The sequence below is a fragment of the Lepidochelys kempii genome, chromosome 4 (assembly GCF_965140265.1).
Source record: "Lepidochelys kempii isolate rLepKem1 chromosome 4, rLepKem1.hap2, whole genome shotgun sequence".
In the NCBI taxonomy this organism is placed as follows: Eukaryota; Metazoa; Chordata; order Testudines; family Cheloniidae; genus Lepidochelys; species Lepidochelys kempii.
The window spans coordinates 85,899,755-87,053,187 of record NC_133259.1 but is presented as its reverse complement, the minus strand read 5'-3'; the positions used below and the strand labels follow the sequence as shown (position 1 = coordinate 87,053,187).

The window sequence follows — 1,153,433 nt, the reverse complement described above, 5'->3', positions numbered from 1 at the left end:
GGAGGTGAAAGACTGCCACCCTGCTGACTAATCAAGGAGCCTCTGGCTCCCCTTCATTTAATGGCAGGAACAGCAAAGCAGGGCACAACCAGTGATAACTATTAAAAAAAGACAAGAAAAAAAAAGGTTATATGACTCTGAAGGAAGTCCAAAAGGTCAGGAGAGGGTCCAGACACACTAGTCGATGCCACAGCACGGAGGACACATGGTTGTTGGCAATTGAAACCTGCCCCTGAAAGGAGAGCCTAGGAAGAAGCCAGTGTTATTTCTGCAAGCAGTCCTTTACTTTCTCCTCAGCCCCTTCCTAGTTCCTTAACATTTATTGTTCAGATCTGGAAAAGACCCCACCAATACCTTAATCCCAGAGATACCCCCACAGAAATTGTTGGGGCAGCAAAGGGGGACCTCTACACTACCAAGAGCCTAGTAAGACCAAATTGGTCTTAATCCAGTTAATGCAAGCAGAAGACACCTGTTCATACACTTTTAAACAAGTGCTGAGTGTCAGCAAGTCACCATCTGATGTGATAAAAACTGAGATAGCATCAGCATAGGCCTACCAGGAAAGCATCCAGCACAGAAAGACCAGTCAGACGGCATCTGAGGAGTGCAGAAATGCCTCCAAACTCAGAGGATAAAACTTCCCAGACAGAGGACACCCATGATAAATGTCTCTGCAAACAGGGAAGCAGTGGCTAAGACCCCCATTAATCTTTAAGACACTAAAAATGTTCTGGTAAAATAAAGAAATATATGAAGAGAACACTGGCCCAATCCCAAAAGATAACTATGGTTAACTCTATCAAAGGTCTTCTACTGGTCCACTGAAATAAGCCCCACATCCAGATTACAACAGTAAAAACACCACAAATTAAAACAAATTATAAAAAAAATACAGCTGTTAGGAATACAATATGTTTGATCAGGGTGTATCAAAGAATCCAGATAGTCCTTAAGGCAGTTAGCTAAGGACCTGGATAAAATCTTATAATGAGAAGAGAGGAGAAATAGATCTCCAGTTCCATAAGTCACAAAGGACGTCTGTTTTTGTGCAGCTGGGTAATCGCTGATCTGCAGCAACTGCGGGGCAGCTCTTTCTCCTTGATACACGCCATCCCCACCTTAAAAAAAAAAAGAGAGTCAGGACAAATAAAATGTCCAAAATGCTTATAGAATTCAGATGGAAGCCGATCAATGCCCATGGCTTTGCCTGCAGAGAGTTGCTGGACTGCAACAGGGAGCTCCTGCAACAACAGCAGGGCATCCAAACATCACTGTGCCCTTGTTGCCAAGAAGGCTAATGGCATACTGGGCTGCATTAGAAGGAGCATTGCCAGCAGATCGAGGGAAGTGATTATTCCTCTCTATTCAGCGCTGGTGAGGCCACATCTGGAGAATTGCATCCAGTTTTGGGTCCCCCACTACAGAAAGGATGTGGACAAATTGGAGAGGGTCCTGTGGAAGGCAACAAAAATGATTAGGGGACTGGGGCACATGAGTTATGAGAAGAGGCTGAGGGAACTGGGCTTATTTAGTCTGCAGAAGAGAAGAGTGAGGGGGGATTTGATACCAGCCTTCAACAACCTGAAAGGGGGGTCCCAAAGAGCATGGAGCTAGGGTGTTCTCAATGGTGGCAGATGACAGAACAAGGAGCAATGGTCTCAAGTTCTAGGTTGGATATTAGGAAAAACTATTTTACTAGGAGATTGGTGAAGCACTGGAATGGGTTACCTAGGGAGGTGGTGGAATCTCCATCCTGAGAGGTTTTTAAGGCCCAGCTTGACAAAGCCCTGGCTGGGATGATTTAGTTGGTGTTAGTCCTGCTTTGAGCAGGGGGTTGGACTAGATGACCTCCTGAGGTCTCTTCCAAACCTAATCTTCTATGATTTTATGATTCACTGTTCCTCACCATTCAGATGTAGCAACCCCTGGTACATGTCCTTCACTGCTAGCATATCAACGGCTTCCAGTGAATACAGAGTACTTTGAAAGAAAACAGCTGCTTTCTGGTCCACAGCAGGTTCAGCTATTTTATGACCATCCAACAGTAGGAAGTAAAAAAAATCTGCCAATGGTCCATAGTCTTTTTCTTCAACTGGAATAAGAACCTTGTGGGAGCATCAGCTTCCTGCAGCTGAGTGAAATGGGCTCATACCATGGCTCCTTACCCCTCTCTCCCAACAAGCACCTCAGAAGCCAGTACTTCTTAGTTAAGGTTTGGTGAATCTGCATAGGATTTCACATATCAAAGTTCCCATGAAGGTACAAGATGCATCAGGCCATTAGTGCCCAGGAACGAGACAAGGACTACGTGGCAGCCTGCCTGTGATTCCCTCCTGGCAGAACAGGTGGATACGGACCTTTCCGAAACCCACCATTGTCTCAGGGAGTCATATAGGTGTTCATGCTGTTGCCAGTGCTCCCAAAACAAAAACATCTCGGTGAAATTAAAGCCCTGAAATCATTTGGAATCAAAGCACCAATGGGGATCGCAGGCAGGAAGAGGGAGAGACACTTTGACAGAGACATGGGCCGTATCTATACTTAGAGGGCTGCAAGGGCTCAGCTGTACCAATAGGGCTGTGCCACTGCAGCATGTCTGGTGAAGACGTGCTGTGCCGACAGGAGAGAGCTTTCCCATCAGCATAAAAAAAAAAAAACAACCTCTGCAAGTGGCATAAGCTACGTTGGCAGGAGAAGCTCTTCCACCGACACAGCTCTGTGCACAGAAATGCTTATATCAGTGTAACTTATGTCGCTCACAAGAGTGTATATTCACACCCCTGAGCGACATACGTTTTGCCGACATAGGCTATAGTGACATAGCCATAATGATGATCAGACAAGTGAACGGAAGACATGGAGGACCAAACAAACATTCACAATGGCCTTCCTGGTATAAAGGCAATCCAGTTTAGCCCCTGAGATGTGGTTGGGAGTAGTCTTCAGTCAAGAGTACTCCTTATGAGTGGGGTGAGAGAACCTCCAAACATCTATGAACACAAAGGTCTGCCAGGAAAAAATATAGTTCCTTGGCTCATGGAAGGCGTGGCTCCACATGGTTCCTCTCTAAAACAATCTACAGTGCAGCTGAAGTCCTCTCCCAGAACAATAAGAACATCGGGCCCACAGTGAAGCAAGGCATGGACAAGGGTCTACAAAAAAGGAGACATGGTCTCCCAGTGTCACCACCCAGTGTGATGGCATAAAAAGTTAAAAATGTGCCACTACATGTCTCCAACTGGACGAGATGGCCCTGCACAATCTGCACAAAAGCGGGGGGCGCTGCATAGGGCTCCAGAATAGTTAGGGACAGCCCTGGCTGGAATGACATAACATGCCTCACATTTGGGTTCTTGCAGTCTAATGGAACCATCCTAACTGCAGAAACCTTCACATAATGGGAGAGATCAGACACTAACATCTCATTGTGAAGGAAAGGGGCTGCGGGGTGGGGAGGGCATTGGAAAAACTACTTTAGTACCAGGAGTAAACAAGGGGAAAACTAGAACAAAAAGATTCCTTGACCCAAAGTCCCTCTTGTACCAAAAAGATTCACAAACTACTCCTGGGCTGTGAACATTACTATAGATTTCTCATTTGAGGCAGATTTTATACACAACCGATAACCTAACCAACACTCAGCAACACATCCTACACAGTACAGGAGACAGCAGGCACACCCCAAATCCCATGCTTGTCGGTCAAACTGCTAAAGCCATCAGAAGTGGACCATATAAAGAAGCTCCCTACTCCCATCCAACCCTAAGGAAAGGGAGAAAGCAACTACACTCCTAAAAACCAAGAAACAGCAAGTAAACAAAAACAGATACAGACCAACAAAAAGTGCACACAGCACATACCAAACACCGCCTCTCAAAAGTTCCCACAATGCCTAGAGAAAGAGAGATAGAGAGACACTCATACACCTATCAGGTTATTAGAGGACCTTAACAATATAATAATTAGGTTCTTTTGCCTTTCAGTCTGAGTGACTAAAATATTGGTTTTTATCCCTACAAATTACAGTTTGCAAAGTTCCAATTTCTAGAGTGAATTACTGAAATTCAGTCATTTTGTTTGGTCTTCTTACATAGCTGGCAGGGTAAATCAGACTTTAAAAGGAGACTAGAACTATGGTAAGGTATAACCAAAAGAATTTATCATCCGCACAGTAAATTTTGGTCAGTAACTGAAGTATTCCGTGTTCATTATGCGCCTAGATTTTCCCTTCCATTTATTGCAGAGTTTGAAAAGTTTCTTCCTCCTGGTATTGTGTCATGTTGAAAATCACTAATTATACTGGATACTTTATGCAGTCAAAGACCCGCATGTATCAGTGAGGAGTTAAATGTTGAAAGCATATGTAAGTATGCCTTGTGGGTCAGAATTAAGTTTTATGATCAGATGTCTGAGACACTTGGATCAGAGATAGGGATGAACTAAAGTCAGATCTCCCAAACTTTGCTGGAAATCCAGATCCTGGTAGAAATTGTGATAGGAGTCCCTTTCTTGTTTACTTAATTTGATTACAGTTTGGACTTTTTGGGTGCTTACTTATTTGTATTTCTCAATCTTTTTGAAGTGCCTTCATCATGATTCATAGATATTTAGGTCAGAAGGGATCATTATGATCATCTAGTCTGACCTCCTGCACAACGCAGGCCACAGAATTTCACCCACCACTCCTGCAAAAAAAACCTCACACCTATATCTGTGCTATTGAAGTCCTCAAATTGTAATTTAAAGACTTCAAGGAGCAGAGAATCCTCCAGCAAGTGACCCATGCCCCATGCTACAGAGGAAGGCAAAAAACCTCCAGGGCCTCTTCCAATCTGCCCTGAAGGAAAATTCCTTCCTGACCCCAAATATGGCAATCAGCTAAACCCTGAGCATATGGGCAAGATTCATCAGCCAGATACCACAGAAAATTCTTTCCTGGGTAACTCGGATCTCATCCCATCTAATAGCCCATCACAGGCCATTGGGCCTATTTATGAATATTTAATTACCAAAACCATGTTATCCCATCATACCATCTCCTCCATAAACTTATTGGGTTTAATCTTAATGCCAGATAGATCTTTTGCCCCCACTGCTTCCCTTGGAAGGCTATTCCAAAACTTCACTCCTCTGATGGTTAAAAACCTTCGTCTAATTTCTAGTCTAAATTTCCTAGTGGCCAGTTCATATCCATTTGTTCTTGTGTCCACATTGGTACTGAGCTTAAATAATTCCTCTCCCTCTCTGGTATTTATCCCTCTGATATATTTATAGAGAGCAATCATATCTCCCCTCAACCTTCTTTTAGTTAGGCTAAACAAGCCAAGCTCCTTGAGTCTCCTTTCATAAGACAAGTTTTCCATTCCTCGGATCATCCTAGTAGCCCTTCTCTGTACCTGTTTCAGTTTGAATTCATCCTTTTTAAACATGGGAGACCAGAACTGCACACAGTATTCCAGGTGAGGTCTCACCAGTGCCTTGTATAACGGTACTAAAATCTCCTTATCCCTACTGGAAATACCTCTCCTGATGCATCCCAAGACCACATTAGCTCTTTTCACGGCCAGATCACATTGGCAGCTCATAGTCATCCTATGATCAACCAGTACTCCAAGGTCCTTTTCCTCCTCCGTTACTTCTAATTGATGCGTCCCTAGCTTATAACTAAAATTCTTGTTATTAATCCCTAAATGCATGACCTTACACGTCTCACTATTAAATTTCATCCTATTACTATTACTTCAGTTTGCAAGGTCATCCAGATCCTCCTGTAGGGTATCCCTGTCCTTCTCTAAATTGGCAATACCTCCCAGCTTTGTATCATCCGCAAACTTTATTAGCGCACTCCCACTTTTTGGGCCAAGGTCAGTCATAAAAAGATTAAATAAGATTGGTCCCAAAACCGATCCTTGAGGACTCCACTGGTAACCTCCCTCCAGCCTGACAGCTCACCTTTCAGTAGGACCCGTTGTAGTCTCCCCTTTAACCAATTCCTTATCCACCTTTCAATTTTCCTATTGATCCCCATCTTATCCAATTTAACTAATAATTCCCCATGTGGCACAGTATCAAATGTCTTTCTAAAATCTAGGAAAATTAGATCCACTGCGTTTCCTTTGTCTAAAAAATCTGTTACTTTCTCAAAGAAGGAGATCAGGTTGGTTTGGCACAATCTACCTTTTGTAAAACCATGTTGTATTTTGTCCCATTTACCATTAACTTCAATGTCCTTAACTACCTTCTCCTTATAAATTTTTCTAAGACCTTGCATACTACAGATGTCAAACTAACAGGCCTATAATTACCCGGATCACTTTTTTTTCCCTTTCTTAAAAATAGGAACTATGTTAGCAATTCTCCAATCATACGGTACAACCCCTGAGTTTACAGATTCATTAAAAATTCTTGCTAATGGGCTTGCAATTTCTTGTGCCAATTCCTTTAATATTCTTGGATGAAGATTATCTGGGCCCCCTGATTTAGTTCCATTAAGGTGTTTGAGTTTCGCTTCTACCTCAAATATGGTGATGTCTACCTCCATATCCTCATTCCCATTTGTCATGCTACCATTATCCCTAAGATCCTCTTTAGTCTTATTAAAGACTGAGGCAAAGTATTTGTTTACATATTGGGCCATGCCTAGATTATCCTTGACCTCCACTCCATCCTCAGTGTTTAGCGGTCCCACTTCTTCTTTCTTTGTTTTCTTCTTATTTATAGGACTATAGAACCTTTTACTATTGGTTTTAATTCCAATAATAATCCCAGGCCTCCTCTACCTTTAGATCCATAAATTCTTCAGTCCAATCCACTTTCCTAACTAATTTCCTTAATTTTTGAGAGTCAGCCCTTTTGAAATCAAAAACCCTAGCTGCAGATTTATTTTTATTAATCCTTCCGTTCAGTTTGAACTGAATTAGCTCATGATCACTTGAGCCAAGATTGTCCCCTACAACCATTTCTTCTATGAGGTCCTCACTACTCACCAAAACCAAATCTAAAATGGCATCCCCTCTAGTCGGTTCAGCAACTACTTGCTGAAGAAATCCATCAGCTATTGCATCTAGGAAAATCTGAGCCCTATTATTATTATTATTAGCACTCATCCTCTAGTCTATATCTGGGAAGTTAAAGTCTCCCATGATCACACAGTTTCCATTAGTATTTACTTTATTAGAAACACTAAAAAGGGCTCTATCCATATCCAAATTAGATCCCGGCGGTCTATAGCACACCCCAAGCACTATCCCAGGGGAGGCTCTAATAGTTTTCTTCCCCAATATAATTTTTGCCCAGACGGACTCAGTCTTATCCATTTCATCACTTCTTATTTCTTTACAGTCAACCTCATCATTGATGTACAATGCTACTCCACCACCTTTACCTTTATTTCGGTCTTTCCTAAACAGCACATGCCCTTCAATACCTGTAGCCCAGTCATGACTACTATTCCACCAGGTCTCTGTTATCCCTATAATATCTGGTTTCACTTCCTGCACCAGTAGCTCTAGTTCCTCCATTTTGTTACCTAGGCTCCTCGTATTAGTGTACAAACATCTTAATTTTTGCTGTTTGGCCTCACTCACATTCTGTACCCTATTAGGCATGGTCATTTTACTACCAGTATAACCTATTAGACTTGTATCTACACTGCCCTTCCTCCTACCCACGGCTGTATCCACTCTTACTTCATTTTCTTTCCTCTCAATGCTAAATTCTGGCGTGGAGATTACCTGGACATCTCCCAACCATCTCCCCCTAATTCCTAGTTTAAAGCTCTCTTAATCAGTTGTGCCAGCCTCCATCCTAGACATCTATTTCCTTCCCTACTCGGATGAAGTCCATCCCAAGAGAACTGTCCTCTATCCATGAATGCCTCCCAGTGGCCATACATCCCAAAGCCCTCCTTATAGCACCACTGCCTAAGCCATCTGTTGATAATCATAATCTTGTCACACCTTTGTTGCCCTTCTCTAGGAACAGGCAGAATCCCACTAAAGATCACCTGAGCCTCAATTTCCTTAAGCGTCTTCCCCAGCCTAGCATAGTCTCCCTTAATACTTTCCAGCGAGAATCTAGCCGTATCATTTGTTCCCACACGAAGGATAATTAGGGGATTCTTTCCCGCTCCCTTTAGAATCCTTTTCAACCTCAGGTCTACATCCCGTATCTTAGCACCTGGAAGACAGCACACCCTCCTATTCTCCGGATCAGCTCTGGTTACAGGCCTATCACATAGACCTGTCTTTTCCTAGTGACGGTGCTATTCTCCAGTCTATCCCCTGTTCCCTCTGGCTGCAAGTGCTTTCAGTTCCTATTCTCCCTTGTAATCCTCTTCAACCCATCCTGTATCCTCCTGGGCTCATATTTGGTGTAATCTCCATTAACTCTTCCCCTTTTCCTATAGGGACTAGCCGCTCTTCTCTTCTTCCTTGCCCTTCCACCTTCAGTGACTACCTGCTGAGCCCCTTCTTCATTTTCCAACTCTGCATACCTATTCTTAAGTTCTATTTCTCCTTCACTAGCCTGTCTTTTCCTCTGCCTGGTTCTTTTAGTCACATGCTTCCACTGACCACTTTCCTCACCCAGTCTCCCCTCAGAATTCCCCAGTCCTGCTTCCATCTGCAAGTCTGAGCTTTTCCCTTCAGATACCTCATGTCTTTGCTCCATAATCTGCTCAACCCCTTTCCTAAACTCTACCAGACTTTCCACCTGCATCTCCAAACCTCAGATCTTTTCCTCCGTCAGCTCTATCAGACGGCACTTCATACAGACAAAACTCTTACCAGGTGCCCCCTCCAGGATCATGTACATACTGCAGCTTCCACATCCAGTCATCCTCATTGTGTCTTCCGCTACATGGGTCACTCCCACTGCTACCTCTATCTGTCATTGCCTTCCCACCTAAATCCTGTTAATCTGGGAAACACAAACCACACCCAAACCACCACCCACAGCAAAAACCAAGCATCACAAGACAAACTCCCCTTACAAACTTCCACTCAAACTCCCCTGTTTACAGCTCTGTTTGCTAGCTCCTGTGCCGCTGCCTGACTGGCTGATTTAGCTGATTTCCCAAAAAGGAATCCTACTGGTCAGCTTTTCTGATGGTGTCTGAACAAAATGCATTTGCATATTAGACTGTGAGGAAACTATACCTGAACAGAGCAAATCAGAACCTCTGTTGTTTAGCCCGAAATAATCAAAGTGCTTTGGATCAAATTACACAGTAAGGGGCTTCAACTGAAGCAGAAAAATGGTGTGAATTCCAGAAGGGAAAATTGGTGGTTTCATGTATAGCCCATTAAATATGAAATATTGTTGAAGTTTCTTATACTTTCACTAACTAAAAATCAAAACTATGATACAACTAATATTGGTTAATGGAAACCCATTCATTTAAACTGTCTTTAGAATAAGATGTTCTGGACAGATTCTGAAGTCAATGGGGGAACTCTAGGAGTGAAATACTACTCCATGTAAGTAAGAGGGCAAAGTCTGCCTTGGTGATGATTAGATTCAATGGAGAAGTGTTGTACTGTGCAATAAAGTATTCCACTCAGGCAGAAAAATTCAAAGTATACAAACAATTATGTATTCCATTGTCATTTTTAATAAAACTGACCACTTGGAGGGGGAAAAGAACCAAAAACAGAAAATGGATTTTTTTGTTCTTTTCTACAAGACTGGCTCAATCGTCAAGTTTCATTAATAAATTACTATGCGCATGTGTTTTGTCTGTGCTTTGCAGCAGGAGTATTTTCAGCTGTCCCATGGTATCCTAGCTAATTAAGAACATGTTTTAAGAACATGTTTTTATATTAGAAAACAGCACAATACATCTGTGATTTAGCCCCACACCAGTCAGAGGGATTATTTACCTTTTCACAGTGACCTTTTATCATCTGCCAAGTTACAACTGTATGGTTATAATAATCCCCACCAGAATTTCCCTCTCTGAGAGCTGTTAGCTACGGTAGAGTACAACTGACAGAGTTAATAAAGCCTACAGAAAATGGCTGAATAAAAGAAGACTCTCCTATGCACCTCAGATTGGGATACAACTTTGCCGTTAAATAAAATCTACACTAGATAGTTAGCAACTTCTTATTTTCAGAATCAGTGTTTTCTGTCCACCTTAGCTCTCTCTCCCCCACTCTCTCTGAATTCAATGGGAATTGGGGCACTCAAGAAAGCAAATTACAGGCACCTGCCCAGCCCTTCTTACCAGATATCTTCCACAGGCAAACAGCTATAGAGGAAAGTATATGATGAGGGAAATTAAGTCACACAATGTCATGGTTGGAAAGTGCGGTTCTCCTGTGATAAAGTACCTTAGTTTTTTTATGAGACTTCTATTTAACTGTTGAGAAAAAAAAAAAAACAACAACAAGTTCTGGACGGCGTTGATGCAAACTTGTCAAGGTTCCTCCCCACTCTGAACTCTAGGGTACAGATGTGGGGACCTGCATGGGAAATGTTGGATAAAAAACCTCACCAATTTGCATAGGTGACCACAGACCCGAACCCTTGGATCTGAGAACAATGAAAAAGCATTCAGTTTTTTACAAGAAGACTTTTAATAAAAAATAGAAGTAAATAGAAATAAAGAAATCCCCCCTGTAAAATCAGGATGGTAGATATCTTACAGGGTAATTAGATTCAAAAACATAGAGAACCCCTCTAGGCAAAACCTTAAGTTACAAAAAAGATACACAGACAGAAATAGTTATTCTATTCAGCACAATTCTTTTCTCAGCCATTTAAAGAAATCATAATCTAACACATACCTAGCTAGATTACTTACTAAAAGTTCTAAGACTCCATTCCTGGTCTATCCCCGGCCAAGACAGAATATAGACAGACACACAGACCCTTTGTTTCTCTCCCTCCTCCCAGCTTTTGGAAGTATCTTGTCTCCTCATTGGTCATTTTGGTCAGGTGCCAGTGAGGTTACCTTTAGCTTCTTAACCCTTTAGAGGTGAGAGGAGCTTTCCCCTGGCCAGGAGGGATTTCAAAGGGGTTTACCCTTCCCTTTATATTTATGTCAAAACTAATGGTGAAAAATTGACTGAAACATTTTGCTTCAACACAAATTTACCAATGAAGTCAGTTTGGTGTTTGGATCAGCATCTTAATGACCTCAACAGAAAAACTGAGGCTATGACTGCACTACAGGCTATGTCGGCAAAACGTATGTTGCTCAGGGTGTGACTATGCCATCCCTCTGAGCGAGTTAAGTTACACCAATATAAGTGCTCATCTGCACAGCACTATGTCGGTGAAAGATCTTTTGCTGCTTGCGGAGACATAGCTTCTGCTTTTTGCAGAAGTGATTTTTTTATGCTGATGGGACAGCACTCTACTGTCGGCATAGAGCATCTTCACCAGATGCACTGCAGTGACACAGCTGCACCTGTACAGCTGCAGTGCTGTACATATAAACGTGGCCTAAGATTGTAAGTTTCAGGGTATCAGGTTTTTCATGACTGTGCTTTTCTATAACTTTGTAGAGTACTCAGCATAACGGGGCCCCACTCCAGACTGTCACCCTTGGCCATTATTGTAACATAAGCTTTATGATTTAAGGCCCGGTCTACACTAAGAATTTAAATGGGTATAGCTAAGACTCTCCGGGGTGTGAAAAATCCACATCTCTGAGAGCCGTAGCTATACTGATGTAGCTACACTCACCCAGTGTAGACAAGGTCAACGGAAGAATTCTTTCATTGACCTAGCTACTGCCTCTGGGGAGGTGGATTACCTATGCCAATGGGCAAACCCCTCCCGTTGACCTACGGATTGTCTGTTGTGAAGCTGTGAAACTGTAACATTTTAAGTGTAGACATACCCTCAATCATTGACATGAACTGAGTCTAAGGAGTTACTCACTCAAAAAGCAACACAGATGGAACTCTGTCTTCATACCCCATAGCATCTACCCCAGCCTACAGAAGATCAAGGAGTGTGAAGAAGGCCCAAAGTTGCTGTAGAGAATATGAACAACATTATGAGACAAGCTATTGCTGAACCTCTTTGCTGCTTAAGAGGACACAGCAAATCTGATAATCCTAACAGTACAGGATATAAAAATCCATGCAAAACAAGACTCCAAATAAGATGATATCAATATATAGTGTCAAGGAACACTATTACCTTACACAAATCAGACTCTCTGTACGTGGTCTAAAAATATATAAAGTCATAAGCTTAAACTTTTATCTTCCTCAAGGGCACTGGGAAAGAGATACACAGTCAGAATGACACTGTTTTGACACCATATTATTAACTACATGCAACACATTTCATACTTTATGCTATTGGTGATTTTCTATTAGAGACTCAACTATATAACTTTGCCTATCACTTTTGTCTGATCCAGAAGTCAGCTAGAAGTGTTTACTTGTTTGAATGACAAAACTGGGAGAACAGATATTCAGAGATAACCTAAGGAAAGATGAGTAAATGCAAATCTTTCTGATCTTAATCCTCAAAGGCAGCCTTGGAGGCTAGCAGGGGATTGTAAAGAACATTAAGCAGAAAGCTTTTGACAGGCCATCTTACTGATCTAGTCTTACCAGACATGCAAGAAGTTCACCAAACCACAAGATTAATGTTAGGGTGAAAATAGTCTTCTCAAGCAGTCTGCCATGAAGTGATTGAATTTTGTAGAACTATGGTAATGGGACATCATGGGGACATAATTTTCTACATCAGTGATGACTGATAAAAATAAGTGTCCCGGAATTCAATAGGAGATGCACAGCAATCATAGCTGGCAAATCCCAGTAGCGGCTGACTTTAAAGCGTGATCAAAATTACTCTCAGATAATTGTGTCTCATTGTGAGGAGTTGTTGTGTGGAATTTAGAGAGCCTCTACAGTGGTGTCAGCCATGAATTTGCTAAATGTCACCACAAGAGGGGGCTGACTCAAGCCACAGCTACATTAAGTAACTATCATAAGCAGCAAGGTGCTTGCTCCCTAAAATTCAAGATCTGGATTGTTACTTAAGTTTTGAGTGATGAACAGATATGGTACAGTCTCATTTGCAGAACAGCATAACATTATTTTATTTTTACTTTGCAAAATTATGAATAATCTCCAGTTTGGAAAGAAATGTTGATATCAGTGGAACTTTTGGGATTCATTTGTTTTAAAGAAAATAGCTTGAAAAGAAAACACATGCCACTAGAAAGTACTAGAGAGAAAGACTCCAATACTAGCAAACAAATTAGCAACTATAAAATAAGTACACAGTCCACTTATATTGTAGGCATCCTAGCAGGAGTTCAGACAAACCAATTCACGCTACTTTTCTCAGTTCATAAAAAGTTTTTGGGCCAGGGACCATGTCCACCTTTATGTTTGCCTTGCACAAGTGGGCTTTAGACAGAGCTTTAAGAAGTAATTTGTCTTGTCTGATCTGTTGACTAGCATATGAAATTAGAACTATTATAATTAAATATAGATTTGGGACTACTTACTGGTTAAGTAAATAAAGAATACTTGAATAAGTGGATGGGAACATTTGATACTAGAAATGCTAGAGGACTGAAGAAGGTTGGAATCAAAAAAGTTACCATTTACTGCATGAAGACAAGGTACAGCAGAAAGGACACCTGGAAGAAATAGGTTTTAATGGGGAATGATGTGGAATGCTTGGTGGACAGGAGATGAATATCCCAAGAATAGGGGGCAACATGAAGGGGCAAAGCAAAAAAATATGGGAGGAGACAGAGGGAAGCAGAGAGACAGGAGAAGGTTACAGTAACCAGGATGAAAAGTGACCAAGCCATGGGCAAGATTTTTAGAAGCACTAGACCACAAGAAAATAATGAATTTGGGTGGTATCAGACAGGAAGACACTTCAGGAATCTAGATAAGGTGGCTCAAAGCGTGGGCCTGGGAACTGAAGGCTGTAGAATTGTAAATGGTAAAAGAGAACAGAGATGAGAGGAATTAGGAGAAAGAAGCTCACATCTGGAATACGTTCCTGTGTCAGAGAGAGCAGACAGATCAAGAAGAATGTTGAGTGAAAAGTACAATATCGCTAGGCTCACGTAGGAGGAGCTCAGTGAGCCAGATGTCAATGAAGAGGAAAAGAGGAAGTCTAAGCTTATAGGAGCAGACAACCTACAAGGATTTTGAGAGGAAGGAGGACTTGAATGAAGGATTTTCCAAGGTAGGGAATCTTGCATTTTATTTAGAATGTGTTTTTAGCTAGAGGGAAAAGGAATCAGAGAAGAGAGTGACAGAGCAGTTAACGATATGAAAGGGGAGGTCAGAAAAAGCTATGGGGCCAGGAATTGGGAGGAGATAAGGTTGAGGGGACAGACTGAGTTTTGATATTCTGCTCAAGGATTAAATTATGTAGAAAATCATCTAATCAGACATTAAAGCTCAAAGGCTGATTAAATTATAACATTTTATTTGAATATTTTAACATATGTATTGTAAGTTAGGGTTTGATATAGCTGTAAAAAGCTAATTTCAGAAGCCTTCTGCATTATATCAGAATAGAGAGCTTTACAAAGATAGTGGAATGTTTCTCAATTTTTATTTACTAATATACTTACAGCACATCAGCAACTGGTGCTAAATTGTTCATTTAAGGTTCATGGAAAGATGCCTGGTTGTGCGGTAATTTAACACTTTTTAGCTGGTTGCCAACAGAGATCTGGCATAAGCGCTAAACTGGATGATGCAGGTTTCCTAATTTTTAATCTTTATTTATCCATATTTATAACACCAATCATCCAGCTCCACTACTCTCCAAAGATATATATTATCTGTATTCTCTGTGCTGCTGAAGAACAATTCTCACGGACATTTCCAGATGCTACACTACAGGGCTTTATTCATCATTTAGGAAGCAGTAGGGCCTAATGGATAGAGCACTGCATTGGGACTCAGGAGACCTGGATTCTATTCCTACTTGACCACTGGCCAATTGGCTGACTTCACTTTCCTGTGCCTCATCCACCCTTCCCTCCCACATCTGTCAAATGGGGATAATGATACTTACCTCCTTTCGTAAAGCTCTTTGAGAGATACACATAAATACCTTATGAGAGCTAGGCAGTATTATTCTTAGCAGCAGCAGCAGGAATTTGTTAGTGTTTGTCAAGGTTCCTCCGCCACTCTGAACTCTAAGGTACAGATGTGGGGACCTGCATGAAAAACCTCCTAAGCTTATCTTTACCAGCTTAGGTCAAAACTTCCCCAAGGTACAAAATATTCCACCCGTTGTCCTTGGATTGGCTGCTACCACCACCAAACTAATACTGGTTACTGGGGAAGAGCTGTTTGGACGCGTCTTTCCCCCCAAAATACTTCCCAAAACCTTGCACCCCACTTCCTGGACAAGGTTTGGTAAAAAGCCTCACCAATTTGCCTAGGTGACTACAGACCCAGACCCTTGGATCTTAAGAACAATGAACAATCCTCCCAACACTTGCACCCCCACTTTCCTGGGAAATGTTGGATAAAAAGCCTCACCAATTTGCATAGGTGACCACAGACCCAAACCCTTGGATCTGAGAACAATGAAAAAACATTCAGTTTTCTTACAAGAAGACTTTTAATAAAAATAGAAGTAAATAGAAATAAAGAAATCCCCCCTGTAAAATCAGGATGGTAGATATCTTACAGGGTAATTAGATTCAAAAACATAGAGAACCCCTCTAGGCAAAACCTTAAGTTACAAAAAAGATACACAGACAGAAATAGTTATTCTATTCAGCACAATTCTTTTCTCAGCCATTTAAAGAAATCATAATCTAACACATACCTAGCTAGATTACTTACTAAAAGTTCTAAGACTCCATTCCTGGTCTATCCCCGGCCAAGACAGAATATAGACAGACACACAGACCCTTTGTTTCTCTCCCTCCTCCCAGCTTTTGGAAGTATCTTGTCTCCTCATTGGTCATTTTGGTCAGGTGCCAGCGAGGTTACCTTTAGCTTCTTAACCCTTTAGAGGTGAGAGGAGCTTTCCCCTGGCCAGGAGGGATTTCAAAGGGGTTTACCCTTCCCTTTATATTTATGACAGTGTTGATCCCAGAAGGTCACTGGCTGTGGTTGCTTCATCCCCTTAAAGTAACACTGCATAGAACACTACATAGCTGCCCACCTAGAAAAGTGTCCTATGTCACTTCAAGTTGTTTCAAGAGTTAAAATGTTGGGTTGATTTAACTTAATTTTGCTCATAGGCAAATGGTCTCATTTTTTTAATATGGCATGGAGAAGATATAATTTTGTTAAAGGGCTAATCAAAGAGACCCTGTAGCAGTGGCCCAACTCTCATCTGTGGGTATGTAGCCACAGCCAGCGTTTCCCATCTCATTGGTTGGGTAGTTTAGACCTACAGAAAACAAAACAAAACACAAAAAACTCCACTTTTTCAACAAAAGTCCAAATTAAAATCCCAGCTTTCAGAGTCTATTTTCCTGACCTACAGATCTTTCTTTGGCATCTGTCATTCTTCACTCCACTCTAGGATGTAAAAAGTATTCACCAGTGCCAGGTTCTCTCAGTCAAAGGGCAGTTTGCACCTTTTCTCTTTCGCAAACTCCAACTACCAAATCACATCATGTTCTGTAGGTCCAGCCACCAAGTCACATCACCCCCCACTTCACTTCCCTCAGCTCTGCTTCTTTTACTCCACCACAGTCTATGCCCTTGAGAGAGAGACTGATAAACAGTACATGAAAAGAAAAAAAAAATGAACTAGTGAGAAATACCACACAGCGATGCTGCTCTGATCTGGTTTCCTTTTGTGTTCTGGAAACCGCCATCCCCGTTGCTTTGCCAGTGATGCCAGCCTACATAACCCCCTCCTATCCTAGGTGTCCCCATATCATATTCTGTGCTGTTCCTTATGCATGCGATGTACTCCCTGTGTATGCAGTGAGGCAAAGAACATTCTATGGAGGTCCCTCGTAGGTGCATGTGAAAACAAATAATGGTGCCTTTACAGTTTCAATGTATATATATATATATGTCTGCTAAGTATATTTTCAAAATAACATTCCATCCTGAACTATTAAGCTCCAACATGGAAATCAATATTGACAGAATTCTTTAGATGAAGAATTTAGACTGTATATAAAATACTGTTAATCTATTTCATCCAGAAGTTTTTGGTAGTTTATAAGTTGTACCTAATAAACTGTTAATTTATTGCATTGATCTTGGTGATCTATATGCACATTCAGTAAGTTGGCTTCCAAAGTGTCCCCTTTGCACTATTCGTTGGATAAAAGAGAAGAAGGATGCTTACATTATATATCATACTTACATAGCTATTTTAAAACTTCAGTCTCTTGGCCAGTGTTGCCCCCTTTATGCAAAACACCAGCTGCAGCAGACTTGGCACCAGCAGGTAAGTCACTGGGACAAGCCAAACAGTAGTCCCACATTAACAGGCAGCAATCTCTCAAGCCATTCCTGGCCCCAGCCTGGCCTCTCTCACTAACTGGTCGCTGGAGATTCTGCTCTCTTTCACAGTCAGCCCCTAAATGAGCTGTGCTCTCCCCTTTTAACCCTTCCTCCTAACCTGACACTTATGGCAGGTGTAGCAGGGTGGGGCTGATTGAGCTCACAACAGCTCATTAACCATTTCCTGGCCAACATAGGGTTTGCATACCCCAAAGCAGCATTACCTTAGCCCTTTTGGCCATAGCATAATATGGGAAGCTCATGCTTAGCTGCTTATCTACAATGAACCCTAAATCCTCTCAGAATACGATCTCCCCATCCTGTAGGTATAGCCTAGCATTGTATGTTCCTAATAACCTTGCATTTGGTTGTACTTTGCTGGACTTAAATGTTATGGGCTCAGATTTCAAGCAGTCTCTCACAACCTCTAAACTGAGGCATGCAGTTTGAAAGGCTTACATATTAGCATTTGCAAGCTACACATTTGCACCTGAAAACTAGGTAGTTGCAGAATTACCTGATTTCCAGGTGCAAATGCCTTTTCTGAATGCTTAATTTTGCAACCACAATTTTAGAGGCTATCCTTGAAATTAGTCTTTTGGGTAAGTTTAAACCTCAGAAAACATAAATGTTGAAAAGAGCTTTATTTTGCAATTGATGATGCTTTATTATAATGTGCTAGAGAATTGTTTCATTTGATTGTTTCAGGTTGCAGTAATTTTATATTGGGTTTTTCTTTTAGGCTATAAAATTAGTCACCGTAGCATTAAAAAGCATTGAGAAAAGATGGGCATAAAAATGGAAGAAGTTAAATTAAGGTACAACATATGGTGTATGAATGTTAGCACTATTTTTAATGCTCTTAAGGGATTTCACAGAAATGAAAGTTTGTCTAAGATGACTTCCTAGAAAAAGCTCATGAGGACTGTTCAGTTTGATGGTATGTTTTAACAGCAGTTTATTTACAGGATAATCCTTATATGACTTTTGTATGACAAACAGGTATTAATATAAAGTATTTCACAAATAAGTACCAGTTGGAAAAGTGTATTGCATACAGTGTCTGGGGGAGCCCAGAAGTGCTGATGCAGAATATAAAACCAGCTTGATTTCTTTTTGTTTTGCCTTTTTTTGTTCCACTCCCATATGCCTTGGGAATGGGCTAGATATAAAGAGTAAACAGCACACTGGACCAGAATACACTTAGTAGTGTTAACTTCTCATAGATTTACTTCCACCTTAGTTTCCTGATTGCTGTTTCAGCTCTAAACGGAAGGGATGGAATCATGGAAAATAGAGATGGAAAGACATGGAGGCCATTTATCCCACTGCGAGGAAGATTGATCTCTACAATATATTTTCTACTACTTTATTCAGTTCTCAGTTTTAAATATCTCAGATTAAGGGCTTTCACCACTCTCTTTCAAGACTGTTTGAGACAAGTAGATTGCACCATTAGAAAATACTTCTTTAAATCAGTATAAATTTACCTTTAGCCTCATGCTATTGTTTCAAATGATATAACTTTGTTACCATCTCTTTGGAGTTTACACACTTCAGATATAGTACGTGTAGACAATTACTGTGCTCCCTTTCAATCATCATTGAACTAAGCTGTACACATTCATATCTTTTGATTTTTTCTCTTCTAAATCCATGCTTCTTGTCTCCTGTAAACGTTTGCTGTTCTTTGAATTTGCTCCTGCATCTTGCTTGTAATAAGGGGCCCAGAACTGACTTTATTCAACAGAGCTGCTTGGAGATGGACTATCACCTCTCTGCTCTCTGATGTGTCTGCCACCCAGGCCATAGTTTCTATCTTACTGAATTGCAAACTCACATCTAATGTGTTGGTTACTAGCATCCTTACTGTAAGCCCCTCTTTGCGACGGCTTACAGTGCCTCTCTCCACTAAAATATTTGGTTTGTCTTCTTTCCACCTCCCATCTCTCTCTAGTCTCAATGAGTCAGGGCTGCCCTGTCATGTGCTTAACATTAAATACATGCTTTTGTTTTTGCAGAATCAGGGCTTTAATTTGTATTTGTCCATCTCATTTTGTTCCTTCAGCCCATATTTCTAACTGCTTTAGGCTCCCTGGGATTATTTCTTTATGGCTGTTCATATAACTCTATAAATGTTCCCCTTTCACATATAAATAGAATGCGAGGGCTCTGCCCCAAATGGCACACTCTATTTTTTTGTTTCTGCATATCCACTGGATCTCCCAACATTTATCAGTTTAGTATCTTTTAACAGTGCAGCTAGAGGTGCTATTTCTTCCTCTACCAGATTATTAAGGAAAAATTTAAATCAGATTTAAACTAATACTGATCCTGGCAATGCTCCAGGACACCAACACCTCACCATAACTTTATACGTTAATGTGTAATGATTACCATGGCCTGTGTTCGAAGTAAAAAACCACCCATCATAATTATTAGATCCACAGTGGGATTAAACACCTACATTTCCACTGTGTGACAGGCAAAAGCCTTTTACTGTTCATTTATAACAATATAGTAACCAAGTGATTTAGAGACTGCTGTGGTGCTAAAGCATATACCTGCAATGCAAAGTACCCATGATCCTGTACTCTGGAGCACAGTTTTCTAGTTTAATAATATTACAAGCTTTTTTAAGGTGGCAACCATTGTAGTACAAAAGGAATATTGACATTTCCTGCATAAAGGAGCTCTACGTGGGAAGTAACATTCCATAATCAATGAGGAACTTGCTACAGTGATAAGATGCATCACCCAGTTTACAGATTTAGGGAGAAATCCTGGCTCCATTGAAGTCAATGGCAAAATTCCTACAAATTTCAATGGGGCCAGGATTTCACCTATTAAGGTGAAAGAGGACTGTGCTATGTCTTGATGTGGATGAGTAATGCTGAAACTGAAAAAGAATGGGTATAAGGAGAATTTGTAGATTTACAGTTTGGAAATCTCTTTGGTCCACTAACAGTTTTATTTTTTCCTTTATTCTAGGCCTTGAAGTTGCAGTCTTCTTACACAAAATTCCTCTTTTCTAAATTCAAACTCTTGGTACTGGACAAATTAAAGATGTGCCGAAGACACTATAATATTTCAGTCTGCTTTTACCAGAGACGACTAACCAAATCCCTGAAGTTAATTTTTACACAGATGGTACAGGCTTTTTACATTCTATTTTTTATATCCAACAGCTCCTCTAGGCCTCTAACTCTAGGCACTGACCTATTTCATTTCCCATCTTTTTCTTCATGAATTTTCATGCCTCCCCCACTATGACTACATCTTAATAAGTAGACATCAGAGTGCTAACCCTTGTGCTGACAATAGTATGTACTTTTTTCCCAACCCTATATCAATTTCATGCTAGAAACTAATCAGTTAGGATGTCTCAGAAGGACACCACCATCCTCCGCTACCAAAGTCACACATTTGCGCTCTGCAATACGTGGGATGTTTTCCCTTTCTGGGCTGAGACGTTTATGTGCTGTGCTAAATGTTTCTGGTTGCAGTATGATACTGCGATATCTAACTATGATATCCTTAGAAAGAGGATACTATGATAACCTAACTATGATATCCTTAGAAAGATCCTGGTTGGAAATACAAAAGCCAAGAGGGTTTGGCATGCAGAGGCATCTTTTATTTATAAACTGATACTTCTGTTAAGGGCAGCACTGTTCTATGAAAAATACCTTTGGGAAAAAAGTGCTCTTTTTCCATAAATCACTTAAATATTTCCCTTGAGGTTGCATCTGTCCTATTGACTAATGCAATCTCACTGTTGTCATCCAACACGGCACATCACAATACAAATTTGGCACCATAGTCCCTAATCCTTCCCAGCACTATCTCGTTCTAGCTCACAGATGATTTGTGTGTTTTGCAGAAACAATGTTAAGTTTTATTTATAACCGCAACAAAAATCAAATCATTTAATGGAAAATGGTGCTCTTTTTGCTGAATTTACCGATCAACACAAACCCACCTGCCTAGTTTGTCTCAAATACTCCTAGTCTCAGCTCCAGCTTCCCAGATTTCACATTGCTTCTTGCTCTCAACAAGAGTGAGGTATATGTTCAAACATGGGTAGATGCAGCTTTTCTACACATGCTTGACCAAATTCACTCCTTATGGAACACATATCTTTTTAAGCAGGATCAATGACTAGGTCATAATTTGAGGCAGCCTGTACAAAGATTAAACCCTGGAATCTTAAAAATATTTGCAGATCTTTTCAATGTAAACAGCTAACTTGATTAAAAAGGTGATAAATGGTATCTTTAAGAGGTGCAAAGGGATGGTTCAAATCATATTAGTTAACTCAGGTTAACAAAGAAAGAACTTTTGTCTATTATCTAGACAAGACCTTACTTGTGTAGCTGCTTCAAGTACACAGTGATCATCTAGCCAACCCCACCTCCCTATCCTCTTTGACTAGAAAAGCGTGTCAGGTTTGCTTTCTTTGCTTAAGCCATCTTCATTGTTTATTTATAAAAAAGTTAGCTCAAGTCCAAAAGTAACACCAGTGATGTCAGTTTCCATTGCATGTCAGCCTCAGTTGCATGAATAACCATGCATGGCATTTTGAAAGATATCTTCAATTCTACATTGCATCCCTGCTTAAGGGCTATCAAACAAAGGGTGTGCTTTCCCAAATATCCTGCAATTTATGTAGTAATTTACAAAAGTGCAAAGTGGATGTGAAATGCTACCAAGACAGGGCAAATACCTCCTCTCTCTTTTTTGTGTGTAAAATTTTGTCCATCCAAACAGGTTTTGACAAAATAGATTTGCCTGAAATATGATTATGCTTTCAACACTTATTGCCCAAACTGTGTCCACAGATTGTGGATGTTCACAATTGATTACATACATAAAGCTTGCACTTCTGTACAAATGGGTTCAAGTTCCTATTTTCTATGTGTTGTTACATATGCATGAATATATGTACATATTTTACAGGTGTAACAGACAGAGTCCTGGTCTAAACTACACAGGTTGACACAAGGCAGCTTACATCTACCTGCATCTGAAGAAGTGAGCTGTAGCTCACGAAAGCTTATGCTCTAATAAATTGGTTAGTCTCTAAGGTGCCACAAGTCCTCCTTTACTTTTTGCTAATTCTGTAAGGATCTTTAGTAAAATGTCACTCCCACTGATGGAATTTGCCCACTACACCAACTTAATAACTCCACCTCTGCGAGAAGTGTAGCATTTAGGTCAATCATCGGGGTGACACAGTGTCAGTGTAGAAAATGCATTACTTAGATTGATTTTAGTGGCCTCCAGGAGGTGTCCCACAACTCCCACTGTGACCACTCTGGCCACCGTTTTGAACTCTGCTGCTCAACAGCCAGGTACACAAATACAAGCCCCTCCCCCTTTTATGCCCAGCAAATTTTTGAAATTTCATTTTCTGTTTGCTCGGTGTGCAGCGCTCACATAGCAATTGCCCAGCTGACCATGCCACCTCCATGATGCAGACGTGCCCCTACCTAGAGTACAAAGGAGGTGTTGGATCTGTGGGTAGAACAGGCTGTGCATGCCCAGTTCTGATTCAGCTGTAGAAACATCAATATCTATGAGTAGATCGCTCGGGGCATGGGGGAGAAGGTCTACAACAGGGACCTGCAGCAGTGCTGTGTGAAAGTCAAGGAACTGTGGCAGGAATACCAAAAAGCAAGGGAGGCTAACAGTCACTCTGCTGTGGGGCCGCAGACATGACGCTTTTACAATAAGCTACATGCTATCCTGAGTGGTGACACTCCCTCCCGCCAGAAGGGCCTCTTTGCACTTTGGATGAGTCAGAGTCACAGGCCACTGGAGTGAACCCTGAGGACGAGGGGTTGGAGGAGGAAGAGGAGGAGAAGAATGGGGGACAGGCGATGGGGATCCAGTGGCCCAGTGAGCCAGGAACTCTTTGACTCCAGAGCAGTCAAGCAAGTCCCTACAGTCCAGCGCAGGTGAGCCTTATGCAGAGGAAGGAACCTCTGGTAAGTATGCAGTTTGATTTCATATTGCACGGACACATCTGTTCATTTACTCTTTTTTAATCAGGCTAGAGGAGATAGTGAAATAACTAGTAAAGGTAGAGTCACTATATGCTTCTCATTTCCATGTAGTTAGGCAGAGGAGGCCCTGCAGAATAGTTTATGTGCACTGGGATGTCCTGTGAATCCTACATAGAGATCTCGAGGAAGCTTTCCTGAAGGTAGTCTGCAATCCTCTGCTGAAGATTTCTGGGAAGGGATGCCTTTTTTCTTCCACTCTGGTAGGATGCTTTTCCATGCCACTCAGCAATTACTTCAGCAGGCATCATTGCAGCACACAGGCAAGCAGCATACAGACCCAGTCTGCAGCCAGAAGCATGCAGGAGCTGTTCCCTTTCAGCTTCCGTTACCCTCAGCAGTGAGATATCCGCTAAATTCACCACTGCCTATGAAAATGGTGCCAGTATTCAGTTCAGTTGCCCTATCCACATATACTCATGCCTGTGAGCTCTCCATCTCCCGCCCTTATTATGCCAGCTCTCCCTGTCTTTTCCCCGGGGCCATACTCACCATGTCTGGGACTGACACCGTGCTCTATGAATCCCAAACAGAAGTGAGAATGTAGTGCTTGAAACTTGTGTGGATCAAGGGGAGTGAATACACTCACAATAGTACCTCTGTACACTGTATTTTTTGCACCTGGAAATGTGGCCTTCAGGATCTCTTCATCCACACCAGCAGAGTGGCTCAGCCAGATAAGGAGGAGAAGGAAGAGCTGTGTGCTTCATGAACCTGCACTGACCATCCTGCATTGATGTCAGTAAAACATCCCCAGTATTCTACCAGCACTTCCAATACCAGTGAAAAGTAGCCCTTTCTGTAGATGTACTCTGCGGGAAGGTGGTTTAATGCCAAAATAGGGACATGCGTGCCACCACAACAGTTCAGGAACCCCATTGCTGCAAAACCATGCAGTACATCCTGCACATTGCCCAGAATCACAGTCCTTCATAGCAGGATGTGGTTAATGGCCCCTGCACTCTTGCATCACAACTACTCCCACAGTGGATTTCCCAACTCCAAATTGATTTCTGATCAATCAGTAGCAATCTGGTGTTTCAAGCTTCCACACAGTGATTGCCACTTGCTTTTCCACTGTCAATGCAGCTCTCATTTTGGTGTTACTGCACCAGAGGGCTGAGGCAAGCTTCGCATACACTTCCAAGAATGTGGCCTTGTGCATCTGACAGTTCTGAAGTCACTGCTAGTCATCCCATACCTGCATAATGATGTGATCCCACCAGTAAGTGCTTGTTTCTAAGGCCTAGAACCATCACTCCACCATGTTAAGCTGCTCTGCGACTGCAAACAGCAACTGCAAATTGTTTCTTTCCATGGCTTCCAGCAAGCTAGCCTGCAAGGAATCATATTATTCCACGTGGCTTCTCTTGTGGGTCTGGAAATACTGCAGGATCAGATGCATGGTGTTCACAGTGGTCATCACAATAGTGCAGAGCCATGCAGGATCCATGCTTTTCACAGAGATGGTGTGGGTTTGTGGGGCTTTTGAAAAGAGGCACAAAACATAATGCAGATGATGTTGCAGATGCAGAGAAAATTATGGGATGGATAAAACTGCATTATGGGACATTGAAACCATGTTCCCGGTCATCCCTGTGTGACGCATTTGCCCCCATGAGGCATTGCAAACCCTTCCCAAAATACCCTGTGCTAGATGGTGGCGAGTTGCAATGTGGGATATTATTGAGGGTGCATTGCTAGTGAGGATGCGCACCGCTGACACAAGGAGCACAGTGGGACATGCTAAAGCAATTTAATTACTGCACAGGCGGTATGTTAACTTAGGTCGACTTAATTTTGTATTGCAGATTTGCCCTGAGTTTTGAAAACAGTTCGTTATAGGTCTCTCTAGGATACAAAAGCACTTAAATAGTGTGCTTGTTTTATCATCTGGTATGTAAGCACTGTATTCAGAGATACCTGCTGCAACTCACATTGTGATCGTTCATACTAAAGAAGAGACATACACTGCATTCTCTGATGGGGACTTTACTCTAATTTTCACTTCGTATTACTGAATCTAAAATTTAAAAAAGCATTAGAAGAATGCTACATAGGTTGAAAAGTCAAGCATTTAAAAGTTAGGAAATGCCAGACAACCATAATTCTGCCTCCTTGAGTGTCCATCCTGTGCGCCGAATGAGACAGGAGTCCTGTGAGATGAGCAGGATGTAATTAAAGATTATATCATAATGAATATGTATTAAAATAGTATGTTCCCTTACAGTTGATTCTTTAGTAATCACTGCATATTATAAAGTACTACCATTTTACATTTGGTTTTTCTGGGAAAAAATAAGGTGGGAACTTTGATCATTTTTAAATGGAGATGATTATTTGTCGAACAGTTAGGGACTTAACTTTTAGGTGCATTTGAATCAGCATGTAGTATCCTCATTGTTTATCTCTCCATTCATTTTTCTTTCATTTTCACATTTAAAACCCCCTCCCATTTTTCCGTTTTTCTCCCAGCATCTGACGGGGAGCCGCTGAAGAGGCATTAGACCGGGACTATTCCCATTCTTCATTCAGCTAGCCTCTCGGACATGCCTGGCTCTCCAGGTTTCAAGCACTGTCTGACCTGCAGACTCTCAATACCAGTGACAGACAGCCACTTGCAGTGTGTCCGTTGTTTGGGGGAGAAGCACATTACCCAAATGTGTCCCACTGCAAGAAACTCACAGCACAGACAAGAAAGGCCAAGGACCTCCAATTAAAACTCCGACCCGCCTCTGACCCCGAGTCCAGGACACCTCCTCGCCAGTCCTCACCTGCAGCTGCCTCAGATATGGAGTCCTCTGCAAAAATGTCTTCTAAGGACCCTGGTCCTACCAAAGCCATAAAAAAGAGGTCTCACTCCTTGCCACACCGGGATTTACCTCCAAAAAAGCAACCCCTGACCACAAAAACTGCCCCGGTACCAATGGCACCCAGAGCGCCGGACCACGAGGCACCGGGACAGTCTGGTACCAAGACGGCCCGAGGAGCAAAAGACCCTGTGGAGTTTTGCTCTCATAGCAGCAAAACTAAGCCTCATAGCTCGGCACCAAGGGAGCAGAAACGTCAGGCACAGAGCAGCGCAATGGCCCCGCCTGCTGCACCAATACAATCTGACAAGTCTGCGGCACCGACAACACGCCCTCTGGTTCCCAGCCTGAGCTTGCCTGCGCTGTCGGCATCCAGTCTCCCGCTACCACAACAGTTTGTCAGCCATGCGGACCTACTCATTGCTTCCACCCCGGGAACTCTGCTCTTTGGCACTGATGGCACCCTGGCCAGGTCAGGGCCAAGCTTTATCACTACACCTGCTGGCTCGGCCCATCCTCTCTTCAGTGATGAAGTGGAGACAGGAGTGGGCACACCTCACCATCCCTCTCCTAAACCTGGACCTGCTCGGCCACAGGGCATGAGTTGGCAACCCCCACAATGGGTGCCCCCTCCCATGGCCTTCCCATTGCAGTGGGCATACTGGGACCCCTGGGCATTATACAGAGCCCAAAACACCCAGCCATCCAAACCACTTAGGTCCAGGACACAGCAATCGCCTCCACCATCTGCTCCAGCTTCTCCAGAACTTCTGAAGAATCAGCAGACAGGCCAGATGGTGACACCCTTCGCACCTACCCACATCCAGACTTCGTCTCCGGATGAAACAATAATGCCGCCGATCCCCACATTGGGAGATGACTTCAAATCCTTTCAGGATTTGTTTAAAAAAGTAGCTGATTCATAAGATATCTCACTGGCTGAGTTACCATAGACTCAACATAAGCTGACAGATTTATTGCAAGCTGTGGCCTGCTCCATAGCCTCATCCATTGTCATGTGGAGAGCTTCATAGTTCCATCTCTCCGGCTTTCCCAGGGAAGTTCAGGCGACAGTAGAGGACTTACCTTTTGAGGGCAAAAATTGTTTGTAGAGAGCACGGACATCTCCTTACACACCCTGAAGGACTCCCATGTGACACTGAAGACACTTGGAATCTATATCCCTGCGAACAGAAAGAAACAGGGCAGATTGTACAACCAACAATTCCATCCTGCCGCATACACTCAGCCTCAAAGATATTATGATCAACACCGCAAGCAGCACCGGACAAGACGCCGTCAGACGCAATAGCAGTCGTCTATGTCTCAGCCATCCATTTCTAGATAAATGTTTTGAAGTGTTGGTCAGGGACACTAGAGCCCCACATTCTCCAATTCCAAAGTCACCTCTAATTTCCAGCCCACTTGGGGACCGCCTTACACCCTTTTACCCAATCTGGAGAACCATCACCACAGACAAATAGGTTCTGGAAATTATACAGAAGGGCTATTCCATCCCCTTTCTTTCCTTTCCACCAACCCACCCCCCTTCCCTCTTCAGGGAACCATCTCACAAGTACCTGTTACAGCAGAAAATACACTACTAATACAAGGTACTTCCCTTCAGCCTTTCTATGGCTCCAAGATTTTTTTCCAAAGTACTGGCCATTGAATCAGCACATCTTCGCAAGCAGGGTGTGACCATATTCCCCTAACTAGACGACTGACTGCTAAAAGCACTGACATACGACAAGGCAGTTCACGCCACTCATACCACTCTAACCCTATTTACAAACCTAAGGTTACAAACCAACCTACAGAAATCCACCCTGGCCCAAACCCAACAACTGGACTTAATAGGGGTATGCCTCAACTGTGTCACGGCATCAACATGGATACCCCAGCAACGGCTTCTTGCCTTAACAAACCTAATTGCGACAGTAAGAGACAGCCTATAAAAGCCTGCCAGAACATGACTACAACTTCTCAGACACATGTCGGCTACCACGTTTGTCGTGAATCATGCCAAGGTGCATATGAGATGTCTACAAACCTGGCTACGCACTGTATACATTCCTCACAGACACTCGATCAACAGATGGCTTATAATGCCCAGCAGAGTGAAAGACTCGCTCAAATGGTGGACAAAAAAAAACAAACGTCTGCTCAGGTGTTCCCTTAAAAAAGGAATACCCCATCAGTCACTGTCACCACGGATGCCTCTCTGGTAGGATGGGGGGCACACTTGGCTAACACCACCATTCAGGGCTGATGTCCCTAGAGGAGTCAAATCTCCCCATAAATTTACTGGAGCTCCAAGCGGTTCGAAACGCCTGCCATCACTTTCTCCCCCGATCTGCAAAAAACTGTCCAGAGTCTCACGGACAATTTGGTGACTATGGTTTATATAAATTGCCAAGAAGGGGCCCGATCTTACCTGTTCTGCACAGAAGCAGAAATGGTGCATCTCCAACAACATACACATCACAGCATCCTACCTACCTGGAAACCAGAGTGCCACAGCAGACGACCTCAGCAGGAACTTCTCACAGACTCACAAGTGGGAACTAGACCCACAAATTCTGTAAACTATATTTCGACAATGGGGATTCCCCTCAATAGACCTTTTTGCCATGGCCCACAATGCCAAATGCCCACAATACTGCTCCCAAGCGGGACTGGGACACAACTCTCTCGGAGATGCCTTCCTCATCAAATGGGAGAGCCTGTTCCTGTACGCCTTCCCCCCCAATCCTTCTGTTGAGTCATGTCCTACATAAAATCAGACATGACAAATCCAGAGTCATCTTGATTGCACCAATATGGCCCAGACAAACATGGTTCCCATACCTGACCCAGATGGTTGTCAGATTATAAACCCTTCCTCTCCTGCCTCACCTAGTGACACAGAATAAGGACAACTGCGTCATTCCAACACTTCATCTCAAGGCATGGCTAATATAAGCATGACAGAACTCGAAACATGCTGTTCGAAGGAGGTCCAAGACATTCTACTTAAAAGCCAACGTCTCTCCACACAAACAACGTACGCACACAAGTGGAAAAGATTCTCCATCTGGTGCTGAGACAAGCAAATCATTCCACAATCGGCCCCGTTACCCACTATCATTGATTACATATTGACAAGCAAAAAATCTGGCCTCTCTACTAGCTCACTCAGAGTACACTTATCAGCCATCACCACCTTTCACAACAAGGTGGACGAACTCACGGTCTTCACCCATCCACTGACTAAGTGCTTTCTCAAGGGTATAGAGAACACTTACCCCACATCTATGTGGGACCTCAACCTTGTTCTCCATGCCCTCATGGGCAAACCCTTTCAACTGCTAGCGACCTGCTTGTTCCTACACTTATTCTTGAAGGTCGCCTTTTTAGTATCTATCACATCAGGAGGAAGGGTGTGAAAGTTGGGTGCCCTAATGGCACACCCACCTTATACCACATTCCTCAAGCACAAAGTAATCCTATGCCCACACCCTAAATTCATACTTAAGGTTGCCTCCCTCTTCCATCTCAACGAACCCATTTACTTACCATATTCTTTCCCAAGCCCCATGCTGACAACAGGGAGCCGTCCCTTCACACACTAGGCATCCGCAGAGCACTGGCGTTCTATATAGAGAGAACAAAAGAATTCAGAAAATTGTCCAAGCTATTCGTATTCGTAACAGAATGATCATGAGGCACAACCATTTCTAAACAGACACTTTCTAAATGGATCTCTAATTGTATCAAACTGTGCTACCAAAATGACCAATTTGCAAGCTCCTTCTGGACTTTGTACACACTCCACTAGAGTTATGTCCACATCCATAGCTTTTCTTAAACGTGTACCCACCATGGATATTTGTAAAGTAGCTACCTGGGAGTTGCCCCATACTTTCACCAAACATTATGCCCTGGAACAGCAGTCAGCTGCAAACACTCACTTTGGTCTATCGGTGCTCTCCACAGTACATACATCAACTCCGAAGCCCCTCCTCTTCACTGAGAGGCACTGCTCTTCAGTGACCTAAAGTGGAGCACCCACAGGGACACTCCTTGAAGAAAAGAAGGTTACTCACCTTGTGCAGTAACTGAGCTTCTTCAAGATGGTTGTCCCTCTGGGTGCTCCAGTACCCACCCTCCTCCTGAGTTTCGGCTTGGTTCTCTGGGGTAGAGAAGGAATTGGGTGGAGGTTGGCTGCGCATGTGGGGTAGCTGCATGAAGTGGTGCAAGATGGCTGCTGCACATGTGCGGCCAACCGGCTCACTGCTACCACAAGTCTCCAACTAGAAGTGCAGGGTGCCAAGACACCTAAAGTGGAGCACCCAGAGGGACAACCATCTCAAAGAACCTCGGTTACTGCACAAGGTGATTAACCTTCTCTTAGACCCGATTAAAAATATAGTAAACACAAATCAAAGCAAGCAGATGGGTGTGATAAACGCTCTTACAAATCTACACTTTGAGTTACATGTTTTCTTTTTAATTTAGATCTGTCAGATTGGGTGTGTGTGTGTGTGTACCTTAATCAACCGTCTTCATTTTAAAAACAGAAAATGTGAAAAGAAAATGCTTTGGTTTACAATAAAATATTTGATTTACAAAAACAGAGTAAAGGACTGATCCCACAAACACTTGGGCGCACAAGGCACAGTAGAGCCAAAGGGACTGTTCATGTGAATAAATCCATACATATGCGTAATGGTATAATTAGGCCCATACTTCATTTGTATCCTGTCAACAGTAGCTTAAATTCCAAACAATAGGTGTACTCCTTCTTTCATTGAAATCAATGACAAACTCCCATTGAATTCAGTGGGAGCAGGAGCAGGCCCAAATTTAGGAGATCAGGTCTTTGAGGATTTCCTTTTTTAAACATTCTACCAAACTGATGATGTCATTGAAGACGATGTCCTAATGCATATTCAGAAAGGTACAAATTAAGGTTGCACATGCAAACTTAATTCTGGCATTTCCTAACTTTGGAGTGCTTCATTTTGCAACTTAAATATCTTAATGTACGGTTTCTATACATAAAAACATATTTCCTATTTTAAAAATAAAACAAAAAAATACTGGAATTCCATCATATGGAATAATATTGACACCAACAATAGTAATCAGCAAGGTATCTAGATCTACAGCACAGATCCCTATCACTTGAGCTGAGTAACTTGCAGCCATAGTAGGCTGCTCTGAGTAGACTAGAGACTAAAGGAGAAGACACACACATTTTGCCAGTGGCTTTTGCAAATACTTGCTCACAAAAGCAGAATGTTGGGAACTAAGGACAACTAGGTTCAATTCCAGGTTCTGGAGGGGAATGTATTCTACTAGCTAAAGAACCTTTCACTCGTCCCACCTCTGTTCTTTTCCACACCATTTGCTTTTCCCTGCTCCTCACTCTGTTCTTATCCATCACTATCCATTCTGCTACAATCCATCTCCCACCCTGGCCTTCCTACCCAGGTTGGTTTGTCATGATTTTTTTTTTTTGACAAATCCATGCTGGCTATTCTTTATAACCTTATTATACTCTCAGGATCATCTTCCTCTTCTATCACTGTGTCCATGTTTCTGCACTTCCTTCATTCCTGCACTGATTTCCTCTCCTATTCCTCAAAATTCAAGTTTCTTCACTTCCACAGCACTCCACGTCCACATGCTCCCATCCTATATTTCATTAAGAAAAAGTGATGAGTATTATTTTAGTATCAAATTGATATATATTCAAATATGACTTCTTACAATCTTTATGCTGAGAGTCAAAAAATGAAGTCATCATTATGTTTATTGTAGTTTTATTCAAAATTTTATACTGGTGTCATTGCCAATATCTTGAAACTTCTAGTCTTCAATATTCGTATATAAAGCTATCGTAAATATTCTACATATTTTAAATATTTAGATATGGTCGTGAAAAATATTTAGATATGGTCGAGGAACCAATTTAGAAAACAAACACCTTACCCTTTGTGGGAAGAGTTTACTATACAATGCAAAAAGAAAAGGAGTACTTGTGGCACCTTAGAGATTAACCAATTTATTTGAGCATAAGCTTTCGTGAGCTACAGCTCACTTCATCGGATGCATACTGTGGAAAATACAGAAGATGTTTGTTTTTATACACACAAATCATGAAAAAATGGGTGTTTATCATGACAAAAGGTTTTCTCTCCCCCCACCCCACTCTCCTGCTGGTAATAGCTTATCTAAAGTGATCACTCTCCTTACAATGTGTACGATAATCAAGGTGGGCCATTTCCAGCACAAATCCAGGGTTTAACAAGAACGTCTAAGGAACGGGGTGGGGGGGGTGGAAGGAGGAGGAAAAAACAAGGGAAAATAGGTTACCTTGCATAATGACTTAGCCACTCCCAGTCTCTATTCAAGCCTAAGTTAATTGTATCCAATTTGCAAATGAATTCCAATTCACCAGTCTCTCGCTGGAGTCTGGTTTTGAAGTTTTTCTGTTGTAATATCGCAACTTTCATGTCTGTAATCACGTGACCAGAGAGATTGAAGTGTTCTCCGACTGGTTTATGAATGTTATAATTCTTGACATCTGATTTGTGTCCATTTATTCTTTTACATAGAGACTGTCCAGTTTGACCAATGTACATGGCAGAGGGGCATTGCTGGCACATGATGGCATATATCACATTGGTAGATGTGCAGGTGAACGAGCCTCTGATAGTGTGGCTGATGTTATTAGGCCCTGTGATGGTGTCCCCTGAATAGATATGTGGGCACAGTTGGCAACGGGCTTTGTTGCAAGGATAGGTTCCTGGGTTAGTGGTTCTGTTGTGTGGTATGTGGTTGCTGGTGAGTATTGGCTTCAGGTTGAGAGGCTGTCTGTAGGCAAGGACTGGCCTGTCTCCCAAGATTTGTGAGAGTGTTGGGTCATCCTTCAGGATAGGTTGTAGATCCTTGATAATGCGTTGGAGGGGTTTTAGTTGGGGGCTGAAGGTGACGGCTAGTGGCGTTCTGTTATTTTCTTTGTTAGGCCTGTTCTGTGTTAGGTGACTTCTGGGAACTCTTCTGGATCCATCAATCTGCTTCTTCACTTCCGCAGGTGGGTATTGTAGTTGTAAGAATGCTTGATAGAGATCTTGTAGGTGTTTGTCTCTGTCTGAGGGGTTGGAGCAAATGCGGTTGTATAGCAGAGCTTGGCTGTAGACAATGGATTGTGTGGTGTGGTCAGGGTGAAAGCTGGAGGCATGTAGGTAGGAATAGCAGTCAGTAGATTTCCGGTATAGGGTGGTGTTTATGTGACCATCGTTTATTAGCGCCATAGTGTCCAGGAAGTGGATCTCTTGTGTGGACTGGACCAGGCTGAGGTTGATGGTGGGATGGAAATTGTTGAAATCATGGTGGAATTCCTCAAGGGCTTCTTTTCCATGTGTCCAGATGATGAAGATGTCATCAATATAGCGCAAGTAGAGCAAGGGCGTTAGGGGACGAGAGCTGAGGAAGCGTTGTTCTAAGTCAGCCATAAAAATGTTGGCATACTGTGGGGCCATGTGGGTACCCACAGCAGTGCCACTGATTTGAAGGTACACATTGTCCCCAAACGCAAAATAGTTATGGGTAAGGACAAAGTCACAAAGTTCAGCCACCAGGTTAGCCGTGACATTATCGGGGATAGTGCTCTTGACGGCTTGTAGTCCATCTTTGTGTGGAATGTTGGTGTAGAGGGCTTCTGCATCCATAGTGGCCAGGATGGTGTTATCAGGAAGATCACCGATGGACTGTAGTTTCCTCAGGAAGTCAGTGGTGTCTCGAAGGTAGCTGGGAGTGCTGGTAGCGAAGGGCCTGAGGATAGAGTCTACATAGCCAGACAATGCTGCTGTCAGGGTGCCAATGCCTGAGATGATGGGGCGCCCAGGATTTCCAGGTTTATGGATCTTGGGCAGTAGATAGAATATCCCAGGTCGGGGTTCCAGGGGTGTGTCTGTGCGGATTTGATCTTGTGCTTTTTCAGGGAGTTTCTTGAGCAAATGCTGTAGTTTCTTTTGGTAACTCTCAGTGGGATCAGAGGGTAATGGCCTGTAGAAAGTGGTGTTGGAGAGCTGCCGAGCAGCCTCTTGTTCATATTCCTACCTGTTCATGATGACAACAGCACCTCCTTTGTCAGCCTTTTTGATTATGATGTCAGAGTTGTTTCTGAGGCTGTGGATGGCATTGTGTTCTGCACGGCTGAGGTTGTGGGGCAAATGATGCTGCTTTTCCACAATTTCAGCCCGTGCACATCGGTGGAAGCACTCTATGTAGAAGTCCAGTCTGCTGTCTCGACCTTCAGGAGGAGTCCACCTAGAATCCTTCTTTTTGTAGTGTTGGTAGGGAGGTCTCTGTGGATTAGTATGTTGTTCAGAGGTGTGTTGGAAATATTCCTTGAGTCGGAGACGTCGAAAATAGGATTCTAGGTCACCACAGAACTGTATCATGTTCGTGGGGGTGGAGGTGCAGAAGGAGAGGCCCCGAGATAGAACAGCTGCTTCTGCTGGGCTAAGAGTATAGTTGGATAGGTTAACAATATTGCTGGGTGGGTTGAGGGAACCATTGCTGTGGCCCCTTGTGGCATGTAGTAGTTTAGAAAGTTTAGTGTCCTTTTTCTTTTGTAGAGAAGCAAAGTGAACTTTAGACTTAGAACAATGCTTCCTCAGCGCTCGTCCCCTAACGCCCCTACTCTACTTGCGCTATATTGATGACATCTTCATCATCTGGACCCAGAGAAAAGAAGCCCTTGAGGAATTCCACCATGATTTCAACAATTTCCATCCCACCATCAACCTCAGCCTGGTCCAGTCCACACAAGAGATCCACTTCCTGGACACTACGGCGCTAATAAACGATGGTCACATAAACACCACCCTATACCGGAAACCTACTGACCGCTATTCCTACCTACATGCCTCCAGCTTTCACCCTGACCACATGATCCATTGTTTACAGCCAAGCTCTGCTATACAACCGCATTTGCTCCAACCCCTCAGACAGAGACAAACACCTACAAGATCTCTATCAAGCATTCTTACAACTACAATACCCACCTGCGGAAGTGAAGAAGCAGATTGATGGATCCAGAAGAGTTCCCAGAAGTCACCTAACACAGAACAGGCCTAACAAAGAAAATAACAGAACACCACTAGCCGTCACCTTCAGCCCCCAACTAAAACCCCTCCAACGCATTATCAAGGATCTACAACCTATCCTGAAGGATGACCCAACACTCTCACAAATCTTGGGAGACAGGCCAGTCCTTGCCTACAGACAGCCCCCCAACCTGAAGCGAATACTCACCAGCAACCACATACCACACAACAGAACCACTAACCCAGGAACCTATCCTTGCAACAAAGCCCGTTGCAAACTGTGCCCACATATCTATTCAGGGGACACCATCACAGGGCCTAATAACATCAGCCACACTATCAGAGGCTCATTCACCTGCACATCTACCAATGTGATATATGCCATCATGTGCCAGCAATCCCCCTCTGCCATGTACATTGGTCAAACTGGACAGTCTCTACATAAAAGAATAAATGGACACAAATCAGATGTCAAGAATTATAACATTCATAAACCAGTCGGAGAACACTTCAATCTCTCTGGTCACGCGATTACAGACATGAAAGTTGCGATATTACAACAGAAAAACTTCAAAACCAGACTCCAGCGAGAGACTGGTGAATTGGAATTCATTTGCAAATTGGATACAATTAACTTAGGCTTGAATAGAGACTGGGAGTGGCTAAGTCATTATGCAAGATAACCTATTTCCCCTTGTTTTTTCCTCCTCCTTCCACCCCCCCCCCCCGTTCCTCAGACGTTCTTGTTAAACCCTGGATTTGTGCTGGAAATGGCCCACCTTGATTATCATACACATTGTAAGGAGAGTGATCACTTTAGATAAGCTATTACCAACAGGAGAGTGGGTTTGTGTGTGTGGAAAAAAAAATGGGGGGGGGAAGAAAACCTGGATTTGTGCTGGAAATGGCCCACCTTGATTATCATACACATTGTAAGGAGAGTGATCACTTTAGATAAGCTATTACCAGCAGGAGAGTGGGGTGGGGGGAGAGAAAACCTTTTGTAGTGGTAAACACCCATTTTTTCATGGTTTGTATGTATAAGAACATCATCTGTATTTTCCACAGTGTGCATCTGATGAAGTGAGCTGTAGCTCACAAAAGGTTATGCTGAAATAAATTGGTTAGTCTCTAAGGTGTCACAAGTACTCCTTTTCTTTTTGCGAATACAGACTAACACGGCTGTTACTCTGAAACCTACTATACAATGGAGTCTAATCTAAGTCATCAGTCAGCAGTTTTAAAGGTAGACTCAAAACATTTTTTTTTAAAAAAGGGACAGTAAATTACTGAAGTTGAGATATTTCCCCATATCCTACATGTTCTTGTAGATATCACAGTGTCCCAGTAATCTTGAAAGTAAACATTATTTATTCACTTCACTGAAAACAAGATCTGGAATATGTCTGATAGTACATGATCAATGAAGCAACAGATACAATGCCAACTGCTGAAGAGAAAAACCATCAAATAAAGCACTTACAGTTTCAGTAGGTACCATAGGCAAGTATATAATTTGTTAACATCTAACACTTTGAAAGCCAATAGCTCACTGACCATATCTGTTTTTGCGTTCAGTCACATGGACTATTATGCCTTCTATTCATGATTCTAGAACATCCCTGTAGGAACTACACTGATATTTTTTCCACTAAACAAGTGCAGAAGTACATAAAAGACAACAAAATCATGTACTAATGCAAGGTAGCAGCTGGAAATAAGGAGATATAGACAGACGTCTCTTTATAAGCCACCAGGAAGTACTCACATCACCATTTGAGAACCACTTTTCATGCATGTATAGAAGAGTTCAAATATATTTCCAGATGAAGATCTGTTCTGACTACAATGAGCTTGTGCACAATTTAATTTAGATAGAGGTAAAGGGGAAGTGACCCCTTAAAACAAAATTAGTTTACCCCCCCCACACTAAAATTTACCTTGTGTAAATCTTTAAAGACACTTAATGAAACATTTCTATATTTTGGATATTTTGAGGAACAACCGTGTCAGCAGTCAAACATACCATGTATATTGGTGAGTGAGTCAGTAAAATTTATATCAAGAATGTTAATGTCTATTTTACAGTTTATTAAGTTTAGAGGCTGTATTTTTTTACGTCATATTACAGCTGTTGATTAATCACAGTTAATTCACGCAATTAACTGAAAAGAAATAATTGCCAGTAAAAAAAAACTAATCACGATTAATCGCACTGTTCAACAATAAATTACCAATTGAAATTTATTAAATGTTTTTGGATGTTTTTCTACATTTTCAAATATATTGATTTCTATTACACACAAGATATAAAGTGTACAGTGCTCATTTTATATTATTTTGTATTACAAATACTTGCACTGTAAAAATGATAAACAAAATAAATAGTATTTTTCAGTTCACCTCATGCAAGTACTGTAGTGCAATCTTTGTCGTGATAATGTAATTTACAAATGTAGATTTTTTTTGTGACATAACTGCTCTCAAAAATAAAACAAAGTCCACTCAGTCCTACTTCTTGTTCAGCCAATCACTAAGACAAACAAGTTTGTTTACATTTACGGGAGATAATGCTGCCTGCTTCTTATTTACAATGTCACCTGAAAGTGAGAACAGACATTCCTATGGCACTTTTTGTAGCCGGCATTGCAAGGTATTTACATGCCAGATATGCTAAACATTTGTATGCCCATTCATGTTTCAGCCACCATCCTAGAGGACATGCTTCCATGCTGATGATGCTCGTTAAAAAAATAATGTGTTAATTACATTTGTGACTGTATTCCTTGGGGAAGTATTGTATGTCTCCTGTTCTGTTTTACCCACATTCTGCCATATATTTCATATTATAGCAGTCGCAGATGATGACCAGGCACATGTTAGTTTTAAGAACACTTTTACAGCAGATTTGACAAAACACAAAGAAGATACCAAGGTGAGATTTTAAAAAATAGCTACAGCACTTGACCCAAAGTTTAAGAATCTGAAGTGCCATCCAAAATCTGAGAGAGATGAGGTATGGAGCATGCTTTCAGGAGTCTTAAAAGAGCAACACTCAGATGCGGAAACTACAGAACCCGAATCACCAAAAAAGAAAATCAACCATCGGCTGGTGACATCTGTCGCAGATGATGAAAATGAACGTGCGTCGGTCCACTCTGCTTTGGATCGTTATCGAGTAGAACCCATCATCAGCATGGATGCATGTCCTCTGAAATGGTGGTTGAAGCATGAAGGGACATATGAATCTTTAGCACATCTGGCATGTAAATATCTTGTGATGTCAGTTATAACAGTGCCATGCGAATACCTGTTCTCACTTTCAGATGACACTGTAAATAAGAAACGGGCAGCATTAGCTCCTGCACATTGTAACCAAACTTGTTTGTCTGAGCAATTGGCTGAAGTAGGACTGAGTGGACTTGTAGGCTCTAAAGTTTTACATTGTTTTGAATGCAGTTATTTTTTGTACGTAATTCTAAATTTGTAAGTTCAACTTTCGCGATAAAGAGGTTGCACCTCAGTACTTGTATGAGGTGAATTAAGAAATAGTATTTATTTTGTTTTTTACAGTGCAAATATTTGTAATAAAAAATAAATATAAAGTGAGCACTGTACACTTCGTATTCTGTGTTGTAATTGAAATCAATAGGATTTGAAAATGTAAAAAATGTCCAAAAATATTTAAACAAACGGTAATCTATTATTGTTTAACAGCATGATTAATCACAATTTTTTTAATCACTTGATAGCCCTAAGTCATATTGATTTTGAGTAATAAGTGACATGCAGAACTCATAAAATTATATATGTATGCTATGTACATTAAGGATCAAATTTTGCAGTTACCCCATGCAACATCACTTAAGTGGGCAGAATTTACATTGTCTGGAACTGTTTACTTTTAAAAAAATATAATTGGTCTCTGCTAAAAAACAGTTACAAAAGGTTTACATTTTAAAACCCATTTCTAGATGTGCTAAAGACATGCAGCTCTTTGACTTCAATGGGAGCTTTGGATGCTCCTCTGAAAATCAAATCATTTTTAAGTGTGTCAACATGAACGTCTGTGTCTCACTTAGGCACACAACTTTACAAGCTTTTGCCAGAATGTACAAGATTCATTCCACTCTTACCATTAGCCAGATATTGGAGAGGCTTTAGATATACATGGGATAAAATACCTCTCTTGAGATATTTTTCAGAGTAACAGCCGTGTTAGTCTGTATTCGCAAAAAGAAAAGGAGTACTTGTGGCACCTTAGAGACTAACCAATTTATTAGAGCATAAGCTTTTGTGAGCTACAGCTCACTTCATCAGATGCATATCGTGGATGCATCTGATGAAGTGAGCTGTAGCTCACGAAAGCTTATGCTCTAATAAATTGGTTAGTCTCTAAGGTGCCACAAGTACTCCTTTTCTCTCTTGAGATAATAAAAGATCATTAATATTAAAGACAAGAAATTTACTGCAAATCTATTATATGATGCATATTTGTCAGTCAAATGCATGGAATTCCTTTACGAATTATGACCCTAAAGCAATCTGCCTTCAGAACAGAAGTTATCTAGACAACCTTTCTAAGTGTAGAATTTTCATGTGGAGAGGCAAAGGGTGTTTTAGTTTTTTAGACGTTGGTATCTGTTTAGGTTCATAGGTGATAGGTACATTACAGAGAAGGTCCCATGGCTGTGTACCACCTAACTCTGTTGGCACAGACATTAGGAATTGTTGAACTGTGGAAGATGTCTAACCTTTGAAGATCAAGGAACCTTGATTCCATAAAGTTTTGAGCTTTGCTAGCCAGGCACCTTTTTACCTCACTGGAGTGGATACCATATCTTAAATTTGCTAGACTTCTGCCATGTTTAAAATTTAAATATTTGCATTTGATGAATACGTTTTTCTCCATTGGCTTCCATTGCAAAGATAAACATAAATGATTAAAGATTATCAGAGGGTTTGTTTTTGTTTCTGGGTGTGGTTTTTGTTTTTGTTTTTTTTTGGCATAGATCAATAGCAATGTAAAGTTTCAAAATTAGAAAGGTCTGGAAAAAAGTTAACCAGCCGAAAATTTTTAAAAAGTCAGTAATTTTAACTGCTTAAATATTCTAAACTATTTAAAGTATTTACTTGTAACTTTCCAGAAAGCTATTTTTAAAAAAATGCAATATTTATTTTCATCCCTAATATAGGGATTTTAACTGGAAAAAACTTCACACAACCTCAGCTAAAGCCATCTCCATGATACAGTAGCAGGAGCATATTTTCAATTTCAAAGTTTTAAGCAAGTTTTATATACAAATTCTCTTAAGTGATTAGGAAGAGTCCCTTTCTATGCATTATTTGACAAGGTCATGGCACAGTATCATTCTTTCAAAGTCATTTTAGCTAAATGTAATCTCTGCATAAATGATTTTTATTACATTTGCCTTTCCATCTAAAAATATTTTTTCATTAAAAGTAATTTGAGTGGAGAAGTAGAAATTTATATATTATGCATATAAAATAAACAGTGCCAAAAAGCTGGATAACTATTTTTTGATTTATACTCTACCTTTATTAAGACTCTAGGTAATAACAGTCTCTATACCAAGGGTAGGACAATAATTTTCGCAGCGGGGCCACTCCATGAATTTTAGTAAGTCATCACGGGCTGCACATTTCTACTATATTAATGGAGGGGGTGCAGGCTCTGGGAGGGAGTTTGGGTTCAGGAGGGAACTCCGGGCTCGTGCAGAGTGTTCAGGTGCAGGAGAAGGTGAGGCGTGTGGGCTCTGGGAGGGAGTTAGGGGGCTCTGAGCTGGGGCAGAGGATTGGGGTGCAGGAGGGGGTGCAGGGTCTGGGAGGGAGTTTGAGTGCAGGAGGAGGTTCTGACCTGGGGTAGGGGGTTGGGGTATGGGAGGGGGTGGCCAGGAGGCGCTTACCACAGGCAGCTCCCACTCAGCTTCACAGTGGACCGCTCAGGCAGGCTGCCTGCATGCCTTGGACCCACACTGCTCCCAGAAGCGGCCGGCTGCTGCTGGCATATCTCTGCGTGCCCTTTGGGGGGAGGAGGGCAGCGGGTCTCCGTGCGCTGCCCGTGCCTGCAAGCACCACCCTTGCAGCTCCCACGGGCCGGTTTCTCGCCAATTGGCGCTGTGAGGATGGTGCTGGGGGCAGGGGCAGCGTGAGGTGGCACCTTCCCCCACCGGGGCGCGCAGAGACATGTCAGCAGCCGGCTGCTTTTGGGAGCAGTGTGGGGCCACAGCAAGCAGGCAGCCTGCCTGAGCACCCCACTGCGCCGTGGGACTTTTAGCAGCCAGGAGATTACGAGGGGGCAGCTAAAGAGCCTGGCAGGCCGGAGAGAAATGTTAGATGGGCCAGATCCGGAACGCAGGCTGTATTTTGCCCACCCCTGCTCTATACTGTCAAATTACTCAGTCTTGTTCCCAAGCTACAGTATGACCTTGTTATAATTGTTATGACAATAAGGTTCTATAGAAACTTAATCTCCTCTTCAGCAAACTATTTCACCATGTGCTTAGTTTCAAGTAGGTGTTGAAGACAAATTGATTTAATGGGATTTAAGTACATGCTTAACTTTAAGCTTGAATAATGTCAACCTAGTCAGCAAAGCACTAAGCACGTGCATGCACTACACTCAGGCATCTTTGCTGACTCAGGGCCCAAATAGCTTTTGAGTGTAGTTTATATAGAACCTTATATTTATTGATTTGCTTAAAAAACAAACAAACAAAAAGGTTTTACCAGATGATTGCTCTAGATGATTGCTAAATAAGCCACTCTCTATTGCAGGCTTACATCCTTTCTGTAGCTTTTGGAAAGCTTCTATAGATTTCCATAGCCAAAGTAATTCTCTATTAAAGTCTAGAGAATCATTTAAAAACTCCAGATAAAGGTTATCATCCTCTATTATAGTCTACAAAGATCAGTATTATAGTTGGCTTATTATTGTCTAGTTTTAGGGATCATGAACCGGAGAGATTGAATGATCAGTGCAGATGTCACTACACAGCTCTGCCAATGCATCCACAATCATTAGTTTAGTAAGGAACCATAACTGACCAAACACTGTCAGTTATACTAAATGTATACTTCCCGTTGTATGGTAGTTTTCTAGTGTGGATGAATCCAAATGAGGGATATTTTATTTGACATATACATATGTCAAACCTGTCTTAAAAAGCTTTTTGGTGGTGAAAGTATGTAACCTGTTGTGTCAGTATGGCCATCTGTAAATTCTGTGTTGCACATGTATAACTATTTGTGGATACATTTCAGTTATCCATGCATCGCTATTTATAGAGATTGGATCACTTGTATTAAGTAATCCTCTCAAAAGATAATTAGTTAATTATAGTTTACTTGTCACGCTTACCAATGCGGGCCCATTGTTTGCTTTTGTTTCTCCATCTGTCTATATCCACCTGCTGTCTGTTGCGTTATACTTGGGTTGTAAACTCTTAAGGGAAGAAAATGTCTTTTTGTTCTGTTTTTATACACAACAAGCACTGTGAGCTTCTGGTCCACGGCTGAGGCTCCAAGATATGTCTAACCACATTTGTGTAACTACTTAACTCATAATAATGAGAAAATAATGATGTCAGCTTGGAAGGATTAGATTTTTTTTTAAATCATTAAATGCTGGTAAATGGAGATTTCATTGCATACATGCAACCGACAAAAAATATTTCTATTGATAATAATCAAAGTTGATAGATAGGCAAAGAGAAAAATGCTGCTTGAAAATGTATTCAAGTCAGATTTACGGATATTTACTTAGTGTATTTTGACATGTGATGTTGACAATGTGTGTTTTAACAGTTATCAAGGTTTAACTTTTTGAATCTAAACATCTACTGCCATTAAATAACTACTGTCGGAGTGTGATGGCATGCATGTCACCCCAGCATGCCTCGTTTTGGTCAGGCATGGCACCACACATGAGCCCGGCACCACAGGTGAGCCCTCCATCACTCCTTTCACCCAGGCTATCAGCAAGTCCAGACAGACCTTTTTAATCAAAGAGCACTTCCCTTCTAAGGGTGTCAATTATTAATGACACCCATAGTCACAAGTAGGGGCTCACTCAGATATAATCAAGGACATTTGTTGCCTTGGGCTTAGTCCAGCTAGCAGTCTCTGGCCCCTTCCTTTGGGACACTTCTTTCTTGAACCTGAAGACAGTCTCGGATCCAGAAACCCTTCCTGGTTCCTTCTTGGGGTTACCCCTTGTCAGTCTGTAAGCAAGAATCCCTTGCTTTCCTCTTTGGAACTGAGCTGTATTAGTTCCACACTTTCTCCTTACCTAGGAGTCTCCCCAGCTTTCCTCTCTGGAGCGGAGTTGTGGATTAGCCAGCTGCGGGGGCCTTACCAGCTTCTCCCCTGGCTGGCCCCCTTTTCCTTAATTAGGCTTCAGGCAGCTCAACAGGCCAGCTTTTCCCCGCTGGTAACTCCGGTTGTCTGATCTGGTACGATGGAGGAAGCAGCACTGATGCTGGTCCTCTTCTCCCAGCTCATCCCCAATTGGTTGGGTGAGAGGGGAGACTTTCCCTGCCTTCTGTGCAAGCCTCCTGGCCCATGGCTCTTAAAGAAACAGTAATGGGATTTCCTCCCAAGCTCTTCTTACTCCCAGGACTGCTTCCTCTCCTGCAGTGTCTCCCAGGTTCTTGTATATATAATAAGACCTTTCAGTCTCTTAAAGAGCCATGCCATGTGATGGGGCAAGATGACCATAAGGCCCCCCACTACGCCAAAGGGACAGACTACAGATCACTTTGACTCACCCCATAATTTCCCACAACTGTGAAAATTTAAAATAAAAAAAATCAACATTATTATCCATTAAAATATAAAAATTGAATTCTGCCAAGCCTACTTATATGCTTTGACCTATTCAGCTGTTGGTTAATTAAACCCTGGAACTTCAAAAATATTTTCCAGGACTGCACAGTAACATATGACAGGTTTTATTGTGGTGCCAATCAACTCAAGGCTTGCTTTGTAACACAGTGAAGTGTTGTCCTAACTAGTAGAGTTAAGAGATCAAAGAAAGTTATGTAGAAAGAGAAATTAATTGCACCAAAGCACCAGTTTGCTGAGGCAGTAAATTGATTCATGCTCAAGGGTCACTGTTTTAAAGCCCACTAAGCAGTAGAGTCTTCATCTGCAAAACAATGTGGGCTACTTTTGTTAACTGAGGACCTTTAGAGTAATGCAGTACATTTTAAAAAATTTAAAAACTAGTGTTGAGTTTCTTTGTGACCAGGTGGCAGGCCTTCAGCCCCTGTTTGGGCTCAGTAGTCTTTGCCCCTATTCCAGCATTTACCTGTCCCTCCTGAGAGGGAATGTTAAGGGGACCCAGGCCCATCCTCTCCTCTGGATCCCAACCTAGGCTAGGGCCCTTGTTGAAGCTTATCTAAGGTCTGTTTCTTATGGTCCCTTGCTTGCTCTCTGGGCTGCTTCCTACCTTTGACTGTTTTCAGGCATCAGTCATGGAGCTGTTCTCTCCAGCCCTGTCTCCCTGGAGTTTCATTTCTCTGTGCAGCTTTTTAACCAATCTTTTGCTAAGGAGCGCTCCTTAATGCAGCTCTGCCCACTCAGTTTCCCCTCATTGTCCCTGCAGCTCTTCCTTTATAGAAACCACCCATTCTGGGTAAGAAAAGCTAGAAGTCAGAACACAGATCCTGCTACATGATAATGTTCTTTAGCTCCAATACTAAATATACTGATGGGTAAGGTATTATCTTCTATTGGACCAACTTCTGTTGGAGAGAGAGACAAGCTTTTGAGTTACACAGAGCTCTTCTCGGGTCTGGGAAAGGTACATAGAGTGTCACAACTAAATACAGGGTGGAGCATATTAATGTAAGTAGTTAACATATATTTCAAGGTATCATTCAAGGTGGAGTGGACTGTTAACACCCCTCCAGCCATAAGCGGGAGAAGAAGGAAAGGAGGGGAAAAGAGACAGCTTGGTGGAAGGGGATAGGCTCTTAGTGGGTTACAGATTGTTGTAATAAGGCATACATCCAATGTCTTTATTCAGTCCATGATTTTTAGTGTCTAGCAAAGTTATGAATTTAAGCTTCTAGGCTTGTCTGTTGAAGGTGTTGTGTAGATTTGATGAGGACTGAGGGAAATTAAAAAGTTCACCTCCAAGCAATATGGTGTTTTTGTCCTATCGTTTTTCTGTGAGAGTTCATTCAAGAGCATAATGACGGTCTGTTTATACAGCTATTGTGAGTGAAATGTATTTCATTACCAAGACGGGAAGCAGTCACTCCGAATGCTTGGTTTACAAAGTTCTTAGATCACAGATTTTTTGCCCTGGGTCATGTGATAAATATGTATGTGGTGTTTGGGAAAGACTCATGTGTTACTATATTGTAACAAAATATTGCAAGTAACAGCAAAGTTCACCATACTAAGGACTGTAAAAAAGGAAGCTATTCACTATAAATGGTTAAGTGCAGTGCTTTCTCACACTGATTTAAAGGCTCAAATCCCTTTTCTTTTTATAAACTACTGGGCTCTGTTTTATAACAGCAGCAAATCTATTGTCTAACATTTTTGTTTACCTCAACACTACATATGGGTTACACTTTAAGAGCCCAAATATTCTTAGCCAGAGAACACTCAGTGTGGTCCTACAAGACATAAATATGGTTTAAATCATGTCAACCTCTTTATTGTAACGTGCTTACAGCAAAGGTGTAATCTCAGATTTTGCCTGCAGATGCAGCACTCAAGGGGTTACCTTGAAAGAAAATTAATCACTTGAAAGCAGCTAGCACCTAGCAGGAACAAGAGGGGCTGAAAGGATGTATAAAAATGTATAGGAAAATATGTACACAGACACACACACACACTTTCTCCAGTTCTCTCTCACACTTTCCAGCTCATTTTTACAGAAGGATCTGAACTTTTGAAAACTTAATGCTTATCCAAACCAAATCTTTTGCATGTTAGCCTTCAGTAGTCAAGACACAACATCATGCGCTAACAGAAGGAGAAAATACATACCTTAAGTCTGGTGTCTGCTACTTCTGCATTGCTATATATTGTTGCTGCCATCTTCATTTTTTCTTCTCTTAGTCGACTTATGTCACAATCTAGGTTCTCATAATCCAAGAAGAAGCTCAATTTCAACTGACAAGGGACTGGAGTAGCAGTAGTAGGTCAATTCTCAGAATGGGGGGGTATTTTCTATCCTCCAGATTGAATAGTTTACATTTCCTCATGAGAAATGCATCAAGTCTTACACTTATTCATCTATATCACCCATTGCTAGAGTACATTAATCTTGTAATGATTTCATTCATAAATCATTTGTACCAATCATAACCTTCCAGAATCATATTAACCTGGATATAAATAACACTGCATAATCACACTGGTGTGAAGTAGAAATATACATGGACTAGAGAGAAAGACCATAGATAAACAATGGTGAAAGAGGAGCTGTGTTCTCTAATATATAAATTGTGTCTGCATTTTCTTTCCCCCTCTATCCCAAGGCATGTGAACAAAAGTATTTAAGTAACTCAGTTGAACTGAATCTGTGCAACCTTGGCTAAATCTATGTCTCAATTCACATATTTACATAATACGATAGTACTGTATTTACTTGCCTAAACCACCAGACTGTAAGAGACAGAACTGTTAAGGGTGAAGAGATTATTAGATTAAAGGTGCTAAATAAACACTCAAATTATAAATGCCAGGCCCAAGAAAAAGCTCAGTATCAAGTGGCAAAGAACCAGAGCGATGGTTCTAGACAATCCTAAGGAATATCCAAGGGGCGGGGTGGGGAAAAAAAAAGTTGTGTGGATTTTTTTTTGCTTCCTAAGGATTTGAAGTTTTTGTACTATAGCCATAGTTGCAGACTATGGTTTACTTTTTAGCGATGATCAAAACATTTCGACTGAAACAAGTTCTTTCCTCTTGGGAAATGTGGTTTCATTAAGAAGTTTTCCACAGAAAACTGTTGATTTCAATAAAATTTTGAATTTTCTCATCAGGTGAATTGAAAGAAATTGTTTGAATTAGCAGTTTAAAGCATGAACATTGATTTATAATGAATATTCTCAAAGTGTTAATTTTTTTCCCATTGAAAATATTGATGTTCATTAACCTGAAAAGTTATTAAAGTTTCTCTGTTTTGAGTATGCTCCCTTTCATGTCTCCTTGGCTGACTACTTCAAACTGAGAGCCAGGAAGATAGCTGTGTGATACATACTGCAATGGGGTATGCTCCCTATTGGGGCACCTCCTTGTGGCTAGGTCTGGGGATCAGCTCACATCCAGTCTAATGCCCCTCCAATTGCTTGTTCACCTCATGGTGCATGTCTCTCTCTCTCTGGACCCAGGGTGCTCCCTTCTCATGACTCAACCCTCCAGCCAGAGTACTACAGTCCTCCCTTTCTAGGGTATGAAAGTCCCATTGGACAAACTGTCTATTTGCAATCTCAGGTGGTCTTCTGATCCACTTTAAAGTCTGTGCCACTTTCCCAGTGGCCAGGCCCAACCGTTACTACAGATTCCAGCCCAGGAACCCTATACCAGCAAACATGGTTTGCTCAAGCTCCAACTCTGTTGCTGTTTCCCTGGGCTCTTTCCTACCCCTATTCTCTTTCTTGTGAGCCACCTCTGGGCTTACAACTGGAGCTTCCTCCACTTCCTATAGCTGCTTCACCCCTCTCAGCTTCCTGCCAGAGTCTGTAGTGCAAGGCGCAGTCCCAGGGCTTACTCTCCTGCTAGAACTTCTTGTTGTACCAACTCCACTTCTCTCTAGAGAGTGACCGCAGAGATTCTCCTGGCAGCCTTGTTCCTACCACCAACTTCATCTCTTTAATAAGCCTATCCCAGCTCCTCCCCCAGCTAGACTTCATCAGCCATTTGATCTTACCAGTCTCTATCTTTCCTCCAGATGCAGCCTGTAAGGTTAATTGACTTATTTGACCAATTCAGGCCTTGTGTAAGGTGAACACCCATCACATATACACACAGTTAATCTTTCCCCTGGCTGCTAGTTTCCTTATAAAAAGAGCCCATCCTTTGCTGTGAGGTTAAGGATATGAAGTTCCTCCAGACCCCAAGGGGTCTGAAGGGGAAAGTTGCTCCATTAAGCTGATGCATACAAGTTGGTTTCAGTCAGAGATCCCAGGTGTGCTGCTGTGGGTTTCACACCATGGAATCTATTATACTGAAGATTGGGCCTACAGTTTTTAAAAACAACAAACAAAACAAAGATTAGGTTCACCAAAATTGCACTGTATCTTTAAATATCCATTATTAAAAAGAAAACCTATGTCTTGTAAGAAGCACTCAGTTTGATAGGAGAGTGAAATCCTCTGTTCACCTACAGAATAGATAACTGGGATGCAGTACTATAAACTTCCATCTCCAAATGGCCTTACCCTGGTGGGACTACCTTAAGAAGGCAAGTCAGTTTTCACCTTTGAAAATCCCTGTTTAAGCAAGCCCATATGCCCTAAAAATACGAGGAGAGTATTCCAGGGGGGACGGCTGATTTTTTTTAAAAATTGCTCTATTTATCAAGGAAGACTTTTTTAAAAAAATACCAATTATGTTTAAACAGTGTCTTAAACTGCCTAGAAATAAACTCACCCAACCTCTCAGACATGCTAGCTATTAAATGTTAGCAGCTCTCCATCATTAAAGACCTGGGCTGTCTGTTACCTGGTGACTTACAGAAAAATGTGTAGTGTAGACATTACAAATCCCCGAGCAGAAATATTAGCAATTTTAAGCCGTTTTAGCCAGTGGGAAATGTCCATTAAATGATAGTACTGATCCAAAGGTGGTACGAACTCCACATAACATCAAAGTTGCCTTCATGTTTCAGTTTATTTTTATTCCCTTTTAGTTCCCCCTGCTGTGGGTGCAGCAGAATCAATTGCAAGATACAGAGTGTTCTTACTGTGTTCCCCGATGCTCACAGGCTGCCACTCACCATCACTTCTCAAACCTCAGCACAGTTTACTTTCCTCTATCATTTTCTTTGACATAATGAGCACTTTTGATAAAATAGATGTTCTTGCTGTTCAACAGTAAAGCAAGCACATTTTCTTACAGCAAGAAGGCTATAAGCAGAACTCTGTTCATCGTCATACTTTTGATGAAACACTGATAAATTACACATTACTTTAAAACATGAGTGAATAGAATACATTTTTTATATTTTATACATTTTGGAGTTGACAATATTTCAAACATGAGAATATTCCTAGAAGGCTATTGATACAAAAAGCCCTTACTTTAGGGAACTTGACTGAAGGGTTTAATGTTTTTTTGAGGAGCTGACCTATTTCATAAGGTTCTTTTTCATCTGATATTACTGCGTCTAGATACTGGAAAAGGAGGGGAGGGGGAGAGTATAAAAACAAAATCCATACTGTTTTAGGATTATGCAATTTTAGAACATGCACAAGAATGTACAGCATAGTGCAGAGATTTTCTGGCATTGTGTAGGATCCTACATTGTTGCCACTCTAAGTGCTAACAGTTGTCTGGGACCTTGCAAGTCTGCTTCCTAGTGCAAGTTTTGAAGCAAAGTCTGGGAACATCCACTCTGACACTGAAACCACTGAGTGCTGCACAATCCTCAAAACAATTACAAAACAGGAAGAAAGCAGCAGACAAGCCGTGGTGATGATGACAAATCTCACCGCCTACAAAACTGAAGTATTTGTAATACAATTTTAAAAGAGAAGGTAAGACTAGAATAGAATCATAGAATATCAGGGTTGGAAGGGACCTCAGGAGGTCATCTAGTCCAACCCCCTGCTCAAAAGCAGGACCCATCCCCAATTAAATCATCCCAGCCAGGGCTTTGTCAAGCCTGACCTTAAAAACTTCTAAGGAAGGAGATTCCACCACCTCCCTAGGCAATGCATTCCAGTGTTTCACCACCCTCCTAGTGAAAAAGTTTTTCCTAATATCCAACCTAAACCTCCCCCACTGCAACTTGAGACCATTACTCTTTGTCCTGTCCTCTTCTACCACTGAGAATAGTCTAGAACCATCCTCTCTGGAACTACCTCTCAGGTAGTTGAAAGCAGCTATCAAATCCCTCCTCATTCTTCTCTTCCACAGACTAAACAATCCCAGTTCCCTCAGCCTCTCCTCATAAGTCATGTGTTCCAGACCCCTAATCCTTTTTGTTGCCCTTTGCTGGACTCTCTCCAATTTATCCACATCCTTCTTGTAGTGTGGGACCCAAAACTGGACACAGTACTCCAGATGAGGCCTCACCAATGTCGAATAGAGGGGGACGATCACATCCCTCGATCTGCTCGCTATGCCCCTACTTATACATCCCAAAATGCCATTGGCCTTCTTGGCAACAAGGGCACACTGCTGACTCATATCCAGCTTCTTGTCCACTGTCACCCCTAGGTCCTTTTCCACAGAACTGCTGCCTAGCCATTCGGTCCCTAGTCTGTAGCTGTGCATTGGGTTCTTCCCTCCTAAGTGCAGGACCCTGCATTTATCCTTATTGAACCTCATCAGATCTCTTTTGGCCCAATCCTCTGATTTGTCTAGGTCCCTCTGTATCCTATCCCTGCCCTCCAGCGTATCTACCACTCCTCCCAGTTTAATATCATCCGCAGATTTGCTGAGAGTGCAATCCACACCATCCTCCAGATCATTTATGAAGATATTGAACAAAACCGGCCCCAGAACCGACCCCTGGGGCACTCCACTTGACACCGGCTGCCAACTAGACATGGAGCCATTGATCACTACCCATTGAGCCCGACAATCTAGTCAACTTTCTACCCACCTTATAGTGCATTTATCCAGCCCATACTGAATGCTACTGAACAAGAACTCACATAAGCAACACTCAGACAATACCCTTTTGATTTGGAAGAAAAATAAACACAGCTCTTCACCTAAGGCTACTTTAGTTTATATGTTACTAAAGATCCACACAGAACTCAAAAACTGCTAACCTGACAACTGTGGAGGAGTTGTCTGACTCCTTAGGCCCCCTTGTGGCTGAGGGGCCTCTGCCCCGCTCTGCCCCTTACATTGTTAATCTCTCTGAAGTCTTAAAAAACAGAAATGAAAATGACAAACAGGAATTTCCCACTTCCATGAATTTTTGGAAATGTTTATCAGAAACTTATTTCAGAGATGGTTAAAGAAATAGTCTCCCTCACCCCCACCCATGAAAAATGCCATCTGCACAAAAAAATGAAAATTTCAAACATGTCAATATTACAGATTTTTTTTTCAGTTTTCTGTTGGGAAAATTGAAAACAAATGTTTAATTCTCTGTTAGCTCCATGAAAATAAAAATATAAACATGAATAAGTCAAAATAAAAGAGAAACCAATCCTAATGCCAGAATATCCAATAGCCCATGGCTAAGACACTCACCTGGGATTTGAGAGACCCAGATTTAAGTATCCTTTGCCTGGTCTTCCACATCCCATGTGAATGCTCCAACTACTGGGTCATTGACTACTCTCGATTTTGTGTGTGTGTTTGTGTGCACAAACAGGGGGGTTGGGAGAGAATATCTCAGTATTGTTCCAATGTGGAATAGAGAAAAAACTGAAATCTCAAAAATGTTAATGTGACAGGAAAATGGTTTCCCTCTTAGCTCTCTGTATGACTGTTTGAACTCCCACAGTGCCTCATAGGAGTTTGTAGTTTGGGTGCTTCACAACGCCTTCTCCTCTATGGGCCAGGCTTCCTGGCAAGACTACAGCTCAGCAGCTCAGGAGGACACAGAATTCTGAAAAGAAATAATTAGACATTTCTGAATTGGAAATTTTTGCAAATTTCCATTCTGCAAAATAATTTTATACTGAATCAGGATGCCATACGAAATAGCAAAACAAATATTCAAAACATCAGAATTTCCTAGGGATAGTAATTCTGATTTTTGACCTACTCAACATACAGGAGTAGTTTTTAAGGTAGGGAATGAATTTAGGGAGATGGCAAAGTTGCTTCACCCAAAGACTTGATTAAAACTTGCACAACTGCTCCATAGGCAAACAATTGACTTAGCAGCCTAAGTCCCACTTAAAAACTCAGTGGGTGGGATGGAGATAAATATTTTCTAAAATGATATAGCTCAAAGTGAGGTACAGCTGAGAAAAATGGGAGAATCTATTCCCTGGCCTAGGCAAAAGGGTGCTGGATTTCAGTCATCACATGCCATCTCCCCAAATGCTATTGTAGTGCAAGTCGAATACACCCATCTACAAATCAGACTAATACACATTTACAAGATAGGTTACATTTGTGAAACATTAAAAATCCTTTCTTATTTCTTTTATTATTCAATTACCCCATGTACTTATTTTTCCAGTTATGCAAATTTTGCCACAGATCAAAACACCAACCAACTTGTGGTACAACTGAAAGAATTTTATTCTTGGGCTCTCGGGACTAGAGCAGTGCAAATAACTGATTTTTCAGTTCACTGGCAGCTCTGGAAAAAAAAAGAATTGTTTTGGGTTAACCTGAATCTGTTACTTTTGGCAAATCAACCCTGCCCCTGCCCCAATTGTATTTGGATCAAACAAAATGTTTAGTTTGGTCCAAAATGAAACATTTTGCCTTGGAGCATTTTTAACCATAGCTTAACAAAAAAAATCAAAGGGAATTTGGAAATCAAGGGCTAGATTCACAAAAGTGCCATTCACAAAATGGAAGAAGCCTTGGTGCCTCCTGTGCCTTCCCCTCTTGTGCCCCATAGCACAATGATTAGAGCACTTTTGTAGGCTGTAGGAGACCCAGATTCAAATCCCAGTCTGAAGCAAAAAGAAAAGGAGTACTTGTGGCACCTTAGAGACTAACCAATAAATTACTCTGAAGTCTGAAGCAGACATTGAACGCAGCACTCCTCACACCCAGGGGAGGACCCGACACACCAGACTATCTAGGGTTTTGGGCTATCTCTCAATCTCTCCTGTTGAAGCTGTTCCTTTTCGTATAGATAATTAAATATTCAATTGGGCCAGAGAGAGAGAGAGAGAGAGAGAGACTATAGACTGGTGATTAGCGGACTCACCTTTATTCCAGTCCTTGCTCCAGTGACAATTCAAGTATTTTATACAAGATGGAACAACAGGAGAGACTGAGTAAGACCAACCCCATAATAGCCAATAGCCTGGTGATCAGGATACTCACCAGCGAAGGGGGAGAGCTGGATTCAAGTCCCTGCTTCAGGACAATGATTAAAACCCATGTCTCCCATATCCTACCCCCATCTCCTTCTGCTCCCACTGAATGGAGCCTAAATCCCCTGGAGAATCTAACCCCCCAAAATCATTGTTTTGATGAAAGTGACAGAAGTTTTAGCTAAAATATTTTGCCCAGCTTTACTCAGGACTTGAATCCAATAGCAAAATCCAAAGAGTGAGAAACTCCTTGGGGAGTTTCCAACTACAGTCTCCTTCAGAAAGATGGAGTTTGGGAGTTATGATGGAGGCAGGTGGACAAATCTCCTGGGTCCCATGGAATGTAAGTACTAATGTCAAAGAAGGCGTGCCTCACCATAGTGCTGCCCAGAAGCTTCCCTCTCTTTTGGCATCCTGGTTCCCTGAGAAGCTGTGCTCCCATTGGTTTCTCTGCCTTTGCCAACAGAACAGATCCCTCCCCTGAGAGAGAAAGTAGTACTGATAACCGTGTAAGGAGCGCTTTAATGTTGACAGAGGAACTGCGCCTTCTTTTCTGCCACTGCCTACTTATCTCTGTCTAGTAGATTCTCCCTTCCTGTGTGTGTGGAAAGGAGCCGTAAAAACCAAGGGGTTGCTGCTGCAACATTGAAGCCAACTGGAGATGGGTCACACTTAATGACATTTTAGTTATATCCAAGAGCAGCAAATATTTTGCCTGTCCTGCCTCCAATGACATGTTAGCTTAATCCAGTGCTGAAGCAATGTGTTGACAATTGAAAATAGGTTGTTTAATTAAGGCAGGAGTTTAATATCTGGGAACAAACACAGGATATCTAAAAGGAGAGTGGATCTATAAAAGAAATGACCTGGATGCTACAGGTGTTTGAATGGATGACAGAAGCCTATTACTGGGATTATCTGAGAATATTTATGGCCGAGCTTGAGTTTAAAAGTGAATGCTAAAGTGGCTTGTAGACAGATTGATCACTGAAAAACTGATAAATGAATTAGGTGTTGAGATAATTTTTTATTTTCAAGAATGCAATATAAATACAGAAGCTTTCAGGGTCACACAGTTCTCATTTGTCAAATGCAAAGGTAGGGCAAGGGAAAAAACAAACTGAGGTGGGTTGGGGTGTGTGTGGGAAGACATGAATGGATTTTCTTCTATAAACCAGATTTATGTTATCTAATGGTAATGTTTTATCTGTTGTCAGTAGCTGGGATTAGTAAGTTTCCTGTGACCTTCATTCTATATTCAGTCTCCCATCGAAACACAGAAGGCAGCAGAATCAGAGGTTTGCAAGTCAGTTTGCATTGGCTTGAATCATTTGCCATATAAATTTACATTAAAACTTCTTAAAGTGAACATTCTACACCATATTTTCTAATAGGATTTACATGAAAACTGTACCCATTTGCCTTTGGCTAGCTTTCTCGTTTCTCAGCATGAACAGTCAGTGGAATGTTTTAACAACAACAGTTTAATAATCTGCCTTCTGGGCCTCTATAGTGGAGGAGCCATCTTCTTATATAAATGAGTTGTAACCTGAGGACCCAGTATAAGAAGCAGTATTCTGCTTTAATAGTGATCTAACAACTGGAAAAAAAATATATCCAAACACTTATTTTTAAATTGTAACTGGGATTTCAGAAGTAGAAATATTAGCAGGATACTAGAGAAGCAAGAAAGTCAGGAAAATTTCTACATGCTATTAAATGGAACAAAATGGCACCAGGTCCCAGCCAAGAAGGCAATGTATCACATATGCCAGTTGCAGCTCCGGGAAAAAAATCCTTCCTTGTCTTTCCCTGCTACAATTCCAGAGCAAGAAAACAGGCCAGGGTGGCTTCAGAAACCAAATGAGAGCAGAAACTAGTTGGGGTTTATGCCGTATAGGACACCCAATGATCGTCCAGAAAGAGAGGGAGGCAGTCTCTGAGTACTCACCTGCCGATCTGCATCAAGGTAGGTGATGAAAGACCTGCTGGAAGATAACGTCTACACCCCTCTCACTTTAAATGAGGAGGATGAGTGCAAGTGTGCGTGTACAATAAATAAAATAAAAGAAGCACAGAACAAAAAGATACCTACTGTATGTCACCATGTGCTTAATCATTTGCTTCTCTTATGTGCTGGTGCCCATCCCTCTTCTGCTTGTTGGTAGTGCTATACTGTAAACTCTGGTTACATATCTATCCTGAAAGATGCATAGGGTGACTTTGGGCATGGGACAAACAATAATATTTTCTTTGTAAGCTCCTCAAGTGGGGAAATTGGAGAAGATTCTCCTCTCACACAAGCATAAAGGCCTGATCTAACAACTATTTTCTTCTTCCCTTTATCTTGGATTCCAATAGGTGGATTGAGCCCTAATCATAAGCAACTCCAGTAGAATGAAATCAGTTACGGTCAGAAGAGAAAAAAAAAGTGTCTCCTTATTTGACTTAAAAGTGCCTAGCCACCTTAGTAGTGAAATTGCATCCGTTTGGAGAACAGCTGTCACAAAACACTAAGGACAAGTGAATTGGAAAACATGCAGTTTTTAGAGAATAAAAGAATCTAGGTGGATGAACAAATCAATTATGAGAACATTGAAAGCCCCTCCACCACAATTCCAAACTGTTCAATATTAATCATGCACTACATTTTTTTTTTTAAATTTTGGAGAGATTCAGTGGATTGTTTAGCTAGGGATAAGTGAACCATGTAGAGTTCATAGTTTTGCAAACATCTGAAGCCAATTTGAGGTTGCAATCTTTTTTCCTATTAATTTTCTCTCACACCATTTCTAAAGGTGATTCATTATTTAAAAAACTGCTATCTAAAGAAGTCTATGATACATATTAGAGAAAGAGAGAGAGGAAAAAAAGAAGCTTATGCTGGAATCAATAGGTGCTCACATATGCCTATTTCAAGATTTTTTCTCTATTCCTCTTCCTACTATTTTTTCATTCTCTGCATTATTCTTTCTGCCCCTTCTCTTCTCAGTTTTGCAAAAATGCTCAAATTATATTTTCAAACTAGTATTTGAGGGGGTGTAAAATTAGGCAAAATTTGTTTGTCCACTCGTCTATAGGATTAATTCCTTTGAATATACAGGGCATTTATTCAGTATATACAGTATTATTGAATGTACTAATTACGTAATGAAATGGTCACTGGTTATACTGTGTATACCATCCACTGAGTTTTTCAAAGTGATTGCAATTTAGTTAAAAGGACAGAATTATTCCCAATTTCTCTAGAGACCTTGACCAGCAGTGCAAATCAAACCCCCAAACCAAACAAGAAACCCCCATTTGTGTGTCCCACCGCTTAGAGAGCTAAGTTTATAATATCCAATATGGAACAGTTAAAATAGCACTCAAAAATTGCCTTTGTAATGCAATCTCAAAATTGACAGTGCATACACCAGAAGAGAACTGGAGATCCAGAACCAAATAAGTTATGAGTGCAACTCCTAAAGTCAAAGGACTATCATGGATGTTCTGACAGAAGAATTGGATCCTACTCATTCAGGTCCTTAGTTTTGGTATGATACAGTTTGGAGCCAGAATTTGGTGTTATAGAGCAGGATTCCACTTAATAGATACACACAATTACTCCAAGTGTGAATAAAAATATTTAGGATTTTATCCATTGCCTTAGTTATGTATAAAGGGAGAACTAAATATTGTTTCTCGTATTATAATGGAAAGACCAAACAGCTCATGTGACTCCTAACATCTGTTACAGAAACTTTTCACCTTTTCTATTAATTTTGTGACCCATAACATTTTGTTTTCTCAAGTTATAATGGGTTCAGAGGTTTATTAATGCATCTGTCATATCTTCAATAACTGAATTCCTCACTTAGCAAATGTGGTCTATTTTCATTTGAAAAACTTATCTAAAATTAAATAATTTTTAGTCCCTTAGTGATGCCAAGTCCCTGAAACATGTATTTGTGTTTTCTTGTATTGATTTAAGTAAATCCTTCTTTATCATTTGCCTGGAGCATCTCATAAACAGGCTTGTAGGCTACGTGGCCATCCCTCCCTATCAGTCTCTGAGGGAGACCACACTGTTGTGTACCTGAAAAGGTGAGCTCAAAGGGGGAAATTAGCTACACCTAGTGTTCCAGTCCTCTGACCGGGCAGCGTATGAGCCCCATGCCCTCAGTCAGGGCAGGACAGCAAACAGTTAGTATGCTCTAACCTACAATCAGGACAGAGCAATTAAGTAGTCCTTGAGCCCCAAGCTCTCAGCCAGAGTGGGGCAGCAAAGCAATGAGTAGGCTCTGGCTGGCAATCAGGTAAGAGTGAGCACCAATAACAGTCTGTGGGGCTCAGGTAGGGTTGTCCAAGGAGCACAGGCCTCCTGGCCTAAGGAGGGGAATACTGCCACCCCAGGGGTGCAGTGTCAGGGGGAATGTGGGCCCGCCCAACTTCACTGCATCCCAGCGCAGGGCCCTAACAATGGTGGAGTGATCCACCCGCAACACACTAACCTTGTATCAGGCCAGCTCCCGACTAGATTGTTGCCTAGTTTCCCTGGGCTGCTTCCTACTCTCCCCCCGGGTGTACCTGTGTCTGCCATCTTGGGGAGCTGTGGCCAGTCTGCAGGTGGCAGCCCCAGCAGCTCCTCAGTGTCTCGGTTGACCAGCAGCCCCGGGAGATCCAGTCATTCCTCAGGCTTCAGTCCCAGCAACTCCTCTGCAGGCTCCAGCAACAGGCAAGATGCATCCATTTCCTGTGGTGGCTGCAGCCCAACTGAGCTGCAGGACCCGCCTTTTGTACTTCCCCTTCCTGTCCCACGCTTCCGCTTCTGGCAGGGCAGACCTGGCTGTCCTTGTTCGGCCCACCATGGGGCGTTGTGGTCCCTCCTTGTCACTCTCTGAGGGAGGCCACACTCCTCACTACAAGGCTACTAATGCTCCAAAATTCTACCATAGGAGATCTATGCAAGATTAGATAGTCAAGGTACTTTACCTGTTTTAGAAATACCAATACTGGTTTCCAGTCAGGAAGTGTGTTCATTTTTAGAATTTCACTACTATTATTGTTCAGCTGGCCAGGGTACCATTTACCTACATAGGTGATTATTTTTCACTTACAAAGTCAAATGATTTTCTTGTTGGCCTGGTGGAAGTAAGAGGAAATGGATGGCCTGATCCCAAACTCATCAAAGTCAATGAAAATACTCCCATTAACTTGAAAGAGATGAGGCCCATGTTAATAGGCAAATGGTTTTTTTTTGGATAATATAAAGGCCAACCCAAATATACCCACTGAATCCTAACAAAGCCACATTATTTTGAGTCACATTTGATTTAACTCAGTTTTTTAAATATATTTTATTTTACATCATCTGTTTGTGCCCTCATCATAATCCAACTTAATCCTTTTCGATTTCTTACAGTCTTTTTCTTAAACAGGGTTTTGTAACTTCTTGTCTGGAGCAGGCGGTCAGTATAAACCATTAAGCAATTACCCTTTAGTTTGGTAAATTTTATTTAAAACACCATCTGGGTCTTGAGCACTATGGTCAGCATTTACTAAGGTGACACCCTGAGCTAAATCTTCTTGGATTAAGCACAAACATTGCATTGAAAAAAGCTAAGGCAATAATAGTATTTAATAAGCTTCCCACATATAGATCCTCACAAAGGGCCTGAAATTTCCGGTTTATATTCTCTGAAGTACAGTTACACAGTCAAGATGCCACTGGCATGGCACATCTTACAACCTTCAGAAAGCTTCTCCTTAAAACAGTCCTTAAGAATACCATGAACTGAAATATGTACAATAGACCTGTCAAGGGGTGCTCCCCTCACCTCTTGTCTAGCGCCTCTTCATGGTCACTCTCGAGGTCAATGCCCCTTCCTGTGGTTGCATGCCGGCACACTGTCTCTCACTCTCAGATCTGCAGCTCATCTCATCCCCTTTCTTATAACCGCAGCATCCTCTTCATGAATCAGCCCTCTGGCTAGGTCACTCAGCGTTCTCCCCTTCTGGGATATAGTCCTTCACTCCCACAATGACCCAAGTAGTCTTCCTATTAATTGCCCCACTGGTCTATATCACACCTGTGGTGTCTGGTAGGGGAACCCAGTCCCGCCTTCTCCTTCAGGTTCCAGTCCAAGTATCTCAAGCCAGCAGTTCTTGACTTTACTCTCCCAGCCCTCACTGCTCTTTCCCTGGACTGCTTCGTACAACTCTTGGTTCCCCCATTTTTTCTGAGTTTACCAGCTCTAAATCCTCCTTCCTCTTCCAAGGAAGTGACTGCCCTTTCCCAGCATCAGACCCTGTCTGTTTACCAGCCTCCTGGCTTTATAGTCCCCACCTGTTCCTGCTTGCAATCATTTCCTGCTCCCTGGGTCTTCCTCCAAGAGCAGCTTTTTCAGTTAATAGGCCTGCCTGGACACCTTAACCGCTTCCAGTCCTGTGTGGGGTGGATACCCCATCACAAGACCTCATAACTGTTTTATACTGATAGTGTGACACAGGCTCAGATAGCTCTATGCCTAATGACCTTACCTCCTTAAAGCTATACAGCCATCCTCCTCTTCACTCTTGGCTTTCTCTTGAAAAACTTGGGCTTTTTTCATCTGTGTCGTCTGATCTAATGCTGTCCAGGTTCTCCAACGGGTCTCTAGAAAGACCTCATCCAGCTCTTGACAGATTTTCAGAAAAGAAAAACAGAAAACACGTGATTTAGATTTATGGAGCCATGGTTGGTTCCTTCAGTCCAGCCCCCTTGATATCTTATATCCTATCCACCTGTGACTCAGCTCCACACTTCACATCTTTTGAGGAGACTCTCCAGCCTCATATGAGGCCACCCTCTTCTTGGGTTCAGACAATGGGTGGGCACCATGCTCTTCAGATGGTATCACAATTGCTCATGTCTCCACGTTGGATTTTGGGGTCTCCAGAAGCAGCTGGACCAGAGGGCTCCCCTCAACCTCCCCCATCTTTTCCGAACAATCACTGATGTAGCACTTTCTTTGCAGGTGCCCAAGCACTGGAGCTAAAATGAATTCTGTAGTTCTCATGGGGGTGGTAAAGGAGTCCATGTTTCCGCTCTGCATTTCCATGGTTTCTGAAAATTGTCTTTTTAAACAAGTTGGCTCTTTCAAACCTTGAGTGCTTTGTTGGGTTCTGTGGCAATGCTACTTGACAATGAATGGCTAAGCACTAGAGGCTAAATTTCTGGCCTTGATACCCTGTCTGATTGGTTTAGGACTCGGGGACCCACTTTCCACAAAGCCCCACCAGTTGGCTTATTCTATTAGGCATATACAGAGGACTTGATTGAGACCTAAACTGATGAAGAGGAGCATTAGCAGACCACAGATGAAGTCACCCCTGGAAGTAAGAACAAACAAATTGGGGCATATGTGATTTCTAGACACGTCTCAACACTGGTAAAGGGAAGAGGAGGTGCTACCATCAGAAGTCCTGCCCATGCCCCTTCGTACATGGTCAGGGGATGCAGGGCCTGTGTCACATCATCTTAGCTCTACCCCATGAACAATCAGTGCTAAGGGTTATGAACAGAATTTTACAGCTAGGGTGTGAAAAGTTTGCCAGGTGGGGTGTGAAAAAAATTGCCTAGGTGTGTGAAAGTTTAACAGCTTGTGTACCATATATCTACTAACCACCAAGCCTACACACCATTACTTTTGTTACCCTAAGCTTTTTCTTTCACTTGGTTTAAGAAAAGAAGATGAAAAAATTTACCCTAGAAAGAGGTGAAGCTTCCTTAGGGACCCTCCTGGCTATCTTCCCACTCATCTCACTGTAAGACATCACATCAAGTCTATCTGCTTCCTGAGCTCTGTAGGCTGAATAAGAAGCTTGTCTTCTATAGTTCCAGCCCACAGTCACAAGGTTGCTCAGCTATACTTCATGTCAGTCCCTGCAGATTACAGCCCCCAAAATGTTCTACGTAGCATGCTGCTACCCGACCAGAATAGATTTGGCCTATATAGACCTTAGAGTCAGTTCACTCTCTGTTATACCCCTGTTAAGACTATTTGGAGGGAAGTGGATGGTGAATAGGCTAACACTACTAATTTCAAAACACAGTACTTGATATTCAAGGAGGAATTCAGGGTGATGAACTTTACCTCTGGTGAGTATAAAACTTGTGAAATAAGGTTAAGTTTGGTGAAGAATTACATTGTTGTATTGGTTTCAGAGTGGTAGCCATGTTAGTATGTATCAGCGAAAAGAATGAGGTTAGTTTCTAAGGTGCCACAAATACTCCTCGTTCTTTTTATGGTTTTACTGTCTACCAAAAGATGCACTCTGTTTTATGGCAATATAATTGGCCAGGGATCAGAGGTGATCACACCATCTCTTGAACATTCCAGATTATTTGTAAAAAGTTCTCATTGCCTGGAAATGTACGTCAACGCTGCAAAGAAAAACCCACAGTGCCCAGAATCCGGGTCAATGGACTTGGGCTGTGGGGCTAAAAATAGCAATGTAGCCATTTGTGCTCAGGCTGGAGCCCAGGCCCTGAAATGGTCTCGGAGACCAGACTCCAGCCTGAGTATCTAGAGTGCTGGTTTTAGTGTGCAACCCGAGCCCTAAGAGCCTGAGTCAATTGATCTGGGCTCTGAGACTTGGTGCAGCAGGTTTTTCTTTGCAGTGTAGACATAGCTAAATTATCTTGCTGTTTTCACAGACATGTACAAGTTATTAATGCTTATTTATTTACGGATTGCTGGTGAGCCAGCAACAAAGCCAGTAACAATTTATTAAGTCAATTATCCCAGTTCTACTGTTGCTGAAAAAAGAATAGGGAGAGTATGTGAGAGAGTGCAGGAAGGATGATCAGGGAGGGAAACATGTCAGTGAAAAAACTGTTTGTCCATATGACCAAACACCTCATAGCCTATGGTAAAAATACAAGAGATACATATTGACTATTCTTAGAGCTTCAGTTCTGGAACTGACATTTGTTTGTTGCCTTTAAAGACACCAACAAAAGGGATACAGATGATTACCCTGATGAATTTAAGTCCCAGATGCTTTCAACAGACCTACCTTTGTCCTCCACCTACACTTAAACAGAACCAGTAAAAAAGTAACATCCCACCTCCTACCACATTTTCTCCAGCACTGACCTTTCACGCTGACACACCAGTGGAACTGGTGAATAAGTGATAATGATTCTAAGGGTATATAAGGTTATCGACCTGAAGAGATATATCAAAAGAAGCACGATATTCTTCAACTATAGTAGAGGGGTTACTTGGCAGACGTTAATAGAAACATGAAAGGAGATTCTTTGTCATACTGATATTCAAAAGAGGTATTTGGTCAACTTTTGCAGGACCGACCACTATATATCATGGCTACGAACTTGAGAACTGAGCTCCAATCTATTTGCAGTGAGGGTTCCTTTTGGGTGGATAGTTATGACTTGTGGGTGATATTTATTACCCATCTTACTCTCATGTCTGTCAGTGCTGAGGGTGCTCAACAGCTTTTAGGATTAGCCACCAAAGTGTTTGATTTTTCGCAGCAGCATAGAGGAAGTACCTGCACAAACCCTGGGAATAACAAGATACCCCAAAAATGTGGGTTGATGTATATATTTATACCTTATTTCTATTCTATGCTAATATCTATAACTATGGTCCAAATCCTGCTTGGTTTGTTCACAGGAGAAATCCCATTGATTTAGAAAAGTCTACTTATGTGAGTAAGGTGAATAGGATTTGACCCTCCATGCATGTATCATTTCAGACTTTTGTCCTTCATAAGGAGACATTAAAGCATAATTTATTAGCTTTATTAAACCATTTAAAAGTTTATAGAGGAGAACTCATTGTGGACTATGAGCATTTAGCTGTATTGCGTGAGTATACTTATTATAATTCTGTATTTACTCTGCTAGTATGTATTTGTTTCCCTGAGTCCTCTATATAAAAATCCTGCTATTTAGCCATTTTTTAGCCTTACAAACATCTAACCTGGTTCATGGTGTGCTAAGATTCTGTTTTCTAGAGAGTGTTTTAGTTAAATTAATACTTTCCTTTCTGTGAAATTACAGCATTATGTCATGATCATGTAATATATTTGTCTTGTGACCAAGAAGAGAGGGATATTAATAATTACAGATGTGACTGTTTATTGTTGGAGAAACAATATATTTCTTCTGTTATGGTTGAATATATTTCTTCTATGGCTGGCACTACCCACAGGCTCCATGAACTAGTGGGAGAAATTTATGAGTTTTCAAGAGCTCAGAAACAGCTGTAGGCCTGATAAGAAAATATGAGTGTTAAATCAGTTACTCTATGACAATTACATACAATATAAAGAAATCAGTAGAGTAACATCTAGAGAGACAGACAACTTTTATAATACATTTTCATTGCAATGTAATATTGTGCTTCTTGTCCAGAATCTATTCAAAGTGGGCCAAGAATTTTATGGTGGGGAAAAAAGATTAGGAACCCATGTCGTACCGACACTTTAATGCTGCTCCACAAAAACCATTTCACTACTTACTTGAATTATAAATAAATAAATGGAACAGAATAGATTGCAAAAATATCTAATCAAATTCCATATGTCTTCTGATAGCATTAACTTAACAAAAAACTTAAGAAAGCTAATACAGTACAATAATTTTTCTTCACTATTCAGTGTTGCTTATCAGTCTATTTTGTGGATTTTGCACCGAGGTGGGTGTTGCTATAGTAAAAAGTGTGTCTAACATGCAAATAAAAAATGTGGGGATTAAACATGTTGAAAGCCTTATATAAGGAAGTGCCAGAAACAGACTTTAAAAGAGACGGTATTGATAGTATTAGATCCACAACACTTTATATGTTCAAAGAAAAAAATCGGAAAAAAAAAATTCTGCTGTACAACGATATAAGAAAGAGATCTATATTCTGAAGGCCAAGTTGTTAAAATGATGACTGAATGAGTCATAATTAGGACCAGAGATGGACTGCCAAAATTGCAACATAGGAGTCCTTTGAAGATTGCAAGTAGTCAGCAGTATATGTCCCCATTAGTTCTTGAGATGGACTGGTCTCTCCTGACTACTGGGAGTGTCCCTAACTAGCATAAGGGAGTTTAGGGTGTCGATAGAGTTTCAGATACCTTGGAACTTATACATTTAAAAGACTGGATTCAGAGTCGCAGCCGTGTTAGTCTGTATCCGCAAAAAGAAAAGGAGGACTTGTGGCACCATGCCACAAGTCCTCCTTTTCTTTTTATTTAAAAGACTGACCCTCTGATCTTGCTACAGGAACGATGAGAGGGAGATGATTGTGCTGGAGTTTCATTAGTTGAAGCTGGATGGAGCTGCTGATACGGCAACCTTTGTGAGGTAAATGGGTTTTTAGAGGTGTCCCTGACAGCGGAATGAAGACAACGGGGATACGTATGAAAGCTTATGCCCAAATAAATTTGTTAGTCTCTACAGTGCCACAAGGACTCCTCGTTGTTTTTGCTAACTTTAGGACAAAATTCTTTGTGGCGGAAAGTTCTGAAAATTCTCAGTTCAGAAATATTTCATTTTGGGTCAATTTGGCATTAAATTACATCTGCCTGAGCAGCCAAAGTGACTCATTGAAGTTGTAGTTCAACCAATATAGGGGAATGGAAACATGGGGAAATCTGGTCTCCCTGGCTGGACTACATCTCTCATAATGCATTGCAGCCATGGGACTTCCATGATGCACTTTGGGGTCTCAGCCAGAGAGAGGAGAGTGTGATGCATTATGGGAGATGAAGTCCAATCTGAGAGCCCATTCCATAGGAGAGAATGGGATATGAGACACATATACTCAACTCCCATGAGGCTCTACATGAGCTCAGACAGACATCAAGAAATATCAAACTGACCCAGAATTACCAAGTGTTACAAATTTTATCATTTTTAAATCATTTTATTGTGATATTTGGTATTTTCCTTAAATCCTAGCTCCTGGAATCCTTTGATGAAGTGAGAATCACAATTATTATTTTTTTAAATAAGATTCTACCTCTGAGGATACCAGAGAAAAGATTGAAAAAGTGGACTGAGTGCATAATAAAGAGTCAAAACCAGAAGGCAAAGTAAAACCACATAATTTCTTATTTTTTAAATGAATTTGTTAGTGCCTGACACATAATTATTTGAACATCACAAGATGACACTAGTACTCATCCAAGGTAAAATGAAACATTTTTAACAGAGCAAAATGTTTTAATTTGGGTCCACCCAAAACAAGAAATTTCATTTAGACTTTCCCTAAAAACAAAAATTCAGTTCAACTGACGTTTTCCCATGGAAAAATTTGATTTTATGGAAGCCAGATTTTCCATAAAAAATATTCAAAGGAGAATTCCTAACATGATCTGAGTTCTGAAATGGCACAGAGGATTCTTCCTTCCCCCCTCCCCAGGCTCTGTGCTATTACCTTGTAATACCATGTAAACTTAGCCTTTTTACTCTGGCTCTGCAGACTTGATCAGGCTTGAAAGCAATACTCAGAACCAGAAGTTTCTTAGTTAATTAGACACTCAGATTAAAGGTGCACAACAACAAACACCGTGATGGAAAGCTGCTGTAAAATTTAGTAGGTCTTACTTCACAAAGTTCTTCAATGTTTGTTATGTTCCTCGTGATCACTAAATCACATGATGTTGTCTCTCTTGTTATTTAGCAATATGGATGCTGTCTGTTTATTTATGGAAAAGGCACATTCTGTTGTTTCAAATTTTAAAGTTGTCAGTATAAGGAAATAGGAGGAATAGGAACTGAAACATGACTCCTCAGTAGCATTTCCCAGAATTGCCTTTTGAATTATTCCTTCTTCCAATAGGTGTAATTTTGCTATTATATGGTGGGTAATGAATGAAAATTGTTTCAGATGCAGTTTACCTTATCTGTAGATTGAAACAGATACAATCTGTTTTATAATGATGAGCAAATGGATGCCCAAACCTTCCAACATACTGTGAAACTTAATGGTTTGTTAAAAAAAGGTGCCTTGGGGGCTGAAAGAAAAACAAGGATAGAAAAATAGCAGTCAGCCATAACTTTCACACAGATGTGATCTCATCCATTCGATTCTGTGATTGCCATTTTATTATCTGAATCAATAATCGCATGGCATCAAGAAATAATTAAAATGGAGAGAGGAATATTGTTCCCAAACAAATTTAACATACATAAGTATTTTAAATCTCTACTGCATATTGAAATTCACTTGAGTGGTGGATAAAATGCATTCCTCTATATATGCTTTCAGGATGCAAGGGAATTCTAGTCCTGACTCTGCTACTGACTTGCTGTGAGAATAAGACATAGGGCAGGTCACCTGAGCAGGCAGTGCCTCAGTCTCCCCCTTTGTAAAATGAAGATATTTAAGCATCTGCACCTTTGTAAAGCACTTTGGAAGTAGCAGATGAAAAGCTTTATGATAGAGCTGAGAAATTATTATTGAATTGCTGCAGACCAAATACATTTAAGTTCAATTTTTCAATTCTTCCTGGAATATTTGCACAGATGCATGCTGTGTCTACGGATCACCATTCTCTTTATTATAGGACAGCAGTATCTGTTCCACAGCTAAAACAGAAGCTAGCTTCTCATTTAAGCTGGATTCTTAAATTTCCAACCTTAAAATTCCCCTAAAAGAAACTGATCTTTTTGAAATTTCTCCTGCTATGTGTCATCATAAGATATGATTTGAGAAGTCTGGTAAAAATCAGAAAAGAAATTTTAAAATTAGGGAATTTGAAAAAATGTACACAAAGCTCACTTTTGACATTTTAACCTTTTATGGCTCTTGACAGCTCCCAGAATGGCTTCATCTAGATACTCCAAATTTGGTTTGTCATTGTTGTGCCTTTTCATTCTTTGGGGAAGGGAGAAGAGTTGGGTAGTTGGGAAGTTATATAGAAGTATTGTAACAGTGAGGCTATCCCAGTGTAAAATCCTAGAGGAGACAAGGTCCTCATAGTGTTTACCATGAGGCAACTGGGGGAGGTCAATACTATGTCCCTGCTCATGGTGGACCTTATCTAGTTTTCCTGGAGGTAAAAACTAGAAAGCCCTGTCTCCACTAGGATTTTACACTGAGATAGCTAACATACATTAGTTATCTCATGGTTTCATAAATAAATCATTATCTTTTTTTGCAGTCAAGGCAGCCAAGGACTTGTGATACACCACCCTGAGGTAAAGAGGGAAGGGGTAAACCTTGAAAACAAAAAATAGAAGGAAGCGGTGAAACGTTGAAGCAGGGGACCTGAGAGCAAATGGAAGTGCTTGCAGAGTCAATCCTGGCCAGCAAGGAACAAGTGGAGGAAAATGATTGATTATAGACTGTTTGTGACAGGATGGTTTGTTTATTCCCCAGCTGGGAGGTAGCACAGCATGCTATGGCAAAGTCCCCTCTACCCCCAACAATCCCTGAAATAGCATCTAAGCTTGAGGAGTGCTTTAGGGACAAGCTGCACACCAGGTGGGAACTCCCAAGGCAAGAGAAAGCTCAGGTGAGTAGCTCTGACCAGCCTATAACCCCCTTGCCCCACCAGAGCAGGGCAAATACTCCAAGGAACTGGAGAAGATCTGGGTCACTAAGTTTGTTTCCCCTTTGGCAAACATTTGGAGCAGAAATTGGCAATGCAGTGTCAAAGACATTACACTAAGAAGATACCTATTTACTGAATGTACACAAGTCTTGCATACTTTAATAGCAGTGATAACAGACTGCACATAGGCAACTCCCTTTTGTAGAAGTAAAGCATCACTACTCCCCTGTCCAAAGAAGCAACTGCCCTAGGCCTCTCTCTCTCTCTCTCTCTCTTTTCAGGACTCTCAAAACTCATACAAATCCAACTATTTAAAAATGCAATACCTCCCTCATCCCCCACAATTTATACCAGGGAGAGCTCTTGTCAAAGATTGGTTCCTATCAATTCACCCTGGGTACTTATACATCAATGACCCTGTTACATTACTCACTGTCTGAGAGCACCTACTCATGGCAAGACCTGGCTTTGTGGCACTTCTGTCTCAGTTTCTCCACACTGAAATTCAACCTCCTCCTGCCATCTAGTTGACATGGCCTTCTGGCCAAATTGCTTTAAAACATTGAGCCTCTTTTGGGGTAAAAGAGTCCCTTTGTCCAAGTCCAAGAACAACATCACAACAAGAGACTATTTGGCTCTTTCAGCCCCCTTTCTTACAGGTGTTCTCCCATCAGTAGTGGTCTGGCTCAAAATATAACTGCCAGCTCCTGCGTTCCAGTCAGCCCATTCAAGAAGGTCAGACTTAGGGTATGTCTACACTACGGAATAAGGTCAAATTTATAGAAGTCGGTTTTTTAGAAATCGGTTTTATATATTCGAGTGTGTGTGTCCCCACAGAATATGCTCTAAGTGCATTAAGTGCATTAACTTGGCGGAGCGCTTCCACAGTACCGAGGCTAGAGTCGACTTCCGGAGCGTTGCACTGTGGGTAGCTATCCCACAGTTCCCGCAGTCTCCGCTGCCCATTGGAATTCTGGGTTGAGATCCTAATGCCTGATGGGGCTAAAACATTGTCGCGGGTGGTTCTGGGTACATATCGTCAGGCCCCCGTTCCCTCCCTCCCTCCGTGAAAGCAAGGGCAGACAATCGTTTCGCGCCTTTTTTCCTGAGTTATGTGCAGACGCCATACCACGGCAAGCATGGAGCCCGCTCAGGTAACTGTCACCCTATGTCTCCTGGGTGCTGGCAGACGCAGTATGGCTTTGCTACACAGTAGCAGCAACCCATTGCCTTCTGGCAGCAGATGGTGCAGTATGACTGGTAGTCGTCCTCGTCATGTCCGAGGTGCTCCTGGCCACGTCGACTGGGAGCGCCTGGGCAGACATGGGCGCAGGGACTAAATTTGGAGTGACTTGACCAGGTTATTCTCTTTAGTCCTGCAGTCAGTCCTATTGAACCGTCTTACGGTGAGCAGGCAAGCGATACGGATTGCTAGCAGTCGTACTGTACCATCTTCTGCCAGGCAGGCAAGAGATGAGGATTGCTAGCAGTCATATTGTACCATCTTCTGCCAGGCAGGCAAGAGATGAGGATGGCTAGCAGTCATATTGTACCATCTTCTGCCAGGCAGGCAAGAGATGAGGATGGCTAGCAGTCGTACTGTACCATCTTCTGCCGAGCAGCCCTGAGATGTGGATGGCATGCAGTCCTTCTGCACCGTCTGCTGCCAGCCAAAGATGTAAAAGATAGATGGAGTGGATCAAAACAAGAAATAGACCAGATTTGTTTTGTACTCATTTGCTTCCCCCCTCCCCTGTCTAGGGGACTCATTCCTCTAGGTCACACTGCAGTCACTCACAGAGAAGGTGCAGCGAGGTAAATCTAGCCATGTATCAATCAGAGGCCAGGCTAACCTCCTTGTTCCAATAAGAACAATAACTTAGGTACACCATTTCTTATTGGAACCCTCCGTGAACTCCTGCCTGAAATACTCCTTGATGTAAAGACACCCCCTTTGTTGATTTTAGCTCCCTGAAGCCAACCCTGTAAGCCGTGTCGTCAGTCGCCCCTCCCTCCATCAGAGCAACGGCAGACAATCGTTCCGCGCCTTTTTTCTGTGCGGACGTCATACCAAGGCAAGTATGGAGGCCGCTCAGCTCGCTTTGGCAATTAGGAGCACATTAAACACCACACGCATTATCCAGCAGTATATACAGCACCGGAACCTGGCAAAGCGATACCGGGTGAGGAGGCGACGTCAGCGCGGTCACGTGAGTGATCAGGACATGGACACAAATTTCTCTGAAAGCATGGGCCCTGCCAATGCATGCATCATGGTGCTAATGGGGCAGGTTCATGCTGTGGAACGCCAATTCTGGGCTCGGGAAACAAGCACAGACTGGTGGGACCGCATAGTGTTGCAGGTCTGCAGGCTGCGAAACTTTCGCATGCGTAAGGGCACTTTCATGGAACTTTGTGACTTGCTTTCCCCTGTCCTGAAGCGCATGAATACCAAGATGAGAGCAGCCCTCACAGTTGAGAAGCGAGTGGCGATAGCCCTGTGGAAGCTTGCAACGCCAGACAGCTACCGGTCAGTTGGGAATCAATTTGGAGTGGGCAAATCTACTGTGGAGGCTGCTGTGATGCAAGTAGCCCACGCAATCAAAGATCTGCTGATATCAAGGGTAGTGACCCTGGGAAATGTGCAGGTCATAGTGGATGGCTTTGCTGCAATGGGATTCCCTAACTGTGGTGGGGCCATAGATGGAACCCATATCCCTTTCTTGGCACCGGAGCACCAAGCCGCCGAGTACATAAACCGCAAGGGGTACTTTTCGATAGTGCTGCAAGCTCTGGTGGATCACAAGGGATGTTTCACCAACATCAACGTGGGATGGCCGGGAAAGGTGCATGACGCTCGCATCTTCAGGAACTCTGGTCTGTTTCAAAAGCTGCAGGAAGGGACTTTATTCCCAGACCAGAAAATAACTGTTGGGGATGTTGAAATGCCTATATGTATCCTTGGGGACCCAGCCTACCCCTTAATGCCATGGCTCATAAAGCCGTACACAGGCAGCCTGGACAGTAGTCAGGAGCTGATCAATTACAGGCTGAGCAAGTGCAGAATGGTGGTAGAATGTGCATTTGGACGTTTAAAGGTGCGCTGGTGCAGTTTACTGACTCGCTTAGACCTCAGCGAAACCAATATTCCCACTGTTATTACTGCTTGCTGTGTGCTCCACAATATCTGTGACAGTAAGGGGGAGACATTTATGGCGGGGTGGGAGGTTGAGGCAAATCGCCTGGCTGCTGGTTACGCGCAGCCAGACACCAGGGCGGTTAGAAGAGCACAGGAGGGCACGGTATGCATCAGAGAAGCTTTGAAAACCAGTTTCATGACTGGCCAGTCTACGGTGTGAAAGTTCTGTTTGTTTCTCCTTGATGAAACCCCCCGCCCCTTGGTTCACTCTACTTCCCTGTAAGCTAACCACCCACCCCTCCTCCCTTCAATCACCGCTTGCAGAGGCAATAAAGTCATTGTTGCTTCACATTCATGCATTCTTTATTCATTCATCACACACATAGGGGGACAACTACCAAGGTAGCCCAGGAGGGGTGGTGGAGGAGGGAAGGAAAATGCCACACAGCACTTTAAAAGTTTACAACTTTAAAATTTATTGAATGACTGCCTTCTTTTTTTTGGGCAATCCTCTGTGGTGAAGTGGCTGGTTGGCCGGAGGCCCCCCCACCACGTTCTTGGGCATCTGGGTGTGGAGGCTATGGAACTTGGGGAGGAGGGCGGTTGGTTACAGAGGGGCTGCAGTGGCAGTCTGTGCTCCAGCTGCCTTTGCTGCAGCTCAACCATACACTGGAGCATACTGGTTTGGTCCTCCAGCAGCCTCAGCATTGAATCCTGCCTCTTCTCATCACGCTGCTGCCACATTTGAGCTTCAGCCCTCTCTTCAGCCCGCCACTTACTCTCTTCAGCCCGCCACCTCTCCTCCCGGTCATTTTGTGCTTTCCTGCACTCTGACATTATTTGCCTCCATGCATTCGTCTGTGCTCTGTCAGTGTGGGAGGAGAGCATGAGCTCTGAGAACATTTCATCGCGAGTGCGTTTTTTTTTCTTTCTAAGCTTCACTAGCCTCTGGGAAGGAGAAGATCCTGTGATCATTGAAACACATGCAGCTGGTGGAGAAAAAAAAAAGGACAGCGGTATTTAAAAAGACACATTTTATAAAACAGTGGCTACACTCTTTCAGGGTAATCCTTGCTGTTAACATTACATACATAGCACATGTGCTTTCGTTACAAGGTCGCATTTTGCCTCCCCCCACCGTGTGGCTACCCCCTCAACCTTCCCCCCTCCCTGTGGCTAACAGCGGGGAACATTTCTGTTAAGCCACAGGCAAACAGCCCAGCAGGAATGGGCTCCTCTGAGTGTCCCCTGAAGAAAAGCACTCTATTTCAACCAGGTGACCATGAATTATATCTCACTCTTCTGAGGATAACACAGAGAGATAAAGAACGGATGTTGTTTGAATGCCAGCAAACATACACTGCAATGCTTTGTTCTACATTGATTCCCGAGTACGTGTTACTGGCCTGGAGTGGTAAAGTGTCCTACCATGAAGGACGCAATAAGGCTGCCCTCCCCATAAACCTTTTGCAAAGGCTTTAGGAGTACATCTAGGAGAACCGCGAATGCCAGGGCAAAGTAATCCTTTCACATGCTTGCTTTTAAACCATGTATAGTATTTTAAAAGGTACACTCACCAGAGGTCCCTTCTCCGCCTGCTGGGTCCAGGAGGCAGCCTTGGGTGGGTTCGGGGGGTACTGGCTCCAGGTCCAGGGTGAGAAACAGTTCCTGGCTGTCGGGAAAACTGGTTTCTCCGCTTGCTTGCTGTGAGCTATCTACAACCTCCTCCTCCTCCTCATCATCTTCGTCCCCAAAACCTGCTTCCGTATTGCCTCCATCTCCATTGAAGGAGTCAAACAACATGGCTGGGGTAGTGGTGGCTGAACCCCCTAAAATGGCATGCAGCTCATCATAGAAGTGGCATGTTTGGGACTCTGACCTGGAGCGGCTGTTCGCCTCTCTGGTTTTCTGGTAGGCTTGCCTCAGCTCCTTCAGTTTCACGTGACACTGCTTCGGGTCCCTGTTATGGCCTCTGTCCTTCATGCCCTGGGAGATTTTCACAAAGGTTTTGGCATTTCGAAAACTGGAACGGAGTTCTGATAGCACGGATTCCTCTCCCCAAACAGCGATCAGATCCCGTACCTCCCATTCGGTCCATGCTGGAGCTCTTTTGCGATTCTGGGACTCCATCATGGTCACCTGTGCTGATGAGCTCTGCATGGTCACCTGCAGCTTGCCACGCTGGCCAAACAGGAAATGAGATTCAAAAGTTCGCGGTTCTTTTCCTGTCTACCTGGTCAGTGCATCTGAGTTGAGAGTGCTGTCCAGAGCGGTCATAATGGAGAACTCTGGGATAGCTCCCGGAGGCCAATACCATCGAATTGTGTCCACAGTACCCCAAATTCGAGCCGGCAACGTCGATTTAAGTGCTAATCCACTTGTCAGGGGTGGAGTAAGGAAATCGATTTTAAGAGCCCTTTAAGTCGAAATAAAGGGCTTCATTGTGTGGACGGGTGCAGGTTTACATCGATTTAACACTGCTAAATTTGACCTAAAGTCCTAGTGTAGACCAGGGCTTAGCCTCCTGCCAGTAGCCTCTGGCAGACTGTAGACCTCATCCACCTCAACAGCTTCCTTGTGGCCCAGGCATTCTATCTTTTTTGCTCCCCAGGCTCTGTCAGGCTAGCTCAAGCCCAGCTTCTTGTCCCACACATAACAGCAGCCTATCTGTTCTTCTCCCAATCCTGCTCTCAACTGCAGGGCTTTCCTCCTTTTAAGTCCCACACCCTGCACAGGTACAGTGAAACAGGGCTAACTGGCCCAAGGTCTCCTTGCCCTGTTACAGACCCCTAATCTGCAAACCAGTCTCATATTTCACCATAAAAAGCCTGTTGTCAGATTATTAAAAATGTAAGAACTAGGGCTGTCAAGTGATTAAAAAATTAATTATGATTAATCGCACAATTAAATGCACTGTTAAAGAATAATAGAATACCATTTATTTGAATATTTTTGGATGTTTTCCACATTTTCAAATATATTGATTTCAATTACCACACAGAATACAAAGTATGCAGTGCTCACTTTATATTGTTATTTTTGATTACAAATATTCTCACAGTATAAAACAAAAAAATTAGTATTTTTCAATTCACAAAAAAAAATGTACAATCTCTTTATCATGAAAGTTGAACTTACAAATGTAGAATTACATACAGAAAATAACTGCACTCAAAAAATAAAACAATGTAAAACTTTAGTGCACTCAGTCCTACGTCTTGTTCAGCCAATCGCTCAGACAAACAAGTTTGTTTACATTTGCAGAAGATAATGCTGCCTGCTTCTTGTTTACAATATCACTTGAAAATGACAACAGGTATTTACATGTTGCTGTTATAGCTGGTGTCAAGGTTCCTCCCCCACTCTGAACTCTAGGGTACAGATGTGGGGACCTGCATGAAAAACCTCCTAAGCTTATCTTTACCAGCTTAGGTCAAAACTTCCCCAAGGTACAAAATATTCCACCCGTTGTCCTTGGACTGGCCGCTACCACCACCAAACTAATACTGGTTACTGGGGAAGAGCTGTTTGGACGCGTCCTTCCCCCCAAAATACTTCCCAAAACCTTGCACCCCACTTCCTGGACAAGGTTTGGTAAAAAGCCTCACCAATTTGCCTAGGTGACTACAGACCCAGACCCTTGGATCTTAAGAACAATGAACAATCCTCCCAACACTTGCACCCCCCTTTTTCTGGGAAATGTTGGATAAAAAGCCTCACCAATTTGCATAGGTGGCCACAGACCCAAACCCTTGGATCTGAGAACAATGAAAAAGCATTCAGTTTTTTTACAAGAAGACTTTTAATAAAAAAATAGAAGTAAATAGAAATAAAGAAATCCCCCCTGTAAAATCAGGATGGTAGATATCTTACAGGGTAATTAGATTCAAAAACATAGAGAACCCCTCTAGGCAAAACCTTAAGTTACAAAAAAGATACACAGACAGAAATAGTTATTCTATTCAGCACAATTCTTTTTCTCAGCCATTTAAAGAAATCATAATCTAACACATACATAGCTAGATTACTTACTAAAAGTTCTAAGACTCCATTCCTGTTCTGTCCCTGGCAAGAGCAGCATACAGACAGACACAGACCCTTTGTTTCTCTCCCTCCTCCAAGCTTTTGAAAGTATCTTGTCTCCTCATTGGTCATTTTGGTCAGGTGCCAGCGAGGTTACCTTTAGCTTCTTAACCCTTTACAGGTGAGAGGAGCTTTCCCCTGGCCAGGAGGGATTTCAAAGGGGTTTACCCTTCCCTTTATATTTATGACAGCTGGTGTTGCAATATATTTACATGCCAGATGCACTAAAGATTCATATGTCCCTTCATGCTTCAGTTACCTTTCCAGAGGACATGCGTCCATGCTGATGACAGGTTCTGCTCGATAATGATCCAAAGCTATGCGGACCAACATCTGAGTCAGATGCCACCAGCAGAAGGTTGATTTTCTTTTTTGGTGGTTCAGTTCTGTAGTTTCCGCATTAGAGTGTTGCTCTTTTAAGACTTCTGAAAGCATGCTCCACACCTCATCCCTCTCAGATTTTGGAAGGCACTTCAGATTCTTAAACCTTGGGCCGAGTGCTGTAGCTATCTTTAGAAATCTCACATTGGTACCTTCTTTGCGTTTTGTCAAATCTGCAGTAAAAGTGTTCTTAAAACGAACAACATGTGCTTGGTCATCATCCAAGATTGCTATAACAAGAAATATACAGCAGAATGTGGGTAAAACACAACAGGAGACATATAATTCTCCCCCACAAGGAGTTCAGTCCCAATTTTAATTAACACATTTTTTTTTAATGAACATCATCAGCATGGAAGCATGTCCTCTGGAATGGTGGCTGAAGCATGAAGGGGCATACGAACGTGTAGTATATCTGGCATGTAAATAGCTTGCAATGCTGACTACAAAAGTGCCATGCAAATGGCTGTTCTCACTTTCTGGTAACATTGTAAAAAGAAGCGGGCAGCATTATGTCCCATAAATGTAAATAAACTTATTTGCCTTAGCGATTGGCTGAACAAGAAGTAGGACTGAGTTGACTTCTAGGCTATAAAGTTTTATTGAGTGCAGTTATGTAACCAAAAAATAAATAAATCTATATTTGAAGTTGCACTTTCACAATAAAGAGATTGCACTACAGTAGTTGTATTGAATTGAAAAGCACTATTTCGTTTATCATTTTTACAGTACAAATATTTGTAATAAAAATAATATAAAGTAACCACTGTACACTTTGTATTCTGTGTTGTAATATAAATCAATATATTGAAAATGTAGAAAAACATCCAAAATATTTAATAAATTTCAATTGGTATTCTATTGTTTAACAGTGCGATTAATTTTTTTAATCACAATTAATTTTTTTGAGTTACTCACATGAGATAACTGTGAATAATCAACAGCCCAAATAAGAACATAAGAACAGCCATATTGGGTCAGACCAAAGGTCCATCTAGCCCAGTATCCTGTCTTCCGACAGTGGCCAATGCCAGGTGCCAGGTAATCATCAAGTGATTCCTATTAATTTCATTTGGTGACCCCTAGTTCTCATGTTATGAGAAGAAGTAAATAACACAGCCTTATTTACTTTCTCCACACCAGTCATGATTTTATAGACCACAATCAGATCCTCCCACCCTTAGTTGTCTCTTTTCCAAGCTGAAAAGTCCCAGTCTTATTAATCTCTCTTCATATGGAAGCCGTTCCATCCCTCTAATAATTTTTATTGTCCTTTTCTGAACCTTTTCCAATTTCAGTACATCATGGGGCAACCACATCTGCATGCAGTATTCAAGATGTGGGTGTACCATGGATTTATATAGAGGTAGTATGATATTTTCTGACTTATTATCTATCCCTTTCTTAATGATTCCCAAAATTTTGTTCTTTTTATTTTACTGCTGCTGCATATTGAATGGATGTTTTCAGAGAACTATCCACAATGACTCCAAGATCCCTTTCTTGAGTGGTAACAGCTAATTTAGACCCCATCATTTTATAGGTATAGTTGGGATTATGTTTTCCAATGTGCATTACTTTGAATTTATCAACATTGAAAATTTTCTTAGTATCTTTTTCCATTTTCAGAAATGCATTAACAATATAACTTGAATTTTGCCTACCTTCCTCCTGAAAAATAGACTTTGTCCTTACATCGTGCATGGCTAAGTAGAGAAGTTCATGGGTAGAATTTCTAGCTCTTCAGATGCTCCAATAACTTGCCTTGTCCATGATAAAATATAGAAACTTCTTTGACCCTCAGAATAATTTACCCACATGTTTGAATGTACCCTTTATTTCATTTCCTGAGAGAAAATGTTTTTCATGGCCAAGGGCAACCTCTCCCAGTAATGTATTTGCATATCACCGTATTTCCCTATTCCACTCTATTTCCAGATCAAAGGGGTTTTAATAAGTTTCATAGATGTAGATGAACCTTTTATGTTTAATAAACCCCCTGTATCTTTTGAGGTTTACCCATAAAATGAAGTATAATCTTATAGTATTCCTATATTAATGTCACCCTTAAAAACTTTCTAATTGATTTTATAACTAAATAACATTACTACAGTATTTAGTGTATCAAGCATAGGAAATACACTGAATACTGCAGTAACATTATTAGTTGCAGAGACAACACTGGAAAAATTTTAAGGGCAGTCATTCTATTTGCACATGCAAGTTTCTATTCACTCCTAAGTATCTCTGTCAGTATGCACACTTAATGTCATGAATAGTTCATAGACTGAGTAGTGCATAAAAAATTCATCCTAACTATATATTTAAATTGTTTGTGAATCAGATCATTATACTCTAATTAGCAAAGCTCCTAATTGTAAATGGTTAATAATTTGATGATGGCTTGTCAGATGAATTCCATTATTATGTGGTTTATTTGTTTACATTTGCTATAATTTATCATCCTGGATAGTTTGACATCTTTTCTAATCTTGTTAATTCAAAAACAACTTGTAAATATTCTCATAACTTGTACTACCACTGATCAACTGCTTCAACATTCATTTTAAAGAGAACAGTTTCTAACACGACTTTTTCCTGAAGTATTACAGAAATAAAAACAATTACATTGGAAAATGAATTGAATGGAATATATTTTTCTTCTCAACTACTAAGTGTTAACTTATTGTGACAGGTTAAAAAAAAAAACCAAAAACAACAACTTATAAAGCTGATATGTTGCCAATGAAGAAAATTACCGTTTGCATTTGACTTAGACATAAAACATTGCCTAAAAAAGTTTCCTATCAAGCCTCTTTCTATTTTAAAACAAAGACCTGAAGGCAATTGTGCACCTACATTTATGGCCACTAACTTCAGCTGGGTGTGTAGCCCATTGGTCACTATGTGTTATGAGGCTTGTGTCACGCTGTCTAGAATGGCTCATGGACGAGAGTAAATCAAGGCCGATGGTCAAAAAACAGGGCAGAACCCAAACTGGGGTGTATGTCCTATAATTAGATTTTACCAACCCAATAATAAACTCCCAAAGTAGGGCTGTAAAGCGATTACAAAAATTAATCATGATTAATTCACACGATTAACAAAATTAATTGTGATTAATCGCACTGTTAAAAAATGAAAGAATACCATTTAATTTAAATATTTTTGGATGTTTACTACATTTTCAAACATATTAGTTTCAATCACAACACAATACAAAGTGTACAGTGCTCACTATTTTTTATTACAAATATTTGCACTGTAAAACCCCTCATACAAGTATTGTACTGCAATCTCTTTAATTCAAATTTAATTGACGCATTATTTTTTTAATGAGCATCATCAGCATAGAAGCATGTCCTCTGGAATGGTGGCCGAAGCATGAAGGGGCATATGAATGTTGCACATACCTGGCACATAAATACCTTGCAAAGCCAGCTACAAAAGTGACACATGAATGTCTGTTCTCACTTTCAGATGACGTTGTAAATAAGAAGCAGGCAGCAGTATCTCCTGTCAATGTAAACAAACTTGTTTGTCTTAGCGATTGGCAGAATAAGAAGTAGGACTGTGTGGACTTGTAGGCTCTAAAGTTTTTCACTGTTTTGTTTTTCAGTGCAGTTATGTAACCAAAAAAAAATATCTTCATTTGTAAGTTCAGCTTCCACAATAAAGAGATTGCACTTCAGTACTTGTATGAAGTGAATTGAAAAATACTATATTTCTTTTATCATTTTTACAGTGCATATATTTGTAATAAAAAATAATATAAAATGAGCACTGTGCACTTTGTATTCTGTGTTGTAATTGAAATCAATATTGAAAATGTAGAAAAACCACCCAAAATATTTAATAAATTTCAATTGGTTATAAGTGCGATTAATCATGATTACTTTTTTTGAGTTAATTGTGTGAGTTAACTGCTTTAATTGACAGCCCTATCCCAAAGTATTGCAATAGTCTTATAATGGAGTCACAGACACTCCCCTTAGACACTCCAGTCTATCTTGCAACTCAGGCAAGCTGGTCACTTACACCACATATCACAAAGTATTCAGGTTGCTCCCGATCCCAAGAAACCAGTCACTTACCCCAGGTCAATTTGTACCTTAGATCTCACACCAAAGACAACTCCTGCAGCAAATCCTGTTATAAACTACCTAAAGGTTTATTAACTCGGAAAAAGGTTAAAGAAAGGAAACATATATACACAAATGCATTTCTGTCAGTGATTCCAAAAGTGTCAGAGTTGTAGTAATCTGTCAATTCAAAGTGTCTTTCAAGGCTAGCCCATGACAAGCAGCATGGGGATCTCTTTGCTTATGTTTAGGAACCCTTGTCACTCAGAATCCAGACAGCATAAAAGAGATTCAGTTTCTCTTTGTCACGGATTTGTATCTCCTCCAGTCCAGAGTCCAAAACGGATTGGATGAGTTCATGTGTAGATCTCTCCTTCCTGGAGGGAGTTAGGAATGCAGTCAACAGGGCCTCTGTCCTTTGATGCTACAATAACTCAGTTGCCTCCAATGGGCCCTACTTGTATACAGGGTGAGCATTTTACCCTAATTAATGATTCTTTTCCTGTTTGGTGAGTTACGCAATTACAGAGATATACAACACAATTCTCAATAGAACTTTATAGCATGGGCTATAGAGTTTCTAAATGAGATTAATACATGTAGCATCCTACAAACATTTTATAAAGTCTAAACACATTCTTAGCAATTTAACATCTCTTATCTATTTTGATAATGCTAGCCCACCAGTAAGCAAGACTGGTTTCCAGCTATGCATTTGTAAGTGTTCAGTAAGGACTGGGGCTTTGGCATGAGCTGGCATCTGGTGGCATGAGCTGACATCATCCTCGGGAAGCATGGTAAAAATGGTAAGCATATTTTGCAAAAAAAAGTTCTCTCCAAAGAGTGTGACTTTTGACAAAGAACACAAACTCTCACAACTTCTGCACAAAACTGTAGGCCAAACATTTTCACTTTCATACTGAATGCCAGCTATGTTGGGTGCTTCTTTGTCCACCTCAGTTCAAAATTCATCAAGCTAATATCTGGTTCTGAATCTAATATCTGTTTGCATGGGGGAAGCTTTTATTTTTTATGCATCATTCAAACATCAAAGTTCACTCACTTTGGCAGCCAGTTGTCTTACATCAACTCTCATGAAAAGATCCAAAATAATGATTGCTGGGAGCTCCAGATTCTCAGTCTACTGTCAAAACTGCAAATTCATCCTGCAGGGTTTTGTTAAGTGCCGAGCGTACATCTGCATACAGCACATATCTGTCTACATCATGTTCACCTTTACAGTCCACAATGCCAGCTAAAAAGTCCTACTGGAGCCAGACCTCTTCTAAATTTGTCTTACTCAGGAAAGGGAGATGGAAAATGTCACTTGCGCATTTTGAACCTTCATAATAATTATTTCGTAGTTGTGAAATCTGGTTAAAACAAAAATCTGTACTTTTGCGAACCATCAGAAAGAGAAAATTAAAAAGAAAAGTTTTATACATTGTTATGCATAATATGGTACTTCCTATGGCTCAGCAGTACTCTTAGAATCTTACATTGCTCGTGAGCTGTATGTTTTTTATTTGTGGACATTTTATTATACAGTAAAGAAAAAAAAAGAACAACATTATGTGAGCCCTCATTATCCAACAGGTCAGTCATTGCTCTAGCTTTTAACTTTTTTAGCTACAAACCTGAACCACATCAGGAAGATCACAATTCAAAAATTTCCAACTTAAAAGCCAGTTAAAAGCCAGAAAAAGAAAGTTGTTAGCTGCCAATGGAGCTAAGAAGTCACGTCAAATCATTAGCCAATCAGTATAAAGGGATACATTCCAGCTATTAAACCAATTATAATTTTGGATTCCCCCTGTTACCTGTCCCTATTCTGTATTATGGTAATACAACTTTTCTGTCAGATAAAATGGGTATTTTACATTGACTGAAATTTGATATTTTAATTTATTGCTGATGTGTCAAGCAAAAGAATCCATAAATAAGGACTTCTGGAGTCCATTAACTAATTTCAGAACAGAAAAAAGGTCAACCAACTGTAACCAACAACAGAAGAAAGCATTTAGCTAATCTCTGCAAGTAAGCCAAGCCTCCCAAAGGGAAAGAGAAAGCAGTAGAGAGTAAGATATGACAAAATGAATACCTTGGAATTGAGATTAATGAAATAAGAAACACTTATAGCACAAATCACATTAAGAAGTCATCAAAGCAGGCAGTAACCTATATTCACTCATAGCCTTCATTAGCATAATGTGGTAGAGATGATCTATCCAGTTGACAACTGCTTATTAGAAGCCAGCCTGGAACACAACATACTTTTCCTTTTTTACCAGCTTAGACCAAACAGCAAACAACATTAGACTGTAAACACACAGAGGGGAGAGGACCAGACATTGCCAGCACAGGCTATTGCTCTACTTCTTATTCCTGTATTAAAATACAGAGCAACGATTTATCTCACTCAATAACAGAGACCCAAATCCTGTGAGATGCCAATCCAGCAAAGTGCTGAGTATCTTCTGCTCCTAATGACATCAGGGGGCATGTCACATCTCAGGATTGGGCCTAGGTAACCAAGAGTAGAACTGTGTGAAATAAGTGCAGCACTGCCTCCAACCTCACAAAAAATTTCCTCACCCTGAATTTCATCACAAACTGGAAAACCAGCCCCTGGTTCTTAAAGGTTTATGAACATCTGAAGCAAACCCATGCTCAGCTCAGCTAAATTTATTTTTAAAAAAAAATCATCCAGTGGATTACTTTGAAACAAATTATTCTGAGCTTCAGTTTAAAATTACAAGAATGGATGAGTAAGATAATAATCAGATATGTAAGAGTAAAGCCAGGTTCTGAGAAAGCTTTCCTTACACATCTGCCAATGCACCCAAATCCTGACTAGCTGCACAGCTTACATTCTAGACTTAAAACTTCTGGGGTAACACTGACCAGCCATGCTGAATTACCATATGACAGACATTTTATGCTGAAGAAAAAAGGATGACTTATTTTCACTTGTGATCTTAGTCTGACTCTCAAGTAAGGCCTTGATAGTTGGAAAAAAAATCAGTTTACTAATTTCTTTCTGAGCTCCTCTGTTTTACTACCAGTGCACACTTTAAAATAGACATGCTCCAGATATTCACTAACTACAATATACCAGCACACAATCTGCAGCCTTTTAGATTTCATCTAAGACAAGTATAGAAAAAACATTTCACAGTGTAATTCTATGAAGTCTTCTGGACAAAACTGTGCCATTTGTTATTTTATAATCTCAGTAAGTATTATTTTTCTTTTCAGTTAAAAAACACTCTCATATTTTCTGGCTACATCCTTTAACAGTAATACTTCCTAGGACAGGTTTTTTTTGTTTTTGTTTTTTTTTAAATTAGGTTTGCTTCTTAGAACATCATTTTGCCAAATATACTTTTATGAAAGGTCAAAATTCATTTCATTCCTTTAGCAAGCATGTAATTATTAGCCAGACCACTAGCAGCAGAGCCAGAAAGTCATTAAAATAGAAAATAAAATGGACCACCTCTGAGGAAGTTACTGCTTAACAGCACATTCTGTTACAATGTATTCCTCTCATATTAAAACTATAAAAGTGCCTTATAGTTTGAAGTAAATTGGAAAAAAGGAGAAAAATATTTTGCATTGTCTTTATATTTCTTTTCTATTGATAGAAACCAGTTAAATTCATGGAACTCATTACATTAAAAGAGGATTTTGCAATCTGTTGTGTGGTCAACCAGATATTAGTACATTCTACAAGAGCTATAAAGTGTCTCAGAGTCCTATAAAACATGGCTAAGTCCTATCATTTAAACTGAATTGCATTACTGCGGAAATTACAAATCCTCACAAAGTAGATATTATGCATATTTTAGAAACAGCAATCATTTCTATAATTTTGAGGGTACAATGCTCTTACATTTTTAATTTGAGGAAACAACTGTCACTCTTATTAACATCATACTGAACTGCTTTGGTAGGTTTATCAGGAATAAGGTCATTATGATACTGTAGATAAAGATTTCATGTACTAATCTAAATTACATAAAAAAAGCATTTTATGGACTATTCATGGGGCTCCTGTTGATTAGCTGAGATGTTTAATGATAAGTGTTTTGGAAATTAAGCTCATGTTGATACTAAGATGCGCTCTGTTTAGGATGACATTAGAACTGCTGAAATTCACACTAATATGCTTCCTAAACTTACATTACTTCTGTGGCCAGTTCTTTTCCTATTAATCTTTTGTGCATCTGAGTGGGGATTGCATTATTTAGAATATTTAAACCAAGTAACTTCCAAGATACACTGCATGCACCTACCTTTGCGGTATGTCATGTAAATTTCCTGCCAGAAAGATACTTCACTTTATGCTTGTAAGACGCCATTTCCCAAGAAGCAAGAAGTAAGAAAAATGTAGTCACCCAGACCTATAATTTACAGTATGAAGCTATACTCCCTCTCTTTAGGCAGATAAGTTCCAAAGATGATGGTACAAGACAAGGGAGGAGAAGTAGGGTGAAGATCAGGAGGAGACTATGACAGCTGAATTGTTGCTAAGTAATTTTCACCTGTCATACATCTATCCTCTTTGCTATCCTCCCATTATTCTGCACTAACAAGCAGTAGGGAGAGAAGGAAGGATTACTTGATATTGAAGGTTGGTGTACCTTTCTACTAAAGGCAATCTCATTCAAAGAAAACAGATCCTTTCTTTAGTGGAACGCAATGGCATGCCAGGATGACCACATAGCAGTTTTGCAGCTTTTATCTACAGAAATCTCCACCCTTTCTGGCCTGCCTACTAGTGGTACTGGGGGTACTTTACCCACTTTTGAGAAGGCTTGCTGGATGATGGAGTCCCCAAACCAATGAGAAAGAATGGCAGAAGGCAGATAAAGCTAGTCTTAGGTTCAGGAAGAGACAAACAAGCAATGCCTGGAACTGATAAAAAATATCTTGGTTTGGTCTAATTACAGTTTACAGTCATTTTAACATCCAGTGAGAAACATTTGTATTCCTCAGGACAACTGGAATTTAGAACAAGGGCAGACAAAGATAAAATATTTCAGATCAAATACAGGAAACAAGAAACATGGGAAATGGAAGACAGCCCTATCTGGAGTAAAATGAAGACAATGAGAGGAATCTCCCATGTTACCCTGTAATGGGGTGGGACTCACCATCCTGGCGCCTCCTGCTAACTGTCCTGGGAATTAGCTCTTATTTCGCCAGAGTGCCCTCATCTAGTGGTATCTTGCCCATCGTCACTCTTGCCTCCACCTCTTGGACCCACATCACTCCCCGGACTGTGGCATCCTCTTCTGGACACAGTCCTTCAGCTTTGCCACACTCGGTTCTCTCCTCCCTTATGGGGGACCCGACAGTCCTCAGCCCAGTCACTTGCCTTGGTGGCAAACTGCAGTGTCTGGTCTAGCCACTTGCCTCAGTGGCAAACTGGAGTCCATACCTTGGCCACTCCCCTCGGTGGCAAGTGTGGGGGGGGCAAAGTGGGGGAGACCTGGGCCCACCGGCTACTCCGGGTCCCAGCCCAGGAACCCTATAGCTGTCAGCCACGTACTGCCCCTCCTTATACTCTGTCAGCGGTTTCCCTGGACCACTTGCCCGCAGCCCTAGCACCTTTTCCGTCCTTGTATCAGGGCCTCAGTCTGGCAGCTGCCAGGCTGGAGCTCTCTCTCTCTCAACCCTCCTACAGGGCAGCCAGTCCTCCTCCCATAGACTCCAGGCAGAGACTGCCTCTGTTCTGCTCAGCAGCCCTTCTTATATGGGCCAGCCTGGCCCTGATTGGCTGCTCCACTAAGCCTTCTTCTAATCGTCTGGGTTCTGCGCAACCTCCCCAAGGCTGCTTTAACCCTTCTTTTGCCTGTGTGGGCACACACCCATTCTCCTGGCTGAAGTCCTGACCACCAAAAATATGACCTAGTAATCAGGAGTTTAAACAAATGGAGCCTAAAGGCTTAAAATAAGTGCCCATGAAGTAAGTCCAATATAAGCAAAACCCTGGATAAGTGTATACAAAAACATGTAAGAAAAGAAAAGTATAAGGGTGAGTTTAACAGTCACCACTTTCACACCTTTATTAAAATGAAACCCTGGGCAAAACCACCTTTCTGTAACAAGAAGAAATGCAGATTAATACTTTCAGAAGGCACCCTTGTGAAAGCCAGCCCAAAGCAAATCCAAATTTAGTAAATAAAGTGTTTGGTGAGAGTGTTAGCTGCCTGCACACCACCCATAGAATATATCCCAGATCTGGGTATAAGTCAGCAGTAGGTTGATGCTGGCTCAGAGGAATATTTGAAAGGGCTCCCAAAACAAAACAAGAACTTCTGCACTCCGCAAGTATTGCTTCTTCCCCAGGCAGACAGAGACAGAGACATTAAAATGATGAGGATGGGACCATGGGAAAGGAGATTCAAGAAATTCAGACTGGATCTCCAAATCCACAGGTACAACCGTAACTTTGCATTTTGTGATCCAAGTATTCAATTGCATAAAATTAACATTTTCTTATTTTTTTATAGAATACATAATAAATATTTAAGTATGTTTGCACATGTGTAAAGGTTGACTATGATAATCATTAACTGTGAAAAAGGTTTTGATTAACTGATATTTAAGTAATTAAAAGCTATTCAAATTTTCTTGTAACTGTAAAATTAATTTTGTTGGAACTATTACTTACTGTTACATACAGTTTGATTGGCTTTTAACAAAGTCCTGTATTAAAGGATACTTTGTTTTGGCACAGCTTATAAAAATAATCTTTTCAGAACTGAACATTAGATAAGATTACTACTATGTGGTAAGACTTGAATTGTTGTCTATTTTCTTTATTACATAGATTATAACTTCTTGCTAAATTCTGAGCATTCTGTACTAATTCATATAATTTTATTATAGTCACAGGATCATTACCTAGAGTTATTATTTCCTGTAACTATTATTTTAGTTAATAATCCATACATTCTGACAGAGCTTGATAACTTATTTGTTTAGTAAAGCAGGAGACAACTAGGTCTGTGATCTCACACAGAGAACCAAATAGGCAGACACCCCCGCACACATTTCCCCATGTGCAGCCTGACGAAAGTCAGTAGTCCCGTTGTGTGTTTGGTTCTCAGCGTAGGATCAGGGTCAAAACAAGCAATATTTAATTATGAGTCATTTGCATAGTAATATTATCAACACTAAGTTTCTGCTGTAGCATGTCTTGTTCAATTCTGGTGAGGTTATTCATCCAGATCCATTTAAAGTCAACTGCTTTGTCGGGTGATAATTGCTATCATTCTCCATGCCATTTAAGCTCACAGTTTTGGGGATCATTTTCATTTGACTTCACCTCTCACATCTAGGCTTTTGACAAATGCTACTGCAACATGTCCAAGATCTGCTTCTTGCTGTCTATCTTCAGTGTTAAAACCATCCATGCTTTGGTTTCCTGACATTAATATTAAGGAAAATAAGAACCGGACAGAGACTTTCTTGTGTCTATTGTTTAACAAGGGTAATTTGCAAACAAATTGATTTTCTTATTGTCAGACTAGGTGATGCATGCTCACGAGTTCATGGGAATTTTAAACAGAGGCTAGTCTAGTTTGTGTAAGTGCAAGAAAGAAGTCTTTACTGGCACTTTTAAAACAAAAATGTGTTAAAGTTATGCCATGGGTATTAGTTTTTAATTTCCTGACTTTATTGGACATTGCAGACTCCATTTGTTGTCTTGCTAGGGCATATACAAGGGCAGATATTTAAATTAATTTTGTTGATATTTAACTCTATCTGGGGAATCTTTTCCGCATCAGTATTAAAGATGAGATATTTCTTTGCTTCTTCCACCTAAATGTAGTTTGTGCCACATTACTTGTGTTCCTGCTCAGGAAGGACAGTAGCGATTAGTTCCTTCTCTGCATTAGGAATTCCATCCAGTGCATATAAAGAAATATAGTATGGATGATTTATGGAGAGGTAGTGTGGTCCAGTGGATAGGGCACTAGATTGGGACTCAAGACCCCAGGGTTTTATTCCCATATCTGCCACTTACCTGCTGTGTGTCCTTGACCAAGTCACATCACTTCTCTGTGTCTGTTTCCCCTCCTATCCTTTGACTTGCCTATTTAAGATATAAGCTCTTCAGGGAAGGGATGGTCTCTCATTTTGTGTTTGAACACTGCCTACCTCTGCTGAGTAGTAGAGGGTGCTGGTCTCAGTTGCGACCTCTAGGCCCTTCTGTAATATCAATAATAAATGTAAAAGGTGTAAGTTATTCTGTGTGCCTATAGAGTACTGACTGTTTAATTATTCTCCAGAACAGAATGAAAACTAGTTGTCTCTTCTTATTTACCTATTTCAGGAGTTAACTGCACTAAGGCTGCTTCTCAGTTAAACTTAGGGACAAAAACTAGCATCTTTCAAAGAAAGAGAAAGCCTCAGATCCATTTTTTCCTTCCTTTTTTCCAGCTCTTGGTGGTAAAGACTGTCATATTTGATAGGAGAAAAAGAATTGCAATTGCTCCCTTGCTCCAGCTTGATTTAGAGAGAGTGTGAGAGAGAAAGAAACTGAATGTGTCAGCTTCCAGTTTTCAGGAAATAGCTATTAGGCCCCAGCTAGACCAGATGTGACTAATTTACAGACCCACAGGATGGTGGTCATGTAGGCTCTGGTCTCAGGAACTGAAATCATAGGATTAAATGCTTTGCTTGCAACTTCAACTAAATTGTGCTTGCTTGCTCCGTTGGTGAATTTGGCTCTAACAATCTCAGTGCTTTTTGAGTTTCGGGGAACTATATACCATGTTTAATTTGCCTTTCTGGTGTTGATAACTTGTTTATGCTTTTTACCTCCACTTCTCCTGAGTTGTCATTCTGCAAGCCTACCGCAGTTGGTCAGTGACACATAGTAAACAACAGAATTTCTAGCTCCTTCATTGAATAATAATAATAGACTAAACCTCCAATTCAATTGCAATTTATTCTTTATGTGCAATTTAACTTTGTGTAATGCTTCAATACAGACCTACTCTGGTGCTTTTGCAAAAACAAATATAATGTATTGGAAACATAATGTATTTTTCCATCTTTGCAAGCCGGATTTATAAAAATTTTACCCACAGATTTATGAATGTCTTGTGCTTTTTTTGTATACATTGATCTGTTTGAATTCCTTCTGCCCCCCCCCCCCATGTTCAGTGCTGCCCTTGATTTCTGCTGACACCTCACCAACGATCCCCTCTCTCCATGTGGACTTAGTTTAGACTCAGTGTATAACATATTTGAACAGTATGACATCTTTCTTTCCTTATAACCCTGAGCTCAAAATGGTAATTTTTTTTAGCTTGCAAGAGGCTTTCAATCTGAGTGACACATTATTCTAGTCCCTGACCCTTAGTAAGAAAGCTTTTCTTGTAGTGCTGAAAGGTCTGACATTTTATCCTTTCATTGCATAACTTCTATTGAAAAACCACTAAATGCACATGGGTATGGCCTGGCCAAATCAAACTAGTGTATCCATAATGATATTAAGTACTGGAGCAGAAGGTCAGACATTGTTCTGGTTTTTAATCATGAAATGAAAGTGGTGAATTACTAGCTACGGAAATATATATTGCTAGAAATCAAAAAGGTAACAGACTTTAAATGGCATTAATATTATTCTGCTGCTTTTGGAAGCTTGCCTGCAAAACATATTCCAGCAAACTGTACCACACGAAAGCACTAGAGAGTAATAATGGGCAAATAGTATGTTAATTTATGCATATGCCTTTGACACATACATCCCTCAAATTTGATAAGTCTGAAAATAATATATTCAAACATTTTTAGGTAGAGATTTTGAAGAAATATATATGTAAAAAAATCTCTCTTTTATACTTTCAGCTTGAGCAGGAAGGTGATGGGATAAGATTGGATAAATAAGGAAAGGCAGAGGAAGGTGGAGACATAAAGGCATTTCAGTATATATATTAAGAAAAGCGTTGTTATGATTCATTTCACCCTTTTCAAATGAAGTTCTAACTCTGTTTTTCTGCAGACACACCATTAGCATTTTCATACTTGGTCTCCCATCACAATGACTGTATGGCTGCTTCAAAGAAACATAGGTATGTAAAAGCTCTTTATAATGGAAACACTTAAGTGACTTCAACTATAGTACTCTGAACACTTACAATTAGCATCCGCTTACCCTGCTTCTTCAAGTAACTGGATTTTGTTTTCTTGGTTTACTCGATACATGCACGGGTGTATCAGGGTCTAGTGGATTGAAAACACACAAAAAAAATCTGAAATTCTTTTAAAAAAAAAAGAAAAGGAGTACTTGTGGCACCTTAGAGACTAACCAATTTATTTGAGCATGAGCTTTCGTGAAGTGAGCTGTAGCTCACGAAAGCTCATGCTCAAATAAATTGGTTAGTCTCTAAGGTGCCACAAGTACTCCTTTTCTTTTTGCGAATACAGACTAACACGGCTGTTCCTCTGAAACCTGAAATTCTTTTGTTTTCATCTATGTTCTACTACTGACCTGTTGCATGGCCTTCAGTCAAGCCACTTAACCTCACAGCTTCAGTATCCATCCAGTGAAATAGGTATAATACCATCTCTACCTGGGGGACACCTAATATACTGTGGACCCTACTGCAACGTAAACAATAAAAAATAATATAATAAAATCAGGTGTTGTTCCAATGGCAGAAACACAAAAAAGTGATTCTCAGACACCCTTGCCCCTCCACCCCCATACACATTATATATATATATATATATATATATATATATATATATGGGATTGATCAGATAAATTCAGATGGAAGAAAAAGATAGTCTGGTATATGTACAGTTCAAAGGGCGTTAATAATAAATGTGTACTAGACTAAAGTCTGCAAAGGAGAGTTGCTGCTGTTGTACAGAATGTACCTCTGTAATCAATAATACAGGGGCTTCTTCCTGTTATGAACAACTATATTTCTGATCAGACAAAAAAGAGCTTGCGGTCTTCTATGTTGCTAAAGCCCCAGAAGATAACGGATGTTGGATTTACTTCATCAATCTAGCCGGGAGAAGGGCCAAACCGCTGTGAAAAATCATTAAAAAGCCCCACAGCAAGGAGATGCAGAGTACTTGGGATCAGACTGAAAGGGGAACAGGGTTTGCAGTGAGTTACAGCAGCCCCTTTCCATCATCTACTGTGGAATTTAAGCTTTACTTTTAAGTTTCTAGCCCTTTTTACTGCAAAGTAAATCTTTCAGATAGGACTTTGAGGATATCATGTCTTAGTGAGGTTGAGTCTACGCAACAGATCTATATCAGCATAACTACATCGCTCAGAGGTGTGAAAAATCTATGTCTGCGGAAGAGCTTCTCCTGTCAACATATCTGCCACCTCTTGGGGAGGTGGATAAACTACACCAACGGGAGACGCTCTCATCAGTGTAAAGTGTCTTCATTACAGCGCGACAGCAGCAAAGTGCAGCTGCACTGATGCAGCATTTTAAGTGTAGAACTGCCTTGAGTTCAAGAGAGAGGCCTGATACGATATCTTTGAGAGAGGTGTTAATCAGAATGTTAGTTATAAGGACTAATGATGACAGTTTAAATCCTAACATTGTTAACTACTTCAGTGGTGCCCATTTTAGCAGGAACATCCAACTGCGGGTTGTAGGTGTAGGTAGAACAAAAGTAGAGTTCAGTCACTTTCCTCCCCTCAGCCCTGACAACCTTAGATGACTCGTGCTTTCCCTGTGCTGAGGGGGCTCAATCTAAAAGGGAGGACACATGACCACCCCATGTGTCTCCTCGGCCTACTGACCCTCCCCCCTGCCCTGCACATAGCACAGGGCTGCCATGATCTCCCTGCTCCATATTACCGGTGGGTGGGGGGCTTTATAATAAATTTAAATTGGTATTATATTATTGTTTAACACTGTGAGTAAAACTGCCATTAATTGTGACCATTTTAAAAAATACAGTCAATTTGTTTTGTATTAATCGCTTGAGTTCACTGCAATTAATTGACAGCCCTAGTCCAAATCAATATTAGGGAAGTCATGCAAGGTTAGCTAAGTAAGAAATGAAGGCAGTAAGTCCAGAGATGATTTAAAAATTATTTCTTTAACATGAGGTATTTTGTTACAGCTAAATATTTCCTTGTAGTCGCAAGCAAGCAGTAACATGACAAAAAAAATTTATAGGGATTTTTGTGTGTGTAACATACAGGGAGCCAAATGAATCAAAATAATTCTTGGTCCTGGGCTGGGAGCCATTATAATTGTGTTCATCCTATAAAAAAATCCTTCAGGGAGAGAACTATGTACAGAATTCAATACACACACTATGTCGTGAAACCACTTCTTGGTAACCAGACAAATAGAAATCCAGAAAAAATGGTGATTCTCGGTAAAATATTCTATCATCAGATTTCAGGGCCTGACAGCCCAAACAGCTTGAGCAAATCAGAGAACAACAATGCCTCCATCTTACCCTTATACAAAAATAGTTTGTTAATTTTACCCCTAGTAAAAGTCACAATTTAGTAGGGATATCTGATATCAAATGAGAAATACAGATACAAGAAGCAGCAGAGAAATAGGACTCAAGCTGAGTTCACAACTGAAGTTCCCAAGGGCAACAGATAGACTTAGAACAGAAGGGGGCCATTGTCTCTGAGGAGCGAAAGAATTAGATGCTCTGGGCGACCTCAATAAAGCATGTTAATTAAAATATGCATTTGAACAGGATCAGTAGTTTGCAGCTGACAAAAACAGATTGAAATGGTTTCAATAGATTATATTTTTTCATGTTGGAGAGCAATTAAGAAGCCACTAACCTCTCAGTCACTTCAGACAGAAATAGTGGTTCTGATTTTCTGCTCAGTTACTGCAGTGTAAATCAGGACTAATGCCATAGTAACTTTTTAAAACAAGCTGTTACCAAATCCTGTTAATTCTTTCTCTATAAAACGTCAAAAATTCAAGCCTTCTTTTCTGTCCTGACAGCTAAAATCCTTATCTGCCTTGGTTATGTAACACGTTGACTACTGCAACTTTCTCTCTCAGGTCTCTTGTTCCCATGCTGTCTATTCAAAGATCAATAGCAAAAATCTTCTTCCTCACCTACTTCTCACTCCTCTCTTCTACTGATTAAATTGACTTCCTTTCACATTATGCTGAACTAAGATGAGCTTTTATTCTTTGAACAACTCCACCTGCCTCACCCCGCATCTCCATCTTATTCCTCATTACTCTTCTTCTTGTCCCTTTTACTCAACCAATGAGTCTCATTCCATTTTTCTCTTTGTGCTAGCTCTTCCATGAAACTTCTGGTACTCTTTCCATCACAGCACACACTTTCTTTCTTCAAACACTTCCTAAAAACTAACTTCTTCCAAAGAGCTTGCCCATGTTAATAAGATACAGACATATATCTATTCCACCAAATAAAATGTTAAAACTCGAGCTTTAAGATAGCACCATCTTCTAGACCACCCTCTGGATTTGGAGCCTAATTAGTTTATAGTGCAAGATCTTCAAGACCAAATCTTCATTTGTGCTTTGTACAGTGACAAACACATGGCCAGCCAGTCCTTAATAAAGACATTTTTACAGATACATAGATTCTAAGGCCAGAAGGGACCATTGTGATGATCTAGTCTAATCTCATGTATAACACAGGCCATAGAATTGCCTCAAAATAATTCCTAGAGCACATATTTTAGAAAAACCTCCCATCTTGATTTAAAACTGGTCAGTGATGGAGAATCCACCCCTCCCCTGCATAAATTGTTCCAAGTAAATGGTAATTAAAAATATACACCTTATTTCCACTCTGAATTTGTCTAGCTTCATGTAGTCCATATGTCTGCAATAGGCAACTCCTGTATTATTTATTATTGTTATTTTAAATGTAAAAGTAAACATATTGCAGGGGAGTTCAGAGGATTAGTAACGGAGCATAAAGCCTTTTGTCTCTAAATCACTGGTCTGAATCCAGTGAAAAAATCTGATGACTGTTCAGAGGCCTATATAACAAGAAGTGATGTTCTCAGCTGTTGGAAACCACTCAAAAAAAATCCAAGGCAAACTAATTTGTTAAGCACCCAGTCAATGTGCTCAGCATTATACAAGAAACAAAATGCAGACAGTACCTACCCCAAAGATCTCACCAAGATCTAAATCAGAATTCTATAAATGTCTATTGAGTGCACCATTCACCAGGATATCTGTCAGTCTCATCAGAAAGAACAAGTGTTGAATAAGCATAAAGATTGAGCTAGTTTCTGATCCTGCCTGAACAGACTTGATACACAGTGGTGGGGCAATTTAGGGAAAGCTTGGACTATTGTTGTCAGTGATCTGTGCATAAAGAGAAATATACATTTTACATGTTACCAAATCTCATAACCTTTACAAGTAATAAATTCACTCTAGAAATGAAAGGAAAAATGGCAATTCTACCATACTGAAAAGCCAATGAATAGGATTTTGTATTAGGACTCTGTAAATCTAAATTTGTTAGGCTCAGTCTACAATAAGAATGCTCCTGTTTGATTAAATCACTTTTCTGGCACATACTGACACTGTTAGAAAGTTCAATTCTGTACTATTCTAATGCTAAGAGAGAAAGCAACACTTTCCAAAGATGAAAAGCCTTGCTGCCACTAAATAAATAACTCTGTCCATCACAGCTATCTTGCCTCAATCTGATTAAATTCTGTTCTCAGGGGATCAAAAGACTTCTAATATCCTATTTAAAAAATAACACCTCAGATTTTTATCATTTAAACTGACTAAAAATAATCTTTAAGGTAACTCTTGCTGAAATGCTTGGAACTATATTTCATTTGTCCAACTAGGTTTATAAGCACTGTCATTAGGCATTGAAGGGGAATGTCCAGACCACTTAAATTTAGTGTGTTACATATTCAAATGCCAGGTTAGTCAGCTGCTTAAGGAGAAAAAAATGAAAAACTGAACCAGCTCAGCAGGCAGGATTTGAAGATCTGCTCAGCTGTGGGGGAAGTCCCTAACTCAGAACAATGTTGTCAAGGTTCCTCCCCCAATCTGAATGCTAGGGTACAGATGTGGGGATCTGCATGAAAACCTCCTAAGCTTATCTTTACCAGCTTAGGTCAAAAACTTCCCCAAGGTACAAAATATTCCACCCGTCGTCCTTGGATTGGCCGCTACCACCACCAAACTAATACTGGTTACTGGGGAAGAGCTGTTTGGACGCGTCCTTCCCCCCAAAATACTTCCCAAAACCTTGCACCCCACTTCCTGGACAAGGTTTGGTAAAAAGCCTCACCAATTTGCCTAGGTGACTACAGACCCAGACCCTTGGATCTGAGAACAATGAACAATCCTCCCAACACTTGCACCCCCCCTTTCCTTGGAAATGTTGGATAAAAAGCCTCACCAATTTGCATAGGTGACCACAGACCCAAACCCTTGGATCTGAGAACAATGAAAAAGCATTCAGTTTTCTTACAAGAAGACTTTTAATAGAAATAGGAGTAAATAGAAGTAAAGAAATCCCCTCTGTAAAATCAGGATGGTAGATACCTTACAGGGTAATTAGATTCAAAACATAGAGAATCCCTCTAGGCAAAACCTTAAGTTACAAAAAAGATACACAGACAGAAATAGTTATTCTATTCAGCACAATTCTTTTCTCAGCCATTTAAAGAAATCATAATCTAACGCATACCTAGCTAGATTACTTACTAAAAGTTCTAAGACTCCATTCCTGTTCTATCCCTGACAAAAGCAGCATATAGACAGACAGAGACCCTTTGTTTCTCTCCCTCCTCCCAGCTTTTGAAAGTATCTTGTCTCCTCATTGGTCATTTTGGTCAGGTGCTAGCAAGGTTACCTTTAGCTTCTTAACCCTTTACAGGTGAGAGGAGTTTTCCTCTGGCCAGGAGGGATTTTAAAGGGGTTTACCCTTCCCTTTATATTTATGACAGCAGTCATTATGGTTGTTTCATTTACATGGTTCTTCGTGAATCAGAACCACGCAGAGATGCCAGCAGGGAGGGGCTTTTGCCCCTGGCCCTGCATTTGAGAGGGCCACTAAATCAAGTGGCATTATGAATTGGTGTGCAGGGTTGCAGCAACACTCACTGAAATTTGGCCTGGTAGTCCCCATAACTACAGGGGCATGTCTGGGCCAAACCCGTCATGGGACCTGGAGTGGGAAGCCATGCCCAACACCATGGGGTAAGAGCCAAAATGCCACTGCAGAGTGAGTGTCATATGGGCTCGGTCTCCAACCCTGGCCTACCCTCAGTAATAATATTTTTGGAAGGGTGGGGGTGCCTCAGTTTCAGATTTTGTCCTGGGCGCCCGTAAACCTCTGTGCAGCCCCAATACCATTGACACTATTAGCACTGGGAAGACATAAAAAGTTTGAAAGAAATAATAAATAGAACCTCAGTCTAAAGACTGAACAGCACCTAAACCTTTTAAGGTGCAGATATTGATACCTTTCTTTCTCCCAACATGACCCTGAACCTCTGTTGATGTCTCAGAAAATTAAACATGGGATCTCAATAGGTCTAGCAGCCTCTGACTGCCTTTCAGCTTTCTCCAAATCATATGGGGTCTTGAGTGTAAACATCATTCTGATGCATCTCTAAACTCACGATGCCATAGAAACTTGCAGAAAGCTCAGAAGAGATAGCCAGACAGGCTGTGTGAAAACCACTGGTAAATTTAATGCCTTACTTTAAAACAAAATCCAGCTTCACTGGAGGACCCAATTTTCCACTTAAGAAGAAATCAAAGCCAAATAAGTAAAGAGACTCTTGTGAAACTGATAGAAGCTTTGTTTTATATCTGCAATACTTTGTTCATCCTGATTCTGCCTTTCCTTTAAAAATATCCATTCCATTACTAAACTACAAGAAGCTACAGAAAACAGTATCTGATTTTAAATTGTTTCTGTGTCCCTTTTCTCCGTTTCCACAGTCTTGGTGTGAGAGTTTTTTCCCTTGCAAATTCTGTTACCAGGAACAGCCTTCTGATATCTCTCTGCCCGTAGGGAGATCTTTTGAAATCTGTGCTTGAAGCATATATTTTTCCCTCCTTGTGTCATTGCTCTCAGAATTATATGCATTAATTTATCCACCACACAATGTTTTTAAATCAATGTAATTTATACTACAAAGTATGTACTATTTCATGGCATGCAATGCTAGGATAAGGCTTGCATGCAAGTTGCTATACCAAATAAAACTGTACAGTATAACTTCCAACTGCAAGGTGTGGCTATTACAGGTATAGTTAGTGACTACAGCATGCACTTTCTATACCTCTCTACAGTCTAAGATTTCTGCTTTACACAACATATCAAGCTTTCCTATTTATTTGCAATCTGAAAGTTTTCTGTTTACTATTTTTCTGTATAGCTTCTATGCTGCTCTTACAACTCCTGTGGACTTCCAGAGCTTTGATCCAACTTTCATATTTGTATTCCTTTTTAACCTGACACCTTGAACTGTCGAGAATTGGCTTTCTTTTGAGATCTGGTGGGTTCCCACAGGACCATTCCTTGAAGATTAGAAAGCTGAGCTCAGAGGTGACCTTTAGGCCTCTTCTTCGTTTTCCTGCTTGTTAGCAGATTGTACATACAATTTGATGCCAGACAGAAGGCTTTGCTATAGATCCACTTTGTGGTTTCCCCCTATGTGCTATTTCTTTACTAAAAAAGAAAAAAGATGGTCTGTTCTAACACTATACAGAACATAAAGAGATTATTTGGATTTCTGTATATAAATTGCATGTATTACAGAAATACTTGCAGGAGTGATATCTACAAACTATGAGAGACAATATTTAAATTAGTGTTATTTTATTGTTGCGTCTTCAATTATATTAACTTTTTCCTATTTATTGTTATGTATTTGAAGTTATTTTGAATGAGTGTACTCAGTGTTAGAGACAAACATGGGATTTTCAGTCTGGTCCAGATGGATAACGAGTTTGCAAATGAAAATAAGATGAAGTTTTGTCTTTGAAGTGAGGGGGAGTTGCAGACATGTGTTGTAGTTATTCAGTCATGGCACGTACATTTGTAGTGGAATACTTTTTCCTTCCTTAAATTTAAATTTAAAGGTGAAGAGAACCAGCAGCTAAAAATCCCTAACTCCTGGGATGTCCCAGTGTCACAGAGTGACTGTCCTCTTTAAGAGGGAGAAGGGTCCAGTTTACTTGTGACTGATTACTGGCTGTCTAAATGGACTTATGGGAAGGCACCGGGACCTTATAAAGAGGTTGTCATAAATATAAAGGGAAGGGTAAACCCCTTTGAAATCCCTCCTGGCCAGGGGAAAGCTCCTCTCACCTGTAAAGGGTTAAGAAGCTAAAGGTAACCTCGCTGGCACCTGACCAAAATGACCAATGAGGAGACAAGATACTTTCAAAAGCTGGGAGGAGGGAGAGAAACAAAGGGTCTGTGTCTGTCTGTAGTCGTCTTGGCCGGGGACAGAACAGGAATGGAGTCTTAGAACTTTTAGTAAGTAATCTAGCTAGGTATGTGTTAGATTATGATTTCTTTAAATGGCTGAGAAAAGAATTGTGCTGAATAGAATAACTATTTCTGTCTGTGTATCTTTTTTGTAACTTAAGGTTTTGCCTAGAGGGTTCTCTATGTTTTTGAATCTAATTACCCTGTAAGATATCTACCATTCTGATTTTACAGGGGGGATTTCTTTATTTCTATTTACTTCTATTTTTTATTAAAAGTCTTCTTGTAAAACACTGAATGCTTTTTCATTGTTCTCAGATCCAAGGGTTTGGGTCTGTGGTCACCTATGCAAATTGGTGAGGCTTTTTATCCAACATTTCCCAGGAAAGGGGGGGTGCAAGTGTTGGGAGGATTGTTCAGTGTTCTTAAGATCCAAGGGTCTGTGTCTGTAGTCACCTAGGCAAATTGGTGAGGCTTTTTACCAAACCTTGTCCAGGAAGTGGGGTGCAAGGTTTTGGGAAGTATTTTGGGGGGAAGGACGCGTCCAAACAGCTCTTCCCCAGTAACCAGTATTAGTTTGGTGGTGGTAGCGGCCAGTCCAAGGATAACGGGGGTAATATTTTGTACCTTGGGGAAGTTTTGACCTAAGCTGGTAAAGATAAGCTTAGGAGGTTTGTCATGCAGATCCCCACATCTGTACCCTAGAGTTCAGAGTGGGGGAGGAACCGTGACATGGTGGCACAGTGGTGGGATTAACCTGAAATCATTTTGAGATCCAGTTGAGATTTTTTGAACTAGAAATACAGATTTTAAAAAGGAATTTTTAGGAAGTCCAGAAAGCAGCTTTGAAACTGAAAGCAGCTTGGTTTCTCTCTGCTTTGTGGCCAAGCAGAGACAAAAGGGGATTATCTTGTGAATTGCAGGTTTTCTTTGCCTGGAGGCAGGGTACTTAACTCCTGCAGGGAAATTCACAGTCTTCCAACCCAGAGGTTTTTTTTTTCTTTTCTTCCTAAAAGTAAATAGGGGGTGTGTGCTCTACCCATTTGCCTGGAGACAAAAGTGGCAGGGTTTTTTTTAGGATTTTGATTTTTTTTTGTTTTACAAGGAGCACAGGTTTGAAAAGGAATTTTTTTTTTCTTTGGGCTGGGTAAGCAGGTTTCCAAGTAGTTGGAGGTTTTTTGCTTTAATTTGGGCCCAGAGCAGAGACAAGGGAATTGTCTTTTTCTGTAGGCTGCCAATCACTATCAGAGAATAGGTATTCTATTCCAGCACAGCAAAATTTTACAGCCAAGTTTTGTTTGTTTATTTCTAAACCTCGGGTGTAAAGTTAGTTAAAAACAGAGAGGTTAGAATGGCCAAATCCTCGGCTCGACTACAGCTGGAATTAGCCAAATTTCAGGCTGAGGAAAAACAAAGGGAACATGAAAGACAGATAGAACTCATGTGGCTGGAGAAGGAGGTACAGGAGGCTGCCCACAAGAGGGAAATGGAGGGAAGGAAGCATGTGGAGGAGATGGAGAGGATAAAGGCCCAGCAGAATATACCAACAAACCCTAGCAATCCTTCTCCAGGTACCACTTCCCATCCCAGAAAGTTCCCCACCTACAAGGCAGGTGATGATACTGAGGCCTTCTTAGAAAACTTCGAAAGGGCCTGCCTTGGGTACAACATCTCTACTGACCAATACATGGTAGAGCTGAGGCCGCAGCTCAGTGGACCCTTAGCTGAGGTGGCAGCTGAAATGCCTAAAGAACACATGAACAAGTATGAACTGTTTAAATCCAAGGCGAGAGTCAGAATGGGGATAACACCCGAGCAGTCTCGTCGGAGGTTCAGAGCCCTAAGGTGGAAACCAGACATGTCATTTACCCGACATGCCTACCACATTGTGAAACATTGGGATGCCTGGATATCAGGAGCAAGTGTTGAATCTCTAGTAAATTTGCCCTTCCTAATGCAAATGGAACAATTCTTAGAGGGTGTTCCTGAGGAAATAGAAAGATACATCCTAGATGGGAAACCCAAAACTGTAATCGAGGCAGGAGAGATTGGAGCCAGATGGGTGGAGGTGGCAGAGAAGAAGAAAACTGGTCGCAGTTGGAGCGGAGACCAGAAGGGACCACCCCAGACCACACCCTATTACCGGGGGCCGCCCAAAGCCCCACCTACCTCCCAAAGAACCCTCCAGACCCCTTATCGTCCCACCACCCCGTTCTCCAGCAACCCTCCTCGCCCCAGTGACCCGTCAGCTGGACGATGTTTTAAGTGTAACGAGCTGGGGCATGTAAAGGCCAACTGCCCCAAGAACCCCAACAGATTACAGTTCATTGCACCGGAATCACACCAGAGGTCCACAGGCCCAGATACCTCCCAGATACCCTTGGAGCGGAGGGAAACTGTGAGTGTGGGCGGGAAGAAGGTCACCGCGTGGAGGGACACCGGAGCACAAGTGTCAGCTATCCATGCTTCCTTAGTGGACCCCAATTTAATCAACCCAGAGATCCAAGTGACGATTCAACCCTTCAAGTCCAACTCTTTCAATTTGCCTACAGCCAAGTTGCCTGTCCAGTACAAGGGCTGGTCAGGAATGTGGACTTTTGCAGTCTATGATGATTATCCCATCCCCATGCTGTTGGGGGAAGACTTGGCCAATCATGTGAAGCAGGCCAAGAGGGTGGGAATGGTCACCCGCAGCCAGGCTAAACAAGCCGTGAGGCCTAGCTCTGTTCCGGAAACTTCTATCAGGACCCAGTCAGAGGTGATGGACCTGGACCCCAGGCCAATGTCTGCAACAGCAGTAGTGGATCCAGTCCCAGAGACCCAGACGGAACCAGTCCCAGAACCGGAACCAGCCGAACAACCAACACCAGACCCCGTGTCAGCACTGAATCCAGTACTTGCAACCTCAACACCAGAGGGCCCCACCGAACCTGAACTGGCAGCAGCCGATAACCCTACACAAGAGGCTCAGCCGGAGCCTGAATCCCAACATAGTGCACCAGCGGAGAGCGGTTCACAGTCAACAGAAACAGCTCCATCCCCTATATCGCTTCCAGAAGGACCAAGCCTGGGTCCACAATCCCATGAGGAACTGATGTCTCCAGCATCAAGGGAACAGTTCCAGACCAAACAGGAAGCAAATGAAAGCCTCCAGAGAGCTTGGACGGCGGCACGGAGCAACCCACCGCCTCTCAGCTCTTCTAATCGATCCAGGTTTGTTGTAGAAAGAAGACTTTTATACAAGGAAACTCTTTCTGGTGGACACCAGGAAGACTGGCATCCTCAGAGACAGTTGGTAGTTCCAACTAAATACCGGGCCAAGCTCTTGAGCTTAGCCCATGATCACCCTAGTGGCCATGCTGGGGTGAACAGGACCAAAGACCGTTTGGGGGGATCATTCCACTGGGAGGGAATGGGCAAGGATGTTTCTACCTATGTCCAGTCTTGTGAGGTGTGCCAAAGAGTGGGAAAACCCCAAGACCAGGTCAAAGCTCCTCTCCAGCCACTCCCCATCATTGAAGTTCCATTTCAGCGAGTAGCTGTGGATATTCTGGGTCCTTTTCCGAAAAAGACACCCAGAGGAAAGCAGTACATACTGACTTTCATGGATTTTGCCACCCGATGGCCGGAAGCAGTAGCTCTAAGCAACACCAGGGCTAAAAGTGTGTGCCAGGCACTAGCAGACATTTTTGCCAGGGTAGGTTGGCCCTCCGACATCCTTACAGATGCAGGGACTAATTTCCTGGCAGGAACTATGAAAAACCTTTGGGAAGCTCATGGGGTAAATCACTTGGTTGCCACTCCTTACCATCATCAAACAAATGGCATGGTGGAGAAGTTTAATGGAACTTTGGGGGCCATGATACGTAAATTCGTAAATGAGCACTCCAATGATTGGGACCTAGTATTGCAGCAGTTGCTCTTTGCCTACAGAGCTGTACCACATCCCAGTTTAGGGTTTTCCCCATTTGAACTTGTATATGGCCGTGAGGTTAAGGGGCCATTGCAGTTGGTGAAGCAGCAATGGGAGGGATTTACACCTTCTCCAGGAACTAACATTCTGGACTTTGTAACCAACCTACAAAACACCCTCCGAACCTCTTTAGCCCTTGCTAGAGAAAACTTACAGGATGCTCAAAAAGAGCAAAAAGCCTGGTATGATAAACATGCCAGAGAGCGTTCCTTCAAAGTAGGAGACCAGGTCATGGTCTTAAAGGCGCTCCAGGCCCATAAAATGGAAGCATCGTGGGAAGGGCCATTCGTGGTCCAGGAGCGCCTGGGAGCTGTTAATTATCTCATAGCATTCCCCACCTCCAACCGAAAGCCTAAGGTGTATCATATTAATTCTCTAAAGCCCTTTTATTCCAGAGAATTAAAGGTTTGTCAGTTTACAGCCCAGGGAGGAGACGACGCTGAGTGGCCTGAAGGTGTCTATTACGAAGGGAAATGTGCTGGTGGTGTGGAAGAGGTGAACCTCTCCATGACCCTTGGGCGTATGCAGCGACAGCAGATCCAGGAGCTGTGCACTAGCTATGCGCCAACGTTCTCAGCCACCCCAGGACTGACTGAACGGGCATACCACTCCATTGACACAGGTAATGCTCACCCAATTAGGGTCCACCCTTACCGGGTGTCTCCTCAAGCTAAAACTGCTATAGAACGGGAGATCCAGGATATGTTACAGATGGGTGTAATCCGCCCCTCTGAAAGTGCATGGGCATCTCCAGTGGTTCTAGTTCCCAAACCAGATGGGGAAATACGTTTTTGCGTGGACTACCGTAAGCTAAATGCTGTAACTCGCCCAGACAACTATCCAATGCCACGCACTGATGAACTATTAGAGAAACTGGGACGGGCCCAGTTCATCTCTACCTTGGACTTAACCAAGGGGTACTGGCAGGTACCGCTAGATGCATCTGCCAAGGAAAGGTCAGCCTTCATCACACATCTCGGGCTGTATGAATTTAACGTACTCCCTTTCGGGCTGCGAAATGCACCCGCCACTTTCCAAAGACTTGTAGATGGTCTCCTAGCGGGATTAGGAGAATATGCAGTCGCCTACCTTGACGATGTGGCCATATTTTCGGATTCCTGGGCAGACCACCTGGAACATCTACAAAAAGTCCTTGAGCGCATAAGGGAGGCAGGACTAACTGTTAAGGCTAAGAAGTGTCAAATAGGCCTAAACAGAATGACTTACCTTGGACACCAGGTGGGTCAAGGAACTATCAGCCCTCTACAGGCCAAAGTGGATGCTATCCAAAAGTGGCCTGTCCCAAAGTCAAAGAAACAGGTTCAATCCTTCTTAGGCTTGGCCGGTTATTACAGACGATTTGTACCGCACTACAGCCAAATCGCTGCCCCACTGACAGACCTAACCAAAAAGAAACAGCCAAATGCTGTTCAGTGGACCGGAAAGTGTCAGAAGGCCTTTAACAAGCTTAAAGCAACACTCATGTCTGACCCTGTACTAAGGGCCCCAGACTTTGACAAACCGTTCCTAGTAACCACAGATGCATCCGAGCGTGGTGTGGGAGCAGTTTTAATGCAGAAAGGACCTGATCAAGAATTCCACCCTGTAGTGTTTCTCAGCAAAAAACTGTCTGAGAGGGAAAGCAACTGGTCAGTCACTGAAAAAGAATGTTATGCCATTGTCTACGCTCTGGAAAAGCTACGCCCATATGTTTGGGGACGGCGTTTCCACCTGCAAACTGACCATGCTGCACTAAAGTGGCTTCACACCATCAAAGAAACTAACAAAAAACTTCTTCGGTGGAGTTAAGCTCTCCAAGATTTTGATTTCGACATCCAACACATCTCAGGAGCTTCTAACAAAGTGGCTGATGCACTCTCCCGTGAAAGTTTCCCAGAATCAACTGGTTAAAATCGTCCTTGAGATGTGGAAAATATTGTTAGTCTTTATGTACTTGGTAGTATATTTAGAGATGCATGTGTCTTATTAACTCTGTTTTCCTAGAGCTCCAGGAAGAAATCCCAGCCAGTGTTTCACCCTAGCTGAGATTTGGGGGGCGTGTCATAAATATAAAGGGAAGGGTAAACCCCTTTGAAATCCCTCGTGGCCAGGGGAAAGCTCCTCTCACCTGTAAAGGGTTAAGAAGCTAAAGGTAACCTCGCTGGCACCTGACCAAAATGACCAATGAGGAGACAAGATACTTTCAAAAGCTGGGAGGAGGGAGAGAAACAAAGGGTCTGTGTCTGTCTGTAGTCGTCTTGGCCAGGGACAGAACAGGAATGGAGTCTTAGAACTTTTAGTAAGTAATCTAGCTAGGTATGTGTTAGATTATGATTTCTTTAAATGGCTGAGAAAAAGAATTGTGCTGAATAGAATAACTATTTCTGTCTGTGTATCTTTTTTGTAACTTAAGGTTTTGCCTAGAGGGATTCTCTATGTTTTTGAATCTAATTACCCTGTAAGATATCTACCATCCTGATTTTACAGGGGGGATTTCTTTATTTCTATTTACTTCTATTTTTTATTAAAAGTCTTCTTGTAAAACACTGAATGCTTTTTCATTATTTTCAGATCCAAGGGTTTGGGTCTGTGGTCACCTATGCAAATTGGTGAGGCTTTTTATCCAACATTTCCCAGGAAAGGGGGGGTGCAAGTGTTGGGAGGATTGTTCAGTGTTCTTAAGATCCAAGGGTCTGTGTCTGTAGTCACCTAGGCAAATTGGTGAGGCTTTTTACCAAACCTTGTCCAGGAAGTGGGGTGCAAGGTTTTGGGAAGTATTTTGCGGGGAAGGACGCGTCCAAACAGCTCTTCCCCAGTAACCAGTATTAGTTTGGTGGTGGTAGCGGCCAGTCCAAGGATAACGGGGGTAATATTTTGTACCTTGGGGAAGTTTTGACCTAAGCTGGTAAAGATAAGCTTAGGAGGTTTGTCATGCAGGTCCCCACATCTGTACCCTAGAGTTCAGAGTGGGGGAGGAACCATGACAGAGGTAAACAGGAAGAGGAAGTGGGGCGGGCTGGAAGAGATGGAAGATTTTCTGACCCCAAATAAAGTTGCTCTGTAGACTGAAGATGAGTCTATTAGACAGGGAGAACAGATACAAATTAGGTGGATGAGGGAAAGAGTAGAAGCAGAATCAGATGCTGCTGTGATATCAGCAAAAATGCAAAAAGCTGAGGAAGGAAATAAACGGAAGTGTTATAATTGTAAGATCCCTAGCCAAAGAAATAAGATTAGGTGACCTTAAAACCCTGTGATAGTGGCTGACTGGATTAAAAAAAAGTATAGGGGATAAACTAAGAGCCAGGAAGCTGTGAGATGGGGATTTTTTTAGTTGACTGTGAAAACAAACAGCAAGCTGATTAACTGCTAAAAACTAAGATGCTACAGGAAATTAAAATAAATGCCATCTACAAAGTATTTGACTGAAATGAAGGGGGTAATATATGGATTGCCGTGAGACCTGACCAATGATGAGATCATCAAAAGCACAGGAGAATATAAAGTGTTGCAAATAAGCGACTAATTCATATATTAGGAGGAAAAAGCAAGCCATCAACAGCAGCAAGGATTACATTTAAGGGAGGGACTCTACCTGAGAAAGTAACATCAGGGTTTCAGAGGTTCAGAACTAAACCATATATTCCTCCTCCCCAAAGGTATTAAAAGTGCCAATGGGCATGTAACAATTGTTTGTAAAGGGAAAATGAGTTGCAGTTAATGTGGGAGAGATCATTTCTATGACAATTATACAGGAAGGACAGAGGTCAAATGTAGTAACTGAGGTGGGAGTCACAGTCCGGCCTATATAGAGGGTGTATTATAACGAGACAGGCTAAAGAGATACAAAAGACAAAAATTGTTAACAATATATCTTATGCAGAAGCCTTAAGGAGACTCTCAAAGCATCAGGCAGAGAAGTAAAAGACAATCAGCACAGGAGAAGAGGAACTGCAGACACAGCCTCATTCTACAAAGAACATGATAAACACTATGAAAGGAATAGGCCATGATATATTAGTAATGAAAAAAGAAAGGTTTATTACATTTATGATAGAAGTGATAAACTGTACATCACAAACTGGGGAAACAAATCAGAAAAATGAAAATTATAGCAAGGGCAAAGGAAAAATACTTGTATATTAGCAATTTGTCAATGGACTGTATTCATACAATTTTGCAAGAGGTTAATGGTGAAATATGATTAGCATGCGGATCACAATTTTTTGTTGGAAGTTTGATAGCACATGATCAAGAACTAAAAGAAAATATGCTGGAAATGAAAATTAAAGCAGATATAAGTATCCAGGAAACACGGATGAATAAAAAAAGCCCTGCATTTAAAATTCCAGGTTATATTTTCTTCAGGCAAGACTGAGAACTAGGAAGAGGAGGCGGTGTTTTTACTTGCATGAGGGAAAACTTAAACTGCATAGTAGAATGAAGAAGTAAATCTAGAATACAATGGTGCTGAGTTCCCGATGAAGAAGAGAAATATTTCTTTAAGGATTTATAATGTCTACAACTCATGTGGGAAATTAGAAAGCTCAGAGCTACAAGAAATAGTGAAGAAGCTAAAAGGCCATACATTATATGTGGTGACCTAAATAGTCATTAAGTAAGTGAGACAAGTAATAAGGAAGTAAGCTAGCTGATAGAAATTGTACATGCTTAGAAAAGTCAAGGATGAAAATAATCCTTGAAATGATGGTACCCTGACTAGATTTAATGCAACAGATGGTAGTTTTTCCTGCTTAGAATTGGGAATTATAATAGAAGTTATTGCAAGGAATTAAAACTGGGAAATATATAAGGACAAAGGAATGGGGAGTAATCATTTCCATATAATTATTACTATTCAAGGGCATGATAAGGTTGATGGCAATGGAAAATTACCACCTGAAATTTAAAGGAAGGTAACTGGGAGCTATTTACTAGTAAATGTGCTGAATTTTTGAATAATCATTATCTGAGTGATGACAGAGAATTTCATGATAATGTAATAAAGGGATTAATAGCAGCAGCTACTGTAGCCATATCTAAGATATTAAAGTATCCCAGAACGAAAACTCACTTCCAGGGTAGAATGAGGAGTGCAAAATGGCAGTGAAAGAAAGGAACAAAGCCTATGAAAAGTGAAAAATACAATGAAGAGTGAAGATATAATGAAATATAAAAGTAGTAAGGCAATAGCAAAAAGAAGTATCTAAAAAAATCAAAGAAAGTTGGAGGAAGCATTGCAGGCAGATAAATAAACATACCAGACTAACACTAGTCATAACCCAGGTCTCATTGGGACTGACAACATAGTGAGAAGTTCTGATAATGAGAAACGAACAGTTTTAGCAGAAGCTTTCCAAGGCGTGAGTAATGATGAAAATGAAAGTGAAGTTTTCCATCAGATTAAAAGACTATTCATTGAAGACAGCCATGATCTAATATGTAGTTGAGGTAAACATGAAGATACTACACTGAATAATTTTGCATGTGGGAACTTGAGAAAGCTATTGATATCAGCAAGAATACACGCCCAGGTAAAGATAAGCTATGTAACCATGTTTAAATAGCTCTCTGAAAGCAGTTTGAGGGTTCTTTTGAAATTATGTAACACTATAGGGTACCAGTAGGGTAGAAACATGCAATAGTAATACCAATACAAAAAACAGGCAAACTGCGCACAAAGTGGATGCTTATAGACCAATTGCCTTTATATCCTGTCTGGGTAAAATTATGGAGTGAATGGTAAATGGCAGATTGGTTGTCTATTTGGAAAACAATGGGATTATAGACAAGGAACAGGGTGGTTCTAAAGGAGGAAGATGCATCATTGATTACGTTGTTAAATTAGAAACCAAAAAAACATAGAAGTAAAAGCCACAAAGGTTTTATGATAGCTGTGTGTCTATGTGTTGAAAATGTGCATGACATGCCATGGAGGGAAGGCTCATTGGACAGTGTGGATGCACGAGGGATAAGGAAAAGACTATATGGGTGGACTAGAGAATTTTTGAGTAAAAGGACCACACAGGTCAGAGTTGGGAACTTTATGTTGAATATATATAATATTAACACTTACCTGTGGTGTACCATTTTTATGAGCCCAACCTTATTTAATATTATGATAAATGATTTCCCAGAACAAATAAGTGCTGGGGTATGTGTCATTCTATTTGCAGATGATTGTGCTCTGTGGGTTAGGAGCAAGAATGTTGAGGTGGCAAAAAAGAAAATTAAAGCATTACAAGAGACCTCAGACTGAGGAAATGCTGGGATTTCAGTGTTTCCATTGCCAAAATCAAAAGACTGATCTTTACATTCCTTTGTAATTTTCCTTTTTGTAAACTGTACATGTATGTAGAACAAATAGATGTATAGTTAAAAGGCTTAAATTCTTAGGAATAATATTTGATACTAAATTACTTTGGAAAGATCAGATAGATTATGTTTAAGATAAATGTACAGGAAGGATTAACCTTCTTAAAAGTCCTGCAGGTACTAATTGGGGGGCTGATAAGAAAGCACTGTTGACCTTGCACAGTGCCTTAAACAGACCAGAGTAGCAGCCGTGTTAGTCTGAATTCGCAAAAAGAAAAGGAGTACTTGTGGCACCTTAGAGACTAACAAATTTATCTGAGCATAAGCTTTCGTGAGCTACAGCTCACTTCATCGGATGCATGCAGTGGAAAATACAGTGGGGAGATTTATATACATAGAGAACATGAAACAATGGTTACCATACACACTGTAACGAGAGTGATCAGGAAAGGTGAGCTATTACCAGCAGGAGAGAAAAAAAACCTTTTATAGTGATAATCAATGTGGGCCATTTCCAGCAGTTGACAAGAATATGTGAGGAACAGTGCGGGGGAAGGGGGGAATAAACATGTGGAAATAGTTTTTCTTTCTGTGATGACACATCCACTCCCAGTCTTTACTCAAGCCTGATGTAATGGTGTCCAGTTTGCAAATTAATTCCAATTCAACAGTTTCTCGTAGGAGTCTGTTTTTGAAGGGTTTTTTTTGAAGAATTGCAACTTTTAGGTCTGTAATCGAGTGACCAGAGAGATTGAAGTGTTCTCCGACTGGTTTTTGAATGTTATAATTCTTGACATCTGATTTGTGTCCATTTATTCTTTTACGTAGAGACTGTCCAGTTTGGCCAATGTACATGGCAGAGGGGCATTGCTGGTACATGATGGCATATATCATACTGGTAGATGTGCAGGTGAACGAGCCTCTGATAGTGTGGCTGATGTGATTAGGCCCTATGATGGTGCCCCTGAATAGATATGTGGACACAATTGGCAACGGGCTTTGTTGCAAGGATAGGTTCCAGGGTTATACCGGAAACCTACTGACCGCTATACTTACCTACATGCCTCCAGCTTTCATCCAGACCACACCATACAATCCATTGTCTACAGCCAAGCTCTACCATACAACTGCATTTGCTCCAACCCCTCAGAGAGACACAAACACCTACAAGATCTCTATCAAGCATTCTTACAACTACAATACCCACCTTCTGAAGTGAAGAAACAGATTGACAGAGCCAGAAGAATACCCAGAAGTTACCTACTACAGGACAGGCCCAACAAAGAAAATAACAGAACGCCACTAGCCATCACCTTCAGCCCCCAACTAAAACCTCTCCAGTGGATCATCAAGGATCTACAACCTATCCTGAAGGACGACCCATCACTCTCACAGATCTTGGGAGACAGGCCAGTCCTTGCTTCCAGACAGCCCCCTAACCTGAAGCAAATACTCACCAGCAACCACACACCACACAACAAAAACACTAACCCAGGAACCTATCCTTGCAACAAAGTCCGTTGCCAACTTTGTCCACATATCTATTCAGGGGACACCATCATAGGGCCTAATCACATCAGCCACACGATCAGAGGCTCATTCACCTGCACAACTACCAGTGTGATATATGCCATTATGTGCTAGCAATGCCCCTCTGCCATGTACATTGGCCAAACCGGACAGTCTCTATGTAAAAGAATAAATGGACACAAATCAGACGTCAAGAATTATAACATTCAAATACCAGTCAGAGAACACTTCAATCTCTCTGGTCATTCGATTACAGACCTAAAAGTCGCAATTCTTCAATAAAAAGACTTCAAAAACAGACTCCAACGAGAGACTGCTGAATTGGAATTAATTTGCAAACTGGACACCATTACATTAGGCTTGAATAAAGACTGGGAGTGGAAGTGTCATTACACAAAGTAAAACTATTTCCCCATGTTTATTTCTACCCCTGCCCCCGTTCCTCAGATGTTCTTGTCTACTGCTGGAAATGGCCCACCTTGATTATCACTACAAAAGTTTTTTTTTTCTCTCCTGCTGGTAATAGCTCACCTTACCTGATCACTCTTGTTACAGTGTGTATGGTAATACCCATTGTTTCATGTTCTCTGTGTATATAAAATCTCCCCACTGTATTTTCCACTGCATGAGTCCAATGAAGTGAGCTGTAGCTCACGAAAACTTATGCTCAAATAAATGTGTTAGTCTCTAAGGTACCACAAGTACTCCTGTTCTTTAAACAGGTCAGTTAGTGACTAAGGCTGCCAAACTTTCAGGCCAGCATCAAAATCAGAACTTAAATTACATTAATACAAGCCCACACACTATGAACTGCACGTATTACAACACCTATATGTATGCGACAGAAATGCCAGTTACCATATAAATAAAGCTACTGGACCTAACTTTCCAGGCTAAAGTTAATGGGAATTGCAATGATGAATGTACCAAACAAACATCTGAGGATTGTCGGGAATCTGATAGATGAACTAAAGCACACAGTAGAATTCCGTATACCATCTGAGCTGAAGAGTGGATGCCGGAGTTGAAAGACAAGGTAAAACTGAATGAAGTCAAAACTTTTAGTCATGGGAAACTTAGTTATGGATAGAAAGTCACATGTCCAATGGTGGATTTAGATTTATTTTATAAACTTAAGGGTAAAAAAGAGACAGTAAGTATTATAAAGTGCACCATTATATAGAGGAGAAGTGGAATTGTTTTTTTTCAAATATACACAGATGGATTCAAAAAAAGAAAGAAAAAAAACCAGGAAGCGTGGGGAACAGCATACTGCATGCCAAAATTAGGAATTAGTACACCCAAAAGAATATCTGATTATGAAGTTTTCATTATGGCTGAACTAGTAGCAATAAAGCAAGCATTAGATTGGCTCTGGGATGTGCACCCAGCAGCAGTGGTCATTTTTATTTTTTAATTTAACCTCAGGCTTTATGGAGATCAAAAGGTGGCCTCAGTATGTAGAAGAAATGTAATTAATGAAATTATATTTCTAATAACTCAAGTACTACAGATGTAGTATTAGTTTGGATCTCAGAGCATATAGAGATAACGGGGAAAATGGTGAACAAAGCATCTAAAACGCTGTAAGAAATGGAAAGATAGATGAAGAAATATCCTTGAGCAAGCAGGAATTCAAAAGCCTAGTTAAAAAAAAAGTAAAAGAGGAATGGCAAAAAATTTTGGTGGAATCAAAATAGAGAGGAAGAAGATATTTTGAATTGTGCCCTAGAGTTGAGGATGATAACATACTTTGGGACTGATGAAGTGATTTTGTTTAGAGTACTAACTGTCCATTGTGGCTTAAACAAAAAGATTTTTCAAGTATACAGAAAGATGGACTGTGTGCATGTAGCAAGATGGAAGAAACAACTGATCACCTTTGATAAAGGAAGGAAAAGCTTTCTGAGGAATGTGAACATCTAAACAAATATCACATTATGTATTTAGTAAAAACATTGGGGAAATGGGGTATTTAAAAGGTGGTAAGTTACCTGAAAGACAAGGTGCAAAATGAGAGAACATGAACTCCTAAGTATTGAGGAATTGTGGCTGGTGATGGTTAAGTCAAGGCTGCTTCACCATTAAAAAAAAGGAGAAAAAAGCAAAAAGCTGGGGAGGTGCCTGCAGGTGAGTTTGGGGCTTCAGTGCTGGCCTCTCTCAGCCCAGGGTGATAAGGAGAGATTCCTGGGAAGCTGGGAGAGAGTCAGTCAGAGAGTTGGAGTAGAAGATGGGTTCAGCCAAGTTGGGCTGGGAAGGATGGAATTGGGACCCTGAGGACTGTTTTTTAAATTGGATCAGTTCAGGACAATAAACCAGGGTATTACTGATAGAGAAAAGCCTGTATGGAGTTTCTCATGAGTCCAAAAAGGAAAATTGAGGCATGATGCTGCTGAACCATGTTTTGCCAGAAGATGAAGCTATAGAGCAGATATGCTATTTTACACTCAGTCATTCCAAATGGATCTGGCCCATATACTACCCTGATGCAGATTTTTCCTGTGGGGACAGGTGTAATCTTTGCAAGGTGTGGTGGGACTGAGTCAAGAGTCACACAGTCTAAAATGCATCAGCCATAGTCTTGAACTATACAATGCTCCTTTCTGGTATTCCAGCTTTAGGGATGCTAGAAATGGAATGCAAGTGTTGTATCTCGAGTTTCCTCTCCTGGTTTCAGGTTTTTTGGCATATGTCTATGCACAGCCTGGGTCTGAACTTGGACCCACAAGAATAGCCTCTTTCATGGTATTGATATCTTGCTACTTCTGCACCTCGCCTCAATCAGAATCAGGACTTGAAAGGGGCATGAAAATAAGGGGGGAAATAGTGAATTTTCTCCATCTTTAGCAGAGTTTTGAGTTGGGCCCAACAGACGTGTGATGATTCAGGTTGGTTCTTATTTTAGTCAGACTTGTTCATCTTCATGGTGTTACATATTTTGTTCAAACATCCACACATGCAAGATCAACCATAGCAATCATTTAAGATAATCTCCACACCACTGACGGATTTGAAAGGTGTATACAAGTCACGATAGCAACCAGTTCCTTTAAATCAGAACAGTATTCTTTTTTCTTCCAATTCCAACATCCTTCTTTGCCTGTCAGTTTTTATAATGCTCTAAAAAGCATTTGTTCATAATTGTAATTCGATAAAGAAGTGACTGTAAGCATGTTTCAGGTGGAAGGTTGATATTTATGATTTTCTGTGAAAACTATGACATTGGAGAGGGTTCAGAAAAGACCTGCTAAAATGATTCAAGGTCTAGAAAACCTGGCTTACAGTGAGATTTAAGAAGCTCATTCTATTTCATTTATCAGAGACAAGGTTAAGAAGTGACTTTTCCCATGGTTTATAAATTCCCTTGTAGAGAGAAAATATGATACTACAGAGCTCTCTAACTTATGTACTTCTCTAACAAGATCCGATGTCTGGAAGTTGAAGCTAGAGAAATTTAAATTGGAAATAAAATGCACTTTTTAAACAGTGAGGCAAGTAACCATTTAAAAATCTTAAAAATGGATCTAGTGGATTTTTTCATCACGTCAAGATTTTAAATCAAGACTGGATGTCTTTCCGAAAGATATCCTCTAGTTCAACCAGAGTCATGTCTTGTGTCATGCAGGAGATCAGATTAGTTAACCAAATGGTCCCTTCTGGTCTTAAATCCTATTCAGTGGTTTTGCTTGGTTTCAACCTGAAAATAGGCAAAACACCTGTTTTGCCTGAATTTTACTTTGAATACATTCAAATCCCAAATCAAAAGCAATATTATGGGGTGTGAGCCCACACAGATTAAACAAAAAGAAATGATTTGTATTTAGTCACCAAATCTGTAGAGTTTCACACAGCTTCCGTAAGCTGAAAAGCAAGTATTTTTGCTTAGCACATTTCTTTTCAGCTAGGCTCACTTATTCAGTGGCACAAGTGTCTGAGCAGATCATTCACTGCCCTCCTTGTCAAATTAAGGTACAGAGTCAACAGCAGCCAATGAAGCAGAATATTTCATGCTAGACTTTTAGTCCTTGATAAATGCAGTCAATGTGACCTTTTTCCTCCTGACGCAACTGTTTAAGATTATTAAACATTTACATACCACACAAGACATTAAAATTTAAATTTAATGCAATGAGTAGTGCTATGGCCTGACACACTATATGCACGATCAATAGAAACCTTCCAAGTCTAGACTCTTATAATAGGCTAGAGATGTAAGAGGATGAGTATTTGCAAATGTATCTGCTGGATCTTCAGTGGTAAGACATTGGGCTTTATACTGAACCCATTTAAATCAGTGATGAAGCTCCCAGTGTTACCCCGTTATCTACTCAAGCTAGATGACTTGTACATCAGTTAAAAAAAGAGGAGACATATCCCCATCTTCAAGGCTGGATGCGAGGAGATGTAATGGAGAGAAGGGATCACCTCCATCATCGGATAGGACAAAGATTGCTAGTCTAGGTGTCTGAATGGTTGTTGGAATACAATTGAAAGGTAATGAGAATGTATTATAACAATGAGAAATGACAATCATTTATTTGAGCATTCCATATCTCCCAAGAAGTAGCTAAAATTTTGAAGTCAGTGGGATTGAGAAACTAATCAGTTCGCAGTGACTGGCAGAAAAAAAAGCGTGAGGAATAGGGTTTAAAAACAAAACACTTGATTCTACAACATTTGTGCATCTAATTTCTTTAAAATACTTATGCATGACAATATATAATATTATAAATGTGTAAATATTGCCCGATTTTATAATATTCAAGAGTCTTTTTGATCTATTATAACATGTTTTGTAAATAGTGTGTGGTCAAAGTAGTTCATGAAATGAAAAACCAAACATTATTCTAGATAAGGTGTTTATTTACTACAAACTTTGTCCTGATCAAATATCATGAGACTCAGAATAAAGTCATCAAGGTTGGCAACACTTAAAGCCCATAGTTATTAATATGTTGTAAGAAGAGGAGATCCATTTTTAAGATTTTTAAATGGTTACTTGCCTCACTGTTTAAAAAGTGCATTTTATTTCCAATTTAAATTTCTCTAACTTCAACTTCCAGACATTGGATCTTGTTAGAGAAGTACATATGTTGTGAGGAGAGGCTGAGGGAGCTGGGATTGTTTAGCCTGCAGAAGAGAAGAATGAGGGGGGATTTGATAGCTGCTTTCAACTACCTGAAAGGGGGTTCCAAAGAGGATGGCTCTAGACTGTTCTCAATGGTAGCAGATGACAGAACAAGGAGTAATGGTCTCAAGTTGCAGTGGGGGAGGTTTAGATTGGATATTAGGAAAAACTTTTTCACTAAGAGGGTGGTGAAACACTGGAATGCGTTACCTAGGGAGGTGGTAGAATCTCCTTCCTTAGAGGTTTTTAAGGTCAGGCTTGACAAAGCCCTGGCTGGGATGATTTAACTGGGAATTGGTCCTGCTTCGAGCAGGGGGTTGGACTAGATGACCTTCAGGGGTCCCTTCCAACCCTGATATTCTATGATTCTAAGACTGATACTGTATGATTAATTCTGGGTTTGGTTTACGATATTTATGTTTATCTTTAGAAGGCATTTCAGATACCAGCATCATGAAGGCAGTAGAGGAATATATAATTGCATATAGGAAAAAAGTGAATAGAGTGCTCAAACAGAATTTTTAAATAGCACTCAACTATCAATGTGTTGACCACTGGCTGAAAGTTGAAGTTGCCCCATGGAAACTGAAGTACTCAATCAAATGAAACCCTCAATTTGCACTCAGTTGCTTTGTCACACCCCAAGGCCCCCTCCCTCAGGGAAGGCTGATCAGCATTGTATATTACTAACACTGTTGCTCGCATCGCAAAGCATTTTGGGGAGGGTCAGAGGCATATAAGTGGGGAGTGGAAGTTTCCTTTGCAGGTACAAGAGGCTGGGGGGGGGGCGAGAAAGAAGAAAGCAGAGAACTGGTTAATTCAACACTGCAGCTAGCAAGCTCAGTCTGAAGATAAGAAGCTGATTCCAGCCCAAGGCCAGCTGCTACCTGCCAAGACAGAAAAGGGGGAAGTCCAACACCCCCGACAGGCTGTGAGAAAGGAGAGTTCTTGAACAAAATGCAGGGGCTGGGAAAAGGAGCAAGACAGAAAAATCCAGCCAGAAACAAACAGAACTGTCTCACGGCCCTGAAACTGGGTGTTTTGGGAAAGGAAAAAAGACCACAAAGAGCCGGTTTGGTCTGGCACAGACAGCGCCAGGAACAGAGGTCGCGGACTGGAACACCCCCAAAGAAGCCCAGGACTTAAAACCCTCCTAAGAGCTGAAGCAACTCGGAGAGCACAGCAGATCCTTGGACAGCCTGGGCTCAGGTCAGCACTCCCGTCCACCTTCTCCCCCTCCCTCTTCTGACGTTACACCCAGACTTGACCGGTCTGGTTGTGCATATGTGAGTATGAAAGTGGGTTAGGGCTTGGGGCATTAACACTTTCTTTCTTCCCCGAGCGACCGTGGGAGCGCCCCCAACTCTCTCTGCTGTTCTTATTTTATTAATAAAGCTTTAAAATTTAGACATTTGGTGTGCCTCGTCATCTCCTCCCCAAAAAGATCCTGTGGCCCCAGCCTGATCAACGGTGGCCCCAGGCAGATTGGTAACAAAAATCTGTCACAGCTTCACATAAATTCCAATCAAATTGCAAACCCTTTTGTACGAGAATATCATTGAGAAAGAGTGGAGTGGGAGAAAACAGAACTGAAAACTAAGAAATGGAGCTGGCCAAAAAAGTCTCTCCCCCCAAAAAAGTTTGATGAAGATAAATAGTTTTTCACTGACATTTTCCATGGAAAATTTCAATTTTGGCAGAGATTTGAATACCAACAAATTTCAGTTGAAAATGGAAACAAAAAAAATCTATTTGAAAATACTGTTGCGTTGCCTCCACAGTTTTAGTTTGGATACTTCAAGCTCCCATTCTCTGTTGCCTGGGCTCCTTGGTTGGACTACATCTCCTGTGATTCTCCCTGGGCTCTCCTTTTAGACATGGGAGACATTACACCATTGGAGTCCCTGAGCATGGTGCGTTCTGGAAGATGTAGTTCAGCCAGTGAGGCTGGCCCAAAGAAGAGAACGGGGACACGATGCAACTGAAATACAACTCATGACGCACGATGGCAGCATTTCCAAATTGAAATATTTCTGTTTTCAGGCACTTGTTTTTAATGAAAAAAATCTTCCATCAGTCCTCTAGAAAAATAATTATAAAAACCCATTGGACAGAAATCAAAGTGTGGTACAAGAATAATGCATTTGTCAATGAAATTCTATTGCTTCAGGATGGGACTGTTATGAATTAAGAGTATCCATCCATGTCATAGAGCGCACTCTGGCATATTATCTTCCTTGGGGTGACCTCTAAATTCCATTAACACATACACAAATATGTGTGTAACAATCCCTCAGCTTTTGTAAGCTGCATTTTAGAGGATGTGCCCTGTTGCAGTCTCATGTTAAGTGTGTATCCTAATCCTATCCTCTAGCCCTGAGCTCTACTTGATGGGAGGTAGGGATAGCCTCTGCAGGTGTTTGCACGCAGGGCTACTGCTGTGTCCATACACAGCCACTTGAGGACTGAGGTGCTCATCACTCGTTATACTTAAAAAGATTTTTTGAAAAGCATGTGACAGTGAACAACAGTCTAGTCTTAGACTATGAACTTCTTGGGGAAGGGGCTGTTACTACTTAGCTCTTTGGAAAGTTCTTAGCCTATTGTGAGCTATGGCAAAACCTAATTACATAGATATAATAGATAATGATATATATTCATTCACACGTATGGACTGATGGCTGTCACTAACCCTGAAATAGTGTAGCAATCCTGCTTAATCACCTGCCACACTAGTCAGAGAGAGAGAGAGAGAAAGTTTCTAATTTCTAAGTTTTACTCAAATTTCAACCACTTTTAGTTTATGTTTTACTAAATGGTTGAATGAAGTAAAACCTAGAAATGCTCAAAACAATGTTTTGATGCAAACTACTTTTTTCAGGTACTTAGTTAAAAGAAATTTGCAATTTTAACTTTTTCTCATGATTTGGAAGAGGTTCCTTTCCCCACCCCGCCATCTTGAAAATGTCCACTGGAGAGGAAAACTAGGAATCCATGCGTGGAAGCACTCAACTGCCCACAATCATTCACCGGCACTTAGCACAACATATATGAACTAGCAGAATAGTTTTCAAAAGAGCTTCACCAAGAAACCTCAGCTTTTGATACTGTTTAGCGGTGTACTAATTAGCAGCTTACTGCCGCTTGACTGTCAATTTTCTTTCATATGTATTATATACCATAGCTTCAGTTGTAAGACTGAACTACTACTTTTGGCTTTTTTAATAATAGGCTTTCATAAGAAACAAATAAAAAACGTTTGATACTTATTTGCTATATTTAGGAAATTACATTTGAAGAAGACAAATAGACTCTTAATGAACAAATGCTGAAACAGCTTTCACAGCCATTCTAAAAATACATGCCAAATAAGAAGGACCTATAGTAATATCAGAAATGTGAATGTTCAAGAGAAGTCAATAAAAGGAGTGGGGCTTGGTGCAAAATCCCTGTCAGATTGGGAGAGCTATATGTAATGACAGGTTTCAGAGTAGTAGCTGTGTTAGTCTGTATCCGCAAAAAGAACAGGAGTATTTGTGGCACCTTAGAGACTAACCAATACATTTGTTAGTCTCTAAGGTGCCACAAGTACTCCTGTTTTTTATATGTAATGAGACTCTAATAATTCGGTGACAATGTATGGTTTAACAATGTAGTAATCGGGATTTAAAAATGTAACCTGGTAGAATGAAGGATAAAAAGGACAAAGGCTACATTGCAAATGAGAGGATTTTCTGTGCTTTAGGGCAGAGAAGCCAAAGGCTTGTTATCATAGTTAAATCTGTAAGCTCACACTCTGTAAACTCATACTAACCAGAAGGCTAATGAAAAATTGTTGCTGTCATGAGGTGCAGGGTAAGGAAATGGTACAAAATAAATCTTTAATTTTAAAGTCATCCCAGAATGTACAAAAATCAGTGTCAAAAGCCAACTGAAACTATTAGGGAGCATTAGATAATGTGAAAATCTGCAATAAGAATGAGTAGAGAAACCACATTTCAGGAACACAACAAGTGTATATAGGCGAATTCAAGGACAGCATTCCCAGGAAAATTTGAGTCGCTCTTGTATGAAAAAATGCATTTGCATGTCAATGGGAATGGGATGATTAGTTGTGTATACATAAAGGTGGTAAAGTAAGTAAGAGGAATGCTTTGGTGTTGCAGTATATGTAGAACATGACAGGAAAGTTTACAACGACCCGGGATTAATGTACAAAGCAGACATTTTGAAAACTCACACCATCACTCCAGAAATGCCAGTTACATGGCTTGCCATACAGCATATAAGGAATTAGATGCCATAAATCATTGTGCCATACTGCATATAAGGAATTAGATGCAGTAAATCATCTTGTGATGGGTTTTTTTCCACTATGTGGGTTGCATGGTGGCAGATATAAAGGGATCACATAAGGGAATGGAAAATGAAGAGTTGTATGTGATTCTGTCTGCAGGCAGCCCTAGGAGAAACAGACACTTCTGCAGAAAGATTCTGCTTCCATTAAAGACGGTTAGATTCAAAGAAAATGATCCTGCTTCATTCATTCAGCTCACCCACACCAATTCTTCATTAGTGTCAGATTGAGGGGATAGTGCTGAACTAAACTCATGCCACCAAAGATTATACCAAACAGTGACCGTGTGTGCCTACGAAGAGCCAAGAGAGAGGGCTGGGTTGCACATAGGCAGGGAGAACTGAAGAGGAAACCAGCACACAGAAACTCTCTGCTGAAAGTGCCTAGTGACTAAATGGAGTCAGGGACGGCTTTAGGTTTTTTGTCTCCCCAAGCTCCAAGAGTGCAACTGCCCAAGCAAAAAAAAAAAAAAGAGGATGGCCGGAATGATGCCGCCCCTGAAAATATGCTGCCCCAACCACGTGCTTGCTTTGTTGGTGCCTATAGCCGGTCCTGGATGGAGTTCTCCAGCCAACTGAGGAATCCAGAGAATTGTGTGGGGAATCCAGGGCAGGAATGAGTCACACTTGAATGGTAGGAGAAGTAGTCAGGATCAGCAAAAGCTCTTATATTTAATCACAAGGAGGGAGACTGGGAGAGAAATTTTATTGATGCAATTTGAAATGACAAGTAAATTGACTGGGTGCTCAAAAAGCAAAGATGGCATATTTGGCCACCTCAGTGAACATGGACAAGTACTATAATTATGAGTCTGTCTGAGGCATCCTATATGGGGAAAAGAGGCAGATGGCGATGGTTCATATCAAATCAGAGGAATGTTGGATTTTGCAGAGCTAGAGTGAGTGGTTTGGAGGAGGGGCACGTATTAGATACTTTTTGGAGAAACAATGGAACAGAGGAGACTGGACTATTTCATAGGTGGCCTGGGTGGTCCAAATCTGCAGGTGCCAGGTAACAGTAAGTGGACCCAACTCTGTGAAAGAGGACTTGATAGCAGTTACAAAAACAGTGTGATGGGAAGAAAGGCAGAGTTGTGAAACTGTTAGTTGTATCAAAATTAGTCGCTGGCCTGTGCAGGAGAGTCCAGAGTGGAGGGAAAGCTGGTCAGAGACCAAGGCAGTGGGTGAACTCCCATCTTAATCAGGGAACTTGCTCAGGTGGTGACACTGGATTGTCCCTTCAGTAATCCTTTGATGACCTAGATTACATGGTGGACATAATCCTAACCCAGGAGTAGCAGAGTCAGGTCAGGCAGGAAGCTAATAGGTACCTATGTATAGAACCACCAGCGTATGACTCTAGAACCTTTAGTAGAGATATGAGTCCATGTGTCTACTTAGCTTTCCAGCACCCAGAGACACCCTCAGATTGGGTGCAGATAGTCCTCAGCCTATAGTGCTCTGAAGACACTGAAGAAGCAGTTACAGAGCTGGGTTAGAATTTGATATAGAGGTAGAGTCAAGTCTGCTGGGGTTCGTAAGACATAGTGGATGATGTAGTGATTGATGGGGAAACTAAAGAGAACTAGGAGTAGGAAACATGCCTAATTTCAGAGCCAAACCTAAGGACACACTACAGAGATTGTGGGGTGCGGGTGGCAAACTATTATTATTTCAGTTTATCATAAGGGCCATCTGCATGTAGGATGCTAAAAACTGAAAACATTAACTGCAAAAAGTTAATTGATATGGGCTAGGCCTGAAAGAGCTGTTAAAGGGGGTGATGGAAGGTTGGCATCTCTATGGGACACAGTTAAATTTGAGGTTTGAATTTTATGGTAATGATAAAGTATGTGCTTTTGAGTGGAGGAGTAGAGGGTATGGCCTGTTAGGTAGTTTAATGTTTGGTTTCCTTGCTTTTGTGGGTTTGGGTAAGGCATGCTAAGTGTTCAATAACTAACTGATTCACAACACCTTTTTATGGATCCAAAGTTCTTTTTGGATTTTTAATATTTAATTGGGGGTGGGTGGGCAGAATTTGCACAAGCAGAGGGGTAGGAGCACTAAAGGAAATACCTCCAAGAGGTAGCCACGAAGTTATCAGATCACACCTTAGGTCAGCAGCTTCCCATGAGCCCTTCTTTACTAAAGATTAAAATGGTCAGAAAAGTACAACTCCAGACAGAAGCGTGTGTGTATGTGTGTGTGCACACATGCGAGCACACACATGGCCCCAGTCAGGTTTGAGTGCTCACCTATATTCAGTAGGGAAGACAAGGAGCTGTTTGAGTCATGAATAGCGGACACTGAAGATGAAAACCTATGACCCTTTCTGTTGTAGAAGGAGACTCTTCTAGAACAACATAGCTTCACAGAGGCTTGATTAAGGTTTTCTGGGCCAAGGTGGGCTATCTAAAAGTGTGAAAAGATGCATTATACAGAAAGTAGCCAACCGTGTAGGTGGGCTGCATACCGTGGTAGCCAATTGTGGTATGTTCTCTGTATTTTAAACCAAAAAACAGAAAGTCAGAAACATGCTAACACTAGAAAAGGCCTTGTATCATAAGAGAGAACATCAGAAGAAACATGAACTCTACCGTGAGGGTCCTGAGGAAGGGGGACTGGAGATAGCTGACAATCCAAACCACCCAGCCTCATGGAGTGAAGAGGGAAGAGCTTCTAACTGATGCGACCAGCTCCCTCACCAATTAAAATGACACCATTCGTAAGCCACTTAGTGGAGGATGGACACTCAAGTCTATCCACCAACAGAGACAAGACAAACCCTTGCCAGAAGAGACAGACATTCTGAAACTTGCAACTCTGCCCTCAGAAGACATGATACCACATTTGGGGACTACATATGGTGGAGCATAGTGTGTAGTGATTTTCCTCTCATCCACTAACTGGATTGCGTGTAAATACGGCTATAGAGAGAGTGTAAGAAAATATAAATTGAAAGTATTTTGTGGATGTGGTTGTATCCAGCTCCAGGGGAGGCTGGCACCTCTGTATCAAGGACTCCTGCTTCATTAAAAACTGTTGGATTGAAAGACATATAGTAATCTTGTTAATATAGGTACAACTGATGCTGTAATGTGCACAGTATAAATTACTCCAGAAATAATATAGTCTCTGGATGTTGAGAAAATATGCATATTATGAAACGCAAACAGGTTGATGCAGCTCAGATTCTGTTTACTAAAGAAAAAATATTGCCTTTCAATGGAATGACATGATTTAGGCTTTTAATTGAACAGCTCCTCAATTTCAAATCTCTGAATGGAAAGTGCTACATTAGTCAGTACCCTGCCATGAAGCATCCATCCTAATGAGATCTTCAGCGTTTACTTGTCATTATGGCATATTTGCTAGGAGCATGGTGGGAGAAAGTTAAACCTGTCTGTTCATCAACTCAACTTCTGCTGGAAGGAAAAAAAACTCAACAGGTGTTTTGGCTACCACAGCAGGATGATAACAACAGTCAGGGCTGGATTAAGGTAAACATATGAGAAATCTGCGCTTGAGGTCATAAGATTACATCAGAATCCTTTTTTTTTTTTAAGTGGATGCTAAACGTCGGTAGCCTTCATGGTTGTGAAAAAAAGCTTGAAAATGTGACCTGAGTGTAACTGGTACAGTAATGGTTGCCTGCATTTGCAGACAGCCTGGGACAATAACTCTGAGAAGTGTAGACTGCACCATGCAGTTAAACAATGGGGTTTAGCTACATGATCCTCTGCTTCAGGTGTGGCAGGAGAAGAGTGCCATGGGATCAGCCCCTATACTTCATGGGTGTGTCTGTCGGGGGGAACTCCTAGCCAGTGCCACTCCAAATGGAGTTCTGGGCAAATGAGTGTCAGGATAGCCCCTCATCCCTCCCGTTGCAGTATATCAGGGGCCCTGGATTGCCTCAATCTATCTCACACGCAAACGTGTACACACAAAGCATATGGGAAGACTAGAAGGCCACTGGATATTCACTCTGAAAGAGATGTATATATAGAACTCCTAACATAATGAATCTTTTGGAAACCTAAAATACTGACTGGGACAGTCTTTGGGTTTATTCTGGTGAATAAATCTTCAACTATGCATAGCTCCCAGTAGAGTGAATAGACATTATTATGCATATTGAAAAGGCGAATTGGCAAGGTACATTTTGATTCCAGTTAGAAACAATTGTCTCTGCTCTAATAAAATATATATATTTTTTAGAAAACATTAACATTCATATTCATATACAGTAATGTGTATTTGAAGTTAAAGTTTACCTAAGTTTCTCACTATATTTTATATAATCTTAATGATAAATTTGAAAATAGTTTGTTAAAGTAAGGTTACATGTTCAGTAATTGCATGGAGGGGAGCAGATTCTGCCAACCCTACTCATACAGAGTAGAAGCTTTCTTTGCTAGCTGTCCCACTGAAATCAATGGAAAGACTTATGGAACAAATTATACTTCTACCCTTATTCATATGGAATAGTAATCTGGCTCCACAGCACTAAATATCTTTGCAAGCAGAATCTTTTCTCTGCCCCAGCTTGACTCTAAACTTTCCTCCATTCCCACTGTATGAATTTTTGAGTGAGTAAGGATTTAACATATACAGTTTACAAGTCCTTGCTATGAATGTTAGTTGTTCAGATTCTTCAACCAACAGCTGTTGTTTTGTCAGCCACAGTTGGTTAAATGGTGCTAAATACATACGTCTGGCACATACTGTCCATTACAGAAAGCCATCCTGTAATCAGGCATGAAAAAAGACATCACATGGTCGACCTGATTACAGCAAGGGCACCCACATGATCCTCCATATCACAATTAGTTATGAAAGATTTATGAAACAGAAAAAATGTATCATTTTAAATTTACCACTGTCTCTGCACTTCTATGATTACAAAGGCTGTGTCCAGAGAAAGTATGAAGACTGAAGCATCCCCTTGCACAGGAAAGTTGCTTTGATTAGAATCAAAGACTATAATAATTTGATGCTAATGTTTAGCATAATCTGTAGGTAGCTGTAGGTAGGTTACTTGCTATTGTATATCTCATATTTAAAAGAACTTGCCTCACTCATATCACAATGACAAAAGCAGCAGTTAAGTGTTTCTCGGGGAAAATATCATTTCTTTGTACTGTATTTGAGGGTTTACTGCAGAAGTCCCCCACTGGAAGCCATGGGGCAGGGGCACATGGCTCTGGTTTCAACCCCCACCATGGGGCAGGGGCGAACAGCCCCAGCTTCAACTGTTGACAACTGAACCCTAAGAAGTCACAGAGGTCTGGTAAAGTCACAGAATTCGTGACTGCCATGACCTCCATGACTAAATCATAGCCTTACTGATGACTAAATGAGACCTAAGAAATGGACATTGCTGGTGACGACTACAAGCAGTGAATCAAGATCACCAAAATTACCCTTGGTTTAGATACAGAGTTGTGAAATGCAAGGACTATAGTTGCAAATGCACCTACCTCTCAGCAGGGAGATGGAAGACCTTATATCCAAGATATACTGGAGCTGAACCGCTCCTTGTGCTGCAAAGTGCATGTGGGAGTGTGCTTGGGGAGGGGCTTTTGTCTCCCAGTGTCCAGCCAAGAGGGATGAGAGGAGCTGATTAACCGTTACATGCCCTTCTCCTCAATTTACAGACTTCCCATGAATCTGGAGGCCCTCTTGTCATAATTACTGCTCCCTATAATTGAGGTATATTGAGCTGCATTTCCAGGATACTGTGGGTCTGACCAATCGTCTGTTTGTGGCCGTGGGCTGTTCCCCCCCAGACCAGCAGCGCTAGGGCCCAGGGCTCCCACCGCCCAGAACAGCAGCGGCAGTGGGGCCCCAGGCAACCCCCCACCCAGTAGCAGAAGGGGGCCCTGGGCCGCACCCTCCTCCAGCAGAAGCATCACCCCGTGCTGCTCCCCCCACAGTAGCAGTCTTCAGGAGTGCCCCCTCCTCCCAGCAGATAAGATTTAGTCACAGGAATTTTTAGTAAAAGTGATGGACAGGTCACGGGGCCCTGACTTTTTGTTTATTGTCCGTAACCTGTTCATGACTTTTACTAAAAATACCCATGACTAAAACATAGCCTTACCTATAATGAAGAAGAAATATTATATTACTAGAAAAAGGCTGATACCAACACTCTGAATCAGAACAACATCCCTGAACTTTCAGGATCTGAGAAATCTAAACCAAGATATGGATCTGGGTTTTGCAGTCCAATGGTTATGATGGTCCATATTAAAATCCAAAATTCAAAACATACCCTAACTGTGGGCCAAGATCCAAACATCACACCCAACTGTAGGAACACCCTTCAAACTCTTCTCTCCTCAGCAGATATGACTATTCACAGGTAAGAGAGAAGATTAATTTTTGTTCCCTCTTTCTAATAAGAGAATTAGCTCTTAATTGGAGGATTTTAATGTTCCTTTTGAACAATGTCTGCAAGGAATGTCTAATTTTAGCTATTCCCCACTCAAAATTCTGGATTTTTGTAATACTTTAACTAAAGACCTACTATTTTAAGTCTCCAGGAGATTTTTACTAGGGATATAACACAATTTTCTAACTGAATCTTGAAACAAGATAAGACTCTGCAGGTTTCAGTCTCAGAATACTTGGGCTGTCTGGGGACCCTGAACCTCTACATAACAGGGGTCTCAACAGCAGGGGTCCTGAAACCCTTTCTTCTCTCACCAGCAGAAACATTTCCTGACATAGGCTGCCCAAAAACCTATCTTACCTGCCCATCATGACCCACTGAACACTCCTTTTGAGGGGTACTTTAGAAGGGGAGTTGTATGAGATTAACTGTGTCATAAATATAAAGGGAAGGGTAAACCCCTTTGAAATCCCTCCTGGCCAGGGGAAAGCTCCTCTCACCTGTAAAGGGTTAAGAAGCTAAAGGTAACCTCGCTGGCACCTGACCAAAATGACCAATGAGGAGACAAGATACTTTCAAAAGCTGGGAGGAGGGAGAGAAACAAAGGGTCTGTGTCTGTCTGTATGCTGGTTTCTGCCAGGGATAGACCAGGAATGGAGCCTTAGAACTTTTAGTAAGTAATCTAGCTAGGTATGTGTTAGATTATGATTTCTTTAAATGGCTGAGAAAAGAATTGTGCTGAATAGAATAACTATTTCTGTCTGTGTATCTTTTTTGTAACTTAAGGTTTTGCCTAGAGGGGTTCTCTATGTTTTTGAATCTAATTACCCTGTAAGATATCTACCATCCTGATTTTACAGGGGGGATTTCTTTATTTCTATTTACTTCTATTTTTTATTAAAAGTCTTCTTGTAAAACACTGAATGCTTTTTCATTGTTCTCAGATCCAAGGGTTTGGGTCTGTGGTCACCTATGCAAATTGGTGAGGCTTTTTATCCAACATTTCCCAGGAAAGGGGGTGTGCAAGTGTTGGGAGCATTGTTCATTGTTCTTAAGATCCAAGGGTCTGGGTCTGTAGTCACGTAGGCAAATTGGTGAGGCTTTTTACCAAACCTTGTCCAGGAAGTGGGGTGCAAGGTTTTGGGAAGTATTTTGGGGGGAAGGACGCGTCCAAACAGCTCTTCCCCAGTAACCAGTATTAGTTTGGTGGTGGTAGCGGCCAGTCCAAGGATAACGGGTGTAATATTTTGTACCTTGGGGAAATTTTGACCTAAGCTGGTAAAGATAAGCTTAGGAGGTTTTTCATGCAGGTCCCCACATCTGTACCCTAGAGTTCAGAGTGGGGGAGGAACCTTGACAAACTGCATGGCAAATTGGGGTGTAAATCTACCCCTCACTGATGGACCCATTAAAGGTTTCCTAGTGCACTTTTGTTTACTTCACACTGAAAGTGGGAGACTATTAAGGAGATTAAGGAGTACTTGGGAATGCTTAATGCATGGCAGCCGCATCCATATGGACAGCTAATATGCGGTAAGTTTACACCCCAACGTGCCAGGCACAAACGTTTATCTAGACAAGCTCTAAGGAATGATAAAACTCAGTCTTGTAATGAATCCACTGAGCTTTTCAGGCTTTGGCTTGATGTCTTATGGCTCATGTGAACCCCGAGTCCAAGCAATTAAAGTGATTGCAGACAAAGGGAAACCAACCTGCCATTTTGGGTTCACCAAAGCTCTGAACTGAAACTAGTGGATTTCACAAAGCTCTAATAACTACACTCTGCTGAGAAGGAATTTATTTTCTGTTCATACACCCATCAGTTGTATGCTAGACCGGATAATTTTCTAGTCTCAAAAAGCTATTCTAATGTAACTAATGACTGAATTGATTAATTCTATCACAATTTTAGATCATGCACGCATCGACTTTAAAAATTCCACTGAAATATGAAAGATACACTCTACATAACTAAGAAGAAGAGGAAATCATTAATTATGTACCTATGTATAATAAAAACTGAACAAACACAAAGCTGCTGTTTTCATTGTATGTTGAACAGGACTACAGGAGTCAGCCTCTGAATGCCCTGGGAAAACGGCTACCATAAGCAAGCCACTCACCAGCTGGTGTACCCCGCAGTGTCAAGGCATGGTGTATCAGTGTCTCCTCCTTTAGCACAGTCTGCTGACAGCAATTCCAGCCCTGCAGTGGGCTGCTGCTTCTTGTGACTGTGGTCAGGTTAGATCACAGAGTCTCACCTCTTCTAAGGTAGCAATAGTCCAAAAAATAATAGTCTGTCAACTTCACATTGAACCTTCAGTCAGGGTCATATTCATTAGTCTTTAACCTCTGGTCTTTGGGGCATGGGGGGTAGTTAGTATTCTTTGCCCCTTGACAGGGGGATTTCCACTTCACCTCTTTGGTGGGCTGGTAGGGAAGACAGGCCCTGCCTCTCCACTGGGTTCTGATCCAGGGACCCTTGCACAGTCATCCAAACCTGACTACACAGACCTCTTCCTGCCTCACTGGACCACTTGCTACCTTCCCATGTCTTGCGTTTTTGCCTCAGCTTCTTCCTGGCCTCCCAAAGTATCAGCTCCACTCTAAGCAGCTTAGTCCTTTCAGCTATCCAGCTGGTTCAGCTAGAGGGGAATTTTCTCCACTCCCTTTGCAGGGAAGCACCTGCCCTTCTTGCTCCAGGGCTGGATTACCCAATAGGCAGACTAAGCACGTGCTTCGGGCTCCAGCAAAGCAGGGGGCACCAAAAAAAAAGATTTTTTTTTAAAAAAAAATTGATATTTGATATTTCAAAAAAAGAATCCAAGTAGTCATCATGGGAAAAATCAGAACTTTGTTAGACTTCCTTACACTCCACTACACACACTTCCCCCGTTTTTCTGTTCTCTTTTTCTTACTTATCCCCACCTAAACCAGGGGAGCGTCCTACTAATGTAGATAGAAATAATGCGAGGAAATCAGATCCTGTCATGTATTGCAATAAATTTATGTTTTATTATTGATATAGTCTTCTGAGTGATACGTACTTGATTGGTTTTTTCTTTCTTTTATATATATTATATATATACATAAAAATAGTGTATGTTGTGTAATTTTTTTTTTTTAAGTTCAAATAACTGAGGTAAGGGGAAGGATGAAATGTAACCAACTGAGTGGAGCACAGAAACATAAACTGGTGGAAGAAAAGAAATAAAAAACTAGTGAAATTTTCCAAAATCTTCCAAAGCTGACATTTTTCAAAGCAAATCCATCAGAAGCAATATCTTCTCTTGGTAGCACAGACATCATTCCAAAACCTGTAGGTGTTTCAGAGACTGACCCTTCTTCTATTGGTGAAACAAACACCATTCCAGAACATGTGGATGTGTCAGAGACCGTAACTGATCATCCTACTCCTGGTGGTAAAACCGATGTTGTTCTAGAAGGTGTGGATGTGTCAGAGACTGAACCTGCTCATGCTGTAAATAATAGGAGAAAAGATCCTGGTACATGGGTTGATTTCAGTATCAAGGATGTAGCTTACTGGATAGATCGTGGACCAAATGGCTGTAAACACCACCCTGGGCCATTTGAGAAATCACATCAGACTTTTACCAAGGGCAAACAAACAAGATATTGTCCACAAAAAATATTTTTCGGCATGAAAGTGAATGGTGAGAAATACACTCGAGAATGGCTACTCTATTCACCATCAACAGGGTCTGTGTACTGTTTTGTTTGCATATAAACCTTCAACATCCCAGTTTGCTGCAGATGGATTTAGTGACTGGCGGAATCTATTTTAATTGAACAACAAGAAAATAGCACTACTCACAGAGATTCAATGTTGACATATTTAAATTGAAGACAGGGTTTTGGATTGATACAAAAATTGGAAAAACAAATTAAAGGGGAGCATGAATACTGGCAACATGTCTTGCAGCGTATTATAGCTGTTATTCAAACATTTGCTGAACATGGTCTGATTTGCTGATTCCGGGGATCAAACGACACATCTGGATCATTGCAGAATGGAAATTTCTTGGGATTGTTGGAGTTTGTGGCTCAGTTTGACCCATTTTTAGCAGACCATATCTCAAAATATGGGAATGCTGGCAAAGGTAACCCATCATACCTATCCAAGACAATATGTGATGAACTCGTTGGTCTAATGAGTGACAAAGTTCGTTCAGCCATTGTGGATGAAATAAATACTGCTGGGTACTTCAGTTTATCTGTTGACTCTACACCTCATCTTTCACATTGATCCATTGAGTATTGTACTAAGATATGTGTCTCCCACAGATGGAAAACCAGTTGAATGATTTATAACATTCCTCAATTTGAAAAGCCACACTGGTGAAGAAATGGCAAATCAACTACTGCATTATCTGTGTCAAGTTTGCAAAATAGATTTCTCAAAGTGCAGAGGTCAGTCTTATGACAATGCTGCCAACATGTCAGGGCGTTATCAAGGAATGCAGAAGCAGCTTTTAGAACAGAACAAATATGCCATATTCTTACCATGTGCTGCACACTCTGTCAATCTTGTTGGCCGCAGTGCTGTTGATTGTTGTCTGGTGGGAGTAAGTTTTTTCTCAACAGTCCAGTTACTTTATACATTTTTCTCTGCCTCAACACACCGATGGGCAGTTCTTAAAACATATTTGGGCAATGATCGTGTGTTGAAATCTCTTTCTAATACTTGCTGGGAGGCACATGCAGTGCCAACAAGTGCAATTCTGGAGTCCTACTCAAAGATTGTGGACGCATTAGAAAGTGTAGCTGAAGACCAATCACTGTACGAGAGGCAGAAAACATTGCAAACAAGATGCAAGAACTAGAGTTTGTATTCATGTTGACCATGTGGAATGAAATTTTACAACACGTTTACCACACAAGTCAAGCTCTCCAAGAAAAAGAATTGGATCTGAAAACATATGCAAACCTCTGTCAATCATTAGCAGACCTCTTACACACTTTGAGGAATGATTTCGAAAGTTTTGTAGACATATCAAAAGATATCTTGCCTGATACTAACTACAAAGAAGCCCAGTCCTGCAAGCGAATCAGGAAAAAACAAGCAAATGATAGCAACAGAAACAGCATTAAATCCTAGAGACAAATTTCACGTATCTACTTACTACGCTATAATTGATGCACTTGAAGCTCATATGAAGAGGAGGGGTGAAGTGTACAAAGAAGTATCAAGTAGATTTTCTTTTCTAAATGATATGGACTTATCTGATGAACAATATTCACAAGAAGAAAACGAATACTTGTGGCACCTTAGAGACAAATTTGTTGGTCTCTAAGGTGCCACAAGTACTCCTTTTCTTTTTGCAAATACAGACTAACACGGCAGCTACTCTGAAACCTGTCAATATTCACAAGGTTCCCAAAAGCTAGTTGACTCATACCCTGTTGACTTGAACATGAATGTGGAGAAGTATGGCAGTTCCACTGTTATATGCATGCAATGTTAATGAAACAGGAAAAATGAAATTCAGTCACATTGATCTTCATGACACAATACTGAAAGACAGAATACAATGTGTATTTCCAAATGTAGAGATCACACTATGTAGTTTTCTAACATTGATGATTATCAACTGGTCCGCAGAACGCTCTTTTTCTCAGCTGAAAAGAATAAAAAACCCTCAGAGAACAATATGTGTCAGGACAGACTCAATTCACTTTCTCTATTGTGTATGGAAGCAGACATGCTTCATCGAGTCAGCTTCGATGAACTTATCCAGAATTTTGCAATCAGAAAGAAGCTATTTTAATTTCAGTATACATGTAAGTTGTGTCAAATTTCAAAAAATAAAATTTTATTTTACGGTATAGTATTGTTTTTATTTTGAATTACATATGGGGGGGCACCATAATCTTTTCAGTGTTTAGGGCCTCTAAAGGGCTTAATCCGACCTGGGAAGCTCCCTATAGGCCCCAGCACCGGCATGCAGAGTGTTGGTTGGACTCACTTCCTGCTGCTCTTTCCCAACTGCCTTGGGTTCCCTGTTTCAGAGGAGTTTTCCTTTCTGTCTGGCAGCAGTCCTGCATGACTCCATGACTCCAGCCAGGCTTCTCTCACTTAGTGAGGACCAGAGATCTGCTCCTCTTCCTGGTCAGAGCTTAAATGAGCTAAGTTTAGCACTTCTAACTTCTCCTTCCAGCCTTGACACCTTCTGCAGATGTAGTGGGGTAAGTCTGATTGCAGCCACAGGCTCTCATTAAGTCCTTTGTGCCCCATGTGGGCTTGGTACTCTACATAAGGCAGTGGGAGAAAGACGCCATATTATCAGTACTGGTGTTTACTTATGTAGCGGTAAGTAAGTGTTTTCACCATATTTAAAACAATGCTATACTGACTGTTTTGTTCAAAGGGAAAATTAGAATTGAAGACTTCAGATTTAAACTGACACCCAAAAGAGGAATTGTATGAGTCTCCGAGGCCTACCTCTTGGCTCCAGCTGGAGAACCCATTTGAACTTTAAATGGGCCAGAAATCTTCTTGACGGTACTCTCCCTTCCTACCATCATTCTTCCTTCTAAAGCTCATCAGATGAATTGAGATCTGATCTCCCAGAGGACTGTGAGACCAGTCCTTTGGTAAGGAAGCTTTTGAAGCTGTGGAGTTGCAATGACTTCAATTAATCTTATTTTTTGCAGTGGAATGGATGGGGACTTCTTGTTTATGCAAACCTCCAGGACTGGAATGATGTGCTCACTTTTCTGCTCTGTTCAACCATTTGGACATGTGCCCTGAAATCTGAGAACAGTGGATATGACCATCAGGCATACATTCAATGCTGTAGAAAAAAACAAAGCATAGGATATGGGATTGGTTTTACACAATCCATGCATGTGACGGATAGACTAACATGAAAATAGGCATTTTTCAAGCCTGTTCCATTAAACCTCCTACTTGGAGCTCAATATATTTAATGAGCTACAGAAGCAGGACAAAAAAAAAAAGGTACTTTAAGGAAGACTTCTGGCCCACCTGCAGTCAGGAAGAGTCTGTGTGACCTGCATCTGTAAACATGGTGTTTCTAAGACTTCACTTGAGCATCCACATTGCGATGGAAAGCTTCCATTCTGTAGTATGTAGACTGAGTCAGAATTTCAGCTTCCATAGGCATTTACTATCATATCCCAGGGTTCATAGATCATAGAATATCAGGGTTGGAAGGGATCACAGGAGGTCATCTAGTCCAACCTCCTGCTCAAAGCAGGACCAAGCCCCAATTTTTGCCTCAGATCCCTAAATGGCCCCCTCAGGGATTGAACTCACAACTCTGGATTTAGCAGGCCAATGCTCAAACCACTGAGCTATCCCTCCCCACCAAACACATGCTAGTTTAGTGACCACATATATTCTTTCATTATACTATAGAATATCAGGGGTGGAGTTTCTACTCCATGAACAGTTCACTTTGTCTCCAGTCAGCACTGGGTGAAAATGCATTGTAAATATCAAACAGATGCTAATTTAAGCTTGGATATGCAGTACAGCCTCCTTTAGACTGCCATCCTCTGCTGCAATTTGGATTCATACTAAAGCCAGCTATGGACTCATAACAGTCAGGTTTTTGGATACTCAGTTCATAGGCCATCTGGGACAGTGTCGGCATGAGCAATTTATAAGGTGCATTATATTAGATGGGACGGTTACATGAGGCTGTTAATTATGGAGCCCCAATCCATAATTACAACAATCAGCGAGTAACTAGTAAAAATTTCATAACTTCTTGTTTAACTTTCTTCCTCATTTTGCAGTGTTAATTTTAATCCCACGTGGCATTAGGGGGAAGGAGCGGCACGAGGGGAATGGCTTGAGTTCTGTCCTGAAGGGAAGCACACCAAAACCCCAACTTGTTTTAATAACTTAAATCCCTCCCATCCATATATTAATAAAAACAACATGGCAGCAGAGACTTACGAGTGTTTGTTCTGATGCTGGTTCTGCAGAGGACTGCAACCCCAAAGCCCATCCCCAAATAGCTCCTTTGAGTATGGACCCTAGAGATGCTGTAGCTGCTTCAGTGGCATAGCCTCCTCAGTGACCAGCTTTGGCTCCAGAGTCACTTCTTGCCCTCCATCCAGCAGTTGGCTCTCCTCTGCCTCTGCCCAGCCATCCTTGCTCAGCAGATTGTCATGCACCATATGGGTTCAGTGCTCCCTACAATTCTCAGTACCCAGTCAAATTTCTTGTGAAAAGGCTGGAAGATTGGGAGTTCCCAGAGGTGCCATTGATACGCTATGGTACTCTGTCTTCATCTGCTTGATTTTCTGTCTGCATTGTTCTACTTTCCGGTCAACCCCCAAAGCTGCCAGCCACTCGTATGTAGCTTTCTAGACATGATCATTGCTTGTGCTCTCACTGAAGTTGAATGTCTTGCTCACTTCACACGAGAAATTCACCAGAATCCTGTTGTGTTCCTCTGGCCAGCTAGCAGTGCACCCGATGCAGGAGGTCTTACACTGGATCACAGCTAATATGCTTGAGCGTTGACTGTGTTTCCAGTTGAGCAATCCACGTGGAAATGAAGGGTTAAATATCAAGCAGCTGCATTTGAACCAAAAAGGTTGCTTCCAGTTCATGGAAAGTGAGTGGCAAGTTTTGGAATTGAAGGACTGTGAAACAGACCCAGGGGATTGTGGAATAGTATTGGTGGAGTCTCCAGACTTGAATCTGGTGATCTGGACTTGAATTGCATCCATACTCTAAAATGCCTGGGTTTGATCTGAAGCACAGTGGGATTCAGGGTCCACGGGCCCAAATCTAGAAGGAGTCCTGGCCTGAGTCAGACTAACTTCTGTGTGGATGAATGGGGGCTTAAGCTTTGCAGAGCTTGGGCTTAGTGTGTTGGGGAGTGTGAAGAGGCTAGCTGGGGCTTGTCCCTCTCTGGGGTGGCGGGGAGCCACACCAGCTCACTACACACTGTTGATGTTTACGGGGAATTAGTTCTGCCGCGGGAGTCTCTCTCGGCGGCCCTTGCAGCAACTGAAATAAGCACAGTGAGCCTGGGCCCTAGGTCAGGGCGGGGCAACAATGAGTCCAGTGCTCAGGCCCTCAGGCAGGGGCTGAGCAGTAGCAATACAATAGAAGCAATAAGCCCAGGCCCCAAAGGACCTGGGAGAGGGGGAGACTGCCACCCACGAGTTGGTTGGCAGCGGGGAATGCAGGCCCTCCCACTACACTGCATCCCAGCCCAGGGCCCTAGCAGCAGCAGAAGACCAGCTGCTGTGTCAGTGGGGATCCTGGCTGCAACACACTGACATGGGCTCTGGCAGTGTTGCAGCCAGACTAAGGTCAGCTGCCCTGGGCTACTTCAGGACTCCCCCTCGGGTGGTACCTGGGTCATGGTGGTGTCCTCCGGGGGGTCCATCATCATGTGTTCCTCGGGGTAGGTGGCGAGAGGCAGACCTGGCAATTCCTTCAGATAGCAGGTGTGGGGCAGGCCCCGCAACTCCTCCAGGTAGCAGGCGTGGGGCAGGTCGGAGGTATCTGGCCTCCCCGGCAGCTCTCTCCCTCGTGATTTCTGAGGTTGAGCCTTTTTACTTCCGGGGCGCTGCCTGAGCCTCTGAGGGGCGGGCTCAGAGCTCCATAGCTCCGCCCACTCCGGTGTCCGGAAGGGCTCGTCCCTCTCCGGGGCAGTGGGGAGCCACACCGGCTCACTACAGGGAGACATACCCTCAGCGGTCATTAAGAACTGGAGAGCAGTTGGAATCACTCCATTTTATACCCTCAGAACCCTACAAGAAGAAGGGCAAATGACTCAAACCAACACTGCTGTCTAGAAAAATTCTGAGATGAGCTCCAGGGTTCATTTCTCCAAAGAGAAGGAATCTTTATGGAGAATTCTTAAAGGAGGATCAGAGTTCCAAACCTTTTGTTTGGCAAGATCGTTGTAAAATAAAACAAAAAATTGGTGCATTTGCTGATGTTTAAAGTCAGCTATTAAATTAACGACTGCAATTCTGATGAAATCACCCTAAAACAGTTCAATTTGATGAACAGTATCTAATTTCCAGTGTTTTCAAAATACTACAGGTGTTTTTTTCAATCCTAATCTGAATTATCCACTTGAGAAGCCAGTTGGGACATATCATTAAAATGATCACTCTCAGGGAGGGATACACAGCTTCACTGCCTGAAGGGGATACTGACACATTACCGATACTTTAAAGACTGTTTAGAATAGACAATTTTCCTTTATATTTAATATAATCAAAAATAAAATACTTAAAAATTTAGAAAACTTCATTGTTAAACAGGAAATGGGGTTCTCTTCAACTTCTCAGACTCAAATATATGTAAAACCTAATTTTAAATAAAAGACTAGATTTCTCATTGGGGATAGTGTGAGATATTATTCAAAGAGTAGCATAATAGTCTTCTAGTTGCTTTTACTATAAATCATAGGAAAAAATATACATTCATGCTGGTAAAAATAGTGTTATAAAGAGAGACATGACACTTCTTACATCTGACAGTACACTCTTGAAACAGAGGACTATCGAGATTTTTTTTAAAAATAATATAGTTTGTCAATTAAACAAGATTCCTTTAGAAAATCATTTCACCATAACACAAATAAGACAAAACCTTAAATCAGAAAAAAAATCAAATATTAGAATTCCGCTTAAAATGCGGTCAATACCTATCTTTTCATGAATTTTTCACTGATTCTCTAACATGACAGATCTCCACGGTACAGTCTGTGAAGTCTTAACAATTTTTTTGCTTGAAAAACAGAAGAGTTTGTCTCCAGTGGTCTGATTATAACCCATCACTTATTATCTCAGTCTGTACAATCTTTGCTATATGCCTGAAGTCTGTAACACAGAATGTTGTACACCAAGATCAAGGGTGATTCTTAAAGAAGAGACCTGGCTCAGATATCCCCTGCAAACTTTGCAATATATAATACTTCATTCTGTGAAAAAACAAGATTTCTCTGCAGCTTCTGTTTCACTTGACACAACAAATCACTTCGACAAAGTGAAACAAATGTCTTTTCTTCAAAATAAAGTGGTTTGATGTAGGTCAAAAGTTTACAGATTTTGTCTAATTAATCTACACTAAGTAGCTAGAATATGCAGTAGAAGAATTATTTCTCAGTTTCCTCTCTGTAGCCATACTCCTCAAGGAAGCACATCTTCCCTCCTCGTTTTGGCCATAATTCCCCAGCAGTAGGTATAAAAAAACCCTGAGCATCAAAATTAGCATCAATCACTAACTTTGGGTTTTATACTCCTGTCCATTACCATAGTAATGTTCTACAGCTGCAAAAATTTTAACCTTCCACATACAATGAACAACAAAAGCATAGCCCCCAAGTGGAGGATCACTGTCACTGCATGCAGATGACCTATAGATTGTATTTGTTGAATCCACTGACCCAACAAGTTTGTTTATATTCAGTCACATTTTAAAAGCAAACCTGAGTACAAGATAAGATAATAGTTTTTCCTCAGATGATCAGCTCTCCTTACAGCAAGACCAAATTAATAAATGAAAGACTTATTGCCAATCTCAAACCGAAGGCAAGAACATTCTGCAAAAATGCTATTGTTTAGAGTTCAACATGTTGATAAATATAGTGGCCATGTACTTGAAGTGCTTCCTTTTTGTGTGTATACACCTGTTTGTATACTCAGATAACCATTTTAATTCCTCACAAGTCAAGTAACTTCACACTCAACTTTTTGCTTTGTGTGCACAAATGTGGGGTTTGGCAATAAAAATAGAATAATCCACACAAGAGGGAAGTCCTTAAAATTTTCCCAATAAATCTTACAGACAAACTGAAACATCACTATTGAAAAAGGGTTGGGTTTATGCATGAAAGAAGGCTTGTTCTTCTAAAGTGATAATTATCTGGAGCTTCCAGAAGCCTGCTGTGTGTGAGAAATATTCCTGTCAAGTCTTTGATAAACTTTCTAGTCACAATTTGAAACCTGTGGCAGTCTGACCTAAACTGCTTCTTTTTGTGAGGGGTAACAAGTAAACCATCTCCCCTTCAATCCATCTAATACTTTATGGGTAGGGAGTGGTATAGAACAGATGGTGTTCTTGTCCCATTCATCATCTTTGTCAGGAATTCCTAGTGAACCACAAAATGCTTCTGTAATCCCACTTCTTCTAGATTATTCCTTCATTCTACCATGGACATGATCCACAATTCAGTACACTATATATTGATGGATTTATGCAGGAGTGCCTTAGGGGTAGGTGGAAGAGAAGTATAGGCTTATAGCCTGGTCCTTGAAAAAGCTGAAAATGGAAAGTGGGCCCCTGCAGCACTCCCTGAAGACTGGGAAGGGCTCACTAGTCATGTAAATATAACATCTCGAGCTCACCTCCCCCATTTAGAAAAGGACCTAATAGAGACTGGAGGCAGCAGAGGGTCATCTGTTTGTAAAAGAAAACAAACAAACAAACAAACAAAAATCAATAGAAATTATTTGTTTGATAGAACATTTTGTACTTGACATATTATTCCAGCTAGGTCAGAGTTAAAAACTATTCCTAAATAGCCTGGCACTGGAGTGTGTGTTCTCTAGCAACCACACAGTGTGTGTTCTCTAGCAACCACATTCCATCTCTTACATCACTTACCATGCTGCTGTGACTAACGCACTGTTTTAATAGTCTAAGCAAAGATACAATTTTGGAGGTTTTGTTACTTCTGAAAATTCAACAGTGTCTAGGGCTAGCCAGGTGGGTAACTTGGGAACTACCACTGTTTTCACTGTCATTATGCCTCACTGTATGTTGTAAAATAGAAAAGAAAAGAACCAGGAAAAATACTTTGACAGTTGTAAAGTACTGTGTTATAAAAGCTGGGCCCTTTGGGCACTGTCTGAAGCTGATTTTCATTCTGCTTTATTGATCATAGAGCTGTTTATCTTTAGTAGTTACTGTAGCAGGAAAAACATCTTGTTTGAACATTCTGAAGCGTATTGGCAGGTCTCAACATCTGTTTTATTTAAAACTGCACAAGTATATATACCACCACATTTAGCAACCGATAAACTCAGACTCAAAAAGAAAGCAGGGGTGAAATTGTCAAAAAGAAAAATGGCTGCAGTAAGGGAAAAATTCTTCTCAGCTACACAGAGCAGGTGCAAAACTGATTGGAAAACCATTCCCAGGGAGTAATCAGTGGTTCACAGTCAAGATGGAAAGACATATCAAGTGGGGTCCCACAGGGATCAGTTCTGGATCCGGTTTTGTTCAATATCTTCATCAATGATTTAGATAATGGCATAGAGAGTACACTTATAAAGTTTCAGAGTAACAGCCGTGTTAGTCTGTATTCGCAAAAAGAAAAGGAGGACTTGTGGCACCTTAGAGACTAACCAATTTATTTGAGCATGAGCTTTCGTGAGCTACAGCTCACTTCATCGGATGAATCCGATGAAGTGAGCTGTAGCTCACGAAAGCTCATGCTCAAATAAATTGGTTAGTCTCTAAGGTGCCACAAGTACTCCTTTCCTTTTCACTTATAAAGTTTGCGGATGATACTAAGCTGGGAGGGGTTGCAAGTGCTTTGGAGGATAGGATTACAATTCAAAGTGATCCAGACAAACTGAAGAAATGGTCTGAAGTAAATAGGATTAAATTCAATAAGGACAAATGCAAAATACTCCACTTAGGAAGGAACAATCAGTTGCACACATATAAAATGGGAAAGGACTGCCTAGGAAGCAGTAATGCAGAAAGGGATCTGGGGGTCACAGTGGATCACAAGCTAAATGAGTCAACATTTTAACACTGTCACAAAAAAGCAAACATCATTTGGGGATGTATAATCAGGAGTGTTGTAAGGAAGACATGAGAAGTAATTCTTCCGCTCTGGTCCATGTTGATTAGGCCTCAACTAGAGCATTGTGTCCAGTTCTGTGTGCCACATTTCAGGAAAGATGTGGAAAAAACTGGAGAGAGTCCAGAGAAGAGCAACAAAAATGATTAAAGGTCTAGAAAACAAGACCTATGAGAGAAGATTGACAAAATTGGGTTTGTTTAATGTGGAGAAGAGAAGATTGAGAGGGGACATGATAACAGTGTTCAAGTACATAAAAGGTTGTTACAAGGAGAGAAAAAAATGTTTTTCTTAATCTCTGAAGATAGAACACAAAGCATTGAGCTTAAATTGTAGCAAGGGCAGGTTAGGTTGGATATAAGGAAAAATTTCCTGTCAGGATAGTTAAGCACTGGAATAAATTGTCTAGGGAGTTTGTGGAATCTCTATCATTGGAGATTTTAAGAGCAGGTTAGAGAAAGACCTGTCAGGGATGGTCTAGATAATACTTAGTCCTGCCTTGGGTGCAGTGGACTGGACTAGAAGACCTCTTGAGGTCCCTCCCAGTCCTACACTGCTTTGATTCATATAAACAGCTCTAATACCTCATTCTTATGTTTTTTTAGTTCTGAGGAATATACATTTTTGGCAATATAAATGAGAGGACATCAAATATATGTAGAATATGAATGACTGATGTCCTTAAAACTGAGGCACTTTTGAGAATTAACAGGGTGAGACTCGAAGATGAGTGGCTGAGGGACTTGGGCTGAGTGAATAGGAAAGTAGGCCAGTGGAGCAGGGAGAAATAAGAGAAATACAAGTAAAAAGTAATTGATTGGGTGCTGAGGAGGGACAACTTCAGTTTATCAGATGTGTATTAGTGGAGATGATGGATGTGGGCCCCCCATTAGAATCTAGTAGCAGTGTCTTAGTAAGAAGCCCAGCAAACGTCAGTACCAAAAAGCCAAGAAGTTGGGCCATATTGGGTTTGGTTTTTTTAATCAATGCAGTGTCTTTACACAGTGTCTGTGGGAGCATGGTATGAACTCTTTTGTATTGGCCCCTGGCTAACAGGTCTGTTCTTCTGCCTATTGTAACTGTCAGGAAATCTTTTTTCAAGCCCTGACATATGTAGTCAAATAGAATCTTAATTATTCTCCACTGGTGTTCAATCCAGACTGTGTATTGATTGTACATATAAAACTATCTATTTTAATGAAGAATTCCATCATTTGCTTGTTAATTAAAAATAATTCAGACATTTGAAGAGTAGCTATAATCCAGAAGTTTTTATTAATTTTTAAATAAATTTAAGAAGACTTGAAAATACAAAAGTAGAAATGTATATAGTTCCTTTCATTCTTGAGAATCCCAAAGCATTGTGCACTATATGTGTTTGAAACCATTCTGAGGGATCGCTTCACTCGCCACTAAATTCCCCTGGGAATGGGTTGCAACAAATGCTACACAGCACTTTAGCACAAGAGGCATAGAATACTATATCCAGGAACGAATATAAGGGTATTCATGGGAATGTGCAAGTCACGGTGAACTAGAAAGCATCTGATAAGGCAGGTAAAATCTTAGAATCAGAGTCTCTCCTACATATTGGTCAGATTAGATTGACAGTGTGTCAAGATTATCATGATATAAACTGGACAAAAAGTGAGATTATTTGCTCACCTTAGTGTTGCCCCAGTATCATTTCCTCAAAATGGAACTTCAGATGGATACCAAACACTATGCAATATTTAGAAATATTAATAGGGGTTTAGAAAACATTGAAAACATGCTAAGGGATAACTAAGGTCCCTCTATACTACTCAGCATATTAGACATGCATTATGCATAAAGATCCCTGATTTATTCATCAGAGCTGCGCTTAATTATGTCTCAAATGGGGAATTATTTAGCAATTTATGGGAGCAGGGATTTACTCAGATAAGACTCAGGAGGTTCATGTAACAGTTTCCTTCTCTTGGAAAACTCCTTCTATTCTCACAGCTACTGCAGTTCCTTTCACCAATAACTGCCTTTGCACTGCCACAAGGTCTCCCTTCCCACAGGACTCATCAGGCCTTCAGGGTTAGTGTGTAATATTAGAGTGGCATATGAGAATTCTGGTAAAATAATGGTCTCCGTTTCCTGGCTGGGGACTTGCTTGTTTGGGGGAAAGAGATAGCTCTTTATAGACACATGCTTAGACTGGGCAATGACACACAAACTGAAGCGACCTTGACTTACACAGAAGGAGCTGCTCAGAGCATGCAAGGGGCTCCGGACTATGGAAATCATTCTCTACATTGGTGTAAAATATCCCCCATATATTGACCCCCTAGGGCACACAGCAAAGCAAATGCCTTTTCGGATAACTTTTGGGTGGAAAATGGGGGCCGAAAGTGGCGCTCTGAAATCTGATATTGTAGTTGGGGTATGTTTTGTTTCCCCTTCCTGGCTGGGGGAGCTGGTTTTACTTTGCTTATTTGGGAACAACCACATTTGTGATACATGGCAAAGGTGCTTGGAGCCTTCAGTTATATACATATAAATATTTAACAGCTAGATTATGCTATTTAGGGGCAGCCCCGAGTAAGGAGAGATTCAGAATGACTCCCAAAACTTCTCTACCAGCAGTGGCTGCTTGCCCACAGATAGAATTCTGTTTACTATATCTTGAGCTCTGAACACACGAAAGGGGAAGAAACAGCCTGGTCCTAAGTAAATAAATGGAGAGAGGGACAGTCATCTGAGAATCAGGACAGAAAGGGTGATGACAATACAGCTGGAAGTTCTGCTCTGTTTTTACAGAGATAAAAAATAAAAGAAACTGTTGATTGGGTCTCCCCCAAGGCAATGAAGATTTTCATTTTTTAAAACTCCCTGCATCATTACCTTCACCACTCTATTTAGTCTTGTGTCTGTGTTCTATGTAGTGTTGGCAACATAGCCTGCAAGAAATGTCAAGAGCTTCTAACCCCTGCTATACTCTGAGACTTTGAGTTAAGAAATCCTATACCTTTACTGGGGCTAATATATATGGTACAGAAACAGCAAAGATTTAAGGTTTCTATAAATCAGGATGGAAACTGTCAGATAAATTGACTGACAGAGCTATTTTTGTTTGCTAACAAAGATTCTCTGTGCTGAACATAGGCTGAAATTCAAGAGGCTTGGGTAAGAGGAGAAAGGGGAAAACAGAAGAACTATATATAATTCTTCGCCTCTCTGACCATATCTCCTTCTTTTGAAGTTTTCACTCGCTTTCACTTTTCTGCATCAAAGTTAAGCTTCATGTCCTCATATTGAAGGCACTGAACATCTCTACTCTTGCCTACATCTGTGCTCTCATCTCCTACACAGCCTTCTGCTCTGCCGAAGCTTCTCTCTGCTGCCCAAGGCTCCTTAATATGTGCCATGTTCCCTCACGCACCTCCTTCAAAACCTCTGGAATCCCATCATCTTCATGAAGTAAATCAGCTATAAAAAACAAACTCCCTGTTTTGCTGTATTATATCCATGCATACCTTTACACTGTAACTTCTCTTGGGTCAGGACTCTTACTTATTTGCCTTGTTCAGCCCTGTGCATAGTCACATCTACACTCATGGTGCAATGTGGCCCTAATACAGCAAGTAGTTACTATTAAAGTCAAGCATGGGGTTAGAGCCATGGACTTCAAGCACACCTTGGTCCTAAAGAAGTAAACCTACCGAAGATAAACGCAAACAAAGTGAACATTTCCCCAGAAGAAACCGATCCAAATTCTTACTCAATTCATTCCTGTTTTTTTGGAAACCAACAGATATTTAGCATTATACAGAAATGGAAAATGCCTCATACTATTAGAGAAAAAATGGTGCTACTGGCTGCTATGGACTTTTGAAAGGAAATGTTTCTACTAGAAATAAATAGATGTGTGTTCCAGTTTCAGACAGCAAGATAAGCAGAAGAAAGGATGATATGGACAAAGATTTCAGATATTACCTTTATTTATTTAGCTGCACGCACATCATGACGACTGTGTGTTTATTCATATCAATGAGTTGCGCAAAAGCCCTATTTTGAAATTTGGGATGGTACTTCTGAAAACTGTGAGAACCACTGCTCTCTGGTACTTCTGTGTTGCTCAACATTTCACTACTCCAGTGGTGGAGCTTGCTAAATTTCTTCCTATCTCTGCTACATTCCCTAGGGACACTAGGGAAGGGATGTACGTACTATAGATTTTCCAGTGAGTGGCTGTGATGGTTCTCAATGGAGCAACATCTTTGAAAGCCAGTAATGAAGACATTTTAAAAAAAAAGTTAGAGGCTTGGATTGGTGATTAAACTTACAGACTATGTACTCAGATATTTTAGCCCAATATATAAATCTAGAGGAATGAGGGCTTTATAGTCTTCTTATCAATCATCCTTCTAAAGATCTTGATATGCAGCTCTCCTTCTCACAGCAGACAAATCTGTAGTCAATTACATTTTTTATAACACTGTCATTAATTTTGTAAAACTAGGGTCTTTTGTTTTTTCATATCAATATTTCATTTAACTCACTGGATTTCTTTCATTCGTCTTTTTTGCAGACAATCTAGCTAGGTGGAGACAGTGTCATCTTGCAGCACAGATAGCTATATTTATGCTTTAATCAGTATTCAACAGGACAGAGGTACTTGTGATCTGTACATTTGAATCATTATACACAGTTTGGTCACATGGAAGTCAGTAGCATGCCTTGTCTATTGGGACAAATTATGTGGTATTAGTGTCCCATTATTCATGAAATCTAGTTATTGTTGTGGTCCTTACAGCTGGTTAGCTATTTAGTTTGTTGGCAAAGAGAAGAGCTAGCTATGGATTGAACATGTTTAATTACTTTTTCTGTCACTTGACACAACTGATTCTTCATCAAGGGAAATTAGTTTTAATGCTTTTTGAAAGTGTAAGTCACAGGTTCCCTATATAACATAGGAATAAATATTTTGACTTATCAATAAATGTCTAATTGAGTCTGAAGGAAAAAAAATACAATGATAGTTTCTTGAAAGATTGCCTGCATGTTTTTTAGACAGATTGTCTGCTGTATTGACATCACACAAGTGAGAGTGAGGCCTGGTCTACAGTAAGTGGTTATTTTGGAATTAGCAGAGTTACTTCGAAATAAAACTGATTCCGTCCACACGACCAAACCAGTTTTTTTGATTTAAAGGGCTCTTTAATCCAATTTCTGTACTCCACCTCGGCAAGTGGAGTAGCACTAAAATCGGGATCGGAGTTCCAGGTTACAGATACTGTGGACTCAGTTCGATGTTATTGGCCTCCGGGAGCTATACCAGAATGCTCCCTTGTGACCGCTCTGGACAACACTCTCAACTCCGATGCACTAGCCAGGTAGGCAGTAAAACCCTGGGAACTTTTGAATTTACTATTCGGTCACCATCAGCACAGGCCACCATCACAGGCGACCATGCAGAGTCCACCATCACAAGAGACCATGCAGTCCCGGATTCACAGACGAACTCCAGCATGGTCCAAATGGGCGGTACTGGATCTCATCACATGCTGGGGAGATGAATCTGTTATGGCAGAACTACGTTCCAAAAAAAGAAATGCAAATACGTATGCTAAAGCCTCCAGGGCCGTGATGGAAAGGGACTACTCCAGGGACACAGAGCAGTGTCGTACAAAAATCAAGGAGCTCAGGCACGCATACCAAAAAGTCAGGGAAGCGAACGGGCGCTCTGGGTCACAGCCCCATACATGCCACTTCTACTGTGAGCTGCATGCAATTCTGGAGGGTTACGCCACCACGACCCCCGTCCGTGGACACCTGCAAGGGGGGAGTAGCACGGAGCAAGGAGGATGAGTTTTTGGAGGATGAAGAGGAAAATGCACAGGCGGCAAGTGGGGAATCCATTCCCCACCCTAGCCAGGAACTATTCTTAACTCGGGAGCCAATAGCCTCCCTCCACTCCCAAGGCATGCTCCCATACCATGACCCTGGAGAAGGCACTTCTGGTGAGTGAGAGCTTGATCGGAACCCCGCGGTGGGGGGAAAGCCAGCCAGGCTGGACTGTTCGCGTTTAGTCTAAAGGGCTCATCCCTGCTCAGAGGCTCATCGGAACCATGCAGTGTGCGTGTGTGTGTATGTGGGGGAGGGAGGGTGTTGTGTGCAGCAATCATCCCAGAGAGCCCATAGGCCATCCTTTTATATGGCAAACCCACCAGGCATTGCTTTCTATGGGAAAGGGGGCCCGCAGTTTGAAAGCACTGAAATGAACATGGAAGAAGCAGAATCCCGCTTGCCCCTAGGGCTTACCATGGCTGCCTGCAAGCTGAATTCTGTTGCCCGGCCGCACGTGATGGCTTAGTCACACCTAAGTGGCAGGCACTTCAGTATAAGAGGCAAAATGAGACCTTGCACAGAAAGAACATGTGCTGTGTACTATGAATTGCCTGTTTCACTGAGAAAGTGTGTCCCCTTTGTTCTCTAAACTGTATCTTTTATAACAATACCCTTCCTTTTTCTCCTCCCGCAGCAGGTGCAAATGTTTCAACGCGGCCCCTATCTACTCCATCCCAGAGGCTGGTCCAGATTAGAAGGCAGAAAAAAAGAACTCGGGCCGAGGTGTTTGCTGAGCTCATGCAGCCCTCCCGTACTGATAGGGCCCAGTTGAATGCGTGGAGGCAAACAATTGCAGAGTTGTGTAAAGTGTTACATGAATATGAAAAGAGGAGGGACATGTGCGATGAGAGCAGACAGGATGCTATGGTCAACCTCATGGGGGGCAAACTGACATGCTCTGCTGTATGGTGGATCTAATGCTGGAAAGGCAGCAAGAACACAGACTGCTGTTGCAACCCCTGTATAACCGCCCTCCCTCCTCCCCAAGTTCCATAGCCTCCTCACCCAGACGCCCAAGAACATGGGCGGGGGTGAAGAGAGGCTACGGGGACCCACACAGTCAACCCCAGAGGATTGCACAAGCAGCAGAAAGCTGGCATATCCTAAATTTTGATTTGATTTCTAGACTTGTCCTTCCCTCCTCCTCCACCCATCTAACACAATATCTCCCTTTCCCCCATCTAGCTTCTCATTTCTCTCAATGTTTTGTGCAACAAATAATAAAGAATGGTTTTTAAACAATTGTGACTTTATTTCCTTTCATATGGGGGCGGGTAACTTTAAGAGAAACAAAAACAACTTTCACACCGTACCCTGGCCAGTCATGAAACTGGCTTTCAAAGCTTCTCCGACGTGCAGCGTGCCCTGCTGTGCTCTTCTAATCGCCCTGTTGTTTGGCTGTGTGAAACTGGCGCCAGACGAGTTGTCTCAACCTCCCACACTGCCATAAAAGTCTCCCCGTTACTCTCACAGATATTGTGGAGCACACAACAAGCAGCAATTACAATTGGAATATTGGTTGTGCTGAGATCTAACTGAGTCAGTAAATTGTGCAGCGAGCTTTCAAATGTCTAAACGCACATTCTACCACCATTCTGCACTTGCTCAGCCTACAGTTGAACTGCTCCTTACTACTGTCCAGGGTGCCTCATGAGCCATGGCATTAAGGGGTAGACTGGGTCCCCCGAGGATAACTGTAGGCATTTCAACATCCCCAACAGTAATTTTCTGGTCTGGGAAGTAAGTTCCTTCCTGCAGCTGTTCAAACAGACCAGAGTTCCTGAAGATGCAAGCATCATGCACCTTTCCCGGCCATCCCACGATGATAATAAACGAGGTGATCCACCAGTGCTTGCAGCACCATGGAAAAGTACCCCTTGTGGTTTATGTACTGGCCGCCCCAGTGTTCTGGGGCCAAGATAGGGATATGCGTTCCTTCCATCGCCCCCCAGCGTTATTAAAGCCATCCACAATGGTCTTCACATTTCCCGAAGTCACTACCCTTGATAGCAACTGGTCAATGATTGTGTTGGCTATTTGCAGCACAGCAGCCCCCACAGTAGATTTGCCCACTCCAAACTGATTCCCGAACGACCGGTAGCTGTCGGGCGTTACAAGCTTCCACAGGGCTATGGCCACTCGCTTCTCAACTGTGAGGGCTGCTCTCATTTTGGTGTCTTTGCACTTCAGGGCAGGGGACAGCAAGTCAAAGTTCCATGAAAGTGGCCCTACACATACGAAAGTTTCTCAGCCGCTGAGAATCATACCAGATCTGAAACACTATGCGGTCCCACCAGTCTGTGCTTGTTTCTCAGGCCCAGAATTGGCATTCCACGGCATGAACCTGGCCCAACACCACCATGATCTCCCAATCGACACATGCCATGCTTCTAGGAACATCTGTGTCCATATCCTCATCACTATCATAATCACGCTGTCATCGCTTCCTCACCCGGTTTTGCAGGTACTGCACATACTGCTGGATAATGCGCAAGGTATTTCCAATGGTCAATACCTTAGATCTGAGTGGGCTCCATGGCTATGGAGCCTGCATGGGCAATCCTGGAAAAAGGGCGCGAAACGTAGGAGAGCAGAGTGGCAGCGGAAGAGGTGCTGTTTGGTTCACGATAGCTGAAAAAAGGCAGTAAATGGTTGTCTTCTGTAGCTTTCACAGAGGTGGGAGCCCAGGACAGACAACATGGAGAAGCTCGGAAGCACGGCAATAGCGGAAGAGCAGAGTTGGCGGCAGAAGCTGTGCTGCTCGGTTCAGAATTGGCAGCGGAAGTGTTCGATGGGGAAGAGAAAGAGTAGATAGTAGAGATTACACAGGAAGATGAGAGGAAATGAGAGGTGGATTCATAGTAGCAGGTACACCATCTGCTGAAAGCAGTATGGGATCTGCACGCCAAAAAGGCGCGAAACAATAGTCTGCCGTAGTTTTCACGAAGAGAGGAGCAACTGATGAGACACACCCAGAAACACCAGCGAGAATGTTTTTGCCCCATCATGCACTGGGAGCTTAACCCAAAGTTCCAATGGGCAGCGGGGACTGTGGGCTAGCTCCCCACAGTGCACCGCTCCGAGATTAGATGCTAGCCTTGGTACCGTGGACGCAATCCACCAAGTTCACGCGCTTTAGTGGGGATACAGAAGACTGAGTATAAAATTGCTTCCAAAAATTCAAAGAGAATAATTTTGAAATAATTTCGTACTGTAGACATACCCTTATAGTCCATTGCTTTTCCTCCTAATTATGGGACATACGAGTATCAACTAACACAAATCATTATCTCCTTGAATCCATTATGCCACTGAAGTTACCAATAGAGGCAGATGGAAGGGAACAAAGTTTTAGATTAATTTTAAAGAGCATTAGACAGAGCTAAAGCTATTACGTTTCTTGTTCAGGCTCAGGAACCAAGTCTATGAAAATAGAATAATCATTGAAGATTTGTTATCAAGAAGCAATTAGAAAAGGAAGAAAAAATACAGAATACACTTTTCTGAATCTTTCCTCCCCTGCTTGTAGGCAGAAAACTCATTTCTGCTGCTAAAGTGAAGTAACTCCAATGTGATAGTGAAATCCACACATCCGACATTTGAATATTAAAATCAGGAATCCATTAAAAAGCAAAAGATTAGAAAGAGTGAGGGGGCAGAACAGTCAGTTATGCACTGAAAATCTCTGCACATGGCCAGTACATTGGGCCAAATTCACCCCTGTTTTAACTGCACTGAAGTGAAAGAAATTGCTTCAGGAATTAATTTGTCCTATTGATTTCCATTTGCTCTGTGGAAGACTTGCTTCTACATATAAACTATTCCATGACAAAAATAAGGAATAATACATACCTTGTATCTATAAATCAAAAAGAGAAAATTCATTTTCCTTCTTTTGATGGCTTGGACTAGGATGTTTGATCACCATCTTCACATGTTCTTCAACTAAATTAAATTATATTAAAACATTTACACTGTTCTCAGTGCTGACCAGACTGACAGAAAGATTAGAAGGTTAGCATGATCTTAAAATAATCAGCAAGACTGGTTTAACTGATTGACTTCTATGGCATTACATCAGGGATGGTTTTGACCAAAGAAACAGTTGGTTTTGAGGTTACATTTTACCTTTGGCATCAGGTGTCCCTATCTCAATATAGCAGATTAATCATAATATTTAGCATTCAGCTAAAACATCTGAATATTAACATTTACTTTCACACCAATAGATATTCATCGACATTTACCTGACTACTGTTCTATACTGGTGCTTGCAAATTGAATTGAACTGTTCTTACAGCTCTGACAATGCTTAACCTTCACCACGATGGAAGAGTAAGCATGCCACAAGCTTACCCTAAAACACTAACTATATACTGACAAAAGAAAAAGCAAAATGTTTCTTTTCAGTCATAATTTTACAATAAAACCCCTTTCATTTCCTTCCGCTTAGAAGTCATTTGGTTATTTTCCATGAGAAACATTGATGTTGCCATACAAAGATCAGAGATCCTGAAGTGGTTTTTTTAGATGACATCTCTATAAATGCTCTCAGGAGTCAGTGCCTGGATAGTGACTTATAGATTTAGGTTATACTTTCTCTCTTCTTATGTGCTTAGATACACATTAATGTGACAGACATTATATGCCTATGTCATCCGATTTTGATATTCACAGGCTTTGGCTCTTCGCAGCACTCCTTAATACAGTAAATCAACAGTCAGCTCCTTGGTAATGATATTTGTATTTCTATATGGCTCTTGTTAAACTATACATTGAATATTTCATTCAGTTATCATCATATTACTAGAGTTTCTTATGAATTGGATGGAGTGCAGAGAAAAGCAACAGAAATGATCAGAGTGCTAGAAGAACTTGGTTATGACAAATGATTAAAAGAATCAGATGGGTAATTTTGGTTAAGGTATTACAAGAAGAGGAGGAGACATGGTAGCAGTCTACAAATATATGGAGGCTAAAGCCACGAAGGATTTATATATAGCAGTACATGGGGGGTATATAGTAATTAGGAATCATGGGATGCAATTAAGAATGAACAAATTTAGGACACATATTACAAAGAACTCCTTAAGGAGAAAAGGTGAAAGACTATTCCTAGTGCAAGTCTTCCAAGGGAAGTGATAGAAGCCCTATCAGTTGGAAACACTTAAAGGTGAATCACAAAGGAAAACCCCCAGAATGCTGCCTACTGCTTCTGAAGATAGGTGAAGCTTGTCTCAGTTTAAAGAAAAAGTCATTGTGCTTGATTGTTACATTGGCACTCTCAGGTCTTCATTTTCTCCTCATTGCTGAAGGACTTTGGCAAGATCTTTAGGGAACAGAAACAGTGACGCCAAACAAGGTTTCAAATCTGAATTCTAGCTCTCCCTGACTTCTCAATTTTAAGGAAATAGAACTTTATCTAAGGTTCCTACTTCATCTGAGATCACTGTTCAGGTCCTTCAATGATCATGCCAGGGTTCTCCTGTAAAGAGAGGAAAGTGAAGACCGGAGATTTCTAATGTAAAATAACGTAAAATAAAACAAGCAAATAATACTAACTGTCTTTTTAAAACACAAAGAGGCAGTATAGGACAAAAAAAAAGTTGCATATTCTTAAACCAGATGGGAAGAAGTACCAGCAAATGTATGGCAACATTAGTGGTAGGGAGACGGACTGAATAGATGACCCAGGAATGCACAAATATTTGCTCATATTTCAATTAATTAACTTTATCAATGGTCATGGGACTCTGTTTCACTCTGAAGAATATAAAATTAATCACATAGTTTGCTGAACCTTGGGTGCTATCAAACTTTCACCAGTGACCAAACTGAATCTTCCCAAACGAGTAAGATGTGGCAGATATTACAACCGCATGCAGCACCTCTGGGGACCACCACAGTGTATTTTATGTTTAAAACGTGGAAACCTCAAAAAGCCATTACACTGAGATGGCCCAGCCTGTATGAGCTAAAGAATATTCACAACCCGTTGTTTCAATTCTGGTGATGTGTATTTTTGTGTTCCTGGCTCACTGGGGAAGTGGGTTTCCTGTGGAATCTGGAATCACTAGGGGGTGAGTAATGCAAGAACCAAGACTTTGAAGCTTTCCCCTGAGGAGAGGACTATTGACTTGTGATTACCTGTTATAGGAGGCCAGAGATCAAAGGCCCAAACTGGATAAAAAAATGGTTGAACTGTCCCGAGGTGGTTCTTTTTCATGATGTAAAACCTGACATTAACTGATAATCAAGAAAGCAAATCCAGGTAAGGGATTTTAAAGCCTGACACCTACTAGAGCCCTATGCCGGGCTGGCATGACCTCTGGTAAGTTTTAACATTCATATAGAGCCATTTATTGTTGAGGGGGGAAGGGGGGAGTTGTGTTTTCTCTATAATGCTTTTGCTCCAAGAATAACTGTACCTTGCTTTGGAAGAGCTGAATTGTAACTTGTGACTGTTGCCACACACTGGTCATTGATCTCACAGAGAAAGCACAGCCCCGGTGCTGGCCCTAAGGCAGACTGGCTTGCTGAGGATATCACACTGTATGGCAGAGAGCTGTGCACCTTTAAAACTCCAGTCGGTAGTGAAAGACATGCATGTCTCTGCCCAAGAGTTGACAGTGGGGAACCTGAAACCCTAAGAGGGTGCCCTTGAGGGACCACAGAGGGGGCATACAGGAGCAGTTCTCTTTGAAACTGTGACACATGGCACAGAACATTCCTTCATGAAACTGTTGAAAGGGTTGACAGCCAGTTACTGTCCTATGGTAGAATTAATCTGTGTTCTTAGAACTATAGAAAGGACTACACAGGAGCTCAGTGATACAAGCCTTTTTCTTTCAGTAACTTCCTTTAATTAAAGAAACATTGTCCCCATAATTTACTCTGATACTGTTAAGACCCTGTGGAAGACCATTTCCCCTCAGGAATGCTGATTCACTTTACCCATGCAAATAGCTAGTTGAAGTTAAATTAGTCAGAGTTCCTCAAAATAATCTTGTCAATAGGAAAAAAAATTATGCTTTGAACTGATAAATATGATAATACATGTATTATAATATTAAACACTAATTTTCCACTCTCCAGATTCCAGAAAACTTTTTTAAAAACATGGTTGAAGCATTAGAAATATAGGGTTTATTATTGTTGTTTGAAATCACCAGCTGATCAAATCCATTTCTTCTGACTTTGAGTCAGATGAATTTAGACTAACAGACAGAAGTAGTGATTGCTAGAACCTTCTTTGTCTTAGTTTTTCAATTGGCAAGACATTAACTCGATGTCCTTATTGATTATGCTCAACATCTTTCTTCCTTTTATTTTGTCCTTTTTGTGAGTCAGACTCTGTTGACACCTTTTTCCATTTTTGGGTGGCATGGGAGATAAAATAAGATGAAGTGCAATCAGCTAATAGAATTTAGTAAATCCATTGCCTGAAATGTCTTACCTTGCTGACTCAGTCTGCTTCTGTCTATGCAAAGCAGTAATGCATCATTCCCCTCCATCTCTATTATGAACAAATAAAACAAGAAAAAGAAAGAATAATGCCCTGCAGGTCACCATGAAAATTCAACAAAGTGAGTTTTTGTTACCCTAAAGCACAAATTCTTTTTTCCTTAAAGCTATTGAGAGCAGATGAATCTTCTGCAACGTTGATCAGACTTCAGATTTTGCTGAGCTACTGAATACAAATTAAACTTTAATCAATTTTTTTAAAAACTAGCAACATTAGGTCATTATATAATACATTAAATATCATATGCAATACAGAATTCCCAATGATAGGAAATTCATGGTCAAGCATTCTTTATTATCTCCTCCCACTAGGCCACCTCACACTATTGCTTGTATTTTGGCAGAGCCTAGAGGCTCCAGTGTTGATCAGGACTCCACTTTGTCCTACTTACTGTACAAACACATAAAAAGTCAGTTCCTGACACAAATATGCTGCCTAAGCATCTTGGACAGACATTTAGCCACCCATTTCATGAGCAGCACTGAACACCAAGGAGTGGTGTTTTTTGTTTTAAAAACAAAGCATTTAAAATAAACATTATTTAACCATATTCAACCAAGTTTCCCTCTGCCTTAATCCAAGTACAGTTCCACTGAAATCAATGATTGCACAGGGAGTAAATCAGAACAGGTTGGCTCACTGTGCATATTTCATGAGGCAGCATCAAATTAAAATTATCTCAAGCTAGCTATGGTGCCTCACTAATGAGAGGCTTTGTTATTTCCCAGTTGATCTCACATTTTTGATCTCTCTCATCAGAGTCTCATCTCTTTGCCATCTCTTATCCTCCTAGTTTCCTGATGTGGCTGTGTCTTTCTTCTGTAGCTGTTTCCTCTGCAGTGTCAGGCTCTGCAAATCATATGATTCAGAGAGCCCTGTTTTTCCACAAATGCTGCTATTTGCACAATTCTTTCCCTCCCCTTGTGACAGGTATCTTTTTGCTGTGGGTTTCTCAGGGCCTGAATATTTTTGGCACTCAGACTGCGTAACCTATGAATTTGGATCACCGTAGGATCAAAATCTGAGCCAGAAGGAAGATGTTGACCGTTGTTCATAATTCTTGTTAAGTGCTAAATTTAATTTCAGTGATGTATGCACTGAAGGAAAAGGCAATCCACAATTTCTTCTGAGCTGCAACGTGCTCCTAGTGTACAATGTGTATTTGAATAAAAAAACCTGGAAAATCGCCCCAATGTCTAGGAAGAACCACTACTGCTGTGCACGTGCATGTGGATAAGGCTGAGACCTGCTCTACACCAATGGAAGGTTGAGTTTTTATTTACAGGGTATTAGACGAAGAGCATCCCTAGAATAAATCCAATACAGCCAGAAGTTAGTAGCATGTAGTAGGACCTTAAAGCAGAGCTTAACGAATCATAGAATTTCACTTGCAAAGGTCTTTTGATACAAAATATGAACATAATTTTTTCAAAGGTGAGACATTCATAGTTGCATCCTGCCATCTGATGCATAAGGCACATTGGTGTGCATGTTTAGACCTGATATGAGAAGCTATGTCCCCATTCCTACAAACTGATCCATGCTAGCAGACCCATGCCCACTCAAAGCTCTATTTACCTTCAATGGTATGCCAGGAGTTGCCCAGGAAGGAACAACATGGACAGGAGAAAGAGACACAGCACAGAACCTGGCCCCTGCTTAGTATTCTCTGCTCTGCCAGAAGTGACCTTGAGCACCATCTCAGTTACCTCATCTGTAAGATAAGGTGAATGATACTTCCATGCCTCTTAACATAAAAATTGCTTAATAATAAGGGCTCTGAAAGGCACAGAATTATTAACACCAGTCAGTGGAAGACATTAAAACACATGCCTCCTCTTGGCAACCAGCTAAACACTTCACTCAGTGATTTGAAGTAGATTCAAAGAGTAAGGGGTACTCCTACCACAGCTTCTAAGGATGAGAGGATCTTGCTAGGGGAAACTCCTGCCACAATCCAGAGAGAGGATGGGGAGTGCTCACTCTGTTTTTACGGGGGCAGTTGCATCATTCCTACCCTTGTCAGGAGCTCAAAGGTGTTAGCAGCAAACCTCTAAAAAGCTCTGAGCATATGTAAATGGTGATTTTCAGAGGACTCATAATTCAGACAAATCTGAGTGTATTTTCATAAGTACAGCAAAAGATTTTGAGTTCCTCATACAACTTTCCAAGATGCAGAACTCTTCAAAGAAATGGGGGTTTTGTTTGGTTTGTTTTTTAACATGGGCACATCTGTTTATTTTCCTCTATCCTCATTTTCAGAAATGGCTGAACACCTTTTTTGCTAAAACGTCCCCTCACTCCCAAACAAATGCACTTCAGCTAGAGGCGGTGAAACAATTTTAGTGCAAAGTGTTAGAAGTTTTGCAAAGTTTGGAAGAAGTGAAAACAAAGATAATGGAAAAAGTTAGTAAAGATTGCCCATCTCTGTTGCTTCCAGCTGTGCCTATAGTCTAAATAAACAGGAAAGCTTGCACTTTCTACTTTCAGAAAATGCTCTCTCAGGCTTTCCTAAGCAAAAAAGAGAATAGTAAGAATACCTTTCTTTGTAAACACTATTTTCCCCCCTTTTTCTGACCTACGGGGGTGGGGAGCGGGAAGGTAGGAGGGGAGATTCCCTTCTGCTCTGGGAATTTTGTATAAGTGTGTGAAATAATGTGATATGAATACAACACACCTCTTATTCCTCTTTGTTTTTCTAACATTGCTGCAGTGTCCTTTTTTCTGCTTTACCCCCTTATTAGCTTTTTCTGCGTTACCCACCTTCGCTCCCCACACTTGCACTCTTTTCCACTATCAAAAATGGCTTTCTGCCTGAGGAGAAGCAACAGCCTTGTCTCTTTGGGGCTGGAACACCCTCTTTTAGTTATGTTTGTACAGGGCCTAGCACAGTTGGACCAAACCCTCTAGACATTACCACAGTGCAAATAAATAATGACAGGTTTCAGAGTAACAGCCGTGTTAGTCTGTATTCGCAAAAAGAAAAGGAGTACTTGTGGCACTTTAGAGACTAACCAATTTATTTGAGCATGAGCTTTTGTGAGCTAAATTGGTTAGTCTCTAAAGTGCCACAAGTACTCCTTTTCTTTTTGCAAATAAATAATAATCCTCCTCCCATTCAGATGAGCTGACAAACAGCCACTAACTGGAAGCTGCTGCCTTTGGGTAGAAGCACCATCAGATGGGATTAATTAAGAGAGGTACATGTGGACAATTAATTAGCAGCTTCCCAAAGGTCTTAAGCACCAAACTGGCATAACTTCTACAATGAGGATATGGGGAAGGCAAAGCATAGGTTCTAATATAGCCTGGAAACAAGTCTTCTCAAGTTCTTGAGGGACAACAAACACTCAAAAGACTTTTCTTTTAGTTGTTTATATTCAATACATTCCCTATCTGTTTGCACCTCACCAACAATCTGAGTCTTATTAGCCAAGCATATCCATGCAGTATGCTGATATTTGAGCATCAGAGGAGGAGGGAAAACTGGAGAAGGCGCCAAGGGACTGTAAAGTGATGAGAGACAGATGGCAAGGTAGGCTTAACACAAGTAAATTAAGCACTACTGTAGGAGACCTAGAGCTGTATTATTCCTTAATAGCACTGCTTCATGTTGGGGAAGGTAGAAGGGAGATGAGGACCTTAGTTAGAGCTCCAGGAGGGATTGCTTCATGGCACTTCCCAGCACACAGGGAGATCATGACTGCTGTACTTCCCATTAACAATGTTACAAGTAGTGTAATATTCTCTTTGCAACGGGCCAATACAGAGTAGTCAAGGATGTACACCACCTACTTCTCTTATTCCCCTTGGGGTTTCTAGCACTACTAGCCTGACACAGTCTTTGTATTGAACTGAGGGCAAGGACTGTGGCTGCATTTAGCTCCTATGTAGGCACATGTCAAGGTTCCTTCCCCACTCTGAACTCTAGGGTACAGATCTGGGGACTTGCATGAAAACCTCCTAAGCTTACTTTTACCAGCTTAGGTTAAAACTTACCCAAGGTACAAACTATTTTACCCTTGGACTTCCACTGCCACCACCAAACTTTATCTGGGTTCCTGAAAAAACGTAGTTTGGACACATCTTTCCTCCCAAAATCCTCCCAACCCTTGCACCCCACTTCCTGGGGAAAGTTTGGTAAAAATCCTCACCAATTTGCATAGGTGACCACAGACCCAAACTCTTGGATCTTAGAACAATGAAAAAGCATTCAGTTTCCTTACAAGAAGACTTTTAATAGAAGTAAAAAAGAATCAACTCTGTAAAATCAGGATGGTAAATACCTTACAGGGTAATTAGATTCAAAACATAGAGAATCCCTCTAGGCAAAACCTTAAGTTACAAAAAAGACACACAGACAGGAATATTCATTCTATTCAGCACAGCTATTTTCTCAGCCATTTAAAGAAATCATAATCTAACACATACCTAGCTACATTACTTACTAAATTCTAAGACTCCATTCCTATTCTGTCCCCGGCAAAAGCGTCACACAGACAGACACAGACCCTTTGTTTTTCTCCCTCCTCCCAGCTTTTGAAAGTATCTTGTCTCCTCATTGGTCATTTTGGTCAGGTGCCAGCGAGGTTACCTTTAGCTTCTTAACCCTTTACAGGTGAGAGGATTTTTCCTCTGGCCAGGAGGGATTTTAAAGGGGTTTACCCTTCCCTTTATATTTATGACAGCATATAAGGGGGGGAAGCTTCCCAGGGGGAGGGTGGGGTGGGGGAGGAGGAAATTTCAGTATTAATCTTCTCATTCCTGACCAAATAAATGTAGCTAGAAACATTTCCTCAAGGATGCAGTTTGTAAAAATTGTCTACACCAGTAGATGATTGTGGAATTGGGGTACCCCCAAACTCAGTAATGGACAGTACTGTTCATTAGAACCTCAGAATTATGAACACCAGAGTTACGAACTGACCAATCAACCACACATCTCATTTGGAACCAGAAGTATGCAAACAGGCAGCAGCAGAGACAAAAAATTGGGGAGGGGGGAGGGAGGAGGGAGGGTAGAAAGCAAATACAGTATAGTACTGTGTTAAATGTAAATGACTAAAAAGAAAACAGCATTTTTCTCGTGCATAGTCAAGTTTCAAAGCTGAATTAAGTGAACGTTTAGTTGTAAACTTTTGAAAGAACAACCATAGCATTTTGTTCAGAGTAACGAACATTTCAGCGTTATGAACAACCTCCATTCCTGAGGTGTTCATAACTCTGAGGTTTGATATTATAGATGGTGGTGGTACCGTATCCATAACAGAAAATAACAACAATGATACATTGTTTTTCCTAAGACACTTAAAATATATTCCCAGAGATCCTATTCCCTTTGATGTGAAGATTGCAGTGGAGGGAATCAGCTTTAAAAGAGCCTTTTCTAAACAACCTCCCTCCAGCCCCCCAGTATGAGTGAAATATTCCTGGAGGTAGTGTTACCATTCAGTGTGGTGAAGAAAGGAAGCACCTAAAAATACAAAATAGGTAATTCTTTCTTACATAAGATACTGTATTCCATTATAGTATATCACTCCTTTACTAGTAACAGAAACAGTATTAGTATCAGTCATTTGAAATGTGTTTTCTGTATCAGTTTGTATCTTCTTCAAAGGTGATGATTTCTCTGCCTGCTAACTCCTGTCACATTTCCACAGACCACATTCACATTTGACTCTTTTGAAGAAAATATTTTTTTTTGCTTCTGGTCTCAGAACAGATTATAGCAATCTGGAGCTGTAGGCACATCACAACATGGGTCCCCCTGGCTCCACCCCTACAGCTCTGTCCATTTACTATTGCCCTGTCCTTCACTTGGAGTAGTGATGCTAGCCTACTCTTTCTCCCTTCAGGAACAGCAAGGTGGTCTCAGGGATTCCCCTCCCCATCTCTAGTTAGGCAAAATAGCAGCAGGGGGTGGGGGCCAGTACCCAGAAGCAAGTGTGTGTAGACTGAGCTGGCCACATGCTGCTCAACCCGCCACACAGAACTGTGGGGCATGAAGTTAAACCCCATTGAAATGCATAGTGCAGTTTATACATCTCAGAGCTATTGTTCCAGGCTCTCAGCAGACACAGGTAGACATTAGTGCATCACTTATACTTAGGTCATATTTTCCATCTTTTTCCACAGCCATGAAGAGGCTTGCTGCTTCTTCTCCCCCCCCCACCACACCTCAGAATGAAAGCTGAGATTCTGATGTGAGCACAGGACTCCAGGAAGGGGGGCTTTAGGACATGATAATAGAGTGCCCATTCCTTAATCCATCCCTGTCTGATTTAAGTGCAAAATATTGTAGAAATACCACAGCCAATATAAACAGCTAGTACTAAAGTGTTCGGAGACCTTAACTTTCAATGATTATTTAGCAAACTCCCCAAAGACAATGGTTAATGATTCAATGAGGAAAAAAATTGCTTAAATTAGATATGAAGGACTTTAGAGTTCATTATAATCTTTGTAGCTAAATAGATCTAATGAAGATGTGAACATTATTATATTCTTAATGAAAAAGGATTTCAAAATGTAGTGGGTTAATCTGTGATATATGAACTTACTGTTCAATGTCAGAAGTTAGTGAAGATTTACCTAATTAAAGTTGAGTCAGTTTTACCCTGGAGAAAAAAAAATAGGAAAACAAGGTTCTAAGAAAAGTGTAGTTATTTCTGGGTCTCCTTTAATTTTCAAGTTGCTGATGAAACTGTGAATTAATTGGAGCCGTTGAACCCATTCTAACCTATTTTTGTTAAAGTTTAAACAACTCTGCTTTGCAAAGAACAGTGTATACAAGAGATTAAAGTCTTCTGTGATGAATAATGTCTTTGTTAATTCAAAGAAAACAGTAGTATTATGACAGGTTTCAGAGTGGTAGCCGTGTTAGTCTGTATCAGAAAAAAAATGAGGAGGCCTTGTGGCACCTTAGAGACTAACAAATTTATTTGGGCATAAACTTTCGTGGGCTAGAACCCACTTCATCAGATGCATGGTGTGGAAAATACCGTAGCAGGTTTACATATACATAGTACATGAAAAGATGGGAGTTGCCTTACCAAGTGGGGGGTCAGTCTAACATGGCAATTCAATTAACAGTAGAATACCAAGGGAGGAAAAATCATGTTTGTGGTGGTAAAAAGTAAAATACTATATCTGATGAATAGTATATCTTCAGTTGACATATTTTTTTGCAATATGTGTATGCTCCACAATTACACAGGTAACATGTAAGTGAAAAAAAGGTGTGGGCAAGCATTTGAGCATTTGCAACTTTCAGTTTCAAATGTTTGACTGATCATCAACTTTGATTCCCAAGTTATTTGTACAATTGCCATTTACAAGTAACAGTCCAGTAAACGTATTAGGATAAATAAAAGCGTTGTCTTATGGTAGCTTTTGCAGCTTCAGGATCATTGATTATTATCTAGTATTTCTTTTCTAGTGGCATGTAGACACCACAATAATTTTGGGGTTCTTTTGTGCTAGGTCCTGTACAAACATGTTTGATGATTAAACATAAAGGACTAGATTCTCATCCCAAATATACAAATTTGTGTGTAAACCTGGAATAATTCCACTTAAATTAATGATATTATCCCACAATTACAACAATATAAATGAAATCAGAATCTGGCTCCTAACTATACACTATCAGAATATAGCTGCTACCAATAGCTTAGATAATGGCAAAAAATGTTTAAGAGAAATCAACTAGTCAAGAATGCTAGTCTTAATATTTAGAATGTAACTTCACTGTAGAGAATGGTCAAAATGTGTGACAATATTTGCTGCAAAAGTTAAGGAATTCCCCCAGAATCTTAAGGAAATCTCAGTTTCTTAAAAGATATGCAAAAAATGGGGAAGCTTCACATTCCAGAAGCAAGAGTCTCAACATTCTGAAAAAATTTATGAAATACATTGAAAGTTTATAAAGTTCCATAACCCACCTAGATGGACAAATAACAGGGAAAGGATAGTCCTGTGGTTAAAGCACTAGATTAGGATGCAGGAAATCTAAGTTCAAGTCCCATCTCATTCACAGACTTTTTGCATAACCTTGAGCAAATCACTTGGGCCTCAATAAAGCTTGTGCTTATAAGCATCCTATGAAGAAAAGCTCTTAAGCAACTGCTGAAGTCCCATTGAAATTAATCACAGAAAATTAAGGTGTCTAAACATTTAAAAACCAGATGTTTATATTGGTGGCTGTATTTTTTAACAATATTTTCACTTTAGTCATTAGATCTGAAAAAATATCTGGCACTGAAATTTATAGGACTGAAGCATACGTTTAAAGTTAAGCATACACTTAAAGGCTTTGTAGAATTTGAGCCCCGCTCTCTTTTTGCCTCAATTCCACATTTTGGAAGCACAATGGGACTGGAATCTCATTTAGTGTTTCTAGCCACTTCCACTATACAAATAAGATGATGATGTGAAAGTAAAATTAATTAATTAATTGTGGTGGAGTAATAGGGGTAATTCATAATTCACTCTGAACTACACTATCTTACTCAGCAAAAAGAGAAAAGTGAATTGAAAAACGCATGCAAGGTTGATGCAAAACAACAATTTAAGAGGATAGGTCTTCATATTCAGGGTTGATTACATGGTGTGTTAGTCCACATTAAAGGGGTGTAAATTCTAGCTTTCACTAGTGTGTTGCGCACTAATTGGTCCATGTGGACCCTGTAGGCATGCACTAGAAGTTCCCTTGTGTGCTCTAACACAGTATTGTTTGAAACCAGATTAGCACACAGTGTAGACAAGAGCTCAGTTAAATGAGAACCAAGGGAATAGTAAATAAATAATAATAATAATTAAAAATACAGTATTACAGTACATCTAGAGGCCCAGATTGAGATCAGGACCCTGTTGTGCTAGGCACTGTACAGACTAAACAGACAAAGAGCAGAATAAAAGTGTTATCTCCATTTTACAGATGGGTAATAAACAGGTATTTTTCAGTGTGCCCACATAAGCAAAGCATTACAAATGAATACAGTTTTAATTACCAGCACCTTTATTATCTTTGTACATATTTATCTACCTGAATTTCTAATGTGCTTATCACTGTAGTTTCTAGATGCTACATACAAAATTAGAATAATCTCATGTCTGGAGACACAGCCCAGATTACTTGGTGTAAATTCTACAGCTCCTTTGCTATCTTAAATTGGACTTTGAGTCTGTGGAGGGGGCTGGATGGTAGGAAGAGGCCCAGGGAGGGAGCCTTGAGGCATGTCCTGGTCCCTGACATTGTGTGACTCTCATAGGACTCTGGGAAGCGACTAGTGGAGTGGGATGGCCCAGTCAAACACCCTTGCCATATAGGGACATAAATCTCATGAGTAAAGAGAAGATAGAGATGCTGAAAGTCTCATGGCAAGGACAAGCCACATACAGGGGCCTGGAGATAGACTAAGGGTCCTTCCCTTCACAAGGATGCAGGGCCCTCTACAATTCATTGGACACTGCTGCCTCAAAAGGGGGGTTGAGCTAAATCAGTGACCCAGCAGGAGGGCTGAGTCACCACCCACCAAAACGCAGGCCATCCCAATACTGGAGGAGTTGCCGACAGGAGGCACCAGAGACCGAGAGGGGGAAATTGAGGGCCCAATGACAACCACTGGATGGTAAGCCCAGCCTTCTGTCACATAAGTGCATTTATTTTGCAAAATATTATTAATTAGCAAATTGGGGTGTTTGGGAAAGTGTTTGTCAGAAATAGAACTGGAAAATATCTTGAAACAACAACAGAAGTAGAGGTTCATATAAAACATTCTACAGGTCCATTTGCTCAGATTTCAGTGGAGCAATACCAATACACCAGCTGAGGATGTGGCCCTCTGCATGCATCTGTAAACAGCTGTTCAGTATCTCCATATGTTTTTACAGTAAACGCTCATCTATCTGCCAATGTAAATTACATTCAGAATACTGAATTTATACAAGACAGAAGATAATAGATTAATGGAATATAAATTGCCTCTTTTTCAAATATACCGAATTGTATCCTTGCTATCTACATAACATTTAAATGGTTTAATCATCACATTCTTTTTTGCATGACTCATCATGCATGCAGGTGACTTGTTTCGACTTCTTCATTATATTACCACTAGAACTGTAGAAACAAAAATATGCAAAATCACCCTTTGAACTGTTTTTCCTATTAGGCAGAAAAATCTTCTTTTTACTTGGAACAGTTTTGTCAGTCCTGCCATAAGCAAAACATATTTTCACGGGTAGAAAGCTGTGTTTTGTCACCTGAATTGTAAAGCTTGCCTCCCACTGGAAATAGGGTTGAAGGTTAAAACTAAACTGTAATTTTCAGCATCAGTTGTTCTGGATCTGAATGTTATTCATATGATAGCTATAAAAACAATGCCCAGATCTAATGAGTTGCTTTAGCAAAATGTTTTCATGTTTATAAAAGTTAACATAAAACTAAAGTCTGTTGTACCTCCATTTGTTATATTCAAGGCAGATCTGAGAATTTTTCCAGCTGTGTCTCTAAAGACTGAAGGTCAGCCTAAATGTCCAGACAACTAGTAAAATAAGCATATTTCAAATCACAAGTTTCTTTTAAGTAGGATGATGTGAAAATTTCTGGCCAGCTCCCGACCACTCAGCTGATTGCCTGTGGATTATGGAAGCCAGGCAGCTCAGGGAGATAACCAGCTGAGGAGCGGGCCACTGGGCTCTCTGGGTAGCCCGGGAGCTGTGCAGCCCGCTTTCCACATACCCACCAGGCAGGCAGCCCAGAAAGTTGGGCGACCCTCTAGACTGTCCTCTAAGTAGACAGGCAGTCCTAGGAGCTGGCCAGATGTATGAGGAAGCACAATCACCAACAGTGCTGCCTAATGGTTAGGCAGGGTTTTGGCAGGGCTCCTTCCCTCTGAAAGCACAGTCCCTTAGCAGCCCTACACCCAAGGTTTCCAGTACTCTCCTTTTGCGCAGAGACTGTGTGGGAGCTGAGTCCTTGGACAGTCATGGTCTTTTCTAATAGGCCCTTCACATAAGTGAAGGCTCCTGGTGTTGTCATGTCTTCAACCTTCTGGGTCTGAACTTGGGTGGCTAGCCTGAGTCTCTGCCCATGCAGCAATGATCACACTGCGATTTTTAGCATGGTAGCATGAGCCCTGCTAGTGCAAGTCTGTCTACCCATGGTGGAAGAATTGCTTCCAGTTGCAGGGTAGAGATACCCTAAGTCGCTCCTTTCAGTCTCTGGTTTCACTGTGCATCCGGTAAATCTTATGCATACATGCACTTTCAAATCAGTGGAAGTGGTCGGTTAGTTTCCATTACAGCTTGGTTTTCTAATGGTTAAAAAACAAGCATTTTCTGTGAAAGGATGTATTTGGGAATGTGTTTTGGCTGCCCCCACCCCTAGGGTGACCAGATAGCAAGTGTGAAAAATTGGGACAGAGGGTGGGCGGTAATAGGCACCTATATAAGACAAACCTCCGAATATCAGAACTGTTCCTATAAATCAGGATATCATTACCTTACCCTCCTCCCCCTTTTCACACTATTGCTTAATACAACCATTTCATGCTGTTAAAATAGAATTCCTTTGTCCCCATAGGAGCAGCCACCAGTTTGGGGGGCAGCAGGACAGAGAGGTTTTGGGGGCCCTAAAATAGCCTGCATTAATAAGGAAGCACTCTTTAATTGCACCTATCAGAGTCCCCTTTATCTGGCTTTGATTGGCTGGGTCTCAAAGAGCTCCTGGCTGACGGTGGTGCCCGCGCTATCTGCATCCCCATTCTTAGTAATCTCCTCCTGGGTTGCCAGTTCTCTGGTGTTCTCCTCTGTAGTTTTCAGTGCCACAATCATTGTTGGGGGCGGATCTCTACTCAATATGTCATGAGCAGGTCTTGGGAACTACATCAGATTGGAAGTTGTTCTCCTTTGTCTTCTGGTAAGCCTGCCATAGATCCTTCCCGTAGCCTAGCATCGGCCCTCCTCCGTGATGTACCCCAGGTTCTCCACGGCCTTTGTGATGTCCGTGTACACATCATTATTATTCCTGTGGGAATTCTATTGTTGTGCAAGCACATGTTCTTCACCCCACAGGTTGTGGAAATCTAGGACCTCTCTCCTAGATCATGCAGCAGCACAAGGGTGACTTGGATATGGAGTATCCAAGGGAAAGAAGCATTTCCAAAACACACTGTGGATTTTAAATGGGGGTGGGATGGGGTTCTGGTCACTGATCTTCAGGCAACACAGTTCAAAAATACAGTCAGAGCAGTGACTGCTGAAGCACTGTGGGCTTCTTGCTGGAGGATTACTACATTGAAAGAGGTACTTCTGCATTTACACAGGCATTGTGCTGGTAGAATTATACTGGGCGAAGGCTTGTGTCATTTAGGGAGGTGGCTTACATTTGCCCGCAAAGTTGAGGGTTTTGTTGCCAAGAATCAAAATGGACTGTGGAGCATACCCAATGGCTGCAAAAGGAAAGTTTTGCTGGGAAAGCTGTCTAGTCTTAGAGGGAGGCAAAATTTTAGACAAAAGCCTGTAGACATTGAAGGGGAAAAGCCCAGATAAAACATCTGTCAGCACTGCATAGCTGGGAGCGTCTATCATATGGCATAATGGGGCTTAGTATCTTTGAGACATAGGCTATGTCTACACTACAGACCTTACAGTGGCACAGCTGTACTGCTGCAGCTGCGATGCTGTAAGCTCTCCTATGTAGCTGCTCTATGCCGACGGGAGAGAGCTCTCGTGCCAGCATAATAGAACCACCCCCAATGAGCAGCGGTAGCTATGTTGGTAGGAGAGCATCTTCCGCCGACATAGCACTTGTCCAGACTGGCACTTTTGTCAGGGAAACTTATGTCAGTCAGGGGTGTATTTTTTTCACACCACTGACTAACAAAAGTTTTACCAGCAAAAGTACTAGTGTAGACATAGCCATTCTTTGGAGCATTTTGACCTGCAGGCACAAAGGGTGTATCATATTGACTTGTCTTCCTTTCAGAAAAGAACTACTAAAATGATCTAATTAAATAGGCTGATTTCACTGTTAGCAGCAGGTCTCAACACAACCATATTCACCTTTTGATCAATCGTTGCTTGTCCAAAACTCCATCTCTGAGCTCCTTCTATTTTATTTGCTCTTTAGCTTCATCCAAGTTTGTTCAATGTTTTCACTTTCGAGTGGTTGCAAGACACAGAAATTCTCCAACTTTGTTGACACTTGTTAAATGGTGCTATCAATCACTTCATCCAACAGGCTGCTCTCTCAGATTGCCCTAGCATTCTGCCAGCCAAACATGAGGTAATAGAGCTTGATGATTTCATTCTTAGTGTCCCACTTCACTGACCAAAAGGGACCTTTTGAATGCCCCAATAAATTCTCCCAATAATTTTCAAGTGACATCTTGCTGTTTATTCTACTTCATGCTAGGAGAGATTGACAGTTTAACTAAATAAAGCATCCAAAACTCCGAGGCTTCTCTGCTGCCATCAAAAGCCCTTGTTTCTGCTCTCAGTTTGGCCTGACAGCTTAGAGTTTCTCACCAAACAAAAAATAAATTGTCATGTAAGCTTGTAATTTCAGTTAAGCCATACAGCTTCTTATTTATACAGCACCATAGGTGGGCACAGGGCTTTACAGATAAATAAAAAGCTGTCCTCAAAAGCTTACCTTAAAATTGCACATTACACAGAAAAAATTATAAGCAAAACGTGGGAGCAGGAGGATGGGATGGAAACACAGTGAGTTAAAGACTAAAAGAGTGAAGGGTTTCTTATTACTGATTGTGTGGCTTCTGCTGTCAGGTAGGCCTGTATGACCTGCCTCACTCAGTGGGCTGGAGAGGTGAATGCCCCGATCACTGAGCATTGTGATAGTGAATGTGCCTTCCTGAGACAAAAGACACATCTAGCATGCTGTGACAGATTTGGAGCTGCTCTGTATTGATTTATGAATACTGTACATTGGCCTTGTAATTGGGATGTTGACTGTATGAAGATATTAGGTTTATTCAATAGAGGGCTGTATAGGAAAACGGGCAGGAAGGAAAAGAATAGCTTCATTTAAGCCACCTCTCACAAGAGTTGCTAATGGACAATGCCAGGACCATGGGCTCTGAGGACTGTCTCAATCTCTTGATGAACCTACAGCACAGGTTTTGACTAGAGGAGTCAAAGTCCAGGAACACACAAGTGCAAGAGAATTATAGCAGCATTTAAAAAGCATGTTCTCTCAAGAGGTGATAGTTGCTTGTAGCAACCAGACTGAGAAACAAGCACTTGAGGTGTCTGGAGGAGCTAAACCTATGTAAATCACAATCAATGGATGTAGGGCTACAGGAAAGAGATATAGATGTAGATGTTTAGTTGCGTTAAAACCCCCTTTTCTCTAATAGTTTTGCTCCTACTGCAAAATAAACAATATTCTCTGGCTAAGAAGGTTGTCTGATCATGGGATACCACTGGTTATAGACTCCCAAAGGGAAGAACTGCAGGTGTTGGAACTTATTTGGACCTGCCGGGTGAGCACGGTTGATACAAAGGGTACTGTAGCCGAGGGCCTGGTCTGGCTAAGACAGAACCACAGGAGAGGTAAAGGTATGGGCTTGGCACTTGAGCGGTTGCAATGAGGGAGACCAGAAAATGGATAGATGTGCAGCTAGTCCTGTAGCCATGACACACATGCATCTGAATCAGGGAAGATAGGTGTGCAGAAGGAACATCTTTTCAGGCCTGTTTTCGACTGAGACATGGCTCTGGCACTGAGTTGAACCCTCAAGAGCTCTAAGTGCAATAGTTATGGTGACTGAAGAAAATTGTATAAAGTCCTGTGAAAGGGAGGAAAAACTTAACTTACACTATAAAAAAAAACTATATGAAAATATTGAGGTAAAAGGCACTGAAAAAACAAGTCTGCAGGGTACACACCTCCACATGACTGTAGATCCAGTCAACAGCAAAGTTTTCTGTATTCCCTGCCATGGAAAAGGAGGAATAAGAAAGTTGAGGGCTTTGGCAACCTTTAATGCCATACATTTGACACCACAAGGGGGTGTTTATGGAGTCCCAACAGATACAGTTTCTAGAAGGCTCTGGAAGGTCAGATGCCAGGGCATCGTTTCCATGAGTAGAAGGTACAAAGGCCCTGTGACCGGGGTCTCTGGGGGGAGGGCGGGTGGGGGACGGGACACACTGAGATTACTTAATGAGGGCAAACAGCAAGTAATAGGCTGATAATCCCCAAAACTGGTGGATATTACAATACTTAGATTTTCCAAGCCAGCAGAAAACTACTTCTACAATACCTTACTGGATGCACAGAAACCAAAACACAGTTCCCTTATAGCACCCAGACTCCCAAGTCAAATATGATGAGGATTAATGAAAATCTTATTCACCATATAAGAAAGTTCTATCAATCCCAAAGGATCAGACACATTACCTCCCAAGTTAATGAATATTTTAGATCTTACCTAAATACACACTTATATCCAGTTCTTATTAACTAAACTAAAATTTATTAAAAAAGAAGAGAGTGTATTGGTTAAAAGATCAGGATACATACAGATGTAAGTACAGTTTCTGAGATCAGTTTCATAGTAGAGATGGTGAGCTTTGGAGTTGCAAAGAGTTCTTTCAGAATTAGTCCATAGGTTATAGTCCAATGTTCATATTCAAGGTGATCCAGATGGGACTGGAGATCTCAGTCTGGGTCAGCAGGGAATCCAATCTTAACATGCTGACTGGGTCTCTGGTAGCAATGCAGCCAGACAAGGGTTGGCTGCCCCTGGGCCATTCTTATCTTCCCCTCAGGTTGTCCCTGGATCTGTAGGGGGTCATCCGGTTCATCTGAGTAGAAGGCCAGCGGCAGTCCCAGCAACTCCTTGATACCTTTTGTCAGTGGGTGAATCCAGCAGCCCTGGCCAGTCCTCAGCTTGGTGGGAGTCTGCTGCAGTCTCCCAGCTTGGGAGCAAGCAGGAGGTATCGGTCTCCTTCGGTGGCTGCAGCCCAACTGAGCTCCAGGCCCTGCCCTTTATACTTCCTGTTCCACTCCCGACTTCTGGTGGGAGGGATGAACACAGCCTGGCTCTCCCCACCAGGGTTCACACAGTGATCCCTCCCCCTCTGGCTCAGTGGGAGGGCACTCCTCGTCAGTACAACATCTCACTGTAATGAGTGACTAATCTAGTAAACAGATAATCCATGCCATTTATCAGTTCAGGGATATACAAAACCACATCAGAATTTGATTGGATATCCCGAGTAATGCTGTCATAAATATAAAGGGAAGGGTAAACCCCTTTGAAATCCGTTCTGGCCAGGGGAAAGCTCCTCTCACCTCTAAAGGGTTAAGAAGCTAAAGGTAACCTCGCTGGCACCTGACCAAAATGACCAATGAGGAGACAAGATACTTTCAAAAGCTGGGAGGAGGGAGAGAAACAAAGGGTCTGTGTGTCTGTCTATATGCTGTTTTCTGCTGGGGATAGACCAGGAATGGAGTCTTAGAACTTTTAGTAAGTAATCTAGCTAGGTATGTGTTAGATTATGATTTCTTTAAATGGCTGAGAAAAAGAATTGTGCTGAATAGAATAACTATTTCTGTCTGTGTATCTTTTTTGTAACTTAAGGTTTTGCCTAGAGGGGTTCTCTATGTTTTTGAATCTAATTACCCTGTAAGATATCTACCATCCTGATTTTACAGGGGGGATTTCTTTATCTCTATTTACTTCTATTTTTATTAAATGTCTTCTTGTAAGAAAACTGAATGCTTTTTCATTGTTCTCAGATCCAAGGGTTTGGGTCTGTGGTCACCTATGCAAATTGGTGAGGCTTTTTATCCAACATTTCCCAGGAAAGGGGGGGTGCAAGTGTTGGGAGGATTGTTCATTGTTGTTAAGATCCAAGGGTCTGGGTCTGTAGTCACCTAGGCAAATTGGTGAGGCTTTTTACCAAACCTTGTCCAGGAAGTGGAGTGCAAGGTTTTGGGAAGTATTTTGGGGGGAAAGATGCGTCCAAACAGCTCTTCCCCAGTAACCAGTATTAGTTTGGTGGTGGTAGCGGCCAATCCAAGGACGACGGGTGGAATATTTTGTACCTTGGGGAAGTTTTGACCTAAGCTGGTAAAGATAAGCTTAGGAGGTTTTTCATGCAGGTCCCCACATCTGTACCCTAGAGTTCAGAGTGGGGGAGGAACCTTGACAAATGCAGAGTGCTTATGGTATACAAGGAGGAAAGTACTTCTTGTGGTCTCTCCATAAATGAAAGAAATGTTTTTTTAGCACTTCTGCTGTTGCCTTGTTACTTTGTGATGGTCCTAATGCCCCTTTGTTGTGAAAGTATCAGACAGAATTTCTCTGCGAGGATACAATTCATGGAAGTGGGAACTGCAGTCATAACAGGAATCAGCCACTCTTTTGCTTAAATCACTGAAGTGAAAACTGATTTGATTGATGTAGCTTGAATTTCCATAGAAGCCAAGAATGTCAAGTTGCAACAACTCTGTGAGCAACTGATAAGAGAATTAATTAAAGAAAGTGTTATTTAAAAGAAAAATCCAAGTCTTTAGTTTCATCTTATATCTTATTAATTAGTTTGTTGAATCTTTGTATTTTGCATGCTTGTCATTGTTCGAATAAAAACAAAAAAAAGTAAAGCAAACCAAATGAGTTAGCAAAGTGCAGTAGTAAGTGAAGAACCTGCTTACTCTTAAGGTATCTTATTTTCAGGATACAGAATGTGCAGCAGGATTTCTTCAGGTTAGTGAATAATGTAGCTGAAGTCAATGTACTTAGATCTACTTACTGTGCTGTCTTTGCTGCGGTCAGTCGATGGCTGATGCTCTCCCATCGACTCCTCCTGAGCCTCTTGCCCTGGTGGAGTACTGGAGTCGACAGGAGAGTGCTCGGCTAGACGCTGCCTGTTCATCCAGTGGGAAATGTAGACAAGCCCTAATTAACAAATGCAAGGTGACCTTAGTTCTTGGAAGATAGAATTAGGGAGGCAAATGAATTATCAGGCTGAAAACAGAATGTATGTGCTAAATAAGTTAAGTAAATAGGTCAGTAAGCTAAGAAGACAGAATGACTGAGCCAACTAAGGGTACATCTACACTATGAAATTATTTCAAAATTATTCTATTCAAATTTTCTGAAGCTATTTTGTACATTTCAGCTTGCAGGCAGCCATGGTAAGCCCTAGGGGCACGTGGGATTCTGCTTCTTCCGCATTCATTTCAATGCTTTCAAATGGCCGGGCCTCCTTTTCCATAGCAAGCAATGCCTGGTGGGTTTGCCATATAAAAGGATGGCCTGCGGGCTCTCTGGGATGATCACTTCACACAATGATTATGATCCCTCCCCCGCCACACACACACACACCCACCCACCACTTGGCTCCGATGAGGCTCTGAGCAGGGATGAACCCTTTAAACTAAACACAAGCATCCCAGTGCGGCTGGCTTTCCCCCTACCCTCCACCACGTCGCTCCGATCAAGCTCTTGCTCACCAGAAGTGCCTTCTCCAGGGTCATGGTCCGGGAGCATACTTTGGGAGTGGGGGGAGGCTATTGGCTCCAGCGTTAAGAATAGTTCCTGGCTGGGGGGGAAAACAGATTCCCCACTTACCGCCTGTGCACTGTCCTCCTCATCCTCCTCTTCATCCTCCAAAAACTCATCCTCCTCACTCCGTGCTACTCCCCCCTTGCAGGTGTCCACAGACAGCGGTGGGGGAGTGGTGGCATCACCTCCCATAATTGCATGCAGCTCTCAGTAGAAGTGGCATGTATGAGGCTGTGACCCAGAGCACCCGTTCGCCTCCCTGGCTTTTTGGTACGCTTGCCTGAGCTCCTTGATTTTTGTACAACACTGCTCTGTGTCCCTGGAGTAGCCACTTTCCGTCATGGCCCTGGAGACTTTAGTGTACGTATTTTCATTTCTTTTTTTGGAACGTAGTTCTGCCATAACAGATTCATCTCCCCAACATGCAAGGAGATCCAGTACCTCCCGTTTGGACCATGCTGGAGTTCGTCTGTGAATCTGGGATTGCGTGTTCTCTTGTGATGGTGGACTCTGAATGGTTGCCTGTGATGGTGGACTGTGCTGATGGTGACCAAACAGGAAATTCAAAAGTTCCCGGGGCTTTTACTGCCTACCTGGCTAGTGCATCGGAGTTGAGAGCATTGTCCAGAGTGGTCACAAGGGAGCATTCTGGGATAGCTCCCACAGGCCAATATCGTCAAATTGCGTCCACAGTTCCTGTAACCCAGAACTGCGGTCTTGATTTTAGCGCTACTCCGCTTGCCGAGGTGGAGTACAGAAATCGGATTAAAGAGCTCTTTAAATTAAAAAAACTGGTTTGGTCATGTGGACGGAATCAGTTTTATCTCAAAGTAACTCGGCTAATTCCAAAATAACCACGTGCGGTAGACCAGGCCTAAGATAAGAGGGAGAACACCCAGGGAACTATCTACTATGAACTAGATAACAAGGGACAAAATAACTTGTCAATATAGAGATGAGGCAAAGAGAAAGTCAAACCATGGACAGTGCATGGACTGCACATGCTGCACAGGGATTGGTTCCAACCAATCCAATCCAAAAAATGTGTGATGCAAAGTATAGTAAAATCAATGAAATGTTTAATGTACATAAAGGGAGAGGGTTTCTCTGTAACTTTGGAGTTGTGATATACCCTGCATCCATTCCCCATGTGTTTGAGTCTGATCAACTCAGTGTTGCAGTACTGCATGCCAAATAAAGATGACTGAATGACAAGGGCTGGAGTTGAACTGAGTTCTTGAGAAGTTGAGTGGAAAGAGGTCTTTGAGGGAATCCCAACATTAGTGGTGCCATGACTTGACTTACTGGTCACCCTGAGGCTCCTTTTGTATTGCACTGTTTTATCTGTAGGCAATACATTTGGCTAAGTTTGGTTTGCTGGTCTCTTGAACATTCTTAATAAACCAGAAGTGTAGTCAAGCAATTGATTATCCATATTAGTTAACAAATTGATGAGTCAGGAGCCATTAGCCAAGCATTCATCAAACTGATTTGGCATGGGTGTGTAACCTGGCCATTTGGATTTGGGATAGTAATCTCTAAAATTGGATTTTGCGGGCATGTTACAGACCCTAAGTAGACTTGCAGCACTCTACTCTGTGGGGTAGGGGTGCAAAATATATAACAGTGCTACTTAGGCAAAACACCTTGAATAAATGTTTAATACCTATTGCTAAATGTTTTACTTGACAGAACACCATCTATAACTCATAGAAAATAATAAGGGAGCTCTTGAATATTTTGTAACTGTCCCTGGGGTTTTTCATTTATGTGGAATATGATATATAAGTGTAACCCTTGGCATTATGTTTGTTCTCTATGTAAAATAGAAAAAAAGGAAAAAATAAAGAAAAAGAAAAAGGGAGACTAGGGGATTGTTGGATGAAAAGCAGCTAGCAAGAAGAAGAGAAGTTAGGCTGGTAGAAAGAGGAATCGAATGGCCCAGGAAAAGTTTACTGCAGCCAAACTGGGCACCACAGCAGATCACTTAGTGTGTAGAAGAGACAGAGAAGAGTTAAAGGAACAGGTTCAGGTTTTTCGGAGGCAGGTAGCAGTGCTCACTCTCCTCCTAAAGCCAGGATAAAACTCAGAAGTCCTTGCTCCCAGCCTACTGGACCCCACTCCCCTCCCCAAACCAGTAATATAATCTTCTTTTTCTAATATTTATGTATGTTTCCAGTGTTTCCTTTATGTCCTTTCTCAATTCAGACCTTCCTCTTTGCTTTTTCACTTGTATTCCTCACTTGGCTCAGTTTGCTGAATTCCCTGTGGATGTCTGTAATTTGAAATGCCCTCACAAAAGTCAATTAATCTCCCTTGGATCTTGTCTCCCTTCTTTCCTACATTGCTTCCTGTGAGCCTTTTTGGTGCACCCCAGGCTATGAATCACCTTTTTACCACCTGCCTCCAGCATGAGGGAGTCTTGCCTGTGCTAGCTGGATGTTCACCACTCAAGCACTCTTCTCTGGTCTAAATCAGACCTGCTTTTACTCTGCAGGTTGAAAATAGATGCGCTCCTTCAAAATGTTCTTATGTGATGTCTAGCCACTGACCACAAGATTTCCCCAGAAATTCCAGATCTTCTATTCCCAAAAGAATAGTGTAGCCCAGTGTATATACATCCTTACCTCTAGGGCACCCCCTTCTGCCTGGACACAGCATTGCAGGGAAGTTTGCTTCTCACACTCCCTCTGGTGGCCACTTCCTGGACCACAATGGTTAGCCCCAGCTGGTCTCTTGTGCAGACTGCTGTACTTTGTCTTCTGTGGCTTGGCCTTCTGGTTAAGAGACACAGCAGTTCAATCCCCTTTTGGGGTTCAGCTCTAAACAAAAAAGGTCCTTCACACAGATTGGGCTTCTACCTAATTCTCTGGTCTCATAGACTCCAGCTCAGGGATTCTCTCCACTCTAGGGCCCCATCACAGGAGTTAACCTTATTCCTGCAGCTTTACTTCCTGGCCACAACTAGTCCTAAATTACTTTGCTCCAGGCCCTGTAGGGGGACCTCTCCTGAAGTTCCCCCCCTTTGAACTGAGCTCTCTCAGCTCCTTATACAGTCTAGTGCTGCCTCCTCTAGCCATGAGGCAATTAATGCTCTAGCCATGAGGCAATTAATCCTACACCTGGGAGCATAACAAATTAGATACTTTCTCTAGATTTTCAGGTGATAGGATTAAGCTGGTTTTTCCTTAGACCACTGCTCCTGTATCACACACAGCACTTGAGTTCAATTCTAGTAAAACAAAAGAAAATTTATTTACGAAATAATGGAGATTCAAATAGAAACAGGTGTGAGTTATGGAAACAAATGGTTACATGTAAAACAAAATAATAAAACATGAACTAGGGCCTACACTTATTAATAGTTACCTTTCCAGCTAATAAAGTAGATTCTCATCCTTTTACACCAGGCTTCTGCCCTTTCCTTTGCGGTCTGAGCTCAATGAACAATCTAATCTGTACATCTAATCTGCCGGTGATATCAGCTGCTTCTTGCACAGATGCTGGGAAGTGATCTCCAGCCGCTGCCCTACTGCCTCAGTGCATTGTCTCAAGAAATATCCTTGGGCAAAGAGGTGAAATAACCTATTATAGTCCTCTGCATCTTTACCCATTACCCATTTTTCATGAAATCATACATTTTATAAACACACTCCCCGGGACTCATTATTATCATGCTTGTTAAAATTTCTAAACCTTAATCGATACACCTTTGGGTGATCTGAAACCCTTTTAAACAGTTTTCTTAAACTTTTCATAAATAGTACCTCCCCCTTTGTCCATATCCTTAAATATCTGTAAAGTTTTACCAGACAGTTTGGGAATTAATATGGATACTTTGTGTTCTTTAGGAATTTTGTGCAATTCATATATTCTTTTATGTATTCCTTTGATGTACTCCTCAACACAATCTGACTTCTATAGACTGGGCACAGTTCATCCCAGCTGGGTGGTCCTTGGAGTAGATTGCCTGCTGTCTAAGGGTCCGTGTCTCCAGCATCCTGCACTCATGATCCCTTTCCTCATGCTTTCACTCCTCCAGCTCCATGGCTCGGTTATATGCAGCTTCTTAGAACGTAAGAATGGCCATCCTGAGTCAGACCAATGGTTCGTCTAGTCCAGTATCCGACGGTGGCCAATGCCAGGTGCTTCAGAGGGAACAAACAGAACAGGCAACCACTGAGTGATTCATCCCCTGTTGTCCACTCCCAGCTTCTCGTAAACAGAGGCTAGGGACACTTCCTCCAGCTCTGGTGCATCCTTGTGGTCCTTGGCGATGATTTCTGCCATCCTCTGCTGGTGTTCATGTTCTTTTTTTTCCTGCTAATTCCAGTGTATGGGGCTGTACCCTGGCCTTGCCCAGCTCCAGGATAGTCACACTGTGGCAATATGAGGCAGGCTCCCTGAGTTATTAGGCACACTCAAGGAATTCGGTTGCCCTCCATGTTGCTTGTTGTATTCTTCAAGTAGGGCTTTCTACCCATCTGCAGGTTTTTTCTGCAGCAAATAAGCAGTGCTTGGTACATAACTCTTCTACCTGCTTCATGGTATATTTAGCGTATGCGTCTTTGCTCGTCCTTCCTTTTCTACTGCTCTATTCCCTTACACAAAAAAAACAGAACACAATAAATAGTCATTTTTCTTTACCTGTTTCCAAACTTCACACGTTTGAATATCTCAGAAACTGGTTTATAAGTGCTGGGAGCATGGTCTTTAGTTAGCTAGCAAATGAGGTACTGATCCAGCTGACTATGTTAGGCTCTTACTAGATGCCTCCCTATGGGTTGGGGGAGCAGACAGATGCTGGACACAGTATTGGTAGATAATACTCTAAATCAGGGATGGGCAAACTTTTTGGTCAAAGGGCCACATTTGGGAACAGAAATTGTATGGCTGGCCATGAATGCTCACAAAATTGGGGTTAGAGTGCAAAGGGGTGAGGGCTTTGGCTGGGGGTGCAAGCTCTGGAGTGGGGCTGGGTATGAGGAGTTTGGGGTGGAAGAGGTTGCTCCGGGCTGGGACCAAGTGGTTTGGAGGGTGGGAGGGGTATCAAGGCTGGGGCAGAGGGTTGGGGTGCAGAAATGGGTGCAGGCTCCTGCTGGGGGTGCAGGCTGTGGGGTAGGACTGGGGATGAGAGGTTTGGGGTGCAGAAAGGTGCTCCATGCTGGGATCAATGAGTTTGGAGGGTGGGAGGAGGATCAGGGCTGGGACAATGGGTTGGAGCACAGAGGGAGGCTCAGGGGTGCAGGCTTGGGGAAACACTTACCTCAAGTGGCTCCCAGAAGTAGCGGCATGTTCTTCTGCAGCTCCTGCATGGCCAGGCGGTCTGCATGCTGCCCTGTCCGCAGGCACCGCCCGCACAGCTCCCATTGGCCGCAGTTCCTGGCCAATAGGAGCTGCGGGGATGGTGCTTGGGGTGGGGGAAGCATGCAGAATGGAGCCCCTGGCTGCCCCTAAATGTAGGAGCCAGAGGGGGGCCATGCTGCTGCTTCTGGGAGCCACGTGGAGCAGCCCCCGACCCTTCTCCCTGGTTGGAGTGCCAGAGGGGGACTATGCCACTGCTTCTGGGAGCCGTGTTCCTCTCTAAATACTTTTATTGATTACAATATAAACCCACTCACTTCATATTCACACCCCAAACATACTGCACCAAAGTCCAACAATTAGAATGAAGTCTCGATGGCCAGTCGAGGTTAACTCCAATCATAAGGCGTGGGGAGCTGGCACTCTTCAAAATCAGGGTTCTGGTTCGATGTCTGACTCCAAGTTTCAGATATGTCCGGTACCTATTTATAGAGCAGTTTGTTGCATCATTGGCTCTGTCTGTTTACTAAGCCTTTCACTCATAACTCCAGGAAAGCAGTTCCAGGCAGGCCACCATAATCCATTTCCCCCAATTCTTGCATAACAGCACAGCTGGTGTTATTTCCTTCTCTGATAATTCTTCGTATTCCCCATGGACATGACAAAGTTGTTTTGCACAGACAGTCCTTGACTGCTCATAACCTTAAATCCATGCTTCAGTTGCCAACACACAACTCTCTTACTCATGTCAAGCATACTGCATTCATGCTCGGCCTCAATGGCCTATAGCATATTACTCTGTGTGTGTGTGTGTGTGTGTGTGTGTGTGTGTGTGTGTGTGTGTGTGTGTGTGTCAGGGTTCCCTCCCCACTCTGAGCTCTAGGGTACAGATGTGGGGACCCGCATGAAAGACCCCCAATCTTATTTCTACCAGCTTAGATTAAAACTTCCCCAAGGCAAAAATCTCTGTCTGTCCTTGGACTGAGGTATGCTGCCACCACCAAGTGATTTAGACAAAGAATCAGGGAAAGGACCACTTGGAGTTCCTATTCCACCAAAATATCCCCCCAAGCCTACACCCCCTTTCCTGGGGAGGCTTGAAAAATAAACAAGGTGAGCACAAACCAGACCCTTGGTTTTATAGGACACTAAAAACCTAATCAGATTCTTAAAAAACAGGACTTTATTGTAAAGAAAAAAAAGTAAAAGAAGCACCTCTGTAAAATCAGGATGGAAGGTAATTTTACAGACCCTTGGTTTTATAGGACACTAAAAACCTAATCAGATTCTTAAAAAACAGGACTTTATTGTAAAGAAAAAAAAGTAAAAGAAGCACCTCTGTAAAATCAGGATGGAAGGTAATTTTACAGGACAATCAGATTCAAAACACAGAGGATTTCCCTCTAGGAAAACTTAAAAGTTACAAAAACCAAGGATAAACCTCCCTCTAGCACAGGGAAAATTCACAAGCTAAAACAAAAGATAAACTAACGCATTTCCTTGCTTTACTTACAATTTTTGTAAACTAGATGCTTAGTTCAAGTAGGGCTTTGGGAGATGTATTTTCCCTGTCCTGATTCCTCCCTGACCTGGAGAGAGCCAACAAAGAGAACAAAGCTAAACTCTTCCCCCACAGATTTGAAAGTATCTTCTCCCCTTGTTGGTCCTTTTGGTCAGGTGTCAACCAGGTTACCTGAGCGTCTTAATCCTTTACAGGTAAGAAGGGATTTTATGATACTCTTAGCTGTATGTTTATGACACACACGCCAAATCATAGACAGTACTGGACAGCCTGCTCCACACTGGCTGTGATTTCTTCCTGGAGCTCTAAGAGAAAACAGAGTTAATAAGACACATGCACCTCTAGACATACTATGGATTATATAGAAACCAACAATATGTCCCACATTTCAAGAATGATTTAACCAGTTGATTCCGGGAAACTTTCATGGGAGAGTGCATCAGCCACTTTGTTAGAAGCTCCTGAAATGTGTTGTAGTTCAAAATCAAAATCTTGGAGAGCTAAACTCCACCGAAGAAGTTTTTTGTTATTGTCCTTGACAGTATGAAGCCACTGTAGCGCAGCATGGTCGGTTTGCAGGTGGAAACGCCATCCCCAAACGTATGGGCGTAGCTTTTCCAAAGCATACACAATGGCATAACATTCCTTTTCGCTGATTGACCAGTGGCTTTCCCTCTCAGTTTTTTTTGCTGAGAAACACGACAGGATGCGTGAATAAAGTGAACAACTGTCTTGTTAAGCTTGAACGAAATAGAAGTATTGCAAACATTAGGCCTCAAACTTCCGTATACTGCAAAATGCAAGCCTTGCAAAAATAAACTTAAGCTTGTGACTTGTGGTCAGGAAATGAGGTGACCAGATAGCGATTTATGCTGATTCCTATGTACTTATCAATCCAAAATTACCCACATTCAAAATCTAATTGGCTACAGAAAATAGGCCTCAATTATACGAACAACAAACAATTGGACATAAAAATTAAATACGCATCAATTATACAATTAGGGCAACCACATAAACAATGTGGCCCACCCTGATTGGCTGGTCTCTTCTAAAACATGGCCATCAGACCAGATAAAAAAGATGAAGACACAGGAGTGTGTGTGTGTGTTTTTGGTCGTACCTGACCCACACCCCCGAACTGAAGGGGCGTGCACTTTTCAACTGTCTGTACCTGGCCAACGCGTAAAGCGGCCAACTGAAGGGTAATGTATTTTTCGGACGAATGCAGGGTAAGTCTATGAAGTAAAGAAGTCTGGCCACTCGAGTTGACTTGATCATAGTCTTATCGATACTGTAGTACAAAACCAATAGTAGATGGCTGATGCATAATAGCTTTGCATGCGTTATTGCTTGTCTTTTACATAGTCCTAGCAAATGCATGTAGCACTGTCGTTCATCAGCTTTATATTGCCTTTAAAATAGTTTCACACCAGGAATAGAGGGCTGGTGAATAATAGCTTTACTTATGCTTGTCTTCAGGGCTTTTATTATAACCTGCCAGGACCAGCATATGTAGAGTCACTGTTCAGGAACTCACAAATGGTCCACAATATTACATATCCTTGTGCTTGTCTTCAATATAATCTGCCTTTTGGATTAATCCTTATTCAGTGCTGGTCCTTGATTTTCCTTTTCTTGTTTTGTTTATGCTATTATAGTCAGAAATCATTAAAAGCTTTCCTTGAGGAATAATCAGTAGTTCTTCCTTGTTTTATATGGACACCACTTAACCTCATCACATCTGTGTTGGGTGGTGGGAAGTAGTGAACACTACGGGGTGAAATAGGGCCCCAAGGTGTGCTTCTTTCTTCCTTTATCTCTGTAGGATGGAATTCTTGATCCAGTCCTTCCTGCATTAAAACTGCTCCCACACCACGCTTGGACGCATCTGTGGTTACTAGGAACAGTTTGTCAAAGTCTGGGGCCCTTAGCACAGGGTCAGACATGAGTGTTGCTTTAAGCTGGTTAAAGGCCTTCTGACACTCTTCGGTCCATTGAACGGCATTTGGCTGTTTCTTTTTGGTTAGCTCTGTCAGTGGGGTGTCGATTTGGCTGTTTTGCAGTACAAATCGTCTTGTAATATCCGGCCAAGCCTAAGGAGGATTGGACCTGTTTTCTTTGGGACAGGCCATTTTTGGATAGCATTCACTTTGGCCTGTAGGAAGTTGATAGCTCCTTGACCCACCTGGTGTCCAAGGTAAGTCACTCTGTTTAGGCCTATTTGACACTTTTTAGCCTTCACGGTTAGTCCTGCCTCCCTTATGTGCTCAAAAGACTTTTTGCAGATGCTCCAGGTGTTCTGCCCACGAATCAGAAAAGATGGCCACATCATCAAGGTAGGCGATTGCAGATTCTCCCAATCCTGCTCGGAGACTATCTACAAGTTTCTGGAAAGTAGCAGGTGCATTTCTCAGCCCAAAAGGGAGCACATTAAATTCAAACATCCCAGGATGGGTGATGAAGACTGACCTTTCCTTGGCAGGTTCATCTAGCAATACTTGCCAGTATCCCTTGGTTAAGTCTAAGGTAGAGATGAACTGGGTATGTCCCAGTTTCTCCAATAGCTCATCTGTGCGTGGCATTGGATAGTTGTCTGGGAAAGTTACAGCATTTAGTGTATGGTAGTTCACACAAAAGCATATCTCCCCATCTGGTTTGGGAACAAGAACAAGTGGAGATGCCAATGCACTGTTAGACGGGTGGATTACACCCATCTGCAGCATGTCCTGGATCTTCCGTTCTATAGCAGTTTTGGCTTGAGGAGACACAGAGTATGGTTGGGCTCTAATTGGGTGAGCATTACCTGTGTCAATGGAATGGTATGCCCATTCGGTCCACCCTGAGGTGGCTGAGAACATCGGCTCAAAGCTAGTGCACAGCTCCTTGATCTGCTGGCGTTGCATATGTCCGAGGGTCATTGAGAGGTTCACCTCTTCCTCTCCACCGTCACTTTTTCCTTTGTAATAGACACCTTTAGGCCACTCAGCATCATCTTCTCCCTGGGCTGTAAACTGGAAAACCTTTAATTTTCTGGAATAAAAGGGCTTTAGAGAATGAATATAGTACACCTTAAACTTTAGGTTTGAGGTGGGGAATGCTATGAGATAGTTAAAAGCTCCCAGGCGCTCTTGGACCGTGAATGGCCCTTCCCACAATGCTTCCATTTTATGGGCCTGGAGTGCCTTCAAGACCATGACCTGGTCCCCTACTTTGAAGAACTGCTCTCGGGCATGTTTATCATACCAGGCATTTTACTCTTCCTGAGCATCTTTTAAGTTTTCTCTAGAAAGGGCTAAAGAGTTTTGGAGAGTGTTTTGTAGGTTGCTTACAAAGTCTATAATGTTAGTTCCTGGAGAAGGCGTAAACCCCTCCCATTGCTGCTTCACCAACTGTAATGGCCCCTTAACCTCGCGGCCATACACAAGTTCAAATGGTGAAAACCTAAAACTGGGATGTGGTACAGCTCTGTAGGCAAAGAGCAATTGTTGTAACACTAGGTCCCAATCACTGGAGTGCTCATTTACGAATTTATATATCATGGCCCCCAAAGTTCCATTGAACTTCTCCACCATGCCATTTGTTTGATGGTGGTAAGGGGTGGGAACCAAGTGGTTCACCCCAAGAGCTTCCCACAGGCTTTTCATGGTCTCTGCCAGGAAATTAGTTCCCGAATCTGTAAGGATGTCAAAGGGCCAACCTACCCTGGCAAAAATGTCTGTTAATGCCTGGCACACACTTTTAGCCCTGGTGTTGCTTAGAGCTACTGTTTCCAGCCAGCAGGTGGCAAAATCCATGAAAGTCAGTATGTACTGCTTTCCTCTGAGTGTCTTTTTTGGAAAAGGACCCAGAATATCCATAGCTACTTGCAGAAATGGAACCTCAATGATGGAGAGTGACTGGAGAGGGTCTTTGACCTGGTCTTGGGGTTTTCCGACTCTTTGGCACACCTCACAAGACTGGACATAGGTAGAAACGCCCTTGCCCATTCCTTCACAGTGGAAGGACTTCCCCAAACCGCCCTCGGTCCTGTTCACCCCAGCATGGCTACTAGGATGATCATGGGCTAAGCTCAGGAGCTTTACCCGGTACTTAGTTGGAACTACCAACTGTCTCTGAGGATGCCAGTCTTCCTGGTGCCCATCAGAAAGAGTTTTCTTGTAGAAAAAGGACTTTCATACAACAAACCGGGATCAGTTAGAAGAGCTAAGAGGCAGTGGGTTGTTCCATGTTGCCGTCCAAGCTCTCTGGAGGCTTTCATCTGCTTCCTGCTCAACCTGGAACTCTTCCCATGACGCTGGAGACATAAGTTCCTCACTGGATTGTGGACCTGGGCTTGGTCCTTCTGGAAGCGATGCAGGTGATGGGGCTGTTTCTGTTGGCTGTAGACCGCTCTCCACTGGTGCACTATGTTGTATTTCAGGCTCCAGCTGAGCCTCTTGCATTGATTTAGCTGCTGCTGCCAGTGCAGGTTTGGTGGTGCCCTCTGGTGTTGGTTGCTTCGCCAGTTATGGCTCTGGGCCTGGATCCACTATGACTGTTGCAGTCGTTGGTAGGGAATCTGGTTCCACCACCTCCATCTGGGTCTCTGGTAACACAGACGAGCCCCTGTTGGATGGCTCAGGAACAGAGCTAGGTGTGGCAGCTTGCTTAGCCTGGCTGCGGGTGACCATTCCCACCCTCTTGGCTAGCTTCACATGGTTGGCCAAGTCTTCCCCCAGCAGCATGGGAATGGGATAATCATCAGACTGCAAAAGTCCACATTCCTGACCAGCCTTGTGCTGGACAGGCAACTTGGCTGTAGGCAAGTTTAAAGTGTTTGACATGAAGGGTTGAATTGTCACTTGGGCCTCTGGGTTGATGAATTTGGGGTCCACTAAGGACTGGTGGATAGCTGACACTTATGCTTCAGTGTCCCTCCATGCGACAATCTTCTTCCCGCCCACACTCACGGTTTCCCTTCGCTCTGAGGGTATCTGGGAGGCATCTGGGCCTGGGGACCTTTGGTGTGATTGTGGTGTAATGAACTGCAATCTTTTGGGGTTCTTGGGGCAGTTGGCCTTTACATTTAAAACATTGCCCAGCTGACTGGTCACTGGGGCGAGCTTGGTTGCTGGAGACTGGTGTGGTGGGGCGATAAGGTGTGTGGGGTTTTCCTTGGGATGTAGGTGGGGCTTTGAGCGGCCCCCTCTGATAGGGTTTTGTTTCGGGTTGCCCCTTATGATATTTGCTCCAACTGCTACCAGTTTTTTCTTTTCTGTCGACTCCACCCATTGACTCCAATCTCCCCCGCCTCAGTTAGAGTTTTGGGCTTCCCATCTAGGATGTACCTTTCTATTTCCTCAAGAACACCCTCTAAGAACTGCTCCATATGCATTAGGAAGAGCAACTCTTCCGGAGATTTAACACTTGCTCCTGATATCCAGGCATCCCATTTTTTCACAATGTGGCAGGCATATCGGATAAATGATACATCTGGTTTCCACCTTAGGGCTCTGAATCACTGGCAGGCCTGCTCGGGTGTTAGCTCCATTCAAATCCTGGCCTTGTCTTTAAAAAGTTAACAGGATAAAAGGTTAAAAGGATAACAGCTCCTCGGCAGCTCTCCAACACCACTTTCTACAAGCCATTACCCTATGATCCCACTGGGAGTTACCAAAAGCAACTACAGCATTTGCTCAAGAAACTTCCTGAAAAAGTACAAGATCAAATCCGCACAGACACACCCCTGGAACCCCGACCTGGGATATTCTATCTACTATACAAGATCCATAAACCTGGAAATCTTGGGCGCCCCATCATCTCAGGCATTGGCACCCTGACAGCAGGATTGTCTGGCTATGTAGACTCCCTCCTCAGGCCCTATGCTACCAGCACTCCCAGCTACCTTCGAGACACCACTGACTTCCTGAGGAAACTACAGTCCATTGGTGATCTTCCTGATAACACCATCCTGGCCACTATGGATGTAGAAGCCCTCTACACCAACATTCCACACAAAGATGGACTACAAGCCATCAAGAACACTATCCCCGATAATGTCACGGCAAACCTGGTGGCTGATCTTTGTGACTTTGTCCTTACCCAGAACTATTTTACATTTGGGGACAATGTATACCTTCAGATCAGCGGCACTGCTATGGGTACCCGCATGGCCCCACAGTATGCCAACATTTTTATGGCTGATTTAGAACAACGCTTCCTCAGCTCTCGTCCCCTAATGCCCCTACTCTACTTGCGCTATATTGATGACACCTTCATCATCTGGACCCATGGAAAAGAAGCCCTTGAGGAATTCCACCATGATTTCAAAAATTTCCATCCCACCATCAACCTCAGCCTGGTCCAGTCTACACAAGAGATCCACTTCCTGGACACTACAGCGCTAATAAACAATGGTCACATAAACACCACCCTATACCGGAAACCTACTGACCGCTATTCCTACCTACATGCCTCCAGCTTTCACCCTGACCACACCACATGATCCATCGTCTACAGCCAAGCTCTGCGATACAACCGCATTTGCTCCAACCCCTCAGACAGAGACAAACACCTACAAGATCTCTATCAAGCATTCTTACAACTACAATACCCACCTGTGGAAGTGAAGAAACAGATTGATAGAGCCAGAAGAGTTCCCAGAAGTCACCTACTACAGGACAGGCCTAACAAAGAAAATAACAGAACGCCACTAGCCGTCACCTTCAGCCCCCAACTAAAACCCCTCCAACGCATTATTAAGGATCTACAACCTATCCTGAAGGATGACCCAACACTCTCACAAATCTTGGGAGACAGGCCAGTCCTTGCCTACAGACAGCCTCCCAACCTGAAGCAAATACTCACCAACAACCACATACCACATACCAGAACCACTAACCCAGGAACCTATCCTTGCAACAAAGCCCGTTGCCAACTGTGCCCACATATCTATTCAGGGGACACCATCACAGGGCCTAATAACATCAGCCACACTATCAGAGGCTCGTTCACCTGCACATCCACCAATGTGATATATGCCATCATGTGCCAGCAATGCCCCTCTGCCATGTACATTGGTCAAACTGGACAGTCTCTACGTAAAAGAATAAATGGACACAAATCAGATGTCAAGAATTATAACATTCATAAACCAGTCGGAGAACACTTCAATCTCTCTGGTCACGCAATTACAGACATGAAGGTCGCTATCTTAAAACAAAAAAACTTCAAATCCAGACTCCAGCGAGAAACTGCTGAATTGGAATTCATTTGCAAATTGGATACTATTAATTTAGGCTTAAATAGAGACTGGGAGTGGCTAAGTCATTATGCAAGGTAGCCTATTTCCCCTTGTTTTTTCCTAACCCCCCCAGACGTTGTGGTTAAACTTGGATTTATGCTGGAAATGGCCCAGCTTGATTATCATACACATTGTAAGGAGAGTGATCACTTTAGATAAGCTATTACCAGCAGGAGAGTGGGGTGGGAGGAGGTATTGTTTCATGGTCTCTGTGTATATAATGTCTTCTGCAGTTTCCACAGTATGCATCCGATGAAGTGAGCTGTAGCTCACAAAAGCTTATGCTCAAATAAATTGGTTAGTCTCTAAGGTGCCACAAGTACTCCTTTTCTTTTTGCAAATACAGACTAACACGCTGTTACTCTGAAACCTTTAAAAAGTTTGTAGCTGTTCATGGATGACTTTGGCATTTCAGCTGCCACCTCTGCTAAGGGTCCACTGAGCTGTGGCCTCATCTCCACCATATACTGATTTGTAGAGATGCCATACCCAAGGCAGGCTCATTCAAAATTTTCTAAGAAGGCCTCTGTATCATCGCCTACCTTGTAGGTGGGAAATTTTCTTGAGTGAGGAGCGGTGCCCCTCAGCTTAGCCTTTTCCAGCCCTTCGCGCTTCAGTGCTAACTCCATCTCCAAGCTGTGCTGCTCCACCTCCAGGCATTTCGCCTCTTTCCTCTCCTCTGTTTCCAACTCCAAGCGTTTTAAGGCTGTCATGTTCTTTTTGTCTCTCTTCAGCTTCAAATTTAGTGAATTATAGTTTTTCTTGGACCTTGTTTTTTGCTATCCTAGCTTTTGCTTGCCTAGCTTACCCAAGAGCTAAAAAGAAAAAAAAAAACCTGCTTGTGAATTTCCTGGCTGTAGCTTACACCTTTGTTAGAAAAACACCTAACACCTCTGCCTCCAGGCAAAGAGAGAGAAAAGGAAAAAGACTCCAGCTGTTCTCAGCTCCTGCTTTCCCCAAGCAGCTAAATGAAGAAAAAAAATTCCGAAGGTTTGTGCTTCTGGTTCAAAATGATCCCACCACTCTGCCACCATGTCAGGTTCTTAACAGAAGGATTTTATTTTTTTTTAAAAAGGTAAAAATCACCTCTGTAAAATCAGGATGGAAAATAACTTTACAGGGTAACAAAAGATTCAAAAACACAGAGGATTTCCCTCTAGGAAAAACTTAAAAGTTACAAAAACCAGGGATAAACCTCCCTCTAGCACAGGGAAAATTCACAAGCTAAAACAAAAGATAAACACATTTCCTTGCTTTACTTACAATTTTTGTAATCTAGATGCTTAGTTCAAGTCGGGCTTTGGGAGATTCCTGTCCTGATTCCTCGCTGACCCGGAGAGAACCAACAAAGAGAACAAAGCAAAAACCTTCCCCCACAGATTTGAATGTATCTTCTTCCCTTATTGGTCCTTTTGGTCAGGTGCCAACCAGGTTACCTGAGCTTCTTAACCCTTTACAGGTAAGGAGGGATTTTATGACACCCTTAGCTGTAAGTTTATGACAGTGTGTGTGTGTGTGTGTGTGTGTGTGTATCCCCACACACAGATATATATTTACATCTCTCCCACCAATTACACCACTGTGGCACTTCTCAGGACACCAGGCCCGGGCATCACCTTGTTGCCACTGGCTTCCAAGTATCCCACAACACATGGCAAAGCTGAAGTCAGCTTTAGCATAAGAAAATAAGAAACTTGTCAAAGCAAAGATGGATACTTTATACCAAGTAGAGTTAGGGTGTCCTTGCATGGCATCAGAACACTTACAATGTAGTATTCAAATATGATATATGGAAAAGCGTAGGGAGGTACCAAGGATAAAGTTAGAAGAACTTAATGGGTTACACATACTTAAACTTTAAGTGGCGTATAGGGGACTTTTAGCTTGTAAACAACCACAGTATAAACATAAGTGGGTTTGAAGGTATATCTTTGAGGCATACCTTCTGTGTAAGGTGGACATGTTGAAAGATTGAATGCTTCCCAGAAAGATGGTATGTATGTCTCCTTTTTGTGTTGTACTGTTTTGTCTTTGGGCAATAAAGTTGGCCCAGCTTGGTTAGTCTCTTGAACTTTCTTATCAACCAACAACAAGTGTAATCAAGCAATTACCTATGCATATTAATCAACAGTTCTTAAAGAGTTACTACCTCTTTTTCCCACCCATCCAGACAAAGGCCTTTGAGATTGCAAGGCTTGCATTTGACTAATAGTGAGTTCATATGCAAATTTCCTATGCATATTTAAGGCTTATGTTGATGTTCACTCTCCAGGTAAAAACCTCCTTTGTTTTGAATCTTAAAGCACAGTTAGATCCAAATTTACCTCCACCTCACACAAACTCGCTGCTGCTCCCAGTTAAGTCAATGGCAACACTACCGTTGAATTCAGTGACAGCATAATGAGACCCCTGGTCTTGTTTCATTTTTAGATGTTTACAGAAGAAATTTTAACCATGAAACTGAGATTAGAGAGACACTCAGTTTCATGGATCTGTGCCAATTTACACCAGCTGAGGATCTATTTATGCTGAAGATATTAATCCTAGTTGGTTGAAAGCTTTCTTCATTTTTTTCACATTTCTTTCTTCATCCAACATGTGGACCTCAGAAGGTCAAGACTAGGTCATTTTTTCTGGAGCTTTCTTTGAATCTTACTTTTGTCATGCTAGCTATTGAGGATATAGTTCTGTTTTAAACTATTGTTGGAACTCTCAAATGTCTAAAAGGTTGTGTGTGTGTATATATAGGCACCCACAATTGAATATTTACAGTATGAGATTTACCAAATATACTGAGGCAGTGGTGGGCAACCTGGGGCCTGCAGGCCACACATGGCCCGTTGTGGCTCACCAGCGGATTACCCTAAGACAGCGTTTACATTGACTGTCCGCAGGCACAGCCATCCGCAGCTCCCTGTGGCCACAGTTCACCGTTCCCGGCCAATGGGAGCTGTGGGAAGTGGCACAGGCCGCAGGGACGTGCTCGCTGCGCTGCCCGCAACTCCCACTGTACAGGAATGGCAAACCGCAGCCACTGGGAGCTGTGGGCGGCTGTTCCTGCAGACGGTCAATGTAAACACTGATTCTTGGCCCGCCAGTGATTACCTGATGGGCAGCGTGTGGCCTGCGGGCTGCAGGTTGCCCACCACTGTACTGAGATCGCCTGAATCTCCCTGTTGCTTTTGAAATTATGACTTTAGATGTAACCTGAAAGTTCTTCAAGTGGCCATTATTGCCAATTGTTAAGCACTTTAAGGTCTTCTTCACCTCTGATACTACCCTCTCAAAATGTATTTTATAAGGATGGATGGATTGCAGTAAATTGGACCAACCTGACTGAATAACTTCCCACAAACTCTTATGAAACAATATAAAACTAATTAACCATGTATGTGATCCCATGTAATCCAGTTCTACCCCTGAAATAGGATTTGCTATTACATAATTGTCAATAAGTCTCACTTCCCTATCTTCCAAAAAAAACTTACATGCTGTATCAGCACACATTAAGTACAACCTGCAAAACTCTTGTCAGATATAATTAATAAAGGAGACTCCCTCATGATGCCAGGATGTGTCAGAACTCAAAGTAGTGACAGGAAGGCAATTGAGATAGCATACTGAAATATGAATAGCACAAACTATGATTTCACAAAACTTCTGATAGAAATCCTGCATGAGTAAAGAAGGGCCAGAGCTGTAAAACTCAATCTGGTCCGGAATCCAGTTGCTATTTCTAAATGAGCATCTATGGAGTAGGCTTATTTGTCAGTCAGTTTTGGCATGGCATTTTTGGGGCCTCTAAGCACAGATGGATTTGGAACAAAACAGCAGAAATAAGAAAAGGAAGGAAAGTCATTGGATTTCTCTTCATAACAAAGAATATATGGTAAGTTGCAGAATGATTGGTTACTAAACCAACAACTAGCTGGCTAGACAACCATTTCAAAACTACCTGTGCAAAATACCATCTACTATAGATGAAGCCACCATGGGCAGATGGAGTGCTCATATATGTGACATAACCTTTGCCTTCTGTCTCTTCATATTGTTGCAAAGAGCAGTTGAAAAGAGAATGGAAAATCAAAGGGAGGACAAAAGTGGATAAAATGAAAGGCATGGAAAAGGAGAGATGAAAGAAGAAGAGCAGGATAACAAAGACATCCTTTTTTGAGTCTACACAGATTTACTGACCTGCCTCCCTCTATGCCAATTGCAGATCTCAGCCTGTGACAGACATCGCCTGCTAATTTAAATTTAACATGACCTGTTGATCTTTCCTCCATAAAGCATTGCAACTCTCCCATTCTCTGTCACTTTGACGGTACCACCATTTTTCCGGTCTGCAGGGAAGGGACTGTTTCTACCATTTTTTGTACAATGCCAGCTACTACTTGGGCCGAATCCTGGTCAAGACCTCTGGCTGTTACCCCAATGCGAATATTAACTAAATAATACATAAAAATAATAATAAATGTGTTATTTTCTTAGACACACAATACATTTATAAATGCGGTCCCAAGATTGTTAGACTTAATACCAGTGCTGTATTCTTCACGAGCTCGGGAGGAGTCACAAGTTCCCGAATGAACTTGCTGAAGTCATCTTCTTTTTCTTTAGGAAAGTGCTGTACTCATGGCTTGAAAAATGAAGGCATTGCCTAGACCCTGATTCCGCAATGACCGTTGCGCAGATGTTAGGCTACTCCCATGCAGAACTCCTTTCAGTATGCAGGGACTTAATTCATAAATCAGGTGAGGTGAGACACAGGTAGCGGTAATTTCACATTCACCACAACCACCTCCTATTTACAGTTGGCTTCATCCTGGAGGCAACACATTTAGAGATTAGAAGGGACTTTGTTCGCTTTGATAAGATTGTCTGCTGAGATTGCCGACAAAGATGCCAGCTTCTATCCACGTGGGGCTAGATTCTCAAAAGGCCTTGACGCCTAACTGTCCAGAATCAGGTTCCACAGGGATTCACAAACCACCACTCAGCTGCCTACAAATCCCATAGGTGCCTAAACTCACCCAGCACCTAAATTGTTGTTGTGGTGCTAAGTCGTTGTTCCCTAGAAGGCTATGTTTCTGCCTCTGAGCACATGCATTGAAGCCTCATGCCAGGAATCCACAAGCCTCAGCCCCAGAGCACAATTAGAGGAAAGATAGCCAATCCTTCCCTAATTTGCCTGCAGGGCCCAAGCCGAGATGCGAGCTCTGAGCTCACCTACCAGATCGGGTCCTATAGTGTACACAAAATGCTAGGGGGTAGGGGAAGAGGAGGACCTTCCTTATAACTTTTATCCCAATGGTTAGGGTACTCACCTGGGATAAGGGAGACCTCTGGATTCAATTCCCCCTTCACCTGAAGGGGAAGAAGAGATTTGAACAGGGATCTACCACATCTCAGGTGAGTGCCCTAATCACTGAGTTATGGAATATTCTGATTTGGGGCTCTCCCAGTCTCGCCTGTTGAAACTGTTAATTAAGTATGCAGAAAAAGTGCCAAACTCAGGCTTTGTGAATCCTAGTGATTTTCTAGATGCCTAAAAGTTAGGAGGGGTGATGCTGAGCATCACTGCACCCAAGTGTCTTTGTGAATCCAGCCCTTGGTGATTTTTCTGCCATTTGGAAACTGGTTCATTAAGGCCACCAATTCATTTTAGAAAGATCACTAACTAAGCCAGCTTTAGGAAGGGTCTCTTGGCTGACAGCTATATATTTTGCCAAGTATCCCAGCATTCAGTGAACAGTAAAAGTATCCATTAAAGATATTTTGCTCTGCCAAATGGTATCATATACAATCACCTGCACCAGAAAAGCCTATCAACTCACTGAAGAGTGGCATTAATCAGATGATGCCTCTGCTATAAATGGCAGCTGTTGTGCTCAGGACTGCAGACAATTAGACATGTACACACTCTTTAGACAATTCACATCACTTGAGCGTTCCAGTAGCTGACATCTCTTATCTGTACATCCTCTATTTCCTTCTCAATATCTACACTTCATAATTATTGAAAATATACTTAGAAACATTCCCCAAAGAAACCAGATTACACAGAAGATATTACACCATGCTCTTTTTTCTTTCAGTATAGGCTCACATTTACAGAAAGTTCAGATAAGTTTAGTTATGGCCTTTCCCTAGTCATTTAACAAATATAAATAACCAAGTTTAAAATAACCAGGCTTAAAATAACCTTTTAACAGACTGATGTACTCTAGTAAATATTTTTTAAAATCCATAATCCTAGTATGGATTTAAAGATATATTTGACAGAAGATATTTTTTTCAGAGTATTGTAGGATCCCAAATTAAAGGTGTTGACTGGAGTCTCAAATTATTTGATAGGCAAAAGCTATACATAAAGATGAAACTGGGGCCATTAATATTGGGCACACTATAAGGAAAATAATAAAAATCAGTTAGGCTGCAGGGATGGAGGAATCAGTTATGAAAGAGGGAAAAAAGGATCCGTCCATCATAAACCTTTGTCTTTTTATGGAACGGAACCAAATATTTTTTGCTCATTATTAGCTTCTTAATGGACTTAATCTGAGAGGACTCATCCCATTTTTGATAATCATAACTGGATTTGGTGCAAATACTATTTCATTTTCTGTTATGTTTTCAACCATTCACGCACTCCACACTTCTTCTCTGGTTGGCAGGCCTTTGTGAGTGCATGCATGAGTTTGTGCATAGTTACGCCTAACCTTAGAGCTAAGGTTGTGAGGCCCAGCTTCAGTGGACACACTCGCACTGGCTCTCATTGCACTAGTACTCTAAAACTAGCAGTATGGCTGCACTTGCATGGACAGTGGCAAGCAACGGAATGGGCAACCACCCTGAGTATATACCCACTCCGAGCAACTAGTCCATAATGCCGCTCACCACTGTCATGCAACTGCAACATTACTACTATTTTTATCATGCTAGCTTGACAAAAGATGGCATGAGTATGTATACTGAAGATGGGAATCACACCCTCTGCTCCAAGTGTAGACATAGCCCAAGAGAAGCAGGAGCCAATACACACACAAAGAAAGAGACAGACATAGCATAGACAAGTGTCAGGGTTCCCTCTCCACTCTGAACTCATGGGGATCCGCATGAGAGACCCCCCCCAAGCTTATTTCTACCAGCTTAGGTTAAAAGGCACAAATTCTCCCTTGTACCTTGGATTAGGTAACACTGCCACCACCAAGTGATTTAGACAAAGTCTGGGAAAGGACCACTTGGAGTTCCTACTCCCCCTTAATATTCCCCCAAGTCCCCACATCCCTTTTCCTTGGGATGCTTGAAAATAAACAAGATGAGCACAGACTAACCTTGGGTTTTTTTAGGACACAAAAAAAAAAAACCCAATCAGATTCTAAAAGAAACAGAACTTCATTAGAAAGAAAAAAGGTAAAAGAAGCATCTCTGTAAAATTAGAATGTAAGATAATCTTACAGGGCAATCAGATTCAAAAACACAGAGGATTTCCCTCTGGGCCAAACTTTAAAGTTACAAAAAGAAAACCAGGAATACACCTTCCTCTCAGCACAGAGAAAATCACAAGCCAAAACAAAAAGAAGCTAACACTTGCTAGTACTTACTGATGCTAAAGGAGTTGGATTGCTTGCTTCCTTGATCTGTGTCTGGCAAGCACACAGAACAGACAAACCAAAACCTTTCTCCTCCTCCCCAGATTTGAAAGTATCTTGTCCCCGTATTGGTCCTTTTGGTCAGGTGCCAGCCAGGTTACCTGAGCTTCTTAACCCTTTACAGGTAAAAGGATTTTGTGCCTCTGGCCAGGAGGGATTTTAGGCTACCCTTATGGTTGTGACAACAAGCAACTTGTGTGACCCCGAGAAAAGCTTAGAGATGGGGCATTGGGGTCTGCTGTTGGCTAAAGAGGCTTGGAGTTTTTTAAGCAAAAAATCCTCTCTCCTGCTGTTTGGTTCCTCCTCTATTTAAGAAAACAGGACTGTGTACATTCTTGGTAAATAAACAAGATTGCATCAAGGAAATACCTATCTTCAATTTCTCCTCCTAACTGGAGCAACCTGCAACACCCTGAATTTGGCTAACTACTTAGATTGAAAGGGAGAACAGTAAAATTAAATGGCACTTGCCCTAGAGCAAGTCATGATAATCAAAAAGTTGCTGACTCCACTCAGATTAAGTCTACTACTTAATTTAGCAGCAGTGAAAGCACTTCAACTCTGTTTTTCATCTAGCGCAAGAAGTGCTTAGATTCCAAACTGAAAAATAAAGGCCTATTAGCTTACTATGGTCGAAAGTGACTTTAGCTCCCTCAACAGGTACCAGATCAATAGCAGCAGAAACATTAAATTCTCTCCAAAAAGATTTTGAGATGATTCAACTTTCTGAAAAAAAATACTACATTCATATTTTACTTAAAAAACAAAATAATAATGCTTATGACAGGGGCTACTTTGAAAAGTCTAAAGGAGTCTCCCCCAGCATACATGGACTCACGTATTATGTCAAATACTCTAAGTTCCACTTAGGCCTTTAAATGATGCACAGGGGTTTATTTAAGACTTTCATAGTATAGGCAGTACAGCTTTATGTCCTGATCCTGCAAACACTTAGGACTTGGCTTCCATCAACCTAGTGCTGTATCATAGGGATTTAGGTCGGCTTAACTACACTGCTCATGGATGTGGATTTTTCACACCCTTCTGCGACGTAGTTGTGCTGACCTAATTTTCTAGTGCAGACTAAGCCTTATATACTTGTTTAACTTTATGCATTTATGAGCACAGATTGGATCCTCAGGGACTAGTCCTGAAAACTAAATGTCTGGGTAACTTTACTCATGTAAGTAATCCAATTTACTTCAGCCGTATCGTTTGAGAAAAATTTGGGGTGGGCAAAGTTGTGTCAATCATATGATTATATTATATCCTGTAAAGTCAGGAGTGGAAGGGGACAAAAAAGTAGAAGCCATAATGGTGCATCTAGACCTAAGAAAAGGGCTTGGCAAACCAAAGTCTGGGGGTGCAACACCCTCATTTCTCGCATAGCAAATTAAGCCTCTGATTAACTTCAATGAAATTACTCATGTAATGTAAAGTTACTCATGTGCATATTATCTTGAATTGAGGGGACCACCTGTGGAGATCAGAGGTCAACACAATTTGTATGCTCACTCAATCCTCTTCCTCTTGGCTGACGCTTCTCAATAACTGGATCAATTATGCTGATTCTGATTGATGATTTGCAGTGTGTTCTTGTTGTTTTAAGGTGACTACTTGTCCACAAGTAATTAGATAGGTACAACCAATTAATTTCTCACAGGTCATTGAGCAATTGTCAGTCACTATTGCAGCAATGTAGATTCAAACCCATATTATAACAGTGAGAGACCCCATGTCATGGTGTGTCCTTTCAGTCATCCAGTCCTCTAGCTTGTCAGCTTTAAGTGATTTAAGCATCTTTGGCAGTGTTTCACCATTTCCACATAGTTCTATTTCTCTTATACATCAGAGGTTCTCAACCTGGGGGGGCAGGTCCCCTTGGTGGTAGGGGGGTGGGACAGGGAATGTATTCTGGGGAGGGAAGACTTAAGAAGCTTTTGAAAAAAAAAAAAAACCTTACTGAGTACATTTTATCCACAGCAATGAATAATTAGCAAAGCTGATTCCTCCAGACATCTCAGATGGCCCTGTGCACTTTGATGGATTTCCATTAAGCTTGCATAGTATTATACAAAGTTGTTGCCATCTGTACATTAATGCATTTGCTACAATGCAGTGTGCACATTTAATTGTGAGCATCGACCACCGTCATAGTTTTGCTTTTGCTTTTATTGGAATGGATCATTGGCTCTGTTTGAAACAATACCTTGTTGTTCTTAATATTTAGTGAGAATTGCTTGGGGTTTTTTAAATCGGTATATGTACTTGTGTGGTGGGAAGGGAGGCATAAACTACTACAGATACAAAGAAGGAGGGCACAGTCAAATATATGTGAGAACCATTGATGAAGCTGTTTTCTATAATTCTCAACCCATGTATTTTAAATATAGTCATTACAAGAAACACTGTAACAAAACAAGGACAAACAAAATTAAAAAGCAGACAATAAGAAAACAATAGCTAGGGCCAGAATTAGCTCAGATTGAGGCGTAAGTTAAAGTTAAGTAAGAAGGATTCAATAAAGTTGAAATGGCTGTTTCAGTGGTACATTAACATGATTAATGTTGTAATATTGTAAGACACAGTCACCAGCTTGAAATCATCAAGGACAGCTGAACAGATCCCATAGTTGATCTTTCAATATTTCTGGGCCCTTAAGGAAAACACATACTATTATTTATGATTTATTGAATTATTTGCCTGGTCAGCTTAACTATACAATTGTATTTGATCAACATATCAGTAAAATGCAAGTTTTCACACTGACATTAGGAAATCTCACAAATAACTATTTTGATCAGCTAGAAGCTGGCAGGAAACATACCAAAAAATTGAAAACAGCTAAGTAATAATGGGTGTAAATTCAGTATTGTAAATACAGTACGGTATTTTATCAAAATCTTTATTTTGTACATGATAGTTCTACAAAAGTTGAGATTCAGAGTTACATAATTGAGAGAATTATAAATATTATAGCCTGACAAGAACTAATAGGGCATATCATCCACTCACCGGGCTGTTACATTATTGTTCCCTCATCATGGTAATGAGTAGCTATGGCGTTTGATACTGAGCACTGAGGAGTACCTGGGTATCCCACAGAGAAGAAATAACATTCGTAGAATGTTAAAAATTACAGCATCCTAAGATTCTAATGGTTAGACATGGAAGACAAGAACAGTGCACCGGGTTAAGTAAAAACATATTTCTTCATGCCTGATGGATAAGTGATTGAGTAACATAATGTGTTAGGTTGGGTTAAACCTTGTTGTTTTAGGCTGGGGGTAACTGCTGCCTTTAATTCAGGATAAGAGTAAAGAGGTGACTGAAATAGTAGCAGTCTCCAAATCCAAAACATAGGCAAGTGTCTCTGCCCAAAACAAAGGCAAAATCAAGGCTGCCTAGAAATGTGAACGGCCTGGGCCAAAGGTTTCATTGAGTATTGTTTGACCAGAGCGGTGGGGTGGGTGCCTGGCTATAAAAGCAGCAGGAGACAGCAGACAAAGGGCAGGGCTACACTAGAAGCACTACATCGGCACAACTGCAGCTGTACTATTGTAGCGTGACTGGTGAAGACACTCTATGCCAGTGGGAGAGTGCTTTCCTGTTGGCATAATTACTCCACCTCAGTGAGAGGCAGAAACTATGTTGGCGGGAGAGCATCTCCCGCCAATATAGTGCAGATGTGGACAGTGCTTAGCTTAATTGTTTGCACTCCAGAGCAACGCAAGTTAGATCAGCTTAAGCGGCAGACCTGTCCGGAGAGAGACAGAGACAGAAGCAGCCTGGACAAGCATGGCATATGACTCTGTATATAAAGAACCACTCTCCTGATGTTTAGTTCCCCTGGTTTTCCAAGAAACAGGATTTTATATGTTATTTGTAAATAAAGAAGATCACAAAGAAAACACCAGACTATCTTCAATTTCTTCTCCTAACTGGAATGTCTGGGACAGCTGAGACTGGATTTTTGAAGGAGTTGTGGGTCTAGTCCGCCTGTGACTAGTTAATGGAACAACCCACAGCACCAAATTGGTTTAAATGTCTCAACAAATTCTTCAATGTGGTTACCTCCTTTCAACTTTAATATAGCTACAGCAGAGGCTAACTCCATGACTGGAATTTCTGTGGTAAGCCACACATCAGCATTCCTGTTAATTCTAATAGTAACAACACAGACAGAAAAGTCATCAAGAATAGTTGATACTAAAACATCATACAATGCAGTAACCAAAATGTTTTTATTAGATTCCCCATGAATCTCCTATAACAGAGTGTATAAAAATGGAACATGACATTTTTTCCTTTCAGAAATATTGCAGTGTTTGAAGTTTTTTAGGATAATTTATCATTTCTAACAGGTTACTATTTCCCCCCTATTATTAGCTAAATGTTAGTCACCGATTATGTTTTGAGTGTTAAAGAAAACTCTGCTTTACTGCAGAAACTATTATTTTGAATTACAAAATGCAAAGCACAGTTTTACTAAATACCAATGTTAACCAAGCCCAAACAGTAACATTACAGGCTCCTGTGACGTCTTAGACTTATCTTAGCCAGTGAAAATGACATAGTTAAAATAGCTTATAGTATAGTACACTTAGCTAATAGTATAAAATGCACAATCGACCGCTAAGGTAGAGTTTATTTGATGGGAGAAAACAAGTAGGTTTTTTTTTTTTTCCTGAAGCAACATACTATATCCCACTTTACAGCTCAAACCTCTGACAATTTAATATCCTTTTACAGGAGAGATAAATACTGAACTATCTTTTGCTGCAAACAGAAGGCTAGTTAAACAGTGAGATATATTATGCAATCTTCAGTCATATGATAAAATCCACTTTAAATATGAGAGATCATAATTTCAAGCATTTTGAAGCACAGAAACAATGCCACACCAAAGTGGGACACTATTTACAACTGCTTATTTTAGCAGGTCAGCTTAATATCTCTGGGGGGGGATTCTGTTTCTCTTTGCTTCTGAGGAATTTCTCTTGTGATGAAAATGTATATGTCTATATCACTTTCAGTGATAATAAACTGAGTGTTGGAATGATCTGCTTTTTAGGGAACGGGACACATTCAAGGAAAATAGAAGTCAGACACCCCCCCCCCCCGAGACTTCATACAGTGCTAGTTTTCTGAGTAACCTAGTACATTTTCTAACGTCTTTCACTAATTTCTTTCTTCAGAGAAAACAGCTTCAAATTCAAGACACCTGAATAGTACAAAACACCTGTATAAAATGATAAACTTATTCTTTGAAATCTTCACTACTTTGAGAATTGAAAATGTTTTGCAAGTTTGGCAATTAGATATTTTCTTATAGACTGGACCAGTAAACAAAGCAACAACAAGAAGTTGACTGCTTCTTTGAGAATGGTCATTTCTTTTCATGGAAGTGGCTGAACTTATGATTTCTCTTACATGTGTACTTGGATTTGAGATGAAGAGGCAAAGGGATATAGGCCAGGTCACTGAGGGGAAAATCCAATTAAATTATCTCCAGAACATCAGGGGGAGGAAAACAACAGTGAATATGGCTGTGTCACCCCTTCTTCTAAAACTGAGGAATGCTGAGGCTGGCATCTGGAAGGTCTTTTCTGAGGGGAGGGAGTAATACTGCTGAGGGATACAATGGGGAGCAGTCATCATAGGAAACAGTGTTCTCCTCAGGAAACCTGAAGAATTTCTAGCAGAAAATCGCAGTAGGATTCCTTTGGAAAGGGCAGGAATATGTCAGTGCAGAACTAGAAGTAGCCTAGATCCTGCATTAGCTGTGCAAGAGAGGAAAGTGCTGGAAGAACACGGGCTCTTTGTATGAATGCCTTGAGAACCATGGGGTTTAGAAAAGCCTCAGCATCATGTCTTTCAGGGACTGCCCTGCCTACCCTCCCTCCAGAAGCCACAATGGCCAGAAAAGAATAATTTATCTAGTGAAGAGGATGATTTAGCCTAGGATCATTTGGCCAGGAATGATGACAAGGTCTCTGACTTGTGCTTATGAAATGAGGAATTATTCCTAGCATTTCTAAAACGTCTTCCAGCTTCTACGAAAGTGGCACTAAGACAGTAAGAAAACTTTGGGACTCAATCAGTTTTAACTTTGCCTGGTCTTTGCAATCAGGAAAAATTCTTCTTAGCAACAAAGAAGGAAAAGTAACTTGTTTGGGGAGCCATTGTAATGTACCATTGTTGTGGAAGTTTTACAGTATGGGTATTCACTCAGACCACTCAGTACATGAGAAAGGAGGCAGATGTCCCAAAGGAAAAATAAAAGGTAAGAAATCAGTATGCATGAGCAGACTACTCTGACATGAAAACACAGAAAAATTTCTGAAAAGTTAGGTCAATGTGGTCCCCACAGCATGTCTGATATATACACTGGCTGGTTCATGTAATCGATCGCCAAGTCTTTGTCTCATTACCGAATGTCAATATTACCAGGTTCATGTTTTTACAAGGACGAGCCATTTTTGAATGATATTTCCTATGTATTTTATCTGGAGATCCTTCCCTGAAACACTGGAAATGCAAATGTTTCCTTTTTTCTTCTTCTTCCAAAAAATTATGGTGGCAAGTGTAGGAAAAAATCCATTCTTCATTTGTTTGAGTTCTCCTCTGACCTTGGGATAATAAATAGGGCAGTGACACAATTTAGGATTTGTCACAATTTAACAAACCAGTTTCTTGCTTGCTTTTTTAAAATCCCCCTCCAGGATTCCTGTGTCATGGAACAGCTTGTAATATACAGCAGCCAGCTCCAGTATTTCCATCTTTTGAGGACTGAAATGGATTTAACTCGTATTAGTGGAGTTACTGTGCTCACTGCCTGACACGGTGCAGGAGTGCCATCCACAATGGATGTGCAGACAATTTTAGTACAAGACTAATCAGTGAAAGCAAATTGTGCTGAGGCAGATATGCTGAGAAATCAAGCTGCTACCGCCCACTACATGCTGACAAAAGGCTATTTCCTTGTTGCTGAACAAGTTTGAAATATATGGATAATGTGAAGATCTGTGTATGTGTGTATATGTCACTTTATATGGCCAATAGCTGTGGATTCACTCTGGTAATTGGTGAAATCCACGCTTAAATATGCAGCTAACCAAAGCACACTGAGATGCTCATATGTGGCCAGAATTGGTTTCTTACTATATGTGCAGAAAGCAACCAGCATGTAGTGGATGCAACATAAGCCAGATAATAACCAAGGACCTCCTTTGGTGCTTTTTGATTTGATGCAGGCAGCTGTGCAGAGAATTCACATAGATATACAAAGGGAAATGGTGAGGAACAGATCCTCCAATTAGTGGTTTACTACTCTAATCAAATAGATAAGAGTAGGACACTGGAGACCAGTCTGCAATTTCCCTTCACCTCAGTTCCCTTGTAGTAAACCTTGGCCATTCAATGCTTTGCATTATACGGCTTTAGTTCATCAAGATTCAGTACCAGCAAAATTCTTAAACATGATTTTACTTTAACCACATCACGTTATCTTCAATGGGATTACTCATGTGCTTAAAATTAAGCACATGCTCAAGTGTTTTGATGGATCTTAGCTTAAGTGTTAAGTAAAGAAATACTGCTACATGCACAATGAACACTCAAAGGATAAATTGATAGTGTATGAATGTACCCAAAGAATAAATTGACATAGTATGAAAGAATACAGCAAAAAATATACCAGTTCTGTAAAGGAAAAAAACTTCTCTCCCTTCTAGGAGATATAATCAAAACTTCGACAAGATGTAAGCAGCAACTCATAACACAAGAAAATATAAAGACCACATTTACAATACTGTATATCTTCCCAGAATCATTTCAAACAAGAGGTCACCAGAGTGGTTAAATAATTCGAGGTTGAACACTTCACAATGGTTTATATTAAAGATTTTTATTCACATTTATTTAAAAATTGATATAACATAGCTTCTCATACTTCACAACATGGTAATACATTTATATACTTTTTTCCAGTAATTCTAGTAAAAACAACTTTTCTTTTCTAAAAGGGAATAATACACCATTTAGAAATGTTTGTCTTGGAATGTAAATACTTAGCTATCACAATAGTCTAAGTAAAGTGATGCTTGATAGACAAACTGTACAGTGGCAAATTTGATTAAAGGTTTGTTACATTTCCGAAAACTAGATAGGAATATTGCCTAAATCAACTGAAATCATAACTGAAAAATGAGACACAAAATGATTTAAATGTATTTTTCCCTTTCAGTTATCAGCAACATATGGCCATTAATAAAGTGTTATGGTTTAGATATATAATTTAAATATCCTAAAAAGTATATAATGTACTATAGATAAACAAAAATATAACACCAATCTTAGATTAAATCCATGCAAGATTTTGGAACCTGGAGGTAAATAATCAAATCAAGATATATTATAGAGTGACTCCAGTAAACTGGTTACTCATGTGGTGCTTTGCTCATGAAAAATATGCGAACATGCATGAAAAAAATGTTCATTTTCACTGTCCTTCAGAAAGAACTTGCACAGTACCCTTGACTTCCCCCAAAGGAAACTGGAGGTACAAATGGTCTACATTCAGTATCAGAATTTCGGCAGGTCTGTTGTACATCTAATGTGCAGATTTACTGAGAGACGTGTATGATGTGACATATTAATCATAAAGGATTTGTGTGAATGACCTTATGTAGACTGTGTACTGTATGACCTAAATCACAACTACAGATGTAGACTGTTCTCTCACATTAGTAACTGTTGAAACTAAGATCGCAGCCGGGAGAGTGGTCCCATCTAATTTAACATGGATTTTAAGGCCTTGAAATGAAATTTGTGTCACGGAAAGATATTTCTTTTACACTTTCACTGTTACCTGGCCATATGTGCTTGGGCTATAATGCAAAACATAAAAGAGTTGCTGTTATTTGTTAAACTAATTCTTTCACAACTATTTTCTGACTGTCATTTCTACATAAGACTGTTTTCTTTTATAATTTTTCTGGGGGCTGTGAAGGTGATCACAGACAAACTCAAAATGTTTTGATGCCAGAAATTGATTTTTTTTAAATATGTCTAATGAAGAGAAATACAAGAAATGCATGATAGGTTGGTACTGTTTTCTTTTTAAAAAAACCCATGAGTGTTAATCTTAACCATACATAGATGCACTGGACATCTCTCTATTTCCCAGCTGGCTCTCTGATTTTTTTCCATTTATCTAGTGTAATGAGTCTGAACTTGCATTCCTTGGTGCACCTGAAACCCCGCCGGAAGTCCTTGGGCTCTGTCTGCATACAAATAACTTTCAGTCTTGTCCCTAGCTGCTCCTTTTCTCGTGCTGCTACTGTCAGAGACAGAAAAGCTCAGAAGTCACCAGGAGGGGCTTGGCATAGCAAACACTGTAGTAACCCGTAAAATAACCTATACCCTCCATTTGCTATCAATAATACATATCTAATCCCACGAGAGCCTAGCAAGTCAACAGCCTCCTGAAGGTTTGTCTCATGTTTTAAAACATCTGGTGAGGCAAACAGAAATGTAAAGAGGGAATATATTATCCTCATTTTTCTAAATGGCAACATCTCCTCATCTGGCCCTATCTTTTTTTCTCGGCTCTTCCCCTTCTCTACTTCTTTTTTCTCTGCTTTTTTTGCTCGTTGACCTCCTTTCTCTTCTTTCCATTCACACATCTTTTACATCTGTGTTTCAAACTAGGCCCACATGTGATTTCACCTCCCACACCAGAATCTGGAAGAGGGTGAAACATGCACCTCCAGTCTGGAGAGAGAGAGAACTGGTAGAAGTTTGGGAAACTGAGATAGGGAAGGAGGCACACCTGGTAAAACCAGCAGACACCATGGATCTGCAGGGAAGTCTATGCAGAATCCACAGACCTTCCACATATAAGACAAATCCTTCTTCACAAGCCGCCTAGCTCCATCTGGAGCTGTATCATCAATACCTCTGGTCCCCAGGCCTGAATATCAAGCATCTCCCTCCAAGAGTGATACTAGCACAGATGACTTCCCCTGGGAAAAATCTGTATGCTGCAGAGGCACCTGTCATGTTCAGTGGCTGCCACTATATTTCTCCCTCTCACAGAATGCCATGCTAGTTTCACAGAAGGGCTTCTGCTGTGTCTGGAGACAAAGTAGATCATGTCATGGAAGACCAGCCCCAGTCCTGATTGCGTGTGTGTGTGTGTGTAGGGGGGAGGACTCATTTTATTGCCCTGCCCACTAGGTAGGAGAAAGGAGCCCATGAGCCCTTATTATGGCTGACATTAGTCCACTGAGCCTCCTTAGAAGTGACTGGAGACTTCAGACAAGTGGTTTCCACAAACACTTTTCTGCCAGGAGGAGGGATACTCAAACCTCAACCCAAGTGCACTTTTTAAATAAATGGGCCCTCTCAAGCCGGACAAGAGAATGAAGGGGATGCAATTTGCAATGCAGTGCCAACAGATGTATATTATTTCTGTTTATGGTCTCATGGTCTGAATGGTCCTAAATTCATCTGCTATACTCCATTTTGACACATCAGGGAACACAGCACAACCAGACTAATGTTTGCTAATATGCTGGCACTCAAGTTTCACAAGCTGTTAGATGCAGGAGTGGAAATGTACGAATGTTAATTGTATATGTTAGAAATAGTATATTTAATGGTGTGATTTGATTAAACTTGTATTACACAAACATTCAATAAAGGTTTTGAACCTGATCCAGAGCTTATGAAGCCAATAGAATGACTTCCATTGATTTCAATAGGCTTTGGCTTGGGCCCTTAATGATCTGAGCTTATTTTATTTCTATTTGTCACACACACACATCTAGAGTTCACCCTCAATATTTGAGAGGCACAGACATTTACTTCTAGGATTCTGTGTTTGTCCCTTTCTATGGATGTTTCCCAAGAAGAATCAGAGAGAGAGAGAGAGAGAGAGAGAGAGAGACTAGACTTGATTTATATTATATATGACCAGCCTTCCCTATCAGCTTTCTAGCTGTTTTCTCTGGGTTAATAATTGCCCTATGGCAGAATGACTATTTTTATTCATGAAAGAAGTAAGAAAGTTTTCAGCTATATTACTATTGTGCACACTTGGGACAGCCACTTTCAATGAACTGCCCGAGAATAATTACTGCCTTCCAAATATTAAATAAAATGGTCAATATATGCTCCCTGTTCTTTCAATATATAGGATCTGAGTCACTTCTGGAACAAGCATACACAACTTTGGTGACAGTATCATGGCCCGAAGTGAATTTTGCCAGTGGAATCGAGTATTTTGGTGGGCACAGCAGCTGATAGAATCTTGACTATCTGCCTTTATGGCAATGTTTCTTCTAGGCCCTGTCAGGCTGCCTTTGGCATTCCTTCCTTACATGTTGTGGAATATTGGTCAATGGAACCCAGAGAAGCATCTGAGCTATCCTGAGAATAATAATAATAATAAAATCTAGCTCTTATATAGCACTTTTCAGCAGCAGATCTCAAAGAAGCTCTACAAAGTGCTGAAAACCACAGAAGAAATCACTGCAACAGAAGACCCTTAATTTATAAGGGATATGAGAATGCTGTATCAAAGAAATAATATTTTGTTTGCTGTTATTGAATATTCTAAGCAGTACTTGCTAAATTTAGGTTTGTAATAAAGTTATTAATACAATATAGAAGTATAAATTATTAGCACACTCGTAACTTCTCTATTCTACTTGTATACAATGCATATATATAGTGTTAATAATATAGAATATGTTATGTATTTCTTTGATACTTTTTTGTGATTTTTTTAAAGGCATTTTAAGTAGAAAGCATTATGGGAAGCTGGATAACCCCCTACTCTCCCTACAATAGGTTGAACTAATTTGGACAGTTTCCTGTATTTTTATTTTCCTGAATATATATACCAGTCTTTTCCACTGATCAAACAATTATCTTTTTGGACAGAATAAAATTTCCTGACCTTGCAATTCTCACGAAGGTACACACACTCTCACTAACTCACATTTGGCCCTAAAACATTTGGTGAAATCTTTTGAATAAGTGCCCCTGTTCTCACCTGTGGGGGCTACCTAGACCTATGGAATGTAGACAGAGGATTTGCCTTCTAGTGAATTGCTATAGTACTTAAGGTGAGACTATTAAAGATGCATTTGATTTAGCAGGAAAAGTGTACACATCAGAAAACAGAAAACTTAGAAGTGTTTCACTGGGCCAGACTCCCTGGCATGGGGAACTCTCCTAGTGGTGGAAAATATTCTAACCCACCTCCCAACATAGCCGACAGCGTAGGGGGCACACCCTGTGCAGTAACTGTACTTTGGGTATTTCTGGCAGCCGAAATAGCAACTCTAATTTACATTGAATATTGTTTAAGGCTGCTGGTTTATGTCAGAAGCTGAGCTGGTCAAGGAGAATCATGGAGTTGTATAGGTGGTGTAAAGAGACCTTTGCTCCCCAACTGAAGTCCTGTGCCAATTGTAGCATGGCTAGAACAAAGGCCCATTGTTTTTTTCCCCTGAAAACAACTTATAAAGCTTATTTACCTCTTTTCTGAAGTACTTCATCAAAAGGGTCAGATGCTCAGAGAAGCATCTAAAGCTTGGCTGTTTCTCATAATCTTATTGGTCTAATAATGGTATCTGTCTCATTTATGTGGAACAAGTTTAGTTGTGGTACATAAAAGGTTGTTAAAAGGAGGAGGGAGAAAAAATGTTCTTAACCTCTGAGATAGAACAAGAAGCAGTGGGCTTAAACTGCGGCAACAGTGGCTTAGGTTGGACATTAGGGAAATCTTCATAACTGTCAGAGTGGTTAAGCACCGGAATAAATTGCCTAGAGGGGTTGTAGAATCTCCATCATTGGGGATTTTTCAGAGCAGGTTGCACAAACACCCTCAGGGAGGGTTGAGGTAATACTTAGTCTTGAATGCAGGGGACTGGACTAGATGACCTCTCGAGGTCCCTTCCAGTTCTATGATTCTATATCTGGTACTTCCTGATGTGGTCTGACCAGATATACAGCACGTGATTTCTTCAGGGTATTCTAGCACTTTTCCTTCCAGTCCTAGCCCAAGTCACAAACTGTATAGGTGTGTGGTGATATTAAAAAAAACACAAATGTCAAAAACATAATTTGGGTTCAACTCAAGGCCCAACCAAAGTTTCAGGTGAGATTCTCTCTTAAAACTAGAAGAGTATATAAAATTATACTTACTTATACAGGTTTAGTGGGATGAGAATGACTAATTCATGACTGCATAGAATGGGTCAGAATATTTTTGTTTTATTGAATACTGCACTGGTATTTTTGAATTAGTCAACACAAGCCTGATTCACACTTACATTAAGGCCACTTTACACCACTCTGACAGCGTAAAGTAGAAATGGTTTTCTGTCCAGATAATATTTTCAAGAGTTCATAATTTTTTCTTGCCCTAGATTGGGACAAAAAGTCAAAATCTCAAACATTTTTGTGAACTAAAAAGCCGCACTATTGTTTTGTTCAAGTCAGTTGAAACATTTTGGTCTGATCATTTTGAAATATTTCATTTAAATTTCAACCTGTTTTTTCTCTTTAACTTTTTTCAGTCTAACTTAAATTTTGAAATAAAAAGTAAAACTGGAAAACTATTTTTTTTTGTTTCAAAAGTGTTTAAACATCTTGAAAATACTATTTTAAAGAATATTTTTAGTTGGGAGATTCATTGAAATTGACGCATTTTCACAGTCTTGCTTTTAACAACACAGGACTTTTCAACCAAAAAACGTTTCACCTACAAATTTCCAACCAGCTCTAGGGTTAAGGAGGTCTAAGCAGGTACAAATGTAATTTATGTTGACTTTAAAGCTCCTTTTCTTCAAAAGAGTGGTGCAAAGTTGCCTTAGTATAAATTAGAATCATTCCCTTAGTTTTAACTTCTCCAAGCCTGGCATGAAAATAAATCCATTCACTTTGCAGGTTGGAATGTCTGCAAAATAGTCAATCTAAATATGTTGGTGGTGTGTGTTTGTTTTCTAAAATCAAAACAATCTCCAGCAGTCTCTGTTTTGTATGTAGTTTAGAAAGTTAGATTGAACCAAGAAAAATTACCAAATTGCAAATTTAGACAAAACAAAAAGAAAATGTGCTAACAGAAGTTATCTTTAAATAGAAATTATCCAGAAAAAAAAACAGGTTTCTCATCAATAGTAACATTTCTAGTCTCCCCTTGACATTTGAGCATCCTGAATGAATTCTGTTCATTGTTTTCCTGTTTCATCTATCACATTGTGGTTATACGGTAGCACCAGATGAAAATACTAAGACCAAATACAAAGAAGTACAGTACAGATTGTAAATTCTATGTGTTAATTACATGCTACAGAAGTTCCACTGTTTCAACAAAAGTAATTTCCAACTTCCAAAACCTTGCTGTTATTTCATTAAAAAACCAAACAAAAAAACTTGAATATACAGTATACTGCTTTTGAATAAATATGTTATCTACAATTTATAAGACAAAATCAATTTAAATATAAAAAGATTTGTATTACATAAAGCAAGAGAGTACAAAAGCACAGCTTTTGTAATTTTGGTAATATTGCAATTTTACAAACATTGCATAGTATGTGTAAGAAAATATTTCCATCTTTTTATATATCTATACACACAAGAAAAACATTAACATGATAGTTACAAAACAAAACAAAAAATGGTTAGATTTTTTTTAAGTATGGTTTTAAACAATACAACACTCAAACTCTTATCCAGTTTGCATCTGCATTACAGTGAATCAGCTGATATCTCCAATATCAATATCAATATCAATATCTCCAATAAGTTTGGCTTTTATTTTGTTAACATGTAGGCAATGATTTAGAAACCCTAAAAATATCACAGGTTATTACAGCTGAATATCCTTAACATCCATCAACTTCTTTCAGTCCCTATGGCTGTTTCTTCAATCCATACTAAATAGCCCTCTGTTTCTAAATTGGTCTAATGTGAATTGTGTTATCCGGTCCAATCACTGTGCAAGCAAAACAATGTAAATTATAAATTCAGTTGAAGTAAGCAACTTTTTGGTACATTCTGGAATACACATTCTTTCCTCTTCTCATGATCTCAAACAGTGAAAGAACCTGTTATGTCTGAAGAACAATATAATTGGACACTGACACTATCCCTCTGGAACAAAAAATCTACATCTCAAAATGCTGCACAGAGCAAAAGTACATTACCATTTCATGTTGTAATTACAACTTCTCCTCTCTTCCTTCCAACAGAATTAGTGGAAGCAGCTGTGTCATACTATTAGATATAATAGAAGTGTCAGTCTTTGGTCTTTAACATTTAACCAGTGAATGAACTGCAGTACAAAACCATACAGGTAACAGTGTTCAAAGAGGTCATTCAATGTTTGTTTGCTTTTTTTAAACAAGAAAGAGACAGTATCCTTTTCTATTATAATAGACATTTTTACAACATATTATACGATAATAAATATTAATACATGTAGCTAACAAGGTCTTTTCTTATATTTCATTGTGGCCATATGAGCAATTCTGAGGAGGTGAGCCAACTATAAAACCACTTCAGTAGCGCCCAAGCTAATAAGCTAATAAAAAGAGGCAGTTTGTGATACATGTATTCATATATTATAAAGCACCTTAGAGGATTATTTTTTAGCCCCAGGTATTATTTTCCTAATTAGACATTTACTAATTGAAAAGAAAAAGAGTTAAAAATGCTTTTGGGACTCTCACCCCTGCCCTGCAGCTGTCACAATGCAATGACCTGGAAATTCGGAAGCTGTTGCCTTAGCCACGGCAAGAAGTTGCATACCTTTTCTAAAGAGGGGTATCGGAACATTCAGCCAGTCAAGCATACTAATGGGGGAAAGGGTTGCAGTTGCTTTATCATGAGCAGAGCAAGGCAGCAAGGTGACATGTGGCAAGAACAGCAATGAAAAACATCCTTCGGTTTTGAACACGCGACCTCCTTTACTTTACACCTCAGCTTCATAAGATCAATAGTCGAAATGTAATGATATCACTCCCTGTTTCTGTGTGATCTATTTGCTGAGAGCATCCACGAGCCCTCCATCGAAAACTAAATGCATGGGTGTTTGCAGCTGCATTTTTTTTTTTAAGCACGACCACCAGTTGAACTGGGAAACAGGGAGGAACATTAATTTAAAGCATTTTAGGAACTTGTAACTATGGTTTGTTTCAGCATTCCTTCTTATTTGCTCTTCATAAACATACATACAAGTAAGGTTTTCAGTACTGCCAAATACAAGCATTCAAAATTAATCAGTCAGGCCCCCAAAATCATGAGATTGGCTTAAAATAATTTTTCCATTCTTGTTGTTTTCCTTCTGCTTTTTTTTTTTAAATTGGATCACATTTTTAAGCTTTTCTCCATAACCTTGAGAACTAGAAACTTACTTTTTAAAAAAATGAATGCTGAGGTTCTTACATATTCACTTGTTTCCAGGAGCTGGGGCTTAAAGTAAAACGTCCAATTTCACAAGACTCACATTAACATTTGCAAGAGTTGGCAACGCTGAACATACAAATGTTGGTGGAAAATGAATTTAGGCTTGTCGCTAAAATTAATCTCATCACATAATTACATTTGTTTTTGCAATGTAATGAATTTCAGTTCACGCAGAAGTAGGAGTAGTTTATACAAGTTAGGTCATTCAGCCAGGGAACCAAAACTCTACTGTATTCAGGTGACCAGTCATACAGTTCGAATATCATGAATGGAGAATACTCAAGGGAAGACTCACAGCAAACTATTGCAAGCCGTTCCCAGAGGCTGACATTTGTTTGCACAAACATTCCGCAATACACTTTAAACAGCAAAGAACTAATCAGTCTATTCACGAACACTTTGAGAACAGCACAAAGGGTTAAATTCACCGAATCAATGATTCTCTGCAATTTTTTGCCCATCTTTTAAATTACCAGCATACGCACGTGGGCACAGATGATAGAATGTATGAGCTCAGAGACACAGACTCATTCAGCGGTGTCCTCCTCTCCTTGGAATATCATTTGTGCTGATGAGTTTTACACATACATTCTGTTACCTATGTGCCCAAATGAAAGATATCTCTTTCCTCATAAGGTCGTTTGAAGATCCACTATATATTGACAATTCCTACAGTTTTCTTACAATGCTGCTACTTTATTTCCTGTATTGCAGAGAATTAGCGTACCAGAAAAAGGAAAAACAAATGACTAACAGCAGAAGTATTTTTCTTTATTAAAGACAAGGAATTAAAGTCTCAAAATTCAAAAGTTAACAGCTGAAGAAATCTGAGCAAATGAAGTAGTCTAATTAAAATCCTTGTTTGACTATGTAGTAGCGGAGGGGATAGCTCTTCCTTTTTGGTGAAATTCATCCCTACACATAAGACTAGAACAAGGCCAAATAGCTGTGAAGCAGTGTATAGACCTTGTGCTGGTCTTCTTCATAAGGGTGAATGTCACCTGTAGTGAACAAAATAAACCCTATAGATGATACTAAAACAGAAAATTAATCACATTATTATGGTTGCCAAGTTTCACTTTTTATTTTTTCGTTTATTTTTTACCCCTTTAATACTACTCTCCCCAACTTTAGAGTTAGCTTTGGAAGCAAATCATTGCATTGGTGTTCTTATAGTTAGACACAGCAAAAACTATGAGCTGGGTGGGATAACTGAAAAGATAATATTTAAAAGCACACTTACCTTATTGTTATCAAGTCATCTTCCCACAATAGGAAACATTTTTTATCTGTTTTACATTCCTGGATTCTGCAAGTTTCAAGATACTCTTGTTAAGCAGCAGTGAGACAAATTTATCAACAATATACCAAAGTGTCTTTTGCAGGAGCTCAATTACTAGAAAACAGGTAATGAAAAATGGAACATAACTAAATTCCCAGGTCAAGCTAGTCAAAAAGAGAGTTACTATTGAAAGCTGAGTGGAAATATGATAGCTTTATCTAAACACAGACCTGGTGGAGTCAACACAATGTCAATGTACTTGTTAATATTCTATGTCATTTCATATTTGCTCATGGATTTTTAATGCTATTACTTTAAAAACCTTAACAGCAGATGACAAAAGAAAAAAGGATAATAAATCTGAGCGGGCCTTCCAGTTGTAAATGCATTGCTTCTTGGTGTTATGCATTACATTAGTATTTACGTATTATGTTATGGCAGCGGATAGACAAGCTATAAGTGCTATAAAATGGACAAGATATACCTCTGAAGAGCGTCTCTTTTTTTTGCCAAACATAAATGTCTTCTGAAAAAAACCTATTTGATCAGACAGTTCAATATCATCAATATTTCCCTCTTTATCCTGTTCTTCTTTTCCAGAAACTGTACATTTTACTAAAAGCAATCACTTCATGTGCAGTAACCCACTAATAACTGTGTGAGGCTATTCAGATCTGACAAACAAGAGTGGATGTCTTTTGAACTCCATAAATTTAATATTGCTGAGTGCTTGCAAAATTTACCTAAACGTACAAAACCCCAGACTTAGAAGACAGAGTAACAACACATTTGTTTTAAAGAAACAAAACTCAGAGGGATTCTGTCTCTCTTTTTTTACTTTTTTTTCTTTTTTTGTTAAAAACCATGTACTGAATTTTAATTGTTTAATAAAGCAAGCATCACACAATGCTTCAAAATTTTAAAATTCAGGGATAAAAGTTTACATCCAAAAAGATGAATGGAAAATTGTGCTTTCAGACAGTGAAGTTAATTATCATACAGGGGTTACCTATTCATCTCACAATTGGATTCTGGGCTAATTTGTATAAGTACTGTATATACGTGTGCAGTTCATATCCAGGTCCTGCATAAAACTAAACTATGTGCTTCACTTCACGTAGCAAAGGCACCTGTGTTATTCTCTCTTTTGGACAAAAGATGATATTATGATCCAGGTTTCCTGATGAAGATTACATTTATTTTTGAATATCTCACTCCCATCTCTATGTTGAGTGGTAACATGAGCCACAAGAGAAGGCAGCTTTGTATTCCTGCTTACACTGGAAGAAGTTGCTCTGCGGGCCATTTGAAGCTTCAAACTTGTCACAAGGAAACCGAGCAGAACTGTGAAGCAGAGGGACAGTAACAAAAGGCTATTCTGGTGTGAGGAGAAACTGGAGTCATTTCAGCTCCACAAACAGATGTTGCTACTGGATTGACAAGTAGAGCCTGCTCCTGCCGGGGAAAGGTACAGTTTACCACTAGGACAAACGCAGAGCTCATAGATAGTCTGTCGAGGAGTTGAGGAACTAGATGGGGAAGATGAAAAGGAACCCATTGGTAGATTTCCCAGTCGGATTATATCTGCATTTAAAAATATCTGTGGAGGGGAAAAAAAAAAGAAAAACAACTAAATTTAATTTCTTTTTCCATCCTTTATATAAAATATTTTAAAAACTTTATTCTAATGTGCACCTGAGAGATTAATATGAATATCTAAACAACATACATTTCTACTGGTATTGCTGGCATGTGCCTTTGAACACACATTAGTACACATAATTACAGTTTATGCAAATACCTCTTAACTCCTCACCCAAGACATTTATTCAACCATAAGTGAATAAGTGAGTGCCCATACAATAACATTTTAAGAATGTTTCCTGAACAGGTTGATTTTTCTCTTGTATCTTTTATGACAGAAATTCATTCATTCCAGACAGTAGCGTCTCCCTACCTCAAACAATTCATATTTTAATGAGTGTGAAGTGCTATTAAAGCTTATTCCCCCATGTATTACTTTAAGTAGCAGAAAATTTGTGGTGAAATATGCTAAACTGTATAGTCTTAACAATAACTACATACACGTAATAGTTAAATAATCATGTGTGTTCACATATATTAGATAATGTGCTTACTGGATTTGAAATCAGACGAGAAAGGTTTAAGGTTAAAGTCTTGTTAAGAGCACAATCAAACTATAACCATTTGATTTCTGAACATTGTATCTAAGTCGGAAATGTCCTTTTTTTACTTTCTCTCATCTGAAACAACACTAAATGTTCTGAGGCTGACCAGTTTGGAAAGGATAATGTGATCATGAATTTGTTTATAAATAGTTTTATAATGTTTAGAGAGTACATCAGCCATCTGGGAAATTGCTCAGGGTGCTGAATAAATAACTACAGTACAATGAATCTTCATCAAAACAGATGAATAAAATAATAAAAAAGTAAGTCCTTCAGAGGGGCATACTGATAGAGAAAAAATCTCTGAAAAAAGTGAGCTTTTAGGTGTTTGGTGGTTTTGCTGCTGTTTTTTTTTTTTTTTAATTAAATTAATGAGGGATGAACTGAGGAAGATAGTTTGAGTGAGAAAATTCCACAACAAGCTAAAGCAAGATCAGCCATTGCCCTAGGTGCAACACTAGAAACTCTAAACAGCAGAAGGTGTTTCAGTGCGGACACAAGCCCTGGAGATAGCATTATGAGACTTATGAGGTGGTGGGGATCCTGAAATACTGCCCAGTGCTTTAAAATGTTATCTACCACATTATAGGCAGCAAATATATAGAATGCAACATGACATAGCATACATACTACTCCTCCATTCAGTAGGCAAAAATTCTTTTATATTCAACACCAGCTGCAAATTGTCAGAGAAGCCACGGGAAAGCACCACTAATCCCCTACCAAAAGTGGATGAGGATGGGAAGGCTATGATTTACCAGAGAGAAGACCAAGAGGAATTCTACACAGCTAGAAGTATCCTATTGTTATATGGTCAGTGAGGAAACTGCAGAAAATCTCTGAAGTTCCTGGTGGGAGGAATGGAACACAGAGCTGTATGGGACATATCATAACCCAAAAGGCAATCAAGTGTGCCCACAAAGAGATCACCAACTGTCCAAGGAAGACAGATGACCCTTGTTGGAGATTCCATACTAAGAAGAATGGAAAGAACATTCTGCAAGAGGCAGAAAGACAACAGGATGGTGTGCTGTCTTCCTAGAACCAAGAAAGGGTGAACAGGATAACCTGCATAGTTATAGGCTTGTCAGACTGACATTACTCCCAACAAAATAATGCACAGAGAGTGCGATGACAGGGAGAAGGATGCTAGAGCCAGTAGGCTGAGCTCCTGAGAGGAAAGTCAGCATCACGGGTCCATGAAGAACAGTCTGGGGTAGAAAAAGAGCTCCATATGCTGGAGAAGAACCTGAGATGAGTTTGAACTATTGTGTTTATTTTGGAGATCCTGAGGACCACTTTGTACTGCTTTCACCTATTAACCCAGCCCCATGTGGTGGTTGGGGGTAGTCCAAAGACATATTGAGGGGAGTTCCTAAGTGGCCCTGAAGAAGGGAAACAGAGCGAGCATGGTTTGGAGTCACCTCTGGCCACAAGTGGGTGGGCAATAAATGGCAACCCTGCTACAAGAGATGATATGGCACTGGTGTGACTGCTGCTGGAATACTGTGTCCAGTTTTGCTGTCCATAATTCAAGAAGGACTTTGATAAATTGGAGTGTTCAGAGAAGAGGCATGAAAATCATTAAAGGATTGAAAAACATTCCTTAAAGGAGCTCAGTCTACTAAATTTATCAAAGAGACGATTAATGGGTGACAATTACAGTCTAAAGTACCCACAATGCAGGGGTATTCATTCTAGCAGGCAAAGGTATAACAAAATCAAATGACTGAAGTTGAACCTAGACAAATTTCAGACTCGAAATAAAGTATAAATATTTAACAGTGAGGGTAATTAATCACTAGTGCAACTTCACCAGGATTGTGGTAAGTTCTCTATCACTGGAAATTTTTAAATCAAGATTGTATGTTTTTCTAAAAGATATGCTCTAGTTCAGGAATTAATTTAGGGAAGTTCCACGCCCTTATAATCTAGACTTCTGGATTTATAATCTGTGAATCTATAATGATCTTTTTTTATATCATTGTAGCTACACTTGTGCAGAACCTCAATGTAGGCATGTTGTACTGCTGTAGATGGGAATTTAAATGGAATTATTCTGGTGTAAGTCAGAAGAGAATCTGCTGCAATTATTTTTTCTAGTCATCTGAAGATTTGGAATGTTGCTTAACTTTAATTTTTACTTCAGGTTTCACATTGTGGTGCTGTGACAACTTGATTTTGGTTTTGCTACAATATAAAAGCAGCATTCTTGTTTTCTTTCTATGAGGCATGCATTTGGCCATGCAATATGACATCATGCAAATGGAGTGGTAACAGAAGAAAGGGCAATACTACATTATTATTTGACAAGACAGCCTTGTGATATAATGATTTTCATAAGGAACAACTCAAAGCAAAGTGAACTTTTGACAAATAAGATCCAAACCCCAATGGGAATTCATAAAAGAGCATTCTCTTGTATGAGAAATGTTTAAAGGCATTAGAGCTACTAGCAGGGATGTGTTTACGGTAAAATTATGTTGAGTCTCCTAGGATTTGGGCAACAAGATTATGAAATTCTTTGATTTTTTTCATGTTCAGTAGCAATACTGTGACAAAGTGCTCTCTTACATTAGCTCTGGATGTTAATTAAATGCTTTTCTTTTGAAAATTCTGTACCACAAGTAAGTTTTTGGTTACAGTAGTTCACAAACCATATCTAGGCCAGAACCAGGCATGACATGACGTGTGGAAAAGAAAGGACAATTTCCAGTGGACGTATACAAGATATTTGACTAGACAGAAAACCAATATGAAGAAAGCTATTACATTAAAACAAAATATTGTAAGAGACTAAATAAAAGAACAAAACAAAGGGTTTCAAAATTGTTCTGAGTCAAATTTCCCAGCTATTATAATCCCCACTTGGGAAAAATTTCTATTGACATCAATTTTCACAATTTTGTTGAAGTAAGGAGTCAGAGAGAGCTGAAGAGATACTCATTGCAGCTCTGGCCTCTCGATGCCATAATGATTCTCCCAACACGGGAAAAGTACAAAACAGCTGTAAAGCTCCCTTCCAAGGACCTCCTTGCAAGTCCTATGGGGCATGCCCAGGGTCAGGAAGGGGCAAAGGTGTCTTAAAGACACCAATATAGTCCACTCACCACCCAGGGTCTTTTGTAATTATAAACAGTAAGATTCACCTTGCAATCCATCAGCATCTGAGGTTGTGACGGACTCCCTAGATCAGCAGTTTCCCGCCTGGGGTCCAAACATGTAATTCCACAAAGGTCAAGGGATCACAGTCAATACTGTGGGGCAGATTCTCTGCCCTGTTAAGTTTCAAACCACCTGTAGTTTCCTGGCTGAGGATTCCCCTGTACAGAGCACACGGGGAAGTGCTAATGAATACCCTGCCCCCCAATCTAAATAGCCCTAAACTCTGCTTTGTAAAAGCACTGAATGAGTGTTCCGCTTCTGTGAAAGAGGCCAGAGAAATTAAGCTATCAGCTACAATGTGTTCAATGAGAGCTGCTCAACTTTGTTTATCCTAGTGTTTTGTTAATGTCTTATGTGTTTTGTGGAGGCAGGGAAGATGAAACAGATTAGCTCTATATATAATAGTGAAATCTAAGGTGGAAGCTTCAATTGGCTCTGAGGATATGACCTAGTGGTAAATAATAATTTGATTTTAGTATTAAAATATTCAACTAGCTAAGCTGATTTTGTTGCCATAGGGAAATTCTCTAATTGGGGTCTGTTACTCAATAGATAGCGAGCTACCTCCTTTTAGGACTCATCTTTTTTACTCATCTTTTAGGACTTATACGGATAGATCATCTGCTGTATTCATTTGATGATTTGACTAAATGTATTGCTTAATTTCAATATTGCTGTTAACTTGTCTATTCCATCTTATTTTGACCTCAGTTTAACAATTTAATTGTTGAACCCTTGGTTGGTTTACAGTAGTTTAGCCTTAGTGATAAGTTTTGATTTCATTTTTGTTTGTTGATTAACTTTAATAACAATTTATTAAAAGGATATTAAGTCAACTTTCTCCCAATAAGTAACTTGAGCCAGAATTACTGAAAATCTCTGGTGGATATCGGCCAATCCACCTAGGAGCTTAATCTGTTTCTTCTAAATTAGTTCTTTGGTTCTCACAAGCTCTACCAAGTACAATGGAGCTATGCTGATTTACACCAACTGAGGATTTGGCCCAGGGTTGGGTCTTTTCTGTGCATTAGTTTGGATATATTATTGTTTTGTAAGCACAGATGGTTGTTTTCACAAATTGGGTCACTAGGCTCCCATCAATGCAGTTTTCACATGTTGGTATGTTTGAAAATACAAGTTGAGCACCCAAACTGTGGCCCTTTTAACATTGTATTCCCACACAGACCATTCCTTGAAACTTTTAACCATTTTTATTCCTTTCTTTCAACACTTATTCACTGAATTCAACCTCCATTTGGTATAACTGGACATTCCGAGAAAGAAGAAACAAGCCTTCATGAGGCAAAATCAAAACATTTTAATTTTCTATTAGCAAAAATAACGAGGAGTCCTTGTGGCACCTTAGAGACTAACAAATTTATTTGGGCATAAGCTTTCGTGGGTTAGAACCCAATTTCTTGTGTGTTTTTAAATCTTTACGGATATTTGTATAATATGAAATTAACAAATTAAGATTATTTCATGCTGCCCTGAGGTGAGGGTGTTGGTGCTAATTAAATTTCACATTGGGTTGCCCAAGTTGTTAGAGTGTAATTCTGTTCTAAGAGATTTAGACTGATTTGCATTATTTGTCTAACAAGTGAACAAACAAAAGAACTGTTTTACTGCAACTTTTACTAGTTTAATAATAACAGCAATAATGTTCTTTGCATTGGTACACTTGCAGTAAAAAAGGTTTTGAGGTTAAATCCTCCATGGTGAATTTTCAACCATTTATTGCTACGTATGACTTTCAATCTGAAAATAGATGCACAAGCCTAGACCCCTGTGTCCATGCAGTGATAAATTGCAATGAATGAGACTCTGTGCCAACATATCAGTGCACAATAGGGCATCTGTTTGCAGAAGCAAAAACATAACAAGCATGAGACAATGAATGGCTTTTGAGGATGGTTAAATATTGAAACAAAGCTGGCGACTGGGGCCAAATGCATTAATATGTTAGGTTTTGTAAAATGTTCTGAAGACAAAAACACTATATACAAGTTAGATGATATTATACCCTATATTTTGGTGACAGAGACATTGCTTGTTAAATATTCTTTAATTATTAATACCTACTGAGAAAGTAAGAATTTGTGCTTCACTATGGATTTTCCAGTACCAAAGTAGCTATTTATAGAAGTTGTTCAAAAATATTTCAAAATTCTTCTCTTCTGAGATCATTTATTTTGTAACATTAAATCATGCGAAACACACATTATCCGAGATGTTAAAGAACCAGTGCAGTGTAGAATGGTGCAAAAAAAAAACATTCCAAGATATCTGTTCACATTTTTAATGAATTCAAGCATGATCTCATTTGTTTTAAGTTTGTTTTCTGTGAACATTTGAGCAATCAATTTTTACAAGCACAGATGTTTATGGAAAGCCAATTACTGTACAAAGGAACAGGCTCAAGTGTTCACAGAAACTGAGTTTGAAATTTGCACTTGCAGGTATTTGAGTTGGTAACATTAGCATGTGTATCCAATGAAGGACAGAAACAATCCCATGTGACTTATCGGCCCAATTGCAAAAAAGAAATACTCAAATTTTGAATATGCATGCTCAGTCCAATGAGTGATATATTCATCACATAAATTCAAACAATGAATACATTCAAGAAAATTGTGCTCAGCTTGTGAAAGTGGCTACATGTGCAGAATACATTGTGTACTGTGAATTGTTTGGCCATCTCTATTAATGAGGAATATGGACATTATTTGAAGGAAAATCCACAGGGTCCTACATATCAGTACTCCAAAAACTGAAAATACATCCAAATGTGGTTTTATATGTTAAAATATTAAATTGGATGCAAAATGTGAAGGTTTTTGATTTGAAAATATCCTTGGCTCACATAGCTGAGAGCTAGCTGGTGCCCTAAGACACCAGTTAAATCCTTGCATTATGAATACTTCAAGCCTTATCACCAAGCTTCTGAAAATTAGTAAATCTGGCAGAAATTTAGGCAGTTGTGTCAGTTTTCTTTTCCTTAACAGTGTTAGCTGTTACAGTTCTCAGGAAATGTTTTTCCAATACAGCAAGAATTCAAGATTTTGAAAAAAATCCTGTCCTGAAAGTCAAAATCTCAAGAATTTTCATGAATTGGTAATTGAAAAAAATTCAGATTGGGTTAGTCAATTTTCTTTGGTAATTCTGAAACATTGTGTTTCCATTTTGACCTTTTAAATTTAACAGGTTTTTTTTTTATTACTATACATTAACTTAAATTTTAAATGAAAAGTTGTTTGGAAGCAAATATCAGAACTTTTCATTTTGAAAATGTCAAAATCGGATAGTTTGATAATTTTGAAATTTGGTATTGTTTATGTTTCAAACAATTGGCAATTTTTGATGAAAAAAAGTTTCATTGAAAACTTCCTCACTGGCTCTACTAATTACATTCCTACCTCACAGAGGTGACGAGTAATTAGTTAGAGTTGTGACAAAGCTCTGTCCTTGCCTCCATGGGTCCCATGTTTCTTGGTGGATTTCGCTAGCCTCAGAGGCTCACTGTGACCTCCACGTAACCCTTCTCTCTCTAGAGACAAGGGTCACAGTCTACTGAGCCATTTTCATCATAAGCCAGAGAGGGAGGTGAGGAGAAGTTATCCTTCCTTGCACAGTCTTTGTTGTCTCCCAGTCTCAGTGATTAATCAGGGGGCAAAGGTGTGTGGGGGGGGGAGCCCGGGCCCACCCTCTATTCCGGGCTCCAGCCCAGGGACCTTAATAGTATCAGCTATGGTAGCTGACCTTTTAGAAACATAACACGTACAATTCCCTGGGCTACTTCCCCCACAGCAGCCCTCACTTCCTCAAGCTCCACTTCACCCTTACCTCAGGGCCTCCTTCCTTGTGCCTGATATGGTGTGTACTACTCAGCCTCTCCAACAGCACAACTTCCTCCCACAGCTCCTGACATGCACCTCCACCTGACTAACTGGGAGGCTTTTAACTAGTTTCAGCCAGCCCCTGATTGGCTTCAGGTGTCCCAATCAACCTAGCCTTCTCCCTGCCTTCTGGAAAGTTCTTAATTGGCCTCAGGTGTCTTAACTGACCTGGAGCAGCTGCCATTTCACTTATCCTGGTACCAGGGATTTGTTTAGCCTGGAGCGAATATATCTATCTCCCACTACTTTTCTATAGGGGTGGGGCCGGCGGCCTTGGGATCAAGCTGGGAGGGGGCTAGCCGCTCCGCTGGCCACTTTGGCGGCCACTCCAGCCTGGGGTCATGCTCACCTGCCCTCGTCTCCAGTCGGATCCGCTGAGTCTGCGGGCCTAGTGAGGGGGCGGGGCGAGGAGGCAGTGCTGGGCTGGGCCTGGCCTATGCAGGGGGTGGGAGCTCCATAGGCTGAGCCCTGCTACACCCACATCCCAGTCCAGACAACATCCCAGTCCATCCACATCCCCTGCCGTAGGGCGCATGGGGGAGGTAGCCGATCACATCTCCTTGAAAGCTTCCATGCACCTAACGGAGTCTGTGCTCCTCACTGTCTCTCTCAGATTAAATCAAAATGGCCGATGAAGAAATCGCCACCCTCGTTGTTGACAATGGCTCCGGGATGTGCAAAGTTGGCTTTGCTGGGGATGATGCTCCTCGAGCCGTGTTCCCTTCCATTGTGGGACGCCCCAGGCACCAGGGTGTCATGGTGGGCATGGGGCAGAAGGACAGCTATGTGGGCGATGAGGAGCAGAGCAAGAGAGGCATCCTCACCCTGAAGTATCCCATTGAGCATGGCATTGTCACCAACTGGGATGACATGGAGAAGATCTGGCACCGCACTTTCTACAATGAGCTGCGGGTTGCCCCTGAGGAGCACCCTGTCCTGCTCACTGAAGCCCCCCTGAATCCCAAGGCCAACCGAGAGAAGATGACGCAGATCATGTTTGAGACCTTCAACACCCCAGCTATGTATGTGACTATCCAGGCAGTGCTGTCCCTGTATGCCTCTGGGTGTACCACTGGTATCATCATGGACTCTGGGGATGGGGTCACCCACACAGTGCCAATCTATGAGGGGTACGCCCTGCCCCATGCCATGAGATATTTGGGAAATGTATCCTAATATTCAGCATAATTTTTAATGTAATTATGGATTTATTATGGTAGTAGTTGGAGACCCAAGACAGGGATTGGGCCCCATTATGCTAGACAATGTATAAACAAACAAAACAAAGACAGTCCTCTGCCCAAGAGATCCTGCAGTCTAGGATTATAATAACCAGGCACAACAGGTGGATATACAAACAAAGGGGGATGGAGTGGAGGGACAAGGTGACAATAAACATGGATATGTTTGCATAAATGTGTAATCTCAGAGTGTATGTCTACACAGCTGCTGGGAGTGAGTTTTGCAGCCTGGCTTGACAGAGTCACACTATCAGGGCTTGGGGTAGCATGCTAAAAAGAGCTATGTAGACACGGCTTTGAAATTTTCTGGCTTGGGCTAGAGCTTGGATCTGAAGCCCACCCCTCCTCCTCAGGCTTCAGAATCCAAACTCCAGCCCAAACTGGAATGTCCATTTTGCTATTTTTAGTGGACTTTCTAGCGTGAAACCTGTTAACACAACTCTATTGACCCAGGCTGCAAGACTTGTCCCAGCAGCTCTGTAGACATACCCAGAGTCTCTTTTTCTTGATTACACTTGGCCTTTATTAGCCAATGTGATGCTGCAAAAGTTCAGAGTCTGTTGCATGGGAGCAGTTTGGGTAAATATGTAGCAACTGAATCAGAATTAATTTTCATAAGAGCTGGGCTAGGTAAGTCATATTTTGGACCACTGAGTTGCCACCATCAAATAATTCTTGAAACTTGTTACTGTTATATACTGGTATATTTTTGGTTCAACTCAACAAACTTTTATGTATTTGCCAGTCTACTGAAAGGTAGTAGCTACAGGATGCAAATAGCATTATTCAAAAATGATCTGAACATCTTTGAACTTTTCTACTGTGTTTATATGTGGAAGTAATAGTCAACCAGCAGCCGGGGGTGGGGGGGGGTGTTTGTGTGTGCACATTTCCAAAGATGGAATGTTCTTTTTTCCTCTTCTGTGAGCTGATAGGATTTTTTAATGCCCAGAGTTTCCAATTCCATTTTACGTGTAAATGATTGCTGCTTTAAACCATTGGCTATGGTTTATTTATAGAGTAATACATAGTTCACAATTAAATGCCAAGCTGTAATTGAATCAAAAGATTCTGCTGATGCCTTGAATCACAAGGGTGCAGCTCAAGTGCTTTATAAAGGGTAGCAGAACCTGAGACTAAATTACAGTCTCCAGTATTCAATCTGGGATCATGCATTATTATTTATAATGTGGATAAAAAGATTATAATAATACTGAAGTAAATAAAAAGAAAATGCGTCAAAGAGCAGAATGCTTGCAAAAACTTTCAATTTGTGCTGTGGGAGGCTAAGGATTATACCGTACAAGAAATAGGACTGGAGGAAAAGTATTTGGTAAACAGTTATATTCTTCAAAAAAACCCAACAACCCACAAAACTTTAAAGTTCTTCTTAAATAAAAGGTAAGTACATCTTTCACTGCTTAATCCATGGTAAATTTATAATGTTCTGATAATATGGTTATAACAAATTTATCTCAAGTGATTTACAGAATAAGTAACTGTCTCCAAACCTTATAAAGTTCAATTTGGTTCGGCAGTATGTGAACAAAACAAAAGAACTATTTTCTAGTACAAAACCTCAGCCTCAAATACGACAAACACCATGAGCACAAAGACTGATTGACAAAGGCTGTGTTTATTACAAAAAGGCAAAGATTACTTTTAAAATGTGTCTGATTGCACTTAAGAATGTGATATACTAATAGAACAATAATGATAAACTCTCTAGTCATCAGTGAGTTAACAAGGAAACTAATTGTAAACTATTTATTAGGAATATTTTTTTCACTGTATTAGTCTCTGTGGTATAAATTCTCTCATGTAATTTTCCTCCACTGACTTGCTTTGTCAATTTCTTATACAATGAATGGTGCTGGACTGCTAGCCTTGAACACTGAAGTCCCATGTGTGTCCACAGAAAGATACAAAATGGGCATCCACAGTCATGCTCTTCCAGACTGCTCAACCAAGATGCATTCTAGAAGGGCCACTTCTAGGGATGAAAAGATAATTTAGTCTTGATGCTCAAAAAGTCTTTGGCCTATCTGCTGGCAACTGGAATGGTATTCTGGTGCTTCTAGTAATATCATTTATAGGTGACAAAAGGCACACGGGGACATGCATTCCAGCAATTGTGATACAGCTGCTCTGATGTGCAAATCTGTCCCTTAGGAACTGGATTAAATCTACCAGATCATTACTCATCGGTTCCCTACCTACCATCAGTTAGTCATTTGCTATCACCACTGACCTGGATAACAGATGAAATGCTGACGCACAAGGAAATAGTGTGATAGCCTGCGACCAATCTCTTGAACTATTTGTTTCCCAGAACCTTGCATTATAAGGACATTTGGACTTTTTTGGAGGGGAGGAGGGCAGTGGGAAGAGGGAAAGATATTTGCTATCTCTACATCCAGCAAACCGCCACCTCCTCACATCACTTGCTAGAACACAGGAAGTTGCTAAGAACAAAAATTTAATGTGATGCAGGCAGGGATTGAACATTTGTATGGAGATCAAGAATATCCACAACTATAATAATTAATGGTAACAAAAAAGTTGTGGAAGGGATATTAATCTTCATGCTTCAATGCTTGAAGTAATCTCGGTTAGAGATCAGGATGAGTCCTAAGGGGGGGGGGGAGGGAGCTATTTGCCTATGCAGAGTGCTTGCATCTTCCACAAGCATCTTGTACAGTCCAACGTTGGAGACAAGGTACCAGACATGATGGACCTTGGTCTGATCCAGTGTGGAATTCTTGTGTTTATTTAGGGGCAGAGCCATAGGGTAAAACTGTTCTTTGCTGAACATAAAAATTACCAGCACTAGAAGAATTAAACAACGTACAATAAGCATATAAAATTATTTTGGCTATGATAACTCTCTATTAGGGAGTAACAAAGGGTGGTGTTTGTCTGTCAGGGAGCGGGTAGGAAAGTAATATTTCATTACAACTATTAATAAATTAACAAATCATTATGGAATCAACCACCTGGGAAATCCCAGATGTGTATAAAGTTTTGGTTTCCATGATTATCATGTTGGTTTAAGAATTGAACAAATGCTCCAATTTGGTGTTCAGCCAAGAACCTGTCAGGTTTGTGTTGAGATAATTTATTAACATTCTAAACAGAGACTTGTGTTAGGAATAAAATATCTGCAACGCTTATCTGAGAATGGGGCCTTCTTTTATCATCTAAATAGTTTTGTCAATCTTGCTACAACACCATGACATCCAGAGGCAGTTAAGTTTGAACACGTAAGTGAATCTGAATTCTGGATAAAGAATCTAATCAATTTGACTTTCCTTAGGTGCTCATCACCAAAGTATCTAGACTAAAGTAGGTCATTGAATGTCATTTACAAAAATACCTTACATGGAGATTAGAGAACAGTACTTCAGAAGAATGGTTAGGAAGGCAAATAGCAGTCAGGGTACATGACAAAATCCCTGATCAACCCATGGGCTAGAGGTTATCCTCACAACCATTGGTTCACAATTATTATTAATTATCATGACAGGTGCCGTCTTCCTCCTTACTCCAGGAGTGCTCAACCCCTGCTCTGCCTCAGACCCAGCCCCACTTCTTCCCACCCCTGTTATGCCCCTCCCCAAGCGCGCCCCATCCCCGCCCCTGCCTTCTCCCCCCATCGCCTCCTGCATGCCGCAGAACAGCTGATTGCCGTGGGCGGAAGCTGCTGGGAGGGATGGGGAAGAGTTGATGGGGAAGAGTTGGCAGGCTGCTAGTGGGTGGGAGGTGCTGGTGGGGAGGAGGGGAGCTGGCTGCCAGTGGGTGTTAAGCATCCACTAATTTTGTTCCATGGGTGCTCCAACCCTGGACCACCCACAGAGTCAGCACCTGTGATTATTACTATTATAAAGCATTTGTAAAAGCACCATAGATGTGCATAGTACTAAATGGAGAAATTAAAGACACACTCACTGCCTCAAAGAGCTAACAGTTTAAAAAAAGTTCTGCCACTCGTCTCAGCATTTGAGTATTATATTAGTACATGAGAAATGCCATTAAAGGTAGAGCAAGAGTAGTAAGACACAAGCACTAGGTGGAAAACGTAAGATGACTCAAGGACATGTTAGACTGGGCAAAGGTGAGGGAGGTTGGAGGCTAGTAGAAATAAGACCTAGATTGTCACTAGTCCTAACATGGCCATATAGGACAAATTCTTTTTGCCCCCTCCTCATCTTCTGAAGTGAGAGAAGAACTGCACAACCTGTATTCTCCACTGTAAGAAAGTGGATGGGAAGGTGCTAAGAATGTGTGAGGAGTGGATGGGGAGTGGGCAGAGCCACAAATTCACTCCCTCCAGTCAGACACAATGGCCAATGGAAATAGCCAGGCATAAGAAGGAAATAAGTCTTTCCCCGAAAGAGTGAAGTAGCTTATGTACCCCACATAGCTAGGGGGAAGCATGGGAGAAACAGTTACTGTGACATACAATACCTTTAGGGTGTCCCATTTGGCTGCATGCTGTCCTTTGCAGAATGCTGAGCCAAAAAGTTTAATTTTGCTCTAAAACAGCTGTTTTCCTTGTGTCATTGGAGATGCATCATATCGGTTCCTTCTCTTTCAATGAGATTTTCTGAGGGTTGCACTAGTATGAGAGTAACTTCTTAAGGGATTGTGAGAAGAAGTGGGCTTTGAAGAAAAACTGAAAGGAGGTGGTATTATGGTGCACAGAAAGAGAGTGGAGAATCTAGGCTCAGTACCCGAAAAATTATCATTGTGCTTTAAGTATGCTGTATGGAAATTACAGATCCCGTGGAAATTTTTATAAATGTAAGGCTATGACCCAGAGAGTCCTTGGCCACAACATTCCTTATGCATTGTAATACACTATTACATGCTGTGCAATGGTTGATGTGGGTATATGTCAAAGCTGTTATATGCATTTAGTATAGTTTGTGAAACATTTGGGATTCTTTGGGGAAGATGTGATATATAAACCCAAGGAGACAGATTTTCAAAAGAGTGCAGTTCCCAGTTAGGCACCTAAATGAAGTGGCCAGATTTTCAAAAGTACTTGGAACCCAGCAATTCCCACCAAGAATTTGAAAATCTAGCCAGTTCACTGAATTGTCTAGTTGGGAACTGAGTTCTCTAGATGTTATTGTCCAAGATTTCTTACTATTATTTCATTTTTAGGTAATTTTCCAGGCACCACTATCACACATTAACTGACTTACAACAAAACCAAGAATCTGATTCTCATTCTGTTCTGGTCGCATTTTATACCCCTTTTCACAGGTATAAATGACCACACAAGCAGAGAATCCTGCCCCAAAAATCTGTTCATACTGAAATATCACATGGATGGTGGGGTATATCATTGAAGCGGAGCTTTCAATCTCTCAGAGAGGCAATAACAATTTAAGGAGAGAGAGCAGTTAAACCAAATTGGGGAAAGTTAGAAAATAGAACACCTCTTCCTTTCTCAGGCCTTATCAAGATATCATTCCAAATTTAAGATTCATTGGCTGGATGCAACTTTCTCTGTGCACATTCACACAATATAATTGTGTATGTATTCAAAATCCTAGCTCATATCTGCCTCTGTACCAGGACTCTGGTGACAGATTTGGGTAAACTTGTCCTCTACTGCTATATTAAGCAGCATTCCATGCCATGCTATTTCTAGGGCAAATACTCACATTTGTATTTTGTTAACATTCTTTTTCCTGAGAGAAATGGTGTGAATAAAATTTAACCATTCACATGCTTTTTTAGAAAGCAAACAAAGAATAATGCATGAGCCAGGCTGGAGTAAATCCACTTTTAAATTCAGGGAGCTCCAGAACATTTTTTACAGTATACACTTGATTCTTACATACAGTATCAATTAAATAGTTTCTTTATGTTATTTACTTTTTGCTGGACAGAACTGCATAGTATTTCATTGCAGACTGAGCTTACCTCCCCTTCCGTGGACTGCAAGTGCAGTTCTTTCCTACAGGTTGCCTTTAAGTCTCCTGCAGCCGCACTAACTTGTACTCCCTTTGGTGCTTCCATTATCAAAGATCTAGTTGGAGACTCAAGTCTGAAAAATAAAAGTATCCATTAATAAAAAAATCCTCATATCAACAGCATGTGCTGACGAAAATCCATTGTCAAGACAAAGAAAATGAAAAGTGAATTGTTGCATGAGTTCTTTATTTATTATTCTTTGTGACTCCAATGCAAGAAAGCACCTAAGTATGCACTTAAACCCATCACTGTTCAAGAAAGTACTTAAGTATGTGCTTAACTTTAAGCAACGGGATTCATGCACATGCTTGCTGTACTGCTTAGGGATGCTTTCTTGAACTGAGGCCTAATTTAGTTGATAGCTGCTCCGACACTGAATTATCATTAGTACAGATATGCTGCTTTCCACTGTGACTATATGCTGAAAAGCAATGCCTAACCTGTCTATGCAATGCCAGATGTACATTTAAATAAAATCCAAATTGAAATGTTTCCTTTGAATTTTTTAATAACAGTTTCAATTCCCTGGGACCTCCTCTTCCTTCGCAACATACAAATAACCCCTACTAACTGCACCAGAGTTACTCACATGCTTGGGGGTGAGGAGGGGATTGGGGAGTGAGAGATTGATTAGGCCCTCAGTCTGTATAACTCTGCTTTCTGCACACATTTCACCCTCTTCTGCAAACTGTTCACTGACCTCTTCAACCCCACAATATCTGCCATATTCTCTGTATCACTTCTCAATGCAATTACCACATGCATCCGATGAAGTGAGCTGTAGCTCACGAAAGCTCATGCTCAAATAAATTGGTTAGTCTCTAAGGTGCCACAAGTACTCCTTTTCTTTTTGCGAATACAGACTAACACGGCTGTTACTCTGAAACCTTCTTTTTGTACGTCCACTAGTTCCCCCTTTTCTATCTCTTCTTTTCCTCACACTCTCTGTCCTCAAGATCCTGGACCACTCAAAGCCAAGGGGTGAGCTCTCTCTGCAGTGCTAGCTCACAGTACTCCATGCTTCTCTGCTAATTGAGAGTTGTAGTGGTGAGGATTTGTGGTGATGGTGCTGTGACAGACCCAGACCAGTGGGGTACAGGAGTCTGGTCAAAGGCAAATATACTGGCCACTGGATGAACAGTTTTCTGTTCCCTGAGTGACCAGAGCAGGGGCTGCCCTAGAGCAATCAGGAACCTGCTAGAACCAATTAAGACAGGCAGGCTAATCAAGGCACCTGGAGCCAATTAAGAACTTTCTAGAATCAATTATGGCATGCAGGCTAATCAGGACACCTGGTTTAAAAAGGACCTCCCATCAGTTAGTAGGGGGGTGTGCTGCTGGAGGAGTGAAGAGTTCAAGTGTGATCAGGCTTCAGAAGGAAGCTCCTGCAGTGAGGATAAAGAAGGTGCTGGGGGAAGGCCATTGGGAAGTAGCCCAGTGAGTTGCAGCTGTCATGCAGCTGATACAGGGAACACTGTGGACAGCTGCTATCCACAGGGCCCTGGGCTGGAACCCGCTTCCCCCTCATCCCCACAACTCCTGATCGGACACAGGAGGAGTTGACCTGGTCTGTGGGAAACACCAGAAGGGAAGGTCTAAATTGGAAAGGGATCTGGCCTGTCCCCGACCTACTAGGACACAGAGACTGCAGGGATTGTTCTCTGTTTCCCCCATTTGGGCCAGGGATGAGGTTAGCTGAGTGGACAGCAGGTTTGAGCCACTAGCAAAAGTGTCCAAACTGAGGGCTGCAGTGAATTCTCTGAGGCAAGGAAATCCACCAATAAGCTAAGGACCCACCAAGACAGAGGAGGATCCTGCAGGAACCTCACAGTGCTAACCTGCAGGGCTTAAAAGGGCAGATGGTCTAGTGGATAGGGCCCTGCACTGGGATTCAAGAGGTGTGGATTCAATTCCTGGATCAGCCAAAGACTTACTATGTGATCTTATTTAGAATGAGCAAGCTTGGAGAAATCACTTAATCTACACAGAATCTCAGTTCTCCATCTGTAAAATGAGGATAGTACTGCCTAAGCTCACAGGGGTGTTATGAAGATGAAATCAATTAATAATCATGAGGTGCTCAGATACTACCACAAAGAGAGCCAGTTCAGCACCTAGATAGATAGCTGGGAGAAAAGCAGCTGAAGTGGTTTGTTCCTCTGCATTTTCCTTCTATCAGTTTGACCCCTGAGTAGTAGGTCATAATCACCCAGAAGTATAACAAAATGCATTTATAAAGGGGAAGAAGAAAGGAATTGTTTGATATAAAGCATTTGCCAGCTAAAGTAAACTGGAATAGCTATTAAGTATCAGGCGACTGGATTTAGGCATATTGTAATATTTTATTTATTTATTTTTTGCAGACAGGAGATAGCAGTCATGGATTATTTTCCTGAAGCCAAAAATACCACATTACATCAAGGATAATGGAGATGAGGTCTGAGCTGAATGTCATGAAGATATCATCTGTAAAATATTTCGGATTGCTGGGTGTCACTGGCACTCAATGGGAATAAATCTGAAAGCAATTATTTGGAAGTAAAAATATAACTTAAATACATTGTTCAGATATGACATGATCAGGTACTAAGCGTTTTAGATGCCTGTCTTTAAAGTCAAATGCAAAACATGAACACATGATCTTGTGTTAAAGAATGAGAGAGATTTTTTGAAGACCTTTATCATCTTTTACTCAGGAGGATACAACTGCCCTCTGTTATATGTATTGCACTGAATGGATGACATTAACAATTCCACGTTACTGCGGGCTTCAGAAAATCTAAACCACAATTGATTTTTCCTGGAAGTTTTCCAGTAGCAGGTATAGTGTTGCATATCCTGATCTGTGTTGGGTAATATCTTTCACAGCACTGTAATCTTTTCTATAGGATCACTAACAATTATTTGCAATAAACATGCCACAGTGCTGCTCAGAATTGTCAACTCTAGTTTCAACATGAATAGTCAAATTTCCACCAGTTTTATGAAACTGGTAAGTGACTGATTGCATGAATATAAAAGATCTGAACAATGAATTCCCGAAGAAGCTATTAATATTGTATTTCTGTGCACAGCTGAAAGAAATTTGAGCATTTTCAGAAAACAAAAGCATTTAAGTAATTAGTGGAAATTATTAATTTCAGCAATGTGATGTATAGATGAATTTCTGAGATTTGCAGTTTAGTTTTTAAAAGCTATCTGCTAGCACAAATTATTTTTCCTATCTTTTTACAGTTGCTTCTGTACTTTTATTATTGTTTTACTTATTATACATCTGGAAAGAATCTTAGGGGCTGTGTGACCTGAAACTATCAACTAGAAAAGTAAAAGCCTATATGTTCAGAGAGATTTTTTTCCTCAGTAGGTGTTGCAAGGGGATAATCAGACCCATGATGTAGAATAACACTTCTTGTTTGTTTCAGTCCTATTTTCTAAAAGCTTTGATCTTTGCCATAAACCTATTGCAACATTGCATGATATCATATTTAGGTCTCTAAAATGTATAATTTAAATGGCAGCAAAGGTCTCTTCTGAATACTGGAGCAAGAATCTGCTTTCCTTTCAAATTTACTAAGGGCCTGTCAGAGTGGCATTTACTTCTGTGAGTGTTTCCTAGTCCCATGATTTCATTTTTTTTTCTACCCAAGACAACAAGCAGATCTGACAAAGCAGAAAACTTTATACTTCCTGTGTTATTAGACAGACACCTTAATGTAGCAGGAAAGAGAAGTATACTTTTAAAACAAGGATCTTTAAAAATTTAATCTGCCAATTTCAGACACAACAGGTATCCAGATTAAACCAACCTAAATATTTTGGTTCAAAGGTCAAATGACACGTGACACTAAATTGAAATGACACATGAACCTTACAGTTAGGATATTCCATTGTGCTGGATCTGAGAAGACTGATTGATGAGCCACTAGTGAATTGAATCACCCAGACACTGTGTGATTCTTATATTTACATGAAACACATTTACATGAGACACTGTGTGATTCTTACATTTACATTCTTACATCAATCTTACATTTACATGAAACCTTTCGCCCAGAGGATCACTTTGTCAGCTTCTGAAGGCCAACCCTTTTGGGGTGAAATGGGTCATCTGTCCATAGCAGCATTATACTTCAGCTACAAGGAGCAATTTAGGAAGGCATAATTTAATTACTCACATCTGAATTTGGCCAAGAATACCATATGATGGGTAAGGGATCAGGACCTGAGTTTTTCCATCTCATGCAATTTCAAGGTACCCTCAGCTGAAAAAAATTATTAGGGGTTCTTGTTTTGTTTCCTTATTGTTCCTCCTTCTGATCTGCTCAGAAAACATACAGGCCCTGATTCACAGTGAGCTGGTTGTGGGTCCATGATCCTCAGCCACACAGTGGAATACAGAGCACTAGGGAGCCTAATCTAACATGTCTAATGGAGTTTACCTTGGTGGAGGATCAGGCATAGGGGCCTCTGCTCCACCCTAACCCTTTCCATGTCTGTCTCATCACCAGTCCACCACGTACACGTCTCTGTCCTCCCCCTTACACAGAGTTGGTAGGGAAGCTGGTATAGGGTTATATCAACTGGCTTTACATCGGCAAAGATTCTCCCAACACAGCGGGACTTCTCCAGTGGGAATCTGATTGACTTCAATTTGCTTTGGGCCCATTGAGCAGAAAATCCAGCCCACACTATTCAGTAGAACCACCAAACCACATTTCAGTCTGTATAGATAGGGCCTCTAATTTCTCTTCCCATGGTATCACCGGAGTCCTTTCTCTCTAGCATGTGCAAGTAGCTAGTAAAACTTAAAGCACTGTAGGCTAAGTCTGCTAAAAAGGAACGGGAGTATTTAAAAATGTGCTGCTAAACAGAAAACACACATGAAGAAGGGCATCCACTTCCCCCTCCCTAATCCAGAATCTTTCAAACTGGTCTTAATGCAAAGAGTCCCAAGATGACACATTTCCAAGACTTTGATCCCTTTATCTGTGAGTTTAACCAACCTTTTTTCTTTTCTTTTCTTTTTCAGTTAGTATTATTTTGTGGACTTCTATAGTATTACAAGAGTAAAGATCCACCAATAAAAAGAAAAGAAAAATCCATCTTGTCTACTAGGTACCCGTTATGAAGATTTTGGCATATTGAGAGAAGTGTGTCAACCATGTGATGTATCCACTGGTTCTTCTGGGCACTAAAATTGTCTTAGATTGGCAGCTGAATCAACAACTCAATAAAGATATGAAAAAGTGCCAGGCAAATATTCAGTGACTGGATAAATTGTTCACCATGTTCTGTCAGTGGGATCAAATGAATGTAGCCTATCAGATCCAAACCTTATTTTAATGTCACAGATTGAAGATCGAAATAAAACACTTGGCTGATCACAGTTACACATATTCTAATGTGACATGCTGGCACTGAGAAACCAGTCTGGCATATGTTCGACATCCTAGATTACAGTGACAATGTCATGGATTATGAAAGAGAATCATTAGGAAAACAAAAAGCAGAAAGCAAGGAAAGGGAAGAAGCAGCAAAGGATAAGGGAATAGGGAAATATGAGAAATTCAGGCGGACTGCATACGAATTCTAATGGTACTGTGATCGTATTCAACACTGATTTACACCCCTTATTCAATCTCATGGAATTGAATAGGACTGCAAGTTACCACAGAGTTTGACCATCTGTCTTTTGAGAGTAATATATATCAGATAGCAACATGATATGCCAAATCCTGACCTTGCCATCTAAACTGTGGAACATCCCCCCGGCAGCAAAACTTTTGTGGTTCTCCTGAAGGTTGATAGAGAAGGAGGAGCCAATGCATAGGGGAGTTTCTCTAGAACTGGGGTGGCAAGAGCAGAGTGAGAACCTCTTTCCTCTCTAGGAAAAGATGTCTCAGGGTTGTAAAGAGCACACTTGTGGCCCATTCTCCACTCAGTCCCCTAAAAAAATCACCCCAATCTATGTCATACTCTTCCAAGAGACAGGAGAGACAGCAGATGGGGCAATTAGCAAAGGGACCGGGAAGAAGCACGTGTGCTCTTTCCCATAATCCCAGAAGAACTGACAGGCTTCCAGGGAGAGTGCCACCTCACCCCAAACAGTCACAGTTGAGGGGGAGGACAGGGAAAGACAACACATGTAGCAGACCTGAGATGTGGGGGTCAGTGGGAGAGCACCCATCTCACTAAAAGCTGGCAAAGAAGTATAGCAGAGACCTCAGTGAATGAGTTATAGCACTAGTTTGCCCACTATTGCTGGGGAGCCTCGTGCTACACATTCTCTACTCCTCACCCTGCATCTCTTTGATATGCCACACAACGGGAGCAGAGAAAAGGTGAGGGCTCCACCAGGCATCTCTGAACTATAATTCACCTACTCACACCTGGAATAGGGACAGAGGCCATTTCCCATCTCTCCAGGCAGGACAGCAAAGGGCAGCAGGGCCTTATAATTGTGTCTTGTTTCTTTTTGGTCAGGAAGGATGTTCTATATTAGCCCCACCCAAGAATTACCAGTTCTTTGGTGTGGGAATCCCTTGCATGGGTCTTTCAAGCAGAAGCAGCAGCCTTTCCCTTTTCTTACAGCAGAAACTTTCAACCCACCCTCCTCCCCGCCGATGTATATGTCCAGCTGGGCAGGGTGAGTTGGGGTCCCTAAACTTCCAAAAGTCACCTTATATATTGAAAAATACTTGTTTGAACTGTGACATTATTAGGTAGAAGTGCACTTTAATTCTGATAAATAGCAACACACTAAAAGAAAATGATCAGGAAGTACAAATTACATCAAAGGACAGAGAAAAAATATATTAAAGGGGTTAACACTGACAAGCAGAGATGTTGACTCTGCACAACTCATGGCTCACCCTAGAACTTGCATTCATTCATGAGCTTGTTTCACATAAATATTTGTTTTTTATCGTTATTATGAAAAGGTAATTTATTGCCCTACGTGCTTTGGCTGTGGGAATCAGGGTGCTTTTGTAATTAAAATGATTTCTTTACTCTATTCCCATTATTTATGCTATTATTTACAATATTTATTATAGTTGAATACACCCACTTTTTAAAAAAAATATGTCAAATGTTATAGAACAAATGTACTGAAAAAAATCTTTTCTTGATTTATTTAACCTACTACATTGCCTTGAAGATCAATTTTCCTGGACCTTGTTGGATACCAGTTTCAAATCTGTACATGACATTTAAAATAATTATTTGTAACCACTAGAATGCAGTAACTCCAGGATCAAATCAATTGTGTTATTGGAATTAAAGGGGAAAGAAATATACATCTATATGCCAGACTCATAGAATCCTAATTCTGTTCACTGATCATCAGCTGTATTATAAAGGCTAAAATCTGTCCTCAGATGCACACATCACTCCCTTTGACTTCAGTGGCAGCCTGACACATACATTCAAGGACAGAATCTGGCCCTAGGTGTTGTGATCTCATCAAAGGAGTGAAGTGGATTTCCTATGGAAATAGTGGGTACCCCTTTCTGAAAACCAGTAAATATGAATTTTTCACTTATACTTTCCACATTTAACTTTACAGGTCATTGACAACACATTTAAATAAAGATGAACCCCTTGTGACTCAGTATCAGGACAGTAAGGCAGTCACTGTACCATTTGCTGTTATGTCCACCTTCATAGGCGGGAGGGATAGCTCAGTGGTTTGAGCATTGGCCTGCTAAACCCAGGGTTGTGAGTTCAATCCTTGAGGGGACCATTTAGGGCTCTAGGGCAAAAATTGGGGATTGGTCCTACTTTGAGCAGGGGGTTGGACTAGATGACCTCCTGAGGTCCCTTCCAACCCTGACATTCTATGATATCTAACCAATATCATTGGCTGTAGGACAAGTCATTGTCACCTTTAGAGTTCCTAAAGCTCTCATTAACCTAGAAACCAACTCACTAGACTAAGCGCTGAATACTAATTGCACTGCAAACTCCATTACTTCATTATAGTGGATCTGCATTATCATAGTAACTGAATACTTGAATATTAATAGACCTACACAGGTCGGGAGGAAAAGCACTTCTTCAAAGGTCAAGCTGCAGGATCTCTTCTGAAAGTTAGAAGAGGAAGAGATAGAGATAAAATGGAATAGGAGAGGCTCTGAAAGTGTCATTATCTTTATTTATTACAAGTACTAGAGAATTAGTGAAGAGACAAAAAGGAAGTCTGGAGAAGTGTTGGAGAGGGCAACAGCATTGAATATACAGCATCCATCAAGTGTAATGAAGCTTCAGGAATGACCAGGAGGTTTGAGGAAAGTTAAAAAAGCCTAGCCTGTGAATCTATAGATTACAGAGTGAGCAAGGGCATCCCCAGGATGTCTAATGATTTATGAGAATACAGGGAAACAACCCAAAAGACAAGGAAGTATAAAAACAAAACAAAAAAACCTGGAACATTGGAGGAGGATGGAAACAACCAAGAAAGTTAAGTGAATGTTGGGCATTTTAAGGGGCAGCTAAGAGTCAATGTTAGTAGAGTAAATGAGACAGCTATTAATATGGAATCTAAATTTACAACAGAAACTTATTTACATTAGGTTTATAATAATTTATGATAGATCCAGGGATGAGAGTTGGGCATGGGAGAAAATAACAGCCTTTAAATGATTTTCGCTGCAGGTCACTTGTGCATCCTTTACCCAAGAAAGCCTGGCAACCACTTGATAGTTTTCAAAAACCTTTCTGAATGTATTGTCATCTTATTTTTCACACAAAAAAGGTTTTTTTGTTTTTGCTTTTTAATATCTAACATGTTAGTACTTGAAAACCTCATCATTACAACATTCTGAATTGACCACCTAATGTTTAGTAGGACTTAAATGAAACCGTGACAGTAGAATGATTCAGCATACTTGCTTGCACAAAGCTAACACATCAAAAATAATGAAAAAAAACAGTCTTACTGGTTTACATCAGACATTAGAAAATGAAAACATTACCTTGCCAAGTGAAAATGTGAAACAGGAAAAGATCTTTTAGAACATATCTTGTATGCTTTAACTGAGGGAGGCAAAGTCTGGTTGCAAGGGGTAGGGGTATTGCTCTAAGTCTTTACAGGGATAACAAAGATGAACTAGTTCAGAAAAAGCAGCAGCAAAAGCTTCTTTTTAATCTTTTGCATGATAGCCGCCATGTTGGCTAATATACCGGGGAATGAACAGGAGATTTTCAGTGCTAAAAATCATAAGCTGTTACAGCTTAAGCAAAAGCTCTCTAACAGTTTCATATCCACGAGCTGAGTGGAGGATGGAAAATCTGTTTTGCAAATGATTTCAAAATTTTGAACTATAGCTTTGTTCCAACAAGTTCAAAATTCACTGTAAAATAAATAAAAAAATAGAATAGTTGCAAATCAATTGAAATACTTCATTCATTTAAAAAGTGAAACTAGGCCAAATTATGAAGGATGAATATAAGAAAAAAACAACACAAGCATGTAGGGACAAAATTAGAAAGGGTAAGGCACAAAATGAGGTTAAACTATCTACGGACTTTAAAGGTAAGAAGAAAACATTTTACAAATACATTAGAAGCAAAAGGACAGGGTAGGCCTATTCAATGAGGAGGTAATGACAATAACAGAGAACGCAGCAATAGCTGCAGTGTTAAATGCATTTTTTTGCTTCAGTATTCACCAGAAAGGTTAACAGTGATCAGAAGACTAACACAGCTAACATCAGTGTAAATGGGGTAGGATCTGAGGCTAAAATGGGGGGGGAAGGAATTAAGAATTACTTTGTCAAGTTAGATGTATTCAAATTGGAAAGGCCTGATGAAGTGCATCCTAGAATACTTAAGGAACTGGCTGAAGAGGTATTTGAGCCATTGGCAATGATCTTTGAGAACTCTTGGAGGAAAGGAGAGATCCCAGAGGACTGGAAAAGGGCAAATATAGTACCCATCTATAAAAAGGGGAATAAGGACAACCCAGGGAATTATATACTAGTCATCTTAACTATGGTACCTGGAAAGATAATGGAACAAATCAATCAATTTTTGAGCATGTATAAAATAATAAGGTGATAAGTAACAGTCAACATGATTTGTCAAGAACAAATCATGTCAATCCAAACTAATATCCTTCTTTGACAGGGTAACAGGCCTTGTGGATAGAGGGGAAGCAGTAATGCTTTTGATAGTATCTTATATGACCTTCTCATAAGCAAACCAGAGAAATATAGGCTAGACAAGTCAACCAACAAATGGTTTAACAACTGGTTAGAAAACCATACTCAGAGAATAGTTATCAATGATTCACAGTCAAGCTGGAAGGACATATTGAGCGGAATCCCACAGGGATCTGTCTTGGGTACTGTTTCCATTCCATATTTTCATAAATGATTTGGATAATGGCATAGAGAATACACTTATAGTGGATCGCAAACTAAATATGCGTCAACAACGTAATACTGTTGCAAAAAAAGCAAACATTGTTCTGGGATGTATTAGTCGGTGTGCTGTGAGCAAGACAAAAGTAACTCTTCCATTCTGCTCAACACTGATAAGGCCTCAACTGGAGTTCTTCAGGAAAGATGTTGACAAATTGGAGAACATCCAGAGGAGAGCAACAAAAATGATTAAAGGTCTAGAAAACATGACGTACGAGTCAAGATTGAAAATTTGGGTTTGTTTAGGCTGGAGAAGAGAAGGCTGAGTGGGGACGTGATAATAGCCTTCAAGTACATAAAACATTGTTGTAAAGAGGAGGAGGATAAATTGTTCTCCTTATGCAGTGAGCACAGGACAAGAAGTAATGGGCTTAAATTGCAGCAAGGGAGATTTAGGTTAGATAGGAGGCAAAACTTCCTAATTGAATGGGTACTTAAGCACTGGAACAAATTACCTAGGGAGGTTATGGAATCTCCATCATTGGAAGATTTTAAGAACAGGTGAGAAAAACACTTGTCAGGGATGGTCAAGATAATACTTAGTCCTGCCTTAGAGCAGAGGACTGGACTCAACCTACTGAGGTCCCATCCAGTTCTATTTTGATTTTGAATTTTTACTCTATATTCTATTTTAAAACAGAATATAATACAAATTATATTTTTGAAACAAAGTAATTTCAAAACAATAAATCAAAATGTTTCATTTTGAAACATTGAAATAGAACATTTTGACACTGTTGGGAACGTCATTTCCCAGTTTTACTCCAAAATGAAATTTCAGGGAGGTTGACACAATTTTACAAAGTGTATTGATCTTTGGAACTGCATTCTCTTATAGAAAATGGTTCTGTTGAAGTTTTTCCAACCTGCTTTATCACCAGACACAGAGGAGAATCTGTAACGCACACTTCCAAGTTTGTTGCACTTGCACTCAACCAAACCTTTTTGTTTTTGAAAACAAGAGTCAGGAAAGATTTGCAAAAAGAAAAGGAGTACTTGTGGCACCTTAGAGACTAACCAATTTATTTGAGCATAAGCTTTTGTAGCTCAAATAAATTGGTTAGTCTCTAAGGTGCCACAGTCTCTAAGGTGCCACAAGTACTCCTTTTCTTTTTGCAAATACAGACTAACACGGCTGTTACTCTGAAACCAGGAAAGATTTGGTAAGTCAATTTATTTTCAGTTATCTGAAAGTAGAGACCAGACATTTCTTTCTGTTCTTTGGCAGCAGACCATGCCACCGGAGGGGAGCCAAGTGGCTCTTTCTTCCTTTTTGACAGTGAATTCCATCTTCAGAGCCACTGAAGACAGAATAAAACTAGAGATAATCATTTCCCTTTATTCTGTACTGGTTAGACTACAGCTGGAATACTCTGCATAAATATGGGCATTATACAATAGAAATGATAGAGAAAATTGAGAGATTGCAAAGAAGAGTAACTAGAATGATAAAGTGTCTAAAATGAAATGTAACACTAAAAGAGATTAAGGAAAATAAATGTGGATTAAATAAAAAAGCCTCTTAGATCAATCCAACATTAAGCCTGCACAGTTAAAATCACAAAAAGACAGGAACTGCAAACATTAAGGTTTCAGTAGCAATGCTGACTCAACTGCACTGCACATCCTTGATGATGCACAACACAAGTTTTATGATGCGCACATTTAAACCGAAAAACCTGATAAAAATTACACAGGTGTAATGTGACAAGTTAGCGTTTCTGTTCAAACTCAAGCTCTGCATTTCTTGTTTTTTGGTGATTTTATCAATGAAGTTGAAATGTTGCATTTACATTTTTAAAATGTAATATTCTTGTTTTTAAAAGAAAAAAGAAAAATCTTCTGTGCTTAAATGATGTTAGCCTTTAAATGATTGCAACTAGTCTGAAGTTCACACTTTCCTGTATTGTTGCTATTGGTTGATTGGAGATAGGTTTCTGAAATGCTAGGTTGTTAGAACAGCAGCATAGTTGTTTACATTGTGATGGCTCTAACCTTACAATATAACAAGCTTTTTAAATATAAATAAAAGCTTGCATATTAGGCAAAAATTGGAAGGATGAAGATAAGATTACAGGATTTGAAAGGGGTGTTTTTGCACCCATGATTTCCTCCTGAGGTTAACATAGGTTTTTTGGAGAATTTTGCTGTTTTTGCCCCCCAATACCTGATTCTGTGAGACGCTGAGCACTCAGGCTCTGCTCCAAAAAAAAAAAAATAGTCAAGCATGTCCTTGACTGAAGTAAAGGAATAGTTCCAATGAAGTCAATGGGCTTATTATAGAATTATAGGACTGGAAGGGACCTTGACAGGTCATCTAATCTAGTTCCCTACACTCATTAGGAAAAACTTTTTCACTAAGAGGGTGGTGAAACACTGGAATGCGTTACCTAGGGAGGTGGTAGAATCTCCTTCCTTAGAGGTTTTTAAGGTCAGGCTTGACAAAGCCCTGGCTGGGATGATTTAACTGGGAATTGGTCCTGCTTTGAGCAGAGGGTTGGACTAGATGACCTTCTGGGGTCCCTTCCAACCCTGATATTCTATGATTCTATGGCAGGACTAAGTGTTATCTAGACCATTCCTGACAGGTGTTTGTCTAACCTGCTCTTAAAAAAATCTCCAATAATGAAGATTCCACAACCTCCCTAGGCAATTTATTCCAGTATTTAACCATCCTGACAGTTAGGAAGCTTTTCCTAATGTCCAACCTAAACCTCCCTTGCTGCAATTTAAGCCCACTGCTTCTTGTCCTATCCTCAGAGGTTAAGAAGAACAATTCCCTCCTCCTCGTAACAATCTTTTATGTACTTGAAAACTGCTATCATGTTCCCTCTCAGTCTTCTCTTTTCCAGACTAAACAAACCCATTTTTTTCAACCTTCCCTGATTGGTCATGTTTTCTAAACCTTTAATCATTTTTGTTGCTCTTTTCTGGACTTTCTCCAATTTGTCCACTTCTTTCCTAAAATGTGGTGCCCACAACTGGACACAATACTCCAGTTGAGGCCTAATCAGCAGGGAGTAGAGGAGAAGAATTACTTCTTGTGTCTTGCTTACTCCTACTAATACATCCCAGAATGATGTTTGGTTTTTTTTTTTTTTTTTGCAACAGTGTTACACTGTTGACTCATATTTAGCTTGTGATCCACTATGACCCCCAGATCCCTTTCCATAGTATTCCTTCTAGGCAGTCATTTCCCATTTTGTATGCATTCAACTGATTGTTCCTTCCTAAATGGAGTACTTTGCATTTGTCCTTATTGAATGTCATCCTATTTACTTCAGACCACTTCTCCAGTCCTGATCATTTTGAATTTTAATTCTATCCGCCAAAGCACTTGCAACCCCTCCCAACTTTTTATTGTCCGCAAACTTTATAAGTGTACTCTCTATGCCATTATCTAAATAATTGATGAAGATATTGAACAGAAATGTATCCAGAACTGATCCCTGCAGGACCCCACTCATTATGCCCTTCTAGCATGATTTTGAACCGCTGATAACTACTCTTTGGAACAGTTTTCCAATCAGTTTTGCACCCATCTTATAGGAGCTCCATCTAGGTTGCATTTCCTTAGTTTGTTTATGAGAAGGTCATGAGAGACAGTATCAAAAGCTTTACTAAAGTCAAGATATACCACGTTTACTACTTTCCCCCCATCCACAAGGCTTGTTACTCTGTCAAAGAAAGCTATCAGGTGGATTTGACGTGATTTGTTTTTGACAAATCCATGCTGTTACTTATCACCTTATTATCCTCTTGATGTTTGCAGAAAGGAGTTGGGCCATATTTTTCAAAGAATAGTCATCTCTGGGCTTACGCTATGGGTCCTAAACATCAATCCAAGAGGTGAATGTTTCTGAAAAAAATGTAAGCATATAAAAACAGGGACATATAATGGAAGCTCTTTGTCAATTTAAAAAAAGGTCAGAAGTAACAGGAGCTTGTCATACTAACCAGGGAAAATGGAGCATACAGGGGGACATGGTCATGGTGCACACATACATACACACACACCCCCGTCTGTAAGTATAAATATAAGGAAGAAGTTATTCTCACCAATTAGAGATACGATTAGAAAAACAGATTTGTATCAACACAGGAACATATCAGTTTAAATACTGATTATCTGAAGGTGAGATCAACTTGGGAAGAAAACCAATTTGTGAAAAAAAGTCAGAGAACGAGAAAGTCACTAAAATCCGTCTGGTCATAGCTTGAGAGACTGGCAATAGTTTATAGCCATTAACGTTCTACAAAAAATAATTTTAAAAAAGCAGGGGCTTGGACTGTCTCAGGCTATAGCATCTTCTCTTTTGTGTTGAAGATTGGTTTGTTAGCTTTTCCTGGATGAAAAGAATGAACAAAAGATGCATGAACAGAAGATCACGCCTCTCCTGCCAACTTTAAATAGCTTCTCAGCCTAGCTTCTCTCAACCTTCATCATTTCAATGACAAAACTGTGTGACCCCTTCTCTGGCCTCAAGCTTTTACAAAATGGACACACTGCTATGTTAGCATGCTACCTACTACAACCTTTTAGAAAAAGGTTCTTAGAGAAGTCCTGTGTTTGTAGCTTTGTGGAAAATATAAAACCATTCTGTGGGATTTGTGTATCTTCGATACTGATCAGAGTCAAAATGAAATCTTACGGGCTTTATCTGTTTCTTGCTGCTTGATCAATTTCCATCTCATTATGCCCAGCACTAGCTTTCAGGATTAGCTAATAGTCAATGGTATACTAGCCTTGACATAGAAGAAAAAAAAGCTATTAAATTTGATCTTCTAGTTCTCCCCAGAGGTAGGAAACAACAACAAAGTAATTTACCCCCTTATTAAGAAGGTGATTCAGGGCATAGCTATCAGCATATAACCATTGGCTGCCTCTTTTGTGCATAGATATTACCCATTAGTGCACCATGTTTTAATGCATTACTATCATTAAAGCCAGTACTTTGGGGCTATAATCTTGGTAGTTTAGTTCCTTCACAGCATTCTAGTGAGAAAAGGTATCAATGGAAATCTGGAGATTTAATTATTAAAATGTAATTCATTTTGCTCATTCTAAAGCACAATTCTTTTATTCTGCATGTTTTAGTTAATGAAAGTCAGATTCAATTATATTTTAGGCAATGGACTTGATCTAAAGGGGTTTATCAGCTTTCACAAAGGATTGTAGGAAAACATTTTGCTAGCAAAAGCTGGCTGGTTAGATTTGGAAAAAAATGTAAGGAAAAATCAACACAGAAGAGGGGACAAATATGCAGTTGTTTTAAAGCTGCATTTTGTATGATTTTTAAAAGGAGCGTTTTAATAGCAAATATTAGAGATGGGCCAAAGTCTGAACACCCTTACATTTTGGTGGGGATGACATTGTTCAGAGGATGAACCAAGCTTCAGAGCTGAATTCTGCAACCAGTCCTTTTGTCTGTAATGAGCTGAGCCAAAATGTCAGATTTGGAAAAAACAAACAAACAAACAAACAAAAAACCCTACCTTAATTTAGTGGGTGTCAAAATATGGGTTCACATCCAATTTTGTAGTTCAATCTCATCTCTAGTAAACATGGTCATAATTTTACCTTCTAGTTTCAGTGGTGGATTTTGCTACATATACAAGGTCATTATTTAATAAATTGTCCAGTATCTTCTGTGTTAGACTAACTTATATTGTCTTATATAAGACTTATATTGTCATCTTTCATAAAATCCTAATTCCAGAGGTTGATAACTTGACTTTGTTTCGATGACTTCAGAGGTTTCAAATGCAATAACCCTGAACCCTAATGAATACATAGCAGTGAACATTTAGGGGTAGCTAGCAGAGCATAATACATATTCAATAAATGAAGAATAAAATAATTTAATCATAAGTTAATGCTGTTGACTAGAATTCTTATGTGCACAGTAGGAGTTATTTCAGTTTCATAAATGTCTTATTTGATGATGATTGGTGCTGAATCGTCCTTCTTTGAGTTGTCTCTAAATCAATCTGATGTCAGAAGAAGAGGGAAAGGCAAGCTGAAGAATGTTGAGGAATTCCCATTAATTGCAGCATGTGTAATAACAAATGATTTGAGGGAATGGTTGGTTTGGCAGATAGTCAGTGGGAAGGAGAAGCACGGACAAGATAAATGCCAAAAGAGAACTAGGGTTGATAGTAGACTGAAATTTAGATGCAAGTTTGCAATGGGTTGTGATGGCAAATAAATGATAATGCAATTTGCATGCACACAGGCAACAGGGAGATACAGCCCTACTCAAATGAACCCTTAAGATCACATCCAGGATACTGCATGTTGGCAAAGTACGTCTGCTTCTATCCTCCATATTCTTTAGGGTGGCAAAAGTACCACTTCTCCCTCACACGAGACTGTTGCTGCTGGTTATGCCTTTTTGAAACAACAGCAGCTTCTTGTGTTTTCTCTTCTGTCTCTGCTGCCCTCCTCGCTTTTAGCAATCCTGCCACCTGGTTACTGTAGACAACAACTACTTTTAACAACAGACAACAGCCTTTGGCAGAGGGGAGGGATGGGGGGGAAAGAGTGTTGCACTCTCTGGAGCCCCCCCCCCAAAAAGCCTTGCATTAAGTTTAAAATGTTCTGTTTAAATGCTCAGTTTTGGTCAGACACTTCCATTTTCTGAGAGAGAGGGGGAAAAAAAATAAAGGCCCCAATCCTGCATGCTGTACGGCTATGCAAAGCCACACTGAAGTCAATATTAGGTTGATGTTTTTTTTAAATGCATGGAGGGGGCTTCATCTAACCTCCTTCTGGAAGCCAGTGAACAGCTGGCACTGTAAATGTTGCTAGGCAGGATAGCAAGAAGGGTTTATAATGTGCAGAAACCATGGAAGAGTTGCAGTCAACTTTGATGTAAGTAAAGCGAGGAAAGATCACAAAAAATTCTTAGATTCTACTATGATTGATTGTTTCACAATTAAATTTCATCTCTCCATCATTTAGTGTAAATTATTAATACCTACCACTGAAATCACATATAAACTTTATGAAAAGGCCTACATTGGCAAGTCATTCTAAATAATCTTTTTCTTGGTCTTTTAGACTCTAGTAAACTTTGGATTTTGTCCTTTTACAATTTACTCATGCATACACATCCATATACACATGCAACCATCTCAGAATGACTTTGAATACATTTGGAGAGGTGGACTGGCTTACTTAAAAATGAATTCCTGAAGAAAGCAAAAACACCTTTAAAAATCCCGTAGAAGTATTGTTTGAAGGATAAGCCTGAGGCTGTTTACTTTCTGTTGACATTTTGGCTTTTATCTCCTGCAATAGCTCAAACAAACAGGATCTGGGCTTCATGCTGCGAGACAGCACTGTATTGAACGGGACTTTTTTTTTTTTAAAGCCTGTTCCAAAAGGTATAGTGTGTGTACGAACCCCAAACTCTATGATTTAGATTGGTCTGGCACTGGAGAAAGTTACATTATAAAAAGTAAAGGGGTGTGCATATCATTTGTGATACAGGATATTTTTCTCTCTGACTGTGATACCTTCTGTTGTAGGTGAAGTCTGTGGCTGTTTTGATATACCAGGAACAGGCCAATAGAATATATATATATATATATACATACATTAATGGCCTAAATGATATAGATTACTTTATAAATAAAAAATAAAAATCCATTTCTTAATTGGTGTTGGGAAAAAATAAATTTTAAATAACTCTTAACGAACACCTACTTGAGGTCTTGGGAAGGTTCTGCTCTGATATGGGGTGTCTCCACAGAGTGCCCAAACACTGCCCCTTCTGTGCCTAAAATAAACACACAAATAAAATACAGTACAATTATACTGGAAAACAAAAACACATTCAATTCTATAACCATCAATCGACATACTAGGACAAAATACTTGGTTGATTCATTTGTTTATGCTTCTGCATTTCATTATCAATAAGGTTTCTTCAGATTCAACATTCATTTTTTGCATTAAAGAAAATGTTATTGCTTAAGTCAAAATCTGTATTAGGAGTACTAGAAACTGCAATCATCTATGTATCCATAGAATAAAGTTAACTTAAATAATAGAAGTCCAAACTTTCCAGCATTGGTGTGCCCATCAGTGTACCCATCTCAACACTTTTAGAGAAATCATGTTAAAGGTCAAAATTTTTAAAAAGATAAAGAACATAAGTATGAACAACAAAAATGTATGGTCAAACTTTCAGAAGTGTCCAGTAATATTGTGTGCCTTGGTTTTTGTGTGTCTAGCTTGAGATATCATGTACCTGGTCTTCAAAGGTTTTGAAAATGCATAGCTCTCTTATTCTTCTGAAGATACCAACTATTTTGAATCTCTTTACCCTTTTCATGTCTTACATTCCCTTGCCAAGAGACACTGGCTCACTAATTTACTGATGACAACATTTCTGAAATGGCCACTAATTCCGAAAGCCTCATTTTTGGGTGCCTAACAGGAGACATCCTGGTGTGTGTTGCTGAACACCCAAAACAGAGGCATACAGAATAAGTGAATATTTCTGAATACTCAATTTATATAAGCATCTATAATTTCAGATGCTCGTACAAAGCTTAACAAATAAGGCTATTTTACCATTTTCAGTCAAAACTGGGTTTTTATGAAAAATAGGGTTTGATTAAATGAAATTTTTCACAAAAAGAATCTAGTTTCATGGAATCATTTTGACTTTTCATTGAAAAACTGAGAAACAAAATCTCTTTGGTTTTCAACCAAAAATTTTATTTTTCAACAAAAAGCTGAAAGTTTCTGACAGCAATCTCTCTCCCCCCATTTTTTGACTAGTTCTTTTAACTAACAAGCTTAAATAATACACTGATCTGTTCCCAAATAGGTTCATCTTTCCTGTACTTAATCTACTGTCTTCTTCTATCAGTCTAGATTGTGGATATGAACTATACACAGGCAGCCTGACCCACACTTTGGCAGTGGGTGCTTTATTTGGAGTGCCCTTCACGTTTAAGTCACTCAGCTTGATCCCTGAAGAACAGACCTATGCAAGACTAGGCTGGTTGTTTCTTGGGCACATGCTCAGGTCTAACCGATTGCCATATGTGGGACTGGGAAGGAATTTCCCCCCAGATTAGATGAGTAAAACCTCTGGGGTTTTTGATGTTCCTCTGCAGCATGTTTGTGTGGATCTCTTGCCAGGATTATCTGGGTACCTCTCATTTAATCATTTCCCTGTCAATGCAGAAGCCTCAAGTACTGGTGAACCTTGGTCCTTCCTATTCTGTGACTGTGGCACATCATAGTGTAGTTTCCTATGGGTCTCATTTACTTTGGTCTCATTTCCATTGCCGGGTTTAGTGTGTGGGCGCTTGGCGGTGTTGGTGGCCTCTGATATGCAGAAAGTCAGATTTGATGATCCAGCGGTACCTTCTGGCGTTACATTGTATGACTCTGCTCACATGACAGGGAAAACCAAGAAGTCTGCTGCTTGCCAGGAGCTAGGATTCACGATGTGACGGAGAGACTGCCGAGACTCATCAAGCCCTCGGATTGCTACCCCTTCCTGCTTCTCTGCGTGGGCAACAATGATACTGCCAAGAATGACTTTGAGCGGATCACTGCAGACTATGTGGCTTTGGGAAGAAGGATAAAGGAGTTTGAGGCACAAGTGGTGTTTTTGTCCATCCTCCCCGTAGAAGGAAAAGGCCTGGGTAGAGACCATCGAATCGTGGAAGTCAACGAATGGCTACGCAGGTGGTGTCGGAGAGAAGGCTTTGGATTCGTTGACCATGGGATGTTGTTCCAAGAAGGAGCAGTGCTAGGCAGAGATGGGCTCCACCTAATGAAGAGAGGGAAGAGCATCTTTGGAAGCAGGCTGGCTAACCTAGTGAGGAGGACTTTGGTCCCCTTCCCCCAGTGAACCTAGTTTAAAGCCCTGAGGTAAGTGGGGATGTGGGATACTGGGAGGAAGCATGAGCAGGAGAACGCGAAAGGGGAGGGCTCCTGCCTCATACTAAGAAAGCAGGACAAACAGCAAGTTATCTCAAGTGCCTATACACAAATGCAAGAAGCCTGGGAAACAAGCAGGGAGAACTGGAAGTCCTGGCACAGACAAGGAATTATGATGTGATTGGAATAACAGAGACTTGTTGGGATAACTCACATGACTGGAGTACTGTCATGAATGGATATAAACTGTTCAGGAAGGACAGGAAGGGCAGAAAAGGGGGAGTTGCACTGTATGTAAGAGAGCAATATGACTGCTTAGAGCTCCGGTATGAAACTGCAGAAAAACCTGAGTGTCTCTGGATTAAGTTTAGAAGTGTGAGCAACAAGGGTGATGTCATGGTGGGAGTCTGCTATAGACCACCGGATCGGGGGGGATGAGGTGGATGAGGCTTTCTTCCGGCAACTAATGGGAGTTACTAGATCGCAGGCCCTGGTTCTCATGGGAGACTTCAATCACCCTGATAGCTGCTGGGAGTGCAATACAGCGGTGCACAGACAATCCAAGAAGTTTTTGGAAAGTGTAGGGGACAATTTCCTGGTGCAAGTGTTGGAGGAACCAACTAGGGGCAGAGATCTTCTTGACCTGCTGCTCACAAACCAGGAAGAATTAGTAGGGGAAGTAAAAGTGGAGAGGAACCTGGGAGGCAGTGACCATGAGATGGTCAAGTTCAGGATCCTGACACAGGGAAGAAAGGAGAGCAGCAGAATACAGACCCTGTACTTCAGAAAAGCAGATTTTGACAGCCTTAGGGAACTGATGGGCAGGAACCCCTGGGAGAATAACATGAGGGGGAAAGGAGTCCAGGAGAGCTGGCTGTATTTTAAAGAATCCTTATTGAGGTTACAGGGACAAACCATCCCGATGTGTAGAAAGAATAGTAAATATGGCAGGCGACCAGCTTGGCTTAACAGTGAAATCCTTGCTGATCTTGAACACAAAAAAGAAGCTTACAAGAAGTGGAAGATTGGACAAATGACCAGGGAAGAGTATAAAAATATTCCTCGGGCATGCAGGAGTGAAATCAGGAAGGCCAAATCACACCTGGAGTTGCAGCTAGCAAGAGATGTTAAGAGTAACAAGAAGGGTTTCTTCAGGTATGTTTGCAACAAGAAAAGTCAAGGAAAGTGTGGGCCCCTTACTGAATGAGGGAGGCAACCTAGTGACAGAGGATGTGGAAAAAGCTAATGTACTCAATGCTTTTTTTGCCTCTGTCTTCACGAACAAAGTCAACTCCCAGACTACTGCACTGGGCATCACAAAATGGGAAAGAGATGGCCAGCCCTCTGTGAAGAAAGAAGTGGTTTGGGACTATCCAGAAAAGCTGGACGAGCACAAGTCCATGGGGCCGGATGCGCTGCATCCGAGAGTGCTAAAGGAGTTGGCGGATGTGATTGCAGAGCCATTGGCCATTATCTTTGAAAACTCATGGCAATTGGGGGAAGTCCCAGATGACTGGAAAAAAGGCTAATGTAGTGCCCATCTTTAAAAAAGGGAAGGAGGAGGATCCTGGGAACTACAGGCCAGTCAGCCTCACCTCAGTCCCTGGAAAAATCATGGAGCAGGTCCTCAAGGAATCAATTCTGAAGCACTCAGAGGAGAGGAAAGTGATTAGGAACAGTCAGCATAGATTCACCAAGGGCAAGTCATGCCTGACTAATCTAATTGCCTTCTATGATTAGATAACTGGCTCTGTGGATGAGGGGAAAGCAGTGGATGTGTTGTTCCTTGACTTTAGCAAAGCTTTTGATACGGTCTCCCACAGTATACTTGCCAGTAAGTTAAAGTAGTATGGGATGGATGAATGGACGATAAGGTAGATAGAAAGCTGGCTAGATTGTTGGGCTCAAAGGGTACTGATCAATGGCTCCATGTCTAGTTGGCAGCCAGTAACAAGTGGAGTGCCCCAAGGGTTGGTCCTCGGGCCGGTTTTGTTCAATATCTTCCTTAATGATCTGGAGGATGGTGTGGATTGCACCCTCAGCAAGTTTGCAGATGACACTAAACTGGGAGGAGTGGTAGATACGCTGGAGGGTAGGGATAGGATACAGAGGGCCCTAGACAAATTAGAGGATTGGGCCAAAAGAAATCTGATGAGGTTCAACAAGGACAAGTGCAGAGTCCTGCACTTAGGAAGGAAGAATCCCACGCACTGCTTCAGACTAGGGACCGAATGGCTCGGCAGCAGTTCTGCAGAAAAGGACCTAGGTGTTACAGTGGACGAGAAGCTGGATATGAGTCAACTGTGTGCCGTTGTTGCCAAGAAGGCCAATGGCATTTTGGGATGTATAAGTAGGGGCACTGCCAGCAGATGGAGGAACGTGATCATTCCCCTCTATTTGACATTGGTGAGGCCTCATCTGGAGTACTGTGTCCAGTTTTGGGCCCCTCACTACAAGAAGGATGTGGAAAAATTGGAATATGTCCAGCAGAGGGTAACAAAAATGATTTGGGGACTGGAACACATGACGTATGAGGAGAGGCTGAGGGAACTGCAATTGTTTAGTCTACGGAAGAGAAGAATGAGGGGGGATTTGATAGCTGCTTTCAACTATCTGAAAGGGGGTTCCAAAGAGGATGGGTGTAGACTGTTCTCAGTGGTAGCAGATGACCGAACGAGGAGTAATGGTCTCAAGTTGCAGTGGGGAAGGTTTAGATAGGATATTAGGAAAAACTGTTTCACTCGGAGGTTGGTGAAACACTGGAATGTGTTACCTAGGGAGGTAGTGGAATCTCCTTCCTTAGAAGTTTTTAAGGTCAGGCTTGACAAAGCCCTGGCTGGGATGATTTAATTGGGGATCGGTCCTGCTTTGAGCAGTGGATTAGACTAGATGACCTCCTGAGGTCCCTTCAAACCCTGATATTCTATTATTCTGACTCTAGGAGTGTAATGTTCCTCTCCAATTAAGAGGTGATCAAGGATGGAGAAACAGGCAGACTGATTGGCTGGCTCTAGAAAAGAACCTGTTGTTGAAGGCAAGAGATGGTGGTTGTTCAATCATCTAAAAGGATCAGATGCTTACACAAAAGGTTCTCTTTGAGATTTGAGGGAATGTTCAGTGAAATTCTTCTTTTATCCAAATTAGTTTTCCCATCTCAGATAACAAATAATTTCAAAACAAAGATGCAAAATTTGACAATATTTTTTCCACTTTAAGCCTTTCTTTAAAATATACTGAAGAAATTTGGCAACATTTAATAAACATCCCATTAAAGCAAAAAAGGCTGTTTGCAAAGTGGGAATAATTAGGAATGTAATAAGAAGGCTAAGAGGACAGATACTGACTCTCAGACAAAAGTTCCATAAAACTGGTATTATTCTTTACTCTGAGACATAAGGATAAAACACATATATCAGCCATTTAAATGTCTAACTATGTATTTCAGTATATAGCAATACCAAACCGATATTGTTAGCCATTCAGAAGATTAGGCTCTTTTTGAGAATATATTGATATCTATTTTTTTTATTTATTGCCTTTGTATTAGAGTGAGCTGTAGCTCACGAAAGCTCATGCTCAAATAAATTGGTTAGTCTCTAAGGTGCCACAAGTACTCCTTATATTTTAATTTTGTTACCCATTCTCTCTACAAATTTTCTATCATTGTTACTAAATCAACAACCATGTGCCTGTAAGCGCTTTCTCTCTCCTTTTTAAGATGGAATAGTGGACTCTGTGTAATAAAAACAGATTCATGCTATGCCATAAAGAAGTCAAGAGTAACAAGAAGGGTTTCTTCAGGTATGTTGGCAACAAGAAGAAAGCCAAGGAAAGTGTGGGACCCTTACTGAATGAGGGAGGCAACCTAGTGACAGAGGATGTGGAAAAAGCTAATGTACTCAATGCTTTTTTTGCCTCTGTTTTCACTAACAAGGTCAGCTCCCAGACTGCTGCGCTGGGCATCACAAAATGGGGAAGAGATGGCCAGCCCTCTGTGGAGATAGAGGTGGTTAGGGACTATTTAGAAAAGCTGGACGTGCACAAGTCCATGGGGCCGGACGAGTTGCATCCGAGAGTGCTGAAGGAATTGGCGGCTGTGATTGCAGAGCCATTGGCCATTATCTTTGAAAACTCGTGGCGAACCGGGGAAGTCCTGGATGACTGGAAAAAGGCTAATGTAGTGCCAATCTTTAAAAAAGGGAAGGAGGAGGATCCAGGGAACTACAGGACAGTCAGCCTCACCTCAGTCCCTGGAAAAATCATGGAGTAGGTCCTCAAAGAATCAATCCTGAAGCACTTGCGTGAGAGGAAAGTGATCAGGAACAGCCAGCATGGATTCACCAAGGGAAGGTCATGCCTGACTAATCTAATTGCCTTTTATGATGAGATTACTGGTTCTGTGGATGAAGGGAAAGCAGTGGATGTATTGTTTCTTGACTTTAGCAAAGCTTTTGACACGGTCTCCCACAGTATTCTTGTCAGCAAGTTAAGGAAGTATGGGCTGGATGAATGCACTATAAGGTGGGTAGAAAGCTGGCTAGATTGTCGGGCTCAACGGGTAGTGATCAATGGCTCCATGTCTAGTTGGCAGCCGGTATCAAGTGGAGTGCCCCAAGGGTCGGTCCTGGGGCCGGTTTTGTTCAATATCTTCATAAATGATCTGGAGGATGGTGTGGATTGCACTCTCAGCAAATTTGCGGATGATACTAAACTGGGAGGAGTGGTAGATACGCTGGAGGGGAGGGATAGGATACAGAAGGACCTAGACAAATTGGAGGATTGGGCCAAAAGAAATCTGATGAGGTTCAGTAAGGATAAGTGCAGGGTCCTGCACTTAGGATGGAAGAATCCAATGCACCGCTACAGACTAGGGACCGAATGGCTAGGCAGCAGTTCTGCGGAAAAGGACCTAGGGATGACAGTGGACGAGAAGCTGGATATGAGTCAGCAGTGTGCCCTTGTTGCCAAGAAGGCCAATGGCATTTTGGGATGTATAAGTAGGGGCATAGCGAGCAGATCGAGGGACGTGATCGTTCCCCTCTATTCGACATTGGTGAGGCCTCATCTGGAGTACTGTGTCCAGTTTTGGGCCCCACACTACAAGAAGGATGTGGATAAATTGGAGAGAGTCCAGCGAAGGGCAACAAAAATGATTAGGGGTCTAGAACACATGACTTACGAGGAGATGCTGAGGGAGCTGGGATTGTTTAGCCTGCAGAAGAGAAGAATGAGGGGGGATTTGATAGCTGCTTTCAACTACCTGAAAGGGGGTTCCAAAGAGGATGGCTCTAGACTGTTCTCAATGGTAGCAGATGACAGAACGAGGAGTAATGGTCTCAAGTTGCAGTGGGGGAGGTTTAGATTGGATATTAGGAAAAACTTTTTCACTAAGAGGGTGGTGAAACACTGGAATGCGTTACCTAGGGAGGTGGTAGAATCTCCTTCCTTAGAGGTTTTTAAGGTCAGGCTTGACAAAGCCCTGGCTGGGATGATTTAACTGGGAATTGGTCCTGCTTTGAGCAGGGGGTTGGACTAGATGACCTTCAGGGGTCCCTTCCAACCCTGATATTCTATGATTCTATGAAGTCCTCACTAGACCACTGACAATAAAAGGGAAAAGAACTAAATGAAATGAATATATTTCCACTCACTCTATATTATTAGAAATAGGACTGAGGAGAATGTCAAGTATCCAAATGCCTGATCGTTAAATCTTCTAGGATTAAATATTGTATTTCAAATTGTTTCTGATATGTCTTTATTTTTGAGCACTACTCTTTTGTATTTCTAAACATAGCTTTTTACAAATCTTATTAAATAATTGTAGAAATACAATGAACAGTACAGATACATCACTCTAGATGTAACAATATTTTAAACACTTTGCGGAACTAAACTATGACGATAAGATTAAGAAAACAGCTATGGTGAGCAGATTAGAGAACAAAGAAAACTGAAATGGGATGTTATATTATTTTAACATTTTGCAGTGATAGAGGGAAAATGTCCTCAATGTGAAGCCTCAGTTAAAACTGAAGGATGGTGTTGATTTCCTTGGCCAAAAATGACAGTAGTTCTTCTTCTTCTAAAAGCTGCTTGCACAGGAGATTTTCTGAAATGGTTGATGCTACTGTGGTTAACAGAAAGAGAGGGAACTTAGGGAGGTCTAATGGGCTGTAATAGCAGCAGGTATCAATATACCTAAGATAGCTTTAATCTTGCTAGTTTGGGTACTGACAGTGTAGCCACAGCAGCACAGACTTCAGTGTGGATTAAAGATCTAGGCTTTCATCTCGAGAGGTGTAAATGTTGTCAATCGTTATTTAGGTCACAGTGAAAATCAGTTTGGTGGACTCATCCCAGCTGCTATTTTTAAACGTTACAAACATAATTTATGGGAAAATCCACTTCAAACCACCAAACCAGCTGACTACTATAGAGATCGACAGGAAAGGAGAGGGAGAAATTTTCCGCCAACATCACAGAACATGAACAAAGCTGTGTTATGGAATCTACTCTGTGGTTTTGAGTAGCCTTTGCAAGCCTAGTACTGTCAGTAGACAGGGATGAGGGGAAGAGTCAGACAGGAGCATCTGTATAGTGATAAGTTCTCCAGCTACCGCCATATGCTGCCCTGCTTTCAAAACCCAAACCTTGCCTCCACATGTAGTGCCATGAAGGGAACTCTTGTGGAGCTGGATTCCTTGCCACAAAGAGGGTGCTTCCTACATATCCTCAGCTCCTCCCCCCATCCTGGCCAGCAAAGCTGCACACATTTCACATCCAAGGGGCCTTCTGCAGGGGTGAAGGTGGGAACAAGACTTGAACTCAGAAATTTGTGCACAGTTTAGAACAACCATCTGTCTCTACTTATGGGAGGCCCAAAATGATAGTAGCAGAGGTGTTGGAAAGTCAAGACTGAGGTGCTTAGGGGAAGCTTGAACAAACTATCTCCATACCAAGGGCCATACTCTACTCATATTCTATTGTGTGTGCCAAGCTACCACAGATAATTCTGTGCAAAGAACAAGAATAGAATATGGGCCATCACTGTCTCAAAGGCAACAGTAATCGTTTTTCACTTTCATGAGTACATTTGCTTATGAATTGAGATATTTTTTCCTATAATACACATTTGTTAAAAGGCAAATCCATTACATAAGCAGAGAGCTTTAACATGAAGACAACTAAACTAAATTTTAGCACCGGGGACTAAGTAGAATCCTTAAAGACACATCTAACATTCAAAGACAGATGTGTTTTCCTTTACCTCCAGGAACATAATACCACATTACTTTTTTGAGAGAAAGAGAGAAGAAAGGTAAGTATAACTAGTTTTAGCAGGTTTCAGAGTAACAGCCGTGTTAGTCTGTATTCGCAAAAAGAAAAGGAGTACTTGTGGCACCTTAGAGCCTAACCAATTTATTTGAGCATAAGCTTTCGTGAGCTACAGCTCACTTCATCAGATGCATACTGTGGAAAATACAGAAGATGTTCTTATACACACAGATCATGAAAAAATGGGTGTTTACCACTACAAAAGGTTCAGCAGAAGCAGCTGTCCTATCTCGGGGCTTCTCCTTCTGTCCCTCCACCCCCAGGAACATGATACAGTTCTGTGGTGACCTAGAATCCTATTTTCGACGTCTCTGACTCAAGGAATATTTCCAAAATACCTCTGAACAACATACTAATCCACAGAGGCCTCCCTACCAACATTACAAAAAGAAGGATTCTAGGTGGACTCCTCCTGAAGGTCGAAACAGTAGACTGGACTTCTACATAGAGTGCTTCCGCCGACGTGCACGGGCTGAAATTGTGGAAAAGCAGCATCACTTGCCCCATAACCTCAGCTGTGCAGAACACAATGCCATCCACAGCCTCAGAAACAACTCTGACATCATAATCAAAAAGGCTGACAAAAGAGGTGCTGTTGTCATCATGAATAGGTCGGAATATGAACAAGAGGCTGCTCGGCAGCTCTCCAATACCACTTTCTACAAGCCATTACCCTCTGATCCCACTGAGAGTGACCAAAAGCAATTACAGCATTTGCTCAAGAAGCTTCCTGAAAAAGCACAAGATCAAATCCGCACAGACACACCCCTGGAACCCCGACCTGGGATATTCTACCTACTACCCAAGATCCATAAACCTGGAAATCCTAGGTGCCCCCCAGGCATTGGCACCCTGACAGCAGGATTGTCTGGCTATGTACACTCCCTCCTTAGGCCCTACGCTACCAGCACCCCCAGCTACCTTCGAGACACCACTGACTTCCTGAGGAAACTACAGTCCATCGGTGATCTTCCTGATAACACCATCCTGGCCACTATGGATGTAGAAGCCCTCTACACCAACATTCCACAGAAAGATGGACTACAAGCCGTCAAGAACACTATCCCTGATAATGTCACGGCTAACCTGGTGGCTGAACTTTGTGACTTTGTCCTTACCCAGAACTATTTTACATTTGGGGACAATGTATACCTTCAGATCAGCGGCACTGCTATGGGTACCCGCATGGCCCCACAGTATGCCAACATTTTTATGCCTGATTTAGAACAATGCTTCCTCAGCTCTCGTCCCCTAACGGCCCTACTCTACTTGCGCTATATTGATGACATCATCATCATCTGGACCCATGGAAAAGAAGCCCTTGAGGAATTCCACCATGATTTCAACAATTTCCATCCCACCATCAACCTCAGCCTGGTCCAGTCCACACAAGAGATCCACTTCCTGGACACTACAGTGCTAATAAACGATGGTCACATAAACACCACCCTATACTGAAAACCTACTGACCGCTATTCCTACCTACATGCCTCCAGCTTTCACCCTGACCACACCACACGATCCATCGTCGACAGCCAAGCTCTGCGATACAATCACATTTGCTCCAACCCCTCAGACAGAGGCAAACACCTACAAGATCTCTATCATGCATTCTTACAACTACAATACCCACCTGCGGAAGTGAAGAAACAGATTGATAGAGCCAGAAGAGTTCCCAGAAGTCACCTACTACAGGACACGCCTAACAAAGAAAATAACAGAACGCGACTAGCCGTCACCTTCAGCCCCCAACTAAAACCCCTCCAACGCATTATTAAGGATCTACAACCTATCCTGAAGGATGATCCAACACTCTCACAAATCTTGGGAGACAAGCCAGTCCTTGCCTACAGACAGCCCCCCAACCACCACATACCACACAACAGAACCACTAACCCAGGAACCTATCCTTGCAACAAAGCCCGTTGCCAACTGTGCCCACATATCTATTCAGGGGACACCAACACAGGACCTAATAACATCAGCCACACTATCAGAGGCTCATTCACCTGCACATCCACCAATGTGATATATCATAGAATCATAGAATATCAGGGTTGGAAGGGACCTCAGGAGGTCATCTAGTCCAACCCCCTGCTCAAAGCAGGACCAATCCCCAATTAAATCATCCCAGCCAGGGCTTTGTCAAGCCTGACCTTAAAAACTTCTAAGGAAGGAGATTCTCCCACCTCCCTAGGTAACGCTTTCCAGTGTTTCACCACCCTCCTAGTGAAAAAGTTTTTCCTAATATCCAACCTAATATGCCATCATGTGCCAGCAATGCCCCTCTGCCATGTACATTGGTCAAACTGGACAGTCTCTACATAAAAGAATAAATGGACACAAATCAGATGTCAAGAATTATAACATTCATAAACCAATCGGAGGACACTTCAATCTCTCTGGTCACGCAATTACAGACACGAAGGTCGCTATCTTACAACAAAAAAAACTTCAAATCCAGACTTCAGTGAGAAACTGCTGAATTGGAATTCATTTGCAAATTGGATACTATTAATTTAGGCTTAAATAGAGACTGGGAGTGGCTAAGTCATTATGCAAGGTAGCCTATTTCCCCTTGTTTTTTCCTCCTCCCCCCCCCAGACGTTGTGGTTAAACTTGGATTTATGCTGGAAATGGCCCACCTTGATTATCATACACATTGTAAGGAGAATGGTCAGTTTGGATGAGCTATTACCAGCAGGAAAGTGAGTTTGTGTGGGTGGGTGGGGGGGGGCGGTGAGAAGACCTGGATTTGTGCTGGAAATGGCCCACCTTGATTATCGTGCACATTGTGGGGAGACTGGTTGCTTTGGATGGGCTGTTACCAGCAGGAGAGTGAGTTTGTGTGTGTATGGGGTGTGGGGGGTGAGAAAACCTGGATTTGTGCTGGAAATGGCCCACCTTGGTTATCATGCACATTGTAAGGAGAGTGGTCACTTTGGATAAGCTATTACCAGCAGGAGAGTGAGTTTGTGTGTGCGCTTTTTGGAAAGGGTGGGGGGTGAGAAAACCTGGATTTGTGCTGGAAATGGCCCACCTTGATTATCATACACACTGTAAAGAGAGTGATCACTTTGGATGGGCTATTACCAGCAGGAGAGTGAGTTTGTGTGTGGGGGGCGGAGGGTGAGAAAACCTGGATTTGTGCTGGAAATGGCCCAACTTGATTATCATACACATTGTAAGGAGAGTGATCACTTTAGATAAGCTATTACCAGCAGGAGAGTGGGGTGGGAGGAGATATTGTTTCATGGTCTCTGTGTATATAGTGTCTTCTGCAGTTTCCACAGTATGCATCTGATGAAGTGAGCTGTAGCTCACGAAAGCTTATGCTCAAATAAATTGGTTAGTCTCTAAGGTGCCACAAGTCCTCCTTTTCTTTTCTCCTTACAATGTGTATGATAATCAAGGTGGGCCATTTCCAGCACAAATCCAGGTTTTTTCCCCACCCCCCCAAACCCACTCTCCTGTTGGTAATAGCTTATCTAAAGTGATCAGCAAGTTCTTTATCCTCAGAAATGTGTCATTCTGCTCACTACTCCCTAGCAGAAGAGATGTGTTCACATATATATATTATCTTGTTTTTAGCAAGAGAGGTAAAAAAGATCAGTCCCTCAAAATCTACTGATATACCTCCTATGATAAAATACCAAGATTAAGAAAAACTCAAAGAACTAGCATAACAACTACAAATACCTTATTACTAGAAGCTAAAAAGAAGAGGACAGTGACTAAGGAATATATTGTATAAAGCTAACATGTTCTAGGTATCTTTTCTCTCATCTATGTGTATGGGGAATGTTCAGTGGATAACTCCTATTAGTATTATAGGAACTATATGTAAGTTCCCAAAGGTCATTGGTGGGAAATTAGGCTATCATCTCCACCCTTTACTATAAAATGACACTAGAAATGTGTGTGCCTATGAATATTACATGCTTTATCATAAACCATATCTATAACATAGAAGTGTGATTCGTTTTCTGAAGACAAATTGGGATAAATAGGAAGAAACACACCCTTTATTTCTTATATTCTGAAGATTTGTCCTCAAGAATAAACCAAAGGATATTTCAGTGCTACTTGTTTTACTCAGAGGTAAAATGTGTGTCTTCTTTTAATGGATTGTGAAAGCTGCTGTATCTGGTACCCAAGACTCACAAGAACTTACAATATGAATGAGTTCAAAAAACTATAAGAATTTAAATGTCACACAGAAAAAAGTCCTTCATCAGGATAAGAGAGGTCCTTTTAAAATTTCCTGAAGTTAATTCAAAATAAGAATAATCTCTCTCAGTGACTGAAACTTGGCAGGAATGGAGATCTCTGGAAAGAGATATAGTTAGGGAACTGAATTCAGTGGAACATGACAGAGAATGGATAACAATAAAAAGTCAACCTTTCAGAGAAAAAATAGAGAGGGCACTGAGTAAGGTGCAAAGGAGGTAAAAGCAAAAATCACAAGTATGAGTGAAATTACTTCCAACTCCAGCTCTGGAAGAGAATGAGTTAACAACACAACAAACTTCATTTAGAAAAAAGCATCTCCCCTGACAGCAGCCTAATGGACAATAGGGATAATCTATTCAGAAACACTGAAAGAAGTTAAAGCAACCTGAGGCAGAATGGATGTAAGGAAAGAAATCCTCAGAACCCCTAGAGATGGCAGGTTTTAAAAAGACATTTCTCTGACAGAGAGCACAGCACAAATCATATTAGTCCTAATTCAGTACAAGGAAGATCTAGTCATGCATTCCCAAATTGTATTCCCCCTGAAACTATGGAAACTGAAAATTTATACTTAGACCGACTGGTGTAAACTACTTATTTCTGCTCAATTTACTACTTACTGATTTGCAGCTTTTTGGAGAATGACAAGTTTCATTAATACATCTGGAAATACAAAGTTGATGTTTGGTAGCGGATGATGTTATCTCATTCATGTGCTCTTGGAGAAAAGCTGTTGGTTTATTTAGGCATAACCAGCAAACTATGGCTCGTTAGTTCTCAAAAGAAGTTTGGTGGCATTCAGTGCCTTACTCATAAGCTAGCAATCAAAGGGCCAGATCCTGCATTATTGATTTCCCTGTGGATTTTGTATAAGAACCAGATTAAAGAACAGTAAAGTAATTACTTTTAAAGGTTTATAAATGCAAATAATCCAAGAGCACCATGACATTTGATAAAACTAAATCAGGATTGGGTGGCACTAGTTCTAGAAGAAGTTGTTGCAGAAGCATTGATCAATACAAAAAATAAGTAAGTTCTTGGCCTGATGGCATATCAACAGAAGTATGGAAGTGCAAGTAAGCATGAATATATTGGCACGACTGTTTAATTTCATCATGAAGCCTGAGAAGATGCCTGATGTGTAGAGAAACTGCACATTAGTACCAATATTTAAAAAGAAAAAAAGATAAACAAGACTGTGGTAACTATCGCAGCATTAAACTCCTGAGCCACAAAATGAAGATCTGGGAGAAAGTTATTGATAAGAGAAATAAAGGTCAGTGACAATCAGTTTGGATTTGTGTCAGGCAAGTGAACAATGAATGGATGCTATCTCTGCATTAGGATTGCTTGTGGAAAAATATAGCAAAAAGAGGAAAACCCTGCACATAGTATTAATTGACAATGAAACAGATACCCGAAGACTATATCAGATTAATCCAGCACATGCGCAAGGGTGCTGTTACCACAGTTAAAATGTCACATGGACAAACTGAACAGTTTCTAGCAGAAGTTTGTATACCGCAAAGCTCGGCACTAAGCCCCTTTTTGTTCATATTAGTGTTTGATGTACTTACAGAGAACATCCAGGATGGCACTCTGGTGCATCCTTTTTGCAGATGATGTAGTGTTCATGGGGGAGAGCAAAGAGGGTGTGGAAGATGGTTTAGAGCCACAGCGGTACATATTGCATGAAAATCAGAAGAAATAAAACAGAAATAAAATAAAAATAAAATAAAAAAGAAATAAAATATAATCTGTAGATTTCATGATCTCTTGCAGGAAGACATGAGACTAAGTCTTGGAAGGCCAGTCAATACTGAAGGTACAGAAGTTTAAGTATGATAGTACAGGATAATGGTGAACTCCATGATGAAGTTATAAGCGGATCAGGAAAGATGGACTAAATGGAAAGAAGTGAGTAGAGTGATCTGTCATAGTAGAATACCTATCAAATTCAAAACTAAAATCCGCTAGATGGTAATTAAGCAGCACTTTTGTATGGGCCCAAATTCTGGGCACTGAGAAAGAGACAGGAAATGAAAATGGGAAGTTGAACACTTGGAGTTACAAGGATGAACCATATTTGGAACAAACAAATTAGTGAAGATGGTATCAATCATAGAGAAGCTGAGAGAATCCAGGCTTAAATATTTTGGGCATGTGAATAAGAAGACTGGAAGAATATATAGGAAATAAGTTATTAAACTTAGAAGTGGAGGGTGAGAGAAAGGTTGGAAGAACCAAAACTAGACAAATAAGGGTCATACAAAAGGACTAGATTAGCTATGGAGTTTCCAACTGCTTCAAGACATACTGGAATAGAGAATGACTCAAAGAGCTGACACCATAGAGATGGGACACAGGTTAGACCAAAAAGAAAAGGAGTACTTGTGGTACCTTAGCGACTAACCAATTTATTTGAGCATGAGACCAAGAAGACTGTGGATTTTGTGTGTGAAAAGAATGCAGAATCACACCTAAAGTCAATGAAAACAGGAACCTGAAAGCTGGTTAAATTATTCATCGTGAATAAAGGGCCAGATACTGGCACTTTCTTTCCTGCTTTTCATTTCTTTTGCACCACAGAGCATACAGAAAGAAGGCTTAATTGGACAATTGCAGATTCTCCTAAAATAGGAAGGGAGGTTGTGATGCCCTGAAGAGTGCCATCCTCTATGGATGTGAACTTGTTCTAGGCTCTCTGAAAATATTAAAGGACACATGGCAATGGCTTTCCAGACCCCAAAGGCCAGCCTTGTCACAATCTTGTCAGAGTATGCAAGGAAAGTCAGAATAACTTGTGATCTTTAGGTACCAGTGACAAACTTTCAGTCCTAGTGATCAATGCATCAGTTACATTCTCATGACTATCATCTTCAGGAAGAGAGCTAGGAACTTACTTTAAAAAAGGGGAGATTCTCCTTTACTTTCTTTAGCTCTCCCAAATTAGAGAAGATCCTAAAAAGGGCTGTTTTGATACATTATCTGTAAATATCTATGAAAGAAATTGGCACATACAAGGAAAAATAGATTTCCCAAGTATAATGTCAGAGGGAACCAATAAATTTCATTCTGTTATCCCTGTATTGAACCCAGCAATTTCTGTTTGACCAAAACATAATTTCCAGAAAGGCATCAAATCTTCATCTGAAGACATCAAAAGATGGAGAATCCACTACTTCCATTGGTAAAAGAACTTTATGAAGTGCTGGTTTCGTATATATATTAGGATGTAGTACCAGTTTGTCCTATTGAGTTTAAAGGAAACACTGTAAAATCTTCATTATGGTGGAAGCTTGACATCTAATTCAAAGAATTTGTAACAAGTAAAAGTATCCACAGTCTAACTTTCAAAGAGAAATAGGAGTAATTAATCAGGATTGCTTTGCCATTGCAAGAACCTTGAAATTAGAGGCTTTATGCTCTAAAAGGTTTAATTGAGATAGAAAAGCTTAATAATTTTTGTACTATGTGTTGAGAGTTAACCTTATTTGCCACTCTTGCCATAGGATCAGGCATTCTCCTATGAACTATAACCTGTGAAGGCTTGATTAATGCTACACCAAACACAGGAATATGCAACCAATCAGAAACAGTACATCAAGGCATCATTTAAGAACACATTCATTTGACTTACTATTTAGAAAAAAAAGAAAAGAAAAAGCAAGCTATTTTTATTATGAGTTTAAGGCAAAAGTGCAGTGCAGGTTGTGGACCAAATGCAGCTTGTACAGCCCTACACAAAGTGTCACCACTGCCTTTATTTTAATACAGGATCCAGCACAAAATTCAGCCAGCCTGCTTGGATCAAGTCTGCATTCTGGAACCAGCAGTTTCTACAGGTTGCACTTGCCTAGTAAAAATTAGTTAAACTGCACCATTTTATACAAATAAGGTTGTGGTGATTCCACAGACTCCTGGCCTGTAGACAGTGTAACTCCCTGAGTGGCCAAAATTTAAATGACTCATTTTAAGTTTTGATGGTTACATGACCCTGATGCAGGCGTATTATCATTAGGGCTTTCATTATGCCTGGACTCATCCATATTTGATACTATTTTCTCCTATTAATGATACACCATGAGTGAGGTCATTAAGTCCAGGACTTGCTATGAGGCAGGACCAATTAAACCTGAACCATCACTGACAGATGTTTGTCCAACCTGTTCTTAAATCTCCAATGCTGTGGATTGCACAACCTGTCTTAGAAGTCTATTATTCCAGACTAACTACCATTATAGTTACAAAGATTTTCCTAACATCTAATCTAAATCTCCCTTGCTGCAGATTAAGTCATTTAATCATAGAATATCAGGATTGGAAGGGACCTCATCGTTGAAGTGAATTGATGAAGTGAGCTAAAGCTCACGAAAGCTTATGCTCAAATAAATTTGTTAGTCTCTAAGGTGCCACAAGTACTCTTTTAGTTTTGATACTGTGCAGCAAGTACTTTTGTTTCTCCAGTTTCCTCCTGTCTGACCATTCTTCTGAAAAAGTCATATGGGTGAGATATGTATCTCTATGACCCAGATGGACTCTATCTGGTCTAGTGCATAGGGCCCTGGAAAAGGAGAACATGGCCAATTTTTTTAAAATAAGTGCCTAAAATTACACTCCTAAATCCACATTTAGGGGTCTAAATAAATGGCTTCACTTTCAAAAATGCTGAGCACGCAGCAAGTGATCAGGAGTTGCTAGGTGCTTAGCCCTTTGGAAAATCAGCCCACTGATTTACGTGTCTAAACAGGGACTTAGGAACCTAGCTTTAGGCACCCAGATTTCAGATGTCTTTGAAATTATCTAAGTTACCTTCTATTTTAATAGCTGATTGATGCTGTTTAAAGTGACTTATATAGGCTTGTGTTGCTATGTTCTTCTTGATATGTTTTGCAGTAAGATCATGCACTGTGCTAGGGTGGCTGTATCTTGAAGTCAGAAGAAATATGCATTGGGCAAGATTACACATGAATATGCAATTACTCATCTTTCTACTTATTTTAACAGTTACAAGTAGGTGGGAAATAAAACAATTATTAAACCTTTATCTAAGATTGAGTAAGAGTCCCAAGTGAAAGCTCAGATTTGATACTCATCATTTAGCTCTAGGGACACGTCATTTTCAGTTCTCCCTCTGACAATAAATTCTACTACAGTAATTATGGAGAATTTTAATTCCAGTTGTCCAGAAACTTGAACTACATATTCAATTGATTTTGAATGCTTTATTTTTTCATAGTTGTAATCATGTGAATATGCATACCTGCCTTCTCTTTTCAGTTTCAGTACATCATAGAATCATAGAAGATTAGTGTTGGAAGAGACCTCAGGAGGTCATCTAGTCCAACCCCCTGCTCAAAGCAGGACCAACCCCAACTAAATCATCCCAGCCAGGGCTTTGTCAAGCCAGGCATTAAAAACCTCTACAGATGGAGATTCCACCATCTTCCTATGTAACCCTTCACCAGTGCTTTACCACCTTCCTAGTGAAATAGTGTTTCCTCATATCCAACTTAGATCTCCCGCACTGCAACTTGAGACCATTGCTGCTTGTTCTGTCATCTAAAGTAATAATGCATCTCATTCTCCATGGTGGCTTTAATTAAATAGCATAACTAGGCAGTGTTCATCACGCTGAACAAATTTTATTCTGTTTAAGATTCTATTTATCTATATTCTCATTTTGAACCAATCACCATGCTATCTGCACGCCAAAAACAAACATTTTTCCTCTTCATTCCTCCCTCCAGAGAGTGAAGTTATTTTGATGTGTACTTGTGGATATGTTTGATTTTTGTCTGTCTAATCTGTGAATTTGACATGTATTGCTTAATGGGAAAGGGAGGTCAAATAAATGATTTAGAAGTGAATATGGTGAGGTTTGTGGTCATTCATACATTGTGCTGAGTGAATTCCACAACCTTTGCCTTGACCTGGAGGAAGCCCTGCCTCCCTCACATGAGCCGGACGTTTAAAAGTTAGATAGAACCAGTGTTCTTGAGAGTCAGTGTTCTAAGTCATGGGAGGTGGGGGTCCTGGAGATTGTTGCAATCTTTAAGGAATGCTAGGATCAGACCATTTAAAGCCCTGAAATTAAGGAGTATGTCTAAACTTGATGTGAATTTCTATAAGAAGCCAGTGGAAGGAGTAGAGTACAGGAGCACTGTGATCTTGGGAAACTGTTTCCAAGGAGACATGCCACTACATTTAGCTCCAGTTTTAGTGTTTTGAAGAGTGAGGTTTTCAAGGCCAAACAAATTACATTGCAATAATCCACCTGGAAGGGATAAAAAAGGCAGTCCGATGTGAAAAGTGTTTCTTGCAGATGCTAGAATTTTATTTTCTGGGGATTCCCTTTTCGCATGGGGTTGAAAGAGAAGACAATTGTTCTCTTGGCTGATCTCATGAGGTCTGTGGTTTGCAGTGGCACCTAGCCAAGTCTTTGCAATTCAGGCTGCATCTGGAGTTTTATGGACAATGAGATAATGACTGGCATAATGCTTGTTGACAGCATATCATGGCAAATGAGGGTTGAGCACAAATATATGAGGAGACAAACAGGGTCCTGCTGCTAACTTGTAAGTATTGAGGGTTTAAGGCCTCTGTACATGTTACTATTTGTCTATTTAAAGGCTTTAAAATATAGAAACCATTGCCAGGATCAGTGTGGAATACTTATGTCTCCTTTCAAAATGCAATTCCTGGAGCTTGCCAACACAAAAGTCAAACTTAGACCCTGCAATTTAAAAGTTTAACCTCTGAAACAGTCAAACTTGGATAATGAGATCCAATCCGGAAAGCTTTGGTAGAGGCAATCAATCATTCTTCTTACCTCGTTCTACAGTGAGCCTCATGGTAAACAGGGACTGTGAAGGACTGTAGAGAAAATGCTTCTCAAGTGTTGATGAATCTCTTGCAAAGGAAGCTGCTCTCAGAGAACAGCAGAGTACTTCTGTTCCCTATTTTATAATTATTAAAGATTACCTGTAAAACCTACGTGCTGGTGTAGTAGTTGGAGTCTGCTGGATTACTTATTACTAATGAAGCAGTAGTACTTGGGTTGATAGCTCTGAAGAATGAAGCCACCGTACGGCAATATTATCACCGATGTTTTAGAAATGTCATTACTATAGCTAGTGTAGTGTTACCACATAATCAGACACTGATGATATTTCATCAGTAGAATCATAGAATCATAGAATATCAGGGTTGGAAGGGACCCCAGAAGGTCATCTAGTCCAACCCCCTGCTCAAAGCAGGACCAATTCCCAGTTAAATCATCCCAGCCAGGGCTTTGTCAAGCCTGACCTTAAAAACCTCTAAGGAAGGAGATTCTACCACCTCCCTAGGTAACTCATTCCAGTGTTTCACCACCCTCTTAGTGAAAAAGTTTTTCCTAATATCCAATCTAAACCTTCCCCACTGCAACTTGAGACCATTACTCCTCGTTCTGTCATCTGCTACCATTGAGAACAGTCTAGAGCCATCCTCTTTGGAACCCCCTTTCAGGTAGTTGAAAGCAGCTATCAAATCCCCCCTCATTCTTCTCTTCTGCAGGCTAAACAATCCCAGCTCCCTCAGCCTCTCCTCATAAGTCATGTGTTCCAGTCCCCTAATCATTTTTGTTGCCCTTCGCTGGACTCTCTCCAATTTATCCACATCCTTCTTGAAGTGTGGGGCCCAAAACTGGACACAGTACTCCAGATGAGGCCTCACCAATGTCGAATAGAGGGGAACGATCACGTCCCTCGATCTGCTCGCTATGCCCCTACTTATACATCCCAAAATGCCATTGGCCTTCTTGGCAACAAGGGCACACTGCTGACTCATATCCAGCTTCTCGTCCACTGTCACCCCTAGGTCCTTTTCCGCAGAACTGTTGCCTAGCCATTCGGTCCCTAGTCTGTAGCTGTGCATTGGGTTCTTCCGTCCTAAGTGCAGGACCCTGCACTTATCCTTATTGAACCTCATCAGATTCCTTTTGGCCCAATCTTCCAATTGGTCTAGGTCCTTCTGTATCCTATCCCTCCCCTCCAGCGTATCTACCACTCCTCCCAGTTTAGTATCATCCGCAAATTTGCTGAGAGTGCAATCCACACCATCCTCCAGATCATTTATGAAGATATTGAATAAAACCGGCCCCAGGACCGACCCTTGGGGCACTCCACTTGATACCGGCTGCCAACTAGACATGGAGCCATTGATCACTACCCGTTGAGCCCGACAATCTAGCCAGCTTTCTACCCACCTTATAGTGCATTCATCCAGCCCATACTTCCTTAACTTGGTGACAAGAATACTATGGGAGACCGTGTCAAAAGCTTTGCTAAAGTCAAGAAACAATACATCCACTGCTTTCCCTTCATCCACAGAACCAGTAATCTCATTATAAAAGGTGATTAGATTAGAGGGCAGTAATATACATACAAATTCTGGGAAGACAGTTGCATAAAAACAGAGTATTATGTACATTAATTTTTTTGTTCAAAATGTCACTCCACAATGCTTTCAAATACCTCACAGTACAAGAAGAAATAAAGATGTGAGAAGTCCTTAAATTTCCTCCCTAACAAAATGAAGATGCATTGATATTACTTGCTTTGCTGCCTATAGGCTAAATTGGAACAAAAATATTAGCAACTTAGATTATTGAAAGTCCTAGATTCTATGCAAAAATGTGGAATAAATAAAAGCTATAGTATCAGTTCTTCAGAAGATTGTTAAGAAATTTCTATTTGGATATTACCATTAATTCTCTTGATTATTACCTACTCTGACTGCCTTTGTAGTCATGCTCTTCATAAATGTTCTGACTTTGTGCACTGGAACTAAATTGCACAGCTGAATAGAGCACATTCAAACCGGTCATTACTACAATGCAAAAGGGAAAATGACTTCTTTAGACATTTCTTAACTGTAGTTTAAAATGGAAATTCTGCAGCTGTGAGGGAAACGGTAAAATGTAGAACAGTAATTTTGTCACTTTAAAATATTCCCAAATCCAGTTCAGCATAACTGTGAAACAAGCCTTTTAATTTAGCAAAAGAGTGGAAGCAGGTGTATTTTAAAACAATTAACAGCAGTGACTAGGAACCAGAAATGACCATGTCAGCCAGAATATTAGGAAGAGCCTGTACGTGACCTTTATTCATCAAGGAAGGTGATCATGTTTACAGCAGTAGCTTCTGCAGCCTATTGCACTGTATCATTACAGTAACTTTAAAGAGCTTGCCAAATGAATTTTGTATGTGTTCATAAAACTCTTCTTCAAATGTTTTAAGAGTTATTTTGTGAAGAAACAGAATCACTGACTACTTTTTTTTTCCTTTTCTCCTTTTTGTACCATTTTAAAAGTGATGTTGATTTCTATTTTATTATTTTTATGGCACATAACATTATAACTATAAGGAGATTCAATTACAAAAATTTAAAATAAATAATTAGCATATGCCACTCCCCAGAGAAGGAGATGCTGTTAGAACTGTTGCCAGCAAGTCTTGGAAGACCAAATGTTACATAAATATTCAAAAAGAGCCAAATGTAATAAATAAAATCAGTCAACCAACTGCTAAACAAAACAAATGAGTCTCATATTGTGCTCTCAAGTTCACCAAATTCAGGCTCTGCCAAACCACAAAGGCTCTTAACTGGGTATGCCCTGTTGACGTCCATGTAGCAATCTATCCTCAGAACATCAGCAAAAACATTCCCAGGTTTTTAACTGCTGCAGCATGGTGCAAGGTGAGAGGATGTCCCAGATGATCCAGAGTTTTAAAGATTATCATTAATAGTTTGGAATGCAACTGGGAAGTAAATAGATTACATATAGGTCAGTCTCTGTACTGGTTCTTACTAATCAGCATTTTATCTTTTTCAGCAGGACTTTCCTTCCACCTGCTTCCTCACTAATAATAATTCTAATTTCCAGTTCAATGTTTTTTAAAAACAAAAAACCTTTTGAATTAATGTTACTTTTGCTGTCACGAGAAACCTACTACAGAAAATCTATTCCTACTAAATCCATATTTTCAGAAAGAGAAATTGCTATCTTTGCTTTCATCTCAAATTTAAGTCAAACCAGGAAAGCCCAGGCAGAAGTAACAGTAAACGGATAAAAATTGCAATACCAAGAAAACTGAAAGCAATCCTGAGAACTTAAACATGAAACACACTTGTTGATAAATACTCTTACTGCACGGTATGCTTTCGCTATTGGGTTTGCTCCATTCCATGCTGTGAGAAACACAAACCGAGAGAGAAATAGATAAAGAAAGCATTTTGGTAATGTGGCTGAGATAAAATAGTGGATATAATGCAGCCAGTTTGATATGAAAATTAATATTTTAAAAGAGATGTTTCCCTTTGACCTTTAATGAGTAAAGAAAGTGATATTTATATAAATCTTTTCAAATGCAAGTTCAAACCTCAACTCTTTCTGATGACCACAAAAGCAAGGAAAAGCATTTTTCAAAGGGGCCTTGCATCCTGTCACCTCTTGGATTCCACATGGTTGATCTTGGCCACCTTTAGTCTGTCTTGGAGCACTGCATTTTTGTAATTATAAGTGTAACCCTTCTGCCCGTCAGAGTTGGCAGCAACAAGGGCCGGGTTCAATATCTAGGGGTTCCATTCCAATAACACAATGCAAACCGGCTCGAGCCCCCACCCAGTGACCTGGGACAAATATATACCACCCCCGCTGGGCGCCTCCAAGAGGCAATACTTCCCCTCTCGCAAGCACATAGTCTGAGTGTAGCAAAACTCTTTTAATAACAGAGAGAAACAATGTGGCATTATGTTGGGGAAACACCACCAACAGGAGTCCAGCAACCCCAAATCACCCAAAGTCCCAAAAGTCCAATGCCCCAAAAGTCTCTGTCCCTGGTCAGGGCAGCCCCAGAGTTCGAAAGTTTATCTGCGGAGCTTTACCTCCCAACCTGGGTGGAAATGGGACAGGGGTAAGAGGCACCTTACGTGATCTGAAGCTGACCGCCCATAGCTCCATAGCGGCGCTCCGCTCCGCCAGCCGCCCCACAAACTCCTTGGCTCAGCTGCGCTCCGCTCCGCCAGCCGCCCCACAAACTCCTTCGCTCAGCTCCACGGCCCACAAGCAGCTCCTGCCATCCACACACTGCGCCGAGTCGAACTGCTTCACCAGCCGTCCTGCAAACTGCTCCACAATATATCTTCAGGCTCCCGCACTACTTAACACAACACTCAGTGATTTCAGCTCTTAGGTGAATTCAGCTTATAATAGGGGAGCCCCAGTGCTGGTGCACTGTCAGCCCAAAGTTAGCTCAGCAGCCTATAACTAGACTTCTAATGAAATCAAAACTAGCTCTGATATTCCACAGTGGAGAGAGGAGGAAGTGCAATTAGCATGTAAGGCCCTCACCAAGGGGCCCATGCCACCAAGTATTAATACTTGTCCCCAGCCTCTCTCCATTCACACAGTTTTGGAACCCATGACCCTTGCCTAGCGAGTGCTACTTAGTTGATGGTGAATCCCTCCATCATAACAAAAGGCCACGTGCAGTTCCAAGCACAGTTCCCATAATCAGGGTAATAACAATTTATTCTTCCTGCCCCAATAACAGAGACACTGGGGATCCCACAGCAGCCAAAGTGACCATTTGGGCAGCTATGGCCTCATTCTAGGCAGGGTGGGTGTGCCTATGCAAATGAGATCGGCCCCTGAAGTTCTTTTCCACAACTTGCCACACCTCACCACCAGATGTCAGGGTGGAGCTCATCCTGACACTGCTTACATCGTCTCATAAGCTACTGGGTCTACAGCTTTCAACCTCTATACATTTTTGCTTTATAGAGGTCGAAGCCGTAGACCAGCCGCGGGCAAACTGTGGCCCACGGGCCACATCTGTCCTGCGGGACTGTCCGTCCTGGCCCTGTCTGGCCGGTCAGGAGACAAGAAACGGGGGGGGGGGGGGGGGGGTTAGATGGGTCGGGGGTTCTGAGGAGGGCAGTTGGGGGGCAGGAAGTGGGAGAGGGCGGATAGGGGGTGGGGGCCAGGCTGTTTGGGGAGGCACAGCCTTCTCTACCCAGCCCTCCATACAATTTCAAAAACCTTGATGTGGTCCTCAGGCCAAAAAGTTTTCCCACCCCCACTGTAGACCCAGTAGCTTATGAGACTTACAGTATACTGGGTCTGCAGCTTCAACCTCCATACAGGTTTGCTTTCCAGGAAGCTAGATTAAAAGCAAGTACAACATATTTTGCACGAAATTGTTCCACTGCTAGTTATGGCTTAGGATGATGTACTCTCTGTTTTGTCATCACTGTGTCACACGTCTTACATAATGTTTGTTGTGCAATAATAATGGCTCGGAGGGAAAGCTCTCTACTTGAGATCAGTGGCAGTTACACACATGAATAGGGAGAGCAGAATGATGGCTTGAGACACACTTTAAAGATCTAAAAGGAGATTTTTGCCTTTTGATTTATATTCTGAACTGCCTATTATCTAGCATGATTGCAAAGTGCATTCCAAACTGATGAACAGATAACAACTTCAGCCACATGTGAAGCTCATTCACTTCTAGAAACTTGCTATAATGTACATTCCACAACGTTCAGCTTTTCTGCACTCGCAGTAGGTGACACAGGCACAAGTCAGAACATCCAGACAAACGGATCTCCCCATTTCCACACTAATACTACTGCACGCCTAAGTTAGCAATTGTCACTTCATCAGAAGTCTAGCTGGAACATGTATACAAAAATAGCTACTTTCCATCAACATAGGTATGGGAAATATGGTATGAAAAGAGCACATGTGCATAGTAGAAAAAAAGAAAGGACAACTCAAAGTATGAACCCCCTTTAAGGCCAAAACAAACACTTTTCATTCTTTAGTCACTAGAACAAGGGGATAACTGTATAGAGCTAACTGGGAATGATCTTTCATTTTCAATCATTTTAACCATAGATGCTTCAGTGTGCCAAGATGTAATCAGGAAGAGGAACCTTTATTTGTGTGTACTCTTCAATCCACAACCATTAGAGTACTCTGGCCATGATCCTGCAATGCATTTTAGCATGTGCTTTCCCTTCAGTGGGACCACTTGCATGCTTAAATGAAGCATATGCTTAAGTGCCTTGGAAAATTGGGGGTAGAATACTCAGGAACTCGGAGGACCAAACCCAAAGAATGGGTAAGGTACTTGGAAAATGTGAATATACTCAAATTAACAAAACAGATGAAATGCATCCTCTAGAATAAAGGATTTGCAATTAAAAATGTTGTACCCCTAACAATTATTTGTGAGAAATCTTGGAGAGCCGAACCATACCATAAATCTTCTATTAATTAGACCAGCCGAAGTGCAGTACTTTGGTGACCTTCAATATAACAATCAATTTAGTTTATTCATTTAGGGTCCCATCCTGCTCCCATTGAAGTTAATCACAAACCTCCTAATGACTTTAATGATGAAAGATCAGACCTTCAGTAAATAAGGCTTCGTAAGTATTAAAATAAATATGTATGTTTTGTGTTAGCTTTCAGCAAAATTTCCAGAGAATAACTTTACTGGATCAAATGTTTGCTATAATAATGTTTCTGAAGCAAATATGGCAAAATATGTTGAAAATGGAATTTGTAATGAGAAGTTTTGCACTGGAAACCTGATTTCAAGAATTAGACTTGTTCATTAATTAAACAAACATACTTGTGATCTATGTCAAAACAGCTCAGATTACAAACACCAACAAGGCATAACAAAGTATTCATGACCAAGGCATAGACTATTAATAATTCACTGACATTATTTATGGTACCTTAGAGACTAACCAATTTATTTGAGCATAAGCTTTCGTGAGCTACAGCTCACTTCCTGTAGCTCACAAAAGTTTATGCTCAAATAAATGGGTTAGTCTCTAAGGTGCCACAAGTACTCCTTTTCTTTTTGCGAAAACAGACCAATACGGCTGTTACTCTGAAACCTGACATTATTTAGTGAATAATTTCAAAAACAAATACGAGAAAAAAAAACAGTTTTTTTCATGGACACTTTAAACTGAAATAAGCAACATTCTTTAGGGGTTCTGGTTAAGAAAATGAAACATTTGTTAGCTTTATTGCTGTTAGATATATGTTGGACTCTGATGATATTCATAGATTCACAGATTTTAAGGCAAGAAGGCATCGCTAGATTAGCTAGGTCAGACCTCATGTATGTCACAGACCATAGAATTCCACCAAGTTACCCCTGCAGTGAGCCCAATAACTTGCATTTGTCTAGAACATATCTTCCTGAAAGGCACTGAAGCCTTGATTTGAAGATATCAAGAGACAGAGAATTGAACACCTCCCTTAGTAGTTTGTTCCAGTGGTTAATCACCACCACTGTTAAGAATCTGTGCCTTGCTTTTAATTTGAATTTATTTGTATTTAACTTCCAGCTATTGTTTCTTGTTTTGCCTCTTTCCTCTAGATTGAAGTCCTTTAGTACCTGTTTTTTTTTTTTCTGCTCATAATCACGTTAACTCTCAGTCTTTTTTTTTTTAAATAAACTTCTGAGCAAGAGCTCTTTAAGTCTCTCCCTGTAAAGCATTCTCTCCAGCCTCCAAGTCATTTTTGTGGCACCTCTCACATTTTCCAGCTGCAGCCCTGCACCTGACCCACCCATCCTGCACAGGCTCTGTGCTGGTGTGTTCACCTATGCTGGTGCTCACAAGGTGATCCTTGGGAGACTAGCTTGCAGCTGCCCCCTCCAGAGGGGGAATCCTCTGTTAGGGAGAATCTGGGTTTTTACGGCCCCTTTACACTGCTCTCATCTTTTTACACAACATAAAGGGGCCAGAGCAGGATTGAGGACCTGAACCCAAATCTAGAAAACCCAAGCGTTCTAAGCACCAATGGACTTCAATGAGTCTTGGATCAGGACCTAAAATATCTTAGTACTTAAAGTGCATAAATTATAATATAGAAGACTTTTTTATAAGTTCTCTTTGTAAGATAAGATTTTCAAAAGCATCTGCATGACTTGGAAGCCTAACTCCCATTTGCGAAAGTGTCAAACTCACAAAACTACATGAAACATAAGGCTCCTAAGTCACTTAGGCACTGTTGAAAATGTTACCCATTATCTTTTCAGAGACACTTCATATTTATTTGCCAAGGCTTTTGTCATAAACATACAGCTAAGGGTATCATAAAATCCCTCCTTACCTGTAAAGGGTTAAGAAGCTCAGGTAACCTGGTTGGCACCTGACCAAAAGGACCAACAAGGGGAGAAGATAGATTCAAATCTGTGGGGGAAGGTTTTTGCTTTGTTCTCTTTGTTGGTTCTCTCCAGGTCAGTGAGGAAACCGGACAGGGAAAATACATCTCCCAAAGCCCTATTTGAACTAAGCATCTAGTTTACAAAAATATATGTAAAGGAAGGAAATGCATTAGTTTATCTTTTGTTTTACCTTGTGAATTTTCCCTGTGCTAGAGGGAGATTTATCCCTGTTTTGGTTTTTTTGTAACTTTTAAGTTTTGCCTAGAGGGAAATCCTCTGTGTTTTGAATCTGATTGTCCTGTAAAATTAACTTCCATCCTGATTTTACAGAGGTGCTTCTTTTACTTTTTTTCCCTATGCGCACACACAAAATTCTCTCTAACATTACTTGCACTGTGATTACTCTTTTTTACAGAGCTGTACCCCAATTACACTCCCATCTTGTATAACTAGACACAACCAGGTTACCTGAGTTTCTTAACCCTTTACAGGTAAGGAGGGTGTCATAAATATAAAGGGAAGGGTAAACCCCTTTGAAATCCCTCCTGGCCAGGGGAAAGCTCCTCTCGCCTGTAAAGGGTTAAGAAGCTAAACGTAACCTCGCTGGCACCTGACCAAAATGACCAATGAGGAGACAAGATACTTTCAAAAGCTGGGAGGAGGGAGAGAAACAAAGGGTCTGTGTGTCTGTCTATATTCTGTCTTGGCCGGGAATAGACCAGGAATGGAGTCTTAGAACTTTTAGTAAGTAATCTAGCTAGGTACGTGTTAGATTATGATTTCTTTAAATAGCTGAGAAAAGAACTGTGCTGAATAGAATAACTATTTCTGTCTGTGTATCTTTTTTTGTAACTTAAGGTTTTGCCTAGAGGGGTTCTCTATGTTTTTGAATCTAATTACCCTGTAAGGTATCTACCATCCTGATTTTACAGGGGGGGTTTCTTTATTTCTATTTACTTCTATTTTTATTAAAAGTCTTCTTGTAAGAAAACTGAATGCTTTTTCATTGCTCTCAGATCCAAGGGTATGGGTCTGTGGTCACCTATGCAAATTGGTGAGGCTTTTTATCCAACATTTCCCAGGAAAGGGGGGGTGCAAGTGTTGGGAGGATTGTTCATTGTTCTTAAGATCCAAGGGTCTGGGTCTGTAGTCACCTAGGCAAATTGGTGAGGCTTTTTACCAAACCTTGTCCAGGAAGTGGAGTGCAAGGTTTTGGGAAGTATTTTGGGGGGAAAGACGTGTCCAAACCACTCTTCCTCAGTAACCAGTATTAGTTTGGTGGTGGTAGCGGCCAATCCAAGGACAAAGGGTGGAATATTTTGTACCTTGGGGAAGTTTTGACCTAAGCTGGTAAAGATAAGCTTAGGAGGTTTTTCATGCAGGTCCCCACATCTGTACCCTAGAGTTCAGAGTGGGGGAGGAACCTTGACAGAGGGATTTATGATACCCTTAGTTGTATGTTTATGACAGCCTTTTACATAGCATCATTAAAAACTGTTTCTTTCTTTAGCCTGGGTCATACATTTTAACATGTTGTAGCTGAATGATTCTGACCACCACCTTTAATATTATGAACAATAGGATCAAAATAAAAACGTATTGTTATAATAATACAGCAAGACCTTTGGGACCAAATTTGATATTGCATGTACATATCAGATACTGACAGGAACATCAGTGATCCAATATGCACATACAAGGCCCATTCAATATTTGCTTGATTTGTAAGCCTCAGGACAGCTCCCATGTTCAGAGAATGTTACTCCTCCCATATGATATCACCCTACCATCACCAACATTGCCATAGCAACAGAGCATGACTCCCTTGGTCATTCCTTCCCTTGGACCTGATGGAAGCGAAGTGACCCAGAGCCTCTAAATGGCTGTGCCCACGATCCCACAACCCCATGGATAAAGGACATTCACCCACTTCCTTAACCTGTATGTATATTTTGCATATCACATTTTTAAAATGTAACCTTTCAAATGTAGAAAGACCTGATACAATAATCCACAAAATGATCTCTCTTGTGCTCTGTCTCTGGGATGCTACTATTTCTGTGTTTGACCGTTTCTTTTTAAATCACTAAGAGAGTTAGTCTACAAATACTGTATGTTTAACTCTGGGGGAAAAAATGGGTGAAAATGTTCCTGTGATTTGGGATAAAGAAAAATAACTGCAAATCATTCATGAAGAGACAAATCGTTGCTAGGCTTGTGCAGCCATGCAGGAGAGTTACAGGGTGTAAGGGGCTCTCTCATGGAAAGTCTACACAGGGGAGTAATGTGGGTAGTTGTGCAGGGAGGGCTCCAGACTCTGTGAGCTGCCTACCCAGACACATGGGTACCAAAAGATGGTGGGAGGGGGATGAGAAGAACCAAGACATTGGCCAGTATAGCTGTGCCAGCACTGCCTGTGAACACGCACTGCACCAGGTATAGGCCTAGAACTGGATATTCCTTCTCCAAGAACCAGGGGGAAGATGGGAGGCAGATTTCTTCAAGGCTCATGGCAAGGCTACAATTAAGCCCTACAAATGAGAGAGTAAAAAGTTTAAGATTGGGTAAACTATGCGTTACTCAATCTATCTTTTATAATTGATATTTCTTGCCTGATGTTTGCTCTTTTTTCTATTGATGAATGTCTGCTCTAAAATAATTTGATGACTTTCATATTAATTTAAGCCACCCCATGCAAACTTGGAAACTTGGATTTTCCAACGAGCTTACTGGAGTTGGCTGCCCAAATGCCACTGAAAATTAGTATGAATTAAGGCACCTCACTGCATTTAGGTTTCTTTAAAAAATCCAAATCTGAAACAAAAAGGGATAAAGTAATTTAGATATAATCATTATTTCTTTTTCATTCTAAAATATATAAAATAAAGTCTACTGCATGCATCAAAAACCTCCATATGTACCCCACTCAGAAGACTTCATAGTTGGTAGAGAAGGTGCTGATTTCATCAGTGACGATATATAGATACATATAGATGTATTTTAAAATATAGATTTCATAGAGTTTAAGGCCAGAAGAGACCATTGGATCTTTCATTCTGATCTCCTGTATATCATTACATTTCACCCAGTTACCCCTGTTTTAGAACCAATAACTAGAGTTGGACTAAAGAATTTCAGTTCTCAGGAGACTAAACTATTGTGTGCTACAGGCAAAGAACAGGGAAGACAGAGGTACCACCAATATCTGAGGCCCCTGCAATGGCAAGGAATGTATTAGATGACATATGCCCAGAAGGGGGAGAGAAACATATAGACATATTCATCCACACGCGCGCAAGCACACCCATGCAAACACTGTTCGTTCTTGTTTGCTATGCTGAGATCCTCTTGTTTATACTAAACATTGCGTTATGTCTAGCTATTTTTACAGATTGCAAACAACACTAGCAGTGAAGGGAATTCCAACTAATACACTGCTGAAAGAGGACTGTCATAGTGTGCAAAGCAGACAAAGTTCAAACCTCGGGAATATCTAGAGCTGCTGATCTGGTACTGCTGTATATGGAATAAGAATGCTAGTAGAGTGCATCTTCCAAATGACCTTCACAATTAAATTGTGTAAGTCTTGTGAAGATATTCTGAAGCGTATTTTACTTTAAAAAAATCTCTTCATTTTTTAAAAAAACGTAAGATTTTTAAGAGCAAGTTAGACAAATATCTGTCAGGGATGGTCTAGATAATACTTAGTCCTGCCATGAGTGCAGGGGACTGGACTAATTGACCTCTGAAGGTCCCTTCCAGTCCTACGACTCTGTGGTTCCATAGTATAATAATTCCAAATTCTCCATTAAGTTGTGATATATAAAATGGACAACGATAGATACACTCCATTTATCTCCTCTCCTCATCCTGAAATTCTCCCACTCGTAAGTATCTTTGGTTCTAATAGTAGCAAAGTCTTATTTCCTGTCACAAAGCCAGGTGTGACTCAGTGTTCCCTTGGTGTCTGAACAGACTGAGACATAATACATTTCTAAAAACTCAAAATAGCACAAAACATTTTTAATCACAAAGCATGTTAACATTTACAAAACAATTAAAATTAGCTTTCAAAAACTCAGATACAAGAAACACAAAACCATATCTAATATTCAAAAGAAAATAAAGTAAATTAGTAGAACCAAACGTAGAGAGGGGGGAAAAAAGATTTGTTTAACAAGCAGAGACTGAGAGTTAAGCATTCTATCAGGTAAGAAGAGTGATTTGTTCAGGCTTCTGAGAGCTATAGAAAGTATTTGCACACCGTTCTCTCATATAGGATTAAAGAGAAGGAAGGATTTTTTTTTGGAACTTGCCTGAACCAGTTTGTGACTAGAGGTAAAATGCTAACTATTCTTTTATCTTATAAGGGCCCTTTTTGTTCCAATACCTATATTCAGAACAGTATTGAAAAGCCAAAACCTGGGATGGAATCATAATGCACCGTCTCATATTCATTTCCTATAATAGGTGAACTTCAGTACTCAGCTGTTCACTTTACAAAGAACTTTGGCTTGCTATCCTTTCACCTGCAGTTCAATCAGCATTCTTCTCACTTGTAGTCTTACTGGATGGTATTCTACAGGTTCTACAGATGCATTGTGAGTGGAATATTTTAGAGCCTGTATTTTTCTTGTCCTATTTCCTCTGCGCGACTATGTGCATCTGCAATCTAGCCTTCTTTCAGGAGTCTCAAGGGAAATCACACGTCAAGCAACATTTGTCATAGTTCCTCAAAATATATCCACCAGATTTGTTAGGAATTATCTCTTCCTGTTTGCTGGTCAAACCACGTTGACTGTCCTTAATTATATCATATCTTTCTAGGAGCTCCCTTATTGTACACGAACATTTTTTTGTTTGATTCTCTTCACTGACAATGAGATTTCAGGGTCTTTCCGACAACCTTTTAAAATATTTTATTGCTGTTACTCTTCTATGTGTTTATCATTTTCAAATATTATTATTATTAAAATATAATTATTAAAATATTATTATTATTATTATTTTAAAATGGATCTACTATATAGTCTTCTTCCCAGGTTTTTTTTTGGGGTGGGGAGGGATTTTGGAAAGCATCTGTTGGATCTAGAGTTTTGCCAATCTACAGGTCTTCTCTATATTTGAACCTCCTTCAGTGGAACAATCATTACTGCATTTCCTTTTGCTTTTTCTATGTAATTCAAAGTTCATTTTTGCTACTTTTCCCTCTGGAATTGATGTGCACTAATGCTCATTTCCAATTGTCAATCCTTATCTGTGTACATGCACTATTGTATATGCTGAAAACCCAGTGAAGTCATACACATACATTTACATTATATACTTTTAATAAAGTATAAGGCTCATATATGTTGATTATGTGTTTTAAGAGTCAAAAGGATGACTCATGATGCCTGTGTATATGTGTGTTGAATTTACTGCTGTCAAACTGAAATTTAAACCCATTGTTATCCTCCACCCAAACAGAAATTTAAATTTACAATGCAGGCAGAAAGCTTCAGGCCATATTTTTGTGGGTGATTTAATGTTTTTCTGGAGTGCCTTCCCTTGGGTGAAAGTATTCTTAGCTCACAGGAGTCTGCTACCAATAAGGTTTGAGATGCATTGCACCAAAGAAATTACTTGAACAAACAATATCTTTCACAGCTTTACCTGCATTCTGCTGCTTTGTGCATAGATCTACAATAGTGAAGCCCTTGATGCTGATGCTGCAAAACTAACAGCCCTATCAGTGCAGATGCTGGTTTCAAATTTTGATAACCATGGATTTATATATCTCCCTAGCAAAGAATACTTTGTGGTCACATTATTCAAATATTGTGTTCACAAAGCCTGTTTTACATACTTCACAACCTTCCTTTGCTTACCTTTTCTACTTTTCAAACTCAGACATACACAAACAAATGTTATGAATGACTTTTTCTCCCTACTGATTTCAGTGGGGCCAGTATTTTATCCTGTGAGTCCAAGTTAAAAAACGAGACAGCTATAACATATAAAACCAAGTTTGACTCCCTGCAAAATAGTATATTCAGACATTTGAAAGATAGCAACCCCCCATCTCTAGTTAAATTATGAGGAAAGAAGCATCTGCTTAATGACTAGTAGAAAGGTTCCAATATCCTCTGTTTGAATTTTTTTTTCTCAACAATTTAAAAAAATCTCCTTAATGTCTAAATTTATTTTGTCTGTCATTTCCCACTTGAATGCAGGGACATCCAGTCCATTGCAAATTTAGTGGTATTATTGTGTAGTCATTGCAAACACTGCACATACAAACATAAGAATGCCCATACTGCATCAGACTAATGGTCAATCTAGCCCAGTATCCTGTGTTCCGACAATGACCAATGCCAGATGCCTCAGAGAAAATGAACAGGACAGGGCAATTTATCAAGGGATCCATCACCTCTCATCTAGTACCAGCTTCTGGAGGTTGGAGGTTTAGGGACACCCAGAGCATTGGGCTGCATCCCTGACCATTTTGGCTCATAGCCATTGATGGATATCCTCCATGAACTTACCTAACTCTTTTTGAAATGCAGTTATACTTTTGGCCTTCACAACATCTCATAGCAATGAGTTCCAGAGGTTGACTGTGCATTGTTATGAGGTGCTTCTTTTTGTTTGTTTTAAACTTGCTGACTATTAATTTTGTCAGATGACTCCTGGTTCTTGTGTTATGTGAAGAGATAAATAACACTTCCTTATTCACTTTCTCCACACCATTCATCATAATTTTACAGTCCTCTGTCCAATATTCCCTCTAATTTTTGACAGGCCATGTGCACAAAAAAATTCTCCTGTGCAAATTTTTGTGCTTCTGTGCAAATTTTTGTGCTTGTGGTGTTTTGCCATGTGCGCGTTGTTTAGGATCTGTGTGTGCATGCACACCCATACAGCTTAGAGGGAACAGTGCCTCTGTCATATCCCCCTTAGCATCTCTTTTTTTAAGCCAAATGGTTCCAGTCTTTTTAATCCTTCCTTGTATGGAATCAGTTCCATATCCCTAATCATTTTCTCTGTACTTTTCAGGTACAGGGTGCCCAGAACTACACACAATATTCAATAAAGTTTCTACATAACCTAACAGTACCAGATACGGTCACTGAATACGTTGCTTTACACAGAATGAATGTTCAATATCTGTTTTGCCTTAAGGTGCTGGCTCCAAATAGGATTCAAAGTGTATTACTAATGTTAATATATGGTGCTTGATATCATAAAATAGCTTTCACCACAATACTTTGCTACAGCTCACAGAAACAGGGTGTCATTGTATACACTTTAAAAAAAAGAGTAATATAAAGTGCTCATGGTATTTCTTAAACGTGTGTTTTATTATCCCTTCTATTATTCCAATGACTCTGAAAGTAGAATTCTGAGGTTTTTATCTCCTCACTATTCCACCCCTAGTGCCACCTTGGGATGTAGTGATATACTTTGGCCTGTAGCATCCTCTTTGTATGAATAACATTCAAATCCATACATCCTTATCACTGAACCCATATTCTTCAGTCTCTTCAGTCTGACCTTTCTCCATCACTTGGATTGTGTTTCCATGCATAAATTAATCACAACCAAATATTCAATAACAAACAGAAGCAATTAAGTTCTTCTATGATTTACCCTTCCTCTTTGTTAGCAGCTGTATCTTAAAAATAGAGGTGGGCTTGATCTGCAAAATTAAAATCTATATTTAAAAATGTCCAATGCTTGGGCGTGTCTGGATATGAAGTTTTGGTTCAGCCCATTAAAGAGGTAGTTCTCCACTGCAAAATCTGGATCCCTATCCAAGTTTAGATTTCAAAACTCCAAAGTGTATTAAGATATAGGATTCTTTGGTTTAGGCCCATCTCAGTTTACCAAACAGGTTCAATTATCCACCGTGTCCTAACTTCAGAAGGGGCCAGTTGTGACTTCCTGATACAGTGCCACTCAGAACCAATGGAAGTTAGAGCAGCTGGGTGTCTGCCTCTGGCCTCTGACATGCCCCCTCCACACCTCATGCTTATATGACCAGGGAATCTAGCCCATGGTTTCCATCTTTAAACTCATTCTCAATAATGAAGGCATCAGATCGAAACAGTGAACAAGATTTCCAAAGCCACATATGAAAAAATGCATGTTATTTTTGTGTGCCCATTTTACGTGTGTAATACTAAATGAATATATGCAAGTCCAGACATATGCTCACATAAAAATGTATGAGCATCACAAGTTAGGTGCACAGCTTTGAAAATCTAGAAAACAGGATTTAAAATGTGACCTTTTTACTATTACTATGATAATATTTTCTAACCTCTCGATATTTTTATTACCACAAAAGTAGGAGCTTTAGAAGACACCCTGAAAAGTGAAAACACCCTAACAGGTTAAAACAATGATCCAGGTTTTTGGTCAATGCAAGCTGCTTCGGGTTGGCTCTCTCTCATTTAACAAAACACTAAACTAAACTAAACAACCCAACTGTGGATGTAGAAAGCCCTTTTTAAACTTTAAACCTGGCCAAATCAAAACTGAATTTTACTAGACCACCAAAAAGCATATTTACCATTTAGGGATTTATGCCTTTCAAATATCGGTTTTCCCTCATCTTCCACTGCAATGGGAAAGCTGTGGAGAAAAACGGGAGCAAACAATTTTTTCTAAAAGAAAAACTATTTTATTCACTCTCATCAATGACTGAGGCATTTCTACTCAAAATTTCCCAGCATGCTCACTTGCAAATTGATAACAAACAAGCAAGACTTGAGCCAAAATGGTAGAAGTATCCAAAAATAATCCATTAAAATTAAAATGTTTGGACAACCTCAACTTTAGGTAATTGCAAGGAAAACTTATGGATGGGAATGCACATTTACTAGATCATTGGGACATTCAAATTGGTGTAAGTGTAAAAGGATGAAAGAATATAATAAATAATAAATAATAATAATGCTATACAAGTGTATTTATGGTAGTAGTAATTAAATATCAAGGATTTTTGAAAATTCCATTGAAGAATTTGAATGGGACAGATCCTCTATTCAGATCTGGTTCATCTGTTCCACTGACGAGAGGCAGAAAGGAGCCAGACACTGGATGCAGCTGGTCAACAGATAAACTCCACTGCCAGATGCTGCTGGTGCAAGCATAATGGATTTGTCCCCTGAATCTGATATCCCCACCCCTGCTTAGGGGGCATGTCAGGCGAGGAGAGGGCTTGGCAGAGCTCGCTTCCCTATTTCTATGCTCCACTGGCATATGGTCAGTTAGGGACCCTATATTAGTGGTGCACATTAGAGGTGTGCTGAAGCAGCTCTAACAACTGGGGTCAATGGCTGGTCCGGAGAATCAGGAAGTTGGAATCAACTACCTCACATCCACTGTCCTGTACTGAGAAGAGCTTAGGCACATGAGAGAATCAAGCCACATATATTCATGTAACTAAGGATTCATAGTCATGCATACACAAAAAGAGTGCAACTGTAACATTAGCATTTCCCAACTTTTGGGTGCTTAACTGTGCATATTTATCATTCTCTTAATGTAGATGTTTTGTACTGAGGTCACGGTTATGGAGCCAGCTTTCCCACTTTCTGAGGTCTCTGAATGCATCCCCTCAGGTGTTTAAGCCTCATGCCCTTACCCGTCTTGCAGTAAAATTTTGCAAGTCTCCCACTCTCAGCCCAGGATCAGGGTACAATATTTCATCTGTGCCAACTTATTACCATGCAGATCTGACTGGTACTTTCCTTGGGAATCTGTGAGCATTGATATAGTGACCAATAGCCTTCTTTAAACAAGTATGTTTATTAGCAAACAGAACAAAGCATTGGAGAAAATGGTTTCAAAATAAACAGCCCATATCCATATTTAGTCTCATCTAATCTCATGCTTCACTGCATGCTGAGTTAGATAGTGTCATGGTTATAGGACTAACAGCACCTTTGTCCCTTTTCTGGTCTCTCTGAGGGCATATGACTTCAGGTGTAAAGTCTTGTGCCTTTACCTGACTGGGGCAGAATTGCACAACTCTCCCAGTCCTAGAGCAGGTACTGAGGTACAGAACCCTGTGTATCTACTGTTCTCACACAGTAGGTCTGAATGAGTTTGGACAATTGCAGTTCCTCCCTCTGGGAGTGTCTGTTCTTAGGTATGCAGTGATCAGAAAGTCTCCTTAACACAAAAATATTGCTTATTTTGCAGTAGGAACAAAGCATCAGAGGAAAAAAGATATTTAAAACTACAGTGTACATGCATAACTGTTGTACCTAAGGTTTCTTCTAATGGTAACCTAAGGAAGGCCTAACTTCTTCAGATACCCCAGTGGGTGTCTGTGACAAGTCTGGTTCCCCACGAACAACTGCCACCCATCTTTTGAGAAAGAGCCCCTTTTAAACCATCCTCTAGTTCCCTAAACAAGTCCTGTAGACTCAGCAGGAGATCAAGACACAGCCCTAAAGCCACTGATTCTGGCATGGTCCATTAACTCCTCAAGCATTTGCTATGGGGTGGCTCATTTTGAGCCATTCTTTTCCTTCCTACCTGTTTTTTCAAACTCTTGCTTAGTTAAATCATTGTAGTCATACAGAAAACCCATGGTAACCACACCAACACACAATATTAATACATTATTATGAATCTGTCACAGATGGGCTTTCCCCTTGTGTTACAAGATAACCACCAAACCAGCTTACATTCTTTTTGGAAGCAAAGGGAATCTCTTGGGATCCAGTCTCATTCCACTTTGTTTTCCAGAGAATATACCCCCATGTCTGTTCCTCCCTCTCCTTTCAGAACATTCCAAATTATCAAAGATCTGTCCTCCATGTGTGCTCCTGACTCCAGTTACCACACTGCTCAATGGGTTTATTGCAGGATGAGAAGTCTTCCGTTAGCCTCAGACTGGTTCTTCCTAGGTTATATCTATACTATGGACCTGACAACGGCACAGCTATACCACTACAGCTGTGCCACTGTAAGGTTTCCCATGTAGCTGCTCTTTGCCAGCAGGAGAGAGCTCTCCTGCCGGCATAATTAAACCAATCCAATGAGCCTATCCTGCTGACATAGCGCTGTCCATACTAGCTCTTTTGTCGGTGAAACTTATGTCTGTCAAGGGTGTGTTTTTTCAAACCCCTGACTGACAAAACTTTTATCGACAAAAGAGCTAGTGTAGACAAAGCCCTAGTCAGCCATCCACCTGAGAGAATGCCCCCGTGATGGTCGCTCTGTTTGGCAGCTAGATTCATTCAAGTCTAATGGCTTTCAATCACAGGCCCAGTTATTGTGGGAAGGGGCTGAAGCTGTCTGCTCCCCCTGACATTCCAAAACACCATCTCAGATATTCTATACATAAAAACACAATTTTGGGGTATAGATCAATATTATGTACCAAACATCGCCATATTTTGTCATAACTGAACTTTTGCTTTTTTGCTATGGATAGAGAGCTGGGTTCAACATGAGCCCACTAATTTGGCATGTGTACTTAACTTTTGCTCAGTCTCTATTTGGAATTTTTATTTTTTTTACAACCACATCAAACATATCAATTTTGCCAGTGCCACCTATGACTTAGCTGAGTAAGCCGGGTGAATGTTATTAAGTGCTTCTCCTACTCTGCATCACTTCTCCCTCCAAAATTCATTCACCTTGAATGATGATCCTTCTACTGGGCTTGCTGAAAGAAAGGGTGACAGGTGTGCAGTTGAGCATGAGTCAACATACATTACATTTGTACATAGACCTGTCAAATGTCATGCATATGGCATTACACTCATGCATTTTCAAGGTTTGTCACACTTTCCTGCGTAACTAACATGTTAATAATAAAAATCCTAATTATTAAATGATTAACAATAAAGGGGAAAGAAAGGCATCTTTTCATTTTAGATTGGGATTTAGGGAAGGTGGAAGATAGGGAAAGGGCCCACACAATTAGACAGCCAGCATACCCACTGAGGTCAAGGATCTGGGTTCTGCAGTAGGACTGCAAAAGGCATGTAACAGTGATACAAAAGGATTTTGAGCAGCTCTATCTTGTTTGCAAGCGTAGCACTGGAAAACATTGCTCTGCCACCAGTAACTGAAAAGAGGGGAAAACTGAAATAAAATTAATTAAATTGGTCAGAAACGGGGTGGCAGCATTAGACCATAACATTAAGATACATAAGTTGGCAAAATAAGTATTTATTAAAGAAATAAGGTAATTGTTTATCGTTTAGAATTTTGATAACTAAGTGTGCACAGAATGTTGGCACACAGCCAAGGACAGTGACTTGGCAGTTCCGAGCAGTTCAGCCTATGACTAAGACATTGGTCAGTAGGGTGTGGACTCAGATCAGGTAAAGGTCACTCCAAAGCTGCAGGGAGGGATCATACAGGCATGCTCAGTCCAAAACTAGGTGAGGGTCACTATATCATAATAGTAACATCCCATAATACTTAAAACTTGTTGGGTAACAGCTCTGATTGACAGCAAGATTTAGCAGTTGTCATTGAGCTATAAGTATGAACCAATCATAGAAGGTCTAAAGGTGATTGGAAGATAGGTATGCTTAAGATAGATGAAAAATAAGCCAATCAGAACAAGCCAAAAACAGTGTATAAGGTAGAGAGCAGGCAGGCAAAAGTCAGGTTAGGAGCAGGAGAAGATCAGAGAAACCTACAAGAGCAAAGATCAGCAAGGAAGAAGACCTGAAGAAAGAAGCAACTGCAGGGTTACAGCAGCTGCAGCAGGGGGCTGCTGGCACAGAGCAGAAAAGGATCCCGAGACAAAAAAGAAGGATCCTTAAGACAGAGGGAAAGAATGCCAGGGAGAGTAAGGATATCAGTCATAGTATAGAATAGAAATAGGGTTAATAAATGTGTATGCTTGGGATAATAAAGATGTGTGTTTGTGTTATGAATGTTACCTTGTTCTATATGCATAAAGTTTAGTTTATTAAGATTGCTGTCTGTGTCCTACATATGACTGATCACCATGTGCGGAACATAGTCACTTAAGCCATTCCATCTGTATGACATTATGGTCTTGGGTAGTTTAACTTATATACCTGTGCTTAGGGATTTATGTTTATATTTTAATTATAATTAAACCTAAATCTAAATTAACGTTTAGATTAATTGTGTTAGGAAAGGCTGGTTACACTAAATAAAGAAAATATGTTGTTTTGGAAAAGTACTGCGTGGGTGTCAATCCTTTGAGTGGAGGGCTGTATCTGTTTCCTCCCAGGGGTGAACAGATCTAGTCTGTTTGGGGGAGTTTCCGGAAGGGCATAGGGAGATCCTTGGTAAACACTGTCAATTCTACTAGGACAGGCCCCTTCCTTTCACCTTGCAGGAACAGATTGATAGGTCAACTTCTTGAGAACCTGGATGTATGCAATAGGAGGGCTGCCCTGGGACCCCCGAACAACAGGGTTCATGGAGTTAACTGGGAGCTCTACTGCTCAGCCCCACTTCCCAGCCCCTTGGCAATAGCCACACTCTCCTCCTTCCTCTGAAGCCTCCCTGGGATGGGTTAAGGCTGGCAACAGGAGACCTGGGGCTAGGAAAGACAGTAGTCCCCCACAAAGGTTCGATGTTCTGTTACACAGTGTAGATTTATACATTTTGTTTATCCATCAACTCCCTAGAGAAAATTCTCTGAAGTAACTTCCCTGTCTAGCTGATGTTCTACAATTTAAAACAAAAAAGGGAAGGATGTGAAGTTTTAAATTTGTCACAAGAATGCAAAGCTTTCAGAATGTGCACAGTCTTTGTCTCCCGTTGTGTGATAAAGTAGGAAAGAACAAACACAATTTAAAGACAAGCAGAAAATGGTGGTGGAATGAGAGAGAAATAGAAGTTCTATAAATTATATCAGCAAACTCTATATCATCAAGATTTTTAAATTAAGCTTTGGCACCTCTGCAATGTGGGTGTGAATTATTTTCATTATTTAGTGAGGTTCTCATAAGGTAAAGTGTCAATGGCTATGGTGACTCCATTATTTTTAGTGGCAAAATAACAAGAACTCCTATGCTCACCTTTTAATATAATATTTATAAAATTTCAAGGTTAGCTATGAAGCTCCTTAATGGGGAAATCCATAACTAATTTTTTTCTGGAAACAAAAATACAGCTTCTGCCTCCAGGTTTTGCTAGTCCTGGAAGAATGTATATTCATTTTCTCAATGGCTTGTTTCACCAGTGTGCTGGTGCCACACTTTTCTTGCACAAAATAAGATTCCTTGCATTCTAGATAGACAAATAAAAGTGTCACAAGCCTTGTAGCTTTTACCTGATGCTTAATATTTCCAGGTCTCTAAAGACAGAAATTTGTCATATCATTTTATGTTAGGTTGCATTGTAAGCTGTGTTGCACCAATGTTTCCTGGATATCCAAAGGGAGAACAACCAACAGAGTCTGGCTGTGTGGCTTTCTGCAACTCATCAGAGGTGTAGCCCTAAGAAGAATCTTGACAAAAGTTGCTAACTATGTAGTGGGTTCATTCATAAAGTGGTGATTCCTGAGAGAGACCTCTAGGCCACAGTTAAGTGGGAAAACAAAATCTGGTTTACACTGTAATATCAATCCTGAATTACTGTAATTTGAAAACTTCTGATTTTCCATGCAGAAATATGGTTCTGTTTCTGTTTGTTTATTCCTTCTTTTCAAAGTCCTGCTTTCCCCTCCTCTTCTTCTTTACATACCACCCCAAGGTACTGTGGTTATGAAAGTGTCAGCTTGAGAAAAATACTCTTTTTTTCTTTCCAATTTCCATCTGATGATTGGCACTGTGACCCCTTGACAGGTTTAATCAGTTATATCATGTCATAGAGAGTAATGTAAATTGACTGATGCAACCCACAGAGACTCATCACTTCACCGGGTTTTTCTGAAAAAATTAAAAGTAGTACACAATCATTGGTCGGAACTCAAAGACCTGTGCTATGAAGAAATGTTTATGTTTTTTCCCAGGCTGGGTATTTTACCATCTTTTGGAAAGATTTTAGTACTTTCCATGAGTCTACATGTAAACTCGTACAGTTGTTACAAAGTATTTAGTTCATCTCCAATTGACATGCCTGGATAGCTTGGCTCAATAGTCTCAGTTTTGGTCTGCAGTCAGTAATGAAGCTCATCCGACTTGCTACAGCTTTGATGTTTGGCTGCAGTGTAGTGCATGCTCCGTTTTCTTTTCAGGGAATCTAGAAGTTTGGAAATCAAGGATTTTTGTGTAACCCACTTAGAGAAGGTAATTAAATTGACATTTTAAAATTCCAATATAGAGGATACTTTTGTGTTATTATAAGCTGATTAAAGAGTTAACATAAAAGGGACCGCAGAGTTTTTACAGAAAAAGGTTTTGGATTCTAGCCAATGTTTCATCCTAGTTACATTATAGGCCCCTAAATTCCTGGGCCATTAACATCAGTTTAATGAGGCTAGTCAGGAAGTAACTGTAAAAGAGTGATCTTAAGAACATAAGAATAGCCATACTGGGTCAGACTAATGGTCCATCTAGCCAAGTATCCGGCCTCCTGACAGTGGTTGGTGCCAGATGCTTCACTGGGAATGAACAGAACAGGGCAATTATTGAATGATCCATCCCCTGTCATTCAGTCCCAGCCAGCTCCTTACGGTCAGAGGCTTAGGGACACCCACAGAATGGGGTTGCATCTCTGACCATCTTGGCTAATGTCCATTGATGGACCTATCACCCATGAACTTACCTCATTCTTTTTGAATCGCAGTTGTACTTTTGGCCTTCATAACATCCCCTGGCAGTGAGTTCCATAGGTTGACTGAATTGTGTGAAGAAGTAATTCCTTTGGTTTGTTTTAAACATGCTGATCATCATCATCATCATCAGGTGACCCCTAGTTCTTGTGTTATATGAAGGGATAAAACTTCCCTATTCACTTTCTGCACACCATTCATGATTTGATATCCCCCTTTAGCCATCTATTTCTTAATTTAACAATCCCAGTCATTTTAGTCTCACCTCATATGTTAGCTGCTCCATACCCCTAATCATTTTTGTTGCCCTTTTCTGTATCTTTTCCAATTCTAATATACCTGTTTTGAGATGGGGAGACCAGAACTGCAGCCAGTATTCAAGCTGTGGGTATATCATGGATTTGTATAATGGCATTATTATATTTTCTATCTTATTATGTATCCCTTTCCTAATGATACATAACATCTGGTTACCTATTTTGACTACTGTTGCACATGGAATGGATGTTTTCAGAGAAACCATCCACGAAGACTCCAAGATGTCTTTCTTGAATGGTAACAAGCTAATTTAGGCCTCATCATTTTTATATTATCTATCTGTCTAGGCTTCATTTAATCTTAGGATAATCTGCACTTAGGACGGAAGAACCCAATGCACAGCTACAGACTAGGGACCGAATGGCTAGGCAGCAGTTCTGTGGAAAAGGACCTAGGGGTGACAGTGGACGAGAAGCTGGATATGAGTCAGCAGTGTGCCCTTGTTGCCAAGAAGGCCAATGGCATTTTGGGATGTTTAAGTAGGGGCATAGCGAGCAGATCGAGGGACGTGATCGTTCCCCTCTATTTGACATTGGTGAGGCCTCATCTGGAGTACTGTGTCCAGTTTTGGGCCCCACACTTCAAGAAGGATGTGGATAAATTGGAGAGAGTCCAGCGAAGGGCAACAAAAATGATTAGGGGACTGGAACACATGAGTTATGAGGAGAGGCTGAGGGAGCTGGGATTGTTTAGCCTGCAGAAGAGAAGAATGAGGGGGGATTTGATAGCTGCTTTCAACTACCTGAAAGGGGGTTCCAAAGAGGATGGCTCTAGACTGTTCTCAATGGTAGCAGATGACAGAACGAGGAGTAATGGTCTCAAGTTGCAGTGGGGGAGGTTTAGATTGGATATTAGGAAAAACTTTTTCACTAAGAGGGTGGTGAAACACTGGAATGCGTTACCTAGGGAGGTGGTAGAATCTCCTTCCTTAGAGGTTTTTAAGGTCAGGCTTGACAAAGCCCTGGCTGGGATGATTTAACTGGGAATTGGTCCTGCTTTGAGCAGGGGGTTGGACTAGATGACCTTCTGGGGTCCCTTCCAACCCTGATATTCTATGATTCTATGATCTGTTAAAGAAATCTGTTAAATGTTATTTGTGGAAGTTTTTGCAAAGAAATTGCTTCTTTTTATCTGATTTCTATGCACACATTTTGCTTTTTGTGAAATGTTTACAAAATGTTTTTTTTTAAACTAAAAAAAGTGAAAATAGAAACTGCTGCATGTTCTGTTGCAAAGTATTTTTTAAATTGAAAATGGGCCCACTTTCTCTTAGAAACTCATGCATTAACACCTAAAAATGGGAAGGTTTTGTGTACAGTGTAGTACCCTTAATGATTTTTTTCTAACAGGAATAGGTCAGTTTTTAAGTTTGCAAATAAATGCAAACACTTATCTATACATACACATTTTTAATCAGTTTTACACTTCAATGTATATTTTGAACAGCTCTGTCCTTATATTGAGAAAGGTAGGGCCCAGGAGGCAAAGGGAACCAGAGATAGTATATTTAATAAATAGCAGCACTTTAAGGTCTGGAGTTTGGTGCTATACCCAGCCAAGATATACCAGCCAAAGTAAGCAAACCTAAGCCCAAGAATACTTATCTTTAAGGAAAAAAAAACATAAGCAGAAATTCTTGGTCATCAGTAAATAACTTGGATGCTAAGAGACACCATAGCAACAGCAAGTACTCTCCTTCATTAAAAAATGCCCTACCAACACTTTCCATCAATGACTAGTACTCTACAATTACCATTCATCTCTACAGCTTGGAGAATAATTGATTTTTCATTTCACTGACAGCTCTGAAAAAAAAATCAGTTCAGATCAAACCAAATCCAAAAATTCACTGAATCAAAAAACATTTGTTTTGGGCCAAACAAAACGTGTCGTTCAACCTGAACTGTTTTTTTTCCAAGCATTTTTAAAGGGCTAGGATCACAACATGGTGGTACTAGCAGGTAGAATCATAGAATATCAGGGTTGGAAGGGACCTTAGGAGGACTTCTAGTCCAACCCCCTGCTCAAAGCAGGACCAATCCCCAATTAAATCATCCCAGCCACGGCTTTATCAAGCCTGACCTTAAAAACTTCTAAGGAAGGAGATTCCACCAACTCCCTAGGTAACGCAATCCAGTGTTTCACCACCCTCCTAGTGAAAAAGTTTTTCCTGATAACCAACCTAAATCTCCCCCACTGCAACTTGAGACCATTACTCCTTGTCCTGTCATCCGCTACCACTGAGAATAGTCTAGATCCATCCCCTTTGGAACCACCTTTCAGGTAGTTGAAAGCAGCTATCAAAACCCCCCTCATTCTTCTCTTCCGTAGACTAAACAATCCTAGTTCCCTCAGCCTCGCCTCATAAATCATGTGTTCCAATCCCCTAATAATTTTTGTTGCCCTCCGCTGGACTCTCTCCAGTTTTTCCACATCCTTCTTGTAGTGTGAGGCCCACAGTACTCCAGATGAGGCCTATGTATATTGTGATTATATTTTTTACTCCAGTGGTTAGGGCACTCTCCTCAGAGTAGACAGACTTGGATTCAAATCGCTGCTCCAAAGGGGGAGGGTAGGCCTCCCTCTTTCCAGGTGAATGCCCTAACTAGCAGGCTATACATTATTCTTTGGTTGAGCTCTCTCAAGTTCTGCTGTTGAAGTTCTTCCACTTTATATAAAACAGCTGAACCCGGGGAGGGGGAGGGGGAGGGGAGGAGTAAGAGGGAGGGAGAGAGAGCAAAAAAAGAGAAAGAATGACTCCATAGTATGGTGGCTAGGGCACTCACCTGAGAGGTGAGAAGTCCAGGTTCAAGTCCCTGCTCCAAATAACATGTAATCATTTATATAAAGCTGAGTTGCTTTTGCTCTCTTCTGTTGAAGGTACCCAGCCCAGAATAGCCTATAGTCTGCTGTTTAGGACACAAACCTGGATGTAGGGAGACGTTGGTTCAAATCCCTGGGTTTCCCACATCCTGAGTGAATGCTCTAACATAGTTACAAGGTGGACACCTCCTCTCCAGCCATTTTGTGAATCTAGCCCTATTTTTTCTCCAAAATATTCAGTAAATTTGTGTCAAAATCACAAATAGTTTCAGGTTGACTAAATTGCATTTATTCAGCAAATAAACTATGCTTCCGAAAAATGTCACCCTGCTCTAGCAATCTCTAATATATCCAAATGCCCACAAACAGGCCAAATTTACCCAGGTTGTCCCCAGCATTTGCATGCACCTATATTGCTTTAATAAATTCATTCTAAGTAACAAGACATCACTATGATCATTTAGTGAATCTGCATCTGTGTTCCAGAGAAGATCTATCTGCATACTTGGGACAGCTTTTCAAATGTACTTAGCTCTCAGCAGCTCCAACTGAAACAATCAGAGCTGATGAGTATGTTCATCAATCTGGCCCGTAGTTCATAAAGTGGTGAAACTTGAGAACTTTTCTATTGCTTCAGTAACAGTAGATAGCATTACCAAAGTGTACACAGTATTCTCTTGGGCCCTCACCCTGCAGACACTTACAAGCATGCTCAACTTTACTCATCTGAGCAGTTCCCATTAAACTCAGTGGGACTGTTCACATGAGTAAAGCTTAGCCTGTGCATAAGTGACTCCAGGATCAGGGCTTAGTTTGCACTTAGCAGCCACTATATATACAAACAAATGTTAGGCCATAGCTATTTCAATTCACTAATATCATGAGATCCTATAGTAGAGGACCATATATAGACAGTAATCCCTGAAACTCAGCTAACAGTGTCAAAGCAGCATTAACTCAAATTTTCCTGGCCTTTGTAGGTAAGGTAAAATCTTAGGTATTTTTTAAAAAAACCTATAGTTATGTTTCATTTAATATTAGATATATACACTTTGGTTTCTTTCAGGAATTAAGAGAAAAATCCTTTTCTTTGTCACAAGGAACAATTTTATTGGCCTGATTTTCCCTACTGGTCCTATTGAAGTCAATGGGAACTGCTTAGACTCAGCCACTTTGAAAATATAGCCATATAACCTGAAGTTAAGGTTCACTTATACAATACATTGCTTTTCAAAGTCTTTAAAAAGATATATCACATCTACAGCACACAATTAGTTTCCCTAATGGTGACAACTCTAGCACTTCTCTGTCCTTTGTCAGACGTGTTTTCTTTTGTACACTTTTAATAGCTGCTTTGAAAGCTCGTGTCAACTGTGTAAGATTGAATGTCTGAATATTTAACAATCTGACTGGGAGTTTGGATCCCAGTGCGGCTCCAGGATGATTCTGCCTTTTTCTTCTAATATTCTTCCGATGTCTCCTCTATCATGATAAAAGTCTCCTAAAACTTCTGTCTGTGAAGAGCTCCTCTGAAGCAATGAAAAACTCTCCACCCCATTCTTGTAAACAGATGGAACTAATGCTATTTCACAGGATGGCATTTCTAAATTGTCTACTGTGAAAAGCCTTTGAGTATGAAGTACCAGCATGAGAAGAGAAGTGTGAAAAATAAGTAGAGATCAGGTAGGAATGGAAGAATAGGAGTGAATAAAAAAACATTCTTTATCTATTAATCAATATTATTGTAATCCGATATCTTTTCTGATGCTTAAAAAGAAAGTTTGGTTAACTTTTTCCCCCCACAGGCTGTGCCTCTGGATTTCCTGGGTCCAGTCTGGACTGGAAGTGGTAGTAGTAGAATATTATGAGAAAACCATTTTGATATATCTGGCCTGACTGTAAAGAAGTAGTTTCTAAAATCTCACAAAAAGCCTATTGTTGCAAAGGATTTACAGCTTAACTTTACAGACAAAATAGCTCCACTTAAATATGGGCTCAAAACAGAACCATCCCACCTGAATTTTAGAGAAGTGGAATAATAATCTGAATTTTGTAATTCAAGCCTCTCTTAAATGTGGACTGACCTGGTACTCCAAGTCCAAACATACTTGAATTGTGGGGAAATTCAGATTTGTATCTCACTCTGGATTAGAACTTCATAATTCAGACCCACCTCTAGTTCAGATAAGGCTTTTTAAGTATTGAATGTTTAGATGCTTATCTAAACTAAACCTAGTTTATCTGAGCCTTTTAAGGTTCACCCTGCACTACAATCAAGTATATAATAATGCATTGATACACCTTCTAGGTACTAATGTTCAGGAAATGCATAAAGATGTTTTAGTGGTCATCTGTTTTACACTGATAGTATATAAATCTTACAGACTTGCCCAAAACTGAGTAATTTGCCTCCTAAGTGAGAGTACTTTCTAATTCTTCTATTAAGCAGACTAAGGTTAAACTCAGAAATAGACTTCCCCTTCTCAAATTCAAGGTGAGCCTGCTTCAGTTGAGCACTACTTGGCCATACAGAAATTAGATTTGACATTTTCAGTACAGAAGAAATGCAAAACATACTACGTAATGGCAGCTCTTACACAATTAGGAGGTGGCATTATGTAAGTAAAACCTTTCAAAATGGCACATGTACCATAAGTCAATGCTTTATTAATGATGGCATATAAAATTATCCCTGTTAAAAATGAAACATATACAGTTTGTGGTCATATAAACTTCATTCTAAGTTCAACTCTAGTCACAAAGAAATTTATTCTGAGCCAGGGTGACCAGGTGTCCCGATTTTATAGGGACAGTCCCAATATTCAGGGCTTTTTCTTATATAGGGGCCTATTACCCTTCACCTCCTGTCCCAATTTTTCACACTTTCTATCCAGTCACCCTATTCTGAGCATTAGAAAATGTCTTTCATACTTGACATTATGCAGCACCTGTTGGTTGCTCATCCTAGATTATTCTGAACAGCTCAAGCACTCACTGCTAGTGCTAAGAATTTGTCCCCATATACCCATACATTGCTACGGGAAAAGAGTTTATGAAAGTCTGAGAGATACAAGTTCACTAAGTAAAATTATCACCAGGGAATACAAACAAATATTGTTTAGAGACCTGTTTGTTACTCTACCTGTTACTTTCAGTCTGTCAGCTCCAATGATGATCTCATCTTCATCTGCAGAAAACAGCACCTTTTCACCTTCACTTGCCCTCACTTCAAATCTCTTACACTGGGCCTCCACAGCATCAGCTCCTGGAATTGAGAAATAAGACACTTAATCTAAGAAAATTGAAATGAAAGATAAATAATCAGTACTTCATTTTGAATCCCAGAAGCACATACAGTACCTCAAGTTTTGAAAAATATTTTGGTTTCAATATTTTTGTCAGTTGTAGAACACTTTGTATTATAAAATCTTTCAACAGTTTCATAATATAAATGATTATCCCAGTATTGTCTATTAGGATAGGATTTTAAAATAACAAAAATAAATAGTGTATATATAATTTATTTAATTTACATTAGTGGAAAGAGAAGCCAGAATTAAGAATTAACTCAAATTCTGAGATCTTGAAATGTCAGTTCAGAAAGGTTTCTTAGATTTATCTGTATAAATTTTCAGTTGTGTGCCTGTAAGAACAAAAGATAAGCACTGGCATATTCTGCCAACACAAACAATCAAACAAATTCACTTTGTGGAAAATGTACTCTTTCCAGGTTGATTTTCTAGTCCTGTCACATACTTTTATAATTTGATAACTTAAAAAAGCAAACGCACACACATAATTGTGTCTCATCACTTGTTTGACACTTGATGTTATGGAAGAAAAATTCCTAAATATCTTAAGGCACCTAGTGCCTTACAGTTAAAAGGCATCAAAGTCCCAAGAGAATGTCCCAGCTACAGTGTGGTGAACAGGGTTTAGACAAATAGCAGATTTCAATGCCCTATCTACTATATTTAGAATGCAATCCCTTTTTCTTCTCATACTTCAGTATATATTTCCCTTATTTTTTAAAAAAATTGTATCCTCTTTTATTTCACTCATCCAGCAATGAAACAGAGCTTTAGTTCTCAAAAATGAGGGTGATAAATGACAAATTATGTTCCATTGACCAATAGTAAAAAATCCTTCAGCCTTCTTGTGCAATGTTATTTCTATGACACTCCTAGGTTTTCTCATTGATCCTCACCAATTTAGTTACATTTATAAATTTAGATTACTAATTTAGGCCTAGATTATCCCCTCGAGATATGCATGCAAGGGATTATGGGGGTGGTATTCTAAACTCTATCTTGCAGTTGTCATCTGAGTTCACTTACAAGCCTCCTAGCTCTGTTGAAGCTAGTAGATATTGAACAGCGAGGAATGCACCTGCTTACATAATGCTGCATACATAATCAGTTCAACACATAAATGGCCATCATCAAAAACCGGAATCCAATCAGAGATATAAAAGCCCTACCAGCCAATTTTGAATTAGGATTTTCTGATGAGGTTCTTAATATTCAGGGCCAAGATAAAAAAAATAATAATAAATTAAGCTCTTGGAAGGGTGATTATACCACTAGAGTGATATATTTACACTATATAGAAGTTAGAATTATATTTAGAATATCAATACAGAAGGTTTATAGTAATATAGGTGCAGCTCTCTTCCTTTGAAATTAGTGCAATATTTGTCCTGTTGTGAAAGTGCCTCTTTTGCAGAATGTATCAGATTCCACACCCATGTCATGTTTTTGCTTTCTTTTTAACATTTTGACTGTGATCATCAGGTTTTGCTACAATTTTTATTTACTCTGTGTAATGAAAGAAGTGAACAGGTTTTTGAAGTGCTCTTTACAACCACGTAATAATGACCAGATCCCGAGAGTCTCTCAGAACCCTCATATCCCATTAACAGAGGCTTAATCCTGCAAAGGGCAGAGTGCTTCCAGAGAGGCATTCACTCCCAGTGGCTTGACAAACACCTGCTAACTATAACAGATATGAACCCCCTAAGAACTGAATCTGCTGGTTTATAATCCCTAAACACTATAAAACCAAGATGGCAAGGTTCAACAGCTCTAAAGTGGCTTTGTTTTGGTTTTTTTTACTGCATTGAGGATCGTGTGTGTGTGTGTGTGTGTGTGAGTGTGAGTGAGAGAGAGAGAGCCCACTTACTTCTCATGCAGCTTCTGAACTGTGAGGTGCACATGTCCCTCAAATCCCATTTAAGGGCCTCATCCAACATGGTGCTGAGGTTCCTCTACTCCCACTTCATTTTTTAAGGCAGGGTGTCTGGTACAAAAAAAAGGTTAAATAGCCCACTATTGCCCTCATTTCTGAAGTCTTCACAGGGCAAATGACTGGCTCACCTGTACATCAGGTCTTCTTTGTGGAGATTAGTTAGTTGGGCTACTACCTCCTTCTCCCACAAACTACTAGAAATTTGAGAGTGGACAGTTTATTTCTCCACCATCCTGGATAGTGGGACTGCAAAAAAGCTGTTTACTCTGCTTAAATTAATTTACGCCTAAAACACCCAAGATTCCTCTATACTAAATGAGATAGTCCCCAGATTTAATCTCACAGAGACAGGAGTGAGAATAGTATTGATTCTGCAGGGTGGTCACACTCTACACCCCCAAAGATTATGGACTTACTGAATGAGTACCATATAAAATGAGACTATAAACAACTATGAATACTCTTATCTGTGATCAGTCCCTCAGTCTTGCTTCCACTAGGGAAATCAAAATGGGATACCAAAAATTAGACATATTTAGGCATGAAGTTCAACATGTGTAAAACAGAAAGAGTATAAACTATGGCAAGTGAAGTAAAAATGTAAGAAGGCAAACCAAGAAAGCATTTGATGAGCAACTAGCTAAATATCACAAAAACTAACAAAAATATTGAAGTATGTCAGAAGAAGGAAGCCTGCCAAACAGTCAATGGGGTCACTGACTGACTGATGTGCTAAAGGAGCACCCAAAGAAGATAAAGCCATTGAAGAGAAGCTAAATGAATTATCTGCATCAGTTTTCACTGGAGAGTATGTTGGGGAGCTACTCACTTTAGAGCTATTCTTTGTACAGAACAAATCTGAGGAACTATCCCAGGCTGAAGTGTCAATAGAGGGGGTTTTGGAACAAATTGATACATTAAACAGTAAAAAGTCACCAGGAATAGAAGGTATTCACTCCAGAGTTCTAAAGAAATTCACATATGAAATGGTAAAACTAGTAACTGTGGTATATAACATATTATTTAAATCAGCCTCTGTACCAGAGGGTAGTTCATGTAACACTGTTTTTTAAAAAAAAGGTTCCAGAAGCAAATTGGTTGAAACAACAGTACAGAATAGAATTATCAGACACATAGATAAACATGGTATTTTGAGGAAGAGTCGACACAGCTTTTGTAAAGGGAAGTCATGCCTCACCAATCTATTAGAATTCTTTGGATGTGGACAAGGGTGATCTAGCAAATACAGTATACTTGGACTTTCAGAAAGCCTTGGACACTGTTCCTCAGTAAAGGCTATTAAGCAAAGGAAGCAGCCATGGGATAAAAGGGAAGTTCCTTTCATAGATCAGTAGCTTGTTAAAAGATAGGAAACAAAGGGTTGGAATATATGGTTATTTTTCACAATGGAGAGAGATAAATAATGGGGTCCCCCAAGGATCTGTACTGGGACCTGTGCTGTCCAACATATTCATAAATGGTCTGGAAAGGTGGTGACAGTGAGGTGACAAAATCTGCAGAAGATACTACATTACTAAGATAGTTAAGTCCAAAGCAATCTGTGATGAGTTACAAAGCAATCTCACTAAACTGGTGTCTGGGCAAAAAAAACAATAGATGAAATATAATGTTGATAAGTGCAAAGTAATACACATTAGAAAAAAATAATCCCAACTATTCCTTCAAAATGATGGGGTCTAAATTAGCTGTTACCACTCAAGAAAGATCTTGGAGTAATTGTGGGTAGGTCTCTGAAAACATCTGCTCAATGTGCAGGGATTTTTTTTAAAAAAAGCTAACAATGTTTGAAACCCTTAGGAAACAGATGGATAGATAAATCAGAAAATATAATGTCACTATACAAATCCCTGGTACACCCACGCCTTAAATACTGTGTGCAGTTCTGGTTGCCCCATCTGAAAAAGATATATATTAAAATTGTAAAAGATACAGAGAAGGGCAACAAAACTGATTAGGGGTATGGAACAGCTTCCATAGGAGGAAAGATTAAAAAGACTGGAACTGTTCAACTTAAAACAAGAGTTGAGTAAAAGGAATATGACAGAGGTCTATAAAATGATGATGAATGATGCGGAGAAAATGAATAAAGTGTTATTTATCCCTTCACATAACATAAGAACCAGAGGTCACCAGAAGAAATTAAGAGGTGCCAGATTTAAAACAAACATAAGGAAGTACTTCTTCACACAACACACAGTCAACCTGCAGAACTCATTGCCAGGGGATGTTGTAAAGGCCAAAAGTGTAATTGGGTTCAAAAATGAATTAGATAAGTTCATGGGCGATAGGTCCATCAATGGGTATTAGCCAAAATGGTTAGGGATGCAACCCTATGCTCGAGGTGTCCCTAAACCTCCAACTTTCAGAAGTTGGGGCTGAATTACAAGGGACGGATCACTCAATATTGCCCTGCTCTGTTCATTCCCTCAAGCATCCGTCACTGGCCACTGTCAGAAGACAGGATAGGCTAGATGGACATGAGTCAACTTATGCAGGAACCATACATAATGATACATACATTTTGCATTTAAAATGGTGGACCCCAAAGATATTTAAACTTAATTCAAAAAGTTCTCCCAAGGACATGCAGGAAATTGCCATATCTATACCAAGTCAGACCCTATATTTACTTTCCTGGGCCCCACTACACAGGCAGAGGGCATTATTGTTACTACCAGGAAACTTGAGATATTTTAAACCATTGACATTTGTGGCTCTTTACTTTCACACTGTATGAAAATACTCCTAGATATCTGTTACTCCACAAATGTCATTATAAAAGTGAATTCCACTTTTTGAACAATAAAAGAAACGTGCTTTGAGTATATGCTACCATTGGGTTCCATAGTGTGCTTTACTGAGTAGTACTCAATTATTATTGCTGAAACAGTAGTTGGTATATTCAAGTCATTTGTGGAATTATCCAGAGATAAGATTAAAACCATTTCTGATGTGCAACAATTTAGGTTGTTTTTTTTTGAGAATTTAAGTTACTGACAAAGTCATAAATGCTAGGACAACAGAAATGCTGGACTGTTTTGTTACATTTCAGCCATGCAGAAGGAAAATAAGTGTATATAGTTGCATGTATGACAAATTTGTGTTGCATCCTTTCGGTTACAATGCACACAGTTGTCTCTCAAAAGCAGTCAGAAAATACATGATTTGTGAATCCGTGACAGTATGCTAAAATAACAGAAAGAAGCAAAGTAGGACAGAACTGTCTCTCAAGACATCATGTATAAGCAATGGACATCTGTGAAGTTGTTAGATCAAACATGTAGAACAATCACATCCTCCAGTATACTCATTTGCAATGGACACAGAATAGCATCTCTCGCTGAATTATAGATTCCACAGTTTGTGGAAACATGTGTCTGTCTCTTCCAAATTTTACTGCATTGAGAATGTCATTTCTGTGAATTCCTCCAGTTAGTGAGCCATCTGAGAAACTCTTTAGCTCTGTTGAGCACATACATGCATATTACTGGAGCAGTCTACTTCCCAAGGGTCAGAGTCTTGTCCCACCAATGTGAGTGGCCAAACTCTGTCTTCAGTGTGCTGAGGATTTGGGACTAAGAACCCAGAGAAGTTTAAACGCATTTTCAATTTATAAACTACTGACTCATTTGAAGCAAAGTTTATATTTCAAAAGCCTAAATATTATTTCAGTATCTTCCTTAAGTACTTTTTAAATAATCCCTGGGAAATGTAGCTATGATTTCAAAGCAAATTAATAGCGAATAATATTCTCTGTGAACCTGTATTAAATCAGAGTATTTGCTGAAAATGTGAAGAATGATTTTTAGGACTGTTTGCATGAAAGGGGATTTCACAGTAAGAATAGTAACATACTGTACTTTATTTTGCAGATTATCAAGATGAATATTGAGGTAAATTACAAGTACAATAATACAGGAAAATTTTGGCTCTTTCTTTAACATGAACTTTCCATACAGAAATTTATCAAAATAAATGTAGGTATTAAAACACTAGAATGAAAGGTGTACAGGAAGCCATCTTTACTAGGCAATCTCCAACTGAAAGAGACTCACTCATAATGACAGATTCTGAAACTGGGTATTCTCAAGCCATTATGCAAAGGGCCACAATCCTGCTAAAAGTACCTGGTAAAAAAATTCCATTGCTAGAGGGGAAATCCTTTGTGGTGTATTTACACTGTAGCCAGTCCCCTTGTCCTGCCTTGGGGGAATGTCAGTGGAACGTTATGTTTTGGAGGCAGAAGGTGGGCACAGTGGAGCACCAACTCCACCAAGGAAATAGCCATTAAGAACCCTGTGTCAGTGCTTGGAAGCAGCTCTAAATGGCACCAGTGGTGGGAAAGGCACTGAGAAACCAGTAGTCATCATAACTGCCTCCCTGATGCCTGTTCCCACTTTCTTAACCCTACCCTTATGTTGAGCAAAGCTCGGGCACAGAAGAGAATCAGACTCAAAATATTAATAATGCCTACCCCTTACATAGTGCTTTTCATCAGTGTGTCGAAAATCACTTAATAAAGATCAGTGTCACTATCCCCATTTTGCAGATGGGAAAACTGAGGCACAGAGTGGTGAAGTGACTTACCCAAGGTCACCCAGCAGGCTAGTAGCAGAGCTAGGAATAGAACCCATGTCTCCTGAATCCCAATCTAGTGCTCTTTCCAGTAGGCGACACTGCAACCAAACATATTGTGCACAATTCTGAAGTATATCTTTGTTAAGCAACCAATTCCTGTCATTCGTTTGCATGACAGCTTAAGGCAGTTGTCACTGTACTTGCATCCATTTTAAAATTATTTATGAACGTACCTTTATAACTTATGCTTACTGCACAACATCTGTATGACCAAAGTTAGCATCACACCTACTGTGTTGTGTATTTGCTCATCATTAGCAAAGCACCTTTAGATAATTCAGAGTACAAATGATGAAGTATAAAATTATTAATTCTATCTTATTTGGAATTGTGACACATTTATATATAACAAACAGCTGGTCTGAATATGCTATAAATTTATACTGGAGTATGGCATTATTACTTCAGTTATAAGTTCTTTAGGACAGGGACTGGCACTTTGTCATATGTTTATAGCATAATGAGGCCTTGGGTAATTTGCAGCATACAAATAATATGTAATAATAAATAACTGTTTTATAGCTTTGCTAAAATAAGATAGCAATTTGCACAATTTTCATTGGTTACTCAACAAACAAATGATAACCATTATTTGGAATTATGGTACATATTAACAAATTCTCACCCCTATCTTGTCCCTAAGATTTAGGCATCACAAAAGTGATTGTCCATGTTCCCATGACTGGCATGCTCTTGAGTTAAGAAAAAAAAATGCTTTGGAGGCACTTCGGCATGTTATGCAACCCAATGATCAGTGAAGATTTTATTTCCTATTCTGTACCCAATCCATGGAAGACATGGGTCTATTCTAGCTCTCAGCTAGAAAACTTAGCTGAAACTGTAACAACTTCTGCTTTTAGCTCTAGCTGTCCCTAGTTTATTCCTTGGTATCAGCCAAGATGGTAACCATCAGAAATGGATTAGATAAAGTGGAATTTACTGGAAATATGCATGGAAATCTCCCAAATTTGGATAAGTGATATACTACCCTACCAAGTACAGAGCTATATTTTTACATTACACAAAGTTGGTAAAGGAACTGCAAACAGTGGCTGTGGGAAGGTAAAGCTCATACTTGCATGCATAATAGATGTGCTCTCCTGAAAAACGAATGTAATTTAGTATAGAGATGCCTTTTTCCTTGGCATTCCCAGGAAGCTTTTTTGCTGCAGAATGTACACTCTGCAGAAGCCTTACCATCAGACATCTCTCTGTTGGTATAGCTCATCACAGATTCTTAGATGCTCTGGATTGTTAGATGCTCTCTTGTCTCATGCCAGCCTTGACACAATTATCTGCAGGCTACACCTCTTCATGACAGGCTTTTGTGACTATGCATGTGGTGCATCATGACACACTGAGTCATGTGTCAGATTGTGATGAATGATAGTCACTTTTGAGACCCTAGTTACTGCATAATGTTTTCACAGATTTCACTCTCTTCCATGTTTTTCTGTACAAAAGGGATCGTAATAGGGATAATGATACTTACCATGTTTGTGAAGCTCTGAGGTCTACAGATGAAAAGTACTAAATAAGTGCTAAGTATTTTTTTTTATTATGTGGACCAGAATGATAGACAAAACTCTGAATTCCTGTAGTTTTAGGTTTCAGTAAGAAACTTTGCATCGTGTGGTTTTCTTTTGTATTTAGTGTTGCAGTTGTTTATTATTCACATAGCACAGAAACGTGCATGGAACTTTAAAGATCTGTCGTTCTCCAAGGAACTGACACTGTGCATTATTCTTTCTGTCTTGCCTGTAAAAACCATCCTCTCCCACTGCTATCAGCAACTATAAAAGTAATACAAAGCTGTGCAAGAGAATAAAGCTAGCACTTTCATTGCTGTACTTTCTGCTCTGCTTCCGGGCACCTACAGTACATTTTTAATCCATCCTCAAAGCACCAGTGCATGAACTGAAACTGAGGTGCCTGAAAAGCATCAATAATACAAAGCATCAGCGTGCTCACTGCAATGGCTCCTTTAAATTGCAATATATCCATTCTATACCTGATTCACAGAAGCCATTGTTTTATCTTTCCTGCTTGGTTCCTTTAATAACTCCTTTCGATCTAACTCCATAGCTAGTAACCCCTCATCAACAAACAGAGAGAGGCATGCATCATATTCATAAAAAGTAATACAGATATCTTCCAGTTCATCACAAAGGCCCACAGTTCAAAGTGAATTATTGAGAGCTCATGATCTCTGTGTATGCAAAATGTAATGAAATTCACACTTAATTTACAGTGTTTTGTTTCTTCAATAAAAACAGGCTGTTTAAATATTTATTAAATACAGGATATTTCTTGATAAAGAAAGATTTGAAAATGTGTGGATGCTTTTGAGACTAAGAGGATAAAAGAGATAAAGCATTTTTAATAAAGAGTCAACCCCCCACAGGATTTAAACTCAATATTTTTGAAATATAAAGGCAGATAAAGTATGTGCTAAACTACAGAGATTTTGTTCAATATTCAGAGGAACTTCAAGTATTATATTATTTCAGGCACTAGAGGGCTCCCATATTTTTCAATGAATGCAAAGGCAATAAAGCAGTCATTCTCAAAATGTTGCACTAGTGACCCCTTTCACATAGCAAGTACTGGAGTGTGATTCCCTCCCCCTTATAAATTAAAAACACTTTTTAATATATTTAATACCACTATACGTGCTAGAGGCAAAGTAGGGTTTGGGGTGGAAGCTGACAGCTCACCTTGCAACCCGCTGAGGGGTCCCAACCCCCAGTTTCAGAACCCCTGCAATAAAGCAAATGAAGAATTCATACTAATTCCATACCCCTTATATTCAATTTAAAATAATGTGTTCCCTAATTCACATGAAGATGCCAACACATTCAGATTTCCATGAAAACAAGTGTTTTGGGTGTTATATTAATTATAATTATATTATATTATATTAAACAGATGATTAAAGCAAATTTTTCCTATATTTTACATATGAACTGCCCCATGAAGAGGTTCTCTTAAATTAAGTTTATACGTTACATTTAAGTGACTAGGTCTGTTAGTTTGTTTGTTTTTTTAAAGCACATATAACGTGACACAATTTTCTGTATCTGGTTTTGTTAAGGCCTACAATTTTTCCTCTCAAATCGTCTTGCACAGCTAGCTACAGAAGCACGTTTCTATTTTGTTTTTGAGTCAATACGGTATTGTTATTCTCAATTGCATACATCCAATTAACTTTGAAGTTTCGAGTGAGGTGTTATGGAGGTAACATAAAAGCAAGGCTCAACTACAATAGCTTGTACCAGATGCACATCAGGATTATTAATCCCGAGGATGATGATCAGGGATCTACCATCAGTAGGTGCAACATAGTTAGAAAATACAGAGAATGCATATATGCAGAATTCCCTGACCTTTTCCATAGAAGCCCTCTATGAATCCAAGTTCTCTCTCCATCTGCTGAGGGAGCTGGAATTCCTGCATGGCTCCAACAGGTGGCTCTGGGGGATGATGGGAATTGGGTGGAGAAATGGACTGGGCTCTCAAATTTTTAGGGGGAGGGTGTGTATGAGGAAATCTTGGGGGACCAGAAAAATGCCTGAACCACTCCCGTTTATTGTTAAAAGTAACCAAGCCAGCAGGTCATAAGTGGGCCTATGCAGCTGCCTTAGCTTGACTGAGTCAGGAGGGGTGGGGGGTTGAGCAACCACAAAAAGGGCAGCTTGACCCAGCATCCTTCCTGATGAGATCTCTGTTGAAATTGCTGAGGTATGTGTTTCAATAAAACTGGAACCTTATCTATATGTGCCCTCAGGGATGTGTCTGTCAGGGCCTCAAGGCATGCAAACTCTGAGAAAAACCCATATCTGACTAATTGATAATTAGAGGAAAATCTCTTTGAAATTACTTGCTTAATAAGTTTTCTTTGAGTGACATCTTATTGTAATACTAACGAATAAATAAGGGAAGAAAGTTTGGGGTAGTTGTACTCTTCAGGGACTCTCCTTCTGGACACATCTTGTGGTCCCCATTGGAAGACTGCCACTGTACCATTCGAGAGCCACACACAACTTCGGTAATTAATGAGGGTCGGGGGTGTTTTCCTAATCAGTTGCAGATGTGTGTAAGTGCTTGAGACTAAGTAAAGTATAGCTTTAAGTGAAAGCATTCTTGTGTTGTCCTGTTTGTGCCATCTATCAGTCGGACGGCTGTGCCTCCATTGATTTATTTCCTGACACCACCTTGCACAGAGAAAAGTTACGAAGAGCTTTGGTCTGAAGGAACCATGGGTAACAGGGTGAAGGTATAAGTCACAAGAGAACTTCTCACTTGTATTGGGGTGAGAATCTTTGGATTGATGGGTCCTAACTTGTAGACAGCTGACAGTTCTGCTACCTGGCTGATAGCTCTGCTTTGGAGTTGTCAAAGGGGAGATCACATTTTGGGGTAGTGGGCGTTTAAGGCTTCCCTGACTTAATGGCTGCTGTCTCTGCTCAGCTTGAAGGAGAGGTAATACACATATTCAGTTTTTCCAGACATTATTCTCTAGTGCCCAACTGCAATCTACACTAAATAATAAAAGGGTGTAAATATGTTATTTACATAGTGATTAATCATTTGTATGTTATATAGAAATTGTCTATACTAATGATATAGTATAGTCTCATCATATGGTGGTAATAACATTCCACTAGTATCTCTGAAGAATATTAAGAAGTCAGACATTTCTGAATCAGCAGATCCTGATAACTTGCATCCAAGAGTTTTAAAAGATCTAGCTGAGGTGCTCACTGGATTGTTAATGCCAGTTTTCAACAAGTCTTGGAACACCAGAAAAGTCCTAAAAGTCTGTAACAAAGCTAAAGTTGTGCCCATTTTTAAAAAAAGGGTAAATGGGATGACCCGGGTAATTATAGGCTTGTCAGCCTAGAGCAAGATAATGAGCAGCTGATAAGGACTTAATAAATAAAGTATTAACGGAGAGTAATGTAATTAATGCAAATCAACATGGGTTTATGGAAAACAGATCCTGTGAAATTAACTTGATATCTTTCTTGGATGAGGTTACAAGTTCGGTTGATAAAGGAAATAAGTGTTGACAAAATATACTTAGACTTCTGTAAGGCACTTGACTTGGTACCACACAACATTTTGATTAAAAATAGAATATAAAATTTCCCAGCACACATTTATAGTGATACGCTAAATAGATTGAGCTCTTTGAGTCTGACAAAGAGATGGCTAAAGGGTGACTTTATTATAGTATATAAGCATCTACACTGGCAAATATCTAATAATGGGCTTCTCAATCTAGCAGAGAAAGGTAAAACATGATTCAATGGCTCTAAGTCAAAGATAGATAAATTTAGAGTGGAAATAAGGTGTACATTTTTGACAGTGAGAGTAATTAACCATTGGAACAGTTTACCAAGAGTTGTGATGAATTCTCCATCACTGACAAAGTTTAAATCAAGATTGGATATTTTTCTAAAAGATCTGCTCTAGGAATTATTTTGGGGAAGTTCTATTGCTTGTGTTATTACACAGGGGGTCAGATTAAATGATCACAGTGCTCCCATCTGGCCTTGGAATCTATGAATTTGGAGTTTGCCTGGGACTGGTAAGTATCCGAGTCTGTGTTTGTTTGCTTGCTGAGGAAGTATCCGAGCGTGTGTTTGCTGGGGGGGCAGTGTGAGAGCCTGAGTGAGTGTCTGATTGGCTGCTAGCCTGCAGGGGGCGGGCAGTAGGGTGTCTGTTTGTTTGCGACAGGGAAGCCTGGCTGTTTAAAAATAGCCAGAGCTTCGCGAACCAGCTGAGCGGCGGAGAACCAGCTGAGCAGCGGGGACAGCAGAGCAGCACACAGCAGGAGTTTGCCTGGGAGTTCGCCTGGAGGGAGCCCAGTGAGGCTTACGTCTTGCAAACTGTTCTGAGGAAGCTCATAGTAGGAAGGTGATATGGAAGGGGGGGGTTCAGCTGTTGTGACCTGCACTGGATGTGCCATGTTTGTCTTTCTTCCACAGGACAGAAGCGACTTTGTCTGTACAAAGTGCAAGCTGGTCTCCATATTGGAAGAGAAGATTGAAGGTCTGGAGCAACAGATAGCAACCCTGCGTTGCATACGGGAAACTGAGGATTTCCTGAACGAAACTCAGGATAGGCTTCTAGGGGCACAAAGCTCTACAGATATAGAGCAGGTTGCACAGAGGAGCCAAGAGACCAGTGAAGAAGCTTGGCAACATGTGACCTCCAGAAGAGGTAAGCGGAATGTCCGGGTTCCAGTAACACAGACACAGGTAACTAACCGCTTTCATGTTCTCTCCACAGGTATCGTTGCGGAGAGTGGACCAGATGATATGTCTGGGGCGAGAAAGCAGAAGGAGGCTCCGCTGGTTGGAAGGCATGAGATGCGCTGTCCTGAGGTTGGGGGTTCCACGACCACCACCCCCAAGAGGAGAAGGCGGGTGGTGGTGGTCGGGGACTCTCTCCTCCGGGGGACTGAGTCATCTATCTGCCGCCCTGACCGGGAAAACCGAGAAGTCTGCTGCTTGCCAGGGGCTAAGATTCGTGATGTGACGGAGAGACTGCCGAGACTCATCAAGCCCTCGGATCGCTACCCCTTCCTGCTTCTCCACGTGGGCACCAATGATACTGCCAAGAATGACCTTGAGCGGATCACTGCGGACTATGTGGCTCTAGGAAGAAGAATAAAGGAGTTGGAGGCGCAAGTGGTGTTCTCGTCCATCCTCCCCGTGGAAGGAAAAGGCCTAGGTAGGGAGCGTCGAATCGTGGAAGTCAACGAATGGCTACGCAGATGGTGTCGGAGAGAAGGCTTTGGTTTCTTTGACCATGGGATGGTGTTCCATGAAGGAGGAGTGCTGGGTAGAGACGGGCTCCATCTTACGAAGAGAGGGAAGAGCATCTTTGCCAGCAGGCTGGCTAACCTAGTGAGGAGGGCTTTAAACTAGGTTCACCGGGGGAAGGAGACCAAAGCCCTGAGGTAAGTGGGAAAGCGGGATACCGGGAGGAAGCACAGGCAGGAATGTCTGTGAGGGGAGGGCTCCTGCCTCATACTGGCAATGAGGGGCGATCAACAGGTTATCTCAAGTGCTTATATACAAATGCACAAAGCCTTGGAAACAAGCAGGGAGAACTGGAGGTCCTGGTGATGTCAAGGAACTATGACGTGATCGGAATAACAGAGACTTGGTGGGATAACTCATATGACTGGAGTACTGTCATGGATGGTTATAAACTGTTCAGGAAGGACAGGCAGGGCAGAAAAGGTGGGGGAGTAGCACTGTATGTAAGGGAGCAGTATGACTGCTCAGAGCTCCGGTACGAAACTGCAGAAAAACCTGAGTGTCTCTGGATTAAGTTTAGAAGTGTGTGCAACAAGAGTGATGTAGTGGTGGGAGTCTGCTATAGACCACCGGACCAGGGGGATGAGGTGGATGAGGCTTTCTTCCGGCAGCTCACGGAAGCTACTAGATCGCATGCCCTGATTCTCATGGGTGACTTTAATTTTCCTGATATCTGCTGGGAGAGCAATACAGCGGTGCATAGACAATCCAGGAAGTTTTTGGAAAGTGTAGGGGACAATTTCCTGGTGCAAGTGCTAGAGGAGCCAACTAGGGGGGGTGCTTTTCTTGACCTGCTGCTCACAAACCGGGTAGAATTAGTGGGGGAAGCAAAAGTGGATGGGAATCTGGGAGGCAGTGACCATGAGTTGGTTGAGTTCAGGATCCTGACGCAGGGAACAAAGGTAAGCAGCAGGATACGGACCCTGGACTTCAGGAAAGCAGACTTCGACTCCCTCAGGGAACGGATGGCCAGGATCCCCTGGGGGACTAACTTGAAGGGGAAAGGAGTCCAGGAGAGCTGGCTGTATTTCAAGGAATCCCTGTTGAGGTTACAGGGACAAACCATCCCGATGAGTCGAAAGAATAGTAAATATGGCAGGCGACCAACTTGGCTTAATGGTGAAATCCTAGCGGATCTTAAACATAAAAAAGAAGCTTACAAGAAGTGGAAGGTTGGACATATGACCAGGGAAGAGTATAAAAATATTGCTCGGGCATGTAGGAATGTTATCAGGAGGGCCAAATCGCACCTGGAGCTGCAGCTAGCCAGAGATGTCAAGAGTAACAAGAAGGGTTTCTTCAGGTATGTTGGCAACAAGAAGAAAGCCAAGGAATGTGTGGGCCCCTTACTGAATGAGGGAGGCAACCTAGTGACAGAGGATGTGGAAAAAGCTAATGTACTCAATGCTTTTTTTGCCTCTGTTTTCACTAACAAGGTCAGCTCCCAGACTGCTGCGCTGGGCATCACAAAATGCGGAAGAGATGGCCAGCCCTCTGTGGAGATAGAGGCGGTTAGGGACTATTTAGAAAAGCTGGACGTGCACAAGTCCATGGGGCCGGACGAGTTGCATCCGAGAGTGCTGAAGGAATTGGCGGCTGTGATTGCAGAGCCACTGGCCATTATCTTTGAAAACTCGTGGCGAACCGGGGAAGTCCCGGATGACTGGAAAAAGGCTAATGTAGTGCCAATCTTTAAAAAAGGGAAGAAGGAAGATCCTGGGAACTACAGGCCAGTCAGCCTCACCTCAGTCCCTGGAAAAATCATGGAGCAGGTCCTCAAGGAATCAATCCTGAAGCACTTGCATGAGAGGAAAGTGATCAGGAACAGCCAGCATGGATTCACCAAGGGAAGGTCATGCCTGACTAATCTAATCGCCTTTTATGATGAGATTACTGGCTCTGTGGATGAAGGGAAAGCAGTGGATGTATTGTTTCTTGACTTTAGCAAAGCTTTTGACACGGTCTCCCATAGTATTCTTGTCAGCAAGTTAAGGAAGTATGGGCTGGATGAATGCACCATAAGGTGGGTAGAAAGCTGGCTAAATTGTCGGGCTCAACGGGTAGTGATCAATGGCTCCATGTCTAGTTGGCAGCCAGTATCAAGTGGAGTGCCCCAGGGGTCGGTCCTGGGGCCGGTTTTATTCAATATCTTCATAAATGATCTGGAGGATGGTGTGGATTGCACTCTCAGCAAATTTGCGGATGATACTAAACTGGGAGGAGTGGTAGATACGCTGGAGGGGAGGGATAGGATACAGAAGGACCTAGACAAATTGGAGGATTGGGCCAAAAGGAATCTGATGAGGTTCAATAAGGATAAGTGCAGGGTCCTGCACTTAGGACGGAAGAACCCAATGCACAGCTACAGACTAGGGACCGAATGGCTAGGCAGCAGTTCTGCAGAAAAGGACCTAGGGGTGACAGTGGACGAGAAGCTGGATATGAGTCAGCAGTGTGCCCTTGTTGCCAAGAAGGCCAATGGCATTTTGGGATGTATAAGTAGGGGCATAGCGAGCAGATCGAGGGATGTGATCGTTCCCCTCTATTCGACATTGGTGAGGCCTCATCTGGAGTACTGTGTCCAGTTTTGGGCCCCACACTTCAAGAAGGATGTGGATAAATTGGAGAGAGTCCAGCGAAGGGCAACAAAAATGATTAGGGGACTGGAACACATGAGTTATGAGGAGAGGCTGAGGGAGCTGGGATTGTTTAGCCTGCAGAAGAGAAGAATGAGGGGGGATTTGATAGCTGCTTTCAACTACCTGAAAGGGGGTTCCAAAGAGGATGGCTCTAGACTGTTCTCAATGGTAGCAGATGACAGAACGAGGAGTAATGGTCTCAAGTTGCAGTGGGGGAGGTTTAGATTGGATATTAGGAAAAACTTTTTCACTAAGAGGGTGGTGAAACACTGGAATGCGTTACCTAGGGAGGTGGTAGAATCTCCTTCCTTAGAGGTTTTTAAGGTCAGGCTTGACAAAGCCCTGGCTGGGATGATTTAACTGGGAATTGGTCCTGCTTTGAGCAGGGGGTTGGACTAGATGACCTTCTGGGGTCCCTTCCAACCCTGATATTCTATGATTCTATGAATCTAAAAATATATTCGGAAAAAACATGAAATGGACTAGTTTGGCTCAGTTAAATAACAATATGAGAGAACTTTCCTCTCTCTATCATGGGCCTGTGGATTCTTAGTGGCTTATGTGAAATGAGTTTAATGATCTTATTTCAGTTTTGCGTCTAGGATGTTCACATTAGAAATCCACACAATTGGCCTCATTTGAGGTTGGGGGGGCATTCACACCTGCTCTGACCCTTTTATGCCATGTAAAAGGGCAAAGAGACCTAAAGTGGTCCTAAGAGCTCCATAGCCAGCTGTGTGCAGATTCCCCCTGTGTAGACACTGCAGAAGACAGCTGAAACGCTGCCTTCTGAGGACTCCATCATAACCCTAGTGTATGGGGTGGGACTTGGGTTGAGAGGTGCATGTTGGGGGCAAACCTCTGGAGATTCCAGGCAGCACTGTGGCTCTTAGGGCAGTCTGGAGAGCTGGCCCTAACTTTGACGCCCCTCCAGGGCCATCTAAGTTACACTGTGGGTCTCTTCAGCCTCCATAATAGCCAAGGGTCAGGACGACACAAAAGTGGTTTAAATGAACCCTAACCTCCCTTAGGCTATGAGTTCTCACCTCTCATCTTACAGATGCAGATTGAATGGAGATGAAGACTGAACAACTGAATCATTTTAGCTGAAAGGGACACCTAGTGTGTTATCTAGTCCATTCCCAGGGTTGTGGCCAGCTTTATTTTGTTATTTCTCTTTGCTTTTCATTAAACCCTTCCTTCATACTATACCAAATAAACAATATATTCTTATCAAATCATCTTTAATACACGAGTGATCAAGTTTAGATCCAAAATGATTCTATTTCTTTCCTCTTGAGAAAATCCCTTTTCATGCATATAAGTAATTACATCTAGAATCTGACCACTACATCCACATGCATGGGACTGGGTGAAGTCCGAGCAACCAGGAGAATTCTGGCTGACTAATGCAGAATTTCCTCCTGGGGACTCCCTGAAAGCACACATACAGTAGCAGCTCTGCCACCCTTGCAATAGGTACAATGTATGCTCCCCTCAGAGCACAGCCAGCTCTACCGCCGAATGCTGGTTGGAGGCGTGAAATGGACCAGCCCCTATAGGTAAACAATGCCCGCAGGAACACAAGCATAACCAAATGTGTTATGCATTCACAGAGGGGGCAAGATTCTGTGCTACACCTCTAAGAAGCAAAGCGCAGGGAGAGGGGGATTCAAGACTGATTCAAGCCACCTTTGTGCCCTCCTGATTCAGCTTTGCTCTGGAAGCTGCAGTGGCCCTGAGGAGCTGTCTAAGTTACAGAAGACTTGTAGGGCTGCCCTAGGTGGTGGCAGTACTGCCTGGAATCTCCCCAGCACTCTGTGCCCAATCAAGCTCCCAACATACTCCTTACATCAGGGCTTACAGGGAGATCCACAGGCAGTTTTCCTCAGGTACTGTGTGGGAGAATTCTTTTGGATGGAATTGGGAATTTTAGGGCCCTTTTATACTGTAAAGGAGCTGGAAATGGGTAGGAAGTGGGTCCCCAGCATGTTTCTCTCAGACATTTCTCGGCTCAGTTATCTATATTTCCTCATTCTACAGGTCTTATTTTCAAAAACTTATTTTTGTTGCTCCACTTTGAACCTCCTCAAGTCTTTTTTTAATATGAACACATTAATTTAATTTAGGCTTGGATACAGTACAATGAGTTTACTAGTTGACTTGTTTTATGCATGATACTCGTATTAATAAAATCCAGGTTAGTATTTGCCTTTTTTGCAATAGTATTGCTTTGGCCCATACTTCATTTATTATCCACTATAAACCACAGATCCTCCTCTGCAATACTAACATGTAGTCAGACTATGTTTGATTATTTCTTCACCAATGAAGTCTTTTACCTCTGCCTTTATCAACTCACCTTTCATTGACTTTAGCCCAGTTGTTCAATTTATCAACATCATTTAAATCTAGTTTCCAAAATATGTGCATTATCTATGAATGTGATTACTACACTTTCCACTCATTTCTGTACGTGACTAATTAAACTTGAGTAGTAGTAGACCCAAACCAAGTCTTGGCACTTGACGCCACCCTCAAACTTGGAACTGAGCCTTCTGTAACACTTCGTGTACTCATCATAATGTAGTTCTATCTAATCCATATTCTTCTGGAAGTACGGTGTGTGAAGCCATATTAAAAACTTTATTGAAGCTGAGGTGACTACTTTTCCATTATGCATTAGAAAACTGATTCAAAACTCATTGAAATCAATGGGAGAGTTTCCATTACCTTGATGGGAGTTGGATCAGGTCCTACATATGCTACCTTACTGAAGAACAAAATATTAAGTTAGTTTGCCATTACATGTTTTATGACAAACCCAAGTTGCCTACTAGCTCTCCTTTTTATATTATTTACATGCTATTAAACTGAAAAGAAAACGAGAAACTGAAAAGTGAGGGGATAATATAAAGTACAATATACATGACCATCCATTGTACATACGGAAGAGCACATCAAAATCAAATAGCAAGAGCATTCGTAAGAAAGAACTACTCTGAATACAAAACTTTAGTTATATAAATCCAAAAATCTAGGTTCACAAAAATCTTTACACTTCCCTCCAAAGAAATATAAAATCCTCAAATTCATTAGATCACTGGATTCCTAAATACTCTCTATAATATCTCCTATTTATCATCTTATTTTCTTCCAGGTGCTTTCACTCTGACTGGTCTATGAATTGTTCTAAAAGTTTATCAGCTCTCGAAGTTAGACTCATTTATCTGTAAGTCCCTGGATGCTGGTTTTTTTCTCTTTTTACAAATAAGTTTGATGTCTGACTTGCTCCAATCTGGTGAGACCTTACCTGTCATCCATGAGTTCTCAAAAAATTGCTAATGGGTTTCAATAACTTTTCTCCTACCTGCTTTAACACTCTGAGGTGAATTTTACTGGGCTATGAGCATGAGAAATATATTCATATTATCTAAGCGTTCTTATAACTTCCCTTTCTGATTGTACCTCATGACCTTTCCCTTCCTTGTTAACTATTATTATATTGAACACCTTGCTTTGTGAAGAATTCAGAAGAGCAGCATTTCAGTTTTCTGCTTGTCAACTCTTATTTTCTCTTTCTCTGTTAAGTTTTAGACCTACATTTACTGTACCTTGTTCCTTGTTTTTTTATGTACTTACAATTGTGTGTGTGTTTTTATAACTGATGAATAGCACCTTATTGTGTCCCTTTGCCTTTCTGACATTGCTTCTTCATGTCCTTATTATTCTATTCTTATTTCCATTTATCTCTCTTTTTTATAATTTATAACTCATTCCATTGCCCTTACTAATATTAAGAGTTCTATTATGGACAGACTGATAGCTGATTCCATTGCTTTAAGCACCAGGTAATATAATGTTGTCCAGAGTGGAAATTTCTACACTAGAAAAAAATCATTGCAAATATTTATTTTTGCTAAAACCAGGTCAGTCCCACAGGAGTAGCTACATTGGGAACCCTAATGTAAATGGGCTGCTGTCAGGTGCTGGCATTTCAAACACCATGTTGATTATACCTGGTCTGAGTAAGGTTTGTAGACACAATGCTTAAACTAATGAAGGCAGTTTGTGGTCCATCTGCACTATGGCTTTCAACATTGCTAACACCAGAGTTAGATGAACCAGGGTTAGCAATGGTGGAAAATTGACCTAAGTGTGTTTATTTTCATTCTATTGCCACATGACAGAGCTATGGGTTGCAGCAGAGACACTGGAGCTATTTTCAGACTTAGGAAGATGATATAACTAATGCCCACCATTAATGTGTCACATGGAGATCTGTGCCTTTAAGGATTTCACTCACAGCCTCCAATCTGTACCTGATACTTCTTGGACCATGGGGCTTATAATCCAGAGATCAGTTGGTTGTGGGCCAGGATAAAGTCTGCTGAGAAGAAGGAAGCAGGGTAAAAAGCAGGTCCAGGCTCTCAGTCAAGGGAAAGAGTAACCAGTAGCTACTTGAACCAGGGTCTAGGAAAAAAACAGCAATGGCTTACTCTTGGAAAGAAGCTGGCAAGAGATCCAGGGAGCACAGTAGCATGTTGAGCAAGTTCTTCTTGGATTCAGGGGTCAGGACTGCCAGCAATAGAAGTTCCCTGTGGGGAGGAAAATGGGAATTGAGCCCATAAGGGTCTTGACTGAAAGAGCCTGAGAAAGGCCTGAAAGGAGATAGATAAACATAGAAATGGCTTCTGGGAAAAGTGAAGTGAATGTGGAGGTGGGAGCATACTGCTACTTCATTAGAGGGCTTTGGGACTGGAGCCCATGGAGCATGCTCCCTGCATTTCAACTGTACCTCTTGGATGGGTTGAGGCAGTGCTCTTGAAACTAAGTGGGAAAGGAGTCATGTAAACTCTGCAAGAAGGGGAGAAGGTGGATACCCTCGAGAGAGGCATTTGGCCCAGTGGTAAAGAACTGTGAATCCTGCACTGAGGAGCAAAGGAGTATGGAGGTGTTTAGCCTTGGAAAGGCCAAGAAACTTTTTAGCTTGAGAAAGGCCACCTAATGAAGACTTATAGTACAGAAGGTCAATGAATGGGGAGGGACAAAAATGTATTGTACTTTGTTTTGAACTTTGTTTACTGTGGAAGGGAGGGAAATTTTGCTTTGGTCACAAAACCAAAGCACTGAAATCATTCTACTGGCCTGGGAGAAGGCTGTCTTTAGCAGTAAATTGAAGCAGTGACTATGCCTTTGACATCACATCAGAAATGTAAGCTGAACCCTTCATGGGGCAAAGAAGATCCAAGAAAGGAAACAGGACACCCCTCCTCCCTTCTAGAAGGCTAGACAAGAAACAGAACAGTCAGGTCACCCATCCCACAAACAGCAGCCTGGAGGATCCAAAGGGTGAAGAAGTGACAGAATGATCTTTCTCTATTCCAGAAGAGTGATCAGAAGCTTCACGTGTATAAAGCACCTAAAAACCAGAGGCCTTTAAAGCAGGATCCAGGGACAACGCTTTGCTGGAAATTCAACTGCTGAAGGTGGTAATGAAATAGGCTTTTCAGCAAGGTGTTGTTCCACACCGCCCTGGGATAGACTGCCCTCATTTTCCATATCTTCCTTTGACTTGTAAATTAAGTCTATCAGCCAGCAGGTGTTTGATAGATTTTTCATGGTCTGGCTTTGGGATCTCTGGGAATCCTAGGCTTTAGGATCTGTAATGGGGTACTGTCCTTTAAGATCATGTGAGGGACCAGTTATCTCATTGCAGGTGTCTGAAATAATCAAAACCAGACCTTGGTTATGAGGAAGATGGTACTTGGGAATCGTTTGTGTCTGGGAGGGAAAAGGTATAGGTAAAACCCAAGCTACTGTTTTTTTAAGGGCCTAGGATCAGAAACCTTGAAGAGTGGGCAGGTAAAGTCTCCGAGCCAGCACAGACTGGCATGTGGAGTAATTAGATCCCCTTGGAAGGCTTGAGTTTTAGGTGAATAGAGGCAGATGACTCAAGAGGGAGACTCCCCACTCAGTCAGGGAGATTGCTGCTGAGGGAAGAACTCAGCCAGGACTAGGGTGACCAGATGTCCCGATTTTATATGGACAATCCTGATATTCAGGGCTTTGTCTTATATTACCACCGATTACCCCCCACTCCCATCCCAATTTTTCACACTTTCTATCTGGTCACCCTAGCCAGGACACAGCCCCAAGAAGGACCATGCAACCCCTGGACCTAAGGGCGAGCGAGGGGAGAGTCTACAGATGAGGGAGATCCAGATAGGAACACACAGGCCCCAAGAGGGAGGGCTATGAAACTCTGCAACTAAAAGGGAGCTGAGAAATCTGAATACATTAGATCCCAGGTGAAGGGGAATATTATTTTAAAGACACTGGGAATATGTGAATTATTTGTGGAACTCAGAGCAAAAAGGCTGCATACAGGGGCACCCCAGGCCACAAGTTGGGCCCTGGGATGGTACTGGCCTAAAAGATTTCAATACCTTGATAATTCACGGGGAGGGAGAGGAACCCAACTCATGTAAGAAACAATCTGGTGGAAAATCCACAGATGAAAGTTCATGACATTTCCAGTCTCCTTTTTAGGAATAGTCTATTTACTGGACAATACTGCCCTTAATTTTAGTTGAGAGGGAAAACTCTGATTTAGGCTTATTATGCTACTTGAATATAAGATGTGTCACCATTTAGATGTAGTGATTTGCTCTGATTACTTCTGAGAGGCATTGACTGGTACTTGACTTGAGCTATTCTGATCTCTAAGTGAGATCAAACAATGATTGTTTCAATGAGTTAGTTATTCCATGCGATTAATTAATTGCAGGTTTATGGAATATTCTTACTCACAAAAATAGAAGAATGGTAGCAGGATATTTTCAATGATCAGCTATATCACCATTTCAATGCCATCAGTTCCCTCATTCTCCTGTAAGTACAGTATTTATTATCAATTCAAACAACAAATGAAATAGAAATGTCAAATCTTGAATGCTTAGTTACTACAGAATTTAAAATTACTCATTAAAAATATCCCAAGCTAAACAACCATGTAAGAACTTTTGATTTACCCTATAGAAAAGGAAATTTGTCAGTTCACCATTCATCTTTTCTATAAATATCAGTGATGAAGCTCCATGCTATTTTAAATGGAGGCAAAACAATATAAACAGCAATAAATGTAATTAACTTGATTAATTAGCACACTAAACATAACTATTTTCTATTTATGGTCATTAATTGGTATTGATTTTGCAATGAGAAATTTTTATGGTTACAAGACTGCACTGAAGTCATTAGAAGGTTTGATTTTACTCTACTTTTGATTACTGTACTGAAACAAACAAAGCAAATCTTGATATTTAACATATTGTTCTTAAAAATAGGCAGTAAACATAACACAATAATGGACTATTCTATGGTCCAATTTGCCAACAATTTATACCAGACCAAAGGTATTTGAGAGCAAACAAGCTGTGGTGTTAGTGAAATGATCACCAGATGATATTTCTAGGAATTGCATAGCTAATATGGATGGATTCACAGATGATCTTCAACAAAATGAACCACTGATATTCTTTTAAGGCATGATTCAAACCCTCCAGAAGTCAACACTTGGCTTGGACAGATTTCAATTAACTTCAGATCAGGCCCTAAGAGCATTAGACCGACTGGAAGAAGCACTGATCAATATGCAGTCTTCTGCAATACATTTCACTGAGGCTATATATTTCATATGATCCTAATTTTGCATACAAATATACTATATTGTACATGCAAAGTAATGCTTAGAAGCCTGATTATCCAATCTACACGTGTAAATCCTAGCACAACTGGACATTGGGACTCTTTTTTCCCCATGTTGGAACCCATAAGATATTAAAATAATAGAGTTTAAGTTCAGACTGCTGTAAGAAGTGCAAATCTGGATATAGATTCCAAATCTGCAACCATGTATTCCTACCCCCTCATATTTTCATAACGATATGTCTCTTTGCTATCATTTTTAATAACGTATAGTGTACATTAGCTTTTTTCCCCTAGAGGAGGAAAAATGGTGAAGTCAAGAAGCATGCTAGAAAGACCTGATGGCTTCTTACTAGGGTTTTTTTTTTGGTATTATTAAATTTTTGGATTTAATAGAATAAAGTTACAAAATAGCATTAAATTTACTTGCCCTTTTTTATGCCTTTCTCCTAAATCATTCATATATAGAACAGCATATTCTCTGCAAAATTAATGAGCTATCTGAATGTCAGAAGGAAAAAAGGAGTAAAAATAAAATCTGAGTGTCCTGTCAGGGACTGTTAAAGGCCCAGATGCTGTAGGTAATTTAATTGTGCTTAGCACCCTGTAGCAGCATTGTGCATGCCTTAGCACTTGAATCAAGTATTAGCAATTAAAGAAGTTAAAGACTGGGAATTAACACCATCTTTTGAAGATGTACACCAAACCGCCAAAAGCACATTAAAATTCCTTTGAATAGTGTCTGCTTTCCCCCCCGCCTCCACTTTTGGATCCACCTGCTACATAACCAAACCAAGTATTCCTACTTTAAACATTTCTGAGCAGCAGTTATGCTATCTGTATTGGCTGACCTAGCATGAGGGTTAGCATCATCAAGACAGATGGCAAGGGATTGCTGATTAAACACTAACACCACTGTACTGGAACCATTAGTGACTTCTTTTCATTCGCTAACTAGGACTTCTACAGTTGAATCCAACTGTAACATGGAGTCCCATGACAGCTAGCAGCTTTAAGGAAATGCAGTTTCCTTTCTAATGAAGTGCTATAATCTGCTAGACAAGACATTTCCTTTTCCTTCTTCTTCATGCTACCTGGGAACACTCAGACACTCTACCGATCATGGTTCTGATAATGCAAACAGTTTTAAATACACGTAATCCCACTGACTTCAATGGGACTAGTCACATAGGTAAAGACAGGCATATGCATTCGCAGGATCAGGACTTATTTTGTTAAGAAGCCCTCCCTTTTATTTCTATGTCTGAGATGGACATTATCTCAGGACAAGAGATAAACTTCCTAATATGACAAGGTATGAGCAAATGTATGCAGTTTCATTACATGTTCCACATGTATGTTTCTCCAGGAAGAGTATTTGCCATGCTGGAACAATAAAGGATCACTTGAATCTCTTACTTCCTCACTAATTGGAAGAAAGGGGAAATTAAAAAGGAGATGGGAGAAATCTCAACTGCTTTTATAAACTAATCCATTGTAAAAGTAGAATACAACTAATTCATCTGAAGAAGGAAAATATGTTGACAGTATTCTTTGGTCTCTTTCATTAACCTCTAAATAGATACAAAGTGCCAACATTATGGTGAATAATATACAACATGTATATCTTCAGGTGAAAACAATTCTATGTAGATCGTCTCGCTACCTAACCAAACTATCATAAAAAAAGTGTTTATTTTTTATTTAAAGATAAGATTTGCTGTATTTGTAGCTGACTAATTGCCTGCTCTAAAGTCTGTTTATTGTTTTGGTTGTCTAGCATTTTTGTTATTTCTACATAAGAGCCAAGAAAGTCAAATAAAAGAAATAATAAAACCCCTTTAAATAGCAGAGAGAACAAAAAGCGTGGCTGTTACAATGCTGGAATACAAAATTAAAGCACACTTCTGTAATATACTTCAGCACATGCTTACCTTTAAGCGAGTGAAGAGTCCCAGTGACTTGAATTGACTTCAGTTCCTCACATGCTTAAAGCTTTTCATATGCTTAAGCATCACGCTGAATTGGGGTACACATGTGCCGACTTTCTGATTTCCTTGGGTTACTCGACGCCTGCTCTGCCCTGGAGCACCCACGGAGTTGGTGCCTATGGGCTAATATCTAGAGTTACTAATTACTCCAAGCAAAGGTGTGTTTTTGTTGTTGTTTTTTGTTCCGTTTTAATGAAAATATTGGTGTAAGTGAGAGGAGGACTTATAACAAAAACTGGAGTGGAGGAGAGGGAAAGGTTTTCCCTCTATCATAAATGTAACCCTAACAACCAAAGTAGGGAATGTTTGCTAGTGAATCACAGGACCGGCTCTAGGCACCAGCAAAGCAAGCACGTGCTTGGGGCGGCACATTTCCAGGAGCGGCTTCATTCCGGCCAGCCTTTTTTTGGGGGCAGTTGTGCTCTTGGAGCTGTGCCACTTAGACTTTGCCACTTTGCTTGTGGCGGCAAAAAACCTATAGCTGGCCCTGGTGAATCAGTATTGTCTAGTGGTTGTATAGAAAACCAAGGCACTAAAATAGTCTTCAGTTTAAAAAGTTGTTTTAACTTCTAGAATATCACTTCCTTTCCATGCTTCCATAAACCATCTGTAGATCGCTTAACAGCAAAACCATACTGAAAAGCAGGTGTTACACATACAGATGGGTGAAAACTTTGGGATGAAACTATTTTATTCACTAAAAAAAAGTTGTCATAAAGTAGGGAATCTCAACCTTGTTTGTACACAGAGGCTCAGGATACTGGCCCAACTATTCATTATTGCATAGACCACCCCCCATTGTAATGACAACACAGAAAAGATAGAATTTAATTTAGCATATTAATGTTACGCATATGTATGTAGAGGTCCAAAACCCTGATAGTAGGCGTTTGAACTCAGACATATCAAACAGCAGGACATGCTTCTGTGTTTCACAGAGGAAATGCAGAATGTGTAACAGCAACAGGCAGCTAACTAAACTAACCATGTACTCTTGCTAAATTGTGAAGTGACTTACTGTTTTACCTTTTTCATTTACATAATATGTTTTATACTTAGAAATTCATAAGAGAAACACAGTAGATATTGCTTGATAGTCATTGTATGATACCGTAGTATACTGGTACAGCTGTACATCAGATGTAAAAATATTAATTAACATCTAAAAAAGTATATAAAAAATTAAAGGCTATCACAAACATTTTGCAATAAACATCTACAGTTTAAGAAGGAATTATTGCTAAGGTAAACAGAAACACAAAGAATACTGCAAATAATTTGAACAAGGGTATCTATTTTAAATTGAAATGCAATCTCTCTCTTCATAACTAACTAACCAATATATAAAAAGATATTTGTTTTATATTGAAATGTTATATTAAAAAAGGTGATAATCGGTACAATGAGAAGTCAAGTGAAGTGAAGTGAAGTGAAAATCTTCAAGGTAAACTCAACCAAAGCTAATGGTCATAGGTCTAATTAACTGTTTGGTGGCGGTCACATGGATGAATTGCATATCATTCATCCCATTCTACCGATAATCATGGATATGTCAGTCATCAGGCATAAATGCAGGGACCAAAGCTCACCAGACTTTTGGCTTCAAAGAACAGATAAGACTAACTACCAAGTGAGCTGAAAAAGATGCTTCAGAATCTCATCTGGCAGAAGGAACCAATAAATCATAGAATCATAGAGTATCAGGGTTGGAAGGGACCTCAGAAGGTCATCTAGTCCAACCCCCTGCTCAAAGCAGGACCAATCCCCAATTTTTGCTCCAGATCCCTAAATGTCCCCCTCAAGGATTGAACTCACAACCCTGGGTTTAGCAGGCCAATGCTCAAACCACTGTTTGACTATCTACTGAATGCTTGGGTAGTAGATATATTTCACTGAGAGTTAAATGGAAATTTTATTTACTAGCCATTTTAATCATACATCTTTGTTATCACCTCCTGAACGTTACATATCATGTATTGTATACATACACCACCCACCATAGCTTTAGGAGTAATGGCAGCAATGTGCCTATTAGCTAGGCTATCAGAATGAATTCTTCTTTATCAAACAGCCTGAATTGGTCTAAAACATTTCATGTGTGTGTAAAAAATAAAATAATTCTCTTAGATTTATCACTAGAAGCTCAGTTAGAGCAAAGTTAGCAATGGCTGTTTCACAAGTAGCAGTCAGAGCTACGCTTCCTTCATTAGAGCTCTCGTGTATGAGTTTGTGCACTTTAAGAATTGGCCAATTGTTTCTTGCCTAAAGGGTCATTCAAATGGCCAACTACTTACCAATTTGTCTCATTATTTACATACCACATCTTTATATAGCTGAGCTTTTTTTTTTTTGGTAAATTAGCCATCTTATTACATGCTAAATGTTTCTGTTCACTTTAATTGAGAATTAATTTCTTCAACTTAAAATGAAAAATAGATGTTATTATAAGAAACAAGTTTTGAAATCATTGCCCTAAATATTAAAGAGACTTTATAAAAGGAAATCTCCCAAAATAATTATCTTTATTTTTAATTAGAAGAAGCAAAAATTGAACATATTATTTATGGTTATAGTATTTTAACAAGGCACATTCCCTGTATCAGACCACACTTTGCACAGCAAGCAAAATTTAATGAATATGACATTATTTATGTAATTTGTTTATTCAACAAAGAGGCCAAAGTACAGAATAGGACTGGTCAAAATTTTCTAACAAAATTACGTGTTGTGATTAAATGAAAATTTTCATGGGACATGTCTACTTTCATGGCATTTTCATACATATTTTTCTTTGAATAAAGGAATTTAAAAGAATTTAAAGATCCTGGTCCACAAATTGGAAAAGAAAAGTAAGGGGCTGGAGGAGCAAAATGAGATCTGTAAGGTACATGCAATACAGTTGTTTCCTTCAGTGGAATCTGGCCCCAGGGGCAAGAGATTCTAGAGGAAGGGACTGGGAGATCAGGCACATGGAAGACTGAAGATACCATTTTGGCAGCTTAACAAAAATAAACTGGAGGAAGAAGAAGAGATAAAAAGCTCTGCGGGAGGAGGGGACCCAGTGAGCTCCCAATAGGGCTGCCAGACCCTGCACCACAGTTGTCTTTCGTAGCATTCCTTTCACAGGATGGCAGCAATAACTGTGAAAGGGCATTTGTCAGAAGAGCCAAAGCAAGTGAGGATTCAGGGAATTACCAGAGTAACTCACATGGTGCAAATTAGGAAAAACAAACAATTGTAATAAGACTATGTAAAGAAGAGTGTGGCAACTAATGAGGTGGAAGCACAGAAGACTAAAGCATGGTTCGATGCCAAAGGAGATGTGACCTATCATCAAGTAGGATCTATAGTCATGATCCAGGCTCCCTACCACCCTTTCTGAAAGGGTATGTTCCATGAGTGATATTGGATCGACTTGCCCCCTCCGTATGCTTAGCAGACCTGGGAAGTGAAGAGCAGAGTTGGGTTCAGGGAGGCCAACTCAAAGCTCATGAAAGAAAGTAAAGAAAGAGGGGAGAAATGGTTTCTTCCCTTTTTGTCTTACAGATTTGCAACAATGAAGTGGTGGAAGGTTACACCCTTGTGTGTCCTGATGTGGGGGTGTGTGGCATTGGTCACAAGTTTTAGAAACAGTCCAATCGATGATTCCTCAGTCCCAAGGCCACCCAGAAGTACAACAGACTCCAACTGCTCCATAAGAATGGAAGGGAAATTATATGAAAACCACTATCTGGAACTAAACAAAAATCAAATTACCTTTCTAGGAAATTTGTCTTGTTCAGACACAGGGATAGTATTGTCGGCAGTTGGAGAACTACCAGGGGTGTGTTTGGGAGGTATCTGTGGGCCAAAATGCACAACTGGGGAAGGGGCTGTATGATTTGAGAGTTTATGGGTCTAAAATACATTCCAGGAAGGTGGTGGCATATAAATGAGTCTGGGGCTTTTAAACAAGACGAGGGAACATTGTGGCATATAAACAAGTATGGGGTTTTTCTAAGGCAAAACAATTTTATTTTAGTAGGCCCAATTGGTGGGCTTGTATGTAAATAGAACCCAGCTGTTTCGGTGGTGAATAATAAATAATATGCAACACCCCACACCCCAGCCCAAAATATGTACCTCTACCATAGAATCATTTAAATATGACGCCCTATAGAAATTGTACAGTCAGACGGGATTCTGTGGCAACTATACTGGGTGGCCTGGGAGTTGGGGGTCTCTCTATGGAATTCTGCAACCATTGAGGGATTAAACCTTAAAATTAACTTGATGATTGATAAATTTGGTCAAGCCATTGAAAAAAGGAGGAGGAAGCAGTACTTCAACCTTGCAGCAGGAGGCATTGATTATTATTAATATGTACTCCCTTGCACAAACTTCAAACTGGATTAATATATCTGTAAATACCCTAATTAGTTCATTGAATAATAATGTTTCTTGGGCAATTGTGTGTAGTATATATGGTACCAAATGTTTTATGCATGTAATACAGGAAATAGAAGCGATAAAGTAGGAGGAGTGATCAAGTTTGTTAAATAGCACACTTACCTCTACCACACTAATAGAAAAGGGAATTCATAACACGGGGGGAGAAAATTTGCAATTTGCAAAGCTGAACCTTGGGCACCACATGAAATTAATAATTCGACTGTGCCAGTTATGATTTTTATTTCTAAATGGACAGGTAATCCTAAAGAATTGGTATATTTGAATAATATGGGTATAATAGAGAATGAGATCTATAAACAGCATTGTACCAATGTGAAGATAGCAACACAAAGAGGAGATTAAATAAACACAACCTGCTAAAAAAAAAATAAAATAAAACCAAGCACAGGTGGTTCTGTTAGTGCTCAGCACGAATTAAGCTAACCAAAAGTGAGGGATGTTGGGCCCGACTAGTCATTAAACAGAGAGTGAAGGAGGTGGCACAGCTTGGGTACACAGTATGTGCTCTGGGATACCACAAGTTTCTGGTGGGAACACCACCATGCTACAGGAGCCTGAATGGACTTTGTCTGAAACTCACCTCTCTGACTCAGACTGGGACCAATGCCCTATGGCCAAGTGTACAGATTAAGGAGAATGCAACAGAGACCATGATAGACAACACCAAATGGTGACCAATCTCTTTGCACCCATACCTCCCTTGTCCATTAACACCACTGATTTGGTACAAAGGAAAATAGAGTAATTGGTGCTCATTGTCCAATAGCTGAGCAACCTGAAATTGCAGACAATATTGTACAGGCAGAGGAGACACTTTGGTGGACTGTACCAGACGTGGTGTGCTTGCACCCCCTGGTTCGTACTTTGAGCCTAATTTTAATGGTGGTTCAAATGATTACAACTATTGTGGTCTTGGGAATGTGCTATTGAGTAAATATACTTGAAAAATAAAGCACAGAAATACAGGAATTTAATGACAATGGAATAAATGCAAATATAAAAAGAAAGACAGAAGCAGGGGAATGTAGTTGAGGCCTGGCCCGACATGAGTCGTTGGCAATCCCTGAGCCACAAGCTCATTGGCAGACATTGCAGGTGGTGTTGGAAGACAGGCTTGGGCTGAGATTGCTGCGTGACCATTGTTTTTCCTTTCTTTTCTGGCGTTTTTCTGTGACCAGGGCAAGGCGATTTTCCTCAAAAGTGGACATTCCCTTTCAGACAAGTCTTCACCAGTTATCTCCATCCTAGGCTGCTGTCTCCCAGTGTGTAATGTCAATGCCACATCACTTGATGTTTATCCTGAGGGTGTCAAAAGCGTTTCTTTTGACCTCCCTGTTTCCTTTCTACTTTGGTGAGTTAGGTATACAGCAGTTGTTTTCGTAAGCATACATCAGGCATGTGCACACAGTGCCTGCTACACCTCAACTGAAGATGAATAATCAGGGCCTCAGCACTAAAGATGTTGGCCTCTGTGAGGACACCGACATTAGTGTGGTGATCCTCCCCCTTTATGTTGAGGATCTTCCGAAGAAAGTGCTAGTGCAGGTTTTTCAGGTGTTTTCTGTCGGTCACCCAAGTCTCACAGCTGTAGAGGAGAGTTGGGGTTATCGCCGCTTTATGAACTAAAAGTCTAGTATGTGTTCTGATGTTGTGATTGTTGAACACCCGGCGAGACAGTCTGCAAAAGGCAAGGCTGGCACAGCGAATTCTGTGCTGAATCTCAACATCTATGTCTGCCCATTGTGAGAGATGGCTGCCAAGATTGGCAAGTATTCTACATTTTCTAGTTTTTCTTTGTTGATGTAGATCTTCCTTGATGGGTCCGATGATTGACCAGGGACTAGCTGGTGGAGAACTTTTGTTTTGCCAATGTTCAGAGTTATCCCTAGGCTTTTGTAAGCTTCAGAGAAGCAATTACGGGCTGTTTGTAGATCCTCCTTTGAGTGTGCAACTACAGCACAATCATCTAGGTACTGGAGTTTGGTTATTGTTGCTGATATTACTTTAGTTCTGGCATGGAGATGAGAAAGGTTGAAGAGGTTGCCGTCAATCCGATCTTGGATGCCAATGCCCTGTGGTAGATGGCCTTGGGTTAGTGTTTTCACAGCTGCTAAGAAGATGGAGAAAAGGCTGAGTCCCACTACACAGCCTTGTTTTACACTAGTTCGGATGACAAAGGGCTCAGAGATAGAGCCACTGCACAGGATGGAGGCAGTCATCTGGTCATGGAGGAGTCTTACAATGGTGATAAATTTGCTTGGGCAGCCAAACTTTGACATGACTTTCCTCAGAGCCTCATGGTTGACAGTTGAAGGCTTTGGTCAGATCGATAAAGGCCATGTCCAGCTCTTGGTGTTCTTGACATTTTTCCTGATCTGCCTGGCTGCGAAAATCATGTTGGTTGTGCCTTGTGATGGTCTGAAGCCACACTGGGACTCTGGAAGTACTTCCACTGGAAGACATGAGTAATTAACACACGGAGGGAGGCCTCATTTATTTGAAGACAGAATTGGGGAGGTAAATGAATCATCAGGTTGAAAACAGAATGTTTGTACTAAATATAAGTAAATATGTCAGTAGGCTAAGAAGTCAGAATGAGCCAACTGAAATAAGAGAGAGAACATCCAGGGAACTATTTACTATGAACTAGATAACAAGGGACAAAATAACTTAGGAATGTAGAGAGGAGGGAAAGAGGGAGGTCTAACCATGGACAGTAATAATGCATGCTGCACAGGGATTGATGCCTGCAAAGTAACCAAGCCAATCGAACAAATGTGTGATGCAATGTATAGTAAATGCAATGAAATGTGTTTTATATATATTAAGGGAGAGAATTTCGGAGTAATTTTGGAGCTGTGATGTACCCTGCATCCATCCCCTCTGTGTTTTAGTTTGATCACCTTAGCATTGATGTATGTCAAATAAAGACAGGTTTCAGAGTAGCAGCCGTGTTCGTCTGTATTCGCAAAAAGAAAAGGAGGACTTGTGGCACCTTAGAGACTAACCAATTTATTTGAGCATAAGCTTTCGTGAGCTACAGCTCACTTCATCGGATGCATAAAGTGGAAAATGCAGTGAGGATGTTTTATACACACAAACCATGAAAAAATGGGTGTTTATCACTTCAAAAGGTTTCCCACCCCCCCTTGGAGTCTGGTTTTGAAAACAGAAAAACTTCAAAACCAGACTCCAGCGAGAGACTGCTGAATTGGAATTCATTTGCAAATTGGATACAATTAACTTAGGCTTGAATAGAGACTGGGAGTGGCTAAGTCATTATGCAAGGTAACCTATTTCTCCTTGTTTTTTCCTACCCCTCCCCCACACCACTGTTCCTCAGACGTTCTTGTTAAACCTTGGCTTTGTGCTGGAAATGGACCACCTTGATTATCATACACATTGTAAGGAAAGTGATCACTTTAGATAAGCTATTACCAGCAGGAGAGGAGGGGGGGAAGAAAACCTTTTGAAATGATAAACACGCATTTTTTCATGGTCTGTGTGTATAAAACATCCTCACTGCATTTTCCACTTTATGCGTTCGATGAAGTGAGCTGTAGCTCATGAAAGCTTATGCTCAAATAAATTGGTTAGTCTCTAAGCTGCCACAAGTACTCCTTTTCTTTTTGCAAATAAAGATAGTTGACTGTCGAAAGCTGGAGTCAAACTGCACTCTTGGGAATCTGAGTGGAAAGAGGTCTCAGAGGGAATTCCAACAAGGTGGGCGCTCTTACTGCTCAGTAAAAGCATCATTGGGCACTTTAGATTAATACGCTTTAAAGTATACTAAACAAAGGGCACTTTTAGTACTTAAAAAGAGCATCCTCATGGTGAGTTAATGTAGAGTAGCGAGCACTCTGCCAAATCACATGCTGTCTTGTTGAATACTGAATTCCTGTGCAGACAAAGCCACAGTCTTTGTGTATTTATGTAGGGTAGGTAGGAACACATGGCAAACTAATAGAGATAGTCTGAAGACATTAATGGGTGTTCCATTTACACAAGATTTGCAAGAAAAGGGTACAGTTAAGGTTGTGTGGGCACGTTGAATGATAATTTCTTGAAAATTTTCATGTATAAATTCTTAATTCTAACTGAGAATTAATGAAGATTTTTGCCTTTGGAACTTTTGGTTTTGTGTCTTATGATTTCAAAAATTAACTTATGCACTACATGTCAATGCTAAGTGCTAGCGAAGTTTAAAGGCATAAATATAAAACATTTCTGAGTTTCCAACTCTTCTAACAAGGTTGAACAATTTTTAGTTAGACGTTTTAGTTGGAAAAAGTTTTTTTTCCTTCTGTGAACCTGGAATTTTGAAATCTAAGCTGTTTAAAAAAATTTAATTTGAAAGTTCTAATTTCTGTTCTGCAGTGTAAAATGAAAAATTTTAGACCAAAAGGTTGCTTGCTTGTTTTAAATAAAGCCAGAACAGGGTTCAGAAATAGGATCTAGGTCCAAGATTTTCAAAAATGGGTGCCTAAAGGTTAGGCTCCAAAAACAATTTAGATACCTAAATAAGGGGCTGAAAAGCAAAGAGCATTCAGCTGTTCTCACTGAGATCAATAGGAACAATGAAGTGCTCAGTGTTTTTACAAATTAAGCCACTGATATAGGCGCCTACATATGAAGTTAAGATCCTAATCAGGCACTCATTTTAAAAAAAAAATTGGCTGAAACAAAATACATCTTTCAACATTACCCATGTAATGACTACATGATGAAAAATTTATTATTTCTGGAGGTACAATTTCCCCCCTTATCCAATTGTTATTCTGCACCTGTCCTACTTGCCTATGCTGCTCAGTCACTGACATTAAAGTTATCTTTGCATTATTGTGATGTTCCTAAAGAGACCCTTCAACTAAAATTAGGATTTCATCACACAAAATGAAAGCTCCTTATGATCTGTCCAATATTTTTATTATTAAAAACAAATACAATTTCAGTAACATTCACAAACACAACACATGCTTCTTCAGATTCTACCATTTGCCTGGCCATTCAGCACAATCCATAGTGATAACAACACAGAGAGCTGCTGTTCCTGTGACTTCCACCCCTTGTAATTTTTCAGCGTCAAGACAACTAGCACTGTGCATTGATGACAGACATGGCATTGTTGTTATTATAACGACTCAGAGCCATGACTTTATATTTAAACATATACAATTGAATTCTCCAATACTACCTGTCACCATTGTTTATACTTTCCCCCTTCACCCCTTGTAGATTGGGATGTGCTCCAAAATGTCTTCATGATGTACTTTATAACCCACCTCTACTGAATATACTTCATCATCCTGAGTCTCTCATGGAATGGAGTACCTCATTTATTAACAGTTTTATTCAGGGTCTTCCATCTCCCTGAATGATCATACCATACTTTTTCTTTTCTTTAAAACAGAAAATGGTAGCTAGATTAATCTTCCATTTGAAGATCTTCAGAAGAGCTTAAATTCTCATTGAATATTTCCCAGAGACCCACTGGGCACTGTGGGGCTTGGGGCTATAGCCCCAGTGGGGCTCACCGGGGCTTCTGCAGGTTTGAAAATAGTTAATGGAGCTCTGCTCCAGATAGCTCTGGCTGAATTTAGCCCTGCTCCTCAGACCCTCCTAGTCTAGTATGGACACTTTTCCAAATATCTCAGATGAAGAGAGTGTATTCTCTTAAAGTTTGACCAGTGCAGCAATTTGGACGTCAAGATCTGGGTCCAGATTATCCACACTGTGGCCCCTTGTGTAGTCATTTATATTTGTGTAAAGTGGGTGTTAAATGCTACTGTTCTGATTTGGTAGCATTTTACATCTTTTTGTACATGTGTAAATAGAAAGTGTAAGGTCGTAAAGAATCAACCGTGAGAAGTCTTGTTCCTGAGATTTTCAACAACATTGTATACACCTGTATTCCTCTTACACTCTTACAGGAGCATTTCAGATTTTGTAATGTTCACAAACCAACATTCATAGAATCATAGACTATCAGGGTTGGAAGGGACATCTAGTCCATCCCCCTGCTCAAAGCAGGACCAATTGCCAACTAAATCATCCCAGTCAGGGCTTTGTCAAGCCTGACCTTAAAAACTTCAAGGGAAGGAGATTCCACCACCTCCCTACGTAACACATTCCAGTGTTTCACCACCCTCCTAGTGAAAAAGTTTTTCCTAATACCCAATCTAAACCTTCCCCTCTCCAACTTGAGACCATTACTCCTCGTTCGGTCATCTGCTACCACTGAGAACAGTCTAGATCCATCCTCTTTGGAACCCCCTTTCAGGTAGTTGAAAGCAGCTATCAAATCCCCCCTCATTCTTCTCTTCCATAGACTAAACATCCCCAGTTCCCTCAGCCTCTCCTCATAAGTCATGTGTTCCAGTCCCCTAATCATTTTTGTTGCCCTCTGCTGGACATTTTCCAATTTTTTCACATCCTTCTTGCAGTGTGGGGCCCAAAACTGGACACAGTACTCCAGATGAGGTCTCACCAATGTCAAATAGAGGGGAATGATCACGTCCCTCCATCTGCTGGCAATGCCCCTATGCCCCTACTTATACATTCCAAAATGCCATTGGCCTTCTTGGCAACAATGGCACACTGTTGACTCATATCCAGCTTTTCGTCCACTGTAACCCCTAAGTCCTTTTCTGCAGAACTGCTGCCGAGCCATTCGGTCCCTAGTCTGTAGCTGTGCGTGGGATTCTTTCGTCCTAAGTGCAGGACTCTGCACTTGTCCTTGTTGAACCTCATCAGATTTCTTTTGGCCCAATCCTCTAATTTGTCTAGGTCCCTCTGTATCCTATCCCTACCCTCCAGCTTATCTACCTCTCCTCCCACTTTAGTGTCATCTGCAAACTTGCTGAGGGTGCAATCCACACCATCCTCCAGATCATTAAGGAAGATATTGAACAAAATCGGCCCAAGGACCAACCCTTGGGGCACTCCACTTGATACTGGCTGCCAACTAGACAGGGAGCCATTGATCAGTACCCGTTGAGCCCAACAATCTAGCCAGCTTTCTATCCACCTTGTAGTCCATTCATCCATCCCATACTTCTTTAACTTGCTGGCAAGAATACTGTGGGAGACCGTGTCAAAAGCTTTGCTAAAGTCAAGGAACAACACGTCCACCGCTTTCCCCTCATCCACAGAGCCAGTTATCTCATCATAGAAGGCAATTAGATTAGTCAGGCATGACTTGCCCTTGGTGAATCCATGCTGACTGTTCCTGATCACTTTCCTCTCCTCTAAGTGCTTCAGAATTGAATCCTTGAGGACCTGCTCCATGATTTTTCCAGGGACTGAGATGAGGCTGACTGGCCTGTAGTTCCCAGGATCCTCCTACTTCCCTTTTTTAAAGATGGGCACTACATTAGCCTTTTTCCATCCATCTGGGACTTCCCCCGATCACCATGAGTTTTCAAAGATAATAGCCAATGGCTCTGCAATCACATCCACCAACTCCTTTAGCACTCTCGGATGCAGCGCATCCGGCCCCATGGACTTGTGCTCGTCCAGCTTTTCTGGATAGTCCCAAACCACTTCTTTCTTCACAGAGGGCTGGTCACCTCCTCCCCATACTGTGCTGCCCAGTCCAGTAGTCTGGGAGCTGATCTTGTTCGTGAAGACAGAGGCAAAAAAAGCATTGAGTACATTAGCTTTTTCCACATCCTCTGTCACTAGGTTGCCTCCCTCATTCAGTAAGGGGCCCACACTTTCCTTGACTTTCTTTTTGTTGCTAACATACCTGAAGAAACCCTTCTTGTTACTCTTAACATCTCTTGCTAGCTGCAACTCCAGTTGTGATTTGGCCTTCCTGATTTCACTCCTGCATGCCCGAGCAATATCTTTGCACTCTTCCCTGGTCATTTGTCCAATCTTCCACTTCTTGTAAGCTTCTTTTTTGTGTTTAAGATCAGTAAGGATTTCACTGTTAAGCCAAGCTGGTCGCCTTTCATATTTACTATTCTTGCTACAAATCGGGATGGTTTGTCCCTGTAACTTCAATAAGGATTCTTTAAAATACAGCCAGCTCTCCTGGACTCCTTTCCCCCTCATTTTATTCTCCCAGGGGATCCTGCCCATCAGTTCCCTGAGGGAGTCAAAGTCTGCTTTTCTGAAGTCCAGGTTCTGTATTCTGTTGCTCTCCTTTCTTCCCTATTTCTTTTCTATTTGTTCCACTTTTAGGATGAATTAACAATTAAATTCATTTTCCATTTTAGGTCACTATTCATTTCTCTGAATCCTGTGGGCCGATGTTCATAAATAAAAGAATCTCCACAACTTGTATTAACAGCAATACAAGGTGTTAGTACTGAAGATTTCTAAAAAATATTAGGCTACTCACTCCTGATTTGCTTCATCAAAAAAATAGAAAGAAAAAGATAAACAGGACAAAATGTAAATGACACTTATAGTTAGGAACATTCCACTCTCTTGATTTAATCTGCACCAGCTGTAGACCAATTAAACAGTTCCCAGGTGTTCACATTAATGACTAAAACAACATGTTTTCTTTCAGGCTTTTTAACTATTTATAATATTAAACTCAAATACAATGTGTCTAAGCAGATCAGGTCATGCACACACACTTTTGCAACGTTGTATTGACTTGACAAGACATGGTATTACCCATCAGAGTACTAGCTTCACTGCGGCAGATGTAAATGAGTGTCACAGAAACCCCACCTTTTAACAATATCGGCTGAAGTAGAATGTTTTAATAATGCATCTTCTCGAAGCAACAGACACTGGCAAGTACCAAGTGGCTAAAACAGATATCAGTTTAATTTCTTCTCATCTGTATCTGCTAGCAAGTCTGGTTACTTTTGCACACAAATTTCCCATGGTCATTTATAATAATCAGCACAGATGGTGGGTTTCTGTGAATGATACTCCCACACAACAAGTGTAGTTTCTACAGGCCTGAAACAACAATCTTAACTCCATGTGAAGGCAAAAAGTCATCAAAGCTAGAATTTACAAAGCAACTAACTGTAAAACTATCTCAGGATTCTTGAATATATGAATTAGCAGACCATGAAGAATGTGTGTAATAGCAGCAACATTGCTTGATCATAAGAACATAAGAAGGGCCATACTGGGTCAGACCAAAGGTCCATCCAGCCCAGTATCCTGTCTGCCAACAGTGGCCAATGCCAGGTGCCCAGAGGAAGTGAACCTAACAGGTAATGATCTAGTGATCTCTCTCCTGCCATCCATCTCTACCCTCTGACGAACAGAGGCTAGGGACACCATCCTTACCCACCCTGGCTAATAGCCATTAATGGACTTAACCTCCATGAATTTATCCAGTTCTCTTTTAAACCCTGTTATAGTCCTAGCCTTCACAACCTCCTCAGGCAAGGAGTTCCACAGGTTGACTGTGTGCTGAGTGAAGAAGAACTTCCTTTTATTTGTTTTAAACCTGCTACCCATTAATTTCATTTGGGGGTCCCTAGTTCTTATATTATGGGAAAAAGTAAATGACTTTTCCTTATTCACTTTCTCCACTCCACTCATGATTTTATAATTATGGAATTAAAGGAAAATGAAACCAGACTTTTACAGGAACTACTGATTAATGAATATGAATATCTGTCCAAAAAAAAGTTCCCTCCTCCCCACCCACCATCTCTTAACCCTCTCTCCTGAAAAAGATATTTTTTCTCAGCCATCAGACAAAACATAGACATTCTGCAGGAAGAGAGGTCTTCTGACTGATTAGAAGCTGGAGCATCTCCCTTGAGAACAAACTTCAGAAATAGTAATCACAATACATAAGGTACCTAAACCAGATTTCAGTCCTCCCCTTGTTCAGAAACAACATATGATAGTTAATGGCCTAACACTAGATAGAACCATTGGGCTTTCATAATGTTAGGAGGTTTTCCTTTTAAGCATTCATGTTTATAAGGTCAGATTCTTTAATTCTCACCTTTTAATGAGAGGTTGACTTGTTTTTACCAAAAACTTTTCTATGCCATGCCTGAGTAGTCCAGGTTAGTACCTATTCTTGGAGCATACTGAGAACAGCAGGTATCATTTATAAAATGAAAAAATATCACTGTGAGAAAAGCAAAGTATTAAAGCCCTTCTTCAAGGCACAAATTCCAAATCCCATTAAACACTGATTGCTTTAAAGTTCTGTGGAAGGCTGTAGGTTTGAGAGAGTCAAGGCCATGGCTCAAACTCAGCACAGAGCACATCTCATATTCGTTTTTCTGTTGGTGCTCATGAACAGTAGAATATCCAAGTTTCTTATCTAACTACACATTAAACCTTTTCCATTACATGCCCATATCTTTGCAGTATGGGGAAGTTCTGTTATTCTGAAGTAAAGCTAATAAATGAAAACATTCCTCATTACTACTCTAACTTTCTCCTTACTCACAACCCCACACTTCAATTTTTTCTCTGTTACTTGTGGATTTGTTGTATAATACAATGGGCAATCACTGGTAGATTATTTTAATTATTATTATTTTGTGCTATTTAAAAGTAAATTTGTGGATTTTTTTAAAAAAATCACAAACTTGCATACCAAATAGCTAGTTCAAATATTAAAGAGTATGTAGATTTGCCCAAAGAAGAGATAATTTACTAATGGCTGCTTTTCATCCCAAGAGATGTTTAACCTCTTTTCTTGCAAGAACTAAAATAATATTAATATCTACTATGGAAAAAGAGTGGAAACAATGTGATAAACTATTAGAAATACCTTTGGTAGACAAATATGATGAAGTTTTGTAAAAGATGTTGTAAAAATGATGCAGTTAAGATGAGGACTCCAAGAAGACGCAGAAGTCTGTTACCAGAGTTTTATAACAGAAAGCCTTATAATTGAAGTAGGGTGTAACTACCCCTAAAACACTGATTTATTTAATGTAAATATAATCTAATAGACTGCATTACATGTGATAAATTGCCAAGTCAGGATTATAGTTATTAAATGCAGATATTTTATAGTATCTTTCATCTAACAAAAAAGGATTAAAATGCTCCTCCCTAATTTTAAAAATTGTTAGGCCTTACATATGGATGTTTTTGGATGGAGAAAAACTGACATGACTGCAATTCGGCACCTCTGAAATGTTAGCTTAACAGTTTTCTTAGGAATGCAAAACTCCTAATTGAAAGGTAATGTATGCTTTGCTTTCAATGAAGTGGAGAAGAGGCAGCATTTTGCTTTCATAAGTAGGACTCCGCATCTGTCACAGAAGTCATAGATATGGTGACTTTCCAGGACCTCTGGGACTTCTGCAGTGCCCAGTGTGGCTGACCCCAGGGTTGCCAAAGCAGCTGGTTCCAGGGCCAGCAGCTCAGGTGGCTTTGGTAACAGCCACACTGGCTGCTGCTGAAGCGGCTCTGCAGCCAGCTACTTGGGCAGCCCTGCTGCCAGCCGCACTGGCCGCTGCTCGGGTGACCCTGGGCAGCTGACCCTGGGGACTGCCTGAGCAGCGGCCAGTGTGGCTGGCCCCGAAGATTGTCTCATCAGTGGTCCCCAGGGCAGCCAGAGCAGCCACTGCCTGGCAGCCCCCAGCAGCCAGTGCCACTGGCTCCATACCCCCAACAGCAGCCCCCCAGAGCACTGCACCCCCAGTACCATCCCCCCATTAAGATTTAGTCAGGGGTATTTATAGTATAAGTCACGGACAGATCATGGGCTGTGAATTTATTTATTGCCCGTGCCTTGTCCATGACTTTTACTAAAAATACCCATGATTAAATTGTAGCCTTATTCATAAGCAATAAAGCTGAGCAATACAAATTTGTAGAAGCTAAGGCTGGCCAGAAAACAAGAATTCAGCGTAATGAAAAATGTTGAGGTTTCAAAACTTGTTTTTGTCCTGTATTGAAATAAAAAAATTAGAGCTTTCAAAATTTTCCATTAAAAAAAAAGGAGAGAGAGAGAGAGAGAGAGTTGCAATGAGTATATAATTAGTTGAAAAAAGTGAACAACTCCAAAAGGAGACCCTGAGAGACATAAAGACTGACTCAATAGCTTGCTGGTTAGGGCTCACTCATGTGGGAGTACTAGGTTCATACCTCTACTCTGAGTCAAGCAAATCAGGGCCTTGAACCTGGTTCTTCCACATAGAAGATGACACCCCTAACCCGAAAACTATTTGTTTGGTCTCTTTTTCCCCCTCTAAGTTACATCCTGAACTGGAGAAAAGTTCTTGATAAATGTTTTGTGGAAACATAACGTTTCTGCAAAAAGTTCTGATTTTAACCAAATGGCATGTTCCAACAAAAAATATGTTGTTGAAAAATTCCCAACCTCTAGTAAAAACTTCTGTAAAGTTATTAATACAACATTCTGAGTAGTTTAAGATTACTCAGTATTTTGTAAAAAGAAAAGGAGGACTTGTGGCACCTTAGAGACTAACCAATTTATTAGAGCATAAGCTTTCGTGAGCTACAGCTCACTTCCTCAGATGCATATCATGGAAACTGCAGCAGGCTTTATATATACACAGAGAATATGAAACAATACCTATTCCCACCCCACTGTCCTGCTGGTAATAGCTTATCTAAAGTGATTTCCAGCACAAATCCAGGTTTTCTCACCCTCCACCCCCCCACACAAATTCACTCTCCTGCTGGTGATAGCCCATCCAAAGTGACAACTCTTTACACAATGTGCATGACAATCAAGCTGGGCTATTTCCTGCATAAATCCAGGTTCTCACATCCCCCCCACCCCCATACACACACAAACTCACTCTCCTGCTGGTAATAGCTCATCCAAACTGACCACTCTTCAAGTTAAAATCCAAGTTAAACCAGAACATCTGGGGGGGGGGGGGGGGGGTAGGAAAAAACAAGAGGAAACAGGCTACCTTGCATAATGACTTAGCCACTCCAAGTCTCTATTTAAGCCTAAATTAATAGTATCCAATTTGCAAATGAATTCCAATTCAGCAGTTTCTCGCTGGAGTCTGGATTTGAAGTTTTTTTGTTTTAAGATAGCGACCTTCATGTCTGTGATCGCGTGACCAGAGAGATTGAAGTGTTCTCCGACTGGTTTATGAATGTTATAATTCTTGACATCTGATTTGTGTCCATTTATTCTTTTACGTAGAGACTGTCCAGTTTGACCAATGTACATGGCAGAGGGGCATTGCTGGCACATGATGGCATATATCACATTGGTGGATGTGCAGGTGAACGAGCCTCTGATAGTGTGGCTGATGTTATTAGGCCCTGTGATGGTGTCCCCTGAATAGATATGTGGGCACAGTTGGCAACGGGCTTTGTTGCAAGGATAAGTTCCTGGGTTAGTGGTTCTGTTGTGTGGTATGTGGTTGTTGGTGAGTATTTGCTTCAGGTTGCGGGGCTGTCTGTAGGCAAGGACTGGCCTGTCTCCCAAGATTTGTGAGAGTGTTGGGTCATCCTTTAGGTTAGGTTGTAGATCCTTAATAATGCGTTGGAGGGGTTTTAGTTGGGGGCTGAAGGTGACGGCTAGTGGCGTTCTGTTATTTTCTTTGTTAGGCCTGTCCTGTAGTAGGTAACTTCTGGGAACTCTTCTGGCTCTATCAATCTGTTTCTTTACTTCTGCAGGTGGGTATTGTAGTTGTAAGAAAGCTTGACAGAGATCTTGTAGGTGTTTGTCTCTGTCTGAGGGGTTGGAGCAAATGCGGTTGTATCGCAGAGCAAATGCTGTAGTTGCTTTTGGTAACTCTCAGTGCTTCCGCCGACGTGCACGGGCTGAAATTGTGGAAAAGCAGCATCACTTGCCCCATAACCTCAGCCATGCGGAACGCAATGCCATCCACAGCCTCAGAAACAACTCTGACATCATAATCAAAAAGGCTGACAAAGGAGGTGCTGTTGTCGTCATGAATAGGTCGGAATATGAACAAGAGGCTGCTCGGCAGCTCTCCAACACGAGTTTCTACAAGCCATTACCCTCTGATCCCACTGAGAGTTACCAAAAGCAACTACAGCATTTGCTCAAGAAACTTCCTGAAAAAGCACAAGATCAAATCCGCACAGACACACCCCTGGAACCCCGACCTGGGATATTCTATCTACTACCCAAGATCCATAAACCTGGAAATCCTGGGCGCCCCATCATCTCAGGCATTGGCACCCTGACAGCAGGATTGTCTGGCTATGTAGACTCCCTCCTCAGGCCCTACGCTACCAGCACTCCCAGCTACCTTCGAGACACCACTGACTTCCTGAGGAAACTACAATCCATCGGTGATCTTCCTGATAACACCATCCTGGCCACTATGGATGTAGAAGCCCTCTACACCAACATTCCACACAAAGATGGACTACAAGCCGTCAAGAACACTATCCCCGATAATGTCACGGCAAACCTGGTGGCTGAACTTTGTGACTTTGTCCTTACCCATAACTACTTCACATTTGGGGACAATGTATACCTTCAGATCAGCGGCACTGCTATGGGTACCCGCATGGCCCCACAGTATGCCAACATTTTTATGGCTGATTTAGAACAACGCTTCCTCAGCTCTCGTCCCCTAAAGCCCCTACTCTACTTGCGCTATATTGATGACATCTTCATCATCTGGACCCATGGAAAAGAAGCCCTTGAGGAATTCCACCATGATTTCAACAATTTCCATCCCACCACCAACCTCAGCCTGGTCCAGTCCACACAAGAGATCCACTTCCTGGACACTACAGTGCTAATAAACAATGGTCACATAAACACCACCCTATACCGGAAACCTACTGACCGCTATTCCTACCTGCATGCCTCCAGCTTTCACCCTGACCACACCACACGATCCATCGTCTACAGCCAAGCTCTGCGATACAACCGCATTTGCTCCAACCCCTCAGACAGAGACAAACACCTACAAGATCTCTGTCAAGCTTTCTTACAACTACAATACCCACCTGCAGAAGTAAAGAAACAGATTGATAGAGCCAGAAGAGTTCCCAGAAGTTACCTACTACAGGACAGGCCTAACAAAGAAAATAACAGAACGCCACTAGCCGTCACCTTCAGCCCCCAACTAAAACCCCTCCAACGCATTATTAAGGATCTACAACCTATCCTAAAGGATGACCCAACACTCTCACAAATCTTGGGAGACAGGCCAGTCCTTGCCTACGGACAGCCCCGCAACCTGAAGCAAATACTCACCAACAACCACATACCACACAACAGAACCACTAACCCAGGAACTTATCCTTGCAACAAAGCCCGTTGCCAACTGTGCCCACATATCTATTCAGGGGACACCATCACAGGGCCTAATAACATCAGCCACACTATCAGAGGCTCGTTCACCTGCACATCCACCAATGTGATATATGCCATCATGTGCCAGCAATGCCCCTCTGCCATGTACATTGGTCAAACTGGACAGTCTCTACGTAAAAGAATAAATGGACACAAATCAGATGTCAAGAATTATAACATTCATAAACCAGTCGGAGAACACTTCAATCTCTCTGGTCACGCGATCACAGACATGAAGGTCGCTATCTTAAAACAAAAAAACTTCAAATCCAGACTCCAGCGAGAAACTGCTGAATTGGAATTCATTTGCAAATTGGATACTATTAATTTAGGCTTAAATAGAGACTTGGAGTGGCTAAGTCATTATGCAAGGTAGCCTGTTTCCTCTTGTTTTTTCCTACCCCCCCCCCCCCCAGATGTTCTGGTTTAACTTGGATTTTAACTTGAAGAGTGGTCAGTTTGGATGAGCTATTACCAGCAGGAGAGTGAGTTTGTGTGTGTATGGGGGTGGGGGGGATGTGAGAACCTGGATTTATGCAGGAAATAGCCCAGCTTGATTGTCATGCACATTGTGTAAAGAGTTGTCACTTTGGATGGGCTATCACCAGCAGGAGAGTGAATTTGTGTGGGGGGGTGGAGGGTGAGAAAACCTGGATTTGTGCTGGAAATCACTTTAGATAAGCTATTACCAGCAGGACAGTGGGGTGGGAATAGGTATTGTTTCATATTCTCTGTGTATATATAAAGCCTGCTGCAGTTTCCACGATATGCATCTGAGGAAGTGAGCTGTAGCTCACGAAAGCTTATGCTCTAATAAATTGGTTAGTCTCTAAGGTGCCACAAGTCCTCCTTTTCTTTTTGCGAATACAGACTAACACGGCTGTTACTCTGAAACCTGTCAGTATTTTGTGTTATTTCTTCTTGAATTTACAAAGAATATGACAACATTCATTTGGACATATCCTTTTCCTGTAGAATATATAGTATGTTGATTCTCCAGGTTGAATACATCTTAGGTTTCATAACATGAGACAGAAGAGTTCTTTATTTTAAAAAAAATCCCTTTTTAATATCCTTTCCCCAGGGAACACAAGATTCTTTTATCCAAAAGTTTTACTACATAGAAAAGATGACAGCAATATTTTATGATAACATCAATGATATAAACCCTAGACAGAAATACTACTTTCATGAAAAACTTTTTACTACAGCATCCTGTATAGTAGAACCATCTATTAAAACTGTTAACACCACTAACACTATATAGCAATTACTAACAGGGTGTAGAGGTTTGTGTTTTTCTTCTACCCTCCCCATAGCAAGATTTGTGATAGACAAGATCAAGAGTTTTTAAGGCAACAATATCAAAAAAGTCAGAACTATTGTTAAAGGAAAACCAACACACTTTTGGTTTCCCAGCCAGTATCCATTTACTTCCCTTCTAATATATCCTCTATCTAGGACATTTAATTATTTTAAAGGTTACCGCAGATTGACCTTTTTCATAATTACCACCAGGAAGGCCATGAATGCCTTCAGTCCTGTGTTCGCCACTAAAATATACAGCCTTATTAGTAATATATTATTAGTAATTCTTTAATGTATAATAAATCATACTTATAATAGTAAATATTAGAAAATAGTAGACTTAATAAAAGCAGGATAACATAAAAGGAAATCAAAATAAAATGTACCCCATTAGTTACATTTGGAAGTTAGTAACTTTAGGCCACTTTGAATTTTAATTTCATTTGGAATTTTTAGCTCTTATATTTTGTCCCTCAATTGTAAAATAAAGATATATCAAATTCATTTTCATTAATGACTGGAAATATATTCCATATTACCCTGATTACAGTACAGTGATGTCCTGACAACACAGACAATATCGTGTTATCTCGGTAAGAATTTCAAATAGGTTTACACTGTTTATATTCTGTTACTCAGATTCAGAATCTGTGGAGGACTGAATTCAGGATCTGGGCTGGGGGACCTATTCAATGCTCATTGAAGAGATGGAAGTCTTTCTGTTAGAAAATGGATAATTACTTTCCATGAAAAAATTGAAAGAAGCCAGAAAAATTTCATTTTATGCAAAACTGTCTGCTGAAATATTTGTTTTTTGTGACAAAAAAAAACAAATGAAAAAATAAATGATTTTGATGTATGAAAAATCCATTTTCTCTCTTTTTTTTCCCCCTACTAGCTCTACTTTCCAATGAGTGTTGCATCAGGCCCAATGTTATTCTTCAGTATGATTATCAGAGTTTTTGCAAAAAATATTTTACATCACTGAATAAAAAGGTTATTAATGAGACTTAAATAATACAAATAATCTTCTTTAAAGAAGAACACTCACCTACAGTCAGTTGTCCAGTTAACTGTCCCATGTGATTTCTTGCGTTCACTGTTACGTTCCTGTCAGACTGTAAGACCATTGGGCTATCCTGGTAAACATGTATAAGACAAGCAAATGAGAGAAAAAAAAATATAGAAGTAGAATTCAGTTAGAACTGTAAAAATAACCCCATGCTTATGATGATAGGGTCTTGCCAAAATATTGTATTCTTATTTTCATGTAAATATTCATGTAAATATTTTACATATCCAATATATACAAAGAACAAGGATGAAAATCTTACTGCACAGCCTCTATTTTTGGAGATCAGACATGAAATTATGCTCTAGAAATTGTTTTATTCTCTGAAGACCACATTTGGATGATACAATTTATAAACTAAAAAGAATAAAATTGTTGCATTTTATCTTAACCTTTACCATGACACAAAATCCATGTATTCTTCATACAACACCCTTAGTGTCGTCAACAAACATTATAACAATCTTACTTTACAAACGTTAATGATTTTCAGAATTTGGAGGAATAACTGTTATTCCTATTTCCAGACTGATCAAAACAGAAGTGTTGAAAGGTTACAGAGGATAACACCAACTTAACAATCACAATGAATTATTTTCCCTACACTTATTACAGATAGTGCCTGAGATCAGAGGGGATTTTTTTTTATAGCTTCTTTGCTTTGTTCATTTGACATGACCTTGTGCAGGATCAGTTCCACTACTTAGTTTGTCCAATTGCTTACATGGGTTTTTCATACAACAGGGGAGGGAAATATATTTAAAATAGACATACAATACACTCTCGCTATAACAAACCTATCAGGATCCAAGCCATTTGTTCATTATAGCCAGGGGTACGTTACAGCAAAAACAACAATTACAATGAGGCCTGTCAGCTCCTGCCAGCAGAGTGGGTCCAGGATGCCAGTTCAGCTGGCAACCCCATGGCAGGCTGGGTAAAAATTGTGCACCTATATGCAACATCCTCCCCCGTACACTTTTTTTTTTTTTATAACAGTATAGTACTGTAGTTGGGATCCAGGATCTGTGTTCATCATAGCTAAAAGTTCATTATAATTAAGGGAAAAGTGTGTACTGTATGCTAGGGTGTACTATATGCTATTTTAAATCCACAACGTTTGGCACAAGGGTGTACTGTATGCTATTTTAAATCCACAACATTTGGCACAAATAAACGGATCAAGGACACCACATGCAGATATGGCACAAATAATATTGCTACAAGAAGCCCATCATGCATATTTTAAAAATTAGATTTATAACGGAAAATTGAAAACAAATGCCATAATCCTACTCAAAATCAGTGAGCTTATGGAATCCATTTGAATAGCAACTCTAAAGTTCAGAGGTATGGTCTGGATTGATTTGATTTAGATAAGAATACTTGCATGTTGGCTAAAAATTCAATTTTTAAGGTATTGGTTTGTGATTTCAAACAGTATTACATTAAAGTGCACTAGGGAACTTTTAATGCAGACCGCTAAGGTCGACACAGTGCTTACTAACAAGATTGACAGTGATGTAGACAATGACCTGAGATTATTACTGTATTTATCTGTTACATTGAATAGCCATGAGATGATACACAAACAAGTAGAGCTGGTTGGAGAAACTGACAAAACCATATTTTGTTGGAATATTTGGTTCCATTGAAACAGAAACTTCATTAAATTGGGTCAGTTATACCAGATTTTATTTCAGAAGAAAACTAGGGGGAAGTTGCAATGATGTTGAAACATCCTATTTTAACATTTTTTGGAATGAAACATTTTGATTTTTTGTTTCAAAATTTATTTTTTTTAAACTTTATACTACAAAATTAAAAAAAAATTCAGAAATTCAGTTTTTGTTCAGATTCTGAACGAAGCCAAATTTCAAAATCCTTCATGACCCAGAACTTCCATACTCTGCAGAGCTCTATTAACTACCTAACCCAGAACTGTGACTAAAGTACATTTTTTGTATCAAATAACCAATTCCATAAGCCATCCAGTCCTGTAATTTATCTGAACTTATATGAACATATTTGGTCTAAAACTTTGATTGTGCATATGGCAAGATCAGGTTTTGACCTAATACGCTTTAAATTACCTGGGATGAGCCTACCTAAGAGACCACCTCTTTCCCTGTGAAACACTATCACAGTTACAATCAGCTGAGCCATGGATGCTAGATCCTTTCTTGATATAATAGAGTTGATATGAGAGAGAGTAGGCAGGACATTCTCTATTCTCATTCAACCCCTGGTACAATACAGCCTGAATTTGCAACTTCCAGGGCATACTGCAGGATCCATTTGTCTCATCCAACTTTTGAAGAAGTACTGAGATACAGATTGAGGTATAGGGTGGTTAGCATTTGATTATGAGCTGCTGCTTTGGCATGGAGGGTGAGCTGACTGAACTGCATATTTAGTTTGTGAATTTAAATGATTGTAAGTCATTAGGAGCCTGATTATCAGTTCTTTCGTTATTCTAACTAAAAAAGAAAATTAAGAAAATAAATTAAAAACACAGTTGCCTATGGTCACTCTTTTCTAGAAAGAGGGATCATCTCCTCCCCACTAACTCTTCATCATTGTTGAGAAGATGGGGAAATGACTAAGAAAGTCACAGTTGGACTTATTTTACTTGAATGATGAATTGGAGCTGTACTTCAATCTTGCATACCCCCTCGGCTTTTTCTTCTGGTTCAGGGCATTCCTTTATAATAAAAAGCTCTTCTGGATTGCATTGCCAGTGATTGTTAATTGTAAAATCGTACTCTGCCTGTAGAAAGGTCTGAAATTATTTTGACCTAGTTTCCAAAATAGTAAGTGTGTTTTGTCTTTCACTGGACCCGACAACAATCTTATGTAATTCCCTGCCAAAGAGCTTGCTTGGCTTGTCTATTTTCTTTCCAGGTGAGGAGCCATAACTATCTGAGACATTGTGTTCAGAGCAACCATTTGAGCAGAGAATATGATCATGCCAAGGGATGCATCAGCAACAAAAGCAGCTGCTATGGATATTTTTCTCAGCACTGATTTGATTTTCATGTCCCCTATGGACCTTTGAAGATCATTAGCACAGGCAACTGCCTTTCTGGCAAAAGAGGTTATAATACACAGCTGAAGCTTCAAAATGTATCTTTAAAGAGCCCTTTACTCTGCTGGCTAGTCAATTTTTTGAAAGACATCCTTCTCACCCAGAACAATGATATCCTTATCAAGAGAGGCTATTATCATGTCTACCTTTGCCTGTTGAATTAAATCTTCAGTTTAGAATCTAGTTTAAACTAGATTCAGCAGTTTACTGAAATTGAGTAGCGATCTCAGTGGTCTTTGCATTCTCATCCAAAGGGTTTTTGTTTTCTTTTCTGACTTAGGAGAATAACTAACTTCATTATCACATGCTCCTCAGGTTTGTTGAACTAGTGATCTGATTGTAAATGAAAACCTAGGGTAGTGTAACTTAAGTGTAACTGTTTGGCTGTGTGGTTGTTTGTTTGAAAAGTGTGAATTGGGAGTGCTTTGTTCCAGGTGGGCCTTGCGTGGTTTATTGGAGGGAAGGCTTTGAGCCGGGCCAACTGTTTCAAGCCAGCAGCCTTATAAAAAAGCAGCCAGTTACGAACCAAGTGAGTTTGCCTGGGGGAGTTCTCCCAGAGTGTTTTTGCCTTTCAGGCTTCTGTGAGCAGTAAATACACCATCTGAAGAGGCTTTTAGATGGAAGATACAGATCGTGAGCGATCAGCTGTTGTGACCTGCACAGGATGTGCCATGTTTGTCTTTCTCCCAAAGGATAGAAACGACTTCATCTGTACGAAGTGCAAGCTGGTCTTCATATTGGAAGAGAAGGTTAAAGGACTAGAGACCCAAGTATCAACCCTGCATTGCATCAGAGAAAATGAAGACTTTCTGGATAGAAGTCAGCATTTGGAACTGCAGGTATAGCATGCTGAAGAATCAGAGAGGGCAGTGCAGAACAGGGAACAAAATTCGCAGCATGTGACCTCCAGAAGAAGAAAGAGGAGAACCCATGTACCCCCAATGCAGATAGAGGTAAGAAATCATTTTCATGCTCTCTGCACAGGTACTGGTGGAGAATGGTTTGGAAGAGTTATCTTAGGAAAGGGATCAGAAGGAGAACCCGTTGACCGGAACGCATGGGATGCATTGTCCTATGAATGGGGGTTCCACAACCAGAACTCCCAAAAGGAGGAGATGGGTGGTGGTGGTCGGGGACTCCCTCCTAAGGGGGATGGAGTCATCCTTCTGCCATCCAGACCAGGAGACATGAGAAGTGTGCTGCTTGCCTGGAGCTAGAATTCAGGATATGATGGAGCGTCTGCTGAGACTGATCAAGCCCTCGGACTGCTACCCCCTTCCTACTTCTCCACGTGGACACCGATGATACTACTCAGAATGACCTTGAGTGTGTCACTGCAGACTACATGACTCTGGGAAGAAGGATAAAGGAGTTTGAGGAGCAAGTCATCTTCTCGTCCATCCTCCCTGTTGAAGGAAAAGGCCCAGGTAGGGACCATTGAATTGTGGAAGTAAATAAGTGGTTATGCAGGTGGTGTCGGAGAGAGAGCTTTGGATTCTTTGACCATGGGATGTTGTTCCAGGAAGAAGGATTGCTAGGAAGAGATGAGATCCACCTAAGGAAGAGAGGAAAGAGCATCTTCACAGGCAGGCTTGCTAACCTAGTGAGGAGGGCTTTAAACAAGGTTCACCGTGGGATGGTGACCTAAGTCCAGAGGTAAGTGGGGATGTGGGATACCAGGAAGAAACACAATGAGGAGGGTGTAACAGGGGCGGCCTCCTGATTCATACTGAGAAAGCAGGGCAATCGGCTAGCTATCTTAAGTGCCTGTACATGAACACAATAAGCCTGGGAAACAAGCATTGGAAGAATTGGAAGTCCTGGCACAGTCAAGGAACTAAGATGTGATTGGAGTAACAGAGACTTGGTGGAGTAACTCACATGACTGAAGTACTGTCATGGATGGGTATAAACTATTCAGGAAGGACTGGCAGGAGAGAAAAGGTGGAGGAGTTGCACTGTATGTAAGAGAGCAGTACGATTGCTCAGAGCTCCAGTATGAAACTGGATAAAAGCCTGTTGAGAGTCTTTGGGTTAAGTTGAGAGGCGAGAGCAACAAGGATGATGTCATGGTGGGCATCTGTTATAAACCACTAGACCTGGAGGATGAGGTAGACAAGGCTTTCTTCAGACAACTAACAGAAGTTTCCAGATCACAGGCCCTGGTTCTCATGGGAGACTAAGATCACCCTGACATCTGCTGGGAGAGCAATTCAGCAGTGCACAGACAATCCAAGAAGTTTTTTGAGAGTACTGGGGACAACTTCCTGGTGCAAGTGCTGGAAGAACCAATTAGAGGCCCTCCTCCTCTTGATCTGCTGCTCACAAACAGGGAAGAATTGGTAGGTGAAGTAGAAGTGGATGGTAACCTAGGCAGAAGTGACCACGATATGGTCATGTTCAGGATCCTGACAAAAGGAAGAAAGGAGAGCAGCAGAATACAGACCTTAGACTTCAGAAAAGCAAACTTTGACTCTCTCAGGGAACTGATAAGCAGGATTCCCTGGGAAGCTAATATGAGGGGGGAAAGGCATCCAGGAGAGCTGGCTGTATTTTAAGGAAGCCTTATTGAGGGCGTAGGAACAAACCATCCAGATTTGCAGAAAGAATAGCAAATATGGCAGGCGACCAGCGTGGCTTAACAGAGAAATCTTCAGGGAGCTTAAATGAAAAAAGGAAGTTTACAAGAAGTGGAAACTTGGACAGATGATTAGGGAGGAGTATTAAAATATTGCTCGAGCATGCCAGGGTGTAATCAGGAAGGCCAAAGCACAATTGTAGTTGCAGCTAGCAAGGTATGTGAAGGGTAACAAGAAGGGTTTCTACAGGTATGTTAGCTACAAGAAGATGATCAGGGAAAGTGTGAGACCCTTGCTGAATGGGGGAGGCAACCTAGTGACAGATGATGTGGAAAAAGCTGAAATTCTCAATGCTTTTTTTGCCTCGGTCTTCACAGACAATGTCAGCTTCCAGACTGCTGCACAGGGCAGCACAGTATGGGGAGGAGATGACCAGCCCTCTGTGAAGAAAGAAGTGGTTTGGGACTATCCAGAAAAGCTGGATGAGCACAAGTCCATGGGGCCGGATGTGCTGTATCCGAGAGTGCTAAAGGAGTTGGCTAATGTGATTGCAGAGCCATTGGCCATTATCTTTGAAAACTCATGGTGATCGGGGGAGGTCCTGGACGATTGGAAAAAGGCAAATATTGTGCTCATCTTTAAAAAAGGAAAGAAGAAGAATCTGGGGAACTACAGACCAATCAGCCTCACCTCAGTCCCTGGGAAAATCATGGAGTAGGTCCTCAAGGAATCCATTTTGAAGCACTTGGAGGAGAGGAAGGTGATCAGGAATACTCAACATGGATTCAACAAGGGCAAGTCATGCCTGACCAATCTGATTGCCTTCTAGGATGAGATAACTGACTCTGTGGATATGGGGAAAGGTGGATGTGGTATATCTTGACTTTAGCAAAGATTTTGATATGGTTTCCCATAATATTCTTGCCAGCAAGTTAAAAAAACTAAGGATTGGATGAATGGACAATAAGATGAATAGAAAGCTGGCTAGATTTTTGGGCTCAATGGGTGGTGATCAATGGCTCGATGTCTAGCTGGCAGCGATTGTCAAGCGGAGTACCCCAGGGGTCTGTGCTGCGGGTGGTTTTGTTCAACAGTTTCATTAATGATCTAGAGAATGGGATGGATTGCACCTTCAGCAAGTTTGCAGATGACACTAAGCTGAGGGGAGAGGTAGATATGCTGGAGGATAGGGATAGGGTCCAGAATGATCTAGACAAATTGGAGGATTGGGCCGAAAGAAATCTGATGAGGTTCAATGAGGACAAGTGCAGAGTCCTGCACTTAGCATGGAAGAATCCCATGCACTGCTACACGCTGAGGACCAACTAGCTAAGTGGCAGAACTCTATTCAGAACTTCTGAGGCCACATCTGGAGAATTGTGTCCAGTTTTGGCCCCACCCCCAAATATAAAAAGGATGTAGAAAAATTGGAGAGAGTACAGCGGAGGGTAACAAAAATTATTAGGGGGCTGGGGCACATGACTTATGAGGAGAGGCTGAGGGAACTGGGATTATTTAGTCTGCAGAAGAGAAGAGTGAGGGGGGATTTGATACCAGCCTTCAACTACCTGAAGGAGGGTTCCAAAAAGGACGGAGCTTGGCTGTTCTCAGTGGTGGCAGATGACAGAACAAGAGGCAATGGTCTCAAGTTGCAGTGGGGGAGATCTAGCCTGGATATTAGGAAACACTATTTCATTAGGAGGATGGTGAAGCACTGTAATGCGTTACCTAGGGAGGTGGTAGAATCTCTATCCTTAGAGGTTTTTAAGGTTTAGCTTGACAAAGCCCTGGCTGGGATGATTTAGTTGGGGTTGGTCCTACTTTGAGCAGGGGATTGGACTAGATGACCTCCTAAGGTCTCTACCAACCAAAATCTTCTACGATTCTATGGAAAGGTAGGTGGAACAAACCTGTCCTTAGTTTCTACCTCCTCCCTCACATCTCTGTGTCAACTCCAAGAACTTGTCTTCCACATAGAAGAGAAAGGGGAAGAGGAGGACTTAAATCTGTGTTAATTCATGCATGTCTTCTATATACACTTATAGGATGAAATCCTGACCTGATTGAAGTCAATGGCAAAACTCCCATTGATGTCAGGAGACCAGAATTTCACAGTGATTATTTTTTTTCTTAGCTATTGGCTCCAAAGACAGAGAATCAGAGGAATTAGTTTCTATAACAGTAACCAACTCAGAGGCATATGTGGTGTCTAGGAGACTGTACAAGTACTGAAATTACTCCAGCGTAAAACAGTTGTGAGATGAGAAGCAGTTTTAGGAATGAAAATTAACCTTAGTCTTTTGCACGGATAATCTTTGGAATATTTGACTATCAAAGAGAAAGCATGGGCTAGCGGTTAGCACCAAAATATGATCACAAAACGTTTTCTGTAAACAGAAAGTTAAACCAATATGTCACAATGAACTTAACACATAGAACAGAACACAAAACTAAACACATCCATTCACATTTGGATAAGTGTTTTAAATAAGGAAAATACATTTGAAAGTCAGAATTAATTTGAAACACACACACATGGTTTTTCTTCTTAACGACCATATTGTTTAAGGCCAGAAAGGCCCTCCTTTATAGAACAGGACACCAACATCACCCACAACCCGCACACTAAACCCATTATACTATTCTTATATGTGATTCACACTTTCATTATCTAGGATGCTGATTCACAAAAATACAGATAAGTACATTTGTAAATTAATAATTGCGCATACAAAATGGTCTTAAAAAGCCTTAGATTCTGCCTGCCAGAAAGAGAGTTTTTGCAAGTGAAAGCTAAGATACCCTGTCACTATTCCTTTTCTGATATACACCTTGAAAGTGATGGCGACTTTACCTCATACTTTTCCAAAAACAGGGATGAAGGATTTAGAAATTGCTCACACACACACACACAAAGGGAAGTATACTGCTTTATAATGTGATTTCTTCTGCTTTCTCCCCCTTAAGCTATGAATGCAAGGGGTAGTGAGGTCAAATATTTAAGCTTCATAGAATATTCATTAGAATATATACATGTAGTGTAAAAAAGTTTTTCCTGTTTGATTCCCACTTAGATGTTGGGAAAGGAGCAATCTTCTTCATTACACTAACATTATTTCTTGGCATTGAGTTCACCTGAGAATATGCAGGGAAACAGGTGGGAAGGCATGTCCTTCTCCTCACAAATACAGTCCCTGCCATCACCACCCACTCCTTGCTAGCACAACCTGGGGGACAAAGTATCTGAACAGAGAGGGAGGAACAAGGAGAAGTCTGTGACGTTGTCATCCTCTTACATCTGCTAACACAGCTGGCCAGCCCTGGAAGCAGGGGTGAAAGTAACTTAAAGGACTTACCGGTACTCCAGAGTCCTTATGAGAGGGTGGGGCCTCAACTAGAAGAGGTGGGGCCTTTAAATCCCCAGGCACTTTAAATCAGGATTTAAAGGGCCTGGGGCTAGGGCTGTGGGAGCAGCAGCTGGGAGCCCTGGGCCTCTTAAATCACCCCCTGCACTCCCAGCTGCAGAGGCAACTGGGAGCCTTGGGGTTCGGGGGTGATTTAAAGGGGGCAATTTAAAGGGCTCGGGGCCACCGCTACCACCCCAGCCCTTTAACTTGCCACCGGAGCCTGGCTGCCACTACCCTAGGGCTCTGGCAACAAGACTCCAAGAACAATTTAAAGGGCACAGTGCTAGGGCCGAATTAACTTTTTTTGGCATGGCGCCAAACGTATTTGTGCCCCCCCGCCCGCACCCGGGAATGAAGAGGCCAGGGGCAAGAGCACAGCGGGGCATGGTGGTGGCGGTGGTGGGGGGGAAGGATTGGTCACCAGCTGGAGCGAGGCAGGGGCCAGGGGCAAGACAAGCATAGTGGGGCATGGGGGGAGAATTAGCCCCTGATGACTGGAGCAAGGCAGGGGCTGGGGGCAAAAGCATAGTGGGGCAGGAGCTAGGGTTGGTCCTTGGAGCAAGGGAGGGGCCAGGGGTAAACTGGAAGGGCAGCAGGGCTGGGGACGGGGTAAACAGGATCCCCCACACACACCCCTTCCCACATAGAGTGGGTACCTACCTTCTCCCTGGTTCTAGCCCATTCTCTTCCTCTCTTTCTGCACCGAGCTGAGGGTGGGGGTGCATTGAGAACAGGGCTGGGTCTGGGAGGGATTTAGGGTGCAGGAGCAGGCTGGGGGTTAGGGTGCAGGGTCTGTCCAGGAGCTAGAATGAGGGAGGGGGCTCAGGGTTGGGGCAGGAGGTTGGGGTGCAGAGCGCTTACCTGGGGCAGCTCCCTTTCGGTGCGAGGGTTGCAGGTGGGTATGTGGGGTGGGGGAGGGTGCAGGAGCTCTCGTTTGGTGCTCAGGGTGGGGGTGGGGATGTGGGAGGGTGCAGGAGTCAGGGCAGAGGGCTGGGGGTATGGGCTGGGCTCGTGGGGGGGGTGCAGGAGTCAGGGTAGAGGGCTGGGGGTGTGGGCTGGGGTCGCTCCCAGCTCCCTGCCCTAAGCGGCTCACAGCAGGGGGCTGGAGGGTGTATGTCCCGATTCCATCCCCTTCCCCAAGGTCCCGCCCCTGCCTCTTCTCCGCTTCCTCATGCCGGCAAACAGCTGATTGGCGGCAGGGAGAGGGAGTGAGAGTGGAGCACGCTGCAGGAAGAGGCAGGGGCGAGGGGAGCTGGGCTGCCGGCGGAGCCTGCCCTGCAGCAGCAGGACAGAGCCCTGGGAGAAGGCAGCACCAAGCTTCTGCCCCTGTAGGAGAGAGGAGGGGGCGGAGAAGAGCAGGCGGGGCCCCTTCCGAGTGTGGGCCCTTTAAATAGCCGGTGGAGCCCCACCACACTACCCCAGGGCTCCAGCCACAGGGCTCTGGTGGCAATTTAAAGGGCCCGGGGCTCCAGCCACCTGGGGAAGCCAGTCCGCCCCGGTACGGTGCACTGGCTCTTCCACCTCTGCCTGGAAGGAAGTCTTTACTACACCCTCCTAAAGGTGGCAAAACAGCTGTATTCTCAATGCTGGGGGCACTCACTGGGTCTTCCTGAGGTACAAAGCTGAAGCTATCCACAGTGCTCCAATATGGACCAATAATTACTGTCACAATCTGGTTTAACATTCCATGATGAAGCCCATAAACATGTTAAGGACACATAAGAACTTTTTATATATAGGATACATAAAAATATATGAATGAACTGGACAGCCAACATGTTTTTAACCCCTAGGAATCTCCCACCTTGGAGAAAGAACTGTGTGATAGACAGTCCACTCTCTTATTCTCCTTTTTTACTTTCACTGTGGATCCCAAGGAGTCACAACTTTTTCTCTCCTCAGGACTGCAATTCTAAATTTTTCTTTTTATTATGAACAAAATATAGCAGTCACCATATCATTATATGCCTGCTCTGAGATTATCTGTATTTGTGAACCATTTGCAGGGAAAGTTTCTTGGACAGTTTCTATGGAAACCCCTTAAATGGAACAAGTCAAACCATTCACATGAGGATTTTATTTGTATTCACCTTCTGATTATACAGGGCAGCCAATCCCTTTTGATGGTATTGACTTCTCACGTCTTCCCCACTTATGGCACCCCAAATACCTTGGTTTTTTAAAGATATAAACACTAGATTTCATAGAATGATGTTATGTGGGTTTTTATTTCCTCTGGAAATGACTCCAGGATCCAAATACCTAACAGGTAAAAAGCCTTCTGTCTAAAGAAACAAACCACCGAATCTGTATAATGAAAAAAAAATTCACACTGGGACAAACTTGCAAAAACAGAACATTTCATGCAAAAAGCAAATGAGTTTATGAGACATAACCAGTATCTTCCTGCATTTCCCCCCAATAGTTAATGAAGATATTTGTGTCAATGTAAGTAATTTTCACCTCAATCCTCTTTTCTGCTCTGGAGCCTACAGTGAATCCTGAATTTCTGACATAAAACATTGTCATGGAAATGTCTTTGATGTTACTAATTCAGCACCAACTTCTTCACAGAGTCATAGGTGGGTTCTTAAATAGAACATACTTGATGAAAGATACATCTTTCATCATTAGCTGAGAATACTTGGATTTCTTTCTGCAACATTAGGTAAAAGTTTGACATTTGGAAGAAATTTGGTAAATGAATATTGAGGCCATACCAGAGTCTATATTGCAATTATTTAAAAGGAACATGCAAGGAATGCCCTTCTCTCCTTTAATTTTGGCATAAAGCCTTTAGCAATAGTGATGTTAAATATTAAAACCAAAGGGATTACAGGGGGAGGTGAGAAGGAGTTTAAGAAGTTGAAGCATGCTGATGATACAACCATTATAGACTGCAAACTACAATCCCTGAAATTTTTGATTTGACTGAGTCATTTCTGTTCACTGTAGAAATGTTTGACCAACTCTGAAGTAAATTAGACAAGAAATTTCTAAGATAGGAGAGCTGAAAAATTATGGGATAAATAATATACAGCAAAATACGCTGAACACTTTTTGAAGTACCATGTCTCAATATTATGGCCTAAAAATTGGGTTTATTCATGAACTTTTAGCAGAATCTAGAATGTTTTTGAAGTTCTTCATTGTCTAGTAGAAATAATCTGTTAGGTCTGGAAAAACATTTTGATTGCACATAGACTAGAAATTTCTCATGTCTGGCTGATTTTACCATGGATTGGACTGATATAAAAGGCCCTTTGTTTTCAGTTTTTATTTTGCTGAAAAAATCCTGGGAATTATCAGTGTATATTACAAAAAAATTAAAAATGGCTGAAAATTAGTCTGAAAAACTAACTTCAGTTTTCTGGGTAAATATCAGGGGATGGGAAGGACATTTAAAAAAAGCAACAAATAGAGAAAAGTCAGAATATTGAAAGTAAAAGGTGTTTAATGACGTGGTGATTTGTTTCATATACTGTATTTAGCTGCATAATACACTGGATGGGTACCCAAACCAACTGGAGCCTCAAGATATTGTAACAAACAAAAGTTAATGTGGTTCCGTATATGGTTTATTAAAAAAGAATACTTCTCTTTTTAGCTTACATTTAATATAAGGGGCTTTGTATAAATTCCAGAAGTCCTACATAGCTAAGGCTTACAGCAGTTTTTTCAAAGTGTCTGTTCCAAAACTTGTTCTCCTGCAGCCTTGGAGTTAGCCGAATTTTAAAAGTATTCTCTCTGTATCAGCCAAGTTAGGTGGGACACTGAGGATGCGAGAAGTAGGCTCAAATTTGGGAAGTCAGTGCAGTGGATTTTCCAAAATTCAAATGGAGTGATCTGCCATTGTCTGGTGGAGATATTGCCATGTATGTATGGAATTCACTTTCCAGATGTGTTCTTCCTTCATTAGGAGTCACAAAGAGGAAAATTATACACAAGTAATCTTTAAATCTTCATTAGTACAGGCCACTCTTTTGCAATGGAGGTCAAACAAGCACAATGACTTTCCAGAATTATGATTCACTGTTAAAAGTTTCAGGGGACATATTATGAGAGACAGTAGCTTCCCACTTCTTTGACAGCTCTGTGAAAACTTCAAAAAACCTTTCCAAGTATATACTGCTCACTGACTGGCAAAATGGATATGAAAAGATTTGTTTTTTTTTCCCCTGGAATCTCCCCAGATGTGTTTTTGTGACAAGATACTGCAAAGACCTTGTTGACCAGAATGACATACACCTCTGTGTTAGACAACACAGAATCTATTGTAGAATGGGATTCCAATCTTTTCTGTGCTTCATACAATGGCCAAAGGGTTTCCAATCAGAAATTTGAGTTTTGAGCAAAGGATTTACCTCATTTCTTCAATAGCTGCTTTATTGTTCAGTATTTCAGCTTTTGTGCTGCTAAACTCTTTATGATCTAGAAGGTGCATTAGGACACCCCAGACCTTCTGACAATTCTGTGCAGCTAAGGGTTGTCGGTACAACAACAATTGGAAGACTGCATTCCAATTTGATCTCTTCACAGACATCATAGAAGATGTTTTTTCATTTTCCTGGAATACTTGAAAACCTCATTCAGTTATGAATGTTTTTAAATTAGCCATTTCTAGAATACCCATTGCAATGTGCAACAGATGAGCTAGGCCTTGTGTAGTAAGAGGCTGAGTCAGAATTCACTGATGCCACATCCTGCCAGGTAAGTTCATCTTAACATAGGTTTCAGAGTAACAGCCGTGTTAGTCTGTATTCACAAAAAGAAAAGGAGTACTTGTGGCACCTTAGAGACTAAACAATTTATTTGAGCATAAGCTTTCGTGAGCTACAGCTCATTTCATCGGATGCATACTGTGGAAAGTGTAGAAGATCTTTTTATATACACACAAAGCATGAAAAAATACCTCCTCCCACCCCACTCTCCTGCTGGTAATAGCTTATCTAAAGTGATCACTCTCCTTACAATGTGTATGATAATCAAGTTGGGCCATTTCCAGCACAAATCCAGGGTTGAACAAGAACGTCTGGGGGGGGGGAGGGTAGGAAAAAAGAAGGGGAAATAGGTTACCTTGCATAATGACTTAGCCACTCCCAGTCTCTATTCAAGCCTAAGTTAATTGTATCCAATTTACAAATGAATTCCAATTCAACAGTTTCTTGCTGGAGTCTGGATTTGAAGTTTTTTGTTGTAATATAGCAACTTTCATGTCTGTAATTGCGTGACCAGAGAGATTGAAGTGTTCTCTGAATGGTTTATGAATGTTATAATTCTTGACATCTGATTTGTGTCCATTTATTCTTTTACGTAGAGACTGTCCAGTTTGACCACTGTACATGGCAGAGGGGCATTACTGGCACATGATGGCATATATCACATTGGCGGATGCGCAGGTGAACGAGCCTCTGATAGTGTGGCTGATGTTATTAGGCCCTGTGATGGTGTCCGCTGAATAGATATGTGGGCACAGTTGGCAACGGGCTTTGTTGCAAGGATAGGTTTCTGGGTTAGTGGTTCTGTTGTGTGGTATGTGGTTGCTGGTGAGTATTTGCTTCAGGTTGGGGGGCTGTCTGTAGGCAAGGACTGGCCTGTCTCCCAAGATTTGTGAGAGTGTTGGGTCATCCTTCAGGATAGGTTGTAGATCCTTAATAATGCATTGGAGAGGTTTTAGTTGGGGGCTGAAGGTGACGGCTAGTGGCGTTCTGTTAGGCCTGTCCTGTAGTAGGTGATTTCTGGGAACTCTTCTGGCTCTATCAATCTGTTTCTTCACTTCCACAGGTGGGTAAGAATGCTTGATAGAGATCTTGTAGGTGTTTGTTTCTGTCTGAGGGGTTGGAGCAAATGCGGTTGTATCGCAGAGCTTGGCTGTAGACGATGGATCGTGTGGTGTGGTCAGGGTGAAAGCTGGAGGCATGTAGGTAGGAATAGCGGTCAGTAGGTTTCCGGTATAGGGTGGTGTTTATGTGACCATAGTTTATTAGCACTGTAGTGTCCAGGAAGTGGATCTCTTGTGTGGACTGGACCAGGTTGAGGTTGATGGTGGGAAGGAAATTGTTGAAATCATGGTGGAATTCCTCAAGGGCTTCTTTTCCATGGGTCCAGATGATGAAGATGTCATCAATATAGCGCAAGTAGAGTAGGGGCGTTAGGGGACGAGAGCTGAGGAAGTGTTGTTCTAAATCAGGCATAAAAATGTTGGCATACTGTGGGGCCATGCCGGTACCCATAACAGTGCCGCTGATCTGAAGGTATACATTGTTCCCAAATGTAAAATAGTTATGGGTAAGGACAAAGTCACAAAGTTCAGCCACCAGGTTAGCCGTGGCATTATCAGGGATAATGTCCATCTTTGTGTGGAATGTTGGTGTAGAGGGCTTCTACATCCATCGTGGCCAGGATGGTGTTATCAGGAAGATCACCGATGGATCTTTGTGACTTTGTGTGTCGGGGGGTGTGTGAGAAAAGCTGGAAATGGCCCAACTTGATTATCATACACATTGTAAGGAGAGTGATCACTTTAGATAAGCTATTACCAGCAGGAGAGTGGAGTGGGAGGAGGTATTTTTTCATGCTGTGTGTGTATATAAAAAGATCTTCTACACTTTCCACAGTATGCATCCGATGAAGTGAGCTGTAGCTCACGAAAGCTTACGCTCAAATAAATTGGTTAGTCTCTAAGGTGCCACAAGTACTCCTCTTCATCTTAAAATAGTTTTACTCACACAGAATGCAACTGTGTGACAATTTGCTAAAATTACAATCTCCAAATCTCCCAAAATAAGTACAGGCTTTTCCACAAAAAAAGCCAAAGAACCCCAGCCAAACAGCAATCCTACAAAATTGCCACTGCAGGGTAATCAATTTGTGATTTGTCGAAAAACAAACATACACCTAACCATTCCCAGCCAGTCTCGCTTTAATTTTGTTGTTCAGGGCAACATCATTCTCCTCCAAGTATTTCTTGGAGAGGCTAATTGAATTTGTCAGGGATTTTACAGCCAGGCTAAAATTTAGTACAAAACCCCCCAAAGGACCATCAGCAAGTCCTGAAAAGCATAAGACATGGTAAAATTAACTTACCACATAATGCAGAGCTCTGTTTTTCTGCTGTGTTGTTTGGATGTTGCTTCGAATATACGTTTGCTTTTATTTTTACTATCTTCTTTCAGCCTCAAGTATAATTTGCTTTCAAGTCTTTAGAAGAACCATCTAGATTAAAGGAATTTCCAGAGACTTATTGACGCCTGCAGACTTTTAAGAGTCTTAGCAGAACAGGGTGATTAAAAGGCTTTGCCTCCACATAAACTTACTGAAGAAAGCGAACGTTTAAAGTTCATAGATGAACTAGTAGGTTGAAAGAAATCAAGAAATCCAGAGGCATAGTTTTGAAGAAACTTTGGTGCACCATTTTCCCTTATACTTTGGTGCACCATTAATACCTTATACTTATTTAAATGAACAAACAAACAAATCCAGAAGCGGTCACCAAGGGGTAGATCCTAAGCTGCCACAGAAGGTCTATGACAATTTACACAAGTTGAGGATCTGCTCTCAAGCACAGAAAATTTTACCCCATAGTTAAAGGCAGAGTTTTAAGCCACCAAAAATAAAAAGGCTGTAATGGAAAGTGATATACAATGTGAACCTTAACTACAGGTGTTCACGCTGCCTATAACAAACATATTAATAAAGTTAACACAGTTAGATCTTCAGATTTGTTCCTCTGATGAAAACTAGAACACCTGACATTTCATACCAACTGATACCTCTGTTTCCAAAATTACAGCCTTTCAAGGCTGAATCCCAACTCTGTCACTCTGAGTGCAGAAGTGGAGCCTGCAAGGATTTTAAAAATTAATACTTGCCACTCCGGGCTTGTATTAAACTCCCAAGGTTACAGCTTTTCTCTGACCTTGGCTTGGTAAAGGCTGCCACCACCCACATGCAAAAACCCCCTCGAACCCAGAGAGGAGCACTTGGAAATTCCTCCCTTTGGGGTACCCTCAAGCCCTTTCACCCCCACTTCCAGGGAAGAGCTGAGAAAGAGAACAAAGGAAATTAGTTGTGGCTACGAGCTAATCAAACAACATATGCACCAAAAATCCAGTTCTGTTCTTTAAAAAAAAAAGGTAAATTTTATTAAAAACAAAAAGAAAGACAATACATTTGGAACTTAGGCTTCTGCTAGATTTTAAAAGAGCAATTCCAAAAATCAAGCACCCAAAATAGCTTTCTTGGGGGTTCAGTTTAAAGATTACAAGCAAACAAAACATCTGGGGTTAGCACAGAGGAGATCCACATGCCAAAAGAAAGAAAATAAACCTGATAGAGTCTAGCTAAACAGCCCTAATTTACTTAGCTATTTGGGGGCTGCCAAATAAGTAATTCTAGGTATGATCTGATCTGGTTCAAGCCTTACACAGCATTGCTGCTCTGTCCCAGCAGCCCAGAGAACAACAGACAAAGGGAAAGTTTCTCTGAAGTTTTTAAAAAAGTTCTAGCCTTCCCATTGGCTCTTTTAGTCAGGTGCCCACCTTTTTTCTTTTCTTTTTCTCTCTTTTTATTTTACTGGAGGACTTTTTAACCCTTTACAGGTAAAGCAAGTAAAGAACAGCTACCAAGAGGGATTTTACAGCTAATTGGCTGGCTGGGTGTCCATCAAAGGGAGCTCTCTCCTCCTTTATTTATCACACAGCCCATAACACTAGAGCCTCTCCAATAGTTGTGAGCTGCACAGACATATGAAACCCAGTTGCACAACTCTGACTCTGGTTCATGTACACCCTAGCATGTTTATAGGCTGTGCGCCTCATTTCTGCATTGTACACATCACTTGATTAAAACAGATACGTTAGCCAAATTTTTCCTAATCTGGTGCAAAAGTTAGGATCTAAATAAATGCTGAGGCGGAATCAGGCCACTTATTTAGGTACCTAGTATGTTGGACTCTGACCTGGTCCCAGCTCATGGCAAGGCCCAAGCCTCACTGAACACTGACATGCATAATTGGAAACCAGTCTTGCTCACCTGTGCGTTAGTATAGTTAAAATAGATATTAGTGTTATATGATTGTGTTTAGACTTTATGGAATGCTAGTAAGATGCTGTACTAAGCCTACTTATAGTATCTGTATTCCATGCTATAAAGTAATACTTGAGTGTTTGCTCTGTAACCGTAAAATGTTTGTTCTGAAACTCTAACTCACCAAACAGGGGAAAAACTTCACCTATTGCAAGATACTGGGTTTCTACAGAAGGTGGTATTTCCAGCCCATCAGGAAGGACTACTGAATCCAACTGGGCAATTGGGAACGAAAGACTATCAATTGTTCCTACCACCCACACATGAAGGGGTTACGAGCAGAAGAACTCATCCCGTTAGCTTGGATTCTAGGGAGAGGGGGATACAAATCTCATACGAGCAGGAATTGGGTTCTCTTTATGCTGTCTGGACTTTGAGGGCAAAGATTCCAAAACCTAAGCAAGAGATTCCCATGCTGCTTTGCATGGGTCAGCCCGAATAGAGCTGCTTTTCATAAAAGTGTTTATTACCTTTTTAAATCTAGATAATACTTAGTCCTGCCATGAGTGCAGGGGACTGGATTAGATGACCTCTCAACGTCCCTTCCCTTCCCATCCTATAATTCTATGATTATATGACTAACTCGTGTGTGTGTGTGTATGTTTCCTGTTTTGACCTTGTAAATAATTCTCATTCCTTCTCCTAGTTAATACATTGTTAGTTAGTTTATTATAGGTTGGCTACAACTGTTGTCTTTGGTTTGAGATCTGAGTACAGCTGACCTGGGGGTAAGTGACTGGTTCTTTGGAACTGGGAATGACCTGAAAGATGGTGTGATTTTTGGTGTAAAATGACTATCACTAATTCCAGCTTGTCTGGTTGGCAAGATAGACTGGAATGTAAAATGGGACTGTGACTCCATGTTAAGACTGTTGTGGTGCTTTAGGAGTTCACACTTGTTACTGGGTTTGTGAAATCTAAATATAACATCCAACCAGTTTGGGGTTTCTACCCTCCTTTTTGACAGTCTGTCCTGAGTTTGACAATCACAGTCATGAGCCACACCAGACAGCATGACAGCCTCATTTATTTTTTCTGTAGAAAACAATCCGGCATAATTCAACTTTCGTTTTTAAAAACAAACAATAACGAACACCTCGGACTTTTTCCCAAAGGAAGTGTTCTTGAGCTCTGAAGTAGTCCAGTTAATTGTTATTGAAAATTATTTTCCTTTTTCACGCCAACTTTTCAGACTCAAGAAGTTTGGATAAGTATTCAAACCAACCCTAGGTCAATTCTTTCATTCCCCAATGGCCAGGCTGATTATCTATGCAATTTTCACCAATTGCATAGCAAGCAGAAAAATCAGTTAATTAACATTTTTATAAAACACACTAGTTAAAGTGAGTCATAATTTTTTATGATTTGACCAGTAAAATCCACTTACTAAGGATATCTCATGCTCACATGTAGCACCAGATTTTCAGTGTGATGCGACTTTTACCTGGTTTCCCAGATCAGTTCAGAAAGGAACAAAGAGCTCTTTTTTATGACTTGCCTACAAGTCAACTTTGAAGATGAGGACCACATTCTCAGCAAACAAAAACAGTGATTATACAAATGATTTGATATTGAAACACAGGGTCTCAATTAATAGAGTAAAAGAGACAAGACATTTAGCTAGCTAACAAAAATTGTACTTATGCACTAAAGGACATTGTAACAAAACATATATTGTAAGAGTTAGTTGTTCTTGTTGGACTAGTTCCTAATCACCTCTCTCATTCCAGGTCACACCTTTATATATGCAAAAGGCAGTTCCAACAATTAGGATCTGCATCAATCTATCTTTGGGCAGCTTTTAAGGCCCCCATTTGTAAGGTAATAAGTACCAGTCAACTCACTGACTTTAATGGGAGTTAAGGCTTTACCTTACAGGATTTGGCCTTTGCGAAAGAGTCAGTTGGCCTGTAATCAGTGGAAAAACCTTCCCTAAAATTGCTCAAGGGACTACCTTTTTCTAGGTTTCCTCTCTTTTCTCATTTGCCTTCTAGGAGCCAAACAGCTAAGGGTTTCCCTTCAGTTTTTCCTGTCCTGCCAGGAAATTTAATCTTCCATAAATGCTAAGAAAGTCTAGAAAACCAAAACAATGCTCATAGCCTAGTTATCCCTGTCTCCAATCAATGTTAGGATATGTTCCTAGCATACAGCACCATGATTATTGTGAGCGTCTCAGACTCCAGTTTACAGAAATATATCCTCCCTCCTCTCCCTACTACCCTTTGCCCCATCTGCTGGGAAGGTTCTCTCTCCTTTATTTCTATTTCCCCTCCCTTCACCTACAGCTCACTGGTTGCTTGGGAGGAATCTTGGCATCTCCAGTCTATTTATCATGAATCCTTTCATGCATCAGAGGAAGATGCTGTCCTGTGAGGAACTCTGACCAAACCTGTGGACTCTGTGAGACATTCATGCTATAACCTCCAGATAAAAAAATAACCTTCTTGTTTTTCTTTGTAGTATAATGTACCATGACATTTGTATTATGTCAGCAGTTACTTGTGCATAAAGAAACTTAATGATACAATAGTTGCAGCCTATTCAAATACCAAATAGACCCGGAGTTTTGGATTGATTCAAACATCAGACAAAACTTCCACTCGATTTTAAACATCCCAACTTGAAATGAAGCAAAGCTGCAGTGAACTTGCAGAAAGCTTCTGAACTACCCACAATTCACTCCTTAGCGATGATGTATAGCAAATAAAATTCTGGACCACTGAGCTGCAAAACCCCAGAAAATTCAAATTATGACAAGTGTAGGGGGCCAATGGAGGTCTTAACACTATAAGACAACGGTTCAGATCAGGATCACTGCACTGTGGTCTCTTTCTGACCATCTTTTCTTTGTATGTATACATGTTAGGAGTGGGTCACATGTCAGAGGAGGAAATTAAACCAAAGTGGTAATGGAACAGCACAGAATTTAGTTTTTTCTTTGTTTTACAGACAACACTAAATAAATCCAGTCAGAGGGTGAAGAGATTGCAAGCAAATTTACAAAAATTAAAAGTAATACACTCATGTAAGTGTTATTCCCTGTTTGCCCTGCCAGAGGGGACTTGTCCACTGTTTTTAATAACATTTATTTTAGACTCACTAGCTGGGAGAAAAAGCTAATTAAAACTTGACTGCTTAAAACATCACCGGACAAAGCACTGGTGAATATACAGGAGGGGGAAATCCTGAACATCCACGGAAATGAAGCGAGCAAATGGTGGCAGAATTTCGTTTCAGATTAAATTTCACATTTTTCCCTGCCTAGATTTCACCTTTAAAAAAAAATGTATTTATCCCATATACTTGGGATCTACACTAAATTCATACCTCTAATGGCCAAACAAATAGAGTAGGCCAGAAAATAGAAATCCGTTCCCATGAAAGATTCTGCAGTTTTGAAAACTTTTCCTTTTGAACCAGGATGAAAAGTCAAATATGCAACATTTTCTCAGGTTAGGATTTCCATAAAAATTCTGTTATGACAGAACTGAAATGGAATTCTTCTGCTTCCTAGTTGCCTTCTTGGAATGCTCCTGTCAGTTTCACTTTCTCCCTGCTGCCACCCCCACAAAAAATGAAACTGACCAGAGCCTTCCAACCTGGCTGCCCTGAGAGGCAGAGAACCCAGGAGTTCAGCCTTTCCAATCTCTGGTCCTGCTTCGAGCAGGGGGTTGGACTAGATGACCTTCTGGGGTCCCTTCCAACCCTGATATTCTATGATTCTATGAATCCTGCAGCTGTGGGGAGAAGGCAGAGAGACAGGGCCCTCAGCCTTGGCAGGCCTCCAGGCAGGCATCTAGGGAGCCTTCATTTTGTTTTTTCTGATGGAAGAAATCATAACTTTGCAGCAAAATTGAAATTTTCCATGTGAAAACTTCAATTTTGGAAGAAGGTTATTTTCCAACAGAAAATTTCTGACAAACTCTATAAACTAATACAGATAGTTATAAAGCTAGATAATCAAATTTATTATTTAAATTTATGAATGTTTATCTGAACACAAAATTGCCAAACTTTGTTATAATCTGACTTTATTGTCTATAATTTGGCTCAACTCTGCTAATAACCTTGTTCTTATTCACCTACCACCTCCATATTACCACCCAAAATGGAAGGCATTTGCCTTCAGATTGCTAATATGGGCTGCAGCCTCAATATTCACCTGGCTTCTTCCCTATTTTTGTATGTGCAAACAGATATACTTTGCCCCCTTTTTTTTTTACATATGGTTGAGTGGGACACAAGACCCCATCCTGTGAGATTTAGACTTGGCTATGGTGATTCATGACCTACAGTCTTGACTACTACAATGTATGATAAACAGGATTGAAACCATAATCTTTATAAGGCTCCAACTGGTGCAGAAAACAGCAGTTGGCTTATTCAGCAACATACGCTGCCAAGAGCGCATCAATCCAGTGCCTCTTTCTCTTTTCTGGATCAAGTTCAAAGTTTCAGTCTGAATTTTCAAAGCCATTTATAGGATTGGCCAGAGTGACACAGAAATTGATAAAGTGAATCAGACATGGGGGCTCATCCAGCCCATATGCTATATTGTAACCAGTACCAGCTGCTTCAGAAGATCAAACTCTGTACACAGATTATTGGATAACATGCATACAGGGAAAGCTTCTTATAAACCCCAATCATGACCAGGTTAAGGCATAGATCCTATCAGCCTGTAACTAGGGCTCCAACTCCTGGAGTCATGTGATTACATCAGATAGTCAATTTTTTTTTCTAAACATAATTTTTAGCCCATGAGGTTGTACAGAAAGGCTTGAAAATAATAACTGAAAGTAACTCATGCACTTCTATCTTCCTTGGGCTGCAGAAAGCCTGACATAATAGTTCTTAATGATGTAATAAACTTCCCAGCACATGCATGGGATGTTAGCGCCAAGACCCACTGCTCTATGTGGCTTCAAAGCACCACCCCAGCAGAACACTGTCTAGCAACAACTGCAGAGTGATGTGAGCTTGCTTCATTAGTGACACAGCTACACTCCAACTGATGGTGGAAGTACTTGAGGGCAAGCTGCTGCTATCTGTGTGTCCACAGGCAGGAGAGGAAAATCTCTGCTGCTTATCCTGAGAGAAGGGGAGTCCCTGTTCTGGGGGCATGCTGCCCTGCCTGTCTGGGAGAGGAGTCCCTTCAACCAGGTGTGTGTGTCCTGGTGTATGTATTTACAGCCCCTCACTGATTGCCTTAATCTGATACTTCCCCCAGAAGTAAGACATTGGTGTACACCTCAGATCCTGAATTACTTGAGGGATCACTTCCCTCTGCATGACCATAACTTGCCACAACAAGTGTGTTCCACTGGAACAATGGAAGAGACAAGCTCAAGAACGAGGTCAACCTACACAGGGCATAGAGGCAAGCTTTCTCAGCAACTGGCCTGTGTCTGTGGAAACTAATTCCAAAAGAGATTGGAATTATCATGACCCTCAGCACGTACTGAAAAACTGTAAAATCCACCTCTTTAAATCACCAAAAATCACCAAAATCACCAAATCACCAAAAATCACATTTTTTAAAGCTTACAGAATGAAAGAATGAGTGAGAGATACAGAGACCTTATCTACACTTTTAATCATTTTAATGTGCTCAGATACCCTGGTGTGGGATGCCCTAAAAAAGCCTGGACAGATAGCTCTTCTGTTTCTATTTCTCTATAAGTTGCCTGTTGGTACTTTTCAAAGACTTACAGTTGGATATTAGTTCTAAGGACTTGGATAATCTTAAACTGCAAAAAAACCAAACCAAAACAAAAAGTACAAAACCCCACAAATTGTAAGGACAATAAAGGGCACAGAGATCTGATCACCAAATTGGAGAGGGAAGTTAAAAAAATAAGATGCAGGGAAAGTTTGTCTTTTAATAAGAAGGTTTATTTCTGGAATTCTATTTTTAGTGTGCTCTGAACTTAATGGAGTACTAAACAAAGCTGAAAACCACAAAATCTTATATGATTTAAGTAACTCTACTAAAATTATCAGTTACTCGAACAACAAAGTGGAGATTGTTCTATCCATTTTTTGTTAGCTATACATAACTGTATAGCTAATGCGGAGGCTTCCTGATAACACTTTTTGAGGTTTGGATCACAAGCCATGAAGAATCAGTTATTGCTACATCTTAATTATTTTGCTCTCTTGGCAATGATATCTGTAATGTTGGTTCTATCTATTGTTCCCATGTTAAATAAGAAGTTTATACATCTCCGATCGACTCTGAACGGCCCCACTGAAATGTAAAAAATGGTTCATATTATTGTTGCTCTCCTTCACTCTACACCCATATATTTGCTTATTTTATCCAATTCTTGCATGTTTTCATGAACCACAATTGTAGTCTATGGCAGGGATTATGTTTGTATAGAACCTGGTGCAATGGGGCTCTGATGAGTTTAAGGTACTTAAATGAGGCCTGTAGGTACCACTGTCACACAAATAATAAATCATAATAATTTGAAAGGTAAATTAGTAAATCATTTCTTGGTTATGGGATAAATTATATATTTTTGTGTATCTCCAAAATGTATCTGTCTTGATCATGACAGCATAGGATCTATGAGTTTTGCATTTGTCCTAAACAATGGCAGATGTCCATCATCCAGCTTTACTCTTGACCATCAAGAAGATGGATTCAGGTCTGGGAATGCCCTTGCTTTTCCCCTTTCATGAAAATAAAATCAGTATGTATCTTTTGCCATCCTATTTGCTTTGTCAGACTTGAAGCATCAACAGGAATATTGCAATATATTGTATAAATTAGGAGGAAAGGAATACCCCAAGTTGCCCAAATGAAATCCCCTCCATATATCAGATTGTCACCCACAGTTCTGACAAACCAACAGTCATAAGTGAGTTTGAAAAGAATGTACTCATACTCTGCTTCTGCACATTCTTTAACCTTGTAAAATCTTTAACAAGCAGCTTAGTCATCGTAAGACACAAATTGACTGGTAACTGAGCTCAAAATTTGTTAAATGGTCTTCCTCTAAAATTTGTCATCTGTGGAGAAGAGATATTCAGTACCACCTTTACTCTAGGACATGACTTAATGTTTCAATACATTTTCTAACAGAAAGGCAGTTTGCCATGAGACTTGCCAGTCACAGATGAAGAAAAGTCACCAGTTCTGTTCAGAAGGGCAAAATAAAGGAATTAAGATTCTTGAGAAATTATTATAGTTCAGGGAGAGAGCACAGGACACATCCCTTGAAGGGGATTGACTATGGCATTGGTCTCTACTCTTTAGTTGCAGATACTTGCAAACTTTGAATACTGTAGATCTTTTCCAAATGAAATTATTAGGGATGTCGTCGTCTTCTACCATCTAACTTCTAATTATTTAATTCTGCTTTGGTAACTAACTCTTTGGTGCATAACGTTTTAGGAAGTGCTCAGTTGCAGATTTTTGAAGAAAATCTCTTTCACTTTTGGCTACATCTACACTTGGAGCTAGGGGTGTGATTCCGAGCTTGAATAGCCATATTTGCGGTAGCTCTCATTAAGATAGCATGCTAAAAATAACACTGTAAGTGGGCTAGCACGGGTAGTGTCAGCATGGGCAACCTGTCCTCAGTGCATATTCTCCCAGGCCACATGGGTACGTTCTTGGGTGGCTAGTCTATGCTGCCAGTCACCTAGCTCCAAGTGTACAGATACCCTTAGTGACTTCAACAAATACAGCCCTGTGGCTTACAGCTTCCTACTGTCTGTATTCAGAGTAGACTAGCATAGGAGATTCCCAATAAGATATTATTCCTTCAGTCAATAGAACTCATAACAGAGTTCTAAAAAAAATCTAGAATTATTTCAGTTCGAAGAAATCAAACTGTTGGATTTTTTTTTAGCTACAAGATTACAGTGCAACATGGGAACTCTCAAGTAAAAACCCAAATGCATGCATGTTCTTATCAAGATTTATATGACCAAACTTTTAAAGGGGCCTCATTCTGCATAACAATATTATTCCCAGGGAGGTTTTTTGTGTGTGTTTTTAAAGATAAAAAAAAATAGTTTGCATCTGAATATGTAGTTTGTGCACTCACATCTAAGTTTTCAGAGCCTGCTTTGGAAAATTTGCCTTACAATGCTTGCAACTGATGCATCACTGGCTTTAGTGTGGTAGCTATGTGGAGTTTTTTATTCTCTGTAAAGTTTTTGGCATCTGGACAAGATCTAATGAGGGAAAGGGCGATCAAACATCTTCCTTTCTGAATATTACAGCAGTTGTCATTAGCAACTACTATATTTAAGCTTCCATTATAACTCTGTTAAGATCTCATTATAACTGTATTAATAATCTGTCCAAAAAGATTTCCTGTGGGGCTGAAATTTAAATGAATGGTCTCGCAAAACACACACATACTCTTGGTCAAATTAAAAATGGAGCAAATTTACCGCCTATTTTTAAGCTGCAAGTCAATGTTAAAAATACACCATTTCATATTCTGACCACTAGTTTCTGTGTAAAGAAAACAAAAAAATGGCTGAACGTAGACAGTTCAAGTTTATCACATAAAGTCCTCACTGAAAACTAGAAGCTTCAGTTTTTAATATTAAGTTATAAGCATCTGAAAATGTTCTTTGGCATAGTTGTGACCCAAGAACCTCTTGATGCCAATTGGCAGAGGGCACAAGAGCACCCGGGTCTTCGGGGATCCCTTGTGTTCACCAAAGAGGGTCATGTGAGGTCTGTACTGAAAGCCTGTGTCACACAGTCTTCATAACAACTGTGTGATGTATGTAGGGAAAATGTGAGGAGTTATTTATATATGCTTAAATTATGTTCTCTAGGCTCTGTAGTTAAATGCAGATCACTCAAAGGCAGCAAATTCTGAGACAAACTTTTCCAGACAAGTGGCAGGAGATATTTATCTCCCTGGTGGACCCCTGAATATTGTGCATCTCACAACAGAAGTCTAGTGGCATACTGAGTCAAATGCTAATGAAGAGCTGTGGAGACTTCAGAAGGAAATTAAAAAGAAGTAGTAAACAGAAGGGGGAGAGGTCCTGAAACAGAGTTACGATAAACAATATCAGGAAGATTTAGGATATAGAGGTGAAATATAAGTATTACTTAATGTTGTAACATAGGGCCTCCAAGTGCAGGCCTATAAGATATTTAGCTTAGTTAAACAAGGCCTTGCACCTAAAGATAGGTTTCTACTGGTAGCTTAACTTATGCATGACCCAAGGTCACACGATAAAACATCTATTCCTATGACTGTTTCAACTGTTGATATTTAGTACATATGTACTTCAGTGTACCAGTTAAAGCTAATTAGAGTATTTTGGGGATTTTTGCAGACATTGGGTATGAACAATGTGCTAACCACAAGTTATGGTGAATGAATAATGTCAGTGTTAATAAATATATGGGGAACTAATAAACTAGTCTATGAAAAATGTGGCACCCCAAAGTAGTGGGGTATGGAAGTTCAAATAGGAAAAGGGGTTGCAAACCTTCATAAGTATGCATGAACCCCAGTGGGCATCAGTGTAACACATTATAATAGAAAAGGAGTACTTGTGGCACCTTAGAGGCTAACCAATTTATTTGAGTATAAGCTTTCGTGAGCTACAACTCACTGTAGCTCACGAAAGCTTATGCTCAAATAAATTGGTTAGTCTCTAAGGTGCCACAAGTACTCCTTCTCTTTTGTGAATACAGACTAACACGGCTGTTACTCTGAAACCTGACATTATAATAGCTGAATCCTGACCTGCCTGCCTTGGAACCATCAGGAAGACAATCACTCATGGTGATTGTGAAGATAAACGACAAATACTCTGGGGTTCCCCACAAGGTGGTGTGAATGAGGCCAGTCATAGGGCTAAACACTTTGTACAAACTCTCCATCTGTTGCTGTATTTCAGTGTTCATTATTATCTGCTTAGTGGATTTGTTAATAAGGGGACCTGTGATAAATTGCAATGTTTTTTTGTGTGTTCCTCTGACCTCATTCCAATAACTTTGATAGTAATCTTCCTAATGCTGTAGCCATTTAGAAGACCAAACTCTTATTAACCACTGCAGTTTAAGAAATTTAATCTATTCATGGAAGATAGGTCCATCAATGATTAGCAGCCAGGATAGTCAGGGATGCAACCCCATGCTCTGGGTGTCCTTAAACCTCTGACTGGATGGCAGTGGCTACATCACATGATTGTTGTTCTGTTCATTCCCTCTGAAGCATATGGCAGCAACCACTGCCAGAAGACTGGATACTGGGGTACATGGTCCATTGGTCTGACCCAGTATGGCCGTTCTTATTTTCTTAATCAAGACACCAGTTATCACTCACCTAGGACATGAGAGACTCAGATTTGAGTCCCTGGCTCAAATTCTACGGAGCAGGACTAGAACATGGGTCTCTGACGTACCAAGTGAGAGTCCCAAACACAAGGCTATTGGCTATTCTTGGTTGGTCTCTCCCCCATCCCGGACCTGATAAACTTGTATGGATGAACTAGTATTTTACAAAGGGCAAAACATATTCTTCAGAAAATTACTGATCAGACTAAGTAACTAATCCTTTCCTCTCTCACAGCCCAAACATGTAATGCGGACCTTGACAAGCAGAAGTTTTAAAATGTCTTATTTACAAAAAGTTACAGATGGCAATCTCAAGTTTAAAACACAAAATGTTAATGAGCATCTTTATGAGATGATATCTAGAACTTTCTATCTGGTGCATTCCCTATGTGGCCTTATGGATACTCACACACACATGCCTACACACAGCCACACTTTCACTTCCACATACTAAAAAGAAAGAAAATGAAAAAGGCTGAGACATCTCTCAACTAATAATTAAAAAAATGTAGACAATTTAAAATGGTAAGGAGTTTCTGAACTCTGCAGTGGGGTGGAGTGGGAGGAGAGAACCTCAACAATTCTTTTCCCTTTACCATAAAGAGTGTAACCCTTTATTAAACAAGAAAGGTAACATAAGCAGAAAGTGTAAACAATTTTTTTTTCCAGTTTAGGATTCATCCTAGTCTTATGGGATAGTTGGAGTCGCAATGGAGAAAATAGTGCTACACTAGATGAGGATCACTGATTGGGGAATACAACTTTCCCTACAGATTTCTCCTTTTTTAGGTTACATCAACCCTACAGATTTTTGCTAGCATAGCTATATCAGTAATGGGTAAGAGAGATGTAATCCTTCTTTGTTAGCAGAAGTCTGTAGTACAGACACACCTATACAGTCGAAATTGTGCCTTTACCAATATAGCTTGTTTCATTTGTGGGTGTTGGTTTTACTGTAGTTGTACAGAGCAAAACTTTGCTGATATAGCTAGGTCCACACTAGAAGCACTTTGCCAATATAATATACCAGTATTCTTATCCTGGTAAAGCACTGCTAGCGTAGAGCTCACCCCCGTGGAAGTTATAGTCTTATCCCTGAGCAAATGGTGTACAGTGAGGTGGGTGAAATTGAATCCAAATTTACCTTTGGTTCACTGGGGACTAGGTAGTGACCCTATTTGTCACAGGCCTTTCTACCATTTCAAGGACTAAAAGCAACTTCAGGTGCTTTAAATACTTAAAATAGAATAACCAGCTAAAATCACTCTAAGGAGCATATTCTGCCTCCAGATAGAAATGTACAACAGTCATTTCTGTCAGTGGGAGTCCAGTGTGAATTTCTGTCCTTTTCATTCCTAAAATAAGGCTGTGCTCAAATTCCCCCCCCCCCCCCCCCCCCGAGGAGCATATTTCTTTTGTTTTGCTGCAGGGGATTATGTAGATGGTCAGCACACTGAGTATGAGAGGTTCTATTTTCTTGCATAGCAAAGCTATTTGAACTCAAATTTTGTCACTGATTCTCATAATACAGCTAAATGGCCTTTTTGGTCAAAAATGGCTTGTTAAATATTTTATGTGACATTTCCCAAAGCCAATTTGTTTGCCAGTTGTTCACAACATTTTTAACTTTTGGAGAGTCTCCTTATAAAGTGGTATAAATATTAAATTTGAAATACTTGCACATTCTACAGTGATCAACAGATAGTTCAGCCTCAACCAAAGCATTTTATAAGCCAAGCACCAATGTTTCTTCTGCATAGTGCTTTCCTAAAACTGTACCTTAACAATAACATTTTTCTGGGTCAGATCTTTCTGATTCTTCAAATACATACTCCCTGACGGGTAGTAGAAAAATTTCAGTTTGAAATAATTCTAACTTGACTCAATCAATGGCAGTTAGGTTTTAGTAGGCTACTATGACAAATCAGCTCTAGGTTTTGTTAAATACTAGACAAAATCAAACTGATGTGAAAAAGACAAAAGGCAAAGAAAAGTGTATTAATATTTTTCTTCCTTGTAAATTATATCAGAATGAATTATGAAACTTAAGTCCTAACAGCATTGGTTTGAAGTTATATTGAGGGAAGTGTTGAACAAAACCAATATATTTCAATTCTTACCTTCAAACACCTGTATTATTCCAGCTGTGAATATCTCATGAGACTGACTCAACTGTGTTTTCAGCTTGATATGGGAATAAATGCATTTGGAGAGAACAGATCTTCAAAATCATGTTTATTAAGTTTATAAAATTACATATCCACTGTACAAGTCTCTGGGCACATGAACATCTACTGCTCAAAATCAAAGGTCAAATTTTCAAAATTAGGCTGTAGTTTTTGGCCTGCAGTTTTGTATCCATAACCGACTGATATCAGAAAACTGCAAGTAGAAAATTAGAAGCTGGGTTGAGGCCTTTGAAAACGTGGCCCATAATTAAAAAAGCAACAACCCATAACATACTGCTAATGATTGTTTGCCAAACAGATGATTTCCAATATTCACAATAAAGAGAAACGAAAGAACACCATCCCTAAGTGCTTATCTAACCAGTTCTTTTGACATGAGGAACGTCTAAACTAATGTAACATCAGAGAAGGACCTGAGTGAACAGATAGGCCTGGCATTGTGATGAAGGTAGGTTCTGGCAGACTAACATGGAGACTAAATTCCAGAGTTAAGGATCTTCCATTGAAAATGGTTTCCCCCTACCCAGTGCAGCAGGGCCTACTCATTTTTCTCTTGCCACCTGATTCAAGGATTTAATGTAGAAGGATTTAGACTGAGGTTTCCAGAGGGGAAGAGGATGGATATTTAACATTTAGATACTTCCCTTAACCCATCTCAACTTAATAAAACACTTATTTTATTTTAACTTTGCTTTTGTGAAAGAAATGCACAAGTCTCAATCAAGAATTGATTAGAAAAACATGGTCTGTGCCATGCTGTCCTTTTAGTGTTGAAACATCTTCATCTTTCATTTTATTGTCTCACTTTTTATTTTCTCTAATGCTTTGTATAAAATGTCTCCAGGTACTGCTTTGTGGATGAAAAGGTTTATTTGGATTCATTCATTCTACTGTATTACCTGTGATTCATGATAGCTGGAGGCTGTTCCAAAGCCATAATTCAGTAGGACAAAACACATGGCAGGTATTGTAACAAAATGAGAAGGGGTGTAAGGTTTATATGATCTAGAGGGAAAATAACCAGGTTATAACAGAAGGGTTCCACCACTTTCCCACTGACCCTGCAATACAAATCAATTTGTGGGGTGAAACCTGAATCCGCGTGAAAGCTTACACCAGGGGCATTTAAATCCATCCCCAGCTTGACTGTCACTAAAAATTTAATTGAAATAATTTGAAATACACTGAGGCATGTGGCAGAGTATCATTTTTTGCTCATGAACACTAATAAAGGGCAACCTGTGACAGGCTACCATTTCACTCAGTCTATTTTGCTTTGTATGGTAGAGTCTGTTGATTTCTTAGTGACACTTGTCCATATTAAATCAGAATTCAGTGAATCATATAAACTAATTGTACAGCCAAAGCTATCTTTAAAAAAAGCTGTCTATCTTGTCTGGTAGAGTTAATGACTACAGACTACTAGGATCTTGCTTTAAATTTCATTAGTAATAAAATGAACTTCTACACAACAAATCCAGTCACCAGCTGGTGGAATTTTTTAACTGGATAAAGTGCCCTAATGTCTTTTCCACCAGTTCATAGACAAGTATAACTGCAGTATATTTTATTCTTTTAAAAAGAAGGGAGAAGAAATATTAACTGTAGACGTACTGAGATTAATGATAAAAGTGCATAAGTCAACCAGTCAGCAGCTGAAAAAAGATATGAATATGGTTGACTAACCAGAAGGCATTGTGTGCTGCTTTAGAAATATTACATCACAATTCAAAAAATGAAATTAATTGAAAAAGGACTAGTGCTAGAGATGTCAATTTCCTTTATGAATATTCAGTACACTGGCCTTGAGTGTACCCATGGATCTATAGGTAAGATACTTCTACTTCTATCTGTACCACTGCCAAATTCTCTCTCAGGATTTGCATACTACAACAATCTATCCATCTGTATCTGCTATTCACATTGCATTCCAAACTAAAACTCACCTCAGAATTATTCCAGCTATACCTATAAAGGCATCACGTCCAAACATGAAGCAACTTTTCTAAAATAAAATTATTAAGTAGGTGAAAGATTGTAGAATATGAATTCTTCAAACTTTCAGGAGCAAATAGGACCTCAAGCAGAATAGCAAACCTATAGAAGGAAATATATTTTAAAAGCTATGATAGTAAAAGAATCTGCCAATGTTACAGGCCAAATTTACATGATTTTTTGCATTCATATGGCAAAATATCCATGACAAACTAGGATTTTACACTGTCACTTGGCTGCATTCCATGATCACTTGGAACTTCAAGGAAGCAGTAGAGACAGAACTCAGATTCTTGTCCAAATTCATAGGCCGCTACCATTTGGAATCGAGAAGTAGTATAATGCATATGACAAACTAAGTTGCTAGCCTGGGAAATGGAAGCTGCTTGCCTGCTCCTCTGCAAGCTTCTTATATGACCTTGGGAAAGTGACATTCTGAAAGTCTTTCATTGCCTCAGCTTCCCATCTGTAAAATGGGGATAATAGCATTTACCTACCTCACAGGGATGTTAGGAGGATAAACACATTAAAAAGGTGGTGAAGCACTGTGAAAAATATGGAAGATATCGGTATTATTTTTATGATTATGTGTACCTCTGTTTATTTGAGTCTTATTGTGCTCTTTGGTACATGGGATCAAAGAGCTATCTCCTGTAGGAGCTCTCCTCATGTCCCAAGGAAGGCAGACAGCTGTTTTAGGTAACCCAGCCACTGGTACTTTATTGACAATACAGGCTCAATGCCTTTGAAATTTTGCCTCTGACCAAGCTGGCTTGGTACAGGGACAAGGTACTTCAGGAAAGTTCCTGGGTAAGGATAAAAGGGGTAAAAAACAAGGGTGATGTCATGGTAAGGGTCTATTACAGGTGGCCTAATCAGGAAGAAGTAGTGGATGAGGCTTTTTTTAAACAACTAACAAAATCATCCAAAGCACAGGGACTTGATGGTTATGGGGGACTTCAACTACTCAGACATCTGTTGGGAAAATAACACAGCAAGCACAGATTATCCAACAAGTTCTTGTAATGTATTTGAGACTTTTTTATTTCAGAAGGTCGAGAAAGCTGCTAGGAGAGGGGCAGTTCTTGATTTTATTTTGACAAAGAGAGGAATTGGTCGAAAATTTGAAAGTGGAAGGCAGCTAGGGTGACAGTGATCATGAAATGGTAGAGTTCATGATTCTAAGGAATGGTAGGAGGGAGAACAGCAAAATAAAGACCATGGATTTCAAGAAGGCAGACTTTAGCAAACTCAGGGAGCTGGTAGATAAGATCCCATGGAAGCAAGTCTAAGGGGAAAAACAATTGAAGACAGTTGGCAGTTTTTCAAAGTAACATTATTAAGGGCACAAGAGCGAACTATCCACTGTGTAAGAAAGATAGGAGGTATGGCAAGAGAGCACCCTGACTTAACAGAGAGATCTTCAGTGATCTTAAAAAAAAAAAAAGTACTACAAAAAGTGGAAACTAGGTCTAATTACAAAGGATGAGTATAAACAAATAACACAAGTATGTAGGGACAAAATTAAAAAAGGCAAAGTCACAAAATGAGATCAAACTAGCTAGAGACATAAAGGATAACAAGAAAACATTCTACAAATACATTAGAAGCAGGAGGAAGACCAAGAGCAGAGTAAGCCCGTTACTCAGTGAGGGGATGGGAAATAACTAAAAATGTGGAAATGGCAGAGGTGCTTTGTTTCGGTTTTCACCAAGGTTAGTGGTGATCGTATGTCTAACTTAGTGAATGCCAGTGAAAATGAGGTAGAAACAGAGGCTAAAATAGGGAAAGAACAAGTTAAAAATTATTAAGACAAGTTTGATGTCTTCAAGTCCCCAGGGCCTGATGAAAAGCATCCTAGAATACTCAAGGAGCTGACTGAACAGATATCTGAGCCAGTACTGATTATCTTTGAAAAGTCATGGAAGACGGGAGAGATTTGAGATGCCTGGAAAAGGGCAAATATAGTGCCAATCTAAAAAAAACAGCCTGGGGAGTTATGGACCAGTCAGCTTAACTTCTTCACCAGGAAAGATAAAGGAGCAAATAATTAAGCAATCAATTTGCAAACATCCAGAACATAATAAGGTGATAAGTAACAGTCAGCATGGATTTGTCCAAAAAAAAAAAAATCATGTCAAACCAACCTGATAGCCTTTTTTGACAGGGTAACAACCCTTGTGGATGAGGTGGGGGGGGGGGAGGGGGAGAGAGGGGATGGTAAACATGGTATATCTTGACTTTAATAAAGCTTTTGATACAGTCTCGCATGACCTTCTCATAAACAAACTAGGGAAAGACAACCTAGATGGAGCTACTATAAGGTGGGTGCAAAACTGGCTGGAAAACCATTCCCAGAGAGTAGTTATCAGTGGTTCACAGTCATGCTGGAAGCTCATAATGAGTGGGGTCCCGCAGGGATCAGTTCTGGGTCCCGTTCTGTTCAATATCTTCATCATTGATTTAGATAATAGAGAGTACACTTATAAAGTTTGAGGATGATACCAAGCTGGAAGGGGTTGCAAGTGCTTTGGAGGATAGAATTAAAATTCAAAATGATCAGGACAAACTGGAGAAATGGTCAGAAGAAAATAGGATGAAACTCTATAAGGACAAATGCAAAGCACTCCACATAGGAAGGAATAATCAGTTCCACATTAAAAATGGAAAATGACTGCCTAGGAAGGAGTACTGTGGAAAGGGATCTGAAGGTCATAGTGGATAACAAGCTAGATATGAGTTAATAGAGTAACACTGTTGAAAAAAAGCGAACATCATTCTGAGACATATTAGTAGGAGTGTTGTAAGCAAGACATGAGAAGTAATTCTTCCACTCTACTCCATGCTGATTAGGCGTCAGCTAGAATATTGTGTCCAGTTCTTGGCACCACATTTCAGGAAAGATGTGGACAAGTTGGAGAAGTCCAGAGAAGAACAACAAAAATTATTAAAGGTCTAGAAAACATGACCCATGAGGGAAAATTGAAAAAATTGGGTTTGTTTAGTCTGGAAGAAAGACTGAGAGGGGACATGATAACCATTTTCAAGTACATAAAAGGTTTTACAAGGAAGAGAGAGAAACATTGTTTTTCTTAACCCTGAGGATAAGACAAGAGCAATGGGCTTAAATTGCAGCAAGAGAGGTTTAGGTTGGACACTAAAAAAAAACTTACTGTCAGGGTGGTTAAGCACTAGAATAAATTGCCTAGGGAGGTTGTGGAATCTCCATCATTGGAGATTTTTAAGAGCAGGTTAGACAAATACCTGTCAGGGAAGGTCTAGATAATACTTAGTTCTTTCATGAGTGTAGGGGACTGGTCCAGGTGACCTCTCGAGGTCCCTTCCAGTCCTATGATTCTATCTCGTTCTTTTTTGAATCTGGTTATAGTCTTGGCCTTCACAAGATCCTCTGGCAAGGAGTTCCACAGGTTGACTATGTGTTGTGTGAAAAAATACCCACTGCCTATTAATTTCATTTGGTGATCCTAGTTCATGTGTTATATTAGAAATATGGCAAAAAGCAGCATGATAAGTGATTTACAATAACTTCTTGTAAAACATTATGAGAAATGATTGAAGAAATGTTGCATCTATTGACTATTTTAAATATACTTTACATTGGATAATTTTAAGGAACTTTTTGTTTTATATTAAATAGTCATCTAATTGAAGTATTATAAAAATATCCTATAAAACAACAACAACAACTAGTACATCCTACATCCCTTACTCAGGTAAAACTCCCATTGACTTCAATGGATGGCTTTACCTGGGAGAGTGGGGGAAGACTAGCTAATTAAGGACATAGGATTTTGCCCTAATTGATTTGTTCTTCAAAATCTGATTAACAACTATTCAGCATTCATTCTGCCTTGATTAAAATACATTACTTTCACTATTCCTATCCCTCCAACACATGACAATGGGTCATCCTGGAAAGTAAATAAGACATCTGTTTTAACTGCTGTTTTTAACTGTTGGGCATGCCACTAGCAGTTACCAAGTGCTATTCTTCCAAAGTGCTAATGCTTGCATAAATATTTTAAAGTTACTAAAATTCATTTTCATCAGGTGAGGTGAGATGACATGAATCATGTTACATACCTATGTCTCTGAGCTGCCTTTGCTCCAGCTGTCCTATAAGCCTATTTGCACATGGGTTTCAACAGGTCAAGGAAAAGTGGCTGGCATACTGACAATTCATATTTATTCTAATTGCTATAATCTAGTAGAAAATTACCTTGGCCAATCAATCACTTCCAAGCATTCTTTCATAATGCAAGGCTAGCCTTTATCACAAGGCCAGCTGTCAGCTGCTTTTTTTTTTTTTTGGTTTGAAGACACAAAACTTTGGATCTATAAAACCCATAAATTTAATCTTTCATATCTGAGTCACCAAGAAAAGTTAAACTAGCTATTCATTTCTTGTGCAATATTAGTTTACTTTTCATTAAAAAAGGAGAAGCTTGAAAAGAACATATATTATTAAATCAATTTTGATCACTCCTATATTTATTTTAGCTTTGATATTTCTTGTTTCATTATTCAGTTGGTATAATCACACAATAAAATACACATTATATATATATATATATTATATATATATATATATATATATATATTTCCTCATTTGTAATGCATGGGATTGTGTATATTCTTGCCTAGAGCTACACACTAGAATTAGTACACTGTACTCACATACATAAACTATGATATAATGGTATTAAGAATCTGACTAAACAGCAGAAGTAATGGAATTAGGAATAGGCACTGAGGCCCATATGTTGTTTTATGGTGTCATGAACTGAGACTCTTCTGAAATACTGTCATACAATTTGTGTGTGTTAGACATCAACCTCCGTTTTGGATTTGTTTACAGTAAAAATGGGGTCCAAAAGTAACGATTTTTTTTAAGCTCTTGGTTTCTACTTTACTAAAATATATTTTGATACTTTGAATCCCAAATGCTTGCTTTGTAACTGACTCACTTATCCATTGATTCTTTGGAACCATTGTCACAGTTCAGGACAACTGCACATGTATCCCCTCTACATGGTGCACCTAGGTCACCCACACTAGGCTCCTGGCTCCTCGGTGCCTCTCTCTCTCCTGGCCCAAATTTTTCCAGGCTGCACAGTTCTCCACCTACACTGTGATATTCCCATCAAGCCAGACTGCCCATATAGGCAAGCAGCATCTGTTATACTTTCTCTCCAAAAGTTAAGTACAATGTAGATTGCCAGTAATCACAAGTTACCACGCAACTTTTTATATTCAAGCACATTTATTCTAAAGGGGAAAACTTTGGAGAGGAAACATTAAATACAAAAGAAGAACTTACTGTGACGTTATGAGTGTAGTATAATCTCTCATTGAAAGGTGCCATAGGGCCAGAAAGAATTAATTAACTCTCAGACTGACCTGACCCAGAGCCGAACTTTAAGGATGGGTTAGGAAAATATGTAAATGAATAGAGCTTTAAAATGCAAGCCTGCATTGTTTGAGATAGAAAGGTAGATGTGTGTTCAGGTCTTGTGATGTAAGCAAACAAGTCTTGTCTACTGCTATAGCTTTGATTCAAAGATCAAAAAAGGAATATTAACATTTATGAAGACACTTGAGTGAAGTAGTATTGTTGTCTATACGTCTCTTTGAAGGTTGTGGTAACCTGTTCTGAACTATTTAATGGATACATTACCCTGTGCTAATTGCCATGACGTTTAGGAGAAGGAAAGTTAAGCCTATTGTTTTCTCATCCCAAAAGGCTACTGGAAATGTATAAAAACCCTGGGACATGATCCTTCTTCATCTCAGAGCTGCTTTGGGTTTCAAGAGGGGGAAACCTTAAGCCATAAGGATTGAGATCCCCAGTCACTGACTGGAGTCACCCTGAATATGGACATTGGACTATAACCTATGGACTATTTCCAAAAGGACTTTTGGAAACTACAAGCTCATCTCTGCTATGTACCTGAACCTCAAGAATTGAATTCAAGTTTGTAGGTATATTGATCTTTCAACAAAAAATGACTATAGCATGTATTTTGGGTAAGATCTAAGTTATAATTAGACCTGGGTCTGGGGCCTGATCCTTTGGGATTGGAAGAACCTGTTCTTTTATATGATGAAAAAAGATTTTCAGAATTCATCATCATATGTTTAACATGTGTGTCTGGATGGAGGCCTGAGGCTGGGCACTTTAAGGGAAGTTTGTTGTTTGAAGTTCTGAGTAACCAATGAGGTACTATAGAAGTGGTTCTGTGCTGGCTTGGTATATTTAAGTATTGGAATATCCACCAGCTTTGGGGGTTTGTCTGCTCCGTTTGCAGTTCACCCTAATTGAGTGACCTCAGGTGGCTCCCACGGGCAGCCTCGTCACACCTACACATATGCTAAAAAAGTTTACCAGATATTCCCCCCTTCCCCACCATCCCTCAACTCCAGCAGAGGCTCTGGTAGCAGTCAGTCTTTTAAATCCCATGGTTACAATTTCGTAACACCATTAGTTCAGAATCAGAACCACCATGAATAGGTTAGTCTTTTCTTTATACAGCTTGGGCCTTTTACTCTGAGAACAGGTAATTAGCAGACAATGGTCCTCTCCTCAGGGCATGGCTTCAAAAGGCTGGGGTTTTGCCTAACTGGAGATGGAGGATTTGGAGTCATCTCCTTTAAGATTCCTCAGGCAAAAATCACTTGATACTGTTTGTCCCAAAAATCCATTGTTGTCTGGCACATTGCTGAATACAGTTCTTTGAAGTTCATAATACTTCCCAGGGCTCACATTCCATCTTCCCCCAGAGAGGTTTCATACAATCCTGGCCGACACCTTTGCATTTGCTCTTAATATTCATTCACAGCATATATATTGTACTTTAAAGGCTCCTTTGGAATCCTTATGATTACTGCAGTTGTCTACAAACTAATAATGGTACACATTTTTTTTTTGTTTGCAGTCCTGAAATTTCCTTGCTCCCATTCAGTCTGGCTCTAAGCCTGGTGTGTGAGCAGAGTTCCAGTCATCTGAGAAAAGTATTCGGTGATTATGGGTTTCCATCTCTATCACTGAGAATGCTTCTCCATCCTTTGTCCAAGAGTCACAGTTTTAGGGTACTCCTGGAGCCCTGTTTGCTGCTGGAATCCAAAATGGTACCAATGGCTAAGGGCACTATTTTTCATCTGCTTCCAGCTCAGAATTTATGACCTGTTCTTTCAGATCCAGACTTTGCTAAAGTAATCTATGTATTTATGACTTCATTGGTGGATTATTGCCATTTGTTTTACACGGGTGATTCAGGGGACTAGCTCCCCCTGGTTTGGCACCCCCTTAAACAGTTGTATAGCCCACTGCCCCACTCACTCACTCCGTTTGCCACTCTCCTCTTGCTCATAGAGTTGTAGTGCAGCTATTTTGTTACTCAGCCCTCTGACAAGTCACACTATGGTTTTCCTTCTGGGGACTGGGGGATACTTTCCAAGTCTCTCCAGATGATCAGCATTCAATAGTGCTTATTCCCGCTGCCCTGAGCCTGTTACTCCTGCCATGACTCAGGAAATCTGCTAATTCACTGCCTTTGGCAGTACCACTTGGGAATGGTTGGTAGGGGAACTCAGGTCTGCTTTCTACTCTGGGTTTCATTTCAGGGCCCTTTACTAAGCAGTCAAGGTCTGCATCTTCCCTAACCTTACTGTTCTCACCTTTGAGCTACTTCCTACCTTGCTTCCACTCTTCCTAGTCAGACACCTCTTTCCAAGGGTCTTCTAGGTCTCAGGGATTCCTATCCCTCCTTCCCTCTCTCTTACCTCACAGAGTGACTAACACTCTTAACCCTGAAGCCAGTCTCTGGGCTTTATGCAGTGTAGTTTTAGCTGTGTTGGTCTCAGGATATTAGAGACAAAAAGTGGGTGAGGTAATATCTTTTATTGGGCCAACTTCTGTTGGTGAGACCACAGACTAGGACACCAACTCAAAGCAGCACCAGACCCTGCCAGAACAACAGATGCAAAGCCTGCAGACATATCTCCACTGCCACAATGATCAACACCCCCACAATACACCTTTCACAATCCACAGATCATACACAAGCCTATCTCAACGTGTGGGCAACACTAAATGCCCCAACAACAAGTATGTGAGTGAAACCAGAGAATTACTATGCTCTCAAACTCACACAGGAAAAAGATAAAAAGAACAAAAGTACCCTGTCACCTGTGGGTGAACAACAACCACCAATGTGATATATGCCGCCATGTGCCAGCAATGCCCCTCTGCCATGTACATTGGCCAAACTGGACAGTCTCTACGCAAAAGAATAAATGGACACAAATCAGACACCAAGAATTGTAACATTCAAAAACCAGTAGGAGAGCAATTCAATCTCCCTCGACACTCAATAAAAGACTTAAAAATTTCCATTCTTAAACAAAAGAACTTCAAAAACGTTCAAGAACTTCAACGAGAAACTGCAGAACTGGAATGAATTTGCAAACTGGACACCACCAAATGAGGCCTGAATAAAGACTGGGAGTGGCTGGGTCACTACAAAAAGTAATTTTCCCTCTGTTGATATTCACCCCTTCTTGTCAACAGGGCTGGCCTTACCATGAGGCGAAGTGAGGTGGCCGCCTCAGGTGCCAGACTGTGTGTGTGGGGGGGGTGGGCACTAGGACCCAGAGTGTAGAAAATTGTGTCTGTTGCTGGCGCATAGTATTATCTCTGCTCTACATGCACAGAGATAGTGGAGTGCTGTGCAGGAGGAAGGAGAGCACAAGAGAAATAACAGGCAGGCAGGAGAAAAGGTGAGAGGGAATAACAGAAAGCAGCCGGAGCTGCAGGGAGAGAAAGGAGGAGGAGCCTCTTATGTACCTCTCCAGCACCCCCAGGAGCCTGAACTGATTAACACCAGCTTCTCAGGGAGCTTCCTGTTTCCTGCTGCTTCCCTGAACCCACTTGAGGAGAACAGGCAGTCAACTGAAGTAGTAGGAGCCAGTTAGGCCCATAAGACGCTGATATCTTCCCTCACTCAGGCCCTGCTACCAGCCTGCTTATTTGTCCCCTTCAATTGAGTGTTGAGAGCCACTATAGATGGCACAGAACAACAATCATGAGTGAAAGAATAAAACACCCCTCTGGGGCAGTAATCAGAAAGCAAGCAAGCAAGGAAGCTTTTCTATCTAAGCAGGAAGGAGCTCTCCTGAGATACATAGATATAAATGTTCACGGTGAGCCTTCCGGCCCCAGTGAGGATGTGAGTGGTGAGGAGATGCCTGATCTTCCAGTTAGTCAGAGTGCAGGTGACCTGGCAGCTACTGCAGCATCCATATCTCCATCTGAAATGGATGTAACCATGCACATTCCTGAAGAAAAGTAACTCAGAAGAGTGTGGTGGAGGCGCAAGAAACAGCTGCTGCTGAGTTGAGTTCCTTAAGTCTAGATGATCCAGGACTGTGGACCCACTTGAGCAGTAGCCTGAGGGACTTCCTTGTACTGCAGGGGCCACAGCAAGTGAAAAACTTCATGTTCCCCAAAGACAATGGGGAACATGTCTGTTACTGGCATGAAATCCCCCACGCCACGTAAAGTTGAATTCTTTAAGCAGGTGCTAGATTGTGCAATAGTCAGTTGAAGAACGTTTCATGCAGCTCAAGGAAGACAGCAGTATATTTGGGATGTTGTATGATGTTCCAAAACTCCTCCCTTTATCTGAAGAATACCTACACCAGGAATGCAGGGCACTAGAGACAGTGTTGACACATGATGACATGCGCAATATTGATGCGAGTGATTTAGGTGATGAACTAAAAACCCTTTCAAGATACATTTCAGCAGGATCAACTCCAAAGGCTGTTCTGGAATATATGTACACAAATAAGATGACCACCCTCTTTCCAAATGGTTTTGTTGCTCTTTGTATACTTCTAACACTTCCTGTAACGGTTGCCAGTGGAGAACGCAGCTTCTCCAAACTGAAGTTAATAAAAACACATCTATGCTCCACAATGACACAGGAGAGGCTAGTTGGCCTTGCAACCATCTCAATAGAGCATGAGCTGGCCCAGACTGTGGACCTTCAGGAAGCAGTTCAAATCTTGGCAGCCAAGAAGGCATGGAAAGCACCACTTTGAATAATCAAACAGAAAAAATGCCAGTGTTTACTATGCAGACACGAAAAGTTACATTTGCTATTCAGGCGTTTGAAAGTTAAGTGTTACTTAAAATTTGTGAACAAGGCATTTTAAGTTGTTAGTTCTCCTTTATTGGGGTTGGTAGCAGAGCAATACCATGAGAGGAGTAGAACAGGAAGACAGAATTGAGACCTTTCAAAGTTTTGTCCCAAGCGAGGGGGCATGAGGGCGTCATTTGAGTTCCTCACCTCAGGTGACAAAATGTTGTGGGCCGGCCCCGCTTGCCAACTGTGGGGAATGGACCACATCCACCCTGATTGAATTGGCACTTACCCCCACTTGGCAAGACAACTCCCATCTTTTCATGTGTTGTATATTTATACCTACCTACTGTATTTTTCACTCCATGCATCTGATGAAGTGGGTTATAGTCCACGAAATCCTTATGCCAAAACACATTTGTTAGTCTCTAAGGTGCCACAAGGACCCCGCATTGTTTTTACTTTTCATAAAGTGATCACTCTATATCTCAGGCCTTATCCTCAATGGAAACCTGTACAGCACCTTCAAAAGGTAAGCCTGGGAGCTTAAATTAATCACTCTGCTAGACACTAAAAACCATGGACTGAACAGTGACACTGGATTTATATCTTCTTACAACCACCTGTAATCTAGCACCCCCTTCTTTTTGTCCTATGCCTGAAGAGATAACAGGCAACTCTACCTTGAATGGTCCCTTACAATATGTGCTAACTACTTATGCTAAACAGTCTGTTCTACCTTGCATTTTGCTGTGACTTTGGGAGTTCCTTTGTCAGACCCGAAGCGCAGTTCTGTGTGGCTTGAAAGTTTGTCTCTCTCACCAAGAGAAGTTGGTCCAATAAAAGATGTTACCTCAACTACCTTGTTTTTCTTGGCTCTGTGTAAGCCTGCTCCCTTACATGAGCTTGCTTCCAATTAGCAGACTCCTCATGGACTAAATCTTTCCCTGATTGCCACTTAATTGGTTGATTGGGCCTGTCTGACCTAATCCAACCCCCACAGGGCCAGTGCAGGAAGCCCACCTCATCACATGCCCTGAGATGTGATAGGGTACATTCCAAATATCTGTAAACAAATTCAGGGTTCGGGGAGGGAAGAGACGATTTCAACTTTACCTATAGAGAAAACAGTAGCAACTGCAAACACATTCACAACTTAAACTAACAGATACAATTCTTTAAAATTTGCAGCTTTGTACAAAAAAAAAAAAAATCATTCCTGAGAAGAGAGACAAATTGTCAAGCTTCAACACAGAGCAAATTGAAGCAGAAAATAAGTTCACTTTATAATGAAAATGCTGACTGACCCTTACTTTAAAAGATCTCATGTATGTTAAATCTATCACCTGCGTATCCATAAATTATTCATTTGATACAGCTCCACTAGGTTCACTGATCATTTTATAATATTTATTATGTATGCTGATTTCATTCTTTGCAAACTGTATAAACCAATGACACTATTATAGTGATGTCATCAAGAGAGGTACCATAATACCACTTGGCTGATATTATGAGAGTGATAAATAATACCCTTTCTCACACATCATTTAGGCCTTGTCTTCACGGGCAGCATCCCAGGTATATGTAGCTACATGCTGCAGTGAAAAGCTGGCTGCATCCACACTGAGGTGCATAGTTACATGCAGCTGTGAAAGGCTCTGGCAGTGGGGAGCTGCCAGAGCCTTTCTCTACTGCATCCTCCCTGCAAGAGCCTTTGCCTGCTGCTGGAGCCTTTCCCTACTGGTGATGGGACCCTATACTACTAAGGACAGCGCTGCAGGTATGGGAGGCATTGCTTGGACATGTAGAGAGTCATGTTGTAGGTGTAGGGTATATACCCTAAGGTTTTGATGTGTCTTTATTCTGCTCACTTAAGCAGTACCTTTATTCTGCTCACTTAATCTATCTATACTGCTATTTATACCCATTCTAGGAGACGTGTGCAGTGTATATACTCTACACATCTCAATGGGAGTAGACATAGCCTTAGAGAAGGTTCAGTATTTAGCTATTAAAAAAAAAAGAGAGATTTCAAATGTGGGAAGTTTAAGTGTAGTATTACATTTTACAAGCTATATGGCAGTACACACCACAAAGTCATATCCCAAAGATTTTTTAAGGGCTCTGAAGGTTTTAAGTTACTTATAGACAATAAACAAGAAGAGGACAATAAGTGATCCTGGAGTAAGTCCATGGATTTAAGTAGAATCCATCTATTATGTGACATTAAGGGCCTGTTGGTGAAATCCTCAAACAGCCTAATCAGCAATCAACAGAAGTTTCTCTTTCACAGGAACTGCACAACCAGGGAAGGTGTCTGTATCTGTCTCTACACACACGGTCAAATTCATCCTTGGTGTAACTCCATTAGCTTCTATGCCATTCAAGTAAAGTGTTATACCAGGAATAAATTCGGCCTGCAAGTTTGTATGTCAGGGATGGACAGTACATTACATTTATTGGAAATAATATATCTGGATAAAACTTTGAGCCTTGAAGCTGAGTGGGGAGGGTGTGATGGGATCGGTCACAGAGACCCCCTTGGGACTGTCACTTGATGTGCTGAAACTACCTCTGAGCCTGTTTTCTTTGTCATCTTGGGACTCCATAATCCTGTCTTGTTGAGCCAGACATGTTAACCTGCTGCAAAACAGACCCAGAGTCTGAACCACTCCCCCAAAGCTTCAGATTTAACTGAAAACAGCTCAGCAAGTACTCCCGTCTCCAGCACCCAGTTCCCAATGGGATCCAAACCCCAAATAAATCTGTTTTATTCTGTATAAAGATTACACAGGGTAAACTCATAAATTGTCCACCCTCTAGAACACTGAGAGAGATATGCACAGCTGTTTGCTTTCCCAGGTATTAATCACTTACTCTGGGTTAATTAATAAACAAAAGTGATTTTATTAAGTATTAAAAAGTAGGATTTAAGTGGTTTCAAGTAATGACAGACAGAATAAAGTAAGTCACCAAGCAAAATAAAACAAAACATGCAAGTCTAAGCCTAATACATTAAGAAACTGATACAGGTAATATCTCACCCTCAGAGATGTTCCAATAAGCTTCTTTCACAGACTAGACTCCTTCCTAGTCTGGGCTCAATCCTTTCCCCTGGTACAGTACTTGTTAGTTCCAGCTCAGGTGGTAACTAGGGAATTTCTCATGACTGGCAACTCCTTTGTCCTGCTTCACCCCCTTTTACAGCTTTGGCACAAGGCAGGAATCCTTTGCCTCTCTGAGTCCTCACCCCTCCTTCTAAATGGAAAAGCACCAGGTTTAAGATGGATTCCAGTATCATGCGACATGGTCACATGTCACTGTAAGACCTAATTCTTCATTACCCACATCAGGTACACAGGAAGGCTTGCAGGTAAATAAACCCATTCATAACCAATTGTCCTTGTCAATGGGAGCCATCAAGATCCTAATCCACCATTAATGGTCCATACTTTGCATAATTACAATAGGACCTCAGAATAATACTTCATATGTCTAGTTTTAGATACAAGAATGTTATATTCATACAAATAGGATGAACACACTCAGTAGATTATAAGCTTTGTAATGGTACCTTACAAGACACCTTTTGCATAAAGCATATTCCGGTTACATCATACTCACACTCATTAGCATATTTCCATAAAACATATGGAGTGCAACATTAGAGGGGAAATCTGATCAACTGGGTACAACCCTCATAGCTCTAGCAGGTCATTACATATCCATATCCTCTACTGTAATTAGGAACTGAACAAATTTCAACATCAAGACAGACAAAAGGATAAAATTCCATGATATTCTTGAAACAAACTGCAATGAAATTTCAAAAAATGTCAACAGGAATATGAATAATAATTGTAGCCACTGATGATATATATGATTCTTCTGCTATATATGGTATACCCCTTGCTGAGGAAAGGGGTATACCATATATATCAGAAGAATCACAGAATCACGGAAATGCGAGTTTGGAAGTGACCTTCAGAGGTTTTCAAGTCCAGTCTCTAGCATTGAACTAGGACCTAGATCATCCCTGACAGGTATTTCTCCAACCTGTTCTTAAAAACCTCTAATGATAGGGAGTCCACAACCTCCCTTGGAAACCTATTCCAGAGTTTAACTGTCCTTATAGTTAGGAAAAATTTTCCAATATCTAACCTAAATTTCCCTTGCTACAAATTAAGCCCATTATTTCTTGTGCTATTTCAGTGGACATGGAGAACAATTGATCACTGTCTTCTTTATAACAGCCCTCAGCATATTTGAAGACCATTATAAGGTCCCCCCCCCCCCCACACACACACACATTTTTTCTCAAGACTAAATCTGCCCAGTTTTTTTAAAACTTTCCTCAGGTCATGTTTTTAAACCTTTTTATCATTTTTGTTGCTTTCTTCTATATTCTCTCCAGTTTGTCCACATCTTGTCTAAAGCATAGCACCCAGAAAACAGTACTCCAGCTGAGGCATCACCCCAGTGCCAAGTAGAGCGGGACAATTAACTTCCATTTCTTTCATACAGCACTCCTGATAATACACCTCAGAATGATATCAAGTGGAGTGCCCCAAGGGTCGGTCCTCGGCCCAAGGGTCGGTCCCGGGGCCGGTTTTGTTCAATATCTTCATAAATGATCTGGAGGATGGTGTGGATTGCACTCTCAGCAAATTTGCGGATGATACTAAACTGGGAGGAGTGGTATATACGCTGGAGGGGAGGGATAGGATACAGAAGGACCTAGACAAATTGGAGGATTGGGCCAAAAGAAATCTGATGAGGTTCAATAAGGATAAGTGCAGGGTCCTGCACTTAGGATGGAAGAATCCAATGCACCACTACAGACTAGGGACCGAATGGCTAGGCAGCAGTTCTGCGGAAAAGGACCTAGGGGTGACAGTGGACGAGAAGCTGGATATGAGTCAGCAGTGTGCCCTTGTTGCCAAGGTGGCCAATGGCATTTTGGGATGTATAAGTAGGGGCATAGCAAGCAGATCGAGGGACGTGATCGTTCCCCTCTATTCGACATTGGTGAGGCCTCATCTGGAGTACTGTGTCCAGTTTTGGGCCCCACACTACAAGAAGGATGTGGATAAATTGGAAAGAGTCCAGCGAAGGGCAACAAAAATGATTAGGGGTCTAGAACACATGACTTATGAGGAGAGGCTGAGGGAGCTGGGATTGTTTAGCCTGCAGAAGAGAAGAATGAGGGGGGATTTGATAGCTGCTTTCAACTACCTGAAAGGGGGTTCCAAAGAGGATGGCTCTAGACTGTTCTCAATGGTAGCAGATGACAGAACGAGGAGTAATGGTCTCAAGTTGCAGTGGGGGAGGTTTAGATTGGAAATTAGGAAAAACTTTTTCACTAAGAGGGTGGTGAAACACTGGAATGCGTTACCTAGGGAGGTGGTAGAATCTCCTTCCTTAGAGGTTTTTAAGGTCAGGCTTAACAAAGCCCTGGCTGGGATGATATAACTGGGAATTGGTCCTGCTTCGAGCAGGGGGTTGGACTAGATGACCTTCAGGGGTCCCTTCCAACCCTGATATTCTATGATTCTATGATTAGACTTTTTCACAAATGCACTGTATTGTTGACTTATATTCAATCCGTCATTAGTGTAACCCCAGATCCTTTTCAGCAGTATATAGCCCAGCCAGATATTCCTTACTTTGTAGTTGTGCATTTGATTTTTCCTTCCCAAGAATAGTACTTTGCACTTGTCTTTATTGAATTTTATCTGGTTTGATTTCAGACCATTTATCTAATTTGTCAAAGTCATTTTGAATTCTAATCCTGTGCTTCCAAGTGCTTGCAAACCCCGCTCAACCAGCTTGATGTTATCCACAAATTTTATAAGCATATTCTCCACTCTATTATGCAAGTCATTGATGAAAATACTTTTCAAAGATAATTGATAACAGTTCCAAGATTGTTTTTTAAGTAGCCTAGGACAAATTTTGTCAAGCCCTGATGACTTGAATATATCTAATTTACCTAAATATTCTTTAACCTGTTCTTTCCCTGTTTTTGGTTTATGTTTCTTCCCCATTGTTGTTAATACTGTGTTCAGCATCTGGTCACCATTAATCTTTTTGTGGAAGACTGAAGCAAAATAGGCATTAAACATTATTAAATAAATAATTAAAGCCTGAATAATCCCGCTACATCAGAGCTAAGTATTATTAGATGATCATAACAGGGCACAGATTACAGGTTTTATTGTTGAATCACTTCCCAGAACTGCCTTTCCCATTATTCCAGTCTCCTAAGCTGCATTAAACTACTCAACATGTTAAGAGATTTAAATTTTAGATCTCAGATTTGCCAACCCCTACACAAGAACAAGGCCTTGTTACTTTCCAAAGGAGTCTGAAAATAACTAACAAGCAAACACATGGACATATGGCTTTTCTCTCTTCTGATACTACATGTTGGAAGTATGCTTAGAGGGAAAGTCTATCAAAACCTCTGGAGTCATGTGTCTGTGTTATTTATTTTAAAAATACTACCTAATGTAGTGTATTTTTTCAGTCTTCCTTTTAGCCTTAAAGTTTAATCCAAACTTATTTATAAATGTGTTTTAGATTTTTTCTCTTCAATTCATTTAATTTCCATTAAAAGAAAACATATAAACAATTTACTAAACTAAATTACCAAGTTTAGCACAGTAAAAATTTGTTATAACCATTTCTTACTTTATTTAAATTAATAAAAAATACCTATCTAGATTATAGGCTTCTGAAAACTCTCAACATCCAGAAATTTATTATTAGGTTTGCACAGATTTTTTTAATCTGTTAGTTTACATAAATATTTCATCTAGGTCATTTATTTTGAAGGTCAATGGTGTTTACTGAGACAAAGTTTTAGGGATAAGGGATACATAGTTCATAGGTAAAATATAACATGATTTAAAGCATGCAACTGAGTAGAAAGGAGATGAGAAAAAGTGGTAAATTCTCTTTGTTTTTATTTCTAGGGTCCCTATCTGACACCAGTTTAGAACTTATAACATGCATATTTACCCTCCTGATATAGTGAATCAGGATCTTAGGACTAGATTGGGGTCAAGGAGCTTTCACTTACTCATTCATTTAGAGAGCAGACCTTGCTTGAGATCCAACACTCTGCCCTGACTCAGATACAAGCTCTTTGTAAACACTTCACTCCCTCCTTCATATGCTCTTAAGTCAGCTGACACAAAAATGCAGCTTCATCCAAGACTGCAGGACAGCCTTTCCACCAGTATCTGATATTGCAAGAAAGGAACACTGAATGTAGTGACATATCCAATTGTACCCAAACAGATTGTTACTCAATTTGAAGGGTATCAAGTTCATTTCAACCACATGTGCATCACACATTCTTGCTGCAAGAATTCCTACTCCCCTTGCCAGATACACATAATTTGCTGTGGGTTTTATTTTTTTAACATAGTTGATCTTTCTGTGCTCTGCCAATCTTGACATCAGGGTTTGTTTCAGGGATTGCTTCCTGGGTTAGTGTTTTTGTTGTGTGGTGTACAGTTGCTGGTGAGTATTTGCTTCAGGTTGGGGGGCTGTCTGTAAGCGAGGACTGGCCTGTCTCCCAAGATCTGAGAGAGTGGGGGCATCGTCCTTCGGGATAGGTTGTAGATCCTTGATGATGCGCTGGAGAGGTTTTAGTTGGGGGCTGTAGGTGATGGCTAGTGGCATTCTGTTACTTTCTTTGTTGAGCCTGTCCTGTAGTTGGAGACTTCTGGGTAACCTTCTGGCTCTGTCAATCTGTTTCTTCACCTCATCAGGTGGGTACTGAAGTTTTAAGAATGCTTGATAGAGATCCTGTAGGTATGTGTGTCTGTCTGAAGGATTGGAGCAAATGAGATTGTATCTTAGAGCTTGGCTGTAAACAATGGATCACATGATGTGGTCTGGATGAAAGCTGGAGGCATGTAGGTAAGTATAGTGGTCAGTAGGTTTCTGGTATAGGGAACCTGAAGCAAATACTCCCCAGCATCTACACACCACGCAACAAAAACACTAACCCAGGAAGCAATCCCTGAAACAAATCCCGTTGCCAACTCCGTCTGCATATCTGTTCAGGGGACACCATCATAGGGCCGAATCACATCAGCCACACCATCAGTGGCTCGTTTACCTGCACATCTACCAATGTGATATATGCCATCATGTGCCAGCAATGCCCCTCTGCCATGTACATTGGCCAAACTGGACAGTCTCTACGCAAAAGAATCAATGGACACAAATCAGACATCAAGAATTGTAATATTCAAAAACCAGTAGGAAAACGCTTCAATCTCCCTGGACACTCAATAACAGACTTAAAAGTGGCAATTCTTCAACAAAAAAACTTCAAAAACAGACTCCAACGAGAAACTGCAGAACGGGAATGAATTTGCAAACTGGAGACCATCAAATTACACTTGAATAAAGACTGCGAGTGGATGGGTCATTACAAAAAGTAATTTTCCCTCTGCTGATACTCACATCTTCTTGTCAACTATTGGAAATTGGCCACCTTGATTGCATTGGCCTTGTTAGCACTACAAATTTCCCCTCCCTTGGTATTCACCTCTTCTTGTCAACTGTTGAGAATAGGCCACTTCCACCTTAATTGAATTGGCTCGTTAGCACTGACCCCCCACTTGGTAAGGCAACTCCTATGTTTTCATATGCTATCATATATATCCTGCAGGTCCTCAAAGAATCAATCCTGAAGCACTTACATGAGAGGAAAGTGATCAGGAACAGTCAGAATGGATTCACCAAGGGAAGGTCATGCCTGACTAATCTAATCGCCTTCTATGATGAGATTACTGGTTCTGTGGATGAAGGGAAAGCAGTGGATGTATTGTATCTTGACTTTAGCAAAGCTTTTGACACGGTCTCCCACAGTATTCTTGTCAGCAAGTTAAAGAAGTATGGGCTGGATGAATGCACTATAAGGTGGGTGGATAGTTGGCTAGATTGTCGGGCTCAACAGGTAGTGATCAATGGCTCCATGTCTAGTTGGCAGCCGGTGTCAAGTGGAGTGCCCCAGGGGTCCGTCCTGGGGCCGGTTTTGTTCAATATCTTCATATATGATCTGGAGGATGGTGTGGATTGCACTCTCAGCAAATTTGCGGATGATACTAAACTGGGAGGAGTGGTAGATATGCTGGAGGGCAGGGATAGGATACAGAGGGACCTAGACAAATTGGAGGATTGGGCCAAAAGAAATCTGATGAGGCTCAATAAGGATAATTGCAGGGTACTGCACTTAGGATGGAAGAACCCAATGCACAGCTACAGACTAGGGACCGAATGGCTAGGCAGCAGTTCTGCGGAAAAGGACCTAGGGGTGACAGTGAACAAGAAGCTGGATAGGAGTCAGCAGTGTGCCCTTGTTGCCAAGGCGGCCAATGGCATTTTGGGATGTATAAGTAGGGGCATAGCGAGCAGATCGAGGGACGTGATCGTTCCCCTCTATTCGACATTGGTGAGGCCTCATCTGGAGTACTGTGTCCAGTTTTGGGCCCCACATTACAAGAAGGATGTGGATAAATTGGAGAGAGTCCAGTGAAGGGCAACAAAAATGATTAGGGGTCTGGAACACATGACTTATGAGGAGAGGCTGAGGGAACTGGGATTGTTTAGTCTGCAGAAGAGAAGAATGAGGGGGGATTTGATAGCTGCTTTCTACTACCTGAGAGGTGGTTCCAGAGAGGATGGCTCTAGGCTATTCTCAGTGGTGAAAGAGGACAGGACAAGGAGTAATGGTCTCAAGTTGCAGTGGGGGAGGTTTAGGTTGGATATTAGGAAAAACTTTTTCACTAAGAGGGTGGTGAAACACTGGAATGCGTTACCTAGGGAGGTGGTGGAATCTCCTTCCTTAGAAGTTTTTAATGTCAGGCTTGACAAAGTCCTGGCTGGGATGATTTAATTGGGGAGTGGTCCTGCTTTTGAGCAGGGGGTTGGACTAGATGACCTCCTGAGGTCCCTTCCAACCCTGATATTCTATGATTCTATGATTCTACTGTATTTTTCACTCCATGCATCTGATGAAGTGGGTTTTAGCCCACAGAAGCTTATGCCCAAATCAATTTGTTAAGTCTCAAAAATATGAATATCATTTGGGGTCATGGAAATGGCCACTATTTAATGAAAATGACACTGTGAGGCTCTAGAATGGTAAACAAAGCTTGCAATCAGTAATGGTATCACAAGAGGTAACCCTGTGGTTATATGAGGTTGTTATCCCCAGATGGATATGTACCACAGAGGAAGGCGGCACCTTCTCCAAATCTCAGAAGGGATAAGGGCAATGAAACTGTTGTCTGAGACCCTGTGGGCAGAACAGCAATCTTGTTCACATCTATGGTTAGGTAAACTTTTAGCCTGATACACCACTGCATCACTCTAGCTTTAACCCATGTAACTGAATTGAAATCAATGGAATTACCCTGGTGAAAAAAAATGGAGTAACTCAATGATCAATCTGGCTTTTTGTCGAATCTCCTTTTTTAAAATTGTCCCTTGCTACATGTAATTGATATGGTGAAAAATAACTGCAGATCTTGGATAGAAGCAGAAGCAATCACATAAAAATACAATGGCAAAAATACACGAGAATAAGATTTAACTGACAGTAAGAGTGAAGCTGGGAACATAAATAGCTAAAGCAGACTATTAGAAAAATCTTAGGAATTCCTGTGAGAGCCACTCAATACACTGGCCCCACCATATGCCCTGGGAAAAAGAAAGTCACATGGGACTTGTGAATGCCAAATTTTTCACAGTAAAATCCAGACTGGCAGCAAAATTAAATGTCAAACAGTCACAGGAACCTTTTGTACTGTGTTAGGTTTATAGGCTTATCTGAAACAAACACTCATTTGCCCTGACTCAAGACAGCCTACAAGTCACTAGCTACTAATAATTATAGTTATATAGATAGATAGTTTTGCTTCACATACACCTGCATCAGCAAGGATACTGTGGCATCAGTGATAAGATGCTTTTGGCACGGGATGGCCCAATCTCATTTTAACATAAGAATAGCGTTGAACCTGTTTCATCCAGAGTAACATCTGTCTGAAATGCCTGTGTGACATTTCATTGTGCCATCTTTTCATTGTGATAAAAAAAATGTTAAGACAATTTTCTGGACCTTGCCCTACCCTACTGGCTGAAAAAAATCTGCCATAGTTTTACTGCAAAGGACTAACCATAATCCAGTCTGCAACTGGATTCTATTAAGTTTTTAAAGAACAAAGGAATGAAATTATTCCAGTGCTTGAAAAAACCTCACACTGGTGGTGATCTACATTAACTGCATATCAGGAGCTCTAATTATTTCTGCCAAAATCTCCATATTTAACTTAATTTTTCCATAAGCCCCTGTTTTCAGGAATGATCTGTAAAGTACATGATAAAATACAGTCTATGAACATACCTTGGACATCTTTAAAAAAAATCTAATCCTTCCAAGCCTACTTATCAGTAAATATCAGTAAACGTTAATTTCACCTTACACACACAAACTGAGAAATATTTCCATAATCATCTACATTTACGGATATGAAAAGAAAAATGCTACTTGAGAACTTCTTAGAGTTTGATTTAAATTCTATTTTTTTTTTATATATTTTAAAATCTCATATGACAATTTGTGTGTTAACGGTGATCATTTAACTTTCTGCATCTCAACATCTACTATCATTAAACAAAAGTCTGACCCTCCGCCATTGTCTGACATTCCATAATTCACCAATCAATAAAATAACCCTCCACAACTGTGTGCAACTGAACATTTAAATTGACGATTTTAAAAAATGCTTAAAAATCAAGATTTTCAGCTGCTTTGGGCACTCACAACTCCATCTGCAACTGAACTCAATGATAGCTGTGTGTACATAGCACCTCTGAACGTCAGGGGCTCAGAACATGCCTTCTTATAACACTGCCTCTCTCTGTCTTTGCCTTCCTACCAAAGCTATGCTCAGTGGAGGCAGTAGAACTGGAGCCCCCTCAACTACCCAAAAGTTGTTCAGTGCCTCTTGAGAGGTGCTGAGCAGCCTGTAGCTACAGTGAAGTTACTGGTGCTTGAGGGTACTCAGCATTTCTCAGGAGGCACTTTGCACCTTGCATATTTAGGCCTAGTGCCAAGTTTGCTACAGAAGAGTACAATATAGAAATAGATGCTACAGGAAACAACAGGCTTGCAATAAAGTTGCAGAGAGTGTAGTAATGTTATCTTTAATGTACATTTCCGTGACTGTACAAGAAACAAAGCACTCTGTTTACTACACTATACATGTTTTCAAGTCAGGTGAAAAAACCTGTTTGTACTATCGGGGAATGAAGCATTTAAGTGTGACAGGCCAAGATGAATCTCCTGATTTTTCTTACATTACTAGGCCGTCTACTTGCTTTCACCTGCACTACGACTACTGTTAGCACTGCTGCTCCCACAGCCTCTCAAAGAATGGAGACATTTGCTGGCAACAGTCCATCACAGTACTGTTTGCCCTTCTTCCCCAGTTAGGAGCAACATCATTAGTAGTTTCATATTTTTAATGAAAACATTTCACTTCTAGTCTCATTAACAGCAGTGCTTAGTAGAGCAAAAAGGCTGGGCTTTACTTGCCATGGCTTTGGTTAGGAAAAAGGTGCGACTTCTCATGAGCAATTAATAGCATGTCAATTTCAAAATACATAGGAAATATCATAAGAGAAGCATGAGCTAAAATGATGCAATATAAAACTGATCCTTTAGATCCTGGAAACAAAGAAATAAATAGCAACTCTAGGTGCTGAGAATTTGTTGATGGTTTCAGGACAAATCTTGTGCTTCCTTCTATATCATCAGCTCTGCAACCTTGTTCCATATGGTCTACTCATGGCACCCATTGGCAGCATCTGAGTGCTTCACACTCTTCTAATGTATTTCTCCCGAAAACATCCCCATTTTACAGATGAGGAACCGAGGTACAGAGACAAAGTGACCTGCCCAAAGTTACAGAGAAAGACTGTGGGTAGAGCAGGTCTCCTGAATCTTGCATGCGAGTGTCCTAACATCTGTGCCCATCTTTGCACAAAAGTGAAGGACAGAGAAAAAGATTTAGCCTGTTGCTTCTAGAAGAGGTCCTGCTAGCTCATGTATGAGGCATTTTGGTATTGGGGCATCAGTACTCAGCCACCGTCTATAGTCTATGCAAAAACAGAGTTTCAATTTTCAAAAGACAGTGTTGTACCAATAAAATAAAAACCAGCAGGATCTTATTAAAGGGAAAAAGGCAAAATACCACATTTATTGTGAATACAGAAAGAATCATAGTAAGCAGTTAGTTATAGCTATAACATTCCATTCAATCTCATATTTATTCTCACATTCATTCATACACACACACACACACACACACACACACACAGGTTCTGCAAGGTTGTTATCATAGTTACCAGCCTTAGAGTTGCTCATGCCAAGTCACTGGCCAGGTGGCCTGGACATGAGGAGGGAGCAGGGCCTTGTCAGATGCTCATCTGATGCTCCTGGAAGTTGGTTTGCAGAATCAGACCCCAAAGTTCTCACTTTTTAGAGTCTATTTTTATAGGAATTTCTTCCTATGCCAGTCTATGGGAATTGCTTCATCATGCTGTTGCTGAATCAATCAGCAGATAGCACATTCCTGACGGCTCCAAGATGTTATCTTGTTCTTTGGTTCTCCCATCCTTGAGGCTGTTGGGTGGATTCCAGTCTGCCCTCCGGGGGGGGGGGGGGTGTGTCCTCTGGTTATTTCCACTTGACGCCTTCTTCAGCCGATGGACACTGGATTCTTAGGCTGGCACCTCCCTGATCATTCAGTTATTATCCACACCAAGCATCCATCCACATACATCCTCTATCTCTATTTTAATCACAATTGTTAATATAACAAAAGGGCGGGGAGTCTCTGGGTGCTGTTTCTGTTGTTAGAGTATTGTTTTGAGTCTCTCTCTCTGTGAACTGCTTTGAGAACAGACTCTGTCTTAGAATGTACTAACACAATTAGCAGCTTGCAAGTTTCACACATAGAGGGAGAGAAACAGTACCAAAAACCAAGAGACCTCTTAATCAGTAATACCCTGGAATTGAAACTATGGGGAATCAAACTCATTTGTGACTTTAATACAGAACTTCTTTAATATGATCCAACATAATCCCCCTTTTGACACTAAGATTTATAATCGTCAGTGTCACTTTCTATGTAGCCTATTCAAGAGAAAGTACTTGAGGCAATTTGAGTTTGTGATTCCAATTCATGCCACATACATGATCCTAGTGATGTATCTTTACTACAAGGTTCTGGGGCAACAGGCAAGGTGAGGCACACGCACTTTTGAGGAGTCCATTCGGTACAACCTCTAGTGTCCAATAGCTTCCCTCCCTCCCCAGCCCACTGGCTCAAGGTCCAGGGTAGCCAAAAGGATCCCATGTGTAATATGGGGAGTGGGTTAACCTTCAATACCTTTGCCTCCAGGGACTGTTGGTGTGCAATTTTGACAACAATTTCTCCCATTAACAAGTCTGGTTTACAATACTGGAAACATATTGCATCCATTCATATTGATAAGTGTCAAACAATGATCTCTTTCTTTTTTAACAAATGCATCAAACCCTTAATATTTCCCAATATGACCCAGAACATTTTGTGTTCCAAAGTAGCTAGTGCAAGTATCTGCATTTCAGTGCATCCCATAGCTATGGCTGTGTAGTTTCCTATTTCTAATATTTTTTTTTTCTTATGGATAAGCCATGTGGTAGTATTAAGCCATTACTAAAGATTCCATTGGCCTTTTAGGTTACCCAGACCAATTTGGACCAAGTCTACATTGGCATGTACTTGTTTTTGTATCAGGCTGTCCTGTAGCTGGGACAGAAAGCTTAATTTATTTTTAAGTTCCTGCAGGTCTTCAGTATTTTTTTTTAAACACACAACAGTGCGAGCAACAACACAAAACACAAGACAAAACATAGAACACAGAACACAATTTCTATTGTGACAGTAGATTCATGGTATTGGGTTGCTTTTCAGCTGGCAGCTTTTCCTGATTTTCTGAAAGACAAAAAGAACATGTTTCTACCCCTTTTGGGGTGGCAGATTATTGCTTAAAATATTTCTTTTACAAATACCCTTGCTGATTGCAGGCAAAACAGAGAAATTGCCCCCATATTTTCCTGTTTTTGTTCTATAGGCAGGCCAGGTTTCAATGGCTTTTATCTTTTAAGGGTTATGGGGAAATTATCCCACTGTTTAGTCATTAAATCCCTGAGTTTTCCTTCTTATACAGCAGACCAAGTTTATAATGTTTTTCCTGCTGTGTTAAGCTTTAAGTTTTATTTACAGGTAATAACTGAGAAGCATCATTACCATACGACCTTAAAGGATTTTTCCAAAAATCATACACACTATACGTTGTTACAGGGATACTTATTATCATTAAATTTATTAAAATTATCTTGTTATCCCATGCCTTTTATTTAGACAATTTGTTTGCTGACCAGGTATGTCCTTTATCTGCAGCTCCTTTGTGCTGCTAGTTCTTTCCTTCATCATTTAGGTAATTTGCATTTTCACAGAAACTTCCTGCTTTTGGATTTAAAGCCATCAGCAGCTCAGAGAGTCTATCTTAAAAGGGACACAATCAACTTTCACCAGAGTTTTGATTACTTTTAACTTCTGCTTCCAAAACACACAGCAATCTGAAAAAGAAAACCCAACCTATTGTGGCTCCCTTTGGAGCCCTAATAGCATTTTAATTAAGTAGCATGGTATGTTTGCATTTCTTTTGCCCCTTCTACAATATACCCTGCACATGTTCTGGGGCAAATGCACATTCCTTCCATAGCTTAACTTCTATAACATTATCCAGATCCATTTTTACATAAGGTGTCACTATTTCTTTTTTTGCTTACAGAGTTTTCATGTACCTTTATCAAAGTGACAGTCTGATTACTCAGAGCCATTTTAAGACTCAGTGTTTCTAACATTGCTTCTTTTTGTTTTGTGCACCTCACCCCTGCTGTTGCTTCAGAGAGGCACTGTCTTTTTTAATTTTTTTTTTTTACTACAACTCTCATCTGCTATTTTGTTACAAAAACAAACAAAAAACAAACAAAAAGAATCCAAATTTTTTTTTTTATATTCTCCTGATTTTGACTGCCCTGCTGCAGCCACAACTTAAAAACATTTTAAATTTTGTAAAGCATTGAGTTACCTTTTAAGGGTTAAATGCCAAATCCCAAAGCCAAACAACACTAATTACCTGTGTCTAGCAAAAAGGTCTGTCAGTTTTGCAACTTTGAATTAAAGAGTCAAATGGATTTTTAGTGGCATTAACAAAAACAAAACTAACTGGTCCTTAGAACTTTACATATTTACACACACACAGACAGATACATACACATTTTCTTTTCCTTCAACATCCCTTCCACACTGCTCTGTTTTTTACATCTTACATTCCCTTTATACATTTGAGGCAGTTAAGTTCCAATAGAACCCTCTTATGTTCTTTTAGCAAATTTGACTAAATTGTCCAGTCAAATGATTTTAATCAGATAGTTTATTTTTGCCTGGCTAATTTACAGACATTCCTTTGGAAAAGGGCCCATTTTTCTTTCAGAATGGCTGCAAAGAAACCAAGAATGCTCAAACACTTTTCCTTTTTAACATTTTCGGTTAAAAGTTGTTTGGGTGAAATACAAAGTTTAACTGCTTAATTCCCTCCAGCCTCTGCAGAGTTAACTTTTTTTTTTTTTTACTCTCTTTTCTCTTTGTAATTATGCCTGGGGGTGCGGTACATAGGACCTTCTCCCCCTTTACCTGCCTCCCTCCAGCCTCTGCAGAGTTAACTTTTTCACTCTTTTTGTATTCCTGGAGTGCCTCTTTCACTATTTTCAGCTGGCTTTGGGTATTTGTAGCCAGCACCTTCCAATTGTCTGCTCCCTTTTCCATTTGTGCCTTTTCCTCTTTACATGAAGACAAGCGGAGGGAAGAATCCTTACATGCCTCCCACAACAACCAAATTGCTGCTGCATCTCTTTTGGCAGCACTAGAAGGTTTATATATGAGGATATACTGAGCCAATCTATCCTCTAGGTCCGAAATAGTGCAGACATCAGCTAGGGCTTGTTTAGTCCAAGGACTGTGCCCAAATTTTTGAAGGATTTGTTTAAAAGGTGTAATTTCTTTAACAAAAGGTGAGGTTGGAGTTCCTTCTGACTCCATTCCTCCCTCTAGTACTGGCTTACCCTGTTTTCTTTTAAACATCTTAACATGGATATTTCAATCTCTTTGTCACTGCTGGTATTACTTAGCAAGTGACACAGCCTAGATTCTGAAATCATAGCTTAATCTATGCGTTTTTCCCCTGCTACCTTCCCGGAGGCCAGCAGGTCCCCTGCTACCTTCCCAGAGGCCAGCAGGTCCAGTTAACCTATTTCTCCCTGCTACCTTCTCGGAGGCCAGCAGGTCTGGTTAACCTGTTTCTCCCTGCTACCTTCTCGGAGGCCAGCAGGTCCGGTTAACCTGTTCTTCCCTGCTACCTTCTCGGAGGCCAGCAGGTCCCCTGCTACCTTCTCGGAGGCCAGCAGGTCTGGTTTAATCTGTTTTCCCTACTACCTTCTCGGAGGCCAGCAGGTCTCCTGCTACCTTCTCGGAGGCCAGCAGGTCTGGTTTAATCTGTTTTTCCTGCTACCTTCTCGGAGGCCAGCAGGTCCCCTGCTACCTTCTCGGAGGCCAGCAGGTCTGGTTTAATCTGTTTTTCCTGCTACCTTCCCGGAGGCCAGCAGGTCCCCTGCTACCTTCCCGGAGGCCAGCAGGTCTGGTTAACCTAATAGAAATGCCTAGCTCACTAGAGCTGGCGGTGTGTACACCAATATTTACAATAACTGAGGTTTTTTTACCAATATTCCCCCTTTCGCAATTCTCCACCAAAATGTTGTACCAATAAAATAAAAACCAGCAGGATCTTATTAAAGGGAAAAAGGCAAAATACCACATTTATTGTGAATACAGAAAGAATCATAGTAAGCAGTTAGTTATAGCTATAACATTCCATTCAATCTCATATTTATTCTCACATTCATTCACACACACACACACACACAGGTTCTGCAAGGTTGTTATCATAGTTACCAGCCTTAGAGTTGCTCATGCCAAGTCACTGGCCAGGTGGCCTGGACATGAGGAGGGAGCAGGGCCTTGTCAGATGCTCATCTGATGCTCCTGGAAGTTGGTTTGCAGAATCAGACCCCAAAGTTCTCACTTTTTAGAGTCTATTTTTATAGGAATTTCTTCCTATGCCAGTCTATGGGAATTGCTTCATCATGCTGTTGCTGAATCAATCAGCAGATAGCACATTCCTGACGGCTCCAAGATGTTATCTTGTTCTTTGGTTCTCCCATCCTTGAGGCTGTTGGGTGGATTCCAGTCTGCCCTCCGGGGGGGGGGGGGTGTGTCCTCTGGTTATTTCCACTTGACGCCTTCTTCAGCCGATGGACACTGGATTCTTAGGCTGGCACCTCCCTGATCATTCAGTTATTATCCACACCAAGCATCCATCCACATACATCCTCTATCTCTATTTTAATCACAATTGTTAATATAACAAAAGGGCGGGGAGTCTCTGGGTGCTGTTTCTGTTGTTAGAGTATTGCTTTGAGTCTCTCTCTCTGTGAATTGCTTTGAGAACAGACTCTGTCTTAGAATGTACTAACACAATTAGCAGCTTGCAAGTTTCACACATAGAGGGAGAGAAACAGTACCAAAAACCAAGAGACCTCTTAATTAGTAATACCCTGGAATTGAAACTATGGGGAATCAAACTCATTTGTGACTTTAATACAGAACTTCTTTAATATGATCCAACAACAGAACCAAGGTAGGTTATTTTTCCTAATTTTAAGTATAATGAAAATGTTGCATAATGCTCATCTCAGTCAACAAATTTTTCCTGCTTTGTATAAAATTATTAGTTTTAATTACTTTCAAAACACAATTCTCTTAATATGCACGATCCACACTGTGGTAGCAGAATTTGCGTTCTGGGGGGAGGCATCGGATCTTCAGCTAGCGTTAGTCCATATAAAGCAGTTTCTAGGAAGACCTTTTTTCCATCTGTGTCTGAAGCAGGATCTTAGGAGATATTCTTTCTATTGCAGACACTGCCGTTCTCATTCTATATAACTTACCTAAGAACCAAATTCGGTCACTCATGTTGAAGAATCCATGGGACTACTCATGGAATAAGCATTACTATTACTATTCAACAGGAGTAATGTTGTGGAAAAATCTAAATCGGGGTGGGCAAACTTTTTGACCTGAAGGCCACATCTGGGGGGGGGGGGGAAATTGTATGCAGGGCCATGAATGTAGGGCTAGGGCAGGGGAGTGGGGTGTGGGAGGGGGTGCGGTGTACAGGAAGAGGTTCTGGGCAAATGGTTGGGGTGCAGGGTCAGGAGTGGGGCTCATGGCAGGGGATTGGGATGCAGGGTGTGTCAGGGGGCTAGGGGTACAGGAGGGGTTCAGGGTGCCAGTGGCGTGCAGCCAGGCTACCTGCCTGTCCTGGCCCCGCGCTGCTCCCAGAAGTGGCCAGCATGTCCAGCAGCAGCTCCTGGGGGTGGGGTAGGGTGGGGCAGGCAGTTCTGCTGCATGCTGCCTTCTCCTGTGGGTACCACCCCCACAGCTCCCATTGGCCGCGGTTCCCCATTCCTGGCCAATGAGAGCTGGGGGGGGCACTCTGCCCTCCCCTGCCCCCCAAGGGGCTACAGGGACATGGTGCTGGCCGCTTCTGGGAGTGGCGCAGGGCCAGAGCAGGCAGGGAGCCTGCCTTAGCCCGCTGCACCATGGGGCTGGGAATCCTGTGGGCCAGATTGAAAGCCCTGATCTAAACAATACAGCTGAGAAAACAAATATGGAGCATATTGTGGCCCAGAAGAACAGATCCATACATCATATTCAGAGTCAGAGATAAAGGGTTGGTTGTGTGACTTGTCCAGAACCTGTGCAATGTATCCTCTGCTGTTATATCTATAAGAGTAAAATTGACATTTCTCTTACTGTATAGTAGTGGGGGATACAAATGTGGTATATCTAATACCTTGTGAACAAAATCTGGGCCTGGATCTTTGGTGTGGTGTGATTTTTACTAAAATATTTCTCAAAATGGATTTTGTTTAATTGTAGAATGTGCAATTTTCCCATGAGACTCATGAAACTAGGGTACATGATTGCTGCTCCAGAAAGCTGATTAACTAGCTGTGTCAGTTTTCTGGCTCAGCTAATCAGGGGGACTAATTACCCAAAAATTAGGGACTCTTTTCCTCCAGAGTTTTGGAGTTAATTGGATTCCACAGAAATCAATGGAAAAGAAAGGTAATCCATGGATTTTAAAAGAAACATGCAATTCATCAGGTGCCAACATGGAATTCAGTAAGCGTTAAAACTAAAAATACAACTAATTCTTCCTTCATGGATTTTTGATCTATATTTCTGATCCAGCTAGTTAAAGCCTTGTTGTTCGCTCTAGACTCTCACTCTAGACTTCATTAAAATAACATTTTCTTTTGTTTTCCTCCTTGTCGCTTGCTGCTATGCACTGCACACAGCATTCTCTATCATGAAGTCATTGGACTGATACAGTACCAGTAAACTGTAAGGTGCAATCCTGCAAACTTTGAAAACAACTATCGGCACTTGCTTTGCAAAAAAAAAGCAAATCCAAGTCAGCAGATATGAATGAGTCCTGTAACTCCTCTAGCTCAAGAGAGCCTCCCAACTTCAGAGTAAGTGCACAGATGTTCATCTTATGAAACTAATGCTAACACTCCAGGACAAATGTGGTAATATGCTCAGCTGTTTCCCTATAAAACTTTTGCTTTCCCTGTGAGTTTTCTTTATCCCAGCTCACTTATGGCTTCAATCACGGGTATGCAACAGTAATTTTTCATAGTACCATTTCTCTGGATTTTGTTTATTTAAATAATTTCCACTTGACTTCCTCTGAAATCTTACTCTCATAGTCCCAATGCTATGGGACAGAACAAATAATACACTAAAAAAAGCAAAAAGATATACAAATGTATGTGTAAAAGATGGACTTTAATATTAATCAATTAAGTAAGAATTCATTGGTACTGAGAAAAATACACCCTGAGGATCTGCCCTGGAGGCACTTACAACCTCCCAGCCCCACCCTAACACATTCTTGGCATTTGATCTAGTGTCATATTATTAATTAAAAAAAGAAAAGGAGTACTTTGGCACCTTAGAGACTAACCAATTTATTTGAGCATAAGCTTTCGTGAGCTACAGCTCACTTCATCGGATGCATACTGTGGAAACTGCAGAAGACATTATATACACAGAGACCATGAAACAATACCTCCTCCCACCCCACTCTCCTGCTGGTAATAGCTTATCTAAAGTGATCACTCTCCTTATAATATGTATGATAATCAAGTTGGGCCATTTCCAGCACAAATCCAGGTTTTCTCACCCTCCGCCCCCCCACACACAAACTCACTCTCCTGCTGGTAATAGTTCATCCAAAGTGACCACTCTCCTTACAATGTGTATGATAATCAAGGTGGGCCATTTCCAGCATAAATCCAGGGTTTAACAAGAACGTCTGGGGGGGTGGGGGAGTAGGAAGAAACAAGGGGAAATAGGCTACCTTGCATAATGACTTAGCCACTCCCAGTCTCTATTTAAGCCTAAATTAATAGTATCCAATTTGCAAATGAATTCCAATTCAGCAGTTTCTCGCTAGAGTCTGGATTTGAAGTACTTTTGTTGTTTGTTTGTTGTGTTTGTTTGTTGTTTGTTTTGCCTACAGACAGCCCCCCAACCTGAAGCAAATACTCACCAACAACCACATACCACACAACAGAACCACTAACCCAGGAACCTATCCTTGCAACAAAGCCCGTTGCCAACTGTGCCCACATATCTATTCAGGGGACACCATCACAGGGCCTAATAACATCAGCCACACTATCAGAGGCTCGTTCACCTGCACATCCACCAATGTGATATATGCCATCATGTGCCAGCAATGCCCCTCTGCCATGTACATTGGTCAAACTGGACAGTCTCTACGTAAAAGAATAAATGGACACAAATCAGATGTCAAGAATTATAATATCCATAAACCAGTTGGAGAACACTTCAATCTCTCTGGTCACGCAATTACAGACATGAAGGTCGCTATCTGTAGTCTGTAGTCAAGGACTGGCCTGTTTCCCAAGATTTGTGAGAGTGTTGGGTCATCCTTCAGGATAGGTTGTAGATCCTTAATAATGCGTTGGAGGGGTTTTAGTTGGGGGCTGAAGGTGATGGCTAGTGGCGTTCTGTCATTTTCTTTGTTAGGCCTGTCCTGTAGTAGGTGACTTCAGGGAACTCTTCTGGCTCTATCAATCTGTTTCTTCACTTCCACAGGTGGGTATTGTAGTTGTAAGAATGCTTGATAGAGATCTTGTAGGTGTTTGTCTCTGAGGGGTTGGAGCAAATGCAGTTGTATCGCAGAGCTTGGCTGTAGACGATGGATCGTGTGGTGTGGTCAGGGTGAAAGCTGGAGGCATGTAGGTAGGAATAGTGGTCAGTAGGTTTCTGGTATAGGGTGGTGTTTATGTGACCATTGTTTATTAGCACTGTAGTGTCCAGGAAGTGGATCTCTTGTGTGGACTGGACCAGGCTGAGGTTGATGGTGGGATGGAAATTGTTGAAATCATGGTGGAATTCCTCAAGGGCTTCTTTTCCATGGGTCCAGATGATGAAGATGTCATCAATATAGCGCAAGTAGAGTAGGGGCGTTAGGGGACGAGAGCTGAGGAAGCGTTGTTCTAAATCAGGCATAAAAATGTTGGCATACTGTGTGGCCATGCGGGTACCCATAGCAGTGCCGCTGATCTGAAGCTATACGTTGTCCCCAAATGTAAAACAGTTATGGGTGAAGTGAGCTGTAGCTCACGAAAGCTTATGCTCAAATAAATTGGTTAGTCTCTAAGGTGTCACAGTCTCTAAGGTGCCACAAGTACTCCTTTTCTTTTTGCGAATACAGACTAACATGGCTGTTATTCTGAAACCTGATACTATTAATTGCATTTCAGTGGCACTCATCACTAAATTATTCTTGAATAAGGACTGCATGACCAGACCCAAAGTAGGACACAAGGAACAGAGCTTAAAGTACTGGAAGTAGATTCTGTCTCAAACTATGATAAATCTTGTCCTCAGAGAACCCTAAAAATCAGGTGTGGAAGGGTGTTTGTAATTGAATAGAATAAGTTATATTTAAGAAACATTTTAACTTCCTGATGCAATTTTTCAAAATTACTTTTAAATGTACTTGTAATAAATGCATTTTACACTCATTTCCAAAGCAACGTCTTGTCTGTGTCTCTACTTAGAACAAAATAGAGTTCAAAATCATTTGGTTTGTACAGGCTGGCTCCTGGCAATGCTTAAGGTTGCCAACTTTCTAACTGCACAAAACTGAACAGCTTGCCCTGCCAATTCTTCAAGTCTACCCTCCCCCGTTCACTCCATCCCCGCTCCCTCGGATGCTTGCTTTCCATCACCCTCACTCACGCTCTCATTTTCACTGGGCTGGGGCAAGGGTACAGGCTCTAGGCTGGGGCCAAGGGGTTTGGAGTGGGCTCTAATATTCGGAATCTGGAAGGTGGTCCAGGCTCTGGGCTGGGGCCAGCAATGCGGAGTTCAGGGTGCAGGAGGGGGATCCAGGCTGGGGAAGGGGGGGTTCAGATTGTAAGTGGGGGATCCAGGCTGAGGCACAGGGTTGGGGAGCAGGAGGAAGGGAGGACTCTGGGTGCGGGAGGAGGCTCCAGGCTGGGGATGAGGGGTTCGGGGTGCAGGAGGAGGCTCCAGGTTGGGGATGAGGGGTTCGGAGTGTGGGAGGGGGTTCTGAGCTAGGACAGGGGGTTTGGGCTTTGGGAGCGAGTTTGCGTGCCGGATGGGACTCAGGGACGGGGACAGAGAGGGGGTGCAGGGAGAAGGTTCTAGGCGGTGCTCAGCTCTGGCGGCTCCCCGGAAGCAGCAACATGTCCCTTGCTCCTAGGCAGAAGCGCAGCCAGGCAACTCTGTGATGCCTCCGCTGCAGGTGCTGCCCCCACAGATCCCATTGGCCATGGGAGCCAGCGCTCAGGGCAGGGGCAGCACATGGAGCTCCCATTCCTCTTCATAGGAGCCAAGGGACATGTCGCTGCTTCCAGGGAGCTATGCAGAGCCAGGTAGGGAACGTGCCAATCCTGCACCAACCTGACTTTTAATAGCCCGTCAGTGGTACTGCCTGGAGCTGCCAGGATCCCTTATCCACCGGGTGTTTCGGTTGAAACCCGGACACCTGGCAACCCTAGTGATGCTGAATGTGCTAGCAAGCATTTAATTTAAGGTTAATATTATTTGTTCTTATCACTATTGAATGCAGCACAATCACAGAAATTGCACTGTCACTGTTCTGGGAAAACCATGTTTGTCCCCAAATATTCTCAAAAGAATTAAGCTCAAAGCTGCTTAGTGCAGAAATGTTAACATTTGCATAGAAATTCTCCTTTACATGGCACTTGTGTTAAAAAAGAAAAATCAGTAGTGCTTGCTATATGGAAACATATTATTTATGAAGCACAGTTCTTGGTTCTGTATAGACATACCACAGAGAAAGAAAGTTCCTGCTCTATAAAGTTTACCACTGAAGTCAAATACAACCAATAAAGTTTAAGTGCATAACGCACGAGGAGATGGCTCATCCTGGAAGAGTGGCGACTCTGTTTTACACCTATAAAGGGTGATTACTACAGGAAGACATTTTGAAAGCCTGAGGTAAGGAGGTATTGCATGAACAATATTTTAAGTATCTATGTGTAGTAAAGGCCGGTGATAATTTTCCCTATACTAATTACAGTAGGAGAAAATACTAAGGGTGGGAAATATAGTCTTTGGTTTTAAGAAGCATATTCTTTATTTAGCCAAAAAGAACCTTTGCTGTTTGGACCCTGTTATCACAATAATCCACATACTTTACAGATTAATACAACGATCTTTGATACAACACAGATCATTTCCTTTTCACTGCTGAGGAAAGACGTTTGGAATTTAGTTAGTACTAGTATTGCTGCAGCTTCCGAAATTTGAACATTTTTATACTAAGCAGCTTTGATAGGAAAGAGGGCTGCAGGCACAAAACATGTAAAAGTTCCATTACTAGAGGGATGGGAAACTCTTTTGGGGTACAGCAAGATATTGAACCAGGTATTGTCAAAACTGAAAATTCCTTCGCTGATGATCACCTGCTTAGGGAACCAGATGGTTATCCTAACTTGATTTATTCCATACAATAAGCTAGGTACTGTAAATTCAACAGGCATGTCTGGTATAAAGGTTGAAATGTGTTTGGAAGGCTCCAAGTCCTTAACCTTAGCCCAGATCATTTCCAAATATTGCTAGCTGAATGCAGACATAGTGAGTGAACTGACTAGAGCTGAAATTAGTTACACTAGAAATGTGTTAACATGTGGAACAGGTGGACAACAATAAAAAAATGTTTAAAAGTCTGATGCAGGAAAAGCTAAAGGAGATGGAAATCAGTATGGCATTCAGAGTTTTTGAGGATAGAGAAAATACGAAAAAATCTCAAAGATGGAAGGAAACAATATTATAAATAAAAAGAAGAGGTGGTTGCACTAATCACCTATAGTACAGGAACAAGTGATTTGTTCAGAGAAGAGCTGGATGGTACAGTTATGAGAGATATTTTCTCATATAGGGCTAAATTTTATGATTAGGCAAAGCCCTGTATTGGGTGGGGAGTATTGAACTGTTCTGCAGAAGAAAAGGTGGGTGAGGAAATATCTATTATTGGACCAACTTTTGTTAGTGAGAGACAAGTTTCTGAGCCACACAGAGCTCTGTCTCTCTAATATCTGGGGAGCTACATGGTTACAACTATACTGCATGTACTGCAGAAGGCCATTTTAGGAAGGCCTTGTGTTTGGGGCAGGCTCCAACTTGGTCTGCAGCACGCCTGAAGGGCTAAAACCTTAACTTAAAATAATTTCCTGGTCTAAGTGCTAGAGAAGCCAACTAGGGGGGGAGCTTTTCTTGACCTGCTTCTCACAAACTGGGAAGAATTAGTGGGGGAAGCGAAAGTGGATGGGAAGCTGGGAGGCAGTGACCATGAGTTGGTTGAGTTCAGGATCCTGACACAGGGAAGAAAGGTAAGCAGCAGGATACGGACCCTGGACTTCAGGAAAGCAGACTTCGACTCCCTCAGGGAACGGATGGGTAGGATCCCCTGGGGGACTAACATGAAGGGGAAAGGAGTCCAGCAGAGCTGGCTGTATTTCAAGGAATCCCTGTTGAGGTTACAGGGACAAACCATCCCGATGTGTAGCAAGAATAGTAAATATGAAAGGCGACCAGCTTGGCTTAACGGTGAAGTCCTAGCAGATCTTAAACATTAAAAAGAAGCTTACAAGAAGTGGAAGGTTGGACATATGACCAGGGAAGAGTATAAAAATATTGCTCGGGCATGTAGGAATGAAATTAGGAGGGCCAAATCGCACCTGGAGCTGCAGCTAGCAAGAGATGTCAAGAGTAACAAGTAGGGTTTCTTCAGGTATGTTGGCAACAAGAAGAAAGCCAAAGAAAGTGTGGGCCCCTTACTGAATGAGGGAGGCAACCTAGTGACAGAAGATGTGGAAAAAGCTAATGTACTCACTGCTTTTTTTGCCTGTGTCTTCACTAACAAGGTCAGCTCCCAGACTGCTGCACTGGGCATCACAGCATGGGGAGTAGATGGCCAGCTCTCTGTGGAGAAAGAGGTGGTTAGGGACTATTTAGAAAAGCTGGACGTGCACAAGTCCATGGGCCCGGACACGTTGCATCTGAGAGTGCTAAAGGAATTGGCGGCTGTGATTGCAGAGCCATTGGCCATTATCTTTGAAAACTCGTGGCAAACTGGGGAAGTCCCGGATGACTGGAAAAAGGCTAATGTAGTGCCAATCTTTAAAAAAGGGAAGAAGGAGGATTCTGGGAACTACAGGCCAGTCTGCCTCACCTCAGTCCCCGGAAAAATCATGGAGCAGGTCCTCAAGGAATCAATCCTGAAGCACTTCATGGGAGGAAAGTGATCAGGAACAGTCAGCATGGATTCACCAAGGGAAGGTCATGCCTGACTAATCTAATCGCCTTCTATGATGAGATTACTGGTTCTGTGGATGAAGGGAAAGCAGTGGATGTATTGTTTCTTGACTTTAGCAAAGCTTTTGACACGGTCTCCCACAGTATTCTTGTCAGCAAGTTAAAGAAGTATGGGCTGGATGAATGCACTATAAGGTGGGTGGAAAGTTGGCTAGATTGTTGGGCTCAACGGGTAGTGACCAATGGCTCCATGTCTAGTTGGCAGCCGGTGTCAAGTGGAGTGCCCCAGGGGTCGGTTCTGGGGCCGGTTTTGTTCAATATCTTCATAAATGATCTGGAGGATGGTGTGGATTGCACCCTCAGCAAATTTGCGGATGACACTAAACAAGGAGGAGTGGTAGATACGCTGGAGGGTAGGGATAGGATACAGAGGGACCTAGACAAATTGGAGGATTGGGCCAAAAGAAATCTGATGAGGCTCCATAAGGATAAGTGCAGGGCCCTGCACTTAGGATGGAAGAACCCAATGCACAGCTACAGACTGGGGACCGAATGGCTAGGCAGCAGTTCTGCGGAAAAGGACCTAGGGGTGACAGTGGACGAGAAGCTGGATATGAGTCAGCAGTGTGCCCTTGTTGCCAAGGCGGCCAATGGCATTTTGGGATGTATAAGTAGGGGTATAGCGAGCAGATCGAGGGACGTGATCATTCCCCTCTATTCAACATTGGTGAGGCCTCATCTGGAGTACTGTGTCCAGTTTTGGGCCCCACACTACAAGAAGGATGTGGATAAATTGGAGAGAGTCCAGTGAAGGGCAACAAAAATGACTAGGGGTCTGGAACACATGACTTATGAGGAGAGGCGGAGGGAACTGGGATTGTTTAGTCTATGGAAGAGAAGAATGAGGGGGGATTTGATAGCTGCTTTCAACTACCTGAGAGGTGGTTCCAGAGAGGATGGTTCTAGACTATTCTCAGTGGTAGAAGAGGACAGGACAAGGAGCAATGGTCTAAAGTTGCAGTGGGAGAAGTTTAGGTTGGATATTAGGAAAAACTTTTTCACTAGGAGGGTGGTGAAACACTGGAATGCGTTACCTAGGGAGGTGGTAGAATCTCCTTCCTTAGAAGTTTTTAAGGTCAGGCTTGACAAAGCCCTGGTTGGGATGATTTAATTGGGGATTGGTCCTGCTTTGAGCAGGGGGTTGGACTAGATGACCTCCTGAGGTCCCTTCCAACCCTTATATTCTATGATTCTATGAACTCCTTCTAATCAGACTTATGAATACTATGGGATTTGTTCATAGACATTTTTCCTTCCTCTGTCTGTCCAAAAATATTGTGAGAGCAGCCTTTCAGCATTTCTGCTTGCTGCTGGAATCCATGAGTGCAGACAAAAACAATAGGGAGAAAGTTAGTCAAACACAATAAAGGTTCAGTCTGAGCGTTGAGTAAAGATACAGGATGATTTTTATTTTATGTAAACTGGTTCATCAATCCCTAGAAATAAGATGTGATTTTAGAGAAGATGAACTGAAAACACAAAGATTATGCTAAGATTCGAGTTTGACCGTTCACAAAATCTTTACTGTCCCAAACATACTTTAGAGTTTTGACTTATGTTTATTTCAGTAGATTTTAAATGATCTGGCAGCTTGACTTTTTAAATGTATTGATTATAAATGATTTACATAAAAATATTGTGAAAAAGTATGAAAAATACAAGGTATATTGAAAGCAAAGTTACAACATCAAAGAACTTGCTCTGATAAATTATGCCTATACAACTATACAGTGCTGTTCAATTGTAAATTTGACATGAATTGAAGATTGTCTATGGATTTTGCTAATGGATAAAAACTGGGTTTTGTAAATAAAGAAGTCTGCATTTTACCAAGCTCGAAGTTCAAAATGTCAATAAACTAATTTAAACTTGGTCTCAGAATTAATATTTTATGAACCCCCTTTCCTTCTTAAGCTGAACTTAAAAGTTTGTTCTACGTTTGAACTTATGGGGGGATTTTTATTCCAATCAATGGCTTTGTGGCTGTACATGACTCAGTCAGAGATTTCGGTCTTTACCTTAGAGAGAACTAACTCTGAACAGTTACAAAAGCAATATTTTCATTATTTTTCTTTTTGTGTACTTTTCTTTTCCTTCTATCATTTTTTCTTTCTTTTTATATTCTATCATTAAACTTTCTGTTCTCAGGTTTGCCAAAGTGGGAATAGTGTATATGAAGGACCAGAGTTTCTTCACACTAAGAAGCAATTTGTATATCAACATTTTTAGATATAGAATGTTAATTATGTTCTCTGTTTTTAAGAAATGAAATCTCCAAATGTCACATAGCCCTACTTTAGACACTTTATTAGTTTTACCGTTTCGAGATAATGTTTGTATCTAATGGAGAATCAATCTTTTGAACTTAAAGGAAAACAATTAAAATGCCCTCCATAGGTTACTGAGTTACCTGAAGTCCCATATGTATTTTTGGAAGGGCAATTTATCTGTAATTTGTTAGTAACTAGAGATTTACAATTCTAACAGAGGGTTCTTCCGGAATTTCCCAGTGAGATCCATGGATCTAATGGAAGTGTTCAAGACAATAAAAACTTCTTTTTCTCTTTCCATTATAAAAAGAGAGAATGTAAGATTGTGTCTCAATTCTCTCTAGTTTTTAAAGTTCTCACCTGGGTAGGGGTTTCATGTGAAATGACACTAGTACCTTTTCTTTGTCTAATGCATAAAGGCTGTCATTTTCTTGTTATGGGACTTTTTGTACTCTGTAAATTCTAAACACATTTTAAAACCTATATTAAATTTTCAAGAACATTTTACGTGCCTATAATATACAGTCGTAAGAAGCTCCATTTGTCTCATCAACCCAAGGAACCAGGAATATGGGGCTTGATTCTTCACTTCGATATATAGGTTCTATGCCAATCTAATTCCATAAACTTCAGTAGGATTGTACTGACATAAAGCTAGTATAATAGAGTGGAGAATTACATGCATTAACTTTTTATATTTTGAACCTTTGAACAAAAGCTCAATCTTTCTATGGTGAATGAACACACTACAGACAGAAGTTAAAGTTATTTGTGTTCAACTTCTGTTTGCCATTTTATTTTCCTCCCTCCCATGAATAAACTAATTATAACCAAAATGTTTATGGACTCCAATCCTATTTTACCACTGCACTGATGAAAAGTGCTATATAAGAGCTAGGGTTTTGTCATTTGAGGGCGCTACACAGTGAGTTACGGCGATAGGAAGAGCCAAATGCTAATAACCAACTTCTAGCCAGCAATTCAAACAAACACTCAAATCCCCCCTGGCCCCACCACACCGAAACTTCGCACTCCCATGCAAAATTATGAGAAGAGATTGTATCAAGGCTTCTCCCATACCATGCAACTGAAGGACACAGATTTACCAACTAGAAAGATGTAGAATAATAATCTGATCTCACTGAAGACTGTTTACTGTAGAGTGCACACTGAGCGCTCAGGTCCACAGCTGAATTAAAGGATCATACGACACACACTAACAGTTACATGTTTAAGAAATGTGGACAAAACTAAAATACTAAGGAGGGCAAAACTACAATTCCTGGAATATGATGGCAAAGAGGCCTTCATTCCCTTTCACTCCCAGATGAGATACAGTGACTAGAAGATAAGAATGAAATTCATACTGAACCTGGACAAAAAAGCTGGTCTCCAACCAATCAAGTGGTAACCTCCAAGACTGCTATTTTCAGTGATGGCACCTGGAAATTTTTCTTAACTGTTGTTGAGCTGAAGATTTCATTTAATACAACTTTCCCTGAGAAAACTCATCCTCCCCTCCTTCCCTAAAAAGCCTCACACTTAAATTAAAAATAAGTACAACTCTGGATGAGCTATATGAAGGATCAGATAGATGAAAACGTCATTACTAAATTTAAAAATTTACCCAGTGTTTACCCTTGATGAAGCCAGGGCTACGGGCAGTAGCAGGCAAAGAGGTTGCTGGCACTTCATGACTTGGAGAGGAATTCTCCTCACCCCCACATCCACATTCTCAAAAATCATTCCCATGCCAAGGCCAGCTACTCAGGCTTGGTACAAGAGAGGGTGGATTTAAACCACTGATGATTAGTCAGGGACATTGTTATCACCTAAAACTAAAAGTCAGACATCTGCTTGGATAGACAATAAATCAATGAAATAATAAAAGGATGATTTGAAAACAAAAATGTGTTCAAAATTCAGTTTTACCACTGGATGACCCCATACAGGTTTCAGTGAAGTAAAGCAAATCAAGGACACCGTCGTAAATCAATGTGTCCTTAGGTGCCATTAGATAATGCAGAACAGCCAACTGAATTTCAGAATGGCAGTCACTACACAGACAACCAGCAAAAACAATTGTGACTGGTCCCTTGGCAAAGCTTATGATTAAGACAACATTGTCATGTTCATAGACAATAAACTGACACTGGACTCTCAGTACATTGGAACACCATCATTCTGAGAGCAACAATGAAACAATGACTACTTTATTCTCACCATTAGGCAAATAATCATAAAGGCAAGTAGATTTCAACATTAGGAATTCAGGAGCATTTTAGATTTTATCACACTACACAGGAAGGTAAAATTTGGTCACAGAAATAGACATTGTACTTTACACTGAAAACAATGAAGAGTGGATTCTGCATTCCCTTTGTGCTGCTCAGGTGATGCAAAGATAGCATGGACTAGACACTCCCCCACCCCTTTGACAATTCCCCAGCATATAAGAATCTTCAGTGCCTGTAGATCTCATACCTACACCAAAATAGTCTCCTAGATCCCCCAGCACAAATGGCATGTCTGGGTGGAGAGGAAGGAGCAGAGAATCTCGCCCTGCATGCATACATGAGAATGCGCTTTGGAAGAAAGCCCACTAAATAAAAAGATAGCTCTTCCAGAACATTAGAGAAAATTATGGACACCTTCTAGGCATGTAGTGTGCAACTGGTAAATAACACAAACATAATCATCATTATACTACTACATTACAAATGGTTTTTGATAACCCAGACTGGAAACAAGCCAATATTTTTCAGTTCTAGTTAAGTTTTAATACAAAATATATTTGATCCCATCCAAGTAATAAATCTTTTTGGGGCAATCAATTTCAGCAACCATGCCACTGTAATATAATCACAAGAACAATGTAATCAAATACCTTCCAAAAGATAAGCAATGATTAAGAAGCTAACAGCCTTGTTACTTCTAGGAACACTAAATTAATCATGTATTTGTTGAATTTATCAAAGCAACATTACCGGTAGAAATGTTCTCTTCTTGACTGCAGAGTTATAGACAGCCAAATGCTACTCTGACATACAAGTGCAGCTTCCACTTACATCAGCGGGAGTTTTGAACATGTATATAAGGGCAGAATTTCCCCTCAAATAGTCACATTATATACGCACTCTTTCAATGTGGTTAACTGTCAGTCATAGTCATCAAAAGTCTCACTTCTTTTACAAGTAGAAATACTGTTACCGTCTATGAAGCCAGTTAAGAACTTGAATCTATGCAAAATATGAGTTTACGTGTGGAAGGAATATTGAAGTTCACCAGGGGCAACAGCTGATATCGCCAAGACCAGAAACAGCTTCTGAATGTAGAAAGATCTCCACCTAGTAATTGAACATATACTCTCTTTCACCTACCTGGGATGGAGTCAGTATTTCCCTCTAAAACCTCTGCTACATGGAGTAGTAGAATTCAAATTGACCATCATGAGGCCCAAAGACAACAGAGGTATAGAAAATAGTACTTAAGAAATACCAGGAATCAGCAAGAAACACTCCTAAAAGTGGCTGAAGCATACCCCAGCATTTCCTGTTTATTCTTTAAATTATGAATTCTCTGTGTATTAGAGGCTGGAGAAACCACAGAAGTTTGGTTTGTGATATGGATGTTACAACTGACCACAAAAAAACAACAATAATCAGAACATGCCAAATCCAACCTTCTGCTCACAGGAAGAATAGGAGGAACTCAGTCCACCCCTTCCAAAGAAAACCTCCAGTTGGGGAGAGGACTCAGACATAACCTCACTGATGAGCAGCTGCTGAAGGGGACAGGATGCCTAAATGCCAACCCTCGAAAGATGAGCTTCTGAACCAGCTTTCCAAAGAGTGAATCTGATCTTATCCCCTCTTTTAAGCTGCATATAAGAGGGTGATACATGTAAGGTAGGGTGGGATGGGTGGAAGAAGGAGCCTATTGCATGCTAGTCGCCGCTAACACTGCCTTGTGTGTGAGCTAGCAGCATTCTTTCTACTACGTTTCATGCGGGAAACACAAGGCTTGAGCGAAAAATCTCGAGTGGATGGAATCTCTAAGGAAGTTCACCTTTCACATGAACCTGAATTTCCAAGAAACATTTCCCCGACTCCCTCCAAGAGCATACTAGTTATTTTAAAATAAAAATATAGATTTTGAACCTAATTAGGTGTTCAACTCTGAGTACAAAAATGCATGATTTTAATAATATGTTGTACATATATTTCATTTGATCAAGATTCTTGATTTTGTGCCTTGTAAACCATTTTTTCTAATAATCTTTTATTGTATTATATACTAATGTGTTCTCTTAGGGCAATCTCTTGAAAGCATGTGATACAGGAACAAAGAGCACTCTTTTGACCCTATTAGCTGGACAGAAAAGATGGAATATGAAGCAATGGATTATAGAATGAAGGAAAACAGTCTCTCTCTCCAAGACAGGCAAGGAGACTGCATTACAGGGGTGCAAATTTGGGCTTCCTTAATGCTTCAGGCAACATTGTATGGGTGAGTGGTAAATAACTAGTCAGGATTAAGGAATTTGGGAGAGTTGCCTGTTACACTTGCAGTATATTTACAACTAATAAACCTCTACAGTGATAGTACAGCTTCGGCAAACTATAATATTTTAACTCAGAAACCTTGAAGTCTCAAATTAGTTAAATCCATTATGAGTTATTTGCAAATCAGCAATTGATCTGTGTGTGATGCTATTTTAATTATCATCTGATGATGGTTACTTGCTAGAATAATAAAAATGATGAGAGCAGAAAGCCATTTAATGGCAAGAAAATTATTTTAAACCATAAACAAACCAGTTTAGGGGAGGGTCATTTGACTGTTCTGGTCCAGACAGACCTTTTGGCAGCTTTTGACACAACTGACCATGGATTGCTGCTTCAGAGATTAAGGGATGCTGCTGTGTGGCGTGAACTTCCCTCCAGTGGTTCAAATCATATTATGGATTGAAGGAGTCAGCTGGCAATAATGGAAAAAGACTTATAATTACCAAGGGATGATTTGCAGTGCACTACAAGGATCAATCATATTACCCTTCTTGTTCAACGTACATATGGGATCTCTTGGTGACAATTTCATAAAACTGTTTGAATGGATACTGCTGATATGGAATTATATATCACTGAATCTATGCAGCCAGCAGGTGCAGTCTCTGTTACAGATGGGACATTTGAAAACAGAGCAGCCTTGTCCCTTGATCCTGGGAAAACAGAAGATTTGCTGCTGGGTAAATCATTCAGAGATAGATTTCCATGAAAAAGATGTGGTCAAAATGATGCCAAAAGTTCTTAACCCACCTATTTGTTGGATGCATTTTGATTTTTTTTTTCAGTAGTTCAATTTGTATAGGCTACACCTATTGATGCTTGTGAACATTTTACAACAGAAACACATGCTTATGGAATCACAAGATTTGATTAGTGTAATTCCCTTTCTGTAACAGATTACAGTATGGCTCCTTCATCACTTGCAGCTAGTTCAGGATGCAAAATTTTACCCAGACATCATTATACAATACTTGCTCCCTTTTCTTTACATTGGCTAAATATACAGCAGTAGATTGGATTCAGGAAGGGGCAGTTAGCGAACCTGGCTGCTGCTCTCTAGGGACCTGTTTGCTATACTCCCTTTGATCACTTCTCTTTCCTATTCCCCTCTAGTCTCTGTGCTGTGAGTTGAAGGGAGCACTTAGGATCGAGGTATGCTGGCTGAATACAGTTTTGTGCCAGTTTGAAACGCAAATCTGGGTCCCCTGCCCCTTGCCATTGTGCAATCACCACTAAGTACTTTTGCAAAGGGACCGTCCTAGCCTTCTCTGAAGCAATCTTATTAATTAGCTACTCCCAGTCTATCCGTCTTGCTTTCAAGTTCCCTAGAGAAATAAAAATGCCAAATTGCTTAACTCTTCCTGCCCTGTGAAGGTTCTTCGATGGGTCTTAGTTCACTTTAGCTTTCTGAAAAACTGCAGAACTAGAATTAATTTGTAAACTTGACACAATAAAATTAGGCCTGAATAAAGACGGAGTGGCTGGGTCACTACAAAACGTAATTTTCCCTCTGTTGATACTCACAACTTCTTGTCAACTGTTGGGAATGGGTCTGATTGGATTGGCCTTGTTAGCCACTGACCACCCTGATTGGATTGGCCTTGTTAGCACTGAGCCCACACTTGGTAAGGCAACTCCCATTTTTTCATGTGCTGTATATTTATACCTGCCTACTGTATTTTTCACTCCATGTATCTGATGAAGTCAGTTATAGCCCACAAAAGCTTATGCCCAAATAAATTTGTTAGTCTCTAAGGTGCCACAAGGACTCCTCCTTGCTTTTGCTGATTAGGACTAACAAGGTTACCCCTCTGAAACGTATCTGTAAATCCTCCTTTGTTTTGGAGAGGATACCAATGAAATCTACAAAGCTCTAAACAACCTTTGTGCCATCTTTCAAAACCTCAATACTTAAGATATTGGTTCCAGTCAGGAGAGGTCTGGAGTACAATCAAACATAAGAAAAATATTTTACTTTCAACAAGGTTGGGAAAGCTGTCTGCCATACTATTCTTGTTATCCTTCTGTAAATTCATTTTGATTTCAGTTTGATAAGCATGTCACCTTTGCCATACTGGCCTTCAGAGCTTTCAAGTGATCTCACAAACAACTAATCATGTACCTTGCAAGTAATTCAAGTAACCCCCCCAAAATTACCATTACAAGAACCGTCTAATTTCTCATCTAAAACTTTCAAAGCTAATCACCTAAGTACAACAAAATATCCAAGAGATGATGCAAAATATTGTACCACATCCTTCTGCACCTGATAGCAGATTTGCACACCGTTGTCAGTTTTATGACCCTTTTCCAACCATTCTGCAAGTTCCATCCAGTAAAGATGGTCTCCACATATTCCTTCAAACATTCATATTGGCATATTTGCTTGCTATAGTAGAAAGTTTATAGACCCAGTTTTATGGTTCACAGGGAAGAGGAGGAATTTGACTGGAAAAGCAAAAAAGCGAAACAGAACAAGGAGGCAAGAGTTAAACTGTATATCCCAGAGCAGGTAGACAGATTCATGATAGCTCAGCTTGAACTAGCATGTTAAAAATAGTATTGTGGACACCGTGGCAATTGCAGCAGCTCAGACTAGCAGCTTCAGTCCAAGCCCACTGGCCCAACCCCCAACGAGAAGTAAAGTAAAAGACAAAACAAAAACACAAGGCCTTTGATAGCCTGGGCCCCGCTCCCCTGTAACTATTTGACACCCCTTTGCATGGCCTGGCTCAATGACTGCTAGAACTCTCCATCAAGGGAGATATTAATGGTTTAGTTAGACCAGAATGAGGCAGAGAATCTGTCCCTCTATATTTCAGACCTTGCATATCTGTATTCAGACACCAGCAACCATTTAAGAGTCTCACTATCATGACTTCAATCAGTAGGCAAGGAGTAATCTACTACTGTGATGTGCCCTAGGCTGTAGAACTCCCCCCTGAATTTCATCTCACAACTTCTCTCACCAATTAAACAAAAAATTACAATCTTTTTACTCTAAAATATAAGTTCAAAAGATTGACAATTAGTTTGACAACTGCTGGCCTTATCGGAATGGGGTTTTGTCACAGACGCCATAGGCAGCTGAGTTGGAACCATTAGTATCATCCCTCACCTCTTTTCTTTTCCCATTTTCAGCTTTATTGTTAAGCTTTTTTAGAGTGCAGTATTTTATTTCATTTCTTTAATGTCTGTTAAATTGGTTGGAAATAAATAGCTTCCAAACATTTTGACAAGAGTTAGGGGAGATAATGTATACAATTATAACAATTCTCTACACCTAAAGAGAAAAACATACAAATAATGCAGCTTGAAGTATCCCAAAGTTCAGGATATCTAAGAAGAAGAGGATGATTTTGTGTGAAAGGTTCACAGTACATTTTCTTTCACTAAATCAGTACTGCAGTCATAATGCCTCTCATATACTGGAAGTTATTGCACAAAGTCCCAGGAGTACTAAGTCAGTTAAAGAAGTTTATGGAAAAAAATGTCAAGAGCAGAGCTGATACACAAGGGAGTTTCGTCTGTGGTAATGAACTTCTTACAGTCTTTCAGAATCTTCTAGCTAGATAAATAAAGTAACTTTCTAAGGCTAAAACTCAAGAAAAAGATCAGATTAGTTGCAGTTAGGGTTTAAGAATGAGGTATCAGTTCAAACAAATGAAAAATGTGTATTTCAAAATCTAGATGTTTTGAATAGAATATTGTATCCATGCTTCCCCGAAACTTTCCTTTCTTCGGGTATCAAGATCCACAAGATGACAGATAAGGCAATATCCATGAAAAAATTCATTGAATTACGTTTGGTGGCCATTGTAATAAATGCAAAATGTACCTATTAATGTGGACCAGAACTGTATGCAACTTCTCTAGGGGAAAGATGGAATGTGAACCCTGGGAAGTGTTATGAATTTCAAATGACTATACTGAACAATTGGCCAGACAAGAATGAAATTTTGGACAAATAACGGGGAATCTCTAGGTAAAGGTGAAAGCAAAAAGTCAACCTTTTGAAGCTATGCCCTGAGGAGAGGACCACTGTCTATTGATTACCTGTTCTCAGCATCACAAGATCAAAGGCCAAAGTGGTATAAAAAAAAGACTAACCTATTCATGGGCATACTTGGTCTGAGCTATGGCTGTTATGAATTTGTAACTACAGGAGAAGCCCCTTTGAGAAATCTGAAGCACTGACTCCTGTCAGAGCTCTTGTTGGAGTTGAGGGTAATATCTGGTAAGCTTATTAGCAGGTGTGTAGGTCCTTTTATTGTTTTTAATATGTTTTCTCTGTAATACTTTTACCTTAATAATAACTGTGCTTGCTTGGAAGGAGCTGAGTGGTAACTCATAACTCTGGGCAATTATCTGGTCATTGCCTTCAACTTCAAAGTACAGATGCTAGTCAGGCAGTCTGGCTTGCTAGGAATTTCACAGTATAGCGAGAAATCTGTGCAGCCTGGAAAAACCCCTGTCAGATGGTAGAGAGACAAGTCTCCACCCAAGAGACATGACAGCTGAGGAACTGGGAGCCTACAGTGGAGGAAGACCAGTGCAGTTGCCCTGAACTGTGACTCACACAGTTCCTACAATGAGTTTTTAAGACTGATTCTATCAGGGAGTGGGTACATCAGAGGGGACAGCACCAGACCTATCAGTCACTGGCTCCTAGGCAAGTTGCACCTATCAGTTATGTAATTTCTACAGCCAAAGTAAATATGAATATTTTGTTTACATTTCTGGGAAGCAAAACTTTGCATAACTAACTAGTGCTACTCCTTTACCATGGTGAAGAATAGGACATCGCTTGAGGAAGACTAATTCCACACTATTTGCTAAGGGTAAATATTTGAGAAAGCCAAATTCCTAGCATCAATATTTCAAATCTCCAAATGGGCTTTTAAAAAAAAATGGTTAGCATTTGCTTTTCATATTAATTTTTCGCTAGGTGGAAATCCATTTGTTATATGGGTGTAACTCCTAAAATGACAAAAAGCTAAAAATGACCAGGAACTTTAAAAATGAACAGTTACAGAGCATGAATCCCAGTGATGACTGAATCTGGTAATATTCTAAATAAGAAGAACTCTCAGATATCCTTGTAGCGGTTTCCATCACGTCACGCTGACTCAGCAGACATTCTAGGCTTCAGAGTGACACACAGAGGGGCAATCCTAGAATCCTGTTATACAAATATTTCTAAATTAAGTAATTACAAGATATAGAGTAGAGGAGTTAGAATTTGTACAAAACGAAAGTAAATAATCTGCAGTGGGTTTTGGTCAGTGGATTAGTAGACATGATTCCAACACTGGAAGTTCCCTGGCCTCTCCCGAGCTCTTGCCTTAGATATGGAGAGCAACAATGAAACACTGCTTTACAGTGCCCCCAGGTGTGTGCAGCAGTCCCCACGTAACCTCTCTACAGCCTCCCTCTTCTGTGCCGGGAAAACATAGCAGTTGTGCAAAAATATTTTCTGATCTATCAATTGTTTCAGCTCAAGTACTAACAACCAACTTAATTTCACTGCCTACCTGCTTTTAATGGGAAAATAGCAAACTTGATAAAAGAGAAGATATTTGTAGATCAGAACTTTTATGGGTTCCATTTTTAGTAGTATGGAAAATAAATCAGCAACAAAAAAGAGCACGTAAAGTCCTCAGATTCAGTTGTATCTTTTACTCCTTGATGTACATTACTTACATTAATAATAATATTTCACCATGGGTTTATACTATCTTCAAGGAGAAAAAAATGGGGGGGGTTAAAAACCTCATTCTGCTGCTTTATTCTCCTTCTCACATTTTAATGTTTTGTATTCTTAATATAACAGATACACATCTTTTTTTTTTTTCCAAGCAAGCTGTGACACTTATGGATTAAATCACAAGGAAGATGCAAGTGAGTAACCTTACAATTTACAAGTGCAGAATTTCAGGTATGTTCCTTTCAAAAGGTGGCTAAGGTGAAAAACACAACAACTATTCTTAAAGTATTTTCTTCATTTGCACGTGCAAAGCCTATTTCAAGTGGAAACAGAGAAATTTACATATATAGTTTAAATAATAATTCCCCTCTGGGATCTGGAATGAGTATCCAATCAGCTGCTTACATTTGTGCTGTAACTTAGCACCTAAGACAATATTCTGTTCACACTGATGCTATCTGAATTTGATGTTAGTTTATTATAGGAGCTGGATATTATTAAATCTGGAAAATACAAGATAAGATTTCTGGTCTCATTTAAATAGAAAGTTAATCAAAAGGAAGGAAAGACAATAAGTGATAACAGAACCTCTATTATCTCAGTCTAAATGTCAAGTATTGTTTATAAATCACAGTTACTTCTACTTTTCAAGTATCAGAAACGATTGCCAATAATGGGAGATATTAATAAATTTAAGTTTGGGGAACATTTTCAAGACTGTTTCCTACAACATAACACAAATAAAGTCTATTTTATAAAGAACATTAGGAATTTGACGCTGTGAGAATGTGTTTATTGTTTTCCTTTTTATTAACTTTACTAAGTTTACTACAACTGTGATTTGATTTTCCCTGTATATTACCATTTGCTGGCAAAAAGGTCAGAAATCTATGCATACCAGAAAGAAAATTAGTGTATGAGATTCACATGTTCACCATTGTCATGGAAGTCACAGTCTCTGTTTCCCCATCCCACTCCCCAAAAAGGCCAACACTCTCCTAATACAATGTAGTTGAACAGATTTAAATTGTGTTCCACTCTCTTCCTGCCATCAAAAAAATACATCCTAATTTATTACTTTCAAATGGTGGCATTTACTATATCTGTGGCCCAGACAATCAAGCATGATGGTTCTGCATATCTAGGGGAAAGGTCAGCTTGGTAGGAAGGTCCCAAAATAATGCAAATATTTCTCAACAGCTAGTAGAAGAACTAAAAAACCACCATGCATTTCCAGCTTTAGCACAGCTCCAGAAGTATCTTACACACACTCACTCACACTCACTCCACATTTTTACATCCCACAATATTTACTACAGCCTTAGGACTGTAATCAGTCTCCATTATGTTTCAGTGTTAGGGAGTGTTAAGTAAGTACTGGTCCAGAATGTAGGCTCTATGGCTGAACGGGTGCCCCAAACCTTTGCCAAACAATGCAGCTACAGCTATCCTCTTCCCTTTTTTCTATTTTTTCCAGAGGACTTACGCCCAGGCCTACCTTTCTCCAACCAAGCATCAGCCATTTTATATTTTGACTATTTCATCTCACAGTAGTCCTCTGGGAGACTATCTAGTCTTCCTGGCACACCAATCTTCCATAGGACTTTGCTTATGTAAGCAGCAGCATTGGCCCCATTGAAATTAATGGTAGAACTCCCTTTGACTTCAATGCAGTCAAGATGCCTCCCATTGATTTCAACTGGATTATTTCACATAAGAATGGCCATACTAGGTCAGCTCAATGGTCCACCTAGCCCATTCTCCTATCTTCTGACAGTAGTCAGTGCTAGATGCTTCAGAGGAAATGAACAGAACAGGCAATTATTTAGTGATCCATCACATTGTCCAAACCCAGCTTCTAATAGTCAGAGATTTAGGGATACCCAGAATATGGGATTGTGTCTCTGACCCTCTTAGGTCCATCAAGGGATATGAGTCATGCCCCATCGACTTATCTAAATGTTTTTTGGATCCAGTTATACTTTTGGCCTTCACAACATCCCCTAGCAACAAGTTCCATGGGATGACTGTGCATTGTGTAGAGAAGTACTTCCTTATGGTTGTTTTAAACTTGCTGACTATTAAATTTCATTGGGTGACCCCTGCTTCTCATATTATGCAAAGGAGTAAATAACACTTCCATATTCATGTTCTCCGCACCATTCGTAATTATATAGACCTCTCTTATGCTGTCTCTTTTCTAAGATGACCAGTCAGAGTCCTTTTAATCTCTATTCATATGGAAGCTGTTCCATATCCTAATAAGTTTTACTGCCCTTCTCTGTACTTTTCCCAATTCCATCTGTGTGAGCAAACTCACACTTGCTTAAGCACTTGGCAATAGCAAGGTCTCGGTGGGTAAATACAGTAACATAATTCCCATAAGCCTGATTATTATACATAGCAGTTGGGACGGACAGAATCACAAATATCACACATGGGAAGGAACAGTCATGGCATACTTAATCTGGCATTCTGTGACCGCTTGGAAGGAGCTGCGTTTCCCCTAGTGTAGTTACAAGGATTGCAGAGTTTGGGGAATTTGCAAAACTTCCATAAACACTGCACTTGTAAAGTTTCTATTGGCTGGGTTAGGACATGGATACTTTTAGGAATACTTGAATTTATTTTTTTAGCTTTATTTCAATATGTTCATTAAGTATTCTGCAGCCTTTAAAACAAATCTTCTATTTCATGGATACTTAGAATATTAGTGATTTACTTTGTTACTTCTGGAAATGATAAAAAAAGCTAAAGCTAAGTCAGTGCATCAAATATCATCGAGTTGCAAAGATGCACATGAGACTTTTAGGAAGATTATTTTGAGAGGGACTTTGTGCCTTTCCATAGCATGACACTTTGAAAAAAAATTATTTGAGGGGACAAATTCTACCCAGAGTTGCATGTTCATGTATTAGAGGGCAGAATGTGACCTTAAATGTCTATTCCTTGTAGAAATGGCTAATAAAATATATAGAGGTCATTTTTGTGAGCTTAATCTTTTGGTTGTATCGTGATCTAAATCCAAGTGATGATATTTGCATTTCTAAATATATTCAGCTACCTTGTTACTGAAGGTTTGCTTATAGATGTTACATAAATTACCTTTTCCTATTTTTAGCAAACCTTTCATAAGGAATATTTTTCAAAAGGCAAGCCTTAAAGGAACAAACTGATTGTGAATAGAAAAAAGTCAAAGATGATTATCTATCTAATAAAGTGATCAAAACACAATCACTATTTTGACATATACACAGATTCATAAAAAGAAAAGGAGTACTTGTGGCACCTTAGAGACTAACCAATTTATTTGAGCATAAGCTTTCGTGAGCTACAGCTCACTTCATCGGATGCATACTGTGGAAAGCGTAGAAGATCTTTTTATACACACAAAGCATGAAAAAATACCTCCCCCCCACCCCACTCTCCTGCTGGTAATAGCTTATCTAAAGTGATCACTCTCCTTACAATAAGAAAAGGAGTACTTGTGGCACCTTAGAGACTAACCAATTTATTTGAGCATGAGCTTTCGTGAGCTACAGCTCACTTCATCGGATGCATCCGATGAAGTGAGCTATAGCTCACGAAAGCTCATGCTCAAATAAATTGGTTAGTCTCTAAGGTGCCACAAGTACTCCTTTTCTTTTTGAGAATACAGACTAACACGGCTGTTACTCTGAAACCTCTCCTTACAATGTGTATGATAATCAAGTTGGGCCACATTGTAAGGAGAGTGATCACTTTAGATAAGCTATTACCAGCAGGAGAGTGGGGTAGGGGGAGGTATTTTTTCATACTTTGTGTGTATAAAAAGATCTTCTACGCTTTCCACAGTATGCATCCGATGAAGTGAGCTGTAGCTCACGAAAGTTTATGCTCAAATAAATTGGTTAGTCTCTAAGGTGCCACAAGTACTCCTTTTCTTTTTGCGAATGCAGACTAACACAGCTGTTACTCTGAAACAGATTCATAAAGTGTTACATGATATTTCAGTTGGCAGGCAAACACTCACGACTCTAAATCTTCACCAGTTTTTTTATCTTACAGATAAAGGAGACAGAGCAGTTAATTGTCCATTTCAATTGATTATTTTAAGAACTAAACGTTGTCAGATGTTGGTGGGACTTTCCATTCCCCCCTGGGCCGGCCAAAGACATTCCCTCCGAGACCTCTCTTCATACATGGATACCCAGAAGTTGCCTATTGTCCCTCTGATGTAGTTAGTTACCACTCCTTTAGCTGATAAGTGGGTTCAATCAAAACATCTCTATCCATCGTACTGACATCCTGACCTTATCTTTGAGGGTTGGGGGTGGAGGGGAGAATCAGTGTGACCCCCTATCATCTTTGGAGAGTGTGTTTGTAACATACTTGGTATCGGGGTGTTCTGGTATCACCCTCTGGAATGTGCTTGCCTGAGTGCCACACACATCTTAGGAATGGGTCTATTTTTGCTGTATCAGCCCTGTTTTTGCCAGTTGCTGTGAGCTTGCAGGCAGGCAGGCTCTGACTTCTGCTCACTGCCTGACTTTTGCTAGCTTTGCTTTATATTACAGGGCCTGACTACTACTCCAGTTCAGGTCTCAGGCCTCGTAACAGGACTCTTGCACCAGGCCCCATTTCTCAGGCTCCCTCTACTACACTAAGAATATAATCATGAAGGAAAAATATCAAGGTACTGTACCACATATAAATTTAGATTTTAAGCTTCGTGTAGCCTGTAGTTCTCATGGTACATTTTCAAGCATACATGATTTTTTCTACTGCCTGTGGAGGTCAAAGACTTTTCTGAGGGAGATTTAATAGCGGAAAGACATATTTAATAGCTCTTCATTCCTTTCAACATTTGCAATATGCATATTGAAATTCTCTGTACTTCATTGACTAAAACACATTTTAACATTCCTCTCTGATAGCATTTGTATAGCAGCGAGAACTTAATAGAATTCAAGTACTGCAATTTTTTTTATTTTTAATATATCTAGGAGAGCTACAACCCAGCATGACTCAGTTGAAATGAGCTGCGTTGCACTTTTGAGTATATAATGTCTTGATTTAACTATTTTTTCTATAATGGCCTGCTGTTAAGTGATAAAACAATTACATTTTTAGCAATATTACAAATGGGTTGCTTTGAAAAATCTCCATCCTAGTGTACATTATCCAGTTTTAATAAAATTCCCTGTTCCCCATGAAAAAAATTACACTAGCTGAAGCTAGAAGGTACTCAGGTGGAGCTACTTGAGTATATATGAAACTATTCATTCTTTTCATTGCATTTTGCAGAACTTGTATTGCTGGGTTCACATCAAATTAGAAGAATCAAATGTTCCATTCACAGTGCTGAGCTCCATCTCCTGAAGTTTAATGTGCATATTTTGTTTTCCCACATAGATGAGGGATGATGGCACTTTTTAAGTAATAGCACAGGAACAGAAAGTTTCAGAAAACAGTGAATATCTACTTCTTAGATTAAAGCTCATCTTTGGCACTCATGAGCCTTTCTGTGATCTACAGTGATTTCTCCTAAGGTATTCTCAAAGCAAGCCTGCATTGAATGCCAGTTTAGAGGGTGCAGAAATCCTACTCTACGTTTTCAGGGTGAAGAAATTAATTTGAATTAGCTGTAAATAAACCCAAAAGATATCAAGCTCCTACCTTTCGGGAATGTATTTCTTTCACATACAATGGAAGTAGAAATTCAGATATGCCTTCAAGTCGAATTCCTTTTTTGGTGACTCTCAGATTCCCCATTCCATCCTACAAACAACAACAACATATATGTATATATATTTATTTCACTTTTGGAAGTAACCACTGTGAAGAAATAAACATTCAGCTCAAAGTCTAGAAGCATTAAATGCAAAGAATACGGAAGAGGGAAGTAAGGTGAAAGGGACTCTCTGAATATATAAAAGTGCATGAGAGATCAAGTTTTTCATAGAATATCAAGGTTGGAAAGGACCTCAGGAGGTCATCTAGTCCAACCCCCTGCTCAAAGCAGGACAGATCCCCAATTAAATCATCCCAGCCAGGGCTTTGTCAAGCCTGACCTTAAAAATATCTAAGGAAGGAGATTCCACCACCTCCCTAGGTAACGCATTCCAGTGTTTCACCGCCCTCCTAGTGAAAAAGTTTTTCCTAATATCCAACCTAAACCTCCCCCACTGCAACTTGAGACCATTACTCCTTGTTCTGTCATCTGCTACCCCTGAAAACAGTCTAGAGCCATCCTCTTTGGAACCCCCTTTCAGGTAGCTGAAAGCAGCTATCAAATCCCCCCTCATTCTTCTCTTCCGCAGACTAAACAATCCCAGTGCCCTCAGCCTCTCCTCATAAGTCATGTGTTCCAGACCCCTAATCATTTTTGTTGCCCTCTGCTGGACTTTTTCCAATTTTTCCACATCCTTCTTGTAGTGTGGGGCCCAACCCTGGACACAGTACTCCAGATGAGGCCTCACCAATGTCGAATAGAGGGAAATGATCACATCCCTCGATCTGCTGGCAATGCCCCTACATATACATCCCAAAATGCCACTGGCCTTCTTGGCAACAAGGGCACACTGTTGACTCATATCCAGCTTCTCGTCCACTGTAACCCCTAGGTCCTTTTCTGCAGAACTGCTGCCGAGCCATTCGGTCCCCAGTCTGTAGCGCAGCATGGGATTCTTCCGTCCTAAGTGCAGGACTCTGCACTTGTCCGTGTTGAACCTCATCAGATTTCTTTTGGCCCAATCCTCCAATTTGTCTAGGGCCCTTTGTATCCTATCCCTACCCTCCAGCGTATCTACCTCTCCTCCCAGTTTAGTGTCATCTACGAACTTGCTGAGGGTGCAATCCGCACCATCCTCCAGATCATTAAGGAAGATATTGAACAAAACCGGCCCCAGGACTGACCCCTGGGGCACTCCACTTGATACACATGTGGATAACAACTTATTTGACTTTTCAAAAGCTGCAAAAATATTTAAAAAAACATAACAGTCATCCAGTAGGTTCACTAGCTTGAAGATAAACATTACTTTTACAATCACTAGTCAAAGTCTTTGCTGGGTCTGTGGTGAGCAGAATGAAGGTTTTTGAAGCCTTCTGGAAATTCCAGACACACAGCAGTTTCGAGTAAAAACGAAGAATCTACATTTAACATTCTATCTGATATGAAAAGAGGCATTTTACACCTGAGTTGGTGGCAAATCCTGCTTTCTTCTTTGTAATCCTGTAGCAAAACTAACACTATTCCACTGAGCAAAGGCTAGGTCAGGATCTGAGGAGCCCATGCAACGGACGATCCCTGCAGGCTACCACTCACTGGAGAATTGAGGACAGCTTCACCAGCTCTAATTTTATAAGAATGCATTATCCATCTCCACTAGCATCTTTCCAGTGGGGGAACAAGAGGCAGGGAGGCTACTCCAGGCCCAGAGGATGGAGAAGCAGCTACAGAGCAGCATTGCCACTGTACAGTGGTTTGTGCAAAAGCAGCATTCACTAAAACGTAGCTCAGGAACTGGGGTTGTGAAATATTAGCTGGGATAAACATTGGTCTGAAAGTTCTGAGCATGAGTGCTTTATTTTCCCCTTTATTTTCTTTTACACTAAAGATTGGAGTACAATAAAAGAATGGCGGAAGAATAAAGAAGTTGTTTAAACACAATTTTGTTTATGATAATACAATTGAAAGAGCCTGCTCCTGCTTAGTTATGGCAAAATTCCCAGTGGTTTCATTGGGAACAGAACTGGGCTGAAAGTAATAATTAGTCTCTAATATGGAGACAGGAAGCTTCAAAAGATGGCTGCTGAATCAGCGTACTCTGCATGTTTTCCATCAGGCTTTTTAGCACACATTTTGAAATATAAACACACAGTACCTATTTGAATAAAATAAAAAACATATTGTCATAAATATGTAATTATACAAGAAAGCCAAGATCCTGTGTCCACTTCTGAGGACCTACTAGGACCATAGAAACAAACAAAAAAAAATATGCATGGCACAAGTGTCCCCAACTGATCACAACATGACACAGAAAGGTGCCCCAGGCTTGGCAGGTGCCAATACTCTGCAGGGCTCCCCACAGCAGGACACAGAATGAGTATATAAAATGTTGGGGCATAATCAGTGAGGCAACACACAACAGCAATCCAAATAAGCTAAAAATCCCATGTGAGCACATCAACCACTTCCCATATACCAGATAGCAGTGGCTGAAGGCATGCTACACAGCAGCTTCTGTAGACTGAGCCTGCGGGTTTTGCTCCTCAAGCCCAAGACTTAATACCCAGATTCCACTTGAATATGAACCCTTACTGTACATTTTGCATGAATGCTCCCAGAGCCACTCATGAATCACACAGATAAAGGAACAAGCAAAATACCCCTAGTTCTCAGCCTTGTACCCTAGGAATATGCCATCTTGCGCTGCTCAAGACCCTTTCTTTAGCAATGCAAGTTTATTAATTGGTTCACCATTTCATTAATGGAAAGTGGATATACACCACCCTTTGTAACCTGAGCAGATTTACCAAGCACTTCAGTCAAACTCACTGGTAAGGATAAACACTAGAATAAATTTATTGATTAAAAAGATAGATTTTAAGTGATTACAAGTGATAGGCAAAAAGAGTGGTTATGAAAATAAAATAAGCACACAGTCTAAATTCTCAGCCCTATTAGACTGGGCAACATCTAGATTAAGCTGTTTTTCTCACCCCACTGGATATTGCAGGTTGATTACAGTCTTTCATAGGCAAGCTTTTTTCTCTTGCCCAGGGACCAGTCTCTTCAGCTCCAGTGTTCTCGTTGCCTTCAGCATTGGTGGGGAAGAAGAAAAAGGATGGGTCCACTGTGTTCTGTTTTATACACTTAAGTCCATGTGCTTAGAGAACATAAGTCCAGGCATGTCTGGTGGACATTGCTAAGTAACCAGGCAAGGTTGAGCACTTGCCCTGGGTATAGCCTTGTGCAAGTGAGTCATTGAATTGTAGGCTCCCTTGCTGGACAATGGCTGTTGATGGTTGTTCAACACCTGCCTGGGCACTGGTTATCCCCCTGGTTATTGTCTTTGGGGAGCTAGTATCTGGGTGCTTCCCAAACCCAAAGCATATTTTAGTGACAGTCACACAACACAATTCTCATAACTTCATATGCATTAATGATATACATATTTAGATGAAACAGTGGGTTTCAACAGATCATAACCTTTCCTATGATACTTTACAAGGCATGCTTTGTATTCCATATTACAACTGTATACAAATGATGAACATGACGGTTACGGAATTCTCCCCTGGGGTGTAGAGTGTCATACTCTCTTTATGGTTGGTGTAGAAACCATTTCTAAGGCAACCCTGAGCCCTGCTGTTCCACAGCTACATATTGACCTATTGGAGCCATTCACAATCCCTTGTGCAAGATCAAGCAGCATTCAGGTTGCTTTAAATTATCCTGAAGGATTGGTGTGTTGAGGAGCTGGCCCAGGAACAGGGGAGTGTAAAGGTGACCTTTCTTGCCTGCTGATCTGAGCTGTGGTATCCTCAGCTGTGGCTGTGGGCTTTTGGGGCCTTTGTATTTTCCAGAAACAAACCACATATCTTCGTTTCTACAAGGATTCCAAAGAACACTAATTCTCCTCTTTCTCCCCCAGCTTGCTATTCAAAAGTTTTTAGGGGAATGTAAACCATGTAATCTTATCTGGGATTTAGAAGTGACTGCTACAGGTAGAAGATCATCAAATAAGAGTCATATAGAGGCAGTCAGCCAGAGAACTGCCTCTTTATTTAGGTAATTTCATTAATTATTTAATAGTTTTAACACTTGAAATTAAAAAGTAAATGACCCACTGGACTTCTGGTATGATTCCACCAAAAAGAGAAACATTGACCACAAAGCCACTAATGAGGAAATTAAAAATACCGCACAGTTGGTTCTAGTTTAACAAAAGGTCAATTATATTATACCCGTTGTGAAAACTTATCTATCCAACATGATTCTATTTATTTGCTTCCTGGTCATCAATGGAAAGAGGGAGACTTTAATTACTTTCCCTATATCCACTGTGATTTGGCCCCCAACTGACACTCCTCAAAGCTTCCCTTTCCATATGAGCAAAATATGGGCTGTGATTTGGGGAGTGCTCAATCTGAGCTCAGCCAATCTCCCACACCACAGTTCCTACCCCAATACCATGGCCCTTATAACAAACAGTTACTACAATCAGAGCTGAGCAAATAACTGATTTTTCAGTTTGGTGGCCAAACTGGGAAAAATATCTTCAGATCACAGTAAACATTTTAATAAATAAGAAAAAGTGCAAATCCTACATACAAGAGATGGGGAACTCAACGGTAGGTGTTGTACCTGAAACTAACTTAACTCTAGTTGACTAAATTTAAGATTTATGTTGTTCCTTTAACAAACATAAAAGCCAAATGCCTAAATTGAATTCATAACACAAACATTCAGGGATAAGAATTCAGTTAACATCCACAGACAAAATTTACTAAGAGCAGGTCTACACTACAGGGCTAAGTTGATCTAAGTTACGCAACGTAGTAACGTAGCTGGAGTCGCCGTACCTTAGGTCGACTTAGTGCGGTGTCTACACCGCACTGGGTCGACAGGAGAAACTCTCCCATCGACTTACCTTATGCTTCTCATTTAGGTGGAGTATTGGAGTCAATGGGAGAGCAATTGGCACAGCACGCCGATCCCTCGGTAAGTGGAGACAAGCCCTAGGAGAATGATCGCATATAGTCTATATCAGATATTCTCTATTATCTCTCGTTCATGGCCAGCTTTCCTAATCTTTATACTGGCTTGCACTAGGCGATGCAGAACAAAATATTAATTTTTCCCCAGTATTTCATTGCTCAAGACCCTTGTCTTATACCAACTTCCACCCTATGTCCATACTTCTACTGAATGTCAGGATAAATTTTAGCATTGCATATTGCCTTCTATGACCCATTTATATATTGAAGAATGTCACACATCTACAAACTCAGGCTATGAACTGTGCTCCCCACCCAAATAAACCTAGTAAAATGTTAATGGCGAAATTAACAGTAAAGCAAGGTCCTGCATTAAAAGTTGTACAAAATGGTATTATGGGGTTCAACATCCATTGCACATCTGAAGTTGCATGCTCTAAAGTTCAAGATTATAAGGCTTCAGTATTAAAGACTATAGAAATATGAAGTGCTGTATGTGTCATTTCATACCTTGGTAGTGCTTCATGTTACTTTTTACATCTGCTTTCTTTTTTGCTTTTAAAGACATGAGTTTTGTTTTACTATACCACAGTAATGCTAAAACATTTTAGCAGTTTGCCCTTGACTCCGGTGTGTTCTTAGCCCAAGAGAGCTAACGCGCTTAAGGTCTCTCTGAACATTAATAGTTCAAGCATTTGTTTTAAACTACAATTGCTATAGGGCAAAAAGAAAAAAAAATTCTAATATGCATAGAGAACAAAAGGGCCCACAAAGACGTGAAGAAAAAAAAATGAGATTCAGTACAGAATGAATAAAGGAACACCAAGAAAAGAATGGATCTCTCAAATTTATTTGCACCCTTGTGGAATAAGGGCTGTAAGTTATTTTGTTTGAGCTATTCCTCTTCTCTCCCTCGCCAAATAATTGGCCCATATTATTTGAAACTTTCCAGGCTATAATATTAGCTGCTTGTAGGATTCAGCTTTATCCTAATGTAACACATTATCTTTATGTAGTAAACGGGAGTTTTACCAACCACACACCAGGCATAGTACTGCTAGTAAATTTCTTGATTGAACCCAAAGGTTCGTAACGTTAGCATCACTATGTAATAATAATACTTGAACAAAGTATTATTGTTTGGTACTTAGTGCATACCAACAGCATGCTTTGGCACCACTACAAGACATGCATCATCTGCTTGATACCTCCAAATGCCTTGTCTGGAGTCTAATGTATGTAATGAATCATCTTAGACTGAATTGAATGTGATTCCTATTTTCTTGTCAAGCTGTGGTACTTGACAAATTCAATTCCATTACTTGTTGACAGTTAAGACCTGTCTCTCTCATTTTAAAATTCACTAACTGTGTTGTTAAATAGATCTACTGCAAGATTCTGTAATGAAATGCTTTCTCTATGTGCTACAGGAGAACAAACCTGAGGAGGGCTCCTGAATGTGAGAGACAGAAAATACACAAGTGCTAGACCTAGACTATGGAAATCAGTACCCAAAGAGAGAAGAATTAACACAGGCCTCATATTCCTGGGTTTCAGAGTAACAGCCGTGTTAGTCTGTATTCGCAAAAAGAAAAGGAGTACTTGTGGCACCTTAGAGACTAACCAATTTATTTGAGCATAAGCTTTTGTGAGCTACAGCTCACTTCATTGGATGCATACTGTGGAAACTGCAGAAGACATTATATACACAGAGACCATGAAACAATACTTCCTCCCACCCCACTCTTTTACATTTTATACATTGTCCCCACTATTTTACATTTGGGGACAATGTATACCTTCAGTTCAGCGGCAATGCTATGGGTACCCGCATGGTCCCACAATATGCCAACATTTTTATGGCTGATTTAGAACAACACTTCCTCAGCTCTCGTCCCCTAATGCCCCTACTCTACTTGTGCTATATTGATGACATCTTCATCATCTGGACCCATGGAAAAGCAGCCCTTGAGGAATTCCACCATGATTTCAACAATTTCCATCCCACCATCAACCTCAGCCTGGTCCAGTCCACACAAGAGATCCACTTCCTGGACACTACAGTGCTAATAAACGATGGTCACATAACCACCACCCTATACCGGAAACCTACTGACCACTATTCCTACCTACATGCCTCCAGCTTTCACCCTGACCACACCACACGATCCATCGTCTACAGCCAAGCTCTGCGATACAACCGCATTTGCTCCAACCCCTCAGACAGAGACAAACACCTACAAGATCTCTAGCATGCATTCTTACAACTACAATACCCACCTGCGGAAGTGAAGAAACAGATTGATAGAGCCAGAAGAGTTCCCAGAAGTCACTTACTACAGGACAGGCCTAACAAAGAAAATAACAGAACGCCACTAGCCGTCACCTTCAGCCCCCAACTAAACCCCCTCCGACGCATTATTAAGGATCTACAACCTATCCTGAAGGATGACCCAACACTCTCACAAATCTTGGGAGACAGGCCAGTCCTTGACTACAGACAGCCCCCCAACCTGAAGCAAATACTCACCAACAACCACATACCACACAACAGAACCACTAACCCAGGAACCTATCCTTGCAACAAAGCCCGTTGCCAACTGTGCCCACATATCTATTCAGGGGACACCATCACAGGGCCTAATAACATCAGCCACACTATCAGAGGCTCGTTCACCTGCACATCCACCAATGTGATATATGCCATCATGTGCCAGCAATGCCCCTCTGCCATGTACATTGGTCAAACTGGACAGTCTCTACGTAAAAGAATAAATGGACACAAATCAGATGTCAAGAATTATAACATTCATAAACCAGTCGGAGAACACTTCAATCTCTCTGGTCACGCAATTACAGACATGAAGGTCGCTATCTTAAAACAAAAAAACTTCAAATCCAGACTCCAGCGAGAAACTGCTGAATTGGAATTCATTTGTAAATTGGATACAATTAATTTAGGCTTAAATAGAGACTGGGAGTGGCTAAGTCATTATGCAAGGTAGCCTATTTCCCCTTGTTTTTTCCTCCCCCCTCCCCCCCGAGACATTCTGGTTAAACTTGGATTTATGCTGGAAATGGCCCACTTTGATTATCATACACATTGTAAGGAGAGTGGTCAGTTTGGATGAGCTATTACTATCAGGAGAGTGAGTTTGTGTGGGGGGGTGTGGGGGAGGGAAAGAAAACCTGGATTTGTGCTGGAAATGGCCCAACTTGATTATCATACACATTGTAAGGAGAATGATCACTTTAGATAAGCTATTACCAGCAGGAGAGTGGGGTGGGAGGAGGTATTGTTTCATGTGTATATAATGTCTTCTGCACTTTCCACAGTATGCATCCGATGAAGTGAGCTGTAGCTCACGAAAGCTTATGCTCAAATAAATTGGTTAGTCTCTAAGGTGCCACAAGTACTCCTTTTCTTTTTGCATATTCCTGGGTGTAAGACAGACCTGGGATTCCTCCAGTAAGATTGTTTTTTCTCTCTCTTTTTCCTCTATAGGCTAGAATAGCTGCTAAATTTTGTCCATGTGTGATCTTTTACAGAAGTGAGAGAGAACCAATTATTTTCCCCTCAGGCTGCTCATAAGCAGTGGGAAGTGGGTGCAGGCAGAAGCCTCTCTCTTTCACTTGGCAGAATCAGAGGGAGAAAGAAGGTGGATCCAGAGCCAGCATGGGTGTTGGGGGAACCCAGGGTCCTGGGAGCCTGGAGAAGCCAGGTGGGGGTGGGGGGACCACAGTATTGAAGGAAATCAGGAGAAGAGCATAAGGGCTTGTTTGAGGAAAGGGCTGCTAATGCCCAGTGCCATATATTGGTGTCTAGGAGTAGCAATTGCAGGAATATCCTTCCCAGTCTCTGTAACCCTGCTGTATGCATAAGAATCCAGCTGGCCTGTAGAAGTACGTGAGGGAAGAGGCAAATACTTGTGTGTTATGCCTAATGCATGCCCTGGACTAGAATTGAGAAAGGAGGAGGATAGTGTTGTAATTTCTCATTTTAAATACTTAAAGAACTCTCAGACAATATGCTGGGGGGAGAGGGGAAATGAAAAATAAGTAATTATTACATATTTACTGTTGTCTGATTTTACCTGTGAAAACTTTGGTCTGGGATCAGAGGTCTGTCTACTGCATGGCATATAAAGATAGTTTATTTCCAGGGTTACTGTTGAAAGTGAACTCTTGGATTATTTTGTTCCCATTCACGCTCTGTGGTATGTTGTTTTCATTTTAGCAAACCTTAAATTCAAAAGCTTCAGCCATTTCAATGGTATAAAGTGGCATAAAATTACTCTTTTCTCTCGAAATTTGAAATAATATATTTCATATATGGTAAGAGTATACAGTGTGATTTCAAATCACTGCTTCAGTTTTGGAAGTCAATACGAGATCTATTATTACACCCTTTATGATTTATGAAGGTCATAATAGTTCAACAGTGCAAGCAGTTGATCAGACAATTGTTGATTTCAAGGAGATTACCACTTCTAGCAGAAAGGATTTACATAAACAGCCCCCTTGATTATAAATTTGAGACTTTTCATTTTAAAATAAAATCCATTTCTGGACAAATGATCAGCTCAAGCTTCTGTTTTTTTTGTTTTTTTTTTGCACTTCAGGCAGCTTGCATCAGAAGCTGGGCTTTGAGACAACCTTTTGGTGTTGGCCGGAGTCTACTTTTATTGGCTGCCTCAACCCTGGTAAATTCTGGCAGCAGCCAGGCCCTCTGGTGAGGTTATCAACCTGACCCTAGGCAGTCCTGCCCCCTCAGTGTGCACCACACAGTTAAGAAAACCAGATGCACTTGGTCTCGGATTGAAATATGTGGCGAGAGCAACATCAGGAAGATAAAATGAAGATTTTGGGTCCCACTGTTTCTGAATAGAGTGAGAGCCGAGGGGAGGGTGGGGAGATGAGGGTAAAGTGAAAGCCAGTACGAAATATCCACTCTAATGAAGATATTTTGTGGAAGCTGTAGAGAAAAGATTAGGACTCAGCCAATTTATACTCCTGTTTCTCAAAGATAAGATTTGGGAGGGTGGATTAGAACACCTCAATCTGGAGCACAGAATGGGCACAAAGCAGACAGCCAGCCATGAGTAAGATACAATAGAGATGAAAGTGTGTAAATCACTGCTAGAAGCAGCCCATTTGGGAAGAGAGGCAGGATATCCAATGGGAAAGAAGCTGGTGGCTCAACATCCATTTAAAAACAATAGGTTGTGTGTGTATGAATACCTTTGCCCTATCCTGGGGACAGTCAGAGCAAGGCTGATATGTCATTTACCCAGTACTGGTAGGAGCTGAAATAAATACTCCTTTAGATTAAGTGATAGGGATGTGTAGTTTTCAATCTCCACCCACTTGGTCTCAGGGAAGCTTCATGTAAGCCATGGTGTTTATTATTACAGTCATAAAAACATAGATGGTTAGTGGGTACTATCTAGCAAAATTATTCATTATGTGGAAATTGATAGGAATCAGTCTGAAAAATGCAAATAAATAACTTTTGAGAGACCACTAGAATAAATCCCCTTTGTGCAATGTAAAATATTTTAAAAGGCACTAAAACACATCGACTCTAACGTTGACTAGTTCTGTAATCAGTAAAATGTATGGTCTGGTGCACCACTGTCTTTACAAGAGTCCTCCTGAGATTTCATTATTTACCTTGTCAGAGTAAGGACATGAAGCATTTTGTTAATCTAATTTACTAGCATAATATGAAGCTATTATTTTTATGTTAACTGATGTAAAAAAATCTTCTGATGTACTTCTGTAGAAAGTAAGTGACCTGTGAGATTAAAAATTTGGTCTGTCAGAGCTGGCTCTTGAAGAAAATAAGGTTTCAAATAAAATGAGGTTTGTGTAAATTAAACTCTGAAGTGGTCAAGGATTAAAGGTGTTTGACATTGGATTTTGAAATATATCCAAGGCTACATTTATACACAGACAGTTTAGCCATTAGTCCAAACAAGTCTTAATGCCACCCAAGGAAAAGGAGGAATACAACTCACTTCCCAAGGACATAATTTTCTAGTACTTGTCTTCAGAATTTTAGATTAGGTGCCATTTCTATCTGCATCACCCCAAAGACCAACACCATATATTGAATCAAGATTTGATTCAATGTCCAAAAGAACTACTAAGTCACTGACTGCAGCAATATTGATTGATTTATACTCCCTGGTATCCCACTTTCATGCTCTCCAATTCCACTAGGTGGGTTTTATCAAAAAACGTAGCAACACAGTAGTGTGAATGAAACAAATCAGCATGTTTGGCAGGCACGGAAATCGATTACCATTTTTTCTTGCTTGGCAGAATTACTTCTCTCCATTCACACTCTTCACTGTATTGGAGCATGAAGCCTCAGTCCCATAATCTTTTGTTCTGTGGGACAGTTAAATTCACTCCAACACATACAAACAAAAGAAGGGTAAGGTAATATCTTTTACTGGTCTGTTGGTGAAAGAGACAAACTTTTGAGCTTCACAGAGCTCTTCTTCAGGTCTGGGAAAGGTAATCAGAGTATCACTGCTAACTACAAAGTGGAACAGATTATATTTAGCTGTGACACACGGATTACCTTTCCCAGACCTGAAGAAGAGCTCTGTGTAGGTTGAAATAATGTCTCTTTCACCAACAGAAGTTGGTCCAATGAAAGCTTTACCTCACCCACTTTGCCTCATATCCCGGGACCAACATGGATACAAAAGCACTGCAAAAAAAAATGTAGGATAATCTTTAGAAATATTATAGTTTCCCCCTTCTGTCTACCATCTAAAAAAAAAAGTATCAGAGGCCCTCTTTTTCCATTCTCTGATGTTGACGCCAGCTCCATCCAGCACTTCAACACCCAGAGCCCAGCGAGGCCTGTTTTTTCTTACTGTTAACACCAGTGTCAGTAATATTCTGACGTTGTTGGCTTAGTGATTTTTCTACACCACATGTCAGCTCTACACCGGAAATTCAAAAAAGAAAGAATATTAAACCACAGAAATAGGGAAACAAAACATTTATTATATGCTGCCACTGAGATTATCTAGCAATAATTTTGCTGCATTTGAATGACTATGTCAAGGTGAATAAAGTTACAATTTTATTGAAAGTTGTTGGGAAGGAAAGGAAGTCTAATTTACTGGAGCTTATGAAATGGATTTGAGATGCTTTGAAGACAGACATTTTTCTCTATTATGACAAATGTTTCTGCTCTTGAAAATGAAAAAGTGAATAATCAGTCCACGGGGTCAATCAAGCTTTTAATATCAACATTCAGGAATTTTTAAAGTCTTGGGCTGTAAGTAAGTGGGCACAGATATGTCTGTAAAAGAACTGTTAAATGGGTTTAGTGTATATGATTTAATATTTAAAATGAATCTTAAAGATTAAAAACAAGGAAGGTGGTCTTTCTAAAGGCAAAAAACTGATTTACCGGTATTTCATTTTTTGTCACTGTATTGGCAATTCCTTCAAGCAACAAAAACTTTTATAACTCCAGGTTAATATTCTTTACTTTTGTTAGATAAGCCATTTTATACACACCATTACACAAAGCAAACGTGAGTGAGCTATGACTCGTGCTTTCCAAGTCAGGAGGTGTCATAAATATAAAGGGAAGGGTAAACCCCTTTGAAATCCCTCCTGGCCAGGGGAAAGCTCCTCTCACCTGTAAAGGGTTAAGAAGCTAAAGGTAACCTCGCTGGCACCTGACCAAAATGACCAATGAGGAGACAAGATACTTTCAAAAGCTGGGAGGAGGGAGAGAAACAAAGGGTCTGTGTCTGTCTGTAGTCGTCTTGGCCGGGGATAGACCAGGAATGGAGTCTTAGAACTTTTAGTAAGTAATCTAGCTAGGTATGTGTTAGATTATGATTTCTTTAAATGGCTGAGAAAAGAATTGTGCTGAATAGAATAACTATTTCTGTCTGTGTATCTTTTTTGTAACTTAAGGTTTTGCCTAGAGGAGTTCTCTATGTTTTTGAATCTAATTACCCTGTAAGATATCTACCATCCTGATTTTACGGGGGGGATTTCTTTATTTCTATTTACTTCTATTTTTTATTAAAAGTCTTCTTGTAAAACACTGAATGCTTTTTTCATTATTTTCAGATCCAAGGGTCTGGGTCTGTAGTCACCTAGGCAAATTGGTGAGGTTTTTTACCAAACCTTGTCCAGGAAGTGGGGTGCAAGGTTTTGGGAAGTATTTTGGGGGGAAGGACGCGTCCAAACAGCTCTTCCCCAGTAACCAGTATTAGTTTGGTGGTGGTAGCGGCCAGTCCAAGGATAACGGGGGTAATATTTTGTACCTTGGGGAAGTTTTGACCTAAGCTGGTAAAGATAAGCTTAGGAGGTTTTTCATGCAGGTCCCCACATCTGTACCCTAGAGTTCAGAGTGGGGGAGGAACCTTGACAGGAGGTTATTTAAAAATGCTTTGCTAAATGTAGGGAGGCTTAAGCATTGCTAATGGAGTTAAAAGGAGACAGTAAAACCGAGCAGTCTGCCTTAATTGATCCTGTATTGTACTTTACGTGCAATGGATAGAAAATGTTTTTTAAAACATTAAGGAAATGATCAAGTGAACCTACCACAGATTCTGTCTAAATATCTGATAAACAGAAGTGCAGAAGACCAATGGTGATAAAACAGATATACCAGTCATTTAGTTCCTTTTAAAACAGACTATACAAAGTTAATTGGTCCAACATTTGGCTTGCATGGAAAAAAGTTAGTAAAACTCAGTTTTTATAAGATGGTTTTAATGTTTATCCTAAAAATAAAATACAAACATCAGTTGTTTGGCACATATGAGTGCTTAATTTGAAGCATGGGAGGTTTAGGTTGGACATTGGAAAAAAATCCCATTAGGGTGGTTAAGCACTAGAATAAATTGCCTAGGGAGGTTGTGAAAACTCCCTCATTGAAGATTTTTAAGAGCAGGTTAGACAAACACCTGTCAGGGATGGTTTAGATAATACTCAGTCCTGCCATGAGTACTGGGGACTGGCCTAGATGACCTCTCCAGATCCCTTCCAGTCCTAGGATTCTATGAAATCACTAACAAGATTTATTTATACAATGCAGAGTTCCCCCCCCCCCTTCATGAAGTGCATTTGCCTTATTCGATTATATTGAGATACTTATACTGCATCTGTCACTATGTTATTGTGTAGTGTAAGATCTCTTTTTACTAAGTGGTCAGATCCTTAATTGGTATACATCAGCATTGCTTCACTAGCAGCAGTTTGATACACATCAACTGAGAATCTCACTTAACATTTCTTTTTTTCAGATTCTATACACTATCCCCACTTCTCCAAGATACAGAAACTAGGAAAAGTGCAACTACATAAGCATGAAACAGTTTTTAAAACATTATTCAATCCTGCTGAAAATTTAATTGCACTCTTTTAGTCTTACTGTTTATTTTAGCTAAGCTGTCGATTTATTTTTTAAAAAAAGAACAAAACATCTAGAGACTAGCAAAAATAAATACTGAAACTGATTTCTGTTGCCTAAACACATTAGCACAGTAAGCAACATTCAAAATTCTTTCACCTTTTTACCATTAGCTATTGATATTTCTAGTTGTATTCCCAGTGGAATTATTCTCATAATAAATTACCTAATAAAAAAGTAATCAAATCAATTTTAGGGGCACAAGTTATATGTGCATGAAAGTAACATAATTAAAGTCTTCTTAGAACAGATGCAGAGCCATCTTCAGTATTTCTGGGAGAATCTACAAAACAATTTCTGTTGTACTCCCCATAAACATTGGGCATCATTATCACACAGCTAGGCTGACATCTGGCCTAATCATTCTGAAGACCAGTAATGAAATGATTGTTTGGGGTTGGGGACACCCTGTAATTAACTTCGTAATTTTACACAAAAAGTGCAAGAGGGTTTTTGTCCATCTATGGGGATCTTCAGATTCTTTTCAGTTTCATGGTGCAAAACTGGAACCCATCTGTTTGTGTCTTTGAACTCTAGCGATCAGCTTACATCAGTTTTCCATTTTCAGGTCTAAAGTTATGGGGCGAGGGGGGGAGGTCTAAAAAACACACTAAAGCTGGTTGAAAAATGAATTTTCTTTGCCATGGAACAGAAATACCTCTTGGGAAGGGGAGGTAGTGTATCATGGGAGCCCCGGCCCATGGTGTATCATAGGAGATGTAGTTTGGCCAGACAACCCAGCCCATAAACGAGAATAGGGACATGAGGGAACCAAACACAGTTTTCACAGGACACCATGGTGGTATTTTCAAATTGAAATATTCCTGTTTTCAGCCATATGTTTTATGACAAAAAACAAAACAAATTTTCTGCACAAAACAGACAAAAAATAATTTAACTTAAAACCCAATTTAAAACAAACAAACAAAAACAAAAACACCCCCTCCCCACAGTTTCAATAGCAATTTTTCAACTAACTCTCTAATATATATTTCAGTCATACTTTGCCTTATGTTTTATACCCCTCAAATTAAGGAGTGGACATCACAGAACTGAAAGACTAGCTCTTGGCAGAAGAATTAAAATTATTCACTTTTCTGAGAAACCAAGGACTGAACAGGCATGGAGAAGGAACTACCCCAACTGGAACCATTCTTAAGAACTGAACTCACACTTTCAAATTAAAACATATCTTAATTACGTGCACATAAAAGACCGAGTCACACAGGGCCCAATTCAGCTACGCTTACTCACATTGAGTAGTAAGTCACTCCATAATTAGTCCCATTGTTTGTCTTTAGACTACTGGTATAGTTGGATAGTACTTACTGTAGTTAAGGTTGACAATATCAAATCTGTAGGGATTTCCAAAATTTATAAAGAAAAAGGTTGCTCAAAGAAAAAATAATGTAGTTGATTAGAAGCATTGATAAAAAACATTTCAGTTTCCTAAATAAGATTAATGGAATTGGCCTTTTAATATATTTAGGTGGTTACCTGAAGGACTTACATTGGTTACAGTGGAATATTAAGGATTATCAATTAACTTAAATACATATTAAATTGATTACCCTGTGTGAAGTAAAATTCTGAACTTGTCAACTTTTTCCTTAACTTTTAAATGATTATTAAAATAATCATTTTCCATTGTGACATTATTAAGATTAAGTGTTTGTTACTATCTGAGATACCATAGTGATTTCTTTTTCCATAAAGAAATACTACATGGAATATTAACATCTTAAAGATCCTAATTATACTTCTATTTCTGTGATGCCTCCCACAGTCTACGTAAATGTTCATGGGTGCCTTTGTAGATGGATAATGGTATTGTGTATTGGTGTACAGTGGCCAATCTCTTGGTTTTGAATAAAGTATTATGAAAATTTTACAAGAGGACTAGTAACAGTATGCAGAAGATGGTATTTTCTGCAAGTTCATATTTTATTTGAATACAATTGTGAACTTCTCTACCCCCTCGCCCCTACCCCCCCCCCCCACACACACACACTGGGGAATTCTGTTAACTGAATGTGAGGTATATTGCATAGCCAGATTTCTAATTAGTGGTTCCATGTTTGTTCCTCTTTTTCAAAATATTTTTTTAAAAAAAAACTCTAACGGAGTGAAATTCACCCAAGCAAAGAGGGCTCATGCAAGGCCTTCTTCTTCTTTGGATTTAATAGCTGCTTTCAACTACCTGAAAGGGGGTTCCAAAGAGGATGGCTCTAGACTGTTCTCAATGGTAGCAGATGACAGAACGAGGAGTAATGGTCTCAAGTTGCAGTGGGGGAGGTTTAGATTGGATATTAGGAAAAACTTTTTCACTAAGAGGGTGGTGAAACACTGGAATGCGTTACCTATTGAGGTGGTAGAATCTCCTTCCTTAGAGGTTTTTAAGGTCAGGCTGCTGCTGATGATTTAACTGGGAATTGGTCCTGCTTTGAGCAGGGGGTTGGACTAGATGACCTTCTGGGGTCCCTTCCAACCCTGATATTCTATGATTCTATGATTCTTCACTGGAAATTTTTAAATTAAGATTGGAGATTTTCCCCTAAAATGTATATTCTAGTGCAAACAGAAATTATTTCAGGGTAGTTCTATGGCCTGTTTTATAGAGGAGGTCAAACTAGATTATTACAGTGATCCCTTCTGGCCCTGAATGAATGAAACTTTGCTAATTAAGTTCTGCAGCATGGCTATGTGGAAGTTAGTAGCCAGGGGGCTAGCCCTAAAGAAAGTCCTCCACAGCTCCCCAGGGCAATAAAGGAGATCCCATACATAGTCCAAATGTGTGTAAATGGAGCAAGTGTTATTGGAGCTGAGCTCACATGGATGCAATGGCCCAAAGCTCCATTGGGGCTCCAGATGGGGCTGCCTATCTGCTCACAAGTTGTAGAGATTAATTCTGGTCCCACTAACCACTGAAGAGGACTTCATATAAAACCAAATTACACTAGCTTTGTGAAGGTAGTCTTTAAAAGAAATGAGTTTTTTTTTTTTTTTTTTACTGTACCATTTAAATCAAAGCTAGGCAAAGAGGAAGTGAAGAGGTTAGGATTCAACTCCTTTACCCTTATCGTATATGCTGAATACAACATATTTCAAGTTAACAATGCTTTACTTTGGATTACTTAGCTCTGCATTATCTTACGTAGGGACTATTTATTTCCTTATGTTAATACCATAAATAAATTTACCAAAAAAGAAAAACAGAATGCTGGCAGTCTAGCTTTGCAAATAAAAGTTTATAAAAAAAAATCAAAACTTGATATTTTCCCATATGACTTTTCCCCAGTCTTGAAACAGATAAAATAAAATGAGAATGCTGTCAATGAAGGAAGATTTTTAAAGGCGACATTGACAAGTTGTACAGAATCATTTTCCACCTTGTTCCTTTTGCTGCAATAAGCACTGGAGTTTGTCCTACCCTGTCCTTGAATACAAATATATCATATTTATTTATGATGTCAACTTCAACATGTATTGCACATTTTATTGATGAGCAAAATGTGTGTATACTTTGTTCGTTTACAAACCACAAAGATGTTTTGCTATAATTGTGTCATGAATAGGATACAATTTATGTCTTTCTACCAGCAGTGAAACAGTGGCAACATTTTTATTTGATTGAAAGCGTTCAAAGTTTCTATTCCCAACTTTAATGACTATTATTTGAGTGTATAGCAATAAAATTGATTATATTAGAGTGCTTAGAATGAGCCTCATTTATTGTTGCAGTACACAAAGTAAAGAGCATGGAGGATATCTGTGAGAGACTCTGCAGCTGGATTAAGTATACTAGAACATCCCACATTTGCAGGTTCACTCTATGATCCATTTGCTCATTTGAACCCTTTCCACACATTCCCAGAAGACCAAGTGGGTGGGTTAAAGGGCAGAGGGAAGAGTATAAAGGAAAGACGAGAAAAGAAGGGGCATGAGGAACAAGACGACAAGAACCGGTGAGAGTACATAATGATGGAGAGAGATTGGATGGAGAGAAGAGCTGGAGAGAAAAATATTGAAGGTACAATTTGAAAAACCAACATCTTAATTGCATTAATCTACATCTTCTTGACATGACAGAGAGTAGCAGAGTACATGGAAAGGAACTAGGGATTGTGAGCAAGAGTAGAAAAAGGGGAAGATAGTAAAGAGAAAAAGTGAGCAGATCCATGAGTGAATGTGTCAGAGCCAGGATCCAAAACAGACACGCTGAAAGGGGGGAGAGGAGTACCTTTTTGGAAGAGACCTGGAATTTGTTTTCAGCTAGCCAGGATACCAAAACTGCGAATACCACCAACAACTCAAAAGTAGTAAGACAAAACATACATTATTGAAATAACTTCTTAGTGAAAGGAGAGCTAATCACTCCAGAGCAGCAGCAACGTTCTTTAGTATCAGACTGCTTCCTTAGGTCCTTATAAGTGGGTGCAACATTTTCCCCCTTGAGATGATTCCTCTGGAGCCAAGCTTTTGTTCGCACTTATTCTGCGAGGGAAAAAATCAAGGGGTGAGGGAACCGAGATTACAAGGCCCCTCTGAAAAGTCAGTACTGCTTGTTGTGATGAGAAAACGGAAGATATAAATAGAACATAAGGACAGACAACCTAGGAGGAACACAGTAGAAAGAGAGAAAGAAAGAAAGACTCGAAAAGGTTTTTTTGGGGGGAAGGGAGGAAGCACATGCTTGCTGGGCTAGCAGATACAGGATAGAAAACACTACAAGGGTTGGTACAAGGGGAAGTACAGGGGACACAGATAGGTAAATAAGATTCTCCTACCTTCAAGCCCCCATTTACCAGAACCTGTCCTGTTTTATACTTAGAAAATGGACAGAGTGATGGAGAAGGAGAAGAGAAGATAATGAGGTTGCTTGGCTGATGAAAAGTGAGGGGAAAAAAGCCAGACAATCCTTTTTCTCTGCACCCTGACAAAAATCTCCAGAACACACCGCCCCCGAACATTCTCTCCTTCCCTACCCCACCTTTCACACACACATTAAATCCATTCTCTGTACCGTCACCCTGATTAGAATCTCATTTTAGCACATTGAAAAGTATTTATAACCAGAATTCAATACAATAGTGCAGCAAATAAGAATTCAGAGAACTTCAGGCCAGTAAAATAATCCTTAATAAAAAAGTTTATGCTGTGCTAGTCCAGTTTTGTTATCTGCAACATGTGCTGTCAAGTTAATTTTGCTCCATCAAGATATATTTTTAAAATAGAACTAAGGATTTATTTCACATTTAAGATGGAACCTATTGAAACTCAAGCTGAATATTCAGTATTGAACGATTTCATTGGAAAATAAATATAAAAAGCGAGAATAAAAATCCATTTCACTAACATTCCTGCTTTCAGGAATATTTTTCAAGTCTTATGACATATCTTGGGAAAAAAACCCACCACACTTTCAAAGTTATGTGTATTGCATCAGCAGAAACAAGAGATTCTTAACAGCTGGCAGAGTGAGTGAGTGTGTGTGTGTGTGTGTGTGGAGAGAAATACTTATGCATTTCTTTTTCATTTGCAAGTACTGTGAAATTGCCACAAAATTTATCACCATGTACATTCCACATTACAAGTGTCCATCGCACTACCATTAGGGATTATGTAAAAGATGCTCTGTTGACACCAGATGGTGCTACTATGTACTGCTAGTCATCAATTACTGTGAAAGACCTGCTTTGGTGAGCCAATTGGGTCTTGGATGGATTTTAATTTTACTGTGCTGGGTACAGAGGATTAGTAATCAACAAAGATTCCAAAACCTGACAAGACTAATGTGGGAAGAGGGGGGAAAAAACACAAAAACCAAGAGTAAGGTGCTCCAAAGCTATAACATCATGTATTTAAGAAAAACAAAATACCCTTCAAACATACATCATAAATAGGGGCCTGAGTCAAAGCCCTTTCAAGTCAATGGGAGTCTTTCCATTGAGCAATGGATCAGGACCTCGTTGCACGTGTAGCTCAAGGTCCAGTGTGCTTCAACAGCAACCGTGGGAACTATAAGTTATGGACTACAAACTGCATCATGTTGGAAGAACTTCCTGGTTCCTGCCAGGATGTACCACTGTGTGCCCCCCCCATGGCAGGAGGTCTCAGCACCGACTGAGCTGGGAGCACATAGCGGGCAAGCAGAGAGGAGGCTGCTGGACTGTAGACTTGTTCTATGTTCTTTACAGGTAGGACCAAAAAGAGCTTAAAGAGCACCCTGAGAGGCGTTTAAATGACACAAAGGAGAACATTGGCTTGTTTGTTTGGGTTCAGTTATTGCGGGAGTTAGAACATATTTGTAAGAGGGACCCTTATCCTGGTAGTTTGTCTGACTGGGTCTGGTCTGAGGTGGACACAAAGTGACACAACACAGAGCATACAAAGGAGCCTCAGGCCCAGTTTCCCAAAGTTGTGTAAAAATGTTGCAAAGCAGGCTTCCCCTATCTTGAACAACCTCATACCGGGCCAGTGAACAAGAGTGGGGGCTTCACATGTAAGCAGTGGGTCAAATATATTTGGGCTCCAGTGGAAATGACAAGTATACAGTCCTGTTGCTCTATTGTTAAACACTGTATGGGGCAAGCAAATTTTCAGAATAATCACTTACAATGTGTATGATAGTAGAAGAACAAATTATTGTGTTGATAGCACAAGATTTCAAAAGCTGATTAAAAAAGGCTCACTACAGATGCTCTCTTACCAGTAATACATTTAAATTAAAGTGCATTTAGCTAGAGTCAGGATTTAAGGCAGATACGGTAGCTAGACAGTAAAAGTCAAAGTTAGTTGAGTGCAGAAGGGCAGGGGGGAAGAGAGACATTCTGTAAGCCATCTGGAACCAAAACATCCTTCTGTTCTAACTGTATGTCTTGTGCTTGTTTCCTATGGTTGTAAAACAAAGTGCATAATGACCACAGACAGCTGCTTCAAAATTGAAAAAAAGTGATACATCAGAGGTGGAGAATGATGCTCTGCATTGCTTTGATCTTTTTCATTGCAGGATATTTAAATAAGTAACTTTTCACCTGTACTGCTGCTTTTTGTTTTCCTGTTGTTTGATTGGCCACATAATAAATGACTAATATACTATTTTGACATTGATTGTGTTAAAAGAGTACAAAAAGATTGTCAGAGGGTAACTGTATATTTAGTTACTTTACCATTACATTTTGAGATAAATGGAAAACTATATATTTAAACAAGAGTTTCTACATTTAAACTGTAGAATGTTATTTTTATTAATGAAAAAGTTAGATACAAGAAGTCCTAAATATATTTTAAGCTATTCCTCTAACTTGTCACTTTGAAAAAGGCCCTGAAAATTACATGCAGAGAGGGCATCCAACTAATCATCCACATAATAAATGAAATTCCGTGTAAATTAGGTCCAACGTTTGTAACAAAAATGCTACCAGTGATATTACAACATTTTGGCTAGCTGTCCAGTCATTCAAATAAATGGTTGTGTCAAGCAGAAAATATTCTTCTCCAAAAGACAGGACAATTTGACTATCATGCTCACTTTTAAACATGCTACTGCATCTAAACTTTTTATCTACCTTTTGTATTTCTGTAATCACAATGTAAAATGTTCAATTATTATTAGTCCCTCAGAAAATCGAAGTTACTGCAATCTTCCCAAAGATTCTCAAAATTATATCACAAAGCAAAGAGAAAAAAAACTTAATACCTGAAGATGTGCTATTAAAACTTATTGAAGATACAGATATCTAAAGAGGCAGGCTGCCATTACATGCCAGTGTGGCACCTGGTTAAAGTAAGTACAACTTGTGTTGTTTTGCTAAATCCTTTTGTTAAACCTCCTAGCAAAACACTGAGAACAAGTCTACAGTACAGCACTACATTGGCACAGCTGCGTCACTGTAGCACATCTGGTGAAGATGCGCTATGCCTATTAGAGAGCACTCTCCCGTTGGCCAAATTACTCCACCCCAGCAAGAAGTGGAGGCTATTGCTGGCAGCCATCAATATGCCAACGTCCCCCAGCTCTGACCCAGATGATGCAGATTCTCAGCTTTCCTACTATCCGAGATTTAGGTTACCTTTCTTATGCTTAGTCTATATAAAACATACTTGATGCTGTATGGCCACATAAACAACCAAAAACAATCTCTCTCCTCTTGGCAGAGGAATTTTCCCATGTTCTTTTACCATTGTGTGCAACCAAAGGGATCTTGTTGGAGATAATATTCCTAATTTCAGATACCAAATGATACATGCAAACAAATAGGATAATCAGTCAGTAAATCACAACCTTTTCAATGATCTCACATGACTTATCTTGCATAAAGTAAATCATACCACAATATCATCTCTATGAAGAATATGGGACCTAGTGTCATTCTGGCAGCAGAAGCCAGGAGAGATTAATTGTATTGGTGGCTACTGGATGAGTTTTCTAGTTCAGATGATGTGCCATCAATACTCTATCAGAGGGGTTGCTTTCCAAATACACAAACAAGTTGAATTTGGCATATGTCAGAATTGTACTGAATTTAGGAAAGAAAACACACTAAACCTTGTCTGAAAGCATCATGATCACATGCTTCTACAGTTAAAGACTCAACCAGCAGCATTGGGATGTAGGACTGACAAAAAAAAAAGCCAGCCCTCGTCAGATGAGCCCTCACAAAACATCCTGATTGAACATGCAAAACCTATAAGAGAAAGAGTTGAGGACTTTATTGTCATCACATCGCTCCTATTCAGTGCAGAGGCAAGGAACAAAAAGCATGTTACAGCTCTTACCAAGCATTTCATAAATGATATGACAAACCCATTTGACCCTGAATCACATTCAGTGGTGTTTATCAACATATCTAGTGGGCTGCATGTAATATCAGATGTACACAAGACGCTACTGAAAAAACAGGAAATTTTGGTGCACAATTGATTCTGAGGGCATATGTCGCTTCTTCAGCCCACTCGAGAAATCTGGCATCAAAACATTTGCTAACATGGCCAAGACCACCAAATTTAAGTCTGGCAAGGGAGGGACAAACACGGTAGCTATCCATCCGGAAATTGTTTTCCTGTCCTTAGCAAGATGCAGAGATGATGTTTCAATGGCGACTGTTCTTGGTCACCCAGTAGGATCTGTGCCCCGCTTCTGTGCTCCCAGAACAATGAAAAGAACAGACCAAGATGAATTAGGGCATCAGCTAGAAGCTCCAGCTGAAAGAATCCATGAGCTAAAAGTACGCAACAAAGAAATTATAGTGTACATCACAGATGCCATGGCTTCTCACACAAACGATGGCTGAAAACAAACTAGATGAATTGGCTGCTGAGTATTTTTGAGACAGGTCCTAAAAGGATTTGACAAAGTTAATTTTGTAATCAAAATGTTTGATAGATATAACAGTAAATCAGTGAAAACTGCAGAAAGACAGCATTGGACTAGATCTAAGGTTGGATTCAAGAAATACCAGGGAATTGGTGGACACCTTGTGCCTCAATGGCAAAGGTTTCTAAACATGGCATCCAAGAAGCAGTCACATGTATGACTATATGGGTCAAAATGCACCTGACAATCGAGCAGCAAACCCAACAAAACACTCCTCCTTGCTGGAGGCTTTTCCAGTGGTGAAGTAACAAAGTCAACTACAGTAAAGGTGTTGAAGAAGCCCTAGGCTTTTGCAGTAATGAGGAAGAAGTGGACACAAGGATGTTTCTGCATGCTGTATGTGCCAATATGGCTTTTGCATCTCTTGGTGAGACAGGAACCATAGTAATCGGGTTACCTAATACAGATGTTTTGGTCTTTGCTGTTCACTACCTTCCAAAAAAACAGAACCCATAGATAACATGTGGATCAAAAAAGGCAATGTTACCAGCACAACTGACAAGAATCACTTAATCCCCAGGCATAGAATTTCTGATGCACTCACTCTTGACTCTGCAACATACTTTCTGCTGTAAATGCATTAACAGGATGTGACCATATTATCCCTATTTGACACTGGGGAAAAAAATTCTGTGTTTAAATCCCAAAACAGAGGGCGCTTACTGCTTTGGACATCTTGCCAAACTCGGGGAGCGATGGACAAGCTGCAAATTCTGCAGCAAGGAAATTAGTAGCAGTGCTGTATGACCAGAGTGAAAAGAACAGGAAACCCATAGAGACCTGAATTGCTTGTGCATATGTGTAGCCATCAAAAAGGACAGGTCACTGGCCAAACTACCGCCATGTGAGGACAGTTTTGAAGAACACATCAAAAGAACATCTTGACAAACAAATAAAGATTTGGATATCTTCAAACATAGATATTGGATCACCATTGCAACGTGGATGGAAAAATGTGGATGATTAACTACTTCCTGTATTCTTCAGTGGCCCAATGGCATCTGAACTTCTACAGGACCTTATTTGTTCCTGTGTCAGTAAGGGTTGTGCCCCAATCAACTGTGAGTATAGTCAGAACAATCTTCCCTGCACAGAACTTTGTATATGCCAAGGCAAGGAAGAGTGTGATAACCCACACTATCAGAGTTCATGATGATGATAATGATGTTGACTAGAAATGTCACCATCACTATTACATTTCAATGATACCTGTACAAAATTATTAGATTTTGTTTTACCCTTTAGATTGTGGTTGTGCTTTGAGGTCACGAAGATCCAATTTTATGGCTTAAAATAACAGAGTTATTAAAATAGCAAACAAATGCAAATATTTCAAAGTGATCATTTTAACTTGTTGATGGTTTCATTTTTTATCCCCCTTTCTATGGTAACAGCAGCATTTGACAGCTCCACTTCATACTTTACCTTAAAGAAGACACAATAAGCTTTCAAATGATGTGTGACATGCATGTGTGTAGACAGTATAAATTAGGTTGACCAAATCAGTGGTGTCTGCAACTTGCTTATTTGTTACTTCCAGACTCCCTGGACTGGGATACAATTGTAGATCACCCAAGTGTTTAACTAGTGCAGAAAGCAGCTGCCTGTGTATATAGCAATGCTTCTTTCAGGGAGCACACTACAAAAGTGCTCCATAAACTGTACTGATTAGTTTCCAGGGACAATTACAGTTGTTGGTTTTAACATGCAAAGCTTTTGATCCTCCGTAAATGAAAAAAATTACCTGTCTGTTGTAATATGACAACTAAAATCAGATGAACCTTCTGAATCGGGATTGCCCGGATTTGTTTTTTTGAGGCTGGTGGCAGATGAGAGCCCTGGAATTCACTCCCCTCCTTGATTTAACAGGGAGAGTCCAAATGTGTTGATCTACAGGAAACATTGCAAAGCCTCTCTATTTATCCAGACTTCTACTGAGGCTAAGATTTTTATTTTATTTTGTGTTTTGCTAGTGGGGAAGTTATTTTTACCTGACCTGGTCTCATCATAGATTTATGTATACAAGCCTGGATAAATAAATATATATTTGTGCAGCTTATTATATATAAGAAACACATTTTGGACCAAATACTTTCTGGTATCTTTAAACAGGAAACCCTATGCCCCTAAAACAGAGTGCACAGATGTGCTTCAAAAGTAATGTTAATATGCATTTAATCTAGCGGATATTGCTTTACAGACCCTTTGTGGTATTTCCACATCTTATAGAAGACAGAATGTGGGTGGCCATATTTTACCCTGAACTTCTGCTGCTGAAGATGTTTTTTCTAGTGTATGACTATGCTCAATTCCTGGTCCTTTGAATCTGCAGAATTTTATAATCTAAGCAAACGTAATGCTTAGGTAGGTGTATATCTAGCTTTCTGTAATTATACATTCTAAAAACAAATCATATGATGATAATTATGTTAAATATAGGATTCTTTTAACAGTCTTCTTTTTTGTCTGCACTTTTGCTGGATTCCAGAGCGAAAGATCTCTTTGATTACATCCTCTTAGCAGAAAACTTAAGCAAAGACCCGTAGAGTACAAATCTGGTTGTTGGTACTCCAGCAACACGTACACTCTAAAAATTAAGGTAGCTGTTGATGTGGAAAAGCATGTCAGATGGGGGACACTTACTGGGATGATAAAAGTATATTAAGATCATGTCATAGTTAGACATATGGCAGCTGGTAACTAACAGCAAGACTTTTGTTATACAAAGGGAAAGAGAGGCACTAAACGTAAAAAAGGAACACCAGTATATTTTCATCTGTAAGTTTTTACAGTTCAATTAACTGTATCCAATTGCAAATTACTTTAGGAGAAGAGAAAATACTGCATCCAAAAGTTTAAGTATGTTTTACATTATAAAACATTTTTTGCTGTATTAACTGTATTGTTTGCTATGGGTACCCGCAAGGCCCCACAGTATACCAACATTTTTATGGCTGATTTAGAACAACACTTCCTCAGCTCTCATTCCCTATCGCCCCTACTCTACGTGTGCAACATTGATGACATCTTCATCATCTGGACCCATGGAAAAGAAGCCCTTGAGGAATTCCACCATGATTTCAACAATTTCCATCCCACCATCATCCTGAGCCTGCACCAGTCCACACAAGAGATCCACTTCCTGGACACTATGGTGCTAATAAGCGATGGTCATATAAACACCACCCTATACCGGAAACCTACTGACCGCTATTCCTACCTACATGCCTCCAGCCTTCATCCAGACCACACCACATGATCCATTGTCTATAGCCAAGCTCTACGATACAACTACATTTGCTCCAACCCCTCAGACAGAGACAAACACCTACAGGATCGCTATCAAACATTCCTACAACTACAATACCCACCTGCTGAAGGGAAGAAACAGATTGACAGAGCCAGAAGGGTACTCAGAAGTCACCTACTACAGGACAGGCTCAACAAAGAAAATAACAGAACGCCACTAGCCATCACCTTCAGCCCCCAACTAAAACCTCTCCAAGGCATCTTCATGGATCTACAACCTATCCTGAAGGATGGACTCATCACTCTCACAGATCTTGGGAGACAGGCCATTCCTTGCTTACAGACAGCCCCCCCAACCTGAATCTCTTCGGTCACTCGATTACAGACCTAAAAGTGGCAATTCTTCAACAAAAAAGCTTCAAAAACAGCCTCCAACGAGACACTGCTGAATTGGAATTAATTTGCAAACTGTATACAATTAACTGAGGTTTGAATAAAGATTGGGAGTGGATGGGTCATTACACAAAGTAAAACTATTTCCCCTTGTTTATTTCCCCTCCTAAGGTTCTTGTAAACTCCTGGAAATGGCCCACCTTGATTATCACTACAAAAGGTCCCCCCCCGCCCTCTGTCCTGCTGGTAATAGCTCACCTTTCCTGGTCACTCTTGTTACAGTCTGTATGGTAACACCCATTGTTTCATGTTCTCTGTGTATATAAAATCTCCCCGCTATATTTTCCACTGTATACATCCGATGAAGTGAGCTGTAGCTCACAAAAGATTATGCTCTAATAAATTTGTTAGTCTCTAAGGTGCCACAAGTGCTCCTTTTCTTTTTACTGATATTAGTACGAGTAAAAAGTATTTTTTGCATTTTTATTTTTAAATCATTTTTATGACTCTTTTCTGCCATCATCCTAGTTTAAATGTGGGCACCATAATTGTATGCAATATTCCAGTATTTATCTCACAGATGGACAGGTACAGAGGTAAAAATGTGATCATCCTACTCACTACTCCCCTATTTATACATCCAAGGATCACATTAGTCCTGTTTGTCACAGTATTGCACTGGGAGCTCATGTTCAATTGTTTGTCCATGCCTCTTCCTAAATCCTTTGAGTCACTATTTTCCAGGATCAGTCCCCTATTCTGTAGGTATTGCCTGCATTCCTTGTTCCAGAAGTATAACTCTCCATCTGGCTCTGTTAATATTTATTTTGTCTGAATGGGCCCAGCATACCAAGAGAGCCAGATTGCTCTATTTGACTTCCCTGTCGTCATCATCATTTACCACTCTACCAATCTTTGTGACATTCACAAATTTTTTCAGCAGTCATTTTGTATTTCCAGATCATTGACAAAAATGTTTAATAGCATTGGGCCTACCACCAATCCCTGTGGAACCTCACTAGAAACACCCCTCTTAGATGAGAATTCCCTATTGACACCTATAGTTTGAGATCTCCTATTTAGCTAGTTTTTAATCTAACAGATGCTTTATTGCTTTTTGATAGTGTTAATTTTTTAATCAGAATGTCATGTAGTACTTAGTCAGATGCCTTACAAAGGTTTAAGGGCTTATCTACACAGGGAAGTGAGTGTGCAGGAAGCTAGGGTCTGAATTTACAGTGCAGTAACTACCCATACTGACTCCCTGAGTGGACAGCCTTACTGTGCGCCACAAGTGACTTTAGAGGAATACTTTTTAAAGTGTATTAAGCGAAACCACCCAAGAGCCTTTCTAGTGCATAGTAAGAGCGCGTCCAAATGGGGAGTTAGTGCAGAGCTGCTAACGCATCTCAAAATTCAAACTTCCTGTGCACTCACTTCCCCATGTAGACAAGCACCAAGTTATATTACACAGTTACTTTTATCAACCAAACTTCTGATCTCAAAGAACAAAATTAGGTTTAACAAGACCTACTTCCATAAAATGATGTTGGCTGGCATTAAATTATTTTCCTATCCTTTGACTCTTTATGAATTGAATCCCATATTATCTTTTTCATCACTTTGTGTACTATGGGTGTCGGACTAACAAGGCTATAGGTACCCGGTCACCCTGCTTCACCTTTTTGAATATTGGCCCAGCAATCTTCTGGAATTATTCACTACTCCAAGATTTATTAGAAATTAAAATCAGTGGGACAGAGATTTCCTTAGCCAACTCTTTAGGACTTTTGGGTGCAAGTTGCCTGGGCCCGGTGCATATATAAATGTGAATCTCGAGAATGTGTTGAACATCCTTGTTTACTGATGGTTCAGAAGGAACTTTTTCATTCTCATCTGATTCAAATATATCATCCTGCTTCTTTCCAAATACAGATGAGAAATATTTTTTTCAGCACTTCGAGCCATTTCTGCATCATTATTAACCGTTTAACCATCTGCATCTAGCAACGGTCTATGCCTTTGCTAGGATTTCTTTTCTTCCTAGTATATTTAAAAATGCCTTCCTATTGCCATTAGCCTACATGCCATGGAGTTTCCTTGTCTGCTCGCTGATCCATAGCTTCCCTTATCAATATTCTACACTTTATAACTTCTAATGTATAAATTGATGACTATCTATTTCTTCCTTTTTCCATAAACTACATAAATGCACACACTGAAATTGCTGCATTCATCTCATCCTGAACCAGAACTTTTAGCCAAGTTATCCTTTTTCTTGATTGTAGAATTATGGCTTTTTGAACATCTAATAAACTCTTCTTAAAGAGCTCCCAATTTTCATTCACATTTCCATCTAAAATTTTTCTTTGCAATCAATTTTGCTTACAATTTTCTTTATCTTTAGGAAATTAATTAGTCCTTTTGAAGCACCAAGGACATATATTACTGGTTAGGACTCTTCTGTTTTTCCATATTCTGTGTAGACACCTCATGATTACTGAACGCCAGGCAATCACCAACTTCTAGTCCAGTGATTCAGAGCCTATGTCACAAAGTGCTTCTGAAAATTTTACCCAAAATAGATAAGTCTCTAGGTATTTGAATGGATATCCAGATATTATATAAATTATGCTATTCTTTTGGGTTTGAATAATTAGGATGGAAATATTGTGAGATGACCTTGCTCTCAAATCAAGCTGAAATGTGCAAGATCAACTTCCCTTGTGGTACTTCGGCATTTCTGTTTCTCTTGTCACTTGCGTCTACACTGCAATCAGGAGTTATGATTGCAGCACATATAGGTATGTTTGAGCTAACTTCGATCAGCTTGCTAAAAGTAGCAGTATTTCAGTAGTGGCACAGGTGGCGGCATTGATTACCACTCAACTATAATCCCACCCAGGATCCTGGGTATGTACTTTGGCTGGATACCACCCATGCTACTGTAGCTACATGGCTATTTTAAGCAAACTAACTTGACCAAAGCTTGCTCAGGTATACCTTCTGATGCAGCCATGGACATGCCACCAGAATACAGCTCTTTAGGAGGCAGGTGAATTTTTTTTTTTTCAAATTTGAAGAAGAGATTTAGTTTTGTTCAACCATTGGGGGAAAAGTTGTGGGTTTTCCATCTTATTTGAACCATTATTACTTATACTTATTAAAAGTCCACCTTCTTTTGTGTATCACAAATCATCTCAGCCCTAAAGAAAGCCCTCAAGGAATCATTACAAAAAGTGGGAAAGGAAGTAGAATCAAAACATTGTTGGTAGAAATGGACAGAAACTAGATCGCAGTCCTATCCTGCAAAATTATGCAGAAGAAAAGCACTTGTCTCCTGAGCACAACATTAAAATCCACAACTAGTAGTTTGATAAAAAATGTCTGTTTCAATAATGAATCCTCAACCACCTAATCCTAAATCACTTAATTTTTTGTTCATCAGCTTCAGACTGCTTTTTGTTTGTCACCACCTTCTACCCCTGCAACTTCTAAATGGTAATCTCAACCCAAACATGAAATGTATCCAAGAAAAATAAATAAACCAGACAACCACAGGATAATATGATTTTGCAATTTGTTTTGCAAGTGGCTACTTAGAACCACAGCAATCCAAATCTTCAGTACACATCACTTGATTAATATTTAGAAAGCAAGAAAAACAAATAAAACCTCTGAAATTAATACTAAACCTCACAAAATGCTAAGCCATGTACTCCTTGTATTGCACTGGTTATTGTAGAGTGACTGAAGATATAATTATGAGAACGAAGATGGTACCAATTCCTGAATGGGTTTTCCAAGTTTCAGTGTATTTTTAATTACAAAAGTCTGGAAACCATAACTGACAGATAGGACTCTGAACTTCAATACAAAGAGATTCTAACCTCTACCATACCTGTAGGGTCACTTTTATGCAGTGATCATTTCAAACTGAAATATCCTTGTTTCAAATGTATCTCTTCATTTCATTTCAGTTACTTTACAAGCCATAGTATATTTCAAGAAGGACTTTGGAAGTTTATAGAACAAATACATACAATAACTGAATCACATTCAAAGCCAAATTAAAACCAGCCAAAGAAATAAATACTATCATACCAGACAAATAGTTTGCTATCAGAAATCAAAATTGGATTAGAATATATTCTAGAGAGTTTATAGTGTGACAGGGTCAGGCCAGATGGCTACAGGAGAATGATCCTATTGGGATCCAGGAAGTGGGCAGGTGAAACCCACCCACTGCTAAAGGATCCCCCCCATAGCCTAAGAGGGGGATCCACAGGACTGGGAAACCAAATGATTACAGGGGACAACTAGTGAAACAACAGGGACAGCAGTGTGGTTAAAGAGTTGCTACAGGAGAGTGATAGAAGGCAGATATATTAGCCCCAGGTTAAGTAGGTCCCTTTTCCCTGGGTAAGGTAACAGGGAAGGTTCCAGAACAATCAGGAACTTTCTAGAATCAATTAAGACAGGGAGGCTAATCAGGGCACCTGGGTTTTAAAAGGAGCTCACTTCAGTTTGTGGCATGTGTGCGAGGAGCTGGGAGCAAGAGGTGCAAGAAGCTGACAGTGAGAAGGCATACTACTGGAATACTGAGAAGTATAAGCATTATCAGACATCAGGAGGAAGGTCCTGTGGTGAGAATAAAGGTGTTGGAAAGAGGCCATCGGGAAGTAGCCCAGGGAGTTGTAGCAGTCACGCAGCTGTTACAGGAGCCACTGTAGACAGCTGCAATCCACAGGGCCCTGGGCTGGAACCCAGAGTACAGGGCGGGACTGGGTTCCCTCCATCCCTCCAACTCCCTACTTGATACCGGAGGAGTTGACCTGGACTGTGGATTCCACCAAAGGGAAAGGTCTCTGGCCTGTTCCCCAATCCACGAGGTGGATCAGCAAAGACTGTAGGGATTGTTCTTCTTCCTTTCCCCATGCTGGCCAGTGATGAGGCTAACTGAGTGAATGGCAAATTTGAGCCACGAAAGTGTCCAAACTGTGGGCTGCTGTGAACCTCTGAGGCGAGCAAATCTGCCAAAAAGCGCAGGACCCACCAAGGCAGAGGAGGAACTTTGTCACAATAGCAATACAATTTATATCATCAATCTGGGAATTGTTTCCATGACTATGAAAACATTGCTGTACATTAAAAAAACCATAATCCTAGCTGTTCTGGTCTTTTATCATCTCAGATGTTCACTCTGTCTTGCTGCATTTCTGAACTGCAGATCTGATTTGCTTTTACATGCAGAGTCTGAGTTAAGAATTGATGTAGTCTGCAGATCAGAGATTAGAATCTAGTTTATGCATTTAAGAAATTACAGAAAAGCAGCTATAATAATGAAACATACCACACAATTATTGTAAATGCATTAGTCATCTCCACAGTAGATGTGGTACATGTCAAATACTGTAATATTTTATAAATAAATTTGTAAGTCTTAAGAATTTCAGCTCTAACAATTAAGAATTTCTGGCAGGAACATCTGTTTTACAGTTCTACTGTATAAGCTAAATTTATCATGTAGGTTTGAAACATATATTTTGTTTTTATTAGATTAATAGTATATTGGCATCACCACATGTCAAAATTAATGGCTTTTTAATGATAGTCCTTGGTCATCATGATTCACTAGAAATAAGTGGGGTGGGGTGAATGTGTTGCTTTAGTTCATGTTTAATAAGAAAACTTTCAATGATGTGTAATAAAATGATTAAAAGGAATAAATATTTTTGTGCCTCTCAAAGAAAAATAAGAGTAAGTTATAGAAACTATATATTATTGTATCAGCAGCAATTTCTAAGGGCCCTTTCTACTATAGTACAAAGCAAGGCCCTTCATTTTCAGTTTTTGTTTAAAATTTCCCAGGAATTTATCAGTGTTTATTACAAAAACATTAAATATGGGTGAGACTCTCAGAAAAAAAAAATAATTTCAGTTTTCTGGGAAAATATCAGGGTACAGGAAGACAGAAAGAAACCATCAAATAGAGAAAGGTAAGTGCGTTGAAAGTAAAAGCAGTTTAATGCTGCAGTTTATTTCATGAACAGTACGTTAATGGAATGCACGTGCACAGGTGTATTTCCCACTACATCGTCTTACTTGGACAGCTTCACATCTACCTGTAGACTAACTTATTAAACTATACATATCTATATATTAAACCATACACACTACTGTAATGTACTGGATGTTCTTAATATAATCACATACTTGAGTGGTCCAATATTGGAGTGAAAAAATAATTGGTAAAAAACAAATAGCAGCTTTTGTAAAACCCAGGAAATTTTTGGCACCCCACTCCCTCCTCTCCCTGCAACAAACCATGGTAAAACTGCAAACAAAGGGCCTTAAGTCTAAGAACTCGGTTGGTAATAAGTTTTTCATCATAACATATAATTGAAAATACAGAAAAATAAACCATCAGGAAGTGTACATGATCCTTGTTTTACCATGTGATTTTATTCACCTAAAACTATCCTTACTTCCCTCATTCCCTCGTTTGCTCTCTCACCTGTCATGCTACATATATCTAAATTCTAGATTGTACACCAGGCCCTTTTGGAAGAGGTTTGTCTCACTATTTGCTATGTGAAGTATGTAGCAAAACTTTTTGTGTGGCACAAATAAAAATAGAGCAATGATGCTCATGCTATTTTTGTCAGAAACACTCCCCAGAGCACCAAGTAGCAAACAAAGAAATATTAGGAAATGCAATGGATTATTTGCATGAGACATTTAACATGCTACTTCTGGTTGAAAATGTACAAGTGTGAAAACAAGTGGTGATGGTATCTCTCAGAGGGAATTTAAGACTGGGAGGTAGGTGGTTCCTAAGTTACACTGCCATCCTCTAAAATGACTAGCACCAATATCTTTTACTCATACAGAATTAACAGCATTTAATCATGAAGTAGGTAAAGATTCTCTTCATTTCACACAGAGGAAGTGAGCTATGGCCAAGGTCACACAGAAAGCCAGTATCAGAACTTGGAATGGAATCCAGATTTCCTGGATCCAGACGCAACTGAAATTCATTAAATTATATTGTTCTTGCACAGGCAAGTAATTTAACTTCTGAGACAAATTCTGTCCTCAGTTACTCCAGATTTACATTGATATAACTGCATTGATTTATTTAGGTATTACATTTGTGCAGCTGAGAATAAAATTTGGCTTTCTATGTCTGTCTCAGATCAATCTGTAAAATGATGGTAATACTTAATTCTCGTCTATACGTAGACATTAACATTGTAAAGCCTGTTTATTTGGGGATTTCATTTACTGCATTATGGTGGGAATCACCAAGTGGCACTGTTATATGTAGTCTTACAAAGTTCTTTTTTGGTGCAGAAGCAGTCTTGAAAAAAAATGCTTACATTGCTAGTATTGTGATGAAGCTTTTGCAAACAGCAAGAGTTTGTTCTCCATCTTAATTGTTCTGGAATAGTTTTTGAGACACTAATTGTTTGAGTAGGCCTTTGAAATTGAGCCGGAAGAAAGCTGCTGGAGCTACATCCGTGCATTTTGTTTGCCACGTTCAAGCTAGCTGAGTTGCAAACTATTAAAAATTGCCATTTCCCTTCTATCTGTGTTCCTCAGGAAAACACTGAGAGTTCTTTAAAATAAGGACTGAATATAAGCATTCTAAAAAACCAAGCCCACACACCACTGCCAAAGCAGCCCCGTCACCAATACACTACTCTGCAGTGCGCTGTAAACAGGGAACTGCTGGAGCTGCTGTAGTGGTGGTTGGGCAGGAAAGACACCCTCATGTCCCCCTCTCAGACCAGGCACATAGCCTCCATATCTCGTTTTGCCTTACGGGTCACCACAAGGGGCAAGAACTCCCCATCTTCTGGAAGAGGAGGAGCATGGAGAGAGAGAGAGGGGCCAGGCTTCTCCCATCAATCCTTCAGATCTAACATATGGTACCAGTGGTCCATGCATCCTCCAGGATAACAGTTCTCCCCCGTTAACAGTTAATACAGCTAATCCTGTAGTTCAATTGCTAAATGTCTATGCTGCAGTACTGAGAGTTCAAACCCCGATGATGAGGTCTGATGGTTAAGTGTTGTTGCAGTTGTATCTAACATGGAATTTGATTTCCCTTTTTCCTAAAAACAAAAACACTAAAAAGCAGCAGCAAAACCCCTAGGAAATTACACAGCAAAATTTTATTTAAAGAATGTTATTTAGGGTGCAAAATAAAACAAATACTCAAAAGTTAGAAAATGCCAGAATTAAGGATGCCTGTGCATATGCATTATGATACAGTCTTTAATTATATGATTACATCCTATTTTTACCACAGCTTCATTCAGTGCCCAGGCTGGATTCAATTTAAGCCATCTATTCATAAGAACTGGAATTTGTCTAGATCAGAGGTTCTCAAACTGCGGAGGCATAAGAAGCTTTAGGGGGAAAAAAAACAAACAAGCAAACAAAAAAACTGACTCCGCACATTTTACCCACAGCAATGAATAACTAGCAAAACTGATTCTTCCAGTCGTATCAGATCCTCAGATGGTGCTGTGCATTTGACTCTAGATGGTGCTATGCATTTTGACAGATTTCTATAAAGCTTGCATGGCATTGTAAAATGTCGTTGCCATCTGTACATTAATCCATTTGCTACAATGCAGTGTGCATATTTAATAGTAAGCATCAACCACAATCACAATTTTGTTCTTGGTCTTATTACAATGGATCATTGGGTCGTTTGAATCAAGGTCTTGCTGTTTAGTGAGAGCTGTGTATATTTTAAAAATTGGCATATGTACTTGTGTGGTCGTGGGGTGGGGGGTTGTAAACGAATACAGACACAAAGAAGGGGGATGCAATCAAATAAATTTGAGAACCACTGGTCTAGATAGCAAAGAACAAGCTTCTCCTGGTATCTCCTACCTTTCTACACCCAGCTGCTTTCCTACCAAAGTCACTTTTCCAAATAGAAATTAATTTGTTACTCATTACCTCCTATGATAGAGTGGCAATACTGTTTGGATGCGGTTGTCCCAAAAGAGGGTATAGAACAACAACTTCTGGGTGTAGGCTTGGTGTTGTTTTACTGTCCTCACATGCTCTTTCCCAAAATTCACTGCATATACCAAGACTTCAGCTTCTTTCCCCCAAAAACAGTTTTTTTAAAAAAACAAAAACAAAAAACTTTAGGTACATTAGTGTCAGAACATGCCTGAAGATAATTTCTAACATAATAAACCTCACACACTGTAAGATCCCCAAACCAACTCTTCATCAGGTAAGAAAGATTTCAAAGAAGGAAAAATTTACTCTTTGAGGTAACTAACTTCTTCAGAACCTAAGGTACAGACAGGGCCCTAAACCAAATGGTGTCCCAGGCAAGGAGCATCTTCGTTGCTCCCCCAATCCCATTTGTTAAACTTTTGAATACCTTATTTTTATTGCACTCAGGACTTTGGGCAATAATTTGGATGCATTTTTTATCCCAGTCATATAAGATGATACATTTGCATACTGGGATCTGTAAATTTGTATTTATTCATGCTAACACCTGCCCCTAAATCAGACCCTGGTTGCAGACTGCCTAGTTCTTCTGCCAGAGTTAGCGACAATGCTACAGACTGTGCAACCTAAACACAGATTGAAAGAGATGTTCCAAAGCCCTCATCATTTCAGTTTAACTTTCAATTTTTTAAAAAAAGTGTTCCCTTTGGGCAGGAATTTATCATGCTTACTTTCATTCAAAAGATATTTTCTGGGGACAGAGTTTGAAATAATTCAGATGAGCTCTGTGTGTGTATATGCACACACAAACATAAATTGCACAGGTTTCCATGTCCAAAATATAGTACAAGTACTATTTTTGCTGTCCACTGTCTCATAGAATCATAGGACTGGAAGGAACCTCAAGAGGTCATCTAATCCAGCCCCCTGCACTTATGGGAAGACTGATTATCTCGCCATCCCTAACACGTTTGTCTAAATTGCTCTTGAAAATCTCCAATGAGGGAGATTCCACAAATTCCCCAGGCAATTTATTCCAGTGCTTAAAGACTCTGGCAGTTAGGAAGTTTTTCCTGAAGTCCAACCAGACCTCCCTTGCTGCAATTTAAACCCATTGCTTCTTGTCCTACACTCAGAGGTCAAGGAGAACAATTTTTCTCCCTCCTCCTTGTAACAACTTTTTATGTACTTGAAAACTACTATCATGTCCTCTCTCAGTCTTCTTTTCTCCAGACTAAACAAAACCCAATTTTTTCAATCTTCCCTCTTAGGTCATGTTTTCTAGACCTTTAATCATTCTTGTTGCTGTCTCCAATTATTCCACATCTTTCCTGAAATGTGGCACACAGAACTGAATACTATACTCCCATTCAGGCCACTATATTGAACACTAAACTCCCATTCAGAGCAGAGTAGAGTAGAAGAATTATTTCTCGTGTCTTACTTACAACACTCTTGCGAAAAAATCCCAGAACGATGTTTGGGGTTTTTTTGCAACAGTGTTACACTATTGACTCTTACACTCACATTTAAAAACTTTACTCTTTCCATGCATTTAGTCTTCAAATAAGATAAGTGTCTTTGTGTTTGAAGAAACATGATTCAAAATTTGAAAAGTTACAAGTGACTGAAAATTACCTATGGGTTACTCCAAACCATTTGATGGGAAGTTTCAGCCCAAAGGAGAATTTGCAAGACCATCACCAGGAAGTGCATAGAGTTGTAGCAATATTTGGAAAGTCCTATCAAATATCTGTTTCTGAGTCAAGTTTCAAAATTGAGAAGAAAATCTCATTAGACCAAACATCTTGAGCGGCTGATATTTCCTATTTCCCTTCAGGCTAGAAATACTATAATCAAACCTGGACTCAACAAGAAATAGGAAATAAAGAAGTACTTGGGAATTGGAAATGAAGTTATCTTCAAAGAGTTTTAGTTCAAGTTGGTTCTTAATTTCTCCTGAGTCGCATCTCTCATCCATAATTAGGATGCAGTAATCCACCTACACCACTGTGAGAGAGATTGCATAAGGAGAACATTAGAAAGCCAATATGCATGATGGAACTTTATGGGAACGAAACAGAAGAAGAAAAATAAAAAAAACACCCTCTGCCCAAGTAAGAACTCTGACATTTCTGTTGTCTACATTATACTTACACAAAAGTGAGTTTTCTATCTAAAAATTATAATTCTATAGATCCTCCATTATACAATTAGAAATCTTTAAAACATATGGTATCTTAAATAAGTCTTTACAAAACCCACAATTTTTCAGTTGTTACATGGGCTAAAATAGACAAAAGTTTAATACAAGTGTTCGAGAAAAATAGTCTACAGTGATTTATTTTAAATGGTGTTATGATGGGTTCCTTTTAAGACTGTTAACTTTTGTTTTTAAGGAAAAAAGTTTACTCTTTACTTGGAAGTACAAACTAAAGGTTTCAAATGACTATTTATCCTCTCTACATGACAAAGCTATGTGTTCTGCTATATCTTTGGAAAGCATAATGGTTTGAGGCTTCCAGAATAATATAGATCATTTTACTTGTATAAAAACATTTCATTAAAATTTAAACTGATTCATAAATAAAACATTTAAAAATGAGTAGGAGTCTTTAAAATATCGTCATGCAGATTTATAAGTAAGATCAACAGAATTAAGCAAGAACATACATCTTGTAATTCATTTTTATCTAGTAAAGCAAAACTTGTCTGTTAAATGTTGGGAGTTTTTTTTAAGATTATATTTTGAATTTGTCCATATTACAGCACAGTTTTAAATCCTTCCAACATGTATCAGAAATAAGAACAGATGCAAGTGATGGAAGACCTGCTCTATAGGTATATAATACATAGTTAGATCATAAATTCCTTGGGGCAGGGTCTGTCTCTTTGTTATATGGTTGCACAGTGTCTAACATAATTGGGCCCTGGCCTATAGGTTCTACTGCAATACAAATAAAACTACTATTATTACATTGAGCTAAGTTTACCTTCCCCAAAGGAAAAATTCAGTAAACCCTATTATGAAAAAAATAAATACAGGAAATGTGTTGGTTAGGGTTTAAAAAACACCTTTCAGTTATACAGGGTTAAAGAACCCAATCAACAAAAACTGTAGTCTGAACATCAGAGATGTCTCCCTCCACACATACTACATGGACAACTAAAAGATCCTACTTCAAAATGTTGGGATTTACAATAATATTTTCATTTTTTAATAAAAAGGTTTTCTCCCTCCTCACTGATGTGTATGAAAAGTGCACAAACAAGACAGGAAGAAATTGACTGACTTTAGAAGATAAACTGTGAGATTGACAGTACACAAAGTGCTGCCAAATACACAAATATAGCAAACTGAAAACAGAAAAAAAAAAAATTCTCTACTCTGTAGTCATCTGACAGAAGGAAATTGATGGAGTCACTTTAACTTGTATTTTAACACGGAAGGACAGATCAGGGCCTTCTCTTTAAAGCGTATAGAACAGGAAAACAGCAGAAAACCCATTTAAATGGAAATTTCTGTAGGACCTATACAAATCACTTTTACCTTACTCCAGGGCTTTCTTAAACCAATTCTCGTTCAGCATCCCATCAGGTCCCCCTTATTAAGCTAGAGCTTAATCTTGTGTCAGGCTAGTAGGGCTGCCCACTTTTCCGTCCCTTAGAATTGGTCCCCCCCTTCTCTTACTGAGCTGGAGGGGATATTTCTGTTAACCTTCTCTACATAGCATTGTTAGCAGCTCTCTGAGTTCTATCCTTATTTTCTTTCCAAAGTAGCCATTAATTTTTATCATCAACGTGGACACTTCCCTGTTCTGCTCTTGACCCTACCCAAGGGAAAAAGAGAAGTTGTGACATTTAAGATTAACCTCTGCCTTTCTGCTGAACTCAGAAACGGAAATACCAATTCAATCTCTTCATAGAGCCTAAGCAGGCTCTCTCTATTGTCATCAGCTATTTGATTAATGTGTCCCTTTCATTCTCATTTAAATTTTAATTACTTTTTAGTTCAAATTTCAAATTTTGAATTTTTTCAAATCAGCACTAACTCTGGTCAGAAAATGTCTTTAGTGTGAAATTCATATGAGCTCTAATTCAACTGCAAATGCCTACAAACTGTTGTGGTCTCCATAACCAAAAAGAGAATCTTTTATGCAGGATTTTTTGACTCGACTAAGGGTAATTTCTGCTTTCATATACATCCATAAAACCACAGTTAAATGGATACAAATGAAAGCAGTATCTGGTCCAGTTGGATGATAATTTCTAGGATTTCAGAGAGATCTAGGTCAGGGCTGTGTTTAGAAACATAGGAATGATTTGTAAAGGTATTTAAATTCCTTATGGGAGGTGCATGCTTTTGACTAACACATTATGCATCTAGGCACTTGTCTATATCTTTAGGTGCCTAAGCACCTTTAAAAACTAGCCTCTTAGGATATGTCTACACTGCAAAAACAAAAACATGGTAGCAAGTCTCAGATCCCCGGTCTAGAAATTTGGGCCTGCATTAGGATGATAAAACTAGCCACGTAGATGTTCTGACTTGGGCTAGAACTTGGGGCCCTGCGAAAGAGGTGGGCTTCAGAGCCATGAGCTCCAGTCCAACCCAGAACATCTACATGGCTATTTTTAGCACCATAACACAAGCCCCATGAGCTCAAGTTTAAACCCAGGCTCTAAGATGCACGGCTGTGGAGGATTTTATTTTGGGGGGGGGGGGGGGCAGTGTAAACAAGGGCACTAGAACAATTTGTATAGTGGGGTTGCTGAGCGCCACTGAACCAAACTGTAAACCCTGTGTATGATGGAAACCACTTCAAGCCAGGGGGTGTGGCAGCCATCCCACCCCAGCAGCCCTAGTTCCAGAACCTATGAGGTTAGACAACTTCAGGTCAACATTTTCAGACTTGAGTGCCTAAAATTAATCCATCTTAATCTATACACAGCCACTTAAAGGGGGGGTGGGGGTGGGGGTGGGGGTGGGTGGGGGGGGCGTAATTTACTTTGGTAGGAGCAATCAATGTTCAACATCACATTTCTGAATCCTGAAAAGTACGTAGCCAGCTCAATCACTTCATTTCCATGTTTTCCAAAGAATTTACTCACTTAACACGGGGGGATCCACAGCAACACTGGATTTAAGGCTGTGTTTAAAAAAAAAATTCTGCAGCACTTTAATTCAATCTAAATTAATTCTCTCTGTCTCTCAGCACATTTGTTCCTTTGTACTTTGCTGGGGTCATATAAAGAATATATAATGGTTTCAAATAAAAATATATAGTTATTCATGAATCAAAATTTTGTTCAGTATTATTTTTGCACAGTCAATTTAATCATTTTAACACTGCCTGAAATGCATTATAAAACATTTAGTTCTATCAGACAAATACATTTATCATTGCCAGTAGAGATCCACTGCCTTTCATCTACTGAAACTGAGAAGTCATCTGCTGTTATTACAGTCTCGAGCGAAAAGGATATGAAATGTGGCATGCAGTCAAAATTGCCTCTAAAGAATGTCTGTGCAGGGACTCTTGCTTACCTAGTTCATTGACATTTTGGATATTTAAAAGCTGGTTCAATTGTAGGATTAAATGCCATAAAAATGCTGAACAAACTGCACACTAACTGAGTTAGCGTTTGAAAGGATATCAAAATGCCTGAAATAAACTTGTGTCTTTCAGCTGCTTACTTTAAAATACAAGTTATGATCTACTATTTATATAATGTCTAAATGCACCTTTTTCCTGTTCATCTATTCAACAGCAAAAAAAATCACTGCTGAGGTGATTAAGTACTAAGTAACCATCCTTCTTAGCTGTCAATATATAGTACCGAAAATTTGCACTGACCTTTTATATAGAACTAAGAGAGCAATTTTACATAACTCCAGGAAGTTCCACCTTCAACATCATGCCTATTTTATTTATCTTTATATATATTTTCAGACACCATTGCCGTAAAGATGGTACTTCTCCGAGTGGCCTCACAAAGGATGGTAGGTCAAGCAGCTTTAGGAAATTCTGTAGTGCCAGTCTCAGAAGCACCAATTTTAAGAGTGTTTTGTAGTCAATCAATAACGTTTAAAATGACAATGTGTAGTTTGACTACCTGACATTGTTTCAATGTCAGGTAGTCAAACTACACATTGTCATTTTAAATGCATTGATTGCCTACAAAATCAAACCTATAAATATCTAGATGTGACAATCACAGAACTAAATACAGGTGAACTGCTATTCACTTTCTCATAATACAAAAACAAGGGGGTACTCAATGAAACTGAATGGCAGAAAATTTAAAATTGGTAAAGGAAACACCTTTTCCACACAACTATCTGTGGAAGTCATTGCCCCAAGCAGTCCTTGAGGCCAAGAGTTTAGCAGTATTTAAAAGGGATTAGATATATGAATAAGATGAATATTCAAGTTTAATGTAAATATTAAACAGAGAAAAGATTTTTCAAAGGGATACAAAATCTTCAATTTTACAGGCATAAGCCAATCTCTAATTACTTGGAATTGGGAGCAACTTACATTAGTTGCCTACTGCAGGGTTTCTTGCATTTCCCTTGAAACATCTGACACTAGCCACTACTGGTGATGGGACATTTGACTAGACCAACCACTGGTATGATCCAGAAGGGCATTTCCTAGTATCCATTTTTTTAAAAACCCTATACAGTGTAGATATTGCAAGCAAGACATATGGTCTGCTAGGTTTTATAACATGACTTAAGGACAAAGCACCTTATAGTAGATTTTTTTTCCCAATCAACATTTTCTAGATGTTATTGTTCTTTATTTTTCTTTCTCATGGTGCAGAGTACAGTAGAAAAAGGAAAAACAATTAAAAGTCTCTCCTAGAAGTTTTCAGGGTATGTCTACGCTGCAATAAAGTATTTGGCTGGCCTCTGAGTCAGCTGACATGGGCTCATGGGGCTATAAAATTGCAGTATAGATGTTTGAGCTTGGGCTGGGCTCCCATCTCCCAGCCTGAGCTCAAATGTCTACACTGCAATTTTATTGCCCTGAAGCCCAAGCCCCATGAGACGGAGTCAGGTGACAAGCCAGCCAAATACTCTATTGCAGTGCAGATGTACCTTAAGTATTAATTTATTTTTTAAAAAATTAAAAAGTGCTATGGAAAATTTTACAAATATTAGTTAATGGATAATTTGGACCATTATAAATAAGGATTTAGGAACTTTTTTAAAAAGTGGGTTATTATGCATGTATAATGTGTAACAGGTACAGTGGCTGATTTTTTTTAAAACCAGACTGTAATGGCTCCAGCTATAGTAAAAAAATATATATTTAATGCGGTTTAAAATGCAGATCACTACCCAACAGACAACCACTCCGTCTATCAAAATAACATGATTTTTATGTTCATTGTGCAAAATCTCATCCTGAAAGAAATAAAATCCTGAAAATAAAGGGTTTATAATGGTAATATGGAGAGACCTGCTTTCAGTACCACCCATAGGAACCTGTATTACACTTACTTAAATATAATACATCACCAAACAAACCAACCAACCATAGATATGGGAGAATTATCTGACATGTATTGGACTTTCAAAATCCTTTGTGCTAGTCTACACAAGAAGCGCTACATCAGTGCGGCTGCATTGGGAGAGAGCTCTGCCATCAGCATAATAAAATCACCTCTACAAGAGGTTGTAGCTATGCTGGCTTATTCACACCCCTGAGCAACAAATTATACTGAAGTAAATGGTAGTGTGGACTAGAGAAAGCCCCTTAACAAGACAAAATTAAGGAAACTAAGGTGCTAATCCTGCAAGGAGAAGCCAGTCAGTTCACCCTTGCACGTCAATAACTTCAGTGGGGATTCATACATGCATAAGGAATGTTGGACAGAAAACAGCAGAATAAAGATAATGGACTTTGAGAAGGCAGACTCAGCAATCTAAGAGAGGTGGTAGGCAAGATTGCATGGGAAGCAAGTCTAAGAGGGCAAAAAAGTTCAAGAGTTGACAGTTTTTTAGAGAGACATTATTAAGGACACACGAGCAAAAAATCCCAATGCACAGGAAAAATAGGAAATGTGGTGAGAGACGACCCTGCCTTACCAAAAAGAACTTCCATGACCTGAAACTCAAAAAGAGTTATACAAGAAGTGGAAACTAGGTCAAATGACAAATGATGAATATAAAAACCACCACCACAAGCATGTAGATACAAAATTGGAAAGGCCAAGACATAAAAAGAAATTAAACTAGCTAGGGGCATAAAAAGTAATAAGAAAATATTTTACAAATATGTTAGAAACAAAAGGAAGACCAAGGACAACGACAAGAGAGGTCCATTATTCAATGAGGAGGGAAAGACAATCATAAAAAATACAGCAATGGCTGAAGTGTTAAATGCCTTTGTTTCAGTTTTTCACCAAAAAGGTTGTCAGTGATTGGACGTTCACTAACACAGTTAACATCAGTGTAAATGGGGTAGGATCTGCAGCTAAAATAGGGAAAGAACAAGATGAGAATTATGCAGATAAGTTTCATATCTTCAAGTGGGCAGGTTCAGATGAAATACATCCTAGAATATATGAGGAACTGGATGAAGAAATCTCTGAGCCATTAGCAATTATCTTTTAGATGGGGGAGATCGCAGAAGACTGGAAAAGGGTAAATATAGTACCTACCTATAAAAAGGGGGAATAAGGACAACACAGGGATTTATAGACCAGTCAGTTTAACTATGGTACCCAGAAAGAGAATGAAGGAAATAATCAATTTGCAATCACACAGAAAATAAGGTGATAAGTAACAGCTGGGGACCAGATGAAAGAAAAGGTATTTTGACTCCTTTGTGGAACAAAATACCTCTTCTCTGCCAACTTCAACACTGGTGCTGTGGTGGCTGGTGCCTGCCAGAGCATCTTGGACAGCTCAAGGATGGCCTCATAAATTTTCAGCACTATTCTGCTCAGGCCCAAGCTGTGCAGGATGTCCAGCAGCCTGTGCAGAACCTCCTGGATCCTGTTCCAGGGGCATTTAAGGCCTCTGCCACCCTGTAAACCAAGATCTGAAAGTCCTTAGGGTCACCCAGGCATGGAGGGGAAGCCAGAGAGGACAATGACAAGCTCACTGGTGCACTGTCTTCCGGCTTAGACTTGTCCTCCCATTCAGAGGGCTTTCATAGCTCCAGGAAAGGCTGTGGAGATCCTTCCTTCCACCAGGGAGCCTTGTGCTCATCGACAGTAGCTGCAAAAGTTGGGCTCTCCCCCAGCTTGATGAGGGATTCACTGATTGGCTCCACAGCAAGGTTGGTGTTGGCATCCTGTTGCCAGGCACGGGTCCCCAGACAGTAATGGTGACTCTGATTCCAGGAGGATCAGAGAGTTTTCTGGTGCCAAGAAGTGGACCAGAGTAGACGGATTATCTGCCTCCTCCTCCACTGCATGAGCAGCTAGTGCTGCACACACAGGAGCTGAGGACGCTGTTCCAGATACAGCCACTAGAGATGCTCAGGTACTGCTACTGGTAATGGAGGGTGCAATGCTTTGTCTTTAGTTGAAGTCCTGGACCAGACAGTGAGGGCTCCTCCACCTTGGAATGGTATAGGGACTTCTGCCTCTTCTTGCAGGACTTGAACTAGTAACTTTCCCTCTTGTCTCTATGGGATTGCCTGTGCCTCCCTTCCCCATGTTTACCCCGGCTCTGTTTACCAGAGTCTCTTGGAGCCAATGCAGAGAGCAGAGGCCCTGGAACTGGCCATAGCCACACTCAAGGGGAACTCCTACCTTCTTCAGATGGAAAGGTGGTGTCTCCCTTGTTACACTCCAGACTGGCTCCCAGTCTTCTCCATGAAAAACTTCTTAAGCCAGAACTCTCTTCACTGCTTTATCCTCCTCAGAAACCAACTGCAGATATCGCACCTGGAAGGGATGTGGTTGTCTGTGGCAGTAAAGACAGGCATTGTGATCTTCTGTGAGTGGGATGGGCTTCTGGCTGTCCAGAGCTCTTGAAGGCATGGGGATAGAAGAGGAAGAGGAAAGAAAATGGAGCAGAGATTGTTCTCCTACTCAGTGGGACTCCAGCCAGGGTACCGAACCCCAAAATACACTAAACTAAATTAACTAGAGTATAAACTAGTCTATTTTAACTATTTACGAATAAGGCCAAAGAGGCACAAACGCTGAGGCACCATCCCAAACCACGAGCCATGAGAAGCAACCAAAATGAGTGGTGATTTGACAGCCACCTTATACCTGTGGTATGGTGCACAAAGAGAGAGAGTGTGTGGAGAGAGAATGTGCAGACCAAGCAGACACTGCTAGGAAGAATTCTCCAGTCCCAAGTGCACAGAGTACGTGAAGTGTGCTATACACAGGGACAAGCCCTCAAAGAAGAACTAAATGGTACTACACAAAAAGTTGTGTGCTGTTATTAATCCTCCCATAATACAATAGCAAGGGGCCATTGAGTGGAACTGAAAGGTAGCAAATGTAAAACTAGTAAAAAGAAACGTCCTTCTTATTAAGACAACACATAACTAACCAGTGGAACTCATTGCCACAATATATAATTAAATACCCATGCTTCAGGGCATAAGTCAGTCATTCACTAAAAGATCTTAGAAGGATACTCATCAGGCTGGTATTTCCATAATTTATGTTTTACAATAGGATTTCTTACACCTTCCTCTGAAACATCTGGTACTAGGCACTGTCAGGTTATGGGACTAGGTGGACCACTATTTTGAGGCAATATGCAGTTCCTATCTTTTAACCATATTGTCAGACTAGAGGCACCTATGTGAGGACACCTTGTAGTTTGATCTTTCACTTTGCCATAACAATCAATCAAATGAGGGCTGCAATTTATACCACTATGAATTTCAATGTCCAGCTGTTAGAATAATATATGCTTAGCTCCAGACCTATACATTATTACTGCCAAATGCTATTTGTCATTTCAGATCTTAAATTCTTTGTGATATTAATTATTTATAAGGCAAAGCCAACTTATCCTTAAAATGTAAAATAGGAAAACAAAGTTGCCTTTGATGCATATCTTTTGAAATGTAAAATGTCATAAAACTTCAAATCAGGCACCTTTCCAGTTTAAACCCTTTGAATCAGATACATTTAGCAGAAATGATTTTGGACGCTGCTTTGTGTAGTTCAGTGTAAATGAATCACCACTTATTCATTAGGTAAATCCACAAACTCTGCATTAAAGGTAGATGTTTACAGTGGGCATCTAAATGATAAATCTCACATTTGATTCAGTCCCATTTTTCAAGTGCCATTAATTTTAATCAGTAATCATCACAGACTATAGTGGAACTTTCTTGCAGAGGATAATGCATTGCATTTGCATCTCTACCACAGACTAAAAATAAATCCTTTCAGGACCAAGGGGACAAGGCATCAGAATTTTCTGTATAGGACATAAGGATGACATGATTTTAATTAGAAATGGCTGGGGTTTGTAAGCTATTTGACATTTTAAACCTTGATGGATACGGCCTGCAAAACTGAAAGTCAGCCTGGCTGGTACAGTAGGCCAGTGTCAGGTTACAGTTTAAACTATTCTAGAAAATGTTTCTCAGTTTAAATAATCAGATGCATAATTAAAAAGTAGTCTACCCAGCAAGGTGTATATTACACTTAACATTTTTAATAGCAATTATAATCTAGAAATATATTTTAAAGCTAGCAAGTTTTAAAAAAGTATATACACATGTTTAAGCAAGAAGGTATTCAAAAGACTGTTAAGAATCACACTATTACTCTATTTTGTTTACTTGCCTAAGTATACTTAGGCCCTAAACATAGAAATGGGTATTATGTGCCAATTTATCCCCTTTTCTGGAAAAAAAAAAAAGGGCATAGGGTAAAAATATGTTTAAAATGTACTCTAAAATAGGGCAGTATAAAATGTACCCTAGCACCCCATCAAATCTAGGTAACCTTATAACATGAGCCTTAAGCAGTGTCTTTATTTCAGCGGGTGGGGAAGATTCAAGGAACACTTAGTTAAACACTACACACACCCCTGCATTTATGGCTCTTGGAGACATAAACCAGAGTGGATGTAGCTGGGTGCAGACTCACTGGTAGCACCTCCTGCTGGTCGTCTCAAGGAATTAGCGTACCAGCGTCCGGAGCGCCCTCTTCAGCCTGTGTCTCGCCTTGCTGCTGGCTCCCGTGTCCCTCCCAATACCCCAGTGCCACTTTAACTGAGTGCTGCCCCCTGGCAGTACCCCCCAGTTCTGGGTCTCCCCCTCCCACTATCCTCACCTCACCTCAAGGCTACTGCCAGTCACCAACTAGCCTCCATACCCTAGGGCAGACTGTAGTAGAAGCCACTCATCACAGGTGAGAGGGTTTAGACCTGCTGCCTCTGGCTACCTGTGGCTGCCCCTGCAACTCCCGTACCTAATAGGCCTTCCCAGGTCTGCAGCATGGGGATTTCCTAGGCCTGAGCTCCTGGGCTCCCTTGGCCTTTCCCCAGCCCTGCTCCAAACTAGGTCCTCTATTCAGGTCTCTGCAGCCAGGTACCTCCCTCCCAGGGCTAGAGAGAGTGTCTTTTTGCTCCTGGCTTCCCTGGCTTTTATAAGGCCCACTGGGTGTGTTTGAGGCTTGGGCCCCAGCTGCGGCTACTCTGCCAATCAGCCCAGTTTTTCCCCTGCCCCAGCCCTCTCCTAGGGCTGTTTTAGGCCCTTCCAGGCAGGAGCAGGTGGCCACCCCACTACAGTGGACCATATGTAACCATGTCAATGAGGTCTGATTTCAGAGATTCCTGTCATGCTGAAGGCAGAAGTACAGTAGAACAGGGCAGTAAACAAAGCAGGCAATATATGCTAGCTAGCTACATATGCATGTACAGATAATGTGCCTGCTTCTCCACTACCTTGCACATCTTGGAATTGTTTACGTCTGTTCAAAGTGGAGGTAAAACACTGATTCTGATCTGATAGCATTTTATAACCACTTTGCACAGATGTAAATGACTGCTCAAGAAACCGCATATTCTCCATCAGTCACCTCAGCTTTAGTATCTTATGTGGATCACTTCTTTTTCCAGTGCTATTCCTCATCTACATGTGACCAGTAGGACTACTGATGTCACTTAAATGACTCAAATGCCAGTGGTAAGGAGAGGACTCACAGCTCTGTCTGTCCCTCACACTATGATAATGTCATTTTCACCCAGCTAATTAAGTGTATGGCTGAGATCAACACGTTGATGAACAAGAGCTGGCTGATGTCAAACCCTAGCAAGAAAGGAATTATGCCATGAACCTGATGAAGACACTTTGGAATAAGTATAGCTGTGGTGCAGGCTCTTCCAGCTGAAGACTTAGCTGCAACTGGTCAAGCCAGTCCACAGTTTCAGAGTTCTTCTGGATCCCTTGGTGGCAATGAGTAGTTTGCACATAGTATCATCTATGAGGATTGTGTTTTCCTGTCTCTGATTGTCCAGAAGACTGCACTACACTATGATGACCTGGCTTTAATTCACATTACTTCCTGAGCGGGCTTAAAAAAAAAAAATCAACACTGAGCAGTCGACAAATAGCCTAGAGAGCAGTGCTTCACGTCAGCAACCCAGGCTACCAACAGCAGTCTCCAGTGGCTGGAAGTTGAAACTAAACTAGACAAATTCAAACTGAAAATAAGGTGAACATTTTAAAGGGGGAGGGCAATTAACTGTTGGAATAACTCAGCAACAAAGAGGTGGATTCGCCATGACTTGAAGTCTTTAAATCAAGATTGCATTTTTTTTCTATACATTGTTCTATAATTCAACCAGAAGCTACTGAATTACAGGAATTACTGGGTGAAATTCGATGGCCTATGTTTCTGTGTCCCAACACAGGCAGTCAAGAGTCAGAGTAGGGGCAAACCTGAGGCAGGGGGTAGAGGTGGAGTGTGTAGTCAGGTTCTAGGCCAGGGTTAATACCAAGGGTCAGAATCTGTGTGAGGCTTCAGAATCTGAGTCTGAAGACAAAGTCCAAATCAAGCTGAGGTTGAAGCCAGGAGTTCACTAGGAATAGTGGTCATGACAGCTACAGAGAATCCTGCTGTTGCCTGGACACTTCCTGGAACAGCCATTTGGTTTACAGGGTGGGGAGCCAATCAGGAGTCATTGGAACTGCTGTTTGTCAGACCCCTTGAGACAGGACTTCTCATGGTCTGTGACCAAAAAGAAACATAGGTAGTGGAGTGCAAACTGATTACAGCTGCTCCTAGGTGGCAGCATGGTGCTGTCAGCTACCCAGCAGTTTTGCAGGTCTGCATTCTTGACCCACAAGGACAGTGCCATACTGGACTCTCTTCCCAGTTCCACATGAAGTGACCTTGTGCAGGCACTCAATTACCTTGTCATCTTGGGGAGAAAGTGTCTAATACTTCTCTTCTTTCTAGGGCAGTATGTTATGCAGGAGGTCAGACTAGATCGGGGTGGGCAAACTATTTGGTGCAAGGGCCACATCGGGGTTGCGAAATGGTATGGAGGGCCAGGTAAGAAAGGCTGTGCCTCCTCAAACAACCTGGCCCCCGTCCCCTATCCGCCCCTTCCCACTCCCGTATGCCCCTGTCAGAACTCCCGACCCATCAACTCCCCCTGCTCCTTGTCCCCTGACCATCCCCACCCGGGACCCCCCCACTCCTAACCAGCCCCCCGGGACCCCACCCTCTATCTACTCCCCCCAGCTCCCTGTCTCTTGACCGCCCCCATCCCCAAACCTTCACCCCATCCAAATGCCCCCGTCTCCTGACTTCCCCCTGGGACCTCCTGCCCCTTATCCAACCTCCCCTCCCCCCACTCCTTACCATGCTGCTCAGAGCGGCAGGACGGGCTTATTGGAAAGCCTGGGAGGTGCGCAGGCGCAAGCCACACTGTCCGCACAGTGGCATCACTACAGGGAAGGGGGACTGCAAGGGAGGGGCTGGGAGCTCAGGGGCCGGACAGGATGGTCCTGCAGGTCATAGTTTGCCCACCTCTGGACTAGATGATCATAATAGGCCTTAAAAATCTATGAGAACATCTGACTTGTCTTTACTCAGTGTTTTCCAACAGTACACTGTGTCAAGATTTTCAGGGCACTTCATGCTTTTGGATCAAAATAGTTAAATGATTGCCTCATGCTCTGAGATCATGATCACTATGGTCAAATGTACTACTCTGGAACAATGGCATTGTCTACCACAAGGGTAAAGCTCATTTGTGAAGGAAGACAGAGCTTTCTGAGAAGCCTGTCCAAGAATGCAAAGCTCACTCCTGTAGGGCGAGCTGAAAGCTTTTCAAATAAAATATAGCACATCATAAAAGAAGAAGAATCCAGAGTTTTCCTCTGGGAGCAGTGCTGAGAAAAGAAGGGGGCAGAAAGAGGTGGGGAAGAGGAGGGGTGGGAAACAGTGGGGCGGGGGTGGGTCCACAACAAAATTTTAAATCAAAGGGGGGGGGTCCCCGGGTTACTAAAGTTTGAGAACCGCTGCTTTAAATATTTTCCCTTCTTTTTCTTGTATCTTTAATAAAAGGTTATAAACATTGTAATGGTTGTTGCTGCCATGGTACTAAACAGGCCTTGAATTTTGTTTAATTGTTTATTGTTGTGCAGTGAGAGGGTCATGTTAACACCTTTTATTCTCTGGGCTTATTTAATAGAAATTAACATAGACCTACGGTTAACTGCAGACCTCCTCTTACCTGTATGAGTACTCTAATAAGGCCTAACTATAACTTTAACTGATAAATAGGATAGACTCCTGTATCCTAGTCTGCTCAGAGAATTATTCTGCATGCAAATAATGTTTCGTTCCCCTCTTTGATTATACGCTAGTCCTTTGCCTTGGCCTTCTCCTTAGCAACGGTTTTGAAGTAACATTTTCATAGGCTTCTATGTCATTTAGGCATTTAAGTTCCAGTGCCTTTCGATGAGACTTAGATTCATAACTGCTGAGGTCATTTTAGTTTATCTGCTGGTAAATTCTGTAATCAAGTTCTTTATGAAGCAGGCTTAGCAATCAAAACATTTACATGGAAATTTAAAGCCATAAGTTGTAGACACCTCCAATACCATCCTTTTGCTCAGGAAACAAGCACAACTTGATACAAACGACCATTTGGGGGAGGTTTAGATTGGATATTAGGAAAAACTTTTTCACTAGGAGGTTGGTGAAGCACTGGAATGCATTACCTAGGGAGGTGGTAGAATCTCCTTCCTTAGAGGTTTTTAAGGTCAGGCTTGACAAAGCCCTGGCTGGGATGATTTAACTGGGAATTGGTCCTGCTTCGAGCAGGGGGTTGGACTAGATGACCTTCTGGGGTCCCTTCCAACCCTGATATTCTATGATTCTATGATTTATGGGCTTACTTGCAGCACTAGAACCCCTTAAAGCAAGCTGCAGACAAAGCACAACTGAATAATAATACAACTTCTGCAATTTCTATAGCACTGAGTTATGGAAAAATCTATCTCTAAAGTTTTGATATTTTAATGTACAGGAAAGTTTTGTTAACTAGGAAACACATTCAATTTTATGTGTCAGTAGGAGGGTAAAGGGGAAGTTGTTGACCAAACAAAACATCTTTATGGTTTTATATTTGATTTTGCCATTGATAGCTCTGAGTAGTGTATAACTTTGAGCCTGCTTCCAAAAAATATGAATCCACTCTGTATGCTCAATCCCATTTGTAAGCCTGGGCCCCACAGCAGATCAGCAGCAGCTCAACACATACCACACCTACAGCTGTGCTTGCCCTTGTTCCAGTCCTTGCTCATTCTAGCCCTTGCTCCAGCTTGCTTCCAGTCCCTAATCTCCTCTGGCTTAAGGCTTTGGCCCCCACCTCTGCCTTATGACTTTGGTTAGCCCTCTGATTCTGGCACTTGGCTTCTGTCTCTCCAGTACTGATCCCCGGCCGACTCTGGCTTACAACCACCCCAGCTCTGGCATTTGGCTTTTGCTCCTGTGGTACTTGGCTTGTTTCTGGGACTCTACCCACCCTAGACCCAGCTTTAACTTGTGGGCTGAACTCTTACTGTCACCATTAGGTCTGACTGTCCACGGCCTGGTCAGCAACATTATCAATGAGGAAGAGGAGACAAGATTTCAACAGCGTACAGAGATATGAGAGCCAAAGATGTGACAAGATCACGAACTTGAGTGACAGGAACTGTTAGTGGCAACGGAGAAAGAAGGGAGGCTTTAGAGGAAAGATGAGGAGTTAAGTTTTTGAAAAGTCAAATTTAAGATGGCAATAAGGTATCTAAGAAGTCATATCAGATACAGAGGTGGTGTTAGATGAAGTGGAACAGATAGATTTGGGAGTCACTGCATAGAGATGGTAGTTAACAACATGAGAGCAGATGATGTCACCTAGAGAAAGGGAGATGAGGATTAGCGGGCAAAGGATGGAGACTTGTAGATAAGGACTTGTCTTCTTAAATCTTCCCATTATATCCACTTTTCCCATTATATCCATCCTTCATACATCTAGCACTTCAACTGCTGCTCCCTGAAATCTAATTTTTTTAGTTAAATCCTGTCCTTCTAAACATAACTCTGACTTCCTCAATGACTCACCCACTTTCTTGACTTGATAATTAACTATGCTTTATCACTTAGTGACTAATCTCAGACTCAGTATACACATTCCCTGATTAAATTCAATAACACTTTGCAAAACCCAGCCCACACTATCTATTCTTCACTTGAACAGCTTATATCAACAACTCCGATAATCTTATTCTTTGGCATTCTATTTTGCTCCAACCCCGGTTTCATATGTATATTACAGAAAACGATAACACCATTCTTTCAAAAATTCTCAAACTTTCTAGAAAGGATTCAGATTCAGCCTTGCAAGTCCTCTTTCATGATAAGGAATTCCAACATCAAATAAAATAAAGAGTGGGGAAAAATGGATGTGGAGAAGAAGTTCTTTATTACTCAACACAGTGTCCTGGGAGGACCATCTAGTCCTCCAACAGACCTTCCTCTGGTCCAGGTAGACACCACTTTATCATTCAGCAACCTCCAAGGCACAGGGTGTTTTCCCATACTTTACAGTACCATTCAATAGTTTATCAACCCAACTTCTCTGTCCTATGCTACAAAGTCTTTGCCTCTTTCTTCAGCTCCATGGTATTGTTAATTCATGGCAGCCATCAAGGCTGCCAAACACTTCAACAACAAGCTTACTTAACCTTCCTCACTTAGATCGACTCAGCTGCAACACTCAGAGGTGTGAAAAATCCATGTGATGTAGTTAAGCTAACTTAAATCCTCATGTAGGCAGCATTAAGTTGACAGAAGAATGTTTCCATCCACCTAGCTAGAACCCCTCCCACCAGCGCAGATAGCATCTATGCTGATGTGTTACCAGTGGTGCTTCTGTAGCATTTCAAGCATAGACAAGCCCTTAGCTTCTGTCCATGTAAATCTGGAGTGTTCGAAGATCCACCTCATCTTTGGGATTGTAAAATTTTCCAGCTTCTGAGAGCATGCTGGATTTTACCTCTGGAGTACAAAATGAATTTTTATCAGCATCTCAAAAAAATAATGTGTTTTTTTTCCCTCAATACTTTCTAGTAATCCAATTGGTGGTAATTTTTGCCCTTTCAACAGTGTGTCAAAGAGAGTATTTTTATGTTCTGACTGATGTTTTAATTTGTATGGATGTTGTGGTTTTAGATTGCGAATACAAAACAAAAAACCATACACAGACATATCGGTCGATTTTAATAAAATTGACTTGACTGCTCATCCATCCACTTCTGTAGCTTTCAAGTAAGTCACATTCCTCACTATGCTTCCTTATAACTATAAAATATAATCTATCTCCACTCTGCCCCTCCTGGAGGAGGATTTTGGCTTCTTCCCAGTTTCTGTTCCACTCCCTCTCCATTCATGGAGGATGGGAATACTAAATTCATTTTGTCTAACTTCAGCAGCACTCAAACATTCAGAAGCTTTTCTCCACAGCTACTGAGTTGCGCTTCCATTTAAGAAATGCTACTGGAATATAAAAGGGGAGCGGGAGTGGACAAAGTTCTCATGAAAAAAAAGAAGCGTGTAACACTTCATGTTGGTTGTCTACTTGTGCTTATGTAGCTTCAGGGGGTTCCTTCTATCCCTACTAAAGGCTTTGCCTTAGCTAACCAGTTTTAAAAATCAAATCAGCCATGGAAGTAGTACAAGGATTTAATTACAGGTAATTGTCCAGTTTGCAATTTAAATTATGTGCACTCAAACTTTATAGCAGCAGGTGTAGGTCAAAAATACAAAACAAACAAACAGTTCCAAGAGGCTCACTCCAACCAGCTACATAAAACTAGGAACCACACTCTGAGTCATTGCCTTTTAATCTCTTAAGAACGCCACCTTCTTCTACCCAGCCTACAAATAGTAATTGGTCAGACAGTCTTACCAACTCTTCATGTTGTTACAAGTCTACAATCCTGAATTACTCAGCCCTTATTGCAACATTTTACATTTCCATTGGTGCAATGTAGGATATTTGTCGGAGCAAGATATAAAACTTAAATTTTATTCCAGACTATTGCTGAAGTTTTCCTCTTTGCAAATTTTATTTCCATTGATCAAAAAGAGTTAAAAATCAAGGCTGTCAAGCAATTAAAAAAAGATGTCTCAATTAATCCCGCAATTAAAAAAATAATCATGGTTTATTGCACTGTTAAACAATAGAATACCATTTATTTTTTAAAAAATTGGATGTTTACTACATTTTCAAATATATTAATTTCAATTATAACACAGAATACAAATTTGTCATTTTATATTTATTACAAATATTTGCACTGTAAAAAACAAAAAAAAATTTCAATTCACCTCGTACAAGTACTGTAGTGCAATCTCTTTATCATAAAAGTTGAACTTACAAATGTAGAATTACATACAAAAATCCTGCATTCAAAAATAAAACAATGTAAAACTTTAGAGCCTGCAAGTCCACCCAATCCTACTTCTTGGTTAGACAATCACTCAGACAAACAAGGTTGGTAACAATGGCAGCAGTATCGCCTGTCAATTTAAACAAACTTGGCAGAAGAAGAAGTAGGACTGAGTGGACTTGTAGGCTCTAAAGTTGTACACGGTTTTGTTTTTGAGTGCAGTTATGTAACCAAAAAAAATCTGCATTTGTAAGTTACTTTCATGATAAAGATATTGCACTTCAGTACTTGTGTGAGCTGAACTGAAAAATACTATTTTTTAAAATCATTTTTTACAGTGCATATATTTGTAATAAAAATAATATGGAGTGAACACTGTGCACTTTGTATTCTGTGTTGTTATTGAAATCAATATTGAAAATGTAGAAAAATATCCAAAAATATTTAATAAATTTCAATTGGTATTCTATTGTTGTAAGTGCGATTAAGTTTTTTGAGTTAATCGTGTGAGTTAACTGCGATTAATTGATAGCCCTATTAAAAATAGTTGTTTTTAAATGATCACATTTGAGAGAGAGAGAGAGAGAGAGAGAGAGAGAGAGAGAGAGAGAGTGTCAATGTAGGTCCAGGCAGTACAAAATATAATTCACTTCCCCCGCAGTTTAACACTGAACTGGAAGACAGATAAAAGATTCATTTGAAAACACCTCCAAAGGCTATAACAGACTAATATTTCATCAGCAATTTCATTCAGATTTAAAAATAAGTAAAAGGAGGGATTTCCTTTCAAACGGTACAAAAAGATAGCATGCATCACTGTGGCCCCACAGCCAAATTAATACCATTAACCCTCAGGATTCAGGGATTTAACAGCTTGCTTTCCCTCATGCTAAACCTGCTCGTAAATAACATTTTATTTTGCTGAAATTTTGCATCAAAATAGTATAGCATTTCCAGAGCTGAATCTTTAAATAGAATTTGAATACTGAAATGATAGAGACAGTGCTTTGAAAAGAGTACTCATAGAATCATAGAATATCAGGGTTGGAAGGGACCTCAGGAGGTTATCTAGTCCAACCCCCTGCTCAAAGCAGGACCAATCCCCAATTAAATTATCCCAGCCAGGGCTTTGTCAAGCCTGACTTTAAAAACTTCCAAGGAAGGAGATTCTACCACCTCCCTAGGTAACACATTCCAGTGTTTCACCACCCTCCTAGTGAAAAAGTTTTTCCTAATATCCAACCTAAACTTCTCCCACTGCAACTTGAGACCATTACTCCTTGTCCTGTCCTCTTCTACCACTGAGAATAGTCTAGAACCATCCTCTCTGGAACCACCTCCCAGGTAGTCGAAAGCAGCTATCAAATCCCCCCCTCATTCTTCTCTTCTGCAGACTAAACAATCCCAGTTCCCTCAGCCTCTCCTCATAAGTCATGTGTTCCAGACCCCTAATCATTTTTGTTGCCCTTCGCTGGACTCTCTCCAATTTATCCACATCCTTCTTGTAGTGTGGGGCCCAAAACTAGACACAGTACTCCAGATGAGGCCTCACCAATGTCGAATAGAGGGGAACGATCACGTCCCTCGATCTGCTCGCTATGCCCCTACTTGTACATCCCAAAATGCCATTAGCCTTCATGGCAACAAGGGCACACTGCTGACTCATATCCAGCTTCTCATCCTCTGTCACCCCTAGGTCCTTTTCCGCAGAACTGCTGCCTAGCCATTCGGTCCGTAGTCTGTAGCTGTGCATTGGGTTCTTCCATCCTAAGTGCAGGGCCCTGCACTTGTCCTTGTTGAACCTCATCAGATTTCTTTTGGCCCAATCCTCCAATTTGTCTAGGTCCCTCTGTATCCTATACCTGCCCTCCAGTGTATCTACCACTCCTCCCAGTTTAGTATAATCCGCAAATTTGCTGAGAGTGCAATCCACACCATCCTCCAGATCATTTATGAAGATATTGAACAAAACCGGCCCCAGGATCGACCCCTGGGGCACTCCACTTGACACCGGCTGCCAACTAGACATGGAGCCATTGATCACTACCCGTTGAGCCCGACAATCTAGCCAACTTTCTACCCACCTTATAGTGCATTCATCCAGCCCATACTACTTTAACTTGCTGACAAGAATACTGTGGGAGACCGTGTCAAAAGCTTTGCTAAAGTCAAGAAACAATACATCCACTGCTTTCCCTTCATCCACAGAACCAGTAATCTCATCATAGAAGACGATTAGATTAGTCAGGCATGACCTTCCCTTGGTGAATCCATGCTGACTGTTCCTGATCACTTTCCTCTCATGTAAGTGCTTCAGGATTGATTCTTTGAGGACCTGCTCCATGATTTTTCCGGGGACTGAGGTGAGGCTGACTGGCCTGTAGTTCCCAGGATCCTCCTTCTTCCCTTTTTTAAAGATTGGCACAACATTAGCCTTTTTCCAGTCATCCGGGACTTCCCCGGTTCACCACGAGTTTTCAAAGATAATGGCCAATGGCTCTGCAATCACAGCCGCTAATTCCTTTAGAACTCTCAGATGCAACTCGTCCGGCCCCATGGACTTGTGCACTTCCAGCTTTTCTAAATAGTCCCTAACCACCTCTTTCTCCACAGAGGGCTGGCCATCTACTCCCCATGTTGTGATGCCCAGTGCAGCAGTCTGGGAGCTGACCTTGTTAGTGAAGACAGAGGCAAAAAAAGCATTGAGTACATTAGCTTTTTCCACATCCTCTGTCACTAGGTTGCCTCCCTCATTCAGTAAGGGGCCCACACTTTCCTTGGCTTTCTTCTTGTTGCCAACATACCTGAAGAAACCCTTCTTGTTACTCTTGACATCTCTTGCTAGCTGCAGCTCCTGGTGCGATTTGGCCTTCCTGATTTCATTCCTACATGCCCAAGCAATATTTTTATACTCTTCCCTGGTCATATGTCCAACCTTCCACTTCTTGTAAGCTTCTTTTTTATGTTTAAGATCCGCTAGGATTTCACCGTTAAGCCAAGTTGGTCGCCTGCCATATTTACTATTCTTTTGACTCATCGGAATGGTTTTTCCCTGTAACCTCAACAAGGATTCCTTGAAATACAGCCAGCTCTCCTGGACTCCTTTCCCCTTCATGTTAGTCCCCCAGGGGATCCTACCTATCCGTTCCCTGAGGGAGTCGAAGTCTGCTTTCCTGAAGTCCAGAGTCCGTATCCTGCTGCTTACCTTTCTTCCCTGTGTCAGGATCCTGAACTCAACCAACTCATGGTCACTGCCTCCCAGATTCCCATCCACTTTTGCTTCCCCCACTAATTCTTCCCGGTTTGTGAGCAGCAGGTCAAGAAAAGCTCCCCCCCAGTTGGCTCCTCTAGCACTTGCACCAGGAAATTGTCCCCTACGCTTTCCAAAAACTTCCTGGATTGTCTATACATCGCTGTATTGCTCTCCCAGCAGATATCAGGAAAATTAAAGTCACCCATGAGAACCAGGGCGTGCGATCTAGTAGCTTCTGCGAGTTGCCGGAAGAAAGCCTCATCCACCTCATCCCCCTGGTCCGGTGGTCTATAGCAGACTCCCACCACTACATCACTCTTGTTGCTCACACTTCTAAACTTAATCCAGAGACACTCAGGTTTTTCTGCAGTTTCGTACCGGAGCTCTGAGCAGTCATACTGCTCCCTTACATACAGTGCTACTCACCCACCTTTTCTGCCCTGCCTGTCCTTCCTGAACAGTTTATAACCATCCATGACAGTACTCCCGTCATGTGAGTTATCCCACCAAGTCTCTGTTATTCCAATCATGTCATAATTCCTTGACATCACCAGGACCTCCAGTTTTCCCTGCTTGTTTCCAAGGCTTTGTGCATTCGTATATAAGCACGTGAGATAACCTGCTAATCGCCCCTCATTCTCAGTATGAGGCAGGAGCCCTCCCCTCACAGACGTTCCTGCCTGTGCTTCCTCCCCGTATCCCGCTTTCCCACTTACCTCAGGGCTTTGGTCTTTGGTACTGTGCATGCATAAATGAACAAAAAGCACAGAGAAAAGCTAGAAGGGCTAGAATCTGATCTCACTTGCCCTGGTTTTACATCATTGACTTCAAAAGAGTTAATCATTACTCCAAGGGAGGGCCCGAAGATAAGTAAAACAAAAATTAGGTTTCCACAGTAGAACAAAATGTGTTTAAAAATCTATCTATCTATTAGTGGCATTTACAAAGAGGCTTAGGACAAGTCTACACTTGGAAAGTTTACGAACATAGCTTTCTGGATCCAGAAAAAAAAAATCTTGTATAGTTTAATCCACTTGGAAATGGATTAAGCTAAATTGGGGGTGGAAGGAGGGGGAGCTCTTATTCCAGAGGTTTATACTGAATTAGCTATTCTGAATACTTGTTCCAGTAAATTTCAGTTCTGATCAATTTCCTCTTTGTGATGCAGTCTGTATCAGAACCACATCTAGGTTGCTCAGGGGACCTGCAAGTAATACAACTAGTATTTTTCCCACTTGAGGGAACAGAAGGCCTATAATTGTTTTTTTACTCCTTACAAAGCAGCAGGCAGAGTCTGGCCCTAAATGATTTGACCTAGTTTACAGAAAATCCATGGCAGAGCCAGGAATAGAACTTGAGACCTCCTATCAACCAGTCCTCTGTTTTCCCACTATGAATCTAGTACAGGCAGTGGCGGATTTAGAGTTAGTGGGGCCCTGTGCTGAGCTTCATTTTTTGCCCCCTACCCTCCTCCATGGGACCCAGACAAGAAAAAGAACATTCTTTTTTTCTTCACCCTCCTCCTATATAATAAGAAGAAGTAAATGAAAATAAAGTGAGGTACCTTGATTGTTTTTGTAGTCTAACATTTTTTTTTTTGAAAAGTGCTGAGGGTCTCGGCAGACCACTTAATGATCTTTCCAAATATTGTTTGTACCGTTAGCTAACTAGTGTAATAAAGGTGCTTTATAAACTATTGTACAAGAGCACTTTATAAAAAAAACATGACCTTTCTTTGGTCCAGCTGAATGTAGTTCTCAGACCACAATTTGAGAACTTCTGGCCTAGATGAAAGCTTGTATTTGCACTACGTTAACGTGAAAAATGTGTAAAAATAGAAAGTGTAGATGCATGAATGAAAAAATAAGTTAACTTCCTCTGAAGAAACTTATTCAATTAAAAATATATATATTTATTCTGATAGCTTTTTTTCTATACTTTTTCTTTACAAAATCATCAATAAAGCCATCATAAGTAATATTTTGTAAAGAGGCACTTCCAATTGTATCTAGCGAAACTACAGCTTGTGTAGTTGTGGCAGATCACTCTGAGAAAGCTCTCCAAGAGCTCTAAAAAAATCCACCTCTACGAGGGGCGTAGCTACCAGGCCTGGGAATGCGGCTCTCAGCACTGGTGCACTGTCTACACTCGTGCTTTACAGCGCTGAAACTTGCTGCGCTCAGGGAGGTGGTTTTTCACACCCCTGAGCAAGAAAGTTGCAGCGCTGTAAAGTGCCAGACTAGACAAGCCCTAAGAGAATCAGTTTAGTCGTAGGAAGGATGCATTCGGTTCTCTGGAGAAATGCCAAGTAGGTCAGGCTGTGGGGCCGGCAGCCCCTGTTCTGCACTGCCAAGCATGAAATCAATGACTTTTGTTGTGTCCTTCCCACATTAGGAATTTTCTTATGTTCAAACATTGCCAGGGCATGGTATGTTACACAGTAAATCCCTCCCTGAGTACAGGGATGGGCAAACTATGGCCCATAGGCCAGATCCAGCCTGCCAGCCGTTTTAATCCAGCCCTCATGCTCCCATTGGGGAGCAGGGTCTGGGGCTTGCCCCACTCTGGCGCTCCAGCTGGGGAGCAGGGTCGGGGGCCACTCTGCATGGATCCCAGAAGCAGTGGCATGTCCCCACTCCTGCTACTACGTGTAGGGGACTCCCCTCCGCATGCTGCCCCCCCACAAGTGCTGCCCCCGCAGCTCCCATTGGCTGGGAACCACGGTCAATAGGAGCTGCAGGGGTGTGCCTGAGGACACAGCCATGCACAGCAGAGCCACCTGGCTGCACCTCCGCGTAGGAGCCGGGGAGGGGGAGGGAACACGATGCTGCTTCTGGGAGCTGCTTGAGGTAAGCGCTGTCCAGAGCCTGCACCCTGAGCCACTCCACCCTGTGCCCCAATCCCCTGCCCCAGCCCTGGTCCCCCTCTCACCCTCCAAAACCCTCATCCCCAGCCCCACCCCAGAGCCCGCACCCCCAGCCAGAGCCCTCACCTCCTGCACCCCCCAAACCTCCTCCCACACCCTGAACTCCTCATTTCTGGCCACAACCCCAGCCAGAGCCCTCACCCCCTCCAGCACCCCAACCCCAATTTCGTGAGCATTCATGGCCGGCCATACAAGGGACAGACAGATACCCAGATGTGGCCCTGAGGCCAAAAAGTTTCCCCATCCCAGTCTAGTATGATAATCTAAAATTGATTGCTGATATAAATTACAGAAGAACAAATTCAACCTTATGGTTGAAAGAAATATATTAATATGACCACTCAGCCTGCAAACAAAGAAGTTTCCTGAGATGAAGGGGATGTTAACATATTAATAAAAATTAGGCAAAAGATGAGTTCACTCCCAGTCACAGCTGGGATATGACTGTTCTGAGAAGATACCAGACAATACCTACTGTAGATACTGTTAATTGGGTATTCTAGTGAAACAGCTTTCAGTGACTAGACCAAAAGGACATCTGAAAGGAATACTGAATTTGGAAAGTATTGCCTTCAGTTTGGTGGAACAATTAAGTCTCATCATTTAAACACTGGATAAACTGGAATACACAATGGGGACTCTGATTGGTAGAAATTCAATTACTTGAAATCCTGTCTCAATGCTAATTTTGTTCGCAATTACAATACAGGATATTACAAATGCAATGTTACAAAGATGTTTGATTTGAAGTCAGATGATAATGATGACTTAAGACCTCAACAAAATCTGATAAACAATATAAACATGGAAGAGAAGTCAAGGACAAAAAGGAACTTTTAGAGGAAGTTGTGAAACACTGATCATGAGATGCATAATACAATGAGATTTAATGTTATTGAACAGGACACTAGAAGCAGCCTCACAACACTTGCTGACAGAAGATGGTTTGCTTAGATCAAGATTTGCAGTTATAGCGAGTCATCTTTAGCTTTGCCTAAACTTAACTTCTGCCTATGTAACAACCTGATGATAACAAACATGCTATTTCAACAAAGAAAACCATAGCGGAAGTGGACATAAATATCACCTGATGGGCAAAAGAAGAACATGATAGGCTTTGTGTCTGTGAACTGAAGATGGAAAACAAATGCGTTGTCATGTAGATCATTTGCAGCTGATATTGGATCAGATCATGAGTTATTGCTGAAGTCAATGAGGTTGATACAGAGTAACTAAAAAACGACCTGACCTGGATAAACTGAAAGACCAGACATCAGGAAAGAATACAAAGAAGTCATGCAGAAAATCATCAGGTCCCTGGTGAAGGAAGAAATGAAAGTTGAAGGAAATGGAAGATTGAAAATAATGGCATTGAGAGAGTGTCTGAACAAGTGTTGGGCTACAAAGCCAAAACAAGGTGGATAACAGATAAAGTGCTGCAGCTAAGAGACAGGCAGCTGAAGGAGAATAAAAAGAAAGATGCAAGATTAAGAACTGAGTAAGATGGGTTGACCAGACAGATAAAACAGAAAGCAAAGAGAAACAACTGGATAAGCAAACAATGTAAAGATACAGAAGACAACATGAACAGAAAGGAGGCATTGGGGTTATACTGCAAGATAAGAGAATTTAGTGGGACACATGGAGTTGAAAATATCAGCAGTGAAAGAGAAGCAAGAGCAAATAATTGAGGACAAACAAACAAGCAAAGAATCAGTGATACAAATAATACTCTGAAGAGCTGTACAATGTGCAGAACACATTGATAAATTAGTCTTGGAGAAGCTGATGGAGAGCAGATTCCAGAATTCTTAGAGGAAATAGTAAAGATCTCGATAAAAAGTTTGAAAATGAAAAAAGGTTCTAGGAAGTGACAACATAACTGCAGACCTTTTGCAAATAGGTGGTAAGGGTAATGCACAAACTATTCAATAAAATTTACAAACAAGAGCAAGTGATGAATATATAGGGGAAAGTCTATAACAAAGGAGACATGAGTGAGTACAAAAACTGCAGAGGTAACAGCATATTGGGTATACCAGGGAAAGCATTCACCAAGATATTGCAGAGGAGACTAAAGAGGCACATTGAAGCAGGACCTGCAGAGTAATAGGCCAGATATACACCAGGTGAAGTACAATATACCAGTTATTTGTGATAAGACTGGCATTGGAGAACTATTGCAGAACACAACTGAACCTGCCACAACAACTTTAGACTTCAAACAGGCTTTTGATAACATTTTGGCAGAAAAGGTTATGGCACATTTTCAGAATGTATAGCATACCTGAGAAATTGATCAAACTGATAGAAAATATCGAGAGCAACTTGATGGGTGCAGTGCCAATAAAGAAGAAGAAACTGACAGAATGATTTAGGACAACCATAGGAGAGTGAGACAAGGATTCACACTATTGCCAGATTTGCTCAACTTGGTACCGGAAGGGGCTACAATTGTTACTGCAAGCAACAAAATAGGAGGCGGTATGTTATGTGAGAAAACAGTAAAAACTTTGATTTGCAGACAGCATTCAGCAAGGAGGATTTACAGAGAACAACTGACAAGATAGACCAGGAAAGCAGGAAAATTAACATTAAAGATGAGCACAGAGAACACACACACAAAAGGCAACTGGAAGCCAAGAGGAAGAGGTAAAGGTCAAAGTCAAAGACAAAGGCTGCAAATATGTAAAGCTTAATCCCACCAATGGTACTCCAGAGAAAATGATTCTTAGCGGATTTAATCTGTTTTACAGATTCTGGAAACACAGAAACAGGCAAAAGAGAATTTAAAAAGAAAACAACTTCATCTTGCTTTAATCTCAAGTAGATGCATTTTTGCAACTTCCAAATTCTAATGTAAATTTCAAAAAGTAGCGTTATATGAACTGAGGCCCTGATCCTGCCTGTATGGGATTACTGAGGTAAAAGCAGTTATGTGAGGGTTCAGCAGTCTGCCTGTGTGGATCATAATATTGGATCAGGGCCCAAGGCAGTTCAGCATAAAAGGAATAAATTGTTCCAGCCTGATTTCTAGAGTTTGACAAGTCTTGAAGAAAAAAGTTATTCCACAAATATTCCTTCATTATTTTAAATAAATATAATAGCCTTTGTACCCTCAGTGTGTTCTTTCAGTGATTAATGCTGCAAGACAATTAACTCTTATGAAGTAGTCCTGTAGAATTTAATTAGGGTGAAACACCATTAGGACTCTAGAAATTTATTAGGGTTCTACATAATTTAATAGAATTCTATTATTTCTATATTATGTTTCAAACCACTCTGTAGAAGGAATATAATTCCCTGTTACATATAAAAGTTATTTTTTTTAATTAAATTCTACAAGACAGGAATTCTCAAACTCTTATAGTGTGGATCACATATAAAATAGAGATTTTCTTGTGGAGAACCTCATCTCCCATTTGTGTTTGCATGAATCATGTCCCTTTCTACTCCAGTGTCCATGACATGCTTGTGGTAACTACAGCAATCATCCAACCAGGTATCAGAAATGTACTATGTGACATAAAGAAAAGGAGTACTTGTGGCACCTTAGAGACTAACCAATTTGTTTGAGCATGAGCTTTCATGAGCTACAGCTCACTTCATCGGATGCAGTGAGCTGTAGCTCACGAAAGCTCATGCTCAAATAAATTGGTTAGTCTCTAAGGTGCCACAAGTATTCCTTTTCTTTTTGCGAATACAGACTAACACGGCTGTTACTCAAACCTGTCATTATGTGACATAGGTATCCAATTAAAATTAACAGAGATTGGATTTCAAATATTAATATTTTCAATGAACAGCTCACAAAATATCCACAGACCAAAATTATTTTAAGAAATGATTTCTAGTTGCTTATATTGAAATCTTGCTTGTTCATGGGTTTATTTATATACAGAGAAACAAACCAACAAAGCCCACTTTAGTTAAGGATTTTGACATTTCTGTTTTCCATATCCCAACATTAAGTCAGAGGAAGAACATGAATGTATTTTGGGCATGTACACAAGATCCTTCCTAAAGTTTGCTAATGTGCTGAATATTTCAAATATTAAATTTTGGACTCAATCACAGGTGAAACAAAATTAATCTGGCTAGTACAGCCGGAAAAAATATCTTATGCCTGACTCACTAGTGTGTTAAGGCCATTTTGGTATCAAAATGCACCTCTAAACCCAGCTTATTAATTGTTTGTGTATTAAAATGAGAATATATTGCTATGGCAAAGGTGTTAATGAATTGCATGTTGTCTGGTGGGAAGACTTTCATGACTGAAGCTAGAGCTGGTCGGAATATTTTCGCTGAAATGAATTTTTAGCAAAATATGTTATTTCGCTGAAGAGTTTTGCAGAGACAAATCAATTTCCACAAAACTCTCATTGGGAAGTGTAGAGAGATGTTTATGAGAGATTGTGATTTGGAGATGCTCCCTCATCAGGGACTGCATTGAGAGTGTGGGAATTTGGAGGTGTGCCCTGGAGGCACATGGCTCTGTGAAGCAGTTCACCAGAGATGCTCTTCGGTTTGCTTTATTAAAGATTTATTCCTTTTTCATTCATAGGTTTGTTATTTAATGAGTCCCAATATCGTTACAGGAATGTTTTGGGGCTGGGGTATGGGCAAGAAAGAGAGACAAATACATGTGTGCATGTGCACACAAGAGCATGCACACAATATCTGGGTACTTAGGGAGCTGGCCTGGGATATGGGAACCCCGAGATTCAAGTCCCTGCTCAAGCTGATGTGAAGTGATTGGAGTTAAAAAAACCTCTGTTAAAAAGCAGAGACTTGAATCTGCATCTGACACATTCCAGCCCAGGGACTTTGTCTGCAAGCTACAGGGGAGAACATGATGGATACACACTTGCAAAAGAACTTGAAAGGTTTTGTTTTAATTCCAACTGAGTGATAAAAATAAATTTTGAAACCTTGAAAGATGCCACAAAATGAAATTGTGCTCTAATTTCAGCTCTAAGCGGCATGTAAAAATCAATGGCTGTAAACTATTTAGAAAGGATTGAGTGGGCAATAGAGGAGGGAGGAGTGGCATTCTATGTCAAAAATGACATTCCTTGTTTCCAAGTCACTGACAACTTGGAAGCAAATGATCTTGAATGCTTATGGATCATGTTCTAAACAGATAAAACAGAAGATGGGGTGCGAGTTGATGTCTGCTACAGACCAACAAATCACACTAGAGAAGAGATTGACTGGCTCTTTAAGCACCTTTCTAGAATGCATAGAAAAAAAGATGAATTATCATGGGGGATTTCAGTTTGAGTGACATACACTGGAGATCTCATGTTGCCAGTACTAAAACACTGTCACAATTTGGAAAAATTATAGATGACAACTTCCTAACTCAAAAAGTGTTGCATCCAACATGAGGGAATTCTATATTAGATCTCATCTTGACCGATTAAGAGCAATCGATCACAAAACTAAAAATACTGTGGTAGCTTGGGTACAAGTGATCATGACTGGACTACACTTGTGATGTGCAAACAGAATGAAGTCCATACCAGTAATAGCATACTTACTACTTTAACATGGCAGTTTCATAAAACCGAATACAATGAGTGAAATCAGTTGGAAGAAAGAATGTTAACACAACAATGTGAATGATAATTGGGAACTGTTTAAGAATGTTTTACTAGATGCCCAAAAAATCTCAGAATCTAGCAAGAAAGCCACACTGGTTAAGAAACCAGCCTGCATGAGAGGGAAAGTAAAAGCAACTATATATATATATACACACACACACACACTTATTTACTACTATCAACCCCATACACACACACATCCACACACACAATAGTAGTGAATAAAAGTCAAAATCTAGGAATTACTGCAAATTAATGCGATAAGCCAAAGGACACAAGGAGACATCTATGGCCAGCAGAGGTAACGTTAATATTTTTTTTTTTGTTTGTTTTTAAAGCATATTAGGAACAAAAGGAATCTTAGTCCATTATTAGATGGAAATAGTAGAATTTTCATTAATAATGCAGAAACATTAGATAAACATGTCTGTTTTATATTTGGGAAAAGCCAGATGATGTATTCCTATCACATGATGATACATGCCAACAGTAACTCAGAAGGATGTTAACAGCAGCTACTAACACTAGACATGTTATCAACAGGCACAGCTAACTTGGGAGGTTATTTAAAGAGTCAGTTGAGGAGCTGTCTAGACCATTAACACCGATTTTCACTAAATCTTGAAACACTGCAGAAGTTCAGGAAGACTGTAAGGCCTGGTCTACACTGCGGGGGGAGGGGTCGATCTAAGATACGCAACTTCAGCTACGAGACTAGCGTAGCTGAAGTCAACGTATCTTAGATCGACTTAGAATCGCTTACTTCGTGTCCTCGCACCGCTCCCCCGTCGACTCCGCTTCTGCCTCTCACCCTGGTGGAGTTCTGGATTTGACAGCAGTGTGACTGGGTATCGATTTATCACGTCTACACAAGATGCGATAAATCGACCTCCGATAGATCCATCACTACCTGCCGATCCGGTGGGTAGTGAAGACGTGGTCTAAGAAAGCTAAAGATATATGGGACAACCCAGATAACAGTCATTGATCCTGGGCAAAATAATGGAATGATTGATACAGGATACTATTAAAAGAACTTAGCATGATTAATGCCAATCAGCATGGATATATGGGAATAGATCCTGTCAGATTTATTTAATTTTTTTTATGATTACAAGTTTGATTGATAAAAGGTAATAGTGTTCATGTAATAGACTTCTGTGAAGCATTTGACTTGGTACTGCATACCATTTTGATTAAGAAACTAGAATGATACAAAATAAACAGAGCACATTGTGATGGTGTGTCCATCACACACAAGGCTGGAAAGGGTTAAGGTGGCCAGGTAGGCCAATTAACTCCCAAAGCTGCACCTGGAAGAGAAGCCAGGGAGCAGGGGTTGATTAAATGAGGCTCAGCTGGGCAGGAACAGGAGGTGCCTGTATAAAGCCCAGTAGCTGAGAGCAGAAAGGGGAACAGTCTGCAGTCACTCCCTGAGAGAAGGGAGCTTGGGCCGGCAAACCTGGGGGGTGGGGGGAAGCCAGAAGGTAGAGTTAATTCCAAGGATGGCCAGGAGGAGATGCAACGCGACTGAGTGCACCCTTTGATACATATTAAATGGATTAAAAACTGGCCGATAGGTTTCAAAATATAGTAATATGGTATCATCACTGAACAGGTATGTTTCTGGTTGGGCCCTGCAAGGGTCAGCTCTTGGCCCTAAACTATTTAAAATCTTTGTCAATGACCTAGAAAAAGACACAAAATCACTGATAAAAATTTGCAGAAAATAGATTGGGGGAGTGGTAAATAATACCGAGGACAGGTCACTGATATATAGCTATCTGGGTTGTTCAAACAAATAATGTGTATTAGAATGGGCAAATATAAAGTTATCCGTCTAGGAACAAAGAATATAGGCCATACTTACAGATTGGGGGATTCTATTCTGATAAGCAGAAACTCCAAAAAAGACTGAAACCCATGATGGATAGCCATCTTAACATGTTCTTCCCGAGTGACACTGCCCAGAAGGGCTAACATGATCCTTGGATGTAAAAATGGAGTAGAGGAGTTACATTAGCTCTGTAATTAGCATTGGTGCAATAGCTGGCTGAAGCAAAAATAAACATTTAGTTTGGAACCAAAACGGATTCTCCCTGCCCCACCAAAATGAAAAATTGAAAAAAAAATTGGTCAAAACAAAATGATTCTAAATGAAACTGATTCAAATTGACAATTTGACTGGAAAATGTAGATATGAAGTGGTTCATTTCAACATTTTCAAAATAAATGTTTTCAGGGTTGTAAGGTTTTGACATTTCCAAAATTTGTTTTCAGGGTCATAAGTGTTTTTTGTGTGTGTTTGCAGAAACTATTTGCAGAATTTGATTCATATTCAAATAGTTTTGGTGCCCTCCAAAATCCATTTTTATGCAAATTTACTATTCACTTAAAAAAAATCACCCAGCTGTAATACTGAAGAGTTGACTTGATTATAGTCCATAAATAGGAAACAAATTTAAAAGAAGGCTCGTCAATCTAGCAGACAAAGATACAATAAGATTCAGTGGCTGGAAGTTGAACTTAGGGAAATTCAGACTAGAAATAAAGGGCAAATATTTAACAGTGAGGGTGATTACCAAGAACTGGGGTGGATCCTCCACCATTGGAAAATTTAAAATCAGGATGGGATGCTTTCCTAAAAAAAATGCTCTAGATGAAACAAACTAATTCAGGAACTCCTATGGCCTGTGTTATGTAGGAGGTCAGACTATGTGATCACAATGATCCCTTCTAGCCTTATAATTATAGGTTGGTGAGTAACTGAAATTTTTGGTTCACTGACAATTTCAAAAATCAAGTCAAGCCAAATTCAAAAGCTGCAAAAGAAATTTGGCAAAAGAGGAAGTGGTGATAGCAACCTCCCTTATAATCTGCAGCCTAGTGGTTATGGCATTCAAGTAAGATGTGAAAGACGTAGGCTAAATTCCTCCTAGTATAGAGAAGGGATTTTAACTATTTGGGTCTCCCACATTGCAAGGATGGGCTATTCTGAGGTAAGTCACTTTTAGTCTCCCCTGTTGAAGCTGCTCTACTTTGTATAAATAATTAAATAGCCATTGGAGCAGGGAATTTAACCCAGGCATTTCACCTCCCAGTTGAATGCTCAAATTACTCAGCTAAAGGTCATAAGTGACATGTTTTGTTTGTTTTGACTGACACTATTCAATGAGTGTGAACAGTTACAGGTCAATCAAAAAACATTTTCTAGTGAGTTAACTATTCAGCTGAAATTTTTTGCCCAGCTCTGCTTATAACAACCTATGAATCATTTATTTTTGTTATAGTAGTGCCCTAAGGGCCTAATCAAGGATCAGAATCTCATTGTGATAGGTGCTATACAGACAAGAGGCACAGTCTCTCCTTCATAGTGCCCACAATTTTGGCTTATGTAAGATACACCAGATGGACAAAACATACAGAGGATAGGAACAAGGGTTACAGGTGTAACAGTGAAATGATCAAGTTTTGTATGGTAATCAGTAGTCACAGCTTACTGACTTAACAGTTTATAAATAAGAATATAGATACTTAATTTACAAGTCCTCACTGAAATGGAGAAGTAACAGAGGGCCTGCCCCAAAGAACCCTGTCACAGAGTGCGCTGTACTCACTGCTGGAGATCCTCCTTCTGGGGATTAGCTCTGCCAGTCTGACTCCCCTTCCTGTGGTTGCTCATTCCATCCGCCTCCCTCTCTTGGAACTTAGCCATTCCTGCTTTGTGGCTTGGCCCAGGTCACTGTATTTTTCCCCTTTGGTGGGTGGGAGGGAAATGCATGTACCAAAGTGTCTCAGAACCCCCTGTCCTAGCCAGTCTTCCCTTTCACTGCCTCTTAATGGTGACACTTCTTCAGTGACTGGTGGGGAACCCAGGCCCACCTTCTGCACTAGATTCAAGCCCAGGGACTGTACCACAAGAAGTCAAGGTCTGCACAGTCCAAAACCTTCCAGCTGCATTCCCAGGCTACTACCTACCTTGTTTTCTCTTACCCTGAGAGGGACTGCAGCCTGCCTCTTAATCTCTGTACCTCTTCTCCCCAAGTACTGGCTTTATACAGGTCCCTCCTGTTCCTGTCCAGCTGAGCTTCATCTCTAATTAGGACTCCTTGCTCCTTCTCCAGGTGGAGCCTAGGCAGTTATTTGGCCCACCTAGCCACCTTAACCCCTTCAGGGTCTTGTATTGTGTGGACACCCTATCACAGATGCCTTGAGAGCTAGCTACAACTACCATATCTGGGTAGTCATTAGTGTTCAACCCATACAGGGCACTGAATTTATTGGAAGGAGACTAAGAGTAGGCAAATCCAATGGACATTGGATACAGTCAAACCTGCCTAAGGGTTGTGTTGAAGAGCAGTGCACAAAAGACGACTTACTTATCATGCCCAGCAAACTAGGCCATGTTTACTTCTGGCAACAGAAACTCTGTGCTGTCAGAGGCTAGTGATTTTGAGCTAAGACTTTTCACAGGGCACAGACAAGAGAGAGCAAACGTCCTAAAATAATTGAGGCAGAGAAAGAAGGAAGCGGTTTCTTGTTACAGACCTCAGCAAATGGAATCGCTCTGTAGGTTTTTCCCCCACAGGGTTGTGCTACCAGCTGCTAATTCAGGCTGTGTCTCACTTTCTGCTCCTTCTGTCTTTCGGTGGGGTGGTCTACACTGGGAACTTACATCAGTATATCTACATCTCTTAGGAGTGTGAAGAATCCACGCCCTCGAGAGAGAGGTAGCTATGCCAACCAAACTCCTGGAGGTAGACAGCACTACCTCAATGGTCAATGGAAGAATTCTGGCAACCTACCTCCTGCCTTTTAGAGACATGGATTATCTACTGCTGACAGGAGAACTCCCTCCCATGAGCATAGGTAGTGCCTACACTGAAGAGAGCTACAAGATGAAAACTGCGCTAAAGCCTTAGTTCAGTTACCTGGGCAATCCTGTTGACAGCAATAGAATTATACAGGGCAAAAATCTGGCATGTTTACTAAAACAGCAAAGTCAGGTGACTATATCAACAGTGGTAGAAAGTATATGCTGATTTTATGGTGATAACACAAAGCAGGAAAACGATTGGTCTTACCACAATGAGATGAAAATGTTTCAGTAAGGAAACTTAATTTTTACCATTTAAGGCCCCAATTGTACTCAATCACAGAGGGGCTGTTAACACAGAGATGGCTATCTGATCAAACTTTAGTTTGTCCTCTTCAGTAAGTGGAAATATCCTTGGTACAAAGTGCCTACTCAGATTCAAAACTACTAACATCTGTAATGATATTTTACTCGGCACAACTCACTGAGACACTTTTCTCATACATTTAAATAGTTTCATGCCATTCTGGCTTCCCTTTCACATTAATTATTTTCTTATTTTCTCCTCAGTCAACAGTTATTTGGTTATGTCCCCCACATACATTTAAATCGGGTGCAAACTACTTTTAGATCTACATATATCAGAAATCTTCAGGAAATTGGCAGCTTTATGATTCCTTTAAGTTGGGGGTTTCTAACATAAATATTGCAGATAGTTTACCGGCTAGCAACTGTATCCATAGAATGTGAATAAAATCAAAATAGCATATATATACTATATGGGTAATACTTTTACATTATTTCCAGGTGAAATCTCTGTAACTGACTGTTTTCTATAGCTACAGTAGGTCAAATTCTATGACTGGAAACAGAGAAAACCCCTAATAGGTTGAAAACCAACGTTTGCAGCAAAATATTTTGTATGAACCCCTATCTTCAGACATATGCAAATCTTTCTAACATGGTTACTTTTACCACCAGAATTTTTGTGATGCTGAATTTAATGTAAACATAGTAGGAAGTGAATCCTGTTAATGCTGATAACTCCTTTGAAAGGAGTAGCTGTAGCTCATGAAAGCTCATGCTCAAATAAATTGGTTAGTCTCTAAGGTGCCACAAGTACTCCTTTTCCTTTGAAAGAGGTTTTTAAATACCAGCAGCTATGGATATTCATTCTAAATAGGTTCTTTACACATCTAAAGAATGTTAAACAACTGAGCTCTATTTGTGTGTATTATTCTATTATGACCAAAAAGTTAAATAAAGGCTTAAGCAGCAGTAGAAAAAACAAAGTCAATACAAACATGGTTCTTAGGATAATCCATTCGTTTTCTTGGAAAAACAAAGGGCTGAGACTTTGTTTCAAACAAGGCTCATAGATAATTGAAATTATTGCACTTCATTCAGTGTTTTTGCAAAATTCCTCCACCCCACTTAAACTGGACAACTGGTGAATGCAACTTAACGACCCTGACTGACAAAAGTTGAATATGTACATTTTAAGCAAGGCACATTTATATGTGCTGAAATCACAGCAAACTACTTAATAGACAGAGGAAGGCCCTCACAATGCGGGATGGAGAAAGGAAAGTGAGTTTCACATTCAGCTGTTACCTATGTTCTTGTTTGACTGAAAAGTTGCTTGGTCCCTTTTTGCTTAAGTATAAAAGTTCTGCTGATGAAACCTGTCTAAATGGCTAGAATTCAGAAGGCAACAATATATTGCAAATATGCTACCAAAAAATGCTGAATTTCTTGCGAGTCAGAAGGGGAAGTGTGTACTGTATTAAAGAAACAAAGTTGAAAATGAAGGTCATTCTTGTGTTTGGTTAACTGTTTCTTTCCTGGGATTTAAAATGCAGTACAGAGAAGTCTGATTAATTGTGGTTTTGAAGTAAAAATAGAAGTACAGCAGCCTAGACTGTGTTTTCCTCTCTCAGTATTTACCTTTCCTTTTTTGTGACTCTTAGTCTAGGGGTATTTGCCGATTGGTGCTTTGTGTAGTATCTACAATATTGGTATGTAGAGTTGATTCTAATGATCAGTAAAGGAATGGGTGTTGATCTGTGTGAATGGAACCTAGCATAAATGCATAGCTTTATTAGCATCTCTTTGTGAATGCTTCATAATGTAAAATGATTGCACTGGTTTTCTGTTGCCAAGTCATATTAATGTTACTTAAGTATCTGCAGAACAGTTACTTCCAGCACTAGAACATTTGCTTTCTCAAATCTCAAATATACGATCTAATTGAGGACTATCTTCAGCTTTTCTTGGGAAAAACAAATACGCATGATATTTGGGATACAGTAGAAGGCTTTGTGTGCTGACTGGCTGAAACTGGGAAATGCTATAAAGGTATTGTGAAGTTGCAAGATGTGAGAAATACATGCCATTATACCACATTATATATTGAGTGCATTCCTGCAATCTGATACTAGACGTGTCTCCTTTTTAGCATTTAAAAATCAAAAGAGGAAGTTTAAAAGTGATGGAATTGGGGGGAAATGAAGCATGAAAAATGGAGTTTATAAACACACACATTCTAAAATGTATGGGTGGGTTTCTTTTTGATTTTTGGTAGGACACTATCAAACTTCATGGCATATTCACACAGTTGTCCTCTATCACTGAGGTCTACCTCAGGGGTGGCCTCTGTGGGTCCAAGTGCTTGGGCTCCAGCCTGAGCTCAGAAGTCTACACAGCAAACAGCCCTAGCCCCATGACACTGAGTAGGCTGGCACAGGCCAGCAGTGGGGTTTTCCTTGTTGTGTAGACATACGTACATAATGAAAGAAGGCTCTGTGCAATTTTTGGTAATTGCATGTCACCAGTTATCAGCACAGACAGGCCCCTCCTCCTTTTCTCTTTTTTGAGAAGTCCAGGTAAAAAAAAGTAGATGTTCTTAGGGTCTGGGGCTGTGGTGGACAACCTGCGGCCTGTGAGCTGCACATGGCCCAACAGGGTAATCCACTGGTGGGACACGAGACTGTTTGTTTACATCAACCATCCGCAGGCACAGCTACCCGCAGCTCCCAGTGGCCATGGTTCACCGTTCCCGGCCAATGGGAGCTGCTGGAAGCTACATTTTTGTCTGCAACCATCCCAGCATTTCATTCCACTGGGGGGGGGGGGGGGGGGGAAGGGGGAGAAGGGTGAAAGATGGGGCCACCTATGGACCGCCTGGACCATTTTGCATGGTTCCCCTTAAATATCTCTTATGCTTTCACAAATGCTGCCCTTTCAAAATGGAATATAACTATGATCACTCGCATACTCAGAAATGCAACCTTGGTTATTCATGCTATGTTGGGAGTTTGTCTCTTAGGGTCTCAACCCTGTCTGAAATTTCCATTGAAGTCAGAGGACTATTTAAAAAAAAAAGGGACAGTCCTTGCAGTCCTTAAACTAGCACATCCTCAGGGAACTATGAAGAGTTAGTCAATTTCTTGAAGATCTTGAAATATTATAATAGGAAAAGGCAACTTTTATGCATTTTATGTTTTCTCCTTTTCATGAGTATTGTCCAAAATAAGTGTGAAAATTGTGCATTATTTCATAGAATCATAGAATATCAGGGTTGGAAGGGACCTCAGGAGATCATCTAGTTCAACCCCCTGCTCAAAGTAGGACCAATCCATCTTGCCTTGAATAAATGTTAAGCAAGAACACCACACAGATAGTTGGGAAAGCATGCCATCAATTATGTGTGGAGGAATCCATTAGTATAAATATTGTTTTATTTAATATAAATAAATTAAATTAAATATTAAATTAAATTTAAATAAAATAAATTTGTTTAATATAAATAAATATTGTTCCATCTGAAGAAGTGGTTTTTAAATTAAGAAAGCTTATGCCCAAATAAATTTGTTAGCCTTTAAGGTGCTACCAGACTCCTTGCTGTTTTTCTTAATATAAAAGTAGGCCATTTCATGAAAACTGTGTCTTAAATAATACTGCCTTAACCTATTAAAGAATATAAAGCAGCTACTCCATATGATTCTGTGTTTTAGGTTAATGTTTTAAATTAGTAGTGGCCATAAAATACTCTCTCAGGGGACTTATTTACTTTTAAATAGCTATATTTTTACTCTGGTTTTCAGAAGGCTATGAAGCATTTAATGTTATTTCAGTATCAATTTATACAAGCCCTCTGTATTAATTTGCAATAATTTTAAGGAATCTCTAATGGTCTGTATAAGAGTAAGATATAATCTTGTGGGAAAATGAAAGCTCCCTTTTTCTCTTGCACTGTGCTGACTCAAGGGACATTTGAGTCAGCACAATACATAGAATGGGGCCCTCAGATAAATTTACTGTGAAGTTAATATTAACATGAACTATTTTTCTATCTTCTTTTAGGATGCACAAATAAAATGAGCTTTCAATAGGCAACTGTTGGACTAGAGCAAAACAATTTGCCATGTTTATTCATTGAAATGTTTTAGTTTTTCAGAGAACTGTTGTCAAAGAGAGGATTCATGAGCAAATCAAAGTTTTTAACTGATAAATGAAGCTGTAAAAGTTGTAATAGGTTCAGAAACAAAGATATCTGTGCTTTTACTTCCTCTGCAGCTAATTATAAAGTAACACTCCAGGGATACATATAAACAAGTCATCTACTTCTACATAATGGAGACAGAGGCATGGGAAAGTTTTCTTCATAATTCAAAGACTTAGGAATTCAGAGCTCCAACTCAGCAGCACTCAGATACTGTCACAATGGGTGCCCTGGAACTGGGAATCTGAGGAACTCAAATTATTCTTGTTAACTTATTACTCTGTTTTCTGAGTTGTCAGAAAGATTTTGGGGGAAATCCTGGCTCCACTGAAGTCTCAGGGCCTGTTCTGTATGAAAGAACATACAGACAGAATATGGGGAATACTGCAGAGTTTTTCTTCCCCTTAGTCCCCAGGTTTTTAATAAGGAAAGAGCAACCATATCCTGTGTTATTAGCCCAGTCTGTTAGGGCAATAATTGGAATTATTTTAAATGTAATCCTTCTAGAGCAAGTGCCCCCCATTTGAAACATATTTTGTAGCAATAAATGTATGATTCATATTTTACCATTTCTGCCTCCCTTTTTTAAATGTGAGGAAAAGGATAGAAAGAACAATGAGTGAACAACTTGTGACTGAAAAGAAAATGCCTTCCAAAAGGAAACATCCCCATAGGCAGTTTAATAGCCATGACAATTTCAGATAGAAAAATGAGCACAGGGGGCTGAATAGAGATCAATGAGAATGCCAGCACAGATCCAGATGCTGCTGCTGCAGCAAAAAGACAGATTTCAGAGTTCACCATCTGGAATCTATTGCTGCCAAACACATCTTGTCAGTGACCACTGGGATTGGCTGTAAAGCTGGGGCACATTAACTAGGATGCAAAGGACTGCACAACAGTCACTTTTCTAATATCAGCAGGCAAGCCTAACTGAAATTAACCACATGTCCCAATTTCATCTGGAGTAGATCTGTCAGTCAGAAAACAGCTTCCTATGCAAAAGCACAGAATTCAATGCTTGGAATACGCATCTCCAAAATGCAATAACTTTCAGATGAATTACTGAATACTTTAATGACAGGTTTCAGAGTAGCAGCCATGTTAGTCTGTATCCGCAAAAAGAAAAGGAGGACTTGTGGCACCTTAGAGAATAACAAATTTATTTGAGCATAAGCTTTTGTGAGCTACAGCTCACCTCATCGGATGAAAGCTTATGTTCAAATAAATTTGTTAGTCTCTAAGGTGGTACAAGTACTCCTTTTCTTTTTGTGGATACTTTAAAAGTGCCTAGTTGCTAGGGGCTCCCTGCTAAGCTATCAATAGCTATTTTTGGTATTCGAATCACACATCAGATACTGATGCCTTAGCACTTAAAGGCTGCCCTAAATAAAAGAGCAAAGGTAAACTACAGCCCTCAATATGTCATCTGTCTTTCTGTTGCTGCTAGCAGTTCTCATTGCAAAGAGCATGAAAATTAATCAACATGTAAGTTTGTAATCAATCACCAAAAAAACAAAAGTGCAATATTTCTACGTAATAGGCTGCACTATTGGTATTGTATTAATACTGAGTTCTAGGTCCAGGCATCATACAGCATAAGTATTATCTTTGCTTTTCAAATGTGCTCATTATCGTATTTAGATGTCATAGTCAGGGATGAACAGACGAAGAGTAAAGTCTTGTAGAGACTCTCTCTGGATGTTTTCAGAATTCAGTACTAGACCACAACCGTCTATTTTAATCTAATTGGAACTTCAGGATACACAGCAAAGGCTTGTTGGAGTGGTTTTAGAGGGAAATAAAGGGAAACGTGATCACTCACATGTCTTAAGCCTAGTTTTTTATTAAGGACTTAACATTGAGTTTTTCATTTTATCCTCCTTCAGTGTCACACTGGCATCATCTAAAAGCAGATAGAAAATGGTGCTGTCATGAATATTCACAGTCATGCTGTGTGATTATTCACTGAGACACAATGTGGAAAACAGCATGCAGCTAGCTCCTTGACACAACCACCTCTATAGCAGAAGGTACTTGGTAAAGAGTGCTCTTCAGCAGCAAAATCCAGTTATATTACTTTTCCAGATTGTAAATTATGGACATGATTATGGTTTTGCCACAAGCTCCCCATAAGGGGCAGTATGTTCCTACACTTCCCTGGGGTCAGGCTGTGCAAAAGAATTTAACAGCCACACTCTGGTAGCTGGTTTCTATATGTGGCCCAGATTGCTTCCTGCAGTGCGCCAGCTCGGCTGCACTGGGTGGCACATTGAGTGTGGTGGAGCCCAGACTCCCTGCTCCTCACCCCCACTTGCCCACATGAATGGCAGGGGAAGTAGCAAACCTACAGAAGGGTCCATCCACCCAGTGCTGCTACCCCCCTTGCATGGCGCTATAAGGTGGTTCCCAGCTGAGCTCTACCCAAATAACTAGAGACTGCCAAACGCTGTAGCTTTCCAAGGTACCTAAAGTTAGCTAAAACCAGTGTCTTATCTCCAAGATAAGCAATATTAATATTTGAAAATGTCCATGTGACTAGCTCACTTGAAGAATTTTCTTTGTAGTGGATTTGGATTATGATAATGTGTTGAAAAATACACATAATTAAATAATGCTATAATAGGCATTAAATGCAATGAGATAAAGCGAGCAAGATTTACTGAACATATTTTAATAGCCATTAAAACTTTCTTGTTTGGTGTTAGAGTGTGTTACTTTTTAGAATTTTAATATATTTCAAGTAACTCTCATTGTATGTGTAGTGGGTTTAAATTATCCCCCAAATTGCATCACTGTTTGATGGGGGGTTTTTTTGTTTTTGTTTTTAGAGGATTTGTAGAAGTCCACAGCTGTGCTGAATTCTTATATTAAAAACTCTGGAAATGAAAAGGTAAAACTGGTGCTATCTACAAAATATAAGTTTCTAATATGTCATAATTTCAAGGGATTGTTATGATCAAGTCGGATATCTGGTGTAACCAGAGGGGGTCAGGAATTTTGACAATTTTTTTTAAAATGCCATTTTGTTGAAACCCAGCCTCTGTTCAGTTTTGATAAAACTTTCATCAGGAAACGTTTCTCAAGTCCAAGATGGAATTTCTGGTTAAAATGAGAGCATACTGCCCCCTTCACCCCAATCCCACAATAGACTCATTGTTAGGGTACTCACCTGGGATATGAGAGAGACAGCTTCAAGTCCTTGGTCTCAGACAGACTGAGCAGATCGTTTAAATGCACACAATAGATTGGTGACTTTCAATAGATCTCTTTCTTCCTAGAATTTGTTTCTAAATGTATTGACAATCTGGGCACAATCTACCTTCTTTCATGTGACCGAAAATGGCTGAAGATCTGTAGCTTCTGTGTTTGAATCCCAATGAGTGGGTCTGGTATACAGGTATTGAAGCTACTTGGTAATTCATAGAGCTTCCTTCCATTATTTTATGCAATCCCTTAATATAATTTGAGATGTAGCTTACAGAGCTACTCTGAGCTTCATTGTCAGCATCGTGATGCTCAGTGTACTGCTATCCATCTTGAGATTATTTTGTCCTCCTAGGTAAGATGGTGGCTTTCAAGGTCTTAAATGCATTCAGGCAGTAGTCACTTTCACAAAGGATTTTAAATTTTCCTTCATTCTGAAATGTAGGAATGGTTCCTAAAATAGCTTCCATTGCTCGTGTTAAAGACATTTTTGTGATCGTGGGCCAAGGCCTGTGAATGAGTTTGACCTCCTATCTCAGGATCAGATCAAGCGGTTTTGAAATTCAGTGAATATTTTTCAGAGCCCTACTAATAATTCTGATGTGCCACATACATTAAAATTACAGTAAGCAAAATCAACAGGTAACCTATAGCATATTGCACCTGATCACAGTCTAAGGGTATGTCTACACTACGAAATTAGGTCGAATTTATAGAAGTCGGTTTTTTTGAAATCGGTTTTATATATTCGAGTGTGTGTGTCCCCACAGAAAATGCTCTAAAGTGCATTAAGTGCATTAACTCGGCGGAGCGCTTCCACAGTACCGAGGCAAGCGTCGACTTCTGGAGCGTTGCACTGTGGGTAGCTATCCCACAGTTCCCGCAGTCTCCGCTGCCCATTGGAATTCTGGGTTGATATCCCAATGCCTGATGTGGCAAAAAACATTGTCGCAGGTGGTTCTGGGTACATGTCGTCAGGACCCCGTTCCCACCCTCCCTCCCCCCGTGAAAGCAAGGGCAGACAATCATTTCGCGCCTTTTTTGTCTGCTGCCAGCCAAAGATGTAAAGGATCGATGGAGTGGGTCAGAACAAGACATAGACCAGATTTGTTTTGGACTCATTTTCCTCCTCCCCTGTCTAGATCACATTGCAGTCAGTCACAGAGAAGGCGCAGCGAGGTTAATCTAGCCATGTATCAATCAGAGGCCAGGCTAACCTCCTTGTTCCAATAAGAACGATAACTTTGGTGCACCATTTCTTATTGGAACCCTCCATGCAGTCCTGCCTGAAATACTCCTTGATGTACAGGCACACCCTTTGTTGATTTTAGCTCCCTGAAGCCAACCCTGTAAGCCGTGTCGTCAGTCGCCCCTCCCTCCGTCAGAGCAACGGCAGACAATCGTTCCGCGCCTTCTTTCTGTGCGGACGCCATACCAAGGCAAGCATGGAGGCCGCTGAGCTCATTTTGGCAATTAGGAGCACATTAAACACCACACGCATTATCCAGCAATATATGCAGCACCAGAACATGGCAACGCGATACCGGGCGAGGAGGCGACGTCAGCGCGGTCCCGTGAGTGATCAGGACATGGACACAGATTTCTCTGAAAGCATGGGCCCTGCCAATGCATGCATCATGGTGCTAATGGGGCAGGTTCATGCTGTGGAACGCCGATTCTGGGCTCGGGAAACAAGCACAGACTGGTGGGACCGCATAGTGTTGCAGGTCTGGGACGATTCCCAGTGGCTGCGAAACTTTCGCATGCGTAAGGGCACTTTCATGGAACTTTGTGACTTGCTTTCCCCTGCCCTGAAGCGCATGAATACCAGGATGAGAGCAGCCCTCACAGTTGAGAAGCGAGTGGCGATAGCCCTGTGGAAGCTTGCAACGCCAGACAGCTACCGGTCAGTTGGGAATCAATTTGGAGTGGGCAAATCTACTGTGGGGGCTGCTGTGATGCAAGTAGCCCACGCAATCAAAGATCTGCTAATATCAAGGGTAGTGACCCTGGGAAATGTGCAGGTCATAGTGGATGGCTTTGCTGCAATGGGATTCCCTAACTGTGGTGGGGCTATAGACGGAACCTATATCCCTATCTTGGCACCAGAGCACCAAGCCGGCGAGTACATAAACCGCAAGGGGTACTTTTCGATAGTGCTGCAAGCTCTGGTGGATCACAAGGGACGTTTCACCAACATCAACGTGGGATGGCCGGGAAAGGTGCATGACGCTCGCATCTTCAGGAACTCTGGTCTGTTTCAAAAGCTGCAGGAAGGGACTTTCTTCCCAGACCAGAAAATAACTGTTGGGGATGTTGAAATGCCTATATGTATCCTTGGGGACCCAGCCTACCCCTTAATGCCATGGCTCATGAAGCCGTACACAGGCAGCCTGGACAGTGGTCAGGAGCTGTTCAACTACAGGCTGAGCAAGTGCAGAATGGTGGTAGAATGTGCATTTGGACGTTTAAAGGCGCGCTGGCGCAGTTTACTGACTCGCTTAGACCTCAGCGAAACCAATATTCCCACTGTTATTACTGCTTGCTGTGTGCTCCACAATATCTGTGAGAGTAAGGGGGAGACGTTTATGGCAGGGTGGGAGATTGAGGCAAATCGCCTGGCTGCTGGTTACGCGCAGCCAGACACCAGGGCGGTTAGAAGAGCTCAGGAGGGCGCGGCATGCATCAGAGAAGCTTTGAAAACCAGTTTCATGACTGGCCAGGTTACAGTGTGAAAGTTCTGTTTGTTTCTCCCTGATGAAACCCCCCGCCCCTTGGTTCACTCTACTTCCCTGTAAGCTAACCACCCTCCCCTCCTCCCTTTAATCACCGCTTGCAGAGGCAATAAAGTCATTGCTGCTTCACAGTCATGCATTCGTTATTCATTCATCACACAAATAGGGGGATGACTACCAAGGTATCCCAGGAGGGGTGGTGGAGGAGGGAAGGAAAATGCCACACAGCACATTAAGCACAGCACTTTAAAAGTTTACAACTTTAAAATTTATTGAATGACAGCCTTCTTTTTTTTGGGCAATCCTCTGTTGTGGAGTCGCTGGTTGGCCGGAGGCCCCCCCACCGCGTTCTTGGGCGTCTGGGTGTGGAGGCTATGGAACTTGGGGAGGAGGGCGGTTGGTTACAGAGGGGCAGCAGTGGCAGTCTGTGCTCCAGCTGCCTTTGCTGCAGCTCAACCATACACTGGAGCATTCTGGTTTGGTCCTGCAGCAGCCTCAGCATTGAATCCTGCCTTCTCTCATCACGCTGCCGCGACATTTGAGCTTCAGCCCTGTCTTCTGCCCGCCACTTACTCTCTTCAGCCCGCCACTTACTCTTCAGCCCTCCACCTCTCCTCCCGGTCATTTTGTGCTTTCCTGCACTCTGACATTATTTGCCTCCACGCATTCGTCTGTGCTCTGTCAGTGTGGGAGGACAGCATTAGCTCGGAGAACATTTCATCTCGAGTGCGTTTTTTTTTCTTTCTAAGCTTCACTAGCCTCTGGGAAGGAGAAGATCCTGTGATCATTGAAACACATCCAGTTGGTGGAGAAAAAAAAAGGGACAGCGGTATTTAAAAACACACATTTTATAAAACAGTGGCTACACTCTTTCAGGGTAAACCTTGCTGTTAACATTACATACATAGCACATGTGCTTTCGTTACAAGGTCGCATTTTGCCTCCTCCCACCGCGTGACTACCCCCTCAACCCTCCCCCCTCCCCGTGGCTAACAGCGGGGAACATTTCTGTTCAGCCACAGGCAAACAGCCCAGCAGGAATGTGTCCCTGAAGAAAAGCACCCTATTTCAACCAGGTGACCATGAATTATATCTCACTCTCCTGAGGATAACACAGAGAGAGAAAGAACGGATTTTGGTTGAATGCCAGCAAACATACACTGCAATGCTTTGTTCTACAGTGATTCCCGAGTATGTGTTACTGGCCTGGAGTGATAAAAGTGTCCTACCATGAAGGACGAAATAAGGCTGCCCTCCCCAGAAACCTTTTGCAAAGGCTTTAGGACTACATCTAGGAGAACCGCAAATGCCAGGGCAAAGTAATCCTTTCACATGCTTGCTTTTAAACCATGTATAGCATTTTAAAAGGTACACTCACCAGAGGTCCCTTCTCCGCCTGCTGGGTCCAGGAGGCAGCCTTGGGTGGGTTCGGGGGGTACTGGCTCCAGGTCTAGGGTGAGAAACAGTTCCTGGCTGTCGGGAAAACCGGTTTCTCCGCTTGCTTGCTGTGAGCCATCTACAACCTCCTCCTCCTCCTCCTCATCTTCTTCGTCCCCAAAACCTGCTTCCGTATTGCCTCCATCTCCATTGAAGGAGTCAAACAACACGGCTGGGGTAGTGGTGGCTGAACCCCCTAAAATGGCATGCAGCTCATCATAGAAGCGGCATATTTGGGGCTCTGACCCAGAGCGGCTGTTCGCCTCTCTGGTTTTCTGGTAGGCTTGCCTCAGCTCCTTCAGTTTCACGCGGCACTGCTTCGGGTCCCTGTTATGGCCTCTGTCCTTCATGCCCTGGGAGATTTTCACAAAGGTTTTGGCATTTCGAAAACTGGAATGGAGTTCTGATAGCACGGATTCCTCTCCCCAAACAGCGATCAGATCCCGTACCTCCCGTTCGGTCCATGCTGGAGCTCTTTTGCGATTCTGGGACTCCATCATGGTCACCTGTGCTGATGAGCTCTGCATGGTCACCTGCAGCTTGCCACGCTGGCCAAACAGGAAATGAGATTCAAAAGTTCGCGGTTCTTTTCCTGTCTACCTGGCCAGTGCATCTGAGTTGAGAGTGCTGTCCAGAGCGGTCAGAATGGAGCACTCTGGGATAGCTCCCGGAGGCCAATACCATCGAATTGTGTCCACAGTACCCCAAATTCGAGCTGGGAACGTCGATTTAAGCGCTAATCCACTTGTCAGGGGTGGAGTACGGAAATCGATTTTAAGAGCCCTTTAAGTCGAATTAAAGGGCTTCACTGTGTGGACGGGTGCAGGTTTAAATCGATTTAACGCTGCTAAATTCGACCTAAAGTCCTAGTGTAGACCAGGGCTAATAGAGACAGGTGATTCTCTAGTGTGTTACCCCAGTGAAGTAATTTGCACTGCAACAAACCTGAAAATGTTTTCTAAAGTCTGGGCCACATCAACACTAAAATGGAACTGCATGTGAAAAAGTTTCACAAGTCACAAAACATTGTTTTCAAAATGAGCTTAGTGCACCCACTACCTACTGCTTTGTCATCACAGCTACAGCCCTATACAGTTGGAATTTGGTTCTCCGTATCAGTTCTAATAATGTTTAGGATTGGCACATTGTCCTATCAACTTAAAGCTCATTAAGCTACTAGGTATAGTTTAGCTGTGCTAACTAGGACAGGGGCTTAATTTTTTTCTTGTGTGTCTATACTAATCAGCTTAATTCTTGAAGGAAAAAAAAACACTGTACAAAAAGTTCTAGAATATAACCACAATAGCTATTCCCTTATTTTGCAGACACTTAAAATAAGGATTCTTAGTCTTTTCAAATATAAAAATGATAAATTTACCCGAAGAGACTTAGAAAAAACAGACTTCATGTTACTTCATAAAGTGATTTTCTTGGTTAATACTACAGAACTCATCACAACTCAGTTGTACATTGGAAAACGGGGAAATTGATTTTTAACAATAAGTTGCATAAGGCTGTCCTCAGCTCACGTGTCATCTCACAGGTGTCAAAGTCACGGAAAAGCTGAATCAAAAACCTTTTACCAGAAAATATACAGAAGAGCTATATTTAAAAACAAAACATGTATCAGGCAGTGAGAGAGGAAAACAAAATCTAAAATGATCTGAAAAGCAGAATCAAAAGTATGTTTAAAGAACCACACTGTTTAGGATAAGTCATTTGAAAAAGATAAGTTACTTACCCTACAGTAACTGTGATTCTATGAGATATTGTAGTCAGTGTGGATTCCACCATAGGTGAACACGTGCCTCATGAAGAGAAGATCCAAGGCAAGTGGGGTTGTGAATGTCCCCTGAGTGCCTTGCTCTCCTGTGTGAGGGCACAAAGGGCAGAGCACCTGTGACCCTCTCTCAGTTACCTCACAATTTGAAGCCCATGTTGCTGAGTGCTCAAAGTAGGAATGGAAGCCAGGCCATGGGATCCGCACTGAGTAAGGCATCATGAAGAACCAGTTACTGTATGGAAATAACTGTTTTTTCTTCGTATGTCAATGTGGATCCCATTATAGGCGATTGGCAGGCAGTATCATATGGCAGAAATGAGAAGTTTCAGGTGCATTAGTCAAATTATGATTGAAGCACTGCTCTCACAAACTTGGCACCTGAATAAGTTGCTAAGACAAGGTTATAATGTTTGACCAAGGTCAGTGGGTCATTCAATGTTCCTGCTTGCAGATCTCAGATATTGGCACATTCCTGAAGCAGGTACAAGAAGTTGCCTATGCCGTGATAGAGTGAAGTTAGTGAGTCATCTGATAAGTGGAAGGAAATACATCACATGATCCACCCAGATTTTCTGAGCTTTAGGAGGAAGATGTTGAGAGTGTTAGGATATAGATATTCAGGCCTGTCTGTAAAGGGCTAGACTAAGAATTTAGGTGTATTCTTATCACTTGGCTAGTTAGGGGTATAAAAGAAAGAATCAAAACCACTGTCTGCTGGTGTAAGGTCCTTCTCTTACTGTGACAGTCTGAGGCCCTGTTCTTAGGCTAAGGCCTTTGGCTAAGCAGCAGAGGCAGCCATAAGCTGGGAAGCGACCGGCCACATCCTCACATTCCAAACTAGCCACATTGAAAGAAGGTACTATTGGGCTGTTAGGAATACAATCCTGTTCTGATAGTGCCCATCGCCTCCAGAGAAAGGGAAGTGCCTTGAAAATGTAAAAGGAAACTTAGTTTGATAGCATCCTGTCTGGCAAGAACTCACTTATCAATAGCTGGGCATGAAATCCTCACTTCTGTATTGTTTTGTCATTATAGTTCCCACTTTGCTATTGTTTGTCTGTATAATCTCTGGTTCTGTGATTGTTCCTGTCTGCGGTATAATTAATTTTGCTGGGTGTAAACTAAGTAAGGTGGTGGGATATAATTGGTTACATAATCATGTTACAATAGGTTAGGATTGGTTAGTTAAATTTCAGGAAAATGATTGGTTAAGTTATAGCAAAGCAGAACTCAAGTTTTACTATATAGTCTACACTCAATCAGGAAGTGAGTGGGTGGGTGTGTGGGTGGAAGATATTGGAATCATGTTTTGCTAAAGGGGTAAATGGGAACAGGGAATGGGGGTGGGGAAATTGAAATCATGTTTGGCTATGGGCAGGAATGGGAACAAGGACACAGGTGTAAGGCTCTGTGGTGTCAGAGCTGGGAAGGAGTCACTAACAAAGGAAACTGGAATCATGCTTGCTGGAAGTTCACCCCAATAAACATTGAATTGTTTGCACCTTTGAACTTCGGGTATTGTTGATCTCTGTTCATGTGAGAAGGACCAGGGAAGTAAGTGGGTGAAGGAATAAGCCCCATACATACACACTGTAACCAGAGTGATCACTTAAGGTGAACTATTACCAGCAGGGGAGCGGGGGGTGGGGTGGGGTGGGGGCTTTTGTAGTGATAATCAAGGTGACAAGAACGTCTGAGGAACAGTGGGGGGTGTGGGTAAACATGGGGAAATAGTTTTACTTTGTGTAACGACCACATCATAATCCACTCCCAGTCTCTTTTCAAGCCTAAGTTAATTGTATCCAGTTTACAAATTAATTCCAATTCAGCAGTCTCTCATTGGAGTCTGTTTTTGAAGTTTTTTTGTTGAAGTATTGCCACCTTTAGGTCTGTAATCGAGTGACCAGAAAGATTGAAGTGTTCTCCAACTGGTTTTTGAATGTTATAATTCTATGACGTCTGATTTGTGTCCATTTATTCTTTTACATAGAGACTGTCCAGTTTGACCAATGTACATGGCAGAGGAGCATTGCTGGCACATAATGGCATATATCACATTGGTGATACGAGCAGGTGAACGAGCCTCTGATAGTGTGGCTGTTGGGATTAGGCCCTATGATGGAGTCCCCTGAATAGATATGTGGACACAGTTGGCAACGGGCTTTGTTGCAAGTATAGGTTCCTGGGTTAGTGGTTCTGTTGTGTGGTGTGTGGTTGCTGGTGAATATTTGCTTCAGGTTGGGGGACTGTCTGTAAGCAAGTCTCTACGTAAAAGAATAAATGGACACAAATCAGACGTCAAGAATAATAACATTCAAAAACCAGTCGGAGAACACTTCAATCTCTCTGGTCACTCGATTACAGACCTAAAAGTGGCAATACTTCAACAAAAAAACTTCAAAAACGGACTCCAACGAGAGACTGCTGAATTAGAATTAATTTGCAAACTGGACACAATTAACTTAGGCTTGAATGGAGACTGGGAGAGGATGAGTCATTACACAAAGTAAAATTATTTCCTGTTTATGTTTATCCCCCCCCACTCCCCACTGTTCCTCAGACATTCTTGTCAACTGCTGGAAATGGCCCACCTTGATTATCACTACAAAAGATGATATTTCCCCATGTTTATCTGTCTCCCCCACCCCCCACCCACTCTCCTGCTGGTAATAGCTCACCTTAAGTGATCACTCTGGTTACAGTGTGTATGGTAACACCCATTGTTTCTTGTTCTCTGTGTATATAAATCTCCCCACTGTATTTTCCACTTAATGCATCTGATGAAGTGAGCTGTAGATTACGAAAGCTTATGCTCAAATAAATTTGTTAGTCTCTAAGGTGCCACAAGTCCTCCTTTTCTTTTTACATAGAAATAAAGTTTCAACTAATTATTTCTTGGCTCAAGTAAAAATATTCTAGAAGGTGAAGTCACAAAATGCAGGAGTCTCATTATAAGCCATGCAATGCATGGTATTTGTGATGAGACAGAATATTGTATTGTATATGGTCTTCTCCATAGTATTACATCTTGGAAGCCTATCCATTGCCAGGTATTCTAGAGCGTACCTTAGATCACGAACTCTTCACAACACTGATCATCCTTAAGTGTTTGGAAAGTGTATAGCACATACAAGGCTCTATAAAAAGAGGACAATCTAGGAAATACTATGAGTATTTCATATAGTCAAAACATTTTTTAAAAGTTAAGTCAAATTCCATGCTGAATGCTTCCCCATGGCCTGATGGAGCAGCATTCAGCACACATATTTGGGCTAAACTCATTTTCATTTTCCTTCTCCAGTCCACTTATTTTTTAAATGCTTATGTGGTGATTTCTCACCACAAGCAATAGGAAATGGTAAAATACCCCTTGAGTACTGTCATGGCAAGCTATTTTTTACTACATCATTTCCAAGAAAATATGGTACTTCCATCTTAGCATGCCACTAATGAAAAAAACACCTATTCCTCTAGAAGAAAAAGGCCATAATTTAATTAACTTAACCATTATAATAGGACAAGCTATGAACATCTTTGCCAAGTCTTTTCTGCAAGTTTCCCACACCATTTCATTTCACTGGGGCCTTGTGCAACATTCTATGCCCTGGCTTTCCTTCTAGGCAATAGTCGATAGAACTCTCTTTTTGCTGAGACTGCCTAGAAGGGAGGTCAGGGTAAACCCTTTACTGTCACTTACCCATGACATGGCGGACTATGTAGATTTAAGTACTCTGTATACTTAACTATGTGAGAAGAGGATTTAAATACAGATTAGATGTTGTATGTATCAATTAAACTAACAAACCCTATATGTATTATACAGAAATAGGATGAACAGATTCTGCAGGCTTTCACCATATAGCTGCAACTGAAAGGCCTGGAAGTGTTCTGCCTACCCAACTGAAGTGCTAAAAAGTGATTCTTTTATGAATGAAATTATTATGCCAGATAATGGAGAAAATAAGATTGTGTGTTCCACTATGCAAACATTAGTGTACTTTTAGTCAACTGTAAACAGCTATATATTTATATCCCCTACCTCTCACTCATACCATAACTGCAACACCTATGTTTTGTCCATGCCTAACTGCCACATTCATTTGCATAAGATTTGAAAAATGTGAACTGATAAAACAGATGTCAGTTAATAATTTATCAGCCAATACTCTGACATTACATTAACCTTTTACTAGGTCAGATTTAAAACTGATATGAATCACAAAAAAGGGGAAAAAATGGACTGGCTATTTAAGTAGCTCATCAGAATTTTTTTGCATATTCTATATCAAAGACATCTGCTAAAAGCAAGGTAGAGAAACATCAGAGCAGAGTGATAGTCTGGATTTATTTATTTTTAAACTTTTTCAGCCAGCCCAAATTTACACGGTGTCAATCAATATGAAAAATTGCAGAGAATCATCTATACACAGTAACAATGCATATGGTCTCTTATGGCCAGTGACTAGCCAGTAGTTAAAGAAAATTTCTCATTAAATATGTTTTGTATTTTAATTTCAAAGTCCATCAAACTTATGAAAAACATATTTTGTATCAGACACCTTCACTAGTCTTTAGTGCAGTACAAGTTGCTGAGAGAATGAAATTTATGTTTGTTCCATTAATTTCGATAAAAAGAGCTACTAGGATACATAGCTGAAATGTCAGCTTATATACAGAGTGATCCCGGAGTCAGCCAGGATTTGTTCAGTTCAAACAAAGGCTAATGTTATACAGTTACAGTCCTGAATATTTTATTTGATCTTTAGTGACCTCGTTGTAGACTGACGACTCTCAGTAGGGTGATACAGCAAATGATTTGCTGCATTCAGTGTTTGCATGATGGCAAAATTAGTTCCATTAGGTTCATTCATTCCAGATTAAACATTTATTCTACCCATTTGTATTCATCTAATGTTAACACAAGAACTTTTTATTCATCCTGAAATCTGAACCATGTATGGTTTGCTGTGACATACTTAAAGTGTTTCATCTGTGTGTTCTGGACAATAGTTACTTGGATTTAACCCTGGGATTTAACACTGGGATTTCAGCCATGACTGTAGCTGCACTGTGCAACTCTAGTGTAAGCACAACTTACACTAGTGCTTCGTGTCCAGACAAATAAAACCAAGTGAATGAGACCAATATAAATTGAGTCTACACTAGGGAGTTGCATTAATGCAGCTAACCCAGCAACTGAAACCCCAATGTAGACAAGGCCTTAGTTTCTGCTATTGACCAGATGCTTTAGCATGAAGCAACTATTATAAGTGTTAGCATTTCCATATTTCCAGCCAAAGAGGAGCAGTTACATAAAAAAAATCTAGAAGGAATTTGGACTCCAGGGTTATTTTCCCAACTGAGCCAATGACTTGGTGTTTCATAAATCACCTAATCTTTGTGCTTCTTTTTATCCACCCATCAGATTAATATCGACCTTCAAAAGCACTGTAAGAATTTGGATCTTAGAGTGCTTTACAAAAACTTAGCATAGTGATTTCCTAACTGGCCCATTCTACCTCTCTGCTAGAGCAGGAGATGCTTTCACTTCCCCAATGATTATTGGAATTGCCAAAGAACCTCTGATTTTTTTTTCCCCTTTCTTCACCATAATTGGCTCCAACCTTCTTCCCATCCTCCTCCCTCACGATTTAACTGCTGCAGCTACACTCTGCCTTCTCTATATCCCTCCATTCTCTCTTCTGTCTCCCTTTCCCGTCTTAATATTACCCTTCTTTTCCCTTCTTCTACTCCTACTAACTCATCCTTTCGACCTTCCATCCTCACCAGTGGGAGTATGTATAGAAGTAAGAGGACATAATGAAATTAATTTAAAAGAGTTGAGACCATACAGACTTATCTCGACCACTCTTGACATCTCTGTGTTGTGTATGGCATTCCTTCCCCCTACCAACCACAGTTCACCTATCTTGTCTGTTAAGTTTGTAAATTTCTCCAGAGCAGTGACTGTTTTTACTACATGTTTATACAGCAGTGGGGTCCTCATCTTATTTGGGGACTCTAGGTACTATATCTATAATAATGGGTGGGATTCCCCAACTATGAGTTAGACCCCCATAGGGGAATTATGGATAAAGGATATGGCCAAGACCTCTTGTGGTTCCAAGTTCTGCCTCCTCGAGCAACTCAGGTTGGACCAAATCCTAATGCACCAATGTCAGGTGGCACTCTGATTTTGTGATGCCTGGATGCACAACTGTATAACTGAGGTAAGACTCCAAAATATTCAAGGTTTAGCTAGTACCTGAATCTACAGTTTAAAATCCATTTTGTGACATTATGCTAATTAATGACTAGATTACATACTTTTTGGCACAGCCCACAGTAAGAACTATGTAGAAGCACAATGACAGATAGATGGAACACCAGGAAGCATTCTTTACCACATCTCTTGTGCAGAGGCTTCAGTAAGCTTGCTCCCAAGGCAAGCCACAAGACCATCTTTTGCCCACCACTCCCTGCCTCTTTGGGATGAGTTGTGTTCCACAGAGGAGTAAGGAAAGGACAGGGATTAGAATTCTATCTGCCCTTATGTAGGCTCTATAAGGGGAACGCTGGGGCAATAAAACCTGTGAAAAGAGATGATCCTTGACCTCAAGGGATCACCAATAATTGAGCTGCAGTGCATGGATAGCAGAGAAGAAAGCCTCAAGGAAGAATTGGATGACCTACTTATGGGGGACTGGCACACAATTCATCTGCAGTTCAAACTGCATCTAGAGCAGCTGTATGGCTAAAGATAAATATGTTGGGGATGAGTCAGCTAGGAAGTCTCTCCCACCTTATTCTTCTTCAGCCAATCTTGGAAGGAGGTTTTGTAATACATCCTTTTATAACTGTGGATGTTCTATTTCTCAGATGCCTCTAAGGAGACATCACAAGGCAAATATAGACTAGAATACGAATAAAATTCCTCAAGCAATTCCCACAGTGTGGGATACAAGGTGTTTAAAGCTTAATCACACCTGTATATTATTTATAAATGTATGTGTTAAACACAAAGTACCTTATTAAAATGGCCATTAAAGAATTTTTTTGAAAATGTGGTGATGATTTAGAATTAATTTCCTCAGTATAATGTCATTGAATGTGCTGTCACCTTAACAGATAATTGCAAATCTATTTACAAAGAGTACCTCACAACTGCCTTCATCATGCGAAGTTTTGCCCTGAAGTAGGATCATTACTTTTTTAGTCAAGAATAAGTTAAAAATATATTTTCATTTCAATACAAGACAAATGACCAAGATTTCCTGATTGTGGAGCTGTTCAAGTTGTATGGTATGTCTGATTTTTTTTTTAAACAAAAGGAAATATTTTCTAATTGGTTTTATAATTCACCAAACTGAATATCTGAAAACAACAACATATACAGTGTTGTCATAGCTGTGTTGGTCCCAGGCTATTAGAGAAACAAGGTGGGTGTCTCTAAAATAAAACTTGTGCAGCATGGAAACAAAATGTCTGAAGTGAAAGCCATCTTTCACAGAAAGGGTCAGTTAAAATATATATATATATATATATATATATACTCAGACTCTTTCCTAGCAGCCTGGTCCACTGTTATACATTGCCAGGGCTGTATTTCAAAGATGAAACTTCAAAGCAAGAATCTCATACCAGTGACCACACTTCTTTGCTTCACAATTAATAATTAATAAATATTAAAATGCATCAGATAAGTTTATTATCCTATTTCTCACCTGTTGGCCATCAGGAGTTGTCTCTCATACTGTTAAGTTATGCACATCTTTTTTATATTATAAATGTACTCAGTTACACTTACAGAATTTTTTTTTTTCATATTATTGCTAGAAAGGTTTGCAACTATGGTTCCACAGTATTTTCCTTCCCCATTATCTGATATATGGGAACTGCCAGAAATTACTAATAGGCACACTTTAAAGGCTTGCTGGTTCACTTGGGATAAGTGTCCAAAAGTTCAGATCCTCATCTGAGGCTCAACTGACCTTTTCAGAACCTTTGGTCTGGAAATCTCTGAAGAATAGACCTTTGTGTGAGATTACCAGTACATCCTTGCTTTTAACTGGGTCAGAAATACATCAAGAATAACCTCCCTCATTAGATTACTGTTTCTGATGTAAACCAGAGTATGGGCTGAGATTTCCAAGTGAAAAAAGATAGTAACCAAGCTCCATAAATGTTCCAGTAGGGATGGATTCAAATTTTGTTGGAGTATTTGGGCAAGTTCTTATTTTATCCAAAACTCTGCTGAGCAACACCAGCTAATTCTACTAAACTGTTGTAAGAATTAGTCATCTTGAAGAGACATTACCAAAGCATATCCATTATCATTTAAACACTGGAATGCGTTACCTAGGGAGGTAGTGGAATCTCCTTCCCCAGAAGTTTTTAAGGTCAGGCTTGACAAAGCCCTGGCTGGGATGATTTAGTCGGGGATCTGTCCTGCTTTGAGCAACCCTGATATTCTATGATCAGCCCTTTTAAATATATAATTGATAGACTTTTTTGGTTTTAGGTATTTAAAACTAATGACCAGTTTTAAGATGTGACTGAACTGATCACTTAACATGATCCCTTTGTATTCTGAATACAAACAGACTGTACTAAGTTTATGGTGTCCACCATCATTAACTACATGGACCGTTCACCTAGAACCTTGTGATAAATCTGTAGTTCTTAGGATTTATTGTACAATTCTAATGGAACTCATGTATGAGATTTTATCATTATAAAAAGTCAGTTACTCCACAATTTTAGTTAACTTTCTGATAATTCAGTGGAGTGTAGACCACTATTTAAAGTGCAGTTATGATCCATGATCCACTCAGTTGTGCTCTCTAAGCTCAGCTATTAAAACATAACACTGATGGGCTTCCCCAGGACACCCATTTATAATCTAAAATGTTGCACCAGGTTACCGGATAGAAAAGCAGTATAAACATAGACTACATTAAATACCTGCTTTCATATTAAACCTAGTCCTCCACTTCAAGTTCATATGAAAAAATGAGACTCATCCAAGAAAATTAAAAATCTAGAGAGGAAAAATATAGAAACAAATTACTGGAATGTATTGAGTTTCTTCCTAAGACACATTAATGTTTTTGTTCTTTTTATATTGCTTCCATAGCTATACTTGCTTGAACTAAGTTACTTTAATCTTCTAGTTCTATCCTCATCTTTAATGTTGCATATGACTTAAAATCACTCAAGAATTTCTGCACATGTCCCTATATATTTATTCTATCTGTACATGTTCCAAGTGAGCTTCTTGTCCTTTGCTACTGTACGTCAAATTTCACATTTATTGCACCATATATGGTGCAACTAGTTACAACATGTATGTATTGGAAGGTGCAAAAACCAAGGAGTTTAAACTTTCAGCTTTATTATGTAAATTCAAGGTCAGCTACTTCCTATTACAATTTATTGGCAAATCACTTGAGATATATATGACAATCACTTGCCATTAAGTACACTTCTATTGTGTATCTTCTGGGCCTTTTGTTTGTTTTTTACATTACCACAAGGTGCCAAGGATATTACCATCAAAATTGAAGAAATATATTGGAGAACTGATATATGACTGATATGGAATAAGTTTGAAAGAGGGTTAGTGAGATAATGTTTGCTCTGAAAGATTAAAAATAGATCTGAAGACTACCAGAGCAATGTTTAAAGTATGGAAGGGAGGGAGGGAAGGAAATGTAGTGGCATATTACCATTTTGAAGCCTAGGGCATATAGTATAGCCTTAAAAAGAAAAGGAGTACTTGTGGCACCTTAGAGACTAACAAATTTATTTGAGCATAAGCTTTCGTGAGCTACAGCTCACTTCATCAGATGCATGCAGTGGAAAATAAAGTGGGGAGATTTTATATACACAGAGAACATGAAACAATGGGTGTTACCATACACACTGTAACCAGAGTGATCAGGTAAGGTGAGCTATTACCAGCAGGAGAGCAGGGGGTAGGGGGAGAACCTTTTGTCATGATAATCAAGGTGGGCCATTTCCAGCAGTTGGCAAGAACGAGTGAGGAACAGTAGGGGGGGGAAATAAACAAGGGGAAATAGTTTTACTTTGTGTAATGACACATCCACTCCCAGTCAAGCCTAAGTTAATTATATCCAGTTTGCAAACTAATTCCAATTCAGTCTCTCATTGGAGTCTGTTTTTGAAGTTTTTTTGTTGAAGAATTGCCACTTTTAGGTCTGTAATCGAGTATATCCTCGGAAGTCTTGGTATAGGAACACAAGACATTTATATTTCAGTTAGGTTCAGTACACCTACTCCATACAAGCCCAATTCAAAACCTTAAAAATCAGTAAGGAAATATATTTCACTTGTCAATAAATAAATAAACCAGTTATTTTAAAGGCACCCAGGGGGTGTGTTTGTAGTATAAGGAGGCTGGGGCCTTTAATGGCTGAGCTTCTTAGACAGCAAGTCTAGGTGCTGTAAAACTTTGATTGTTAGGCATAGCCAGTTGGAACTGGACACAGAATAAAGCAGATCTCTTTCAAGCTCCTTAAGCACAGGATGACCACATAATATCAGGAGTAAAAAGTTAAGACGACTCAGAGTGAAAAACTGGAGCATTTCAAAGCTCCATTAGAGCTGAAACTCTGGACACGTAAAAGACAACTGGAGGAAGTTCAAACAGCACTTTTACTCTGTATCCAGAGGTAAGTGGTGCCAGATAAAAGGAAGTCACTCACAAGGTATCCTTATTTGCGACTGGTTCTGAAGCACTTGATGTGTTTAATAGTGTTCAGTTAACTCAGGAACTATGAAACGGGAGTACTGAAATTTGACAATACTGTACTCCACATAAAAATGAAGCATGTGAGACATGCCCAGGAGGGTCTCCGGTAGGCAATAAGCACAGCAGATTGAAAATCACAACTGAACTAGCCAATTTCAGACATCAGTAGTGTTGAAGTATCAGGGGAGCCCCGCAGGTCCAGGCGACAGTGCAGGGTACCTTATGCTAACTGTTAGCAAAGTTAATTATTAGGTTGGTTATAAACAATTGACATTTTATGTTATGCTTATGTTTTTTAAAGTATTATTTGCAACAGATATGATGAACACAGGCACACAGCTGTAGCTCACGAAAGCTTATGCTCTAATAAATTGGTTAGTCTCTAAGGTGCCACAAGTACTCCTTTTCTTTTTGCGAATACAGACTAACACGGCTGCTACTCTGAAACATTGTATTTAATGTTATAAATGTTGTTTGTATGTTTGAGCTAGGGCTTCAAAGCATGACAACTTCAAACATGATAGTGAGATGGACCAGATGATAGAGATTCATACATTCACAGCCCTTTGTATCATTAAGTGTCGTATGTGTGTGTGTGTGTTCCTCACTTGCGGGGGGAGGGCGGGGACGAGGTCATATTCCCTGCAAAATCTGGAGTCAATAAGGAGTCATTAATGCAAAAATCCCAAATCTGCTTATGCAGATCCTCAGTGGGCCAAGCCTCAAACGGCTGGGTAAAGGGGCAGTGACTGGTTTTACTTCTTTTCAGGATGCTGGTAGGCAAAGCAGGAGTTTGGGTATAAAAAGCCAGTTTGAACTACATAGGGGCCTTCTTTTTGTTTCAACAAACAGTCGTGACTTTTGTCCATGGGAAAGCTACCCCTGTGGAAGGATTGGATGAACTGGAACCTACCAATATCTCCACAGGACTGATGGGGGCTACTGGTAAAATGTAAGTATGCATTTAGATCATTTTTTTCTTTCATGTTTTCTCTGTATGCTTTTGTCTTTAAATAAATGTACTATGCTTTGAAAGAGCTGTTTGGTTAATCTTAAAAACTGGCATTCACTGGTCCTCCTTGGCCAAGAATATATATTATATAAACATAATATATGTAGACTTGATGCAGAACAGCATCTTTATCAATAACTAAGGCAACCGATTCCCAAAACATGCCGACCCCAAGTTGTCAAAAAAATCATGGGTCAGCTTCTCTTCCCCATTCTTCTCTCCCACCCCCAAAAAAGCCAATTATGATATTAAATAAAATAAATACAATTTTGGGCTATTTTTGTTTGCCTTCTGAGTTTTCAGACTTTAGTGTGCGCTTGGTTCATTTCTCTGCAACTACAAATGTTAGAACTTTTTTTTTTTTAAATGAACTCAGATTGTTATGCAAGAGATTGATTCCAACAGTTGGTATGTTAAGGAAAACACCAAAAGTTGCAGGACTCACACTCACAAGAGTAAGCAACAGTTCTCTGCATTTATATGGTATCTACTTTTACTGTATCAAATATTATACATATTAACAATGTTTGAACAATTTAAGTGGAATAATTTATGTATTCCAAAGCTGTATTAGGCAAAAAAACCCACAATGTCTTTTGCTACTTGTGGGTATGATACAGTCTCCTAGATGTAGGATTCATGTTGCTGTACATCTCATTGCCAATAAAATAACCTGTAAGAGGGAGCTGAGAAGGTGCTTAATGTTTTATTCACAACATTCTATCAAATTTTATGCCACTTTGTCCTAAGAGCCTCAGCAGGACTTGCAAGGCTCAGCTGTCATGGAACTGAACAGGAACCAACCATTCTTCTGTACATGAAGTTTAATCTTATGTGTTTAGCAGCTCTAAATCTCCGACACTCTACTCCCACAGTATATCTTTCCATATGTTCAACATCCCGAAACAAGTCTGATTCAGCTAAGAGTAGCCGGAGATCACAATGTCACCACAAACAGAAAATGGACTTTTAAAGCAGATTGCAAAACTAGTATTAAAATTAAACATCCACATCCTGGCTTATGTTTATGAGTGCCATTACTCTGAAGACCTGATGTTCTGCTTCCTGATTATTACTATAGGTGTACCATCATGTTCATAACCAGGGGGCCAATTTGCTCCTGAAAGTAATTAACTCTTCTAAGACTGTATAGGTGATTATTTCCCCTTTGACTATACTTCCATTACAATCAGGAGTGAACAAAACATCTGTCCAGGGCTTTGATTTAGGCCTGAAATTGCCTTTGAGGGGGCAGGGGAACACTAATATGATGAGAGAATGTAGTCTATCAAGTGGAGTTGGAGAGTTTGAGTCATTTGCTGCTGTCAAGGTGCCACAGAACTAAGTTTTCAAATATGGTAGAAAGCACTGCCCCATGGAGAAGAATGCTTTAGTGGTCAGTAATTCATTAATTTCATCTCTGCTATATTGATAAAATTCCCAAAGCATACAGACAGACTATTGACCTGAATCTCCTCTTAGTTACACTGGTATGAAAAGAAGAAACTATACTGAAGTCAGAGATACACTGGTATAAAGGCCTAGATGATAAAAATGCAAGGTTCAATTTGTATACTTAACATACTATTTGATACAGACACATGTACAAAAATAGAAACAACCCCCCTCTTCAGTCCTAACTGAAAAATTAAGGAATAATTAAATAAAAGTTGCCAGTGGAAAATAAGAAGTATTTTAAGTTTAAGCAAAATGAAAATATTGCTTAGTTTGACTTAGAATAGAGGTAGTAATCCCATTGCATTGGAATTTTTAGCCTGATAAATTTTGATTAATACTCATCTACAACTTATGAATGCGTGGCAGATTTCATCAACAGATCATCAAGACATTTCAGGAAGAGTTCAGAGTTTAATGCATATGGAAAATGACAAAATCTTGATTTGTCAAAGGGCCTATAAATTATCAGATGTAACAAAAATTGTCCCTAATCTATAAAAATAACAGCACTTGAAATTTTTAAACATACAATGTATTGCATAGTTAAAATTACAGTTTATATTTCCTCTTTAAAACAATCATTTATTTAAAACTTCAAAAGCATACTGAATCTACCATGCTAATAGTAAATATTTCCTGGGGTGGATTTAATATGTTTCCAGACTCTATCCTCCTTTAATAGCATTGGAAGCACACCCTTTCAAAGCAGTCTATTTCTAAAATTCACCTGCCATTTATAGTTCTCAGGTGGAAAGAAGACGTGGCTTCATAAAAGCAACACTATTATTTTAAGCATCATCTCATGGGGTTTGAGAGCTATTTGGAGCATGTTCAAGTTACAAGGAAATCTCAGTCTACATTTTCTGAATGTGAATAGTGAGAGTTTAATTCTCAGTAAAATTTATACCAATCATATCCTTTACTTGTTAAGTAATAACTCCTTGTATCAAAAAACAGCAATCCGTACATTTGAAAATAAATCCACCAAACTAAACAAAATATTAAGTAAGCACATAATTCTCACTGCAAATAACTGATTTTTCAGTCTGGTGGCCAAATCCAAATAATTAAAAGTTTCTGGTCAATGAAAATGTTTTGGTTTGGTTTTGCCTGAGATGAAGTGTTTAGTTTCAGAGGGTTTAAAAAAAAAAGAAAGGGGAAAAAAAAAGAAAAACCATTTGAAGTTAAATTCTAAACAAAACAATAATTTGAAACATTTCATTTCAAAAGTGTCAAAATGTTTCAATTTTTCAGAATTTTGTTTCAACCAAAACAATTTGGGAAAGCTGATGTGAATTCGTGAAATATTTGCCAACCTAAAAAATCTGCATAAAAAGGTTCATCCAAAAAAATTCATTCATCTCTACTGATGAGGCTCTCTTGTATATCATAACATTAATAAGAGTTTGTCAAACAGTGAGTTGTGACTTCCAGGGGATTAATATTTTTAATCAGTCAGCTGTCATTTAACCACTTGCTGTTTGTAACATTTTGTACTTACAGAGCACATTTCAGCTGAGGCTCTCAATATGTTTAAACATCAGAATCTTTCTGGAAGGCAAGTATTACTGTAACCATTTTACAGATGGCTAAACTGAGACACAGAAAAATAAATGTGTCCAATTTTCAGATGTTCAGAGCAAATATTATTCTCACAGATTTCAGTCAGCCTTGAGCGTTTGCAAAGACCTGCTGTAATTAACTTATCCACCTTCACACAGTGAGCCAATGAAGAATAAACCCCATGGGCAAAATCCTGGCTGCACTGAAGTCACTGGGACAAGATTTCACACCATGACTCCTGAATCCCATTCTCCTGTTTTAAATATTAGATAGATTCTTCATGCCATGCATGAAACTGGGGGAAGGAAGGTGACAACCACTGCAACAAAAGATGAATAATCTTCAGGTATGAAGCATGTATTCATTAGCTGAATGACATTACCTTTTCCAATGAGCTGTTGTTCAGGCACAGTAGATGACACTAATTGAAAATGCTTTTCACCCATGTAGGCTGTCAAGTTTTTTGTTGGGTTTTAAGTACACAACTTTCAATTAATCATGCCAGGTGCCACATGAGAGATGGATCATCAGACATTCAGGGTGTGAAGAGGAAGTTAGAGACAATGCTACTGAAAAGACATCTTTCTTTGCCTGCAATACTGTCGTGGTGGCTGTAGAGATCTGCTTAACAGACGACAGCATTAGTTGCCTCTAAGGCACTGATTATTTTCCTGCATTTTGCATCACTCTTTATGGTTATTTAATTTGGGATTAATGCTTCAGTACTACTGAAAAGAATTGCAACAAAATTTATAGTCTGAAAAACAGAGCAAAATTACTGAAAAACAGCAAATCTACAGCTATAGCAAAGTTTTAGGGTCAAATCTCACAGTCCTTGTTCAGGCTTTAAGGGAGCAAAACTCCTACTGGATTGTTGAGTGAGTAAAAGGATTTGGTCTATAATTAAAGTCCTCTCCCCTTCTCCTGCCAGCCTCCATTCAACTCAAAGACAAGAGTCTAGTAACAGGACAGAACTACAATTTCACATCACCTGAAAGAGAACTTCCATTCATTAATATCTTTCATGGAACAAATACAAGTGAAAATTCCAGAGGGATGCATATGTTTGAGTTCAATAGGAGTTTTGGCAAAGCTTCAGAAACAAGGTTCTAGAAATCTACATGGAACCGGCATTGTAATGTTTACACAAAATATTAAAACCTATCATCGTATGCAAAGAATCCAGTAATTTGTTATGAGCGATAGCACTACAAATTATATATGTGCGTGGATAGGTCTCTGTTGGTGTATCATAATGCAATATGGTAGCAAGGAATCTAATATAAATAAGCTATAACTTATGCTACCAGATTTTGTTGCTCTTTGGTTCCAGACTAAATCCCTATCTGGCTTCCATAATCAATGCCTCACAGACTCAGAGAGGAGCAGGATCCTCTCCAGGGCAGACTCCTGATATCTCCCTTCTCCTACAATCATTGCAGCCTCCGTACTTGGATACACACAGATCTGATCCTGCTGCCTCCCTACATAACAGACTCCTTTTCCACTCCTTCCTGACACTCACTAGAGCCTTCGCTTCAGTCCCCTGACAACTTTTCTCCTGGCCATGCTTGATACATCACTGACTGCTCATGGGACTAAGCTGTGCCTAAATTAAAGTGGAGGATAAGCACATCTCTCTCTCTCTCTCTCTCTCACACACACACACACACACGTTTTGTCTCATTAAATAAGACTCTTAGTTTCCACAAATGACCAAATTAAAAAACAAAATCATACAATAGGCAACAGACACCTAAACCAAGATCATATGTCACATCAGGTCCTGCTGCAGAGAACCCATGAGGCTGTACTTGTGGGTGTTTCTAAATAAAAATGCATCTATCTACACCTGGTCTGTCTTAGACCCCACTGACCAAAATAAATATCTAAACAAAGTGTTTGAAATTGAATATCTTAAGGAAAGAGAGAGAGTGGGTGAGACAGTATATTTTATTGCAGTGGTTCTCAACCAGAGGTACGTGTACCTTTGGGGATATGCACATGTCTTCTAGGGGGTACATCAACTCATCTAGATATTTGCCTAGTTTTACAACAGGCTATGTAAAAAGCACTAGTGAAGTCAGCACAAATCAATATTTCATACAATGACTTGTTTATACCTCTCTATATACTATACACTGAAATGTAAGTACAATATTTATGTTCCAATTGATTTATTTTATAATTATATGGTAAAAATGAGAAAATAAGCAATTTTTCAGCAATAGTGTACTGTGACACATCTGTATTTGTATGTCTGATTTTGTAAACAAGTAGTTTTTAAGTGAGGTAAAACAGGGGTATAGTAGTCCTGAAAGGTGGAGAGCCCTGTTTTATTGGGCCAACTTCTGTTGGTGAAAGAGACAAGCTTTGAGCTGCACAAAATTCTTGTGTTCTGTGGAGCTTAAAGCTTGTCTCTTTCACCAACAGAAATGGGTCCATTAAAAGATACTACCTCACCTTGCTATTTCTTTTAGCATGAATGAAACACAGGTTAGCCAAATCAGGTTCTTAATCTTTTTCTGGTAATTTTCAGGCTGTTAATTACATGAACATTCACAATTTTGCTGCACTTGAGAAGAAAGGAGTTGTCCATCCACAAACACAATACACATAAATTCAGATTATTGGCTGAATATGGGAGAATTTCACAAGTACTTAAATATTGTTCTTATTTTCATTTTAACGGATCTTAGGTGTCGAACAAAAATTGTCTTGTAAAACTAATTTAAATGATAATGAATCCTGAGTAAAAAAGAACTCAACAGGAAAAATTTGACACAGTTACAAGCCTGAAATGATTAGTGAGTTATTAAATTAAATTTTCTTTCTAGTTTCATTGGTTTGGAAAATCTTATTTTCATTTGAAAACAAATGGCTAATTTGGAACATTCTCTAGTGTATTAACTTGAACGTTTACATTTGTTAGAGAAGAGAAAAACCAAGGGGATTCCATGACTCTCAAATTTGTAAAGCGATAACATTTAATACTTAAGTCTCTGATCCAAGTTGTTAGTAATCAGAAAGTTTCCATCTGATGGCTTTATTTTCCTTTATACTGTAAGGGATGACATTTTGGTGGTAGTTTATAGATCAGTAGCTCAGATATTTTTCACACTGGTTATGAGGCTTAAAACCTTGGGCCTAGAGGTGTTAGATTTTTCAAGTTTTGCTAATTGTTATGTGAAGTTCTGTCCACTAAGAAATAGGACTTGGATCACTTATGTCATACACAGTGGGTTCCTGTAAGAAGCTCCACAGGAACTTTAGATCAGAAGGGCCTACAAGAGAGACATAGCACAATGAAACAGTAGATGGAACAGAGATCTAAAATGAAGGAAAGTGGAAGAGTGTGGCACACAAGCGTAAACGACATAAAAGATGGAAACGAGGAATGGATACCCATAACATATTCAAGACAGAGAGGGATAAGATTAATAAGTGCACAAGGGAACTCAGAAGCTCAACTATAAGTCATGAACCAACTAATAAAAAGGAGTTACATGAATGAAAGGCAGCAACAGTATTGACTGGTTACTCCACAGACAGGAATTCCAACATCCTCTCTGGCTCAATAGTGAGAAGAAAACTGTATGCAGTCTTGTGCGCAGCACAATAAAAAAAAAGGGTCACAGTAAGGATGTCCAAGAATGATGGAAATCCCCACTAACACACACCACTAGTGATGGAAGATTAACTAGGTCAGAAGTCACTTCAGGAACCTAGTAAGAGGAAGGACAAATTGTCTTTTCAGAGATTTTTCCAGTACATGAGCAAACAAATGAGAAAACTGATACCAGAAACCGTTACATTTACAGGTCTGTGCTATCTAATCACACATGAAAAAAATGCAGGTTTAGACTTTGTTAAATTTAGTCATTTAGTCACGTTAGTTAGAGGGACATCTGCTTCTGCTGCGAATATAGTTATTTCTGAAGCAAAATACTTTTAGTCAGAGGCTAAAACAACCTGAATAAACGGGACCCAACTCCTTGTGTGTTCCTCAATCCGTCCTATGACAGTGGTGGTAAGTTCAGCTGATAAGAGGCTGTTAATCTCAGAGGCCAGAAAAAGGACTGCCTTCTCAGTGTGCACCTATAACTGCAGGAAACTGACAAGAGACTAATCAATCAACCATATAATGGAGAAGGCAAGGACAGCCTGTGACATCCTTGGTCTCTGAGATACATGATAAAGAAGATGGAAATGAAGTGGAGAGACGAAAGTACAATCATGTTGGGAAAAGAAGGTGTGAGAACTGTTGGAGGAACTGGCTTCATCATCAACAAGAAATGATCTTCAAAAATCATCTCCTGTAAGTTAAAGTCATTGCGCATCGGAGTGCTACACCTCCAACTGAACAAGAACAGCACATTCAAGATTATTAAGATCTATGCTCCCCCACACACAAGCAAAGATGATGATGTGGAAGAATTCTATCATGAGCTTGAGGAAACCCTCACTCAAAAATCCATATATATATGACTGTAATGGGAGATTTCAACGCCAAAGTTGGAAGAGGGAAAGAAGGTGAAAAGTTCATTGGAAGGTATGGCATCAGTGAACAGAATCCACAAGGAGAATGACTGGCAAATCTGATGGAGATGAAAGAAATGTTCATTGGTAACACTTGATTAAAGAAGATGGCCAAGAGGAGGTGGACACTGATCACGCCCCATACAAAGAACAAAAATGCGATTGACTATATTCTGATGAATAAGCAGCACATTGTAAAAGACATCTCAGTAGTACCATCACTTAACACCAGTAGTGACCATCGCTTGCTTAGAGCACGGCTCAACTTCAATGAAAAGGTGGAGAAGAAAGTACTACAGATGGCAAATCAGAGACAGTGATCAAAAATATTTGATGGGGCAATCTTAAAAGTGAACATTTCCAAGGAAGACTGGAATCTTCTAGATAACTGTGATGAGGATTATAAAAACTTCATTGATAAACTGAGGCAATGTGAGAAGTTAGCCAAGAAAGACAGACCGAAAAGAGTGAAGGGAAGAATCTCGGAGGAAACTCAGAACTTGCTAGAGAGGTGGAGGAATATGAAGTAAAATGATGGTGACAAACTTGAATACTCCCTCCTCTGCAAGTTGATAAGACTAAAGGAGGACTTTGAGAAGTACCAAAATGAAAGGCTCTTAAAAGACGGCTGAAGATCTCAGAAGGCTCAAAAAATGCAAAATGGAATTGACACTGTGCAGGTCAACAATAAAGGTGCTGAAGAACAGGGATGGAAAATCAGTAATTGACAGAACAGGGATGGAAGTGGTCTGCAAAGATTTCTACACCAAACTGTGTGTATCTCAGATAAATGTCCCAGTACCAACACTTCAACAGGGCATGTACTCCGAGTTCCTGTCAGTGAAGTTCAATGTGCAGTTCACCAAATGAAGGAAGAAAAAGCCCCAGGTAAAGATGGACTGACCATTGAAAGATAAGAGCTGGAGGCCAAGGCCTCTGGGAAACCCTTGCCCAGAGGTTTAGCAGTTACTTGGAAATGCTCTCACACGTCTACAAGCTGTTCACCAAAACAACAACAAACCGACTCTTCACAGAGTCTGGGCGAGCAGCAGCCGAGAGAGCAGACAGGTTTTAGAAGGAATTTCAGTACAATGGACCATATTTTCACTATAAACCTGCTATTGGAATGCTCAAGGGAATACAAATTCCCTTTACGTATTGTCTTTGTCGACTATGAAAAAACATTCGACAGCATCTTGATTAATGCAGTGATCTTGCAGAGCAGGGCATCAACACAAACTATACTGAACTATTAAGGAAGCAAATTCTGACTGCACTACAGATATAACTTTATTTGATACCTTCCTTCATATCCCCGTTAAGAAATGCGTGAAACGGGGAGACACGGTTTCACTGAAACTCTTGAAAGCCTGCCTTGAAATGGTAATGAGGCAGATGAATTGGAAGGGTGGAATCAACAGAGAGCAGTTAAACCATCTCAGATTCATGGACAATATTGTGTTGATCACCAAAAATACTATCAAACTACAGAAAATGCTACGAGAACTCAACACAAAAAGCAGCCATGTTGGACTGAAAATTCACTGCTCCATAACAAAATTTAAGCAGTCTGATACCTTGCCAAAACCCCAAACAATAATCAAGGGAGAACAAATAGAAGTTGAGCAATATATCTAATTGGGCCAAGAAATCAACATGCCCCACAATCAGGAAGGTGAACTCTCGCAAAGAAAGAATGCGGATTGGTGCGCATTCAATTCCATCAAGGATGTCCTCCAAGGAAAAAATCAACAAGGCAACACATGCCAGCCTCTTAAACTCAACAGTACTGCCAGCAATGTTGTATGGCAGTGAAACATGGGCGCTGACAAAGACAGAGGAGCAGCAACTGTCTGTTATGGAGATGGCAATGGAAAGAAGAATTCTGGGAATTACAATTCTCAACCAATTTCCCAGTGAAGTGATCAGACACCAGAGTGGAGTCCAGAATGTTGTCATTGAGAGCAGGCATAGTAAAATGCAATGGGCTGGGCATATAGCAAGGCTCACTGACAGTTGATGGACTGCAGCTATCGCTGAGTGGTACCCACAGAAACTGAAACGACCACTCAGCCAACTCAAAAGAGACAGGAAGGTTTATTTGTAAAAAGACATGGCCGCACATGGAGAAGGAAGGCCAGGATATGAGAAGAATGGAAGACGTGTTGTGATCGGCGTCATCTATACAAGGGCTGAAAGACCTATCGATCAAGGTCATCAAGACAGAGGAAGATATTTTCCAAAACATTTTTATGCAAACACAAATATACAAGTGTGCATATACATGGATTCTCTTTCACACATTAATACATCTCAACCTTTTACCTAGAGGAAGGGGAGCACAAGGCTAGTGGTTACTAGTCAGTGGGACTACGAAGTGTTTTGCAGAACTCAGCATCTTGTAGGTTTGGATTCTTACATTTTATATTTATATTCTATTTAAAATTGTACATATTGAGTACTTTTATTGTAGATTGAGACATTATTTAAACTTCTTTGTTTAAGGCAATGTTGACTTCTTAAGACCCGTGAGAAAAGTAATATTTTCTACTTTTTTGTGACTGACAGATTATGGATTTTAGTAGTGTCATTGTGGTAACAACTGAATATTTTAAAAAACGTATAACCCTTTAAAGTGCAACCGTTTGTACTTTCTTGACCTGAGTAACAAGAGCCCGAATCTTCTGTAAAAATAGCTTAAACTACTTCTTAGTTATCTGACAAGTGTATGAAAAATACTTGAAGATTTTAATACACTTGTTGGTAATTATTCAGAAGTGTCTAATTTGAAAGAATAATTTTCTTGATTGAAATTTTGAGTAATTCCTCAGTAGGTCAGCAGACAAAATGTTACTCATTAGCATTGAAATATATCAGCACAGTTTAGAAGGAAGCCAGTGTACCACTCCATCATGCACTTAAATTATTTAGGCATCTGTAGTCACATCACAACTTGTTCTCAAACAGATTGCACTTGTACTGCCTAATTTCAGAAAGGAAAAAATTAAATAAAGGAATCTAAATTTTGTTGCCCAAGGAATTTACATGCATCTCAAGCTATTCTGTGAATTTTCTGAACTGATTACCAGTCTGTAGGTGTTGCAAAATCTCATTTATCTTGACAGTCTCATCTAACGCAGAGAAAACATTCAGTTTTCTATCTTTTGATTTGATTGTGGTAGGACAATTCCTCTGTCAAACAGTGGGAGGAGTGGTCACTGTCTCTTCTACCCTTCTTCCAATCGCCTGCCACCCCAACCCAACGAACCCTGCCCTGGAAGATCCAGTCACATTAGGTTTGATGGACTACTGTAATTGCTTACCTCTGTTACATTTGTGTGTTATACTAGATTTTCTTACAATAAAATACAGAGTGTTATTGTAGCATGCTAGTCCGTTGAACAATCCTATTTTAGACATCAAAAACACCACAACTGTATTTTAATGAAGGAGACGGACTGAAGTAATACCGCACACAACTGTCTGCACATCCAAAAGCCACTCATACATCAGGATACAGTGTGGTCTGCAGGCCTGCAAACAAATGCATTCAACCACTGAGTAAATATGGTAAGCTTCTATAAAATGCTGATCATGAAGTAGTTTTATAAAATGTATGCTTTTTTTTTATGATTTATATTTACTGAATACTGGCCCATGTAACTACATGGACAACCCTCCATCAGCCAATCGGATTCCTTCCAGAAGTTAGGGCCTCCAACTCTCTGTATAAAAATTAAACAGAAGGAAACCATTTATCTGAGAGTTGTCTAGCTGCTGAGAGTGGTTTGCAGATGCACATCCTGTACCCATCTTGCAAAGTGGCTGGGACACAGGGAGTCACTTGAAGTTAGCAAAGGTTAGGACCCTACAAGGACTTAAGATTCCCAGACCGACATATGAAGGGGACTGTGTTAGTATTCCCCACGCAAGGTCCTCCCACCCATTGCTTGCAGCACAACCAGCTTTCTTGCTGAGCTGCCATGAGTTGATGGGCAGTAGCTGAACTCTGGCTATGATCCTAAACTGAGGCTATAGCCCCTGATCCAAAGTCCATTGGAAACAAACATGCGCCTTTTCTTCAATGGGTATGGATCGTGGCCAGCGAGAGGAACTTAATACTGTTTCAAGAAGTGTTAACTAATTCATGGTAGAAAGAACATGCAACACTGAGCAGCTGTTCTCAGACTCCTCCCTGCTACTTCTTGTAAACGCTCCCTCTCTCTGGTGAATTTATGCAGCAGGTGATGGGGCAGGGATCCCAATATTTCATCATTACTGCCTTTCCATTTTGTACAATCTTCTGCACATTTCATCAAGTTGCATTTATTAGTTTTTAATATAGTCCTATAAATGTGACTAGCGCTTTACAAAGAAAAGAACTTCTAAACTAACAGCTTGACTGCCCCCAAAAGCGAACCATGGCCCCGGTCCTGCAAAGCTATACCTGTGAGTAGTTCTACTGAACAGCGGTGAAAACACAGCAGTATGGGCTTCAGCGTGGGCTATTTGCCAGACTGTGCTAGCCCATGCTGCCATATCTTCGCTGCTATTACTCACACTACCTAGATTAAAGATAGCATGGGTATGTCTACCTGTGCTACCATTACACCTTAAATTACAATGTAGATGTACCCCAGAATGCAGCCACTTCTGATGGGAATCTGGCAACTATTAGCAACACGGCAACTCTGTGGAACATCCTTAAAAACCTGACCCTTCCTATTTTAAGGAATTTAGGCACTTCTAGTGCAGATAGGGGCCTAGTAGGATTTTCAAAAGTGCCTAGCTGCTTAACTCTAATTTGGAGTTAGGTACCCTGGTGCCTTTGAAAAAAATCTCACTAGGCACCCATATCTAATTTTCAAATGAATGAGGTGCCTAAGTACTTTTAAAAATCTGATCCTAAGTAAAGAAGAGCTGTTTCTGCAGAGGAAAGTTAAGCAGAATAGAATTTCCTGATTTGCAAATCAACCAGAACAAAGGTTATCATTCCAATTCTTATAAAAAGGGCCTTAGGATCTTTAATTACCATAGGAGATCAGGACTTCTGCTTTCACTCTTATACACAGCCCCAATATCTCCTGAAGCACTCAACACCTAGCCAAAGGAAAGAGTTCCACCTACTGAATGCTCAGCACATTTTACTTCCTCATTTTGCTTTTCTTCAGGTGACCCAGAATAACTTGGGTTTGTTTGTGAAATTAAACAGGATCACAGCTCTCAGGGTAGTATGACTTTAAGCAATTAATACACTACTTTGAGGATACAGAGAAGAAAATAAATAGGTAAAGACATGAGCTGAACTGGTAAACATCAATAAACAATGAGAAAAAATGATAGTCGCATTAGCACAGATCTCTTCCAATCATACAGAGGATAAAAACTGTTCTATGTGATCAGTATATCAGAAAGGTTGCATAACACTGATTAGAGAACAGCTGTGACACTCAAGAAACCCAGGTTTGAGTCCCAGCTCTGAGAAAGACCTTAAGGAATATTGACTTTCCCAAGAATAGCTTTCTCACCTATTAAAATGGGCAGAAGTGTTTTAAAATCTTTGGATGAAAGAGCTAACAAGTACAAAGCAGTATTATTAATATACAATAATTTATGGGCTAAAACATGTTTAGTACAGCATTAGAAGTATCTATTGTCTCTACTGAATTGCTAATGTTCAACTAGAACTTCGGCACTTGAAAATCATCATGTTTTAATGACACCTTTGCTCTAGCAAAGCGGGTAAATAAGAGGTATGCTTTTCCTGACAGTTAAATATTGAATAATGTATGTGTTCTCAAGATTTACTCCAAAATAGCATTTCTTGACAAGTATATCCTGTAAATAACAGCAAGTAGGTAGGTAGTGTTGGAAAAATTCTTCCATCTTGTAAAAGCTGCAGACAGAAGATTGCATTTGGGTGCTTGTTTTTCTGACCTGAGGTTAAAGGACTCCTTATAGCAGATGCATAGAAATATTGTTCAATAAATAACACATCACAATTTCAGACTAAGAAAGCAAGAACAAGGTCAAAGAAAGAGAATAGTTTCTACAAAACACAAACTATAGATTTATCACAGGCTTGGCTGAAAAAGCTGAAGGAACTTTTAACGTGCGATGTTAGTGAGAGCCTGTAGATTCAAAACTACTCCAAGTTCATTCTAGAAGATAAATACATTGATGATGTTGAACAGTTTTATAATTTCATTTCAAATGCAAAACTTTGTTGGCCTGCTTTTCAAAAATCCACTTTGTCACAGTCTCCCACAAAATTAATCTTCTTAACAGTAGCTACAAGTATCTGCTTATATTAAAAAGCTTTAAGTTTTGTTATTTTGGACACAGAATAAGGCTTATGTGTAGTCTGAGGAAAATGGAAGTGAGGAAAACAAATGGGCAAAATGGACTTATCTTATTTCTAGATTTTTTTAAGCTCTTTTCTCTCAGTTCATTCTCATACATGAGATTATTTCTTCATTTGAATTTTACAGTATTCATTTGCATATGGGTTATTTACCATTCACTAGCCACTATGATAAATACAAGCTTTAATAAATTATTGTAAATGCTAATACTTTAGCTTAATTAAAAACATGTAACTTCAAATAAATACTAACTTGTCAATTTAATATAATAAATCAAGCTAGCCTGCAGAACACTCATCTAAATATCTCACTGACATCTTGGAACTAATGCTGACAAGTTAGAGTGAGGTAATTTAGAAGCAAGGTCACTGAAGTCAGTGTTGGTTTAAACCCAGTGCATAACCGGAGGTTAAAAATCAGCTCTCTTAATTTCAGAGGTAGTAAGTGATTAAGTACCTGATCAAACTCCCATTGAAGTGAACGGAAAGACTGAAGGTATGTCCATACTGCAATTAAAAACCCGCAGCTGGCCCATGCCAGCCATCTTGGGCTTGAGGGGCTTGGGCTAAGGGGCTTTTCAATTGCAGTGTAGATGTTTGGGCTCAGGTTGGAGCTGAGGCTCTTGGACCTGTGAGGTGGGAGGGTGCCACAGTTCAGGCTGCAGCCTGAGCCCAAACATCTACACTGCAATTAAACAGCCCCCTAGTCAGAGTCAGTTGGTACTTGCCAGCCAGGGGTGTCTGCAGTTTAGACATAGGAGCCGAGTTAGGAGTCTATGTGACTTACCCAAGGAAGTCTGTGTAGTAAAGTCGGAAACAGAATCTAGGTCAGTTGACAACCCACCCCGTGTTTTAAAGACCATCCATACTCCCTTACATACTAAAGTAATGCTTGGGATTTCTGGGGCACATGAATGGGACTTTGACCAGACAGCACCAATGCCCTGGAGAGTGGCCAAATAGGGTATGTCTACACTGCAATTAGATACATGCAGCCTGACAGTCTCAGGCTCAGGGCTGCTTAATTGCAGTGTAGACATTTTGGCTTGCTGAAGCCAGAGCTCTGGAACCCTCCTACCTTGAAGGGTCCAAGGGCCTGGGTGCCAGCACAAGCTTGAACGTCTACATCACAATTCAACAGCCCTGTTCTCTGATCCCAAGACAGCTGGCCTGGGCCAAATGTGGGTGTGCAACTGCATTGTAGATGTATCCCTAAAGTCAGCACCAGGGACTGTAAACAGAACAGGTGGAAAGTTAAACAGGAAAGAAAAGGTGGAGCAGCAAGATAGTGGCAGATGGAGTAGAAAGGTGAAATACTTTATAGCGGCATGGGAATTTGCTCTTCATCTGTTTTCCAACCCTTGGTCTTCCTCTCTGATTTTACCCAGGGGAATTTTAGGCCCACAATTTCTGCATTTCATGATAGTATCTAAACACAACTTTCAGGAGGAGGACTTGTGGCACCTTAGAGACTAACACATTTATTTGAGCATAAGCTTTCGTGAGCTACAGCTCACTTCATCAGATGCAAGCCTTGAAGTGAGCAGTAGCTCACGAAAGCTTATGCTCAAATAAATTTGTTTGTCTTTAAGGTGCCACAAGTACTCCTTTTCTTTAAACAGAACTTGTTTCTTTTTTCTCTTCCCTCTCTTTGTATGTGTTTCATTATTGTATAAGGAAAAACCGAACTTAATAAAAACGCTTAAAAATTGTACCTAACATTGGCCTTTAGAAACCATTAAACCATCAGTAAAGAGAATTTCAATCAAGTCAGCAGGCTTTTAAAAAAAATATGTAAAATGAAAATAAGTCACAGAATGCTTGCATGACAGAATGGGTATAGAAGGAGCAGCAGCATAGAAAAGTTTCACCTCATGAGAGCTATAGAAGGGAACACTGTTTTTAGCAGATCTAGTGGCCCAGAATTGTTGCCCCAAATTACTGTGTAGGAGGAAGAGTGGGCAAAAGTTTCTATTCCTGATAATAGCCCAGAATAAGGGTTACTAACACCTCACAGTGTAGCTCTGTAACCTCTACATTGGGAGAGATTGTGGTAGCATTCTCTCATCTCCTGTGGTATCCCCTTCATGCAAAGCCTTGTTTTCTTAGATCCAAAGCACTGTACAAATACCCAAGGAGTTATCTTATGAGGGAAAAATGGATTTCACTTTAAGAAATTAAGTTAACTACCACATAAATGTTGAATCCATTCATTAAACCAGAATTTGGAACTTCCTCTGTCTTTAAAAGATGATTTGCATATAATTTTAGTCACATATCATTAGACAAAACTGATTAAGTTACATAATATCTATTTATTTGCTAGAGTTCTCAGTAGAATAAATTAGAAATGACTGTCTCAGTAAAGTATAATCTATCATCGACTCAGGCTATAATCTTTTTCTCTCAATAGTCAACTAAATTATATTTTATCATTTGCAATTTCTCATATAAGCACCAAACCAATTCCTGTACAGTAGTACATGTCAGAATGTTACAAGAATTCACTGCTATATGCTTCCGTACTTGTTTTAACTCCAATTCTCGATTTATTTTTCAGTTTGTATAGAATTTCTACTAGGTCTCTTCCAAAGCAGACAGAGAAAATTCTCTTCATGTCATGTATCCATAAATGAAATAAGTGCAGCCAACATGTACTATTTTTCTTCATTTGTAATAGTTACTAACATTTTTACCAACAGTGCCTAGAATTTTGCAGCTGCTGACTTCTTTTGTACAATCAGTTCAAAAATAATGTTGCATAGCTTTTTTTCAGTAATTTAGTTTCACAACAAAATATAATACATTTTAAATGATATTGAAATACTAGATGGATCTAACAACACACAGGGTTGAATTCTACCCTTTGAAATGTGCAACCAACTCCTATGACCGCAAATTATATAGCTTTGTATAGATTACCTCAGATATTTTAATTGTGGGTATAAATGGAATATAGCCTATTTCCAGTAAAAGATCCTTAACATGGTGAAATTAGAAGAAAAGCAAAGACCCATCTCCGAGCCATTGTGCACCTCACAAGCACAGAGTGGGCAATTTTACTCTTGCCACAGTCCATGCATACATTCTGAGATTACAATCAAATTAGTTTTGCAAGTGTGCTCAGTGGGGACTTCCTTAGCTGCACACTGTACAAGCTTAGCTCACAATCCTGCAATGAGCTCCCTTCTGGTGGGCCAGTATAGATATTACTATAACCTGCCTGGAATTTAATATTAATTGTGCTGAAGTAGTACCAAAAGGTTCCAGCCAGATTAGGGATCCCACTGTACTAGGCACTTTAGAAATAAAGCAGAGTGTCTGCTCCAATGTGGTCACAGTGTAAACAGGAACACAATGAAACAAGGAAGGCATGAAACACAATGGAGAGGCAAAATGGGATACAAGGATGACTGTAATGAAGATGAAGTGGTCTATACTGGCCAAGTGTACAGTTTGGAAGCTACATTTTTTATTTTAAAATTAAGATAAATGAAGAGATGTTAATAACTAACAGGCCATTAGCTTAGACATTAAGCATTATCCTTATGGTAGAATACTCTCTTTATATTGCCCTTACGGAGAACCTGAAAAAAATGTGTTTCTTGGGGGAGTGTAAGAGCACCTGCAATTTGCTGATTCATTTAGATTAAGGTGGCATCTTAAATATGAATTAAATTAAATACCTATGCTGAGAGTGATAATTTAAATAAGGAGTGGGCTCACATTCTAGGGGGAAAACTTTGCCTTGACCACAGTATGAAAAAAGGAGACCATGAAGTGAAGTGAGAGCACATTTTAAGCTAAAATAAAGGAGTTATGTAGACCCAGATGAACGATACATACATGTCAATGAAAATGTGATAAATGAAGTAATCCTGATTAGATCAGGCAATTCAGGAACATGCTAGCAAGACTACTTATTTTAGGGTATATGCCTTATGAATAGGGCCCTACCAAATTCACGGCCGTGAAAAATGCGTCACAGACCACGAAATCTGGTTTCTCCCACAAAATCTGGTCTTGTGTACTTTTACCCTGTACTATTTCACAGGGGAGACCAGCATTTCTCAAAGGGGGGTCCTGACGCAAAAGGGGGGTTGCAAGGTTATTGTAGGGGGTTTGTGGTATTGCCACCTTTACTTCTGCGCTGCCTTCAGAGCTAGGCAGCCAGAGAGTGGCAGCTAGCTGAGGAACCAGCTCTGAAGGCAGCAGCGCAGAACTAAGCACGGCAATACCATACCATGACATCCTTACCTCTGTGCTGCTGCTGGCAGCGGTGAATTTGGTAAGCCCCTACTTATGAGTAGAAGGTTATGGTACTGCAGCTCTCCAATTAGCTTCAGTTCCCCAACTTTAAAATAAAGGTGGTAATACTTCTAAGATTGTAATTTGTTCTGGGCACAGTCTCTTCCTGCATAATACATATAATACTTAGCACATTGGGCCCAAAATTTGTTTTTTTCTGGTGGCAGAGGTGGGAGGGCTGTAATACCATAATACATAATAATAAAGAATAATATGAACACCACTTCCAAGAGAAATATTCCTTTTGTTACTGAAAGAACATAAGAACAGCCATACGCGGTCAGACCAAAAGTCCATCTAGCCTAGTATCCTGTCTTTCGACAGTGGCCAATGCCAGATGACCCAGAGGGAATGAACAGAACAGGTAATCATCAAGTGATCCATCCCCTTCCGGCAAACAGAGGCTAGGGCAGGGGTCGGCAACCTTTGGCATGGGGCCAATCAGGGTAATTCACTGGCAGGCTGCGAGACATTTTGTTTACGTTGACCATCCGCAGGTACAGCCCCCCAAAGCTCCCAGTGGCCGCAGTTAGCCGTTCCCGGCCAACAGGAACTGCTGGAAGTGGCCTGGGCTGCAGGGACATGCTGCGTGTGAAAAATACTTCCTTTTGTTTTGAACCTACTGCCTATTAATTTCATTTGGTGACCCCTAGTTCTTGTGTTCTGAGGAGTAAATAACACTTCCTTATTTACTTTCTCCACACCAGTCATGATTTTATAGACCTCTATCATATCCCCCCTTAGTCATCTCTTTTCCAAACTGAAATGTCCCAGTTTTATTAATCTCTCCTCATATGGCAGCCATTCCATAACCCTAATAATTTTTGTTGCTATTTTATGAACCTTTTCCAATTCCAATATATCTTTTTTGAGATGGGGCGACCACATCTGCATGCAGTATTTAAGATGTAGGTGTACCATGGATTTAAATAGAGGTAATATATTTCCTGTCTTATCTTCTATCCCTTTCTTAATGATTCACAACCTTATGTTTGCTTTTTTGACTGTTGCTGCACATTGAGTGGATGCTTTCAGAGAACTATCTACAATGATTCCAAGATCTCTTTGAGTGGTAACAGCCACTCTAGACCCCCATAATTTTTTATGTATAGTTGGGATTATGTTTTCCAGTGTGCATTACTATGCATTTATCAACATTGAATTTCATCAGCCATTTTCTTGCCCCGTCACCCAGTTTTGAGAGATCTGTTTGTAGCTTGTCGCACTCTGCAGAAGAAAGATTCTGATTGTTGTAATAGTACAAGAAACAGTCTTAAATATATCAAAAGACAAATGGAAGTGAAACATGAATTGCTATCTTCTGAAAACCAACGTATAGCAGCTACCGACAATATTGTGCACTTGAAGAGTCACCTTCCAAACATGAACAGAATATAGCAAATTAGTGGGCTTTGTGCCACAGTACACATATAGACTATTTCATTATTACATTTCAGAATGCAGGTGCATTGAGGATGGGTTGGAAATATGATGCAAACAGAATATTTTGTATTATGAAGTACATGTGTATTTCCAGAAGAAGTAAGCTATAAATTTGCACTTTTATGTCAGATAACTTAACTGCTTTGTAAATTTAAACCTCTAAACTTTGAACCAGATGTTACCAGGAGTTTTTGGCTAAACATCACACATTACTAGCAACTTTCCTCTAATTTTGAGTTTGTAGGGATTGGAGTCAAACTCAGAGTGGCTACATTCAGATTAATTTAATCTGCATGACTAAAAACTACAAAAACAATCTTCCAGGTAATGAAATCTCCTTAGAAAAAACAGTCCTTTACAGGTTGAGGATCCATGAGGAGGAACTTCTATGCAGCAATAAGTACAGAGATGTTACAAACCCTGGTGGAAAATATTGTGGAACTAAGATTAATCGAATAATAGAAGATTAGGTTTGGAAGAGATCTCAGGAGGTCATCTAGTCCAACCCCCTGCTCAAAGCAGGACCAACCCCAACTAAATCATCCCAAGCTGGACCTTAAAAACCTTTAAGCATGGAGATCACACCACCCATTCCAGTGCTTTACCACCCTCCTAGTGAAATAGTGTTTCCTAATATCCAACCTAGACCTCCCCCACTGCAACTTGAGACCATTGCTCCTTGTTCTGTCATCTGCCATCACTGAGAACAGCCTAGCTCCATCCCCTTTAGAACCCCTCATTTAGATAGTTGAAGGCTGGTATCAAATCCCACCCACTCTTCTCTTCTGCAGACTAAATAATTCCAGTTTCCTCAGCCTCTCCTAATAAGTCACGTACCCCATCCTCCTAATAATTTTCATTGACCTCCGCTGGACACACTCTAATTTGTCCACATCCTTTTCGTATACTCCAATACTCCAGATGTGGCCACACCAGTGCCAAAGAGAGGGGAATAATCACTTCCCTCAATCAGCTGGCAATGCTCCTCCTAATGCAGCCCAGTATGCTAGCAGCCTTCTTGGTAACAAAGGCACACTTAACTCATATCCAGCTTCTAGTACACTGTAATCCCCAGGTCCTTTTCTACAAAACTGCTGCTTAACTAGTCAGTCCCCAGCTTCTAACAGTGCATGGGATTCTTCCATCCTAATTGCAGGACTCTGCACTTGTCCTTGTTGAACTTCATCAGATTTCCTTTGGACCAATCCTCCAATTTGTCTAAATCACTCTGGACCCTATCCCTACCCTCCAGCATATCTACCTCTCCCTGAAGCTTAGTGTCATCCATGAACTTCCTGAGGGTTTAATCCATCCTATTGTCCAGATTAATGAAGATGATAAACAAAACCAGCCCCAGGACCAACCCCTTGATGCCAGCTGCCAACTAGACCTTGACCTGTTGAGCCTGAAGATCTAGCTAGCTTTCTATCAACCTTATAATCCATTCATCCAATCCATATTCTTTAATTTGCTGGCAAGAGCACCGTGGGAGACACAATCCAAAGCTTTGCTAAAGTCAAGGTATATCACATCCACTACTTTCCCCAATCCACAGAGAAGTTATCTCATCATAGAAGGCAATCAGGTTAGTCAGGCATGACTTGCCCTTGGTGAATCCATGTTGACTGTTCCTGATCACCTTCCTCTCCTCCAAGTACTTCAAAATGGATTCCTTGACCTGCTCCATGATTTTTCCAGGGACTGAGGTGAGGCTGACCAGTCTGTAGTTCCCTGGATTCTCCTCCTTCTGTTTTTTTTTAAAGATGGGTACTATATTTGCCTTTTTCCAATTGTCCGGGACCTCCCCCGATCACCACAAGTTTTCAAAAGATTATTCAGTTCTCTGATACCATACATCCCAAACTTTGTTCTGCGTAACTGCATAGAGTTTTAAATGATCTCTTTGTAAAGAAGCCAAATACACCTGACAACTCAGAATTCATGCTGCCATTATCTTCCTGGGTTATCTTTCCCTTGAAAAAATGAACCCTCAAAAGTCAGGAGGCAAATATAAAACCCTCAAAATTTTATTTTAATGTCATACTTTGTTGCGACCTGAGTAATTTTTGAATGCTCAGTATAGCAATACTGTTACCATCTGCACATAACATTATTACATACAGAACACCTCCCTGGTAACATTTACTGGGCAAAAGACAACATTTCAGTGGAGACCTATGTAGGCAATTGTGCAATACAGTAAATGGAGGAAATAATTCTCTCCAGTCCCTCAAAGGTAATCAGCTTACTTCTGAAAGCACAACACCAGATTACTTTTATCATTTTAAAGTGAATAGCCACAAATGAGGTCAGCAGTCAGGAAATTAGCTATCTTTGAAAAGAAAATCAGACAGCACATGATTCAGGTTTCTACAGTAGTGAGTTTTACTTGTTGACTAGGTGCTGCATAAAACAGTAAATTTTGGTTATTCAAAATTTATTTCCTTTTTATTACACAAGAATATCCTTGTCCTTCTGTAAAGAAAAAAGTGAGCAGTTTAAACTATGCCCTTAATACTGTTAACTCAATCAAGGCCCTTCTTACTTTTTCAGCCTTCCAGGATAAATAATCCTACCTTTTGCAGTCTCTTATCATATGCAAGTCTTTCTGTGCCTGTAGCCACCTTTGCTGCCCCTCTCTTTTCCATCTTTGTTACAGTTTCCTTAAGGTGAAGTGAATGACACTGAACACAGATTTTTTTTTTTTTACCTTTCATAATGCACCAAAGCAGCATACTTTATTTAACTGTAGCAGCACATTAAAGATATAATTTATTGAGCTGTCCATGATGAATCCATAAGAACGGCCATACTGGATCAGACCAAAGGTCCATGCAGCCTAGCATCCTGCCCTCCAACAGTGGCCAATGCCAGATATCCCAGAGGAACCTAACAGACCAGACAATCATCAAGTGATCCATCCTGTCGCCCATTTCCAGCTTCTGGCAAACCACCCTGCCCATCCTGGCGAATAGCTGTTGATGAACCTATCCTTCATGGATTTATCTAGTTCTTTTTTGAACCCTGATATAGTCTTCCTCTTCACAACATCCTCTGGTGAAGAGTTCCACAGGTTGACTGTGCATTGTGTGAAGCAATACTTCCTTTTGTTTTGAACCTGCTGCCTATTAATTTCATTTGGTGACCCCTAGTTCTTGTGTGATGAGAAGGAGTAAGATGTGGAGTTAGCTAAAGGAAGATTAAAAATACATGGAGTAAAAATGTAAACCCAACAAGAAATGTAAAAGGAAAGATATCGAATACAGAGAATGTATCTTAGAAAGCAGCAAAATTATGCAACAAGTATCATTTCAAGTGTGCTCTGTTGAGCTTAGGTCCTTTTACAAATGGTCATAGAGAAATATGCTGAAGGGCAAGTAAGACATATATACTTTGCTTTAGTACACCTGATTTGAGCCTTCTACCTACATGGCCACTGTTCCTGACAACTGAAATTTCACTAATCTTCTGACCTCATCAAGAATGCTAGAGGCTAGCATGCATGAGCAGCATAAAATCAGATGTGCCATATTGTCCAGCATCTGTTCTTTTCAGGGAAAATTGCATGCAGAGTTAAGAACATAGGGTCGTCAGATTCAATAAACTCTGCCCTCATCTTATATCTTATTGCCCTTATATAAATCCATGGTACGCCCACATCTTGAATACTGCATACAGATGTGGTCTCCTCATCTCAAACAAGATATACTGGCATTAGAAAAGGTTCAGAAAAGGGCAACTAAAATGATTAGGGGTTTGGAACGGATCCCATATGAGGCAAGATTAAAGAGGCTAGGACTTTTCAGCTTGGAAAAGAGGAGACTAGGGGGGATATGATAGAGGTATATAAAATCATGAGTGGTGTAGAGAAAGTGAATAAGGAAAAGTTATTTACTTGTTCCCATAATATAAGAACTAGGTGCCACCAAATGAAATTAATGGGTAACCGGTTTAAAACAAATAAAAGGAAGTTCTTCACTCAGCACAGTCAACCTGTGGAACTCCTTGCCTGAGGAGGTTGTGAAGGCAAGGACTATAACAGGGTTTAAAAGAGAACTGGATAAATTCATGGAGGATATATTCATTAATGACTATTAATCCCTAGCCTCTGGGTGGAGATGGATGGCAGGAGAGAGATCACTTGGTCATTGCCTGTTAGGTTCACTCCCTCTGGGGCACCTAGCATTGGCCACTGTCAGTAGACAGGATACTGGGCTGGATGGACCTTTGGTCTGACCCAGTATGGCCATTCTTATGATCTGTCAGTAAGATGCATTTGTCTTGCTCTATGATAGCTGTCTCCAATTATCCTACTGGTACTTAGATTTTGCTTACTTGGTAGATATTGAATGAACCATAGAATAACATACAGGCTCCTTTTTAAAAAAATATTAATTTGCTGTGTATTTGGAGAAAGAGGCCTTTTCTTTACAGCATATATTTTCAAGATTCAACCTCTCAGTTCTGCCTCTGTGACCTCAGCTGAACAGTAATTTTCACTGTATCGTTTATAAAGACTAAAGACCGTGTTATGGTAAGTAATAAATACTTGTAAAATCATTTTTGCATCCAGAAATTTTATTTATTTTGTATCACCAAAGAAGGACGGATCATCATGATTTGAGGCCAAATGCATTTCTAAAAGAATATAAAATGTATAGGTGTTCATTAATTGGCAGAGCAATAAAGGAACAACTAATGAATGGCTTCAAGGTACTCAAGGCACACATAGCAAGTTAAAATATTTCCATAAATAGTTAAACATTTAAATAATAAACATTTAAATAATAAAATCTGATGCACCATATCCTTAATGTTTCTCTAATAACATATATAAAGACTATAGCATTAACAGCTCTAAAGGCTCAAATTAAGAACGCAAATATTATATTGATTTTTTTTTATAAATGTTTAGTTTTTTTAACCTGAAATTCACAAAATAACTTTTCTCTATAACTGACAATAAAACTAGTTCAAGGAAGCCGCTCTTGCAGAGATACTTGAACCAATTTGAACCAGAGTTCAAATGAAATTATTTCCAGTGAAGTACAATCATATATCACAAAGTGCAATGACCATCATCTTCAGTAAGAAAAACTGAACCTTTCTAATGGCCCACCCTATGAACACTTCAGTTGGGCTACTTGTGTGCAGACAGAATAGTAAATACAATCGGGCTCTTGACTTCTCTTAAATTACTTCTTTTCAATTACTTTCCCCACACACACACACACCTCCCTATTTCTATTGCTCATCCCCTATGTGGGTTTTCCTCCTGTACTTTCACATTCCTCTTGTTTCCTTTCCAAAACCACAGACAAGAAATGATAATTGTTAGCACTGAGTGAGGGGCTGAGATGGCAGGTGCTTTAAAAAAAAATATCCTGCTCAAAAAGTATCCATCTTCAACCACCTAACTGTTCAGAATGAAGCCCTGATGTATAAAAATTAACATGCTTATTTTTAAGAAAAGCATCAGTCGATGGATCCATAATTAAATGTGCAAAAATATAAAATACAGCTCTCTCCTTTTGCTCCCTCACAAAACCTATTTAATTACAGCCAATGATACTTTCAGACATGCAATTAAAATGGTTATGCATTTAAAATTCAGGTATTTTATTTTTGTCATGTGATGCTATAACATTCAATACAGCTAACCCTCAAGTACCTGTTGCAAACCAACCAACACTCATTGATATTTAAATCCAAAATTACACCATTTACACTGAATCACCAGAATTAACCTTTGCCTCCATTTCACCCCTGAGCAAACATCCTCTCTTTGAACTTTTTAAAGCTTTGTGCAAGGGCAATGGCCAAAAAAGCAGGAGAGTTATTAAAACACATTTACACACTTTTTAAAATAAGTACACTTTGAGTATGTAATAATCAGGACATTTCCAATGTATTTTTTCCCCATTCAGCAGAACCTTACTTCTGAGTTGTCATGCAACAATAGATAGCTGAAATGGAAATGATCTGTGGGGTTATCTAATCCACTTCCCCAGTGGACTAGAATCCTAGAGAATTCTAGCTATCTATATACTTATATGGAATTCATTATGCCAACATTAAAGCACTTCACATACATCAGAGGATTTATCCTCAACACCATTGTGAAATCATGAAGCATTAGCATTTGCAGACAGCCAAATGAGAGACAGATCTTTATTTGTACTGAAAACTAGCGCCGGTTGGGTATTTTTCGATAGCACACTTTTTTTTGTCAGAGATGTAGGGACTTGAACTGGGGTCTACCACTTCCCAGGTAGTGCCCTAATCACCAGGGTACACAGTCTATCCCTCTCTTTCTCTGTCCCAATGAATAATTAGTTATACAAAGAACTGTTGGAGCAGAACAGCTCCAACAAGAGAGAGAGAGAGACCCACCCCATAACAACCAATAGCCTGAGGGTTAAGGCTCTCAGGTGGAATGTCCCTTCTCAGAATCCAATATGTGCCCTAAGCACTGAACTATTGACTATGCTGATCTCTCTCTGTTTGAGGGAGGAGGGGAAGTCTGGTTTCATCCAAATGAAGAACAAGAAAAATCTCAAATGTTCATTGGATATGAAAATGGTTTCCCTGCCAGCTCAACTGGAAACTGAACCCTGCCTTAAACCAAAACAATCTTTCCTCCAGGTCACTTCATCGGAAGCTTATGCTCAAATAAATTTGTTAGTCCCTAAGGTGCCACAGGTACTCCTTTTCTTTTTGCAAATACAGACTAACACGACTGCTACTCCGAAACCTTTCCTCCAGGATTCTTCCTTGCAATACATTCTCTAGTGCTCTCTCCACTTTAGTTTTAAGAGGCCCAAACAACGGAGCTTGGCTTGCTTACCTTGGGGTATTATTTCATTGACTATTAGATCTTTTTCTCAGGAAGCTTTTTTCTAATAAGCATATTTTTTTCCCCTTTTCTTAATTTCACTATGCTGCTTCTCACTACAACCTCTTTACCATGTTAAGTAAGTCCTTTCTTTTCTTGATGTTCAAACACTTTGTTACCATATGGGCCTATAGCTCCAAGTATCCGTCATAGCTGTGGTAAGAAACTGTTAGCATGAGTGTATTATAAGGACTTGTGAAAGATATGCTAAGAGATAATGAAGAATTACTAGTTTGTGGATTTTATATTGCTTAGAGTGAAAAAATATCGGCAAGCATGATCCAATTTCAAAACCTATTTTAAGTTTGTTTTTATTCTTGTGATTGGCTAATAAAATCGTAACTAAAACCACAAGAAAGGGCAAACAGAATGGTAATATATGAGGGGACATGATTCCCCTTGCCTGTGTATAACCACAATGTGGCATTAACATATGACTGGAGAATGCATAAAATGTTCCAAGCCAGAAAAAGACAAAATGAAATGACTGGTGCAGACGTATTTTTTTTTTTAACTCACTAAGCTTTGTTGTTAAGTTGGTTAAATTGTTATGCCGGAAATGTTTGTTGGTGACTGGATAATATTCAGTATACAGTTAACTTCAAGGTGTAGAAAGTAATAACTAGTCCATAAAAACCTATGAAATTATAAACCAGGTTGACCAGTCAAAGCTAGCAACCATTGAGCCCTGTATTGGTGAGTACAGCTTTTCCATATTGTGCTGATCTTTTTTTTGGTTAGAACAATCTAATTTAGTAAACCCAACTGAGCTTAACTATTTAACATCTCATTATTTAATTATCTAAATGGAACCCATCATTTACCCCTTCAAACATGAGTATTAACTGTTCTATCCCCTTTAATCTTTACTAAACCAAGCTATAAATATTTAGGCCTCCATGCGTCAAAGATGCCAAGCTTTATACATGAATAGTCCCATTGTCACGTACAGGAGTAGTCCTGCTATTCTATTCTACTCCATACAAAATTCATATACAACATTCATCACTGTAGCATCTGAGCCTCTTCTGGTAGTGCATTAGGCAACATTAGGCAGACAAACATCTGTCACACTTAAGTATTTATAGGACTGAGGCCTTAGGTCTTAATATTGTTTCATCAATTAATTCCATCAGCCAGCTCATGATCATGTGTATGTATTTATTTTATTCTCCATTGTCTTTGAACTATCTCCAATTTGTCTACATCTTTCCAGTATTTGGTGGCTAGAACCTTACACAATATTCAAGGTATGGCCTCACCAGAACTGTACAGAAAGGAACTATTACCTTCCTATTCCACAATCCAATTCCTTTGCATATGCTGCCCTAAATTGCATTAGCTTTACAGTTGTTGTATTAATATTTAAATTGCTGTTCACTATCACCCTGAGATTTCTTTCAAGACAACCACTTTTTAGGTTTCTCTTTCCCATTGAGAATCTATTGTTTTCATTTTTTCCCCAAATTTTTCAAGAGGAATCTCATTTTGTCATTTCCTGTCTATATTTCTATGCTCTCCAAGTCTCTTTATTATGCTGTGTATAGCATCTCCCAGTTTAATTTCATATGCAAATGCCATGTGTTGTTAAACCATCTTTTGGGCTATTAATAAGAACATTACATTTGATGGGACGAAACAGGGATGCCTCCAGTACCCCAGTACATACTTCTCTTCCAGTCCAGTACATAATTGATTCTTACTGTTTGTTTACTGTCTTTCAAACAGATGTCAGTCCACACAATCTTCCTTATCAAAGCCAATTTAAACTAAGTCTTCATTCAAGATTTCAGGCAATATAATACCTGATTTTATAATATTTATATTTTATTATAAATGTAAATGACACATATTGGGACCAAAGGAATTCTAGATAGATTTTGAAAAGCTGGGAAGTTCCTACCTGCTTCTTTGTTAAGGAGAAGGGGGAAGGGAGGAGCCAAGATCTTGAATTTAGGAAGAACTTAATTGATATATATATTTAGCTGTCACTTCACATTTTGCCCAAGTAAATCGTATCATTTACTTGATTAGCAATGTATTCTCCATTGTATTCCTCCGTATGTCCACTCAAGTTATAATTAAAAAGTTATCCTAGCTACCAAAAGATGTTCTCAGAATGAAGGAAAATAGAAGTTGAATTAGAATACCAGTAGCCTCCCGCCAACATGGTGCAATGGATTTCTCCTAGGTTTAGGATTTTTTTTTTAAATAGTGAGATATTTTCTTTTTTAATAAAAGCACGTGCCTATAAACAATACTAAACATTATATTTGCAATTTAATAAATGGGAAAGACTGAAAGTAGAAATAATTGCAAAGTTCCAGATCAAGAAAGCTGTCCTTTGAATGTAGCAGGTCTCATGAAAACCTCAAACTCTGGTAGCTGATATAAATAGATGTTGAATCACTCCAGTGTGAAAAATCTCTGAAAAAGGATAAAATCTTCTTTCTTAAAGTCAAATCAGGATGTAATACAACCCACATTGTTCAATTCTTGGGTTCTCAGTAGCTTCTGTCAGTGTTTAAAATCTGTCCTTAGTGCCTGAATCCTGCAAACCCTGGATGTTTTACATCTCATGGGCCTGATTCTGATCTCATCCTGGTTAAATTAGGGGGAGTTAGAGATGTGAAATCAGAATCAGGCCCTTGTAAGCAAAAACACCATAGCCAGCTAGTGATTTGTTGTTCCACTGAACAGTCACATATCCTCATTTTCAATTCATGCTGTGTTCTTTCATTCTCAAACGGTGCAAAAAAATTCTCTCTAGTTCAGTTATAACACCACCACCTACCATTTGTGTAACACCTTACATATTCAAAGAACAGCATAGACATTCATTAATTAGCACTCGCAAAACTCTTTTGAATTGTGTGGGGGAATATTACTAGCCACATTTTACAGATGGGGAAACTAAGACAAAGGTGAATTGACCCTTGCCACTGTCACATGCCTGGCATATATAATTAGGATTCCAATTCACCAGCAAATTCTTCTCTCCTGTTGCACACAGGATATAGAATGCTAGATTATGCTACTCCATGAAACAGTACTTCCTGTGAAAGAGAATGTCTGCAATGTTTTCTAAAAACATTTTAGGGTTCAGTTCATGCTCTCATCTCATTATTAGGATATGAACAGCATTGAAGGCTCATACACTTGGGATTATTTCCTGGCAGATTGCTGGTTTACTGGCATATCAGTCTGACTTTTTTTTGGGGGGGGGGGCGGGGGCGTTAATACTGACCCATGAGTCTAATGAGTAACAATAGAGTGTTGCAACATTTGGAAAAATACACCTTTCATCAATGAAATTAATTAAAATGGTTCCCTGAAATGCTAAATCCCTTATGCTTTCAGTACATTGTAATTTTCAAGTCAGTTGCAAGCATTTTTAAAATGATTTTTTTAGATATTTTCAGAAAATGAATTAACATAGGATTGATACTAAGTTCATATCTGGGGTGGTATGGTGCTCATATTAATATAGTGATCCAAAACTAAAAACAAAATTTAAAAATTCAAATACAGTTGCTAAATGACAACAAGGTATTTAGATATCACATTGTTTACAAAGGCAAAATACTTCAAAACGTGGAAATGAATAGGTGAACACCACTCTTTAAATGCCCCTATAACAAAGATATGCATATCGGGGGAGATTTTTCAAAGACTTAAATTAGGTGCCTAACTCATATTGAAAGGCAATGGGAGTTGGGCACCTAACTGCCATCTATACCTTTGAAAAATCTCTCCCATTATTTTTATCAAATGCAAAGAAAAGCAGGGTCACCAGGTTATTAAATTAAAGGAATGAGCTAAGATGTACCCCCAATAATCACTGAAAAACAACATTTATTTTGTCTTAATAGTTTTGAAACTTTTATGGAAAGAATCTGTCTACAAGCAGTATATTTTCAGGATATTTGTAAGGCTTAACAAAATCACCTGTCAACTAGATTACACAGTGTATACACAGCACATCATCCCAATATCTTTGCTTCGGCCACTGATGAAAAGAAGCAACTGAATTCAATCATTTACTTCTGTCACTGTTCAGGGCTACTGCACCGGTATTCCCCCTTCATGTTCCAGCACCATCACCAATTCTTGGGCTTTTGGTTCCCCAGCAGTGTTGTCTCTCTTGGGTAGAAACTTGTGTTTGTCTCTGTCCTGACTGGGGTATTTCCAAGCTGCGCAGCTCCCAGCCTACGCTGTTAATTCTCTGGCAATGTCAAACTGCCTAAGCAGACCTTCTTTACTTTCGCCTCAAAGATGGTACCACACAGCTCTTTCTAAGTGGTAAGAAATTTGTTCTTCAGGCATGACAGAGGAAACACATTAAAACAAGAAAAATATTGTTTAATATTGTTTTGTTTTATGAAATTCTATCCGTTCTGACAATAAAACGGTTATGAAAGTTTGTTCTCTCACTCAGGTGCCAATTGAGCAAGGTAGTTAAGGATAGTCCTAAATTTAAGCATGTGAGTAATCCCAATGAAGCCAATGCATCTATTATCAGTAGAGAGCCTCCAACAAGTTACTTATTGATACCTTTAACCCTTTGTGCAAAAAAATGTATTCAGTATTGTATTTACAGATAAGTGAACCAGTTGAGAAATCAGACCTGAAAACTTCACCTAACACATCAAATGACCCTAAAATAAGTCTCTAAAGTTCAAGATATTTGAGTTAGGACAATATGGTTTGTTTCTGAACTGAGAAGTCATTGCACTTCCATTTCCTTTCTGACCTGAAACCAACAAGTGTTAAATATCTTGAGAAGCATTATTCTTGCAGCACATCTGAAAGCCAGTATAGAAGCAGGAAATACAGGCTCTCCCTTCAGAATGCCTCTCCCTCAAAATCTTGCAAACTCCAGAGTTTCAAACGAACAGTTTAGATAAAATTTGACTAGAAATCCAAAATTCCAAACCAGACCGACACACTGTTTTATATTGCCCATCACTAATTTTATTCACTATCCCTTTAAAGAACAGTGAGACACAAAGTCAGTGTAACCATACAACTTTAATAAAGATATGTAAAGAAAAATGTAGATATTTCTAGTAATCTGACAGATCATGTATACTACCTGTTACTTCAGTCTGGGTTACTGAGTGAACTCCTCCCCTGCTTTCCTTAAAAAAATCTGTTGATCTTGTAAGGTTGATATGACTGTAAAAATTAATATATCCAAAGTCATAATATCCTAATAACTGTATCATGTACAGCTTGAGAAATGCTAGACCCACATTACTGTAACAAGCTACCTGGAGACCAAAAACTGATAGATCCAGAGCCACAGCCAATCGCTCAGGTGGAAATAATGTATGAGTTGGGTGCTTTTCAGAACAGGTATTTTATGTAAAAGCGTAACTTTTAAATCGGTTCCAGAACTTATTAAAACAAACATGAGAAACTAAAGTTTAAAAAGTTGAGTGGAAAAATAAAATATTTCAAAACCCATAGAAAATGTCTAGCCAACAGCTGCATTTATTAGCAGCTCTCATACCTTCAGTATTGTTTTAATCCATCAATTTTAATATCCAGAATTTATCTTGAAATGTTTGGACCATTCAGTGACTCAGGCTTGGACATGATCTGTAAATTAAACCATACTGGCATTGCTGATCATTTTGATTTTTGTCTCCAGATCCAATACTTATTTTGATAAGATTTCAATTTAGCTCTGTCCTACTGTGCTACACTGCTACTCAGCAGGTTACTGAATAATTTCCTGAGGTATTTCTCTTTTCTACATAGGAAAAAGAAAATTTCTCCCAAGCCAGATTGTCATCTGGAACTAAAGTATCTGACCCTTCTTTCAGCATACAGACATGTTGCTTACTCACAGATATTGAACAGGAAACCTGATGGTGTTTGTCAGAAACTTGTGCTGTAGTTCTGGATGAGCCAACATTTATTGGTCCCCAGATGTTTTCACCATGTATTATTTACTATTCATCTGGGATCAGGGCCCCATTGCATCAGAAACTGTACATAAAACAAATGAAATGATGATCCATCTCCCAAAGAGTTTACAATCTAATTAACACTGCTATATAATCATCTAGCCCAGGATCCTGTCTTCTGACAGTGGCCAATGCCAAGTGCTTCAGAGAGAATGAACAGAATAGGTAATCAAGTGATAGATACTCAGTGACTCCAAAAGGTGACACAGGCAAGAACCACAGACCTAACATTTTTACACAATTAAAAATGTCAAAATTTCTCGGATTCATTTTTTGTCAAAAACAAGGTAGTTGTTGCAAACTTGAAACTAGAATTTGCCCATATTCAGCCATGTTCTATCCTCAACACAAAAACCAAAATGCACCGCATGGAGAAATCAGAAATGTCAACTCCATGAACTACTCAGCACACATTTTCCCCCTTCCTCAATTAGAAACACATAATCAAATGTTCTTGTATAAAATTCTTATTTTCAGCAGCGCACACTACATATTGATAAATAATCTTGTTTTGTAATGTCATTATCAGGTCATCAATAGAGAATTTCTCAGAAGTTTCTCTGTTACTAATTAAATGTACTGCATGCTATAGCAATTAATATTTAAGAAAATCTTTTTCTGTTAATAAACAGTTACACATTATATGCTTATCAAACTTTGAAATATTACTTAAGCATTCAATTTCAAACAAGTGGGGCATAATATCGTGAAATATTTATGTGCCTTGATTACTCAATTTGACTTTTTTAAATTCCATGCAAGTTGGTGGGACACTCTCTGATGAGATTATACCTTTATTAATCTGAATATGCCATAATTCATACCGATTTTCTCCTTGGAAATGAGGCAAAGAGTTAAGAAACATTCTTTAAACATCTTCAATAAAAAAATTCTCATGACATGTTTCACTGTACACTGCTTTACATAAGTGATTCAATTCTAACCTGGACCTTAGGGCATCTGAAGTCATTTTTCTTTCACACACACCATGAATCAGAAATCCATAAATATTTCCCTTTAGAAATGGTATTCATAGTCTTTTTCCTGTAATAAAAACCTTCATCTGTTATCCAATTTTATTTTCTTGAAAGTAAATGGTTTATTAAACTTGAGTGAACTGGAGATTATAGCTTTATTAAATCTTACAAGAGGAGTACAATAGTCTTTTGACATTTAGTCCAAAACTCAGATAACCATTTCATTACAGGATATTTATTTCTCCACAGAGCCTGCTACAAAATGGACTACACTCCTGCAGTAAAGCACAAGGGCAGGGGTTGGGGGAAGTTTGCCCAGAACATTTTAAGAGGCATATCTACAAGATTTGCCTCTTCCAATGGAATGAGTAAAAGGTATAGCCTACAGAACCTGCAGACATAGAGGGATTCTCCATGGACACTGATTGTGTATTCCTGGGCCCTGTAGCTCTCCTTCAAAACCTAGTCAGAGTCCCCCATGGAGCCAGCCCCAAGTGGAACCAGGATAACAAGGGCTTCTCCAGCTGTGTGCTGTCCCCAGAATCCCCTTAAAAGGAGTACGGGGGAGAAGTCCCACAGCACCAGAAAAAAAAAACCACAACCTAAGGTTATGCTAAAATGGCTAAATCTCTGAAGTTGGGATGCAGGGGGATGGTACATGTGTGTCAAATATAAAGGGAAGGGTAAACCCCTTTAAAATCCCTCCTGGCCAGAAAAAAAAAATCCTCTCACCTGTAAAGGGTTAAGAAGCTAAAGGTAACCTCACTGGCACCTGATCAAAATGACCAATGAGGAGACAAGATACTTTCAAAAACTGGGAGGAGGGAGAGAAACAAAGGGTCTGTGGGTCTGTCTATATGCTGGTCTTTGTCGGGGATAGACCAGAAATGGAGTCTTAGAACTTTTAGTAAGTAATCTAGTTAGGTATGTGTTAGATTATGATTTCTTTAAATGGCTGAGAAAAAGAATTGTGCTGAATAGAATAACTATTTCTGTCTGTGTATCCTTTTTGTAACTTAAGGTTTTGCCTAGAGGGGTTCTCTATGTTTTGAATCTAATTACCCTGTAAGGTATCTACCATCCTGATTTTACAGGGGGGATTTCTTTATTTCTATTTACTTCTATTTCTATTAAAAGTCTTCTTGTAAGAAAACTGAATACTTTTTCATTGTTCTCAGATCCAAGGGTCTGGGTCTGTAGTCACCTAGGCAAATTGGTGAGGCTTTTTACCAAACCTTGTCCAGGAAGTGGGATGCAAGGTTTTGGGAAGTATTTTTGGGGGGAAAGATGTGTCGAAACAGCTCTTCCCCAGTAACCAGTATTTGTTTGGTGGTGGTAGCGGCCAATCCAAGGACAAAGGGTGGAATATTTTGTACCTTGGGGAAGTTTTGACCTAAGCTGATAAAGATAAGCTTAGGAGGTTTTTCATGCAGGTCCCCACATCTGTACCCTAGAGTTCAGAGTGGGGAAGGAACCTTGACAATGTGGATCACCCATCCTTCCCCAGCCTCTGTGTGGGTCAGATGAAGATTAAGTAGAAGTCCGTGATAACCCAACCTCTTACAGCATGGGCAGGGGAGATCTATAAGAAAAAGATTTCCTCTGCACACATTTTAGGATGTCCCACACACTCACTCAGTGTTCCTTTTTTGAGAGTTCTTCACTATACCCAGTGGGAGAGTGGGGGCAGAGGGGGAGAAAGATGTGTTAATTTAATGTAGTCTTTTATCTTCTATAAATTGTATGAAGAAAAGCTGTACTGTAAAATTTAAGGTTTTTTATCTTTTTCTTCCAGCATTTTACAATGAAGTGGACAACTCAATATGTACACTTGGCTTCTCTCTCTTGCTGCCCTCTCCCACTTGGGTCAAAAATGCAAACTGCTAAATTTTTAATGTGCAGGAGGTAACAGAATTGATCTCACAGTGATAAGGCTAACATTTGCCCTTGAGGAAAAAGAGAACATTTACATAGCTACATTTAAAAAAAAAACAAAAAAAACATTGATCTGGAAGTAAGCACAGGGACTGAAGAAGAAAACACTTGAATGGAATGGAAGTTACAGGTTATTTGTTCTTGCTACCAAAATGATTTATAAGTATGTGAAAATTTTACTCGTTCTGGAAAGGCAGTAGCATTTTATCTGACAGGATCTTTCCTCAAGAATTTTGAAGCTATTGTTGGAATATGGTTGTTGATTTCCATTCATTTTTAGCTTGGTCAGTTCCATTCACATTTTTAATTTAATAATCTCAAGACACTTCTTGCTTTTATAAACTTTTAAAAATGATTTTTAAACGGGTATTTTAATTTTTCTACATGAAAACAAAAAAGCTACACCCTGGAAAATTCTAAAGCCAAACTCCTCCCCAAACCAGTTGCTAAGTGATAACATACTTATTCCCTCCTCAAATCATTTACAACCCCAAAACACCTAAAGCAAGGCAATGAAAAATTAAAGTTAGACTGCCGACATACAAAAATCAAGCATTTTAAATCAATCAAGACATACATATTTCACTGCAATACACCCACCGTAACTATGACTCCAAATAGTCTTTTAGTAGCAATTTTAAAATATAAATACTGTGCAAACCCTTCTGAAGAAACCACATACATGCACACCAGCCTCAAATGTAAGCCCCTATGCAGGCATTATTTATCTTAATGGTTAACTTAATAGGTTAACATAATAGGTTATAATTAACTTAATAGGTTATAGAACAAGGAGTACTTGTGGCACCTTAGAAACTAACATTTATTTGAGCATAAGCTTTCGTGGACTAAAACCCACTTCATCGGATGCATGCAGTGGAAAATACAGTAGGAAGATATATATACACACAGAGAACATTAAACAATGGGTGTTACCATACCATCTGTAACAAGACTAATTAATTAAGGTGGGCTATTATCAGAAGAATTTTTTTTTGTACAGATTAACACGGCTACCACTCTGAAACCTGTCACCATTAATAGGTTATAAGTGTTTCCTTTTAAACTAAATATAAATTCTCAAAAAAAACCAGATATATTTTACTTATAATTTTATTGCCTCTTGATAAATTGATGAATGCTAATATTCCTCCCTTAACAGTAAAATTTAAAATAAAATATTTAGCGTAAAACTGTCTCTTGGCCTGCCCCGCCCATGAGAAATAGCAAGAAAGAAAGAAAGACTTTCCTGCTCCAGATGTCTGTATGGTCAGCTCAGCCCTTTAGTCTGGGCACAGAAGCAAAAATAGGATTATGCATCAGCTGCACTTATTGCCCCCCATAGAGCAGCTGTGCAGGAAACGAGTAGAACACTAGCTCTGTTACTGCAATGTACAGGCCTACAGAGCCAGCATCAGGGGTGTAAGTCAGCCACAAATTATTATCCCTCAAAAGCATGGTGGAAGCAGGAAAGCAATTACAGTTTTCAGAGCCACAATTCTTTCCCTGGGATGCTCTTGAAATGGTGCTGTAGTCACTTCTCTATTATTGACTCTGTCCTTCTAGAACATAGTAAGGGGCGATGTGTCACTAGCCAAGCCAGCCTCTTAGGGTATGTCTACACAGCCCTCAATGTCAAACCTCCAAGCACAGGTGAACAGACTTGGGTTAGCAGGGCTCATTCTACCACTCTAAAAACAGCTGTGTAGACAGTGTTTGAAACTGCAGCTTGGGCTGGAGCTCAGATTCTGAAGAATAGGGAGGGGTGTGGTGTGATTTTCTGTACCTCAGGGGAACACCCAGCACCCCCATGTTCATCCTTATAATAGGATTGTGTGGTATGATTGTGTGGTTAAGGAATATTTAGAAAAGCTGGACATGCACAAGTCCACGGGTCCAGATCTAATGCATCCGAGGGTGCTGAGGGAATTGGCTGATGTGATTGCAGAGCCATTGGCCATTATCTTTGAAAATTCATGGTGATCGGGGGGAGGTCCCAGACTATTGGAAAAAGGTAAATAAAGTGCTCATCTTTAAAAAAGGGAAGAAGAAGAAACCCAGGGAACTACAGACCGGTCAGCCTCACCTCAGTTCCTGGAAAAATCATGGAGCAGCTCCTCAAGGAATCCACTTTGAAGCACTTGGAGGAGAGGAAGATAATCAGGAACAATCAACATGGATTCACCAAGGGCAAGTGATGCCTGGCCAACCTGATTGCCTTCTATGAGGAGATAACTGGCTCTGTGGATATGGGGAAAGCAGTAGTTGTGATATATCTTGACTTTAGCAAAGCTTTTGATACGGTCTCCCACAGTATTTTTGCCAGCAAGTTAAAGAAGTATGGATTGGATGAATGGACTGTAAGGTGGATAGAAAGCTGGCTAGACTGTCGGGCTCAACAGGTAGCGATCAATAGCCCAATGTCTAGCTGCCAGCCGGTATCAAGCAGAGTGCCACAGGTCGGTCCTCGGGCCGGTTTTGTTCAACATCTCCATTAATGATCTTGATGATGGGATGGATTGCACCCTCAGCAAGTTTGCACTTGCCACTAACATTTGCACTTGACACTAAGCTGGGGGGGAGAGGTACATACGCTGGAGGGTAGGGATAGGGTCCAGAGGGACCTAGACAAATTAGAGGATTCGGCCAAAAAAATCTGATGAGGTTGAACAAGGACAAGTGCAGAGTCCTGGACATAGGACGAAAGAATCCCATGCACCGCTACAGGCTGGGGACCAACTGGCTCAGCAGCAGTTCTGCAGAAAAGAACTTGGGGATTACATGGACGAGAAGCTGGATATGAGTCAACAATGTGCCCTTGTTGCCAAGAAGGCAAACGGCATATCGAGTTGCCTTAGTAGGAGCACTGCCAGCAGATCAAGGGAAGTGATTATTCTCCTCTATTCGGCACTGGTGAGGCCACATCTGGAATATTGCATCCAGTTTTGGGTCCCCCACTACAGAAAGGATGTGGACAAATTAGAGAGTCCAGCAGAGGGCAATGAAAACAATCAGGGGGTGGGGCACATGACTTACGAGGAGAGACTTAGGGAACTGGGCGTGTTTAGTCTGCAGAAGAGAAGAGCAAAGTGAGGGGGGATTTGATAGCAGCCTTCAACTACCTGAAGGGGGGTTCCAAAGAGGATGGAGCTCAACTGTTGTCAGAGGTGGCAGAGACAGAACAAGGAGCAATGGTCTCAACTTGCAGCGAGAGAGGACTAGGCTGGCTAGTAGGAAACACTATTTCACTAGAAGGGTGGTGAAGCACTGGAATGGGTTACCTAGGGAGGTGGTGGACTCTCCATCCTTAGAGGTTTTTAAGGCCTGGCTTGACAGAGCTCTGGCTGGGATGATTTAGTTGGTGTCGGTCCTGCTTTGAGCTGGGGGTTCGACTAGATGACCTCCTGAGGTCTCTTCCAATCCTAATCTTCTATGATTCTACATCAATTTCTTTGTTAAATTGACAAACTCATACAAGCTTGCAGTGTCCAGCGAGCATAACTGGACACTGCAAGACAGAGGTTCCTAGGGTTGTGTCTGGGACCGGAGATATTGGCTAGTGTCATTTGGTTGTACAATCCAAGGACAGCTTACATGCCAGAGGCTGTGCATAAACAGACCAGGAGTGGGGGCTCTCACAGCAGAGCAGGGTAACACTGGCTCCCAGAATCAAGAATTGGAGTGACCTAGCTGATCACCAGTCCAGATGACACCAGAGGGGGAACATCTCAGGTGGGCTTCAGAGCCTGAGCTCCAGTCCGAGACAACTTCAAAGTTCTGCCTGCATACCTATTTTTAGAGTGCTACTGCAAGCCCCACTAACCCAGGTTGGTTGACCCAGGCCAGGGGTGGGGGGACTTGCTGTCGCTGGCTGTGTAGACATACTCTGAGAAACCAAACGCAAAATAAAACTGCTTGTGGAAATCTACTGATGAAAAGTGTTATACAAGAGCCAGGAATTATTGTTAGTAGTAGTAGTAAAAAACTTAGTTGATCAAGCATTTGGACTTTTTCTTTTTCTTTGGACTTGATTAAAAAACACATTATGTGGGCAGTTTGTTGCTTTCAAGGGGCTTAGTTTTGCGAATAATGTCATAGGTGAGTAGAGTATCTTGTTTCTTTAATGAAGTTTTTTTGGTTCTGGAATACTTTCAGTATTGTTCTAGTATGTATTACATACAAAAACAATTTGTCCACTTGGACTAGAGAAAATGAGGAACAATTAAAAAGACAATTCTGTGCAACATAAAAAAATACACATTTCATTATTATGAATGTCACTGAAAAAAGACCTGATTTATTTTCTCTAATGAAAATAATTAATTGTGTTTAACTAGAGGGCAAAGAAAAAAGGAAATTTGCACTACAGAGTTTCTGAGGGATAATGCACTCTTGGGTGTTTTATTAGCATGAAGAATTCTGAAGTCACAGAACTAGCCCGTAACACATTGCCAACCACAATGAATCAATGAAAGTTACTTTTTCTTTCTTTCTTCATTTCACAAGTGAGATACATTAGATTGGCTTTTTTTCAGGAAGAATTGGCCAACTTTACAATCTGAGGTTTTTGACTTGTGTAATCATGTTGGCTTGTGCTCTGTGATGCTTCAACAATTTTTATGGTGTCTCAGGGAGCGTCATTCATATTCTGGTTTTGTTGGTTTAATCATAGATTTCAAGGTGAGAAGGTTTACTTGTTTTTACTTTTTATAGTCTCTAGCTGTCTAGAAACATACAACCTTCAAGCATCCACAGCAAATGCCATCAACTGCCAGACCCATGGGATAAAATGGAGCCTTAGTCAGACGTTCCATGAAGTCCATAGAAACATTTCATTCATATATGTGATGAAAGAGTTCTTATTGCCATTTTAATCCTGTTTAAAATGTTTGGTGGTTTCATCACATTCCTGGTGAGATGAAGGCAGCTGGGTGATTAAGGGAGTTCACCAAAAGAGAAAGGCAGAGTCTCCCCCTTCTGCCCATCCCTGCTTAACTTGCAGGCCATCTGAGGAAGAATCTGCAATGGGAGGTAAACAGCCTGTCACCAGAACCACTACTAGCTCTTTCTCTGCTTGCATCTGTTTGGCTCTTGGCCAGGGAGGCATACTGACCCTGGAGACTTCAATCCAAATCCTGGTCTTGACTTCTGGGAAATATAGTTTGCATATCCTTGCTGAAGAAAACCGGGCAGGAGAAATCACCCAGAGTGACAGGTATCCACTGGTGGAATCATTCAGGAAGCCCGGAAGAGAACTACAGGAGGACATGGCTCATCTGCATAGCATCCACTAGTAGGAGGGCTTCATTGTCAGAATGCACATGGAGACATCCAAGATGGAGGATGCTAGTTAACCACAGATTACTACAATGGCACCAGAGGAGTAAGGAGACTGGCTGCTGGTCCCCCATCCATAGAGGTCAAGAACTAGTATGCAATACTGGAAACAGGAGGAGAGGAGCAGATCCCAATGGCTGAGGAGAAGACAACCATCCCCAAGGCTGGGATACTCACAGCCACTGCACCCACAAGGACAAGGCACAGTGTGGTAATGGCTGGAGATTCCCTTTTGAGGTGGATGGCAGCATCCATCGGCCTACCCCACGTAATGTCCCAGGAGGTGTGCTCCCCAATTGGATGTGAGGGACCGGGGAGTAGGCAGTTTGGTTTAGCAGTCACAGATCCCTATGCTTACTACCATCCCTAGTAAGCAGTCACAGATCTGCTTACTAGGGATGGTAGTCAGTGGGCAGGAGTTGGAGGAATCGCAAGACACAGAGTCAGGCTGGGGTCATAGACTGGAGACCAGAGGTAGTATGAGGCTGGAACCCAGTAACAAAAGTCAGAGTCAGGCTGGAAACTGGAGATCAGGCAAAGTCTCACTTTGCAACAGGCCAAAGTCTGTGTGGCCTTCCAATAGCAGTGTGAGCCTATCAGCTGTCCCAGGCTCTGCAGATCCAGGTTCTAGTCCCTGGGTCCTTGCAGTGGAGCCCATAATCTGAGACATTATGGAAAGGTTGCTAAGGCTTATCTGTTCCACTGCCACATGCTGCTCATCCACATGGGCACTAATAATATTGCCAGGCATGACCCTAAGAAGATCAGAGGGACTACAGTGCTCTGGGAGAAGACATGAGGGAGTCAAGAGTACAGGTTGTGTTCTTGTCCACCCTCCCTCTTGAGGATAATGTCCCAATCAGGGACACATGCATCCTGAGTATGAATGCATGGCTGTGAAGATGGCATTAACAGGAGGGCTTTGGTTTCCTTGACCATAGGATGCTGTTCAGGGAAGGAGGACTGCTGGGAAGGGATGGGGTCCACCTGATCAAAAAGAGGAAGAGTCTCTTTGCACATTGTGATGGTTTTCAGGGTACCCAGGACTGTGACACACTTTGTTACCCCCTGCATCCTGTGAGAGGGAGGCTCTCTTGTGGTAGCTGGATATCAGGTTCCTACCACCACCAGCCTTTCAGCCACACCTCTTGGCTATGCCAGCCCTAACGTTTGCCTTGCATGTTAATAATAGGTGCACCTGACTCCTCAAGTCCCTTAGAATCATTCCCTCATTATATCCATCCCCTGGCACTGGCTACTCACAGAAATTCCAGATCCCCTGCACCCAAAGGTGCAGTGTACCCCAATTTACCAGTTTTATTTTAAACCACACAGCACTTGTGAGCACCTATGATAAAACAAAAGTAGGTTTTTATTTAAGAAAGAATAAAGATTTAACTACAAATGAGAGAGTGATAGAAGCAAATAATTACAACACAAAATCATAAAATGCAAACATGGTTTACACTTACCAACAGTTACCTTTCCTTTACAGTAGGCTCCCTTCCCCAATAATTTAATCGGTTGCAGAGCTGTCTGGTTTCACAAGAAGCAGGATCCAAACATTCATAAAAGTCCCATGATCTTTTAGGGGTTTCCTCAGTGAATGGATCAAGAGTGCCTCTCCCTACCCTTTGTTATTCTGAAACAAAATTTTGTCTCTATTCATAGCCAGAACAATCTCCTGCCTGCTATAATGTTCCTTTCCAACTCCAAGTGGTTTACTTGCCTGTTTTGGGATGTGGCCGGGGTAGACAACAGAATCTTGCTTTACCTCACCAGCTGACTATGGTGGGTGACAACTCCTCCTTGTTTGGGAATGGGTCATCACCGAGGCACAAGACCCCCAGTGAATATGTTTTATTCAAAGTTCATAAAATATCCTTTCAATGTAAATATATTGTTCCTTAAATCTTACCCATGCATCCATATCATAATGCTTGTGTGTGACAAGTTATTCTTTACAGATAAATATCCTGTAAGATGTGTTTGGTGCAGTGAGTTTGTCAGGTTTGAAGTCAGAGTTCTTTGCAAAGAATAGGAGACCCTTAACAGAGAACTATATGTTGGGGAGGAAATGGGAAATTACAATCGGGTCAGAGAAGCAGCAAGAAGTGTAACAGTGGTGGAATCTACTCAAAATCTGAGATGTGTCTCCACAAATGCAAGGAGTATGGAGAAAAATGTGGGACAAATTGGAAGTATTAGCCCATAAGCTAAATTATGACTCAATTGTCATCCCAGAGAATTGGTGAGATAAATCTCATGACCGGAATATTGGCACACAGGGGCATAGACGTGGACTTCCCCTCTGCCCAGTGGGTGTTCGACCACCCTCGCCCCTGGCCACGCCCCATCCTGCCTCTTCCTGCCACCCTCACCCACACCCATTCCACCCCCTTCTCCCAAGTCCCTCCCCCTCCCTCCTGGAAAGTCCTAAGCAGCATTCAAAAGTTGTGTCAATAAAGTTTTACAAAGCACGTCTTAAATTCATTCCATGGACTGCTAATCACATTTAAGCTATATTCTCAGACACTTTCTAAATTATTCACCAATTTTCCAGATACTTCAACTCTGTAGTGCAAAGTAAAAATAGAACTAATTACCTCCTTAGACGCTTGTGATCATGGTTCCCAAGGAAGTTAAACAGAGCTGCACGTATATTTCTGAAGTTAATCTAAAGGCAGAAAAATGAGACCTTCCATTTTGGTTTTAGATTTCTAGGTCACCAAACAAGAATAATGTACATAGAGATACATAGATGAGACTTTCTGGGACACAGTAGAATGGTCCCACCCCCTGTCTGACAGCCTCTGTGCTGTTGAGGAGAATGAAAACCTCAGGGAAGGAGAACATCCAACTGGAGCAGATATAAATGATCCCATAGTTGGGACCCTCCTCCCAGATGATGATGTGGTATCCTCTCACACTGAGGATACTTCTCCAGGGGAGGGAACTCCAGTTATTAGGAAGAGACCGGTATTAGTAATGGGCAATTCGATCATTAGAAACATAGATAGCTAGGTTTGCTATGATCGGGAGAACTGCATGGTGACTTGCCTGCCTGGTGCAAAGGTTGTGGATCTCTTGAGACATCTAGATGGCTCATGTGTAGTGCAGGGGAGGAGCCTGTGGTCGTGGTACATGTAGGTATCAATGACATGGGGAAGGATAGGAGAGAGGTCCTGGATGCCAAATTTAGGCTGCTAGGTAAGAGACTGAAGTCCAGGACCTCCATGGTAGCATTCTCTGAAATGCTTCCAGTTCCATGCACAGGGCCAGTTAGACAGGCAGAACTGCAGGGTCTCAATGCGTGGATGAGACAATAGTGTAGAGAGGAGGGGTTTAGATTTATTAGGAACTGGGGAAGCTTTTGGGAGAGGGGCAGCCTATAAAGGAAGGATGGGCTTGTCAAGGTTCCTCCCCCACTCTGAACTCTAGGGTACAGATGTGGGGACCTGCATGAAAAACCTCCTAAGCTTATCTTTACCAGCTTAGGTCAAAACTTCCCCAAGGTACAAAATATTCCCCCCGTTGTCCTTAGACTGGCCGCTACCACCACCAAACTAATACTGGTTACTGGGGAAGAGCTGTTTGGACGCGTCTTTCCCCCCAAAATACTTCCCAAAACCTTGCACCCCACTTCCTGGACAAGGTTTGGTAAAAAGCCTCACCAATTTGCCTAGGTGACTACAGACCCAGACCCTTGGATCTTAAGAACAATGAACAATCCTCCCAACACTTGCACCCCCCCTTTCCTGGGAAATGTTGGAATAAAAGCCTCACCAATTTGCATAGGTGACCACAGACCCAAACCCTTGGATCTGAGAACAATGAAAAGGCATTCAGTTTTCTTACAAGAAGACTTTTAATAAAAATAGAAGTAAATAGAAATAAAGAAATCCCCCCTGTAAAATCAGGATGGTAGATATCTTACAGGGTAATTAGATTCAAAAACATAGAGAACCCCTCTAGGCAAAACCTTAAGTTACAAAAAAAGATACACAGACAGAAATAGTTATTCTATTCAGCACAATTCTTTTCTCAGCCATTTAAAGAAATCATAATCTAACACATACCTAGCTAGATTACTTACTAAAAGTTCTAAGGCTCCATTCCTGGTCTATCCCTGGCAGAAACCAGCATACAGACAGACACAGACCCTTTGTTTCTCTCCCTCCTCCCAGCTTTTGAAAGTATCTTGTCTCCTCATTGGTCATTTTGGTCAGGTGCCAGCGAGGTTACCTTTAGCTTCTTAACCCTTTACAGGTGAGAGGAGCTTTCCCCTGGCCAGGAGGGATTTCAAAGGGGTTTACCCTTCCCTTTATATTTATGACAGGGCTCCACCTAAACCAAAATAGAACCAGATTGCTGGCACTTATAATTAAATGGGTTGTAGAACAGTTTTTAAACTAAGGGCTGGGGGAAAGCAGACAGGTACGGAGGAGCATGTGGTTCGGTCATCCCTTAGGGGAGGATCTATAAATGGAGATTCCCTATGTCCTAATAAGGAGAAGAGGATGGAAAATGATAAAATACAGGGAGGATCTGATGAGAAAGTCAAATGAAAAAAAGTCCAATTCAATTACATCATGCAATAGAGGACAGCCAAAAAATGAAAAGTTTTTAAAATGCTTATATACCAATACTAGAAGTCTAAATAATAAGATGGGTGAACTAGAGTGCCTAGTATTAAATGAGGATATTGATATAATAGGCATCACAGAAACCTGGCGGAATGAGAATAATCAATGGGACACAGTAATACCAGGGTACAAGATGTATTGGAAGGACAGAACAGGTCGTGCTGGTGGAGGAGTTACATGATATGTAAAAGAAAACGTAGAATCAAATGAAGTAAAAATCTTAAATGAACTAAATTGTACTATGGAATCTCTATGGATAGTAATTCCATGCTTGAAAAATAAGAATATAGCAGTAGGGCTATATTACTGATCACCTGACCAGGATGGTGTTAGTGACTCTGAAATGGTCAGGGAGATTATGGAGGCTATTAAAATAAAAAACTCAATAATAAATAATGAGGGAGTTCAACTATCCCCATATTGACTGGGTACATATAACCTCAGGAAGGGATGCTGAGATAAAGTTTCTTGACACCTTAAAAGACTGCTTCTTGGAACAGCTAGGCCTGGAATGCACGAGAGGAAAGGCAATTCTTGATTTAGTCTTAAGTGGAGCAGAGGATCAGGTTGAAGAAGTGAATATAGCTGGACCGCTTGGTAACAGTAACCATAATATAAATTTAACATCCCTGTGGCGGGGAAAACTCCACAGTGGCCCAACACTGTCGCATTTAATTTCAGAAAGGGGAACTACAAAAAATGAGGTGGTTAGTGAAACAGAAATTAAAAGGTACAGTACCAAAAGTAAAATCCCTGCAAGCTGTGTGGAAACTTTTAAAAGACACCATAATAGAGGCTCAACTTAAATGTATACTCCAATTTAAAAAAACAAACAAACACAGTAACAGAACCAAAAAAAGGGCCACCGTGGTTAAACCACAAAGTAAAGAGCAGTGAGAAGCAAAAAGGCATCCTTTAAAAGTGGAAGATAAATCCTAATGAGGAAAATAGAAAAGAGCATAAACTCTTGCAAATGAAGTGTAAAAATAGAATTAGAAAGACCAAAAATAATTTGAACAGCTAGCCAAAGACTCCAAAAGTAATAGCAATTTTTTTTTAAAATATATCGAAAGCAGAAAGCCTGCTAAACAACTAGTGGGGACACTGGACGATCAAGATGCAAAAAGATGATAAGGCCATTGCGGAGAAACTAAATGAATTCTTTGCATCGGTCTTCACTGTTGAGGATGTGAGGGAGATTCCCAAACCTAAGCCATTCTTTTTGGGTGACAGATCTGAGGAACTGTCCCAAATTGAGGTGTCATTAAAGGAGGTTTTGGAACAAATTGATAAACACTAATAGGTCTCCAGGACCTGATGGTATTCACCCAAGAGTTCTGAAGGAACTCAAATGTGAAATTGCAGGACTATTAACTATCATCTGTAACCTATCATTTAAATCAGCTTCTGTACCAAATGACTGGAGGATAGCTAATGTGACGCCAATTTTTAAAAAGGGCTCCAGAGGTGACCCTGGCAACTACAAGCCCGTAAGCCTCACTTCAGTACTTGCAAATTGGTTGAAACTATCTTAAAGAACAAAATTGTCAGACACATAGATGAACATAATTTGTTGGGAAATCGTCAACATGGTTTTTGTAAAGGGAAATCATGCCTCACCAATCTACTAGAATTCCTTGAGGGGGTCAACAAGCATGTGGACAAAGGAGACCCAGTGGATATAATGTATTTAGATTCTCAGAAAGCCTTTGACAAGGTCCCTCACCAAAGGCTCTTAAGCAAAATAAGCAGTCATGGGATAAGAGGGAAGACTCTCTCTCATGGATTGGTAACTGGTTAAAAGATAGGAAACAAAACGTAGGAATAAATGGTCAGTTTTCAGAATGGAGAGAAGTAAATAGTGGTGTGCCCCAAGGATCTGTACTGGGCCCAGTCCTTTTTAACATATTCCTATATGATCTGGAAAAAGGTGTAAACAGTGAGGTCACAAAATTTGCAGATGATACAAAACTACTCAAGATAGTTAAGTCTCCGGCAGTCTGAGAAGAGATACAAAAGGATCTCAGAAAACTGAGCGACGGGGCAACAAAATGGCAGCTGAACTTTAATGTTGATAAATGCAAAGTAATGTACATTGGAAAACATAATCCTAACTATACATATACAATGATGGGATCTAAATTAGCTGTTACCACTCAAGAAATATCTTGGAGTCATTGTGGATAGTTCTCTGAAATCATCCACTCAATGTTCAGCAGTAGTCAAAAAAGCGAACAGAATGTTGGGAATCATCAAAAATGGGACAGATAATATGACAGAAAGTATCATATTGCCTCTATATAAATCCATGGTATGCCCACACCTTGAATACCGCATGCAGATGTGGTTGCCCCCATCTCAAAAAAAGATATATTGGCATTGGAAAAGGTTTGGAAAAGGGCTACAAAAATGATTAGGGGTATAGAACAGCTTCAGTATGAGGAGAGATTAATAAGACTGGGACTTTTCAGCTTGGAAAAGAGGCGACTAAGGTGGGATATGATAGAGGGCTATAAAATCATGAGTGGTATTGAGAAAGTAAATAAGGAAGTGTTATTTACTCCTCCTCATAATACAAGAACAAGGGGCCACCAAATTAAATTAATAGGTAGCAGGTTTAAAACAAGTATTTTTTCACGCAACACAAGTCAACCTCTGGAATCATAGAATCATAGAATATCACGGTTGGAAGGGACCCCTGAAGGTCATCTAGTCCAACCCCCTTGCCAGAGGGTGTTGTGAAGGCCAATACCATAAGGGGGTTCAAAAGGGAGCTAGATAGATTCATGGAGGATAGGTCCATCAATGGTTATTAGCCAGGATGGGCAGGAATGATGTCCCTAGCCTCTGTTTGCCAGAAGCTGGGATTGGGTAACAGGGCATGGATCACTTTATGATAACCTGTCTGTTCACTCCCTTTGGGGCACCTGCCATTGGCCATTGTCAGAGGACAGGATACTGGGCTTGATGGACCTTTGGTCCGACCCAGTATGTCCGTTCTTATGAGTATGGAACAGATTACCGGTGGCACCCACTATCTGCTGTCAGAGTGGTAGACTAAAGGAGGTGGTATGGATCCCTCAACATAGGGTTGTTCTATAGCAGTACTGGCATTTGGTAGAGTAGATCCAAGGCTGCTCTAACATATCTGGACTGGTAATGACCCCACCAGGGGCCAGAGTACCCTCCATGCTTCCAACAGATTGTATGCCAGGCAAGGTTTATTGTAGTATAAACTTTAACAGTGACAACCTACAGGATATAATGCATTCCTACCATTAAACAATGCAGTACTCTGTATAACTAAATTGGTTTTAATTTCCCTCACATCCAAGCGGAAGGAAGGAAGGAGAACAAAGTGTAAGGACTTTGTCCTGTGTGCTTGCTGAAATCTCAAATAATATTCTTCCAATAGATGCAAAATGACAGAACAAATCCAGAAATGAGCAATTTTATCTTTCCTCTGTGCAGAGGCAATTTGCAATAATCAAAATCCATAGAGAATTTATAGCTCAGGAGTGACATACAGATTTTAAGACTATAAAATGCATTTACACATCCTGAAACAATCCTATGCAATAAATGATGTAACTAGCTATGATTCAACAACTTGATAATACATCAAGTCAAAGAAATTCATGTAATTTACCAAGATACATTGTTGAAAGGATTATTGTTCCATGTTATTTACTTATTTTTAATCCACTTTCTTTTTTCTTCCCCTTTGTTTAAGATTTAGTCTTCCAAACTATTTTCTTGAGTCTAGTCACCACTGTTGGGACATCAAGCTTTGTATATGTGCATAAGGAACCATTTACAATCTAAAAGGGACAGAGATGAAAGTAAGCCGGTATGGCGTACTGGCAAGAGCCGGTATGCCATGCTGGACCAGACCGGCTTCCCCAGGCTGGCGATTTAAAGAGCCCAGGGCTCGCTGCAGCAGCCGGAGCTGCAGGCCCTTTAAAGCACTGCCCAAGCCCCACTGCTGGAGCCCCGGGGTAGCGGTGGCAGGGCTCCGTTGATTTAAAGGGCGTGGAGCTCCGCTGTGGTAGTGGTGGCCAGAGCCTCAGGCCCTTTAAATCACCCCTGAGCCTCTGCAGCTGGTAGATCCGGGGGTGATTAAAAGGCCCCGGGGCTCCCAGCCACAGCCAAAGCCTTGGGGCCTTTAAATCTTCATTTTGAGGCCACGCCTCTTCTTGTTGAGGCCATGCCCCCGCTCAGGAATCCGGCTTACCAGTAATTCCTTTAAGTTACTTTCACCCCTGAAAAAAGAGCACATGTTGGTAAGTGAATGAGCTATGAAACTTATGCTTTTTGAGTGGATAAAAGTACACTCTTTAGTAAAAGTACAGTCACCAATAGAGAAGTACTTCTTTCATAAGGAAGAGAGACTTTGTCTGCAACCATCTACATTATTTTTGAGTAGCGGTCAGCACATCCCCAGTAAACTTTGAAAATTATGAATGATTTGGACTGATTAGCTGGCATTTAACATCTGCATATTGGAAACTTCTGTTTCTATTAAGTAATGCCAATATTCCTCCTAAACTGTTTAATCATGTTCCTTTTTTAGGATCATTTAGAAATGAGTTGAGATAACACAGATTGAGATGCTGTCTATCACCCAGACAAGCCATCAGAATTGATGATACAGAGATTACTGGATCAAAATACAAAATAAATAGATCTGGGTGGTCAAAACAATCTGTTACGTCTGAAGCAGAGATGCTCCCCCTAATACTGTGATACATGTGGAGAAAAACAAGACACTATTACATATTTTTGCAAGAAAATTAATTACTTATGCATTGGTAATTCAGAGGTGATTTGCTACCATAGTCAAACTTTTGATTAAAGCACTGAACACAATTGCTTCTAGTTCTGTACCAGTAAAATTAACTGAAGTCCGATACTTTGAAGAAATGATGAGGGATTTCCCTAATGCTGAACAGTAAACTCAGCACCAAATGTGGATCCAGTTCCAGCCACTGAGAAACTGAAAAAAGCATTTGGTGCTTTTCAAAAATGTGTGTGATGCATTCTATTTAGAAACAACTCCTTTTATGCAATATTTTTCTCTCTCTCTCTCCCCCCCCCATTATTTACTACTAAAAATAGCCATCAGGCTCTAGTCAGAATCAAGGTGCATTGTACTGACCACTGTATCAATCATATAGGAATATAGCTTCTGCCCCAAAGAGCTTACAATCTAAATTTACATGAGTAGAACGCCTTTGCTTCTATCAAATATTTGTTCCTCAGTTGTAATGTCACAAGTGAAGGATTGAAACTTCTGGCAGTGTAGATTCTTGATTGGGATTATATCGCAAGCCATTAGCTCATTGGTAAATTGAATGAACCTATCAGAAACCTGAAAAGAGCATTTTGTGATTAAAAGTTCTTTTTTACTTTTGTAGTCCTCTGCACTTTCTGGCATAAACTCCTGTACATCACAACAAAGACTGCACTCATGTTTTCTAACTCAAAGGAAAACAAAGTAAAAGGAATCTCACAGAAAATCTTGTTCTTGTGAGACTTCCAGTAAATTTTTGTATAATTATAACTGTTTGGATTATTAAGGTAGGCATCCAGCTTTTAGATGTATATCTAAATCAAACCTCTGAAGCATCTCCCAGCACTAGGCTGCAGGTCAAATATTATCTTGGATTGTTCCTTGAACAGAGAAGCAGAACCAACAAATGCAGAGTATTTTGTTCTCTTTAGCCTCACATGAAGACGTTTTTCATATAGAATTCTTTTGGCAAGTTCCGTATTACTCAAGACAAGTAGGCAACCTGATCTTTGAATTGCAAAGGAGTGAATCCCATGGGCCCAGTTTGTCTCCAGAATGGTATTTACTTGAGAGCTAGAGGGTACTTTCATAGGATAATGCATATATTTTGAAACCACAAAGCTAACTAGTTGTTGCCTTATACTCAGAATAATTGATATTCTATGATTCTATGAAATGCTATCAGTCATTTATAGCAACCAACAGAGTTGGAAGGGACCTCAGGAGGTCATCTAGTCCAACCCCCTGCTCAAAGCAGGACCCATCCCCAAATAAATCATCCCAGCCAGGGCTTTGTCAAGCCTGACCTTAAAAACTTCTAAGGAAGGAGATTCCACCACCTCCCTAGGTAACGCATTCCAGTGTTTCACCACCCTCCTAGTGAAAAAGTTTTTCCTAATATACAACCTAAACCTCCCCCACTGCAACTTGAGACCATTACTCTTTGTCCTGTCCTCTTCTATCACTGAGAATAGTCTAGAACCATCCTCTCTGGAACCACCTCTCAGGTAGTTGAAAGCAGCTATCAAATCCCCCCTCATTCTTCTCTTCTGCAGGCTAAACAATCCCAGCTCCCTCAGCCTCTCCTCATAAGTCATGTGTTCCAGACCCCTAATCATTTTTGTTGCCCTTCGCTGGACTCTCTCCAATGTATCCACATCCTTCTTGTAGTGTGGGGCCCAAAACTGGACACAGTACTCCAGATGAGGCCTCACCAATGTCAAATAGAGGGGAACGATCACGTCCCTCGATCTGCTGGCAATGCCCCTACGTATACATCCCAAAATGCCATTGGCCTTCTTGGCAACAAGGGCACACTGTTGACTCATATCCAGCTTCTCGACCACTGTCACCCCTAGGTCCTTTTCCGCAGAACTGCTGCCTAGCCATTCGGTCCCTAGTCTGTAGCTGTGCATTGGGTTCTTCCGTCCTAACTGCAGGACCCTGCACTTATCCTTGTTGAACCTCAGATTTCTTTTGGCCCAATCCTCCAATTTGTCTAGTTCCTTCTGTATCCTATCCCTGCCCTCCAGCATATCTACCACTCCTCCTAGTTTAGTATCATCCGCAAATTTGCTGAGAGTGCAATCCACACCATCCTCCAGATCATTTATGAAGATATTGAACAAAACCGGCCCCAGGACCAACCCCTGGGGCACTCCACTTGATACCGGCTGCCAACTAGACATGGAGCCATTGATCACTACCCGTTGAGCCCGACAATCTAGCCAACTTTCTACCCACCTTATAGTGCATTCATCCAGCCCATACTTCTTTAACTTGCTGACAAGAATACTGTGGGAGACCGTGTCATCCATGATACTTTATCAAAACACCACCCATAAAAAAAACAAAACATACAGCTTCACATTTATTTACAACTCAAGTTGTGCAACTCCATAATGATGGAGGGGCTGAAAGTAATATTATGTACGTTTGAAGATAACATGGCAGAAGTTGGTAAACATTAAACATCTCTTCACAAATGATGGTATCTTTTGTTCCTGCTATTGGCATGACTACCTGCAATGAATGAGTTAAAGCTCCACCATGCAAGCAAACAGCACAAAGCAGTCTTAGAACCATAGAATATCAGGGTTGGAAGGGACCTCAGGAGGTCATCTAGTCCAACCCCCAGTCAAAAATTGCCAATGTTTTATTGTAAATTGCAAATGACTGCAGAGATGGGAATGGGATATCTAGGAATTAGATGATGGGGGGAACTATTGGTAAAATAGACAAAGCCTTTCACTTCTTGATCTCCGGTTGGAATTGAGGCCAGACTAGAAGTGCATAGGCAAACGTCATCCCCCACAGGAGCTAGTTGGTGGACAACGCGAAACCATTTGGTGGTTACACAACTGGCAACGAGGGCTGAGCAGGAAACAGAGCTTGGATTCCCCTCAAAGCAGTCCTAGTGGGTAGCCAGGGTAGCGCACACTAGAATCCATTAAATTGTGACAAGTTTAGGGCAAAAAACATTACTAGAGATGATGGGATCCATAATTTCTCTAGGTTGGCTACAATGTTAACATTTCTGAAATGTACAGACTCTAAGAAGAGCACACTGTACTAAAATACAGCTCCTCTTAGGGTTTGAAAGTCATCACTTGATGTTGCACAACCATCAAGACAGCAACAGGGAATGAAGGGCAATTTCAGTATTAAAATTAAAAAGCTAAGTCTCAATGTTATGAGAGATCTGCTATAAAGACATGAACATGTAAAAATAGGTTAAATGTTTTTCACCATCACCAAAATTTAAAATACATATGTACTACATAATTCAAATCAGAAAATAGCTACAGGACGGTATCCAGATTATATATTCATAAAATATATCAGTATACATACCATATATATATATTTTAAAGAGTATTCCCACCTTTCAGTGAATTCCTTTAGTTATATAGGAAGGACCCTTTACTTTCTTTGGTCAGCTTGTCTCCAGCTTTGTCTCAGACTTTTTATAGCTCTTTTTTCATTTGCTTATAGGCCTTTCCTGGAAAGATCTAAGCTTCAACTTAGTGTGACAGCCACCATCTTGGCCAACACAAAGAATTGAAGTGAGGAACTCCAGAGCTAAAAGCACAAGTTTCTACAGCTTTAACTAAAGAGATGTTCCAACATAGAACTATAACAGATTTACATGGACACACACACGGTTACATTAGTCTCTTAAAAATGGGTGATGACTGGTTAATTCAAAGCCAACATTGCTGTATTTCTGATCCAGCAATTGTCACTATGTGTTGGTCACTCACCATCTTCTAAAAAGTGATTGTAAAGAACCTCAGGCAAATAACGTCATAATTTAAACTACTCTGAAAAGTTCAAAGTTGTTTAACTAGACAAAGAAAGGGATTAATTTCTGCTTTTAACAAATCATAGATTACAAGTTACATGAAATAGTGTATACATTGTACCTAAACACCATAAGTATGTAAGTTAACTCAGCTATACGTTCTAGTTTGGTAATCCGATCTCCAAGTCAATTCCTCAATTCTCATTGCTCTCAGACACGTAATTTTTAGATCTTAAACTTAAGTCAACATGAATAAACCATGTCCCATTCTTAATTTGACATCATAGCTACTTCTGCTATGCACGTTAAAGTCTAGCCAGCATGGATTTTACCAATACCACTGTTTATTTTTTAACCTTGAAAATCATCCAGCGAATTGTGGTTATATTGATGCACAGGCATATTTTCCATATATATTAACAAAAATTATATGCATACACTACCTTGGTAATTTTAAAGATGCTTTAAAAAGAATGAAGTCAATCAAAATCAAGTGAGGGCACTTCAACCTGGATACGCAACAGACTTAAATGTGGCCATTCTTCAACAAAAAAAACCTTCAAAAACAGACTCAACGAGAAACTGCAGAACTGGAACTAATTTGCAAACTTAACACCATCAAATTAGGCCTGAATAAAAACTGGGAGTGGCTGGGTCACTACAAAAAAATAATTTTGCCTCCGTTGATACTCACACCTTCTTGTCAGCTGTTAGGAATGGGCTACATCCAGCCTAATTGAATTGGCTTCATTAGCATTGGCCCCCCACTTGGCAAGGCAACTCCCATCTTTTCATGTGCTGTGTATTTATACCTGTCTACTTTTTTCACTCCATGCATCTGATGAAGTGGGTTATAGCCCATGAAAGCTTATGCCCAAATAAATGTGTTAGTCTTTAAGGTGCCACAAGGACTCCTCATTGTTTTTGCTGATATAAACTAACACGACTACCCCTGAAACCAGTGAAATCCTAATATGCTAGATAATTTAAATAGACAAGATTGGGGCTAATCGTGCTGAGCTGAAATGTCAGAACGTATAGTTATCTGAAAAATGTAGTCTTATTTTTCTCATGAATGCCAATGAATAGAATAGATTTTTTTCAGATTTACAGATTAGAATTTTCTCAACATTTTTTGGGAGGATTTTCTGTCATCAACATCACAGTGTTTGATACAAAGGGATTTCCTGTGTGGGTTTAACTGTGGAGAGTTCAACCAGATCCTTTACTGATAGGAACCCATTCCCTGTCAAGCTCTTATACATGGACAAGTGCAATAGTAAGATTTATGATATTTCTTATATTATGTATCATCACTGCATTTGAAATACTACAATGACTAACACGCTGTTAATAAAAATATTTGCAAACTATAAATTATACAATTTTGAGTAAGAACATTCATGCAGAATTAGAATATCATAAACCAGTCAAGATTTATATCTATAAACCCTGTTTTCTGTAACAGGCTAACCAGATGATAGGTCATGAATATATATAAATATTTGGAGTGAGAAACTATTCAGTCCCAAAAAAGAATATTTCACCAAACAAAGCTATTACACATTCCACCATGTGAAGAATAAAGGTTAATAATCCAGTGTCAACAATGATATACTATATACAAATGTTGGTAAAAATGATATACTAATGGAACCACCATAAAATAAAATGATCCTTCCAGTCTTCCTTGGTACAGAATTTTTGATAACAATAGCATACACTCAGCTTGTTCAAATAAGAAATGTTAACAGATGCGAGTTTGCATTTCTGGGACAGAAACTGCAATAATGAAAGTGAAATATAATGCTGGTAGATCAGTAATGTTACCTGAACAAATTGCACATTATTTTCTGCTTTTTGATGTCATGGGGTGATTTTTTTCTTCTTATGCTATTAACAATTGCTTACTTGAATACAAGTGCAAGGACTGGTGAAAAATATAAAATTATTTTTCCTCTTAACAGGAGGATTAAAGATTAATTCACATATGTCAACTAAATATAATCTAATTGGATTTGTAATATTTCAGGACTGTTAAAAATCCACATTAAGTGATTTTTGAACTGCAATATCCAGCATTGTCATGAAGGACTGCATTTAGGTATAAAGTGTATTACACTTCAAATGTTATCTTAGTGAAATCATTAAGCTCCCGTTCATTTAATTATATTTGCCACATGCATACTGCTAAAACTACTAAACCAAAGGCTTCAATCTGCTAAATAGTAAGCAGAAGCACTGAAATAGATAGATTTGCACTGTGCACTAAATGTGAGATTTGATTCTATATTCCATTACAAGTTATTCACTTTCCAATAAAGCTTCTAGATGTTTTATTCCCAAAGAGTGAAGCTGAATGCAAAGTAAATTAAACAAGAGAAACTTTATTGAAGCCTGTGGACTTCTGCCTCCATGTGGCTGAGTTGTCCTTTAACCTAACTACCTCCATTCCCTATTCCTCCAGGGACACTTCAGTTCCACTGACCATGATATATCTTCCCTGTTTTAACAAACATTTTAATATAAAATTAAACACAAATAATTGACACCCAGACTCCAGCTCCTGTCTCTTCTGCCAGAGGTTGTTAGCACACAGCTAAATTGGAGTTTCATCTTTACCGCAGACTCGTGGTTGAACAGTCTTTGAGATAGTTTGGTCTTCTCAACAGGTGAAGTACATAGAAGCCCTGGAGCCAGGTCCTCCTACGAGGACCTAGCCAATAGAGAAAAAACAGAAGGAGTAGGCTTATGAGTTGTGAGGAGCGTCCGTCTCCAGGGTCAGCAGGTTGTTTGCTAACCAGCTATACTCTGTTGCCTGCTTTCACTGATTGTTGGCCATCTCCTCTTGGTGGATTCTCCATTCTTCTGGATGCAGCAGGCCTCCACTCAGTGGTGGGCAGATCATGTGGTAACAGAGTCTTTCTGCTGGTGGTTATCACATGACCAGCAGGCGTCACACCCTGCTATCAAGGAGCAGAGATGTGTATTCATTCCTGGCTGTTAAATCTACTCACAAGCCTGTCTAAGACAACGGTCAATGCCAAGGTGCGAGTCCTGTATTTTTTGCATGACATGCTTATGGAATGTGGTGGAGACAACAAACTTCCTGTCCTCAAAATATTCTATCCTGCATACTCAACTAATCTTTAATTTGACAATATGGTTCTGCTCCTACCAGAAACTTGGCTTTTGTCTTCTGGCCACCCTGCTCTTATCACATTCTTTTGACTGCTTGCAATTGGGCTTTTCCATTGCCTCTTTGATTTTCATCAGCTTCAGTGTTGAAACCAGGAGACAGTGCAGCATGCTAATGGATTCAATGTCCAGACCCCGTTCCTCCAGCTCGCTGATACTGGGTACATATGTGTACAACATCTGATCTCCTTGGTAGTGTTGGAGATGCATCAACATATGCAAGAAGGGGCTTTGCCATGATTGTTTCTAGGGGTGTCTAAGCTTTTTGCACTATTATTGGCTACAGGTGTACTGATGGAAACCCTCCACTCCAAAACCATAGCCAGAAGCTTTTTTTCTATTTTGTTCAGTCTCTGACAGGGGTCTGTTGGAATAAGTGACTGGCTGCTTTTGCAAAAAAGCTATACCCAATCCTTTCTCTGATGCATCACACTGGAGTGACAGTGTCTCTCCTGTCTTGTAGTACTTCAGGACAGGGGCATCCATTATCCTTTGTTTCAGCATGTCAAATGCTTGCTGTTACGGACCTGCCCAGTCCCTCTCAACATCCTGCCTTATGAGAGGACAGAGACTTGTACAGGAGCTGACATATGGTTCCTCTATTGCAGACAAATGTGGACAGAAAATGTATCATTCCTATAAAGTGCTGTACCCCTTCAGGAGTGCTGGAACAAATTGTATGAGGGGTGATGAGAGCCATTGAACCAAACTGTAAATCCTGTATATGACGAAAACCACTTCAAGCCAGTGGGCATGGTAGCACATTCAGCACTCCTAATTTCAGCACCTAGGTACCCCTTTCACATCTACTAGGAATGTGGAATGTCTGACTGCTTTCATTTTGATGGGATCAGCTCTGTCCCTGTGCTGTGAGCAGATGTTTAATGTATGTCACCTCATGTTGTTTGAGTCACATTTTATCTGCATTCAGTTTTATGTTCTTGTCCCTGCATCGCTGTAGAAAAGCTTGTCGTCATTTCCTGTCATAGTCTCATTCAGCTTCTGTATCATGGCTTCTTTCACCTACAATGAGGATATCATCTGCAATTGTTTTCACCCTAAGCAGTCCTTACAGCACTCAATGAGTCATCTCTGGAACACCTCTGGCACTGGGCTTATATTCATCAGCAGGCATAGCCATCTGTAGTGACCAAACAGTGCTGCACATGCTGACTCTTTAACCAGACTTATGAGTCAAAACCCAGTCTTCACACCACAGACCATTCAGATTCTGGATCTGGAAAGTACTAGCAAGATTTCATCTATTGTGTGCAGTGGATATTTTCAATTCCGGTTTCAGTGGCTTTGGTCTATGCAGATGAACAACATGCCTGATGACATCTTTACCACCACCAGGCTGCACTAGTCCCTACAGGTCCTCTAATGCCCCTGCTCTACACACTTTTGAACTCCTTGGCCCACTGGACTACATAGTGTCATAAGACTTTCTTTGCATGCTTACTACCCGATCAGATCCATGGTTTGTATGGCTGTATGCTGTATTCCCAAGAGAGGTCTGGGGTGCTTACCATCTACCATCCACAAACTTCAATTGGTACCATCTGTTATTTCTCAGATTAGTTACTATGAGGTCACATATTCCTTTGGGCTCCACTGTGTTCTCATTTTACATTGTGACCGCTCTTTGTAATGGGTGTGTTCAAATCCAACTCACCCTAAGAAATCACTATGCAGGAGGCTTCACTATTCAGCTGAAATCACAAAAGATAACATGGTTCTATGCATGGAGGATGGTACTATTCATCCCTTGTTGCTTTCTTGTCCTGACAGCTTGAACTGATATGCTCTCAGAGCCCAGGAGAGTCTCACGATGTTACCACCACTGTCTGATGTGCCACCCCACTCCTGTACAAATCTGACAATCTTCCAAGACCTTGCTCTGCTCTTGCACAAGATGGCTCAACCTTGCCACATTCCTTGTAATGCTGTCCTACCTTGGGGCACCTTCTCCTTTACCTGCTCATGCTGTCTCACACAGTAAATACATTTCACTACGTTTATGGAAGCCAATTGCTTTCCTTTCCTGTTGACTCCCTGACATGTAGTTCTGGGGATGCGATACACCTTCTATGTATTTCATCTTTCCTCTCAAGGCTTCCATTGCATGCCCCATGTCTAAGCATTTGTCTAATGTGAGATTGTCTTCCCAGAGCAGAGGGAGGGGATGATCCCAAGTGCCACAGACTATCCTGTCCCAAATTAGGGAGTCTGTCAAGACTCCAACATTGCATGTAGGCAGCCAGTGTTTGTAAGGCAGTAACATGAAATCTATCCCCTCCCCTTTAGATTGTTCTCTAGTGAAAAGCCTGTGTCACTCCACAGTTTTGTCCTGCTTTGGGGAGCAATAGGTCCTCGGGGCTCCTAGGATTGCTGGGAGGCTTGAGGCAGTGTGTGGTTCAGAGCAGTGCAGATCTCTCCTCCTTGTTCCCCAATAAGGTAAACTAATAGTTTTAATTTCCTGCTGTTGCTGTCCTCCTGCATGGCCAGGTCTGTGTACAGTTCAAACTCCTCCTTCCACCAGGCACATTACTGGACTAGGTTTGTGTCTGCAAATTCCAGACCAAGTTACAGGACTCATTCTGCCAGCTGCTACACTTCAGATAATTCCCTGATCAGATGTTACCACCAGATTTTATTTGTAAAGGAAAGAAGCTGAAACAGGTAAAATTGAACAAGTGGAACTTTATAAACCCTGTGGATTGCTGTGTCTATGTGGCTGAGTGGCTTCCAATCTAACTCCACTCCCTCCCCATTCCCTTGGTTTCCCATCAATAGCAGTTCCTCCAGGGAACATGCCCCCTAGTACTCCAGTTCCCCTGATCATTTTATGCTAGCCATGGAAAAAAGTGTTTTGATATTTCATTTTTGTACAGCTGTAATTAAGGTATTTTAGTTTTCCAAAAATTTAAAATTCTAAATTAGGTAGTCCTGTGGTAGGCTGTAGTCCTGAAAGCCAAATAAGTCCCAGGTACAAAGGTGTTTGTTTTGAATATTTCACCTGTATGGCCTTTTATGCTCTGGCCTCAGTGCGGTACAATGTATCATGAAGACAAGCATACAGAGGAATTCTTATGCATTTTAAGAACATCTTTATAACTGATTTAAATATCCTCTAGCTGTATTTAACATCCCCTGAATTTGGCTTATCATCTGAAGAAGAACGTTGCATCATGTCAAGAAAAGTCTGTAAACACATTTAAAATATTATTTATATATACATAAGCAGAGTCATAGATTTACAGAGATAAGGGAGTCACTAAGTCTTCCCACAGTAGAGTTATGATGTGTTGTGATCCATAAGAAAAACAGCAACCACCTTCACATATTTACATGGAAAATAAAGCCAATTAGTAGTTAAAATGTCCATTTCCAGATTCACATGTTGTAAACTGATAAATCCTTTCTCCTAATATCCAGTATCAATAAACAAACCAAAAAATTGTAACCTTCCATTTTAATTAAACAATAAATCTGTAATGTGTATGTTGATAGTTTAATAATGTGCAAGCATTAAAGAATACATGAACGTGCACTGAAAAAAGGACAAGCTATTAACATGAAGATCAAGAGATGGAAAATCATGGTGGTACTTACCACTGTGAAATTCATGACCTTCAAAATCCATATTGTCATTGCTAAGTTAACAATCATGGTAACCAACAGCAGAAGGACAAAGAAGTATAAGCACCTCTTTCGCCATCCATAAATTCCCACTGGATAAAGTTGCGGATTTTCAATCCTTGGCAGGCTGTTCTGCTGTGTTGCCAGTATATATTGTTCTCGTGTCATCTGCGTGGGGGGGGGGGGGGGGGGGGAGACAAAAAAAGTAAGAAATGAAAAATTGTCATTTGATAGATTTTATTCTATGAAGATTATCTGAATAGGTTTCCAGAATCATCATATTACAGCCACTGAACTGTGTTAAAGAAAAAAAATTCATTGAGCCAAATTCAACCATACCAATTTGTTTGAGCTAGGCTTTTAGTACCCTTGGTATGATTTTTACCTATTTGCTGCTCCATGATATGAAGCATTCTTTTTCTTCTTCTTATCATGGATTATAAAGTGACTAATAGAGGAACAGATGTGATTATAACTAAGTCAGGCTACAAGTTTCAATAGTATATGGAAAACTAGGAGAAAAAAAATGTAGAAAAGAAAATAGACCATATGTGCTTGTCTCAAATACAGTTTTATTGGCTTCTTCATATATGAGCAGGTCACAGAAAGTAATTTTTGAAAGGTAAGTCATTCATATATTTAATATGAAAGGAGAAAAAATAGTGTCATACTTTGGTTTAGGACAAAATTTTACAAGTGAAATTCTCTGTTTTATTATGTATGCAGATGGTTAAATAAATCATCTTCTTACATATATTGTATCCCATAGAAAAGCATACATTATAACAGGGATCAGCAACATTTGGCATGAGGCCTGTCAGGGCCATCCAACTCGGTAAAGGAACCCTGCCTCCATCCAAATGAACACTCATACATCTGGATGATGTTCCATGCTCTCGGTCAGAGACTGAAAATTCTACTCACAGTGGGCAGTTAAAAAGTTTTCTTTTTTTCCCTTATCTTTTTACTGGTTTGTACAATATGACTAGTTATTGACATTGCAGTAACACCTACAGGCTCCAGGCAGGATTGGGCATTGTGCATATAGACAGACAGACATGCAGTCATTATGAGGGAAGAGTTACAAGAAAAGAGGGAAATGGGAAGGGGTGTGAGCAGGTATTCCCCATACTTATCTTGTGAAATACCAAGAGGATCAATCATTTCTTATTTTAGGAATAGAAAGGTAAAAGAAAAAAGTTAACTGTGCCCACTGTACTTCAGCCATCTGTGCCATGTCAACAGAATGTTGCGGGATGTAGTAAAAAAGCCTCTTTCACTTTAAAGCTCAGTGATCATGTGCAAATGTAACATCGATGGACCCCAATCGTCATTGGGGAGGATTGAACCTGGAACCTGTGAAGCTAAATGCATGAGCTTCTACTGCATGAGCTAAAAGCCATATGCCTCTTAGCTAAGGCTGTAGAACAGACTCATTAATCTATAAGTGGTCTCAGTGCCATTAGATGGGACAGAACACCACACCGAGGAGGTGTATGGGTTACATACTTTCCCTAGCTGAGGAAGCATGTCCCAACTTCAGAAACTTCCCAGATGAAATCCCGGATGAGCCCCCACTTATAACGCCAACAGACTCTGGTCACCAGTGGGCAGGATTGAACCTGGGACCTCAGATCTGGACCATATGGCTGTTAGCCAAGGCTTTGGGGAGCAGACTCATTACTCTCAGGAGGCGTGTGGGTTACGCAAAGACCATACTTTAAACCTTTATAAGGCTACCATATCAAATGGATTGTTGTCACCAGGCTACCAAAAGGGATAGTCTTTAGATCTCATATGTCTCAAGGGTCAAGGGTCTATTACAAATCAACGAGGTGTCAGAGCAGTTCATGTAAGGGTTACCACACCTCCACCCCCAAAAACCCTCTACCAATGATAGCAAAAAAAAAAAAAAAAAGTATTTCCCAGTATAACCTGCCCTACCAAGGAATGTCTATCATTTTTACTGCCAGTCTGAGTGGTTTTGATTCTTCATGACTATATAAAAGGGAAAATGCAAAGACATGGTCAACAAAACCAGATAATTTACTTAGCTCAAGCAGCAGACTGGACATAAAAATATTACAAAAGAAATTTTGTATTAGAATACCTTTAGTCTACATTTTAGACTGTTCTCAACATATGCCAATTTAGGAAATTAACTGAGAATGTCAGGGCACAGGCATTCACTACATTAACTTCTAATCTTTTGGTATTTAGGAAAAATTGTTTTAATAAATGTAGAAGTAAATACAGATATGTTCTTCCATTTTTACATCCTCTATTTTTTTTCCTGTCATTTATGTTCCTATTCAATGTTCAAACTTGCCTCCCTTTCAACATAAAAAGGCCTCCATTATTATATGATTTAAAATTAAATGAAGGCAATTTATTTTTGTTTTCCAAAAATACTATTTCTAATGTGACCATAAAATTATGACTTTGAACTTTACAGGAATAAAAAAATTAAGCCATTGAGTAAATGTGTATGTAGATCCATCCACCCAACCCATAACAATACACATCAGAGAAAATTACCAATTTTACATTTAAAAACAATGGTTTATTTCCTGGTAAAAATAATAGGGCAACTTTTAAGATATCTTATGAGTAAAGATGGTAAACTGATCCAAACAAAAGTAAGAACCAATGTATATCTGCTTGAAGGATCAAACAAAGTCTCAAATTTCACTAGGAAGTCTGTTCTCATGAGTTCAAGACCAAACCCATTTGGATAAGCAGCTGAATAAGTGGATACTTATCCAACTCAAAACACTGAGGTTTGCCCATCACTTCTTATGAGCAGAGATATTAATTGTGTGACATTACAATCCCAACTTCTTCCTCCAGCATTGTGAAATGCAGAGACTCCAATGGTGACTTGGAATTGGATTCACTTTGTGAACCTGTTACGGAGAAGTTTGGTCAGTGGTCCTGTCTTTTCTTTAACTCCTATTCTTTCACAGTTGCTTTAAGTTCTTTACTTCCAAATCACTTTAAAATGTATGTATCACAGCAGTGAACATTAGAAGGCATATATAGAATTGTAATAAAACAGGTAAGGGACAGAATTATGCATGTTATAAAGTGATCTGAAAAACATAAGTCTCACAATCAGGGGGGATTGAGAGGATTTTTGTTTTGCTTTGTTTTTTTTTTTTGTTTGTTTTTGTTTTTTTTAAAGAGCACAGAAGGCTACCCTTTGCCCCTTGGTCTTAATTACATGATTGTTTCTTGTAGTCAGACTTCACCAACAGGGTTTCTTTCAACTAAACACACTTCTCTCAACTTCTAGAGAGCTTTCTAGTGCAGGTTAGCTCAGAGGCCTCAAAGCATGCTCCCCTTATGCCCTGGCAGAATGACATAATTTACCACAGCTGTCGCCAGCCATATTTTCTTGACAGTCCATGAACTGAGGCAGCTGCAGTTTTTCCCTTCTTAATAGATTAGTTAACCCTATTCTTTCCAGCTGCTGAATTCCTGTATATTTGCCCAGTCATAATCATAACAATTTCTGAATAGTTCTTGAATTATTTGGGTACATTCTGCCCATCCCTCACTCTTTACCTTGTGACCTACAAATATATTATCACAATAGAGCTAGGTTAAAAGACTTAAGGTTGTAAAGTGAAGCTCTCAAAAATTAGGCAATGTTGGAACTCAGGTTGCCCATAAAACCTTAATTTGGCCTCCTTGTGTATATGCATTATAACAGTCATTAATTACATTATCACATCCTCTCCCCCTCCCACCTCCAAGTCAGGATTCCTGCCTCATTCAGATCATAGGATGGACAGATTTCAGTATATGTTTTTATTTTTATCATTTCAAACGAGAAAGGGTTTTTTGTGGGGTTTATTTTTTGGGAGAGCGGGGGGGGGGAGATAGGGAAGGGAGGGAGATGGATTTATGTATTGATCATTCAAGACTCCTACCTTTTTGACCCAAAATATCATGAGAAGAGCTCACAGTCTCAGCACAGTTGAAACAGAGTCTGTGTTTGACCCCAAGCCTGTACTAAAAACTTGTCCAGATCCTGATTCAAAAACCTCCTCTTCCTTGGCTCTGCACCGTAACATAATACTTTGATATTCCTTTGGCATCTTTTATGCCTCTAAAAGGAATATTTCAATTACAGCTAGTTGGAAATCTTCCATTGAAATGATTTTTGACAGAAAATGCACTTTCCACAAAAATCAAATTTTGGCTTGCTGCCAAGGACAGCAAACTTAGAAATGCCTTACCTAACAGACCATCTTCAGAAGGCTTAACGTAGATCCTGATCCTGCAAGCTGATAAACGCAGGTAGACTTTACCATCTTGCCGAGTCCCACTAATCTCACTGGGGCTCTGCACAGGCCCAAGGGTGCCTCACTGATTCAATTGTAGGATTGGGGTGTAGACTCAATTCTTCCAAGCAGTAGGGTGACCAGATAGCAACAGTGAAAAAATGGGATGGGGTGGGGAGGTAACAGACGCCCATACAAGAAAAAATCCCAAAAAACAGGAACTGTCCCTATAAAAACGGGACAGGTCACCCTGCCAAGAAGGGATTTTGTTTTTATTTCTCCGCTGAGACCCAATGAACATTAATGGTGTCATAAAGATAATTAAATATATTAGGGCAGTGTTCTATGAAATGGTCAATAGAATTGTAATATAAGCAATCTGATTAATTTTGGACACAAAAAAAATCAGAAGGCCATCTGTGGATACATTATAATGAATGAAAAGGATATTGAAGGAGATTTTGGGATTCAAATTAACAATAGAATAGGTTGTACTATTCTGTTACTACAAAGATGGCAAATCAATTCATAAAGTGCATCAAAGGGTGTATTATAATAAACAGGGCTGTGCAGTGATTTTTTTAATAATCGCAACTAATTGCAAGATTAAAATAGTTGTAACTAATCGCAGTCTTAATTGAACTGAAACACCACCACCACCACTTAAATTTATTATAAATATCTTTGGATGTTTTTCTACATTTTCAAATATATTGATTTCAATTACAACAGAATAAAAAGTCTACAGTGCTCACTTTATATTATTTTATTACAAATATTTGCACTGTAAAAAGAAACAAAAAATAGTATTTTTGAATTCACCTCAAAATGTAGTGTAATCTTTATATTGTTAAAGTGCAACTTGTGTTTTAAAAAAAAAGTAACTGCACTCAAAAACAAAAAACAATGTAAAACTTCAGAGCCTACAAGTTGAAACAGGAAGGAACATACGAATGTTTAGCATACCTGATACAAATGTCTTGCAACACCAGCTACAACTGTGCCATCTAAACGCCTGTTCCCACTTTCAGGTAACATCATAAACAAGAAGTGGACACCATTATCTCCAGTAAATGTAAACAAACGTCTTAGTGATTGGCTGAACAAGAAGTAGGACCGAGTGGACTTGTACGAGGAGAATTGAAAAATACTATTTCTTTTGTTTATCTTTTAAAACAAACCACAGAGTGCTCAGATTCTTTGAAGAGGCCTTTTTGTTGTTTTAAAGAACAGGAGGGGACAGGAACAAAAAGGAAAATATTTTAAATGCAATACCCTGTGACGTGGGGATGAGATCCCTGTACTTGGGCTCCTGATTCTGCAGCTGGCAGTGTGAAGCTCACACTATGGTAGTGGGGGCCAGTCACCACAGAAGACCCATTAAGACAATACATAGCCCTCCACAGCAAAATTTTGGCAGCTCAGCTGCTGCTTCCTGTTTCATCCAGCCTTCCCTCCACTTATGGCTGATGATGATTACTGCTGGGACAGGGACTTTCTCTGCTACTCTAGTTGTTCCCTCCACTCCACAGCTCTGAGTGCAGGCAGCTGGGAGTGAGGGAAGTAGAGAAGGAGAGATTGGGAGAACGAGACAGAGACAGACTCTTCCAAAAAGAATATTCCTGCAGCCTAGTTGAAGATGCACTGAACTACAAACCAGCAGCCCATGAGCTCTCCTTTCAACTTTTCCAGTGACTATTAAATTAATATATACCTTTCCTGCTCCAAATTAACAACCAAGGTCTCATACTCCTACCTTATCTGTTAGTGAATGACAATTTGTCTCCCCTAAAGTCCCTGAGAGCAAAAGGGAGCAGAGTTCAGGTTGGTGTAGAAACCACAACTATTTCCAGACTTAAGATTTTGAGATACTAGTACAATGACCTTATTTTCTGACTATCAAGCTTTTTAAAACTTTACCTTCAGATGTTCTGACATTTAAACCTGTGTGCATTTCTTTTTTATAAACTACAAAATTAGTGTTTTTGTTGAATAGGTTTTTATTTAAAACTTTAATTCTATCAAAGTTACTTTATTTTTTTAAAAGGAGGAATTTTAGAGATTTTGAACTTTTAATGACAAGAACTAAGTTTAGACATATCCTCGACGTAGGTGGAAAAATATACCTATATAATCACTTTTAATATCCGCAAGAGAAGGATTTGTTGATTCAGTGTGACCATTTTGTGCCAACTCAGTATTTTGGTTTTACTTTTTTGTCTAGTGGAGCAGTCGTAATATTAATGGGTATCATTACAGAATTCCATTGTAGTACATTTACTAAATGTCTAATAGTTTGCAGAGTATTTACTGTGTCTTCCAAAAATCACTAGCTAGCTTTATTTACTCTTTTAGGCCTCATGCAGGATCATCAATATCTTTAACACACATGTTAGCTTCAAAATGTTTACTTTAAACCACAAAATTTTTTAAAATCCAATATCAAGTAAAAATCTATTTCCACACCCATATTTTTCTACATTCACAAGCTGTGAAAATTCAGAACCTAATCTTGCAAATCAAATAAATATGCCTCTTACCCCTACAGAGATAATAAAATAGATATGCAAAAATTGAGTGTGTTTTGCTACCTGTATTATTAGGATTTTAACAAAACACAGCACACCGCTTACAGATCTTGAGCATTTAAGATTTAATCTTAATAACCTTTAAGTAATCTTTTGATATTCAAGCACTGAATGAAAAATGTTATAAAGGAATAAAAAGCATATATAAAATATGACATTAGTCAGACCAAACAATGATTTAGGCTGACAAGGGACCTCCAAGCAATCAGGTGACCTGTAATGGAACAGATTTTTGTGTGGTGTTTTCTGCCAAAGCAGACAATGAACCAAGAGGAGAAAATATAGCTACTAAGATGAAAGTGCCCACATCGGCATTTAGTGTGAAAGAGAAAAGCAAAAACAATCTGCTCTTAACCAGCCATAGCAGCTCAGCAGAACTCTTTCAGGACATTAGACAGGTAATTTACCAGAACCAGCTGGCTTTCCTCACTCACCCGGACCGTAACATGCCCTCTAGCCAGGCAGCCCAGGCTGTGGGCACCTCTTTTTTTGTGTGTGACATGCCAGCAAGTTACTTGCTCTTTTTCCAATTTGTGCAACATGTGACATTAAAAAAAACCTGACAGATTAAATATTACTTTAGGTCTTCTTTACAGTCTTTAGCTGGCAATCTACAATGTGTAGTGTAACGTGTGTCACATACAGCAGTAGATGCTGCATAGGAACAACAATAATTTCTTACGCTGAAGACTCTAAAGCATATATATATGTATATATACATTCTAAACAGTCTGAAATCATTATACCTCAGATAAGATCAAAAATGAAAAGGGTTTTTTGGTGGGGTGGGTTATATGAAAAGAATTATTAATGGTATAATCAGTGGCTAGCCTTACTTTTGCATCTCTTGTAAAAGGCTTTACACCAACATAAATGAATTCACTCAGAAAGATTTTAAATGACAAACAGTTATATGCAAAGCTCTTGCTATCACTTCCAGTTTGCGCAGCGCATTCTAACTTATGTTTCCTTTGTCACCCAAGGGCTTAGACTTCTCTAAGTGACTTCTAGAATGTTAATATAAATTTCTGGTAATCAGGATCACAATGCTGGCCAATGATTCCATCACCTATGACAGAACAGGCAGTTCTAGATTGAGAGGGTAGTGAATATTGCTTTCTTAAACAATTAAACGCTGGAAGGGAAAATAGCTTCCCTTGGTATCATCAAAAACAGACTAACTACAAATTTTATATTAAATATAAAGACTAACTAGACCTAAGCACAAGGGAATTGGTATTAATATTCTGTTGGTAAGAATAAAAAAAGTGTTAGCTCATGCATGCCCTGTCCTTATTTAAATTATATTATCAATATAGAAAAACACTTACTTGCAGCAGGTTAATGGCCTGATATTACGCCTTACTATAGGGCATAGATTTTAGTACTGAGCGTAATCCCCATTGTGGATTATTTAAAATGCTCAAATATTTAAAATCAAAATTATTCTTTATTAGTGGCAATGTTTACTTTTTCATTGCACTCGGTTTGGAAATGAAATTGGACTTCACTGTTTAACTTTGATTATAGCAATTTTCTAAGCAGTTGCATTTTCTCAGTCCTGTGCACTACCATAATGCTTTTGTACTGTCTGCCTGAAACAATGAAGAGCTGTGAACTACCTTAGGCCAAATTCCTGCCCCACTGCATAGTGCAAATGCCCCACTGCATAGTGGAAACAGGCTGAGACCTAGGGTGTTCTTCTGAGGCTATGGTAGAAGGGATCCTTCTCCCCATGCAATTCCTTGCCAACAGACATCTGCTAGGGTAGCCTTCTTGACACTTGTGTCTCTACTACAAGGTGGTGCAGGGGGGAGAGTTCAGTGGATTAACCTAGCAGAGGATTTACCACTCTTCCCCAAATCCCCATTGTGCAATGGGACAGAGACTGCTCTTCCACATAAGCTCTGCAAATCCTGCTCCACACACTGTAGTGTATGGCATGATCTCTGCTACATGAGAGACCCACATAGGTGCAATAGAGGGAATTGCGTGTGAACTGCTTCCCTTTCTGGGACTTCTGGGAAGTTTAAATGGGCTCTTTCCCATATACTTCAAGATTTGCAAGCACTGGCAGCAACTTGGTGAAATCTTCTGACTAGTTACCTCCTAGACAATGTGCCAAAGGTTGGATCTCCTATGAATAATGAAATCCTATATCCTCTATCTAATCTCTCTGAGAGCCACTTCATTCTTGAGAGCCACAGTCTCTTTCCTATTCTAAGTCCAGGTAGCCAGGTTTGGCAGATGAGAGCTTGTCAAGGTTCATGTGGGGACCTGCATGAAAAACCTCCTAAGCTTATCTTTACTAGCTTAGGTCAAAACTTCCCCAAGGTACAAAATATTCCACCCGTTGTCCTTGGATCGGCCACTACCACCACCAAACTAATACTAGTTACTGGGGAAGAGCTGTTTGGACGCGTCTTTCCCCCCAAAATACTTCCCAAAACCTTGCACCCCCTTTCCTGGGAAATGTTGGATAAAAAGCCTCACCAATTTGCATAGGTGACCACAGACCCAAACCCTTGGATCTGAGAACAATGAAAAAGCATTCAGTTTTCTTACAAGAAGACTTTTAATAAAAATAGAAGTAAATAGAAATAAAGAAATCTCCCCTGTAAAATTAGGATGGTAGATATCTTACAGGGTAATTAGATTCAAAAACAGAGAACCACTCTAGGCAAAACCTTAAGTTACAAAAAAGATACAGACAGAAATAGTTATTCTATTCAGCACAATTCTTTTCTCAGCCATTTAAAGAAATCATAATCTAACACATACCTAACTAGATTACTTACTAAAAGTTCTAAGACTCCATTCCTGGTCTATCCCCGGCAGAAACCAGCATAAGACAGACACACAGACCCTTTGTTTCTCTCCCTCCTCCCAGCTTTTGAAAGCATCTTGTCTCCTCATTGGTCATTTTGGTCAGGTGCCAGCGAGGTTACCTTTAGCTTCTTAACCCTTTACAGGTGAGAGGAGCTTTCCCCTGGCCAGGAGGGATTTCAAAGGGGTTTACCCTTCCCTTTATATTTATGACAGAGCTCTACAAGGGTTGAAGAGGAAGAATCCCTCAGTCTGCAGTAGACTTTGCCATATTTGCATCTTTGGACTGTGAGGGCAACACCAAGTAGAGGTGGATAACAGATACCTCCCTGGACTGGCCCATGTTCTGCTGGACAGAGAAACTTCACAAAGCCTCTGTTCTGACAGATGGTGCATGCACACTCCCCAAAATCACTCCTCTCTCTCACTATGCATCTGCTGCTTCTAGTATCTGAGGGTCCTGCAGCGAATATGGAGACCATACTCCTGACGTTTTCCCAACAGTTGACCAGTGCGTATATATTTCAGAATTACTTTTTTTCTTCATATCAACCTCGTAGCAGTCTAATTCTCTTATTCACACCAGTAAGCAAGTGAATTTCTTAATATTTTGGAATTATTCAGGCACATAAACATCCCCACAAAACAGTAGGGTGTCCAAGTGTTATTTTAGAAAATAGATAACATTGCAAGTGTGTTTAAATATGCAAGCAAATCAATGCATGCTTGTGAAAAATCAGGAAGCAAAACAAAATAAATATGAAAATCCTGAATTTTTCAGAGCTCATGGGTTTTTCTTTTAATAATTTAAGGGGAAAATGACATTAACTCAGAGCGTAATTGTTCTCCTTCATATCCTCCTTAAATTTCTCCTTTGCCATGAAGCTTACAGTAAACTTGACCACTGCCTTTCATATTGACCAATATTGTCTCATTGTTTCCTGTTACTCCCCCATTGAGAGTATGTAGAGGTCAGGCTAAAAGCTAGAATGTGAAGGTGAAAGGCTACGTAATTCCCAAGCCTGCAGTTCAAGGAAACAAGTCTAAGTCCCAAATGAAACTCAACAGAATGAATGGGCCCAAAACAAAGGCGATGTATCTCCTTCTGCAAACCCTGAAAGGACCAAATTCTCCTTTTGTTGCTTGTCTCATACTCAAATTGTAAGCTCTTCAGCGGAGGGGCAATCATTTTATTGTGTTTGAGCATTTAGCACAATGGGGTCCATGTCCAGGTGCTATGGAATACAAACAACAACTTAAGTGGTCTTAAAACTTTCCTCTGGCTCGAGCAATTCAACAATTAATTGTAGTGGAATTCCCTATTTTAAAGGGAGGGAATATCTGTGCAACCAGTCAATTATTTCAGGCCAATTTAATTTTTAAAGTGAATCTACTATACCTACTAGGGAAAAAGGCATTTCAAAATTGACTCGTATCAGAGTAGTGAAAAAATTAAATATCATGACACTATTGGGGGAGGGATAGCTCAGCAGTTTGAGCATTGGCCTGCTAAACCCAGGGTTAAGAGTTCAATCCTTGAGGGGGCCATTTAGGGATCTGGGGTAAAAATTGGGATTGAGCAGGGGGTTGGAATAGATGACCTCCTAAGGTCCCTTCCAACCCTGATAGTCTATTGAAGTCAATGGTTGCTTTGCCACTGATTTTCATGGGGACAGATTTCATGACAAGTGTGTGCATTTGGAGAATTTGGTCCTTTCAGGGTTTGCAGAAGGAGTTACATCGCCTTTGTTTTGGGCCCATTCATTCTATTGAGTTTCATTTGGGACTTAAACTTGTTTCCTTGAACTGCAGGCTTGGGAATTACGTAGCCTTTCACCTTCACATTCTAGCTTTTAGCCTGACCTCTACATTTCCTGAACCCTGAAAGCTGTGTTCTGCCAAAGAGCTTCAGTTAGGAGGCCAGATGAATAATGAAAACATAATTTGTTTTTCAAGTTCCCAGAAGACCTTTAGAACAAATAGGAAAGGATGCACTATAATTTCTCTCTCATACGATGGCTTTTCTATTTACCAGCAACATTGGCCTGGAGAGTCACTGATTTAGGGGAATTCTCAGTCAAAAAGCTATACATGCAATTTTTCAGTTTAAAGCAGTTCTCAGGCTTTTGTCAAACAAAATGTTATCTTATTTATCAAAATTTCCTGTGACCTTCTTTCTGCCCTAAACCTCACCACATATCAGATAAGCAGTTATGTACATTACTTGTGTTCTGAGCTTATTTTATCATTGTTTCTATCTGGAAAGGAGAGCAAGAAAATTTTACCAAAATATTCTATAGGAGCTGCTTTGTTCCATTGTTTTCTTAAAAATTAAAACAGAAAAGTGAGTATGTTGCTTGAATCTGTGCTGATGGATGTCTTTAGCTTGTTTGCACTCCTTAACTATGGCTATTGGGTCAGGGGTTCCAGATGTCAGTGCAATGTTCCTTAAGTACCAGTAGCAGGAGCTGATGGAAGCCAGCCATGGGGATGAGGAATAGCTCTTTCATGGCTGAGCAATAACTCTAACTTCATGGGTTTCCCCTTTCCTGCATTCTTCCCGTGCTCCAGCTAGGGGTGGGAAGGTTGGGTGAGATTATATACGTAATTTAGATTTTAAAATGTGTCCATATCGGTGGACAAATACATGTTGATTAATAAGACACATCAGTTAGGACTCACAATATAAAATCTTCTCCAGCTCACCCCAAAGCAGGGTACTCCCCCCACCCTCCCCCCCCCCAAAAAAAAGTCTGGATCTCAGTCCTCTCCACCTGCAAAAGTGGAGGGACTGATATCACTCTCTAAGCAGAAGTGAGAAAAGCAATTCATGGGCCTTGAATTGCTTTTCTCACTTCTGCTTAGAAACCAGGATCATCCCCTATAGTCCTGGAATACCCCAAACTCCTTTTTAAAAAAATCACAAGGGATGCAAGTATGTAAGGAATGCAAGACTGGAATTCAAGATCCCACCTAAAAGACAGTATACTCAGTTGATTGGATAATTTACATGTTTGGAAGTTGAATAATTGAAATGCATCTGACTTTTCTTCGCCACAGAAAAATACTTTTGACATCAGTGTCAACTGGACTTAAGTCAGCATGTCGCTTGTGATGGTGCAATTTGCTTGGCTTTATGTTGTCAATTAGAATTCCACTTTCCTGCTAAGTCGATGCAATTAGATTACTACAGAGACTTTATTACAGCCACAGGCAGGACAGCAGATGAGGTATACAATTTTCTCCCTGTGATGCCAGCACTACTAAATAGTTATTGGAACAACTGTCTATAAGAGAGGACAATAAATGCTTCTACCTTAAATATTGTTTTCTAGTAAAAGTTATATCAGAAGGAAAGAATAAATCGTAAAAAAGGACATAAGCTAGATGTTGCTTGCTCTTAGCATTAAAAACTTACTGGGAACATTTACTGCTGCTCTGTATTTAACATTTAATTATGTTGGTCATTCAGTCAAATTCATGACTTGCTCATAAGAATGAATAATCATATGGTAAGTACAGGTTCATTTTTTTTTCACTGAAGATAGAGATTCAATGTATTGAAAAGTTACTGAACAATATTCTGTACTTCGTTGGTTTATACTCTTAAATGCAGGGACTGAAGTACTCTGAACATGAAGTTTCATCGTAATCGGTTTTTCTAAGTTATACTTTTAATAACCAGAATAATTTCATGTTTTTTTCCTGTACATGCAAAGCTCTTTGAACACAAAGGCTTAGTCATCTCTGTGCTTTGTCTCATACCTCTGTGCTTTCTCAATACATTAACATCTTAAAGAAAGTTTAAGACCAAAAATAGCCAGTGTGTTTCAATTTAATCAATTGAATTTAAAAACTCAGTAGAAGCAGCAAGAAATTCAAGAAATTAAAGCAAAGCAATGGCTTTCAGTTAGAGGGTGTGACTTGCCAGAATTGTTCTTTAATAATCATCCTTCAAACTTATATTGTGCCCTATCAATGTCTCTCTAGGCACAATGCAAAATTAAAATAAAAAATTGGTGTCGGGGGTGGGGGGCGGGGGGGAGTATCATGCCTCTCAGGATCCACAAGCAAAAGGATAATTTTCCCACTTCAGAGGCAGAAGTGTGGCAGTATTGTCTTTTCTGCTGAACTCCCCTCTTTCAGGAGGCTTCTGTTGAAAGTTGCAGCCAGGGAAGTCCCTGGCATCATGACTAAGTGAACACTGTTGCGAAGAAAATAATTCTAGAATAGGATTTAGGAGGGAAAGTAGAGTGAAAAGTGGCAGACTGCTCAAGGGGAAGAATTTAGAGAAACCCAATTTAGAGTTGGGGGTAGGTAAGATCTGAATGATCGTAAAAGCAGTGGGAACCTATTGGTTTGGGGAAAGGGGACACCAAGCAAGGAGGGAAATGACCTGGAAAAGAAACAAAGTTGGAGAGCCCAGGGGGACTGCAGGAGGAAGGGGCGGGGGTGCGGGGGAGAGAAGAGAACTAAGCAGTGTGGGACAGTGGTAAGGAAAAAGACCATGCTCTGTCTCTCCCCCCCGTTTACAGAATTAATGACTGCCTGAGTTAAAGTCTGAAACCTCAGAACATGGTGGAAGAGAATGTGCAGTTACTCAGTGCACAGGCGAAGGAGAGAAAGGAAATCCAAAGGCTCCTTCCCTCAGGTCAACAGGCACAGAATGGGCAATGGGGGCTGGTGCATGAGCTAAGTAAACTTATGCACGGTGTTTCCCCTGAGCTGGGTGTATGTGTAAAGCTGCCCCACTACTTCCTGGCTTGTTGGCCAAGCTTCTCAGATAAGAACCTCTGGATTTGAACATATGAACTAAAAGACTCACCTTAGTAAACTCAAAGGCAGAAGCAGACTCAAAAACAAGTCCAGCAACACTGGGTTGCACATGCATGAACTTGGAAGAGCATTTGAAAGAAACTGAAGAAACAGGAGAACTGGGCATGAGCAGGAGAGATCAAGATTGAGAGCAAAAACCATGAAAAATAAGAATGAAAATGACGTAGAAGGAACGAACATTTTAAGTGAAAATAGAACAAATGAGGCAGACCAAGATACGTATCTATAAATTATAAAGGGTAAGTTCTAAAAATATTACCATCTTCCACTTGCCCACACCTGTATGTTGATACAGAGTGGAAGACAGGAGAGAAGGGACTTTTCTAGCTTGTCACACTCACCATTTGCATTGTGTTTCATATTAGACCATTAACTCTGGGGGGCAAGGATTGGGACTGCCTGAGTGTTTATGCATAAACTATAGCATCCTGGGATGGACACCAAGATGCCACTTAATGCATTTCTACAGCTTGTCTCAGCTTTCTTACCTCAGAGTAGCTGGCTCCAGGCCTAATACTACACCAAAGTAAGAGACATTGATATAAAAGGTGACAAGACGAATCAGGTGCTCTGTAATACACATGAAGCAATTCCTTCAGCTTATGTAAATACCAGCAGTGGTCGAGTAACCAGAAGATCTTATAGATAAGGGCCATGGTGTAAGCTAGGAGTTGCGTCAGGAAAGAATTTGGCATGTAGTGATTAATGGTAGTAGTGAGAGTAGAAAGATCACTGTTCCTAGCTGCTTTGATTTTTTCAAGGGAAAGAGCTATACATAGATCATTCTGAATTCCTGTACTAAGAATTAGATCAAGTGATGATAATATTACTTCATTATGCAACACACATGCTGCATAATAAAGTGACCCAAAATGACTGCTTCTTGAGTAAAACATGCACTTCTCAGCTAAATTACCAGTGTAATCAGATTTCTAAATGAAGGCCCCAAATGACAGTCCCTTTCAGGGACACATCCCCAATTGCTGTAAACTGGTGTGGCTCCATCAACTTCAATGGAGCTGGGGAAATTTACACCAGTCGATAATCTGATCACCTTTTAAAGAGAACACTTTTCTTTTCTTAGTTATGGTCTCGTCAGACAAAGTCAATCTGAACCAATACCCACAAACACTTACTAGTCTGATATCACACCAGAATGACTTTGTAGTGACTGGAGAGGCTCAGGCTATGTATGCCATACTCTGTTCTGAGATTTTATAGTTACAATACAAAATAAGAATAGATTTCACAGAACCATAATATGGTAACTGTTGAAAAAAACTGAATGTTTCAAAGAGGGAGTCCCTCTATCCTGAGAATATACACTATACAGTTTCTCTGTATAATGATAGACAAATTATTTATATATATGTCTACCATTTTACAGAGAAACTCAGATGCAATTGGATTAAAGGAACAATGCAGTACCACCTCTATCTCAGTCTCTAATGTCAATTCACTTCCTGTATCTCCCAGGTACGCTTTCATCAAATTAAAAACCTGTAATTGCCTAATATAGATTGTAAGGGCAGAAGGGACCACTGAGATAATCTAGTCTTATCTCCAACATAATATGCTCTTTTTTAAACTAAACAGATTTAGATTCTGGAGTCTAATATGAGGAGGAAATGATCTAAAAATATTTATGTTCCAATTCAGGGCTTGACTTTGTATGTTCCTATGTACCTCCTGTGATGCCAATAAGTGTTGAAGACAACATCTTGCAAGATGCATTCAGAATTGAGCCTTTACTTTGACAGTCTGTGTCAATGACTACCTTAAATACAGCATGGCAAAGATATTTTTTCTGCACTTGCAGAAGTCGATGATTAAAGTTGGGGAACATTTCAGAACTGTCTAAATTGAAATTTTATAATGCCACTTTTCATAAGGCCGGTTATGTTTTAACAACAACATCGTGCAAATGAAGATCCGAATCCTGGAAGCCACTATGTGTGAGCCAACACCTGCTTTCAACCAGAGCCCCACTGAAGTCAGTGGGGCTTCAGTTGAGTGCTTTGTAGTACAGGAGCTCAAAAGGTCAGAATTTTTTAATCACAGGAAAATCTGTTCACATAACAGGGATACAAAAATGCTGCATCTCAACCTTTATTTTTAATAGCACCTCACAAAATGGGGCCCTGAACTGATCTGAGAGCTATATACCGTAAAAACACCCACACCAAGAAGGTATATATTATAGCAGGAAAAACCACAACATTCTGGTTTGCACTATTGTAGTTGTACTAAAGTTTTAAGTATGTGTAGTATATTTAAAGTAACCTGAAAATACTATTTTCCCCATGCAGGCTATAGTTAGATAAACAATTACATACAGAAAATACAGAATGTGCAATTGTGCATTATGAGGCTATAACTCTATTGAGTGGATTCAGGTGACATCATATACTCAGAGAGAACAGCTTGAGTTGTTTGTGTAACCACTAGGACTCCACAGTGGAATTATAGCTCCATCATTCAAAATTTGCATTTTTTAATTTTACATGATACATGGGTATGATTCTCTAATCTGTTCTTTTCCTCCCTAGAATGAGGCTTCTTCTTTCTCCTTGCTATTGATGAATGCAATTCTTTTCTGTGATCTGTAGATTTTCATAATTAACAGATGTGGCTTCACAGTAATGAAATATTTATTATTATACACAGGCTGTGAAATTTTTAATCCTGTAATCAATGTCTCATTGTGGATTTCATGCCTTTCTTTGTAGCAGTCATGTACATAAAGGTTCAATATCATCTTACAAACTGACTTTAGCGTTGTGATGAACGTCAACTGATATTTATAAAAACTTAAGTTTGAGAATTGCCACCTGAACAGATTTTCACTGTGGTCTTGCATGTGTGTTGCCAAGAGAATGGGGAATGGTATCCTCTTGGTTGTGTTATGTAAATCTCATTGTAGTAACAGTCTTTGTGACTGTTTTAACCTGTGTGCAATACTCCTTGAACCTAAAGTGTTTCTATATTTTTATTTCTTTAAACTTTTCATCCTTTTAACCTTTTTGCATATTCTGTCAAAAAGGTATGTAGTGACCCAATAAATGGCTTGGTAAAGGACTTTAAAAAAAGGAGGTGTTGGTTAAAGGAATGGGGGTGGGGAGGAACAGGAGGTGGGGACTCCTATGACTGGTATGGCAGGATGCACACACACCTTTCTTATCACCCACTTTAACCCTCCTACAATGGGGTGGATGGTAAGGTCCCAGCAATGGGTTGGCTGGGGGACCTGGATGGAAAGAGCGGGGAGGGTGGCAGAAACCCCCCGAGAAGTTATTGAATGAACATGGAGTTACCTGCACTGTATGTTTTTATCTGCTAGGTAGTTGCAGATGTCTAACAAGTTGTGGCCTGATCAAAACAATATGTAACGTCTCTCCTGTCCTCCTTTTGGTATAGCCGAACAATCACCATGCATGGGAACCCATTCATGGGGAACTCACTGAATCCCTTAACAATTTAACACCCGTGCAGGTTCTACTCTAACTATTCTTCAGCTAGAGTAGAAGCTTAAATGAGCCTTAGGCTATGCATATTGTGCTCTCCGTGATTTGAAAAAAAGTGGAAGCAGGACAGTTTGATGGAGAGAGGTCTCCTGCAGTCTGTGATAGGGGAGGGAAGCCTCCTCTTTTATACCCAGAAGATATTGGAAGAGGGAGATGCATCCTATCCCTTTTTGCCCCACACAAACAAGAAACTTTTGTGATCAAGCTGGAAGAAAAGCAGCTCCTCTCAGTCTCTAGCCTGGGCCTGAAGCTGTATGGCCACTAGCTACTTGCATTTCAGAATAGTGAGTAACTCATTTTTACACAGCCTAGGGAATTCATAGAACTTCTATTGCTCAACAGAGGTAATTTTTGCCCAGAGTTTTTCCTCCTATCCTCCAAAATAAAATCAAATAAAAAGGCTGAAGGCTTGGTTCCACTGAAGTCAATGGCAGAACTCCCAATAACTTCAGTAGGGACAAGATTTCACCCAGAAGATTTTACTTAGTTGACCAATTCCATCTCTTTTCTAATTTGGCTTATTTTTAAAGTTTGCAGCTACCATCACTGAAACAGACCATTTTTCTGAACAATTACTATGGTAAGAGGACACCAGCTTATTCAACTTCGATGAAAATCTGAGATACAGTAGGTGAGCAAATGACTGAACTGAACTTATCTGATAAGTTTTCAGTGTTCAACACAGAGGAAAATGTCTGTTAACTAGATTTATCTGGACTTTGAATCTTTAAATCATAAGGCTTTCATTATCTCATCTAAAAATTGTAACACTCTACGGGCAAACTACATCATGCAGTATAGAAAACTTGTAAGTTTAATATCCTATATTACTTGCCTGAGATATACCCATTTATGACTCTCTTTTAAAGGAAATAATGGTCCTGAATTGTATATAATCTCCAAATTGCATTCTGGGAAAAGTAACTTAATATGGAAGAACCAATCTTCCATTGTATAATTTATGAGAACCTGGCATTTTACTTAAACTGATAAACATTTTCATATATATTTGTGTACATGGCTTTTAATATCTGTTTCTGTACTTGCTTGTACGACAGTTTATTATTTTCACCCAGTCTTTAATAAAATAAAAACTTAAATTTATTAAGACTTTAGCACTTTATGAAGACTTTAGCACTTAGGAAAGCTCCTGCTGGTACAGAATGCTACAGCAAGTCTCCTCAGCAACACTGGCTACTGTGAACACATCAAACCTGTACTCTGCTCGTTACACTGGCTTCCCATTGAATATCAAATCAAGTTCAAGCTCCGAATCCTCAGCTTCAAGATACTCATAGGCCTGGGCCCAGAGTAGCTAAAAGATCAGCTAAAGCTCTTAGATGAAGACCATGGGTGACAACTCTGCTCATCTGGCACAACGGAGCTCTACAATAAAGGTAAAGCTCATCTGTGCAGGATACAGAGCTTTCTCAAGAGCTGGCCCAAGACGGTGGAATGAACTCCAAAGAACTAAGGACTATCACAAGCCTCAGCACCTTCTGCTCTAAGTGCATGGTTCATTTATTTGATCTTGCCTTCTTTAATCAATACTGTATACAGTTCTATGGGTAAACACACATGCATGTGCTTATGTATTTAAAAAAAATCCAGAACGCTATTGCACATATTTCTTTCCCGGAAGAGAGGATGAAAGAGCAAACATGTGACAGATGTTAGTCACCTTGTTTAATGCATTGCTGGAAGGTTCTCAGACACTTCAGTGATACATGCGGTATAAGAATATATAGAATAGAATGAATTACTTTAAAAACACATCAAAGTTATTCAAACCACAGTGAAAGATCACTTTTAATTTAACCTCTGTTGCTTTCCTAAACTGAGTATTAGGGTGTCTGAAGTGTGTTGAATTACCTAACAGATTCATCATATCAGTAGTGTGCTAGTAGAGCTTTGTAGATTAATAAAAACAAGACAGCCTCAGTCAAAATTGACATCATATATGAATGCAGGGAAAGGGGTGATAGGAGGCAACAAAAAAGCAATGTGACTCAGCAGTGAAATAGGCATGGCATGGATTTTCTACCTAGATATTTATACCATGACCTATATTTTTATGTATATAGATCTACTGTGCAAATATCTTATGTGATTATATACATTCAAATGGGTAATGTATTCAAGACTGATATCTTTCCTACTACCGGTTTTCTCCAAATTATAGCCTTGAAAGGCCATGTAATATAGCCGTTGAGAGACAGGTAAGAGAATGCTTAAACATGTGAATACAAATCAAGTCTGGATAATATGCATTCTAGGGAGTTAAATGAATTAAATACCAAATTTATTGAACCACTGATTAAGAAATGGGGAGTATAACTAGGTAAATAATCTTTTTCTTTGAGAATTGTCTGCCAACAAAATCAAGATGTGCTCACAGATAATTTGTGATCAGTAGAAGAGGTAAAATTCAAATAATTCAACATAAATCATTCTCCCAGCTCTGTTTCGAAGTGTAATTTCAATCCCGAGTCAGATAATAGAACCAATATGAAGTGAACAAATGGAAAAATTAGCAATAAGCAGCATAGATATAAGCATGTCATATTGTGCCTTAATTGTATTGCAAAAATGATTCACATTCGATTGGCTATGAACACTATCACATGGATGTAAAGCTGACTGAAGGATAGTAATAAGAAGTATTATACTGATTTGGTGGAAGACTTATCTGGTGGGATGATGAAGTGCTGGGTATGATTTTATTTCAGTTTTTCATTAAAGAGCTGAGAGGAGGAGTAAATTGCACATTAATTCCACAAATACAAATAAGGAAAAAAATATACAAAGGGACCTTAAGGCTACAAATACACAAATATTCTTTAAAAACAAAATATTTAGCTTTGTAAAATACCAGCAAATCCATCTGCAAGAAAATGAAAAAAATAATCAGTTATTCAATGGGAGGAAAACCATTGTAAAGCAGTAACACTGAAAGGGAGGTAGGAGTGCTAGTGGTCAGCAAATGAAACAGGAGTGTGTAAGGGATGTGACAGTGAAAAATAGTCAACAGCATATTGAAAGGCATTGCATCACTGGCAGGATGTAAAATTCCCTGTCTATCTGGTTCTGGGGAGACTTCCCTTGGATTACTGCACATCTGGTACCTCATGACTAGAAAGATGTAGCAAAGTTGGAATTCAGAAAAAAGAAAAAATATGGATGTGGAAAGACTGATCTATGAAGAAAGATTAAAAGAGCAAATAGTCACATTATCCCTTGTACTCAATGTGAGTGAGTGCAAGTAGTCTTCTGCATCTCCACACATGGGTCCCTAGCTCACAGAAGCACAGTACTGCTTACTCTTTTACACCTCTGGGGGAATGCCCCTCCCTCCAAAGGAGTGAGGGTGGGGGTGGAATGAAGCAAGGCCATGACCTCACTCTACAGATTGGTTGGTGGAGATGGCTGAAGCTATAGGATAGTAGATCTTTCACTGTTCCCATGGGACCAAGTACCCGACAAAGCATAATCCTTCCCCCAGACTTTTTGTGATGGTGAGGCTTGCCCATGACTGTGGCTAAATGCCACAATCTTCCTCCTGCCTATCCCAGACCACTGAACCTATTCCCCAACCCAGAAACACTTTCCTGCCACTCCCCCACCCCCACCCCCCCCACACACAAACAACCCCCACCACATATATATTCTCCGGAGCCCTGGACTCTGCACAGAATTGTTCGAGGAAAATGTACTGAAGTGTTGGCATATATGAGCCAGATAATTGCAACAGGTAAATATTATGCATCTGCAACTGTGTTTTGCAGTACATCATTTTCTTAAAGCACAATGTGTCAGAATGTGAATATTGCACTGATCATTTTTAGACCTATAAAACTTAGTGTTGTGTGTGAACTGCAGCTGCAATATCTTCGGTATTCTGTGACTGGATAGGAATTTATTTCCTTTCATTTTAGCTTAATGGTAAAGCCTGAAAGAGTATTATCAATCCTTTTGGCATTTGAGTCTTGAAACACAGCGAGGAAATTTAAAGGATCTAAGGAAACTAAAATGAAATTTATTATCTCCAGCACTGGGTTTATTGCTATAGTTCTAAAATAATACTCCTGACATTTATATGGATTATAAATAATTGTCCGCAATTCTTAGTGATATTCTGACTGCTACAATAATTAAAAATATATGCAGCAAATATGTTAATACAGCATTATATTTGAGGATTTAAACATACAGAAGTCAAGGGGGATTGATTCTGTACCCTTATGCTAGTTTTATGCTGGTGTAACTCAGCTGAGGTAAGCAGTTACATGAGCATAAAATTGTTTTAAGAGTAGTAAAGTCAGAATTGTCACTGTCATTCCCAATTCCCATGGTAACTGTACCTTGATTCTCTTTTATGAAGCAGAATTTTTTTAGCATATCAGATATTAAATTTGAAACTATCTTCGGTTATCCAGAGCATATAACTGCCAAAATCTGACCCTTTCCTGTCACAAAAGACATTTTAGTGCACCTGCCTTTTGCAACCCTTCACCGGGATGAATTTCACCCAGCAAAAAGAGTCTTCCCTTCCTCACCTCGTTCTGGCCACTTCTGTATTTACTTTCCGCTATCTTAGAGCTTGTCTGTACAAATACTTAGTTCACAGCAAGTTTGTAAATGAATCTTAAACTAACCTGCTGCACACTAAGTCTGTGCAGACCCTACCACTGTACACCAAAAGTTCCCAAGTGCACTTTAATCTACTCCTGTTTCAAAGTGCTCAACAGAAGTTTTAGTGTGCAGCAGCAGGGTTCATATGGACACTTAGACCGCAGCAGGCTACTGCAAGGTAGATTTGCATCCTTGCTTGTGGCAAAGTAAAGTCTTCATTTAGACAAGCACTTAGACTCACTTACACTCAGTCTCCCTTAGCCTTACATCCACTTAGTGAAATGTAATTTGCACATCATTTTAAGTAAGCTTAGCTGGTATAACTGACATACTAAAGAGAAGGATGTAGCAAGAAATGCAGCAAGAGAATATAAAAATATTTAAATTAAAATAGAGATACTGTGTGAGCGAGAAAACATTTTATTGTATTAACTTTTGTTGTGCTTACACAGAGCTCTTTACATCTCATGAAAGCAGGTGTTCATTATCTTAGACTTCCTTAGATTTGTTCCAGATGTGAATGACAAAGATGATCAAAGAGATGGAATGCAAGCCATATGAGCAAAGGCTGAAGAACTGGGTGTGTTTATTTTGGAGAAGGGGAGATTAAGGGGGCGGCGGAGAATGACAGCAGTCTTCAAATACTGCCATAAAAAAAGATGGAGAAAATTTTTTTCTCTTCTCAGAGGGCAGGACAAGAAGCAGTGGATTCAAACTACAGCATATCAGATTTAGATTAAATTTTAGGAAAAACTTCCTAACTGTAAAAACAGTGAGATGATGGAAGAAACTGCTTAGGGAAGTTGTGGAAGCTTCTTCCCTGAGATTTTGAAAAAGGCTGGATCGCCATCCGTCTTGGATGGTTTAGCCACAATAGAGCCTCCATCTCAGCAATGTAAATGCTATGCTCTGCCCTCTCCTCATGCTCTGAGTTTGGAAAGAAGTGGTCATTCCTGCTAATAGCAACCAAGCTGCTGTGGATACAATCTCATGAGACCCATGAGAGTTGCACACAGTTTCAAGGGAAGCTGGGTGTGTACAACTGAAGGCAGAATTTGCTGTCTTAAAGGAAATGCATTGCAAAACTTTATTTCAATTCCTAATGGGGCAGTTTCCATCTCTAGGTCAGCAACTATCATTTTTTGATGAGACTTCTGAGATGAGGACTAGTTCTATGCCAAGATGAAGACGACATTTTCTCATGTAGGAATTTTATTCTCTCAGAACATACGAGTAAGCTTTTTCAATGCCTGTACATTCCTCTCTAATAAAGATTTTAGACAAGGTTTGTTAGTCAAGGTTTCATGCTTGAGCTTTGTTCATAAAATGGTGAAAACAAATATCTATACAAAGATATTTCATGCCTTAATTCTAAATGATGAATGCTAATAACGCTGTTGGTGGCAGAAGCTTCCTTCCAACTGAAGAGTGAAAGAATTGCTAAGATGCTAAACGTAAGTGTGCTGTCTGCTATCTAGACTTGGAATAAGAGGATTCCAGTTTTCTGTTTTATTACGCTGATTATCTTAATCAAACACAGCAAATAATGAAGTGAGCTGTAGCTCATGAAAGCTCATGCTCAAATAAATTGGTTAGTCTCTAAGGTGCCACAAGTACTCCTTTTCCTTTTCCAAAATGGTCATTATGTCCATACCAAGGCAACATGAAGATATTGTACATGTTATATGCATGCAGATTCAGCTGAAGCTATACACAGTGCACCACTCTTGAGTGCTACACAAATTGGCAGCGAATTTCAATTAGCTATTCAAGCTGTGAGCTCCAGCAAAATATACTGGGTAATGCAATAATGTGACTGATCAAATGGTCAGAAAGCACTATCGATCTCAACCTGTAGAATCCCCACCAATAAAGAGAAGGGGTGGGGGAGCAGCTTCCAGAACACAAAAAACATAACGTACACGACTGCACAGTTCTACCAATAGTGCAACACCCGCACCAATCACATTCTACCATATATTTTCCTCCAACAAAAAATGCACTACATTTATATTTCGTTTTTTATATATACACACACACACGTGTGGCTATAAAATCCCAATAATGATATTGGAGAGAAACAAAGGTAGTTTATTTCTGGGGAGAGGGAATCTGTTCCAGCTACAAACAAAAGAAGAAGCTGTTTGCGTTACAAAAGACACAGAACCATGCCTTCCGAATCTTTCCACTGGCTGATGGAAAGGTGTTGTGAACTGAAAAGGAATAACTAAGTACTGCACTGCTGCCTTTGCTTACAGGCAGTAAAAATGGTGCAGACATTCATGCTGCTCTAGAATTTGCTTTTGGAGCACTGCATTGTTGGAGATTATTACAGTGTACAAGATTCCAGAAATATTTCTGAAATCTTCTCAAGCCCAGGTTACAGTGCAACAAGAACTGACAAATAAATACCAGTTCTATATTCTCATCTGAAGCACCACAGTATGAGGAAACAGTTTCTAAGGACATTCAAATCTGGTCTGTGCTGCAAATGTTTCTGTTTCACAGTATTAGTTAGTGCAACCACAGCAGTTTTTAAATCAGTGTGAAAGTTATGATTTCTGAAAAGGCATATCCAACATGAAAGTTTCCAAAGCAGGACTGTCTCATCTGTGGCCCGCTACATCCTCAGTATGTTTCCAATTCATAGCAGAATCTCCCAACACAGTGATTGTACAAATAATATCACAGTCTTAGCTGCCTGCATTGTTCGTTAGCTTAGATATTTATTCAGTGCTCATGTCCAATGGCTTGCTGCTAGGGTTGCCAGTTTTGGTTGGATGTATTCCTGGAGATTTAGCCACATGACATAATCTAATTAAAAATTAATCTTTAATTTCTGGAGAGTCCAGGCCAATCCTGGAGGGTTGGCAACCCTGCTTGCTGCTGATTTCAAATACTGAAGTACATGTCCAGTAACTACATCCTTGTTGAATTACTATAATTGTTGCATAAGTTCCATAGCTAATTTTATTCAAAATAATTATCAGTGTCAAACACTCACATTTTGCACAAAATTGATCAGAAAATAAAAGCTACTAATATCTTGTATTTACTATAGGACTGTCTCTCCATACGGTCCCCAAAGCAATTACTAAACTATTTAGGAGATTCTCTCAGACACCCTTGTAGTAAGTAATAGCTAGATTCTCAGAAGTGCTCTCTTATTCTGGGTGCCAAATTTTTGATGCATTTAGCCTGATTTTCAGAAGCTACTGGGACACCCACAGCTGCCAGAGACTTCAATTAGAATTTTAGGTGCCCAGCACTTTAGAAAACCAGGTCCAAGGGCTCTATCTGAACTGGGATGGAGGGGAGGGGAGGGGGAGAGAAGAGGCGGTCTACATGTAGCAGTTGCAGCTCCCTGATGCAGAGCAACCTGGAAGCAGCAGAAGTTTGGGCTGCACCAGCCCTAATACACACCAAGTCTGCCCTCCATCCCTCACCTTCCCTTGGTTTAGAAGTTGGTGGCTGTCGCAGGAGTCCCCAGGGAGAATTGCAAAAGTGGGTTGCCTGTTCATTTTCAGGAGCAGTTTTAGGAGTTACAGCTGAGGAGCTAAGGGAAAGGAGGGGCAGAATCTACTGACTGGAGGAGGGGGAAGAGCCCCAAATTAATTAGCTGGCTGACTGATCTTATTTGGTAGAAATATCTTTTTTAGAAACAGTCTGGGAGTAAGAATCTAATTGCCAGCCCAAGCCCCACTATTTGGCCACTAGCTGCCAGTGTCTACAAGAACGTGATCCTCCATGATGTTGTCTCTCAGCTTCCACATTGCAGGATCAGGCCTTTATAAAAGTAGCATGTTTACCAAATTTAATAATTATTTACAGAAAAAAATAAATTATTGAAATAAGCACAAAAATATAAACCTATTTTTGTCATAATAGAATGTCACTTGTGTTCATCTGAGTTTATTTTATCCTCCAGTGAGAAAATAAAGGGGAGTGAAGAAAAATGTTGCTGAGCTAAATTGGATTTAGGATATTTTAAAATAAAACTGAATTATTAATTAAAAGTTATATGCTGTGGGGCACAAAATAGGTTCCGTTGTTCTTTGACTCTTTCTAATGTGTGTGGTACGTGGGCATTACCAAGATTACAAGTTTATGAAAAAAAAAATCTAAACAGCATTGTGCTGCATTTAGCTTAAAAGTGTCTCTGCATTAATTTAAAAGTTATTCTGGATCAAGGAATGCAGAAGCATGAAGCACTAGACACAAATTTTAATAATGAGGGATGATTTAAAAAAAAATTAAAATGGTCTCTATTTCCAGACCATCGTATTCTACACCAGTTCTTGTACCACTTTTTTCACCTGGTATCCAAGTTCTTCACATACTATAACAGTGCAAGACAAAGGAAAAATACCCTGATTCTGCAACTGACTGTGCCCCTGGGTAGCTCCACTGAAGTCAGTCCTGCTCCCGTCATGAAAATTTGATTGTAGAATGGGGTCATACATTTCAAAAGCATTTTTCCTTCTGGTACATATGGACACTTCACTTCTCAGATCAGAGATATTTTATATACACTAAATCAGGGATGCAACTTCACTACATTTATCTGATAATAAAAGAGATACTCTCTTTTAATCAGAAATGCCCTGACTGCTTTGAAACACGAGATTTTTCTTTTAAATACCAGTTTGTGTTTGACAGGGGCAGTTACACAACTGAATAAACGCTTAGGTGAATAGAACATATATGCAATTACACAGTAAGTTACATAAACAGAAAGAACACAAGGAACTTAACCGTAATAGAAAGTCAATAAATCAGAAAGAAAAGTGGGCAAACAAGATGGATAAGAGTCTATTTTTAGAGTGATATTGCATTATAACTGAGTAGGCATTTTAAATGCTAATACGGTCTTATTTCCCTGGAAGGTCAGAATCACTGAATGCTGGTATTATAATTTAGGAGTGATTTTGCATGCGTCTTAATTTTTGTTCTTTTATATGTCAAGAGTAATACATTGTCTAAGATCCATCTTTTTTTTTAAAAAACCATTCTTGAGTTTGTAGGATTTGTGCAGTGATTTATTCCATAGCTCATATTTAATATTTTGTCCAGCCATATCTTAATTGTAGGATTCTCTTTTGTGAGCCATGAGATGGCTGTATGCTTTCTAAGAGCTACTGTTAAATTTGAGTGTTTTTCTGTATTGCTTTGAAGGGGGATTCCAGAATAGAGTAGGTTTATGTGTGTGTTCCTCCTCCCACCCCTCAACTGTATGCTATAGGTATTTTTGCAAGCTATTGTATATTTGGCATCTGAGGACAATCTCATAAAATGTGTGTGGTTATGCACTCCAAAAATACTGGAATGTCTGGATTCATTTTTAAGTGATAACCAGTATGTAGGAGAAAGTGGGTGATTATTTTCCACTGGAATTCTCCCCAGAAGAGTGTGCCATATGGAGATGTCAGGGACTTTGGAATTCCAATTTTCATTTCTATTTTATATGTAGCAACTACACTGTTTGTGTATCATTTAGAGTTCCATAAATTCTGGACATTAGTTCTTGCTGTTTGCATTAGCCTTTTCTATTCATTTTCAGATTTGGACAGGAGCGGTGGTAGATTTCCCTAACCAGATCACTGCCTGAATTATTATGTTACATTGTATTTGACAACCAAATGACTTGTCATTCGTTATGATGAACTGTTTTAATGTATGCCCCCCTTTCATGCTGCTAATATTTCAGACATATGTAACACAGTGTATGCAGTTAGACACTACCAGGTGTTCTTGCAAGCAGAAAATTAAAACTGATTATTTTTGCTACCTCCTCTTTTATCCAAATTGGAGATCTGAACACATTGCTAAAAATACAAATGACTGTCAGTTTATTATTATTAATGTTCTCTCAGATGTCCATAAAGGAAACCATTTAGGCCAAATCCTGCCCTGTGTTATGAAAACCTTGCTCCCAATGCATTATGTAGGTGCCCCTCTATGTGCACCCAACCACTGCAGCGGAGAGAAGGATTACAGTTCTTGAATACAGTGGTGAAAGCAAAAAATAAAATAAAAATGAAAAATTGGACCACTACCATGGACAAGCAATTGCCCCCAATTAACCAGGTATTTCTTTTGTAAAACAAAATCAGTGAATTTTTTAAAAAATAGAGACTAAATTTAATGCAATATTCCACTGAATAAAACATCAAGAGGAAGTCTGGGATTCAATGCATTGTGTGTACGTTTTTTTAAATCTTCTTTTAAAAACTTCTGTATTAAAAGGCCAGAGTTTAAAATTTCACCATTGTTCACCAACACTTCCATAAAAATCACTATAGATCCTTCGCACTTCACATCAACTCTCTAAAGCTGTCCTAAATAAGTAGAAATAATTGCCATCCACTAGACTAAATGGATATGTGACTGAATAAAGTTAAGAGCGAAATATATTAAAATTTGAGCCCTGTCTCTGTAAGTTAATGGCAGGCAGGGAGCTAAACTCCAACTGAGACCTTCAGCAAGGATCAACTACCAAGCATGTTCAACAACCCATTTAAACATGCACTATGAGCAAAATTCACCCCATGCCACAGTTCACCATTGGAGACCCATTTAAACCATATTTTGAAGCCCTAACTTGTGCTGTCCCTGTCTCGGGTAAATTTCATCCTACATGAATTACTCGTCATTTAACATATTTGATGTAATTATAATGAAAGAATTCCCAGTAACAGATGTCACTATAGTTTAGCCATTTTAAATTCATGTTCACATAGCTGATAGCCTCTTCATATTTTGATTTTATCTTAACCGAAGTTACGAAGGGACACGACATGCCGCTAGGAAGCCAGCTAATGACACTCATACACAGCCCTGTCCTCCTAAACACTACTATTTAGTGGAAAACAGATACAAATGAATCCACTGAATGCATCCGATGAAGTGACCTGTAGCTCACGAAAGCTTATGCTCAAATAAATTGGTTAGTCTCTAAGGTGCCACAAGTCCTCCTTTTCTTTTTGCGAATACAGACGAACACGGCTGCTACTCTGAAACCAGATACAAATGAGTAAAACTATCTATCTAGGTTTTTGCAGTGCAGTCATCTCAGCACCACCTTGGTAAGCTGTGGCTGATGAAGATCCAACAAACACAGATCAAATGTGAATTAGCATTCACTGGCCACGAGACCAGGGTTTTTGGCCCTACACTATTTGATGTTTTTATCAATGACCTGAAAATTAAAAATAACTTTACCAATAAAGTTTGTGGATGGTACAAAGGTTAAGGAGGTAGGTAAATAATGAAGAGCACCAGTCACACATAGAGAGAGATCTGGATAGCTTAGTAAGCCACATTCAAGCAAACAGTACACACTTTGATACAGCCAAACGTAGTTATGTAACTAAGAACAAGATCTGTAGGCCATACTTGCAAGATACAGGCCTATTTTGGCAAGTAGTGACTCTGAAAAAGACTTGGAGTTTACTATGGATAATCAGCTGAACATGAGCTCCCAGTGAGAGTCTGTGGCTAGAAGGACCAATGCAATTCCTAGATATATAAATGGTGGAATAGCAAGTAAAAATAGAGAGGTTCTCTGTATTTGGTACTGGTGTGACTGCTGCTGCAATACTCTGTCCAATTTGGGTATCCACACTTCAAGAAGGATGTTAATAAATTGGAGAGGGTTCAGAGAAGGAAGAACCATAGGAATGTTTAAAGAATTGGAAAATATGCCTTATAGTGTGACATTCAGGGAAGCCAAACTATAAAAGAGAGGATTAAAAGGTGACATGATATTTGACCTTAAAGCAAGGTGGGGTAAGCAGTTCCACACTACCTTAGGGAACAACTTGATTTATCTCTCTCTGTTTCTGGGTTTGTTCATATCATTTTTTTCAAATCTAAAGAAATAGAATGTTATATTGCAACCTTCCAGTGAGAGAATCCATGTTTTTATCTAACTTCCCTGGGTGCCTGCTGCAAATATAAGAGTTTCAAAGTCACCCTCCCCACTTTCCTGAAGGTTTTCCTTTGATTAACGTGTTAACACAAATTAAACAAACTAAAGTCCTACCCAAACGTTCTCCCCCATTTTGGCTGTTCTAATCTTTGAACTGCTCAGCCCAAACCCTAGCTTCTTCTAAAGAGAGGCCATTCCACCACCCTTATATCTAGGGCATGTTAAATAAGCTGACCTTCCACAGTGAGTCAACTAGAGCTCATATAACATCTGACTGTAGGGAATCCATAAAAGTAGATCCCGAGAAGAACCCAAACTCCCCTTTATAAGTATCCATACCAATTTTCCTATATATACACACGTGGTGGTAATATGAATTACAAAGCCATGTAATAAATTGCATTTACCACGCACTTTTGACCACCTCACCTGTACCAACTATTTCACCTCCACCAGTACTTAGTATACTATTCAAAATTTTTGAGCAGTTTGAAATTGCCAGCATTTTTTGCAACTACCTGCCACAGAAATATTTCCTTCTTCCTCTGCCAACAAATGTTGAGTGCAAGTCTTTGTTTCTTTACTATATTGAATAAAAGCATTAAGCTCTCTACAAAGCTTAGGGCAATTACTGTGTATATGTAAGCAAACCTATCAGAAGAACTTTAAGTGGCCATTACTAAGAGATTAACTTACTATGCTCTCTTAAATCATATATATGCGTTTTCTTTGTTAGATAGCATTAGAATGATCCATGATGATTTGGATTTAATATCATTGGACAGGGAATATGTTAAGGCACATATTCAGCTTTTAAATTGTTTTATTGTTAAAGAGACAACAACTGGATTTCTGTTATTGGAGAAAATGTCCAGGTTTCATTAGTTAGACCTATCTTCAGTATTATGGAGACTCAAATGTGCTAATCAATATCCATTGTATCTGGCAACTAACTACAGTTCTGAGTCAAGAAAGCATCCCTCTTCAGAGCAGTATTTAACTATGTACTCAGCTTTAAGATCTATGGGTATTAAGCATTTAAAAATCACCTGGACTAAAGAGCCCTCCTGAATCAGGTCCTACACTATAACAAGTCCATAACATACAAAGAATTCAAGTAATTACATTCCATAATACTTGGAAGAATATAAATAGGCTATTGTAGGAACATTTAGCAAGTATAGATGATAAAAAGAAACTTTAAAAAAAATCAGATGATTAATTATAGGAGTGGGATGGGTTTTAGAAGCAACCTTTAATTTCATGTGAAGGCTATTTGTCCTAAGATAAGGGGACATATCAGGATTTAAAGGCAAAAGTCAGCAGTCATAAATGAGCAACAAAAGAAACATAAGGAAGACTAACATCTGGCAAGAAATGGCATAATCACACTGACTATACAGAGAACTAAGATAAGATGTAGTTGACTATCAGAATCCTACAACTCATTCAGGATGACATTGAAAACCAGCTTTTGGGGTATCCTTAGGACTTGAGATGTAGGTGTATAAACCCATTAATGCTAATGGGTATTTCCCAAAATCCTTAGGTCAATACAAATATTTACCTCTGAGGGATAAAATGAAAAGTTCAGTCTAACCACAGGATATGGTAAAATATCTTCACTAGGTTTTCACGCAAGTTACAGGTCACTAAGGCTTAGATATTTAATTATAAAAACATAGCATTGTCAAGTGAAAGATGAGATGATTCCAGATTAGATTCCTCATATCTTTGACTTTGTAGATGCAATATTTAAAAAACAGGAAGATTTTCAATAAAATGAACACCACCACCACATCCATACTCAGCAATGAAAAAAATCCACCAAGTTTCTTAATCATGTATAAATTGAAAAATACTATTTGCTAAAGCCTAAAGTAATTGTAATCTCTTTGCTAGCAATGTTATCCAGTTCCCCCTCCTTAAATATAATAGCAAACTATCCAGTACTTGGTAGTGGATAATTTAACTAAATATAAAAATCGCCAATATTTCAGTGTCAGTTGTCTCCAAAAACAGAAAAATAAATGACATGACTTAACATGCCCAATGAAATTATTTCTATTAGTAAGCGGATGATGTCAAGTATCAACTCCTATCCAATTTCCTAAAAGCTACAAATCCATTTAAGGAAACAGAATAATCACAATCAGCTAGAGAGACAAAAATATTATTAGTGGAATAGCTGACACCCACATGCAAGCCAACTGTTCTCATTATAAAAGCACTCAGAATATAAGTACCCCAAATAGTGAAGAGTCAATAAAAGATAAAACAAGTGACTCAATGGAACAATCAATAAGAAAATCTATGTCAATTATTTTTTTCTCAGAGCAGTCTTGCATAGATGACTAGATGATAAATGAGTGTTTACACATTCTAGGATAGAAGAGAGAAATTTGAAGGGGACAAAAATAAAGTATGAGGAAATATGAATGTTTTGTTCCCAAAGGGAAAAATCATACGTTGGCATGCAGACCTGGAACCCCCGCCCCCCTCAAAACAAAAAGAATCTCACAAAAATACAATCCCTCCGCCCCCCGAAAACTTGCAGTATAACCTCCTCAACAATTTGATGTAACCCTACATTAAATAAAGTTAAGACAAATAGGCCCTTATTGCATAGCCTTTATACTCTAGATTAAGGTCCTGCACTATTAGAGATCCCTATAATACCTAGGGCAAGGAAAAAAACAAACCTCAGGCCCTGATCCTATAAATATATACAGATGAACTGAACTTAACTCACTGAAAATAGTTGTATGGACCTCACTGAAACATGTGCGTGAAGTAAAGCATATGTAAATCTTAGAAGAATCAGGGCCCAATTGGCACCGTTAGTTTTTAATATATTTCCTTTCCTTGTTTAAAATACTTTCCAAAAAAATTAGTTTTGGGAGGAGATTTTCAAAGGCCAAGAGGCATGTTAGAGGCCCAACTCCCATTCTGCCTTTGCAAAATCTTCTCCTATATCGCTATGGAAAATAAAAAAGCAAAACATTTTCATTGTCATTACATTGTGTTGGACAACAGAGAAAGAGTCCATTGGCAACATTTCATTTCAGACTCTGTGGGACAAAAAATGGCTTAAATATGACAAGATTTTTTTTAAAAAAAATCATACTAGCCAAACTCATTCAAATCAAGTTTCAGAGGGGGTAGCCATGTTAGTCTGTGTCCACAAAAACAACGAGGAGTCCAGTGGCACCTTAAAGACTAACAGATTTATTTGGGCATAAGCTTTCATGGGTAAAAAAACCCACTTCTTCAGATGCAATGAGTGAAAATTACAGATGCAGGCATATATAGATACTGACACATGAAGAGAAGGAGTTACCTTACAAGTGGAGAACCAGTGTTAAAGGGCCAATTCAGTCAGGATGAATGTGGTCCACTCCTAATTGATGAGGAGGTCAATACCAGGAGAGGAAAAATTGCTTTTGTAGTGAGCCAGCCAGTCTCAGTACCCGTTCAAGCCCAAATTAATGGTGTTACATTTGTGAGTGAATTGTAGCTCTGCAGTTTCTCTTTGAAATCTGCTTTTGAAGTTTTTGTTGTTGTTGTTGAAGGATGCCTACTTTTAAATCTGTTATAGAATGTCCAGGGAGAGTGAGTGTCCACTACTAACTTTTGTATGTTCCCATTCCTGATGTATGATTTGTGTCCATTTATTCTTTTACGTAGAGACTGTCCAGTTTGGCCAATGTACACGGCTGAGGGGCTTTGCTGGCACATGATGTCATATATCACATTAGTAGATGTGCAAGTGAATGAGCCCCTGATAGTGTGACTCATGTGGTTGGGTCCTATGATGGTGTCGCTAGAGTAGACATGGGAATGGAGTAGGCAACAGGGTGTGTTACAGGGATTGGTTCCTGGGTTAGTGTTTCTGTGGTGTGGTGTGTACTTGCTGGTGAGTATTTGCTTCAGGTTGGGGGGCTGTCTGTAGGCGAGGAGTGTCCTGCCTCCTAAGGTCTGAGAGTGAGGGATTGTTTTCCAGGATAGGTTGTAGATCACTGAATAAAGTATAGGTATGTAGGCAAAGGGTTCTTCAACCATTAGGAAGTTCCAGCCTAATGTGAATTAGAACAGCAGAGTCATTAAACCCTCAAAAACTAACTGTGGAACAGAAAATCTGACAGGATCTTTCATTATGAAAGTGCTACTGCAATTATAGAAACAATAAAAAAGGAGAAGAATACCAGTTCAAGAAACCAGCAATTTACTAGGAAAATGGTCCAAGGAGCCTCTTATGTGTCTTGTAGAAGCTGTCAGTTAAAATGTCATCTTTAACATTGCCTATCATCTAATGGACTATGAAAGGTAAGGAAGGTAAACTCAAGCTTAAAGAGCTCTTTGAACTACTGATTTGAGCAAAATTAGAAGAATCTGATCATAGCATAGCAAGGAATTGTGAATCCCCTAATTTAAAACCAACCAAGGCCCTCTTGACAATTTTAAATGGGGGAAAAATCCTGTCCTTTGGAATAACACATCTCTTAATGTTTTATAGGAACAGTGTCCATGTACATTCATAAACTCATAATAGACAGTCCACAAGTGGGCAAATTCGTTCAGATTTTAAAAAAATTCCTCCTCCCCCTAGTTTTAGAACCATTCTGAAGTGTTCAGATAATGTTTTCCTCATTTACAGTTTTGGCTTGAAGCCAATTCAATGGGCACTAAAAAGGGCGTTTTAACGGTAATCCAGTTGGGACTAAAAATAAATGTGCTGGCTCAAGAAAAATGAGTAGTTCAGTTACATTTTGGATAAGAATTCAGCCTGAACCACCATTTCTTCTTTTGATCATTGAAAGAAGCCACTGGAACTTTAGTCTGTTCCACAAAGTGGGAGAATGATGGTCAGGAGAATAACAGGAATATGGGTGTGGGGAGTGTCTTTGCAAATTTAACTTTTAAATCCCAGAGTCTTAAGATTCATAGTCCTGCCAGATTCCAAATGGAATCTGCATGTTAGCTAACATGACTCTTAGCAGCAACAGCTCGTCCTTTGTATTGTTTAGGTCTTGGACACAGTGGTATTGTGCAGACACAATGGCAAACATACGGCAACCATGATACTTAAGTTTGCATTCTGCCAAGCATAGAGAGCAATATGGCAGACAAGCATATTACATACCATTTGGGGTTGGGACTGACTTTCCCTATGGGAACCTTGAACTTCATTGAAGTTAGTTATAAAGATATATGATGAAATCCCAGCCCCACTGAAGCCAATGAGAATTGTGCCATTGATTTCAATAAAGCCAGTATTTCACCCATGCCTCCTGTTCTCACTGTGCAACAGCAAACCCCAGCTCTGTCCGATTCCAAACTGAGTGTTTTCAAACCCCTTCTCCCTCACATTTTTACAGATTAGTGTCTCGTCACCACGCACTGAAAAGCTAAATCTTACACTTGCATGCTATACAATATTGTACACTTTATTAGGACTGAAATATAAAGACACATTGTGCAACAGGGAAACATGCCCCAGTAGCAGGGTGCTGGTGCAAAAGCACCTAATTAGCCCCTGCCCGGTCAGCTCCAATCAGTGGAAACATATTGGGGCTGATGGAAAAGGCCTGATGCTGGCCTGAGAATTGGCAACACTTGCTGGCCTGACAAGCCAAGGGCTATAAAGGCTGTGAGGGAGGCAGAAGGCAGGGGCCAGCCAGGGAGAAGTCAGGCAGTCAGGGAGGGAACTGGAGGTCTCCTAGTTGAAGGCTGACTCTGCCTGTAAAAGTCCTGTAAAGCTTGTAAATAGATGTAACTGGTGGTGGGATAACTAAGTAAATAAAGACAGGTGTGCACAATCCTGAAGCCTTTCTGAGCCTTATTGGGGCAGCAAGAGCGCCCCAGGAGGAGAGGCAGGAGTGGACCCTGTTACAATCCCACAATCCACTACAATCTCTTCTTTCCTCCCCCCACTTTAAGTTAATCTTTCACATGGCCTAAATCTCCAAACATCTACGTCTCTGCTGAGTTTTCAGCAAACGTTATTGTTAGACAACTTTAAAAAAAAAAGTAAATAGGATTAACACATTTTGATTTAAGGCTTTTGATCATGTCTATTCTGACTAGGATGGGAGTACTGTAAACAAAGGTCTTATGTAATTGTCTCAAACAAACTCTTCAGTGTCAAAATGCACATAATGAAACATGTACAGTACAATATGCCAATCATTAAGAGTGAGCTCAAGATGTTATATAGCTAACTGCCACGCAGTTTAGGCTGCAACAATTACATATATGTTGAAACTTGCCTTCTTTCTATAACTTTGTCTGAGAATACTGAATTTCAAAAATAATTTTTGAACGTTTAACTGAGCATTCTAAAAGTTCATGTCATGACAATAAATTTCAAGTTTAAATGGTTTAAATCTAGCATGGTGCCTGGACTCAAACACTGTTTATGAAGAGACTACTATTATTTCCAATAACATTAAAGTAGGTTTCTTACCCTTTGTGAGACTATGAAGGAAAGATTACAGAAAACAAATCACTGTTTTGATTGAATGTTATCCTGAAAGTTGTTTGCTGTGTTTTATAGTCATCAAGTTTCAAACAGTTTATAAAAGAGTATGTCAAGGTTCCTTCCCCACTCTGAATTCTAGGGTACAGATGTGGGGACCTGCATGAAAAATCCCCTATGCTTATTTTTACCAGTTTAGGTTAAAACTTCCCCAAGGTACAAACTATTTTACCTTTTGTCCCTGGACTTTATTGCTGCCACCACCAAGCATCTAATAAATTTAACAGGGAACGAGCCCCCTTGGAAACATCTTTCCCCCCAAAATACCCCCAAGCCCTACACCCCCTTTCCTGGGGAAGGCTTGATAAAAATCCTCACCAATTTGCATGGGTGAACACAGACACAAACCCTTGGATCTTAAGAACAATGAGAAAGCAATCAGGTTCTTAAAAAAAGAATTTTAATTAAAGAAAAAGTAAAAGAATCACCTCTGTAAAATTAGGATGGTAAATACCTTACAGGGTAATCAGATTCAAAACATAGAGAATCCCTCTAGGCAAAACCTTAAGTTACAAAAAAGACACAAAAACAGGAATATCCATTCCATTCAGCACAACTTATTTTATCAGCCATTTAAACAAAAGAGAATCTAACACACATCTAACTAGATTGCTTACTGACTTTTTACAGGAGTTCTGACCTGCATTCCTCCTCTGGTCCCCGCAAAAGCAACACACAGACAGAGAGAACCCTTTGTTTCCCCCGCCCCTCCAGCTTTGAAAGTATCTTGTTTCCTCATTGGTCATTTTGGTCAGGTGCCAGCAAGGCTGTCATAGCTTCTTAACCCTTTACAGGTGAAAGGGTTTTTCCTCTGGCCAGAAGGGATTTAAAGGTTTTACCCTTCCCTTTATGTTTATGACAGAGTACATGGCACAGTAACAATGAAAATGTTCTCAGAGTCACAGATGCTATAAATGAGTATTTGGGGATCTATTTGCAAATCCCTGATAAGAGTCAGGGAAGAAGAGTTAGACCCTACCGTGGTTCTCAGTTAAAAGTGCCTAACTTTTAATGCAGAGACTTTCACGACAAACCAATTGTTCTACTAAAAAGGCCAGATGCTGCTGTGTTTTCAGTTATGCAACCGAGATTGTGAAACACTGTTACCTGAAAAGTATGGCCGGTATGTGGTACGCACACTGTAGGAAGTTCTAGAACACCATGAGCCTCCTCTTCTCTCCACAATTTATATTTTCATAGTAACCATGGGTTTGCCACTATTTAAGTTTGAGAAAAGTTTAAGTATCTCAGTTTGTTCTGAAAATATATGGGAAAAGGTCTATCACTCCCATTCCGGGATAGTGAATGAAATAAGAGGACCAGACAGAAGTGCGAAAGAAAAATAGATCTAGGGTTTTAGTAAAAACATCTAATTTATTTTTTTAAACAGGACTTTGAGTCGCATGGTAATGAGTGAAGAATCCAATAATACATCGCTAACTCCCACTGCAGAGGTTGTTGGTATACTTGAACTATCTGAAGAATTAATCCGAGAAAATAACGCACATGGATCCTGCATCCCCATTATCCTATGAACTATGTGTACTTGGAGAGAAACTTAAGCACTATGATGCCAATATTTCTGCTTTTTAGTTCTTTATATTTCAGTCATCTGGATACAGAACAAGGATGTATCTTTCATGTGTGATGGATCCATTTAATTTTGGTGCAAACTGTTCTGATGATACAATAGACTTCTAAGCATTTGCTAAACAGATCATGCTGAAAGCCAACAAACAATAATGATGAATTCACACTAGTAATCAGATCATATGTGAAAAACTGCACATCAAAAAATCAGGTATGCATGATTAAAAACCGTATGTTTGGGGACAGCATTTGTATCTCAGGCTCTGGTGTCTGCTTTGGAAACATCTCCATAAACCATGCATTCCATGATCGAGTGCTCTCTCAGAATGGCAAAAGAAGAACTCTGTCCATCTTCCATATCTCATTTTTTTCCCAAGGTAATTCCTGGTAGCTCTGCCAAGTAGTTTGCCATATGAGAGTGTTCAGTGATGTGGAGAACATAGATGCAGATCACAGGCACAGTCTACTATGAAGATTTTGAATTGGAAGAATTTGCAGCCTACATAAGCATTTAGTTATATGCAATTTATTACTGCTCCTTTCTCTTACATGGTGATTATGTATCAAATATGAATGTATCAGAAAATAATAATTGAGCAGCATTCATGTGTATTTTTCCAAGGACAAGTAATATATTTCAAATAGCAAAAATTAAAGTTATTAACTTATGTATTTGTAGTTAGTAGTAACTATATATTGAGAACTATGAAATTGTTAGAAAAAAATGAAATTGCAAATGAGCATCACTTCAATTCTAAAGAATAGCTAAAGTAAAAAGATACTTTCAAGTTGCCTGTCATTTTTATTCATGTGTGTGTTATTCCAAGAATGTCGGAAATTGCATTTGATTGTCAGATATATGTTCAAAAAAGTATTACTCCTACTGGAAATCTCCAGTAACTGGGGCATCCAGCAGTCACGAAAACAAAGACCTTAAAAAAAAAAAGATCTATTCATATGTACTTCTACATCAATGAGACTCTACAGGAGGCTTGGATAACTGACAACTAGTTCTTATTAGAATTGTCTCTCAACTGAGAGAGCTTTCTCTCTCTCGAACAAGTCAAAACCTCAAATGACAGACAGTATTCAATGTTTTTTTTTGTAACAGTTCCCACCTGGGAGAAATGCAGCGCCTGTTAGGTTTCATTGTCAACATGAAACTTCAGCCAGGTTCAACAAAACAGTTGCAAACTTGGCCCCACCTTATGGCTTTGCATAATTGAAAAAAATCTCCTTCCTTCCATCTTCTGACAGCTGCTCTCTACTACCCAACAAATCCCATTACTTTTGAAATTCTCCTGTAGGAAGCCTAGTGACCTGTATCTTTTCCGTCTTTTGCCATGTATTCAGGAGGAGGAATTATTAGTTCCCTTTCATTTTTCAAGATCTGTATGGAGCCATGATGGTCACTCTGCCTCTATCACAAAGAGACATCTGGTATGGGTTGTTCGACCCCAACTGTCAACAAGGTCTGCCAAGATCCTGTTCTGAATGAAAGGAGGAATTGCTATGATGAAGATTCTAGTCTTCATTGAACTATTCAGCTTGTTCAAGAGCTCAGCTCTACCATTCAGCTGATTCAGGAACAGGTTGACATTTTTCAAAAGAAAGTAACTTTTCATAAATGGCCTTTATGCTAAAAACACACTTTTTTCCAAAAATATCTTTAAAATCATTGTTTTAAATAAAAAGCCATTATTTGATTAAAATATTTCAAAATTCCTCTAGTTCCCAGATGAGATGATTCAGTTCTTGAGCCAGCTGAATTATCAGACTATTCATCAAAAGCAAAGGAGTCCTTTGTTGAACATTCTGTTCATGAAACTCTAACCAGTGACACGTCTTAGTCTTCAACAAAAGCAACATCTACAATGACTGGGGTCTTTGCCACAATAGAATTGCTCAGCAAAATACAGGAGTGACTGAATGGTCAAGGCCTGAGGGTTCTGGTCCTTGACAAACCATCAGCTATTACTTCAGAGAGAATCCTGGTAGTTATAAATCTTATACTCTGTAGAATAACTGGAACACTTAAGGATTCAGTTGTGTCAAAGAATGTTTTGTTTGATTTTTGTTTTGCTAATTAATCAAATAGTCACACAATCCTAGCAAGCCAACTTTTTTTTTTTTTAAATGTCTACATCTGTTGCCTTAGTATCAGCTGGACTGGAAAGTCATCAGATTCTTTTTTAGGGGGCCAATGTTTGAGTAGGATTTGGAAAGTAACAAAACCATTTTCTAGAAACTTCTCAAAATTCAAACTTTACTCAAATTGTTGAAAATTTGGGGCAGATGCACTTTATTTTTTCATACAAAATCAAAAGGTTAAACTCCTGCTTTACATGTGAAATAGAACTCAACCTTAAACATTGCAATGGCTCCACTACAATATTGAGAGAGTTACCAATGAACAGCTAGTGCCCCTCCACATAGGCAGATATTAGGGAATGGGGTTAAACACCTAATCCCCAAGTTATGAAACAGAAATTGAGGAGTGTTATAGCCACAAGCCCCCCACAGAAGAATTCAAATACATAGGGTGTCTCCCAATATAAGAGCATACGAATGGCCATACTGGGTCAGACCAAAGGTCCACCTAGCCTAGTATCCTGTCTTCCAACAGTAGCCAATGCCACGTGCCCCAGATGAAATGAACAGAACAGGTAATCATCAAGTGATCCATCCCATCACCTTTCCCAGCTTCTGGCAAATATAGGCTCGGGAAACCATCTCTGCCCATCCTGGCTAATGTAACAAATGTAGGTTTCAGAGTAACAGCCTTGTTAGTGTGTATCCGCAAAAAGAAAAGGAGTACTTGTGGCACCTTAGAGACTAACCAATTTATTTGAGCATAAGCTTTCATGGGCAACAGCTCACTGCATCCGATGAAGTGAGCTGTAGCTCACGAAAGCTTATGCTCAATTACATTTGTTAGTCTCTAAGGTGCCACAAGTACTCCTTTTCTTTTTGTAATGAATGTAATGAATCTGTGACCCGATATTGAATGGCTACTGTGTCTTGCCCCTCACCTCATGTTGAGGGAGATTTTTACAGTTTTTCCTCAGAGAATCAGGAACTTGAGATGAAATTCTTGAGCTCTATTGCCAATGCCTCATGTGTGCTCTTTAGCACTAGAAAGATTCCCACTATTGTGGCCTTGGATTATACCAGGACTACAGCCAATAGGGAAAAACGTGGACGGGGAGTTTTTCGTGTATGTCATTTTGAAACATCATAGATTATCAGGGCTAGAAGGGACCTCAGAAAGTCATGTATTCCAACCCCCTGCTCAAAGCAGGACCAATCCTCATTTTTTGCCCCAGATCCCTAAATAACCCCCTCAAGGATTGAACTCACAACCCTGGGTTTAGTAGGCCAATGCTCAAACCACTGAGCTATCCCGCCCCTTCACCAAGCAAGCCTGATGAGTATCAGTAGGTGAAAAGAAAAGTCAACAGTTTAGGTTTACAAAACAAACCCATTATTTGCAGATCTCTACAGTTCTCCTTTCAATAGTTAATTCTCATTCAGAATACCTCACTTTAGAAAATATACAGTTGCCTCTGTGGTGACTCCTGATATCAATTCTGCAACATTATGGCTATGTCTACATTGCCATTTGTCATAAATATAAAGGGAAGGGTAAACCCCTTTGAAATCCCTCCTGACCAGGGGAAAACTCCTCTCACCTGTAAAGGGTTAAGAAGCTAAAGGTAACCTCGCTGGCACCTGACCAAAATGACCAATGAGGAGACAAGATACTTCCAAAAGCTGGGAGGAGGGAGAAAAACAAAGGGTCTGTGTCTGTCTGTAGTCGTCTTGGCCGGGGACAGAACAGGAATGGAGTCTTAGAACTTTTAGTAAGTAATCTAGCTAGGTATGTGTTAGATTATGATTTCTTTAAATGGCTGAGAAAAGAATTGTGCTGAATAGAATAACTATTTCTGTCTGTGTATCTTTTTTGTAACTTAAGGTTTTGCCTAGAGGGGTTCTCTATGTTTTTGAATCTAATTACCCTGTAAGATATCTACCATCCTGATTTTACAGGGGGGATTTCTTTATTTCTATTTACTTCTATTTTTTATTAAAAGTCTTCTTGTAAAACACTGAATGCTTTTTCATTGTTCTCAGATCCAAGGGTTTGGGTCTGTGGTCACCTATGCAAATTGGTGAGGCTTTTTATCCAACATTTCCCAGGAAAGGGGGGGTGCAAGTGTTGGGAGGATTGTTCATTGTTCTTAAGATCCAAGGGTCTGGGTCTGTAGTCACCTAGGCAAATTGGTGAGGCTTTTTACCAAACCTTGTCCAGGAAGTGGGGTGCAAGGTTTTGGGAAGTATTTTGGGGGGAAGGACGTGTCCAAACAGCTCTTCCCCAGTAACCAGTATTAGTTTGGTGGTGGTAGCGGCCAGTCCAAGGATAACGGGGGTAAAATTTTGTACCTTGGGGAAGTTTTGACCTAAGCTGGTAAAGATAAGCTTAGGAGGTTTTTCATGCAGGTCCCCACATCTGTACCTTAGAGTTCAGAGTGGGGGAGGAACCTTGACACCATTAGACATCTGTGGCTGGCCCATGCCAGCTGATTCGGGCTTGCAGGGCTCAGGGGCTGTTTAATCGTGGTGTAGACATTTCGGTTTGGGCTGCAGGATGAGATCTAGGACCCTCCCATAGGTTCCTAGAGTCCGGTTTGCAGACCACACCCAAACATCTGCACTGCAATTAAACAGCCCCTTAGCCTGAGACAGGTGGCATGGGCCACCCATGGATGTCTAATTGCAGTATGGACATACTCTAAGGTACTTGAGAGTATGATCTTTCACATATCCCTTGCTTAATTTACTTACTTGTAATAAGAAATGCTACCAGCCATTTACGTTTTGTTTATAGGATTATTTCTATGACAGTATGCGGACTACGGATTCCCTGAAATCCTGCCCCCTGCCCTTTTTTTTTTTTTTAATTAAAGTTAGCTACTTAAATTTGGTTTAATAGAAGACAGTTACTGTCATTCTACCTGAGGTGGTGAGTTTTAGGGGATATTCGTGAGAGAGCGAGACTGACCTAAATTTTGAAAGATTAATATTAATAGAAAATCCTGCATGGAGTGTGTCTTTCAATAATTTCCCGAGGTAAAAGTTTTTAGGGATGTCAAGAGATTAAAAAAATTAACCGCACAGTTAAACAATAGAATACCATTTATTTAAATATTTTTGGATGTTTCCTACATTTTCAAATATATTTATTTCAATTACAACATAGAATACAAAGTGTACAGTGCTCACTTTATATTTATTTATTACAAATAGTTGCACTGTAAAAACCAATAGAAATATTTTTCAATTCACTGAAGTGCAATGTCTTTATAATGAAAGTTGAACTTACAAATGTAAAATTATGTACAAAAAATAATTGCATTCAAAAATAAAACAATGTAAAACTTTAGAACCTACAAGTCCACTCAGTTCTACTTCAGCCAATCACTCAGACAAATAAATTTGGTTACAATTTGCAGGAGATAACGCTGCCCATGTCTTGTTTACAATGTCACCTGAAAGTGAGAACAGGCATTCGCATGGCACTGTTGTAGCCAGCATTGCAAGATATTTACGTGCCAGATGCGCTAAAGATTCATATGTCCCCTCATGGTTCAACCACCATTCCAGAAGACATGCATCCATGCTGATGACAGGTTCTGCTTGATAACTATGCAAAGCAGAGGGACCGACATGTTCATTTTCATCATCATGAGTCGGATGCCACCAGTAGAAGGCGGATTTTCTTTTTTGGTGGTTTGAGTTCTGTAGTTTCTGCATTGGAGTGTTCTTCTTTTAAGACATCTGAAAACATGCTCCACACCTCATCCTTCTTAGATTTTAGAAGGCACTTCAGATTCTTAAACCTTGGGTCGAGTGCTTAGAAATCTCACATTGGTACCTTCTTTGCGCTTTGTCAAATCTGCTGTGTAAGTGTTCTTAAAACGAACATGTTCTGGGTCATCATCCGAGACGGATGTAACAGGATATATATATATGGCAGAATGTGGGTAAAACAGAACAGGAGACATACAATTCTCCCCCAAGGAGTTGAATCAAAAATTTAACTAACACTATTTTTTAATGAGCATTATCAGCATGGAAGCATGTCCTCTGGAAATGGTGGCTAAAGCATGAAGAGGCATATGTATGTTTGATAGCCGGCGTTGCAAGGTATTTAAGTGCCAGATATGCTAAAGTGCCACGCGAATGCCTGTTACTTTCAGGTGACATTGTAAATAAGAAGCAGACAGCAGTATCTCCCATAAATGTAAACAAATGTATTTGTCTTAGCAGCTAGCTGAACAAGGACAACTGAGTGGATTTGTAGGCTCCAAAGTTTGACATTGTTACATAATTGCACTCAAAGCAAAACAAGCTACATTTGTAAGTTACACTTTCATGATAAAGAGATTGCACTACAGTACTTGTATGAGGTAAACTGAAAAATACTATTTTTTGTTTATGATTTTACAGTGTAAATATTGGTCATAAAAATATAAAGTGAGCACTGTACACTTTGTATTCTGTGTTGTAATAGAAATCAATACATTTGAAAGTGTAGAAAAACCATCCCAAAATATTTAATACATTTCAATTGGTATTCTATTGTTTAACAATTGATTAAATCACGATTATTTTTTTAAATCACAGTTAATTTTTTGAGTTAATCACACGAGTTAACTGTGATTAAGTCAAGAGCCCTATAGTTTTATATCTTTAATAGTCTTACTGTTTTGGGTCTTGGTACTAATGAGCATTAAAAAGTAAATCTGTGCTGTACTTCTTCCTAAAAATGCTTACACTCCTGCTTAGCTTCAAACAGATGAGAAATTCAAGAGAGGCAGGCAAAAAACTGTTTAAATTATTTACAAGCATCCACAGCCTTTATTGGCAGAACATTGGACATCCCAATAACGACACTAACAATTTGGGAATAGTTCCACATTATGTTTCTAATACTTGGTATTTGCCTGCATATTTAAAACATTAGAGGAGGACTAAAAGATCCTTCAAATCCGAACCACAAGTTCTCCTCTGCTTATATAAAGGGCTAGTAGTCTCTCCAGTACCAGATGATTCTTTTTTCCACTTGCTGCTTCAACAGCTTCCTCCCCTCACTCAAAGCCTTCCTAAATGATGCCAAAGAATCTTGTTTGAAGGACTTCTTTGACCATTGCTCCTGGTCAGCACACCTATTTAAGTACAACTTGACCTTTGAGGAACTCAAGTCTCCACTAGAGGGAGACGTAGCTTCACTTCTTAACCTCTGCTCCTAGTTACGATCTACTGTCATTATACGCAAAAAGAAAAGGAGTACTTGTGGCACCTTAGTCAGTCTGTAAGGTGCCACAAGTACTCCTTTTCTTTTTGCGTATACAGACGAACACGGCTGCTACTCTGAAACCTGTCACTATTCTGGAGCCCAGAAGGTGAACACAAGGTACATTGCATGGCCTAGGACAGGAAGTCTTCTCCCCCGGAGAGCTCTGACCTAAGTAGTGCTCTACTCAAGAAACCAAAGAAGAGCTAATTATTCACCTATTAGATCACTTTTCAGTTTCACAGCTGCTGCCCAGCCACAGTAACAGGCAACGACAGCTCAATCACCAATGCTGCACCAGAAGTGCCAGGGCCTTGGCAGCGTCAGCTCGAGAACAAGCCTACTGCTCCTGACCAGCCGCACAGAAGGAGCAGAGAGGTAGAACTTGTAATATTCACTGTAAACATATTCAATGAAACTTTAAGAATGTGAACAAAAACAAATGTACACTTAATCTTTCCAGTCCTATAGCATGTCACCCCCTGGAATTCTGCTGGCAATCCTAAATGACAAATCAAAGCTGACCTTTTTTTCTTTCAAATGTATCAGTATTCTGTACCGTGCAGCACGTGTGTTTCTTCATGGCTGTATGAGCTATCAACATGGCAAATTCCTCTTTTCAATTACTGGACTCAACCTGTCTGTCCAGAGCTGAGTATTAGCACAACTGTTTCTATCAGATTGTGTTGATGGCTGCCAGTATAAATAATTCAGGGCTAGCTCTGAGAGCTTGTAGACAACAGAAAAAAAAATAGCTTGACATGACAAGCGTTGTGTGAAAAATTAAGGAGATATAATATCCTGTAACACTTTCAAACGAACTTGTCCTGCAAAGAAATCCCAAAGAAGAGAGCTTGGAAAGCTGAAATTTCAAGTTCATTTTTGTGGTAATAATATCCTTTGACACAAGCATGTGAATGTGAACGCACAGTGCTAAGTACAATAGCCCCCAGGTCAGTCACTTTCATATAAGGAAGGCTTTAAGAGGCCATAAGTAGGTTCTGCTGACAGAGTAGGCAGTTGATCAGGATTGCAGTATACAATGCCAGGTTTCAGAGTAACAGCCGTGTTAGTCTGTATTCGCAAAAAGAAAAAGGAGTACTTGTGGCACCTTAGAGACTAACCAATTTATTTGAGCATAAGCTTTCGTGAGCTACGGATACAGCTCACTTCATCAGATGCATCCGTAGCTCACGAAAGCTTATGCTCAAATAAATTGGTTAGTCTCTAAGGTGCCACAAGTACTCCTTTTCTTTTTGAGTATACAATGCATCACTTCAGCACTTTCTGTACAAGCCCATTTGTAAATGAAAGCTGCTGCTCCTCACAAAGAGCCCAAGAAAGGCTGCTAGAAGTAACATATGCTATTTACTTTAATGAAACTTTTGACTATGGAAGGAGTCAGGCCCGTAATGGATTTAAACTGGTTTGACACATGAAATATTTGACGAAGAAGGCCTCTAGTAACAGAAGGGCAGTAAATGCAGTTAAATGAAAAAGTAAATACAGCAGATTGAAAGCATGTAGCAATTAGAGGGGAAAAAAGCTCTATAAAGATAAATTATATGTATAGAACAGATGGGGAAAGAAAGAATATGGAAACAGATGTAAACATTATTCTAAAGCATGAAAGATTCATCAAGACAGCAAAGACTGTGCAGAGCAGTTTAATGCTGTCCACAGCAAGGAACTCTGGGCTCCAATTCCTATGAAGAATAGGAGCAAAGTTTGTTAAGTATAAAAGCATTAACAGAATATGTTTTGGTGATGGTGTATTCCACATAGTTCTTATTCATAAAGAACTGAAGTGAAAATTAAGACTACATTACGCTATTGTGTTGAATGCACATTCCCAGTATGCATTAAAGAATCAAGTAGTACAAGGCAAAGTGCAGCACAAACACCATTGATGGGAAATGATATAAGCACCTTGTATAATAAACCAATTAAATTGTGTACACACAATGTGCTAATTGTTCTCTTTTTATGGGGATAAATTTCAAAACACATTTTCTGTCTTCACTATCTTTCACCATTACATACACATACATGCATACGTATATTACACATTTTGCATAATTACTTATCTGTTACCATCTTGTTTTGAAACCTCAGTATAAAAAGAGATTAATAACCTGCTTCACAATACTACTTTGTGTAATGCTGTATATTTTTACAAAGTCCAACACTGGATGAAGAAAAAACTAGAAAAAAAAATACTGAAATGTGAACATTTTGACCCTATATTCAGTACTCTTAAGACTTATTCTTTGAACAATATTAAAGACATGAACCATGTCCAAAGTCCTCTGAAATCAGCGGGAGTCTTTGTTTATTTTTATGGGTTTAAGATCAGTCCCTCTTAATACCAGTAACTATAAAATAATGTTTTTTCCTACTCTCCACCCTTTAGTAAGTAGGTCTTCCTCTTTTTGTCACTTGCTACTATTGAGGTACAAAATTTTGGAACAGTACATTAAGAATGGCTTTATTTTTTATGGCACTGAGGTTATAGGGTCTGTTGTGGCCAAAGTGGTAAAGAAATTAAAATTAATTATTTTATTAAAATAAACCATGTAATTTAGGGTGTGAAGGGAGAAAGAAGGATCTTGTGGCTGCTCAGGAAATGCTCATGCATCCCAACTCTTTTACAGACTACCTGTGTGACCTTGCACAAGTCAAAATCTCTCTGGGCGCATTCCTGGACCCACTGATGTCCATGGCAAAACTCCCCTTGGCTTAGGGGGGTGAAATCTGAGCGCCCTTTATGTCTCAATTTCCAAGTGTAAAATGAGAATCTGGCCCAACCCCTTCCCCAGGGTTCAGAAGAGAATACACTACATCAATGGGAGGAGCTCAGATATGACTATGATGTGGGACAGAAAAGCAGGTGTTCCGGTAAATAACTACTGTACACGAACCCAGGACTTGGGTGGATTATTCACTGACGTACACATGGCTGCATTGTTATAAAGACGGTCTTTCAAACAGTGTTTCTTGTCACACACTGTTGGGGTATGTAAGGATTAAGTAAAGACCTGGGTAACCGCTAGTATGGTATTAGGGAGGAAGGCATGGGCAGGCACTGTCTCTTCGCTTGATAAATAAAGTGCTACTCCTCTCCCCTCCCTTCTCCTTGTTAAGGATTGATAAGCATTGCAGCTGCACAAGAAAGGTGGGGATCTCAAGAATACCCTTTTGTGTAAAGCTGTGCTATTTCCCCCTCCCTTCCTTTCCCAGCTCCACAAATGAGCTTGGGGACATGGCCTTTCCTCTCTTCCCTGTGAACTGCTGATCAAGGGAATTTGTGGCTACAATTATAGCAAAAAAAAAATAAAATAAAATGTATTTGTAAGGTAAAAATTGTCTGTAGAAAATGCTAATGCTGTAAATAGTAATCAGGGGCAGGAATAATTATATTCAGTATATTCAGTAGCTGTTAATATTTATTGTGTGGGCATTCATATTACTCAATAAGGGTTTTGGGGGTGTTGTAGTAAATATGGGTATTTACATGCTAATAAATAAAGTGTAAGGTAATTAACTCAGTGCTTACTCCACCATCTATTCAAATCCGCCTCTGGGTCAGCCTGTTCTCTCCCAACACATACTCTGGTTGTTTCTGAGATCACTTTGAATTGTCCACTCTGAACAATTGCATCTGAACATTGGTTTTTACCAGGCACCTAGCCACCTTGGTAAATGTGTGTTTTAATGTGAAGAGATTAGTGCACCCTGTGTGGAGTTAAGGCACCCATAGTTGTCTAGTGCAACAAGGAAGAGAGTGTGTGTCTGTGCAACTTTAAGACAGAGAATCAGTTTTTCAGGAAACTTTAAACCCTGAGCTTTATTTGGTAAGAGTTCGGAAAAGTCAAGTTTCTTGTAATTAAGCAGCACTGCTGCTTTTGCTCTTTAGTCTATCTTTATTTAAGCTCAAAAAACTATGTATGTATATGGCCAAATTGTCTAGCATCTTGTACCTTGTGTAATCATTTGCACCTGTAGAAAACCAATATAAAATATCATTCTGATCAGGTTGTGGTTTACACCCACTTTGTACCAGGGTGTATAACTAGACAAGGTGCAAGGCAGTGGAGAGACAGAACCATACTAAATTGAGAGATTAGGAAAAAGCATTCTGGAAAGAATGTCAACGCATTTCTATTCCAAAAAGGAATTAGGTCTCTTTGACCACTCAGAGGCCAGGAGAAATCTAATGTCAAACCTTGCTGGAATTAAAATGGCAGGGGTGGGAAAGTTACCTTTCCAATCACATACAGTGCCACTTTTTCCTCCTACTAGTTCAGAAAGAATTTATTCTTGTTCATTTATAAGGTAATTGAGTAAAAGGAGTTGAATCCTAAATATACACAGATTTGAATAATGGATTAACAGCTTTTCTGACTAAAAAGAAAACAAAACAATTTAGGAAAGTTTGAAAAGTAAAAGTGCTATATTACTGAAGTTATAGGTTGTAGCATTTGGAATATTTTTAACCAACACTTTGCTTCTCAAACTACAGAATGCAAATCATGCATTAGATTATACTTGTTTAAATACGTATAAATCAAGATTTTATAAATGCACTATTTTCCCCAAAAGAGTTTTCCATTTGATCCTAAGTCTGTGGTTTCTTTTGCTGCATTTCTTACTGTATACATTGGAAATTTACTTCCACATATTTTTAAAACAAGTTCTCCTTTTCTTCATAGGTTCAATTTGTATTCCTATCATGCCTCATTCATTTTTAGACTAATCTTTTATTTAGCATTTTACACTTCTCTTAAATTACTTGTCCTCCTGCTTGCCACTGAAACTTGATTAGAGCAATTTATTATTACTGCATCAATTCCAAACTAAGGGTAGGAAAACCAGTGTATATAAATTAAGAATTACCCTAAACTTTTGCCCAAAACTTAAAATGACCCAGAACACCCCCCAACTTAAAGGTTGAAAGAGATTGGAAAATTTTCCTTTCCTATTTTCTAGGCAAGACAAGAAGAGTGAAAATATATAATAAAGCTTTCATGGATTTCCAGTCTAGTTGAGTAGGCCAAAGCAATTCATTTTTTAGACAAGCATCCAGACTTGTGTATTTAATCTAAACTTTTTGGATGTTAATGAAATAAACAAAACCAAAACATCTTTTTGAAGTTCACCTGTCATTAGCTGTTTTCTGTCACTACCCAAGAAGTGGCATCTCTGGAAATGACAATGCAAAAATAAAGGTCATTGAGTTGACGACGTTTTGATGTGTTTGTGAGCACTGCCTGTCAGGAGTAGTATTTCCAAGTTCTGGCAGATCTCACCCCACCACAGTGCCTAAGGGCAGGGCAGATACATACCATATTAGCAAGTAGGTTCCGCTCTAAAATTATTAGCATTGACCTTTATTTTCCATATGACATGCTAGAATACGTACCACCATAGTTCCTCCCTAATACCTAAAAATAAACATTTTGCAAAATACCCACTGGAGAAAATTCTGCCCTCTGCGAGTGGTATGGAGGATCCTGAATGTAGCAGAACAAATAAGGTTCCAGGCTAGGGGTAGAAGGCTAAATTCTGGGACCCCATTCAGAGTGGTTCTGCAGCCCTGTGCTGGCTCCGTGGAAGGACTCTGCTCCCCAAGGTGCAAGGTTGTGGGGGAGAATAGTTAGTAGTAGGAAGCATTCACAACTGCACAGATCCACTGGCTATCTCCCTACCACCACCACCACACACAGACATATGTGCATGGGTAGGTATGCTCAGGTGTCACAAAGGCCATTGTAGCGTGTCTGGGGCCATGCAAAGAGGGATATTCCTTCTCTTCCCTAGCGCCTAGAAAAACTCCCCAGAGCACAACTTGGTTTGCTTGGCTTGTGCACTACAATTAGCATTTGCCTTGATGACAACTCTCTGCTTATTTACTGTACAGTCCCATAAACCATATGCGCTCATTTACTGTCTAGTTCCATTGTCACCGTATTGACAGGTTTCAGAGTAGCAGCCATGTTAGTCTGTATTCGCAAAAAGAAAAGGAGTACTAGTGGCACCTTAGAGACTAACCAATTTGAGCATAAGCTTTTGTGAGCTACATTAATTAATTATAATTAATGTATCCGATGAAGTGAGCTGTAGCTCACGAAAGCTTATGCTCAAATAAATTGGTTAGTCTCTAAGGCGCCACTAGTACTCCTTTTCTTGTCACCATATTGTTATTCAGTTTTATACTTTGTTTTGTTTTGTTGTTTTATACACATTTTGTTTTGTTTTATACACATTTTGAAAATTCAATTCTTCTGGTCAGAAGCATAAGACTGGTCATGCTGGCTGAAACCAATGGTCCATCTAGCCCAGTATTCCATCTTCCAGCAATGACCAATGCCAGATACTTCAGAGGGAATGAACAGAAGAGGCAATAATCACGTAATCCATTCCCTGTCACCCATTCCTAGCTTCCGGCAGTCAGAGGCTAGGGACACCCAAAGCAAGGAGTTGCAACCCTGACCAATGGCCAGTGGAGCCACATAGCAATTTATGTGCTGGCACCATCTTGCCTATCAAAACCTGTTCTGCATCACCCAGGGATCGAAGTCCCCTATGCAGGCTACCTAAACATAGCTACACCCTAACTCATGCAAACTGTCTGGAGCCTTCTGAAACAGCAGGTGAGGAGACAGGATTTCCCTTTTCCTACACAGAGTGTACTGTATTTAGTACATCACAGAGTACCCTTTATACCAAAGAAACATTATGTAATAGTACACTATAATCACAATGTCTAATCAAGGTATTCTTTTACTTATGTTTTTATTATTTCTGAAAACTTCAACTTTCAAGATTACATGAACTCTGTATAGATGGACAAAAGGACTTGCGACTAGGCAAGAAAATGGATTCACACTATAGCTCATCACTTTCAAGGCCTCATTTCAAATTCCTTTCCAGCCATCACAGAGCAACCTCAGTAATTCAACTAAAGAGGGGTGATCAAGACATTCAAGTTTGTATGCTTTTCAGATTCTTTCCCAGACATATCCAAACCAATTTGTTCATTTGGGCTGGAAATCAATAGGCTCTCTTAAGAAACCCAAACAGTTCATCAACAGGGTGAAACTAGCAGTCTTTGTCGGAACTTTGTCAGCAGTGTCTTGTCTCTCCTATTTTGTCTTCTCCTTTCTCTTTCAATTATGCTTGTACTCTAAATGTCTATTCCTGCCTTCATCTTTGCTCTCATTTCAAATTGCTTTCCCTCTCCTCTCCTCTGCTGCACCCAAGCCTCCCTACCATTAAAAAAACCACACACCTTACTTTCCCATTATCACCTTCGTTGTTTTACTTTCTTCCCCTATTGGAACTCACTTGCTTTCTTGCTGTGGCTCTGTCAAATCCTTCCTTAAAACTTACCACCACTGCACAGCCTATCTTCCAATGAAATGAATATTGGTAGAAAAAGCAGTTTAGTTAAAATTATGATGCTACAGTGCAGAAATACATCTGCTGATTACTTAGTACATTGTGGGCCAAATTCTGCTGCCTCCTACACAGAGGCAAGTTAGACCAGTGCAGCTGCACCCCACAAATAAACATGATTTGAGTTGCCTGCTAAGAGGGACTTCCTGTGCAACTCGGTTTGGTAGCAGGCACGGGCAGGGTGAGGAAAACAGGGGATCCATTGGCTAATACTGCATTGCTGAGCAGGAACACAAGAGCACTGGGGACTTTCAGAGCTGGAATAGCAGATGCAGAGCAGTTGTGTTGCTGCTGCACCCTGCTGCAGACAGCAGGATGGAAGGGGGAGGAGTGTGTGTATGCATATACACAAAGGGGAATGATATAGATTGTGGAATGTGACCCTATAGGGCTATACTAAGAATTTTAGAATGTAAGCTTCTTGCCTTTTTCTGTACAGTATAGCAGTGAGTACACTGTGTGTAGCAGAAAAAAACCCCAAAAATATTGACTGCCAGCATTAACTTTACACTAAGAAGTTAGGTAACCCATTCCCTTTCAAGACTAAGTATAATTTAGTTTAATGCCAGTAAATTTCATAATATGGTGTATGCCAATTAAAAAAAAAACAACTTTTCATGCAGGTGTTTTGGTACAGCAGTAAAACTGTTTCCAATCTTGGCTCCTTTGTTCAGTTTGTTAGTGGCACTGATTATGCTTTTAATAGAGCAAAGCAATTTTATCAGCCCTAGCTTTTGTCCTTTTAAACTGAAGAAATCTGGAAAATAATCTTAAAAAGACCTTGTTTAAGAAATAATGGGGGGGAGGGGGAAATATGAAAAAAGCCAAGAAAGTACTGCACATACTGAATAATGATTATTTCCTGGCCTACAGAATTACTTATCAGTGGTAATTATATTAAGTAAGTGTTTACTGGAATAGTAATGGAACATGGTGCCTTTTGCCTATAAATCACTGTTTGGATTGAATGTGGTCTAGTTCCTAATGCAGTTTTAATGGGCAAGATTCCACATAGTAATAATAAAAAGAAATCACTATTCTATTGTGTCTCTCAGCAAAGAAGCCCAGAATTCAGCTATATGGGCTAAACTTATTTCCACACTTGGTTCTTCCAGGCTATTGTAAGTTATCTGTATTTGGTAATTGTAATAGTGGCTGTACAACCTGTATTTTAGTGCAACCCTTCTGCCCGTCAGAGTTGGCAGCAACAAGGGCCGGGTTCAATATCTAGGGGATCCATTCCAATAACACAATGCAAAACCGGCTCGAGCCCCCACCCAGTGACCTGGGACAAATATATACCACCCCCACTGAGCGCCTCCAAGAGACAATACTTCCCCTCTCGCAAGCACATAGTCTGAATGTAGCAAAAGCCTTTTAATAACAGAGAGAAACAATGTGGCATTATGTTGGGGAAACACCACCAACAGGATCCATAACACAACCCATGAGCAACAAACCCACCCCAAGCAAATTAGGGCATGTCCTTTCCCTTTGGTTCTTGAGTCCAGCAACCCCAAATCACCCAAAGTCCCAAAAGTCCAACAACCCAAAAGTCTCTGTCCCTGGTCAGGGCAGCCCCAGAGTTCAAAAGTTTATCTGCAGAGTTTTACCTCCCAACCTGTGTGGAGATGGGGGGGGAGATTAAGGGGCACCTTATGTGATCCAAAGCTGATTGCCCCACATCTCTATGGGGCTCCGCTCTGCCAGCCACCCCCATGAGCTGCTCCAGGCATCCGACAAACTGCTCTGCTCCGCCAGCCACTCTGCTCTGCCAGCTGTCCCGCAAACTGCTCTGCAATATATCTTCAGGCTCCCCCACTACTAACACAACACTCAGTGATTTCAGCTCTTAGTAAGTTCAGCTCTTTTGTGATTTCAGCTTGTAGTAGGGGAGCCTCAGTGCTGGTGCACCATTAGCCCAAAGTGAATTCAGCTCAGCAGCCTGTAACTAGACTTCTAATGGAATCAAAATTAGCTCTAATATTCCACAGTGGAGAGAGGAGGAAGTGCAATTAGCTTGTAATGCCCTCACCAGGGGGCCCATACCACCAAGTATTAATACTTGTCCCCAGCATCTCTCCATTCACTGGGTTTTGGAACTCACAACCCTTGCCTAGCGAGTGCTGCTTAGTTGATGGTGAGTCCCTCCATCATAACAAAAGGCCAAGTACAGTTCCACTGTCCTTGATTCACATAATCAGGATAATAAGTTTATTCCTGCCCCAATAACAGAGAAACTGAAAGTACAGCAGCCAAAGTGATCATCTAGGCAGGGTGGGTGTGCCTGTGCAAATGAGATCAGCCCCTGAAGTTTTTCCTACAACCCACCATGACTCGCCACCAGATGTCAGGGTAGAGCTCATCCTGACTCTGCTTACAATAGTAATTATAATAGATGTACAAACACAGAAGACGACAAAGTAGTTACTTCAAAGAACGTACAATCTAATTTAAACCAAGAACACAATAAGTGGATATAACAGACAATAGAAGAAAAGGGGACAGGGAGGAAGAGAATAGGAATTACATGCTTACATAGCTAACCTATATGAATAACAAAGCGGATGACAGAAGTATATTAGCATAATTATTTGGGAAGCTTGCATGACCATTCCCCTTGATAGACCCATTCTTCAGACAAAAAGAAGTTACTAGTATTCAGAACTACGAAACCAGCATCATTTTCATTCCAAAAATTGCAAAAATATATTTTAATTCGAGTGTTCACAGCTACCAAAGCTTTTTGTTTCCAAAATTACCAAAACACAGAAGTGCTCGTATTGTACCTGAAACAGATTAGATATGCAAATGAGTTAGGATAAAAAAACTTAAGCCATTAATACACTGTAGGGGTGGGTTCATCATTCTTGTCACTTCCTTATTTGGGGGTGGAGACTTTTATAGCCTTCTTTCAAAACTAAGTCAAATCCCGGGCTTTCCTGCAGATTGTCCTGAGATCTGCTGATATTCGGACCAATGTACTGAGGGCTTGATCTCCCCCTTTGTTGTCTTCCATCCACAGTCATTACAAGAGCCATCTTCCCAATATAGCTTCCATGTCTCCACTGGATGTGCCCATACCAATGTAGCCTCCCTCAACTGGTCTTCAGTCAGAACCATCTGCATTAGTCCCTTTATGCCTCATTTTGTTTCCCCTCAGGGAGGGTCCAACCATTCAATCATCTCATCTTAACATCTTCCTTCCCTGATGGAGAGCATGCTGATTTCTTTTCTAGTGACTAGTCAAGACTCTGTTCTGTACATTTGGATGGGACAACCTGTAATTTTATACACATTATTGGCATCTTTTGTCACAAACAACTGGGGTCACCTCCCACAATATGCACCAAACAGCTTTAGTGTGATATTAGGCATCACTCAGAAGGGCACCATTGTCAACAACCATTGATCCTAGATATTTCTTTCACTCTTCCAATATCTTAGCCTGTGATAGCCCTTATTATAGCGCCTCCTCCCTGTTATCATAGCCTAGGTCTTACCAACATTCACTAATTTCAGCTTTGTCAAAACTAGGTTACCACTGTTCAAAGTTGGTTTGTAGGGTGCCCCAGGCTTCCACATATATTACTAAGTCATCAGAGAACAGCATATTCCAAGGCTTTGTATATCATCACTTATCACATCCATGATAACCACAAACACAAAAGGAGTTAAGGCTGACCCCAGTGCAGGCCAACATTTACTGGAAATTCTCTACTGTAGCCCCATTTCATTTTGGCTAAACTATCAGTGGCTCAGAAGGACATCTTGCACACCTCTGTCACATATGCCACCAAACTAGTTCTGTTGGTATGCCTTCTTCAGGTCCACATGGGTCATGCATAGTTGTCTCTTTACTCTGAACTTCTCCATGAAGATTCATAGTGCAAATATAGTATCAGTTGTGCTCATATCCGGCGTTATTTCATACCGACTCTTCCAAATTTCAACTATTCCATAGAGCAGCTTTTCAATAATCTTCTCCCATACTTTCACAGAGCGGAAAGTCAGCTTAATTGGGCAAGTCTGTTTTCAGTTAGTGGATATGACAAAAATATTCCCAGGTGTTCACAACTTAAAATATTATAATAATCTTTGTACAAAGTATGTTTTGTGAGGTATCATCTTATTAAATAACAAGCAAATTGAGTTATGTCCTGATAAAAGATATGTGGGAACATTGTATGTGAAGTTACAAGATTCCACTGTATGGTGTTACCACCACATGTTCCAAATTGAGGTTGGCAAATAGGTCTGTCTCGAAGGAATGTGTGTTTTGCTTAATTTGTATTTAAGCAGTAAACAGAGTCATCAAGCAGAAAGGTGAGACAAAGGAAGTCCCACAAGATTAGGAAAAGCAGCAGGAACATCCTTCCATATAAACTTCTTGTCTCCTAGTACCCATCTGGAAATGTTTTTTCAAGAGGGAAAAGGAAACTATGCAAAGGAAGGACAAACACCCCAAGGCACCACTCTATTTCTCTGCATTCATGGCTCCTGAAAGACAAAGGAAGGAGTGTGGATGTGGGGAGGGGTCCTCACGTAAGAAGTTCGGTCTGTAAGACTGCCGAGAGCATATGGTGAAAAATCTTTGCTTTGCATTTAGCATAGTTTGTTAAGATAAAACTCAACTCGTGTCTATCTTTATTTTACTTGTAATCATTTCTAACTTTTATGCCTCATTACTTGGACTCACTTAAAATCTCTTTGTAGTTAATAAATTTAACATTTTATCTAATCCTGTGTGTTTTAATTGAAGTGTCTAAAAAACTCCATTTGAGGTGGCAAGTTATGTGCATATTATTTCTACTAAAGCAAAACAGACTTTTTATAAACTGTTATTGTCCAGGAGAGGGGTGGGCAGTACAGGATGTACATTTTCATGGAAAAATCTAAGACTGGGAGTGGTTGGCGGTCACACTGCTATATAACCAAGGCTGGTAAGGGTCTTGGCGTGGCTGGCTGCAGCACACAAAAAGACATAGTTGGGAGTGACTTGCACACTGGAGGCTGTTTCTGAGCAGTCCAGGCTGGAGGCTACAGCAGCAAAGCAGTGTAAAGGGCACTCCAGGTTAGAGGGAAGAGGCGATATTTACTCATTTGTCTGGATTGTACCCTGGTATGTCTCAGCGGCATAACAGCCAGTTTCAAACTAAGGACAAATTCTGGCCCTAGCAGAGCAGCACTACCAGGCTTTGCTGCCATTGACACCTAAGCAGCTCAAAGGCAGAAGAATGAGAAAGGACCTCATATGAGGCAGCCACATATAGTTTTCAACCACTATAACTTTCCCTCAGGAGCAGAGTCACAGATTCCACCCAGTCTGATATTTTATCAATTGGACCCTTGGAGAGGATGTGTGTGAAGGTACTAGATATGTGCTCTGCTGGTATACAAAAGAAGGTACTACATACACATCAGACCTGTCCTTCCCTCTCTGCACTGGCTTCCTAGAGGATAGTAGGTCAAGTTGAAGGTCTGTCCTTACTTTCAAGGCACTCAGTGGCCTGGACCCTGGCTACCAAACACATTGCTTAATGAGGACCAGGGTTAAGGACTCCTCTCCTCAGGCACAATGGACATTTCTACAATAGGGTAAAGAGAGCGCGTGGGAGATAAAGCTTTCTTGGGGACTGGTCAAGACTGAGGAATGTACTCTTACAGGAGCTAAGGACCATCAGAAGTCTCACCTTCTATTCCAAGTTAAGCTGCACTTTGACTTTGCTTTCTTTAACATATCCACAGAGTGCACATTAAAAAAACCCTACCAAAATCCTGCACTGCACACACTATTCTCACCCTGGAAAGAGGTTTAGAAAGAGATAAACCAAATGTGAAAAATATTGGTCATGGTGTATAATAGGCTACAGGAAGGCATGCAGATTCTATAGCAATACGAACCTATATAGGACAGAATACAGTATGTTAATCTTTTAATAACAGCCTTTCAAAATCAAAAGCAGCGACAGATGTAATTTCTGAAGTAAAATGTATCCTCTCACTTTATGTTTCTTAATAAGGGATACGCTTTCTACTGATGGGGGGGGGGAAAATCTTCTCAGCCAATCTACAGGGAAATTAGAAGAGCGCTTACTCTAAACTACATTAATTCTATTCCCTATTGAAATATCCCCCAAAAGAGAATCCATCACATGTTGGTAACCATGACTTTGGTAAAAGCAGCACTAGGCTGCATAAAGGAAGACGCTTCCATGATGCCAACTGCATCTCTGCTTTCTGCATCTGAATAGTAACAGAACAGAAGTCTTGTGTTGGCTTCAAACTCCAGTCAATGCCATTTGTACTATCAATCCTGGAACAAATAGTCAGTTTGTTACACGGAGCTACTATCAACATCAGCACATATGCAAACGGTTCCAAAGTGATAGCTAGAGAGGAAACTGTAGACTGGCAATACTTTTTTTCTTGGCAGGATCATGCACGCTTGGCTCTGATCTGATCTGTAGCAGTGGAGTAAAATCAGGACCCTAGCCTGGCTGCACAAAGAACATTTGCATCCCCCAAAGCTTTTATGTATTATCTCTGTGTTGATGCAGCCATCGTGTAGGGCCATATGCTCTGCTTCATGCCTAAAACAGCATGGGAGGAAAGCAGCAGCCACCTGACAGATCCATCTGCTGTAACATTCTCTCTGCCAGACCAATAGCTGTGCAGAGCCAGAAGGGGTCATAGCAATGATTGATATGATTTACAATGCAGCCACATGATCTGTTGGAATACTAAGGGCAGATCCAATTAATCTTAAGTGAAGTCTTTGCCTGTATGCACTTCTGGACCCACACCCGCTGTGGTAGATTGCTTGTACGAATGCTGACATTAAGTGGCAGCCACCAGCCCCATGATCCGTTAGAACCACAGAGGGGGAATTACTGCTCTTCTGGGCTTTTGTAATTTACAATGATTTGTTCCTACTAAGTTGCACACGGAGTACCGCTTCCCAAGACTCTGCCTTTTTCCCACATGGCCTTGACCAATATGCATTACAACTCCTGTGACCTGACAAGAGTGGATAGAAGTTCATACTCCTGCATTTTTTCAATCTTTGGCTTTCTTTCACACAGTGAAAAGAGAGGTTTATAGGCCTTCTCTCTCCTTTCTTAGTCTTTATTCAGGAAGAACTCAGAGAGCAAAACACTTTGATCACTTCAAGATATTCCTGTAAATAAGGATTTGATCCCTAACATAAGCCTGTGTAGTTAGAAAGAAAAGAAAAGAAAAGTTGGAGGCAAACATACATACCTGGTGGCTTTTCAGTTTAATAATTCTGTAACAGCATAGGATTTGAGAATGATCAAGTCAGGCCTTTAATATGTGGCCTTTGCTGTGAACTAATGTGAGGGTTTCTGGCGGGTTTGTTTGTTTGGGTTTTTTCCGGCACTTTGATAAAAACAATCCTCTACAACCAACCATTTTAACATTCCATACATTCCATCCCACAAAGGTAGAATCAGAAATACATTGCATCAATCACTTTCCAACACTGCAACAGATATAACAAAACTGTTGAGTTTACCTGATGAATTTTCCTTTAGATAAACCTAACAACATGAACTCTACAGAAAACAGAAATACATAAAGCTACACTGCTTGTAGAGGGACAAGGATTATATATTTGTTACTTTCAAAGCCCACTGCAGACAGAGAATTGAATTAGTGGTATCCGTGTCTAGCTTTAAAAACAGCAGAAAAGGGCTGTGTTTAATCACTCTACTATACCACTTGTGACAAATTAAGTCTAGCATCATCTGGTTGGTATAAGGATTCCGGTGGCATCAGCTATTGTGTTTGTTCAGATAATACTAGCTTCGCATGTTCCATGGAAATGTATGCCAAGATTATTAATAAATCCAACGTGGGAGTGCTACAGAATATACTAGAGACACCGTTTGCTTAGTATTGCAGAATCTTAGTTCTAATGTCAAAATAATTAAATGCCCTCTATATGAGCTTAGAAAAGGGTGACCTCTTTCAACAATTAGACTGTTTTGAAAATCAATTTACCAGGCCAAAGCTACAGCATAGTTTACCAAATGCGTAGAAAACAGCGACCTATAGAAATAAATCTAAAGTAACATACCAAACCTAACCTTTCATTTAACTAATTTAAAACCATCAATACATATTTTCTCTAATAAATGTGATTAACATTAAGATATAACAATCCTTAGTTTAAACAAGTCCCTGTAATTTTTTTAATTTCCCAACAAAGCCTGTGTAACTAAATGAAGATATTTCCCTCAGCCCTGCAAGTTACAGAATCTCAGGGTTGGGGTTTGTTTTCCCTTTTTAATCCAAACTTCAACTAGAAACTGAGATGTACTGTATTTTGTTTATGATGGGCCTGGGAGAGGTGGTATAGGGAGAAGCAGATGTTACTTCAGAATCTACTCTTGAATTTGAGTAAAATTGTCTGGTAAAAAAAGTCAAGCTTCCTCCTCCAGGTTCACCATCTCTAGCTGGAGTTGGACAAGGCATTTATTTTTTGGCCTTTACATTCAATTAACAACATATTTATAGAATAGTTAAAGTAGACAATGGCTAATTCCTTTTCATCCTTCAGAATACAACATCCATAAGCTGCAAATGGAGATTCTAGCAAAGCATCTCTGAGTTTATGGATTTGCCACACCCTATGCAGTAGTTAATGGAACATATGTGATGTACTTCTGAGACTTGGTGAGATATAATTAATAAACATGTTCATGAATGAATTGCTCATTTAAACTATATTAGCATAAAACAGTTGTGAGTAATTTATATGGATGTAATTTCAGTCACTTCAAAGTATTTACTTAGATCCATGAACACCCTCAGCAAATTCACGGATGACACTAAGCTGGGGGGAGAGGTAGATATGCTGGAAGGTAGGAAAAGGGTACAGAGTGACCTAGACAAATTACATGAGTGGGCCAAAAGAAATCTGATGAGGTTCAACAAGGACAAGTGCAGAATCCTGCACTTAGGACAGAAGATCCCATGAACTGCTACAGGCCAGCTAGCTAGCTGACTGGGTTAGCACAGTTCTGCAGAAAAGGACCTGGTGATTACAGTGGACAAGAAGCTGGATACGAATCAACAATGTGCCCTTGTTTCCAAGAAGGCTAACAGCATATTGGGCTGCCTTAGTAGGAGCACTGCCAGCAGATCGAGGAGAGTGATTATTTCCCTCTATTTGGCGCTGGTGAGGCCACATTTGGAGGATAGCATCCAGTTTTGCTCCACCCCACACTACAGAAAGGATGTGGACAAACTGGAGAGAGTCCAGCGGAGTGGAACTAAAATGATTAGGGAGCTGGGGCACATGACTTACGAGGAGAGGTAGAAGGAACTGGACTTTAGTCTACAGAAGAGAAGAGTATGGGAGGATTTGAGAGCAGCTTTCAATTTCCTGAAGGGGGGTTCCAAAGAGGATGGAGCTAGGGTGTTCTCTGTGGTGGCAGACGACAGAACAAGGAGCAATGGTGTCAAGTTGCAGTGGGGGAGGTCTAGGTTGGATATTAGGAAATGCTATTTCACTAAGAGGGTGGTGAAGCACTGGAATGGGTTACCTAGGCAGGTGGTGGAATCTCCATCCTTAGGGGTTAAGGCCCGGTTTGACCTGGGATGATTTAGTTGGGGTTTGTCCTGCTTTGAGCAAGGGGTTGGACTAGATGGCCTCCTGAAGTCTTTCAACCCTAAACTTCTATTATGCTATGCAAACTATTGTTTTTATCCTATATTTGACAGCCCTTCTGTGTTATGGCTGAGCTAATTAAGAAGGAAGGAATGCTCACCTTCACCATATCCTAGTAGTTTAAAGATTCTTAACACAGTGTTGCCAACGCCAAGCATTTTTTTAAGTCACTCAAGCCACACCAAAAAAAAAATTATATGATTATTACAAAAAATAAAAAGTAAGTATTTTTATTAGCCTCTGAGCCTTTTGTGTAACTCACTTGGCATTTGCAGGCTTTCATTTGCCAGTTTGATGGCTAGAAATTCACCTCTTTTATAATGAAAAGAGGACATTCTCTCCCAATCACATGCTTGTAGGAGCTAGGGCTTTAATAAAATCCATCTAACATCATGATATTTGGCAACTCTAAAGCCCACCCAAATGTGCATTCATGACAGGGTCCTTTCCCTGTAATGGAGTGAGACTGTCATTTTCCACTGACACCTCAAAAACCATGACTGTTTACTTTGTTACCTGATCTTTAGAAGCATCTACCATGAGGGACAGTATGAAGATCCACACATAAGTAGACAAAGTGATGCTACATGACATGTGTTCTCTTATGTCACATGCAAAAAAACCCAAGGCCTAAATTTGAAGGTAAATACCCATACACATTACTGTGACATATTGGAATGTATTGAGCGTTGCTGAATCTGTTTAAGAGAATTTGTAGTAATAGTTTAAGAAGTTGCTTATGTTGAATCTGTTATATAGTGCCTACTATGTTTTTCCTTCCTTCTCTCTGCAATAGACGAGGTCAGCCATCATGGTTCCAACCACATGTACAAGTCTGTTTCTAATCAGGGACTTGTGCTGTATCCACCATACACAACAACTGGAGGCAAGGATTCCAAGAAACTCCTATGCACCAGAGTAGCAAGACAATCTACGAACATTGATAGATTAGGGGCAAGAGGAGAGATGTCTGCTAAAAATGAGTACTCCAAACTCCTAAACTAACAGCAGCAAGGTGAAGCGGCAGCCTATCCTGGAACAATGGAGACCTCCAAAAGTGCTAGAGAGGAGTGGCCCACATAGAGAGAGACAGACTAGAGCAGTATTTTGAAGCGAATGAGATTCCCCCAGAAAAAACACATAACAGCATTACAGAGTGTGATGGGGGAAGCACACACACACACACACACACAGTTTAGTACACAGTGATCACCCCAGAGAAGCCAGCAAGTAAAATCTGTAAAGGGATGGTGCAAATTGTTCAAGAGCACTTCACACCCAGGTCGATTATAGCAGAGAGCTTAAGGTTGCATTAGAGGATTCAACTTGAAGGTGAATCTATTTCCTTCTTTGCAACAGAGTTAAAAAGATTATCAGAATTCAGTGCTTTTAAGGATGAGCTTAGCAAGGCCCCAAGAGACAGACTTATGTGTATATTGCTTAATAAAAGCACATGGAAGAGGCTCTTAACTAAATAACATCTTACTTTTAAGCACACGGTAGAAATGGGAGTAGCAATGGATGCTTTATCAAGGGATGCAGCAGAATTGCATACTGGAGCTAAAACAGATGTAGAAATGCATCTACTATCAGTAACCCAAGGCAAAAGCTGGTCCACTCAGCAGATAGACATGGTATTGTTGTGCAAAAAGGGTTCCATGATCCTTCTTATTGTCAATTTAAAGATGCATATTGCAGAAGCTGTAATAAAAAGGTCATATCCAAGCAGTTTGTCACACTAAGCAAAATCAGGAAGAGGCCAATCAGGGTCTAGAAAAAGAAATATCAATTTACACGTTGTAGACAGAGGCAGTAGTGACACAGAAGGCAAGAGTGGAAAAGCCAGCCTGGATATATCCAGTGTGAGCAAAAATGTTAAGCCAGAAATTTGGTTGACACCCTAAGCGGTGGGGAAAAGATAATAAAAATAGAATTGGATACATGATCTGCAGCATCTGTCATTTGCTGTTTGGAATATGAGAAAACTTGTAAAAATATCAAATAGACATTGATATGGCTAAATCATGTACAGGAGAAAAGATGGTGCCAATTGCAGCGATGCAAGAGAATACTGAATTTAACAGTAAGCACTGTTTATTAGAATTGTATGATGTTCAGAGGGATGAGCCAGTGGGGCCATGAATGGTTACAAAATTTCCTCTGGACTAGAAATCTAGAAAGATGTTGCAGTCACTTTCAGCAGACCCTATTACAACAGTTGAACAACAGCTGGAAGCATACCAAGTCAGTCACTAGCGTATTCAAGGAGGATATAGGAACTCAAACACAGGAAGGCTAAAATAATCCCAGCTGTGGAGGTGCAGCCCAAGCTTTGCAAAGTTAACAGTATCTACTCAAAGGTAGATGCTGAACTGAAACATTTGGAAGAGAGCATACTTTTGACCGTGGCCTGGAGTGAATGGGGAACACCTATTATTCCAATTGTAGAGAAAAAAGAAAAATGTGATGCAGTAAGGGTGAGATTTTAAGGTCACTGTAAACCCCTTACTGAAAGGTGAAATATGCCCCCACCTCGAACTGAAAACGTTTTTGCTAGCAGCAGGGGGACAACAATTACGCAAAATTGAATTGTCGCAGAGCTACCTACAGATGGAAGTTGAAGAAGAATCTAAGTCATACCCCACAATCAACACACTAATGGGTCTGTACCACTAAAACAGGCTAACATTTGGTATAGCTTCAGCTGCTACTATGTGGCAATGGCAATGAGAACAAATTGTTGCTTTGAGGACATTTTTGTGACCAGTGGAAATGAGGAAGAACATCTGGAAATACTGTAAAGGGTATTAGAATGTCGAGAAGAATACAGGTTATAGCCAAGCACATAAAATGACACTTTTTTCAAGGACTCAATAGCTGGGCGTGTTATTAATGCAAAAGGCCTACATAATTCTCAGGAGAAGAGTAAAGCAGTCCTGCAAGCTCCACTGCCATAGGCTGTATTGCAATTTTAGATAATTTCTAGAGTTTATCTATTACTATAGCTAATTTTTACCAAACCTAGCAACTGTATTGCATTCACTGAACCGTTTACTGCAGAAAGTGGGTCAAAAGTGGGTATGGCCAGGTGAGAGTTAAAATAAAACCTTTACCAGAAGCAGAACAGTTGGCCACATCAGACTGTGTGCTTACACACTTTAACCATTCCTCGCTCATCAAGTTAGCATGTGATGCTTCCTCACATGGAATTGGGGGCAGTTCTATCACACGGCATGGCAGATAGCAGTGATAGACCCATAGCTTTTGCCTCCTGATCTCTCTCAGTGGCAGAACCTAACTGTGTGCAAATAGACAAGGAGGCTTTAAGCCTGGTACCGAGTGTAAGGAAATTCTCACTTACCACTGACTAGCAACCACTTTACCCGAGAAAGGGAGTTTCTGTGACAACAGCAGCATGTATGCAATGCTGGGCTCTCTTCCAAGCCGGTTAGATCTATGACATCAAATTTAAAAGAACAGGAGCATATGCTCTCTCCTACCTGTGCTAGCTGAAGGGCAACTTGTAGTAGAGACTAAATCTATTGAACGTATCACCTTGTTTCAAATTGAGGGTGCCCCAGTGACTTATAGTTTGATCAAGCAAGAAACCAAGAGGGATTACACACTAGCTCAGGTTTATGAAGCCATTCTGAAGGGCTGGAAATATACTGACAGTTCTAATCTGGCATGATTTTACACGTTTACCATATATCAAGGATGTATCATATAGGCAATTCATGTAATTATACCTAGGGGTAGTAAAAATGAAGACATTAGCCAGAAGTTCTGTACGGTGGCCTGGCATTGACCAAAGAGAACAGCTTGCTAAGGAATGTTTGGGATGCCAAAAGATAATAGCATGTGCCTAATCCAGTACCATTGTACCCTTTGGAATGGCCACCAACTCAGTCGCAACGTCTGCATATTGATTTTGCAGGACCATTTTGGGGAAGGCTATATCTAGGCATGGTAGATCCGCGTTCCAAACGGCTGGCAGGTTTTTGCATAAAGACCACCACAGCTGCACAGGCAATAGAAAAACTTAAGCTTGTTTGCAAGACCTGGACAGCCAGCACAACGCAGTGTAGCCTGGAAATTTTGGATGCTCATGAATTAAAATGGTATTAGATATATCACCTTGGTACCATACCACCCAGCCACAAGTGGCTTGGCTGAATGGTTGGTACAAACTTTTAAGCAAGCCCTACAATACATGACAGACAAGAGGCCATTCCAGCAGCAGCTAGCATGCTTCTTGCTAGCATATTGCAGTACATGCCACGATGAACCAAACACCTGCAACACTGTTTCCTGGCTAAAGTCTCAGATCATGCTTGGACTTAAAGCCAGATCTGTGTCTAGAAGTCAAGAGTCATCAAATAATGCAAGCTATGATGAGAGGGACCAGCTAAAAGTGGGTCAGTGATGGCACATGATTATCGGGGACCCAGTAGATTGCTTTTGTTAGTGCGCAAAAAGGTCCCTTGCCCTATATTCTACAAATGGCATGCAATAGGTTTTGGCACCACCACACTGACCGGTTGTGAGATTCAGGGGTATCTCCATGGCTTACAAAAGAAGTACAATTCCCCTGCTGCCAGTTGTTCCAACATCAGTGCCCCAGCTTGAAGCAACAACCAATAAGGTAGACTAGAAAGCAAGTATGCTGAACAACCTACATCACCTAAGTCAGACTTTGCTGCCAACACCCCACTTCCAAGGTAAGTGTTGAAATATTGGCAGACACTATTCAGAAAGAAAATGCAAGCCACCAAAGACTTGGTTTGTGGGGGGAATAACCCAAGGCCCAGTTACAAGTACATCTAGATGTTGTGCCCATTTTGGCAAGCGAGGGGATGGGGAGCATATTTGAATATATTGAGCAGAGTATTGAATGTTTGTGTGAATTTGCAAGTATAGTTTCTCAAATAGTAGCTTATGTTGACTCTTGTGTTATACAGTGGTTACTGTGTTTTGGTTCTCTCTTTCTACAACACAAGAGTCAGCCATCATGGCTCTAACTGTGCGCACATCTGTTTCTAATCAGAGATTTATGCTATATCCACCAGATCAAACAATTATTCCTACCATAATCTAATTATGCAGGCTGTTCAAACAGAAGATTTCAGATCCTACTGAACGACATCTTCTTTTCGTGCAATAATACTGCAGTCAAAAGATTATTCTCTCAGCATAAAGTCATTGCCGCAAGTCCCATGTCTGGTGCCCTGTGTACTCTGTGGCATAGGGGACAAAAGCTGAACAATGGCCCCACTCACTTCACCAGTTCTTTAGAGTAGCAGGGCAGAACTTCTGCAGAAAAATAAAGACCGAAAGAGTCATTTGCATACTTAATTCACTAGATTAACAATCAAAACACTCACTTCTGTAACTGTGATATTAAGATGCACTCATTTATGCTGCCCCACACTGCCCATATCCTGAAAAGAAAAAAGATGCACGGACTAAATATAGCTAGACTGTGCCAGGCAATACAGTTGGAGGCATTGGTAGCAGTGCTGTGGTGCTCTTTGCTTTCTGAAGGTAGAAAAGGCAATCCAGGTTGTAGGCACAAAAAGGAGTCGGTTAAGTTTTTTTCCACTGGGAGAGTATTACACCTTCTTCCCATTGTGGGCAGAAGTGGAGGTTACAGTTTGAGAAGGGGCAGTGCTTTGATATCCTAGTTGCCCCACTCAGCAACTAAGTGCCAACTGCATCCATCCAAGTATCTGGGACTGCATTCCAAGATAATGGACAAGTACCTTAGCAGAAACATTGTACTGTAGTAAAGTGGTCAGTAATGAAATAGTGCACAAAAGTTGAGAAGTTATCATTGGGTCTTTGGGTCAATACCTCATTGAGATGAATAGGGAAGTTATATCATCCTGTGCTATTGTTTCAGGCCAGACAGAACCACGTTAGTTACAGCTGACTCACGTTTGGAACGTTTTCCTCAAAACCATAAGGACTAACAAATATTTAAATGAGAGGTTAGATCTGGAGTATAGTTCTGTGTTAATGGGTGACTTCTGCAGAAAAATTCCATGTTCGAGGATACGTGGGGACTTCTATGGTTATTTGGGATATATATGTATTGCCAGCAGATTGAGGGATTTGATCGTTCTCCTCTATTCGACATTGGTGAGGCCTCATCTGGAGTACTGTGTCCAGTTTTGGGCCCCACACTACAAGAAGGATATGGAAAAATTGGAAAGAGTCCAGCGGAGGGCAACAAAAATGATTAGGGGACTGGAACACATGGCTTATGAGGAGAGGCTGAGGGAACTGGGATTGTTTAGTCTGCGGAAGAGAAGAATGAGGGGGGGATTTGATAGCTGCTTTCAACTACCTGAAAGGGGGTTCCAGAGAGGACGGATCTAAATTGTTCTCAGTGGTAGCAGATGACAGAACAAGGAGTATGGTCTCAAGTTGCAGTGGGGGAGGTTTAGGTTGGATATTAGGAAAAACTTTTTCACTAGGACGGTGGTGAAACACTGGAATGTGTTACCTAGGGAGGTGGTGGAATCTCCTTCCTTAGAAGTTTTAAGGTCAGGCTTGACAAAGCCCTGGCTGGGATGATTTATTTAGTTGGGGATTGGTCCTGCTTTGAGCAGGGGGTTGGACTAGATGACCTCCTAAGGTCCCTTCCAACCCTGATATTCTATGATTTCTTTTCATTTTCTGAAAATCTGATATTTTGGATATGCTGTTGATCCAGCAGTAAATCATAAGCTCCTCAGTAAATCATAAGACTTATCCACAAACTTAACTTTTCCCACTGAAGGAGCAGGACTTTATTTTACAATAATAATTTAAGAAAAGTGTAATTTTGGGTGCACAAAAATCTTGCTTCCCTGTTTTAATAGGTAAATTGCAATTCTTTAACTATTTCAGTTAATTAGTGCTTGGAACCACCTATACAACTGCACCTTATTCTGAACTTATGACAGTGTACAGTGTTACATCCTGAAAACCTAGCCCTGCCTATTCATGAGTAGGAGCTTTAAAGGAAGCTTTGTTAGGCCAACACTGAACACTTTTGAAAATTATACACTGCAGCACTAAGAAATTGTATCTTATGTTGCTACTTTATATACAAGCTTTTCTATGGTAGTATTGGAGATTGAAGCATGAATTTATCCAATTTACAGTACATGCTCACATATTCAATTTTGTAAACAATTTTATAGTGGTATTTGTTTTCATAAAAACAAAGCTATTATTCAGAATACAACAACATTATGTATATATTTGATTTTGTAGTCTCATGCTTGTTTCCATCGAAACCAAACACATATGACCACAAATTCTTGACAAAATTAAAGAAACACATAATTCATAAAAAGAAAAGGAGTACTTGTGGCACCTTAGAGACTAACCAATTTATTTGAGCATGAGCTTTCGTGAGCTACAGCTCACTTCATCAGATGTTTACCGTGGAAACTGCAGCAGACTTTATATACACACAGAAGTATACTTCTGTGTGTATATAAAGTCTGCTGCAGTTTCCACGGTAAACATCTGATGAAGTGAGCTGTAGCTCACGAAAGCTCATGCTCAAATAAATTGGTTAGTCTCTAAGGTGCCACAAGTACTCCTTTTCTTTTTGCGAATACAGACTAACACGGCTGTTCCTCTGAAACCTGACATAATTCATAGTGACAAAACCATTCAGAATTCCTGCATCTGGACATACAAGTGTTAAGGAAAACCAAAATAGAACCAGTAAAAAAAATCCAAGACAATGAAACATGGAAAAAGTTTCACCAACAGATAAAATATATTTATCACCATGGTAACACTTTCCATTCTCAAATGATATCAAACAAAAAAGTGTCAATACCCAATGTCGTCTGTTACTGGAAGACACAGAAGCTGAAGGCCACAAAATTAACCCAGGGAAAATGGCAAGGAGTTAATTTTGCTGCATTTAGTGTAGTAGAGGACATAGACCATGTATGCATGCAGAGGGAACACGGATGGATTGCCCACTGGCTATATGGAAATTAGGCAATATCTTCACAGCATGGTCTTTCATTCCCTTAAAACTTGTGGACACCTCTGTTGCAGCCGTGCGTTGAAGGTGCTCTGTGTGGTATTGGAATGGGACGAGTGGGATGGAGTAGAGAAAAAAAGTTAGCATTCCATATCATTGTCCCTTACTAACCTGGGTTGTTAGGCCCAGGATATCCTATAGTGTTAGGCCCAGGATATCCTATAGTTCTCACCCAGACTATACTCCAGCAGGTGTAAATGCTTTTTCGGGCAGAATATCCCCCATCTGACTCCTTTCTGTACTACAAGTGGAATCAACCAAAGGCAGCATTACTCTTGCAAGGGCTGTGCTGCAACAGGACAAGGGAGCCAGTGGGACAAAACAGACACAGGAACTGTCCCAAAAAGACAGAGTTAACTGGTCACTTCCACTCAAATCTGCATGATTTGGAAGCTCTAAGTTACTCAGGGCTCCAATCCTTTACTTCTGGAGAGTAAATTTAGCAGGAAACCCTGCAGGTGTAACACCACAGTTTTTCTGACTCTCTAGCCCCCTCATGGAATGGGGCAATCTGGGTATGATAAATTGTATCCATAACACCCTACTTGTGTTCAAAATCCTTTAGGGGATTTATACATGACAGAGGAAATATTGTTCAGCCCATTAGGGAGATCACTATGGAATTAAATGCCACACTAGGTGGCTTACTAAACTCAAACTGAAAAGAAAAAAAACCCCAAACAGTTTAGGCTTGTTTTGGGCCCTACTTTGGAAAACGGAAGAAATTAGCAGTGTGACTATTTTTACCTGGTCAATTAATATGATTTAGAGAAAATATTGGGGGAAAGTGAAACTAAAGGTATCTAGTGAAACTAAATAGGCTTCTGAGTCAAACAAGATTATGGTTAATAAGCTATGAATTGATAATTTAATTGTTTCCCCCAAAGTTATCATTTTGTGCAGTTTAGAAAAATGTATCCACATGCCAAGGTCTCTTATTGTTCAGTCATGTTGATGAGGCATTGGGTGCCACACAGTAAAATCATGAACAATTAGACTTGGGGAAAAAACAAAACAATCAGCAAGTGCCAGGTTTTTTGATTATTCTTGTGATGCTTTCCTTTATTTGTGTTGATCCTATCTATGAATGCAGATTTGGCTCCATTCTCATCCTGCATGTCTAAAAGTTGAAAGTTACACATGAAATACCATTCTCATGTGGAAAGGACTTTAGAGGATACAGTAAGTAATGCCCAGGGTAGTATTGCTTTCTGTAAGGCTTATATACACACACGTGTGAATTTAGTGAGTCTCCACTATATCTGCTCTGCCTTCGAGTACCTCTTTCTCCTTCCACTACTCTTCAACTTTAATATTAGTCTATTAGCTATTTCCACCCATTAACTATTTTTCATTCATTATTTACCACTCAGCTTTTTTCCTAATCTTTTCACTGGAAATGTTAGTGTCCATATTTACTTCCCACACACTATGCATCTATTGTGATTTCTATTCTCTCTCAGATACTCTTTAAGATCAATTATCCCCCTCACTCCAGAGAGGTCACCCTTTAGCTAGTCTCTCCTCCTTTCCTCTGACTTCAATCAGTAGTTGCTTTCAATAAATTCAGCTTTGTAACCATGCCAGGGATACACTTTGAATCCTGAGCTCAGTTTTTTGATGTCCAGGCCAATAGTGAATGGGAGGCATTGAAATGCCGAAGAAATACTTTACATTGCTGTCTACTACCTGACTACACGTATAATAAGTAGCACTGGCAAGTTCTAGGTGGAGATGTACAATTGTGAAATTGCTGGGCACAAGTCACTTAAGTGGAGCCTACGAGAAAGAGTGCTACAGATGGATGGGACATGGAGTGATACTTTAAATTTTTTTTTTTTTTGGTTCTCTAACTCACTTCCATAGCAAGACAGAAGGGGAGTACTGTACCACTGCACCACCATTTCTTCTTGAATGCATGTTCCCTTATTTTCCATTCTCCGTATACATTTGTTAAGTCTACAATATCAGCCTTTCCCTGACTCTAACAGCTTGCATTCTTACAGTCCTATTCTGCTCTCATTCTTGACTTGCAACTTGGGAATCATCTTTGATTCCTCCATGTCCCTCACCAACCCAAGCTGTGCCCAGTTTGAAATCCCTTTGGAACAGTGGTGGATGTAGCAACTGGCTAGTGCAGCTCTGTTTGATACAGATTTCTCATCTATTTGAGCTCTCTGGGAAGCCCTACCTTTCCTAACAATAAATGCTATGTTAGACAAGATGTCTATAGCTATCTAAGTCATACTTCAGGAGGGGAACATTGCACCAGCAGCTTCCAGAGGTATTCAAAATTTCATTATCCACTCAAACCCAGACTGCTCACATCTGAATGTTTCTTCCCGCACAAATCTATATCTAGATATCTTCCTTCAACCATTCCTCTATACCACCATCCATGTGGTGATCACCACATCATGATTACTCCAACTTCCTTCTTTTTGGTGAAATACATTTGTTCCCCCCCACATCCCTACAGTATCAGCTGAACATTTTGCCCTTGCATATTGTCAGCACTTAATACATGTAACACTAATACCCATAATTTTGTACCACTAATTTACTTTGGCCCATGGATCACCTTCATGAATTCTACTCTAACTGCTGACATCTGGAGATGGTGTGTCTCAAAATTCACAGCCTATTGTAAAGGCTAGCTGATGTTTCAACCACTCTCTTTTATGGGATAAGACTCAGATTTAATCAAATTACCACCAAGAGTACCAGAGATTAGTGCTATCTGTTCCTGACTTGATTTCATACTTACAGTAACAGTAAACTTCTTTTAACTGAGTGCTTTGAGATGGCTGCATTCTTCTTCTGAAGATCAAATAAATGCACAACAACTTCAATGCAGCCTGAAAGCCTACTGCCTCTCTTTGGTCCATTCTCAAACCTCTTCCTTGGTCTCCTCTCTTCTTGCCTCCTCTGAAGCCATCAATAAATTTCTCTCTCTCTATAAACAAAGGATTTCTTCAGTAGATCTTTCAGCTTCAGTTTTGCCTCTTGCCTCCTTACCCTTGCTTCTCATATTAATGCTTTCATCAGTCCCTCCACAACTCCACTGGATTTCCTCTGCTCTCTAAATTGTTCCAATCCTCTTTCTGTAGAGCTCTCCCCCTCAACTCTATTTTAACTCTTACATGAAAAAGCTGGAGGAGTTGTGATGCATCAGTAAGATTCTGCAGCCTAATCTTCCCTGATTTCCAGAGCCTCCTCCAGAATAGCTTCCAGGATCAGTGGTAATATTTAGTACTGGAACAATGGCAAACACCAAATGCTCTAATTTACCATTATTTTGTTACTTTATTCAGGAAATTAAGGTGCTCCATGTTTATTCACCCAAGCTCTCATATAGTAAATCACAATTATTTCTTAATTTGAAAAAAAAGTACCATTTTCATTGCATGCAATCTAGACAACTCTTAACCCTTGTCCTTTAGCCGTCTTCCAAACTAGAAGATAAAGCTACCTTATTTCATTTAGAATTTCCATATTATAGGGGGCAAGTAACAATGCTTCATGTTGAAAGCTATATGCATTAAACACAGTACTATATTAACATTCAACACTGGGATTTCTCCCTTTGTGTCAACCTTGCTCTTCTGATATAGTACATGACAAACTAAGCACAGCATTGAAAGCTATAATTTACATTTGTGCTTCACAAGGAAGGTTTCCAATAACAATTCATTTGTTTTACTGCTGTTATTTTGCTAGTAAGGACCAATATATTTTGAGGTTTTTGGCACAGTAAGGGTCTTTGTTATTGTTGGTATAATTAAGTACTAGATGTAGTAAATTGTATTATAAAAAAGTACACTTCCTTACCAGTGGGAGTAATTTGCCTACAGAAATCTGTTATAACATTTAAAATGAAATTGTTAATCAGGGACTATTTACAGTTGCACCTGCTCTTATTTATAGTGTTAAACTGTGTAATTACTCAGTTCTTCCAGGTCTAGGCAAATCGATAATCATTAATACAACAGAAGCACAATTAGAGAATCCCCATCTGCTGTATTACACTAATTTTGTTGGAAATTGAGGAACATAGATACAGAGGGCATACAGGAAAAGAAGCAAAAAGAAAAGGAGGACTTGTGGCACCTTAGAGACTAACCAATTTATTTGAGCAGAAGCTTTCGTGAGCTACAGCTCACTTCATCGGAAAAGAAGTGGGCGTATCCGTTTGTTTTGCTTAAATGGTCATTTGTTTAGTTCTAGCTGCATGAATGTGAATCCCCTAAAGAAAAAAAATACTGCTTCAAATTCATTTCTGTGATTAATTAGGTGTACATCAAGCTATGACAACATGATCCACAACATAGTCCACAACCCAGGGGCTGAGTGGGTGGAGTTTTCAAGAGAACATAGCAACTCAGTTGAAGTTAAACAGATTGTAACAATAATATGTCAAACAAGATATTCAGATGCCACCCACCATTAGGTAGGATGAAGTTTTTGCTACTGAAAATCCCCTTTCAAATAGCAATGGAGTAGAATAGCTTTTACTCCAGGTCCAGAAGTAGTGTTATAGCATTTGAAAATCAGCTGCCAAAATTAAGTCTCCCCAATTATTGCCTTATTCTGATACTGCTCAGTTAGTTATATGAAAAATGTCGCCCTGGTTACATATGTATGTTGCACACACACTTCCCATATAATAGCCCAACTCCTGCTGTAACAACTGCAATCCACTACATACATATATACACGTGCTCTGCAATTGTTTAATTATTATTTTGTTAAATATAATATCCCAGGAACTTTTAAATAAATTCTCATAGCTTTCACAAGGAAACTATCTTTTAAAAAAATATACAATTCCTCATTTAATTATTTTCAGAAAATAATCAATCTGGAAATAGATAGAATCAATAATCGAAACTAGAAAAGGATAGGGAATTTAATTTATCAGAATACATTTCTAATATGGATTAACTATTTGATTTTCTGCCGAATGGGTATGAAAAAGTAACTACAAGATATGTAGCAGTAAACATATTAAGAGCATATGCATAAATAAGTGAATATATATTATATAAGTTTATAAATGTTAAGTTCAAAGAAAAGAAGAAACATGAAGATGAGAAAGCTGCTTTAGAATTCTGAAGAGTCATTGCATCACTGTTTTCTGTTAGTATACATCACTATCTTTATATTACCGTACGTTGCACTTTATTATTTTACTCAAATTGCAACCCTTAGATCGTAAATTGCATCAGGTTTGCTTTAGTGAGGCTTTTGATACAGTCTCACATGATAGTCTCAAACTAGGCAAATGTGGTCTAGATGAAATTACTCTAAGCTGGGTGCACAACTGGTTGAAAGATCATACTTCTGAGTAGCTGCCAATGGTTTACTATCAAACTGGGAGTTGTATCTAGCATGGTCACACAGGGTCAGCTGTGGGTTGAGGGCTATTCAGTATTTTCATAAATGACTTGGAAAATGGTGTAGAGAATATGCTTATAAAATTTTATGACTACAAAGCTGGAAGGAATTGCAAGCATTTCCATGGACAGGATTGGTATTCAAAAGCACCTTGACAAATTGGTCTGAAATCAACAAGATGAAATCCAATAAAGACAAGTGTTAAGTACTACACTTAGGAAGGAAAAAAAGAATCAAATGCACAACTACAAAATGGGGATACTAGCTAGGTGGTAGTAATGCTGAACAGGATCTGGGGGTTATGGTAGATCACAAATTGAATATGAGTCAACAATGGGATACAGTTGTGAAAAAGGCTAATAGTCTGGGGTGTATTAACTGGAGTGTAATAAATAAGAAGAACAGGAGTACTTGTGGCACCTTAGAGACTAACCAATTTATCTGAGCATAAGCTTTCGTGAGCTACAGCTCACTTCATCGGATGCATACCGTGGAAACTGCAGAAGACATTATATACACAGAGACCATGAAACAATACCTTCTCTCACCCCACTCTCCTGCTGGTAATAGCTTATCTAAAGTGATCACTCTCCTTACAATGTGTATGATAATCAAGTTGGGCCATTTCCAGCACAAATCCAGGTTCTCTCACCCTCCGCCCCCCCACACACAAACTCAGTCTCCTGCTGGTAATAGCTTATCCAAAGTGACCACTCTCCCTACCATTCTTTTTGCGAATAGAGACTAACACGGCTGTTACTCTGAAACCTGTCATAAATAAGAAGGTAACTGTCCCATTCTACTCAGCATTGGTGATGCCTCAGTTGGAGTACTGTATCCAATTCCAGGCACTACAGTTTAGAAAAGATGTAGACAAATTAGGGAGAGTCCAGAGAAGAGCAACAAAAATGATAAAAGGTTTAGAAAACCCAAACTATGAAGAACAGTTTAAAAAAAAACTGGCCATGTTTCATCTTGATTAAAAAAGAGACTGGGGCGGGGGGGACCTGAAACAGTCTTCAAATATTCTAAGGGCTTTTACAAAAGGACAGGGATCACTTGTCCTACCTTTAGTGGACACAGAAAACAAGAGGTAATGGCTTCATCTGCAGCAAGGGAACTTGAAAGTTTTCCCTAATATCTAACCTAACTATAGGGTAGTTAAGCTCTGGAACCGGCTTCCAAGAGAGGTTGTGGAATCTCTGTCATTGGAGGTTTTTAAGAACAGGTTCTACAAACACCTGTCAGGGATGGTCTATGCTTATTTAGAGCTGCCTCAGCACAGGGGGTTGGACTTGAGCACCTCTCAAGTCCCTTCCAGCCATACATTTCTTATGTAATGTTAACCAAAAGTAAACTGTATGTTACTGTCATAAATATAAAGGGAAGGGTAAACACCTTTAAATCCCTCCTAGCCAGAGGAAAAAAACCCTTTCACCTGTAAAGGGTTAAGAAGCTAAGACAACCTCACTGGCACCTGAACAAAATGACCAATGAGGAGACAAGATACTTTCAAAGCTGGGGGGGAGGGGAAGACAAAGGGTTCTCTGTCTCTGTGTGTGTGTGGTTTTTTTTTTTGGCCAGGACCAGAGCAGGAATGCAGATCAGAACTCCTGTAAAAAGTCAGTAAGCAATCTAGTTAGATGTGTTAGATTCTCTTTTGTTTAAATGGCTGATAAAATAAGCTGTGCTGAATGGAATGTATATTCCTGGTTTTGTGTCTTTTTGTAACTTAAGGTTTAGCCTAGAGGGATTCTCTATGTTTTGAATCTGATTACCCTGTAAGGTATTTACCACCCTGATTTTACAGAGGTGATTCTTTTACCTTTTTCTTCAATTCTTCTAAGAACCTGATTGCTTTTTCATCGTTCTTAAGATCCAAGGGTTTGGGTCTGTGTTCACCTATGCAAATTGGTGAGAATTTTTATCAAGCCTTCCCGGGAAAGGGGGTGTAGGGCTTGGGGGAATTTTGTGGGGAAAGAAGTTTCCAAGTGGACTCTTTCCCTGTTATATTTGTTAGATGCTTGGTGGTGGCAGAAATAAAGTCCAAGGACAAAAGGAAAAATAGTTTGTACCTTGGGGAAGTTTTAACTTAAGCTGGTAAAAATAAGCTTAGGGGTTTTTTCATGCAGGTCCCCACATCTGTACCCTAGATTTCAGAGTTGGGAAGGAACCTTGACAGTCATACTAGATACTCCTTTTCTTTTTGCGAATACAGACTAACACGGCTGTTACTCTGAATACTAGATACTGAAGCAGCTCAGCTAGAACCACCCAGAAATTTCCACAACAAGGTGTGGCAATTACCAGAAATTACTCAGTAGCTGTATATGAAGTTCTTTGTGGACAACCTTGCTGGCATATTGCCTTCTAGTCACCCTCTGAGAGTTCAGCCAATTAGAGAGCAAGGGGAGAGGGGAAGGTTAAAAATTCAGGAAGTAAAAGTAGCTGACTGATGCAGTGCCAAGAAATGTGTCTGCTGTAAGGGCTTGGTCTCAATCTTTGTACCGCTTTGGTCAGAGCTATTCCAGTGTTATTAACCAAGGAAGCCCCATATTAGGATGGTGTTTGGTCCACGCTGGTGTGTCTTATGGACTTAGAGAAGAGTGCAGAGCATTTGTTACCCCTACAGGCTACAGAGCCTGAAGAACTTACATTCAGGTACCATCTAATTTCTCTGAATTGGCACTGTGTCTTAGAGAGAATGAGGTTTGTGAATTTGTTTCTAACTTAGGCTAATGTCTACACTGTCCCACAGTTTTGACTACAGGCATTTGAATAGCAGAGTTCCCCAAAGTGCTGTGCTGTAAATCCCATGTGGACACTGCAGAAGTATACTAACAGCTTCCTAGTTCCTACTGGAATACATTAATGAACCATTTAGTTTGCTCCTAAAGTGTCTACCCCAGGGAATTACAGTGCAGCGCTTTTGTCAAGGTTCCTTCCCCACTCTGAACTCTAGGGTACAGATGTGGGGACCTGCATGAAAAAACCCTAAGCTTATTCCTACCAGATTAGGTTAAAAACTTCCCCAAGATACAAACTTTGCCTTGTCCTTGAACGGTATGCTGCCACCACCAAGCATTTTAAACAAAGAACAGGGAAAGAGACCACTTGGAGACGTCTTCCCCCAAAATACCCCCCCCTCAAGCCCTACACCCCCTTTCCTGGGAAAGGCTTGATAATAACCTTCGCCAACTGGTACAGGTGAACACAGACCCAACCCCTTGGATCTTAAGAACAATGAAAAATCAATCTGGTTCTTAAAAGAAGAATTTTAATTCAAGAAAAAAGGTAAAAGAATCACCTCTGTAAAATCAGGATGGTAAATACCTTACAGGGTAATCAAATTCAAAATATAGAGAATCCCTCTAGGCAAAACCTTAAGTTACAAAAAAGACACAAAAACAGGAAGATACATTCCCTCCAGCACAGCTTATTTTACAAGCCATTAAACAAAAGAAAATCTAATGCATTTTCTAGCTAGATTACTTACTAACTTTACAGGAGTTGTAAGGCTGCACTCCTGATCTGTTCCCGGCAAAATCACCACACAGACAGACCAAACCCCTTACAGATTTGAAAGGATCTTGTCCCTTCATTGGCCATTTTGGTCAGGTGCCAGCGGGGTTACCTTAGCTTCTTAACCCTGTACAGATGAAAGGATTTTGCCTCTGGCCAGGGGGGATTTTATAGCACTGTAGACAGAAAGGTGGTTATCCTTCCCTTTATATTTATGACAGCTTTACTGCATGCTGCTGTTCACTGCCCTGAAGTTCAGATTACATGTGTGTAGACAAGCCCTTTGTTGGGCTTATGGAAATTAAATAATGCCCTATACACTGAAAACCTTAGAGATCCAGGAAGTAGATATTTCATATACTGAACCCAATCCCTCTCCTACTTTAGATATAGGCTACAGATTTCCGTTTCACGAGCAACAGAGAGGACCAGTCAACTATTAACCCAAGGGCTGCTGGCTGTGGAGATCCCCAGACTGTTTGCTGATTGAATTCTGAAGTGTTTGCAAGGACTGGGAGGCTGCTATTTCTCAAGCTCTGAAAAATCCTTTGGACGGACACACTCCATAGTATGCTCACACTACAGAAATCACCTCTGAGAGAAGATCAGAAGCATTGCATTTTGATGTCTGTGCTAAAGTATAGAAAAATGTTGTGTTGATACAAACATTCCAAATATAAGGTAACAACAACAAATGGGGGAAAGGGGAAGAGTCTGGATAAGGAACACGAGTAGATTTATTGTCTAATAGCTTTTGTTTAAAAGTTATTCATAGTATTCCAAATATTATTTGTGTTTTACTATTTAGAATGTGTATTGTGTGCATTTCACGTTTGCTTTATTAAGTGTACAGTACTCTGAAAACTGACTAGGAATTATTAACATACATTTATCAGGGTTTTGCATATAATAGCTCCGAAGTTTAATTCTGTAATGCTTTCAGAAAAGACAGAACACTGGCCTGTACTTCAAGAAAGAGTTAAACTGAGGTTCAGAAGAAGGGGCGTATACAGTTATACAGAATATTGCCTAAGCATTCCCTCTCCTGCTCCCACTACATATATAGAATACTCAATGAGTCCAAAATTAAATGTTGCATTATGTCCACAGGATATAGATCCCCCTCCTATGTTTTATGTTAAATATACAATACTTTTTGATTAATGGCATTACCAATATATCTTATTTAGTAGACAGGACTATTTGAAAAGTAACTTACATATCTTTTTGAAAATCACTAACTCAAGATTGTATTTATGGCAGTATAACAAATGATCACTTTAATAGTGGAGGTGTGCCTTTGATAGGGATGGCAGCAGTGGAAACACCCTCTGAAACAGGGAGGGAAGACATCTCAGCTCCTGGAAACAAGGTGAGGTACACCCCTTTCCTCCTCTCCTTCCATTCCCCTATCTTTCCCTTCCCTTCACCTTCAACAGGTGATTCTCTGATTCGCTCTTCCCCACACTTTGCTTGTACTGCAGGGTGTGGAGGAAGTATAATTATTATTATTTGGTAATTAATACTAATCTAATTACTATATATTTACTTCATATTTCTATCATATTCCTAAGAATCTGAGATGGCAGACAGCAATATGGTCCAAGAAAGAAAAAAAAGTCATTGAAGAGGATGAATGTGGTTTGAACAAATGGGATGAAGGGAAAGCTGTAGTACCTTTTTCTTGTGATTGGCAATCTGCAATAACAAGGTACTGACCACTGCAAATGAAACCACGTTCTGTGTAGTGACAGGCACCTTAAAGGGACACTATCAATTGGATTAATATTAAAAGTTCCATTTTCTGAAAGAACACTCAATAGTATGATGCTGTGACTTCATTTTAAATCTTTAAAATATATTTTATAAAATTTGTTCTTCGTGTTTACAAACATCAACAGAAGAGCAGAGGAGGAAGGTTGAGAAGAGGAAAGGTAGTCCAATGGTTAGGGTCCTACTTTAGAATGTGAGAGACTTGGATTCAATTTCTGTACTGCCACAGACTTCCTGGGTGATTATGGGCAAGTCACTTAGACCCAGACCCACCAAAGGACTTCAGTGACAACACTTACATGCCACCAAGATCCTCAAAACCCCTGCTTGGCTGCTAACTCATCCAGTAGGTGACTAAAATCCCTTGGCACCTAAATGTTCACCGTATGAGTCCTCTAGACACCTAAGTTTCTGCCACTAGGTATACAACAAAGCCTCACTCTAGCATCCAGATGTCTGCATGTGTAAAATCACACTAGGATCTTCAAACCAGGTGAAGGTGCCTATCAGGCCTAATCTGGTAGGTATGCGCTGAGCACACCTACTGAATAAGAGCCTATCCAAAATCTATAGAAGGAGTTGGTGTAGTGGTGGCTCTTTCCACTTTTAGCCCAGTGGTTTAGGCACTCACCCAGGATGTGAGATCCCCCTGTTCAATTTTCTACTGTGTCTAATTGGGAGAAAAAGATATGAACAGGGGTCTCCCCCTTCTCAGAAGGGTGCTTTAACCACTGAATATGGAATATTCTGATGTGGGGCTCCCTCAGTCACTCCTGTTGAAGCTGTTCCACTTTGTTTAAATACTTGAATACTCACTAGGACACAGAGTGAGAATGACCCCATAGCCTAATAGTTGAGGGTACTCATCTGGGTTGGGTTATACCCAGGGTCCAGTCCCTGTGCTCCAATAGCTGTTTAAGTATTTACACAAAGTGGAACAACTTCAACATGAGAGATTGAAAAAGAAAAAAGTGTGATGCTTAGGACACATCCCTTTCATTGTCAGCTGCCATTGGCTATCTTAGGAGTGGAGCTCCCTAGGGTGTTATATTTTGTGGATCACATTCTGAAGCACCTGTCCATCTCTATTCATTATATAGAAATCCTAGGCACTGAATGCAGTCTTTGTGGGTTCCAGTGATTTTCCAAGTTCCTGAAACTGCAGAATGAAAGCCACCAAGAACTAAGGATCATCATGATTAGGGGGCTGGAGCACAAGACTTATGAGGGGAGGCTGAGAGAACTGGGATTATTTAGTCTGCAGAAGAGAAGAATGAAGGGGGATTTGATAGCTGCTTTCAGCTACCTGAAAGGGGGTTCCAAAGAGGATGGATTTAGACTGTGCTCCATGATGACAGAACAAGGAGTAATGGTCTCAAGTTGCAGTGGGGGAGGTTTAGGTTGCATATTAGGAAAAACTTTCACTAAGAGGGTAGTGAAGCACTGGAATGTGTTACCTAGGGAGGTGGTGGAATCTCCTTCCTTAGAGGTTTTTAAGGTCAGGTTTGACAAAGCCCTGGCTGGGATGATTTACTTGGGGATTGGTCTGGCTTTGAGCAGGGTTTGGACTAGATATCCCTGTCAACCCTGATTTCTATGATCACAAACTTCATTTTCTGTTCCAAGTGCAAGGCACATTTCTTTGACCTTGCCTTCTTTAACACACAGCAATAAGTATATTCACAACACTACCCAAACAAGACACTCCTCTGCACGTGCTCCTCCCTCTGGCTCTCAGGAGAGAGGATGAGAGAACAAAACACCTGACAGCTGTTAGGGACACTGTAATACACGACTGGAAGACACTCAGATAATACAGTAATGAGCATGGTATAAAAATCTGTACAGAATAGAATTTCAAGCTCAAGTAGTCATACCTGTGCTAAGTCTAATCAAGCTAGCAGACTAAAAAGAGAAGAAGTGTAGGTGCAACCAGCAGGACAAGATAGCCACCGAGTTATGTACCTCTATGACTAGCCTGTCCCACTGCTTGTGCTGCCCTGGCTACACATCTGCTTACAGTGCATTACTCCTCTAGCTCTAATGAAGATATACCATTCGTCACAAGAGGTCTTCAGCAAAAGAGAAACTTGCTAACTTACTGAGCACACAGAAGAAATAGTAAACCTCAATGTACACAAAGTTCCGTCACATGAATGAAGTAAACTTGAAAAACAGAAAGCTTTCTAATTTATTTTAGGTATAGTCATGCTAGGCGTCACTTGTAATTATGGTAGAGACAACAGTTTCAGCCGCAAGCGGACATCTCGGTATGATAAATAAATCCAAAATATTTAATTTGTATAAAACAAGCCACATAGGAAAGTAAAAGTTCACCTGGAAAAGATGTGATGCCTTTTAAAAAAATTACTTGAAAGGAAAAAAAAATCAATCATGAAAATAGTGAACGCGTGATTAAAATCGAATTTGGTCCACTTCCTTGAGATTATGACCCTGATTCAAAGTCCACTGACAACTGAAGTTAATGTGAGCCTTTCCATTAACTTCAGTGAAGTTCAGTTTAAGCCCTGTAGTCTCATACAGGGGAGATCTGAATTTTCTAGAGACTAAGATAATTTTGGGAGCAGTTAGATTTGATTGTTATATAATTTAGGATTAATTTCATTTATAAAAAATGTGTTGGTTGCTAAATCTGGGTGATTTTCCATAAATATTCACTTCAAATTTGCTGTTTCTGCAAATATTCTTCTCCGTAAACTCATTTGTGAAAATATTCACAAAAGTAGCATGAACGCAATTTACTATTTGAGCCATAACTTTTTGAGGCTTAGTTCTAGTCAATACCATCCCACAATCAGGTTAAAATGCACTTTTCATGGTCTCCCACACAGGCTTAGTTTCCTTTTAAAATGAAATGGTCATTTAAAAAAAGAATGCAAGGAACTCCAGTGGAATGAATGAGAGATTTAAGTGTTAGCTTTTAATTTTCTCTACTGAATGCAGTCATTTTTGTCAAAATTGTGGTATAATTTAAATATGGGATTTTGTCTGTGAATGGCCATGAATTATGCACTACCCTGCGATTACACATTACATTTATTTTCTAATCCTAAATTATCTTACTCTGATCAAATATCATACAGTTTGATTTCATTGAAATAGAAACTTATGAAATCTTTAAGATTACATTCAAGCCTTTAGATGAATTTCAAAATGGGAGATAATGAAATGAGTAGGAAGACAGGTATTATATAATTACTTTAATGCTCATGAGGTGGACAAAAAAAGATGCATTAATATTGGCATGTCTATAGTGTTGGTTTCTTGACAGTGATGGGAACACTTAAAGACATTTCTCCAGGATAGCTTACTATTGAAATTATCTCAATTTATTTTGAATAAAAATATTTGCATGTTTAAAAAAGTTTAAAAAAGTTTAAAACCGCTCATCTGTTCAAGTGGGGGCTGATGACATCTTAAAAGCATATACAAAACTGACACTTAAAGTAAGGCCAAGAGTAAGCTTAAAATGGGGTAAAAAGGATACATTATCTGATTAACAATTTTTTAAAAGTTAGCGAGATTTACATTGGTTAACTGATCAAAATTAATGTAATGGTTTCCGACATTGCACGTGGCTTCTGAAACCATACAGACCTCCTGCATTTCTGGCTGTTGAATTTTATATATATATTTTTACAGGGTCCGGCAAGATGGCTACAGGAGAGTAATAGAAGGCAGATATTAGCCCCAGGTTAAGTAGGTCCCTTTTCCCTGGATAAGGTAACCGGGAAGGTTCCAGAACAATCAGGAACCTTCTGGAGACCATTAAGACAGGCTGATTAGAACACCTGCAGCCAATCAAGAAGCTGCTAGAATCAATTAAGAAAGGCTAATCAGGGCACCTGGTTTTTAAAAAGGAGCTCACTTCAGTTTGTGGTGTGCATGTGAGGAGGTGGGAGCAAGAGGCACTAGGAACTGAGAGTGAGAATGTGGACTGTTGGAGGACTGAGGTGTACAAGCATTATCAGACATTAGGAGGAAGGTCCTATGGTGAGGATAGAGAAGGTGTTGGGAGGAGGCCATGGGGAAGTAGCCCAGGAAGTTGTAGTGTCGCACAGCTGTTCCAGGAGGCACTCTAGACAGCTGTATTCCACAGGGCCCTGGGCTGGAACCCAGAGTAGAGGGCGGGCCGGGGTTCCCCCCAAGTCCTCCCAACTCCTGGTCAGACACAGGAGAAGTTGACCTGGACTGTGAATTCAGAAAAACGGCCAAGGTGAGGGCTGCCATGAAGCTCCAAGGCGAGCAAATCCACCAATAAGTGCAAGACCCACCGAGGTAGAGGAAGAACTTTGTCACAATATATATATATATATATCCTATTCTAAGAGGACCTGACTCTGCCATCTTAAATCATGTTGAGACATAAGCCCCCACTGGTTTCAGCTGGAGTACTTGTAAAATAATGTGAGGTCAGCATGACTTAAGGTGAAAGAAATCCGGTCCAGAATATGATTTGCATCTAAGGGGCACTCAAGTAGCCCTTTCTGCCTGATCAGAGACCTGAAATTAACTGGGATGAAGAAGAAAAGCTCTCTAGTCAAAGAAAAATCAGGAAAAGTTGCAGTGGGGAAGGTTTAGGTTGGATATTAGGAAAAAGTATTTCACTCGGAGGGTGGTGAAGCACTGGAATGGGTTACCTAGGGAGGTGATGGAATCTTCTTCCTTAGAGGTTTAAGATCAGGCTTGACAAAGCCCTGGCTGGGATGATTTAGAGTGGGATTGGTCCCACTTTGAGCAGGGAGTTGGACTAGATGACCTCCTGAGGTCCCTTCCAACCCTGATATTCTCTGACTGAGGAGATATGAGCCAATATTGATTATCTTTGAAAAGTCATGGAAGACCAGAAAGATTCTAGAGTACTGGGAAAGGGCAAATTTAGTGCCAATCTATAGAAAGGGAAATGACAACCTGCAGAATTACAGACCAGTCATCTTAACTTAATTATCTTTCCAGGTACTACAGCAAATACTTAAGCAATTGGTAAATACCTAGAAGATAATAAGACAGAATGGATTTGTCAAGAACAAATTGTGTCAAATCAACCTAACAGCTGTCTTTACAAGGTAACAAACCTTGTGGATGGGGGTTGAGGGGGAGAGGTGATAGATGCTGCATATCTTGACATTGATAAGGCTTTTGATACTGTCTTGCATGACCTTCTCTAACTATGGAAATACAACCTAGATGGAGCTACTATAAGGTGAGTGCACAATTGGTTGGAAAACTGTTCCCAGGGAATGGTTATCAGTGTTCACTTGAATAAAAATAGAAATTTTCCTTTTAGAAGCAGTGGTAGAAAAAAATATTAAAATGATCAATACTGGTGCAGCAAGTATAATTCCCATAAGAAAGGATATACACCATCTGAAGTTATACACCATCTGTCACAATACGTTTTGGGAAGAGTTAATCTCTTAAATATCAAACTTCACTAATATTTATGCCCAGAGATCAGTCTTCTTCAGAAGAAGGATAATTCACATTACAAATGCAGATTCATTCAACTTTCTTTATTGTTGGTAAAGAGGGCCATCATATTCCAACACGTTCACAATTCTACACATAAAGCAAAGAATTAATCCAGTCTTGGGTTCTCTTGCCACTCATCCTGCCTTTCTATTATTTTGAATTTATTGGATATCCAGTCCTAGACTGTAAAAGTCAAAAGCTAGTTATGCATGACAATGTATGCAGTTGGCCTGTTTCCTACTCATTACTAAATAAACCCTTCTGGTTTCACTTACCTTAAACATTGACTATCCGGGAATTTTAGTTGGATTTTTGACTTCTTTCGTCTGCCTCCTCCTCACTTTTTTAGTTCATTAAGATCCTTAGGTTACATAACAGTGTTATTAAACGTCATAGCACTTCAGCTCCATTACGTCTATGTCTTCCTATTATGCAGGGTAGTTGAGGCTATCAATCTTTGTATACTTTAAGGCTTCATAATAAAAAGCCTTATAGATGAAAATAACTAGTATTGCAGCATATTGATTTGCTATGCCAGACATTTTCTAAATGGACTCAGCTCCTTGGTGGAGAAGGAAAGAGATTCCTGGAATTGATGAGGTGCTTGCAGCATTGTCTAAGCAAAAGGGTGCCTAATAGGTCACTTTGATGTCTGTAACGGTACCATTTCATGGATCAACAGGGCAATCCAATGGAAAAACTTCACTAAGTAGCTAGGATTTGATAGATTTTTAGGGCAGCTGTATCTGAGAAGGAAAAGGAGAAAATTGCAAATACATTTAATATACCAATTTCGGTGAAAAAGTAAATCTACCTCACATGGGGACATTCCATCAGTGGAATTCTGTAGGATTCTGGTATGCTAATTTGTTCCTGCTAGTGCTTTGGGGCTCTCAGAGGAGAGCTATGTTTCAGGAAATACTGGTTTTATTGCAGGTTTGATGCACATGTGGTCTGTTATTGTTATCAAGGTTATACCACACTGTACCAAACCTTTACATGCATACTTAATGACTTTCATTTCTACATTCACTCTTGTTTAACACTGCATCTCATCTGACCCAGTTCTTTTTTAAATTACAGCATACCTTTTTAGGAACATAGACTCCTGTTTAATCTAATGAACTCCTAAAGTGCGTGATTTAGTTAACAGATAATTAAATTTCAGAGATGGTAACTTTAGGGAGTAACACATTATTGAAGCAGCAGAAGAAGAAGAGGTACTTACATTTAACAAAAAAAAAAAAGACACTCAACTGGCTGAATGAGGCTAGGAATTGCAAGCTAAGACAGAACAACTGCCAGTTGATGATAAGCTGTTCATTATTGTATTGGAATCCTCAGTTTGTAAAATCCCAAAGCTGCTCTCACATCTATACACATGGAAATAATTAGAACGAAAATAAAATACTGCTTTGCATTTGCAATGTGCGGCAGAGTGCCTGTGAACAATGCACAGTCTACCTGCTTGGAAAAATCTTACTAGCCATGTACGCTTTTTCCACAAGCGGTGAGATGGTGTGTTTCAACAATGTATTTATTCATTTCTATCCAAGAGGATATGCAGGTTGTTTTCTTATTTTTTTTTTCAAACACTGCTGTTTCCTTCTATGGTATCTGTTTTCTAGTGAAGTCAGTATTCATATGCAGAAGACCAGAGCTAGAATCCCTCAAATAAGCCAGACACTGCATTTAAGATAACAAATGGTGCATAGCAAAGTACAGTGAAACATCCAGCATTCATGCCCTGTGAGGAAGGCATAGAAAGCTCAAGGATTTATGAGGTTCACTGTCTATATTCCCTCCCCTTATTTAAGCAACAGAAGAATCCCCGTAGCCTTCTCCAGTAGATTGTAATATGAATTTCCTTGGGTATCTTGTACCGAGATGGATGTGAGTGACTAAACTGCATCCACACAAAACAGGCACCACACAGTAGTATGTAAGGGACATCGTGCCAAGTGCACATTGGAGCGTATATATAAAATGCAGGCACCTGGGTGCACAAAGTAATACAGTTTTGCTTTGTTTTAAATATTGTATACAGCAATGAAGAGGCAGACTCTTTACTGTGTGGGAAAAAATCAGGCAATAAAAAACAACATTGGATAAATCTGTAAAATGTACAACAATTTATCTATATACCATTAGTAAGGAAAGGGGCAATGGCTTAAGCTAAAAATGCATGGGAGTGTTAGGAATTCTAAATGGTTTTCTATTGGCTTCATTCATTCACTAGGTTTGTTTAGATTTCAAACGTAGTATCTATGTCACTGACAGCCAGGGCCGGATTTAGGGGCATCAAAGTCATGAATTGGCTACAAATACAGTAAAAATAAGGTATTTAAAATATAATAAATGGTGGGGGGGGCGCACATGTCAGAGATGCTCCTCGCCTGGGGCACCATTTGGCTTAAGGCCAGCCCTGGTGATAACAGCTATAGCATATATGTTTCAGTCAGCCTCTCTTGTCTTTATATCATTTACCCATTGATAACTATGTCAGTTTTCATCCAGCTGTGTCCAGCCATACGCTGCCTGGACAATTTCTCTTTGGGTTTCTTTAAATCTTATTTAGGTTCTATCATGCTTTGACTTTAAAAAACACACCTGATCTTAGGTTAAGAGCACTGGCGTCAGTAAGGGTGGACCGTGAGAATTTTTCAGCTATTGCAAAGCTCTCATTCCCAAATTGGGACAAAGTTCAAAATGTCAAGAATTATTGCAAATTGAAAAATCGGAGAAGAAAATCAGACTGGGTCAATCAGAATGGTTTTGTTTGGATTTTGATCTTTTATATACACGTTAATAGGAAAACTTGATTTTTAAAAAAAAATCATTTCAACATGATAAATGGAACTTTTTTTGGAAATGTTTAAACAGATATTTAGGAAATTTAGAATTTTATTTATTTTTTTGCTTCAAACAACTCTCTCATGAGATATTCTACCTATATAGAATTTAATGTTTGTTTCTAATCAACAGTAGACAGAAAGCAGGATCAAGTATGTGTAATATCACTTCTTCAGTACAGTGTAATGCCATGTACTTTATAAATAGTTTATTAGCTTATGCCATCCTGAACAAATACGTTCTGTATTCTTCACCAGGCTTTTCCAAGGCTGATCAAGACTGGTAATCAATCACTGTTCATGACAGATATTCTGTGACTGTTTTCACTTGACATTCTTATTTTATCAATCTGGTTCACTCTAGATTGAAATACATTCCAAGAGACCATGGAATCGCTCAAGACTCAGTGTTTACATTCTAAATCAGACGAGGTTGAGTATTACCTGTTGGGTAAATGACATCCAGAAATCTCCTCTTACATGAGCACACGTCATGCCTAATACAAGTATGCAAAACTCCACTGACTGCATTGGACTTGTATTTCATTTCCATCAAAGATGAAATATATAGTCTTCAGAGGTAATTTGCAAGCACATTGTAAGGCCAGGTTTTATTTATAGATGCTAAAAAGCCAATCTTTACTATTGAATCAAATAAGGACAGAAGTGTTGACAGCTGTCTTAACACATTTGATCTTTTTTCTAGCACAGAATAAATAGTCATATATGGTGCTAAAACTAACCTCTCCAATTTCAAAAAAGGCTAGATTACTATTATACCACTATGACCTTCCTAGTACAAATCTGAATGAAATGCCATATTTTGGTGCAACAAAATTCCTCCCATCTCTCAAAAATGTTGCCATTCAGTAATGGTTAAGACTGATGCTATGTCTACACTGCAATTAAAAAAACACTCAATTGGCCCATGCTAGCCGACTTGGGCTCATGGGCTGCTTAATTGCGGTGTAGAGATTCAGGTTTGGTCTGGAGTCCAAGCTCGACAATCCACCGAAGTGGGAGGCTCCCAGAACCCAGGCTGCAGCCTGAGCCTGAAAGTCTATGCTGCAATTGAACAGCCCCATACATCTGAGTCAGCTGGCATTAGCCAGCCGCGAGTGTCTAATTGCAGTGTAGATATACCCCAAATGTCCCACTTCAGTTTGTTGAAAAATAGGGGGTGCTTCCACTCTCCTGTTCAAAGAAAGAATTGCTTCCCCTCCCATTAAGCCTCTGTTCTCAAAGCTCTGTTCCCAGGATTTGATCCTATATGTAGTCTTCTCACCCATAGCACATTGTATCTCACTCCTTTCTCTTACCAATAGCTGGAAAGAAAAAAGTCCACTACTGATCACTTCATATGCCTTTCCTAGGGCTGCCCATTTCCAAAATCAAAACTCTAAACCCAGACAAAGCCAACTCAAGCTACCCTATAACCACCAACCAAGGTCTTGCCAGCTGGAAGAAGAGAGGACATATCCACCCTTTTCCTTTTATAACCCTGCCCAGATCAGTCATGTGACAGGCAAGAACCTCTAACATGCCACAACACTTTTACACCTTGTCACAAATACCAATCAGGATCAGGGCTCCTTCAAAATTATTGAAGTTCTGGCCAATAAATAAATTACACAATCATCTACGTATTTACATTCTATTTCCCAGCAACTTTCTCTTGTTTTCTTTAGTCTTTTGGATGTACCAGGTCATTCGCGTTAAGTGACAGTTTCCATTTCTCCCTAGGGAGCTCAGATGTATGTATTGTTTACATTTTAAACTGCTTAAAAATAATTTCAAACTTTAGGGAGCTACTCTGGCCTGCACAGAGAAGGTGTTTTTGTGAATGAGCAGAACTGATTTGGAATGCTTAGTGGCAGTTCAGAATAGGAAAACAAAAAACTACAGAGGGGAAAGACATCAGAGCCAAGCAGCGGTTGTCCAAAGCAAACTCCAAGGTAAGCAACATAGTTGAAGGGAGCTTCATTGAGACCACGAAGATACCTAAAGATGTCCATGAACAAAACAAGAATAGGAAAATAGTGTGGTACCATTAAACCCTTGTATATTGCCCGACTCCAGCCTTCCTATACAGTAGCTATTGATGGACTGTCTCTAAGTAAAGAAGCTCAGGAGAATGGCCGATAATGAAAAAAAAAAGAGCTAGATTAAAAGATTTAAGTCAGGTCTGCTTTGAAGGGGAAAACTCCCAGAGTACTGTACATACTAATCAGCAAAGGAAGAATCTCTCAAGTTATATCAAAATCCCTCATCCATAATGACGTGAAAATCTTTAAAAATGAAACTTAAAAAATCCTCAGAAAGCAAACGCCCCAACTCATTTTCACTGTAAATCAGCCTTTGAAAACAAAGCAAACAGTCTCTGAAATACAATTGTAGAAACATTTTTATGTACCGAAAAAGTATTCTAAACTTTTCAACATGGATAGAGATTTTAATGACCCAATGGAAACTCAAGTTCCCAGTGACATAATATTTGGAGGAGGTGAGGTTTATTTACTTACTAAAATGTGCACACAGTCAGATTCTCACACAAAGCCACTGAACATTTGCTGTACAAGAGCCTGATATTCCAAGCCACCTATGCACTGCATTTCCAGTTGTCAGTGACAATTCAACCTGTGAGACTGGCAGGATTGGCTCTAAATTACTGTACTCAATATTTCTACAATAACTCATGCCAACCTGCCACTTACATTCACAACTCTTACAGAGATAGGGATAGATTTTGCTGTTATGCCACAAACTCCATGCTGCAAACAGTGCAATGATTGCATTCAAGTGGAAAGCAGAGAGAATCAGAACATTTTCTTCCTACAGAACACTTGTATTAAAATGAGAATACACATCTCTAAATTTTCAGCAGAAAACCAAACATTAAAAACTGAACAAAAAAACTGAGTTTGTTTTTTCTAAAAAAACATTTAGTCAGAACCTCAATATTTCCTGTCAAAAAAGTTCGACACATTATTTTCAGTCAGGCCTAGGAAGTATCCTCTATTCTCCACACTTGTTCGTATCTGCTTTCCCTGCAGTCTGTACCTTGCTACCCCAGTTAGACTGGCTAGCTTTGATGGTAGCAATTGCCTTGTGTCGTTTTTGTGCATTCTGAGTTCAAGGACTATTACTGTGTCTAGCTCTGTGATCCTTGTGCCTCTTTGTGCCTCTTCCCCATCTTTGTGCATCTGCAAAGGAACCAGGTAACCTTGCTCTACAATTAATGAGTATTTTCCAACACTTGGAAAACATAGGGCACGATAGAAGTACAAAGTTGCTCTTTAAAGAAAACCAAAAAAACCCCACGCTCTTAGTAGGGTGGGGACAAAAACTGCAAACAACCCCTCCAAAAGAAACAAAACAGGATTTTGCAAATGTTTCTCCATAGTAAAATGTCTCACCCATCAGGCAGCTCCTGATAAGACAAAAGAGGACTTGTAGACTGATCTAGGACCAAGGGAAAAGGAAGATTACAACTCCTAGTTGCCATTGCATCCTTAATTTAGTTTTTATGTTAAAATCGGAATGTTCTCTAATGTCTAAATCAGCCAAAAAGATGATGTTTTGCAGGATGCCTCAGGCATTCAGCAGATTCCCAGGAGAGAAATTACATGCAAATCAATAAAAAAAGAGAGAGGGTGTAAGCCTCCTTTTAGTATTATTAAAGTTTGAGCCCCTGCCATGTGGATGAGTTTTGCTTGCATTGATATGGGGAATGGGAGGGAATTGTAATTTGCTAGTAGAGGCTAGCAGCAAATTGCTTCCCTTCTCCTTCCCCTCCCCCAAACAAAAGTGAACATGAAGTACTTACCCAAAAGGGAATGTCTGAGGCACAATGACTTTCAGGGCTTTTTCTGGGATGTGTATAGTTTACATTATACCCAGTGCTTAGGAGTGTCTCTCTGCTAGTCAAACCCAGTATAATGAGAAAGAGCAAGTGAGGGAGGACAAGGCAAAGAATAAGAAGAACATTTGTTAAAATAAGCCAGCAATGTGCCTAGCTGAAGTTTTTTTTAAAAAATGAATTATAAAAACAAAACATCAGTTGGGTATCAGATGACCCTGTATAGTTGATACATACATGGTTATCGATTTTCTTTGCCTAAACAGCTGTCTGCTTCTACTTTCTTTCCTCTCACTGTTTGTTACACTGAATGGGATATGTACAGAGGTCCTATATGGTTGCTTCTCCTCCCTGCACTTGCAGTTAACAAGATATTATGTACACATCTGTTGCTAACAGGGTGGCTTGCCCCTGATTACTATTGCTGAAGAGGCACAGGTGAGAGAGATCAGCTGTTGCCTTCTAAAGGGCAGCAGGAAGCTAGGGGGAGTTCAGAAGACTGTAGCTAGAGTGAGAAAGGAGACCCTAAGACCAGAAAAGTTGCCCGAGCTAGGAAGGGCTGAAAGTAACCTGCTAGAAAAGAAAGATCCTGAGACACCTGTGGATTTTGGAGCTGTGCCTAATTTAAGGCTGGAGGGAAAACCATTGTGTTTATTTTTGAATTTTAAGTTAATAAACCAGATCCTAAGGAGGGGTCTTCTTACTGGACTTGTAAAAGACTCTTTTTGAATTTATTGAGGAACCAAGAGTGGAAACAGAATTGAGGGACTGCTTGCAGGGCAGCCCTGAAGCCCTGAGGGGATTCTCCAGAGGAGGCAGTCTGTTGACACTACCATATGTAAAAAGCCACTGCCTTGCAGCCTCACTTCCCAGTCACCGAGTTACAGAATACTTCCCAGTCACTGTGTTGAAGAGCAGGGATTCCTTCCTGCACTCCCTGATGGTTGCTGTGGATTTCCATTTTACTTGTGCATTCTAGTGCTTACTTATACATGTCATGGGTAGACTTTGACCTGTCTATAGCAGATTTAAACACCATAGCACAAAATCAAGCAGAAGACCTCCAAAGACAGCCCCAACACTAAGGAACTTATAGTCTAGAAGACTGACTGAGAAAGACAAAACAATGGGGGAGAGAGAGACAGACAGACAAAAGAATCACCTTTAGTAAATTCACAGTCCTCCAAGCCTGCATGTAATAATCATCATTTTCCCTTGATTCCTTTGCATATTTTGCATTATGTTTATTGTGAGGTCTAGCCTCTCTCCTGTATCTGTGGTGGCCATTTACAGTATTGGGGAGTACTTGGGTCAACTGTGTTTTCATTGAGGGGCATTCACCTCTGGACATTGTCCCCTGCTCGCCCAAAAGTTCACACAACAAGGCTATCCTTTTATACAGGCTCTTCACTAACAAGATGTACAAGCTGAGTCAACTAACTTTTTCTTTGAGTAATGGAGGAGATTGGCAGCGAGTTGCTAATCTTTTTTTAGAATCTGACACATTTTTAGCATTTCTGATCCTTTTCATATTTTTATCCACATAAATAAATACTGGGGCTGCTCAAATACCTCCCCTAAAATTCATATTCGGCCTATGCTGAAGTCAGTGGAACTTGATTGGCACTACTTGTTGCTACTTCGGATTAGAATTGCACAAGTGCTTACATGTTTGCAGGACAAAGGCTTTAGCGCATTATTATTTTTCATTTCTAATTATCTGAATTTATATAAATATAGATGTTTATTTTTATAACATTTTCTGTTCACTTTAATCTATTCAACCTATTTAGTGCATGTGCTATGCATTACTTGTATAATTCCTTTATTTCTTTACCAATCTCTTAAATTTAGCAAAATCAAAACTTAAAATTATAATGTTGGGAGTTAAAAATTGTGAAAAACCCATCCCCGGTTTCCCTCATGTTGGGATAGCTTAGCAATGGCCATATGGAAATTTTATGAACTTTAACAAACAGACAAGAGCCCCAACCTAGCAACCCTTACCATTTATTTGAGAAATATAGAATTGAAAATATATTTCAACTCAAAAGCTAAAAGTAGCTTGGTGGGACAGAAATCGACTGGTGCCAGACTACTTGTAACTCACAGAGACAACTGCTAATACCTATAGTTCAGTTTATATTGCTTGACACATAGGTAATGATTTTGGAAGAAAAATAAAAAAAATATATTTAGACAGATCATTGTGAAGTTAGAGAACATTGGACAAAGAAGCCTCCACATTATCATAACTGATGGTGAGAAGAAAAGAGCTTGTCCCAGGTGTTCAATTTCAATCTTCCATCCAATTACTGCATGGCAGTCAATTAGCACATAGGCCAAAGAGCAACTCCATTTTCTGCTGTGAAAGACTGTAAAGGAGATAACTCACTTTACTGTTAGGTGACAAGGTGAAAAAAATGTCTGCTTTCTACTGTATGATTTTACTTATAGGATGTTTCAACCACTTTTCCAGTGTTTTGCCCTTGGTACAACATTTAACACTAGGATAAAACATTGTTTTGCCAAAGTCTGGATGGACAGCTTCTGTCATTCTTTTTAATAAGTCTGTGGGGAGTTAAACTGACTGAAGTAACTCTTTCCTACTATGTAGACTCAAATATTCCTGCTTATTTTGGGGCTTAACACCTTATAGGAGACCATCAGAACTCTGTAGAATCCAGCCCAATGTATTGAGATTGAGCACCTGATGTTAATTTTCCTTATACACCAGTAAATCTTATATTCAGTTCAACAGCTACTCAACTAGAATGGTGTAACAGAACAGAATCAGGCCCCCCCAACCATATCCTCTTTGTCCTAAACCAGTTATTTAATTTTAAAGGAGCATTATCCAGTAGTTAGCACAGAATTTATCATTTTGGAATTTTCTTTATATTTAAAACAGACTCACCTCTCACTTAGAAAAGGAATTTTTTTGGACAAAGTTGGTTTCCCAGAATAGTAGTTTTGGTCAACTCGATGCTATTATGAATTTGACATGGATTCATTTAATTGTCCCTGTCATAAAGGGAAGGGTAAACCCTTTTAAAATCCCAGAGGAAAAAATCCTCTCATCTGTAAAAGGTTAAGAATCTAAAGGTAACCATGCTGGCACCTAACCAAAATGACCAATGAGGAGACAAGACACTTTCAAAAGCTGGTAGAAGGGAGAAAAACAAAGGGTCTGTGTGTCTGTCTATATGCTGGTCTTTGTCAGGGATAGACCAGGAATGGAGTCTTAGAACTTTTAGAAAGTAATCTAGCTAGGTATGTGTTAGATTATGATTTCTTTAAATGGCTGAGAAAAGAATTGTGCTGAATAGAATAACTATTTCTGTCTGTGTATCTTTTTTGTAACTTAAGGTTTTGCCTAGAGGGATTCTCTGTGTTTTGAATCTAATTACCTTGTAAGGTATCTACTATCCAGATTTTACAGAGGTAATTCCTTTACTTCTATTAAAAGTCTTCTTGTAACAAAACTGAATGCTTTTTTCATTGTTCTAAGATCCAAGGGTTTGGGTCTGGTCACCTATGCAAATTGGTGAGGATTTTTACCAAACCTTCCCCAGGAAGTGGGGTGCAAGGGTTGGGAGGATTTTTGGGGGAAAGACGTGTCCAAACTATGTTTCCCAGTAAACCCAGATAAAGTTTGGTGGTGGCAGTGGAAATCCAAGGGCAAAGGGTAAAATTAATTTGTACCTTGGGGAAGTTTTAACCTAAGCTGGTAAAAATAAGCTTAGGAGGTTTTCATGCAGGTCCCCACATCTGTACCCTAGAGTTCAGAGTGGGGAAGGAACCTTGACAGTCCCCGCCCTCAAAAAAAAAAAAGGACTTAAGACAGCACTGCCTCTTTCTCCAACTTTTAGCCCAGTGGCTAGAGCACCCATCTGGGATGCGAGAGACCAGGGTTTCATTCCCTCCTCTGCTTGATGTGAAGAATGATTTATGAACTTGTGTCTGCCACATTTCAGGCTAGTTCTAGAGTCACCGCATAATGAGATATTCTGGAACAGATCTTCAGTGTCTCCTTTTCAGATAATTTGGAGCAGGAACCTGGGTCTCAGTTGATAGAGTGCCCTAACCACCAAGCTTTAGAGTCATTCTCTCGCCTTCCCTGGCACAATAACTACTTGTCATCCAAAGTGGCAATTCATAGTCTATTCATTGTCATTATAAATGTAATTGCACTCCAAATCCCTTTCCCAAATCAGGCAGAGCAGGGAATTGAATTCTAGTCTCCCACGTCCCAGGTGAGTGCTCTAACCATGGGGCTAAATGGTTGTAAGGGTGCTATCCCTATCTCCATATTCTGAATGATGCCAAAAGTCCCCCAGTTTGGGAGAGGGTTGAGATGTGTGAGAAACTATCCAGTGAATTCAGGTCAAATTCCTGAATAGTTTTGAGTCAACCAAAACTGTTTTTCAATTAATAAATGATCCATCTGACAAAAGTTACCTAGCTCTATTTATTACCCAGTATTCTGAGGTGATTTGTACTGCCTTTGAGTTTTATTTCTGTAACTAAAGCTAGGGGATGCGAAGTGCTCTGTGGCTGATGCTTTTATTTTTTCCTTCCCCAGTTGGTCAGTTTGCACATCATCTTAAAGTAAAACAGAATTAGAACAATGGAAAAGGAAGTGGTACTGGATTTTCAAGGTTCTTACAGGTAATTAGTGACAACTGACAAAATGCAAAAAATAGTTCATCACTCTTAAAAAATGCTACTTAATAAGAGTCCCTTTAACTCCCCCTGCAAGATACAATTTCTTATTGTATGAAAAGGTCACTCCATTTTTTCCCCCCATAACTTCCCTCTACTAATCAAATTAGCCTCATGCCAATGAGCCTCTTATATCCTCTTTCAGGATAAGATCTACTGATGAAAGCAGAGATAATTTACTACAGACTTTCCTGTTGCCATTCCTGCAAACCCTTACTCACCAAAGGGATCACTTTGCCTTCAGTTAAGATGATTTTACTCAGATCTCAGATTCAGTAAGACTCATTGGCTTTATTAACTCTTACCTCACGTGATGAGTCAAACTGTAGGATCCAACCCCTATTTTGCTTTTCTAAACCGAGATGTCCTTGATTGATCTTTATAATCTTCCTCATAGAGAGGAAATGTCAGCATTAAGGTTCCAAAATGTGATTCAATTCCTTAGCTGTAAGAACTAATTAGTCACTGGACCAGCAGTACAGAGACTCAAACCATTGTTTTCAGCAACAGCAAGTCTAAGTGACTAATGTATTTGTTTACTGCACTATTACACTGGCCCCCAGTTGCTCATTTTTACTAAAGTAATTAACTAAGCACGATGTAATAGTTTCCATCCTACCAAGTTATTTTCATGGGAATTTAAATAAATTAGCTATAATTAGAACTAATGAAATGGCTAAGAGTGCTGGGTTCAATTGCAAAAGTTATTCTGGTGCCTTATGCTTCCTTTTTATTGGAGTATCAGAATACATTCAAATAGTCCTTAACCATCCAATGTTAGCATGGTCACTAAGATCCAAAAGAAATCCCAAACTTCTTCCTATAGACTTCAGCTACTAGATACTATTTGAACAAAACAAAATGTACAAAGATTAGACACCAAGGATTGTGGCATCAATCACTGGACAAAAAGGAAAGGAAAAACTGGATAAAATATGGGTCAATTTAAATTGCTGCATAGACAGTTGAAATAAAGTCAAAGGTTCTTTTGTTTATTTGTTGTTTATATTTCTAAGGGATTCAAAACTAAAAGACACTGCTCACAAACAAGGAAGGTAGGAGTGAATGGACTAGTTGATGCAAAAGGTAATGCATATAGGACTTAGTTCTGAACAACAAACGAAGCATAAGCCATGCTTGCCTTGGGTATTTTGGTGTTCTACGCAAAACCATTGTTTACATACTCCTGAAAAGGTAAAAGACCAAGTCAACAAAATCAACATGTTTAAAAACAAACATCACTTACTTGAAGAATACCGCTATGACTATTTAGATTGAGTTCTTTGAGAATGTCACTATGTGTGTGCAGAGCATTTAATACAGTGGGGCCTGGAGTCTATGCAGGTAGTAATATACATAATAGCACGTAGGCAAAGGAATACTTTTTCCCCTCTTACCAGGTGTTATTTCTGGTCTTCTGCTCTTCCCTTGTTCTTTCAAATTTTTGTTCCAGCTCTCAGTTGCATTCTTTTCAGGGCTGGGGGAGGGAGGGAGGTGTTTGTGTTCCCCCTCCCCCAATCAAAATCCCACATCCCAGAAAATGGACAGCCACTTTTTGCAAACCTGTGCCCTCAAAATGTGTTCAGTAGTATATGGGGATCTCAAGACCAGCAGCCTTGTCCCAGTTGTTCACATCAGACGGTGACCAAATCAATTTTTGTTGAGAAGAGGCTGGTCGAAATCCCAGTTAGGTGTGGGACTTCATATCACAGTGCTTCCATCTAGCTGATCAGGGAGGGCTACCCATTCTTATATCCCCTCTCTGCCCTTGCCCCTTCTCTCGTTTCTGTTTGCACTCTCAGCAATGAGAACTGTTACATGAATTCCCAGTCTTAGTTCATGGGTTGCCACAAACAGTCACCATCTCTGGAAAATGACACCAAGCACTAGTTCATCAGATCATGCATTTTTCTTCCTGGAAGAGAGGATAGAGGCAGCTCACCTGATGCCACTACTTCAAATGTTGTCACATTAACCCTTTTTTTCTCCGAGAACAAGAACAGATACATTCATCATTTCCTCTTGAAATTATTTCCTCTCAAGTCCCTCACATATGGGAAGATCCTTGCTATGTGGATGAGGCAGTCAACGTCTGATTATCTGCCAAGATATACCAATTTGCACTGTAAAACAAATGCATCCTTAGTGACAGCTTGATTCATAGGATCAACACTGCAACACTCCCTCTCCTCCAAAGATTTCCAGAACATATGCTTATAGTTGTCACTGAGCTGATGTAAAACAGCTTTGCTTAGCTGAAGTGGTCTTGCAACACAGTGGTGCTAACGGAAAGCATTATTTGCTCCAACTTATTGAGCAGGGCCCAGGTAGCTTGTGAACAGCTTGCAGCCAGTTACTGGCCCACTGCCCTCCCCCACAGTAGTTGAAAAAAAAATCTAGGGCCATGTGTGTCATTTAAAACAGTGGTTTTCAACTGTGGTTTTCCAACTTAGATTATGTCTAAGATCTCCAAAGGGGCCTTCACCTCCATTTGACTTTATGGGTCCAGAAATAAAAAAAGGATGGGGGAAAATGATTTAGAACATTTCAGCATTTGCTCAACAGTTAGTATGTTACTGGGGAAGACAATGGGAGGAAATAAGCACAAAGAGACATTTATTTCGAGAGAAAATGAACGGAAAAGTAGAAGAAACTAAACAAGAGCAGGAACATTAGACTGGCTGATTTTATCCCCCCTACATTTTATATTCTTATTTTATTGCTCCATCTGCCATATGACAGAGGGAAACAAATATTTGGTTCAAAATTCCGGCAGGACATTTTTGGAGTACTATTTCTGAATAGCGTGCTAAACATTCCCCATTATTCCTGTGTCTATGCAAGATGTCCAGTACTAAGAAAGCCTAATTCAGATATCCTAATAAGTGTTTACAATAGCAAATTGATAAAAATATATTTCACCATAACCCTTGGACTTGATGAGACTGTGTAAAGCAGCATGGCAACTAAGCGAGTGTCTGAGCTGCCAGCTAGGTCTTTTGGATCCTCATCTAGAATCTAAATTTGGTTCCACAACTGATTACATCACAGAATTAGGTTCCCAGACTTCTGTGGAATCCTTTCTGAGCAGTAGGAGAGAACATTTAAATTGGATATGAAAACTGGTCACTCCAAAATAGTGAGATCAGATAAGATATTCAAGATGGCAGAACTGAGCAGTCTGCAAAACCTGGTACTCTCACCATCACAGTCATACAAAATATTACCTAGAGTTTGACCACAGCAAATTAGAGAGTATGTTTTCAGAAATCACCGAAGGTAGATTCTCAGCTTGTACAAACTATCGTAGTCAATAGAGATATGACAATTTAAACCGCGGAGGATCTGCCCCAATGTTGCTGCAGTCCTCTTTACAGCAAATAATTGAAAGGCTAGACAGATGTCGAGATCAAGTGACTGCAGAGACAAAGAGTAGCAGCAGCTGATAAGTTCATAAAATATTGAACACTAGTTTGAAACTCCTAGAAAATCATCATATATGTACAGCTTCTGGTTCTCCCTGAAGTAGAGAACCCCACTTTAATGCATACCCCCCCAAAATAGATCTCTAACTACTAGCAAAATAGAATAAAAATTTAGAGCCCATAAGGTGTCAAGTATACCTGCAAGAGGTGGCCTTCACCGCTACTCTGTAATTTTCTCCCTACATGACTTTAAATACAGGCAATCCATTTTACAGACTGCCATGGCAAAGAGATTTTACTCAAAGACAGAAACTGTCACTTCTATGAACTATCAATTCTATGACTTTTCCAGTGACAGAACTGCATTCAATATAGTAAAGAAACTTCTCAGATAGCAAAGCATTAGGTATATTATCCTACATTCAGCAACCCTGAAGATCTCAAAGGAGCACAATTTTTTTTTGTTTAACCATCTTGTAGAAGCACTAAGGTTTTCATAGACACAAGAGCAGAAAAGAAAACTGAACTGAAAAGAAAGTGTGCGCGCGCGAGAGAGACACACAAAAAGAAATCAATGCTGGCATTTAACATTGTAGTTCTGTTTGCTAAATGAAAAATTAAAAACAGGTGGTTTCTTTTTAAACTAGTTTATGGTATGTGCTTAGTTTCCACAATAATAAATTAATCAATGAGCAGCACCATATTTTAGAATGTTATGACAATCAACCTTTGGCATTCCCGACTAAAAGCAGTCTATAGTCTAATTTAGGGGGAAACTATTTCTATTATTTTCTTGCAAATAGACCCAATATCCTCAGAACAGTTACAATACCATTTCTTTCTTCAGGGTCCCAACTACTGATTCTTACATCTAAGTCTGCTACACAGGGTTACAACTTCAGTTCCTACCCACTCACCCATCCAATTTACAAGATTCAATTGATATAATTAAAATGAATCATTGAATGGTCTAATATTATACATAATCATTAAAATTCACAGCACTTGAAAAAAGATCTCTCTTACACTTAGGATCCAATAAGAGGAGAGAGAGTGTACCATCTATGTCATCTTGCTTAGATTAATTATACTTAACAGAATCCAGTAGGAAAGCATTACTGCCTGGGTAATAATTACTGGTTCCATGATAACTGACTATCTTTGTTCTAGTTTTAACCATGATGATTTAATAACCAATCTATTCATTTTGCCCTCAGCAGGGTATCTGAATGGGTTTTGCTTCGTTTGAGACATAATTAAATAAAAGATCTATATTTAACATTCAGTCTGCAACAGATTGATTTTCCAACAATTTATCAGTAGAGGTACATCACAGTAACAGAGAGGATAGCCAATTTAGACAAAAATTGTTTGGTTACAGACATTAAATATGTGATTTCCCCTCATCTCTTCTGTAGTCTTAAGAATTCTGTATATACTGTAGCGAAGACATTACCCACCCATTAAAACCTATGAAAATCCTCTCCTTTTTAAATGAAAGAAATGGTGGATATTCCCTAACCTATTAAGCCTTGCCCTTTGTAGTAACTTCAGTCATTACAAATGAGAAAGGATGCCCTCTCTTGCTTTCTCCCACAAATCTCACAATAAGTTACTACCTGGGGTATGTGTCTGTTGTGATGAATTTCTTAATTTTCTATCAGACTTATTTACCAATTACTCCCATCTTACAAACAGAAAACTCTCTCAAGTAGACTTAATGTGGCATTAAACCTCCAGTTTAAAAAAAAAAACCTACAAAATTTCCAGACCAAAAAAAAAAAACAACACACACCAAAAAAAACACCCAAGTTGTCTCCTCATAGAACACTACTTAGTCAATGTGTGAAAGCTTCTAAACATAAATCACTTAAGGACTTCACTTTCCCCTCCAAATGTTGTTTTTGCCAGTTTTGTTTAACATCTTCATTAATGATCTTGACAATGGAATGGATTGCACCCTCAGCAAATTCATGGATGACACTAAGCTGTGTGGCGAGGTAGATATGCTGGACAGTAAGGATAGGGTCCTGAGTCACCCAGACGAATTGGAGGATTGGGCCAAAAGAAATCTGATTAGGTTCAACAAGGACAAGTGCAGAGTCCTGCACTTACGACAGAAGAATCCTATGCACTGCTAAAGGCTGGGGATTACCAGGCTAAGTGGCAGTTTTTCAGAGAAGGACCTGGGGATTACAGTGTACTAGAAGCTGGATATGAGTCAGTATCCTTGTTGCCAAGAAGGCAAACTGCATATTGGGCTGCATTAGTAAGAGCATTGCCAGCAGATCGAGGGAAGAGATTGTTCCCTCTATCTGGCATTGGTGAGGCTACATCTGGAATACTGTGTACAGTTTTGCCCCCTCCCCACTACAGAAGGGTTGTGGGCAAATTGGAGAGAGTCCAGCAGAGGGCAATGAAAACAATTAGGGTGCTGGGGCACATGACTTATAAGAAGAGGCTGAGGGAACTGGGCTTATTTAGTTTGTAGAAGAGAAGAGTATGGGAGGATTTGAGAGCAACCTTCAGCTACCTGAAGGGGAGTTCTAAAGAGGATGGAGCTAGGCTGGTCTCAGTGACTGCAGATGACAGAAGCAGCATCAATGGTCTCAAGTTGCAGGGGGGAGGTCTAGGTTGGATATTAGGAAACACTATTTCACTAGGAGGGTGGTGAAGCACTGGAATGGGTGGTGTAATCTCCATGCTTAGAGGTTTTTAAGGTCCAGCTTGACAAAGCCCTGGCTGGGATGATTTAGTTGGGGTTGGTCCTGTTTTGAGCAGGGGGTTGGACTAGATGACCATCTGAGGTCTCTTCCAACACTAATCTTCTGTGATTCTATGATAAAGCTGAAACAGCTAAAAAATTTTCACTCCTATAGCCTGTTTATACAGGGAAGTTAATTTGGATTAAGGTAGGGTTTGAATTTTAAGCATAGCTGTTCCTGATTAACTGCTTGGGTGAGCATGCTTACTCTGGAATAAGTGTGTCCACAAAGGGAGTTAACTAGGAACAGATATTCCAGAATAAATCCTTATGTAGACCAGTCCTAAAATAGGGGCAGAGATGGATATCTGTCTTGAAGAGCATTATGTTCAAGACAATACATCAAGAAGGAAATTCCTCTCTTATGCTGAAAAGAGAAGCATTTGTGTGTTCAATTTATCAATGAACATATATAGACTATTACAAAATAAAAAAGCATTGGACAAACTCACTACAGATTTTGAGGGAGGCAATGCGCCAGTGGATTGACTATTACCTATATGAGAAACCCAAAAGAGATCTTTCAGGAGGAGAAGTGATTTTAGAAAAGAAACTAAAATCTCTTCCAGCTGATCACTGTGCTTCCCAAGAAGCAAAATGGAGCTAGAGAAATTCACTTGCCACTTGAAGACCTCTCACCTAGGGCACAAGCAGCTCCCTCATATATCCAACATTTTTAAATTTTGGAAATTAAATCAGCTGTATGATTTCCAAAATATCCCAATCTGACAGTTATACCTACAACTGTAATGAAAGAAATTAGACAGATAGAAAACTTTATGAACCTTCAGGAACTACTTCTAAAAACACAAATACATACAGTTTTGTGTGTTTGAGAACTGAAAAATCCTACAGATTTACCAAAGAACAGAGTACAGAGTGAAGTATAGATTTTAACCGAGGAAGTTCAAAATGCTGCAAGAGACTTTTCAAATGGCATGTTTCCAGGATTGGATGGCTTTAACAGTAAACCTTTATAAATATAAATCTTTTTTCAGAAGCTTCCAGTGCCACCAATGTTCAGTCTCCATTGATCAGGAAAAATTGTTTGATCCTCATTTGGAATTCAGTATAACTGTACTCCGGAGAAAAGAAAAATCCAGAAGCCTGATCAAAATCATGACAATAAAATATTTGCAAATGTCTTAGCAAACTGGTTAGTGTGAATTGGGCTACATATAATCTGGCTTTAATCCAGGGAGAAGCATAAATAATATTCAGCAAAAAAAACGAAACCACCACCACTACCACATTAAACAATTGAATGAGAGCAGCCTTCTATCATTAGAGGCACAGAAGGGGTTTGATACAGTTCATTGGAACAATCTTTTTGTAGTACTGGAGAAACTGAATTTTGAACATCAGTTTGTAACAAGAACTATACACAGTCTTATTTTAATGGGTCTTGATCAGAGCCTTTTTCCTTAAAATGCAACTCTAGGCAAGTGCGTCCTGTGTCACTTTTTTCCTTTTCTCTGTTGTTGAACTGCTTGCAGTAGCCGTCACAGATTCTGACGAGAACCAGGGCATCATAGTTTGATCAACATTTCTCCCCCCTGCCCCCCACAGCTCACAATCTATTTTTTATCTCAGTGGAACACAAGCCTCTATTCAACGTATCTGTTTGTGTAACTATGACCAAGCCAGAAGCAATAATGCCCTAGAGCATCAGTGAGATGCTCTAAATTACTTTTCCATACCTAGGGTGTCTCAGAAGTATTCAAAGACATGGAGATACAAAATTAGCCCAACTCTACTAATTAAAAAAAAATTTAAAAAAAGTCAGTCTGCACCTCCTTTACTCTCTCTCACGTAAAGACTTCAAAAGGACGACATAACTCACAGTTATGTTTGCTGACAACCTGATAAACATTGATCAATGTCCTTCACTACAGGTCTTACCACTGTTTCTACATACTTGGTATTAAGAAGACCTACATAAAATATTCTGCACTTTTACATGGCACAGAAAGAACCTCTGCTTTTATTTTTTTCCCCACTGTGACTGAAGCCAAAGACATTTTTCTCCCTCAGGAAACTGAACATCCCCCTTTCTTAGGAACCACCCTGCCAGTATTGAAAAAAGGAAATAAGGTTCCTCAGTGTAGTAGCAAAATAATTACTGAATTTCCAGGCATTCATCTATCAGATTTTCCTTCAGGACAGGAAGACATTAACTTTAAAAGATGGGCTGCCAAAGGACTGTCAACCTTTGGAGACTTTTTCCAGATAATAAAGCTACTGAATTTTGAACTTCTCTGACTTAAGTTACTGTCTCATGATTACTATGTTTATGTAAAGTTAGCCACCTTACACTCCACAGCTGGGGAAGAACCAAATTAGGAGAAAAACAGTGTGGCCCAATCAAAATATGCTCCAATTTTTAGGAGTAATTTGGGAAACACTTGCTAGTGCATATCGCAAGTTTTACATCGACTAAAGTTCCTCTTCTTAATCAGGCAGGATGGTCTTCTGATTAAGGTACTGGGTTTCAGGAAACCTGGATTCAGGTTTTTAACTCTCTCATGGAATTCAAATGTGACCTGGGATAAATTTTGCTGACATTGACTGTCCGCAGGCACAGCCCCCCTGCAGCTCCCAGTGGCTGTGGTTCGCCATTCCCAGCCAATGGAAGCTGTGGGAAGTGGCAGCCAGCATGTCCCTGTGGCCCGCAGCTCCCATTGGTCAGGAACGGTGAACTGTGGCTGCTGCAGGGGGCCATGCCTATGGACAGTCAACATTAGCAAAATGTCTCACGGCCCGCAATCAGATTACCCTGATGGGCTGTATGCGGCCCGCAGGTTGCCCACCACTGCTCTAGATGCTTATATGGCCCCCATCACCATAGTATCTATGCTTCCTATACACACTAATGAAATTAGCCTCAAAATTTCCCAGTGAAGTAGGAAATTATTATTCCTATTTCTATTTCCTATTCCTATTATTCCTCATGGCTGGCCATGAGGGGGGCCTCTAAACTGGGACCTGGAATAAAGGGTGGGCCCAAGTCCCCCTACTGGCTGCTGATAAATTGGCACTGGTAGGGCAGTGAGTAGGAAGACTGCCTGAGACCAGCTGTCAAGAGGGACATTGATACCCAGGAAGTGGAAATGCACATGATGACCTGGCTGGAGGCCTCAGTCATGAAGAGGAGGCTGCAGTTCCTGGAGCAAGAGGGGTCTGCAGGGCGAGAGGACAACAGAAGACATACTTCCAGGGGAGGGCTCAACATCTGGCTGGAGCTACTCCCCAGGATGGCCGGCAAGCGGTACCACTAGCAGTGAGTGGACCTTGTGACATGAATATATAAAAATACTCAAGGACTTTATTAACTGACCAACCACCACAGTTGTTTTGACCCCTCTCTGCTTCTACTGAAGCCTGTGGTTAAACTTCCCTTGACTTCAGTGGAAGCAGAATTAGGCCACCATTTTTTTTTGTTTTAAATCATACTCAATTTCTAGAGATAGAGTTGTATTCATATCAATCACCCAAAATGGTTTTAGTGTTTGGCAGTTAGATGAATAGGAGGCACAGATTTATTACGTTAAACTTCTATATTATATACATATATTCTATAATTGTTAAATATTAATTTGTAAAAAAGACAATTGTTCATGGCTACAGAGTTGTTTTTTAAATGCACCACAGTTTACTTTTATTATCTGATAACATTTATTTGCACCATGTAGCCTAGGAGCCAGAGTCAACAGTCAGGCTTCCATTGTGCTAGTCTTTGTACAAGCCCAGAACAAAGAAATTGAAATCTAAAAAGTACAAGACAAGAGGTAGATACAGACACAGAAGGAGAAGGAAACAATGAGACAAAATTAGTCAGAATGATAGGCAGTGGTACACTGATTCTCCTATAATTGTTCCTCCTTTGGTTTATCTTGAATGCAAGAAAATAAAGTTAGAAAAAAACCCTCCCAATAATTTCTGTATTTCACACAGACTCTTAATGGATGTTTTGAGCAATATGACAAATTAAAAACACTTGAGACTAGTTAATTCTCTAAGGACATGCCTGCAAGTATTTTAACAGCACATTCATTTAGATCCAGTAAGATCGTTCATTTTGTTTCGGTATATCAGTACATCTCAATTAAGACTGCACCTGCACTGGGGAGAGGGAGAGACCTGCATGTTCATTTATTCTCATTGCAGAGATGTAATCTAGCTGGCATGTGCTTCATACTTAAAAAAAAAAAATCTTTATTTTCTAAAAAATTATTTGTCTTCTGTAATGAAGCTGAAGGTTTTTTTTTTTTTTTTTTTTTAACTGTTTGCTATTTCCTTGTGCAATTAAATGGCATTTTGCTCAACAACATTTCAGAAGTCCATTAATAGCCCCATTGTGTGACATTAACTGGTAATGATTCTCTAAGGCCGAGGGACTTCTCAGGAAGAGATATTTAATGCATCATACTTTGTATCTTACATGTTACTTGTCCTGTATTCACATGATGGTAGGATGCTAATGGTAATTTTAAAACCCAGTTCCTGAAAGGCTTTATTTTTCACTTAATATTTTCCTGCAGTTTACCACAAGAAACTACACAGTTTCTTTTCTTGAGAGTACGTACTTTAGTGATTCATTAATCCCAAACATTTCCTGTTAAAGCTTTTGGGAATTTGTCCCACAGGTGTATTATGAATCTTTTAGCTTTTTTGCAGTTTACACAGCGTAAAAAGGATCAGATTCTGTTTTCAGCTATAAATTTGGAGTAGGCTTATTGAATTCAAAGGATTTATGGCCTGATCCAAAGACCTCTGCTCTAAATGGGAAGTCGCTCACTGATTTCAACGGGCTATGGTTCATACTCTTATACAGGATGTACCATGCTGTAAATGCAAGGAGAATCAGTCTCAAATGCCAGGTGTACACTGCAGCTGGGAGATGCTTCCCAGCATGTGTGGACAGACATGTACCCATGCTAACATGCTAAAAATAGCAGAATAGAAGGGGTGGCAGCTAGGGGTAGCTGAATCCAAACCTACTCAGACCCCCTGGGTGCATACTCAGACTTCGAGCCCATGCTGCTCTAGCTGTGCTGCTGTTTTTGGTGCTCTTGCTAAAGCAGTGAGAGCGCGAGCGTCTGGTCTCCCCTCAACTGCAGTGCTGATAGCGCCAAAGAATCAAAAGACAGTACAGATGTTTTAAGTACATCACTTCTAAAGGGACTTCATTAAACTATTTCCTTCAGTTTCATAGGAGTATACAAGAAATTAATAAGATAGGTCACCACTAGGTTTTGGTCCTATTTACCTAAATGAACAGAAGAAAAAACCCTTATTGTAGCAATCCCCAGAAACAGAAATGCTTTTCCTCCTGGGCAGAGTTTGATATGAATTCTCAGTAATGTTTCCCTTGTTTTCAAACTAATTATGATTCCCCAAATAACTATTATGGTCTTGGCCATTTCTAGCCAAATTGCTATATCTTTTTCTTTCACTAAACTTCAGACATGAAAGCGAATGGAAAAATGCACCTAATAGCCAGAACAGAAATGACTGTATTTGGGTACATCATCACCACTTAGCAGCAGGTAACACTTGTCTACAAACCTACTTTGTTTTTGGCAGAACAACATATTCATTATGTGGAGACAAATCCTGATTTGAGTTGAGCATCTGTAAATTCTTTGGAGAAGAAGTTCAGCACTTCTTCAGATTTGGCCCATGGCTATAGACAAATATTAAAGGCTTTCATCTAGAGCTGTGCAAAGCTTTTATTAAGCCCCCAAACTTGAGCAAGATTTGTTCAAATATTTCCTGAATTTTGCTAATTGTTCAGAAAGCTTGGCCCAAGCTCTGGGTTTAGGTAAAACCTTTGTAAAAACTAAGGGTACCCCATGGTTTTTTAACCCAAGAACCGACAATGCTTGGTGGTTTTGATTAAGTTTAGTTTGGAGATATTTGGGTTGCATGAACTTAAACAGGCGGTAGGTGGGGGGGAGGCTCTGCAGCAAAAAAAACCAAACAAAAAAAACCACAAACACACGCATCCATGAGAGTTGAGAAATGTCCTATATCTTTGCTTTATAAGATATATAAAGCACCAAGGCCTGAAATTGGGATTCTCTCTTTTTCATTCAACTGTGGCAGGGCCATAGAAGCATCTGCAAGTGGAAGAGATTACTGCACTAACAGTCTGATCCAATACCCATTGAAGTGAAGGAGACTATTAACTTTATATCAGGCTCCCAAAAGTGCTTGGTTGATGCACCATGCTGCATGTTTGATACTCGAGAATGGAAACCCATTATCTTTTATTTGCTTTCAATGCTTGCCTCTGATTGGCCCAGGATGTTAACCTCCACTGCTCACTGGTTAAATTTTCAGACACCTTTGTGCTTTCTCCCATGCTGCCCGCCCAAGGTTGGAAGACAATGCCCATAACCATCCACCTTCAAAGCCCTCCTCAATACTTTTCTTTGCCATGATGCCTACAAAACTCTTGATAGCAGAAAGGCTGCTGGTATGAAATCATGACTAATATTGTCAGTGGGTGTCTACATAGCAATTTAAGCCCAGGAGCAAGCCAACCCCCTCCCTTTTGAATCCACACTGCAAATGTGCTAAACTAGGACTTGGACCCAAGGTTTCAGGACCCTGCGGGGCTGGTGGGCGTGACCCTGTGTTAAGTTGGGATGTAGCCCTATTGATTTCCTGTGTGTGCACGTGGCCCCACCTTAACTCAGGTCCTGGAAGTCCTCCAGCTGTAGTCCACAGTTCATGGCAGTAGAGGAGCTGTGCTACAGGTAGCCAGTGCAGTATGCCAGAAGCCCCATTACTGTCTGACCGAGCACACTCCTGCTTCCTGCTACTCCCATAATGGCAGCTCCATATCCTCCTTGCTTCTGTGTGGAGCTTGCCTGGAGTAGGGAGCAAAAGTTGATAGGCAGGAATCATCCGTCCCCTGGCTGCTTCCCCTCCCTGAGGGGCAGTGCTTGGTCCCGGGCTCCTGCTGCCCTCCCAGAGGGTGGTTGGGGCAGATAGTGGGAGCTAGCCCCAAAACTTCCCTGCAACCTACTGAAAATCCCTCAACTCTGCCTCCTGGGGTGCAGCAGGGGCAGGGATAAGGGATTGCTGGAGCACACTGCACTCCAAGCCCTGGGGATGCATTTCATTTCTCCTCAGCTAGCAGCAGCCAGGCTACAGTGTCTCATCTGATACCTTCATTTTATGTCAAACTTCAAAACAGACTAATAAATTAAACACACTTTCACTGAATATTCCGTTGAGAATTGCAAAGTTTCATTTTAATACTTTGACAGCCCTGGAGACTGATGGCCTAATTATCCTCAGAACTGGTCCACATGGGTATTTCCCAGCCAACGTGGCTCAGCCTTAACCTGGAGAGCCCAATTCTCAGATCACATGGCAGTTCAGTATCCGATGAAGTGAGCTGTAGCTGACAAAAGCTTATGCTCAAATAAATTGGTTAGTCTTTAAGGTGCCACAAGTACTCCTTTTCTTTTTGCGAATACAGACTAACACAGCTGCTACTTTGAAAACAGTTCAGTATAAGGCCTTCTCAAACTGCAGTCATTCTCCTGAGACAGCCACCAGAAGAGCAGATTATGCTGTTCACGTCCTCAGGTGCTCTTTGTGGGCACCCCAGTCCCATCAATAGCTCCACCATAGTTCAGAAAGAGCGTGGACAGTAGAGTTTTCCCACTGAGCAACGTGTTCCTCGGGGTAGATCAGCATTGGGGGGAGGGCACTAGGCACTCTGGGATATGGTTACTTTGACTTGAATCCATGCGGTGCACTGCCAGAGCATGCATCAGAAAATTATTAACCTAGGATTAAAATGCAGTGTAGATGCTGTAGCCCAGCATTCCCTGACAGGAAGTCAGCTAACTCGAGTCCCATTTACCCGATGGTTACAATGCTATGTAGATGTAGCCATTGTTTACTTTACTCCTCCACTTAGCTGTCTCTCTATATTCATTCATCTTGATTTATACCTTAGATTGTAAGCTCTTTGGGACAGGAATATATTTGTTCTGTATTTGTACTGTGCTTAGCACAACCGGGTCCTAGTCCATGACTAGGGTTTCTATGTGCTCCAATACGAATAACTGAAGTTACGACACTAGTGTGGTGAGTAGCCCTAGACCTGAAGCATGCTCTCTTTTGTTCTAGTTACTTCTTATTCTAAGAGATAAACTAATGGGAGGAGGAGTTTCATTCACTGAACTACATTAGCAGGTGATGTTATCTCCTTTACAGTATTGTCACTAAAAAATAAATAGTTACTTTACTGAATTAGATTTAATTGAAAAATTGGAAAAATATGACAGTAATAAGATAAGCCCTTCCATTTCACTGCCTACAACCCCTGCCAAAGTGTATTCACTAATTGATTTAAACTTTTATTTTATTAATATCTTTTCAGCTCACCTCTTACCAGCAGTAGGAATAGCAAGATTTTATCTTGGAATATGCACTCTACACAGCAATTGCCATTAAACACTACCACCTATTTAACATTACCACCGTATCAATTCTTCGATGTCCCAAAGAACATAACTTCTCTATCTTCCCCATGCACTATGTTAGCAGGAATCCGAACATGCAACTATTGTCTATTTCACTGGAAATAGAAGAAATTGCTATATTCTATGAACTGACTCACTCATGAGATTTCCAGATGATTTTTGCAGACTCAGGTTCAGGTAGTTAGCCAAGCAAACTTCTGATAAGAGTTAAAGCTTAATGATGAAATACTATGAATTCTTCCTTAAATCCGAACATGAATTGCTTGAACTGAAAATATATTGTTTTTGTAGCCTTCTTGAGACTGTAATAGCATAAGAATGAAAACTCAGGTTGACTGAGTCACAGTAACCAGATATACTTTTTTTAAAAGGTTTTACTTCTTAACAACTGTACACAGCTATTGCTTCTAAGCTTGCCCATTCTTTAAGAGCTGATCATATCTTGAGCAATTTCGCTGGTTATATATTTTCGGTATGTGATCTTTCAGTACATACAGCCTATGAAGTAATTCTGATAACATTTAAGAAGAAATTATTATAAAGAGAAATTAACTATGCGGAAAGTAAATTCCCCCATTTCCCCGATGAGCGCTGCATATTGGCTCGTGATATTTAACTTAAAATAATACAACTAAAAAGGGAACAGATTTGTGCAGTTTATGCAGAATGTTGAGAGACGTTAGTACATAACAATTCCATAAGTATTTGCTTCCAGAAATAGAGTAGTGCAAACTTGATAGGATAAAAAACAGAAAGCCCTTAAATTATTTAATTGGTATAATGCCAGAATTCAACTAAATTTACATCTGTGAAGTAATTTCATTCAAATTTTTCAAATGACTCCATAAAGAATTTAAAAGATTTTTGTATTTATATAATAACATCAAAACTCTGTAATTATATTCATAAACTGACCTTTATAAAATGGTAGCGCATTAAGTAAAATTGGATTAGATTGGAATATAGTAATAAGAAATGTGTTTTCAGCTTTCTATTTGTAATTCAAACTCAAAGGTTGTAATATATTAAATGTGTGTCAATCTGTAACATGACTGAGTCTACATACCTCTGTTTCCTTGTGTGTCTTCAAAGCTATCCCTCTATCTCTCTTGATTGACAAAAAATTCCATTCACATGTTAATGTACTACATCTCAGCTGATAGCACAGGCATGGGAGAGAAAGATAAATGATGCATCTTAGTACCTTTTTCCTCTGAAATTACATTAGTCTGCTGGGACGTTAGATAGGATGAAGCTGCAGATTCTAAGATCATTATGCTGCTTATTACCCTCTGTATTTATCTTCAGTGATACTAAAGCTTTATAGAAAATCTAATTTCTCCAAGGCTGCATTAGCATCCAAAGTACCAATTTTTGGAGGCCAGGATACATTCCAGCTTCCAGATAATGCATGAAAGGATGTAATATCAATCACAGGGAGATACACCCAACCATTAGGCTTTCTGTATTTGGCGCAGAATTCAACAAGAAGCTATATATCTGGATTGTTTTGGGACCCTCACTCTTAAATTTGGTTCAGGTTTATTTGAGAGAGAGAGAGATGAAGTTGAACTGGGCAATAGAGTCAAGGTTGTGCTAATACTCCATCTTCTTTTGTTCTGTTATCACCAAGGAAATGTTTTGTAGCTCACCTACAAAAGTGTAATTATTTAATTTTAGTAATATTCTTTTTATGGGAAATGTTGCTGGGCATATTTGAAGGGAGAAAAGAAACTCGAGCTCATTTATGTGCCCAAACTCTAACTTTACAAAAACCCCAAACACACAAACCAAAAACAGAGCTCAGAAAATTATCACTGAAGTGCAGGTATGTTCACATTAAACAGCTAACTCACAAACTTAGAAACCCACATATTTGTTTTTTCTGCCTATGCAAGTGATGTTCTACAGACACTTCAGCTGGAGAATTGTACTTTCTTCCTGTTATGAAAGGAAGAAAGTGATGCAGACCAATATGTGGGCAGCATTTCAATAAAAGCACATTTGAAATTTACTCTCAAGTACAAGCATAACGAAATTCCATATTTGAACTCTATACTGTGACAATGCCTGTCCTTGTGCAGAGTGTTTTCCATCTGATACATCAGCCTATAGCAGCTAGAAATATTTCAATTCCAGATTTCTCATAAGAGTGCCCCATAGTCTGTTTCTGCTGCTGCTACCTCCGACAAGCACTGGCCTTGAGATTTTCTGCTGTTGGTAATACTCAAGCGATGAATTAAAACCTCTTGTGCTGAAAAGAGGGATTCTAAGTTTGAATCCCAAACAAGAGGCCACTAAATTCTACCAAATTGGCATGGGAACCTTTGAGGGAGAGCCCAAAAATAGACAGCTGTGAGCTGAAGTTCCATTCTAATGCTGTGAGAGGTTTTCCTTTGCATGCAATGTAATCAAAGTTTGTTAAAGGCAAATCAGAGTGTAGAAGACCTGGCTGAATGGTATGCAGAAAAGATTTGTGACTTAGTTTCCTTAAGGCTCAGTCATGAGGGGTTTAATCAAAATGATTTTTAATATATGATCTATACATATATATTGTGGTTCTCCTTCAGCCTCTATTGCTGCCACATTCACAACATTCTTGTGAATTAGAGGCATGATTTCTTTTACAAAAATCAGTCCATTTGTCTTTACCATATCACTTGTTCATCTGTTTCTTAATTGTGTTTTAATACTCTTTCAGCCCTACTAGGATTGCTCCTAATGCCTTTTTGTGTCTACACTGAAAATGAAGATGTAATTGTAACATGGGTAAGCATACCTGTGCTAGTTTTAATCTAGCAAGCACAGGTAACAATGGTAGTGAAGACATGGTGGTACATTCTTCAATGTGGGTTAGCAACCCTGCCACCACATCTTCGCTACTATTGTTACCTGTGCTATGTAGATTAAGGCTAGCACAGATAGATCTACAATTACACTTTCACTTGCAGTGTCGACATTCCCCTACACACTTAGGTACAACATGTGCTACCCTCTGGTCTTTTGGTATTGTAGCCAATTTTAATGAGACTACATATCGGTGTTAGTAGCTTAGCCAATTCACACTTAAGTTCTTCAGAACTCTTTGATGTGTACTGTCTGATCTGTGTTACCGGATGACCTTTAAATTTATTATTTTGTTCTGCCTCCTCTTTTAACAACTCATCTTCATTGCCTGAAAAGAGTACAACCAATAAACCACATCTCCCCAATATCCTCCATGGGGAAGAATGATGCAAAGCAGTCATTTAGCATCTCTGCAGTGTCTTTCTCCGGAGTAGTCCAGGGGACTCCGGGATCTTCTGGATGTGTCTCTACTTCAGAAACACTTCTATTTCTTTGGCTATTTGCTCTCAAAAGGTTTTAGCCCTTCCATTTTCCATCTTACCTTTTATATGCCAAAGTTTACGATCTCTTTCATTATTAAATCCACTAAAGTTGGATTTCCATGTTATAAATGTTAGCTGGGTAGACCCCGTAGAATATTTTGGGAACAATAGAACATTACTGAACCACCTACGCATGAACCTAATCTGTTCTTTATCTATAGGTATATAGAGCAGTAATACAGCATCCAATTTTTTTTTTTAAATCGTTCAATCATGTTTAAGTAATGCCTATTGTGTCAAGGTCCTCTTCCATTACCAGGATTTCTAGTTCACCCATTTGCTTTTAAAAATTCTTGCTCTGAGACAGACACCTATAGTTTTTACCTTTGTCCAGGAGCCTAGTTTTATTTAAAATACTTTATTCTGACACCATGTATTTTCTATCATTTAGCCATATGATCTCAACCTTCAGTTCTGCTGTAGTTTGTTCTGTTCTTTACTAGACACAGAACTACATTTGTATTATTGCTTTCCTTTACAGATACTCTGTCCAAATTGAATGCTCCTCAGCATCTATGGCTCTTCCCCCCCTCCCCCCCCGCCAGCTCCCAGTGTAAATAATCCCCCCAAACCTTGTTAGTTTTCTTTGACAAGAATGTTTCCACTTTGATTATATACAGCCTTCAAATACCAAGAACACTCAACTGAAGAGTTCACAAGCAATATTAAAATTGATACATACATATTTTGCATATATCAACTGAACAACTGTGTCTGATTCTGATCTATACCCTGGTGTATACCAGAAACCACTTTTTTGAAGTCAGTGAACTGGCATTGGTGTAGAATAGCTGTGAGATAGACTCTGACCCCAAATATTAGCTGTTCAAGTTAAAAATTACTAAAAAGAAAAGGAGTACTTGTGGCACCTTAGAGACTAACCAATTTATTTGAGCATGAGCTTTCATGAGCTACAGCTCACTTCATCGGATGCATACCGTGGAAACTGCAGCAGACTTTATAAACACACAGAGAATATGAAACAATATCTCCTCCCACCCCACTGTCCTGCTGGTAATAGCTTATCTAAAGTGATAACCTGGATTTGTGCTGGAAACGGCCCAACCTGATGTTCTCACCCCCTCACCCTCCTCCCAAAAACCACACACACAAACTCACTATCCTGCTGGTAATAGCTCATCCAAAGTGACCATTCTCCCTACAATGTGCATGATAATCAAGGTGGGCCATTTCCAGCACAAATCCAGGTTCTCTCACACCCCCATACACACACAAACTCACTCTCCTGCTGGTAATAGCTCATCCAAACTGACCACTCTCCAAGTTTAAATCCAAGTTAAACCAGAACATCTGGGGGGGGGTAGGAAAAAACAAGAGGAAATAGGCTACCTTGCATAATGACTTAGCCACTCCCAGTCTCTATTTAAGCCTAAATTAACAGTATCCAATTTGCAAATGAATTCCAATTCAGCAGTTTCTCGCTGGAGTCTGGATTTGAAGTTTTTTTGTTTTAAGATAGCGACCTTCATGTCTGTGATTGCGTGACCAGAGAGATTGAAGTGTTCTCCGACTGGTTTATGAATGTTATAATTCTTGACATCATATTCTCTGTGTGTATATAAAGTCTGCTGCAGTTTCCACAGTATGCATCCGATGAAGTGAGCTGTAGCTCACGAAAGCTCATGCTCAAATAAATTGGTTAGTCTCTAAGGAGCCACAAGTACTCCTTTTCTTTTTGCGAACACAGACTAACACGGCTGTTACTCTGAAACCTTAAAAATTACTGTATATGAACAAAACATAATGGATGGACTCTGAGGATCTCCAGAGGATTATGGTCGATTCAATAAAATAACTAGGGTGGAAAAAGGTGCAGAAATTAAACGACATTTCAAGTGCAAAACCAAACACGATAGAAAGATAGCACCGAAGTTGTGCATTTATCAGTCAGAAAGCGACTCCATGGTCTTCATTAGAGGGAAAATGTGCAACGACAGACATGGAATGAAACAGACTTCACTAATTAGTCAAATCATCAGTGCTTTAAATCCCATTAGAGTTTAGAATTTATTAGCTAGACATATGCAAAAAGCCACACAAATGCAAAAGCTTAATAGTAACAGCAGTAAACAGATTGGTGTCTTGCATACCTTACATTTGATTTTTAGATCTTAAGAGGGAAAAAGACAAAGAAAAAAATACTTGGGCTTTAACTCTGTTAAAGGAAAGACATTTCTTTACAACAAATCATGCAGTGGTTCAAAAATAGAGAGAGCAGACTTATATGGCTGTATTGAACACCAATGGAATGTAAGCTACCATAGCAAAGAAAAAAATCATAGTATATAATGTACGTTATTCAAAAAGAGGGGTTTACTTGAATTTTTTTCCATTGTTTCTTCATTTCACTGGGTGTAAACAAACATCCACTGGACATACAAAGATTTGGTGTGTAATTGGGTGTAAGTGGGAATATGAAAAATCCCACAGCACTTGCAAACTACAGAATCATGACCTAAAACTGGAATTTCTACTGTGTTGCAAGGAGCTGAAATCTTTCTAATTCTTGAGGCTGTAGATAACATTGTAAAAGAAAGCACATCACAGAAGGACAATGCAAAATGTGAGGGAGAATCAAAATACTAAGGGTATACCAATAATTTAGCAAGATGAGAAGTGAAAAGGAATGACCAAGGATAAGAAAACTTACTGACTTCAAAGCCGCAGTTTGTTCATTAGGGAGTGAAGGATCAAGGCCTGCATATATAAAAACTACTGTATTTAACAAGAAAAGAGAAAAGTAAAACAAACACAAATTGAGTCTAGCACCTTTCTAGGCACACATTCATGCTTTTCCAAAGCCATTTAAAAATGGTCACGAAATTCCTATTGCTCTTAGAAAAAACACACTATATTCATAAACCACAAGTACCTCTTTATTGAGCATATATATTAATGCACAAATAGAAAAGAGGGGAAGGGAGAGATCAGTTATGATTAGAATAATAAAAAGGTATGGGAAAGAGGATAATTGTTAAAAGTAAAATTGAACACTGACTCAGTTTAGCTGAAAATTGGTAGCCATGTTCATACATGAACTATACAGCAATGAAATTTAGTATAGCAAAAATGGAAAATCAAGGAAAATAGATGACATGTGTGGCACAGTACTGTAGGAGACTAAATATTCAAACAATCTGTGTCAGTGTGAACCAAAGAATACATAGCAACCACCAGCAAGGTTACACCTGCCAGGACTCTTGTCAAACCCCAGTCTCAAACCCAGGTCAGCTGGGCTCTTGGAAAGCAACTTTGGCCATCACACCACACCAGCTCAACTTATTACCAGGCAATTCACAGACTTGGGTGGGCCAGCTTCCAGTATTTCATGACCTGCTCCCTGATTGGCCACAAGGTCTTGACCCTGATTGGCTGGTTACCATATATTAGCTTCCTGCTTCTTTTCTGACCTCCTACGAAAAACAAGTTATTGCCTGCTAGGTGCTGCTTGCACCCTGCCTTGCTGCCTTCCTTGACCCCATTGGCTGCCTTGCTGTATCTTCCACTTGAATTAGATCTCCTGGTTATGAGGTCTCCTGCCTGACCCCTTGGCATAGCAACCCCAAATTTCAAAATCAGTAGCTAGGAAAAATAGCAAGTCTCAGGGCTGGTCTGCAAAAATACTTCATTGGTGGCAAGCTGGGGTGTAAATCCACCCCACACTAGCCTGCCATGCATGAAGTGAATTGTACCATCGTACACTAAAAAGTTCCCTAATGTGCTTTAACCTATTCCTTTTTTCAAAACAGCATAGATTAAACTCCACTATGACACTTGGTCACTGCTGCTGTGAACTATGTGGACACATGGGAGACTAGCATGGGATAGATTTACACCCCATCGTGCTGTGAATGAAGTGTGTGTGTGTGTAAACAAGCCATAATTCAGTGCCATATTGGGAGAGTAAAATTCTCAAATTTGTCCAGTGAAAATTTCATTTGGTGAAAAGAAACAATAGTGACTATACTCCTGTATATTGGTACCAAATAGTTTCTCTTTATTAGCTCAGTTGGGGCCAACCCAAGACTTTTGCTACATGAACAGCAAGTGACAAGGCCCATTCTGTCAATACCAGGTGAAGGCATAGAACAGGACCTCCCCACTCAGTGGTCTACAAATAAATTTAATTACATCCTTACCATAATGTAACATCCTTGGAATGGGAGGAATACCAAAGAAAGCCATGACACTAGCATTTAACTTCAAAAAGGGGAGCTACACAAAGATTAGGAAGGTAGTTAATTGGAAATTAAATGAAACAGTCACAAAAGTGAAATGTCTGCAAGTTGCATGGAATTAAAAAAACACACAAAATGCATACCCCAATAATAAATGAATAATATCAAAACAGTAAGAGGACCAAAAATGCCATCATGGCTATACAGAGAAGAGGTGATTAGATCCAAAAAGATATCCTTTAACAACTAGAAGGTAAATACCACTGAGGAAAATAGAAAGGTGCATAAACTCTGGCAAGTCAAATGTAAAGTAGAATTAGGCAGGCCAAAAAAGAAAGAAGAATTACTAGCAAAACACACAAAAACTTACATCAGGAGCATCAAGCCTGTGAAATAATCAGTGGGGCCACTGGATGATCAAGGTGCTAAAGGAACACTCAAGGAAGATAAGACCATTGAAGAGAAGCTAAATGAATTATTTGCATGGGTCTTCACTGCAGAGGATGAGAGGGAGATCCTCAGATTTGTCACCAAAAAATGGCTCAGGAGTGGGGAACTGCCCCAGATAGAGGAAGTTTGGAAAGAAATTGATAAATTAAACAGTAATAAGTTACCAGGAGCACATTGTATTTACCAAGAGTTCTGAAGGAACTCACATATGAAATTACAGAACTGTGGTATGTAACCTATTGCTTGAATCAACTACTGTACGAGATGACTGGAGGATAGCTAATCCAATTCCATTTTTTAAAAAAGGCTCTAGATCCGATCCTGGCAATTGCAGGCCAATAAGCCTAACTTCAGTACCAGGCAAATGGGTTGAAACTATAATAAAGAACAGAATTAGACACATACATGAACACTATGTTGGGGAAGAGTCAACAACTTTTGTAAAAGGAAATCATGTCTAAATCAATTCATTATAATTCTTGAGGATGTCAGCAAATACATGGACAAGGGTGATCGAGTGGATATAATGCACCTGGCCTTACAGAAAGCCTTTGACAAGGTCCCTCACCAAAGGCTATAAGCAAAGTAGGCAGTCATGGGAAAAGAGGGAAGGTCCCCTCATGGATCAGTAACTGGTTCAAAGATAGGAAACAAAGGGTAGGAATAAATAGCCACTTTTCACAGTGGAGAGCATTAGATAGTGGGGTCCCCCAAGGATCTGAATTGGGACCAGTGTTGTTCAACATGTTCATAAATGATCTGGTAAATGGGGTAAACAGTGACTTGGGCAAAGTTAGCAGACAATACAAAGTTCCTCAAGATCGTTAAGTCCAAAGCTGGCTGCGAAGAGTTAAAGGGATTTCACAAAACATGGCAACGGGACAACAAAACGACAGATAAAATTCAGTGTTGATAAATGCAAAGTAATGCACATTGGAAAAATTCATCCTGATTATACATATGAAATAATGGGGTCTAAATTAGATGTTACCACTCAATAAAGTGATCTTTGAGTCACTGTGGATAGTTCTCTGGTAACATCTGCTCAATATGCATTTGCAGACAAAAAAAGCCAACAATGTTAGGAACCATCAGGAAAGGAATAGATAATTGGATAGGAAATATAATAATCCCACTATATAAATCCATTCTATGTTACATCTTGAATAATGTGTGCAGTTCTGGCTACCCCATCTCAAAAAAAAAAGATATTAGAATGGGAAAAAGTACAGAAAAAGCCAACAACGATTAGGGGTATAGAATAGCTTCCATATGGGAAAAGATTTAAACAACTGAGACCGCTCACCTTAGAAAAGAGGAATACTGGGAGACATGATAGCAATCTATAAAGTCATGCATGGCATGGAGAAAGTGAATAAGGAAGTGTTATTTATCCCTTCATATTACACAAGAACCATGGGTCACCAAATGAAATTAATTGAAAACAGGTTTAAAACATAAGGGAGTACTTATTCACACAATGCAGTATCAACTGGTGGGACTCATTCCAAGGGGATGTTATGAAGGCCCCAAAGAATAATTGGGTTAAAAAATAGGACAGTTGGCCCCCTAAAGAAACAGTGGCTTGGTGTTTTTTTTTGTTTGGCCTGCCGTCACTCTTAATCAGGGCAAAAGAAAAAACAAACAATGAAAATGTCAAGAGCCCCAGGCCCCTCCTCTGTGTGAGGTGGGGCTGCCAGGGCAGGGTAGAGCAGAGTCAGATAGTGTAGTAGCCCAGAACCAGAGGAGCCATATCAGCAGCCCAGAGCTGGGGAGCTGAAGCAGCAGAGGCCATCCACACTGCTGGTGAGCCAGAACTCCGCTATAGTGGAGAGCCGTGAGACCAGAACCTGCAGTTGAGTAGGGTGAGCAGCTAGAGAGAATGAGGTGCAGACCCTGGACAGAGTGCTGTCAAGGTTCCTTCCCCACTCTGAACTCTAGGGTACAGATGTGGGGACCTGCATGAAAAATCCCCTATGCTTATTTTTACCAGCTTAGGTTAAAACTTCCCCAAGGTACAAACTATTTCACCTTTTGCCCCGGACTTTATTGCTGCCACCACCAAGCGCCTAACAGGGAAAGAGCCTGCTTGGAAACCTCTTTCCCCACAAAATCCTCCCAAACCCTACACCCCCTCTCCTGGGGAAGGCTTGATAAAAATCCTTACCAATTTGCATAGGTGAACAAGATCCAAGGGTTTGGGTCTGTAAGAACAATGAAAAAGCAATCAGGTTCTTAAAAGAAGAATTTTAATTGAAGAAAAAGTAAAAGAATCACCTCTGTAAAATCAGGATGGTAAATACCTTACAGGGTAATCAGATTCAAAACATAGAGAATCCCTCTAGGCAAAACCTTAAGTTACAAAAAGACACAAAAACAGGAATATACATTCCATTCAGCACAACTTATTTTATCATCCATTTAAACAAAACAGAATCTAATGCATATTTAACTAGATTGCTTATTAGCCCTTTACAGGAGTTCTGACCTGCATTCCTGCTCTGGTCCCGACAAAAGCAAAACACAGACAAAGAGAACCTTTGTTTCCCCCCTACCCTCCAGCTTTGAAAGTATCTTGTCTCCTCATTGGTCATTTTGGTCAGGTGTCAGCGAGGTTATCCTAGCTTCTTAACTCTTTACAGGTGAAAGGGTTTTTCCTCTGGCCAGGTGGGATTTAAAGGTGTTTACCCTTCCCTTTATATTTATGCCAAGTGCCCAACAGCGGGTGATGTTGCCAGACAAGAGGACCATTAAGGCTTGGAGTGGGACGTGAACCTGATGGGAGAGCTGATACTGGGAATACAGGTCCCATCACCTAGAGACTGAAGGTCTGTAGCTACCCCCACAGCAGGTATCACCAGAGAGTATCCAGGTCCTCAAAAGGAGGCTTAGGAGACTATGGTTTACAATATTCCCCATACCTGTAGTGCCGGTTCCTTGATCCTTTAACTCTTTCAGTTTTCCCCCTAGTTTACAGTTGCTTAATTAATTGTATGGGGTTTAAACTCAATAGTAGTGATCTGAGTCAGGGAAGTAGCCAGTGAGGAGAGAGTACTCCAGAGTAGGGATACCCTAGCCTCTGTCCTGAGAGAGGAATGATGAGACTGGGAGATCAAGGCTCCCAGGGATCCTGGACCCAGTCTTATCAGGGTTACAAACATGGGAGAGAGAAAAAAAAAGTCCTCACGATCAGGCAGGGACTCATTCTTTTGCCATCTGATTTCACTGGGGTAGTATAGAAGCCAGGAAAATTCTCCATGATAGCAGGACCATTCTCCAGCTCACCCAGAGGTGTTGTCATAGCTTTGGAAGCTGAGTGTTAACATATACCTCTTCTTCACAAGAGGGCTCTGCAAGTTTACTTTGCTTTGCTATAGTGACAATGTAAATATTTGTAATGATGTAAGGTTTAAATTTAAATATTTGTGATATACCAGTGGTTTCATATTTATAAACTGCTAAGTTTCGCTACAATCGTTATTTCTACTCAACATTAGCTCTTTATCTTTCTATTTAATGGTGTATATAACTGAATCCATTTTAATAGATAGAAGAGTGGATTCTGGAGTGGTCCCAGAAATAATTCCTTGGCAAACCCCATTACCACACTGCACCCAACTTCTCCTGGACATAGCAGAGAATGTGGTTCCTGTACTCATGAGCTTTCCCCAGTGGTCAACAGTTCTCCAATTTTCAGTGGAACACTCTTAATGGAAAAAACCTAGGCACATAAACTGAGTCTTACTTTCAGAAACACTGGATTCTATCTATAGATATGTTCCCAAAGGCCTTTTGTTCCATCCAAATCAATAAGACTGATGCCTTTCTAGTAGTCAGCACTCCTGTGATAGGAGGTTGGCAAAAATACAGTGCTATTCTAAAAATCAAGTAAGGCAATGTTCCCAGTTCAGTTCCAGTCTGCAACACCTGAATCATCTTTCTTGCTAGCTATTTATACCACACACTGACAGTCGTTGCTTTGCCAAATAGGTTAGTTTATTAATGTAAAAATTGAAAGTGTTAACAGGTAGCAAATTAGATGCAATCAAATGAAAGTGTCTACTGCAACAACTAAGCCATTCTAGCTTGCCAATGTTTTGTTTCCATTCAGTTACTTCTCAGCAGATATTGGAACATTAGCTGAGAGAATTTAATCTACCAACAGATCATTTCTGGAAATCATCTACATGCTCATTCTATATGTATGTTTTGCTTTTGTGTGTTTCATTTAAATGGAAATGAATGTTGCAATTTCTGACCTACTTCATTTTTTAAGTACTATTATTCTTCCATATGGTATATAATACTTTACACTTACATTGCACCATCTGTGTGAAGATTATGGGAAATATCTGTAGGCCTTACTGGAGCCCTAGGCACGGCTAACAGCCTAAACCAAAGGCTGTGCTCGGAATGGTAACATCTAGAGATCAGCTAACCAAGTAAGCCCACTGCTGATGGAAGAGGACGGTAAAAGAACATTCAGACTTCTTAAGTAACACTGTAAACACAGTCCAAAGAGTGTGGTACAACACCACACCAACCCCTTGAAAAGATAAGGATGGGATGACAGCATAATGGATCAGAATGTTTTGTTTGAACTAGAGGGTACACAAAGGTAGTAATTAACATCTGGAGCGTAATACATAACTTGTTTGTAGCAATGTGTAAAAAGAATGGTCATAGGAGGGGCATATTTGATTGGCCTAAGGGACAGCTTTCTATTATATTGATTGAGCTAGCACCTTGTTGTGGGCATATATAGGCTAGCGTACGGTTACTGTTGAGACAGGTTACCTTGTTACTGTGGGGACCGCGCTTGGACAATAAACCTGGATGAGTGCCTTCACCAAACTGAGCCTATCCTCTTTCTTCATGAGTGACATCGAGGCCTACTGAATTGGCAAGCTGCACTGTCTGCTGATGCAGCTAACACATGGAGTTCCACCAACCACACATGAGCAAAAGCAGACACTAATATAGTGCTTACTTTATAGGTGAAGAATCTCAGGTAGAGGCTTAGCCAACGTTACACAGAAAGCTTGAGGCACAAGCAGGTCTCTTGATTATCAGCCCTTTGTCTTAATGATAAAATGGCCTATATTGGTTTCCTTGGTCTCTGTCCTTAGTGTTAAGGTCACTCATGAATCAGACACAGAAATAGTTCAATAAATGTTAACATACGATTCCATGGATATTGTTACTCATTGTTACTGTGTTCAGTTTCCAACTGCTCTTTTTGGTTGTACAGTTTTTGTACATAACAAATTTTTTTTTTAAAAAAAAAAAGCTTTTCAAAATCCTCAAGCCCAAAATGGATCACACATTCAACTTTCAGAAAAAGAAAAGACCCCAGGAGATTATAACACTGCAAAAAAAAAGGTAGAAGAATAATAAACATAACTTTTCAACCTTTGCCTGAGGGAAGCACAGCACCCCAGGGATGCAACAACTACCATCAAACTGTTTTATACACACCCACACCCACCAAAAGACCAAAGGAACCTTAAAAGCTATAGGAAGTGATCTAGCAATACGTTTCTTACATATTTCCTCTCTTCTGGAGACTAACTTGGAGTTTCAATCAACACTCTGAAACAAGCAATCTTTTGAAAAGAAGTTTCTATTCTGAACCATCTTCAGGCTCTGAAGCAGAGAATGGGAAAGATGAACAAGTGCTGTGTTTAATATTTGTATACCATGAAAAGATTGACACAATGACAGGATCAGCAATCATGAAAGCAGATGCAGATCAGAAAGTCACAGCAAAGTAAATAGAGAGATATGTACAGAGTGAAACAGTGTCTAAATGCATTGTGACATTGATAGCCAGTCACAAAGGAGCATGACAAGGTTATTTTGTCAAGGCTGAGTTCTACTAAAGGATATTTAGTAGAAACAATATTAATTACAAGTACAGAGATACCTTAAAAACAGAATAAACTGTCCTAGATTAGTTAGCAATATGCCACTTTTGCCAAGAGCAGTGATATCAACATGTAAAGGTGGTTGAAGATCTCAATAAACATTTTGAATATTATTTACCTTCAATAAATTGCCTTGATGAACTCTTTGAAAATGGAGGAAATTAAGCTCAAGTGACCAAATGTGTGAATTAGGCACAAAGTAGACTGAGCTAACAGGTTATATTCAAATCCAGGTTAGACTGAGGCTAAGTCTTGGACTCTGTGTATTATTATTTTTGTTTAAATTTCACACACCCCTGCGAAAATCTAGGTATGTTACAGACAACCAAAACACAAGCCTTAATCAAATATAAATACATCCCATAAATTTACATACCATCTGCCTCACAGCCTCCACCTATTTTTTTCTACAATGCCTGAAAAAGCCTGAGAGAAAAGGCCAGTTTGGCTGTGATTTTTGAAGGTTACCCCAAATCTGGCTCTATTTTGTCCCATTTCAGGTCCTTATCACACTGGTATCTGAACATCACATTATGCTGAGAAGTTCTATAAAATTTTGAACAAATGGAAGAAATCTAGCAATATATCAGCCACTTTGGATCATAGGGGTGCAACCACTAGTAAAGAGACCCCTGCAACATGTTTGGATTATAGATTCTTGCTGGAGCACACATCTATGCTGGTTTAGTTTGTAGAGAATTCCCAGAGAGAAAAAAAAAATCTACATTAAGATGGAGTTAAGTTTGAGAGACTGTATGTGTAATTTAAGGTAAAACAAACCAAACACATTATCACAAATGTTGTAATGGTCACCAAGCCAATCATTGCACACCCAGGAAATTCAAAACTAGGTTCCATTTTAAAAGATATCCAAACATGGAGAATGAAAAGTTAGGGTACCCAAACAATACTAGTGATACTGTAATAGGGCCCTCTGGCTCCTACCTCTGCTCTGGTCCACAAACAGCTCAGAGACCCTTGTGCTGGTTAAACACCTTGTATAATTTATTTACAATGTGTGTCCTTATCATCACCTTCATACGGCTCTGGTCCAACAGTCCTGGGACAGCTACCACAAGCAAAGCAGAGAAAAGCAGCCTCCCTCCATCTTTTATTGCCTCTTGTGCCTATTTGTAGCCTCTGCCTAATGGCTTAATTAGCCTTCCAGGTCTCCTCCACTCACAAATTAGGCACAGCTCTGTTTAATCAGTTTTTCTGTATTTGATTGGAGCTGTTGTGAGGAGAGGGCTGGCTCAGGTGTTCTTTCCTAGCACTCTGCTACAGACACCAGGCAGCAACCACCCAATTCTGAATAATGCATTATAGTGTTTGTAGCCTCAGATTAAATAAAGTTGATCTTTTAATACACATTAAATGTATTCCTTTCCCCCCCCTCATAGTTTCCTTCCAATCTTCACATGTCACTTTTTAATTTTTTTTTAAATATATAGATTGAGTACAATTTAGGAAATATCGCACTTGCCTGTACAGCTTTTACACCAATCTCTGTTCTTACACAACACCATGCATGCTTCAAAGTATGGCTAGCCTTAAAACTGTATTGAGTGCTTTAAGAGCAGTGTAGTCAGTCACCTCCCTCTAAGTACTGTCTCCAGAACAAACCTGAACTCTCTGGACTAATATAATCTCTAACTTTTAGTAAGAAAGATACTAAATTTATAACTCTGATGCCTCACCTGTGCTAAGAACATAGTAATGTACTATATTACTTTCACCTTTCTAATAATCTTTGCTTCTACTAAGTATTATTTTATTCCTTTCTCAATACAGGCTACATTCCCTCTGTAAGGGAAAAGAAGGACCAGCTAATAACAAAGATTATCAAAGCAATAAAATTTCTGCAGCATAATGGTGTGTGCATGAAGCCACAGAAATACTTATGTATTTGGCCACTGGTGGTGGGCTGAACAGGGAGATAGCGGAGCTGAGATATAATGGATGATGAGCTTTCAAAACCTGAGGAAGCATTAACCCAGGAAGTGCCAGAAAATTTTCACTTTGGAAGTCAGAGAGTGAAATGATAACTTTGGCTGGATGTATATAGGAGTATATTGCACCTGTTCTCTCTCCCTTCACCCCAATCATTAATATTTATATTTTGAAGCTCTTCACATTCACTTTTCTCAGTGGAGGACGGGTAGAGAGGAAGGCTTGAGAGAGTCACAAAGTGAGATGATGGATGAGTTTATGAGGAGTAGAAGCGTTAAAGATAGAGTGTCAATGAGAAAGTTAGCCAGGTGGCTTGTGGGCTGTGTGATGTCACTGAGTGTTGGAAGAATCAAATGGGGATAAAGAAATAGCAGAGAGGGCTGGAGGAGAATCAAGGAAGTCTTGGAAAATATCTGGATGATCAGGACAGTCATTTGGACAACGAAAATGTTTTAGCTGACAGCACATAATCAGAGCTGGATGAAAGAACATAATGTGACACATGTTTGGATGACTTTAAAATAGAAAAGAGCACCTGACCAACGCATAGCAGCAATAAAGAGTTGTGGATTGAGATATGAGAGTTCAGAGAAAATTAAAAGGATGTGGAACTGTGGACACACTGGAGATAGCTGAAGTGGGTGTCAAAGGAGTTCAAGGAGCACTCAAGGTGACTGATAGCCATCTCTCAAATACAAGATATTTCAGAGGTTCTATAATTACCAAGCAATGAAGTATATAATCACTAATGCAGCTCAGCATTGACCACATGGTAACTTGTTATGAACTTATCTATATTGCACATAAACAAACTTTGTTAAAATAACATAATTAAGGTTGAGAAGTCAAGCACTTAAAAGTTAAGAAATACCAGATTTAAGATTAACTGCACCCCCCTCCCCAAAAGCAAGGTCCTAGGACCTGGGTCCAGAGTGCTTGCACACTTGACTCAGTCTGATTTGTGTGTGGATGGAGGGGGGACTTGGGCCAGAGCCCAATCTTAATGTGCAGTGCAGGCATATCTTTAGGAGCCTTACACCTTTGGTGTAAATTAGAGCATCTCTAACTTATGCTGGGGTTAGGGTGTGCATGATTGGGGAGTTGCAACAGACTTCTTGATTGTCTTTACTCGGCCTGGAGAATTTAGCCCTGTGCTCACACAAATATGTATTTCCCCAAACAAAAGGATCACTAGAAAGGTTTAGGTGTCTTATACTCCTGTACCACAAACATAGCTATAAAAAATAGCCAGGAATTATCTAGTTAAGCCCTCACATCCTACAACTATGATTTGCCTTCTCCAGAATACCTCACCTAAATGAACTACCCACACCAGATGACTCCTTCCAATATCTCCTCACAAAATATGCAACCTTTGATTCCAAATAAGTGGAATGATGAGAAAAGAACGATTTCACATATTACAAGTATGATTCATATGAAATGTTACCAAGGAAATGGGCTACCGAAGGGATGGCTTCATGAAGAGGCCTTGTACTGTACTGCCACTGGACTATGCACAGACTCCACTCCCCCAGACATCAATATCTTCCTCCTAACATCCCCCCCCAGCATTTCCTTTTAATCCCCTACTCCTTGCTTCCCAAAACCTCAGGCACTCTGCCTGCCTCCCCCATATCCTTGTTTATCCCTTTCTCCATCAGTCCCTTTCTTCATCAAAGGGAGCCACTCATGAGCTGCCATATAGAAGGAGGAAGGGAGGACCTGAGGGCCCACAAAGGATGAGTGAGGATGTGGGCAAGAAGCATGAGGAAAAAAGTGAGGCTTATCCACAACCCCAAGTCCCATCTCTCTCCAGGGCTCGTCTCCCATTATCCTCTTTTGTCTAGTCTGCAACCCTGTCTCCTCAATATGCCTGTGAGGTATGTATCTGGAAGAAAGCAGTGTGGCAGTATCTGAAAATGGAAGTAGTTTATGGAATTTAATTGGCTAATCTCAGCGTAGCTCAATGCGGTTATTCTGCATAAATGGAAAAGCTATTTACTCTATTTCAGAAGTTTTTATGTCTGAGGTGAGCCTGTGAAATTTGAAGTTTGTGACAACCATTATTGTTTAGCCAGAGGAAGCTAAATATATATGAGAAAAATCAAGGCAAAATTTCAAAAAGGAAGCATTTTTAAATGTTTCTTCAGCCAAAGTTAGTATTTTACTAAAGAATCATAGAATCATAGAATATCAGGGTTGGAAGGGACCTCAGGAGGTCATCTAGTCCAACCCCCTGCTCAAAGCAGGACCAATCCCCAATTAAATCATCCCAGCCAGGGCTTTGTCAAGCCTGACCTTAAAAACTTCTAAGGAAGGAGATTCTACCACCTCCCTAGGTAATGCATTCCAGTGTTTCACCACCCTCTTAGTGAAAAAGCTTTTCCTAATATCCAACCTAAACCTCCCCCACTGCAACTTGAGACCATTACTCCTCATTCTGTCCTCTTCTACCACTGAGAATAGTCTAGAACCATCCTCTCTGGAACCACCTCTCAGGTAGTTGAAAGCAGCTATCAAATCCCCCCTCATTCTTCTCTTCTGCAGACTAAACAATCCCAGTTCCCTCAGTCTCTCCTCATAAGTCATGTGTTCCAGACCCCTAATAATTTTTGTTGCCCTTCGCTGGACTCTCTCCAATTTATCCACATCCTTCTTGTAGTGTGGGGCCCAAAACTGGACACAGTACTCCAGATGAGGCCTCACCAATGTTGAATAGAGGGGGATGATCACGTCCCTCGATCTGCTCGCTATGCCCCTACTTATACATCCCGTCACATCTCTCCCCCCTTCGAGATCGAACTGAGCGGGGTCACTTTAGCCGGTGACCTGGGGAAGTTCGAAGCCACCAACGTTCCCATGGATGCCCCAGCATCTCTCCCATTCCTTGGTAGGAGTTACACCAGGCCCTTCCAGTTTCACACCCTCCCTTAGGTCGGGGGTGGTCAATAGCACTCGCAGGCTGCATGTGGGAAGGTTTATGAGGCCCGTGCCCTTTGGCCACCCCAAAACCCCAGGGGGGTCAAACTGGGATTGGGTCTTCTCCCCAACAAGCTGGCCAAACACAGCCACTTGGTTATCGGACTGTTTAACTTTCTTAACAGCTTTCACTTCATCTGAGACCTTCTCAAAGCTATCCACACTGGATCTTTCAACAGGAAAGTCAGTGGATCCATTCACAACAGAAAATTTCTGGCTGTTAGGAACTGAAACGTTCTTGATTAAATCACTTTCACACCCTTCAGTTGCAGTAAACTGCTTGCAAAGACTCCATGAGGATTCCTTTCCCTAGGGCTTTTCTATGCAACAATTCACCCCTCACAGAAATTCTACTCTTACCCTCTTCACCTAGGGCTTGCTCAAGAGGAACACTTTCCTGAGCAACAACAGACTCTTTCTGGGTCTCCCTTACATCCAGAATCACCTCTGGCCCATCCGGCGGATTCCTACACAATCCCCTTTCAGGCAAACTTACAGACTTCCTAGATAAAAGGTCAGAAGCATTCTCCTTCCCTTTGCCACACACAAGTTCAGGAAATACAAAGAAAGAAAGAAAAGAAATACAAAGAAAATGCAGTTTTTCTATTAAAAGCTATTGTGCCAAATTTGGTGTCCAAATTCAATCACTTAAGTGTAATACAGAGGTACTGTATTTCAGCCACACTGTAAATGCAACTCTCAATACATCCTAACTATAAAACCATGTCCGACACCTCCATAATGCGTTTGGAATATAATGTGATAATATGGTGTGGTATAAAATTGTCACTAGTATGGGATGGCCACATTTGTTACAATGGCTGAAATTTACCCTTGAGCAAGATAGAAGCATGAGGCTTATGCACTGCTCAACAGGAGCTTAAGTTGTTCATGGGTCTTGTGTTGGCCCTCTGCACAGGGGTGAACTTCACTTATTTATGTCATCCCGAGCAAATGTCAATAAAAAAAATGTATATCGCACCTTTTCATATTTTGCTAATGTTATTAGAGAAGAGTTATTTTAGAAAATGTGGAGAATTTTACCAAAAAAAATTAGTTGTAAATTTTACATTCAACTGCATGGAAAGACAGGTTGTCTTGATTACCACAAAAGGCACATTAAATTAGTTGTTGTGCTGCATCAAGTATTGAAAACTCTGTGACAGTACTCCTTTGCTTGCCTGCAATACGGAACAAGCAGTTGATTAAGCACATGTAGTGGTGTCATGGGTCAAAGAGTACAGGCCAAGGAATGAAATACATGTGACTACTACTGCTTTTAAGAGTCTTTAAACATTATTTAAAATAGTTGCATTTCATATAACCTGTGTGTCACAATTTAAAGTCTAGTATCTCAAGAACAGCTGTGGTTGAAATGGATCTTTGGAAAGCCTAGAAGCCCTGGTATCCAATAGGAAACAGCACATCCTTTTAGCCTAGCAAATCAAAGAATATTGGACCATAAGATGTCACTGCTGCAGGGGAAAGTAGTTCTGATCCTGGAACTGAGGGAGTGGAGGTGGATGGGAGGGAGGGAGGCTATTTTGTTCTTGTCTTTTGTTTGTTTTTAAGAAAAGGCATCTTTGAAAGATACTGAGCCATTTCAACTGGAGTACTGGAAAGAGATGGATTAGAGGTTGAGTATAGGTGAGGAGAAAGATGCAAAATAAATGAAGTTTATTCATGTACTACATTTAGGGTTGGCACAATTCATTTTTTTTATAATTCCAGTGGATAATATCAATGTTTATTTTAAAGTATTTTTTCCATTTTTAATCAATATAAATGTTTAGAACTATGGAGAATTATAGGGCAGGTCACACAATGTGAAGGGCAGGTCAGACAGTTATTGACAATTATTTAATGACAGTAGATATTGCAATTCAGAAAGTTAAAGTATTATAACCATTAAAATACAAATTGTCAACATCACATTTAAAAATATACAAAGTTGATATCCTTAAATCAAACTTTTATAAGTTCTCAAGAAGCATTTTCTTATTTTACCTATCTGTAAATTTCTATAATTATTGATGGAAATGTTTTTTCTTCGGTTTGTTTGTGTACAGTGAAATGGGTGTTTTCTGACATTTACCAATAAAAATCTAATCCTTCCAAGCCTATGTTGTAAGCTCTCCAAAGAAGGGGTAACAAAAAACCATGCAGATATATAACACTTTATAGAAATGTTAAGCAATAAACTATAAAAAGATACAAACATAGCTTTCACTGTCACAATAGCCTGCTAATATACATGATTGTTTTAAAATCTTCCTTACAGTGTGAGGCTATACTGATTGAGACCTGGCACATGCACTAGTCCTGACTTCTGAAAAACACAATTCAATAGCTTGATGCAGACTCGGCAGTGAAATAAGGATAGACACCTGCAAAGAGTTAAGCTTATTAAACTTTAACACAGGGCAAGGAGCTACCCGCCCATCGCCCATAGTCTCCTGTACCAGGCATTTAATTAGTTCCAGTGTAGGAGTTACAGAGCTCTTACCATATAACCCATAACTCAGGGTAGGCTCACCTCAGCCTACCTCCGGGACTTAGCTCACTCCAAGTCCTAGTACCCTTCCTCTGCGAGGGGGAAGAGAGAGTGCAGAAGGTGGGGACCTCAGCCTGCGATGGGCACAAGATCTGACCTTGGTCTGCAAAGGCCATAAGGTCTCATCCTGTCACATGAGCCCAAGACCCATCACAAAATCCCAGGCCTTTTACCTCTGGGAACTGTTAATTTTATCATTTTAACTGCGCTAGAAGCCAGCCACAGGGAGTGCCAGAGACTAGCTTGTTTCCACCCCACCCAACCATAATGCCTGGTATCACAACTCCTTCCCAATCTATTCCATCACCTTTCATAGCCATATGTCAGCCAATGTTCCCGCTAATTTTTGACAGGCCACGTGTGCCAAAAATTTCTTCTGTGCAAATGTTTGTGCGTGTGGTGTTTCGCCATGTGCATGGGGTTTAGAATCTGTGTGCGTGCGCACACGCGCACAGCTTAGAGGGAACAGTGATGTCAGCGCCTCCATCTGACAAATATAAGCCATCATCCCTGAAAAACTCAGACAGATTGTAACAGATGTGCCTATGTTTTATCACTGAACCCTCTGTCTCCAGGAACATGCTGGTGACATCCCTATTCACTTTCTTTCTAGACTTGTCCACGTGGGCTGGGTCTGCAGCTCCCCACCAAACCTGACTTGAGAGCCATACTAACCTAACCTCTGACCACAGCCTGTCCAGACTAACCTAACCTCTCAAGATGTGGTAGGAGCTACCTGTTGTCCCTCAGCTGCTGGGACTGCTCCCTTTAACAGTGAGCCCCATCAAGTTCTCCCACTCGCTGTGGCATTTCTAAACAATTTCCCCTCTATGCTAAGTGTTTCTCCCCAAGTTCTATTTCATCTCCTCATGTGCATATAAAGAGATCCCCTTTATTTCTTCCCACAGTATTTAATTGTAATTGGGATCTCTTCTTTGTGATGGGTAAGCCTTTAAAGTTCAATGAAAATTCCCCTGGCCCTAATTTTTTTTTTTTTAATTCTAATCAAGCTTTTTACTGCAGCTGTTCAGTTCATCAGAAGTCTCATACTACCCCCTTAATACATATTTAAGTTCAGGAAAAATAATTTTACACAGTTGAGCTGATGTAAAAGACTTTATATCCACTGATGACTGGATATAAAAATATGTACATTTTAGACAAGTTGACTAATTGGGAGAAATACATCTCCTAAACTGTAATATTTTGGTAAAAGTTTATGTTTTATGAGGCACATTGGAGTTTGCACATACAGTCTTTACTCTGACCCTCTAGAAACCGTAGGATCTTGCCTGAATAAAGTGTGCAGGATCAATCCCTGAGAGTGGTTTTAAAAATAAGGGCTAGATTTTGAGAGGACCTCACAGGAATGCACAAAAAACTTTCTCTTCTTTTACCCTGCTCTAGTGATAACATGTGGAAAAAAAACAAATCAAAAAAAGATGTTTTAAAAATCAGTTTAATCTAATCTCTCCAGACTACAAACACTAAAATGCCTCAATCATAATTATATGGTTATTGAATAGTATCATGACAGGGCAGAGTTAAAACTGTTTGGCTGTCTTAGTTGTACATTTCCTACATTAATATGTCAGGATTTCGTTCAAGTTTAACCTTAATTCTGAATTTCCTGCTAGATGATGCTCAGTTTTGAGATAATTATGACATCCCTGAAATGTATTTTGCCTTAAATTACTGACAAGTATTCTCTCAGCCCTAACTCCATCTTAATGTGGTTGGTATCTGGGAATGTTCATTAAGATTCAGACAATTTTGTTTGTAAATTGTACTGTTAATTAATCTTACATAGTCTTAGTATATTTATCTTAAATAACTGTACTTTGTTATCCCAACAGTAAATTGGACATTGCTTTGTCCAATATGTGCTTGCACTATCATCTTTCTTTGTAAATTGCCATTTTAATTCACCTTTTGTTCTAATTTTTATAAACCAGGTTTTGAAAAGAAAGGACGTAGTTTTAATCCCTGTGCACTTGTACAGTTTACATGCTGATGCTCAGTATCTCCTTGTCAGGTGTCATAGGTTTCCAACCTAGGCAGTGGGGTTGCTGAGCAGGAGCCTTATTCTTTGCACTTCTGCGCTGGAAAGCTACATATGGAAACTGCAGATGATACCACAAACAAGGGCTATATCTGTTGACTCAGACGGATCAGCTGACTAGTAGCCAACTGCCGATTATTCTAGGAGATGACCAAAGCTTCCTGTTCCCTACCACACCACTGTCTGAGCAACTAGTTGTCAGGCCTGCTGATGATCCCAACCCCTAATACCAAGTTCCTGACTCCTTACCTCATTCCCACTCCTTGTTCCTGCTCCCAGATCCTGACCCTAGTTATTAACTTCAGCTCTGACTTTTGGCTCCAACTCCAGCTCCTTGGCGTGATTCTTGACCACAACCCCTGGGCTTTGACCATTAGGTTAGACTGCCCACATATGGGTCCTGCCACCTCTCCCATCCATACAGTATTGCCTGCAAAATAAATACGATATGAGAGTATCTGTTTACTGATCAAAATGCTATTAAATAATATCCAGTGTGTCTCAGTGGTTGACCAGAAGAAATTGTTGCATATTGATATTTCACAGGTTATGAAGCATGAACCTAAAATTTATGCATCAGATTCAAAATGTAATAAGCCTTCTGCATTCAGACTACTAGATGACCCATTTGTGAAAATATTAAATGAGTTCTGCACAGATGTAATGCTCATCAAAAATGTTCATGCACAGCAGTTTCTATAAAATTACCCTCAACGAAGTAAATACAGTGCAAATGCCCACTTTTGTGTCTTAAATAATTGATTATAGGATTTTGCTAGTTAGACAAAAGATTTGGGTTCGATTTTTACTGTGTATAATTACAAACTTAATGCTACAGCTCTGCTGTCCTGGATAACTTCATACTGTATGTTTTGTTTCAAATATTCAGCATTCAGAATATCAGATGTTCTAAATAGAACTGTGAAAAGGACAGAAGTTCTGTTTCACAAAGGTTTTTTGAGTTTTCAAAATGTGTCTTTATTCAAAATTGGACTGAATACTGAAATACTTTATTCAAAATTGGACTGAAAATTTCTTAATTCTCTGTGAAGGAACATTTTAAAAATTATTTGGGATCCATTGAAACATTTTGCTTCAACAAAAATCAAAACATTTCATTTTGATTTTGACTTTTATTATAATACAAAATAAAACACATTTTAAGAATTCTTCTAAAAATAAAGAACTGAGACATTTCAACATTGTCAGAACTTATTTCCCAGTTTTCTTCTGGAATGAAATTCTAATGAAATCAAGCAGCATTACAACAGAACTGCCTATTCTGATAGAATATGATTCCATTGAAGTTTCTCTGATGGGCTCTAGATATAATACTAGATATATATATAGTGTCTAGTTGGGTTTACAAGGAAATTGGTGATGCACGTGACATAACTATCTGTCAGATAGCAGGACTGAGCCCTATATGACAAATATTTGAAAGTGCCTCAAACTGGACACCAGTTTAACACTTGTGATCAATTGTTGGGCAATTTTGTGGCACAATTGCATTAACTGCATGATGTATGTACACGAAGTTGGAGGCTTACTTATAAAGAAATAGCTTGTTAATATAATAAATTGCTTAAACTTTGCATAAAGTAAATTTATTTTTGTCAAAAGCACTTGGTTATATTTGGAAAGGATTTCAGTTCCTTTCTTATGTATTTAATGATATTACATTAATTAAAATGTGTCAATACCCCTTTTTAGTATTTGTATGAATACTAAAAAATAATGTTAAACAATTTTGTGCTTGAGAGAACCCCAGGCAGAGCTTCCAATAAATAAATACATACATAAAAATTGCTGATTATCTTTGAGAAGATAATAAATTAGGAAAACACCAATGCCTAAACAAGGTAAAACAGAAGGTATCTGCTGCTCAGGGCTCTGTTTTTAGTAGTTGATCAAATACAATTTTTTTCAGAATAGCAGTTATTTGAATACAAATAAAAATCAGAATACTCCTCCACTTCCTATTCACAAATGTGAAGAAAAAAACATTGAATATTTCATCCACTGATGCATAACAACATTTCCTGAAGTAATTCATATTCTTGTGTCAAGCAATTTTTTACAAGTATTTTTGTGAAGAATCAATGTTATCAGCGTGACAAAGATTAAATATCCTGTGTACATTCTGTTGGTGTAAATGAGAAAAAAAAAAACCACCACAGTTGCAGAAACATTTTAAAGAGCAACTTTTAACTGACAGTTAAGTGATCATGGTAGGGAAACAATGTTTGCCAAGTAATAGTTTAAATTCAGCTAACAAGAAGTTAAAATGGGTCATTTATAAAAAAGGAACATATAAATCCTTTTGCAATTCATAACTGTGCTGCTTTTGTTGTGTTTAGAAATTTAAATTCCCACCCAGGCACCACGACTGAGGTGTGAATAAGATTTAATATCTTTTAACATGTCCAAAAAGGCCAAAATCTTCAATTTCTGTGATTGTACATGTAGCTATCATGAGAATACTGAAATAAATCAGAGCTATCTCATTTTGTAGAGTATGAGTCATGAATTTAAAGATGACTAGGACAGGCAGAGAATGGATATGAGCTTGCTGCAGCTTCTATGATAATGGTTTGCCAACTGCCAAAAGAAAAGTGTACTTCTTAATATCTCTTGTTCATGCCAGTAAGAGATGTTAATCAGGTTAAATACAGGCTAAACTTAAATCCATTTTAAAAAAAGATTCAAGTAGCATTTTGTTTGAAATGGTGCTGAATCTATTTGGAAACACTCTGTCACTTCTTCATATAAATGGCAAGTCAGTATTTTATCCCCCGCATGTCAAAAATCAATGCCAATGCAGTAAATGGTTGGCACTAAACTTAACAGAGTTAATTTTTTTCTTGCTTCAGAAAACAATCCTGTCTGCAACAATCTTTCTGGGACTCTCTAGCACACCACTGGCACCATTGCAAGCTGTCTCCAATTATGAGGCCATGACTGCTTAAAAATGTTTAGAGGTTAGAGTTGTTTTTGACTCTGAAAATATTATAAAGTGCCTTAGATTTGTGGTACATAGACAAGGGATTGGGAAGAAGGCTGTGTTGCAGGGAAGTGTTCTATCCCAAAGGACCTAAGTAATTGATGGAAATTAGCAGGAGCAACATGGAAACTGTGTAAATACACGAAAAAACTAAAGGTATTCCAGTAAAGCTGGTTGTTAAATTTCTGCAGCCCCTTTAGAGTGGGTGTGCCTCAAATACCACACCTGAGCCTCTCAGGGGCTCACCCCAGACTACAGCAGCAATGGCTATCGAGGCTCAGGATGCTTTTCCCAGATTGCTAGGGTCCAGGCTAGAAATGGAACTGGTTAGCAACACTACCAAAACCAGTCATAAGTCAAAGCTCAGAGACAATATTTTTTGTTTTGGCTGTATTTGTACTGGAGAAGAGGGAAAAGTGTCACAGCCAGTGAGGACCTATGTAAGAGAAGACTTTGAGTCCTTTGGGATTTCTGGGACATTGGGCAGTGTCCTCTCAGCAGAGACCAGAAATCCAGGAAGCTGAGGAGAGAGCCAGCCTAACGGCACATTTGAATCCAGACCAGAGGACCACAAGGATAGAACAGAATAAACCCTCCCTTCACTGCCCCCCAGATATCTGTAAGCACTCATCCCTACCCCCAACCCTGCCTCCTTCCCCCGCAATGTAGCCATAGAAGCTTGATGCAATAGAATGACCTCTATATGTATGTACTGTTCCTATTTTTATCTTCGTTCAGGGTTCTCTCTTGATTTGTAACAATGTCTGTCTCTGTATGTACAGATAAATGCACATGAATTGATAAGAGAATGTATATAACTGGCCGCTATGGCACCATATTTTTGAAGCTGCTTGTCAGTCTTCCTGGTACCGTGAATAAACCCCGTTCAGTATTGTCTGTGCTTGCCTGATTCTTGGGGAAAAGAATCTTTTTGCCTAACAGTTTTGGCGCAGTGAGCAGGATGTGATCGGGAATCCTTGGAAAGTTTCTCTCAACCAGGGATAGGGATGAGTACCATTTTACTTACCCGCTCTAGTGCACACCTTGGTTTGGGACTCCCCGAGACACCCCTTCACACCCCTTTTTTAATAAGGACTACATATAGGACGCACAAGCAAGAGGATTGAATGGGACTGTGTTTGTGGCCAAGATCGTTGGGGTGCAGGGATCGCTGGAGGTGAAGGCTGTACTGCCAAGTAGTGAATACCAGGGTATGTGCTGCAGTAAACTGAGTACAAGGGTGTGCACAGTCGGTCTCCCCTGAAGTGCTGCTTAAGTGGGTTTCAGGAAGCTGGGATACAATGTCTTATGAATCGGCCCAAAATGCATCAACAATACCCTCTACAGGAGGGAGACTCATTGACTGGCCCTGGGGAACATCAGTGATGCCCTCCACAGGAGGGAGATTCATTGATTTTATAAAAGGGAAACATGAGAAGGTTCAAAAAACCATGGCAAAAGATGGATGGAATGAGGGTATGAGTATGATGGATAGTGTTCTGTGGTGGTCTCGTCACACAAAAGAAAGATTAGGGAAAGGGATCATAATAATGTATTGCGAATATGAAAGAAAATTACAAGAGTTGGAAACACTCCAAAAAGATCTTATATCAGAGCTGAATCAAAAGGCAGATTGCAGCCACAAGCTGTGTGAGTGTGAAGCAGAAAACAAGGCTCTAAAAGCAAAACTATAAAAAAGAAAAAAACTCCTCTGCACATCGTATTGATGCTAGCATACACCAGAAGGGTAATTTTACTGACAAAGACCAAAATGAAATTAATTGGAAACACCTTGAGAAATAAATTCAGAATTGGAACCTGGCACACACGGGGGGAAGATCAAAATAATTGGTCCCCTCCTCCACGCCCCCCGCCCTTTAACCCAGAATTAAGTGCCAGTGCTCTCTTGGCCCCTCTCCAAGAGACTACTAAGTGGTCAGGGACAGGTGAAACCAGAGTGGCTCATAATACGTATAATACGCTCCTCTCAGCACAGAGGAAATGAGAGGCTTACTGAAAGATGTCCCTGATCTAAAGCCCAAAGACCCAAATTTGATATTTTGGAAAAGAATAAGCCAGATGGTTACCACCTATATGTTATATCCCAGGGATCTTTATATTTTAATAAAAGCTAAATGCCCCAATCTATCATGGGCCAAGATCCCTACAGAAGGACACCGAAAGGGCGTTTGGGCCTCTGTTAAATTTGAATCTGAAAATGATATAACCCGTGCCTGCACTGAGTTTAAGGAAGCCGTCCAAGAAGACTTGGGAAATGGAGCCGGTTGTTGGGGACTGAGCATGGGCTGCGAACAAGGCAAACACAAGCCTGAAGCTCAATATTGTGAGGGAAAGTGGGAGATGTATTCCAGCAATGCGGGTATTGCAGACCCAAAGAAAATGGATCAGGGATTTTTAAAGATGTTAAAGGAAGGTTTTAACTCCCACCTGCAAACAGCCCTTAATTTGGGAGTGAACCCAAGCTCTGATTATGAATCCATCTGTATGTGGGCCTCTGAATGCGAAGCCAGACAGGGCAAAGAGATAAAGAGCAAGTCTACTCACATTGCTGTGGTAAGAGCAAAAGATAATGTAAACTGTTATAACTGTGGATGGACATACCCAAAAGAACGGCAGGCGCAAGGCCCAAGAACCTGGTCAGGGACAGAATCAAGGCCAGTTGAATCTCTGCAGTACCTCACTGCCCTTTCAATCTGGTCCTGATCCCATCCTCCCCCTCCCCCCACCTCACAGTGTTTTGTATGTGGGGAAACTGGACATTGGGCAGCTGGATGCCCAAGCCGAGTAGCCCTGGGCAACTGGCCTCAACCACTATCTCAACCAGCTGCCAACCGTTACTCACACCTAAGCAAAGAGGAAATTGCCAGGCTTTTAAATTCCATAACCAGCTAGGATCCAGCACCGCCCCCCTTGCCTGTCAGTAAAGCTCAGGCAGATATAAATTCCTCGAGGCCACCCTTACAAGCATAGATAAGGGGCCGGCCATGCACAATTCTCGTGGACACGGAAGCATCTGTTTCCATTACTGACCTCCCCCTCCCCACTACTAAACAGTATATTACTATTTCAGGGGTAGGAGGTGCACAACTCATGGCTTACAAAAGCTATCCTGTTCTTGTAAAATGTAATCTATTCTTCTGGACACAGCCTTTTTTTTTTTTCTCTTTGACAGATTTAATGATGAAACAAAAGTCAGAACTGGATCATATACCTTTTTTCTTTACACATGGTATTAAATATTGAGAAGACAATATATGGTGCAAGATGATAATCTTTCAGGTACTAATCTTCTGACTGGACCCTTTTATAGTGTAAACTGCTAGAGTCTTCACCCTGTCCCAACAACATACTATGTATAAAGTCAAAAGTTACCCCCCTTTCTGGGGTTTGACTTTGTCACCAAAAGTAACTTCAACTACAATTTACAAAATCCATCCTTAGCCTTAGCTCCAGTCCTCACTAAAGCTGGGCAAATAATTGATTTCTTTCAGTGCTGTGGCAGTTCCAAAAAAATTGAAAAAAAATTCATTGAAGTTGAACCAATTCCAAAAACGGGGGGAAAAAAATCACAAATTGAAAAAAAATTCTTTCAGCTCAAACTATGTATGTTGTTAAACCCAAAACATTTTGGGGGGAAGTTTTAAAGGGCTACATTCACACAATAACCAAAAGAGGAGCTAATGGGAGAGTTGCTACTGCTGTCTTCCTTATAACTTGTAGTCCAGTGGTTAGGGCCCTGGCGAGAATATGGAAGAACTAGGTTCAAGTCACCATCGCTCTGATGTGGGGAAAGAATTTGAACTTGGATCTCCAATAGTGCAGGCGACCCAAGTCAGGTGTGGGACTTTCTCAGTCTGTCCTGGTGAAGCTGTTTCACTTTGTATAAATAATTATTAGAGCAGGGACATGGAGCTCTCACCACCAGGCCATAGATTTATTTTTCCACTCAACCTCTGGCCCACTGACTATTCACAGTGGCAATTCACAGTCATCCAGCCATGATCATTACACAGAGTAGCTGCTATATGGAAATGTACAATGATAACACAAGGCAGCCAGCAGGAAAATGCAATCTCACATTAGCAAACCTGTAAAACAAGAAGAGAAACCGGTTGAAGTTTATGGTAATGGATGGAAACTGCCAGCAACCCATTTGGTGAATATAGCTATTTGGTCTAGAGGTCTGATGAGGGTATTGCACCAGCACTTCATATGTGCAGCAATTGGAGGCTGAGAATTGTTCCCATGAACAATGGAAACAATCTTAAAAAATATGGGAATGTATTCAAGAGTGCCAGCTGTCTGGATAGAGAGCTCAGTGAGAAACTGAACAAGTGTATGCACGTATACAAAAAAATCCAACCCTTGGCTTGGTATCTGGAGTAAAGCAGGCCCATCAGTATACCAATGGCTACCCTGTAGTGGTATTGTGATGAGACTACAAGCCACTAGAGACAATTTAAGACTAGCCTTGTCCTTAGTGCCCCCAAAAGATTTCAGTACAAACTGATGCACCACTCTGCATGTTTTATAAAGATCTCTTCCCTACAGCAGTCTGCCTGCTGCAGCATTTATTATTAATGAAACAGTTTGTGATTAATAAGGGTACATCTAGACATGGATAAAAAACCTGTGGAAGTAGAAAAAGGGATAAAGGGAATTTGAATGCAGACATCTCAGTTTTTGGAATAGCGCAAGAGTCAGGCTAACTCTAACTCTAATAACACAAGCCTTGAAGGCAGGGCCTGGACGAGTGGGAAAACTGAAAGAGATGCTGTTTTGACCTTGTGTTGGTAAGAATTGGAATGCAGACTGTAGCAGGAACCACTGAGAAAAAGTAAGATATCAGGAAGGAATATGTATAAACAAGATGTGTCTGTTGATCATTATTGTATGTAGCAAAAAGTATAAATGCTTGCCCTAATTGTTTAATAGCAGAGACCTGCCTAGGAAGGGGGAATCCCTGTCCATGCACACTCTCCCCATCGCAATTGCTTGAGAATAAACTGTCTCTGACTTGTTGCAAACAATCTAAGAGTGAAGACTGTGTTTTTCTTCCACAACCAGTATACCAATGAAAAGGAGGACTTGTGGCACCTTAGAGACTAACCAATTTATTTGAGCATAAGCTTTCGTGAGCTACAGCTCACTTCATCGGAAGCTTATGCTCAAATAAATTGGTTAGTCTCTAAGGTGCCACAAGTCCTCCTTTTTTTTTTCGAATACAGACTAACACGGCTGTTACTCTGAAACCTGTCAGTATACCAATGGCTACCCTGTAGTGGTATTATGATGAAACCACAAGCCACTAGAGACAGTTTAAGTCTAGCCTTGTACTTAGTGCCCCCAAAAGATTTCAGTACAAACCGATGCACCATGTTAGGATATAGATATTCAGGCCTGCCTGTAAAGGCCAATACTTTAAGAATGTAGATATATGTTTATCATTTAGCTAGTAATAGAGGTATACAAGAAAGAATCTGTGTAAGGGCCTTCTCTCACTGTGACAGTCTGAGGCCCTGTTCTTAGACCAATGCCTTTGGCTAAGCAGCAGAGGCAGCCATAAGCAGAGGCAGCCATAAGCTGGGAAGCATTCCAAACTAATCAATATGGGGCTGTTAGGAAGGTGATCCGATCTATCACCTCCAAAGAAACGGAGGAGTCTAGAAGATGTAAAAGGAAATTTAGGTTGATAGTTTTCTGTCTGGTAAGAACTCACTTATCAATAGACACAGCTGGGAAACCCTTATGTCTTTACAGATGTAGTTGTGAAATCCTCACTTCTGTATTGTTTTGTCATTATAGTTCCCACTTTGCTACTGTTAATTTGCATGGTCTCTGTCTGGTTCTGTGATTGTTTCTGTCTGCTGTATAATTAATTTTGCTGGGTATCAACTAATTAATGTGGTGGAATATAATTGGTTAGCTAATCATGTTACAATATGTTAGGATTGATTAGGTAAATTTCAGTAGAATGATTGGTTAAGGTATAGCTAAGAATATTACTATATAAATTAGGGGCAAACAGGAAGTAAGTTGGGATTCGAAAATAAGGAAAAAAGTACTTGGATTTAAGCTTGCTGGAAGTTCACCCCAATAAACATCAAATTGTTTGCACCTTCGGACTTCAGGTATTGTTGCTCTCTGTTTATGCGAGAAGGACCAGGGAAGTGGGAGAGTGAAGGAATAAGCTCTCTAACTCACCACTCGGCATGTTTTATAAAGATCTCTTCCCTACTGCAGTCTGCCTGCTGCAACATTTATTATTAATGAAACACAGTTTGTGATTAACAAGGGTACATCTACACAGGGATAAAAAACCTATGGCTGGCCCATGTCAGGGCTCAGGCTCCAGGGCTGAAAAATTTCTGTGTAGCCATTCTGGCTCATGCCTGAGCCTGAGCTTTGGAACCCTGCAAGGGTGCCTGGTCCCAGAGCTTGGGCTCTAGCCTGAGCCAGAATGTCTACACAGCAATTTTTAGCTCTGCAGCCGAGTCAGCTGACCCAGGCCAGCTAAAGGTCTTTTGTCCCTATGTAAACATTCCCTAAATCACAAGCTTAAACTAAGTGGATTAAGGGCTTGCAGGTTCTGAGCATAAGTCTCTACTATAATGTAAAGGGTTAAGGGATAGAATTAAGGGTTCTGATGGAACTTGAATTTCCTTACTCTTATTCAGCATGTCTCAACTAAACTTTGTATGACATTATTATTTGTACTGTGGTAGCACCAAGGAGTCCCAGGCATGGATCAGAACCTAACAGTTGCATTTAAATTACTAATTTACTTTATCAGACTTGGAGACTGATTTTGTTGAAGTCTAGAGTGACATATCTCGAAATGTGTGGTGTCTCTCCTATTCCTATGTGATTCTGGTAAACCAAGTGCCCATTCTGCCAAGGCTGCAGGCATTAGCTTAGAACTGACAAGCTCATAGCTGGAAACCAAACCAGCTCACCTGTACCTTATTTTTGTTCAGAATCGGTATTGGGCTTATAAGAATGTATTTAGTATTTAGACTCGATGAAATACATGTAAGTTGTTGCATGTAAGAAACTCACTAGTAATATCCGTATTCCATGCTATATGGAAATAACTTTGAAAATGCTTGCTCTGAACTTGTGAACAAGAATTGTCCACCCAGGTGGACTATCAAAAATTAAGTGGGTGACTACAAGACAAAAGCTTTGTTAATTAGCCCTTCCACGCACAGAGAAGTACATGCAGAGGGCCTTGTTCCATGGGTTTGAAGGCTGGAAGAGCGGAATAAAAATAGCTGACATGAAGATTTTTCATCTCTTTGCTGTTTGAACTCTCACAGGGCCAGAGATTCTACATTGAAGTGAGTGATCACCTGGGGTTATCCCTGGGTTTGCCCTGAGAGTCATCTTGAATTGAGAGATAACTACAGTTATGTCACTCTTAGGATTTAGATTGCAACTCATTTGTGTATATATGTTTTCTTGCTTTAACCTGTAAATAACTCATTTCTTTTTCCTAGTTAATAAACCTTTATTACAGGATTGGCTACAGCCATTGTCTGTGGTGTGAGAGCTAGGATACCAATTGATCTGGGGTAAGTGACTGGTCTTTTGGGACTGGAAGCAATCTGAATATTTTGTGATTTTTGGTGTAAGTAACCAATCATCACTAAGTCCAGCTTGTGTGGTTGGTAAGATGGACTGAAGAGTCTAAGGGGACCGTCTCTGACTCCATAATAAAACTGTTATAGTGATCCAGGAGTTCACATTTGTTACTGGCTTGGTGAGATCTAATTATACAATATACCCCCTGTTTGGGATGTCTGTCCTGTTTTCAGAGTAACAGCCGTGTTAGTCTGTATTCGCAAAAAGAAAAGGAGGACTTGTGGCACCTTAGAGACTAACCAATTTATTAGAGCATAAGCTTTCGTGAGCTACAGCTCTGAAGAAGTGAGCTGTAGCTCACGAAAGCTTATGCTCTAATAAATTGGTTAGTCTCTAAGGTGCCACAAGTCCTCCTTTTCTTTTTGTCCTGTTTTTGACAGTCTGACATGGGGTAGGCACTCATGGTCATGAGCCACTCCAGAAAGCTGGATATGTGTGGTGTCTCCTCTATTCCTGTGTGTTTCTTCTATTTTATCTCAGTTCTTTCACTTTTGTGAACTACAATAAAGATTATAGAGTTTCTTTCCAGTCCTATGCTCTTTACAATGGACTCCTGCAAGTTTTTTCTCATGTTCTAGCAAGGTAGGGCAAATCAGAACTGAAAGGTCACTCATACCTCCTTTCACTAGCAAAAGGAAAGAAGCTCTTTGCTGTACAAGGATATCTGAAGAAAAAGTGTTGTCACTTGTGCCATTGTGATTTCTAGTCTTACAGGAAGCATAAAGGATGGAACTGTAGTTTCTTGAGCACAACAGACTGTAATAATCTAAGAAGAGACAGTACTGTGAATTTGAGTGGCATGGCTCCCGACAGTTTCTTTTTGCCCCTATTTCTTCCATGAGTTGCAAGCAGTGCAACAGAGCAGTGAATTACAATAAGCTATGGGTGGGTGTGCTGGGTGTTCTTGGATACTCGAATGCAAGGGCCAAGTGGATGCAGCAGCGTGAGGAGGAAGTTTCGTAGTGCACACCCAGACAGAGCTTATTGCTATTAGAGTTCATTCATTTTGAAATTTAATTATTTTAAAAGTATTAAAAACTTTTTGCTAAGAGGGGTATGTAATGTATCAACGCACCGTGATAAACAGTTTGTAGAAGGCTAAAAGAACACAGTAGGGTAAAGATCCTAAAAGCATTTTCCCTACTAATTTGAATGTAGTTGATGATATTTTTTCCAAAGACATTCTTCCTTTTAAGAATAGATAGAATGGTCATTTTTCTCCCCCTCTTACTCTACAAGAGCCCTGCTTCTCTTTCAGTGACACACAAAAACTGTTGGGGGAATATTGTACATTTCACAATATTGTACATTTTAGTCTTTCCAAGAGCAACTGAGTTAAATGTACCTGGTGGCCCACAAATCCATTTGCTGCTTAGAATGCTTGACACTTTGGGGTGAGGGTAAAAGAGGTGTCTCAGGTGTTTCTGATCACTGTGGCCATGTTTCTGTGCCTCTCTCTGTGTGTGTGGGCGGGGGGTGAGGATTGATTTATCTAAGAAGTCATTTCAAAGAAGTAACATGATACACAGGCAAACCAGTAGCCCAGGTGCAGTGTTCAGCTGCTGCTGGAAAAGCCCCTTGACTTCAGTAAGAAGCTGGTTTAAAATTCCCGTTCAACCTTTCTTTAACGAAAATAAAAGTGGAAAGATTTTGGTTTGGAGAGAGAAGGAGAGAAATTTCTGTTATAGGGTCAAATCCTGAGGTCCTTGCTCAGATACCCATAGTGAGGCTCTGTGCTCCCATATTCCCTTTCTCCAGTCCACTCCTTGTTGTCATGTCCATTGGCTTTATGACCTCTTAACTTTGACAGTGCCAGCACATGGGAAACAGGGAGACCTTAGTCTACTTCCCATGGAGTCTTCCTTAGGAGGCTAGAAGGATATGAGGCTAGAAGGATAAGGAGTCTTCCTTAGGATAGAAGGTATGAGCAGGTGATACTGACTCAAGCCCTAATGAGGAATACCTGCAGTGTGACCAGGCCAACAATGTGTGAAAAACCCACCTACCCCTCCCACTGCACCCGCTTCAGTCCACATACTCTTCATGCATGCAGTCCCAAACCTGAAGAGATATTAGTAAAGGGAAGGGAAAAGTGAAGGTAGAAGATCTAATACAAGAGGGGGTAGGTGAGGGTCTACGGCCTAAAATGTGCAGGAGGTCAGACTAGATTATCATGATGGTCCCTTCTGGCCTTACAGTCTATGAGGCTCTGAGATACAGAGCCTCCACATTCCTCTTCCTGTTTTTTCAGACAAGGATTCTCCAGTCTATTCTCCCATCCATAAACAAAAGTGAAAGGGATGGTATAGGTCCAATATATTATGATCTACCTTCCTTGAACACAGTAAAGGTTGTTTTTATTTTGTGAAGTACAAAATAAATGAAAAGAATGTTCCACAGATGCTAAAAAGCTTCTTCCTCTTCTTTTTAAAATAAACTTCACTTTCCCACTTGGGGTATTTTGGTGTTTATGGTTATGGAGTGGCTTCCCATTTAGAATTATTTTTTTAAAAAAAGCACTAAACATGGGAGAAGGCAAGCACTACAATATTTTTAAAGTATCAATATGATGAGATGTTAATATACTGTTATCAAATATAAAACAGAAGTATAAAGCACTGTGAAAAATGATATCTCAGGGAGTGCACCTTTAATCAAGTTAGCTACATTTATCTAAATCTAGAAAAAATCTCTTTCATACAAGTTCAAATAGCTCTGCAAGATATGTTTTCTTGTAAGTGCCTGCTCAAATTCATAATTGCTAACAAAAATCTGCCCCACCTCCCCTCCTTGGCACATGAATAGAATAGATTATGCCTAATTGAAAACTGCAGTCAGAAAAGCAATCAGACTGACATGGTTAATAACAGGCGCTTCTGTTTAATTATAGGCTAAATTAAAATTGCATTTCTTTTCTACGTATGAAATCTGCCAGCGTTATTGAATGTGAATTGTTTCTCAATTGGATTTAAGAGAAAGAAAAGAATAACACTTTTTTGTGCATCTTTTTTTTTAGGTCTTACATCTAATGGAATGTTTCAGACTTATTATGGTTATTATTCCTCTTATTTCCCTCTTTAAATCCTGAACAAAGCTGAGACAAAACAGTACTCACAGAAGGATTTCTACTCTCAGGAGATGTACTTATACTCAGGGTCAGCTGACAGCTGTCCTTCCTGTAGAAGAACTCACAGGCTGATTTAAAGATACACAGAAGCTCTAGCTAAGTCAGTGACTTAATGTGCATCACCCACTGCACACTAACATTGAAAAACAGTTGGTTCAGGGTGTAATAAAGTTAATTTTCCATTAACTAGTAACAAAAAGTATGCAGATGGCAGAACATTTTACTATTAAAAGCAATAGTAACGTTTACTATTCGGGGGAGAGAGTAAAATCTCAGGAAAGACTTTAAAATATATTGTACAAATATATTCTGTCATGTTTTCTACCTAAGTTTTATATAATGCCCATCAATATGGTATTTAAATCCCAATACAGCAAAGCACTTGAGCACAGGATTTCAAGGGGACTACTCACATACTTATGGTTAAGTGTATTCTGAAGTATTTTGTTGTAATAGAGCCTAAATGCTGGACAGAATTAACGACTATAAATTCCCATGACTAAAAGGTGTTTTTTTCTTTTATCCGTTATTCCTGAATAGATGAGTTTAACTAAATAACCATAAATGATGAAGTTATTCATTTATTTCCCTCCCTTCTCCTCCCAGAGCAATAATTCTGGGAGAATCTATAATCAAAAAGGGGTGTTTTACACCTTTACCTAAACACCACTGGGCTGGACTCAGTCTGAGGTGTCTTCTGGAAAGAAGTTCCTCAGCCACACCCTCATCAGTGAGTTGGCTTTGTTCCCCAGTACCCAGCTTTATTGTGTCTGTGGTGCATAGCTGGTGACTATGGAGGATAAGGCAGCTTTAGCTAGGTCCCAGTACTTGTAAAATAGAAGCAGGACTTCGAATTCTTCTGTGAAATGAAGTGGAGATTAAAACTAGGAGTCATGGAGTTTGTGAAGCATGGGTGTGATGTGTAGTCTTGGTAGCTACTGAAGCATGCTGCCTTCCTATATATAACCAGCTCTGGGTAGAGCTACAACCTGAGACTAAAGTCAAGTATCACATTTTATTTGTCACACTGTGCTATATCACACTACTATACCATCCATTCTGCCACTTTTAGGAGTGAAAGAAATCAGAAGGAAAGCCACTTTTACAAATAAGGGGTAAGTACGGTGGGTGGGTTTTTTATTTTGTTTTCTTTTATAAAATCAATTGTCTGCCCCCATTATACCCTCTCCTGAGTTTCCCATAGTATCCTGTCTTCTCGGTATCCCCTTTTAGATAGGGTTGGCTGGAAAACAACAATTCCATTTTGTGGGGGAAAATGAGGTTTTGAAAAATAGTTGTTCAAAGGTAGAACGAAAATGAGACCTTTCAACATTTTTTTCATGAAAAACAAGCAACTCACCCCAGTGGTAAGGGTATACACCTGGGATGTGGGAGACCAAGGTACAGGTCCCTGCTCTGCCTGACTGGACTACAAACTTGAACTTAGCTCCTTCGCATCCCAGGTGAGTGTCCTAACCACTGGACTATAGGCATGTGGTCTCATGTGATCTCTCCAGTTGAAGCTGTTTCACTTTGTATAAATAAAGAAATATTCCCTAAGAGTGAGAGACTGACTCTGTAACCCAGTGGTTAGGGCAGTTGCCTAGGATGTAAAAGATCTATGTTTAAGTCCCTCGTGTGTATCACACAGAATAAGGGTCTGAACTAGTCTCTCCCACATCCCAGGTGAGTGTCCTAATCTCTTTCACACCACCAATTCCATTCTGGACTCGAGAAACATTTTAGTTAAAACAAAGAAATTTCAGTGAAATGTTCTGGTTTTCACAAAGCAGCATTTTTCAAAAGAAAAAAGTTTTGTCAAAAGTGTTTCAACAAGCTCTACATTTAGACTGTAAACTCTTTGAGACAGCAACTGTCTACATTTTCGTTTCTTGTATAGAGAGAAGAAGCAAGTGTTTTAGACTCAAGCTGCCTGATAGCTAGTTACCAGGGGAGAACATGGGGCATCCATCTCCTGCAAGTAAGTTATTAAAATAGAAATGGGCAGATCTTGCAATTACTGCTCAGGCAAAACTCATTAAAGTGAATGGGAGATTTGCTTGAGTAAAGACAGCAGATGTGGGCCTAAAAAGCATTTATGCTATATCCCAAAGCACAAATAAAATCTTTATGGTATAGTGCAACTTTCCCATCAAGATGATTGTGCAAAGTAACAGAATAACTAATGTCACGGTTTAGAATTGATTGCTATTGCATAATTACCATAAAAAAAATATAATCGAAACCTTCACACGACCACATAAACCAGCATCACATTAGGCATGAAAGTCTGTTCCACACTTCTGCATGTCCGATTTTGTGCAAAAAATATTTATATTTGACAAGAACAAATCGACTGCCATGCATAAAATACAACAGAATCCCAATGAATCTTATAGCTTAAATCCAAGACAGTAAAATTGCACACACTGTGATTATACAGAATGTGGGCTAGTGGCTTGAGCAGGACTCTGCTGGTCAAGATTCCTGGGTTCTTCTACTGCTCTGCCATGAATTCAACATCAGACCTTGTGCACTGATGTACCAATTTATAAAATTGGAATAATATTCTGCTTACCTCATGGATCTGATTTTCCACCACCTTACCTATGCAAAGTAAGTACAAAACCACCATCAACCAGAAATCTAGTCAATTAAAACACTTCACATGCTATACTGCCAGTTTTTTTAAAAACATCAATTTTTTCCTGGGTTGTTTTGCTTTGTGAATGGCTCACACAAACAGGCAAAATTAACTGACTGATCATACAGAAAAATGTAGAGTTGACTAGTACCACTTTGTGAAAAAATACATTAAAAACCAAACAAAAAAAAATATGTTTCTTCAATCTTTCAAGTATGAAAATCCTACATGTTACTTCTTAAAATATAATAAAAAGTTTTTTCTGGTTTCAGAGTATAACCAGCTGCAACAATATTCCCAATATTCAATATTTAAATGAGGAAGAAGTATGATTTTTAATTTGATTGTATCACTTTCCCCTACTATCTTTCTAGGTTTCTTCTCCTCAATTATTATTCAAACTCTTCTTTACTGAAGTCTAACCATGTAGCGTCCTTTCTAATCAGTCTATCTTCCCACACATTACATAGTAGTAAATGATTACTCATTTTATTGCATAAAAGATGAAGTTGCTAATTTTGGGATCTCTCTTCCTGCCCCTTGTTACAATATAAGGGCCCAAATTTGTGTGTAGAAATAATATAGATTTCTATTAGGGTTCCACATGCAAAAGATGTGCAGAGCTGAGACATAAGTTTACCAGATCACCTCTCCGACTAGAGGGTATAATGTGATATTTCAAGCAATTAGTTGTCTCTTAAAAGCCATTTTTACCCTACTGTTTGTTTTCAGCTGTGCTAAATATTGACTTTCACATAAAACAACACTTACTATTTGTTGTTAATGAAAATGGTACCAAACAAATTGAGCTGCAGAGACATTCATCCAAATGGACGATTAGGTATCTGGGCTAATTAGCTTTGTTATTTGTCAGCTCCTTTATTCAGTCCATTCCTGAGAGAGCATCATTCATCGGGATACCAAGGACTTCTAAGAGAAGAACACTTTCATAATTCATTAAAAATTATGTTTGTTTATTTCAGAAAGTATTGTGAAAACTATAGTTTAGTAGAGTTATGGGCCTTTGATAAGATTTTAGTTGTGAGTTTAACATGAGTAAATGAGGCCCAAATAAGGAAATATGGGAGTTATTGGCTCCAGCCTGGGATTTGCCAAAGTATCTTAGGGAATGTGAGTAAATTTACAGAGCATGTATGCTTGGGAATGTGCAGAAGACTGGGGACAGGGAGAGTTTCTGTGCTGGGCTCCAAGGAGTACAGCACACAATGTTCAGCCAAGGGAAGAGGAGGAAAGGTGGACTTAAGCCACCTTTACACTACCCAGATTCTGGGCCAAAATGGCCCCCAGTGTAAATCATAGCAGCTGGCTACTTTAATTTATGCTGGCCTTTCCACAGCTGCCTATTGGCTGCTCTGCAGCAGCCCTGTGTCTTCTCAAAGCTGAACACTGTAGGGACCACCTTCCTCCTGCCAACTTGCCCTTTCCTACCTCTGGAATAAGGGCTGCTTAAATTAACCCTAAGCAGCCCTGGTACTGGAGAAAACCTTCCCTGGCTACTAGGAATTCCTTTATAATTCTGTATGCTGTTCTCGCAACGTACAGGGCCACACTGGGAGGGACTCAAAGAAGAGAATCTCTGCTGAGATTTGTAGGTCCCCTCAAGCCTCCTTTTGCAGAAATTACTACCTGCTCTTTCCTGCTAACCCTAGAAACTGGTTTACCCTTCCAAGACATCTTTGCCAGGAAGGAGCTGGATTTTGCCTTACGATTTCTGGTTCCTGCAAATCAAGAAGCCAAAAGATTAGGGCTTTGTAGCACCCAAAAATTAGTTTGTGGATGCATGTCTCCCACCATTAGCCATTGCTTAGCCATTTCTCCCCCACCCATTTAACTCAATGTTTACTTGGAAATCAGTCTCCCATGCCCCCTGACAATGTCTGTTTCCCCTGCTTAAAGTCTCCTTAGCTTTTTTTTAAAAATCCTGGGTAATGTAACTGTGTGGAGGATTTCATTATGCATGTGTCTAATCCTTTTAATCCTACTAAGGTCTTGGCCCCAATAATAACTTGTATCAATGAGATTCACAGGCTAATTATGTGTTCTGCAAAACAGTCCCACCAATATAGGCTGGGGTTTTAAGACTAAATAAAATCAACAACAAAAATCCCTTCAGGGCCAATTTGATCAATTACTGTGAATGTACTAGTACTAAAAGAGATAAAATAAACTGATAATTTGGGGAAGGAGTGGAATGATGGGCAGACACACAGCTGAAGTGCAGAGTTTTTTGCCTTTAATACTTTGAAGTTTATACTGTGAAAACACAAGAGTATCTCACCAAACAGTATTTTAATGAATAAAGAATAATCAAATGTAAATTTTGGATTTGAAGACACAGTATGAACAGTAGTAAGGACACTTTTGTCTTTTAGCACATACATCCAATCTCTATATGTCATATTCACATCCCTTCATGACATCAGTTTTTCTTTATCATGTAATATGACTCCCACATGGTAAAGCCAGGGCATAATGTGGCAATCTACATATCTATTCCCTTTCATTTAATTGCTTTCATCTAACATGACATTTTAGACAGGTAGTGAAGTTGTAGGAAATAATTTTTATTCCCAAATGACTTATCAAAATTCAGGAGTCTGCATCTGGTACAGTGCATAGCACAGGAAGTACAAAGCTACTGCTTCACTTGAAGTTTAGCTTTATCCTTTTCGTGTCTGACATTTCAACCAAATATTGATAAGTGTGAAGTCAAACAATGTTGTGTTTTGTTCCTACATATGCATTTCATGAAAGTATGGCTAATTTTCCTAAATAAAATGTATATTTTTTAAACAAATAGAACATATAGTAGTTAAATTCTATTATCGTTTGGAATTGTGTAGCTTCATTTATTAATTTCCTCATGTTTTAATCTAAATTTATGTCTTCTATTTAGTTTCCAGTGTGGAAGGTATTCATAACAATTGAGCACTGACGGCCAAGCTACAGCTTCAGCAGGGTCTTGTTTCTATTTCAAAACTTTAAAGAAGAAAGATTTGCTTTGATTTTTTGTGAAAACTCTGACCCAGTTATTCTGCAATGCAGCTTTGTAAATGATCTTTTATGATTTCTTGCTTAGATTTACCAAGTTATTAACATGCATGGAGAGTCTATTACAGAACTCGATTACCTTGTGTATCAAAGTGACAGATCTATAGCCTTTGTGACACAGTTACAGCTCACAAACACTGAAGGCCAATTAATCACTTATGAATCAGGTCAGAGCTACCAGGTCTTGGAAGTCTGTCAACTCATCTTGAATAAAGCCACTACAATGTTATAACAAATATTGGTATACACTGTAAATGATGCCGGACTGTAAGTCAACCACTGGTTTAAGGGCACATTAAAATATCAAAGAGGAGTATGTAAAAAATGATTAACTGCATGGGGTGGGACATTTCCAAACCACCAGTGGAGGTAATCCATTCTGTCAAAGCAATGGTACATTGTGATCAAAGAAAATAAAAGGAGTTCATAATGCAGCACAGAACATATGGGAGGGCAGTATCTCCTCCTCCCGCCCTGCATACACTAAAAATTAAAAAGACTACAGTGTAGGACACAACCCTTAGTAAGCAGCACACTGCTGTGCCCCAGCAGGAGTATCCCTATTACACCTACGCCAGCAGTAGTTTAATATCCCCGGTGCTCCTTAGTGCAGCCAAGGAATCATCTAGGGGAGAGGGGAAGGCAAAAGGGTGTGCAGCTGATTAAAGTCAGGTTATCCCAGGCAGAAATGTAATGGGATGTTATTATTCCCTCTTACTCTTACGGATATGCAGCCTGGGTCAGAATCTCACCCTAAAGCACTAACATTTCTTGATTGCTACAGTCATCACTGTATTAGCCACAAATATCTTTCAAAGTGACAGAAGATTTTCGAGGACACACAAATATGCCCCAAACAAACTCACCCTGCATCTATTAGAGGGCTAGACTCTCTCCTGTGATGCTACTGCTTTGCTCCAGAACCTGAGTCTGTTTGCGAGGCCTTTAAAACTAGAGAAGATCAGCCCAGAACATAGGGGATTCTGCAGCAGCGTATAGAGGTGCTCTTACACCACTCAGTTTCCCTGCTTCTGGTGTAGCAGGAAAAAAGGAGATGTGGTCAGAATCAGAGTCATGGCTAAGAAACCGAGTCATGGCTGAAGCAGCTCAGGGAAACCAGTCCTGCATAAAGCAGAATCAGGAGGTAGAATAGGTGAGCTTTAAATGAGCACATACATCCCTGACCTTTGCTCCATCCAGATCAGCTGCACAGGAGGCTCTGGTCCAGAATATTTATTTTGAACTTTAGCTGCTGTAATGCAAACTATTTTCAATTGTAGGCATATTCCATACTGAAGGTTTATATATTAAGGTAAACAAATCATAGCACTTGGGCATGCAGATATAATTGTCTGCAAAATATATGAACCTTGGGCACAAAAACATTTGTAATATTTATAGTTTTTAGGTCCCAGCCAACTGTCTGGCCATAACGAGAACTGCAAGAGGCATATAGTCATTTAGTAGAGGGAAAGTAAATCAAGCAGGAAAACATTAGGTGGCACTGTATAATAAATAATTCATAACCTGTTATTAAAGAATATGATAGAAAGATTGTTGCTTGATAAAGCTGCATTGGGGGGGAGGGTGTCATATATCTGCTCTTCTAAATAACCCACCAATATTAGTGACCAAGAAGACATACATCTCTTTTAAAGAAGGAAACACAGTTAGTTATTAATATTATTTTGGACAAAGATGCATTTTCTGTTAACCTTCCCTTTTGCAAATGCCTGCCAGGGTACAAATTACTTGTCTGTTTAAAGGATTGTGTTGTGCACACATATATTGTTAGTCAACATTACCTACACAACAAAAAGTACGTTTGGAAAAATATTAGTATTTGATACAATCCCACAAAAAGCAAGAACTTCACAAGTGTTCTTCAATGTCTAGACCTAATTGACAGAGTAATATTTAGCACTTCTATTGCCTTCCATACCTGGATGTCAAAAAAGCTTTGCAGATAACGACTGATTAAACTTCACACCACCTTGTGACATAAGCAAGCAGCACATTATTACCTTCATTTTACCAATGGGGAAACTGAGGTGCAAGTGGGGTGAAACAAAGTGTCCAAGGTTAAATGGGAGGTCAGTGACAGAGCCAGAACTAGAACCCTAAAACACATCAAAAGATGGGTGAAAGAGCAAAGTTTGGGGGAGGTCTGGGGGGTCTGTGAACCTCTGGAGCTATTTTGCAGGATATGGAGTGCAAACGTTTTATTCCTGGAACTGAATCAAGTTGATTTCCACATGGAGCAACAAGGTGCTAAGGGTACAGGAAGAAGGAAAGCAGTCTGTGTTTCCCTCATGCTGCAAGCTCCATTCTTGCAGATTTAAAGCATGCGGGAACCCCAGTAGTGCTCATCTTTCCCCCTCCCTGTTCCTATTGGGAGCTAGCATGGGACAGAGACATCTGACAGATCTTCATGTGGTAAACGTTGCTTCTTCAAAGAAAACTCTATAGTCTCTTAAGTACAATGCAAATGGTTGGAGCTAAAGTCAATGACATTTGAGGGGGTCCAAAATGAAGAACAAAGTTTGCCCATCCTTACACTCTACTGCCTAGGTGTTATCTCATTAAATTATTGCCTTTTTTCCTCACAGATTGTTGTCCACTTTCACACAGCAATTAGTGTCATTACATCTAATTAGAATCAGTGTGAATTCAAGTAGCCACAAAATTACAGTATGTAATTATAGATATTTTGTTCAAGTGGAAAGGATGACAAACCCATCAAACCTTTGGGAAATGGAGCTGCTGCAAAGTATTTGACAAAGCACCATTTTAATTCTAAAGAAAACCAACAAATCCCAATGTGTCATAAACCCAGAATGAAACAAATAAGATATGTAGCATTATAATGCAACCAACGTAAGTTGACAGTTGATTTTTCATAACAGCCTCTTATGCTGATACAATTTTTGAATATGCTGTTATTCTCATCAGTTCCCAAATTCCCTCCACACATCCCCAGAAGAAAACGATAAAATATTTAAAAGACTCCATGCTCATTCTCCCTTTTTAGGGAGTTAGAAACCTCCCTATAAACTTTCTATGACCTTTATAGTGTTATGGATCAGGTTGGGCTGGGGTTGCGGTGCAGGAGGGAGTACGGGGCACGCGATTCATGTCCCCAAACTCTTAATACATGTCCCCAAACACTAATGAAAATGAAGCACTGTGCATAATTATTGTAGAGTCCTTGTCAAAAAAATGTAAGTTCCTCTTCCTTCTTAGCATAAGGTCTTTTGTAGTTTCTCATACTGCGCATTACCCAGTGGTTAATTTGTGCCAGGGCTTGCCAGGGCTGAACCCTGGCACTCTAGGCTTGACAGTCCATAACCCCAACACCTCTGGGCTTGCTGCATCAGTTCTGAATGTAAAAAAAATTGCTTGCGCACCAGCACCTCTTTCATTACAAATTAAGCACTGAAATTACCTCCTAATCTAGGGCTTGTTCTCACCACCTTTCTGGAATGGGACTTTAGCATCTTCTGCTTTTATCTGAGAACACAGAGCCATGGAAAGATAGAAATCTTTATGAGTTCTTTTAATACCGGAGAAGAAAAGACAGACATTTTTCTTCCCTGATAATAAGCTAGCAGTTTATATATCTTGGTAAATTTGGAATTTAATTTGTAAACATTAAATGTATCAGCAGTCCTAAGTATACATCAGCTGAGGCTCTGCTGGACTCTTTCACTGACAAGAATTATAATTATAGCTGTATTATTAAGTGTCATATGTAAATATATTTACTTCTATACGCTTCATTCCCATATGAATACAAAAATATATTTTTCATATATGCTAATCAGAAAAAAATTCAATGATAGCTCAAGAACTGGAGAGCTAGGAACAAACATATTTGTTTGATAGGCATCATTAAAATAATACCTTACCTTGTCTCCACCATTTGAGCTTTCATTTCCTTATGCATCATGTTTAACCCAGTCCTCCCACCTTACTCTTCTGTTCAGCTCCTTTCTTCATTCTCACTTGGTGCCTTCTGTCATTCTGACCTTTAGTACTGCAAAAGTCTTTTCCCATCCTATCCACGATGCATTCTCACTCTCCTCCATATCTGTCCTTGAAATCCCCTTATCACAGATCATAGTGAATCACCTCCTCTTGGACATTTGCTAGGCTGTTGTGAAGGGACCCAGCTGCTGGACCCTGGGTGTTTTCAGCCTCCAGAGCCTGAATGGAGTCCAGCCAAAATGGCCCATATTTGGGGTCCCTAGGCACACTCTTGGGCCACAGACCTCTGCCTTGTATCCCATCCTGAGCGCTGGAACAAACTGTCCAATAACCTAAAGCCTGAGCTCAGTGCTGATCGTTCACACCCCTCCATAGCTTAAACAGAGCCTCTCTCTGAACTCCACCCAAATTTGTGAGCCTTCTGCTTTACAGTTAAACTCTTTCAGGAGTCATAATAGTTCTGGAGCCAATACACAGAGATAGTTTGTACAGATTCCAATGCCACTGCTCTTTTATACTTAACAGATAAAGCATAAGAGAGTACAGATCTTATAGATCACAATACAGATCCTAAACACAATGTCCCTCTCTAGCTCAACCTTCCTTTGGGAGTCATTGGGAGACCATGTGTGTTCAGGAAGGTAGGCAGGTTCCCCTGCTTCATAAGGGCCCCTACACGCTGCATTGATACTTACATCTATTAAACTGAAGAAAAGTGGCAAAAACTCCAAATAGATCCATAGGTGCTAGAACTAGGGGTTCTGTGGTGCTGTCACACCCACTGGCTTGAAGTGGATTACAGTTTGGGTCATTAGCTCTCAGCACCCCCACTATACAAATTGTTCCAGCACCCTGACTAGATCAGCTCCTTCGTTTTTTACAAGCTTTCCAGTATCCTCTGTGAGATGACTCCCTTACCAGCTTCAACAGGAGACCACAGATCCATACCTGGTGATACCATTGCCAGGTGACCTCTTCCCTGCTAAACCAGTTCCTCTGGTGGGAGTCAGTTTATTGTCAAGAGTGATTATACTTCCTTGTTCGGGTTGATAAAGTAAATTACCTTCTATTATGAGGCCTTTGTCTTACCCTCTTGGAATTTTATTCCAATGTGGCATTGAAAGGAGAGAGAAGTCAATTAATCCCAGATTCAAAATGGAGTTTGCAGTCTGACAGAGTCCCCATCATCAATCACTTTGAATACTGTAGATACAGATTACCCAATTAATTACAACCCTGTTCAGGAAATCCCTCTTCCCTTTTTCCTAACAATTGATATTGGATTGCTCATCTTGTCTTATTTAGATTATAAGTTTTTCAAGGCAGGGAACATGTCCTATCCATGTTTGCAAAGTGCTGAATGAATTGACAGCATTGTATAAATATTTGTTACTTATTATTGTTAGAAAAATACTGATAATACATAGATGACATATTAGAAAACAATGTTCTTCAAACTGTATCAAGAACATTACATTGAAGTTAGCACTTAGATAGAACTCCTCATCTTCAAAGGGCTTTACAAGCATCTTTTGAGTCCTCACAACAACAGTGATATTACACACAGAGAGCCAGAGGCATAAAGAGGTTAGGTAATTTGCGCAAGGGCATGGTACACAAAGGAGTCACGGTAAGAGATGGGATTAGAAAGCAGGTATTCGCAAATCTGAAGACTGTGCTCTAACATCTAGGCTATATCTTTTTCATATAGACACCTTAAACAAGGAGTGAAGAAAGAACAATTTGTTCAGTTTATTAGGAGAACAATAATAATATTTTATTTATGTATGTTAAAGACTGAATTATGGAATACAATACAGAACCAACACAAAAATAAGTGACCAGTATCATAGAATCACAGGGTTGGAAGGGACCTCAGGAGGTCATCTAGTCCAACCCCCTGCTCAAAGCAGGACCAATCCCCAATTTTTGCCCCAGATCCCAAATGGCCCCCTCAAGGATTGAACTCACAACCCTGGGTTTAGCAGGCCAATGATCAAACCACTGAGCTATCCCTCCCCCAGTAATACTATGCTATTACGATTATTTAATATGTATATTACAGTAGCACTGACACTCCCCAATAAGGATTGAGGTCCCATTATGCAAACTGCTCCTCCTTCATTAAGGAACTTTAATTTCAATTTATGAACCTAACTTTAGGTTCCCATTTTTTTAAAGTCATGGCCATGAAGTTTAAAATCAAGGCTTCCACAACAGTCTTAGGTTATGTCTATACTCCCTTGCTTTCTTGGAATATGGGGTTGTGAATAGTAGTGCACACCAAAGTGCTGCGCTCTAACTGCCCCCCTATGGATGTTGTGGGCACAAACTAAAAGGTTCCTAGTTTGTATTAATGTAATTCTTTTTGAAGAGGGCTGTATTACTTTGGTCTGATTTGGGTTCTTGGGTTTAGTGTGTGGGTGCTGGGTGGTGTTGGTGGCCAGTGATATACATGACATCAGAAGATCTGGTAGTCCCTTCTGACCTTAAACTCTAGGACTATGACTCTGTGTTTTGTTAAAGCCATATGCCTCCTATTCAGTCATTTACTCCCACTCCCAGTCTTCCACTTTGGGGAGTCCTGTTCCCTGCACCTTGAAAAACTTACAATCTAAATGAGACAAAACACACATCCCAAAGCAAGAATGCTGGGGTAGATCTCCATAATATAATGTCTTTTCCTTCTTACATGCTTTGATGAGCACTGAAATAGTAAACAATGTTGAGTCTTAAAGTATTATCAATGGCATCAGAGTTCACACTTCAGAGCTATTGTTTCAGGCTATCTACAGACTTAGGCAGGGATCTCAATGTTGGTTACACTTGCTTCATGTTTTGAAGGTTCTCTGCAATCATTGCACCTACAGACTTACTTTCTAAAAAAGAAAATTGAGATCTTGGAGAACAATAGAAAGGTTCGTCTGTGCCCTCATCCCTCACCCCCATGCCTAGCTAGTCATGCATGCCCTCTATTGTGTGGCACAACCCACATTTTGGGAAACACCGGTGTAATCTAAAATGGTCCTTAGGCAATGACTTTCTGCAAAAAAAGAAAACATTAGGGGTTCTGGTGCTACTCTGTCTAGTGTCTGTCAATTTATTAAAATATTTTTAAATTCATTATCAACCCTGATCCAGAGGAACATGCTTTAGATACAGAGCAGAGCTCATTCCTCATGCTAATTTGTTTTTTGGTCTTCCTGCTGAGATTACCAACAGGAAGACAAATTAGTGACAATTGTGATGTGGGCACCTGTCCAGACAGTGAACTGGGCTGAAACTACTGATTTATTTCACATACATCAGAAAACTCTTATCAGATGGTAATGATTTTTTACCCATTTCTGATCCAGGCTCACAATAATGACCTAGAGGTAAATGGCTCTACACTTTACCAATCAGTTGTGACATCCCATTCTTCTCGTTTTTAAGTTATGAGTAAGAAAGCCATGACCTTCTTTTGGGGATTAACTCTGCTTATATTGTCTCCAACCAGCTATCTAAGTTTTCAACGGTTCTGAGGGGAAAATGAAGAATTAAATATTAGGATGAATGATATATGTTTTTCACATGTACATTTATGTTGAGCAGCTTTGTTTCAATGACTTGATATAGTCATATCCCACTCTTTCAGACTATTTAGAATGCGATTACATACTGTCAAGATGCATTTGAAAAAAAAATTGAAATATAAAACTGCATGTTTGTATTTTTACCCCGGAAATGATACTTGGAAATAATTGAACATACAGCACAATAGTTCAGAAAACAGAATTTTTCAGTTAATTTAACATAGATTCTACTAATCCCAGATTTAGATCCTTTATATTAAGTAACTCTGTAATAATGAGATCAGTCCAGTTCAACTTAAAATTCTCAAAAATGCATCTTTCTGGTTATTGTTAATTTCTGATGCAACAATGGTCACTGTGCTGAATGTAAAGATTGGTACAGAATACAAAGCTATAATTATAAATGGACATATACAAAATATTTAAGTGGAACAGAGAAGGTATACCTGTCACACTTACACTGCACATTTCACTTAGTCTATAGACACTCAAATTCACAAGTCAGTGTCTCAAAAACCGGTAGGACAATGCCCAGGTTCACCAGGAGATCAGGATATCTTGGACATTACACAGATACCTTTATGAGAGTATCTTCTTTTCCCCAAGACTTCCATTCACTCCTCCCTACTGTCAATTTCTCCTTCATTTTGTTCCCCCAGGAAAAATTTGACATTACTTAGTCTCAAGGAAAACATCCTTTCTTCTCCCTATTGGCCCTGTCTCCTTGTTCTTGCTCCCTATATTATGATTATCAATAATTCTTGTGCCTTACCCCCATAAATTTGGCACTGTCCACCCATGCATTATAAAACCATCCACTGATCCTGACATTGATTATTCCCTCTCTCACATCCGAAGTTCAGCAAACTGCTTGAAGAACATCCTGCTGTTATATCTCCAATCACATCTCGATAGACAATAGCCTTGACTGAAATCACCCTTGATTTTCCTCCAGTCATAGCACACTGTTCTCCTTGCTAACAACATTATTCTTCTTTGAAAGATACAATGAAAAAAAAAAAAGAACAACAAGACTGAGAACAGGACTGAGATAGCCTTGCAGCCTGTGTGGCTCACCATGAAGAAAAGAACAGCAAGAATATTTGCATTATCAAAGATCCACCAGCACATCCCTCTCCTCCTGGTCATTGGGAATTCCTGCACAAAATGGAGTGCAGATTCATTTGCAAAAAATTGCCACATGCTAGCTACACTAGTCACACTACAAAAGTACAGGTTTCAGAGTAACAGCCGTGTTATTCTGTATTTGCAAAAAGAAAAGGAGTACTTGTGGCACCTTAGAGACTAACCAATTTATTTGAGCATAAGCTTTCGTGAGCTACAGCTCACTTCATCGGATGCATACTGTGGAAAGTGTAGAAGATCTTTGTATATACACACAAAGCATGAAAAAATACCTCCTCCCACCCCACTCTCCTGCTGCTAATAGCTTATCTAAAGTGATCACTCTCCTTACAATGTGTATGATAATCAAGTTGGGCCATTTCCAGCACAAATCCAGGTTTTCTCACACACACACACACACACACACACACACACACACACACACAAACCCACTCTCCTGCTAGTAATAGCTTATCTAAAGTGACCACTCTCCTTACAATGTGTATGATAATCAAGGTTCTTGTTAAACCCTGGATTTGTACTGGAAATAGCCCACCTTGATTATCATACACATTGTAAGGAGAGTGGTCACTTTAGATAAGCTATTACCAGCAGGAGAGTGGGGTGGGAGGAGGTATTTTTTCATGCTTTGTGTGTATATAAAAAGATCTTCTATACTTTCCACAGTATGCATCCGATGAAGTGAGCTGTAGCTCACGAAAGCTTATGCTCAAATAAATTGGTTAGTCTCTAAGGTGCCACAAGTACTCCTTTTCTTACTACAAAAGTACAAACTACTAAAGGATTGTGGGCATCTTAGAATTTTTCAGGCTGTAGAGGAAGACTTGAGAACCACCTCTACCCAGGATAGGGACTGTTGAATTTTTCACATTGTTTCCAGATCTCTTAGCAGTAGTTGTTATTGCATAGTAACTAGAGGTGGACAAAATTTTTTGGACAGTTTATTCATCAAAAAATGCAGTCTCTGTTTGACCAAAACTATTATGAATTTATGTCAAGCTACTGGGTTTTGGGATGGGGCTATCTGAATCTCTCCTCCTCATATAAATATATATAAATAAATAATAATTGGAAAAGGGACTTACAACTTGGTTCTCTCACACATCCTATGTGAGTGCCCTAACTACCAGGCTATACAGTCATTTCACTCTTTCCCTGGCCCAATGGCTATCTATTTTCATCATGAAGGACTATGAATTGCCACGATGGATAACAATGGTAGAATAGCCCACAGCTGCAAAATTGCAGCTTCAGGTTCAAACCCCTTTCCATGTCAGGCAGAGGGGAGAATTGAACCTTGGTCTCCTGCATCTCAAGTAAGCGCCTTAAATGCTGGGTTAAAAGTTATAAGAGAGACACTTCCACCTGCAGTTGTTTTGTCCAACTTAATTGTCCTTTCCTTTCCTTTAGTCAAAATGCCTGAAAAACTAAATGAAACATTTTGGTAATGTTAAAACGAAATGTTTCATTTCAACCGAAAGTTTTCTAATTTTTCAATTTGCTGAAAAGTTTTGAAAATGTTGGCTTTTGGTTTGACCTAAAACAAACAACTTCCAATATTTTAAATTGCCAGCAAACGAAAAATCCATTATTCTCCCAGCTCTAATACTAATGACACTCTGAGAGTAGTTCTGCATATCTACCAGTATTTAGGCTTCCCAATACTGCAAGTGAGGTAGCAAATATTTACACATTTATTTGTATTTAAGGGCATGTCTACACAGCAACTAGACACCCGCAGCTAGCCTTTGCCAGCTGACTTGGGCTTGTGGGGCTCAGGTTGTGGGGCTGTTTCATTGCTGTGTAGACTTCCGGGCTCAGATTGTAGACTGGGCTCTAGGACCCTTGTATCTCACAGGGTCCTAGAGCCCAGGTTTCAATCTGAACCCAGATGTGTACACAGAAATGAAACAGCCTCACAGTCCGAGTCCTACAAGCCTGAGTCAGATGGCATAGGCCAACCATGGGTGCCTAGTCGTTGTGTGAATATACCCTCTGTCTGTTTATTTTACATGGCATGTTATAGCGGTTCACTGTGTTTGCTAGCTTTTATTGAGAGACCATTTTTTTTGTGTATCTATTGAAAATTTCACAAGAAAGTTTTATGACAATTACAGTGTTACTGTCATTCAAAATGAGAAGTCTATGACAAAAATTAACCTTGGAAAGTATAATGGCCTCCTCACTGGCACATTAATTTTCTCTTTTCAAAGGCTGGAGCCATTCAATACTAGCTAGTCTGATGCTGTCATTGACCCCAGATATTTACAGGTTGAAAAATTCCTCATAAAACTTCGGAGAGACCAGGTGGATGAAATAATATCTTTGAATGGACCCATGTCATATCAATAAGAGATATTACCCACCTTTTATCTTTACTATCTTGGGACCAACACAGCTACAACACTGCAAATATAAAAATTCAGTAATGTCCTATATTTAAACATTTTTTTTCATAAGAGCTCATGGTCTACTTAAGTAAACTGGTAAGGAAAATCAAGTGATAATCAAGTATTACTGGTCAGTTGATTTTATTTTCAAGTTTAGGTCAAAAAAGGTTGTGTCAAGTCCCCTAACGTGGTTCAGCTCATCCCCAGTGCTGGTGCTGCAGTGTAACAATAGAAGGCTGTGCAGCATTGTTAAAAGTGTTATTCCTTTTAATGAGACACTAAATTTGAGGTCACTGTCAAACAGATAGTTTCAATGCAATTTAAAAATCACTTTAGCTTTGCTTATCCTTGGAAGAGTTGAGCTAAAGATTAGGTGTTTGTGTATTCAGTTTAAAACAAACAGTCCAGCAGTAATTGTACCCCTCTATTTTCACTCTCTACAGCAAATAAGGATTTCCCATTATATGAACCATTCCTACTGTAACTTGTCTGCAGTGATTGCACAAAGTTACGACATATCTTTAACATGAAGGGGAAAGAGAACGATGCTCATTGGTTTGTTTTTAAATACACTGCTCATGGAGTTTATTTAAATGCACTGGCACATCCACATATTTTCCTAAAAACATAAAATTAAAAAGAAATTGGTTTTAAATTTTCAAATTTGGATTGCTAAATTTGAGCCTTTAAATCCATATTTAGATACCCAACTTTAGCTACACAAGTTGGAAGATTTTGGCCATTGTTTTCTCATTGAAGTTCTGAGTTTAGGCACATAATTAATGCCACTGTGATACTATATTTTAGAACAAGCACTGCAGCATTGCTGTGTCCTTAGCACAATATAAAATCCTAAGATACTGGGGTATTACAATCATGTAAAATTGCCAAAGGAATTTACCAGCATGGGCACAAAATTTACTTACCTACCCTTAGCAAATTTGTAATGATGACAATAACTATGAAACACCGAATATTTTATTTACTCATCAGAAATAACTAGCAACAGAAAAGAATATAACCCTGAAAGAGGTTACAGGCCTGGTCACTTAACTGAAAGCAAGCTGACATTTGGTAATGGAAAACTGAAGATCACCATTTCATGTACAGAAGGTTTTGCACATTACATCCAAGCAATTTAACAATGCGTCAGTGAGTGATGGAAGTCATAACACACATTTCAAGGCATTCTGTATCATATGTCCATTGAATTATCCCATCTTTTCCACTGAACAAGCTGTTAGGAAGATAAATTATATCTTATCACTTATGAGAATTGAAATGTTAATAGTATACTACTTGTTTTAGTCTAACAATCAATTACAGAGATGAACAGAGAAGGGGGTAACTGGGCACTAAATACTGAGCCTGCTATGAGGAAGATTAATATCATTACTTAGTTGTAAGTGTACAATTCATTTTATGAGAAACAAATGCAAATAGAATTCATACTCCTAAAATCAGCTTGTTAACCTACACAAGGTGAAACAATGTTTCAGAGAGTTATAATTGTCCTGTAGGTGGGCCACTGCTAATCCATTTGCAGTGCACACATCACATGCCAGTTTCTTTACCTAAACTTGCTTGGGAAAGGAATCTGCTCTTAAGAGGGAATTCCACAACTTCATAAGGAAACGTTGCATCTGACTTTAGGAATGAAAGGTTATGTCATAAACAGAAAAGGAACTTCGTTATAAAGGAAACTGCAAGTGTGTTTTAAGGGAATCCAACTAATAAACCCCCCAAACTTAAACTTCTTTAAAAATAAAAATTTTGCAACTTCAGAAAACCACCTGTCAAAGTCTGGAAATGAACAGTAGTGTCGAGCCAGTTCCCCCACCGCACAGAACCCTTCATCACTCACTACTGATCTTCCTACACACAATGAATCTCTCATCACATATCTATAAACAGTTATTATGTTATTTAGGATTAATTAATAACAGTCCTTAATGTTATTAAGGATTAATCTCTCCTTTTCAATACACTGTCATTAGCCCAATTACTTGTCAGCATATACAACCAAACCACAATTCTACAAGAAGGCTGAGTATTACAGGGTTGTATGTACTGTTGCTATAGCCACTTTGGTCCCAGAATATTAGAGAGACAAGGTGGGTGAGGTAATATTTTCTATTGGACCAGCTTCTATTGGTGAGAGAGAGAAGCTTTCGAGCTTACACAGAACTCTGAAGAAGACCTGAAGAGCTCTTTGTAAACCCAAAAGCTTGTCTCTCATCAACAGAAGATGATCCAATAAAATGTATTACCTCACCCACCTTGTCTCTCTGTTTATCTTAGCATTTCCAAATATCAGAAACACGTAACATGCCTGATAATGTCCTATTTTCTCTTCCTGAAAATGAAAAAGCATTAAATGTCAATATTAATAGATTTACAATCTAGTAAAAAGCAACTGATTTAGATCTCTAGCATCTGACTCCACCCTCCAGTACAATATGGGTTCTTTTGTTGGTGTTTTTTCTTTTGTTTGTTTGTTTGAAGTTGGGGGAAGTTGTTTGCTTTTGTTAGTAGATTTTTCCCCTTCTTTTTCTTCATAGATTTTAAGGTCAGAAAGGATCATCTTGTCTGTTTTCTGCATAACAGGCCATAGAACCTTACCTCTCGGTAATTTTTGCCTCAAGCCCCTAACTTCTGTTTGAGGTCCCAAGTCTTGATTAAATAAATAAAATAAATAAATAAATAAATCCAAGGTACGTTATCTCTAGGTAAATTTTATTTTTGGTTATTTACCCTAAATGTTAAAAAAAAAAATGCACCTTCTTTCTAGTCTGAATTTGTCTAGCTTCTGTTTACAACCATTAGATCTCATTATGCCTTTTTTTGCTAGAAAAAAAGAACTATTTACTATCCGAAATCTCCTCACCATGTACTGAGGACTGATCAAAATCACCCCTTTAACTTTCTCTTTGATAAATTAAATAGATGGAACTTCTAAATTCTTTCCTTGTAAGGCAGGTTTTCCAGAGCTGCCCATTCTTGTAATTTTCTGAATCGTTTCCATTTTTTCAATATCTTTTTTGAAAAGTGGACATCAGAACTAGACACAGTATTCCAGTATTATCATAGGGCTTAGGAACCTCAATCATGGACAGAGACCCCATGTGCTAAGAATTGTACAAATGGAGCAAAAACACAGTCCCTAAGCCCACACTACCAAATGATCCAGTTTAGTCTGTATCGCTGATCTCTCACCATAATTATTTACCTCCCCAACTATTTGTATGTCACTTTCAACTTTTACTGTAATTATTTTATATTTTCTTCTAGATAGATCATTGATAAAAACATTGATGAACACTGGGTCAAGAACAGGTCCTTGATGGACCCCACTGGAAAATTAAACATCTCAGTAGGACGATTCCTCATTTACAATTACTTCTTGAGATCTCTATTAACCAATTTTATCCATTTAATATGGGCTACATTGATTTGGTATCATGCTAGTTTTTTTAATCAGAATGTTATGCAGGTCTAAGTCAACTGCCTTACATAACTCTAAGTACATTATGTCAACACAAGGTCAGGAATTGGGACTGGCAGTGGAGTCAGTCTGGAAGCATGGCCTGAGCAGAGCCAGTCTCCAGGCAACCTAATGAGTGCAGCTGGCTTCTGTAGGCTGCCTGATTGGCTATACTATATGATTGATTGGAAGAGTCAGCAGATCAGCTAAAGCCCAGCAGCACTTCAGTGTCTTCTCATACTATCTGTCTATTTTATGCTTCTGTCTATTGCATGCTAGTGTCTGCTTGTGTATAGCTTTGTTCCTACTCTTTCCCTGTCTTGGCCTACTCCAAGTAACATGGTCCTGACCTCTGACATTGGCACTGATCCTTGGCTCTGGCACCTGGACTCTGGCTCTGCCCGTGAGCTCTGATTCCTAATTCCTACTTGTCATGAGTGCCCAAGTTCCAGTCACCGACAACAGCTACATGTATCAGCCAAACTTAGAATCTCATAAAACTGATATCAAATTTGTTTCACAAGACCTATTTTCCCTAAAACCATGTTGACTGGCATTAGTTATGCTACTATCCTTTGCTGACTGCATCCCATATCAGCCTTTCCATGAGTTTGCCTGGGATCAGTTGCAGGATAACAAGTTTATAGTTACCTGGGTCATCCCATATAACCTTTTAAAATATTGGTGCAACATTTGCTTTTTTCCAGCCCTCTGATCATGTTCAATGATTTGTTAGAAATTAATAATAAAGGCTTGAGAGATTCTCAGAAAAAAAATGTCTCCACGCATACTTGGTTAGGATTATATTCTGTTTGTACAAAAATCAAATTAAGACTTGATCACTTGAACATAGGTTTGTGTATTTTGTTGACTAATATAACAGAGTGAGGATTCAGGTTGATAGTCCCTAGTTTGCCCAGGTGATACATATATATGTGCATTTGTGAACCTTTTAGAATACCAGTTGTTGAGAGAATTGCTATTTGACTTGGTAGGGCAACTGGGTAAAATTCTCTTTCTGATCCTAATAGTTTTCAGCTTTTGCATTTTTTAAGCTTCTTACATGCACGGAATGTACCATACACTTCACGGACCTTTCAAAATCCTAATGAATAAGAGGCAACAATTATTTTTAGAATGAAATGCAGTATCAGTCACCCACAAAAAATTAATAGTGTAAGAATTTAAAGTTTTTGGTTTGGGTTATTTTCGGGGAATAATATGTCTTTCCTTTCAACTCAAAATCTCATTATTGGACCTCTGATCTGAAAAATAAACATTATCTGGCCTGTTACAACAGTAGTATTAATATATCAAGCTTCAGGAGCTTGATTGGGGCTTGAGAGAAGGGATTTAGACACATGGTAACTGCCTGATTTCACTTCAGAGCTTAGTTCCATATTAATAGTGTTTGATATATGTTTTCATTTGACAGATTTACTAGGTGAATCAAGATAGTAATTCTTATTTGAAGAGAAGATGAAAAGTCTGTTCTTGTTTCATAAATGTATATGACCTTATTTTACAAACTAATTTAATGACATCTATCCATGAGGGAAAGGACAGCTTTTTAAAAAATTCTGTTTTTGCTACAGTTCAAACAGAGCATTATGTTGTAAGTAAAATATTTGTAAATCCCCTATGGCCCAATTCTTAATCAATATGAAATAACACAACATAAAAATGGGATTAATCTGAGATATCAGACATAGGCAATGACCTGACAGAGAGTTCTGTGTAAGATCAAAAGTTTGTCACTCTCACCAACAGAAGTTGGGTCAATAAAAGATATTACCTCACCCACCTTATCTCTCTGATATGCAGTGTACAAACAGCTAAGGAGACTAAAATAACATCTTATACTGGATCTTTATTAGAAAGAGAGGTAGTGTCTGGCCTTTAGCCACTTAGTTATAGTGAGACAGGCATAATAAAGAAGGTTTTTTATGAATTTTCACCTAATTGGACTGGAAGTGAAGCAGCACATGCCTTACATAACAGATTATTAGCTCCTAGAGCCTGGCCAGGATTTAATATTAGGTCTGCCATTTCCAACCTTCAAGTCCACCTTATTTGTTCTGGTTTTATACATGTAGTTTGTTTAGCAGTTTATGCTTCTATTTTCCATGACAACAAGTGACAGATTAAGGCTGAAATACTTGACCAACCCAGGCATCACTGGTCAATATCTAATTTACTTAATGTGATCATTTATATAACTTTCATTCAGTTAACTGAACATTTCAATATTTTTAATTTATTTAATTATTTTGTTCTTTATGTATTTTGCATATAATTTATTTGATTCATTGTAACCAATTTAAATGTAAATTGACATGTAGAATGTATACATATATATTGGTTCAGAATAATTATTACATATATATTCCAAACCATAAACTATGGTAACAGTAAATTGCTTACAAAGTGAAAAACTCAGTCATCGGGAAATGCTAACATTGAAATTCCATGTGCAACCTATATCTGCCCCTTTGTGTAAATTTTTTGTGTTACACTCTTTTATAACATTGACTCTGAGTCAGCAAGGTTCTGAAACGTGTGTAACTTTAAACACTTTTGTGGTCCCACTCCCACTGATGCCTATTGGAATACTGAAAGGCTTAAAGTTACACACATGCTTAAGTACCTTGAATTGAGAATTATTATTTACATTCCTTTTATGCCCAGAAGCTCCCATCATGATCAGGCTGTCATTATGAGGAGGGATGTACATACACAAAGAGACAGGTGTTATCTCAAAGACTTTACACTCTATTTAGACAAAACCGACAAACAATACTAGGCAGTGTCGCAAATCTGTCCATGGTGGCGTGCCCCCTTTAAGCTATGTGGCGAGTGTACACATGTGTATCCAATTACTGCACATCTACGCCAGCCGGTGCTACAGGGCATCTTTCTAGCAGGCTGCCACTAATCTTCCAGCAGGGGCCTCCTGATGGTCTCATCCCCTCTCTGTGTCTCCAGTGATGCCACCTAACAGCCCACAATGAGCAAAAAAGTTAAGCAAAAGAAAGGTATGCAGCACCCTCCAGGATATGGGCTTCTCTTACTTCAGAGGAACCCTGGGAGCAACAATGTCAACTTCAGAATTTGCTGGGTTCCAGTGCAAGTCTCAGTTCTTTCCCCTGTGAACTCAGAGGTTCTGTACCCTCCTTCTGCGAGGTCAGGGGCTCTGTAGGCTGTCAGTCCTCTCTCCAGGGATGGAGAAGCTCAACAGTCTGCTCCCTTCCCAGGGTTTCCCCCCAATCTGAGTGGAGTTCCCGCTTTTCAACTCCTCCTCCAATCCTGGCATGATTTGCAGGTGGGGCAGGATGAGGCTGCTCCATCCCAAAGCAGCTCCTTATCCATTTCCATGTCATTGGGGGTATACAAACCCCATAACAGTTAGTTACATTAAAAAAAAAGAAAAGAAAAAAAGACCAATGCTTACGTACTACAGTGTCTGCAGACCAGACTCTGGTCAGCAAATGAGTTAGCTGTTGAATTATTTTTATCACCATACAGTGTCTGCACCTCACTCATTATACACCATCTACTCCTGCACTGAATGCAATTAAAAACTGAAGTTAATTGTATTCAATATGTAATGAAAGACTATTGTCATGCATACATACAAAGAGACGAAATTAAGGTTGTCTAGGCAATCTTAACTTTAGCACTTCCTGGCAAGCATTTTGAAAACCTGTCTGGTTTAATATAAGGGCATGTTTTTTGTTTGGTTTTATTTGTTTATTTTTTGCATAAACAAAGTAGTTGCTTTTTAAATAACACAAATTTCAATAATCACATAGAACTATTTGTTCAGCAGGTAGTTTTGCCTGTATAATATAATGAAAGTGCCAATGGAATATTGGCAGATCATCAATTTTAAAAAAAAATCTTATGAAACCAAACCAGCCTGTAACATTCATATGGCAGCACCCAGAATCTCAACTGAGATTGCAACCTCATTTTCCTGAGTGCTGCACAATCACATATTAAGACATGGTCCCTTGCCCATGGGATTACAATTTTAGAGCTTATCTACACTGCCGTCAGTATCGGCAGGCAGCGATCAATCCAGCGGGGGTCGATTTATCGTGTCTAATATAGACACGATAAATCAACCACTGAGCAATCGCCCATCAACTCCAGTACTCCACCAGAATGAGGAGCACAAGCCGAGTCGACGGGAAAGCATCAGCTGTCGATTTACCACAGTGAAGACACTGCGGTAAGTAGATCTAAATACATCAACTTCAGCTACGCTATTCACATAGCTGAAGATGCGTATCTTAGATTGACCCCTCATGGTAGTATAGACAAGCCCTTAGTCTCCAATTCTACGAAGACATAAGCACATTATTAACTTTGCGCTCTGTGAGAAGACCCATCTAGTGCAATGTGAGGAGCGAGATAACAGAGGGAGGCATACAAACAAATATGTACATAAATGCTTTTGCATTTTTAAATATTATAGTAAATAGGCATGATGTGAATTACCCCATCTGTCTCTGAACCTAGCTAGTCCTCACTATTTCTTATGGGCATCATCACAAAGGTAGGCCTTGTCATGGGAATTAAAGGAAGAGAGGGGAGTGGCTTTTATAGATCAGTTATTGTATAGTCCATACACAATGGGCAGGGTAGAAAATGTTACAGATATTTGTGACAAGCTCACACTTGGATTAATTACAGTAGCATCTTTGGCAGAGTAGAGGAGGCATAAGGAGACATAAGAGGCTCAGATGAGCAGAGAGATATAAAGCTGTGAAGAGACTGGAAGGAGAGGACAGGAAGCTTGAAGTTTATGTGATGAAGGAGGGGAAGCTGTTCCAGGTAAGGAGGGTGGAGAGGTGAGGCAGTGATGTGTTTCACCAATGCCAAATACAACTGTACAAATAGTGACACAAACTTGCCCAAAATGCTGCATGAAACATAATTAGCAATATTTAGTATTTGTGTAATCCTACTGTATCTTTCAGTCTTTTCCCTTAGACAGAAATATAGTCTCTGCAAACTATCATAACTGGGTAACATACTGAAGATATTTACAAAATATTAGTAACTGTCCCAGTACCTTTAGATAAGCCCATGAATTATTCAAAAACTTCTTATCAAAACTAACTTAACATAGAAGAGACTAGGGCCTAATATTAAGCGTGTGTGGCAATTCAAAGAGTGTATAGTAGAAAATCTTTTGAAATGTCAAGACTGTTCAACCATCTTATTTCTAAGCACAGTCTCTTTCTTTCAAATTCCAGTTTAAAGTCTACCGTTTGTTGTTTCATTCTATTCATTTTCTCAGCTCTGGTGCTAATATATATATAGAGAGAGAGAGAGAGAGAGAGAGAGAGAGAGAGAGAGAGAGAGAGAGAGAGAATCATAATTCTGAAACTCTTTGCAAGCAATGCACATTCTAAGTATAAATAAAGATAATCGTGATACCCCATTTCAGAGATGAAACAGCATGTGCTGCAAATTAATGTGAGAGGAAGGCTGGCCCAGTCATTAGCACACTACCCTTGGGTTCAAGTCCCTGCTCTGCTCCAGGCTTCCAATGTGACCTTCTGCAAGTCGCTTAGATTCTTTGTGCCTCAATTCCCCATCATAAAAATGGGGATAGTAGTATTTCCCTAACTCACCAGGGTATTGTAAGGATAAATAAATAAAAGATTTTGAGGTGCTCAGATACTGTGGTGTCTCTGTCTATTTAGTTATCCTATATATATATATAGTTATATAGGATAACTAAATAGACAGAGACTCCACAGTGTCTCTCTCTATATATACTAAAAACCATGAACTAAACTAAAATATCACACAGCCATCAGAGATCTCCATTTTCAGGGACACCATAGGACTAGAAGTTCTAATACTGTGTACAGTTTTAGGAAAACCTGATGCACATTCTTGAGAATTTCTGTTAAAACATTGGACTTGCTTCTTCCAGGGATCAGCACTGTTACGTTATTTCCTCTTTCCAATAAATCTCCATGTAATGATATGAAATTAAAAACACAAGGTCATTCTTAATGTTTCATTCATTAGCATGTTCTTAGAAACCAAGATTTGTTAACGACTTCTTACTGAAATTCTCATCATAAAAAAATGCTGGAATAGATATGGAATAGATAAAAAATGTTGGCAGACACCACTATATTGAATAATATTTCATTTCATGGACACTATTAATATATTACACCCAGAAAGGCAGGCCAGTAAGGGACCTTACCTTTTCAAGCTTAAAGCAGAAAAATTAAGCAAAGTGTTTGGTTTCTTTTGTTTGGGATTTTTTTAAAGAATCCAATTTAAATAATTTCAAATTGTGATAGAGGCACTTTACATGTTAGACCAACTTTTACCCTTAGTACCATGCAAGTTGACTAGATATAATAAATAAAATTTAGCTCTTAATAGGGGAACATATATAGTTTTTGTGCCTTTAATAAATTATGAACCAAATTCTCTACTCTGGTTAAACAGACTAAATGACTTCAAAGGCTAAAGGTTGGGGACTCCTTGAAACAAGTAATAACGGAGGCATATTTCCTTGACCCCATTTCAGTAATTGTTTAAGCAGCGAACTTTTAAATAGATCTGGGTGAAACCTTTCACTCAAAAGGGTTTTTTCTGTGAAAAAATGCAGATTAATCAAACCAAAACATTTCGGCATAACCAATATGGATTCATTAAATGTTTTTGCTTGAAGAAAAAATCCAAGAAAAGGTTGAAACATTTCATTTTGACACATTGAAAATGAAACGTTTAAAAAGTCATTTCGTGCTGAAAAATGTATTTCAAAATTACCTTTCATTTTATTAAATTCAAAATGTTTGAAACTGAAATTAAATGTTTCAAGTGGGAAAAAAAAACCTTTGTTTGGCATCATATGATTATTTTTGACTTTTCAATTTGACAAACATTTTGAAAAAAATCTGTTTTTGTTTGACACAAAATATTTTTCCCCCCGAGTTTGGAATTGCTAAGTGAATGGAAAATTCTGCTATTTGCAGAGCTTTCTTCATTTGGTCCAAACAAAGGAAACTTGAACTTGCCACACTTCTTTCCTTTCTCGATACCCCTTGTAGGCCAATGGATTATCGCTTCCTCTAGCCCAGCCCAATGGCTGGCTGCTGGTTCACCTTTGTGCAGCATCACAGCATGCTGCAGCAGAGGTTTCATCAGGGGTAGAACACTCCCTGAAAGAACGGGGAAATTCAGATGTCATGGGCAGCTTATTCCGAAAGTTGTTGTGCAAGTTGCAGTAATCTTTCAATGCTACTAGAGCTGAAATGAAAGTAGTTGTGGCAAGAAAATAAATAAATAAATAAATTGCCTTTTGTATTGTAGTTTCCCCTCTCCATGTACCATGTAAACAGTCTGTTTAGACCAGAGGTGGGCAAACTATGGCTCGTGGGCCACATCCGGCCCGCGGGATCATCCTGCCCGGCCCCTGAGCTCCTGGCTGGGGAGGCTAGCCCCCAGTCCCTCCCCTGCTGTCCCCCCTCCCCGGCGGGTAGCGTAGCTGGCTCCAGCCGGGCTGCGAGCTCCTGCTGCTCTGAGCAGCATGGTAAGGAGGCGGTTGTATAAGGAGTAGGGTGTTCTGAGGGGCAGTCATGGGGCAGGGGCGGTTAGATGGGGCGGAAGTTCTGCGGGAGGGCGGTCAGGGGCCGGGGGCGTGGATAGGCGTGGGAGTCCTGGCAGGATTGTCATGGGGATGGTGGTGTGGATAGGGGCCAGGGAGTGGGGTGGTTGGACAGGGGGGTCAGGGGCCAGGGAGCAGGGGTAGTTGGACAGGGGGTGGGGTCACGGGGGGGGTGGTTTGAGGTGGAGGGTCCTGGGAGGGGGCAGTCAGGGGACAAGGAACAGGGGGGATTGGATGGGTCAGGCGTCCTGGGGCGGAGGGGCGGATAGGGGGTGGGGGCCAGGCTGTCTGGGGAGGCACACCATTCCCTACCCGACCCTTCACACAGTTTCGCACCCAGATGTGGCCCTTGGGCCAAAAAGTTTGCCCACCCCTGGTTTAGATCCCTGAGAAAAGGGTGGGGTGAAAGCCAGAGCTCCAGCCTGAGTTGCAATGTCTACACAGCTATTTTTAGCCCAATAGTGCAAGGTTTGTCAACCGCGGCTGGGAGGTCTCTTCCAGATTCTAGGTACACATACCCTCTAAGGCTTAGAGCAAACATACTAACTTTGAATACAATTCAACACATATGGCAGTATTTACAGTTCACTGCAGCTTAGCAGAATTTTATGTATATTATTATTCTGGCTTTTAGGTTCAACCATTAGTAATCCCTGTGCAGCTGCAGTGATAGGTTCCAATGAACAATTTGGAACTACTAGAAAATTAGAGCTCTTCAGGACATTCTGTTTTAAAATTAAACAATAATGAACTCAAAGCTGTGCTTTGCATTACAATAATGCAAATGGGTTCCCTTACAGAGTGCTATCATTATTAGAATGCACAGCACAGGTTTAAACTTATTACTTCTAGGAGAGAACATCAAAATGATAACCTGTAAATAATGTTGTAATTTCAGTCTGATAAAGAATATGCCATTTTGTGCTTTCTGCTGTATTCAAATTCAGTTGCCAACCAATAAGGAATAAACATTGGATTAAGGTGGGTTGTCATAGTCTTTGGGTGATTCACCTAAGGTCGTAACATTGTAATATTTGCTAGACAGCCAGTGCATCAGAACTCTCTGGATCTGTCTAGTAAAATATGAGTTTCATATTCAATCCTCTAATCAGATTGATGTGGAAAAAAAAACAGTCCAAATCATTTATAACCCCCAAGCCTAACACTCATCTGTATGAATCATAATAAACTTGTCTTGAAAATTATATCATCCTTGCTGAATCCCAACTATTGTTTACAACAGAGGCAAATACTAGTAGACACTCAGCAGAGTACCTGTAGGTTTAAAACAAAATCAGACCAGGATCTGAAATGGTGGTTACATTCTGCAAATGGGGCAAGTAGGTGCAATTCTGTGAATAAGTCACAGCTTACAATAAGTCACAGTTGCTTATGCCAGGAATCAATCTGGTCCCTAATGTTTAGCACACTCCCAAACCAAAGATGAAAAGACCCTCATGGTTTCAGTTTCATGAAACTTTGAAAACTCTTGGAAATATTTTAGAACTATTTTTAGAGCAATTTTTGTCCCATCTTCTCACATCCCTCCCCAAGCAGCTTGCATTTCCACACCAGAGGCCATGCTTTCCTGTCTCCTCTTTTTATGCTGCTCTTGGGCCCTGATTTACAGAATATAATAAGTATTGTATAACAAACTTTATTCAAACAAAACCAATCTGAAGAATGAGTACATACTGAGTTCCTTGTATAGTAACTACAGTGTACTTCCATGCAGCTCCAGTTTCTCTGCTGTAAAAGGTTAACACCTGGGGGAAAAAATTTCTACTTACTATGATCTATGTCTCCCCATCGCTAATACTTTCAACACAGTATTATTAACAGTCCCAGGTTCTCCCATTCTTGCTCTGTCCTCCCCCTCATTGCATATTCCAGAACCTTCTGTTCTCTCCCTGAATAACACAAAATTACAAATTATAGCACTGAATAAAGCAGTCATGGCATTTGCATTTAAAGGCAAGAAACTTATAGGCACAGATATCACCCTGTGATAGCAGCTAATATACATCCTCTGTTCACTTTCCTGTTTTCATTATCTCTTACGGCTGCTCTAATGCAGTTTAGGCTGCAGTTTAGCTGAAAAGTTCTCAGCAAGGTAGCAAGTGTGCCATCCTAAACAATTATTTCAAAAACAAGTTATTGTATTGTGAGCATCTTTATTAAAAATTGACAATCTGAGCCATCGTTGGAGAAGCGATTGTTGAGCTTTCCAAGCCCATCTGACTTTTACTCACACCAGGAGCTCCACAGAGTTACACAGAGGAGCATAATAAAAAGACAAGACAGGAAAGTGTGGCTTCTGGTGCTGGAATCCAGGCTACTTGAGAAGGGATGTGAGGAGAAGATAGGACAAAAATTGCTCTAAAATAGTTCCAAGAGTTTGGAAAGTTTCATGAAACTCAACTGAGTGAAGTGAGTAGGTGGTCCGTTGTCAGTAATATTTCAGTGAAATCATTATTCTATGGAACTATCCCACAAACATCCATTAAATCTACTAATGAGAAAAGGTAATTTGGTTCAACTCTGCATCCAAATATGTGACATGTTATCTATCCAAAACTCTGCAAGCCTGGAAATTGGGCTGAAGAGATCTCAGACAAGACCTGAATAGAAGTTAGTAACTCTAAGAGGAAAAAGGAAATTGAGCCGTGGTGGGAGGAACACTTTTACCATATGCGACGGGATAGGGTGCACAATATATCAACAGGGTCATTTTTATACCTCTGACAGAACTAGAGTTGGGTGACTTGTGAATATTTCAACAATTTTAATTTCACTTTGCCATTATATCCTCCCTCTTGTATTTGCTTGTAGAATTGTGAAAAGCACAATTTTGTGCATCTGAACATAGAAGCTTGGGCTTGTTGTCAAAAATAATGTAGTTATAATACAAAATGTATTTGGGTAGAAGCAGAAATAACAGCAGCCATGTTAGAATTTTATTTGTCGATAAGTGATGGAAGAAGGTCGGAATCAATGCAGTGAATGAGAGAACAGGAAGGAGATCAAAGAGGAGGGGGAGGAGAAAGAGTGACAGGGCCAACAGAAGAATCTGCATGGTTCCTCTTTAGAGGTATCAGGGAACAAGACCTTTTCAACCTCTATGGAAAGAAGGTGAGCTGAATTGCTGATGAGGACAGGGTGAAGATATTGGCACTGTAGCTACCTAAAAGATCACCACAGGAATGAGCTAGAGACTAATGGGCAAGGCAGCTCATCCATATCAATAGCCAGCATGGATCTGCCAGTGGGGAAAAGGGATGGGAGGGAGAGAACCTGGCAAGACTACAACTCACAAGAGTCTGTTACTGAGGAATAGGATAAGCTGCTCTCTCTGTCATCAGACTTCTAGGCTCACTCTTCTGCAGACAGTCTGGCTGTTTACCAGGAGGTGGTTTTCACACTTGGATTTCTATAGTAAATATTATTCTATATTGGATATAGCTAATCATGTAGAAATGGCAGGAACTGCTTTACTGGTTTCCAAAGTCTCTGGTCTGAGACCTGGCAATAAAGTAGCTATATAACCAAGACCAGAAAGAAAAAGAGTACTTGTGGCACCTTAGAGACTAACAGATTTATTTGAACATAAGCTTTCGTGAGCTACAGCTCACTTCATCGGATGCATTCAGTGGAAAATACAGTGGGGAGATATTCACTTCATCGGATGCATTCAGTGGAAAATACAGTGGGGAGATTCATATCTCCCCACTGTATTTTCCACTGAATGCATCCGATGAAGTGAGCTGTAGCTCACGAAAGCTTATGCTCAAATAAATGTGTTTGTCTCTAAGGTGCCACAAGTCCTCCTTTCCTTTTTGCGGATACAGACTAACACGGCTGCTACTCTGAAACAAGACCAGAAAGGATAATTGACCATGGCTTCTGTAACTGTGACCAAGTAATCAGGCACAGAATCATAGAACTGGAAGGGACCTTCAGAGGTCATTGAGTCCCCTGCACTCAAGGCAGGATTAAGTATTATATAGACCATCCCTGACAGGTGTTTGTCTAATCTGCTCTTAAAACTCTCGTATGATGGAGATGCTACAACTTCCCTAGGCAGTTTATTCTAGTGCTTAACCACCCTGACGGGAAGTTTTTCCTACTCTCCAACCTAAACCACCCTTGTTACATTAAATTGTTTGTGAGTGATAAAGTTGAATGGGATCAGAAAATGAGACACTGGTATTATAAAAGTATTTGGTAGAGATAAGAAATATTGTGGATTACAGAGCACTGAGCTTCTGAGTTCTCAAAACCCCAGACCAGGAATCTGCATTAACAATTATTCAAACTAGATACACAATGGTATGTGATCAAATATTTTGCAGCTAAAACTGTGCAAAACACTGACACTGAGGTCATTAAATGTCTGGCTGCAATGTTTACAACCATGACTGTGCATACACACAACATCCTGGCATGAATGTGACGAGAGAAGATTAAAGTGTGCTGTTAATAGCCCATAACTTCTGCTTTCAGTTCTTTGTCTCCCTTTCTCTCTCTTCTCTTCAGTCAGGAAGAAACCTAAGGGTGTATAATTTGGTAGAATCATATTCTTGTAGCTTCCCATCATACATCAGTCTAACTATAACGAGTATTAGAAACATGTGAAAGACCTCACCATACTCATCATAGTATCTGAATCCTCATTACGTAATTTAGATTTTAAAACAGCAGCATTTTTCCCAAATCAGGAAGAAAACTCTACTAAACATCACAGTACCAAATTATCAACCGTAAAAGGCAAGAGCTAGGGAAATCTTTCTAGAATCTAAAGGCCAGAATAATCCAGAATTTACAGTTAGTGTAACGCAAATAAATGCTGCCAGAATCTATTGAAATCTTATCAGCATAAATAAGCCATGTTGAGCACCATACCTTGCTAACAGTACACCAATACATTACCCCTGAAACTGAAGTATTATGATTTATATGGAATATGTGAAATACAGTAATAAGTATAAAGTATATTTCCAAACCATTCACCCATTTTGCAATGTTGATTGTCATTGAAAATAGTTAATTTATTTGAATGCCAAGCTAGTATTCATTTTCTATTTATAAAAGCACAATTCCTGACACTGATAATGCAATGAGTATAACACATCTCTGTGAATTTTGGCTGCATGTTAATGACTTGAATAATCCACACAATTTGTGAGGTTTTTTTTTAAACAAGTTATATATTTTTTCTGTCTCATTGTACAGAGATGTATATAATAGTGTACATTCTCTCTGTTTTATTCTGAACTGAGTCAGGTAAAAGAAAAAAGTCTGGACAGCAAAAACAGAGTGGATACCGTAATGGAGCATTCTTTGTTGTTCTGTAGAGATGTAGAAATGATGCAGAATTTAGAAAGATGAACAGAGATTCAGAGGTCATTTAGCTGTGTTGTTCTCTACCCACACTGCAGGCTATAAGGGGTGAGGCAGTGGAGAATCACAGCCATTGATGTGTTTTTTGTCAAGTTCTTTATTGAAAATTAATTGGAAATTGATATTTTTTGAAAGAGGTGACTAATATATCTAGCTTTCTATAGTTCATTATCAGAGTTTTTATTTGGGGAGAGGGAGCCCAAGTCCTTGTTGTTTTATGGTGGATAGGAGAAGCATTATGGAGACTGTAGCAACTGTAGCAAGGGAATTTGAGTTTATTGACTCATGTTAACCCCTCACTATTCTGTCCTTGCCTAATGGTTGGCAGTTTCATCCTCTGCTCACTTCAGTCCAACTCTCAGCCCCTGCCTCTTCTCTTTATAGCTCTGTTCAGTTCTTCAGGTTTGCACCACCAGAACTGGTGCAGCCAGTTGCCCTTTTCTAGCTTTGCCCCCTGTCCATGTTTTCTGAGGGCCATTCTTTTCCTGGGGTAGCTCTCCTGCGAGGGTGCTCAGTACATACTACCAGCTGTCCAGTTTTATGGGCTCTGGACCATCCTGGATGTCCTGATATTTTATACCTCAGAGGTGGTATCCCTGCTCTCTTTCCCCTCATCCTGTACACTACTGACAGCTCCACGCTGGCTGAAAACCCACAGAATGAGCAGTGAGCATGGAGGAAGAAAGGCAATGAGGCACAGCAGGCCCCAAAGGCTGAATTTTCAGAGAATCCTTCCTGTAGGTACAAATGGCAGGTGTGACATTTTGTGGCCCTGTAATCTGATGGACTGGTAGGGAGCGAAATACAGCTATCCTTCAACACAGTCCTGCTTAATGGCCATGCCTGATTCAAACAGGCCCTAACTTCTCTCCATGTATGGAACTCGAACCTGTAGAGAAGGGTTACCATATCTTGCCATTACCACAGCAGCCACCCTTTGTCTGTGAAGAGTAAAGGCGATATACCTGTGGATCTCCTCAGATGACCTGGATCCCTGTGTATTATACCACCATGTCAACTTGCAACACAAAATGGTCCCAGGAAGAAAAGCGGTAAAGTAACTGGTATGGTCTGGAGATAACATAGGGTACATAATATTTTGGTTATCTTGGGAAATTAAAGTACAGAAAATTAATCGTAAGTTAGTGCTCTTCTGGGCAGCTGTCACTTGCTAGCAACAAATATCTGAACCTTAATGTGGCAAAATATAATTGTTTTGCTAGAAGTCTAAATATGCAAGTGCCAGTTGCAAATTTTGGGTGTTTGTGGTTCTTCATCGGACCTCAAGAGGCTTGGAAAGTTGGCTGTATATTTCCATACACCGTTACCTCCTACTACAGTTTCTGCTTTATGAACCAGATTCATCATTACATTCCACTGCTTTGCATTACTCCAGTGAATGATGCAAGGCAGCTGTAAACCTGGTTTAACTGGTCGGTTAAATCGTATTTATGGCTACTTTGTGTCAGAATGGTACAAAGCAACCAGAGCCAAACATGGAATATGGCCCTATATATAGTATTTCAGTACTCCCTGTCATCCCTCAAAAACTGAATAATTCTAACACTTTTTTTGAAAAGCTTCTCTTTTTGGTGAATGGACGTTGTGCTTCCTTTATTTATCCTAAATCTTGTATTAAAACTGAAAATCTATTGTGACTCACAAACAAATCAAAATGAAATGTCAATTCATCTCCCCATAAGGTTGCTATTAGAAAGTTGATTTCATTTCTGTCATAACAGTTTGCAGAAGGGATATTGTTCTGTGTCTATTTAATTAACATAAATGAGTGACCATTTCTAAGTAAGTACTCGCAGTAAATTACAGCACAAATCAATGTAATCTGCATCTATTACACACTGTATTATTCATGTTGCTACCTTATGCCTTAATAAATATTTGATTGGGCAAAAGAGTAAAATGGGGTGGGACTCTATACAAAATGCAATACAATACTACCCTAGCTTCCCACAGGATTTCAAATCAAGTTCTAGGTTTCAATCCTTACGATCAAGGAACTCAGTGGCCTGTGCCCAGGTTATCTAGAAGACCATGGTCAACAACTCTGCTCCTCTGGCCCAATGGAATTTTCTATAATTAGAGTATGTTTGGAAGATAGAACTTTCCTGGGGGGTGGGGAGGGGAGGTGTCTGACACTGTGGGATGAATTCCGACAGGAACTATGGAGTTATCCATACATCACCAACTTCCGCTCCAAGTACCCTGCACTTCTTTAACCTGTCTTCTCTAAGATAAACACAGAGCAGTGTGCATAGAAGAAACATATAAACCTACAAAAGAAAAATCCCTTACCAAATCAAACCATTCCAATGCGCATACAATTCTCCCCCAGGAGAGGATGAGAGAAACCACAAACCACGCATGCCAGATGTTAGTCATGCCACTTAATGAATGACTGGAAGGTACTCGGACACTACAATGATGAGTGTGGTGTAAGCACCTATACAGAATAGAACAGCTGCTGCAACAGGGAGGCTGGTTTGCTCCCTGCACAGCTAGCAGTCACTGCTATTGTGGGCTCCCTTTTAAAATCCCACAGCTCCTGCAGCTCATGGGCAGCGAGTATAATAGGCCAGGGGAGGCTAAACCTCCCCTAAGCCAAGTCCTGGCCCTGCCCATACTCCGCCCTCTCCCCCAAGCTGGTGCCCTAGGTGGGAGCGCAGCTCTGGCCAGAGGACAGCAGCCTGACACTGGGTCCGAACCTGTTGCTGGGGCCGGTGCTGGGGGCGGCCTGCGGCACGGTGCTGGGGCTGTGGGTGGCTGGCAGCCTGGGGCAGTTAGGCCAGGTCTCCTTCAGCCGTAAGGGGGAGGATGTGGCTGTGTGGCTAACCTCCCTGAAGGGGGGCTCATGTGCCGCCCATGCAGTAGCTCCTCAACAGAACTACAAGTCCCCAAAGGTTTGTTCACAACCTGAGGTGGAGATGAAAGGTGGGTGCCTAAGAGGGAGAATACCATCACCCACGGGGGGTAGAGGCCAGGGGGAAATGAACACTTTGGGAGGAAGGGACAGAGTCACAAAGAATGATCTCAGGGCTGCTGGTGGTTGGCTCTGCTAAATGTTTTGTTCTCGGTCCCATTAATCCTGGCTATGGCCTTGCTCCTGTCTGCACCACAACACAGTAAGGAAACTAAAGGATGCTGTAATGTGTAAGTGGAATACAGGAGGAAGGAGGGATCCCTTAATTAAGGAATGAATCGTAAGTTAAAACAAGACTTGGAATGAATGGTAAGTTAAAACAAACAAGAAGGTTTTCATTCAAGATTTAAGGGGAAAATGGCTTTCTTGTGTGGAGGGAAGAGAGTTTTTCAGTCAACCACGGCTGCAAAATTACTGAAAGTCAGGGTGAAACAGAAAGTTAGATGACATGAAGAAGCAGGAGCATAGGTGGATATGAAATCAGAGATAGCATTTAAGGCCACGGAGAGTTTAGAATACCGAGGAGGCAGGATGGGAACTGAATTATATTCAGATGTGGAGGGAAAGCCAGAGACAAGAGAACATGGAGAGTTCTGATGAGATTTTCAGTGAGTGGGAGGAATAAAATCAGAAAATAAATGAAATGAAGATTCATTCAAAGGAAAGTGAACAAGTGTTCACTTTTCAAGTGTTGTAGGAGAAAAAAGTTCTGACGTTTAGCATATCAAAATAGGCGATGCATTTGGGGCCGCAAAGTATTATCAGATCACCCTGCAAAAAAGCCCTGGAAAAAGCAGAACTAGATCAACTGAAAACCTCCACCAGTGTACCCAACATCTTTCCTCTTTCTTAATACAACATACTGTTTTCAGACAGGCTAGACACTGACTGATATAAACATACAATATCTTCACTGCATTTTTTAGATGCCTATACATGCAATTTCTGTATAACATAGATTGATTTTAGCTTATCTGATTGAATATACTAGAGTTCTAGTCAAATAAAATGTCAAACAGAGATATTTAAATGTATATGGACAGCAGCGCCAAGGCTAAGAAGCAAAAGCAACAGAAAATGACTCTGAAAATATTTCAATTTGTTTTGCTAGTGAAGTTACTTCAAGGCCTTCATTCATTTTGAATTTCCAGTTTTAATAAATTAAGGAGCATCAAGGTTTGAAATTGGTAAAATTCAGCTTGTTGCAAGACAGAGCAGAATCCACAAGCTACAGCAAAAGCAAGAAAAAAATATGAAATTAATAACCATTACACTATAAATATGTGACTAGAGATGAAAAGGCAGTGTCAATAAATTGCTCCTGCATGCTCACACTACCTGTCAGGATTTATAGTCTATCTTACAAGAGATTTAACAATTTAACTTAGCAGTATCTCTTATTGTCATAGTTCTGAATCGAGTTCATTTAATGTAACTCCCACAATTATCAGGCATGCTTACTGAAGTTTGAAAGTAGCATGGCACTTGACAAACCCTCAGACATTGGAACTGTTAAGAAAATATCTCCTGTAAGAATACTTCTTCATGCCCTTCCTTAATAATACAGTGTTGTGTGATTAATTATCTCAAAATATATATTCCTGTTGCGCTTAATTTCTAGACAAACTTTGTGCTCAATAAATAAATAAATAAACTTATAATCAGAAGTTCAGAAAGAGGGGACATGGGTATTTCCCTTTATGAGATCACAGTAAGTATATACATATGAATAGGGCACTGGGAGCAAAGGATGCAAGTGTTTGGAGAAAAGTATTGTATTAGAACAATGGAGCCAAAACCCCCAGCTCCACTTTAACCCCCCCCACCCCTAAAATTTGCATGTTGGGAAATTTTAAGTTAATGCTAAAGATTTTTAAATATTTCAGTCTGGCCATTTATAATTTAGGTTCCATAGGCAACCTTAACTCTGACTCCATCTTTTCTTCCTTCTCCTCACACATGTATTATTTACCCATGGATACAAGCAAGGGTCACAGATATGTTGTATATTATATTCATTTTAACTGTCTTTCCAAAGGACATAAGAGTCTACAAATCTGAGTTGTATCGGAAGGTGAAAAAGAATTTCAATATACTTTGGAGAGATGAATGGGACAAACAGATGTCCAGAAGCATCCTGGTCTGAAGCACAGGGTATAGAGTCAATAAATTGTACATTCTAATTCCAGCTCTTTCACTTGTGTGGCCTTGGACAAGTTACTTCATCTGTTTGACCTTCCCAATCTCTAAAATGAAGATACTACTATTTATCTACCTTACATGTCTTTTGTGTGTTCATAAGTGATGATACAGTGAATATGTAAATATGAAATAGTGAATGCATACAAGGCTATGTAAGTGCTAATCATGTTTGTTTTGAATATATGGAACAAAGTGGAGTAAAGAATTGATGGTGATATTGTAATACTCTCTTGTAGAACTCAAAGGATTTATTGGAACACTGCAAGTTAACAACTCCCACAGACACGGGCAGGACTTAACTTCCCACCAGTCCTCCTCCATCCCCCCATCAGATACAATGTAACTTAACTCCCAGACAAAAATATAGCACCATTTATTTGTGGAAGAGCTATCTATACTGATCATTACAATATTGTTCGGTAACATATGGGAGGTAAGTTGTCAATATTTCTTGATGTTCATATTTAAGCAATTAAAGCAGAGGAAGCTTTATGTTTGAGTGAATGACCTATACGTAATATTTTTAGATATGTACAACCTGAGAGTTTAAGTTTTATGGAAATGTTGAACATGTATTGGGTTATTGCACGATGAAGTTTAGATGCAAAAAAGTTGTTGGTGGGGAGGTAGAATATGGATACTGGTATAAGGTCAGAATAAAGGCTACATGGACAGAGAAGTGAAATTCCATACTTTTCTTTCCCTTTGGCAGAGGAGGGGGTGGGAGTGAGGAGTGCTGAAAATCAGGGGCAGGACATCAAATTAGGAGCTCTAGCAGGCAATGGGATGAGGGAGCAGCAGTAGAGAGGCCAGAGCACAGCTGAAACATCATTGCAAGACTTTTGAATCCAACAATTTATTTAGACCTCCACCAGAGTATACCTCATTTAACTTGGGAGTTCTTTGAGTTTGGGAGGAGGGGATTTAGACTAGTTATCTCAATACAGAAATATGTTATGCATTAAGTGATAATTCATTCAAGTAACTGGACCAATTTTCTCACAAGAGCTGTCTCTGTAGAGGTTTCAGTTACCTGATGTACCTTGATATCTATGCACCTAGCTTTGCAATTGCTTTTCAAACTTTAAAGAAAGTACAAGTAAATAGTTGTCTGTGAGGAATTCCAGCACAGAAAGTTTCAGACAAAACTATTTAGGCTTTTTTCCACCTGATGTAAGCAAATATTGACCTAAACCCACAAAATGTTTGTTTTTTTTACTCACTTCTGATTAAAAGAACTCCCAGTGGACTTCTGTCAAACTTTAGAAAACATTTTGCTGCGGCACTGGCAACTCATACTAGGTTTCAGGCAAAAACAATGTTTTGTTCCTAAGTTCAATAGCCTTATTATGTTTTCTTTCCATTTCAGGGAGGATTGATATACAGGAGGAGGATGTAGCAAAGGATTTCTGCTTTTAAACATCCTGCAATAATATCTTAAATCCAGCCAGTAACTCAAGCTGGTGCAGAGGTTTAGCAGCCTGCCTGTTAAAAATATGATCAAATTATGATCACATAACACATGGGTTAAAACATATTATCTGACTAGCTGCCTACAGTTTCTGGGTCGAATTTAAGGTGTTTGTTTTTGACCTATAAAGCCCTAAATGGCCTTAGACTTTTCTACTTGACGGATTCCTTTTTCCCTCTGCCATATTGCCTAATTTGTGGTCAGCAGAGCTGGAGCTCTCTCAACATAGGAGAGAGAGGGCTTTTGGCCAGTCATGTTCTATGAGACTGCCATGAACTCCGGAACTCATTCCCCCATAGGTGCTGGAACTAAGGGTGATGGGAGTGCTGCTGCACCCCCTGGTTTGAAGTGGTTTCCATCATATACAAGGTTTACAATTTGGCTCTCAACACCCCCACTATACAAATTGTTCCAGCAGTCCTGCATTCCCCTTGATCCAGAGTATACCAATTCTGTTGACAATGCTGTAAAGTCCATTTATTCTTCTTGGCTTTTGTTGAAGGAGTAGAATTATGAAGGTGACAAGTGGTGGAAAGGATTATTAAATGCCTTTTTGTTGTCTGGCCATTAATGGTTATGGGTTTTGTCAAAATTGATAGAGTTGTAAATTAGAATAACTGTATTTTTCAAATATTTTTGTTAGAATCATGGGTAGGTGATCAGTCTATTTGTTGGTGTATGAATCAAAATAAACAAAAAAGCTAACTTAGGAAATATAATATCCTAGCAAAGAGTACAGGAAAGCAGTTGGTAAAGGTAGGAGCTAGTAAGGAACAGTCAGATGAAAGAGTTCCATTTAAACATAACATATGAAGGCAAGCAACTAAATATTGACATACTATGAAAATGTGTATATAGAAATGCTCGAAGTCTAAACACTAAGATGGGTGAACTGAAGTGCCTGGCATTAAATTAGGATATTGATATAATAGCACAGAGCAGGGATCAGCAAACTTTGGCCCGCAGCCCACAGCAGAAGGCTGCTGGCTGGGCCGGTTTCATTACCTGCAGCATCCTCAGGTTTGGCTGATCGCAGCTCCCACTGGCCACAGTTTGCTGTCCCAGGCCAATGGGGGCTGCAGGAAGCAGCGTGGGCCAAGGGTTGTGCAGACCACCCTTCCTTCAGGAGGGCCAAATCGCACCTGGAGCTGCAGCTAGCAAGAGATGTCAAGAGTAACAAGAAGGGTTTCTTCAGGTATGTTGGCAACAAGAAGAAAGCCAAGGAAAGTGTGGGCCCCTTACTGAATGAGGGAGGCAACCTAGTGACAGAGGATGTGGAAAAAGCTAATGTACTCAATGCTTTTTTTGCCTCTGTCTTCACTAACAAGGTCAGCTCCCAGACTGCTGCGCTGGGCATCACAAAATGGGGAAGAGATGGCCAGCCCTCTGTGGAGATAGAGGTGGTTAGGGACTATTTAGAAAAGCTGGACGTGCACAAGTCCATGGGGCCGGACGAGTTGAATCCGAGAGTGCTGAAGGAATTGGCGGCTGTGATTGCAGAGCCATTGGCCATTATCTTTGAAAACTCGTGGCGAACGGGGGAAGTCCCCGATGACTGGAAAAAGGCTAATGTAGTGCCAATCTTTAAAAAAGGGAAGAAGGAGGATCCTGGGAACTACAGGCCAGTCAGCCTCACCTCAGTCCCTGGAAAAATCATGGAGCAGGTCCTCAAAGAATCAATCCTGAAGCACTTGCATGAGAGGAAAGTGATCAGGAACAGCCAGCATGGATTCACCAAGGGAAGGTCATGCCTGACTAATCTAATTGCCTTTTATGATGAGATTACTGGTTCTGTGGATGAAGGGAAAGCAGTGGATGTATTGTTTCTTGACTTTAGTAAAGCTTTTGACACGGTCTCCCACAGTATTCTTGTCAGCAAGTTAAGGAAGTATGGGCTGGATGAATGCACTATGAGGTGGGTAGAAAGCTGGCTAGATTGTCGGCCTCAATGGGTAGTGATCAATGGCTCCATGTCTAGTTGGCAGCCGGTATCAAGTGGAGTTCCCCAAGGGTCGGTCCTGGGGCCGGTTTTGTTCAATATCTTCATAAATGATCTGGAGGATGGTGTGGATTGCACTCTCAGCAAATTTGCGGAATGATACTAAACTGGGAGGAGTGGTAGATATGCTGGAGGGGAGGGATAGGATACAGAAGGACCTAGACAAATTGGAGGATTGGGCCAAAAGAAATCTGATGAGGTTCAATAAGGATAAGTGCAGGGTCCTCCACTTAGGATGGAAGAATCCAATGCACCGCTACAGACCAGGGACCGAATGGCTAGGCAGCAGTTCTGCGGAAAAGGACCTAGGGGTGACAGTGGACGAAAAGCTGGATATGAGTCAGCAGTGTGCCCTTGTTGCCAAGAAGGCCAATGGCATTTTGGGATGTATAAGTAGGGGCATAGCGAGCAGATCGAGGGACGTGATCGTTCCCCTCTATTCGACATTGGTGAGGCCTCATCTGGAGTACTGTGTCCAGTTTTGGGCCCCACACTACAAGAAGGATGTGGATAAATTGGAGAGAGTCCAGCGAAGGGCAACAAAAATTATTAGGGGTCTAGAACACATGAGTTATGAGGAGAGGCTGAGGGAGCTGGGATTGTTTAGCCTGCAGAAGAGAAGAATGAGGGGGGATTTGATAGCTGCTTTCAACTACCTGAAAGGGGGTTCCAAAGAGGATGGCTCTAGACTGTTCTCAATGGTAGCAGATGACAGAACGAGGAGTAATGGTCTCAAGTTGCAGTGGGGGAGGTTTAGATTGGCTATTAGGAAAAACTTTTTCACTAAGAGGGTGGTGAAACACTGGAATGCGTTACCTAGGGAGGTGGTAGAATCTCCTTCCTTAGAGGTTTTTAAGGTCAGGCTTGAGAAAGCCCTGGCTGGGATGATTTAACTGGGAATTGGTCCTGCTTCGAGCAGGGGGTTGGACTAGATGACCTTCAGGGGTCCCTTCCAACCCTGATATTCTATGATTCTACTTAACTTAACTTGAATTTAAACTTGGAGAGTGGTCAGTTTGGATGAGCTATTACCAGCAGGAGAGTGAGTTTGTGTGTGTATGGGGGTTGGGGGGATGTGAGAAAACCTGGATTTGTGCTGGAAATGGCCCACCTTAATTATGCACATTGTAGGTAGAATGGTCACTTTGGATGAGCTATTACCAGCAGGATAGTGAGTTTGTGTGTGTGGTTTTTGGGAGGGGGGTGAGGGGGTGAGAGAACCTGGATTTGTGCAGGAAATGGCCCAACTTTATTATCATGCACATTGTGTAAAGAGTTGTCACTTTGGATGGGCTATCACCAGCAGGAGAGTGAATTTGTGTGGGGGGGTGGAGGGTGAGAAAACCTGGATTTGTGCTGGAAATGGCCCACCTGATGATCACTTTAGATAAGCTATTACCAGCAGGACAGTGGGGTGGGAGGAGGTATTTTTTCATATTCTCTGTGTATAAATAAAGTCTGCTGCAGTTTCCACGGCATGCATCCGATGAAGTGAGCTGTAGCTCATGAAAGCTCATGCTCAAATAAATTGGTTAGTCTCTAAGGTGCCACAAGTACTCCTTTTCTTTTTTCAATGGGACACGGTAATACCAGGATACAAAATATACATAAATGACAGAGTAGGTCACACTGGGAGTGGGGGTGGAATATATTAAAGAAATCATAGAGTCAAATAAGATAAAAAAATTAAATGAAAGAAACTATACAACAGAATCTCTATGGAGAGAAATTCCATGCATGAATAAGAGTATAGCAGTAGGAATATTTTACTGACCACCTGACCAGCATGGTGATCGTGCTTGTGAAATGGTAAGTGAAGTTAGAGAAGCTACAAAAGCAGAAAAATGATGGGGAATTCCAACTATTCTCATATTGCTGGGTACATGGTATCTCAGGGCATGATGTAGACATAAAATGTATAGACACATAAATGACTGCTTCTTTGAGCAACTAGTCTTGGAAGCCACAAGGGGAGAAGCAGTTCTTGATTTAGTCCTGAGTGGAGCACAGGACCTGGTCCAAGAGTTAACTATAGTTGAACCAGTTGGTAATAGTCACCATAATGTAATTAAATTTAACATCCCTGTAAGAGGGAAGATACCAAAAATCTCCCACAGTAATATTTAATTCTAAAACACACAAAAATGGGAACACTAGTTAGATGGAAGTTAAAAGGAGCCATCACAAGGGTTAAATGCTTGAAAACAGCATGGGGACTATTTAACAACACTATAATAAAGTTTCAGACTAAACAAATGGCCCAAAACAGAAAAGACAATAAGAGAACCAAAAGATTGCTGCCATGCCTAAACACGAGAATAATGGAGGCTGTTACAGGCAAAAAGGCATAGAAGTCAGATCCTAGTGAGGATAACAGGAAGGTTAAACTCTGTCAGGTTAAGTGTAAAGGTAATAGAAGGCAGGCCAAGGAAGAATTTGCTAAGCAACTTGCTAAAGACACAAAAACTAACAGTAAGATTTTTTTTTAAGTACTTCAGAAGCAGAAAACATGACAAACAGACAGTGGGGCCACTTGATGACAAAACTGCTGAAAGCAAACAAGGCCATTGCAGAGAAGCTAAATGAATTCTTCACATCACTCAACTACAGAGGATGTGGGGGAGATATTCACATCAGAGCAGTCGTTTTGGGGTGAGAAATCTGAAGTACTGTTCCACATTGATGTGTCAGCAGAAGAGGATTTGGAACAAATAAATCACCAGGACCAGATGGTATTCACCCGAGAGTTCTGAAGGAATGCAAATATGAAATTGCAGAATTACTAATGGTAGTATGTAACCTATCGCTGAAACAATCCTCTGTACCAGATGACTGGAAGATAGGTAATGTAATGCTGATTTTTAAAATGGACTCCAGGCAATCCTGGCAAATACAGGCTGGTAAACTAATTCAGTCTCTGGCAAATTGATAGAAACTATAGTGAAGAACAATATGATCACACATAGATAAACATGGGTTTTTTGGTGAACAGAATCAACATGGCTTTTGTAAAAGGATGTGTGCTAGAATTCTTAGAGTGTGTAAAGAAGCACAATCCAGTTAATATACCATACAATAACTCCTCACTTAATGTTGTTGTTATGTTCCTGAAAAATGCAACTTTAAGCGAATCCAATTTCCCCATAAGAATGAATGTAAATGGGGGGGTTAGGTTCCAGGGACATTTTTTCCCCATACATTACAGTACTATAGTTGGCAGGTGCCCCCACCTTACCCCACACAGGCATAGCCCACTGGCACTGGAGACAATGACTCAGGCAAGGAGGCCAGCTGATTGCCATGGGCAGGAGGCAGGGGAGGGATGGGGGAGGCGCGTCACATCCTCTCTCCTCCCCCCTCCTTCCTGCCCAGGGCAATCAGCTGGCTTGCGACGTTCAGGGGACAGGAGGGTGGTGAGAGGAGACCCAGCGCACAGCCTCCTCCCTCTGCCTCCTGCCCACGGCAATCAGCTGGTTTGTGGTGTTTGTGAGGCAGGGGAGGGAGGGGGAGCCTTCATGCTGAGTCCTCACTCCTCCCCCCTCCCTCCTGAATGCTGCAAGCCAGCTGATTGCCACGGGCACGTGGCGGGGAGGAGGAGGAAGGCTCTGATCTGCAGGGTCTGCTGGTGGGCATGAGGTGCTGGGGGGGAGAGGGGAACTGATGGGGGGCCGCCAGCTGCAGACAGACCAGGCAGCCAAAAGACGTTATAGCGAAGCATTGCACAACTTTAAATGGAGTATGTTCTGTAATTGAGCAGGGATGTAAGATCAAAACAATGTTAAAGGAGAGGACATAAAGTGGGCAGTTACTGTACTTGGATTTTCAGAAAGCCTTTGACAAAGGATTACCAAATACCCACCTGCTGAAGTGAAGAAACAGATTGACAGAGCCAGAAGAGTACCCAGAAGTCACCTACTACAGGACAGGCCCAACAAAGAAAATAACAGAACATCACTTGCCATCACGGTCAGCCCCCAACTAAAACCTCTCCAACGCATCATCAAGGATCTACAACCTATCCTGAAGGAAAACCCATCACTCTCACAGATCTTGGGAGACAGGCCAGTCCTTGGTTACAGACAGCCCCCCAACCTGAAGAAAATACTCACCAGCAACCACACAACAAAAACACTAACCGAGGAACATATCCTTGAACAAAGCCCATTGCCAACTGTGTCCACATATCTATTCAGGGGACACCATCATAGGGCCTAATCACATCAGCCACACAATCAGAGGCTCGTTCACCTGCACATCTACCAATGTGATATATGCCATCATGTGCCAGCAATGCCCCTCTGCCATGTACATTGGCCAAACTGGACAGTCTCTACGTAAAAGAATAAATGGACACAAATCAGATGTCAACAATTATAACCTTCAAAAACCAGTCGGAGAACACTTCAATCTCTCTGGTCACTCGATTACAGACCTAAAAGTGGAAATTCTTCAAGAAAAAAACTTCAAAAACAGACTCCAACGAGAGACTGCTGAATTGGAATTAATTTGCAAACTGGACACCATTACATTAGGCTTGAATAAAGACTGGGAGTGGAAATGTCATTACACAAAGTAAAACTATTTCCCCATGTTTATTTCCACACCCCTACTGTTTCTCACACATTCTTGTCAACTTCTGGAAATGGCCCATCTTGATTATCACTACAAAAGGGTTTTTTTCTCTCCTGCTGGTAATAGCTCACCTTACCTGATCACTCTTGTTACAGTATGTATGGTAACACCCATTGTTTCATGTTCTCTGTGTATATAAAATCTCCCCACTGTATTTTCCACTGCATGCATCTGATGAAGTAAGCTGTAGCTCAGGGAAGATTATGCTCAAATAAATTTGTTAGTCTCTAAGGTGCCACAAGTACTCCTTTTCTATTTCAAAGAATCATTTTTATTTGTTTTAAGTACAGGTCAGTGTCAGAATTGTTAGCTCTCTCACGCTGGTCATTGTTCAGAAATCACATCTGTATGTTTGGTCTCCCTAGAGAAACTCTATGGGGAGTCTAGTTACTGCCCGCATTGTTTATAAAACAGCAGCAGAGATGCAAGTTGCTAGTAGCAGGAAGGTAGACCACATACTGGATACTGCAGAGACAGATTTAAGATAGTGAAAAATAAGTAATTGTCAGAGAAAACGTAGAACAATTCCCTCCACCCCCAAGTTTGGCACTAGGTTAAATGAAGAACCTCTTACAGTGAAGTTACAAGCAATAAAATAAAAAGGGTCCTGGTGCAGAAAACCTCCTAAATTCATGCTTATCTTTAAGCATATCCTCAAGTCCTATTGCACTACAATGGGCAATATGCACCTGCTTTAAGTACAGACCTGAATGAGGAGATTCATTTCAATGAAAACATTCATATTGCGAAGCATGGGAACATTTTGGCTTCTCACTCAAAGAATTCCACTGTATCTAGCAGCCATGGTCAAAGGGACTCTCACGTTTTTCACTCGTTAAGCATACCCATAATGCCCTTGTAGCACTGATTTCTCAAATTCATGAGTCAGAAGCTCTTTCCTAATCAGTTAACACATTGCTATTTAAGGTATGGATTCCAGATGGCAGGATTGGAGGGTGCTGATGTGGGATATGTAACATTGAAACGGATGAAGATGAAAGGGGTGTTTTGGGGTATTATTTTGGAGCTACCGTTTTGTAAAGTTTGATTTAAACACTCATTAAGTTGCATTATCATGTAGGTTCTAAAATCATTTCCACCGGCATAAATCCTGACAGAAGGCTCATGCTGTGACAGATCTGCCAGTCAGCAGATTCTGGAAATGAAAAGCAGCCACAACTTCCTCTTGCATTGGAGGAGGGAATCAAAGAATCAGTGCAATGCAAGAAATAGCCACCATTGCCTGGGAAGGTGGCATAGCCAGGACAGTTGTGCAGTTCATTGATTCAGTGTTAAAGCAGTACTGGCTTCTGCGGGGCCGGCTCTACTGGTTTTGCCGCCCCAAGCAGTGCACCACGGACGGCTGAAGAGAGAGGCTGCCGTAGAATTGCTGCTGCCGCGGAAACGCCCTAATGGTACACGGACGGCCACCCCTTGCAGATTGCTGCCCAAAGCACCTGCCTGGAACTCTGGTGCCTGGAGCCGGCCCTGAGCTTCTGTCGAGGCACCTCCTTATCACACAATGCAGCATCCATTAATTGGAACAACCAGAGAGAGATTGTGCCAGAATGATCCAACTAACTGACATTTTTGAAAGAGGGCTTGGCCTGACTACAGATGTGCAAAAAATACCCACAGGAAACTTAGAATAAGAATTGTGAATAAACTAGCATTTTTTTAGTGGGCTAATAGTGTACGTACAATGTATCAGGAAATGATCTCACAATTACATGGGACAGATCCTTTTATAGAATTATCTGAAATCCACTGTCAGAGTCTGCAAGGTAAGGAGGGTGAGAGAACGAAAGACCATCAAATGAGAAAACAGCTGCAGAAGATGAGTTGGAAGGTTAGAGTCAGGTTTAAATGACAATGAGGAAAGTGAGAGGAGTGTTAAAGAGATCATTGATCCAAGCAAATATCTGATGAAAAGTTAGTGATAGCCAGGACAGGAATAAGAATTGCACCTTTCCTTATTCAGACTCATTTACAGATTGAACTGAAGTGTGAACACCAGAGAGGATCTCAAATCCTTGTCTGAGCATAGAGATCCTACCCATCACACATGGATGAACATGGAAGAGTGCTGCACAGTTAAAAGTTGTCATCTTTGGGTAACATATTAAACCTGAGTTCCTTCTAGAATACCCTGGTGAACGTCCACTGTGAGGCAAAGATCCAGTGGTATTCTGGCTAGGGCTGGACAGAAAATAAGAGTTTATTTTGCAAAAATTGAGGTTTGAGACCCAGGTCTTCTAGATTCTAAGCTGGAACTTGAATCTGGTTGTCCTCAAGGGACTAGAATTCTGCCACATCTCTAAACTATATAAAAAGTGGGACTTACAGAATGTGCAAGACTCAGAATAGGATCCTGAATTTGCTATGCAACCTGTAGACTCTTGCAGATTAGTCTATTATGGTAAAATCACAGCAGACAAACTGAAGAGAATTTAAACCATAATTTTAGAACATGAAAACTATATGTTGGATGTCTTTAAACTAATCCTTCCTCTGGGTTCCAAACCTGTGGCCAAGTACGGGTTTTCAATTCCCACAGGCTTTTCAAGGCAGAGCACAGGATGACTAATGCAACAGGTTGGCCTGGAATTCCCTGGTGGTACAGTAGAAGGTTTGGAGTTTTCCTTTTTTCTTCATATCTTGCCTTACTTTCTTTTTTGGATGGAAGTTGCGTACGATGTTCCAGCATTTGTCATTTTGTTCACACCAACTCCAATCTGTTCTTTCTTCCTCTATGCCTTAGCTTTCATTTACAATGAACCTACTTCTTGCTGGTTCTCAGCACGAAGTGCTGCATGATGCTGAAAAACAATCTAAAATGAAGGAAAGTTCATTAAGGGTGAAGTTTACCCTCTCTGCACAAAACCTGAATAATCTGACTTCATATGGAGAACTCTGCAGGGGCTGAGGTGATGCAATCCACAGGCAGACTGGCAGTTTATAGTGAAGCCCTTCTGGGTATGTCTTCAGTGCCAAGTTAGACCAGACTTTAGTCTGGTGCTGCTCCATACCCTCCTTCCATCTACAAAGAAAAACCTCTGACCCAAGCTTGAGGATGTGTTAAGCCCAGCCTGGAAGACACAGCTGAGAGCATAGGTTTGAGTTTAGATTCACTTCAGTCTGGGCTGGCAACCTGCCTTCTTTGCAATAAGAACTCAGGCTAGTCAAGCCAGGGTGCTGCTAGACCTCTGATGCTATCCCACAATTCCATCTGGAATGTATTTGCTTGTCTATGTCCTCCTGCATTCTGCACTGACATTACCTACACTGGATCAATGGTTTAACCCCACATTTGCCAGCTCAGTTTCTGCTGCACTTCCACAGAGATGCCATCCAAAAAATCCTCCTCCTGTGCTGCCAGTTGGCCAGAAGGTCATAAGAGCTTTCTGGTAAAACTGTGGTGTGAAATCAGTAAGACCCATAAATCTCGGAGAAATATAGCTGCAAGATGACACTTATGTTTATTAGAAACAAAAGAAATGGAAAAATCAGAGAAGTCAGTCACATGCACTATGAATTGCTTTAAGGAATTCAGCCTGCAAATCACAATGATGTTCTCATGCTGTTGGCTTTCACCTTCAGAACTGTCTGCATTAATAAGCTAGGCAGTTATTTATATAAAGTATTGTTTTCATGTCACTGCCACAAACAGCAGCTCCATGCTAGGATAGAGGAGGGAAAAAGAGAGAGAGAACACCCTGAGAGTGAATTGATAGAAAAGCCCAGATGCATGCACCTCTAAGAATCATGGGCTATCTGACTAGAAATTCTTCCCAGTAAATGGGCCAGTACAGCACCACTCTGGATGTAACAACATGGTTCTGCCCTGTGAGGCTAGACCCAGCTGAATCTTCAGGGAAGAAATAGCCTCTGCAGCCATTACTCCAGACTATAAAGTGGAATGTAGCTGCAACCCTCTGTACCTCCTACATGGGGTCCCTGCTAGTGAATCATCATGATTATTGATCTCATGGCTCTTCCCCTGACCAATTCCTATATCACCTCCACTCCCCCATCTTCCCTACAAAATCTCACCAAAAGTGCTTAAGTTGTGTTAAAGGCTTTTCAGCAGTGAATTCCATTTCTAAAATAAAGCCCTCCCACCAGAAGATTTACAATATAGTAATTTGCAAATATGTATATTATAGATGGCACAGATAGTGCTGTCGATAATTAATGTTGCCTGACAGATTCCATTGTAAGACCTTGGATAAGGGATGAGGAATGGGGAGCGGATGCAGGTAGGGGAGTGGGAGGAGGACCTGATTAGAAGTGGGATGGTACAGTTGGTGCAAGTAGTGGGAACTGTAATGAGTGGGTAAGCCAAGGAATGGGGACATGGACCCAAGTGGGAGGGACTTGGATCTAGAGCCATGGGAGTCATTAGGGGACTAAGGCAAGGATCGAGGGGAGGGGAGGTAATGGAGAACTGGAACTGTGATGTGGAGCCAAGATAGGGGTGGGGGGGATAGGAATGAGGAGCCAGACGGGGGTGAGGGACTGTGATGAGGAGTTAGACTGGTGGTAGTAGGTTCTCGAAGGTGGAATTGGAGGACTGGGATGAGGAACTAGGTTTGGATAATCTGAGACTGGGATTTGGAATTGAGCAGAGAACTGGGCTGTGGAGCTGATGGGGAGGGAGGTACTGGGACAGGGAGCTGGAGGGTGTTCAGGCTCGGGGACTGGGCCCAGGACCAGGATTGAATATATTGTCAGCTACAGTTGGGGAGGGAGACTGAGATGAAAGCAACTGGGGGGGTGGGGGGGGAAAAAGGGGCAAAAAAGAGGCTTAGGTTGAAGAAGGGGCAGAATGGTCTGTGACTACTAGATCACATTCCCCTTAGATCCTGAAATGGAACAAGGGATTCTCAACATTTCTCTTCTGTCAGAAAATGGCAATGAAACCCACTGACAAAATATGTGCTTTATCTCCCTTTAGTTGCTTGCACACTGAGGGTGACAACCTACTACTGCTATCATATACTCTGTTCAAACAACTGGTAAAGATCTGTATAATGGATCTAAAATTCTAACCTTGCTGAAGACCCATGTGTGAATTAATATGATTCCACATGATGAAATTTGGTTTTTTCTTTCCGCTTGCTTAATAAAAACCCAAAGAATTTACACACAAAATACTATGTCAAAAGAACATTATTCAGATTTCAAAGCCAAGCATTCAAAAGTTAGGAAATGCCAGAATTAAGGATGCCTGTGTAACCTTAATCCCCCCACCCCATGCATATGTTTTATGATACAGTCATTACTTACGTGAACACACACTTTTTTTTCCCCACAGAACCCGTGGCCTTATTCTGTGCGCAGGATGGATATTGCTTCTTGAATGAACAGTTATTGAATATTTTGTTTTCTTCTCACTGTCCAATATGTGACCCCAGGCTTTACTGACTGCATAGTATTGAAACCCTGCTATGACAATAGACCTATTTTAAACATATTTTTGTGTGTAACATATATGCACATATACACACACATTGTTATTATTATTATAAATAGTATTTATGACCTATATGTGAACATATAGACTAAGAATAATACAAAGTATTGTATACAGGTTTTTTCATTTATTGATATCTACGCACCAACATAACCAATCCCATTTTAAAGATGGGGAATTTGATGTGCAAAGGATCAAAATAACTCAGGTTGAATCAACACTTAAAATGCTGCACCACCGTAGTGCTTTAATAAGGATGCTCCTATGCTGACCAGAGAGAGCTCACCCACTGCATAATGAATGCACCTCCTTGAGTGGCGGTAGCTATGTCGATGGGAGAAGCACTCCCACCGACATAGCACAGTCAACACCAAGGGTTAAGGTCAATATAACTGTGTTACTATGGGGGGTGGATTTTTCTCTGAGCAATGTAGTTATACCAATGTAAGGCTGTAGTGTAGACCAAACCTTAATCAAAGTCACTCAGCAAGTCACAGACACAGCTGGAAATAAAACCCATGACATCTGCTTTCTACCTTTTCTATTGTGACTATCTGTCCATCACAATGTAAATCAAAGAAAAACTGTTTATGGGCAAGCTGGAGCAGCAGCAAAAGTGAAGTTGCAACCCAAGCTCCATCCTTCCTTCTCAGTGAGGTGTGATTTTTAAGTCTAAATGGGACCATTTTAATTTTCTTTACTCACACTAAGGAACCTCATTTTGTAATCAAACATAATTTTGTGTATTAAAAATGTAGGGTGAAGGATTAGTATTTGCCATCTACTCCCACCTACAATAGCCAGTTTCAGAGAGACCAGCATAGATTCCAACTAGAAAAAAGTCTGAAGTGAACTTTTTTCATAACTTCTAGAAGTGCTATTGTAGAAGCTATCTTTGAGTATGGAAGTTATTTCAAGAAGTATCATTGCTGGCAACAATATGTAGAGAAACTAGAAAGACAATATAAAAAGTGAATTTATTAAACCCATATCAAAATCAGTCACTAATACTCAACTAGTTTTGAGTTTCCCCAGATTTCTGGCATTTACAAGAGACAAAGTATCAGATGAATAATTTTTTTATATCCGACAGCCTGCATTAAATTCATTCTGTGACTTCCGAAACAAAACAATACACCTACCCGTCTTTCACTCTTTCACTACAAACGCCAACCTTTAAAAAAAAAAGAAGTACAGCACTGTTGATCTCTCAACTCAACCACATTTTAAAGGAACAAAACCCCAATCCCTTAAAACCTCTCCTATTTAATCAAGACTGAAAAGAACCACCTGGGAAGGTCAAGTACATTCAAGTTATTAAACTTCAAATATGCTGGAATCTAGGTGTGTCTTTCTGGACCTTCTTCCCCCCCCCCAAAAAAAAAATCAGCAGTAAGGAATTGGGTATCTCTAAATTCAGGGAGAATTAATTTTGGCATCAAGGCAGTTAAAGAACCTCATCTTAGCATCAAATTAAAACAAAACAGTACATTTAAAAAAAAGTAGAAATAATACTTCTAGAATTGTTAGAAGGTTTAACAAGCTGTGAGAGTTAACAGGGTGGGGGTGGCCAAGCATTAAGTCTTGTGGTAAGACCCTATCCCAGTTGAAGATTGCTTTGTGCCATAGCAAGAGCTCAAAGCAGCACTACTCCTCCTCTGGCTGCTAGTGGATCTCCAGCAGCTGGAGATCTCCAGGCCTTAGGGATGGTAGTGAAATAGCTACTATGGCAGTTGCACATTTCCTGGGGATTCCCCTGCGGGACTGGATCCTCTTTAGGCCACCTTTGAGGTACCAGTATGGCAGAAAGCAGCCTTAATGCTGGACAAGATCCAGCCACTATGTTTTATTTTAATTCATTAATTAATTAAAACACTCCTCCACCTCAATCCTTCCTGTACCTGAACCTACACCCTCCCAAGTTTCCCAAACTTCATGAAGTGTTCCAGGGATGATGAAAAGTTTTCATAGATTCCAAGGTGAGAAGGGACCATTGCGGTCATCTAGTCTGACCTCCTGTATAAAATAAATTACAGAAGTTCCCCAAAATAATTCTTGATTTAAAATCTGTCAGTGATGGAAAATCCACGATGGCTCTTGGTAAGTTGTTCCAGTGGTCAATTTCCCTCACTGTTAAAAAAAATATACATCTTATTTCCAGCTTCGATTTGTCTAGGTTCAACTTCTAGCATTTGGATCACTTTATACCTTTCTCTGCTAGATTGAAGAGCTCATTATTAAATATTTGTTCCCCAGTGTAGACACATATAGACTATAATCAAGCCACCCCTTAATCTTCTCTTTGTTAAGCTAAAATGAGTTTGCTCCTGGAGTCTGTCACTGTAAGGCATGTTTTCTAATTCTTTAATCATTCTTGTGGCTCTTCTGTGATTCCTCTCCAATTTATCAACATCCTTCTTGAATTTTCGGCACTAAATTGGACACCATAATCCAGTTGTGGCCACACCTGTGCCAAATACAGAGGTAAAATCACCTCTGTAATCCTACTTGAATTCCCTTTGTTTATGGATTCAAGGATCACATTAGCCCTTTTGGCCACAGTGCCCTACTGTTTCTTTAAAAGTCTGCTATTTTATTTTAATTTGATACTTAGGTGAGCTATATTGTCTCTGGACGTAGAGATGCCCTAAAGGCCGCTCTATTTTACAAGAGAGGAAGCTCTAGCAGCCAGACAGCCCCAAGAATTGGTGGAAGTGAATGCTAAGGGCACAAATGCACCTCTGTCTTCAGCTGGGCTGAACAGTGATTGGCTGCAGCTAAAGATCCTGCCAAAATTATTTTACTGAGACAAACCTATGTCATTTCGCACTTTGTAGATTTGATTAATTCCCCCTATTGACATTGTGCCTCCGAACCGGCCCTAAAAATGGAATGTATTTATCTGAGATAGTCAATTTAAAATAAAATTTAAAAAATGGTTCTCTCACTTCAGGTCATGACCTTTAGGTCTAATCATGGCCTGATTTGAGTGTAGTATAGGTTTCTTTTTATACCTCTGAAACCACAGTATCCCTCATCAGAGGTACTACTTTGTTCTTTCTTCAGTGTTTCAGTGGATACAGCTTATTCACACATCAATTACTGAAAGAAATAAAAGAATGATGGTAGCTACATCACCATGGGTTTCTTTTTATTTAGGGAGGTCTTGTCTTCATTTTATAATGATCTTAACTCAATATTACTATTTAAATAAATTGCCAAACTGACATTTTTAAAAAAAACAATAACTATAACTTAATTCTAGAAAATGGAAATGAGAAATGAACATCCTTGTCTACAACTAGACATAATGCATAAGGATGTCACACAAGCTTCCATCCACAGCTCCAAGTTGCTCTTTAAGGCTCACCTGCATTGTCCTGCCTAATCCAGTCCTGGATCCTTCTGAGAAGATGCTAACAATTGTGCTGAACTGTGACACATTAAGTGACAAAGTATTTTAGTTGTGAAGTGCAGTGATGTCCACTGGGAACAGATCAAGACCAAACTCATGTGTGATGAGACCTATGGTGGAATAGAACCAAGGCGCTTTTGAGGTAAAAAGGCTAGTACACTTGCTCTTTCTGACCAGGCAGTGCTGTGGCTGCTTAATATCTACTCAAAGCCACAATCACCTTCTGATCTGAGGAGCAGGTGACTTGGTGATTCTCTCGCGTCCTGATAACAAGGCACAGATTTATCATGAAAAGATGGAATATAACAGATTAAATAATATTCTAGTCACCAAAGCAGTTTGCTTTAACCTTTTAAGAATTTGCCCCAGGCATCATCATCCATCATAAATTGCTTCTAACATGACAGTGTTGGATCTGTAGGATTATCTGGGCACCAGTAGCTGAATCAGAAAAATAAAATATCAGGAGAAAAAATAGAAATTCAAAGTAAATCTAGTTGTATAGATATACGGGATTGACATCCACAGTTAAGTTATATACATTCAAGCCTTGAAGTCAAATGACTCGGATTAATCTTCTGTCACATGGTGTCATAAATATAAAGGGAAGGGTAACCACCTTTCTGTATACAGTGCTATAAAATCCCTCCTGGCCAGAGGCAAAACCCTTTCACCTGTAAAGGGTTAAGAAGCTAAGGTAACCTTGCTGGCACCTGACCCAAAATGACCAATGAGGGGACAAGATACTTTCAAATCTGGAGGGAGGGGGAACAAAGGGTTCTGTCTGTCTGTGTGATGCGTTTGCTGGGAACAAATCAGAAATGCAAGCCTTTCAACTCCTATTAAGTTAGTACGTAATCTAAAGCTAGAAAATGCATTAGATTTTCTTTTGTTTAATGACTGGTAAAATAAGCTGTGTTGAATGGAATGTATATTCCTGTTCTTGTGTCTTTTTGTAACTTAAGGTTTTGCCTAGAGGGATTCTCTATGTTTTGAATCTGATTACCCTGTAAGGTATTTACCATCCTGATTTTACAGAGGTGATTCTTTTACTTTTTCTTTAATTAAAATTCTTCTTTTAAGAACCTGAATGATTTTTCATTGTTCTTAAGATCCAAGGGGTTGGGTCTGTGTTCACCGGTACCAATTGGTGAGCATTATTATCAAGCCTTCCCCAGGAAAGGGGGTGTAGGATTTGGGGGGATAGTCTGAGGGAAGACGTCTCCAAGTGGTCTCTTTCCGTTCTTTGTTTAAAATGTTTGGTGGTGGCAGCATACTGTTCAAGGACAAAGCAAAGTTTGTAATTTGGGGAAGCTTTTAACCTAAGCTGGTAAGAATAAGCTTAGGGGGCCTTTCATGCAGGTCTCCATATCTGTACCCCAGAGTTCAGAGTTGGGAAGGTACCTTGAACACATGGTATTAAGAAAAGCCTGTTATAGTTACAAGAATAGTCTATAGAGCTGTTTTACTGGTTTATATTTGCTGCTGCATCATTATTGCCTGGCCCTGTAATATAAATTAACAGATCAGAAGCCCAACATTATATGACAGTGGCATTCATTTCAATTTGTGGATTTCTTTAAAAAACAGGCAGAAAGTACAACCTTTTAACGATACCTGTGTTTTTATTAAACTGCCTCACACATCCAGCACCTTACAAAAATGGTATGGTTACATTGGAACACAAAGGAGAGATTGTTTTTAGTAACTTGTAAGATTAAAAACACTTCTAACCATTCCAGGGAGGCTTCTATTCTATGATACATCTATTGATTTATATGTGTATATAGCTGGAGAATGAAATGCACTGGAGACTGGCAAACATACTGTGTATTTGTTAAAAATAACCAAAAGAAAATGCTACTGAAGAGATGGATTTCATTTCTATCAAATGGACTGTACTATAGGATCAACTGATTGCTCAGTTTTCAGGTCTGATTAAGCCAGACAATGACCACCTTCCCCTTAGGCTTAACAACGGCCAGATAAGTTAGAAATGAACAAAACGATAAAACTATCAGCACATGTTTTTCTTGCTCCGAGATAGAATTTGGCTTGCCAGAGTACACTCATTTAATACTTCTAGCTCAGCTTAAAATAAGCTATGGCTGGAGAGTGAACTCTGGGCCTCTCAATCTCAAGATACCCCTGTTAACTACTGAGTTTTTTTATCAGCACAAACTAACTTAAGCCAACTCTGAAAAGTTATCAAAAATACTGAAAGGAAACATATGGCATGGGTTGTATCTGCATTATCAGAGAAGCCCATAGAGAAATGTTTTTTCCCCTTTGGTTCTGAAAGGCAGAATTTGCCCAGTAATACAGCCGTGATTTTGAAATGCAAAAGGGACCCTATGAAGGTTGCTGCCAAATTACAATGCACCTGATACATTGTTGGAGTTCTAAGAAGGCCACCTCCTATTAGGCCCAGTGGTAGTGATTAGAGATAAGGCAATCTGCGCACACAGGATACAAGTACAAAGCAATACAGTTTTCTTCATGTACCGCAACAAGATAATTTTGCACGTATTTTTAAGTAACAATCATGTTTTGTTATTTTATATCACTACATACTATTCCATTTGTTTAATCATTTCTGCTTGATTTAAGGCATCAACACAATTTACCAAACATAAAAACAAATAATTAACATATCTTGACATATCAGTATGTTAAAAAAGAATATGGATCCAATAGAAAACTCAAAGTTCTCAAAATCCATTGAAGAAAACTGTTGAAAATCTGCATACTGTTCAATGAAAGAATTAGAGGTGAGGGTGGTAATTATCTTAACATTACTTGCCAAAAGACAACACTTTGACTTCATCCAGAGAAAATCAGACCATAAGGTTGAACTCAATATTATGGAGCTGAGCAACAAATTGCAAAAGCAAAATTCAAAAAACAAAACTTCCTGATTTACTATCTGTCTGAAAATTAATGCAGTTACATGTATATTTTACGATTAACTTGTCTTTAACAACAACTCCGTCCCTTTTGCAATGTTGTTATGGAGAGATACTGTATGGCTAAAAAAAATTCAGATTATTATTGTAACCATAGCTGTGCATATTTTTCACCATGAGAACAAAAACTCTCATCTTTCCAGGCTTCATTACAAATTTTACACTCAGATAATGTCTGTCAAAAGAGTCATTAAAGGTCACAAAAAGAAAAGGAGTACTTGTGGCACCTTAGAGACTAACCAATTTATTTGAGCATGAGCTTTCGTGAGCTACAGCTCACTTCATCGGATGCATACCGTGCATCCGATGAAGTGAGCTGTAGCTCACGAAAGCTCATGCTCAAATAAATTGGTTAGTCTCTAAGGTGCCACAAGTACTCCTTTTCTTTTTGCGAATACAGACTAACACGGCTGTTACTCTGAAACCTGTCATTAAAGGTCACAACTCTACAGTATAAACCTGTGCTCAATTTTGAGTGGACCCATGGCTAGCTGCAAAATGAATATGGTCCAATACATGCACCAAAATGATGTGAAATGTCTGGTTTTATATGATTTTCAACTTCAAAACTGGAAGTAAAAGACAGCCCCTGCTCTGAAGAGAGTTTCCAGAAAAGAAACATTTGTATCATTGAACAGAAAGAAAAACCTTAAGACAATAACCTGTGCTAAAACTATTTCATTCTTTACACTGCAGGTATAGTCCCAGAGCAAATCTAAGGTCCAACCAATCCATAAGCCAGGAACTGGTCTGTTGACTCTCAGGGCAGGTATATAAGCATCACATGAGGAACAGCAGCTCAGTCTGCTCAACATCACTCCAGGGCTTGGAACTTTCTCCTGCCTGACAGTGGCAACAGACTCCCCAAGCCTTAGCCTGCTCCAGCCATCCTCTTACTCCAACCCTGTTCCTAGTCCTGTTTCCGTCTTGCTTGCTCTCCGGCCTCACTCCAACCCTGCTCTGGACTCCTCATCCTGGCTCTCACCCGTGGCTCCAACCACTAGACCTGACTGCTGTGGCTTCGTCCATTAGGCCTGATTATCCCCATCAACGTTTCTGACAGGCCCAATCTTAAGGGGGGTTCTATTTAGGCAAAATTCATACTGGAATCAGTAGCAATTTGCCTGAGTAATGGTTGAATAAGGACTTTATGAGTGGGCCCTTTAAAGCTATGTTTCTACATCTTCCCTGAGTTCTGCATTACCTACAAATGGTATTTCCACTACAATACACAGCACTAATATGTGCCAAAATGAGACCATATGGTACTAATAAAACCACTGATTCCACAAAGGGGCAGATTCTGCCACTCTTGCTCATGATGAATAGTATCTGACTTCATTACTAGTTCCACTGAAGACAATGTCACTACTGAAAAGCAGCATATGGATTACAGATGCGTGGAGAAAGGTAATTCCATTTTGTGGAAGATTTTAATATTTTGAAATCTAGGTTAATTCCAATTTTGAATGAAAAACAAAAAAAACCCCTCAAAATTCTCCCTAAAAGGGTACAAAGTCCCCAGTTCCAAGGCACTCTTGATGGTAGGCTGCCCTGGAGCTACTGATCTCCAGGCTCCTGGGTCCGTGTGTGCCCACCAGGCAAGCTGCCAAGGAGCCATAAGCCTGGAGGCCTGGGTGGTGATGTTCCAAGGGCTTCCAGGCTCTCAGTTTTCCCATCAGCCTACAAGGTAGGCTGCTGAGGAGCCAGTTGGATGAGCTGGCAGGAAACCAGTTTCAAAACCTTCCTGGCAGGCAAGGTTCTGTCAGAACTTTATCAAAATGCAGCCAGTTCCATGAAACTTCTCAATTTTGACAAATCAGCAATTTCTGATGAAAAAATGTAGTCAGAAGTTTTCTGACTCGCTCTAGCATACCTTGGAGTATGCTGGTACCTGGCAACATAAGAAAAACTATGTGATTTATTAGTCTCATCACCACACATAAGGAAAAGTCTATAGATATGGGACTTCCATGACACATCACCTCTCCTCACCAAAAGAGGAGTCCAAAATATTTTGGTTTTCAAATAATTGCCAAAAATTCAAAATTTTCTGTGGAAAAAAGGTTTTCCAACCAGTTCTACTAATTTCCTTTTAAGGAGGAAAAAATCCCCTTTATTTAAAGTGTTTTGTTCTCTGCTAATCTATGACTAGGAAAAGGACCTTAGTTGTAAGCAGGAGAGAAAGCTCTTGAAGGTTGTTAAGCTGTGGCATGCAGTATTCTGTTTTGTAGCTGTGATTTAGGTCTGATGTAAATCATGTAACATTACCATGGGGGAGCACAATTCAATAATAATTATGGTAGACAGTGCAGGCAGACAGTGCAAGAAGTAAGAAAGTATTCTTATTGGTTAAGATTTCTGAAGGGAGGTTTATTTGCATGCAGTGCACTATGAATATCACACCCTTCAGCTAAAACTGGCTGCTATTCAGTGCTTTAAATTTCATCTTCTAGTTACAAAGGACAATGTTCTCCACAACATGCCATTTTAGCACTCTACAGAGGCACATCTCAGTGTCCCAGGAGTGAAGATTGTCTTATTATAGTCAGCCACACTGTCATGCCTTATTGTATAATTAGGCATAATGATACTTAGTTCTGCAAGTCAATTGTCCAGGAGCTACTATCCTGAATAGGGTTTGTGACATAATTGCTTTCTGGCCTTTTCTACCAGCAAATCCTTGTAGATCATATTTTAATTGCATTTTTCATGAAGAAAATGTGTCAGAGGACAAAGTTCTTATTCCAAAACAGCCATAAACTAATGTTTAATTGGCAAACACAAAAACTATGTTTGTTAGAGGCGTGACTTCACCAAGAACAAAAAAGATTTAATTTCCTCTGCTTTTATCTCCCCCATCTTCTTGTTCCTCTTCATCTCCATCTCTCCTGCCCAGTTCCCTTCTCTTCCACTCCTCAGGGCTTAGTTCCTCTGTAGAAGAGAGCTAATGAAAGGCAATATGATAACACACATTGATTGAGAGTCACAATGACAATCCTTCCAATAGACAGCAGTGTGTAGGCAGACAGACAAACAGATTTTGAGTCCATGTTGAGTTACTCAGAGGATTCAACACACTACAGCACAGCACAACAGGAGTTATGAAGATTAACATAGAGGTGGTTCCAGGGCTAGCCCTGCACAAAACACACATGAAGGTGGCAACCAACCCCCTTTTAAAAAACTTTATTTAAAAATAAGTTGACTTCAGTTTAAAAGTGAATGTGTGGAGGATGATGGGAATGGGGCACATGCTAAATATAAACACAAAACTAGGTGTAAAAAATACAAAAACTAGGCCTAAAACCCAAACTATAAATGCCATTGGGCAATACGCTAGTTTATTTGCACTGAGCACTGTGAAGTATCTTGTTAACTGTCAGCAAATATATGAAGTATTTCAAATAAATGACAAAGGAAGTTTCACATTAATGACTGCAGAATCTGGCACCAATAATCATATTAAGGATTAAAATCTTGGCATTTAAAGAAATATAGTCTTCAACCTACAACTCAAACATCTGGCACTTCCCTGCTCCCCAGATTTTTGGTAAACTTTAATCCTAGACAGACATTTTATTCAAAGTTGGACTTCAGACATTGTTAAATCATGACAGGTTTCAGAGTAGCAGCCGTGTTAGTCTGTATTCGCAAAAAGAAGAGGAGTACTTGTGGCACCTTAGAGACTAACCAATTTATTTGAGCATAAATAAATAAATAGGTTAGTTTATTATTGGTCAAATAAATAAATTGGTTAATAAATTGGTCATATAAATTGGTTAGTCTCTAAGGTGCCACAATACTCCTTTTTATTTATTTTTTGTTAAATCATGGTAATTTTGCAGTTGGAAACTTGTGAGGCCCTTTCCTATAAGTGTGAACTGAGACACATTATATCTCATAAAAGAACCCCATTATGAATGTATACAGTCCAGAAGGCAGCATTCTTTCTCATTAATTATAGCAAAACAGGAAACTCACATTAGCTCCAGTGATCTGAAAGGTAATAAAAAAACAAAAAACAGGTTTGTATGGAACTGGGCATTAAAATTCTTTGGGGCAAAAAGGTATCGGACTAAGATAGTACAATATACTTAACTGTTTCTTGCTAAAGGCTCTGAAAAAACAAATGTAAGGGATTACCTTTCTTCTAACATGAATGACTTACTGTTATGTTTCATCTCCTGTATGGAATATATAGCATAGTGCAATCCTCTTAAACAGTAGGCTTTGAGAATCACTGAAAAATTATGACTTAAAAGAATCTAGAGAAATATATCCATACATAGTTTTTGGAACACATAGAAAGCTTTTAAAAGACACATTTCAGAGTAACAGCCGTGTTAGTCTGTATTCGCAAAAAGAAAAGGAGTACTTGTGGCACCTTAGAGACTAACCAATTTATTTGAGCATGAGCTTTCGTGAGCTACAGCTCACTTCATCGGATGCATGCCGTGGAAACTGCAGCAGACTTTATTTATACACAGAGAATTGGTCAAACTGGACAGTCTCTACGTAAAAGAATAAATGGACACAAATCAGATGTCAAGAATTATAACATTCATAAACCAGTCGGAGAACACTTCAATCTCTCTGGTCACGCAATCACAGACATGAAGGTCGCTATCTTAAAACAAAAAAACTTCAAATCCAGACTCCAGCGAGAAACTGCTGAATTGGAATTCATTTGCAAATTGGATACTATTAATTTAGGCTTAAATAGAGACTGGGAGTGTCTAAGTCATTATGCAAGGTAGCCTATTTCCTCTTGTTTTTTCCTACCCCCCCCCCAGATGTTCTGGTTTAACTTGGATTTAAACTTGGAGAGTGGTCAGTTTGGATGAGCTATTACCAGCAGGAGAGTGAGTTTGTGTGTGTATGGGGGTGGGGGGGATGTGAGAAAACCTGGATTTGTGCTGGAAATGGCCCACCTTAATTATGCACATTGTAGGGAGAATGGTCACTTTGGATGAGCTATTACCAGCAGGATAGTGAGTTTGTGTGTGTGGTTTTTGGGAGGGGAAAGAGGGGGTGAGAGAACCTGGATTTGTGCAGGAAATGGCCCAACTTTATTATCATGCACATTGTGTAAAGAGTTGTCACTTTGGATGGGCTATCACCAGCAGGAGAGTGAATTTGTGTGGGGGGGTGGAGGGTGAGAAAACCTGGATTTGTGCTGGAAATGGCCCACCTGATGATCACTTTAGATAAGCTATTACCAGCAGGACAGTGGGGTGGGAGGAGGTATTTTTTCATATTCTCTGTGTATAAATAAAGTCTGCTGCAGTTTCCACGGCATGCATCCGATGAAGTGAGCTGTAGCTCACGAAAGCTCATGCTCAAATAAATTGGTTAGTCTCTAAGGTGCCACAAGTACTCCTTTTCTTTTTTTAAAAGACACAGTGTATGTTACTATATATAAAGATCATATTTTATAGTACAGCCCTTTTTCTCTGTTCCTAAGACCAAAAGTCTGCATTATATATTTATTCACACTCCCCCTCCCTCTCACAATTGTAAATGAAGCTAAATCTAAAACTGAATTTGTCTAAATTGCATTCAGTAATGAGAGGAGCACTTACTTAATTGTATTTTTAAGTGACTGCAAGGGTGCCTATGTCCAGGATAGGCATTCTTTTAGGTCTGCTTTTTAAATCTAAATAATCAGATGAAGATATATCTGATTATATTTTGTATATGGCTTGAATTCAGTGGTTTCTGATTGTTTAGGACATAGGGTTGCATGATCTCCAGTATTGATGTTTGATGGTATTACAGAATGCCAAAAGAAACCAGCTGGACTATAAGAAAAAATGTTCAGGAATTCACATATACAGAACTATATCACAGGATTGTTCAGATAAAGACCTACAAGGAGAAGTCAGAAGAGTACAAAAGCCAGCAACGAGAACGACACTTTGCAATAGAAGAAGAAAAAAGAAAAATAACAGAAGAGCGATAGAGACCAAATTCACTGAGATTTAAAGTGCTGCCCTACTCTGAAATGTGCCTATAACCATGACATTGTTGAGTTCGGTGTTATTGCTTCACAATGATTTCCAGATCAAATGTGCTTGGTTTACAATTTTTTCCCCCTCTTAACTGTTAGACTGGAAAACTCAACCTGGAATGTGAAAGTGAAGAGAGATTATTTTCTTCAAACATTAATTCTGCCCAATTCTGGGCTGTAGTCAGCCCCTTTGCACTGCTCTTGCCACATGGGGTGGCTAGCAAGCAGTCATCTCCCCACTGAGGAATGCTTCAGTATTTAGTTGAAATCGAACCATTTCCATGAAACATTTTGATTTTGACGCATCAACAAATTACCACTGGAAAACATGTTTTGTTGGAATTTTCCTGACCAGCTCAGGACAGAAACTTTAAGGGATATGTCAGTTGGAAAAACACATGAATGAAAAGTCTATTGGTTCTAGTGGGTTGGAAATTGCCCCATCTTTCTATGTACTTTGCATCTGAAACCAAGGGCTCTTTTGGATTTACTGTGTCAGACCAATGTTTCGTCCAGCCCAGTATACTGTCTTCTAACACAGATGCTTCAGAGGGAATGAACAAAACAAGGCAGTTGCTGAGGGATTTATTCCCTATCATCCAGTCCCAGCTTCTGGCAGTCACGGGAGACCCAGAGCATGGGTTTGCACCCCTGACCGTCTTGGCTAATAGCCATTGAGGGACCTACCCTCCATGAACTTATCTAATTATTTTTTTAACCCCGTTATACTTTTGGCCTTCACAGCATCCCATGGGAAGAAGTTCCACAGCTTGACTGTATTGTGTGAAGAAGAAGTACCTCTGTATGTTTGTTTTAAACCTGCTGCCTATTAATTTCATCGGGTGACCCCTGATTCTTGTGTTATGTGAAGGGGTAAATGACACTTCCTTATTCACTTTCTCCACACCCTTCATGATTTTATAGACTTCTTTCATATCTTCCCCAGTCAACTCTTTTCTAAGCTGAACAGTCACAGTCTTTTTAATCTTTCCTCATATGGAATCTTTTCCTTAACCCTAATCATTTTATTGCCCTTCTCGGTACTGTTTTTTTTTTTCAATTCATACATCTTTTTTGAGATGGGGTGACCAGAACTGTAAACAGTATTCAAGGTGTGGGCATACCATAAATGTATATGAAATGTACTGTCTTATTATCTATCCATTTTCTAGGGTTCCTAACATTCTGTTAGATTTTTTGACCACTGCTACATATTGAGCAGATGTTATCAAAGAACTGTTCACAATCTCTCCGAGATCTATTTCTTGAGTGGTAACAGCTAATTTATACTCCATCATTTTGTATGTATAACTAGGATTATGTTTTTCAATGTGCATCACTTTATGTTTATCAACATTGAATTTCATCTGACATTTTGTTATCCAGACACCCAGTCTTGTGAGATCCCTCTATAATGCTTCACAATCAGCATTTGACTTAACTATTTTGAATAATTTGGTATCATCTGCAAACTTTGCCACCTCACTGTTTACCCCTTTTTTCCAGAAAATGTATGAATATGCTGAACAACACTTGTCCCAGTAGAGATTCTTGGTCCCCTATTTACCTTTCATTATTGTGAAAACTGAGCATTTTTCTCCCCTTTGTTTCCTGTCTTTAGTTACTGATCCATGAAAAGATCTTTCCACATATCCCATGACTGCTTACTTTACTTAAGAGCATTTGGTGAGGGAACTTGTCAAAGACTTTCTGAAAGCCCAAGTACACTATATCCACTGGATCACCCTTGTCAACATATTTCTGACCTCAAAGAATTCTAATAGATTGGTGATTTCCCTTTACAAAGCTCTGTTGATTCTTCCCCAATATATGTCTCTGATAGTTTCAACCAATTTGCCTGGTACTAAAGTTAGGGTTACTGGCTTGTAATTGCCAGGGTCATCTCTTGGACTTTTTTTTAAAAAAAATCAGTGTTACATTAGCTATCCTCCAGTCATCTGGTACGGAGGCAGATTTAAGTGATAGGTTACATATCACAGTTAATAGTTCTGCAATTTCATGGGTGAATACCATCTGGTCTTGGTTACTTATTACTGTTTAATTTATCAATTTTTTCCAAACCTCCTCTATCGACACCTCAGTCTGGGACAGTTCCTTTGATTTGTCACCCAGAAAGAATGGCTCAGGTTTGGGAACTTCCCTCACATCCTCTGTAGTGAAGACCAATGTAAAGAATTCATTTAGCTTCTCTGCAACAGCCTTGTCTTCCTGAGTGCTCATTTAGCACCTCAATTGTCCGGTGGCCCCATTGACTGTATAGTAGGATTCCTGTTTCTGAAGTACTTGCATTTTTTTTTCTTTTTTTCTGGTTTGTGTGTCTTTTGTTAGCTGCTCTTCAAATTCTTTTTTTGGCCTGCCTAATTATACTTTTACACTTGATTTGCCAGAGTTTATGTTCGTTCCTATTTTCCTCAGTAGATTTGACTTCCAATTTTTAAATGAGGCCTTTTTGCATTTAAAGCCATCATTACTGTGCTCTTTACCCATGGTGACAATTTTTGGTCCTCTTACTTTTTTTTTTTAAATAACATGAGGACATTCATTTAATTTGAGCCTCAGTTACAGTGTTTTTAAAATGTGTCCATGCATTTTTCAGGCATTTAATTTTTGTGATGTTATTTTTACTTTCTATTTAATTAGCTTCCTCATTTTGTGTAGTTCCCCTTTCTGAGGTCAAAGGATACTGTACTGGGTTTCTTTGATATCCCCCCAAGGAAGTTAAATTTAATTATAATATGGTTTCTATTACTGAGAGATTTAACTATACACCTCTTGGACCAGATCCTATGCCACTTAGGACTAAATCAAGAATTGCCTCTCCCCTTCTGTCTTCCAGGACTTACTGAACCAAGAAGCAGTCATTAATGGTGTCTAGAAATTTTCTCTCTGCATCCCATCCTGAGGTGACATGTATCCAGGTGAGAGGAAACTGATGAAGAACTGTAGGCAAATTCTTCATCATATTAATATGTAAAATATTCAAACAGTAAGCGCACAACCATCCATTCAGCCAAACTACTGAACTGATTTGGCAGACAAAATATTGTGGTGTAATAGTAAGGTGAAAGATTAGAGGGAAAAGCCAAAGAACAGTTAGAGCAGGAATACAGCAACGGAGGAAGTTGGTGAAATAAGGAGAAAATGGGTGGTGGGACAAGAATGATACAATCCCTACTCTTAGTACCCCCAGAAGAGAGACAAGGAATATGATCAACTCAGTAAAGCTGTAGTCAGAAGCCAACATAGTAAAGTTCCATCTGCGAAAATTGGCTTTGGTTTTCCACACAAACAAAATTAAAGGCAAAATTGAAAAATGTTTTGCTTTCAAACAAGACTGCCAAAATATGTTTTTCCCCCTCAATATTTTTGCCAAAATTAACCCCTAAACAAACAAGAAAGTTGTCCTTCTCATTTAAGAAAAGAGTAAATGTTAACCAGATATCTGACTCCTTATATTCAAACAGATTCACATAGCGGTTGGTATTAAATAACTGATCCATCAAGCCCACCATGCATGGAACGCCCATTAAAATATCATTTGGTTATTGTTAGTTTTGATTCAGCAACTCTGTTTATTCATTTCAAAGTTAGGAGTAGTCTGGGTAAATTAAATGATCCTCACCCCCAAATTCTGTTCTAGTTTGACGAAAACTTAACCAAATATTTTTAGAGGAGACACTAAAAATGTTACATTTCAGAGTAGCAGCCATGTTAGTCTGTATCTACAAAAAGAAAAGGAGTACTTGTGGCACCTTAGAAACTAACCAATTTATTTGAGCATAAGCTTTCGTGAGCTACAGCTCACTTCATCGGATGAATTATTATTATGCTCAAATAAATTGGTTAGTCTCTAAGGTGCCACAAGTACTCCTTTTCTTTTTACTAAAAATGTTGTCACTTTAAATGAAATTTATTGTGAGCCAGCTAAAATTTGACATCAGAAACATATTAGAAAGGAAATGCTAAGCAGTATACAGTATGCTGTGGAACTAATCCAAAAATGTATATACAAAGTTATATACAGGAGAAAAAAATATTTTATTATAATTAGTCCAATTAAAGCTTGAACCCTGTTTAAATAGAAATGCACCTGAATCTTCCCTCTTCTCCTGAACCAAACTCTCTCCAAATGTTTGACATTCAAAATTTAGTTTAATTTGTCATCAATCTCACGTGCCCCTATATCTTATTTCTGGTCAAGACTGGAAGCAGAAATTTCAAAACACTAAGAGTAGGTGGGAAGTTCCCCTAGTTCAAGTTCTGAACAATCAGCAGTCAACCAGTAGGTGTAATTTAACGCCTGAGAGTCAAACATATAAGTTTCAATTTGGGTAAGCCATGCAAACCAAACCCCGCAGAGTTTACAAACATATACTCCAAACATTTTGAGATAAAACCATACGGTCCTAGGATTTGTATTTGGAGGACAAAATATGGAAATGGAAAGACCACTTTCCAGGTCTAGCCCACTCACACAAGGTTTGTCTTACCCTTATATACCTCTTCAGCATTATAAATGTACCGAATGACTAGTAGTTCAGTATTCAAAAATTCCTGGTCGGCTTCACTGAACAAGTCTTACTAATAAATAAGATCGTATTGTCTCATCAGGCATATTGACTATGTTTACAACTATTTCCTTTTTCATTCCAGAACTGTGTCAGGAGCCTATTTCTACATTAGTGACACTTGTCAATTACTTGAATGAATTGTTACAAAACAAATGGAAACAGAGTGAAAATTATGAACTTGATTTTAATTAGCTAAACAACAAGTGATGTCTTCCAAGACTGGAACATTTGGATAATAAATTACCTACTTATTTAGCATGAAATGCACCAATTGTTGGTCTTGCAGCTGGAGAAGCACATCTTTCAGTTACGCCAGATGGCTCTCAAATGCATATCACCTTGTATTTATCACGAGCCAGAAGAAAGCAGTGCTCAGACAAAGAGGAGTTCAGAGGCTATTCTGTAAACTTTTGGGTATGGTACAGCTTAAAGGCAAAGGGCCCAATTCTGCCATTATATACACTACAGTATATGCTCCCACCTCAGACTTTGGGACACATTGTAACTTTAGAAGCTACCCTGGGTCAGAGTCAGCACTTAGCTTTACTGTCCCAGTAAGCAGAGGATGAACTGTGACTCAGTCAGAATTCCCCCCTCATCCCTCTTGCTCTGGGAAGGGAGTACATTTCCTCACCCTTTTTCATGGTTCAGCATTCTCCACAGTGAACATTTTTCTGGCTTCCTAATATGGGGAGGTCAAACCAGGGGTTCTTTCATGCATCACCCTTTTCCACACTCTTGCTCACAGTGGAAGTGGCAGCCTGGGAGCTCTTGCTTTCCTCCCTATTGCCAGAGTCACAGTCTGAGCAAGACCAGGAAAAGAAGGAAGATGGACCTTACTTCCTCTTACTCCCCTATTCTGCTCACTAAAGACTGTAATAATCTAGGTCAAAGGGGTTGTATATATTGAGTTCCTGTGGGGGTGGGGAGGGAAAGTCCACCCACATCTAAAGGCCTCTCCCACAACCTAAGGGAAGGAGCCACTGAACTCAGGGCTCACATTAGGTCAGGGGACAACTAATGAAAAATAGGGACAGGGGTGAGTTCACAGGGTCAGAAGCAGGGATCCAGAACGGGACACCTAGCAGAGAACCCTGGACAGTACCCAGTGCTCCTCAAAAGCATCCAGGGAGCCAGTGGACATGGCCCAGAGGAATTCTGCCCGGAGACATGACCTGAGGGAGGAGCGGAAATAGGCCCCGCAATCACAGAGCACCTCCCCATCCAACAGCCTCCTCCCAGTGTGACGGATAGCCACCTGGGCCATAGCCAGGAGGAGGTTAATGAGATGGTCTCGTGATTTTGTGGGGCCATGGGTGGGGTGAGTGTAGATCAGGAGATGAGGGGAAAAGTGCAGCCAGTACCTAAGGAGAAAGTTCTCTAGGAGCCATACAAGTGGCTTTAACCTGGCACACTCGATGGAAATGTGTGTCAGGGTCTCCCACACAATACAAAAGGGGCAAGTATTGGGTTTGGGGGGGTGAAATGCATAAGGTACATGCCCATGTTTATGGCTTCATGAAGGAGCCACCAATTAGTATCCCCAGTGGGCCATGGGACCAGGATGGAATACAGACCGGCACACCACAGGCGGTAGAAGGTCCCACCACTTAGTGTCAGGGTGGGACATGAGGTTGATGAAGTGAAGGGTATGGCACATGACTCAAAGGGGGGTATAGCTGCATACTTGGAGGCAGAACTGAGACCAATGAGATGAATGTAGGACAAGAAACAAATATGACAACATAGGCACCGATGCCGTGGGTGCTCCAGGGCTGTGGGGGTGGGGTCTGGGGTGGGGGGGGCAAGCACCCCCGGGGTAGAGGGAAAGTTGGCCCCTATGTATGACAAGTGTTCTTGGAGGCTTAACTTTACTTGAAAAAAAGAGGAAAGAAGAGGAAGAATAATTTTGAGATGGAAAATTAAAAGGCTTATTTAATGGTTCAGTCCATATTCACTTCTCACCTCTCCCTCACTTTCCCATATATGATTGAGGTGTGCATTGGAACATGATGAAAAATCCATCTGGTATTTAGATTTGCTTTCCAGTGTTTATCTTGTGCCTGTGTTTTATTATGCCTATTATGTAAATTAAAGGGAGTATAGGAAGTCATTGTACACTTAGAATCATGGCCGTAAAAATATGTCTTTATTAGCTTATTGTCATCTCCCTTATTCTCATCCATCCCCAATCTTTTCTGAACTCTCTTTTTAATAGGGCTTTAAAAAAATGTGAATGTTATTCACAAAGGCATAGCAGCACTGTGCTGGTCCACCTACTCTCTCATGCGATGCCAGCTCTTTGTAAAGGCAGTGCTGCAGCAGCATGTGGCCAGCACTGGTTCTTCATTATAAGCGCAGCTTGATCTGATCAATGTTCTTAGATAAGACTCCCTGTAAATTACAATAAATTTCCCAGCCCCTGGCGTTCTTGTTCAGAGATAATCCTTTAAGCTGTTAAGCATGTCTGTGTTGTGATCCTCAGCTACAGGTCAATCCTGTTCCACAGCAACCCTCAACAGTCTCTTATGGCAACTTGGTATCCTGTTCCACTACTTCTTCAGCCGAGTCCTCCTTATTTTGTCCTCAGTCACCACTACCTTCAAAATTATAACTTGCTTTCTCCAATGTTGTCTTTTGTGCTCAACCTACTTGCCTCTCAGGGTTTTTTGTTTGTTTGTTTGTTTGTTTTTAACAGAGCTCGACTGGCAAGCACTAGTCTCCTTCTGGTCCAGTAAGAGTCTTGTAACAATCCAAGTTCTCATTCTAGACCAAAAGTCAAATTCAACTCTAGCATAAGCAGGTTACTCCCATCTAAGTGTGTGAAAGTTGCATTAATTTACAACAAGATTAAATTTGATCCCAATAACTAAATTTGTATGGTCTACTGCTGGAGAACACACCCCTTTGCTGGCTACAGAAAGCAGCTTTAGCAACCCAACACTTGTCCTGAGGATCCAGAGAATGCTATGATGAGTACTGGCAACAAGTTCAAATATATTTAATTCCTTAAGGAAAAATATTTACTCTTTTGGAGCCCAAGATAATCAGAAGTCTCTTAATAAACCAAAAAGCACAGATTTTGCTTTCTTGGCATTGGACTTTGAAATAATTAGCACTTGATAAATCACAGCAGCATTGGAGCATTGGCAGAAAAACATTTCACACATGACATAAGGATAAATATAATGTGAGGGGGTGAAGAGTAGAAAGCATTTGTGGGGTATAATGCATTATTTTTTATTTCATGAATTGTAAATGAATTGTATTTCAGTATTGCACTAGAATAAAAAATATAAAAAAGAAAGACATACTGTACTGCATCAATTTTAATTATTCCTGCATCAGCTTTTGTTACAAGACCAATGCCTAAAGTTATGACATGCAGGTTTCCAACATGCAGAATTGGATTTCACTGTGTTTAGGCCAGAAGTCACATTTGTATATAAAAAAAGGAAACAAAAAAACACCTAATAATAGGTATAGCAAGCCAAAAAATGGCTTGTACTGAGAACTCATGAAACATTCATTACATCCAGTGAATCAAAGCAGAATTCAAAGGCAGTGACATTCACCAGCCTTAGAAGACTTCAATAAGACCAGGCAAATACCGCAAGCATGAAGAAAAACTACAATTTTAAAGGGACAGAATGTTTGCAATCAGATACTGTATTTGCCAGTGATTTCAACACAAGTGAGCTGATTACATGCAACAATAGCTAAGAGCACTGACGATATCTTGTCTTCTTGCATGCTCTTCATAGTAGAAACAATGCATCTGGTCACAGCACATAATGCTGTTCTTTTCCAGGACATTGAGTCAAAATTAATCTCACATAATCAAAATGTGATAAAAAGCCAGACTTACAATACAGGAGAAAGTTGGCTTTACTCTGAGTAGCAATGAACAACACCCAGCTGACAAAACACACATCTAAACCCAGAATTTGTTTTTATTTGTTTCTTATTGGTAGGTAGGCAGGCACTGATCTATGATTTTCCCCCCCTCTGGTCTGTGGTAGCTATACTATATTCTTGGGATACTGTGCTTGTGACAACTATAATATCATGCATGGTGTGATGGGGGTCACCCACCACCAGCCTGGGAAGGGTTAATGAGGCTGAGAAGGGGCCAGTTAATGAGCTAAGCCACAGTTGAAGGGAATGAGATGGCCTAAGTAATTCCCTGAATGATGACAGTTCCCAGCAGAGAAGGAACAGATGGGGGTAGACTAAAGCCAGGAAGCTGGCAACAAAAAGGGGCTAGAAGGAGTAGTCTGTAGTCACTCCCTGGGAGTCTGAGTTTGAGTTCGTACACCCAGAAAGCAGGGTGGGAAGCCAAAACCTGTAGGAAGGAGTCCAGGGAAAGAACAGCGGGGTCTGAGGGAAAGCAGACCACAGTTGCCAAGTATAGAGTCCCTGGACTGGAAGCTGGAGTAGTGAACAGGCCTGGGTTCCCCTACCAGCTACTGGGGAAGTTGTAATGAGAGGCCTGGACTAGACATGAATCACAGCCATCTTGAGTATGGAGTTAGCATAACCCACAGCCATCTTGTATGCTCAGCTACCATACGTTGGAAATAAAAAAACTACAGAGTCAGGAAAATTCAGCCTTAGCAGATAGAAAAAATACCTGCTGCAGCTGCAGCATTACTAACAGGGAAAGATACAGTGAAATCACAGATTCATGGGAATAGAAGGGAGTACGGACAAGCTAACCTTGCAAATTTCTTACTGAGTGCCTGTAGGAGTTTCTTGTTAAAAAGTTGCTTTTGCTGATAAGTAGACATTATGAGGTTTCCTGTTGCCAGGAAAATTATTTTAGCCCATTAGGGGTTATAAGTAGGTAAATTTATTGTATAGTCATGCTTTAAGTAAAACGATTGGTTAAGACATAGATAAGAAAAACCCCTCATTTTCAACTATTGTGACGGGGTTGGGCCAGATGGCTATAGGAGAGTAATTTTTTTTTTGAAGCAAAAGATTTTTTTTTTATTTGCATAACACACTTACAAAGTAAAAACAGCAGCATATGCAATGTGTAACACTGCAACCAATCACAATTGTTTTCTCATTAGCTTCAGGGGAGGGAAGTGTTCAAGCTTGCCTGGGCCCAGAGTGGGGGGCTTCCTCAACTCTCGTGGTCTTCCACCCTTTCAAGTTACCTGGTGGCCCAGAGCGAGGGGGCTTCATCGACTCTTGGGGTCTTCCACCCCTTCGAGTTACCTGGCGCCACGCCCGAGTGTCACCAACAATTCCCTCCTCTGAAAGCACCCAACAAGAGGGGCAGGCTGTGGGGTGGACAATCCGGGGGGGGAGGGGGCACGTGCACCCACGTGTGAAAGGACCCCTCTAAGGTGGTGGTGTCCGCAGCAGCAATGGCTGGGGTCCCTTACTCTCTCCCCCAGTCAAAGGGTCAGACAAAGGGACCCGAACGGGGACACCGAGCAGAGAACCTTGGACAGCGCCCACCGTTTCTCAAAAGCATCAAGGGAGTCGGTGGACGCCGCCCAGAGGAACTCTGCCCAGATACGTGAACGGACCGAGGATTGGAAAACGGCCCCACAGTCACAGGAAACTCCATCAGCCAACCTCTTCTCTCTGGTTTTATAGATGGCCGTTTTAGTCAGGCCCAGGAGGAGGTTAACTAGGAGATCCTGCGACTTTGTGAGGACACAGATGGGGAGTGCATAAATAAAAAGGTGAGGGGAAAAATGCAACCAAAAACGTAATAGGAGATTTGTGAGGAGCTGGAACAGGGGCTGCAGCCTGGCGCACTCCAAATATACGTGCGCCAGGGTTTCCCTCACACCACAAAAGGGACAAGTATCTGGGACGGGGGTGAACCACACCAAGTACGTGCCCGTGCTCACAGCTCCTTGAAAGAGCCGCCAACTGATGTCCCCGACAGGCCTCGGAACCAAGGTGGAATATAGGCTGGCCCACTGGGGTGCTCACCCTCCAAAGGTGGCAGAAGGTCTCGCCACTTTGTGTTGGGGCGGGTCATTAGGGTGAGGGCGTGAAGGGTGTGGAGAGTGAGCGTGTATAGATGTTTCCTTGGCATGGTTTGGAAGCGTACCGGCTGCAGTGAAGGGGTGAGGGGGTCGATTGGGTCTGCGGGGCAGGGATCCAATTAAAAGGTCCGACGGGCCTGGGGTAGAGGGTGGGCAGGGCGTGCCCTCGAGCAGGACCCGGTCGAGGTAAGCTCGAGCAGCGGGCGGCAAAGCGGCCTTCGCCTCCTGAAGTACGCGCTGGGGGGTATGAGGTCTGGAGAGCCCCATGTGCCGGGCGAGCACCAGGGGATCCAGCCATTCTCCCCGGTCGCAGTCCAGGAGGTCTCTGACTCTCATGACTTCTGCCAAGATCAAGCTCTGGCGCACCGAGCAGGACTCTGCCACCTGCACATGGAGCTGGGGGTTGTGTAGCAGGGGCTCCGCAAGGAGATCTACCCCCTGGGTGGCTGCAATGGACCTGGTCGTTAAAAACAGTTTCCAAGTCCAGAAAAGGTCCTGGTAGAAGACCGGCAGCCCCGAGAGGTCTCACGGAAGACCTGCCGGATGGAGAGAAAAGAGCTGCCGGTCATATCGGAGCCTTCAGATGCGACGCAGGATGGTGTGCGCCAGTGTGCTCCACGCTGAACTGCCTGCACCATAGAGGAGCCTCTGTAGGGCCTGGAGGCAGAAGACACGGACCTGAGTGTGTTGAAACTTCAGGCCCTGTCCTCCTTTCTTCAGGGGTAGATGAAGAAACCCTACAGAGGCCCAGTGCGTTCCTGACCAAAAGAACCCCAGAATCGATGTCCGGAGGTTGGTCAGGAAACCCAGGGCCGGGACCAGGGTGTTGAGCCGGTACCAGAGCGTGGACAGGACTAGTTGATTAAGCACCAGCGCTCTCCCTCGGAGGGAGAGACATCGGAGTAGTCCTGTCCATTTCCGGAGCCGCACTATCACCCCAACCTCTAAATTTTCCCAGTTTTCCGGCGGAGAGGGATGCATGGCAGAAAGGTAAACGCCGAGGTAGAGCAGCAGACCCGTGGTCCACTGGATGGTCTGAAGCGCGGGTGGGAGGGAGCTCGCCTGCCGCCAGTCTCCTACCGCCAAGCCAGAGCTCTTGACCCAGTTGACCTGGGCGGAGGAGGCTACCGAATAGATGGCCTGGCAAGCCTCCACCCGCACCAAGTCGCCGGGGTCCTGGATCACGAGGAGCACATCATCAGCATATGCCAACAGGACAAGCTGCAGCTCCCGCTCCCGCAGCACCAACCCTGTCAACCTCCTGCGGAGGAGACAGAGAAAGGGTTCGATCACCAGAGCATACAGTTGGCCTGAGAGGGGGCACCCCTGCCGTACTCCTCACCTGAAGCTGACCGGTTCGGTCAGGGTCCAGTTGAGCTTAACCAGACACTCTGCAGAAGTGTACAGCACCCGGAGAAAACCCACAAACTGGGGTCCGAAGCCAAATGCCTGCAGAGTGCTCAGGAGGTACCAGTGGTCCACCCTATCGAATACCTTCTCCTGATCTAGGGACAGGAGGGAGAATGACAGACTGTCTCTACGCCCGAGTTCCACAAGGTCCTGAACCATAAATAGGTTATCAAAGATACTGCGGTCCGGGACAGTGTAGGTCTGGTCTGGGTGGATCACGTCCGCCAGCACAGACCCTAGCCGCAGCGAGATTGCTTTCACTACGATTTTGTAGTCCGTTCTGAGGAGCGAGACGGGATGCCAATTTCGTAAATCGCAGAGGTCCCCCTTCTTCGGCAATAAGGCGAGCACAGATGGTGACTAGGTCTGGCATCCCAAAACACGTGGTAGAACTCCACGGTCAGGCCGTCCATGCCTGGAGACTTATTAGTGGGCATACGACTGAGGGCTTCCGAGAACTTGGCCAGAATGACAGGCAATTCTAGCCGGTCTCGGTCGCTCGAGCTGACTGTAGGGAGCTCCTCCCAAAGCACTCTGCAAGCGCTAGGGTCGGTCGAATCCGGGGAGAAAAGACTTGCGTAGAAGGATCGGGCCCTCTCGCACATCTCCGCCGGTTCCGTGAGGGGGGTGCCGTCTTCTGCCAGGAGGCAGGTGACATGTTTCTTAGCCCCCCTCGTTTTCTCCAGGGCATAGAAGAAGTGGGAGCCACGATCCATCTCCTGAAGGAGGCGGATGCGGGATCGAACAAAGGCGCCCCAGGCCCGATGGTCCTCGAGGGCCCGGAGATCCTCCCGCTTCTCCCGGCACACTCCGCAGAGGAGTGGGTCTTCGGGGCTGGCAGCCAAATGCCTCTCCAGCTCTAAGACCTCCCATTCCGACTGCTCTATTGCCACATGTCTCTGTCGGCTGGTGCCCCAGGTGTAGTCGCAGCAGAAAAAGCCGGGCACGCACCTTCCCCAGGTCCCACCATCGCCGCGCTGAGGGAAAGGCACGCCGCTGCCCTCGCCAGGCCAGCCAGAATTCCTGGAAGGACATCACAAAGCCTTCATCCTCCAACAGGTTGTTGTTAAAATGCCAATAGGCCGGCCTCGGCCTCTCTGCACAGAGGGAGGCTGTCACGGTGGCTAGGTGATGGTCAGAAAATGGGGCCAGCCGAATGCTGGAGGAGTGGGCTCGTGAGAGATGGAAGCATGATAAATAAATTTCCTGCTTTCAGGAAAGCAGACTTCGACTCCCACAGGGAATGGATGGCCAGGATCCCCTGGGGGACTAACTTGAAGGGGAAATGAGTCCAGGAGAGCTGGCTGTATTTCAAGGAATCCCTGTTGAGGTTACAGGGACAAACCATCCCAATGAGTCGAAAGAATAGTAAATATGGCAGGCGACCAGCTTGGCTTAATGGTGAAATCCTAGCGGATCTTAAACATAAAAAAGAAGCTTACAAGAAGTGGAAGGTTGGACATATGACCAGGGAAGAGTATAAAAATATTGCTCGGGCATGTAGGAATGATATCAGGAGGGCCAAATCGCACCTGGAGCTGCAGCTAGCCAGAGATGTCAAGAGTAACAAGAAGGGTTTCTTCAGGTATGTTGGCAACAAGAAGAAAGCCAAGGAATGTGTGGGCCCCTTACTGAATGAGGGAGGCAACCTAGTGACAGAGGATGTGGAAAAAGCTAATGTACTCAATGCTTTTTTTGCCTCTGTTTTCACTAACAAGGTCAGCTCCCAGACTGCTGCGCTGGGCATCACAAAATGGGGAAGAGATGGCCAGCCCTCTGTGGAGATAGAGGTGGTTAGGGACTATTTAGAAAAGCTGGACGTGCACAAGTCCATGGGGCCGGACGAGTTGCATTCGAGAGTGCTGAAGGAATTGGCGGCTGTGATTGCAGAGCCATTGGCCATTATCTTTGAAAACTCGTGGCGAACCGGGGAAGTCCCGGATGACTGGAAAAAGGCTAATGTAGTGCCAATCTTTAAAAAAGGGAAGAAGGAGGATCCTGGGAACTACAGGCCAGTCAGCCTCACCTCAGTCCCTGGAAAAATCATGGAGCAGGTCCTCAAAGAATCAATCCTGAAGCACTTGCATGAGAGGAAAGTGATCAGGAACAGCCAGCATGGATTCACCAAGGGAAGGTCATGCCTGACTAATCTAATCGCCTTTTATGATGAGATTACTGGTTCTGTGGATGAAGGGAAAGCAGTGGATGTATTGTTTCTTGACTTTAGCAAAGCTTTTGACACGGTCTCCCACAGTATTCTTGTCAGCAAGTTAAGGAAGTATGGGCTGGATGAATGCACTACAAGGTGGGTAGAAAGCTGGCTAGATTGTCGGGCTCAACGGGTAGTGATCAATGGCTCCATATCTAGTTGGCAGCCGGTATCAAGTGGAGTACCCCAAAGGTCGGTTCTGGGGCCGGTTTTGTTCAATATCTTCATAAATGATCTGGAGGATGGTGTGGATTGCACTCTCAGCAAATTTGCGGATGATACTAAAGTGGGAGGAGTGGTAGATACACTGGAGGGGAGGGATAGGATACAGAAAGACCTAGACAAATTGGAGGATTGGGCCAAAAGAAATCTGATGAGGTTCAATAAGGATAAGTGCAGGGTCCTGCACTTAGGACGGAAGAACCCAATGCACAGCTACAGACTAGGGACCGAATGGCTAGGCAGCAGTTCTGCGGAAAAGGACCTAGGGGTGACAGTGGACGAAAAGCTGGATATGAGTCAGCAGTGTGCCCTTGTTGCCAAGAAGGCCAATGGCATTTTGGGATGTATAAGTAGGGGCATAGCGAGCAGATCGAGGGACGTGATCGTTCTCTATTCGACATTGGTGAGGCCTCATCTGGAGTACTGTGTCCAGTTTTGGGCCCCACACTTCAAGAAGGATGTGGATAAATTGGAGAGAGTCCAGCGAAGGGCAACAAAAATGATTAGGGGACTGGAACACATGAGTTATGAGGAGAGGCTGAGGGAGCTGGGATTGTTTAGCCTGCAGAAGAGAAGAATGAGGGGGGATTTGATAGCTGCTTTCAACTACCTGAAAGGGGGTTCCAAAGAGGATGGCTCTAGACTGTTCTCAATGGTAGCAGATGACAGAACGAGGAGTAATGGTCTCAAGTTGCAGTGGGGGAGGTTTAGATTGGCTATTAGGAAAAACTTTTTCACTAAGAGGGTGGTGAAACACTGGAATGCGTTACCTAGGGAGGTGGTAGAATCTCCTTCCTTAGAGGTTTTTAAGGTCAGGCTTGAGAAAGCCCTGGCTGGGATGATTTAACTGGGAATTGGTCCTGCTTTGAGCAGGGGGTTGGACTAGATGACCTTCAGGGGTCCCTTCCAACCCTGATATTCTATGATTCTATGATTCTATGAAATGCGTTCCAATCGGGATTGGCTCGACCAATGGGCTTCCACCCGGACAAAGGTGAACGTGGAAGTGTCATCCGGGTGGTGATCACACCAGATGTCCCCTAGGGAGTGATGTTCAACTATCTCCCAGAGGGTGTCCGTGGCGGCCGGGCTCTGCTTGGTCCCCAAGTGGTCTCGCTCCTCGAGGGTGGTATTAAAATCCCCTCCCAGGACCAGGCACTCGTGAGAATCTAAGGTGCTGAGGAAGGCGGACACCTGCTGATAAAATTGCAGCCATTCCGGGCCCAATGTCAGGGCATAGACGTTAACGAGGTTAACCACGAGCCCCTCTATATGGATCCGGAGATGCAGCAGGTGACCCGCACGGCCTCGGCGACCCCTAGTACCTCGGGCTGTAGGTCGGGAGAGAACAGGGTCGCCATTCCAGCCTGCCGAATTGTGGAATGGCTAAAGTAGACCCTGTCCCCCCGACTCGAGCTGCCAACTGTCTTCAGTGGTCAGATCCGTATGGGTCTCCTGCAGGAAAATCACAGAGTACCCTCCCTCCTGAAGGAAGGAGAGCATGTGGGACCTGCGGAGAGCCATCCTACAACCCCGGGTGTTCAACGTTGTGATGGTGAGAGGTGTCATGGGGGGGGTCGGGGGGGGATCCTCACTGGCAGGGACGCTCACATCCCCCAGAGGGCCGCACAACAGTCCTTGACCCATCCTGTAGGTGAGTAATTGGTCACGGAAGACGCGGACCCGCCAGTAGGCCGCAGCATCCTGCTTCCCCGTCCCTTTACTTTCCCCCATGAGGGCCCTTGTGGCCTGGAGAATTTGAAAAAAATCCCCCCATCGCTGGAGAACATCCCCCCATTGCTGTACCTTGTTGCTGGAGCCACGGACATCCTCTAAAAACTCCCGCAGCTCTCCTCGCAGCTCATGGGGGGCTGGGGTTTCGGTTTCCCGGTTGTTCCCCGGCAGGGCCCTTGGTGCAGCCCTCTGGTCCACTAAAACGGACAAGCAGGGTGCGGACTCCGACAAGGTGCCTGATGGGCTGGAGTTTCTAGGCCCGCCTCAAGCTCTGGGGTGATAGGGGGCGGTGGAGGGAAGATAGCAGCTCCTAATGGCTCGGGGCAGGAGAACACAAAGGCCGCTCCCTGGGGGTCATCAGTTGGGAAAGGGAAGGAGACAGCCCCGGTGGCGGCAATACCATTGCAGGAGGTAAATTGGATAGGGGCAGGGGCAGGGCAGGGGCAGGGGCAGAGGCGAGGTTCTGGGTTTCGGGAGGCAAGCAGCTGGATGGCGGCGCCTCCCGATCAGACTCAAGGGTTAAGGGGGTGGGGAGGGAGCTCTCAGTGATTCCGGGCACGGGCTCTATGGTGGATTTAGCGGCCACAGCATCAGGAGGTGGATTATCTTCTGTTGGGCCCCCGCCTGGGAAGGAAATCAATTGCTCCGCAACAATGGGGGGTGCCCCTGGTGACTTGTGTCCCAGCCGCATGGCGCCTGCTGTCACCTGAGCAGGCTCGGTGGTCGTCAGCGGGAAGCCATCAGCAGCCAGGTCGATGGAGGAGTCCAGGGGTTCCTCAGAGGTGGGAGCAGAAGCAGCAGTTAGGGGGAGGGAGCATGGGGAAAAGAGGGGTGGAGTGAGGTCATCCAAATCGAGGTTTGCTGGCAAAAGGTAGTCCTCCCCCTGGGCGACTGGGGTCAGATCTAGGGCCTCGATCTCCTCGAACTTGGAGGAGAGGACACTTTCCGTCACCCCGGGGTTCTCCCCACTGGCACCCGCCACAACAGTTGCCTCGGGGTTCACGGGGGCTTCAGGTAGTGTCAGGACAGAAGGGGCTTTCTCAAGGATCTTGGAGGGGAGGATCTCCCATGGAGGGGAGACACCACCTTCCGGTGCTACCACGTCTTTCCCGGCTGACACCGGTGGATGGGACGCACTCGTGGGCAAAGCGGAAGGTTCAGCATCGGTGCCCCCATTCCTGGTCTTCCGGGGGGCCGTGGGTAGATGAGGCGGAGCTCGAGCCTTCTGCTTTCCTTGCTTCCCCTGGACTAGGGCCCAGCCCTCCATGGCATCATCTGGGGGCTGGTTAGCAGGGGTCATGTCAGGGAGTAAAGGCGATGGCTCAGGGACTTGGGGGGGGGGGACGGTGGGGCAGCATAAGGGAGGGAGGATTCTCCCTGGGGCAGGCTCTCTCCCATGCCTGGTGGTATCTCTGACACACCCTCCTCCATAGGCCCCGCCGGATTGTCAGCAGTGAGGGCAGGGCTCTCCTGCTCATCTGGGCATTGTAGGGGAAGTGCCCCTTGGGCCTGAGCAGGAGAAGTGGTGGTCCAAAGAGAAGGGGGGGCGGGTTCAGGTATCAGGCGGCCAGGGGCGTCGGCAATGACGGGGCCGATGTCCTGCTGGGTCTCGGGGATTCCAGATGCCCCTCCTTGCCGGACTAAGAGGCAGTCCCTCCAGACATGCCCTGACGTCCGGCAGAGGTAGCACCGGGCTTCCCCCATGGAGAAATACACCCGGTAACGGGTCCCCTGGTGGGGGACTAGGAAGAACCCCTAGAGCGCCTCTCCATCACGTGCCACCGATGGCAGTAGAAGGGCAGCATTGGGGAGAAAAGGAGGGACAGAGGTCAGGACCAGGTGGACACCCAGGTCCTCTAGTGGCTCTAGGGGGACAAACACCCCCCCCACCGCCAGGCCCCCTCCACCGCTTCCTGGGCAGCAGCCTCTGATGATAAGAAGAAGATGACCTTCCCATACATTTTGGAGGCTGCCACAATGGCCGAAGGCCCCACCACCCTCACCAATGCTCGCACGTAGGTCTCCACATGGGGCGAGGCGGGTACCAGGAGGCATCGGACACCGTGCTTCCTTGTCATGGTGGGGAAGAGGCCCCGGCCGCTGTTGATGGTGGTGGAGGCAGTGGGCGGGAGAGATGACAAGGTGGCAGGCGGGGGGGGCTGCTGCCGCCCGGGCATACGGCCGGGGAGGGGAGGGACGGACACCCACAGAGCTGGTGAAGGGGGCAGCGGGGAGGGACGCCGTGGTCAGTGGCGAGGCCGCAGCAGTGGGGGTGGCCCCTGACACCGAGGGCCTGGTGGTTTTAGTGGGGCCCTTTCTCGCCAGCTGGGGGGGCTCCCCTAAAGTCTGGGGAGGTGATGGGCATGGCAGCGACGGAGGTCACCCTGGTGCCCTCCATTGCCAATGCCCCAGCAGGTGCGGTGGCAGGTGGTTAACAGGAGTTGGGGTCAGGTAAAAAGGGACAGGCTGTGGGATGGACAGTTCGGGGGAAGAAGGGGCACATGAACCACCATACGCTTGTCCAGAGAGTCCTGTTTGGTTGGCTGGTGCTTCTGGCCTATGCGGTGGAATCAGGGCGAGCACTAAGTCCAGAGGCAGATGTTAAACAGCCAGCAATGACGGTGGAGGAGGCAGTTGTGAAGATGGTAGTGTGGGGGTTGGGAGGACACAGATGGATCTGGGGGCAGCTCCGTGCCACACCCCCTGTGTCCCTACAAACACAGCCACGACACAGTCCAAGCCTCCCCTCACCCGAGAGCACAGTTCAAAAGTTAGTCAGTCTTGGGCCCCCTCCATGGCGATTTGTAAGTTTCCTGGGCAGTGTTCCTCTGCTAGAGGGCTGTTTCTCTGTCTGTTCCGGGTTTTCTTTTTTGCATTCCAGAAATGCCGGAGCAAGTGATAAGTTTCCTCTCAACCGGAGACGGGTTCGCAGACAAACAGCAAGCGGCTGGGTGTGGGGGTTGGGTCCTTCCACTCCCCACCTCCGGGGAGTGGGTCAGCAGCCCCCCCCACTCGGAGCAGCAGCAGCATCCGAGGGTGGGCGGGGGTGGGGAGGCTAACAGCTGGCCAGCACTCTAGCAACAGTGGAGAAAGAAAAGAAAAGAAAAGAAAAGAAAAGAAAAGGGGAGAGCATCTGGCCCGGTCGTGGGGGGGGAAGCCGAAAGCAGGGGGAAAAAGCAAGAAAAGCCTAGGCCAGAGGGTAGCAGTAGGAGAGCAGGCTAAGTAGGTCCCTTTTCCCTGGGTAAGGTAACAGGAAAGGGTTTTTGTTTTGTTTTTTTTTTGAAACAGAAAAGAATTTTATTTGTAACACTTACAAAGAATCACCAAAGAAAACAAAACAAACTATGCAACAAAACAACACAAACAGATGGTATAACACAGCAGCTTTCAGGAGGGAGAAGTGTTCAGGCTAGCCTGGGCCCAGAGCGGGGGGATTCCTCGACACTCGTGGTCTTCCACCCTCCTGCATTACTTGGTGGCCTAGAGCGGGGAGGCTTCCTCAACACTCGTGGTCTTCCACCCCCTTGAGTTACCTAGTGCCGCGCCCAGTGTCACTGATTATCCGTCTCCTGAGAGTGCCCGGCAAGATGGGCACGGCTGCAGGGTGGGCGGTTTAGGGGTGGGGGGGTAGACACCCATGTATTATAGGACCCCTCCTAGATGACAGTAATGATGGTATCCACAGCGGCAACGGCTGGGGCTGGCGTCTCTCGCTCTTCCCCTCAATCAAAGGGTCAGACGGAGGGAACCAGACGGGGTCACCGAGCAGAGAACCCCGGACAGCTCCCACTGCTCCTCGAAGGCGTCAAGGGAGTCGGTGGACGCCGCCCAGAGGAACTCCGCCCTGATACGTGAATGTACTGAGGATCGAAAAAAGGCCCTACAATCGCAGGACGCTTCATGGGCCAAACTCCCCTCTCTGGTTTTATAAATGGCTGTTTTAGCCAAGGCTAGGAGGAGGTTAACCAGGAGGTCTCGCAACTTTGTGGGGCCACGGATGGGGAGTGTATAGATAAAAAGGTGAGGGGAGAAATGAAGCCAAAAGCGCAATAGAATATTTGTGAGGAGCCGGAAAAGGGGCTGCAATCTGGCACACTCTAGATATACATGCGCCAGGGTTTCCCTCACATTACAAAAAGGGCAAGTATCCGGGATGGGGGTAAGCCATGTCAGAAACATGCCCGTGCTCACAGCTCCATGAAGGAGCTGCCAACTGATATCCCCGACGGGCGTCGGGACCAAGGTGGAATACTGGCTGGCCCACCGAGGTTGCTCACCCTCCAAGGGTGGCAGGAGGTCCCGCCACTTTGTATCGGGGCGGGACACCAGGGTGTGGGCGTGAAGGGTGTGAAGCGTGAGTGTGTATAAATAATTCCGTGGTGCGATTTGAAAACTGACCAGCTGCAGTTCATGCAGCCGGCTTGCAGTGAAAGGGTGAGGGGTTTGTTGGGATCGGCAGGGGAGGGGCCCAATGGAAAGGTCCGGCAGGCCTGGGGTAGAGGATGGGCGGGGTGTGCCCTTGCGCAAGACTCGGTTGACATAAGCCCGAGCAGCGGGGGTCAGGGCGGCCTTCACCTCCTAAACTACGCGCTGGGGGGTACGAGGGCTGGAGAGCCCCATGCGCCGAGCAAGCGTCAGGGGATCCAGCCAGTCTCTCCGGTCGTAGTCCAGGAGGTCTCCGACCCTCGTGACTTCCGCCAGGACCAACCTCTGGCGCACCAAGCGGGACTCCGCCACCTGCACACGGAGTTGGGGATTATGAAGCAGGGGCTCCGTGAGAAGATCTGCTCCCATGGTGGCCACCACGGACCTGGTCATTAGAAACAGTTTCCAGGTCCAGAGGAGGTCCTGGTAGAAGACCGGCAGCCCGGAGAGGTCTCGCGAAAAACCTCTCGGACAAAGATAAAAGAGCTGCCGGTTGTATCGGAGCCCTTGGAAGCGGCGCAGGAAGGCGTGCGCCAATATGCTCCACGTCGAACTACCTGCACTATAAAGGAGCCTCTGCAGGGCTGGGAGGCGGAAAACGTGGACCTGAGTGTACGGACACTTCAGGCCCTGCCCTTCTTCCTTCAGGGGTGAATGAAGAACTCCAACAGGGGCCCAGTGCATTCCTGACCAAAAGAACTCTAGAATCAATCTCCGGAAGTGGGTCAGGAAACCCGGGGCCGGGGCCAGGGTGTTGAGCCGGTACCAGACCGTGGACAGGACTAGTTGGTTAAGCACCAGTGCTCTCCCTCGGAGGAAGAGACATCAGAGTAGCCTCGTCCATTTCCGGATCTGCTCTATCACCCCGCCCTCTACATTTTGCCAGTTTTCTGGCGGGGAAGGGTGTGTGGCGGAAAGGTAAATGCTGAGATAGAGCAGTGGACCCACACTCCACCGGATGGTCTGAAGTGCGGGTGGGAGGGAGCTTACCTGCCGCCAGTCCCCCACAGCCAAGCCAGAGCTCTTGACCCAGTTGACTCAGGCGGAGGAGGCTGCCAAATAGATGGTCTGGCATGCCTCCACTCGCGCCAAGTCGCCCGGGTCCTGGACCACGAGGAATATGTCATCGGCTGACAGGACCAGCCGCAGCTCCCGCTCCCGCAGCACCAACCCTGTCAACCTCCTGCGGAGGAGACAGAGGAAAGGCTCGATCACCAGAGCATACAGCTGGCCTGAGAGGGGGCACCCCTGCCGCACTCCTCGCCCGAAGCTGACCGGTTCGGTCAGGGTCCAGTTGAGCATAACCAAACACTCCGCGGAGGTGTACAGCACCCGGAGAAAACTCACAAACTGAGGTCCGAATCCAAATGCCTGCAGAGTGCTCAGGAGGTAACCATGGTCTACTCTATCGAACGCCTTCTCCTGATCAAGAGACAGGAGGGCGAACGACAGACCATCTCTCCGCCCGAGTTCCAAAAGGTCTCGGACTAGAAATAGGTTGTCAAAAATGCTGCGACCCGGGACAGTATAGGTCTGGTCTGGGTGGATCATGTCCGCCATCACGGACCCTAGCCGCAGCGAGATTGCTTTCGCTACAATTTTGTAATCCGTGCTAAGGAGTGAGACGGGACGCCAGTTTAGTAAATCGCGGAAGTCCCCCTTCTTCGGCAACAAGACGAGCACTGCTCGCCTGCACGACAGAGGGAGGACCCCGCTCTGCAAGGACTCAGCCCAGACAGTGACTAGGTCTGGGCCGAGGATATCCCAGAACGCGCGGTAAAACTCCACGGTCAGCCCATCCATGCCCGGAGATTTATTGGTGGGCATGCGACGGAGGGCTTCTGAGAACTCAGCCAGGGTGAGAGGCAGCTCTAGCCGGTCTCGGTCGCCCACGCTGACTGTGGGGAATTCATCCCAGAGCACCCCGCAAGCGCCAGGATCGGTCGGATCCGGGGAGGAAAGGCTTGTGTAGAAGTCACGGGCCCTCCCACACATCTCCTCCGGATCCGTGAGGGGGGTGCCGTCTTCCGCTAGAAGGCAGGTGACGTGTTTCTTGGCCCTCCTCGTTTTCTCCAGGGCATCGAAGAAGCAGGAGCCGCGGTCCATCTCTTGAAGGAGGCGGATGCGGGACCGAACGAAGGCACCTCGGGCCCGGTGGTCCTCGAGGGCCCGGAGCTCCTCCCGCTTCTCCCAGCACGCTCCGCAGAGGGACGGGTCCTCGGGGTTGGCGGCCAGGCACCTCTCCATCTCTAAGACCCCCCATTCCAACTGCTCTATCGCCGCATTTCTCCGTCGGCTGGTGCCCCGAGTGTAGTCACGGCAGAAGAGCTTGGCGCGCACCTTCCCTAGATCCCACCATCGCCACACCGAGGGAAAGGCACACCACTGCTCTCGCCAGGCCAGCCAAAACTCCCGGAAGGACATCACGAAGCTCTCGTCCTCCAACAGGCTGTTGTTAAAGTGCCAATAGGCCGGTCCCGGTCTCTCTGCATGGAGGGAGACCGTTATGGTGGCTAAATGATGGTCGGAGAATGGGGCCGGCCGAATGGTGGAGGAGTGGGCCTGTGAAAGATGGAAACGGGATAAGTAAATACGGTCCAACCGAGACTTGGTGTGACCGATGGGCCTCCACCCGGACAAAAGTGAACGTGGAAGTGTCAGCTGGGTGATGGTTACACCAGACGTCCACTAGGGAGTGATGTTCGACTATTCCTTGGAGAATGTTCGTGGCGGCTGGGCTCAGCTCGGGCCCTGAGCGGTCCTGTTCCTCGAGGGTGGTGTTAAAGTCCCCTCCCAGGACCAGGCACTCGTGCGAATCTAGGGTGCCGAGAAAGTCGGACACCCGCTGATAGAATTGTGGCCGCTTTGGGCTCGTTTGCCCAAAGATGTTAACAAGGTTGACCACGAGCCCCTCCATACGGACTCGAAGGTGCAGCAGGTGGCCCGGCACGGCCTCAGTGACCCTTAGCACCTCGGGCCATAGGGTGGGGGAGAACAGGGTCGGCACTCCAGCTTGCCAAGTCGTGAAGTGGCTAAAGTATACCCCGTTCCCCCCCCCCCTCCAGCTGCCACCTGTCCTCGACGGTCAGGTCCGTATGGGTCTCCGGCAGGAAAGCTACAGAGTACCCCCCTTCCTGAAGGTAAGAGAGCACCTGGGACCTGCGGAGAGCCATCCTACAGCCCCTGGTGTTCAAGGTTGCAATAAGAGGCGTCATGCGGAGGGCTGGGGGGGTGGGGGTTTCTTATTGGTGGGGGTGTTCGTGGCCCCCGGCAGGTTGCACAGTAACCCGTGACCCATCCCATAGATCAGTAGATCTTTTCAGAAGCCGCGGGCCCGCTCGTAGGCCGCAGCATCGTGCTTTCCTTGCCCCCTGCCCTCCTTTATAAGGGCCCTTGTGGCCTGAAGAATTTGATCAAAGTCCCCCCATAGCTGAAGAGCCAGCTGTACCCTATTGCGGGCGCCACGGGTGTGTTCTAGGAACTTCCGTAGTGCATGCCGCAGCTCATGGGGGGGTGGGGTTACGATTTCCGGGGTATTCCCTGGTGGGGCTCTTAATGCAGCCTCGTGGTCCGCTAAGGCGGGTAGGCAGGGTGCGGACCACCGACGGGGCGTCTGACAGGCTGGGGTTATTAAATCCATTTCATGCCTTGGGGTGGAAGGGGATGGCGGGGAAAAAATTGCAACTCCTAATGGGTCGCGACTAGAAAGTGCAAAGACTGCTCCCTGGGGGGAATCTGCAAAAAGCGGAAAGGAAATAACCCCAGGGGCAGCATTAGCATTGCAGGAGGAGGGGACTTGGGCAGGGACAGGGGTGGGGGCAGGGGTAAGGCTCTGGGCTTCAGGAGGCGAGCAGCTAAAAGAAGGTGCCTCCTGAGCAGAGTCGAGGGTTAAGGGGTAAGGGAGGGGGCTCCCAGTGACGCTAGGCGCTGGCTCCATGGTGGTCTTGGCGGCCATGGCATCAGGTGGTGGACCACCTTCTGCAGGGTGCTCACCTGGGAAGGCAATAAGGGGGAGGGAGCATGGGGAAAGGGGGGCTGGGGTAAGGTTGCCCAGCTCGAGGCCAGCCGGCAGTAGATCATCCTCTGCCTGGGTGACCAGGGTCAAATCTAGGGCCTCAATCTCCGCATACACGGAGGAGAGGCCAGCTCCTACTACCCTGGGGGCCTCTCCTCTCCTCAACAGTCGCCTCGGGATTCGCGGGGGGTTCGGGTGGTATCTGGGCAGAAGGGGCTTCCTCAGGAGTCTCGGAGGGGAGGGTCTCCCGTGGAGGGGGGATTCTGCCCTCCAATGCCAGTCCGTCTTCCCCTCCCGACACCAGTGGATGGATCTTACTCGTGACCGTAGCGGGAGGCTCAATATCAGTGCCTCCTTTCCTGGTCTTCCGGGGGGCGTCCGCGTCAGATGGATGCAGCAGAGCTCGAGCCTTCCACTTGCCTCGCTTCCCCTGGACTAGGGTCCAGCCCTCCATAGCGTTGTCTGGGGGTTGGTTAGCAGGGGTCATGTCAGGGGGCAGAGGTGATGGTTCAGCGGTTCGGGGGGGTAGCGGTGAGGCAGCATGAGGGGCGGGGGGTTCTCCTTGGGGCGGGCCCTCTCCTATACCCGGTAATATCCTTGCCACACCCTCCTCCATAGGCTCTGCTGGATTGGTAATAGCAAGGGTGGGACTCCCTTTCTCACCCGGGCGTTGTAGGGAAGGCATCTCTTGGGCCTGGACGGGAGCAGTGATGGGTCGAGTAGGAGGAGGGTTGGTTTCAGGTGCCGGGCAGCCAGGGGCGTCGGCAACGACGGGGCCGATGTCCTGCCGGGTCTCGGGGGTCTCGGGTGCCCCTCCTCCTCGGGCCAAGGGGCAGTCTCTACGGACATGCCCCGCTGAGCGGCAGAGGTAGCACCGGGCCTCTCCGGTGGAGTAAAAGACCCAATAGCAGGCTCCCTGGTAGGGGACTAGGAAGGACCCCTCGAGCGCCTCTCCATCACGCGCCCCCGCCAGCGGTAGAAGCTGCACTTGCCGGTGGAGCAAAAGGACGTGACGGAGGGTGGGGTCCTTGCAGCCCAATGGGAGAGGGCTGATGACAGAGACAAATTTCCCCAGGGTGGAGAGAGCGGGTAACAGGGCAAAATTGGGTAAAAAGGGAGGAACGGAGGTGAGGACAAGGCGAACGCCCAGTGGGTACAAACACCCCCCCCCCACCGCCAGGCCCTTCTCCACCGCCTCCTGGGCGGCAGCCTCCGAAGCTAAGAAAAAAACGACCTTCCCATAGATTTTGGAGGTCGCCACAATAGCCGTGGGTCATACCACCTTCGCCAACGCCTGCACGTATGTCTCCACATGGGGCGAGGCGGGCACCAGGAGGCAACGGACACCATGCCTCCTGGTCAAGGTGGGGAAGGGGCCCCGGCCGCTGGTGATGGTAGCAGAGGCAGTGGGTGGGCGAGATGACAAGGCGGCAGGCAGGGGGGAGCCTGCCACCGCCTGGGCATAAGTCCTGGGAGCCGGGGGAGGGACGGTCGCGGAGCTGGTGGAGGGAAAAGCAGGGAGGGACGCCATGGTCGATGACGAGGCCACAGCGGTGGGGGCAGCCCCTGCCATGGAGGGCCTAGTGGTTTTAGCGGGGCCCTTTCCTTTCTTCCCGCCCTGGCCTTTCCGGCCAACTGGGGGGGGTTCCTAGAATCTGGGGGGGCAGTGGATGTAGCAGTGGCAGTAATCGCCCCGGTGCCTCCTGCTGCCGGTGCCCCAGCGGCGGCGGTGGCCGGTGTTTTGACAGTGGGGGGGGGGGGGGGCTTGGGGGTTGGGCAGGGGGGTAGGTGAGGGAGGGACAACCGATATTGTTAGAGGGGCCTCGCCCCTCTCATTCCCCGCCATTGTGAGCAGGGAGAGACGGGGAGACACCAGAAGGAGGAGGGGGAAGCAGATTAACCACTCCTCTCTGCTGGGCTGCAGGCGGCGGGGGGGTACCAAAGGGGTTGGACTGGAAAGGGGGGAAAACAGAAATTGGGGTCCGGTGATGGGGCAAGCTGTGGGGTAAACAGTCGGGGGGGGAGGGGGGATGGACCCACGCACGTTTGTCCAAAGAGTCTCGTTTGGTTGGCTGTTATGTCCGGTCCGAAAGGCAAAGTTCAAAGCAAACAGCTGGATCTGAAGGCAGATGGCAGGTTGCCAGCAGGGACGAATGGCGGGGGGCCATGACAGTTGTAATAATGTTGGGGGGGGGCACCGATGGATCGGGGGGCAGCTCCGTGCCACATCCCCTGTGCCGCCACAAACGCAATTAAACCACAGTCAAACTCCTCCCCACGAGAGTATAATTCAAAGAATTACTCAGTCTTATGGCCCCTTCCACGATGATTTGTAGCTTCCCTGGGTGATTCCTCTATCTTCTTCTCCAGCTTTGTTGGCTGTGCACCAAGGCTTCTGGCAGGCCGAGAATGTTGCAGAGATGAGAAGAAATTCCGAGCTGACAGCAGAACGGCTGGGTCTGGAGGCTTCCACTCCCCCCTCCGGGTAGCGGATCGGCAATCTTCCCCCCCTCCTCCGGGGGTTTCAGCTGAGGCAAATAGCTGCGCCTGAAAGCAGGCGTGGGGGGCCGGGTGCTGGCGGCGAGCTGAGGGCCGACCAGCACGTAGACGGGAAAAAAAACCAAAGAATCAAAACAAGCAAAAAAAGCGTCTGGCCCAGTCGGGGGGGGGGGGGGGGACGACGACGACTAAGGCAGGTGCAAAAAGAAAGAAAAATCCAGGCCAGGGGGCTTTAGGAAAGAATAGAAAGCAGATAGCTGAGGAGCAAGCAAAGGACGTTCCGTTTCCCAACAGGGAAGGTTCCAGAACAATCAGGAATCTTCTGGAGACAATTAAGACAGGTTGATTAGAACACCTGCAGTCAATCAAGAAGCTGCTAGAATCAATTAAGGCAGGCTAATCAGGGCACGTGGGTTTTAAAAAGGAGATCACTTCAGTTTGTGGTGTGCGTGTGAGGAGCTGGAAGCAAGAGGCACTAGGAGCTGAGAGTGAGAACGTGGACTGTTGGAGGACTGAGGTGTACAAGCATTATCAGACACCAGGAGGAAGGTCCTGTGGCGAGGATAAAGAAGGTGTTGGGAGGAGGCCATGGGGAAGTAGCCCAGGGAGTTGTAGCTGTCACATAGCTGTTCCAGGAGGCACTCTAGACAGCTGCATTCCACAGGGCCCTGGGCTGGAACCCGGAGTAGAGGGTGGGCCCGGGTTCCCCCCAAATTCTCCCAACTCCTGGTCAGACACAGGAGGAGTTGACCTGGACTGTGGGTTCAGAAAAACGGCCAAGCTGAGGGCTCCTCTGAAGCTCCAAGGTGAGCAAATCCGCCGATAAGCGCAAGACCCACCAGGGTAGAGCAGGAACTTTATATATAATCACACTATATAATGAGGATCAAAAGAAAGCTCATTGGAACCTAACTCCAGGAAACAGCTGAAGTCCAAAGCTGCCAGAACTCTTAAGCCCTGCATGACCACACTGTGCAGAAACCAGAGCCCCAGGAGACATGACCCTGACTGGCCATTGGGAGACATCCATCTGCTTTATTGGGAGCGGTGAGCATTAGATGCTTTGTGTGTGTATTCTGCTGATTAATGGTTAATAAATACATGTATATGTTTAAGGATATTCACTGTGTAAGGCTCTGCCACTGAGAAAAATTCCCACTACCCCATACAGGGCCACTGGAACCCCAGACATAGGGAGAGTAGGGAATGGGAGCCCTAAATTGTGTGGATAACAAAGTGGCATAAACCATCAGGGCAGTGCAAGAAAAGACTACTTGGGACTGTTGGTATGGAAAGACTCTGATACCCCAGAAGGGGAGACTACAGTGACCTGGCTTGAGGGCCAAGCCATGAAGGCAGAGTACCCTGAGTCAGAGGGAGTGAGAGAAAAGCAGCAGGGCATGCAAAGTGCAGCAGAAGGAGGTGTCAGACCTGAGTGGAGCTAATCCCCAGGTAGTAGGCATCCCTAGCAGTGAGTACAAAACTGCATGACACATTGTTTCATCACAAACAGTGACAGATAGAAAACTTGGATGAGAGAAGGCCTTTCTGTCTGATTTTAGGTATAATCTTTTAAAGAACTTAATGTTTACAAACAGGATTGGGTGAAACTAAGAGAAAGGAGAGAGCAGCTTTAAAATCAGAGCAGTATTTCAGAAAGAAGCTAAATTCAAGCTTGGTATGCTGTGAGATTTCACACAGTTCCTAAATGAATAGAATCAAAGTTATTAAAAGAGAGAAGGAATGCTACATAAAGGGAGATGTGAGAAATTCACACTGTTCATTGCATACAGATTTCATTATGTTAAAAACAATATGTCCAGATGTATCTCTGTTTCAAAGGCGAAAAGACTGCAGGAATTTATTAAACTATTGGCCACCTTTAATTAAATGAATTTCCCTTATCACTCCCTTCATTTGTCTTTTGAAGTATACGTGTTCATCTTTGAAAATTTAATTTCCATTCTTGAAAAGGTAATTGACTGTCAATGATCTAGCCTCAAAGGAAAAGAATAACTTTCATTTTTCATTACATTGAAAAAGAACACATCAGTGTTCCTTTGGTGACAGTTTCCAAAAGAAATGGACAATGATTCTCCAATGATTCCCTTGTTGAGAGTCTTTGCTTCAGGTCACAATGAACATGTCTTCATTGTCTCTGAAGCTATCGAGGCCTTTCACATTGATGATGCTGTCAGTTTTTACAATCCCTAAGGGAGCGGTTATTGATCTCACAGGGGCACTTGTCTTAAATTCTCAGACAGGCTTTTAAAGAGTGCCAGAAGAAAGAGAATAGGCTTGAATGTTTGGTTGTAATTTCACAGATTTCTGCAGCTAACACTCAATACAATAGGCATGCATTTCTTCCATTGTAAATAAAATATTGTTTTCAAACAAAATCATTATCCTCATTCTCCTGAGCTCAGTCTTAACTGTACTGACCTGTGTCTGGAGATTGTCAAGATTCAGAGGAAAAATGATGTCACACCAAAATGGGAAAATCTGAGCCTACTAAGATGAAAAGTGCAATTTAACCTTAAGTCTCTGAGTAAATTGTGATTTTCTTATCCTCTGGAGAAGAAGAGACTGCAAATGGGCTTATCAACCAGGAAGTACTTTTAAACGGGTCTCATTTTCCATCATTGTGCTTATTCCCACTAACAACTGGATATGTATTGATGGAAAATGAAGCCTTGTTATTAGTTAAAGTAAAATAAATCTTAACTAAAAAAAATTCCTTCTTGCATGACTTGCATTAGGATAAGATGATGGCACGATGTTACACAAGGATGGGAGAATCTATTTGGATTTAATAAGACTCCACTCTCTAAATATTCATTAACCTTTAGAATCTAACTTGAATCGAAACTTTTTGGAGTCTCTGAAATACCGAGATAATTATGCAGTGCAGAAGGGCAGGTGGGGATAGTTGACATTTAAGATTATTAATATTTTCTAAGGACAAAAGAGTGGTAGGTGCCCAACCCCTGGTGATTTTCAATAGGCCTGTTTCTTTGAAAATGTCCCCTTAAAGTTACAAAGATGCAAATACATTTTAATCCCTCTCTATTTGTTACTTGTCTACCTTATGGGACTGGTACTATGTTTCCAGTCTGGACTGTGCATATCCCATTAAAAGAACCACCAGACTCCAAAGAGTAATTTCTGAACACTGTTCATGTGGGAGATTTCTAGCCCAATTGTGCTCACTGAATAAGTGGAAACAAAATATGTGTTTACTCAAATAAAATTCACTCTGTAAACATCTAGTGGTTCACCAATCACTAATGTATAGCTGAAACACTGTCTGTTCTCCTTTTGCTGCAAATGCCTAACTCCCATTTACACTATAGAGCTATGTACATGTAGCTAGGCAAGAACATCCATAGAGTTTACCCAGTAAGGTACATGCAAAGGGTAACAAAGAAAGACAAGGAAAGAAACATCCCAGAGTATAGTTAGTTCTGGTGCTTTGAACATGATGGAAGCAGGATACAATATCACACTTTGCTTTCTCATGCAGATGAGTCAGTGGAGTGCTGTGGGTTTTATAGGAAAAGCCACAGATATGGAAGAATGCATGGATTCCACATCAACAAACTACCCTTGTTGGCTTGTGTGACAGATATAGCAAACCAATGTTCAGCTAACTTTTAATGCTTTGTTCAAGGAATTTATAGTTAGGCTTTATGTTTCTTCCAGCTGCTATACTTCCATATGCTTAAAATAATGGTGCAACATAATCAGGTAAGTGATAAAAGGCTCAGTCCAGTGTCAAACAAACAGGGAAAGATCATTTCTAATTCCTTAGAGGTTTTTTGAAGAACGTTGTTTCCCATGTTAATTCATTTTACTTGTTGTTACCCACGAACCTTCTTTTCTGTCCTCCCACCTAAACGTTAAACATGCAATCAACGGGGGGAGATGTTCCCAAAGGGAGGGAAACTTCCACTTGCAGATCTCCCCCAGCTAAAAGAACATTTCCTCTTCCACTGCCCCGACCACCCTGGAAACCATATGTGGTTGGATGGGGGAGAGGAGTGGAGACAGGACAGGGTTGGGGATTGACTTGTTTCCCTGGGCTCGAACAGTTTAGGCAGAAACTGTAATACAGTTTAATGCCATATGGGTCAAAGGACCAGTGGGACCATGTGGGCAACAGCAACCAGAGCCACTGCAGATCTATGATGATGTCAAGCTAGAGGATGGTCTCCACAGCCTCTTCTGTAGACGGGAGGGAAGGCAAACCTCATCTCCCACCCTTGACAGGATGATGCAGTGGAAACCTCTGTGTGAGAGCCATGAAATGATTTCCTCCCTAGGGCTCCTTCTCCCAAACAGCCACATTCCCCCACTTCCCTGGTCATGTGTGAAATAAACGATCATGATCTTGTAAGTACCCTTGACTAATACCTTTTTGTAGAGACCCTCCTACCCCTGAGAGAGAGATGGGCATTTATGGGCATACAGACTCTGCTGTAATGAACATAAAGGGAATGCTGAGATTTCTGGATGCAGACATTGTAGTTCTCCAACTCTCCAGCTTGCAGAGTAATTAAATGTAACCTGATCTTAAAGTTACTCTGGACTGAGCAGTCACGGAAGGTGCTTTGACTACAGGTGGGCAGGAAAGGACTTCCTGTCCTGTGTCAATCTGAGATTTTGAAGTTTTTTTCCCATCCTGAATTAGAATAAAAAAAGTCAAAATCTTCAGCAATTTTGTGAACCAAAAATATTTTAAAAAATTGATGTCAATTGAAGCATTTTGTTTCAATTACAATTTTTTTCCCTAGAACTTAATTTTTTAAACAGTCATTTTGAACCAAAAAACTGATTTTTTTGTATAAAAAAATTCAAAATGAAACATTAATTTCAAAACTGTTTCAAAATATTGAATCAAAGTTTTCTGAAACCACCCCTTTCCTGTGAAAACTTTTGGCTTTGATGAATCAGCATTTTCTGTCAAAAAGATGTTTAGTCAAAAAATTCCCAGGCTGCTCTATTCTGACTACACTAAATCCTGAATGATGTATTGAAAAATATTCAGAAACATTAAAATACAACTTCTTGACCTATGCAAAACCTCTGAATTAGCTTAAACATTTCAACCAAGGACAGAAATGCAGGCAGAGATCTTTAAGTGTCAATAGGAAATGACAATATATCATTGTTATAAAGGAAGGCTTTATGTTCCATAGACCAGACTTGATTCTCCAAATCTTAAGAGCTAAATTAAATAAAGGGAATTATAAGGCTTCCTGACACTACACCTGTACCCAATGGGGATTTTTTTTATTTATAATCATCAAATCCCATTCTAGTCTCTCCAGTTCTCCTGAAATCACTGCTACCAGTATTAAGGAAGACTTAAAAAATATGGGAAGCTTTCAAGGCCAGACATTTGTTAAGATTCCCTGATTGGGATAGATTAGAGATAAGACTTCCAAGTTAGATGCTGATATCTATGCCAATATTTTATAGTCTGTTTATGATGAACAGGGGCTTGTATGGCATTCTGAAAACTTACCAGGAAGGAAGTGACAGGGATAAGGGCTGTATTCAGTGTCGATGGAAGAATGTCCCTTCAAATCAAGAACCATGCAAGTTCTCATGCCAGGTATCGTACATGAGAGTGGAATCTGATCCACAATATTTAATGATGGTGGCATCTGGCATAAAAGAGGTTAGAATGTGGCTCATATTATGTTATGTTATTTAACTATTTAAAATAGATTAGGCACTGTTTGGCAGACTGCCAGAGCTCAATGATCGGCATAATTTCAGACATGCCAATATCTGGTTAAACTTCAGGCTTGGTTGTCAGTTTTTACCTGCAAGAATTTATATAGATTCATAGGAAGGTTAAATGAACTATACCAAGTTTGTTTTAATAAGGCATCTAAACAACACTGGCTGAATAGCAGAAAATTCATTGTTGAATAATAATCAGCCTAAAATAATTTAGCATAAAACATTAGGATGCATTTTACATTGCTAAGGCCTTCTCCATACTAACATTTTTCTTACATTCTCTGACCTGTCATGTGGGAGCTCAAGCACAGACCAGTCACTGGTGTTTTTACCACCATGTTGTCTAATGGTGCTCAGAGCAGAGTTTAAAGTATATTACAAAGAATGCCAAGTCCTTACCAACAACTCAGACTTTAAGGCCAGAAAGGGCCATAATGATCATCTAGTCTGACCTCCTGAACATTGCAGGTCAAAGAACCTAGCTCACCCACTCTTTGGCTGAGTTAGTGAAGTCCTCAAATCATGGTTTAAAGACTTAAAATTACAGAGAATCTACCATTTATTCAAGTTTAAGCTAGCAAGTGACCCTGCCCCATGCTGAAGAAAAATCAAGGTCTCTGCCAATTTGAGCTGGGGGAAAATTCCTACCTGACCCCAAATAAGGTGATCAGTTGAACCCTGAGCATTTTGGTAAGACCAACAGCCAGACCCTGAAGACAGACCCAACAGCCAGAATTCTCTGAAGTAACTCAGAGCCCTCCCCCATTAGGGATATTTGCTACTAGCAGATGAAGATCAGCGACAAGCCATTGTAGGCAGTCTCATCATGCCATTCCCTCCATAAACTTATCAAGCTCAGTATTAAAGCCAGTTATGTTTTTTGCCCTCACTGCTCCTCTTGGAAAATTTCATTCCTCTGAGGGTTAGGAACCTTCATCTAATTTCAAGCCTAAAGTTGTTGATGGCCAGTTTATATCCCTTTGTTCTTGGGTCAACATTGGTGCTTAATTTAAACAACTCCTCTCTCTCCTTGATATTTATCCCTCTGATGTATTTTATAGAGAGAAATCATATCTCCCCTGAGCTTTCTTCTGGTTAGGCTAAACAACATAAGATATTTGAGTCTCCACTCATAAGATAGGATAATACAAGGAATGGAAAAACCTAGTAGCCCTTCTCTGCACCTGCTTCAGTATGAATTGATCTTTCTTCAACATGGGAAACCAGAATGGCACACAGTATTCCAGATGTCTAACTAGTGCCTTTTATAATGGTATTAATACTTCCCTATTTCTACTGGAAATATCTTGCCTGATGCATCCTCGGACTGCATTAGCCTTTTTCACAGCTGCATCTCATAGTCATCCTGTGATCAACCAATACACCTAGGTCTTTCTCCTCCTCTGTTGCTTCCAACTGATATATCTCCATCTTATAGCAAAAATTCTTATTGTTGTTAATCCCTTGCACTTGCACTATTACATTTTATCCCATTTTTATTACTCCAGCTTTCAAAGTCATCCAGATCTTCTTGTATGATATTCTGGTCCTCCTACACACTGGTAACACTTCCCAACTCTGTTATCCACAAATTTTATTAGCACACACCACCTTTTTGTGCCAAGGTCATTAATAAATATTTTAAATAAGATTGGTCCCAAGACTGATCCCTGAGGATCTCCACTAGTAAGCTCCCTTGAGCCTGACAGTTCACCTTTCAGTATGACTCATTGGTAGCCTCCCATTTAACCAGTTCCTTATCCACCTTTCAGTTCTCATATTAATCCCTATCTCCTCCAATGTAACGAATAATTTCCCATGTGGAATTCTAACAAATGTCTTACTGAAATCCAGGGAGACTAGATCTACCATATTTCCTTTGTCTAAAAAGAAGATCAAATTGGTCTGGCACAATCTCCCTTTTGTAAAATCATGTTGTATTTTATCCCAATTACCTCTGTCCTTAACTACTTTCTCTTCCAAGATCTTGCATAGAATTGACATCAAACTTATAGGCCTGAACTTTCCTGGATTACTGTTTTTTCCCCATTTATTAAAAATAGGTACTATATTCGTAATCCATAGTCAAAGAGTCAGGTGTGGGGGAGTGAGAAGGAAAGCGGCAAGCCAGTGGTGAGTGGGGGAGTCAGGCAGATTGCTCGGCCATGCATTGGCATGGGGGAGGCTGGCTGGGGCCGGCAGCTTGGCTCGGCCGGGGCTGGGCCAGTGGTTTGGCCTGGCCGGGCGTGGCCGGGGCTAGCTTGGGCTCCCACTTCTTTGTTTTCTTTTTATTTATATGGCTATAGAACCTTTTACTATTGGTTTTAATTTCCTTTGCAAGGTCCGACTCTGCTTACCTTTTGGTAGTTTTCCTACACTTTCTGACCTCCGAGAAGTAGCTTTCCTTACTGATCCATCTCATCTTCCATTTTTTGTAGGTGTTCTCTTAATAACCTGTTTGAGATGCCTTTTCATCCAGCTTGGTCTGTAACCTTTCCCTATGATTTTTTTTCCCCCTTGCTTGAGATTCTGGCTTCAGATAGTTAGGGAAGTTGCCTGCAATGAAGGACTCAGGGATCTGAATGTGGAGGAGGATTGGAATTACTTTGTCAAAATTGCAGAAACTATTTCCCTTATTTTTTTAAAGTTTGCCCTTTTGAAATCAAGGGCCCTAATTGAAGATCTGTTTTTGTTTATCCCTCTGTTTAGTTTAAACTTACATTTAAACATTTAGTTTCAACTTAATTAGCTCATGATCATTTGAACCAAGGTTGAACCTTACAACCAGTTTTTCTATGAAGTGCTCACTACTCACCAATACCAGATCTAAAATGGCATCACCTCTTGTAGATTCAGTGACTATTTTGTGAAGAAATCTGTCAGCTATCACATCCAGAAAAATCTGGGCCCTACTATTATTAGTAGCATTTGTCCTCCAATCTATATCTGGGAAGTTAAAGTCTCCCATAATCACTCATTCCACTAGTCTTTATTTCATAAAAGAGGTCTCTATCTTTCACTAAGAAAAAGCAAAACCGAGCTATATAAACAGTGAGTAGTTTAATATCTTGGATTTAGCACCAGTAGTTATGATTCAACTTCAGCACAGAATCATTATGAGCCCCATGCCACTGGCTGTATCTATGTTAATTAAACTCAAGCAGACATCATTGGAATCCAGGGAAGGGGTTGGAAAATGGTTCATTTATCGACACCAAATGCAAATAAAAACAATTTTTCTACAAATCAGGGAAGGAAATTCTATACCTGCAAATTCAGATGATATGCCATATTTTGGATGAAAAAATAAAATATACTTAAGGTATTTTCGTAATGTTTCTGGAAACAAAGTACAAATGTACAAGAGTGCACTTCACCGAAGGTTTGGTCCCATTACAAACTCACTTTTTTCTGATTAATAAAATTAAAATAGGCAAGTTGGATGAGTAGATGGTTAAAATAGCTAGATTAATGCAAATGGAAATAGTGAGACAAATGTAAGGAAACACAATCAAGGTTGCAAAGGTGTAGATATTGAAGTGTTAAGATGGAATATTTATGAATCCACTCTATGGGCCTGATACCACGCTCTGGAAATTGCTGATATTTGGGAAACATCAAAGATTTGTATTATAGATTCGAGAGTTGCTGGGGTTTTTGTTTGTTTGTTTGTTTTTATTTATTTGGATTTTAAACAATCCGTTTAAATCCATAAAATCATGGTCATGTATTTACAACCATATGCCTACTTTTTCTTCAGCTAGCACTATGAGCCTTTATTTAACTAAGTTATGCATGCTGTGTTATCAGCACCACTGCTGATGAGTGGGCTGCTTCAAGAATCCTGGATCGGCATCATTTCCCCCACATACAGATACTTAAAGAAGGTACAGTACAATATTGTACAGATCTAGTAAGAGATTCTAGTAAGTACTGTCATGACCCACTAGTGTATTTCCAGATTTCGGTTGCAGAAAATAAGGGGTCAGACATCCACATCTAATATACAGTAAATTGTACAATTTTGTCTTAATGTCTTAAATAAAAAGTGAGAATGAGGGGAAAGAGTGAGATTTTCCTATGTATAATATATATTAGTATTAGTTATGACTGCACTTTTGGGTAATGATGTACCATTTTAAGTACGTTGTATTTTCTAAAAAGGTTCTAATTTCTCCTCCCAGAAATCCCAGAAAATGTATTAGCAGTTTCACTTTTACTGTACTGCAACTAGATTCAGTATGTGCAGCCAGTCCCAAAGAGGGTAATATCTCTGTTTCACATTTGCATAATAGTAAAGATGGGAATTGAATTCCTCACTGGATGATGTCCCTGGAGTTTCCTCCATCTGTATTAAAAAATAAGAGCTACGTAATTTGTTTCAGTCAAAGGGGAAATTTGTCTCATGGAAATAATAAAAATAAAAAAAAAAAACCCTCCTCAATGGAGGAATTGCATTTTTCTTCAGGAATCCTCTCATGAATTTTATTTAGAAAACCTTAAGCCAGATAATCCCAGTAGAATAGCTCTCCAGGGTCCAGCAGTATCCAATCAGGCTGGGCAATAAAACGGAGGGAGACAATCCCATCAGTGGAGTAGGAAACTCATTGTTCCCAATTCATTCCTGCACTGGCACAGCTGCCAGCCTCAGGACCCCTAGGAAGCAGTTTGCACCTCCTCTGACTCAGTGGCTGCAGGGATCACACAATCACCTAGTAGTGAAGAATAGCTAGGGCACAAGTCCACCCTATGGAATGCCCCTTACGCCACTATCGTCAGGGTTGGCTGTGTATCAGGCAACGGGAATTCCTGCTCTTGGAAGTAGTCCTTAGAGGGAGTTATGACAGCTATGCTAGTGCAAAAGGGCTATGGTGCAATCTTACATTGTCCCTGATGAGTCGCAACACAGTATTTCCCTGCCCCAAAGATAGAATGGGGACCCATGTTAGAAATATTATCCTTATCCTCATTTGCAATGTCCTAGTAGCTTATCGTGCTTTATATGACATGATAGGTATATTCCATGCCAATAATATGATCTGAAAAACTTACTATTCAGAAAACAAAAAATGACTGTTATAGACATGGTGAGTAAAAGCCAAGCCACCACCAGTACTATGGCTGTGCAAAGAGAGCAACAGTGTAAGCCATTGTCCTGTAGTTTTTCTCATCTACTGCTAAGAGCGATAAATTTCCTTAAAAAAAACCAGGAAGATGGAAAAGATGAGATGATCCCATTGTCAGTTCTTATTAAAACAAGTCCTCACTTTTTTTCTTTCTTTATTCCTTTTATCTAATTACCCAGATGACGGTTACATTTCCTAAACTCTTTTGAACCACTTGTCAGAATGATTATACATGGTTACTATGGAGCTGAAAAATCTGTCTGATTGTGCTCATCTTTTCACAGCTATTCTTGTTCTTGAACTCTCCCCAACCCACATATCCAAGAGATACAGCTGATGTGTTGGGACTCGTCTTTCACAGGATGCTATTACTTCAAGTCTAAAATGTATGCTAGTGCTCTTCCAGAGGAAGCGTCAAGAATATTAAGCTTTTGTCCCTTTAAGAAGGAAGGTGATGCAGTCTCACATTTGTATTGGAGCTGTGTAAAATATGAACTGCCATAAAAAGCAGAGAAAAAAAAAACCTTTGGTATAAGTGTGCAAAACCAGCAAAACATTTTTCATCTTTTACCTCAAATTTTTCACAAAACTTCATTCCACTATGAAAAAGGAAACATTTCTCTGTGAAACTGGTAAATTCCCACCTGGAGCAAATTCACATATATCAATATTGCAAAAAACTCAGACCAGTCTACATAAAGTATTAATATCATTTTTTATCTTGCAACCAAGACTAAGGGGTGTGTGCTTGGTGGGAAGGCTTTAATGCTTGCAGGAACATCAACACGTGCTCCCTTATGATGTGTTTTTTTTTTATAACATTCCTATCAGATTGATTTATGCCAGGAACTTGGAGTTTTTTGCATGGTCCTAAAACAAGACTGAGGATGATTTCTGAAATGTGTCTCTAAGTAACAGTCTCAGAATTGAGCCATGTAAGACATTGACCATAGCATCTTTCCACCAAGTTCTAACTAACTCAAAACTTATGTGCCAACTTTTTCATTCCATAAATACACAGAATAAAATAAAAAGCTGACATTTAGGACAGGAAGCAAAAGCCTTATCTACATTTTTGCGCCATTACTTTTTAAACTCACAGCAGGAGTAAAGTAGTGATTTTAACTTCTTAACTGCTATGAAGACAGGGACTATAGAAATACTTCAGGCAATAATAAGGCATACAGTCTATTGATACTTATTATTTGTTTTACAGTAGCTCCTAAAGTATCCTAATTAAAATTCAGGGCTCCATTGTTGTAGGCATTGTGCAGACAAGTAGCATAGACAATCAGTCCCTACTCCAGAGAGTTCACATATCAGACAGGAAACAACAGGTTGATAAAACAAACTGGAATGGGTTAGGACAATTCAGACAAAATCTAATAAAAAATAGTTTGGCAGTGTCATAAATATAAAGGGAAGGGTAAACCCCTTTGAAATCCCTCCTGGCCAGGGGAAAGCTCCTCTCACCTGTAAAGGGTTAAGAAGCTAAAGGTAACCTCGCTGGCACCTGACCAAAATGACCAATGAGGAGACAAGATACTTTCAAAAGCTGGGAGGAGGGAGAGAAACAAAGGGTCTGTGTCTGTCTGTATGCTGGGTCTTTGCCGGGGATAGACCAGGAATGGAGTCTTAGAACTTTTAGTAAGTAATCTAGTTAGGTATGTGTTAGATTATGATTTCTTTAAATGGCTGAGAAAAGAATTGTGCTGACTAGAATAACTATTTCTGCCTGTGTATCTTTTTTGTAACTTAAGGTTTTGCCTAGAGGGGTTCTCTATGTTTTTGAATCTAATTACCCTGTAAGATATCTACCATCCTGATTTTACAGGGGGGATTTCTTTATTTCTATTTACTTCTATTTTTTACTAAAAGTCTTCTTGTAAAAAACTGAATGCTTTTTCATTGTTCTCAGATCCAAGGGTTTGGGTCTGTGGTCACCTATGCAAATTGGTGAGGCTTTTTATCCAACATTTCCCAGGAAAGGGGGGGTGCAAGTGTTGGGAGGATTGTTCATTGTTCTTAAGATCCAAGGGTCTGGGTCTGTAGTCACCGAGGCAAATTGGTGAGGCTTTTTACCAAACCTTGTCCAGGAAGTGGGGTGCAAGGTTTTGGGAAGTATTTTGGGGGGAAGGATGCGTCCAAACAGCTCTTCCCCAGTAACCAGTATTAGTTTGGTGTTGGTAGCGGCCAGTCCAAGGACAACGGGTGGAATATTTTGTACCTTGGGGAAGTTTTGACCTAAGCTGGTAAAGATAAGCTTAGGAGGTTTTTCATGCAGGTCCCCACATCTGTACCCTAGAGTTCAGAGTGGGGGAGGAACCTTGACAGGCAGAAAGGCAGAGGTCTCAGCTCACTACCTTCCTAACCAGTAACAAACACAAAGGATTGGCAGACATCACCCAAAAGGGAGGTTTTAAGGAAGGATTTTAAAGATGGTAAAGGGAATCTTTTACTGTTGTTATTTTTCTGAACCTGTTCTGCGCAAATCTGATTTAAATAGATTTTTAAATACTATGCTTTCATTTTTTACTACGCTGGGCTAGTATTTCTTTCTCCCACTGATCTCTGTACCTCTTCACGTGCTGCCTTCTATGTATGGAATAAATGGCCAATTCCAGTTTTCCAAGCCAGCATCCTCTCTCCTTTACTCCCTTTTTCTGTGATGCGATCAAACCATGATTTCATAACAATTAAAAATATATGGTTCTAAGGATTTACTGGCTCCTATATACACGTCTTTCAAATTACAAGATGTTTGTTTAATATATATACAAACACACACACACACTATTTTTTTTATTATATATATATATATATATATATATATATATATGACAGGGTTGGGCCAGATGGCTACAGGAGAGTGATAGAAGGCAGATATATTAGCCCCAGGTTAAGTAGGTCCCTTTTCCCTGGGTAAGGCAACAGGGAAGTTTCCAGAACAATCAGGAACTTTCTGGAAACAATTAAGGCAGACAGGCTGATTAGAACACCTGCAGCCAATCAAGAAGCTGCTAGAATCAATTAAGGCAGGCTAATCAGGGCTAATCAGGCTAATCTGGGTTTAAAAAGGAGTGCATTTCAGTTTGTGGTGCATGCGAGGAGCTGGGAACAAGAAGTGCAAGAAGATGAGAGTGAGAAGGCATACTACTGGAAGACTGAGAAGTACAGGCATTATCAGACACCAGGAAGGAGGTCCTGTGGTGAGAATAAAGAAGGTATTGGGAGGAGGCCATGGGGAAGTCGCCCAGGGAGGTGTAGCTGTCATGCAGCTGTTACAGGAGCCAGTGTAGAAAGCTGCAATCCACAGGGCCCTGGGCTGTGACCCAGAATAGAGGACTGGCCCGGGTTCCCCCCATCCCTCCAACTCCCTACTTGATATGGGAGGAGTTGAACTGGACTGTGGATTCCACCAGAGGGGAAGGTCTCTGGCCTGTTGGTGGATCAGCAGAGTCTGCAGGGATTGTTCTTCTTCCTTTCCCCATCCTGGCCAGTGATGAGGCTAACTGAGTGAATGGCAGATTTGAGCCATGAAAGTGGCCAAACTGAGGGCTGCCGTGAACCTCTGAGGCGAGAAAATCTGCCAATAAGCACAGGACCCACCAAGGCAGGAGGAGGAACTTTGTCACAATAGATATATATCTATATATAGATATATATGTAAAAGCGCATATATATATATATATAGATAGATATAGATATATACTGTATTAATATTTGTACAGTGCTAAGCAAACTGTCAGTGCTTCAGGTGTGGTTCTATTCAGTAAAAAAATCTAAAGTGATTCATGGGTTCCATGCTTATTTCCTGTAACTGAATTCTTTCCCAAACGTGCTCAACAGAGAAGTAATTGCCTGCATGCTCACCCTGAGATCTGAAAGTAAAGTGCATCACAACCAGTAACTGGAGCTTTATAGGCCAAATTGGGTCCACAGTTACAGCTGTGAAATCCTAGTGTCTTCAAATTTTGCCCTCAGAGACAACAGTGCACTGCCTTCAATGTGTTTGCCTAGAGGAACTTAGTAAATGGTACTATTAGTTCACAGGAAGGAACTTACTCTCTCTAGCTGTATTGCCTCTACAGGGCTAATAGAAATGAAAAACAGTAAAAGCTCATTTTTGTCCTGAGAGTCAGCAGTTACGACTCTGAACACACAAAGAGGGCAGGACTGTTGATTAAAAAAGTGCCTTTTTACACAGCCACTTTTCAGAGTGAACGTGCAGACTTTAAAAAAAAGAAGAAAGAAGAAGAATTGTATAGAATCTGCTAAACACAGGTGCAGAAATGCAAGTACTTCGCAGTGATTTCTTTGAATGGAAGAAGCCAAAAGAAAATTCCTCTGAAGCGATCTTTTTCTATTTCTAAATATATAGAAACTTCTCATGCAGAGAATACGTTTTGTGCTGCTCTCTGTATTTGTATATGTTTCACAAAACATATTGGGCCAGATTCATGGGAAATAGTTACCTTGCATAATGACTTAGCCACTCCCAGTCTGTATTCAAGCCTAAGTTAATTGTATCCAATTTGCAAATGAATTCCAATTCAGCAGTCTCTCACTGGAGTCTGGATTGGTAGTTTTTCTGTTGTAATATCGCAAATTTCATGTCTGTAATCACGTGACCAGAGAGATTGAAGTGTTCTCCGACTGGCTTATGAATGTTAGAATTCTTGACATCTGATTTGTGTCCATTTATTCTTTTACGTAGAGACTGTCCAGTTTGACCAATGTACATGGCAGAGGGGCATTGCTGGCACATGATGGCATATATCACATTGGTGGATGTGCAGGTGAATGGGCCTCTGATAGTGTGGCTGACGTTATTAGGCCCTGTGATGGTGTCCCCTGAATAGATATGTGGGCACAGTTGGCAACGGGCTTTGTTGCAAGGATAGGTTCCTGGGTTAGTGGTTCTGTTGTGTGGTATGTGGTTGCTGGTGAGTATTCGCTTCAGGTTGGGGGGCTGTCTGTAGGCAAGGACTGGCCTGCCTCCCAAGATTTGTGAGAGTGTTGGGTCATCCTTCAGGATAGGTTGTAGATCCTTGATAATGCGTTAGAGGGGTTTTAGCTGGGGGCTGAAGGTGACGGCTAGTGGCGTTCTGTTATTTTCTTTGTTAGGCCTGTCCTGTAGTAGGTCACTTCTGGGAACTCTTCTGGCTCTATCAATCTGTTTCTTCACTTCCGCAGGTGGGTATTGTAGTTGTAAGAATGCATGATAGAGATCTTGTAGGTGTTTGTCTCTGTCTGAGGGGTTGGAGCAAATGCGGTTGTATTGCAGAGCTTGGCTGTAGACGATGGATCGTGTGGTGTGGTCAGGGTGAAAGCTGGAGGCATGTAGGTAGGAATAGCGGTCAGTAGGTTTCCGGTATAGGGTGGTGTTTATGTGACCATCGTTTATTAGCACTGTAGTGTCCAGGAAGTGGATCTCTGGTGTGGACTGGACCAGGCTGAGGTTGATGGTGGGATGGAAATTGTTTAAATCATGGTGGAATTCCTCAAGGGCTTCTTTTCCATGGGTCCAGATGATGAAGATGTCATGCAATGTAACTTATTTCCCCTTGTTTTTTCCTACCCCGCCCCCCTCAGACGTTCTTGTTAAACCCTGGATTTGTGCTGGAAATGGCCCACCTTGATTATCATACACATTGTTAGGAGAGTGATCACTCTACATAAGCTATTACCAGCAGGAGAGTGGGGTGGGGGGAGAGAAAATCTTTTGTAGTGATAATCACCCATTTTTTCATGGTTTGTGTGTATAAAGACGTCTTCTGTACTTTCCACAGTATGCATCCGATGAAGTGAGCTGTAGCTCACGAAAGCTCATGCTCAAATAAATTAGTTAGTCTCTAAGGTGCCACAAGTACTCCTTTTCTTTTTGCAAATACAGACTAACACGTCTATTACTCTGAAACCTGATAAAAATGAGTAAGGATTGTTTTTACTTCTAGTTTATCAAAGCTTTTGAAGAACTGAAGCCAAATGCCCTAGGAGGATCCTCAAGGATAATTGCTTATTTAATAATGCCCTTCAAACCTTGCAGTGCAGGGAGACTTTGCTTTTTGAACACCTTTTCCTGGGTTAAACAGGTCAAAGACCGACACAGTTAAGTTTTCCATAGTTAAATATTCTGCAGAACTTCTGACTCCAACCTCCCAGACAGAAGCCAACACTAAGTAGAGCATTAAAAAGAAAAACACCAATGGAGGAATAAAGAGGCAAGAGTAACATGCTCCTTATTACCATCCAAATGCTATAAAACACAGTTAGCATGCTGTACTACATGATGGATTGATTTAATCCCACACAGCTTTACATGTATAAAACGATTCCTATTGGTATTATATACACTTGTACAGTGAACTCATATGATTTTGATTGTCAGATAACTGCACTTCCAGAGATCAACTGGAACTGGAAGTACAGCAAAACCTTGAGAGAAGTTATTTCACATTTTCTTCCAGGTTTACTAGAATCTGGGAGTAATGGAAGCCCCCTTAGTTTATCAGGAGACGTCCAACCCAATTTCATTTAGACAAATGAAATCTAGCCTTTTTAAAATTTGACTCCAAAACCTGCTAATAAAGCAATTCTTAAGTAACTGCTGCAATATCAGATATGTTAACAGATGAGCAATTTTATATAAAAATCACAGATGAAGAAAAGCCAAGTGTTCATAAAATATAAATATACTCAAGCACAGTGATAGTTCTTTGCATAGATACAATTTTTCATCTGCTACATACACATATTTTTCCTGATTCATCCACCAGTCTTCTCCTCTTATCAATAGTCTGTGAGAATTTTGGGGGCTAGGATACTAGAAAAAAATCTAACTGTAATTTAAAACAGCATCACTACAAAATTAAAATCAGCAAATTTTAAAAAGTATCAGTACAGGAATAATGCTCCTCAACACACACATTTAGTAGGTTTAGGATGGTTGGAGATGTTTATTGTTACTATTATTATGATTGCTTTCTGTTTGGATTTCATGCCAGAATAATTTCAATTTTGTTTACAGGTTTTCATCAATTCCTTTTCTATTTGTAAAGCTCTTGGTTTAATAGATATTATAATGAAAATACAAAATGAAACATGGCCCATTACTGAGGTAGGGACTAGCAGAAAACCTGAGCTGTGCGCGTAAACTTAGCTCAAATAAAAAGGGTTTGGGTTCAATTTAAGTAGAAAACATATGGAGAAATCAAACTTCAGCAGCACAGTACACCTACAACACATCACGGGTCAGAAAGATGTAATGATTTGCATGCATCGTCAGAAGAGGAGCTAAGGTATCTTCAGGCATCAAAAATTTAAGAAAACCAAAATACAATGTACTGATTCAGCAAAGAGATCTCAGGATTCACAAGTTACAGCATGTCATCTCTGGTCATCCTGAGCTTGTGTGTCACATCTCCAGTAGAGCATATCTTTCAATCAGCCAAAGTCTACCCAGTGAGCAAAATCTTAAAACTGGGAGTAATGCCAATAGTAAGAAAAGATGGAAAGGACCTTTGATATGAATTATACACATGCTCTTTTTTTACATGGTATCAGCTGGAACCTGCTGTTTAAAATTATAAGGATTTGGGTTGAATATTTCTGGTAATTGGTTATCAAAAAAGTTACATACAGCAGGAGGCAAAGAATGAGCATGTCCTACAAACATTTACAAAAGTAAAAGAATTTATAAGCTCATCAGTGCTGACCTAGTTCATAAATTCTAAGGCCAAAAGGACCATTGTGATCATCTAGCTCAGGGGTGGGCAAATTACTGCCCGTGAGCCACACCACGTGGCTTGGCCCCACTCTGGCTGGGGCGCTGGGTCGGGGGCCGCACCACATGGAAGCTGCGGCATGGCCCCACTGGCTCCTACGCACTCCAATGGTCCCCTCCTGCACTCCAATGGGAGCTACAGGGGCGGTGCCTGCAGATGGGGCAGTGTGCAGAGCCTCCTGGCCGCTCCTCCTCATAGGAGCTGGAGAAGGGACATGTCGCTGCTTCCGGGAGCTGCTTGAGGTAAGTGCTGCTTGGAGCCTGCACCCCGTGAGCCTCGCCCCATGCCCCGCCCCAGCCTGATCCCCCTCCTGCTCTTCAACCCCCTTGGTCCCAGCCCAGAGCACCCTACTGCATCCCAAAGCTCTCATCCTCAGCCCTGAGCCGCACCCCCAGCCAGAATCTGCACCCCTTCCCACACCCCTACCCCAGCCCTGATCCCCATCCCAACCTCCAAATCCCTCAGTCCCAGCCCAGAGCACTCTCCTACACCCCAAACTCCTCATCCCCAGTCCCACCCCAGAGCCCATACCCAACCCCAATTTTGTGAGCATTCATGGCCCGCCATACAATTTCTATTCCCTGATGTGGCCCTTGGGCCAAAAAGTTTGCTCACCCCTGATCTAGCCTGACCTCCTGTATAGCACTACCCCATAGACCTTCCCCCAAAATAATTCCTAGCAAAGATCTGTTAGAAAAATAGCCTATCTTGATTTAAAAGTTGTCATTAAACATTTGTTCCCAATGTAGGTATTTGTAGACTGTAATTGAGTCACCTCTTAACCATCTCTTTGTTAACCTAAATAGATTGAGCCCAGAGCTCAACCACCAATGTCATTTCAATTAAAATATTACACTGGGAAATCCAAAGTGCCCACACAAAAAGGGAGGTCAACTGTCATGAGACTGAACTACTTATGTCATTAACCTTGACACAAAAAGGTATCATTTTTAATATCTAAAGCTGAAATAAATAAAACGTTCAAGAGAAGTGAAGATAAGAGAAGGAAAAGAATACATTTACTGTACCAGACAAGAACATAATCCCTTTACAGTTAACATCTAGCTCCTTCTCTAACAAATTTTAGATCTTATCTTTAGTAGTGTGGGAAAAATTCATGACTCCCCATTTCCTTGGCTGTTTATATATCTTTAAAGGTGCACCATTCATACAAAAAAAGGATAATATCCTGAGAAAGAAATCAGTATTTTGTTAAAGCTTACTACAAGCTAAAGCTGGTTATTTGACTTTCCACCAAGGGTAGGATATTCTCAGTTCACAGGCTTGTGCCTTAACAGAAACACAACAAACCACAAAACAACAACAAAGGTAGGGTTTTAAAGAAAAAAACAAAAGGATAAGCAACAGATTAGAAATACTATCTAAAGAGCCCTTGTAACAGAAGATATATATATCTAAAAAGGTATGTGTATTAATATATCTTCAAGTCTTTACAAGGCTATACTCAGACACTCTGAATCCTGCCATTATAATGTGTAAGGACAATGTTTGAGCAAGGTACAGAAAGAAGTGTTTGCACACCGAAAAAGCAAAAATTTTAAATGGAAACAAAGTCTATTTGTATCTCAATGTGATTTTTCAGCTCCCCCATAGTACCTTCAGTATTTTCAGAACTGAACCAAATTCATCCTTCAGTTCCATGCAGCCAATTCTCAGCATGCCATTGTTGTGCTGTTAATTATCTGATGCAAATCCCACTGAAGACAATGGGCTATTTTTTGCTGTCAGTTACACTCAAAATCTGGAGTTATTCCACTGTGTACACTAGTTTAAGAGCTAAATTTGCCGCAACAAGTTTGCACATATGTAACCCACATCAGAATAACGTTCAATGCATATATGATGGAGAATTGGAATATGGGAGAAAAAACAGCATGCTTGTTTGTCTATGTACAGATCAGATACAGGTCCCAAGTAGTATATATTGAGAGAGCATACAACTAGTGCACACAAAGTACTCTATGCAAAAAATATATACTGAAGTGTGGTATAACACTCCCATTAAGGAGAATAGCCACCCCTTAAGGAATTCCAGTCATTCCACTTGCCTCTTACATATACTTCTGTTCAAAAAGTTGCACTGAATTTTGAAAAGACTGGAAGGCGATTTTCTCGTACAACTGTCAAATATTAAGCAAAACCACTAAAACTAATTCTGGTGAAAAACTGTCTACTTGTGAACCTTCTGTCCATTTTAACCAGCATGTTGTATTCTAGATTTCCAATGTACTACTTCCTATTTACCATGCTGTAAATGAGGTTGCCATGTAAATTACCTTTTTTTCCATTCACTACAACTAAAAAAAGATAGCTCACATTTGTAAAATCTCTCTCAAAGAAGCTTGAGAGCAGACCACTGCACCTACCTGTCCAAATGCAATATCTGAAATCCTTGGGATAGCCTGGTGGAATAGTGGTAGAGCACAGCAAAGCACTCTGCTCATACATTGCCATCCTGAGCAGCTAATGAATAGGCATGGTGCTACTGAACTGCAAAAATAAAAGGAAGACTTGTGGAACCTTAGAGACTAACAAATTTATTTGAGCATAAGCTTTCGTGGCATACACCGTCTCTAGAATGGTGGAGGAGGATAATTACGAAGATTCCTCTGTGAATTAAGTGCTTAAAAGCAGAGTCACTGAAACAAAACACTTTCTAAACAACAAAGAGGTATGGAATGGAAATTGTATGGAGAAAAAAAGGATAGAATGGTGTGGATACCAGTGTCCGGCCTCAAGCCTCCTTGTATCAGTACTTACCCACTTTATTCTGGCCACAAAGGTGCCACTTAGGGACCACCCTGCATTGAGAGTTGTGTGAATCCACCCACTCCCCTGTGAGTTTGGGATACAATTCTGTTTCCCAAAATTCCATTTGCTTCTCCCACTTCTGCGCATGTCTACTGCCACAGTCCTGCAGCAGAAGTAGCATCCCTCTACATGCTCGCACATCTCTACTGGCCACTGGTTAGGAGCTCAGTTCCTACCTATTCCTTTTGGGTGTCCTGCACCATAGGGGATGCAGAAAAAGAACAGTTCCTGAGCTCTGTATTACAGTTGTGCAGCAGCAAGAAACGGAGAATGATACATATGTATCGAGGGGTTGGGCATAAAGAAGAAGATGGTTTTAAAACAATTAAAATGTGATATATTTCTGTGTTTATTTATAGTTATTAAACCTTGTTAGTTCCATTTTGTTTTCAACCCTGACTTTGCTGGTGCAGCCAGTTCCAGCATAGTAAAGCCAGTCCTGAGAGCTTGAGAAGAACACATCAGGAGTGAAGATTAACAGTGAAAAGCTAGCCAGAGAAAGTGAGCCTTGTGGACAGATTTGAAAGAGGAGTGTGAGATTGCTTAGCACGCAAGAAGAGGAATATTGCTGCAGAGTAGAGGGAGGCATGAGAAAATGCACCAAGGTGTGAATGGAAGAAGTTACAGTCAGATGCCTTTAATCATTTAAAGTGAAATACAAAAAGATAACAGATTAGAAATAAAATCCAAAAACTAGGCCAGCTAGATTAGCCACAGCATGAATGTGTTATACCCACAAACTCTCTAAAAGTTCCCTTCTGGGATAGATGACACCAAGCTGGAAATGCTGATTGGCATATGCTCTGGAGAGGCAATTATTTCTGTCATTTACCTCTCAATGAAACGTGATGGCATACCCATGTTTAAACTGAGGAGAGGACATCCACAGATAGAATTGGCTAGCTGGCATTTGAAAGGCTGCACTCAAGTGAGCCATAGTAATGGAAAAGAATCAAATTTCCATATCCCCAGAATTTGTATGGATTATTGGATGATAATATGTGATAATATATCATTTCTTAAATAAGTGAAAGATGTTTAACTTGTCTTATTTTCTTTCAAAGACAAAACCTTTATATGTTGAGCTTCATATTTGTATTAATATTTATACAATTAAATTTCCGATTCTTTCTAATCAGGAGCACTTTCTTGATTGGACTGTCAGAATTTCTATCACATTCATTAGTTAAGATGGATGGTAGTGTGCTCCAAAGACACAGCAGGAAAATTTGCCCAAGAAGTGCTACCGAGCAAATCTCTTATGTTCCCAGATCATCATTTATCAACTTTATGGGGAGAGTGGAAGTTCACATAAACAAACTGGAAAGAACAAAATTTGTTAAGAATGGTATATTATGTTTCCCGTTGGTAATGGAGATATAATTAATTTACATGAGTTCACGGCTGCTCTAAATTCTGTAACAATTAGATCTTTTACATTACTGCTTGGGCTTCTTCCCAGCCAACCCGCAGCTCCAGCTCATTTTATTCACCTTATCTCTCATACTCAAAGCCTCACATCCAAGAGTTCCTATAGTCCTTCACTGCTTCTAGGTATCCTGGCACTGCAGGAAGCCAAGAAAAATTAGTAGAGTGTTCCTTGTAGGGAAAGCTGCCTCTCTTTAGTCTTGCTACGCTCCCTTCCCAATCTGCAACTTGAAAAAAGTGAATTTTAGGAAGGAGCAGAGAGAGGGTGTTAGGTGTGATGAAGAAAGGATGATGTGAGAGTATAATGGAGGAAGATTGGTACATTTACCTAAATGGACACATTTACTGAAATAAAAAATAAGCAAATACTTCCTAGGGAGTAAAGTATGGGCCAACAGATGAAATATGGGGAATTGTGACACTACACAGAGCCTTGAAGAAAATGTAAGGGGACTGTTGCCCCCTTACTAACAGTCAGTGGGGGTGTTTTGGTTGGCTAGCTCCCAGTACTAAAAGGGGAAGGATCTATGGGAAATCAGGACCCTGAGACTGACAGTCCCCAGGAACAATGGGGAGAGACCAAGGCTCCAGGTCAGCCTGAATGACAGGGCAAGCAGGCTAATCAGGGAGTCAGGAGGCCAGGGAGGTCCCGTCCTCCATGTGAGCTGGATTGGCCGGGGTCAGACAGAGTGGGGCCAAGCTAAGGAGAAAGCAGGGGCCCAAGCTGACCTGGGGAGCAGAGCTGTGCCAGAGCTAGAGGGACCAGAAAAGCAGCCCAGAGAGAGCAGACCCTGTCCTGGGAGCAGAGCTGCAGCCCCAAAGCCAGAGGCACAGCCCAGAGAGAGCAGACTTGCCTTGGGAGGAGAGCTGCAGCAACCAGAGCCAGAGGGGCCAGAAAAGCAGCCCATGAAGCAGGTCAGTGCTGGGAGCAGAGTCACAGAAGCAGCCTGCAGAGCAGACCTGTCCTGGGAGCAGAGGAGCTGTAGCAACCAGAGGCAGAGGGGCCAAGGAAGCGGCCCAGGGAGCTGGAGGCAGAGCAGCAGCAGCCGTGCTGAGACGGAGTGGTGGAGCTGGGGCTGGAGCAGTCCGGAGCTGGGTGTGGTGAGCAGCTGGGGAGAGCGAGGAGGACCCTGGGCAGCAGGCCCAGTACAGGGAGACGCCTCAGCCAAGGGGCTCTGCAGGCCAGGCTTGGATCGTAACCCCGACAGGGCGGGGTGACACTGGGAAGAAGGGTCCTACCACTTAGAGCCTGAGAGCGTGTGGCCACCACCAGAGCAAGTGTCCAACCCGCAGCATCCCTACAGCACAGCCAGGGCCTGAGAAGGCGGCCTGGGACTTACAAGGAACAGACTGTGAACTGCCCGGACATTCCAGAGACTGTTTGTGATGTTCCCTGCCACAGAGCGGGTGGATGTGTTTCCTTTAACCTCTCCCATTTTTCCGTATTCTTTTTAAAATTAATTGTTGATTAAATAACTTGCATTTGCTTTAACTTGTATGTAATGGTCAGTGGGTCAGAGAAGTGCCCAGTGCAGAGAGAGTACCCCGGAGTGGGGACACCCTAGCCCCTGTCCTAGGTGACCTCAGCAGGGTTGGGGTCGAGCCCCCCAGAAATCCTGGGTCCAGCCTTGTTGGGGTTACGAGGACTCTGCCAGAGAGGAGAGTGGAAGGGGAGTCCTCAAGGGCAGGGAGGCCACTGGGTAAAGGAAGTGGGAGAAAGGACTCGGAACTTTTCGCTAGCCCACTTCACCGGGGTAGTGCAGAAGCCAGGAAAGTTCCCCACAAGAGCGGGACTATTCCCCCCCTTACACAAAGGTCAGAGTTTGATAGCAATCCAGTGGGGCAGAAGGACTTAAATAGGTAAATTGAAATGACCAGAATAGTGGTCAAGGAAGATAACTTTGGCTCCAGCTTACTGAATGAATTTGGGGGGATAAAAATGGAGAAAGTGAGATGGCAGCCAGTGAAAAGGCCATATTATTTTCCTTGCAGATGTCTCAGTGAAAACTCACTGTGGGCCCTACTACTAGGAAGGCCACAGTAAATTTGCTACCTGGGCCCTTATCCTTAAATTTGCTCCTGTGTCATTAAGTACAAGTGGTTTAGAAATCCCTACACTAAAATTAGCCATCTCTGAACACCACTGTATGTTTAGACTTGCATTTATAACAGTGGATCCATGTGATCTTGCCAAAGATCTTTTGTTGCAGACATTTTGTCCGACAGCTGGCTCGGGCTTTGGTCATGACAGATTTGTTATACAATTGTATTGAAGCTTTCTTTCATCAGTGACATTTGGTCATGGACTTTTAATCCAAATTTACAGTTTCTCTACCTGCATTTATGAACTCTGTCTCTAGGCTGTAACTGTACTAATAAGCATGACATTTCATGGTGAATAGTCACATCGTGAAATGCCAAATTCAGGCATCAACACAGGACAAAAAGTATCTTTGGGAATGATGTGCTACTCATAAATGTTAATGAATATCCTACATCTCAGGGGGGAAATGTGAGTATTTGAGTTTCCTATGAATACAAAGAGAAACTTAAAATACTTTTATCTCTGAAGCCCTCTTCCTTTTTCTACTGTTAAAAACAACAACCTTGGAACACTTACTTTACACTTAGTAGCTGATTGATTTATTTAGGATAAACGGTGACAGTCTGTGTCACTGGCATAACAGTACATGTCCATAGATTTGACTGTAATTGTGCCAGTGTGATTAATTGTAACTGGATATGGTACACCATGGAAAGATGAGAAGTCTGAGAATAGTATATTTAAAGGAATGATTTCCTAAGAGACACAGTATGAAGTTCTTTCCAAAACAATTTTCATTCACTGTTTTTAGTTTCTTTATTTTCCATTCAACATTCTTTTAAACATCCTCTTAGAATATTTAAGAATAACTTCCACCCTCATACCACTGTTGTCTTGGCAGACAATGATTCCTTTTAATCAGTTTTTGAAAGTGAGAAGTCAACATGACTTGATCTCTTCTGTGCAGTCATCAGTACCATAAAATGATGGCAGCACATCTCTAAAACACACCTTAATGTCTGCTTACTATGTTGATTGATTGGCTCTGCAACAGTGTAAAATATTGTCGAGTCACACAAACCATTATTTTATATTTAATCTGACAGCAATGATAAATTTAAAAATTAGACTCTGAAGGAAAATTTTAAGCCTAAACTGATTGTGAACTATTCCTTGAAAGCTTCAAAACTTACTGTTTTGGGGCTTCCCTGGAGAATCAGGTGTTCTAAAAAATATATCTGCAGTAAATATTGCTATTTTTATTTCTAAGACATCTGGAACAAAGCAGGGCAGCAAAGGGCTCAGGTGTCAGGTGAGAAGGTAGGGTCCAATGTAGCAGGCATCCTGCCAGGGATTCACCTAGTTGCTCAGACAACTTTCTGTGCCTCCCCCTTGCTTAAATAGCAAGTCATATCCCATCAGAGAGGCCAGACATCTCCTCCAATCAGGAGCTTTGTGAGCAGCGTCTCTGGTGAGCTAGGTGATATCAGCCCACACTTCCTGCTGGTATCGGCAAGCTGCCTGGTGGTGGCTGCAGTCTGAGGACTATCTGGGGTCCCACAAACCCAAGTTTGTGATCCAAATTCCGTCATACCAGTTCACTCTCCCAAAAAAATCTGATGTTTACGGGGGCTCCATGGCAGGCCAGGACCATCTGAATGGGGGGTGGGGAGGGAGGATAGCTCAGTGGTTTGAGCATTGGCCTGCTAAACCCACGGTTGTGAGTTCAATCCTTGAGGGGGCCATTTAGGGATCTGGGGCAAAAATTGGGGAGTGATCCTGCTTTGAGCAGGGGGTTGGACTAGATGACCTCCTGAGGTCCCTTCCAACGCTGATATTCTATGATTCTATGAATGGACATTGTATGTTTCCCAGAAGCCCCTACCCTCACCAATCCTTAGAAGCCTGGCTTCAGCACAGGAACTGACCAATAGGCCAGGAACTTTCCTTGGTTCAGCTTCCCCAATGCACAATGAGGAAGCTTACCAGAGGTCACCCATCAGTACTAAGGGGCCCTAATAGGGCAAAGTCTTTCCAACCCTTCTGCCAGGGTTGGGGCCCTTCTTGGACAAAAAATCCTGTCCATTTGCTGGATAAGAAGGAAGACCCTTAGTAAGATGAAACACAGCCCTTTTGATATCAAAAGCCCTTTCTTTGGCTATTGGTCACTGGAAAACTCAGTTTGAACCAGTATATGCAAGCCTCCCCAGTTGTTGGTACCTCTCTGGTACCTATCTGGAGTGATTCACCCCCAAAGATCCCCACGGGCATAGTTTGTGGGTCCTGGATGAGCCATGATAACCCTTCCTGCTGGTGTTACATACAAACCCTGGCCCATAGTGATACATAAAACTTATTACAATATGGTTCCCACAGATATTGCATGTCATTGCAGTATCTGTCAAAGATGAATCAGAGAAAAAGGCAGCAGAGTCCCATGTCACTGTTTCAAACAGAATCTCCAAAGAACATGTACTCTCCTTGCTGGTCACTTAAGACTTATATTGTGTGCTACTGAAGGGTTTGCTCCCTGTTCTCCAGGTCTGATGGTGTATTGACCATTTCACAACTCAACTCCCAGTTCCATACACAGTCCAATAGATCATTCTCCATCCCTCTGCAGCTCCCAGGGCTTTTTAACAGATATAGAATTAGCCCTATAGATGTGCACAGTCTAGTGTATGATGCAAACTACACAACCAGAGTGATCATATTCTATTTGATGTTGCAAAGTCATAGTAAGCTTCTGATTGTTTACTTTAAGATTTACTCAACTTTTTTTTTAATTCCTCTGTAGACTTGTATCCTCTGACTCTCTTTACCAGGCAAGTTGTCAAATGAACATGGAACCAAGCTAAAAAAAGTGTTTCAATCCTCTTAATCTCCGTTTTTACAGCTTTAATCCAAATAGAACTTTAGTCAGCTTCAGTCTGGGGTCTGGCTGAATTATAGATAAGCAGATCCCACTAGGGAACACCACAGGAATTAAAAGGCTGCTACTCATTCAGGCATGCTTACTTTTAGTGAAAAATTACGATTGTTCAGTTTGCCCAGGCAGTTCATAGGACATCCATTAACTCCACTCGTTAATACCACAAACAGGAATTTTTTAACTTTTAAAACATGAAAATGAACACTGAGTTTTATAACTGACCCTCTACATTGAAAGTGTGAGCTAACAATATAAACGATAGATTTGCATTTTCTCAGCAACTTTTACACAAGGAGGTTCAGACCTGATCCATACATTTAGAACCAGGTAGTCAAACTGATCCTTCTGAATACAATGCTGGGATAAAACTCTCCGGCATTCTGAATATTCCAAGCTTATTTGAACTTTTCAAATGCAACAGCAAAAAAATATCCTTACAATAAGAAATAAGATGGCAAAGACTTGATGTTACTTGAAACTCATTTTATCTTTACTATGATCATTTTACTTTTCTTCATGTTATATAATTGGAAACTGGAACTTATATGTTGATATAGGTTAAAAGGATCTACGTTAAATAATGATTTCAAAATATATTGTGATATGTTATTTTGTACCAGTACCAACATGACACGAAGGCACAGAAGGTCATAAGATAAAGCACGACTGGAAACTTGCCAAGGAAAATTCCACAGAGATGCAGGACCATAGTGTTGGTAATTTGGTGGGCAGCAAATTTTCCTCTGAAGTGATACTAAATCAATAACTCTGCATTATGTTCAAAGACATTATGCTGTTGACATTACTATATTTCCAGTGAGACATGCCAAGAAGAGCATACAGCATAAGGAATGGTCTACAATTAAAATTCTGAAGTGGCATAGCTGTGCCACTGTAGCACTTCAGTGTAGACACTAACTATGCTGACAGGAGGGACTCTCCCATCAGCATAGGTCAGTGGTCTCTAAACTGTAGGGTGAGCCCCCTGAGGAACATTTAGGGGGGTGCATGGTGGGACCCAGGCACGTCCCCAGTGGGTTGGCGAGGCAGTGCTGCCCAGCCTCTCTCTGCCCCCAGGCAAGCTCCATCCCAGCCGCAATTCCATCACGCCCCCTGCTCCACTCCCATCTCTGCTCTGACCCCAGCCGTAGCTCCACTCAGACCCCTCCTCCACCCCCAGCTCCGTCTCTAGCCCCAGCTCCTGCCCCATCCCAGTTCTCTCCTTAGCTCTGCCTTCAGCCCAAGCTCTGCTGTGGGGGCAGCCTTGGTTGAGCAGTTTGTGGACGATACCAAGCTGGGAGGGGTTTCAAGTGCTTTGAAGGATAGGCTTAAAATTCAAAATGAACTGAACAAACTGGAGAAATGGTCTGAGGTAAATAGGATGAAATGCAATAAGGACAAATGCAAAGTACTCCATTTAGGAAGGAACAATCAGTTGCACACATACAAAATGGAAATGACTGTCTAGGAAAGAGTACTGCAGAAAGGGATCTGGGGGGTCACAGTGGACCATAAGCTAAATATGCGTCAACGGTGTGACACTGTTGCAAAAAAAAGCAAACATCATTCTGGGATGTATTAGAAGGAGTCTTGTAAGTAAGACACGAGAAGTAATTCTTCCTCTCTACTCCGCGTTGATTAGGCCACAACTGGAGTATTGTGTCCAGTTCTGGGCGCCACATTTCAGGAAAGATATGGACAAATTGGAAAAAACTGCAGCAGAAAAAAGAAGAGCAACAAAAACTGTTAAAGATTTAGAAACCATGACCTGTGAGTGAAGATTGAAAAAAAAAATGGGTTTGTTTAGTCTGGAAAAGAGAAGAGAGTGGGGATGTGATAATGATTTTCAAGTACATAAAAGGTTGTTACAAGGAGGAGGGAGAAAAATTGTTCTTCTTAACCTCTGAGGATAGGACAAGAAGCAATGGGGTTAAATTGCAGCAAGGGAGGTTTAGGTTGGACATGAGGAAAAGCTTCCTAACTGTCAGGGTACGTAAGCACTGGAATAAATTGTGTAGAGAAGTTGTGGAATCTCCATCACTGGAGATTTTTAAGAGCAGGTTAGACAAACACCTGTCAGGGATATTCTAGATAATGTAGTCCTGCCATGAGTGCAGGGGACTGGACTAGATAACCTCTTGAGTTCCCTTCCCTTACTACGATTCTATGATCCTGCTGTATATTAATATGAACAGATCTATTGTGCCTTCAGATTTAAGATTTATACAGTCTTAAATTGTACATGTAGCGTATTTATGTAATCTTGTTCACTATATCTCTTTGATAATATAATAGTTAGAGCCCTTATTCCTCAGATCTGTTACTGAAGTCAGAGTTTGTTACAGATTTCAGTGGGAACCAAACAGACCAGGGGTAACGTGAAGCTGGAAAATACATCTTCATTATACCGTACTCCTTTCCTTCTTTCACCTCATAATCCTCATTCTTCTATGCTTTCAAATCTATTTGAAATAGTAAATTGAAGATTTTGTGGTGCAAGGAAGGAATATTTAATTCCTCTCTGAGTAAAGTTTGGGGCCTCTGAATGCCATTTGGATGAAAATCTGAATGGGTTTATTTTACCCCTTTTCATGTTACTGACATTAAAAAAGGCATGTCACCAGTGTCATCTCTGTGAAATATAATTGCAAAGAGAAACAAAACTTTTTTAATTTATGGGTATAGAATACAATTAGTGTCTTATCACTACTTGGTTAGGTTATCAATGTGAACTACTGTCATATCAGCAGTAGTAGCTATTTTGATTTGGGGAGCTAACTCTTTATTTTTCATGTATATCCCCTTTGGTAGAGCCAACCGTACTTAACTGCATTAATTCTTGTCTGCTTCTTACATTAGCTACCTAACAGCCATCAAACCCACCTTTCCTGCACCCTCTTGGGGAAGGGAATAAAAAAAAAAAATAGCCCATGAGAAGTAGCAAATGTATTCTTCTTCAAGTTGTTTTCATTTTTTGACAGTTTTAAATTCCCTCCCTGAATTTTCTCTGACTCCTTAGAAAAAATGTTTTTTTTTCTCCTTTTCAAAAGCCTTAGCTACTGAATCCATTATTTAACAGGCTCACATGACTCCTAGTTCAGATCTGAAACTTCAGTATGCATGGACAGCCTTCGTACAGCATGTTCTTTGTCTTGCTCCCAATCAGGAGCCAGAAGCAGAGGTGGCCTGACATGAAATAAAACTTTAGAACTTTAGCTATTTTAGAAAGACAAGCTCCTGAATGCTGCACTTCCACCCCAACAGTTTTTTGGGACAGAAGATTTTGTATTTTCCTCCTTAATAAAATTCTCATCTTTATTAATCCTGAGTTTGCATTTTTGTTTTAACATCAAAGTTACTTTATGCCATTCATACCATTTTGACAAATTCCTGTCACTCTCTACTTTCTTAAAGGTCCATTCCTTTGTTTCCCCCTATCTCCCTGAGGGAACGTGGGGACACTGCAACAACAGAAGGAAAATACCTCATCTCCTTGTTGCCTCACATAACATTTCTAACATGGAGCTGAGCAGATGCTTACATTAATATTTAAATGAATATGTAATACCAAAACAATACCAACACTGCAATAAATATTAACAAGAAAAATAAACACTGGTTTCATTTTTATTACACAAATAAATCCTCCCGCCCCATTATACAATTTAAGCTACTGCTGAGGACAAAGTCCTTAGGCCTTGAGAGATTCTTAATTCTGTATTTCCTATTCAGCACTGCTGTGCAGTTCTCACTTTGTAAAAGGCCATCGAGCAATTTCCACTAATACAGTAGACTGGTGAATATCTGAACGCACAACTGAAAGTGATAATTGATAGCGAAGGACCAGATTTTTAATTTGCAATAATGTGTGTGCAATCATGTACCCAGATTTGTGTATGAATTTACCACAGCTGCAAGTGCCAATGCACATTAGATCAGCTCACAAGTGAGGACCAACTAACAAATTGTGCATGGAGCTAAAAATAAAATATAATCAAAGGAATTTCTATAGCATGAAACTGTCAGGCATTTCCCCAATATTTAAGTGTTTCATTGTTAAAAATATGAATTAAAAATCAATGTGTCACAGTTCTCCAGTGGCTTAAGACAAGATCAACCCTGCACTTTTCCATGTCAGAGTGTTTAGCAGAGTGCTAATGTTCATAGTAAGCCCTGGTCTACACTACGGGGTTAGGTCAAATTTAGCCACATTAGTTCGATTTAAAAATGACTGCATCCACACAACCAACCCCGTTCCGTCGACCTAAATGGCTCTTAAAATCGACTTCTGTACTCCTCCCCGACGAGGGGAGTAGTGCTAAAATCGACCTTGCTGGGTGAACTTTGGGATAGTGCAGACACAAATCAATGGTATTGGCCTTCGGGAGCTAACCCAGAGTGCTCCATTGTGACCACCCTGGACAGCACTTTGAACTTCAATGCACTAGCCAGATACACAGGAAAAGCCCTGGGAACTTTTGAATTCCATTTCCTGTTTGGTCAGCGAACTCAGCAGCACTTAGCAGCCCAGGTGACCATGCAGTCCCCCCAGAATCGTAGAGCATAAACGCTCCCCCATCATCTCCGTCCCTGAGGCTATCACAGATTGGAAGGCGGAAAAAAAAAAACGCACTCACAAGACATGTTTTCTGAGCTCATCCAGTCCTCCCGCACTGATGAGGCACAGCTTAATGCATGGAGGCATTCAGTGGCAGAGTCCAGGAAAGAATTAAGTAAGCACGAAGAGAGGAGGCAGGACGTGATGCTGAGGCTAATGGGGGAGCAAACGGACATGATGAAGCGTCTGTTGGAGCTGCAGGAAAGCCAACAAGAGCACAGACCCACACTGCATCCACTGTTTTACCGCCTATCCTCCTCCCCATGTTCCATAGCCTCCTCACCGAGATGCCCAAGAATGTGGGGGGGTGGGGCAAAGGCTCCAAGCACTCAGCCACTCCAGAGGATGGCTCAAGCAACAGAAGGCTGTCATTCAAACAGTTTGATGTTTAGTGTGGCTAAAATAAGTAATGTGGCCTTTTCCTTCCCTCCTCCCCCTCCCCACCTGAGCTACCTTGTCCATTATCTCATTTTTTTTACTAATAAAGAAAGAACGCATAATTTAAAAACAATAGTTACTTTATTTCGAAGGGGGGTGGTGGTTGGGTTATAGGGAATTAAAATCAACAAAGGGGGAGGTTTGCGTCAAGGAGACACACACAGCTGTCACACTGAAGCCTGGCTAGTCATGAAACTGGTTTTCAAAGCCTCTCTGATGCGCAACACGCCTTGCTGTGCTCTTCTAATTGCCGTGGTGTCTGGCTGCTCAAAATCGGATGCCAGGCAATTTGCCTCAACCTCCCACCCTGCCATAAACATCTCTCCCTTACTCTCACAGATATTATGGAGCACACAGCAAGCAGCAATAACAATGGGAATGTTGTTTGCGCTGAGGTCCGACCAACAGCGTCAGTGAGCTTTTAAATGTCCAAAGGCACATTCTACCACCATTCTGCAGTTGCTCAGCGTACAGTTGAACTGCTCCTTACTACTGTTCAGGCTTCATGAGCCATGGGAGCAAGGGGTAGGCTGGGGTAGGTGTGACCGTGCGGTGCTGCCGGCTGGGAGAGCAGCCTCAGGAAGAAGCCTTCAGCTCGCATGATATTCCAGGCAGGACTGAATCTCCATGAGATGAATCTTAAAGAAGAGAATGACCTGGAGTCTCTGCCTTTGCAAGACATGCAGGGATCGATTCCTGGAGCTCTTCTACATGTACGACGAGGACAGGTACTAGTCCTACCACACCGTCTGCTGCGAAGGCAAGGAGCTGCTGCTGGGTAGCAATGCCAGCTGCTGAAGGTGCTTCTGTGTTGAATGCTTGGGGGTCCTGGTAGGGCAAGGTACCTCGTCCAAGGCAAAAGAGCAAGAGCCCTGGAGCGGTTATATGCATCAACCTCAGAAGTCTATAGTGTGTTACAGCACTGATCGGACTAAAATGTACGGATGCAAGACTTCTTCACTAGCGACATAGGACAGGAATATGATGCACCTAAAATCTAAAAAGTCCCGCACATTTCCCAGAGTCATTACCCTTGATAACAGAACATCAATAATTTCATTGGCTACTTGGATCAGAGCAGCCCCCATAGTAGACTTGCCCACAACAGCAGCAGTGATGGTGAGCTGAGCGGGCTCCATGCTTGCTGTGGTATGGCGTCTGCATGGGTAATCCAGGAAAAAAGGTGCGAAACAATTGTCTGCCATTGTTTTCACAGAGGGAGAGGCGATTGACGACATGTACCCAAAACCACCCATGACAATGTTTTTGCCCCATCAGGTACTGGGAGCTTAACCCAGAATTCCAGTGGGAAGTGGAGACTACGGGAACTGTGGGATAGCTACCCACAGTGTACCACTCTGTAAGTTGATGCTAGCCACAGTAGTGAGGACGCACTCCACCATCTTAATGCGCTTAGTGGGGACATACGCAATCGACTGTATAAAATTGATTTCTAAAAATCTACTTCTATAAAATCGACCTAATTTCATAGTGTAGACATACCCTTAAGTCTAACACTAAAAATCACATGGATGTTTAAATTATTTCAGGTGGATAATTTCTGCTCCAGCTGACAGAGAAAGCAAGTGACAATTAAAATTCATGAAAGTATACAAAACTATTTAAATATTCCATTCTGGAATCCCTGGTCGTAAATTTCTTTCCAGCATGTACTAGATTTTTTTAAAATCATTTAATGAGGACTTTTTTAATTGAACAACTGCCTTGTTGTAATTCTTGCACTTTAACAACTAGAGCCCTTTTCAGCAGAACACATTCATTTCCAAGAAAACAAAACTGGTGTTCAATCAGCATGATGGTTACAAAGAGTAAAATCAAAGAAAGGGTTGTTATAGAATACATGGAAGGAATAATAAATAAGACCTAAGACCATGGATTAACTCAAGAATTTATACATTCAGGCTGAAGGAATAAAAAAAAATTCTTGCATTTTCTCCAACAAGTTGCAATAGAGTTTGAAACCCTGGAGTGGATGTATTTATGCTTCCACTTTGAATAGGAAATAATTATGGGGAGGGGAGGAAGCATGTCCCACTGACTGTGCCTTTTAGTTTGAATCAATGAAAGATCCTTTTGTTTACTTTGTACACTGTGAGGCCCAGGTGGGCCATCCTGAGCTAAATGACTAAGCCAGCTCACTTCACAAGATGCTTCAGTTGAGTCCATGATATTCCATGAGTAGAGCTGGTCAATTTTTCTTTTTTGTGGGGGCTGTAGGGGGAGAAATAGTTTATTTAGCTAAAAAAAAAAGGTTCACAGATTCAGATAGATTTCAGCCAATAGTTTCAACCAAATAAAAGCGAATAAAACAAATCCCAAGAAACTGGAAACATTTTGTTTCAACATTTTCAATTTGAAATGTTTTGACTTTTTATTTCAATACGTTTCATTTAAAAATCTTGCTATGTTTAACCAAAAAAACCCCACAAAAAGGGTAAAAATATTTTCCCTTTTTTTTTTTTGATCAATGAGAAAAAAACAAATAATTGTTGTTTTGGGTGAACCCAAAACAATGTGTGATTTTTTTTTAATTAGGAAAAAAAATCAGAGGTTCACCTATGTCTGTCTGTTACTTTAAACATTTAACACACTGATTTTCTGTATTAGTAACTAATAAAAACATGAACAATTCTTCAAATTAATTCTGGTCTATTATCCTAAGTTTAATAATTCTTCTCTCTCATTAATATGGACTCCCTTCAGAACATAATGGAGCTAACATATCACTTCTTAATAAAGGTCACTTAGCAGATTTATGACATTTAATAAAAGGCAAAGATCCTGATAACTAGAGCTGAATAAATCCTCATGTAACTGTTCTATTATCCTCCCATATTTATTTGTTTCATCTTCCTCTTCATAAGAGATGTATGTATATATATACATATATACATACACACACATATATTTCTGGACCGGAGCTATATTTAACTATATGCTGGGAGGTATACAAAGAGACTAATACCTGAATAGGCTTGTGGACACTACTGTAATGCCATGAACAAATAAGAACAATAAATAAATAAAATAAATAATGATGAACAATTTGTTTAGCAAACTTAGCATCTTTGCTTATGGAAAGTCAAAAAGCAGGGTGATTTTTTATAATTATGTGAAAATCTTCAATTCATTTTAACTATATTGTTTGACTGCATACAATTTTTGGCAGGTGCTGATTATTCACTATTTGCTGCTAGAGATTTGTGTATTAGAAACTGGAGAACTGGGCTATAGACCACAAAATGAAATTCAACAAACACAAATGTAACGTGCTACATTTAGAGAGTAAAAATCAAATACAGAATGGGGGATAACTGGCTTGGCAGCAGCACTGTTGAGAAGGTTTTGAGAGTTGTGGTGGATCACAACCTCAACATGAGTCAACAGTGTGATGCTGTTGCAAAAAAAGCAAATGCAATTTTATGTTGCATTAATAGAGGCATAGCATGCAAGGCACAGTAGGTGATTATACTGTTCTACTCACGAGTAGAGGGTTAGGGTTAGGCCTTAGCTTAGTGTCCAGTTGTGGTCACCACTGTATAGAAAGGATCCAGAGGTGAGCAACAAAGATGATCAAAGAGATGGAATGCAAGCCATATAAGCAAAGGCTGAAGGAACTGGGTATGTGTAGTTTGGAAAAGAGGGGTTTAAGCGGGAACATGATAGCGGTCTTCAAATACTTGAAAGGCTGCCATAAAAATATGGAGAAAAACCGGTTCTCTCTTGCCACAGAGGGCAACACAAGAGGCAATGTGTTCAAACTACAGCATATCAGATTTAGATTAAATCTCAGGAAAAACCTCCTAATGGTAAGAACAGTAGGAGAATGGAACAGATTGCCTAGGGAGGTTGTGGAAGATCCTTCACTGGAGGCTTTCAAAAGGTGGCTGGATAGCCATCTGTCTTGGATGGTTTAGACACAACAAATCCTGTATCTGGGCAGTGGGTTAGACTAGCTGACCCTTGCAGTGCTTTTTACCCTACAATTCTATGATTAGTGGAGACCAAATTCACCTAGTTTTATTTCTGCTTCCTGATTGGACGGGCGTGCAAGCACTTACAACATGAATATTCATGTCTACAGATTTTAAAAAAAATCAACTTTTGTGACTACTTGTGCCAGTAATTTTGAAATATACTTCCTGGGTGACTTCACCCCTATGTAGAGGGTCATCACAGGGCTAGAACAAGGGACACCCTTACCAAACATTCATGCCAATGAAGCTCAATTGCTCAAACACTCATGGAAAGTAAATCTGTAAGGTGTGTAAATATTTAAAAGTAGGGCTGTCAATTAATTGTAGTTAACATCTGCGATTAACTGAAAGCAAAATTAACATGTTAATCGCATAGCTGTGGGTGGGGTGGGAAGCATCAGCAGCAGGGGGGTGAAGCCTCAGTGCACAGCTCTGGAAGCAGCAGAAAGGCTGGAGCAGCCCCAGCCTGCAGCTTCCTGGCAGTTAGAGTCCTGAACAGGGCTGGAGCCCCCAGTGGGTCTGAATCCCAGAGCCCTAAGGCCAGACCTTATATTTGAAATGATACAAAACCTCAAAAATATTTCAATAAATGGTATTCTAATATTGTTTAACAGTGCCATTAAAACTGTGATTAATCTCAATTAATTATGATTAATTTTTTAGTCGCTTGACAGCCCTACTTCAAATGCAAATTAATATTTGATGAATAGCCTTCTGATATTTGGCCAACTCTGCTTATATTCAACAGGCTTCAGGAGAGTCAAAATCTCCTCGTAAAAATCACTCCTCTAGGAGGCTTCAGCAGTGAATGGAAATGCCCTTAAATGGCTCAGGTCCTTCCTCTCACAATGATGCTAGACGATTGTTTTGCTGCCAACAGGTAGGTGCCTCCCAGGTGCTCCCTCTTGACCTTTAGGTGGCCTTGCAAGTGCCCCCTGCCTCGATTTCCTTTCTTTCGTGACTATACAGTTCCACTGTTTTTAGGGGCCCGTTGCTTGCATACATTATCCATATGTGAGATTGTGGCCCCTTCCTGGGTGTCCTCCTGCAACAGGCTGCAACACAACTTGTCTGTCTGCCTCAGTTTCCCCTTTTGTCCCCAGTAATTCCATGCAAATTTTTCAAATATAAATAGTCCTTATTGGCTTAATTTATTACAAACATCCCACAACCATAATTCAGAATTCCACAGCACAGTACAAACAGTTCATTTGGTCTTTCAAGTCCTAATGGTACAGACTCCAAGTGAAGCTTTGGCATCTCTCATCATGCCCCATCTCTCAAGTGCAGCTCCAGTATCTCTCACCATACTTCATCCTAGCCCCACTGGGATGCTTTTTCCCCTTTTTTCTTTCCCAGGTATGGTTCCAGCTCTTGTCTGGAGACATCAGCAGCTCACATCATTCCACAACCTTTAGCCCTCCCTGGCCCTCTGGCTTCAGCTCTCTGGCTCAAAGAGCCAGCAGATACCTCTTCCTATGCTGCTGTCAGCCTTCAGCCCTCTCTGGCCTGGGAAAGTTTGTAGGTTACCCCCAGTGCTTAATTTTTCCCAGGGCTGAGCCCAGCACCTCTAGGCTTGCTGCATCAGTTATGAAAGTAAAAAATTGTTCGATCCCCAGCACCTCTTTCATTACAAAGTAAGCACTGGTGACCTTTCTTCCTGCCTTCACCAGCTTGACCTGATTCCACTGCCCCACTAGGGAATTCTCATCTCACTCTCTCCTTCATGGGCATCCCCCACTGAAGCTCTTAGCCCAGCTCTGCTCTTCCAAGCTCCCTCATTCTGGACTCTGGTTTCTGAACTCTCCCTCTCAGGATTCTTGACTCCCTTTGCCTTTGGGCTCTCTCTCAACACTCTGAGGGGCAGCTCCACCCTTTTCACTACACCAAATTAGGGCTCAACTAGACTGGAACAGGAGAGCTGGGGGTGATTTCATTTAAGGGGACAGTTACACATTACATCTGGGCAACTGCTTTTCCACTTTAAGAACCCTTATTTGTGGAGGGTCACAAGAACATAGTGGTGGCACTCTGTACCTCAAAGCAGAACTCTGAACCAACCCCACCCCCATACCCCCATGTTCACCACTGTCATGTAATTATGATATGTTTTGTACAAACTATGCCTGGTAAAGTATCATTTTAAAAGTCTTGATCTGTTGAACATTAATATCCTGTTGGATGGTATGTGCTATCACTGTATGTGAAGTTATGAAGTTTTGCTGTGTGTATTACTGAAATATGTTGTGAAGTTGGGAATCTCCACAACCAGCCTTTTAGGTACAACAATGGAGGGTGTTCATCAACACCCATCAAGGCAAGAATCCACTATCTCAGGAATGGTATACAATGGACACTTCTCAGACAGAGCACCTATATAATGGAGACTGCTTCACCCATGTTATAGTAAAAGATCTTTCCAGAAAGCTGGAAGAAACTACAAAAGAGGGGAAGTGACATCATTACTTGGCCTCATTCCCCCCACAACTCAACACCTTAAGAAATGTCTGGAGGACAAAGATTTGAACTGGGAAGAGTGGTCCCAGGCTGGAGAAGAGTCCCAGCCTATGGACTGAGGAATTATACTATCTGTCATGGTGAGACACTGCTACATTACACATTACACAGGTGATGGCCATTTCTGCATTTATTTACATGTGGAATGAAACCACATGCCCTGAAAATGCACTAGCTGCTGCAAAATTCTGCTTAGCTATCTAGGTTACCACAAATACACCACACCATGAATTCAGAGTCTATTTCAAGGACACTTTCCCAATATCCAAAGATCTCAATGGGACTGGCCTGCCTCTGTCATGACATACCATGACAACTACATTCCAGAGGAATGATGGAACTGATCAATTGACCAGCAGGGGGAAGGACATGAATGTGGGATATAGAATTTTCACAGAAACCAGATTTAGTCGATGGGACTCCTGCAAGAGTTAAGAGTGACTAGCAGAATGTACTGGTTTCAAAACCAAATGCAGAATTCATGTCTGATCCGGTTCTCTATCCAGAAGAATCTTAAACATATACTTACTCTAAACTATTCATCCTATAGGTTAGGAAGGAAGACAGAAACAGAGCAATTGTTACAGTTGCTTCTATTTACAGGTCCCCGAGAATTGCTACCGTAGTAAGGGAGATGGGTCATGTAACTACGAAAATAAATATTTTACACTACTGTCCATATGCTTAAAAGTAAATTAAAAGTGTAAATAAAGGAAAAGTGGTTTTTGATATTATGGGGCAATAAAATAAAAATTGAACTGTATTTTTATTTTATTCATGATAACCATTTAAGTGTTTTTAGATAAGATAAAAGAATATTTGGGCTGGCTGAAAACAAACATAGTTCAGCACCATTAAGGAAGTCACATCCTGCTTTCTGAACATTTAAAGAAAAATGTTTAGTGCCATGTATAGATCTTGCCTTTCCCGCATGTACATGTGGCTTGTTCAGTTCTTTCAGTGGTACAGTCCTTCTGTGCCCCTAGACTAGAGCTGGTTAGGAATGGTCTATTAAAAAGATATTTTTGACTGAAAGTGTGTTTTCTGAAAAACTGAAAAGGTCTAATTTTTATAAGTAAAATAGAATGGAAAGATGTCACTTTGGTTTGGGCCAGGCCAGATAAAGACATTTTGATACATTGAACCAAATCAAAACATTTGGGGTCAGCTCATCATTAATTTGTGTCCATCTGAGCTACTGCGGTACCCAGTGGTATATCAGGTGCCTCATGCAACCATTTTACCCTATGGGACGTGCTATTGCCTGGAATACATCTCCCATGATGCACTGCGGTTTCTCCTCTTATTGAGCTGCCATGGTGTGTCCTAGTAGCCCAATGTCTGCTGTGCATTATAGTCCATCCAGACAGTCATATTAGTTCCACATGGGGTGGAGATAGGGGCAAGTATTGTTAGGAAAGCCTTTGCTAAATGGAAAATCAAGACAAGGGAAAGTGTTAGGATATAGATATTCAGGCCTGTCTGTAAAGGCCTGTACTCTAGGATTTAGGTGTATTCTTATCACTTAGCTAGTTATAGAGGTTATAAAAGAAAGAATCAAAATCACTGTCTACTGGTCTAAGGGCCTTCTCTTACTGTGACAGTCTGGGGCCCTGTTCTTAGGCTAAGGCCTTTGGCTAAGTAGCAGAGGCAGCCATAAGCTGGGAAGCGAACGGTCACTTCCTTACATTCCAAACTAGTCATATTGAAGTAAGGTGCTATTGGGCTGTTAGGAATACAATCCTGTCCTGATAATGCCTATCACCTCCAGAGAAAGGGAAGTGCCTAGAAGATGTAAAAGGAAACTTAGTTTGATAGCATTCTGTCTGGCAAGAACTCACTTATCAATAGCTGGGATGTGAACTCTTCATTTCTGTGTAGTCCCCATTTCCCTATTGTTTTTCTGTATAATCTCTGTCTGGTTAGTTAAATTTCTGGAAAATGATTAGTTAAGGTATAGCTAAGCAGAACTCAAGTTTTACTATATAGTCTGCAGTCAATCAGGAAGTGAAGGGGGGAGAATGGGAACAGGAAATGGGGGTGGGGAAATTGGAATCATGTTTTGCTAAGGGGGGGATTGGGAACAGGGACACAGGTGAGGCTCTGTGGTGTCAGAGCTGGGAAGGGGACACTAAGGAAGGAAACTGGAATCATGCTTGCTGGAAATTCACCCCAATAAACATTGAATTGTTTGCACTTTTGGACTTTGGGTATTGTTGCTCTCTGTTCATGTGAGAAGGACTAGGGAAGTAAGCAGGTGAAGGAATAAGCCCCCTAACAGAAAGGAGTAAGGAGAGGATGAGAGGGACAGGTGTGGAATGAAACTGTGATGAACGGACTGTGACAAGGCTTGGAAAGAGGCTGAGCAAACAGTCATTCAGTACTAAGCAGAGAAAGTCCAGTCAAGGCTGTAAGAAATTATTATTAATGTCCATTAGTCCTTACTTTACTTGTTTCTGCAGCTGCTTTGCCAGCTTCATTCTCTGCCTGGGGAAAGAACTATAGTGGGGGCCAAGTCTACTTGGCAGGGGGAGAGAGGATGCCACATGGTTTCAAGTGCCCAAGGAGAAGCTGTCTCGCTTCCATAGTGCGGAGTTGGGAGAGAGACTTTTCTGCTCAGCCAGCCTCTCTCAGGAATTCCCTGTGAGAGGGAACTATATGTATAATGATTACATGAATTTTATGACTTTTCTAATGACATTTTTAATTTTTATATGTTGAAACTATAAAAACAAAGCATTATGTGCAATTTGAAATCTTAATAATGCAGTGGTATATTACTGGAATTTATTGTAAGCATATAATGAGACAAAAAATAAAATAGGACATGATCCTGGAAACCGTCCTCTTGCTTCTAGTCCTTATTAATGCAAGTGGTCCTACTGGGACTGGTGATATAAGTGGAGGATACTTGTGTGAATAAGAGTTTGTGGGATTAGGCCTATATTTATTAAATATTTGCCCTGATCCCTATACATGATAAATCCAGCCTTATTAAATCAGCAAACATGAAATTTGGATGCCTTAAAGAACATTAAAATGACTCAGCAATCATGAAAGAGGAGCAAAACAAAGGGTTATGAATTACTTCGTTTCTATATCTAATTCCAAATATATATATTTTTAAATAACGCAAAATCCTTCAGTTTTAATTACATAGCAAGACAACTCTGGGCCTGATCCTGCACACCCACAGGATAATCCGCCCCCGCTCCCCCACTGACTTTAGTGAGAACAGACCGTGAGGTTTATAACCTTCCTGTGCCAATGAAAGTAAGCTTTCTTTGTGTGTAACTATAGACATGTGTCATTGACACAAACATAACATCCCAGCAGTAATCATTTCACAAGCATCCCACCCCCACTGACCTTATTTGTTGAGCCTGAAGGGTGACAGAATAGAACCTTGCAACAAGTCAGCTGAGAAATCCCTCATGTTAGTTGAGTAATTACCCCAAACCACCTGCTGAGATCTCCCAGACAGAAAAAGAATCGAACCACTCAAAAGTGATGCCTTCTATTCCTACTCAGATCTGTGGATAGGTCAACCAAACCTTCTAGTCAGTGCTGCCAGATCCAACAGAATCAGCTTGGGCACATTACTTCAACACAGTGCAAGGGAGAGATCACCAACCAGCTAAGCTAGTGTAACCTTTACATGCTGGGATACAGAAATAAGCTGCCTCACCACAGCCTTCTCCATCACACTCCTAAGAAAGGTAAATCTTAGCCCTTAAGCTTAGCCCTGCATTTGGAATTACTGCCATCAGGGTGACTCATTTGCCATTGCATTGCTGTGCTTTGGATTATTTTTCTGCTTGATGATGGTGCATGTCACGACAGTGACCACTATTATATCTATGAAGGCCTGGATTTCTTTAACAAATGCACATTTTTCATTCATCTATTTGGTTTACGGTAACATTTCCAAAGATAACCTCAAATAAAAGTACTGAAGAAATGGTTACACATTTCTTTTCTAAGGAAGTAAGTGATTGATTTGACTGCCAATGATAGATGTTAGTACAGTATCAAGACATTTTAGCATTAATAGATATTACCATGGAAAGCAAATTTAAATTCACTTTTACACCTTGAAGATCAATGTATCTTGGTACACACTGTAAACTGAAGTACAGTTAATCTGTATGTTGTATTGTAAAATCAGTTAATATATATCTTTCAATAACACCTCCTATTTCCTGCACCCTTCAGCTTGGAGAATGTGGTGGAATTTTTAAAATCAGGGAAACGCATATTCGGATTTCCTTCAGAAAAGCATATGCTAAGATGTGAAAGACCTTGTGAGGTTTTTTGGTTTGTTTTTTCCTCATTAAAACCATGCAGAAGATGCTGCAGACAAAGCAAGAGCTAGTTTTTACTTTGGGAACAACATTAAGACCGGGTGGCATATATGCTGGGAGGCATGCATGGCTTTACCCAGAGTCCAGGTAGCCTGCACAGCAGCGTAAAGGTGTTTTTACACCCCTGTGCAGGTGTGCAGTCCAATTAAGAGTCTAGCCCTTAATGAAGAATTACAATGGAATGAAATTTAAAAACAAAATTAGTTTATATGCAGTGATAGACAAGCCTTGATGTGATAGAGTGCATTATATTCTGGTCCCCCAAAGCACCTGGGTTTATGGATTCTGAATGCTAACTCAGGAGGTTGTTAGTATTTCAGTGAAGTTCATTTTCATTTAAAAAGAGTCCCCCAGGGATACTCTTTAAAAAAAGCAAGAGACTGAGTTGCCTCTTTGTTTATTTGGTAAGGAGATTTGAATAGTCTGTTTAACATTCTAGAATAAGGGCAATGTTTTGGCTTTGCCAGTGCATAGGCCTAGGACTCTAATGTGCAGCACATGTCAGCATGAACAACTTCTGCTTCTTGAAATATGTGATGAAAAGTAGTCATTGTAGATGAACAAGGGTTGTTTTATTTTTCAAATAACTACAATTTTAACATTGTTTTTCTTTTTTTGCTAAATTGAGAACAAATAAATTATTCCATATTATGATCTAACCTCCTGCTAGATTTAATTGAATGAAATGAAGCTATTTAAATGTAGGGACACATTTAACTTCATAAAATTAGAAAGTCTCTATTTTATTTTGCTCTCGCCAATAAAACTATTTTTAAAATTCCTGAAAACATCCTATTTGAAATGCAAGTACCGAAAGTGATCATTTGAAAAGTTATTAGAACTGCCTTTTCATTCCTCACATGCATCACCCTGACAAATCTGCCAGAATTTTAGTAAATGACATAACCACATCTTCCATATTTACATAAATGTGCTCTAATAACCAGCAATCTTTTTTGCCTGCCACATCTGTATACTTGCTGATGCCATGCAGCAGTATTTCATAAATGAACAGATATTAAAAGAATAGTAGTGATGGAAGAACAATTTGCCGAGGACTATAATTTATTCCTGATAATACAGTATAACACAAAATATGGTCATTGCTATTCACTCAGTCTTTGGTATTATTTATGTGTTCAATATGGGTCTGTAAATACATAGATACAGATAGACAATGTTAATAATGGTTTTGTATTTTTACAGTTTGGGTTAAAACCTTTTTGAAACTGATGGGAGTGAACATGCCCTTCCATTAAGATAACTGTAAGAGACAGTTAAAGAGCCACATCTAAAACAAGGCATAGTGGAGTCTGCCCAATAACTAGCAACATATGTGGAAGGTTCAACTGTCTATTGCTTGACCAGGTGTGCTTGTGTGTGTCAATCGGAAGTGCAGACAGAAATTGAGCACACACAGAGAGACACATGAACAGAAAAAATGAGGCAAGATATACTGAGAGAGACAGACGGAGCCTGGAGAAGCAGAGTGTATAACCCTGAAAGAAGTTAGAGAGGGAGCTTCTGAGTCTGGTACTGTCAAAAGACACTTGCGCAGGTAAGCAAAGAAACTCTCTTTTTGTTTTTGGTTCCTCCTGTAAGCTCTGTACACTCCTTGGATCTGAATAAGGATGCATCACAGAAAATGCCTGACTCCACCATCGATTTCTACTCCCAACTGGAACACCCTCAGGGCCTTGCACTTTGAGCAGACACTCAGGTCAAAGAGGGGTAATAGTATCATTAGCTTAATTTTTGTTTATGATTCCTGCTATATAGAAATCAATACATTCTTGGGCATTATTGGGAAGGCAAATGGAACGGTAAATTGTAAATAGGGGCTTAATAAGCTGTATGCTGGAGTCAGGATGTCTGTGCGAGCTAATATAAGCAGAAACACCCTGGTGCTACAGACAACAAAGAAGATAAACCTAGAATGTAAAGATCAGGTTCTACGTGGCCAGAGCATGCTGCACAGGTATTGGTTCCTGCAAAGTAACCAAGCCAATCCCCAGAAATGTGATGCAATTTAATGTGTAAATATATGTAAACTATACCCACCCCTACAATTGAGTCTGATCAACACAGTGTAGCTTTCTGTGTGCCAAATAAAGATACCTGGCTGACAAAACCTGGAACTGAACTGTGTTGGCTTTTTTTTTTTCCAGAATCCTAGAGAACTGGATGAATTGTTCTCCCAGAACTGGACAAGGTGTTCTGGATAAACTGAGTGGAAAAGATCTCAGAGGGAATCCTAACAGAGATATCCCTGAGGGCAGAGACTAAGGTAAGAGACAGCAGGGTAACTACGTAATGCTACTTCTCATTTTTGGTTTGCTATTTTGTAAAATAAATAAAGCCTTGCTGGAAGGGCCTGTGAGATTGATCTGTTGTGAGTTTAGTTGAGGAGCCCTGAAGAGAGGGAAGATTGATGACAAGAGGCCTGGAGCAGGACTTCAAGCCATGAGGGGGCTCACAGGAACAACCTGACACTAGAACAAAACCAAAGCACGTGTAGCTGCTACCTGGAAAAATGCCTGGCAGGTTGGGTTTAGAGACTTTGTCCACAGTAGAATCTCTCTGCTACAAAGTATTATACAGCATGAAGTACAACATGAGAACTACTTGTGCTGTATATAATATTTAAAAAATGGGTGACACATTGCTACATGATTTACTGGAAGTCCAGCATTTCTGTCAAGCTGAAACTTGTTACAGGTGAAAAAGATGTATGAACTTTCGATATTCTTATCCTCATGATAGTAGGAGGGTGACAGGAAAGAGAGCCTAGAGTTAATAAAGTAAAAAGACAATAAAGATAAGTAAAGGATGGATGGCTAAGGCAAAAGACATTATGTGGCGATATGAGCCTGTTAAAGTTTATATTAGATTAAACAATTTAGAAGTGGATTTCTCACAGTAGGAGTAATAAAATACTGGACGTTTTTACTTGCTTTAAAAATAGGTACTTATCTGTCACATCCATTATCCATATATCTAGTAAATCAAAGTAGGGAAACAGGCTTTTTTTAAAAAAAGTAATGGAATTAAAAAGTGAAGGAATATAGGTGAATATTTAAAGTTTCTGTTGAAGGATTAAAGATATGAACCAATCAGTTAATTACAGAAACAGTAATCAGTTGAATTGAAAACAAACAAAGTGAGAAATGCTTAAAATTCCGCGTTATGTAAGATCTGAAAAAATCTGTAGCCAAACAGTTAAATAGAGCAGTGTTCAAAAATGAATTTGTTACCTAGTGAAAGAACTTTAGATTTGCAAATATTTAATAGAGGAAAATTGGGGAAAATCCAAAGGCTAACAAGAAAAAAAGAAAAAAGAAAAATGCTTCAAAAGAATCAAATGGAATGTGAAAATTGGTATAATTACATCAGAAGAGTTGTCACACTGGGTCAGATCATGCTCTATCTTGTCCAGTATTCCATCTCAGACAGTGGCCCATACCAGAGTTTCAGGAGGAGTATACAGAAGGCCAATTATGGTATGATCCACTCCAATTTTTCATTGCTGACCCTCCCCAAGCCTGAGGTTTCACCCTGACCATCTTGGCTAATAGCCATTCACAGACATTCTCCATGAACATATCGAATTCTCTGTTGAACCCAGTTATACTTTTGACCTTCGCAGCATCCTCTGGCAACAAATTCAATAGGTTAGTTGTGCGTTCTATGAAAAATATTTTCCGCTTGTTTGTATTAAACTTGCTATCTATTATTTTCATCAGGTAACCTTTTGTTTTTGTATTGTGTGAAAGGGTAAACACCACCTCTCTGTTCACTTTTTCCATTTCTGATTTTATAGACCTCTATCATATCCTCCCTTAGGCATCTTTTTTTGGTAGGTTCAACAGCCCTAATCTTCTTTTAGTCTCTCCTTCCATGAAACCCATTCCATATGCTTGATCATCTTTGTTGCCCTTGTCTGAACTTTTTCCAGTTCTACCGTATCTTTAAGATGAGGTGAGCAGTACTAGACACAGTATTCAAGGTGTGGGTGCACCATGGATTTATAGAATGACATGATATTTTCTCTCTTATTTTCTATCCCTTTCCTAATAGATCCTAACATAGTTAGTGTTTTTGACCACTACTGTTCCTTGAGTGGAAGTTTTCAGAGAACTATCGATGGTCACCCCAAGATTTTTTTCTTGGATGTGTAATAGGGAATTTAGACCCCATCATTTTGTATGTATAATTGGGATTACTCTTTCCAGTTTACATTATTTTATACTCTTTATTGGTGTTGAATTCCAGCTGCTGTTTTGTTGCCCAGTCATCCAGTTTTGTGAGATCCCTCTAACTCCTCCCAGTCACGATTGGACTCTGTTATCTTCAATAATTTGGCATTGTCTGCAAACTTTGTCACTTCATTTTCACCCCCTTTTCCAGATCTTTAATATGTTAAAAAGCACAGTTCTCTGTACAGATTCTTGGGGGACCCCACTGTTCACCTCTCTCCATTGATTCCTATTGTTCAACCAGTTACTGTTCCATGAGGACCCTCCCTCTTATCCCATAGTTACTTCATTTCCTTAAGAGTCTTCAGTGAGCAACCTTGCAATGGCTTTCTGAAAAGGACTGTATCACCCTTCACCTATAACTTGTTGATTACCTCAAAGAATTCCAGTAGATTGCTTTTGTTAAAGAACATCATGCCTCACCAATGTTGACTCTTCCCCAACAAATCACGTTTATCTAACTGTCTGATAATTGTGTTTTTCACTATAGTTTGAACCAATTTGCTTGGTACTGAATATAGGCTTACCCATCTGTAATTGCCAAGATTGCCTGTGGAGTCTTTTTAAAAATCAGCATTATGTTACCTACCATCCAGTCATCTGGTCCAGAGGCTGATTTCAGTGCTAGGTTACATACTGCAGTTCGTAGTTCTGCAATTTCATATTTGAGTTCCTTCTGAACTCTTGGGTGAATACCACCTGGTTCCGGTAACTTATTATTGTTTAGTTTACCAATTTGTTCTAAATCCTCCCCTATTGACACTTCAGTTTGGGACAATACTTCAGATTTGTCACCCAAAGAGAATAGCTCCGATGTGGGCGTCTCCCCCACATCCTCTGCAGTGACGACTGATGCAGAGAATGCATTTAGTTTCTCTGCAATGACCTTGTCTTCCTCGACTGGTCCTTTAATAAATGTTGTAACTTATTGAACCCACTGCCTATCTGGCAGTCTTCCTGCTTCTGATGTACTTAAAAATGTTTACTATTAGTTTTTTCATCTTGAGCAAGTTGCTTCTCAAAGTCTCTCTCGGCCTCCCACCTTATACTTCTGCACCTAACCTGCCTGAGTTTGTGTACCTTCCTATTTTCTGCATTAGGGTTTGACTTCCAAATTTTAAAGAATGCCTTTTTGCCTCTAATGGCCTCCATTACTCTGCTGTTTAACCATGGTGGCATTTTTGGTCTTCCTGTCATCTTTTCTTAATTTGGGGTATACATTTAGTCTGTCTCTCTTATACTGTTTTTAAGTAGTGTCCATTCTGCTTGCAGGCATTTTAGCCTGGGGCTATTCTCTTCAATTTTCATTAAATTACAATCTTCATTCTTGTGTAGTTTCCCCTTTTAAGTTACATGCTATTGTTGTGGGTTACTTATATAGAGATTTCCCCCACTCAAGGATGCTAATTTTAATTTATATTATGGTCACTATTCCCAAGTGGTTCAGCTGTAGTTATTCCTTGGACCAGATCCTGTGCTCCACTTAGGACTAAATCAAGAATTGCCTCTCTCCTTGTAGGTTTCCTTCAAGAAGCAGTCATTTTTATATAGACATTTGCTCTGCATCATGCTCTGAGGTGATATTTACCCAGTCAAGAAGAGGATAGTTGAAGACCCCTATTATTATTGCATTTTTGCTTTTGTAGCCTCTTTAATCTCCCATAGCATTTCACAGTCACTGTCGCCATCCTGGTCAGCTAGTTGGTAGTATAGTCTTACTGCTATATTCTTATTATTCAAGCAGGGAATTTCTATCTATAGCGATTCTATAGTACAATTTTATTCATTTAAGATGTTCACAATATTTGGTGTGTTCATGTTCTCTCTCCCATTCATTATATATACTTATGTCACAATATAGTGCCATTCCCCAACCAGCACGACACTACTGTCATTCCTATATATTTTTTACCCTGGTAGTATTGTGTACTATTAATTATCCTCATTCTGCCAAGTTTCCACAGTGCCTATTGTATCAATATCCTCATTTAATGCTCGGCACTCTAGTTCACCCACATTAATATTTAGACCTCTAGTAGTTGTATATAAGCATTTCATTATATTGTACATGTTGTCAATATTTTACTGCTTGCCTTGGTATATATTATGTTTCAAGGAGACTCTTTTAAATTGAATGCTCCTCACTAGATCATACCTGTACTTTATCAACTTCTTACCTATTCTCTATACCAGGATATAGTTTCTTTGTTTAATAAATTCCTCTCTAAAGAATGTCTCTGCCTGAACCATGTGATCCTCTGCACCTCCAGCTTCCCCCCAGCCCTTAGTTTAAAATTACCTCTACAACCTTTCAAATTTTATATTCAGCAATCTGGTTCCATTTTGGTTAAGGTTGATCACATTCCTCCTTTATAGGTTACTCCTTCCGCAGTTCTTAATAAACCATAATCCCTGTTCCCTATACCATCGCCGCATCCATTCAATGAGACTTTGCAGTTCTGATGGTCTTTCTGGCCCAGTATGAGGAACTGGAAGCATTTAAGAGACTACCACCATAGTAGTCCCAACATTTAATCTTCACAGTCAAAATTTGGCCTCCAGGCCCTCTCTCCTACCTTTCCCTATCTCATTGGCATGCACGTGTACCATGAGCACTGGCTCCTTCCCAGCGCTACCTATGAGGCTATTTAGAAGTCTCATGAGATCCACTACCTTTGCATCTGGCAAGCAGGCAATTCACCATGTGGTTCTCCCAGTCATCACAAACCTAACTATGTTTCTAATAATCAAATCTCCTACTATTATTGCCTGACTCTTCCTAATAACTGGGGTCCCTACCCCCAGAGGGATATCCTCTGTGCAAGAGTATATCATGACTGTAGAATATGATATGTAGAATGTATATTTTAGATGTTGGGACATGACAAAAGATGCCTGTTTGACCTGCAAGGAAAGAACTGCCAGGTGAAAAGCAGAGCCAGCAACCTGATCAGGTGAACAACTGGGTCAACAGTTCAATCAGGTAAACAACTTAGTCAGCAAATTAATCTTAGTGATAGGCAGAACAGCATTTTTACAAAGTTATTATATATTGTATAATGTGTTTAAGGCAAGCACCTGAATTTGTGTGAGCTTCTATTTAAACCTATGCTGTGCCACGTTTCAGTGGATTGATCACTCACTGAAGCCTCAAACAAACATACTTCTTCAGTTGAAGAGTATGTGAACCTGTGCATTCTGGGTAGCAGGAAAAAGAACCCGTCAACACCACAATCATCTGGAAGGTGGGTCCCAACTATGGGACAATTTCTCCATCATCTACTCCAGTTTGATGCGGTCCTGCCCCAATACTTTCATCCTCCTGAACAGCACAGTGGCTATTGGACAGCAGGTGGGGATGCTCTACTATGTCCTTAAAAGTTTCCTCTATGTACTTGTCATCTTCCTTTGCTCCTCCAATTCAGCCACTCTGGCACCAAGAGCCCGTACTCTGTCTCTGAGGGTCAGGAATTGCTTGCATCTGTCCAGAGGCAGGTAATACATGTTGCATATAACACATCATGATGGAAGGGATAGTTAAAATTGAACAGGCTGAAAGTAGAATGAAAACTAACTTAATCAAAGGTCTGAGTCTAGAACTACATCCACTGTCAATGGGATGAAAAATTGGAGGAGGAGAATAAGGCTCTGTCAGTGGCTGCTTGTTACTTCCGGCAGCAGGCAGTGCTCCGCCCCATACTCCCAACCCACCCACCATAGTGATGAAGAACATTTATCCTGCCCTGGCAATGAGCGATGAGGAATCATGATAAGTCATGTACTGCCAAAGCTGGGAGGATTGCAGGCACCACTCCCAGGAGGAAATGTAGGGTAGCAGTAGTTGGTGACTCTCTTCTGAGGGGGATGGAGGCACCCATCTATCAGCCTGACATGGCATCCCCAGGAGGTATGCGATTTGTGAGGGGCCCATATCCCAGACATTACAGAGGGATTGTAGAGGATCATTCGGCCCTCTGACCACTACCCCACGCTACTCATTCATCATAGACACAAGTGATACTGTGAATTATGAACTTGAGTGGCTCAGAAGTGACTACAGGGCTATGGGAGTAAGGGTGAAGGAATTGGGGGCACAGGTGGTGTCCTCTTCCACCCTTCTGGTCAAGGGTAGGAGCACAGGCACAAACAGATGCATCCTGGAGCTGAATGCCAGGCTACAAGGTGTTGCCAGGAGTGCTTCAGTATCCTTGACCATGGGATGCTGTTCTTGGAAGAACTGCTAAGCAGAGATGGGGTTCACCTATCAAGGGAAGGGAACAGCACATTTGGATACAGACTGGCTAACCTAGTGAGAAGAGTTTTAAACTTAGTTCAATAGGGGCAGGTGACAAAAGCCCAAAGGTAAGTCAGACATGGAGACCTGGGAGAAGGGTCAGAATCTGGAAGGGGAGCATGGGCTGTTATAGCAGGGATAAGGGAGAGACAATAGAACATGCAGGGGGAGAAATCAAATCAGTGTCTTAGATGTCTGTATAGTAATGTGAGAACTATGGGGACCAACCAGGAAGAACTTGAAATGCTATTTAATAAGCACAGCTATGACATAGTTGGCATTAGAGATTGGTGGATAATACACATGATTGGAATATTGGTATAGAAGGGTACAGCTTGCTCAGCAAGGACATGCAGGGAAAGAATGTACAAGGTGTTGCCTTATATCAAAAGTATATACACTTGGACCAAGGTTGAGATGGGAATAGGAGACAAACTTGTTGAAAGTCTCTGGGTAAGGATAAAAGGGGTAAAAACATGGGTGATGTCATGGTAAGGGGTTCACTATAGACTACCTCACCAAGAAGAAAAGGTGGGTGAGGCTTTGTAAAAAAATAACAAAATCATCCAAAGCACAGGACTTCAACTACCCAGACATCTGTTGGGAGAACAACATGGCAGGACACAGATTATTCAACAAATTCTTGGAATGTATTGGAACCTATTTTTTATTTCAGAAGGTGGAGAATGTTAATAGGGGAGAAACTGTTCTAGATTTGATTTTGACAAATAGGGAGAAACTGGTTGAGAATTTGAAAGAGGAAGGCAGCTTAGGTGAATGTGATCATGAAATGGTACCACTCATGATAATAAGAAATGTTAGGATGGAAAAACAGCACAATAAATACAATGGATTTCAAGAAGGCAGACTTTAGCAAACTCAGGGAATTGGTAGGTAAGATCCCATGAGAAGCAAGTATAAGGGGAAAGCAGTTCAAGAGAGTTGGCAGTTTTTCAAAGAGACATTATTAAGGGTACAAGTGCAAATTATCCCACTGTGTAGGAAATCTAGGAAGTATGGCAAGAGAGTACCCTGGCTTAAGCAGGAGATCTTTAATGAATTAAAAAAAAAGTCCCACAGAAAGTGGAAACTAGGTCAAATTACAAAGGATGAATATAAACAAATATCACAAGTATGGAGGGACAAAATTAGAAAAAACAGAGCACAAAATGAGATTAAATTAACTAGAAACCTAAAGGGTAACAAGAAAACATTCTACAAAATACATCAGAAACAAGAGGAAGACCAAGGACAGGATAGGCTCAATGACAGGGGGAAACAATAACAGAAAAAATGAAAATGGCAGAAGTACTAAAAGCAAAGTACTCCACTTAGGAAGGAACAATCAGTTGCACACATACAAAATGAGAAATGACTGCCTAGGAAAGAGTACAGAAGAAAGGGATCTGGGAGTCATAGTGGATCACAAGCTAAATATGAGTGAGCAGTGTAACATGGTTACACAAAAGCAAACCTCATTCTGGCATGTATTAGCAGAGTGTTGTAAGCAAGACATCAGAAGTAATTCTTCCACTCTACTCCACACTGATTAGGCCACAGCTGGAGTATTGTATCCAGTTCTGAGTGCCACATTTCAGGAAAGATGGGGACAAATTGGAGAAAGTCCAGAGAAGAGCAACAGAAAGGATTGAAGGTCTAGAAAACACGACCTTTTTGGGAAAATTGGAGAAGAGAAGACAGAGGGGACATAACAGTTTGCAAGTACATAAAAGGTTGTTATGAGGGGGAGGGAGAAAAATTGTTCTCTACCTCCGAGGCTAGGACAAGAAGCAATGGCTTAAATTGCAGCAAGGGAAGTTTAGGCTGGACAGTAGTATTTCCTAATGTCCAGCCTAACCACCCTGACAGGCAAGGGAAGTTAAGTACTGGAATAAATGGGTAGGGAATTGTTGTGGAATCCCCATCATTGAAGATTTTTAAGAGCAGGCTGGACAAACATCTGTGAGGGTTGATCTAGAGAATACATAGTCCTGCCATGATTGTAGGGGATTGGACTAGATATCCAGTCTGACAATTCTATGATTGTATAAAGAGGATAAGAATTAAACAGAGAGTCAGATGTCAAAAAAACAATGTATGATTTAATGCAAGGTTTTAAAAAAATCAGAATTAAAGAATTACATGCAACAATCTGATGTCACTTGATAACAGCATATCATCAAGTCCCTGGAGGAGGAGAGGTTTAGTAGCCTGGGTGAGGTGAAACAATTTAAGACAGTTACAGAAAAGAGAAAGTAGAGTATAATGGGTTCTTAGAAAGCAGGTGCTTTTAAAAAGGCAACAGGAAATGCATAACTGAGAAGTGTTAACATTAATGGTAGTTATCAGATAAGGAGCTACAGGAGAGTCAGTAGCAAGCACTGAGTTTGTTTTGTGGTTTCTATTCCATGGTTTAATTAGTTGTTTCCTCTGTGACTAAAAATTTCTTCTATTGATCCACTCCCTCCATATTAAACGGACACTTGTAGATAATAAAGGGTGAATAAAATTAACGGAAAAAGAGTTTGAATGCAAAGATCCTACTTCATATGTCAACAATTTTTTAGTAGAAAATCCTTGCAAATGCATCTTGTCTGGTAGCTGTGAAATGAAACACTAGATATGGAGTGAGTTGATTTATTTTTTGAAGAGGGGGAAAAAACAGAGGTGCCTGTACTGAATACGGAGTGGTCCCAAGTGAAATATGTGGGGATCACAAGCTACTCAAGAGACCTAGGGCATATATGGTATTCTCTACCTAGGAAATTCTCAGGATGGGAGCATAAAGAATGCTGATTTGAGAGAGATTCAAGATGGGAAATCTGCTGAATATCTGCCTGTACTTATCATTCCTCTGGAGACTACTATCAGACTTATTTTCAAAACTAGTGAAGTTCACTGAATTCTTTTGAGATAAAGAACAAAGCCTTAGAATTCCAAACTAGGAATAATAAAAGAAACAAACTAGCACAGCACCTAAGAAACACAGAGATATTTGATACTGGAAAAACAAAAGAAAATGGTTTTCTGAACAAAAAAAAATACTAAGAATGATCAAATGTGCAGTAGAGAAGAGACATTACTTCTGGCGTGTTAGCACTCCAACTGAGTGCAGCTTTTTTTTTTTTTTTTTTAACTCAATGGCCTAGGCCTCTTTCCTGGGTAAGTTAACTTGTGAAGAACCTATGCTTTGACTTTTTTTTAAAAAAAAAGCTTCTAGACCCTTCAGTAGCAACAAAAACCTAAGTGATTTTACTATAAATCAGTGAAATGCTTTCTTCTAAAGTGTGCAGGCAGACAATCCCAAGTCTTGGGCCTTTTTATTGCTGCTATTCTCTACTATCGGCAAGATTCTGAAATTGACGAAAGCAATCAAGTCAATTTCACTTGTGGCTACTTTAGAAAAAATCACCACCACCAGATGTAGGCACTGCAGCTATTTACAGAATATAATGACTCAAAATACAGAGGATGGATGACCTATCATGTACCACCACCTCCTTCTTAGTTGTCAGGACATTCCAGAGAGAGAAGAAAAGAAGTTGGTGTGGAAGGGTAATAATTGGCAAATGCTCTCCTCTCCCTACTATCAGGGGATGGATTGGCCTAGGGGGAGCTTTACACTTAGACAAATTTTAACTTCAATAATTGGAACTCTCAGGAAGGGTCCAGGAACTATACTTTCTTCAGAATACCATCTTCCTCTTGCACTGCCCAGCAGCTGAGTTTGGTAGAAGTTGGGGTTGGATTTTCAGCTGGATGTTAGCCTTGGACAATGAGGACCCTTGTCTTAATTTAGCTTTCTGGAAATTAAGTCCTCTAACTATTAAGACTCTGATGATGGATCATGTAAGTGGATAGAGTGTGCATGAGGATGGGTGCGGGGGAGAGAACAATATGGTAATTTAGAAGAGAGAAGTAAGGTATTTGCATGACAAAAGATAGTGAGAGAGAGTTGGGGGGATATATAAAAAAAGAGAATATAGAGTAAAGAACATACTGTCGGGGGGGGGGGGGATAAAGAGTAAAAGTGAGCAAGAAGGAAGAGAGGAAACAGGCACTGAAAACAACCCTGGTTGAAAACACCATGCTGAAGGAGGAAATGAAAGAAAATGGGGATGGAAGCCAGGAATGGAAAGAAGGTAAAACAGAACCAATAAGAATGAATGTTTTCCTTTAAATAGCATGGTGTGTGGAGATGAAAAATGTACCAGAGTGTGCATAGCCATCATGAAACAGGACTTCAAGTCCTGTTCATGATAACTGTTGTATTACAATATACTTGACAATTAGTGCCACATGGATCCCTGTAGGGCCCAAGTCTGACTCCTTTACAGCACTCAACCAATACCCTTGTTCATGAATAATCCAGTTGACTTCAACAGGACTCCTATTGGAATCCTCAAGGAAAGTAATAGCCGGACTCTGGCACCTTTAAGGATTCCCTCACACCTTAGATTTGTGGTCCATAAACTTTAATTCCTTATATGGTTGATGGCTGATAAATTTCAATGTAAATAATTCCTGAATGAAGACACATCTCCAACCTGTGAGTACATTAACACTCTATTGCTCAATATTCAAAATGAAAATTTGTACGTTTCAGAAAGTGGAGGTGGGGTTGTTCTTTCTAAATAAGATGAAAGGTGTGACACTGAGTGTCAAAACAGAAATGCAATATCCTGAAAGGAAGGAAGGAAGACTCCAGGAAATAGAAGGGAATTTGGAAATTAATCTAAAAACATGGAATACCATTTATCAAAATCAGACTGAGAGCTTAACTATATGAACAGTTAGCATGCAGCAAGCTGGGATATAGAAATCTACAGGGCGCTAGCCTGACTGTACAGACCCTGCAACTGTGCATGAAAAATTCTGTAGAGCGCTTTGATCTACCCTACTTTGAAATGGAAGTAGATCAAAGTGCACAATGGATTTTTTTCATGCATGATAGCAAGAGTCCACACAACCACTTAGCTCAGGCATGCTAGTGTACCATAGATACCAAATCTTAGCACACTAGGGTATATAAGTAGTAATTTGCCTTAAGGGGAGATAGCTGATAGAAAGGTCTTGAAAGGAGAGAACTAAGGGAACATTCATGATCTTCAATTTTGATTTAAAGAAGCTAGAAAATAGTAAGTGTAGAGTACCATTTTAAAGTTCAAGTGAGGTAAAATAATTGCTGAGGAAGTGGTATGAAACCAAAAATCGTTGGAGGGTCTAATGCAATTAATTTAGGAAGAAAATGAAGTTGGTAGAAGGAGGATGTTAGAAAAAAATGAAATGTCTGATCAGCTGCTACCAGTAGCTATGGTTTAAGCTCCGAGATTTCAGGGAAGACTAGATCTACAAGACATGAAGTGTATGGCAAGAGGAATGACAACCTCAACTTTGTCCAGCTTTACCACGATACACAAGACATCTTAAAAAGGGACAAATCATCTTTCTTCATCCAAGGAACTAGTTTGCTTCCAGTGCATGAAGGGCACTGGGTTCACGCTGAAGGACCTGCAGACATTTAAATGCAAATATCTAAATAAATGCTATTAGAGTTTGGAAATGTTAGCAGTTAGAACTGCATGTTTAAAGAGATGACATTGTCCCCAATTTATAATTTTCAGGTGTATTTGGGTTTTGATTTTAGTGCACAGTAGTTTTGTTATTCTTCGTCAGTTGTTGGGAAGTTATGTCTGCTCCCACGTAAGTATACTATTGATGTTTTACATGTACAAAACATTGTGTGTGTTGTGACAGAGTCAGGCCAGATGGCTACAGGAGAGTAATAAAAGACAGATATATTAGCCCCAGGCTAAGTAGGTCCTTTTTCCCTGGGTAAGGTAACAGGGAAGATTCCAGAACAATCAGGAACCTTCTGGAGACAATTAAGACAGGCTGATTAGAACACCTGCAGTCAATCAAGAAGCTGCTAGAATCAATTAAGGCAGGCTAATCAGGGCACCTGAGTTTTCAAAAGGAGCTCACTTCAGTTTGTGGTGTGCATGTGAGGAACGGGGAGCAAGATGCACTAGGATCTGAGAGTGAGAACGCGGACTGTTTGGAGGACTGAGGTGTACAGGCATTATCAGACAGCAGGAGGAAGGTCCTACGGTGAGAAGAAAATGTGTAGGGAGGAGGCCATGGGGAATTAGCCCAGGGAGTTGTAGCTGTCGCACAGCTGTTCCAGGAGGCACTCTAGACAGCTGCATTCCACAGGGCCATGGGCTGGAACCCGGAGTAGAGGGCGGGCCCGGGTTCCTCCCAAATCCTCCCAACTCCTGGTCAGACACAGGAGTCGTCGACCTGGACTGTGAATTCAGAAAAACGGACAAGCTGAGGGCTGCCGTGAAGCTCCAAGGCGAGCAAATCCGCCAATAAGCGCAAGACCCACCAAGGTAGAGCAGGAATTTGTCACAGTGTATACATACACACGCACACAAAAATGTAGTTTTCTGTATTTAAAAAAATGTGAAGATAACAGCATGAGAAAGTGGTACCATTAATAAATCCTGAGTTACTGCCATATCTGTCACATACAAATCATTATTCAGGCAGGTTGAAAGTACAACTGACTCTTGAAACATTTTTAATTATGCATTCATGATTTAATATTAGTTTTCTTGTGCTGCTCCCGGGCCTTGTCCTAGTTTGCCAAAGATAGGAAATTTACTTTCACAAGTGGGTGCCTGAGGATGTTAATTACATGAAAACATCTCACAAAAAGCCGGCTAGCTGCCATATTCAGGAACCCTGTGGAAGACATGGATTACTCACCAAGTAGTTAGCAACTGTCCTCTGAAAAATATTTTCTCTAGACATGAAAAGGAAAAAGAGACGTATTCAAAAAACCCAAGAAAGTCACCACCTAGTCAATACAACTTTAAGATTCCCGATGGCTAATCAGCATCTGACGCATCATCCATAAGTCTTGGACTACTGGCCTGAGCTATAGACTCTTGCCATGCCGCTAATTCCCCATGACAGGTGATGCCCAGAGATGTAGTGAGGCAGAGTGGCCTCTCAGACCCAGAGTGGGAGGAACCCCGCCGCTGAACCACTACACATGCCAATCTGACAAGTGGCTTGTCACATCTAACAAGGCACTATCCTTTGCAACAGAAAGGATAACAATAGAAATATATCATTGCTGTTTAAATAATGCAATAAGAGAATATCTCAAATACAAAACTGGAGATGCAACTTAAAACATAGCAATTAAAAAACACACACAAAAAAACAACTTATATTAAGAACCTTAAAGTGCAGGATGATACATTTCAGTTGATACAATAATAGCCATCTCTCTCTTGCTGTCCAAACAGTGATTTTGACAGAAGGCAGGCCCTCAGGCAGGGCAGGGCAACAGAGGTCTATGGCTCATGCCTGCATTCAGGGTCAAGCAGCAAGGGGTTCGGGCATCCTTAATCCAGAGGATGGCCGACAAGTGCTGGCTTCTGGGCCTTGAGAGGGGGAGACTGCCACCCCAGAGTTGCATGGCATGGGTGGCACAGGCCCACCCACTCCACTGCACCCCGGCCCAGGGCCCTAACCTTGGCAGCGGAATTCACCACTGGGTTAGTGGGGATCCTGACTGCAACATGCTGACCTATGCTCAGGCAGTGCTGCAGCCAGATTAAGGTTGGCTGCCGCTGGGCAATGTCCGAACTCTCCTGGCAGCTCCTCCGTGGTCGGGTCAGCATGAGACTCTTGCCAGTCCTCAGTTCCCCAGGGGCCAGCAGCAGGCATCTGGCTTCTCCAGTGGTTGCAGCCCAACTAAGCTTCCAGTCCCGCCTTTTATACTTCCTGTTCCACCTACTGACTTCCGGCAGGAGGGGTGAGCATGATCTGGCTCTGCCCACCAGGGCTCAGTGAGAGGTTCCTCCTGCTCTGGGTCCGTGGGAGGCCACTCCGCCTCACTATAGCACCCCTTTTATCGAAGACAATTTTTGATTTCATCAGTAAGTTCCTTCTTCTCTGCACATACTGGGGTCACCTTTATAAGCTTTCCAGTTTTGACATGTTAACAGTTAAGGTTATCTCAGTATTTGCAATATTACCAAAACTCTCCTGTACCATAAGGAATACCTGTAACACAACAAATCTAAATGAATAACTAGATTTAGTTATATTAGGCTTTGCTTATACTTGTAATTAGGCCTTATTCAACAATTGGTGGTCAGCAACCCCTGGCAAACCTCATTTACCATTTGAGCACTGGTGTAACCATGTACTAATGGAAATAATACGTATGCATTCACTTCAACTACAGGCGACATTAGCTGTAACTGACCTGAAGGTTTTTTCTCAATGTACACCATAAGCACTGTAAAAAAGGCAAAACTTCTAATGATTAAAACACTACATTAAATAACTCTATAGATGTTCATTTTAATGTCTTGCGGTTCCTCTTACGAATATTTTCCCTGTGCTCCACAAAATATCACGTGAACTCCCATTGTGTTATTCTTAACTTGAGAAGTTAATAGGATACTAGGGCTTTTGGGGGGTCCCCCCCCCCGTTTTGCTCAGCTCCATGAACCAAGGGTTCTTCACACAACGCACAGTCAACCTGTGGAACTCCTTGCCAGAGGATGTTGTGAAGGCCAAGACTATAACAGGGTTCAAAAAAAGAACTAGATAAATTAATGGAGGATAGGTCCATCAATGGCTATTAGCCAGAATGGGCAGGGATGGTTCGCCAGAAATTGGGAATGAGCGACAGGGAGTGGATCACTTGAAGATTACCTGTTCTGTTCATTCCCTCTGAGGCACCCAGCATTGGCCTCTGTCAGAAGACAAGATACTGGGCTAGATGGACCTTTGGTCTGACCCAGTATGGCCATTTTATGTTCTTACGTTAAGCCAATTATTTAAAAAATAAAGTAGTTTGTTTTGAGGATAATACTTCTTCTCTATGCAATTGATGCCATAAAATTAAAGACAGTTGATGCTGGCGGTCATATTTTTGTGATGTGTGTAGTGGTGCATGTTCTTTGGATCCCCACTTAGGAACTTTAACTGTTAACAAATTACATTGTGGGAGGTTGAGGGTATATTGCAGTTGATCCTGCATGCAAAAAAGGAAAAAAGTCTAAAGAGCCTCCTGAACCTACCTGCCTTGCACCCTACTGCAGAGGGCAACAATAATCCAAACCTTGCTCTCCATGGTACAAGGATTTAGGGCCCAATTCATCATTATGATGCTGCTTGTGCAGTCATTTACCCCAATATAAAGTGAGCACAAAGTGGGGGGGAAAAAAACACTACCAAAGCAGAATAGCATTTTTCATTCATTTTCATTGATGTAAATGACTACACAAAGTACAGGGCAGTGATGAACTGGACCTTCAGCATTATAGTCATTTGATAGGGTGTGCTCACAGTCCTTGTAGTAGCCAGCGTACCTTAGACAGCTCAGCAAAAAGCACATGTTGAACCTTTCAACAGGATGACTGAGCTCATGCCGGCATGTACTCTAAACAGCACACACAAGCATTTTAGCATAGTAAGCCAGAAGGTCTCAGGATTGCTGCTGCTGCACATTGGTATCACCCCTTATGTGGGCTGTCACTTAACAGCCATAAAATAAGACCTGTGTATTTTTTTTTCTCCATTAGCAGCAGGACTTTAAATGATTCCACTGTTCCTAACAGCAGCAACCAACATATACCATACAATATAGTGCTCAGGCAGAAGAACTAATTAGCTGCAGTTGGCCCTTATTCCCTGAAGATAATGTCCATTTTAACTGACTACTACCAAACTAATCAACCCATCACAAATCTATCACAACCTTTCATTACAGAGCTCACACTGTTATTGCAATAAATTCTCATTTGGATTGGCTGCTGCCAAAAAAGTCACGTAACTTAGAAACAAAAAATAAAAGCTATAAAGGCTGAGAATGAAATGAATTTGAAAGCGAGAACTACAGAAAAAAACTGAACAAGTATTTCAAATAGTTTTAATCCTTATTTTATTGAACGGTGTCTTCTTTCATTATACAGTGTGACTCCATCTTTCACACACAAGACACATTGGGCACTCTGTCAACGTATCCTACAGCTGCTGAAACCAGTTTCTCAGGGCCAAAAATTGTACAGATGACCATTTGTATTAAAATATACTAATGCAGATCAAGATAAGACAATTGTTAAAAATGCCACCAGCCATTGGCATCATGTGCACTTACCTGTTCCTGATGTTGCTACCAGTGGTAGCAGTAGTGAGACGTTTTAATTGGAAAGCCTAGACTAACTAAGGCCAGAGAGGATGCCTGTCGGGGTGAGACAAGAGTCTCCTTGCCAACTCAGACGCTAGCCAAGATATCCCATGTGCTAATTAGAGTCAATCAATTCTAGTTTTTTTGTTGTGTGGAACTCATCTGTCCACTGCATGCTCCTTTCAAGTAGGCCACAAAACAGGGCTACCAGCAGGTAGTAAATTCTGGTTGCCACCTTCTTGCACTGAATTTGTATAGCGTTTCATTAAATTGATGGAAAGAAGAAGTGAGGCAGGATGTGACTGGGAAAGCTCAAAATTGAAGCAGAGACAGCATAGGCTTTTGGATAACACTATGTGCCTTATTCTAACAAAGCTTTTGTTTAGTGTTAGAAGAACTGACACTTTCCCATGGTCACGTGACATGCCCTAGAGCTCAAAGGTGTGCCTTATTTCACCACTCACCCCCCAGCCATCCAATCTAAATCCTTTTACTAACACAAAATATTACATATCATACTGAAAAAGAATGATCTTCTAAACTGAAGAAATTGTGCTCATTAATCATCAGATCAAAATGTTTAGATTCTTATCTAAAGCTTCGGAATACATTGAGAATCCTTGCCTCTGAATTCACCAATATTCCTTGCTACCATATTTTTGCTGTTGCATACATAGAGTTATTAGTCTCTTATTTCAATCTGTTTTGCTAATTTCACCACAATTACAGGTTTTATATTAACTGTTGCATAATAAGTTTACTTTTATGGGTGTATTATCTATTAAGCATTTGATAACAAGTTTCGTTTTATTAGAGTATTCATTTTCTCTTTTTATGTTTCTTGTCTTACACATTATGTCTTGAGGGATGAGGATTTCCCAATGGGCCTCAGAATTTTTATTTTACTTATTTTCTGTCTGTGAATAAAAAGCTTCACTTCAAGTGTTAGCAAGCCATTAACCTTCATATCCATGAATATTTGTTAAAGTATAAATCACAGTAGGGTCATTACCCATATATTTAGCTCGATTTTATTAAGACAGCTTTATAACACAATTATGGATAAGCGCTGTATTGTAATTCCCTTGGATAGCATTGCTAAACTCCATAAAGAATTTGTGCTCCATATTACCAATTAAACAAAGAAAAAGGCAGCGCAGTGCAGCCCAGCTTGACTTTGAGAATGTCTCCCGGATTCTCTCTTTTCATAGCTGAGATCTCGAAACAGGCCACATGCTCCACTGGTGAAAATCAGCTACATTCCACATTATGTGTCATGGAAGAGAAAACATGTAGAATGAGAAATCCCCATACGTGTGGCATTTTAGATTGCAGCATCTTAAAATTTCCCCTAGTTTTCTTACATGGATAGCCGGGATATATTTGCTCTTGCCTCAGCACAGGAGGCTGGACTATATGACCTCTTGAGGTGCCGTCCAGCCTTAGATTTCTATGATTCTATGTTAAACAAGGTAGGTGAGAATACTGAGCCCTGAGAGACTCTACAGGCAAGAACCTTGTAGGCAAGGAGTAGTTGTCTATCATGCATCTCTGGGATCTATAATTTGAAGTCAAAGAATTGTATACTGGCTGTCACTCTTAAGTAAAAAGGAGTACCTGTGGCACCTTAGAGACTAACAAATTTATTAGAGCATAAGCTTTCGTGGGCTACAGCCCACTTCATTGGGTGCATAGAATGGAACATATAGTAAGAAGATTTTATAAATTATGTTTAATATATAACACACACACACACACACACACACGCACAAATACTTACATACATACAGAGAGAGAGAAGGTGGAAGTTGCCATACAAACTGAAAAAGGCTAATTAACTAAGATGAGCTGTTATCAGTGGGAGAAAAAAAAACTTTAGTGATAATCAAGGTGACCCATTTAGACAGTTGACAAGAAGGTGTGAGGATACTTAACTTAGGGAAAATAGATTCAATATATATGTTATGACCCAGCCACTCCCAGGCTCTATTCAAACCCAAGTTAATGGTATCTAGTTTGCATATTAATTCAAGCTCAGCAGTTTCTCATTGGAGTCCGTTTTTGAAGCTTTTGTGTGATGAAATTGCCACCCTTAAATCTTTTACTGAGTGGCCAGAGAGGTTGAAGTGTTCTCCTACCGGTTTTTGAAGGTTATGATTCCTGATGTCAGATGTGTTTCCATTTATTCTTTTGTGTAGAAACTGTCCAGTTTGGCCAATGTACGTGGCAGAGGGGCATTGCTGGCACATGATGGCATATATCACATTGGTAGATGTGCAGGTGAATGAGACCCTGATGGCATGGCTGATGTGATTAGGTCCTATGATGGTGTCACTTGAATAAATATGTGGACAGAGTTGGCATCGGGCTTTGTTACAACGATAGTGTTAGTGTTTTTGTTGTGTGGTGTGTGGTTGCTGGAGAGAGTATTTGCTTCAGGTAGAGGGGCTGTCTGTAAGCGAGGACTGGTCTGTCTCCCAAGATCTGTGAGAGTGATGGGTTGTCCTTCAGGATAGGTTGTAGATCCTTGATGGTTTTAGATGGGGGCTGAAGGTGATAGCTAGTGGCGTTCTGTTATTTTCTTTGTTGGGCCTGCCCTGTAGTAGGTGACTTCTGGGTACTCTTCTGGCTCTGTCAATCTGTTTCTTCACTTCAGCAGTTGGATATTGTAGTTGTAAGAATGCTTGATAGAGATCTTGTAGGTGTTTGTCTCTGCCTAAGGGGTTTGAGCAAATGCGGTTGTATCGTAGAGCTTAGCTGTAGACGATGGATCGTGTGGTATAGTCTGGATGAAAGCTGGAGGCATGTAGGTAGGAATAGCGGTCAGTAGGTTTCCGGTATAAGGTGGTGTTTATGTGACCATTGCTTAGAGGAAATGGACCGCTTGTGTGGATTGGTCTAGGCTGAGGTTGATGGTGGGACACGGCTGCTACTCTTAAACCACTCTTAAGTAGGAAGCTCATTAATTTCTGCATTTTGGCTTCAAACTAAATTGCTACATCTTTTTGCCATTGGGATTCTACTGAACAGCATAAATCTTTTGTTGTGAAAAACTCCAGGTCTGGTAAGTAGAGAAACAGAGATTATCTGGTGTGAGACTATTGACAAGGAGGTCCAAAAGGAAACTCAAAACAGAAGCAGAATAGAGCCACTGATCTGTAACATGATTTTTCTTGTATTTTATTGAGCTATGTCACCTTTACCTTCTGAGCACCACAAATGGTAGCAGATAGTCTGGGAAGTACTATTGGCAATGGCATATTAGTGGTATGTTTAGGGACCAGACATGTGACATTTTCCTGGATACATGCCAGACAACTGTATTGTGAGTTTCAAGAAGGTTTCTACCAAGTCCCTTGTTGCTAATAAAAAAAGTAATTGTGGATGCTTCAGTCAGACAGTGTTCTCAGGAGCAGATTTGCTGCTGAGTGGGCATGCTCCAACATGACTGACATTTCTAGTGTTCCCATCACATGCTGGGTTAGCCAACTGGTGGTCAAACATGCAAATAAGACTTAATATAATCAGCGTGGTTCTCTGTCCCATTGCTTAATTCAAAATGTGTGACTTTCATATCAATGAAGCCAAGAAACAAGTTAGCCTAATCATGAACCACAGGCAGCAATAGGAATTCCACCAGGTAAGCTAAAGAAAAACATTGTTTGAGGGCCAGACCAGTAGGAGATATGCTAATCTTTTTCTCAGCTAGAAGTCACTGACATATGCTTTGTATCAGATGTTATGTTAACTTAGAGACTTTAGTAGAGTGTTTTTCCTGATGGTGAAGATGTGCTGCAAATATCATATGCATGAAGCAGCTGGTTTCCATGTTTACTAACTATCAGATTATTATGCAGGATTTCACCACATCTTTTTACTAAGTGACATGAAGAAAATTAGCTTTTTATCCGCCGATGTTAGCATTTAAAGCAGAAATTAGTAAGGAAGGTTTAAATGAGGCAGATTTTTTTTTTTTAGAAAAAGTAAAACTCAAAGTAGTTTGAGACTAAATAAATATTGACACCATCTCCAAAAGACAACGTTTTAGATATTAAACTCATAACTTGATCTTTGCCAAAATACATGTAAATGCATGGACTGAACTGGTGAGAGTGCGTAAAGTACAGACACATTTTGTATGTATAATCATATAATATGAAAATGAGCACCAATATCCTTATACGTTTTGACTGGCACTACAGGAATAAGATTCTTTAAACACTGAAAAGCAGTAGTAAAATATGGTTAAAATAGCATATTGAAAAGCAATTATTTTTCTACCAGAGAACTAGAAGTAGCATACTGGGCAAGAAAGCACAAAATGAAGTTGCTATTGTAAAGGGCATTACATTTTTAATTACCTTTATAGTTTACATTGTTGCATGCAAGGGAAAAAGTCTGCCTTGTTACTGGATGAAAATAGTCAGGTGATAAGTCAAATTTCTGTTTACCTCCTTAAAAAGGTCAGCAACACTGAAGCCTAGTACAATGTTAACCAATGAAACTTTATAAAGAATCACTACAGTACACTACAGTCATGGTTCAAAATGTTGCAGTAACATTATGGTAAGACAGGCTGTGTTTTGGAACATTATAAAATACTGCAAAACACTAAAGTAAGGGAGATCATGTATGAAAATGGATGAAACTTAACTGGCTTCACTGAATTCTGCAGAAGTTTAGTTTTTGTCTCTGTAGGGACCATAGGTTTATTCTCCCCTCTCCTTTCTTCTTCCCTAAAACTCAGGATCTCATGCAGAGTATTAGTTTAAGAAAAAAGTAATGATTACACTTTTGAAATTCACAACAATGATTAGGACAGAGCCAGATATTTCTAATTACAGGATTCCAAAGGTGTGCAACAACAATGTTTAGCAAACAAGGTATTTACCCACAAAGGTCAGCTTTGTACCAGTCATATTTCCTGATAAATATGGACCAGATTCTCGGACGTACCTACATCCTTTTTGCTATGGCTGCATATTCCCAGTAGATTATGTCACTATGCCTAGGGAACTCCACACTAGATTTACTTACGCCACAACCAGTTCCGAGTCTCTGACCTCACCTCCAGCATAGAGACCAAAGAGAGAGAGGAAGAAATGTCAGAGGCAAGGATGGGGTCTGGAAGAGCCAATTCTGCTCCAGTCCCCCATTAAGGACCCCACATCAATGGTACAACAGAGCTGCTCATCTGGAGCCAGATCTCTGGCTCAGTGATCCATAATCAGATCCCCCACTTCCTGCACTGAGCAGAGCTCTTGTGCAAGACAGAATCAATACATATGTTTTGGAGTTTCCTCTCAAAAGAAATAGTATCTGCTTAATACTAATGCCAATAAATCCCATGACATGTCCACAAAAGATCATTTGTGTTTCTGGCTCATTTACTTTTTACCACCTCCCTGTTTTCTGGAGGATGGAGTGGGGGCAGTTTTTAATGCATTTTTCTTAAATCTTTCTACAAGCTTATAACCAGTTTTATTCACCTCCACCTCCTGAACATCCTTGCATTTCTCTAGGTGGTCTTTATCTGCTACAAAGAGAATTGAATTTGCGGACTTTCTAGTCAGTGTTATATATGGACCATGTCAAAGCTTTGGTTTTCACTTAGAACCAAATAGGGATTAAAAAGTAAACAAACAGGCAGTTAATGGGATCTTTGCAGTGTAAGTACACCACAGATGGAGTGTGGAATTTGATGAGTACACAGTATCAGCAATGAAAAATTCTATTTCATGCTTAGCACAACAAAATTTGGAAAGATGCTTTACTTTTCAAGTGTTATGGCTACCAACTGTGATTTACACCCAGAGAGGTCTGTCTCCTCATTTTTATCTTTTAATTTATGTTCCTCCTGACTTTCTCTCTCCTGTACCCAGGATCATTTCCTATGATACAATACCTCTGCTTGACAGCCTCCTAGGCCTTCTCCCCATCCCTTTCCCAGGCTTCTTTCACACAGCTCATTTTAGGCTTCTTACTAAGGCCTCTCCTGGTTCTTTCCCTGTTTGTGGCCATAACCGCTCTTGCAGGTTCCTTTCATATGCTTCTTCCTTGGGCTATCCCAGAAAAAGTCCCTGCTCCTCATATATTGAGTTACAGACATCTTACAAGCTAAAACCCTGTAAGTACTAGCGCTGAATTTAACATTATTGCATTCTTTACATCACATGATATTACAGTATTACAATCAGGAGGCATCTCTTCAACCTCCCTCCCTTCCCACCCTCACAGCACTCAGCTCTGGGGGAAGGAAAGCAGCACTCTTCCCCTCCTCTTGAGCACTGCATGGAAAGCAGACAGCTCTTGCCTTTCCCCTGCCTGCTGCCCACTCAGCCACAAGCATCCCTACCAGCCGCTCCAAACCAAACCCAGCAAACACCTCCTAGCACTCCTTGCCAATACCCAACAAAAGCTCCCCTTCTCTATTCCACAGCAACAAACTCCCCAGACCCAGCATTCTCCACCCAATTCACACTTTTTTTCCCTGCAACCCCAATTCCACAACCATTTCCAACTACACTGGGTGGGATACAACAAATACACACCCTCCCTATGAGCCAGAGTCTCATTTACACTACTGCCATATTGTAATACTCCCACTTTTAGGCTCCTTTACACAAGAATCTGTTCCTCCGATTTTTTTTCCAGTGGGAAAAGGGAGACCACCATTGAACTACAGTATGCTTCACTGTTAGATTATAGTAAGGAGTATGTTCTGGCATTTATGCAGTACCAAAGAAGTTTAGGACTGGGTATGGTACTCTTCCGAGTACCACTGAAATTTGGGAGAATTTGGAAAGAATGTAACTATTCAAGTAACATCAGCACATGAATGTGAACACTTCACAAAAAGCACCGTGGAACTGAAAACGAAAACAATGACCAAATATCAGAGTACCAATAAAGTGATCAGGACAATCTGAAAGACAATCTCCAGCAGTACAGTGCCCATATTGGGCCAGTGGTCTAGGGAAAGTGTCATTACTGAATCAGCAGCACCACTCTCTGTAAAACCTGAGTTTTCCCACGAGGTCTCCTTCTTCAAGTGTTGACAGGGGCCAATCCTGATTAATTTAACACAGTGTGATGAAATCACACCTGGCGCTGGAATGGCTGGTTATATTCTATACCTTGTCTCAATTCCTTCACAAAATAATCTGAATTCAAGATTGTCCTTCAATTGGTATTGTAAGCCTAGCTGGAAAAATATCATAGCATTACATTTCCTGTGGTGAACAGATTTTGTCACTGTTGCTCATAGAACTGGTAAAGGACATTTGTCTAATAGAACATCATAATTGTAAGTAATGGTCAAAATTATTATAATATAGGATGTTTTTCAAAATAGTTCTTTTCTGGATGTATTAATTATGCATTTAAAAATCAACTGGCTTTAAAACAAATCTTTAATTTTTCCTAAAATGCAAATGAATGCAAGAAAATGGATTCAGCAGATAGGCAAACCAATAAAGCCTATGTGTAATAAATTTAAATATAGTCACCGAAGGAATAGCATGCAAAAGGTTTCTGTGAAAGCTGATTTTGAAAACATGTCACAAGAATAGCTTCCCCAATAGACTTCACTGACATCTGCAAGTTAAAGAAGCTGAAATACAGTGGGGAATATTCTACTCTTTAAATGGCCTATTTATGAGTTTATTCAGATAAATCTCTCATCTTGATATTTATAAACAAACAAAATTTCCAAATTGGTTCTTCAGACTTTTATACAAATCATAAAAATATTATAGGTAATGAAAAGCTTCTTACTTCAACAGAAGCTTTACACTTAGAAAATGCTAATATTTAGAATTAACTGGACACAGATTTCACACAGCATTTTAATACATGTTATTAAGAAGTTTGTGTTGATGCTGTTCTTTGAGGGCAAAATTCACTCTCCTCATACAGGGCTCAAGAATTTTAGCTCTATGTTGGGGGCATGGTGTGTGGGTTGGGGGATTATTGAGCAGATAGATACACAGATAGAGAGAGATGAGGGGATTTGGGAAGATTCTGAACTGGGATGGAGACAGGGATGGAATGGATTTATGGGACTATGTGCAGAGGGGGAGATGGACTCAACTGGTAAATGAAAGTACGAAATTTGTAAAGAACAGTGAAAGGGTCAGAGGATTTCTCCCACCCCCGTTCTGTCAGGTATTAGGTTTTTATTCTGAAAAACTTCCCCTCCCATCTCCATTATCTGCCACCGAAATGCTTCTCTGTGACACCCCAAAGACTCAGTTTTTCTCTTTGAAAATGTAACCATCCACAGGGTAGGCTTAGGTATGTCGGAGGAGGGAGAAGGCAGCTTCCTACCAGCAGCCCTGCCATTTTTGGTGGGCACCGGTGGCAACTTTAACTATAGGCTTTGCTAGCAGTGCTAACAAAATAAAAAACAATAATTTAATGTTATTGCCTACTATCCTTTGTACCAAAATATTCACTCGTCACCATGTGTAAAAGAAAAAGAAAAAAATAAATCACATTTCACTGCACCCGAAGCAAAATGGCAAAAAGCCTAATTAAATTAAATAAAAATATACATAAAATAGTTTAATTTTGTAGAGCACCACACACTAACAGATTTTTTTTAAAAAGGCCAAATCAATAGGGATTTTAACTCTTATGCACAAACCAGCAACACAGAATCTTTTCAAAGCACCATTTAATGTTCCAGGTTTGGATTTACATTATAGCAACCAATTTCCTTTTGAAGGGGGTGGGGGGGGACTCTTCCCATTTCAACTACATTTTATTCCACTTTCATTTCAACTATATTTAGAAGATTTTCCTGAATTTATTAGCATATGAATGAGTGGTAAATGGTTCCTTGCTTCTGTTGTTGGAAGGCACTTCAAATAAGCCAAATTAAAAAAAGAAAACAATGAAACAGTATTTGTGTCTAGTATTTTTAGAATATTTGCTGGAAAACATTTGCCTCAGAATTTAAAGTATTTGAAGAGGGGAAGAAGAGTGGGGGCATAGTTTGCTCTGAAAGGGCCAAATCTTTTCCCCACCGAAGTCAATAGAATTTTTTTTTATTTACATTTGTAAAGTGTTTGGGTCTCTTTCTGGATAAGGAGTGCTACAGAGCTACAAGCTTACAGCAAGATCAAAGTCATCCTCTATGCTGCCCTGCTTGTTTATTCTTCTGAAGAACAATTTCTCATCCATATGCAATCAAAATTACAGTTGTTTCTTTATCAGAGCATACTCCAGCATGTGTCTTATGCCATTCCTGCTCCTATCTCTGTAAAATTTCCCATAGGAATACCTTGATAGAACTCCACTCATTCGTCAAGAATCCGCAGCGTTCAGATATTCTTAAATTTGTCTGTTTCTCCTCTCTATGTCCTCACCACTGGGCATAACCAACCATAACCATAACCAACCAGTTTCAACACTTTCTCACTTATGTTTCTTCAGAAACTATATTTTACAACAAATAGTGGCATTCTGAGTTTATGCCTGTACTCAATGAAACCTCCATCCGATAGTCAGCTTTGCAGAATATTAGACCCTAGCAACTTCAAAATTAGTGGAGTTTTTTAGGACATCCTACCAACTTCTCCTTCTCTGGTTACTGTGGTCACAAGACATTCCATCCCACTTTTCATAACTGCCACTCAAATAAAATGTTAGTGCCATTTTATCATCTTTTTAATTCAGGCCCCATACCATTGTTTCTACAGAGCTCTAGGTGTCTTTCCTACACTTGGCACAGCTGAATGCTTAGACAACTTTGTTCTCTCTCAGTCCTGGGTTGGTTCAGGGTTGCTCTAAGACCACACCAGAACCTGCACTGGAGAAGCATATGTCACAGTGCTCTGAATTCTGCACTGCACATTTGTGCTCCTGACATGCTCACAAAAGTGATCAGGTTCAGGTGGTGCAGAGATAGGTTATGCAGACTTTTTACTCACCCAAAGATTCCCCTGGACCTGGGGGAATCCCTGGATTCTTTGTGGCAGCTTTCTCTCAACATAAAAGCCACTTTATCAAACCTTTTCTCATTAGTCCGCTTACAACCCTGTACTAAATACGACTACATATGTATTTACTACTTCAAAATATATTTCTTCCTTCTCTATTAAATTTCTACATAATTTTCGTCTCTTAACTTTTCTGCTAGTCTGCATCTTGTCTTTGATTCTACCACCTGAGACTTTAGGGTAGCCACATCTTGTCTTTCAATAATCTAGCCTCCTTGCCCAAAGAGATTCAGCTTCTTAGTAATTCCTATTCAAATTATACTTAAGAGTTACACGAGGGAAATTGTGTCTGTCTGAAGGAGATTTTTACAGTCTCTCTGCTTTAATCCTCACAAGATGAAAAGACCAACACTTTAGCTTTCCTTTTTCTTTTTCTCCTCAATTTCTTTCATTACCAAGATTCAAAGATATCTAATATTTTTCATGGGCCAATCCCTCAGCTGATGTAAATCATAGCGCTCCAGTAAAGTCAATTGTTCCTTTATCAGAGGTTCTAGAAGACTGAAAGGGTCTTCTACAATTTTATTCAGGATAAGCGAACTTCCTAGAATTTAAGGTTTTGGAACCTCACTTTTTTAAAGAATCAGGATTTACAAAACTAGTTTGAGGTAGTGAAATTTTGCCATATTTTAAAGTTTAGGGGGTGATTAACATTATAAAAAGCCGTTTTTTCCTGACTCCCATTGCTTCAAAAGCTAGGCTGGCAAGATGTTAAGGGTGTTCAGATTCCAGATTTTTAATATCAGTTCATCTCTAGTATTGATTACAAATCTTTTGTAGAATTCTTAACTGTCTAATGAAATAGAACGTGCAGTTTGGGGCCAAGACTGAACCAAATTCCAAGACATGGGTAAACACACTTCACTTAATTTTCAACTGGCTAACACTGTGGGTCAAAAGTTTGATTTGAGCACCAATAGTGGGTTTGTATTCCATTTGGGGATGCTGTGAGAAATATGGGGGCAGAAAGAATAAACCTGATTTGGGGATGGGATAACACATAGGCAGAGGGAAAAAACAAACAAAGATAGCATTTATGGATCCCCCCCCCCCCCACAGCCTATGTACAGACTGTTTGAATGTGGATTCAAATGTTGCAGCTTAAGCTGCTGAAATGTATAGAACTATAAACAGTAACAAAAGATGTGGCCATTTCCTATGCTGAGTAAATCTATTCTTCCAGCTTTGATCTATTTCAGTGAAGGCCCATTTCGGAAATGATGCAGAGCAAGTGAAACTTAATTTCCCTGTGGCTGAACACAAGTCTACATTGAGAGTGATTTCTTAAGAGAAAAATAGATTTAAACTATTGCCTAATCATTCTGTAAATGGATTACTTTACATTCATTCTGAACTCATAGGAATTTTCTTTGCATGAAGTTTAAATTAGGAAGCAGAACTTTTCACTCAGTGGGGTGGATATTCTTCAGTAAAACATAAATCTTGTGGCTCCAGGCAGTAAATACACAGAAACCATTACTGTTAACAGCACACACAGGGAAATGTAAAAATTATTACCTTTGTCATTTATAGTATGTTAAACTAAAGCGGCAAGTTTACACAGCATCTGCACAATTGTTTATAGGAAAGAGATTCTGTAGCACCTCCATTTAAAGTGGCAGCTGACATATTTCCCACACTCCATCTTCGAAGTACTATTAATACCCCAAAATTTTATTTTTTTAAAAGGATACACTGAATTCACATGATGCACTTATCTACCATCATGCAAGAGACAATTTTGCATCCAAACCAAGTGGAAAATAGATCCCAAAGTGTCCATTGATTAACTGTAACAAAGTTGAACTGTGTAATACATTTGGTTCACTGTGTTCATGGCAACTATAGCGAACTGTAGATCAAATATGTAGAGAGTTCTAGGGAAATGGTGATCAGTATTTCTACCATACAATAACTGACAATGAATGAAGATAATGTATTAAATAGTTACAATGCAATATTGGAGGTTCCAGTAGATGGTACCATGCATTTTTGCCATAAGAATTAAGAAAGCAAAGCAGCTCTGGAAAGTGATAAATACAGCTGCTATTAAATAATAGATTGAACACTTTCTTTCGCACTGTGCAGAGACTCAAAATGCTGCCTTGACTGCTCACTCTATTTTAGGGAAGGTAGTAAAAGACTTACCCTTCCAACTTCCTTTGGTGCAGAATAATGCCCAAAGAATGGCAGGACAAGGGCTGCAATGGCTACTAAATCATCACTACAGCCTAATAGTAAAATGGACCACAGAGGGACAAGACTGGTAAGCTTCAATTACATCCCCAACTGCAGTTGATGCTACAGGTCTTCCACAGATAACAGACCACTTGATAAGGTTGTTAGCCCTCTAGCAACCGGAAGGGAAAAGACTGCAATGTGCCAGAAATACAGTAATGAAGGGAGGGAGAAAGAGGATAAAAGGAAATGACTGGGGGTGTAAAATAGTATGAAAAAGTAGCAGAAAAAAAACCAAGATAAAAAGATGTGCAGCCTCCCCAGATTATACAGGGCAGGTGGAGAAAGCAGGTTGGACTTCCCAGGGTTTTGACTTTACATCATGGCAAAACTAACTATTGGTCATACATTAGATCATACCACATAGTGGTCAAGCAAGTCAGTACCTGAAGGAACAATAGAAAATATGGCCAGTTTGCATTTGAGACAAGGTGGAGGTAAGGCTATAGTCCAAGAAGAGAATTTTCTTCTGACCATAAAGGGAAGTGAACAATTCTAAGGACTGGTGACACTTCCAAAAAAAGTTTCCTATGAACAAAGAAGGAAACAACTAAATTTCCTAAGGAAATGTGGAAATGCTATTCTGGTGGGAACACTCAATATTGAACGGTCATCGTTATAATCTGTTTACAGTGGTGTTGTAGCCATGTTGGTCTCTTATTTTCATAATCAAAGAATACCAACCATGAGAACAGTCTCTGGACTGTAGGCAGATAATGGCAGACGTTGCACAGGTGGATTTTGAGGTTACTCTACAGATGGGAAAAGGGAATAATTTATTCATAATATCTATTGACATTTCTATGGCTGAGTCCCTTACAGTAGCTGTTCGAGAGCTTACCCCTCATTGTCCTTAAATGCAAGCTCAGGGTAGGTGGTTTGGGGTCTCAGCACTGATGGTCCTGATTCTTATCCCAAGGAAAGGACTTGCTGAGCATGCCATGGCCTGGAGAACTGCAATACTTAGAAGTTAAAGGGGATGGAGATAGTAATAGTTGAGTGAATTATAGTCCCAGTCAGGACATGTGTGACATTTGTCCACCATATCAGATAGTGGAATCAGCTAGGACTCTTACTTTGTATCTTGAATCAACTGTGCATTTGTCTCAAATTTATATTTAACATGGATCTCTGGTATCATGCATATTGCTTTTATGGTGTGACAGACACCTATTTCCATACTTTTAACATCTTCCTAGTCCAATGCTTATTGATTAAGTAATTCATGCGATTTCAGCAATTCATTGTTACTGAAGAATACTATTATTCTAAGGCCATAAACATGTTTATACTGTTATTAGATAATTTTTGTAAGGAAAACTTTTTTTTACTGTTCAGGAATTTTGTATTAATCAATGATAGCCTGTTCTAGATGTTCTTCTATATGTTCTACTATAAAACTGTATTACTTTCCTAATGTAATGCATACTTTTCTCTAAAAACACCAAAAAAGGTAGGCTGTCAAGGAAAGAATTGATTTTGTAAAAACCACAATTTACATTTTGAACTTGATGCTACATCAATCTTTTCTACAAAATATACAAATCTAATCTTTTTTCTATTTTGAGTGAAAATAAAGTTAAGAATACCATTTATTTTATTTCGACAATGGTACTAAAATGCATCTGAATTGAAATTGCTGAGGAATTAGTAATTCTCAAAAAATCCTTATCAAAAATATCTTTGGGATGGGCACTTTTCTTGTAGAACTTGTAGTTAAAGTGATTTATCATGGTTTAAATTCCCCCCTCCCCCACCCCACAACTTTCTATTCCGTTTCCTTACACGTTGTAGCTTCTCTGTCTGTAGAATTTTCACCTTCTACCTTGTTTTCCTTTGTATTCCATTTTTCATCTCAATTTTATCCTTCTCTTCCTTCCTTCCTTCTCTCTTTAAAATACTTAGTAAATGAGTTTTCTTGCCACCACTCGGCCACCTATTGCAGAAGAACAGCAGAGCTGTTCCAATGACATATAGTCAGCCTGACTGTAACGATACAGGTTATTTAAAACAAAAAATATCAAGGCTTGGTCTGTAATATTCTATCCACCTTCTCCTCAATATCATTGCCAGCATCCACTTTTCCTAATTTGTTACAATCAGACAGATTCTGGGACAAATCCTGAGCTGCTTTGTCAGGCAAGCACTCATCTTGAAATTAGTGGGATTACTCAGTCAGTAAATAAAGACAACAAGACTCAGTCTATGTGTATCAATATGTATAATAATTTGTTAAAGAGACTGATGTGTTGAGATGCAATTTAATGTATGGGCTGGCTACGTGTGACAGGTCTCTGTGATAAAGGACACCCCAAAATTGTATTTGAAAAGTTTTAAGCATAGTAACTCATTTAGCCCACTGATCTTAGCATATGCGGCCTCAGGCGCTTGATTAAAGAAACATACTAACTTTTTTAAGTAGATGGACGTGATCTACAGATTGAAGAAATGGGATATGTCAGAAGTTTTATTACTCTCCCTTAAGCCAGTGAAATGAAAAATAGAAATTAACCATTAGTATTGTTGCATAAGGCAAAATTCTGCTCTGATCCCTAGGGCAGATCTCAACTCTAGTGTCCTTTCTTTCTACATATGTAGCTTTCCCTTTTATTTATGATGCTAATGGCTTTGCACATGTAAGCAGAGAAGGATATTGTAGTCAAGATCCACCATATAATGGAGGACAGAATTTTGCTTCCAATGCAGATGGTCAAGCATCTTACCTATCAATTTGCAATCAACCCTTCTATGGGCAATTTCCTGCAAACTTGGAGTGAAATTCTGGTACTACTGAAGTCAATGAGAATTTTTCCATTGACTTCCATAGTGCCAGAATTTCAGCTAGAATGTATGTCATGTTTGTGATCTTTCTGTAATACACATGTACCGCTATAGACTGGCACACACGAGCACCCCATAGTATAGTAAAAGCCCACGGATAATTATGTAGAGGAAAAGTCCCCAAAAGAGGATAAAAATCTGAGTGTTTACCCAGATTAAACAAACATTCAGAATCATCAGATCCTCAGTTCTCTATATCCATAAAGTTAAATTCCAAATGCACAAACTATATTTTTCTTGAATCAATTTTCTTTTGGTTCTTTAGGCCCACACACATAAAGCATTGAGCAGAACCAAAACCACAGAAAAAAGTGTTAAAAAAGCAAAATTCCATTAACTTTAAGAATGTTTAATAAGAAAATGCATTACAAGTGCAAATATTTCCACATGTTCAAAACAGCCATGTTAGTGAACCTACCTTTGTGTAACTGCAATCTAAAGAAATGGTGTGTTTCAGTGTTTAACTGTTCTAATGAAGCTGTTTAGCTCTGTGTTCCATTAGCATATTTGGATTTAGAGTGTGGTAAAAATTTTATTCTTGTTCTAATACTAAGCAAATCCTTTACATCTGTTTTGGGTTATACTAACAAATTGCTGAAGCCTTCCCAATGAAAATACAAGCTGCCAGCTACTTTTATGCCAAACCTCCTATTAGCACATCTGAAAAAAACCAGAAACAAAAAAAACCCCAGGCAAATGATGGCACCAGGATATTATACAAAATAAGCACCCCCTCCAGCAAACATATTTATTACTACTAATAGAAATTAAAGGGCAAAAAAGAACACGCAGGCCCCATTTTTATTGAGCTGAAATTTATGCAAAGATCATATAATCCAGCTAAAAAGCTTCAAATGAAAGTTAATTAGATGTTGTTAATGAGATGGTGTTAATCAGCAACATCAGTGTTCTATTATTTTCTGAGCCACTGAAATGTAACACATCATTATACTTCCAAGAATTATGCTATTAAACACTATGGTTGTCGTGCCAATGTCTTTCAAAACAGGAAGAAAAGAAACATCTCCCATTTTATTTCTTCCCTTTGTGTGGCATGACATCTTTTTAATCAACTGAAGACTAAGATACTCAACCTAGGTACAGTACTGTACCTTTGACAAATGCATAAGCAGGAGCTGCTGTAGAAAATGTACAAGCACAGATACTTGAGACGTAAGCAATAACTTGGAATAAAATTGGACAACAGCTGCCTATAAACAATATATTTCCAGTTTCCTACCAAGGATAATGAGGGAATTTTGGATGCAGTATTAAGTCTTTTATTCAGACCCACAGACTATTTCTTCATAACAAATTGCATCCTTCTTGTGATAAAGACAAACAAACATCTTCTTGGAAAATAAAACGTTATAAGCACTATTTTCCCCACAGCTGTTAACTTTTCCATCAGATGCAATAAAGGATGCTGCTTAAAGAGCCATGGTAAACAAAGTCAGGGTTTATCTAGAGTATGTACTTGAAATCTCTTCATCAAAACAATTACTAAATTACTGAGCCCTGGTCTACACTTGTGCTGGGGGGGGGGGGAGAGGAGAAATTGATCTAAGTTACGTGAATAACGTAGCTGAAGTTGATGTACTTAGATCGACTTACCGTGGTGTCTTCACCACGGTGAGTTGACTGCAGCAGCTCCCGTGCCAACTTTGCCTGTGCCTCTCGCAGCGGTGGAGTACAGGAATCGATGGGAGAGCACTCGGGGGTCGATTTATCGTGTCTAGTCTAGATGCGATAAATCAATCCCCACTGGATCAATTGCTGCCTGACAATCCAGTGGGTAGTGTAGACATACCCTGAGAGAAAGCCACTTTTCTTAATGCCATAGAATGATATGCATTTGAACACATACACAGACCAAATCAAAATATTGATCAAAGTGAAATCAGAATACAAATCATTGACATTTTTTGTACTGTGGTGGCACCAAAAGGGCCTGTTTTGGATCAAAGTTCTATGGCATTCTGTGCCATAGGAACACACAGGGAACAGTCCCTGCTGTGAAGAATTTACATCATAATTTGAAACAAGATTCAAGAAAATGACTGAAAAACAAACAAGTGGAGGGAAGGGAAAAGGGAAGACAAAAGGTTGTGAACATAAGTTCAAGTGGTTATATAGCATCACAAGTTAGGGTGACCAGACAGCAAGAGTGAAAAATCAGGACGGGGGTGGGGGAGGTAATAAGAACCTACATAAGAAAAAGACCCCCAAAATTGGGACTGTCCCTATAAAATTGGGACATCTAGTCACCCTCTCACAATTGTACACTTGATCGTTCCAAATCTCCTGAAATCTCTTAAATTAAATCAGTAAAATAACAGTTCTTTGACTGTTTTGCAACCTAACCATCATTGGTTGGCTGACTGCAGCACAGCAAAGTGAGTTTTGAGAGGTTAAAAGGTGGTGGTCTTTTGGTTTAATTCAGGGAAGGATTTCCTTATATAAAAGAGTAGCATGGAGGAAAGCACAGATATTTGTGGAATAAGATGACAAATGGGCTTTTACAGCTGGCATATGAGACAATGGCAGTTAAGTAAGGTGGGGGGAAATTGTGAAGAGCCCTGAAGGTGAGGACAGGATTCTTAAATATGATACAGTAAAAAATGGAGAGTCAGTAGAAGGATTTATACAGGGGATAACATGGACAGTGTGATATGCAAAGAAGATATCAATACTGAATTTTGAGTGGATTATAGGAGAGCAATGTGTTTTTCAAGGATTCCAAGGAGGAGACAGACAGTCACAGCAATCAAGACAGGAAATGATGAAGGCCTGAACAAAGGTATTATCAGTGTCAATGATAAGGAAATATTGGATATTCAAAATGATATACTGGAAAACTATCTTAAAACTGTTTGGACTCTGCGTGGATGTGTGAGGCAGACACACATCAGTGATGTCTCCAACCGATGGGTCTGAGCAACAGGAAAGATGGTAGTGTTGTCCAGTGACCAAGATTGTTGGGAAACAGGAATACTTGGGAGGAAAGATCAGAAATTCATTTTGGCCATATTAAGTTTAAGCTACCAGCAGGACATCCAGGAGAAAATGTCAGAGAGAAGCAATACAAGTCATGAATGGCAAGATGGATCTGCAAAACGTTAGTGCAAACCCAGTGGTTTAACCTGTGTGAGTGGATGATAAATGGTGCAGAGGAAGAAATGGATTGGGTCAAGGATGGAGTCATGTCAGGCCCTCAGCAAGTGGGAGAAAGGAGGATTCACTAAGAGGCACACTAAATGAATAGGTGGAGAAATAGGAGGAGCACCAGTAAAGGACAGCGTCAGGAATGCAGAGGAAGTACAGGATTTGGAGATGGAGAGAATGATCAATAGTTTCAAAAGCAGTACAGATCGAGGTTGTGGATGGGGTAATAGCCCTGAGGTATGTTCAAGAAGAGGCCAATATAAAATATGAAAAATATGAGTGAATTAATGTTACATTGAGAACCCAATTTTTTTCTTTCCCTGTCTTCTGATGATTAAATATTTAACAGTAACACTGCACTGATTTAATTTTAATTTCCTTTTTTTATTTTTTAAATAAAAACAAAAAGTACAATGTCTGTGCATGTTGTCATTAAATGGTCTAATTATGCTTTGACATTCACACCTCAGGGTTATGAATGGGTGCCGAGGAATAGAAGTCAATCCTCAATGTGGTGGGAACAGGTAGGAGTTCATGTATCTGCTGTGGTTATTGTTGACCTCCTGGGGTAAAGGAGTAGCAGCAGACCAGAAAGAGTAAGAGATGAGAGCAGAAACAGCAGGAAAAAGAGACAGTAGCATATGGCCTGATTCTGCAAAGTGTCAAAGGCACTCAACTTCTCAGCACCCAGGTCCTGATTCGGACCACTTTTGTGTGTGCATTTTTGACGTCAATGGGATTAGTCATAAATACGTGCCTTCCTTTAAGCATAAAATTGTTGCTGAATTGGGAGCTCAGCAAGACTACTATTATTCACAAATGAGTGAACTGAAGTACAGACATATGCCCAACATCACAGAGCTAATCTGCTGTAGTTCTTTTGACTCAGATTGCTACTGCAAACACTAGATAGGACTATCCTTTTTTTGCCCACTTGTGTCTAATTCTGATCAGAAGATTTGTTTTAGTATTCACTCTAGTATTTTGCCTCTTATTTTCTCTTCCCAGCTGTTGTGACTTTTGCTCTTTACACAACAAACTTAGTGTAAAGGAACTACACAGGCACAATGGGGTCCAAATAATGAATATGCGTAGTCAGTAAACACAATGGTCTGAATGCATATACACCCGACCAGGCCTGGATTAACCAATCTGCACTTAAAAAAGACCCCCATCTCAGGAGGGGTGGCCAGTACAAATTTGAGTGAGTGAAATTGTAGCCTGGTATGTAGGATTGCAGTGCCACTCAGGTTTGTTCTGGAAACCACCACCATCACAGCTTGGGGGTTGGGGTGGCCAGGCCAAATTTGAGTGAGTGACATTGTGATGTGGCACCAATTACTCACATTTAGCCTTCTCTAAGGGAATGCAGGGCCGGAGATGGGACCTACCAGCCAGCTAGATCACGAGGAGCTGCCCTAGCCTGGGATGGGAGTGGACAGCTGAGCCAGAGGTTGCTGAGTGAGGCCTAGTCAAATATGAGTGAAGTGAAGGGAGAATTCAGAGGCTAGCTATAAATTAATATTTTAGATAAAATGTTAACGTTTTTGAAAATGCTGTCTATATGGATAGTTATTGGTATGGAATTTATGCGGATGTTAATTAAGACAATACTTAGTGTTAAATATCCCGTGACAAAGTAAAAATATTTAATTTTAGTAAAAAAGGTGGATTTAATGCTCATTAATCAATTTATAAAAAAATTATAAAATGGTAGCATGTTAATTTTTGATTAGGTATGCCCATCCACCATAAAAGCATCATTAGAAAAAGAATTATACACATTCTTTTAATTTTATACCCATTAATTTCATCTTAGAACATGAGTATAAATGCAGCGTATGGCTATATTGCAGCGTATGAGTATAAATGCAGCATATTATATTGTAATGCCTGTGTATTTAATATAAAAGTTAGTGAAGCAAAATTTTAAATTGTATCACTTACTGAATCAGTCACATATCACCGCTAAATTAAATTCCCTGTAATTGCCCTAGATGCTTGAACCTTAAAGAATTCAGTGTGGTTTTGGTCCTCATTTTTAAATTACTAATTGGGAACACATAAATCAAAGGTTTAGGTGATCAGGCCAAATTTGAGTGTCATTGGTTGAAGGACCAATTTCCATAGTGTGCAGGACCAAAATTCTTTAATCCAAGACTGCACACTGCTGTTTTATCTGGTTTCAAAACATAGACACCATTATAGGGCTCACAGGGCTATTGAAAAAGATATTACCCAAATCTCATACACTACACTGCTCTGCTCCACAAACCCTCCAGCTCTACAGAAGAGAAAACATTTATTATGTTCCATGTTTTGTTTACCTTTGTTGTTCTAGCAGGGTTGGTCCCAGGACATTAGAACGAGAAGGTGAGTGAGAGAATCTCTTTTATTGGATACCTCCACCACATTGTTTATCTTTGCAGTTTACTAACTAAATGCCACCGTGGTGCCACAAATACAAAACAACTGCTAGAGTAAACCAATATCTTCTTAAGTTAACAAAAATCTGTCAATCTTACCAGAGGAACCAAACTTCAACTGTCACTTTATTTTTATGAAGAACAGGAGGACTTGTGGCACCTTAGAGACTAACACATTTATTTGAGCATAAGCTTTCGTGAGCTACAGCTCACTTCATCGGAATGCATCCAACAAAGTGAGAGGTAGCTCACGAAAGCTTATGTTCAATTAAATTGGTTAGTCTCTAAGGTGCCACAAGTACTCCTTTTCTTTTTGCGAATACAGACTAACCCGGCTGCTACTCTGAAACCTGTCTTTATTTCTATGGAATAACATGGCCCTTTTTCACATGTTCCTCGCCAGTTCTTTAAGACCACAAGCTCTTCAGGACAGACCTGCCTTGTTTTATGCATGTGAAGCTCCTAGCATTCTTGCAGATGCTATAAAAGGAATACATATTAAAATATTGTAGCTGGCACACAACATCCATACTGAATCCAGTATTTTTTGCTACGAGAAGTCAGAGTTTATTCCTGTTTTAACATTGTATTTCAGATATTGGCTATTTAGAAAGGGTGCTTCAAAGCTTCTGTCATGGCCACGGTGTAGGCAGTCAGGACTAATAGGTGGAGCAAGAGTCAGGGCTAGTGGGTAGGGCCAGTGCTCAGGGTGAGAGCCCAAATTGGAATCCAGGGCTCAGAGTCAGAACCAGGGCAGCACAAAGGAGCAGGGTCTGTCAAGCAGCCAGCTGGGATGCATTTAGGTGCAGACAACTTCTAAATGTCCCCTTAAGGCTAACATAGTATTTCTGGACTAATCAGGAACCCTGAGAGCACCCCAAGTTGGTGGGCAGTACATCTTGTGGTGCTTTCCCCACAAGACTCTCATCCCATTGACAAGTACTCTGCAAGAGCTGTTGGGTGGTGGTGTGGATGCGGCAGTTACTCCGGGATCACCAAACTCATGTTCAAGCCCTGTGGATCCTCACATCTCCATTACCAAAGTTATGCCACTTTAAGTGGAACATATAGGGTCAAACTAGGTGTTTTTCCATTGACTTCATTCAGTAGCAAAATAAGACCAGTTATTGTATTTCGCCAGCTAACTACAAAACCATCTCTCTGATGAATTTCTGTGTACATTATGATACGCTATTGTAAATTTAATAGAATGCTATTTGCAAGAACCAAAGCAAAATATATAAGAAATAGCAGAGCAAGGTAAGGTAAATGAAGCTACACTGATTTACATCAGCTGCAGTTCTGGCCCATCAGCAGGAAATGAGGGTGATTATAAAGTTTTGAACTTTATTTGAAATGATGTAATCAGTCAGCAAGATTGAGCAAACAAAAGAGATAATTTTACGAAGCTAGTAATGTGTCATGTAATAACCATAGAAAGCTTCATAGACCAAGTACCATCTGTTACCTGTACCCATTATGAACAAGAGATGAAAGATGTGCAACTGTATGTTATATACTTTGAAAATCTTCAAAAACCCTGGCATCTGTAATGCATAGCTATATTATTCATACAGGTATCCAATATAAAGTGGCCATCTTTAGATTGCTTTGATCTGGCAATGCTGGCAGTTAACACATCCTTTGATTATCATGCAAAACCAGAGGTAGCTAGTCTTATAGCACTGACATCTCTTCTTGAACGTGATAGGTGTTTTTACAAGCATACCATAAGATGTACTGATGCATCAAAACTGATATGCTTGCAGCTATAATAAATCATTTGCTGAAGTACTACAGAACCAGTTAGTAAAACAAAAGTAAAAATGGAGTGCTCTCCTTCAGTCAATAGGGTTAAACATGCAAACAGAATATCAAAACATAGCACTAAAGGAATGCAGAGTCCCTTGCTACATTCTGGTTAGGGGTGAGGATTTTTCCATGTTCCTAAAAGAGAACTGCAGATCCTAAACATTCTCTTTTAAGTCCTTATCATACAATACACATTCAAATGCAACCTCAGTAAAACATGGTCTGACAACCTTCCTTCTGCCTGAAGAGGAGAAGATGAGATTCACAGTTCACCAGAGGAGCTTTTTAACTCTGGACGATATTGAACTACACCAGGCATTCGTCACTTCTCCAAGAGCTTAGCACACTGTACAAAACCCCAGAAATAAGAGACTAGATGCAAGTCTTGAACCTGAATCTCCCACATGGTTGGTTCCTACGTTAGAATATTTGATACAGAAGTATATCAAAGAAAATAAAACACATCTAGGCCTCAGGTCCATGGGGTTGCTCATGCATGAAGTAAAGTAACAATACAAAGACTCATATCCATCTTTCTTGATTTTTTCCCACAACACATCATCATCTGACTGAAATGTTTTTTGTGCAGAGATCTAAAAAAAGTAAACAAGTCTGAACAATTAACAGTTACTGAAATTCTTGTTAAAAATTGTTGTTTTCTTTCTAACTCTACATAATACATGTAACAGCAAAGATATATAACTGGAGCATCTTACCAAAAACAGGTAAAGTGATCTCTCATTAGAAACAAATAGTTGTTTCCTAGCAACCGAGATAATGTTTGCTTTTCACAGATAATGTTAAAAAGGAAATTGTCCTTGAATATCCCTGCCTGCTGAGGGGAAAAAAAAAAGTTCTGTGCAGTAAAATAAAAGGATAAGTCCTAAGGAAAGTCTCAATGACTGCAGCTAAATTTTCTTTTTCACTTTTCAATTTCAATCTCTGTTATTGTTATCTATTAAGACTGTGATTGATGAGTCATAAAATGAATTTTAAGTGGTATTATGAGTTTACAGTATTTCGCTTTCTTTTTTAACAGAAGCTCTCCTAAAACTAGGCATCATTTCAATACGTTTTGCCATCCAGGCATTCCCCCCCCCCCCCCATCATCAGCAAAATAAATTTATACAGACAGGAAGATTATGAGCCAGAACCTCTCTTGTGCTGTGGGTCAATAGAGAGATGTGCAGAACGCAATGATAAGACAGGGATATACAAGGGAGGAGAGCACAGCATACGAAGAAAAGCAATATTTATTTTGCACAAGTCTAGTTGTGCCACAAAACAGAAGTGCCAGTAGAGACATGTAAAGGAGATGTGTTCAAAAAGAAAGTGAGTATGAGCTGGATGCTTGGACAAAAAGCATGTATGTAGCTGTGGCAAAAAGCCGCCATAAGGGGGAAATATAAAATAAAGTAGCACTAGAGCTGCCCTAACCTGAGCATAGATAAAGGCAGGAGGAATATTCACAATGGAACCAGCACAGAGGGGTCTCGAGCAGACTCTAGTTCACATGCTCCATATTAGCTACTCAGACGGAAAAACTACATTCGCCTCATATCTTTAACACATCATCATCAGCACATAAATCCAATGACACTACACTAAAAAATATACCTGAATCCATGGAGAGACTGGAAAATGGACTAATAGTAAATGAAGGATCATCAAAATACCATGCACAAAACAGTGGGGTGGGGGAGTCCGTCAGTTACATGCACAGTAGATAAAAGCATCCACTTTTACCAAGCTGACAGCTACTGAACACTTTCCTTGTGTTTAAGTTAACACAAGATTGCTAACAAAATGCTACTTGCTGGAGATGTGTTGAACCTCCCTAGCAGGTAACAAATGCTTAAGATGCACATAAAATTTTGTCACTAGATGCTTTTGAAGCTGCTCCTGGTTAGCAGTCAGATTTCTGGTCAAAAAAAAAAAAAGAAAGAGTAAAAGATTATGACTGTGCAGGACAAATATGTGATGTGCAGAAATGGACTTGACCACTGTACATACTGATCTACCCATGACAAAATATAGAAATACCCTAACAGCAAGATTTCCTCTTGAGGCTGGAGAAACTGTCTGGGCACATAGGGCACCTGATCCAAAACTCATTAAAAGCCAAGGGAAAGAATCCCATTGAATTAAATGGGTACTGGATCAGGTTCTAAATGGGGACATGTGTATGAATTCAGCCACTCCATCTTTTCCACTCCAGACATTGTATACCTTCAGAAAGGTTCTTCAGCCCTCGCGTGAATAAAAGTGGTGTTACTGATGCTAGAATCAAGAATGTGTGACTCCCAAGGAACAGTCCTTTGCATCATCCCCCGCAACCAACACACGCACACATCATATCACTGATGCTGTTATATTAAACCATTCAGATATATCACTATAATGGATACGGACTGTTACTGTAAAATGTTATCTGTACAGTAGGAAGCACACTGCAGTTGCTTATTTAAGACGAGGGAATCTCATTTGCCATTAAAGAAAAGAAAAGGGACCTCAAGGAAAACAACATCTTGCTCAAAAATCATAACACCCATTTCCTTTGTTCTACTGAAATCACTCCTTCCTCGGTATGATGCAATCCCTGCATACCAATAGTAATAGCACTTGCATTGCACCACCACTAACCATCTCTGAAAACTATCTGGTGACCATCAAAAACAGATCATCCTGCACCAAATCATGAAGATGTTGTGCAGCCTCACTTCATTAAATATACCACTTTGACTACATCACACACGACAAGAGTGGCCATGTAGTTGGCTATATAGAGAGCACTTCAGTGCTAAACATATTGCCTTCACTAGCAGGATTTCAGACCGATTAGAAGCAACCCAGCTCCATGCTGCACAGTAATTTCTAATCTATTTTGTTCCTTTTCCATACTTTAGGGAGGACCAGCATTTCTCTATTGTCACCATTCTACAGCCTTCCTGTCAGCCCCACTTTGTCATCTAACCATAAGGTAATCCAGAATAGTACAGAATTACACTCCGAGCATGGTGGTTTATGTGAATATCCACTTGAATTTTTAAATGAATTCACTTTGGCAGTGTTCCTGCCCTTTTTATGTTCACTTTCTCAGAACATTTATCTGATTGAGATTTACAAATGATCATAAAAATCTAATTGTTCACCTAATACAACCAAATACTCAGGAGAAGGTCAATTTAAATTTGCTTACCACAAACGTGTACAAAAAACTGATTACATAAGTCACATACTAGTTCCTCTCTCCACTCCCCCTCCCCCGCTACTTAAGTTACTGTATTATACTCATCCAGTCACGGACTAGACAAGACATCATGTGACTTATGTGATTAATAACAAGCAATGCATCTAGCAGTTTGAACTGGAAATGGCAAATCAAAGAGAAATAAAAATTTGCAAAACCTTGTGTCAAATAATTTTAAATAATGAACAAACTGATCTCTTAATGGACATTGTGCAAACAGGAAAAAGAGGTGAAAATCATCAACCAAATAATTCAGACTATTTACTGGGCTTGAATTACATTCTCCATCTTTCAAGGAAAGTCCATTTTGTCTCTACAAACACTCACATCTTGGCCAAAACAATTAGAATTGTGCAACTGGGTGATTAGTCCCTTAGGAGAAGCGAAAAATTTATTGGATGATTCTTCAGAGACATTTCTAGACTAGAGATGAAACAAAATTATTGTTCTAAGATTACACTAAAGAATTATATGTAGTGACTAATTAGTGGGAAAAAATATTCAGTGCTTTATCTAGAGAGTAATACTTTCTCTCAGCTTCCACAAAATTCAGCAAGACAGAAATGGCAAAAAACAGTGATTCCAAGAGTGAGGGGGATAAGATGGGATTGATGATGGAAAATACGTGAGACCAGGAAACCCTGAAATAAAAGGAGTGTTCTACTTGCAGAGTTTGGGGATGCTGTAAGGATACTGGCCCCACCAATCATTGCAAAAAACTTTGGGGGTCTCTACATGAGGAATACTGAAGAACTGGGGAAATGTACAAATACAAAATGGGGCATAACTGGCTAGTTGGTACTAGGACTGCTAAAAGAGGTCTGGGAGTTATAGTGCATCACAAGTTGAATGAGTCAGCAATACGAGGCACTTATGAAAAAGTCTAATATCACTCTAGCTATTAAAATGAGTGTCATATGTGAAACACAGGACGTAATTGTCCCACTCTACAAAGCACTGGTAAGGCCTTAGCTAGAGTACTATGTCCAGTTCTGGGTGCCACACTTTAAGTATGGACAAATTGGAGAGAGTCCAGAGGAGGGCATCAGAACATTTCAAAGGTTTATAAAATCTGACTTATGAGGAAAGGTTAAAAAAACTGGGCATGTTTAGTGTGAGAATAGGACACTGAGGGGCTAGCCAATGACAGTCTTCAAAATATGTTATAAAGAGGATGGTGATCAATTGTTCTCCATGTCCACTGAACATAGGACAAGTAGTAATGGGATTAATTGACAGCAAGGGAGATTTAGGTTAGATATAAGGAAAAAAATCTAGCTGTAAGAACTTAACTAAAGTTAAGCTCTGGAACCTGTTGAGGTTACAGGGACAAACCATCTCGATGAGTCGAAAGAATAGTAAATATGGCAGGCGACCAGCTTGGCTTAACAGTGAAATCCTAGCAGATCTAAAACATAAAAAAGAAGCTTACAGGAAGTGGAAGGTTGGACATATGACCAGGGAAGAGTATAAAAATATTGCTCGGGCATGTAGGAATGAAATCAGGAAGGCCAAATCACACCTGGAGCTGCAGCTAGCAAGAGATGTCAAGAGTAACAAGAAGGGTTTCTTCAGGTATATTGGCAACAAGAAGAAAACCAAGGAAAGTGTGGGCCCCTAACTGAATGAGGGAGGCAACCTAGTGACAGAGGATGTGGAAAAAGCTAATGTACTCAATGCTTTTTTTGCCTCTGTCTTCACTAACAAGGTCAGCTCCCAGACTGCTGTGCTGGGCATCACAGCATGGGGAGTAGATGGCCAGCCCTCTGTGGAGAAAGAGGTGGTTAGGGACTATTTAGAAAAGCTGGACGTACACAAGTCCATGGGGCCGGACAAGTTGCATCCGAGAGTGCTAAAGGAATTGGCGGCTGTGATTGCAGAGCCATTGGCCATTATCTTTGAAAACTCGTGGTGAACGGGGGAAGTCCCAGATGACTGGAAAAAGGCTAATGTAGTGCCAATCTTTAAAAAAGGAAAGAAGGAGGATCCTGGGAACTACAGGCCAGTCAGCCTCACCTCAGTCCCCGGAAAAATCATGGAGCAGGTCCTCAGAGAGTCAATCCTGAAGCACTTACATGAGAGGAAAGTGATCAGGAACAGTCAGCATGGATTCACCAAGGGAAGGTCATGCCTGACTAATCTAATCGCCTTCTATGATGAGATTACTGGTTCTGTGGATGAAGGGAAAGCAGTGGATGTATTGTATCTTGACTTTAGCAAAGCTTTTGACACGGTCTCCCACAGTATTCTTGTCAGCAAGTTAAAGAAGTATGGGCTGGATGAATGCACTATAAGGTGGGTAGAAAGTTGGCTAGATTGTCAGGCTCAACGGGTAGTGATCAATGGCTCCATGTCTAGTTGGCAGCCGGTGTCAAGTGAAGTGCCTCAGGGGTCGGTTTTGTTCAATATCTTCATAAATGATCTGGAGGATGGTGTGGATTGCACTCTCAGCAAATTTGCGGATGGTACTAAACTGGGAGGAGTGATAGATACGCTGAAGGGCAGGGATAGGATACAGAGGGACCTAGACAAATTGGAGAATTGGGCCAAAAGAAATCTGATGAGGTTCAATAAGGATAAGTGCAGGGTCCTGCACTTAGGACGGAAGAACCCACTGCACAGCTACAGACTAGGGACCGAATGGCTAGGCAGCAGTTCTGCAGAAAAGGACCTAGGGGTGACAGTGAACGAGAAGATGGATATGAGTCAGCAGTGTGCCCTTGTTGCCAAGAAGGCCAATGGCATTTTGGGATGTGTAAGTAGGGGCATAGCGAGCAGATCGAGGGACGTGATCGTCCCCCTCTATTCGACATTGGTGAGGCCTCATCTGGAGTACTGTGTCCAGTTTTGGGCCTCACACTACAAGAAGGATGTGGATAAATTGGAGAGAGTCCAGCGAAGGGCAACAAAAATGATTAGGGGTCTGGAACACATGACTTATGAGGAGAGGCTGAGGGAACTGGGATTGTTTAGTCTGCAGAAGAGAAGAATGAGGGGGGATTTGATAGCTGCTTTCAACTACCTGAGAGGTAGTTCCAGAGAGGATGGTTCTAGACTATTTCCAGTGGTAGAAGAGGACAGGACAAGGAGTAATGGTCTCAAGTTTCAGTGGGGGAGGTTTAGGTTGGATATTAGGAAAACCTTTTTCACTCGGAGGTTGGTGAAACACTGGAATGCGTTACCTAGGGAGGTGGTGGAATCTCCTTCCTTAGAAGTTTTTAAGGTCAGGCTTGACAAAGCCCTGGCTGGGATGATTTAATTGGGGATTGGTCCTGCTTTGAGCAGGGGGTTGGACTAGATGATGACCTCAGGACCTTCCAACCCTGATATTCTATGATTCTATGAATAGACTTGCAAGGGAGGCTGTGGAATCGTCATTGTTGAACATTGTTAAGAATAGGTTGGACAAACACCTGTCAGGGATTGTCTAGGCTTACTTGGTCCTGACACAGTGCATTTCCAGCCCTACATTTCTATGACTCAATGTGACCACTGTGACATGAGTTTGTAAACAGCTGATAAGCAGAACTTCTTCTGAAGCTAAAAACCTATTGCCCGTCTGGTCCAACTGCCATTTTGAAAACATTTCAGAGGCAGAAAGAAGCAGGGGGCAGAGACAGTGTTTGACAAGGGTTGGAGGGGCTGGAGACTCAGAAAGGCTCCTAACTCACATCCACCAGAAATGGCAGCCGCCATGGGGTACTTGGCACAGAACTTAGGATAGTAGTATAGAATAATAATACTGTAAATTGTAAAGTTAGATATTTACATGCTGAGGTACCCTTGATAGGAATGATAAGATCTTACTCCTGTGTCCTGAGCTGGGAATCAGGCTGGCTTCCTACATGTCTGCCCTCAGTGCCCCAGGTTCCAAAGGGATCCCATTTACTTGGGGGTAATTTCTCCTCTGTTGTCCATATCCTTGTCCTCCTCTGCCTCTTGCTTGTCCTCAGGGGCTCCAGTGTTGTTGGTGGCAGCAACAATGGTACCGCTGTCCACAAGGGCACTGCATTCTTCAGTTATGTGCTGGCAACAAATCCTGTCCACCTCCTCATAAAATGAGGAAGTCAAACGGACCCTACTGGATTTTCTGTCATCCCTCATTTTTTGTACATTTCTTAGTTGTTTACTCTTTATACAGCATGGGAAGGCATCCTGGCTATGATCCTTCTTGGCCATATGCTGTGCAATATCCTTGAAATGTTTCTTATTGCAATGGCTGGTCTCAGAGCTGCTCGCACCATCACTTCTCCCCAGATGGCGAGGAAGTCAAGGATCACACCACAGCTCCAAACGACTACTTGTGGCATATGTTGGAAGGCTGCTGCAGTAATATTGCTGTATTGCCGATATATTTGAATCCAGGGCAAATGGGCCCATCTTATGTCTGCACCAGTTTTTAAATGGAGGAGGGGATATCCAGCCAATTGATCCCAGAGCAATGGAGGGTACACAAACAAACAGGCAGGTCTGTCACGGATACCCGCAAAGCGGCATGGTATAGCGTTGGAGGACTGCCAAAGCAGTGTGCACATAGACTGTGTGCACATGAGCAATAGTCTGCATTAACTCAATTCGCACTGCACTTAGTACTTGTTGAAAGAAAAATTCACACCAAGTAGGGAGTTAGTGTGCTTTAAGGGTCTGTGTCATGTACACAAGCATTTTCAATCAGCACTAACTTAAGTTAGTATGGACTAAGCTCCCATGTAAACCAGGTCTTCAGATGTAGATGATGATAAAGTATCGATATACCTTTTATAAGTATGACTACATTATCTCAGGCTCCCTTCTTTCCCAATGTGTTTTTAAATTACTATTATTCTTGTGGCGGTCAGGTCCTTCATGGCCCACCAGGCAATAATTTGGTGACATCCCCTCTAAGCCTAATAGAGAAAATGATATGGCCACTAACATGCAAACACATTTTACCCCAGACTCATTGCAATTTCCAGTTTCTGGGATGAAATGTAGCAGCTGTTCAATACCAGACAGAAACACTGCACAACAGCTGAGGAAAATTAAGCAACACAGTAAATTAGTAACATCACATCAAATAAACTCATTTATCTTCAGTTTATATGGTGTATACTCCCTTCATTACATTTATATTATTCCCCTCAGTACTACTAGTGTTTACCTATATCAGTTGAGAGTATGTGTCCTTTTGCTTGTAAAACAAATAGTATAATTGCATGCTATACCTTGCTATTACTACTTCTAGTCAATGTTATAGCATAGTATAGAGATCTGAAGATATCTGCAGAATGATAGTCAAAATTATCCTTAGGACAGATTCTCAGTTGATGTAAACTACCATTGCTGTAGTGAAGCCAATGGGATCTACATTGATGTAACCCAGCTGGCCCCTTATTGGTACCTAGTTGCACTGCACAGTACAAGCTGAAATCAGGCTTTTTTTTTTTTTTTTTGTATATGTAAAGGAATATTGTGCTACATGCTATTTTGCAAAATTGCTGGATTCGGTCTAAAGTGATGATTTTTGGTGCATTCAGGAATGACATTTGCTTTCAAATAAGAACTTGGATACCTGGCACAAGACCACACAAAGGGAGAGCAGCTAAAAAATGTTTCTTCTCTATACTGATTCTCTCTGCAAATAAATCCAGTGACGTTTCAAAGGTCTGGCGAAATAGTCCTGAAATCTTCTAAGATGTTGCTGATTCAGAATCTTTACTGGTACTAGTATAATAGTCAACTATTTATTAATTGTTATTATTACCTTTCATGGCCTGCACCAACTGGTAATCTGCAACACTTTATAGAGTAAACTGGTAGCATACACAGTTGGATAAACAGTTTCCTATCATATTAAGGGAAGTGCTAGTCTCAGATTTGATCCTGCAAAAGAACCACCACTGAATGAAACAACTTGTTTTTCCACTGCAGAATATATGATGCATTCTGATGAGGCCTATGAAGTTAAAATGGTTGTTCAGACGCTGAACTAAATAATTCTACAATAAATTGTATTAACTCCTGAACTTGTTGGTTGTCACTATGCTGCACTCTACCAAGCACATGAAAGTGACAGCAGAGGTAGAACTCGGATTTTCTTGTATGAAAAGCATGGTTAGGTTTTAGCACTATACTGCCTATAAAAATCAATGAATTTTATTTTTTTATATAAGCTAAATTTCATCCCTACTGTAGGAGGCCATAGGCGCGATTCTTCTTTTACTTACAGTGCAAATCAAGTATATTCACAAACTATAATGGAGTTAGACTGGGATAAAAAGGTCAGTGTGATAGAATTAGGAGCCTGAACACCACGGAAACCAAAGTAGTTGCAAAAAAAAAAAAAAAAAAAAAAGTTCATATGGGATGAATTTGCCCCAGTGGGGATGAACTTTATATAGAGTGATCAATAACATTAAAAGTAATGGATATGGGTTTAAATGTTGAAACAGATTTTTGGCATCTCAGGGCATGTCTTCACTGCTCTGACAGATTCATGCTAGCACTAAAAATAGCTGCATAGATGGGGCTTTGACAGTGTGGTTGGACTCCCCTTGGTCCCCCCACCCTGCTTCCCCAAAGCTTCAGAGTCCAAGCTCTGACTGAGTTGCAAGACTTACCTAGTTATTTTTTAGAGTGCAAGCCTGAGTCTGTGGCCCTGGGCTGGGAGGCTCACTCCCAGATGCAGTGTATACACTAAGTGTGATCCAGGTTGCGTAGAATATTTCTCACGCTTCTATAGTATACTGAAGTAGGTCAGAGGTAGGGGTATGTTAAGAATTTTACATTTAGTGTTGAATGTTTTATGCTTAAATTCATTTTATTTTTAATATAACATTTGTATTTGTTTCCCAAAATCTAAGCTTAAAACACTAAGCATATATACAGAAGGATCTACATGGGAGAAAAAAAACAAAACACCCATGAATTACAAACCATATGGTGTGAAATTCAGCACATAGACAGCAATCAGCTAAATGCCATCATCAAATGTTAACATTGATGTAAAGGTGAGAGGTAAACAGCAAAATCTAAGATACTAATTTAAAAATGAACAGCAAATAATTACTGGTATATAGAGGATAGGGGAGCATTTAATAGTTATATTACTATATACATCTCTGTATACTGCCTTTTAAGTAAGCTACATGCTCTGATCTGTAGCTAATGCTTGTGTCCTGCTTCTTTGTTCTTTTGCCCTCTAGAGTTCTGTAACCCTAAGTGTCCCTGGCTTCCACATATTCATAGGGACATAGGACTAGAAGAGACCTCCTAGGTCAGTGAGGCCAATCGCTTCTATTAGAGGCAACCCCATCATGTAATCCCATTCTTAAATTTATGAGGCTCCGCTTCAAAACTAGTTAGGCTGTTTTTCCCTCTGCCACTACTCTTGTTGGAAGGTTGTTCCAAAACCTCACTCCTCTGATAGTTAGAAACCCTCTTTTAATTTGGTTCCTCCTCTGTTTTCAACTCCTATAATTCCCCAGTTTATAGCAGAAATTCTTATTAGTCCCTAGTTGCATTACCTTGCACTTTGTACTATTACAAGTCATCCCATCCCTATTACTCCAGTACTAAAGATCATTCATTTCTTCTGGTACAATATTCTGATCCTCCCCTGGTCATAAGCAAATTTCACTAGCATGCTCCTTTTTATTCCAAGGTCATTAATGAACACATTAAATATGATTGGTCCCAAGACCAATCTTTGACAAACTTCATTAGTAACTTCCCTTCAGCATCATAATTCTCTTTTCAATACAACCCATTGTTGTCTCCACTTCACTCAGTTTCTTACTCACCTTAGAGTTCTTGCACTAACCTCATCTTCTCCACCCTAACTAATAATTTCTCACATACCACCATATCAAGTGTTTTATTGAAGTCCAGATAGAGGAAATGCTAGATCTAAATCAGTCTTTAAAATAGATGCTATCAAAGCAAGATATAAAGTTAGTCTAGCATAATTTAACTTTGGTAAATCCATGCTGCATTTTAGCCCATTTTCTGTTTGCTTCCATGTCTTTATTCCTTCCTTCCTTCCAAATTTGTTCTAAAATCTTGCATACTAGTGAGTCCAGACTAACTGATCCATAGTTGCCTGGATCACTTCACCCCCCACCGACCTTAGATACGGTCACTTCTTTTGCTATTTTCCAGTTATCTGGTATCAAGTCCAATTTGATAGACTTGTTTAAAATACTTGCAACCAGATTTGTAATTTCATGTGCTAGTTCTTTCTGAATTAGCTCCACTCCGCCCCCTGACTTGAGCATATTAATTCTCCCAAAATACACCCTGCTTGACTGTCAGAATCCTTTTTAAGCAGGTCCTCCATTTGAAGCATTCTCTACAGCTGCTCCAGGGCAGAGACTTCTTAGCCTAATACTCTTCCTTTACTCTTAGCCTTAGAGTGGGGTCTGTAAACGCCATCACAGGGCTTTGCAGGCCAACTCTAATTCTTCCACACAAGGGCAAACCCTGCTCTTCTCTACAATAGAAAAGTTGAGGAAACTGACAAGGGGAACTTTACTGAGTTTGCTTCTCCCCTGTATGCTCCATGGGTTATTGTTTTTGCTTCACCCAAGTAAGCAGCAGCACATCGTTAAAGCATGTTTGAGACATGCAGTAGGTCTGTACACATTTTAAAAGTTTCCAGACATAATACTGATAATTTGTCATTAAATATTCCTCTCCTCCATCCCCACCAACAAGAAAATGTATCTTTAGGAATCAGAGGAGCAGCTGTGTTAGTCTGTATCCACAAAAAGAAAAGGAATACTTGTAGTACCTTAGAGACTAACAAATTTATTTGAGCATAAGCTTTCATGAGCTACAGCTCACTGCACCTGATGAAGTGTCCAGGAAGGAGACTGACTTCTTACGTAGAGATAGCAGTCAAGTCTCTGATTAAGAGTTCTTATACAACAATACCTTAAGCCATTCATGGATATCCCAGATCAGAACTTCTCAAAAGAAGAACAGACAAGCTTAAGTTGGAAGAAATGCATTCAGAGTATAAGCTAAGACAGCTTACACCTGATTAAGATAGGGGAAGGGGCAGAGTGAGCAAGCCTCTGAAGGGACACTAATAAATACAGGCAAAGAGGTGCTGTCTAGCCTCCGAGGCTGAAGGTAAAATAGCCTGCTGGATATTAATGTAACAGGTCATTGCCAAGCCCAGGTCTAGTAAGATACTTAGCTCCGTTTGATCATGAATATCTTGTTTAAGAGAGAAATGTTAAAGGCCTTAGAAATTCATACTAGTCAGTCTTTTTTGGGGGGGGGGAGGGAAGAGAAGACAACTTCACCTCACAGATACCAATATTCCAAGGGACTGGTTAGTTATCTGGGGACCTAAGCAACTGCCCTTGTTTCAGTCTAGAAAGCACACACTGTCAGTGGATCCACCTGCAAAGGACAAGGTAGTTGCAAAAAGGCAACAGTAGACCACTGACATCAAGATGAAACAAGGGTGAAGATGTGTTTTTAAAGTTTAAGTTTTTGGTTCACTGACAGATGTTATCCTGCAGCTCTATTCATGAATCAGAAATCCATGCTAAAAAGCTATCAAGGTAATTGAACTATTCTATTTCAAACTAGTAATAGCTCCTTAAAATGGTTTACCTTTATTCAGTGACTTCTCTGAAGCAGAAACCCAAGACTAAGAATTAAACACAGCTCCATACAATCACACATTTTAAGAGTCTATTTTAGGTCCAAGATATTTGCAGGATTAGTATGCAGCGCTAAGGTTTTTATTTACGACAAATAAAATAACTCAGAGTAAGATCAGATTACATTTGGCTGCTAGTTAGCTTCTGTCATAAATATAAAGGGAAGGGTAAACCCCTTTGAAATCCCTCCTGGCCAGGGGAAAGCTCCTCTCACCTGTAAAGGGTTAAGAAGCTAAAGGTAACCTCGCTGGCACCTGACCAAAATGACCAATGAGGAGACAACTGCACGACCCTCAACCATCACAGGCTGAAAGGCCCCTTCTGTCTGCTCCACAGACAAAGAAGAGCCGGACACACTTTCTCCTTTCCCAGACACACAGCTTGGGATCTCTTTCCCCTTGTCCCAGCACACAAGGCTGGTCACAGACAGCTGGTTGGAGATCAGGGTAGCTCCCTCCATAGGCAAGTCAATACCCCTGACAAAGGCACGTTTCCTTCCCTGTCACAATTCTCCACCCAGGTAACAGGTAAGGTCCAGACCACTCATCTTCCACTTTCCTCGCCTTCCCACCCTGCTGACTAGACACAGCCATCAGCTCACAAGGCTGCCTAGGCTCATCCAGACTTTCCTTACCGAGCACCTTGCCACTCCCCACAGATACCCTGCCCTGCCTGTGTCTCCCCCCACTCAGCTGGGGTCTCAGCTCCCTCTGTGCTCAGCGCTGCCCTTGCTGTCCCAGTGGGGGTAGGCAGCGAGCTCGCTGCTTTCCTCACTGCATCAGAGCCAGCGTGAGCCCCCTCCAGTGTGCAAGGGGGCGGGGAGCATCTCTCTGTCCCACCCAGCTCAAGGGGTCTAGTTACAGGCAGGCAGGTAGCCTGAGCCTAGCCGCTCCTCCCCCCTGCCAGCCAGGTCATCTGCATTTTCACTGACCATTTCCCTCTCCACTTATTGGTTCCCTGGATTCAAATTCAAACCCTTGGCCTTTACAGGAGCAAGGCCTGGATTCTGTCCCAAACAGACACAGTCACCCCACAACAGGATCTCGCAGCCAATGTCCTGGAGAACCCCAAGACCAGCCAGCCCCACCCCTCCTGGGTCTGCACAGGGATCTGGGCCATAGGCAGGGCAAGGGGCTTCGTCCTTGGGACCCTCACGCAGCTCACACAGCCCCTCAGCATCTGAGGCTGCACCACCCAGGGCCTGACACCAGTTCTCTCTGTCCCAGGATCTCGCCATCCCAGGAATGTCTCCCCATTGACCATCACCTTCCGCTCCCACTGGGGGTCCGAGGGGCCTGGCCACAGGAAACTCCACACAGACATATAGGTTGGGGTCAGGAGTGGGAGCCTGTCCACCTCCCCACCCATCTGGCTGACTGTGTCTATGGCCTTGGGACCCAGCAAGGGAGCTAGACACTGGGGCCAGTTCCGCCGGGAACCTCAAGACTAAATTGCTGCCCCTGGTTAAGGAGGGGGGGATGTGGATGTCACCTCACTGCCCTGTGGAGCAGACAGAAGGGGCCTTTCAGCCTGTGATGGTTGAGGGTCGTGCAGTTGTCTCCTCATTGGTCATTTTGGTCAGGTGCCAGCGAGGTTACCTTTAGCTTCTTAACCCTTTACAGGTGAGAGGAGCTTTCCCCTGGCCAGGAGGGATTTCAAAGGGGTTTACCCTTCCCTTTATAATTATGACAAAGGTTTTGCCTAGAGGGGTTCTCTATGTTTTTGAATCTAATTACCCTGTAAGATATCTACCATCCTGATTTTACAGGGGGGATTTCTTTATTTCTATTTACTTCTATTTTTATTAAAAGTCTTCTTGTAAGAAAACTGAATGCTTTTTCATTGTTCTCAGATCCAAGGGTTTGGGTCTGTGGTCACCTATGCAAATTGGTGAGGCTTTTTATCCAACATTTCCCAGGAAAGGGGGGGTGCAAGTGTTGGGAGGATTGTTCATTGTTCTTAAGATCCAAGGGTCTGGGTCTGTAGTCACCGAGGCAAATTGGTGAGGCTTTTTACCAAACCTTGTCCAGGAAGTGGGGTGCAAGGTTTTGGGAAGTATTTTGGGGGGAAGGATGCGTCCAAACAGCTCTTCCCCAGTAACCAGTATTAGTTTGGTGTTGGTAGCGGCCAGTCCAAGGACAACGGGTGGAATATTTTGTACCTTGGGGAAGTTTTGACCTAAGCTGGTAAAGATAAGCTTAGGAGGTTTTTCATGCAGGTCCCCACATCTGTACCCTAGAGTTCAGAGTGGGGGAGGAACCTTGACAGCTTCTGACTGTTTCATGGGAGGGTGAGTTTTGATTCAGCTATCCATTATCCACTTTTATACTTTTGCAACTAACCAATGCTGAAAAAAAGAATACAGCTACAGAGGAATAAGGTTACATGAAGCAATCATGTTCTCACTTTGCACCTCTGGAGGTCTGAATTCAAGATTGTATTAGTACCATGTGAAAGGAATTTAGTCTTGTCTATCCATTCTTAACAGACTGCTGTTTCACAAATTCCCAAAATGTTTAACAATGACAGCTTGATGCCAAATTCTCTGCTCAGTAGAAACTTAGCAGTTGAATAGCAAGAATGATGCAGTTACAGTTAAATAGATTCCCATGAAGCTCAGGCCAATCTCTCTCTACCCAAATTATTTCTGCTAAGAACCATCATTTTCATGAGCCCTAAAGTGATGTGTAGAGTCAAGTCCATAAATTAGGGGAACAGAAACAGCTAGATATGGCAGGTGGATAACAGTGTTAGTCTTATTATAATTTTCAATCCCAGCCAACTTCTCTAACAGATGTTAGAAATATGACTAATCAGTTAAAGGAAAAACAGGAATTTGTTTAATTATTGAAATAGCAATATTAGTAAGAAACTTATTCCTGATATTTGCTATAAAAGGCATGCGAGGTTGACAGCCAAGTGAGTAGTAAATCACGTTTCAAAATATCTACCAATACTATATAGATGGTTATGGAGAAAAGAATAAAAAACTCAGCTAAATTGCTTATGCCATGATATATAAACAAACTACAAATTATTTCAATGAACAAGCGACTTTTGCACATTCCAAAAATGGGGCAAACAGAATCTGAGGAAGTAGTAACATACAGTATCCAAAATGGTAAATGAAAAAAAATGGTCTTTAAATTAGGTCTGTCAAGCAATTTAAAAAAAATTGTGATTAATCACACTTTTAAACAATAGAATACCATTTAAATATTTTTGGATGTTTTCTACATTTTCAAATATATTGATTTCCATTATAACAGAATACGAAGTGTACAGTGTTTATATACAGTGTCACTTTATATTTTTATTACAAATATTTGCACTGTAAAAATACTTTCAATTCACCTAATACTAGTACTGTAGTGCAATCTCATCATCATGAAAGTTGAATTTACAAATGTAGAATTAAGTACAAAAAACTGCATTCAAAAACAAGTCAAACTTTAGAGCCTACAAGTCCATTCAGTCCTATTTCTTGTTCTGCCAATCACTAAGACAAACAAGTTTGTTTACATTTGCAGGAGACAATGCTGCCCGCTTCTTGTTCACAATATCACCTGAAAGTGAGAACAGGCATTCTCATGGCACTCTTGTACCCGGCATTGCAAAATATTTACATGCCAAATGCACTAAAGATTCACATGTCCCTTCACGTTTCATCCACCATTCCAGAGGACATGCGTCCATGCTGAGGACAGGTTCTGTTCAATACAAATCCAAAGCAGTGCAGACCAACACATGTTCATTTTCATTATCTGAGTCAGATGCCACCAGCAGAAGCTTGATAATCTGCAGTGAAAGTGTATTAAAATGAAGAATATTTGCTGGGTCACCACCCAAGACTACTATAACGAAATATATGGCAGAATGAGGGTAAAATAAAGCCAGATACATACAATTCTCCCCCCAGGAGTTCAGTCACAAATATAGTTAACACTTAAAAAAAAAAAAAAGAACACTAGCATCATCAGCATGAAAACATGTCCTCTGAATGGTGGCCAAAGCATAAAGGGGCATATGAATGTTTAGCATATCTGGTGCATAAGTGCCTTGCAATGCAAGCTAAAAGAGTTCCATATGAATGCCTGTTCTCACTTTCTGGTGACACTGTAAATAAGAAGTGAGCAGCACTATCTCCTGAAAATCTAAACAAACTTGTTTGTCTTAGTGATTGGCAGAACAAGAAATAGGACTGGGTGGACTTGTAGACCCTAAAGTTTTGCATTGTTTTGGATGAGTGCAGTTACATAACAAATTATATACATCACACACATTTATAAGGTACACTTTCACAGTAGAGATTGCACTACAGTACTTGTCTGAAGTGAATTGAAAAATACTCTCTCGTTCATTTTTACACTACAAATATTTGTAATCAAAAATACAAAGTGAGCATGTACACTTGGTATTCTATGTTGTAACTGAAATCAGTATATTTGAAAACGTAGAAAAACATACAAAAATATGTAATAAGTTTCATTTGGTATTCTATCATTTAACAATGTGATTAATCACAATTAATTTTGTAATTGCAATTAATCTGAGTTACTTGTGAGATTTAACTGATTAATTGACAGACCCACTTTAAATCATAGAAAGAAACTATAATGGTCGTTCAGTTTGTTTTAAAGCTAAATATGTAAGCAGACAGTCACTGTTGTGTGATACGTGTGCTCTGACATCCACCATAGTTTCTGTGGAAGAATAGTATCTCATGTAACATTTTAAAGAGGAGCTGCCAAAGTTGTGAAAGTCTAGCCAATTCACAACTATTATTTGTATTACAGTGGTGCCTAGGGGCCCCAACAAGACATGGGTCCCACTTCACCAGACAGTAATTGACACTGTATGGCAGCATCGTTTTCTCTTGCTCTCTGCCCTAGCTCCACTTCTGTTTATTTATATAGAAGTCCAGCAGGAGACTGATACCCCAGAAAAGCCAGTAGCCCAGTCATTAGGGTACTCAGGCCCAGGGACTTGAGCATACATATCCCAGGTGATTGCCCTGACTACCAGGCTATTGCCTATTTTGATATTCATTCATCTCTCCCACTCCCTCTTTACTCCACAATTTTGTCCGAGGCCTGAGAAAGCTCTCTTTTTCTCTTTGTTTTGAGCATAAAATTCATCCTGCAGAGATGCGACTCTTCTTCGGTCGCCGGCAGCAATTTGGCGGCCGCACCATCACACCGCCTCCGTGTTTGGCGGCAAGGTTTATTGTTTTGTCCTAAAAACACTGGATCTATAGGTCAGACTTCCACAAAAAGCAGAATCCACTCTATTATAGAGCATATACAAGAAGATTTAAAGGATGTGCTCTAGGTATATTGACAAAAACCCTTCTGGAATTAGTTCGATATCCAGCTTAACAACCTGGTCATGCATATAACTTAGTTCAGAAGCTAGACAGAGTGCATTTGTGCTACAGTCCCTAAGGATTTACACACACAGCTTCTGTTGTTGGTGGGAAATGTTGACCCTAATGCCCTATCAAGCACCCTATAAATTTATCCTTAATTGTGAGAAGGCTGTCAAACTGAAAGCTACATGAGGTGATTCACTCTCCTTGTTAAAAAGATTTTTTCTTCAAAATTATATGATGTCCTATATATTTTATGCAGCTGTTTACAATATAATCTCTGGATTCATAGACTCATGGTAGGACAAGATAGTTGCCATCTTAATCCAAGCACCACAGACCAAGAGGAGATAGCCAAGCAGACTTCACTGATCTCTAGACATTTGGGATTTTAATTTGTGCTGGAAAATGCCTTCTTAATGGGCTTTTAAATAGATTTAACTTTGTTTAAAAGCTAGTTTCTACTTTGAGGAATCAATTGAAGCAAGCAGATTCCACAGAGAAGCACAGAATCTGCTCCACAACAGATTTTTAGAATTATTTTATTTGGAAACCCATTAACATAAGACATGGGATGGAACCAAAACTTCATCTTGATAGAGTTCAGTTGTAGATCACAGACACAGGGAAATTCATCCCTGCCAGTACAGTGACTGAGGTGAGGCAGCTCACGTCTTCCTCATTTTTGGCTGGAAAGGTTGGTACAGCCCTGAGTGCACAGAAGGTTTGTCCTCATTTGCATTTCCAGAAGCAGTAATCCCTCTAAAGGCTTGCTGTAGTGGGGAACTGCTTGGAGGCACAACTGCTGCCCTTTATCTGCCTCTTCCCACCTCTTGTCTGCTCCTGCTCCATCCCTGCACTGGGGACTAGAGATGGGAGTCGCAGACCTGGCTTCTGTGCTTGGCATAGAGGCTTTCTGTGCTGATGCTGTTCACTGAGATTTATGGCCTTTTGGTGTAGCTGGCCAAAGGCCAATAGAAAAGGTCTTATCAATATGCCAGTTCTTCTCTATTCGTTAGAAATCTTGGTTGTCTCTTCACATGTGTTGTCCAGGCAAGTTCACGCTTAAGCATTTGCCAACATTTTATCCAGTATCAGTTCAATGTTCTTGCAGTTACCTGTATCCTATAGGTTAGTCCTGCTAGTCTCACTGTTCCCCTCAGTGAAGATATGGGTCTGGAAGAAAATTTAGGTCCTGCTCCCCAGTTTAGATCAGCTCAAACATCATGCTGTTCTAAGGGGAGAATAATCACGGCTTGTAGCCTCCATTATGAGCTACACTACAGTATTAATGGCAGATGCCCACATGCCCTCAAAGGCTTAGTACCAAGGCCTTGATAGATTTTCTGGCTGGTAACAATTTGCAGAACTCAGTAGTGTAGCCACATATCAAATAGGTCTTCCAAACAGGGCTAGGAAGATGAGTGAGTCTAATCAAAATTGTAAATATTGGGAATTTTAGCTTTAATATACACACATGGAAAAAATTCTCCTCATTTGACTAGCTCCGTAAAGAAAAGTTAAAACTATAGTCAGATGTGTGATGGGAGGTCTGATAACTAAGAGCAAGTAGTTTGGTTTACAGTCCTTGCCACCGTGCAAGCAGTTTTCCACCACTCCAGTTCCTTTCTTTTTGTTTGTAATTTATTAAATCATCTCCAAGCAGGTAGATAAAGATGTGGCATACTGTGTGTGTGTGTGTAAGAAAGGTAGGTAAATGCCTAAGTCACTTCTGAAAATGGAATTTAAGCTCCTAAATGTTAGAAGATTTTGCCCCAAACTCTATTGATGCACAGTCATACACTGCTGCAGAAAATTTCAAAAGTAATTATTTCCACAACACAAGAAACATGAAATATTCCAAAAGCCAGAGACTCTAGCCAGCAGGAGCAGCTGCAGAAGCAGCTGAAACAGCTAAGCTGGGGAGCAGTGCACTGAGGGGGCAGTAATTAAAGTGGGACAAAGCTGGGCCCACACCATCCGCTGGACTCAGATTATGCGGGAAAGATCCCACTCGAGTCTGAGGAAACTAAAACCCAGCTGATGTCTGCCCTGTGCTCTTGAGAAAAAAAATAGAACAGGGAGGAACCAACCACAGACTCCAGCCTATTTGACTGCTTCTGCAACTGCCCCCAAACAAGGGCCTTTGCATTTTCTAAGAACTCTACAGATTTGACCAGACTTTCACTTACCTGTGCTGATTGGCTGTTTGTTCCAACCCTCCCTGTCCTGCTCCCTCAGTCTCTTCATCTTAGTTTCACTCCACACCTGCCCCTCTTACCCTCTTCTCCCCCTCCCCTTCAGTCTCTCCATTCTAAATGGGAAAACATGCTTATCCCATCCTCAATACTTCCTACCCCCCAAAAAAGAAATCATGGAACTAATACTGTTTGCTGTCATCGCATTGTTCAACTCTGTTTATGAATTCCCTCTCCTCACCCAGTGTCTGTCATGGCTAGACTATAAGCTCTTCAGAGCAGGGGCTATCAGCTAATCTGTCTGTATACTGCCTAACACAGTGGGGCCCTTTTTTTGATCAGCCCTTAGATTCAACCACAACAAACCTGACTATTAATAGTAATACAATCAAGGAAGTGCTTTTTACTTTAGCACTCTTAAAAAAAGAGTCAAAGGAGCAGCCTTTTAAAGAAAAGGATAGGGAAAAAGTCTCTTACAAGCTTAAAATAGACAATTACATAAATAGTACCATAATGAAATAAAGTTGTTCAGCTAATAGTCTTCTTTCTTGAGCCTTGTAGCAAAATTAGTGCTCTCATTAGCTTTGACTCCACTATGGTTACTCAAAACAAAAATGTATTTGAGTTTGCTAGTCAGATATTCCCAGACATCCTTCTAAAGAATGTCGCCATGCTGTTCCCACATTTGGGTTCAGTTACCAAATCCCTATATTGCCCAATATCTTCAATCTGCAAAGATTGTAAAAGCACCTCCAGTAATGTTTTCAGGCAAAAGGCGGTCGGGGGCGGGGGAAGGAAAGAGAGAGAGAGAGAATGGTAAGAAATGAAAGCAGGCTGGTGTTCTGAATCTCTTGGGTCAGAAAAAAGTAGTGATATGCTGTAATACTGTACAGTTAGTTATTCTGCCTCCCACTCTAGGTTGCTTTTTCATTTAAAAAAAAAAAAACACAGCTGCAGGCCTGCACCCAATGAAGTAGGTCTTTTGTTCTTTTTACACTGAAGGTTGACATTACCACAGCAGTCTTCTTTGGCAGGGAAGGTAGGTGACTAGATACTACATCTGATGTCTAGGTAATTATACGGTCTATCATATCACTGTAGAATCTGAACCTCTGACAAACATGACAATTTATTTTTAAAACAACCCTCTCAGATAGGAAACTACTTCCATTTTACAGGAGAAATGGTGGCACAGAAAGCAATTAAATGACTTACCCAGTCATACAAAAAGTCTGTTGGAAGAGTCAGGAGTTGTACTCAGACTTCATGTATCCCAGGTTGGATCAGGCACTTGGGACCAGACTTTTAAAGGTTTTTAGGCACTACGGCCAGTTTTCAAAGACACCTAGCTCCCACTGATTTCCATTTGCCTCAGCCACTTTAGGCTCCATGACATACCTAGACTATAGCTTTCATTTACTCTGGGTCCTCTACCATAACTATTGGCTTTCCATTTTCCCAGCAGTACACCTTACTGTCAATTAGCTATTCCTAAAGCAATTTTAAAAGTATTCCTGGTATAACGTAGCTCTACAAGAAACACCTATTGTGAATTGCTGGTGCAGTTTTAACAGCATACCAGCTCAGCAAACAGAGTATCATAGTCTTTTGGGGGGCAAATCTACTCCCCACTACTTGGTCTGCGACAATTCCCAGTGGCTGATAAGTAAATCCAGGTCAACTCTTTACTCCAGGATCTAGCTCAGGAACCATCTAATTAACAACTAGGGTCTGTATTTTACATCTCCTGCTCCTTCATTTGCCATCCCACATCTGTTCTCAGCTTCTGGGCTTTATACAGCCCCCTCCTTTTTCTGTCCAGCTGAGCCTTGTCTAATTAATCCCTTCTCCCTGGCTCCTCCTTCAGGTGCAGCCTGTGCAGTTAATTGGCTCACCTACTGCCCTTAACCCCTTCACACCTTGTATGGGGTGGACACCCCATCACAGTCCCTTTTCTCAAAACAGGACATTTTACAGGTTACAAATTCAACCACATCTGAAACATGTATTGTCTCCTTCCTGACAGCGATAGGTAACAATCCTACTGCTACATTTATTCTTATTTTACTGGTCCCTAATCATAATTTTTAGGTATTTAGTGAGAAAGTTGTGAATTTGCCCAAAAAAGCTAAGGGTTTGCTTATGTTTACAAGTCCATAGCAAGTTTCTTTTTTCTTCTTTTCTTTTATTCAAATTTGGTGGGATTGTTTTGTTTTTTTCAGAACAGGTGTCACTGAAGACATATTTCTAGAGTGATTAAAAAAACATTAGGAGTTTGACCCAATCTAGCATGTTACACAGTTTAATGATTTTCATCTTCTCTGACAAAATTTAAAGAAAAAAAATTGGCATCTGATGTGAGCAATTTACATGGAACTTGTGACCTTTGCAAACTAGACATGATGTGACAGACTAAAGACCAACTAAATTTCAGTTCACATTTACTAAATCTACTGCTCATAGCAAATATCATTCTAGATCTGGTAGTTTATTTTTCTTTACTATATCAATTTAAGCACAAAGTGAAATTCTGTTAGTTTCACAGAAATGCAAACATGTGTTGTGCAGTGGTGCTTTAGCATTCTTACCTGGTGTTTACTGATCTTTTCAAACTTTTCTCCTTATCTTTTCAAAACAAAACATCACAGCATCCAGTGCTTATATCTGTGCTGTATAGAAGTTACCTACAGTGGTCATTATTAAAAGCCAACAATTACCAATTTGTATATTTAGCCATTAAACCATAATCCCTTTGTTTTCTGCATACTGCTTATTTAGGGTCTGATTCAGAGCCCAATGAGGACTCCAGCTGATTTTCATAGGCTTTGAATCAGGCTATTATATTATTACTAACTTTGCCTGTGTTGAGAGACAGTAGCAGTTTAGTTCACAGAGAGTCTGAAGCCTGTTGCAAAAGATACTCACACATATACTGTGTTCTCTCACATAGTTTACTTTCTTCTTGTTTTTCTTAATCTAAAATGAAAATAGTTGCCATGCAGTGCTGCCTGAGATGCAAGCATATTTTCTTATACTTAGAATAGGAAAGAGCTGTGGTATCTCAGACGTACACTATTACGAGGTAACTGTTGCTTAACTTTGACCTTTTTCATAGTGATCACTGCATATATTTCCATAATGAGTGTCAAACACCTCAATATAATGAAGCAGTGCTGAGTAGAGCTGATGTTTCAGTTCAGTGGCCAATTTTCGATTTCCTCCCTCCCCCCAAAAAGAAAAGAAAACAGAAAGGTATTTGGGATTTTTTATTATATAACATTTTTTTCAAATTTCTTGGAACAAAAAAAAAAGACCAAACTCTTTCAAGTTTCTGCTTCATTTTCAGGTTTTTTAAAACATTTTTTAAATTAAAATTTAGGGAAATTCAAAAACAAAATGTTTTTTGAAATAAAATGTTGAAATGTCTCATTTTGTAAATGCCAAAATGAACCATTTTGACATTTATATGTGCATGGATTTTTTATTTTAATTTTTATTTTATATTTTGACAAAAACCATTAGCCAAAATGTATCTGAATTTGCAAATAGTTTTGGTCACCCTGAATCAGCATTTTTGGCCAAAAATAATGTCGCCCATTTCTATTGTGGAGTCCATATATGGGTCCAAATACCACCTTCCACATGTCACTTATTATAGCACTCTTGCTAGTTACATTTATCTGCTGTTCTATCTTAACACTCAGAGATGCTGGATTTCCAATACATTTTGGAAACTCTTAACAGCAAGACAGATAAGTCTGAAGTTGGCTGCTTTACATTGTATCCTTGTCACAGAATACATTGTATCCTTTTACATTTGTATTTCTTTGTCTCATTGAAAATGATATCTCACTACAGCAGTTAAGTGCTTTTTCACAGTACCTGTATATCACTGCTACATTAAATCCGTTTAATGGAACAAGAGCAAAACCCACAGCAGCGCAGCTCTTTGAAGAAAAAGAATAGTGAAGGCAGCCACAATATAAAGACCCAAGATTAAATCTGTTCTGTCTTGCGGAATACAAATAATTCACAAATATACTGGCCAGTTTTAAACACAAACCATGTTCATGCGAAAATGGATGGTTTGTTTATTGAGGGGTCAGTGGGGATATAATTCATACTATTGATATTTTCCAGATATTAAAGGAGGTCTTCTTTTAATAGTTTTCATAAGCTTTCCATTCTAAAACCTCATTTTCCTGAGCATCTCATCTTTGGTGTAAATGTTTTCCATGATCCATCTTTGCCTGACAGAGAGTATTTTGGGGAAACGAGCAAAAATAGTAGGAGCTGTGTTGTTCCTGGGATTCCTTTATTGCTGGTATTTGAGTCTGTGTGTCTTTAAGGGCTGAGCTTCCCAGTCAGAGGTTCACAGTACCTCACCCAGACTCTCTTATGCACAGCCAGTTGGAACCAAACACAGACTAAAACAGAGCTCTTGCAAAGCTCCTTACGCACTTAATGATAACTGAACATCACACTTACTGCCCCAGAAACCCTTCTCAAGGGATACCCGGATCATGGAGGCAAAAGCAGCAAAAAGTATGGCATGCTAGGACCTCATCTAAAGCCCTCTGAAGTCAACAGAAAGACTCCCACTGATTTCAATGGGCTTTGGATCAGATCCTTAGTCTGTAGTATTTTACATTGCTTTTCCCCACAGGGCTCAAGCTTTTCTTACATTCCACTTGATATTCCCTCTGAAACACAAAGACTGGGGAAGGGAGATTCTCTCCCCCTTCAGTCTAGGCAGCAGGCTGTCTGACTGAGGAAGCTCCCGGGCCTGGCTGTGTCTAAATGGATCTCAGTTTAGGATCTGTGCCTACTTTTCTTTTCTTTTTTAATATTATTATTTCAACAAAAAGCAGTCCTCTGCTATTTAAGCAGCCTAAGCTATTTAAACAGAATTAAAGCCTTAGATTCTTTTAAGATGTTTAGAACTGTAAGACCTTAGATTGGTCATTTTTTTCTAGTTACAAATAAACACACAAATTGCAGAATCTGAGGAGACAACAATAAAGTTAGAGGGTTTGCCAAGGTGTGGGAGGCATAGATGATTTCTTGAATTACATACCTAGGGCCTGATCCAAGGCTTTGCAATCAGAGGGACATTTTCACAGACTTCAGTGGGCTTAGGAACAGGCCATCAGAAGCATATCAAATGCACTGGCATAGAAACACCCAATAAAACTGAAATTTTAAACCGACACTAATAAATCTGAAATACTAAAACTGACTAGCTGGTGCATAGAAACTAGTTTATTAATGGGAACAGTAAGCACTGTCTGGCCCTTGTTCAGTTGTTGCCTATTTGTTATGATTTTTCTTTAATCCATTAAAACTTTAGGAAATTAAATTAAAAAAAATCTTGCATGCTGCATTAAAATGCAACAGTAAGTGGCACAGGTAAACACTCAAATGGACAACCTAAAATCAGCCCCATTACACAAGTACATTACGATGCAGTCTGCAAGCATATGATCGTGTTAGGCTCAATGTGTGCGTATTCAAGCTGGAAATTTGTAAAAGGGGATATTATATTGGATTATTACCATAATATGTATCCACACAATTAAACACTGTATAGTAATGCATATGCATTAGGGAAAGAGGCAAAGTTGAACATTCATTCTTAACTTTTGCCATTCACAGCTGAGTGTTTAAACTGTACACCCTTATGGTATATTAATTTATGTTTTGCAGCTAATATAAACATAGTGTACAAATGAAGAATATATTTCACTAAACACTTTAAGTGGCAAAAGTAGCATGTCCTTGTGAATGTGGATGTACCATATGGTTATTTAAGGGAAGAGGTCATTTACAATGCCATAAACATTTAAAGGAGATAAATAGGCTTCCTAAATAGACTCTCTTAAGGTGACAAAAAGTAAACCTAACTCTTGAAATTATGACTCTAGGAGCTACATTCTTCACTTGGCCTCTCATTAGACATGCAGTTTCTGACACCATGAAATAGCCCATAAAACAATGAGAAAAAGAAGAAAATTAATAGACTGAAGAGTCTTAATGTGTTTGGGGCTGTTACAACAAAGGGCCTATTCCTGTCCCCTTTGAAGTCACTTATAAAATTCGTGTGGTCTTCAATGAGACCTTATGGGTCTTCTGCATGGAAAGCTAAATATTACAAGAAAAAAGGAACTGAGCTGTGTAGAGAAAGACCAAATGGATTGCATCAAGGACACATGGTGAGAAGACAAATGTTAGCCTCTATGTGAATCCTGTATTGGGTTCTGTAGTTTCTCTGTTGAAATCCATTCTGTCCCAAGTCTGCCTGCAAAAATTGCAGCTTATATGTAAATAAAATAAATTAGGATAGTTTTAAATTGTGAGCCTGCTGTCCATTCATTTGTTATTCTAAAAGAAATTAACCACATCTGAATCTATTAGTAACAGAATTATAAAATGAAATGTATGCTTTGTAGCCAAATTGACACACTATGTATAACTGATTCTGGCTGCCCCTGGATGTGTATACAGAAGAGGAGGTGAAAAGGAACCCTCTTTCACAGAGACAGAAAGAATACTGGTGGTTCTCTGTCTTCGGTTCAAGATGCAGAGGAGTCATAGCACTGTTTGTGGCACTGTTTGTGGCATTGGTCAGGGTGAATGCATGGGCAAGGACCTACCTCCTTGCATACCAGTTTTTGATCTCAGGATGATGGGAACATGCAAGCTGCACTTCTAGAAAGAGATATAAGAGCTACTTCTAAGTGAAGTTGCCCCAGCATCCATGACAGCACTCTACCTGACTCTGTCCAGGGCAGACAGAAGGCCTTCTGACACTAGTGCAATGGACCTACACAGCCCCCAACAACTTGGTATTGGCGGGGAAAAAGCAACCCCCTATGGGTCAGTTCTGATATATGTAGCCACACCAGAGCCGAGAATTCCAGAGTGTTCAGATATTGATCATTGCATTGAAATGCCATCCTCCTTTCATTAACTCCTAAAGATAAAGGTACAGAATAAACATGTATTTTCCGTCCTTCTTTAAGGTAAAGTACATGCCCAGAATGCACTTACATTGTAACATATTTCTGCCTGTTGAATTTGAACTGAATAAAGAGAATATTTGTTTAAAAGCTCAAACTTCCTCTGAAGTTATTATATGGGCCTGTTTTCTAAGTTAAAACACCATAGAAAAAGATCAGATTCTGAATATGCTGCTTTTTTTCTCCAGACTTTAAGTGTGACAGTCTCTCTGTTAGCACCCCATCTTAGAATAGCACACAGCTAAGCAGATTCATAATTGTGTGTGTTTGTTTCAGAATTATGAGCCTGATGTATTCCTGGGTTTGCACTGGCACCTGCTGACAAAGACCCTCCCTCCACACCGTCCTCCCCGGAAAGTTTTCCGGAACAGGAGCTCCATGCCAGAACAGGTAAGTGCAACATAGATTCATAGAATATCAGGGTTGGAAGGGACCTCAGGAGGTCATCTAGTCCAACCCCCTGCTCAAAGCAGGACCAATCCCCAATTAAATCATCCCAGCCAGGGCTTTGTCAAGCCTGACCTTAAAAACTTCTAAGGAAGGAGATTCTACCACCTCCCTAGGTAACGTAATCCAGTGTTTCACCACCCTCCTAGTGAAAAAAGTTTTTCCTACATAGCCACAACTGACCGCACAGGAGGTCAATGTTGTCTAAAAAATGGTCTGTCACTGGTTGGGGAGAGGTATGAATGAGTCAGTAGCACCTTAGTGTCTATTAGAAGGGTTCTAATGGAGTTCCTATGGATTGCCATCGACAGTTCCCCACCACAGTGGAAACAATTTTTGACCTTCCCTTGGGGGCCATCCCTGCTAGATCACAAGGCTGTGCCGGAAGCGGTGCAGGTGGACAGTATGCAAAAAATGTTGGAACTTAAATATAAATGTTTAGATTTATCATTTACATACGTATCTTTACAGAAGGTATAGTTAGTGGTAATTCAGATATTACCACAACAGAAAGAGTTCCAGTTAATTCTCTGTGGCATTCAGTAATTAGCTTTTAAATATTTCAAGGCTAAAATTTCTTCATGGTAATGCAATTACTGGAGTTGCTACATTACATCCATTATAATGGAATTACATTTATGGTTCATATCATTGACACAAGAGTCTTTACCACTTAAAGGTCAGCTATTTTCAAAATTCCTGTTGTGTAAAGAAAATTTAGAAGGAAGATTCCATATTTTGAGGCCTGCTCTAATTTCAGCTGTTGAAATATCTTAGAATATTTTTTTTTCTTTTATTTCTGCAGATAGATGTCCTGGGCATGAGCAAAAGACCATAAGTCTTAATAGATTCCTTATCTGCTCCTAGTTTAAATCTCATCTGCTAGTCTGAATAGGACAGAATGTTATGTGTAGTTCTAGTCCTCTAAACTTAACTAATCCTGAATAGACAAAGGAATTGTTTTTCTCTGCTGCCTTTCTTTCTTTAGCCAACCATAACTTTAGCACTCCAGATGAGGAGTCCCAGCTTGACTTTATTTAAACCAGCAACAGGGGTGCTTCATGCTTCTAACACCAGCCAATCAGAAGCCAAACTTTCATGCAAGTGCTACTTGTTAAAAATATGGCTGAATTTCAGTATGAAAACTTACTTAAGTCGAGTCTGAAAGATCGAGGCTATGCCTACACTATGAGCGAGGGGTATGATCTCTCTGCTCATGTACACATCCTCATGCTAGTGGTTTCAGGTGGGAACAGCTAAAGCCCTGTCTCCGTTGCTGCCTGTGCTGCTGTGACGACACTGCTATTTATACTCCTGCGAGCTCATTAGGAAAAGGTTCCTAATTTGCATGAATGGACTCTTCTTTGGACTACATTTGTGTGAACCTGAGACCTTTCAGTTCACGCCCACAGCAGCCACGTGGGGGAGGGACAGCACAGCACTTTGGTGCATCCAAACTGCAGGGCACCGTACACGTGCCTCAGTTTCTCCTGTTGAATTCCTTTGGGACATTTTTCCTATCTCAGTCCTAACAGACTGGCCCTTTGGTCTGGCAGTGCCAGACTTCCTTGTCAGAAGCAGAGACATTCACATATATTATATAGATGAATGGGATCCTAAGTCCAAGACTGTTACTTTATGTATGTCATGACATCATACCCTATAGCACAATACTATAAATTTTTATTTTGCTTTTTAATTTCCCTCGGTTTCCCTGTTCCTTCTGCTCCCCTGCTCCCACTTTTCTCCCTGGCAAACTTTTACAGCAGACTAAGGTTCCAAAACTCGGCCCTGACTGGTAGTGCGACATACAGACGAGAACATTAAATAATGAAAGATTTTATTTATCAATTATGCATCTGAAGAAGTGATTTTTTTTTACCCATGAAAGCTTATGCCCAAATAAATCTGTGAGTCTTTACGGTGCCACCAAACTCCTCGTTGTTTTTGAAAGATTTTATTCAAGCTTTCAGAATTTTGCAGACCAAGTACTTTGTAAGATATCAGTTGTAGCTGCCTGCTAAACAATTACATAATACATTTAAATGTAAAAGGTTTCAGAGTAACAGCCGTGTTAGTCTGTATTCGCAAAAAGAAAAAGGAGTACTTGTGGCACCTTAGAGACTAACCAATGTATTTGAGCATAAGCTTTCGTGAGCTACAGCTCACTTCATCGGATACATACTGTGGAAAGTGTAGAAGATATTTTTATATACACACAAAGCATGAAAAAATACCTCCCCCACCCCACTCTCCTGCTGCTAATAGCCTATCTAAAGTGATCACTCTCCTTACAATGTGTATGATAATCAAGGTGGGCCATTTCCAGCACAAATCCAGGGTTTAACAAGAACGTCTGGGGGGGGAGGGGGAGAAGCGGGTAGGAAAAAACAAGGGGAAATAGGTTACCTTGCATAATGACTTAGGCTTGAATAGAGACTGGAAGTGGCTAAGTTAATTGTATCCAATTTGCAAATGAATTCCAATTCAGCAGTCTCTCGCTGGAGTCTGGATTTGAAGTTTTTTTCTTGTAATATCACAACTTTCATGTCTGTAATCGCATGACCAGAGAGATTGAAGTGTTCTCTGACTGGTTTATGAATGTTATAATTCTTGACATCTGATTTGTGTCATTTATTCTTTTACGTAGAGACTGTCCAGTTTGACCAATGTACATGGCAGAGCAATGCCCCTAAAGTATTAGAAAGTCACTACTCTTTGTCACTAAGAGACATAAGAGTACAATATGTTACTTTATAGTCTGATTTGGATTTAAAAAAGATTCTAGAAAATTGGTGACTAAAGTTTATAATTCTTGTACTTTTAAAAGCACAGACTTTTTATCTTAAGAGCTGTTCTGTGTGGGTTTAATGTTTATCACACTGAGGAGAGGGTACAGGTTAAGGTGCTTCTAATTTAGTTTTGCATAATTTTAACTATAATGAACCAGTAAATATAACCTTCTGGCATAAAACTGTCATTACTGAATGCCTCGGTAATTTTAATCTGTTTCAGTGTCATTGTACAATGGCACATTCTGAACATTCACCATCTAGATTCTTCCTTTCCAATGTTGGTCAAAGCTTAATGGAGGTATCTGTGGCTAATGAGGAGGAAAAACATCCAGGGGACTTGGATATAGTAAATGAGTAATAAATGAGGTTTAAACAAACATGGAAATGAACCTTAAATAACCTAGCTATTGCACAGTCTAAAATATGCTTAGATATAGCATACACCAAATTACTGTTGTGGTATAGTGTCCAAGAACACTGCAAGAATTTTAATTTGCTAATCTATAAAAGAAAATGATGTATAGTTTCCTCTGATGAGATAGGCTGCCCTGTACTGATGCACTGATACATCTGAGTCTGATGAAAATCAGTACCAAGTGTAACAGACATGGATTGCAGCTAAAGCATGTGGCGGACTTGGTGTACAGATCCAAGCACACAAGTGGTTTTCTTGTGAGAAGCGTTTAATGTCTTTATATACTGTCCATGAACAAGCAGGATTCAAGTCTATCAAGTGTTCAGGGAAAAGCTGCACAGTCAAAAAAACGTAGGTGGTTGCATGCCAGATGGCCAGAAAGAGAACTTTCCATTATGTGGGCAAGGGTAATTAAGTAAGTTTTCTTTCTTAACTGACTAGGATGGAATTGTGTACAGTTTATATATGCTTGCCTCAATATGCACAGAAGCTTTCAATATGAAATTCCAAGTCTCTCTGGAAGCTTTAAATCTGCACCCTTTAACACCAGCACCACCCCTCAATAAACAACTAAAACTACCCCCCAACTACAACCAAACAAATAGAAAAACCCACCTGAAAATGCATTAGATGAAAAACTCTAATTCATTGATTGAAGAGAATTTTGAAACACACCTTTTCACAAGCTAGGGAACTAGCTTATTTAGCTATTCGGATATAATGATTTGACTTTCAGCTTCCCCAAATGTGCAGAAAAGAATCAGAGCAAAAGCCTACAAAATCACTTAAATCACAATTATGTGGAACATGTGCTTTATGCTGTCCCAATGCACATGAGTGAATTTTATATTTTCCAAACAAGGAAAGAAACCTCCATTAGGGTCCTTAGATTGTTTTTGTACTCAACAATGAAATCCATGTGAATAAGAGATGGAAAACATGTTTACAATAAATGAATAATATACAGTAGCCATCTTTAATGAAGTTTTACCTAATATTTCATGAAGTTTATGAATGTTATTTACATGCAATCCCCATTATTTGGGCAGCAGGTTTATTTGGGATGGGGCTGTGTCTTTGCATCTTGTGTAGTGCAGAGATCTTAGCACTTTGTATTAATTATACATGAAAAGTTCAATTAAAAGAACATTAAAAGCAAAGAAAATGGTCACAATTTAGGAAATGACAGAATTAAGGTTGACTGGGCTATCTTTAATTAGCCCCCATGTTTAAATATTATGATATGCTCTTTAATTACATAGTCAAAATACAAACTATTTTTTCCTCTGGATCCCTTCCTCATTCAGTACACCGGAGGGACATATGGGCACTTTACAAATAATAAGTATCCTGTTAATGAAACTTTCTCAGTGATTGAAACGTTCCTAAAAGAACAATATTAAAAATAATGACAAACAAAAAAATTAAGATGAGCTGGGGACATGGATGACAATTGGGATTGGTGATATGATACACATCTTCATCTGTAGGTGACCTGTTTAAATCTAACTCAGTTGAGTACAAGAGTCATAACTATCTGATTGCTGGCCAATGGTCTACATGAAATGAAGGGACTTGGAACAATTTGATGGTTTCACTTTAAGCTGCTCAGAGTTTTCATTAGGAAAAATACTCTGTTTGAATTTATCCCTTTTTTATCGTGCATGAATCATGTGCAAACCAATCCTGGTTTCTATAATGTATTAGTTACTCAGATATTTAATAAATAGTCTTTGTTCCAGCAAATAGTAGTCTGAGAGTTATTGGTTAACTGGTCACTGACTATTTGCTATTTATTTTGCTGGTCATCTGTATTATTTGTTATTTATTTCTGCTGACCGATTAGAAGAATAATAATCATGAATGACAAATAGCAAACCCTATTCACCTCCCAATAGAATCACAGAATATCAGGCTTGGAAGGGACCTCAGGAGGTCATCTAGTCCAACCCCCCCGCTCAAAGCAGGGCCAATCTCCAACTAAATCATCCCAGCCAGGGCTTTGTTAAGCCTGACCTTAAAAACCTCTAAGGAAGGAGATTCCACCACCTCCCTAGGTAACGCATTCCAGTGCTTCACCAACCTCCTAGTGAAAAAGTTTTTCCTAATATCCAGCCCAAACCTCCCCCACTGCAACTTGAGACCATTACTCCTTGTTCTGTCATCTGCTACCACTGAGAACAGTTTAGATCCATCCTCTTTGGAACCCCCTTTCAGGTAGTTGAAAGCCACTATCAAATCCCCCCTCATTCTTCTCTTCCGCAGACTAAACAATCCCAGTTCCCTCAGCCTCTCCTCATAAGTCATGTGTTCCCATCCCCTAAACATTTTTGTTGCTCCCCGCTGGATGCTTTCCAATTTTTCTACATACTTCCTGTACGTGGGGCCCAAAACTGGACACAGTACTCCTGATGAGGCCTCACCAATGTCAAATAGAGGGGAACAATCACATCCCTGGATCTGCTGGCAATGCCCCTACATTAGAATCAATAATATTTGTGCCAAAATTCATAAAACTTCTGAGATTCATGAACATGTTATCAATATCCAGTGGCCAACTGAAAACTTGAGAAGAGTGCAGAGTCTGACCCCACTAACACTAAACTGAATTCATGTGTTTTACTGTGAAAATATTTGTGAATCACATGAAAATATTGTATTAATCAGACAACTCTGGTCTATCACTTCAGCTCTTAATGGAGAGAGGTTCACAGCACAGTTAGCTCTCTTAACAATAGAGAGGCTAAAGATAAAAGGCCCATTAAAAAAAATGGACAGATTCCAACTGAATTAAACAAGTGCTGGATAAGTCTCTGAATAGACAGTTGTATAATCCTCTCAACCTCCCACTCCTCTTCCCCCATAAGTATCAATCCAGAAGAAAAAGAGACACGATGGCAGGACAGCACAGGTCAACTTGTGTTACTGTTTCACATGCTATAGTTTGTTCTGTGGATAAAGGCCTACAGCTCCATGGCCGCTACTATGGCACTTTTTCCATGAGTATTACATTCACTTTAAACTTTTTAAAGCGGATAGTAAAATTGTAAGCAGAACTAAGAAGAAACTTTTTTTTAAAATAATTTTTTTTTACAATATAGGCATTAATGACCCGTTCTTTGGTTTTCAGTTATTTCATGAACACACAAACTATCAAGTATCCTGGGCTTTACCTTCCACATTTAACTCCTTAGTCCTGTCCTTGACCAAACAGTAAAAACAAAGTATTATTAACCAGTTTTCAGCATTTCTATGAAACCCAAAAGGATTAATGCTTAAAAACTTAATTGTGTTAGCAAATACAATTATGGGCCAAGTTTTGGAGTATACCATATACCTGAACAGCTAGTCGCTGTTACTAGGACATGTTGCCTGCCTTTCAGTGTACAGTGGAACACTTCTATTTTCAATTGTATTAGACAATTAAATAAAGTTACCTCATCAGTAGAGTATTCTCTATTATCAGTTTAGGGAATGCTCAGGCCATGTTATCGAAGACCACGCTGAGCAAACAGCCCCTGGATAGAGAAACTACAATTTGAGCTTATTATATACTTCTGAGAACCTTCTTTAAGATAGAGTTAAGGTTGCAAGAACATATCTAACTTCAGGGTTAAAAAAAATTACAAGAAGATTATAGCTGTAGAGAGAGAGAATTTATAAGCCAAGATATTCAGAATTAAGGTTAAACTTAAAAGAAACCAAATCTTTTTAATTAATAGAAAAGCATAACTCAGGTCATCCCAACAATGATAATGTTTCTAGTTATCCTTCCTTGTCCAAACAGACCAAGTCTTCAAGTCCACTTCAACAAACTCCTGTACCCACCAGCACACACTCTCCCACGCTCCTCCCCTGTGTATCACTGATGGTCCATAGTAGTGGAGCTTTCTTGTTGCACTCCAATCACCTAAAGTCAAGTCAATACATTAAGCACCTGATGCCCTGTAGCCCAACCAAGCCACCAAAGTTGAATCAGTAACTCAAGGTCTTGGGCACTAGGTAAGAAGTTCAAGGAGCAAAAATAATGAAGACATAGTGGCACTGGCTTCAGCACAGACTAGCAACTAGATTACACACCCAGGCTCCCCAGCGGGCTTACACTGGAGCGGCTAGCCCACTGTGAAGACCGTGCTGCCATATGTACAATGCTAGTATTACTTATGCTAGCTAGATTGAATCTACCCATGCTTTGATCATACTTTCACTTGCAGTGTAGACATACCCTAAGAATCCTAGAAATGTATGATTGGAAGGGACCTCAAGAAGTCATCAAGTCCAGCCCCCTGAGCTGAGTCAGGACCAAAAAAACCAAGACCATCACTGGAGGATTTTAAGAACAGGTTGGATGTCAATGATGGGGACTCCATAACTTCACCTGAAAACCTATTCTAGAGGTTAACTATCCTTATAGTTCAAAAGTGTGTTCCTAATATCTAACCTTAATCTCCTTGCTGCAGATTTAGTCCATTACTTCTTGTCCTACCTTCCGTGGACACGGAGCATAATTGGTCAGTCCTCTTTATAACAGCCCTTAACATATCACGTCTCCCCAAGTCTTCTTTTCTCAAGACTAAACATGCCCAGGTTATTTTTTAAACCTTTCTTCACCAGTCAGGTTTTCTAAACCTTTTATCAGTTTTGGTGAACTGTTCTGGACTCTCTTCAATTTTTCCACATCTTTCTTAAAATGCAGTGCCCAGAATTTGAGACAGAACTCCAGATGAGGCCTCACTGGTGCTGAGTAGAGCGGAACAATAACTGCCCATGTTTTTCTAACAAAATTCCTGTTAGTACACCTCAGAATGATATTAGCATTTTTTACAACTGCATCACATAGCTTACTCATATTCAATTTGTGATCTACTGTAGCCACCAGATCCTTTTCAGCAGTACAACTGCCTAGCCAGTTTTCCCCATTTTGTAGTTGTGCATTTGATTTTTCCTTCCTAAGTGAAGGATTTTGCACTTGTCTTTACTGAATTTCCCCTTGCTGAATTCAGACTAGTTCTCCAATTTGTCAAGGTCATTTTGAATTCTAATCCTGTCATTCAAAGTGCTTGCAATCCCTCCCACCTTGGTTTCATCTGCAAATTTTATAAGCAAATTCCATCATCAAAATCATTAATGCAAATATTAAGTGCCCCAGGACTGACCTCATTAAATACGCCCACCCCGTGTGCCGGTGAGCCACTGATAACTACTCTGAGTACAGTTTTTCAACTATTTGCGCACCCACCATATAGTAATTTCTTCTAGACACATTTCCCTAGTTTGTTTATGAGAATGTCACGTGGCATTGTGTTAGAAGCCCGACAAAAATCAAGGTATATTATGTCTACTGCTTCCCCCCATCCATCAAGCCAGTAACCCTGTCAAAGATGGAAATTAGGCTTATTTGGCATGATTTGTTCAACAAATCCATGCTGGCTATTCCTTATAACCCTATTATCCTCTAGGTACTTACAAATTGATTGTTTAACCTGTTCCAGTACATTGCCAGGTATTGAAGTTAGGCTAAGTGGTCTACAATTTCCCAGGTCCTCTTTGTTCACCTTTTTAAAAGGCAGGTGCTATGTTTGACCTTCTCCAGTCCTCTGGGACCTCACCAGTCCTCCATGAGTTCTCTAAGATAATTGTTAAGGGTTCCAACTTTGCTTCAGCTAGTTCCTTAAGTATCCTACAATGAATTTTATCAGGCCCTACCACTTTGAATACATCCAATTTATCTAAATATTCTTTAATCTATTGTCTCCCCTAATCACCTCATACAGCCCAATGAATCTTCAAAAACTAGCCACAAAAGGCAAATATTAGGAAATCAGTCAATCTTAACATTATTAGGGTGCAAGATGACTATGTTATCATGGTCATGCATTTTAATATATTCTTTATACTTCTTTAAATATTTATATAGTTTCTGTCAATGCTGCCTTATGATTTTTCTATATATCCTTCTTCAAATCAAGTGGGCTCAGGAACACTCTTAAAAGCTGTTGTCAAAAGAGCTATAATATTTTTATGACTTTATTATTTATTATAGCAAACAGATCAAAGCAGATTACCTAGCAAATAAGCAAAAAAATGCAAACTAAGCTTAATATACTAAATAGATCGGGTAAGAATCTGCTATTCATAACCAAAGTGATTATACAATAAGGCTGCAGATTCTTAAGGGGCAAGCTGCACTTCTTACAGCTTGGAATCCCCTGGTGTTCCATTCACAGGCTAAAAATCCATTTTGCCTGGGTCCAGCACTTCCTCCAGTTCAGTCTTTGTTCCTTAGGTGTTTCCAAAAGTCGTCTAGGGTGGGGAGTTGGTGAAGAAACCCAGATAATGTCAGTTCCCGTCTTATATAGCCTTTGCATATAGCAGGAGCACTATGTTTCAGAGCTTGGTTCCCATGCCAGTCAGTGGAAAAATACTGACATCCCAAGGTGGAGTCCAGCACCAGGTGACCATGGTCACATGACCCGGAAGCGTCACAACAGCCATTACGTGGAGGCTGTCTGCAGCATTCTCAAGAAGGCTCCCCAGGTGGGAAATAAGTTTCCCCTAAGGGCTATTGTTCTCTCTAATGGCTCTTCCCCACCCACTGTCTAGGCTGAAAGCATCTGGTTTAATGGGCGTTCCCCAGGTGAAAATGCATTTGAAATACAGATACATAGGCAACATTGCTAACTTCAGATACAAAATGATACATGCACACAAATAGTATAATCATATTCAGCAAATCATAACCTTTTCAATGTTATCACACATGTCTTATCTTGCATTAAAATATATTACAATTAGGGCTTTCAATTAATCAGTTAACTCACACGATTAACTCAAAAATTAATCATGATTGATTAATCATAATTTTAATCACTGTTAAACAATATCAACTGAAATTAACTATTTTTGATGTTTTTCTACACTTTTATATACAATATATTCTGTGTTGTCATTTAAAAAGTGTATATTATTTTTATTACAAATATTTGCACTGATAAAATTTTTCAATTCACCTCAACTGTAGTGCAATCTCTTTGTTGTAAAAGTGCAACCCTCAAATGTAGATTTTTTTTGTTACATAACTTCACTCAATTTTTGTAAACAAAACAATGTAAAACTTCAGAGCCTACAACTCCACGCAGTCCTAATTCTTGTTCAGCCAAACGCTAAGACAAACAAGTTTGTTTATATTTACAGGAGATAATACTGCCCTCATCTTATTTATAATGTCACCAGAAAGTGAGAACAGGCATTTACATGGCACTTTTGTAGCTGGCATTGCAAGGTATTTATGTGCCAGATATGCTAAACATTTGTATGCCTCTTCATGCTTCAGCTATCATTCCATGCTTCCATGCTGATGACGCTCATTAAAAAAGTGTGTTAATTAAATTTGTGAGTGAATTCCTTGGGTGATAATTGTAGGTCCCCTACTTTGGTTTACCCGCATTCTGCCATATATTTCAGGTTATAGCAGTCTCGGATGATGACCCAGCATGTTCATTTTAAAAACACTTTCACTGCAGATTTCACAAAACACATAAAAGGTACCAATGTGAGATTTCTAACGATAGCTACAGCACTCGACCCAAGGTCTAAGAATCTGAAGTGCCTTTCAAAATCTGAGAGGGATGAAGTATGGAGCATGTTGTCAGAAGTCTTAAAAGAGCAACCCTTCAATGCAGAAATTACAGAACCTGAACCACCAAAAAAGAAAACCAACCTTCTGCTGGTGGCAATTTGGATTGTTATGGAGCAGAACCCGTCATCAGCATGGACACATGTCCCCTGGAACAGTGGCTGAAACATTAAGGGCCATATAAATCTTTAGCTGGCACACAAATATCTTGTGATGCCATTTACAGCAGTGCTATGAGAATGCCTGTTCTCACTTTCAGGTTACATTGTAACTTTCAGGTTACATTGTAAACAAGAAGCGGGCAGCCTTATCTCCTGTAAATGTAAACAAAGTTGTTTGTCTGAACAATTGGCTGAACAAGAACTAGGACTGAATGGATGTGCAGGCTCTAAAACTTTACATTATGTACAAAAACCTGCATTCAAAAACAAAACAATTCTACATTTGTAAGTTCTACTTTCACAGTAAAGAGATTATACTACACTACTTGTAATGGGGGAATTGAAAAAAAAATTTCTTTTGTTTTTCACAATGGAAATGCTTGTAATCAAAAATATAAAGTGAGAACTGTACACTTTGTATTCTGTATTGTAATTGAAATGAATATATTTGAAAATGTAGAAAACATCCAAAAACTTAAATAAATGGCATTCTATTAACAGTGTGATTAATAGCGATTTTTATCACTTGACAACCCTAATTGTAATTATGATATAATTATATCATACAAATATCACTATGAAGAATATGGGGTACAGTGTCACAAAGGTGACTACTCATTTTTATTAATAATAATAATTTATGTAACATCATCAATTCTTTACAGAGCATTCAAAACAACATTATATAATTACCATTATCTCCTCAGAATGCACCTCAGAACAGATGGGTTTTCAGAAGTTTCAGAGAGAAAGGGGGAAAGGTAAATTGTTTTACATTAAATAGAAGCCTGTTCCAGAAGCAAGGGGAGGTGAGAAAGGGGGTGAAAATCTTCAGAGAAAACAGTGGGGACAAAGGCCATTGTCTATGCCGATGTGGAGTTGGAAACTTGAAGATGAACAGGAGAATCTTTAACATTATGTTGAAGACAATAGGAACCCAGTGCAGGGATTCAAGATGATGTGAGAAACGTGATCAAAATGTGAAAGGAAGATGCAATTTTGATGCTGCATTTCTGAAGGCATCCAGAAGAGGGAAAGATTGGAGAGTCAAGAGAAAAGGAAACTGCAGTAGTGATGGAGTGGTGAAAGGAGCTTCCAGTAGCAAGATTGCACTCGAATCTTGCTACTGGATTGGATCTTGCTACAAGATTGGATCTCGTCAAGAACCTGCTGGTGAATTTTGGGGTGAGGTAGAAAAAGGTTAAGAACCATTGGACTAGTACATGGACTAAGTTTGGCCTTGGAGATCATAAGGAAAAGGTAAATTTTTGAAATCTCATAGAGGAGGAAGAGCGAATAAGTAAAAATACTTAGCATTTAGCCCTTTTCATGTTCAAAGTGTGTTACAAATATTGGGCCAGCTGGCATAAATCGGCATAGCTGCATTAAAGAACTGGCCCATTATTTAAAATTTGATAAAGGCATAAATGTGGGGAGAGAAAGACACTTAAGATAAAGAGGACCCCAGGCTATGAGCTAGTAGGATATGAAGGATGTTGGTGCTGTGAAAGGGGAAGCGAGGACTTGGGAAGAAAAATGCTAAATTCACACTTGGTACATTTTATGTCAATTCATCTTTGGTGTAATTCTACTGAAGCTTGAGATAGTAGCTGGGCATGCAAAAAGGACCAAAGGCAAGAGGCTGGTGATAGGGATTCAAAGGTAGATTTAGAAATCATTGGCAGAGACGTGACACCTGCAGGGGAAAAATTGTGTAGGGAAGACTCCAGACTGAACTGAATGAATAGCCACCTCAAAAAGGTTATTAGGAGTAAGCAGATAGCCTATAGGGAATGAAAAATGGGGTTGATCAGCTAAGAAAGCTATATATTGGAGAATAGAAACTGTAGGAATAAAATTAGAATTGCTAAAAGTCAATTTGAATTAGTATTTGCCAAGGAAATTAAAATAACTAAGAGGATCATTAGTTATATAAATAAAGAGAGAATAAGGAAGGATGATGTTGGGCTGCTATGCAGAGTGGATGGGAAAAAGATTGAAGATTATATAGGTTGGGCCCAAAAACTAAATGAATATTTTGCTTTAGTTTTCAGTAAAGACAATAATATGGAACATGCACATTAAGGCAGTATGGCTTATGGAAATTAGTGTCTATATATGGAAATAACACATCTGAGGTGGAAGAAAAACATAAAAGGTTTAATGCATTGAAATCAGGGGGACAGGATATTTTCAGTCCCAGAATACTGAAAGAATTGACACATGAGATTGCTAGTCTGGTAGCAAGGATTTTTAATACACCCATCTATCATATGACTGGAGAATAGCTAGTGTAATCGTGTGACCCGAACTGCATCCCTGTGCAAGAGGGCAAGGGCCTCACTGGTATCTGGGAATGAGTTTCAGTTGGCCTGACCAATTCAGTGTACCCCAACTCACTAACATCATAATCTGTATCGAAAATCTGTCATGTAAGATATTTATAGAAAGATAATCACAATCATTTATAATTGTGTGGTGAATGTACAGACAACAAATTCAAAATAACAAACATATAGGAAATATGTGTCTGCCAGGCAGGGCTAACTTTCTCTACCCTAGACAAAGTAATGTAGTTCTGCCACCAGCAAGGCACCTCCAGGTACATTAAGAGACAATGGGAATGCAAATTACTCCTGGGAGAATTCTGTACCACTGGACAATGCAGAATTTGTGAAGAATTAAGGTTCTGTGCTGAATGGACGGTGGACCCAGCAGACCCCAGATCCCCAACTCACAAATAAAAGACACTGATGGGGTGAGGGGAGGGGAAGAAGGAGCTGGAGGGTTCCTGGCAGCTGCTGCTCCTGGCACATCAGGAAGGAAGGAAGGAGACAGTGTGCAGGAAACTCCATACAAGCCTGGGACCAGCCTCAGGCTGTTCCTTCCTCTGGATCCCTGGGCTCTGTGGGAGAGGGAGTGCAAGTGTCTGGGCTGGGGGACGCCCTGTGGTTGGGCTCTGGGTGAGAGGGGATGTGGGTATCTGTCCCCCTTGCTTGGCTCTGGGAGGGAGAGGGTGCAAGTGTCTGGCTGCCCAGCTGGGCTCTTGGTGGGTGAGGGAGTGCTGGTGTCTGCCCCCTGGCAGGGGGAGAAGGGGTACAGAAACAAGAATTGGGTTGTTGTAGGGGTTTCTTTAACTCTCTACTCCTTAGGGATTTTTTTGTTTTGTTGCTGACAAATATTTTGAAATAAATTACCAAAATAATTGAAACTGGCATAATTACTGTGATTTTGCAAATAAAATATGCAGAATTTTAAAATATTATGTGCAGAATTTTTAATTTTTCCACTCAGAATTCCCTCCAGGAGTAGCTAATTACATTGAAGGTAAACAGCATCATCAAGGTAACAGGAAAGGAGATTGCAGAAAGATTTGCATTTTAGCAAACATTAGCAGTGGACAGGTTTCAGAGTAGCAGTTGTGTTAGTCTGTATCCAGAAAAAGAAAAGGAGTACTTGTGGCACCTTAGAGGCTAACAAATTTATTTGAGTGTAAGCTTTCGTGAGCTACAGCTCACTTCATCGGATGCATTCACTACTAGCAGTGGAAGCATTCAGTGTGGCATGTCCTTCACAAGGAGATTCCATGTCAACTTCCTCACTGCTCGAATGTACTTTACTCTGGGGGATAATCTTCAGGAATATATACTGGATATTGTATCTTTAAAGGAACAAATGAACCTTCACTCTCTCTGCAAGGTCAAGGAGAAGACTGGACATTGCGGAGCACACGGTTTTGTGAGATTTGGGGCTGGGAGTGTGTTGGGGTTATTTTGTAAGGTGTAACCAGAGTGTGGCTGGGGTTGGGTATAACAAGCAGACTGTTAGAACTGGAATTGCTTGATCAGAGCTGCTTTACCCATGAACACTCAGTGCATGTTTGTATGCCGGGAGCATCCAGCCAAGAGAACCACAGAAGCAGAGCCATTTGAAGCATATAGCACCGGCAGTGACAACCCTTCACCGATCTGGATTGCACCACAGAATGTTACACATACTGGTACTTATGAAAGGGGGGGGGGGGAAAGTGATTTGAGCAATTACAGACCTGTTAGTCTGAACTCAATACTATGCAAGGCTTTAGAACAAACGGTGAAGGAAAGAATAATGAAATTCATGTAGGTGAATGGTAAAGGGGATGTAATGCAACATGGGTTACCGAAGACAGATCATGCTGGAATAATCTGCTTTCCTTCTTTAAGAAAATAATGGATTTTTAAAAATAAGGGACGTGTGGAAGATTTAATATACTTCAATAAAGCATTTGACTTAGTACCACATGGGAAATTTTAGTTAAGTTAGAGAAGATGGGGATTAGTACAAGAATTGTAAGGTGGATAAAGAACTGGCTAAAGGGGGAGAAAGCAATGGGCTGTGCTGAAAAGAGACTATTGGACTGAAGGGAGGTTATTAGTGGAGCTCCTCCAGGATCATTCTTGGGACCATTCTTAATCAATATTTTTATTAATGATGTTGGCACAGGAGTGTGTTAATGAAGTTTACTGATAATATAAAGTTGGAAAGCATTCTCAATACAGAGGAGAATCAGATTATTATACAGGAAGAGCTGGATGACCCTGAAGACTGGAGTGCCAGAAATAGGGTGAAATTCAATAGTACAAAGTGCAAAGCACTTAGGGTGTAATAAGAATTTTTGCTAGAAGGTTGAGGGCTTATCAGTTGGAAGTAACAGAGGAGGAGAGTCCCCTCACCTAGGGGACTCCTGGATGTGTGGGCTGATCACAGGATTCCCATGAGCCACCAATGTGGTGCAACTGTGAAAAAGGAAAATGCTTTTTAGGATGTATTAGGCAAGGAATTTCCAGCAGAGAGAGAGAAGCATTAATACCATTGTACAAACAAGGCACTGGTAAGACTTCCCTTTGAATAGTGTACACAATTTTGGTCACCCATGTTCAGGTAAGATTAATTCGAACTGGAACAAGTGCAAAGAAGAGCTACTGGCATGATCAGGGGAATGGAAGGCCTGTCTTATGAGAGAAGACTGGAAGAGCTTGGCTTGTTTAGTCTTGCAAAAAGAATGCTGAGAGGGGATAGGATTGCTCTCTAGAAACGTATCAGAGGAATAAATACCAGGGAGGGAGAAGAGCTATTTAAGTGAAAGGACAATGTTGGCACAAGAACAAACGAGTATAAAGTAACCAGGAACAAATTCAGGATGGAAATTAGAAGGTTTCTAACCATTCAGACATTTTGGATCAGCCATGCAATGTAAGATAAGCCACATAATCAGTTTTAAGAGAGCTGGACAAATTTGTAAGTATGATTATTTGATGGGGTTGCTTGTGATGGTAGGGGCAGGGCTCAGCAGCCCTGGGGCTCACTTTCCAGTTTATATCTTATGTTCATAAAAGCTCACATTTCAGGGTTTCAGTGAGCCACTTGCAGGGATCCTGAAAGGATCTCCACCCCCAAATGTATTCCGTTTGGGTTTGTCTAATAAGGTATGGCCATAGCTGGAGATGGAACATTGGATGGTGTGGGCTGGGTCTCTGAAATGTCACCAAGCATGGTCTCTCACAGGTGCTTGGGTGGCTGGTTCTTGCTCATATGCCTAGGGTCTAACTGGTTGCCATATGTGAGTTTGGGAAGGAATTTTAGCTCAGATCAGATTGGCAGTGACCTTCAGGGATTTTCACCTTTCTCTGTGGTGTGTGGGTCACTTGCCAGGCTTATCTGAGGGCTTGTCTTCACTACCAGAGAGAGCAATGCTGCTGCAATTGATACAGCAGGCATCAATTTAGTTGGTCTAGTGAAGACTGACTAAATCAACAGCAGAGCGTTCTCCAGTCGACTCCAGCTCTCAGAGAAGAGCAAGGTAAGTCAACCAGAGAGTGTCTCCTGTCAACGCAGTGCAGCGAAGACACCAGGGTAGATTGACCTAAGCTATGTCTACTCCAGCTATGTTATTCACATAGCTAGAATAGCGTAACTTAGGTCAACTTGCTCTGGTAGTAAAGACAAGCCCTGGGTATACCTCTCTTAATTCAATTCCTTGACATTGCAAGGGCCTCAGGCACTGGTGTACCTGGTCCCTCCTATTCTCTGCCTCGTACATAATCTAGTCTCCTGTGGGTTTTGGTCTCATTCTGGTTGTTGGGTATAGTGTGTTAGTGGCTTGTGATGGGCAGACTAAATAAGCTAGTGGTCCCTTGTGGTCTTAAACTCTATGGCTATGAATTACAGGAATGAATTAAAAATAAGGTGTTGCTTGGTTGAAGAAAGAAACAAGGAGGGGTGACCACTTTCTTCTCTTCCACAAATGTCCCAAGCCTTCTGTTCACACCTCCTTGACCACCACCAACCCCCTGACCTCTGCACCTCCACTCTGCAAGACAGGTATCTTTAAAAAAAAATGGTTTTTTTTTGCATAGATTTGTAGACCCATCTAGGATAGCTACAGACAGCTCAGCGGGGGTAAAGGGAAAGGCAAACGCTGCTTTCTCTTGTATAACACTTTCTGTGTAAACATTTGGAACAATAATCACTATTTCTCTTTTCCTGGCCAACATCCCTGAAAAACAAAAAAACAATTTACACCCAACATAACCTCCAAGAAAAAGTAAGGTGCATACCGACAACGCCAGTATCTATTCTTTTGGGTCCATTATTGCTAAACTGAAACATGACTTTAGGATTTTTAGTACTCCTTATGGATCATATTGACAAATCCTTCCTGAATGCTAAAGTTCCAAAGGTGTGTCCTTTAGCAGACCCGCTTCTCATTCCTCCTGCAATATGGACTTTCAAAAGCTCAACTTCTTATGATCATAGAATCATAGAATCATAGAATATGATGGTTGGATTATATTAATACTTCGGCTCCTGCTTCAATTCTCTCCTAAACTTCATGTCACCTATTGACAGTTATATGTAATTTAGGACTAGGTTGGAAGTACTGTACAACAACAAAGATTGTGAGCTAAATTCAGAGCTGGTGTCAGCAGATAGAACTGGATCAGGTCTGAATCTGGTCCTTTACCATTAGTCTCAACCTATAAACAGGTAGCAAGCCCTTAGGGTTTTCTAAATTATGCCCGTGGGTAGTTGGGACCACAGCAGACCCAGTATTTTCAACTAAGCCAGCAATAACACAGAAAATACCCCAAAAAGCTTCTGAAAAGAACAAAAGGCTACGGACATCACACTAACATATTTTCAGGATATTAACCGTCATGTTCAGTCAACATGAATTACATATAATCAATTAAAGAAAATTAAATGCAGGATGGATTTGCATTAAGCAATCTTGTTTACTTTCCTAATCAAGGAAACCACCTATAAAAGAGATCTCCAATTTCTCCAAAGCTTCTGCGTTTCTGGTGTTTGCAGAGAAATGAAAAAAATAGTATTAACTATTGCCTTGATTCCAGGCTCATTTGCACTGTAAATCCAGTGTGATTCAATGGGGTCACACAACTGTAAGGAGAACTTGCAGAGTGGAAGTGAGGTAAAAGTTGGGCCCTATATTGCATGCTGTTTTCTCATTTAAAGTTATGTTTTGCCCTGAGCTGTTAAGGAAACAATGTTGAATGTATGTGCTCTGCTTTTCAAGTATAAACAAAACCTTGTTTTCTGCATGATTGTAAGCTTTTTCTTCTACCCCATTGAAGGAGAAAAGTGGTTTTGAAAACATTAATCTATTGTTCAGTGCCTACTTGTCAAAAAATATGCCTTCAGTATATATATAAAAAGTCACTTACTTTGTTTATATACACTTATATGTCAAGTGAGAAGTTATCAGCATTAATATAGTTCCTGTTTCAGGATCAAATATCCCCATTGTGTCTCCATCATAGAAATTACTGGGGAAAAGTACTCTTCTTACAAGGCTACCAGTCGCAGCATTCTGAAAGGCAGTCTTAATAGTATGCATCATATAATTCAGAATTGATCTAAACACTGCTATCAAAATGTAACTTCAAGTTATTTGTCTTATAAACACTCATTCTCTATTTCCTAAAGGAAGAAAAAAGCTTTTTACCCTGAGTTATGGAAAAATGTAGGTTTAATGTTTATTGTAAATGTTGTGCAATACTGAGTATTACACAGACTAATATCTACTTAGCAATGTACTCACTGCTTAAGCATCTGCACTACCAAATGGGAAGGATGGATTAGTAGGTGTGCTCTCATGTTCATATAACTTATACTGCCTTTTTCAAGAATACCCTATATTATTTATGATTTCCACAACTCAGACATTTCTCCTGATAGTAGGAGCAATTGCTTTGTGCCAAATAAAAACTGACTTTAAGCTTAGCTCTGTTTTATTGCTTTGTTTTTATAATGGGAATCGCTCCTGCATATCTCAGTTAAAGTATACAGATAAACCTTTAAAAAGGGCATAAAAGGTTATTTTCTGCAAATTGTGCAGTTCTAGCAATTATACTCTCACTCCAGCATCCCCGCTTAAATGGATGTATAAGCATTTTCAGATTTCACATCAAGTGGTCCAAATGTTTCCAAACAAAAGCCACAGCTCAGCGTAGTACAGTCTGCTGCTCCCTTCCTGTGCATTCCAACACCATTGCTAGGCCAGAGGGAGTAGCAAGAAGCCCATAAATGGTGAACAAAATGCACACAAGTGAGAAAATACAGATGCCTAGAAAACAGGTACTAATGGAGCAGCATGTCGATGTTTTGAATTGGGGGTAAGTGTGTGTATAGCAAATTCACATCTTTTCTGTATTCTGATTTGCAGCTGCCTTAAGAATTCATTATCATTCAAATGAAAAGATCATGTCTGCCTTCAATTTGTTTTCTGTTCCCCAAACCAGCTCCACCCCCCCCCCCAACTCCTCTTCATACCTGAATAATGCTGGGCCTCATGAGTCAGAGCAGATTCATTCAGTTTAAATTTAGTTTTGAAAATTCTCCTTCTCCCTCTACCTTTAGCTTCCCCCCTCTGCAAAAAGAGTAGTTTGCACTTGTAATATCTGAAAGATGAATGTGATAGTACCGTAGGGCCCTGTTTCTTTTCTGCTATTATCAGACAAGAACAGGAGGCAGGTGCACCTGACACTAACCCCTAGGCCAGGGCACCCATGCCCCAGCCCTAAGGTCAGATTGGATTGTGTGACCAGGGCACTATTTCAGAGGCTGCTGCAGGAGCTGCTTTGAGCTGAGGCCTTAAAAGAAAAGATGTGTTAGCTTAAACACTGTCATTGGTCTGCATCTCTGCGCATTACCCCACCTAAGCTCCAGCTTTACCATCTATTCGTGTTCCAGGGCGAGACCAGATGGAGACTCCAGTGTTTCCTCTGTGTAAATTTTTAGAAACATCTCTTATTTGCATACATAATAAATCAAGTACGAGATGCTGGGGGGGGGGGGGAAAGCAGATGCAACCAGTCTGTATGTAGCATTGCACAACCTTTTTTGGATACAGCAATTAACACAAGCACCGGTTAGGATGCAAGGCATGTGTTCTCTCAGATGTATACATATTTAGAAAACATGAGGAGGAGGATTCATAACCATTATCTCTCTTCTGTCCTCACACATAGAAAATTTATTTTTAAGTATCACCTATTACAAGTTTGGGCAATATATCAAGTGCACCTGCCTCCTGTTCTTGTCTGATAATACTAAACAATTAGCTATCCTCAGGCTTCTGCAGTACTAAGTATTCACTCTCACTTGAGGTCAAGTACTAGTGTGCATTAAAGTCCCCCCCCCCCCCGGTGTTATTGACTATCTGAGGTAAAGGAAGGAAATTCTTGCACTACAGTACCCCATTTTACAATTAGGAATTACAGATGTAACAAATTCCAGATGGACAAGCAGCTAATCATAGACATTGTATCTAGGATGTTGAAGTCCTTGGAGATAGCTGGTCTTTTGTGTCTACTCCTGGGACATAGGGTGCATTGTTCTGATTGGAGTTGATTGCTAATTTAGTTTTCACAAAATTATTTAATGAGGTTCAGAACACATGTATGCAGGCACAGTTCAACAGCACATTAGTGATTCAGGCTCCTATTCATAGCTGAAGTAGTTTGCTTGAAGGAATGGTTGCTTTCTAGTGACCAGAAAAGATTGTTGATCTCTCCCATTCTTAAGAATTTCAAGAGGGGCGGAGGGATAGCTCAAGGGTTTGAGCTTGGCCTGCTAAACCCACGGTTGTGAGTTCAATCCTTGAGGGGGCCATTTAGGGATCTGGGGCAAAAATTGGGGATTGGTCCTGCTTTGAGCAGGGGGTTGGACTAGATGACCCCCTGAGGTCCCTTCCAACCCTGATATTCTATGATTCTAAGTCCAGAGTTGAGAGGAAAATTCTGTGAATGTTTTCCTACAAAAGTTTTATATTGTGTACACTTAATAGAAACCAGCTGGGATCTGACCAGTTGAAGGGAAAGTTATTCTAGGAAAACCTGCTTCAAGTTATGGGACTGTTCCTTTCTGAACAGAACACAAGTGCTTAGGTTGCAGGTACAAACCTATTTCTAATCTGTTCAGAACGTTCTCTCATTTTGCTTTTTAAAATGTGAGACACCATATTATTGCCACCTTGCAAAGATAGATCTTTAATAAATCCTGATAACCCTTTGAGCTTGGAGGAAAATTTGATGCACTTAAATGTCTGATTTCCCTCTACATCCAAAACATTGTCATCATCAGATGTCCCCAAACTCCTTGACACAGCTAGGTTTCATCTCCATATACACCCACAGCAGTAAGGTGTTTGTATGCTTTGCTATGTTAGTCTTTTACTTCAAAGAGCAGTCTCTCTCACTGCAGTTGCATCACTGTAGACCTTGCATTTAGGAAACTAGTCCACTGATCTACTTATTGCATCCAGATTTAAAATTCTATTGAATGTGAAGAAAATAATTTTGCAGTGGGGAGAAGGGAGTAAAAGGACAATGAAAAGGGAGAGGCAGCCAAGCAAAGCAAAAATAAATAAATACATAAAATAAAAAGGGAGAGCAGAAAATGAAGGAGGAGAAGTTTTTGAAAAATATTATGTTGGGGCTCAGCAGAGCTGGAGGGAGAACAATGGACTGTAAATCAGTTGTGATTAGAGAGCGGAGGGGCTGATCTTGAGCTGTTCAGGGGTGGGGGGAGGAAGCGACTAGAGCAGCCCCCAGCATAGCTTAGGCAGCCCTGAGGGTCTACCCAAGTTACAGCATCCTCCTCAGCCAGCCTTATGGATCACAGAACTGCACAGAGTATCTGCAGCGTTGCATGGTGTGGCCCTGCCACAGCTCTGCTACTCCTAGACCATAAAAACGGCCCTACTGGGTCAGACCAAACATCTAACCCAGTATCCTGTCTTCCAACAGTGGCCAGTGCCAGGTGCCCCAGAAGGAATGAACAGAAGAGGTAATCATGTGATCCATCCCGTCGCTCATTCCCAGCTTCTGGCAAACAGAGGCTAGGGACACCATTCCTGCCCATTCTGGCTAATGGCCATTGATGGATCTATCCTCCATGAATTTATATAGTTCTTTTTTGAACCCTGTTATAGTCTTGGCCTTCACAACATCCTCTGACAAGGAGTTCCACAGGTTGACTGTGCATTGTGTGAAGAAATATTTCCACTTATTTGTTTTAAATCTGCTGCCTATTAATTTCATTTGGTGACCCCCTAGTTCTTGTGTTATATTGTGTATCCTGCACTGGGGTGTGTTGTGTTACCATATCCTGGATATGTTCAGGAAGACTCACCAGCCAATGTCAGTTTGTTCTGTAACTTTATAACATAACTAAAAAGGTCTGTGGATAGTCATATATGAAAAATTAACTGAAAATAGGATGCCATTTAAAAATTATTGTTGCTCTCTAGCCAGACACCACAGTATAATTTAACTTTTTACTTTTCTAGTTCACTGCTAATCTTTTTACTATTATTCCAAGCACAACAAATAAATACTTGTTAGGAGCTCCCCGGGTGTGCCATTTGTTTACTATCAAACTCCTAAATTTCACTACATATTCCAGAAAGGGGCTAATACTGCCTTGTAAATAAGTCACCCAGATACTACCACAGAAGCGTGCATAATCAAATAGTTATAAACTAAAACAGGATTCAGCCTCAAATTTTAATCTAAATAACTACTGAACTTTTACAGTATATTGTAATAGTTACATAAAATGCTCCTTCAATGCATATGCACAAGATATAACTGGTATATGATTAATATTTTATGTCTTTTTTACTGACTTTTCTTACTGGTTCTTCATCACAAACACATTTTAAAGGTAATAATTTTGACAAAGTTACGTAGCTTTTCCCTGACTGCCACAGGAGTGACTATTCAAGAGCTACAAGTTAAAGAGACTGGTCAATTAAAATATACATTGCCCTGGGATATGCAAACTATCTGAAAGGGAATCTGGACAACTTCCTCTAGCATCAGCAGTAGGTGGCCTAAGCTTTCTCTATTGCAACTGAGCCAAGTTACTGACTGCATAGTGGCATGACTGGAGTGACATGTGCTCTGCTGACTGTTGACGACATATTAAGAATACAAAAGGTGGTCATTTTATGACAGTTGAAAAATGAATCTCAATTATAAATATGTTTAAAATAACTAACTATCTTCTTTGACCTGCTGCTCATTGTCATGGAAACATATATAAAACACAAAAACATTACCAGGATAAAGTAAATGGTGTCATGTACACATTGCTATGTCAAAATGAGTATCTTAAAAGTGTGGTTATTTCCACTAGTACAAAGTAGATATAAAATATTGCCCCATTCTGATTTGATAGTATTTTGTATCCATTTTGCACTGCTGGAAATGACTACGCAAGGTTTGGGTAATAGTGAATCAAATCCCTCAGTGTTTTAAGGGCAGATTGTTGCAAGAAAAGTAACCTGGGTGTAAATAAGTGTGAGACAGAGCATTTCCCCAATTTTATCCTCCTGTGGTTACTTGTCCTGCTACAAGTTTGTCCCCTGCCCCCGCCGCTGCCCTCCTCACACACCATGGATGTACACACCAAATAGAAAGGATTTACCAACTTCTCACTCTTTTGATTGTCCTTTTCCAATTGGGCTCTGCTTCTACAACAATCTTTAAAGACCCTTATCCAACACTAATCAACCCAAATTTATCTCTGAACTAGCCTTATTTCAGAGGTATCTTTAGCAGTTTTGTATAAGTCAGGAGAACAATTTTTCAACCCCTCCTCCCATGGAACCAACCCCATCCACCATGATCCCATTGCATGATCAAATAATTCCTAGGCATGCACACTCCTTAAGTAGAATCTGTACAGCCAATTTCACAATGTTGAACTGGCTACTCCCAATGAGTTCCTCTCCCTTTCAGTGTAGACATACTTTGCACATGGAAAGGCCCTTGTGGAAAAATAATCTTGTACCCTCAGCTCCTTCCTTGAGAGAGTCATTTTTGCTGCTTTGTAGAGACCAAAAGCATAGTGGCAAAAGGCACCAATATGTAGAATGACTAAAAAGCAGTAAAACAGGATGGAGGGGGGAAATTATAGAAAAGACAAAAAGGTATGAAGGAGAGAAGTAGTAACTGAAGACAGAAATGTGACAGGAGAAATAGAGGGTTGACTGGAGATCCAAATAGGGGGATAGGTGGAAGAGACAAATGTCCAACACAGAAAAAGAGCTAAACAGAGAGTCAAAGTGCAGAAATAGTGATGATCCAAACAGTGCATTGCATTATCGCATTTACTGACTTATGATGAATGCAGTAGGAACTGGCAAATTAACTTTAACTTACTACCAAATAATCATATTCCACTTGCTGTCGTTGCCATTGACATCAGTGGAAGTTCCACAGGGGCAAAAAGAATAGGATGTAGCTCTGATTTTTGTAGTTCCAGCCTACAAACCCTAAATAAAAAAAATCTAAACGTAGCCCTCACCATGGTATATATTCAACACCCTTATTCTAGGCAAACTGAATTAAGAAAGTGCATCTTCAAAGTTCCATGACTTTTTCTTACAACAAAAGCTTTCATAAACTAATTCTAAAACAAATAGACTCAGGAGATACTAGGTGCTTACATACCTGATTACTACAAGTTGCATTGTGGCATCAATTTTAAAAAGCTAAAATACAATGCAAGGTGAACAATAAGCTGGATGTGTTACGTTTGCTTCTAAAACAATAGTTAGAGTAAGACTATGTTAGCTAATGCACACTCCAGCCAGACTTCTAACTGTAATCTACATTTTGATTGTGGACATAGTTTTTAGTATTTCAAGAGTTCTCAGGTTAGTTCTCTTAATTATTAGTATTTATCATTTAAATCTCTTAACACTTGAGGTTCCTCATCAAGGTTGGAGTCCCATTGTACACTGTACTGTAAAAACAGACTGAAAACAGGTCCCCCATATTGTATGATCTACAAGACAATACAAAACAGGTGAATGAAACAAGCAATTGAGCAGGAGTGAAGACACAGCAGGGCAATAAAAATAATAGGATTTTTAGCATACACTTTGTAGCCAATGAGTAGCAGTAACCTCAGTTCAATTGCTTAGTCTTCAGACATTATGTAGGTGTATTAATATATTTTCCTCTATTGAAATATTTCCAAATCATCCAACTTCATCAGTAAAAGACATGCACTTGAAAAAAAACAGATCGTATATGGTTATATATGGTACAATTATGTCATGCAGTGAAAAGATGGGAGAAAACATATTTACATAAAGAACATGAATATTCTTGTGCTTGAAAATGGCAAGAAAGGAGCCTTTAAAAAGCTGTTTCCATGTCAGCATCTGGATACTTATGATGCTAAGGAATCATTATGTCAGCTGTAGAATACCTACTGCATTTCTTATACTACAAATGTAGTCATTTATCTCTAAAATTTAGCTAAAACTGAAGAGATTTAAAAGAAAAAACAGGAATGATTTGTTGTCTTGCATTGTAAAATAAAGTAGTACACGCTTGTAGAACAATCATGTCTTATAGGTAGTGTGTTCTGTTGTAACAAACAGCTCAGTCCAAAAGCTTCTAATAATAGGATTTAAAAGAAGATTGTTTGTAATAATATATATTAGAACTGCTTTCTATAAAAGGACAAAGTATTTTAAATACTTTGCACAGAGTTGCTTGAAGCTGTTCTGGTGTAATGTGCAGCAAAGGGGAACACTACATGACAGAATAGAGCTTTAATATGCAAAATGTCATTTAGAAACTGCTTGCAAATTGCTGGCTGTCACGCATGACAAATACGTGCTTTTAGTGCTACATTTCCCAAGACTTTGGTGAGATTGTTCTGATGGAGACATGGCCATAACTTCAATGAAAGTCCAAAGTTCAGTGCTGTGTCACTTAATTTTTTAACAGTCAGTCTCTGATCTTATATGTGACCAAACAATGATTTATTTCCCCCACCTTAAAATGTGAACATGGTAATGTTTTAGATTTTTCAGAATCATGTTACAATACATTTTATTAGGAATATTTTGTAATGAAATATGGTTGTGATGTATTTGAGTATTAGATAAGTGACAGATGTACACAAGTTTTAGTTCATGCAGAATTGTGTTGGAGTTGCTATTCCAAATGTTTGTGCTTTCTTTCTGTTGTGCTACCTAACATTTACTAGTATATTTTAGTTAAGCTGGAGCCTTAACTCTCAACATGTTCAAGAAGTTATGGACACAATATCTAAACACTGGAAGCAACTAACTAACATTAGGGACAATCAGTAATTATTTTCTTATTTGAAGAAGAGCACAGTATCCGTGGAAGATACTAAGATATAGGATGGTTCTTGTGCCATTTCCTTCCTTCCTTGGCCAGTAGGACACTCACTGCAATACATAAGTCTACATGCAGAGGGAAGTTAAAGCAAATCCTTGTTTACAGCACATCAATGGAAAAATATATGACCCAAGTCCATTGTATCTTAAATTATAACTTCTCAAAAGTGAAATAAGCTTTTGTGAATACATATACAGTAAACGATTCAGAACAGTTAATATAAATATATTATTTACTGTAAGCAACTGCCCTTACCTACAGTAATTTAGAATTAATAACCCTAGTTTACTAAAACAAATACCTTATTTATTTTGCATTTCTCTCAGTGTGGACAATGAAGATAAATTTACCTCCTGTGGGGCAGGACTGTCAGCAAAGGAAATAGTGTTGAGTGAGTGAGTGTGTGTTGAAGCAGTCAACTTTGGACACTTCTGACTGTCATCTGGATGGTGTGAATTTCAACTACAATTGACTTAAATGCTCAGTCTCCCCCTTGTCAGTTTCTATTCAATTTCACTTTCAAGAGGTCCTCATTGCTTGGCACAATGCTTCAAACAATGAAAGGAAATTGTTATTTTTTTAACAGGTTTCAGAGTAACAGCCGTGTTAGTCTGTATTCGCAAAAAGAAAAGGAGTACTTGTGACACCTTAGAGACTAACCAATTTATTTGAGCATGAGCTTTCGTGAGCTACAGCTCACTTCATCGGCTCATGCTCAAATAAATTGGTTAGTCTCTAAGGTGCCACAAGTACTCCTTTTATTTTTTTAAAAAACTGATTCCATTGGAACAGTAAAAAAACTAATGCAAATGTTTCTACTGGTCTTGGTGTAGTCTCAAAATGTACAAAACCTAAGTCACATCATCATTTTTCACTCGTCCATTACAAAATGTGAGCTTGCAGGTTTCTATAAAATTTCTATATTCTAATGTTCATTTCCTTACACTGTGTTGCAAGTCCCTTGAAATAAGAAATGTATACTGGTCTCGGTACTGTCAGTGGCTGGGTTGTTACTAAGAGGCAGCACACAACTGTACTGCCCCAGCAGCAGAGATGGACAAGACTGTGTGACACTCAAAACCACACAACCTTTTTCCTGATTCCCCCTTGCTAAGGCAGGAGCTTGAGAGGAATGTCATCTGTGCCAGTTCTTTTCCTCAGTAGATTTCCTTGTCATGAACTGGCACCTTCCCCCTCTGTGTTGGCTGTGGTGCCCTGTCTGGTGCATTGGACTCCATCTACTCACCTGCATGGAATGGTGGAATAGCAGCCCCATGGTGGCTAATCTCTCAGCCCTGCCCAGGCATCCAAAATGTGGGTGAAGCCCATCTAGGTGAGTAAAGAGCCTCCTTACATCCACTTACTCCCCTGCATGGATGCACGGGAGGGTTCACAACTGAGCCCATTAAGAGTAAGTACTACTTCATATTAATGCTGTTTTCAAGCAGGAAAGGCATAATAACCCTTAAGGCTTCTTGGTAAATAGAGAAGTATGGTATTCTCATGTTTAGCCAAAACACTCTTCTCCTCTGCTAAACAGAACTAATTCAGCCAAAGATGCTCATCGGCTGTGTCAAGGTTCCTCCCCCACTCTGAACTCTAGGGTACAGATGTGGGGACTTGCATGAAAAACCTCCTAAGCTTATCTTTACCAGCTTAGGTCAAAACTTCCCCAAGGTACAAAATATTACCCCCGTTATCCTTAGACTGGCCGCTACCACCACCAAACTAATACTGGTTACTGGGGAAGAGCTGTTTGGACGCGTCCTTCCCCCCAAAATACTTCCCAAAACCTTGCACCCCACTTCCTGGACAAGGTTTGGTAAAAAGCCTCACCAATTTGTCTAGGTGACTACAGACCCAGACCCTTGGATCTTAAGAACAATGAACAATCCTCCCAACACTTGCACCCCCCCTTTCCTGGGAAATGTTGGATAAAAAGCCTCACCAATTTGCATAGGTGACCACAAACCCAAACCCTTGGATCTGAGAACAATGAAAAAGCATTCAGTTTCTTACAAGAAGACTTTTAATAAAAAATAGAAGTAAATAGAAATAAAGAAATCCCCCCTGTAAAATCAGGATGGTAGATATCTTACAGGGTAATTAGATTCAAAAACATAGAGAACCCCTCTAGGCAAAACCTTAAGTTACAAAAAAGATACACAGACAGAAATAGTTATTCTATTCAGCACAATTCTTTTCTCAGCCATTTAAAGAAATCATAATCTAACACATACCTAGCTAGATTACTTACTAAAAGTTCTAAGACTCCATTCCTGTTCTGTCCCCGGCCAAGACGACTACAGACAGACCCTTTGTTCCTCTCCCTCCTCCCAGCTTTTGAAAGTATCTTGTCTCCTCATTGGTCATTTTGGTCAGGTGCCAGCGAGGTTACCTTTAGCTTCTTAACCCTTTACAGGTGAGAGGAGCTTTCCCCTGGCCAGGAGGGATTTCAAAGGGGTTTACCCTTCCCTTTATATTTATGACACGCCCCCCAAATCTCAGCTAGGGTGAAACACTGGCTGGGATTTCTTCCTGGAGCTCTAGGAAAACAGAGTTAATAAGACACATGCATCTCTAAATATACTACCAAGTACATAAAGACTAACAATATTTTCCACATCTCAAGGACGATTTTAACCAGTTGATTCTGGGAAACTTTCACGGGAGAGTGCATCAGCCACTTTGTTAGAAGCTCCTGAGATGTGTTGGATGTCGAAATCAAAATCTTGGAGAGCTAAACTCCACCGAAGAAGTTTTTTGTTAGTTTCTTTGACGGTGTGAAGCCACTTTAGTGCAGCATGGTTGGTTTGCAGGTGGAAACGCCGTCCCCAAACATATGGGCGTAGCTTTTCCAGAGCGTAGACAATGGCATAACATTCTTTTTCAGTGACTGACCAGTTGCTTTCCCTCTCAGACAGTTTTTTGCTGAGAAACACTACAGGGTGGAATTCTTGATCAGGTCCTTTCTGCATTAAAACTGCTCCCACACCACGCTCGGATGCATCTGTGGTTACTAGGAACGGTTTGTCAAAGTCTGGGGCCCTTAGTACAGGGTCAGACATGAGTGTCGCTTTAAGCTTGTTAAAGGCCTTCTGACACTTTCCGGTCCACTGAACAGCATTTGGCTGTTTCTTTTTGGTTAGGTCTGTCAGTGGGGCAGCGATTTGGCTGTAGTGCGGTACAAATCGTCTGTAATAACCGGCCAAGCCTAAGAAGGATTGAACCTGTTTCTTTGACTTTGGGACAGGCCACTTTTGGATAGCATCCACTTTGGCCTGTAGGGGGCTGATAGTTCCTTGACCCACCTGCTGTCCAAGGTAAGTCACTCTGTTTAGGCCTATTTGACACTTCTTAGCCTTAACAGTTAGTCCTGCCTCCCTTATGCGCTCAAGGACTTTTTGTAGATGTTCCAGGTGGTCTGCCCAGGAATCCGAAAATATGGCCACATCGTCAAGGTAGGCGACTGCATATTCTCCTAATCCCGCTAGGAGACCATCTACAAGTCTTTGGAAAGTGGCGGGTGCATTTCGCAGCCCGAAAGGGAGTACATTAAATTCATACAGCCCGAGATGTGTGATGAAGGCTGACCTTTCCTTGGCAGATTCATCTAGCGGTACCTGCCAGTACCCCTTGGTTAAGTCCAAGGTAGAGATGAACTGGGCCCTTCCCAGTTTCTCTAATAGTTCATCTGTGCGTGGCATGGGATAGTTGTCTGGGCGAGTTACAGCATTTAGCTTACGGTAGTCCACGCAAAAACGTATTTCCCCATCTGGTTTGGGAACTAGAACCACTGGAGATGCCCATGCACTTTCAGAGGGGCGGATTACACCCATCTGTAACATATCCTGGATCTCCCGTTCTATAGCAGTTTTAGCTTGAGGAGACACCCGGGAAGGTTGGACCCTAATTGGGTGAGCATTACCTGTGTCAATGGAGTGGTATGCCCGTTCAGTCAGTCCTGGGGTGGCTGAGAACGTTGGCACGTAGCTAGTGCACAGCTCCTGGATCTGCTGTCGCTGCATACGCCCAAGGGTCATGGAGAGGTTCACCTCTTCCACACCACCAGCACATTTCCCTTCGTAGTAGACACCTTCAGGCCACTCAGCGTCGTCTCCTCCCTGGGCTGTAAACTGACAAACCTTTAATTCTCTGGATCGATTAGAAGAGCTGAGAGGCGGTGGGTTGCTCCGTGCCGCCGTCCAAGCTCTCTGGAGGCTTTCATCTGCTTCCTGTTCGGTCTGGAACTGTTCCCTTGATGCTGGAGACATCAGTTCCTCATGGGATTGTGGACCTAGGCTTGGTCCCTCTGGAAGCGATATAGGGGATGGAGCTGTTTCTGTTGACTGTGAACCGCTCTCCGCTGGTGCACTATGTTGGGATTCAGGCTCCAGCTGAGCCTCTTGTGTAGGGTTATCGGCTGCTGCCAGTTCAGGTTCGGTGGGGCCCTCTGGTGTTGAGGTTGCAAGTACTGGATTCAGTGCTGACACGGGGTCTGGTGTTGGTTGTTCGGCTGGTTCCGGTTCTGGGACTGGTTCCATCTGGGTCTCTGGGACTGGATCCACTACTGCTGTTGCAGACATTGGCCTGGGGTCCAGGTCCATCACCTCTGACTGGGTCCTGATAGAAGTTTCCGGAACAGAGCTAGGCCTCACGGCTTGTTTAGCCTGGTTGCGGGTGACCATTCCCACCCTCTTGGCCTGGTTCACATGATTGGCCAAGTCTTCCCCCAACAGCATGGGGATGGGATAATCATCATAGACTGCAAAAGTCCACATTCCTGACCAGCCCTTGTACTGGACAGGCAACTTGGCTGTAGGCAAATTGAAAGAGTTGGACTTGAAGGGTTGAATCGTCACTTGGATCTCTGGGTTGATTAAATTGGGTCCACTAAGGAAGCATGGATAGCTGACACTTGTGCTCCGGTGTCCCTCCACGCGGTGACCTTCTTCCCACCCACACTCACAGTTTCCCTCCGCTCCAAGGGTATCTGGGAGGTATCTGGGCCTGTGGACCTCTGGTGTGATTCCGGTGCAATGAACTGTAATCTGTTGGGGTTCTTGGGGCAGTTGGCCTTTACATGCCCCAGCTCGTTACACTTAAAACATCGTCCAGCTGACGGGTCACTGGGGCGAGGAGGGTTGCTGGAGAACGGGGTGGTGGGACGATAAGGGGTCTGGAGGGTTCTTTGGGAGGTAGGTGGGGCTTTGGGCGGCCCCCGGTAATAGGGTGTGGTCTGGGGTGGTCCCTTCTGGTCTCCGCTCCAACTGCGACCAGTTTTCTTCTTCTCTGCCACCTCCACCCATCTGGCTCCAATCTCTCCTGCCTCAATTACAGTTTTGGGTTTCCCATCTAGGATGTATCTTTCTATTTCCTCAGGAACACCCTCTAAGAATTGTTCCATTTGCATTAGGAAGGGCAAATTTACTGGAGATTCAACACTTGCTCCTGATATCCAGGCATCCCAATGTTTCACAATGTGGTAGGCATGTCGGGTAAATGACATGTCTGGTTTCCACCTTAGGGCTCTGAACCTCCGACGAGACTGCTCGGGTGTTATCCCCATTCTGACTCTCGCCTTGGATTTAAACAGTTCATACTTGTTCATGTGTTCTTTAGGCATTTCAGCTGCCACCTCAGCTAAGGGTCCACTGAGCTGCGGCCTCAGCTCTACCATGTATTGGTCAGTAGAGATGTTGTACCCAAGGCAGGCCCTTTCAAAGTTTTCTAAGAAGGCCTCAGTATCATCACCTGCCTTGTAGGTGGGGAACTTTCTGGGATGGGAAGTGGTACCTGGAGAAGGATTGCTAGGGTTTGTTGGTATATTCTGCTGGGCCTTTATCCTCTCCATCTCCTCCACATGCTTCCTCTCTTTTTCCTTCTCCTCCTCCTTCAGCCGCATGAGTTCTATCTGTCTTTCATGTTCCCTTTGTTTTTCCTCAGCCTGCAATTTGGCTAATTCCAGCTGTAGTCGAGCTGAGGATTTGGCCATTCTAACCTCTCTGTTTTTAACTAACTTTACACCTGAGGTTTAGAAATAAACAAACAAAACTTGGCTGTAAAATTTTGCTGTGCTGGAATAGAATACCTATTCTCTGATAGTGATTGTCAGCCTACAGAAAAAGACAATTCCCTTGTCTCTGCTCTGGGCCCAAATTAAAGCAAAAAACCTCCAACTACTTGGAAACCTGCTTACCCAGCCCAAAGAAGAAAAAAAAATTCTTTTCAAACCTGTGCTCCTTGTAAAACAAAAAAAAAATCAAAATCCTAAAAAAAACCCTGCCACTTTTGTCTCCAGGCAAATGGGTAGAGCACACACCCCCTATTTACTTTTAGGAAGAAAAGAAAAAAAAAAACCTCTGGGTTAGAAGACTGTGAATTTCCCTGCAGGAGTTAAGTACCCTGCCTCCAGGCAAAGAAAACCTGCAATTCACAAGATAATTCCCTTTTGTCTCTGCTTGGCCACAAAGCAGAGAGAAACCAAGCTGCTTTCAGTTTCAAAGCTGCTTCTGGACTTCCTAAAAATTCCTTTTTAAAATCTGTATTTCTAGTTCAAAAAATCTCAACTGGATCTCAAAATGATTTCAGGTTAATCCCACCACTGTGCCACCATGTCAAGGTTCCTCCCCCACTCTGAACTCTAGGGTACAGATGTGGGGACCTGCATGAAAAACCTCCTAAGCTTATCTTTACCAGCTTAGGTCAAAACTTCCCCAAGGTACAAAATATTACCCCCGTTATCCTTAGACTGGCCGCTACCACCACCAAACTAATACTGGTTACTGGGGAAGAGCTGTTTGGACGCGTCCTTCCCCCCAAAATACTTCCCAAAACCTTGCACCCCACTTCCTGGACAAGGTTTGGTAAAAAGCCTCACCAATTTGTCTAGGTGACTACAGACCCAGACCCTTGGATCTTAAGAACAATGAACAATCCTCCCAACACTTGTACCCCCCCTTTCCTGGGAAATGTTGGATAAAAAGCCTCACCAATTTGCATAGGTGACCACAAACCCAAACCCTTGGATCTGAGAACAATGAAAAAGCATTCAGTGTTTTACAAGAAGACTTTTAATAAAAAATAGAAGTAAATAGAAATAAAGAAATCCCCCCTGTAAAATCAGGATGGTATATATCTTACAGGGTAATTAGATTCAAAAACATAGAGAACCCCTCTAGGCAAAACCTTAAGTTACAAAAAAGATACACAGACAGAAATAGTTATTCTATTCAGCACAATTCTTTTCTCAGCCATTTAAAGAAATCATAATCTAACACATACCTAGCTAGATTACTTACTAAAAGTTCTAAGACTCCATTCCTGTTCTGTCCCCGGCCAAGACGACTACAGACAGACCCTTTGTTCCTCTCCCTCCTCCCAGCTTTTGAAAGTATCTTGTCTCCTCATTGGTCATTTTGGTCAGGTGCCAGCGAGGTTACCTTTAGCTTCTTAACCCTTTACAGGTGAGAGGAGCTTTCCCCTGGCCAGGAGGGATTTCAAAGGGGTTTACCCTTCCCTTTATATTTATGACAGGCTGTCAATTCAAATGTGTTTTGTTTTCTACCCATTCACACTGCAAGTGAGTTATCAACAAAAGTACCTAGACATAGCTCTAAATTTCAAGTTCTTCCTTGCAGTAGTCATTACATTGTAAATGAATAGCTGAAAAATGAAACAAAATGTTCTCTTTTCCCAGTAAACTGATTGTCTGTATGTGCAACGAAAATCACCAAGTAGGTTGAAAGCTTCAGGCCTTCCTAAACCAAGTGTACTCTTGCAAAGAACAAGCCTTTTCAAGCAGCCATGCACTGCCTTGCTTAATTCCCAGATAATAATTCAGTATGCTGAACTAATCAAATGCAGCAGCCAGACACACCAAGAGCCAGGACAGTTCCACTAACAGTATTGCACTCAGCGGTGCCTTTCCCAGAACTGGTGGGGAGGGGAATAATCAACCCATACCTCTGCTTCTGATTTATCTGAATACTGCCCAAGACCCCACACAATGGGAGAGAGTCAGATAACTTCTTCACCCGCATTATGACAGCCAAAATGACTAGGACTCAAATTAATGAACTATAAAATTTTCAAAGTTGATTCCAATACATCATTAATCCTGGGTTTCTGGTTTCTGCTGCCAATGCTTCCTGATGTATCATACAATGAATCCACTAGCAGTAAACTACAACTGCATCTGAAGCTTTGTGAGACCACTAATTCTCCCTCTCACCCCTCGCCCCCTCCCCGACTGCCCCAGCTCCATCATTTGGAAGGCCTCAACATTTTCAGCAACTCAGCCCCCTTAACTCCTAAGTGTTAGAGTTAGGATTAGCTCATGGTTTCCCCAGAAACCAGGGAAATCACTGTACATTTATCAAGAATTTTGAATTTTTTTTTAACTTGTGGGTTAAGTATTTCTTTATATACAAAGTTGTCTATAGGGTAGCTGGCACAATGGGCTAATGCACTAATGGTTTAATTTCTGGAGACCTCAGTTCAGTTAGGGAGTATGCTGCAAAGTGAAAACAAGTTTAGTACGAACAAAATTTGTCATTTTGGCACCAAGATAGGAGTCTTGAACAAAGAAAATTAAGTACATTGGCAGAACTCAGGGTGAGGATTTGTGGGGGCTGATTACTTAACACCTGTTTACACTATATATAAGTAGCCAGTGCTGCTAAGAGCCTTCCTGAAAGGTTTCATCGTATTCTAATGAACATAAGAGAATCTGAAATGTTTTTGAAACGTGATGAATTATCTTGCTGGATGAAAAAAATAGTATATACTTCCTTATGCATGATCAACAGGATGATTCTCTACTTCAACTGCAGCACCTTCCATGCATTATCCAAGTGAATCATTTGTCATAGAAACAGATTTAATAGCACTGCCCACTCTTTCCTCAAGCATTTCAAAAATGTGCAGCTGTAACCTGACATGAGTCCTTTAGCAACACGAGAGCATGATTGGCTTTGGCAAGGCACAGACATATGATGCTTGTGACTTTTGAGAAGTAATTGCCTACTTTGCCAAAGACTTCCTTAGGCATTTGTGATGGTATCTGTTACTCTACAGTCATTTTGATTCATTTGAATACCCTCAATATTCTCAGTGACATTTGTTGCGAGTACAGATTTATCAATTCCTTTGTTTACCCATGATCAATAGCCAAGTCACTCACACCAATTCCACCTGTCTCCAGCAAGATGTCATGGTAACATTCAGAAAGCAGCTGGACTCATAGTAACTTGGGGGGGTTCTTTACAAACCTGGAGGTTTGTATCCAGTAGGTTACAAAAAGAAAAAATATACTGTAGAGAAAAGTGCTGGTCTTATTCAAATCAATAGGATTCTTGTGGTCACAGAGTTCATTTGGACAAGGATCTGTTCCATAGAAAATAAAACATTTTAAACTTTAACCTGTGAAATGTCTGAACCTATTCTGTAACCTTAATTATAGAAGGAAAAATATATATAAAGCCATACAGAAATATTAACTGTGAGTTTCCTTTATGAGGGCTATAAGTAGCTGAAAATCTCAGACAATGTGTGTTCCACAATGAAATCTTCCATCCCTCCCACCCCCAAACTTCTTAGTGGGCAGGACCTAACACATTTGTAGGAAAACAGCATTTCTGCATTAATTAATGCTCCTTTCCCGTTTGGTGATTTATAAATTTACAGAGGCTTACAATGCAAAAACTCAATATAACCTTACAACATGGGGTACAGACGTTATCAATGAGATTACTACATGCAGCATCCTACAAGCATTTCATAAAGTTTCAACACTAAACACATTCTTATAACAATATCATTTATTTTAAGTATACTAACCCATAGGTAAGCCAGCTATGTATTTATCAAGGTCCAGTGAGGCCTAAGGGCATTGTCATGAACTGGCACCTGGTCTGTCAGTCTCATACTTTAGCTATAGAAAGTACTACCATCTCCACGTATAGCAAACTAAACATTAACAGAACAAGATTGGGAAGACCCTAACTCAAAGGAATACTTTCCATAACACGTGAAGACATGACTCCTGTGTGGCAAGTCTACAGATCACCTCCAAAGAGTTATACAGATACTTCTTTTAATAATAATATACCTGCTGCTGTACTTCCAGCTTTGGAAAGCTGTGTGGGTAGACTCCAAATGAAATCAAGTACATTTTGCTGAGAAAAATCTGAGATCTTGCTCTTGACGTGGGCTTTCTAAATTACAAACCAGACGTTTTCACTCAATTTGCTTCTGTTTGACTAGAAGGCAGTTTGTTGAAAAATTACACTGTGAAATAAATTATGATCTGATACCTTTCTCGGATACGCATTTTCTCATTCACCCTTTAGTACTCAACCTTTTTAAAACCATAGTAAATCATATGTTGCTCCAAAAATACAGCACCTCCTGAGAAAACAGCAGCACTCATTTTATTAAGCTAGACAAAATAGGACTTAAATGACAATGGTTTCCAAAAGTAGTAGAATTTTGTTAAAAATTGGCATGCTGAAAAACCTCCCGTTAATTTCTATTAGAGTATTTTCATGCATGAAAGAAACTAGGTTAGTATATTTTTAGCCTATGATTCCAGCTCAACTAGCTCTGTCATTAGTAATATGTCTCCTTTTGTGTCCATGTCAGATACCTTCCATTCTACCTTTATCAGAAAATCCTTCTTCTCTCACCCCTTCATTTTAGTTTAATCACTTGTCCTTTGGGCTCTCACATCTTCCTGTTCCCTCTCTAATAGCCTTAATACATTCACAGCAACTCTATTCTCTTTTTTTCCCCATTTAGTGCCCCTGACAAAAAAAGATCATCAAGGCAAAGAAAATAGCTGGATTTCAGAATAAAGAAGTTTCCACTATTAATTCTGTGATTGTTCCATTTAAAAAATATTATACTGAAGGAATTTCATACATCATGGAGGAAGTTCATATATTGAAATTTAGCTTTCATAAAACCGGATTTAGAATTTTCACATCAAATCCTACGTGTGCATAATTTTAAACCTGACACTTTTAAATATCTCTAGGCCTGTGGGCTCTTTACCTTCTGCATTCTAAATAGATGTATTGATTGTTTAAAATGGTTTCATGCCTAAAGCTAGAAAAGAATGGGAAAAGATTGGTTATGTATTTGGTGTATTAAATCTTTATCTTTACCTGCAAACCAATATACTACCTGATTATACCTGTATAGCAAGATCACCAACTCTAGAGCACTTAGTTATTATGTATTTACTTTCATATGTATGTTACAAAATGTTCAGGAAAAAAAATAGAGTTCTTCATCGTTCCATAACCATTGTATTTTAAAATTGAAAATCTGAAAAGGTTTGCTTCAAGGCATGCTGCAAAGATATTATATTTGCCTGGATGGCTGAAAAGGCTGGGGCCTGCTGGATGTGATTGTTTATGGGGAAAATGGACAGTTGGAGGTTTCCAGGAGATTTCTGGAAGCATCAATTGGTTTTGGTGAACAGCAGATGGGCACATTTTTATATGCTGCGATAAACTGCAACAAAGAAGTAGTGATTTATTAATGGGCCTGATAATTTTCAAGCAAAGTATAATGCAAGGGATGTTTTCTTTGGATATTTTTTTTGTAATGATTGGCACTTATTTATGTAGATTACAAAAAGGGCAGAAACATTCACCTTGTAATTTGACAATTCATCATTAGACAATATGAGTAAGATCACCTCCAATGTTTAAAAAAATACATTGCTGATCCTTTTGTTGGAAAAATATTACTGAAATTTCAATATCGGAACTACTGTTTTGCTTACACAAGCCTTTCAGCTTCCCCAGTTGTAGAAACATTAAGGTGAGCAAGGTAAGGGCTCTTTCTTGAGAACTTTATAGGGTGCAGAAAAATGGGGCCTTTCCCTCAGGGAGCACGTAAGTGAGCAGAAGGGCTCTCTCCTGCAGCCCTCCAAAAGGATTTGGAACAGAGTATTCCAGTGGTGTCTAATCCAGGAGTTCCAGATTACGGGATTTACATCTGCAAAGTCAACATAGCAAATTTCTGATCATAGTGGGTGTTTTTTTGTTCCCTTCCTTACATTATATAACAGAACATTAAGGACACCTGGGTAAGCCAAAAGCCAGGAAATAGCAAAGTAAAGGTTGCACATGTCACTGTACACCTCAGGCCATCCCTTCATCTTTCCTATTGGCCTCATACATATTGAGTAGAAAGGATAGCAGAAATGACACCTTCCATGTTAAAACCTTCAAGGTATAATGGTGAGTGCCCATTACTACACCCACTTACTCTTCTCACGGCAAAATTAACAGTGTTAATCAAAGGCAATTCCATTTATACCTGCCAAGGTCTACAGGCATGTCAGCAAACACTTTAGTAGTCAATTGTATCCCAGGAACCCAAACAAAATAAAAAGCATAAGCATGGACTTGTCATTTGCCAGTAGGTTATTATACACTGATTGACCCATGAAACCAGAATAATCTTTGTGCCACATTCAAGTATGAAACGGGAGTGAAAGAGGTCAAACAACTGAGGAATCTAGATAATTCCAGAGTTGCTGATCCAAACATAGCTCAAGAAATTAATTGGACAGATCATGAAATATTATCTATGACAGGTCTCGATTTATGGTATCTATGGTTCAAAACAGGAATGGGGTCCACACAGCTAGAAAGAAGGCAGAAAGGGGAAAAAAATGGTTGAGGTGATTTTCTGGACATTTTTCCCTGCCGGGAGAGGATTGAAGTGGCTGCAATTAACTGTTTATTTGTTTTTTAAGCTCCTTTGGTCCTGTTCCTATAGACTGCACTGGTCAACTTGTGACTTTTGCAGAGTTCACATCTTATGCAAGCTGCACAAGAGTGGGGTACTAACAGTTCATTTGCTGATACTTAAGGCTGACCTGCTGTAATTTTATCCCGTAATGGTCACACAACAATATTTGGGGGGGGGGGGGGAGGTTATATATTTAAGGTAAATATTGTCAAAAGACTTGAGTCCTGGCCGTCATTTCCATGGGTATAATTTGCACCTGAAAAATTTGTGCCAATTATTTTTTTTGCTCACACAATAAAATATTGGTGCAAGTCACTGTACTTGTGCTTTTAATTGCACCCACTATCAGGTGGGGCACACTAGTTAGAAGCACAAGTTCTGGAAATTTATGCCTACTATTCAAATACGCCCAGAAAAGAGAGGCTGGCCTTTTGAAAATGTAGTCCTTAACCAATCTTACTGAGCTTTCCAAGGTTGCCCAACTGTGTTATTGATATAAGGTGAAACATGGCTTCTGCTGAAGTATTTTTCAATTGGAGTTAGAAAACATATATGCACAATGTGAGACATCTTGTACCTGGGACGTATTAACATGTTGGCATACATTATGCAGTTAACACAATGCACAGGGCAATGGACAAAAATTGTTGGTAAAGCATTATAGACTCTTTCATGGGGACAGTGCTACAGAAATGTATACTACTATTATAGGAATGATATTTTAAAAAATCCATCTATTTAAAAGCATTGAAAAGCACTTACAGCACCTTGCCAATTACTTAAAGTAACAAGTCAAATATAAAGTTAAATCACCTCACTCTGTCTACCGTGCAGCCGATCTAAATACAATTAACACCCCAGCACATCTGTTAATCCTTCAGTCTCTGTTAATCTCCTCAAAGGAAGAGGTGAAACAAAGATTCTGCCCCATGCCCTGAAAGACAGCAAATCCCGGATATTTCAGTCCAGAGATCAGAGCGTGTTCCAGAAACCCAGACCCTTATACTGTAGAAGGCATTCTGCCCCTCCTCCCCCACTCATTATACTGAGGGAGATTTAACATCCATTCCATGGATTGCCACAAGCTGTGTGACTCAGGGAGCGAGATAGCCAGTATATTATTACATTGTGCAAGAAATATTAGTATTAGTAAAAACATAAAACTAAGACTCCAAATGTGTCATGCTGATTGTCAACTGTTTCATCCAGGCATAGTGAAAATAGGTTGCATGCAGGAATTACTTCAGTCACCACTGAAATGCAGACACCTCTGGAATGGACTGTGGTAGGTATTTGATCTCATTTCAACCACATACTGAAGAAATATTTCTGTGCATCAATGAATGAGGAACAAAGTATTGTTTCATATGAGTACACTGATTGATACAGCTCTTCTACCTAGATTTGCAATAATTTCTGATCAGCTACAGAATAAGCCCAACTGTAAACAAGCAGTATCACATTTATACATACAATTCTTGTTAATAAACATCCCGCAGGGTATGTTTAATGGTGATATTTGAAGTGCTCTTGCATCACCTAGTGGTGAGTATGGATAAGCAATATTTAAACGAACATAATTGACCAACAGAGGTACCTGGTATTTTTGGTCTCACCTGAAGTGAGAAATGTATAACAACAACAACAAAACCACCAACCAACCAACCTCAAATTGCTGAAAGCTCCCAGAGTCTGAACAATTTGGCACTATTTGATTAACTTCTTTTAGTTTTGTTTTCTTTATTGCAAGAAAAAAAAACACACACTTGAACAAGTATATGCACTAAAGAAAGGATGTGAAATCAGTAGACTAAAGCTTAGCTACAGGAAACCATTCTGATTCCAAAGAGTTAGTTTTATGCCTATTGTGATATACGTATCTAACAATTCCTTATGTATGTAATATTAAGGACATGGGAACAAGAATCATCTTGGAGTCAGACTTTGTTCAACTTCTACTAATCCACTCTTCTCTATTAAGAGCAGTAAGCAGCTTTTCCATGTGATCATACACCCCGAATATTAACAGTTGTAACTGTAGAATATAAAATGTAATTTTTGTTGTGACTGGGTAATTTGCAGGTAGTCTTAGCAACCAGGATAACATGTTGTCAAATTCAGTCCTGTGGGATTTTTTGCATATTCCTGTGAGCTCTCTCTTCCCCATCTCTCAGAGTTACTTTAAAAGCTACATTGATGTTGACTTCAGTGGGAGTTTCCAGTACTATGCCTCTGGAAATGAGGCAATTTTTAATTTTGAAGTTTGAAAAATGTTGACTTATCATGGCCCTCGTCTTGATGTCAATGCAGACACAACCAACGAATGCCACAAACAGCATGAGTACGCAACATGTTAACTACATTATAACATTGCCTTTATATTCTCTGCTATGTTTGCCATTCAGAAGTACAGTATCACTAAAATTTTATTTCTTTCATTTTTTGTGTGGTGTACTGGATTGAAATTTCTTGTTTACAGGCTTCTTCTATTAAAACGATTCAATACATTTTATTTACAGTGCATCATTTGAAGTCCAAGATTTCTAAAAAATTAGTGCCTAAAGCTAGGGTGGGATTTTCCACTGAATGCAGTGGAAACAGCAAGAGCTCCAACACTTTTGAAAATGAGGTCACTTAGGGCTGGTCTACACTACCACGGTAAGATGACCCAAGTTACGTTACTTCAGTTTTGTGAATAATGTAACTTAAGTTGACGTAGCTTAGGTTGACTTGCGGTGGTGTCTATATTGCACTGTGTCAACAAGAGATGCTCTCCTGCCAACTTCCCTTACTCTTCTCGGGGAGGTGGAGTACCAGAGTTGACCGGAACATGCTCTGTCATCAATCTAGTGGGTCTTCACCAGTCCAACAAAATCACCACTGCATAGATTGCAGTAGTGCCAATCTATTGATATGTGTAGACATGGCCTTATTTAGGTGCTTAAACATGGATTTAAATGACTAACTTTAGGTACCAAGATTGCAAATGTTGGCATCACAGTTTACATTTGCATTAGGATTTGCCACAAAACACTGAAGTAGTACACATTCAATTTAAAATCCATCACAAAAATGTTATGATTGGATAATTTGATGGTTCTTCTTTACCAGTCTGACATCTTCATCTCTACATTGATATGTAATGAAAATAATCATGTTAGGCACTAAAAGTATAAAACTGCATTCAGATAAATTAGAAACCTAGTTTTAAAATGTATTTCATTTTGACAAGACAGTGCATTGGTTTTTATATCATGTTTTCATCTTTTAACTATATGGTAACTGATACTGTGCATGTCTCAAAGCAGCATACCACACACCTCTTTAGTTTAAAAGAATTATCTCTGCAGGATAATGGATTCCTGAACCTTATCAGCATATGTACTGAATAGAGAGAGAGAGAGAGAGAGACAGAGAGAGAGAGAGACAGACAATTGAATTAAAACAGGAGATGGCATGTAGAGTAAGCCTTCTTTAATCATAGAACTTTCTAGATTGTCATTTGTACAAGGTGGTTTTTTTGTTTGTTTCTTTCTTCAGTTGTACAGTAAAATATTATCTTGGTTGTGCTCCAAAACTGTGGGCCAAATTTTGTTACACACTTCTTACATGCCAACCAAAAATAATTATCTTGATTTCTGAAGCTTGGCAAGAAATATATAAAAAAAATAAAAGCAGTGTATTTTTTTTAAATGAAACCCTACTCCACACCCAAGGCCAAGGGAATGCCATTATGATTCACTCCTACTCAAACTGTTCAGCATTCTCAAATCAAATCCATACATTTTGCCTCTAGAAACTGCTAATAAAAATGAATACTCTATTTGCTATCATTCACAGAACACACAAATCAGCCAGTATGTCACCTTCATAAGCCAGAGAGTTGATGTGGAAGAGTTATGTGCTTTATGTAACAAATAGATACTAGCCTGAAGACAAAGGAATGTGTATATGAACTGGGCATTTATGTCCAGAATACTTAATGGTGTATAAAGGGAACTGCATTAACCCTTACTTTTCACATTGAGAAAGCTAGACAACCAAACAAAATTAACCTGCTTGGGCAAAAGGACATTTAACGGAACAAAGATTGTTATAACTTTCTGAAGCAATACTTCAGCTCAAAGTTAAGAAAATCAAGATTCATAATAGATTCCAGGTAAAATTCCTCTACTTGCATTAGGCAGCCATGAGGGAACATGTATTACTACTAGATTAACAGAAGAGAAAAGGGATTGCAGTCACAGAGGTGAGTGGAGAAGCAAAAGAGAATAGTGTCTTGGATGTACAGAGGAAAAGGTGTAGTCATCAATGGTGTCAAGAATCAAAGCTAGGTCAAGGAACATGATGGTGAAGAAGCCATAGCTAGACTTGCTATTCACTCAAAAGTAAGTTTGGTGACAGCTATTTTGGTGGAGTGAAAGCCAGTTTGAAAAGGTGGGTAGTGGGTCAAAGAGATAATTAAAAGGAGAGACATTCATAGGCAGAAGAACAGGCCACTCTCTGGAAGAGTTTAGAGGGGAATTGTCATAAATATAAAGGGAAGGGTAAACCCCTTTGAAATCCCTCCTGGCCAGGGGAAAGCTCCTCTTACCTGTAAAGGGTTAAGCAGCTTGTCAAGGTTCCTCCCCCACTCTGAACTCTAGGGTGCAGATGTGGGTACCTGCATGAAAAACCTCCTAAGCTTATCTTTACAAGCTTAGGTCAAAACTTCCCCAAGGTACAAAATATTCCACCCGTTGTCCTTGGACTGGCCGCTACCACCACCAAACTAATACTGGTTACTGGGGAAGAGCTGTTTGGACGCGTCCTTCCCCCCAAAATACTTCCCAAAACCTTGCACCCCACTTCCTGGACAAGGTTTGGTAAAAAGCCTCACCAATTTGCCTAGGTGACTACAGACCCAGACCCTTGGATCTTAAGAACAATGAACAATCCTCCCAACACTTGCACCCCGCCCCCTTTCCTGGGAAATGTTGGATAAAAAGCCTCACCAATTTGCATAGGTGACCACAAACCCAAACCCTTGGATCTGAGAACAATGAAAAAGCATTCAGTTTCTTACAAGAAGACTTTTAATAAAAAATAGAAGTAAATAGAAATAAAGAAATCCCCCCTGTAAAATCAGGATGGTAGATATCTTACAGGGTAATTAGATTCAAAAACATAGAGAACCCCTCTAGGCAAAACCTTAAGTTACAAAAAAGATACACAGACAGAAATAGTTATTCTATTCAGCACAATTCTTTTCTCAGCCATTTAAAGAAATCATAATCTAACACATACCTAGCTAGATTACTTACTAAAAGTTCTAAGACTCCATTCCTGTTCTGTCCCCGGCCAAGACGACTACAGACAGACCCTTTGTTCCTCTCCCTCCTCCCAGCTTTTGAAAGTATCTTGTCTCCTCATTGGTCATTTTGGTCAGGTGCCAGCGAGGTTACCTTTAGCTTCTTAACCCTTTACAGGTGAGAGGAGCTTTCCCCTGGCCAGGAGGGATTTCAAAGGGGTTTACCCTTCCCTTTATATTTATGACAAAGCTAAAAAGGAGAAGTTAGAAGACTTCTACCCTCAAAGAAGGAAATGTTAATGTTGATACTGAAATTATGCCACAAAATTATGCTAAGAATATGGCAAATTACATGTTTCTTTCCAGATGGCACAGCATGTATTGATTTGAAGAATGTTTACTTTTTATGTAACCAATTCACATGACTTACTCACTACATTTGTACATGTGTCTAATAAGCAGCAATTACATCATTTTAAAATAGAGTATTTTTGACGTTAAATTGTTTGTTCTTTATTTGCAAGCTTTATAAAATGACTAAGATTTGTTACAGAACCTCCATTGGCTGTTTCCCCTCCAGAGGGATTCAACATAATTTACTTGGTTTTCTATTGCTTGAACTTGACATAAAGAGCATAAGCAATTTTAGGAACAGGAGAAAGTAATTTGGACCAAAATGACATGTTATATTTTTTATAGCCACTGGCAATGGATCTGTACAGTGGTGTGTGTGTGTGAGAGAGAGAGTGATGCAATATAGATGTCAGAGACAGATTATGAGTTATATAGGTTGTATGGTTATGTCAACATTTTGGTAATATTTCTGTGTGTGTTTATTTTAATAAAAGGAAAATTCCTTTAGCTACAGACTTAGCAAGTATTCTCTGGATGCGGTTTAATTTGTTTTGACTCTTTTTTGGATCAACAACAAAAAGTTCCTGTGCTGAAGAAAGCAACTTTCCAGGAAAAGACATTAATCTAACAAGCTGAAAACATCCACAACTATGGGATATATTAATTAGTGCATAAAGATGCCTAATCCAGTAGCCATTAATCCCCGTGAAGATTCCCACTGAATTTAGCACTCAGAGCTCTACTTCCGTGAATGAAGTTTCATTGCCAGAATAGCAAAGGGACCACCAACTTAATTATATTGTGTACTCCGCTAATATCTTCAAATCATTTGCATTTTCAAAATGATATTAAACTAGATTTTCACAGGTTTATAGCACAAAACACTTGATTTGCATGTCCAGTCCCTGGTTTGCTCACATCCAGATCTATATTTGTGTTTACACACACACACACACACACAGAATACACACATTTAGGTGAAATACTAGCCCCACTGGAGTTAGTGGCAAAACTCCCATTGACTTTATTGGGGTGAGGATTTCACCTTTTGTGTTTGCATGTTTGAAAAGATGGCCTATTATTTATCTAGAATAAATATGTACCTGCCATTCTGGGTAGCAAAACATCATCAAGGTTGAGATGTCTGAGCCAGTGCAGCCAGAATATGCCCAATATAGATTATGGGATTTTATGCTGTATACAATATTATTAAATAATAATAATGTTAGAGAGAGAACTAACACAAACAGGAGGTTGAAGAAGATTTGGTGGAGCAGCAGCCCTATATTGGAGAAATCTGAAATCTTATAGAATATAGATTGTCGTATACTTTAAAACCAGTGAAAGGAACCCAACAGTATATTTTCTTTTCACCATCAGAAAAATTTTACTAATCTAAAAGATAGCATATACTGTTATTAGATCAGAATATTGGTTCCATATTAAGACTCTCTTTTTAAACATATGCCTGAGTTCTTTATCATTTACTTTCAGAACTCCTTTCCTGTATCTTTATCATTATACTTTACACATGTTTATGTTCTCCAGAACCCAGATGGGCCAAATTGTGTTTGTCTGGAACTAATTGCAGAACTTGAACCTCAGGAGTTAGAAATTCAGCTGGTGAATAATATCATAGCTCCACATTCACTTTGGTGGAGCTACAATCATCTACATCAACTAAAGATCTTCTAGTTTTTAATTTGCTCTCTGCTTCAGTATTGGTAATATTCCCTGTAAATTATTTTTGTCCATTAATGATGGATTTTAACACAATGCATGTGATTTTTTTAAATTAGTTGTTCTTAGTCAGTGTTGAGGAGGAATACCAATGCCCAAAATTTGGAATCATCTCAGCCACAGATACTGTATAACCATTGCTGTTAATTACAAAAAAAAAAAAAATCCCATTTGTATTTATCATACCAATGCAAGCTGAAAAGCATAACAATTCTAGAAGGGAAAAGGAAAGTAGGAGATCAGTTTTGTAACTGGTTGTATAATAATCTTACTCTGCAGTTTTTCTTCTGACTTAGGAAAGGTGATATCACAACGTAGGTCTTCAACTTTTACTTAACAAGAACTCATTGAAGCATTGGTGAAAGTTGTGGTATAGATGGCTAGTTGGAATATATTTGTTTGTGCTCAAATATTATATTACAAATTGTAGTTAGTTTTATTTGATTTTCTAAAACATTCAAATATTTTAGGAAAACTATAGTACTAATAATGCAACCTAATGGTCTGTTAATTACTTAACACCACACACCCCCACAGACATTTACTGATGGAAAGGAAATATATGAAGAGTTTACAGAATTATTTGGACAGCAGTATTCCAACATCTTCATTTGTATAGTGAATGCAACCAATACATTTCTAATAAAAACACTACACCCAAAAATTAACAAAATGCAATTCATTCTGTGTTATAAAAAGTACTAAATCTCATCAGTTTGTAAGCACCTAGAGATTAACAGGTTTATAAGTAATAGACAACATGGATTTGTTGTCTCAGTGGTGGCAGATGACTGAACAAGACGCAATGGTCTCAAGTTGCAGTGGGGGAGGTCTAGGTTGGGTATTAGGAAACACTATTTCACTAGAAGGGTGGTGAAGCACTGGAATGCGTTACCTAGGAAGGTGGTGGAATCTCCATCCTTAGAGGTTTTTAAGGCCTGGCTTGACAAAGCCCTAGCTGAGATGATTTAGTTTGTATTGGTCCTGCTTTGAGCAGGGGATTGGACTAGATGACCTCCTGAGGTCTCTTCCAACCCTAATCTTCTTTGATTCATCAAGAACAAAACATGCCAAACAAATCTAATTTTCTTCTTTGACAGGGTTCTTGGCCTAGTAGATAGGAAAGAAGCAATAGACATGATATATCTTGATTTTAGTCCGTCTTAATCCAGTTCCACATGACATTCTCACAAGCAAACTAGGGAAATATGATCTAGATGAAATTACTATATGGTGGGTGCAAAACTGATAACTACTCTGAGTTCACTCTTCAATCAATGGTTCACTGTCAAACTGGTGGGGCTATAACTAGTAGAGTCTCAGAGAGGTCAGTCCTGGGTCCAGTACAATTCAATAATTTTATTAATGGAGTGGAGTGTATGCTTATAAAATTTGTGGACGACACCAAGCTGGAAGGGGTTGCAAGCACTCTGGAAGACAGGATTAGAATTAAAACAACTTTAAATAGGAGAAATGGTCTGAAATCATAAGATAAAGTTCTATAGAGACAAGTGCAAAAAAACTACATTTAAGAAGGCATATAAAATGCACAATTACACAATGAAGAATAACTGGCCAAGTGGTAGTACTTCTGAAAGCAATCAGGGGTTATACTGGATCACAAATTGAATGAGTCAGCTATGGGATGCAGTTGCAAAAAAAAAAAAATGTGCTAATATACTTCTGGGGTGTATTAACAAGTATGTGTCATATGAAAGACGTGGGAGGTAACTGTCCTGCTCTACTTGGCACTGGTGAGGCTTCAGCTGGAGTACTGTGTCCAGTTCTGGGTGCCACACTTCAGGAAAGATGTGGACAAACTGGAGAGAGTCCAGAGAAGAGCAACAAAAGTTATAAGAGATTTAGAAAACCTGACCTATGAGGAAAGGTTAAAAAACTGGGCATGTGTGGTCTTGAAAAAAGAAGGCTGAGTGGAGGGGAAATCAGATCATAGTCTTCAGACATGTTAAGGGAGGTTATAAAGATGAAGGTTGTGGAGGTAGGACAAGAGGCAATGGGATTAATCTGCAGCAAGGGAGATTTAGGTTAGATATTAGGAAAAAAAATCTTTTTAACTATAAGGATAGTTAACTGGCATATACTTCCATATACTGTGCAATCCCTATCACTGAACATTTTAAAGAACAGGTTGGACAAACACCTGGCAAGATTTGTTCGGTCCTATCTCAGCACAGGGGACTGGACTTGACTTATCAAGGTCCCTTTCAGCTTTACCTTTGTTTGATAAGACTGGGTCCTCTTAATTTCTGCAAAGCAGTGAGAAGAGGCATTAAAGCTTCAGTGATTCCTGGAGAAGCCTTTTGCACAGATGTGCAAGGTCTAAGCTCTTCAATTGAGGGACTTTCATGGATGTTATTAATAAGGAATATCTAGTTAAGTGGGAACAATTTCTGGGAGCAGATTTATTTCACATACTGGATACAGTGGAATTTAATTGTAGATAATGTGGGTACCTTGAGAATGTTTTTCCTGCTCTAATGCTTACATTGTTTGAGGAAAAAGCTTAAAATGAAGGTGCACGTCTCTAATCTCTAGTTTTTTAATCTGCATATATATAATTTCCAATTTACTATACTTCATGCATTTGTGCTGTTAAGCAGACCAGTTCTAGTGGTGTCTCAGAATGGACTATTTCACCAAATTTGTTTGCACCTTTAGAATATATATATAGTGTCAGGGCAGGAGCTCATTTGTTTGTTGCATTTCACATAATGTACATTGATTAATAATTATTTTCTTCAGAAGACACTGTCTATATTTTTCAGCTGAAGACTGCTTTGGTTTCCACTGGTTAAGTAAGTCACTTTTAAGACAAACTAACAGTTAAACAATTTCTCAAGCAGCTTGGTTTTCACTTTTATATTTAATCTAGCTTTTTATCAGAGTCTATGGCTATAGAATTATGTTAAATAAAGATGACATTCCATAATTCTTCTGTTTGCATTTTCACAAACACACAAAGAAAACAAAGTCACCTTGTCAAAAAAGATTCAGTATCTTATTAAAACATGTAGGGGACTGGACAAGTTATTTTCTAAATATTTACCAACTGTAATAGGCTGGCCTGAATTTTGAACAGGAATGCTTTTGGCCTTCACAGTACAAGTGGTAGACTTGTGCAGCCAACAGCTGCAGCTCTGAAAGCCCTTGAAAGATGTCTGTTTCTCTATTTTGATAGCAATTTGTGACACAAATATACCAATTAATTGCAGGAACCTGCAAGCTAATCTCCTTGCTGACACCATGCATAGCCCATGATTGCTTAATAGTACTTTGGCTCAATTTAGATAGGTCTCTCTAAAGTCTCTTTTCCCTAAAACAAAGTTTGCAGTATAGTTACAGTGCTTTAGTTGAACATACCAACTGGAGGGCCACAAGTGCCCTCCTCTGGATATCTGATGCTACTCCAACAGATGCAGGGAGCAGTGTCAGTACACAGATGACTTATCTGAGATCAGGTGGTTAAAATTCCCTGAGCTGAAATGTTATATGCATCATGTGTCTCCTGGGTAAAAAAAAAAAAAAAAAAAGACAGATTTATTGAACTGTAAGTTTGGTAGTACAAGTTACACAGAGTAAAGGCACCAGCCGAATAATTTAATAGGAAAACACCAACCTATGAAATTTAGCAGAGTTTCTATGTCAATTATAGTTAATTCTTGGTGAATATATTCCTTAAGTGACTACTCACAGTACGTTGATCTTAAATCCCACTTTCAAGCAGGATTAAGAATAAACCTCCCTTATTTTCCTCTCAAATTGAAAAAAAAAAAAAAAAAGAGAGGTATCTCACTTGTTTTTCTACAGTCGTATCTATGCACAAAAGAATCCATTAAAATTGTCAGGCATTAATCAAGAAGAGATTGGGTGCAGTGGAAATAAAAATATGGGCAAAATTATGAGATGTGGGTGCCAAAATATAAGCACCTAAAAGAGACACTTTAAAAGATCCGATTTCTAGGTGTGTTTCACCTTACTTCACTGTGAATTGTGGGTACTCAATATCTCTGAAAAACCAGGCATCTGTTTATTTTGATCTCTCAGTATATACTTACAATGCGTGCAGTAACTTTAGGCATTCAAGTTTAACCTTTTCATCTGTACAAAGCCCTTGATTAAGCTGAACCCCAGGCACAAACACATGGCACCACTATTTGCATGTTCACAATCACAAAGTAACTACTGGAAGGTATAGAATCTACAATTACCTACGTGAAAGAATCCAAATAAATGGAGGCACAACTGAGGAAGATCTAAGCTGCAGCATTACTTATATGCAACTTTAGACACCAACTATATAATTCAAGGTGCTTTCCACTTTGGCAGTACAAATACTTTAGTTCAAAAATAACCCAGACTGTTTACCTAAGACCAAGCTGTCCCAGGTCTGAACTAACTGATACCTTCCCTACTCATATAATTGATAAAATGGTACTGGGAATCAATGCTACCCTAGGAACATGGCTAGGATCATCATCAAATCTGAACAAGACATTGGGAGTCATTAAATCTGACAACTGAGAGTTTTCACCTGTTCAGCATAACGAGTACAGGATTCTAACGCAATAAAACAGTACTTCAGAAACCCAACAATGTTAAAAAGGTCAAAATGTTGCCTATTTTAAAATTTATCGGGCAGAAGCAGGATTTAGCATCATCAGCTAGTTCAAGAGTAGAGTAGATTAACATCTAAAATACAGAAGAATGGAAATTGCATGTGGAATTTGACAATAAACCAGGCAAGTGTTACACCCTAGCCAAATGTTCTGGAATCTTCCTCTTGACAGAAAACAGTGATGCTGCTCACCACTTCTGGGTGACATTCTGGAAGCGAGCACACTAAGCAGGAAGACAGCCCTAAACCTCACCCTACAGAAGCTGCTGCAGAATTCTGTGGACGCAATTTCAGGTTATAGCCAGGAGCAGCAGCAGCAAACTGCTACTTCCAGCCCTATGTGTCTTTGTGGGCCAGTGAGCTGCTGTAGCACTACAGAGCTGTGGACTTCTGACTGTCACACAGCAGACCCATGCCATTCAACAGGAGCCTTCCTCAACCCTCAGAATTTCAGTGCTACAATCCATATTAAGTGTGAAGTGAATGCTTGTTCAGATCATATCTAGAATACCTAATTATGTACAATAAGAAAATATCTCCACTTGCACATGCATATGTTATTTCCCCCATCTTTATGAAAAAGTACAGTTAAAACCAAGAGAGACTATAACTAGGAGATCCAGTGCTGTATTTTATTTCTGTCTTCTTTATTGACTGACCTCATCATGGTCACCGCCCTTTCATAGTCATACAATTGTCGATAGAAATGACAGATCCACTCCTGAAATCCACCTCTCAGCTGATATTGCCAATTGTGCTTAGAAACATCTTGGTCAATAGCACAAAATATTGCATTAACGAATAACAAGGGAAGCAGTGGGGGCAAAAGATGTATCTGGCTTTAAGATTAAACTCGATAAGTTTATGGAGATGGTATAACATGGTTTTGGTAATTAAATATTCATGGTAAACAGGCCCAATGGCCTGTGATGGGAGATTAGATGGGGTGGGATCTGAGTTACCCAGGAAAGAATTTTTTGTAGTATCTGGCTGGTGAATCTTGCCCATTTGCTCAGGGTTTAGCTGATCGCCATATTTGGGGTCGGGAAGGAATTTTCCTCCAGGGCACATTAGAAGAGGCCCTGGAGGTTTTTCGCCTTCCTCTGTAGCATGGGGCACGGGTCACTTGCTGGAGGATTCTCTGCTCCTTGAAGTCTTTAAACCACGATTTGAGGACTTCAATAGCTCAGACATAGGTGAGAGGTTTTTTGCAGGAGTGGGTGGGTGAAATTCTGTGGCTGCATTGTGCAGGTCGGCTTAGATGATCATAATGGTCCCTTCTGACCCTAGTATCTATGAGTCTATGAATCTACATTCTACAATAGACAGGTAAAAATAGCAGCAAAGATTATGGGAAAATATGCTAATATTGCATTTCTAAAGAAAGAAATCCCTTTCCAGTACACTGTTTTTATTTAAAACTATTACAAAAAAGTGTGCTAATAGTCTTATTTTTTCTTCATTGAAATCCTATCAACTCAGTACTATAACTAAACTTGTAATTCCTCCCTCTCCTGTTACTTTGAGGCTTTCAGATAAACACACACACACAGTTGAGCATTGCTATCTGAAACAACATTAAACAAAATGATTTGTTCCCCAGAACAGCAAGTCCAAAAAGTCCAGGAGCCAACTGGTATACCCACTCAAATTTGTAAAATCTCTTCTTTCAAAATTAGATCATAAGCAATTTTTATATTTAAGTATCAGCTGTCAGGTTCTTTCTTCAGAGAAATGAAGCCTTGACAGTAGATGGAACTACATGACTTCAGTTTGATCCTGAAAAACCCATGCAGCTTTATCCACAGATAGAACATTCTTTTCAAGTGATCACCCACCAGTCTCTCTCTCTCTCCTGATTGCCCCTATTTTGAACTAGATTCAACCCTGGCTTCAGTGATTTATTCTGGTATAATCTAGGGTGCAGGGCCCTCCAGCAGTGGCAAATGCACCTGGATGCAGAGTCCAAAAAGTCACTGATGTTGGCAAGAAGGAAAGGTACCAGGAGGAAATGCACATTGGAAAAAAATAATCCCAAATATACATACAATATGATGGGGGCTAATTTAGCTACAACTAATCAGGAGAAAGATCTTGGAGTCATCGTGCATAGTTCTCTGAAGACGTCCACGCAGCATGCAACGTCAGTCAAAAAAGGAAAGGGAATATTAGGAATCATTAAAAAAGGGATAGAGAATAAGATAGAGAATATCTTATTGCCCTTATATAAATTCATGGTACGCCCACATCTTGAATACTACATACAGATGTAGTCCCCTCATCTCAAAAAAGATATACTAGCATTAGAAAAGGCTCAGAAGGGCAACTAAAATGATTAGGGGTTTGGAATGGGTCCCATATGAGGAGAGATTAAAGAGGCTAGGACTTTTCAGCTTGGAAAAGAGGAGATTAGGGGGGATATGATAGCAGTATATAAAATCATGAGTGGTGTGGAGAAAGTGAATAAGGAAAAGTTATTTACTTGTTCCCATAATATATGAACTAGGGGCCACCAAATGAAATTAATGGGTAGCAGGTTTAAAACAAATAAGAGGAAGTTCTTCACTCAGTGCATAGTCCACCTGTGGAACTCCTTGCCTGAGGAGGTTGCGAAGGCTAGGACTATAAACAGGGTTTAAAAAGATAACTGGATACATTCATGGAGGTTAAGTCCATTAATGGCTATTAGCCAGGATGGGTAAGGAATGGTGTCCCTAGCCTCTGTTTGTCCGAGGGTGGGGATGGATGGCAGGAGAGAGCTCACTTTATCATTACCTGTTAGGTTCACTCCATCTCGGGCTCCTGGTATTGCCACTGTTGGTAGACAGGATACTGGGCTTGATGGACCTTTGGTCTGACCCAGTTTGGCCATTATGTTCTTAGCTTAATGTTTAAAGCAGGCACTACTGCAATCCCTGAGCTCAGGAGAGTATAGGGATTGCTGCCCCATTGCACCATGTCCTGTGAAATGGGATTGGTGCACAAGAGGCTTCTCAGCAGCTCAACAGTAGGGCTAAATTTCTAAGGCCTAAGTAAGCCATAATTATCTGTGATGGTAGTTATTTCCCCACAGATGTCTCAGCTTACTGTTTTCCCAGGTTGAATATGTGTTGTCTTCATTTCTAACTTCAGTCCCTTTGAATTATTTATCTGACCTCTGTTTGCCACGCCTCCCAGTTTTGTATTAGCTGTGAAACTCATTAACATGCTGTTTACCTCATCTGATCATTAATTAAGATGTTAAAGAGATCAGACCTAAAACTGATCTCAGTGACATCCTATTACACCCACCCCTTGCTCCTTCACTTCACAACTCAATGAACACTGCTGTTTATCATTACCTTTTATTTATGCTCCTTCAGCCAGTTTTCAATCCAGGAGACAGTGCTGACATCCAAGCCAATTTAAGTTAATTATTCAAGTGAAACCTTGTTGGACATTGGTTTATTGAAGTCCTGATATAACAAATACTTTAGAGTCCAGATATGTTATATCTACTGCATTCCCCTTGTCAGCTTACATTTTTAATTAAATGATTTTTAAAAATCATGTTTGGCATTATTTACACTTTATATTCCTCTATTTATTGCTCAATTGTCTTTGGATGTTAACAGATGCAATTGGTTTCAATATTTTACTCAGACCTGAAGTTAGAATTCTTAGACATTACTGTAATTGCTAGGATCATGCTTTCGATCAGTTACATTTTATTCCACTGGTATACCGATCTCCTCAGTACTCCATTTTCAGAAATAACTGCAGGCAGTTCAGTAAAATCCCTTTGGATTCTTTGGTACAGAATGACCAGAATTTGTATATTCAGTTTCTCCCATGTACTCCCTTAACAGTTTCTTTTAAATCAAAAGCTATCTTGACATGGTCTTCATTTCTTCTTAGTTATCCTAAATCCTTTCTGTTTCTGGTGAAGGAATACGGAGTTAAAAAGCAGTCCAGTAGTTCTACAATTCCAGCAACATTACTAGTTTGGTCTCCCCTCTTCATTTATTAATAGGGCTATTTACTCTTGCATTTCATTTCACCTGCATGTCCTTGAAAATTTTGTTCTCTTTTAGCTAGTTTTAGCTCCCCATTCTGGTTTGCTGCTCTTATCTTTTCTTCACAAGCTTCTGTATATTCTGATGTCCTAACCTTGCTTCATGTCCAGTCCAGGATTTATTTATTTATTTTGCTGTAAGATCTTTGAACAAAATACCATTGGAACAAATCCTCCTGCATTGACCTAACAATTTTTTTTTTAAATCTCACTTTTCTACGATGCAAACCCTCCCTGTCACATTTGCTGTTTCTTTCCCTTTTTCAAGTGCACTGATAAGTGTGTTATGGAATATTTAAATATGCTAGAGGCTCATGTGCTCTAATGTGTCCTGACTGAATTTTTTAGTTCTCTAAATCTGGATTTTGTGAAATCCCATACCTTGGGGGGGGGGGGGTATTTTTATTTGCTTGGCAAACATCTTCAAAACTGAGCAGTAATTTGGTTGCTCAGCTGGGGATACCATAAAGGATCTGATTTTTCAGAAGTGCTCACCCCCCACCCTCTAACAATCAGGATCCTTTTAAAGTATCCTCAAATGAAGATATCCCAAATCAATAGTCACTTAAAATTTAGGCCTTATTTTTTCATAATATGATCAATTCAAGAGATCATTTGCACCAAGCATCCCATTTGATTTAAACTCAGAATCTAGTTAGAGGTTAAGTTCTACAGTAGCTGCCTCCCAACCATACACTACTAGGAAGGAATTTTTTTTTTTTTTGAGATTATGTCAAATGGGACCATTAGATCTAATCTGATCTGTACACCGCAGGCCCTTAAATTTTACCCAATACAAGATTTGCCTCTTGAAAGGCAAAGAAAGATGGCTCTACATACTTCAGCATATCTGAAAATGAGAACTATTCATATAAAACATCATTAATTCTTGGCTTTCTTGACAATGAAATTGTGTCCTCTACATAATTTAATAATTTTTGGTGACCCGTGCATGTTCAGCTGTATTCATCACCCAGAAGCTTTCATGAAATATCCTGTAGTTTCCAACTCCTCTGCAGTTCATTTAGTAATTTTTCATTCTCACTCTCCTCCTGTACTGGAGGTGTGTAACAGATACCCACCTCCATTTCTCTTTTGCTTGCCATTAGTTATATCCTTACCCAACTCCTCAGCTTTATAATACCTTTGACATCTAATATCAATAATAATTATAAAAGATTTAAATTTGTTACACTAAAAGACATCCAACAAGGCAAATATACAATAAATTTATGTTTTATTTCTCTTTACCTCTTACAGTAATATTAGTTGGTATAACGTTTTAAGCCTAATACTTCTACAAATATTGTGCCTTGTTGCCCACTGCTGAATCACCATCACCCTTTAAATCCCTTAACAAAGTTTATACTTGTCACACTTACAAGTCTGTTCCAACTTACTTCTCTGAACTAGTTTCTTACTATAAGGCTCTGACTACTTCAGTATGACAATCAGTATCACATAAGTGCCTTATTCATCTCCTCCCACTTGTGCCCTTTCCCATGTGGTTCCATGTACAAATATTGTGCTCCCATCACCTCCCTCTCTGGATTCAAGTCCCTTCTTAAGGACTTTCTTCTACGCTGCCCACACCAAATGATACAATATAATTAAAAAAAATCTAAAAGTGAATCCTTCTGGTCTTCAGTAAACATCTTCATCTTTGTTATTTTATACTTTAAGCAACACAGAAAAGGAATGTCTGCACTGTATTTTGTACAATGTATGAACACTGTTGAGACTGAAACAATAAAACATTTCATAATTTTCTTGAGGAATCAAGTTTCAGTCCTCTCACTAGTAATATGTTATCATCTATCTTCATAAATGTTTATCTGTTAACTCAAGCTCTTTGACAGGATCTCTCTCAACTACTCTATAGAGACTGTGTGTAAAACAGCCTTTCCTGGGTCCTGAATCATGCCATAGGGAAACCTATGAAATTGGCAGCACATCATTTTGCGTATCACAGTACAGGAGGATTTTGCGGAGGGAGATGGAGGGGTGCTAATACTGGTCCACTGAGTTTTCCATTCTCCAGAACCAGTTTACCCTTAAAACAGTAGTACTGTACTAAAAGATAGCTAAATTGCCAGAATATTTAATTCACTTACAAAATCAAACATTTGTTTTACATATTAAATATTAATCCATAATTTTTTTTTAAAAAATGGAAAGCAAGCAGCATATTTTATATATGCACAAATATGAAGCTTCGTTATAGGACTCATCAGCATATAAGACTTTGCACTTAAAGTTTTGCCTGGGGGAAACATCACAGCATAAGAGCAGTTCCTATAGTCACAAAAAGGGGATTTCAGAAGAGAGACAGCAACAAAAATATGAATTTCAAAGCAATCATTCACTAAAAACTTGAGAAAGATTCATACCTATTGCCAGGACAAAAGAAATAGGCAAGTAAGATATCTATAAAACCTATAACATAACCAGAGTGTCTACAAGACAAAGACATGAGCAGTCATGGAATCCTAACCATAAAAGCACTGAGCTCAAAAATTTGGACCCAAAACGAGAGACTCCTTGCCCAAGGAATAATTCTTTCTAAGCAGTAGAATAGATTTTTCTGTCTCTTGGGTTATGCTTTGCTACTACACATTACAACCGCATGCTATACAAGGCCCTGCTCATGTAATTAAAGACTGAGTGCATATGCACCAGGTAGCCAAATTAAGGTTGCATAGACATTTCCTTACTTTTCAGTGCTGAACTTTGCAGCCTTCTGAACAGTTGTTTGCATGTAATACAATGTATGTTACAAGGAGATCTTGTATGTAAACATATATAAGCCATATGTATATATGGAAATAGTATAGAATGATCACATATTTATGTATGCGGTTTTGTAACCATGTCAGTCCCAGGATATTGGGGAGACAAGGTGTTTGGGGTAATATCTTTTACTGGACCATTTTCTGTTGGGGAGAGAGACAAACTTTCAAGCTTACACAGCGCTCTTCTTTGGGTCTGGGGAACATACTCAGAGTGCCACAGCTAAATACAAGTTGGAATGGATTGTTGAGCATAAGTAGTTAACATATCCAGTAAAAGATATTACCACACCCCACCTTGTCTTTGTGTGTATTTATGACAGAGTGCTAGCTGTAGTAACTTAGTCATTTCAATAATTGCATAATGGAGAAGATTACAGGCTTAACTGGAATCAACTAACCTGTAGTGGTGGGGATTGTGGGGATAGCTCAATAAGGGGAAAGATGTATAATTTGCAGCAACAAGAAATAAGCTCAGAGCAAGCTGGGTGTGGTAGAGAAAACTGGGTGGTAGGCTTCTCCTGACACGTCTGTGCTGTGTTCTGCAGTGCTTGGAACACAAGTATTAGAGGTACTCAGCTGGAGAAAAGGACCGTGTGTCTATGTTGTGAATGAGAGATCATGCAAATGGGCCAGGCAACATGGTACGCCAGGTAGCTAAGGGAGCACCCTGTGAGGCATGAGATCTTGTTCAGAATCTTAATCCTTCCAGTCTAGAGAAGTAGTCTTGAGTGGAAAACTGCACTAGGATAGTGATGAATGAGATGCTGCGGTGGCTTATTGAATAGCAACAAGAGATGCAGAAGACCCAGTAAGCAGAGAGACAAACACTTCTGGGCTGTCAGGCAGAATAGTAAGGGGTCTTATGGGAGTTCAGCAAGGACCATTCCCAGGTACACCAGCAGCTCTTGAAGAGGCTGGTGAGTGCCAATGAGGGAACTGGGCATTGGGTGATATGCCTAGGACTATGTAAGATGGCCCCAGGGTATGACGTGACACCCTTCTGCTAATGTTTCAGCAGGTGGCTATGAGTGCTGGATTGGACAAAGAGCATGGGTGGTGCAACTAGCCCCTTACCTGAGTGTTGAGGACCAGGTGGCTTATATGGTTCTACACAAGGACAAAGCCAAGGACTAACACACCGAAGGCCACTGCTTTGGATTAAGTGGGCCTGCTGGTAGAGAACCACCAACAACAATTTAGGGCACCCAGATGGAATAGTGGGATACATCCTCGGGCATTCACACAAAAACTATCAGACTGCATCTGATTAAAAAAAAAAAAAAACCACCACACACACAGGACACAGAAGCCATAACAGACTCAATTATTCTGGAGAAGTTCACAAAGAGTCTCCCCAACCCTTTGAAAGTCTGGATCTGAAGGTACAAGCTAGAGTCATTGGAAGCTGCTGTAAAGTTAACAGAGGAGTGTGGAGGTGGATTTTCCAAGAAAGGAGCTCCAACCCCACCCCAGAAAGGGTTGGGGAGAAGTTTGAGGAGCCACATGGTGGTGATGGGGAACTTCAACTACATGTGTTGAGAAAACACAGCAAGACACAGATTATCAGACAAGTTCTTGGAATGTATTGGAGACATTGTCAGAAGGTGGAGAAAGCTACTAGGGGAGAGGCTGTTCTAGATTTGATATTGACAAATAGGGAGGAAATGGTTGAGAATTTGAAAGTGGAAGTCAGCTTAGGTGAAAGTGATCATGAAATGGTAGAGTTCATGATTCTAAGGAATGGTAGGAGGGAGAACAGCAAAATGAAGACAGTGGATTTCAAGAGGAAACTCAGAGATAGTAGGTAAGATCCTATGGGAAGCAAGTCTAAGGGGAAAAACAATTGAAGACAGTTGGCAGTTTTTCAGAGAGACATTATTTACGGCACAAGAGCAAGCTATCCCACTGCTTTGGAAAGATTGGAAGTGTGGCAAGAGACCACGCTGACTTATCCAGCAGATCTTCAAATGATCCAAAAATCAAAAGAGTTTTACAAAAAGTGGAAACTAGGTCAAATTACAAAGGATGAATATAACACACCACAAGTGTGTAGGGACAAAACGAGATCAAACTAGCTAGAGACATAAGGATAACAAGAAAACATTCTACAAATACATTAGAAGCAAGAGGATGACCAAGGACAGGATAGGCCTGTTACTTAATGAGGGGGAAAAGGACAGAAAATGTGGAAATGGCAGAGGTGCTTAATGACTTTTGTTTCAGTTTTCACCAAGAAGGTTGGTGGTGATTGGATGTCTAACATAGTGAATGCCAGTGAAAATGAGGTAGGAACACAAGGCTAAAATAGGGAAAGAGCAAGTTAAAAATTACTTAGACAAGTTAGATGTCTTCAAGTCACCAGGGCCTGATGAAATGCATCCTAGAAGACTCAAGGAGCTGACTGAGGAGATATCTGAGCTATTAGCAATTATCTCTGAAAAGTCTTGGAAGACAGTAGAGATTCCAGAAGACTGGAAAAGGGCAAATATAGTACCAATCTATAAAAAAGGGAAATAAGGACAACCTGGGGAATTACAGCCCATTCAGCCTAACTTCTGTACCTGGAAAGATAATGGAGCAAATAATTAAGCAATCAATTTGCACTCATTTTGAAGATAATAAGTAGATAAGTAACAGTCAGCATGGATTTTTCAAGAACAAATCATGTCAAACCAACCAGATTGCTTTCTTTGACAGGATAATGGGCCTTTTAGGTAGGGGAGAAGTAGTAGATGTGGTATATCTTGACTTTAGAAAAGTTTTTTGATAAGTCTTGCATGACATTTTCATAAACAAACTAGGGAAATGCACTCTAGATGGAACTACTATAAGGTGGATACATAACTGGTTGGACACCATTCCCAGAGAGTAGTTATCAGTGATTCACAGTCATGCTGGAAAGGCATAACAAGTGGGGTCCCGCAGGGATTGGTTCTAGGTCCGCTTCTGTTCAATATCTTAATCAATTATTTAGATAATGGCATAGAGAATATGCTTATAAAGTGTGCGAATGATGCCAACCTGGGTGGGGTTGCAAGTGTTTTGGAGGATAGGATTATAATTCAAAATGATCTGAACAAACTGGAGAAATGGTCTGAAGTAAACAGGATGAAATTCAATAAGGACAAACGCAAAGTACTCCACTTAGGAAGGAATAATCAGTTGCATGCATACAAAATGGGAAATGACTGCCTAGGAAGAAGTACTGCAGAAAGGGATCTGGGGGGGGGTCACAGTGGACCACAAACTAAATTTGGGTCAACAGTGTAACACTGTTAAAAAAAAAAAAGGATCATTCTGGGATGTATTAGCAGGAGTGTTGTAAGCAAGACATGAGAAGTAATTCTTCTGCTCTACTCTGCGCTGATTAGGCTGCAACTGGAGTATTGTGTCCAGTTCTGGGTGCCACATTTCAGGAAAGATGTGGACCAACTGGAGAAAGTCCAGAGAAGAGCAACAAAAATTATTAAAGGTCTAGAAAACATGACCTATGAGGGAAGATTGAAAAAATTGGGTTTGTTGAGTCTGGAAAAGAGAAGACTGAGAGGAGATACGATAACAGTTTTGAAATACATAAAAGGTTTTTACAAGGAGGAGGGAGAAAAATTGTTTCTTAATCTCTGAGGATAGGACAAGAAGCAATGGGCTTAAATTGCAGAAAGGGAGATTTAGGTTGGACATTAGGAAAAAATTCATGACTGTCAGGGTGGTTAAGCACTGAAATAAATTGCCTAGGGAGGTTGTGGAATCTCCATCATTGGAGATTTTTAAGATCAGGTGTCATAAATATAAAGGGAATGGTAAACACCTTTAAATCCCTCCTGGCCAGAGGAAAAACCCTTCCACCTGTAAAAGCTTAAGAAGCTAAGACAACCTCGTTGGCACCTGACCAAAATGACCAATGAGGAGACAAGATACTTTCAAAGCTTGAGGCGGGGGGGGGAGAGAGAGAGAAATAAAGGGTTCTCTCTGTCTGTGTTGCTTTGGCTGGGACCAGAGCAGGCATGCATGTCAGAACTCCTGTAAAGAATTAGTAAGCAATCTAGTTAGATATGCGTTAGATTCTGTTGTGTTTAAATGGCTAATAAAATAAGTTGTGCTGAATGGAATGTATATTCCTGTTTGTGTGTCTTTTTGTAACTTATGGTTTAGCCTAGAGGGATTCTCTATATTTTCAATCTGATTACCCTGTAAGGTAATTTACCATCCTGATTTTACAGAGGTGATTCTTTTACTTTTTTTCTTCAATTAAAATTCTTCTTTTAAGAACCTGATCGCTTTTCATTGTTCTTAAGATCCAAGGGTTTGGGTCCACATTCACCTGTGCAAATTGGTGAGGATTTTTAATCAAGCCTTCCCCAGGAAAGGGGGGGTAGGGCTTGGGGGAATTTTTTGCAGGGGGAAAGATGTTTTCAAGTGGGCTCTTTCCCTGTTATATTTGTTAGACGCTTGGTGGTGGCAGCAATAAAGTCCAGGGACAAAAGGTAAAATAGTTTGTACCTTGGGGAAGTTTTAATCTAAGCTGGTAAAAATAAGCTTAGGGGGTTTTTCATGCAGGTTTCTGTATCCTAGAGTTCAGAGTGGGGAAGGAACCTTGACATCAGGTTAGACAAACTTGTCAGGGATGGTCTAGATAATACTTAGTCCTGCCATGAGTGCAGAGGACTGGACTAGATGACCTCTGGAGGTCCCTTCCAGTCCTATGATTCTATGAAATAGGACAGGGCTCAGACGGAGAGGAAGAACATCCCCAGGGGGGCAATAAAAGCTCTCAAATGAACTAAAGGGGTAGAGTGCTAGCTGCGACACCCTGCTCACTTAAGTAATTGTTTACAGGAGAAGTTAATGGGCTTAACTGGAATCAATTAATCTGTAATGGTGAGGATTCTTGACCTTTGGGGTAATGCTTGGGCTAATGAAGTAATTAGGTCAATATGAGGAAGATACATAATTGGGAAAGAAACAGGAGGAAGGGGAGCTCAGAGAGAGCTAGCTATAGTAAAGAAAGCTAAGTGCCAGGCTCCTCCTAACACATGCCTGTACTATGTTCTGCAATGCTGGGATTTAAAGAGGAAAGGTACTCATGGGGAAAAAGAAATGGACTGTATGTTGTGAATAAGACCATGCAAACAGTCCAGACAATACAGCACCTGAAGTAGAAGAGAGCACACTGATATTTTATGTATGGGAAAGAGGTGAAAAGATGAAGAAACAGATAGTTCATACTTGAGGAATGAAGGTCTCCTTAAGCAGAGCTGGTGAAGCTGAACCAGCTCTTGCAGTGCTGATCGTTTTTTATTTTCAACCCCCACTTCAGTAGCCAGTATTACATACCATATCTTTGTGAGAATCCATTGTATTCTAACTGCCTAATATTCTTTAGCATGCTAATATGTAAATAGGAACTCTAATTAGGATAGAGCCAATGGGCCCAATCCTTCTTGTAAAATTCTCATTACACAGTCAGGTTCCTTGCCACTTCACATTCATTTATCTTATCACGCCATTCATTTTTGTGTCAACCTTTACCTGGGTCATCTTTGGCTGTTAAGCCTAAAACATATTTTAGCAAACTAACATATTTCACTCAGTACACTTCTATTGAGAAATTCACTTCTTATCACAGTCATGGAGTTGCAAATATTAGTAGAACCAATCACGTTTTTATCATTGATCATGGGAGCCCTGCCAAAAGAGACACAGCATCATGAAACCAAGTGGCAAGGTCTATTTAGTATAAGAAATAAAAATGATGCCTAAAAAAATCAGAATCATGTCAGCTTCAAGTATTAATCACTTTTCCCCCCCTCTTTAAAAATCTTCTGTCTTAAGTACTGTATGTGGAACAGCTTGTTGAGTCTACAACCCTGCCTTTGGGAGATATAATTCTCATAGAATTGATTACATGCCTCTATGTATATTACTTTACAGGTTTTTTGGGGGGGTGTGGGGAGGAGTTGGGTGTGTATGGAGAAATGGCACTAATACCAGGTTATATTTTCCAAGCTGTGTGCAAAAGATGAGCTGCAAAAGATATACACTTGCAAATGCTTTACTCTCCATATTCAGGAGGGATAAGGTGTGGTTTTGCATACAATTCTTTGGAAATTTAGCTTGCTGAGTGAAGTGAGGGCTAGCTAGGAATTAGCACAACCTATTTGATTATTGATTGTGCTTTTAAAGAAAACTGTTTTGGCCATTAGAAACCTTCCTAAGTAAAATCATAAAATGGCCAAAAGTGGTGGCATTTTTTACAAAGAAAAAAACATGATCTCACCCTGGCTCGGATTTTGGTGGCTCATTTCTCATGGATAAGAAATGTCCTGCTACTGAGGGCACAAAAGGTTCACATTCATGTAACTATCCAGTAGTTTAATCTGCTTCTCAGATCTGAACTCCTACCCAATAGGGCTAGAAAAGCATGAAACAGCAGAATGTCTGTCCAGATCAACAGAATTTCCTAGTTTGTCTGGTGTACATGTATATAGGGCCCTACCAAATTTATGACCATGAAAAACATGTCATGACCATGAAATCTGGTCTTTGTGTGCTTTTAACCCTCTACTATACAGAGGTCACAGGAGAGACCAGTGTTTCTCAAGTTGGGGGTCCTGGCCCAAAAGGGAGTTGCAGGGAGGGTCACAGTATTGCCATCCTTACTTCTATGCTGCCTTCAGAGCTGGGTGGCTGGACAGCAGCAGCTGTTGGCTGGGCTCCCAGCTCTGAAGGTGGCACCCTGCCAGCAGCAGCTCAGAAGTAAGGGTGGCAATACCATACCATGCCCTCCTTAGCTCTGTGCTGCTGCTGCTGGCAGTTCTTCCATCAGAGCTGGGCTCCCAGCCAGCGGCCACCGGTCTCCAGCTGCCCAGCTCTGAAGGAAGCATTGCCACCAACAGCAGCGCAGAAGTAAAGGTAGCAGTACCACAAGCCCCACTAGAACAACAACCTTACAACCCCTCCTTACAACTCCTGTATGGGTCAGGACCCCGAACATTAGAAGAGGGTGAAATTGCAGATTTAAATAGCTGAAATGAAGAAATGTATGATTTTCAAAATCCTATGGCCGTGAACGTGACCACAATGGACCGTGAGGAGTAGGAGAGGAAAGGAAAATCTCTCTCTCTCTCCATGTATATTATATGATCATACTCTCTACTTCAGGAGAATATTTGATATTGCTTTACTATAACTCCTTTGTATATTGTATATTAATTAAAATGCTAAAAAGCAGTAGTGCTGGCTCTGCTTATCACCTATACCAGTAGAAACCCCACACCAACTCTACCTACTGAAAAGTAGTTCAATGCACCTTGGGAGTTTTCTAAAAAACTCACATATCTACCTCTGTCACCAAGCACAGATCTCTCCCCACGCTCATCAGGGGATGCAAGCTCTTCAAAAGGACTGCAGGGGTGTAGCGAGACGAGGACTCATCGATGCAGCACCTTCTGCTGGTCATCTTGGGAATTAGCTCTTTCCAGCCTTTGGCATGCCCTCTGCAGGCCAGTGTCTCACTGGCCCTGCATCCCTCCCAGTGCCCTTTTCCTCAGGGTTCTGCCCCAGCAGTACCCCCTACTCTGGGTCTCCCCCAACCCTCTAAATCCACCTTGCCTCAGTGGCTACTGCCAGTCATCATCTGGCCCCCACTCACTGGGGCAGACTGCAGTGTAATGGCCACTCATCACTGGCAAGGGGTTAAGACCGGTGGCCTCTGCCTATCTCTGGGCTGCCCCAGTACCTTTGTAGTCCTTCTCCAAGGCCTGCAGTTCTACCAGGCTGGAGCTCCCTCTGCCCTTCCCCAGCACAAATTCACCTCAGGTACCTTGCTCTCAGGCAGCTAATCCTTCCTACTCCAGGACTAGCATGAGATTCCCCTTTGATTCTGGCCCACAGCCCTCTTATAAGGGTCAGCTGGACCCTGATTGAGCTGGCCAAAGCTGTGGCCAGCTACACAGTCAGCTTTCCCCAGCTGTTCTCACTCCACTTATTTCCAGCCATAGCCCTCTCCAGGACTGCTTTTACTATTGGCTCCCCCAGGGAAGCCCTCTCCCAGGGCTGTTTAACCCCTTCAGGTCAGGAGTGGGTGACCAGTGACCACCCCACTACAAGGTGGGACCATGGTTCTCCCCCATCCCTCCATCCCCCTACTAGTTAATAGAAGGATTAGGAACAGTAAGCCTTCTGTTAGTAGCCAATCCTGAAAACATTACCAGAAATAGTGCTCACTACTCTGAGTAGTCTCATTCATTTCCATTGAGTCCCAGCATCACTGATTTCAATGGGACCATTCTCGATTGCAAGCATTATGCCTGGTAGTGTTTTCAGGATGAGGTCTGTGATAGAATTTACATTATAGGACCCCACACAAATAGGCACAGCTATTTTGTTCACTGATCTGGCAGCTGGACGAGCTCCAATTCAGGATGATACATGATTGAAAGTCTTAAAGGCAAAAGAGGAGCCTGAGGTGGGATCTTGCAGAAAAACCATAAATACAGCCAGCACAGAAGCAAACTCTAAGTGTTTTGTTTGATTTTAAATTAAGAATAAAGGAAAAAACTCTGTGTGTACATGTACACAATATGTTGAAAGGTAGATGGGAACTCAGCCATTTCACAGGGATGTTAGGAAGCAAAATTCTGCTTATTTCTATACTGCAGATCTTGCATCAATTCTTTAGCCATATAAGCAATTTCTATAGATATTAGCATGAATTCTGTCATGTAGGAGTAGCAGAACATTAGAGCTGAAGTGCATCATGAGATCTGAATAGAATTTAAGTTACAATAAGACAGACTGTACTGTTTCTATGAACACCAGTGTTGTTCTTTTTCTCCACTCTGTACCCATAGCCACCTAATTCAGTATTTAACTTTTGTAAAGATTATGAGTCAACAGTGTGCCCTTGTTCCCAAGAAGGCTAACAGCATTTTGGGCTGTATAAATAGGAGCATTGCCAGCAGATCGAGGGACATGATCTTTCCTCTCTATTCGGCATTGGTGAGGCCTCATCTGGAGTACTGTGTCCAGTTTTGGGCCCCACACTACAAGAAGGATGTGAAAAAATTGGAAAGAGTCCAGCAGAGGGCAACAAAAGTGATTAGGGGGCTGGAGCACATGATTTATGAGGGGAGGCTGAGGGAACTGGGATTACGTAGTCTGCAGAAGAGAAGAATGAGGGGGGATTTGATAGCTGCATTCAACTACCTGAAAGGGGGTTCCAAAGACGATAGATCTAGACTGTTCTCAGTGGTACTAGATGATAGAACAAGGAGTAATAATCTCAAGTTACAGTGGGGGAGGTTTAGGTTGGATATTAGGAAAAAAGTTGTCACTAGGATGGCGGTGAAGCACTGGAAGGGGTTACCTAGGGAGGTGGTGGAATTTCCTTCATTGGAGGTTTTTAAGGTCAGCCTTGACCTAGCCCTGGGTGGGATGATTTAGTTGAGGATTGGTCCTGCTTTGAGCAGGGGGTTGGACTAGATAACCTCCTGGAGTCCCTTCCAAACCCGATATTCTATGATTAGGAAATAGAGGTAAATCAGAAACAAACACACACAAAAAAAAAATCAGAATCTGGTTGTAATTCCAGATCCAAACTTCCCTCCAGGGTTCAGCTATGATATTAATATAAAATATAATATAGTTCAGTCTAACTGAAAACCTGGGAACTAACTGAGAATCTGGTTCTGAGCATTTCCAAGGTGTGGGAGAGCTTGGATCCCAGGTTTTGGTTCTAAGGAAATCTTTTAGGAACATTAATGTTTTTTGTGTTTTTTTTTTATTTTGATTCATGGAGACTTACTTTTATATATATGTGTGTGTGTGTGTGTGTGTGCGCACGAGCGCAATGGTAATTCCTAAGCAGTGTCATGGAAAATACATTAACCATTAAAAGGACAGCGTAAAATACAAAGTACAGTACTCATTTTTGACCCTTTATAAATGCATCAAAGAAAAATGTAAAAAGACAGCCTTATTTGAAAAGTACTTGCTTCACTGAACAAAGTGGTTCATTATAATCCTATGCCACCTGGTTAGCAATTAGCAATTATAAATTATCAGCAATCACTGAGCCAATAAATGTACAATTATGAAAAAAGACCACAAACATTTATAATGCCTGTAATTTTAACCTAAAACTTGAATAAGCCTGAATCAGTCAAGCCCTCTCATTTCAAACATTTGTATCAGATATCATGGACCCTAATGCCATCAATTGCAGTGTTCAGCTAGCTAGGATTTTAAATTTACACAGATACTTCACATACTGTGGATATTATGCAGACATTTTGTGGGAACCTATGATTACTTTTCTACTACCGTGCCTTAAGTATAGGATCTATTGTACTTCAAGTACCGTAGCAGTGCAAGTTCAATGAGATATTGCAGTGAACAGCGGGATGATGTCCTTTTGAATAAAATAAATAGCCCTATCTAAATCTAGTTAAAAATGTAGCCAATTAATGCACTTAGCCCTCTCCATGATAATAGTTTTTTAAAAATCCTGTATTTCTTTGTATTAATTCTTTTATAGTTACAAATTTTATCTCTAAATTTAATTTTCTTTTTGCAGTTCCTTAATTTAGCCATCAACAGTTCAACCACATTACCCCATTTACAATAATCCTATAACCAAGCAGTGCCAATTGGAGATCCCCTTCAAACCAAATGCATCTCCTGATATGAACCTTTTCTATATGGATGAAATGGGAAGGAGTCCTTGGAGTTAGTAGTTTGTGCTAGAATTTTTAACAAACTTCTTTCAAGCTAGGCAAAGCTTTTAAAAATCTGTCCTATGATTCATAAAGGACAAAATGCAATTCCTTACTTCTGTCATTATGATGGGAAATAACGTCCATGGGCCAGACATTGATTTAAACTGAGACACCAGTAGGATACTGTACAGTAATTACTGTGGTCACCATTTCTTATTTCTGACATAATTCTATAATCAGCTACCTTCCCCCTAGAAGGCAACATTTCTACATTACCTGCAGAAATCTTGCAGCATATTTACTAGGATCCAATAATATAGTTAGCAAAGACAAACTGTTTTTTTCTTTTAAAAAGTTTCTCCTTCCATTTTTACGAGCAATTTCAAGGGATAATTTGATCAACTTTGGGGGTGGGGGGGTAAGAATACAAATTTAGAACAAACAGAAGTGCTATTTCTCACCAAACAAAGATACAGTAAATATTGGTAGTAGGTAACTTAAGATATTCCAATTTTTATATATTTTATTGTTCAAGTTAGAGCAATCTACTTTGAGGAAATCTGTCTCAATAAATCACCAATAGACTTCAATATTGACCTTAAAACTTGCAGGGGCACATAGTCCTCCTGATAAAGATGAGAGGAAAAGAGGACAAAAATCACATCAGTCAGGATCCAAATTTGGTACCAAAACCAAGAACACAATTCCTGATATGAGCAGCTTAAACATCTATTTGTATTTGCAGAGTGGGGGAAAAGCACTTAAATTGTAAATACAGGACAATGATATAATAGCTGACCCTCTAAAGACTGGATCCAGCAAAGGAAAATATCCCATTGATTTCAATGGACTCCAAGTATGTCATTCATGCAGCAAGATGCAGTTACCATGCCACCAAGAAGGTTAAAAAGAGAAGTACGATTTTATACATTGTGCTTTATCTGTCAATCTACATATTGCCATATGCAGCATATTCTATATATGCCTATGCAGCAGTAATACAATTTCTTCATAACACTATTAAATCATACAATTTTCAATATTTGCAATTCTAGCAAATAAGATATTATAGTAAAGGCAGCTAGACAGATGGATGAATGATAAATGTTATGGTATGATGTAAGGATTTAGAATGCTAGCATGTGGATTCGTTATGAACAGTGACAAAATTCACATTTTCATCTTTTCAAAAATGTTGTGAAAAACCAAGGTACGTATAAATTTGAGCTATTCAGTATCTGCCTTACTGAGTAGGCTGCAGTATACATTTCCTGTATTTGTATGTATTCAATTTCTTGTTTTCTGTTGAGGCTCATATTTCTGCATCTCAACCTTCTAGTTTCTCATTGTCCTATGTAGCGTTGTATTTTCCTGTTATTCAACCACTCAGGAAAGTCTGGATTCTGTTTGTTTGTATATGGCACTTATGAATGGAGTATATAATCATCTCCCCAGAATTTAAAAAAAGAAACAAAAAAAGTGTGATTTTCTCCCCCTTCCTGGTGTCTAGGTGTAACTGCATTATAGTTTTTATTGTTTGTTTATATTTATTTAAATACAAAAAAGCCTATCCACAGCTGTGGGCACCCTGGCAATAATTCAGAACAATTGAGAGAAGAATAACCATCCAGCAGCATGCTAAAGCTCATTCACAATAAAATTGTGTGCACTAAGAGCTTATTGTAGGAGATTGAATAAACGAGTTATATATTTAGTTGTGTGCAGGTGAGATTAGTAGTCAGTCTTTTCTCATCTAGAAGTTAATGCCAGACAATGGAACTGTCTCCTGTCTCTGGAGGCTCAACTTATTTGTTGATAACTTTCTAGTTCTAGCATACGTTAGAGTTGGAGGCTATTTCTTCACAAAGGAAGAAAGCTGTGTTGAAAGTTAACTTCCTCCAGGTAACAAACACAAGGTAAAATCCTAGTGGAGACAAGGCATTTTATAGTTTTCACTACATACCCACCACAGTCTTCAACTTGACCTCCTCATTGATGCAATAACTGCAAGCTACCTTATTTTATCTACAATGTTAACATTCTTCCCCCCGCCCCCCTGCCCGGAGAAGGCCTCAGTTATTCTCTGAAAAAGTAGCAAAGACTTTTCAGGAATAACATTTTGTTTCTCTCAGTCAATATAATAAGAATTACCAATTCTATATTCTGCAACTCTTACCCATTAGTCAACCAGTCCTCCTAGGTATGTCTCCATGAACTGGGAATCACACCCTCAGTTCAAAGTGTAGTCATATCTTTAGTTGCAAAAACTCTGAGTTCTAAATTACAGTAACTCCTCACTTAACGTTAAAAGAAAAGGAGTACTTGTGGCACCTTAGAGACTAACCAATTTATTTGAGCATAGGCTTTCGTGAGCTACAGCTCACTTCATCGGATGCATACTCTGGAAAGTATAGAAGATCTTTTTATACACACAAAGCATGAAAAAATGGGTGTTTACCACTACAAAAGGTTTTCTCTCCGCCCACCCCACTCTCCTGCTGGTAGGGGGAGAAAAAACCTTTTGTAGTGGTAAACACCCATTTTTTCATGCTTTGTGTGTATAAAAAGGTCTTCTATACTTTCCACAGTATGCATCTGATGAAGTGAGCTCTAGCTCATGAAAGCTTATGCTCAGATAAATTGGTTAGTCTCTAAGGTGCCACAAGTACTCTTTTTCTTTTTGCGAATACAGACTAACACGGCTCTTACTCTGAAACCTGTCACTTAAAGTTGTAGTTATGTTCCTGAAAAATGCAACTTTAAGTGAAACAATGTTAAATGAATCCAATTTCCCATAAGATTTAGTGTAAATGTGGGAGGTTCCAAGGTTCCAAGGAAAATTTTTGGGGCAGACAAAAGGCATTATATACTGTACAGTACTGTACTATACTGTGGTTGGAAGTGTTCCTGGCTTACCCCACATGGGCACAGCCCGCTGCAGGCAAGGACACTAGGAAGCACCTTCGCAGCAGCTTACCCAGAGAAGAACAGGTGCCGACTTTGTGAGGGGATGCTCCAGGCCCACCTCTTCCCGTTCCTGCTCCACTCCAGGCCCACCTCTTCCCACCCCCACTCCACCTCTTCTCTGGAGCATGCCACAACCCTGCTCCTTCCCCCACCCCCACCCCCCAAGTCTGAAGCTGCTGTTTGGCGGTGGGGGAAGCGCTGGGAGGGAGGGGGAGGAGGCGGAGAAGATGAACTTGTGCAATGCTCCCTTGTAAAGTCGCTGCTCTTCCACAAAATCTTACATGCAGTGGACAGAGCAGGTAGCCAAATGACGTTATAAGGGAGCATTGCACAACTTTAAATGAGCATGTTCCCAAATTGAGCAGCGACATAACTTTGAAACAACGTTAAGCAGGAAGACGTTAAGTGAGGAGTTACTGTATTGCTTTTGCCATGTGGTTCAGAAGCTGAGCAAGTAGTAGGTAGCTATCTGCTGACTACCTAAGCAGTTCTTACTTTTCATGCAACATCAAAGGAAGCCACTTGACAATTTATACCCAGCTGTTATCTATTAATGGCCTCCTTATTGTGCTTGGCTAGGGAAACCTATTCTTCACTATAAACAATGGGTGGGGAGTCAAGATGCAGAGCAAGAGTATTAAATGAAATTTAATACAGATAAATGTAAAGTTATACATCTAAGAACAAGAACTGCAGGCCATACCTACAGAATGGAGGACTGTATCCTGAGAAGCAATGACTCTGAAAAGGATTTAAGGGCCATAGTGGGCAAGCAACTTAATATGAGCTCCCAGCTGATGTTGTGGCAAAAAGAGACTAATATGATCCTTAGAGGTATAAACAGGAGAGCAGTTTGCAGGGAGGTGATTTAGTTCTTTATACAGCATTAGCAAGACAGATATTGGAAAATTACATCTAGCACTGGGTGTCCACATTTTTTAAAAAAAAAAAAAGATGTTGAAAAATTGGAGATGGGACAGAAAAGAGCCACAAAAATTATTAGAGAGCTGAAGAAAATGCCTTATAAAGAGAGTCTTAAAATAAACAGATTGAGCTGTTTGTCAAAAAGTAAACTGAGAAGTGACTTGATCACACCATATAGATAACTTCACAGGGAGAAAATACCAGAAACTAAAAAGATCTAGCAGAAAAAGCCATAATAAAAAAAATGGCTGGAAGCTGAAGCCAAACAAAATCAAATTAGAAATTTTAACAGTAAGGATGATTAACTATTGGACCAAACTATCAAGGGAAGTGGTGGATTCTCCATTGCTTGATGTTTTCAGATCAAGACTGGATGTCTTTCTGCAAGGTTGTGTCAGTCAAATACGAGGTATTGGGCTCAATACAGGGTAACTAGATGAAATTCTATGGCCAGTGATATACAGACTAGATGATCAAATGTTCCCTTCTGGCCATAAGTGCTATTAATCTATGGCCCTGCAGCTGTTTGAACCCTTCTGAAGTAAGCTTTTTTTTCTCAGATACATACCATTTCCTCAAAATGCATCTCTTTGCACTGCTGTCATTTCAGCCAGTTGGCTACCTAAGCATTAATGTGTCAAACTATTCATGCAGGGGGAAAGCAGCCATCAAGCTGCCTCTGGCAGCATCAAGGCATTTAAAACTATGCTACTGAAGGGTTGAAGGACAAGGAGGTAGTACTTAGCCCCAGGGCTTCTATGCAAAGTGTCTCCATTGATTCCAGTATAGCCCATGCAGATTTTAGAGGTATCTGCGGGTTTTGGAGGCCAAACTCAGCCTTCCTGTGCTATGATGGAAGAAAGAGCAAGAAGCTCAATAAGTACAAGCTTATAAAGTTTTAGTCCCCAAGTTACTACTGTCTAAGGGACCCTGAACCCTATATTATATCAATTTTATGACCCTGCTCCCATTGAAGACATTAGGAGTTTTGGTTGGAGTTCAGTGAGAGCAAGTTAGAGTCTGAGTTCTTTGAATTATTTTATTTGGGATACTGCCATTTTGGAGTACCCAACTTAAGATGAACACCCATTCTATGAAAATCAAGCTCCTTTAGTATTTCTCAAGTTGGGAACCGAGAAATAGAAGCACTTTGCAATCCTAGTCACTTTTGAAAATTTAGGCCAAGGCTCTTAACATGTCTCATAATAAGACATTTTCTGTCCACATTATTTAGACATCCCTCTTCTAATGAATTGTCCCACAAATGGCCACATGAAGCAAAAATATATAACTACACATAACTCAGCTTTCAGTACCATTAGACACAGAAAACTCTAATTATATTGCATGCTGAAAACAGCATCTGAGTTAATATATTGCATGTAAGCAATCTAACTAAAAAGCTTTTTGGCCTCTTTGCCAGTACTGTTACTGACTTAAAATTCAGCTGATGAACTAGAACTACCTACATTAAAAATAAATAGTGCCAGAGTGGACAATTTTTAATTGGCTGGCCATTCAATGTGCATTTAATGTGGCTGGAAAATTTAGGGGGTTTTGAACCTTGCAAGTTATATTTTGGCTTCAAAGGATTCACTAAACTAGTTTAAGATCATGAATGTTTTTCTCCCTCCCCCCCATCAGGATCAACTGAATTTTTAAAAATATGTTCCTGGCTACTGAGAATCTCATGCTATCACTGAAGCCAGGCAAACACCTCCCACACCCCCTTCAGTGAGATATATAGCTTGCACCTGTGACAGTTATTTATTTTTCATCTGTTTTTTTCCTTTCTCTATCCCTTCTATTTTCTCTATTCCCTAAGTGAATGTGAACCCACTGAAAGTCACTCTCAAACCTACTATTTATTTGTATTACCATAGTGCCAAGGAGCTCCAGTCATGACCAGGACCCATTGTGCTAAGCACTGTACAAACACATGGTGTACACATGGTTTCTAAATTAGGCAAAAAACAGTTTGTTAATCTCTAATATTTAATGCACATTCCCATGGAGAAAATGGATGGTGTTCATTTCTTCCTATTAATATACGTGGCTTGAGTTAGTAAACATTTACAGAAATAATTTCTAGGTTTGGGCAGAGAATCTCAAAAAGTTAATCATATCAGTCGTTTTAAATCTGCACTTTGCTTTTCTGGATAAATACCAAAAGAAAACAATGTTCCTTTCCTTTGGAATTATGGTTTCTAAGAAGTATATTCAGCTTTGTGTCTGTGGGCCATAGAAACTCCACAACTCTTCTTGGGTTATACAGTCAGTGAACTGTTTGACACAAAATCCACATTGCTCAGGGATGGTCACAGAATACCTACCTTGCTCTTGTCTTTTGGTGTAGGCTCCTGATATTCTAATAACCCAACAGGATATCAGTCAAGGATTTGGGAATGACTTTAGACCCTATTGTAGAATCACACACACAGGTGAAAGCATTCACAAATCTAAGGCTGTCTGTCTAGATGACCTGCCTGGAGACAGATTAGCCAGCCAGTCTAATAATTCAGGACTGAGCTGAGGACTTGGAGAAGAGCAGGAAGCCAGAGAACTGAGGTGTATGCTAGCTTCAAAGCAAGGTTCACTGCTGTCCAGTTTGCCTCTCCAGGATCACGGAGCTCTGTAGTGTGAGGCACCGGGAGCCAGGGACAGAAGAACATTGAGAGAAATCAGATGGCTTTTCTTGGTGTAAATCAAAATGTTTGACAAATATAGAAATTATGAAAACTATTTTTCTGTTGGATTTTAAAATTGCCAGCACGCCCTGTGTTTGAATAGTGGTGATGTGTGTATGTTTATGTAGATCAGAGTTTGTGATCTGTGGTGACTATTTAACAAGAGGTACCTCTTCCACTGCTGAAAAAAATAAAAACAAAAACCAGCAAGCCTGTCAGGGCTAAATTTCAAAACCAATTTAGTAACTATTTTATCCAAATAATGTCACCAAAAATCCAATTGTACTCTGAACAGTAACTGATCCTAAATTCCATCACTGAACTTTGGAACACAGGGATCTCATTCCTGCTTTAATGAAAAGTTAACTACAGCGTCACTACAGATGACTTCAGGATACTTAGGAAGTTCATCCCTGTCATGAATTTGTGAAAGTGGGTTCTACTTAGCCAGGATCCTGGGTTATGCTTCCAATTAGACAAGATAGGATACAGAATTATAGGTCACCTAAAAGAACCTAGGAGATTATAAAAATGTGGAGTTACTTCCAATAGAGGAGAAAATATTTCTTACAAAAAATACCCAGACTCTAGTCTGTAAGTTGGACACAGGCTATCAAAGCCTGGTTTAATATCTGCAACCACAGAAGGAAAATATACCAGCCTGTTCTTGAAAGAAAAAAAAAAAAAACACAGCAGCTCACATTTTAAACCACCTATTGAATCACACTTAAGTAGCCAAAGGAGGCAGAGAGCTCATGATAATGAGCCACTTATAAAGAAAGAAATGTTTCTCTGTTGAACATGTCAAGTCTGATTTAGAGCTAAACACATTCTAAGGCTTTCTGCAGTGTCTGTAACTCTGCATAACCCCCCAGATCATTACCACTGGTTTAAGCAAATCTCCTAGGTCAAAGAAAGATAATTTTGAGCTGCAGAGCATCTTCTGCTGCACAAGGGAAAAATGTATATGAAAGGGTGCAGACTCAATGCACTATCCCTTATGGGATAAACGGTCTCACAGAAGGAATAGGGAGTATGGCCTTTAAAATGCAGTGGCCATGTATGTATACAGAATTTTGGCCCAACCTCATGTATCCATGTCCACAACAGTAGCATTCATTGTTGCCATCTCTCCCACCCTATGTAGTCAGAGAGTGCAAACCCAAGTGAGTGGCCATGTACTACTGATTTCCCAGTTTATGACTATGCACTTCTCCTCAGCTCTGTAAGGGGACCATTAGAGTTTCTGCAGTGTTTTACTCTGTGACCCACCAGTTACAAAAGGGAGTATTCTGGCTGTTGTAACTCCTCCATACTATTGTCATGCCAGCGGTGGGAGAATGAGATACACCATGTATGCTTTGAACCCCCTCTCTTACATCCTTGCTTTCTTGGCACTGGTATTTCTTCTCCTGTACTCTCCTCCACACCATGCATTACAAAGAAAAATCTGAGCCTGTGTGTTCACCCTACTTCATATGTCTTTGCACAAAAATCATAAGCTAATAATTTTTGAGCATTCTGAATTGTCAAATTTGAAAGTGTATTCTTCATTTTTTTTCTTGCAAAAGGGACATTTATAACTTGTATTTAAAATGGAAAATTAAATCAGGCAACATTGCAATGGAGTGTTGGAAGAAATTATTCTGCCCCACAGTAAAAGATTAGAAGATTCAATTTGTGTTCTATTTTTTTTCAAGCCACTCAGATACAATGGTACTGTCAAGACACTTTTCATGTGAGAAAATTTGGCTGATAGAAATAAATTCCAATCATCTGCGATTTGGATTTTGTAGCAATATTGATAAGAGTGGTGGGCATAGTGGCATGACTTTTGGCCTGAGACTTTTGGCCTGGATTTCTCTGGTTCGTATGCCTGGGGTGACCAGATGTCCCGATTTTATAGGGACAGTCCCGATTTTTGGATCTTTTTCTTATATAAACTCCTATAGTTATGCCTCATATCCACAGCCCCCTGGTAGTGCTGTAATGGCTATAAAAAGCATAGAGGAGAAACAGAGAGATGGGGTCAACAAGGTAGCAGTGAAATGATTATTACGGTATTCTAACTGCTTAGCTCTGTGTTTTATAGGTATTATGTCAACTCAATGAGTTAAGGGGGGAACTTGAAAGAAGATAATGCAGTGCCCTTACCAATTTTTATAGGGGACTCCTCCCATGCAAAAGGAGCAGCATAGGAAACAGTGCAAAGGTGCTTGACTCATTGGTAGAGCAGGCATGAGTCAACTGCTTGATGGCATATTAATGTAAAGGTAAAACAAGTACCTTGTTTTTGATGCAGGAGAGAAATGCAGGGCGGTGTGATGTAGTCAAAGCAGCAAGCCAAAGCAATGTTCTTAATAAATGTGTTTTGAATTAACTTGAGGAGGGCAAGGTTACATTTCTCAAGACCAGAAAGGAGGATGAAGTAGTCAAGATGGGACATAAGGGCTTGGATGAAGATTTTGGATGGGTAGGTTTAGAGATGTGTAGGAAGGAGTGATAAAAGTTAGAAACTGAGTGGATCGGGGAGGATGGGAGGAATCTAAAGCTTTTCAGTTTCTGACAATACATAAATAGCTTAACAGTTTTTAAAGCCAGAAAGGGCTATTATGATCATTTAGTCGTCCTCCTGCAGAACAAAGACGAAGAATTTCACCCAGCAATTCCTGCATCAAGCTCATATGTTGTTGAGCTAGGGCATATTTTAAAAAAAAGAGAGAGCTATCCAATCTGGATTTAAAGAGACCTCAAGAGATGGAGAAGAAACCATGTCCTTCAGTAAGTTTTTCCAGTGTGGTATGGTAGTTAGATGACAATTTAAGTATTTACCCTATTGGTAAAGGCAATATCAAAGAGTTCATGTAGATGAGAAAGTCCCATTTATAAACCTACCAATCCTGAACATTTCTGCTGAACGTTTCTTTTGAGGTCAATATGTCAACTATAGTTTAAATCAATGGGAGCTAAGGTAGCACATCACTTTGCAGACTGAGACCCTTATTCTGCATTCTTTATTTGGGCAAAAGTTTTACTGTATCAAATTCTGCTCTCATTTGCAATAGTGTAAATTCAGAGTCCCACCAGTGAAGAATTTTCCTCTACTGTACCTGAGATTAAAACTAGTTTCCATGGGAGGTTTGTCTCAATGAGGAATCCCAAATAGGTCTCATAATAATATATAGGACATTTTTTTTAACTGACAGTTTCTCTTTTTCACTACTTCTCTAGGAGAACCACTCACAATTTGAAGTGAAAAAAATGCCTCACCCTTTTTCAATTTTATATGCTTCTTTCCTGGCTCTCTATGGCATTACAAACATAGTGTACATTTTTTCCTATTTCTCTGTCTAGATTTTCATTTCTGTTCCAGCTCTACCTTCTTGGTGCACAATGCAAACCTGATTACATTAACTATAAGTTTTGACTACTGGTATGTGAAATAGCACTTGATCTAACTGTCAATAACATAACTGTATATGAAAAAATATAAATTAGGTACATCACACAAAACAATAGATAAAAACCTCAGATTTCTATTAAGGGAACAACATTTACTTGCAGCTTTATAACCAATACAGAAAGTGTTATTTTTCCCTCATGGCATCTTCAAGAACCTATGTGTTGATTTAAAAGCAGTGCCAGTTTCTATATAACAAGAAATATAAAAGGCTAAATTAATTGAATAATAAATCAGATTTTATTGTGAGAGTTGATCATAATTGTCTAATATAAACATTTACATTTTGCATAAGGATTAATGGATCAGGTTACTTTAATATAGAGGAAAAAATGAAACTTATGACCTAGTGCTAGACAACACTAAATGGCTTAATCTGGTTTTCTTTGAAAGTAAAGCAGTGGATTTGGAAGATATGTACAGTACTGAAGTAAAATTTCTTTTATAAAAAAGATTAATTAATCGTAGCTTATCAAGTCTTATTTGATGTCATTGGTACATGGAATAACAAGTTTTACAATTCCATGTATGTATTTATAACCTTTTCCTCACTGCCTCTTGCTGTCCAGCCCTACATTAGTTTACGTTTTCTGCAGGAAAGAAGATTGTTCAGTGCCATCAGAAAGCATCTTGTGATCATAGAATCATAGAAGGTTAGGGTTGGAAGGGACCTCAGGAGGAAGCTTGAAGCAGGATCAATCCCCAATTTTTGCCCCAGATCCCTAAATGGCCCCCTCAAGGACTGAACTTACAACCCTGGGTTTAGCAGGCCAATGCTCAAACCCCTGAGCTATCCCTCCCCCCAATAAAATGTTTTTATGACCTATTAACTGGGCTGCTAATATTTTCACAGTAGTAGAGTACTCCACGAGTAACTGTACTATGCCTTAGGACTGGTGCCAGAGCCTGAAACCTTTAGAATCATAGAATATCAGGGTTGGAAGGGACTTCAGGAGGTCATCTAGTCCAACCGCCTGCTCAAAGCAAGACCAATCCCCAATTTTTGCCTCAGATCTCTAAATGGCCTCCTCAAGGATTGAACTCACAACCCTGGGTTTAGCAGGCTAATGCTCAAACCACTGAGCTATCCCTCTCCCTCTCCCGCCCCTCCCCATGGAATTGCTTGGTCTTTGTTCTGCAGGAGGACAGCCCCCAATATTGATAATCCATCCAATATTGCACTTATATACTAATGCCTAATGACAGAGTTCTATACTGTGAACATGAGTTAATATGAGACATCATATCTTTCTGCTAAGCAAAACCAAAGATCACACAGGTCATAGGCATACCTTAGACTCTAAGCTATACTCCATATGCTATTATCTGTGTTGTAAGACAGCACCAAAAGCTGTAAGAGGGAAGGAATTTTACATTGTGCTGGATATAAAAGTCATGGACATCACAATGTGTTTATTTCAGAAAACTATTAAAGTGGAAATCCCTAAACTTCAAGAGGAAAAAACAAAAGATGCATTGATAGAGTTGATTGTTCAGTTTTAATTGAGTATTGAGATTCTGTGAACAGACACATCCCTCTGTCAACATAACCTTTTACATTTCTTTTTTGTCCAGTAAAACCTGACGTGTTCTGATATGGGTCAAATACAATCATTCAGTATTAAAGAATAAGGCAAACTGGTGACTATTCGTTAGAACTAGACTGTGTGAATAACATTCACAATGTTGATGAAACATTAAAGCTTATAAAGTGTAAAAGTAGCCTACTCTAAATGCAACAATTTTACGTTGCAAAGGCTGTACACGGGAAAGCGATTAACTGAAATTTCTGGGAATACAAACAGTTAAAGTAGCCAAAAGAAACATAATTGGGGAATATCCATAGATATGCACGTGGCACAGTTATCCTCCTTCTACTGGCTTCAGGAATTTGGCCAATAGCAGTAATGTACCCTAGATAACAGATCCCCAGCTGTCTAAAGAGGAAGCAGATCCCATTTAAGTTAATGGCAATTGCAGGTACTTAGGACCCTTTGGGATCAAACCCCTATTTCCTAAATTCTTTGTGCCAAATCCTGCAGTCCTATTTTACTGATGAAGGACTGAAAAAGAATTGCAGGATTCTGCCTTTAAGACAGAACTGCGTATCTCTTACAAAGTGACTGGATACATGCCATTGTTTGGTTTTAGAGAAGACCGACTTTGAAGTGACAAACTAAAAAAATGACATGGACAGATTTCTCTTCTCTATGAAAAATTAAGGCAGGCTTGATAAAATTCAGAAGAAAGAAATGTTATACATTAAAATAAAATGGCTTTATTCTTAATTATATCAGTTACTATAGACATTTCATTAAATATTTTCTACCAGAAGGTATACAAATAATTTTTTGTACCCAGAATTACAAAAATCTTGCAATTTGGGTCCAACAGACAATATAGTACCACTGCTGCTCATTTTTAAATGTAGATTTTCCTCAACCAATAAAGTATAAAATATGTTTAATATTACTCATAGCTAAAAATTAAATCATTCAACATTATTAAAATTTTAATTTTTAAATATGTTTAATAAAGGTCATTTACCATAATTTAAGAGGCTGAGAAAAATCCATGGGTTCTGGAATTCAGTGGACTTCAATATTTCTCCAGGCTCTTAGGTAACTATATGGAATTCAATATGCTGGAAAAATAGGGTAAAATATACAATTCTGTTAAACTGGAAAAGTTAACAGACTGATTAAAATACATATGCCACAAAATCAGACTCATATGCCCCTCCAGACAAGGAGGCGGTGTTAGGGCTTACATTTAACTGAAACCTAACAATAGCTATACAGTGGGGGTTAGCAATTACTATATTTTGTTTTCTTCTAACAAAACAAAGACTTTAGAACATTGGGTTCTCAAACTGGGGGTTGGGACCCCTTAGGGGGTCGCAAGGTTATTACATGGGGGGTTGCAAACTGTCAGCCTCCAACCCAAACCCCTCTTCACCTCCAGCATTTATAATGGTGTTAAATATATAAAAATGTGTTTTTAATTTATAAGGGGGGTCACGCTCGGAGGCTTGCTATGTGAAAGGGGTCACCAGTACAAAAGTTTGAGAGCCATTGCTTTAGAGTCTATTACCAGATCACTGAAAGACAAATTCCCATTTGTAAAAATACAAAGGGACCCTCACCTGTGTTCCTGAGATCACTGTTTTACTTTAGGTTAGTTCAATGCTTCAAACAATAAATGAATGAATACATCGTTATAGTGCATTGTATTTTTTAATTGAGAAATATGTGGCAAGTCCTAGAAAAAAATTTCAAGGAGAAAATAGTGTTCTAGGTATTTCTGACTAGAATACTTATCGCATCGTATTTGAAAATATTTATTTCATTTGATTCTTGGAGACCATTTTTTTTTAAATGCAAGCAATGATGTAGTTTTGATAGAGTAGTCCACAGTCCACTATGAATCTGCTCCTGCATTCCTTGTCCACCTAAATTTCCAGTTGAAGTCAATGGGAATTTTAGAAGCGCAAAGAATAAAGGTCCAAAATTCATATATGGCTATATGCATATTCCATATATACACAGGTGATTTTGAGGTGCGCTAAACTGCTTTTTCCAAATAACTTGCAAACTCATATCAATACCTTTTTTTGAAAAATGAGATAAAGATGCAACTTGCCCCAAAACATGTGCCAATAAAGGGTGATACTATCAGCTAACTACACACGCAGGCAGGGATTTTCATCCCTTTTGAACATGGGACCACCCCCTTCCCACAGCTTTTCATGACACCATAAATTACTGTTCAGAGTCAGACCTTAAAATCCATTATTATAAATTCATAGAGTTTAAGGCCAGAAGGAAGCATTGTATTATCTTCTCTGATCTCCTGTATATCAGAAGCCATTAAATTTCCTCCATTTACTCCTGTAGTGAGCCCAATAACTTGTGTATTCACTAAAGTATAATTTATGTTTGACTACAGCATATCTTCTAGAAAGGCATCTAGTCTTGATTTGAAGACTCCAAGAGAATCCACCACTTCCCTTGACTGTTTGCTCCTAATTTCTCATTTGAATTTTTCTGGCTTTTGCCTTTCTCCGCAAGATTAAAGAGCCTGTTATTATTTAGCCCTGGTATTTCCTCCTTTAAGAACGGAGGTTCTTAAACACTGTAATCAAGTCACCTCTCAATCTTTGTTGATAAACTAAACAGATTGAGCTCTTGAAATCTCTCACTATAAGGCATTTTCTACATCCCTCAAATCTTTTCCGTGGCTCTTTTCTGCACCAACTCCCAGTCTACAGCATCCTTTATAAATGTTGACACCAGAACTGTATGCAATATACAAGTATTGGTCTCACAAAGGTAAAATACCGAAGACACTCCTATTTTGACCCTTACTTTTGAGGAAGCCTGTTCTTACAGTGAAGGGAGACCACCAATAGTGGTAACATTTTCAACATTATTTACTATTGAAATATCTGTTAGATGTACAATACATGATGGGATATGGCATGATATAAAAAGATTGACACATTTAGAATGACTTTCACAGCTCACTGATGGTATCACCACTACCAAATAGTGTGATCATCCTAAAGTAATGCAAAAATCCCTTTATGCCACATCCCCATGTAGTGAATTATTTGTGTAGATGGTGTATGATGGTTTACATATGCCATTTTTACACAAATTAAGACATGAAGTTGGTTAGATTCCAAGTACCTTTAAAAGATGCTACATTTGTAGAAAGATTCATACGGTTTCCCATAATCAAAGGGAAGCTCTTAAACATTAAATGCTAGACTTTCAATGCTATTTGTGCATTGCTGCATGCACAGCTCCCATCAACAAAAACTGTTGGTGTAATTCCTCAAATATAACCCCAGATATGTCTCTCTACCATGGATGGATTCACTCGCTCAACCATAGGGGGAAAATAGATCAATAAAATCTCCTCTAGTCTATGCATTGCAACTTATAAGTGAGCGTACACAAAGAGAGAACATTTTCTATGACATGGCTGGAAATGCCTTGACACTGTCCCTTATATCATGATTAAACTTACATATTATTGCCCTCAAGTGCAAGCAATGAAGTGTCGTAAAATACAAAGCTGCTTGGTTTTCAGAGGAGAAGATAATAGTGAGGAATATGCCCTCCAGCTGTGTATAGCTCTTTGTCCTGCTCTGCAAATAGGGGCTTAGCCATCTCTACACCACCATCTGAGGCAGGGTGTTGAACAATGGAAGGGGATAAGGTATGCCTGAAGTGGGGATAAATATTATTCCCCTCCAGAGCTTATGAAGAGAAAATCCAGCTTGGGACTTTCTTTTCTCTTCAGCAGAGCCCCTTCTGTGGTATGGATCCCCATTTAAGGAAAGATCTGTGGTAACAAGTAGCTCTATGCTACAGAACATCAGTGCCAGGGCAACAAGCTGCAGTTGTCTCCTCCCGCCCCCTCTCCCCACCCCAAAAAAAAAAAAAAAAGCAAAAACAAACCTGCAGGAACTATGGAAGCCTCCTTGGGTATGTCTATACTGCATACTAAGCTTAGATGCTGACTCATGTATGAGCTACAGCCCCTTCTGTCCACACACAAATCAGTTTGACTAGTGCCAGCAAGCACTCAGAATCCTGGTTCTAGGATCCTAGTAGGGGTTGGATCAGAACTCAAGTTCTGCTATGAGTTGGGTCCAAGCCCTGCCATTTTTCAGTGTTGATGCAGCTCAAGCTACAGACTCAAGTCACAATGTCTGCATAGTGCATGCAGTAGGGATGCTTTACCACAGCTGAGAGACCCTGGTCCAGCAATTACAAGTCAGGTTTAAAATGCAGTGGGGACACTCAATAGGGGCTTGTAAACATCAAGTCCACAAGCCTGGATCCCACAGACCTGGGTTTACAATAGTGGGTAGTCATCCGCTACAAGACCTGCAATGTTTAGGGACAGCTTCTATATCCTTTCCTGCAGTGGACAGACCCTGCCCCAGAACAAAATTATTTTTTGGAAGGAAGGGTGATCTCAATCATTCCTTAAGGAGATTAACTTCCACAGGTATTACCGAGGGAAGGGGAGTCCTGGCCCAGTATTAGGAAGGTCTTACAATTTTTTGTTACTTGTCATTTGTTGTTTTGCTCATGACTACGCAATGCCCTTTGTCGGACAGTTACAGTAATTAGGTCCATATACTGCCCTCATTCCACATGATGAACTTCCATTGTCATTAATGACAGTTCTGTATACAGAATAAAAGGGGAATAGACAGTTATAAGGCCACACTAAAATGGCAAATGCAAAGTGCATAATTCCAATTCTGCTTCTCCCATCCACATGTATTAATATTCCTTCCACTCTAAGCATGTATGCAGTTTATATCCACTGGTTTATCTTATATTGTTACAAAACAAAACAGTTAAAAATACAAAAAAAAAACCCAAACCCTCAGACATAGGTTCAACACAAATAGCAAGGGCTACAAACTGACCATCAAACTATAAATGGACATGAATTGCAAAACTAAAATGGCAAAAAAGCCAAGGGAATCATCTGGTGATATGAAACCATAATAGTGGCTTACAATGGACAAAATAGTCAAGTGCAAAATAAAGATTATAAAAGAGGGACAATAGGAAGAGAAATAATATCTTGTACTGCACCCCAGCCTGCTTCTCTTTTCATCCATGTAGACTGTAAGCTCTTCAAGGTAGGATCCTCTCTTCTAACATGCTTGTAAAGCGCCTAGCCCGGAATAATTTCCCCCTTATATGTGAGCATGGAGCAGAGACCCTCTCTGAATCTTGCCCTCCATATAAGGTGGGATGGGAGGCAGTTGTCGCTCCCAACAACAAATGCTAAATCCCTTAAAAAATTAGTACAAATCATGCTGCATTAACTTTTAAGATCAACAGCTGACTGAAGAAATCCTGGATAGTACACTGGCAGAAGCCAAGGAAAGAAGCTAGCAGTCCAGAAGCCAACTTGGCGATGCATAGTCTTCATTGTGGATGGCTTTGTCAATCCAGGAAATCCAAGATCCACTGGAATTGAAGACCAGATATTCTGCTGCTTCTGTAGGGAGAGGAAACCCATTCCATAGATGGAAGAATTGAAGAAACTCCCTGAAGGAGATCTTGTGGTATTTCCTGGCTCTATCAGTTCTCTTCCCCAATGGTATTTCCATGGGATGGAGCAATCAGTCCAAGTAATAACAATTAGCAACGGTCTTTTGGTTTGGCTTTTCAGTTAGGCCAACATCAGGTTTGAGACTGTAAGCCCACAGATAAAACTACAGGTTTCTTAAAGTATGTACATTCTAAATCACACCTACAAATCAGGCTGTTTATTACCCTTTTTTGAGGCTTCAAAGAATAACTAAAAACATCTTGTTTCCACAGGGTGTTCAAAAGTTCTGATCCACCCCCTACCAGGATCCTAGAACCTGGATCCTGAATGCTTGCTGGCACTTTTCTTTAGGAAGATAAAAACTGACCAAGAGATCAGTGATACCTTTTCAGTAATCCTTATTGCCCTGGTTCAGAAATGCCTTCTCCACAGATCTATATGTACATTACCCTGAATAATGAAATTGATCATGACATATCTGAGGCAATGAGTTTATTTTATTATTATTTATTTATTATGGTGCATTGAAAACAAAGAACAAGTGCAGATGATTATTTGCTGCATCTCCTAGGCTGTTTGGGTTTCTTCAAACACAAAAGGAAAATACATTTAAAGCCTACAACAGTCAAATAAATTCCTCAGATTTATTCCTCAGCAGACCCTTGCCAAAATTGTTGGCACTTTGTCAAAAATACTCATGATGCAGAGTACAGCTCCTGAAAGCACCTACATGATTTCATTAACATCAATATATTTTTCCCTTCCCACTTTAGCCTTGGCCATTTTAAATGTTAGAAGCCTATCAGCTCTGATAATGTAGAGCACACAAATGGGAAAATGAGTCTGCCTATGACTTAACCACACATGCCAAAGCCAATGTACATGGTGAAGCTGCCATTTACCTTTTCTTTCTTCAATGAGTCATTGCAATCACCTATGAGACACCTCAAAACTAGAATAGGAAACCGGCAATAATGATTGGTCTCTTTGCAAAGGAGTGAAAGAGGAGGGATGTCCCTTGTGCCCTTTCTTCCACTCCATAGAATATCAGGGTTGGAAGGGACCTCAGGAGGTCATCTAGTCCAACCCCCTGCTCAAAGGAGGACCGATCCCTGACTAAATCATCCCAGCCAGGGCTTTGTCAAGCCTGACCTTAAAAACTGCTAGGGAAGGAGATTCCACCACCTCCCTAGGTAACGCATTCCATCATCCCTTGTTCTTCCTCCTCCCAGGGACTAGAGACAAAGACCTCATGGGGTATACTGAAAAACAAAGGCTGTAATGTATGCAAACCACATCCCCAAGTGCATATTTTTTAGCATATACTGATTGACTTCTCTCAGTATTTAAAATTAAGTTGCCTTTAGGCAGCCAAGGCTCTTTCAGGAGCCACTAATGATATTATTAACTTTAAGTACTGAAATTCTGTTAGTATCACCTGATTTATCTGTGGTGCACAGTACTGGGCTCTCATTCTTAGTCCTGGCTTATGAAAAGTTACAACTTTGGGGTTTTCTTTTGTTTGTTTTTCAGATGAAGGCTTCAATGAAAGCAAACTGTGCTTTGAACTTCTGTCACAGCTTGTACATGTGGGATTCATTACAATTTCCAAGTAGTACTTTTTTCTTGAAAATAGAAGGGTTGTTTTCAATTGACTCCTCAGTAGTTTAAAATAGACATATGCAAGAAATACACGAGGGCAGACAACTTATTTGTGGATTCCTTCCCCCCCTCCCAAAAATAGTGCATTTTTATTACAGCATACAGACCCTAAGCAATATGAGCAGAAGATGTCTTGTTTAATGAAAATGGGACTTGTGTGTTATACACTGGGCTCAATTTTGATTCTGTATGATCACTTACACCAGTATAAAAGAACATTAGCTCTATTGAAGTCTGTGTTACATGGGTGTGAAATTGGACCCAGTTCAGCTTTCATTCATTTTTATCGCTCACTGGGCTCAATAAAGAGTTGTACAAATGAAGCTGAATTGGGACTATTGTGGGTGATGCCCTCCGTTTATAAAGGAGATAAGCAGGATATCCTTGGTATAGTCCACAGGCTCCTCTTCAGACTAATCAATATTTTTTAGCTGCTTCTGAGCATTGTGTTTAGGGCATAAATCTCTAATACTGGAGTGGGAGGAGATAGGGTCTTTAGAAGGTGTAGTCTCGTTTACTTGCAGCTCACACTATTTTAGAAGACTGTATTTGATTAAAATAGTAGTAAACGTTATTGCTGCTGACAGCAGAAGTAATTGTTGTGGGAAGAAATAATGGATTGTTCAAAAAGTTGGTTTTCTTGCTCTATTTTTACAGTTTAAGGTTACATTTCTAATCTGATTTTGTGTACAGATGAATTCTCTCTCACTGCAAAAAGCTCTCTCTCTACATTTTCTGGTGTCAAATACAAAAAAGCTCATGCCCAGTTGTGGAAATGTAAGGGGATTGGGGCTGTTTATGAGGCAGGAATAGGTATCTCATTTTCTCATGTACAACATGTTGCGTTTATAATGAAACTTTCCAGTTCTTTTGTAGGTTACAAAGGATTAGAAGAACATAAATAAGTAATTCTAGACCACTAGATTTAAAATAAACATATCTACCAATTAGAAAAATACAACTACTCTAAACTTCTGAAACAAGCAGGCAGTTATATGTATGCCCATCATCTGCCTTATGCCATACTCTTAGGGATAATTTGTGGTAATGTACTAAATGATGCACAACTGACAGCCTGGCTGAGATGTACAGAACTGGAGAAAAAGGAGCAAAGGTACATTTAGTTCAACTTTATGATGCCCTCAATCTGTAGAGCCAGATGGGGGTTAGCCCAGCCCCCAGTATAAGATGAAAAACTCTCAAGACTTATGCTCAGTTACCCCTGGCCCCAAAAGGCCATTTTGACAGATGGGGATCACCACAGTGTAGGGACACTCCAGCCACATCCCCTATGTCGGGGGCAGGGAGAAGAGTTACTGTGGGAGCCACTATTATGGTTTCATATCACCAGATGATTCCCTGATACAGAAGGAACACTTAGGTGGTTGGTTAAACTGCTCTGCATCACTGGAACACACCAGAGGATCAAGCCCAATAAGTTTAACTTACAAGCTGAGGGGGCACAAAAGCCCAAAAGCCAACAACCGAACCATGTAAGATAGCATAATGGATTCGGAGTTATTTTTATGTTATATAAGTTGTTTTTTCACTGTACTGTCTCCCTTCTGCTTCATCATTTTCCACACTCATTGACTTCAGCTTCAACAGCTCATGTGAATATGGGGAATGTGGTCTCATGGCTACATAAAGAACTCCTTGCAATTTAATAAAAAAATCGCAAAAATCTCTATAGTTTAAAATTTAAATTGTATTATTTTTACACACTAAATCATAGATATAGTTTCAGAATGATGGCATTTGAGCTGAATTTTTATTTTAAATAAAATATGAAGCGCCATAGAAAGGCAGAAAAGAAAAATAAATAAATAGATTTAAGAACAGATTTAAGCTATCAGCTCTACTGATGGCAGAGAGATCCATCTCTGAAATTGCTAGCCTCTGTTACTTCTGCTCGCTGTTTATTAAAAGTTGTGGTAACAAAAAAAGCAATTTGGCATTAGACGGTAGAGAATGGTATATCTGTTTAGTAGAAGAGGATTGGCTGTGGCTAAGACGATATCCAGTAGAATACAGAAGAGTGAATGCTAAGGGAGAGAGCCCAATCCAATGACCTCAGTGGGAACTTGGAGTGCACAGAGAATGCAGGACTGGGCCCAAAACATAGAACAGAAAGTAATGCATATAGCGTATCAGCTCAGTGGTAATACGTTACTTAATTCTTACACTATCATAACACCACCAGAGATAATTATATTTGGTAATAGCAAACATAATTTGACTTTGGGGAGTCTCTGATTCTTCTCCTTCAGTCACCTTTCTATACCACAAAAGAATTCTACAGAATAAATTTGAGAGACTTCTATAGATCTTCCTAATAGTGACTTCAGTTCTGTACCCCATATTGTGAAAAATAAACTAACCTTTTCTCATCATTAACACACATACTCCTCTTCTTATCAATAAAAATAGTAATATTAGTGCAAAGCGCTGACAACTGAGCATATTGTATTTAATAAGCGTTACTAAAAATCTATACTAATGCAATCACTGCTTCATCTGTCAATAATTACGGTGTCTCAATGCCATCCTCATGAGAGAGAAAAAATGAAGTGTCAGCATGATTTATAGTCTGGCTGACTAGAAGACCAACTTGTTATAGTTACTTTGTCTGAAGCTCAGTTTATGATTTGCTATGTTTTTTAAATGCCATGTTCCACTTTGAGCCACTCAGATGATCCTTCAGACTTTAAAACTTTAGATTCCACTTGCCTGTTCTAAAGCTGTGTGTGTCTATTACAAAACACTAGTGGTGTAATTCTGATGCAACCACATATGCCCTCACCTACATTTCAGTCAATATACTCTATAATCCCAGAGACATCATGAGCTCGACTTCAGTTCAGTTCTCCTAGGCCCTAACTCCTTGCTCTGTTCATTATGCTGCTGTTTACTGCCTCATAGCCACTATTCATTGATCAAGGCCCAGAAAAGTTCAATAGGACAGACAGCACCTTGGAAAAGAGTGCCTTTTGTATTATGACTGTCAGCTGTATGATGGAAATTTTACCATGGGACACAGTGACACTGCTCATATTCCCATAATTCTATTAGGCAACAGTGCAAGTAGTCTCGGTAGACTGAATAGTTGACATATTTACATGAACAGCGAATATTATCTGCCTCATCTAAATTAATACTGAATGAAATAGGGAGCTTAACTAGTCAGAGGTCTGTGCTGGGCAAATAGATCATTTTCCAATCACATATTCACTTGTGCCTCATAATGAGTTGAGGGGACAAGAAAGCAAGCTGTAAGATCATCTCTAAAAATAGCACCAAAATTCCCTGAAAACAAAAATGGTTTACAGAAAGGAGAAGGCTGATGCTAGTACTGGGAATATAGGAGACACCGGTTGGCTTGTTGCTCTTGTTTCAAAAATGGTACTATTTTCGCACTTTTTCATGAAAAATCAAATAAAACACACTGAAATAGGCTGCATTAAGTGGGAACATGAGTCTACATGAGAGATTTCTTTTTATATCTGTCTGACTGCTGAATTCATTGGGAAATGGCATGGAGACTATTTCTGTGATACATCTAAAATGGACAGGTTTTAGAGTAACAGCCGTGTTAGTCTGTATTCGCAAAAAGAAAAGGAGTACTTGTGGCACCTTAGAGACTAACCAATTTATTTGAGCATGAGCTTTCGTGAGCTACAGCTCACTTCATCGGAGTTAGCTTTGAAATAGTAAATGTCATTCTCTAAGCCCAAAAGAAACTTATCACCAATTCCAGGACACGCCTACATATGATTTCCCATCAGCTAACAACACGTAATCCTGTTTTGTACTCTTATTGGTCAACGGAAACACTGAAGGATAATACATTATATTTAGGAAGATTAAATATTTATGGTTGATAGAAAATATACATAAGTAATATGTTTAAAAAAATAAATCACAGTACAGTTTTCTGGGGCCTACTTGTGTCTCAAAATATTAGTAAATTCAGGGAGGGGAGGTCAGAACTACCTAAGAGTAACCTTTGATCAAATATATGCTAGAATGTTCTAGATGAAAAATTGGATAACTTTGAATAAGGTAATCAATAAGTCTCTTATCGTCTGTTGGTAACCAGGCACTCAGAACTAAGATAAGCCTACGTCACAAAGGTATTATTTAGGTATGGCCTGAACTTTCCCAGCATTCGGAGGTGTTCCATTTCAGGGTTTTGTTTTGGGAGCTCCTTTGTGTTGAGGGATGGGAGAGAGGCACCCATTGCTTTGTAACCACTCAGGACTACTTTTTACATTGAGTAATTTAACTTGGAAGTAAATGAGCACAGGAGCTCTTCATCAGGTAACACACTCATATCTTCAGGTTTCAGAGTAGCAGCCGTGTTAGTCTGTATTCACAAAAAGAAAAGGAATACTTGTGGCACCTTAGAGACTAACCAATTTATTTGAGCATAAGCTTTCGTGAGCTACAGCTCACTTCATCGGATGCAGCTCATATCTTCGTAAACCTCTTACAAGGCTCATTTATTTATTTTGTGGCAAGGATGATTCACTACCCCATTATCCCCACACATAATCCTATCTAAAAACTTATACTTCTTTATGACGGTTTCCATTCACAGACTTAATTTTTTGCTAGAAATGCTGCGGTTATCACTTAACACCTAAATATCCAGGAGCTGCACAATCCACCTCAGGATAAATACATCACAAATCTAGAACCACCATTTTGCACTTCCACAGTGACAATCTGTCTCATCTGGAGCACACAGAGCTTGGTGGCCACACATCTTACCCCCCTCCCCCGTCTGTTCATTTCAATTGTATATGTTGGGGCTTTTAATCAGGGATCTGATTCACCAAACCATTTAACCACATGACTAAATCTGACTGAAATGAGTCTTAAGTGCTTTGCTGAATCAGGAGTCCTAATGACCAAACAAGGTTTTAGCCACAGTGACCAAAAGGTATTGCATTTACTATTGATTTATATTATGCTGAAGGGTTAACACTAGACACCCTTTCCCAGTGCCATGATTTAAATCAAATAGGCAAGGCAAGGCAGTGATCAGTGCCCCCAGTTGTGTGGCTCACTTCAAGTGTATCCTACTCATCCTTGATTATGCATGAAGCAGATAGTAACTTTTGAGATTTTAAATTGGTTTGCACCTTTTGTCATCTCTGTTGAGCTACATACCGAGTCCTACCAATTTATCAGGCAGCAAAACTCCTATTGTTTTGACTGGTTTAGTTTTGATTGTGAGTTACCAGCATACATAGAACAAATTGCTATTTTGTTGCCTTTAAGTTGAGCAAATATGCAGCCCTCTTCTAACACAGATCACTTGTCTGGGGGAATGATGAGTTAACAGGCAGGGAAACCTTTTCTGCTTATGGGTCTGGCCTTACCTGGAGAGAGACGTTCAGTGATACTGAACATCTTTCCATGACAGATTCTCTATCTGTCTTGTCATCAGCTATTTGGCACCTTATAGAAAGGCCTCTTTATGTCAGCTATAGTTACCAATGTACTACAATACTTTTATCAGCTATTGTTTTGCACACAATATAATTGTGCTCTTTAAGCAGTAACTTTTAGGGGCAATGCACATAAAGGTTTCAGTGAACAACAATTATCCAACAAAAAGTTGCTGTGCTATATGTCAACCTGCATTCAACGTGAATTTTAGTTTCTTTGTTTGATTCCTACTCAAAATTCCTGTGCATTAGTATTTGTAAACTAAAGTCACCATAAAAACTAGGATGCATGCATAATATTTTCACATACAAATCTGAAATACATGGAGACTTAAAGTTGCAGACATACCTAACGGGGCAACCCTATCTAGGGCATTTTTATACTCAATTATACAAACACAAAACACACTCTGTTTACAAAGTACAAATTCAAAATTGTGTGGTTACCACATGATACTGTTTCTGCATGATTTTGCTTTTTATACATGTACATTTATTAACTGTTCATTATTTCTTACTTGTGGACTAGAAACAAAGTATCCCTCTAAATGATTTTTCAGCCGTGCAAGCTGTAGTTAATCATTTGTCTGTCCTCAAAGTTGTGAGGAGTAGGAACATGGAGCTTATTAATTCTGCACCTTGATGCATGGATGAACTGAAGGAGGACTGATGAAACAAAATAAGATGGCTAAGGGCCAGAGTTTTCTGCCTGGGGTAATCTGCTGCTTGTGGCACTGATTTTTAGAAGTCCTGGTGATGTGTCACTGTTGGTAGGACTGTACTAAATTAACAAAAAGTTGTTTATTTTAGTGCTGCTAGTTTAAAGATGAAAGGTTTTCTTTAAGGATGATATAACAATATTTAATATATAACAATATTTTACACTTATTTAGTACCTTTCCAACAGAACATTAAGTTTTCTCTACACACATGAAGGAGTTAAATCTCACAACACCTCTGCAATACAGGGAATTATCCTGTTACAAAGATGAAAATCAGGATCAAGAATCTTATTTTTATATGTTTTGAGAAACCCCCAGCTTCCATCGACTTGCTCAGCACCTCAAAAAGTTGGGGCTTGTGGGACTTAGCCAATGTGACACTGGCAACTGAGCATAAAACCTCATGCTCCAGTGGCTCAGCCAAAAGATCCTCCTTCCCCTCTATATAACAAGAAACAAAACCTAATATTTGTGGATAGCATTGTACAGTACCCTTCTTCACAAAGAACTGTTGTGTGTATGTAATAAGGACTTTAAGTATTTGATGGCTTAGTAGATAAATACTGATCTTTCATTCTTGGACTGCAAAGTAATTCCAGCCTGTGGCCCTACAACACCATACTAGAACACCGTTGAATATGACTGGAATGATTGATAGTCTGTAAGAAAGTTTTGGAGTTTAGGTATTCAAAAGCCTACCAGAAATAAATGTAAAGACACAAATATATTATTTGTAACCAATTCCCTTCAGAGTTTTTAAATTAAAAGAACAAAAAATAAAATAAAATGATTAACTATGGAAAGGCTTTGACATATCAACTTCAAAGAGAGAAAAATAGTTTTATGGTAACTCCTTGTAACTTAATGCCTTTTTCATGTTTTGAATCCTTATTTATCCTTGGGACAGTAGGATTCCTCATGGATTTAGAAATATCTTTGCTAGACATTGATTCACATAAATTCATATAAAATTGCACCAAGTGCAAGATTTTCACAGGAGGCAGAGCCTTGTTCATAACACGTGTGACAGTGTTTCACAGATAACCTTGCTCCTGGCAATACTAACCTTCAAAAAGGTCAAGGGCTGTGCCAAGCAAAGTAATACTTGAATCCCAAAATACACTCATTCCCTAGGCCATCTGATCATTGAAAGGATATAGAGTAGGAAATGGATTCTCCATAAGTCTGAATTTTAGCTCTGTAATAAATAAGCCAATTCTCTGCAAGAAATAAACACAATATTTTAAGAGATTGTCACATGGCAATCTCTTCCATTACAGAAGAACCTCAAAATTAATATTACTGACCTTCTTGTAAATCCCTTATTTTTTTTTAAATCATGCAAAATATGTACATGATGCATCATTAGATGAGAACTGAACATGTACTGAAAACGAGAGGAAGCAGAGGTGTTTTCCTTTTAACTAGAGCTTCAGGTATTGATATATTTTCAACTGGAAAAAGATGGAGCTCAGCAAAGCTGTAATGTATATTACAGAAATGCATAGCTAGATGATATTGCAGCTTCTTAGTAATGACAGTGGACCAGTGATTTCTAAAATGTGTACTGGGAACATTGCTGTTGTCTTGACCTTTTTTTCTGGGTCATATGATACTATACATATGTTTCTTTCCAGCCTCACTGACCAAATATCCAATTTCTATAAGTATTTGGAGACTGAGGGGAACCCCCACAGTGGGGACGAGAAAGAATATGCATGCCTAGTACTTTAAAATCATTTCAACTCAACCTTTAATTGGGAATAATTTTCTGAATGTGAACTGCAAAGGTTAATTGTCTTTATCCACTGTTGATGATGGACCCTCCCTAAAAGATGGGGAGTCAGAGGGGTTGGAATGGAGGGGGAAGAAAGAGCTGTTCATAAAAGAAGACATAAAACTCAGTATCCACAGGAAGATGTCCTTCTCTTAAGCAGAAGAATGAATAAGTGAAGTAGAGTATGCTAAAAATATATCATTTGTTAGAGTACTATTTTTCATTATGGAATGACTAATTTATAACAGAAATATAACCACCTACTTACACTCATCAAAAATCCTCCTACACCATACTGAGCATGACTTTCCTTGGCTCTATCTTATTTAAAACAATCAGAATTGTTCCGAGTTTTAACTTTACTGTTTGATTTAAATTGTGAAGTGATCTAAAAGACTGTTTAGCTTAAAACCACTATATTGTTGAATCAACCTCTTGAGTTCAAATTTTTCTGGATTCTTTGTCTGAGTTTCTTCATGACATATGAAGTATCTTCCTAATGAAGAACCTGTTATGCATTGGATGGTTTTATTATCACAGATCATCATCATCTGTGGCCAGTTTTATACAGTTAAGTTTGGTATTTTTATTTCACCTGGAAATGTGAAACTATAACAGACTTGAAGGATAATTATTGCCAAATGACATGGCTAGGTTTGCGATGTGATTCAGATATAGTGTACTGTATTTTAATGGTTCTTTCATATTAAGTGGCACTAATTACAAGACACCCCAAACACATTTCTAGAAACAAACATTTTGGGATTCTAATGGAAAATTCTAATTTAGCATCCAAACAGCAACTTCAGGTTGAAAGCACTGGTTTGAAAACAGGTTATTACAGTATGTAAACAATACCATATTTATAATACTTTTAATTTACAAAGCAACTTTCTTTCAGAGAGATATCATGGATGCTTTATGGACTGTTTAAAATGCTATCACCTATTATCCGAGTGTGTAGACACATTTTGATGACTAAATTAACATAAGAGGAAAGATTGTAAAATATGCTTTAAGAGCTGTAGACCACACAGCCAGAAAAATGTGAAGGACAAAATCTATAACTATCTATTCAGTGTTGATATGACTCACACAATTTATTGTAATCTAGGAAATTTAAAAGCCTCTGTACTGTTTATAAATCCAGACTGCACTATTTTCATGTGAAGAAAACCATAGTTTAACATCAGTTCTTGATAAGAGTTAATATATACAGAGGAATAACATACATATATTACAACATACCAGCCAAAGACCTATAGAAATATACACTCACATATCTACACACACTTTAAATAGAAACAGCTCAACACACGAAAACTAAGGATGTAGTGCAAACATTCAGAGAAAATAACCATAATTGAGTTCATTTTTATGGTGGAACTGCTTTAAAAGAAAATACCACAGGGTTGTGAATTAAAAGTCAGAGGAAAGTTCACAGATGCCATCTGAGACAGAAGATGAAACAGATCAAAAGGAAAAGCAGAGCAGTCCAAAAATCTCTGGATGAGTACTCTCTCTCTGTCCCCAGTACTGATCCATTTCATCAGGAATTCGTGCACGGACTAATAAAGTGAAAGTCATAACTACCCTCATTAGCAGGTCTTGCACACAATTTTTGGTTCAGTTTTGCACAAAAACTGACCTTTCAAAATGGATATAGAATTCATAGCAATCATAATAAAGAGCATATTTCAAACTGACATTCAGTGTCTGACCTCAGTTTATCAGAATCTCTCTCTTGGTGGTAATGTAATTGTAATACATTATACAACAAGCACACCTGATGTATAGTATTAATCAGAGTTTAGTCTGGTGATTTCCTAAATTCACTTGCACATACTAGGTGCTAAACTTGATGCTAAAATAAAAATCTGCTATCCTGCACTAAGCCACTGTCCCCCCGTTTCTAAAATTCCTGGAAAAAGTAGCTGCAGGGTCTTGGGTTAGGAACACATTGTGCATGTCAGCCCTCAGAGTAACATGATGAGGGTGGTCAGAGGAGATTGCTAGAGCTCCAGAGCTTACAGCTGGCTGATGTCTAAACATAAGCAGCTAGATCCTTTGGTTGGGTTGAGCTTGGACCTGAAGGAGATGTGTGGGAACCACAAAGATACCACCTTTGGTGCTCCCTGATCACAGAGCTGGAAAGGAGTTCATTCAGCCTTTTCACAACTTAGAGCAGCATTGGGCTGCTCTTTATTATGTCTGGCTACAATGGAGAGAGTTTACTCAGGTAGGAATGGTCATAGTTCGATACAGCTTTGTCCATATCTTCTGGACTGGTGGGACAATGGCTGACGTACTTGAATCCCAAGATGTCCATGAAATCCAGCTTTAAGTCTGCTTTGCATCATTGGAGTGGTACTAAAGGGGGCATAGTAGAACAGAGGATCTAGCTCACTGGGAAAAATCCATCCCACTGACGTCAATGTAGTTACACCAGGGCTGAATTTGAGTTACTAGCCACCCCCATATGACCCCCCCCACACACACACACACAGGTAATTCATGCACAGCAACAAATCCCATGTGCTAGGCAAACAGATCTTTCCACTGCTTAGTGCACCATTTAAAGTTTGAGAGCCTTCCCCACCCACCACAAGCTTTTTTTTTTTTTTTTTTACACTAAAGATGTTCATACAAGTAAACTGAACCAATGAGCCTGAGACATGGGGCAAGTATGGAAGGGTGCCAAAGAGGCTAAGTAAAGATAGGTATCGCAACTCTAGGAGTATCAGCTTTAGGAAGGCAGGGTTTTTTCGCAGATCTTATTCTTATGGAAGAAGGGGGGGGGGGGTTTCCAAAACCGCTGATGCTCTCTTTAAACCAATCAAGAAAAACTAACATTGGGGATCACTTTCCATCCATGCTGCTTTTCTCAGGGTTGCCCACTGTATAATCCCTGCAACACTGGACTTAATTGCAAAGTCGATTGCCAGAACACCCTTGCAACGGTGAAGCATCTGGCAGTCCCCAAGCAGTGGTAATTCCTACGAAGTGCCACCCATTTTTAGGATTCACACAATATCCAGTGGCGCTTTTTCAATCACTTAGGTTAAACTTTCCCACAGGGACTTGACTGCAGGGCTCATCCGGTGTCTTCCTACCACTGTCCTAAAATCAAACTGAGCTCTAATTAAACTCCTGAAAAGGCTGAGAAGGGAGATGGTTCGCCAGAGGGTCCCTTGTAGCAGGCTCGGTTCAGGGATGAAAAATGCGTGAACTACCGCCTACTGCTCAGTGACTTCCAAACAGGCGTTTGTTTCACCCGCTCAGCAGTCATGAAACCTGGCGCTTAAAACACCAACATTTTGTGTTTATCTTTTACGGGGGGTTTCATATTGTTTACAAGCAAGGCTTGGAGAGAGAGAGAGAGAGAGAGAGAGAGAGACAATGTTCACAAGTACTGTCAGATTCGGCGTATCTTAAGGCAAAGATGCCCACGGAAGCTCTTCGATACTTGGCAGGGTTGAACCTCGCTGCGAAAGAAGACGCGAAGTCCGCCGTGTAGTTTTGGGGATGTTGCGAGATTAAGTGACGGGGAGGACCCCACTCTCCCCCCCCCCCCCCCGCTATCATTTCCCTAACTCCGCAGTGCTGTTTAAATCCACCTCATGGTATGGTGGTCCCTCCCCTGCCCTTCTCTCAGGCCGTCTTCTCTTTAAACCCCTCATCCCCACTATAGACCCCAAGGAGACCCCTGAAGATCCTCGAAACCTCTCCCGGGGTTTTTTGATCCTCTATTTCCTGCTTTTGATCGTTTTTCCCCATTATTTTTCCTCCTCTCCCCTCCCCCCCGAATACACCCCTCTCCCTCGCTCAGCTTCCACCCCAGATTTCGCCCCTGCCCCCCCGTTTGTGTCGCCCCCCCCGTTCTGCTCACTCGGGGCGGGGTCGACCCCAGCCGCAGGTGAAGGCAGAGTCTTCACTGGCGCCAAGGGGCACGCTCGGCTCCCAGGCATGCTCTCCAGCAGCGGGGGAGCAAAACCGTGACACGACACAGTCCCCATGGAAAGTTGCACTGCTCGAAAAGGCCACCGAGCGGACCCTTCGTTAAGCGTTCGCTACTTCTGCATCCCAGCCAAGCCCCCCTCCGTGTCCTCCACGCTTGGTGTTATTCGTTTTCCTGAGCTGTTCCCGGAGCCCCCCCGCGTCTCTGTAGCTCATGGGGGGCGGGGGGGGGGCTAAATCCTTTGGCTAGGCACAGCGTAGGAGAAGGGAACTCTAAATCGGCGAGTGGGACCAAGGAAAAGCAAAATCTAGCAGAGAAGGCGTAAGCCACCCTACCGATCCGGGCATTATTGATAGGCTGGCTGCATCTCTAAAAATAAAGATTTTTAGTCGGAGATGCCCAGGCTGGGAGAGAGGGAGCCTTTCGAGCGAACTTCGACTGGAAAATCCGCAGCCGCTGGAAAAATCTGAGGCCGCTTCGCGGGGTGAGATTAATGGACACACTGCGCTCTGGCTCCGTGCCCCAAGTGTGGCTGGAACTGGCGAGGGGACAGGGGCTGTCACCATCCTCCTCCTCCTCTTCCAGGCGGAGGGGGAAAGAAGCGGAGTCCGACTGTACACCCTCATCTCCAGAGAGCCGCCTCCTCCTCCTCCTCCCCCCCTCCCAGCCCAGGACGGCTGTGTGCCTCGGTTCCCACCCTCCCCTACCCCACTCACCGGCACCCGAAGCGCCTCCAACTCCTCTAGCAGAGCCAGGAGCAAGGCAGGAGAGGGGAAGAGAAAACAAAACACCCGGAGCATCACGTACCTTGAGCTCCTCAATGTCCAGGCTTGTGGATCGGTCCATAGAATGAAACTAAACGACAGGGAGGCGACCCGCGGAAGTTGTGCCAAAATTTAAAAAAAAAATAAAAATAATAATAATAAAAAATCTAGACTCCCCCTTTCCAGCCCAAACTCAGCCTTGTCCTCCAAACCCTGGCAGCTCCTCTCAGTCTCATTCTCCGTGATCACGCCTCCTCCACCGGTTAAAAAATAAATAAAATAAAATAATTCACTTTTTTACTCCCTTACGGATTAGAGAGACAGGTGATCTTTTCCCGGTAAATCCCGTGTCAATGAAAGGAGGAGAGAAGCCAAAAATAATAAAAAAAATCCACTCAGTTTAAACTGACTACTTCTTCGTCTGCAATAAGCTTAGAAAGCAGCGAACTGCTGCATCCCAAGGAAAAAATCTGCTTCACTGGACAGCATCCTGCAGCAAATTTCAGGCAAATGTGTTCAAATTGATGAGAAGAGTATATCATGACAGCCTGTCTCCGTTATTCTGGTAGCTAATGTAGCACCTGTGAGCCTCAGACATTAGCAATGATCAATTTCACCAGAAAGAAAATCCGCCAAGTCCTGCCTAGACTCAAAAAATTGTTTTGCTGCTAAAGATATTTTCTCAATAAAAATAAAGATAAGAAAGTCTGTAGGGAATGGTCTCCTTTGAAGGGTTATGCTAGAAGAGTTGAGAGGAAATTAGGAGGTGGATCTCTTTGCAGAAAAGCGAGAGAAAGGGGGAAAGAGATTTTTTCCCCTTCTTTCCTGTTTTACTGTCCTTCACCGCCAGGTGACTGACTTCACTTCTCTCCTCTCATGGCCAACACTGAGGGGATTTCTCTCATCTGTCAAAAAGCAACATTTCCTTTCTCGACAAATACAACCTCTGGGTCTTAAAGCCTGGTCGCCGCTTCCACTCTATGCATTAGCCTGCCGGCATTTTAATGTATCTGTCCCTTTTTTATCATTCGTAGATTGCAAGCAGATATAATCACGCTGGATCACTTAGGATACAAGTACCTCCTTGGATATTTTGCCCCATGTAGGGGAGATCTTTAAATAAGCAAATGTATTGAATATCACAGCAGAGGTACTGCTATTTCCCTCACATTTAAAAAAAAAAAAAAGAACATTGCTTGCAAAATTCAACACAGGGGCTGGTACCTTTCACTGAATTTTATTGGTAAAATACATGTTTTTTGTAGAATTGTTGATCTTATTATTAATGTGAAATGGGCAGTAGTTTTGGCAGAACAACCTTTTTGATGTCGCATGGATATAAAAATCAGGATACCTCTCTATTTATTACTTTAGTAATTTCCTTTCTTTTTCTAAAGGATTCAGTGTGCTGAGGTTCTCATGGGACATTAAGCTGTAAATAGAATCAAAATTAGATTAAAAAAAATTCAAATTCCTCCCCACCAGGATCTTGATTTGATCAAACTCATTTTTCCCCCCTGCATTCTGACTGCCACTTGCAGGGTTTTAAAAATAAGACTGTCCATCTGATTTCTGTTTTCCTACCTTCAATCTTTTTGGGGCCGTCTTTTTAAATTAACTCTTTGACTGACAGATTCTGAACAGGCATATTCTTGTACTATTGCCCTCTCCTATTGTACATATTCTACACTAATATCATTGCAGTTTTTTAACATCGGAGACACATTTAATAGTTCCAAGCATATCATATATATTTTAGTTCAATAAGGGCTTATTTTTTTAGTCTGCTATTCAAGGTCAACAGAAGGTTAAACTAAGGGTGGCTGTGCCACATTCCAACTATGGGACATTGCACATATCTTCTAGAATCAACTACAGAGATGAGGCAAAGACAGGCAAAGGACACTTCTCATCTTAGAACAAACTCTGTGTGACTTAATGGTGCATTCACAATGAATCTGAATATATACTTAATCAAAATAGAACTGCAATTTGCAAAGATTAAGGACCTGATCCTACATGCCAACTATGTCTAAATAGAGGACTGGAAAACTGGACACTAAACAATTTACTGTAGGACCTATAGAAATAGTAATTTAAAGTTATCTTTGCTCTGATAAAATTTGCACATAACCATTTATTATTTAGACAGAAATTGTGCAAGAGACCTGTCTTAACTAGGACACTTCCTCTCTTAAAAGGTATCAGAGGGGTAGCTGTGTTAGTCTGGATCTGTAAAAGCGGCAAAGAGTCCTGTGGCACCATATAGACTAACAGATGTATTGGAGCACAGGCTTTCATGCATCTGACGAAGTGGGAAAGCCTATGCTCCAATACATCTGTTAGTCTATATGGTGCCACAGGACCTTTTGCCTCTCTTAAAAAGATATTCCTAAAACATCCCCCAAAATATCAGATCTAATTCTAGTCTACCTTTATTAAAACCATATAAACTTCTGATAAAAATGGTCCCTTGAATGGACATTTAAAGTAAGTTTTAGTTGATATTACATACCAAAACTAGCTTAAAATAAAGTTATTAGGTTGCAAAGTCAGTCACTCAAGTGTTTGGAAATGCACAATTTTAGGTTTCTCCTGAAACCTTAATTCTGCCTTCTTGTGAATATTCATTGTGAGAGTATGTGATTATGTAATTAGTGTCTAAATTCTTTCTACAGGAGCTCTGCCTCTTATAATGAAAAGAGTGACTCGGCTAATCCATACCTTTTTTCATCCTCACTATTTAATGTGTGGCCCCATGTTTTATTTACTGCACATCATCCAAACCCTGAACTGAATATTGAATTAATTTCCTCGGGCTTTTCTAAGGCATTTTTCATGGTAGTACCTGTGTGTTTCACAAACACCAATGGATTTATCTTCAGAATTCCCCTGTGAGATAGAAATTTTCATCCCCATTAAATAGATGGGGAAATGTATTAAGAGAAATAGAGCAAAGAGGAGCTAAGTAATTGAGTTGGTTCCTGAAGTTTGTTTCGACTGTGCTTACCATTTGAGTTGACAGATGAGGTAGAAAGATGTTTTCTAAGAGAATGAGACTAGTGCCGATTTCCCCCCTATTTGCCACAGGTTTACTTTTTATATAAACCAATAAAGATAGCGCATTTATAGACATTTTATCTGTTTGTAGTCCCCTGAATTGGAATAGCATATAAGTTCAGTGCTAATTCTAACCCCCTCCCCCCCCAAAAAAAAACAAAAACAAAAAACAAACAAAAAACAGAATACAGGTGCACAATATCTCAGCTTGTAGCCTAGAGTTTGTGTTTCCCAGGCTACCCCATCCCTGCCATTCTGGAAGATTTTACATTTCCCTGCGTACTGCAGCATGAGTAAAATAATAAGACAGACTGACAAGAAACAGCCTAGAAAGTAATAACAAAGTTTTGATTGAATTAGTGATGAATAAACTTCAGAAGGTTTGGACATTTGCTATGGTTAAGGTCAAATGCTTACTCAAACTTTTCCTTTCTTCCATTCAGCAATACCAATTCAGCAATTGCATTTGGTACTCTCTACTAGGTACTCTCCATATGTTCACACCCCCCTACAACTCTCCAGATGACTACTTGTAAATGGCTACCTGCTACATCCCCTATATAAGGCCTATTTCAAGCCTGGCAAGAAGGAAGGCGGCTCGTTTCTGAATTCTTTCTAATCTAGACATTTTGAGGTTCAGATTCATTTTTATTCCTAAATATAATCCTCTGCGTGCTATGCTATGTTAATAGGCATCTTCCAATTCTGAAAAAAATATAAAATATTAATGTCTAGCTTTCAAATTAAGCTACAAAACACAGCAAGGATTGTGTTAGTCAGAGACAAAACATGACTGTTACACAGGCTTTGGAATATATTTTTAAATAGCAAGCAGAAACAATGCTATCCCTTGTTGTGAAGAAAGATGTATCCTTGCACTAAGCATAGTTAAGTAATTCAAGTGTATATAAAAAAAGAAAAGGAGTACTTGTGGCACCTTGGAGACTAACCAATTTATTTGAGCATAAGCTTTCATGAGCTACAGCTCACTTCATTGGATGCATTCAGTGGAAAGATTTATATACATAGAGAACATGAAACAATGGGTGTTACCATACATACTGTAACCAGAGTGATCACTTAAGGTGAGCTATTACGAGCAGGAGAGCGGGGGGGGCGGGGGCCGGGGGAACCTTTTGTAGTGATAATCAAGGTGGGCCATTTCCAGCCATTGACAAGAACATCTGAGGAACTGTGGGGGGTGGGGGAAGAGAATAAACATGGGGAAATAGTTTTACTTTGTGTAATGATACATCCACTCCCAGTCTCTATTCAAGCCTAAGTTAATTGTATCCAGTTTGCAAATTAATTCCAATTCAACAGTCTCTCGCTGGAGTCTGTTTTTGAAGTTTTTTTTGTTGAAGTATTGCCACTTTTAGGTCTGTAATCAAGTGACCAGAAAGATTGAAGTGTTCTCCGACTGGTTTTTGAATGTTATAATTCTTGACATCTGATTTGTGTCCATTTATTCTTTTACATAGAGACTGTCCAGTTTGACCAATGTACGTGGCAGAGGGCGTATGCTACCAGCACTCCCAGCTATCTTTGAGATACCAGTGACTTCCTGAGGAAACTACAATCCATTGGTGATCTTCCTGAAAACACTATCCTGGCCACTATGGATGTAGAAGCCCTCTACGCCAACATTCCACACAAAGATGGACTACAAGCCATCAAGAACAGTATCCCCTATAATGTCAGGGCAAACCTGGTGGCTGAACTTTGTGACTTCGTCCTCACCCATAACTATTTCACATTTGGGGGCAATGTATACCTTCAGATCAGCGGCACTGCTATGAGTACCTGCATGGCCCCACAGTATGCCAACATTTTTATGGCTGACTTAGAACAGTGCTTCCTCAGCTCTCGTCCCCTAATGCCCCTACTCTACTTGCGCTACATTGATGACATCTTCATCATCTGGACCCATGGAAAAGAAGCCCTTGAGGAATACCACCATGATTTCAACAAATTTCCATCCCACCATCAACCTCTGCCTGCACCAGTCCACACAAGAGATCCACTTCATCGCTTATTAGCACCGTAGTGTCCAGGGTCACAACCACTACCTTATACCGGAAACCTACTGACCGCTATTCTTACCTACATGCCTCCAGCTTTCATCCAGACCACACCACACAATCCATTGTCTACAGCCAAGCTCTATGATACAAGTGCATTTGCTCCAATCCCTCAGAGAGAGGCAAACACCTACAAGATCTCTATCAAGCATTCTTACAACTACAATACCCACCTGCAGAAGTGAAGAAACAGATTGACAGAGCCTGAAGAGTACCCAGAAGTCATCTACTACAGGACAGGCCCAACAAAGAAAATAACAGAACGCCACTAGCCATCACCTTCAGCCCCCAACTAAAACCTCTCCAATGCATCATCAAGGATTTGCAACCTATCCTGAAGGACGACCCATCACTCTCACAGATCTTGGGAGACAGGCCAGTCCTTGCTTCCAGACAGCCCCCCAACCTGAAGCAAATACTCACTAGCAACCACACAACAGAACCACTAACCCAGGAACCTATCCTTGCAACAAAGCCCGTTGCCAACTGTGTCCACATATCTATTCAGGGGACACCATCATAGGGCCTAATCACATCAGCCACACTATCAGAGGCTCGTTCATCTGCACATCTACCAATGTGACTTATGCCATCATGTGCCAGCAATGCCTCTCTGCCATGTACATTGGTCCAACTGGACAGTCTCTACATAAAAGAATAAATGGACACAAATCAGACGTCAAGAATTATAACATTCAAAAACCTGTCAGAAAACACTTCAATCTCTCTGGTCACTCGATTACAGACCTAAAAGTGGCAATACTTCAACAAAAAAACTTCAAAAATAGACTCCAACGAGAGACTGTTGAATTGGAATTAATTTGCAAACTGGATACAATTAACTTAGGCTTGAATAGAGACTGGGAGTGGATGGATCATTACACAAAGTCAAACTATTTCCCCATGTTTATTTCCCCCACCCCCACCATTCCTCGGACTTACTTGTCAACTGCTGGAAATGGCCCACCTTGATTATCACTACAAAAGGTTCCTCCCTCCTCTCCCGCTCTCCTGCTGGTAATAGCTCACTTTAAGTGATCACTCTGGTTACAGTGTGTATGGTAACACCCATTGTTTCATGTTCTCTGTGTATATAAATCTCCACACTGTATTTTGCACTGAATGCCTCCGATGAAGTGAGCTGTAGCTCATGAAAGCTTATGCTCAAATAAATTTGCTAGTTTCTAAGGTGCCACAAGTACTCCTTTTCTTTTTGAGAATACAGACTAACACGACTGCTACTCTGAAAAGTGTATATAAAGGGTGTCAAACAGTCCAGTGGATAGGGAATGTGACTAGGGATCAGCGGACATGGGAACCGCTCTAATAATGATCTTCTGTGTGATCTTAGACAAGAGAAAATATCACAGCTATGTTCATGCCTCAGTTTCCCCATCTTTAAAATGGGGGAGAAAAACTTACAGAGGTAGACAGTATCAATCAATGAAAGAGTATTAAGTGCAAATTACTACTGTACTCTAACTTGTGTTACTATGTATTCGGAGGTTGGTTTTTTAAACAGAAACACCATTCACATCTTCAGTTCTGTAAAGTGCAACATGTTGGTTGTTCGAGAATATAAGGTACTCAAACTACGTGTTAAAAGGAAAAATAATACTTACTAATGTACTATACATGGATTCCTGGATATTTATAACTTCCTACTAACATTGTTTAGTAATCTGTAATCAATACTGTGAAAAAAACATAGTTAAAACACAAATAAATAATTACGTTGAATAACTTCAAACCTTTATTTATAATTAATATAGCAAATTCAGTAAATTATGATCCTCATGGTAGGATTTTCTGGTGCACGATTAGATCATTTCTCTTGGAGGTAAACTGGGCATTTACTCTATTGGCCATCCTGAGCCTATTTTATCAAGAAAAAATGTTTGGTTATTTTTTTTTACAATAATGATATTTAGATATAGCTTTTGAAGACCTGGATCTTGACTTTTTTAATCCCAGGAAGGTGGCATGAAAAGTTATATATTTGTAGTAATGATTAATACAAAATTCATAATACCTGAAGAGTCAGGAGCACACTTTCTCAAAGTAATGTCTGATTAGATGTCTCACTCTAATGGCATGCTTGCAATTCTTGCTATATTTAATTTTTTTTAATATAAACATTTTGTACACATGCATTATGTTTGTGCATTTTACAAATAGTGCTGTAATGATTGCTATGGAGATCAATATATTATAAGAACTTCATTCTGTTCTCTATTTTCTACAAAATGTGTAACGCCAAAAAGCAGATGCATCCCTCACCACAAGAGAGTGCATGCTGCAAAACTGGCACTGTACACTGCCCTCTTGAGGAAATGATCTGTAAACAGTTTCCATATTTATCTTTTTGGCAAATATAGTGAATGTGTAAGACCTATATACAGCTTTTTTACTTATTTTTACACCCACAATTCAGCTCCCATGAGGGTTACCACCTTTGAGATACAAAAAAAGGGACATCTGATTCCAGAATGATCCTGAGCCCATTAAACTGGACAATTGACAGTGTGTACTGGACAGCCTTACAGACGTCCCAAGACAACTACCTCAAAAAAAAGGGATGATCATGGGAAGCCTGGACAGGCAGGAACCTTAGTTCCCACTGAAGTCAATGGGAGTCTTTCCATTAACTTCAGTGGGAGGTAGATCAGGCAGCAGACTCAAGGCAGAATACAATTCTTCACTATTGATTTAGCATACATAGCTCAGAACATAGTTGCATAGATCTCCATGGTTTCCATTATATGTTCAAATAAAAAAATTTGGCTGAAACTACAGAGTCAAATCAAGTTAGCCAATGTGAGTGATCAACCATATTTCTTATCTTGTATTTTATATACATGAATATATAGGAAACCCTCCAACAGTTAGGTTAGAAACACTTTAGCATACATTGCTTACCTTCGATTGATTTTCTCTGTATTCTCTAGTTTCTTAGAGAAATCTTGTTATATGCAAGATAATTTTGGGATTCTTGGTTCGCTTTGGGATAATTACTCTAAGCCATTTTTGGAGAGAAAAGAAAAGCACCTCTAGATTCAGAAATGTTTGAGTGGAGGCAGGGTACTGTCCTGAAGTGTTCAGAAAAAGATATGGACATAGGAAACCAGTGCTCAAGAGGTGGTGCTGACATGGTGAAGAAAGCAGTTATCTAGAGAAGGAGGAAAGTCCAAAAACCAGAGGTGGTATCAAGCAGAGACTGAAGATAATAGCTCTCATTTCATTTCCTATATGCTGACTGCAACAAGCAGGGTGAACTGATTTAAATCAAAGTTATATCAATCCCCAATCTTAATCATGGTTTAAATTAACAAGCAGGATATTGTGATTTAAATGCTTGGTTTTAATTTTGTTTTGCATTTGTACTTAAAGATAGTTTCAGAAGAAAGGTTGATTTTGATTGGTTAGTAAACATTAAAACATGTTGATTTGCATTGCAACTAAATATAGCCTTTACACTAAACTTAGGGTTTCTTTCTGATTACTAAAAAGAAACACCATCTATACACATTTAAGGAATTGCATAGTTTTATACACAGGTATTCAGATTCTTCATTTTTATATTAGAAAATGGTAAACATTTAATTTGCTAGATGATTAATTTTTTACTCATGGTTTGTGTCAAGTTGCATTTAGATGGGAATTGGATTTCAATTACAAATGCACAAAAACAGCATTTTAAAAATTGTTTTGCTAATTAAATAAAATCTTAAATGTGGATATATAAGAAAAAATATTAGATCAGTTTTTTATAAATAAAAACATGTTTTATTAAATGAAGAAAGTATTTTCTATAGTTAGTGAACTCAACCAATTGTTTCTGGTCACCATATCCTTTAAGATTTTAGAACTAGTAGATCTCTTCTTACAACTCATTTATTCATAGATTGGGAATTGAAAAAGCAGGAAAGCTTGTTTTCCTTTTCCAATTCCCAATCCACTTATGAACTTTGAATGAATTTGTCATTGAACTGAACTATTTGAAGAAACCAAAATGAAAAAAATACTCTCTGCACTTGCAGAAGAGTCTACTGCTGTCAAACAGCTAGTTTAGCATTTCAACAAATTCTGGTTCTAGGTGATTAGCTAGTGACTTCCACCAGTTCAGTGGTTTTGACTTTAAAACTTCAGCAGCAAACATGAACTGCTTGAATTTTTTATATATAAATTTTATTATTGTAAATTTAGGCCTCTGTATCAGTTATAATTTCATATTTAGTTTAAATAAAGTTATTTTCAAAAGGAAAAATTATTTAAATTAAAACAATCCAGTTTAAAATAAAAATCTTTCCCCCACCTTCCCCTAAAAATAAACAACTTTCTTCTCTCTGGTAAGAAGCCGTAATAGAGACGACACACACGTAGTCCAACACCACAGTTCTGTAAACACTACATAAAGCATCTTTTTTTAGTATACATGGCAGGATTTTGTAACCTACCTACCAGTGAAACAGGATTGTAACATTTTAATGTTTGGTTGTGACACGCTGTCTGACCTATGGCATACCACAACAAGATACAGATATTTCTTACACTTCACTATCAGGCATTTCATGTACCACAATATGCTGCAGTCTGAAAAAAAATTGTTTTGCATGAGTGCCTTCTATTTCTGAAAGAGTAATATTTCTATGTTATTGTCATAAAAATAAAGGGAAGGCTAACAACCTTTAAATCCTTCCTGGCCAGAGGAAAAACACTTTCACCTATAAAGGGTTAAGAAGCTAAGACAACCTTGCTGGCACCTGACCAAAATAACCAATGAGGAGACAAGATACTTTCAAAGCTGGAGGATGGGGGGGGGGGGAACAAAGGGTTCTCTCTGTCTGTGTGTTGCTTTTGCCGGGACCAGAGCAGGAATGCAGGTCAGAACTCCTGTAAAGAGTTAGTAAGCAATCTAGTTAATTATGCATTAGATTCTGTTTTCTTTAAATGGCTGATAAAATAAGTTGTGCTGAATGGAATGTATATTCCTGTTTGTGTCTTTTTGTAACAGAAGGTTTAGCCTAGAGGGATTCTCTATGTTTTGAATCTTATTACCCTGTAAGGTATTTACCATCCTGATTTTACAGAGGGGATTCTTTTACTTTTTCTTCAATTAAAATTCTTCTTTTAAGAACCTGATTGCTTTTTCATTGTTCTAAGATCCAAGAGTTTGGGTCTGTGTTCACCTATGCAAATTTATCAAGCCTTCCCCAGGAAAGGGGGTATAGGGCTTGGAGGGATTTTTTTTGGGGGGGTGGGGGGGAAGACATTTCCAAGTGGGCTCTTTCCCGGTTATAGTTTGTCAGACGCTTGGTGGTGGCAGCAATGTCGTCCAGGGACAAAAGGTAAAATAGTTTGTACCTTGGGGAAGTTTTAACCTATGCTGGTCAAAATAAACTTAGGGTTTTTTTCATGCAGGTCCTCACATCTGTACCCTAGAGTTCAGAGTGGGGAAGGAACCCTTGACATGGTGGCAAAGCGGTAGGATTAACTTGAAATCATTTTGAGATTTTTTTGAACCAGAAGCACAGATTTTAAAAAAAGGACATTTTTTTCCCTTTGGGCTGCTGGAAAGCAGGTTTTAAGCTGAAAGCAGTTAGAGGTTTTTTTTGTCTCTGCTTGGGGGCCAGAGCAGAGACCAAAGGGAATTGTCTTTTGTGAGCTGGAGTTCTCTACCTCAAGGCGGGGTAGTTAATCTCCTGCAGGGAAATTCACAAGTCTTCACGGACCTGAAGAGGTATTTTTTAGCTAAGAGCAAATAGAGGGGTTTTCTGTGTATTTGCCTGGAGACAAAGGTGTTAGGGCTTTTTAAGGATTTTTCTGTAGGCTGACAATCACTACCAGAGAACGTAGGTATCCGGTTACAGCACATATATATATATATAGACAAGCCAAGTTTTTTGTTTGTTTTATTTCTAACTCTTGGGTGTAAAGTTAGTTAAAAACAGAGAGGCTAACATGACAGAAACCAAGGCACAACACAAATTGGAGTTAACCAGACTGGAGGCAGTGAAAGAGGCAGAAAAGGTGCTAGAGGCTGCCCACAGGAGAGTTATGGAGGCAAAAGAAAAAACTGGAGGAGAAGGGAAAAGAGAGGAAGCATGCACTGGAGATGGAGAAGGTAAGGGCTGAGCAGAATCTACTGGATAACCCTAACAATCCTTCCCCAACAATCCACAAATGGGAGTGACTATGTCAACAGTATGATGAATCCAGTGATATTGCTGAATGTTTTCTCACCTTTGAGAGACTGTGCACCCTCTATAAAATTCCTGAAACTCACAAGATGACCATATTGGTCACAAAATTGACTGTAAGAGCTCTGGACATATTCAATAAGATGCCTATTGATGAGGCTTCTGACTATAATAAGTTCAAGGATTTGGTTTTAAAGCAATTTCAAATTACATCTGAAACATACAGAGTAAAATTTTGAACCCTGAAGAGAGGGCCTGGACTAAGTAATGTGGCTTATCTAAACCAGATGAAGGATCTGTTAGATAAATGGGTCCAAGGAAGGGGTGTCACTAGCTTTAATGGAATGTGTGATTTGATAGCTCAGGATCAATTTCTGAATATGTCCAAGGAGGAAATAAAACAGTGTTTATGGGATAAGGAAATGGACACAGCAGAAAGTCTTCCTTCTTATGCTGATCGATAGGAGCAGTCCCAGACCACCAGAGAGGCGGGGCAAGCCGGAACAAAATGGGTGGAGGGAGGAGAGAGGAACAACCCTGGTCGCAGATGAAGCGGATACCCGAAGGGACACCCTCAGACCACATCCTACTACCGGGGGCAGCCCAAGGCCCCCAACTACACACCAAGGAATACTCTTATCATCCTGCCACAATGTTCTCCAGCAACCCACCTCACCTCAGTGATCCGTAGGCTGGATGATGTTTTAAATGTAATGAGCCAGGGCATGTGAAGGCCAACTGCCCCAAGAACCCCAACAGATTACAGTTCATTGCATCGAAATCACACCAGAGGTCCTCAGGCCCAGATACCTCCCAGATACCCTCGGCTCTGAGGGTAACGCAATGTGGGAGGGAAGAAGGTCACCGCTTGCAAGGACACCGGAGGGCAAGTGTAGGCTATCCATGCTTCCTTAGTGGACCCCAATTTAATCAACCCAGAGATCCAAGTGATGATTCAACCCTTCAAGTCCAACTCTTTCAATTTGCCTACAGCTGAGTTGCCTGTCCAGTACAAGGGCTGGTCAGGAATGTGGACTTTTGCAGTCTATGATGATTATCCCATCCCCATGCTGTTGGGGAAAGGCTTGGCCAATCATGCAAAGCTAGCCAAGAGGGTGGGAATGGTCACCCATCATGCCTAGCTCTGTTCTGCAAACTTCTACCAGGACCCGGTCAAAGGTGATGGAACCGGACCCCATGCCAATGTCAGCAACAGCAGTAGTGAATCCAGTCCCAGACAGAGCCAGTCCCAGAACTGGAACCGGTGGAACAACCAGCACCAGACCCATTGCCAGCACTTAATCCAGTACTTGCAACCCCAACACCAGAGGGCCCCACCGAACCTGAACTGGCAGCAGCGGATATCCCTACACAAGAGGCTCAGCCGGAGCCTGAAACCCAACATAGTGCACCAGGGGAGAGCAGTGCACAGTCAATGGAAACAGCCCCATCCCCTACATCGCTTCCAGAAGGACCAAGCATAGGTCGACAATTCAATGAGGAACCGATGTCTCCAGCATCAAGGGAGCAGTTTAACGCTCCCCCAGTTAAAGTCCAACCTCACCGGGTGTCTCCTCAAGCTAAAACTGCTATAGAACGGGAGATCCAGGATATGCTACAGATGGGGATAATCTGCCCCTCTGGCAGTGCATGGGCATCTCCAGCAGTTCTAGTTCCCAAACCAGATGGGGAGATACAGCATTTAGCTTACGGTAGTCCATGCAAAAACGTAACTCGCCCTGACAACTATCCAATGCCACGCACAGATGAACTATTAGAGAAACTGGGATGAAACCCAGTTCATCTCTACCTTAGACTTAACCAAGGGGTACTGGCAAGTACCGCTAGATGAATCTGCCAAGGAAAGGTCAGCCTTCACCATACATGTCGGGCTGTATGAATTTAATTTACTCCCTTTTGGGCTGCGGAATGCACCTGCCATCTTCCAAAGACTTGTAGATGGTCTCCTAGCGGGATTAGGAGAATATGCTGTTGCCTCCCTTGACGATGTGGCCATATTTTCAGATTCCTGGGCAGAACACCTGGAACATCTACAAAACGTCTTCGAGAGCATAAGGGAGGCAGGACTAACTGTTAAGGCTAAGAAGTGTCAAATAGGCCTAAACAGAGTGACTTACCTTGGACACCAGGTGGGTCAAGGAACTATCAACCCCCTACAGGCCAAAGTAGATGCTATCCAAAAGTGGCCTGTCCCAAAGTCAAAGAAACAGGTTCAATCCTTCTTAGGCTTGGCCGGATATTACAGGCAATTTGTACTGCAATACAGCCAAATCGCCACCCCACTGACAGACCTAACCAAAAAGAAACAGCCAAATGCTGTTCAGTGGACCGAAGAGTGTCAGAAGGCCTTTAACCAGCTTAAAGTGACACTCATGTCTGACCCTGTAATGAGGGCCCCAGACTTTGACAAATCATTCCTAGTAACCACAGATGCGTCTGAGCGTGGTGTGGGAGCAGTTTTAATGCAGGAAGGACTGGATCAAGAATTCCACCCTGTAGTGTTTCTCAGCAAGAAGCTGTCTGAGAGGAAAAGCAACTGTTCAGACAGTGAAAAAGAATGTTATGCCATTGTCTACGCTCTGGAAAAGCTACACCCATATGTTTGGGGATGGAGTTTCCACCTGCAAACCGACCATGCTGCGCTACAGTGGCTTCATACTGCCACAGGAAATAACACAAAACTTATTTGGTGGAGTTTACCTCTCCAAGTTTTTGATTTCGACATCCAACACATTCCAGAAGCTTCTAACAAAGTGGCTGATGCACTTGCCCGTGAATGTTTCCCAGAATCAACTGGTTAAAATCGTCCTTGAGATGTGGAAAATATTGTTAGTCTTTATATACTTGATAGTATATTTATAGGTGCATGTGTCTTATTAACTCTGTTTTCTCCTAGAGCTCCAGGAAGAAATCACAGCCAGCATTTCACCCTATCTGTGATTTGGGGGGAAAGGGGGTGTCGTAAATATAAAGGGAAGGCTAACCACCTTTAAAGCCCTCCTGGCCAGAGTAAAAAACCCTTTCACCTGTAAAGGGTTAAGAAGCTAAGACAACCTCGCTGGCACCTGACCAAAATAACCAATGAGGAGACAAGATACTTTCAAAGCTGGAGGATGGGGGGGGAAACAAAGGGTTCTCTCTGTCTGTGTGTTGCTTTTGCTGGGACCAGAGCAGGAATGCAGGTCAGAACTCCTGTAAAGGGTTAATAAGCAATCTAGTTAGATACGCGTTAGATTCTGTTTTGTTTAAATGGCTGATAAAATAAGCTGTGCTGAATGGAATGTATATTCCTCTTTTTGTGTCTTTTTGTAACTTAAGATTTTGCCTAGAGGGATTCTCTATGTTTTGAATCGGATTACCCTGTAAGGTATTTACCATCCTGATTTTACAGAGGGGATTCTTTTACTTTTTCTTCAATTAAAATTCTTCTTTTAAGAACCTGATTGCTTTTTCATTCTTGGTTCTTAAGATCCAAGGGTTTGGGTCTGTGTTCACCTATGCGAATTGGTGAGGATTTTTATCAAGCCTTCCCCAGGAAAGGGAGAGTAGGGCTTGGGGCGATTTTGGGGGGAAAAGACATTTCCAAGCGGGCTCTTTCCCGGTTATAGTTTGTTAGACGCTTGCTGGTGGCAGCAATAATGTCCAGGGACCAAAGGTAAAATAGTTTGTACCTTGGGGAAGTTTTAACCTAAGCTGGTAAAAATAAGCTTTGGGGGTTTTTCATGCAGGTCCTCACATCTGTATCCTAGAGTTCAGAGTGCGGAAGGAACCTTGACAGTTATGTTGGTAACTTGCTTTAAAAATAATCTACAGATAAAATCAAAACATCTTACATCTGTCAGATGGAAAAATATTTACATATAGAAATGAGCAATTCATTTCTTAGCTGTACTCACTAGAGCACTTTTGTCCGTAAACTATCTCCCTAAATGCTAGAGTTTTGTCATTTGGATCTCTGAATTTGTTTAAATATATGTAAAATCACATGGAACAACACTATCTTCTCTCAGAGGCTTATACGCACTGTTTATACCTCAAAGGTCCAGAACAACTTACACTAAGAAATTCTCTCCTTATATGCATTTAGATACTATCTATAAATAATCTGTGTTTCAGAAGAAACAGTAACTTTTGTTCAAATCTATTCCTTAGTTTGGGAAATCTTTCAGAGCAGATGCATTATGTGTATCTAGCACAATACACCACTTCTTGCAGAATCCCTGAGGAACAACAGTTCATCATGGAGGCTGCTGCTAGCCCTTCAAATGCATAAATTATTCCTCTCTTCAGTGCTACACATATCTGAGGGCATAATTGAGTTTTAGAACAAAAGTATCTCTCTCCAGCACTAAGCAATGAAGTTTGGAACAAAGCCATTTTGCTTAATGTCTGTCAGATACTCTGTTGTAACATTTATGAAAGGAAACACTGTGCAGTTTCTGTTCCTTTCAGATTCTTAATCACTCTAAGAATTTCTTAAACACCTTAAGGCAGGCATATGTTCACATGCAGAAACTAATTTTCAGCTTCTAGCTAATGATCGTTAAAGCATATAGGATAGGGGTATTCACTTGTTCAAAAGGTTTTAACAGGGTAAGAATCATTAGGTCATCAGTTCAATTCTAACCTAGAATTGTGGTCTGTTCAGAAGTGTAACTACACTAGTAGTTTCAATCCAACTCTGAGAGAGTAAGTGCCTAAATCACATCATTGCTTCAGCTGGAACTAGATGCCAGTTTCAGAGGGCTAAACTCCAGGCAAGGATTTCCCATACTTTGATGTGGCAATAGGAGGAAAACTGCAGTGTCACAGTCAATGCTATACCTATCAATTAACAGAAGAGAAGACTTCACTCTTCAGGGTTGCCTTTCACAAGCAGTAAAAATAGCACAAGGATTGTTTTTATTATATTGTAATAGGTTTTCACAGGCTCTTGTTTGTCCCTCAGAAGTAAGGGAAAGTAGATAATCAGTAGTACTGATTAGAAAAGTAGGAGTTTTTATGATCGAAAAAGAAAAAAAGAGAGGAGTTAATTTATTGAAATGCAGCTTTCTTCAAAAAGTTAGCAGTACCTGGTCCTTTATTTACTTTTTTATGAGTGATCCACCCAGCTTTTAATATGAAGTGTGTTAGAATAAGGTTATCTGTGACAGATAGTTTGGTATTTGTAGCCATTCATTTAAGGCAAAGACCACTAGTCCTGATAATGCACACTAAATCCAGGAATCATAATGGCACTCACCGTGCAGTTGACTTTTCTGCAATCCTGACCTGCACCACTTCTTTTCTAAGGGGACAAGCCTGCAATGCCTTACTCACACCAGTTTTCCTTACTCACACAAGCCATCTCTTTGCTCAATGGAACAAAACTATTTAAAAAGCCATAAAAAATGAAACTTGTAATTAAAATACCGAGATGTCCAAGCAATCACATGATCGGATTGCAGTAATTCGTTTCCTACTCTCCACCCCTCCCTGTTTGTTATTCTACTCATTGTGTCACGTTTAACATTAGATGAAGTGCTTCAAGGGCCAAGAACACATCTTTCTATTTGTTCTGTACAGTGCCCAGAACACTTAAAGCACTGTAAGTACATGAACAATAATCCATCAGCTCTACATAAATACATACTGCAGAACGGCAGTTTCACATTTGTTCCTAATCCCTTTCATGCATTACAGTCTACAGATGTAATATTGAGGCTTTAGTACAGTGGTTCTCAAACTTTTGTACTGGTGACCCCTTTCACATGGTCGCACTCAGAGGCTTGCTCCTTCCCCTTATAAATTAAGAACACATTAGATATATGTAATACCATTATAAATGCTAGAGGCAAAGCGGGGTTCAGAGTGGAGGTTGACAGCTCGCGACCCTGGATGTAATAACCTCGTGACCCCCTAAGGAGTCCCGACCCCCAGTGTGAGAACCCCTCCTTTAGTAGGAACTCCAGAGTTAATCAAATGTTGAGACTCAAACTTTAGGCCTGATCCACAGAATTTAATTGGAGTCTTTTCACTGACTTTAATGGGCTTTCTATCAGGACCTTAAGCCCCTTTTCAGCAAAGCACTTAAGTGCTGAACTTGCAGCATGTTTTGAAAATATCTGTATATAATGAAAACAAATAGCTTTATGCTGGACCTCTCAAAGCCCTTTGCAAAGGAGGCAAACATTTTCACACAGGGAAACTGAGGCAGGGGAATGTGAAGTGATTTGCCCAAGGTCATGCAGCAGAATCAGGAATAGAACTTAAGTAGCCAGAAAAAGAAAAGAAGTACTTGTGGCACCTTAGAGACTAACATTTATTTGAGCATAAGCTTTCGTGAGCTACAGCTCACTTCATCGGATGCATGGAGTGGAAAATACAGTGGGGAGATTTTATATACACAGTGAACATGAAACAATGGGTGTTACCATACACACTGTAACGAGAGTGATCAGGTAAGGTAAGCTATTACCAGCAGGAGAAAAAAAAAACCAAACAAATAAAAACCTTTTGTAGTGATAATCAAGGTGCACCATTTCCAGCAGTTGACAAGAACATGTGAGGAACAGTAGGGGGAAAAATAAACATGGGGAAATACAGTTTTACTTTGTGTAATGACCCATCCACTCCTAGTCTTTATTTAAGCCTAATGTAATGGTGTCCAATTTACAAATTAATTCCATTTCAGCAGTCTCTCGGAGTCTGTTTCTGAAGTTTTTTTGTTGAAGAATTGCAAACTTTTAGGTCTGTAATCGGGTGACCAGAGAGATTGAAGTGTTCTCCGACTGGTTTTTGAAGGTTATAATTCCTGACGTCTGATTTGTGTCCATTTATTCTTTTATGTAGAGACGGTCTATGTTACAATTGCACTATAATACTTGTATGAGGTGAATTAAAAATATTGTTTCTTTAGTTTATCATTTTTACAGTGCAAATATTTGTAATCACAAATATAAAGTAAGCACTGTGCACTTGTATTCTGTTGTAATTAATATATTTGAAAATGTAGAAAAACTTCAAATTCATTACATATTTTTGGAATTGGTATTCTATTGTTTAACAATGCAATTAAAACTCACAATTTTTAATCTTGACTAATTTTTGAGTTAATCGCATGAATTAACTGTGATTAAGTGACAGCCCTAATATATACCCTTTCCAAATGAGTGACACTCATCTGAGTAAGGATTTGCAGGATCAGGTCCTAATACTGGCACCTCTTTCAGGCAGTGACTGAAATGAAAATAAATGATGCTTAAATTGGTGATGACTGTATGAAGTGCAGAGATGTCCACTAGGGATAGGATGAGTTTCCCTTAATCTCTGAATCCTAAAATGCATACTGATTTGTACAAAGAAGTTGTAGATGCGTTAATGCAATTCATTTCACATTTTTATGTTTTGTATAAACTGAATTTTTAAAATTAAAGTTGGGCACTGAAAATTTCAGTGCTTGGCGATTTTACTGTAACAGGATTTTTAGAATTGTGTACAGTAAAATTTTAAAATTGCTTGAAACAATCATAATGTGATACAGTAAAAAGCTACTTTCCTTCCATTTCTTTGTCTTCCTGTTTCTCCCTATTACAGGAAGAAATATAATCTAAGGAGATTTTAAATCTATTCTAAAGCCATATTATTTTTCAAAATCAACACCACCAGAGGTAATACTTTGCAAGATCATTAAAATCAGAAACAACCAAACTCAGGTATAAGAGTGTCCAAGATTAAACAGTGTTCATTTTGTTATGTTCCTCTACATATTCTTACAGCTGATTTCTCTTCACCACATTTTAATATTATAAAAAACACTTGTATATATTAGCCCACTCACATAATAGATTTCATCTTTACTTATAGCAGTATAGTTAATAGCAAGCTAGGATATGCTATTTCCAGCCTATTATATTTTTTCTACTTTGAACCCTGATTTTAACTCTGATACCCATGGAAAGGGAAGTAGAAGAATGTTACTAGTTCAAGTCACCCAATTCTCTTCTGCAAGTAAAAAGTGTTGGTTTTTAGTCCTCAGGAACTGAGAGAAACTGCAGCACTAGCCCCTTCATTTGCACTGCACCTTCTCATCTTTCAATGAGATTTAGTTGTTCATGTGCTAAGAACCTTTCAGCTGACTCCCCCAGCTAAGAGTCCAACTTTAAAATACAATATCAAAATATCACCCTATCAATATCCTGAATGGTCCAGACTCCCAGGATCCTAACCCATGTCTTAAAATATTGGTGGAGCCATAGCACTGACAGACTGCAGCAGTGAAGCACATCAGAAGCTCCGTCTGGTTGACCCACAGAAACTCTTGGCCACAAACCATGCCCCAATTCCTCTTTCCATGCCAGGACTCTTCACAGGCCCCTTACTTGGCCACTGGCTGTTTCCCTCCTTTGCATTTCTCCCCAGAAAAGCAAGGCCTCTATGAATATAAGTACCTTTCTCCCCCTGGAGCGGGGCCTGACTGAGGTCTGTTCCCTCTCCCGTTGCCTGGTTCAGGCATGCGAGGAGGTGGCTTGGTTTTAGGATGGAAGCTCTTTGGTCCCCCTTGCTGACTGAGCCTGGTGTGGCTGAGCAGAGCTCCTGTCTCCGCTCCGCAGCTGCTAGGCAACAGAGGAAGTGCCAGAGCTGGTGTTGTCACCTCCATCCTCTCTTCCCCCCAGCCTTTCTAACCCAACCCGAAAGCAGAGGAGGCTTATAGGCAACCACTATTGTCCACCCTAGCAGAAAGTTACAGGGGGAGGGAGTAATCTTGAATACGTCCATGCTGGATCCCTGTCTCCCCCGACTGGAACGATTCAGTTTCAGCTCTGCACATACTGCATTACATACTGTGCAGTGGACACTTGTGAGAATAGCAGCCTCTAATCAACCAGGAGGGCATTTTTATTGTCCTTTGAAGGGGACTGGATGGGGTGGCAGAGGTGCACATAAAGAGAAGCACAAGTCTCTACCCATATAGGATGCCTCTATGAATTGATGTGTATGTGTAATTCTATTTTTGTTGGTAACCAGCAGAATTTTTGTTCTATTTGTGTGCTAGCTGAGGTAATTTTGAAACATGAAGGTGTAATGGAGTTCACTCACCTTTAGGTCTGGAGGGAGGGGGAGGGGAAATCAGCTTTCACTGGCCCTAGGCACCCTTACATTGTGTACTCCCCCCAGCAGCCCTTCCCATTCTCCAGAACTCAGCCTCTGCCCTGGTCACTGTATATAGTTTTCCGCTTCCAATGTAACAGTGTCTTACCAGACCATCGGCCCATGTACCGTCTGAAGCACTCTTCTGTAATTCCCAGTCTTTGCCACTTTCCAGTGACTGGTAAGGGAACCCAAGCCCTCCTGCTACACTGTTGCAGCCCTCCTTCCCTGGATTTCTTTCCTATTCTAGAGTCAATATCATTGGCATCACTTACCTGCAAACCATCCAAAAGGATCTTGAGCCACACTGTCTGCTCCATCTCAACAAGGTTCCATGTTCCTCCTGCGAACTCCATCTTGAAGCAGTAGAAGATGCGGAGCCTGACAGCCGCAGCAGGGACTAGGTTCCCGGGCAACTGTCTGCTGTCCCTTGCCAGTCATCGCCATCGCCCTTCAAGTATAAAAAGGGCTCTAATTAGGGATATCCATAGTTTGCTAAGGGTTAATTGGGAGCCAAGCTTCAGGCCCAACCAGTTCCGACCACTGTGTTGTTTTGCTCTGTTTATTGTTTCTTCCCCTTAAATGTGTTCACTTTTCCCAAATAAATAACTCTTTGTTTGCTCCTTATGCTTGTGTTAAGTTTCACTTACCTGGGGTGCTGGGTGGGGTTTGTTTGTTTTTTTAAAAAAAAACAAACAGATGATAGATACTAGGGCCAAATCACAATCTTCTAACTTAGTTTAACTGTTGTCATAACTTCTTCAGTACAACACATCTGCCTTTTATAGCCTGTCTTCCCCACAAATCCGCTAGAGAAACCCTTTCTTTCAAGGGCAGGATCTCAGGGCTTTTGTTTTGCTCTCTACCCTACATTTCCTCCTACCCATCTCTCTGTATGCAGAACAGAGCTATAGATGCTATGTTCCAGACTTCCTGGCTTTATACAAGCCCAGCTGACAGCAGCAGGCTAGGCTTCACCTTCAGTTAGCGCTTATGAATCAACCTTCTCTCCCTCAGGTGTGGCTTATAAGGTTAATTGACCCCTTCTGAGCCACCTTAACCTCTTTAGGGCTGGTGTGGCATGAACACTTCATTACAGAAGGTCTTACCACTGCATGAGAAGTATAAAGAGAAAAGAGGGCTATTTTTAACTCTTCTACTTTTATACATGTTTGAGTATTAAAGGAACTTTTCAAAGGAGGTTTTATTGGGGAAGAGAACAGTTGTGATTGGCTTTATTTGGAGTAAATGCAGTATAGTAATGACTGTCATAAAGGTACCTTATCATGTTGTTGTTGAAGTAGATTGTTTCCCAGGATCACCACTGATAATAATGCTCTCCCTGGGTAACCTCTTTGCAATAGGAGCCTGTCTTTGCATGGCTAGAGGCTCGAGTTTTTATACCTGCATTTGCTAAAGGAATATGAACCCTCAGGATGTTCTTGGGAAAGTATTTTATCAGCCAGGTGGCCATTTTGCTTCTGCTGTGCCTATCTGTAAATTATTACTTTTAAAAATGTGATATTAAGAATTATATTGATAACTGCATCTCATGTAAGTAAAAGAACATAAGAATGGCCATACTGGATCAGACCAAAGGTCCATCTAGCCCAGTATTCTGTCTTCTAACAGTGGCCAGTGCCAAGTGCCCCAGAGGGAATAAACAGAACAAGTAATCATCAAGTGATCCACTCCCTGTCACTCATTCCCAGCCTCTGTAAACAGAGGTGAGAGACATCATCCCTGCCCATCCTGGCTAATAGCCATTGATAGACCTATCCTCCATGAACATATCTAGTTCTTTTTCAAACCCTGTTATAGTCTTGGTCTTCACAACATCCTCGGGCAAAGAATCCCACAGGCTGACTGTGTGTTGTGTGAAGAAATATTTCCTTTCCTAAAAGATAGTAAATGAACAGCCAATTACCAGAGTTAGCTACCAGAGCCAGAACCCAGAATTGAAGTTGTGGAATCTCCATCAGTGGAGATCTTTAGGGGTTTGTCTCGCCTGCTCTTGTCAGGGATAGTCTAGAAAATTAGTCCTGCCTTGAGTGCAGGAGACGGAGCTAGAAGACCTATGGAAGTCTCTTCCAGTCCTATGATTCTATCAGAGCCAAGGTCAGATGCCAAATGCCAGAGCTCAGGGTCAAGCCCGAGTCAGGATCAGATGTTGGAGGCTGGGGTTGGAGCCAGGACTGGTAACTGATGACTGGTGTCAAGGTGTAAAGTCAGGTACTGGAGGAAATGAGAGACATCAGTGGGAACAGAAAAAAGGCAGGTGCAGAGCAGGAATCAGGAACCAGGTCAGATGCAAGAAGCAGGCTTCAATATAGCCACAACATAAATCACATTATTGCTCAGACCAACTTCCTGTGCCTCCTTCTGGCTTAAATAGCATGGCTGGAGCACTTAGTGGAGCCTGGCAATCCTCCAATTAGGGCTCCCATGCATGGTGCCTTGGCTGAGGCTATAGTTCTACTCATAGGTGCCAACTCCGCGGGTGCTGTGGGACTGGAGCACCCAGTGGGAAAAATGATTGCGTGCTCTGCACCCACCAGCAGCCAAACTCCCTGCCCTCCCCCCCCGCCTCACCTCTGCCTCCGCCCTCCGTCTCCACCCAGCGTGCCGCGTCTCCGCTCCTCCCTCCCAGCACTTGCTGCCACCAAACAGCTGTAGCAAGCTCTGAGAGGGAGGTGGGAGAAGCGGGAAAGTGGTGTGCTCAGGGGAGGAGGCAGGGAAGAGGTGGGGCCCGGGCAGGAATTTTGGGAAGGAGTCGAATAGGGGCAGGGAGGGGGCGGAGTTGTGGCGGGGACTTTGGGGAAGGGGTTGGAATGGGAGCGGGAGGGGGCAGGGCAGGGGTGGAGTCAGGGAAAGTCGGGGGTTGAGCACTCACCTGCGCCAGAAGAAGTCGGTGCCTATGGTTCTACTCGCTTCTCAGGCTACCAGGCTTCAGTAGACATTGGGTAAGGGCCAGCATGGAGTGGCTGTCTGGGGACTCCGAGCTCTGGGTTCAAAACCTAGGCTAGCACATTTATGACCTCATCCCATGATTCCAAGAGCTAAGGCCCTAGGCATGTGCCTACAGTGCTTATAACTTAATCCAACCCTGGCTGTAAAAGCCCCTTCACTGATGTCAACTTACAATAGCTTTTTGAGTGCTTTGGCCACCCTATGCAAAAATATTGATTCTCATGTAAAAATGACTGCAATTCTTTATTGTTTCTGTGTTGTTTACCCCTTTTTAGCCTTAACCAATATTCAGGACCTTATGGGTTGTTTCCCTTAGGAGGAGAAACTGATGATAGAGTCAGGTGTTCCTTTGATGTAGTGCTGTTTACTTACAAAGAATGTTCATAAAGTCCTGTTTCCCTGAACACAGAGGTGTTAATCAGGAAGTAGTTTCCCTGATCATAGTGCCAAGTTTGCCTTTCCAGGTAGCATTCTGTCCAAAAAGGTGTCTCTCTTATTTTTTTCTCAGGCCACACTCCAAGAGCTTCTCTGGCTGTCTTCTCACTTTTCTGATCCACTCAGTCTGCTGCTGACCCTGCTCCCTGGTACTCAGCCCCTAGCCAAAGATCAGTTTTTCAGTGGCCTGGCACGTGGCCTGTCTTATGGGTAGTGGCTCCTGTTGTTTCAGCTATCCTATCGAAAAAGGAGCTTAACTGCTTACATTTATCCTGAATGAAGGGCATCTACCATGCCTGCCAGCTTCTATGAGGTTTTCCCCAACCTCCATCATAGCAATATCTACATGCATAAAACTGTCTATTCACAAAAAGTAGATACAGTTGTAGCTGTAAAACAATAATAGTGTAGTTTTAAAAATTCAAATGTAGAAATATAATTTTTAGATGTAATCTGTTGTTTTCCATAGCTTTTACAAAAACATTGTCAAAGATATTAAGCTTTTGTAATCATATAAAATATTTTAGAAATGATCTCTTGTATGCAATTACATAACACTTTAATTTTCAACATGGTACCTTGTTTTATTTCACATATTGAATAAGGAAAATAATTCAATTTTGCCCTCATTTGCTCTTAAGATGAGGATAAAGAGGTTCAAGATAACAGACATACAAGCTGTTTTCAGCCAATCACCAGGATTGATTTGTTAAAAAATATATAATTTGCCAGTTCCTCAGCTGGTATAAGTTAACTTAGCTCAGCTGAAATCAATAGAGCTATGGCAATTTACAGCTGAGGCTCTGTCCCACAAGAAAGATTCTGAAACTCATAAAATGTACCACCTAAGTAATTTAACAAAAGAAAACTTCTCCTCATGCCAGAAAAAGAAACAGAATTATCTGAATTTTTAAAGTTTTTTTTTATTTTACTTTGTAAATTAAATGGTGTAGGTAAAAAGACTCCGAAAATCTTGCATATGTTTGAGTTTCTTTTTTCACTAAAGTTGGTGCCCGTTATTGTTTGTATCTATTCTGAAGTCAAAGGTAGCCAAGTTAAAATATGGCTGCTACAAAATAATAAGGGCTGCATTTCTAGCACACTGTGCAGGGACCCTGTGAACAAGAACAGAAGTGTCATGTGGCACTGAAAATTATGTATCTTTTTATGCAGCTGGCCAAAGATATTACTGTTGTCTATGCATGCACATGAACAAAATAAAAAATGTAGATATAGGGCAAATATTAAAATCAGTATTATTTATTTATTTAAAACACATAGACAGCCTGGCACCAGCACTTTGTACTGGTCTGATGAAAATTTACTGAAAATTCAAAAGCCACAGATCATCTATGCAGGCCTTGGGCCAATTTTTGCAGGCTCTGCTCAGGGCTTGATTCTTCAGTTCTTACTCAGGCAAAACTCTCATTCGAGGTCTTCAGGCAACTGGGCAGAATAAAGTGATTAGTTTCTATAGGAGATAAAAGAGATGCATAGAATCATCCATAGAATCTACATGCATAGAATCATTTTCAGCAGTTAACAGAGCAAAATTGATGTGGGCCTCATACAAGGGCAATTATCACATATGAAAAGGTACATCAGCAGTCAGATAGACACTGGAAAATTGTGAAGAAATTGAAGCTGGAAATGATGAGAGAGACACCTTTTGATAAACTGGAAAACAAAATCTAAATGTTCATGATTTTTCCTCTTTTATCATAGTTACACCTGTTCCAAACATCTCTACCTTACCTCAGGCTTTTGGCCCAAGACTGATTTTATGAGATTTCTCAACTTCTCAGAGCTGCCTACAGAATCTTGGGATTTTCAGCTGCACCATGGCTGTGAATGCTGCTGATGGCACAGTTGCAAGTAATACAGCTATGGAAGTTACACTGATTAGAATACAATAAGAATAGAGAAATGAGCCCAATAGGCTGCAAAGAATATTAAACCTGAGCCTCCCTGTTGCCCAGATTCCCATATTATTTTCTGATTTAAAAATAGTGACTACATTGATCTGATTTTGTTTCAAATAGCAGGAAAAAGTTCCATGAGACATGGGTCAGATGTAAGAAGAAAATGCTTTGGATCAGTTTGGGTCATTCTTGTCCTGTGAGGTCCCCTGATAAAAGATCTAAAGAGCTCACTTCATATTTGAACATTGTTGGATAAAATTGGGATTTGCCATTGCAAAATAAACTATCTGAGGCAAACTATGGGTATGATGATACATAGAGCTGGGTGTCAGCTGGACACTGGATGTTCCATAGCTCTCATCACCTCACCAACTATCTTGATAGCCATAAACATACTTTGAACAGGAGAGGTGACTGAAGAAGACCTGGTGGAATCTTGCATGAGAGGGCTCATGCTACCTTCTGGTATGCCTCAGAAAGAATTAACATTAGCAGCATTATCTTGCTCACTAATTCCCTGTTATAGAGGAATGATACCAGGAAAAGCAGCCTGCCAGAGACTCCAGTCGGTAGGATCAGAGGCAGCCAAAGTAGGGACTGATGCACTGGAGGGAGAGGGTAAAATGGAGCCCATCTGGGGCCACTTCTCCCCACACCTCTCTCGTGGACCCAGAACTGTGCATGGGAGGCTCCCCACCTATACTCTGGGGGCCCTAGGACCCAGGCAGTGCCTCCCCGCCTACTTGCCACTCCAGCAGCTAGGAACAGGAGTAGCCAAAGCAGGGACTTCTGCATATTCCAGTAAAAACTGAACATACTCAGACTTTCTCTGCCCTGTGAGGACTGGCTGTTTGCTCCAGTCCTCTCCCTCCCTAGGCAGTCACTTCATCTCAGCTTCATGTCACACCTACTTCTCCACCCCGTCCTGTGCACCACATTTCCTTTCTCATCCCCTTTCTTTCCATTTAGCTGATCCCTTGCTAAGTACCCACCCAAAATAAATAAATCATGGAACTAACATTGACGTTTGTTGCCATCACATTGTTCACTCTCCTTGTGTGTTCTATCCCTTCTCCCACCCTCTCTCTGTCTTGTTTTGTCTCAATGTCAGCTGTATCCATCTGTTGCCTCATCTCTTATAGTTTGTAAGTTCTTTGGGGGAAGAACTGTCTTTTCATTTTGTGTTTGTACAGCACTTAGTCCTGGTCCACAACTAGGATGGCTTCAGTTGATTTCTAAATCCTCCGTTGCTTTTTTCCTTAGCATATCTGTGGCATTTTGAGGCATTCATATTCTTTCCTTTCTTACCTGTTTATGCAGCCACTGTCTATAGATCCTGATTTACAATAAGAGAGGTTAATAGAGACGAGGGCTTTTAAAGAGATAGATTATAATGATTAAGAGAGAAGATTCTCTGTCTGAAACCAGTCAATGTCTTTTCTCTGGCCCCCTCACAAGGTCCCCTCTGAGATGTAAGTTTTACTATTGTATGAAGCCTTCAGTTTGCTCTGCAAAGTTTTTTTTTTTAAAATAAACGTTGAAGCCAGAATGCTTTGTAATTCCTTTAAATAGGGCTTTTGTGAAACATCTGAAAGAGAATTTGTTTTGAGAGTTAATTTATTGATCACATTGTACAAAGGCTACTCCATTCCTCACTGTTTTCTTTCAGAAATTGTGGGAAATAAGCCACTGAAAAAATGCACCGTGAATTTGTCCTGTTTAATTTATTGAAAAATTAAGGAGAATTTTTTTTGGCAGAAACAGTTTGAATTTAACTAATCTAGGATGATTCCCTCCAACAAAGAAAATCTCTTTGGTGCCTATAAAACAGGCATTGTATATTCAAATGAGAAATCATTTTTTCTATGTGTTTTTTCTCCAGAAATGTTGTGTAGTATTGCTGTGCATTGTTTAAAAAGCTGTCACATTCTGCCATAGAGATGGCTGCATTTCACTGGTGAGGCTGAGTAGGCAGTTCCTGAAAAGATAGAGCCAGAGCCTGCCCTGTGTCACACGCATATATTTTGGGACATAAGGACAGGGGAGCTTTTCATGCCATTCCCATCAGTTCTGCACCCTATCCTATTTAACATTTTTATCAAAGCTGTGGAAGAAAACATGAAATCACTACTGATAATGTTTGCATATTACACAAGGATTGAAAGAATGGGTAAATAATGATGAAGACAGGTCACTGATAACGGTGATCTGGGGTGGCTTAGTAAGATGGGTACAAACAAGCAATATATGTTTCAATATGACCAAATGTAAAGTCATACATTTAGGAACAAGGAAATCAGGCCATACTTACTGGCATGGGGATTGTACTGTGGGAAGCAATGACTATGAAGAACATGTGGGTCCTGGTGGATAATCAGCTGAACATGAGCTCCCAGAGCAATACTGTGGCCAAAAAGGCTAATTTACTTACCAGCTGTATAAATAGGGTAATATTGAGTGGAGTAGAGAGGTTATATTACCTCTGTGTTTGGCAGTGATGTGATCACAATAGGAATACTGTTCAATTCTGGTGTCAACAATTCAAGAGGGATATTGATAAATTGGAGAGGATTCAGAGAAGAGCCATGAGAATGATTGAAAGACTGGAAAGCATGCCTTATAATGAGAGACTCAAGAAGCTCAATCATTTATCTTATCAAAGACCAAGTTAAAAGGGGGTCACATAAATATCTTCAGGGGCAGATCACAATCTATAAGTATCTATGGAAATTTGATAACGGAGGGTTCTTCAAATTAGCAGACAAAGGTGTAACATGATCCACTGGTTGGAAAACTAAACAAGACAAATTTAACTGAAAATAAGGTTTACATTTTTAACAGTGAGGGTAATTACCACTGGAACAACTTGCCCAGGGTTATGGTGGATTCTCCATCACTGGGGATTTTTAAATCAATATTAGGTGTTTTTCTAAAAGATTTGTTCTAGTTTAAACAGAAATTAATTCTGTGAAGTTCTGAGGTCTGTGTTATACAAGAGGTCAGATGCAATGATCTAATGTTTCCTTCTGGTCTTAAAAATCTATGAATCCATTAACCCAGCATAGCCAAACAGTGGCAAACCAGGATTTTAATGTAGTATCCGAGAACATAAGGAAAGAGATTCTATCTCTGTTGTAGAAAGCACTCCATAACATCCAGTCAGTATGGTGTGCAGGGTAGGGTGCAAAGTTAGGCCCCATACCCCCATAGCTGCTACCTGTTATTTGTCAGAGCAGCAGTAATTCTCTTGCCAGGTATCACAAAAGGTATGTGAAGCTCACTATGTAGTGATTTTGACCCCACTCCCTCCTCTCTCTCTCTCACTCTTTCCTACACACACACACACACACACACACTGCTTCCAGTGGTTTTGTCATGAGTCTCCTAATATTTAATGTTTTTACTAAAGCCCCAGCTGCTGGAGTCAGTTAATTGCGTGATAATTTCAGCATTCATTAAAAAAAGAAAGTACGTTTCTCGCCCTTAAGTTACAAAGTAAAGCTTGAAACTACGATGCCCACTTGCTCAAAAATCAGAGGCAAACAAAAGAGCCTGCAATCAATTATTTTTAAGACTGTATGATTTTGGGAGGCCTGACTCATTACTTTTCAGTAGTCTTAGGGTTAGGAATACTTCACACACACATTCACCTATCCACAAACGGAAAGCACAGCTCAGGGAAGCAGAGGCAGGAATAAACCCAGAGTTTGCATATGTTTATAAAATTGTCTGTGTCCTTTGTGGTTGAAAGAAACTGAGCATATGATTAAACTAATCTACGTAGATTAGAGAGGCAGACATATGAATATGGGAGTATATATAATATATACATATATGATTTTTTTCCATAGTGTATCATTGTTGTGTATAAGTTTTGCTGCTATTATGTTATTAAACACTCAGAGTGGTATTCACAATGTTATTTAGGTGCCTTACTTCCCATTCAGTGAAATTAAGTGCCTAAATACCTTTGTGTATCCCACCCTCAGAAAATATTACTGAACTTAAAAAATGGATACATCTCAGTGGAAATATAGTTGTTTAAGAAGCAAATCTGTGCTGTTGAAATTGGTGTTTAGGCTGCAAAGGATTTATATTGTGGATGCAATGGACTGTATATGATGACAGTTTTCTAATCCCCCTTGCATTATTTGGTTACCTCTCTCAGACTATCCTAGTTTCACTCTATATTTTATCTTCTCATCTTCAGTGTCGTCACTAAAACCAGTTGGTACTGGTACAGCTAAAACACTGCTGCAAACTTCTCTCCAGCAGAGCCCCATCAATGCCAGCTATTGATTCAGAAGTGCATGTTGTGACTAACCCAGGAGTATTAGATAGCTCTGTTTCTTACTTCTTTTTTTCCACCTACACTTGGCATCCACTGCTCTGCAGACTAGTTCCACTGCACATCCATTGCTAACTAAAATTGGTTTAATTCAAACTGGAACCAACTAGCTATTGTAGGAATTGAACTTCAGTCTTAAAAAGTAACAGCACGTACTGACTGCTTGTTTGACTATCTTTGAGATATGTAAATTCTCCTATTATGGTCATTTGTTATAGAAGAAAGCTGAAATTCTTAAATTATTGGCACCATATGATCCTAAATATTGACAGTATACTGTACTATATGTGAATTTAGCAACTGAATATCATAAAAAATTGCTTCTTAAATAACCCCCATTGATGTGTTTGATAGTCACTGACTAAAGCATCTGACAGCTGATTGTGCAAAGTGTGGCTCTAGAATGTGCACAGTAGGAAGACATCCTTTCAGCTCACAGAATTATTGTAAGAGACTCTGGAGGGACAAGATAGCTGTTAGCTTCTGTCTCTGGTTAAATGCTCATAGCCACAAGCCCAGCTGCTACTGTATCAAATGATTTTTTGGTTTGCTCGGAATGAAGGAATGAGAATAAGTTAAGTGTTCTTTAGCTCCATTTTTTTCCACTTATGTGCTATTCATATAAACAGTTAACTTCACATACTTTACTTATCCCACTAGAACAGCAATGCTGAGTCAGCATTAGTCACCTCTTCTTTTGCAATGGATAGTTACTAGATATTTTTCTTGATGTTATCCACCTATAATTCTTTGAAGCAGAATACCTGACAGGAGTTGAATCCTATATTCTGATCTGTCTCTGCCATTAACCCTGGACGCATTCTGTCCTCCTCTTCCATGCCCTTCTGTTTTGTTTCTTCACTCCACAGTCCAACACATTGATTATATGGCTTTTATTCAAATTATCTTCCTGAATAATGAAGACAATATAACAGATCACTGGGCTATCATGTGTTCTTTGGCTGTAAACATAATCTGCTGTTCATATTCCACTGCCTTGGGCTAAATTAGGATTGCCCCTTTTGAATTATTGGTCACACAGGCACATTCCTCTTTTCCTTCATTAGTGTTAGGCTGAAAGCCAGCATGAGATGTACTTCTCATTCCGTTTTCTTTTTCTCAGGTTCTCTCTCTTTTATTTATAGTCACAAGTGCTCCAAAAGTTTCATTTACACACTTACCTAGCTAACTGTAGTTTTTGATGAAACTACATGACAGATTCAAAGCACATTCCTGGTGCAGTTTAATTCTAACCTGTATTGCAACAGTTCAAGAAAATAGCACTTTTGATAGAAACAAGTTCATTATTTTAGGCATAGGTGGCCCCATACAAGTGACTGCACACCTACAGATTATGAGATGACATGGCACCTGCTGCCTGTGTCTACTCACAGAGAATGGAAAATCATGAAAGGCCATCCTCCTCTGTTGCAGGAAAAACCTGCTTACCAGCTGGAAAAGTCCTAAAGCAAGTTTCAACTTACAGCATCTGATACTCAGTTATACCATGGCCCATCGACACCATTCTGACAAGATAAAAGGGCCATAAAGTGGGTGGCAGTAGCTTCTGAGAACACCTATTGTGTCTCACCAGCCAGTGTAGAATGGACATAGTGGTTCTGAAGTAAGTATAAAAATATAATTAGGAAGGCCAAAAAAGAATTTGAAGAACAGTTAGCCAAAGACTTGAAAAGTAATAGCAATTTTTTTAAGTACATCAGAAACAGGAAGCTTGCTAAACAACCAGTGGGGCCACTGGACGAGAGAGATGCTAAAGAGGCACTCAAGGCCTCACGATAAGGCCATTGCGAAGAAACTAAATGATTTCTTTGCATCGGTCTTCACAGCTGAGGATGTGAGGGAGATTCCCAAAACTGAGCCATTCTTTTTAGGTGACAAATTTGAGGAATTGTCCCAGGTTGAAGTGTCATTAGAAGAGGTTTTGGAACAAACTGATAAACTAAACTCTAATAAGTCACCAGGACCAGATGGTATTCACCCAAGAGCTCTGAAGGAACTCAAATGTGAAATTGCAGAACTACTAACTGTAGTATGTAACCTATCATTTAAATCAGCTTCTGTACCAAATGACTGGAGGATAGCTAATGTGATGCCAATTTTTAAAAAGGGCCCCAGAGGTGATCCCGGCAATTACAGGCTGGTAAGGCTGACTTCAGTACCAGGCAAACTGGTTGATACTATAGTAAAGAACAAAGTTGTCAGATACAAAGATGACCATAATTTGTTAGGAAGAGTCAACATGATTTTTGTAAAGGGAAATCATGCCTCACCAATCTACTAGAATTCTTTGAGAGAGTCAACAAGCATGTAGACAGGGGGGAATCCTGTGGATATAGTATACTTAGATTTTCAGAAAGCCTTTGACAAGGTCCCTCACCAAAGGCTCTTAAGCAAAGTAAGCTGTCATGGGATAAGAGGGAAGGTCCTCTCATGGACTGAGGACTGGTTAAAAGATAGGAAACAAAGGGCAGGACTAAATGGTCAGTTTTCAGAATGGAGAGAAGTAAATAGTGGTGTCCCCCAGGGGTTTCTACTGTGCCCAGTTCTATTCAATATATTGATAAATGATCTTGAAAAAGGGGTAAACAGTGAGGTGGCAAAATTTGCAGATGATACAAAACTTCTCAAGATAGTTAAGTCCCAGGCAGACTGTGAAGAGCTACAAAGGGATTTCTCAAAACTGGGTACCTGGGCAACAAAATGGCAGATGAAATTCAGTGTTGATAAATGCAAAGTAATGCACATTGGAAAACATAATCCCAAATATACATGAAAAATGATGGTGTCAAAATTAGCTATTACCGCTTGTCATAAATATAAAGGGAAGGGTAAACACCTTTAAATCCCTCCTGGCCAGAGGAAAAACCCTTTCAACTGTAAAGGGTTAAGAAGCTAGGATAACCTTGCTGGCACCTGACCAAAATGACCAATGAGGAGACAAGATACTTTCAAAGTTGGAGGGCAGGGAGAAACAAAGGCTCGCTCTGTCTGTGTGATGCTTTTGGCGGGAACAGAAAAGGAATAGAGTTTTAGAACTTAGTAAGTAATCTAGGTAGATATGCATTAGATTCTGTTTTGTTTAAATGGCTGAGAAAATAGTTGTGCTGAATGGAATGGATATTCCTGTTTTTGTGTCTTTTTATAACTTAAGGTTTTGCCTAGAAGGATTCTCTGTTTTGAATCGGATTACCCTGTAAGGTATTACCATCCTGATTTTACAGAGGGGATTCTTTTACTTTTTTTCTCCAATTGAAATTCTTCTTTTAAGAACCTGATCGCTTTTTCCTTGTTCTTAAGATCCAAGGGTTTGGGTCTGTGTTCACCTATGCAAATTGGTGAGGATTTTTATCAAGCCTTCCCCAGGAAAGGGGGTGTAGGGTTTGAGGAGGATTTTGAGGGGAAAGACGTTTCCAAGTGGGCTCTTTCCCGGTTATATATCTGTTAGACGCTTGGCGGTGGCAGCAATGAAGTCCAAGGGCAAAAGGTAAAATAGTTTGTACCTTGGGGAACTTTTAACCTAAGCTGGTAAAAATAAGCTTTGCGGGTTTTCATGCAGGTCCCCACAGCTGTACCCTAGAGTTCAGAGTGGGGAAGGAACCTTGACACCACTCAAGAAAGAGATCTTGGAGTTATTGTGGATAGGTCTCTGAAAATATCCACTCAATGTGCAGTGGGAGTCAAAAAGCAAACAGAATGTTGGGAATCACTAAGAAAGGGATAACTAACAAGACAGACAATATCATATTGCCCCTATATAAATTCATGGTACTCCCACATCTTGAATGCTGCTTGCAGATGTGTCGCCCCATTTCAAAAAAGATATATTGGAATTGGAAAAGATTCAGGAAAGGGCAACAAAAATGTTTAGAGGTATGGAAACGCTTCCATATGAGGAGAAATTAATAAGACTGGGACTTTTCATCATGGAAAAGAGATAACTAAGGGGTGGGGGATATGACTGAGGTCTATAAAATCATGACATGTGGAGAAAGTAAATAAGGCAGTGTTATTTACTCCTTTTCATAACACAAGAACTAGGGGTCACAAATGAAATGAATAGACAGCAGGTTTAAAACAAACAAAAGGAACTATTTTTTTCATACAGTGCACAGTCAACCTGTGGAACTCCTTGCCAGAGGATGTTGTGAAGACCAAGACTACGACAGGGTTCAAAAAAGAACTAAATAAGTTAATGGAGGATAGGTCGATCAAAGGCCAGGATAGACAGGGATGGTGTCCCTAGCCTCTGTTTGCCAGAAGCTGGAAATGGGCAACAGGGAATGGATCACTTGATGATTACCTGTTCTGTTCATTCCCTCTGGGGCACCTGGCATTGGTCACTGTTGGAAGACAGGCTACTGGGCTAGATGGACTTTTGGTCTGACCCAGTATGGGTGTTCTTATATTCTACACAGGCATTACTCCCAGCCCTGGCTTGGGGAGAGGTTTAGGGAAGAGGACATGTTGGGGGCGTGGTTGGAGTTCACCACATTATGGCTACTCTCTGTGTCCCAGGGTTCATAAGGGGCTATGGGAAAAAGAGCATAAGATGTAGCAGCTATACTAATTTACACCCGGGACCAGGTAGGTCCCTGCACAGAGTACAAAGAGTGTCTCTGTCCCAAATGCAGAATGGCATAACTGAGAATCAGGCCCATACATTTTCCTTTAGATTGTCCCATTAGACCATTCTGACCCACTTGATATCTGATGAACTACAACAGAATTCTGATCTCAAATTTTCCCCCCAATATAAGTATTACCTACTAGAAGACCATTTGAACTATTTGGAGAAGATCATAGTAGGATGGAATAGGCTTATTCTCGGAATAAATGGAAACTAAGGTTTCATTTCTGATGGAACAAGACAACTGTAATCTCAGGGAATTTTTTACTTTTAAACCTCAGAAATAATTATGAGAGCCAAAATATAAAATATGAATGAGACTATTCCTTATACTGGGCTTTTAAGAAGGTAATAATGTACTAGATCATTCCTTACCACAGTCAAACAGCCCTGGGGTAAAAAACTTCCTCCTCATCCCCATATTTTTTCAGTAGGAGCAGAGAGGTCAGCTAAGATGCTACCATGTTCTTTGCGAAACCAAGTATCAATAGCTTTTGCTAGCTGACCCTCCTGATTGCATTCCATCCTGGGATTTATCCCATAGGGCCTATTCCAATAGATTACACTCAGACTAAATATATAATGAAAATTAGCAGAATAAAGCTAACAAATATCCACACAAAGCAAAATATATCTTATTCAAAAAGGGGATGATTCTCCAGTCAACTAGTCTACTTTGTGTTGCAAATGCTTCCCAGGCCCCAAAGATTGTGTTTGTGCAATGCCAAGCAAAATAAGTCCTCAGTCATAAGTGTATTACTGTAATAAAAAATAACAACAATAATAAATCTAGCTGTTGTTGATTTAATTTGTTCTTCACAAGTTAAAAAAATAGACTTTAGAGAGTCATAGGAGGCAGGTGGAAAAGTCTTTTTATGAAGTGCATTCTCTGTGGTATGCAGGAATGTCATTGCCTAATATTAATGTGTGCTTTATGCAGCCTCTTTCTGTGTATTTCCAGTGATAGAATGTCTACCTTAGAACTGAAATACTGGAGTTCTGGAAGCAGCAGTGGAAATGTCAGGTCAGACTCACAGCTTTAATTTTTACTCCTGCCTATTCCAGAGTTGTGAGGCAAACCTCACTTCATGATCATACAAACAAGATGGGAGAGATTAATGAGAACATTAATATGTAAGTTATTATGCTAAGTTGTTCTACTGATTTTATTATGTGGTACTGAGGCTCAAATCTACCCCTTAATTGAGAAAAAAAGACAGAATAAAACAGGAAAAAGTTATTTAAAAAATTCAAATAAAATAATTCCCTTTTCACCATGGTATGGAAAAGACTAGACACAATGTAAAAGATCTCTGGAATTTGACCTGGGTTCAAAGCTTGCAGTGAATCAGTGATTGGGAAGCTTCACACCAGTTATACAGTTAATTGGTTCTAGAGCAGGGCTACTGTTCATATTTTAAAGATATTTTCTTTAACCCCCAAGACTTGGCTTGATCATTTTGACTTGAAGAGAGACTGAGACTGTAACAAGGAACATTATTTATGTGGCTGACAAGCATGCCACAAGAACCATCCGGAAATGATTTGATCCTATCCTGTTTCTTTTGCCAATCTCAGTGCCAAAATCTTTTCAGTAAATAGTTGTGGCTTCTGTAACAAAGAAAGATGCCGAGTATTCCTCCTGAATAAACCTCTTCATTTATGTGTGCATGCAAATACATTTACAATCCTATTTCATCCTATACTGACTATTTCAAGTTGTTCAAAAGACCATCTCTGTGTCTTTGCTTTCTGCTTGATGTCTTGTTTTCTGGAAGTAAATTGATATCAACTGATGTGATCTAAATCCAACTTATGCAGTGTTTATGGCTGACCATCCCAGCATACTGTAAACATCCATGCTACAGTCTTACTTGACAGGATAAAAGACTCACTTCTGGGATTGCTGTCTGGCATGTGCAGAATCATTCTCAACACTGCAATCCCTAAGGAAAAAGCTTTTATCCTGTCAGAGATTTCAATCCCAGACTTAAAAATAGATATCTATACATATGTATCGACATCTGCCTATCCATATAGTAGGAGATCTTATCTCCAGTGTGGTCAAACATTTGAAAGGAAGTTCATTATTAAAATAAAATAATAAATTAACTAATTTAATTATAGTGTTACAGATATTAAATTATTCAATATATCCTGTACGTGTTATCTGTTTCCTAAAAGATAGTCAGAGGCATAAAAGACTTCTTTTTATGAAGTAAACAATTGCAAAATATAGGACTTTCAATTAAATTTAAGGTTTTCAAAAGACAGCCAGCTTTTAGATCCATGGGAAAAGGCAATGCTTTATCAATTCATTCCACTTCAAATTGAAAATCTCAAGAAGGATGCAAATATACTCTAGTTTGTTAGTGATCATTTTTATTGCAGCTGCCAAAAAAAAAAAATTGCCAAGTGCCAGTTTCAAAAATTGTATAACAACATAGTAACATTTTCCCTGGTAGTTCTATTATTATTTTAATTTGAACTCATAAGTGAACTCGTATCATTCTAGCTAGAGAGTACGAGGGGACTTCAAATGAAGTGGGAGTTCGAGACCCCATTAATTCATATATAGTATTTCATCCAAAAATCTACATTAAAAGAACATTAAGGTTGCGAAATCTATCACTCAGAAGTTAGGAAATGGCAAATTTAGATTATTTGTGCAAATCTTAATTGGCCTCCCCAGTGCACATTGAGATATGGCCCATAAATAATTACATAACCACATGCCATTTTCAGGGAATTCTGATTGTCCGGATGGTTTGAACATACAAACAATTCTCCCCAAATAAGATTCCAATTTATGACATTCTATCAGATAAATTCTGTATAAATGAAATGGAAGGTAAGGGAGGCTCTGCTTAACACACTGGATGAAATTCGGTCCCCATTGAAAACAATGGACTTTTGCCATTAACTTTATTGGGGGGCACAATTTCAGACACTCTGTGGTGGATATTTTGTTGCCATAAATTAGTGAAGGCAGATATTGCAATCCTATCCTTTGGGGGCCATTGTATTATATTTATGAATGGTTCATATATAATTGTGTTCTTTGCCAAAGGGGAGGGTAATCACAGCTGTTACAGGAACTAAGAATGGGGAGGGGGATGATTAAGATGAGTCACTGATACTAAACAATTCTGGAGAGGTATTGCCCCCCTGGAGTGGTTTGCACATAGGTCTAAGATTGGTTTTCCAGAGACTAGGAGACAAAGGCAGGGCTTTTTGTATAAAAGGATTAGCTTGAGTTGACTCAGGGTCCTCTTTCTGATCCAACAAATGGATAGGATCTTCTGTAAGGTCCTGCAGGGCTGAAACTTGGGGGTGCTGGGCTGCTACTACCTTCACATTGCCACTGGAGGACCCTGTGAGGCTGAGGTTGGCAGGAAGTACCACCCAGCAGGATCTGAAGTGGTGGCCCCTTGAAGCCCACTAATTGGCCAGTACCAGTATTTAAACCAGGAAGCCATGAAGGGGAGCTGTTTGTGCAACAACACAGACTGTCTTCCTGTTTCTGCTCCAGACCCTGCTTGTAGTAAACCTTAGACTCCAGCTTCTGACCCTGGTTTGTCCTTGACTGTGCTCTTTAATTGCTGTCTGTAACCTCCTACCTGACTCCAGTCTCCTGGTAACCTGACCCTGACTGCCTACTGATGCCTGAAACTCAGTTTGCCCTCTGGCCTGTTGTGGACTCTGACCTGCTGGTATGTGACTACCATCATCCTGGTCATAACACCTTCTCTCCAAAGGGAGGGTTGTCTTGGGGAAGTGTTGGAAAGACTTTAGCCTTACTAGGGCCTCATGAGACAGATGGGTGACTACTGGTATGTGTAGGAAATGTTTAAATATTATTGTTTTTCTTACTTTGCCTTATCTGTAAATTTCAAGTATCAGAGGGGTAACCATTGTTAGTCTGGATCTGTAAAAGCAGCAAAGAGTCCCATGGCACCTTATAGACGAACAGACGGATTGGAGCATAAGCTTTCGTGGGTGCATGAAAGCTTATGCACCCACAAAAGCTTATGCTCCAATCTGTCTGTTCGTCTATAAGGTGCCACAGGACTCTTTGCCGCTGTAAATTTCAGTTATTGATAGAAATATTTTTTATTTTTTTGGGTTTGTTTATTGAAACTAACTTACTGACACAATTGAGAATCTAAAAGTCAAGCTGTTTTTGTTCTAGTTGTGCTTCATCACCCCAATCCAAAAGAGGTATTGGGAAGGTGTTTTTAAGGTTTAGGGTCTCGGGTCAGCCAAGATGCTTAAAATCATGCTTAATTTTGAACATATAGGTCCCACTGAAGTAAGATGAGACTGATTAAAATGAGGCACATTCTTAAATATCTTTCTAAAAAGTATGCTATAGTGCAAACAGAAGTTATGGGCTTGAGGCAGACATTATCTGGTGATAATTGGTCTGTGCCATAGAGAAGGCCAAACTAGAAGATTACAATCATCTCTTTTGGCCTTAAACTCTCCAAATCTCCGAAATACCTTCTTTAATTGGGGTCCAGTTCAAGAGCACATCCCATATATCTAGGTTCTTTTTACTGCTCATTATCATGGGATCTGAACACTTCCCAACAGAACTTTAGAAAAAAATCACAATTGGCTAATGGTTTAACAATCTCATCTTTCTCCCTATCTTCCCCAAGTCAGTAGGGGCAATTTAAAAAAAAACAAAACTTAATTCTTTTCTCTTTCCTCCCCTCATACTCTTCTCTCTCTCTCTTTGCCTTTGCCTTTTTCTTCCTTCTCCTCTCTGCTGTTTTGCAATGTCTGTGGGAGAGCTACATTGAAGAACTGAGTTTTACACTTCGCTCTGAAGGGAGTGAGATTAGTGGTCATTCCAATCTCCCCTGGTAATGAGTTCCAAAGCCTAGGGCCTGTTCACGTACAGGGCCATCTCCCGCTCTGATGGGCTTCAGTCTGTAGATTGATAGCTTCATTGTTCCTGGGGGGAGCTGTCAGGGTACATTATTATTACAAAAAGTAATTCTCCAGGCAATATCCTTGGAGGGTGTTGTGTGTATACCTCTAGATTAGAATTTAGGCCTGGTGTACACCTAAAACTTAAGATAATCTACCTCCTCAGTAGCAAGGTTTACTATAGCGATGTGGGGGTGGGAAACAACCTTTTGTCACTGTAGCAAGTGTTTATATTACAGTGCTACAGCTCTTGTAGTGTTTTATCAATTTTAAAAATTCCCCCTACTGACTTGGGGGAAAATAGAGAGAAAGATGAGGTAGTTAAACCATTAGCCTATTGTGATTCCTTTGGTCAAGTTCTGTTGGGAAGTGCTCAGATCCCTTGATAATGAGCAGTAAAAAGAACCTAGATATGTAGGATGTGAACACTCCTGAACTGGACCCCAGTTCAAGGAGGTATCTCTGAGATTTGGAGATTTTAAGACCAAAGGAGATCATTATGATCTTCTAGTTTGGCCTTCTGTATGGCACAGACCAGTTATCACCAGATAACTTCTGCCTCAAGCCCCCATAACTTCTGTTTGCACTATGGCATACTTCTTGCAGCACAGACATACCCAGTAGTTAACACGTATGAGGGCAGAACAGAATCCAGTACCTGTTCCCATAGCAGTGATGATACTTTAAGCAAAATATGAAGTGGCAACAAAATATGCAGATTTGAAATGGAGGGCAATAGGTACTTACACAAGCCCGATCTTTTGAGTAAGAAGATAGCATTTTGACACAGCCATTTCCTGACTACAGCAGCACCTTCAGCCAAGAGTAGAAAGCCTATTAAAAACAAGAGCCTAAAGCTAGGCTCTTAAGCCAACATTTAGGAGTCTAAATAAGTTGTCTGATTTTCTGAAGTGCTCAGCTATTTTTAAGTTCAGTGGAAGCTGCTCAGAGCACAGCAATTTTGAAATTCATACCACTTATGTAGCCAAGTAAATATGGATTTAGGGGCCTAATTTTAGACATTTTTAAAAAATTATTGGTCCAAGAATGATTGTTGTGTTTTATAGCTTTAACACAGATCCTAGATGCACCTTTGATTTACTGTTAAAATAATGAGGTTGTAGAAGGTACATACCTACCAGCTGTTCTGCCTAGTGATCAGGGGGTGGTTGGCAGGATGTCTACCCACAGTCCTTCCTTTAGAACTTCACCATGATGGCTTCCTGTCCTCCTCTTTAGCACAGGGTCTTTGACAGCTGGACACTTTAAACAGTCAGTCTCTTCCAGCTGGACTCTCAGTGAAGATGAAGACTCTTGTTATTGTATTGTCCTCCTAGGATGGGTAGGCGAGCCCAGGCCCACCTTATCTGGGCTCCGTTCCAGGGCCCCCTGGTGGACAGCTACACCCAACACTTTGTGGTGCTAAGTCACTGCCCCCCAGACCATTTCCTATGCCAGTGTCCTTCAGCTTCCCAGAGTAAATCACTTCAATCAAATCTTTGACCTGCACACTCAGTCCCCTGCTTCTCCTTTGTGGGTTTGCACAAGTCTCTGTCAAGACCCAGGCAGCACTTTCTCCACAGAGCAACCACCTGCTCCCTTTCACTACCTGCCTCTAAGCTGCTCTGCTCCCCTTTTTATAGCCCTGCCTCTAGCTTGTGCAGGCTCTGCAGGTGTGGCTGGGCAGGGCTGCCAGGGCCCACAGCTCCTCCTTAACCCCCCTGCTCTGCAGTGTGGGGTTTGTCCACCCCTTCAGAGAGGTTTAACAACGTTTTAGCTCCCTCAGTTTCTACAAACACATCAGAATCAAACAGCCTGAATGAATGAACTTCCTGACAGTCTCTAGCAATGAGAATAAGAAAGAAAGAGCTCAAACATTTTAAGAATATCGTTCACATTTTTATTATGAAAAACATTCTATGTCTCCTACAGCCTATATCAGTCTGCACCCTATCAATGCTGATAAATGCAAAGTAATGCATGCTGGGAAACATAATCCCAACTATACATACACAATGCTGGGGTCTAAATTAGCTGTTGCCACTCTAGAAAGATCTTGGAGTCATTGTGAATAGTTGTCTTAAAAATACTCTCAGTGTTCAGTGGCAGTCAAAACTAACAAAATGTTAGGAACCATTAAGGAAAGGATAGAAAATATCAGAATGTCATTATATAAATCCATGGTATGCCCAGATCTTGAATACTGGTCGCCCCGTTTAAAAAATGATGCATTAGAATTGGGGAAAATACAAAGAAGGGTAACAAAAATTATTAGGGGTATGGAACAGCTTCTATCTGAGGAGAGATTAGAAAGACTGGTCAGTTTAGAAAAGAGATAACGCAGGGTGAATATGATGGCGGTCTATACAGTCATAAATGGCATGGAGAAAGTGAATAGGAAGTGCTATTTACCCTTTCACATAACACAAGAACTAGGGGTCACCCAGTGAAATTAATAGGCAGCAGGTTTAAAAGAAACATCAGTAAGCACTTCTTCACACAATGTTCAATCAATGTGTGGAACTAGTTGCCAGGGGAAGTTGTAATGGACAAAAGTATAACTGGGATCAAAAAAGAATTAGGTCTATTCTCCATGAATGTATGCATGAATGGCTATTGATCAAGATGGTCACGGACGTTACCCCCTGTTCTGGGTGTCCTAAACTCTGACCTCCAGAAGCTGGGACAGGATAACAGGAGATGGATGACGCAAGAGCTACCCCATTCTGTTCACTCCCTCTGAAGCGTCTGGCCCTGGCCATTGTCAGAAGACAGGATACTGGGCTAGATGGGCCATTGGTCTGACCCAGGATGGCCATTCTTATGGTAAGTCCTTTTCTAAAAGATGGATATTAGGAATTTTGATGGAAGTTTTTAACTGTTTTTAATGCTCAGTATGTAATACCATTTCCATCACCATCTCAAACTGTTATTTCTTCCCTTTGCACAGCAGTCACAGGCCCCAGCTGCTCAGCTGTAAAAAAACATTTTCTCCAGCAGTAGCAGCAGCTGCTGGCTGCTTGGCAGGCTCCTCAGTCAGCTGCAGCTCCAAGGTTGCCAACACCTCTGGGTGTGTGATGTGGTTATAATGCTGATGCGGCCTGCCTCATGTGTTATTAAGCTCTGTTCTCCTTCAACATGTCTTAGAATTGGAAGACTTTGTGCACTTGTATCCATTTGTAATCAGGAGCTTTCAAAAATTCTCCAGAATATATTTATTTAGGGCCCTTTTATAGAAAAATTGTGCTGTTTCCAAGCCATAGTAATTTGCTTATATTTTCCTCACCCTGAAAAGATCCTTCACACATGCACATTGAACTTTCTTTGCTTAATAGTCAAACAAGCTCTCTATAAAGCCCATAATAAATAATAATGGTTTTTTTGTGTTCTCTCATACATGACCCAGGTATTTGTTTCAACTGTGCACCAGAGAACTGTGACTCCTCCTGGAGGAGCTCAGGTTAATCTGGAAGAACATGTCGACCACCAATTACATTTAACAGTTCAGAATGGCTTCCAGATTTAATTTGGAGCCCCAGATGGAAAAATTGGAGTGGAAGCTTTATGTAAAAATGAATGTGTTCATTGTTTATAGATCATTATTTATTAAAGCAAAAGCCAATTGACACAAAAAACACAACTTTTTTTCCTCAGTAAGCCATGTTCACACTATTTATTACCTTTAATCGTGTAGTACAAACACAACTGGGCCTTTTTTTCCACTTACCATTTTTTTTAATGACCCTATTTATTTGATTATTATGAATAATATTAACAAGATACTTAAAACTTTTTTTACAAACACTGCCCTTTTTCTGTCTATGGCTACTTCACATTCAAGCCCTTTTAACAACTACCACAATATTGTTGTTTGTTTAGGTTATTGCATATTCAAAGCATGTTAAATTCAGATACCAAATCTCTGGATACATATTAATTATGAAAAGATCCATCGTATTTTATAGGATACAATGGAGATTACATTGAACAACATTTCCTCAGTACCCCAGAGAGGTTGAAAGCAACAACAGAAATTTAACAAGAAATCTTCCATCCTTTTATCTGATATTTTGCTAATTAAATACAAATACTGTTCTGATAAATGCTGTTTATATGCTCCCCAAAGTATTTTACTAAGTAAATATTTACTGGAGAGTTTTGAGGCACAGTCTACAATTAAAATCCGACTAGATACACATTGCTTCTTAACAAAGGTTTTCAAAAGTAAGATTTTGAACACATACTGTTCATGGTTTAGTGCTCCAGTCAACAGCTATGACACACATCACAGTGCAAATGCCACTAGCTAAGCAACTCAGGACGAAGCTCGGCTGGGCTGTGAAACTACTGTATTTGGCAAAAAAAAACATTTGAGGGATGCAGACTACTTTAAATCAGCCTCTCCACTTGAGCAGTTTGAAAAGTTTCATGTATAGCCCATCAAACTTTGACTTTTCATCAGTTTCACAAAGAATGTGCTAGGGAGAGAAAGATGGATGGAGAAATAAATTTTGGCTAGTGCACCACAATAGCATATTGTTTTGCAGTCATGGACGAACTACAATAGGTTTGGAGTTTGGTTTCAGTTCAGATTAAGCACACACAAATTTTGGATACTGACCCGTGACTGGAATTGAATCCAACCCACCTTTATAGTCAATGGCAAAAGTCACACAAGATTCTTCTTGCGCAGATCCATTTGCAGAACTAGAGCCTCAGTAAGGTACCTCATGCTCTTAGGTTTGCAAAATTGAGCTGCAAATCTAAGAGAAGAGGCTGTCTTGGTTACTTGTGTTTCCTCTTTCTAGGCTGCACTGGACATTGCAAACACAGCCTCTCTAGTAATGATATTTCATTATACCACTTTGTCCTGGCCATAGCCGAAGAATACTGAGTGGTTAAAATTACGTGAAAACAGTGAACCAAACCTTTCAAGGTTAAAAAGAGATTCTTTGAATGTGGGGTGAAAATTCAAAACATCCCTCATTTTTTGCCATTCAGATAAGTTTATATGAAGGAAAGCTGAAAGTTAAATCGTAAATAACTTTTGCTGCAATATATCTACATAGAATTATTACCTAGTTTAGATCAAGTATTAATATTTGATTTAAAATCCCCAAGCCTAAACTTGGGTTTCGTCTTCTAATAACAATGTTATAGTCATTTAGTTTTGGCATGCTCTTCTGTTACCTGTGAGAATTGGTTGTTTTGATGCTCATCAGATCACACAACTGTAAACCTGACTTGGAAAGTGTGGAATTAAATCGAATCAGCTGTACATAGGATTGTCTGAGAAAATATTTTCAAGATTCAGCAAGATTTTCAAAAGTGAATACCAGAAGTTAGGCTGTAAAATCCATATTTAGGCATGTAAACTAGTGGCCTGATTTTGCAGACGTGCTGAGAACCAAGTTAGTTCAAAAGGAAGAGTTTATTTAAAAAGAAAAGCCCACAGCAAAATAAAACAAAATGACATTATTTACTATTAAACTGTAATTTGCCAGAGGCAAGTTATATTTTATTAAAATATCAATAAACATTACCAGTCACCAAAACCAGCCAGCTCCAACATAGCTTCTCTCTTACCTCTAAGAATACTTGGGTCTTCTGCTCATGTTCCACTTCAAACCAGATCATGTGTATTTTTTTATAATATTTTGGCACTGGAATTTCAACACAACATTTTCCTTTTAATTTCTATGTCTCTTAGACTCTTGTTTCTTCCTTTCTTTCCTTGAATCATTGCATTTTTCTCCTTTCCTTCTGTTTTTTCCTAACATTTTCTGTTTCTGTTAGGATTAATTCTGCCCCCCGCCCCTTCCTCCATTTAAATCTCACCTCTGTCCCTCTTCTACATTCTCCTCCCTCCTCTATTCCCTCCATCCTTCACCATCCATTGCCGTCTGGCTTTTACCTTCACTAAATTCTCTCCTCCAGGCCTGCTATTTTGTGCAGGAAAGGGAGAGGGAAGGACTGCCATTTTGTTTCCCCTGGGATCTTCCATCCTGGAGTGGAGGAGGAGCTGGAGGATGAGAGGAGAGGTCCATCCCCTTGTTCCTTTGGCACTGGTGGCACGGAGTCTTTTTTCCTCTCCCCAGCTAGAGAAAACAGGGAGATATTGAGTGTATTCAGGAGATAGTTGTAGTCCCTTTGAATCATTGTAGAAGGCATGCCCTGGCATGATGCTAAGATGCACTCTGGTGTTGCTAGGCTGTCTTTCAAATTGGATGCAAGACTGAGGAGCAGACCACCTGTAATTAAAGATCTCATGGCATTTTGCTTAAGTAGTAATGTTAAATCTTGTTCTGGCCAAATTCCTCTTTTGGTAGTAAAACCCCAACTAAGTCTCACCTCACCAGCCAGCAAAGTGGGGAGAAAAGGGTCAGTTATGGGGGAATGATCAATGCAACTACAATTCTTTATCTTCTGCTAAAAGAGGAGGGAGAGCTCCACCTTCCTCTCCTTTTTCCAGCTTTGGGGAGGCAGCACAATAGCCCCATGGCTGCCTCTCTTCCCATCACTTCACTGGCTAGTAATGCAAGAACTTGTCAGATAGGTGAGTTTGAAGTGGCTACAGCAGGAGGAGATAGAGCCTAGCTGAGCGGTTTCAGGGCCTGTTAGCCTTTCTATCAGGAGATAGATCATCAGCAACACCTGATGGAAGAAGAAAAGTCATCCTCCCTCTGCCTGCTTTACAGGAAGAAAGTACATGTAGAATTGTAGATCATTGGGGTGTCACTACCAAAAATTGAATTTAGCTGGAATGCTAAAGATAACATAATTACTCCTGTGAAAAGGCCATAGGATCATTTGATGGACAACACACTAACACTAGTGTGCTTATCATCATGCTGTAGCATTTCTTCAGTCATGACTCAAAGAAAAAAAAGACTGATATTTACTGAATCCTCAGCTTCCCTTTCTTCAACATCTAGGTGTTTCTGGGCATCTCCTATCCAAGCACTTCCCAAATCCATCTCCTCTTGGCCCCTGAGATGTGAGGAAAGATATTCAAGGTAGTATGGCAGTAGATGCAGCAAGGATCATTAAATCAATAAAGAGGAGGCCTGCTGGAAAAGGTCTTGGGAAGGATATATTGGAAAAAGTATTATATAATCAATATAGACCTAGTCTCCAGGCATCATAATGTCTGTAGGGCAGGCTGTGATTTAAAACAAACAAAATAAAAATGTAAATTTGCCAAGTTCTCGGTGTTTAGATTCCTAAAGATTTGTTGATGTTTGTGAACTTGTCTGGAAGGGGAGGTTTTAGATCCTGCTACAATGCTGAATTTGTGAAGTAATTGATGGCTTGTGTTTAGTGTTGTCTGGGCTTTTGTTCTTTGTTTACTTTTCACCAATAGATTTTTTTTTATTAGTTTAGTTTTTTATTAGTTGGCTATTTTACCACTGGCACGCCATTGAAAACTTTCTACATCTCTTCTTACTACATCCTGAGTTAGGCTCAAAACAGGCTTGAGCGTTTTGTCAAAAATTTAAACCTGTAGCCTTCATTACAATCTGTATAACTAAAAGTATCTGTAAACACATTTGGAATTCTGAAAATATAATTATGGCTATTGATATCAGGGGAAGACTGAAATTAATCTTTGTGCCATTATTCTACATGAATATTATGGTACATAGATATGTTGATTCATATCATCATACTTCCTAATGTTAGAGGCTTAAAGATTGTTTCTTGAAATATCTGGCTGTTTTAATCAGATCTGAACATAGGTTAATCAAAATTCTCACCATGTATTAAGTAACTCTGAATCTTGGCTGTATTTTAGAATCTTGGATAATGAAATTGCACTTCCAGATTGTAATTTATTTCATCTGGAATGCAATAGAAAGATTGAAGGATTAGTTACTAACTGTATGTTAGGGAATCTTTCTCAGCTACTTTCTCAGATGGAGTCTGGCATAGCTGAAGCTCTCATTATATTTTATTGAACGTTAAAAATCATTGTTTGCAATGTGTGCTTGCAATGTGTCTCAACTTATTAATTTCAACTCCTTGAAAGATTTTCATCTTCATTTTAAATATGAAGCCACATTTTTTTTGAGTGAATAGATTCTGGTGATTTTTCATATCAAAATAAATTGGAATTTCACTTGGGGTTCTGTGGCATCAAAATGGTGCCTTACTCATGCTCAGAGTGTTCTTCTCTTCTTTCACTGTAAGAAGGAGTAGGCTTAAACCAGACAATAAACATGGCACAAGAAAATACATTATATCAATAAGAGCTGACTAGCTTCAAAAATCTCTTATCTTGCACACTGTGAGGTTTTTAGAAATTTTCCTTGATCTTCTTTTACAGTGGTGCTTAATGCTTTTGAAATGTGCCAGATTGACAGTGGTCCTCAATTCACCCCTGTGCAGATGGGCAGCACATAGGCAAAGGACCCACTTAAGCCCTATTTTGAGGCTACAACAGAGCCAGCAGCCATGCAAGCTTCCCCAGGCCCATGCAGACCACCTGTAAAAAGTGAGTTATTAGTCTGCTAAGAATTCCAACACAGATGCCAATTACTGCCAAATGTAATAATGACACCTATCTATAATTCACTGGACCTGAAATAATCAATTAATTTCATAGAAGACCAAACAACCATCAGATAGAAATGACTTTTGATGTGGCATAGAATTGAATACCATTACCAATCTGCTAAGCCATCCAGCTCCCTTGACTGTAGGAGATGTATGGCTTTCCTCACCCAAACACAGCATTTGCAGTTCCTAAAGAGCCTTTAAATTACCCAAAGGCCTAGTAAGTAGGCCAACAACAAGATACAAATTCATCAGAAGCAAGTTCTTTCTTTATATAGAAGAATATAAGGATTTTTTTTAAAAATGACATATGTCTTGAGGCTACTGGCCCATTAATACCTATCCAGGAGAGTTATTCCTTTCCATAGATGGAGTAGCTCTATCAAACCAAAGATTTCAAATGGGGTCATTAGAGAGGGATTTCAGTATCTTCCTGAAACAGTGATGCGGGAGAGGGAGAACCTCATTGAACCATTCAGCTTTTTATCTCATGTATAAACCAAAGAATTAAGGATCACTTGAAAAAAGTTTACAGGCTGGATGAGTTTTTTACATGGATATCAGACATTCCATGGGCTGTGCCCCTACTACTTTTAGAAATCCTTGTTTGTGTACCAATGCATCCACTGAAATTGACAAGATCCTGTCACATTACCTTTGCAAATACTGTGTGTTATCCAGGCCTATTAAGACTATAATATAAGGATCACATTGAAGCTTCTGTTCTAGACATAATATTTCTGAAAAAGAATTGTTTAATATAGGGACTATTTATTTCTCAAAACATTCCTTTGACCTTTCCTTCACTAGTTGTATAAGAAACATTTATTTTTCAGTCTCCTTCAGTGGCAGTATTTGAATATTATTTAAATGTTCCATAGATGAGCTTTTTTAGCATTAGTTGAATAACGATCTGTAATCTCATATGAAATGAGTTCTCGATGAAGAATTGGTAGCTGTAATGTCTGTGTTAATGTTTGAACAACGTGTCACAAGTGCAGGGTGGGGGAAAGGACTAACTCAACTTTCACTTTGTGACACCTACATTTCTCTAAGCCAGAATTAGAGATCACATTCTGTCTCTACATGATATTTGTTCACATTGCAGAACCTGTAGCATGCCGTTTTATGGCTTGCAGTTTCTGCTCAGCAAAAGCCCAGGGCTGGAGGCAGAATTGGAGTTGTCGATCAGGATTGAAATGCATTGACAAAGCTGTGCTTGCAAGCTTGACCTTCATTTGTTAGGACTATGGGCCATTTTCTATACAAATTCTGTGCATAGATTTCCAGTTAATGTCAATTGGAGTTCAGTGCAAGGAATGAGAATGGAATCTGGCCTTTATCCAAGACTAGTACTCCTTCTTTTTTAAGAACACATTGAAACGCTCAAGGGAAAAAAAGATAATACACACTATGACCATGGCTAGGATACTCTAGCAGGACATATCTTTGCTCCCAAACCTGGTTTAGCCCCTGGCTGGGAAAAGCGGCAGAAAAGTTGGGAGCCAGGGATTACCTCTCTTTCCTCTCATATGGTAATGACAGCGTCTCTTCTCCATTACCTCTTCTTTTCTCACTTAGAATACCCAGCAGACCTCCAGAGCTAAGGGTGGCAAATAGTGCCACATGCAGGAGGAGCACCCTGCCAGTAGAACCCTGCCAGATCCTCTCATGGCTAGATATGCATTTTCAGAGCTGTCTTTTTCAGTTTCAGGGCCCCAATCCTCTCTACATAGAATATGAGTAACTCCCATCTGCTCCAGGATATGGAGCAAGCTCAAAGTTTATTACATACAAAGGATCTTTCTTGTACCAAGAAGTGTTATGGTGGGGTTTACCAGTTATAGCAGTCACACACAGACATACAAGTTCTTTTTCTTTGTATACTAGCAGCGTACAGTGTTTGAAGAAATGCTGTATTGTTGTCGGCTTCTCTGATGTGGATTTTTGGGCAAAACAGTTGCAAACAGCAAATCAATTTGCAAATTCTCTGCCTTAATTTCTTCAACTAAACTCAGAATTACTCTGGAAATGAGGCTTTAGTTTTGGGGCTAAGATACTTGAATATGGGATTTCCTTCATGACCTTTATGACCACCTCTGTTCAAGGACTGGTATAAATAGTATAACCAAATGAGCTGCACTAAGAAAATATTTAAACTTCACTCTTCTTCAGTGTGAAATGAGTCTTCAAGGTCTCGACATCTGCAACTATTTGGCAGAGGGGCAGCAGAAGTAAGCCCTGAGATTTTTCACATGTGCAGGTTAGGGCTCTCGCCTGGGATTAAATTGCCATTTTTGCTCTTTACCCTTGATTTGTTCTCAGGATCTTGCAATTTTAATAAATTTCTTAAAATAAATAAACATGAATTCAGATACAAATACAACTCTAACAAAAAGAATAAGAGAAAACACTCAGAAGAATACTTAGTAATGGAACCTTTCAAAATTAAAAAAGGAGGACTTGTGGCACCTTAGAGACTAACAAATTTATTTGAGCATAAGCACTGTAGCTCACGAAGGTTTATGCTCAAATAAACTGGTTAGTCTCTAAGGTGCCACAAGTCCTCCTTTTCTTTTTGCGGATACAGACTAACACGGCTGCTACTCTGAAACCTTTCAAAATTAACACATTAGTTCTGTAATAGTTCCTCCAGAGCATCACTAATAATCACCACTAAAAAAATGTGAATGTTTGAAAATTCTGGTTGTTGTTTTTGTTGCACGTTAATGATGTTTTGAATACTTTTATTTTGATAATATGCTGGTGGTATGGTTATAATCTGTAGTATTAAAAGTCAATTATGAATGAGGTCTTTAAGAGATTTTTTCATGTCTTTTGTTGCTTAACAATCATATTATTGTTGAATGAGTCAAAGACTAGACTATGTTTCAAAATCAATATGATCTCAAAATTTTCAATTTGTGTTTACTTCTAATAAGTTATGGTTCAGGGTTTTGTTTTTGTTTTGTTGTAATACTTGAGACTGTCTGATTTCAGATTGCACTTTAAGGAACATATTGCTTCTATTCTAAATAAGGTTAACTCCAGATGGGGACTAATTTGGACTGAGTGCCCACAATTTCTTGGGTAGAAACAATCACCTTCAGATAAAAACAAATTCTGTTTTATTTCATAAATATGCTGATACACACACACACACACACACTGAAACAAAAAGTGTGCGTGTGTGTTTAAACTGGATGCTTCACATCAAATAACTGCTTCATTTATTCTAAATTCTCCTCTCAGAGCCACTAGCTCATTGTATTCAGTAGTAAAAACTTGCTTGACTCCCATGGAATTGAGCCATCAGATCTATTTACAAAAAAAATTCAATATTTTTATTAAAGGTTTTGTCAGCTCACACCTACACATTCAATTGCAATAAATATTCAAAGAACACAGACATTATTAAAAGGAAAAATAAATATAATATGAACACTGATACATTATAAATAAATTTAATGCTCTTCTCATTTCTCAATTACAAATTTGCATTTTAAATTTGCATATAGAATTCAGTCCTGCAAACACTTAACTATGCAACTTTACTCACATAGTCCCAGACTTCCATGAGATTATTCACATGAGCGAAGTAACTTGCATGTGTAAAGTGAGTGCAGGATAAGGCCCATATTTAGGGGATATATTCCTCTCTTCTTTTAAAAGGACTGAACCTGAAAAGAACTGAGCACCCAAAACTTCCACTGAAGTAAGGGATTGTGGGTGGTCTGAATGTTTTAGGATCAGACCCAAAAACAGATGAATTCTAACCATAAGGAACTAACCTCTGGTTCACATTACCCCCATACCCTTACTCAAGGAAAGAGTCACAGAACGGGGACAGACAAATTGGAAACTCCTCTTGAGGAATTAGCTGCTAAGAACATGCCTAAAGCCAAGGAGTAGAACTGTTTGGAAAATGGAATTTCTGTCTCACAGTGGATTCTGTTATTTGGACATTTGTTTTCATCACAAAGTGGGCCAAAATACTGAAAAATTTCAATATTTTCCAAAAAATGATGTTTTGTTTTGAAGAGTTGATTCAATATGAAACATTGCATTTCAAAATATCAATATTCTCAACATTTCAGAATGTTGATTCAAAATGAAACATTTTGTTTTGAATTTTCCCATCTAAAAAACTGGAAAATGCAGTTGAAAAATACCTTTTCCTGCAAAATAATGATTTAGATAAAACTACATATTTAAGATCCTCCAAGATGAGAAATGGGGTTGGAATTAAATCTGATGTTTAGGGGTGTGACAGGATCCCTGGGGTACCCCCTGAACTCTCTCCAGCCTGGGCTCTCTCTCACAATGCCTTGCTAGCGACCAGCAGCAAACCCATCCGGGTGCTGTTGTCACTCAGCACAACTGCATGTGGAGACCCACACCCGGCTAGATTGCATGAATACTTCCAGAGCTACTCATGAATCACACAGAAAAAGGCACCAGAGCCCAATCCCCCCAGTTCCCAGCACGGTACCTCAGGAATATACCATCTTGCACTGCTCAAAATGAGCAGTTCAAATTTATTAATTGGCTCATCACTTCCTCAGTGGAAAGTGGATATACACTATCTATCTAAGTAGATTACCAAACACTTCAGGCAAACTCACTGGTAAAGATAAACAGTAAAACAAATTTATTGACTACAAAAGATAGATTTTAAGTGATCGGCAAAGTTAGTTACCAAAAGAAAATATAAGCACACAGTATACATTCTCAACCCTGTTAGACTGGGCAACATCTAGATTAAGCAGTTTTTCTTACCCCACTGTATATTGCAGTTCATAGTACACAGATTTCACCCTTGAAACCTGGGCCAGTCTTCTCTGTTAGAGTCTTAAGTCATCTCAGTGTCCTTGTTGCTTGCAGCATAGGTGGGGCAGGAGAGAGACCAAGTATGAGCACCCTGTCTTCTGTTTTATACCCTCAGTCCCATGTGCTTGGAGAACGCAAGTCCAGGCATGTCTGGGGGCATTGCTGAGTCCCCAGGCAAGGTTGAGCAATTCCCCTTGTGTGGCCTCATACAGATGAGTCATTGAATTGTAGTTCCCTTGCTGGACAATGGTTGTTGATGGCTGTTTGACACCCCACCCAGGCGTTAATTACCTTGCTGTTGTCTCTGGGGAGCTATATTTGGCTGATTCCCCAATTTACAGCATGTTTTAGTGACAACCATACAACACAATCTCATAACCTCATATGTACTAAAGATATACATATCTAGATAGAACAGTGACTTTCAGATGATCATAACCTTGTCCCGATACCTCACATGGCATGCTTTATATGCAAATCACAATTATATACAGATGAGGAATATGGGAGTTACAAGATGCTCGCCCAATGTATAGAATATCACAAGGTGGTTTTCTGGGTGTCTTTTTTTCTACACAGGCTGCAAGGTGTGAATCCCAGCAAAGAACTGCTGTGGCAGAAAACTGCTGCAATGTCACTTGGATGAGAGGAGCCATGCAGGTCCAGTGAAGCCTCAAAAGAGGGCAGCATTGCCTGAGAAGAATGTATATGGTAGTCAGGATGTTTGGAAACTTAATTGATTCAGTATTTCTTAGCAATGGAATGCAGTGCTCCAGTAAAAATTTAAAGCAGAATGCCTTCTCCATGGGACCCCAAAGGAAAGCAGTGGTGGTGACTGTGACACTGCACCCCATATTCTTCACAGTGATATTATTATGATGTAATTACAGCATAATTATGATGTATTTTGTACAATATGGGTCATGTGAGGTGTCAGGGAAAAGTTATGATTTGCTGGATATGATTATCCTATTTGTATGCATGTATTATTTTTGTATCTGAAGTTATAAATATTGACGAGGGACCGGTATTTAAAATGGACTTACTCTGGAAAAAACCCGCCACCAGCTTTTCAGGTACAACAATGAAGAAGCCAGATGGGGCTGATGGCCCATCAGCAAGACAATGGACTGTGGAAGAGCTAACCTTCTTGTGGGCATTTTGGACAGTCAGTAAGCAATGGCTGCTATAACACTGCAAGGGCATGTGATCAGACCACATGTTTCTGGACTCCATCCTGGGGTGTCAATAGTTCTCCACAAACTGGTCTGGGAACCAAGTTTTGAAACAAAAGATTCCTGCCATATGCTAAAACTATTTAAGGCAGGGGGTGACATCACTGGTTGTTCTTCACTCCCCACAGAAGAGGACTCCTGAAAACCACTGAGGAACAAAGACTGAACTGGGGGAAGTGCTGGACCCAGGCTAAAGGGATTTCTAGCCTGTGTATGAAACACACTGGGGATTCCAAGCTACAAAGAAAGTGTAGCTTGTGCCTTAAGAATCTGCAACACACTTGTATCATTTGTCAGGGTGAGAGATTGTTAATTCAAATCGTATCTTTCTAGTATGTTAAGCTTAGTTTGCCTTTTTGTTTGTTTACTAGGTAATCTCTTATAATCACTTAAAATCTTTTATTTTATGTTTTAATTTAAACCAGGGAGTTTGAGTGAAATGCATGGGAAATTGTAGCTCAAGGGGCAAAGGCTGTTGCATATTCCTCTCCACATTGAGGGGGATGAACTTTATGAGATTACACTGTACAGTTCCCTGTGCAGTGCAAGATGGTATAATTTTGGGTTTATGCTCCAGAAGGTGTGCATGCCTGGGAAGCTGAGAGTTACCTTGGCTTTAGCTTTTCTACTGTTGGTTCACATACAGTGGCTGGTCAGAGAGCCAGCATGTAACTGCAGCTGGATGTGTCCCTGCCAGTTTGTATGCTGGTGGAAGTGTAAGACCAGGAGCCTGTCTACTGCTTGTCACAGCAGCACAGTGTGAGAGGGAGACCAGTCTGGTGGGTCAGAGGTACCACAGTTCCAGGTGGCACCCCGGGGGGGAACCCGTCACAGTGACATTACCTGATCCTCAGTTTAAAGAGAGATAATTTTAAGAGCGTGTCAGGCTTTGCACAACCACTGAAATTTAAACAGGTCCCCGTCATATATTATAATGTAAAATGTTAGCATTAGTCAATTATGACTGCTACCAATAATACTTGCAATGTCAATAATATCATTTTATAATATTATTTGGGAATCTGTGTGTATGTTAAGTTATGTTGGCTGCATTCATTGTATCTTGACTGCTTGGCAGCTGGAGTTCACTGGAAACTTGATTTCTCTCTGCTGTAATCTGCGGACAGATAAAATAAGTAAATACACAACAGCAAAGGGTATCTGACAAACAAACAAAAAAGCAAGTGTGAAGGAGGTGTGAAGAAGAATCGTACTGCCTTAGATCTGTCAGTCACTTGTTTTCACAGCAGGATAATTAGTGTTGTAACATGACAATTACAAATTTCAAATTACCATTGGCCAGAGAGAATCACATGGTTATGTAAAAATGTATCACCGCAAACACCTTAAAACTATTAAGTCTTAATTAAGGGAGAAACTGTGTGTCACCTCAACAAATCCCTATTATGGCACCGAGTTTATCGGTGTTATTATGAGCCAAATACAGGCTCAGGGTTCTGCACACCATAAAAGTACAGCCTGAGCTGTACTGCTCAGCCATCCTGCTTCTCGCTCATGGAAGCTTGAACTGAATCTGAAGGGGAACATACCTCCTGAGGAAATCACATTGTGTCTCTCCTTCCTATCACTGGCAATCAGGCTGCTTGTGCATGATGTCAGGGGAAGCAGTACTTCCCCTATATCCCCGTGGGAGGGAGCAGCTCACCGACACTTGGGGCAGGAAGACTGACTTAGCTATGATGTCCAAACCCAAATCTATTTACCTTGGGCCTTCAAAAAACCTAAGATGAAATGTGCATAATAGGCCAGGTGATTTGCAATCACCTGCATACTCATGGATTATTTGCAGATTGCACCTTTTTATTAAATGTCCAAATTGTTACCCCATCTTCAGATATCAGTTTTCTGCTTCTGACACTAACACTGCCTCTCTGCCAAGTAGAGGCAGATGCCTGGCACCTTGTAAGCCAGCTTCCCAGTGGAGGAGAAATCAGTGATATGGATAAGTGTAACTAGCTATACATACACACACACACACATATATATATCAGCCCAGGAACAGAGGTGATCAAACAACATGCAAGCGACCCCTTCTTTCAGGAACCTCAGCCAAACACCAGAATTGACTCTAATCAGAGACCAAGGCAGAAAACAAACTCTGCTGCATCCCATGCAGTTCCCTCATCAAGGACTATACACAGAGCCTTGCACAACCAAAAAACCCCACAATGCAACATGTCCTCCTAAGACTGGCTATTCCTCACACGCTAAGAAGAAAGAACTTGGAAGACCATGCAAGAGCACCACCTGGTACCACTTGTTAGACCAGAGAGAGAAAATTAGAATGTCTGCCCCTGACTAACATGAGACGCTGTTAATCCATTTTTTCCTTTCACCCTTGGCATTTCCCATCTCGCTCTCTCCCACACCATCTCTTACTCAGTTACTGATTGTTCTTTCTTCCCTGAGGTTTCTGAGCACCTTCAAATCTCCCTTCCTCATTTTCCCCCTGCCCCCAAGACCTTTTACCTCTTATTCTTTATATGTTTTATTCTGACGTGGAAAGGGAAAGCACTCTCCTGCTGACTCTTGAGGAGGAGGGTGGGAATTAGCCGACTCCATTGTACCAGCCTTCCTTGCACTGTGTGGTGGGCTATAAGTTGGGATTGGTGAGAGTGACCAAGAAGGGGAGATAGGTGAGGCTTCGGGCTGGACACACCAATCCTGGCCCAAAATATTAAGAAAAGGTAGAATGATAGAATATCAGGGTTGGAAGGGACCTCAGGAGGTCATCTAGTCCAACCCCCTGCTCAAAGCAGGACCAATCCCCAACTAAATCATCCCAGCCAGGGCTTTGTCAAGCCTGACCTTAAAAACCTCTAAGGAAGGGGATTCTACCACCTCCCTAGGTAACCCATTCCAGTGCTTAACCACCCTCCTAGTGAAAAAGGTAGTAAAACTTCAGGCTGCATGATCTTTTCCAAGGATCTTTTACTCTATGTTGGTAGGGCAGCTGTGACCAGGTGAGGCATTGTGAATGTGATTTCACTAGACCTGTGTTGTTAGGGAGCTGGGTGGGGAAGTAGGAGGCTCCAGAGTAGCGTGATGGGAAGGAATTTGGCATGCATTGTACTTGTGTTCTGCTCATCTTCTGGGAACTAACATGGAAGCAACCCCCCACGCACAGAATGATCTGAGGAAAACGTGTGATTTTCCTTACCCCTGGGATCCTTCCCACAGGTATTTCAGGTTTGAATTAAATATGTTTCCTGGGGAAGCTGCCACTGAGACTTTCCATGATATTGAGACTTTGTGGTGTTTATTAGCAGTTTGCAAAATGGAAAGATGCACAAGACATTTGGCACATATGTATAAGTTAAATAAAAGATAGGTCTGTCTTGTACCCTTGACCCTTTATGACTCTTTGACTCTTTACTTTAAACCCACATGAGAATTACAACTTGTAACAGAAAAGGTAACCAAAGTTAGTTCTAAATGTGTCTTGTGTTAATTTGGTCAGTTAAGAGTCTGATGTGGGGTGTGGAAATATTCTGAAGACTAACTCCCATTGAAGCTACTGGAAGCTGTAGGTGCTTAGAATTTCTCAAGATCGGGCTCCTAAATTGTTGACCTTTATTTACTGTGGCAGTTATTTATAGATACCATATTTTTATTCTTTTTTAAACCATTCTTTAAAACATTAAAGGTCAAATCCTGTTTGCCTCACTTACATGAGGCCTGATCCTAAAAACACATACACATCTGAGAAGTCCTATTAAATTCAATGGGGCTATTTGTATCCATGAATATCTGTATGATCAGTACCATGCTTACTGTCTTTTTTAAAGTTTCATCAAAGGAACTGCTTAAATGAATGGGGTTATTCACATGCATAATGGTCTGCAGGACTGAGCCCATTAGTAAGTCAGGGGACAATTCATAGAAGTCAAGTAGGATATGCCCTGAAAGGCTTTAAATGACATGGAGCTCGCTGTGAAGCTAGTAGTTCACAGTAAGGAGTACTGTGCATTTGTTCAAATTGTAACTTTAATTTAATGCAATGTTTGTTTCACTTGATCAGATTGTAGATTTTTCTGAGACATGTTGTGAACAGAAAAATGTTTAAGTAAAGTAGTCCAAGGCTTAGAGAAAATTTATCTAAGAAAAAAGCATAGATAGATAGATATAGCTGAAATCAATGCATATTTCATAGTATCTTTAAGATCTGAATTTAATTCCATATAAAGTAGGGAAAGCCTTCTAAGATCAATTTATAATCAAAGTGCTTTCATAATATTTACACTAAAGGTATTTCGCTAATGTCATTGTAGGTTTTTCTTGCAAATAAAATTCCACTTTGATGGTAGACCACCTAACATGCTCCATTCCTTTTCAGAGTTTTTGTTGACTTTAACAATGTGTAAATTCAATTTTTTAAAAAAAAAATCAATAAGACTGGTAAAACTAGTTAGACTATAATTAGTTTATTGTATTTCAAAATCAATATATTTCCGACATTTTCATGACAAAATCTATAAGAATATAAGTGGAAACTCACCTCTTTGCTTTAGCAAACTTAGAGCCTAATCCTGCAAATCTTTGTTCATCGGAATAATCCTTAGTCAAGCAAGTAGTCTCAGTAAAGGTTTGCCTATTGATGCAAGACTGAATATTACCCTCCGTCCTTAAATTCTTGAAATTTAAAGAAAGAGTTACTAAAAATCTGCTCCAATATATTTAGTGTGATTCAGGCCTTTATAGTAAATATTTACATGGATGCCCTATGTGGTGTGCTAGATCCAGTACTTCATGATGGGTGTTGTAGTCTTTGAGTTTAGAAAAACTAACGGGAAGCAGGAAATGTAATTATGTGGATCATTCTGGGACCGGAGGCTGCCACAGCAAATGCTTTTGGAGCTGCATGGTTGTCTTAATAAACATTGTTACAGTTCACTCTTTTCGATCTTGGCCTCCACATCTCAACAGATTGGTGATGAGAATATCTCACCTCCACCTGCACCCTTTCTTCAAAGCCCAGGTGAGCCTCCAATTGGTTTCAATGCTTGCATTAGAGTGTTTGAGACCTATATCCTTGCAATTAGCGACAGAGAACTTTCCAAAGCAAGAAAACCTGCTTTGCTTATTCACTGCCTTAGAGCCGAAGAGCAGCATATATTTTATGCTATTCCCTTTCTGGATGATCAATATGATACTGCACTTTATGATAAGAATTTTTTTGTGACTAAAGTAAATGTCATAGCTCAATGCTGTAAATTCCGTCAGCAAGAACAGAAACTAGGGGACTCAACAGACCAGTATATTGCTGCTTTAAGGGAACTGATTGTCACATGTGATTTTGGCAATGTGGCAGATGTTGTGCCTCTTATTAGCGAGTGCCTACAATTTGAATTGGACCTGACATTACAGAAAGCCATAACCATTGACAATCATATTGAGCCAGCTATAGTGGAGGCAAAAAATAATGAGCCCAGGTGCACCGGGCATAGTCCAAGCCATGCAACCACTACAGACGTGGATTAAAACAAGGCGGTCAAAAAAAATTACAAGGGCAATGCAAATAAAAAGTCACAGACCCAACAATTTCCAAACGTACACAGTAAAATGTGATACCACTGTGAATCCACACAACATGCCACAAACTACACAGGGTGTCCTACAAAGGGAGCTCAGTGCAATCACTGCAAAAAGACCAGATATTGTGCTAACATATGCCAAAGCAACCACTGTAATCAACAAGTATATATAGTTACCTTACCTGGTGTTACTGTTTTGAGAGTAGATGGAAGCAGCCCCACAGCCATCACACATGAAATAGTGTGTCCTGTTCATGTTTCTGGTACAGTCAGAGGGAAGCCCCCATGGTGGAATTAATGTTGGACACTGGCTCAGGTGTTTTGATTTACTTGCACCACTCTGGACATGTGCCACTTACTGAACCAAGCTTATGCCTAAAGTGCTACCTGATGATCCACATTGCTGTGTTTGGTTGCTTATCTGTAACTTTTGATACATAAGGACCTTACCCATTCAAGCTGTCAGATGGTCGGGTATGGAATGCTATTCATCCTGCACCTGCTTACCAAGAGTGAAGAAAAGTTGTTTCAACCATCTAACTGGTCCAGATGATTTTACTTTGCCACTGATAATACAGGATCACTGACAGGATATTGGGCCTGCCAGCTGCGCTATCAGAGTCAGCCAGCTGCCTTTATGGACTAGTGACTATGTTATGTAATTATTAAAGAAAAGGGTTTAGTCTTCAGTTATAATTGGAATTCTAATTATAGTTACATAAACATTTCCTGTTATTGTTAATTTATTTGATAATTACTAAGTGTTTATTCATATAGCAACAAGTTATTGTGTTACTATTACTGTTGTAAGATTAGGTTTGTTCTTAAGAGGGGGAAATGGGGTGTTGCTAGACCCAGTATTGCATGCTGGGAGTTGTAGTCTTTGAGTTTAGAAAAACTAACAGAAAGCAAGAAGTGTAAGTGTGTGTGTGTCAGGGCCAGGGTGCCGCACCTACTCCTTCTAGAGCTGCATGACTGTTGTTTTAATAAATGCTGGCTTTCACCCTTTTCGGTCTTGGCCTCAGCTATTCAACATCCTTTTCAGAAGAAAATGCCTTACATTGATTTTTTTAGCTTAAACGATTGGTTGATATTCTCCATTAAAACAGTAATGTACTTCTTGGATCCACCCTCTGGATAACTGCAGTACAACATTTATTTAATTTCTTAGGATCCTATCCTGGAAAGACTTATGCATGTGCTTAACTTTACACCTTATGAGTAGTCACACTGAAATAAGTTTTGAAGGAATGAATCTTTAAACAACTATTTCAAAATACAGTTATCATATGAAGACTACTTGTAACATGCCTAACCATTGAATTTTCTCTATTTAGATCTGAATGGGTATTTAACAGGAGCCGCTGTACTTCCTAAGTCATATTCAGTCTGTCACTGATATCTGTCAAAGTGTCATTTTCCACAGTTGGAGCAAATCAGTGCATGAGCAAATATTGTAAAATTGAATAGTATCCTGTGCAGGGCATACAATGTTTCAGACATGATTTGGGTGAAGTTCCAACTACAAGGGTTCTGTACCTTTTTAAAATTTAAATGTGTTATTGTTTAATAATTTAAGTTATTTCTATTAGCTGAACATCAACAATAATGCTTGTTTTAAATGTTTTCAAGTAGTTCAATATATAAACATGGGACCTAATCCGGTAGCCCTTTCTTTTGGGAATAAACATTGCAGAATCAAGCTACAAAACTAGACCCCAATTCAACAAGAAACTTAATCAGGGGAGTAACTTTAAATATTTGAGCAGCCCTATCACATGCTAAAAGTTTGGCACATTTTTAAGTATCTTGCCAACTCAAGACCATAGAAAAGAAACAGCATAGTTACACATTAAGAAATAACTTCATACATCAGTCATCTGCCAAACTGAAAAATTCTAAAGTATATCACAGTCACTTAAAAAGTCCTAACTAAGAAGATGATAGGAGAAACAAATCAAATTGTGCTTTAATTGTCTTTCTACCCTATTATGCTCTGAACCGGCAATGAGCTTTTTGTGAACAAAACCTATTGGACTTCAGGAGGTTTCATGTGAGTTCTAGGGCTTAAGGCTTTGGTAATTATCACAAATTTATTCCCAAAGACAAAATAGGATGACAAGCACAGATTCAGGGCCCGATTCTCATTTACACTACTGCCCTTACTAGTGAAAAGAGGTCTCAAGTTTGTGTGAAACACATTGGGACTTAGGGTAAATGAGAATCAGGCCCTCTGAGTTCACAGATAAATGAATTTACAAAAAGACTTCTCTGACTCTTTCATATCTCCCCTTCCCTCACTTCCAGATAAAGTTTTGATTTCTTTACATTACAAACTTCCAAATTTGTCAGAAGAAGTATTGTTAACAACTAGCCCTACATTAAACAGAGCAGATTTTCGAGTAATAAATCAAGTGAGGATAATGAGGTCCATCAAAGTCAAGCTGGAAAATACATGTCTGCAATAACCTTGATAAATGGATTCATTTTTCCCCCCAAACTTCACTTCACTCTACCTTTACCCTATGAACATTCAAGAGTAACTATTAAAGTTCAGCTAGCTATAGATTTCCCAGCAGTTAAAACCTTTGCAGCATTCCCCTGATTTTAATTTCTATTGGGAATCCTGAAACATGTACTATCTTGTAGAAGGTAAATTCAGGAGCACATAGGTTCAGGCTTTTATTCTTTTATTAGCAGAGCTGCAGCTGCTAACAGTCTGTGCAAGCAAAAGGCTCTTGCTCTAAACTCTGCTACCAGCAGTGCTGAGATTCCCATAATAGCTTACAAATGTGTAGTGGTCTTAAAGAGACACAAGCTTACATTACTCACCAAATCCTTTACCGACTTACTAAGGGTTAATGAAAAATATACAGGTTTTAACTTTGGTCACTGTCATGTATAAAGCATTGTTACCATTAGTCCTGCAAGGCCTTCTTCAGTGATCTTGTTTTTCTTACTGTGGTCCCATTCAAGAGCTTCCTTGTCCTTGACACTAAGGAAAGACTGACTTTTAAAGATTTCTAGCTGACTGCTATGAAGTGGTTTAAAGTCCTTTTATCATCACACATGCTGGATTTTCAGCAGTTCTGTATACTTTTTTTCTTCCATCAAGAACTTCCATGTTTTCTTTTCTGGTGTCCTTGAACAACCCTGAGTGAAAGGCAAGATGATGTAGTTATCTTTCTGGTTCTGTCTTTCTTTCTGTTGCACATCAAGAGTTCCTCCAAAGGCTGTTTTTTTTTTCTTTTTTCTGTGTTTGCAACCTGGTCTGCATTCACTCTCAGAGTCTCTAAATGTTTTAACATCTCTTTACTCTTCTTTTGGAAAGTCATCATTTTTTCTGTGCTTCTCTGACTTATTTTTCAAGCACTTGATTTTCAGTCTGCATTTGCTTGAAGACTTGATTCTGATTTATCTCAGCATCATCCAGCTGCTTCACTTTGTCTTTTGATTTCTTCTTCACAGCTTCACTTTGTGTGCATTCCGCTCACACACAAGTATCTTCCAGATACTGCTGCCGCTGTATCTTGAGAAAGTTCTTTTCTCTTTCACTTCAGTTTTCTGGATGCTGTAGTCATGGCAGACCATAAACTGCCTTCCAATCAGATAGATGTGAGTTGCTTTCACTAAGTCAATATCATCAGCTCCCATAGTCAATGTTTGACCAACATATCGGTATAGGTCAGTGTCCCACCTGGAAACTGTTGTGCTTGCTGAAAGTTAAAAGCTAGGTATTTTGATAAGCCCAACACCTTAGTATCAAAACGTAATCCATGTGCCTAATAGGGAGATATGTCTTTAAAAGACCCATTGGGGGTAAGATGAGTTGTGTCTGGGTTCATTGTTCCTTGGCAGATTTAGCACTCCACATCCAGAAGCTTCTGGAATTGGGTGTGGTAATTTGGGGTATAAATTCCCTGTTCCTGGGGTCAGACTCTATAAGGTAACTAGCTTGGGTAGCTGCTTTACAAAGGGTTATGTGTGAGTTGGGAGAAGCTGAGCCCAGGAACAGAAAGCAGGCTGTTTGCCCTAACTCTGAAATATGGTTGCCGATCCTCTAGGATTGGCATTGAGTTCCTTGTTGCTATTGAAAGCAATCTGGGAGATTTTAATAGGCTATTTTAAGAAAATGACATGGGCGGAGCTCTTGGAATAGCATCAGTCAGAGTTGGCAACCCTAATGTTGCAGCAGGTTAGTGATATTGTTATCCTCCAACAGGGAAGCCTGGGCAATGTTAACTATAGAAAGGGGAAATTGGCTAAAATCAAACAATATTCAAAGTATAGAATTAAAATAGATGAATTTTTGCCTTCCCAAATTGCTTTAGTTAAAGTGTCTCTATTTTTTAAAAATTGTGATAATGGGGGAAAGAGTCATTTATATCTTGCTATTCTCTGTTTTGTATTTTCTTGTAACAGGTGTGGGGTTGTCTGTGGTGTGGTGGGTTGTTGTGATGTGTGGGGGTTTTTTTTGTTTTTTTTTAAATCAATATACTTAACTGACTGGCTAGTTAATCGGTTAGCTGACTGGCTAACCATGATTTCAGCAGAGGAGGATGAAGAGTCTGCACTGATTCCCACTGAAGATTCCTACAAGTAAGTGGAGGGAAGATATTGGTTTTGACGGAGCCAACTGTGTGTATTTGGTGATCAAAAAGTCAGGTGAATTCAACTGAAGCTTTTGGGAACTCTGAGTTTGTGGGGACTGACCTGTTTAGGTTTAATTTGTTTTCTTTGTGTAACTCAACATAATTTATGTGGATTATAAAATAACCATGTTATGTTTTTCTTTAGTATGAAATTTTATGAAGTTGTTACTTAATTACATTTATTCCTTTATATCCTTTTTGGGACTTGATATGGGGAGATTGACCCCATGCAATCCTTGCATGAACATCTTTAGAGACTGAATTCTGGGTCTCCAGCTGCTTTTTCTATGGGAGTTGGGTTTTTGTTGTTTTTTAGGCACTGGAGAAGGGCAATAAGTGAACTCTATCAGGCCAACTCAAAGGTAACAAAAGCACCATGCAACAATTTAAAAATAGCAGAAAGTACTCTTGCCATTAAAAAGGCAATATTTGTATAGTCTTCCTTGTTTTTAATGTGCATGTCTGGATTTTTGTTTTGTGGGTTTTTTTTTTGGTTTTTTTTGGTTTCTCGTCTCCTCCACTCTCTAGTACTGGAACTATATCACTACTGGGCAAAAGCATCTGTTAAGGACTTGGATCTTGCATTTAGATCTGAACATGGTCAAAGTTAAACTCCTGATTTTTTTGTCTGGAAATGTGTCTCACAACTAAGATCTGTAATAATGGTGGGACACATAAGGGGCTTATTTATGTCCTAATCCCATTCACTTTGTCTGGGTCAGTTTACATTCAAGTCTGCCTGGCCATTCACAGTGTACTGGTGTGATGTGTTCATGCCTGCCTCTTTGGTTTAGTAGGTGTGCTGGCTGAGTGTGCACACATCAGGAAGGTGAATCAGCCACTGGGATTAGCATGCTCTGGACGGACATCTGCCTTATTCACATTGGATAATATGCCCTTTTTTCCTGTCTTGAGTGTGAATCCTGTAAATTTGGGATAGGACATTTAGAATAACCATTGTGGCATGTGATGAAGTGTTGTTTCTTGCCACGTTTGTGATATTCCTTTCCAAACACTTGTAGAAATGCAACCTATCAGACATTTTGGAAGAGTTTTAAAGGCCAGACTTATTTCTGGAGAATTGGCTTGCTGAGACTGCAGCCTGGTGTTCTTTAATCTTACACAGAGGTTCTGCATTGCTTTCTATGCTTAGATCCTGTGACTTGGCCACTCATGTCTTGTCCGATGTCCAATATAAGCTCTGACTCACTGAAAACTGTTCCCTGGAGCTTACTTGATTGATGTTGTTACCTATTTTGATCTCACAAGCTAAGTGAGTCAACTCATGTGGTGATGGTGGTGGTGGTTTTGATCTGGCACAGAAATTGGTCTGTATCCCACCTGCAAATGGTAGTGCTTGCCTAAAGGCTAGCTGTGATGACAAATACCTCATTACCACATTTCTTTTTGGAGAGAAGTAGTGAACACTAAGCTAGTTCAAGGGCTCTTCATTTCTGCCTGGTGTAGTGTAGTTTTGGGCAGTGAATTATAATGTAATTTATCTCTTCACCTGCACAGTATGCCAGATGTGCCACTTGTCATTTTGGATTTTGACTCCAGCAGATTTCTGAATCTCTTCATATCTTCTGTCTCTGAGGAACTGCCCATCATCACAGACAATAAATGCTACAAATATAAGCAATGCAAATACCAGGCTGTTTTTGTAATTATTTTGCCTTATGACTTTGTATTTCCTTTCAGACTTTCACCTACGTTAAACATGCTTTCATCTTGCTTAGTCCTCTACTTCTGTTACTGGATGAATTTTGATTCTCCCCCTCCCCTTTATTCCTAAAGTCTATTCTTCTTGCTTACAACAAACTGGTGCCACAATTTTCTTGTCTGTTTCATTTGCCCTGAGCAAAGAGGGCCATTGTACCTCTGGTCTGCTAGTTGGGCAAATCTACAGCTTGGTAAGAAAACCTTTTATCTTACTAATAAGGGGAAGAATATTAAGAGGTGCATGTTTTCTCCCACCACCACCTTATCCCCACAGTTGGAAGGAGCTTATTCTCTTGAGAAATGTGTTGGACATGCCCCTTGGTAGAGATTCCTCTATGGTTCTCCCCTACCACCTTGTCCTGTTTTGTATTTTCTCAGTATTCATTCTGTATCCTTGTAGCTATTTGTACTGCCTTGTAGAAAGGGAATCTGGGAATGCACATATGAACAACACATACATACAGATGAATTGCTGCAGCTATAATAATACAAGAGTAGCTACTTCAATTGTACTAAACATCACCGCCATCGGTTGTGAGGTCTGCTGGACTTAGGATATGCACAATTACTAAAAATGTCATAAATGTGAGCCAAATGTTTAATTTCTGCTCCAAAATAGAGGCTCTTCTCTTCAATCTGCATTCCCTAACTAACATTTGAATATATCATTTCCATCCCTTCAGGCATACCTATGATACCAAATTTTTAAAGAAGCAGTTGTACATAGGCCTATTTTCAACAGCCCTTGGAGGGCTCAAAGGCTGTCTGAAAATTCAGAGGAGGGCACCCCTAGGTTCTGAGCACAGAGTGTGAATATGCACCTGCAAAAGGGCATTTGAAATGGAGAATCCAAGCTAACTGCTGTCTGTCTTCAAACCTCTACAACTGCCCCACTATCCATGTCCTTGCAAGCCTGAGAGCATTTGAGTGCTCTACTGGAACACGCCACAAATAACCAGCTGAACACCGTACACTGACAAATGCATTTAATTACGAAGTTTAACACTTACCAGAAACAGCCAACAACAACAGTGAAAACCAAAAAAACCCCGACAAAAACGGCCTTGGCTTCCATTCTTGCTAACCAAATAAAGGAAAGTCATTGAACAATTCATTTTAAACACTTTTAGTATTCATTAAGTACTCCATCATTGTACTTTGGCAGGCCCCTATAGAGGAATAAGCCAGCTCTCTGCAAGAGAAAAGGTAAGAAAATGGGTTGAAAAACAGTATAGAAACCAAAAAACACAGACCTCCAAACACACAAATGAGCTACACTCCCAGAATCTCACCAACTTGCAAGCACTGGCCCTTCAATACACACCTACTGTAGGTTCAACCGATCATCCCCTTGAAATTTGTAATTCCCCTTGCATTTGTTGTAACATCTAGTGGCCCCAGCTAAGATCAGGTGCCATACATTCACATACTGAAATGAGAATATTCCCTGCCTCCAAGAATTTAATAACTTATTAGAAAAGTCTGACCAAGGACAGGAGAAATGAAGTATTATGTCCATTTTACAGATGGACAGCTGAGGCACAGAGAGCATGTGACTTGCCTAAGGTCATACAGGAAGTGTGTGGCAGAGTCAGATATTGAAGCTGGATCTCTTGGAGCCCCATGCAATCCTTTAACCACTGGTCCAGATTTCCTCTACGGATAAGAGTATTTCTATCCATTCATGGATTTGAAAATGTGTCCTACAAGTAGAAAATTATTTTTATGATTCTCTGAAATTACTATTTTCTCTTAATTAAGACTCCTTAGACCTTTAGCAAATCATATTTCTGTTTTGACGTCTTTTTCTCATTTAAACCTTTTATGTCAGATCCCAGAGATGCATGTTTGACTCTGAGTCAATATGCAGGGTAAATGAGAGAGGAAGAATCTGTTTTAACTTCAAGGATTTGAATGGCATGTAATTTTGTTTCCAGGGAAACTGCAGATTTTAGTCCAATAGAAGTCTCATCAGCGGGGGAAAGCTGGTGTTGACACCACCATACTAATAGTCTCTATAGATGAAAACAACATATGCACAAAGACCATCTCTGGTTATCACCCCTCCACTCCAATGCAGTGTCAGTAGTCACAGACCTCAAGCAAAGCCATTTTCATTCTATCTTTATCCAGGAACACATTTTAAAAGTAACTTTCTAATCTCAAAAAGCCAGGTCAACAGAAGACTGATTATTGGTTTTTTTTTTTTCCATGGCAGGTAAAACTAAAGATGAAAACCATTACCCCAAACCATACTGGATCTAGTTCTGCTCTCCCAAGAATGCCAATCTGGACTCAATTCATAGATTTAAATGGAGTGACTCCAGATTCAAACAGCAATAATCAAGCACATAATTTGACTCCCTGGGGCAGATCATCCGCTTCCGTGAACTGGTGCAGCTCTACTGAAGTCAGTGTAGCTATGCCAATTTACAGCAGATCCTTCCTGACTGATTTCTCCCCAGAATTCCTCAAAACAAGGTTAACTGTTAAAATAATAGCATTAAAATGACAAATAGCTGGTGTGACAGGAGAGTGATAGAAGGCAGATATATTAGCTCCAGGTTAAGAAGGTCCCTTTTCCCTGAGTAAGGTAACAGGGAATATTCCAGAACTTTCTGGAAACAATTAAGGCAGACAGGCTGATTAGAACACCTGCAGCCAATCAAGAAGCTACTAGCATCAATCAGGGCACCTGGGTTTTAAAAGGAGCTCACTTCAGTTTGTGGTGCGTGCGAGGAGCTGGGAGCAAGAGGCACAAGAAGCTGAGAGTGAAAAGGCATACTACTGGAAGACTGAGAAGTAGAAGCATTATCAGACATCAGGAGGGAGGTCCTGTGGTGAGAATAAAGAAGGTGTTGGAAGGAGGCCATGGGGAAGTAGCCCAGGGATTTTTAGCTGTCACACAGCTGTTACAGGAGCCACTGTAGACAGCTGCAATCCACAGGGCCCTGGGCTGGAACCCAGAGTAGAGGGCGGGCCATGGTTCCCCCAAAACCTCCCAACCCTTGATCCAACACAGGAGGAGTTGACCTGGACTGTGGGTTCACAAAAACGGCCAAACTGAGGGCTGCCGTGAATCTCCGAAGTGAGCAAATCCCACCAATAAGCGCAAGACCCACCAAAGTAGAGCGGGAACTTTGTCACACTGGATATAGGGAAACAGACATTTGACACCTTTGCCCACTAATTCCCTTTTGCAAAAAGAGCTACAGCTGTAGTAATATATTGGTAAATAACTGTGCCTACATTTTAGTGCTGTGCAGTCAGGTGATATGGTACAAACAATGCCATGCTTTTAGTGCATGTCGGGGCAGGGGGGAGGGGTTGTTTGGGGTTTTTTTTGCGCACCTCAAGTATTATATACATCTTTGCCTGTTTTCCCCTAGAAGATTGATCCTAAAACTCTGAGCCAGACCCTCAAAGACTGAAATCATCATAGCTCCATTGAAATCAGTGACGCTACATTGATTTACACCAGTTGGGAATCTAGCTATATGTTTCTGCTTGGAAGAAATATATTTAACTTTTCCTGTGGTGTGATCACAGAGTGCAGCCCGGCTCTCCACAGTTAGAGAGAACCTGCATGTTTTGCAGGGGGAGCTTAATAAACAGAAGGACATCTAGCTCAGGGAGTTCATTTCCTCATACTACATCTTCTACCCCTCTCAAGGTAAAATGACCCCATCTGCATATTATACAGCAAATTCATGACGTACGTAGTGTTGTTCCCACATTTCAGAAATAAAGAATGAGTGGGGCAGCTCTACTGATTTCAGCCACTTTAACTAAGCTCCCTGCAGTATTTCTCTACTGTTCCCACCCTCAAAATAGGTATATGTTACACTCACTATTAACCACACGTGCATATGTACTGGAGTTCATGTGTGTACTGATAACTATCTTTATAAAGTCCAAGCAGAGAACAAATATACACAGCATGATTTTCCTAGCTGGGCAAGCTGTACTAATGAGAGAAGGTCTTTAAATGCCTTTGTACTGATAGATGAAAAGCTACCCTCTAAGCTTTGACACTTTAATGATAGATACCGTGCTGAACCCATATGGTTATCAGTCAAACCGAGAAACCTCATCATTGGTGGTTCTGGCAGTAAACTTTCATTATGCAGGTTTTATTGTCTGCAAGGACTTCACATTTATGTACATTTCCTCTGTGTTCTCTTCAGAAACTGTTTGGTTTGCAATGCAAATTGCGGGAAGAATTACTTTCTACGTTAGACTGCAAAAGCCAGGACTAGACAGTTAGCATAAAGACCGTAGTTCTAGCTAGCACAGCTGATTAGCCTCTTCCTGATCTCATAAGATAGAGATGGACACTTCTGCTATTACCATCAGACAGACACACATAGGGTTAGATCCATGTGCTGGCATATCTGAGGACAACCTTGGTGAAGTCCATGGCATTATGCAGTTCATGTCATTAGTGTAACTGGTCCCTTGAATATCATAGGGAACTAGATATTGATCTCATACCTATAGCCTTGCTCTCAGAATACAGAGGGTAAAGGCTGGAGATGGCAGGGAAAACAACCATCCTCATTTGCAGAAAATGTCAAGATGTCAATCTGCTTTTGTTCCACATTGGAACAAAAAATGAGCCCTTTCTAAATTGCTCACAAAAAAAGAGCCCCTATCCCAGGAGGAATAGCCTGGTAATTAGGGAACACACTTGGGATGTGGGAAACCCAGATACAAGTCACTATTCTGCCTGATTGTGAGAAATTACTTTGAACTTGGGTCTTTCACATTCCAGGTAAGTGACCTAACCACCAGGCCATTCATATATATCCTAGACCTGTGATTCCTTTTATAATCAAATGGAATTCTTCAATGGCAACAACTTTGGTCCAAATTATGACCAGATTTAGTAGAGCCCTGTATATCAGCGAATGGGTAAAACTCCTCTATTTTAATCTCCACTATAATATGGGATGTGTGAAAGGGATGCAGTCTGCTTGGCATAGAGATTTCCATGCTAGATGTTGACCTTTCCAAGGAAGAGTTTAGACAGAGGATGGGAAAAGTCAGAGACCTACCCTGAAAGCCTCAAAATATTCAGGCTGATATTTTAAAATGGTGAGTCCTTGACTTCTGTGTGATTGGGGGGGGGGTAAGGAAAGCAGAATTTAGTCATGCAGCTTGTCCAAACACATTATATGACTCCTTATGGGACAGGGAGTAGATAACTCTGGAGATCAATATCACCTCTTGAAAGAATCTGTGTGTTGTCAAGGAAGAAGTTATACATTTCAAGACTCATTAATTTGTCCGATCTCTTCATTCACTTCCCCCTCAGCTCAGCACATCACCATAGCTTGGCACAAAAATAACATGTTAAAAAAGGCTTTCAAGGACCACACTGATTTCTTGTCTGAATCAACAGACAACATGGGATCTAATTTCAGAAGATAGGGTGGCCACTTATAGCACAGAAACCACAACAATCCTTTGATGTGAATAGAGCTTCTAAGGAGGCACCGTGGTGAGCATTGCCCTTTCCTACAACTTTACATGATCTTTTTTTTTTTTTAAATTGCCATTCATTAATTTTACGTATATTTTCTGTAGCTATAAATGAAACAGTTAAAGAGCTGGAGGTATTGGTAATGTCCTATCAGCTGTAAAATACATGGCGAAGCTTGTGACACTTGGTCTCTAATGATTTTGAGACCTGCTTCTTAGAGACTGAGTTGTATCTTACCTTATGGAAAATATAAATACATTCTATGTAAAATACTTTGAAAGTCCAATGCATACACACTATGAAGAGTGGAACACGATTTCATCATTTCTCAATTGTGTTGAGATGGAATACAACAGAGTGAAAGGAAATAAAAAAATTAGTTAACAACATTTTGTAGGTTTCATCTGAAACTCAATGGGCCAGATCCTTGTTGTCTTGGTATGGATGGTGGGCGGGGGTGGGGGGGACAGATACGTGTCTTTAAGCTACCATTGTTCTAGCGTTTATTCCTGGGATTGCCAAGGGCTGGTTTGTAGCCTGATCTCTGAATTCTGTACTTAATTATATTGATTACTTAAGAATTCCAAGTTATCACTCTGAAGTTTGAAAGGTTCTTGTCCCAAGATCAGGCTCAGAATTAAAATTACTGCTCAGTTGAGAATCCTGGTATGCACAGTTGTAATATAATCACACTTTAGGAACCCTTCTGTATTTGTAGTAATTGATTTAATACATTTAGTAAAGTCACAAACACTCTAATCCAGCAAGGTATATAGAGAACACAGAATGTACATCTATCTACTCACACCATCCCTTGCAGAACAACCTGAAATGCTAAGTCATTATCTTCCTCATCACCATCCTAATCAGTGGCCAGTGTCCTGGTACTTCCAAGGGCTGGCATGCTCTCTCTCTTTCCCCACAGGCTGGTTTACAATTTTTATAATCTGTTACACTAATACCACTATGCCTAATGCATATTCAGTAGGGGTGCTCTCCCCTCTTCCTTATTTGTATTTCCTCACTCTACTAATGTCAGGGTGCTTTTCTCTTATAGGTTAGTGTATTCATGATTTCAACTTATTACCATACACGTCAGTTCATTGCCATGGCCCTCTTGTTGTCAGACATCTGCAGATGTTCCTATCCTAACATATCCAAAAGCTGGTGTGCGTTCATGTTCTTGTGGCTGGCTGGTATCATTATGGACAAACTTCCCCCTTAAACACTCTATTCCCAGTTCCCCAAAACTTAGCGGTGACCATGGTCACCCCTATCTGTGCCAAAGTTCATAGGCCTCAAGCCTTATGCTAACTGCTGAAGCCAATGTCTTACTGGATACAGCTTCTAGGTTCCTTTATGTTATTACTAAATAAAACGAATGCTAAAGCTAGCTCTATGGGATACAGTTCCTAACACGATTTAGAGTAGCCTCAGTGATGCTTTACGTTTCTCAACTCATGGCTCATGACTCAAAATTGGGTTGCCAGACTGTTTCAAAGCGTTGTGTGCTGGTTCCTGCAGCTTCAGTCCCACAGGACTCTGCTCTCCATTCCAGGCCTGGCACACCGGATTGCAGTGCTGCTCAGGTTTGGCCTGGCCACCCCTCCATCATGATGATGGGGAGCTGGTGAGCCAAATTTGGCCAGATTGCAATGCCACTTACATAAATTTGGCCCAGCTGAACCAAACCTGACCAGTGTGAAGACTCCAGAGGTCACAAAACCCAAAGCAAGGAGCTGAGCCCAGCCAGCCCTCTGGTAAAGGACTCATAAGAGCTGCTGGTGTGGGATGGGCTCTGCATCCCCCACAGGGTCTCCCACACTTCCCAGAGGCAGGGCTCACCTTCCAATACCAAGGGCTTCCCACCTACCCTCTGAGGGCAGGACCCAACCCCATACCAAGGGCCTCCATTTCCCTGAGGGCAGGTGCATATGGTGTCATAAACATTGGGCCTCGACACCAAAGGGAATCCTCACATAACTGGGTCTAGGTCTGCTTTGTACTGCTCCAGCTGCACAAAGAAGCTTTTTCAGGGACCAAAATCTTGCCCAACGTTGTTAGCAAGGAGCCTATTAGTTCTCAGAGATGCTATAGGCTGCCGAAAAAATAAAAGGGACCTTTCTAACTGGTAGGATGGAGTGCACCACACAGAGATCAAGGATGTGTATGACCATGTGGTTCTATATATTTCCCCCCCCCACCCCCCGCCCATATAGGTTATCACTACAGTAGATTTGGCCTTTCTTTTGGTGCGGTTTTAAATTCTCACCTATGCAAGTAACAGCTTTGTCTGCTATCTGCTCCTAAATGAAGATACCGGTTTTATAAAAGAAGTCCCTGAGGTGTGAGAAGATTTCCACTTCTAACGTAGCAAGTAGGAAAGGAAATGGCACAGTGTTTGTAAGCCAAAGGAAAAAGATATGTGCTAATCTCATCCATGTATTCCCTTCACCTTCGTGCTACTACAGAAACAGCATAAAGCTCCTTTCCAAGTGTGCCTGGAAAGTGATCCTTTTTTAAAGCTGATGTTCACTCATTGGAAAATTCAACAGTTAACGTATTTCCCCTGTTTGGCAATATCATTATCAAACTGGCAATATGCCTGGCAGAACCTGTTTCCAAAAGTTCTTGAGCTGAGGACTGAATAAAATGAAAAATGTTTTTTTTGCAAATGCTAACAAAATACTAAGTATAGCAATGCATTAAGCATAATTTTTTTTTCTTTCTACTCTATTGAGCAAATTTCCTCTGGCAATCCTTCTGTAGAATTTTTATCAGTGTTCCATCATTATAAAACATAATTCTGTAAAGTATCTCTCACTCTCGCACACCCTTTTATTGCAAAACAGAGGCTGTTCTGTTGTAGGTTTGTTTGGATTTTTGGTTTGATTGTTTGTTTGTTTTTTTCCCCAATCACTGGCTTTATATGAATAACTGCTATAAAATGTAAAATACAAATTTATTAAAGTTAGAATACTGCAGAAAATATTGTTTGTGAGTTCCCATAGAAATTTTTTTTCCAGTTCATAACTAGTCTGTGCTGAAGAATGGGAGAAATTATTTGCAAACTTAGGTCTGGTCTACACTACGGGATTAGGTCGAATTTAGCCACATTAGGTAAATTTAAAAATGACCGCATCCACATAACCAACCCAGTTGCATTGACCTAAAGGGCTCTTAAAATCGACTTCTGTACTCCTCCCCAATGAGGGGAGTAGAGCTAAAATCGACCCTGCTTCGAATTTGGGGTAGTGTGGATGCAAATAGACAGTATTGGCCTCCAGAAGCTATCCCAGAGTGCTCCATTGTGTCTGCTCTGGATAGCACTTTCAACTCCGATGCACTAGCCAGGTACACAGGAAAAAGCCCCGGGAACCTTTGAATTTCATTTCCTGTTTGGTCAGCGTGGGAAGCTCAGCAGCGCAGGTGATCATGCAGTCCCAGAATCACAAACTACCTCCGGCATGGACTGAAAGGGAGACACTGGATCTGATTGCTGTATGGGGAGAAGAATTTGTGCAGGCAGAACTCCTATCCAAAAGAAGAAAGGCAAATATATTTGCCAAAATTTCACAGAGCATGTTGGACAGAGGCTACAACAGGGACACACAGCGGTGCCATGTGAAAGTTAAGGAGCTGAGGCAAGCCTACCAAAAGACAAAAGAGGCAAATGGTCGCTCCAGGTCAGAGTCCCATACATACTGCTTCTATGAACAGCTGCATGGCATTCTAGGGGAGGAGCCTACTACTATCCCACCACTATCCATGGACACCTGAAAGTGGGGAGTCTCTCGCCACATGGAGGATTTTGTGGATGGGGAAGAGGAGGAGGATGTGCAGCAGGCAAGCGGTGAATCCTTTCTCCCCAGCAGCCAGGACCTTTTCATCACCCTGGAGCCAATACCCTCCCAAGGCGGGATCCCCAACCCTGAAGCCAGAAAAGGCACCTCTGGTGAGTGCACCTTTGTAACTACAGTACAGGGTTTAAAAGCAATAGTGTTCATAGTCACCTGCTTGAAATAGGGGAATTTTTGTAAGGAAACAGTAAAAGGACCCCGTTCATGCTGAGCTGTTTGCATTTGGCTCAAAGGGATCATCCCGCAGAATAGCCACATGGTAGGGTCGGGGTAGGTGTGTGCTGCACATCCACCTGATTACAGCAGCCCCTCCTTTTAAATGTGAAACCCAACCCATTGCTTGCTCTGGGAAAGCAGGGTGCTGACGACGTTTGAAAATGTTCCCACATGCTATGAAGGCGTAAGAAGCCAACCCAATTTTACGCTCCCCCAATCATCTCCATCTCTGCGGTTGTCATAAATATAAAGGGAAGGGTAAACCCCTTTAAAATCCCTCCTGGCCAGAGGAAAAATCCTCTCACCTGTAAAGGGTCAAGAAGCTAAAGATAACCTCACTGGCACCTGACCAAAATGACCAGTGAGGAGACAAGATACTTTCAAAAGCTGGGAGGAGGGAGAGAAACAAAGGGTCTGGGTCTGTCTATATGCTGCTTTTGCCGGGGATAGACCAGGAATGGAGTCTTAGAACTTTTAGTAAGTAATCTAACTAGGTATGCGTTAGATTATGATTTCTTTAAATGGCTGAGAAAAGAATTGTGCTGAATAGAATGACTATTTCTGTCTGTGTGTCTTTTTTGTAACTTAAGGTTTTGCCTAGAGGGATTCTCTATGTTTTGAATCTAATTACCCTGTAAGGTATCTACCATCCTGATTTTACAGGGGTGATTCCTTTACTTCTATTTCTATTAAAAGTCTTCTTATAAGAAAACTGAATGCTTTTTCATTGATCTCAGATCCAAGGGTTTGGGTCTGTGGTCACCTATGCAAATTGGTGAGGATTTTTACCAAACCTTTCCCAGGAAGTGGGGTGCAAGGGTTGGGAGGATTTTGGGGGGTAAGACGTGTCCAAACTACATTTCCCAGTAAACCCAGTTAGAGTTTGGTGGTGGCAGTGGATATTCCAAGGGCAAAGGGTAAAATTAATTTGTGCCTTGGGGAAGTTTTAACCTAAGCTGGTAAAAGTAAGCTTAGGAGGTTTTCATGCAGGTCCCCACATCTGTACCCTAGAGTTCAGAGTGGGGGAGGAACCTTGACAGCAGTTATCGCAGATTAGAAGGCCAAAAAAAATACTCGAGAGGACATGTTTTCTAAGCTCATGCAGTCCTCCTGCACTGATAGGGCACAGCTTAATGCATGGAGGCAATCAGTGGCAGAGGCCAGGAAAGAATTGAATGAGCACAAAGAGCAGAAGCAGGATGCAATGCTGAGGCTAATGGGAAAGTGAACGGACATGATGAAGCATCTGTTAGAGCTTCAGGAAACCCAACAAGAGTGCAGAGCCCTGCTGCATCCACTGTATAACCGCCTACCCTCCTCCCCATGTTCCATAGCCTCCTCACCCAGATGCCCAAGAATGCGGGGGGAGAGGCTCCGGCCACCCAGCCACTCCACCCCAGAGGATGGCCAAAGCAACAGAGGGCTGTCATTCAAACAGTTTGTTTGCTTAATGTGGCCTTGTCCTTTCCTCCTCCCCCACCCCACCTGGGCTACCTTGTCCGTTATCTATTTTTTTTAATTAATAAAGAAAGAATGCATGGTTTCAAAACAATAGCTACTTTATTTCGAAGTGGGGAGGGTGGTTGGCTTGCAGGGAATTAAAATCAACAAAGAGGGCGGGTTTGCATCAAGGAAAAACACAACTGTCACCCCAAAGCCTGGCCAGTCATGAAACTGGTTTTCAAAGCCTCTCTGATGTGCAGCATGCCTAGCTGTGCTTTTCTAATTGCCCTGGTATCTGGTGGCTCAAAATCGGACGCCAAGCGATTTGCCTCCACCTCCCACCCCTCCATAAACGACTCCCCCTTACTCTCACAGATATTATGGAGCACACAGCAAGCAGCAATAACAATGGGAATGTTGTTTGCACTGAGGTCTGACCTAGTCAGCAAACAATGCCAGCAAGCTTTTAAATGTCCAAAGGCGTATTCTATCACCATTCGGCACTTGCTCAGCCTATAGTTGAACTGTTCCTTACTACTGTCCAGGCTGCCTGTGTAAGGCTTCATGAGCCACGGGAGCAAGAGGTAAGCTGGGTCCCCAAGGATAACTATTGACGTTTCAACATCCCCAATGGTAATTTTCTGGTCTGGGAAGTAAAACCCTTCTTGCAGCTGCTCAAGCAGCCTGGAGTTCCTAAATATGCGAGCATCATGCACCTTTCCCGGCCATTCCATGTTGATGTCAGTGAAATTCCCTTGTGATCCACTGGTACTTGTAGCACCCTTGAGAAGTACCCCTTGCAGGTTGGCAAGGTGGTCCAGTGCCAAGATAGGGATATGGGTTCCATCTATCACCCCACCACAGTTAGGGAACCCCATTGCAGCAAAGCCATCCAGTATGACCTGTACATTTCCCAGAGTCACTACTTTTGATAACAGAATGCCAATGATTGCATTGGCTACTTGGATCACAGCAGCCCCCACAGTAGACTTGCCCACTCCAAATTGATTCCCAACTGACCAGTAGCAGTCAGGCATTGCAAGCTTCCACAGGGTATCGCCACTCACTTCTCAACTGTCAGGGCAGCTCTCATCTTGGTATTACTGTGCTTAAGGTGGGGGAAAGCAACTCACAGAGTTCCAGGAAAGTGGCCTTACGCAGGCAAAAGTTTCGCAGCCACTGGGAATCATCCCATACTCGCAAAACTATGCGGTCCCATCAGTCTGTGCTTGTTTGCCGGGCCCAGAATCAGCATTCCAGTGTGTCAACCAGATGCACTGCTGCCATGATGTCCCAATTGCCACATCCTGTGCTTTCAGGAACATCTGTGTCGATGTCCTCATCAAAATCCTCCTTGTTCTGGCATCTCTTAGCCCAGTTCTGCATAGACTCTAGGATAACGCACAAGGTGTTTACAATGCTCACAACAGCAGTGGTGACGGTGAGCTGAGTGGGCTCCATGCTTGCCATGGTATGGCATCTGCAGGAGAGCAGAGTTGCAGCAGAAGCAGTGGATGATGATGGTTAGCAGTCCTACTGCACTGTCTGCTGACAGCAGCACCCAAGACACAACAGCAGTAGTGACAGTGAGCTGAGCGGGCTCCATGCTTGCTGGGGTATGGTGTCTGCACAGAAAAAAGGCAGGAAACGATTGTCTGATGTTGCTTTCATGGAGGGAGGGACGACTGACAACATGTACCTAAAACCACCCATGATAATGTGTTTGCCCGATCAGGCATTGGGAGTTTAACCCAGAATTCCAATGGGGGAGGGAGAAACTGCGGGAACTGTGGGATAGCTACCCACAGTGCACCGCTCCATAAGTTGATGCTAGCCACATTAGCGAGTACGCACTCCACTGACTTAATGCGCTTAGTGTGGACATATGCAATCGACTGTATAAATGGATTTCTAAAAATCAACTTCTATAAGATTGACCTAATTTCGTAGTGTAGATATACCCTTGGTTGTGAATTTATTAATCCTAATTTGATTCACCTACAGACATAACATTGTTTCCTTGGCTTTCACATGAGTGAATAGGTTTTGCTTGGGGAAGATCTTTTACACAAGAGAATCCTGAAAAGCATGCACTGGTATGTGGATTCATGCCAGAACCAGTCACCAGAGAACACTTTTATAATTTGGCATTGTGGGTTTGGAAGTTGACAGTGTTAGGAAGCAGAGAAGCTAGAAAATGTGTGTGGTTTTAAAATCAGTATAGCTGAGCAGTAGTGAGGGGATAGGGAAGAGCAATGGCCCTTTCATGAAGGCATTTTGCATATGTTCTATAGCCAGAATGTAGAGCAAGGCAGTTGCAGGATAACTAGATATCTAAGGAGGGGAAATTAGTTTCCAGAAGTTCTATAAGGGATCACTTAACATGGCAACTTCCCATAGTTCTGCCCAGAGGCCTGGTAATGAGGAAATTAATCAAATGAGATGGACACTGATATGTGATCACGCTTTTCACAACTAGGACAGCATGTGAACGTGACATTTACTTTGGTTCCTTCCTGACTAAGGACCATTCACAGACCCTATATTTTTAAATCTAGGGTCTGTGAATACAGCTAAGTATAATAGTCTATCTTTTGGAAAAGAAAGGAAAAGTATTTTTAAAAACACAACTACTGACAGGGTAACAAGCCTTGTGCTTGGGGGGAAGCAGTAGACGTGGTATCTTGACGTTAGTAAAGCTTTTGATGCTGTCTCACATGATCTTCTCATAAAAAAGCTAGGGTGCATAACTGGTTGGAAAACTGCTCCCAGAGAGTAGTTATCAGTGGTTCACAGTCATGCTGGAAGGGTATAACAAGTGGGGTCCCACAGGGATCAGTTCTGGGTCCGGTTCTGTTCAATATATTCATCAGTGATTTTAGATAATGGCATAGAGAGTACACCTATAAAGTTTGCAGACAATGCCAAGCTGGGAGGGGTTGCAAGTGCTTTAGAGGATAGGATTAAAAATTCAAAATGATCTGGACAAACTGTAGAAATGGTCTGAAGTAAATAGGATGAAATTCAATAAGGACAAATGCAAAGCACTTCACTTAAGAAGGAACAATCAGTTGCACATATACAAAATGGGAAATTACTGCCTAGGAAGGAGTACTGCAGAAAAAGATCTGGGAGTCATAGTGGACCATAAGTTAAATATGAGTCAACAGTATAACACTGTTGCCAAAAAAGCAAACATCATTCTGAGATGTATTAGCAGGAGTGTTGTAAGCAAGACATGAGAAGTAATTCTTCCACTCTACTCTGTGCTGATTAGGCCTCAACTGTAATATTGCGTCCAGTTTTGGGCACCACCTTTCAGGAAGGATGTGGACAAATTGGAGAGAGTCCAGAGAAGAGCGACAAAAATGGTTAAAGGTCTAGAAAACATGACCCATGAGGGAAGATTGAAAAAATTGGGTTTGTTGAGTCTGGAGAAGAGTGACAGGGGACATGATAATAGTTTTCAAGTATGTAAAAAGGTTGTTACAAGGAGGAGGGAGAAAAAAAAATTTCTTAACTTCTGAGGCTAAGCCAAGAAGTAATGGGCTTAAATTGCAACAAGGGAGGTTTAGGTTGCACATTAGGAAAAATTTCCTAACTGTCAGGGTGCTTAAGCACTCTAATAAATTGCCTAGAGGGGTTGTGGAATCTCGATCATTGGATATTTTTAAGAGCGGGTTAGAGAAACACCTGTCAGGAATGGTGTAGGTAATACTTAGTTCTGCCATGAGTGCAGGGGACTGGACTAGATGACCTCTCGAGGTCCCTTCCAGTCCTACCATTCTATGATAAGCATTTCTCCAGGACCCAGCTTCCTATACATTCAGAATGTATAAGACTGTCTGCTAATTCCCAGTAATGTTACATCACCCTTCGGAGGAGGGGGGGAATTTATTACGTTTCTGTTTAACAAAAATGTAGATTCCTATTCCCAGGTCGGGCTGAGCAGCACTTGACACAGAGTCCCAGATGCCCAGCCTTATGCGTCCCTGACCTGCAGTGCAGCTAGGGACCATTTGAACTTTTATCTGCCAGTGCCCAGATCTGGAATCCAAGAGACTTCAAAATTGGACATGAGCCAGTTTTACTACTTACATCATCAAATATAATCACCTGGTAATGGTCTAGTTTATTGATTTGTGAATTTATGCAGTGTCAGCCCTCCTGTATATGACTTCTTCACTACAGGAGTTGGTAATCTCCATGGTACTATCATTTACTTAAGAATTACTCATCTGTTTTCCTACGTGAAAGTCTGATTTCACCAAACACAATGTAACTAGAATTTGTGTGTGTGTGAAGCATGTGCTACAGGATCTATAATGGTATCACTTTAGGTTTATGTTTCTCAGAAAGCTGCTTTAATCCATAAAATACATCTCTGTATTTTTTTTCTTCAATAATCATCTGCCCTATCAAGTCTTTGTGGCACTGGAACTGGTATGTTTTCAAATTGGTAATGACAGTGGATCAATTAATCAGCTAGGCATGTTCTCAGATTGGCAGCGGTGTTGCTGTGTTTGCAGTGTAATGCGTTACACATTTTGGGTCCTCATTGTGCTTACACATTGTACTGCATGTACCTTGCAGTCCATTCTCTCAGTTCCATTGCCAAACAATTTCTTAGTTGCAGGTGAGAAGTTTTTGAGAGATCTAACCATTCATCCAGTTTTATGAATATTATACTGAATTGTCTCTAGTTTAAATTTAACCCAGTGGCATTTCTCCACAATTGTAATCTCTATAAATGCTTGGTTGTGACCTGATTGAACTGCTGTAAGCTTAAACTCTTTTGCTACTGCTGCCCTTGCCTAAGTGACTTCTTTCACATAAACATCTGTTCTATATTGTAGCTTCTCATCTCCCCAAGCATTCTTTTGAACTGGCATTTGTTTTGCATAATAATTTCTTTTAAAATACGTTTACCCCTCTGACCTTTTGCTGGACACTCATCTAGTTTGCATGTTATCCCATACTTTCAACCCTTTTACTTACATAATTATAGTCTGCCTGTTGATGTGGCAGTGGAGTTGCTTTTGTGTTTGTCTGAAAACGTTGGTATAGAAACGGATTATAACTGGGCTTGTGCCATTTCCTGTGTTCTAGCAACATCTATGTGCTTTATTTAAATGAAGCTCAGAGTTGATTTATGAGCTTGTCTCGGGACTTTTGGTGAATTTGTCCCAAATACTATCCTGTCCTAAATCATTTCATCTATGTCAGTAAATGCAGACTCCTTGGCTGACAAGTTTAATTCTCTAACAAACTGTTCTGTAAGTTCACTTAGATCTTGATTATAATGTGCATACATCTTTTGGGATGACATTCATTAAACCAATAATGTATCTTCTCATCTTTTATCTTCCCAGCTGGATGTAACTATCCAAGTACTAAAAAAATCTCTGCCTTTTTGCTCACCCCATTGAGCAGGTAACATTTCCCTTGCACCTGTTTGGATTTCAGGAGTCCCATGAAGAGGAGTGAGTACTGTGTGCTCGTGGAGTTCCTTCTACTCCCTGAGACAGTTCATTCTTTCCAGTTCACCCTTAGCAGGCAATTTTTGGCTATTTCTGCACGTACAATACTTCTGACACAATATGTAATGTTTTGGTTTGCTTGTGAGGGTGTGTTCCAAATCCAGACAGCCCAAAGACCCTTACATTGGTTAGCACATACTCAGAGTTGCACATGTTCAAAACTCATGTATCAGACCTCCAAAAATCATGAGACCGTGTCATAAATATAAAGGCAAGGGTAACCATCTTTCTGTACACAGTGATATAAAATTCCTCCTGGCCAGAGGCAACATCCTGTTATCTGTGAAGGGTTAAGAAGCTCAGCTAACCTAGTTGGCACTTGACCCAAAGGACCAATAAGGGGACAAGATACTTTCAAATCTTGGGGGAAGGAAGGCTTTTGTTTTGTGCTCTTTGTTTGTGTTTGTTCTCTCTTTGGACTGAGAGAGGCCAGACAGAAATCCATCTTCTCCAATCCATCCTAATCCAAGTCTCCAATATTGCAACCAGTATAGGTAAGCCAGGCAAGGCGGATTAGTTTATCTTTTTTTTTTATGTGAATTTTCCCTGTGTTAAGAGGGAGGTTTATTCCTGTTTTCTTTAACTTTAAGGTTTTGCCCAGAGGGGGATCCTCTGTGATTTGAATCTGAATACCCTGTAAAGTATTTATCATCCTGATTTTACAGAGATGATTCTTTAACCTTTTCTTTAATTAAAATTCTTCTTTTAAGAACCTGATTGATTTTTCATTGTTCTTAAGAACCAAGGGTTTGGGTCTGTGTTCACCTGTACAAATTGGTGAGGATTATTATCAAGCCTTCCCCAGGAAAGGGGGTGTAGAGCTTGGGGGGGGGGGATATTTTGGGGAAAGACGTCTCCAAGTGGGCTCTTTCCCTGTTCTTTGTTTAAAACACTTGGTGGTGGCAGCATACTGTTCAAGGACAAGGCAAAGTTTGTACCTTGGGGAAGTTTTTAACTAAGCTGGTAAGAATTAGCTTAGGGGGTCTTTCATGCGGGTCCTCACATCTGTACTCTAGAGTTCAGAGTGGGGAAGGAACGCTGACAGACCATCTTAAATATTATGAGATTTTTTTTTAAAAAATAACCACTAGTGAATATTGCATTTTTTTGTTTTGTTTTTGTTTTACTTTCTGGTTTTCAAGCTCTAGGGTACACTCAGGTCAAATTTTCAAGCTTTTCTCCACAACCATGATGGCTCAAAACTTCATTTAAAGAGAGAGAGAGAGAGAGAGCTGAGATTCTCACACCATCAATTGATTCCAGAAGCTAGGACTTAAACTAAAACACCAAATATTTCCAGACTCATGGAAGCTGGCAACACCACCACATCCCTGTAGTCCTATGGAAACATTCCCACCTGAGATATTCTGCTGCAGTCCAACTCTCCAGTTCCTCTGACATAATCTTCTTCTTCCATCTGGGTTCACTGGGAGGCTAATGGGTTCCAGTTGATTCTGAATCCTGATTATAAAACCCTTTCCTCCTGTTACAGAATGCTAGCCCAGAACCCTAACAGTTGCGAGTCCCAGATAGGTAATATGCTTCATCACAGAGTCATTGAAATGGTTATTTAATGGATGATTTAGTATATCAACTTAATATAAATAGAATTAAAACATAAAAACCAAATTCCCTAATCCCATTTACCTGCACTTGGCAAATTGTGTGACTTCATAATAAAGTCTTCAATACTATTCTGTCAGGGACTGATCCACTCCCCATCTCATTACTGTGCCTTCTGCTTTCTTGTAGAAATATTTTATAACTAAAGAATAAAGTGATGTAACAGTGACCAATTGATTTTATTTATAATCAAAACAAAATGTACTGGAGTTGAATATCCAAATAATTTATAATGGATTGGACCTAGGGGCTATGATAAATGAAGGCTGGGGGGACGGGTGTAGCTCCCTTTTATGGACAGCCAGCCAGCCAGTTAGATGTAAAATCCCTCTTGGTGTCTGTTCTCTGCTTGCTTTACCTGTAAAAGGTTAACAAGCCCACAGGTAAAAGAAAAAGAGTGGGCATCTGACCAAAAAAGCCAATGAGAAGACTAGAACTTTTTAAATTGGGGAGGACAGGGGAAACTTCCTCTTTGTCTGTTCTCTGGAGAAGGAGAACAGGAATATTGTGTAAGGCTTAAACCAGGTATGAAAATTCATCTTCCACACCTAGAAGAAATCATTGGACAGGGAATGTTTAAATTAGATGCAATCTGGTTTATTTCTTTATTTTGGCTTGTGGATCTCCTCTGTGCTAAACCTAAGGTGCCTTTGTGCCTTTGTTTGCTTGTAACTTTTAAACTGGATCCCAAGAAAGCTATTATTGGTACTTAATTTTTGGAATTGCTCTTTTAAAATCTAGCAAAAGCCTAAGTTCCAGATGTATTTTCTTTCTTCTTGTTTCTCATAAAATTTACCTTTTTTTAAGACTAGGATAGGATTTTTGGTGTCCTAAGAAGTTTGTGAATGTTTGATTAGCAGGTAGCAACAGCTAATTTCCTTTATTTTCTTTCTCAGCTCTTCCCCAGAGGGGGGTACCCCACAGGGAGGAATTCCCAAGTGCTCCTCCTGGGGTTCAAAGGGGTATTTTTGCATTTGGGTGGTGGCAGCATTTACCAATCCAAGGTCAGAGAAAAGCTGTAACCTTGGGAGTGTAATACAAGCCTGGAGTGGCGAGTATTAATTTTTAAAATCCTTGCAGGCCTCCACCTTCTGCACTCGAAGTGCCAGAGTGGGGATTCAGCCTTGACAGGGGCCAATTCACCATTGTCATAATTGGCCATTTGTTACTTTCAGAGAAATGTATAAAATGCTTCCATTTCCTTAAAAATATGCTTTTAAGGTTCACACCCCAATAATTCTATTAAATGTAAAAAGCATAACTTTATTTTTAAAGATATAAATGGTTTCAAGCTATTAGAGTGCTTACATGTTCCTCTTTCTTGATATTAAACATAGCTCTCCATTCAAATTTAATAGGAATCAAACACCAATGAACAATACAAAAGCCTCAGCTTTGGAGCAAAGTGCATTCACAATTTATGGGCAAAAGTTTACACTGTGTGCGCTTGCCCTGAGCACTGGCTAAAGCCATTCAATTTGTTTCTCTTCTCCCAGATGCTAAATTAACTCACATGTTTAAAGGAAAAAAATACACAAGTCCTACATAGTGCAGACTGCTATATGAGAGTGTAATGCTCATTGTTAGTCAGATTTACAGTGGAAGTTAAAATGTGTGTGAAGGGACTGAAACATTGCGTACACATGCAAGATAGTTGCAACAAATTAATTTTGAAAGAGCACAATGTCTTTGAATGTATGTATCAAACTTGTAGCTGTTCGCTATATTTTTCTGGCTCTATGACCCTACTGAATAAATTTATTCTTAAACAAAACTATAAACATTAAATATTTAAACAACACAGTAAAACATGTTAGCACACCAAGATGCACAGCAGAACATACGGCAGATTGTGTAAAAAAACTTCACTACACAGACATCTGTAGCATGCATGCAAAAGAGCAGAGTCAAAAATCAGAATATCCTTTTTGGCATTGACAACACTATTAAAGGACAGAAGTGTTGACTAGTAGAAGATAAAGAAAATGCATGTATGTGTGTTACTAAGGACAGGCACATCAAAAGACTTTTGTTCAAGACTTTTGTAATCCAGTCAGGGCTCAGATAAAAACAAACATTACAGTGACATCAAATGAGAACACTTGACCTTTTAGCAATACAAATCAGGTGAACAGAAAACGAAGATACTTTTAGAAATATAGCTCAAAGTAGGATAAAAATGCATTTTGAAAGTAAAGTCACCAACAGTTCAAACCCAAGGGTTTCTTTAAGAAGGAAACTGAATGGTTAGGGGGAATTAAAATTCTCACTGATTTCCACACATACCCTCCTGTGGACTGAGAAATATCCTGCCCTATACGGGGCAGAACAAACTCAATTTTCTTATTTTAATGAATCAATTTCTAGTCCTTTTTCTATAAAAAATAACCTTGAAAATGCAAACTGACCTAAACAAATCACCCAGGGCTGAAAATCTGTCAGTATTTCTTTTTTCCAAAGCAGGGATCAATTCATAAATGTCCTGTCAATGTTGTTTAAGGCTAGCCTTTAAGGTCCTGAAACCCACAGCTATGCATTTGTATGTGTGGTCATGATCATACCTATTTGTAAATCACCTACCGCACCAGTGGAGCTATACTAATAGAAAACCAGCCAGCAGAAGTTGTTTATCCTCTTCCTTTACCTTCTCCTCCACAGGGAGAGACTGTTGGCTAGAGGACCAGCAGATTGTCATGAGGAGCTCCGCTGTTTCAGCTCGGTATCTCAGAGCTCTGACTCTAAGGCTTTGATTAATTTCAGTGGGAATTACCCAAATTACCTTTGAGTCCTTCTCATCTCACTCCATCCGGAGGTGGCCAGTACAATCCCCCAGGTGGACCTGTTCACATATGGGCAGAACTGAAAATGCCACATGTTCTGTTCAATCTGGACGCCTTTCTGTCAGATGCCTTTCTCATTCCTTGGTCAGGGGTGCTGATGTATGGCTTCCTGCCAGTGCTGTTTGATTCACAGGGCTCTTGTGAAGAACAAGCAACACAGGGCGAGAATTATCCTAATAGCCCCCATGTGGCCTCGCCAGCACTAGTTTGGCACATTGCTGAGCCTTTTGGAAGCTCCCAGCTGCAGCTGCCCCTCTGGCCGGATCTGCTATCCCAGAACCATGGGCAGCCTTCTGCACCCAAACCTGGAGGTGCTGCACTTGACTGCTTGGATACTACATGGCTAAGCACAGACAAATGGGCATGGTTTGCCCGTATTCAGCAGGTCTTTCTGGGAAGTTTACCTGGGTAAAGGGAAAAGGTTCATATGCTGAGCCTCAGAATGGTGTATTCAGGCCAAGTCAGTGCCCCTGCAGGTGATCCTGGATTATCTGCTGCACCTCAAACTCCAAGGTTTGTCCCTGTCATTGATCAAGGTCCATCTGGTTGCTATCTCGGCTTTCCATCCTCCATTCCAAGGCAGGTCAATTTTCACTCAGAACATGATGGCATGCTTTTTGAAAGGTCTGGAACATCTCTACCCTCACGTCTGGGATCCTGTTCCCTTCCCCTCCGGACCTGAATCTCGTGTTCTCGAGGCTTATGGGGCCTCCCTTTGAGCCTCTGGCTTCCTGCTCTCTCCTGCTTCTCTTTTGTTCCTGGTCATGATAATGTCAGCCCGCAGGGTGTCTGAGATCAGGGCGCTAACAAGGATAAGGTCCAGCTGCAACCGGACCCAGTATTTCTGCCCAAGGTAATTTCCCAGTTGCATACTCACCAGGATATATACGTACCTGTCCTCTTTCCAAAGCCTCATGCATCAGATTAGGAGCACAAGCTACACACCCTGGATGTCAGGAGGGTTCTGACCTTCTACATAGATAGAACAAAGCCGTTTAGTAAATCAACACAGTTGTTCGTTGCGCTGGCGGACAGAATAAAAGGTTGCCCAGTGTCTGCTCAGAGGATTTTGTGCTCGCTCATGGCCTGCATCCACCACTGCTATGAGCTTCTAAAGGTGCCTCCCCTGGCAATCGTGACTGCACGTTAGACTAGGGCACAAGCATCAGCAGCAGCCTTGCTGGCACAGGTACCAATCAAAGAGATCTCTAGGGCTGCTACCTGGTCACATGTCCACATGTTCAACTGCACACATGGTCGTGCACACACCTAGATTGGAATAGACATGAGCAACACATCTGGAAGAACAACAGTTACAAAATTTTGGTAAATTTTTTTTTCCCCACGTTTTGTATTTAAAGATTTTTTTTTTTGTTTGGGAATATCAAATTTTGATAGTTTAGTCTGTCAGCTTAAAATCAGGCTAATAAGATTACTATTTTCTTAGTGTAACAAGAACAATAGAATAAAATGAGTCATTGAGTGCGGGGAATAGAATCATAGAATATCAGGGTTGGAAGGAACCTCAGGAGGTCATCTAGTCCAACCCCCTGCTCAAAACAGGACCAATCCCCAACTAAATCAACCCAGTCCCGGCTTTGTCAAGCCTGACCTTAAAAACCTCTAAGGAAGGAGATTTCACCACCTCCCTAGGTAACCCATTTCAGTGCTTCACCACCCTCCTAGTGAAGAAGTTTTTCCTAATATCCAAACTAAACCTTTCCCACTAACTGCAACTTGAGACCATTACTCCTTTTTCTGTCATCTGGTACCACTGAGAACAGTCTAGATCCATCCTCTTTGGAACTCCCTTTCTGGTAGTTGAAAGCAGCTATCAAATCCCGCCCCTCATTCTTCTCTTCTGCAGACTTAATCTGCAGAAGACATAGTCTGCAGTGATTCGCTCAAGGTCATTCTTGCCTGTATCATTGGTGCCCACCTGGAGAAGTAGGAAGGGGTAGCGGTCCGAGGTCTTGATCAGTCTCGGTATACACTCTGTCACATCCTGGATTCTAGCTCCTGGCAAGCAGCACACTTCTCAAGTCTCCTGGTCTGGTCAGCTGATGGAAGACTCCGTCCCCCGTAAGAGGGAGTCCCCGGCCGCCACCACCCGTCTCCTCCTTTTGGGAGAGGTGGTCATGGAACCCCCAATCCCTAGAGCAATGCATCCCATGCTTTCTGGCCGATGGGGTCTCCTTCTGATACCTTCCTTCAAAGGGCTCTTCCAAATCCTTCTCCACTGTAGTACCTGTGGAGAGAGCCTCAAAACAGTTTCACACCTCTCACTGCATTGGAGGTACGGAGGTTCTCCTCTTTCTTCTTCTGGAGGTCACCTGCTGCCAATACTCTTCCCCTTTCTGCACCACACTCTGATTTTTCAGTGTGTTGTGCTTCCAGAACCAAGCACTGACTCTATCCAGAAAATCTTCATTTTCTCTTTTGCAACGCAAGGTTGATACCTGGTTCTCTAGTCCTCTAACCTTCTCTTCTAATATGCAGACAAGCTTGCACTTCGTATAGACTAAGTCGCTTCTGTCCTCTGGGAGAAAGAGAGAAACATGGCACATTCTGAGCAGGTCACAACAGCTGATCGCTCACTATCCATGTCTTCCTTCCAAGAGGCTCCTCAGATGTTGTATGTACTGCTCACAGGAGCCTGAAAGGCAGAAACACACTGTGTGAACTCCCAGGCAAACTCCCTTGGTTTCCCTGTCCTCTGTTTGCTGCTATGTGAAGTCAGTCATGTTACTGTCATATATACAGATTCTTATCTAAATTTGTTACAATATAACAGTTATGTGAAATCAATTGTGCATGACTATTGACATATTTTGTGTACAAAGTGCTCTTCACTATCCTATTGTTCACTGACTTGAAATGCACAGTGACAACACTTTGTTGTAAAGATTAATGATCTACTGATTAATACCAGAGAGTGCATTTGAAATCAAATGTACTATATCAATGAAGTGTGTGGAGAACATTTTGTACATGAGTTCAGCAGTTCATGGAACAGTGCCATTACTGGAATAAAACCACCCGTTATTCACCTTGTGAGCACTTTTGTAGTGTTTCAAAAGAGCCTAATCAGATAAAGCAGTGTTTCTGGAGTTTTAAAATAGATGCTTTTAATGTGGTTTGGGATTTGTACATTGGCAGCCAACCTTGATAGCACTCTGCAACATAGAATGCAATACAATATGATCTCAGTTCCACAACTGCATGCAGAAAACTATAGATAATGGTCAGTGGACATTTTGCCCATTATTCAGGTGAAGACATAGATGTAGAAATGAACGGCTGTGCTGTCTTGGAAGTAGAAATCAACATTAACACATGGACACGGTGGGCTTGTTACTACCTGTGCCATTTCTGACTATATCTCTAGCAATGACTCTTTCTAATTGTCCTTTAGCGTAATTTGAATGTGGGTTGGAATTTGCACATTTTGCAACCAACCTTGACAGCACTCTGAAACACAGAGTGCAATATACTGGCTTCCAACAGTGAGAGTCAGTGGTTTGATTTTTACCTAAATAAAAGAAGGGTAATTTGCAAGTTTTATTCAACTTCTTTCCTTTTCTTTACAGCCTCAATGCCTTGTTCAGTTATTTTCATAATTATGAAATAGACACAATTTCTTCTTTCTTTCATTCTCATAAGCATTTCACATTTCCAGCTGTGAAAGTATTACTTAATTAAAAGAGCTGTTTTATTAATTGTAACATAAATTAATTAGTGTAAGCCTCATCCTACTTTCTTGAAGCACATAAGAAAAAATGTCTTTTTGAGTTGGAGAAGGCAGACAGCTCTGTACTATTTCGGTGAGGATTGAGGCAGATTTTAGGATAGTTTATTAATTTAACTGCTTATTTATTTAACTAACAGCAAGAAATAAATTAATGTAAAGACAGTGCAGATGGTGCGGCAATCTCACCTGGCTGCATTCTCAGTCTCTGTGTGATAGAGAGTGAGTTGTTACAGGGCTGCGCAATAAGAGATGTCGATACCTATATGTAAATAGGTAGATAACTAAGGTACAAGTAGCTGCCACTAAAGAATATGCAGCATTGTTCCCGAGTATGGCAGATACAATAAAACTTACAGCAAATGGCTTCTTGTGAGCAGCTCTTCATAAGTCAGCAGGACCTGTAGCACTGCAGAGTGTCCTGGAGGATGTGTGGCAACTGCCTGATGAATTGTAACCCTTTATAGCACGCAGTCCTTTTCTTTTGTCAGTTAATTACAGGTTTGATCCTAGCTAACTGAAGTCAGCTACATCATACCTCTGGTCCAAGCCCCAAGAACAATGGGCCTTTCTTCACTACATCATCCAGGTAGTGCTGCCATTCTCCAGGTAGATGTTATGTTACTAAGTGCCAGTGCTCTGAGAATGTGTCCCTTCATAAGCTAAAATATAGCATCAGCATTGCAGATCACCAAAATAATGGCACTCTGATGTTGCACCCTTTTTCTTCCAGAAGCAGGAAACAACTGCAGTGAGTGAAGAGCTGTACTTTTAGTCAGTATATCTAGACAAAGCTTTGAGTTTGTTAAAGGGAGGCTTTAAGTGGCACATGAGAAAAAGTGGATTTTTTTTTCCAGAGGGAAGGTGAATGGGCATTGATTAAATCTTAGTGACACAAAGAACGAGCTGAGAAAATAATTATTCATAACAGGATAAGTCAATAGACATGACAGATGCTGACACTATTGTTGTAAAGGTCTGGGATCCTGCAATAAGGTGAGGTTGAATCTTTTTCTTTTTTTTTTCTTTTCTTTTTTTTCACACATTGTTCATTACAAACAAGCTGCTACAACCTATATAATGGATCTCTGAGACAGAATGGCTATAATATGCATAATGGCCCTAGCTAAGAATGGTTGACTTTAACCTTTGCCATTTGGCTTTCTCTTCTCTATAGGTTCTTATACTGTGCTCAGCATGGTAGTATCTAGTGCTCTGCAGTAGTGCATTAAGCCAAATGACCACACATCTGTCATGTGTTGTTTTTTCTCTCCCCAGAGAGAGATGTGTGCAATGGAGTGTCTTGTTTCAATAGGGTTTTAGTGGTTTTGCTTTTTTTAATGCAATATACATGCTGCTGTGTATGTTAGCGAGGATCAAAGAAACGTGCCTTCCAGCTGGAGTGGAAGGTGGTGAGATTTCTGATGCTCCTTCACTCCTTGGGCTGTATTTGGTTTCTTCTCATTATTTCATTAATGCTGAGGGTGTTTTTGCATAAAATAAGCTATGAGATGTATTCCAGAAGGATAGCATACAATCTTCTTTTAGCCATCAAGTCTGGAAGGGTTTGTTTTTTACCTACTTGATGCCTACTGCTGAAGTGAAAATTAGAATTCTCTCATTAGTATAACAAGCCACCTCTTACTGAAACATCTAAATATGTAAATATCAAATGGAATTTAAAGATATGAGCACCATAGTTTCTTTTAATAAACAGGTGTAATTAATCTGAAGTGTAATAGCAAGTAGTAATCTCCTCCTGCTGGCCTGCCTGCTTGCTGACTACATGGCATGCTCCCCGATGCCTTGTTTATTTGTTTAGAATTTACTTAAAGCAAAATTCTTTCTCCACCTTCTGTCATCTACCTCTTCATAATTGTTTACTTCAAGGAAGCTACCTTTGCCCTACTCTTCCTCACACATTCAAAGCATACACAGGGCTCCTATTCCAAAATCCCAATGACACAGCTGAGTAATATCTATCATCTTTAGGGTATGTAGATACTGTAGTCTTAGTCTGTGGTCCCAGCTTCAGTGTAGACATCCCCCTTGTGATGACACAGTATTGAAGATTTGCATTTTAAACTGCCCAGTACAGATACTCCAAAAACTATTTTAGATCGCGGTGTCTACTCAAATTGTTGATTCCCTTCCTGGTTTAGTATGGCCTCATTTCACATCACAGTAGAATTCTGTTTGGCCAAATGCTGGAAGTCTGTCATTGTCAATTGCTGATGTCTGTCTGTACCAGTGGTGTCCAGCCTTTTCAGACTGAGGAGCAAAATATGGGGCAAAGTCAATATTTAGGGACTGATGTGCTGCTCTATTCTGCTCCCTTTGGACTATTGAGGTGGCACAAAGAAGCGAGAACCATTCACAAGTCCCCTGGATGTGGCCCTGGCCACTAGGACCACAGTAATCCTAGTATTAGTTGTTAGAACACTAATAAGGGTTCCCCCTGTACGAGGGATTACACAGCAGACATAAAGCTGGCATAGCTGAGTCTTATACCTCCCTCTCTACGGATGCTATTTAGGGACTATGTGTCCCATGCCATGGTAGGAGGGTGGATGGAGGGCACTAAGCCAGATCCTGCTGGCATATGGTTCCTGAGGCTGGAGCAGAGAATCCTAACGGTGTAGCATGCTGTAGGTTCTCTGCTTCTTTTTATCCCTCTTGCAGGCTGGCCTGGAGGCTATGTGGTGCTGTCAAGCCATCTTTTGTTAAGTAATGTCCTGGGCTCTGGGTAGTATCTCTTCTACTCCTCTCACAGTCTGAGCTATTCTCCCCTTACTCCTCTGTAATGTAGAAAGTGGCCTATGGCGGAGCTGCTGAGCCGCTATAGCAGGGAAGGGACACAGGTCGCTCAGTACACTACATGCTCACATCAGAGCTGCTCCTGAGGCTGAAGGGGAACTGGTGCCCTCCCCCTCTTCTCTGTTGTGAGGGGATGTTTCAAATATTTCAGTTTAGAAAGCAGAGGGTGCAGTTCAGGGAATACATGTTAAATTCTAAATTAAATGCAATGTTTCTTAACATGCTCAGATCTTAGAGCCTTGAGGACCACCAGTTGGACACGATTGTACAGTAGCAGATCAGCAGTTTTTACTGGCAAATGACTTAATGCTATATTTGTCTTCTGTTATCTCACTGTTGCAAGTCAGTTGCAGAGTCTGAAGTATTAGGGTTTTTTCTATATTTATACAAAGAGGAAAATACATTACCACATTAAAATACATCACTGCTTTCTTTATTCTTCTGAATTACTTTATTGATTTTTAGAATACTTCTGCTTACCTGCAAGGTCATCAGTAATGTTGGCTAATAATAGCTTTGATTTTTTTTCTTTTCTTGCTTTCTTAGTTTATATATAAAAAAAATTAGGTCAGAGTCTGATAAGTAACTGGTTTGTCCTCAATGTAATTTGGAGACTGAGGGTGTTCAAACTTTAAGAGTGCATATCTCACGGTTCTGAAATCAACTTCCTATTTATGTTTGGAAAGCTGGAACTGGGGTTGGCTTTTAAGGCAGAATTGTCCAGTTCAATATTGTTTTTACTTGTTTGAGATGTAAAGCTCCCTGGGATTCTGTGAAAAAAACAAACTCTATAAAAACAATTTACTGCTATTTCTTTTTTCACAGTAAAGAAAGCTATAGTTAATGAAATTTGAGTGGCAACTTTATAATCCTGTTTCAGTCATGCATAGCTAGGGCTCAGTAAAAATTTTTAGACTGAACTTATTCAATGAAAACTACAGTTTTGGTCAATCTGCAACTATTCATGAACTTGACATGAATAGTTTTGGCTGGTTACAAAATGCCTGAAGAAGGAGGAGATGGTGGCTGTGGTGCCTCTCCCCCGTCCCTCCTGCTCTGTGTAATCTTCAGCCCAGTCATTAGGACACTCAGCTGGGATGTGGAAGACCCAAGATGAAATCCCTGCTCTGGAACAGACCCCAAATGAACTTTTTTTGAGTCACTGAAAAATCCTGAAAGTTTTCAGGATATTGTTTGGCTTGAACCATTTTTTTTTTCTTTTTTGGAATGGCCACCACTCCAAAATATCACTTATTCATCCAACTGTTCAACATTTCTCATTCTCATTGAGAAAGTAGCTCAGAGTCCTCCCCTTTTAGTGTTCCATCTCAAGCCATTGGTGATATTTTGCTATGAGCTGTCACAGATTGACTACAATGGCATGTGGCCCATCTCCTCATACCATCCATTCCATAAATTTATCAAGCTCAATCTTGAAACTAGTTAGGTTTTCTGTCCCCACTGCTCTCCTCAGGAGGCTGTTCCAGAACTTCACTCCTCTGATGGTTAGAAACCTTTATTACTTCACTCCTCTGATGGTTAGAAACCTTTATTACATTTCAAGCCTAAACGTGATGGCCATTTTCTAGCCATTTGTTCTTGTGTCAATACTGCCCTTTAAGTTAAATAACTCCCCTCCCCTGGTGTTTATCCTTCTGATAGGATTTCTCTCTATAAATACATCTCCCTTCAAACTCCATTTGGTTAGGCTAAACTAAGCCAAGCTCCTTAAGTTTCTTCTGGTAAGGTAGGTTCTCCATTCCTCTGATCATCCTAATAACCCTTCTCTACACCTGTCTCCCATGTTTAAGAAAGATGAATTCTAACTGGAACCAAAATTGCACTCCATGTTCCAGGTGAGGTCTCACCAGTGCTTTGTATAATAGTACTAATACTTGCCAATCTCTACTGAAAATACCTTGTGTGATGCATCCTAGGATTGCATTAGCCTTTTTCACCACCGCATCCCATTTGTGTTTCATCGTAGTCCTGTGATCAACCAATACACCCAGGTCTTTCTCCCCCTCTGTCGCTTCCAATTGAAGCGACAGAGGAGGAGATATGTCCCAATCTTATAGCAAAAATTCTTCTTGTTAGTCACTAAGTGCATGAGCTTGCACTATTAAATTTCATCCCATTTCTATTACTCCAGTTTTCAAGGTCATCCAGATCTTCTTGTAGGATATTGCAGCCCTTCTCTATATTAGCAATACCTCCCAACTTTGTGCCATCCACAAATTGTATTAGCGCACTCTTTTTGTGCCAGGGTCAGTAATGAAAGTGTTAAATAAGATTGGTCCCAAGACTGATCCCCGAGTAACACTGTTATGATATAGATATTCAGGCCTGTCTGCAAAGGCCTATGCTTTAAGAATTTAGGTATATGTTTATCACTTAGCTAGTTATAGAGGTATAAAAGAATCAAAATCACTGTCTGCCAGTGTAAGGGCCTTCTCTTACTGCAACAGTCTGAGGCCCTGATCTTAGGTTAAGGCCTCTGGCTAAGCAGCAGGGGCAGCCATAAGCTGGGAAGTCTATGGTCACATCTTTATATTCCAAACTAGTCACATTGAAATAAGGTGCTATTGGGCTGTTAGGAATACAATTCTGTCCTGATAATGCCTATTCCTTCCAGAGAAAGGGAAGAACCTAGAAAATGTAAAAGGAAACTTAGTTTAATAGCATCCTGTATGGCAAGAACTCACTTATCAATAGCTGGGATGTGAAATCCTAATTTCTTTGTTGTTCTATCACTGTAGTCCCCATTTCCCTATTGTTTGTCTGTATAATCTCTGTCTGGTTCTGTGATTGATTCTGTCTGCTATATAATTAATTTTGTTGGGTGTAAACTAAAGTGGTGGGATACAATTGGTTAGATAATCATGTTACAATATGTTAAGATTGGTTAGTTAAATTTCAGTAAAATGATTGGTTAAGGTATAGCTAAGCAGAACTCAAGTTTTACTATATAGTCTGCAGTCAGTCAGGAAGAAAGGAGGGAATGGTAACAGGGGTGGGGGAATTGGAATCATATTTTGCTAAGGGGGGGAATGGGAACAGGGACACAAGCAAGGCTCTGTGGTGTCAGAGCTGGGAAGGGGGACACTAAGGAAGGAAATTGGAATCCTTGCCTGCTGGAAGTTCACCCCAATAAATACCAAATTGTTTGCACCTTTGGAATTCGGGTATTATTGCTCTCTGTTCATGTGAGAAGGATCAGGGAAGTAAGCGGGTGAAGGAATAAGCCCTCTAAGAAACACCACTACTATCCCCCCTCCAGGCTCACAGTTCACCTTCAATATGACCCATTGTAGTGGTCCCCTTTAACCAGTTTCTTACCCACCTTTTGATTCTCATATTAATCCCCGTCTTCTCCAATGTAATTAATAATTTCCCATATGGCACTGTATCAAATGCCTTATTGAAATCCAAATGTATTTGATCTACTAATTAGATTTCCTTTGTCTAAAATATCTGTTATCTTCTCAAAGAAAGAGATTTGTCTGGTCTGGCAAGATCTACATTTTGCAAAATACATATTGTATTTTTATCCCAATTACCATTTATCTCTATGTCTGTAACTACTTTCTCTTTCAAAATTTGTTCCAAGACCTTGCATACAATTGAGGTCAAACTAATGGGTCTGTTTCCTAGATAATTTTCTCCCTTTCTTAAAAATAGGGACCATATTAGCAATTCTCCAGTCTTGGGCTATGACACCTGAGTTTATGGATTCATTAAAAATCCTTGTTATTGGTTTGAGATTATCTGGGGTCCCCAATTTGCTCCTATTAAGATGTTTGAGTTTGACTTCCACTTTGGATATTGTAATTTCTACTTCCATATTCTCATTGCTGTTAGCCACCCTGCCACTACCCCTAAGTTCTTCATTATCCTTATTAAAAACTGAAGTCAAATGTCTATTTAGGTATTGGGCCATGCCTAGATTATTTTTAGTCTCCACCCTATCCACAGCATTTAGCGGTCTCACTTCTTTTCTTGTTGTGTTTTTTTTTTTAATTGTATATGGCTAAAGAACATTTTACTATTGGTTTTAATTTCCTTTGCAAGGTCAAACTCTGCTTGGCTTTTGGCAGTTCTCACTTTTTCCTCTACACTTTCTGACCTCAAAGAGGTAGCTTTCCTTGCTGATCCATCCCTTATAGGCTTTCTGCTTTCTTTTAATAACCTATTTGAGATGCCTGTTCATCCAGTTTGGTCTGAAACCCTTCCTTACAATTTTTCTCCTTGCTTGGAATGCAGGCTTCAGATTTTTTTCTGCAACTTTGATTTAAAATAATTTCAAGCCTCCCTCACCTTCAGATCCTTGAGTTCTTCAATCCAGTCCACTTCCTCAACTATTTCTCTTCATTTTGGAACGTTTGTCCTTTTGAAATCAAGGACCCTAGTTGCAGACCTCTTTTATCTTTCCATTTAGTTTAAACTGAATTAGCTCATGATTACCTGAACCAGAGTTGTTCTCTACAAACAGCTCTTCTATGAGGTCCTCCCATTATCGGACAATTCCCAGTAGTATTTATTTCATTAAAAATATTAGACTTCTCCACCCATATCCAAATAGGATCTTTGTGGTCGATAGCATACCCCAAGCACTATCCAAGTGGAACCTCTGCTCAACTTTCTTTCCCAAAGTGATTTTGACTCAGAGATTCTATTTTATTCAGTCCATCACTTCTAATTTCCTTAGTCTACCTCCTCATTAATATACAATTTTACTCCACCACCACCACCACCACCTCTGGCTTCTTCTCAGTGAGGGTTTGTCATTCAATAAGGGCAAGAAACAGACACATGTGGGAATAAAATAAACAGGTGTGTGCTCAGCCAATCATACTCTAATCATACAAAGCCTTAAACTTTAAGGGTTGTTTTTCGTAACACAGCTCTAAATTTGGTTAGAATAATTCTTAATAATTTAAAAACAGTACTTTGCTCAACATACCATCATTACTGAACAATAGATACCCTTTGAATTTCTTGCTATGTTATATTATACAAAAGAACCCTACCTTTATATATTGCATATCACAATTAACCAATCTGCAGGTTATGGATTACATTTTTTTTTATTGAGATAGCCTTGTTTATTTCTTTCTCAAGAAATATTTTATTTGGGCTAATGAGTTATCCAAAATATTGCCTTGTTTTTAGTATTCTTTTTCTTACCTATAACAATGACTAACAGTATATTAGCTACAAACTCTATTTTTCACCTTATTTGCACCTGACAAATTAAAGGAAACAAGGAATGCATGATCTAACTTCACAAACCAACTGTGGCTTATTCATATATTACTGTACTCTTTTCATATAATCACACCATTTACCCAAATAGGCACAATCCTCTGATCAGCCCAGTAGAAAATATCTACAGCAATTCCTATGACTTGGCATGCATTATTTTACTTCCTAACAATTAATTTGAGTAGCTCAAAGAGCTTCTTGGCTATATAGATGTTTTGGATGACCAGTGAGCTAGGAAGGAGCAGGAATCTGTCAGATGGGTACAGAATATAGGCTATAACAACTTGAGGTCATTAAGGCTCCCCTATAACCTGTGAGAGGAAGGAGTTAGTTCTAGCTTCCTGTTGAAATGATAATTCCCCCTTCAGTTTTATCAAACTACAGTGTTATTTTTGCTCACCACAAACTAGCTTTGTGGCACATCTGCTACATTCCAACCTACTGGTGTATGTGTTTCATATAAATACAGTTTACACTGAAAGTTGTGCTAATGGTCACCTGTTAACCACAGTTACTTGTATTACCATCCAATAAAATGTCAGTCCTCACAACCGCTCCTCCCTGTTAATTGCACTGCATTATGCAGCCACCTGTTTTAACAGCTGGAAAAACAACAATGCCTTTCCATCTCATTCTAGAAATATTTAGCTAATCAACCAGCTCTGGCTTTTATAAGCCATTTTTTCTGTGTGTGTGTGTGTGTGTAAGCACACCATATTTTTACATCTTAAATATAAGATGCATATCAACAGGCATTTGGGATCTTTGTGGATGAAAGGCACCGTGTAAATGGAAGATTTTACTACTAGTAATAACAAAGTGGGCTGGATTCCAGATACAAGAGAGGGTCCTGAGGAAACTGCCACAGGGGAGAGCGGTAAGAAGAAATTGGCAACATTTTCATCATGTATTGAGTGGAGTGCATGAAACCCTATTCCGTTAGAGAGGGATTGTTCCCTCTTACTTGAATAAGATACTATTCTCACTCAACAAGGTACCCTTTGGTAAGGCCAACACTAATAAATCATAGAATATCAGGGTTGGAAGGGACCTCAGGAGGTCATCTAGTCCAACCCCCTGCTCAAAGCAGGACCAATCCCCAACTAAATCATCCCAGCCAGGGCTTTGTCAAGCCTGACCTTAAAAACTTCTAAGGAAGGAGGATGATTATTCTTGATGTGTGTTGTCTTATTGTTGTACATATAAATAAAGTTGTGGCCTTTTTCTTCTAGTCAGTGTCTTGTTAGTTTAGTTGTATTTGAGAAAGGAGGAAGGTGATTCCCCCCACCCCAATCCAATCAGGAGGTATAGCTGCCCTCATGAGTTGGCTCAGAGATTGGTTTTGCTGCAGGCCCAGGCTCCTGACATACAGCCTCCACTATCTGAGTTTTGCATCTTGGGCTCATTTTTAGAATAAATGTTTTAACTATAAATAGGACCTCTCTCACCTTTTTGTCAGTCTGAAGCCAGTATTTAACTTGTAACAGCCAATTGAGTGTGCCAGGTTGATCCACCTTTCTGCCTGAGAGCTGACCTGAATTTAGCCTTAACCTAAAATGATTTGCCTGGGATGTGGGAACCAATTTATAGTGCTATTGCTTCCCCCCACTTTGAGTTGCAGCCAGTCAGCTCCTTTCCACCTTTCCCGCAAGGGCGTTCTCCCCCCCCCCCACCCCCCGCACACAATTATTATTATTATTGAAGCAGCACTTAGAGACGTCAGTTAAGGCCCCATTTTTCCATATGCACCATGAAAAGATAATCCCAGCCCTCAAAAGCTTCCTTTTTTTAACTACTAAAAATAGTTTCCCACCTTGGCCAGGAGGCAATAAGGGGCCCCAGCCACACATGAAAGATGAGGACAAGAGCAACAACTGAGGGAACAAACAGTAAAACAGAACAGACTCCTATTTCACTGTTTTCTCACTCAGCTAAGTAGGAAAGTGCCAAGTTGCCTTCATAGTTCAGGCAATAAATCAGTAGCTTATGCTCTGGAATGGTGCCTACCAGCAAGTACCCCTGTCTTCTGAAATCCTGAGGAATCCCAGGATTGTAAAAAGAAATAGAGTATTTTTTTTTATCTAAAAAGGGAACCCAGTTTTTGTTTTGGAATATAAAGGGCATGAGAAAGGAAGAAACCAGTTTCTCAGTATGCTTCCAAATGTGGGTTTGGGTGTCTTCAAATATGTTTTATTTGAAGGGTTTTAGTAAAATGTGGATACATGTTGTACTGTACAGGAATTGGGACACATCCCTGTAGGTACTGGAGAGCCCTCTGGTGAGCAGCTGTGTGTGTGTGTGTAGGTAGTTGGCCTGTATGCTTGTGTATAGTAAGAAAACTCAGATTACTTGGAACCTGTGTCTGTGTGGTTTCCTCATACTCATAGTATTGTGTAAGGAGTAAAGACACAATCCCTTTCCATAATACACCTTTTAATAGTTCTACACCCTTAGAGTCTCTTATCCTCAGTGGAAGATTACCCCAGGATGCTTCCCCATGCCATTTCTTGGAACTCAATTCAGTGTGGCAAGAACATAAGAACGGACGTAGTGGGTCAGACCAAAGGCCAATCTAGCCCAGTATCCTATCTTCTGACAGTGGCCAATGCCTGGTGCCCAAGAGGGAATGAACAGAACAGGTAATCGTCAAATGATCCATCCCCTGTCACCCATTCCCAGCTTCTGGAAAGTCACTCCTGTTGAACATTTTCAATGGGTATCCAGCTATATTATGGTTATTTTGCTGATTGTTTTTATTTCAATTTTAATGACTTCATGAAAAACAGACAACTGAAAAATAGGAAATGCTGAGCTGTTCTTCTGCATGAGTTCACCTTGTGCATTTCCCCAGAGCTCTGTTCACTAATTTGTCTTATATGGGTTAGAAGAGTTGTTTCAAAAGGCTGGCACTGGTTATTTGGATTTTCCTCAATTTTTTTAGCAATGATGACTCAGAGTAGGATTCCTCTTTCTCTCATTATTCATAACCAGACATGTAGCTATCTTGGTCAAGTATCTTCCAGCAAATCTTAACCCTATTTATATGCTTCAGAACATATCCATGCAAAGTTTGTACAAAGTGGGTTTCAGCAGTTTGGAGAGGATCTAGTCAAAAGTCTAAACAAGTCTCGAACTGAGCATAAAAGGACAGATTGTCATAGCTATGTGCAGTTGGCGAAATGCTGCTTTTATATCCACATCTGTAAATCTAAAGTAATTGTAGTGGAACTGAGAGCAGTTTGGGCCTAGCAACTGTGTCTGATGGGCTATTGTCACATTCAGAGCTATAGTGAAGACGGCTTCTCCTTCCCCTCAAAGATAAAGACATTCTTCTGGTTTCTAGAAAGGGGTGTACAAGGCACTAAAACTGTCCTTCGTAGCATGGAACTTGTTTGCTTATCTTTTCAGTTTTTACCCAACAAAATGAAAGTGTGCCAAGTTACTGAAGAAATACAATGCAGGAATAAGCAGAGCATTGGGCTTACCATCAACTTAATGAGGAAATTCAGAGTTCACTTGTAGAGATTGCAGAGGTGAATGTGTGTCACTTAAATTAATCGCACACTCTGATTTTTTAACTTGCCAAAGTTTATTTGGCCAGAATTGTTCCAGAAAACCTACTGATTCAAAACAAATGGCACTGTATGCTTCTTGAGTGGTTGTGAGAGATTTCAGTTACTGCATATACTGTGTATGTAAATATATATAACAATCAGATTGGTTTTCCTACTAAACAAGTCAGAAAGCTCTTTAAGAAATGCTAGCTAACAGGACTGCGAGAGGTGTGCATAGGACAAGGACGCCAGAAGGCCACATGTTCACCTTCAGTTAGTAGTAAGAAAATGAGTTTACAAGGTGACTCTCAGGCTTTGGGGAAGGGGTATAACAAGAAAAAAATGTTACAGCACAAGTAGAAAAAGCTGTCTTAGAACTAATGTGTGAAGTGCTTATCCACAAACACTGGGGGATGCTAGTTCAATCACATCACATTGAAATGAGGTGATAAAGATATCCTTGATCAACACCTGGTTTCACTCTGTCAACAGACAGAAGAACTTACCGAAGGAGTACAACCAAAAACCTGAAAAATCTGTATTGACTCAGGCATAACCTTTGCAAAACAAAGAAGAATGTAATTTCTAATTAACAAATAAAATAACTTTCACAGCAACCAGGCTTCCGTACACACAGGACCACTGTTAAGCCTGGACAGTGTGTGCTATATGAGAGAGACTGTTTATTTCCTAATCTCTGAATAGAGATTTTGTGGTACCTATAAATAGATGTTGATTTAATGACTGCCACTGTAACTATTGCTTCTGGAAAGCCACGACAGAAGAGAAACCAGAAATAGGTCATTATATATACTTTCCTGCTACATTATGAGTCCCCATAGTACACATTTACACTCCCCGAAGCATATTAAAGAAATAATTCAGCTGGTAAGAGATTGGTCTTCATTTTTTTGGCAAGGGGTAATCGCCAGCATCATATCACTAATTCCAATGCTACTCTAACACAAAATACCTCCCTTCCTAAGACTGGCAACATAACAACCCACGTACCCTCACACCAGTGAATCAGCCATTCTCAAGCATTTATAGATTCACATTCTGCAGAATGTTACAAATCCACCATTTTCCAAACCTTAGCACAAAGTTACCAAAAAAGAACCTATTCTAAGTACCATATTGGAAAAATGGTACTACCTCCCAAACCTCTGTGGGGAAAGGGTCGCAGATGAGTTTTGTTGTTAGTGATCATTGAGCTTCTGTCATCTCTGCACAGCAGATGGCACCTCATCCCTGGTCCAGTGCAATCTTGCCAGTTAGGACAGATCTCTTGTCACTGCAGAAAAAGAACATCATCATTAAGAGCCAGATCTAATGTACTCAGTTTTTACTCACTCCTTAGTCAACCAAATTCCCACTGATGTCCATAAACACTTGGATTTGGCTCTAGCATAAAGGAAAGAGTGGAGGATTATCAAATGCTTACCAAATGAGAACCTGTACCTAGCTGTCCATTAGCCATTCCCAGTAAATGACTAAGCTAACCACCCCCCCAACTAAAATAGAAGAGATTCTGTGCCGAAATTCTCCTTTCACTTACCCTGGTGTAAAGGCAGAATAACTCTTGAAGCCAATGGAGCTACTCTGGATTTACAACAATTTAAGTGAGAATAGTATGAGGCCCTCTGTTCTACTGCTCCAATACAATATCAGTATATAAAACTATAAATTAATATAATGTATGTGAGATATATTAGGTCACAATCCAGACTGGGGTGGGGGTTATGTCACCCCTGCCCTATGACCTTGGGTGCCTTACAATGCCTTGCTGTAGTAGCTCCCACCTGGACTGCTTCAGTCCCCCTCTTGAAAAACATTTCTAGCTGAGACCCAGGAGGCAAAGAATCTATGTGGAAGGATATTTCCTGCTGAGTTTTTTTCACCTGTTTGAACTTCCTTTGTCTCACCTTCCTGCTTGATGATTCTGTTTACTGCTTAAATGCAAATGAAGGCAAGCACACATTCCTTCCTTCTTTAGGACAGACCAGGCTTCTGCTTGGGCAGAGCTGTGGGGTTTGGAACATGTGT

General features: G+C 40.4%; 2 protein-coding genes across 7 annotated transcripts; one reads left to right on the top strand and one right to left on the bottom strand.

Annotated features, from left to right (window-relative positions):
* Positions 1 to 211,305: 211,305 nt before the first annotated feature.
* SGCZ (sarcoglycan zeta) lies at positions 211,306 to 1,049,557 on the bottom strand. 6 transcript variants are annotated; one of them, XR_012158659.1, is made up of 9 exons: positions 1,048,738 to 1,049,557; positions 592,544 to 592,738; positions 433,213 to 433,314; positions 344,909 to 344,996; positions 296,932 to 297,054; positions 245,916 to 245,988; positions 227,730 to 227,853; positions 212,581 to 212,901; positions 211,306 to 211,328 (listed from the first exon to the last, which is right to left on the bottom strand). XR_012158659.1 is itself a non-coding variant. In XM_073341950.1 (9 exons), exons 2-9 carry the CDS (start codon positions 1,029,811 to 1,029,813, stop codon positions 212,707 to 212,709), a joined length of 903 nt encoding a protein of 300 aa, XP_073198051.1. In that variant the 5' UTR covers positions 1,029,814 to 1,029,907; positions 1,048,738 to 1,049,557; the 3' UTR covers positions 212,236 to 212,706. The 6 variants fall into 6 exon arrangements, 5 of the variants coding, with proteins under 5 accessions (XP_073198051.1, XP_073198050.1, XP_073198053.1 ...); XM_073341950.1 differs by lacking the exon at positions 211,306 to 211,328 and adding an exon at positions 1,029,811 to 1,029,907 and having other exon boundaries at positions 212,236 to 212,901; XM_073341949.1 differs by lacking the exon at positions 211,306 to 211,328 and having other exon boundaries at positions 212,236 to 212,901.
* On the top strand, positions 221,115 to 221,727 carry LOC140910785 (actin, cytoplasmic type 5-like). The gene has a single exon (XM_073342622.1). The coding sequence runs from the start codon at positions 221,176 to 221,178 to the stop codon at positions 221,725 to 221,727; it is 552 nt and encodes a 183-aa protein (XP_073198723.1). The 5' UTR covers positions 221,115 to 221,175.
* Positions 1,049,558 to 1,153,433: the final 103,876 nt, after the last annotated feature.

Excerpts from the sequence above, each read along its gene's own strand:
- LOC140910785 (XM_073342622.1), top strand. The coding sequence starts at position 221,176 with ATGGCCGATGAAGAAATCGCCACCCTCGTTGTTGACAATGGCTCCGGG.
- SGCZ (XM_073341949.1), bottom strand. The coding sequence starts at position 1,048,776 with ATGGACCGATCCACAAGCCTGGACATTGAGGAGCTCAAG. Across the intron at positions 297,055-344,908 it reads AACTGGACAACTGACTGTAG|GAGCTGATGCTGTGGAGGCC; the intron begins GTGAGTGTTCTT and ends TCTCAATTCCAG. Across the intron at positions 212,902-227,729 it reads TGCAGTCCACGGAAGGGGAG|ATATTTTTAAATGCAGATAT; the intron begins GTAAGCTCAGTC and ends TCCCCTCCACAG.